At 38.9% G+C, this 1151322-nt stretch overlaps 10 protein-coding genes and 1 long non-coding RNA gene across 27 annotated transcripts; 5 read left to right on the top strand and 6 right to left on the bottom strand.

Annotated features, from left to right (window-relative positions):
- Positions 1-67255: 67255 nt before the first annotated feature.
- Positions 67256-84453, bottom strand: LOC104363610 (protein-lysine methyltransferase METTL21E). 2 transcript variants are annotated; one of them, XM_032996950.2, is made up of 6 exons: positions 84306-84453; positions 83600-83640; positions 82491-82572; positions 72189-72346; positions 69643-69760; positions 67256-68719 (listed from the first exon to the last, which is right to left on the bottom strand). In XM_032996950.2, the coding sequence occupies exons 3-6, from the start codon at positions 82555-82557 to the stop codon at positions 68295-68297; spliced, it is 768 nt and encodes a 255-aa protein (XP_032852841.1). In that variant the 5' UTR covers positions 82558-82572; positions 83600-83640; positions 84306-84453; the 3' UTR covers positions 67256-68294. The 2 variants fall into 2 exon arrangements, with proteins under 2 accessions (XP_032852841.1, XP_032852842.1); XM_032996951.2 differs by lacking the exons at positions 83600-83640; positions 84306-84453 and adding an exon at positions 75210-75328 and having other exon boundaries at positions 82491-82557.
- A 1810-nt stretch (positions 84454-86263) lies between these two features.
- LOC104363608 (DNA excision repair protein ERCC-5) lies at positions 86264-100282 on the bottom strand. Of its 4 annotated transcripts, none has more exons than XM_042805897.1 (16): positions 100190-100282; positions 99644-99759; positions 98876-99051; positions 98246-98361; positions 98050-98142; positions 97180-97240; positions 96123-96266; positions 94989-95196; positions 93791-94741; positions 93158-93393; positions 92655-92774; positions 92009-92222; positions 90280-90424; positions 89246-89446; positions 88226-88310; positions 86264-86945 (listed from the first exon to the last, which is right to left on the bottom strand). In XM_042805897.1, the coding sequence occupies exons 2-16, from the start codon at positions 99729-99731 to the stop codon at positions 86400-86402; spliced, it is 3384 nt and encodes a 1127-aa protein (XP_042661831.1). In that variant the 5' UTR covers positions 99732-99759; positions 100190-100282; the 3' UTR covers positions 86264-86399. The 4 variants fall into 4 exon arrangements, with proteins under 4 accessions (XP_042661831.1, XP_042661833.1, XP_042661832.1 ...); XM_042805899.1 differs by having other exon boundaries at positions 93158-93390; XM_042805898.1 differs by lacking the exon at positions 100190-100282 and adding an exon at positions 99838-100107.
- A 905-nt stretch (positions 100283-101187) lies between these two features.
- Positions 101188-117170, bottom strand: BIVM (basic, immunoglobulin-like variable motif containing). Of its 7 annotated transcripts, none has more exons than XM_042805903.1 (11): positions 117150-117170; positions 115095-115699; positions 113508-113634; positions 112469-112564; positions 112254-112358; positions 110313-110407; positions 108912-109044; positions 106618-106689; positions 105680-105763; positions 103617-103713; positions 101188-102698 (listed from the first exon to the last, which is right to left on the bottom strand). In XM_042805903.1, the coding sequence occupies exons 2-11, from the start codon at positions 115582-115584 to the stop codon at positions 102408-102410; spliced, it is 1590 nt and encodes a 529-aa protein (XP_042661837.1). In that variant the 5' UTR covers positions 115585-115699; positions 117150-117170; the 3' UTR covers positions 101188-102407. The 7 variants fall into 7 exon arrangements, with proteins under 7 accessions (XP_042661837.1, XP_042661835.1, XP_042661836.1 ...); XM_042805901.1 differs by lacking the exon at positions 117150-117170 and adding an exon at positions 117040-117144; XM_042805902.1 differs by lacking the exon at positions 117150-117170 and adding an exon at positions 116723-116936.
- Positions 117171-120069: 2899 nt separating this feature from the next.
- On the top strand, positions 120070-131855 carry POGLUT2 (protein O-glucosyltransferase 2). Its single transcript, XM_032997149.2, has 10 exons — positions 120070-120668; positions 122852-123057; positions 123471-123676; positions 124450-124527; positions 128144-128316; positions 129266-129503; positions 130082-130291; positions 130665-130754; positions 131298-131402; positions 131624-131855. The coding sequence occupies exons 1-10, from the start codon at positions 120502-120504 to the stop codon at positions 131639-131641; spliced, it is 1491 nt and encodes a 496-aa protein (XP_032853040.2). The 5' UTR covers positions 120070-120501; the 3' UTR covers positions 131642-131855.
- A 2055-nt stretch (positions 131856-133910) lies between these two features.
- On the bottom strand, positions 133911-140098 carry TEX30 (testis expressed 30). The gene is made up of 5 exons (XM_042806261.1): positions 140066-140098; positions 138763-138993; positions 137229-137280; positions 135495-135703; positions 133911-134272 (listed from the first exon to the last, which is right to left on the bottom strand). Exons 1-5 carry the CDS (start codon positions 140081-140083, stop codon positions 134099-134101), a joined length of 684 nt encoding a protein of 227 aa, XP_042662195.1. The 5' UTR covers positions 140084-140098; the 3' UTR covers positions 133911-134098.
- A 17888-nt stretch (positions 140099-157986) lies between these two features.
- LOC104361435 lies at positions 157987-187727 on the top strand. Its single transcript, XM_032997178.2, has 8 exons — positions 157987-158319; positions 159062-159130; positions 178512-178575; positions 179172-179316; positions 183671-183834; positions 184988-185130; positions 186699-186816; positions 187071-187727. Exons 1-8 carry the CDS (start codon positions 157987-157989, stop codon positions 187463-187465), a joined length of 1431 nt encoding a protein of 476 aa, XP_032853069.2. The 3' UTR covers positions 187466-187727.
- Positions 187728-187827: 100 nt separating this feature from the next.
- On the bottom strand, positions 187828-241631 carry TPP2 (tripeptidyl peptidase 2). Of its 2 annotated transcripts, XM_042805984.1 has the most exons (30): positions 241396-241631; positions 234886-235014; positions 233651-233746; positions 233127-233231; positions 232344-232468; positions 231446-231609; positions 229220-229374; positions 228123-228199; positions 227494-227621; positions 225298-225397; positions 223042-223190; positions 222794-222909; positions 221001-221169; positions 219419-219576; positions 217993-218069; positions 216959-217065; positions 216023-216177; positions 214804-214920; positions 213113-213213; positions 210455-210551; positions 210038-210175; positions 207977-208221; positions 207694-207772; positions 205757-205795; positions 199949-200100; positions 199758-199854; positions 198739-198869; positions 197224-197431; positions 189396-189515; positions 187828-188741 (listed from the first exon to the last, which is right to left on the bottom strand). In XM_042805984.1, the coding sequence occupies exons 1-30, from the start codon at positions 241555-241557 to the stop codon at positions 188652-188654; spliced, it is 3786 nt and encodes a 1261-aa protein (XP_042661918.1). In that variant the 5' UTR covers positions 241558-241631; the 3' UTR covers positions 187828-188651. The 2 variants fall into 2 exon arrangements, with proteins under 2 accessions (XP_042661918.1, XP_042661919.1); XM_042805985.1 differs by lacking the exon at positions 205757-205795.
- A 72858-nt stretch (positions 241632-314489) lies between these two features.
- Positions 314490-726717, top strand: FGF14 (fibroblast growth factor 14). 5 transcript variants are annotated; one of them, XM_032997042.2, is made up of 6 exons: positions 314981-315168; positions 547328-547367; positions 619968-620078; positions 628702-628805; positions 716943-717141; positions 719886-726717. In XM_032997042.2, the coding sequence occupies exons 3-6, from the start codon at positions 620027-620029 to the stop codon at positions 720020-720022; spliced, it is 492 nt and encodes a 163-aa protein (XP_032852933.1). In that variant the 5' UTR covers positions 314981-315168; positions 547328-547367; positions 619968-620026; the 3' UTR covers positions 720023-726717. The 5 variants fall into 5 exon arrangements, with proteins under 5 accessions (XP_032852932.1, XP_032852930.1, XP_032852933.1 ...); XM_032997039.2 differs by lacking the exon at positions 547328-547367 and having other exon boundaries at positions 314491-315168; XM_042806000.1 differs by lacking the exons at positions 314981-315168; positions 547328-547367 and adding an exon at positions 584657-584966.
- ITGBL1 (integrin subunit beta like 1) lies at positions 723120-881763 on the bottom strand. Its single transcript, XM_032997038.2, has 11 exons — positions 881548-881763; positions 880053-880264; positions 819339-819485; positions 815074-815196; positions 811369-811509; positions 809204-809344; positions 803602-803748; positions 748491-748607; positions 734502-734648; positions 729411-729524; positions 723120-727934 (listed from the first exon to the last, which is right to left on the bottom strand). Exons 1-11 carry the CDS (start codon positions 881643-881645, stop codon positions 727843-727845), a joined length of 1479 nt encoding a protein of 492 aa, XP_032852929.1. The 5' UTR covers positions 881646-881763; the 3' UTR covers positions 723120-727842.
- Positions 881764-891247: 9484 nt separating this feature from the next.
- On the top strand, positions 891248-1139746 carry NALCN (sodium leak channel, non-selective). Of its 2 annotated transcripts, XM_042806090.1 has the most exons (44): positions 891248-891422; positions 900599-900745; positions 903086-903268; positions 923308-923391; positions 924972-925111; positions 925932-926060; positions 943498-943652; positions 975416-975558; positions 975674-975778; positions 978477-978563; positions 1013952-1014083; positions 1020804-1020971; positions 1025745-1025936; positions 1034511-1034648; positions 1038468-1038542; positions 1075365-1075501; positions 1077265-1077406; positions 1091014-1091087; positions 1102125-1102226; positions 1102665-1102734; positions 1103961-1104052; positions 1104220-1104342; positions 1106673-1106729; positions 1107106-1107226; positions 1107328-1107459; positions 1109250-1109417; positions 1110571-1110675; positions 1112448-1112554; positions 1114403-1114523; positions 1114604-1114702; positions 1119568-1119661; positions 1120196-1120302; positions 1120701-1120775; positions 1123677-1123796; positions 1124867-1124935; positions 1126778-1126926; positions 1127620-1127713; positions 1128493-1128625; positions 1129200-1129315; positions 1131644-1131801; positions 1132480-1132630; positions 1134771-1134920; positions 1135590-1135707; positions 1137478-1139746. In XM_042806090.1, exons 2-44 carry the CDS (start codon positions 900638-900640, stop codon positions 1137669-1137671), a joined length of 5217 nt encoding a protein of 1738 aa, XP_042662024.1. In that variant the 5' UTR covers positions 891248-891422; positions 900599-900637; the 3' UTR covers positions 1137672-1139746. The 2 variants fall into 2 exon arrangements, with proteins under 2 accessions (XP_042662024.1, XP_042662025.1); XM_042806091.1 differs by lacking the exon at positions 1106673-1106729.
- On the top strand, positions 1098630-1101065 carry LOC116962641. Its single transcript, XR_004407693.2, has 3 exons — positions 1098630-1098699; positions 1098802-1098885; positions 1100919-1101065. It is a non-coding gene; the product is annotated as an uncharacterized LOC116962641 (long non-coding RNA).
- Positions 1139747-1151322: the final 11576 nt, after the last annotated feature.

The raw sequence follows: 1151322 nt of genomic DNA, 5'->3' as shown, positions 1-1151322 counted from the left end.
TATTTAATGTTTTATTATGACTTATTTAAAAAAAGACAGAATATAGGTGAACTACTGTTAAAAAAACCAAGCAGATATTTGCATTATCAACTCCAGCCCTTGATCCTTCAAATCTGTCTGCTAGTCTCAGCCCCCACAGCAAACAAGAAGAAATCTTCTAAAAGTGCTTAAGCAGCAACAGTAGTTGACGTGGAAGATCTAGGAAGTCTGGAGGACTTTCATTGAACGTGAATCAACCATGAAGTTGGAACAAGCTAATAATGAAATAAAGTTTCATTTAGGTCAGTCTGGGCAGACTAAAGTCATTGCACTGTACTAATCTCTTGAAACATTAATTTATTCCAAAGCTATAATTTTAACAAGTGTAAAGTACCTTGTGACTCTATTTTTTTTCCCAAAGTAATAGAAAGTAACAGCTTTGCATCTTCAGTATGGGTGTTTCAGGTGCTGGAAATGAACAGAGAGACAAAGCTGAGGGCATAAGCCTAGAGCAATTTTAGTGTGACAGCTGGCTACGGAGGAGAAGGAATAGATTTTTGAAGTGTAAGAAATTATCAACTTCCGCACTAAAAGGGAGGCATTTGAAAGTGGAGCAACATTGTCCCTGTTTGTCCACCAATAGTGATTGTAGAGAGTTATATATTTTCATTATTTTATGAACTTAATAAATTTGAATTTAGCAGGTGTCTGTGACATGTAGACATGTAGACATGTAGTCTGTGATGTAGTTGATAACTTAAAGTTTTTAATTGTATGAACCACATACAGAAATAACTGGATGTACCTATACATTATTTGTCTCTGAAAATTCAAGAGTACATATGGAAAGCTGTCCTAAGTGTGTGGAGAAAATGACTATAATTCTAAGAGAAACAGTGCAGTAAATTTTTTGCAGCTGTAATTTTTTATGGATACATTCAATAACATTAGTCCTATAGCTCTTATGTGAAGAAAACATCCAGAGAACTTCAGATGAAATGAGCGAGAGGTTGGCTGACCAAAAAATTCAAAAATGAGCCAACTATCAACACATGGAGACTATACACCTCTTTGTCATATTCAGACCTTCTTAGGTGTTGTGAGTTAATGTGTCAGGGTTTTTACAAACACAACTGAAATTGTGGAATTTAAGTTCCCTATGTGTAGCTTTCCAGTGCTGTATAAATGTTCCCAGTATTAAACAAAGAACAAATTATTTCTATCTACCATATGTGGGGGAAAGAGTCTCAAAATGTTCCTGAGTTCTTGGAGGCTTGAAGACACTTCACTTTCGGGCGAAGTTCAGAGTGGTCATAACCTCCAAGGAGGAGTTTAACACTTAGCAGGAGTTAGCACATAACAAGACATGCTATGTTTTATGGAATGAAGATTAAACAGAAAAATATAGTGAAGTCTGTTATGGAGGAATCATAAATGTGAAACAACACATTCATCCAGAAAAAGATAAGCTGCCATTTGTAACAACTGTAGTAAAAAACTTACTGTCTTTATCCGGCATCCATCAAAAAATGGACAGCAGAAGTTAGTCAAAATCATGCCTTTCTTACAGACTAAGCTGCTACTCTTTCCACATGCTAAACCTCAATGCTTCTGTGCATATTTTAAGTGGATTTTGAAAATGTATTAAAGAATAATAGTTTGTCTTGCTTATACTATTTGTGTGTATGTATTTAAAGCAACTGTATAAACACTGAACTGAATAAAGTCAGAAACTATTTATAATTTTCCCCGCTGGAGTAATTTAAGGTGAAAAGAATTGAGACTGAAGCAGACAAAGTTTATGGCTTTGAGATGTAGCAAAACCACCTTGGATTATATGTAAAATGAATATGTTTAATAACCATAGAATCCTAGAATAGTTTGGGTTGGAAGGGACCTTTAAGGGTCATGTAGTCCAACCCTGTCCTACAATGAGCAGTGACATCTTCAACAAGATCAGCCTGCTCAGAGCCCTGTCCAGCCTGACCTTGAATGTTTCCAAGGGTGGGGCATCTACCACCTCTCTGCACAACCTGATGAAGATTAAATGAACACGGGATGTCTGATGCCATATTTGAGATACATTTTTTAAATGTATATGTGCACTTACAACCCCAGATGAAGGATAAAGGCTGCAGTATCTGCAGCCATTATAATTACATCTAGCAAGGGTCATATGTCCCAAGATTTACATGAAGCAAAGACAGCTCAAAGGTCTTAACCAACATATGTCACTAGAGCACACCAAACCTAAAACAAAACCCCGGGGCTTGTTAATGTTGCCAGAAGCAAGCTTACATCAACATGACAGTCACTAAATCTCCAGCTGTGTAAGTCTGAACAGTACCAATGTCCATCCATCACTGCTGAAGCTGGGGTGGGCTATCTCGCAGCAGCGTAAGGAACTTTTGGGGAATCTGTGTCCTCTCCACAAAGGTCTCCAGAAATACGTTACATGTCTTTGGCTGTCAGTCATACAAGTGCTGAGATATGGGGTTCTCAACCGAAGGATGCTGGTGACCTCCACCCTTGCAGTTACAGTTGTCTTGGTATTGTCAAAAGAAAAACCTTGGCTTGCTGAGATCAGCTAGTTTAGCCTGTTCAGCATCATCTCCACACATGTTCTCCGGCATGAAAATCCTTTCAAAGAAAGGCAATATCATTTAGTCACCCTTGTTTTTTAAGTAATATTCTATCCATTGAAACAACTTGTGGATGAGACATTACAGGATGTGTAATTTAAAAGCATCATACAGTGATGTTCAGACTAATAGATACCCAATTTAATTAACTCTTACACATACTGGTAATCATGGATTTACCAGTTCAGGCTAAGAAAATCCTAGATTAACACAGCTAGTCCACTTCTGGATAGTCATTTGTGTCCAGAGAGCCTGGGTAGTCCCTGAGCCTTAACTCTACTGCACTCCTGGTCCTCAAGCCATTGCAGGCGAAATGAGCTGAAGTATGTCTAAAGATAGACATACCCTAAAAGTTTCAATGACAGCTGAATTTATGCCTATTTCCTCCCAAGGTCTGTAGCATAAGGGCTTCAAGGATGCGACAATCACACTTGCCAATCCAAAGTCTGTAGCCATAAATGTGGGTATAAAGACGTGTTCCCTAGTCAGCAAAGAGAGAGATGCACCACCATAGAGTAAATCACACCCACCGTCTCAGACTCCTGTTACAGGATGATCTGTCCACTGGAATTTTCTGTCTCTATAAAGTAGATTTAGATGGCCTGACTTAGACTAAATATCTATTTATTTTTACTCTCAGAAAAAAAAAAAAAAAAAAAAAAAAAAAAAAAAAACCTAGTTGAAATTAAATACCTTATTTTGTCTTAATTTCTTTTTCTGCATAAAATCTCTGAGCGCCTGGTATGTTTCCTTTAACCAGGAAGATAGGTCTTTATAGTTGAGAAAAAGGAAACTAGGCAAAAAAAGGTCTGTATGGCAACTCTAATCTCCTATGAATTTATAAGTAATTTCTCATCTGACCAAAAGACAGGTAGAAGAACTGTCTCTGTCATACAGTGTGCTGTGTTAGTCAAAAGAGAGTGCAATTTGAATAGGATTAACAAGCAAAATCATTTGCAGTTTATGCTAAATTAGTTTCTTGTTTCAGACTAATCAGGTTATGATGTTCAAAAACCACTATTATAATCTCTGCCAATCAGTATTATTTTTGTCAGCCTTAGAAAGGAGAAATGAACTTTTTTTGTGGTCCAACCAGTTAACATACTGTACACTTGATGCAAATCTAAAACAATAATCAGTATTGCCTACCTCCCAAGGCACAGACCTTCACTGCTTAGTGTTTGACAAGAATGCTCCTGCTCTCCCCAGATTAACTGTGTCACTTTCTCACATCCAGAATTAAAGCAAATATAGTGTAACTGTATCACAACCAAATTGCAACCAAACAAGTCTGACTGGATTTTCCAAGACAGAACTGAAGGGCAGTAGATGTAAATCTCTGCTTCTGTTTCCTAAGGAATATTCATTCTGCTCCAGAAGCACTAACATCTCAGTTAATCTAAGCACTAAATTAACTTAAAATATCAAATGTAAAAATAACTGTTACTTTCCAGGACATTTGCCAATCTTCAAACTGGGATTGCAGAAGATGGATAATTGAAAGCCTTGAAGGATTCCTAATGTGTTTTCATGAATAAATATGTGCTGTGGAATGATATTACTGTCTCCATTTAATTTCCATTAAATTTAGCCATCTACAAGTAAATTTCCATCATTGACCTTCATCCTTCCCTGAAAACAAACAGTCAGTATTGTCAGCAGGAAAAGACAGATACCTCCGGAAAGCAGCCCAACACACCCCTCAGATGCCTGGTTTAGGACAGGAGGAATTCTGGAAGAAGACAAAGAGATTATGCAGAATCAGGTGTGAAATTCAGTTGCCTGAACATAGGCACCTCACGTGATGTGAGATGCCCTGGGGTGTCCTGCCCGACTTTCTCCTGCCAGTCCAGAAAGTCACAGATATTCTGTAGGTCCTATGTCCTGCCTACTCCTACCATGGCCCTGCAGCATCTAAACTGGCACCAGAGATTTGTTTAAGCAGCTGAATTGTCTTTGTGACTTTTGTGCAAGTCATCCTTTTTTGTGGGTTTTCCCCTGATCTGTACGAATCTCTCCACAGTCAGATGAAGGGTCAGCTCTTCGTTTGGGGCAATTGCAAGCCCATAAGAAGAGCTTTGCAATATATTTCAAAATATTTCAAAATTTAGAAAATCAAACAAACAAAAACAGTGTTACATCCAGCTACTTCTTGGAACTGGCCAAAAGGACATATCCTTAATAAATTTCTCCCATCCCTGCATCTCTCCACAGTATTACATGGGACTTTGAAAGGTCTAGGAATAAAATTCAGTGAGGACATTCCAAACTATGTCTATGTAAACAAAGAACATACAAAAAAGTATTAGTGAGATCTCTACTTGCTCATAATGGACTTAATGTAAAATTAATCAATCAGTTGCCAGTAACACTTGAAAGATCATAAATCAGTCTCCTCCCTCAGATAAGGATTGATTTAAGAAAACATTAGACCTTAGAATTAATAAGTTGAAATAAAGATATCGGTCTTCTAGTCTTCAATTATTTGGGGATTCACCCACAAGGACTGAACTTTTCACTTTCTAATAATTCACCAGCTGAGAAATCTTTTGCAATCACAACAATACTTTAAAACTCCACAGAAAGGGAAAAGAAACCTCAACACTGAAGAAAACACTCGTTGACTGCAACAGGGAGTTGATCAGTTCCTTTAAGTGGTATATCCCCTGGTTACTACGTATCTTTGATATTGTTATGAAAGGAATAATTTCTGTTCCAGGCAAACAGAATCTATTTGATTTCTTTAGAGCTCACATAGCTCGTCCACAGTTTCTCATTCACTGCAATTGTTCCTGACCATGAGAAATATTAGCAATTACACACCCAGTGTTTTCTTCTCACAGAAATTTAACATTGCTTCATATTTTATAGATGTAACTTAATTGCTTCAGATATGCTGATTAGATATGCTGATCAGATATCATTAAGGTAATCTGATACATTCTTTTAAATATGACTGCAGACCTTCTGTCTCCTTCTTCTGCAATGAGTTTATGTATTACTCATTTGGGAGATTTCATCAGTTTTTAAAAGCCACTTTCCCCCATCTGAATACAAAATAGATGTAAGGAGGTCATATCGAGACGGTCAAGTCCTGTTTAAATAATTTGGTGGTACAATTAATTCCCCACAAGTGGAATTAACTGCAAGGGATTAATGAAAATGTCAGGGTTACAGGTTGTGCTGATGATGTGTTTCTAATGTCAGTAGTAAATCTGCTGTAGGTAGAACACAAATTCTTTCCATGTAAGGGTCTTTCTTTAAAAATATACCCTGAACTCATAAAATAACCCACAGCTGATACGTACCAATTTTCCATAAAAGTATACCTACTAAGAAAACAGAACAAAACATACAGCTTACATAGATGAACACATATTTCAGGTTTAAGAAATCCAATGATCGTTTGGAAAAAAAAAAAAAAAAAAGAAACAAAAAAGAAAGAAAAAAAAAAAAAAGGAATAAATTAATGCACAATGAGTAAAAATTGGACTTAACAAAGAGGTGAAACAAACCTAACTAGTGTACCATAAACTCATTGCTGGCAATTTAATATGATGGTCAAGGTACAAGTTTTGGCTCAGAAAGTCCTTTAATAGTTGTTTGCTGGAAGCTGCAGAGATATGTGCCATGCCTCTTACACCCTTTCCTGCCACAAGAAACACCTACTTCTGTCATTGTCAAGCTAACTGGAGGTCTGAGGTTCTTGTGCCTGTGCAGTCATTTCCAGTAACCATTAAATCTAAGGAGAAACACAAGATACTTTCATATATTTTGCCTAATGAAAGGGAAACAACATTTGAGTGGAAGGACAGAACAGTGTATACTCAAGTGAACAGTGTAGTGATGGGTGGGACAGGAGGAAATTCAGAGAAAATTATTTTATGATGACATACTTAGCTGTCCATAGAGAGATCAGTCATCACATTGATTACTTACTTTCTATTCTGTACCACTTCATCTGTTCTGTTCTGTTTTTCAGAACTTTTCCACAGAAACCATTTGGTACGCAAAATAAAAACCTCCCACAGTCAGAAAATATAAAAGACCTGGGTTGTTTACAACACCAAAATCACGTATGGTATTTGGAGCATCACTGGAACATGTCGGGCTAGTCACTGCAACTCATTCACCCAGAGACATCAAACCCTTCTTGAGGTCTTTGCAGGCACCTACCCAGGTGCTGCTAAATGTGTAGGGGGTACTACTGTACGAGTTGGGTGGAGAGGAGTCAGGGACAGCTGGGAGAGGAAGCTGAGGTCGAGCAGTGGTGAGCAGAGAGCACCGCTTCACCCCTTGTTCTCCAGCCAGCTGGACTGCCCCTGCTGTGCTCGCACCATCCGTGATGACAGAGGAGGAGGATGGACCCATCCCACCCCCTGTGCTGTTTTCCCCACCTGGTTCCCGCCAGACCAACAGACACCACAAGAGAACAGGCTGGGCTCAGGCACAAGTCCAAGCTAACGTGGCAGCAGAGAGGCAAGTTTAGGTTACACCTTTGCTAATAAATAAAACAAAACAGGGGGCAGTCTCTGACCCCAAAGCCAAGTGGCATCGTCTGACTCTCATGCATAAAGCTCAGCACTCTTTCCCCACAGGCAGGAGGGACACATTTCAGTCTCCCTTCTGGAAATAGTCCCCCTCTCCAGCCCTAGCCCGGCGCCACTTGAGAGTGCCAGGTCACAAGAGGTGAAGCTGTGCCAGAAAGGGTGCAAATAGTCATGAGACAGTCCTCCAGCCTGTGCCCTGCTCTCGGCTTATTTACTGGTATAGATGTAATGTGCCCAAACTTATTTTTTAATTTAAACACTCAAAAGCATCTGGATTTGGTGAGACCAGAGAATTCAGAGTATAGACCATGTATTTTCCCCTATTGTTTCCTTGTAGACCTATGGCAGCTCTGACTCATGCTGTTAATGATAAATTAAACTTTAACGAATTAAATATTTCAGTTAGAGCAATTTCTACTTCTGTGGAGCAGAGCCTTCATTTATACAAAAAATTAGCATGTTTATCCCAAAAGAATATTATATCTTTGATGTAATGTTCTTTTTATTTTACAATTTGATCGTGATACTATTTATACTGCACTTTGAACATTATATATTTTTATTGTTAAGTAAGTTAATGGCTATGAGAGGCAATGAAAATGATCCCTTCAAAGAATTTCTACTTTTACTACGTTATGAAGGCTAACTGTATTGCATGAGTTATTTGTGTCAACTGCAGAGAACTACAGGGGTTCAGAGGTGATGTGCTGCCTTTAAGCATGCTTTTCAAAAATCTGTGACTCAAATGTATATGGTGAGTCACAGAGTCACTTCTGCTTTTCCTACATGATAAGAAAGGACATCCTGACAGGGCAGGAGGAGGAGGATTAACGCTGCGAGGCAACTCACATCCATACACACCTTTGCAAATGTGCAAAACTGTTTCTTGTACTTAATGCTGAACTGTTCAGCAAAGGTTCCAGAACTCCAGACATCTTACAGTTTTGTCTAGGAGTTCCTCAGACAATTTAAGTAACACATTCATGCAGATGTTCAAAGTGCCTTATAATACAGTTCAGATCAGAAACATGTTTACCCAAAAGCCCAGCCAGGCCCTAGAAATAAGGAGTTCCCTCATCGGCTTCTCCTCATGTGCTCAGTGTAATAGTCGTGTTCTGAGCAAACCTATTCGAATCCTAGAGCAACAGGGGGGGTTGACTGCTTTTTTTTATATGCAACTACTGTTGATGGCCCCTTATCTATTCTCTTGTCCTCTCCTTCTCGGTGTGCATTAGCCAAATCACATTTTCTGCAGGGGGCAGGACAGAGTTCAATTTTGTCTTCTATCTAAGGAGATTTAAATCACATTTCCCAATTCCCTAAAGAAAGATCATCCACTTAACTCTTTTTATTACACCTTGTATTGACCATATCTCAGCATCTTCAGCATGCAAACTGTGTGCCAAGCTGTCCTTCTAGCTGGCTTCTACCATGTCACATCTCTGAGGGACTGGCCATTCTCAAAAGCAAAAGTCCTGTCCTCCAAACAGCATGACTACTTTCCCTGGAGGTAATACAACTGCTTACGTTTCTGCTTTTCAGTTGAAGGTTGAAATAAAAATGATCCAAGAGCACAGAGAATGGTGTGTAGACACCAGGGGGAGCGTACAGAGCATTATACAGTAAAGTACTTTTTCCAGACTCCCCACTAAAATAACTGAACTGAGCCCACAGAATATGTGGATTTTGACTTTAATCACAAAATTTAATATGGAGGCATGTTTTTTATCCCCTCAGAAGAGCAGTTTGACATCAACGGTGCAGTAAGACAGGACTGCAAGATGCCTAAGGGACAGAACAGACACCATCCCCTGCCTCTGGGGCTGCCCACAGGAGAAGCTCTTTGGCCAGGGGGAAGGTAATGATGAGCACAGGTCCGTTGGTGGATTGGAGGAGAGGGTCTCACAGGCAAAGTGACCAACAAAGCTGCATCCCAGACCAATGCATGTTAGCAGCAACCAGTGTCAGCCCTGACACTTCAACTCCTTACATGCTCCAGTTTGTCAGTGGAAGTCAGTTACCCTGTGCACAAGGGTATGTCGATAAATGATAAGGGGGCCAGAAATCTAGTCTGACCAGGGGTTTGCAGTTCATCCATGCTGCCATCTGTTTCTGTGGTACCCATCGGTAAAGGCAGAGGCCAGCCCCCAGAGGTATGGGCATGAATCAGGCCCCCTTTCTTTAGCAGTGTATCTATAACAAGTCAGTCTTCCTCCTGACTGTGTAGAGGCACCTCTGCCTCAGGCTGAGATGTGCCTGAGCAGGAGCTAGTCCTGTCACAGACAGTGCTTGCTCTGGTTTCTGCAGGAGGTAAACCCTGCATCCAGAAAGGCACCACTTCACACACCGGCCCTTTGTCAGCGTTTGGGAGATAACGCTAGGTACCGTGTGACACTTAACAACAGATGATAAGTCTGGACACAGACAGAGAGGTGCTCTCCCAGAAGAGCTCCTCTGTCCTACCAGATGCAGATTGGCTAGATCACTAGCAGAGAGCTGGCAAAAAAAAAAGGTTTTACCTATTCCACGAACAGACATGTGTATGTACAAGTAGGTATATGCATAGAGGACACTATAAGGAAAGAAAAGAAATGAGGAAGACAGATAACAGAAGAGAGGTGGGTAAAAGCTGAGTAACTACATTAACTATTGACTGGAGCAAGAGCCTGTTCAGGTAGAAACAGAAATGGGTATAACACAAGGCAAAACAGAAATGTTGTCTGCAGCACTGCAATCCAAGCAAGAACAGCTCTTAAATAAAACTGCAAAGAGTGATCAGAATTAGTAGGAACCATATTTGGAGAAAAAGAGTTTGTGGTGCCTTTCTTATTGACATCAAGAGCTGGCAAATAAGGAACATTTCTCAATATTCATCCTTCTCTTTCTGAAAATGTGTCTTCAAAATTCAGAGATCAAAACAGTTGACTAAGTAACAATTCCAAGATTTCCCATCAGAACTCAAAGTTTAATGTTCCTTCTGTCTTTAACTACATGCTGAATCAAATAGGGTGTGCCATACACTGTTACCAGTGAGCCTCAGCTTTACAACTTTGAAGATAAAAATGGCTTTTCTTATCAGATAAATTTCAGGAGATATGAGACAGGAGTTCAACTAAAAGATATGCACTTTGGATTAGCAAGTGAGCAATGGACAACTGCTAAACTGCAAAGAATCAATAGAAGATAATTTATTTTCCCCTTCAGCCTGCAACCTGGTAAATATACAAAGATTTGCCTAATTTTATTCTTTGAAACAAATATTTCAGCCAGGTTTGCTCTGTAACTTTTAAGCAGACTTTAGTTTTACTGGCTGCACTACAGGCTCTATCTTCTCAGTCTGCATTAATTTGATTGGTTAGTTTGAGTCAGAAAAAGTGAGATATACATTAAACAGTTTCATGTAATGCACTATTTCACTGAATTTATGCCACAGACTGAGCTTGCACAGAAATCAACTTGTCAAAATAGCTGAACAGTATCATTCTCCACCATCATTGTGTCATTAGCTAGTGGTGTACTGTAATTGCTGCAAATATAATCTATGTATTCTTAGGGCAAAGCTTCTAAAACAGCCTAAGCAATATAAAATATTTTAACACCATTTTACTGTGCTCTCATTAAGTATTATCCTGCACAAATTGATTCTCTCTTTCATCCCTAACTCTGATGTTGAACTCACGTAGGTAGATCTTACTTTCATGTGGAGAAAGATTCTGCATAGATGACTAGAATATGTGGATTCAGATTTTAGACTAATTTTAGTTCTTAACACAGATAATGGAAATCCTTTATTGTAGTTTATATTTTAATTGATCCTTTATAATATTGACCTGGATGAGAGTGAGTACTCCATTTCTTGAAGCACTTTAATAAAAGCTTACTCTCTTTTCAGAACAACAGCAGGTTTTGGCTACAGAAATTATGGGGTGAATTCCATGAGCCATCCTATACCACTAAACTAAATGAACTCAATAGTCTTTAAAAACCCAGGGAACTGTGGACTTGAATTCACAGGTCATCTCAAATATATCACTTACTATTTTAACAGAAAAAAAATGACCATCCTACTACAGTTGTTCTTCCTTCTCTCCAATTAACCTAAATTATTTTGTCTTGTCTCTTATTTTTCACTCTGTGTTCTGAATCTAAACTTCTGAAATCATGTGAAATATTTACACAGTAATGTGAAAATATCAGCACGTAATGTGACATATGAAGGGAGCAGGAGAGCTGAGCTCCAGAGAATCATTCTGCATAATCAGTCCCTGAGATCAGACAGTTACACTGCACAGCAGCACATGCCAGCACAGTGTGTTCAAATAAAAAGAACAGAAGACCATAAGCATTATCTACTGCAAAATGTGTGAAAAAGTTATTGCTTCTTTGCATATCTTGTTCTTGAAAACTGACACTAAAGATATGAGATACCAAGGTGGAGTATAAAATCAGACTTTAATTGGTTTAATTTTTAGCTCTGAACAACATAGATATAGGCTACACTGATGGCGTACTGTCAAGCTGCATGCACTTCTATTAAAGGGTCTTTATTTACTCAACTCAGTGAAAACACCAACCCAGAGACCAAGAGGAAACAAATATTCAGTGTGTTACTAGTTTCCTGGACGTGTTCTTGGCCAGTCTGCCTTGGCCCATTGGTTGATTTGGATGAAAATGCCTTGGACCACAGCCTTTGCACACACTGTGGGACATCACCCTGGTTGTTGTCAGAGCCCGTGGGATGCTCACCCCACACAGTCAAGAGTCCTGCAGAGTGACTACGTCCCAGGCACTGGGAAACGTTCTCCTCATTCTTCTTGTGGGAGACACCACTTCTTTGGTTTTAGCTGGAAACAGGGCCATGGCCTGATCGTACAGTATTAAATAAGTTGGTGCCGAGTCAATTTTCAGAGCCTTATACGCAGCACGTCGCAGCTCACACCCACACTGCTAATGTTTTCCCCTCAGAAACACAGTGGACAAGTCCTAAATACCTGTCTGTGCACTTAAACACTTCTATTTCAAACCTGAAGCCCAAGTTTCTGGCTTATACTTAGTTGTTAAAATGGCAACTCGGTGGCTGGCACATGTATAGCAGGGTAGAGGGAAAACCCCTCTGCCACCGTTGACCAGTGGGACCCGCGTCCCCCCTCCCACCACGCAGTGACGAGTGCTGAACCCTCTCCCACTCAGCTCACAGGTGGGAGCCATCCTCTGTGATGTACTGCAGCCTCAGAGTGAAAGACATAAAGGCAGGTCCTGTCCAGAAAAGGGACACCTCACCCGTCCCCTGCACTCGCTCTATATCCTCGCAGCATGTGCCCATCCAGACTTCTCACCGTTCTCACTTCTCAGAGAGCTGTGCAAACCACCTTCACAGGCCGCACCTCTTCAAAGGCAGAAAGCAGTGTTTGGTACTAAAAAAAATAATTAATTCTCCTGCAGTCTTGAAAGGAAAGAGCACATTTGCACGAAATTCAGTGTATTTTTCCAAAATGCCTTGTTTCCTGTATTATCTCTCCTACTTGTCAATTGGATTTTGCATCATTTTTCTACTGCTGTAAATGTTCTTTCACTCCATCCCACCATAAAGCCTGTTTCACACAGGCCAGGGTTTGGGCTGTCAGTCTCTTAGGGCAGAAAAGACTCCAGGGTCAACCTTCTAACTGCTGTGGCTTCAGTAAATCATTCTAATAAAGGATGTCTCCAGCCTGTATCCCTACCTGCATTTTCACAGAAAAACAGACCCAAACAGAACTTATTTATAACATAGGTAGCTTATACTAAACTGATGAGAAAAGTTTCAGACATTACTTTTTTGAAGACTAATCTGTACATAGTGATTTCCTAAAAACACTCTTGTTTATTTGGATTACTAGGGGGACTCATAGAAAGGACTCTGTGGAAGAGGGAAGATGGTGTTGACTAAAGTTTTTATAATGTAATTACATCTCAGAGAGAATTAGAATTTTCATTAGTAGTTTCATTAATATGTTCCAATACTCTGGCACTGGACAAAGACAAGAATAAATCTTCATTGTTAAACTTCTGAAAAAAGTACAGCTTTCTTACTTAGACTGAGATTTACCTTTCCTAATTTTAATGGTCTATATTTGGCATACTTTCCTTAGACTTCCTTTTTTAACCAAGGGAAAGAAATGACAACTATTAAACATAGTTTATCTGATGTATTATAGGTATCTTGAATAATGGGAACCCTATTTCTCCCCACTGACCAGACACAAGCCTAGGCTCAAGTGTAAAAGTTTACACAGTGGACATCCTCATTTGACCAGTTATGAGGTTTGTAGATTCGACTTAGGTCAAGAGGTGCAATGTTTTCTATTATTCTTGGCAATTCATCTTCAACTGATCTAATAACAGTTGTAGAAATCATTTATTTTGCAATTTTTTTTCCATGCGCCTCCTTATCACTGGAGGTTGCTAATAGCTAGGAACATGATACAGAACCATACCTTGTTAATTCCTGGTGGTATTGATGTCATTTACCTGGTTGGTACTTCACATTCACATTTTCAGGGTTAAAGATTTGGTGACAGGAAGAATATTTCTTTCTCCTCCCCAAGTAAGATTGGAAAAAGCTGCTGGATTTTTTGCATGCTACCTCACAGCCTAGCATTGGGAACATCTGCTAGGTAGATTTGCCAGTTTAATTAAATACATTTCCTCATAATACAGGGACTTATACTATTAGTAGTATTCTCATCTCTTCTGCTCACTGCCTGTGATGTATGATATATGTGAAAAAGCATGGTGACATTTCAGGTTGACGTTTTGTAAGAACTTCACAAAGCACCTCTTTTTAGAATGCAAGACAGGTGTTAATCCAATGATAGTTGCTTCCAGCCCTAAGCTCTTATAACTTGTCAGCCAACAAATTCTTTCTTAGGGAAGGAAACAGAAGAGGATAAGAGGAAATAGATGTGAATTAGTACAAGAGTATTATTAAATGTTTTTTCTTATTATATTACTCATTAATTTAAATAATGCTTTGAACTGTAACTTGTCATTATAAATGCTTCAGATGGAAAAAAGGAATAAAATTTTGCCAAAAATTCCACACAACAGGTTTAAGAAGCAGTGATAACTCTTGAGACCTTAAGACTGTGGCTCATTTCACAGCAGGAGAAGTCACAGGTAATCGAGGCCTAAATTAATATAAGAGGCTTGGAGAAGGCACAAATATGAAGCATCACTTCAATTTATTCTAAATTGCATCTGCTGGCTAGCAAATCTTATTGTACATTTCTTTTTCCACTCAGCCTTATGCAAAGTGGTATCTCATGAGACCCCACTTGCAGTACTGTGTCTAGCTCTGGTGCCCCCAACACAAGGACACAGACCTGCTCGAGCAGGTCCAGAGGAGGCCACGAAGATGATCAGGGAGCTGGAGCAACTCCCTTATGAGGCCAGGCTGAGAGAGTTGGGATTGTTCATGCTGGAGAAGAGAAGGCTCTGTGGAGACTGTATAGCAGCCTTCTAGTACTTAAAAGGGTCCTACAGGAAAAATGGGGAGGGACTCTTTATCAAGGAGTGTAGTGATAGGATGAGGGGTAACAGTTTTAAACAGACAAAGGGTAGATTTAAATTAGATAAAAGGAAGAAATTCTTTCCTGTGAGGGTGGTGAGGCACTGGCACAGGTTGCCCAGAGCAGCTGTGGCTACCCCTCCCTGGAAGGGTTCAAGGCCAGTTTGGATGGGGCTCTGAGCAACCTGATGTAATGGAAGGTGTCCCTGCCCATGGCAGGGGGGTTGAAACTAGATGATCTTTAAGGTCCCTTCCAACCCAAACCATTCCATGAGTCTATGATTCTAAGAAATTGTGTTATTGAGGGCTAGGTGCTGGCAGAACAGCATAAAGGATGTCGTTTTGCACTGTCACTACTACCAAGAAGATGGATGACATACTCATTCCTTTCTCCGCCCACCAATAAATCCATCTTTATCCACTCCAGAATTCTTGGGGGCCATGTTTGACCATTTTTCCTTTGCTCCCCCAGCAACTCCATCCACACATCACCTTGAATGGACAAGTTTTATTGCATAGACTAGAATTTCATGATAGATCAGAAGATGGTATGAGACCATGTATGTGATGACGTACACACCTTAGGGAAGTAATTTTGTGTTCTTTCTATCTAATCTGTCTAAGCCCTTATACTGCTGTCATTAGTATGACTCCTAAACATTTAATTGTCATAGGTAATAATCTACAATGATTGCAACACAATATTTCTATCAGATTCCATTGTCATTGATTCTGATTTTGCTGACTCAAATGATAGAAGTCTACCTGGAAGTGTCTTTAAACATGCATGATCTGAGATCTGAAGAAGTTAATTTTCCCATGCCCTATACAGCAACAGCATCTTGATGTTAAAACAAATTCCTTTCATTACTGAATTCTTTCTTTGTTGTGGTAGTCACAACTGACACGTTTCTACAGGATACCCATACTCTAATTTAGTCTCTATCAGGCATGTATTTACCAGAAGAATCAAGACCTGAATCTCTTTGCACTTTTAACAGTACCATCTGGCTCTACCGCATGCATGCTCTGACATATGACAGCAGCAGTAACACACCGGCTGCCCTCTCCATTTCCCATTATAATTGCATCCAACCCAATTCCTCTCCAAGAGCAGGGAAAAGCTGCTTCTTTTGGTGTGGTGTATGAGTGCAGCACAAGAGCACAGAAGGTTCAACTATCAGGCTTTGGGGAAAGCTCCTTGTAGGGTGGCACAGATGGCAGGCAAAAACATGCGGCTAGCACTTAACACTTGCATGCTGATCTAAGGCAAAAAGAATGTGAACAGGTCCATTTTCATCCAATTATATTTTATGTTCACAGACCTGTCCTTTGGAGATTTTGTCTTTGTCTTTCACGCTAATTGGACAAAATAACATAAATCAGATCTGATCAAAAACATTCAGCGTGTACTAAATGAGGGAAAGTTGAGAGGAGAAGGTCAGTCATGTAAAGGTGTGATACGGTCAGTGTGAGCCAAGTTGCTAGAGGGTTAGCCCTTTAAATGGCCAACTTAAATAAGGTACAATTGGTGCTAAGTTAGCTTCCAAGAGCTCCTAAGTGTAGGCTTATGAATGCCTGGAGGGACAGGTTTGCTTCAATTGTGCTGTATTTAACTTGGCAATTTAAATGGCAAAAGTCTTTTCTAACTTGGCTCTTGATACATATATCACACCTTTATATGGTTTAACATCTTCTCTAAAGAGGATTTTTTTTCTTCATGTTAATTAGATATTGCCATATGTGTGTACATAATATTCAGATATATAGACACACACACACATAAAATATATGCATCTCTTAGGTCTCACTGAAAATTCCATTGGAGTAGGTAAAAATTTCTTACTTCTGGCACGTAACCCATACTCAGATTTTTAGTCCTGAGGGAACTGTTTTTTTTAAAGCAAGGTCCTAATGCCCCAGATAGTCCAGGGAGAGACAGAAGTTCAATGAAGACTTCTAGTAAGAAGTCCTATCCAGTTTGACTTGTTACTCTTGTTATCTGGTAACTCTTTTGGCTTTTGTCCACTTAAGGATCAAATGAATCACCAAATAAAGAGAACTGGGGTTTCTAGTGATACTCCTTTTCCTGATATCTCAGTCACAGGTTGATGGGAGTGTGCTAAAGACTGGATGAGCTTATATTATAGGACTAAGGTGGGCACTGTACAGCTGTTCTCCATCATAAGAATCAAACTCAAATGGTTGAGGGCTAAAAAATGGTAGTGGAATTAAATTCTTCTTAGTAAATCCATCTCTAACACAGGCATAACTGAGACCAGAAGTTCACCTTTTCTTAGCTTGTCTCTTAACTTTTGCTGTGATATGCAATGAACCTCCACTACTATTTGCTATTTTAGTAACCCAGGTGTTCTCTAGAATAGCAATAAGAAAATAATTGGACCTGAGTTGATCTGTATTGAGTTTTTCTAGAATGCCAGCCTCATTTACCCTCAAATATTAAACTGTGCATCCTTAATCGTGAGAGCTGAAATTAAAGCACTTCAACATTCTGATTTCTAAAGGAGCACTCTTCTCTCCTAACAGCCATCCTTTTCAGATAATACAAATAAAAATAAATAAATAATTTTTTGTTTTGTTTTGCATTGATTTAAATGAAGGAGATACAGGAAAGCAGAAGTGGATTAAAGGGCTGAGAAGATACATGTTTTCTGGGAGAAACAAGAAAGTGTTTGGGCACCTCTGATCTCGAAAGTGTTCATTCCCAAGATGGGCTATTCCTTTATTATATATCAGATTATAAAATTAAATTTCACTTCCCCACATTTGCCCAAGAAAATTATTGAAGTTAGAAGGCAGATGTCGTGGTTTGAGCCTGGTCAACAGCCAACCACCACGCAGCTACTCTCTCTCCCTTCTCTTCCGGCAATAAGAAGGGACAGAGAGCCAGGCCTGGGGTTCGAGATAGGACTGGGACGGGGAAAAAGATCATCCTTTATGGACATAAGCAAAAGGCAGATTCGTTACGGAAAGAAAAAAAGAACATACATTTGTTACAGACACTAACAACACTTAACAGAGTAGAACAGTGAGAAGCATTGCCACATCTTGAGAACACCTTCCCCCCACCCCTCCCTTCTTCCCAGGCTCAGCTCTGCTCCCGATATCTCTACCTCCTCCCCCAGTGGCACAGGGGCAGGGAATGGGGGGTGCAGTCAGTGCTGCTGCTTATTCCATCTTCAGTGGGGGGAGCTTCTGGAACTTCTTCCCCCTGCTCCATCATGGTCCCCCTCTCACAGGAGACAGTCATCCACAAACTTTCTCCAACATGAGTTCCTCCCACTGACCACAGCATTCCCCACACTGCTCCGTCATGGGTCACCAACTTTCTCCAACTGGATTCCCTCCCACGGCTGCAGCTCTTCCCAAGCTGCTCCAGTGTGGGACACCCCCACATGCTGCAATCCTCTCAGCGCTGAATTACAGCAGCGGGGCTACTTTTTCCCACAAGACCCCAGCCTTCTTTGGGCACAGCACCTTGATCACCAGGCAGAAGCCACAGGCCATAAATCAATGTCTGCTCCACTGTAGATCTTCATGGGTGGCAGGAGGGGGACGCCCTGCCGTTTCACCACAGGATACAGGGGGGTCTCTGCTCCAGCACACCTCCCCCCTCCTTTCTTCCTCTGTTCCTCCACTGACCTTGGTGTTCATGCAACTGCCACAACTCCTCCTCACCAGTCCCACTGCTCACCACCACGTCCCTTCTTAAATACGTTATCGCAGAGGCGCAGCTGATTGGCGCAGTTTCCAAACAGAAGTGGAGCTGGCTTGGAGCTGGGGGAGCTTCGAGAAGCTTCTCACAGGGGGCCGCCCCAATAGCCCCCTCCCCTGCCACCAAAAAACCCCACCACTCACTCAACCCAGGACAGCACATTACAGGTTGATGACATTACTGCAGTCTGTAAAAGAAACTGATTTGAAATGAGCTGCCTCTCTACTTACTCCTCTTTAATCACTTCTATTTAACTATATCATTTTTCAAAATAAGCTGTGAGAGCACCGTCTCAAAATAGGTTTTCTCCACTTCACAGTATCAGTGGTATGTTTTAGGGTTGGGGAAGTATTCTGACTGTTTGAAAGGCATGTCACGTTTAGGTGATATCACAACCTGCAAACAGTAGACTGGGAAGCTTGAGCTTCTAGTCCTGTTGAAGACATCAAAACAAAGAGAGTGAATCTGTTAGGACAAAGTGTAGGATTTCATTACCTTTCATTATGTTTTATTACATAGTCTATATCATCACTTTTAATCCTTATTATCAGTAGAATGTCCAATTACAGGAAGCTTCATACATATATCAATTATTTGTTTAGATGGGCCTTTGTAGTATTCAACCTAATGTACAGTATTTCAAATAAAAATTGTGTATTTCAAAGGAGAACACATATCTCTAGTTGATGCATGTGCAGTCACCACCATCTTAAAGCCATTACCTCTTTGCAAAAAGGCTGATGTGGCAAAGTGATATGCCTGGATATTTTATGCAAAGACAAATAGCCATCAGGAAAATGGTTTGAAGGACAGTTTAGGAGCTGGATTCAATTCACTGTTTAATCAATGTTTCCTGGGACAACCTGCCAAATCAGTTAGGACTACACCCACAGCCTGGCTCAGGAAAATGAGCACGTCAAGGTCACTGCCTGAACTCCACATACAACACAGAGGGAGAGGAAGGCAGCAGAGAGAGAGATTCACAGCAACAGCTTCTGGATCGGAGGAGGAAGTGACAGGTTAACATAAGCTAACAAGCTGCAAATCACTGGAGAAAGGAATGTACCGAAAATTGTTGGAATGTGGAAATAAGACTCCCAGACAAAAAAAAAAAAAAAAAAAAACAGCCTACTTTTACACTTACAAGTTATGTAATTGGCTCTTAATGTACTCTACTTTTAAAATATAGCTGGAAGAGAAGGAGATGGTAATAGTGCTGTCATTCATCTTTTGTACAATAGCTGAAATAGTTATTTCCTTTAGTATTTCCTTCAGGTGTCCATGAAGTCAATGGAGGAAGAAAAATCCCTGGAGGAAAATAAATAAATAATACATATAAAAAAGAAAATAAAAGCTTAGTGCTTTTCTTTTCTGGAACTCAGAACCATAATGATGACTTACAAAGATTCTGTCTTTTTTTCTAAGGTTTTGTATGTAAGAGTATGTCACTGCTGGGGATCTCTATGTGTTGTATTTATGAGTCACTTCCATACTAAATCTTTTGCTGACTTAGGGTACTGAATGTTACCATTTAAGGTACCATTAAGGCTCTAATTGACTTCAGTGTGGAAATCCAGTAGCATAAGATCCACTGAAAATAGTTGGGGAAATTTTAATATATTATATTAATTTAAAACTGAGGAAATTTTACCATGCATCTTTCACTTTTTAAAATATTACTTTGTAATCTTTAGAAAAATAAACTTCATTGCTGAAAATAATCAGATATAGGAAGTATTATTTACACTGCTCAAGATCTTTTAATGGATATCCCATTCATTAAGAAGCACCAAAATTAGCCAGCTACAGTTTGGAGCACAAGTAGGTGGTAAAGAAATGGCAGAGGTAAAAGTACAAAAAAACCTAAGTTTCTTAGGCTCATGAGTCCAACACTGATTGTTTCAAATTCTTTAAAAGTTTTTCTTTCAGATTAAATTGTGCCCTTACATGTTTCATCAAAAATATATAAATGGGAACTTTAGATAGGCAAGCTAAGTTGTCTGAAGATGTCTAGAGTTATCTGGAGAAGAATCAGGTCCTCCTACATGGTTTTGTTCTGGCTAGCAGAACAGGGTCATGAACATGGATGGTGCTCTAATCTGTTCAATTGAGTAAGAGAGGAGCAATAAAGATGGTTCTTCCTTTTTGACAGTCACTTTCATGAATGGGCAGACAGGAAATACAGATGTATAACTGGACTGAAACACAGTATTCTTCATAATAGTGACTGGATAATTTTTTTTCTCTTATAGCAACTACACTATAGGGTTACTGTAGCCTAAGGAACTGCTCAGAACTGGTGTCTCATAGCATCCTTAAATACCGTCAAGATATGGAAGACTTGTTAAAACAGAGAGCGGTGCCCTTGCATGTGTCAAATTCAAACACAGAAGATACTTCACATCAAGTGGTAACAGTCATGAAACATGGAGAGAGCCATCTGTTTCCCATATTTGAAAGAGGTGTTGAAAAGGAAGCATTTTCTTTCATTTAGCTTAGAACATAATTTTCATGAGACCAGAGTGTCTTCCCAAAGCAAACGAAAACAAGACCCACTGTCCTTGGGATGATGGTCATTTGAACTCTAATAATTCTCTAATATGACTGGAGGCAAAAGTATATAGGTAGGTGAAACAAAGTGCCTCAGTGCTATAGTTTTATATCAGAAAATTAGGTGTGGTCCCTCTCGTTAATCCCTAGATCCCTGCCATCCGGTGTTTGTGGGAAACACGCAGCTTGGAGCACTGCCATGGTCCTGCGGTGACAGTGAGAGACTGCTGATGCCAGGCCGCGAAAGAGTGCTAGAAATAACACCTGCTCTCCTTCAGATGGAGATAACTCTGTGAGAAAACTGTGACAGTTGTTAGAGATATGGGACACGGCTCTGATGGATAAGAGCATTCAGAGGGCAAATTTTGCTCTAGCAGCTCTGAGAATGCTTGATAACTTCCATAGTACAGTATGGCAGGAGATCAAAGGCAAGCATCTTCTGGAAATCCCTTTCTGTCAACAACGCACTTGGATGGTTTCAGCTTCCTGCGAAGAAATTAAAAATAAAACAGAACCTAAATTTTCTGTTCCCATTGCTTGGCAAGGTCCTCCTGGGAGATTCCCACAGATCTGGAGTGAATGTTTATTATACACCATTCTGCCTTCCTAACAGAAAGGCACCAAGTCAGCATTGGTGGGTTTCTTGTTACTGTAGAAATACTTTATTTAAAAGTATTTTACAATAAAATACTCACAAAGGATGTTAAAGGAAAAACTGTAAGCAGGTGCACTAATTAGGGGACACTAATTCCACAGAGATACTTGTATATACCTAAAAAACAGGTCTTACACAGCTTCCAGATGGAAAGTAGGTACTGATTTCATGAAGCTTTGCAGACTCTTCAGTTATCCAGGACCAAGTCAACATGTTAGTAGTATCTATATGTTTTTGTACAGCCACTCTTCCCAAAGTGTAGTACAAAATAAAAGTTTTCTGTCTTCAGCAAACCCTGAAGACCTTTGTGTTTTCAAGCTGTGCAGTGGATAAAGTAGTACTTTTATGAAACACTGTTTCAATTTCTGAAAGAAATAATACCTTTCAAAGTTTCATACTCTATTAATAATATAAAAGTAGTAGTACCATTGCAACTTCCTAAGTAATGACAGATCATGCCTTAATGCAAACCTCTGTAGAGTAGTCTTAGAATATATTCTTAACATCAACCAGACAAATTTTCCTTTTCTTTTTCCCCCTTGTAGGGAATGAATATCTAATCTGATAACCTCTAAGGTTAAGGACATCAGAAAGCATATTAAACACAAAGCAGCTGACGGCATTTGAAAACCATCGTCACTAGTAAGAGCTGTAAAAGGATTCCATAAAGCTACATTTAAAGTGAAACTAAAGCTGGAGTCAGCTGAAGAATAGAAGAATCCTTTAATTAATAATAATTAAAGCAAAACCTGATTTCAAAAGAAAAAAAAATATATTTAACCTTAAGGAAAAACATTTTCACACTAATTTCATATGTAGTCATCCACTGTCATGCAGCTTGTGGAAATATTTTCACCTGTAACTTCTCATGTGATTGTGAAACACAGATATTCCATTGCATGCTATAAAATCAGTACCTTAACGGGCTGGAACACAACCACTTGCATTATTTCAGGCACACTGAACTGAAAAAATCACATAAAGATGAAGATGGTGTTGATGTCGTAAGACCACACAGAGCCCATTGGATACCCAGGGCTGAGCTCAAGCAGTGGTGAATGCAAGAAGCAAAGCCTGGGTAGGGCCAGCCTTGAGACCTAAGGACGAGTCATTAATTGTGCACCACACGGCATGGAGCTTGCATCACTCAACAAGGCTGGTGCAGATGTAGCTACAGAAACTACAAAGCATAATGACAGCTGTCTATGTATCTCTGTAAATATATTGCTTGGAATTTATTACCCAATAAACTCTGACCAAAAGGTTACTATCTGAAGGACAGCTTTGCAGAAAGAGTACTTGCATCTGATACAGAAGTTGAAACGTTTGTTTACAAGAGTTTCATCTCATTGATATTACAGGATTTTATGAAGTACATTAATGTGTTCAGAATAGCTCCTAGCATAAAAATAACCTGCTTTATAGAATTCTACTAGAGCTGGTGTGAACTTCCACCCCTGTTTTGTTTAAAATTGTATCAGTTAGTTCATTGCGCTGATGGTCATTGCTCCCAATTTATGCCTCTTATGTTGAGGACAGAATTAAGGCAGGCAGGATGCAAAGATCCTGCTGTGATAACTGTTCACCACCTAAGGATCTCTCTGAACTGAGAGAATCCCGGACATATTTAGGTGGGTTTCACTATATCCTATAGCAAATCAGCTATGTGGTTGTGTTTTGTCTTTGTGTTTCTCCTCTGCGTATAGCACATTGGACAAAAGATGTTCAGGGTCCACTCATTATGTAGAAAATCTGAATAGAAGATCTTCAGGAGAAAAAAAAAAAAAAACTAAAAAAAATGCAAGAAATGTTTCTGTAAGGACAGAAGAAGCAAAAGGAAGTCTAAGGATACTATGACAGGTGACAGGGAAAAGCTTGAGGCCCTCAATCCCTTTTTTGCTTCACTTTTCCCTGTTAATGATCCAGGGACTACAGATCAGTCAGCCTCACCTCAGTCCCTGGGAAGATGATGGACCAAATCCTCTTAGAAACCTTTTCCAGTCATATGAAGGATAAGGTGATTCCAAACAGCCAGCATAAATTTACCAAGGGAAAATTATGTCTGATCAACTTGATTAATTGTTTTCTGTGATGAGGTGACTGGTGTTGTGAATAGAGAGAGCAAGTGATGTCACATACCTTGACTATAGTCTTCACACAGTCTTCATAGTCTCCGTATCACCAAATTGATAAGATATGGGCTGGCTGAGTGAACAAAAATGTGGATGGGAAATTGGCTGGACTTCGGGGCTCAAAGAATTGTGATCAGTGGTGCAAAGTCCATCTGGAAGGCAGTTAATACTGACATCCCTCAGGGATGAATACCAGGACCAACAACATTTAGTGCCTTCATTAACAACATGGATAACAATGTACTCTCTGTAAGTTTGCAGATGATGCCAAATGTGGAGGAGCAGTCAATATATTGCTATTCAGAGGGACATAGACAAGCTGGAGAAACAGTCTGACGGGAATCTTGTGAAGTTCAACAAAATTTTTAATGTTTTTATAAATTATCTGGATGAAAGAGTCAAATGTACATTAAGTTTGCTGATGATACTAAACTAGGAAGAGCTGTGAACTCCCTCAAGTGTAGAGAGGCTAACGGAGAGATCTAGATAGACTAGAGAGTGAGACAATCATCAAGTGTATGAAATTTAACAAAAGCAATTGATGGATTCTCTACTTGGGATGGGATAATCCTGGTTATATGTACAAATTGGGTAACAAGAGACTGAAGAGTAGCCCCATGGAAAGAAATCTGGGGTTGATGGAAAGTTGAATATGAGTCAACAGTGTGCCCTGGCAGCCAAAAGGGCCAAAAGTGTCCTGGGGTGCATCAAGCACAGCATCGCTGGCCAGTTGAGGGAGGTGATTGTCCCACTCTACACCACACCTCAAGTACTGTGTGCAGTTTTGGACACCTCAATACAAGAAGGACATCAAGCTATTAGAGTGTATCCAGAGGAAGGTGACCAAGATGGTGAAAGGCCTCAAGGGAAAGACTTACGAGGAGCAGCTGAGGTCACTTGGCTTGTTCAGCTTGGAGAAGGCTGAGGGGTGACCTCATGGCAGTCTACAACTTCCTCAAGATGGGCAGCGGAGAGGGAGGTGCTGATATCTCTCTGGTAACCAGAAATAGAGCACAAGGAAATGGAATGAAATTGCATCAGAGGAAGTTCACACTGGACATTAGGAAAAGGTTCTTTACTGAGAGGGTGATTGGCCATTGGAACAGGGTCCCCAGGGAAGTGGTCACAGCACCAAGCCTGCCAGAGTTCAAGGAGCATCTGGATGACATATGGTTTAGTGTTAGGTAGTCCTGCAAGGAGCAGGGAGTTGGACTCAATGATCCTTAAAGGTCCCTTCCAACTTGAGATATTCTATGATTCTATGAAAAGCAAATGAAAGTCCTGCATTTCATGTGGGAACAACCCCATGAAATAGTGCAGGTTAGGGGGTGCCCATTTAGGAAGCAGCTCTGCAGAAGAGGACCTCAGGGGCCTGGTGGACAACAAGTGGAACAGGAATCAGCAGCTGCAGCAAAGGCCATAGGTAACCTGGCTATAATAGTTTAAACAGATCCAGGGAAGGACTTTTTGGTACTTTTGAAATCACAGTTGGAGTACTGGATCCGGTCTGGGGAGTCCCCATTACAAGAAAGAGAAGGACATACTGGAGCAAGGCCAGCAGACTTACTAATTAGAGAAAGATTACTATCTCTGTCTGAACACATAAGCTGTTAGGGAGGAAGTCATATGAATTCATCTACTGCAAGTAGCTGAGTTGAGGCTACTTCACTTAATTTGTCAGTGGAAAGACATGGAGAGAGAGCCTGAAGCATGATTCCAGGCAGAAATGTCTTTTCAGAATCTGCTTATACAAGACAACTGAGGGATTTCAGCACATAACATAGTGAAACCCTCCCTGAGCCTTAATTATTTTTTCTTAAATTTCAAGAAAAAGTTCGCAATTAAGTTGTATCACAACTTAGCACATTTGGGGTTATTCAGGACTCTGTGCTTCTATTGTGACACCTGAGTGAGGTTTAGGAAATTTCACACCCCATCTCACTTGTCTGTGATGAGACACTTTTTGGTAGGCAGCCTTCTATTGCAGTACTGGTGTCAGATCTCCAGTGGAAATTACCTGAATGACAGAAGATCTTATGCAATTAAACTAGTGGTATTTGAAATATGTATAGACTCCATGGCTTTGATTTACCCTCTATTATGGGACTGAGTCACAGAAACCATGCAAGAGACAGCTAGCAATGCTGTCAGGACAATGAAGTTGTAACAGGAGACATTGCCATAGCATAAATATTTTATTTCATGTTATTACTTAATTCTATTTTATATTAACATTTTAATGCATGTCATTCACTACAGAGTCCTTATCATTTATCTTTTTTTATGCACAATGGCATGTGGAGATACACTCTAAAATCCACTAAACTCATACATTCTGTTCTGTGTTGGATAAATCAGAAATGGGGATTTCAACAGCTAGCACCTACTCTGTCCTACCTTTCTTATGGTGACATGTAGTCAGGCTTTGCTCTCCCTGCACGTTCAGTGAACCTCTATTCCCTCAATATCCCTGAGTTGCCAGTCTCTAAAACAGACATATATTGACACTCACGGGGTTTTCTACCTGGTTAACTCGACAGCATGTCAAGTGTCAGGACTCAATGCAGAACTCCCAGTGGATGCCAGTTGTCTTCTACAGACACTTACAAGGGAATTTTGTCTCTCCATTCCTCACCTGTCAGAAATACTGATCTCATTCTCCTTTGTGCTCAGTCAAATCCCAAGTTCAGCTACAACTGCATGCAGTTGAGACTGCTGTAGTGTTATTGGTGAAAAGCATAGCAAATGGGAGGTGGAGAGCTTACTTATTGATAACAACTCCTAAACATCTGTTTAAATGTGGAGCTGGAAGCTTCTTAAGGAATATCTTTCAAGAAGCTGGACCTCTATCAGGTTCAAAATTGATATTCAAAACTAAGGCTGTTTAAATAACAAGTCACTTTTTACGTTATATACACCTAACTTAAGCTGCTTCTTTATTTGCAGATCCGTGATCTATAATTTAGCCTGAACAATACATGAAAAATAATATGATAAGCTAGAGTAGGTCTGTGTCCAAAGGCCTCTCAGCAGAAACACGAAGAGCTCTGAGCTTTTTCAAAATCACTTGCAACTGATCATATCCAAGACAGACATCTTTTGCTCTTGATCTTTTAAGAGGAAAATTTTTCACAGTGAGAACAATCAGCCTCTGGAATAATCTTCCCAGGGCAGTGGTGGATTCCCCAATACTGGACAATTTTAAGATTCAGCTGGACAGTTTGTTGGGCCATCTTGTCTAGACCATGGTTTTGTCAAGGAAGTTTGGACTAGATGACCCTTGAGGTCCCTTCCAACTTAGTATTCTATGAATCTCCCTAAAAAGCATTTGTTAGACAGATAAAGGGACACATTGTCATCTTAACTGCATCCTTACAACATCATTGTACCTAACAAGTTTGCATATGTACAATTAACAGAAGAATTTAGTCCATTGCCTTCTGCCAATTTTAATGATGATCCTTGACCTCTAACAATCCTTATAAAACTATCTCATGAATCGTGAAAGGATATTCCTGAGAACAAAACAGTAAAACATTGCCAGAGATGTTTTATTGTATGTTATAAAGCGAGTGAGGAAGTATTTACTAAACTACTGCAGCTCATCATAATCCTATCTGCTTAGAGAGACAGCTGGCACTGCTTTCCCTCAGCAACAGCCATGAAAAGCAGTGAGGAGCATAGAGATAAATTCTTCACTGGCCGATTTGCTTTATAAATCCGTATTAAACACAAAATCTTGAAACCTGGATATCTGAAATCAGGGGCCCACATCAATATGTAAGCTTCCTTGAAGAAGTGGCCTGTTTTTTAATTGATACTGAGCATCCACAGCTTCCACTGATTTCTCTGAGAAGTTAGGTACTTACCACTGATTTTGGTGCCTAGTGCACATATTAAACATATCTGAACATCAGACCACTTATACTTAGAAGCATAAAATTTTGCCTTGAGATAACAAAAACATCATTCACAAGTACGTAGTACCATTTCTATCACATTAATAATAGTCTGCAGAGCATGGATAGTGATGTTACAAGTGACCCCACTACAGAGGGATTCCTCTTTCTTTCTGCTAACTTGTTTAATAATCATTTCACAAGGCAAAGCCACTTTTTTTTCCTCGACCTAATTCCAAGATAAGTCATGTATGGAAGATATCATCATCCGTTTGCTATGACAGCTATTACATTTCAGGATTTTGATTTTGGGTTTGTTTTTTTTTTTTAAATGGAATTTAAATGGATCAGCAACCAAGATGGGGAAGATGTAAAAATTAACATAACATTTTTTAAAAATTGGAATAAGTGATTGATATCCAGGTAAAGAAATCCAGCAGTTCTTGATTTTGGTAAGAATTTTCTGTTCCACTGGTTGTTAAGAAATTTAGCATCACTTGCTACCACTGAAACACTATGGCTTTCTTACATCCCCACTTCTTTGTTCTCAACCGAATTCCTCCTGCAGCTGACTGTACATTTCCCACACATAGCTGTGCTGGCACTTCCCAGATCTTGTATTCCCAGAAACCAGAGGGACAGTTTGTTACCTTTGGCAAAACGTTTTCTCTGACCTCAAGAAAAAGAGAGACAATGTCATTGCTCGTTGTGTTCAGCTGTTTCCACTTCCTTCCACAGCAGTGTCCCCTTCCTTCCACTATAGTTGGCAAGGCTACAGCATGTAACCTTAAGGAGGAGCCAGCACATTCATTTTCAAAGCTTACATTTTCTCTCTCTTCAAAAGAAGATGACTGGGCAGCATTCTCATCAAAGCATTTTCCTGACCCACGCTTCTTTTTATAACTTCTACAGAGCTAATTGTCTCTCTCTCAGAAGGCTTTCAAGGTGTCAGTACTAAAGTTTTTATCTTTCTGCCCATAAGCCTTAGAACTGGTGATCCTAATAAATCATCCTGAATTGTGCTACAGTACTCTCACAATGCTATATATAGTTCTTTTGAAACTTCCAGGACATTTTTAAAGTGAAGTTCCTTGTACAGAATTATTTAATAACCAGTTTAGCTTTTTATACTATACCCTTGAAATGAGTCCAAGTGATATTGTAAAATAATCTTCCAAGTTAGTTACCTAGCTATTACAAATTCACCAGGGATTTCCCACCAAGCACAATGCAATGTACAGTGTGCAAACATGTAGTCTTCAATGCATTGAAAAACATTTAATTCTATGAGACTTTGTAGATAATCTGCACCAGTCTTGAAATAAGAACAAATAGAATTCTTAAATTATTTCAATCATTATTATATTTTTTTTTTATTTTACTTATTTTAAAACAAAACAAAACACTTTCAGCTGGATTAGAATCATTTATGTACTGAAAGAGTAAAACACCTTTGTCCTTTTCTTCAGATTAAAATAGGAGTTATATTTGGATTTTCTGACCACATACTTAACACCTTCCACAAAATCCTCTCCTAATTCTACCCATGTAGTCCAAAAAAGTTGCTAAGCTTGGAAAATTTTAGGACTTTTCTGATGGTGATTCATCTGGAGTAACGTTCTTAAGATGTTACACAATGAGTTCATTTTCCATTTCCAGCTTCAGACTTTCAAAATAATTTCTAGGAATTAATATTACTTGTGTCTTACTTTCTTCAAATCCTTTTTTCACAGGTCTGGAATTTTACTATTAACAGATATCTCTCAAATTCTGTCCACTGAAAGAAATTTCATGTCTAGTCTGCATTTCTTGTTTAATGAAGTAACCATTTTTTGAAGCCTAGAAGGCTTGGAGATATTTTTTAACAGATGGTACAATATGAATTGTGAGGGTTTACGGTCTTTTTCTACTCTAGTTCTTCCTTCATGTCTCTTTTTTCATATGAATAGTTTAAAAATAAGGACATGAAAAAACCTACAGAAACAAAAACAAGCACCAAAATGATTCTCATATATTATTCAAGTCTAGTTTCACTGTTCTTCTGTCACTAAAAAACTTTACCACGCAATTACTGGCACTAAGATGGTACATTGTCACCATGAAATTCACTAGTAATTTATTAAAATATGCTGGTCATATATAAATAGGCATTTACACATGTAAATGCAAGTTGAGCGTTCAAACAACAACAAATTGAAACATCAATTTATGCAATTTAGACAACAGATTTGAAATTTCTGGCTGTAATTCTAAGAAAATGTTACCAAATGTTACCAGAATAAAACAAGACCTGAAAGAAAGGCCATCACTAATCCCTGAAAGGATGAGATCAAGGCCGTGTACCAGCTTTGGGCAGAGACAGGACAAACTGCAAGTCTGGGGCTCCTGGGGCTCCGCGCCCTCCTCGACCCCATTCAGACGCACCGGATCACACCAGGCATTCGTGTCAGATCTCTGCCTGATCGCGTTGCCCAGCCACGCATGGAAGGGTGGGCAGGAAAACCTCAGGGGGCTTTGGCGTGAGCAGCTAGCCCCAGCCTCACAGCACGATGGGCAGGGGATGCCTCCAGAGCCTGCTGTCACACAAGAACCCATCAGGCAATTCTGAGTGAACCTCTGAACTGTAAGTAGCACCCGTTATGGTTCTTAATTGTCAGGAAAGCGATGGATTGATTTTTTCATGGTTGAGTGACATTCTGAAAGAAGCAAATGCATCAATTGCCACATTCCTACATCCCAGCCAAGAGGACGAACTGCGTGTGTGTGAATTAGCACACTCCTGTCCTACTAAATATGAGTGTTTTAAGTTCTTTAGATTTCCAGTTTCACAATAAACTTTCCATTTTCTCTAGTGTGTTCTGACAGTCACCTGTTTTGGGGTTTTCTCCCATGCTTTGAAAGTATATTCACTTTCAGATAAAATATAAAAAGGTTTAAGAGTAACATTTAAAGTACTATTAGTATATACATTTGTGCCAAAAAAAGAGGAAAATTAGATACAGGTATTAAAGCAGAGAAAATGTGCCAGATTTAATCTTGATATCCTACTGGTATGAAAGAGAAGCCTATGCAACTATGTCAAAACTGAAACCTTCAGCTGCTATATCACTTTCTCACGGTAACTGTAACAGTTTACATCAGCCTCCAAAATATTCTACTTGACAAAGATGGCTCTTCTGATGTCATCATCTAGTTTCCTACCAAAAGAAGGCAAAGTGATTACAAAAAGCTGCAGTTTCTTTCGGTAGTCTCTCTCCTTTTAAGACTTGTCCGGGGATGCATGAAGCGTCAGATACTAGCAAAACAGGCATGGTACAAACACTTGCCTTGCCATTTTGGAAAATCATTGATCAACAATGAACATGGTGGAAGTGCCACTTTTAGGCACTCACTTAATATTTCCAACCAAGCCTGGTTTTCCTAAGCTCCCTGTATGCACAATGGGGAGATAAAGGTACTGCCATGTTGAAGCTCACCCAGTTTCACCCCAGAGCCCTGGTCGGTGGGAGCAATACCTGCATTTCTGACTGCCACAGGCTTTGCTTTTTTGTACATGCCAAGTGGCTCCCTTGCTGAGAAAATGAGTTATGGTGAGATACCATGGGACAGCTGTATTCCTGTATCAACCTCAGAGCACTCAAAATTATACTTCTGCTTTAAATCACCCCCTAAAGTAGCCTCTCTCTCTCTCTCTCTCTAAAGGGAGTTTATATTTAGACTGAGAGGGAGACTGCTTCCTAAGGTAGAATGAGTACCTAAATTTTTAGTACCCAAAGTTAGAAAGTATGAACTGTCCCTGAGTTTCAAAAGACATTTTCAGAGCCCACTCAGAAATTATAGAAAGTAAAAATTAATTTGAAGCTTCATTTCACAAAATTATTCTTTACTTATTATTACTTCTTCCTCTCATAGATGCATGAAAAAAGGAATAAATTTTGGAGCAAATTTCTGCCGTTCACTTTAAGGATATGTTGTCAAGCTAATTATTACACGAGTTCCAGCAATACTGTCTGCACTGTACTTTTCTGATTTCATCAACTGTTAACTCTATAAAATCAAAAAGGGATAAAGTTCAAGATAATCACTGATAAATGAATAATGCATCATGAAATAAAATAGTACTATAGCTACTGTTCATTGGAATTTAGAGAAATTAGAGGTCAGAACTCCCCAAGGTTTACCTTCTCAGGTACATTACAAGCATTGTCTTTGATGCAAATAAAGCATCTAGGGACTGTATCAGTTTGTACTATTCACAGTGGTGAGTAGATAAAAAGCATGAGAATCTTAATTTAGCCTCAGTGCACATCAGGTCATTACAAATACAGCACCCTAGTGCCCTAACCTCATCAAAAAGTGCTTTAAATGAGCTGCTTAAAAAGAACAGTAATACCTTATTTGTTGGCTTTCATACCCATGAGATCTAGAACTTGATGCATCAGCCCCTGGGATGAAAACTAACATTTTGTTGTGTAGATTCATTTAGACACAGCTGATGACCAGGTCAGCTTGGAGCAAAACAAGGGAAGAGGAGACGAGATTTGGGTTCCAGGGCAATCATGGTGCCAGGTGTTCAGGTGGTTGCAGGTACATTGGTATATATGGAGAGGAACTAACAAGTAGTTTGTACTATTATGTCATTTCTAAATTAGTAAGAATAGGAGAAGGTAACTATTGCATAAATCTTAAATGAGATGATCTGGAGTTTCTAGGGAAATCATCCTCCTGCCTGTTGACCATGGTCCTTAACTGAGAAATTGCTAGATCTAGAAGCAAAATTCAAAGCTCCTTAAAAATCCAGACTTTGGATTAGATCTGAGATTTTACAGAAAGCCATATAGAAAGTCCAAGGCATCTCTGATTTGCTGAGGAGTCAGGACTCCAAGTTTTCATTTGGACTAGGGTAATCAACAACTTTAATGTATGTCAGAAATATCTCTCTTCTATAGGGCCTTAGTATTCCTTGTGACTTTCTTGACTTTTACTTTGAACACAGATACTCAAACAGAAATTTTGAGTAATAAGACAAACACCCCTATGCTTGAGCTCTGACTCTTCTTTCATCCCTGTAGTTTTTTATTAGCACAATAAGAACACCTAACTGTAACTGTTGCCTGTTGGGCACTCATTGGTAGCCAGTACAGAGGTCTGTGATCCCTGCAAATTAAAACTGTACTAGTTGGGGTATAGTGAATATTAACTTGCCTTGATCACGAATATAAGCACTAAAATAGTATAACTGGCAACACTATTTAAGTGTTTTCTAACATGGTGATGGCATAGCCAGACACAATGTGCAACCATTTTACCTCAAGTATGCAAGCAAGATCACCACAGGGACAAAGAAAGACGGGTGTTATTGTATGTAGGATGAATATGTGACAAAAAGCTGCTAGGCAAAGGACAAGATAAGCACAAGGGACAGCAGGTAGGCAGGACATCTTCCCAAATACACAAGAAGAATAACTGGCAAAATCAAAAACAAGATAAACAGCATAAGGAGTGGAGAAGACCCTTTTTTTGGGAGGAGGGAGGAGACAATAGCAGAAAAACATGAGGCATAAACACGGTAAATTGTAGAAGACAAGTTCACTTTAGCTCTCTCTCTTCACATCTTTCATGGGTGAGTTCTCAAGCCTGATCATTTCAACCTTGGTGACAAAGGACCCTCAGTGACCATATCCATCCATGCTAACTACACAGCACCAACTTCTTGAGATTGCATATTCACAGCTAATTCAGGATAAGTGTTAAAGACTAACAGGCTTGTATACAAAATGTTGATGATTAATAATATGTAGAATTTAGCCATTATCAAGAAGTATGATGTTAATTAATTAATTTAATAAAGTTAAATTTTAATTTTTAGAGCTGGTTTGATTTTTCAGTCTTCTAAACACTCTTATCACAGTGATTGTGAATTCCCTAATGGATATATGTTCATTTGCAATGCTGTCTTTACCTTTGGCTTTATCCTATTCCACAAAGTAGGAAGGAGTGTTACCATTAAACTAAATGGAACAGATCTAGAGTGAGATTGCTGTCTAGTATGTTAGGTAATATTCACTTTTTCTTCAATTTAGCCATCTCAGGACTCTTTTTTCTCACTTTTGAAAAGGCTGTTCTTTTTCTCTCACTCAAGTGAAAAAAAAAAATTCTCCATTTCTCTTTCTTTTTATTTTTTTTGTGAGCATTCATTCCTCACAAAAGACTGCAGAGAAGCCACCCATACACATGAGTACACTGATGTCCTTTATTTAGCCACAGATCCCATAGAAACAGGTGGGTGGAGTGCACGCCCCAGCCAAGATCTATAAACCAGCAGAGATGAGTCACATTGGTGATTTCTCTTCGCTAACTGGAAAGGAAGACCAGGCACTTAACTTTAAGGTGATTCAAGTTAGCGAAACAAGTGCTGCCCAGAGCAAAGAACTTACGAACATTGCTTCATAATGCTGTCAGGAGTTCAAGGCCCTTGTTTAAGTGCAGGATAATGAAGGAAACAGAGTGAGCTGTGTAGGATTATGATGGATCTCTTCATTTTCTCCCCAGGTTTCTTGCTTCCAGGAAACACTGAAGACTTGAGCTTTGGAGTCCTCACATAATTGGTGCTGGAAAATATGAGACACTGAGACTGAGAGATTGCATGACACTGATGATAAACAGCATGAAACAAAGTAATTTTCTGTTGGGTAAAAATGCCCTCATTTCTTGTATGTGACAAAAATTGACCAGGCCATATGATCTTTCTATCATTGCTACAGAAATGCATCTGAATTGCTTTGAGGCTACTCTGCTTTCATTACAAAGAGATTTGTCTGTTGTAACAAACATGTATGTCTTTGTAGCAGAAGGATCTAAACTTCCTAGTATGCTGCCTCTTTTAATTATATTTTTGTAGCTTGCCACAAATCCACATTTCACCTGACTGGAGAAACTAAGAAGTTTCAATAAGATTCAATCCTCTTTTTCATCTAAAGATGTAAAAACATGTATCTAGTTCAGAAAAGCAGTAAGCAGTACAGCATTTGTGTACCTGATAAAGAGTAAATAGGTGAACTAATTTCTCTTTTTCTCCTTCAGCAGCATAATGACATAGCAAATGTGGTATATAGTTTCACTGAAATGCTAAACCATCTCATATTTCATGACCCTCAACTCTGCTTAAAGTGTGCTCTATAAAACAAGCTTTTGCTGATACACACATCTAGAAGTGCAGTGAAATTAAATTCTACACTGTATGCTCAGTCCTCTCCTCAAGAAAAATGACAAATTTTAATGCAGTAAGGGACAACACTGGAATGGTGCAACATTTATCTACTTAAAGTAGACTCGGAACAGAAAGCTACAGGTATGCTTACCTCAGCAGAAAAGACAGGCCCAGAAGCAAATAACTTTTGGGACTGATTAAAAACCCCTAGAGCAATAAGTATTGCCATTATGTACATACTCTGAAAAATGGCAAGTCAGACATAGTGGGATTCATCCTCACCTGATTTTTCCAATGTATATCTAAGCTAGTCTTCCCAAGTGTCTACCTAGCAGATATATTTTCAGACATGGTTTGTCCAATCTACGCTTGACATCTTATTTAGGATGGGAGATGCTTGTTCCTGACTGTTGCCTATAAAGGAAGTTGACCTGAGGAACTGTGGTGATTTAACCCCAGCCAGCCCCTAAGCACCACACAGGTCTCACTCTCTCCTCCTTGTTCCCAGTGGGATGGGGAGGAGAACTGGAAAAAAAAAAAAAAAAAGCAAAACTCATGGGTTGAGATAAGAATGGTTTAATAACTAAATTAAACTACAATATAATAACAACAGTAACAATTATATAATAATAATTCTTGTAATAAAAATTAATATAATAAAAAGCAGAGAGAAATAAAACCCAAGAAAAGACAAGGGCTGCACAATGCAGTTGTTCACAACCCGCCGGCCGATGCCCGAGCAGCGATCTGCCTCTCCCAGCCAACTCCCCCCTGTTTATACACTGAGCATGACATCCTATGGTGTGGAATAACCCTTTGGCTAGTTCCGGTCAGCTGTCCTGGCTGTGCTCCCTTCCAGCTCCTTGTGCACCTCCTCACCAGCAGAGCATGGGGAACTGAAAAATCCTTAACTTGGGATAAGCCCTACTTAGCAACAACTAAAACAACAAAGTGTTATCAACTTTGTTCTCCCATTAAATCCAAAACACAGCACTGTACCAGCTACTGGGAAGAAAATTAACTCTGTCCCCTCCAAAACCAGGATAGGAACCCAGCCACAGATGTATCCACAGTACACATGTATACCTGATCCCCTTATGACACTGAATTTAAGTTACTCTGCATGTTTTCATTTGTCCTTCTTGCCTTCTCACAGTCAGTATTCTTGAAACTATGCAAAGTTCAGAGAGAATGGCAATTTGGGAAGATGTTTCATCTTGGTGACAATTTGCCAGTGACACCGTCTGTCAGTGCAGAGTGGTTTACAGGATCACAAATCTCACCTTTACATATACTGCTCTCCAAGGACAGTGGAGGACCTGGATCTCACTGATGCTTACCATATGTTGACTCAAAATAAAGTTCAGAATAACCATAAAACTAACCTGCCCTCTTTGGTGTTACCACAGTGCTAAAATTAGTGTTGAGTTTCATCTTCTTAACAAATGTGTAAATATTTATACACAAATCATCAGCATTTTTATCCCATCTGAGATTTTCTCCAAATGGTTTTTAGGTCACTTTTAAATACAATGTGACATTTCAAGGGCTGTCTCATATAATCTGAGTGCTGTCTCTGTTCCACTGGTACTGGGTGAGAATTTATCTATTAATACACAATACATGAAGCCCAATTTAACTTTTAATTTGCCTTGTTCCTTAACAGGCAGGAGAAGAGCACTCTGGAAGTGCCTGCTAATCAATGCATTTTATACTTACCAACAAAAACAAGAATACATATAAATAAGAGACTTTTCCATTTCTAAAATTAATGACAACACCTCAAAGCTTCCAAGCAATGAGAGTTGGCTTGTAGACTTGAAACTCATGATTTACCTCCATCCTAGGTACTACTAGATACCTAATAGTACTTACTAGGTAGTACTGGGTGCTACTTACTAGTACTACTGCTACCTGGGTACTACTTACTGCAAGTAAGAACTGCAGAAAACCAGGGAAGGCAACAACTGCATTATGTTGGATCAGAGAGCTGGAAAATAAGTGGCATTTTGCAAGGGAATAAATTGCTCTGAGAGGACTCTGGGAAGTGTCTGATGATCATATAAGGTCTTTAAGTCTAAAGAACAGCTGTGGAGGAGATTTTGTCTGGGAATAGTGTCCTCTTTTTGCAGAAGGTACTCTATCAGGTTATTGTCCATAAAGCTTGTCTGCCAGGGGGTTGGCATCAAAGTGAAACCTGTGACAAGAAAGTATGCCTTGATGGGATGAAATTTCCAACACGTAGGAGAGAAGCGAAACAGAGGAAAGAATTCCTCAGCAGTCATTACCTCTTCCTTTTCATGCACTCCAGGTGGCCTTTTTCTCTGTTCAACTTTTTCTTTTTTTCTTTTTAAACAAAGAGACTATGAACTGAAGCTTCTGTCTGCCTTTTGCTACCGTTACAGTGTCTAAAGTCCCACGAGGGAATGGAGTGCCAGAAGTTAATTTATATGAGTTCGTTGGCCCAAGGTTTCTTCCCCTCTTGTATGCACAGGATTGACCTTTCCCAAAAGCTGGCTTGACTTGTGCCTGGCCTGTTCTCACTACCTCCTTGATTTTCTAGTTTTCCATGCTGCAGCTGTATTTTTCACCACGTTTCGGGTTCCAGCAGCAGCCTCACCCTTCACATTAAATTCACAAGCAGTATCTTAACACTCAGAATAGTAAAGCATGAACATCAGATTGTCAGATAAAGTCAATTAAATGCTTGCAGCTCAGAAGCAAAAGCCAGCCGTGTGGGCAGAACCTCAGTGGACAATGTCTACTGTAACACCCTTCATCTTGGGATCATGTCAGGACAGGGCAAGGCTCAGGCCCCACAACCTTGCAGTCATGAGCATGCTGCTTGCTAGAGCACAAGAAGGGGTTTCTTTTCCTAGGACACCATGGTAAAGGAGCATCTGTTTGAATGTGCCTCTCAATCATTGTGCATTCAGGATATAACCATGCCACACGTTCAACTTGGCCAATAACACCAAAGTCACAGATAATTATGTCTTAAGGACAATAGCATGATCAAAGTGCTTAAATAAAAATGTGTTTATATCACAAGTCACCATGAAACAGCTTCCAAGCAGAGCACACTAATTCCATACAGCTCCAGCAAAAGGACAGCTTCAGGGCCCAAGTTAGCAAGCTGGCACTAGCTCAAGGTTGCCTTGAAAGTTATGTTTTCAGTGCTAATTTATCCCAAGCACATCCTTGAAGACAAGAGGGTTAAAATGTCAAAAGCCAGGGAACTCAAAATGTAACATTCTAGACCCGCTGAAAGTAAAGGACGTTTTATACAGATTTGCAAAGGGATTTTCTGGGATTCCACACTGAAAGTTTCTACAGTTAGAGGGAGAGGTAAAAAAGAGGCAGGAAAACTTCCTTGAGAAAAATATAGTATTTTGAAAAATGAGGATAAGGTGTGGTGTGAAGGAATGTTTTTCTCTTCACACTCCTTTCTTTCTTTCACACCAACTTCTTACACATGCTTATCAATTTATGTCTAAAATTATATAGTAAATATTGTATATCATATTTTCTCTCCTTACTGTTAAGTACCTGTCCCTCTTCTAGATGTTGAGTACATGCATTAATAGTTACAAATAATTTTGTAAACGTCATTGTAATATACTTAAATATCTGACAATTCTTTAGCTATAATAACCATCAAATAGCTATTTCAACTTTTCACCAAACTGAGTTTTAGTGTCCATAAATTTGTATATAAATTTCTGTACATCTGTTTGACATTTCAGGTTATTTATATGTATTAATAATAAATCCATTATAAAAATATTTCAAAACACAAGACAATTTCACAAATAATGGTTAGGTGTTTCTTAGTGATAAAATAAAAACTGCATCAAAATTAATAAGGAAATTGCTAATATACAGCAATAAGCAGATGTGTACCTCAAAGTTAGAAGCTGGTAGACTAAAAATTATCGAATATCTAAAATTAAAATGCCAAAGCTGGATCATCTAAATAATGAGAAGCTGATTGACTCAATTACCTCAGAGGAAATGAGTTCAGCAATATAGAAATATGCAACTGGGTCAGTGGGTATCAAATAGAATATTTTATAGATTTTTTGAGAGAGTGAGCAGCCTTTCAGCTGAGGAGTATATCGTGGAGTAATGTATGGACAATGAGATGAACACCTACAGCTATGATTCTAAGATGAGTAAGCTAGAACCTCATTCAGAGTGACAACATTTGTCCTGTTTAATTAATTAATTATGCATCAAAATCCTATCAGGTAGTTTAAAACAGGTCACAGATAAACTAATTCACAGAGATAGGGTTGATTTCCTCCATGGCCAATTTATGGCTGATAATTTGTGTAAATTATCTAATTTAATACAGCAAGTAAATAAATTAAACGCCCCCTCTACAGCAATCCCTGTTGATACACAGAAAGTCTTTAAAAGGCAATTTACTCAAGTTCCCAAATGAATTGAATTCCCAAGGTCTCCTACTAATACTTTATTACTACATTTTAATGTCATTGCATCTGCTTTTTCTGGTGTTTGCCAATGTATACAGTGAAGGTAGGGGGAGAGCATGTGGCCCTTCCTCCTTAGACATCCATCCTGCAGCTAGATAGGATCAGCACTGAGGGAAGCAGTCCTTCCCCCCTAGGCTCAGTGTTTATTGTCTGTGTAGTTAATGGAGAGAATTAGGTGCTTCTTAAAGCCTTGGCAGTCCTGGCTGCTTAGGCTGAGTTATCTCAGGTTACGCCTGCCTCTTGTCTGAGAAGTTGGGAAGCTCTGCGATGACTGCTGCTCATTATTTCACACACAGACACATTCCTGGGGATGGAGCTGTGCAACGCGCCAATCCTTGTCAAAACAAGCCAGCAAAACAATACCCCTGAAAAATGTGCTGTCATCCTGACATTTGTTCTCTGAAGGAGAAAAAAAAAAAAAATAGAGGGAAAGAGAATGAAAACAAACAGCCAGAGTCGCAAGCCTGCTGAAGGAGGCGGCACATCTTGCAGCCAGCAGCCCAACCATTACAACCCCTGCATTAGGGATAGATGGGGCTCGTGTAAGGGATCACCCTGCTCCATGAGAGCTTCTGAATGACCAAGCCATGGGCTGTTCTTGATGGTGTTGTAATCCCTCCCATTGATGGCCTCTCTGCTTTGTGCAGTGTTCTGAAATACTCACAGCAGAATGAGAATGACTCAGTAAGCGGGAAACTTAAGCCCCAATCCCCTCTCTAAACCAGGTCTTTCTTGGCTTACATTTACAAAGGTAGTAGCGTCAGCAGAAGAGGCTGAGGCAGCACTGTCAGAAGACCCTCATGCTCACCCCACATCCCTGGGAAGGACAAGATCTTCAGGCAGGGGAAGAAGGTGAACCCTTGTCTGCAGCATCCTGAGCGAGGCAGAGGTGCAGCCCCAGCGCAGGGAAGCCAGCCCTTCCTCCAGCAAGCTGGCATCTGCTCCAAGGCAGCGAGTGAATAAATACAAACCAGCAGCAAAGAGAAGCATTGTTAAGCAGCGTGAGGTACCACAGCTTCAGTCTACCAGCCAACCCACCATCATCAAGGACTAGCAGGCTTCCAATCAGGATACTGAAGAGTAAAGAGAATAAGGCTTTGAGTAATTACCAGCAGGCAATCCGCAGGAGTACGAGGAAGAAGAGGCAGCACATTTTTTCTCCTCTGGCAATGTGGTGTCTGTCCCTTTTTGCTCCCATCGGTAATGAAAACCTCAACCAGCAGACAAATGTGGGAACAACCATTTCAAAAAAGATCAAAGTAAACTCCTCTGAGTTTTCCTTACAGCTTGCTGTCACTTTTATGTAACCCAGTCTTTTGGCAAAACTGAGACAAATATCATGAATTATTTTCAGTCACCTTGAAACAGTAGGGGTTTTTTTGTAAAGATGTTATTCAGAGAAAAACACTTTGCCTGAGTCTAATCAGAAACTAATTAGAATCAGCATATGCTTTTCTGCACGGTTACTGTGTCAAATGGAACAGCTAGATGTACAAACGCAGATCTAATCAAACTGAAATGCTCAGCATTGGGAGCATTATCATCTGAAGAGTCTTCTGCAGTCGACAGAAAAATAAATAGCAACATGATTCATCTTACCTAGTATCTTGAACCCTCTTCTAAAAGTGATTATTGCTCCCCCTTGATTATAGAGGGGGTCTGAGAGTGTGATTTAGTTGCCTGAGCACTGGTAGCCAGCACTACTTTGGATGCCCCAGAGCAACCACATGGCCTGCACCTGCCCCTTTGGAAGAGCACAGATCTCTCCTAAGTCCCATGGCATATCTACCAGGCCCAGGCAGGTGACTCAGGTACCCTGGAGAATCCCAAGTGGCATCTATGAGTTGCACCTTATCCACTTCTGTGTGCTGTAGGAAGGGCCTGAAGTAATAAAAGGTGAGCCCGGGAGGCCGGGGCACTGCTGTAGCCTCGAGTGAAGAGTAGCAGGCATGGCAAAAGCTGAAGCCATGGCCAGGCTGAAACAGCCAAGGAGGGAGGGAGCTGCCACAGAGCAAGCCATGAGTGCAGAGAGTCTTTTGTTCTTGAGTGAGGCACTCCTGTGTCATGAGGAGATTGCTCAGACAATATCGTTTTAAAGCTTATGTGTCAGACTCTTTGCCTGAACCGACTCCCAACGTATATGAAGTCATGAAGCCATCACACACATATATGCATCAATCCCAGTTTTCTGCAGCATTTTTATTCTACACCTATTGACATTATCACAGTTCTACAAATTACACTTTAAGAGACAAGGAACCAAAACAAAAGCCAGAATTTGCAGAACTGTAAACTTTGGTCGCCACAAAATTCTCATCTCTCAAATTTTATTGCCTATACATTTTCCCATATCATAAAAAAAGATCTTCAGTTTCATCACTAATCATAGAACTAAGACATTCATATGAAACAATTCATTTTATGGCAACACACGGCTTTTAAAAGGAGATGTGAGAGGTTTTCCATCTTATGAGGATCAGTGTTGTTGTACAACCAAGAGAAATTTCAGTCCACTTTTCAAATCGTCTGAAATCCCATGTATTGAAGAAAAATCATTCTGCAAATATAGTTTCAATTCAAGTCATAATTTATGATTCTATATGATTTCAATAATATTTGTAACACTGGTCACTAAAGTTTATCACCAAGACTTTGTCAGGCAAAATACAACAATATTGCAGATTTTTATTTAAACAAATGTACAAGATAGGGCACATTATTTGCACAATTGAAAACTGTTCACCTGATTTACACTCAGTAGATAACAATGTATAATTGAACATGTTTACTGAATAATTTCAAAGCATACAGTGAACAGACCCATCTTCCTGAAACACGATCCAGCTTAAGAAGTCTGAGGCAGGTTTCTGAGATGGAAACCGAGTCTATCTGCACAGAGAAGCAGCACCTCTTTCCATGGACTATCTATGCTGATTCTTAATTTGAGAACCTGTAGTAGATATCTAAAGTCAGATCCAGGAATAACTCCTACTTTGTGTAATTCTAAGGCCAAGCGAGAGGTGGGCAGAGTGTTAATACTGAAATAGCTGTAGGAAATGTCTGGAGGGCTGCAAACAAACAAGAACAATAATTTAAAAGTATGTAGCATGTCACTTAAGGATGTCAAATTATAAAAACCCAAGATGCAGAGATCTGTGCCAATATCCTTCAAATCCTTTATCAAGACCTACCATGATTGACAAGGAATTAAGGAGACAGACCACAAAGACTTCTATTCATTTGCTTTATTCAAATATACTACTGGTTTGGACTTTTATTCTCAGGAATACCAAAACACCACCCAGGTATTATGTTTGAAACAACTTCATTTTTCAACAAATGCTCCAGCATGTTTTATGTGTTCGGACCATCATGCAGCTGTTGAAGGTGAATGTGCTTTGTTCACAAGTTACTTGGAAGATCATTTGCGCCTGATATTAAACAAGTGGAAGGAAAATTGTTTGTGCATGATACTGACCAAGCACAGTCTGTGGAATTGGCCAAAGAACAATGGATTTGTAGAGGTCCAGTCATTTCAATCTTCAGCATGTGATTAAACATTAAAAAAAAAAAAAAAAAAAGATGCAGTGCATAATTGATCTTAACAGAGATACTCTTGGTAAGAAGAAGTGTCACTCTTGATAAGGATGAGTGAGAGAGACACTGTTGAGAAGTCTCAGAAAGAGCAGCCCTGTTGGAGGTCAAAAATGAGGACATGATGTAAATCCTTGAAGATGTCAGACTGTATAATCTGAAAAAAAGAAGGATTTTGCAGATATTCTTCACATGTGCACCCACGAATCATCCAAAAACATTGGACAGAAGCCCAGCTCCACACCCCAGGGCCTTGGCTAGCCACCAAGACGCACCATGGGAAACTGGATCAGGTTAACTGCATAAGCTAAGAGAAAGTATGAGTAAATTTATAAGCATCTGCTTGTAATGAAGTTTCAGCCAATGAGAACACAAATGATCTTCTCCTTGCAACAGACACACCTAAATAAGACAAACCAAATATTAAACATTAACCTGTTGAAATTACCTATATAAATATATATATACTTAAAATATAATTGTATAACAGACCTTAATTTTCAGCTGGAGTATTTGTGCACCATGACATGAGATGGCCTGAGCAGATTTAGCTTTGTCTTTGTAAATTCTTATAAAGTTATTCTAAAACTTGTCCCTCAAACAAACAAAAACTTAAGGGGAAGAAATCAAGGTCAATCCAAAGCTAACAAGAGCACAGCAAAAAATCCTTTGAACAGACCTTGAAGCTGAATGATATGCTAGAGCTACTTACTAGTGAGATATGCAGTGTCTGTGCTTGATGGCAATAATAATGCTGTTATCAACATGGAAATGCTAGGTTTAAACTTAATCTTTTCCCTGATAAACTCTCCCTTCATCCAGCCCAAGGATTTATAGCCTAGACTTCTAAAAGTATTTCAGGCTCAAACTCAGGACCAAATCGTGTATCTGTTTGTCCGATTTCGGTAAGGATTGGAAGACAGTGCATTTTAAATACAAATATTTAAAGTCCCAACACTAGAAGCCAAGTAGCAGAGCTGGTGGATCTGAGGAGGTCCCTGTGGACCCACGCTGTGTGTATAAACCCCATGCAGTGAGTATAAACCCTATGTAGTCAGCTGTGCTGAGAGCCAGCCCAGGGCTCAGCAGCACCCCGCAATAACAGAGCCATAGCTCTGGCACCAAAAGTGGGGGTGGCAGTATCAACCTTGCTGCAGAAAAATAAGGGAAATAATAGTAATAAATAAGTACTTAGTGGTTACACAATGTCTATCGGCTTGTAAGGAAAATAAATGTCTTGTGGTAAAACGTAAAAAATGGTCCTTTAATGTATTTTTTTCTGTAATATATGAAAAGCTCTTCCTTAAGATGCATATTTATTTTTAAAATCATGGATAATAAATAGATTTATGTTTCAAATTTTTATAATGTTGCAAATTTTTTTGTTAAAGTATCAATTATTGTAAACAGTGATAGAAATGTCATTTTATTTTTGCTGAGAGAAAAAACATTCAAAACAGCTGAAATCAGAAGTGTGGTTTCTATAAACAACTTTTTCAGTAGCTTGTCCATCATTTCAGAGTTTTTCTGGACTTACTGAAGTGACAGACTCCTGTGACCAAAGCTGGTGATTGCCATGGGGTGACAAAAGTCTAAGTAAGGGGTGAGCCAGAGCTGTGGCAGGAGAAATGGAGGGACCGATACAACTCTGCTTTCCATAAGAGTCAGTCATCAGTGGATCAGTCAACCTCATGCAGTGGCCATTAATGCCTGAATATATCCTTTGCACAGAAATACATAGGTACACGGAGTTTTCTCTAATGTCCAGGAAAATAAATGGCAGTGCCTTTCTGGTCTGCCACTTTTGACTAGCCTGTGATGAGGAGGAAAATTCATATGTAACACTTAAAAAGCAGAATTCATTCTCTAGTGGTAAGAGCAGAATGTACAAATCATCACCTGGGTTTTGTTGTTGATTTGCCAGTAGTAACATTCAGGTTGCAACATACAGCTTTATAATACAATAAACTTTATTTCATATAGCATCTTTTATTAAAAACTGCCTCCCAAGATGCTTTGTTAAATAACGGACTAGTCTCAGTTAAACGATAAATACAGTTGCAGGAGAGGAGAGCGATTCAGAGCTGTAAGCAAGGAAAATAGTGCTTTATTGTGGTTTGAGCACCAAGGATGGCTTTCATCCTTCAGTTGTTTTAAGCAGGGTCTCCTTTCAGTCCACTAGTAGGCAATTAGGATGTGTTCATTGGAATGAAAACAGTTTTCTAAAGAGAATTCCGCTCTCTGTGACATGTAATTTGCTTTGCTTCAAAACAGCAGCTGTCGTGTGTCACCGTCCATGTAACTTGCTGCAGGACAGTTCTAGGGCACCAAGGAGGAATTCAGACCCCACAGCTGAGGGCAGCAAATCCTAGACTTCGTATGCCAGCTGCCAAGAGTGCACCAGTAACAGGGCAAGGGGGGAAGGATCAGTGCCCTCATTTTGTATCACTGCCTGGCAGTCTGAGTGCTTGCCCAGTATGTGGGATATTTTGTCACCGGGCCAAAAGGTTCAGTCATATCTCCCCTGTCCTTCTAGTTAGCATATCCCACATCAGTGCTATGAAGAAAACTTCCCCTGAAGTAGAGATAGCAGAAGTAATGTCATATTTCTCCTGGGGAGATTCCAACAGGACACAAGAGGAAAATTTTTCACAGTGAGAACAATCACCCATTGGAATAATCTCCCCAGGGCAGTGATGGATTCCCCAGCTTTGGACACTTTTAAGATTCAGCTGGACAGGTTGTTGGGCCATCTTGCCTAAACTGTGATTTTGTCAAGAAAGCTTGAACTAGATGATCTGTGAGATCCTTTCCAACCTGGTATTCTATGATTCTATGATCTCTTTAAAAAGCCCCTCAAAGTATACAGTATAAATCTATGCAAATATAAATATTAAAAAAAAAAAAAAAAATCTCATGGAGCAATTATGGACAGGTCAACAGACATAGCAAGTCTTGTAGAAACCAAAGAGACTTTCACTGTTAGTCTCAAATTCGTCATTATACAATACCTGCAGATATATGTATAAAATTTTCAATATGTCTTTTCAAATTAAAGCAAAATCCTTGATGCATCCAGTGTCAGTCATCCCCACATTAATTACAGTTATGCTAAGACAGAGAGAATCACATCCCCCTCTGTTTATGCGCATGAAGAACCCACACCTACACAAGAAGACAGCCATTGCCACTAAGAACTCACCATCAAGGTAGCAAAGGACAAATGAAGGCAGAAAACAAGTGGGACCAAGAAGCACAACAAAAGAAAGAGGCCCTCTTTTGACATATCATGTTCTACAACCAGAGATTTAGAGAGACAAATTTTGTTCCAAACCCCCATTTTTCATTTTTCCAGATACCTTTTGGCCCTTCTTCCTCCCTGGGGGAAGGTTTCCCTTCCCCCACCTGCCTGTGCTTCTTTCTGACCACATTTTGCCACACTCCTAGCCATGCACATACATACAGCATGTTTTCAGAAGAGATTTGGCATCAAGGATTACCTTTTAAAAGGTAATCTTTGCAAGTAAAATAGGCAGCATGGAAGAAAAAATATTGCTTATGTCATGTCTTTCACAAAATAATATGGTTTTGATTAGGTTAGAAGAATACTAGCAACATCTCCATTCAAGCCTATTTTGGGGAGGGATTATAAGCCTCCACGGGTTTTAGTTCATTTTTTTTTTTTTCCAGGGGGCAGAGCCAAGACAAAATTTAATAGAGTATAGTTTAGTTTTGTTACAAGTGTGTAGTCCTTACAGGAGCCCATAATAAGCGCTTCTCATTCCAGTTCCCCTTATAGGATTACCTTTGACAGTCTCCAGAGCAGCACATTAAAAACAAACTAGGCAAGCGCTATATGTGATCAAGAGAGTGCTGTTTCTACATTGTAAAGCATCAAGGGATTCTTTACAACAAGGCTTAACATTTGAAACTGTTTATAAGGATTCCTCATTTTTCTCTTTTTATCAAAAAATAATATAAATTAATGCACATATTGGGACCACTAAAGAGAGTAAAATTAAGCATTTGTACAGTCAGTCACAAAAGCAAGACCTCAGACTGTGAAGTGCTTGGACACACACTCCTGATGCCCTTCTAAAGCAAGCCTGCATTTTCTGATGCCAACCACAGCAAAACAAGAACTTACAGTTGGAATAAATGGCAAACACTGGAGGATAGATTAATAGTTCTGTGACACTTTGAAGTCTAGATCCATGAGCGAAAATGAAGTGCAGTTAAATGCCGAGTATCATGGAAGTCACCAAACATAATTCTTTCCCAGTTCTCTTCAAATGTGAGTTTAAAAGTTGAAGTGGGGAATTAACTTCAGACTGGAGGTCTGTATTTAGGCCTGGCAAGAAATCATTGAAAAGAAAGAATGGCAACCCTGAGACACAAATGAAATGGGCTGCCAAGCAGATTTTTCACAGTCATGATAATTATTTTTGAAATCTCACAGCTTGCTTTTCTCCAAGTAGAAAGCAATTCTCCTCACTATTCTCTTTCATGACAACTTGGGCATCAGCTCTCTCAGAACTGATTTGCACTTGCAGTGATATTGTTAATTATTACAATGAGATATTCAAGCACCTAAGGCTTAAAAAAAAAAAGCAAAACAAAAAAAAAAAAAAAAACAAAACCACAGATACGGTGCCTCATTGTCTATTTAATTAGAACACAATATAGTGTAGAATTTATCTTTTTCAATGTTTTGCAGGCAATTTTCACACATGTGGTAAGTCTGTTAGAAATTTCATGCATAGTTAGGTTTAAAGCTTCCCTGATGTTTGTCAGATACAGCTGAAGCAGTGATTTTGTGTTGTAGATATAATTAGGTGGCACGTTGCCATGATTTTTCTTTTTTCCCCCTTTTTTTTGGAACTCAGATGTCAAAGCAAATTATTGATCAGCTGTAAGATGCGAGGGGGCTGGTTATAGGGAAAAAAAATAAGGCTAAATTTTCATTAGACTTTCATTGAAATTTACAAGTTTCTGAAACATATTCTCATCTAGATGGATTGTGTCTCCCACTCTGCTCCTGTTGCTCTCTTATCCTAAGGCAGCTTGTCACTGAAATGTTCTCACCTGGGAAATAATTGCTTGTTTCAGTCAGGATCCTGGTGACTGTGTGTCCTCCTCACAAGAACTATCACCCCGGTTGGGCTTTTTTGATTCTCCTGACAACAGAAAAAGCGAAGAATTGAAAGAAGGAGAAATACGTCTGTGCAGTGTTTGAGAGCTGACCCACCACCACACTAATCCAAGAGCCGAAGCCCTCACGGGCAGGAGCTGCCGGTGCTGCGTGGGTACAAACGAAGGGCACCCCACGAGGAGAGCAGGCCGTGAGGTCCCACCACCCTGGCAAGCTGCCCGCAGGCTGCTCGCCCAAAAGCAGGCAAAGCTTTTGGGCACCCTGTGCCGGCAAATGCTCACACAGCTGCTTGTCAGAGATCGTGTAGACCTGGTTAGAGAGACTGAATTTCCCTTTCTCCCCTTCTGCATAGCTTTTCTAAATCAAGGGCGGGAGGAAACGGTCGGGTACTTGGGAAATGTTCTGCTGACATTTCCAACCATGTCTGTTCTCTGGGGACTCAGACGAGAGGTGGGGTGGGCTTGTCTGAACTTGCTGTGTCAGTTCCCTTCGCCGACAGCAAGGAACACGGCTCGGCTCGTCCTCAGGTAGGCAATTAAAGCAGGACAGGTGAACTGCATTTTTAGGTGTCTATTTTAAGGAGCTCAGGAAGCCTTCTATCTAGCAGAAAATGCAGAAGATGACAAAGTAAGTTTCTAAAACTGTGCAAGTTAAAACCCAGCCCAGAGTCCAGAGATCATGATCTAACCCTTTCCCTGCACACACTGTGCAAATGTTTTGGGAAATATACATTCATCAGCACCTCCCATAATGACAGACATAAAATGGAAGTGGAAAATAATATACCTTTGCTTTCATTTTAAACCCCTTTGGTGTGTTGTTTAGAGCTTTGGTTCTTTCGTGCAGAAGCTGAATTCCCTTGGTGCTATAACCAGTGTAATACTTTAAACTGCCCATTCAGCAGAGGAATTTTGCATTTCTTTTCATATCTAAATATTAAAATCTAAATGCTTTTTAATTAAAAAGTTATGTTTTATATGATATAATTATTCCTTTATTAAGGTAATTACATCTATAATGTTAAATAATAACAATACCCTTAGTAATATATACATTTCTGATTCCCAGCTCAGAGTACATTTTTTTCAGCAATTCTGGTTGCATCTCAATTGTTGAGATAGTTACAGTGTTGATAATTTGAAGATTTCAACAGTGCTAAATCAAGCCCTCACAGTCTTGAGACTTGTCTAAAAAATTAAAGTGGTAGTTCTTCTTGTGTTCTGCTTTTGAGCATATTGACTAAGACTTTAACTCTTTCAAGTGGTATTCAGCCAAATTAATGCCTACCTGCCTCCTTTCTCTGCAGTACCCATTCCTCTGGTGTGACTACACCAACCAATTATTATGCCCATGTTGCAAGGTGAAGGGCAGTAACAAAGAAATCCTAAGAAAAAAATCTTACCACAAAGTTATGTGATGTTTGAGCAGTTACAGTATGACAACACCACCTCCCTGAGCCACAGCTGTTATTTCCTGCTCCAAACGTGAACAGACTAATGATTTTTCTCCTTAACTATTTCTTCATACCTCTGAAGCTTGCCAGTGAATCCCATAACATTTCTAACATTACAACCTTCTTGCTTTCAGTCTCCTGCCGAACAGCATGTCAGTAGGTTGCAGCCCATGGCTCATTAAGGCAGTTCTGTGGTGTTAAATTCATAGCAGAGTCTGGATTTACAGCTTTTTCAGTGGACAATTTATTATTTTAATGCCTTTTTCCACTGTCTGTTATACTGGGAATGATGGAGACTAGCAGTAATGTGTCTAAATCGAAATTTTACTGCAAATTGCCCAACTTTATGTTCTCTAAACTGGCCCACAGTCAGACATTATTATTCACCATGTACAATGTGTAGTGAAAGATGGGCTAGATATGTATGATCATGTGTTACTGTAGTACCTACCACAGGGAAGTAAAAATAGCAGGCCAGGATATGGCCCAGCGCAATTTTTTAACAAAACGCAGAAAGATCTCTTTTGTTTGGCTGATTTGGGGAAGGAATAAAAAAAATAAAAAATTAAAAAAAAAAAAAAAATTTCTTTGTGATCTTTTAATTCCAAGAGAGAACATTTCAGAAAAACATCCAAAATTGTGTGTGTTGAAACCAAAATCCCAACAGCTATAAACAAGCCCTGCTGATTGCCCACCCTTCGTGACTTAAGAACACAGCGCCATGAGAAATCAGAGAAAATGCTTCTACTGCCCATACAAGATAATCAAAGCAAGGAAGTGAGTTTCTATGAAAGCAATGGTAGACATGACATAAGCACATGAATGACTGCATGTATGAGTCCATCTGCACCCTCTTTCTGGGTCTTTGTCACACCCACTGCCACATGGCTGAATCTTGTCAAGCTAAGGGGGTGAAATTATATGTCTTCACTGGTAGATAGATCAGACCTGACAAACTGTTCATTTGGGAGTGCTTTTTTCTTTTTTTTTTTTTTTTTTAATTTACAACGTTAAAAATAGGAATGTACAAGTTCCCACAGAGGATGTCCACATGTCTGAGCTCCTGGCAGAAACAAGTTTCAGAACAGCAAGGTCCAAATGCAACAGAGCATTTTCTTGCTGGGAAAAAGCCTGGACCCTCAAGACAGCCCCAGCAGGCAGGGAGAAGGGGGAGAACAGGGGGGTTGGCAGTCTGTCCTGGCATGTCTGTCCCAGCAGAAAGGGAGCCAAGTTTGAAGAGCAGAAACAGTTTTCCCTTCCCTTGTCTTGTACAGAGCTATTTTGATAGACAGTGAAGGCAATCCTTCCACCTCTGCATGAACATGCAGCGTGGAAACAGGTTGACTCTTACCACAGATGTATCCTGGCAGAGACCACTGCAGTGTTCCTGCCTTTGCTGGCAAAGCTTTGAGCATCTGCAGCAGCTGGCAGGTTAAGACTCACCGGTTTCGATAAGAAGAGGACTTCATGCAGCCTGTGTGACTCGTGCCTGAGCCCTGGAGCTGAGCAGGGCTCTGACCGTGACTTCTCCAGGACAACAGCGACACCCCCACAACCTGCTTGCACTTGAAAATCATCCCGGTGGAGGCAGTGTGCTCTCAGAAAGTTCTGAGGAATAAAAGGAAACAACAAAAGAGGTTAGACAGGACTGAGCCTACTGAAGAGGAACAGAAAACAAGAGACTGAATTGTTTCTTCAAAGGCGACCTGCCACGAAGGAGCCAAGAAAGGACATGGTGAAACTGCTGGCATGGATTGACACATCCAGTTATCACTACCACCCCCCTTTCTTATGTTTCATGACCCATAATAGCATAAGCTTTGCACTGAACCAGGCTCACAAGTGAATGCAAAGATGACTTGCTTTATTCTGCTCATTCCCACCAAGGTTGGGTAGAAATTACAGCTACCATTTCATTAGTATTGGTATTGATAAAAAGAGCAGGGAGACCATGAGCAGCTTGAAACCACAGAGCCAGCAGGTTTTGGGGTTTTTTCTCAGAGGTGCTACTGTGATGGACGTGGGTTCATGTGAAACAGGAGGTGCCACACAACCTTACCAAGAGTGGGATGTATTACAGGCTCCTTCAGGAGACCTAGGAGGGGAAAGCAGCTTATGCCATGAATGTTAGATATCTCTGTCAAATGTATTATAACAGGTCAAGCAGCCATGCTGGAAAAATGAAGGGAGGAACTGGTAAACAGACTGGAAATACTGGAGTGCTGAGAGAAGGCAGACATCATAGCACTTGGCAGGAAAACCATATTTGACTGATAGGAAAACAGAGGCAGAAGCTCAGAGGCTTGCCTAAAATCACTCAGGCAGTTACAGATAATTAGTGAAGTTGAGCTCCAGGTACATCACCCTGTGTTTGGACCTGCTTCTCCCATAGATGCTAATGCGGTGTTAAGGACAGACTGATGGATAATGTCTTTCAGATGCCAGGTCTCCTCTTTAAAGCGTGGGCGGTTTTTTATAGAGTTGTCAGCCACGCTTTCTAATCAGGAGTTAGAGAACTGATTTTCCAAATTACACTGGAGATCAGGATCAAATGTTAAATTTTCTACAAAATTTCCCTTTGAGAAGTTGTCCCATGATGAAATCCTTGCTGCAAAACCTTTGGAAACTACCCTCTTTTCCTCTGAAATCTTTCTCCTTGTCTGATATTCAAACTGAATTGTAGAAAAAGGATGTAACACAAAACATTTTGAAAACGACCAAACTGGCTGATCGGTTGTTAAGTACATGATTTCCATTTTCTCTCTGAAAATGAATGAAGGACGTTCCTCAATAGTGGGCAGGGACACCAGTGCCCATCTCCTCTTGGGACTCTGCCTTCCACTCGTGCCCCCCAGACCTGTGCACACTTGTCCTCCGGGTCTACCTGGGAAAAACCCTGATACAACATCCAGACTCATCCCACCCTCCACATCCAGCCCAGACTCTTTTTCCTGGCAGCCTTCACCAGGCCCCTCCGGGCAAACCTGGTGCCACTGCTCTATGCTTGTCTCTGGTATGACTCAAACATAGGCTCGCACAGTGGAAGAAAAATTACAGCCCCACATAAGGTCTCTTCCCACCCCTGATTTTTCATGACACAAACCCACAAGGCTAGTAAATCAGATCAAACTACAAAGTCAGCATTTTAAACTTCTCCAGTTTCTGCCAGCTGGAAGTAGCAGAGCACACACACCTTGACCCTCACATGGTGTCCTTTGTACCAGCCTCTCCCTTCTGTCTATAATCCTGTCAAGACAAGCCTTGCGACAAGAAAGGATTTAGTAACCCCTTTGTGCTGGAGCGTCTGTACATTTTGTGGTACCATCACCCAGCAACGACACCAGCCATGAGCCTATTCCCCTATTTTCCCATTTTCCCCAAATGTCTTCATAGGCATTCTTACACTAGCTATCCTTTATGACTGAGACATGTGCAATGTACTGTCCTGGAATAACATTTCTCAATCCTCCTTCAAACTCCAGCTCAGGACTCAATTCTAATGACATATTGATCACATTTATGCACATAGTGAAGCCAAATATGTCAATATTAATGTCCTAACAGCTCCTTAGACGAGTGAAAGATGCTGTGCGAGTCCATGAAGACACCAAAAAACTCTGACAGATAACATCAGCCTTAAAAATATGTGGCCTAACAGTCAATACTCCTAGGGGAGGGGTTGATGGGACACTCCTGAAGGCCTCATTCATAATCATTTTGAGCATCTCTAACAAGAAACAGAGGCTCTTTTGGGACGTTCTCTCACCAAGGAAAATGAGACAATACATGATTTGAAATGGAAACATCAAAATCGCAAGCCCTTTCCAAATTTGCTGCCTCTTTATTGAGATATGCTGTGACACAGACATAAAACCAGTAGCTGCAGTACAGTAACAGGCGTATTACATACGTACCCCATATACCTTGCAGGGTTGTTGTTCTCTACATGAGCCATTACAAGTGTGACGCGCTGACTGCATGCAGATGAATCTATAGGCTTCCACTCCATGATTTTATCTTCATCTACAATGCTCTTGTCTTCCAAACCTATTAACCACACTTCTCATTGTCAGTGTCCAGACACATGCATGAGGGTTATTTGCATAAACTATCAGATGTTAGTACATATAATGAACAAAAAACACTTCAGCATGCACTTCCCCTCCCTCAGAGAAAGAGATGCGAGGGAGGCTGGCTTCTCTCTGAAACACACCGCACTTGTGACCTCTTCTGCCATTTGGTTTGCCAGCTTGCCTTGCTTACAACAATCCTCTTCCTGGTGAAACAGGTGGGTTGCTCCAAGCCAAGTCTCTTGTGATGCTGATAGAACGGCTTCTCCTACCACTGGGCATGACTGTCAGCTAAAAGTGGGTATTTCTGTACTGGGGAGGTGTCAACCCTCACTCGCTCATATGGTTTCTTCTGCACAGTTAAAAGGAGGCAGGGGGGGAATCCCCTCAGAGCTAATTTATAAAGTGAAACTGAGGCTTGTACCTTGGGCAGGATGAACCTTGACAGTGCTTTTAGTAGATATGGATCTACTGGACCAGAATCTCATTTTCCCTCACATGTACTCTTCTTATGCTGTTTTTCTTTAGCTGAAGGCTTTTTTGAGGCCAGATCTATCTCCAAGGAGCAGCTGTTAGACTACAAGAGACGGGAAGCTTCAAAAGCACTCTAGTACAAGAACTTAACTGATTCTAAATATTTTAAAAAGGTTTTACATTCTCCTACCCCATTCTTATGCACCATTTGAAGTCAGGGACATACCTATGCCTGCGCATGAGCCTATGCTAAAGTGCTTTGCTGCAGGAAAGCACTTTGTGTATTACTGCCAAAACTTCATCCTTCCCGAGCTGGCTTTAAACTGGCTGGCTCAACAGCTGATGGTAGTATCACTGCAGCAGCAAGGAGCTCAGAGCCAGAAAGTCTAACCATCTTTTCAGATATGTTTTGCAGCCTTCCTTGGTGTCACTGCTATACATGCAGCAGGTAACAAGTTTCTGTCAAGGCAGTTCAGTAACAGAGCAGGCAGTTACCATGCTTGCTTATGCATCAGTAACCAGAGGTAACAAGAGCTGCATTTTGGGTCCTGCCACAAGAGCCTGCACGCACCAGGGCTTGTTGTGGCCGAGCATGCCATGGGCCTGCTGGAGGGCAGATGTTGCACTTTACTGTCTGGAGAGGACACAGAAGGACAAAGGTGAAATTTCAAGAAATCACAAAAAACAGTAATCAGTTTCCTGTATCCTCATTGTTTAGGTCTCCCAAAGAGATGACCAGCTAAGGGAAGCACAGGCTTCAGGTAACAGTCCACATGAGGCTGGATAAACTTCTTGATAGGAAAATCCCTTCCCTGTGTAAAGATGAGAGGATGAGCACTAGCCTGCTGCCTCCTGTCTTACACCGAGCACTTGAAATCTTCACAGCATGTAGAGAAGGAGCATGTGGGAAGTGGACTCCTACACTATTTGCTCAAAATAAATCCTAAACATGCACAATTTTTAAAAATATGTGCCAAAATATGGCACATTTTACAATAGGATTTTATTGGTTTTGTCCCACACTTTTCACACCGTAAACACAGAAAGTCCCAGAACACTCAATCTTTAAACCTTTCCCTAGTCAACTATTAATCGATGGGTCTCTTCTTTTTGTAGAACTACAGTGACCTCGAGTGGCCAACATGAGCCTTTCACACTTCTAAACATTTTAGGAAAGGTAAAACTATCCCTGATTGTTATCTATGTGTGACAGGTGAGTCTGGAAATGGAGACAGAAATTGAATCCATGTACTTCTGGATCAAAGCTGAGGACTAACTATGTTATCTCGAATTAAGTAACAAGAAAAAAAGTTTAAAGAATTCATTATCTAGACTTCTCTTTAGCTGGTATGTCTCTAATTAAACAAGGCTTGTTTATCTATCTATAAATCCTTCTAGTAACATCACTGCAGTTAGAGTGTAGTGGGACACATTTCATGTCTCCTTATCAAACATGAAAAACATCTCAAGTTATTAAAAAAATCAAATATTGTAAAATATGGAAAAGCATAATTCAAGTTAGAAAAATGAACAGTTAATATGCGGCAGAAGAATGTAGAAATGTGTAGCCTAAGCAGTTAAACACTTTCTGATATTATAGTTCAAAAATTTTATTTATCTTATGGTGAGTGAAACAGCCTTGCTTAGGTGATAAACCCTACCCATGCTGGACTGATGAATATTTGTGGGAGAAGGGATGTAATGGTGTAGTCCCTTATATAGCCCACAGTATGGCAAGTCCTATTATTTATCTATTATGAATATTATATATTCACAGCCCCCGCCATGAACTGCCATGTATGTGCACACACATTTCCAAACCAGCAAGATCAACCTCCTCAGGCTTGACTTGTGATGGAAGCTACCATCTTACCCAGCACTAATTTTTGTAGGGGACACTCTTCATTGTTGTTTCCAAGCTACTAAAATACTATAAGGCTAATGGTTTTCAAGGACATATACTCACACAGTTAGTAGTCTGATTGTTGATAGGCATAAATGAAAAAATTGTGGTTTTAAGACAAGATACTTATGGAAAAGCAACTCTAACTGGTCCTTTTCAGTGTGGTTCTATTGAGTTCACATACACTGTCACAAGCAGTGGTAGCATGCATTTTTTTCACCTCTGCAATATCTGTAGGGACATGCACAGGCTCCCACTTCCCTCCACAAAAGTACCTACAAGTGTTCCGTGTCCCTCCATCTCAATGCCAGATTTCCAGGAAATCCTTCTAGGCCTTGATAGGACAAGTATCAAAGTATCTACAGAGATTACATCTTTAAAAGGGGTAGATATTACTTCTTTCTGCTTCAGGAACTTGCCTACAGGTTCATTCACCATGCAGGTGACTCACAGCAGCACACATCCCTGAGAGATGAGGGGGTTCTTGGCTGAATGAAAGACTGAAGGACAAATTCAACAGAGGCAACATCAAACTGAGATGTTCCAGTAATATCATAAAGCTCCAAGTAGCAGCCCATAAATGCCCTAAAGGGAGGCAGTAAAGTTGCTGCAACAGTGACAGAGTTCACTTCTAATTCTCACAGGATCTTGTCCCATCTTTGCATCAAAATGGCAAGTCCTCTAGATTTTTCAGCTGTAGACAGATAGTCAGGGTCTTCCTGAACAGTCTTGTTCTCCCATTATTAAAAGCCCACCTTACATCCAATGCTTGTAAGATATTACCACAATCTTTCTGTTCATCGTTCAGTCCAGTCACCACTGTGGTCTTGACTTTGGGAAGATACACTGTCGACAGACAAACCCACTGTTCAGTGCATTGGCACCCTGTATGGACACACCCCTGACCACTGGGAGGGAAGGCTCAGACCATGGTGGTGCTGTGCATCTCCACTGACACAAGGTGGCCCTGAACATGCAAAAAGATGGCGCAATTCCCGCTACTTCGCAGAGCTTCAGCACATTTATACCGGGATCTCATTTCACAGGAGAGAACAGGCCGTTAGCCAGTTGGAAATAACTTTCTGGCTGAAGGAAGAGACACCTGCCACTGTCAGCCTGGATGGCAAGGAACAGCAGAAGGGTGACATGAACTCCAAATACTGAGGCAAGGTCAAGTGAGACTTCTTGCACACCAAGGGAAGCTTTGCCCTCCTGTTGCAGCTAGCCTTGATAAGAAGAATCCCTGTAAAAAGAGGCTGAAATACAGGGATTGGGTTTCAGCATAGACACAAATTACATTGTGAAGCCTTGGGATACTACACCAAGTGTAACATTTCTCTGTGATAATTCTCAGGCATAGCAAAACCTAGATTCGTGCACTCTGAAAATGTGTATTGCAGAAGGTTATGTTGCCAGAAAGAGGAGGGAGAGGGAGAGGGAGAGGGAACAGGCAACACACCAGTTTGAGTCCCTATGGGAACTTCATGGTTTTCAGAAGACAAAGATAAGGAAGCATAAAACATCTGAGATGGTCTAGGGGTCAGGTTAGCTGAAGCGAAATAAGGATGTCTGGAGATATAAATATTGAATGGAAGTTTTTTTGTGGAGCACAAGCCTTCTCTATGTGAAAATTAAATGGTTTGCTTCCTGAAAAATGAGAGTCTAGCTTCACACTTTTTGGAAGACCGGAAGGATCGAGCCAAGAAAATTTAAGTATCACAGTAGGAGCAAATATGTAGACTGAAGGTGTTGACTCCATCCAATGGGGCTTGCAGCACTGCATGGAATACTAATTAATCAGCAGTTTCCTTATAGCCAAAGCCTATATGTAATGCAATAAAAGCCTCACAAACATTACTAAATAGTCAAAACACTTGTCTGTATGCTGCCAAAAAAGCTGAACTATGCTGGTATCAGAAGCAGCAGCTGCCAAATATACATCAGGTTTCAAAGATGCTTTAACAACAGAATTGTTGCAATCTGCATCCACCTGGAACAGATGCAACTTCAAGGGATGATGCTCTATTTCATATGAATAAGGAATCTGTATCTTCTGTGGTCATCTGGTACTTGGCTTATGGACTACAGCAGACTGAACTCTCTCTAAGAGCGTGGGCTTATCTCTGAAGTGTTGTGTTGCCTGGAGAGATCTTCCTTGCAGAAGATACAAATTACCAAATGAACTAGTTGAGTAAATTTTTCTAATGTCTAAGAGAAATGTAACATAGAAAGATAGATAGATGGATGGATAGGTAGATAGATAGATAGATAGATAGATAGATAGATAGATAGATAGATAGATAGATAGATAGATAGATAGATAGATAGATAGATAGATAGATAGATAGATAGATAGATAGATAGATAGATAGATAGATAGATAGATAGATAGATAGATAGATGGATGGATGGATGGATGGATGGATAGATAGATAGATAGATAGATAGATAGATAGATAGATAGATAGATAGATAGATAGATAGATAGATAGATAGATAGATAGATAGATAGATAGATAGATAGATAGATAGATAGATAGATACATGATAGATAGATAAATAGATAGATAGATACATACATACATACATGATAGATAGATAGATAGATAGATAGATAGATAGATAGATAGATAGATAGATAGATAGATAGATAGATAGATAGAGTGAACTTATGTTCTCTTAATTTACATACTTGTCTTTGGCATTATCTCAGTGAAATATTAGGTGCTTGCCTGAAGGTGCAGGTATAAATCCTGTTCCTTTAGTATTATTATCAAGACTCCCTAGACAATAAGCAGAGAGGCAATGCCTCCAGAGATCTGCTGAGTCTTCAAATGCACTTAACATCAGTGCCTCCAACACTCCATTTATATCACATAGAACTTAAACACCTTGGAAATGATCTAGTCTGCTTAAATTAGGTATCTCCTTCTCCCACTAAAAGAAATGGAAGATATCTGTTGATCCAGACTGGGAAGTCATTCTGCATAATTTTGTGTAATTGTCTAGTGGTTATAGCACTTATTCGAGAAGATGAAGACTGATGTTCAAGATCTCTTCTCATCCTGGAGCTATGTGGGAACAATCTCCACTTTGTTTTTGAGTCTGGACTGCTTTGCATCCAGGAACATAGGAGTTATGGGACCCGACCCCAAAGACCCAAGGGTAAGCTTAACTCAGCATGAATGACAAAGGGCTTTCAGATGGGAAAATGCAGCAAGGAGGCTTCCGACCACTCTTTAAAATGCGTATGCATTTTATATCAAACTTTTATGAGACAGAAAAAAAATGGATGATGCCACATGCATGAAAAATCTCAGATCTATTCTTTGCTCTTCTTTCTGTACTCTGACATCCCTTTTTTCCCCAACTGTTACAACCTGTAAGGAAGAGATAAAAAACTATGGAGCACCAGCTACATTTATGGAGAAAGGGTAGAAACAGAATTTCTGTGTTTAGTGTTGATGTGAGACCAACAAGAGACTCATAGAGATCTCTGTTCTGCCTGACTAGACCTTACTAAATTGCAGCTACACTCCAGATAGCCTCTAAACATTCCATATAGATAGTGATGAGATTACAATTGGGCATCCTTATACACCTACTAAGAGGCAGATTCCACTTTATAGGCTGTGAGACAATTTTTTTATATAAACTTTTTCCTGCCTCTATTATTCAGCAGCTTATGTCTACTATATGGACTATCTGCTAAGAGTTTACTGAAAATGGGCACTAGACTGAAAACAAGGATTGAATAAAGCTGGTCTATTTTACATAGCTCAGCAATAATTTCCGTATGACTTCTTATCTCTGCAACCTTCTGCACAGCTTGTTCAACAGATTTTTTTCCCACTGTCTTTTCCTAATTAGAATTTCCTGGGACTCTTCTGACAAAGCTAACTTACAGTATGAAACACTGGTTTTGCAGAACATAGCAGTTTCAACAAACACACTCTGACTGAAATTATTTATTTGCCTACAGTGCTGCTAGGAAATCCAGATATCTAAAGCTGAAGAATCTATATCCACCATGTACAAGTCTGATACAAAGACTTTCAGGCTCCTGTGCTAGACCATTGGGTACCCCAGATCTTGGGAGACAGGGCACTAACAGGCTTTCTCAGACATTCACTGCCACCACTCAAATCCCAGATGACTCTGAAACTCTGAGGCTTTTCATCTTAATTCAGACCAGAGCACTCCCTAAAAGCTTCCTCCATTTGATGAAGGACTCCATTCTGGAAAGAGGCAGACTGTGCTTATGAAGTACACTTTAAAATATTTTAACAGTCATCTATATCAGGCAGAAATGGGCAAGAAAGTGTTTTTTCTGCTTGTGGTCTCTGATCCTCTAAATCAGACTTACCATCTATCTCAGTCTGTGTCTTCCCATTGTAAATTAAAGCAACACTGTCCAAGATTCAATGAACTTTAATGGAGCCACGTGTCTTTCTTACCTTTTACAACAGCATGACAACAGGGCCTTCCAAGGTTTCATTGTCAGGTCATTGGGACCATGTTTTTTGATTGTTCAGGCCTGTTGGAGAACATTGCTAACAATTTTCTTTTGGGAGATCAGTAGAAGAAATCATGAGAAATCATGTGTTCCCAACAAAGATGGTGTCCACCATCAAGACATCTGTTCAGTTACGCAGAGTGCCCATACACTTCTATCAATTAATACAGAAATGCTAATGATACTATAAGTTGATTGACTCCTGGCAGGAACACAACCAGCATCTAATGACCTTTTTACTCTGCTGCCAAGTCTGAGCACCTCAAGGTGCAACAGTCATTGTTATACACATGGGTGTAATAATCATGGGCATCATGAGGGCAGTAACATTTTCTGTTTTCATGAACTTCTTTCAAGACTGAAACAAATATGAGGAGAGTCAATAACACAGAGGACAGATGGTATATATCCATTAAATAATAATAATAATAATTTAAATAAGTTAATAATGATGATGAGAATAATAATAATAGTAATAATGATGATAATAATGATACTAATAATAATTATTATTATAATTATAATTATAATTATCATCTAATACTATATAATCTTGGTAATACCATAATACCATAATCTGATACTAGAGAGTAATCATCTCTAACAGTCAATGAATAATGTTCTGTAGAAAATTCATCTAATGATGGACTTTCTAGAACATGAGCACTCAGTATTTCAGTGCTTTCAAACTTTATATCTGTCGAGCTCCTAAGAGTCTGCTGCATCTCTTAAGTAATCCTGATTTACTTGTCTCTCAATGTCCAATTGCCACTCTTCCTCAGAGATAGTAATAGAGTGACACTGGTATATTTTAGAGCCTTGTCTTTCAGATAAATAGTACAACTGCGGTGCTGTGATCCACAGGTCTTTAAGAAGGACAGGAAGACAGGACAAATTGAGGAAGGATTTGCACTCTATGTGAGCAAGAGGTTCAAATGCATGGCACCCTCCTATCAGTGGGGTAGCCAAGATCTTATGGGGAAGATCAGAGGGGAGATCAACAGGGACATATCTTACAGACAATCCAGTAAAGTAGTGGACAAACCTTCTTTAAACAGTCTGAGGAAGTATCAGGATCATGGTCCCTGGTTCTCAAGAAGGACTTTAATCAACCCTGATGTATGTTGAAAAGGCAACTTGCAATACTGCAAGCAATTCAGGAGGTTTCTGGAGTGCTTTGGTGTCAATTTTTTTGATGTAGATGCTGGACTGGCCAGGCAGGGGAAGTGCTCTGCTGAATCTGCTACTTGTAAATAATGGTCAAGGATATGATCTCCTGTGGCTGCATTGACTGCAGCAATCCTGAGATGGTGGTTGAAGAGTCTGAGAAAAGTGAAGGTGACAAGTAATAGAATAAAGACATTAGATTTCAGGAGACTTCAGTCTCCTCAAGGAACCAACAGATGGGATGCCCTGGAGAGCAAAGGGGACAAGAGGCTGACAGATCTTTAGGAACAATCTCCTCAGAGAGCTCTGCAGAAAACTAGTATGTATGAAAAGGGCTGTATCTTGACTGAGCTAAAATGGAAAAAATATTAAGTATCCAGAAAGTGGAAACAAGGATGTGATACCCAGAAGGAATACAGAACCATTGCTCAAACATGCAATTGTGGAGTTAGAAGAGCCAAGGCTCAGCTATATTAGAAGATATGGATGTGAAGGGGTTTATAGGTACATCAACAGCAAAAGGAAGGCAATTGAAAATGTGACTCCACTGCTGAATGGGGCAGGAAATTTAATGCAAAGGACATGAAAAGTCTTTTTTTGTCTTTACTGACAAGGTCAGGTCTCAGGATTTCCATCTCTCTCTGTTCAGCATCAGTTTGGTGAAAGAGGTAATAGTAGGATAGGACAATCAAGTTGGTGCCCGCTTAAGTAAACTGAGCATACAGAAGTCCATGGGACAGGACAGAATGCTTCTGAGGATGCCAAAGGAGCTGTCTGATGCCTCTGTAAGATTGCTGTCTACCAGCTCTGAAAGATGACTGTCAGAGACAGCTCCCAACAGCTGGAAAAAGGGCAAATACTAGACCATATTCAAAAAGAATGAGAGAGAGGCTCAAGAGAACTACAGTCCAGTCCACTCCATCCCAGTCTCCAGAAAGACTATGCAACAAACCCTCCTGGAAGACATTGCCAATCACATATGTTTGCAAATAACCAATACAAATTTGCTAAGGACCTGAACAAACTAATTGGTATCTATGACTGTTCCTGTGGATAAACAGAGCAAAATGGATATAATTTGCTTTTTCTTTGAGGACGTTTATCACACTTTTCCCTATAGAGGCTTTGTACCTCAATCATAGAGATGCAGAGTGGCTGAATGGACTATGAAGTGGTTAAAAAACTAAGTGGACCATTAGAGTTAAAAGGTAGTAAGCAAAAGTTCAGAGCCCAGCTAGCAGCCTGGAGTGACGCAGATGAGGTCAGGGCAGGGACTGATGTCATTAAGCATTTCCATCAGTGACCTGGACAATGGATTACTTACATTGACATGAAATGCTGTCAGGACACCAAACCGGGGTAAGGGCAGAACTGCTGCTCAGAGGGACTTTGACATGCTGAAGAAACAGGCTGATAAAAACACATAAAGTCCAACAGAATAACACCACACAACAACACAGGCCATGAGCTGGCTGGCTAGAGACCACCTCTGCAGAAGAGGACTTGGGGGTCCTGATGGAATGGGAACAAAGACAGTGGTGTAGCCTTGCAGTTGGTGCAAGCTAACTGCATTGATGAGAGTGTAGCCAGCAGATCATTCAAGGTGATTTTTACCCCTCTATCTGGCATTGCGATGCCCCATCTGCAGCACTGTGTCCAATCGTGGAGCCACTAGTAAAAAAAGTTCATAACAAACATGAGAGAATCCAGAGGAGGACTACAATGGTTAAGGGGATGGAGGAAGCAGAGTTTGAGAGTACTGGGTTTGTTCAGCCTGAAGGGAAGATTAGAGGTGGATCTAATGGCTGTCTTCTACTAATGAGAGGGTTATAGAGAAGATGAAGTCAGAGGTGCACTGCAAACTGCCAAAAGACAGATGCCCAGCTGCAGCAAGAGAAATTACAGTTGCATATGGGCGAGGGAGAAGGGAGGGTGTGCAGTTATATCATGGAATCTCCTTTCTTTCAGATTTTCATATATCAGCTGGACAACCTGAGCAACCTGTTCAGACTGAATGTGGCCCAGATTTGAGAAGAAGGTAGGACTAGGCAGCCTTCAGAGGTGCCTTCCAACCTGAATGATGCTGAACTTCCACAGTAGCCAATATAGTCTGTGTATTGTATGGTTGGTTGGCATAACAATGTGAAAGGGAAATTTAGATTTTATTCTTGCCTACTGCTGAGTGCTTATACTCTTTATAATTTATTTACAGAGTGGCATGATTATTTTTTAATGAAATAATATAATTTATTTAAATTTTTCCTTAATCTAGGCAAATTCAAACAAGATAGAGCAAAGGAAATGTTATTTTTACAGTGAAAGAACCTTGGTACTGGACTCTCCACTGTCACTGAGGTTAAATCACTAGATATTTAGCTCAGTTCCCTCTTTGCTTTACACTTGTGTAACAATATTCCCCCGATGTCACAGAGCTATTATAAGAATGAACATATTAATTTCTGAAGTACACCAATGGAGCAATGACATCTTGACAGCATCTACCTATCTATCTATCTATCTATCTATCTATCTATCTATCTATCTATCTATCTATCTATCTATCTATCTATCTATCTATCTATCTATCTATCTATCTATCATTTATCTACCTATCTTTCTTTCTTTCTTTCTTTCTTTCTCACTGAATTTATTCAAGATTGTCTCATGGTTACCAGTGAAGTATCAGTGGCATCAAGTGGGCAAAAATCCTGTACCCTTCAGGTCTCCAGAGTTCAAGGTGTGTTAGCTGAGTCTGGGTCTTCTAAACCTGTTCAGGTTTCAGGATCCTCTGTTGTATGGTAAATGTAATATTTCTTCAAATGATTGTGTCACCTGTGCTGACATTCTCAATGGGTATCACTATTAAGGAAGACACATGCAGCTGCTAGTCGTCTTTGCTCATCTAACACTAACTAGTGCTTGTATAATAGCTAATATAAGTTGTTCATCATTCAACTGGCATTTGTACCATGGGTAGTTATTTGAATAATTTTTGGCAGTTACATTCCTTAGGCTGGACCGCCACTACTGCTTCTAAAGGAAAACAAGGTATGCACAGTAGATCTTCACAGTCATTTGAAGACTTTTTCTTACAGCTGTTATAAAAGGCAAAATCCCAGATCAGCAGGTTTAGCAATGCAAATGAGACCAAATCACTCAGAGCTGCAACATCACAGTTCAACAAGACAGAGCCAAAAACTCAGTATGACCATATGGAAACCGTACAGTGTTGAAAGTGTTTGTAACTTTGATTCTGAGAAGGAAAAGGCAATGATTTGTAAAAGACCTTGCTGGAGATGTTATGTAATAAGCAGCAAAGCAAATCATTGTGAAGATTTTGTAAATATTTTATACAAAAAGAACCCTTCCCGAAAACATTAGCATTTGAAAAGCATATTGTTTGTGGAAAATCTAAAAAATACCATCAAGTTACTTAAAAGTTTTGTTGCTCAATAAGTTATTCTTAGATTGGAATACAGAAAATCCAAGGAATTGATTGAACCTATACCATGCATCCCAAATTATCTCTTCAATTAATATGATTACCATAAGACTCTGTAAGACATGGTAAGAGACTACCAGCTTAGGCAGACTCTCTGGCATTCCTCATAGATGGAGTTCTTTCACCCAAAAATTTAACTGACTTTTTTTTCACTTTGCCTTTCACAAGCTACGGATACAAATGCCATGTGTATTAGCAACATAATGCACTGAATGACAACTTGGTTCTTTATTTGAAATATTAGAACAAAGAATAAATTATTATTAAAATTATGACTGACTTTAGGAGTCAGTAATACTTGACATTCACGTGAGACTTGTTCTCAAAGAGCAGAAAAAAACTCCATAGGCAAATGCCACATATAACCTCACCCGCCATTGGTCATGGCTAATAACCTGCCCATCATACCACAAGACAAAAGGTGGCTGTACAATAGAGCAGACAGTCACAAGAGCTTTCCCAGGAAGCTTCACACAGTGGTGCTAGACAGACTTGTGAGAAAGAGGACTAATGTTACATTACAGTAAATATTAACAAGATTTTGGACCTAAAGGACCTGATCCTGAATCCATTCTACAAATACCTCAGTTGACTTCAACAGGGGACAGCCTGCTGCCCAAATAGGAGGGCTAATTGGCATAACAGCTATTTAAAAGTGATTACACTTAACTACTTTTCTGTAGTCTTTCTTTTCCTCTTTAGCCTTCATCACTTCAGACTTCGTAAGATATTTTCACTGTTACGCATTAATTACAGTGCCAATCCATTTATCCATGAAACATTTGCAAACAGGTGTCCTTTGAGATGCAAGGATTAGAGTTTCAATTGCAGTGGATTTGGTGACTGCAAGTGAGTGAGGAGGAAGGAAGAAGGGAGAGGAAATCTAGAAATGTCAGAGATCTGTTTGTTTCTTTATTCATTTAAACTGAACTATTTCTGTTAAACAGTGTGGAAAAAATATTTCCATTCTGTAGTTGTGTTTTTCTACAGCCGTAATGATCTAAGGACATAAGCATAATGATATCTGTAAGAAGAGGTAATACTCCATACCAGCTGTCATAAAGTCTAATTTTCTTGTTATACTGGTTGATCCAAAGAAAGATGCTGCCTCTACCTACAAATCTTACCACAGGAAACTAAGTGATGAGGACTGAATTTTCATTAATAACCTCCAAGCCAAAATCTTACATGTGATCTCCCACCAGGAAAGCCAGAAAGTGGTGTCAATGTACTTGGCTTCCTTTCTTCTCATTTTGCTGTCCTAGGCTAAGACATACTGATTGCTCTAGTATTACCACAGAGTCATCCTCCACGGCTCACAGAGTGTGCTCCCTTACAGTCAGTAGCAAGAACGATGGCCTAACTTTGTGCTACAGTTCCTAACCGTCTTTTAAGTCAGTCTTATTGTTGCCACCTCTTCTCTTTCTCTTCCTCCATCTCACCTTCTCCCTACACCTACCTTTTCTCTGCCATCCTCCCTCCAACTCCACATCCCTCTGCCATATCCTCACCCATCCTTTCTCCAAAATCCTTTTCACTACCTCCTTTCACAAATGAGATCTCCAGCTCCCACTGGAAAATCTTGGCAGCTTGGACTCTCCTCTCTGCAACACTTCATCTCTAATACTGGGCACCTTTGTCCCAGATGTTTGACTGGGAGTAAGAGTACATTCCAGTTATACCAGTCATTTTTATCATAGTTCTGCCCCATGTTTGTGCCAATCAGCAAAGTAAGTAACATGCATTTGTCACAAGAAGAGGTACAAATGCTAATATATTCTGGAAGTCAAAGTTAAAAAATGTTCAGATCTGACAACATATAAAAAAACTCCTGGAGAAACTACAAATAGGAGCTAAAAGATAAAGACTGACAGCTGCCAGAGCTCTCATTACTACAACAATTGCCTGCTACAGCAGAGGTGGTAAAGTTCTGCCTGGACATTAACACATGAGCTGGGTTTTCTTCTCCAACATGCAAGGGACTTGGAGGTCTCTTACACTCAGTTATAAACAGAATCAGAAAATATGGCTGTGCAAAGAATCATTTTATTAATCTTCCCCCAAAAAAGTTGTTTGATAGGCTTTCAAGGACAGTAATCTGACTACTGAGAACAGGAACATGCAATACTGAGTGGTTAGGAGAAAAGTATTTAGTTTGCCCATACTACAAAACAGAAAAAAATATCTAAGCCTGCCCATGCCTCAGCCACGCTGTGTCAGGCTGGTTTAGTTTTCTACCTCCAGTCACCACCAGCTGGCAGTGCAAAACTCATCTCTTGATGGCCACTGTCGTTTTAACATTGTTGTTCCCCGAGGCCCAGATAACCACCTATTTTTGGAGGAACAAACCTCCAAGAATGTAAGGTCTTTGCAAAGGGCAGCTGGTGATATGCTCTACTCTTCTTATCCAAAACTTTTGTTCAAGCAATGAAACATTTAACCCCCTCTTGCCTTGTGTGCAGCTATCTGTTGAAGAATCCCTGATTCTAAATAAAAAATGGAAGGGGAAGAAAGTATAATCATTAAATCAAAGGATAAATAATATATTCTATCCCTTTATTATGACAGTATATTTCCCAGGTATTTTTTTTTCCAGCTAATTTAGTGTCTTATAAAGGCTGTTCAAAGGAAGGATTTACACAATAGTGAGAATGGGGAAAGATCAGATTTAACATCACAACTTTTAAATAAAAATTTTATCATAGTCTTAAGGTTTAAATGATTGGTTGATCTTATAAGACACCACTCAAGGCTGCAATTGAAAGCTATTAGAAATATTCATTACATGATGCATAACAATAATGGCAAGACTTGTGAAAATTATTAGTGTTGTCAGCTTAGCACATGAAAGTCTAGAAAACTTCAAAGATATTTCTGCTGTGTATAAAACTATTGGCAAATTGAATGTAGGAATTTGTTGGGGATGCAGCAGGAATGTGATATTTTGCTTTAGCTATCTCTGAAAATGTCATTCACGCAGGTGCTAAGATCTACTAACATGGAAATTATTAAAAAGAGCACAAGCTGCAAAACAGCTGAAACTGTCACCTCCCTGTATGTCTCTTTCAGGCTGTTGGTTTGGAAGGTCTGGCTTTCATCCTGCCTTTCCTCATTGCTTTATACAAGGTTATGTCCAAACTGGGGAAATTAGAAATCACCTCTAAGTCAAACAGTATCTGAAATCTGCCCACAAATTGGTTCTCTGTGTCCAACCTAAATTTCATAGCCCACAGAATAACAGTGTCATCCTTACACAAGTGATCAAACGTTAGAAGGAGTTCATCCAGGAAAGGATGGTGGTAAACTACATCAGCAGCCATAATGTAGTCGAAGTGACAGGAAGACCTAGGAAAGTTCTTTTCCAGATCAATTCCCCAAGACAATTCCTTAACACAAGGCTGGTGCTTGCATTTCAGCTTTGTATTTTGGAGAAGGTTGTGCTGAAGGTTTCCCAGCAGTTCTGGCAAATCAGTGGCAGTCACAAGTGCACCTGTGACAAAGAGAAAACAAATTTAATCTTTGAACACATTTCAAGACTTGAGTAAAAACCCATTCACAAAAGTCACTGCACAAGGAACTGATTTTACCAAGGTAGCTCTCATTGAAGGGAACAGAACAATGGAAATGTTCCCAATGGCTCTTAGCCATTGTGCTTAAAATAAATATTTGGTTCCCAGTAGTTCCACTTTACAGATAGACATCTAAATGCAGCTGGGGATGTGTGGGGAGAAATCAGATACTTACTGCATCTTCATATCATATTGGTTAAAAGTACAGGGAGCGACTAGGGATGGAACACTAGTTACTGACTCCAAGAAGTCAGCATGACATCTAAGTACTGCTTCAGGTTCCTTCCTTTCATATAGGAAAAAGCTTTCTCAGACTACAGAAAGCTAAAGTTCTGCTAAAATGCAGAAGTCACTGATCTGGATTACTCTTGAGGCAGAATAGTCTACCGTGAGAGACAACACAACAGTGTCTGTAGCAGAAAAAATCAAGTTGCTGATCAGTTGATGAAAGAAAATGCTGAATATGAATGGAAAGGAAGTGACCTGGCATTCAAGAGCTGTTTGGTCAGTGGAAGGTGATGCATTGGTCATACCTATATCTGGCTTCATCTGGTTGCCACTGACATCCTGTAAGGCCACTAGTTTCTTAATTTGGTCCCCTGTTTAACACTGTTAACGACAACATCACCTACTGGGACCTCCTTTATTGCATCAATACACTCACAGCTCTACAGAAAAAAAAAAATAAAAGAGGAGGTTTTCTAATACGCCTTTTGTAATTTATGTTTTCTTGCCTTTGGAAGCTTTCAAACAGCCTTTTAGAAGAACTGACCCACTTCCTTTGTCCTCCAGTATTCATCTGAGAGATGTTTCCAAGAGCAAAAGAGCAATGGCATGTACTCACCCAGTAAACTGGCTACTATGGAGACCAAACCAGTTCCAGCTCCAATTTCAATCACATTTTTGTCAACCAAATTGTATTGTTTAGAATTAGTTTCCAGAAAATAACACAGAACAAGGGCCTGTAGGAGAGGGAATCCATGAACATACTGAACAAATAAATGAAATAAATCCCTTCACTAAATATGCACTGTCATTTAAAAGCATGCAAAAAAAATTCTTGTCTGTTCAGAAATTCATGTCTGTTCAAATGAGCAATATTCATTCAAGCGTTGTCCCTAAAGGATCACAGATTACTATGATCTTTGAGCTCCATAGGTTGACAAAATAAATGCCACAACATGCTTCAATATAGGCTTGAAAAGCATTACAGCCAGAAGGAACAACTGCAATTATCTAATCTGTCACACTGCATAACATGAGCTATAAAATTCCAGTCAGCAATTCCTGCTTATAACTGCACTTACTTCTTGTTGGAGTTAAAACGTGTCCTTCAAAAAGACATCTTGATATAAAGACTACTTGTGAGAGAAAATCCGCAACAACCCTTGTTAAACTCTTCCAATAATTAGTTATTTCTAATAATAATTAATTATCATAATGACTCAAAAGGTACTGATAGATTTACCGTTTTTCTTCCAGTTCATTTTCAGTTTCGGCATGCTTACCTTGTTAAGCTTAGAAAATTTTTATAGCAAACAAAGCCACAAAGAGCCCTCTACAACAGACTCCTTATATATGTATTTATAAACTGAGATTAAGAACCTTTTCTGCCCTGTCTCATCCTGATCAGTGAGTTTTAGTTCACTGTCAAAATAAAAATTGCTGATTTTATTTCTTTGGCAAAGACAGTTTCCAGCTTCCACATTTTTTCCCAGACTTTGATAATTATATAGTCTCCATTGACAAATACATGTGATAGTTGCCACACCTTCCTGCAATACAGATGACCATTTGGAAAAGCAATTATTAGTGGCTTAGTCTGGCACAGCAAAGTAATGCTCTTAGTTTTGGTTTTAACAAATGAAAAAGTAGAAGGAAGGGAGGACTGTTGACCCAATGTTGACATACTAGAAATTCAAAGTTTTTATTTTCTACCTCTTAATTCAGAGCAAAAAGAAAAGGGTCTTTTATGTGAACTTACATATATCTCATAATCAACAAAGCTTTGATAAAGAAATAAGTCTGTGAGCACCAGGACTAATTAAAGCCAGGTTCGTAAAGATTGTGTCTGATCTTTGACTGACATTTAAAAACACATTATAGTAAGATTTCCTATAATTTCTTCCCTCAGAGTTTTACCATATTCTGTTGTCAAAACTGGCTGGCAGGATCAACATTTCTGTGGGTTAAATTAGGGAAACTTTGAAATCTGTCTTCCTTTCCATAAAATATGTAGAAACTTTATTTTCCTTAAAGTTTCTGCCCTCTCGACAAATTTGGCTGGCATTTTTTGGAAGAACTCAAATACTGCTAGGTAGATCAGGAAGGGAGAACATGAAGAAACACAGACTGAAGGGTTGTCTTCCTTCCACAGAAAAAACGGCTAAACCCTTCCAGAAAAAAAAATATACTTTTCCATACAATCCTGATTTTGTGAGAACAATTGGCAGCCAGCCAAATTTTCTGTGAAGACGTGCACTGAGGCTGCTAAGAGGTACAGTATAAATAACTTGTCCAGGTCTGCTAAGACAAGGAAAATTGTTTGGAGTTCAAAACAGCAGGGTACACTAATTCTCCTCAGCTGAACTATGGCTGTACTTCTTAAAAATAGTATGATCCTAGGAGGCTGATACCATTGGGACAGAAATGGAGCCTCCTGGGTTTTAGTCCTCTCCCTTCTGGAGATGGTTCTGTTTCAGGGATGTTCTCTGAATGTCACTAGTGTCAATGGTGCATCGTGGCACTTCCCTGACTGCAGTGGTTTCTTTCACTCTTAATTATTTCAAACCATTCAGCTGCACTGCACAGATTCAAAACCTTGAAGAAGGCTCTTTGTATGGTGGGCATGTTGATGGTTCTTATATCAAGAGCCAAGGACAATGTTTTTTTCCCACTAGATTTCTGGCTATTTAAGAAATTGAAAGCTCCAGGTGAACCTTTTCTCATGTCTGCATACTTACAAGGTAGATTTGTTTACACAAGTAGGTTGAGTAGCTTCCAAGAGTGTTAATACCTTGTGAGCTCATATCACAGGTGTTTCTGCAACCTGGATCTGCCTGCTATACAGGCATCTGTTTTTAAAAAATGTACAGAAATATAATCATCATAAGACTAGTATCAAAAGTTACTGGTAGTTGAGGAGAGGACACAAGGTCATACATCTTGTGTGATGGTGCACAAGCAATAAATATCATTTAAGTTTTGAGAACCAGGAATCTATATGAAATCAGGTTAAATTCAGGTTTGATATTTGCAGATTGAGACAGAGAGATACAGAATATTTTCCTGGGGTTTATAACATACAACAAAACATATTTGTCATGCAAAACAAATTAAAAGTGCTAGAAGACTCCAAAACTAAATAACAATACTGAATAAATATTGTACCGATGGCCAGACGACTGCCCCATAACAATCAGTGGCTTCTGTAATTCTTATCTCATGGTCAGCAAAGTGAAAGCCTTCCCAGGCCTTATGAGTTATAAGAGCAGGAAAAAAACGCCTTCTCATGATTTCTGCAACTATCTGTTCATCATCTTTTTCCCCTGGAAGAAAAAGTAGAAAAGGTCAAACAGGCCAAGAGGGCTGATAATGAAACTACCAATTTATATTGAAAAGGTGATTTGGAAGAAAGAATGTGAATTACATCTGTGAACAAAAATACATTTCATCATTAATGATTAGCATGATACATGGGAAATCTCTTGAATTCTAATTGAAGTTTTCAGTTTATGACTAAATAATTTTTCTCTTGTTTTGCTGAAGCAGCCAAGTTCATAAAAAGTAAAGAAGTGGAATGTTACCATATATTGCCTTCCATTTTAGCAATCTAAAAGATTTTTTTAACTTCTTTTTCCCTTCAAAAATAGCTGCCCTAGTATTGACACAGTCTTACGTGCCCAGATTTTTTATTATTTTCCATATCCTTTTACTGTTCACTTTCCCCACATTATGGTTCTTTTTGACAGTAAACAAAAGGAGCCACAGTATCATTTATAAGTCTGTCACAAAACTTGTGAAACAGATCCTAGCAACACAAACTGTGACAGGAGCAAAAGCACTGGTGTTGTCAAGAAAGCTTATCCACCTACCCCAACAGAGCCCTGTCATAGGGATTCTTTCCAGTTGGCTTGATATCCTGAATGCCATCTCTGTTGCTAAGCAAAGGATATTTATGATAGCTAACATAATCCCAGATAACTCTTCTAACAGGAGAGGATTCATTCTTTTTCAGTTGAATACCAAGCCAGTTTCAGTTTTGCCATCGTCACACAAAGATGCACCACAATGTTGCAAAAGAAAATATGTAAGTGAAGCTGTCCAGAGCATTTTCTTAGCATTCTAGAATCATTCCAAGTTTTCACAGGAAATTTGATTTCACAGCCAACTATGATCCCTTGGCAAATTAGCTAAAGCACACCATGTTTACAGGGTACACCTCCTAGAAAGCATACTAGAGATTTAGAAAAGTGGTTTACCATCTTGTCCAAAGCAGATTTTCTGTATCGAGCCTGCAGTTACCATCAAAATCACAGATATCAAGATCAGGATCTGCACAGAAACTACAGGCCCAATGGCTACTAAAAGTGAAAACATTTATGTTTTCATCAGCATAAAACACACTACTGGTTTTATTGGTCTGCTGAAGATTCTTCACATTTTCTCTCCCCTCAAATCACTGTATTCACAGGACATGATGGCCTCAAGTTTTGACATTTGCTCTGCCATATGCCTTGGTATTTCTATTGCCATAACCTATTGACAAAATCTCTCTCCCCTCCTTGTGGTAGAAGGACCAAGGAACAAAAGTAAGGGTGAACAAAGAAATAAATTATATTAAACAAAAACACATCAGGAAGATGCTCAGGCTTATTAGCCAGTGCTTTAAGCTTGTAACTCAACCTACTCTAAGCATCAGAAGAAACTAGAGAATAGCAACAAAATAAAAAAAGCAAAAATGTTCATGTTCAATCTTAGTATGTTGACATTAAGACATAATCTGAAAGTGAAACAAACAAACAAACAAAAACCCAACAACAAAAAACAACTAACCAATCCACAGTACTTCAGGAATTTACTGAGGGGTGGGGGGGTGGATGGTGACCCTAATCATGAGATACAGCAAATTGAAAAATAATGTAATGCATATACTAACAGAAAAAATATAAACAGTATAATTTTATAAAGATGACACATAAAATAGTCAACATTGAAACTATGATATTTTAAGATGTTAGGAAGTAAGTGGTATGTGGCAGCCCATTACATCTTCTTCAAGCCTCTAGTGTTAAGTTGAGAGAAAACACATGTGTCATTGTGCCTGCAAGCAGGGAACTCTGCACAAACATGAATAAAGTGCCAGAGAAATGCTGCTCCAGGGCAAAATTAATCTTTTTTTATGAAAGAATTAATATGAAGCTGTCTTATTACACATATTGTAAGTGTATTTAAGATATCATCCTGTTTCCAGGCATACCAGTTATAGCCTACTTTTAATCTTCTCTGATTGCTTAGAGCAGTCTGCTCTTGTTCTATGATCAGTACTAGCTGTGGAAGTAAAAAGCTGTTCTTTCTATTACCTCCCAATTACAACCATTTTTCTTCATTCTTCCTCCCTTGACATCTGGTTTGGATCCAATTTTGCTGAGAAGCTGTAACTTATTAAGTCTCAACTTATAAAGCTTCTGCCAGAAGATCTATAAAACTTTAGCAGTATTACAGCTACCCCTCTAGTGCTCCACAAACATTTCCCACCTATTCCCTACATTATCAGCAATCTTTCTACTTCAGGCTTGCATAGCACCTATACTAACAGAGTCTGTAGGCCACTTCTCCCTTCCTGAGCTATACTGTCCACAGACCTGAAAGAATCTCAAGTTCACTGGTTAATAACACCACTTAAATCTTCAGCTATTTTATCCCTTTAGTAATCCCCCAGGTGGATTATCTGGAGGTTTACTTAATTTTTGATATTTTTGTCTTCCCCTTAAGAAGATCTTACTATTGTGGAGAATCAAAAAAAAAAAGTGTATGGTCCATCAGAGACATCATACAGTAGACAGGCTTCAAAACCCTAATGAGAAATGTTATCAGGACCAGGATGCTAATAATTCTGACAAAGAGTGATAACAAAATAAGGAGTGCGGACTTTTAGTCAGATTTTCTTATTTACACACAAGTTTCACTTCATACTACAAAAAACACTCTTCTATTTTCTGCTGTATATCTTTCAGAATAACTAAACTTCTTGTGGGACTGCACAAAAGGAAAGAAGTTTATTTCTCTGTAATTGCCTTCAGAGCAGTTAGAACTAAAGACTAATGAACTAGTGGGAAATCTTTCAAGCAACAAGAAAATTGTTATAAGAGTAATCAAAATCCAAGTGAGAGGAAGTCTTTTAATACCTACAAACATTGAGAAAGTTCTGCTGGTACTTTGATCAAATTAGTTTCTTGATAACAGATATAAAAAGCTGATAGGAAGCCATTCTCCTGGAAGTGTTTATCTCTGTGTTAGTCCATATTCTCCTGTTCAGAAAGAAAAAAACTTGGACTCAATTAACGGATTTTAATGACTTTTTAATACAAGAACTGACTCATCAGTAGAATACGGTCAGAGAAGAGAAGAGGAGGCTTGCCTCACCAGGGTCTCAATTATTGTAAGAATGGAAGTCCATAATGGGCATTTCCAGAATTACACTTGAGCACCCATACTAAACTGTCAGAACTTAAAGGTCTGCTAGGACTGGTTCCTCCTTTCTTCATTTGCCTGGATTTGACCCAGGAAGATTTGCCCTCACTCCTGTGACTTGGAAAGTCATGGAAGTGGTATATACATAGAATGACTTTCTTCAGACTATTCATCTCTCTGCATGAGCATGTATACACAGAAACCACTGGAGTTTCAGGTGCTGGAACCTTATTTACATTGAGATGAGACAGTGTGATGCTGTTCAGGCAATATAGAGAAACTGAGATAATTTTTGTTAGTGAAACAGATAGCGCTCCTTTGGTCTTGAACTTGTGTTCACAAAGACGTTCTCATTTATAGATGCCCCAAATTCTCCTTGAAATCAAATTTTAATGTCTTTAAGTTTCTTAAGACTTTCTGCCTAATAGGCTAATTTCTTAGAGAGTTCTCTGAAATATTGCAGGTAAAGTAGTGTTTACCATAAATGTCTAATGCCTTTGGCGCATGTTCTTTGAAATCCCTTGATTTTAAGTCAGTATCAGTGCTGAGGAAGAAAAGTCATACTGCTGACACATCTTGCACTATATCAACAACATCATTAAAATAACAGCATAAACATCATTCTCAAAGGCAAAGCAATCATTATTACAACTGAAATGCGAACACGGTTTTCCAAAGAGACGTACTAAATCATGTGGAAGACTGGAGTTGTGAAGTCAGTGGCAGGTTAGAGAAATGCATGTCAAGCTGCAGTCTTGTGTAGGGAACCAGAGGATTTTGCTGACACATTCAAATGTCAAATTAAATGTTTTATATTAGAACAAAACCTAAAGAAAGAAAAGGACGTGAGTTCTGCTGAGACAGAAACGGAGAAGTCCTTCAAGCGGGGAAGGGAAGGCAGAAGGAAAATAACAGGAGATAGACCAGGTCAGAATGGGACAAATTGCAAACTGTAACGTCTTTTTCTTTAGCAATTAAGCAAATAACATGGATTGGCCTTAGGCTATCTTTATCTGCACACTTTCTGCATAGAATGGGTAGAAATAGTACCTGTTTAGAAACATGCTATATGATCAGCAGTTTTATTTACAGCAATTTTCATATAAAAACTTGCCTGGGAGTATGCAGCTCCATCAGGAAATGGTAACCTTAAAATTCAGTTGAGTGTCTCCCATCAATTAATAGCATATGTTAAATCTCTCACTGCATAACTAATGATACTGCCTACATTAATTCATTCTCCACTGAATAAAAAGGGAACATTTTAAGCACTGTTGAACAGCACTTAAAATCCAGGAAAAGTAGCAAAGACAAGGGAGCTGAATTTAAATTATATTAAAAAAAAAAAAAAAAAAAATTATACCACTGTCTAGATACCTGAATTAAAATGTGACTAAAAAAGGAAGTAAAATTACTCTTCCACATAAAATCTGTGAATATACTAGCAGTCAATATTTCCGTTTTCAGAGTCATTCACAAGTAAAACAAAGAGTAACAAAACATCCTCCAAACACTTTGCTAATGGATTAGGACAGCATTAACTCAGAAACAATAGTTTCACCCAATGGTTCGTGAAAACATCCTAGAGGGGAAAAAATACAGATTGGTCCCTTTCAAGTGCTGGCCTGATCCTGCTTAAACTCTTGAGGTCAAATGGTGTCACAGCCCAAGGTGATAAGGAAATAAGACCCAACCATATTCTGCTTCTCTCCTGATTTGATGGATCTTCTCCAACTGGCAAAAGAAATGAAGTCTAAGCTTTCAGGATAACTTGATCTGATAAAGTTCATTCCTACAGCAACATATTCTCCCTTCTTCAGAAGCAGTATACTCTCACCTGTAGAGTTTAGATTTTAAATTTGCCATTTAGACTTGTACTTATAAATATTTTAGGAACCACGTATCAACAGCTGTGAAGACAGACACGGTTACTCTAAGATTTGACAGCAATAGCCTGAGTCTGGTGAACACAGAAGGAGTACCTGTGTTGATATTACTGATTGAATAATGCATGAGAAAAAGCTCAGAGAATTCATGACAGCCAGGAGTCTTCAGATCTCCCCACTCTGGACACACAGAACTGGAGTCAGCCAAAGTAAAAATACAGAATGTATTTTACATATATATAATATATACATAATATATATAAAATACACATTACATATATATTATATATATACACCTATATTATATATAAAATAGATATCTATATATCCCAATGTCAGGAAAATACCTGTAGAAAGGTCAGTAAGAGAACAGATCTGCGACCAGTTCTCTAACTGTAGGGGGAGACTGGAGAAGAGTTACATTACTACACTGATAGGAATAATCAGAAGGAAGCCCTGTAAACTCACCCAGGTATTTCCAATCAGAAGTTTACCCCAAATCTACATTAGGTATCAATCATAAGGGACTCTAGAGTCTCACAATTTTTGCTGACATCTCAGGATCCGGCAAGCATTACAGATGGCTCCTTGGAAGCATACACAATCCTGAATCACACAACAGTCCCCAAATTCGACGCAGTATCACTTTAGTACCTTTATTTCATTACATTTATTTCTATTTCATTCCATTCCATTCTATTACAGCCTAAGGACCCTTAAAGGAAGGGGTTAGGAGGGAAATCTTATAACGCCCTTGACTTTCCAGAAGTCAGATGTAACCTACACCTTTCTAAGTACTGTTCTAGTACTACACAGTTAATTTTTCCTTACTTCATCCCTACCTAAAAAGAGGGAAATAATCATGTAACCGAGCGTAGGCATTCCAGTACATACATTACAAGCTCAACCTGCTGAAGTGACAGCAATGACAAGGTATATTCTATTGATTCATCTGAGATACTGTGTCAGGGTAATATAAGGCCTGAAACTTCATACTTCGAAATGCAGAAATACAAAACTGCCACCCATGGGCAGTCTGTTCTCAGCCAAGACGCAGGATGCACTTAACTCGGAGCATGAGACAAGAACAGGAGAGGGGTATGCTCACAGTACTCAGTCTATGTATTTACCCAGTCTTGAGAGGTGTATTTTTGATTTGAAATTCACACCACTGATATCCCAGTGGGTCATCCAAAACAATCAGAAGGCTGAAAAATAGAAGTACCTAGTCAGATTATCTCATGAACACATAATGAATTCAAATGTGCCAAGTACTTCCCTTGTTACTTGCTCATGTTTTTCTATCATTGAAAACATCTTCAGGTCTATTCTCAGCAGCTATTTAATCTCTAAAGATAACTATATTATTTCCCTTTGACTATAAAAGCAGACTGTGTTCTTAAATTAGAATGTCTAATGTACGTTATAAAAGGCTGACAGCCAGTTTCCTGGTGGATAGGAAGGCTCTGGATAAGTAATTTAGACACGGTAAGCCATTGTCTAGCCTAATCTTTCACATCTCTTACCTTGCCTGGTCAAGAGGGCTTTGTGCCATTGAAAGCTCTTACTTCCTTGTAACGACATGCCAGAACACACCAGGTACCACAGCCAGAGGAACAGATGGGACTCAGTAAAATGCCTGCCAATTTTCCCCTATCAATAATTCTGGATTTCTAAAATATTTCTTTGAGGAAAGGACTAGAAAGTAGCAGGTCTACTTGATGGGGGGAGAGAAAAGGAACAGAGAAGTGTTAATTCATCAAATTAGTATACCTGGTGTTTACTACAGTACTTGAATGCTGCCACTTTCAAACAAAAGAGCTCAGAGATAAGTTACTGTAAGATAGCCAAGAGGTAAATTCAGAGGAGAGGTAATTTTAGACTATTCTGATTTGTTCTGAAGGTGCAGTCTGGCTCTAGTCACGCCTTAATTGGGCTATACTCAAGTCTTATTCCACACTACCTCTTTTAGTCTTTCTTTGTTGGGAGGCAATTTGTTGACTAAGAGAAATAGAATTTGAGTTCTGACTTTTCAGGTTAATCTTGCAGTGAAGAAAAAATATGTAGGTAAGAAATGGTGTGACTTTCATGAGTTTGGGGATTAATTTTTTAATGCTTTTGAGATGAGAATTAATAGAAGAGGTTGTTTGGTTGGGGTTTTTTGTTTTGTTTGTTTTGTTTTGTTTTGTTTTTTTTAAGATAGAAGCCTAATTCAAAGCTAAGAGACAAAAAAAAAGAGGAAGGTGAAAGAAGGGAAGGCAGGTGGTGGGAAGATATATCAAAAAGTGTCATTTAGATATAGTATAAATAGGCTCATTTTTTAACCAGCACTGTTAATTGCAAAGTCTACTATATAAAGAATGGTTCAGCAATTTAAGCACTCAGGAAATGGAGGAGCTGGGTGCTGGACCTTCCTCAGAAGGATCCAAACTTACAACTCACTCACACAAGGAGTGTGTTCCAGCCACCTCAGAGCACCAGGTGCTTCCTCCGGTGGGGCCCACCAGAGGTAGGCCATCAGGAAACCAGGACTGCAAGAATCACATTAGGAGGACAGGAAGAAAGGAAAATTCCAGCTATGAATTGGGCATTCAGTTGTGAAGAAGTAGATTTGGGGGCCAGTCGCTGGTCCCAGGCTGTTTTTCACATTTGAAGAATATGGAAAAGTGTCAGTGGGGAAGGGTGTGAGAAAGGTAAGAAGTGTCTTCAGAAGTAACCCAGGAAATAGGAATGAGACATTAAGTCACTCCCTCTTCCCAGCTGAATATCTTAACTTCTAAGTTACAGGGTTACGCTGCTTTGTACTTGCCTCCATTCCAACTATGTCCCATTTAAGGCACCTTTCTGGAGTCTGCCTAGAGATTTGAAATGATGGTAGGAGTTGTCATCAATTAGGACATCTGTCAGGCAGGGTGAGTAAGAAGAGTGTCCCTTCTAAAATGTTGGGTGATATGTGAAGGTTACCAGGTCAGCATTTTCTCAAGATATTTATGGATTAAAAACTGAGCCCTGGCCAAGTGAAGGGAGACGATGGAGTGTCAAGGACAAGTATGCTTTGTAATCTTGATCTCTTCCTTTTGTCTCAGAGATAAAACTATTCTGGAGTGAGTTTAAATAATGCAACTGTGGTAAAGCAATTTAGTACTCCAATAAATCCAGGTGGGAGTAGCAGAATCTGATCTCAGAAAATTTTAACCAAGGAGAGTTGAAGCTAATGATCAAGAGAAATCATGGGAGGATAGAAAAGATGTAGGTACGATGGAGAACTGATTGGATAAAGACACCAGAGGAAAGATCACACTGGGTAAGGATCTACCTGTGAGCTGAGAACTAGTAGCAATGGGAATTATGAACAAGAATAAGGACTTCTAACCTGAAGAATTTATGACAAGCCAGTTAGGGAGGAAAGGGGAAGGCACCAAATACAAAGAGCTCAGACTGGAACTTACAGAGAAACTGAACTGGAGTAAGAACCCCACGAAACAGAGATTCAGACTGGGTAGGTGAAGTCCATGAGATGGAAATGGGGAAGGTGGTAGAGGAAAAGGATGAGAAGAAGGAAGGCACAGGCTCTGTGTGATCAAGCAGGTAAGTCTCCATGCAGCAGGTTCGGCACCCTTCACCTCCAGAACCTGGCATAGAATTTAATATGTCAAAGCCTGGTGCCAGATGAAACTGCAAAGATATCCCATTTTCCATTCATGTCTCCTCATCCTCTTAAACTAGTGTTTCTAGACATGGAAGAGAGTCACCTGCTATTGCCATCAACACAGTTACTCTGTTAGCTAAGAGGAATATATTTCTGCATTCAATCTATAGATTCTGCCCTACTGACTATTTTGCATAGGTTGACCTAATGTCTCAGAACTCAATTTATTTTCATAACTCAAAAGCTAAAAAAATTACATGCAGACTCACTCCTCCCCACCCTGAATCCTGCATGAAGACAGTGTCAATATTAGAGAGCCAGGCTTGCAGAAGCATAGAAATGCCTTGGCAACTTTACCTCAGTCCTCATGTACTAGAGAACACATAGTGACAATCATCAGTATTTCAGTCTTTAGTAGCTCTATCTTCAATATTTATACTCCCAGCTATTTCTTCCGCTAACAATCATGCTTAGGATGAACTTGAGCTTTTTGAACAAGTTCGAAATACATGATGGGAAAGGGAATTCCATTAAAGAAAATCTCAAGATTAAGACACTTGAAAAATGCTTTGGGGAACAGCAATCTATACCAATCCCTATCAGCCATCTTCTTGTGTAATGTCAGCTTTCCAGAGAAGGTCAACAATTTGGGGTATTTTATAAAAAGTATTAGAAAGCAAAATATCAAACATTAGTTTCAGTAAGAAAATAATTAGTTTGAAGTATTGCAGTCATGCCCAAAGCTCCAACTTGCTTTGCTGAACAGGTAGCAAAGCAAAACCAGACGCTGAGCTCTCTTGAAAAAGCAGAAGCCCAAAAGCCTGGCTTTACATGGACCAAGACTCAGCTGAGGTTTTAAACAAAAATGTGATGAAAAATAAAATAGTTCCTCCTTTCACATTCAGCTGTAGAATGTAACTAGAGCTCATCCCAAAACCACGCACGCACTTGCTTTAAAACCTTGTATACTCCTGGTGACCCCTAAAAAGGAGACTACTCGTGATGATTTAAGATCTTGAAAGATGTGCAGCCATGAACCTGCTTAAGAGAAAAAGCTGCCAACATTCCCTGAAGGTATGTGAAGATTAGATTTGAGGCTGTCTAGACAGAAACCAGGCTTGTAATAACCAGTTCTCCCTAATTGACACCCCACAAACAAACCTCTCCTGAATAGCTTGATCGTAATCACAGCTTCATTCCCTGGAACCAGTCGAAGGCAAGATGCCAGGCACTGGTAGGAAGCAGCTGCGACCAGAGTATGCTGGCGTAGCAGATACTTACTGCATAGGTAGAATGTTGCAACAGCGCTATCTGTTGTGTTTTCTGTACAAGTGCCATAAACACAGTTCTTCGGAAAAAAATGAATGAGAAGATAGTTCGTTGTCAGCAAGACACTTTGTTCCTTATATGTAACAATATTCTTAAGTGCAACAAGAAAATATAGTGAAATAAGAAACGCTTTACCTCCTTGTCTTTCCAATTCTCTTATCAGTCCATTTTCTAGGTGATCATGTTGTGATGTCAAATCCATACTATACCACAAAATCTGGGACAGAAAAACACAAGCCTGCCTGAATAAAATGACTTTATTTCTTTTCCTCCACATAACACTTCACAAAAAAAAAAATATTTTTACATGTATTATGCTATAATTTACATCTATTGATAATAAAGACATGTAGACACATAAATATCAGTATTCAAAACATAAAAGAACCAGAAACAGCAACCTAGTTCATCTGTTCAACTCTCACAGAGGGGAAAAAGCAAGTAGACTTTTTCTGTTTGTTTGTTTAAAAAAGAGCTTTGATAAACATTTAAAACTATTTTATGACATTTTAAAATTAGAATCAATTCAAATCAGGGTTGGTAGACTTATAAATGACTGAAACAAAAGTTAGCAACAAATATCTAAAAGAGAAGAAAAATTGCACCAAAAGGTTCTAATCTTGTTTGAATTATTGGCTTGGAAGGGAAGGAAAAAACCTATTAATAAAAGTTACAGATGAGAATAAGTAGGAAGCAGGAGCTATAGAAATCATGCAGAACAGAATGCATATATGCCTATATAAACAGACACAGAACATGCAGACTTGGAAGAAAAAAGTAATAGGAAATGTATGACAGAGGTCGATACAATTTTCAGCTGTCTGCAGAAAAGCAGACAACCAGAAGACTCCAGTTCTTGATATTTTACAATCAGAGAAACACTGAATTCACAGGGAAAAAAAAAAAAATCAGCACTCTGATAATTTTTAAAGCTCTTGCAATTTATACAGAAATTTGACTGATTTCTGTAGGCATGGTTAGAGGCAGCATACAGTTAATAATCTACAGATGTATAAACATCCAGTAGGGATGCAATTAAGTAAGACAATGGGTGAAAGAGTATCTCTTATCAAGTAAAATAAAAAAAAAAATACACACACGCAAAACCAAAACAAACAAAAAAAGCCCCTCCAAAACAATTAAAGTAAAAACATATGCTGAATATTGAGAAAACTTCCTCACAGTGCAAAGTCTTAGGCAGGTTTTACCTCTCAAGGGTTGGAAGAAGACAGAATAGAACAGACCTGTTGTCTTAGAAAGGACGCACCATACTCTTGACTTCACCCTGCAAAGGGAATACAGGTTTAATGTTTAACCCTATCATCACAACGCCAGCAGCCATTAACCTATCTGAAGGTGAAAAATAACTTAGGAGACTTCCACACATTACTGTAACTTGTAGAACAAAAATTCTGCTATTATATTTATGTCTGTCTATGAACTTAGCAATAGTAACATCATTACATGGGGAACAGAAAAGAGGTTCAATGGGATTCAAAATGTTTGTATGCATCTTCAGAATAACAAGTAGCATTAGAAACTACTGGGACATTAAGCAGTAAATGTTACACACATCCATCAGCTTGTCATATACTTCAGGAGCATGACAAAAAATAAATTTTCTTCCCACCACAAGACAGAAACAGTGGGTTAATAATCAGTCCCTTTGCATTCTGAAGGACAAGCACTATAAAATCACCCTTAAGGGGAAAACCTTTGTGCCTTGTGGTCCTCTACTTTTTTTTTTTTTTTTTTTCCTTCTGAAAACATCCTTTGAGGTAACACCGAACTACACAACAGCCTGCCCGACTTTAACATGTGAATTCAGGAGCACTGCAGGCAGCTAAGCAGCGCAGACCAGCTCAGTTGCCAAGTTACGCTGTTTAAAGTACAAAGCAGTTTAGAGTAAAAGACACGGGCAAGTGAAAAATCACTTTTGGTCGACCTTACCTGACTCTCCTGTGGCTTTCTGACAATGGCAACTCACACCGAGAAGTCCTTATCCAGGCGGTCACTTCCCCGGCAGGCAGCAGCGCGGCCGGCGCTGCCAGCACCCCTGCGCCAGCAGCAGTGCCACCCTAAATCCCGGCAGCTGCCACACGGGCACGAAGCAGGGACCGCACGCACGGCCCGCGGCCGTCACCCCTCACTTCGGGGGGATGGCTTTGTCACAGCTCCAGGAGCTCCAGTAAAGCAACCAGCTTGGCTGTATTCTTTTTTTTTTTTTTTTTTTTTTTTTTTTAAATAGAATAGAAATAAGATAGGGGCACTGAATTGAGTAACCACTCACTGCTGCTAAAAGGTAACCAAAGAGCTAAATATTATTTTTCAGAGTCAAAGGGGTCTTCCAAGCACCCAGGGCAGTTTACAAAGGGGCAGGGGTGTAGCACACTCACGCTGGAATACAGAACTGTAACAAGGCACGCAGCCCCCAAAATCCCATCACGCTTTTCCCCCATGAGACAGCTGCCAATGTGCACACATCCACACATACCACTTCTCTTCTGTATATACAAGAAGTACGTTTGCTCAGCAGGTCACAGCCACTTAGTACCTTGGGAGCAAATGCAGGTATCAAGACTTCCCTTATTTAGACTGTCATCAATTCGGGACAGGAACTGTCTCTTACTTTACAGTTTTTTAGCAAAATTAGACTTCAATCTCGGCTGGGGTTTCTCGATGTCGTCGGAAAATAATTAATGATTGTACAAGAATACTAAACAAGCCCTACAGAGGACTGAAGGTCTCTATACTTTGCTGTACTTGGTAGCAGAAATTAATAGACCTTCTACTGCTATAGACTATCAAACAAATCACCAAGACCCCATCTACACTTTTAAAGCACAGTTCAATAATACTAATGACTGATTTATAAAACACGGCTCTAAACTGGCTGTCCAGGATGAGAATTTTCTTAAAATGTGATAATCTTCTACAAAAGTAATATCAAAAGGGATAGTTTTTGCCCAGTGAACACTGTACATGAAGTATCAGGCTCTCTGCGACTATAAGGGTCAAATCCTACCCAGTTCAGCTCAGTCCTTCATCCTTTTAGGGGAGGCCTGCTTCATATAAAACTTAATTGTATGGACTTGGACTTTCAAACAATGAAACAGTGAGAAATTAAGTAAAAATAGTAAATGAGAAGACAAAAGAAGCAAGAAGGAGGACTAAAATGTAATTTAAGAACCCAAGTACGACTGGCAGCATGCAGTGCTTTTCTGTCTTAATCCACAGGAGCTATAAATAAATTTGACAATCATCCAGCGGGACAGGTGAGGTGCGGGGGAAGTCTGAGCCTTACACACGGCTTCTCTCACAGCTTAATCCGACATGAGTGCTGCCCCCAGCGGGTACATCTGCGCAGCACTTCTGCAGACAAATTCCATCTTTGCACACGGTCAAATAACTCCAAGTCTAGAAACATGACGTTTATATTCAGAACATCGACAAGTACAGCACCTCAGATTGTATGTGGATTTACTACACTGCATGATTTTCGGTGAGATTTTACAGGGGCTTACATCATCTCGTGAATGGGTCACTAAGCAACATTGCTTTGAACACAAAACTTTCGAGACAGGCCTAGTGAAGGGAATACAGAAAACAACACCAGCCGAGCCCATCTTCCTTCTCTCAGCGCCTTGAAATAATCCAAGTTGCCTTCAAAATTTCATTTAAACTTGAAGTTAAGGAAGCAACAGATTGTGTGTGATTTTAACAGCTATCTCACCTCAGTTAGAATGCAAATAAACGGGCATCATGTTTTGGCTCAATTTTAAAATCTCAAAACAGAGAACTTTATATAGTTCAATCTAGGTCTTTATGAGTAAATGTGCTAAAATTATTTTCTTCATCCCTCCTATTTAAGTTCTGGACACAAAATGACATGACAAACACATGAGAAATAGGGATAATTTATTTTTTATTTATTTTAAAATTCATTAGAATATTTACAAAGCTTAAGTCATATAAAGCACACGTACAGAGTCTTTTTTAAGACTTCTTTCTTTCCCAACCCCCCCCCTTTTATTTTTAATTCTTTTAAGACTTTTTCTTTTTTCTTCCTCTCCGCGATTTCTTTTTTCTGCCCTCAAACACAGGTTTGGCAGTCACCATGACCACATTTCCCAGTTCTTCATCCTCATCACTTGAGCTACTGCATCCCTTTTTCCCCTTATGGTCTGCTGTCTCAACTGCAGAGACATTTTTCTTTTTGCTCTTGCCTAAATCTCTGCTTTCCAGTTCCTCTACTGAGGAGTCACTAGAAGTTTCTGAAAGATGCAAACCCCCCACAAAACCACCTCCATATAAATGTTCTTTTCTGGAATCTGAATGTTTTCTTCTCTTTCTACTTTGGCCTTCTGTTGCCACAGCCTGATGATTTCCGCAGCCTGCAGTACCTTCCCCTTTCCTTTCCTCCCGCTGTTTAAGTTCAACCTCTGTAACAGCAGCGGCCTCCTGAATTTCATTGGCTGCTTCTTTTTCCTTTCTCTTCAGACAAGTCACAGCTCTGCGCAGTCTCTGACTTTTAATAGCTTGGTTTTCATACTGTGCTAGCCTGAAGAATGAATCAATTCGAAGCTGAGTCTATCAAAAATAAAACAGAGAAACACCTTTGGATGTTTTTGTGATGGGAATTCAGTTCTCAGCTACACTATAAAGCATCCCAAAGTAAAGCAGGACAAAGGACTAATGAAATTAATATGCATGCAAATAGGTGTGAACAATGAAATGCATTATTACAGTAATACCTATACATTATTATAAATTATGCAACAAGAATCTTCACAAAAACTAAATAATAAGCCAACTGCAATTAAATTTTATAAATATTGTGTTGCTGATGACTAGATGTATGTTGCTATCTTCAACCCTAACACAGAAAATTTCTCTCGTGCTCTTAAGTAGGTTCTTACAAACACATCCTTAGCTTCAAGCTGTTAAAACAACAGAATGTTTACAAAGCAGATGTTGTAAGTGCATTGTGCATTTGCACATGCTAGCGCAACAAAATGGGGTCACTTGACTCTAGTTCATTGTAACACCTGCTGCTGCAGTATGAAGATTTAGGAGTAGAACTAGAAGCAGTCACACACAACGGGTCTGTGTTACTCAACCACAGCTAGGCTTACTGTACAGACTAAGCTAGTCCTCCATATTCTCCCTAAAATTGTCTAAGAGAGACAAGGCGTTTCCCAAGGATGTTCCTGTCAACCTGAAAGTATACATGGATTTAACTACGGGTGTTGGTACCTTTCACTCCTTGGGTGATAGAGAGAACCTAGAACACTGGTTTAGACTACCTATCTATCCTGCTTATGGCACAAGAAGAAGAGAGTCTGACCTTTCACAGTATCACAGGATACACCCCTATTCACTTGTAAGTTTTATTAAAGTTGATAAAACATTTATTTAGAAAGTAGAGTAGTACTATTAATGGACACTTGTTCAACAGTTTAGTCTGCACTCCTCTTCAAAGGATATGGATGGTACCAAATGGTCAGACTTACTTCACCAGTATCTCAGGGGTTTTGTATAAATCATTTTTAGAGACAGCGTGCTGCCTTGTAAAAGTACTGAAGGTGTTTGAGGTACCTGTAGTTTCAGCTACATCCAGAACAAACAGCAACCTGGACTTGAGATAGGTGCCTGAAAATTGGAAACCACCACACACCCAAATCATACAGAAATGAAGTCTAGAGAAGTTTAATGACTTTTAAAAATATATATATTAAGATTACTTTTTAAATGGTCAAATTCCACTTTCTGAGAAATGTGTTTTAAATTAAAGCCTTGCTGTTCATTTTAAAATGCTTCTCTTAAAATTTTCCAGTTGCCCTTAAACTACAGATAGTTTTATACTTTACCTGCTGCAAGTTCAGCTGTTTCATCACAGGCAAAAGGATTTCATCTATCTTTGTCCTAGTCCAGCCAAAGTGATTCTGACAGAACGTGCAGGAAGTTATGGAACTTTACAAAACAGCTATTACTAGTATTTTGTAAACACATAAAATGAGAATTCCTCAAATAAACAATGTCTGGAGGAAAGTTACTTTACTTCAAAGCTTCTTCTACTACAAAAGATTTTCTACTAGAGAAAATACTCTAAGTTATTAGAGCTGTCACAGGTGGATGGTTCCAGTATTGTGCTGTGTATCTTAATCATGCTGTTACATGTCTATTAGTTACAGAACTTTTTCTCTAATATCAACATTTCCAAAAGTGTGTCTCAATGAAGACAGAACTCATTTTGGCTCTACAGTACTGCCATAAGACAAAACACCTATAAATCAATCTTATTTTGACACCTGCACACACTGCAAGTTTAATTTACCGTTTAAAACACTATTAGCTCTGCATGCATTGCCACCTGCTTTTCAACTATTCACTGCAGCTCAAGCTGCAACTGATGCAAGAAACAGACATTATTGCAAGAAATGCAGTGAATGAGTAGTGATGAAGCACCGACCGAATCACCATTTCTGACTAGGTTTTAAAACTTATTTGTGAAAGATGGGACACATACATCAGAAGTGTGCAAACAATCCCCGCTCTAACTCTAGAAATAGGCACAGCACAGTTACAGAAATGTAACATCACAACAAACGAGTCAGCTCAGCCAGGAGACTCCCTTTGCACGCAAAGTGAAGCAGCCCACTCTCTCGGGAGGGCAGAGCAGCCCCGAGTGCCACACATGCATGGCTGCATTCCCTGCCATTCCAGAGCGGGTATCGCTCTAGGACAGCACATGCAGGCAGGGCGGGGGGTCCCTCACACCAATGAAATGTTAAGAATTTGACACTTTGTTATTGACTCACTAATGAGCCTTATGAATTTTAATCTGAGTACTTTTAGCTAACAGCTCCTGCCATGTTGTAAAAGGATATTCTCTGATCTGCTCCACGTCAGGCTTCCCCCAGGTGAAGGAACCCCTCGTCTCATCCACCACAGGCTTCAGGTATGCTTCTGCCACTGCTGGATTTGGGAAACCTGAAGAAAGCTGCAGCTCCCGCAGTTTCTTCTTGACTTTGGTATCACGTGGATTAGGTCTCAATTTCTTATTCTTCTGAGCCTCATTCCACCACTCACTGAAAAACAGAGGAAAGTATTCATTTGCCTCTGTAAAATATAATTTGGAATATCAGGAGCCACTCTGCTAATTTCAATAGCCTTAGTCTCCCTACTTCAGTTACTACATGAGATGAGGTAAGAAATTTCCAAATAAAAAATGGCCAAAGGGACATAAAATCTGAAAGTAGAAAAGACAAAATATACACAGTAAATGCAGCCGTCATAAGCCACAGTAGCAAACATCACCTGGATTCCCCAAAAGCTGCTGAACAGAAGGACCTAGATTCAGCCTCACTTGGGGAGGATGTTCCACACATAATGATCATTCTTGGAGGATTTTGGTAGGCAGGGAGAAAAAAAAAAAAAAGAAAGAAAAAAAATACTTCTAATCATTCTAGCCATTGCCAATACAACTGTCTTGGCCCTCTTCAAACCCTGTTCTTACCCACAGCCTACCTGTCTGTCTCTTTCCAGGTCATCCATTCCTCACTCATCAAGTCTCTTTTCTCTATGAGCATGCTACAGCACGTTCTCACAAACTCAGGGAGAATAAACCTCCACTCCACTACGGATCCAGCTCTGCAATGAACTCAGAAGCAGTCACACAGTTCTACAGCTGTTCTACTGTCTTCATTAGTCTCACCGTAATTGCTGTATCAACATGTCACCTTATTTACCTGCCATTTCAAACAGTGATATAATGGAGTCACGTATTTTACAGTTAACTTAGTCTCCTTAGTGATGGCCAATGATGGTCGCACGTTTTGTTGTATGCTTAAGCAGAAGCAAAATACATTCACTAATGTTCATATTATGAAGAGACAAAAAAGTAAAATACGATGAGGCATACGCAAATTTTAAGAGAGGTTCCACGCCATGCCCAGGAAATTCATTTAAAATCTCCATCGCTGTCACAAAGCCAACATTGGGGATGCCCTCAGTGTAGTCACTTCCAAGCAAGTATGCCAAATTGATTAGCTTGCTCCGGTCCAACCCTGTAAAAGAAAGTATGTAAACCAAATAACCAGTGGATGCAGCATCTTTCTCTTACAAATTAAAAAATAATGTATTGTCTGAAAGGCAAAACCCAAAAGGAACACGAGGGCATTAACTCTGTAAAATTACATTTCATTCAAGATCAGAATTTGCTAAATTATATTCTGGAGTAGTGTCAATATGCTACTGCTAGCGCAAGCACCAGTAGCTGTGCTAACTTGACAAAGACATCTTGCCAAAATTAAAATATTACAATGTCAAGGCCATTGGGAAATTCTGGGTTTCTAATAGCTATTATTTTACATATATTTCTCCAGTTACCGTGCTATTCTCATCTAACGCTGACCTGAATTTTAATAGCCCCCAAATCAGAAATAAAAACATTCCATTTGAATTCTAGTCCATAATATCAATGCTTCTGCTTCTTAAAAATGTTCCCAAACTGGAAGCCTTTTGCTCTGTGCTACTGCAGTTACTAAGTAGACCAAAACAGCCTGTGAAACAGCCAGAAAGAGGGAAGAACTCAGCTGACCACTTCTACTTGGTACGCTATAAGCTGTGAGGCAACCAGCTGATTTTCAGTGACTAACTTCAGGAGTTTAGATTTTAAAAAATTAAAAAAAAAAAAAAAATAATTCCATGGAAAAAAAAACACATTGTGCAACACATGAAAAAGAAGTACAAGACTGCCAAGGAATGTGACATGAAGACTGATGGTGCCTGTTTTTCCCCAATAAATATAGAAATACAGGCTCTGGTCTATTACATTAATAACAGCTAAAAATCACACACATACTTTTACAGCCATCCTTTCCAATTAAGCTACAGTAGCATACTTAAGTAGGGGAAAAAATGTTTCATTCAATTTGCTGGGAGAAGAAACCAAAGACATAATTTTCACCACATGAAAATGTTGTCAAATTTTACATGCTGAAGACATTAAAATATTATTTCAAAGTCTATTAGCTCTCTCAACTTTGAAAACATCAAAACTAATTTTAAAAGAGTTCTGCTTAAATAAGGCATAAGAAAAAGTTAAATTTGGCTCATATTTTCTGTAATACACCATGTGACACTGAAGTGTAGCAGTTCAACATAATTAGCAACAATTTGATTAGCCTGCTACAAGAGCAATCTGAAAGAAGAAAAAAAGCTATATTAACTAAATGAAAAACCTTTTACAGAGCACATGCCAGATCCTCTTCTAATATGTTATGTGTCAGTACACCCAAAATTAACTTCTGTTTCCACAAGACTGTAAATCTGATGACATCAAAATATACTCTTCCCACCACGTCAGAAAAGTCATGCTGACATCTACCCAGAAACTGGTACCACAGTTCATACCACCAGCCTTAATGATCGTCACACTAAGTCAGTGTATTAAACGCAGTGTCTGCAAATTCAGGGGGGTCATCTTGCAGTAAAAACAGCAACCCAAGTGAATGTCTTTAGGAAGTCTCCAAAGAACAGGCATTGTAATAACAGACACAAAATTCTGTAGAAAATACAACTTCAAAAAGATGCATGGCAGCGCTGTCTGACTAAAGACTGTATTTAACAAATCAGGATCTGAGGCTTACCCAGCTGGTTTTGAAAATCAACATACTGATAATATTCCACGTATTTGTTTTGACTGAAGAAATTTTTATAAACATGTCGTGCGCCAAATAACCAAACATCACTATCATCGGTGATTGTCCCAGAGGTCTGATCAGTAAGGTCCAATAGAGCACACTGTGCCTCTGCCTCCATCGGAGCTTCAACGTATGGAATGCCAAACAGACGGAGTAGCTCCTGTAGGATGGAGAGAAAACAGTATTTCATCTGAAGAATGAACTTCTGCCATACTTCTGCTTGACGTGGAACTGCTGGATGCACGCTTGGGAGGCATTCAGTATTTCACAGCAAATCTCAATTTCTGCTAAAAAGTACTAAGCACGGTTACATCAAGGGGGAAAACCCACTTACCTCAGGCAGATAGCATAATTTTATTATTGTTTTATAATGTTAGAACAGTTATTTAAAATTGTCGGAATTCAAGATTATCTCAATACTTTCAAAATTTTAAATCATGCAGACTGAAGAAAACAAGCTCCTAAGAGAAAAAAGGTGACCTATGATTACACAAAATTACTAACAGCTTTTGAGAAAATGTTTGACTAGGGTGGAGGGGGGACACCACATCATGCTGTATCAATCAAATCAAAATGATTCAACAAATACTACCTGGCTTTCCAAGAACATCTGTCCTGTTACAGAAGCAGCAACACGTTCCTGCTGCTGTTTTTGGGCCTGAAGCATATTCTGTTCAGCAGAAAGGTCATTTTCTAGTTCTTCTAGTTCTTCCTGAAAAATAGACCAAGATTTTCATTATTTCAATAATTCAGGTACACTTAATTAAGTAAGGCACTAAGTCTGCAACTGTAATTATTCTAGTAGTACATGCTCCATTAATTCACACTTGGAAGTTGTCATAGTTTCTCTAATGCAGTAAATTATAAGACCAGAGATAGGTCTATTCATCAAGAGTGCTAAAACCTTAAAGTTTCCCTCTGACTTCAGTGAGGTTATGGTTAACCAACATCTCTGAAGAAAAATCATTAGATACATATTAGATACATATATGAGAAAGTAATGAAACAGTAAAAAGCTGTCCAATAGCTTTCCTTCAAAACTGCTTGGGGACACAGCACTTCATCACTAGCTCAAAACAAGTAACAGGTTGTTACCAAATTGATGTCTTGCCACTCATCAGCTGCATCTTCACCGTAATTTTCTCCTTCCACATTCTGATCATTTGTCAACTGAGCTTCATCAGACTCCTTCAGCAAGTCCTGTGTGACAATATCATGTTTGTCTGTCTCCACTTCTGGAATTGCTGTTTCATCACACAGTTTTTCAGCATATATAGCAGGAAACTCAGTCTCATTATTGATTTCAGTATCCACTTCAATAAAGCTTCCTGCTAAAGGAAAATAAAAAATTCAACTTTCTACTGCATGTTTGAAAAGAAGTATCTGTATGTATTTTTGACCGGAGCAATGATATTTTTTTTTCAGATGCAGTAAATAGATGTAAGGATTATGAAATGAAAGAACCCAAGAGGTTGACCATTAATACACCAGTGAAGTTCAATGTATAGAATGTTTTCCTGACTGCCCATATTGTATACCTAGGTTTCAGTGATAAAACACAAAACCAAGGGGAAAAACATAGCTCAGATTTTCTTCTAACCTCCTACATACATAGGAATAGATGTATTTTAAAGTATTTCTTACTAGGAGAAAAGGTTAACCTCAACTGACTACAAATACAATAAGGTCCTATTTTCTTATCTTTTTTCACAATTAAAAAGCACATACCATCAGAATCACTGTCTTCAGACTGTGACATTCCTTCTCTTTCTTCCTCAGGACCTTTAGCTTCTGGAAAAAGTCTAATATCCATTTGTACTTCAGATAAATTCTCTTCTGTCTGCGAAGTCGCTTCCTCTATATTTTCAGAAATTTTCAAATTTTCCTCATTTTTAGAAAGGTCTATTGTTGCAGCATGAATCAAAGCCACTTCACTAGTATGCACAGGGGAACATGTTGGCTTCTGTGTGCACAAGTTTATATCCTTATCTCCCGAAGAATTTAAGTTCATTTTAGAACCATTTTCTTCTTGGTCTACATCTTCTTTGCCCTTTCTAGTATTGTCAATACAAGAATAACTTTCAGCTCTGTGTATACTGGTATCCTTGGGTGTAATACAATTTTCTTCCAACTCCTGACACTTTTGCTCAAATTGAACATCTTGCATAATCACCTGGTTTGACGAATGAATTGTAGATGTAGCTATTTTTTTTCTTTCCTTAACTTCAGAAAGCTGATCTTCCTCATCTGAGCTACTCAGCAGAAAATCCTTCACTTCTGATCTTTCTGGTAGCACTCCATCAGTTCTAACAGTAACAACTTCCTCCCTTTTACCATCATCACTGAGAGCTTGCCGAATTGCCTGCAGTGTTCTTGGAGACACACTGCCCTCCTCTGTTGCAGACTGGTCCACATTCAATCGCCCTGTGCCTTCATCCACCAGTTCTTCATCTGAGCTGCTGTCTATCATAGCCGCCTGGATAGCAAGCAAAGTCCGAGGAGAGGGTGGCGCTGTCACCACGTTGTTATCTTTCTCTGTCTGCAACTTGTTAGAGGCGACAAGCTTTACATTAGCAGGAGATTCATTGATTTTATTTGATTTAATAAATTCAAGCATTTTTGATGAGGATCCTGCAGTAGTTTCCAGGTCACTCCTTGTAGCTTCCTTTGCTTGAATACCTGAAATAAAGTTTTTCTAGTTTGTTTGGTGTTTTTTTTAAGTAAAAAATCTACTTTACACTAACATTCCATTTTACATAATGAGCATCATTACATAAAGATTAATAAATCAGTTTTCTACACGATTACAGATCACAGTTAATTGGCTTCATGCACCTGTATACAATATACAGGTTTTTCTTAAAACTGACAGCTGCAGACTGCACATACCAAACAAGAGGTTTTACAAAATCAAGACCTGACATACCCTGTATTAGGATATAGTGAGAAGAATCTTCAGAGACTACTCTCCTAGATTCCACTTCTTTCACAAAACCACCTTCATTTTCATATTGTGTTTGAATTTCACCCGACTGCTGTTGATTCAATTCTTTTTGTACATTTTCTATGCATCGATTGAGGTTGCTTTTCTTAAGCAAACCCCTAAGCTGGTACTGGGAAAAGTCATTGGACTCCTTAAAAAAACAAACAAACAAACAAAAAAAAACAACACCAGAACAACCAAGTCAATTTAAATAAAATGCCACTATCTGTACCTTTTAAGCAAGATCATTTACTATGCTCTGGAAAGCCTTTTAAGAGTTTCCTTTAAGCAGGTAATATTTGTCTTTTACTGACTGCTGCACACCCAAGTGACACCAACACCAGCCTAGTAACACACAACAATTCTAAAAGGTACCGGGAAGTAGTTCTGAACACTGGCTAAACACAACAAGATCTCAATGATGTGACCAACAAAACTTAGCTGGCTAATGGAGCAGGTCCCCATTTTAAAAACAGGGCAACTGTAACAGAATCCACAGGTGGATGGTTTTAAGATGATGGTTCTTAGCTTACAGCTGGGCACAAGCTATCATTTGATCTGACACATATTGTACTTCTAAAACATAACTGTGCTCTGAAAAGCTATCTAGAAGTGGCACTATAGGATTCCCCACTTGTCTCTGAATGGCTTCAGTAACACATCTGCTTAAATTAGAAAAGCCCTTTCCCAGCTGCCAGTTCCCCTAACAACCTGAGGGTTTGGAATGCAAGCTGCACTCACTCTGCCCGGTTTATCCACACCAGTAGTATGTTCTTGCAATGGAAACTGAGGGCGTAACTCTGATGAGGCATGAGACTCGGCATGTTTTCCATCCTTGCCAAACTTCATTAGCTCTGCCAATTTTAGCGGAAATCAAGAGGCAGGGCTCTGAACAGACACACGGGAGGGCTCTGTTCAGTCATTATCTCATTAGGTTTTTTTCCCCTTACTGTAACATCTCTTTATTTAATAGGCTTGAGGGTAAAGCTTTCCAGATGTGATACTCTTATGTAGTCTTTATCTGCATTAATGACAATAGCTCCACTCTGATGGCTTGGAAACTATTTTAAACATTACCTCTGGCATCGCTTCAAATAATGTTCTTTTTCGCTTTGTAAACTCTTTCATATCATTTAAGATCTCGTGTTTTATTTCTGGAGGCAGCTTGTTGAAATCTTCTGATTCAATATCTACAGAATGAGGATTTTCACATAACACCTCCTATAAAAACGGAAAACAACATAAACATGTATTTTATGTTACAACACAGCAAGATCAAATGTTTAGAGTGTCATTCCAAACAACAACAAAAAAAAAACACAAAATCTTTGTTGCTGCTTCCCATACCGTGAAGAAAACAGTTAAGAAACAAAAAGGTAACTACTACTTAGTAAAATACCATACATAATTACTAATGCAAACTATACAGAGAAACTTGGTTCTACTCTTTTTACAAAAAGATATTTAGTATAAATCACAGAAGCAGGTCCTATAGCTTCAGCTAGTCTGATTTTATCCTTCCAAAGAGGTTCTTCTGAATGAGAAGTATTCCAAAGATAAACAGTATCTCCAAGAGGTTATTTTCTGTTTGTTTATTGTTGGTGGTTTTTTTTTTTTTTTAATTCGGTGAAAGCAGAGATAATTTTATTATTCACTATGACTTCCTAGGTCATTCTTTTTCTCCTCTTCCCACAAGATCAACGTATCAGAGAGGAATATAGAATTTATCTGTGAAAACTCAAGAACTGATGCTTCAACATCAATTCATATTTGAAGAAATACAGGAATTTAGTTAAATATGCTGTCTTGTATGTGCACACACATGCACAAATGCATACATTTCACGTATATCATTACAAAAAAAAAAAAAATTATTCCAGAGAAAGTAGTTGAAAGAAAAAAAAAAAACATAAGAAATTCCTATTCTGCTGTATTCTATTAGAGAAAATGACATTTGTATTTTCTCCTTAGTAGGAACTCATAGAGTTTGCTTGTTTGCTTGGAAAAGAATGCATATAATAAGACCTATACTTCCAAACGCTTTTTTTTTTTTAAATGTTTTTGTTTGTCTTTTAAGCATAGCACATGAATGACAGGATTGTTCACACTAACAGGGCAATTAGGATGCACTTACCTGCAACATCATTTTTTGGCTCATTCTCACTTCCCATTCTTTTTCATCTTCCTCCTCCAAGCTAAAAATCACAGAGAAAAGAAGTTGTAGGTATTTACTTAGGAAAATAAAAATTCCTATTTTAGGCAAAAGGACATTAGTCATCCATTATAAGTACAAAAGTTCATACACAACATTGAAGTGCACATATATATATGCATATCCCTATAAACACACATACATACATATATAAATACATATACAAGTCAGACAGATTTGAACAGAAAGCAAGGCGGCAGGCTTACCTCAGTTAAAACTAGATCAAGACAACTGTTGCTGTTTAAATCATTACCTGATTTTTATGCAGTCAGCATTTGAAGTATGTAAAAGTATATATAAGGTGTGCAAAGAGTCATCTAACGGATAGCTCCATATTCCCACTTAGTGTTATTTAAGAAGATGTCACAAGTTTGACAAGTACATACAAAGCCCATTTCTGCTGCACACACCTGCACTACTGAACGAGGGGACGCAAACTGGAATCAAGCTGCCACACACCAGCTACCCAAGCCTGAACAACCAGTTCCACTTAGTCATAGAGATATGGCCACAGAGACTGCAGCAGCACTTTCATCCTTGAACAGGAGTCCAGTGTAGAAATTTAATCTGTGGGCTGAAAGCTTCTTCTGTTACTTTTCCATCAATAACTAGAAGGCTTCTGTATCCAGAGCTATAAACCAAACTCCCCAAAAAGAAACTGAAATATAAAGAAATATACTTTACATACGATGGAGTCTCGTGGGTCAAAGGCCTTTAAGCAGCGTCAAAAAATGTGGTTTATAATCTGAGTTTAAGATAGCCATTTAAGCGATTTTTCTTAAGTCTACCTACCTGTTCTTCTCTTCATCTTCTAAAGAAGGCAATACATACATATCATCAATTTTTTCTCTTCGAACTTGCTTAATAGTGGGCAAAGCTTCACTCCTTAGAGAAAGGAAAAAAAAAAAGAAACCACAACACTGATTAATAGCTACATAAAAACTTACCTGCCACTTATAAACAAGGGACAAATAATTTTTATTCTCGCCTTTTGCCTGTAAGCGCAGTTTTGATAACTTGTCTCTTCAAAAATGTTTTCAAGAGTTTCTCTGTAGTTTTCCTGGAATCGCTGATGGCAACTTCCTTTCTGTGTCTTCGCTTAGCCTGTGAAAATAAGATTAACACCAATAAGACTTTGATGGATGCTGAAGATACAAATCCAGTCAACTGATGCTATAATTCTGTATGATGAATCTACAAGCAACTCCTAACCCATCCTGCATCAGTGGTGACGTAGCCTTCAGAGCCTCTACATGTCTCTAAGTCCATTTCCTCTGTGGGACTCGGGAGTATTTTCAGCTTCTGGGTCCAAACGCTTACACAAGTTGCGTTCAGGTCCGTTGTGGAGCAAGACCCAGGCTTATGCCATCATCTACCTCTCTGCAACCTGGTTTCTATGCAAATCAAACCTGAATATATCAAAAGGGAGCTGCTGCATGCTCCAACAGCTAACCAAAACTGGGGTTACAAAGAGCACCTGCATAGCAGTGCACTTCAAGCTCTCCGTCCTCATGGCTCAGAATCATAAGCAGAATAAGAAGGAAATTGAAAATGGCTACTTAGTATCAGCAGACATACATCCTACTTTGCATTGCAGTGACTCAGCAAAGGCCCTTACCAAGGTCTGTCGCTTCAGAAGTGGCGCCTCTCCATCAAAAACAAAGACAGGCCGAATTCGGAAAAACAGCAACTTGCAGAGTCGATGAAACAGAGTGAGGAGGTGAGCATTTTGTATGGAGTTACCACCATGATCTCTGGCTCCCTTTATTGCTTGGTTCAACCAAATACTGATATCTTAAAGAACCATTAATAGGAAAAAATACACAAAGACCATATTAATAGTTTCTATAAAGTGCACATATTTGAGTGGCTGTTGTCCACTGTTCCAGGCTTGACTTATCAAAGCTAAGGTTATCCAAATATTTGTGAATGTCAGAGAATAAATTTGTGCCCCCGTCGCCCTGGTCAAAAAGCAGAGTTGAAACCACTGTGCAGCAAGTAGCACCTCTGCAGTTATTTTTACAAATAAATAAAAAGCAACTTCCTTCCACATCCTGCCAGCATTTAACTGAGTATCTATGATAGCAAAGTTGTCATAAAAGTATTTAAACTTTTTCATATTATATTACTACAGAGAACAGCACATTTATTTATAAGCACGAAATCCTACAGTTCAACGCTTGTGTAAGGCACCTTTTAAGAGTCTCCTTTTACAAATATTATTTAAAAATAAAGTTTATTCCACATATTACAAAGCGTAAAATCTACTTATCATAATGTCATAATTTAAATTTTTTAAAAAATATCATCATGTAGAAATAAGAGAAACAGTTAAAAGTCATGTCCCTCACTAATTTGGTTGCTCAGCTTTACTGTTAAAGGATACCAACAGCAAGAATTTTTCCTTCTAGTATTTCTGGGTTTATAGGTCTCCCGGCGCTTTCAAGCAGTTTCCAAAGTCCTTGAACTCCCATTGTACTTTCTTACGTGCTTTGAGAGAACCTATGAGGAATAAATGAAGGAATAACCTAAAGATCATACAATCTAGGTATGCTTTCATTAATGCGGACGCGTTATTACCGCAAACAGGAATAACGAGGAGAGCTAGGCTGGGGAAGGGAGGGCGCCCCGGCAGCCGCTCGGGCCGGTTCCAGACGATTCCCTCAGCCTGCGATCCGTGAATAAATCTTTTAAAAATCCGGTCCAGCGCAGCGTTACAGCTGCTCGGCGGTCGGACAGCTCTAGGGGAGCCTCGGCTCCCCTCCCTGCGGAGACCGCCGCGGTCCCAGACAACCGCCCCCCACACCGGGGACGCGGTGAGGCGGCGGCGCCCGGGGCCCGGCCCGAGGGGCGAAGGAAAAGGAAAAAGAAGGGGAAGGGGAAAGGGAAGGGGAAAGGGGAAGTGCCGGCCGGAGCGCGCGGCGGGACTCACCTGAGGCGGGGGGCGCGCGGACCCCGGCAGCGCCGCGGCCTGCCCGCGCCGTGTGCGCATGCGCCCGGCCCGCCCTGCCCCGCTGCACGCCGGGAAGGGCAGTTCGCGGGGCGGAGGCGGGCGCTATGGCGGGCGGGCTGGGCCGGCACCGTCCCGGCACCGTCCCCTGCGGTTCTAGCTGTCGTGGGCGTGCCGCCCTCTGCGCTGGACCTCCGCGGCTGCTGCCACCCGCGGCAGCCCCAGGCGGAGGGGCCGCGGCGGTGCCTGAGGCGGGCGGGCTCCACTGAGGGGCCGGCGGCAGCCCGCGGGGTCCTCGCCGACCCCGAGGAGCGCCCGGTACCAAACACCGCGTCGCAAAATCATGATTTTTCCCTGCAGCTGTGTTCTCTCCACGCCACCCGCCGTGCCCCTGGCTGCAGCCACCTCCCTAAGGAAAACGCCCAGCGGCAGCTCCCCCAGGAAGCGCATCTTCCTTCTGCTAACGCGGGAAGAGGCAAACGCACTACCTACTTTACTGATGGAAGTGTGACGGTCTCCAACCCAAGAGCAAAATAACTGTAAAAACGGGAGTCCACCACAACACACCAGCTTAAGAATAGGAGCAGTCTCCTGGCAGAAAGGAGGTTCCCTGTTCCTCAGTGCAATTATCGTTGTTAAGCAAAAAGAGATAGAACTCATCGAAGCCTCAAAGTACCCTAAAGAACACAGCTCAAGTATTCTAAAGATAGTTAAGGCCTCAGCGCCCACTGAGCTTGCAAAAATAAAAGTCTGGAATTAGTTCACCTGGAAAACAAATTTTCAAAACCTATGGGTTTCATTCAGTCATCTGCCTGCAGACTTTGCAAAATTAAATACTAGAAATTAAGTCACAGTGGCTGCACAGGATTACTTTGCTAAGCAGGGCTTGCAATTCCAATCCTTCGCTTACCTAGTTTCCTGAAAGCCTTCACTAAACATAATGTCACCATTCCCAAGACAAATGAAAGCAAACAACAAAATAGAAAACAAATTTTATTGAGTGAACAAAAGTCTAAAAGTCTCCCATTTTTGGTTAACAAAAGCAGCAACCTACAAAACCCCTGCATTCCATGACAAATTTTTTTATGTCAGAAAAACTAATCCTTTAGCACGTATGAACATTTGTAAACATAAAGTTACAACCGTTGAGATGCATTTGGGCAAACAACCGCATAAATTTCAAATTATGGGGGGAAAAAGAAAATAGAGACTGCACACGGGCACCTGAAAAAGCTTGAATTGGTTGCTGGCTGAGAGGTATATAGTATCATCAGGGCTGCCAGCAGTTTTCGGCACTTGCATCCCCTTCATACAAAACGAAAACAGCAGCAGAAAAACGACAGAGGTTTCAAGACTGAACAAGGAAAATAACTGCCAACAGAACGCGGTGTTCGGCTAGCTCATTTGGCTAATAGTAAATAGAGCTTTTTAATACCAAATTTCACAAGCTTGTGTGAAGCGAGTCCGTGCTCTCAAGAGGCTCCAGGATAAGAATTCAGCCACTGTACCCACAGAGCAAAAGCAATTAAGAAGGTCTGTCCCTGAACTCTCCCTGCCACAGGCAATCCCTCTCAGTCCAACACAGGCATCCAGCTAAGGGAAAACTAACTGAGACCTGCTTGACAAAATATGATTATCTGACTGACAGAAGCCTACTGGGAACTAAATGGAGAATGTACATTCACTCTGTAAATCAGACAAGGTTTTCTAACCTATGTGATTTTTTCCACTTGTCACTGGATATGGGCAGCCTTAATAAAATGGAGTGTTAAAAGGAAGGCAATGTTCACTTTCATCCTTACACCATTTGCAGAATAACCCTTTTTATAAAGTCATATCATAAATTTTCATGCTTTTGAATACTAAGTATTTTCAATGAAGTCTGTTTATTACATTGACTAATTTCAATCTGCTCTTTTGTTTTCACAGATCAGGACATAGTACAATTATTTCAAAATAAATTACTGATTTTGCTGTCATATTTACTTTTGATTGCAAAGGTACCATAATCTGTGCTTATCTGTCAGTTTATACATCAGATCTCATCCACTGCAACCATATCATCAGATTTATTTAATAATTGTGAAGCTGTGTCTTATACCATAATTTCTATTCATACATATTCTAGGACTAATAGATCCCTAATATGTCTTGATTAAAACTAACTTTAATATATCAACTCTATTATCTAAAGTTAATTTTAATCATTTCCATCATAATCATTATAACTCTGATACCCACTGTTCCTCCTCTCACGAAGATTAGATTTCTTCCACGTAGATTCTTGATGAAAGCCAGCACTGAAAGATCGACCCAGTCGTCCATGTTGTTTCTTAGAGATATTGTCTTCACTCTCAGATTTGGAAATTCCTTGTCCTTGTGTTTGAGATTGTTTATCCTGTCTAACATTTCCAAATGGAAAATTCCAAGGACCAAATCTTTGCCAGTTAAGTCTCTGAAAGGCAATGATGCAGTGAAGATTTCCTCCAACCTGATCGAAGTAAGAAGGTTCTTTGTTAAAATGCACACAGGAACGTTTCTAGCATACGTAGATATTTGAAATAAACATCTTGGCAGGTAATAGAATTCTTTAAAAAAGAAAACAAAAAAAATGCAACAACACACAACAAAAAAAAACACCCACAAAACCATATCCACAAGCAAATAACCCAGCTCAATCAATTTTGATTGTTTCCCAGATTCAATTACTGCCTTTCTCATCTTTTTAAGCTATCCTTTTTATCTTTCATGGGCTAGTAGAACTTATCTTCTGCTAGTCTTTTTTTATTCTCCATCTACTTTCACATAAATTATCTGTTCTTGTCCCTTCTTATCTTGCTGACAGGCTTCCACAGGGTCTCCGCATTTGAAACGATCTCTTCAGCCTATTATTTCTCATAGATTTTCCATCTGCAAATCAAAAATACATCCCCCACCCATGAGATATAATCCCTATCTATAGGAAAGCAAGCCATATGTATTGACAGTAAGTCCACACAAGAAAGTCACGTGCATTCTTTTATGTTCGATCCTACTCAACTACACGTTCTTTCCCGCTTTACATGTAGCTAGATGGTCATGCACCAAAAGGATGTCTGTAATTTGTCTGTAGAGTATTTCTATACTTGCTGCAGCTACGTTTTAAGCCAACAACGTTAAATACTGTGATCAAATATACTGTATACACAGACAGCCTGGTTCATCCCAGCATATGCCAGGCTACTGCTATATTTTATCTTGTCCTGCAATTAATTATAAAGGACTATGGTGTGTAACCTCATAACTTTTGTCTTCAGCAACACTTCATAACAAATTTCTTTTAGTGAAGTTATCTCACACTGCTGAAGTGTGAATAAGTTTGCAAAAAAACTACCTTGAATTTCCTCCCATCCTAGTCAGTTTACCTTACCTTCTTTGTTTTTCGATGCTGCAATCCTCTCTCTAGGTGTCGAATATCTATATATTCTGGATTTTGGGTGTTTAGGTCAGTGACAATATCTGCCCACCTACAGAATAAGATTATTACTACTCAGCTGACATTTATGAAACCTTAGCACCACTAAGACTCATGTACCCACACATGCAAATAGAGCTCTGCAGCTTTAAATAGTCTTACCAGTGACTTCAAGACAAATGGATGTATAAAGATATAAAAGCCTGAGTATTAGAGACATTAAGCTAGATATAAAAGCATCACTTTTAATCAAAGCATTCACCGTGATTATTCCTGCTCTTGGGAAACACTCTCCAAAGTAAGTAAAAGCACCATGAGTCATTAGTTGCATTGCTTACCCCTGCCAATTCATCAGTTTGTGAAAGGAAGAAACAAAGTGTGGTTTAGGCAAGGCGAAATATCAGCTTTTACTTCATTTAATTCTCTCTTGCCCTCTTATATTATTTAGTTCAAACTAATTTGGTTTTTTTAGCCCACTAAATCTGTTTTTACCAGACAGCTCCCACCATAACTCACTCCTCCATTTTAATTCCCATCTGCAATGAATTATCAATTTAATCATTCCCAATTCACTCAGCTCTTCAGAGTTTCATAGCTCCTTCTAGACCAACTGAGGAAAATATCCCCATATTTGAGACCTCTTTAAGCCTACACATGGTCTTTTCATTTCTGTCAATGTCTAATTACCTGCTTCTCTCTAACACCACCTGCCAAGCTCAGAAAATCCATTTCTACCCCAACCTTTGCCCTCCTACCTTAAGTACGTAACTTTCTGCTAGCTCTCATTGGTACTGTAGTAAGAGGAAGAATGTCTCCACTATCAAAAATAATGTTACAAAGGTTTGTATTCTATATTCAGAAACCATTTCCTGTGCCATTTGTAGATTATATACCACAGGACAAAATTCTGTCAGTGGGATGTATAGTACGTCATTTCTCAGCATAGCCACCACAACGCATAATGTCATTTTTATTTTGCTGCATTTCATCTCATTAGTCATCTCAAATTACCCAGCTATTTACAGTTATTGACACAGTCACATCACTGACAAAACAAAAACAAAAAAAGATACCTGGGTTTTAGCTACTGGATTAGATCTAACTGGCTATGAAACCACCAGATAAGCACTCGTAAACAATTTTGCAAAATAATTAGAGAATAAAGAAGAAACAAAGCAGAAGTTGTGTGATTTTTTTTTTTTTATTTTTGCTTTTCACAGATCTTTTCCTAGTGTATCAATTAAAATTAACTCCATAATTAACTTAGGAGGTGGCAGGGAAGCTATCTGCTAAAATTTTTGTTTTGGCTACGGATTGGTTTCTTGAGAAATACTGACCTTTTGCACTGGTCTCTCGTTTCAGAAGTTAATATTAAGCATTATGAACCGGTACGTCAGGTAAAGTTGAGAAAGCTGTTCTATTCATTTATCATGACAAATATAACTAATTGATGACATTTCTACATAGCACCCTCTAGCCCTCCTAGTCTGTATGTCCAGTTTAGGCACCAACTTCGTATGAGCCAGACCTATCATCCATGTATTAGTTTAACACATAGATAAGCTAATAACGCAGCAGAGTACAGGCTGTACCTGCACCTGAGCTAGGAGATCATGGTAACAGCACAACATCCTGTGCACACCCCAGACACAGCCTGCGTACGCCTTCCACAGCAGCACAATCTCCTCCAAGGCTCCTACAGTCTGTAAGCCCCAAGTGGAATGATCGCAGACAGCTGAGGTGTCTTTTCTTCCCAACGAACGTGAGCTGTGTCACACTCAAACACGAGAAGCGGACTTTGGCTTTCGGGAGCTCACACGTGTCCTGCCACCTGATACAAAACCGCAGAGCCAGCCCTGAGGTCAAAACATGAAGTTTCTTACTAAAGCGCCTGCTTCTGTTAGAACTATAGTATGCTTATTCAAAAGAGCTAAAAGTCACTTGGTCACCCTTCGTAGAGAAATACAAACTGTTTTGAAAGAAAACATACTGGTTTGTATTCTTACCAAGTAACGTACCTTTTACAGTGTATTGTTGGATGTTTTCTGCTTGGCTCTCCAATTAAGATCCAATATTCTACTTCTTGCTGCAAGACACGACCTCTGTTCAATAGAATATACAATCCTAGTAAGATTTATTGTGCATACTAAAAAGAAAAAGAGAGATTAACATTCTATTGTTCTTTTTAGGATTTTCTAGCATTTAAAATTGTTTCCTCAGCCAAACTAAAACCAGCTCCTGTGCTACAATGCTTGCAATTGCATACAGGGAAAGTTTTTGTTTCACAAGGCCTGGAAGCAAAGTAGAAGCTATTGTTTATTATATAGGAAAAAGACAGATCTTCATTAAAAAATAGTGTTACTTTGATGAGAGTCAGTCTAGTATAAGATCCAAATATAAATATATATGTAACAATGGAAGTAAGAATTGTGGAAAGCCACACGAAGGTGAAACAAGTATCTTCCTCCCTATCTGTGATGCCTAAGAGTCACGAAAGAGCCCCTTCCACTATTTTTAAACTATACCCCAGCTGACAGTTGTTACTAACAGCTGTAGGGTAACCTGTACAAAAACAACTGGTAACTTCAACTGTTCCTCCTAAGCATCCAATACCACATATTAAAACCCAAAACACTCAACCAAAGCTAGTCCAAATTTGTGAGCAACTTCCAAGAAACTCAAAGCCTGCAGTAACCTTGTCAGGGAAAATTTATGTCAGACATCAGGGCAGGCTGATGAGATACAGAGGATTGTTCTGTGTATGACACTGGTGAAAAACTAGTTCAGTTTCAACTGTGACAAAACCTGAGATTTTTCTGCCTATGGTATTAGACAGCATATGGCCTTACTGCTTGCAATAATTTGTTCACTTATAAAAACTACCCTGTAAAATAACAATGTATGCCATCATTGTACAGATGGGAAACCAAGACACAGGATAGATTAATTGACTTACCTAAAGTCACACTGGAAGTCTGTGGTTGAACTGGGAACTGAACCCAGGTCTCCCGAGTCCAAATCCAGCAACCTAAGATCATACAGGAAGTCTGTGGGTAACCTAAAAACTGTCACCTAAGCTCAGCCTAGCAACCTATCTATCCTTTTCTTTTGGAACTTAAACATTTCTTAATTTGATTTTTAAAGAAAAGCTTTCATTTGTTACTAGAATGCAAAAACAGGAAAACAAGAACTGCTGCAGAATCTATTTATATTGCTTCTGGAACCTAAACACATTGTTTCCCAGTAAGGTATTAGAAGATATGAAGAGACTAGTACACTCTTTCTGGTCTGACCTCCAGCCTAAAATAAGGCTATAAAAGTTCCTTGAACTCGTTACTTCATGTTACATTGTTAGAAGAGATCTGTTATTAGAATGAAAATCTTATACTGACTTAAAAATAACATCACTAGTGACTGAGAACCCATTTCAACCACAGGGAAAGTACTGAAATTGTTGTTCTTGCTTATTACTAAACAATATAAATTCAAAGTAGATATAAGGCATGTTAAGTTTCTACACACTGGACCATATTATTTCTCAAACTGTATTTTTGATCTCTTAAGCATTTTTTTTTTTTTAACTTTGCTCTTCCAGTGCAGATTCATAGTAACTGATCGAGTAAGACATTAACCTTTTGGTAAACCTAAGCTGACTGATGCACTGGACTTTTATTTGGGGTATATTTTCCACACTCTTCTCATTCACATGGCATGTCAGTGAACATACTCTTAATAAAAAGCTTCTGTATTCTTTTGTTCATAAACTAAAAGCTTTCATTAACCCTATGGTCAGTCTCACACTGGGAACAAATTAGATTCGGATGCTTTATTGCATCCAAATAATTACCATTTTGAACTCTACAAGTAAAGCCAGCATTCTCTATTCCTTGATGTGACTCTGCATCTTCAGCACAGCCAAAGGTAGACTGCCTGGTAAGCCAAGTGCAAGACTGAGGCATGCCTTACACCAGTGTCCTACTCTTTCCATCGTTTAGCATTCCCCAGTGTCAGTATCTGCTAATTTTGTCATGGATTGTCTTCTTACGCTCAATGATAATACTAAAAAATACTGACTAACAGTTCAACCTTGAACCTTTCTTCCAACAGAAACCTCCAATGCATACTGTGTTTACAGCTACTTTGAGGGAGGAAAAACAATTTAATTTATTACTATGCTGTGAATGAGGTAAAACAAACTACCCTCAGCATATCATACAGCCTTACAAAAGCTAAGATAAATTGTCTCAAGATTATGAAATTTTTCAAACTTAAAATTTTTCTTTTTAATGAAAGACTTTACCTAAATGCAGTATGAATAGCAATGCTATTATCCTATTTTAAAACCTGTATTTAATTGAAACCTGTAACAACTATGCCATTATTTTATCCTAAGTAATGTCACCCTGACAAATCTGAAATCATTCAGGTAATTGTAATTTTATTCTAAGCCAACTGACATATTAAGTTTCTCCAGGTCTTTGAGAAGTGCTCTAACATTTCAGCTGTTGTTTAAAAAAAGCCAAACATACTGTGATAGTCCAGAGATCTCTTCTAACTTCTCTCCCCCTGGCCCCCAACAATTATTGGTAATAAACTTCAGATATCTTTATGTTTCTAAGCCTTACAGTCCAGTAGTTCCAGTTTATCACCCTTATTAGTCAACACTGCAAAAAGATCTCCTAACCACCATCCTGCAATACCTACACATCCCCTGTTCTCACCATACACAAACACTGGTTTCTGTAAGTGCAGATTTTATCACGTCCACTTCGTAATGGATTAATATCACTGTATGCTTTTTGCTTCTAGCTTATGAAGAAAAATCCCAACATACATACACACTTCTTCTTTCCCCTCAACTTCCCTGGGGACAGACTTCTCCCACAATTTTTATTGTTTTTCCTTAAAAACACCTGGCCTTTTTCAGCCCATATAGTTTTATTTTTCAGACTAGTTACCATCACTTGTCCTTCAAGTAAATAACTACCCTCTCTATGCCTGGCTAAAATGTCTTTAAATGATTTCTTAGTACCATTCATAGTTTCCTGCTTAAGTTCTCTTAATCTAGTCTGCTTAGTTATGTTTAATTTTAAGTCAGTCCTTTCCAATTACACAGTAGTGTTTTGCTCGTCAGACATAAATGCTTTTACAACATCTGCTAAAACGTTATTTAGGGAGATAAATGGTATCAACTTGTAATTTTTTCTGTATGTTTACTTCACTAAAATAAACATAAACACAGTATCTTACCTGTAGGCTTTACTAGCTTTTACTGGGGTTGCTTCAAATCCAATTGGGCAAAAATAATGGTTTTGGCAATGGTAGATGTAGGCCATTGATTCATCTTTCAGTCCACGTGTTAGCTTTGCAAGGGCCCCTGCAGCTACAAAGAAAGATCAGGTTACAGCTCAGAGTGCTTTGGATCCTGCGTAACATATTCAGCAAAAAAAAAAAAAAGACCTATTTGATAACATAAAATAGTTACACTGCTTTTTAAATTAGAGGATGTGACCTGACAGGCATGCACAAAATACAGTCTTGATATCAAACTTCAGTATTTTATTTCCTGTCTGGTACAAGAAAAAAAAAAAAAAGTCTGCCACACAGTCTACACTAGGGGAAATACAATATAAAGTATGCATTGTATTTAGATTAAAGTAATATAAAAAATTACTCGTTCTGCTAAAAAAAGAACTAAAAGTATATCTTTATCTAGGGAATACACACTGCAACAGAACGCAGTCCCACTGCCCCAAGCTGTTTGAAAGCTTTCAAACATCTTGGTATCATGAGCCTCTTGGAGCTTCTGAGCTTACTCAGAAACACATTCCAGATTTGGGCATGCAGTATTTTGTAATGTGACTGCAGTGCACAGTTTCAGGCAAAGACTAGAAAAGGCACTGCAACGTGACAGAATTCTCAAATGGGATACCAACAACACAAAAATGATTTCCACTTTAATAATCTCCCCAAAACTTTTCAGCATGGCTTTATCCTTTTAAAGAACCTTCCAATTAGTGTACAATTACCCAGACTATACCAAAGGCTAACAAACTGTGAATGAAAGTATAGTATTTCTTCAAGTAGCACAACTAAAAGTAGACATAAAAATGCAGCTTCATAAGCTAATTGAGAATAACCACCTAACTTTTAGAGACAGATGTTAGCTAACAAGTCAGGCAGAATGGATGAGTTCACTAACTTTTAAAAAATGCAATTTTAAAGTATAAAACATGTATTAGAGACATTAATACTTTTTTTCCTGTGTGTTCTAAATTTTTATACAACACAGATTTCTAAAATGCTGAAATAAAAACATTGCTCCCTCAGTGCATTACAGTAAACACATCTTCCAGGACACAACACAGAACTGGAAGTGCAGTGTCTCCCTGGATACCTTAACCAGTTCCAGTTCTGTGACAGCAGAATATATAGCACAGAATATATTTTATCAGAATAAAAGTACAAATGAAAGTTTTAGCAAAGTAAGAGTAAAAGTAAAACCAGAAAAATCAAGCAACTTGGATCTATTTGATAGCTTATCTCAAACTGGAAGTACTACTTACAGAACTTGGCCTGTCAAATGCTACACATTGCAGGATTTCTCAGTTTATGTACTGTAAGATAAATGCTTTATGATTAGCTACATACCAGTTTCTCCAGCTGTCTTGTTCTTCCCATGAGGTTTATACAGAACATACGAGCATCCCTTGATATGGAAGTGATCATTTATTTGCCTAAACCACCTGAAAGAATAAGCTTAAAGATTGTAGTAACTCAAGAGTTATTAAATGCAATTTTCTTTCCTTCCACTTTTCCTCTGCTTGACAGCTTAGAATAAAGTCTCGGTGTGCTACTAAGTACCTACCACACTAGTATATGGACTGTAGGTGACCACAGTACCCTAACACAAACAAAACTTAGAGACATCCTAGAAAAACAAAATACTCAAAGCCTTTTCCTTCATTTTGGTTTTTCAGACCCAACATAGGTCCACAACCAAAGCACTGGATGTGAAATGTTGCTCCTTTTGTGTTCGTTCAGTCCAGTCACCTCTAACTTTCAGTTACTCAGCCTTCAGAAAGACACTCCAATTCTGCAGTGCCAGGCTTCAACCATGATTTGTAAGCTATGTGAAGGGAATCTTCTAAGAAACCAGGAGGCAGGAACCTTTAAGTGAGACTTCCTGAATATCATCTTGGGCTTCTGTCACATAAGCTTCACAATGCCCAAGTGTTATAGGAGTCCCATGCTGCGACTCCTCACAGCAACAGTAAGTGAGAATAGGTCTGCAAAGAAGATTTTTGTCTCAGATATTCACTTTTCCACATTAGAAGATTCAAATTCACATCTTTGAAGATAATACCTCAATCATAAAGCTATGTTGGGTGATAGGGTTGGCTCTCAGCCCTCCTGTTTTCCAGCCTGCTGAGTACTTACAACTGACTTGAGCAGGCAGAGAAAAAAAACTAGTAAGGGCAACTTTTCTGCAGCACGTAGAGCACTCACAGGGGAAAAGGAAGAATTAGAAGTTTAACTTTCATCTGTATAGACTGTTGACAGAAAAGACAGAACATTTCATCAACTTGGTCTATAAGGGTTGCTATACCCTGACATACTCCTAAAGAGATACAAAATCTGGATCTGAGTCTCCTAAAGCTGAGAAAGAAGTTTTCATGAGAGTCTTCAACATTCTAGCTGCTATGCTACCATTAAAGAACAGACTGCTGCCACATTTTCAAATTCAGCACTTACATTCTATTGCCTTCGGAAAATACTAACTAGATCAAATGCAACTCATGAAGCAGGAAAAAACACTGCAGAATTTTTAAATCTCACAGAAGGGTAACATACCAAAGCCCTGTCAAAATGTTCAACACTCAAATATGCCATGGTACTGGCCCTGTTCAATCCTAAAATTCCTTATGAGTTTTATTAAACAAACGAACACACAAAAGACAAAGATTTTTTAGACCTAACTCATCAAGATCAGGAAAGACCACAGCAGAAGTGAAACAGAATTTGCAAACTCAAGTGTTCTGTGACTCCAGACCCATCTTTTCTTTCTTTTTTCTTCCCCTCCCTCGTCCTCCTAAAAAAGGTGAAACACACTATTCTCACTTTAATTTATTAAATTATTTTTACATAAAGCAACTAGTACATCAATTGCCTTTTCAGGCTGTTTCAGTGACATTACAAGCTTTTAACACACATTTTGAAAAACGAGAAAATGAGGGTAAAGAAAAAATTTCCTAACCAGGAGACTCAATTCATTAATGGCATTATACAACTATTAAACAAACTGAACCAAAAATCAAACAGGATGTCATGTTCACCTGATCTGTGTAGCAACATCATACTAAACAAAATGGCTAATCCAAAAAACTCTTTGAAAAGTTTCTTTGGGCACTGTCAAGAGTACCCAGGTATGCTTCATTATTCTAAAATTTAAGAGCACTAACTTGTGTCAGACACTTTTTTTCTTTTTAAAAAAATGAAGTACTACTGTCTTTTTAAAGGTTCTTTCTCTTATTTTTAATGTTCTTTTTGCGTACATTAACAATTCGGCTGCATCAAAAACACCAAACATACCTCATTAAAGTTGTATTTCCAGTGAAGGGACCAAACCTAATCTCCTCAAATGGGGGCTGAAAGCCCAGTATATGCAAAGCTTCTTCTTGAGTAATAGGTGGTAAACTTACAAAAAGAAAAAAAAAATAAAATAACAGAAAGAAAAAAGAAATACAATTATAATTTAATAAACTAATTAGCAACATGTTTCATACTCTCTAGAAGCAAATGCGTACCTTCCAGCTCCCAGTGTGCTATATAAGAAATTCCAGCATGACACTAAGGATGAAATTCCACAGGAAGTCTTATATTGAGGTCGGCTAACACAATACCTAAAACAAAAGAAACCCAAACACATTAGTAAGCATTCTTGATTTAGACACAGGGGCAACCCGAACTACTTTTCTGTGCGCCGTGCCATTGAAATGCCATGTTATATTAAATAGTTTTATGTTACCCATATTAAAAAAAAAAAAAAAACAACCAAACAAACAGCAAATAAACAAAAACCATAAAACAGAGTGCATTCTTTAAAAAAAAAAAAAAAAAATGGAGTAAACATGTCAACCAATTTCTAGAAGTTTGTCAGACGCTACTACTCTATTTCATACAAATCAGCCCCATGGGAGTTCTGTACAAATTATCTTGTAGGAAAAAAATGGTTCCGTACTAATATAATTACAGTTTGATCCAGTCTCTTCTAACACATGAACCTGTAGTAAACTTGCATCTCTACCAATTTACTAATGAATGTCATTCCAGGTTGTAGATTTCCTAGTCTAACTAACTTTGTGATGTCACAGACATACAGTAAGAACCAGGCAAATTCATTAAAATAAGTGAATTTAGGGAACTATATATTCATGATGTAGGTTGTATAGAACTGACAGGTTCTTATCAAGTATTTCCCTACAAAAAGAAAAATCAGGAGTAAAACATATCAGTACTCTGTTTAAGGTTACTTTTTGCCTGACCATGCTAATCAAGCTGCATTTTTTTTAGCAAAAAGTCCCCACATACATTTTTTCCTTATTGAAAGAAAAAAAAATGTTTAGAAAGAAAAATATTTTTAGAATTTCAACAGATGGGAGAGAAGCTCTTATTCTTCTTGTAGAAAGCATGAGATTATAGTATATGTATGCTTAACATTTCCCCATTTCTACAAAAAAAAAAAGTATGAAGACATTATTAATTAGTATGAAACCAGATAACCAGCAACAGTGTTTACCAACAAACTGTATGGGGATAATCTTAGATACAATTCATAAATACTACCATCTCCGGAGGTCCAACACTTTCCTCTCCTTCACATCTTCAAGAGCAGAACGCTGAGGACACTCCCTGTATTGTTTGCTTTTTTTGTCTACAGATTTTTTCTTTGTTACTTGTTTCTTCATGTTGCCTGCAAAACATATTTCAAAACAAATGAATGCCTAGTTTACCTTTCATATATTTCATCTTAAATATACACCTCAAATAGAGACACTGGTTGTATTAGTAACTGCAAACTGGGACCAAACATTAATTGAAAGAAAAAGCTCAAATACATAATCAAGATTATCAACAGGTTTGTAGAGCTGCCATTAGCTCTGTAAACAACATCTTGTTTTTCTGAATAGAATTAATGATGACCTGCCCTACTGTTTAGAAAGGCCAGACAATCTGATTATTCTAATGTGTTAAATCAGCCCTCCCAGAAATAGACTCTCTGACCAACATGGACTTCCCATCGCGTAAGATTAAATGCACAGCGAACTACAATGAAACACTTGTTTTTCACAGCCAAGCTCTCTAGCCAGCTACACTTGCTGATGAAAACTTACATGCAAATCCAGTAAGAATAATATACCCTCAAGCTCTTTTCCTTTTTGTAAGCCACTGAGGCAGTGGAAAACGAGGAGCTGGGCCACATGCTAGAGCAGGAGTATTTCTGTCCCATTTTGAAGCCATCATATCCAAATGAAACATATCACGTACATTTTAGCAAAAATGACCATCCTGTAAGATATTATCATTTGTTTCTTACTTTTATTTAAGGACACTAGATGTACACACGAAAAGACAATGGCAACTAGCCAAACACATTTTTAAGTATTGCTAAACCGGTTTTATACTAAAGTAGAGAAAACAGCAATTTGACTAGCTAGCCAAGCCATCAGGAAAAAAAAAAACTTCAGCCCACTCTAGATAAACAGAGGGATTACAGGACCGAGAAAGCCAAGTGTGTATGCAGGTGCTTGATTCACAGTTGCAGTCTGTGACTAGGAAGAGAAAGAACATAGGAAGCAGCAAAGAAGCCAGTTTTAAAGAATTGGGCTCCCTAACACTATATACATATAGCAAATCAAAATAAATACAATTCTGTTACAGACACCTTTCCTAGACAACTGTAATGACTTCATTTACTTCTTATCATAAGTAAACCACATCTGTGATTTCAACATACATCTCTGAAGTACCTTAAAACATTTCTGGAAGTGACAAACCTGTACTTAACAGATAAAATTAATCACTACACAATGCACTAGGTCCTACTAAAAGGAAAGGAAAAAACAGCCCGAAAACCCAAGGTAAAAAAACACCAAATCCAAACCAGAAGCCACCCCAAACAATACCCCAAAACCCACACACACACAGTTAAGCAAAAGCCAGCCTTGTTTTAAAGCCACTTCCCCAGGCAGCCACACCTGACTTTCACTCCTAACTCACTCTCCTTTCCGGATGAGCAGGTTGCTTGAAGTGGCATACAAGCTCTTCTACAGCACCCCCTCAAGAGCTACACGTGCTGAACAGCCCCCTCCACAAATAAATTGTAAACATGAAGCCTCTTCCTATCACAGCATCAAACCTTCGCCACCTCACCTGCTTTGTTCTTCAGATTTGTGGTCACGCCATTGAACTCCGATTTGTCGATTTCCCATGCCAGTGGGAGCTTTCCAAGATCACCAGGCAAGTTTTCCAAGTTAGCATCTTCACTGTAGATTACCTCTGAAGCACCAGTTTGAATGCCAAGTAAGCTAGGTGTGTTATTTCCAACATTTAAGGCAGCACTGCCTGACAGGCAGGCACTAACTGAAGCACTTGGGCTTTTACAAATAGATGTTACTCTGTTTAAAAAAGCATAGTCTGAGCAGATGGTATAAAATTTCTCTCGTGTATGAGTCACAGGACATCCCCATGGATAATGCCCATCGCCCCTGGACACCAAGGATGCAGAGGAGGCGCCTGACATGCAGTATGGCTTCACAGGATCACGAAGAGAAGCTTCTGGGGATTCTTTCCCAGGTTTGTTTTCAGTGTTTCCATTATTTCCAGAACCATTCTCCTTTTCATCTTCTGAAATGTTAGGCATTGAATGATACTGCAAGAGTATTGTACAGCTAAGAATAGTTTTTTTCTTTATGTTTTAATTACGACAGAGTTTGAATCATTGCCTCCATTGCCTCTACAAGGTATCAACGAGGTACCTGAAAGAAAATGAAAAGTTAGTACAGGCGTCTCAATCAACATAAAACAAACACAAACTTATCTTTGAACTCACACCCAATAAAAGCTGAAATACCCTTCAAGATACATCACAACATACACCGTGTCTTTTCTTGAGCATCTCTAGAATTCTACAAACAGTGCTGTTTAGTATTTGTGAGGTGTCAACAGCATACACCAGTGATACCATGATGAAGCATTACTCATACTTGTAAACCAGCACATGAATAAAAAAATAAAATTAAAAAAAAATTAAAAGCTTCCTACATTTACATAGCTGTGGTTGATCACTTCTGTTCCTTACAGTCACAATACCTTGCATATGCAGAGTCCAAAAAAAATTGTAAAAATTAATAAATTGCATAAACAGCAACATAAAGATTCTGAAGAACCCTGCACTTCTGTTGCAAGTGACGTTCAAGCTTACAGAAAATTACAGTAACTACTACCTCTGTTGATTGTAAATTGACACCACCACCCTCAATCTGTTTCACTGCTTTCCTCATACGGCTGTTAAGGGTTCCCTTTTATTTTTATGTACCTCCTATTCTTCAAGATGTGAGAAAGAAAAGCATCCCGTTCTATTTATAGCAGCTCGGAATTACCAAAAACAAATTCAGAAGCCTGGCTTGCTTGTAACCATCTTTTAAAAAAAAAAAAAAAAAAAAATCGACGGTATGCGTTAGCCATCATCCGGGCAGTCTGCACGCCTGCGGCGGGGACACGCGTGGCGGGAAGACGCCTGCCGCCGGTGGGCACCCTGTCACGCACGCAGGGGACAGGAGTTCCACTCGAGGGCAGGCACAGCACTTACCGTACTGCCACAATTACTTAAGAGTGTATTTATTTTTAAATATTAGGATTTGCAATATTAAATGATTGCTCCTGCGGCACCGACTCCTGGTCGCTGAGCTGAACCGACCCTCCTCCTGCCAGCAGCGGCTCTCGCAACCACAGGGCTCCGCTTGCCAGATGACAAGGCAACACACCAGACCCGCGCGTACCCCGCGGCCCGGCCCGGCCCGGCCCCGCTCCGCTCTGCTCCCCCCGGCTCCATGGGGCCTCACCCACCCGGGACGGCGGCACAGCTCCCCCGCGGGGGGCGGGGGACACCCGGCCTCGGCCGCGGGGCGGGGCGACGGCGCCGCCAATCGGGGCCTCGGCGCGGCCCTGCGGCCCCGCCCTCCCCTTCCCCCGCGCTGCCGCCACTCGGTTCCAGAGTGAACAGCGCTGGGCGGGGGGAAGGGCCCGCGGGGCCCGGCGGGAGGGGGGGCCTAAGGGCGGCTGCCGGGCGGCCCCGGCCCCGGCCGCGGCCCGTTACCTGCGCGGCGCCCGCCTGCGTCGCCTCCCCCGGCCGCGGCGGAGCGGGGACGCGAGCGCGCCGGAAACAGACACGGCGCGCGGGGGGAGGGCGCGGCGCCGCGCGCTCACCTGCGCCGCCGCCGCCCCCCTCCTCCTCCTCCTCCTCCTCCGCAGCGCCGCCGCCGCCGCCGCTTGGCCGCCACCAACTCCCTCAGCCGGCCGGGGGGAGCCGCGGGGCCTGCCCGGCGGCCGCGTCCCGCTTTGTGGGTCCTCACGGTGCCCCCGAGGAACCGGCCGCGCGTCTCCGGGCCGGGCCGCGGCTGCGCCTCGGCGCGGGGGGGGCGAGACACCTGTGCGGCCGTGGCTGTGTTCCTCCCGATCCCCCCCCCCCCCCAACAAACACACACACCCCCGTATGCGCCCTCATGGTCTCGTCCGCATCTGCCCCGCGGGCGGGGGAGGAGCCGCTGTGGGATGGCGGCGGCGGGGCCGGCGGAGCTCACCGGGGCGGGGAAGGATTCCCGCCCGCCCGGCGAGGTGAGGGTCCGGGTGCTGCACCGGGGCTCGGGAGAGGCACGGCGGGAGCGGGGAGGGAGGGGAAGCCAGGCACCGACATCGGGCCCTGTTGCAGGCACCGGGTTTCTCTTGGTTTTCCCGGACCGTCGGGAGAATACGTGTAACAAAAACGGTACCGGGAAGGAGCAAAAGATGATTTTGGATAACAGGGTCTGGTCCTGCTGACGGTATTTCCCCTCACGTTTTCACCGCAATCAGCCTGTTTTCAACGTGAACAAACAGCATGACGCTGAATGCTGAAGCACAGCACTTACCCTACTGCCACAATTATTTAAAGTGTATTTATTTTTAAATATCAAGATTTGTAATATTAAATGATTGCTTTTATAACTGATTATAAAATTTGAAATAAAAATAGGAAGATCAAAAAGTTACATGGTGTCGTGCTGACAGAGAATGCAGTGCTGGTGCCCTCAGCCCACAGAGCCCCGGCTCCCCGCAGTTGCTTCTGTGAGGGGGGCTGCAAGTAACGGAAAGAAGAATCAGATTTCTCCCCAGATGTTAAGAGTCATGGGCTAGATAGTTTTCGGTGGTTAGGCAGGGCGAAGTTGCAGAGGACAGATTCTAACTCTGGCGGGCACAGCCGAGTTTGCCATCCGCTGGACAGGAGCAAGAGGAAGCCTAGGTCGGGTTTGGGATTCGGTGTGGCCGCACTCCGAGGTAGCCCCCCTCTCGACATTGAGAGCGTCGCTCCTTCCTTTGCCAGCTGGAAGCCTGCTGAGCCTCCATCGGCCAACAGCCTTTGAAGTAATTAAACAATTCTGCCTCCAAAGCATTTTTCTCTGAGCCAAATTACAGGCATTAGGATAGCAGCAGTGTTGGCTTTGCCAGCCTGGACTAAAATTAGGTTGCGTGACTGACTTTACAACTTGTTTGGGTGCTGACAAGTGGTGCCGGATCCGTACGCAGATTCCCTGAGCTGCGCTTATGTGGGGGAGGAAAGCTGGAGGAGAAACATCAGGAGGGGAGAAGTGAAGTGTGTCACCTTTACTTCGTTGCTGCTGTGCTTTTTTTAACATGCCAGTGCCTCCCTGCTAGGAGGAGGAAGGACGTTCTGTGAACTCTATAGCTATGAAATATCTTTTTGAAGTTTTCTCCCACTGAAGGGGACTGGTTTGTCTCATACAACAAGATGGAAGCTGAGGAGTGTGATTTCAGCCTGTAAAGTATATCAGGAAAGTAGAGATGGGGGAGAGAAGCTAAAGGGTCATGGATATAAAACCGGGCCTGCGTGAATTTTCAGACTGGAAACTGCAAGTCTTCTAACTGAAATACCACATCTGTGGGAACAGCAGGGGGAGACAAAAACTCTGCCTTTCAAAGTTGGAGCTTGATAATTTTTTAAAGCACTTTGTAACAAGGTTGCTGGTTGGAAAAGGCTACGTTCATTGCCACAAGGGGTCCTTTCTCAGCTTGCAATTTTCTCAAAGTGAGTGATGCTTTGTGTGCGTTTCTATAAACATATTTGCAGTATTGCAAAATACAAAATCTCTTTGAAATGTATGACTCCTTGATGATGAGGTTCAGTTTTCTGTATTGTTTGCCTTAACAAGAGAAAAGCAATAAAGAGTAAAATGAAAGTGTCTTTTAGGATTGAGGTTCTCCCATGAGGAAGCCTTAATGTTGGTGAGGTTCCTGTAGCTACATAGCAAAGGAAAGCATTTGGGTATGTGTGCCTGTAACCTACCTAAAAGGAGGTTGTAGTGAAATGGGTGTCAGTCTCTTCTCCCAAGTAATAAGTGATAGGATGAGAGGAAACAGCCTCAAGTTGCGCCAGGGAAGGTTTAGACTGGATATTTGGAAAAATTTCTTCATCAAAAGGGTTGACAAGCACTGGAACAGGCTGCCCGGGAAGTGGTGGAGTCACCATCCCTGGAGGGATTTAGAAGATACATGGATGTGGCATCTGGGGACATGGTTTAGTGGTGCACTTGGTGGTGTTAGGTTAAGGGTTAGATACGATGATCTAAAGGCTCTTCTCCAACCTACATAATTTTGTGATTCTATATGTAGTTAAGAACAGCAGCAGTGTTTCATGCTAGCTTTCTGTGACCTGAGGTTGGATCATTTGACAGACAGTGGACCACTGAACCACCCCAGGCGTGCGCTGGGCCGTCAGCAGCAGGCTGGTGAGGTGCCCCTTCCCTCCACTCCAGGCAATCCACGAGTGACCTGAGCTACCGGACGTCCCACGCCTCCTTCAGCTGCTCCGGGGAGGGTTTGGAAAACTTGCTTTCCCCGCTTGTGAACTCTTTTATTTCTCACCCTGATGTTGCGGAAAACGGGAGCGAACGGAGGCGACTCGCTCTGACGACACGGAGACACCCGAAGGCGTTAAGTGTCAAAGACACGGACGGAGCCGGCCTTTCCTCTGCGATGGGTCTCGGCAAAACCCCCGGGGGCTGAGGCGCCCTGGGATAACGCCGTGCGGGCCCCCAACGGCCGGAAGTGCTGCTGCGGCGCCCGCCCCCCGCCCCGCCCCGCCCCGCCCCACTCCCCTCAGGCGCGGCGGGGACGGTTCCCCGCGCGGCCGGGCCGGCAGCCGGGCGCAGGGACAGGGAGGCAGCGGCCGCCCCGCGATCCCGCTCTCGGCCCCGCGATCCCGCTCTCGGCCCCGCGATCCCGCTCTCGGCCCCGCGATCCCGCTCTCGGCCCCGCGATCCCGCTCTCGGCCCCGCGATCCCGCTCTCGGCCCCGCGATCCCGCTCTCGGCCCCGCGATCCCGCTCTCGGCCCCGCGATCCCGCTCTCGGCCCCGCGATCCCGCTCTCCGCCCCGCGATCCCGCTCTCCGCCCCGCTCCATGCAGCCGCGCCGGGGGCGGGACTCCCCGGTGCCGCGGTGAGGGAAGGAGGAAGGTCCCGGCCGCGCCTCGGCGGTGTTTCTCCGTCAGGGGAAGCGCTGTAAATGCGCGGCCTGTGGGCGCTCTGCGTCGCCCTGGGAGCCGTTGCGGCGGGGGCCGCCGGGCGGCTGAGCCCCGAGCGCAGCGCGGTATGGGGGCCCGGGCTGCGGGCGGAGGCTGCCCTCCCCGCTCGCTATTTTTACGTGCAGGCCGTGGACGCCGAAGGGCAGAGGTAAGCGCGGCGTGCTTATCACGGATATTGTGGGCAGGAAAAAAAAAATAAAAAAAAAATCCGAGAAATTGGTTTAAAAAGTCACGTTCCCTGCCCACCGATCCCCTCCCGGTCAGGAGGGTGACGGGAGTTACCTGGGAGTTACCTGTCGGCACCTCCCCACGGGTGCGTGACTTGACCCACGCTGGGCAGCCGCTTAAATATTTGCGGGCTCTGGGACTTTGGGAATTGCTGGATTCTTTGTGGGGGAGTGAAGCGTTCTGCTCCCCACCGCCCCCCCCACCCCCCCGCCTTGAATCGCAGCGGTGCTCCAGCCTCGGCGTGGCTGAGCTTCCCCGCCCACGTCCCAGCTGAACCGCTTCCACCTTTTAGTCAGAAATTGACTTGGGAATTTCTTGTGGAAAGGGGAAGCTGAAGGCTCCCTACATGACTTTTTCTGTATATCACTTAAAAAAAACCCTAATTAATCTTTTTAGGAGTATCAAGTAGCTGCACAAGGGGATGAGATAAGAGGATGAAAATGTTCCAACAGCAAAACCACGTGTATTAGTCCAAACAGCAATTTATGATTTATTCTGCTTTGTCAAAACCTTAACAATAACTAATATATTTAATTTATTATATACCTGCTCAGGTGTCCTGCTTGTTTCCACTATTAGGAATGTCAATATTTTTCCAAACATGTAGGCACAAAATCAGTAGAGTCACTTAGGAATTACTCTATAGGCCACTACGTAAACTTTATAGAAATGAAATAGGTAAACTTAGTTTTCAAAGGACACTTATATCTTTTCCATTTCTACAGGAAAGAAACCCTGACTGTGAAAGCTAGAAAGGAGCTCAGAGTGCTCCATCCAGGTTGTCCAGATTAGATGCACGGTGGCACATGCAAGTCTGGAAGCTGTCAGTTCAGTTTATTTTGGAGATTAAATATTTCCTGCATTTAGTTGAACAGGCAGCTCTCTAGTATGTCTGGACAAGTTTCAGGAAAGGTGACCAGGCTGCTGGTCTGTAATCCATTAGTCCATCCACTCCCACCACTTTATCCCAATCTTTCCCTACATATGTGGGATCATGTTTAAAGAGATGGAAAAAAAGTTGGCAGATGCAGCTTTTTGCACTAACTTTGTTAATACCTCAATGCTAAATGATAACTTAATGATTTTTCAGATTATTTTGTTTTCTGTGACTGGTGTACGATGAACTTTACCAAAATGTCAGAAGTACACGTTGAATGACATGATCCCACTATAACATTTTTTTCCTACCAAGACACTGACATTTGTACTACCTGATTTTTTCCCCCCATATCATCTACCGTAATGATTAAGTTTAACTTTGTTCTTTACTTTCTTAAATACTACCTGGAAAATTAAATAATCTGGAACATTTTGCTTCTATATATAAAATAACAGATTTCTTAAGGTGCTAAAGTGAAGCTTGTTAGTATTTTTCTTTTTTTTTTATAGAATCAGAATGGTTTGGGTTGGAAGAGACTTTTAAAAGATCATCTAGCTCCAACCCCCCTGCCATGGGCAGGGACACCTTCCCCCAGCCCAGGGGGCTCCCAGCCCCGTCCAACCTGGCCTTGAACCCTTCCAGGGAGGGGGCAGCCACAGCTGCTCTGGGCACCCTGTGCCAGGGTCTCACCACCCTCACAGTGAAGAATTTCTTCCTTATATCCAATCTAAATCTACCGTCTGTCAGTTTAAAACTGTTACCCCTTGTCCTGTCCCTACAGGACAGGACACCAAGATATATGTACCAAGATCTGTTTATCTGCATGCTCTCTACCTTCCCACTGTTTCACACTCGCACTACTACTAATCAAGGGCTATGCTGAATTTTTAAAAGTGCTCTGCTCCCATGTAATCAATGACCATATTTCCAACCCTGTTCAACATGTAGGGCACCAGCTGATTTTGGAGGTGTGTTCATGAGTATATCTGAGTGGTGCCTTTCTGATACCTAGTGCTTCTAGCAGCACGAGGCGTTTTAGATAGCCTAACAGACTTCTTTGGAAAAATCATGCCTTGCTTGTGAATGTTAGGATGTGCTCGTAAAGACTGAGCGTGGCTCAATGAAGTCACTGGAAATCTGTCAACTTGAAAAGGAATGGATCAGACTGAGAAAGCTGTTGTGTGTTTCCTTTTTTATTAAGCTCCCACTTATTCTCTGGGTAGGTTGACTTCATCACCAGGTGAAAATACATTCCAGGTGAAGATCACTGCTCCTGATGAACAGTTCACTCGGGTTGGTGTGCAAGTATTAGACAGGAAAGATGGTTCCTTCCTTGTGAGATACAGGATGTATGCAAGCTACAAAAACCTGAAGATAGAAGTCAAAACTGGAGAGAAACATGTTGCAAAGTCTCCATATATTTTAAAAGGTAAGAAGCAGCACTACATGCAGATTTCCTGTCATGGCATTTTCTCATGACTGCATCCAGGAACATCTTCTAGGAGTAGCATAGAATTCTGCAGGTCCTCAGTACTTCTCCAGACTATCAAATCCCATTGGAATTATGGATTCATTATAAATATCCTGCACATACTATTCAAAATAATAAAAAGAAGCAAATGCTGTGAAGCTGCTGCCAGGCAAATACACGTAGAGGGCTCATGCAGAAGCTGGTGTAGCTTGGCATGATTCCATTGGAGTCAAAACAAGTTCAAACGTGTCTATTTAGAGTTGCTGGAGGTTTGGTCCTAAGCAATGCTCAGTGCCTGACCCTCTTTTGTGGTCTCAACATTGCAACAGTGTGACATATCGAAAAGAAAGTAATAATTGTGTTCCTAATAGGACCTGTTTACCATGAAAACTGTGACTGCCCTCAGGAGGAGAGCAGTGCATGGCTGGAAGAGATGAAATGCCCTCAAGTCATTCCACAGATTCAAAGAGACCTAGCAAATTTTCCCATTGTTGATCCAGATAAGATTGCAAAAGAAATTCCACAGAGGTTTGGACAAAGACAGAGTTTGTGTCATTACACCATCAAAGATAATGAGGTACGGAATGGGTTGATCTGAAGTCCATACCGGGGTTGGTCATACAGCTAGGCTGTTTGGCTGTTCCCAGTTGACATGCTTCTTATAATCTGTTTTTTTAAGAAACTTCCTTTGCTTGCTTCTCTGTCCTTGAATACTTTGCAGTTTGTATATGAGCTCAACAATATCTGTCCTACTTTGTAAAGTGCTTTTTGTCCACGTTACAACTGAAGGAATTGAAGCACAGTGAAGGCAGATTACTTTCCAAGCCATCAATATGAGTACTGGGCACAGACCCAAGTCTCCTAAACACTAATTCAGTTTCCTGTTCTCTGAGTAATATTGCTGTGGAGTCTCATGGTCGTCTAATTTGACGTGCATCAATAAACTGTTGTGCATAATTCTGAGGTAAAGAAATACCACTTTTAGCTCCACTGAGGATCAGAGCTACAATTCCTTTTTAACAGAACTGTACTGACGTCAGTAGAGTTCCATATGGAAATGCGAACACTAAAACACAACAGCAAGAGGCAACCAGTTTCTGTTTCCGTGAGACAGACCTAAAACATCTGCAGAAGCAGGCAAAGCTTGTCCTTTTTTTTTTTTTTTTTTTGGTTGCTTTTCTGTGATGAGTTAGAGAGATGAGATTTCTAAAGCTTCCCAGCTAATTCATAAATGTATACAGCCATGCAATCTGTCTGACTAGTTACTAAGTGATTAAAAGAGCTCTAAATTGTGCTAGCCGTTCTCTGAAATGAAAACACCAGACTAGTAAACCCTTTGTTTATCTTCAGGTTTATATAAAGACATATGGAGAACATGTTGGTTTCAGGATTTTCATGGATGCCATACTGCTTTCTTTGACAAGAAAAGTGAGTATATATGTACAGTCATTTATTCTCTGACTCCTAATTTATAGAAGCCTGGGCTTAACAAATATAATTCAGCATATTTGCTGCTATTTCTGTTAAAAAGCTCTTCTTGTTCTTTGATGAATAATGGAAAGGTCAGAGGGATTTTCATTGTTTGAAGTTGGCATGTTCTAGATTGCTATCTGATCAGTGTATGGAGTATCACAAATGTTAATTGAATAGCAGGCTTTTATAGGAGTTTGATAAGATTTGGACAGAGTGTGGTTGCTTCTCTGTAGACTAAATAAATCATCCTGTAGCATCTAACAGAAAATTCTGTCTCTGCTAGTACATTTTACAGGATGACTGAAAAAAACCAATAGGGAATGTATACTGTTCTCCATTAAATTCCACGTGTTGAAAACAGACAGGAATGGTTGAGAAGGAATACCAAAAGCCCCACAGGTGGCGTGTGGGGAAGCTCTCTTGATCTACAAGCAAAAAGCACCATGCAGACTCTTTTCTAGGGAAACACTGAGAAAAAACCTGACATTATGTACATAGTGGTAGAATATAGTGGGACTGAAGTTTCAGCACACACAAATACGTGATTATTATGTAAAGAGAGTAGTAAGAGAAATACAAAGATATCTGAGTTAATATTTGTTTTTGACTGCAAAAAGACAAAGCACTTTGTCTTTTACAAAGGAGAAGAACTACTGAAGTATGGATTTGTTCACCTAAAAAAAATTCCTTAAAAAATCAAATAAAAAATAAACACATTATTTATAAGCAGCTGAAAGATAAGGTTATTGGTATGAAACAGCATGGATTTACCATTAAAAAAAAAAAGTCATAACTGTAATTTCTTTCTATAAACAAGATAATAAGGTTCCTGTACAGGTTTTAAGTATTTTAATTTTAGTTTGGCGTTTGAGGGTAAGTCTTACAAAATTCTTGTAAACAAGATAGGAAAGCTTTTCCTGGAAGAAACTACTGTTATGTGCTTGGAAAGACTTACTTAAATAATAGTTGCCAATGTTTCCAGAGAGGCAAAAGGTGTCACAAATGTATTCTTCAGAGTTTTCTTCTAGGTTCAGTCCCCATTTAATGTCATTATATTTTGACTGAATGATGGACTAGAGAATATGCTTATTGAATTTTTAGATAACAAAAATGAAAGAACCTCTAAGAACCTCACAGTACAGCATCATAATTAAAAATTCTCTTAACAAGAGAACTTGTTTGGAAAAAGCGGATCAAGTGACAAGGCTAGAATATGACACAAAGGCTGGATAAAGTCACAGAGTTATGATACCTATTTAAAATAGGAAGTGAGTGGTTATTTTCTGCAGAAAAGTGTGAAGGTTACAGTGTCACAATTTTAACCTGAGTCAACAGTGGCACACTGTTGCAAAAAGCTCACCATACACATTAACAGACCAAACACATGAAAGAAATGTAAAGTAACCTTTCCACTACACTCCCGATTAGTAATCCATCAGTTATGCTACTGTGCCTGCCTCTGGGTGTCATGCTTCAAGACCGATGGTTCAGTTACTGACACTGCACAGAAAAGTAGTAAGAATGACTAGACATAAAAATGAAGGTTCATTTAAGCGGGGATGGCTTCAACTAGCAGTGTCTAAGACATGAATGTAGCCTTTAATTATCTAAAAGGTTGCTCTGTGGTAGATGGTAGTAACCTGTGTTCGGTGTCAGTGTTTTTGGACAAGAAATATTGGAATTGAATTGCATCAAAGGTATTTAGGCTAAACGTTGGAAAAGATTTGCTAACTCCAAAGACAGAAATAAATTTTACATGTCTAGAAAACACAGTTTGTCTCACCCCCATTGAATACTTAAGGAATTTCTATTAAGATGGTGTCACTGAAAGACAGTAGATCTGTTGGGTTGGAGAAGACGTAAGCTGTTGGATGAGTCTGCCACTGAGGATGTAGATAAAATATAATCTGTAGCTTGTCTATGTCCATTACAACCATTAGATGGCATTGTACTAATAAAGTTCAGGGTTGAAGATCAGAACGTGTGGCCAAGCCCCCTTCGAAATGAAGGTACACAGTAAAACCTCTTCTGTCGGTCTGTATACTGAAGACAAAAAGTACTGCTTTGGGTCTCTGTCTTTAGAATTTCTGGATGTCTCTGCCAAAGGTTTTCCCATGTCATCAAGTTAGAGAAGAGTATCTTCAACCATTTAGGAGGGTGTTTGATATTTGGCAAATTATTAATTTCTATTTCTGTCCATAAAGATAAATTAATTTAGAAACTTAATGAAACCTATTTGGGCCACAGAAGACTCCTGAAATGTGAGCCTGTGACCAGCCATTCTGATCTGAAGAATAAAGGAGTTTGAGAGGAGAAATGCTTTGATGCATATATATGATGAAGAGTCAGCAATATGTTTAAACTCCATCTTTATGTGTCTATACATATTTTGAGAATTATTAACATTCATAATTGTTCTTTCTTCAGAGAAGATATTTTCTCATGTAGATAATAAGATAGTTGATGAAAACACTTGAACAAAATGTCCTAATCACACACATACAATCATGATCTCTAAATTATCTGTTAGTAGTGAGGACAGAGATCTTGGAGTTATTCCAATAGTTTTTTAAAAATGCTAGTATAATAATAATTAGATGCTCATAATACTCAAATATCCGATTAAGACTTATTAAGGAGGGAGGCAAAAACAAAAGAAAAAAAGATTGCCACACTATAAAACCTGTGAGATGCCCATCTTGTGAAAACCGTGAAGTTCATTTCACTTTTTCCAAAAGAAACTTCACAGCGAGAAGGCTGTTTGGGCATGGAAAGGCAAGCTAATTTGACTAGGATTCTTTTGCTTTGAAAGAGGCATCTGAGGGAAATGTAGTGGGGATACATATTTTAAAAAGATAATGTCATGAAGAGGGTGAACTAAGAACAGATACGGCATCGGTTCTGCACTGACATGATGCATGCCTTCAGGGTTCTGTAAAACTCAACCATATGTCGCCTTCAGCCTTCTGCTCTCCACATCGAAGTGTCCCACCATTTTCAGTTTCTTTTCACAAGGCAGCTGGTCTATCTTCCTGCCATGCCTGTTCATTTCTGTTACTTCTCTTCTGTTGGATTTAGTCATCGTGCAGACACAGGGCATATCAGTTCACTGATGTGACAGAAAACTAATTTACCACCCAACAGCAATTTTTTATACGGTCAACAAGGTGGTTCAACTCACCTTGGAACTATGCAATTGGTTCCTGGATCCCAGTGCAAGCCTAGTACAAAGATTGTGTGGCCAATCATGTAAAGTATAGCAAGAAACCACCCTTTAAACTGGGGTGTTCCTATCCCTTAAAAAAAAAAAAAAAAAAAAAAAAAAGAGAGATCATTTATGTGACTGTGCAAATCTTTAAAAGAAAAAAAAAACTATCTTGCAGGCTTTATTCTGTGGTCTCAGTTCTTCTAACATGCTTATAAACCTTAATGATTTATTACAGGTACATTAAGTGTATTAGAGACCTGGCTATTTTTTCTCTTAGTGAGGTTGTTTTCAAAATGCAAGATGCCAGCAGAAGAATACTGTTTTGTATTAAAATGTGTTTGTGCCTACTCTGCTTCTGTTTAGGTGAAAATGCCAGATGTAGAATTTTTTGTTAATTTGGGGGACTGGCCTCTGGAGAAGAAGAAGTCCCCACAGAACCTGCACCCCATCTTCTCATGGTGTGGGTCCACTGAGTCAAAGGACATTGTCATGCCAACCTATGACTTAACAGATTCGGTTTTGGAGACTATGGGACGGTAAGCAATTGCTTAAAATTTTCACAAAATTCACAGTGAACGATCTTCCAAAAAGATACTGAAGTATTAACAGTATATTAACTGGGTTTTGGCAGTAACTGTGTACTCAATATCTTAACATTAACCAAGTTATGGATTATATAACATAGATGACATATATTAAAATAATTCACTTTTATTTAAAAAATCAAAACTAATCGAAACATGTAAAAATCACTGAAAACAGCACTTAAATGCAATGTTTCAAGGGTAGGTATTGTGTTTATTTGCTTCGTTTCCCTCCCATGAATGTGTTGACAACTGGCCAGGTCTCTTTTTTTTTTTTTTTTCCTGATTTTTTTCAGAATCTTCTTTCTGTACCTTTTAAAAGTCCAACACATCCAGAATTCTCAACCTAGGACCTGCCATCTCCCACTCTGATTACTGATCATAACTGTCTTGGCAACTCCTCTGTTGCTGTCTTGAAACACCACAAAGCCAGCTTTTAAGAGACCTTTGTAATCCATTTTGAACCTGTTTATCATCTCACTGCGTTTAGTTCAGGTTCCTTGTCTTTATTACCAAGGCTTCTCCTAAATTTGCTCCCCTGTTTATCTGTTTTCATTTAGGAAAGCTTGTAAGGAATTGAAATATGTTGTATTAAGCTAGTTACCCTGCATCACCCTCTTCTGTCTGGCAACCATACCCACTTTTAGTGATTTTCTTCCCATGACAATGGACAGGTTCCACATGCCATGTTGTCACTGAACTGATGCTGTTTTGCCACAGGTCTGTGAACTTGACGTGACTTACCTGTTTTTATTGCTGAAAAAATACTGAAACAATACATATACAGGTGTGCTCATGACGTCATGCTTTGTATTTGCCTGTTGGTACTGTAAACTCTTAGGTAACTGCCCTCAAGAAAATTTCCAGTAGGCTTCACTGTTAAATCACTTCTCTCCTCCAGAGTCAGTCTGGATATGATGTCAGTTCAAGCAAATACTGGCCCATCATGGGAAGATAAGAATACCACAGCTTTCTGGAGAGGACGTGACAGCCGCAAAGAGAGGCTTGAACTTGTAAAACTCAGCAGAAAATACCCAGAGATCATAGATGCTGCTTTCACAAACTTCTTTTTTTTTAAACACGATGAAAGCCTCTATGGCCCCATTGTTAAGCACATTTCATTTTTTGATTTTTTTAAGGTAAGCCACTAACCATTTTCCATAAAACTAGGTTCTCATTATCAAGTAACTTTGTATATATTACTATTAATAAAGAGATTTTTAGTTTTTCAGCACACTACCAGTAACAAGCATGAATACGCATCCCCTCCAGTGGGATTAACTGCTCAGTCGCTCTTACACTGAGGCTAATAGTGTTTGATTTACATATAAAGGTTCTATAGAACCTGTGTAATCTATATAACTCCAAGTTCCTTTTTATTTCTTTTTCCTGATTTAGCGATCAGGACTACTAACATAACTAACATAGTGGGAAAATCAGTGGATGAAGTGGCATATCTACCCTCACATCCGAGAATGAGCGTCTAAGAATTTCCGGAGAACTTAATGGATGAAGAGGGCATCTCTGTGTACCCTGCACTGTGATGAATTCCAAACTAAATAATAAAAAGCTACTTAAACATTGATGCTTGCCTAGCCAATCCTACATTTCTCAATATCAGCAAGTCAGTAATACCAGTGCCCTCAGAATAATACAACCTAACCCAAGTCACTTGGATCTGCTGTTTGCTAATAACTTATGGTCATTTTCTTTCCAGTATAAATATCAAATTAATATAGATGGCACAGTGGCAGCATACAGATTGCCTTATCTGCTAGCAGGAAACAGTGTGGTGCTGAAGCAAGATTCCATCTACTATGAGCATTTTTATAATGAGCTGGAGCCATGGAAACATTATATTCCATTTAAAAGTGACCTGAGTGATCTACTAGAAAAACTACAGTGGGCAAAAGAACATGATGAAGAGGTAAATATACATTTAGAAGTACTCGGCCATATTTCTAGAAAAAAACAGAGAGAGGAAAAAGGGCATTTTTTGAAAACAGGAAAAAAAGAATCTGTTAAAAGGACTTAAAAATTATTGTCATCAGCTCCACAAATAAGAAAAACACTTTGAAAAAAATACATAATACTGCCCTTAATTTGAAATGAAACTTCAGAAAAAATAAGAGTATTTTCATAAGAATGCCTTAGTTTTAAAGTTAAGAATACTTAAATAAATAGAAATAAATTATCCTAAACTGTCAACACTATACTTAACTCCAGAATCAATACTGGCATCCTGAAATAACTACTATTTTTTGAGAACTTAAAAAAAAAACCTTTATTTTCTTTGACAGGCAAAAAATATTGCAAAATCTGGACAAGAATTTGCAAGAAACAATCTCATGGGAGACCACATTTTTTGTTACTATTTCAAACTTTTCCAGGTTAGTATATTTTTAATGGCTACTGCCAGAAAAACAGAAATCCTGCCGAAAAAATTCAGGGCAACTGAGCTGCTGGAAATCGACCAGTCCAGTACTTGAAGCCACAAAGCGAGCAGCAGCAATTAAGAACTTCAGCTGGTTTACAAATACTGTACACACTTATTTCCTATTAAACCCCTTAAGCCTATGCTGGCGCTTTGAGCAAAGCACTCAGAACCCATAAACCTTGATCTAATCTGCAAGAATACGTTGCCCAGAATGATCAAAGAACTCCACATCAAGCACACACCCTGGGAACCACGGCCGGCTGAGAATATCTGTGCATTAGCACTGAGATCTCGAAGCTCCAGGGAGGCACCCGCAGGGGCTCCTGGCTGCAGCTCAGGGTCTGCTTACCCTGTGTGTGTGACACGTATGGAGTAACAGATTGTGTAGCCCCAGAGTTTTCACAAAATTACTCAACGGAGTTGGTGCAGTATTTACGACCAGATGTACAGTCTAACAAGTTTATGAATTAACGAGACCTTCCTTTTTTAAAACTAGGAATATGCCAACTTGCAAGTGACTGAGCCAAAAATCAGAGATGGGATGGAGAAAGTGCAGCAGCCTAACGATGACCTTTTTCCCTGTACATGCCACAGAAAAAAGGTACAGTCCATACAGCGTTAAATGTAAAGTGCTGTGTGTCTTGAGGTCTTATTCAACTAAATTGAAACAGGTGTTGCAGAATACCCCAGGGTATCAGTTGCCAGACCAGACCAAAAATGCCTATCGAACTTAGAAGCACCTCTTAATGTACTTGCAGGACTAAGCAGTTAAAAATTGAGTTTCCAATTAACTGAAAAATGTTTCTTCTTTCTTGACTGCAGGCCAAAGATGAACTCTGACAGAAAGAAATAAAATAATTTTTTGAATATTTACCTACATTCAGACTGTCATCTTAAGAAGAAAATTTTGGATTAAAATGCCAGTGGATATGAAGTTTACTGTATCATGATCTACATATGGAAGAAAACCAAGCACCCCCTCTTCCCTTTTTATCATGTCTTGTTCAAAAACGGTTTTATAATTTTTTTTTTAATAAAAACCATCTTTCTATCAGTCATGTGTTACTGTCCAGAGATACCTTGGAAATGCAGGTACTTTTTACTCATGCTTGTTCTGCTGAGTCTATTTACAAGCATATTCTGCAAAAAAAGGGTAGATGAGAATTGTAAATCTACTCCCCCACCCACGTATCTAGCCAAAGTAATCTTTTTCAGACCCTAACTTTGTTCCTTCTGAGATAATCATCATTCTCAAAGACAGTGATATGGGGTTTATATTGTATCTTTTGAACCTGAAGGAGAAACACAGTGCTGCTGGACACCTCAGAAATAATAGATAAAAGTTTTAAGTTCCATACGATTTTTCACAGATGCTTTGTCTGTGAAGCTCAGTCTCTTTGGCAATAATGAAAAGAATTCAGTAGCACTGAGCAGTGACTACTGAAACGGAACTGGTCGTTGTTTCAACAGTCCAGTCTATTTTTAAAATACCTGCTTCTCCACTGATACTAAGTAATTCAGCTGTTACTTTTGAGCGTATCAACATCATCTGAAAATGATCCATAGATGGATTTGAAGTCAAGTCTAAATTCATCAAATTCTGAAGTTAATACATGTTTCCAATCCAAAGTGAGGATTTATTTTCTCTGTAACACAGACGACCAATTTAAAATCCACATAGCTGTTTTCTTTGAAAACATTCAGACACGTGTTATGCTTACTGAGCAATATTACTGCTGGGAGACCAGCATTCTTGAGACATCTTGTGAGAAACAACAGAAAAATATTGTATCTCAGTAACATTTTTAATTGCCTATTTTTACTGCAGTAAAAGCAAGCCTAAGGAATAGTTTGGTCATGCAGTAAACAATATATGTTCTAATTTAACTATACTAACCTACAGTCTTGAATAGATTTTTTTATTTCTATACAATACAGCACCAAAATTAAGCTTAATCTGATCTAAGCACCTGACGAAAACACCACAGAAATCCTGTCAGCTCACCAGGGCTGACTGAGCGTGCGTTGAAGCACCTCTGCACCGCCACTTACAACAGCTCCTCCAGCAAACCAAACCAAACCAAAGCTCCTCCAGGCCAAAGCCACCTGCTCACATCCAGCAAGCTGCAAGCCATAAAGGTGCACAACGACCAGAGGAGGTTTTGGGGAACCTTTGGCAGCAGAGATGAGACCACCAGCTGAGGAGACACCACCAAGACGCTTTCCTCAGGACCAAGCAGCCATTTCATCTCGGGGGCCATCGTTCCCATGACTTGGCTGAAAGTAATTAATATATTGCTCTAACCTTTGGTTACACCTGCAGGCTGCTCACAGCCCATAATGGGGAAGCCTGCAGCCACAAGCACACACAAAGTATTTCATCCACTTTGCAAGTTCAGGGCTCAGCTGAAGACCCAAGGGCCTCCTGCTGATGGGTAACGAGGCCCAGACCCCCACCTGCCTCTTCTGAGCCCTCCCAACAGAAGCCTCGTGCAACAGCTCATACCTGCCTCCTCCTCCAGGACTTCCAATTTATAATTTGTCTTTTCCCAGTTTCTATTTAAGTCTTCCACACCCATCTCTCCAGAGCGCCCCTGAGACCAGTCCTTCACACAAGGGAAGTTGCTGGGGGGCGACTTTTCAAACCTGTGACCCGTGTTCTTCGCTCCTCGCACACAACCGTGCCTGCATTACCTCCTCCTCTTCTTCCTCCCCACGCAGGCCAAGAATCTGGCGCCTTGGGGTACTGACACTGTAAATGACAAGAGTTTCCTCTCCCTGTGTCACGGGTTTTGAAGCGCACTGGAGTGCCAAGGAACGGCACCGAGGCAGAGCAGTACCACCCCACCCAGCCAGCCTCAGGGGCGCTGCTCACAGAACTCTACACCTCAGCAGGTTTTAATTTCAAACACATACAGCATCAGTAATATACTCAGAAATGAAGGGCACCTAAAGATTTGCTGTCAAAATAGATTTTTTTCCATTATATTACTCCAAATATGAGTCAAAAACATTTACTTAGTGCTCTGCATTACTAAGTGTTGTATATAGTTATTTGCATAGAAAACAATGCTGCCACCATAGTAAGTATTCTGTAAATTCTCTGTCCTTCCTTTAAAAAGTTCTTTATTGTTTTGCATATTTTTTTTTTATTCATACAAAAAAGAAGTGTTATTTGCACTTCCACTTAGACCTCTGAAAATACACGTTTTAAAAAATATGCCTTTTGGAAATAACAAACTCTGATTTGCCACATTTAGGAAAAGCTAAATGAAGACACTGCTTAAACACAGCAAATCATTTGTGCTCCAGTTCAATATTCTCTCTAAGCCAAGAAAAAACTTGAGCATTTATTTCTTCCATGACATCGTCTGCTGTTCGTCCTTTGACTGCCATCCCATGGTTTGCTTTATCAATCCAATGGATTTTTTTAGGGGCTTTCATTCTGCTTGCCACACCTTCTAGCAATTGCTGAGGAGAAAACAGGAATGAAAAAGTTAGACCATCAGCTGCTACAAACTGTGCGACTCTTCGATGCGTCTCGCTTTGCCCGTGCAACACATAATTGGCAGCTCTTAAAAACAAAACGGATCCGCATGCACATTAGGAACACCTTGCTACAGAAGATGTGATGATACCCTGTTCAGTAATGGCATTTGCTCAAAGGCTCGCCCTCGCTCAAACACAGCATCGCAGAAAAGGAGAACTTCAAAACCTGCGAAGGTCACAACCCTGCGCAGGCTCCTTCCCCCCGCTGACAGAGGAATCCCCTTTTACCGCCAGAGGGTAGTACCAGCAGTAAAGTGACACAAGGGCTTAGGTCAGATCTGTCTACAGCAGCACAGTAGCAATGTAATTCCCTCGGGACTGGCTTCCACTCCTTTCAACTTTCTCAGCAAACAGATCGAAGAACCAGCTCAGTAAGCCTTAACAATTTCCCCATTAAGAGGGCGCTCCGAGGATCTGCTGGTTGCTAGCCCGACTTATTTTGGTGACAACTCCTCCCAAAAGCATTACGACTCCTTAAGAACTGTCCAAGCATGGAAAATGCCAATTGCGCACGGTCCCAAATTCAAGCTAAACAATTAAAGAACAGACACCTAACTTTGCAAGAAAGCAAGGCAGAAACCCACTATATTCTCATCTCTGCACACATCTGTCACCTCTACAAAAATATCGCTTTATACCACACAAGTCTGACTTATGGGTAGAACTGCTGTGCTAAAAGAATTTGTCATGAAACCCTACTGAATGTGAAATAGGTAGTACAGCAGTGTTTGGTTTTGGGACCTGAAATGGTTAAAACAGAATAGCAAATAACTCACTCCTTCCATAGGCCGCTTTTAATTTGTTCAATCCTATCCAAAAAGGAAAAGCATTTAAATCAGCAGCATTTTAGTGGCCCAAAAATGAGTTTGCTAAAGTGGATCATCAAGCATGATCCAGAAGTTATAAGCAGCAAAAGAAAGCATCCCCAGCCTTCCTTACGTCCAGTGAAGTTTCCTACCCAAGGCTTCCCTCTGAAGGGAGACAGATATATAGAGAGATATAGATATAGATACAAATATATCTATCTATCTAGAGAAAGCTGTTAATCAACGTCACAGCTGTGTATACCACTACAGACATCACGCAGACTCATTCCTATTCCTCCCTATTACCCCTGCATAGCAAGATTTACAAGGGTACTCACTTTTTCACACATCTCATCTGCTGATCCCGAGACAAACAGCACTGGACACCTGATGAATAACAAATCTTCATCCCGGAGCTTGGACTGGAGTTTCGGTCGATGCAATGGGTAAGACAAACATACTAGACCTTGAACGAAGTCATTGTCGTCGTCATCCTGGCTAAGCTGACGTATCAGAGAGGCAGCAGCTCGTGAGCCCATGGAACGGCCTTTCTCCCATGTTAAAATCAAGAAAAAAAGTATATCTGCTGTCACCTCACCTACATTCTGTTTGAGTAAACCACTCCTAAAAACAATTCAACTGTGTTTCAGCGTGCCAGTAGTACAAGATGCTAGGGATGCTTTCATTCATCTACTCCATGAAAAATATTAACCCTAATTTCAACATTCTGTGCTAAAATATTTGTCTGGTTATATTACGATTTCCCACCCTTTCCACCACATTTAAAAAAGAAGGGAAAACAAACGAACAAACAAACAAAAAAAAACCCACAAAAACAAACAAAACAAACAAACAAACAAACAAACAACATAAATGGAGAGGGATCTTTTGCAATTCTGGAAGGAACAGCCCATCCTGATGGCAGGGGGAAGAGGTCCTGTGCTCCAGACCCTTGAAATTCCAGAGAGCAATGCTATTAACTTGTATCATTTTTATCATGCAACCTTAATCTTATCAGATTAAAAACAAAGTTCCGTGATCCTCCCACCCAAAACAAATCCAGCAACTGTTTATGCACACCTCAAACTTCAGCCTAAAAAACTGGGAGGGGGGGGTGAGGGGGAGGGGGGAAGATGTGTGAACTTGTAGAATGAAGTCCATCAGTAACATCAAGGGGTTTTCAAAATACCTCCTCAAAGAAGATGCAGTAAGCTGACAATGGTCTGTAATTAAGTGTTAGAAGGGGCTGATTCCAGTGGGTTTAATCTGCATCAGCACATACTTGGTTTCACTCAGTGAGAGAACATTCAGCACTTCCCGTATTAAGTTATTCCTAGTCACACCCATCTACTTCCCTTTTACACATAACTGATTTTCTGTCTGCCGCTGGGTTTTATCTACCAAAATCTGCTCTGGGAAAATGGGTTTTCCATTCACCAGTAACCAGAATTTTTCAAAACCTGCCGTTAAAAAGTACAAATGGACTATCAGAGAACTCATGCCCTGCCACTTACAAGTGACAAGCAAATTTTCTGCCAAAGTACCTGGAAAACATACTCTATTGCTCTTTCCTTCCTCCCTCTGTGGCATCACGGAGGGTGAACAGGTCTAGACGGCCACGCTCCCCAGAGAATCCGACGAAGGCACCAGGCTGGATGTCCCCACTGGCACCCGAGCCACCCGTGGGTGAGCTGAGCTGACCTGCACCCCCGCCTGGGGCTGCCACCAGCTACAGGGCTGGTAGCACCCAGCCACCCAAACACAGATCTGGCACCAAGGCTCCCACCCCAGTCAGTGGACTGCTAATCAACTACCGAAGGTTGCAGAGCATTCAGCTATCCGGCGGTAGCTGAATTGCTCTCCCGAGGAAATACTGACTAGGGGGAGTTTATTCAGCTTGTTCCCATGTGAGACAGCAAGGTTTCAGTGCCCACCCTGCACAGAAACCTGCCATCCACACCTGTTCACTCACTCCTTCCCAAAGCGGGACAGACTTACAGAAATTGAGTAATGACAGACTGCTATCATTAGAGGCAGTATAAAGAGAAAATTATAGGTAACAAAAACAGTACCTGCAAGGAAGACACCCGAAAGTTTATAATCATCAGAAAGCTTTAAGTATTCCTAAAGAAGTAAGATAAAGAGAAGCATTACAAGTCAAAACTAAGACAGCTGAGAGGCTGGGGATATTTTGGTTGGTAGCTAATAAATACAAAACAGGAAACTCTTTTAGCACTGCAGATTAAACAAAGAACAGGTACGTACAATTTGCTCTCACTTTTTCACAAGAACGCTTTTGTAACATTTTGCAGCAACAACATAATAAACATAAGCAATTTTACATTAGTTCTCAGCAAGTCTAAAATTTCAGATGCACTATCAAGTTACCAAAACATAAACGGTTACTCTGTATCAACTCACTTATAGTAACAGACCACATCCATGCTCTTAGCCTACCAAAAGGCAAAATAAGTTAGCAAAGATACCCTTCACTGAGGCTGAGGTCATGTATTTCCAATGAAAATTTTAAGACACAATCAGTCATGTCTGACAGAAAAGATAAAATTCAGCAACAATTTTTTCAGTTTTTTGGAGATAACTTAGATGTTATCTTGGCAGAGGCCTTTATATTAATATACTGTTGTGTAAAGGTAATTTAAACTCACTAACAACATTATGCTTCTTCAAAAAAGAATGGAGAACAGATGCACATTAAAGCTAACAAATTCTAACTTTAAATTAATGTACATATAATCACAATGACATCATGCACACTAATTCCTTAAGAACTGGACATGGTTTCCTGATAAAAATGTCTGATGCTCAATGCAAAGTGCTTAAGCTACCTTCCCATGCCCCAGTAATAGCTACGTAATCGGGAGAAAATTTCCACTCTTCCCTATGCACTCCAGAACAGGAAGATACTATAAACTGACACTATTGTAACAAAAGGTTGCTCATATTAACAAAATCTATATATAGAACATCTTAAGTAATGTTGCAGCAGCAGAAAGAGATAAGCACATGTATATAAAGTTTAAACTGATTTTGAAATCAAAAACTATGCAGGTACTAGGGCTCTCATACACTCTACTCCCAATCTCTTTTGCTTCAACTCCTCCTGCGACCCAAAGTCTCCTACTCCTTCCCCAAAGTCTCGTTGTTCTCTCAGCCACCAACCCTCAGAGACCCAGTACAATAATCAGGTCAGCTTTTTTTCTTCTCAAAACCACTCCCAAAGCTGTATCCCTTAATCCTCTTCTCCTCACCAAGCCCTCCCAGAACACCCAACCCTTGTTTCCATCCTACTCTCATTTTTTTCCCAGCTGTGAGCTTTCCCACAAAACACCCTTGCCTTTTTCACATCTTTTTCTCACACTTTTCCTTCTCTCCCTGAACTCAAACCCACAAACTTGCTGCAGCTGTTCCAGCTACTGTCATATAAAAATTGTTCCTGCTGTTTCTGTTCACAGGTAGTGCTCCATTTAGCTAACTATCACTTCTAATTTTACCACTGTTGCTTGACTAATCTCTGGTCATAGCTTAAGAAACCCAGAAGATGACACCTGTGGATCTAAGCTTTGGCAGATTTTGGTCACTTCTTACCACAACTGTTTTGAAGGCCTTACTCCTATAAGTAACATTAAGGCCTTTACAAGTAAACCGCAGGCACAGAACTCCATGGGATGCAAGATAGGCTGCCAAAGACACTAAGTGAGGGAAATTCATATCTCCTCCAGCTCCATGGGTAAGAATCACTCCATGTGTTGATTTCTTCTCTGGGACAGAGAAGATAGCATCAAGGTATTTGTTTCCAAAAGGTATTTTCACTTTAACCTAGAAATGAAACAAACAAACAAACAAACAAATGTTTCCAGTCTACACATTATGATGATGAAAAATCAGACAATTAGGAAAAAAATCAAAATTGCAAGTTCATTTTTATTTCTTCTGTTTAAGAGTACTAGATTAGTAACTCTCTGTCTCAAAGATTTTCCATGCAATAACAGACAAGTCACTTCATCACTCCACACCTTATTCTCCGCATTAGAAAATTAAGCATCCTTAGCTTCCAAGGATGCTTCAAGGTACAAACTGAAATGCCTCTTACCTTCTCTACATGTCTAGATCTAGCTATCTGAGAGCTAACTGCCGCACTTGACTTGAATACTCAAGTCGTCCCCAATAATCTTCTATAAGACAAAAATAAGGAGGAAACATGAACTCTTCCATAATTACAGCTTCCTATAGTGGAAAAAGTGTATTTATCTCCCCTCTCTCACAGATGTTATTAAATAAAAGAATTAAAAAAGGCCCTTAACATTTATCACAACCAAATTACTTTGGGTCCGTAGAGCCATATGGAGTATACAGGACTGAGAGAACTTCATGCTGGCAGCAATAATTGCTGTAGCTGCAGGACCCATGTACAAGCTTCATCGCAGAGGGAAAAGACCAAAAAACAGTATTATGAAAAGTGGATTTTAATATGCTGGCTTTATGCATTATATGCGACTAAAAGAAACACAGGAAGCACTTTTTTTTCATTAAGTGTTCAACAATAACTGACGGCAGATGTCACAAGATACGTATTTCATGTATGTGTAACAACCGATATTCTAAGATAAGCAAGACACTCTCTAACCAGCAGCCAAACCCACAGACAGACAGGAGGTGGCAGCCCAGGGAACATTTCCACATGTTCCCGCGGGACGGCAGCCTCCCCCCTCCCCGGGGCCTCACGAACCCCGCGCCGGGCTTTGCGGGCCGAGCAGAGCCACCCTCAACCCCCGGCCTCCACACGGGCGGCCCAGGGTCAGGGACCGGGACCGGGACGGCCGATTCCAGCCCTCCCCGGGCCGGGCCGGGCCCGGCGCCGCGAGGGGAACAACGGCGGCGGCGGCCATACCTCCGCCGTCCCGCTCATGCCGCTTGCCGAGCCGTGACGTCACGTGAATGACAGCTCATCCCTCCACTGCAGCTTGAGAAGGGGGGGGGGGGGGGCGGGCGGGCCGGGCCGGCTTGATTGGCGCGCAGATGTGCAACGCCCCGCCCCGAAGGGCGGGGCTAAGCAGCCGGCCTGCGCGGGGGCTTTGCCGGGGGGGTAATGGCGGAGGGAAAGGAGGGGCGGGGGGCAGGCGGTTCGGGGGTCGCAGTCGGCCGGGCCGGGGACACCAGTACGCAGGTATTGGTGAACTTGGCCGCCCTCATTCGTCCTTACAAGGTCTCGTCTCTACTTGAAGTTAGAGTATCCTCTTCTTAAACTGCGCATGTTCAGTGAGGAAGGGGATTTCCTTCGTGGGGGGCTTCTTTCTACTCGACCAAGAGTTTTTACTATGGTAATGAGGAAAGCTCACTCACAGTTCAAGTACTTCTCTCCTTAGTTTTATCAGCAGCTTTTGTTCCTGTGCGCTTATCTTGGTGTTTCCTTGTTTTAATCCCACTGTAGCTTCTTCAGGGTCTCTGTCAGCTTTACCAGTTCCTTTACCAGTTCCTGGCATTTTTTCACAACCCTCCTTTGGTCATTTTATCAATTTAAATGTAACAGTACCTGCGGGGTGTTGACAGCACCTGTATTACCAGCTGTTTTCCCCCCTGACATGGTCAAGTGCCCATCATGTGGGTGGAAGGCAGTAGTAACTATTTTAAAAAGCTGTTGCTGTATCATGAGGCAAAATGTAATAATAATAACTAGAGAGAAATTTAAAAATAATGGTTATTTGGTTGCTGAATTAATTATGTCTGAGTTGCACTGTTTGGAGAATTAACTCCCCATAAATAGTTTTTATTCACCTATACATGGAGAAAGAGCGCTAGTGATCATTCAGAAGAAATAAAGCCAATTACTTAGGAATTGCTTGGAAAGTCAGGTTCTCAGTGACTTCAAGGAGTACAGATGCTACAAAATATTAGGGGTTTGAAAATTGCGTTTAATGATTTAGCCAGGTGTGTAGGTAGAACAAGTACAATGAGTAGGGCTAGGCCATAGCAACAGGGTGAGTTGTTCCCATAGGAAAGGATATGCAAGAGAAGTTGAGAAGAAAGGGAACATGATGTGCTGTGACGTTATGTTCAGAGTCATAACAGGGCCATAAAACACTCAAAAGAATAATGGGAGAGACGGTTCTAAGAGGAGAAAACAGAAAGAGTCATTTATCATACAATTAAGTTGCTCATTGGCCCAAAACCCTGAACCATGGGGACTGAGGAGCCCAGGTAGTCAGTAGTTAGGTTCAGATAAATGGCCAAATGATTTTGTAACTTTTATGGATATGTGTGGTTCAGAGAATAAGGAACCAATAACATAGTAATGATGTAATGGGTAAAAATAATAATAACCAATGCAGGTGAAGGGCAGCTATAATGAGCAATTAGAAGCGGACATTGTATGCATGCTTATTATAATAAAGGAGAACAAAGAATGTTGGGGTATAAGTATTTGTGGGTTACAGCGTTTCGGTGGACACCTTTGGAAATGATCCCATGTCCCTGGTGTGTGTCTCTGCTTATCTAACTTCATGTAGATAAGTTTTTCTTACCCTGCAGATTTGCGACACAGATATGATCCTCACTGTGAGTTAGCTGTTTGGAGCGACATCGGACGATTTTTCTGGCAGCTGTCGTCACACTGGATCTATGTGACATTCACAAATCCAGGAAAGAGACTACGTGGCTAGCATTTTTAGGTACCAACATACAGCTGTCCCCTCAGCTGTGCTTCATTGTTGTGGTGGTGCAACTCTTCCCCTCACCATCCTCCTCCTTGCTGGGCCGCTGGTGCTTGGTGTGATTCCAACCCCCTCCTGGGCCACAGACCACCCTGAGGAGATAAGCACTGCTAATGGCAGTGAGCCAGGGCCGTAAGGCAACCCTTTAACGAGCCTGGCTCCTGCGCTCCCTGTCCATCAGAAACAGCCCATCACCTCCTCACAGCCTGGTACACCTGTACCTGGGATGTGGTCAAAGGAGAACAGTAACAGAACTGCACATCCACTGAGTCCTTGTGCAGCTGGTGGAAGGTGCCAGAGTACTGTAGAGTTGGAGCTAGGCTAGAGTGAAAATTACCTGACAAAAGTCAGTTGTCTTCGACCCTGTAAATAGCGGCCCCAGGTGAGACCCTCTGAGCTCTCCTGGATCGCATCGGGCTGGTGCCCACCATCTCCCCTGAACTGGGATGTCTTTCAGGTACAAAAAACCTTAAGGGGTCATCTGCTGTTAGAGCTGATGGGAGGCCAGCTCGAGTCTCAGTTATCACCAGCTGAGGAATGCCGATGCATTGTATTTACCCTAAACTTGAGCTAGTTTACCGTAACTTTGAGCTAGTTTCTCTTTCACCCGCTTTCTCTCTCTGCTTACTGATACGTTTTTGGGTATACACAGTTATTTTCACGAGTGTGGGTACCTACTTATTGCACTGGATCCATATACTTCTGACTGTGTGTTTGTACTTGTGTTTGTGAATGTGGATATATATAGATGTATTGATTTAAGGTACCGTATAGTAAGTTAGTGTGAATCTTGTCATCTTTGAATCTGTAGTTAAGTCGCTATTTTAATTATAACATATTCTACAGTTGTTTTGTAAATCTTTAAATTGGTTAATGATTAAGTGCTGTTAGTCATTAGTATATCTTGATTTGCTGCTAAATCATTACTGTGTTAGTACCTGCATCCATGATAAATTGGCATAGTCGGCAGGATGACAAGCAGAATCACCGAATACTTACAAAACCACAGTATCCAACCAAATTCCACCCTCTCAGAGGATTGGGCTTACAATAGTTGGCATAATTGGGAAGAGGTGGAAAAACAGTTAACTGATGCTAGAGGTACAACTAAAGTTGGAAAAGATAAAGGTATAATTTGTAAAATGTTGAGAGTGTGCCTAGAAGCTGCCCGCCAGGAACGAGGAAAATTTAGTCGTACAAGACAAGATTTGCAAAATGAGATTGCAGGGCTCAAATCCACTGAGCTGCTGTTACCAATTAAAATAGAACAGCTGCAAAAAAAAAAAAAAAAAAAAAAAGTTAAAGGATACCAATCAGAACAAGAAAAACTGTGGGGATGCATTGAAATGGTGCTAATGCAGTCTCCAAACCCCCCTGATACAGTTCAAATCAGAAAATTAATTGCATCCCCTGAAGACTGGGATGGTAATATTTGGAGTGATTCAAATAATAACTCAGGCAAAAATAGTTCTTTCCAACCGCCTGAGTCCACCCCACTCACAATAAGACCGATTAACAAAACAGAAGAAACAACAAGACCTCCTCGGGGTGGTGTGAGAAATCGGGTCAGTGAAACAACCCCGTCTGATCCAACTCAAATGGCCAATTTACAAGATCATTATGGCCGTAAACCTGGAGAAACTGAAACTGAATACCTTTGGAGAGTATCTCTAAACAAGAGAGATGATAGAATTTTACTAGATGGAAATGAAGCCAGTGGCTATTGGGGTCCTGGTGTCTTTTTGAATGCTGGTCCCAATCCCCTGAATGACCCCCACTCACTGACAAGCAGAGTGGCATTTTGGGCTGGTGTCATCAATGCCTTACTGAGAGCAGAACCTCTGTTGATACCTACTGAAGAGGGAAGACATATGGAAAATTAAAAATTGTCAGTAGTGACAAGGTCTGTTTAAAGGACTGCTTAATGTAGTAATGTCTTGTTTGTAGTCCTGCTTAAGAGTGTGCCTAGTGAAGAAATATTTGTGAATGTCACGCTTGAGCCCACAGAATGAAGGTACACTTTATCTATGACTAACAGGCTTGAGCCTGTCTGCTTACATGATTTAGGTACACTCCTGTCTATGAAAAACAAGGTAATGGAAGAAGGACACTGAAGCTTGCAGAACTACCAGGTGCAACTGGTTTTGTGGTCTCAGCTGTACGGGAAAAGGGAAGACAGAACCAAGTTCACAGAAAGGACACTGTGCTGAAGATGAGAACGATGAAGTAAACGACCACTGGAGGTCCTAGAAGACCACCTAGAGACCGTAGTGCGCATGCGGAAGTAGGCGGCAGCATATTATAATGTTTTCTCAGAGAAGTAATGAATATGATAATTAGTTGTTGGAAATTACATGAATATGTAAGTGAACTGTGTATAAATATCATAAACTCCACTCCGGTGGTACACGTATTATGAGGAATGATCCCCCTATGCGTCCAACACATTGAATAAAGAATACCTGCTTAATAGCTATTACGGCTACTAAGACTGAATTCTTGGCTTCACTGTCAAATCTCTAAATGAGCGCTCCACAGCCTTTACAAAGGCTGCCTGTATTCAAGCAATGCATCAACGTGATCCTACTGATGTTCCTGTTTTGGCACCTGTAGCTCCTGCTATACTTAAACTTTTGATAAAAGGAGCCCCTGCCGCACTCAAACCTTTCCTCATTGCAAAGCAAGATGAGATCCAGAGAGTCTTAAGTTATAACAAATTGGTAAACATAGCACAGACTGTTGGAAATGGTGAGGAAGGGGAATTAGAACAGAGGGAATTACACACTTGGGCGATGCTATTGCATGAAGCTGTATATCATGCCCGAGAAATGGGATGGAATGAAATTCCCAGTGAAACGGAAAACACAGGTTGCGCTGTTAAGCAAATTTAACAATTGTATCATAAGTCCCAGGAACAAAAGTCCTCTGGCTGACAATTTAGGGATCAGGAGTGGAGAAACAAACTATGGAAACAAGCATTGTCACTAGGAATTCCTGGAGCCTAGGTTCGGAGACAGCCTACTGGCGTTATTCTGAGTCTAATTCAGGCATTTCAAAAATGTAACACTTTGAATGCTCCAACTACTCCATCACCAGCTCCCAGAGAGGGAGATAACCCTTTCCTCCCACAGGGATATAAACACTCACCCACAATTGCTTATGTGGTGCTTGCTGAACTTTTGCAGACAGTTTTACTCCCTAAAATGATAAAACTCTATCAGTATATAGTTGATACTCTAATTGGAGTAACCTCTCCTGAAAAAGTGGGAGAAGAAGCAGCAACAGTTGGGCAAACATCGCATGAAGCAAAAATTGAAATTCCACCTGAAAAATGTCAGGGACCAAGCAAAGTGAAATTTCTGAGCACTTGCTGGATTGCTGGAAGCGCAGCAATTCCACCAGGCACTCTTAAATAAAATAAAGCAATCACAAATGCCCCAATCTAGAAAACAATTACAACTAATGGGTACTTTAGGATATGGGAGGAAACATGTACCTGAATTCTCCATCATTGCCATCCACTGTATTCACTTTTACAAAAAGGAAAACCATGGAAATGGGACTCGGAACATGAAGAAGCAATTAAAACTTTGATATGGGAATTAAAAACATATCAGTCTCTAGGATGCATCCATCCTTGTGACCCTGTAATAGCAGAATGAGGTTTTGCAGAACATGGTACTTACTGTAACTTATTACAAACTGGTCCTGGCAGACCTAAAAGACCTTTACTGTTCAGCTCAACTGCATTTAAAGAGACAGAACAAAGATATTCAGAGTGGGAAAATGGTCTTTTGTCTTTAGTCTGTGCAATTAAACAAGTTGAGAAAATACGTCAAGAACAAGCTGTTCAGACTAGAGGTCCATTTAATTTGTTAGACACAATTCTAAAAGAAAACGCACAAAACCCTGCAATTAGGAAATGGTATGCCTATCTAGTGGGTGTAGCAGATGAAATGCAATTGACTGAAGGACATACAAAAGTTTCAAAATTACAAATGCCTATTAACACTGACTCACTAGAGTTACAACAACCGTTTAAACCTTCACTAATTCTAGATGTGCTCCCCTTCACTGAAGGTACAACAAATGAGGGTGTTTGGTTTTCTGATGCCTCAGCAAAAAGAGTGAATGGTAAATGGCAATATAAAGCTGTCGCATTAGAAATCAAAACTTGTAAATTATCAAAGAGGGGGAGGGCAGTGCCCAAGTAGAAGAATTAAGAGCAGTTGCTTTGGCAGCACAAAATGAAGGAAAAACCATGTATGTGGACTCTTATACTGCTTGGGCAGGTGCCACACAGTGACTTTGTCAATGGGAAGCCCTAAACTGGGAGATAAATAAGTCACCAGTCTGGAGAAGTGAAGACTGGCAATTGCTATTAAACATAGCTAGAAAAAACACCATTCCAAATAGGATGGGTGAAAGCTCATGCCAATGGCAATAAACCAGCTACAAATTGGAACCTAAAGGTAGATGAATTGAAAAAATTTAGGAAAATGGACATTGACAATTCCTCAGACCCCACATGGTATCCATTGGGAGAATGGTTACATCAAAGCCAAGGTTGGCCCCTCAATAGAAAAACATATGAAACCATCGTTATTGAATGCCCCCAGTGTACATTAAAATTGCAAATGTATCACCCTGCCAAAGCACCACCTTTACACATTAAAGAAGGAAAAACTTTGTGCTTTGCTTGACAAACTGATTACATTGCTCCTTTAAAATCCTCTGCTGGGTACAGATATATTTTAACAGATATAGAGATAATATCTGGGCTCCTTACAGCTAGCAAATGCCGAAGGCCTCTCCTCATGGTTCTCAATTTTACCTGTCCCTGATTCCATCCAGAGTGACAATGGCTCACGCTTTACTAGCAAAGAAGTACAAGAATGGGCAAAACAAGAAGAAATAAAGTGGGTATTTCACACAACTTATTACCCACAATCTAATGGTATAGTCCAACGAGCCAGTGGCCTGCTAAAAAAAATATCTTAAGCCACATGAAGATCAATGAGACAGCCATCTTTCTAAAACTTTACAGCAGTTAAATAATCGGTGTGGTCCCTATGGAATCCCAATTACTTGAGCCTTCACAACACTTTCTCCAGAAGAGACCTCTAAACAATGAGCATACTTGGTCTTCGATGAAGCCGGGACAGCCTGTGATGGCAAAAATACCATCTGCAGGAGCAATACCAGTAACCCTGGTCAAACCACAAGGATTTCTAGCATGGGATGCTATTGACAATGATGGAATAAAACACAAAATCAATACTAGGTGGATTTATCCTGCATCATAAGGGGTAACCTGTTCGGTCTTCCCCACCAAGACAGTTTTTCTTTTCTTTCTCTTTTTCAGAAATAACTCCACCAACAACATCTTGGGAGCAAACACCACACCCAGTGATTCCACCAGTAGCACTGTGAGAACAATCCTCATCTTTGATGTGGAAATCTTCACAGCATTGTGCCTGCTCTTTCCCTCCCTCACCATTGTACACCAGTGGCTACAGTGACATGGCTATGCGACCCTTCCTCTCTCTCTCTCTTCCTGCTCATGACAGTAAGTATACTCACAATGGCCCACACATCAAATCCTCGGGACCTTGCATTACAAAGATACACTGGAAGCATTGGAACACCACTGAAAACAAGGCAGGTCTAAATCTCTCTATTTTAGTTCTACATGGAAATGAAATATATGCAAAAAATGAATGGGGTTGGAACAACTCTCAGCTAATGGCTCGACTCCAAGCCCTGACAGGAGAGAGAATACAAATTGGGTGCCAAGCAAGCAACGGATCTACTTACCATAGGGCAACCGAAATTAAATTATTTTATGCCAATTTTACTAAACCAAAAAAAACGATTGTTATAAAATAGCAGAACCAAATTTAGATTGTTGGTATAATTTTACCTTTACCAAACCTGTAATTTCATTTTGTATTTGGGGCCGCAGAAATACAGAGCTATTATTTGATTTTACAATTGGCACGCGCAGTATGTGGAACTTGTGTACACCAGGATGGCCATGGATCCACGCTCACATAGGCTATAATGGGTATATACCCAATACTCATCTTGCCAAATCTCTAAATTTGTCTATAGTGGCATTGTGCAATAATTTTGTCTTCTGAAAATGGATTATAAAAAGTGAAGATAGATTGGCAAATTCCATCTCTAAAAGGAACAAGTGGAGACACTGTTTCAATAGGATGCCGAATTGAAATCCACACTCTGTGAACAACAGCTTCACATATCGTTGTAGACTATACTGGAAGGAAACACGGGCATGGCCCTAATAATACACACACCTGTCCTTTTGGACATGAATATTGGTATAATTTCACTATACCTTGCTTAGCACTCAATATGTACTTGGGCAGACTCCAAATCTCATTCCAGCTTGGCTCTCCAGTTCAAAATCAAAATTCAGCAGCTGTTTTTACCGACTCAACCTTCTATTAAATTGTCTCCTCACATTTGTAACACCAGCCCTTTCATAATTAAAAATACAACACGAAGTGTTGGACAACAAGAAGTCTTCTTTAACCCTAGCTGGTCCACCTGAAAAGGGTGGAACTAGCACTACACATTGATGTGTCAGCAATTAGATCAGACTGTTCTGCGTTTCTGGGAGATGCTCACACTGGCTGGTTAGCATGGTTACATGGACAATCTTTAAGGCAATCTCAGCGTACACGACGAGATGCCACTGGGTTATTTGGTATTTTGGTGTTCTTTTGCTTCTTTCTGGATCTGATTTTTGCATGCTCTCATTTTTTTTTTTTTTTTTTTTTTAAATTTCCGCCCGCTCTTCAGTCCACCTGCTTTATTCACTGAAAATGTTTTCAGAGCAGTCCTTGAGGAACATGTATCCCATTAATTCTATCCATATGTAACTCCTTCCCACTGGAAATCTATTTTCTTATGCTTTCCACATACATCCAGCTGCTACCAGTTTACTTCCCATTTTCTCTGTTCATTTTCTCAAAGCCCAAATCTCCTTTCAATACCTAAAACCCTTCCCTGCATGAGCCCTGTGTTCCAGGCAGGCTGTCTAATAGTAGAGTCCAGAGCAGTGCGAATGAACACGTGGATGTGCGGAGGAAGGAGAGACTGTCATTCTTTAATCATCTGGTCCATGGGAATAGGGTCAGACCAGTCTATTTTTGCCACACTTTTCCTGCAATAGCTTTCCTCCTGGAAGATAAGGGTCTTCTATAGTGGCCCAGGTATTGCTAATGTCAAAGGCTAGGAGCTTTAGATATAAATATATATATTAGATTGCAACTCATGGGTATATTTTTCATGATGGATAATTTATGTTTTCATTAATTTCTGCATATGTAATGAAATATGTTGATTTAAGTGTGAAGGAATTGTTTTTTTTAATTTTGCAGCAGAAGGCAACTGTCATATCTAGCTACTCAAAATTAGGTTTCTGTGGGTTTAGGTGGACTTTTAAGTAGACTTTGGTTGATTTTCAAGTGTGCTGAGCAACTCTTATGAATTCCAGAAATATTCACTGCCAGGAGTCATTGAAAATCATAATGCTTTTCTTGACATGCTTAAATATGAATTAAGTGTCTAAGTTTAAGCTCTCACCTTTGAAAATACTGATTATAAATCTTTAATGAACTTCTGAATTAATGCTTTTAATTAAACACCTAAGAAAACATGGTTTCTTAGATGAATGGCATAATTTTATAACTTTAACCTCACATCACTCCTGGAAATAGAAGTTTATTCTGAAAACAATATATGATTCATAATAATCTAAATTTGTCATCAAATATGAAAATTATGAAAGGTATTTGATTTGACATGTCTCAGTGAGAATATATGTTGTGTGTTATAATAACCTATACACTGCAGTAAGCACCTCTGACAGATTTGATATGCCAAAGGCAGCTGGGTTTGAAGAAACAGTGGCTGTTTATCAAAGAATGACATTATCCCCAATCTAAACTTGGGACCTGTTAACTTTTGGTATCGCATCAGACAATCCCTGTTCTTTTCCTTGGATTATAAATACAGCTTTTCATACCAGAGACTTAGATTTATACGCACTAGAAACAACAGAGACAACCTTTCCCACTAATCTTGTGTCAAAATAGATTTGTTTAGAAAAATGTATAAAAAACATTATAAAAGTATAAAATAATATCTTTTTTTTTTCCTGTATTTCAATGCAAAATAATTAAAGGCTGAAAGGCATGAAGATCAGAAACAGATAATTTTTTTTTTTCTTAAACTTTATGATAAAAGACTACCATTTTTTTAAATGTGTGTGTTTTTTTTTTTATTTATTTTTCAGGCTGTAGACATACATATTTGTTTTAAAAGTTCAACTCTCACCATAAATTAGAAACTTGACTTTTGACCAAGACCCTTCATGTTTCCTTTTCCTGAGGATGTGGATGCACAGCAACACATGCGTGTGCTGTGTGCACAGGTGTCAAAAGCACCTTTGCTAATTTTCTGAAAGCAATCAGCAAGCTATTATTTGATCAGCCAGTACAGTTTCCTGAGTTAAAAAGTAGTGATATCTGTAACACTAATTTTTAACTGCTGTAGCAAAATTCTTGAGGGTCTGAAAAGATTTTGAAGTCCTCTATGAAAGAGGACGTGGTGGGCAGCTGATAAGTGGAACCACTATAATGTGCAGCAAAATACAGGATTTTTAGCGTGGTCTGTGTAAATCCCCATGTCTTTGTGATGAGCTGGAGAACTTAGCCATTTAGATTGGATGACTTTCTCCAGGAAGGGTGAAGGAGCAAGCCAGATGCTCACATTCTGCAGCTACGGACGTCGACCACCAGCAAGGCCAGTCTTGGATGTATCTTCCCTTGGGACCTTAAGCTAGTCAGAAGATGAATTACTCAAACCAGACTGAAACCATTTCTATTAGTGGTAATTCTGTAATTCAGTCCAATAGTGTATTTATTAGGCATTTTGTTCATTTGACATTGATAACAATATCACAGTTTTATTATTCTTTTTTTTTTTTTCCTGTGATCTCAGCTTTCTCATTGTGTCCATCATTAATTAGACTATTCAGACTGTAATGTATCAGTAACACACCTACTGTAATGTGCATTTGTTAGGTACTGATTTTTTATGAAACTGACGTGTACAGAGAACTGGTGTCTTTTGTAGCATTATCTTGGTCACAAACTCTGGGGGCACAGACAACGTCAGGTAACAGTTGTGCAGTGCACAAAAGCTTTCCCTTTCAAACGGCACGAATCTGGGAATGTTTCTGGCTTTGTAATTGTGGTGCTAAATGGAAGGCCCTTACTTTAATTAAGGAAGGTGTCATCATAACGCATGCTTCTGGATGGCAGCTCTTGGATGCTATACATTTCTCCGGGTCTTGGTTAGGGATTTTGTATTCCCTCATTGTTTGTGATAAGCGCAACCACTTTGTTTTCCAGGGGCAGCTGTTACAATTCATTCGCGTGCTGGCCCTGCGTGGGGGACTGCTGGCAGGAGGTCGCTCTGGCACCTCTTTCCCTTTGGCTGATGGTGAACTGACCTGGCTAGGATCCCATGGAACAAACATCTCTGCTCCCACTGCAGCAAGGGAAGACTTAATAGTTTTGGCATGTTTGTACAATCTTTGAATGCTGAACTCAATTCCACGTATGTTTTCACTCTGAAGTTTCACTCTGTTTCTATCTGTTGCTTCTTCAAAAGATTAGCATGGTTAAGGATGGTAAAGGACATTATTGCTGCTGCCAGAATTACCTTTATTGTGAACACTGTGTTAAGATCCGAGACTCTTTAACATTTAATTCTCAGTCAAAAAAACTGATACCCTCTGCACTCATGTCATCAGTCATCCAAGTGAGCTACTTATCTGGAGATTATTGCTATTTATGATGATAAACACCATGTTACAGCCCCTAAATATGGCAACTCATTACATTTTGCACCTTGTTGCAAGCTCCCAGGCAATTTTTGCTTCCATTAGCACATTGTTTCATTCTAAGATGCAGAAAATAACATTGCACCCCTCTACCTTTGACTCACACAGATTCACACAAATTAGAAGACGAAGCCCTTGGTTAACCCATAAACTGTCAGAGTAGCCCTGAGGCTCTGCAAGTGTCAGTTGTACCTCAGTTATCATTTCTCCAGGTCATTTCTTTTATGTATGCAGATGTTTGCCTTCTAACCCCATTCTCCAAAGCATCCCAGCAATCCCTCTCAGCCTCACATTACCTGTATATTTAAGAAGTACCTTATCTACTCTCTAATCCAAGATATTTCTAAACCTAGTGCATTCCAGAAAGGAGTACATGGAACTTTCCTTGATTTACTCTTCTGTTCCAATAGAAACTCACTCACATCACTGAGGAGTGTTTTTTGGCTTTGCACGTGTGCTGCTGGAAGTTTATTTTATGTTAAGATTCTCTAGTCTGATAGAAAGAAGCAATGGCAAAGTTTACTAGTCAGTATCTACTGCTGTTCACAAAATCTGCTACACTGGAGTAGGAATAAAAATAATTTGATTTGACACAATGTAGCAAGTCCATCCTGGATACTGTTCATCCTTAAGTAGATTTCAGTGTACGCGAAGAGTGTGTATTTACTTTAATAGTGCCTAGGAACTGAAGTTTAACTGAGAGGTTTAGTCATTGACTTCTCCTTATTCCTCTTTTAACTTACACACTGTCATGAATTTACATATGTAACAGGATCTGGTTTGTTACCAGCTATATACCTATGAATAAAAACATCCATACTCATACATACACATAAATGTCTGAAAACTGACAGATGTGCCTATGGATGGTCCCAGGCAGAATTTTTAAGGGTACTGGTAGTGCCCAGAGCTGTCTTCTAGCTCACAGTGTGCCTGGAGGACAGTTCAGACATCACCTCAGCGAGTCTTAGGTGAGGGAATGCTTACGTGGATATTGCCAGCTATTTTAAATCCTCCTGGTGTCATGCAAAGCTATGCTCAGTGCTCAGCAAACGGGCAAATTCACCTTGGTGCACGTGCTCCGTGTATCAGTGCTTTGAGGACTTAGCATCTGGCTACACTTGGTGATCCAAGTAGGTGGGCATTCTTGAAGTCTTGCATTTAGTGTCATATCTAAAACCAACCTGAGCATATCTGGAGAGATGACATTTGTCTTAGAGTCAAGTATCTTTGGTGCAAATCTCTTTATTTGCAAGACCTGCTTTCTGAGCACAGGAGAAATCAGCTGTAGAGAGACAATGTCCTGCCTTACAGCCCTCCTGTCTTCCCACACACATCACTAGATGAAATGCCTTTCCCTTGCTCTTTTCTTGGGTCCTTTACTCCATGCTCTCTCAACTGATCAGAAGCTCCCCAGTTTCTGTTTCTGTATACCATATTTTTTCCATCTCAGTCATCCTACAATCGCCCTCCTTTATTTTCTGCAGTCTCCCTCCCAGAGAAAGGCCAGCCAGAAATGATTTTGTTCAGGAGCTTCCAATCCCAATCAGGTGTACTGTCACCTCAGTTCTTACAAGTGTGTTTCACATCTTCTACAGCTACCTGAAAAGCAATGGTTAAGTATGGTGTCAGTGATCTTTACCAGGCCCATTTGTGCTCTGCAGTTTTGGTTGTAAAATTTATGAAAGAGGTGCATGGGAACTTGAACACTGCATGGTGACCAAATTAAGAACGCTCTTTGAATAAGGCTGAAAGACCTGCTCTGACTATGCTGGTTTTCTCTTGTGCTGGGGCCAGTCAGCTGGAACTCAGCTGGAATGAATGGATCAAAGTTGTTACAAAAACATACAGGAATGGCTCTTGCAGCCATTCCAGAGACTTTGATAGGCTGTAAGAGAAGATCTGGGAATGGTGCAGGTAGTAACACTCACATTGTACATGTGACTCATTTAAAATCCAGATTTTAAATAAAGTTCCTCTTTATAAGAGTTACTCTGATACACCATTAAATGTGCCCTGACCTATTTTTTCTCTGACCTTCTTGCTATGTGCACTTGAAATTATGGGTTGTCACAAAATCTGCCTTCCTTTTACAAGGACTCGTTTATTGCCAAGTGGAAAATCTTCCATGAGATGCTGCAAGGGCAACAAATTACAGGAGTCCACGTGACAGCTTTTAGCCCCAGACGTGTTTGGCACTTCTTTTCCTCAGCACTTGTAAATCAGTAGATTATATGACACAAGCAAGTTTAGAAGAAAGGTGAAGCACAAGACTTGATCCATGATGAGTACTTCAAAGATCCTGTAGTATCACACGACTTTTATTTATGTGGGACTGGTCATCCCAGTTTTAACCTTTGAACTTTTGGACATGCAGCCTTGCCTTGATCACCTGGTTACTTCAACAAGCAGAGCCCAATCGTTTACTTCGGAGATTGGATCTAAGATCACAGGTCTCTCACATGTCTGTTTCGCAATTAATCCCATTAGGTGAAAAACAACCGCAAAAATAAAAGCTCCTTGCACTTTAGCCTTATGGGAAAATGCTAAGAATAGTAACATTACACTCAGAAGCTGGAGGACTCCTTTCCGTAGGGAATTCATAGGTCTTTGCCAATGGCAGCAAATCAGACTGAGGATGTCTGAGCAATGACATCAGGCAGACCGTTGCCTGGAGTCAAGAGGCAAGTTGGTGATAAAGTCAGAAGGAGGCAGGCTTGGCAAACTGCATCACGGCCATGCCAGCTTGCACCAGTGCACACAGCACGGTTTTGGCCTTGCTCTTTATAGTGTGTGGACAAGGGGAGAGCTAATAAAAGGGGTGGTGAAAAGGGGACCTAGGGAAAAATCATCTGCCAGATGGAATTTATGGTGCTATTTGTTTTGTGGTTTAATTGCTGCTTTCAGTCCTTCCAGATTTGTACACTAGAAAGGGAATACTTGCTCCCTGTGGGTTTTCTTTTGAGGGTTGCTGGCTTGTTTCTTATGGTTTTGTTTTTGTCTTTGTTTTTGGTTTTTTTTTTTTTTTTTTTTTCTTTTCCCAAAGAGAATACCTGCAGGGTTTCTGGGCAGTAAGTTTATCATTTTGACCTTTAAGAAAATGACTCACTTTCAGATTAAAGGCGATCTATCAGCCCTCAGTTTGGATCAGGATCGGATTTAGCCCAGTGTTGTACTGGAGCCAAATCAGTCTTAGGACCCAGTGGTGGCAAACTGTGTTTATAAACTGGTCATTCTCTTGGATGCTGCATTCGCTTTGAGCTCTTGGCCTTGTCCAAATGCTGGGCTATGATTGCAGGCCCTCATGCCATCTTGTCCCCTATCTAAACCAAAAGTCAGGTATGCATTTGTATCAGCAAAGAAAGATGTCAGACCTGTTTATTGGTGAGATCAGTCAGTTGATTTGTCAAAGAAGAGTTGGAAGAAAGTAACAGTTTTGCATCAACTTTGCATCAACACATCAACCTATGAAAATTCTTAAAATCTTTCTTTCATTATATATTAGAGGGATCCCATAGAAGGAGATGCAGCAGAAATGTGTCTCAGTTGATGCTTTGACATCACTGCAGTTAAAGATCTTTTAAGTGGTAGGGCATTTTCCTAGGACCATAAAAATTAGAGTTGTTGGTGTGACATTTTATGACATTTGCTGTGGTAGCTGTCGGGGTCTTTTAAGACCACATTATGATACAATCCTTGTGTTTGCAGTGACACAGTCCCAGTCATGGGAAAGAAGAGTGCCAGTACAAACACACCAGGTAATCTGTTTAGTCCCTTCAGCCTTCTCACTCCCTGTAGGCTTATACCTATATTAAAGAATATCATTAACACTGTTTGTCCTCTCCTCCTCTGCCTAGGTGAAGTGTGCAACCAACTGCCTATCTTCTTTTGTAATGGATTGCTTGTTTTCTCTTTGCACACAGAGTGCAGGTTAGTGCATATTTATTTTAATGTTCATGTGACAGAGTATTTATGGGCAAAGTCCCAGTCACAGGGCTTGCCTGTATAATACTGAATACTGTCTCATAATGTTTAATACTGAACTGCACTTACAGTTTCATACTGTGTTTATTCAACTCCCAAGAATGTTTCTCCTTCCTTTTGGCAGGTCAAGCAAATTTTCTGCAGAGTAGCACAGTTTGTGGGCACCCCAAATTGTCTGGCCGGAGCAGATTGTGCAGATTTATGACCAGGCAGGGCTCTCAGGTAACTACAGGTGGATCAATCAAGAAGAAGTTGGAGGATGTCACGTACCATTTTGGGGCCTTCTCTTTCCTGGACTGACCTCTCTTGTCCTTCTCTCTGTTCTCTTTCTGATTTGGTTTGGTGGAGGTTTGTAGAGAAGAGTGTTCTCTGCAACTCTACCATTCCTTGACTCTTGCAGACCCACCGCCACATTTTGGGGTAGCAGAGTGGTCACAAATACCACATTGTCATCTCTCAGATATGTCCCAATGTTGTTTGTTACCAAAGTGGTGAAACTGGATAGCTGGTAGTCAATCAATCAGCAGCCAAGTGTCTCTTCTTCCAGCCTGCTCTGCTGGATACACTCATAACTATGTGAAACTGAGTGGTGACTTTCGGACCTTGCTGAGAGGTCTCATCACCAGCCCACTGGCCAGACACCCAGAGACTCTGGGGAACCTGAAAACAGAGACTTCACAGTTTCATGAAGATGCACTCCTTTAAGTTCCTGTGCTTATGGGTTCTTGTTCTGGCCACCTTTCACAAGTTTTCTGATTTATTGTTTGAGGTTGATAAGACCTCAGATATGTCAAGTGTTGCTTTTTCTCCTCCAGTAGTTACATCCCTTTCTTTACCTTTCCAACGGCACTCTCCTCAACTCTTCTCCCCTGTCCCCTTTTTCCTTTTTCCTTCAGCAGGAGGAGCACTGAAGCCACCAAAGGGGTAGCTGTGCTGGCAAAGCTACTGTGTGCTGCAGGTGAGGTGTTCATCCGTATGGATGGCCTGTTGCTGGCTCTGCACACTCAAGTACATGGTCCGCCTGGAGCCTACTGAGTTCCTGTCTTAGCCAGAACTGCAGGAGCACTGTAAGCGTGGGCTTCCTCCTTCTGCATCTTAGAGATAGTAAGAAACTGCTTAAAAAGCAAGGGAAGAAAATGACAAAAATGTTAATAAAAAAGATGTTCTATTTCCCAGTTTTCTTTTCCCAGTCCCAAAGTAGCTGTGAAAATAAGACCACATCTTTGGAAGATACATGTACACTTATTACACCACTTATATGACAACAAGTCTCTTAACTAACCTGCAGACAATTCATAGAAGGATTTTCCAAGTCACCAGGACGAGTTAGAGCATCTTGAACCTCAAGGGACCACAGGGATCATTGGTAACGCTTTCAGTTTTGTACATTGTGGGTACAGATGGAGACTTACAATGCGTATACATTGGTGGGCTGCGCTCACAGTCTTGGAGCTTCCCATTCTTCATTTGCAGTGCTAATGTCATGCTTATTGCAGACAAAATATAGAAGAAAAAAAAACAGCTCTTCTCATGTTTATGTTTATACCAGAAACTGTGGCGTGCATTTTCAAGTACCAGCACATGGAAATACAAACAAAAATATGCAAATATGCTTATGCACATATAAAAGAGTACTGTTTTTTTTCTTACTCATACCAGAGTTGCTTTCAAGTTCATTAATATTAGGCCTGCAGGATGAAATAAACTTCTCTCTGGAAGGTCTAGCACAAACTCAGCATCTGATCTTCATTAAAGCCCTATTTTGAGAGCTTAAATAGTATTAAATGTTGCAGGAGCCTCATACCATGTCTCTGCAAGTGGAGTGGGTAGAGTTCATTCACTGTGAAATAATGCTTGTGTTAATAGTCACAGGTAGGGTGACCGGTAATCCATTCCTGGTAAACCTGTGATCTTGCTGGTTTTGGTGCCCTCTCTGGCATCCTGTGAAAAATCTCACATGATGGCTTTGAGGGCAGCTGGATCCCTTGCCGGTCAGCTGCTCCCTTCAGGAGGTTCTTCCCCAGAGATTCCCCGGATGGCAGAAATCCCCATCAAAACACCCATCAGAAGGGAAGGAGGAGCGGTGCAGTGAAAACAGCCTGAGATATGTCAGGAGTGCCCTTATTTCAGATAAGCCCATCAAAACCACTTCTAGGTTGGTAGCAGCAAACCGGTAAAATGTCGCGGTATTCTGGTCCTTTGGGATCAGTTGGTCAGCAATACATAAAGACATGTCTTTGTGCAAGGGGCACCACATTTACAGAAGGCATCTGTGGCCTAGCCAAAATGTACGTGGCTAATGCCACCGAGGCGTGTGCCAGGGGGCTTAGGGGTAACCCTGGAAAGTTGCCTGCAGGGCTGTCAGTGGCAGCGCCCTCCCCGCTTCCAGCATTCAGACGCTGCAAGATCAATATCCCTCAGGGAACACGGTATTTCAGATATGCTCCTCAGGCCATGCTTGACACACACAGTGTTAGCGGGCAGCCCCCGAGGCAGCTCTGTGCTCGGGAGGTGGGCAGGTCAGGGAGGCTGCTCTGCTGATATGAGACCATGCCTGAGGCTGTATTTGAGACAGGACTGGGTTTGGATCTAGCACAAAGCTCTTCTCAGGGCCCTCTTCCCTAACTGCTTGCAATGTCTAGCTCTGGAGGAGCCCCTCACCCTGCTGTCACCATGTCCCACACAATAATTTCAAGCTGCCTGGCCTAACAAAGTGGTAGGCTTCTAGACAATGCCAGGATATGATCAATAAATTCCTGGGTGCCAGCAGGAAGGGCAAGGAGAGCAGCGCTGGAAATGACTGTGGAGGAGATTACCAAAAGCATGAGGTGACCTCCCTCACAGCTATGCTTGGGTGTTTCCCCCAGGCAGGGGAGAGGTACTCACAAAAGCCCAACTGGATTGTACCCCAGTGTTCCCATTCCCTGGATGGGACTCTCCTTTTCTGAACAAGTGAGCACCACCGTCTTGCCCTCATCAGCCCAAAGTGCCATCGCCAGTCAGTCAAGAGGTGTCAAAACTTTCGGCGGCAGGAGGCAGACCTGGTGTGCCTGGGGGCCTCTGGAATGAGTTGCAGGGGAAGAGGTGATGGCTGGTTTTGTCTTTAAGTCTCTGGAGTGGAAGGACGCTGTGCCTGCACCCTCCTGGGGATGGGGCAGAGAGTTCACAGCAGGGCTGCGAGCCGGGCTGGACTCCTGCTGCTGGAGCAAGCCTTTGAAGGGTCATCTTCTTTCCATTTTCTTCTGACTTCCAGATGTCACGAGCATGTGGTCCAGCCCCTGCTATGAGGCAAGATGCCGACATCCCAGTGGAAGGTGGACATGTGAGGTTATACCCCCTTTAACTTAGCTCCTTCACCCATTGATGTCTGCCCAGCACTCCTCTTCTCTCCTGTACTTTCAGTGAGTTGCTTTACGATACTCCGGTAGAAAGTCTTGCTGTGCTCAGGGAACTGAATGGTCAAAAAAACCCTAGAGAAATTTATTCCAGGTCTTGCCCCTATAGGGTTAGTTTCCTGGCCACCCAGATTTTTTACATCAGCTCCCTGTGGGGTGACAGGAGCGGGAGGGAGCAGTGGGAGCAGCCTGGCCCCACAGGCGGCACTTTGCCATCTCCTTGCTGTAGGTGCACAGGGACAGCACAGCCTCCATCACTCGTGGGGAGCACATCTCAAGACAGAGCATCTCCCAGTTCCTCCTGGGGTGAGGGAAGGGACTGCAGCTTGCTGAGGCGGGGACACCCCAAATCTGTGTGAGAGAGTGAAGAGAGCAGCTGTCTGCAGGTGCACATGGCAGATTTTCTTTCACTGCTGCTTAGTAGGAAAATCTGGGAAGTGGCCTGTCCTCAGGGTATTTTTGACCATGAAGACCTTCTCGCTCACCAGTAACCTAATCCCCACAGAGCCAGGGGGATCCTAAATACGGATGTGCAGAGGGTAATGCCTGGTGCCATTCTTTGCCTCAGCCATTTTAACTCACCTAACAGCTTGCCATGGACTCTGAAAACTGCAAGCATAAAAAACCATGCCAGCGACATATAAAATGAACAGAATAAAAACAGATAAATTGCATTTCGGAAACTTAGGGAGGTCTTAGATGTTGACCAAGATAACTTTAGTCTTCGATAGTTTAATTTCCCCACTCTCATACACTAGCAAAATCTTTCTGTGTATAATGTCCCTTGGACTTTGGAAGAATAGCTACACATTAAAAGAAATCGTCCTTTTCATTTTAATGGGAACTCATCTCGCAGAGGTTTTATTTCATAGTTGACAAAAATACTCTCTCTCCCAGGAACAGAAATCTCCCAGCTCACAGAAAGGCAGCATCAGTTTTTCCCTTGATTGCAGAGCTCATTTTTTCCTGTAATTGGATGTTAACACCTCTGACATTATGACAGATATCAGAGGCAACGCTCTGGCACCATCCCTGCGGATCGGTAGTTGAGGCAACGGCAGGGCTGTAACATGTTGCTTCTGACTTCAGGTTTCAGTTTCCCAGGGAAGGACTATGCCAGGGTATTTCCTCTTTCCAGAGAGGTGTGGGGAGCAGAATCGGGATGGCACGGGCCTGATGGTGCCTGGCTGTGCCAGGTGTCCAGCGTCAGCAAATTGCCCAGTGCCACGGGGACCGGGCTGCAGAGTTAGGGATCCAGATGAGTTCGGGGGTGCTTGAAGTGAGGCGTGCTCACCTGTGTTCAAAAAGCTCACTGCAGGTTTTTGAATAGGTGTATGTCAAGGGCTTTGCGAGGTCTTTTTTTAAAGAAATGTGTGTATGCATGTGTAGAGTCAGTCTACACACATCTATTTCAACCTAAACTTGATTTCTCTTAGGTGTATGTATAATCAGGAGCATTGAATGGAATAGCAGAGCTATTCTGGGAGGGTTATACATCTTAAGTGCACTGAGATAAGGAAATGGATTATTCCCAACACTTTCAGGATCCATCTATACAATAAAATCATAGGATTTTAGGGAAAGTTACTGAAGGAGGCTGGGAAGCTCCATGATGCAAGAATAATTACTTGTGAGGAGTTGCACCCTCTGATAGAAAGAAACACACCCAGACTCTTTAAAAATAAGAAGTAATCTTAAATATGAAGACCCCTAAATGCATCTGCAGTTTATTAAACATCTGCTTTCCAGGCCATATTTAACTGAAGAAGGGATTACTTACAACGACATCACATCCCCATCAGATCCAAAGGATTTTGCTGCTGGGGACCAAGGTCAAATATAAGCTCTTAAGCACACCCGTAACTGGATCACGCCATGAGTTACTTGATGCTTAGAGCTACACACACCCAAGTGATAGGCCACATCTGTGCCACCTTGAAATTTGTTGAATTAGAATTTGGGGTGCTGACTTAATGAAATGAAATCATTATATTAGGATATCTAGTTCATATGGTGAACTTTATTCTAACAGGACTGTGTTTCTATTCCAGCACAAACATGTCCCATTGCACTAGGCGGCTCTGAATCAGCGACGATACAGCATGTGTATATAATGAAGTCTGTAATTCAAAGGATTTGTCGCCTCCCTGTTCTCCTTCCCTGTGTCTGAAGGAGGAGGTGAAATCCCTGTCCAGATGGGGCATCTGCAACTGCATGGGACACAAGGACACGTGGCTGTGGAAAGGTCACTATGCTGAGTGTTTTACAGGCAAACAGACATGGTCCCCACTCTGGAAAACTCAACACTAGTTGAGTCAATAAGATAAGGTAACTGGCAGTAGAAACGTGAAAAGAATGCAATTGCTTAGGTACCAATTCAGCGGGCTAGGAAGGGCCAGAGTCCCTGATCTGCCGAGGCCATGTCATGTAGATGCAGTAAGCACTGGGGCGTTTCTTAGGTGTGTTTAAATTACATTTTGACTAGTTCTTGGTCATGATTTTCCATCAGGGAACCACAGTTTACTTTCCATAGGGAACCAATAATCCTGTTGCCTGAATTCTCAAGCCATCTGACAGAGATGCTTGGGTGAGGCAGTGTGACTGCTCCTCTCTGTGGTCCAGCAGCCCAGCAGAAACGGCAGCCTGAGTTACTCACCGTCCTCTTGAACTAGAAATGCCATAATAGCCATGACAACTAGTTAGGCACCTGGTCAGAGTTCTAAATGCAGGTCTTTAAAGCAGGGAGAGGCCAAGATTAGAAGAGCTCCTATTTCTGTGAAAGGAGTCTTTGCTCAGGTAAAACTGTGCCAGTGGACTCTTCTACCCAAAAAGTGAGGAGTGTGTCCTGGAAACACAGCAGGGTAAAAGGCAGGATGGGGACAAGATGGGCAAGAGTGGTTTTCTCAACATCTCTGTTGCTGTCCATGTACACTGCAAATGTGCTGGGTCTGGGCACTCCTGAATCTGGCTGGAGAAGAGGCTGCAGCACTCCTGCAGAGGACAAGCGCTCAAAACACAGGCTTTATTCCTGGTGTGCAAGGAGCCCACTGAGTTGATTTAAACGTGTCAGCTGCAGGACTCTAGGCAGGGTGGGAGCCTCCGCGCCAGCATAGGACAGTGAATGGAAGTGAGAATGTGGCTCCTCTTCCTCCTCCTTCACTTCTGTTTCTCAGCTCACCGTTTCCCACCACACAGTGCCACTGTCTCCTTGCTCAACTTCACTCAGGTGCCGGTTGGCCGCTATGGCACATGCGAACCTTCTCCATCAGGAGAAGACCCCCCCCTCCTTTTGGGTGAGGGTTACAAAGCTGGGTAGGGTCACAGCCAGGGAGTGCCAGGGCCACCTGAAGCCTGGCAGACAGCTGGGGTGGTGGGGACAGCGGTGGGGAGCAAAACCTCCTGCTTGTGGTGGAGGGGAGCTGCCGGCTGGCTGCACCGAGGGTGTCCCGCTTCCTGATGTGGAGATGGGTGAGCAGACGGGTGCTATGCTGCCCAGCTCCCCGAGCCCTGCCTTGCTGGCAGCCTCCCTTCTGGAGGACCCCTCAACCTGCTGGGAACCAGCTCAGGTGCCCGTGCAGGCTGTCCCCCCCTCCTGCCCCACGGAGCGTTGAGTAGGTCAGACCTAGGAGCAGGTGATGGGCGGCGTGATGCTCAACTCAGGAGGGTTGGAGGGCTCATATGAAACTAAGGCTGAACTAGCTAGGCCTTGAAGACAACAGGGCAGAAATATCCTGTCTGGTGGGAGACGAGGGCCAGGAAAGCTCACCTCTCCCTGATCTGCACTTGGGCAGCTCCTCACCTGGCCCTGGCTGCGAGGTTTGTGTTAGCTGGCTCAAACCCCGGCCAGGTGTCCACCTGCCCAACCCTGCCTTGTCTGCCAAGGGGTGACAGAGGAAGGATTTCCTGAGTGCTTTTTCCTGATTTATTTTGGCTTTGTCAACAGGCCTGGTGCTTTGTGTTCAGCTCTGTTGCTTTGTGTTCAGCTCTCCTCACTGTTCCTCAACATTAACCACCTAATCAGGGGGGCAGGTTCTCCCTCCAGGTGCTGGGCACCGCTCGGGTTAACCCGATGTGCTCAGCCAAGGCAGCTCTGGCAGCAAGGGCAGAGCCTGCCAGGTCACAGCCACGTCCTTCGTATCACCAACGGGGACGCAAAGCGAGACGGCCCCTGGCCTTTGCTTCTCTCCTGTCCTACTTTTCAGCAATGCTGCAGAGCCCAGGTTATATCACAGGGTCCTTCCTGGAGATGGGGGACACCAGTCATTTAAATGTTTCCGATAAATTGGTAAGAATTGGTACTCACAGTGGGAAAAATGAATACCACATTTCTATTCAGAAATCAGAGCATTGGAACAAGAACAGAAACTCTCTTAATAAAAGATCATCAGCCCAATGTTATAATTAGTATCATATATATTCTATAAAACATTATACCTATATTATAGATCATTATTTCCCTCCTACACTTCAGAGTCAGTTTTTGATTTTTCCTTCTCTGGATGAGGCAGTCTTTTGCTATCATGCTATCTTTATGATTTCTAACTTGGCTTCTGCAATGAAATAAAAAACCAGTCCTCACTTTGCAAACATGTGGTCATGCTTCTTAAATGAAACAGTGTGATGCTCAGTCTACTGAGGCTGTAATTCAAGTTGCTGATCACAAACTGCCAAAGTCATTTTTCTTTCAGGATATTGCCTTCCACTGAACCTGAAGATTGACTTACAATTTGTTGGACCATGCAGGATATCTGTTACTGTTAGGAAGAGTCATTAGCAAACACTGGCAAGGCATTCTCCTAAGTAATAGGTTACTGTTACTCACTGGTGAATTTAAAAGAAAATGTAAATATTACCAACAACAGGTTTGCCTGTATGCATGTTTCTCCTCTGTAGTTTATGACATATTACTTAGTAGCAGAAATGAATTCTGGTGTTTTGTGAGCTGTGATTTAAAATCAACAAATCAAACATCCTTATTAGAGGAGCTTCTGAGCATAGAAGCAGGTCTTCTCATGTCCAGAGCATCGTAGCCAGATGTTAAATTAGAATTGCAGAAGTAAACCTTTAAAACACTCAGTTAAGTAGTATGTTTGCAGAAATTGTCCCCTTCCATCGAGGCTATATTTGTTTTGTCAATCATTTAAAAAATTGAAAGTGTTATTTTTTTGAAGGGTTTTTATGCTGCTTTAGCTTATTTCATCTGACTCTGCTGGCTTTGTCTATCTCTGTTCTGGTCCCAAATATCAGCTGACTGAACAGAGCTGCACTACAGTGCTCAAAATAGTCATGCCTGCATTGGTCTTTGAAGATGCATTTTATCACCAAGAAATAAGGCAATTACTAACCGGTCCCAAATTCTCCTCCCATCAGTTGAGCAGAAGAGAAATGTTTGGAAAAATGTTTTTCCAGTTGGACAACACACAAACCGGTGACTTGACTCTCTAAGGAAGAAGAGTGACAGATGCCATTCAGACTGCTCTTAGGCAAGTCTTCTTGCTTTTACAGGTGTACTACAGCACACGAGACCCGTTCTATGGTGGTGTTCAGAAAAGAGACCTTAGCGGTTCGGTGTCAAAGGGGAGAGCTTGAAATGATGGCATAGCTTGAATGTGCATGGAGGAGTTGATAAGAGGTGGTGGAGGCAACCTTACCATTAGCAACATCTTAAACCACGAAGAGAGAATGTCCTTTCTCATGTTTCCTGCACAGATGCTGGAGATAATTCTGAGTCTATAAAACTTTGCTGGACTGTTTGCAGGCTCTCATTCCAGGTTTGAGGAGTGAGTACATTCTTGCCAGGTTTTCAGACTGACGCAGTTTGGAAAAAGAAGAGCCATGTCAAAGCAAAGTTTCCTTCCATGTGGTCCTCTATCAGCAGAGGTGTCTGCACCAGTGGGTGACATACACACTTTTCAGTTTAGAAACAGTTTTGAAATTTAGTGGGGGTAGGAGTAGAGCAGTGTATCTGTCTACTTATGCTATTTATTCTGTTTAAATGAGCATTTGCCCTGTAATCTTGCTAAGAAGCACAGTTTAACTCAGAGGACACCCAACACACTGTTCCCTGTGAAACTTGTTGGCTCATAAGGGGTTGGAGCAACTTCTTGCTGTGTAAATCAGGCTAGCGAGGCACCAAGTGATATGGTAAGGTGGCAAGCGATCCCAGCTCGTCCTCACATTTGCAGTTGTCATTCAGCAAAGTGCTTACATACATTTTTCAACTTAATCTTATTGGATTTAATGGCATTTGGAATGTCCTTAGTGGCTGTGCTAGAGCTGAGCGATCTTCTGATTTGGAGCGTCAACCAGAGGCTGTACAAAAACAAACCGTGCAAACCTGCTCTCACCCTTGCATCCAGGCCCTGCATCTGCAACATGCTGCTTACCACAGACCTCTGCACCTCTTCGGTGGTCTTGAAAAGCAGGTTAGACAAACATCTGCCAGGAATGGTTTAGGTATAGTTGCTCTTGCCTTGGGCTGGAAGCATGGCCTTCTATAAGCAACTGCAACCTAATTTTCTAGGAAATTATGTTACAGGATGGTTAGACTTTTACATGGATGACAAGTACAGCTACTAGGTAGTAGTCAAAATTAATCATATTAATTTTCCAGATTTTTCTGTAGCTGTTAAGCTTTTCTGAGTTTACCCAGATATCATCCCCAAGAAGAGAAGATTGGAGGAAAGAGAATGTTTTCCTGTTGGGAAGATAATTCTTTTCAGTTTACTGATTCAGAGGATATACTTTCCATCCCATTTTACCTGTTATTCCTCCCAAGGGTTGACACAGACAGAAAAAAGTCTAAATCACAAATGACAATTGCAAGCCCCACTTAGGCAACTAAGTCCAAAATGTGTACCCTGTGAATCCCACCCTAAGCTGCTGCTCGGCTCTGGCGAAATCTACCCTGTAGCTCTGTTTCGATGGTAAAATCTCCATTTTATCAGCTGCTGGTCATAGTTACAATTAGTCAAGTCCAAATGCTTTTGTCCAAGTGCAAGACTTGGTGGATTTCCCAAAGAGACGCTTTCCCAATTATTTAATCTTGCAAGGAGAAGACCTAATTTTAAGTCTACCCCTTGCCTTGTGTCATGCTTTGCTGCTGAATGCCTAGTTAAAGCATCTATGACACCATTCTCTAGGTAATAGGGGATGCTCAAGCCTCTTCATACCAGGGGTACGGTTACAACAGGAGGGACTGCGAAAAACTGACTTAAAAATAACCACCAGCCTGTAAGCTGGACTGCTGCTTTTGGAGGTAAGAGAAGGGTGGTTCAGAGACAGTTGCACACATAAATCATCTAACTGCAGAGAAAAAGAGGCTTTCAGTGCTTCAAATCTTGTGATTCTGTCAGTAAGGCAGCTTAATTTTGGGGAGCCAGGCTTCTCTCTTCTCTTAAAATTTAGTATCTTGGCTCCTACTGTAATCAGCAGAGATCTCATTGATGCAGTCAAGTGAGCCTGGAGGATGATTCAGATGCCCTGCCAGCACTTCAGTTCACTGCCAGGTCTTCAGTTCACTTAATGTTGGCTCCTCCTGCCATTTGATATGCCAGGGCAGATGAGACATCTGCATGGGACAGGCAGACATGATGCAAGACGGAGGAAGCCCATGTTCTTTTTGGTGCAGCAACAGGATGCCAACCGAGATACTTCACAACACCCAAAAAACATTAGACACCTGCTTTTAGGCAACTCAATCCTGGTTTTAGAGAGATTAATTATTTATAGATTCATCGATTATACAGACTGTATCTCCATGGATTGGAGTGAACCAAACTCCTATATTGATGCCTGATCCAGTGTTCTCACCTGGAATTGAATCTCCTCCCCCAGGAGGATTAAGTGGCCTCAGTATGGGTGTCTGATACAATCTTGGGTACCCCACCTGGCTCCAGCTGCTGCTGCAGGAGGGTGAGGGTCTCCCATGTCATTGTTTGAGCTCAGAGGACAACTGAGCACCGATCAGCCACCCACTCACCCCTTCCCCCTCAGGAATGGGAAGGAAAAAATACAACAAAAGGCTTGGAGATTGAGATAAGGACAGGGAGGGATGACTCACCTATTGTGGTTATGGGCAAAAGACAGACTCATTAGGGTAAGAACATCACTTTAATTCAAACACTAACAACACCACTTAACAGAGAGAGTAGGACAGTGAGAAGCATTACCACATCTTAAAAACACCTTCCCCCACCCCTTCTTCTCAACCTCAGTTTTGTTCCTGATATGTCTACCTTCTCCCCCACAGTGGCACAGGGGGCAGGGGATGAGGGTTACAGTCAGTTCACTGCTTCTTCCCCTTCAAGGCAGGGGAACTCCCTGCATTCTTCCCCTTCTCCAGTGTGTCTCCCCTCTCACTGGAGACAGTTCTCCATTAACTTTCTCCAGCAAGAGTCCCTCCCACAGGAGGGCAGCCCTTCCTGAGCTGCCCTGGTGTGGGTCACCCCTGCATGTTGCAGCCCTCCCAGTGCCGAACCACAACAGCGGGGGCTGCTTCTTCCCTCAGACTCCCAGTCTCCTTTAACTATGGACACCTGCTCCAACACGGGCTCCTCAACAGGCAGCATGCTCCACAGCAGACCTCCAGGGGTGGCAGCCCTGCTGTCTCAACACAGGCTGCAGGTGGGGGTCTCTGCACCTGCGTACTTCCCCCCTTCCTCCTCCTTTCTTCCACTGACTTGGGTGGTTGTCCTTCTCACAACGCCTCCTCAAAAGTCCTCACCCCCTCCCAGGTTTCCCTTCACAGCAGCCACCGTCGCTGATCAGCTCACCCCTGGCCAGAGATGGGTCTGATTTGGAGCCGGGGGAACTTTGAGAAGCTTCTCACAGGGGCCACTGCTGTAGCCCCCTCCCCTGCTACCAAAAACCCCCACCACACAAACCCAGCAGTGCCACGTCTTCTCTGTCAGCCCCACGCAATTACTCTGGACATACCGAGGTGTCTCAGAGGACTTTGGGTGTCTGTATTTAGGCCACCACATCCTGCCCTTAGTGTCCCGAGGAGGGCTGGGAGGATGCTGTCAGTAGGGCCAGCGCCAGAGACACCCTGATGCCTCGGGGAAGGGGAGAGCCAAAGCCCCCACTGACGTTCACAAGACTTTTGTCATGGCTGCTGGCTGCCGTGGCTCCTCTGCCAGTTGGCAGGGGCAGCACCGATTCCCTCCATGCTGATTTTGCTCCACATACTGATTTCTGGCTTGAAGAGCGTATTGGGGGCTGACGCTGAAATTTCCATTTTTAATCCTACAGTTCTCGGACCTGGTGATCCTGTCAAAGTAAGACAAGCTGTGCCCTCTGACACTAACAGTGCCCATCACGGATCCCCCAGCACTTTCTGACCTGCTAGATTTTTGTATTTTTACTGCTAAGCCAGTCTCTTCAAAAGATACGTGTGAATTTTATTTCAATATTCAGTGGTTTGAAATTCTTTTATTGGTATCAGCATAGACTTTGCAGAGTGTCACCACGTGCACTGAGAGTCTGAATTATTCAGACAAAATTTACCATGGGAGTACACAGGCTCTGTCTGCCAACCTTTTTGGGTGAGAACAAATTTTACTGTGCTTCTGTGCACGGTAGTCAAGGGGTAGGGACAGCAGATGGTGAGAGAAATCTTGACCCCCACTGGAGCCATAACAGGTAGGGCTAAACTAAAGAAATTAACGGGGATCATCCCCAGGCAGAGGAGGAGAGTGTGAATGGCTTGCCCTACGTAATTGTTTATGGTGTTTTCTCTCACTCTGCAAAGAGATTCACTTGGCAAATATACAGAATTGTCTTTGCATGGAAGTACTCTGAAATACTCTCCTATGTGAGCCTGTCTTTCCACTGTGAGACAGCAATTCACATAGTTCCGATCTCTTAATTTATCTCAGTGAGCAGGTGTGAGAATAACAAACTCCCTTCAGTAAACCCCTAATGCCATGTTGCCATTTCGTGTCAGGCGAGGAGTAGCAGGGATAAAAGAAAACCCTGGTGCTGAGATGATGAAACGTTTCCACTGTCAGCTCCAGACACAACCATGTGAGCAGTACAAGAGAGCAAAGATGACACCTAAACTCAGATGGGTTTGGGTAAACTTGTTATGTGAGATCCCTGAACCCCATCCCAGCTGTTTAAAAAATGGAAGCTTTAAATTAACAGTTTGCACAGGTGTTACCCGAAAAGCAGACTTGTGCCCCGCGTGCAATAAACCAGTCTTAACACACTCAGGAGAGATGTTGTATTTATTCAGGCCTGGCTGCTCAGTGGACTTTAACACAAATCAAGCACTGCTAACAGCAGGTTTTGGTGCTTCTTTTATACACAAAAATCAGAGGTTAGTACTTTTCCAAACATACCTATTAGATACTGATTAAAATACAGTTACAATAAGTCTTACCTAATGCTTCTACCACTACACATAATCAGGGGAAGGGCCTTAACCTGGGCAGGGGTCTTTTTGACCTATAGGTGTGTTTTTTAGTATTATAATGAAGGTCCTTCACTCTTAGGACACTTTAAAAGTTAGTTACACTGATAAGTTAATTAATCGATTAGTCACTTTGTCAGATTGTCAGATAATTCACCCTTAACACAATCAATCCCTGACATTCTCACTATGATCCAAATAGCTTTTCCAGAGTTTGGAGATCAAAGCCTATTCTTCCAGAATTCCTTATCATTAATCAGGGTCATCTCGGTCACAATTCCCAGTCTCCCTCGACCGACCTTTAAAGCCTCATAATTGTCCCCATATATGCTGTAACTGTGGCTACCAGCAAATTTGATGTATCCTAAATTATTGTCCATATCCACCTGCAAGTGTGAAGTATACTCTATCAATTATTGACTATGGCCACCTGCAAATGTGAAGTATACTGTATCACAGGGACAGGCAATAAATATCTAGAGCATTTTTATATTTGCAGATAAATGCAGCAATTTAAGAGGATAAATTCTGCTTCCCTTGCCAGTTTTCAAACTCAACTCACTGTGTATAATACAAGGGATTTCCTGGCATCAAAATTCAGAAGCATAATTTAGAAAAAACAAACCAAAACAGTTTTAGTGCAAACCAGGAGGCTAAAAGCACAGAAACACCCTGCATATGTGCAGGCTTTCCGGGACAGCAAATTGTCTTTCCCTGGTACTTGATTCGGTTGAACCAATTCACAAGTTACCACTGGTTGGAGGAGAAAGAATTAGCAAGTCCTTTAGAAAAAAAAAATAAAAATCCTTCATTTGATGTTTCAGAAACTTCTGTAGCAATAGCGAGATGCGTGTGAAGGACTCCCCCCTCAGTCTGTAGAAAGGAGATGGGACAGAAGAGCTCACGCACGGACAGCATGAGGGTAGGGATCCTTCCAGAGCCCCAGGCACGAGTCCGGACCACCCTCATTCCCTGGCACTTTCAGCTTCTTGACAACACTGAACTATCCATGTTCAGCACATACTTGACTTCCAGTGGGATGAGTCTGCTCACAGTGTTAAGATATTGAATTTCTTCGTTGGTGGCACTTAAATATAGGTTTAAGATTTAGAGCACCATGTATTGCCCCGAGGCCAATCGGGGTGGTCCCTGAAGATCATCCAGTTTCTCCTGTCACTGTGAGTTACCAACAAATGCCCCCAAAAGGGCCCTGCCAGGGTGGGAGGACGTAAGCAGCCCGCTCCTGTCGCCAACCTGCAAACCTGGCACAGAATCAGCAAGGTGTGAACACCACCACACTCTCACATGTACCCCCCCTCCCCGGCCAGCACCTGCGTAACGTTGATGGGGCCAAAGAAGACTTGTTATTATAAACAAATCTAACACGGCAAAGCTCAGTACTTGTTTATTTATTTTTTAAAGTCTTAGTTGGCAATTGTTGCAGGGAAAACCAGCTCACATGGTACTCCCACTAACCACATTCTTTAGAAGAGCTGCATTGCAGAATCAGTGATAATTAAAATCAAAATAAAGACTGTTATTCTTCTAACTGAATTTCATATCTCGTGCATGGATAACTGCATAGGAAAGCATTTAGTATATTCACACCCGCAGTAACTTTCCACGTGAATCAGCTGGAGAGGGCCCCTTGCAATCTTAGCAATACATTTTAGTATTTGACCAGAAAGAAAAATAACACAAAAGCATCCGTACAGTGGCACAGCATTCCTGTGGAGATACACGAATAATAATTTCCCCACATAAAGGTGTCGCTCAGAGCAGTGACACTAGAGCAGGTTGCCTCCACTCATGCAGGCAGGAGCATCACTCTCCACCACCCAAGCACGTGGGAGTGGAAAGGCAGCGTGTCTGCCAGAGACAACAAGCTTGCAGACAGAGGAGAGGATGAGTAAGGGACACAAAAATGGGTTTGTAACACCAGAGGCAATCTCCCGGGATTGCTACTGCTGTAGCGCTGGAGTAGCCCGTGCTCTGTGGCAGTGTACTGTTACTCATGGCATGCATTTCACTTGATGATAATTTCCTACACAGCACAGCCACCCCTCCTCCGAGCTTCTGTCCGTACTGAAGTGCTGCAATCACGGTCCTTAAGCAGCCTTTAAAATAACTGCCTTTTTTTCCCAAGGAGGCCCGAATACTGAGACCCTGGCTCTCTGCCTGGGACTGCATCCTCAGGGGGGAGCGGACCAACAGACCATTTGCAGGACCCATCAATGGCTTAAAATGCAGGAAGCGACCCCTCTTCTTTTTGGTGGTGATGGCAGGGAATAGTTTTAACCTTGCTGTAATAGTCATCCCAAAATATCTTTTCTGAATGGCCTTACAAAAGCTGCCAGGCAAACCTGTCATAGCTTTAAGTATTACTGGTACTTTCCAGATCACGTAATTCTGCTTTCTCTGGGCCATTCCTAACATCCCAGACGCACGCTGCGTGACTGCAGAGGCAGCAGGACAACAAAAGGTTTGCCAGGACCGACTGCCTCCCTGGGACTTCTTGCCTCACCTCCACAAAACACACCGACACAGCAGGTGAAGCTGAGGAAAGGTGCCAAGACTCAAGTGTCCCTCTGATTACAAAAAAATGACAAAACTCTCCCTTCAAACAGTCAAACTTTGCTTTATCTCCCTCCCCACAAAAGGCAGCAAAGCCCAATTTGTGCTTCTGCAGACCAAAATCGGGAAGTCTTTTTGACGTCCTAAAGAAATCGCAAGCGGTACACTGCCGGCAGCTCCCTCCTCTTCAGTGAGCTCAGAAGGGCTGAACGATCACTTCTGACTGGAAGCAAGCTGTTTGTTAAGTATCCAGATTGCAATCCTTTTATACTTTTATACAGCAAAGTCAGCATCCTATTCCTACTTAAGAGACATCCAACACAGGTCTGTGGGTGCACAGCAAGATACAGCAGGTAAGTCAGTACCGAATTCACAGCCCATTTGTAGCTCTGGGCAGCTGTTCCGAAGAGGTGGATAGATGTAGGAGTGTTGTTTTGTTTTGTTTTGTTTTGTTTTTTTGACAAATAAATGTTACTACTGACTCAGAATTAAATTCTGCAGTTTTTGCTTAGACAAACCTGCTGAGCTTTCAAACATATTGTATACTGCAGCACACAGATGTTGATTAAATCCAAGTGAAACTAGAGGCTTCAAACTATCCCTTTCACTCCCAAATTCATTCTATAAATGCAAAAAAAGAAAAAAATAAGACAAAACAATAAGAACACCAAACGCACAAGAGCCCTCTTACAGTTAAACCTGAAGAAATGATGAAATATTACATTTCTCACAGTCCAAGGCAAAAATCCCACTGATTCCAACCACATAGAAATTTACCATAGGGTGCCCATCTGATGTTTTAACTACAGTTTCAATAATGTCATCAAAGGTTTGTGGACTAATTCAAGCACAGAGCTGCTTTAATTTGCATTACATTTTTGATTAACAATAGTGAAGGAAACAGACGTTGTATTGCCCTTTCTATTTGTACAGTTAAGCTCACAGAAGACCAGGTTTGTTACAAACCACATGGTTTAGTGGTGGACTTGGCAGTGTTAGGTTAGTGGTTGGACCGGATGATTTTAAGGGTCTTTTCCAATCTAAATAATTCTGTGATTTTAAGGTGGCTGCCAAGTCAAGAGACACTCTTCCATCTGATGTTTTTTTAAGAAGGTCAAGTTCTTTCTAATGATTGTCAGCAAAAACTAATCTCCAAATACTAATTCCAGTTGTAAAATTAATTGCTTAAGCTACTCATCAGTCATTCATTTGAAATTACTTTAAAATCATTTTTATCTTCCTTCTAGAGAAACACCAGACTTTTCCACAAGTGGAAGAGAAGCAAGGAGACTCTTCAGTGGGATACCATTAATCAGATCTTGCATCCCTGTTATTCAGCCATTTAATCATTCTTCACCACAACAAAACTCCTGGTTTCAGCAGCTTTACCTGAAAAAAAATTTGCAGAATTTAATCCTAGGCAAATACTACTACAACAGGGGATAGCTAAGTGTCCCACCAAAAAAAAAAAAAAAAAAAAAAAAGGCCGTTACACAAGCCCTGCCAGTTTTATCTTGGTATGGTGGTAACTGGAGTCGACCAAAGCCTGGAGTACTGAGAGTGGTGTGTTCATCCTTAACAAAGCCAGCCTAAGTTGGTCCCTTGTTTGTGTGTATAGTAACCAGCCCAAAACAGATCAAGTAAAGGCAGCCCTGCTGTAAAACTTCTAGATCGGTAAATTAAGACCATCACATTCTTTGCTCTATAAAAAGCCCCATGGAATTAGTTCAAGATCTCTTTCCTTGCCATAAGGAAAAAATAGCAGATGGCATTGAGTCCTTCTTTGAGCAACTGGCTGAGAAATGGCCGAGGGACCACGGGAGGTAAGACAACACCCTGTGGCAGGGCAGAGGGCTCCGCAGCGAAGAGGTAAAATTATTCCCAAGCTTTGAGGGAGTTCAGATGAGAGTTCAGCTTTAATGACTTCTTTCTGAAGGGAGCAGCAGATCTCCAAACAGGCAGGGGGAGTAAGCACATGAGAAAGAGGTGGCACCAAGGGGAAAACCTGTCCCTGTTAAAAACAGTGCTGTCCAAATACAGACAACAAAGATTATTGAGGAAATTCAGAGTAAAATAATCCCTTGAAGGCAAACAGCTTCAGATTTTGAAAAATTAACTACAAAAGGCTTGAAGACATCCCCAAAACTCATTGCTGAGGGGAGCAGAAGCGTGTGGCTTCGTAACAAAACAGAAGTTAATCAGCTGCAAGAAAAAAAATCCATGGGTGTTTTATATTGCCACTGCTGTATGTGAATACAAGGACAAAGGATCTGGTTCACCCGTGCCTTCACGCAGTCAAACGCACTTTTCACATCCAGCGGTACCAGGTGGTGTGACTCTGCCCTCCCGCTGCAGTTGTACCTCTCTAACCCATCTCCTCATGCACGTGCGTGGTGCCTAAATGACCCCTGTTCATTTACATAATGGGTCTTTCGGACACATATGAAGCTGGACAAAAACCTCAACAAGGAAGTTATGAAGGGGGAAAAAAAAAAAAAACAAAACAAAACACCAAACTGCTACTTCTGGTATTAGAGCATGTGCTTAAATAACACCCCAGGGCCCTTTACTTAAAGAGAAGGGAAGGTCCTGGTCAGATCACCCAAAGCCACGTTTTGCCTTACCTGCCTGGTTGCTGTTCCTGCGAGGCAGGAAGAGCACTTGCTCCACAGATCCCACAGGAGGACGCAGAAAAGTACAGAGCGCTTGTGTTCTCGCACAGACGGGGCTCTTCGGCTGAATCCAGAGAAGCCTGCACCGCAGAGGATGCTCAGATGACAGAAACAAACACTCAGTTGATAGTCCCGTTCCTCGCCGCCTTGGCTCTCGCAGCCAGCCCCGGGGACACAGCACGGGGTCCCCCACGGCTCTGCTGCCCGGCGGCAGCGCTCGCACTGCCAGGGCAGGGCAGGGCAGACGTTAAACACGCAACACGCGGCTTAACGGCAGGCGGGAGCCGCTGGCGAGGCTCAGCGTAACATCTCAGAGCACTTGTTCTTCCGTGCTCCTGAACACAAAGACAGTAGCACATTTTTAAATAATTACTTATCTGGCAACACGGTGCTTCGCTCCCTTTGAGGTGTGTGCCGTCTCCCTGTATGTGCAAACGACATTAAACCCGATTAACTTAATACGCAACATTAATTGAAGAAAAACAAGAATGCTTTTGTCAAGCACTGGAGGGGGCTGCCCAAGGGAGCGGTTGTGTCATCATTCCTGAGTCACCTCAGCTAGGTGAGCAAAAGATGGCCTGTACCGAGGAGAAAGGATTTTTCATTTTAAAAATAATGAAAACAGCGGGTTTAAGTTTGAAGAGCACATTCTGTGTGGCTGTACACCCTCAACTGCCACTAATTAGGAAGGCCACCAGTATTACCTTTGGGTATTAATGACTTTAAGCTGAGGATTCATCTCACAGCCATACGGAATACAAAGAAAAAAAAGGCCAAACACTGAAGATGCTAACCTGGCACAAACTTCACCTTGCAGTTTATACTTCAGCAAACAGCACAGGCCCTGTCAACACCATGCTGTAGACATTCAGCTGGCTGCTGACAGCACTTAAGAAATCCCTGTGATTTGGAGAATGCAAACATGCTTTCCACATCCAGAAAAGTCTGGCAGATGCCTCCAGCAATAAGGATGAGGAGAATCTGCTCTAGAACTGGGAATGTGCCATTCTTTGTCAGTCACTCACCAGGCCACCCAGGACCTCTGGCAAATCCTGCAGGAGCTCCGCGACCCTGAATGATTTAAGCGAAGACTTGAGTCGCACACTGAACATGTGAGATAAACTCCGAATTCCCAGAGTGGAAAAACAACGTTCCTTTTTTGATGTTTTTTTTTTTTTTTTTTTCTTCTCCTTATAAAAACACAACAGTCCCTTTATGGTTTTGATTACTTGATATGGTTTGCAAAGGTATTTTTATATAGCTGTCTCTGGCACCGTTAAGATCCCTCTCCTAGGTGGTACTGAGTTAGAGGCCATGCCTCCGTATTACGTTATAATTGTCAGCACAATTTCATTTATCATTTTATCACCTCTCATAATGTGTCAGAGATCGCTTTGGAACTCTTCAGCTTATTTTTGTTTTCACTATCTTGAATAATTCTACATCACTGTCACCACACCGTTTTCTTCACTTTCTGTTAGTTTTTAGCAATACACTCGGTAGCACAGCTCTCCATGGGACATTGTAAACCTGACTATTTATTGCCTCCTTGCTCTTAACAAATTATTAAACCAAAAGATAACTCCCCCTTCTTATTCCAGCAAAGCTTAATTTCTGTAAGGAATTTTAGTGAGTGACCTTATCAAAAGCCTGTGGAAATCCATGCCCACTGTATGAACTGGAGGACCCTGGACTACATGTTTGTAGACACTTTCAAAGGACATACAAAACCTCCTTCCTTTTCCACCCTACCTATCCCAGGCTACCGTTCCTCTCAGTTTAACTAGCACAGATGTCAGACGACCTGGCCCACTGTTCACTAGGTCCCTCCGAGACCCCCTCAGAAATACGCCTCACATCTGTACAATTCCCTGTGCTCTGGCATCAAGCCTACGCTCAGCAGCAGGCACCACGCTCTGGTTTGGAGCTGGTAATTTCACTGCAGAGTTCTAGTTCTGCGTAATTACCATCTGGTCCTGGAGATCTGTCATTATTAACTTCATTGATAAGAATATCTTAACTTTTCTGGGTCAACTTTGCCTTCTTTTGGCACAAATCTGGTAGGCTTCTTGCTCTTGATGGGTTCAGGGAAGACTGTAACATTTTCATAGCCATTTCTCACAATCTTTTAATTAAGGTTTTAACAATTTTACATTATTTTACATCAAACTTGCTACAATTAACATCAGAGGAACTTTTAAATTTGTTTTAAATTGAAATCACTCTATAAACAAATAACAGTAATTTAGTTGTAGTCTGAAGAGGATGCTACTACTGAGTTCAGCAACAGGCAGAGTTCAGAAGAATGCTCTTTCCAGCATTCCTGGTAGTTTGATAGCACTAAAAAGGAAGAAGACCCACACCACCAATTAGGTTTCATATAGCGAGACCTAAAATCCCCCAAACCCAAGCCACACAACTCATATTAAAAATAAACACATTCTAAAAATATTAGAAGTTTATTTCATTGCATTTGGCAGCCTGTTGCATTTTGTCTTCCACAAATGGTCTAGATGGCAAAATTCCCACGAGTGTTTACAGAAACAGAAAAAAAAAAAGGAGTAATTCAGAGCTTTGTGGAGCTGGATGTTGAGTTAGTAATTCAAAAATTGCCCTTTTACACATCGAACTGAGGTGCTGTACTCCCATCAGCCCGCCTATTCACAGAAGTCTGGAGAAATTTTAATTCCATGGGGCCACACCTCCAGACAACAGTAATTTGCAATGTTAAACAAGAAATGTTTGGAGATAGACTGTAGCACAAAGAAGCATTTATAGAAATTATATAGTAAATGAATGTCAACAACAGCTACATTTCAGAGATTCCTATGCCACTTACAAACAAGAAACAAAGCCATACCGACATAATTTGTAAATAAGCCATAACACTGTCCCTACAGTTGCCATCCTTCTTAGCTGCTTACACAAGAGACAAAGTAGAGTGAGCCAGTTCTTCTGATGCGATTTAAAAAAGCTATTTATGTTCAGCATCAATCCCACTGCCAACGCTTACGACAGAACTTTTGACAGCAGCACCAGTCTGAGCTACATTCAGCCCCGGTGACAAACGCAATAAATATGACAGCAGGAACGTGCCTGCTAAAAAGACCATGTCTTTAAAAAAGGTATGGCAGTCATTCCAACGGCAGCATATCTGCCTTTTTCTTTCTAATAACAGCTACTGACCTAGCTCAGGAACACTCATTTGCACTGCTCGTAAAGTCAGGCGGTTCTGAATTGCAATGTTTATGATATCAACTTAATACCATTAATATCTTAATACTAGTTCCCAAGTATTATTTTTTTAAAAAAAGAAGTGTCTTTTATCGATCAAATCTCAGAGGAAAGAAACTGGTGAGCATTTGAATGAACAGCCAAGTGTTTCCTGTAGTTGGTGTGACTACTAGAGACACGCAGCGGCTACGGTGTGAAATACACACCCGGAGTGACAGAAAAGGCTCATTTTTTCCTTTGCCACTCCTCAAAACAAAGGCTGTTCATCCAAAGATGCAAATGTCTATAAATTAAGTTAAAAATCTCCATTCTCCTTGCCCCCCGCCTTATTTCTATTGCTAACCTTTAGCTGTTCATTATTAGCCGGGGGTTGTTTTCTAGCTTTATGACTTTTAAATTTTTTCTACCCTCTAGTTGGATTTCTTTTTACAGAATCTTTTCCAAGATGGGGAAGGGAGGGCAGAAGGGCAGCGAAGCGGTAAGTGGCATATAAAACTCTCAAATTCTTGAAATGTGTAAGGAACGCATACTTGGTTCATCTCCAACATCTACAATATCCATCTGTTCTAAAACAAGCAACTGCAAGATTTTCTGATCAAAGTGTGATTTTCATGTGTGCACTCTCTCTTTCAGTAGATGGAATATTTCCGACGGTTACAACCTGCACTAAAGGCGATGGTAAAGCTGTTATTTCCTCAGGACTGTCGGTTCCCCCTGCTCGCCGCGACCCAGGGCAGGGGAGGGTACCCAGAGCTCACCCAGGCAAGGAAGACTTGACCTTTCCCGGGCAGTAGGAGCTTCGTGAACTTCTCTCTGCATTTGGGCTACTGCCAAGTGGCCCCACACGTTATCCACCGGCTAGTTTGCTCACGGTGAGTTGTTCGTGTGGGTCAGCTCTGCAGACCGTAAGGCGAACGTAGGGAACATTGAACCTGCAAAAACAGAACGAGAGGTTGGAGGAAGCAGGAACTTTGTATTTCCGAAGGTCCGTACGCCTGGGACTTCAAAGCCCAAGAGTGTTTTTGTTTTGCACTGCAAACGTGGAGGAGTTTAGTGTAACATAGTAAGTTCTTTGAGCGCTGCCTGGTAATGTTACTCTAAATAGCCTGCAAGCCGACTGGCCGGAGCAGAGTTATTCCTCCCAGGTGCGTGCCTGTATAAAAACCTCTGGAGGGTGCATCCGCCCACAGGAAACCTCCAGCACCCTCTGCCACAGCAGGTACCCGCACAGCCGCCCTGCTAACCCCGACTGGCCTGCCTCCGTGCTCTCTGCCAACTAACAAAGGGAATACATTTGCCCGAATTCTTTGATTTCAGGTCAGCCGTGTTAGCCAATGCAATCCAGCTTACCTAACCCCTACTATTTCACAATGAGTCATTTCTTGTTTTCAGTAGTTGGATGCGTGTACCTGGTGGACTCAAATATCATACAGCTTTACTGCAATGATGTTCCTAACACTGACATTTCCTTTATTTCCTAGCATTTATACTAATTTTTTCCTTTTTTTTTTTTTTTTTTAAATTTAGTGCATGATAACGTGAGAAAATTGCATGAGCTCTAGGAAACATGGGTGTTTGTATATGGTACGAGCGTATGGCCAAGCCCTGTCCCACAAAGAACATACTGCAACTGCATTTCCCATGTGAGCAAATGGAATTGGATTTTGCCCACATAGTTCAGACTGTGCTGTGCAACTTTGTGCAGAGGTGTGAGAAACATCTCAGCAGAGTTGTGTCCACAGCTGAAGACCCAATGACACAGTACTGCTCACTAACCTACTTTTTTTTGGCCATGTAGCTAGATTTGAAAAGCTCTAAGCAATGAACTTTAGAAGCTTAAGAGACACAAGGTTTATTTTTATAGGGGATAAACTGTTACCTTAAGGTTTATCATCATCTTACAGTTTGCCCGTTGGTGTTTAATTATCTTGTTAATTTTATGTGGCATTGTCAAATCAACATAATTTTGTGAGTTATTCTTTCTTCCTTAGTTTCCGAAGAAGTCACAAATGATTTTGTAAATTACTTTGTTTGCAACAGTTTAAGACTATCAATGAAGTCAATACTGGTTTGAAAAACTTTGGAAAGGATGGAATTTAGATGATTATTTCCCATCAGGATCATTTGGGAAAGAAATTGTCTGCTAACATTCAGAAAGAGCCAGCATTTCCTAAGGGAACAGATTTTGGTTGCAATACTATTAAATCAAAATTCTTTTAGAGATATATAGTTTTCAGTAAAATATGGATCAGAAAAATGTCAAAATAGTTAGAAATACCAGGTTTTACCATTCTAGAAACACAGCAGCAACTTGACCATACTACAGATAGGGCATGAAATAATGCAAACAGCACATATTTGCAAATAGCTTACTCAATACTCACTTGCGTTTGCAGTCTTCAGGTACAGTCTGTCATTTTAAATGATAAAATAAAGCCATGCATTGTTAAGGCCAAGATGCTCATATACTTGAATTCTTGAAATTACAAGATGAAACCTGTCCTGTAGTTTGCAGCTAAAAAAAAAGCCTTTAAAATCCATTTTATGAAATATATAATTTAATAGTTATGGAAGTAGGATATTTCTATATATATAAAAGTAATATAAAATATATATTTAAATAGACATCATACATATAATTATATAAAATAACTATATAAAATTATATATAATAATATATAGTTAAACAACAATTATATAATTATATTATATGATATAATTATATGGTATTATATTGTATAATCATACAATACATACCTACATATTTATATTGCATAATTCTATAGTATTATATAATTATATAATATTAATTATATAGAAATTATATCGGATATTATTTATATTTAGTATATAGGATGCTTATAGGATTTTATATATATATCTTTTTATATATGTCTATATCTATATAAAAAAAACCCTTTCTGTTTAGCATAACCTACACCTGTGAAATATATTTATATTATTCTAACACCTAGAAGCCCCAGCCATAAACCAGAGCTCAGTATCTCAGGTGACACAGAAATGCAGAGTGCAGAATCATTATCCCCTGAATTTACCATCTAAGAGTAGAGGCAGCCGATGGACTTAAGGACCACATCAGTCTCATCACAGTACTAGTGTAACCATGAGGTGTTTTTTAGACCTCCTGATCATTTTAAGAAGGGATTTAATAAAAACAGCTAAAGGTCTTTATAAATATTTAAGCAGACTCCTATTTTAGAGTAGCTCAAAGGACAAAACGAGAGAAAACATAATGATTTGTCATTTGAAAACGTAATATAACATGTCTAATTGCATTTAGAATTCAGTCTGTACTGAAGGAGTGATAACAGGGTGTATATATACCATGATCAGAGATGCAGTTGTATTTACTGCAAGCACTTAATGCTGGATCAACAGACATATTTACTGAGCATGTTTCCAGGATATTTTCTGGTATTCACTGCTACCCACAGCCAACTGAAATTCTGACCTGTTGCAGTAAGAACTTGTCTGAGCAAAGAAAAAAGTACAGAAGGATCACTTTCTACCCAGACTGACAAATTAAAGAGCCTCCTCATTAAACAAGCCCTTCTATTTTTTTTACATAAAGGAATACTGGGCAAGGCAAAGTTTCCTCCTGCTTTGCAACTTCAGGATTGGCTTTTCACTTAAATAGCACAAATTTCATGCTACAAGAGCCTTCCCAAAAAAACAAACAAAAAAACCTCACAACACCTCCCCTCCCCCAATTTGAAAATGTAGTGCTTTGCATGTTTAAACATGAAATGTTCAGAGGACTGGGTCTTCAAGCAAGTGTTCTCCTGGCTGTAGCCATGACCAGTGCTGACAGATTCTTCTCTTTTCATTACGCACCTTCCCAATTACACAAGTTCTACTATATTTTCCCAGAGATTTCTTAAAACATTAAAACATGACCAGATTTTTTCCTAGCTCAAGGCATGAAAAAGAGGCATTGCTGAAAACTGGAAGTGTACTTTCGACTACATGAGAAACCATTGCTGTTGTAAAGAGGTACATTTTCACAAGTAAAATGTGAACATGGATGCATTCATTCCTATGTCAGGGAATGCAGTAACTACAGCATTAACTTCAGCCTCTCACATACCATCACCATACCTCAAATTATACACAAAAGGTGCATAGCCAGAACTTGTTCCTAGCTAGATGGAGGCCCTCTGAGGGAAAAAAAAAAAAAAAATTTAAAAAAACCTACATCTGCAGAAATCAATGTACTTTAAAGCACTCTCTTTTCTGAAAGAGTACAAAATCACTGCCACGACTGAACAAATGCAGTCTCAGAAGAGTTAGAACACAAATCCTGTCCTTGTGATTAAACAGAGCAGCAATAAGGAATATACCAGGTATCATTAAAACTTCAACGGTGTCAATATCATGTGTGCAAACAAACTACCCACACAAGTCAGCAGCCACTCTGCTCCTTAAAAAACTACCTGCAGGCATTGCTGAGCCTCCTGGCTGCTGCCAAACCTCTCCCCACCCTCTCCCGTACATCCAGGCTACCTCTAACAGCCTCCTGCAGTATGTGCAACCGAAATTATGCACCGCTTTGTCTGCAGTGCATGTGGCTGGAGAGAGCAAACACAGGCGCATTCGCAAGAATGAGCAGAATAAGGCCAACCATGGATGAAAGCGTAGCACACTCCAGCCATCATGATACGTGGGAAGGGTGAACTTGTACATGCAGCTTCTGGCCAGAGCAAGTTATAAACCGTTTTTAGGGGTAAGCATATACATAGGTGCTATCACTGATTAACTCCAGTTAAGCAAAAAGTTTCAGTGGCACATTTCTCCCCAGGCAAATTTCAATCCAATCTCACTCCTGCTTTCACTGCTTGTTAGCTGGTATTAAGCAGCTCCTTCTTATGTCGGGTGCTGCCCTGCATGCTGAAGATGCACAGTTATGCATAACACACACACACAGAGTTCTCCAAAAAAGCTTACCGAGTCAGACTTCTCACTGCAATTACCTCCTGGCAGCAATCTGCATACTCTGCAGTTCACTACATTTCCAGGTAATTCAATTAGCTGTTCTGCAGGAAAAGGCAGAGAAGGCAACTGTATACAAGGAGACAAAATCTAGAGCGCTGGCTGCAGCAAATTGCAGGAATGCCAAGTCCCAAGTTCTTTGGGAAATGGTAAATCACACAGATAAAAAGTCATAGATGTTAAAAGACAGTTCATCTTTTTCAGCTGCTGATTCAACTGACACAAGTACCATGCAAGTAGCTCGCTTTTCAGACTGATTAGTGGCATCAGTTCAGTGACATCATGCTAAGATTTTGCATAAATGATAAAATAAACATGATTAAATGATATTATAAATACAATAAAATAAGAACTTTTGCCAGTATTACTGCATTACCAGAAAGTGCTCACAGCAATTTTCAGTGGAGGATGTCACCTCTCATCACAGCTTCCTGTCCTTTCAGCCCATCATTGAAAAAACCCAAACCCAAAGCCCACCAAACTACTCCCTGTCTTCCTCCAGTCATCTCTCATACAGAGTGCCCACAAGCTTTTATGACATTATTCTTCCCCTTCCATTTCAGCTTTTTTGCCATGATCTCTGCACAGCAGCCACCATTCCCCAACAAAATCCCAAGAGTAATGGACTGCCAAACTGAGGAAGAAGAAACCTGTGAAGAACAGTATGACTCTGAAAACTGCACTTGCAGCTCCAAGCATGCATCACCAACAGCAGAATGCAACTCAGGTTTAATCCAGTTTAAATACCGCAGTGGCTATGGCATGCTAGCATTTTATACTTTCATTTTTCTCAGTCTTCAAGTAATAGATATCACCACAGCACTTTTCCTTTTATCTTCATTTTTTTTTTTCCAACCATTTCCCCTTATGTTTGTATTTATCAGAACAAATCTAAAAAAAAAAGACTATCACCATAATTATGAAGTATGTTTAAAAAGGTCTCTGGATTTTATTTAGACATCTAAGAATTATTTCTCAACTACAGTCAGAGATTAGATTGTCATATGCATTAATGGGGCTGGCACTGCTGAAGCCATGGTATTACAGATTTTAACAGGCTGAACTGCTGAAACAGCTACCAAGGATTCCAGGCAGGCATCAACTGAAATCCATGCAAGCCGGAGCAAAATGTTTCTTCGCAGTTAATTTTGTATCATCTATGCATATCCTGCTAACAGGCTTCCAAGAATAGCGCAGTCATTCAGAACAGTGTCCTTGTTTTCAGTGAGATCAGAGGGAGGAGTTCAGCAAAGCTCTCCTGACAGATCTCACCTATGAGCCTAATTGCTGTGACGAGACACGCTAGCACAACTGTAGCACAACTGACTTGCTGAGCAGCAACGTATATGCCAACACAAAGAGTATCTTACAATCCTCCTCTTGCGGAAGAATGATTGAAAGATACCCACTAAAAAGAGCTAGGTTTTCGTCAGTGTAAGAGGTAAATCCCGAATCCTTCTTTTGTACAAGGAAGCTTAATGTTCTAGATCTGTTGGCCCCACAAATGAAACCTACAGCACAAACCCCTACACGACATCCTCTGGCACAGTGTGAACTACAGCACACCCCAAAACACAAGCTAACTTGGTCCTGAAAGTCTCCCAGCTGTTATGAGCAGAGTTATATATTTGAATTAGTAGATTTTTCTAAAAGGCTCATCTCTATTTGTAAATTGCCCATGCAAACACTCAGAATGGCAGGAAAATTACCATTGCTCCTTTCACTCCCTGGCCAGCCAGATCATCCACTTCTGGACAGCATTACACTCAAGCAAGGCCAATGGTCTACATACTATTTTTGCAAAATTCTTTTTACCCTTTAACAAGTTGTACATAAACACCTTTGTATAAAAATACATTTTTTGTCTTTTTCTCTCACAGATTCACCAGCAATTCTTAAAATACTACAGAACTGGGCTCCTCGAGTTTCGCACTGCTTTGATAAAGAGCACTACACGTACGCTGGCCACCAGATCGTCATTCAGGAGTCCATCGAACACTTTGGAGCCGTGGTATGGCCGGGGGTAAGTACGGGACACGGCACCCAGAAAAGCTGACACGACCGAAGAGGAAACCATGACAGCGACACACAAACATTAAGGAAGTTTTCTTCGATGACACTTACGACAGCAGAGGCTTCCCTATGCTGAACGAAGTCGTGGAGTACTCTGGCAGAAAGCTCTGCCTTCTGCTAACTTGCCAGTTCACGTCAAAGCAACTGTGGCACCTGAGTTTTCATAAATTGGATTCAGATATTGAAAAAAATTGAGAAAGGGAACTCGGGAAGAAGTGTTCAGCTTCCTCCGTGTTTCCAATCAGTCAGTGCTGGGAGGTAAATAATCAACAGTACTAGGAGGAGGCTGAAAAGGAAAATTGTGAGACGCTAAATAAAGGAGATTAAAACAATTAAATATACTACTTTTAAATAACAGGTTGGAACAATTCCATTGCAGTACAGAAAATCGTACTTGCAAACAGTTGTTCTTCAGTCTTTGCTTCTCCTGCCCTTAAAAACTGCCTCCGAGGGATGAGAGGGTCAAGTGATAAAGACATGAAAATTAGGATTTCAAAATTTTTCAGATCCACATTTATTGAAAAAGTTCACAGAAAATGGAAGACAATTTGAAAACAATAAATAAAAAGAAAGTATGTGGGTGCATGAAACAGTATCTTATATTTTGAAATGTCAGATCATCAGTTCTCACACTAATCAGGTGTCAGAATACAGATGGTAAAACTTCCCAAGAAAAATCAAGAGGTTACACAAATTGGACCGGTGATTCATTAGCTGTCAGCTTTCCCAGAGCAGAGAGCCAGTGCTGCATATGAAAAGCACAAGAGTTAAAACAGTAACAGTAGCACAATTCTAAAGAGGAGAAGCAGAAGGGGGAAGTTAATTTCTTTGGCATTATTTTACGTTGTTTATCAACAGCAGATTTATATTCTATTAATAAGATCTTTACAAAGATCCTTATAAGCAATACTTCCATACCATGTTGTTGTTTTTTGTTGGGTTTTTGGTGTTTTGTTTTTTTTTTTTTTTTTTTTAAAAAGTTTATACTATTGTCAATAGACAAATATTGAGTTGTTAAATAATAGATTTTTAATATTTCCCTTGCAAAACAAATTAAAACAAACAAAAATCAGTTATAAAAAAAAAATCTCTGCTGAAGCCTGAATCTACTTTATGATAGTGATAATAAAAAGTAACATTTATTATAATCAACCGGAACATTACTTTTTACATATTGTTAAACCTCATTTGTTGTTCTGACTGTATGGTTCACATCTCAACACTGCCTACCTTGAGCTGTTAAAGGACTTACAGGGTATAGAAGTGTGTAGCAAATCCATAGCCCATAAACCTAAAACTAACAATAAGCTGCTTGCTTTTTTTTTTTTTTTTTATATATAAAAAACGGGACACATCATAAATCTTTCCATATTACATTCTTATGTTACAACCTTCAGTGTTTTTCACTGTATAAAAAAACCAACCAACCAACCAACAAACCCCCTGTATAAAAACACCTAATGAATTTTTGTGCAACTTACCTGTTACTCTCTTACGAATATGTGTTAACTATTTTAGGCACTGGCTTTATCTCAGTATCTGGAATCAAATCAAGAACAATTCAACCTCAAAGACAAAAAAGTTTTGGAAATTGGAGCTGGAACAGGCTTGGTTTCCATTGTGGCTTGTATCTTAGGTTAGTAAATTCGTATTTCCTTTTGGATTTCTTGTGAAAGATTATCTAGATCTGCCACTGTCACTTTAAGGCCATGAAGCGACAGCTGAAGCAGACTTTGTTTGTCACTGGTTTCTAAGAAAATTAAAATTACTGTAAAATACTGTTTTGCTAGTTATTGGTGAAGAGGAAGCTGGGAAAGTTATGCAGATAAAGTTTTATATGTATGTTCAACTACATACCTATGAATTGAAATGAATTCATGTTTTCTTTAGGAGCTTACGTTACAGCTACTGATTTGCCTGAAGTTCTTGAAAACCTCTCATATAATATTTCAAGGAATACACAAAACATGAATGTGCACAAGCCTGAAGTGAGAAAACTGGTATGGGGAGAAGGCCTCAATGAAGACTTTCCTCTGACAACTTACCATTATGATTTCATACTGGCCAGTGATGTTGTATACCATCATGCAGCTTTGGACTCCCTGCTAGCAACAATGGTGTATTTTTGTAAGCCAGGAACAGTACTACTATGGGCAAACAAATTCAGATTCAGCACAGACTATGAATTTTTGGAAAAACTTTGTGATGTATTTAACACAACCATTCTAGCAGAATTCCCAGAATCACATGTCAAGCTGCTTAAAGCCACAGTAAGAGAGAATTAAAGAGAAAACTATTACTGATTTTCATTTCGTGGCAGCACCTTAGTTTGGAATGTTTTGCAGCATTACGGTGCACCTTCTGTGCATGTCTGCTTGTAAAGTTGCACCTGCAGCCGAGTTTTGCATTACAAGTTATGAAAAAACTGGCAAGACAAATGGTTTACCAATTTGTCTCTGGTTGATACACATGACCCGTTCAAACAGACCAATTCCACTCCACTGAAGGAACAACGTTAGTAGCAATAGTCAGTAAAAAGGCTTTAAGAGAAAACATTGATCATCTGGGCTGCACTGAGTTTGTGCTGTTTGTAAGGCGCTTTCTCTCAGCAAGTTTATTTTCTGTACTCTTTCAGAAACCAATACAATTTTTAGCTTCATTATTTGTTTTTATTAATTATAAAATAATCTTTTAAAGTATCAGAGTGCACATGGTGGTTTTTGATCTTCAGCTTTGCACATTTATTCTGCTGTGTTTTACATTTTTAACATTATTAAACATATATGTATAGCTTTACAATACCTGATCAAAACTTAACTGTCTGGCACTTTTATACATGTATCAGCCTGTCCCGATACTCAACTTTGCATGGATTTTTGAGTTTGACTGAAATCACTCCAAAATGAAGATTTACAAGAGCACCTATGCATCAGCAATTCCGAGTTACACACTGTAACAGTTTGAGAGGTTGAATTTTTATTAAAAAAAATTAAATGTAAACTCTTGCAAACAATACAGGTAATGATGTCCTGTTACTTTAGTCTAATAAATAAGATTTTAGCTACTCTTGAAGTAGCTTTAAGGCCTTCATATAATTGAAATTAAGATCAAACATGTTAAAATTCAGTTTACTGTAAAAAATACGGAGCTTTTACAGGTTTGCAGTTAAAAGTAACAGTTAAGAACCTAACATGCATGCAGTAAGCCTTTCCAGCCTAATTCCAAATCCTTAGTGTTGGCAGTTCTGGCACATCCATTGCCAGCAATGGGATGCACAATAAGGGAACTCCCTGCTGACAGGAGTTAGGTTAACAGGTATTAAGCCGTACCGAGGTGCCTTTACCGATAAATACACACAATTTAATAATCAGCATTCAGTAATGAAAACATGCGTTCCAATAAAAAGTCAAACTTATCTTTTCGTATCCTGCCCCATATAAAAATCACTTTGAGTTTACAATTGTTGGTTGTCTAGAATACGCAATAATCAGGTGGATACATGACAGGAAGCCAATTTTCAGTGAAAGTTGCACAATGAGTCCATCCAAGCAACTTCATTAGCTGAAGATAAAAAGCAAACATTAAACAAAGAATTAGAAGCTCTAGTGTTTTATTCTTTTTAAGATCTAAATCCTTGCAACAAACACTGCATTGATACCAACATCTTACTACAGATGTCTATTATCAGAAAGCAAACAGACTGGAGAACTCGTGACCTTTGAATTAATTACTTAGTCCTGAAAGGCATAAAAGAAAATAATTCTATATGCTCTACAGTCCTTCAACTCAATGCACAAAAAATTTGTCCTAGGAGTTACAGTAATTCCCATTAAGTCTCCACTTATATTCTACTAGAAATAATTGTGATTAATAACAGTAAAAATAACAGCGGTTAAACAGCAACATAATGGGATTTTAAATATGCAGAAGAACTTTGGCTAAGTTGTCTCTACTTTCTCTACGCCCCAAAGTAAGTTCCAGAAAGTAGATCTGCTAAAAATGAGTTACTCACAAACTAGCTATTCTAGAAAAAGAAATAATAAAATCACTATTAAAAATGGAGGCCAAGCCACAAAAGCCTGGATAAAGGTAAAATGTTACATTTAGTGAGTTCTACAATATAAAAGCTATCAAAAATTCAAAAAGACTTATATCTTACTTTTAAAAGTTTATTCAGTGTGAACATAGCTCATTTCTTTACCAAATATACCTTACCTGAATGCAGTTTTTCAAATTGTCCTTCGTTGGCTTCTCTTCTGCAAGTTTTGTGGCAAACTTGAGACCTCTCCCATACATTTTATTTACCAATGCATGCTTATAAGCAAAAGACAAAACCTACAATGTGAAAACATAGCCAAATTAGATATTTTAATATTTTAATTTTACAAGGCTTAACAAGTAATAGCAGATTCTGTTCAGGTAGCAGAAGTGACTTAAACAAAGTAAAACATTTACACAAGATAGCTTGGATTTTTCTTTTCAGTAAAACAGATGATTCACAGTAGTAGTTATAAACATGAACTTCCTAGAGACTACTTCTGACTTCATGAACATATTTGACTTCATAACATCTTATGTAACACAGATGTCACTGTTCTAATTTTTTATTCATCACATTTCTAGCTTCTTTGGATTTTCTAAAGGCAACTGTATGGTATTAAAAAAAAAAAATAAATAAATCAAGAACCAGACAGGTATATCTTTGACCCACAGAAACAAAGACCCAATTGAGAGTTTTGATTCCTAGGAAGTCACAAACTTACTGCAGAAACAAGTATGAATGTACCTAGCGAATGATATACACACACACACACACACACACACACACACACACACACAGAAAGGCACATAATTATAAACAAGCAATGAAGACAGGTAAGCATGAAGACAAGCCTAAGGTTTTGGGTCAGCTCCTCACTATTGGTAATTTATTAACAAGGGATTATAAAAAAAGCTTCCTCTTGATCATATTAATTCTAAATAGACAGCTTACAATACTTTTCAATGCTCTAACGCGTGCAAGTGAATGTGTCTACTTAAGACCTAATGTGAAATATATCAGGTTCTTAACACCCAAACACTGACAGCATTCAGGGTGTTGCAAATAATTCATACCACTTCACCAGCTACAGCACTAAGAATTAGTGCAATCAAAACATTGTTTCATATATTCCCCTTGAAGCATTCATAGTAAACAGCTTTTCTTTTATTTTTATTTTTTTTACTGAAGAGTGACATAGCAGCAAAGTTAGTGAATATGGTGGTGTTTTTGTTGTTGGCAGTTTATGAAATACCGTATTAGAGTTTGCGATTAATTTCCCCTCACTCATCACAGTATTTTTCCTTTGACTCCTCCAACAAAAGTTACATTTTCCCTATGTCCACTTAAAATATACCATTAAGAAAATCTAACAAAAACACCTCAAGGACATTTAGAAATAAGTATTTTGCATTGCAGAAAAAAAAATTAAATATTTCTTAAGAATATAAACATTGAGGAATCCTATATCCAAATCCTGCAAGGACTGAAGAACCTGCCTAATTTTAGCAGCCTGAACACTTCCATTGAACGTTAATCAAACATACAAGTCTCTGCAGGATCAATACTTAAAAGACTGAGCTAAAAAAACCAGAAAGAACATGCTTAATGATCAAGCAAGTAAAGGTGTAAATCTGAAGCTCTAAACTATGTGCCGAGCACTTAGAGTTGCTCATTCTTCTTCTGCAAAGTCCTTATTTTATTGTGTTGAAGTATTCATTTAAGCTGTTGTAGCTTAAAACACACACATATATGCAACAATGAGCATACAGCACCATTCACATATAGATTTTCCAAATATTGCTATTGGAAAAATACTTTGCATGCTGCATTCTCAATTCAAATATTTTTGGATATTTTCCTAAAGCAAAACACATTAGCAAACACTTCTGAATAATTGTTCAGTGGATTCATTAGCAGATTTAGTTGGTTAAACTAAAACAAAACAAAAAAATTAAAAAATCCCTTCTGTAAAATATGATAGAACTACAAAACCAAACCAAACCAAAAAAATAAAATGAAAAATGCACTGGAGCTCTCAGCAAATATAACATATTGGAGGCTAACCAGAAATAATGTCACTGCTCTATTAAGAAAGCTCTTACCTGGCCCTGTAAGTTTTGAATGGTTATTGAACATCAGTGATAAAGGCAGGAGGAAAGCCACTTGACAGCATTTCTTTCGTAACAGGGCTTCCTAGAGTTTTTGTGGCAAGAAAACAAAGCATTTTACGAAACACCCTTGTTCTGGCCAAATAAAAGTCTGGGTATTTCTAAATGAGAAAGAAGTTCTCTGCTGGACCAAAAGGTTGAAAACAATGGTCCAAGAGCTCTTGATAAAAGACAATAATTCCGTCTTAGTGCTTGGAAAAAAAAAAACCCAGTCAACTGTATATAAGTTAAGTAAAACTAACTAAAAGTTCATTAGCACTTCAGAAGCTAAGAATAATGCATGAGATGCTTTAAAATCAGAACAGGTTTACAAAAACTGTTAGATAAGAAATAATACTTTATAACTTGTACACATGTTGGTCAAATTAAGCCTTATAATTGAAATACTGAAAGCTTTACAAGATCACAGAAGTGAAGATTATGATTCCTTAATACGTGTAAACAAAACGCAAACTGCAGTGCTATTAAGATGTAACAAACAGCTGATAACTGAGTGTATAACAACAGTAAATAAACCAATTTGTAGTATCTAAAAGCAGTGGCTAGATGAAAGAATAGGAATGAATTCTAAGTATTTGATATTATTTCATAATTTCAATAAATATAATTAAGACTAGCTTTTACAGAAGAAGTGATATGGCCCAGAAACTGGCCAAAGGGTGACAAACAAAGGGTAATAAGGCAATGCGTACTTCTAGGATACTGGTGGGGAAATCAGTTAGATACTTTATTCCCCAAGCTAATGGCCTGTAATACCAAGTGTGCTAAGAGCCAGAGCCATGAAAGTGGTTGGATGGCCATCTCTTCCTTACTTAGCTGCCTAACTTGCCATTGGCTACATGAAGATGTATGTTTAGGACAGTAGAATGCCGAAATGAGATCTCTCAAGGCATTTGAAGGGCTAAAGGATTTAAAAGCCTGAAAACACTCTTTAAAAAAGAACACTTTTTGAATCCAGCAATGCTAATCTACCTCATAAAACTTTTCTAGTATCTTAACTTGCATAATCAGTTACGTCATTATTTAAACAGTTGATTAAAATGTATCTGCATTTACAAATAAGGAAAACACTAGGTTAAGTGATAAAACCTACAGATAAACACATTCCAACTATTTGTAAGAACAATTAAGTTGTAATTTTTATGATTACCAGGTTTTTTTTATACTTTACTTTTTTATAATTACGAGTTTTTGCAGGTTCATAAACATCTATAGTAATAAACTAAGGTTTCTCAGCTATGTTTGTTGACTTCTCTCCCCTCTGTCAACTGGCCTATTACAAATAAAAGCAGTATTCATATAAAAAATTTGACTCAGCATATTTTCAAGAGAGGGAGGGTAGTTAAGGGAATCAAGTATCTAGCAACAAGTTTTTGGCAGTGCTTGAGTATGATCAGCTGGAAGAGACAGCTGCATCTGACAGTGCAGACTAATATTAAAAACTATCTAGGCTAAAGATGTTTAAAAGACAAGACTGAAAGGTCTGGGCTTTTTTTTTTTTTTTTTTTTTTTTTTTTATTTCAAACATGACTTTTTGATTTTCCCCAAGACCTAATTTAAAGGTTGGGGGGGTCATTAAATTCTACAGGTGAGTCATTCCCAGTAACAAAAAGGCAACATCCTACTACTCTCCTGTAGCAGTTTTGTTTAAAACTGCGTATTTTGGCCTACATTTTTTAAAGCTATGTTCTAGGTAAAACAGAAATTGCACAACTTATATTCCACTACTAAAAACCCTGAAGTACTATCACAAATGTGTTAATATAATCAAATACATGCTGTGTAGAGCCATCTCAACTGGAGTTTATTCAAAAACGCTCTTGTGTACACAGGGGACATTAATATTTTCTTTCATGTTTCATTTAAAATAAACCTCCAGAGACAAGTGATCTAACTAAAAGAGCTGAAAGTGTGAACAAATGCACTTATCAGGAAAAGCCAGTGCCAGCTTCCCTACATGCTTGCTACAATATGGGGACAAGCAGGATACTTCAATGCAAAGCAGGCAATTCAAAGGAACTAATGAATGCCCTGGGGCAGCACAGCTCCTCCAGCTGCAGAGGAGAGGTGAAACAAGTGATTGATAGTACTTGGTTTACTAGAGGGTGAGCAGAATCACACAGAAAAGCAGTGATGTTCCCGATTCATCTTTAAAAACAACAGAAGGAAGAAAACATGGTCTCTGTGTTTCCAAAATTGTAAAGCGCCTCAGAGTTTACAACGAAGACAGCAAGAATATAACTGTAATCTTACACTTTTTTGTGTCAGGCCATTATCATAGTTATCTAGTCTTAGTCATAGTGACCCTTAAAAAGCTAAATGAAGCATAACTGGATCCTCATCATGTTTATGATTTTGAATGCTCAAAGAACATTCCGTCCTTGTCTGGAAACTAGTGCTAACAACTGAGGCAGCTGGTCTGAACAGTGTAATTGCTAACTACAGACAGTTCCTAAGAAAACTACTAGATGGACGTGACACCTGTTAGTAAAGGAAATGAAAGATTATGAACAGCAGAAAGCATGAAACTTCTAGGAAGCAACGAAAGAAAAACTAAAAAGTTTTTTCTCAATTGAAAAAAACTCCCTTCACCCTAGCCTTAGTCCTTTTCTCCAAATCTGTTATCAAGGAAAATCATTGGAGTGCTCTACTATCTCCTTTCAGAAGAAAATTCTCAATCCCATCAAGGCCCAATTCATATTACTCTCACTCCTCATCCCCTTCAAAGAACTTCCAGAAAAAGAAAACCTCATAATATAAAAGTGAACAATTAAAAGTCTCAGTTCCAATAATCATACAAAAGCTTTAAGTAGCAGCATGTACTGCTTTCCCTTCAAATTTTTTTTAAAAACCTTTTCTATAGGTACTGCTGGGATTAGAATTACTGAACAGTACCACAGGAGACACGAGAGGATACATCCATCATGGGATCCTTAGACACATTAAATTGATAGCTAAGAAAACTAACACTACATTATTACTGACCAACATACACGCTCCTAGATCACAGAAAGCACAAAGAAAACCACGACAGAAACTAGTCAGCTACATAAATTACTTGCCAAGCAGTCACTGAACCACAAAACGATTGAAGGTGGAAGGGGGCTCTGGAGATCATCTAGCCTAACCCCTCTGCTCAAAGGAGGGCCACCTATAGCAGGCTGCCCTGGATCACATCCAATTAAGTTTTGCCTACCTTCAAGGACCGAGACTTCACCACCTCTCCAAGCAACCCATTGTAGTGTTTGATCACTCTCACAAAAAAAAAAACCCTGAACATCCCCCCCCACCCTGAAAAAAAAAACAAAACGCAGCTTTTTCTTAAGCAGAAGTTCCTGTGTTTCAGTCTGTCTCTTGTCCTGTCACAGGGAACCACTGGGAAGAGCCTGGCACCATCTTCTTTATATTTCTCCCATCATACACCTATACATAGGCAAAATCTCTGTGAACTTTCTCTTCTCCAGGGTGAACAGTCTCAGCCTGTCCTCATAAAACAGATGCTCCAGTCCCTTAATCATCTTTGTGACCCTCATAATACCACTTCTAGTAGTAATCATAACAGGACTGATACAGGGCAATTTGTCCAGCAGCAAAAGAAAATAGAAGGGAAACTGTACATGGGCCAGGTGTGGTTGAGTAAGTGAGGCTACGCATGGGTACAGGACAGAAAGGCTGCAGAAAAGCACAGGACAAAGATGTACCCCACGGGTCATTAGGATGTCATACAACAGGCTCATTTTCATTTTCAGAAGTGACCCACTTAAAATACTCAGAGCACTCTAGGATGCTTCTGGGCTAAAAGTTTGGTTTTGGCTGGGATAGCGTTAATTTTCTTCACAGTAGCTAGTATGGGTCTATGTTCTGGATTTGTGCTGGAAGCAGTGTTGATAACACAGGGCTGTCCCAGCTGTTGCTGAGCAGTGCTTGCACAGCACCAAGGCCTCTTCTGCCGCTCACCCCAGCAGCGAGCAGGCTGGGGGAGCACAAGGGGTTGGGAGGGGACACAGCCAGGACAGCTGACATCACAGACCATATGACATCATGTTCATCAATAAAAATATGGGGAAGAAGGAAGGGGGGGACCTTCCCTTCCCAAGTCACCATTATGTGTGATGGAGCCTGGCTGTCTTGGGGATGGCTGAACCTGCCTGCCCATGGGGAGTGGGGAATGAATCCCTTGTTTGGCTTTGCTTCTGTGTGCAGCTTTTGCTTTACCTATTAAACTGTCTTTATCTCAGCCCACAAGTTTTCTCACTTTCACGTTTCCAATTCTCTTCCCTATCCTGCTGCAGGGGAGTAAGCAAGTGGCCGTGTAGGGCTCACAAGAGTCAATCAGTTTAGGTTTCAATTTGACTAGTAAACCAAGAAGGAAAACCAGACAAACATACTGCATAAACAGGATGGAAGTTATTTCCATATGAAATGCTACAAATCTAAAAAGTTTTGTTAGCCTTTTAGTGCCAGTTCAACCATACAGAAGCATCAATTTTCAGAGCAAAACCTGAATATGCACTTAGACAAATCCATGGTTAAGGCAGTCAAAGAGACAGGTTCAGTCCCTAATTTGTGCAATTCAAATCAGAGTTACTCACTTCAGGCCCAGAGCACACAGCTCAAAAGTGCCAGAAATCAATATCCATCTTTGGGGAAAAAAGAAGAGTGATAGACTCCCAACAAGATGTCTGTCCTGGCAGTTTTCCCACTGAAATTATTCCCATCAGCTTTCAAAATTGAAAGACAGAAGCAAAACCAGGGGTCACTATACTGGAACACAGTACTGTATTTACAGACAGCAAGAAAATCATGTGTCAGACAGTATGATTAAAGCACAAAATCAGCTACCACAGGATATTATAATCGGTTCAAGATTAGAAGAGGAATGCTGAAAAGATGTAGGTGTACATGAATTTATGCATTAAAAGAAGTGAAGGCAACCACCATCAACCTTCTCATTCAGGCCTCCAGCTAAAGCACAGGATCTTACAGGGAAGATTATTTACTGTCAATGATATTAAGCAGTTTTTTTAATGGCAACGTTTTTCTTTTGTAACTATCTGAAGTGCTTTGGCAATGTAACTGAATTATAAAATAAATACATTGGTCACTTTATCTTCCACTAAAACAGCCATATGCAACTACAGCAACTAATTAATTGTCAGTAATTCAATAGTTAAACTCATAAACCCTGTAAATGAAAAGCTACATAACTAATCACCTACAATGGATTTTTTTTTTTTTTCCAATTCTGGAATAGTTGTCTTGAATGAAGCAGACAAAAACTTAAGTTTTAGGATTAGGAATCTTGAAACGGCAGGGAAATCTGTGCTAATAAATATGTAAGTGTAATTATTTCCAAGGGTTTCTTCCTTTACCTCTACAGACATTACTGACAGCAAAACACAAAACTTCTCTTGTCCATAGTGTAGAAGAGGCTACAGAATGCAGGACTGAACAGAGTAGGGATGCTGCACACTTCTGTGTGTGTACAGCTAGAACAGCGCAGAAGTTAATCAAAAATATTCCCTGAAAGGTACAGAAAAAAGCAATTCAATAAAGCAAGCAGCTTTTTCATGGAAATCTGATACTGTTCTATACCCTTCCCTTAACCTCTACATTCACATGCACAGGGATGGGCTTACCATGAATTTGACAGGCTTGGCAAAACCTCTGTGGAAAAAGGTAATTAAGGAAGCACAACATATGGGGACAGCATGGAAAAGTAGAAGGGAGGAACGTATGAGGCTGTGCACACAAAGGCAGTGCATAATTCCAGGAGAAACCATCAAAAAACCCATCATGCAAAAGAAAAAAATCTGCTCTGCTGTCTTCTTACCTTGCTGTCAAAAAGATCAGTCCATTTTGTTGTTTCCCAGAATGTCTCTGTCAAAGCTTCTGAGCAGCTCTCGTGATCCTCATCTTTGCCTTCTGCATCACTGGAAGCAGCCCCTTCTTGGGCCTGCAGGTGAAGAAGTTGGTCAGCCAGCGCACTTCCTTTTCGACAAAGTGCATCCACTAAAGTAGTCTTCTGCTTTTCCATTTCACTAAAAAAACAAACAGCATGAAAAACATTAAGGACTTTTTGCAGATACCTCATTAAGAGCAGAATCAGTGCTGTACTGAGTTTAAGCTAAAAAGTTTGCAGCAGTTAGTACACTCAAAAAGAAAACAAGCACAAAGATAATTTTTAAAGCATAGCTATTTACTATAAATTAAACTAATTGTAAAAAATTAACGAGAGACACTATGCATTAAACAAACTCATTCTTCTAAGTATGAAATGACTTTGATGTCTTAAGGCAAGGGCAACTTAGGATTCTAAAACTGAGTAAGCCAGCATCCAGAAATACAGCTTTATAGTTCCTGGCATTATAAATAGTCAAATCCATCACTAGCATGCACAGATACAATTCTGCTGACTTCAAAGGAATTGCACCCATTTAAAGCACCATTGAATTCGGTGTTCAATTTCAGATGTTAGATCCAACCACGTGGCCTAACAGGTCAATTTACCAATAAATCTTTAGAACGAAATTTATTATGTCATAGCTTTGCTTTTATATCAGCAGTTCTAGAATTATACACAAATATTCAGGATAGCTAGAACAGACAGGTGAGTTTTCCAACTGAAATCTGGTATTTTATCTAAAATAGCAAATATGCATCTCTCATTTTTAAGGGCCTAATCTTCAAATCTGCTACTCTATTTGTGACTAGAACAGCGCCATGCCACACACTGCGAAATCCACCAGTTATGCTCCAGACTATGGTGTCACCTTCAAAATACTGTCTTCCTAAGGATATATTGATGGTAATTCAGAGGAACAATCTAAAACTAAAGAAAAACAATGGGTCTCAAACATACTCTGAAGCACAAGTATGGTCATCACGCTTTTCACAAATGAAATCTTTTGCAAGTAGGTACTTGTCAGGCTGCTGTCAATTTTGCATTCAAATACAGATCCAAAAGGTTACAAAGTATTATGAAAAGGCAAGTATCATTCAAAACACACACCTCCATATCAATATTCTAGTGGTCCTTCTGAACTGAGATTAAGCTTGATACAAAAAATTAATACCCCATTTTTCTGACATATTTAAAACCTGAAAGCACCCTTGTTTATTTTATTTAATATTTCTAAGTAATAATTTGCAGATTTCAGTGTTCCTGTATTCTGGAGGCATAATAAAAGAAAAAAATAATTTAGCAGTCAAGTTTGAAATTACCAGTGCCCCCCAAAATAACACAAGTTATTCAAAAAGGTTATAGTCATTCCATTTCTTACAAGCAGAGACAAAGTACACGGATTACAGAAATAGGATGCAAGAAAATTATTTACTGGGTAGGTACTTTTTTATAGTAGTTGCATCAGGCCTGGGGTCAGTCTTCATGGCAAAATATACTGCTAATGCTGTCTGATCAATATGAGATATTACAGTATTTGCAGCTTCAACAATTTCATCAAGTCTTTTCATTCGTTCCTAAAGGAAGGATAAAAAAGGTGTTTAGCACTATGAAATCACACTACTTGACTGTTGATTCTACTAACCAACCTTAGGATAGCTGCAAAAGTTTGCAGAAATAACATTAGATAATTCAACATGTCATTTTCTCCACTTTCTCTAATTTTTGATTCAAAAAAACTTACAAGAAGTCTGCATTATCAAGATTTTCTGCATTTCACTGAAAACAAACTGTAAAATGAGGCAGGTATATACAAAATGCAGAGTCTACAGAAAGAAGACCACCTTTCAGCAAAACTTAATCCTCTTAAATAATGCAGCAGTTATTCATTTCAGAAATAAATATAAAGTCAGAATCAAATATACAGGAAAATATTCAAGCTACTGACATACACACAAAGCTGTTTATCTTCAAGATAAACAGAAAAAGCAGACATATGTAAACTTTTCTATTCACGGTTCTCATTTCTAAGGACAATGACAGATGGTGGATTTAGCTGCGTCATTTCAAGGAACTGTCAGTTGCCTGAGCAATTCTGCTAGAAGAAATTACCAATCCAGCAGAGGAGAATGGGATGTGTGTTTGTCTTAGTAACCACCGTTTAGAATAATATTACTGTAGCCTAAACCAGTAAGGAAACTTACAATGTGTTTAACTTAACACAGAGTAAATGATAAAGAAACATACTATAGAGGTAGGCATACTTTCTTTCATTCTCAGGTGGGATTAAGTAAATCACAGTCCATTAGGGAGGCAGCTCCCAACCTAATTAGGAATTCCTTTTTTGTAGTAGTGAGTACAGCTATGGCAGTCACTTCAAGACCAAACATACATGAAGAAAGATTCCGTTGTTTAGGCTATGTGGATATATTCAGACAAATCAAGTTTAAAAAGTGTTAAACAACCTTCTCAGAATCCAGCTGATGAAGTCTTGCAACATACAGTGGAAGATGATTAGGAAATGCTTCTTTCAACTCATTATACATGTCAGTGGTATCCAGCCTAGAAGAGAGGAGGACATAGCATGAGAGTATAGATGCTGGATGTTTTTTTGTACAGGTGCTTCAAACTCCTGTAGTCATGACAGCAGACATACTTGGTCATCCACTGTATTTTTAGATCTCTTAAAGCTTCAGCAAATTCTTCTTTTACATCTTTTTCTTTTTCCTGTTCTCTTTCTTTCTCTTTGCTGCCATTTTTACTCTTTGATGGTGATGGTATCAGATGATAGTGAAAAGTAAGGACATCCTGGAGGTAGGAAAACAGATACATACTGAGACGGATACAGTAGACTTTCTTTCTGATGCTATATACAAGCTAAATCACAGCAAGCAACTACTCTGAGCTATGCATACACTGAGAGCAAAGGTATTAGTCACCAAGAATTCAGGAATTGATTTAACTTTTTACTTTAAGCAATGCAAGGATATAAATGTTAAAACAGCACACTGGGTGTAAGACAAGAAAGCCTAAAATTTAGCAAGTTTCACATTTTTGTATTCATATAATTTTACATAATATTAGTTAGAGAATCAGAAGGGTGGAGTTTTTAAATTTGTTTGCTTAGAAAAAAAAAAAAAGAACAAATAACTTGGTTAAAAGGCAAGGGAATAAAAAAATCAGTTAAGAGATCCTATCCTATAAATCCGACAATAAGCAAATGAATAAAGGTGACTGAATCGTAAAAAATAATACCACAGTAGCATAAACCTGAATCATGACATAGGATATACAAGTCTATTCCTCCTGAGACTATAATTCTTCCATGTGCCTACTGAATTAGCTGATGCATCCACAGTCAACTGTTTTCCAGCTTGCTGCTACAGACTTTCCAGTTTCACTGGAAATTAAGTAGACACAACAGCAAGATTTTTTTTTAAAACCCTATATGCCAACACAGAAATATCACTATAGTTTGAGTCCATGCTACACTAGTCAACAATTACCATGAGAAAATCAGCAACAGGTATTTAACCGGAAAATTGTAACTGACATTAGACCATGCTCTGAAGTACATTTCCTAAGATGATTTATATATAAATTTGCAAACAAACCAGCATTAGATTTCAGTCATTGCTTCTAAAACTCTATAATTGCTGCGGAGGCCACTTTGTTGTTTCTGGTTTTAATGTTGCAATTTTTAAAAAAGCCTCTCCCCAAACAGTGAGGGCACATGTCCTGTTATTTTACGTATAGGATATTTTGCAGAGAAGATCACTTAAATTTAAATCCTCTAGATACCATTACTCTGTTGCAACATTGTACAAAATACTGTGTTGCATACTCAACTGATGTGATAATTTAATTATTCATACCAATTATTCCAGAATATATTTGTGGGAATATGTTTCCCATACACAAGGTCAGTGTTGCGTGATGAAACAAAATCTTGTGCACAAGATGGATTTATTTGACTACTTAAATAGTGAGTAAAAGGTGACTATCAAAAACTGCTATGGATAACCTTGAAATAATAGGCTTCAACACTGTACTTCTGAAACCATTCAACAACATTGATGCAGAACAATTTTATGTGAACTGGTAGTTCAAACAGACCAGCAGATTGCTATGGGTTACTGAAAACAATACTGGTAAGAGAAAGAGACATCACTATTCCCCTAAAACAACTTTTCTAGCCGCTTAATACGTAATCACAGATGAACCACAAAATTGAAATTTACATATTTCTTAAAAACATAGTTTAGATCACTAATCTACATTAAAGTGTAGCTTTTACAGGAACTATCCTGCACATGTGCATTTCAGGAATGAAGTGCATGACCAGGCAGTACACCTAAATAAGACTTCAGCAAGACCTAGGCCAGAGCATGACAAAACAGGTCATGAAGACAAGCACATGCAGTGGAGGATACAAAAGTCAGAAACATGGTATGGGCCTGGCTAAGGTAGTAAGAATGGTAGAAAGCAAAAACGTAATTCATTAAAGTAAAACAAGCATTTTAAGATGCCTGAGAAGTTCACTTAGTACAAAAATCTGAATCAGTAGCTTACAGTGTTTTTTAAAAAATGTCCTGTTAAGTCTAGTACTTTCATAAGAAAGAAACCTGCCTTCCTAGAAATATTCTTTTAGTATTTCAGGATTTCCTTACTGAAAGTCCTCTTTGATCTTACTTGGCAACATGTGTTTGGAGTTATGTATCTAAATGGCCTCTGCATTCTCAAGCCTTAGCTATACGAGGAGGCTCTATGACTCTGGCTTAAGTTTCAAATCAAGCATAATTAGATTAACAAAATTCCACTTATGTGGATGAACACTTTCATTTAAGAGACTAATCCTATGTAGTTAAACCATCAACAGTGATATGTCACCTTCACATTCTCTCAGCTAGGCACTTTCGGTCTCATGAGATTCTGCAAGCATTACAAGCTATTACCATTGAAAGGAAAACAATGAGCTTCAGATCTAGGCACCCTCTTTCTTCTAAAAAGCTTACAGAAAAAGAGGCACACTCTTCTCTACAGACATCAGACTTATTTAATGGGAAAATAAGGTTTAAGTGCTTATCACATTCAACTAAAATATCCCAAGACCATAATGATGGACTCTTCCTTTGCTCTATGCTGTCTGCAAACACTAAGCATCATTTATGAAACTTTGCAGCTCCCTAGATAACAGAAGATCCCAGAATGACACTGTCACTGCCATTACAGAAACATTCATCATTAGAGATTAAGGAGAAGAAAAGCAATTCTTCACAATTCAGTGCTTCAATGTGTTTTCTTATTCAAATTTCACCCTAACTTTTTTCACAGTTAGCAGGAGAATTGATAGAGTAGTGTACTGGATTTGATTTTATAAATACCTATAAAAACATACAGAGCTATAGACAGAGAAAGGCAGCAAGCAAGCATATTATCCATTAAAAATATGACTTTAAGGAAACTTTCAAATTAATGAGAAAGCTGACCTTGTTCATCCTCTAAAAAAATTAAACAATATTAAAAACTTTGGAAGCATACAGGATATGCACTTTGGTCAGTGCACTCTGTGCACAGTCTGACAAGCCTCAGTGAGTTTACTTTTAACTTAGAACTACAAATTGCATACATAAACAAGCACAATGCCCTCAAAACAGTCACCTCTTAAAAGACCTTTAACAGTTAATTTTGTTTATATTTAGATTTCTGTCTGATGATTCAACATCTGGTACTTTATGTGTAGAAGACGTATGAACTATTGTTATTTGTACTTCAAAGCATTAACAACAAAACTAACTACATGAAAAAGCTCCTTGAAGGAACACATAGCATCATGGAATGATTTGGGTTGGAAGGGACCTTAAAGATCATCCAGTTGCAACCCCCCTGCCATGGGCAGGGACACCTTCCCCCAGCCCAGGGTGCTCCCAGCCCCGTCCAACCTGGCCTGGAACCCTTCCAGGGAGGGGGCAGCCACAGCTGCTCTGGGCAACCTGTGCCAGTGCCGCACCACCCTCACACTCTCACAGTGAAGAATTTCTTCTGTAGATCTAATCTAAATCTACCTTCTTTCAGTTTAAAACTGGTACCCCTCATCCTATCACTACACTCCCTGATAAAGAGTCCCTCCCCATCTTTCCTGTTGTACTGGCAGGCCACTATAAGGTCTCCCCAGAGCCTTCTCTTCTTCAGGCTGAGCAACCCCAGCTCTCTCATCCTGTCATCACAGGGAGGTGCTCCAGTCCCCTGATCATTTCTGTGGCCTCCTCTGGACCCACTCAAGCAGGTCTATGTCCTTCTTATGCTGGGGGCCCCAGAGCTGGATGCAGTAATCCAGGTGGGATCTCACAAGAATAGAGGGGGAAAATCCCAGGTCTCATTTTCCATTTAATAAATACCATGCACATCTGCATATACACACAGTTGAATGTGCATATAGAATTTGTATCTACTTTAAGATGCATACAATTTGTGCAGTGTTGCTTATTTTTACGGCAATACTCTTATTTATTTGAAAATGAATTAAGTTTCTTGAAGTCACCAGCCAAGCCTACATAAAATTAAACCAGATAGGTACTTCATCCTATTTTTGAAGGCCTCCTGATTAAACAGGGATAGTGATTTAATGCTCAGAGGAACTCATCCTTTTATGTTTGACCTCACAATGGTATTTATTAGCCTTCCACTAGTACTTATCAGTATCTCCATAATGCATTTTTTACTTCAGATTGGGGGAAAGGATGGCGGAATAGGGAGGAAGATGTAGAATTTTTCTATCCCTTAGCTAGCTGTTACATATTGCTGTTCAAAAGCTGCATTATGTAAAACAACAGAAAAATGTTTCTTACAGACCAGAAAAAGTCAAGGATCTGCTTTCATTCTAACTTTGTTCAGGACAAAACTTGGAGACAAAGGGATAAAATAATCAGATTGTAACTGCATTACAAAAATTTGGTTGTGAAAGAAGAAAGGTATGTAGAACCAATTTGTTTTTCACATGGCTGTTGAGCATGTGCCTCCACATTAGAGACCAAGGGCACTTCTGAGGGCACATCAACTTCCCAAGCCACCAACAGTAGGGTACTCCAGTGGGGATCAGTTTAAAGGAAAAACATCACTGAATTCTGAATTTCATACATATCACAGGTACAGAAGTTGGAGAGAAAGGATTTTTATGTCCAGAGACAGTGAAGACAGCAAGACATTAAGTAAAACCCCATGCCCAGGGTTGTTTTGGGTTTTATTTCAGGTTTGAGTCTTTTTAATACGTTCCCCAAAATAGCTCCTCAAACAGAAAATTACAGATTAGGCATACGATTCTGCAGTATGTGTGTAGTAAAACAAAGATACCTCCTTATTCTGTGGAAAGGACCCATTGACATTTTTGTCCAGTTATAAAAGAATTAACTGTTTTCTCTGGAAAATCAGGCTGCTATTTCCTGGCATCGCCTCAAACTGCTTTCATGCAAAATAGAGAAGCTGTTGAAGTATGGGCTGGATGAGAAGTCAGGTGACCGAAACCTGCCAGGCCCAGAGGCTGGTGATCAGTGGCTCAGCTGGAGGCCAGTAACTACCAGGGTACCCCAGGGGTCAATACTGGATCCAGTCCTGTTCAACATCTTCGTTAATGGTCTGGGTAATGGGGCAGAGTGTACCCTCAGCAAGTTTGCAGATGACACCAAACCAGGAGGAGTGGCTGATAACTGCAGAGGTTTGTGCTGCCGTCCAGAGGGACCTTAACAGACTGCAGAAATGGGCTGTCAGGAACCTCAAGAAGTTCAACGAGGAAAACTGCAGTCTTGCACCTGGAGAAGAATAAACCCACGCACCAGTACATGCTGGGGGCCACCCAGCTGGAAAGCAACTTGGCAAGAAGGACCTAGGTGGACACCAGCTTGAACATAATTCTTTCTGTAAATTCTACTGTCTGCTACACCGCTTTATAAACTCTAGCCTATAATGAGTTATATTCAATTTGAGTAGAATCATGAATTGAGAGACTTTTCAATCAAGTCCATGCCTCCTAAGAAAAAAATGCCAGCTATCAATTCCGTAGACTTAGTATACAGTTGGATATTCAATTCTACATCAGTGTTAGGTACATGTTCAGTTCTTAATTTGCAAACAGAACAGGCAGAAACACTTGCCACAGAAAATCTTGACCGCAAACACTGAAGATTCCTGAGTATTTAATAAAAAGAAAAATTACAGACCACTAATCACCACATGCATTTTATAGCACTTATTGCAGAAGTATCCAGATGCTCACGTGCCTCTCAGCTTTGTATTACAGTAGTGTTTTGTCATTCTACCAGTAAACATACTTAAGGTGCTGAAGTAAATAACTCAGGACTAAGGAAGTAGATGAGGGAGACAAATTAAAAACCAATACTGGTAGACAAATTCTTTAAGTCATATGCAAAAAGACTTAAGTATATCTTTTTCAAAAACTAACATTCAGTACCTTTTTAAATTTTCCTTGTCGCTTTGCTGCAGACTGCCCCTGGGAGTTAGAATAACATACTGTAAGAAAACATGCACACACCACACAGGATGGAGACACCTTCTCTGTACAATTACGGTTATACTTTCAACCTACAGGTTTTTAAACTTTTAGAGAGTCACATTTATGATCAAACATGCTCTTAAAGCATGCTCTTCCAGGTTTTTAAAATTAATAAACAATGCATTATTGTGTATACAGTCCGTTATTCCTGTAAGACAGCAAGTGTTGTTAACCACTTAGCTTAAAATAATAAATTACAGAAATTCAGCCTCAAAAGTGTAGATTTTAGATTTTGACTGTTTAGTGGCATTGTTCTATTTCATAATAAATATACAGAAATCAGATACATTTTCCTTCACATTGCATCCATTTGCTGACCTAGAGACAACTTTGCTACCTAGTCCTCCTTTTACATCTCCTGGTACATACTGAGGTTCACTAAAGGCAGCAGAAAGTATCTGATGCTATTTGATAGCATCCTTTTTCCATGACCACAGAAGTAATGCCTTAGACTATGACATGAGACATGCCTCAGCTAGAATTTCTCTCTGTGCAAGCTCTGAAGTATTCTTCACCACATGAAGTTTAACAGGCAGTGTCTACCTACCTCCTACTTCCTATTGCAGAAATCACTGGATATAACAATTTATTCTGGTTTTGAAATAAGAGAGATGAGGATTACAACCAATAGTTCAAGGAAGTGCAGAATTCAAGTTAGGAAAACTATACTAAACTAGTGTAATGGATTTACCATGAATTTCATAGAAGTAATACTTGCAACCTTGAAGGAATCACAAAAACTTAACACTAAGTATTTCAGAGTTCTTAGCTACTGGGTTTTTCCTCACTGATACATAAATTCTCTGACAGACATCATCTAACCTGCAGTTATATGCAATCTGCCCCAAAAGCACTACCTACAACCAAATCAGATTGAATGAACTAAACTTTTGTACTCAACAAGATCTATAGGTATGTGCCCACCTACTCACAGAAACTTATTTTCTATGAAAATATACTCCAGTTTTGCACAGGTTGTTCAGCCACGTCTAGTGATACATGGACATAGACGAACTACCTCTAAATACTAACAATCACCAGAACTGATTAAAATTTATTATTCTCAGCTTTGCCATCTATTTAAAAATAGCTAAGGGAATCTTCTAAATACCTTAGCACCAGATACACACAAAAGCGGTCTGGTTACTATAATCACTTTTGCACTACAGATTCATACAAGTTAGAAACCAGTTTTTACAGGATGATGTATTATGAGCAAAAAAACCCTACAGCTTTTTTCTAGCATCACATACAGAGATGTTACATAATTCTGTTGGAGCATACAGTCACATTAGTGGTTGACAACATCAGTGTGCAGCAGGTAAGAATATCTGCTTATGCATTCGAGTCAGCAAAATACCTATTATTTTGTAGCAGTAACATGTAGGTGTTAAGAAAGCACATATTTTTGCTGAAAATTGTATGCATGCAAGGAAGAATATAGCTGTTTATTAGAGAATCAACATGCACAGAACAATATATACACACACGTTTCATTCAAAAATTATACTAAGCTAGGCAATTACACAAAATCACTTCTAAAGGCCCCACACAAAAAAGCAGTTGCTTCTAGAAATATAATAAAGCAGACAGAATTAGTATTCAAAATTTAGAAAATGCTATTAAATTTGAAATTCTAAGATGAAAATAAAAATAGAGCTACTTAGAAGTTACTCTGACTTTATAATGAAATAGTGGCTTCTAAAATGTGTTATGCTACTAAACATAGAGTTTTTTAAAGTACTAAAACCATAAAATACAGCACTTCCTGGCATGCCATTTACTCTCTTCAAAAGTTTCAGAAAAAGAAGCCGTCATCCATTTCAAATACTCACAGCTTTCTTTCCAAGTTCTGTTTTAGACAGTATAAGAGCTCCTGCAAGATAACATCCTGGTCCTGCTCCTTTAGGTATTCTATTCAAAGAAAGAAAGTTCAGGGTTAAAACCAGGTTCATTAACATTTCATGGGGACTACAACAAAGAACCCAAACAGTGAAAGAGCAGCACAAGAGGAATTACCAAGCCTAAACAGGTAGACACTATCAAAGCATCACTCTAGTTAGGTGAAGAGGCAGCTGGTTAGATGTAGATGAGAAAAACAGAACTTCAGTAACTTACTTGTCATCGGGCAGAGATGTAACAAAGAATGGCTGACTGTGCTTTGGTGGTAATGTCAAACTGTTGGATTTCTTCTTCCCTAAGAGAGCAAGGCTATGGTTTTCATAAATATCTAAGCTCAAGGTACTAGACAACCTGTGAGAAACAATAAATGGAAGGTCTTTGATGCGATCCAGCTCACTGTTCTGTTCATGACGAATTTGTAACCGAATAGTGTAATCTCCTTTTTCCAGTTTCACAGAATACTGAAAGAAAGAAGTTCTCATAAATGTCAAGATTAAATACTTCACCATTCACAAAGAAACCCAGAAATAAGACTGTCATATTCTCGACCCATATAGCTCTAGCCATTTAAATGTGCTAGATTGCTTAGTTTTTTAATCTCCTGAAAAGACTGCTTTCAAGACTTGACAGCAGCCAAAACACATTTTGTATTCACTGAAAAAAATTAAGTTTTCAGATCACAAAATAGGCTGACATCACCTGTTCCTATTCTAATACTGTATTAACTGCTCAAATAACAATCAGAATTCTTACTAAACTTTCAACTCAAAACCTCTGGTGGGTTTGCCTTGATACACTTTCGGTTTGCTATGATCTAAACCCAAAGTTACACAGAGTATCTTCCAGTGTCTCAAACACTGTATTGGCTTTCACACTGAGGGACCCAGTAATCCTATGAGACTTAAGGTTGCAGTATAAAGAGCTGGACAGACTCTATGCCCTGAGCTTTTTATATATTGTTAGAAATATGCAGATAACAATCTCCATTAAAAAAAAAAAAAAACAAAAAAACAAAATAACACACACAAAAAAACCCAAACCAACCAAACAAAAAAAACCCAGAACACCCACCACCCCAACCAAAACACACCCAACAAAAACTCCCCAGACATTATTTTGTTTCTATCAACCAAAAAGGGCATCATGTGAATGTTTTGAGAAGCAGCATGCTCAGTTTCCTTTCTGCTGCTATAATACTAAAGGCAGCCCTATGTACCAAATGACAATAATTCAGAACTACCCTGCTCCCAGAATCTCCCTCTCCTGGGTTAGAGTTAATTTTTAATTGTTTTAGAATTGTTCTATGATGCACAACACCACAGATTTACAGCATGGCTGTCCACCAGGTGTAAGTAACAGGCTACTCTGGTGATTTCTAGATTTTATAGCACCTTAAAAATGTAGGCTAAGGAACAGAAGTTTAAATAATGTGATTTCTGAAAATTATTTATAAGATTCAAAAGACATGCTTTAAAGCTGGTCTGTTGTACACTTCCAGAATGATCAATCTACCTAAATAAACATTACACTGATGAAGTTCAACTGTGATTTTTGGATTGGTAAAAAACGGTTTCAAATGCAAAAATTATGGAAACTGTTTCTCTTATGTTGTTACTTAATTTTTTATTCCTCCCCCCCAGCCCCTGCATGATCCAGACACATGTTCTGTTTCAGCTGAAAAAGATTCCCCACAGAGGGTAGAGTATCTACAAGTCTTGTATAAAAAACTCCCTTTGAAAGGCAGCAACAGGATGTTAACCAAGCTACAGCATTTAAAAGACTGAAGACATCAACAGCAAAGAAAACAGTCTTCATGGATACAGAAGCCTCTGATCTCTCAACAGATAAGTCAGACTACAGAAAAAATAATACACAATTTCCCCCTTAAACAGAAAAATTCAAGGTATCTTTGTAAAAAACCCAAACATAAAGACAACAAGAACTTGAATTCATTTCTTGAGAAGCACCAGTCAAAAATCACAAGAAGTCACAAGTCAACAGCTTTCTGTAGAAATAAAACACGCCATAACTTTTCTTCCTTCCTCTGAAGAGAAAAAAGAATCATAATGTTCTATTTCATGGAAACAAACCTGTCATTACTTTTTTTCATAAACATGTATCACCACTGAACCTGTCTTCTTGTGACTATATAAGAACATTATACCTATGCATCAGGAAATGTTAGGAGCTAACAGCAGGGCTGAAAGGTGGAAAAAAATATGAAAATTTTCATACTGTGAAGAAAACAGAAGGTAAAATAAATACATTACTCTGTACCTGGTGTGGATAGGCATCTCCTGAACCCATTTGCCTTTTGTTCTGGTCAAAAATAATCCACAGTTGACTATCAAATTCAGATTCGTACAACAATTCACAAAGAAGTGGACAGCTTGGAGTTACTTCTCCACTCTTAGGCTATTAAAATAAAGGTCAAAACATTTAATTCACTATTGAATAAAACAAGTACAATCCTTACACACACACTCAAAAGGATACCTGAACTAAAGCTCATTTCAAGCAACTGCAGCCCCTAAAGAGAACCAAGTCAGAATTTTGGCTGTAGAGAGTCTAGAATGTGTAGAGAGTGTGAATCTGGACCTCATTTCTGACAAAGCTAGTTAAAAATAAAATCTGCCATTAGAAAACATGCTGTATTTAATGACTTCTCAAAAAACAACCACACATATTGCTTACCTGATGGAAGTTATAGGTCAAAATCATCTCATACAGTTGACGATTGTTTGGTAAAATATCTCTGGAACCCAAAGGTTTTATTTTTGCACTCACTGGTCTGCAGTTAAACAACAAATAACAACAGAAGGTACTCCTAAGAAACATGTATCATCTACCAAAATTTGTCTTGCTTAAGCAGAAGCATATTCTGAAGTATAACTGAATTCAGCACATGCAGTAACATCTCAAAATATTGTAACTATCCAGGAATCACAAATTCCTCAGTTAAAATGAATATCAGTTCAAAAACAAGTTTTAGTGACATTACAGACCCTGCCAAATAAAAAAGTCAGAGTTTAGCAAGCACCAAGAAGTGCTCAAAATTAAAGGCCATAAAAAAAAAAAAAAGCAAAAGCCAACAGACTTCAGGATTAGGAAAAAGAAAAAATCAGGTTACTTTACAACTCTAGTATCCATGCTGCAATCAGCACTTTTATTCATAGATTGAAAGATTAATGGCACAGTGATTAGAGTACAGAATAATTAATAACTGTACGCTATAGAAGGTTTTATCAGAAAAGACTCTAAGAAGCCTTACAGAAATCAGAGTAGTAACACAGAAAAACATACTACCTGTATAGTTTATGTTACCTCAGATACAGTTAAGACAAACTATTGTTCAGAGAAGCACAAACACTTTAGGCCCTAAGCATCAAAGGATGTAAGCTATTCTCTCCCTCTTCTCTGCTCTTGCGAGACCCCACCTGCAGTGCTGTGTCCAGCTCTGGGGCCCCCAACATCAGAAGGACACGGACCTGCTTGAGTGGGTCCAGAGGAGGCCACAGAAATGATCAGGGGACTGGAGCACCTCCCTGTGATGACAGGCTGAGAGAGCTGGGGTTGCTCAGCCTGAAGAAGAGAAGGCTCCAGGGAGACCTTATAGCGGCCTGCCAGTACAACAGGAAAGATGGAGAGGGACTCTTTATCAGGGAGTGTAATGATAGGATGAGTGGTACCAGTTTTAAACTGAAAGAAGGTAGATTTTGTTTGGATCTACAGAAGAAATTCTTCACTGTGAGGGTGGTGAGGCACTGGCACAGCTGTGGCTGCCCCCTCCCTGGAAGGGTTCCAGGCCAGGTTGGACGGGGCTGGGAGCACCCTGGTCTGGGGGAAGGGGGCCCTGCCCCTGGCAGGGGGGTTGGAACTAGACAGTCTTTAAGGTCCCTTCCAACCCAAACCATTCCATGGGTCTGTGATTTCACATAATAATGATATAGAAAAATAAGAGCTTTGTAAACAAAGAATAGCAAAATGAGTGTGGCCTGGCATCATTTAAGTTTACATTTCATTCATTCTGACAACCTATAATTACATGATCAAAATTTTCTACAAGATTCTGTCAGCTGTTTCATTGCCAAGAGCACAGACCAGTCATCCAGCAAAATATCTGTGCTGGGTCAGACCACAGATCCATTTAACCCAGGTTTCCTAGTCTGGCAGACACCAGATAGACTGCTGACAGAAGACTTAAGAACTGAGTAATACCACACATGATACGTCTCCCTAATAGCCACCCTGCCTCCAAGCATCTGAAACTCCAGAGACCAAATGAGAAGCCATTCAGTACATTTTTTTCCTCTGTGTTATGACTGCTATCTTCATTCAAGAGTACTATTCGTACCTTAATTTAAATACATAAGTATTTCTCACTAGTTTACCTAACTGCAGTTCATTTACTGTCAGGTGAATGCCTCAATTACTACAAGCAGATAAGAGCATCTCCATTTTACAAATCAAGAATGAGGCAAAGATATAGTAGGGGATTGTTTTATTTCCCCACTTAAGGCACATCAAATTGTGTATTCCTGAATCTAACATTAAGTGGCACGTTCATTAAAGAATAAATTCCTAGCAACCTCAATTCCAGTTAAAAGTATCCAAAAGCCCCAGACAAAGCCCCACATCTCCACTGAGATGCCCAAATAAAGGAAAACTCGGGATTACTGACCACTGTGAATTTGTCTGGCCCAATTGTTACAAGTACTGCTTAAACCGTATGGCATTTCTTTTTCCTCCTGAAGTGACCAACTCTAGTATCTGTTGCACTGCTTAGGAATTTTCCAACAAAGCTTCTCCTCCAAATCAGCATGTGTGAAACTGACAACAAGATAAACACAACTTTCCCCACAAAATTCTGCACCTAATCCTAAAAAAACCACTTCCAATCAAGCAAGAGAGAGAAGACAGTCTTCCCAGGTCTAAATTGGCCACGACCTGAAGCAGCTGCTTAAAAAAAAACCCAAAACAACTAACAGTAGCACCAAATAAGTCTACAATTTGTTTCTTCAGATATTAAAGTGCCTTTTACCTTTAAGTATCTCATTAGGAAGCAATGGAACATCTTTGTAAATGTGTTGGTTTTTTGGTTTTGGTTTTTTAAAATAGCTTAAAGAAAATAATTTGCATGGAAAAAGTCACCATATTTCTCAAATTTTGCCAAAGTTAGAAGGAACCAAAAAAGAGAATGCTGAGAAATTTTATTAATTCATACTTCCAAAACTACTTAAAATTTGACAAGAATATTGTTGTTACCCTAAGTTTCACTGTTAACTTGTTACTGTTTTAACTACATACAAAGAGCTTTCCCACTTTCCCAGTACAGTTCCCCCAAAACTCTACCTGAGTGTTTGAACCCAGCTTTTCAGATTTATGCATGGAGCAATATCTTCATACTTCAACAGGGACTGAACATCAAATCGTACGATGCCTTCTGAAGCATGCTAAGGAAAGAGCACATAACAATTATGCTTCTGTGCACGTCAGATGTGGATCATCTGTTATGTCCCTCAAAAACACAACACAAGCTGTATTTATCTATACTATAAGAAGTATTACTGTGCAAGTTTGAAAGCATCACAAGTTTATTTCTATTTTATAACAGCAGATACACTGGGACTTGCAAAACTTCAGCAACTGGAGCTAAAGCCCTATTTATATTTCCTCTCCCTCCTTTAATAATTCAAGTACTTTGTACAGAACTATCCAAGCCATACTTTTGGCAGGGCTGGGTTTTGTTTGTGCATTTGTGACTATTTCCTTTGAATATATAATTCAATAAATACAAGTATTATTCATCTAGCATCTTAAAACAAGTATTTTATGGAGTTACTGCTGAGGATTATTATTACAGAATAGTTTAACTCTGCAAAAATAAGCAATAATACATGCACAGGTTAGTGATAGGTAAAATAATTTGAGAACTTTTCCTAGCAGTATTCTATGCCAAAGCCACCAGTATATCAGCACTACTAAAATTTATTTTAAAAAGGTTACAGGTGCTCACGAAGGGAAGAGCAAAACTGTTTGTATTCTCTCAATTTTAACTCTCCATTCTTCAGTTGATGTAATCATGCTGGGGTGAGGGGAGTTGCTATGCACACCACCACCACAACCACCACCAGCTCTTTCTTTTCCTGCTCTACCGCTTCAAGAACTGGTACCTTAGCACAGTGCACCCACTCTTTCTTCCAGAGTTTATTCAGCTCTTAGGCCTGAATACATCCAAATTCACCAGTAGGACAGCGATAATTTGCTCTGGCCCTTAGCCAATAAAAGGGGAGGAGCAAGGATAAATTAGCATGGTGCTGCTTCTTGTAGGTATTGCCATATCAGCTCTCAAAACCAGCCCCCTCCTGAGGGAGGCAAAGTCAAGCCAAACCAGGTTGCACAGGACAGCAAAGAACATAGGAGCAAGACAAAGTACCATAAATATTATGATACTAATGCTTATAACAACCTTCAATCCTTTAGTATTGCAGAGCCTTAGGAATCACAACACTGACCATCTACTGTGCCTTCAACTGCTCTAAATGATGAATCTCAAGCCAATTGGCATTTCTCAGTAAAACACTGAACAGAAAATAAATTGTAATGAAATTTTATTCTGAAAATGGTATTCAGAGTATTGTCTTTTAGCAATAGTAGTCTAGATACTCAAGTTCAAGAACTGTGGTCCCAGCAAAGTCTATTCACACACACACACTTGCTATAGTAAGTACAGTTACAACTTCAGCCTTTTAGTATGTCCTTTCTATTGGTGCTGGGTTTCAGTTTGGTTTTTTTTTCCCTATTTTTTCCCCCCTACTGAATGATAATCAAGAGGCATAGGAAAAAATCATAAATAATGGTAATGGGCATTTCTGTGGGATTGAACTCCTATTTACCTATTTTTAAGAGAAAACATGAACATCTCATATATAAAGATACTTCTGGCCTTTCTAAATACAGGCAAGAATGAAGAAAAGGTTTTTTTACTCTGATATACCATAGGACTTCAGAATAATTCAAAATAAACACTCTGTAAAACTTACCATGTTTAGCTGAGGAGTAGCACAAAGTACACCATGGAAAGAAATTGTGTAATTAATGCTAACATCACTAAGGCTTGCCCACCATCGAGCAACACAAAATTCAATGGTTCTTCCAGCCTGGATAACAAAAGCACAACGTTAGACTCAAGCTCCCATCTTCCCCTTCTATTCACCCCAGCCTCCCCCATCCCAAGCTAAAAATTTTGGAGTATAGCTCAAAAAAGACTGTTATGTCCAGTTCACTCCAATTGTATAGGTCTGTACAGTAGCAAATAAGACATTATACTTGGTTCACAAAACACAAGACAGCTTCAACAAAACAGAATGACTGATGACCACATCAAAACAGAGAGCCAGGGGTATACCTGACAGAGAAAGGTACAACTTTTAAATGTGATGCCTTCCTTTCCTATCCTTCAAGCTAGGCAGACAGGTTAGTTCACAGATGAGTTTAATATGTGTGCCCTAGAAAATGTGTATCAAAGAGATCCCACTCTCTGCCTAAATAAGATGACATGAAGCCTGGGAGTTTTGGGGTTTGCTGTTGTTTGGTTGGGGTTTTTTAACTAATGGTAAAGTTCACAATGCATCAGTGGGACAAACTTAGCTTAGGGTCCCCCACCTGATATTTTCAGAGTTTAAGGGACTGAATAGCACAGAAATTATAACCACCCATAGGCTTTAGAGCTGAACACCTAAATAAAGCAAGGCAGGGGACAAACTTGAGAAGTGGACTCTATCATCCACACCCCTGAACTGTTAGCTTACCCCCTGGTTCTGTTTTGAACTCTTACGCTAGCGCTACTCAAGCTAAGCCTGCTGTATCTAAGCAGTATGACTGCAAGCCAGTCAGTTATCACCTGGCTTCAACGCCAAGGAGATGGCTCCGATCACATTAAAAACTGCAGGCAAAATATACTGAACTACATCTATCCAACAAGTCATTGCCCCTGTTTGAAAGGGAAACAAAAAAGTATAAACAAGTACCAACAAATTGAAGATATTAACACGTTTTGTAAGTGCATTATCAAATAATTAAGAAATACTAGCAAGCAATTAGAGATCTTTTCTAAACTGAAAACCAGATTCATTCACTATTGTAACAAACGTAATTTATTGGGTTTAGGGTTTTACTTTGGAAAAATAAAAATACAGAATGAGTTACGTTATACTGTACTGATATCCCTCCCTTCCCCAACGCCACCCTAAGGTAACTTACTAAGACAGGAAATGCTTCAGTCACTGATCCTTTTTCTGGTAAAGATGAAAATTTGTAGAACTCGTGACTTCTATATGCTTTTTGTTTCACTAGCTGAACAGCATGAAGCACAAACTTGGCAGTCACATCAGCTGAACATGAACATACTGTCACTTCTAGATTGAAGAAATAAATTAAGTTTAGTTTCAGGAGCCAAAAATTTTAGAAGGCAGGCAGGATTTCACAAGAAAAACACTAGTTTCACAAGTAATTTGTAATTTAAGAAGTTACATAGTAGCCCAAGTGGCTCCATATGTGAATAATGCTTATGTATCAGTTATTCACAAAGACCCTTTCAGATTAAGGTAAACTAGATAAATTCAAAGATCAGTAAGAGAAACATGACTCAACTAAACCATGAAAATTAATCAGACAGTACAGGTGTATAAACTGAACAGGACAGACTGCTGCTGAATTCCAAATTATTAAATAATAGACTGAATAATCTAAATAATTAGACCGAATAATCTCACACAGGAAGAAAAAAATCTTTTTTTCCTCCTTGCAGAATTATGAGCTACTTGCCTATCATGAAGATCACAATTTTTTCAGGTAAGACATCTTTCAACACTACATCCATACACCTTAAAAACTAGGCAAATCTCAGACAGTAATATTCTTCCATAAACATGGGGCATTCATCCAGTTATGGGTAATCATTTCAGATTATATTTGCTCGTTTACAGAACACTGAAAATGAGGATTCTACTATACCACAAACCATGAGATAACTCAAAATCACTCCTCTAAGATCCTAAAATCAAATAAATATTTTATGTATTCATGGGTCAAATCCTTCTGTTCTTATTCAGGCAGTACTCAACATGATTCAAAACAACTTTGTCAAGTCTGACAGATGCAATTTTTTTATTTAATTACCATGGGCATTTTCCTTACCAGCCCACGTAGCTCCCTGTGGAACATCGATGAAGTGCCTTCGGATTTGACCAGGTTTAAAATGAACATCTGTGTATGTCAGGTCATAGCTTGATGATTCATCTACTCTGTATGCCAAAAAGAAAACATAAACAGTAATTAAAACAAGCTGTGAAGCCCTTTTTTTTTTTTTTTCTTTTAAAGTATTTGTAAATGCAGAAATAATCTCAAAAAGAAGTGTCCAATGAGGACATTTAGTCCTCAGCACCAATTACTTTAATCCATACTAGTATGGAATCTGACAGCACAATGTATCTAGAAGATTTTAAACATCAGCTCCGCCACATTGTGTAGACCACCTCCCTAAAGTTACTGTGCTTAAATATAAATATCAAAGAATCCTAGTTTTCAGTGGATCTGCTTTTCCTGACTGACTTTCCATGAAAGTGAGCTAAGGTTTGCAAGAAGTAATACTTCTGTGAATGAATCAAAGAAAAGTTACATTTTTTTTCTCAGGACAGATTGTCCACGGAATAGGTTTAATAAGATACTCTCCTTCTTTATCAACATCACTGAAGTTGTAAGTTTAAACCAATGGTGGGCACAATATTAACTCTAAATCTGCTGTATTAAAGTCATGGTGGAAGCTTATCCCCATGTTCAGCTGCCAAAAACAGCACTGCGCCTTTATGTCCACCTGTTAGAAATTAAAAAACAAACTCCTGCTGATCTATACCTATGAGCATACTGATTGATACTTTGGTCAAGAATACAGAAGTCATCTGTATTCTGATAGAGCCGGAAGCTGCTGCCACTGTGGCTAAGGCCGCCAGAACACACTGCCTTCTGGCTGCCAGGACCAAAACTACAAAAAAGCCACTGCTCTAGAAGTCTGCTGCGAGAATCTTTTCAGATCTCTGTTCCCTTATCAATGTCAGTAGTAAATTCAAGAACTCCCAGAGAAAGGTGGTGGTGAAATAAATGACAACAAGTCAAGCGTGTACAGAAAACTAAACTAAACTTTAAAAATAGACATAAAGCCTTGGTTTACTGACCTTGTTGGTATAACAACAGTTATTGGGACTCTGAACAGAGGGCCTGCATTAGGCATTGCTATATCATATCCACACACCTAACAAAATAAAATATAGCCACTTAAAATCTTTGGTCAAAATCAAATTACAGAAGACAACACAAACTAGTTGCAGAGTGTTTTGAATCTTTGTGGTTATTACTGAGGAAAAACAAAAATATTCATTTGACTACTTTCACCCTAGAAAGAGTAAAACAGCAACATTCACCAAGAAAAACACACACACATTAGTTTTCACACTTAAACTCATTTCAGTCTTCCCCCAGAAGTTTTCAAGCTTTCAACCCACATTTGATACTCCCTATATCAAAAGCTCAACCTAGTTTCAACTCAGAATTTGTCCCAAACAGCCTTATTATTTTATTTCAGATATTTTTGCCATGGTATTAAAAATATTTTAATCCTTGTTTTCCAGGATTATGTTTGAGAAAATACAGTTTGATTTACCATGTCTTTCATGGCCAAGCTTTAAATACCATCTCTGAAAATTTGTTCCATCATCACATTGCTAAAATGTTCTCTGTGGTACCATAGAAAACTTGTAACTAAGCATCTTAAGCAAGTCAATTCTAAAAATCAAGCAGATCTCATCTTCACTATGATCAACTACAATGCAATGGAAACATTTCCACGTTAATATTGTGTTTGGGATGAAGACAGAGTGCTGAAAAACATTTTTTGTTGGTGGGTTTCTTTTGCAGGAGTGAAAGAGGATAGTTGGGAGAGAAAATGAGGAATTTAATAGCTTTCATATTAAATTTGTCTGAATTTGAACGTAGCTGCTCAAAGACAGCAAAATGCTTCTGTTGTACACAGCCATTACCACACAATTTTCTCCTTCACCTTCCAAAATAGGATGGGGTAGCAGGGAAGAAACAAGAAAATGGGTTGCATCACTGTACCCAAGCAGCTCTTCAAGGTAAAGCAAAATCTTGGGTCTGTATAAGACTGCATGGCAACACCACAAAAGCTAGGCCAGTCCTTAAGCCACCACAGAAAGAGAGAAATATTTAAGATGTCATAAAACCACAAATCTCTATACTCAATAATAATACAGGACTGGGCCAGATAGTCAAAGGCGAAAACATATCCAGAAAAAAAACCCTTAAAGATTGGTTATTTATTTGGTTTCTATTTTCTATATGCTTTTATGATTTAAACACAGATACTCAAAGTCACATTGGCATGTGTTATACAACACTGTATAGCATAAATATTGCTGAACCCTGGACTCATCCTGTATATTGAAATGGAGTGTGGCAGTATTTTCTGGTCTGTACAGCACACAGCTTTTATTTACTTAAAAATTATTTCTATAAAAAGTTGATAGAGACCACATGAAAAGGAAAAGGCACATAATCTTGCTTAGAACACCAACGCTTCAATACCTCTGTATAATGTAGTCCTTCTCTCAGGCCACGTGGATCCACACGAATATTTATGTGTCGACACTGGTTCATAAGCTCTAAATGACTAGGACACTGGACCCATGGTGCATTTGAAGTTAACGCTAAATGAAGCTGGAGAGATATTCTTTCAGTGTTTTCTGTCAAGAAACAAATTTAAAAAACAGTTCAGTAACACAAATATGTGTTCATATTCTATTATAATACATTATTTTCCATTAAAACATACACATCAATAAAATGTAATAGGAACCAATTCCTTAGGGACCCTGGATGTCAGATTCTCCACAAAGGATAGTGTTCTATATTATTTCTTTTAACAGGATAAAAGTAGAACAGCAGCAGCGTACAGCAAAATAAAAGTTGTACCCAATGTTGAAATTTTCCCCCTGAAATATTCAAACCCAAAGTCAAAGTTAGGCTAGTAAGCAACGCTTCGGTTACCCACAACATAGTCCAGAAGCAGGTATAAACTTCCTGGTATAGCTACAAGGTCTTGACTAATGCAGAGAAATACAATAAAAAGCAATTGTACTGATTCTGAAGGTTATGTTAATTAACAAATTACATTATAGAGCAACCTAAGCAAGAGGTAAAGTCTATTAAAAAGTCTATTGCACAACTATTTTATTTCTTCGTGTCATATGGTAAATTTAAAAAGCATCGATTGCAATGTAACCTGTCAAACCACCAAGTTACTCTCAGTCAGTAACCTGTTCTGATTCATACCCTTTCTTCCCTTAAATAAACTCACCTCTTCTGCCACATGCCAACCTTCTCGGGGATCACTGGTTTTAGGAAAGGAACTAATCTCAGTACCAAGCTCTCACAAGGATCATTTTTGATTACAGTGTAATTCAGTCTCTAGAGAGTTCCAATTTGTATTTAATAAAGTAAAGCACGGCAAAATGGTTTATGGAGAAATGATGTCAAACTTTATTTTGATTTGCACAAGTTACTTTTACCCTGTTAGTAACTAACTAAAACCTGTATCAATTCATGTATTGCCTTTAGATAGATTTATGTTTATCCATTATTAGATGCTGAATGCAAGTCTAGTTTGTTAAACTAAGATTTTTCTTAGGTTGTGAAAACTTAGTTAAATTATAAATCTAGAATTTACAGTCTTTAAATAACTGAGAAATTAATTTCTGGGTAAGTTTCTTCATCTTTAGAAGAGTAACTATTCTTTGTAAAGAGTTATCTACAACAAAAATCCTGAAGCTCTACAATTTAATGAAACATTAGGGATATTTGAGTATCTTCTGGTATTTTTCCCTAGCCCTACAACTTCGCTTCAAATTTCTTCAGAACAAAGACAGATCCCTTTTTTCAGTGAGGAAGCATGAACCAACAGACTCCCCCAATACATGGAAGTGTTGCAATTTTAAGTCCAAGGTTAGAATGGAAAAGTTATTTAGTTGCATGCCTTCATTTACTATGAAATTTAGAGTTGCACTTAGTCCTTTTATGGTACAGATTCCTGTCACTCACCACTACCACAGCTTTTTTGTTTAAAGATTACACTTTATTCACCCCCTCCAACACAAAAGCTCTTTCCTACCTGTATTCTCAGGAAAGACAGGTTCTATGCCAACCCCATGATCAGAAGGTGCAGCTATCTGGGCAGGATCTCTGAGGTAGATTCCACGGTTGCTGCCAACAGTAACTGTAAAGCCTATGTTACTCGTGCATGCTGAATTCTGAATGAGGTAGTCATAGGCTTTATCAACCTGTTAGAAAGAACACATTCTAAATTTAAGAATTTCAACTTAGTAGTAATTTATGCATTTTATCTTCAATATGAAGTGTTCAGCAAGCACAGCAACAGCAAAGTAACTCATGCACTACCCGAGCCACACTGATTGCACCTCATACAATACTCAGTATAGAAAATGAGGCAACATTTTCAGTCTGCAACAGCCACACAGAGCACATTAAAATCAAGAATATTAAAAAACAAAAAAAGACAAATCTCTTTTGCTATAAATCCTTCAAAAGATGCATAACAAAAGTTTTCAGAGGTGACTGCAAGAACAAACGTCTTCAAAGGCCCAGACCTACTATAGTAATTCAGGTGCCTTTCTCATATGTGGAGCAACACTAGCTAAGCATTTAAACCTTTTATACAATAGAAGAAGTTGAGCAGTTCAAAAGAGACAAGTAATATAGGATGCCCATAGACATTTTATATATTGATATGAAATAAGAGAATAAGGTCATAAAATTCAGCCCCGGGTTTAAGCAGATGGGTTGTCACAGTAAACTCAGATGACAAGTTCACCTTTCTTGTTTTAAAAAGACACCCTTCTATCTCATTTTCTATTCTACTGACTTCAAAAATCTTACAGTCTCTTCTACTTAACAGTGAGCTACCTTCACCAGTGGAGATTAAGGCACTCTCCTTTGAGACATGTGGACATAAAACAGCCTCGGTTTCCCAGATCAGAGCTTGAACCAGGTTTTAATACATGCTTTAATCACAGACTACTAAATCATATGACTGGTGCACTTCATTTTTCTATGGCAATGTTTTTTATTTTATACAGCTATCACCATTGTTGCCTTCTTTATCAAATTCAGTGTTACAGACATGCTTAGCAGACATTACCTACTAGGTTCTGGCATCTTCAGAACATGAGTTTAGGGCTAAGCATCTGGTATCTTTAAGCATGAGAGCAAAAACTCAGTGCCTCTATTTGGCTATGATGGGAGTGACTGTAGGCAAAAACTAGCAGAGTTCTTTAAGAAGCTAAGCTTATGGATAAGGAAACTGTCATTCACTATGTCTTCATCATACAAAGGATCCATCACAGATTTCCAAGCTACTTAGAAGTCCCCAGGATACAGTGAACGCTCAGACCTTTCAGTGAGGCCCAGAGAAAAGACATCACACAACTGCAGCTGTACAGCTTTGTAAACCACCGTGGGTATTTCAGTATTTTGACTGCCCAGAATTTACAGTTCCAGTTTTTGTCTGAACAGAACAAGCTCAGCTCTTTCTGACAATATCATAAAAACATTTTTGGACATTAGGACAGAATCCAGGCATCCAAATCCACATGTGGGTGATAAAAACCCACATCCCCCTTTCACATCCACATACCTTTTTGATCAGTCTAAGAATGTGTCTAGTTAACACATTCATTCTATAGTAACTGCATGCTGAAGCTAAAAGAACTGTCTCATTCTTCCTCTCCTCCCACTACATTCCCTTCTTCTGCCTCAATCAGAGCTGAGAACCAAGTAGCAAGGGAACAAATCAAGTGAGCTCATTTAGAAAGCTGCTCTTTTCTGTGGGTTATTTTTCTACTGGCAGTTATTTATATTATTTTGGGGTTTTTTGCTAGCAAGTACCTGAATAATACCATGTCCTTGTGCAAATACTTCTATGTTTTCAGCTTTCACTGCAGTATTTTCTAAAGCTCTTCTGACAGAATGAACGGTGTAATGAACATCATTAGCTTTCAGTCCTGAAATTAAAAATAAGGGTACTATTTGATACAACAAAAAATTTGAAAAAGTTAGAGCATTTTTTTTTAAGAGGAAAAAGTATCTAATCTCTTTTAGACTACGCATCTGTATTTAACATTGTAGCACATTACCTGACAATACTAATGCAATGCCTCCACATGCATTGGGAGAAGACATGGATGTGCCATTCATGAGTTGTGTTCCTCGCAGAGTCCAGTTTGGAACAGAAGCAATAGCACCTCCTGGGGCACTGATACTTACGCCAAGGGCACCGTCAGTGCTAGTGTTAAAACAGAATGGTTGAAAAACAAACATTTTTTTTCTGCAAACTTTATCTTGAAGTTATCCGTGCACTTAAAATATTAGCTTTAAGGAATGAACATTCACAAGTATATTACTTCACTAAATCAATGAATGCATTAAACCCAAGAAAAAGCATGACACTAAGTAGCAGTTTAAAATGTCACATTAATCATCAACTATGCCTGTTTTACTCTTCAATACTCCTCATCAGGCTTCAGTTTAGTCAGCAGAGTATCTTCTGGGATTTGAATTAGAAAATGCATGCAAATCTATTAAATACTTCAATACATAATTTAGTACTCTATATAGCCTATTTAAAAGTAATTATTTTTAAAGAAAAACAGTAGAAGGGAGAGGAAGACTAGAAAAGGTCCAAAATCCAGATTTCTAATTTCACATGTTGCCACTTCAATACCAGGTCAAATTCTGAATTACCATACAGAACCTGAGACAAGGATAGCAAGGGCAGAAGCCAAAAAAAAGGAATGTCAAGGGGTGGATCAGTATCAGCTGGGCCTAGGCCACCTTTCTTTCTTGCCCAGACATATTTAAGAACTGAGAGAGTACCTATGGCACAGTTAGAGCAATATCTAGTTTTCAACTGTATATGCCAGATATACTGTATCTTCCTTGCTCTGGATAGATAAAAATTGCACCACTTGAATAGAGACAGCACTGTGCCAGAGCTATTAAGCTCTGTAGAGAGGTAGGGTATTTTAAGGTATTTATATCCCACACTAACTGCTTTGTATGCCTAAGATCTGTCTCGAATCAGAGTACTCTCAGTATGATACTGTATTATAACATTTGGACATATTTTATGACAGCCCTATATAAACAACAGGTTCCAGCCAAGCAGTACAGACAGTATCTGCCTGAAAGCCTCTAGACAGGCTGGTCCCCTACCTCAAGCTTGTTCTAGCAAAGTTTTAGGAACCCTCCAGTCACCTGCGTGTTGTACCCTATACAAGGTGAATCCTCCTGTGGCCAGATTTGGGCCTTTCAGCTGACATATGCTCATTCTGACTATTTTACAACGCAAAGTGACAAAGCACACAAAACATAGTTTTTATATATATGTGTGTGTGTATACATATATCAATATTAATTACAAATATTTCTCCCTCTCTCAGCTGAAGGCAGAGACTACATTTCTCTTTTCCCCACGTGAAACATGACAATTCTACATAATAAGATTCTGGAACAATATACCTGCCTGTAAATATACAAACATCACAACAGCTAACTTTAAAGACCAATGCTAATAGGGAAGCATTTGCTATGTAACCAGCAAATAAACCAGGAACCAACCTCAAGCTGTTTTCTCCTTCATCCAATACTATTGTAGGCCAAACTACAAAAGACAGTATACACTGACTTCATGACTCGCAAGAACAATTCTGAAGTCTAAATACAGTCAAGAACTCATGAAGAGACGTTATTCTTTGCTTCTTCTTTTGGCTACCACATTACTATCAAATGCTTGACATATGAAATAAAAATTGAACTTTTCATTGACCCTAATTTTTTTTTATAGATAATTGGGATAATTTTCTATAAGGTGAGGGAGAAAAGCATTTTTTTCTGCCTACTCACACCTCTACCGGACTCAAGTAAAACCCTTGAGTAAACTGCCATTACAGCAATGTCACTGAAGACACAAGTAACACCACTGCAGTAACAGTATTTCTTTTAATCTTCAACACTGTAAGAACAGTCAACTTCACCACACTAACTTAATGAAATAAATGTTATGGAAAAAAATCCTCTGAAAAAATAAATCAGAAACAGAACAAATGTCCAAACAACTTTTCAACAGCTTTTATCATCTCTGAATAGATTTGTGCTCACCAAATACACTTTCCTGAAACATACAGGTTGTGCCGAGGCAGTTCAGTGGTCTTCCTCCTCCCCCAGGAGTTCTAGAGCCCGACATACAAAGGCCCTCCAAGAACAGCAGACTACCTACGTTCTACCCATGAGAAACAAATACTCTTATTCTGGTATTAATGACCAACTTTTACATTTTGAATTACAGAATCTGAACCCCAAAATAATGAATTTGTTCTTTTAGTATAACCTACCTAGGCCCTCTAGATGACCAAGTATATTGATTTGCTGGCAGTTTTTCTCTTAAAGAGTATTCAGCAACCATCATGTCAGGTGATACATAGGCACCAACACCTGTAAAGAACATTCAAGGATTTTAGAAGTACAATGAATTTTTATTAAAATAAAAATTAAATATTTGTTTGAAATTCATTATGAGAAGAATTTTTGCTCAACATTTTGTGCTGGGTTTGTGTGTGTGGTGGCGGGGGTTTTTGGTAGCAGGGGAGGGGGCTACCACAGTGGCCCCTGTGAAAAGCTTCTTGAAGCTGCCCCGGCTCCAAGTCAGACCCATCTCTGGCCAAGGCCAAGCCAATTAGTGATGGTGGCTGCACCTCTTTGATAATGTGTTTATGAAGGGGAACCTGGGAGGTGGATGGGACATGTGAGGAGAACTGCCTCCTGTGAGAGGGACACCACACTGAAGCAGAGGAAGAATGAGAGGAGTCCTCCCCCTGAGGAGGAAGGAGCAACAGGACTGACCGCACCCTTTCATTCCTGTGCCACTGGGGGGGAGAACGTATTGAAACAGGGAGCAAAGCTGAGCTTCAAAGAAGAGAGGGGTAGGGGAAAGGTGATTTTAAGATGTGGTAATGCTTCTCACTGTCCTACCCTGTCTGTTAAGTGTTGCTGTTGTTAGTGTTTGAATTAAATCGATGTTCTTTTTTGTTCTCCTGACAAGTCTGTCTTTTGCCCATGACAGTAATGGGTGAGTCGCCCCTCCTTGTCCTTATCTCAATTCTGAAGGCTTTTACTTTATTTTTCCATTACTGAGGGGGAAGGAGTGAGTGAGTGAGCAGCTGTGTGGTGCTCAGTTGCCCTCTGGTCTCAAGCCACAGCACATTTAAAAATGGAAACACACATTTTCCATCTCATTAAATCCGGCTATTTTTACAAAGGAAGCACAAAGCACATGCGCTATGCAGTAACAACGCTGATGATCATGCTGTACAATATTAAAATATTATGTAAACTTCAAAGTTTCATTTTTATTTAACTGGAATAGGATGTATTCACCTCCTACATTTCTTTCACAACAGATCACTTTTACGCATTTCCACTCTCTACTGCTCCCCTTTGGTTGTGTTTACACTGTTACAAACTACACCAACCATATCTCAAACCAATTTATGTGAACTGGTTTATGTTCACATGGCTCACAGCTACACCACTTGGAGCACAGGGACACATCCACACAGCTCAAACACAGTGAGGAGACAGTGATTACTTTCCTGTAAATCTGTTCAAAGTGCCCAAAGCATGTAAATGACTACACTAAAGCCTGCTAAAACTGCATTTTTAGAACATGATGTGAAGGATGCAGATTGCATCCATGCTGTGTACCTATTCTAAAGTGTACACTCCATTTTCCTTATGGCATAGGCACTATCAAGATGGTAGACAACTACCATACCAATCTGACAAACAAATCTGGCAAGGTCCACGTCCATACCGTCTGTGTGAACTAAGTCAACCTGTCAACTGGATTTTGCTTTACCCTCAAAAAAACAACAACAAAAAAAAAAGCCCTATAGGTTCACTCCAAACAGAGGACAAGGAACAAGCTACTTTGCATGCAGAGTGAACGATCACCCAGTCTCTAGAGTGATACGACAAATAAGCTGAATTGACGGAGTAGATGCATTGTAAGAGCAAAGCCAATGCAGACCTGAAAAAAGATTGCTAGTTCTAGTTCCAGCCCCCTATCTCAGTAGCAGAGTAATTGAAGATAAAGTTTTAGAAAGTAATCAGCATAAATTCTACTAGCTGTCCCGAAAAAGTGTCTCTCCAACTTTCAAGTCTACATGCTAGCGTCCTTGCATGAGAATTGAGATTGAACAAGCATCTTGTGTGATGCAGTAATGCAGCAAAGGATTTATATAAAAATTAATACTAGGGAAGTTATCCCCAAATTCTAGACACTTTGCTAAATCTTATACCTCAACCTTTCAATGACATATCAAAAATATACAGTAGCTCATCAGAAAAAAAATGATTCTTATGCCAGTATAGACTTTCACAGAACTGGTACTGCAGCTGAAAGAATTAAATTTCTTTTTAAATTTAGTTCATCAATCAACTAGTGATCTCAGACATGTAATACAAGTACAGAGCTTGAAAAGACAGAAGTTGAATACTGTCAAATTTTTTTTTCAAAACAAATTATTTACCTATTACACTAGATGTAGTTCCACCAGGACATCCTACTGTAGAAAGGCAAGGGCCATTATTTCCTGCACTTGAAACATAGATTACATTGTGTTTCCACACTGCTTCATTAATTACTTCACAAATTCTCCTGATGCAAGAGAAAAAAAATTAAGTCATTTAATTAACCATACTGCTTTCTTCCCACAGAGAAAAACTCCCATTTCTAGTAGAATCTCTGTGACTAGTCACAGGACAAGGAATATTATATGCTGCCTGCTTCTCACACCTAGCAGAGGTGTTTTCAGTACAGAAGCTGACCACAAATATATCTTCAGGTTTTAAAAAGGAGTAACAGTTATGTAGCAATAGTAGGTCTTCAGAAAAACCCCACAGATTATGTGGTGTTGCAACTACAACAATTCTTTATTATTCTAAAATATTCTTTGTATTACGAAACAATAGCACTTTTGATAGATTTACATAACTTTTCAAGATAGTTAAAAGTGTGTAACCTGAAACAGTTTAATGTATATGAATCATTTGGGCCTGGACAATTCATTCTTACTGACTTCATTTACACAGAGCTCAACAAATGTTGTTCCACTTCTGTGACATTAAAATACTTTAAAATAACAACAGTAGTACTCACCCAGAATTTGGCCAATGTGTTGCCTCTCCATAGCTATAGTTGACAAGATCACATTTGTATTTTATTGCTTCTATCATCTGATAAAGAAAAAATAAAAGCCAAAATACATATTAGTCATAGAGTAAGTCACTTGAGGAATGGCAAAAAACATCTGCTTAAATTGATCTGCTACAGATCTAAGAAAAAGGGATAAATTTCTTTTGACTCTACAAAAGAAAATAATTTGATTTACTTCAATCAGTTATTTAAGTGGTATTTTCCCACTGAATAAACAGAATTACAAAAAACACTCCCTGAACAGTCTTATTCTTGACACATTTCAAGCTATAAATTAAGACATGACCCTAAGAGAAAGCTGCAGACATCATCAATATTGTTTCAAATGTCTCTCTTCAGTAACATAAAATTCTCCTTTGTGTAGTTTGGTTTAATTCCAAAGTCACAAAAACATTATTGTATATCTTCACGTTGCTATAGCAAGATATTCTATGGGCCACAAATATAATTTTCTGTTTTCATTTCCTTTTCTTGTGTAAAACTTTTCCCCATCAACTCACTATATGAAAAAGGTCCTGGGCCTTTCATCATCAAAAAGGAATGATATTTTTCCTCACTCTTAAGAAACAGAGTTAAAACAAATTCAGCCACATGGGTAGATACTAGTCTATTCTAGATTTATCTGATTCTATAGTTACTTGGATAACTATAAAAAAGATACACTTACAAGAAATAATAAGGAACTTTAAATAAGCACACAAGCAGTTTAGCCCATGTGTCAAGCCAGCCAGACAGCCTTCAACTTTTATGAGTATGTGCTCTATACAACAGAACTTTTGTTTTATAATAAAGAAATAGTCTTAAGATTTGTTTAAAAAATACTCTGGTTGGTTTTGGGAGGAATTGTTTGGGGGGTTACTTCTGTTTGGTCTGGATTTTTTGAGGGGATCTACATTTGGTTGTTCTGGGTTTTTTTTGTTGTAAAGATTCTAGAACCATAAAAACACAGCCTATAAGGATGTAGAGCAAAAAGCATTCCACAATATTCTACAACCAAGAGGCATTACTGAGATTAATTGTTTATTCAGAGAAATACCCACAGCTCTTATTAGACCAGTGCCAGTTTCCATTGTACTTAGTCTTGTATCTCCAATCTTGATTGCAAGAATCTGAGCTCCAGGAGCCACACCATTTCGTTCTGGTTCTTCTGGAAAGTATCCAGCTGCAATACTGGCCACGTGTGTTCCATGTGCTCCTGAGCAAACAAAAAGTTGTATCACTGTATGTTTAGTGAACTTCATTTATACCCATTTAATAAACTAGAGCTGAATTAATTTTTACTTATGGAACTATAATCATGTAATACCAATCAGCAGCCAGTCACAAGTGGTGTTCCACAGGGCTCCATACTGGGACCAGTTCTGTTTAATATCTTTATCAATGTATATTACCCTCAATGAGTTTGCAGATGACACCAAGTTGGGCTGGAGTGTTGATCTGCTTGAGCGTAGGAAGGCTCTACAGTGGGATCTGAACAGGAGAGATTGATGGGCCGAGGACAACTGTATGAGGTTCAAGAAGGCCAAGTGTCAGGTCCTGCAATTGGGTCACAGTAACCCCGCACACCATTACAGGCTTGGGGCAGAGTGGCTGGAAAGCTGCCCAGCAGGAAAGGACCTGGGGGTGTTGGTCAACAGCCAGCTGAATATGAGCCAGCAGTGTGCCCAGGTGGCCAAGGCCAATGGAATACTGACTTGTATCAGAAATAGTGTGGCCAGCAGGACTAGGGAAGTGATTGTCCTCCAGTAGTCTACACAGGTGAGGCTGCACCTCAAATAGTGTGTTCAGTTTTGGGCCCCTCACTATAAGAAAGACATCAAGGTGCTGGAACATGTCCAAAGAAGGGCAATGAAGCTGGTGAAGTGTCTAGAGAACAAATCTTATGAGAAGTGGCTGAAGCAACTGGGGTTGTCTACCCTTGCGAAAAGGAGGCTGAGGAGAGACCTTATCACTCTCTACAACTCCTTAAAGTAAGGTTGTAGTGAGGTGGGTGTCATTTTCTTCTCTGAGGTAAGAAGGGATAGGACAAGAGAAATCAGCCTCAGGTTGCACCAGGGGAAGTTTAGATTGGATATTAGAAAAGATGCCTTCACCAAAAGGGTTGTCAAACATGGGAAGAGGCTGCCCAGGGAAATGGTGGAGTCACTGCGATCTGGTACTTAGGGACACTGTTTAGTGGTAGACAGGGTAGTGTTAGGTTAACAGTTGGACTCAATGATCTTAAGGGTCTTTTCCAACCTAAATGATTCTGTGATTCTATAAAATGGGCCCAGAGTTCGAATCACTTCATTGTATTAGTATACTGGCTTTTTTATTTAATAAATGTTATATTAAACAGCAACAATCTTCAAAATAAAACAGCTTTTTGGAGGGACAAAGAAGGCAGCAAGCAGAGAGAAAGGAAGTATTAACTTCATTCCACTAACAAAAGTTACTTAAAAGGCTCAACATTTCCTCTTCAAAGATATGAAAATTATACCTGAGATGACTCAGGCAGTAGAGATTAAGAGAAAAATTAGAAATAAAACTGCATAATAGTATAAAAAGGAATCTCTCAAAAAATTCAATCAATTTAGAAACCAGAACTGCTTCTGTAGTTCAAATGAGATGGGATAATTTCATGGTAAATTAAGAGCATTTTTCAAATCAAATACATCCATACCACCTTAATCACTCAGGATGCTTCCAAAACAAAACATGATTATATAAAGCGTAAACAAATATGGGTTCAGAGCATTGAAGCTACAGGTATAGTGACACCTGCCATGACAACAAAGTTTGGATAAACCAAAATAAAGATTAACACCCCTTTTGCTCATGGATGTCCTTATTTAAGATTCCTAAATTATACATGCACAAAGGACAAGAACTTTAAAAAAAAAATATATATAAAAAAAATAAAAATCAACCATCACTCTATACTTAAACAAAACAAAAAAGGTACTTTGAAAGAAGGTTTTCTCTATTTTAGGCTTTAAAATGCAGGAACATCTTAAAGACTACCTAAGATACACATTTATGTATACATGCATACGAACACAAAGTTGACAATATTTCAGACAAAAATGCAAGCAAGGTTGGTAATGAGCTGCCATTATAGATTAGTTCAGGAAATCTGAATATTGATCTTGAATGCCATAGAAATGAATGCTCTATTAAGACAGCTGCTATGAGCCATCCCAAGTATCAGAATTGGGACCCAACACAAACTGTTGCTTCTCATATGTACTTGGCAGCAAAATTTTCTTAACATTACTTTAGTTTACCTCCACTTGTCACAATGGAAAGAAGATTTCCATCATCATATATATTTACAGAATAATTCAACATCTCAGATGTTCCAAAAGATCCATATTCCTGAGCCTCTTTGTAGGTCCTCAGCACTGTACAGCTAGCTAGGTCACCACTCTCACTTGTATCTATGCAGGCTCTGTTGACAAAAACAAAAAAATGGCAATTTTCCAGCTGCTGTAAACTTTTGGTTATCTCTTTCCTCCCCCCCAAAGAGTAGCACAAGGACTTTATGAAGTTTGGTTCTGTGTTTATGGTATCTTTAAGTCAATATTTTTAAATCTGGTTGTCTACACTTAGATTCAGAAACTGAGAATATTTCTAAATAAACTGATTCTCAAATGCTACTAAATTCAAATAAATCTGTCTTTGAAAAGCAAGCATATGGAAATTCAGGCAATTTCTTCAAGGAAGAAATTTTACTAAAGCTAGCCAATTCCATGCTGGTACAGAAACATTTGAAGTCTTACCCACTGTCTTGTATGATGCACATGATCAGTCAAGAAAAGTGCTACATTACATCTTGAAGTTTATGCAAAGACTTCGCTTTGGGGTTTTTTTGGTGTTTTTTTTTTTGTTTGTTTGTTTGTTTGTTTTCCTATAACCAATGGCTACTCAAAATAATTTTACTCTGCCTCAAAAATCCCACAAGCTTACACTTTATATTACTCTGTCTTTAATAAGCCTTCATTCTACCCCATCTTTGTTTGGGATCACAACTTTATTATGAAATACAAGTGATACAGCAAGATTACTTTAAAGCAAATAATATTTAAGACCTCTATAAAAAGGGTAGATTTAAAAGTTAGTCTTCAATGCAAGCTGTCGTTTTATGCTTAGAACAAGACATTTCAGACAAGTTTAGCCATTTACCTCCAGGTCTCACCATCATTCCATACTAGACAATCATATACTGGACCAGGATCACTGTATTTTTTCTCAAAAGAATTCAACAGTTCCACTTGATTTTGAAGTTCTTCCTTTATTAGCTTATTTACCTAATAAGGCAACAAATACAGTTAAGAGTGTTTCTAAAATTTTTAGAAGATAGGCAATCCTATATTCCTTTCTGATGCTATACATTTGTTCCGTTACCTCAAAAATGTAAGCTATCTTAGCATTCACAAACATCTAGAAATTCAATGGTCTTCAACAGAGCACCATTTATTTTTGGCCTACTATGAACAATTATTTCCAGTTTCTGTAACTGTAACATTAAAGTCCTGTATCATTTTAATATCTATAAAAAAAAAAAGTGACCTGAGGCATTTCTGGTACCTCACTGAAATAGTACCTAATTTACAAAATAAAGGATATGTTTAGAAGACTCCAACCTTGAACACAGCAAGAATGACAACCTCAAAAAAGAGCACACTAATTTAAAAATAAAACTTACTAAAAATATGCTATGAAGTATTTGAACTAATGCCTTTTTCATATTTGACAACAAGTTTAGAAAGTTAACACCACTAAGCAAAATCAAACGACCAATATACAGACCTTTTAAACTAATCAGAAGATACACTGGTAAGTAATCTGCCAAAATAATCACAAGTATATTTCCTTTACTCATCTAATAAAATATTTTAATTCTCTCAACCAGTAACAAATTGTTGCAAATAACAAGGTTACAAATTTATTTAGACTTATACAAACCTGGGAGGGAGAACTATGAGCAGCATCAAATTCTTCTTGTTTCCTACAGGCCTCTGCTAGAGCCAGTCTGTGCACAGGATCCCAGAGCTTTTCCTTGCGTTCTTTCTGTAAAATAAAACCAGGTTGCTTAATATATTGACAAACATACATGTCAAAAGTATGAAAACTACAACAAAAATTTGAAAATTCCAATTTAAGACATTGGCTAAAAAAGTTCAACACAGTACTATAAATAAACATTAGTTGTTACACAGAAAAAAGGAATGGGTATCAGTAATTTCTACACCTTCTGCCTCAAGGGACCACTGTGAGATAGACCACCAGACCATCTTCTGTTGTTCTGAAAAATCACAGTAGTAGTGAATCAGGTCAAAACTAAACAAAAATCAGTGAAAGGATAGCTCAAGTGCTGGCTGGCAGCCTATGTGTGTTAGCAAATCTCACATTATAGTTTCCTTGAAAAACTCAGTAATCAGAACCAGTGAAATATGACTATACACCAGAAGCAAAATGTAATTCCTTACCTGAATCCTCTCCTTAAGAGCTTTAGGATAGATATCATAGCCGTTTTTTATGCCAATGTGATATTTGCTTGAAGGATTTACCCAGTTTGCTGGAATCTACAGAAAAGCATATGCAGAAACAGATTAACTAATTATGTTAAAAAAAAAAGTTAAAAAAATGAACACTGTGTGAGAAAGTTTAGCAGAACAGAGTTGCAAACATCACCAGTTTAATTCCCTATTTCCATGATGGCAACTACTGCACTAAGTTTCAACATGACATCGCAATTTCAATCCAGTTCCAATGGAATCTAGTCCCAATTCATGTGACACCACCATTGAACATGTTTAAGTATCATTTGCCCTGATACTCTACTTTTAAACCATACAGCTCCAGCAGTGACTTTATTGGGTAGAGGTCTGGAGAAATAATAGTGCTATAAATGAAAAGCAGCACCCTGGCATGAAGAGGTACTACAGTTAAAGGTCATGACAAGCATCTGAATGTCTAATTTCATTATCTTGCTGCAGTTTAGACTCTCAGCCTATCAGATCCATGAATCCTAGTAAAAAGAGCAATAGATTTCACCCTCACAACCATATTTGGTGTGAAATTCAGAAGTAAGCTGGTAGCATGGAGAGATTCAAAGATTTGATGCCCTTACATCACCTCATCAATCTAACCAGCCAATCAAGAACATATCAGCAACATCAGCAGTTCTATGTAGCAAACTTCTAGAAGATCTCATCACATCCTTTCTGAAAACACTACACCGTTTCTGTTCTATTCATAGTGAGAATGCAGTGAGCCTACATTTAAGTCCGCACAGATTTTTCAGCCTCTAGAACCATTCACCACAATTCCTCTTATAGTTCACACAAATGTGGAAAATACCAGCACTTTCAAAGACAGAACTGTCTGATATTTTTAAAGCATGTTAGCATGCCTTCTTCAGCCGGCTTCTAAAACTGTATCAGTTACTAACTTGAAGAAATTACATGATTATCAAGACCCCAACAAAGCTCTGTACACGCCTCCATTCAGCTATAGAGATTATCCAATATGAAGACATATGAAAAGTAAAAGAAATGTCAAGCAATCCATATGAAGATGAGCACATGCAGTACTGGTTTTGAATAAGACCTGGTTAAAAGGAAGTAGGTTCTGAAGAAACAGAAAAAAGGTGCTAAATTTGTTGTTAAACAAGAAAGAAAAAAAAATGTCCATTGGTATGTCTGTCTCACCAAACGCTCACCTTTAAAGTTCTTCCAGAAAGACCAGTAATTTCCCCATCTTTAGGTTCTACAATGGTACATGTGGTTACATCACCACTGCCTGTTGTATCAATTATATCAATTATCTTGGGTTTTCCATCAGTTGTAATCTGAAAATACGAGCACAGAAAGATTGAAAATGTAGTTGATTACCCTTTAGCATACAAACCAGGAAATTTTTCATTTTTATTAACAAAAATATCAACAAACTTTCTTAAGCACCCAACCTTTAACTGAAGGACATAAAACTAACTTGAAGTTCGTTAAATTTCCAATTAACTAAGAGCACTGTGTCCATCTTTCTGTTTTATACAAATTCACTAACTCATTTCTAAAAGGGATTTAGAAGAGAAACAAGTAAAAACATTGTATCAATAAAGCACAGGCACCACGCCTCTATTTAAAACCATGACTAAATTTGCAAAAAAACTACTGTTTGTGTTCAAATGATTTGCTGCATTGCTGCCATCCCTCCATTCAAGACAAATTTTACAGTAATGAGTGCACAACTCTAACAAAATGTTGAAGTACATGCACTCACAGGCTTAAGTCTCTTAACTGAGCTTAAACCTAAAAGGAACACAAGTTACCATCATCTTATTTTTCCTGTTTCAAGGATTCTGCTTCATGTTTTAATCAAGCTGAAGTGTTAGGAGCTATGGCTATATATACCTAACACTATATAAGTAGTATTTTTACAAGGGTGAGGAGAAAGAGATCTGACAAGCTAAGAGTTGAAGAGTATAAATTTAAAGCCGCCTCAAATCAAATGAAAACTAGTCCTGATGGACTTTACCCTAGTTGCAGGCAATGAAACAACATAAACAAAGAAACCACCAACCTACCTAAAGTTCCTTTCACCTATAGGAATCTTATACAATTATACAATTCCCAAGAGTATGATTAACATGTTTGGGTTTTTTTTAATATTTAGCAAAAATACTCGGTTATCTTCTTGTAATAACATGCTTCATCTAGTAGGTATTGTACAAGTTTATTCAGCAAATAAACTATACTCCATATACAGCAGTATTTGCTTGAAGTGCAATATAAATTCAGGGGGCTGGAGCATCTCCCCTATGAGGCCAGGCTGATAAAGTTAGGGTTGTTCATCCTGGAGAAGAGAAGGCTCTGGGGGGAGACCTTATAGCGGCCTTCCAGTACTTAAAGGAAGGCCTGCAGGAAAGCTGGAGAAGAACTGTTTAACAGGGTCTGTAGCAACAGGACAAGGGGTAATGGTTTTAAACTAAAAGAGGATAGATTCAGACTAGATATAAGAAAGATATTTTTTATGATGAGGATGGTGAAACACTGAACAGGTTGCCCAGAGAGGTTGTAGATGCCCCATCCCTGAAAACACTCAAGGTCAGGCTGGACGGGGCTCTGAGCAACCTGATCTACAGACGTCCCTGCTCACTGCAGAGGGGTTGGACTAGATGATCTTTAACTGTCCCTTTCAACACAAACTATTCTATGATTCTACAAATTAGCCATATGCACCTGTTTTTACAGTTCTACATTAAAGATTGATTAAAAAAAAAGAGAAATCAATAATCTCCTCAATATCTCCTATCCACTACACTGAAAGTGAAAAAAGTTTCTTGTTCAGAAAAGCAGCGTATACTGTTTTCTACCATTTAAATATTTGGCATCGTTGCCTTTATTCTCTATCAATAATTCTGATGCTAGACCAAACATATATGGCAGGTAGTTTTGTGCAAATCATGCTCTGGAATTGTGAATTCAGCTGCTGGAAGTTAACAACATGATCAAGCTGTTTCATGAAAGTCACTCTGCTGCTGTCAAAAAAACAGGGCTCAAACTTTTATCACACCTCAACAAATAAAGATAAACTTCCAAGGTCTCAAATTCTCATGGTTATAAAAAAAAAAAACCCACAAACACACCTCCAAAAAAAAAAACCCACAAAAACTCCAAAGCAAACAAAACACCCCAAAAACTCAAACAAAAAAACTCCCCCAAAAATAAAAACAACAGGCAACCTCCCCCCAAATAAAAACAGGCTTAAAGAGCTGAAAAAAAAGAATCAAACCCCAAAATCCCAAGCCCATAGCAACTAGAAAAAGGACACTCATTTTATTTCCCAGAAGGTAACAAATGGTGCTCTTGAAGAGGCTTGCTAAGAAAGAACTTCCATTACAGAAGCCAATACTGTTACTCTGTTCATAGAAATTCATGTTCAGTTCAGAAAACTGTTAAAACAGTAACCTGTTAAAACATCTACTGAACAACAGTTACACAGTAGTGAAAATTTACTTGGGAAACACAGTGCATAGGCACCTAAACCATATAATTTTCTAGTGTTTGTAATTAACGTCTTCAAATGCCAATCTCCACTCACAGAAAAGTCAAGATCTACTCCAATAATAAAGCAACTGCAAGCCAAACCCGAGATTATCAGAATTGGACATTTCTCAATATGCCTCTAATCAAAATGAATTATTCAGTGATCAAAGCACAAGAAAACAAGAATAAAAATGTAATCCAAGGTGACGTGTTCGAAGTAGACAAGTTATACTGCAAAAGGTGGGCAGAACACAGATTTATGCTGTAGCGAGCTTGGGTAGTTTTAAAAGTCATTTCCTAGCCAGGAAGACAATGTGCAACTCCTACACTATGCGGCTCTTTGCCTCCTAGCTGAATAGCCAGTCCACACACGGACGTGAGTTTGCACAATTAGAACCAACAAATCGGAGTCTTTCAGTCAGACACAAGAAACTCAGAGTTTCAAGAACAAAGGTCCAAGGTTCAATTCCTAACGGCAGCGATCCAGACAGGTTCACGGTCATTTAGTGCAAGTAACTGATAGGGCTTCTTCGGCTGACATGAACTGTTGTTTGGCATACTGCCCACCAGTAGCAATGCTACAGTGAAACTCAGAGTTCAACTGGGTTTTCCTTTTCAAGTCTTGTAATTCTGAGGAAGAAAAAAAATAATTAAAAAAAATAATCAAGTGAACTGATCAATTCCCTTGTGTGAACAGAAAAAATCCTGAAGTAATGCATTTATTACAGTGAGAAGGTACGTTTTAGTACCTTTCACACTAAAATTTGAAAAATGAAGAACTTTTATACAATCAAAAATATTTTATAGTGTACTTATAATAAAATCCCCAATCCTACCTTTAATATCATGGTTTGCCTACAGCCATTCGAAAAAATAAAATAGTGTAATAGTTTAAAACTGAAAATTATTTTGTTGCTTCTATAAGAAGTTTGAAAACCATACTTTCATGTTAGCACTGACTTTGTAAAACAAATCAGTAAATTAGGAGCATGAAAAAAAAACTATGTGCATAATCCTGGCATCTGACCAGTAGAACAGAAGTAGAGGAGCACCGGTATCTGTGACAATCCCATATTAAAAGGCCAAGACAGATGTGTTTGAGGATATTTTTGCCAGACCATACAACGTTACTGATTTCAACTGACAGCTATTGGGGCAACAGCAGATGAACAAGTTCTTCAGCACTTTGGTCTTGGGACAACTGATCATCATCACAAATATAATAATTTTCAAGCATTTTTTTTAAAAAAACTCAGCGCTGAAAAGCAAGTCAAACCAAACTAGCTGCAACTGCTAGAAGGCTGTCTCATAAAAGTACAAGATAATTTTAGTAAACATTACAGGCACTTCACAAAATAAGCAGAATTGCAAGAAGCAGATGAACTGACTTGCCTATTGTGAATCATAACAAGTAGTGACAACAGCAACAGGGAATGGACAGGGAGGGGTTAAACAAAGGCTATGCATACATAACCACAATGCTCCATACCTTATCTGCCCACCTAAAATTTCATCAGTTGCTGTGCCTTAATGAGGAGTTACAAGCCATCACGCCGCAGATAATTTGATATAGATTCTACCAAGAGACCTGAGAGGGGAAAAAACTAGGATGAAAGAAGCCGACAAATGGAGTGTTAGAGCTGGCATCAACAGGTAGAGTGTATAGAAGATGAGATGAAGAGTTCCCTAGAGGGCACTGGTTACAAAAGATTCAGAAAAAGGGAATTAAGTACAAGTTAGATTAGCATTTTGTATGGCAAAGCAAGCCAACCAACAGAAAAATTAAATTGACCTAAGAAGATTTGTTAAGCCCAGTAACTATTCTCTCTATAGCTGCAAGTGTCCAGGGAAGAATATAAACACAATGGTACCTCTCTGTTATACTCTGTCCCCAAATGTTTTTGTCCCTCAGCAAGCCATCCTACACCATATATTTATGGTATCAGTGTTTACAAACTGAAGTACCACATCAACAATCAAAGGAACCCTACCCAGGAATGAGACACTAAGGACCAGCAAAACATCAACTGTTTTGTTTTGACTAAAAAACCCACTATACTTAAAACAGGGTAGTTCATTTGGGCCTGTAATCATTATTGACATTAACTGGAACTCAAAGTTGTAATACTTATTAACCTTGCTACATATAATGCCTTTTCTTCCCTCTAAGCAACTGACTCAGTTCTCATAGTTCTAACTCCACACCAGGCCAAGAACTGATGATAAGACTGACGGTACAAAAAAGCAGTAGCAGCAGAGCGGTGCATTAAAAACAAAAATAAAACTGTCCCAAGGTTGGAAACTACTTGTCACAATACAGCTACGCTGTCACACTGTGCCCAGGACACTGTTTTAGTTTGTGGAGGCAAAATGTAAACTGCCCAATACTCCAGAGTGAGGACATCCTTTTCCTGAAAAAAACACTTACAATTCTACAGAGTGTACCCTGCCTACATCTCCTCTATAATTCCCTGTGTCTGTGCAATAAGCCTCCCTGTTCTCTAGTTTAGCAAATAGCCTAAGCTAGGTATATTAAGTGGGCAGTATGGAAAGAGCACACAGCTTCTTTATATGCTTCCCTGGCATCCCTGCAAACTCACTCTCATCCATTGCAAGATTAACTCTACAAATCCCCCTGCAAAGTTGTCTACAAATCTTTTACTTCATTACCTGAAGTGTCACTCTCCACATAAAGAATATAGGGTGAAGAAAACTGGTACGGTCAACACTAAGATCATGAGGGCTCATAAGTATCCCTTACAAGACTTGGGTTACCAATCAAAACAAAGCTTCTCTCCACTGCCCATAATCTCATGCTTTGTTTTGTTGTTGACCACTCCTCATTTATAACCTCTAGATATTAAGGTTTTTTGCTATCATATGTGAAACTTCAGAACAATGCACATCCCATTTATAGTCCCATCTTCCTACTTGTCTTTTACTACTTTCTGGTCTGCCCACGGTATTATGTTGTCTGCTTTTTGGCTAGCTTCCTTTAAGCTTCCTAATCACTATTCCACTTACCCACAACTTCTTGCCAAAAGCAACAGATTCATTCTGGCTTAAATCAATCGAAGTTACAGCTGTCCAGTACCTCTACCTGTCCTCTTCACTCATTCTTTCACTTACCTGAACCCCATAAAGAGTCATTTCAGAACACCGAAGTAAGGATCTGACAGGGTTAGGTCCCTGAACTAGGTCACTTAGGAGTAAAATCTGTGCCAAAGAAAGGGCAGAGACCAACACTGGCCTTGCTTAGTTAAAAAAAATAAAGGATGCAGTATCCAAGCAAGTCGCATATAACCCCCTCTGAAACATTTCTCAGGGCTTCCTTTGCACATCTCAAAGAAAACACGCTGACAAGAAACTGGAAGCAGTAATGACATAAAAGATCACATACAAACTTACATGATAAAGAAACGTAAAGAGACAAGAGTTAAAAGAAATAAGGAAGTGTTGAGAAATGCCAAAATTAAAATCACATACACAAAAGTTTACAAAACTGAGATTGAGCTCATAATGGCAATCACTGTGCCATCTGAGCTACAGATAGCAGATCCAAAAAAAAGCTGGCAGAACCAAATTTGATACAGATTGTTATTGCAATACAACGCACAAAAAACACACTGAGAAAGAGGAGGTATACAAATTTTGCCAGAAATACACTTTTCACGTAAAATATCTAAGCGGCTCTTTGTAGCCCCAAGCTACCTACCGCTGAGGTAACGCTGAGGTTTAACAAAAACACAGAACAGTCTTTCATAACGAGTTCTACGCGAAAGAAGGCAGCCGAAGAGACTTAAGCACCACAAAACGCCCGTGAACGGCCTCAGAGGAGGCTCCCTGCACCAATACCCGAAGCGACCGGCCCCTGTCTACAAGACGCCTCCGCCCCCCGCTCTCCGTACCAGCGCCCACGCTCACGCGAATGCGTGCTCAGTGGGAACCGCAAGGCAAACAAGGGCAGGTCCCCACGACAGCCCTTCAGCGGCCTCCCCTGCGCCGCTCGGGCCGCCCGGGGCCCGCGGCCGCTCCCGCCCCTGCCCTCAGCCCCGTCCCGCGGGTGCGCGGCCGCCCCCCGCCCCAACGGCGGCCCGGCAGGGCCCGGGTGCTCCCCCCGCCGCTCCCTGAGGGCCGCCCGCCCGCCGCGGCCGTGACTCAGGGCCGCCCCTACCGCCCGCTACCTGCATGCCCGGCGCCCCCGGGTCCACGCCGGTGTCCAGCACAGCCAGCAGCACGCCCCGCCCGTCGAAGTCGGGGAAACGGGCGAGGAAAGCGGCGGCGCCGGTCTCCTTCTTGGGCAGGAGGCCGTGGAAAGGGAAGGGCTCCTCCGCGGCGGCTGCCATGGCGGGAGGGGGGGGGAATGGGGCCGCGCGAGACCAGAGCGCGCCCGGCGGCGGCAGGACGGGGAGGCGGCGGGGCCGGGCGAGGCCCGAGGGAGGCGCATGCGCCGTGCCGCCCCACCAATCGCGCGGAGAGACGCGCCCCCTCACCGCCCGCGGCGCCAGAGCGCGGCGGCTAAACCGGCCAATACGACCGCGCGGAAGGAGGGAGGGGGCGGGTAGGGAGAGCCAATCAGAGGAGAGATGTGCTCCACGTGCCGGAATCCGGGGCGGGGCGGGGCGGCCACGTACGGCGGCGGGGCGTTACCGGGCCGGGTCTGGGGGCGCTGAGGGGCGGGGGGGCGCTGAGCGCCGCCTCGGGGGCTCGGTACCGGCTCAGGCTGCTGCCCGCGGCCTTCCCCCCGCCCCCCACGGCACCGCTGAGGCGATGTGCCAGTGCTGCAGAGCTGGGGTGGCGGGGCGCGAAATCTTCCGTTAACAGAATTGGAACCGGTGTGCAAACGTTAAATTTACGATTTTTTTTTTTTTTTTTTTTTCCCGCTGATTCATGGTCCGGGATGAAACCCGCGGTTGCAGCGCCTGCGGGAGCGCTCGGTTCTCCGTGGCTGCTGTGGGATGGCACGGCTTCTGCGGTGCGCTACATGCTGATGCTCGGGCAGATGTTTAGCAAAGAGGAGGGTAAAAAAAAAAAAATATAAATGCAAAGACTATCTAAAGGCTGCGACGAGCTCCAAATGAGATTTCTGGTGAAGTAGGTGCGGGAAAATCTCAGCTTCAAAGCGAGGTTTTAAAGGTCACATGGGTCATGGTCACATAAACTTGCAAAGAAAACTGAACTGTCGAGTGTCTGAAATGAAATACACGGAGGGCGTCATTTAAAAAGTTATTTGTTGTGGCTTTTTAGCCATTTTTACCAGCAATAAGGGTACGAACTGCTTACTTGGGTATGACTTTGCCTTCTTTAGGCAAGTTTCTGGTCAGAGAGTTACATACGGGGGAAAAGATTTAGTTTGTCTGGATACATTAACGTGTAAATCAAAAGATATTTTGGCTTTTGAGAATTCTTTGATTTGTGTAATTTTTTTTTTTTTGTTTCATGGGCCCGATGAGTTTATTACTGAAAGTTTGTCACGCATGAATCTTCATTGAACTAAATTGGGCATTTCTTCTTTCTTGGCAGAAATGTGTGGGGTTCTGCTAGGAAATAGTGGTTTATTATGCATTTTCCCCATTTTGTGAGTTACCATCAGCAATGTCTTTCGGCTCATCAGTGGCTTTAGAGATCTAAAGAATTTTTATGCAAATAAAGTACTAAAATAAACCTGAAGAGCACTGACTTAAAAATATGTATTGTAAAAAAAAAAAAAAAAAAAAAGTCAAAGCTGTATCTTATATGCTTACTGTCTAACTCAGAGTCTGCTTCCTTATTTGGCTTTCAATCATAAGTCAGAATTTTACATTTTGATGTCTAGATATGATGTGCTTGACTTTCTTAGAATACTGCTGGTGTCTGGCAGCCACATTCAGATTTTTTAGAATTACGTAAAACCTTGACTGATCTTACTTCAGGGGAGAGAATTATTCTGACAAGGTGGTTATTCACTTGTTTAATACCTAATTCACTGCCCATTTGAGTTTAGTTTTCCTTCTGTGTTATCATTGCTAACGCATTGCAATGGGAGAGGCTTGTATTTCTGGCAGCATGTTGAGATCAACAGAAGTCTAATATATTTCTAGTATATTTTGAGACATTAAACTACATCAAGTGCTCCAAATATTTTATATCTCATTCAATAAATTAGCTGCATGTTACAATTTGGTAACAGTTATTACTGGCCCTGAAAATTTCTGCTCTGTTCTGTTGTCTTGGTCTTAGAGTTATACCACGAACATCTCATCTAATTAGCAGGTACATTAATCGTACAGGTATGTATAACTCAGTGATGTGCACTGCCAAGTAGCAGGGCAGGTTCTGCAGGAAAAATTGGGATTTGAGGAAGGTGCGCCCAACACCTTTTAACAGGCTTTAAAGCAATACCACGAGAGAAGAAAGAAAACCTTATTTTGGTCACAGTCATTAACACATAACCATATTGTATTAATTGTAGGAGTACAGCTGCTCTTTTAGGACAGAGAATTAAGGTTGTGCATCTTACCAAGCCTTTGCAGATCTGAGATTTTTAGAGTTTTACATTCCATTCTGAGCTGCTCAGGTTTCTGATACTTAGTTGGCTTATAGAGCTTGTTACAATACTTCTGCAGTATGTTTATTTTATAATGATAATATGCACGCTCAGTATTGATTCCTCTTTCTGTAATAAATAGAGCTTTATTTTGCTCTGGGTAATAGTGTAGCTGTTCCACAAAAGTAAAGGCAAAAGCAGAGCTGCCATGTTGAAAACTCAGAAGAAGAGTTTGTCACAAAACTTCTTGAGACAATATGGTATGATCATTACAGTGATGATTTAGCCTCCCTCGGGATCGAAGTACGTACAGCAATTCATCTGGGTTTGCTGTGCTAAATAGCTTCACATGTCCATATTAGGAACCATTTCAGCTGTTTGTATCCACATCTGGGGCCTGAGCCAAAGTGAAAGAGTAAACAACTGCTGCCGCATCCCAGAACTCTGGTTTTCAAAGGTGCACATGATTTGCAGATCCCTTTGACAGCGTTGAAAACCAGGGCTGCTCACTGTCCCTAACGATCATTCTTCTACTGTGAAACAGGTTTTAGGCTTGGAAAGGTCTAAATGTCTACAGACGGAGAGATTTCCATGGGCACGGGAGGGAGCATCCTGATTCAGCTCTGAACACTCCCAATACGGGTGTGCTTCTAGGCCTGCTTCTGAGAACCAGCAAAGTTCCTCCAAAGGGCCTGGCAGCCCTGGGCAACTCCCCACCTTGCTCCCGTGAGAGGCCTGTCAGGACGCAGAGTCGAGCCAGCGATCCCTTTTGATCTCACGTGCAGCCCCAGCGCGCTTCAGGTAGAAGGTTGGGGATATTTGCTGTGTCTTCTGCTCGGTGTTACACCCAGAAGTCGGATGCTGGGATTCAAATCTCTTTTCTGTCTGAGCTTGCATCTTTCTGCAAACTAAGTGCTCTAGCTGCTGCAGGCTTCTCTCCGAGTCAGGCGTTGCTGTTTTGCATGGAAGGATCCCAAAGTGAACAGGAGACAACATGACCTCATATCTTACTAGTGCGGGCGTTGACATGGCTGGAGAAGTACTGGGATTTTCATTCTCTAATTAACACCAAATTATTATATGCAAAACACCAGTTGGAGTTGAGCACGAGAACTCTTTACGTTTCAGTTGCAAGCAATTACCTTAGTCACTGTGTTACAGATTTCACCCACTCAGGTCTTATTTCAACCCTGCCTCAGTTACAACATGTTGAGAGGAGGAATGAACGTACCAGTTAGACGAGGAGAGGAGGTGTTTGATCAAATCACATTGGGCTAGGGAGGCACTTCAGTATTCTGAGTTCATTAATTACTGAGGTGTTCAGCAGAGACTCCTCCTTGTTCCCACTTTATGAGAGAGGGTTAGCTTCGGTACTTAACTTCTAAGTTACAATGGGAATAGATGATCCTTGAATAAGGTGGATGTCAAGATGTACTTAATTCCTGCCGTTGCCTGTTGTCTCCCTTCCCTCCACGCTGGATCTCGTTATTCCCGTGTAAGTATAAATCAACACAAGTCACCCAGAAGGAACAGTTTCCCATTGCCAGCCTGATCCTTGGCCATTCACTCATTCTGCTTGCTCAGGCACTTGTGCTGGTGTGGCTTCATGTTGGAGCAGATCAAGGGATAAATCTGTCTGAAAGCTATCCCATGAAAGCAATTGGGAGCATTTACCTGAGATGGGTTCCTGTGCCACCTCTGTCATGCTTGTGCTGGTGCAGAGTGGAGATGGTCCCCCCCCAGCACAGCACTCCCCCGTTAAATGGGCCACAGGACTCGGTGCTGCACGAGGAGCCCTGGCCACTGCACATGGTCCACGGCACAATTTGGCAGAGAAGCTGAGTTTATAGAATTTAGATTTGGCTTACCAGGCCCTGTACTGAGACTTCCACAAAATGCCTGGGTAGCTACAAGCCTGTGTCAGTTTTTTCGTGGATCTATTTCATAAAGACTTTCAGAGACAGTTCAATCCTAGGACTTTTTTCTTTGATTAGGACAGGAAGGTTTACCATGGATAAAGGTATCAGATCTACTCAGTGAGCACTTTGACACTCTTTCTTCAGAGGCAGAAAAACACATACCCATCTTCAGTTTTGATAGCAAATATTCCTTCCTGGACAATGTATCCTCAGCTTTGTTTTCATGAAGTTATTTACTGAATTGAGTCTGTTTGCCATGTTAGTCCCTTGAAATATATAAAATAAGATCATTGTATACATGTAAAACCATGAGATCATTAGTCAACAACAGTTGTCTGCTACTCTCTGGCATAACTGTATTTTAAATATGCCTGTCAGAGTTAGCAGAGGCTAAAATTAATGAATTCTTATTGTTCTTTGTCACAGACTCTTGAGGCCCAGCTAATGGTTTTAGGCTATACTGTCATTTACAAAATTGTTAAAAATTGTCTGAAATTATATCTATGTGGAGAGCTGTTCATATATTGCTTTAAACACTTACTGAATAATGCTGCTCTGAGAACTGATTAGTCCTGAAAATTCAAGAAGATAGGGTTCATGTAGCAAGACACTGGCCTTCAGCAAAAAGCTGCAGCTGACGTTCAGTACCAGTTGAACCTCAAATATCTAGTCATCTTCTGTGGCAAAATTATTAGTAGGTTTGCTTTTTAAAAACATATTTCCTTGAGAATAAAGACACAAAACCAAATGCCATACTCACTTTTTATCTTCAATGTAACTAATGAATGTTTTACAGGTTTGCTTTTTTTTTTTGTATAAAGAGAAATAGAGAATTGCACCCTGTGACAACAAATGCCTACAATGAAAGAAGGCTCAGAGGAGATGTGCAAGAATGATGAGCTCAAGGGACAATATAAGGAATGGCCAACAACTATCGTAAGGAAAGCTGAACTAAGCATGAAGGATGTTCAGGGTGACGTTGTTTTAGATATACAGATGTACTGGTGGGGTTTTGAGTTGTGTAAACAGCCTTGCCTGAGCTAATTAGGGGAGAGAAACAGCATGGGTGGAGAAATGTGTAGGCGACTCAGCCAAACCTAAAAGTATAAAAGCTGAACAACCAAGAAAATGAACTTGGAAGAGAGCAACTGACTTGAGCTGGTTTCAACTCACGTATTCCGCCCTGGGTACTGGGATGCCCAGGTCGTGACAGTGAGCATACAGGGGCTGGTAATGGCAATCAGGTTTGTGTTGTGATCCAACTGTATATTGCAACTGTTATATTGCATTTGTGATTTTAGTACATTGCTACATCACTCTGCTAAATCAAAATCCTGTGTAACATCGAGTATCTACAAATAAGGAAGTTGTGTGGAATATCTCAAAGAACCTGCTCAGAGAATATTGGGCTTTGACACATCCCCAGTCATAAGAGCCTTGAGGGCCACCACATGCCCTCAATACAGCTGGCAGTTGACCTTGTAGGTAGCATTCCTTCTCTGAATTCCTAATTCAGAATCACCCGAATTACTGAGGGCCGTGTTCCAATGGCAAAATTACTTTCTAGAAACTTACCTTCCCTAAGAAAATTAGGGAATGCATTTTTTGCTCCACATGGGGCAGATGAGACAGACATTTAAAGGAATGAGAGAATGTAATTCTCTCATTAACTCACAGCTGAGCTTTACAAAGATATAACACAGAATGATAAGAATACAGCAAATGTGGCCTCTGTGATGTGTTTTTTAGCTAGAGAGCATTCAAAGCCAAGGTAATATGTTCTGCTTAAGAACATGAATGAGACTGAGACAGCCATGCCTTCATCAGCAGAGAACAGATGCAAGTGGGCCTGTGGGGTCTTCTTTAATTATGCTGCAGAAATGAGCAAAGAAATTGCTGAATATAAATGTAAACTTGCTTTTTCTAGAGCTGAGTATGCAGATTTATTTTTCAGGTTTCTCTGGAGCTTGAAACAGAGTTGAGCCTTTTTCCCAGGTTTGGCCTTACATAACACGCAGAGATTTGTAATAGGAATGCAAAGATGAGTAGAATGAATTACAGATGGAAATGTGTACATGTAAAAGCACCAGAAGAAACAATACCAAGCAAAGGTCAAAGAACATCATATATTGATAACTAGGGACATGGTTAACATCAGTCAGAGGTGAACGCCAAGGAATGTGTTGTTTACAGCAGGACCAGAAGGCCTGAGCTCTGATGGGGCCACAACATGATGATGCTTAAGCAGAAGACTTGAACTCTGATGACAGGAGGATGGCAGCAAGGTTTTAGCCACAGACGCCCAAATGAGGAGACACAGACCATGGGTAGGAACCTTCCCACAAGTTTACAGAGGAAAAATCTTTAAGCAAGATTCTGAGGCAAAAGTTCATGCCATAGTAACTAATTCACAAAGTGAATAAAACCTATATCTAAAACCCATTGTCAGCAAGAGGAATCCAAGAGGTTTATTTAGGAGTTGATAGCTGATGTCCTTTGGACCCTCTGTCATGTATAAGTGAAACTGGCCAGGCCACTGGGACACACACACCTTGCTGCAGGTGAACGTATGAGTGCAGGAGAACAATCTATGAGATAGTGAATGTAAATTACCAAAATTGGTTTTGTTTAACATAGGTATCACCTTCTGCCTCCATGTGGTTTCACACTGATTTTTGTTGTATTAAATTTCTGCAATCACAGGAATACGAGCAATTGCCAAAGCAGTTGGCATTGCAACAGCGTTCATTCTGTTACATGACAGTCACTTTGGGGTTTTTAGGCTTTTAATTAGTCAAATTTTGTAAGAGACCACAGATTTGTTTCTTTTTAAATTTGTGAATGCAAAATACTCTTGTGCAAGTTACACTAAGTCATGGTTTAACCCCAGCTGGCAATTAAGCGCCATACAGTCACTCATTCATTTCCCCCCGCTGGGATGGGGAGAGAATCAGAAAGGTAGAAGTAAAGAACTTGTGGGCTGAGATAAAGACAGTTTAATAGGTAAAGCAAAAGCTGCACACACAAGCAAAGCCAAACAAGGAATTCATTCCCCACTCCCCATGGGCAGGCAGGTTCAGCCATCTCCAGGAGAGCCGGCTCCATCACATGTGATGTTAACTTGGAAAGACAAATATCATCAACACCCCCGCCCCCCCCCCCCCCCCTTTTTTCCTTCTTCCCCCCTAGCTTTTATTGCTCAACATGATGGTCTGGGATGTCATTCCTTTGGTCAGTGGGGATCAGCTGAGGTCCCAGCTGTGTCCCCTCCCAACCCCTTGTGCACCCCCAGCCTGCTCGCTGCTGGGGTGAGCGGCAGAAGAGGCCTTGGTGCTGTGCAAGCACTGCCCAGCAACAGCTGGGACAGCCCTGTGTTATCAACACTGCTTCCAGCACAAATCCAGAACATAGACCCATACTAGCTACTGTGAAGAAAATTAACGCTATCCCAGCCAAACCCAGCACACACTGTTACAGATTTCAGTATAGCAATTCATGTTTATTTGTGATGGAATGTAAATCATACATCCTTACAAGTTGTTTCTGAAGATTTCCTGCATCTGCTTAAACTCTAAAGCCCCACCTTAGAAAGGCTGAAGAATGTATCATGTATCTGTATACGTATATGACATACATACCTATTCCCTATAATGGAACTCGGGAGCTTCTGTCTGGGAAATGCTTTGTTCCTTTAGAATTAAATATTAGAGGTATTTGAAACTGTATTTTCTCAGTCAGAAACTTCACAATAAGACAACTAGGAATATTTCCAGATTTTCCTGTAACCACTGTTATAACATTGCTTGACAATGCTTTTCATTATTGATGAAAAAGCATACTCTTTTCATATTGAAAGCATATTCTTTCAATGTTCTTTTCATATTGGTGAAAAGAAATCTGCGTCAAGGTAAGAGATGTTACTGTGAATTTGCTTGAATGTAAATGGTGCCTTTTGTGAGAAGTCTCTCCAAACAGGAGCAGCTCTTTCCATGAAGATAGTGGTGTCCCTAAACCCCACTTAAATCTTTCTTTGTTGTTTTGCACCATGCAGTGGCATAAATATTCAGTACAAGTTGACTTCCATTTTAAAACAGAGGCAGGTACATACAAACTAGTTACAACAGGTAGCAACAACATTTTACATCTTGTAAGTAATTTCTTTTTTTTTTTTTTTTTTTTTTTTTGACTGCAGCAAGGATATTGCTGTCTCTCTTCAGGGTCATAGAAACAGTTATGTGACAACCTGGACCGACAAGAGAAGAGTAAGCACAGGAGAAAATGACAAGATCCTGTACAAAGTAATGGCCTTTTGTTTTCTATTTTCCAGTGAGTGACAAAGAACAGCATAATCTCTTATACTAAAGGTCAAAGCCTGAAAGCTTAAGTGAAAAATACAGTGTATGAAACCAACGCTTCACCTTATAAACCAACTCAGAACAAAGTAACTGAGAAGTAGAAACATATCCGATACTTTATAATCTCTCCACTGTTTGTAAGCATAATCTATGCTGTTCTCGACTTTTATGGTACTGTTGTCTCAACATCCAATATTTTATATGCAGGTGCAGATGTCTGGCACAATATTTTCTGTCAAGATCCCCATCAGCTAAACAGTATCACAGTCACACTCTCTGTGCTAACTGTGTGTGACATATGAGCCCTTAACGAAATTTCTTGAGCAGCACAAAGCTAAAAGAATGTCTAGCAATTAAGGGAAGTATTTCACAAAAGAAGGCTTGGATGATACCTGAAACCATTTTGATTCGTTCTGAGCTTAAATACTTAAACTATTTATTGGCTTATTTTTCTTAAGTTGCTCTCTAATTCCATTTTTTTTTTTTTGTTACTCTTCCATTTTCCTGGAAAGTTAAAGATGTGGCTAAACAGGAATTTCAAAGAAATTTGTAAGTCCGTTGGTAGAGTTTTGCTAAAAGAACAAACCACCAAGAATCTCTGGAAAGTTTTTGACTGCTTTCAGGAAATACTTTATTTGAAGATCTGCAGAGCTCCTTCCAGGAGATAACGAGGACATTGGGCTCCTCAGAGGCACTTCCTAGATTACTTAATCAGTACTTGAAGACAATATTTCAGAACCCAAGGGTGGCTGATGGGTCCGTCTAATCCAATCTCCCAGTGAAGCAGACACCAAGGGAGGAGTAAGATCTGGGCAAGAAAAAATGTTATTTGTGAGTAATCTCCTTAACTACTATTTTCAGCTCCAGGGACTTCCTGAACCTAATGAGGCTTATCTATTTAGTAATCTTGCATGGATCTGTCTTCAAAATACATATTTAATCTAAAAATATTAATAAATCTAAAGCTAGGTCTTTCAGAATCTGCAAACTCTTTAAAGACATAGCTGGAGATATAATGACTGAGATATGTTTTTGCTTTGCAAAACATAAAAATCCCACCCCTCAGTCATTGCTTTTAATAATGTCGTGAATTAGATATTTGTTAAAGTTCTCCTCTTGAGGGCAGCAAACATTCAGAACTAAAAGTTGTTTATGTTTCACAATGGTGTGATAAAGAATATCCTGAATTTGAGATAGGCCAGGGTTAGCTTGTCCGTTGGCCCCCATGGTTCAGAGTACAGCTCTACTTACAGCTCTACAGCTCTTAGGCTAAAGGTCAAAGCCTGAAAGCTTAAGTGAAAAATACAGCGTATGAAACCAAGGCTTCACCTTATAAACGAACTCAGAACAAAGTAACTGAGAAGTAGAAACATATCCTATACTTTATAATCTCTCCACTGTTTGTAAGGTCAGGTGAAAAAATGTGGACATCCACTGAAAATTAAGCAGTTTTATTTTTCTGTGCATTGTTGCGACTAACACCAGTCATGTGTGATAGATTTTAAAATGAGCTTTTAAAATATGGCTTCATAATAATGGAGCTCAACCAAAGGCTGTGTGAGGAGCTCAGGTGCCTTGGACAGCTCTGGTGATTTTTGAGCATATTCACACATGCCCAGCCGAGACGAATGACATCTCTGGCTATGTTCTGTCTACTGTGTCTTTATCATGGACATAGTGCTATGCCTTCAAACAGAGAAAAGGAAGCAACCACAAACAAGACAGCAAAAACTACTAGCATGCCTGCTGGGTCTGCCTGTACCTTGTTTGTGTGTCTCCCATGTGGCTTCACTCTTCAGTGCAGTCTCATGCTGCGGAGCAAGGAAATGCAAATGATTGCAGTCGTCAGTAGGTCTGTGGCAGGTTTCAGGAAGTATTTCTGTGTCTCAACCCAACACCCGCTGTTGCTACTTCGTGTATGGGTGCAGCGTGCTGCACTGACTGCGAGTGACCTCTTTCAACTGTCATTATCAAATTCAGTGCAAGCCTAAAAGTAACAGTTTTCCTTTCCTCATTCAATAATTAAGAAAAGAGCTATCAAGAGCAGTTTGAACTAGTGCTATATTTACTACTGAAGATGACTGTGACTTCTGTGTAATCTTTGAATGAAGCTAGATAAAAGTAAATTAGACAAATCTAAGTGTAACCTTTCATGCTCGCAATGGTGCAAATGCACATTTGGCATGTGTCATTTTTGCTGTTACATTGATCTTATTAATAGAAACTCCTTGATTCAGAACTTTTCTCTTTGCTTTTGACCCAGAAATTATGCCTGACCCAGGAATGACCTGCTTCCCCTGAATTTACTTCATGTACTAGAAAACATAATGCCCTCAAACTTGGAGAGCAATGCAGAGCTCCTGGGGGCAATGGAAGGAGTTTGACTGTCCTCTGCTTGTTCTGTGGCTTATTTACAGCTCCCAGGAAAGTTGAATATCATTCTCAGTATGGTGTAGCTGATTCGTACTGAACTGCAGTCCACAGGAGTACTTGCAGGCTTGTAACAAGAACATATACTCTGGATGCGTTATCCAAATCTCATCCAGCAAATCCTCAGGTAGTTTACATATGCTTAAAATTCTTCACTCGTGGTAACATTGATCAGTTCATCATAAGGCAGAGGAAATCTGGGGAAGGGATCTTCAAGGAATATCATGTAGACCAGAAGAATGAAACTCATAATGAAGTGAAAGGCAGTGGGAGCTGCATGCCCATGCAGGCTTATGAAGGAGACCTGACCATCACTTTCTGGGATGGTTGACTTGTTAGCAGCTGTTTCAGCTTGTTTCTTGCCCATCTGTAAGACTCTGTTGTTGGATCATGTGGATCTCCCTCCTGCCTGTGTCATCCCTTGAAGAGAGGCCAGAGGACAAGTTCAGCATCAGATGAGGCATCCTGCACAGGGCTGGGCTGGGGACTAGAGCTATCCCTTGTCCATACCTGTGTAGTGCCATATCCTCTCTTTCGACTGGGGGATTCAAGGACTGGATGCTGCTGATCACTTCTCATCGGGAATTAAGGCACCAGTGGCCCTGCATGAAGCAGTCAGGAAGGTCAGGTGCCATGGTATGTGGCTGCACTGGGACAGCTGGGGAAATCAGTACAGGTTCCTGAAGTCCTTCAGAGAGGTGGCCATGGAGCCCCTGTCTGATCTCTGGGAAGGTTTCCTTTTCTTTCCCAGGCAGACCTCTCCTCCACCAGAAGAGCAACTTATCTGGGCTGGCCAAAAGAGGAAACGTTTTTGTCCCTATGCCCTAACGTGCCCTGAAGTGTTAGTTTACTAAAAAGAAGTGCATGTCTGCTTGCTGTCATACATGGCAAGCCTCAGGTTAGTCCTTCTGCTTTCAAGGGTATAAAACCCTCAAGTATTTGATAATTCTGGCTATATTACCATTTTACATGTTACATTTGACTGGATTCATAAATGGCATCATCCCATGCCAAAATCAAAAAGGTTTCTTTACCCATATGAGTACCTTTACATGCCTTCTGAATTTCTTCTTCTTCTCTCTGTTAGCATTGTAGTATTTTTTGCTCTAACATAATTCATAATTGTAAAGTATATATTTGTACACATATATATGTATGTCTTCCTTATATGAGTATTTCAGATGTTACCAAGATGCCTACAATGTAAATAGAAAATAATATCATCTGATGCTCAATATAAAAAAATGTCTTTCCAATTAGCCATGCAAAGCATATAGAAATAATTAACTCTGTGGCCACTAGATGTGACTGTTGCTCTATGTAAACATAGCTGAAGCATCATTCATTCCTCTAAGTTACAGTGCCTTAAAAAAAATTGTGGGATAACTGTATAGCTCCCTAGTGCTGTGTCCTTAATTCTATACACTGAATATTCAGCATTTCTGTTAAAAATTACACACTAGAAGTTGTAGAGCAATGAAAATACATTATTTAATTATTCTGAAGTTTTAACAATTAGATCTTAGTATCAGAAGAAAAACATTCTTTCTAGAAAAATAAATTAGTAGTAGAAAAATAAATTAGTAGATATTTTGATGGAAGATCTGCTAGATGCTCTTTGGTTCTTTGATTTGATTAGACTCTCAAAATATTTTACTGTTCAGATAGAATTGGGAAATTGGAAAACGTGCCTTTTCAATTGCTAATTTATTTCTTCCAACTCCAAAATAACACTTAAGCCTAATTGACAATAAATTCAATAAATTTATTTATTTTTTTTTTTCCATATCACACCAATGTGATACCTAACACCTATTTGTCCTGTCCAGATAACTAGCACAAAATGTCTCCTGGAGTCAGTCGTCTACCTATCCTTGCCCATGAATTCACGAGGAATACAAAGATGATCAGGGAAGTGGAATCACAAAGGTGAATTGCAAGTCATGACTCTTAAACCAGTGCAGACAGTCCACGGGTTTTAAAATGGTTTTGGTTGACAGAGAAGTTGAAACTTCAGAGGAGATTAAATTTATGCCTATTGTCACTTATCCTCCCTCCACACACCACAGTGGAGGGTTTGACTCCCGTCTCCTTGATGACCTCCCCATAGGCACTGGGGTGGCTGTGAGGTGTCCCCAAAGCCATCTCTGCCCCAGGCTGGACAAGCCCCCTGCCCCAGACTCTCCTCAAGGGCACGGCTCCAGCCCTGACCATCACTGAACATTCTGCAGTTTATCAATGTCTTTCCTGTTTTGGGGGCACCCAAACTGGCCACAGTATCTAGATGTGGTCTAGGGAGCGCTGAGCAGAAAGGGGATAACCAGTGTCTCCCCAGTCTCCTGGCTGTGCTCCTGCTGATGCAGCCCCAGATGCTGTTGGCCATTTCTGCTGCCAGGGGATGCTGGTGGCTCGTGTTCAAGTTATTAGTTGGAATACGAAACTTAGTGTAGAAATAAGTTTTCAGCTCTTTAAGTGGGAGGAAGTCATAAGTGAGTTCTGCATGGATCTGTACTGGGACATGTGGCTGCTCTTATTTCATCATTTTAATGAACATGGATAATACAAAGGAATAAAGAGGGACTTCTGTAGATAAAGCTTATTTCAGGCAAATTCAGAAGTGTATTGCTTACTTGACTATTGAAGTCCTTGTAGAATGGCTTTTTTGTACAGTATTTACTAATGTTTACCACTGCCTGTCCTTGCATATCACAACAGACTATGCTGTCCTAAGGGAGTCACTCCTTTTCAGACTTTTGTCAGATGTTATAGTTACTAGATTTCTTTGTCTCATAATCTTCTTGTATTTCAGTCTGTCAAGCTAGAAGGTGAACCAAATATCAAAATGTATGTTATTTTATCAACAAAGTATCATTAATGTTTTTTTTTTTTTTTCTTGGGAGAAATACTCATGTTTGCCCCGGCTTTTGCTTTAAGCTGTATGTTACTCATGCCTGTTACGAAATTGCATTAATACGTTATTTGATATGAAATGGAAAAATCAAATCAAATGGCAAAACCATTACTAGCACACTGAAAATATTTGAGTCTTTATGGTAGCTTTGTCATAATATAAAAATACATATATATATATATATGGCTCAGTGTGTTAATAGTACTTCAAGTAACGATTTCTGGAACAGATTGTGACAGGTTAGTGTATTAATGAAAACAGAGAAATAAACATAAAAAAAAATGTAGATCTTACTTTTCCTTACTGCCCCGGGAGATCAGCATTCTCAGTGACAGTTTCACTCCAGCTTTAAGATGAGCTTCGAAGTTTCTTAGCAGATCCTAGCCTTCAAACGGCGAAATATTACTGGAGAAGTTTCATTGGCTGGGTCACCTTGGACTTATCTGCCGTGCAGTTAAGTAATAGTTTAGGTCATTTTCCTAAAATATGCCCCATATATATATATATACACACACATATACACACACGCATATATATACACATACCATTTCAACATGTATATACACCATTTTATACATATATATATATACATACACACCGTATATATACACTCACCATTTAAATATATACACCATTTATAGATACAAGTTTATAAATATATATACATACATACATATAGTGATGAGTCATACATTTCTATTGTTATTTGAATATATCTGAGTGAGAGAATTATGGTAAAAATATCTAGGGGAAGGAGCCACCGGAGTTAGCTGCTGCAGCCTTGTAAGTGAAGTGGAACAAAAATAGGCCATCAAAGGCTGTCTCCCTTTTTGTGGCAAAGGTGCAGGCAGGGACTGTATTGCTGTTATTCCTTTCTAAAATAAAATAAATGAAAGAATTTGGGAAGTGATGACCTCTGTAGATGATTCTACTGACAAAGAAGGGAGTTCTGGCAATTGGAGGAGCGCAGGCAGCAGCCAGCAGTGAAGTGGAGGCGACAGAAATGATTGTTAAATGGGACCACGGCCTTGATTCCACGGTGGGCATCCCTACTGTGCAGCAGAGCTGCAACGGCCGCCGGAGCTACCCAGGATGGTAACGGGGCCCCTACGCGTTATCCGTTCATCAGGGATGAGATATTTGGGATCCAGGACTCGATGAGTATGAGCATGGAGAAGGGTGGTACCTGGCGATTCAGCAGTGATTTACAACAGTGGGAGAACCGAAGAGGAGGGATGGTTGCTGCTTTCTCTCAGGAGACAAGAACAGTGGTCCCGTGGACTAGTAACGGTTTGGGTTTCCTAGGCTGGTGCTGCAGTAGGTTTTCCAGCCTTCTCTTCCCCACATATCTTCCTTCCCCAGAGAAAGTATTGTTGATGCAGATCCCTTTGTTTAAACTCATTCAGGTTATTGCCCAGGTGGTGCAATTTGATCTGACAGGATTCTGGCTGGCAACTTGAGCTACTGTTACGCTGGTATTCTTCGATGTCTGAAAATGAAACCCTGACGTTCATAGGGTTAAATAACGTCCTGCAGGAAAAATAAGTAGTTACATTGCAACAGGCATATCCAAAAGGGGCAGTAGTCATTCCTTTCTATAATGTGTAGGCTCCAGCATTCACTTCTGCTCAGAAGTGTGGGCAAAAAGAAATGCTGTTATTTACTCGTCAATAAAATCAATAGTTACTTTCTCCATTTTATGAGCTTGCTTAAAACTGATTCTTTTTTCCAAGTTTCCCATTGAGGATCTTCCAAGCTTGTGTGCTGTAGAGTCTGCTCTGTCACCATTTTGGGATTTTTCCCTCTCCTGGCAGCAAGAACAATGGCTACAATCCCATCCCTTCCCATAATATTTCTCAGTCCTGTGACTAGACCCTCTGAAGCCCTACTGGAACTGAAGTGGTTCACCATCCAGGGCACCTTCCCATCTGTGAACAGTGTTAAAAGGCCTGAATTAATTGTTTAAACAATAGTGGACATTTAAAATATCCAGGGCTTATCACCTGGAGCAGTAAAACCTGGGCAGGTGGGGGAGTGGCTCAGGAAGAAAAGCGAGGCACCGTCCGGCTGCATTGTGGCAGCTGAGGACCACAACCTCCCCGTACAAACACGCTCAGATATCAGCCTGCGCTCATGGCTTCAAGCTGAAACATGGGCATGGGGCAACCATCCAACTTGCACCATGCAGGCACGATGCTCTTTACTCAAGTGGAGTCTGCCAGGGATCAGTGTGGGCATTTTGCTTGCCTATCCCCTGAGAAAAGACCTAAAATGAATTAATAGATGTTAAATGTACATTTCCTAACCCTGACACCTCAGGTACAATTCCTTTTCAGTCACCCTGGCATATGTAATATTCAATTTCTTGGCTTTTAAAATTAAACATGAAAATTTTGGCAATTCTCACCACCTGCAAGAGCCTAAGTAACTTCACACTAGCATTAAAACCAGTGGCAGTTGTCCTGATGTTAACGGTGTTCAGAGTCCTGCTCATCAGCCTCACCTTGTCTCATTGTTTATATAAAATATACAGTCACCTCTAATGTCCTTAATGTGCTTTAAGAGAAGCTTCTTTTCTTTTTTGATTAATGCTATTATCCTTTTCTTCTCCTCTGAATCTTCCAGAAATTGCTGAGAGCAATGGCAGAGGATAAGACAGTCTAGGAAATTACAAGCTGTGCACTAAAATGGATTTCTAAGTACTCTTATTTGGTACCTAAAGCTACATATTTTATGTTCACTGAACATAAAAGGCCTGATTTTAAACACTGCTAGCCAGTCAAAGCTCCCATGGGTCGTGAGACCATTGTGCACACAGAAAGACACATTTGCGCTGGTGGTAGCTACCAATCACAGTTTTCACAGTATACTCCAAGTGAATGAAGAATCCATCCCATGAGGATCTCCACAGTTCTCTTAAGAGTAAAGGTAAGTAAAATGGCTTACCTGTCAATCTGTGGATCCAAGAAATTATAGAAATCATGTGTTTTTCAAAATTTAATGTTGCAGGTCACCAGATCTCTGGTCTAAACCACAGCAGGCTGGAGGGATTTCAAAGGAACCATGTCTTTTGGAAAGAGTAAAAATGAATAGAGCATCAGACTGCTATAAGAAAGTGGTTTTTATCCTGGCCTCAAGTTCTGCTCACTCAAACTCATGTAGCCCAGTTTAGCAGCACAACTGGGGAGAGATAATACTGGGAATGTATCCACCCAGAAGTCTTCCAGATTCTTTCCCTCAGTGAGCTGCAGACTATTGCTGAGTTTTATTCAGATAACTCAGGGTGATGGGAAGTTACCAAAAAAACATCAAAAGCATCACAGAGTTCTTGTTACTTCCAGTCTTGTGCTCGTGGATAGGTGAGAGACAAGATCCAGCTGGAAGGCTCAAGTCAGCAAGGAGCCTCATGAGAAGAGCTGTTGCCTTTGTGACGTGCTCTGTGTATAACATCAAAGAGTCAACATGAAAATGGGCGTACACCAAAAGGCCTGCCTTCTCCATCCTCTGTATGAAAAGGGACTGGGACAGTGTAGCAAAGAGGAAGCGGATGCTTGCTCCTCCCATCTAGGAACTAGTAGCTACTAATGCTGCACCGCAGAAATTTCTGTTTAGGAACCTGTAGTAAGGTAGAATTATACCTGTGAGCCATTCCAGCAACTGCTGGTTTAGCATGTCTCGGATGGCCAGCTCCTCATGTTGCTACTCACCTGTCTCAAGTGAATTTACAATACATCTCAAGCCCTCTTCTCCCCACGCTCCTTCCTTCTGCTCTAAGCCAGTCTGGCACCACTGGCTGCTTGGTGCTGTTGGAGTCTAAACTTCCTCCCTAATTCATTGGGATCATAGTTAATAACACCTTGGTACTTAGCCAGCACTTGAATATTCAAAGTGCTTTACAAATATTCTCTAATTAACTTTGAAGTGTTTCCTGGCAGCATCATAGAGAGTAGAGATGGAAAATACTTAGAGATAGGAAAATGCTCTACCCATGACAATTTTCAAAATACTCAAAGACAGAGGCATCAACTTCTTCCTTTGAAGACTATTGGAAAAAATGATCACCAACCTCCATTATTCGACTCACCACCCTCACTCGCCAAAAATCTCACAGAATTTCACACAAGATGTCAACTAATTGGATACTGGCATATGTCTGGACCAGCCTCTGTAATTCCTCTTCTTCCTTCTGGCTGATGGAGTGTCATCTGCACTGTAATTTGACTACCGGATACTATTGTCTCTGATTATATAGCATTAAAGAATAGGATTAGAGGAAAGAGGATAGTGAGCGAAGCACAGATGAGATATCTCTTGAAAAACTGCCTAGAGGAGTTGTGGGAACAGCTAAAATCCATTGAGTGAATTTATATCTTCCAGGTAATAACAAGGACTGATAAAGCTATTTTTTCAAAGACAAAAATGAGAGTTAAAAGCATCCATTTTGGAGAAATGGGATTTAGGGTGTGTTCCTCATGTGGACAGGGTGAGGTACTGACAAAGCAATCCCAAAGCGTTGATGTGCTTCGCCTTGAGCAATCTCAATAAGTATCTCTCTGCAATTAGCTTTTGAAATGAACACACTGAATTATTAGTTAAATTGCCTTGGATAGAAGTTAGGTAAAATCCGTTTTAAACTCACTAGCCTAGAAGCCACTCATCTCTCTACATTTATAACTTAGTTTTCACAGGATGGGGTAAATGGATTTAAAATCCACCACTGCTGACTGAGAGGTCTTTCTTTTCAGTCTGCCTTGCTGCCTTCTCCTGCATGCATAGCTTCCTGCTGAGCTTTTGGAAACAAATTTGGTTTGCTATCAGACCACAAAGCAAACCAGTTTGTTTGTCTGTCTGTTTGTTTGTTTGTTTGTTTTGGAGTTTTGTTGTTTTTATTGTGGGAAGGGAGCAGGGCAGAGCAGTGAATCCCCTCCTTTTTGGTGGTGACAAGCCATTACATCAGGGCAACTGTGAGACCACAGCCTAACACAGGGGATGAACCCTTGACAGCAGCTCAGAAGCAGTTGTTGCTGAGAAGTTGTCCAGTGTGTTTATATGGCAGATGTCGATCAGGAGCCCTGATAGCTACAACTCCTGGCCCCTCATCAAGAGGAAAAAGACAGTTTCTGTGAAATGGGTGGGCTTGGTGGGCTCAGCTGGGTCTGCTGTTCACCCCACTTGCCCTGGAGGAAACGTCACACATGGACACGGGGCAGGCAGGTGAGTCCAGGGACTTTCAGGTGAGGATCTTGGGACAACATCCATCTCATGGCACAGGAATGAGAAGTGGACCGAGGAGCACTGTAGGCAGCTCAGGCTAAATCCAAGAGGAGACAGCAAAGCAGCAGGCTGGTTTGCCATCAGAGGAAGAGAGTGACTGCTCCTCAGGCCTTTTTACCTCCACAGGGAAATGGCAAAGGCTGGGTGTTTGTTGCCTTAACCCTTCCCCTGAATGTTTACAGACTTTTAGTTAAACATACTTTTTTAATAAAACTGATTTTTTTTTTGGCCACATGGCTCCTGGAGAGAGACTTTTCGGTGCCTGTCCCACGAAGCTTGTCCCAGACTTGCACTCCACAAATGGCTCTGTCTTTTAAGGAAGATACATGGGAGGAGAGATGGACTTATTAGGAGGTCAGACGGAGGAGGCAAACTGCAGTTTGCCTTGTAAGTAGCAACAGCACTTGCTGAACTTCTTCTTCGCCTGCTCTCTGCCACCTCACAGCAGTGATCCTCGTGCCCAGGCAGGTCTCCCTCATCTTCTGGACCAGGCACCTACAGAGGGACATTGTCTCCATGTTTCTGGACCTCACTAAAATGCTGCTATCTAACTCAGAGCTGACTTTGGCTCTAAATCTGTGAGAGGTGAGAAAAGCCATGTTATACTTCAAATGATTAAACTCTTACAAATAATATTGGGTTAACATAGGAGACATGGCAAGGACAGATGAATAAAACCAATGTATTAGCAGCAGTGTTCAGTATCTACTGAGAGAGAGATGTTTTTTCTTAACCAAGGATGACTGGATAGCCGAACTTACCTTTACCCAGCATGGACACTGGAATAATTTCAGGTCCCTGCTCTTTGGAAGGTGTGAACCTGTAATCCTGAGCTGCAGGGAATGTAATATATGCCGTCTCTGAACTGCAATTAGAAGAATTTGTATGTTTTATAGTGTGCTTCTGCTGAAGCCAGGAGCAAAATAAATGACTGAATGAATAAAGTCTCTTTACGTCAGTGGAGACCAAATCATCTAACAAATTAACAATAAATACCTTGCTAAATTAAATCTTGTTTTGTTCAAGTAGCCACAAGGAATGTGAAGTCAGCAGCAAGCTGGTTGCATAAAAACAAAGACATCTTAGGCAAATGCCAAATATTACAAACAGAATATTGTTTAACATCCCGATACTCAGATAAGAGTTTATGAATGTTACTCAGACTTTACATAAGCATTCCCTTTCTTCTTTAAAGGAAATCAAAGGCAAAACTCAAGGCAAAACAGTGCTTCAAGTCAAAATTATTATACTATTAAAATAGGATTTTATGATGAAAGCTGATTCTATCTTTTGTCTATAAATACCTGCTTCCTCTCAGTGAGATACAGCATACTCCTCACAATACTACACTGCCCATAGCTATTTTCTCTTCCCCTATATATACACACATGTATGTATATATGTATGCATGCATTCCTGATCTAATATACATAGAGACACTCTCACACACCACTTTCACACATCCTCAAGGGCTTTTTCAACTAATGGAGCACTCTAGCATCCTTAGGCTGCGATGAAATATTCAACACCTTACAGAGGTTACGCAATCCTTTTTTATATCTAATTAAACTACTCTGGTTTACATGGATTAAAAAATTCATAAATACTTCAGTCATTTTGGTTAAAGCTTATGCTAGTACAGTGGAGTCACTCCCTGCACGTATTCTGTACAAACTTTCTCATGGTACCAGCGTGCGTTTTCTTCCTTTCCTCCAGCATAACTAACATGAAGAGACTGACATGAAAATCATGATTCTTTTGTGCTTTTTTGCTTTTTTTTTTTTTTTTTTATTATTACAGAAGCAAAAGTCTCTGAAGCAAGTTGCCTGTAAACAGGAATCCAACAGATTTACTGTGTCCTTTGTCCCCTCATCTGCTTTCCCCCAATATGCCCTAGCCCTAAGTCCCCAGCCCACGAGGTTCATTTGCCAGAGGCAGCACTGCTGCAGCGGTCTGTGTGCAGGCTGGCTTCCAGGCTGCTGCCACACTGGGTGTATTGCAGCTGAGTTTTGCCGGATCTTTTCTCAGTGGGAACATTAATATACGCCCCTTTCCAGAACCACCAATTTTCACATGATTTATCACAGACTTCTCTTATTTTTTCAGGTTTTGGTAAAATAGGCCAGTGTGCTCAAGGGGTTTTGGTGGGCGTGAGAGACACCTGGACACACAGAGAGGTAGGTAGAGCAATCACATGAATTCTTTTTGCCTTCAGAAAGCCAACCTAGAAAAGAGAAAGGATATAAAACATCATGCTCAGGCCAAGCTACAGCTGTTAACTGAGGGGGCATGGGTATAGGGGTCCCATTGTGGGCAGGCAATTCTGTACTTGTACAAATGCTTTTTTTGTTCCAGTTGCTGCTGGAAATAGGATATGGGTAAACTGATTTTATGGACTGATCAAAAAAGGACAGAAACATTTCCATATCTTCTACAACATAAAGATTAAGTAAGAAAGAAAGAAAAGAAGTTATCTGAGCAGCAAAACTGGTGCATTCTGGTTTTCTCTATGCTGCAAGGGGATGAGAGCTGTATTTCCCCACCAGCTCTCATCCTCCCCGTTCCTTGGTGCAGCAGACCATGTTCCCAGCTTAGTCCGAGCTCTGCTGGGCTCAGGGCTGTCATGCCCTGGCCAGCTGCCCTTCAGGCACTTGCTGTTTGCCAGGGGACAGCTTCTCCTGGGGATTGATGGGAGGCTGAGAAATCACTACGTTTCCTTTCATGGCAGTGTTCAGTTGTGACCCTTTTCTACCCAACCACTGCTTTGCCTGGTACCTGATTTATTTAAGAGCTCGACCAGTCTGTCATTTTTGATTGAAATTGGCTAGTAGGTTCAAAAATTATTAGACAGTGAACAAATGGAAAGGTGAACACAGAGGTGGATAGGCAAGACAAAAATACCTCTCCTCTCAAATCTACACCTAATCAAACTTTAATTAAAGTTTCTCATGGAAGTCACCTGGATGAGAATCCTGATTTATGCTCCCATGATTTAATCATATCATCATCTGACTTTCTGCTTGAGAAATATAAGTATTACTTTAAGCATATAGACACCCCACCAAATTTCTTGCCTAAGAATCAGAAGTCCTCAGGTGATGGTTTTCCAAGATCAGAGTAATATTTTATCAAGAAATATACCATGAATTTTATTCCCTCCTTTGGGTTGCTTTGCCTCCTGTTACTAAACTATATGAATGAAAATGCTCTGTTTTTTATAGCCAGTGACTGCAGAAGACAATACATAATTCAGAGAGAGGTCCTGAATTCAGCTACTGGAAACTGCTTCATTCCTCTTTTTTTTCTTTTTTTTTTTTTTTTTTCTTTCAGCTTTTGCTCTTTAGCTGTCTTTAAAAAATCAGTCTAGTGCTTGTTTAAGAGCCTTAGTGACTTTGCAGAGTGTGAGAGCAGTAAGGGGAGTGATGGAGAGGTTGTCCTGGGGGAGGTTGAGAGAGAGGGCAAGCTGGTGCAGGGCTTTTCCTGGATCTCGGTACAAAAGGGCTGACAAGAAAAGGCTTAATAAGATAACTGCTTTAATAAGACAAAATAGGAAGAGGAATATAGATAGTGAATAAATGTTATGTCAGATGCTGGGCACCCATGTTCATGCAGCACGGGCCCTAGACCGGATGGATCTGTGCTGGCTCAGGTCAACAGTGGTGTGGCTCACTCCCTCCCCAGTGAGCAGTGGTCTCTTGGTCAGAATCAATACATACCACCCCTTGAGGTGGTATGTACTTAGAATTTACTTTTCCCAAAACCATATTATGAGTGGCAGATTATATTAATAATATAGGGTCTTTTTGAGCCCAAAGTATGAGCCCTAACAGAGCAGACGCGGCCTGTCCAAGATCACTGACTCCTCAAATGCAATGTCTTCAGCAAGGCTCCCAGTACAGATGTGTGCCTTTTAAGATTTTCCTCTACATTTTCCATTTAAAAATAAGCTGGTACATATAAAATGTGTATGAATCATTTAAAAATGTCACCAGAGAGTTACATTAAAGGGTACCGTAATGCTCTGTAGCAACTAGAAAAAAAATCCCTTAGCATGGAAAACTGCTGTACTACAGAACAGCAATTACAAGCACACAAAAGGAAACAACAAGATTCTTGACTCTTCTGGCTGTATTTCCAAACTTAATTAGTATAGCCTCCAACTACGTCAAAGTAAATGCTTCATTAATGAACCTCTGAATCATCTGTACTCCTCTGTGACTGATAACCATGACTCAGTATTACCAGCTACAAGGGTGAAGTGCTTTTGTGGTAAAGGCACTAAATTTCCCACTGTCTCCAGGTTCTGCCATGACTTTGCATGGGCATGCTGTCATCTCTGTGCCTCAGTTCTTCATTGAAAGGCAATGCTCCTCAACACATTTATGTTACTCATTGCGTTGCAATGAACCTTGAGCCCAGCAGAGTCCTCTAGGTAGTCCTGAAGTGCTTGAGAAAGCAAAGAAAGTGTTCACAGCTGGGAGTCCTCATATTCAGAATCACCTAACTTTCCAGATGTTTCACAAGGAAGAAGTTTTGGAAATGGATAAGTTGTAGCAGTTGGGAAAGGAGGAGCATGGTTTTAAGGAAACGGTAATTAAGAGTTCATAGGAAAAGAATGGATAAAGGAAAGGGGAAGAAGTAGTGAGCAGAGCTAAGTTTAAATGAACACAGAAAAGACTGGGAAAATTCAGGGAAAGAAAATTAAGTTACTATTAGATTATATGGAGAGAGATTAATGAGAAAAATGAATGCAGAAGTCCTGGCAGGGAAACCAGAGAAGCTTGTTTAACAAATGGAGGAAAGCTCTACCTCAGATAGTTAATTAAACCAGAACTGCTCTTGGAAGATACTAGGTAAAACTAATATACACAGATGCCATCATAGTCAGATTGATTCTGATGACAAAGATACATTTTTGCTGCTTCTTTTCTTGCAGAGACACATCAATAATGTATATCTTAATTACATTCAACTACAGAACCTATGTATTAGAGTGGTGCCACTTTGGTAATGAATAGAGAGGTCTGCCAATTTATCATCTTGCAAAGTACAGTACGGGTAAAAGCCTACTCTGTATGTGTAAAGCTATAAGAGTCGCTCTGTAAGAGAAGACTGGAAAATTTGTATAAAAAAATACATTATACTGAATAGTAGTAGATCCCTAACATGAATACTGTGCTGACATCTGGCCTCCTCATTATAGCTTAGATATGTTGTTAGATACCAGAAGTACAAACAGTCCAAAAAGTGACAACAGAACAGAAGAAAGATGAGACTTCTACAACACAAACCACTGCAAAATCGAAGATCAATTAACCTGAAAATCAGAAAAAATAATGAAAATACAACATTTCAGGAAAAAAGATATTATAGCTTAAGGAATTTAGACCTTTGAATAGTTTTATCTGATTTTTCTGATGTTCTTGTAAGTCTATCAAACAAAGAAAAGCTGAAGCTGTCTTTACATCACCTGTTTTCAAGTAGCATAAAAAGTTCTAAATAGTTTTTTTTGCATATTAACACATATACCACTTACTGTGGTCTACTGCTAACATACTTTTCAAAATACAAAGACAGTAAGATTGTCTCTCTGAGAGGCTGTCAGTCAAAATCCTGTGTACTCTAGCATGTCATAAAATCCACATAACACACTTTTCTGTCAGTTTTAGGTTTTGACTACAGCTGGATCTGACATCAGTTCCCTATATAACAAATTTTGACTGTCAGTTTAGATATTATAAAACTTGCTTGTTTTGAAGCAAAATTTGGGTAGGAATGTTGCCTTTTAATTTCTTTTAATTGTAAAATCTAAGGTTGAATCTTTTTCAGCCACAGTCTAACTGGAGAGTGGTAACTGATTGCTGGTTTATATCTGAAACAACCCTGCACGGCAGGAACTAAAGTTGCTTTTTGCCTTTCCTTTCTTCTTTCTTGCTTGACTTTAGACAAAGACACTCATTTCCTCAGAGAGAAGAAAGATCATCTTCTCCTAGGAACTGATCTGTAAGTATGGAAAAAGGATTCAGATAAACACATTGACATAGCATCAAAATTCAATATAGACTGTAAGGGCTATGTCTATGACATCTTTCCAAGAGCATCTTCAGGACATGAAGACGTGCAGCCAGTGTTGGCCTTGAGGCTGTCTTGCAGAGAGGCAGGAGTGGGTGGTTTTGTACACTTGAGTGTCTGGTCTGTGGCATTTCCTCAAGTCCTCTCAACAACCTCACATCATGGAACTCACCACACTCTAAGTGTCCCCATGGCCTTTCAAGGTTTGATGATTTAGCTTGGGGCCCACACTCTCATGCACAGCACCCCTTTTTGCAAGGACCTTTGACAGGTCCAAAGTGCAAAATGGAGCTTTTCCATATCTGGGTGCTAGTGATGCTAACCAGAGGGGTAATTGCCAGGATGGACTCCTTCCCTTACCTGTTGCCCAGAAATTTTGATGCTGGACAACTCACATTTCTACATCAGACAGAGCCTGACTTGTAATGCCTGGAGAGCACCAGGTAGTCCAGTGTGACCCTGCCCTCCACAAAGGGGACTTCAGTATCACTGGTTAAATACTATGGTAGATACTGCTAAGCAAGCCAAATCTACCTGAGCCACCACAGACTCAGGGGCTGGGTTCAGTTGCTCACACAAAGACACTTACTGCCACTTGTGACACCCTGGGATGTCTGAAACTTCTCTACAAGGGAGGCAGATGCAAGGTAGCAAGTGACAGGGATCCATGCCCTTCTTGGGGTGGTAACTAGTGGCCACGTGAGGCACTCCAAAGCACCAGGAATGGTACTAGATGCATATGTGTAGGCAATTGAATTAAGTTCCAGGACAATGACACTTATCCTGACAAATGATGGGCACTGTCAAATGTAAAAGAGCAACACTGTTCAGAGCTGGCTGGATGATGCAGAATGACCCCACTAGGGACCGTCAGCCCATGATATGTTCAGGCCCCCTCCTCCTACCATGCACTAATTCCTTGGTAGCTCCCATTACATACAGATCTCTGCCAGAGGCATAGACCCCTCTAAGCCCACATCCCAGCTTCCATATGTGTCTTAATCCTTGCAAAGTCCAAGTCCCAGGAGGCAACCAGGCTGGCACTCTCCTCATGTGGAGAAAGTTCCATGGGCATTAAGTGCTTCACATGGACCCCACGGCTGAATGGCACTATGAAGTAGGGCACCTATTTGCTGACTACCAAAGGTTTTCCCACTCACTTTCCAGGGTGCCTTCAAAGCCTCTTCACTCACAACTGAGTGAAACTTTCCCAGGAGTTGTAGAGTCATGCATGGCCCTGCCAGAGCTAATAGTGGCATCTGTGCAAGGAAACTCTCCAATCAATAGGCTCTTCAGATGCCTCTCTGTCTATAAGTGCTCAGAGCCTGTGCCAGATTCCAGTTCCTCTTAGGCATATGCAAGCTGCTATGTCTAGGAAACTTCTGTGTGCAAGGGGATGGTTGGAGAAGGAACTACTTCTGACTGTTAGCTCTTAGACCACTTTTTGAGGCAGTTTCATGGCTCCTGCACCATACTGTCTTCCCACTTTTGTTGCTGTGTTTCTGAGATATCTCTAGGCTATCACCCAAAGTCAGTGTGGAAACACTGCAGAAAACTGAACCAAATTTTCTAACTGTGCCCTTTCTACCACTGAGATGACCCAGACTAGTAGGAGAAGCAGAAAGAATCTCAGGAGACATTGTAAATCCTAGGCTCAGTTTCTTGGCTGTAAGGCCAAGACCTTTGACACCAGCTTTAGATGGGGTTGTCATAAACCCAGTGAAGCAAACACCGAAAGCCTCTGTCTAAAGCCATCCATGTAAGGAAACTTCCAGTGATGAGGAGATCTTAAGGAAACTGCTTTACGTCAGTCCTGTTAGTCTCTTTGCCAGGGATCTGACTGTCTAGTATTTAGTTTTACTTTACCTCATTCCTCAGATAAAACCACCTTATAGTCATGTTTCTTCTCCTTTCATTCCCAGACTTCAAGGACCACTGATCAGACAAAAACAAGGCTTTGTCCTCTCTATCAGAGTGCTGTAACATCTTATTTCACACTTCCGCTCTCATCTTTCTGTTGAAAGCCCATTCATGTTGGCTTTTGGTTTTGTTGAACTTCCTCAGTTTCTCCTCTCCACAAGCCTGAGCTCAGAGCACTTCATTTATCTTCATGTGAGATTGCATGGGAGTGATGTGAGGTGTTATCTCTGAATAATTTTTCACTTTAAGTAATCCATCATATGAAGTCAGACAGGGCAAGCATTGCAAGTTTTGTGTGGTAGAAATAAAGTTCTGCAGCGGCAGTGGAACCAGCTAAAAAGATCATATATTAAATCTTCTTGTGCTTTTCTTGTCATCTTTAACCTTGAATATAAAAACACTGTATTGACTTCTCTCTCCATATTGAGCTAGTAATACCTGTCAGTGAAGAGAGAGTGGTGATTCTTGTGAATGGAAAGGAAGATGCAGGTTACTAAAGTCTTCTGTTTCTTTTTCCCGGCAGTAGTCTAGATAGAATACAAATTCAACAAGGCCAGAATTTTTGGTCATTGAGACATGGTTGAAGATACATGAAAGTGCAATGGATTTCTGTGGGACAATGACTGATCAGCTCAAGCTATTTAATGTGGAGCAGAAGTCCGCTAGAACTGACACATGCTAGAATGAATGGGTGTCTTCTGTCCTGTGTGACCCTCTCCAGGGAACTCAAAGTACAATTAGGACAAAAAGTGCAGTTCACAGGCAGGTAGCATAATCATTCACTGTTCAAGTGAGCAGGACAAAAATGTGTTTGTAAAGATTGCTTCATTGTCTGTAGCTCTTGTGGTACAGAAACTCTCATTAATATTTGCTCTGTCATTCAAGTGTAAGACAAATATTTTAATCAAAATATTACTCTCAGTGCAGTTTAAACATAGAACCAAAGAAGGTTAAAAACCATCTCTTGACATGAATACTTTGATATTAAAAATAAATCTTACTTGTAGGAATAAAAGCTATGCAAAAAATACCATTTGGAACAAGCACTCCTTGCACACGAGAACATCTTGTACAAGTGCCACAATTACCAATCTCCTTCAGATTTAAAAGGATAAATTCCTCTGCTCTCCATAGAAATCCAACCTGAAGATACTGTTGCTCCTATCCACTAGACAGTGACCCAGGGAATCGTTGTATATTGGAAGTCTGAAGACAGAGAAATAGGTTTTGGATAGGAAGGAGTTATAGGGAGACATGTTCCTTAGTGCACTACAAGAAAATCACTAAGCAGAGGGAAGAGTATAGTAGAAGACACAGTGGGTGGCTTGCCCCCATGAGGCTTGCTGTCTTTGCCTTCTTCCATAGCCAAGGGAGAGAGGAAGAGGGTTGTGCCAGGCCAGCTGAGAACAAAAACCTACCACCATGCATTCTGCATTGCCCCCTCCTCTAACACCTTAAGCCAGAGCTACATGAAGAACCTCCAAAAGAGGGTGAAAAGACAAAGAAAGAAATAACGTAGGAAAATGAACAGAGAACAACAGAGAGGAAGTACGAGGGCAGAAGGGCTCTCAAATGAGAAGAACCACAGTTACGCAGCAACTTGATATGAGTTGTCTCAACAGTTTAGAGCAGAGTTGATGCCTGGTCTTGCAAGAGATAAGGACCCAAGTAAGGATCTCAGAACTCATGTCAGTTGTACTTTAGAGTAGAATTGAATGAATGTTGCAAGCTGGATAATTGTAAGAAGGAAATATTCAGTGAGGGAGACTGGAAGAAGAGGACGCTGTAACCTTGGAAAAACTAAAACAAACAAAAAAAAATGACATGAGGTTTTGCTGGTGGAGATGTAAAGGAAAGGATGGACTTGGAAAGATGTTAGAAAGGTAAAGCTGCCCGCAAGAAGTGTAAGACAGGTCAGAGAACCGCACAGCTGGAAATTTGAATTACTGAAAGTACATCTGAAATGTCAATGACAATAACATAAAAGAGGGATAGGAAGAAAGAAAATTCAATTTTAGTAATCTTAAACTGAGGAAGTCCAGGCCCAACAATATCCCATCTCTGCATCCATAGAGTCATGGAACATGACACACAGTGTGCCTAATTCAGGCTTTTAACTTGCGCTTAAAATTTAGACAGATAGGGCCTCCTCCTGAGGGCTTTCAAAAGCACACTCTTCACTCCATAAGCTATACAGGAGACATCCAATTTACAAGGACTTATGACCTAGGAACAGAAAATTGAGGCACAAGTCTGATTTTTGAGTTACTTAGCCTAGGTCTGTACCCCCTCCCCTGCCCAGTATTTGGGCAGAGGAGTAGATGTAGGTTTAAGAAGCTACAAGTATACAACAGAGTGTTTAAACAGAATTTGGAACAAAAGAGGTCTCTCAGGAAGTGAGATTCTAGAAAAGTAGGAGAAATAAAAATATATATCAGCAGTATGTTGACTGAGGAATGGAAAAACTGCAGAGCAGTCAGGCTAGGACTTTGAAGAGTGATGAGCCAGAGAGAAACTAAGGGAAAGAGACAGTGATAAGAGCAGAAGAGATGTTATTGTACCTCAGGGACTCAGAAAGATGATGATTCCTTCAAAAAAAAGTAAAAATTGGACTACAGTATAGCTTAGCAGAGGATGTCAAATTTTGCCATGCGCTGTGTATGTCAGTGAATTAAGAAACAAGTATAACTTGGTAATTCAACTGTTAAAGAGAGGTTTAAGTCACATAAACTCAGATTCAGTTCTAAATTTCACTTGCCCACTTTGAAGGGTATTTCCATTTGGATTTTATTCAGTACTTTTATTACTTTCAATGGAACTTAGATGCATACTGAGAACTGGAGATATTCCTAAGTTTCAGTGGTGTTTGGATTCACATTTAATGCTTATTAGAGATGAAATGTATAGGATTTATTTGAATTGGAACTTTTTTGCCCAACGTAAGATATGGCATAGTGAAATTAGATCAGATTGTATATACCTTTGTCAATACTATGAAGATGAATGATAGCTGATCATGTAGATCTGCGAGTAATATTTGGCTGCAGCTCCACAGACAAAACTATCCCTCTGCAAATCATTAAAGGCAAATGCTATAACAACTGTTGTCCAGACAAACCAAAATGTTTTATGCCATAAAATATACTGGTACGACAAAAAAACCTGTTAAATGTCTAATGAACCAGAGGTGATTACTGTGGAAATTCAGTTTGGTTAAAATCTGTTTAGAAACTCAGCCACCCATGTTTTTAATGCAGTCATTCACTATTCACTGCTTTATGGTGAACTGCGAAGAGGCAGTGCATAATCACCTCCTGGTCTGACGTAAAAATCAGATTTTTTAATTTTAAATTGCAGTTCTCACATTGCCTTCTTACCAGCAGAATATTTTAGGAAGTACTGCATACCATGCTTCTCTATGATATGACCTGTATTATATTAAAATTCAAAGTGAAAGAAAGGAGATTGCGTATCTCAACTATGAAGTATAAATTTTGTTATAGATGATCTGACTCTAAAATCCTGACCTCCATAGGAATACTGGCATAGGATATTACATGTCATAGCCTTCAAACAGTGTTTTACCACTGGAAGCCTTTTCCGATCCAACCTGAAGAAAATACATAAGATGAGCACATCTTTCGAAAATCCTCCAGCCTATCCTATTTGTGTTCACTTTAAAATCAGTGGGAAGTAGCTACACAACGCATCAATTATTAATCAAAAATATTTTAGCAAAATACATTTGTTTGGGAAGCTACAACAAAATGAATTATACAGTTCTTTCACTGTACAACTTAAAAGAGAATACTTAATAGCACCATGCAGCACAATTTATGCTTACATAGTGATTTTCACAGAGTGTCTTAAGGAAAATTACACATAAAGAATACAAACCCACAAATTTAGTTCATTCAGTGAAAGCCAAGGAGAACAAATAAAATTTAGGTCTGGATTTATAATCAGAAATTGAATCAACAATATAAACCTTGGTGGGCAATATGCTCCAGGTGTGAGAAATAGTACCACAGCAAAATTTCTAGCTTCCAACAAATGTCAGCATACCATTAAAACAGCTGAAAAAACTAGCACAGTTATTACCATAGTGACATTCTGCCACATATATGAACAAAAGGCAGTGGGTTGTGCAAGGTTGAAATAGAACAAAAGACTAAAAGTAATATAGTGCTTTTCATAACAGGCCTACTGGCTAAAAAATGGAAGGATGAGTGAGAAGATAATAAACTACGGTAATCTGTGTTGATTAACATGTATGTTGAGATACTCCTAACAAACTAAAAATTGACTAATAACAGTAATCCAGAAATGAGTAGTTTCTGGATCTGTTGGTGCTTATATATCAGATGATTATGCAAAGCTGAATTTTAATCTCACCGAGCCTCTGAGATAGTGACTTCTCAAATGGATTCACGTGATATTCCGTGGTTTCCTAACTAATCTATACACTGACATCACTTAAATTTAATGTTAACGCTAACTGGTAACAGAGCAGTTCACCATAAGCAATACAGTTGTCACCCAGAAAATTCTTAATACTCTCCATAGTGAGTAATTTAAATAAAGGGCTTTAATTTAAACTTTTAAGCCTTTGAACACATTTCGGAAGATGTGCACCAGGAGCCAAGTGTGGTATGCCAAATGCCTCTAACAATACTCCAAACACACTGTGACTATGACAAAATATTCTCTCTTCCTTCCAAGCTCACGGTAGCCCAGCTTTTCTATGTTAGCACTTTCTTCACTGCTTTCTTCACTAGGCTCAGATACACGACCAGATTGCTGCAGCGCAAAATCTGAGTGCATATCTGCCGAGAAGCAAGAGCTTTTGGTGCACGTGTTCCTTGACCATGACAAACGTATGGAAAGGAGCTTGCTGCTATACTTCTTCACAGTGGTCTGAGTTAAACATATTGCATTGCATTTATTGTGAGCTGGGGCACATCTGTCGACAGGGACTGTGGCTCAGCCATCAGCCGGTTACGGCGGCGGCGTGAGCCTGAGCTCAGAGATCAACACGTCTGTGCTCGCTTCTGATCTGAGCTAGTGCCTGTGTCAGCCTCCCAATTAATTCACAAAGTAGTCAGGACTTCAGCCATTGTATCTGCTGCCTTCTCTTGCTTAGTCAGAGAAATCACAGGTATTAAAGTTGAGGAAACTAATCAGTGAACTAGTCCATCACTCTCCAAATCCCAAGAGATGCTATTAGGAAAAAACCCCACCTGACCCACAAAAGTGTAGAAACAGCTACAGAAGGAAAGAAGAGAGCATAAAATTTCTTTTCCTTAGAGGATGAATGAGACTGGAAAGCTAAAGGGACGGGAGTTATGTAGCATTTTATCATTCATTTGGTGGGCAATGCTTTTGCCTCCTTACTGCCTGATGTTAAATGGTTGAGTTATGGTAGTATGGGGTCACATGGAAACTGGGCAATTCTTTTTACCACTCCTTAGCTCTGATATATTTTTCCTTTGGAAGAGTGGCCCAAAACAAAATCATGGAGTATCGATGTTTAAAGCAGAAACAATAAAAATTCTACTAAATCTGAAATTATTTGTCAGAGTTAAACAGAATGTCAAAAATATAATGACAGTTAATTTACTAAAAGAGAAAAAAACATGTAAAATAACACATTAAAAGTTACATCAAAATGTCAATAAATCAGAGAAGGGAAGTGAAAGACTTTGTGTCTTTATCAGGGGAAGACCAAAGTAATCAATTAATTTTGCATGCAGTAGTACTTACACAAGCATACATTAAGTGAAACAGAAAATGCAGCTGTCTTGGAAGATACATCTTGTTTGAAATAAACCCGACCTGCTTTGTTGTGTCCAATGCGTGGTAATGCACAGGTAATGTGTGGTCCCCTAGGGAATACAGAATATAAATTAATTAATTGACAGTAACTTCTGTGGTTTTCAAATGAGTGAACACCGGAAGGCTTATCATGGCTATGCCATGTTGCATAAGCATGAATGAATCAAACAACAAGAAGTTGATAGAGTCAACTACAGAGATTTTGTTTATATTTTTATTTCAAATGTGAACACTGTTTTTTGGGTGGAATTAGAAAGAAGAACTGCAGATTTCCCTATTGACAACTTACATTACTTTGGCAATTCACATACAACTATATACACAAACATTGTATTAAGGAATGTTACTGACTAATAACAGCCAATTTACTGCACAGTTAACTAGTCAAAGTAATTCTTTTACCAACATAATTTATTAAATGATTAGAAGATTGATCACAAAAAGAACAGATAGATGTTTTAAACATAGCACTGATAATTAGCACTTCAGGAGAAACCAAAGAGTATAAGCATCTTTCCTGATTTACTTGTGGAGTTATAAAGCACAGTAATGATGCTTCAGAAATCCGTTTCGTTCTCTTATTGAAGGGTGAGGATTTAATTTTTAGAGGAGAGTACTTGGAGACGAACAACCTGGGTATTTGGGGAAATTTCTTCAGATCTCAAAGTCCCAATGCCATCCATTTCCTCAGTAATCTTTGGAAAGTGCCAACTACATGAAATTAAACACTGACAAAAATATCATTCTTGAAAAAATATTCCTTATGTCTGATACTTATATGGTTAGTTCACCATTAACTATGGATTAAAAAAACTGAATGGCTTACTGTTGCATGAATTTTCTTCCAGCCTTCCTCTTTTTCCTCACACATTTAACAAATGTTACACTAGGAAGATTTATAAGTTCATTAACACTCGGGTTAATTGTACCTTCATTATAAATAGCAAGAGAAGCTTCTGGAAAAGTCTGGCCAACGGTACCTTACTATAACTTTGCAGTTACAGTATTAAAGCACATAAGTTACATGAGCTTAAACACTTAATTAAATTATAGCAATATTATTAGTGATAAAACTGAAAACTGAGACAGTATCGTCTACATTCCTTTCCAGATCAGGCCCTTAATCCTCAATTCCCTCCCCCCCCCAAAAAAAACAGAAGGATTTCAGGCCTTAATTAACTCATAGCAGTGTTACAAGTCTCCATTATTTTGTAAAATGCTTTGGAAGTCTCAGAAGTTTAATGCCAGGTTAATGATAACAGTCCTTATTACAATAATTATTAACTGTTTACAGTTGTAATCAGGGTGCTGAATGCCCTGCTCATTGCAAGGAGGCCTGAAAAAGTTCAATTTGTTGCATAATCAGCTATCTGCTCTTCAGTGCACAAGCTAAATATAGCAGAAGATGTCAGTTACTAAATATGTAAGACTTGACGAAACAGCTCCTCTCTAACCTCAATTCTTCCAAACAAGTGCTATCAAATTCTGTAGAATTTTAGCTTTATTTAAATATCAGTATGGAAATAAACAGGCTCGAGCCTGTGTGGTTTGGATGAAAACCCTCTGAACATGAAGCAGGAATGACCAGAGCAATGCTGTCTTCCTCGAGATGACGGACACATAGCTGCCAGTGCTTCTGCTGCTGCTTCCAGCTTTCCCAAGTGTTATGGTTGGATGTCGGCCTTTGGCACTTTTATCTGTCCTAGGTGTCTATTTTAGAATGAGATGAATTGGCACCCCTGGGACTGCTGCGGACAGTGGTAATGCTGGGATCCCTGGGGACAACTGAGCAACTGACAAAACTTGGGTCAGAGTCATCCTCCATAAGCTTGGAGAAGCTTTGAAGAAGAGTCACAGTGACAGTCTGGAACTATTTACAGCAGGAGGAGATACAAAATAGGATGAGAAGAGAAAGACAAGCTGTGGCTTTTTGCTGAACAATAAATGGTTTAGCGTTTCCAAAATCAAAGGTGGGAGAAGCAGAAAGAGAACACTCCATCTGGCTTGAAGCAGTAGGAAGAGCTGACAGGAAAGAAAGACTTTCTGTTATTTATCAGACTCTTACTTCTTGACGAATGCAAGTGAAGGGTTTCTCCAGCAGGGACAAAAGCCAACAGCTTCATAAGAATCCATATGCAACATGTTTAGAAGGGGAGACCTGATATTCCCTCAGAGCCATGAGGGATTTTGTTTTGGATCAGTTTTCTGCAAAGTGAAAAAAATGAGAAATTATTGGACTGAATTAGAGGGAAATCACAGCCTTATTTTTTGAGGAGGATTCTAAAGAAAAAATTGGCCATGTTATCTTTAGGTTGTTATGACCTTGGACAATAACATAGCTTTTAGACTTGGTTAGTCATCAGAGCTGACAGATGTGAGTGGTCTGTTAACCTTCTGTTTCTTTGATTTCATAGGTTTGAATTTACCTACTTTAAATTTGGGTTCAGGATGGTATCCTCACTGCTCTTGGAGAATGACAGATGACACCTGCAAATGAAGGTGAAGATTTTGGCAATTGTTCATGTTTCTTTGTCCTTCATCTGATAGTGAGGAGGGTAATAGTGAATAACTCCAATTGGGATGAGATTAATTTAATCTAACTTCAGACACATAAAACCAGAACAGTCAATCAAGCAGTGGTAAAGGGCCTCATACCGCATTTCCTCACGGATTTTTTTCAAGACAGCTATATTATCTGCATGTCCCAAGAGGACAGAAACAAGGACTAAGATGTTCCTAGGCCTTAAGACAACAACACTGAAAAGAGCTGTTACTTAAGGTAAAACTTAACTGCAAAGAAAGCAAACCTGTGAAGAAAGGTAGGTAAGATTAACTGCAGTAATGGTGATGTAATGGACAATTATCAGGTTCAGATAAAGAAAACTATTAAGAAGGGTGCAGTGCTCATGCTAATCATGTCTTAAGATTTTTAGATAGTGGTATCTCCAATAAGAGATGAGTATAAGAAATTGTAGTCATAGCTGACAGTCCCTCCTACAGTTCAATTTGCCTAACACATTCCATTAGAAGACTCTCTTTCCAGTTATTTAAAATGTTGCCAAAGATTAACCAAAGTTCTGGGCTAATTTTTTTTCCCAGGCTGGGAATTTGTAGTTTCTTACAAGATTTTAGGTAAAAATGAGACTGGGGACAAGCTCTTTGTCTTTCTGCTATTAAAAGTACTTTTGTGAAGAGCACTACTGCTCCCACACTATAAAGAAGAACCTTCATGTTTACTGGAAGGGTCTATGTTTTCTCTCCCATAAGGATCTGAACAAATTTAAATGATTTAGAAAATTACCAAACACGCTCAGTTTGGCAGTAGAGCCATTAGAGTTTGATCGTCACAGTGGCTGAAGATGTTATCTGTGTTAAGTGCTGGTTAGATGGAACTGCGGCGTTCTGTGCACCCCTCAAAATGAGTGTGGTGGCTTCACTTCAGAAGCAGTTAGATGCTGAATTCAGATCCCAAAACAAGCCCTGTGATTCTATTACAGAAAGTACTTCTTGACTGGCACTCCAAACTCTTTCCAATAACCTCTCACATTAACTCTTATAAAACCAGCCCCAATACCTGTGTGTCATGGGCTGCAGAGCAGTAGTGACTTTGAAATACCAGAATCTGGTTGTCTCAGGCTGGGCACCAAAACTAGTGGGCACTTATACCACTTTTCTCCTTGATATCTATGCTTAAACAACAAAGACAAGGTTGTCTTTCAGCTCCTGGAGGCAGGTCCCTATCCCAGCCATGTCTGGACTGCACATTAAGATAAGAGCTCTGGCTGCGTTTCCTCCATTCCCTGACCACACACTGGTTTTCACTGGAAGAAAAGGCAGAGCAGGAAGCACAGGATGCCACAATAGCTTCCTTGATTTAGGTGATGGACGAGCAGGAATGTGAGCTTCTGTGAATCACTCTCTGCTTCATGGCCCTGCATGCACGAATAGGCTCTGCAACATCTTCCACCTTCTCTCCTCACCTCCCTTGGGTTTGGCTGCCCATGCTCAAGCCAGCTCTGGTACAGCTCAGCTCTGTCGCCTGGGAGCAGGTGGCTGAGGAGGAGCTGGGTCAGAACAAGCTGTCCTACTCATCCTTTAATTTGGCTTTTAGACCCAAGCTTAAGACGAGCTTTAAGCTCAGCCCCCTGTCCCTGCCTGAGCTACACAACAGGAAGGGCAGTGCCCAGCTTTGTGCCATATTAAGCCTGGCCTTGCTGGGCTGACTTGGCTTCCCAGCTTGACCTTGGCCCTTGCCTTGTTGCTGTGAACTGCCCTGTCCATCTGGACTCTCAGGTGACCCAGGTGACCATCCCCAGACCTGTTCTGCTTCTCTTGCTTGGGTGCTGTAGGTCTGGGCTGGGTGGGTCAGGGTCCTGGCCCACTGTCACCCCTGCCCACGGCTCGCCTGCCTGCGCGGGCAGCACCCGCCCTGCTCGTTCCCTGGCACAGATCCTGCTCTGGTGTGAGTAACAGCACATACCATTAGTACATAAACTCTTCCACCCATCTTGAAATGGTTGGTTGGCATCCATAACGGTGTTTATACATAGCCTTGTCTTTTAAAAATAAAATTGCATTAAATACAAGAGAAGGCAGTAATGAACATGCAGAAACCTAGAAGTCCAAATATCTAATGAAACTTATCACTGCTGGATGGTCTGCTGTTGCTCCCAGCAGTGTGCAGTTCGAGGGAGTCAAGATGGATGAGGCTCCTTCTGCTCAGGAGCTGAGTAATTAAAGTGCTGTGATGAAACTGGGCACCTTGGGCGATATCTTCGTACTCCTGAAACTAAAGCTAGAGATCACTTGTGCCCTATGCACACAGAGCATAGATTTTACAAATGAAGCAAGCCAAAAGAAAAATAAAGCGTAGGAACACAGAAGCAGTTTTGTCAACCAGCACATACCTTTTTAAGTTAAACACGGAAAAGCAGTATGTATATCTCATCTGCACATACACGTAACTGGGCCACCCTGTGGGATCAGCAAAAAGCAGTGTCAGGCAGTGATAACCATCCTGTTAATGTGGTTGTCCTCATGCAGCTTTGCAAACTCGGCTCAGCATTAAGGAGCACAACCAGATTCTTAAAATTCGCAACATTCAGCTGACCAAATGTGCAACTGTACTCACTAGTCAATGCAGATACATCAGGCATTTGCCAGGAGTTACTGGTAGAAGGCTGTATGGTTAGTACTAGATCAAGATCATTGTTTACTGAGGGTGCAAAGGGTAAAGAAAAAAAAGAAGAGAAGCAATAAGAAAAAAGAGGGTTTAGCTAAGAACTATAATGTCTAAATAAAATGGTCAGGATCTTTTTTCCAGATGTATGAATTTTACAAAACAAAAAAGTTAGCAAAACCACAAATTAAGTTTATCACAGGTTTCAGGTTTTCAATGTGAGATGCTTTTTGGAAACTCGAAATTCTGTATGCTATGAATTTTTCATTGGAGGGACCATTCTCACAGTGAAATCAGGCTGTGCCACTCTGCAATAAATTCTTCTGGCACCTACATATTACTGAGCTGTGAACTGCACTTGAGAGTGACTGAACTTTTGCTGCCTGATAACCTCCACACAATGTAAAAAAAGAGACAAGTAGAAATTTTATGGAGCTACTTATAAGCTTATCTCCCCCAGAAGGCTTCACTTTCCAAGTCAGTAAATAGCAGAAGTCAATCCAAACCTGCCAGTGACACTATTCTCATCGAAAAGTGTGTGCTAATGCATCTGGAAGCAAAGAGAAAGTAATGTCAAACTCCAGTATGTGCTAGCAAAAAGAAATCCAAACAAGAAAAGGCGCTGCTGGCAATTTTCTTTTTACTTGAAATTCTTCTGCTTAGTTTTCTAAAGCATTGATCTACAACTAGAAAATCAGAGTGATCTCTCATTCTCTCTCCTCCAAGGCAAAGGGTAATCTTGAGCATGCCGACAGTTCGAAGAAAAGTCAACCCACATTTCACTGAGCAGAGTGTTTAAAAGCCACAGATCTATCACTGTAGCTTGGTACCTTCCCCTATTGCTTTGTCCCTATCCTCACGTTAGCTGACACTTGCTCCTTCCTTTGAACTGTGGTACTCCACACTTGAGGCCGGTGTAAAGCTAGATTTTACTCTTCCATACCTGCTATTTCCTCCTTTCTCTCTCACTGGACTGCTCTAATAAGCCCGTCGCTAACATTTCCTTCTCTGTGTTAGACATGGCACTTGGTGTCTGTCAGCAGTTCTCATTTTTCTCTAGGCCTCTGACTTCCTTACTCCATTACATTCTATGCGATGAGTCTGTCTCAGCTGCCTCTTACTTCTCTCACCTTCTTGCTTGCCCCTCAGCCCTAGTTCAACTCCATCGATCACCTACCCTTCAAGATTCTTTCTGAACCTTATCTCTATTTACCTGCACGGTACATTTTCTCTAATCACAATAATAGTAAAAATAATAGTCCTAATACTCGTTGTCTCTTCTGTTTCTTTCACCTCATTTAAATTGAGATAATAGTTCAAAATTTTGTGTACGGCTGGTCACTACAACTATTGCACAGAGGGTGGGAAAACACCCGATCCATTTGCAGAAAAGAGAATTTGGTTCTTCAGCATCCAAATGCCAGATTAGGTAACTTCTCATATAAGAGATCCACTGACCATCTTTAAGGAAATATTAACTCCTGCTGTTGTATTTGAAAATCAAACAAGACTGAGAAACTAATAGAAGGCTTCTCTAGAAGTTTAGAATAAACAAATGTAAATGTAGCAGCCTTCTGTTGTTTCACAGGTCTGAAGTGTAAGGAAGAAAAAGACATAAATTCAATATAGATCTTAAATCAATATGAATAATAAGTAAGTATAAAGAGATAATAACTAGATATTAATTAGTTATATAATTAAAGATACAAAAATTAAAATATTTTAGCTGTATCAATGTCATAGATCCTTTAAATCTCCCAGTTCAAGAGAAGTTTTTTTTTTCTTTTTCTCATGTACCTTTTACACTAAAGTAACTCAGCCCTCTTTATGCTCTGCATGGTGCCTTGCACAACAAAATTCTGCTCTGCTTGGACAGTAAAATAAACCATAAAAATGATTATGCATCCACAATTCTACAAAGAAGAAAAATAAAGAGCAGTAATTTACACTACTGCATTTATAATTTCCTCCTGTTTTACATCACTACTGAAAGTGAAAAAGGTGAGGATGAAACAGGAACTCCAATCCTGAAAAAACAGCACTGCCATTCTTCATTCAAAATCTTTATGAGAGATAGAAAGAAAGATACTCAATTGAGTAAGACAATTTTCATCACATGCTGCTTCACCAAACAAGCTTTTGACATAGTCATATTTTGTGTTCCCCAAAATAGCACTTCGGCATGCTTCAGTTTCTGAACTTGTTTTTTTTTAACTCCTTTGAATTTAATTAGGCTATTCATCAGCTTGGTAAATGCAAAGAACCTTTTAAAAGGGGAACAGTGATTGATTTTTAAAGTGCTATAATCACTCTATCTAGCTGTAAAAAAATATTTTTCAGATAGGTATTTCAAAGGATATTAATATTCACTTTTTAAAATAAAAAGTTCTCTGTCCTTATTTTAATACATAATGAGGAAGCTGCCATCATGTCACTGAGTGAAGTCTTTCACTCAGCAAAGCCCCTGTATAAATCTCCCATTAACATTCACTCTTCGTCTGAATCTTGCTGACACAGGAGGAAATTTTGGGAGTCAAAGAAAGTTTGCTCTGCACAGAGTCTGGATCTGGGTCTGAATGGACTCACATGCAAACCAAAGCTGTATGGCCACACCAGCACATCACTTCACTAGCGTAAACTACCATTTTCTGCACCCAAATAACAGTCCTGAGAGGAGTCTCAAGTGCATATGTGTGTCACTGCACTGGGCAATGTCAAAAAACTGCAGAAAAAGGGAAGCCCAGATCTGATTCTTTTGCCAGCAACCCATAGGACCAATTCCAGTCTTCCATGTTGCAGAGCCTTGCACCAACCGAGTTACATCAGAAAAGTATTTTACAGTACTGTTATTATAGTCCTACCATTAAGTTACAGAAGCATTTGTAACTTAAATAGTCAGTTAGCCTCAGGGAGAGAATTCGCCCCTGAAAGATGTTTCTTCTAAACGTTTTCAGTCTTAGATGGTGTCACAGACATGCCCCTGCTGCAGAGACTGAGGTTATTCCCTAAATGACAAAGAGTTACTCTTCAGACGATCAGTGCGACAGCTTGCAACTCTTGCTTCCCTAGCAGAGACCAAGAGCTACAGCTCGATCATCAGAAGCATCACCTGTGTGGCAGGGGTGACTGACCCCCAAGTGTGCTGTCATCACCACAAATTTGGCTGCTGAGACCTCTCACAAAGGCAATGACTACTGCTCTGCTGTGTGAAACGCCTGTCGGTCTGCCTCGGGCTGGCCGGCTCCGGAGTGAGGAGTATCGCTTGCGCGTTCTGTGCGGCTGCTCCTCTGCAACCTGCAAGTGCTGTCCTGCAATGAAAGGGAAGGTGCCAGGACACCTTCAGCCTCTCCTTTCCATACAGCACATGCTTCACAACGGTCCCTCATCCCTTCCTTGCACCAGCCCGAGTAGTTTAGTCCACTGTCCCTCACTTCATCTGGCTGTGCTCATCATTTATCCCTCAGCTCAGGATCAGCTCTTTTCTAGCTATCCATCTTGTATCATCCCACACTTTAACTTCACTAAGTATTTTTCTCTTGCTCTGTCATTAATAACATTTCCTTTACATACTTCCCTCTGTGTCACTTACTCTGCTGCTGTTTCTTTTCTTTCCTTACCTTACCTCTCTGCCATCTTGGCTTGAGCAACACACAGGCAGACTCAGTCCTACTCCAGCCACAGCCTACAGCCCACTGAAATCCTGTGTGAGCCATGGGGACAGTGCAGCGTTGTGGTTCACGCCGGCAAACTGCCATGCCTTTAGAAAACAAGCATATATTCTGCCCAGTCCGTGGAGATCAAAGATTACAAAACGTGTGTGGGAGTATAATTGCCATTCCTGTCATCTTGCTGTTGGGTTTAAAGCATGCTAAATTGACCACTGGAAAAGTATTTCAATTATCGTATTAATAGCACAGAGAAAGCCAGTCATGAGTCACACCAGTAAATTTTAGGGAAAACAAACAGACTCATACTGTGTGCACACAGTCCTCTTCTATTGATATAATTCTTCGTAATCCCAAAGTGCCTGACAGTGCTGCACGTAGAGAGCCCTGCGTGCGGCTCAGGAGCCCGCCAGTGCTCAGGGATGCTCCTCCTACCATGGGTTGGCCCCAGCAAGGAGCCTGGAAGCAGCAGAGGATGAGGCAAATGCACTTCTCCTGTGCCGGGGAGGAAGGGGAGGTGACACCAGAGTATGTACCATGTTTTGCAAGGGCATCACTGGCTGCACGGATTCTGGCCTTGCAAGATGAAACAGGCTTATAAAGCAGAGAACTGTAGCCCAAACGTTTTTTTGTTTCAGGACAAACCAGTGTGCAAATGGGCACATAACTGCAGCATTTACGGAGCTTCACACTCATCTGTCATGTGTCTGCAAAAGGATTGCCCTTCATTTTGGGAGGGAGCTTCAACTCTCTTCAATGGAGAGCACTAAACAGCAAGTGAACCCTCTTCACTCACCTCCATTTTATCTAACAGATTTAAATAATTCACGTAATAGCTACAAAAAATCCCAGAAAACAGAAGTGTTTTAAAATTTGCTTCCATTTGTGTACTTCAGGATTCAGTGAAACAGCTTGAAAAATAATAGGCCCATTCAAGCTGAAACAGCACAATTTTAGGGGTTCTTGCACAAAATACTTTTACACTCCGAATAGTCTGCTCTGAGTGATTCTTTTCTTCCTAGATTTTGTTTTTACAAATAGCAAACTCTCCTGCCTCCAAGCCACATCACCTTGAGAGAATGAATGCCCCTTACAGGATTCAGAGCACTCTAAATGCCATCAAAATATTACAATGCACTTCAAGTCTGGAGACAACACCATAGAAATATGCCCCAAGAATGCCAGAGGTGATGAAAGGCTGATGAATAGAACATGAGATGGAGGAGCCAGGCTTTTTTTTTTTTTTTTTTTTTTTTTTTTCCCTGGGAAAGCTGATAGCTTTTCTTTTTCCCAAAGAATAAGCTATTTTCATGTATTACACTTAAGTCCCCCTGTTATGTGTACCCTGCTCCTAATGCCTACAGGATGTGTAAGCACTTAAAATGGATTCTGGTTGCAAAATTAATTCCTGCCTTCATTCAGATTACAGGAAGTTTTCTCTTGCTTGTACATATATGTTAAGTGTCTAACAAAGCAATCCTTCTGAAATAAAGGTCCAAATTTTCCTGTATAGACAGTTAAGGTGTGTCATTGACTTTGATAGTTTCCAAAGGGAGAAGGATCCTGTCTCTCAAAGCTGAATGGCCTGGATGCTGAGTGATGAGAAGCAGGAAGAGACTCCTGTTATCTGAGATCCTATTATATTGAAACATTTCTGCTTGCAACTTTAACTAGGTAATCACCTCTATTTAGAAATTTTAAGAAGGAGCAAGTCAGCAAGGTTGGGAGTTCTTTATGCTTTTGCACATTCAGTTTGTTGCCTTTAGATGCTGGAGAGTTAAGAGAAGGTGCTCTTTCATCACGCTACACTCTGCGGAACAGTACTGCATATCAAGGACTCATCCCTGACATCCTACATTGTGCTGCATGACATCCATTTATTCCAGGCTTGTTGCATTCCATCCCATGACCTGTGATAATGAGGTGTGTGGCTGTTGTGCCAGGACTTGATGTATTGCAACATGGCATTATCTGCCTTGGGAAATGTAAAATGAAGGCATTGTCTGAAAAAATATAATTAAGGAAAAGGTTTCTTAGCCCTTAATAGCAGAGCATGAACACTACAAAGACTGCTGCTCTTTTCTGAAAAGAAATAGAATAACTAATGCCAAATGTAAATGTTTTTATTCTTACTTCTCTGGTTGAAGGAAGCATTCTGGAGAATACACGGCTTCAGGAAAAATGGAACGAACTGAAGCAACTGAAATGAAGCCTATATAGTGCTCTTGAAAACTTAACTGGGGCTTGGTGTTTTCATAATGTATTATTATATTTTCACATTACTTGCATTCCATTAAAAGGAGCTATTCCTTGAAAATAAGTATTCAGAGAATTCATATCCTCACAAAGGAGTCATGTCATGGGAATCAAAAGCAAAAGTTTTGCTGGATGATCAGGACTCCGGGGTGAATTTGCTCTTGTACTACCTCCTCATGAAATCAGCCTACACTGCTGCTGAAATCACAGGGCTTTTTTCCTAGAAAAAAAACACTGTTGTGTAGTTCACAGTTATACAAACAAAAATGCAGCATTAATCATATGTTCTTATGAGTATTGCTAATATTGTTATTATCTGTAATGAAGTGGCACATATGAGTAGCCCTACTATGGATTTGGAATCCACTGCACTGGGCATCCTGGAATCAGATGTTACACAAGCACAAAAGGAGGCACACGTGCTTAGAAAAGCTTACATCCTAATTTGACATAACAAGTCAATGAACCTCACTGGTACCAAATTGGAGGGAACATGGGGAGAAAGGATAAAATATGGAGAATAAGACCATATGCTTATATAAGTGAGCAGGAATGCTCATTCCTTTTCTCACTCATGGACTTCTGAGAAAGACAAAACCAGATGTAAGACCTCAAGGCTCATTGTATGTGAAGATGTGAGAGCTGGGCGTGTGTTGAGCAGCTTCGAGAACAAGGTCCTGGCAGGGATGATGCACCTCCCACGAGAGATCAACGTGTGGCAAAACTGCAAGAAGCTGCTGTGGAAGATGAATACAAGGGGACAAATGAAGTAAAATGCCCCAAACAAGAAAATGTTTGTAGGATCAGGGCCTTAGCTTTTCATACTCTGCAGAGTCCTTTATACTGAGTCAGTGGTATTTAAAACCCATCCTTTCCCTTTACTCACGGGACGAAGCTGTGTAGAGATGATGAGGCTAGTCACGCAAGCGAGGTGAATGCTATTTGGCCTCATTGGCCCATCAGGGGGAAGGATCTGGAAATTCCATTTTCATGGTATGACAGAATATAAATAACAATAAGTGTGTCAGTACCTTCGTCATGCTCTGTAGCCACTGTATCGACAGCTAGGTCAGAGTGAGAGAGCCTTACTGTAAATGAGCTCTTCTCCAGTACTTTCCTCAAAGGGATGAAGCACACACACATTGCTGCCAGAATGTATTTAGGCACCACACTTCAAGAACACTAGCTGGCCTGCTTTTACTTGATGTCGTCAGAAATAGCTTCTTGAAGTAGCAGAAGTAAATGGAGTTACCCTGATCTAATACATCAGTCAAGAGTGGATTGATAAAACCTTAGCAGGCTCCTCATGTTGGTTCTGTATTTCATCACTCTTTTAGGTTTTAAATGTTCAGTTTTGGCATTGAAATACAACAAGCGCAAGCAAACCACAGTGTCCCACAACTTGAAGTGCTGAATATTGATGACAGTTCAAATGAAAGAAGAATACTGTACCCAAAAAGGACAGCAGTTTTAATTTTGTCCTGTCTTTGTCTTGCATGTGTCAGACATCCTGTAATTGTCAAAGCAGTCCAATAACAAATTCCAATAAAGTGGAAATACTTTTTCAACTGTTAGAAAATAAATGATCACCAGGCTTTGGGTAGAATTGCTGAAAATGGTGATATGAATATTGCACACTCAATCACATGCTCCAGAACAGTCACAGATGTAAAAGCAATGATTCCTAAAGGTGCTGTATTGTACTTTGTTATCTGCCATCACACACAAAAGATGCCTGTTGTCCAATACTGTAAATGTTGAATAAATTTGCTTTGCTGCAGGATGTAATTACTTACATTAATAACAGTCGTGAAAGACATTCCAGGCTCCTTCTGAAATATTTGCATCTGATGAACTTGCATTTTTTTGGTCATATAAGGAAATTTAACCAATAATATTGAATTCATAGTGAATCACTTCCTCTCACAGATGGGGTCTTTTACATGAAGAAGAGATGCAAATTTAGGACTAAGTTTTCAAGCCTTTCACGATATACAGTTATATCACTGTATAATTATACTGTTAACAGAAATTGAGCAATAACATTCAAATTCACATCTGGGCTAGACTAGGGACTGGAGTCCATATTTAAGATTTAAGCAAAGATTCAGTTCAGGCTTTTCTAGAGCAGAAATCCTCATAGCTGGCCTTGCAAGAAAGTGGGTGTACCCAGATGAGAGCATGCAGGTGCCCTGAACTCAGGGCTCCCGGCCTGCTACCTGGTGACATCCCATCATCTACCTGCGTTTCCAGATGAGCTCTATGTGCCCATCCCAAGGACACTCTCTCTCTTCATACTGCACAAATCCTGTGACTTAATGCTTTGAACTTTCTGGCATTTAGACAAATGTTCCAGTGAAATGGCCATTTACTTACCTCACTGGCAATTTCACTCATTAACTGTTGGTGTTGGTCTACTGGAAATGCCATGTTGGTTCCGGCAGTCCCAGATATATACATCTTTTCACATCAGCCTGTAGAGGTGAACTGCAGGTCCTGTAGGTATTGCCTTTACAATGTACTGGTTTTATCCAGAGGGACCGAGAACAAAGAGACACATTTATCTTTCGGCTTGGCATGTGCACATATATTTCATGCTAGACCCTGCAGCCACATTAAAAGTTTCAGAGGACAAGCAGGAACGGATTGAAGGAGGCTGACTGAAAATGTTTCCTTTGCAGTATTACAATAAGTCACAGAATATGTATAAGGTATTTTTAAAAGTCTTTTTACCACTTCCATTGTTTTCCTGGTGGTTCACTTTTCAGCTGACAAAGTGATTTATTAACAGTCTTTAAAAAGTTCCATTTCACTGAATAAATGATAAATATCAAAACCCGAAGCCTGACCCAACATCAATATCAAACTAGCTCAAACATTTGCAGGCTTAGTTTATTTTTCAAAGAATAAACAAAAGAAGAGTGAATGAATACTCAATATAAGAATGCATTAGAAAAGAATTATTGTTAGTCACAGTGGCTGGAAGACCCAACTTTCTGGGTTAATTCCACTTGAGGCAGAAAATAATGACATGTGAAAATTGTGAATCTGTTACTTTTTCCTCTCTTCCCCTGGAGAATAGGGGTCTTGTGAAGCTGGAAATGTAGTTTTTAATAAGTAAAATAAAACAAACCACTAAATCGTGTCCTAGTTTGCCTTCTCCTCCATCCACCTTCTGATGGTCATGTGACAATCGGTGGTGTCACTTCTGTTAAAGTCATGGAGAGGCATGATTTGGTGCTCCTGCAACTAACCACAACAGGGAGGATGGTCTCATTCCTTAATGCACGTGCGTGCACACACACACACACACACACACACACACACACACACTGCAGTGGCAAAAACAGTGAAGCAATCAAAATTAATTCATTAGAAAACATGATTTTCTACTGTTCACGAATGCCATTAGTTTCACATAGACATGGTTTCATTTAAGCCATTTATAACTTTTTCATTGTATTTTGTTTCAGCTCCAGTCTTCTTAAATGGATATTCTTCCAGTTCAAATACTGTTTCAATGTAGAAAGCCATGTAGCTATGAAAATATTCACAGTTTTGGTGCAACTTGTTTTACATCTTGTTGATGCTTGCTGAGCTGGGTGTCAGGGAAGTTAAGAATGGCAGGGATCAAATGGCGCCCAGATTCAGTGACACCTTACAACTGTCTACGCCTACCAGTGTCAGTCAACTCAAGCCCAGGATCCTGCAAGAAAAATAGAAAACCCATGTGATCAGGCAAGACCTTTTGCAACAGTACCATCACCTTGTTTTATCAACATCAATTGTCACTTACTCCTTGGAAGGTGGTGAAGGGCTGAATAGGTTCAAAACCATCTCGAATGACCCAAAAGTTCTGCGGCCTGTTGCTTCTTAAATTGCATTTCTGCACTGGTAGCTGAGGAGCAGATAGTGCATGAGTTTCATCTTTTGGGACTGTACACACTGTTTTCCCCAAGCAAGTCCTAAACATTACCTAAAAGATGATTTACCAGCATAAGCCCAGGCAGAATACCTTTAGGCTCTTAGAAACATAGCTACTCTGCACATTTCCTGGTGTCCATATGGCACAGCAGCATGTACCAGAAACAAACTCAGTTTTCAGAAAGAATCTGGAAACTTGCTCAAGGAAAAAGATTTTTGAGTAGAGGCAGAGAGTCAGGAAGGGAGATCCGGCACTGAAAGGAAAAACAAGAAGCTGGAGGCAGTCAGGGCAGATTCCTCCACTGACACACGTTTCCCCAGAGGAAAGATAATCCCTCAGGAAGACCATAGGGAAGGCAGGGCTGAACCTGTAGCTGAAGGAATTAAGGGCTTTCTGGATTTACATCTGAGCTCAACTGTTCCTAAAGGAACCATTAAATGAAAGTATTTCTTTTAATCATTTAAATAGTAGAAGTTAATTCTACATCGTCTTATGATTTCCAGAAAGATGAACAAGATGAAAATTTTTGCAGCTCAGGGAAGACTGAACATATGCATTTTCAGTTGCTCTTATAGAGGTTCCCACTGTGTTATAACCTGCTGAGACACAGAGAAGCCCCTGCACAGAAGTGAGGAGAGGACAAAGAAGAGGAAACCAGCATTCTCCCGAGACAAGAAAAGGTCACAGACAGACAAAAGTGGAGTTTCTGACCTCTCTTTCCTTGTGTAGGATACCAGATTAGTAAACAGTAAGTGTAGCTTGTCTCCTTGGCACTAGCTGAAGGCCAAAGATAGCACATCGACCTTATTCAGGGTCTGCTGAGACTGGGGTAACCTTCAGGGTCGGGCTTGTCAGATCTGCTGATGTCACAGGAGATTGTCTCCATGGCTAAAACACAGGCTGCTGTGATACCTCTTTTAGCTGCTTATTCAAGTGACCATGAAGAAAAAAGAATTTAGTTTCTCTGAGGCAGAAATACACAAAACTCATGTGGATGGAAAAATGTGGGGCTGAATGGTGTTACGATTTGTCATAAGAGTAAATATATTTAATTATATGGCCCAAATCTCCACTAATATTTAGCTTTCTACAAAATAATGAGAAAATCAATTTATGTGAATGACTGTAGCGTCAGAAGGCTGACAGAGCCTGTGACAGGTGCTTCTGGGGAGGGCAAAACAGAAAGAATCAAGAATAATTGTGTTATACAGACTGGAAACTTTCAAGGGAAACTTTTTGTTTTAAGGGGAATACTCAAAACACTGAAGTTGAAGGAACTGTGTTCCTGAGCAATCCCATGTGTCACCTAGGTCCAGCTTAGTCACAACCAACTCCGATCAGTGTTGAAACCCTCAGCATCCAAGCTGGATACCTTCTCCACAATATTAATTACCTGGGTTACTCTATTCCCTAGATTTTCCTAGAGAAGCTGTGGCTGCCCCCTCCCTGGAAGGGTTCAAGGCCAGGTTGGACGGGGCTTGAAGCAACCTGGTCTGGGGGAAGGGGGCCCTGCCTGTGCAAGTGGGTTGAACTAGATGGTCTTTGAAGGTCCCTTCCAACCCAAACTGTTCTATGATTCTGTGATTCTCTGATTCTCTGACTTCTGCTTGTACCTCCTCAAATAAAGCCAGAATACACTTATAGTACCTCAGCTCCAAATTTAGCTGGCAGAGGCAATTCTGTAATTTTGGTTTGTTCTGCTTTTATTTGGTTTCAGAGATCAGGTCTTTTCAAGATGCTAAGTTCCCATTCTGAGGGCTTTGTGGTAGGGATCCATCCTTCAGGACTGAAAACATCATCAGAAATCCTGGTGAGCTACACCTCCCACTAATAATTTAGTAGAAAGAATATGGATTCTTCTAAAAGAAAAAAAAAAAAAAAAGTAATTGTGTTTTCTAAATCAGATAATTGCAGAAAAAACTTTTAAATGTGCAAAAATCAGTTAAGAACCTAACTTCTATAGGGAGTTGGTGGAAAACGTGTGTCTAACTAACATTTATATCTTATGAAACTCCTCTTCAGTGAATACTCAGTTATTCAATTTGCAGGCATAAATTAACAATTTTCATGATCTACTTAGGCCAACATATTGTACTGCAATCTGAAATGGCTGTAAACTATTTATATGGATATTTTACTGTCAGCATAATACACTTTTTTTAATCTGGAAATATTCCTTTCACTTAGCTGCTGATGGTGATTGACAAAGAGAGATATGTTCTTTCACATAGGTATCCACTAAATGACGATAAATATGTTCTGAAATAACTATCATAGCTGGTTGTCTTTGACTTTTTTTTTTTTTTAAATTACTTTTTGGAGTAACAATGTCCAATTACTTTCTGTGTTTTCCCTAAGGGTAAGATATATCTATTTTATCAGATAGATCCAAATAATTTTGCTTTGGTCACTATGTACATAATTTAAAATATCTTACTTTATCCTGATATAACTGGTTATTAATAAAACTATATATTAATAAAACTGTCAAAAATTCTCTTCAGAAATATCTCTAGTAACCTAAATCTGTTTTTCTTAATGGCCTCCAAACCATTTTGAAGCGATATATTTTAGAACTTTTTTCAACCTCAAATTTAAAGTTATCTACTTATCAGGGAGTTAAACTCTTTTCCCTGTAAGCAAATCTTACAGGTTTCAAATATGTTTTTAGAACTAACCCCTGACCAAGTGCTTGCTATCAAATGTGGCATGTATTCAGCTTTTTTCTTCCTTTTAGATTTGAACCTCACTCTGAGAAGGGTGAGGCAGTCAGGGTATTTCTTTGCTGTTTGATTTACTCCATGTCCTGTCCTTAAAATGTTGTAATTTCTTTTTAGTGAAGTGCTAATAGGTCCGTAATGACAAGATACGTATCAGTCAAGTAGTGCATTCCTGTTTCTTCTTAAAATACAATATACGAACATTCTAGTTGTCCACTTTCATAGCAACTAAAAATGGAAATTTTTTTTCCCCAGAAATATTTTCAAGAAATCTTCTTCTAGAATTCAGCAACTATTTTTTTTTTTTTCCCTTGCTCAGTGGCTTTCTTCCTCACCTTACTGTCAGCTTTCAGTGTTACACTGTCCTTGGACGTATCAGCATCACCTTTCATCAAGGAAAAAAGAGGGAGTATCAAAGTGAAGGGGGGGATACATTAATACTTTTGCACATAGGAACATAGCACTGTAATACTTGTACTTCTGCAATAGCTGTACTACTGTGCTGCAACAATATGCTGTGCTACTGTAATATGCTGGACTACCATAGTAGTTCTGCTATCATCACTTCAAGAGGAAGAGTCATAAAATGAAATCGCTAAAAATAACTCTTAAGATGAGAAGCTGGTCCTATTCAGCTTATAAAAAGGAGGCTGAGATAAGATCTTGTGTAGCTACTCATACATGTAGGGGAAAAAAGGGATCTAAAAGTCTGGAGTTTAGCTTTTAGGAATGAAGGTAAAACTGGAGGTCTTTTCAGTCTTATATAACATAGGACAACCAGACCCAATGAGCAGAAGTCAGGCAAATTCACCTTGACATACCATGCAGTTTTCTAACAGAGAGGATGATAAATTAACACTGATTTTGGAGGGTGGTGCAGTCACTATAATTGGAAGGTGATGTTAGTTGCTGTCCTAAAGATAGGATTTGATCCAGCTTCTGAGAGCTTGAAGGCTGCACAGGCAGGTACCTAAGTAAGCCTAGGTGGTTGTATTCCATCTTGCCTTGGATCCTGTGGCTCCAAATACCACTCTGCCATCCACTTTCAGCCACACATCACTAGGGGAAGGAAGGTTCGGCAGTCTTGCCTGCACAGTCCCACAGAACTGGCAGCTCTGCAATAAATGACTGTAATCTGTTCCCAAGGCTCCTCATTTGAGCAAGAAGAACAACTGGCCAAATTTTTTTTCCTCCATTTTTCTCCGTTATTCTAAAACATCAGACTTTGGCTGGGGCTGGATGCAGGACAGCAGATGGACTGGTACTCAGAGATGCAGCTGTCAGTAGACTGATGACTGACATTTACTGAAAGTCCAATTGAACATCAAATCTGGGATGGTAAAGAAATGTTTCTGGGATGAAAAATACCTCCATACTGGAAGGATTCATGACACTTTTCACAATTTAAGGAAAAGAAAAGCAGGTCCTTTGTGTTGTAGTAGATCCCTTTCACTGCAGACTGATACCTCTATCTTGTCTGTTCCCTCTCTGTGGTACAAAAGGTTTTAGTTGGCTGAGGATTGAAATATTTAAGTCTAATTAAAGTCATTGTGTTCAGTACAGCAATGTGTGGGTGACATTTACATGCCTTTAATACATGAGAAGTCAGTTTAAGTAATTTAACAGTCATCTCTGGCCTCTGAAGATGACATACTCCACGAAAAGATGAAATCACCACTTCTCTTAATGATCTCCCTTATGAATACAGCATCAAATCCAGCTGTCAAATGCCATTTGTTACCTCAAAGCTTTTTGCTTACTGAGGGTCTTTTGGGCCCTTCTTACCCCCAACTCCTTTCAGTCTCTGCTACAATGTGCAAACTGGGAGCTGGTGCCTCCATCCAGATCTGAAGGGTTTAGGCTTGTAGCTATCACCAGCAGAAAGGTGTCACATTTTACTAGGCAAAAGCAGGAGGAACCCAGCAGCTAATAGGCTGTGAGTGCCTGTCACCATGGCTCCAAGGTAAGGACCTTCCAGAAGCTATAAATACATTCAGAAGGCAAAGATAAATGGAGAAGGTGCAAGCAAAGAGAGGAATAGTCCTTTACACACAGGGGAGAGGTGTCCACCACCTTTAGCACATCTGTACCAGAAAATGAAACAATCTGTAACAAGGTCTGCTTTACCACTTCTCCCCAGATTTAACATAGCTGTCCAACACCTCAGATTCACCTCTCCCAGGACCTGTTCTATATGGGTGATCCACACCCTCACTTTGGGGCGCTGCTTCCCAAACCTTTTCCCACAAAACCAAAGTCTTACCACTTGCTTTTAGTCACACCTTCAAAATCTGGATGCAAGCTCTTATTAAAATCCTCTTGGAATAGACTTCTCAAGTAGGGGAAAAAAAAAAAAAAAAAAAAAAAAGACATTCTGAGGTGAAAACAACACCCTCATATACAATCACCTTAGACATAGCATCTCAGAAGTCCACTGCCTGACCAAGTCTCTGAGCTAAACAGGGTACAAACACAGAATAAAATACTGCTGTGTCACAGACACTTATAATTCTTTGAGTATTAAATTTAAAAAGCCAAGATTTCTGGTAGAGGGTGTTTTCCATTTGCTTTGTGCTGTGCAGACAGACCAAAGAAAGTACAAAGAGTGGACAGTTAGGTTGGTTCCTTGATCCCTTGGAAGTCAGCTCATCATTTCACTGTATCCTGACAGTACCAAACATATATACCATGTGGTGTGACACAGAGTTGTTTTACTCTAGGAATTTTAAATTGCTTATTAAAATAAGTCCTGTGGAAGGGGAGTCTGTGCAAGCAAAATGCAGCGTGCCTAACTGATGTGCAAAAATCTGCAAAAATCTGAGGTATTTGGAGCTGGCAAGGGAAAAGAAATTGCTTTACGTTTCCTTTAAAGTTAATGGAGTGGGATAAGTGTTTCTGAAGATAGTGGAAGGGAGATTCATCCTTCCACTACGTTTATCTTTCTTCGTTATGAGATGTTTATCTTTCTTAATTAATTGCACAGAGACTTAAATGTTAGATGACTTTGTCTATTAAGTATCCACTCCACGTAGTCCTCTTTGAAGATATGGACCTAATAAAGCATGACCAGCTCTTTTTAAAAAGAAAATTATAACCATGGTGTCCCACTTTCCTATCATGTAGATATTGACAGAGCGATGAAAATGCCTGGTCCAGAGTGGGACAGCCTTGATTATGCACCCTGATAGATCCAGGGAAGTTTGTCTCCATCTTTCCCAGGAAAATCTCCTAACAGACAGGTTCTGGTGTACTAAGTAGGGAGAAAATTTCCACCCTTTCTTCTAAGGTGAAAAGGTTAGTCTACTAGATGAAAAAGGATAGGCATGGGGTTTCTTACCTTGGATACTGTAATCCAGGGATTTCTGAGTGTGAGTTCTGTCACTTTGATACACTTTCCCTCCTCTTTTCCTGGATACAACACAATTTTGTGATTGAGACTGCTCCTTTGCTGAGTTGCAAGAAATAGCTGAACAGCTGTAATTTTGTGGTCAGCGATGTCAAGAAGTTGCCAATATGTATGAATTGGCTATGACACTGGGGTGGAGGAGAGCATAATATGTGTATTATAGTGAAAGCTTTAACATAACCCCTGAGTTTTACCTACTAACAGGGGTAGCTAACTTACCCTGCAGGGACTGCTGATATCTGCTTTATAGCAATGTGCTATCTTAAAGTTTATCAGCTGGCTTTCTCCAAGTCTTTCCAACTATTAGGAACACAAGCACATATCTCTCATATGATCTGAGGTCTTTATAAAGCAACATTTACCACAGTAACTCAGTAATGAACGAGATGAAGCAAAGAACCAGAGGAAGAAGTTACTTTTGCAAAGGAGAAAACCCACAACCGTTATTTTAAGATTTTGGGTTAGAAGGCTCCTTCCTCCCTTCTTTCTCCTCCAGTCAAAAATAAAAGCCAGTTTGCCATGAAAGTCCCCTGTGCGCAGTTTGTGTGAACAGGTTCTGTAGGGGTTTACGGACACGGATGGAGAAAGCGACCGAGAGCAGCCAGCCGAAGGCCGGCGGTGGAGCTGAGAGGGAGCGTGTGAGGGCCGCCCAAGAGCTGATGAGCTCTGTCGACCGCTCCTCCCCAAGCCCATGAGGACTGATAAACTCATAACACCGGGAGTCGGCTGAATTTGAAAGCGGCTGCCGGCCGGCACCAGCCTCGGCAGCAGATGGGGTGCTGAGGAGGAGGAGGAGAGGGAGGAGGAGGCTACTGCCCTGCAAAGGCCTGCGTGTGGGTGCACGCCCACCCCACGGAGCCAGGACCCTCGGGGGACGGCGAGCTGGGGCCCACCCCGTGGCCCTGGGTCCCCAGAGTGAGTGTGCGGCCAGGGCAGTCAGTCGATAATTACCTGCTTCTAATTGTAGCAGCCTGCCTCTATCAAGAGCAACAGCTTTGGTGATAAAAGGTCTCCTAGTAGATACTCACCGTGGTCTGTCTCCCCTGTTTTGACAGCAGGGAAAACAGAATTTTCACATTTTCTAGCCTGTGTTTCAGTAGAAACCTTTTTTTTTTTTTTTCTTTCTCCCCGAAAATTACTTTTTTTTTTTTTTTTTTCCTCAACCTTTTATTTTTTTAGGCTGTCTTGACTGTTTGGGGATTTTAGTTATTTATAATTGTTCTTATCTCTTTTTTGCTTGCCTCACTTACAAAACTGTAGATGTGGGAAAGAGAATTTATCTTGCCAAAGTACTAAATGCTCTTGAGGTTTTTTTCATGGAAAAATAATAAAATATTATTTTAAATTCATCAGAGAGTATACCTAGAGAAGAACCAACGTTTTACAGTTAGCTCTGTTAGGAAATAATTGAATACCTCCTTGAGCATACGATGATAGGAACAAATCAATACAGCTATGTAACTACCACATGTTCTGGGTAGAAGAGGGTAGCAAATGGACTATAAAAGCAACAGTCTTCTTCCCTCAGGAAGCTCAGGTTAGTCTATTAGGAAATGAATAGATAGTAAGATCACTTCAGATATTTTCTGTAAAATTGAGTCTTCAGCAATCCTAAATATAAATCCACATTGCTTAGTACCAATCTTGTCCTGCTCTATCTATGGTTAGAGTTTGTCTGTATATGGGAATTTAGCTACAAGATAAAATAGTCCTTTATATAAATATCTTATGAGTCAGTCCCAGCTGTAACTCCGAAGTGGTGAAGTTGTTAAGTAAATGCTGTTAAGAGATATGTAAAATGAGCTATGATTTCTTCACAAGAAAATGCTTTTGTGGCATTTAATATAAGAAAAAATGCTTTAAAAAGGCAGCATTGGACCTCATGTCATGCTATACAAATGACTATTTGAAAAGTAACAAGGTTAACATAAGATAGACATATGAATTAACATGTCTGGTACAGCTAGCGTGGTGGGTTTACATCAGCCACACTGGGGCATCCTATGATGCTTCTGTAGATCAAATCTTACAATCTTTTCATAAAAAGAGAAATTGAACTTTTATGAATATGAAAAATGATGTACGCTGTGCATAATGTGTTTCTGTCTGTAGATAAATCTTTGTATTATTAGCTCATCAAACCTAGTCTGCTATTCTATTATTAAAATTGGATAAATTATTTATATAATTTATAATCAGTTGAATTAATTTTTATAATGGTGGCTTGTGATAACTTTGATTTCTACTTCTTTTCACTATGAATTTTTAAAAAATTATAATTAAAAGTCACACCATATTTCTAAGTTTCCTTTTTCATCTGTGGTATTTCCTTGAAATATGATCTATGCATTATTTTTTGTCACAAAACAGTTAATTTCTTTATAGCTTCATCAAAACTGGACTGCCTGGGGAGCAAGCCAATTTTATCAGTAATTAAAAAGGTCATTCTTTTAGATTTTAAAATATACTGAGTAACATTTTTTATGGGCCATATGTTAAAATAGAGCCATGTTCTGATATGCAATCATTATGTACAACTTGTTTCATGGGATTCTAATTTTTATTGTTCTTCAATGGTTTCATTCCACATCTGTCACTTTACAACCAAATTGTGATTGCCAGCTACGCAAATGTAAGTGGTGGAGCACATGCTATGTTTCTTAGGTATATACTGCCAGCTTGGAAAACAAGCACCATCAGCAACAAATTCTGTCTCAGTTTCACTGGCTTCTTTGGATGTTCCTGGATGTTGCCATTGAATTGTCTTATAAACTGCCAGTAGCCTAAAACTGATAACAGAGCATTGTTTCTGTGTGATCACATCTGGCCTGCATCGCTAACAACAGCAGGAAGCTTATAAGCATTCCCTTTTGACCTGATGGCTTTACGTAACTCTAAATTGGCACTGAAAACAGAATCTGTGGATGATGTTGCTAATCTGGAAGCAGATGAAGCTCACTCTAAAGTCAGCAGGACACTGTGCAGAGAGGAAAGGTCTGTCCACGCAAACCACACTGACCAGGGCCTCAGCATCTTCCTGAACTGCCAGCACCCCAGTGGTGGGGGCCACTGGTTGCTCAATGGGAAGGTGGCAGGGTGAAGAAAGGGGTGACTTTGATGGAAAGGAAGGGAACTCACAGGGGGCCTCCCCGATAGCCCCCTCCCCTGCCACCAAAAAAACTCCACCATTCACTCAACCCAGGACAACTGGGAACCTTAAACATTCATACTTATTTTCTGGGGGAAAGCAGGAAACCTGAAGTCCTACTGTATTTTCCAGCTAAACTGAAGAACCGACCAAACTTAAAACAACGTTCACTTCTTTAAAAGTGGAAAATGAGCAGAAAGTCAGTCAGGAAAGAGGAACAGCTGCAAAACTCAAGACTCAAGACCAGATAGGAGGGTAGCAGAAACAACAAAGAGGTGTGTCCATAGGCAAGGCCCATGCAAAGTGGTCTCTGTCCTAGGAGAGGAAACGAGCAGCAGAGTGTTGTGCGTATGTGTGAAGGTCAGCACCATGAGTTACTCAGATGGACCCACTCAGCTGCTTAATTGCATCCGTACATGCAAATGGTCTCAGCTGCCTTAGGAGAGAGGTGCGGAGGAGTGGTGTAGCCCACCTGAGCCAGTTGGCCACCCTCGGGCAGAAGGCAATAGATAGGGACAGGGAAGTGGTGGGAATTAGGAAGCGTGACTATCTGAATTGTGGTTTGGGCCACCATGGGGCCATTTTCAAAAGCCCTTGCACTTTCTGGCAATGACATAAAATTCCTTACATGGAAGAGGTATCACTAGGAAGGTATGTCAAAAGGGTAGTTAGCTTGTTTTGATGCAGTTAGATCCGGAGGCAAGCACTGCTATCACAAGTGGCACTGGCCGGCTTTCTGCAGAACACTGCCTACGTTCTCTGAAGCATCACGTTTGGAAAATGTGACCTGTGTTCCAAGAGCTGTTCAGTTTGAGAGAAATTATTTCCAATTTATTTCTTTGCATATGAAATGAGTGTTCCTTTGGTCGGTGTCATGCCCTAGTCTAAGGGAAGAGAAATGAGAATTCAATAGTCATGTTTCTTCTAGGATGAAAACCCCGGCCTTATAAATATGGCTGCTCAAATTTAAAGCATCTGAGCTGTGGCTGAAGTTGCAGAGATCAGCTAGATGATAGTAGGAAAATGTTATTTACTAAGATTAGGTAATCTGTAAATGTTTTCAGAGTGTTCAGAAAATGTGTAAGTCCACGCAGCAGCTGGTGTGTAGTACTGCTTCTCTGATCTGAATCCCTGCAGATGCTAGGGAAAGGAATATTTATCTAAGAAGCTGCTCCCTGTCCCAGAAGCATGTGGTCAGCCTTCGTCATGCACTAAGAAAGAAGCAGGAACAGAAGGTACCACTCTGGAGAAGTCACTACTCCAATGGACGTGAGGAGGAGCTTTCCTTTTCTACCCAAAAGACTTAAGGGAAATATACAGAATAACTGCCAAGCTGCCATGGAAAATGAACTAGTTACTTTATGTGGTGTGCTAGGGTCTGAATTATGTAGATATGGGAAGCTTTTCTAGTGTTTTCTTGGGACACCTCTGATTAAAAAAAAAACAACCACCACATAATGGAGACAGTGGAATCTTTACAGAAGTCTGAGGGCCTTGAAGACTTAATGGCATCAATGAGAATAAAGGCAAAGAGGATCCTAAGGGTGCATCCAAAACCAAACTTAGATGTTGTAAAGAAGGTAATTGAGGCACATCTCTGTATGGGATCCAAATAATTATCATGTTGAGCAGAAACATGCCTGAAATCAAGCTACTGAGTGCAGGGTTGTGAGGTGAGAGTCAAGAAATGCTGTATACTCAAGTATATCTTTGGTTTCAGTCTTGACATAGACATCCCACCCCTTTTCATTTTCTCCTAGAAAGGATCATATCCTTATGGAAGAGTCCTTCAGTCTCCCTTTGAAGCTGGGCTCAGGGGTTTCAAACCCCCTTTGTAATGTTGTTAAGCATCCTAATGTCATGCAGCAACTAAGCAACGGCAGTTAAGAATTACAACATCAGACATAAGTGTTTTTCCCAATTTGCCTCATTCTGCTTGAAGCTAAGGAGGAGGAGAAGCAACAAACAAAGGCAGGTAGGTGCATGTGAGAGCATAAAGCTCTCACAGTGATGTAGCTATGCATTAAGGGTCCCTCAGATCTCAGTCCTACTTCCAGGCATCCTCGGGGGAATCTGAAAGCTGCTTGCATCTGTGTAAGGGGAAGAAATGGTCTCACAGCAGCAGAGAATGGAAAAGTAATAAAAAAATTAAATTAGATAAAATTAGCTTAAATAATGAGAAAGAATATAAAGGAGATGATCTCAGAGGCAGGTGCCCTTTTGAGGAAGTAGCTTTATTAGGTTTTGATTTAATTTATTAAAGCTAGGTTGACAGCGTCCCTTTTTAATGCTGTGTGGAACATTATCTTCTTCTGTTGATGGACAATAACAAAAAGCAGTGCATCTAGCGTTGAGTGTGGTGAGAGGAGGAACTTCAAGTTTTGTTCTGTTTTTCATCTTCTCTCTGTATTTTGGCCCTATTTGGCAGCTGATATCTGCTAAATAGGCTTACTGCAGAAAAGCCCTGAAGCCTTCCAATTTTATGGTACCTTATGGCAGATAACTTGAATATAATCTCAATAACACAATGAGACTTAGATTTGGTGCCTAAATAGTGAAAATAAAAGAAATTAAGTACAATTTTAGTAGCTATTTTAGTTAAAGATTTTCAGGTGGTTCCAGTTAGTTAACACAGGTTTTAGATTCCTGTCTCTTTCTGATGAAATCAAAAGACACACAAGGGTTTCTTCTATGCCCAGATCAGGGATAATCTAAACATTCTTGTTATCAAACTATATTTCTTGTGCTTGCTTAACTCAGCTTCTTCACAAAGTGTATTATAACAAGGAAGAAATAGGGTCCTCATAGTCCTAAACCAAAACACTCACATTTAGAAATAGTGATATGCCTATACCAGCTCTGGGCACTCCTTGCTGGCATGGCACACTGGAGCAGAATCTCTCCCTGGTTTTTTGGTCTCTCAACAGCTATTTGTGATAACAGGTTTATGAAGATACTTGTTAATGAAGCAAAATCTGATTTTCCCATATGTGTAGAGCTCTCTACATCACTCTGTGATCCCATGAGAATTTATGAATGATGTAAAGAGAGATTAGCATAAACCAGAGTAGGAAACCATCAAAACAGCCTGTGCTGACTATCTACTTTTCTCTATGTAAGTCAAATATATTCCAGGGATAGCTAGACCCTAGATGTCTAGATATCTAGACAAGTCTCTTACTTTGTATGGTCTCATTCTCAGCAGATGCTCCTCCAGCCTCTACCACTACAGAAAGGAGAGCATGGAAAATGTTCTCTCCTGTCCAGATTCAGGCAGCCCTGAGATGGGATCCAGAATATATTAGGAATATATTCAAAAAATACTGGACCCTAGGTTATTAGTTCAGATAAAGAACTAATAACAGAATTTCTGCAGCTCCTGCAACATCTGAACCTGTATTAATTTTGATTAAGCTGATTTCTAGATTTCTTGATTTTGCTGCTCTAGATCTGACTTCAGATGGGTAAATGGGATTAAAACAAATATCTTTAATTCTGTTTTTTAATGTTTTGTTGCTTTGTCTCTTAAATTAAAACTAATGAATGGCCCAGATGTCTCCATAGGGGATGAGTAGACCATTATTCTAAGCCACCTTCTGCTCTTCTATCTCTGTTAACGAATAGCAACTCCTGTGATTTGACAGTTACTCCAGATTATCAAGAATGCATATGGGAAACAAACTTGAGTTTTGTTTTTCCAATGGCACTCTCATTTTAGCATACCTCATTTTAATGTACCTTGTTCTACACTTCCGTGACAGAAGCCACAGAGTAGTCATTTAGTGTAATATAAATGCAAGATCTAAGATGTGCAGTAGATACATTGTCAGTCTCTCTTGTAATTTATTATTTACAATATGTTCTCATTCATTTGCAGTACAAAAGTACATCACTATGTATTTTAATTTATTAAATAGTAGATTCCTACCTCTAAGGCCCATACTCCAAGTAAAAAGTAAAGCCTTTAACTGAAATATTTTTGGTGATCTCTGTGCAAACTCTGTGCAGTTCAAGTGGCTACTCAAAAATTAACATGTTAATGTAGTTGAAAAGCTGGTGAGTTGCCCAGATTACACCTGAAACTCATAATTTGGCTGAGGAAAAAATATGAAAAAATGTGAACAACTCATAGTGAATATTTTTCCTTTGTTAAAAAAAAAAAAAAAAAGTTGTTTAGAAAAATATTCTACATTAATAGCTTGTTCAGCACAAACATCCACTAGATACTGATATGATGAAAAAGACCCGAAGAAAGAAGTTATATATGTTTTATTTAGCATCTTTCATCCTAAAGCAAGATGGTGTTTATTTTGCCTTCACCATCTTTATTGGAGTTGTTAATTTTTTACTGCTATAGCAAAAACGAATCCATTCCAGACACTTTCTTAAAAAAAAAAAAATATTGCCAAAAAAAATATTGCTGTATACAAGATGTTAGACTGAGTGCAACTGTAAATTCCTCCCAGAATAAAACCTTTCATACACCAGAGAGACAAGTAAGGGGGACTGAGCGTAAATGAGGAAGCCTTGCTTTCCACTGCTCTGTGGGAACTCACACTGCTTGTGTAGTCACTTACACCTAAGCAGAATAAATGTAACATAACAATAAATAAGAGGTCTTGACTTACTCAACCTTTTCCAACTCTATATACATGATAGCACAAGGAGAGAGAAAAGGGAGGACGTGACTTTTGTGTGGTGCAAATCTGTACCTTCAACAATGACAGTATTGAGAAAAGACCTGGAAATGCCAAAAGTGTCAAAGAGGGGCCAGCACTGATATCAATTAGCAGAACACCATGCCAGAACCTGCAGGGGGAAAACTAGAAAAAAGCAAAGATGTTAACTGGAAGAACATGTTAACTGGAAGAACAAGGAATAATAATCATAGGACCAGATTTCACTGGCTATGGTAAGGTACTGCTTTCTTTCCTCACTGAAGAAGCTGTGGCCAACATTTTCAAGCTGGGTATTTAAATCAACATTGCCACATATCAATCTAAATAAATGTCCCAATTTTCAGATTTGATGTACTGTTGCAGCTTTTCTTGGCTCCAGAAAGTATGAATTCTCAGCACCTCAGAAGATCAAGCTGTTTATGTGGGTGGTGATCATAGTAGAAAGTTAAACCAATGCAGCTTAACTTGCACGTGCAGAAACCAGCATGTCCACACACAGGGTATTTTTCGCCCGTAGATGTCTGACCTACCTACTATTTTATTCACTTTATTGCGAGTATGCTAATTTTTGAAATTGACCCAACTAGCTTTCACTTTCTGTTTATTGGTGTATCACCCATACATAAGGAAAGACTGGACTCGCAAATTAAGGTCCTTAAATGCAATCTCTATTATGGAAAGCTAGTCAGTAGAATCAGTGGAATTAAGGGTGGTTTTCAGCCGACCTGAAGCAAAGCTGACCTGGTGCCTGTTTTGAGGTGAGCAGAAAAACTCTAGACTAGAGTCTACTCTTCTTTAGAGTCCATTCATTGTTCTGAGGAAATCTCACTGACTTCCTTGGGAACAGAGACAGCTATCTCACACATAGACATATATAGATTATGTGTAAATACACGTAGACATTTTACATTTAGGTCTTTTATACTGGGAGTTGAAATCCACTCGCTATGACTATCATCAGGCATCCAAATTTGAATTCAGTCCTGAATACATTCATTGTAGAATAATTGCATTCCTGGATGTAAAAGTATTGAGTCCTATTACAGCTGTCTTCAGCAATACTCATATGTTAATAAGCTCTCAGAACCAGAGCGTATAGAAAGCTTAAATTGTTTTCTGAAGTAGAAAGCACAGATTTGGAGCTAAAGAATGGATAGTTTTCCTGCTGTAGTCTTTACCAATAAAAGATTTTTCTTTGTTTAGACAGAAAGAAAAAGCAAAAGTGGGTCACCTGGGAGGACAGCTTTCCAAATCTCAGTTGTGTCTCAATGGCACAGCAAAATTGCCTATTAAGGTACTCAAGCTAGATCTGAATTAGTTCTGTCTTGGGTAAGCGTTGGCTACTTTTATGGTCAGGGGAAAAACTAAAGGAGAATAAGTATCTTTGTTCTTCTTGATCACTTCTGCTGTGGAAATCGTTAGTGATAATGAAATCTGGCACGTAGAGAGCTCTCACTGAAAAAAAAAAAACAACAAAGCTGGGCACTGTCTTTGCTTACTAAGCTCTTTAATTCCTTCAACTGTTTTTTGTCTTATTTACCTGGGCTATTCACAAATTGTTGTTTTATAGCATCTAATATATACATGATACGCAACAGAGAAAAAGCTTCAAACAGTAACCTTAGCATTATGAACTCAGGTCAAGTCCTTAAAGTATTTCTTTCAGTGGGAAACACCTAAATATCTGCAATGGTAGGGCTGCAGCCCCTAATGTTAGAAATGAAAAGAGTGGAGAAGGGTAGTATCAGTATCTCCCTCCAGCAAGCCATTTAGTGGATAGTTCTTTTACTTTTTGTCCTAACACTCATGAAAACACACGCATAGAAATTTCTCATGGCTTATTATGCTGATGCCAGGAAGGACAGCGTCAGAGACAGTGCTTGGAACGAGACAAAAATAACTCCTTTTTTTTCCTTACAATGACAAATTTTTATGGAGTGTTCACAATTTCTATGTCTCCCTCTGCTGAATGAGGGAGCTCCATCAGCTCTCCAGTATATTCCTGCATTTGTAGATGTACCTTGCTGCTGAAGGCATCAGTCTTTGTCATGACCTGGGAAATGAAAGGGAAGGTTCCTTATCTCCCTCCTCAGTTATGTTTAGTACAATATTTTCCTTTGCCCATTGATATTTCTTCCACTTGCCTATGCTGCACACATCTCTCCCTTCACTCACATCTGGAAAGACAGTGCTGTGGCAACTTCATCCCTTTTAAGTTCATGTTGAGAAATACAGCCACATGATTCTCCATCAGGCTACTTAAACATGCTTCTCATTTGTACCCAACTTGGGACAATCTACAAGTCCCTGCAGTGTGCCAGAAAAAAAAAAAAAAAAAACAAAGGAAGAACTAGAAACCTGTCCCATCTCTCTCCTGAGATTGACATGTTTGTGGACATGTCAGGGAAGAGAAAGCCTGAATCTGTGGTAGGGCTCAAAGACCTTCAGATAGATGGAGAGATCTAATGCTTGGCCCATGTACGCTTTGCTATACTGGACTGTTATTATAGATAAAGGCAATGACAGGATCTACTGATTAGATAATCACTCTCTTTAGGCTGAAGAGAGTCTCTTGCTTCCAGGTTTACAACTCTGGCCACTGGCTAATTTTGCGGGTGGGCTGGATTCAGTTCTCTGCATAACCAATGGAAAGATAAAGATACTCAAGTAGGGCAGACTGGATTTTCCCTCTTGTCTCCCATGGCCCAGTGACTACAATTTCCATGAGATCAGTTCCAATGTCAGGCAACTAGATAGGTGAGTTGACTTCCATCTCCAACTATTTCTTACTTACCAACTGACGGGTACCGTTTATCTTGTGACAGTGTGATATTGCTGGCTGAGTTCAATGCGCTACATAACAAGCCAAGCCTGGAAAATCATTTCTTCTAAGGGAAAACACATGTACTTGATTTAGGTTTTGAATGGTTTGGATTCTCTTCCTTCAGGGGATTCTGTTTTTTCCCTGTGGATGATTATGGTTGTTTCAGAGAACATATGTGTTGATATGCAAATACTGTGGATAAAAATGCTTCAGGAAAAAAGTCCTGTGTCCAGCAGGTACATGTTTGCAAATTACCTTGCTCTGCTTTGATGGCAAACAGATTTCTGCTGTTCTTTGGTGATCCATCTGCATGTTCACAGTGCTGTATTGTCTGCCCACTTCACTGCCATTTGTTTAAATAGCTTGTCAGCCCACTGCACCACCTTTTGTGGCCACCACTTTAATTGGTGCAGCTGCTGCCTTAGGGTGCTCCACTAAATGGAGCTGAGGCAAATATAAAGTCTGCAAACACGTGTTCAAGCTTGTGACTACTGTACTTCTCTTTATCTCGTCAGGAACCAAGTCTCTGCTTACTGCATCAATTACACTCTCATTTAGATCAACATATATTTTATGCTTCCTTGTTGGATCATAGCATGAAGTTTAAGGTATGATGCTTACGCTTTCATCAGTGTTTGCTGCTTTTCTGTTCTAAGGATCTTTCAGAGACTTTGTTACATCTATTGCTCAGGTCAGTGAAAAAACATAACAGTATCTTCTTCTTTCCCTAGTAGTTTGATGTCTTTGCACCCTTCAAATACAATAAATATAAACTGAGACACAAAAACTGACAGAATTTTTAATTTGGCCACAGAGCTGTAACACAGATGTTTTGCCCTTTAAGAACTATAAAAGTTTCATTAGTCAGTCTTCATAGCAATTACACATATCTGAAATTAAATCAAGTAACTACAGATACCAAGCCATTGTATCACCTAAACAACTCAGACTAGGCTATTTTAAGTCTTTCATCTGTCCAAAAATCTGCAATATTTGCTTAGATTCACAGTTAATTGCTTCTTCAATGCTGTTGCCCTTAAGTCCTTGAGACATTTCTTGCAGTGTATTTGTTTTATCTTAAATGTAACTGCTTCTTCAGTGTTTTTATATATCTCAGATTACTACCCTCTGCCCTGTAGTACATGCTCCTGCACTTTATGAAACTTCTATTATTGAAGGGAAAGAAAAGAGGCACAATCTGCATTTGAAAGCAGTGCCGGGACCAGGTTTATTTAAAAATTAATACCTTCTGCTCTAGTACCCATAGCCGTCTTTTGTTTGTATGACAACAACAATCTCAGATTTCCTACAGATGATGGTCTCTGCAATGACTGACTTGTGTTTCCACAGAGCAAAGCACTGCAGTATTAGCCTCGCAATTTAAACAGGGACGTTGCCCAGTCCCCTGCCATGACCAGAGTGCTTTACACAGCTGCTCGTACGCTGCGGCGTGGCCAGGGCTCTGCTCTCCAGAGTTTCAGTCAGTTGAGCCAGGCTCTGTGCTGAAGCTGGCTGGAGTCAGTAGCCGGGCAGCCCCCAGCAGCACAGCCAGGAGATGGCTGCAGGCAGAAAAGCTCAATCTGTAAATCTCTCACCTGTCTCTAACTCCTGCCAAGTGCCTTAAAGGTGGTCACTGCCATCTGGTTGCTGCAGGTCAGGCAGAGGTAAGTACGTCCATCGCAGCCTGCTCCGGCACGTCTGCCCCAGGTCTGATGGAGGGAATTCTAATAGGCTTGCTGAATACAAATCCTATATGCAAACCTACACAGGTCCCTCCCGCACCGCATGTCACCCCGATTGCTGACTCTGTGCTCTGCCAGACCATCTGCATTTAGCTTCTCCCTTGGAAAAAGCAGGGGTGATGCATATACCAGTAAACTGACACATGTTTACGGCCACTGGGCTCCACATTTGTCAGGGGAGATGTTCATACACTTAAGTCATGCAGGAGAACTTCCGTGCTTTTACGAACATCTCTCATGTCTCTTTACAGATTGATAAATGAATTAAATTTTGTCTCATGTGAGACAATATCTGAGCTATCCCAACCTGGCTGTTTCTTCCAAGTTACGTCTTTTATTCGTTCCTGCAAAGATAGATTTAGTCCAGGCACAGTCTTTGTGTTTTATACTTCGTGTTTTTTAGCATGCTGAGGTCTTGATCCTTGACTAAAGCTCTTAGACATTATTACATTAATAACAGCAAATTTTTCAGTAAAGCAATCTTGGCACCTCCTTGAAAAGCGTTTCATTGTGCTTCCAGTCCAAAACAGGGTAGCAAACCAGGGTTTCTGATCTGGGTTTCTGAGTGTCAGACCATTTCATGTAACACTCGATCCACATCACACTCACACCCCGCCCACCACCCAGTTACTCTCTCATGAAATCTTAATATACTGTAGGGAGAGGGCAGGATTCCTCCCACAATTGCTCTTGCTGAACATCAGGACCTGAGGCTGCTTCTGAGCAGGCAGCTCAAGGCCCTTTTTCTCCCATTCAGTTATCTCCTTCTTTCCCACACAGGCAATGCCATCGTGAGACACCAGGCTGGTAGGATAGAGACAGATAATAGAGGTGCACATGAAAACATCCACTTGCCTTAGCAACCTAAACCAATCCCAGGACCTCAATGTATGTTCACCTTTACCCAGGCTACCTGAGCAGCCATCACCAGTACAAGGCACCAGTGCACCACTGGTTTAGGGCACTATTCACATGAGTTGTCCCAGAAACTCCTTGCAGCTCTTTTATCACCTTGGAACAACAGGGAAATCCTGATACTTAGTAACTTCTTTTTGTATATATGTAGTTAGGGATTTGGCGAACATCTGCTTGTGAGAATATGGTCTATTGTCTCCCTTCCTTTCTCAGATAAGAAATGTCACCCTTATAGTCCTATAGAAATTGTCACTGGGCTGGAACTGGTGGATCAGCATGTTCTAATTTGCAAGATCCTCCAGTGTTCAAACTCATCCTCTTCATCCCCTCAGGGTGAGTGCACCTGTATGCGGAATTGAGGAAGAATGACAATCCCTCCTTCTTCCCTTTCCCACTAGGAGCAAGGTGACATTTCCAAAAAGGCTGGATCCCTTTATTTCCACTGCTCTTGATACTTGGGCATTTTCCTCTGATGCTCTCTCTCTGGAATAGTAAAAAATTTACCATGACATATGATGAAGGGTTCAGCCACATCTACTCCTCTAGACTCTACCCCCAGCACAGAAGAGGAAGAGATGAAGAGGGTTTCAGAACTAGCTGTCTTCAAGGATGGCAAGAGTCTACAGTTATAAACATTTAGTTTGGGATAAAACTTGCGAGTGAAACACCTAAACTGAATGATCTGTATATGTGTAAATTCAAGAGCTGAGTATCTAATCTCTAGTGTAATCAGTATGGATTTAGGAGCTCCATACAGTTGCCTATACATAGATGGACATCACTGACCTTTTGAGATGCTCTAGGACATACTGTGTGACCTCCACCTGCAGCTCCACAAGGTCCTGGGTCTCTCATATATCCAGAATCATATCTGCCATGCCTCATGTTGCAAGATATCCTAGGAAGTCTCAGATGGCTCTAGATGTCTAAGTTTCAGTAGCCAAATCAAGTTCCAGATCTTCATGGACTATAATGGAGTATAACCATCTAGTTCACAGATAGACATCTAGATGTCTTGTTCTGCAGGCTCAATCTCACCAAATGGTAGTTGTCATCTTTGCATTTTCTAAACTATATGGGAATTATGCAGACTCTGTATTTTAGAAGACAAAGGAGTTTATGGTTGATGTGTAAACATCTAACCTTGCCTAATTTACTCTTTCAATCAACGTATACCGAAACTTTGGGTTGAAGGAGTTATTCAGTCCACAGTCTTGCTGACTAATATGCAAGCTGCTTATATGGTAGGTGTGCTTTGACATCTTGGGAAAATCATCTCTGCTCTCAAAGGACTTCCAGAACAAGGCTTTGCTTAATTTTCCTCATATAAAAATGAGTCCACTGATGCCACCACCTCATGAGGACAGGTTACCTGAAATTTGGCTCCTCCATCACCACCACCCTTGCCTCCCACGTGGAGTCCCTAGGTAAAACTTTCTTTTCTCTGATCCAGAAGAGAGGGACTCTTGGTGGCATGCTATAAAAGCAAGGGGTCTTTCATTCTGTTATGTTCTTCCTCTCTCCCAAACCTGCAAAAGTCTCTATCAATCAGTGGTCTTCTTGGTACAGCCCAAGTGACCAGATACTCCACTGCTGCTTTCTCCCTTTCCCCCAAAATGGGAACCCAAAATCCATGGAGGCAGAGCTGAAACAAGTATCACTTGTTGCTTTTTCACTTCTCTTGACTTATAAGGGTTACGTAGATGTCGTTTTCTTCCACAGGTCTGCCCACCTTTTATGCGTATATCCCTCTTCAAGTAAAGTTGTCTAATTCTATGGTCCTAAGACAGTTAAGAACCCTTGAGGGAATGTTTCCTTCTCTCTGCCCAGGTCATTTTTTGATTTGATTGCTGGCACATTGTACACAGCAAGGTATGAAATTCATTTTTGTTCATGAATCCTCCTCCTATGATAAAATGCTTACACCCAGTTCAGTGTCAGTTAATGATAGGTCATTTATAAATTAATTAAGGTGTTGAAAAGGATAATTTATACTTAGGCTAATAGGTCTAAGTATATGTTTTAGACTTTTTAAGGTTGTTATATATATTTCGCATGAGAAGAAAAGACTCCTGTTTTTTTTCCACATTAGGTCAACTCTTCTTTTGAAAGGTTAATCTTTCCATGACTTTGACTTTGCATAAAGAGGAATTCTGAACAAATTATTGCTCTTGCTCAGGTATTTCTCTGCAGGCCTGCCAAGTTTTGGGGACCTCTTAAATGGCAGTAAGTTATCAGATAGGCAAGGTGAATGTTGGTTTTCTAGTTGAGATACGGAGTTTCTGCTTCCGTTCTAATTTCGGTAAACCTTAAATCATGTATCACCATCAGAACCAGCCTCCTTTGGTTCAGCAGCCACAATTCCTGACAGCTGAATGATGGTGAGATGCTAAAGAGAAGTTTTACTTTCATTTAGAAAGTAGGGAGTTACATGCTAGCCTGAGGGAGGTATATAAACCAATTACTTGGGTGGAAAGCTTGTAAATGACTTTTTGTTTCCTACAGATCACAGACTGTTCCCAGCTATATAATATTGGCTCTCGTGGTCAAGGGAAGATAGACACAGACCTCAGATATTTTGGGAAGACTCTAGATCAATTTTATGTTTGTAGGGAGCCATGACATATGAGCTGTGATGAATACCACTAGGGTTGCTGTGAACTCCCAGCCAGCTGGCTGCAAGGTGTGTGAGCCAGCTCATCGTCCCAGCAGCCCGTGTAATGTCTGCACACCAGGAAGGATAGCTCGTTAGCTCAACAGGCGGCAGAGCCAAGGGGATGGGACAAGGGACCAAGAATTAGCTTCTTCTGTAACCTTTGCCTGCGACTCTTTCTAACTTTTCTGAAATTTTATCTTTTTTTTTTTTTTTGCTTATTTTTATTTTTGCAAACTTGGGCGCTGAAAGGCAGGCACCTACCTCATCCTCCCATAATGATCTGCAAACTTCATGAGCCACTTCTCACAATACAGCCCTTAATTCCTGTGTGTTATTCTTCATCTCTGTAAAAGAGGGTAATGATGTTTAAATATCATGTAGATGAGGATCTGGCAACCAAGTAATTAATCTATATGCATAAATCTAGAATCTCGCTGAAATTAAAAGTACTGGAAAATTTTCATTTCCCGGCTCTTTTGTTGGTGTGTTGACCAAATGTTTACTGTTGGTAACCAGACAGAGATCCTGGCACAGCAGGAAAAGCACATGCACAAACCTCTGCATTTTTCGTACTTCAGTCAGATACTTCCTGATGCAACAGCAGCTTCCATGGCTTCAGGAGAACACACCAACATCTGACCGTGTCGGAATGAATGCAAATATGAATAGAAATGTCACAGGTGAAAACAGTGTCCTGGTACTTCTATTTTGTATGCTGTTAGTGGAAAAAGTTAGTGGTCAAAGAGCAAACCTTTGGCCAAAGAGGTAACGATGATCGTGAAGGTGGATGTAGATGACTCTGGCAATGAGAGGCAGAAAAGAGAGGAGAGGGGAGGGGTTAGGGAGGGAAGGGGAGGAGAGGGAAGGGGAGGGGAAGCTGTTCACTGTTCCATTTCTTTCACCTCTGTTTTCTCCTTCCCCACCTTCTGAGCAGCTCCTTTCTACTACTACCTTATAATCTTTTCCCTCATTTATTCATGCTCTTTGTTCCATCACTTCCAACACCTTCCACAGAGTCCAGCAGAGCATCTACAGGGGAGGACCAGAACATGGGCATCAGCTTCCAGCTCTTCCAGTGCCACCACCGCTGTGCAGGGGGGCAGCCGCTGTGGGCTTGGCCGGCGCAGCCCTCCCGCAGAGCCCAGGCAGGACTGGTGGAGAGGCACTGCTCCCTCGGGGGGGCTGTGGGCAGCAGTGAGGGGCACTGCTCCGTCTGCCTGTGGGCCTGTCACCTCAGTGGTGCAGCAGGTGCCTTGTAGGGTTATTAGAGCCTTGCTAGTTTCATAGAACCATGGAATGATTTGGGTTGGAAGGGACCTTAAAGACTGTCTAGTTCCAACCCCCCGCCACAGGCAGGAACACCTTCCCCCAGCCCAGGGTGCTCCCAGCCCCGTCCAACCTGGCCCTGAACCCTTCCAGGGAGGGGGCAGCCACAGCTGCTCTGGGCACCCTGGGCCAGTGCCTCACCCCCCGCACAGGGAAGAATTTCTTCCTTACATCTAACCTAAATCTACCCTCTTTCAGTTTAAAGCTGTTATCCCTTGTCCTATCCCTACACTGTCTGATAAAGAGTCCCTCCCCATCTTTTCTGCAGGCCCCCTTTAAGCACTGGCAGGCCGCTATAAGGTCTCCCCGGAGCCTTCTCTTCCCCAGGCTGAACAACCCCAACTCTTTCAGCCTGGCCTCATAAGGGAAGGCGCTCTGGCCCCCTGATGATTTTTGTGGCCCTCTTCGTGACCCACTTGAGAAGATCCGTGTCCTTCTGATGTTGGGGACCCCAGAGCTGGACACAGCACTGCAGGTGGGGTCTCATGGGAGCAGAGTGGAGGAGGAGGATCCCCTCCCTCAACCTGCTGGCCACACTTCTCTTGATGCAGCCTAGGAGACAGTTGGCTTTCTGGGCTGCGAGCGCACATTGCTGGCTCATACTGTTTTTTCATCCAGTTACCCCAAGTCCTTCCCCACAGGGCTGCTCTCAATCCACTCACCGCCCAGCCTGTATTTGAGCTTGGGATTGCCCCGACCCACGGGCAGGACCTTTCCCTTGGCCTTATTGAACTTCATGAGTTTTGCACGGGCCCACCTCTCAAGCCTGTCCAGGTCCCTCTGGACGGCATCCCTTCCCTCCAGCGTGCTGACCGCACCACCCACCTGGGTGCCGTTGGCAACTTGCTGAGGGGGCACTCAGCCCTCAGTCCCCCCGCCCACGTCGCCAAACCAGCCCCAACCCCAGGCGGGACTTGGGAACCCCGTTCCCGGCCCAGGACCCCACCGAGCACCCCCGTCAGCCGGACATGCAACAGCGCTTGCCTCTGCTGGGGCAACCCCCGGACCTCACCACAACGCTTTTTAGGCACGATGCCGGCAGGGACAGCACCCAGGAACACCGTTTCCAGGTGGATGGATGCGGCCCGCGGCTGCCTTGGCCGTTCCCGTTCTTTTGTGACCGCGGCAGGACGGCGCGGGGAGCAGAGCCAGCCTTGGGGGGACGGGGGGGGGGGGGACGACACACAGGTTTCAGCGGTCAGCACGCTTCGGATGGAGGCCGGGGGGGGGTGTGTTTCTCTGTCAGCAGCCTGCGGGGCAGTTTTGGGGCGTCCCGCCTGTGCCCTCCCCGCCGGGCCGGGCCGCACGTGGGTACGTGACGGCGACCGGGGCTCGGCGGCTCCTCCTCCCCCCCCCCCCCCCCCGCCCGCTTTTCTCCTTCTTCTTCCCCCCCCTCCCCTTTATCGTCGCCCGCCGGCGACTGGGCGCCGAGGCTGCGGCGCGGGGCGGGGGGTGCTGCCTCCTGCGCGGCGGAGCGGAGCGGAGCGGGGCGCGGCGGCGGCGGCGGCGGCGGAGCGGCCCGAGAAGGGCGGGAGGCGGCGGCGGCGGCGGCGGCGGCGGGGGCGGCGGGGGCATCGGCGGGGGCTGCGGGCGGGGTCCGCGCCCGCGGCCGGCAGCGGTGTCTGCGCCTCAGCCGGGCTGTCGGCGGGTGCTGGTGGTGCGCTCTCCCGCCGCGGGGCTGCACAATGGCAGTCGTTCCGTAGGATGGATCCTGCCGTGGCTTTTGTTCTGCAGATCCACCCAGCCTCCTAGCAGTCAAGTACCAGGCTATGGTTTTCTCTCTGGGGATCTTCCTTCCGCGTTTTGCCGGCGTCTCTGATGAGGTTTTGGCCTCGGCTGGGATTTCACTACCTTACTTTTCGATTGGCTTCACGCTGAAAAAAAAAAAAAAAGGGGGATTTCTTTTATTTTTTTCTCTCCACGCTTTTGGTTATAATCCAGTGTTGATCTAGGGGGAATAACCGTTCAGCCTGGCTGAAAAAAAAGCATCCGTTGAAAAGTCTCAAAGAAATATACCACGTGAGGAAAAAAAACTGGGAGAAGATCGGGATATAATCATTTTTTCTATGATAAAACTGGTGCCCCTCTTCAGGAGAACTGGTCTCAATTTATTATTATGCAACCACAAGGATCTCTTCTTTCTCAGGGTGTATAAGCTGCTGGATTGCTTTTCGCCCAAATCAATGTGGTTTCTTTGGAACATTTTCAGCAAAGGATCGCATATGCTGCAGTGTCTTTGTGGCAAGAGTCTTAAGAAAAACAAGAACCAAACTGGTAAGCAATCCATTGCACTGCGTTGTTTTTCTTTTATGCTACCCTGTCTGTTGCTCGCCGAGGTAGATCTGCAATCCTGCTGAGGGGAGAAGGGGGAAATATAACGAGGCCAGCACGGACATGCATGTGCATATGTGTATGAATAACCTAGAAGCGGTTTGGATTAGCTTCAGCCACTGTCACCACGGAAAAGAAAAAAAAAAAATCCCAAAGGCGACCCTAGCCCAGTCTGCATCTCCTAGTTTCTATGTGCGATTTCCAAGGAGGAAACTTTTATATCGCTACCCTTTTTGAGGGGAAGCCGGTAAAACACCCCCCCCCCCCTTCCCCCCGCCTCCACCCGCTCCCGTCCCCGATGTCAGCCCCCCGTGCACACCCCCATTTTTGGGAAGGGGAGCCCGGGTCTCCTGCGCTGGTGTGAGCCGGCCCTGCCTGCGGTGGGTGAGTGTGCGGGGCTCAGGTCCTGCACAGCACTTTCTAATTATCTTGCAATATGTCACACCCCCACCCCCCTCCTCCCACACACCCCCACCCGCCACTGAAGTCAAGTCCGACACCCCCCCGCCCCCGGCCTGGGGGCTCCCCTTATCACTCACCCCCCGGCACTCTAGGCCGGGAAGGCGGAGGGGAGGGGGGGGTGTTGAGGAGAGGGGGTGGACACTTTCTTGGGGCTTGTGCCCAGACTCGCCCAGTCTGCCGAGCGGCAGCGGCACCGCCAGGGGTGGCTGCGTGTGTGTGTCCCCCCCCCCCCCGCCGGGATGACCCCTCTCTGTGCGTGCGTCTCCATGTCTGCCTGGCAGCCAGGATCATGCGCTTCGGTTCAGCCCGGCTCCGAGGGGGAAACTTGCAGTACATTACATAAGAAATGCAAATGCAGTTGCTCTGGGCCGCCCGGTCCCGGGGGGGGGGCGTGGGGTGGGGGGGTCACGCTGCCGCTGTTGAGTCCCCTTTGCTCGGGGCGGCCAAACCCGCGGGCTTGGCGAGCGAGGTAGGCGAGAAGGGAGCAGGGAGCCTTGCAGGGGGAATACCGGCCCTCCCCGCCGCCCTCGCACCGGTCCCCGGGTCGTGTGTGTGTGTGTCCCCCCCCCCGCTATCGCCGCCGGGGCCGGCAGTCTGTCTGCAAACCCTGTCGTGCCCGGGGGAGCCGAGAGCGGCTGGAGCCCGGGCTGCCGGGTGTGCGCTGGTGCCGGCTGCCCTGCAGTGGCAGCTCCCGAGCAAGGAGGCTCCTGACGCTGGCACTGCAGTGTAGTAGATCATAGGCTCTCGTTGCCTCTCTGACACCCCAACATCAACAAGCAGCAGCCCTGCCAGCCCGCACCCCTCTCCGCCCCGGCAGACCCGGTGCCGGCTCCTGCTTTGCCCAGCTCAGGGCCGGTGCAGAGTGTCGAGGTGGGCACCTCGGCGGATTTTTTGTTTCTTTCTTCCCCCCCCCCCCCGCCCCGCTCCCTCTTCGCTCCCGTTTGCCAACTCGTCTCGCCCCTTTCCTCCCCGCCGCTGCAGCAAAGAGCAGCCACTTCTCAGCATACCAAAGAGGCCGAAATGCCCCGCCGGAGGCTGCGCTCAGCCTCCCGCAAAGTGCCCTTTGCTTCACTCGCCCCTTGGCGCTGCAGCGAGCCTCCTGCCGCGGCCGGGGGCAACTTCCCAGCCGTGAGCTCCCCCCCCCCCCCCCCCCCCCCCCGCCTCGGGGCGGGATGGGGCAGGCAAAGGGGGCAGGGCAGCCGGCCCATCCTCTCGCCGCCCCTGGGGACGCCCCGTGTCCCCACGCACGCAGGGGCCGTGACCGCCGGGGGGGCACAAGAGCCGCGGCGTGGCCCTGCTCGCTGCCGCCGACGACCGCCCCCCGAGGGGACACACACACAGACAGACACACAGACAGAGCTCCAGCTCCCCGGTGCTCTGGGCGAGAGGCGATGCTCCGGAGGAAGGGCTTGAGGGGGTGGTGGTTTCTAGACCTTTCAGTTTGCTTACCGGGGGTGGTGGTGGGGGGAAGAGGCGTATAACACACACACACCCCCTCTTCCACCAAAAGCCCCTGTCCTTTCCTTGCGGGGGGGGGGGGGGGGAGGCTGGTAAGGAAGCGGCCGCTGAAGCCAAGACGGCCTGCCAGGGTCCCCAGCACACCTTTCCCCCTTCCCAGAGACTTTGCCGCACCTAACCCCCTCTGCACGGGACGGGCGGGTTTTGGTGGCAAAAATGGCACTGCACCCCACCGCCCTGCCCGGGGTGGGGGGGGGGGGTGTGAGCTGGACTGGGCGGGGGTTGGGGGGGGCACAAACACAGGCGGTCTGTGGAGGGGGGGTGTGGGGGGGGCACGGGACGGTGGGAGAGCTGGGTCGGGCGGGCCCGCGGTCGGTCTCTCCGCGCCGCGCAGTTGCTCCGCGCCGCTCCGCGCCGGCGGGGTGCCGGCGGGATGCCGGCGGGGTGCCGGCGGAGCAGCCGGGACGCCGAGCCCAGCCGAGCCGCCTGCCCTGCCCCCGCCGTCCCGCTCCGGGCAGCGCTCGACCCCGGCGAACGAACTGCCTGGAGAGGCCGGTGATGCGCTCGGCGGGCTGAGGTGGCAGCTCGGTCACCGGCGCCGTCGCTCCGGGGGCAGATCGCCTCCGTCTAGGCTGGGGTCACCCGTGGGAGAGCGGGGAGCCGGTGCCGTGATGCCCTGCCTCGCCCGGTGCTCCGGGCCGTGGGGCTCCTCCTCTGCCGGCAGCTCCGCCCGCGGTCCCCGCTGCGGCACGGGGCTCCGGTACCCCCCACCCCCAGCCCCCCCTTCCCGCGGCCCTCTTTGGCCGCCAAACTTTTCAGGAGCTGCAGGGCTTTTTGGTCTCTAAAGGCACCACGAGAGCGAGCAGCTGCCGCTGATCCAACCGTGCAGAAAATCGAGCAGGTTAGACAGCTAACGCTGGCCGTAATTTCAGTTTATTTAGCTATTTTTGGCCTGCTGCACTTTTTAAATTTTGTTTTGTTTTGCTCCTTCCAACAGCTGGTCTTTTTCCAGAAACGGGACTGGGTGGCTCGTTCCCAGATGTTCTCTGCTTTGCGTTTCCTCTCCACTGCTGGCTGAGCCCCACAACCTGCCCCCCCCCCCCCCCCCCCCCCCCCCCCCCCGATCACCTCCTCCTGGGGCTCCCCTGCTATCCCTGGGGGGACCCAGCTGCCCCCCCCCGCCCTTCTCCCCCGCTTTTACTGGCACCAAGCATTGCTCTGGAGTGAGGGGCAAGCTGGGCAGGGAAGGATGTGGTGTCCAGTGGGGTGTGTGCAAGTCTCTGGCAGGGTTACATCAGGAGGCTTTGGTTTTTAGTTGGTAATAATTTTGTTATGATCCAATTTGTTTCAAATTTGATATTCCAGAAAGAGGAGCTGCCTTTGATTGTTACAGTTATTTACATCTTTACATTTCTTTATAAGGAGACAAACTTTGAGAATCAATAGGTAGGGCTTTGCTTTTACCGATTGATTTTTTTTGAGTTCTCCCGAGTTTAATAGTACAAAAAGTAATAAAGCCTTACATATCTTCAGCATCTTGTCCAGCATGAAAACATTTGCAATGTGTTAGGTTCCCTGGGCCTCACTTTTGTAATTATTTCCATTGAACTGTGCCCTTCCAGCTTGCCATACACACAGAACTTCACAAAGTGTCAGGCAAAACAGACTCACAAAGAGTTAAAAATTGCTCCAAACAATAGGGCCTGAACCAGGGATTGTAATTGTAAAATGCTATCCTGGTGGCTCCCCCCCCCCCCCCACCTACCACCCACCCTCCTCTGGCTCTAAATTGGGTACCTTCAGTTAAGGAATGGCTAAGTCATGGAGAGGATTTGGGGCTCGAGGGGAAATGGGGAAGGAGAGTACCTCTGGGTGTTTTTGGAAGCAAATACAGCCAGTGAAGGGTTTGTTTTGTTGTTTTTTTTTTTTTTTTTTTTTTTTTCATCAAATGACAGCTGTTAGAGATGGGAGATGAGTTATTTGGCTGGGGTGCTCGATGCCCCCATGGCAGGAATTGCCATCACATTTCACTCCCGGTGGCAGCTCAGTGGACAGAGGGTGGATCAGGTTTCCTCTCCATTTACCTCCAAGGAGAGGCATCTCTCCAACTCAGTCAGGGATGTTGACAGGAGAGTAGATGGAAATTGTCATTACTATAAATATGTTGCTGATGATAGGAGAATTTGTTTTCTGTTGGTATCAATCCCATATCTATCTAAAATGCAAAACCTATTTAAAACAAAGAGCTTCTGAAATACAGGCTGTGGCTGAACTGGGTTCTCCGCATAGTCCCTTGTTAAACTCCTTCACCATAAAATAATCAGGCTGTTGTTTCATGGCCGTTTATCATTTTGCAAAAGTTTCTGAGCACAGCCATGTGAGGATCTATTTGAAATGGAAGCTTGGGTTCTGCCCATAAAGTATACAGTGTGTGTCTTTATCTGAATTTTAAGAAAACTGGGCCTCTCCACTGCCTTCCTTACTCATACAAAACAAACCTCCCACCAAAAGACAAAGGGAATTCTGCCTCAGTAAGAGCTGAGGGATTGGGTTCATGAAGTTTCTTTCACATAGGTCTGGAAAGCAGCTCCAACTGCCTAAATACTCTAATTCCTGTACTGTTAATCTAGCTGCAGTGTGTTTCTCTTGCTCAAATGTAAAATTGCCTGTTTACATGTGTTTTACCGACTGAAGTTTTGTCCTCTATGGAATACATTTCCTGAATTTATACAAATTTAATTATTCTTGATCAAATTAAATTGCATATTCTACTTGCTAAGGGGTGAAATTTATGCCTGCTCATGCATCTCCCTACTGTGATAAAATGCTTGCACCTAGTTCAATGTCTGCTAATGGTAGACCATTTATAAATTAATCCAAATATACAGAAGATGATTTAGGTTTAGGGAAAACACAAAAAATGTATTTACAGATATCATTGGTTTAAACATTTTATTTGCATGGAGTTTTCATTTACATTTGGTGTTTATTCAGTCTACCTGCTTTGATTATGTTAACTATATCAATTTTGAGCTAAAATTCCTTCAAATGACATCAAATTTAGATGAGGAGTGATTTAGACATTCAGAATTTGTCCCTCTGCAAAGATTTTCTGTCCAGTAAATGCATGTAAAAATGTAATCTGGAGAGGAGAAAGTTATCTGAAGCTGGAAACCAGTTTTTCAATAGGGCTTCATAAAACTAAAGAAATAGGAATCAGGGCATTACACCGACTCGGAGGTGGCATCTTGTAGTTGGTGGGGTCACTAGTGATGTTTTTGTATAATCACTCAACATGTAGGATGAAATGCTGAGAGTTTAAAGTGTGGCTGGATAAATGAAGTGGTTGTGTGCAAATTAAACTCAGCTGAATGTTTACAGACACTTGCCAAACGTGCCTGTGAGCACCGAGTCCTGGTGCAGCAGGTTCCATTCCATCACAGGTGACCTCGTTACTTCAGGAGCAGGGATTTGTTTATATACCTAATTCTGCTTCAGACGGCTTTTGTGATTTTGGACACACTGCGATTTTGGACGCACTGCTACTTCCCGTTGCCTTGCTTTCCTGCTTATTAAAAATTGCAGCCAATGTCTGAACATGGCTCAAGTGTGCTGTTGGTCCTTTCGTTTGCTTTTCGCATCTCAGTGAGTGATAGCTTTTCAGAGACAAATTATTAGATTACTGAACAACTTACTGAGTAACAAAACATTGAATGATCTTAAAATTTTGCAATCTCTGTTGTGAAAAAAAATTGCTGTGCTGTAGCACAGGGCTTGTAGAACTCATGTACCTGAGAGCAACTTGCCACTGTTCAGAAAGAGTGTATACAGTAGAAAAACTGTACCTGGAAATAAACTCTGTGGGACCGGGGCCATGTTTAGTTCAGAAAGAGCCTGCTTCTTGCACAGAGTGTGTTTCTACTATCAGAACAAACGAAGCAACTGGGAAGAAAATCTTTTTATTTGAGACCATGTGATAAAGTGCTCAAAGGAGTATATTCATCTTCAGACTGGCTATTAAAAAAATTATTTATCGTGTGCTTGAAGTGGATCCTTAGAGGTTCTGAGCCTCTCAGAAGAACTGAAAATTATAATTGCAAAGGGAACTGATGGTGTTTGGCACCATGATGGACTGAACTCACAGCGAGCAAAATGTACGTAAGTGACATATTCTTTTTAATATACTCTGCAGCAAAGGTAAATAGTGTGTGAGTAGCAAACAAACTGGTTATTCAAATCAGGAGCACGCTGACTTTGAAAAGGATCTTTTTGAGGGCAAAACCTCAAAAATCATTAAGGCTTTTAATGGATAAATAGAATCCAGGTTTGGTGTGTCTGTAGCATACGCTTTTAGAAGCACTCACATTAAATAGTAGAAAGGAAAGTAAATAGTTGCCAATGAGACACCATTGAGAAGTCAGAATCATAATATCTGTAGTAAAATTCAATGCACAAGTCAGAATAATAAAACCATCTGCAGTATAATTCAATGCACTAGTTTAGGTAACATACTCTGTTGAACATAACCAATACTAATAGTTTGAGAGTTAATATTGGGTGGTTGTGTGGGTCAAATGACAATAAATGGCATGCAGTTGTTAGCAGAAATTGATGGTGTAATTTTAATGCCTGTATCTTTTGTTTTCTTTCTGACATGTGCTTATTTTACTTTTAACTGGAAACAGCATGAGGAATTGCACTGAACAAGTTTAATGTTTGTATACGGAAGGCAGTATCTTGGAAATCACTTGGCTTAATCATTTTGTGGCACTGCAATTAACCTGGTCCCATCAGACAGTAGAATTGAACCAAGGTTAAACATTTTAATTCTATTGGAATTGTTTTGGCTTTCACTCACAGATAGTGATACAAATAAACTGTAATCTTCTATGAAAAAAATGTTTTAAGGAGGTTCCCAAAAGGTCTATGTTTCATTGAGCTGATAGGGGAATAGACTTTGCTGTTCCCTGAAAAGTCATCATGTCATCCATGTTTTTTTCATGCAGCTTTGTCATCTGGAAAGATAAGCACATACTGAGGATACAGAATGAGCAGGACTTGTGCCTTAGCTCTTGACCATGCCCTGTCCGCCATCTCTGGGCATTAGGTGCTATAAGAAAAATAAAAGACATGGGATAAATCTAGGTTTGATCCCTCCTCTAATCCATCCTCCTAGTTTCCAGCTGTCACTGGACAGTGTTAAGTTGGAGCTTTTATTCAGGCCACTGCGTGAGGTAGCCTCTGAAGGAGCTACACACCTTTACCTGTCAAACACTATTTCTATTTTGGGCATCAAAAACTTTGCATGGCAGCAAGCTCCACGTAACCATGTGCAGTGTGGAAAGGGTGTGGAGGGGTTTGGGCTTTCAGTGGGTACTCCTTGGTTCTTTTCCTGTTGAAGAGGCTAACGCTGCTATTCCTGCTCCGTGTTTGGGATTACCGATTATGGGGACCTGTTCGGGTGTGAGTTTCTCAGCTATAAGGTGGAGAGCACTTCCTCCACAGTGCCTTCTCCTTCCTTGAACTGTCAGAAAATCCTGGGCATTTCTATCATCTCTGTTCCTGTGCAGTATAACTTGGCTTTGCTGAGGATATAGGATGTCTCTGGTTTTGGAGGACAAAGATGAGGCAGCAGCTGACATGTCCCTTTGCAGGCTCTGCTTTCATCCAGCTAAAAGGAGTTCATTCCTATGGATTTTCTAGGCCTAGGGGATAAGGAAGTATCTCCTGCAAAGGGCATGTTTTCACAGAGTCCTTTCTCTTGAGGGAAAAAGTGGAATATAGCTTCCTTGAACAGGCTTTTAAAGAATTAAGCTGTAGTGTGACTGAAAACCAGAATTTTGTACCAGTGTTGAATGGTTTGAATAGGAGAGAGAGCTTGCGTATAAAGGCAAAGATTTCTGTTTACATATAAATCTCTTGGTTCTCACCAATGCTGGCAAAGGAAATATATGGGTATTTCATTGCCCTTTAATGAAGTTTGAGCTGAAAATGTTAGTTTAAAGAAGGCAAGTTTACCAGACATGTTACTCATTCAGTAAATGTATTTCTAATCATGTCCGGCTACATTTAAACAAAACATCCAGATTAAACGGTTCCCAGTTCATGCTTCTCATTAGAGAAGCGCATTATGGAGTATTACTATTGCCCAGTAATTTCTACACATATCACTCACTGATAATATAGGTACATTTATTGACATTGAATGAGATGTACAGGAACTACCAGTGCAAAACGTAGGGGAAAATATAGAAAAAGATGTGGAAAAATTACAGAGTATGAAAATGCTTAAAAAAAACAGTTAAATCACTAATATAGTAGTAGCTTATAAAATAGAGCATCCTATCAGGAATATCTTAATAAGGGTTAAATTAATAGTAGTGCTCATGATATGGAAAAATACTTTACAGTTCTGGTTTTCTTGCAACTAGAAATTGCAAGTCGAACCCAGACTTCTAATAGTCCCTGAGAAACTGAACCCAAACACGATTTAGGCAGATTATCCCACTAGGAGATAAACCCAAGATCTCAGATGTGAATTAACTTCAGGATGTCTAAAACGCAGGTGCAATTTTGTGGCTTGGACTCTTTCAGCTTTCACTAAAGCCCGTGTTTTAAAATAGCCTTAACAGGTGGATTAAAATTTGTAAAGCCTTGTGCCCCTGAGAGATTTCTTCTGGCCCCTTGCCAGTATAAATCTTTTGTTATGTTTGTCCCCATGCGAAGGAGACTTTCTGCCTCAAAAAAACAGGGTTATACAGACTTTCAGTCCTGACATTTGCTTGTCTCCTGGCTTTACTCAGACCTGTTTTACCTCCAAGATTATGACCTTGACCTGTCCCAAACACTGTCGCCTCCACTATAGCCTTTCACATCTCTTTCAGTTCTTTCACCTGCTGATTGTGCAGGCATCTCACTTTTTTACTTTGGGTTAGGGTCTTCTGAGGAAAATTAGCACTTAATTACATTTCTTTCAGATATATTTAAGTTCTCTCTACCACTTTGAATAATTAGCTAATGGCAGTGAGCAGAACAACTGTACAGGTTATTACTGATGTAATATATATTTGTGATGGATGAAGAGTAGTCTGATAGACTATCCTTTGTTTTATTGGGCATGAGCTGTATGAATGATTGTTTTCCCACTTTCTGCTAATTTACAGTAGCAGAACAATAGCCGAAGTACATAAAGGCAGAGGCAGTAAAGCAACTGTGATTGATTATGAAGAGACAGTAAAATCAGCAAGAGAATTCAGAAGGCCTAAGAATAAATATTATCCCTTTCATTTGTTTTGAAGATTGTTTGAGGATATTACTTGCTTGAGGATAAAATGCTTTATGTGAGATTCTGCTGTTAAGGCAAGACTTCCAGGGAAGTTTTCTGGATAATATTGATAAGCAATTCATATTTGACCTGGTAGGGAATTGGTTCCAGGTCCCGGCTTTGCCTGCTCACATGGGTGCTATGTGTCTCCTTGAATCCTGTGGCTGTGGTACCCGGCCAAAGAGTTCTCAGAGAATTGCAAACCCTATCTGGATGCAAGGTATGCCCTTTATGTCCATACCTTCAGCTGGGTACAGACAGAGCAAACTTGTGGTCTGGATCTTGCTCACCTTTGATGCACATTGTTCACCTTTGTTTGAGATCACTTTTGATAATCTAGTTTTGAGACATTATTGTATGAGAGGATTATAACGTGCCACTTCAGTGCAACGTGCTGTAGGGGTCCTGCTGACCAGGGACATTTGTGGCAAAACCAGTGACTGTATGTGTTATTAAACCCTGTGCTCTGACTCGTTGAGCTCTGACTACTTGCACAAAGTTTTGAAACATGTCAGAGATGAATTCTCTTACCTTTGAAACTCGTAGCATGGGCTCTTCTTCTGTGGAACAGAGCACCTAAAAGCAGTACGGGATTGTTGTACAGCAAATACACCATTATGTAGTGTTTGTACAGAAAACCCAAATTTTCTGAAGGAGGCCTTATTTTGTTTTAGAGCTGGACTTTAAACCCTGATAAACCCTGATTGTGGAGTTGTAAAAGCCTGAGAGGAAAAAAAATAATGGTGTTGTAGTTTCCTAGGTAATACATATCTGGGTAAAATCAATGAGTTTACTCACGGTAGGAGGCATGTGTGCCAAGGTAGTGGGAACAGGATCGTGATTTTGTGTTCTAGTGTCTTTTCTCATTTCAGTTCATCTTTGCAGTTTATAAGAGATGATATATGTGAGGTATTACTGACATGAAGTGGAGATGACTCCTGCGATTTGTGGGCCACAGAAGATAGTATCTCCTCATTGAAGGTTTTAAGTGAAAGTATATCTTAGAAGACATTGGCTTTCTTAGCACTTCAGCATCACGTATTTTGATTTTGAACATTTCCATACACCATTAAGGAAAGCACAGTCTAAGGGCTTCCTCAAGATACCTAAGTAACTATGGTGCTCTTGTTTAAAAAAAAAAAAAAAAGCCTTTAATCACAGTGAGAAAAAATAATTGAACCTAAGGATATGCAGGTGAATATCACGGTAGTTTAACTGTAGGGCTACTTAGTTTCATGGCCTCTTAGATACTGGATGAGAATGATTTTATTCCAGTTGAACCAGATGCCGTCAGGATGAAAGCAGAGGCGGCAGCTTAGGACCTTATAACCAAAGCAGAAATAAGTTGTAAGTTGTGCAGGCTAGGTAAAAATCTTTTAGTAAAATATCAGGAGAAGCAGTAACATGAAGGTTCATTATGTCTGCTGACACCCATTTTCCTTGATTTTAATGGCCGGCTGGAGTGACTGTGGTCTAAGCTGGCTGCCAAAAAGAGTATCTGCTAAAAGATTAAAGATGGAAAGAGAAGTACTAAGCCCTTGTAGTCATATATATATAGGTTACGAATTTGGGGGTGGAACTTGATGGAGTTTGAACAAAAGTAAGTCAGAATGTGATGTTAGTACATTAGGTGAGGTTTTTTACAAGAGCTGTGTGGATGATACATGAATAGTGTGGGATGCTCTCTCTCCCACTTATTCTCAGAGGGAGATGAAAAACCAGAATGACAAAAGAAATTATAAAGTAAATAATAAAGGGATTAAAGGAATCTGTAGTCATTTAGACAGGTTAGTGATAGAGAGTCCTACAGGCAAGCAGAATTTAGAGATTGTTTAAGCTACTTATCAACTGAAGAGCAAATATATCTGAAATGTAAGGACGTTTTCATGGAAAACATCTATTTCTAGAAGTGTTTATTTCCCAAGGACATCTAAGGGAGTTACATTTGATTGTCTAGATTCTTTCAATTTATTCCATTTATAGCTATCTTGCTAAAGGTGAAATATCCTTGTAAATGTTTGTTGTGGTTTGAACTCTGAGGGCAAAGAAGCACCACACAGCTGCTCACTCTTCCCCTTCCTCCCCAGCAAGTGCGAAGGAGAAAATAAGGCCACAGGCTTGGGAATCGAGATCAGGACAGGGAGGGGTGACTCAATCATTACGGTCATGTGCAAAAGGCAGACTTGTTAGGGGAAGTAAAAAAGAACATAAATTTAATACAGATACTAACAAGACCACCACCTCACAGATTAGGACAGTGAGAAGCATTACCACATCTTGAGAACACTTTCCCCACCCCTCCCTTCTTCCTAGGCTCAACTCTGCTCCTTATCTCTCTACCTCTTCCCCTCCAGTGGCACAGGGGGCAGAGAATGGGAGATGCAGTCAGTGCTGCCACTTCTTTCCCCTCAGGGGGGGAAATTCTTGCTTTCTTCCCCTGTTCCAGCATGGTCCCCCTCTCACAGGAGACGGTCCTCCACAAACTTTGTCAGACATGAGTCCTTGCCATAGGCTGCAGTGTTTCCCAGGCTGCTCTGGCGTGGGACATCCCTGCATGCTGCAGTCCTCCCAGCGCCAAACGACAACACTGGGGGCTACTTCTTCCCACAGAGTCCTGACTTTTTTCAGGCACAGGCACTTGCTCCAGTGTGGGCTCCTCCACAGGCTGCAGGCCGCCCTCTGCTCCATCGTAGACCTCCATGGGTGGCAGGGGAGCAGCCCTGCCCTCTCACCACTGGATACAGGGTGGCTCTGCTCTGGCACACCTTCCCTTCTTCCTCCTCCTTTCTTCCACTGACCTCCGTGTCTACATAGATGTTGGAACTCCTCCTCACAACTCCAACTCCTCCTCCCATATTCCCCTTCTTAAATATGTTATTGCAGAGGTGCACTAATTGGCTTATCCTTGGTGCAGAGGTGGGTCTGACTTGGAGCCAGGGGCGCTTCCAAGAAGCTTCTCACAGAGGGCACTGCGGTAGCCCCTTCCCTCGCTACTGAAAACCCCACCACTCACACAAACCCAGCAAAATGTTGCATTGCTTTTATAAATGAAGGTGCTCCCACACTCTCATGAGTCTCCCAGCTGTCACTGCACAGCTCTGAAGAAGTGGCCTCCGGGATGACCTTAGGCTGAGTGTCGGGTGCCTCCCGCCTGCCTGCCTGCCTGCCGTTGCACGGACAGTCTGTGAGCTGTCTGTGAGAGCACGCCTGGCAGCCTGGGCTCTTTTGGACCTGCATGGGCATGTGGACTCCTACATGTGCTCCAGCTGCCTGGGCTAACAGCTGCAGGCTCCCCTGCAGCAGAGATGGCACACGAGTTTACTCACGAGGGTGGCCCTCAAGCTAAACTGAGTCAGTCAGTGCAGCTGACGCAGTAACTGCTGATGAGAGGAAACGTATTGTTTCACACACATCCCCCCCAACTGATTTACAACACAACTTTTAAAATGTACTATATGTGTTTCTGTGGATCTTAAGCATTGTAAATCTTTGTATTGGACACCATGCACCGGGCGGTATAAACTATAGATGTATCCAACACTGGAAGCATTTAAATAGCTTTTGTCTCTATCAGGAGGTTTCAAAGGCATTTCCGCACACTTGCAAGCATTAGGCACTGTGAAGCAGGGTAGTATAGGTTCAATATTAATTTGTCTTTTTCTCCCAATAGCTTATTAAGTCCACAGTCGTATAGGCCAAGAATATTTGGTGTCATTTAGACCTAGTAGATGACCATAAATCTGTGTCAAGAAGCTTATACTGGAGGTCTTAAAGTAACTTCAAAGGGAGAGCCAGTCTCTTCTCATTAACAGATGGCAAGTAAGAATTCTGAGTAAGAACTGTCCACCTTCAGTTTGGCATTGATATCCTTCCCCCACCTTAAACTCCTCCTACTTATTCAGGAACCTAGGACTGAATTTATATTGCTTAATTAAAAAGGACCAGGGATTTATCCAAGTCCAAATGGCTCTGGCTGGCTCATGTCCACATTACTTGCAGTTACCACCCCTCCCTTGCAGATTTGGCTTGGAGAGAGCTAGCTGAAGTGGTCCAAATCTGCCTGGGATGTAGGGAATAAGTGTGGGTGACCAAGGGTCTAGCATTTCTTTTATTTAGCAGTATGAGCACAGCCAAAGAGGATCAGAAATCCCCTTTCACCCCCAGTAAGGAAAGTTAGGGCAAACTCTGCTTGTAGGGTGATTTACTTGTGCCCCTAGCCTCAGCATGGGAACGCATCTGGACTAATAACTGCATAAGACACCATCCCATCTGGGCAAAGGTCTGTTAGAGCTTCAATAGAAGGGATGAACCCCAGATTCATCCTCTGAGGAAGGAGCACCCAGAAAGGGGCTTCCCATGGGCTCTTGGTCAACCCTGAGGAAAGCTGGTAGAGGAAAGAGACCAGAGTACCCCTCTTTGGAGTAAGTCTGGCAGGTGAGCAGCAGAGACCCGAGTCTGCACGAAATTAATCATAATGAACCAGACAGGAAGGGAAACTCAGTCTTGCTGGGGAAATCAACAGATTTCCCCTTTGTCCTCTCTCTGACAATAAGAAGATGCAGCTCCAGGATAGGGAATAGCTGAAGGACACAAGGTTTCCTCTGTCTCTAAATAAAACCTTTTTCTTCCACTTCACTGACTTGTACTTGCTTTCCTCCTCACTGACCTTACTAGGGATCATCCCTTCATTTGAGTGAGTGTGTGCAATGAAACTGGTCAACACTATCCGTCATCTGAATAACCTGTTGTTTTACTGCACACCCATCTTCTGTTTGCCAAGCTATGTGGACACCAACCTCAGTTGCTGCTCCATGTGCTTCTTGGTCTTCCTTTAATTAAAGGGTGTGTGTTTCTCCCCATATGACCACTAGTCTCTCTCTTCCCTTATATAGTTGTGAGGAGCACAAGTAAAGAAACATTTTTACTGGTTATTAATGTTTTAAATATTTTGGAAGGCTAATTCTGGTCATGGTCTGTGAATTAAATGGATCTGGCGTATAGTTTGACGCTATGCTCCAGTATATTTGTGTGTATTTTGCCTATATTAATGAAAATTAGAAATCATAAAGCAGTTTGGGCTTGGGTTTTTGTTGTTTTGGTTTTTTTTTTTTTTTTAATAGTCTTAGGGAAAATCAGTTTACAGCACTTGGAATCTCTTGATTCTTTTCTCTGAGGATGCAAAGAGTATATTTAATCTTACATTTAATGCTAAATATGAGAAGGTTGAATTTAAGCAGTGGATTCTCCTCTTTTCATGAATTCTCTGAAAACCCCTTAAGGTAACTGTTCCTTTACATATTAAAACTCTCAAGAAACCCAAGTATCATTACTTAATCTGGGACTAAGAAAGGTGTTACATTTAACAAGAACAGAGGTTTTTATGTTTTCATTGCCTACAATAAAGCCAGTTGTGAAAAGCTCTGATGCTGGGACGTAGTTTTATGTTGCCTTAAAATCACAGTGGGGGGCTGTATTAAGCATGTGGGTTTGTTATGAGGAGCTGGGATTTCTGAAACCACTCTAACCACTCTGTAAATTTGGAAGTCAAGTCAAATCTTTTAAGATGATAGTCTTTTTAGCAATAGAGAAATAAATGACTTTCAGTGTAAATACTTCTCAATTTATTAGGTGGGTATGTTGAAAACTGTTTCTTCAGTTAGTAGCACATTAATGTAACATGTCTAGGACCTTTCACACAGCATGGCAATTAAGCCAACTTGGGCCAGACTAACTGCATTGAGATTCTTTCCAACAGTGAAAATATCTTTTCTTCATTTCCCCGTTCCGGGCTGGAGAAATGAAGTTTTTTTGGTGTCTCCTCAGTTACAGCATCTTTCTTTTTGGCATGCAACCTGAAAGCACCAGCTTTAATCCTTCTTCTGGAAGTTTCTTGCCATTTGCTTTACACTGCAGTGCTCCATTGTCAGATCAGGTCATCAAAGACCCCCAAGGAGGGGTTTTACAGGAGGATAAAGGGAGCATGCACTCCATGGCCAGGGCACGGGACCATTCTTGTGATGGAGGTGATCTTTGCCCTCAGAGGAAAAGAAAGAAGAGATTTTGTTGGCCTTGGCACTCTGCTTTGGGTTTTTAAAATCTAGCTAAATTTAAATACTCAAATCCTTTCCTGCTAATCCACCACTCCTTGGTCTCTGTAAGGGGAGGCCCCTGTTTCTGTGGAAGACAATAATTCTCTTGTACAGATTAAATGGTTCTGTGCTTAATCTACTATTACTTGAATCAGCATCACTCTCAGTCTGTTCCGTCTTCTCGTCTATTTTAACTTACAGTGACTAATTTGCAGAACAAGAATGTCTTCCCCAGTTTGCATTCAAGGGCATTAATGTATGATGAAACTAATCTAGGTCTACAGAAACCAAGTAGAACAAGCAGCAAATGAATGGTTGACACAGAAAAACAATTTCCCTTATGTGGACATTGTCCTCTTGGGTTTTCTCTCTAAAGAGAATTGAGCTTTTTCTCAGAATCTCAAAGTTTTTTTGTTTTTTTGTTTTTTTTTTTCATTGCTCTATTAGGTACAGGCAACAGTGGAAACCAGAACAAACTAGAGGTTACACAAATAGATTTCAGAAGTCTCAATGTGTCTTCAGGGAAGGACCTGGAAGCAAATATATAAAATGAAAGGCTGAGTTGGCAGGAATTTCTAATCCTTTTGAAAAATACTTCTAAATAAAGGAATATCAGAGAATGAAAGTTCAAACTGCAAACACTGCAGTATACAAATTAGTAAGTGGGTCACCTGGTAGTCTCCTTGCTCCTGATGCATGGCACTAATATTTTCTCCCTGAGGGGGATGTGCAAAATCAGTATCCTAAGTCCCTGACAGAGTACTATAAGGTTTTTTTTTATTTTATTTTATTTTTATTTTTTTTTAATCCAGTACAGAAAGATCTGGCTAGTGGAGAAATATGTGTCATTGGTAGATATTAGAAGTACTTTTCAAAGAATAGCACTAAAACTATTTATTATTTTAAGGTTAGATATAATGGTGAGTTTATACAGCTTCTGAAAGAGCACTGGTGGAATGGCCAGTACGTAACGTGCTGCCCAGTAGATTGCAGTATGCTCAACTAATTTTGAAATAAAGGTCTGCCACCAAAACAAAGTGTAAAAATTCTTGCTTTAAGTTCAGTGCTGTTTGACTTAGGAGGGCAGTTAAGCCAAAAAGCTCCGTGACACTAAACCCAGTGTTTGTGGTACCCTCTGTGGGTGCCTAAGCCTTTTGAACTGAGAATAGACTGAGACAGCCGGGCGACAGAGGTAGTGAAACAGTGTTTTCTGGAGGGTTTATAGGAACAAATTATTTTCAATTTGTTTAAATTAGTGGTGAGCAGTTCTACATTAACCGTTGTCCTGGTGCTAATAAGTAGGAGTGTCTGGAGTGCAGTACTTCACATACTCAAGTCGTACCTGTGCTTCAAGAGGAGCCAGATCTTTCATCACACCCAGTGCTCTCATATGGAAAAGATGAAGCTTTTTCATTCAGATATTTTGCAAGCTCATTTAATACCAGTGTGCATTTACATTCCTGTCTTCTTTTTTCTGTTTTGTTCATAACTGGACAAACTGTTAACACACTATTTTCAAGCTCATAAATTATCCATTGCTCCTACATTTCCTGTAGTAGCCCTGTTAAAAGACACGGTTTCTGTCATGATACTCCACAGCTGGTGACTGGGTGGACTGCTCTTGCCCCTAGATGTATAGTCACCTAATTAGAAATTATCCTGTTAAAGAGCTTTTAAACCTGTATTTCCTCTTTTTAGCCCACCAAGAACATGGGCATGGGAAAATTACTTTTTCAATCGCCATGGCTTTTTCTGCAGTCCATCTGCTTCTTCTCCTCCTTCCTCCTTCAGCTGTGTCTCCCCATCTTCCTTTCAGATAAATTTGCTAGAGAGACAGGGAAAATCCTGCTTCACAGCACCCAGCAGGGAATTTTTTCCATCTGGGGATGGGATTTGAAGCAAGGCTTTCTCACCGCTCTCTCCACTTCCATGGGTACAATACAAAGCTCCTGTCAGTTCACATCCTTTGCTGCGGTGCGGGGCCTCGGCAGCGCTGTAGGTTTCCATGTTTTTTAAATCCTGATGGATTTTAAAAAGCCTGAGAGCTAGGACACCTCTGCTGTGCTCCGTAGGAGATCTCACAGCCTTCCTCTGACAGTTCCCTTCAGTGATGAGAGGAGGTACCTGGTGCCTGCTCTCAACACCATATTGACAACTACCGTCATCCTTGGCCCTGCCACCTGATGAGGTTCAGCGTGGCGAAGCTGTTTCATAATGGAAAAAAACCTTTGCTTTAGGAGTGAAGAGATTTGGATCTTTGAGTTTATGGTACTGTGGGGCAAATCCTGCCCTTCTGAGAACAAGCTCTGCTCAGAACAAATTAGGGTGGATCCGAATAACAGATGGGAAGGGAAAAGGCTTCTGAAATTTCTCTAGAGAGCACAAGCTTTGCTCACAGTAGCATCCAGCCTGGGTGCAGAGGGATTTGCATGAGTGAAGTGGAGTAGAGGGAGGAAAGAAAAAAGCCAGTAAATCCACTGGTACCCAGATGTCCCACAAAAGAGCTTTGGGTTTTGTGGCTGAAATATCCAAATTTTGGGGTCTTACTACTGGAAGTTCTTATGTTCTAGAGAAGATGAAAAAAGAAAGGTAGTTTAATTTTATGATAGAGATCCTTCCTGCCCTTCCATGTACTATACTGACAGTATTCACTGTGTACTCCTCTCCCTTCCTGCTCTTCCAGGCTCATGGATATCACTTACATACTTACAGAATGACCTTTATTTTGATTCTTCTTCATCATGCAGCAGCCGTTTCAGCTGTGTCCACTTGACTTTGCTCCACTTCTGGCAATACTGTAATGAGGATTTAAGAAGATAATGTCTAAACAGGAGCCAAATAGTCATATTTATGATGGATGTACAAGGATCTGAAAGAACACTTACAGGTCAATTTTGGTATTACTGCCCTGATATCTCATAGTTTGGCATGTACAGAGAAGCACGAAGGATTTTTCAGTGGATGCTAGTTCTATTAGATTCTGGTTCTTTGCAGGCAATTTTTAGTTTAAAAGTCTAGTGATAACTTTAGAGATAAATTGGTTAATACACATTATACAAATTCCCATTCTGCTGTTAACAGATCACAAAATGTTCTTGCAGGTAGAGTGTAATGTTAATGATGGGATCGGGCTCATGGTTTAGTTGTCATGTCTTGGAATATCAGTTCTGTTACAAAAAAAAAGCCCCTTTTTGTTTGGAGCGTTCAACCCCAGACCAGAGGTCTTTTCAGTAAGGGGAAACACTGCCCTTGGCTTGGATGAGTGTTGGAGAGAAGACTTCCCTATGCTTATTTAATAAATGGGATCTATTTGGTTAGCAGCAATGTAAAATGGCAGGTGCAACTGTTCTCTTTGCTTTTTAGGGGTAATATTAACATTCAGTTTCTTAACCAACCTTTTCCCAACTGTATAGTTTTGCCAGTGCCTTTCATTATTTTGTTAGGTTTAATGAAGAGCTCAATTATTCAAAAACTGTACCCATTGTCATAGCAGGCTTAAGGCCCCGTCTGTGTCTCAGTCTTTACCCAAGGGAAGATGCTAACCTTTGATTATGTTATAAGGACTAGTAGGAAAAATCAAGTACAAATTTGCTCTCTTAAGTTCCTGCAAATGATCCAGTTGTTTTATTTATCCTTCACAAACTAAGAAATCATTATTCCTGAGTATATTTCCTCCCACCTTTTTTTTTTTTTTTTTTTTTTCCCCCTCTGTTCTTGGAAACTGGAACAAAAGTGTTCAGATTGCCTTTTCTCCCTCTTTACAGGTTCCAACTCTTCCTAGCTGTTATTGTACCTCAAGAGGCCTAGATAAGGACTGATTTACCTGTATCGAGCAACTCACAGTACAGCAGGTTCATACCAAGCTGCACAATTAGTGCAACCTCCTCGAGTCTCAGGCTGCAGCTTTGACGAATTGTATATGTATAGATGACAATTCCTACAGTTCACAAACTCATGTCTGAACTGATATTTTTCATTCACATATTGTATTATAAATACAGCAGAAAAATGTTGCCTCCATGCAAGTCTGAGGAGATACAAGAACCACTGAAACTGCTGGGCCAAAATTGTCACCCGTGTAAATGGATGAAATTGTATTGATTTATTAAGGATTATCTTTTTAGAAACTGGCACTAAATGCTGTAGTTTTTTTCTAAAAGACCCAGTTAGGGAGTGGTCCAGTGGCCTAATGTAATAAAAAAAAAATAAAATGCAGCCATGTACAGGACCTTATTAATAGAGGCAGCAAACATGCATGTCAAAGAGGGCAAACCAGTTAATAAATAAAATTAAAGATTTTAGGGTATTTTTATTACCCAAACTAAGAAAAATGTTCACATATAATTAGCAACATGAAAATAGATGAAAATTTAATTCTATTTAATTTGTTTTATCTATTACTTGTTCAGCCTGAGATGATTTTACTTATATAAATAGGAAAATACTTAAGTAGGAAGTAAGGAAAGTATTTGCATCTTAAGAAGGTCTTTTAAAAGATAGTAATTACTTACTGTTTACTCTAGCTAACCTTCGTCCTAAGTAAATTTCTTTGTTAGTCTTCACTGATCTTTGAAAATGTTCCAGATGTAAAAGGAAGGTAATACTTCATTTGTCTTATCAGTGGCTTGTTCTTTCTTGTTAACTAAATAGGTCACAGTAGCTCTAGGAGAGGAGACACTTAAGTCGTGGTCATATACATCTTCACTTTTAGAACCAAGATTGGAAACCTGGTTTGCTTAAAATACCTTTCCAGGGACAAAAATGATTAAGAATAATGTTGTCATACAGTTAAAATAGAGTTTTGTATGGTCACTGTTCTTCATTGCAAGACCCCACAGTACTTACTGCTTTCTGTCCAAATTCAACATCTCACAGGGCAGTGGCAAAGGATGGGATTTTATTGCTGAGTGCCTCTGCTCTATCTGCATAGTATTGTCATGGTCATGAAAAAAAGCACAAAAAACATGTGCTGACTGTGCCAGATGCATCTCTAGGAAATCCCCCTACAATAATATGCACCCATTTAAAAGGTGCTATTTTTATGGTAAGGATGAGATTATACTTCCTTCTGCCCTTGGCATACCAAGGACAAGGCAGTACTTAGCTCTTTCTCTCCCTTGTTTTCCTGCAGAGTGTCTGGCACAAACTTATTTCTTCTATTCTGGGCATAGAGGGGTGTCCAGCCGGTTGATTCTTGACAAGGTGGGAAAAGCCATGCCTCTGCTCTTTCTGCAGTAGCCAGAAGGTTAGAGGCAGACCCGTGAGCTGCAGGATGTAGAGTAATACCCCATTTCTTCCAGTTACAACAAATCTGTCTCTGACCTCACACAGAGTGGTGTAATTCTGCTGATTAAAAAGGCATCTTGTTCCCGGCTTCCCAATGGCACATGGGACACAACCACAAAGGCAGAGCTCTGCTTTAACGTAGATAGCAATTAAAATTGACAACTCTATCTCAGTTGTTCATAATATTTTTTCGAAGTGTTGTTAGGTGCTTCCTGCTCCTCACTCACTTGTCCCTATGCTGTAATGGGCAGTTCTACTTAAACTGCAATTAAAGTCTCCTGTTTTCCTCGTTTCCTCTGATCAGTTGACAGTGTATGCTACTGCTGTATGTTGCAGAAATTAAAATAACAGGTTACAGGGTGTTATTTAAAAATCTTTGACAAATAGTGGCTTCAAATGGCTACTACTTGTGGGTGTAAGCAGGTAGATGAATGGTAAGGGCTTTTAGCATATTTCATCTCAGGATTTGAGCTGTGACTCAGAGAGTTACTAACATACAATATTTATACAAGTGGAAGCAATATTACCTTTCTGTTGCACTTTGAGCATCTGTTCAAAGCTGGATGTGGTTGATGTCCGGGTGATTTGTACACAGCACGTGCAATGCAGGCAGAAAGACCAGGATGTATTCTTGTCTGCTTACACTTGAATGAGCGTGAACTCAGCAGTCAACAAGGTGGGGGAACAAAGAACCACCTCCTACTTGTTGCAGAGTTGAGATCACTCCTTTTTCTAGTATTTCTGGTGTTTTCTTTTGAGACCAGTTCCCTGACTTTGGATATGGCAGGAAGCTAATGCATGAGCATATGATGTAAATAAACATCATCACTGCAGACATGCTTTCCTTGACCAGCTTTCTAGCTTCCTGGTTCAGGTTAGAAATGCTGTTCAACATTGACCCCAGGGAGCTGAGATGACAGGGGGAGAACAAAAAAAGAGAAGTCATACCCCAGTTCCTCTGATCGCCACCCTCCCTCTATGAACACTGAAAGAAAATTGCCAGGAGCCATAAGCCTTTCTCTATCTGATGTGGGGAGGATGTTGACAATTGTCCTATGTTTAAGCTACTAGATCTGCAGCAAGATACCAACAGCCTCAGGAGAAAAATTAGCCCCACCCGTCACCATGGAACAATATCTCAGCTGAAGGAAGCTGAAAATGTTTCTTTCACATCAGTGATGCTGTGGAGATTTGCTTCTGTCACAACAGCACTTACCTCCTAGAAGGACTGCCACATAATATAATATAATATCTGAAACAAGTGCATTGCCTTTCTTTCTGTATGAATAGAAGTAATGAAAAGTGCTCCAGAATATTTTGTGACTTTAGTGCTTTTAAGGAGAAAGGGGTAAAAGTTTTTGGCTGGTTTCATTGATAATGCCAAGCATTTTCATTTTTTTCTGGGGGAGGGGGGGAAAGTGTGTAAAGAATAATTAGTGCTATGAAAACTATCAGATGCGTGGTAGTTTTATTTTTTTCCTTTAAAATTAGCTCTATTTAAAGCCATTTGTTCAGTAACGTGCTGAAGGCTCTGAGAGAACAGGGCATAACCAGGACCTCTGTATTCCTTTGCTTTCTATATGGTAGATAGAAATTCCAACATGCATGTTTTTTCAGATGCACTTTAGAAAAGATATCCAATAAAAATTAATTGCTTTAAAGTAGTTGTATCCATCCATGATCATAAATTATTCTGCAGATGTTAATTAGGACTTCTAAAATTTCTAAGGGTTGAGTCTTACTAACTTCTATTTAGAGATATGTAAGAGAGGAATAGAAAAGCATAATGACTTAACATTTTTGTGTAATACTCTTTCTAAGAACACAACCTTATTTTTCGATGCCTTAACCATAAAACCACTCTTTGCTCACTATCCTTCATACCCTGGCATCCAGATATCTGAAAAAATCTAAATAGCTCCCAGGGATATGAGACAGTTAAGCCTGATGCGTGCAATCACATTTCTTGTTTTCAACTTGTTTTTGTTGCTGCTTGACAATACTTGTCAATACATTATTAAATACATATTACAATATTCATTAAAAGGAGCTGCAAAATGAAGCATTCAAATGTTAGTTCTAATTGACTTTAGAAAGCTGTAATGCTTTAACTACTGCAGTAAGATTAAATCCTTTAGTTTGTAGGCTGTTGTACCAGGAAGAAATAAGAAGCCTGGGTATAAAGCAACCTCCCGTTGGTAGAGCAGTTAACTTTCTTCTTAACTGATCTCCTTTATATGTATTAATTATGTTGGACTTGGGCTTTAATTAGTTGATTGCCTATTGGTTTTTATTCTTTGTCTTCACTGCCTGAGTGCTGAGCATTGCCTGAGCACTGCAGGAGCACTGGAGGGAGTACCTCCCAGACAGCTTGAGAAAGGTGTTAGGAGCAACTGGAGAGAAAAACCTCCCAGCTCACCAATCAGAATCCTGGGCTGAAGCATGCACAGCACTACCAGAGACTTTAGCGGCTAAATTCTGGTAAGTCTATTATAAAGACACAGTCTGAGGTGTTCTGTGGTGCTTTTACAGATGTCTGCTCTACTTCATGGATGCACTAGACCTTTTCAGAGCAATGACTGAGAGATTTTTTAAATATGGGCAAGATGTTGCCAGACAGCTCAAGCTGACACTAATAAGTCTCAGGAGAACTTATTAGCTCAGGTGTGATTAGAAATCAAGCTGTCTGTGTGTGCTTGTGCTGCACCATGCCCAAGTGAATAACGTTTCCCGTTATGTGGTGTGCTGAAGAATGCAATGCAGAAATGTCCAAGTGGCTCTGACCAAAGCTCTGCAGACCCCTCTGAAACTGGTGCTCATATGGAGGTAAAAAATCCCCAATGAATGCAAACTGATTCTAGGTGCCTTATGCCATCTTGTTATGGGTGTGAGCCTAACTGGGGAGAGGAGATGTCCCCTCCATGTGCAGAAAGTAGTTAATGTATGTGCCAGTTCCTTATCAGGAGTTCAATGTCCAAACACCTGTTAGGGTTGAGGACTGCCACCTGATTAACTGCAGACACTTTGTGGACTTTGACAAAAGAAATGGCTGCAGTTGCTGTTTGGGTTGGCAGATGCTGTTTGTGAACTGACAAATGTATGCAGGATTCATAGTTTATTTGTTCCCAGATTTTCTTCTTTTTAATTGTTTCCTGCTTTCTCACTTATATGTCAGTACGACCAGACACTAAGTATTTTCTTTGTCGCAAAACTTTGTGCTCTATTTTTCTGAACTAGAGCATAAAGTTTTGCCACAAAGAAAGTGAACTATGCTGACCACATTAATTAAAGCTGTAAGAGGATAATGAAAAATGTGTTTCACCACAGAAGTGGATGGATTTTACTTATGACACTGGAAATTGTTTATTACTTTGGACTTTCTAACCCCCTAATAGGAAGTCTTTATGGAAAGCTTGTTTCTGTCAAATGTACGTAAGCACATATGTATCAAAGTACTGAAACAAAATGTGTAGCCACTGCAGCATTTTTCTTTGTGCGCTTTTGAAACAGAGGTCTGGCTTTTACATTGTTGTTCTTTTCAGAAAGTGTTAAACAAACACACCCAGGACTTTGTATGGAAGTCTGGAAATGCAGTCTAAAAATGTTTAAAATATTGTTTTGGGAAAGTAGCTTCAGTGCTCAGATATTCACACTGGGCAAAATGCAGCATTCAGAATGCCACCTGCAATATTGTAAAGAAAATATAACTAATTTGATACAGCTTTTTTCATAGTATTATTTGGCAGTTTACATAATGCATATTTATGGAGTAAAGAATGTTTTGAAACCACAAGGGAAGGGAAAGTAGAGGTTTTACTTTTAGCTCATTCACACAGATGTATGTATTTTGTTTTGTGTTTATTACAGACTTTTAGTTTTTGTTTGTGTGGCATATGATATCAGTGATCATGCCAGTTTGTATATTGATTGATATTTGCATGTAACTGTGACCTTTCTGGAAATGCGCTGGAGGGTCTGCTCATTGAGCTGTGGGCGCCAGGAAGGCACTGAGGAAGGTGGGTGAAGGGGGGATGAATACAAGTGGTTGTGTCTTTCTGGAAGCTTCTTCTTGTTGTGAGGACCCAGTGATTGGAAAGGTGTCACTAGTGGGCTTCTGCTTGACTGGGAGGAAAGTTTTGAGGCAGGTTTGAGATGGGGATAGGTTTGAAGGGGACTGTCACGTGCAGTAGCTTGGTGGATAAAGAGGCAGGAAGTAAGACTGGATCCTTTCTCATGGGATAAAAGTCTTCATTCTTCCTTACTTTGACTTTCAAATACATTGGGGAGATGGGATGGGTTGGGGTGGTCTCTTGTGACAAGACAAACAATGCTAAGGATGTCAGCTGCCTTCCCAGACAGCTCAGCTGGATGCACGAGGCCAAGCTGCAAGCTGAGGCTGCCAGATGAAATGGATTTTTGGCAGCCCTGGCCACAGCCTGAAATGCAGCATTTGTCATCCAAGCCATCACAAGCAAAGGTGAATGTCGTGGTTTGAACCCGGCCAGCAGCCAAACACCATGCAGCTGCTCGCTCACCCTCCCCCTGCCCAGGGGATGGGGGAGGGAATTGGGGGGGTAAAGGGAGACTCGTAGTTTGAGATAAAAACAATTTAATAATTGTAATAAAATAAAACAGTAACAATAATAGAAAGTACAAACAGGCAATGCACAATGTGATTGCTCACCACCTGCCAACTGATACCCAGCCCATTCCCAGCTAGCAATCCCAAAATACCAAGACCCTGCAGTCACAATCCTGGAAGCAAGAGAGAGCCCCCTCCTTCCCAGCCACCCCTCCTTTATATACTGAGCATGACGTTACATGGTATGGAATATTGTATTGGCCAGTTTGGGTCCCATGCTCTGGCCCTGCTCCCTCCCAGCCTCTTGTGCACCTGCCCATGTGCAGGACATGGGGAGCTGGAGAGTCCTTGATCTCTCAGCAACAACTGAAAACATCAGTGTATTATCAGCATTCTTCTCATACCAAATCCTGTACTGAATCCAAAGCACAGCACTATTCTAGCTACTGAGAAGAAAAATTACCTTTATCGCAGCCAAAACCAGAACAGTAAAACAGCAGCATCTCAGAACCAAATTCTTCTGCAGAGTCAGAAAATGCAACCCCAACGCTCCTCCCTGCATCTTCCTGCAACACCCTGGTTTCGTCTCAGAAAATATGTCCCAGTCAGTCTGGCAAACTGATGAAGACTTGTAGCTGGTGCAGTACAACTTCTACACTCAAGCCTGGATGGCCACTGTGTTTTTGGCCTTCTGACACTGGCTGCCTAGGTGAGCCAGAGCAGTTCTCCCATCAGCACCTACACCTGTAGCGTCCTGGCTCCTTTCCTGTATGGTGATCTCAGCAGTTTGAACTCTCAGGCTAAGGGCATGTAGGAGATATATAAAACTGCCCCTGAGACTGATTTCCATAGGCTTTGATTAACCAGTTTGGAGCCTTCTCTTCTAGTTATGTTCTGGGGAAGTGGGTGTAAGAAGAGGAATAACTGTAGGAAAGTGTCCTATTTCATTCTCTGGCTGCTTAAATAAAGATGAAGCTGGCAAATTCCTTTTTCATTCCTATTACTGTTCATCTTTTTTTTGTTCCTAACTCCCAAGCAATGCGAAATAAAATGTTACAGTTTCAAAGGAAAATTGGATTATACTCACTTGGAGGGAGGGGAGGAAGAAGAAAACAGGCTTTATATTTTGACAGAATTCAATCCAGACTTTTAAAAAATTAAAGTGAATAATTTTGCAATATTTTGTAAGACTGTGTATTCTAAAGACGCAGCTAATCAGATATGCATGCAAATTTAACATGGGTTGCCAACTCTCATGATTTTTTTTTTTTTTTTTTTTTGCTACAATTATGCGGTGTAAAAATTGGCCTCTTGTGAGAAGTTGCTGACAGCTCAGCAGTTCTGCTTCAGTGCTGGCTGCAGAGGGTGGGAAGGCTGCCAGAGCAGGAGGGTGGAAGATGGTTTTGGACTGGGGTGCAGGATGCTTCCAGCTGAGGCAGCTGTTGCACAGCCTGCACCGGTTCCTGCCGTTGGGTACAGCAACCTGTGGGGCAAACCAAGAAGCCTGCTGCATCTCCTTACCCGCCCTCTCTCTTTACTTAGGGTGAAGTGGGAGAGAGAGAAGCAAAGGAGAAGGTGTATCTGATGCCTAGAATTTGTGTATTCCCCTTTTTACCCCCATTTGTATGTAATTAGATCCCAAGAGGGAAAAGGTGAGATGAGGAAAGGGGTAAGAACATATCCACAGGGTAGGAGGTAAGAGAGCTGGTCTTCTGGTCCTTGAATTGGGCACACAGTGTGGAGAAAAAGGAAAGTGGCAGTTTTAAAAGAGATGGGTATCTGGGCAGGAGCAGAGCCTGATGCTAGAGTTTAGGAACCGAAAAGGTCGGGGGCTTGTTCATGGCCGTGGAGGGCCACAGGCAGCAGCACACAAAGGAAAGAGCTGGGGGAAGTACCCTCACCTTTTCACAGAAGCAGAAATATGGAGGTATCTATGGAAGGTTTTCCCAAAACACTCCGAAAGAAAAAGAGATGACCCCTTTGAAAGAATGGCTAAAGCCAAGATCAAACTGCTTTCTTCAACGTTGTGACTATGTTTGGTTTTGCTTGTGGGCTATAATCTCGTAAGGTTGGCAATGCTAGGTGTGTGTGTATATATACACACCCCTGTATAATTTGAAGAGAATTTCAAATTGAAAGAAAACAAGAGGCAATAAAGCGTTTTAGAATATTTCTCCATTACTGTGATATTTAAGTTCTGAAAAGGTAGCTATGTCTTTATTAATTTGATTCCTTATTTATTTGTTTTTATGGCAAAATATCTAATTACTCCTTCTAGGTATTAATCTATTGATATCAACAATCCTACTCACAAGTTTGTTACATTTAGAAGACAGATATGGTACAGTTCATTTTCTTTTATATTCTTGTATATGCTCTTGTTTATTTCAAGTCAATAGTAAATCTTAGTTAGCCAATATTATTACCTGTAGTGAGTTGTGGTGAATGGATATCCAAGCCAACCCAGGAAAATAGGTCTGTTCAGAGATTTGGCCAATACAAGTGCTTTGGTTTGTGCCAAACGGTGGCTGGAAAACAGACCTTCACTGACTCACTTGTCTCATTACAGACTCCCACCTGGTTCAGTGGTCAGATTGGAAATTTCAAATGATGGTAGACAGCCAGTAGGAACCAGCTGAAATGAAGAAAAGTTGTCATTTTTAGCAGTCTGCAAATATGTGGGAGGGAAAGCTAGCTGGTAAACAACTTGGAGAAATGTTAGGCTGACTTCTTTACTGCTGTGCACTGTGTGAGGCCTCCTGTATTTGTGCAAAGCATGAATACCAAATCCGATCTGCCTGCTTATGGCACTCTCGTTTTGCATGGTTGTGAACTGCACGAGCTATGGGATGAGAGCCGGCGGCTGAAGCAGCGTAGGGGCTGGAGATGTGCCACATGGACGCGGAGCGGATCCACTTCATTGCCTCGTGGCACTGTCGTCATCAACCTGACACCGTTCCCCCAAGTCCGTGGGATGGAGGCTGGATGTGTAGTACGGTGTCTGTGGCACCATGCTCTAGCTTCGGGCTCAGAGCCCCCTTTGCACCAACCTGGAGCTGCTATGCTTCCCGAGTCTTCTCCTAATAGGCAACATCCCATTATGTTAGCTTTTTGGGCGTTGCAGAAGAGTGTTATCACATGTTGTAGCTGAAATGGTGAGATTTGTTGCTCGAGCTATAATTCCTGAAGTGTGAATGTTTTCGAGTGCTAATTTTAACTTAAAGACCAAAGACTTGAAGACTATTTTTAACTTAAAGACTTGATTGTCTGTTCTGGGAAACTAAAGCTGGGATGCAGTCAAAGGACGTTATAAATACAGTGTGCCTATTTTAACTCCTCGCTTTCTATTTTGATCATGTAATGAGTATTCAACCTGAGTATTCCTATTGTAAGGAGATGTTGACTTTTTTGCAAGTTATAATTCAGATTAAACAGAGAGAGAGATGGCAAGCTGTAACTTTGTAGTAGGTGTGCAGTTATATTATGGCTTGAAAAAGAAAATGGTCCAGAAAAACATGACTGGTACTGCAGAAATCATATGTATTTTAAAAAGATCTTTGAGGGCAGACAGCATTTCAAAGCTGATGGATTACTTACATATTTGCTAAGAAATTATTGATGATTGACACTAAGTGTGTGGCATTAAGAGACAATAGCTCATATTTTTATTTTACACAAACAGAAGAAAAGCAGAATGATCTTAATTTTATGGCAAAGACTGTATTTTTCCTCCTCAGAACTTTATAGTCAAATTTCAAGTATATAGCTTCTTGGATTTGTGCTCAAAGTAGAAAAAGAGCTGGGCAAAGCTGATTCTCTCTGATTTCCCCCTGTAGGTAGCTTGACTCTGTCCGGGAGAACATGGTTACTTATAGGAGTAGTTAGAAAAACAGAGGTTGTTTTTAATTATTGGAGAATATTAATGAAAAGTTAATACGGGGTTCAGGCTCATGAATGGACATACTGCAGATCAAATGAGTTATGCCTGTCTAATCAGTGAAAGACAGGTTTGGCTTGAGACCTGTCAAATTAACTTTAGTTTTGAACTGCGGGTATCCAATTTATGATACATTCTTGCAATGAGCAGCTTATTAAAAGTCTGTAGGAGAGGAGGTGCATGCATTAAAACATGCTCAAAAGAATTTTGAACAATGAATACATTTATGGAAAACATGTTCTGTTCCTAGGCAATTCTTGTTGAGTAATAAGTGCTAAATTTGACTTAATTGCTGGCTATTATTATTTCTCACTGTTTCATGTGGTAAACCCATTGAAAATGACCCAATTCTGTGAATTGGGGATTAAGTGAAAAGAAATTGAAATAGAAAGGATGATTTATTTCATTGTGCACTGAGAAATGCTTTCTAATACACTATACGAAAAAAAGGTGAGTCCAAAATATCTTGATAAACCTTCTCTGAAAAACAGAGGGACTCTAATACATTGTAATGGCACGAGGTCAGATGGAGCAGTGCAGTCAGTATGTGAGACCAGCGGTGAGCGTGTGAGTCTTGCTCTGAGGCTGTGACAAAGACACCTCATTTGATCCAGGTCTAGCTGGGTAGTGGATCATTAGGGTTTGGGAAACAGGAGAGCCAGGTGCTAAAGGAGCTGTAGGAGCTATCTTACTCTCCTGGCTTGCTCTCTTGGCCACAGAAACTGGTATGCCTTAAGTAGACTAGTCAGCTTAGACTGGTATGGTAAAAAAATTAGACTGTATTTAGGTGGTGAATATATCACTAATTGCTTTGCTAGGTCTTTGGGCTGTGAACATGGGAATGTGTGGATGGGCATGTACAAGATACAAAAAGGCTATAGTGTTGCATACAATATCTTAGCTAATTTACTGTATTGTTGCCATAGGATAATCTTATTTATTAGTTACTGTACCTGAGCAAAGCAAAACATTTGTGGAGTAAGGAAGGGTGGCTGACCACAACCTTGTCCTGTGCTTGACACTTCCCATGTATGGAAATAGTTTCCTCTTTCATTGTTGCTCCTTTCAGAAATGCATTAAATGTTATTAATGTTTAGTAAAAATTAATAATACATAATTATATTAACAATATAATTAATACTATAACATATAATACACAATATCATGTTAGCCATTTCATCCTTTTCCTAAGATGAGGATTGCATATTGTGAAACTAACTGTTCTGGCTTTTTGGAAAGATGCACATGGTTGTTAGAGAAGATTCAAAGAAATGCAGCTTGCATCTGATGTGGAAGGTGAGCTGCATCTTTGGTGTCAATGCATTTTACTGAGAAAAACTACTGTAGAAAGTTCCAATCTGCCATAAGGGTGAAATTATTTGCCAAATCTTCACTTCTTTTGAACTATTAGGTATCTCGGTGTTCAGCTGTTGAGTGCTTCGAAAATAGGGATTAGGGCCTTGAACCTGATATTGCATGGAAAATGCAATCCAAACCCAGGTCTGATAATCAAAATGGGTATTGAGATGTGCTCCATTAAGCTATGTGACCTGATGTTCACTCTTCTGTGTAGATTAAGTTGCTGATCTGGAAATGAGTGGTGATTAAAGTATAAACACCCTAGGGAAGTGCAAGACTCACCAGCTAAGAAGTAAATGAAATACAGTTTCAGTTTAATAAGGAAACCCAAGTAATAGTCATCATTTCTCTAGACAAGTAAATAATCACCAGTCTTTTGTGGTGCTGGTCTCTATATACACACAGAGCACATGCACACACACATGTATGCATATAAAAAGATTGCATCTTTTCAAATCCAGTCTGGAAGGCAATTAAAAGCATTTTGTGTGATTATGTGTGGCGTCACATGTGCACATGTAGAGTTATATGCCAGAAGGCAAGCTTCATGGTTATATACGGCTTGATTATGCAGTGCTGCCTTTGAACACAATACCTGTACATGGTTTGACGTGTCAAGAGGTGCAATTAAAAGGTGAGTTTTCAGATTAGCTATTCGTATCTGGTAAGAATTGAAAAAGGAGGTTGAGCCTTATTGAATTTACATTTATAAGTGTGTGCATCTGCAGATATAATAGAAATTAATGTAGTTATAATTAAAATGGTCTTTCTATAACTTTTTCTGTTCATGCAATTGGAAGAAGGGTAACCTTTGTATGAGGCTTTCTTCAAGAATGGTTTCCTTAGGGAGAAACTGAAATCCCTGTTTTTACTCCCAGGCTTAATTACTGTTGCATGTAGCCTACATGACAAATCTCTCCTTCTGCCTGCCTTTGTTTTGCAGTAATTGTTGGGGAAGATACCTTCTTTCTATAGATAGGTGAAAAGCTGTAGGACAGCGCAGCATCCATCTATAGCTGAGACAATACTGCAGAACAAATGAATAGGATTACAAGTAGGCATCAAAAGGGCTGAAGCTCTAATTTTGAGTTTCAAAAGCATTTTTCTTAAGTGCAGTGATCTTGTTAGGCAGTGTACCATGAATTTGAGTTTGATTTAATATAATCTGGAATAACTGGTCTAAATCAGAGGGGAGTCACTGGCACTATAGTAATGTGCAGCTGATACAAGGAAAGAGACCTTTCAAACTGTGTGTTGGAGTCCTTCACAGACAAAATAATTTCTCTGTTAATGCCTTTACCTTATATCCATTATGTGACTGTCTTACAAAAACTGGTAGCATACTAATATTTCAGTTGCAATATGAAAATACTTTTGTATATTCCTTTTGCTTTATTCATTAGAAAACACTATTAAAGAGCCCAGTTAAGTTCACAAAGAGTCTTGTTTTCTTTTATATTAACTAAAGCCTTTATGGGTTATTTTATAAATAAGGACCCGATTCTCTTCATCACTGTCTCTTGCTGATTTAATTCTCTAAGAGGCAGTGAAAATAATAAGTTCCTGAGAGTGATACCGCGGGAATCACTCCTTCACACATGAAATCATCCATGGAAGCTGCTTTAAAAAGTGCTCTCTAGAGGACAGGCTCCAAAGACATGATTAATATTGATTTTTTTTAGTATATGAACATGTAACTCATGTGAGTTCAAGATTTCCCTTTCTCCTGAAGTTACAGTTAGTGAGGTACTTCAGGAGGCAGTTCTGGTGCTGCAGCAGAGCTGCATTTACTACATCTGAGGGGGAGGTGGGATTCATACACTGTGATTCATCTGGCACACAGCACGTGTGTCTCCATTACTGACTGGTGCCGCATGGGGGGGGGGGGGGGGGGGGAAAGGACGAGGCTGATCCATTTTGTTTTGAGGGCTCAAAGTGCACAAGATGTGTATATGGGCAATGAAGTCCAGGCCAGTTGCCAGCTGTAAACTCACAGGCTGCCCCAGGAGGTTGTACAGGCTCCAGCCTTGGAGGATTTCTAGAGCAAACTGGACTGAGCAACCTGGTCTGATTTTGGGGCTGACCCTGCTGTGAGCGGGAGGTCGGACTAGAAACCTCCCGAGGTCCCTTCCAACCCAGATTACCCTGTGATCCTAATAGGTGATCAGCAGCTGATTGCTGTTCAGACACCCAAGGTGGTCTTGCGGTTGGTAGCACAATCTCCTACCCACGGCCAGCACCCTGTGTCCACACAGCAGAAGGGGTTCTCCAAGGGCACCCTGGCACACAGCGTCAGCCATGGGACCGCTGGGAGCATGGAGCACACTGGCAGTGCAACACAAATTTCAACCTAAATTGAGCCTCTCCTTTGCAGTAAATGGCCAGCGTTGGCAGTACGCCGCTGAGGGATGAACTGGATCTTAGCATGATTTGTAAAAATCTCAGAGTTTTTCAAACTGATGTCAGACTGTCATAGATCTGACAGGTCGTTTTTTTGCCAACAGACATTGCTGGAATATTATTTCTTCTCTTTTTTTATCTCATTGTTAGTAATTGGAAGCAGCAGGACACAACTTGTTCTATATTTCAGGTAGAAAACTCTCACATGTTGGCAATCACTGCATTAGTGCTAACTGGTTGCACTTAGAACTTTTTTTTTTTTTTTTTTTTTTCAATTATCAGACATAGGTATTATTCCCCATTCAGTTCATTAAAATTGCATTTTGTTTGAAGTTAGTAGTCAAGACTGGTTTCCCCCCTTGGCTTTCAGGTTAATATAAATATGGTCCTATTCCAAAGACTTCTTTGTTTCAGGCTCTGGTTTTATAATATTATACTTACAATATCAGTCGTTCAACAGGTAGACATATCAACAGGTGCTGATAGCTTTGGCCACCAGGCACAAAAATAGAATCAATTCTTTATTGAAATAAAGTACTAAGAATAATTTTTTTGTCTTTACATTTAGGTGTTAGGATTCTCTCTTTTTTTTTTTTTTTTAAAGTATTCCAGTGAAATTTCCCTTTTCCACTTTACAAAGAGTTCCTAAGTTCAGTTAAATTATGCAAGAAGTGTTTTGCATTGACTTGCTTAAAAGCAGCATAAATATATTAGAGTCTATGAAATAGCTACATCTCCATTATAGCTGATTTATATATTTTTCTGGATAGTATATGGTGATGTAATTGATTGAAAGTTTTACTTACATGTACCTGAATGCCAAAAGTTTTGTATGAAAACCTCTCTTTTTTATCACATAATATTATCTTTTTGTGTTTAATTTTTTCTAAATACTATTTTCCTTTTTCTTTCTCAGCATAATTACTTATATTGAATAAGTGGGATATCCAGCCTTATATAAGATAGATTCGATGCATAGCTGTAAGCAAAAATCTTCCAGGCCACTATTTAGATATTATTGATGAAAATGTCAATGGTTTAAGTAACCCCGTGTACTGATTGTGTGCTCACTGGACACTTGGTTATATTTGAAAATAGCATATTAAAATGTTTAAAAATCTTGACTGAGTACAAAGAGGACAACTAGTTGCAAAACCTCCTCAGATTTGTTCATTCTAAACATTCATAGGGAATGGCGGTACAGTACCTTTACTTTTATAAGGTTAGAAAACACGAAGTATTGGGATGTATATGTGAGAATACATTTGGATCTGTGTCCACGTCAGTATAGATTAAGAATAAGGGCAGAGATCATAAAAGATGAAGGCCAATTGCAAATTTGCTGATGTCTTTCAAGTAAAATGTTCAAAGTGTGAAAATCAGAAGGGAGTGATCTGAAGAAGGTTCATTCTGTGCAGCACCTCATACATACAAAGACTGCTAAAGTTTTAACAGCTTCTTAAAATTTCTATGTACTTCACTTCAAACTTGTGAACTGTAAGACAGTAGATCTGGGAATTTGCATCCTGAATTACAGATCTGTAATCTACTAATAGCTTTTGCTTTATGGTTGGCAAAAATATTTTCAGAATTTGCCAATGTCTGCAAGAAGACTTTGATATTTTGCAGCAGAAATATACTTAATGCAGTATGTTAGATTTTTTTTTTTTTTGCTTCATGGATTATTTCTTTGCAGAAGATAGGGAATATCATCCCTGCTTTGTAAGAAACTGAACTCTAATTGACATTCATAGGAGTAAAAGTCACCCAGTACTTTATAACACTCAGTATCTTGCAATATCACAGTTTATGTTGTTGGAATAAAATATGACAGGATAAATTGAAGGGGATTTAAACAGTGTGTGCCATTACCAGTTCTTGTGTTGGAAAGAGGAATGGTGAGCAAAGCTTAATGCAATGAAGCCAAAACTGGGTTTCAAGAACAGCTGTTTGTAATTCGGATGATAAAGCTGTCCAAAGAATGGTAATTCTCACCAGCAAGTACTTGCCTGCTTACTGGAGACTTACTGCTAGCTAGGGTAAGTTATCTTGCAGTCTTCATGATCAAAATTTTCAACTATTCATTTCAGGATCATCACTGCATAAATCAGGCCTGTTTCCCTTACAGATTCAAGGATTGAAATTTAAAGTACTAGTATGATGTCATGAAAGTTAATCAGGAAGAGGAAGTCAGAGATGGTAATACAAAATGCAGGAGAAATCTATAGTTTTAGTTATGTATAACTGTAGTGTGATGTATTGCATACTGCAACTGGTATATGACATACTCCATGCATAGACAATATTTACAGTGTCCTTTTGGGATGCTTATTTACTTGCTCCTTGAAGCTTGTGAGTATTTCCCAACGTCAGTATGCTGTAATGATGTAATAGCAGAATATTTATTTAACATGTCAACTAATAGAACTTACATTTTATTTAAAAAAGTGAGGCTCTGCATATGTTATACCATAATTTTGTGAATGCCTTTACCTGAATTGTGGGAGATACTGTATCTTTCTCTGAGGTCAAACACTAGAATACTTCACATTGCAGGGTGTGGTATTTTGGTGCTTAGAATCTGTGAAGTTTTGCTATGATGTTGGATTGGATTATATATTTGAAACGGAGTAACATAACAATAAATGCTGGGAAAACCAAATAGCCTCTTAGATCCCTAACTACAAGATGGGGAAGACACTTCTCTACCTCACAGTGGTTTTGAAAGGATAAATATGTGCTAGATGATGTGCTCAGAAGGGATGCAATCTTTGTCTGTATTTATAACTTGACTTTTGCAAAGCCTGTTGCTTTTGCTTTGGGTAGGAGAGTGCCATTCTAATACAGACAAATGCTGATAATTTATTCATGTTCATGGTTTTAGATACAGTGTTCTGAAGAATTTAGCTTCTTGCCTTTACACTATGTTAAGCTTTTTTTATTTGCTTTTTTTTTTTTTTTTTTTTTTTTTTTGCCACAGCTGTGAAATAACTTGTGGCTGGGAGCCACATTGATTGCTTGAGAAGGAGGAACAATGCCTCAGGGATTTCTGTGCATCACTGGTGTGTTTTGTGAAATCTGTTTCTGGAAATGCTGCTATGCTGTATTTCTATGACTAAAGAAAGGTACAAAGAAAACATGACAGAAGTTAGCACTGTTATTGGAAACCCATGGTAGTATAAAGGATCGGTGTATTGTATGGGTATCCATATACCAATATCATGTTATGAGTTATGGATCTCATTTTGGAGTAAAATGTGCCTACGCGGGTCATTTAGCAACCTTAATCTCATTTTATAAGAGAGTAATTTATAAATGTCATGATCTCTGAAGAAATGAAATTGCTTTGTATACACTTTGTTTATACAGGGTAGACTCACAGCCAAAGCATTGCATGTATTGCAATTTATTATTGTTATGTCCATCATTCTCTCTAATTTAAAGCACATAAAAAAAGTGAGCATTGACAACAGACTTTACAGGGATAAGAAGGGAAGTCTGAAAAATGGTGTGCTTATATATAAAAGTACATATATACCATATATAAACCATATATGTGTGTATATATGTATATATATATATTTTTTACTGTCTTCTAGTTGTTTCAAACTGGGGATATCTGTTTCTTTTCAAAGCTCATGTAGTCTTAGAATTAATTGACAGGTACAACGGCTTTTGGGTGCATTGCAGGTACTTTTCCTGCATTGCCTTAAGGTCACGCGATGCTGTAAATGCCAGAGTTAATTTCATTACATATATACTGTTTGTGTTTTCAGTATTCATAGCAGTGTTCTGTTTATCATAATGGCAGTAGCCACATGCTTATAATTCTAAGTGTGTAATACCTCTGTAGCATTTTATGGCATATTCAAAACCCATGGTTTTATGAGAGTGGCATAATGCTTAGTACGCTCTATTATTTTTCAACTTTTTTTCAGTTATTTAAGGGTGATCACCATTAAATATATTTCCTATTATTGATGCCTAGCAAACTCATATATTCCATAAGAAACACTTTGCAATTAATATGAGATTTTTGTTTCTTATTGACGTGTATCTTTCTAAACACTCATAATATTTTGAATTCATTTTAGTTCATTCCTTTCAATTGCATTGTTAGCATTTGAAATACTGCTAAATATTTTATTCTTACACACAGATAAACAGTGTCAAAGCAACTCTTTAAGTTAACAATTACATGTTGCTGAAGCACTGTCTTACACAGCAGGCTGCTCAGCAAAGCATGTGTATTAACCTGCTTCTTATTTAGATTCAGTCACAATTTCCTTTCTGAAAAATGAGGTATTTCTGCTTTTCATCTTTCCTATTGATGTAGCTGCTGCTGCTGCTTTTTTAATATTGCGATTTTTATTGTACTGTCTGGTTAAAGCCAGGATTTGTAACTAGCAATTGTTTGCACCTGTGTGCTATAAATAGTGTCCCTCAGTTATTCATTATTTTATTATTCATGAAAAACTGCAACCTCTTTTCTTTATCCACTTGCAAACTGCTGTGTCTGTCATTCATTCCTATTCTTTTGAAAAAGGCTGAAGACTAGATGTGTTCCCATCTTCCCCAGTGACTGGAGCGAAAGATCAAACGTGTAGCTGCTGTTGAGCCAATGCTACTTGCTGTTGAGAAGATGACCAGAAATTAGCCAGGCGCACAAGCACTGATTTTGGCGAGGCTGTACAGATGCAGCTGAGAGCTGAAGCTAGTCAGGGGCCTCGGAGCTAGCAGCGCTCAGCCTGTGTTGCATACACCCCTGACTGTGGAAAACTGGTTGTAACGCTCCGAAGTGCAACTGTAGTGCCAAGGAGTGTTTGGAAAGGCACAGGTAGCGTAATACCTGGTTTATGAGACAGCCTCTAAGTCACCTTATGTCCTTTCACGTATAGTTTTCCATGCTCAGGATTTTTTATATTTCTCTCAGAGAGGAGGTGAATATATCCAGTAAACCAAAAAATGTGTTTATGTGCATGTGGGTGTATATATAATCTTTAATCTGTCATTGGTTTCCAAAGAAGAAAAGAATTTTCCATAGAAACCTTGATAGTAACAAGACTAAAGATTGTGATTTCTTCACAGAATGGTATAGAACTGTGGAGCCGTCAATTTGTGTTAAAGATTAAAAAGAGCATTTTGGAGTCTGTAACTGCAATATCAGTGATTGCTTTAGTTCAAAACAGTTCTATATTGAAGGGCCTTTTTGATGGCTTTGAGGAAATTCTGCTTTTGTGGCATGTAACATCTTAATTCCTACAGCTGTAATTTCTGGAAAAGAGAGAAAACTCATAACTATTTTCCTGGTTCAGGCTCTGACCAGAAATGTGATAACAGATGTGGCTTGAACTTTGCACAGAAAGGAAAAGAGAGCCAAAGAAATCACAAACGTGGCTTGAGTTAAATAACTGGCTTTGGCTTGGCTATGTCCACTGGTGAGGATCAACAAAGCCAACAGGATTTTCTTCTGCTTTTCTGCTTTCTGCTCATCCTGATATTCATATCCATCACTTCATGCCTTTCCCTCTTCCCTCAGTTCAAGTAACTTGCAGTTTTGCTTTGATCTGTAGAGCCAAAGCATTCCACAAAGAAGAAAAAAAGTGCATCTTTCTTTGCTCATGGGTTCATTTCCATATTAGTCAGGTACACTGCAAAACCTAAAAAGGACATGTCAGTGACAATTACTCTTTCTTTTCCACTTCCAAAATAATAACAGAACTATATTATTCTTTAGTTTTCCCGAGGGACAGGAGATTTTGCAATTTTCTGTGAAGGCTGAGAATCTGTTTTCTCTACTGGGAATTAATCCTAGCTCTGAGTGTGGTTTCAAGAAAAGACTCTAATGCTTTTATGAATTTCGCTGTTGAAAATGGCAGTCCTGTTGCTGTGGTGGGATATAGGTTTTCTGGAGAATCACATGAAGATGACTGCATGACAATTGGCTTTTAAAGAGGAGGTCTTGGTATTATTGAATTTGACTCGTCATTTAACAGGGCAGGCAGGTAGTGATGCACTTAATCACATGCTATTGATTTCTCTGTTCTGACTGAATTAGTTCCTGTAAAGACTAGGAGTGTCATAAAGAGAGGTGAATTATCAAGACTACTCAGAGCTATAGCTATGTAAATAATAAGGAGGCTTTACATATGAGGGCATCACGGTTCAGCTTTCATTTGACAAGATGAAGTTCAACCTTCTTTAAGCCCTGGAAAGCAGAAGGTGGTTTTATAGCAGTGGCTACAGTCAGATATTCAGAAACAGTCATCAATCCAGGTGGAGAGCCTAGTTACTGAAGGTCTTAGTGATCTCAGGGCAGAGATTCATCATGGGGAGTGCAATTATGGAAGAACTTGTGTATTGCCATCTGCTTTTCTCCTTGTCAGCATCACTTTAGTCCTCCTAACATTAAGTTCTTCAGAACACTGGACTAGCAATGCAAAGTGTATTGTCTGGGAAACAGTTATTTATAGGTTCCTATAGCAATCATTAATACTGGTTGGATCATGCTATGCTTTATTCACATGCGCATGTTGGAGGCAGAGTGTTTCGTACCCTCGGGAGAGCTGGTATGCTCAGCCTGGCAAATGCAAGTGTTTCTGGTAGGAATGGGAACATCACAATCATGGACAACTCTGTGGTACAGCATCGTCTTTCTAGGGCTTCATGTGGATGCACTGAAAGAGAGGAAAATAATACCCTGTTAGGAGTCTTATATTTATTATATTGTTCTTGACGGGAGAATGCATTTTGGTTTAGTGAGGGACCTGAAGGGTCCAGTCAATTTTCCAGTCAATTAATGAAAGCTTGTGAATTGTAATATAGTGCATACTGTAGATCTTTTACTCTGTCAAACTTCTGGCGTGCCTTTTCTACACTGAAGGCTCCACGACAGGCTAGTGCAGAAGCCAATTTCACCAACTTAATTGTTACTGTTCAACTCCCCTGTTAAAGGTTGCTTGATTCCTTCTGTGTACTACCAAAGAATCATGAAAGTCTTGAATGCAAAGTGAAGAATTTAAGCAATACTGCGGATGAATTTCATATGCACTAAGGGCATATGTGAAATGGTCACAAGTATGACAAGGTTGGCTGAATTAAGAATTCTGAATTAGTTTACCATCTGTCTGATTCCTCTTATGGCCTTGAAATACTTGCTTTATCACAGCAAATAATTCTAGCTGCCACAGCTTTACAGTTATATTTTCTATCCACTGTGGCTAGTCAGCAAAAAAAATCATCAGATTCTTTCCCTTTTCTTGGTATGTCTATGCCATTGGGTCAGAGAGTATGTTGCAACTAAAAACTCTGCTGAGTCAGAGCAACATGCTATGCTTAATTTACATGATGTATTATTTTGCAAATGGCAGAGGTGGTATGGTACCTTCTTATTTGAAATACAAGTCTATATTGTTTGCTAAGGATCCATTCTTAACATTTTGCTTATTGCAATCCAGCGTCTTTCTGGAATAAAACCAAAGCTCAACCTAATACAGAAAGTGTCCAAGCAGCCACCATTAATAGCCGGAGAAAAAATCAAGGGCTAAGCTTGGAAAGCAATGAGTTAAACTTCAGGAGCCAGTCAAAAACATCCCCACATTGCTTATGCCTCAAAATATGTCCTTATTCCACACCATACTTTGTTTTGTAAAAATACAGGTTTCGTATCTTGTGTTTGTTTCTTAAAATAAAAACGAGGTAGAGATTTGATAGGCCCAGGCTGACTGAGGATCTACTAATACATGATTCTGCCTCTCACAGTGCCCAGTTCTGCTTCCTGCCTCTCTGCTCTCTAAACCTCTTCTGGCAGTCATATGTCAGAGATGCAGATGACTTGAAGAAATGTCAGAAACCCTGACTTTTCTCTCGGATACACGAGGCTATGTGATTTTGCTGATCTAAAGGCACCCTCTGGCCATGATTTTGCTTCTAGAAAATTGTCTATTATCTACTCATTTGCTCAGGAACTGTACCCATCCATTTAAAAAAACCCCTGCTTGCCAAGTCACATTGAGCACTCGTGTAATAGCAGATTCAAATGGCAGTCATAATGGGTTTAATGAAATTAACTGTTTTTTTGAGAACAGGTAAATGTGCACTCTTTTCAAGGATTTTGATTTGCTGTTACTGTTAAGAATGCGTCAGCATTTTCAGTGCAGAGAAGTTTCATGTTTTGATGGAAAATAATATTCATCAGTCTGAAATTTGGTATGCTAGCTCAGCCCTTATTTAGACATCTAAATAAACAGATTGGTTTTATCAAAGTATTCATCATACTAAAGTCAACATGCCACGGAAGTAGAAAGCATTACAGCAGGACTTGCTAGTGATCAGCACTTTTGTAAATATGACACGTTTGATTTAGGAGGCTGACTCTAGACTATCATATTTTAAAAATTAGAGCCTTAGTGCATAATAATATGTAGTGCAGAATTTCTGTATCAAGAAGACACCATCTTAAAATACCTACTCTACCAGCCAGCATGTCTGTGTCTATGGATGGTTTGTTACCATGATGGCCTGGCTCTTTTTGATGAAACATTTTAAAACTGGTTGCTCCTGTATTTGAAATACATTTTTTTCTACCTCTTTCTAATGTGTCAAATCTTCTACATTACAGCCTGCACTGTCAAAACATCACCAGTGTCTTGACACAGTTTTAAAGTGGGAAGTCTCAGCAGCTGAATGCAGATTGGCAACACGAGTAACGCTGTCTGGGAAGAGAGAAGTTAGGAAGAGGTTGAGGGATTTAGGTAATACATAATTCTGAGCTGGGTTCAAGGAAAAAACGAGGAAGTTTACTCATTGACTTTCTAGGTGCTAACTGATACGTGATGGTTGGCTCGGATCTAGTAGTCTTTGAATTGTTGTCAGCAGATCCCTGGAAGTCTTTGAGGCTGCAGAGAGTGGTACAAAGTTGTTCCATGGAAGCAAACAGCTGACAGTCTTTGCTGACACCTCCACTGGCTCTAATATAGCACAGCAGAGCCTTTAGGCCTTAGTCAGTACCTCAGAGTCTCAAACTCTCTCATACCAGTGGCTGAAATGAAAAAACATGGAGTAAGACCTAGAGGTAAGAAATATACAGAGTAAGTTCCTAATATACTAAAGAGGGCATAGTGTGTCAGGTGCACTCACCCAATGAAAATGGGGCTTCCTGGCTGCTGAAATATAGTGGCCATTGATTTACTTTTTTTTGTGCCCTTGTTCTCAGGGCTTTGTGGTGATTGGAGACCTTAGCCAATAAGGGCTGATATTGATGACAGATCAGATTCGGCTCAGGTATAAATGGGGTCCCATGAGGAAGCCATTTTGAGCTTGTCCCTCCTAGAGCAGCGTGCTGCGTGTGAAGGCTCTCCCCTTGGGTCAGGATGCCGCCCAAGGAAACTCTTTGAGGTTCCCCTGTGGGTTGGGATGCTGCCCAAAGAAATTTCTCAAGGTTGAGAGACATCACTTCTTAGGTGAGTGACCAAGCATTCTGGATTGTCATTAAATCCTAGGAGTCTGTGTAGTAATAGTTTTTTTTTTTTTTCCTTTCACGGACATTTGGATCTGTTGTTTTTATGTTTGCTTGAGTGCCAATTGATTGCATTAAAAATAAATTTCATTTTAATTGTTATCTGTTTATCTTGAGAGCCTCCACAACATGTAGCAATGGCTTTTGGAGACTTTTTATGGGATGCTGTGAAAGTGTTTGCCTTTTGCGTTTCACCTAGAACAGACCAGAGAGAGAGATAAAGGGAAGAAAAGTCAAACGAATAGGTAAGAAATGGTAGAAGAAATAAACTTTTTGTTTGCACGAGTCTCACAGGCTACCAAACAAGATCATTATTTAGGGAACCACCGTCTATAAAAATTGGGCTTCAGCTTAGACTTACTCTGCCTGTAAACAGGTTGATACCATAATTGCAACAATTTATCATATTTATAATAAAGCAGCTTAATTTTAGTGATTGGGTAATAAAACATGGACTTTGCCCTGGTGCAGTGTTCTTCTGTCAATGACTCAGATTCATGCTCACCTCCCAGTTGCATGCACAAAGGGACACCCTCTTCATCCCAGAAGTGACATTTTTAGGGAAGCTTAGGAAAGGCTTAGCACAAAAAAGATGGGTTCTTGATAAAGTTTATTTACATCTTTCAGCTTACATAAATGTAGCTATAAGGCTCATTGATAAGTTAATAAATTTGTATGTGTCATGCCTTTCTTTCCTGCAATGTTTATATTACATGACTTTGATTTATCTCCCTAATCCACAATTAGTATTTTAGGTAATGGTCTTCTAGAATAAGTCTTGTGAATTACTTCATTTCAGTCTGGAACTCATTTGGTGAATACTTTTACTTTCCTTTTCATTTGGGAGTCGTCACTTCTGCCTATAACTCAATGTGTCCCTTGGCTGGTGGTAGGCATGTTGCTTAGTGGCACAGTACTTAGTGGTTCAGGAGAAATGTCAAGGTTTGACAGCAATCTGTTGGTCCAGACTACTTGGGAACCACTAGTTAGACTAAAAAATGTTTTTCATAGCCTTCTTAAGCTCCTTCTCACCAAGTGCTAACTACGTAGGTTTCTAGTGTTAAAGCAGGTCAAAGGGCTGTGCCAAGTATATGTAGGAAGGTGTGGGAACAGTGCTTTTGAAATATTGAGTCAGACTGAGTAGTGAGAGCTGCCAGAGTATGCCAGGGGTAAAGGCAAGGTAGCCCACAGCAAACAGTCCGCCTGTTTAAGGTGATTGCTGACTGTTGGCCTTGATTTGCTGTCTCTGAGGAAATTATCCTATCCAACACATCAGTGGTTACATCAGTGTGCTTAAGAGAAGGACATGATATAATTACTTTGGGTCAAAAATACTCTGTAGTTTCAAAGTCTTCAATTATTTCTACTTCAATAAAGTAAAAATTAGAAAGTCACGCAGTACAAGCATTTTGAAGCAGTAAAGGAAACCAGCAGAACATGCTGTTATATTATTTCTCTTGTTTAGGTTTGTTCAAATTTCAGAAAAAGAGAGGCTAGCCCATATGTAAGGAATTGTATGCATTAGAGCTCGACCTGCCATGTAAGATGCCATGGAGTATGGGTTGGACTTCCCTCTAATAGCTGCCAGCTTATCAGTCCTTATGTGAAAAACTCATCTCCTTAAACTTTGAGGCAGATTTCTCATCATCAAGGCTACTAGATAGGGCATGAAGCAGGGGGCAAAATGCTTGTATGTGTAACAGCTACCATCTGTTCTTCTATTTGGGCTACGGAGCAGCATGGAATGAAACTGCAGGGGCCAGTACTTTTCACAAGAGAAACAGTGCTTCCTGGTGAAATGGCTCCTAGCGTATTGCTGCCCCATGCATGGCCATAGCTGTGTTACATGTGCTGTGCTGGAACTGGGAGTAAAGTCTCTGGCAACTGCAGTTTGGACACTCCTGAAAGTATTTGCCAGCAAGGCCAAATCCTCTGTGTGATTCCTGCTGGGGAAATAAAGAAAAGGCTGAGAGGCTAGAAATCTGCTGGGGGAAGACGTGCCATTGCTCTTCTACTACATGCCTGGATGGTGAGGGAACTCCTCCAGGGCTCAAGGCAGTCAGTTCCCGGAGAAAAAAGCTAGTTGCTGTAGTTGCTATTAATGTAGCCTTTTGTTTTTCATATGGATGAGCAAAATGAAGTGTCAGTCTAATGGAACAATTATGTCAAATTATGTTGTTTTTCCCACCCTTTTCATGAGGAAAAAAAAGATAAATCCTTGGATGTTTTCCTTGCTTTATCAGTTTAGCAGCTGGGATTGCTTAATCACACAGCCATACTTTACCAAGTCTGCATATGGCACATGAACGTAGGAAAAGCAAACTACACATCACATTCTTTCTCCTCTGTAATTTATAGAGTAGAATAGGCAGGGTCAAAAGAGTAGAACAGAACAGACTATTTCAGTTGGAAGGGACCTACAATGATCATCTAATCCAACTGCCTGACCACTTCAGAAGTTAAAGCATGTTATTAAGGGTATTATCCAAATGCCTCTTAAGCACTGGCAGGCTTGGGACATTGAATACCTGTCTAGGAAGCCTATTCCACTGTTTCACCACCCTCTTGGTAAAGAAATGTTTCCTAATGTCCAGTTGAAACCTCCCCTGGCACAGTTTTGAACCATTCCCGTGCGTCCTATCACTGGGTGCCAGGGAGAAGAGCTCAGCACCTCCCTTTCTACTTCCCCCCATCAGAAAGCTGTAGAGGGCAATGAGGTCACCCCTCAGCCTTGTTTTCTCTGAACCAGACAGGCCTGTGAGGTCTTTAGCTGCTCCTCACAGGACATTTCTTCCAGCCCTTTCACCAGCTTTGTTGCCCTCCTCTGGATGCATTCGGGGACCTTCACATCCTTCTTAAATTGTGGGGCCCTGAACTGCACACAGCACTCCAGGTGAGGCCGCACCATCGCTGAATACAGTGGAATAAAAACCTCTTGTGACCGGCTGGCCGTGCTGTTTTGGATGCACCCCAGGATGGGGTTTGCCCTCTGGGCTGCCAGGGCTCACTGCTGACTCGTATTGAGCCCGCTGCCGACCAGCACCCCCAGGTCCCTTTCTGCAGGGCTGCTCTCCAGCCACTCCTCTCCCAATTTATACTTGTGCCTGGCGTTACTCCATCCTAGGTGCAGAATCTGGCATTTCGACTTCTTAAAATTCATTCCATTAATCATTGCCCAGTGCTTCAGTCTATCTAGATCCTTCTGCAAGGCCTCTTGTCCCTCAAGAGAGGCAGCAGCACCTCCCAGTTTTGTATCATCAGTAAACTTGCTAATAGTGTGTTCATCTCCTGCATCCAGATTGTTGATAAATAAATGTATTGAACAGAACTGGCCCTAGAATTGGGCCCTGAGGAACACCCCTAGTGACTGGTCACCAGCCAGATGTAGCCCTCTGAGCTCTGCTCTCCAGCCAATTCTTCATATGATATATGGTAAATTGCTGCTTGTGTCCAGAAGCATATTCTCCTTCATAGCCTTTAAAGCACAGGAGGATATGTCAGCGGTTAGGTGGAAGTGGGTCTATCTGCAGAGCGTGCAGGAGGGCAGCGCCAGTCCTGCCTCGTTGCATGGTTTGGAGGTGTCTCTGCTGGAGGGGGCTAGTGATCTCTGTAAGTCACTGCCTTGCACACTGCCTCTAACACCAGTGCAACTGTGGAGTTACAGGTCCCCTGAGCAATCTGTCCACCTCTGTGATACATACATGCAAGGCAAGAGAAGCGTCTTTAGATGTGTGAGCCTTAATAATGCTGTGCTCGGTGCAGGAGGCAACAAAACTATCAGTGTAGTTTTCAAGGCCACGAGTACCTGCTGCTAGCTGGCTACTGAGCAAGTGAGGCTGGTTGTGGGAAGGGGAAGAATCAGGGCTTCCATGCCCTCTGCTATATCGGGCAGGGTTGACAAAAACCTGACTTTTGGCACACAGATGTCTGCCAGGGAATGGCACATGTTAGCTGAAGGAAGAATGACCTTCTGTGGGGATGTATTTTCCTCCTGTGTGGCTGCCAGTGGTTTGTGGTGTTGCCTGTTGGTCTGCAGATTGCACATTAGCTGATGAAAATAAGAATGTGGGTTTGTTACGAGTGTTAATGGACCTGAAGAGCTCACAATGAACACTGGCGGTCCCTAAAGCATCTTTCCCCAGAATGAATAAAATTACGGTGGTAAAATCACTTGACCGTAATTCCTTTAATCTCATCATGCCAACCACCAACATTTTTCTTAGATATAATCATTGAGATGCTCTTATCAGGTCAGTGATGTCTCTGTACTCAGAGTGCCAGCACTATGCACGTTAGCAACTGGTTAGGACAGACACATTCAAACAAATCATCATCTCTGCTCTAAACCCAGTGCTGCTCTAGAGGTGTTGTCTGCATAATATGTCATGGCTCATTCTGTCACCTCCTGATCATTTTCTGCTGAACATTGAATAGAAAGATTGGGAAAATCTGTGTATGTGATGTGGAAGAAATCCATAATCGATCTAATAATTCAAAAAGGCAAAGGGACAAACCTAAGTACAACTAGTGGAGGAAAGTTTTAATTTTTTGTTATAGTAATATCTCTTATGCAAAAATATTTTTGTGGTTGTACACACTACACTTATTTTTATGAGGAGGATGATGAGGAGGTTGTCCATGATAGCATGTGGGAAGAAAGCAGATTTGAAATAGGACTCTATGCTGGGCTTTGATTTATTTTCTTTTCTTTTTCCAAAGGTTCCATATTTCTATTTCTTCCTCTTCCCCTGTCTGTGCTCTCTTGTTCTCTCATTGTTCTAACCTTTTATTGTATAGACATGGCTACACTTATTTTTACATGGTAGCTGTTGATCTAATGGTGTTACTGGAAGGTGAGAAGCTGAAGCAATGAGCAGTGCGTCACTCGTAGACTTGACCTCATTTCTTTTTAATTCTTTTCTTATAGTGTGAGTAAAAAACTCATGGAAGAGTTTGAAGAGGGCACACGTGTGCATTTTCAGGACCTATTTGGATATGTGAAGTCAGCTGAGGTCTTGGTTGCACGTTCCCACCTTCCCACCTCAGCAATCCAACTTCATGATTGTACTGGTACAAGTGGCCTGTGGATCCACCCTGCACGCCAAGACTGGGAAATAATCTGGGTTAAAAATCACTTTTCAGTGAAAGCGTACAACTGATGCATCTGAGAGCTGTGGCAGATGCATAGGGACCTGAAGCCAAAGTAGGAGCCTCTTAAACCGGCTTTGCCTCTGAGAAAAAGTATTTGTGGAGCTACATCCCGACAAACACACACACAGGCACGCACACATCTCCCTCGTGATCAGGCAGGGACTGTTCAGTTCTCTACCACCCCTTCCACTATGATCCACAAAGCAGTTATTCGGGGGGACCTCCCTTTGGCAGGTAGGACCAGCCCTTCTGCTCTGCACATCCAAGCTGCAGTCGGCTGAGCAGCATGGTCTGGCAGCAGGGAACAGCAGCGGGAAGGAAGGGCTATGATGGGGAACCATCCAGGGTCCAAATACTGCCCACCCGGGGCTCAGGATGCCTGCTGGGGGGGCTGCCTGCAAGGGACATTTCTTCTCCTACCCGTCCTTCTTTTGAGATTCCTAGCAAGCTTCAAAGACTTCCACTTTGGAAACCAGAGTTTTTACAGAGACTGTGGGGTGATAAGAAGTAGAAGGACTTAATGAGGCTACCAGGGAAAAGGAAAATCTTCTGCAAAACATTCCTAGTATTTTTTTTTCATAAGAACGTAAAGCATTTGCTTTATAAGTACTGTTTTGATCTGTGATAATTATTTTTTTCTGTGTGGACTTGCACTTCAGTGTCTATCCTTGAGACCTTTTCATTCATTGTTTCCTTTAAACTAGGACTTTATGTTCTAAAACTACTAATGTCAAAATAGGTCAAAGTAGTATTTATCATCTTGCCAGATACCATTGCAGTTACATATTCACAGTTTTGTAAGAATAGTTTCCTGCATGAAGGAGGTAAAAGAGCTGAGATGACCTTTTCTATTATTGCTGTTTGTTTGTTTTTCCCCTGATGATTGTGGAATATTTTTACACTTAGCAGGGTTGTCTGGTTTCTAAAATAATTTCTTCATGTATAGAATGAAACCTTTGGTGCTTTTTTGTTTTTTGGTTTGTTTTGTTTTTTTTTTGTTTTGTTTTTTTTTTTTTTTGTCTAAAGGTGAATTAATAGAACATCTCACAAATTAAGACCAAATTAAGTTATACTTGTGGCAGAGCTACTAATGGCAGGAACACAGTATCTGTATTTCACCGTTAAACAGAAGGAGAAGAACAGCAAAGATACTCAACTTGCAGACAATATCTTCTTTCTGTAAGCTTCCATGTATTCTCAGATCAGATGCAAGCTCATTGCAGATTTTTGTGCAGGTTGATGACAAGAGATCACTAGACAGAAGTAATATATTACCTTCATATTTTGCTTTGGTCACCTGAAGCATGTGGTGATAGGGACAATTGTAAAACATTTTCCCCTTCGAGGTTTTTATTTCCTTCCATTTTCTTTTCATCAGCTTCATTGAAAGAAAATCGTGTCTTGTTTGAAACCCTCACGGTTTCTTAAATTTGTGCCTTGAAAACTGCCTACTGATTGCGTTAATATAAAATAAATTTCTATCTATCTCAGAAGGTGATAAAGTGGAATTTTAAAGTACTTCTCACTGTGATATCTAGATGCTGAACATTGATTAGAAAAATAACCAAGACTCCTTGGCTTCTGGAAAGTGACAATGATGGTTTTGAATACTGTGAGATAGCATGATTTCATGAGATTGACAGAGAATCACAAATGTTAGTCACTTGAGAAACAATTTAGAAAGCAGTTATTTCTGAGAATTTGATATCAAAAGATATTCATGTTTATAGGAACAAATTTTACTGATTAGTGGGACTTAGATCCCCAAATTATGGAATACTGAAGATGTGATATTTTTAGGTTATAACAGTGAACAAGGAAGGTATGAAAAAAACTCAGACTGACATTGGAATTTTAACTATTAGCTGTTTTCCCCACTCTTCAGTAACTCTATGCAATCAAAAATTTGAAACCAGAGATTGTGGCTGTGAGTTTCAGAACAGCAGGACATTGCTAGCACATTAAAGAGAAGGTCCCTTGGATACCCTGAAGAAACAGAGACCGAAATTCTTCCTGCGATGGAGCTAGTCAATCAATGGAGCACGATCACACATGGGGCACACTGCAGAGTCCTTACCCTGATGAAGTCACCATCAGAAAAATCCCGGTGGATGTCAGTGGTGGCTGTTTGGGTTAAAAACTCACCAAAATAACTGGCAGTGGGATTGACTCCCAGTGCTGGGCACAGTGCACATCATTATTAATCTTGATTAATTATAAGTAATGCTTGACTTTTCAGAAGGATTAAAATCTGGTAAGTTTGAAGAGTTAACAGCAAACTGCCTTGCATTTACTGAGAGACAAACATTACATACAAGATTTAATATTATGCTTTTCTGATTAAAATTGCAAATGTAAGTAATTTCTTTGTAATGTTTAATTAAATATTCTTCAGGTTTTGAGAGAATATTCTTTCTGTTTTCTGTATCTAACAGTTTTCAGGCCAGGTAAATAATTTTAAGATCAAATTATGATGTCAGATAACCACAAAGCAACACTTTTAATACGGAGGTTCATTTGTACTCTCTCCTGAGCTTAACCTTCCCAACTGTTTGTTATTTGCAGAATTAAACCCACCTTTGAGAGTAGTTTCTAGTGTGTGACAGCAGTGACTGGCCATGTATGGTGCACACACATGCATGTGTATTTAAATGCATATACAAGTAGTTTCAGAGAAGAGATCTCCTGTTCTTTCCTGTTATCTATGGCTCATGTCCTTACATCACTGGGAGTTAGTCTTATCTTGTCAGAGATGAGTAAGACTACTAGGAATGGTTAATTCCAGTAGAGGTTCTCAAAATAAATGTTTTAGTAGATTTATCACACTGCGTATTGTGTGCTGTATAGGGTTTCAAAAGGAAGATGTGTCTTGTTAATAAGCAGTGACTATATCTATGTGTCTTTGGAAATGGGATGACTTAAGGGATGGGAGCTAGATGGATGATAGAAAAGTCACCTGTTGATAGGAAAAGATTTTCCAGAAAAAAATTAATCTTTGTTGATCCTGAATTACTGCACTGACCATTAGTACAAAAATTCATGAGGTTGTTTCCAATAAAACTGTATTTTGAATAATTTGTTTGGTATAGTAATGGTAGAGACTTTTTTTTCAGAAAAATTGCCATCAATCTGACCATATAAGCAACTTCATAGTCAAGAAATTAAAGGACTCAATGCATCAAGATGTCTCTGTTTCATATAAACATGTTTTATAATTTCAGCACTTCTTGAAATAAAGTTCCAAAATTGTTTTCAGTCCATTTATGCACCGTTGGCTTTCCCCTGCCCCAGGTTTTCTCTTGTTCTTTGAAAGGAATGAACATCTTATATTAAGATCCAGTAGAGAGCATTCTTATTTAATCTGACTATAAAATCTTTGGTTTCTCATGAATTCTTAGCCTATGCTTTTGCTTCTGTTGGTTTAAATGGGAATAGCTAGAAATGAGTCTTAGCTATTGAACTTTGTAATCATTGTGAACTGATACATATATTGAGTATCATCTTGCTTCCCCATTATTTTTTGGTTTTTTTGGAGGTATAAGCAATAAAATAAGTTACAATTGCCATTGTGGGTATTTTCTAGCATTTGCAATAAGATACATAAATTGATACAGTATTACATAGAATTAACAGTTTCAGTGCTTGAAGGATGTAATTCATAAAGTTTACTAGAAGCAATTAAAAGTTTGGTTCTGTAAGCAATAAAAAAAATTGGCCTTAAGCTGGTTTGTAATGAAGCCTGAATTTAATCATAAGAAAATAATTTGCCACATTCTTGATGATTTTCCAATGCACTTATCTGAAAAGGAATGGTAGAGAACTTTTAATTTTTTAAAAATCAAATGTAAGTTCTGTGAGGAAATGCTGTTCCTGCACAATTACCATAGAAATCCCATAGCAGAATTTCAGTTCCTTAAAAGATAAATGAACAGGACACTAAAGTCTGGCATGGTCACTCCAAGCTTTTTCTAAAGGACTGTCTGATGACTATAATTATTTCTCTCCAGGGATTAACTCCCACATCCCACTTTGGATCCAGGTGGGATGAAACCTTTTCCTTCATTAGGAGAAGACTGTTGGTTGTCAGCATTATCGTTACCTACAGATAGTGAGGACTGTTAAAAGCAAACAGTGCTGAATCATGGATGCTGCCCCTTGGTTAGACTAATACTGTTTTACCAGGAGTTCCTAATACAGCAAGGAAGTTTTTCTCCAAAAACTAACTATACAATGTATTTATAGCTTAGTCTGAAGATCAGTAGTGGTGCAGGGAAGTGTGTTCTGAATGATAAATTTGAAATTGGTTTAAAAATTAACCTAATGTTAAAAATAAGTAGTTGAATAGCTGATTTTTTTCAAGTACACACCTGAAAACAAAAAAAACACCCAGCGATTGTCCATTCAGCAAAGACATTAGAGGTGTATGGAAATGGAAATAAGGAAAGGATTCTTTAATGGTATTTTCTAAGTTTTGCTTTTGAATAAGGAGATGAGGGGAAAACAGCTGTTAACTGGTGAAAAGCAAAGGCCACTAGAGATAAGGCAGGTGAAGCAATACAGCAAACTTCTGGAAGCAAGGACAGGAGTTTGAGGTGTTTATGTGGTACATTTGTGAGCTTGGGTTTTCACTCTCCATCATCTTAAGCTGTTGACTGCCTGGTGATGACCAGTCTCTAGGCCTGTAGAGAGACCTGGAGAAAATCTGCCCTTTGTCTGTCTTGGCTGCATGGACCTCTGTGATGTTGCTGCAGGAAAGCAGAAGAATTCCCATGGCCATCTGGCCCCCATCTGCCAAAAACTTTACTGGCTCCTTGTAGCCATCTCAAGGGCTGTAAATTGCTAATGAGGCTTATCCAGATCTTCTTCCCTCCTTTTCTTGTGTTGCTTCAAGAAGTGCATGACAAACATGGAGGAGAGTGAAGGAGCTTGCCTGTAGTAGGGAGGATTTCCTGGTTCAAGCTGTAAAACTAATGAGGGAACAATATGGTGATGCTGGCCTTTCCACAGCAGGACCAAGGCTGAGCCATCAGCATGGCGCTGCGCATTGGCTTTGTGGCCATTCAGCTTGTTCTGCTTCCACTGCAATTTTTTGTAATTTGTCACCATATTGAGGCTTTTCTTCCTTTTTTTGTGGAGGTAGGGGAGATGGAGAATAAGTTGGCTTTTATCTGTTCTGACTTGATGTCTGATAGTAAAATCATTTTGCAAGTAGTCCTAAGAATAATTGGAGTAAATGCCTTAGAGGTGGAAATGTAATTCATACTGGCAAAGTGAAGGGACAGTTTAGAATAGAATAGAATAGAATAGAATAGAATAGAATAGAATAGAATAGAATAGAATAGAATAGAATAGAATAGAATAGAATAGAATAGAATAGAATAGAATAGAATAGAATAGAATAGAATAGAATAGAATAGAATAGAATAGAATAGAATAGGCTACTTCAGTTGGAAGGGACCTACAATGATTATCTAGTCTAACTGCCTGACCACTTCAAGGCTGACCAAAAGTTAAAACATGTTGTTAAGGCTGTTGTCCAAATGCCTGTTAAATGCTGACAGGGTTGGGGCATAGACCACCTCTCTAGGAAGACTGTTCCAGTGTTTGACCGCCCTCTTGGTAAAGAAATGTTTCCTAATGTCCATTCTGATTTTGCTAACAGAACTGTGGCACTGGGCTTTCATGGGAGATGGGCTGGTACACCAGCTGCACAGGTTGTTCTGAGGTGGATCAACGATTCAGAGTTGTGATGTCTTATTCTGCATCTCTGAAAACACGGTGGAGCTCAGGCCTTGATTCGAGAGGCTTTGGGCTCCATGAGCTGATTCACTGGAGGATATACACTGCTTGAATGCCAAGTGAAGCAATGCAAATGAGTTGTCTTCCAGAAAGCTGTAGAACATTTAAAAAAAATATTTTGTAGAAGCTGACCTGAAAGTAACTGAAATGAGACCTCTTTGTATATCATTGGATCACAAATAAAAGAATAAATACAGTATGCATTTCCTTGGGAAAAATGTGAATCAGGGTGTGGGCATAAGAAAGTAGGTTCCAAATCTTGCTCTTTGTTTTGGGAAATTTCAAAGGTTTTGAAGCCAAGAATCCTATTCAGAGTCAGGACATCCTACAAAGATTTTCAAGGGGTAAGCAGATGGATGTTCCGTGTGTTCCCTTTCCCATTCCTTTGTTGAGCTTGGACCAATTTTATGACAATTAGCATGTACCCAGAACAACAAGCCTTAAAATCTGGAAGGAAAGAAGAGTATTAAGAGTATGTGAGAGCATTCTGGGTAGACTTATAGAGATGAGAAGGATGTTTTGCCTCTTATCTTACTATAGATGCTATACAATTAAACCTCTAAATCTGATCTGATAATTCTAATTTAATTTTATAGCTGGAGAGAAATGGACAATTCCAGAAAGTGATTCATCTAGCCATTTTTAGACACGTTGTTTGGGCTGACCTGGATCACTCTTTGCAAATGCTACCTTCTTTCCATTGAATAGAGTACCTGGGCTGATTCATTCAGACCTGGATGTCTAATGTTATATTCCTGTGTTAGACCAGGTGAATTTCACCAGGAAATGTTGATCCAAACATGATCAAGAGGTGTGTTTTATCATGATAATCTTGTTCTAGTCCATCTGCAGTGACTATATGACTGGATATGTGGACCAGTCAATATTTACCTACCTCATTCTTGAAGTCAGACTGCTCACAAAAAAAGGCAGCTTTGGAAGACAAAGAGGGAAACATACTGTTTCCATTTAATCTATCAGAAAAAGTGTGGAGGAAAATGTTCTGTAATGATCAAGTAAGCCATTTCATGAGATCTCATTATCTAAAGTGACTGTTTCTCAAGAGATCCTCTTTAAAGAATTGAGGCAGTATAGTATTAACTGTCCACATGCAGCACTGTGACAGGCTGCCACACAGGGCTAGGCTTTGGAGGCTGATCAGGGCTTAAAAGTGCCACACTCTCCCACTTACCTCTTTCCTAAAGATTGTTTAATGAGAACACTTTGTGGCACTATGGGTTGTTTCCTCTGAATAGTAATTAAATTTCTGGCCGGAGTCTAACCCCTGGGAAGCAGATTTTCATGAGATACCAATATATCTAACCCAGAGGGGCCTCCAAGGAATGTTATGCAGTATTCAATGTTACATCTGCATGAAAACTTAAATCCTAACGCTATTTTGGATGTTGCAGAAGATTCCCCTGTCGTATATGTAATGTAGTTCTCAAATGCCAGAATTTACCTAAGATGTTAGTTTTCCTTTCATCTGAGATTTAAACATGTTAAATGAATTGTATATAGAGTATGAGGTTATATTGTTCTCCCACACAAGTTTATGGAGGTTTCCTGATTATATATTGCAAATATTTGTGCACAATATGATCTTGATGATTGTGCTTACCAGTTTGTCTCTCCAGGCTTCCTCCTTCTCATTCACCTCTATTTGTAGCACCCTCTGAGAAATGTGGGGAAAGAGAAGAGGTAGGCCTTGCAGAGTACAGTATTTCCATGCACACATTTATCTGCTACAAAGTTATTTTTCTAAGCTCTTACTTTGACCTTGTTCCTGTACTCTCCATCTCTCCCTGGCACCTCTTGACTTCCCTCTCAAGGCCCTTCATTACCTATTGCTAATGATATCTGTCATTCACTGTTAAGATCCAGTTGGCCTAGGATGCTCAAGTATATCTTCCATTTGTTAATTATCAAACAAGCATTTTTGACTTTGTTCCTTAAGCTAGTAAAGGATTCTACACAAGCTTCTTCAAAACTCTGTAAAACTTTGTGTACAGTGAAAGTATTATTTGTAAAAAGTTTTCTTTCTTTGTGAACTGTAAATTCCTGCCTCTACAACAGAAGAGCAAAATCTATGGATTTGTTCAACATTTAATTCAAAAATTTACTTGAATTTTGTGACCAGTCAGTCTAGTTAATCACCCCCTTATCACTATGAATACAGAGTATAAGATTTACTTTCTCATACACCCTCTCCCATTTTTTGTTGTTGTTTTTTTTTTTTTGTTTGTTTGTTTTTTGTTTTTATTTATATATTTATTTTTGTCTACCTCACTGAAGTATCTCCCATTTAAGCCTCAATATCTTCATTCTCCATATTTTCTAGTCCTTCTATGGCTCTAGAGGCCCAGGGTGGGGGGAGTTTTCTGTATCCTCTGTTGATCCTTTTCACTTTCAGACTACTAAACACAGTGTTCTAGTTAAGGCTGTACTGATTCATGTACCAGCCTTATAATCATTCCAATATTATTTTCCTGTTCAATACCTTATACATCCCAGCATTGTTTGTTTTATTGATGAGCAGAAGTCTTCACTGAACTCTTCTGCAGGGTGTTCTTGGCCTTCTCCCAAGAAGCATTTTACTTGCTATCATTTCTTCCTATTGACTTGCCTAAAATTAAGTTCATATTCTCTGAAGCACAGAAGTACTCACCCCTTTACCATTCTTTCTCATTTCTTCCTCCTTCTGTGCTATTTAATGCTATAAATATTGGTATTTTACCACCTAACTATTTAAAAATCCCGAGTTTTTTTCATGCTGTGGTTAAAATGTTTAGTGTGCTCACTTTCTACTTCTGTGACTTTTTGATTAGCTGCCTCACTTTTTTAAAAAAATACCCCTCTCAGATGATTAGTATGACTGTTATTTTATGCTATGATTACTCCGTGGAGGAAGTTGAACTTAATTGTATTATGTCACTGTTAATTAGTGTCTTGGCTGTAGTTACTTCTTAAACCAATTCCAGCATATTTTAGAGGAGAAACCTGAGAATAGCTTCAAGTCCTACATACTGTGAAAGAAGGTGTTCTGAGAAGCCATAATTTTAGGGAATAAGTGCATGTGACATGTTTTGTATGTGAAGCTGAAATATAATCATTTGACATTTGGACCAGTTTCGTATATATCCCTTAAGTTTGTGCAACTGATTAGCTTTTCCTGGTCAGCTGCCTTTTGAAATACCAGTACTATGTTATAAGTTTATAGCTCAAGATTTGTATTCGTTCACACACTGTTGAAGATATCTCTTCACTGATTTCTTATTATGTGTTTCAGGTATAATGCTGCTTCCCTCCACTACAAAAAATCTCTTTCCTGTGTGTTTTAGGGTCAGGATTTATATTTAGCTTCACTTATAGTAATTTTCTGAGTTTCTCTGATGTGTTATATCATTGCCAGGCAGACTAAATCACCTAATTTTGTTTCTCAGATTCTCCCATTGCTTGCTGACATTTCTCTTTCTTTATAATGGATGCCGAAACTATTTGAATAAAACCCCTGCTGTCTCACAGCGTGTTACTTTTCAGATTTTATGTCAGATGTTCTACTGTCATACTTTCAGTACATACTATAATTTCTCCCCTGTCTCTATCCAGATACAGAGTTGTGTGTAATGTGAGGAGATACAGAATTTGGATGATGCATGCTCAGTTTCAGACAAGAAATAATAAAGCATGAAAGATTTTGAAAAAGATAGGGAGTGATGTCTAAGCTGGAGAATATTGCCTGCAGAACAAAGTAAATTGTAATAGAATCTTAGAATCATAGGCTCATTTAGATTGGAAAAGACCCTTAAGATTATTGAGTCCAACCCTTAACCTAACGCTGCCATGTTTGCCACTAAACCATGTCCCAGAGCACCACATCTACGTGTCATTTAAATACCTCCAGGGATGGTGACACTACCACTTCCCTGGGCAGCCTGTTCCAGTGCTTGACAATACTTTTGGTGAAATTTTTTTTTCCTAATATCCCATCTAAACCTCCCCTGGTGCAACCTGAGGACATTTCCTCTTGTCCTATCACTTCTTACTTGGGAGACCAACACCTACCTTGCTACAGCCTCCTTTCAGGCACTTGTAGAGAGAGATAAGGTCTCCTCTCAGCTTCCTTTTCTCCAAGCTAAGCAACCTCAGTTCCCTCAGCTGCTTCTCATAAGACTTGTGCTCTAGACCCTTCACCAGCTTCGTTGCCCTTCTTTGGACATGCTCCAGCACCTCAGTGTCTTCCTTGTAGTGAGGTCCCCAAAACTGAACACACTATTTGAGGTGCAGCCTCACCAGTGCCGAGTACAGGGGGACAATCCCTTCCCTAGACCTGCTGGACACACTATTGCTGATACAATCCAGTATTCCATTGGCCTTGGCCACCTGGGCACACTGCTGGCTCATATTCAGCTGGCTGTTGACCAACACCCCCAGGTCCTTTTCTGCCGGGCAGCTTTCCAGCCACTCTTCCCCAAGCCTGTAGGGTTGCATGGGTTTGATGTGACCCAAGTGCAGGACCCAGCACTGAGTCTTGAACATCACAGGGTTGACCTCAGCCCATCAATCCATCCTGTCCAGATCCCTCTGTAGAGCCTTCCTACCCTTGATCAGATCAACACTTCCACCCAACTTGGTGTTGTATGCAAAGTTACTGAGGGTGCCCTCAATTACCTCGTCCAGGCCATTGATAAAGATGTTAAATGGAACTGGCCTCAATATGGAGCCCTGGTGAACACCACTTGTAACCAGCTGCCAAACGGATTTAACTCCACTTACCACAACTCTTTGGGCCTGGCCAGCCAGCCAGTTATTTACCCAGTGAAAAGTACACCTGTCCAAGACATGAGCTGTCAGTTTCTCCAGAAGAATGCTGTAGGAAACGGTGCCAAAGGCTTTACTAAAGTCTGGGTAGACAACATCCACAGCCTTTCCCTCATCCACTAAGCAGATCACCATGTTATAGAAGTCAGTCAGGTTAGTCAAGAAGGACTTGCCTCTCATAAACACATGCTAATTGTGCATGATCACCTGTTTGTGTTCTGGTTATGCTTCATGATGGCACTCAAGATGATCTGCTCCATAACCTTCCCTGGCACCGAGCTCAGACTGACAGGCCTGTAGTTCCCTGGATCCTCCTTCTAGCCCTTCCTGTAGATGGGTGCCACATTTTCTATCCTCCAGTCAACTGGAAAGTGGCTTAGTGAGCACTTCTACCAGTTGCTTCAGTACCCCTGGGTGGATCCCATCCAGCCCCACAGACTTGTGTGTGTCTGAGTGGTGTAGCAGGTCACTAACCATTTTCCCTTAGAGTACAGGGGCTTCATTCTGCTCCCTGTCCCTGTCTTCCAGCTCAGGGAGCTGCGTACCTGGAGAACAACTGGTCTTACTGGTAAAGACTGAGCTGAAGAAGGCATTAAGTACCTCAAACTTATTCTTATTCTTTGGTTATTGATATGATGGATAAAGATGAATTCACCATAGTACTTGAAAGTGGTGGCTCTTTGGGGACAAGGGCTTGGGGATCATAGCCTAAATATGTTCATTAGAAGTAAAAGCAGAAAATCTCAATTAGAATTTTTCAGGAAAAATCTATGCCTGACAGAGCTAGCAGGAATAGGACCTTTTTTTTTTTTTTTTTTTTTTCCTTTTCTTTATAGTATATTAAAACCAAAAGAAATATTGGCAAAGTTGTCAGTCCAATATGGAATGGAAAATATAAAATTGTTAGTATGATTCAGGAGAAACAAAACTGTTCAAGAAATATTTCTTTTCTGTATTTGGAGAGAAATATGATGATGTATTCTTATTACATGAAAATAATTTAGTCATTCTGATCCTGGTTCATAAACAATTAGGATATTAAACAACATCTGCTAGGGGTAAGCAGTTTTAAGTCACTACAACTTGTAAGTAGCTGATTGGAAAGATATCTTCTGCCCTAGTGTTAATTTTTAATAAATATCAGAAAAATATTGCAATTTGAGAGAACTATCACAGGGTAACATTGCTCCAGCATTAGCGAAAGGTAGTTTGTCAGACACAGGTAACCATAAATTGACATCAGACCTGAGCAAAATAATGGGAGAGTTGATACTGGATGCAATTATTAACATCTTAAAGAATCAAAGTTAATTAATGCCAGTTGATATGGTTTAATTGAAAATAAGTCTTATCAAACAACCTTTGTTTCATTTTGGAGTGATTATAAATTAGACTGAAAGACCGAAAGACAGCTGTGTAGTCAAAATCCAGTTTCAAAAAGCTGTCGATTTAGTTCTACATGTCATTCTAGCTTTGGAGGGTTTAGGACCTGAGAAACTGCTTGCTTTTGTTTTCATAAACATTCAAGTTTAAATTTAAAAGTCATTGCTGATTTAAAACAAACAAAAAGAATGGTATCACGACTGGAGAACTGCGCCTTCTAGGGAGAGCAATCACAGAGTGTGGCTTGGATTGTTTGGGAAGGTCTGACTGCTAGAGGAAATATACACTGGGATGAGGGACGGAGACCACATTTACAGAAAGGTAGACTGCGTGCAGGAAAGTAGCAACTTTCAGCAAGACTTGGGAATTATGCTGGGTGAACACCTCCACATGGGCACCAGGGTGATACTTTGGCAGAAAGACTATATTCGCTCTTTAAACATGTTAGTATAAATATTGTGGGTAAACCAGCATTGTTCTGATTGATAATACAAAGTACAGTGTGTGCATTTCTGATGCCCCTGTTTTCTCAAGAGACTTGAGCACAATGAGAAGATGCAGGGGAAAAACAAAAAAAGATTTTAAGGTTGAAGAAAATACCTTTTAGAAAGGGACTTGGGGAACTCAGGGCTTTGTAATGTGCCTTGACTAAAGCCTATAAGAGCTAAAAGAAAATGTCAGAAATGAAGTTGTTCTTTACTTTATCTAGGGAAGGCATAACAGAAACTGATGTCCAGTAGCTGAAACTGGACAAAGTCATATTAGAAACTAGACATCAATTTTTTAATGGTAAAAGTGACTGATAGATGTAACAAATTATTGAGAACTATATTATCTGTTTCCTTATGTCTTCAGATCTAGACAAGGTATCTTTCTGGAAAACATGCTTAAGTTAAAACCAAATTACTTGGTTTAGTAGCTCTTCTAAATTAGAATTCCCACTGAGTCACCAGACACTGCTTAGGGCACAGGCAAGGGATTGCTTTATCTTTGTCTGTACCGGGCAGAGTGTCTACATGCTGTCTTTATAGCTAACACTGTGAATAACCTCTCCCTAGTTTTTTTTTTTTTTTTGGTTTTGTTTTTTGTTTTTTTTTTTTTGCTAGAACAGTACCCTGACATAAAAATTGATGCCTTGCCATAGTTTTAAAGTTATTTCAAGTAGCTGATGCGAGTAGCACAGGCATTTCCCTCTTGTATACTCTGCCCATAGCCTGCCTCATTTTCTGTCATTCCCCTATTCCTTTTGGACATCATTAACCTCAGTGCTTACCCTATATTCTGTTTTGGGAACGCAGAGCTCCCAGGAGACATTCCATACAAACCCCATAAAACAAACCCTATTTGCTTTATTTAAATTCAAGTTTTTGCCTCAAATTAGTTTTGAATTAAGAATCTAGGAGGGAATTTTTAAGAACATCCTAAGTGATTTGATGGTTATTTATGGTTTGTTTTTTTTTTTTTTTTTTTTTTTCCCCACAAATTGATGAACTCCTGTTTTTTTTGGCTGATATGTCTTCACACAATCATAACTGAAAAGCCAGTCTATCAGTCAAAGTAGGTATTTTGGCCTGAAAGAGGCATACTTTATTAAATTAAGCACATTTGTTGCCTTTCATCTTGTTTGATATATATCTTACATGCTGCAGGGTTTTTACAGTAACATTTTCCTATAAGCTTTTTGACAGTCTATCACATTTCTTCTGACCTCACCCATTAGAACATATCCTTATTTAATAAAGGATCTCTGAGATTGCATATCATAGAAAGTTGATAAAGGACTTGTCAGATAACCAGTTTTCTGAAGCCATTTCTAGGGAAAACAAGCTCATCTAGGCTCGTTTCATGTTTATCAGCTGGGTAGATGAAGCTTTTCATCACTTTAGACTACAACACTCATATTCAGGATTTTTTTTGTCTTAATCATTAAAATCAGTTTTGATTATGTTATCACATCTAATTAAAACCACAACTTTAAACTTGTGGTAACAGAGACATGTGCACACATGCACTTTTTTTTTTAAGGTCTTTAATTCATTGGAGCATCAGACAGATGATATACCCATACTTTTTTTGGTGGATTCTCTGTTATGGTATTCTTTTTCCTGCTTTTACCCAACTGCTAGAAGAAAACAAATGCCTTAGTAGGCAACTTCTATTTTCTTCTCCTCTAAATGCCTTCATTTTGGCAGGAGGTTGCATCTGCACAGTACTGTAATTTCTTCCCACTGATGTTCACTCTGATGAGAAACAGGAGAAAATCAGTCCTTGCTATAGACATATTTAGGGTTTGGTATTTGCTTGACTAAAAGCCTCCTCACTCCACATTTTTAAAGCTCCATAGTGATAGTGTTTGCCATAGATGTAGCCTGTGTCTGTGACCTTGTCACTTTCATGAAAAGTGATTAATGACAACTCATACTATTTGCATTTTGTTATGCATGCAGACTCATGTTGCAGCAGCTTTTGTAAATATTGTCTAGCTGTCACCAGGGAATGTTTAGACAGGCCTGGTCACATTACAATCTAGTCACTTTATTTGACGCCTTCATTCCTTGGAATTTGAATCTTGACCTTGTATTTTATATCTTCTTTGAATATGAAATTCACAATTCAGAATTAGCCTTATTTAGTCCTGCATTTTAAAAACACAAACTAGTTTCCTTTGCTTTTTCATTTATGAATGAGTAACAGACTTTTCCTTCTTTCAAGTAATCTTTCCTTTCAGCCCTTAAGAGATTCTTATCTTTTGTCTCTATATTCAGAACATGTCCCAGTTTAACAAAGGCTTTTTTGAGTTCAAGCCATATTAAGTTGATATAACATGAAAGATGGTCAGATACTTAAATACTTTCAATGTGAAATACAAAAGAAGCTCATATGGCCAGTAAGAAGATTTTATTCTGATATTTAAGAAAGATTGTGATTGTAAAAATCTGAAAACAAGGGGTGGTTTTTCAAGAGTATGTGTCGTTATGGCTTGTAGTAATGTTATGTGTCTCCCATTTTCCCTTGAACAAGGGCTAGGTTCAGGGAACAAAAAACTTGCATATTTTATTCTCACAGAAGCCTTGGATGGTCTACAGATTGTGTGCATTTGATCTGAGGCACTCTCTTCTATAAGCACTATATATAGATCATTGATACCTGCTGCCTTCTACTAAGAAAGCTTGAGGTGTGGTTGGTCAAAAATCTACCTTACCTTTCAATACATCCAAAAAGAAGCATTTAAGATATGTATTACAGAATCATGGGGTAATTTAGGTTGGAAGAGACCTCTGGAGTTCATCTGGTTCAACTTATGCTCAGTGTGGGCCCAAACAAATGGAGTTGCTCGAGGTCAAGTGTTGAATATTTCCAAGGATGCCAATAACATCTCTGGACAGCCTAGTTCAACATTTGAACTCCTTCTATATATTAGCAGACAAATGCAGACATTTAATGGAAAAGCTCTTCTTTTGCATGGCTTGGCATTACAGAGTCTCTTTTTCTAAGGTACTACATCTGCAACCTCAATGAATGGCAGGAAATCAAGGGAGTTTCTCATCTTGCTTTTCCAGCTATCAGAGCAATGTGTTCCTGTTTGCTCATGGATAAACCATGCAGTAGAGTAGCAGAAGTCCAGCTGATGCCTCACTTTGCCTCCTTGTTGAGTCATCGATGCACAGGCAGACCAGACCCATTGTAGTTTTATCTGTCATTTTGTAAGGCACAATTTTGTATGTTGTCTGTGATCATCTAGAAGGATTTTCAGGCATCATATTCTAAGTTTTGATAATGTCTGATCAAAGGAGACAGGGTTAAGGTTGATGCAGGAGAAACACTCCTTTAGTTAATTCCATGATTACTCAGGAGAGCATCACTTAAGAAAAATGTTGAAGTAAGAGGAAAAATTAGGTGTGCTTGGCAAATCAAAGAGTTTTATAATAATTGGTGCAACAGCAGCACAGCCACATATTTTTCATTATGCCCAGGAAGGAAGGAAGGAAGGAAGGGAGGGAGGAAGGGAGGGAGGAAGGGAGAGAGGAAGGGAGGGAGGAAAGGAGGAAGGAAAGAAGGAAGGAAAGAAGGAAGGAAGGAAGACCCTGGCTTTGCAAAGGGCAATGTATGACACAGAAAGGTCTTGTTTTCAGTGTGCTATGCTAAGGAAATGACAACATGTTGTTTGTTTATTAATAAAAACAGAAAGGTCAAATACTGTTCCTTCTGCTATCAGCTCTATGTCCTGTCTGCTGTTTTCCCTAGAAAATTCCTAGGGCCTACAGTAAGGGGATGTAGGTCATGTTGTAGGTTCACATCAAAAAGATAATGCTGTCTACTTCAAGATGCTACTTAGGAAATTATAGGCAGAATAAGCACATTTTATAATTTGATTACTGGTGATGTTTGTCAAGGATCACAAGGTCAAAGGCATCGGAGTGCATTTGTTCCAACTGTAACATATTTTGCTGGTATTTTGCTGTAGATCTACAATGCCAGTGGATATCAGTAAAGAAAAGAGTTAGGGTTAAAAGGACAATTGAAGATTTATATGGAGTATAAAGCATTCAGCTGTACAGCACGAGTAACTGGGCTGGTGCCTCAGCCATAGCCATTGCATTGCCTTCTGTGCTGTGACACCAGCCTGCATGCTCAGGATCCACCTCTGGGACCCTGGAAAATTCAGTATCATCTTAACACTTTGAGGCATAACCCAAACTTTAATACCAGGGGATTAGGAAGATTTTTTTCCCTTAAAAGAGTAATTTAATAATTGCCTATTTCAGGATTTCTTTTGTCTTCCTCTGAAGTGATGCAAGGATGCAGCTGTAGGAGACATCACTGGACTAGTCAGGCCACCGGTCAGGCCTAGCTTACTGTTTCTGGACTATGCTGGAGTACAAGCTCTGTGATTAAAATGGAGCTCAAGCCTGTTTAGTAGTGCAGTGGTAATTACAGTGTCACCATGATGCTCCTGAAATAGGATTTAAAATTCTGCAAACTCTCACAGCAGCTTTCATAGGACCAGATGCTTCAGCTCAATCTGTGTTGACTCAGCTCAAGTGAAAACTGCTTGAAGTTTTTGCAGTTGAGGGAGAAGTTGCTGTCTCCAGAAAAAAAAAAAAAAAAAATAACCTTCTTTTACTGATTTAAGAAGCTACAATTTTGTTTTATGAAAAATCTTTTTGAAAATACTTATGCTCCACTGTGAAAACCTAAACCTTGACCTGGCTTTATAATCACTGAAATAGAAAAAAGTGTCGTTAGTTTTTTTAATAGATTGAGACATTCTTTACAGTTATGCAAATATTTATGACAACCACTTTGACCAGATTCCAACTGCAGAATCATCAAAACCAGGTTAAAGACCTCTTCTAGTTTCCAGCTCTATCAGTAATCTCTGTATAAGACTCCCTCATCCATGGAGCTCCTTTCAGCTGGAGTGTAGTTTGTCAGAGTCAAGCAAAAATATTTTAAAATTAGGTGTGACTTTAATGATTCAGGCTCTACATCATTTCACAGTAGATGACATTATCTGAGTTGGAAACATAAGAAGAAATTTGTTATTGTAAATTAATTTGTGTTAAAATAAAGTTACTTATACTTTCAAAATTTCATACAGTGCTTTCGGAGGAAGGGATCATGACTTCCCTATCAAGTGTCATCACAATGTAAATCACTGATTCCTTAGAAAGAGCAAACATGATTTTTTCAATGATGATTCACTCTGAACTATATATGACCAATATTTTGGAAAGACTTCTCTTTTTTCCCTCTTTGCTACTGTTTTGAGTTGGCAAAAATTGGAATAATTTTCATACAATAAACCATTGCAGCTTCCTGACAGTTCAGATAATTTTTGTAGTGTTCTGTCATCCAAATGACTTGATGCATTTGGTATGAATAGAGATGGGAACATTTTGTAAGTTATAACCACAAGATAATTTATTCATAGAGAGAAGGCATTGTATTTGATAACTGATAAATTTCGTTCTGTTTTCATGATAAGAGCAAAAAAGGGTGTGTGGATTGCAGCTGCTCGTTTAATAGTGTTACTGATGACTAAGGAGGGAATGGATCTTTCTGTGAGTTATATAATCAGTTTAAAAGCTCTCCACATTCTGCCTGTGACAGTTTATTAAAAATAATTAAAACAAGAACCCATGAAATAGAGGTCTTTTTTTTAAACATTTAGCCGTTCTAGATGAAGGTAACAGCCAGATAAAGATCAGGTATGAATTATTTGAATGGTAGCTCTAGGAATATTTTTAAAAGTAAGCACTGAATCTCTTCTGTATTTAAAAAACCCTAAATATTACATTTATTTGGGCTCAGAGATTCTCATTTAGGAAACTATGAAGGAAAGGGTTGAGTATTTAGCTCACACTAATTGGGAACTTGCTTGGAATTATAATAATTATTAACAACTGAGGGAAGTAGCAAATGAGACCTCTTTTCTCCATACACCAGGGGTTCGTGCTTCCTAAAATGGAGCTTTGACTTAAACAGAGCTAGCCTAAGTAAACACATAGCCCACAGGGCATTCACATTGCTTTTTAGCCAGGGACCGATTATTGTCTCAGCGAAATACTAAGTGTATTCTCACCCTATGTCTCACTGAAGGTCTTTTATATACATGACATTTATGTCTACCTAGATTCTCTTTAAATGGAGTGGTGTAGTGAAGCCATGGCAGAAGAAGCCCAGAAAGAAGAAAAGGGGTGAGTCCATAAAGAGAACCTTCCCTCCAACCCCCCCCCAAAACCCAAACAAAAAAAGGAGATATTTCAAAAGAGGTGTTTTTTTCTTTTGAGCAAACACAGTCTCAGAGTAGAAGAAAAACCTTTTATGGTCTAAGTCCAGAGGTTTCTTGCCATCTCCAGGGAGCCTGAAGGTTTGTTTGCATCACTGGGTTTATTCTCTGGACCCCGGAGAAAGTAAATGCAGGGAACAGAAATTGGCATTAAGGTGGTAACGGGTGATTTCTGCTTTTATTTCCTTGCATGGGAACGGAGTCCATCACAAGCTGACCCAAAGCCAGAAAAGAGAAACAACAAAGAAAACAAAATAGCTGGTTGATTATGATTGGGAACAATTTAAAAAGATACAGGTTGAAGAATCCCACCACAACTAAAGTAGTCTCTGACCTTAACCTTCATCCTGTGACCAGGCATGTAACACCACAAACAGCCTGTATTTCTTCCACTAGCTGCATTTTATTTCACTTTTTGGTTTAACTTCAGCAAGTCACACAACATTTTGAGGCCTTGCCCTCTTTAGGTGTAGGATGGAAGAATTATTCCCAACATGTGGTAAACATTAGCTCCTTCCGTGAAAGGTGCTGGTTAAGTAGAAAGGGTTGCCCCTTTATTGTTCTGAACAATCCTGTCAGGTCATTTTCTACCAAGCATTCTATTTTTCTCTCCTTTTTCCAAATTGAATTTCACCTTTCTTTCTTCACAGGATGTTTTAGCATCTCAAGGTCCTTTTGTATTTTCCATAGTACCTCAATGACTTCACATTTTTACAAAAATAACATTTCTTTTGTGTCAAAAATGTATGTCCAAGAAACCAAAAGTTATATGCAGCAGGATCTACTAGCTTTTCAACGATCAGCCTTGAAGAGTAATCAGTGGAGACTGGCTGAGCTACACAGCTCTACTTGTATGAGATGGTGATGTGTATGTCACAGGGAGAAAGGTTAGAGACAAGGCATTAATAATCATAATTTTGTGATGGCTTGACAGGAGACATTAAAAAGAGTAGAAAACCCCACCTGTAATGTGAAAGTAGTTCTATCCATTTCCAAATGCTTCTGTGCTTATTTGTTTTCCTCATATGTGCTAATGGAAGCATCCACTTATCTGTGGCAAAACTGGGCATGTATGCCAGGTGTGGAAGCAGTTCCAAGCAGTTTGGAAAGAATTTGATTCTGGGAAAACATCTACCTGTATATTTAAAGAGTATTTCTCAAGTTGCTCTTCCATGTGATTTTCATCACTTCAGAGGATATTTTGAAAGATTTAAAATCTAGTGATGAAACAAAGCTGTTAGGAGTACTGCAGCAATCAACAGAGTAATTCTGTAGCAATGGATGGTCTGAAATACTGCTGGAGAGGTAACTTAGGAAAATATTACTAGAAACCACAATGCAAGCTGAAATTTTAGCACTATGGCCAAGTTCAGCAGGCAAGTTGTCGCACCCAAAGGCTCCAGCAGTCCTATCATGGTGCACCTGCAAGCTTAGTTTCTTCTTGGTTCTGCATCCCAAGCCCAGCCCAGGGAAAGTCCTGCTGCGTTGGTGACTTCAGTGCTAGGCACATCTGCTCCACCTCACCATGCGTGATGTGTCCAGCAGCCAAGTTCTCACATCTGTTTTGTAGGGGAGAAGAGCATATGTTTGTTTGTGTGTTCTGAAGCACCACAGGAGAACCAGCACAATCATTTTGGCTATCAACTTTTATATAAATAAATAAGTATAGTAGGTAAAAGTGTTTGCCTCAAGAATAACTAGCGGAAAGTCAGATGGTTTTCATTTTGTAATTATTGACAAAGAATATTGAACTGCATGTTCTTTATACCAAAACACTTTGGAATTACAGGGAAAGAAGAAACTGAATAAATAGCATTTTAATAGACTTTGCTGCTTCTGTGGTTTGCAGATAACACTAAGATTACGGTTTTGAACAAAGCAGCTTTTCAGAGATACTAACATTTGACACAGTAGTGTCAACTATTGAAACTGTTAAGAGCTTGGTGTTTTTGTCAGTAGATAGTCGAATGGCTACCACACCTTTTATTATCTTTTGGGATAACAGGGACATACATATGAAGTTTGAAGGAGCTATTAGTTCTTGTACTGCAATTTTGGGTTGGCTGCTAGGGGATTAAAAGACAACAGTCTTGATCACTCATCTGGCCGCCTTGCACATCATACAGTTATGGGAGACTGTATCTAGGCCATCTGTGCAATATTAATCACATTGTTTAATAAAAAGATTGTAAAATGGCATATTTAGCTCCTGATATGTATGTTAATGTCATTACCTACTGTGATGAGAGCATTGTGTTCTGCCTTGTGCTATGTTGATGTGCAAGCCAGAGCAAGGCTGTAAATAAAGATCCTTTCCTCTCATTCTTTACAAAAGCAGGATGTTAAAACATCCCCAAGTGGGTCTGGCATAGAAGGAAGCAGTCAACACTGCCGTTTTGGGCATTACTATCACTGGAAGGAGTGTAAAGGGAACAAAAGTATGACTAGCATGAAAGTCTGGTATTCCTACCTTGCTCAGACAGCACTGGTAGAAGAAGATGGTCCCATCATACACAGTAGTGTTACTGTGGCTGCACGGATGGGAGGATCTGTCATACTTGTCTCCTGGAAACACAAGATCATCCTCTGTATTTCAGTGGGGAATTACTGTATTATTACTGTATTATTGAAATAATACTGACTTCTATTTTAAAACCCCAGAAAATGAGATTTGTATTTCTTCTTTTGCCAGATTATTTTGTGGCTGAGTGCAGGGTGCTTTTTTCTGGAAATACACATAAACATTGAATTTTTTCATTTTCATTTTTTTTTTTTTTTTTTTTTTGCATTGCATTTCATGTTAAAATATCTATTTTCCAAAAAATGGTTTTAGTAGTCTTTAAATACTTCCAGGATACTGTCTTACTCCCAAATAGAAGCAGCTATTTTACAATAAACGCATCTAATCCTTTCTCAACCTAAACCCACTTTGTGTTCCCTCTTATGCCCTTTATCTGATTTATCACTGCTCTTTAGGTAACATGGTGCTGCTAATTGAATATGATGATTCAAAGGCAGTCACACTCAAGTGCTAAGGAAAGGCAAGTGCCAGTTGCTAAAGAAGGTGTTTTAAAAGGGCAGAAAATGATTCAGTCATCAAAAAACCTGAAAGACATCATCTTTGACTTTACTAACTTGAAGTTCAGTATCAGTAAACATCTTTCTTGCATAAAAGAATTCAAATTCACTGAAGCAAATACAGCCATCTTGCCTACATTCTGAATAATAGCTTTCACTAATAAATCTTTTCAGTTTTATTTCTAGAGCAGTCAGTGGTGCTTATCTTCCACTGTCAAGTATACTACAAGTGTTCAGGACTTGCGTACTTAATTTTCAAACAGGGGGCATCACTTAATACTGGTGGGCTTTGAATACTGTCAATAAAAGTTATATGATCACTGATAGTCCATTTACTCAAGTTGTAATTTTTGATTTCTTCCAAAATCCAGGAGTGGCTGGGTTGAAAGTTGAGTGCACCTTCTTTTTCTTCAGTAAGGGTACAAGATTGCTTACATCTCCTTTCTTTTAACATCCTTACTGAAAATTCAAACATTATAGAATGCACTTTTCCTATAGGTAATCTGTAGATACTGTTTATTTTAATGAGTGTCGCTTTCTGATGAGAGGCTACAACACTGGAGATATGGCATATTCCAAATTGTTTAATCTTTTTTATCTTCTTAAAAAAACCCCACCCTTTCACTTTTGGAATAAACAGTTTCTTGCTGCTTCCTATTAATTTTCAAGCTTCCTGCACTTACATGTGTCTTATGCAAATTCACAATGTTTCCATTTATTTTATTTATCTGATATTTAGTGCAGATGAATGTAGTTAAAATTATAAAATGCATATTTTGGAGCTGAATCTTTAAGGAGAGATTTTGCCTTGTACCTTCACCAGCTCTGCCCTAGGCACTATCACCAGAACCAGATTGCAGTGGGGCTCCTAGAGAAAAGACTGCGTGGTCCTCTCTTCCCTTTCCTGGATGGAAAGGATGAGATTCGCAGCAGTTATAAGCAGCATAAGTTATGCTGTAACTTTAAACAGCATAAAAATATGTTGAGGTCCATTTTAGCACTTCAGAGAACTGAAAATATACAGGTGCCATAAATACAAGAGCATATGCTAGTCCTTTGCAGAATGAGTCTGTTTTATCTGGGATAGCAGTAACTGTGTTCGTGCCATTTAGTTGATATGGGCATGGGCAGAAAGTCTGACACAAAAGAAAAAATGCATCAGAATTACTGTACCCAAATGCACACAGCCTGCTCAGTGCGTAGGCAGGTATCCCGGGAAGGGAATACTTTATGCATGTGCACCTTGGAACTAATCTATATTTATATAGTGGACTTTTGCCTGTGGTTTTCTGAATATGTGGCAATGTGGACAGGGCTCCTGCTACTGTACTGACCAGCCTGGTAAACACTCAGACTCCTCTCATAAACTCCTTCAGATATTGCATTTGTCATTACTAGGTGGAAGGAGAGATGTGTTCAAAGGAGGCGTACTCTGTGATACATTTCTTGTGTTTTGCAGTATAGTGCTTGGCACATCGAGCCAGACAGAAAATTGTCTATTTTGCATAGGATCTGGACAGGCAGCAACACCACTGAAATAATCATTCATATGGTGGGTCAGGAAATAAATAGGAGAATTTAGGCTTGGTACAGCTATGTTTTGATGATATCAGAGCGTTAGAATCATCTTATTCACACTGAAAATCTAATGTTTTCAAGAACTCCATTGCAGCAGAGTTGTTTTATCTCCTTTCCCTGTTAGTCGTTCCAGAAATTTTAAACTCAAGCCATAATTGGTATGCTTGGTTATAAATGTATAAAACTATGCTTTTACTGTCACGTGCTCAGGCCAAGGATAACACTGATCTGGTGAATGTGTTAATCCCTGTACTCAGAAGTATTTTATCTGAGGCACTGCTGAGATAGATTATCACTGCTGCTGGGGAGGTTTTTGCATGCCTACCTATAATGTATCACCTGCATTGATGAATCTTGCTGTAGTTGACAGTTCTGCCATCACTTTCTTCAGACAAGAACTTGATTTTTCTTAAGACTTTTTTCTAAAATAGCAAATCGTCATTATTCTGGCCTCAGTCCAAGAAAAATATTTTCAGCTGTAGTTCTATTAGTTACTCAAAGCCTGTTGATGCCTATGTTCAACAGAAAAGAGGTATGCTGGGGCCAGTTCCTGAGTTTTTCATGTCCTTGGTTCCCAATTCAGCTAGGTGCTTTAGATTCACATGTACATTAGAACTCTAATTCAGTACTTTTGAGTAAACATGCATATAACTGTTTTGCTCTCATGGGATAGAGAATATTTCTTGGTTTGCTTTGTGCAATTTGAAAATCTGAAAGCTTAGTGATGATATCAGAATGTTTTCAAGATGAGACTTGGAACAATTCTATGTGCATTGTCGAAATCAAATACATCAGATGTTGTATAAGAAGTTATAGAGAGATCAAAAAACAAAGTCATTGTAAGTTGTGCTTTTCCTCCTATTTTACCAGCATCCTGAGAAAAATGAGTGCTTATTGGTTTCCTGAAGTAGCCTATCCATAGATGGACATTGTGCAAAATAGGTTAAAAAGAAACACAAGCTGAGTGTTCCTGAAATGTAAAAAATTATTTTTTTTCTATTCTTTATAGCAATATTAAGGGAGCCCCCTAAGACATTTGTTTGCCCTTGTGCATTGTAACACCCTTAAATTCTAGTGCAGAGGAGGCTGAAATGTTGGTGAAACAAAGAGGAAATGTTTTACTGTATGGGTTTACTCTACAGCTTCAAGACACCATGAAGACTATGAGTGGAATCCATTTTGTTTAATTTTTGACATCTGACAGACTACTGAATGTGAGCTATTTATCATAGGCCCTGTTAACAGTGAGTAAAGAAGAAAAAGCAACTCAAGAAGGCAATACTTCTCATACTAAAATAGCCGTCTGTGTTTTATCAGGTGAATATCAAATGTCTGACCCAGAAAGATGAATGCCTTAATTTTAAACACCTGAGCTCAGTTAGATGGAGCCCACCCTCTGTCAGGAAACTGTCCTAGTTCACTATCACCCACATGAGGACTTCAGGTAGCATTTTACCTTCAGTGGGCAAAGTCCAAAAATGACTGGTTAAGTGCTAAAGCTTGTTTAGCTTTGTGCAGTTTGTTGCTGAGGCAGTAGTCCAGGCAGGGATTTACAAGATGAGGGTGCAGTATAGATTTTTAAAGAAGGTCAGTTTTCTGTGGAAAGTTGTATTTGGTCTTTTTTCCTTGAGAAATAAAAAACAGTTTTAAGGAGATACAAATTAAAATTCAGAATACTATAACAAACACATAATCATTGAGAAATATTCCCTTTTGAATCCGTGCCTGCCAAAGTTAAACATAAACCTAAGAAAAGTTAGCATTTGATAAAGGTAGATTTCAGTTCTTTACGTAGAGTCTGATATCCTGATTTAGTCTGATTTTTATAAAGTATTAATGCCTCATGTGTGGATAAAGGGAACTCTTTTGTAGTATCCTTTTAAATTTTCTTCCCTGAAATAGTTTGGGCATTTGATTATCTCCTATTTTCTTACAAAACTGATGTAAAGAAAATGGTAAAATAATTTTAAGTCATTCCACAGAGTCTTTATAATCTTACTCACAAGAAAGAAAAAGCAGAGTTTATAAATAGAGTCAGGTGCAGCTAGAAAAAATGCTGGATTTCCAGGCTGCATGGCCCTCAAAGTTCAGGGTGCATAAGAGCTCTTCACCAGAGCAGGTCTGACTTGCTTTGCAGAGCCAGAGAGAAAGCAGCATATGCCTCCGAAAGGAAATTGTAGTATAATAGAAGGAAATGAGAGCTCATCTAAATTAGCCTTTTATCACGACTGCAATATAACTCAGTATTTAATCCGAAGATCTCTGCTCATCGCCAGTGTTCCTGCGTGCGGTTTCGCCTGCTCCCACACTGGCACCGGCGCGGCTGCCCCCGCGCCATGCAGGACTGGGGAGGGCAGTGCAAAGGACTCGGCTGTCTTGGGGTGACCTGAGCTTAGATCAGACTGGTCCTGTTCAGAATTTAACATAATGCCAAAGCAGGAGTGGGGAGAGGAGAAGGAAAGGACATACACACGCCTGGGTGACAGTGAGAGGAGGAGAAGGCAGCAGCAGCAGCGGTACCTTTCCCATACAGCTCTGTAGGCAAGACTGTGTTTCTCTGGTTGCTGCCAGTTTTCTGTCCCTTTGGGCTAGCACAGAATTAGGTCTACTGTAGGAGTTGTGCCGACGGCAGACCCTGAAGTGATGTGCCTGCCGGAGCCCAGGGCACTGTGTCTTGGAGAACCTTTTGAATCAGAGAAGACAGCAAACAGAAGCAGCTGGGAAGGATCTTTGCAATTTAAGAGCTTCAGTATGTAATCACAGTACAAATGAATGATCTGGCCAATAAAATGAAATTATTGAATTGTTACATTGTGCTACTTGATTTTTCTTTATTAATATGCTTTATTACTTGGAGGCTGCAAAAGAACACTGCTTTTATGAGAGTATTTGACCGCAGCTTTTACAGAAGGAAAGTATGCCTTGTTGTCTGTTGCTTTTAAGATATATTTTATTTAAAAAAGCTTTTTAAAAAATAACTAACACAGAAGTCTGCTAGGCGGTGTATCGGGTTTCTGGAGAGAGTGAATTTTGTTCATACTACTAGAGGTGATCATAGTTGGCATCTGGACATCAAATGAACGAAGTTGCTCCAAAGGAGACCAGGACAGATCAAATAGCCTTTCAGTCACTCTCTATGATAGGTTAACTTATTCCTGCCTTACAGCCAGAATGATTCAGCTTTCTCCTCGTCGTATCGAAGACTGCAGTTTTAAGTTGTCCCAAGGCTTGGTTTATTTAAGTGTACACTGCATGACACTGGACATCTGATGTGACTCCTTAGCACGGTAGGCTTCCACCCCGCAGGCAGGATTTAGAAAGGATTGCAAATAGACTTGTATGCAATGCTTTCTTCAAGAGAAAAATACTCCAATTTTTCTGCCTTCTAATGAACAAACTGTTTTGAGGAACATGTAGCTATTTGCTGAAAATGTTTTCGTGCCAGTGAAAATGTTTATCTAAGTTTCTTGCCTGGGTTGTCTGCAGAAATACTAATGCTGTTTTATGAGATGATTTGGAGCTTTGAGGTGTGTTGGAATGGACTGCTATCATGGTTAAAATAGTACTGTATTTCTTCAGCTTCCACAGGAGCCTGATGCTATTCCATACCATTGCAGAAGTCTCTATAAGTTACTGTAATGCCACTTCTTAAAGGTGGATATTGGCTTTTGAGTATTTTCTTGGATTCATGTTGATGAATCATTTTGCATAGATTTTTCAGTGTTTCAGATGCTTATTTACTTAATTGCATGTCTTTGAACTGTTTCCTTTCCCTTCTCACATTTTCAGAAATTCAAACATATTTTGCTCTGGCATTCACATAAATTTTATACTGAGGTAAGGGGCTAAGGAGAAGTGGTCTCATCAGTCTATGCTGTTAGGATATATACATATAGGCTAGATAAATTCAAGTAAATAAGGTGGTAGCTGAGATAATCTAACATTTATTGATCCTCACCACTCAAACTTGTCTTACGATTATCTGAGTTTCCCTGTTCTTAAAACAAGGCCTATACAAGGTGAAAGATATTGCTGATGAAGAAGGTAGCCTTGAGGTGATGCCATTCATCTCTGAGCTAATGTCAGATACTCATGACTTCCCAGAATACAACAAAACGGAATTTCCTAACATTTATCCCTTTCTCCCATCTTTCTGTCCTTCATGTGTTGAGTTTCTTCTCTTTTCCTACATTTTTTATCTTTTTTTTTTTCCCTGTTACAGAAGAAAAAAGTTCCTATTATAAAAGTTCCTATTATTTAAGTTCTTTTTTTCCTATTATAGTGGAGAAAGTTCCAAAAGTTCCAAAACACAGACACAGGCAGCATGAGCACTGTTTATGTATAAATTAGGTGAATGGTATGTGAGCATCCAGCAGATGTGGAGCTGCTAATCACATGACAGTGTTCAGAGGCAGCAGATGGATTATACTTAAACACCATTGACTGTTCACTAATTTGTCTCTGTCAGAGACACTGATATTCTAAACCTCTCAGCTGCTTCAGGGGTTTGACCTTTAATAAATATGCACTGCTACAAATAATTTTCTTTGTTCTGGCAATTCATGGTACTCTGTCCCCTTCAGTACAAAATATGCAACCCCCCACTGCATTTTAAAGTGATGTTCAAATTAGGTGAATGAGAGTTAAAAGTTTGGTGTCCCATGTCCTGAAAGTTTTTCACTGCAGTAAAGTTTTTTATTGTAGTTCTGAAAAGTCTTAGATATATACATAGCAAGTATTATCTAATTAGATGTCTACTATCAAAAAGAAAGTACACTTAAAACCAGTGGCATTTTTATATGCAAATGAGTTTCTATGTATGAATATACAGGGTACAAAAAAAAAGTGTTTACCTCTCAGTGTTATGCATTTGAACTTATTTTGACTGAAAGATCTCCTTTAAAATAGGTCCTAAACACAATTTGTATTTTCAGAAATAATTACATAAAATATTAAATTAGTTTGCAGAACTTAATGAAAAAAAGTTCATTAACAATAGCAGTGTCCAAGCAAATGTGCTCAGTGTATTAGATTGATGAAGATACAGCTTATAAAGCTAAGGCAAGATAATAATAGTTAAAGGAGCTAGAAAAATTGTGTCCCAGTTATTTCATATTTATTTCTATTTTGTACACCACTTAAACGCCTGTCTAACTAACCAGGAAGTTTAAAAGAACTAACTGAACCCAGGAAAATACAGGAATGGGATGGGTAGGCAATGATAAAAGTGGTAAATGGTTATATGGAAAAATGATGCTGCTGTGATTTAGTTGTGAAATTTTCAATTCACAGGCTCTTTCAGACGGCTTGTAAGCTGCCTCTTACCTAGGAGATACTACAATAATACTGATCTAGATGTTCACATCTTGAGAGAGTGATGTCGCCTATCAAAAGGACAAAGAGAAATTAATTTTTCTTTAAAATGCTTGGTTTTCTTTCCAGTGGCATGTGAATATTTTATTCAAGAGTTTCGTAACTTCCCACACTGTGTTTCCACCAGACTATAACACATCTTGGAGCAGTAACCCCACCCATGTAATAGAAGTGTAAGAAAGACGGTGTCATGCACAGAACTGCTGCTGTTATAGCAGTGACAGTTTAAAGATATAAGGGATGCTCAGTTCGCAGGGAGAGGCATTATCTTGTAATGTCAACCAATACAGTCTGAAAAATTAGTGAACTCATCTGCGCCCTTCACCCCGGTGTGAGAGGCTGAAAGCTCACCTGCGGTTTCTGACTTTCTCAGGTGATCAGATAAAATATACTACCCCTCCCTGAAAACCGTGCTGTCCTCACGTAATGTGGAGGTGTAGCTGCTACTGCCTTCAGGCTGGGAACAGGACTAGATGCCTTCCCGAGTTCCCATCTGGGGAAGTCCTTAAGCACAGAGCTCTTTTGAACATGAGCTTTCATCCTGCTCGTGCCCACTAGACTTTCATGGCAGCTCTTAAACAGCTAAGCCATTTTTGAAAAAAGTTCAATTCCCTGATCTTGTCGACAAGCACTGCTTCTGTTTTGCCATCAGGATGAGCTATGCATGAACTGCTATGCATTGCCTCTTGTCTACTGTGGATGCATTATAGCCTGTGTACCTGTAAGAGGATCACTGAGATTTAGCAGGAGCCATTAATGCACTTATACACCCATCACAGTTTACTTGCTTTTTTTGCTAAAATCCTCTGCTTTGGAGTCAGATGAAGATTATACATATCATTGTTGGAATGAGTTAAATGTTTACTGGATCAGAATTTGATCCCTGTGCAAGCGTGAGGCTCACAGATATAAACAGCATTTGGTGATTCCGCCTACTTTGACTGAATACAATGAGAAGAGAACAGATAAGGTACTTTAAGAAACAGATCTTCTCTAATCTAATCTACTCTGTGTATAATTTGATTTTGTTCTGACTCAGAGGAAAGGTGATTTTTTTTGACGTCTTTATAGAAGCCAGATCAGCAGCCTTTCCATCTTGAAGACTATGTATTTTAATTAGTTTAATAGCCTGAAGGCTGTAAATCTAAGTCCCTTGATGTGAAAGATGGGGAGAAAGACAAAGGAGATGTCACAAAGAATGCCCATGGAAGATACATAGCCTACAGGGAGGTAGACGCCAACTTCTGAGGATCCCACTAGGGATACTGTACCCTTCTAAGGGTTTTACAGTCACTCTCACTCAGGCTCATCGTAGCATATTTAGGCCAACAAGCAGCTCTGTCAGCAGGACCCCTAAGTAACTTCTAGCCAGGCCTCCCCAGCTTGGTTACTAAGTCCATCAAATAAGCATAAAAATGAGAACGCAGCAAAGAAAAACCTTTTCAAGAAAATATCATCTTCTCCCCAGACAAATCTGTTTGCCTACAAGTTTCTCAATCCTCCTACATAATTTGGCAGCAGCATTAAAAGAGTTTGGATTCATTTTTTTGTGGTGCAGAGCTGATTTTAATCTTGCCAAGGTGCCCCTTTTGTTGTAGGGCAAAACCCTACCCTCCCTCCTTGTTCTTCCTTCTGTGATGAGGGTCTGCATCCTCAGATATTGTCTCCATGGCTTTTAGACACTTAGGCTACATTTACTGCTAAATAAAAGAAAACCAGGGATCTTGATATAGTTCATAACCATTTTCTTTAGGATTAGCTTCTCCACAGCAGACTGTCTGTCTGGAAACAAGGTAGTACCTGGCCTTGGTTCTCCTCTGGGCCCTGAGTGGGGAACATGCTGCTGCCCTTCAGAGCAGCATTTCCACGTGTGGTATACAGACTGTTACTATCCCTGGGGAAGGAGAGAGTGCTTAACCCTTCAAAACTTGGGACACAGTTGGAGCACACCACGTGGTGGTTGTTTCTGTTGCCTTTTGGTGCAGTCTGTACTTTATGGAGTTAATTACTCAGAAAAGTGACTAGGATTTTTTTAGAGAGGGTAGTAAATGCAGGCTTCAGCTGTGTGAGGAAATAGCAAATAAGCAGTGGGAAAACTTCTCTCATTTAGCAGAAGAGGTGTACCATAAGAATCTAGTAAGTTCCTGTGCAATGTTAAAAGACTCCTTTTGAGCCATGTCGCTGAGGTGACAATGACGACTCTTGAGATATTTAATTTTGCTGCAAGCAAGATATATGGGAGGGGTTTAACATGACTGCACTGTTTCTGCTATCAGAATGGTGCAGCATAGACGTGGCTGGCTGTTTGCTATTGCCAGGGTAGTCTTTGCCTTATAGTTCTTGGATGTGGCTAGCCAAGGCACAAAGACCCCTTCTTACTGCCTTAAAGACCATCATGTATTCCTACGGGTCATGACCTGTTGCATTCATAGCTGGATCTCCCCTTGACTGTCTAAAACAGATTTCCTTCTCTAGGACTTTCATCTAGCCTTTTAAACAGCCTGCCTCTTTCTGTATTTCTCTTGTATATGTTGCATCTCCATTTGGAGAGACCTAATCAATGCAAGTATATTCTCTCCACTACCTATCCCCAGTCCCTGCCTTTTTCTGTTGGTGGTGCAAGTCTTCAAATTCTGTTGTGGTGAAGACAGATGCTGAGTCAGAAAGTCCACACAACCTGAAAGAGGTTTATTTTATCTTTCACTTCTCTGTCTGGATTTTGGGTCCTATGCAAACTTCATCTTGGTGAGGATAAGTAGAAAATATGTAATTGTTATATCCAAGGGCTTTCCAGTCATGTACAGTGATATTTGATGTCTAAAATTCTTACAGTGAGGTTTGAGCCTTGCTACACTACAGTCTTTGACTCCCACTGACCTTTAAAAGGACTTGCAAGACAGTCATTACTATTTTTCTGCCAGGACAAATTTTCTTTTGCTTTCTGCCATAATGTTTAGAAGGTGAAATGGAAAACCAAAGTTGTATTTGTTGAAAAGTTCCTACCCCTCAGCAAGTATTTGGCATCTTATGATTGAGTCAAATGTTGAATAAGAATTATCCAATTATTACTAAATTATCTCACCAGTACCTCAGTTTCCTTGCTGGGGTTTAGTGAGAGTTATCACTGGTAAAATCTGCAAGCAGGTGGATCTCTGTGCTCCTACAGTGTCCTGAAGGAATACAGAGTTTGGTGTCTACATGTGTATTAAGTACCACTGTTGGATACAGTTACAGTCCTGTCCAGAAATGGTCAATATTGATCTCTTTGATTTAAGTATTTGCTGCATAGATTAATCAGGTCAATTGATTTATGTATGGAAAATTCTGGATTTATGCATGGAAAATTCTGGATTTATGCATTAAGAGATATCCTGCTCTTAACAGACAGTTTATCTTCTTTTCTCCCAAGGGTAGGAGGTGATTTCTCAAGGTTCTTGATGTCTTCCACTTCTTTCCCATTCTCAGCTACTAGACTCGATAGTGAGTGAAACGTAGACCTTTTTCTGCTTGTAGATTAAAACTCACTAAGTCTGTAACCCTTTCAAATGAAGCAGGGTACCGCAGTTTCAACAGTGAAGAATGGTGCTCTTGGGCCCAGTCACCAAGGCATCTTAAAGGCATCTTAAAGAAAAATCTCCAGCTGACACATGATCACTTTGCCCAGTATTTCTTTGCTTCTTAAGATGGGTCAAATGCTGTAGTATGAGCAATAATTTTTAAAATGATAGTTCAGCAACTTCTTATTTTGTCTGAAAGGAACAGTTCAGTAGAGGAATAAAGATGGGCTATTTTGCATACAAACTTTGTGATATAAAATATAAAGCTTCAAGAATTCATTTTAGCTTTCCTGTTGATTTTTCATTTTAAGATGAACATAAAAAGAGCTGTTGCAGGGAGATCAATGTAAAGGGTATCCACTCATTGCTCTCATCTTGAACTGTAGTTCATTCTTCCATATACTTAATTAAGATTTTTCAATCTTCATCTTTAGACAAATATGGAACAAGAATAAAGCTTGAAGATGCTTCTCCAGTTTGATTGAAGAATGAGACTAGAGAATATATTTTCAGATTAATGTAATAGTACATCAGCCTCCAGTACAACAGGAGGTTCTTTCTTAATCAGTCTGGAACTACTGAGGAATGAATTTATTTTATTCGCGAGGCTTTGCTTGTTTGTTTGCCTTTAACATTCTGCAAGCCCACAAACCACCCTTTTTTCCCTACCAGGAGAATTCCTTATCCTCTGATAACCTCCAAATTGTTAGACAGTTTGTGGCTAAACTACCTTGCTCTTTCATCTGCTCTGAGAAGACAGGATTTGCTCAGCTGCTTTCTCTCCAAAGGCAGTTTTTCTCAGGTAATTTTGCCGACCTCTGCCTTTCTTTCTTGATCTCCTCAAAAATAGGAAGTGGCTTTCAGCTGGAAGCTAGAAGTCTTGACATCTCCCCAGCCTCGCTGCTGCAGCTGAATAGCCCCTCCCTGCTCTTCTCTCCAGCAGCTCAGCAGTCATCCGTGAGTCCTTACAGATGCCCCTGCTCCATAACATGACTCTGACCCCTCTTCCAGGTTACACATATGGCCCTTAATTAGATGGTTTTGATCAGAGGCATGGATTTAAGGGATAAAATATTTTTCGGGGCTGTCATCCTTTGCTTTCGATATGAACGGTCCATCTGGCATCAAAGGGTGCCCTTCACAGTCTCTGGGAAAGTGTCTCTGCCATCACTGAGTTAAACTACTGTTTTAAGAACACACTTCAATTCTTCAGCCAAATCCTGTTAGAGAATGAGGAAACTATGGCTCCTAACAGTGAATTCACTTTGTAGCATAACCAGTTTTTTTGTACTCCTAATGGAAGTTACAGAATAGGCTCTAAATTACCATTAGATCATCTAATCTGGCCTTTTTTCTTTGACATAAATTACTCCATCCACATTGGTGAATTCGACATGCCAAGGCAGAGTCAGGAAGATCTCTCCAGAGTACAGGTGTTGATGCTCAATTTATATAGATTTGGTAATTCATTTACTGGACCTTGAGCCTTTCCAATGTGTTGGTTTTCACTTTCATCATGAATAATATTGCACTTGCCAGCTGCCTGCCCAAACGAAAACTGTGCGTTCAATCAACAACAGAACTAGGGATGCACCTTTACAAAACTAGATTAGAACAAAAAGGTAAATAGACAGAGCTGAGATACTGGAGCTGGATGCCATATCTTTATGATCTGTACAGTTTCGTGTTTTCCTTTTTCCTAATATTATGCTGACACTGTATCAAGTGTCTGCCCTAAATGCATAGGAGAATTGGGAGAAAATATTACATAAATGGAATATTAGAATTTACTACTACCTTTGAGAAAATAGTGAATTTGACTTGGGTTTTGCAGGCACAATTTATTGAGATGGATTTATTCATTGCTTAGTCTTTGTTTTTTGCTGGAATTTTTATAGGTCCTTTCACCATGTATCTCCATTGTTTTTGTTTTTATGGGTTTGATTCAATAAAAATACAAATTGGTTCTCTACTGCATGTTTCATACCCCAAACAATACAGGGTGCACTCAGACATATGGAAATTATATACTCTGAGATGCTGGGAATATCAGAGTTTATATACATGATTTACAATAGGTACTTACAGCTGGAACTTCTGGAGCGAAAAGAGGAGATGAGGATGACAGATATGCTGAATAAGAAAATGTATTTCCTTTCAAAAGAATACAGAAGTGACAATTACTCATGCATCTTATTTCCTTGCTTGTGGTTTGAATCAATCTCTCAATGAAGAGCTAGATAAAAATACAGAAATGAACAGGAGATATTCTGAAGCCACTTTTGGGGCATTGTATTCCAAACCAACAGCCATAAATAGCAAAAGAAGGTAAATGTCAAATTGCGTCCCATCACAGCACAGCCCTAGTTAATTTAGCTACCAGAAAGGGTGTTCTGAAGGGACGTTTTCCTGCCATATGGCACACTGCAAACGAAACCACGTTTTCCCTTGAGCTTCCTTTCATTTGGGCATGCTCCAGTTCCGGTCTCTTTCTTGTCTTCTCCTTGATCATAAAGGGTTCGTGGTCTCTCAGTGCTTCAACACGCGCCTGCGGTTTCGGCTGGGCGATGAGCGGTGCGAGCTGGGGCCCCGTGTGCACGCTGCCAGCCCGAAGCAGGGGCTGTCCTGCGGCTGCCTCGGGCATCGGAGACACCCGGCACCCGCTTTGCAGGAACTCCAAGCTTTCACTTACTACAAGAAACTATAGGCACAGGACCTGGTTTACTGCTCTGCATGCTTAAATCCCCTCCTTTCTCTCATCTACAGATGAAGGAGAGTCTGGCTTTAAAAAATTCAACCTCCTTTTCTATTTTGGTTCACTGGGGGATCTGGGTAGCTGGACTGATACTCCTTGTCTGGTACTGAATTACTTTTCATTTTTAATCTGCCTGCCTTCACTTCCCTGATCTGACCATCTTCTTGGATGATGTTTTCATTTAAACAGAAGATTTTCAAGATTCAAGAATCTCCATTAGTTAGTGATGCCACCACTGCTTCAGATTTCATATGGAGATGGAAGTAAAAATAATAACAGATATGTCAGACTATTCTCACCATTAAAATATAAGCTGTCATTTAACAAAGATGTACACAGGGAGTTCATAAAATCAGACTAGGATCCACACCTTCATAATACAGTGTTCATATGGCCAAACGGTAATTATATTTTATGAACTCCACCATATCAAACTGTGAACATGTCTTAAATATCTGCAGATTCTATTACCACCTGCAGTTTTTCAAACAGAGAAACCTAATAAATTATCAGCATAGGGATTCAGGCAGTAATAGAAAGAGAGCGGCTGTGGAATTCATGTCTTTACAACAGCACAAAAAAATCTAGTAAAATGATTTTACCAATAACCTAAGGCAGTTCTAGGAGTTACCTGGGGTTCAGCCATTGTGCAGCAAGTGGTTACTGGGGACGATGACCAGTCCAATGACAGGTCTGAACTAGCTGAAATTAATGGGATTTCAGTTCCTGGATACAGCTGAAATTCATATAGTGGCTCCCTGCTGCCTCAGGCACCTTTGTGTGTAGCATTCTGGCCCTGTCTTCTTAAATGCTGTATGAGGTTGAGATGTAGGCTCCAAAATTACCTAGGCTGTCACTGAAAGTATTGCCATTTGCTTCCAGTGACCTTTTTCAGATATAAGTAATTATGAATTTTATCTGTTTGTCGGATTTTTGTTTGCCAATCTGAGCCCTCGGATTGCCTGCACCAGAGTAACCCTTGGGATAGACATGACAGGCAAAGTGACCATGTGCTTCGGTAGGACTGAGTTTCCTTCCTATTGAAATCAATCCCTCTAATTCAAATAATGTCTTTTCTTGCCAACACCAGAAGATGTGTTGCTGAAGCCGAAAGAACAGCAGATTATAGTTAGCTGTACTGAGGCAAAACCCAGTGCTAGGTACAGTGGCAGAGTGATGCCTGAATCACTTGTTTTAAGCTTCTTTCATTCTACATACATTTCTGCACAAGTACATACACAGATATGTGAAATACTTCATCAAACATACTCAAAAAATAACCAGAAGCAATCAAAATCTGAATGTATTGTCAATGGTGTCTCATAATTTTATGATAAAACATTAGTTATTTAGAGCTGCAGTTTTCTGTAAATGCACTTTTTACAGAGAACAGGAGAGTGTAGACTCTTGTATGAAGATAAAAATATAAACTAGCAAAACCAAATTAACTTAGACAATATGTTAATTACTCCAGTTTGCCCTCAAAGAAAAGTAGAAAAAAAAAAAAAAAAGAAACACTGAGAAATATAAAAAAAGTTATAAATTAACTTTTCCTGCTGCAGGCTTCTTCTCATCTTTATGTCTTTGCTATAGTTGCTATAGACATAATTTTAACTTTTTTTTGTTGTTGTTGTTTTTACAAATTATTTTATAGTCTGTTGAAAAAAAGTCACAGACAGTGCAGGAATGCTATACAATTATCAGTGTACAGCAAGAAACATTTTTCCTCATGATGTAACACTTGCATTCTGACTTTGAGTATCTGATTCAGGATTGCAGTATACTGGTGCTATGGAAGTTGTTGAATTAATCACAAATAACATGGAAGGAGAATGAAACTTTGTCCATCTGTGCTGTTAATAAAATTAATTTCAATATATATTTGCACTATATTTTAACTGTTCGCCAGACAACTTTTTCAATGCATGTTAAAGGCGCAATAGTTGGCCAGACTAAGGTATTCAATTTGCATATGTAACAAGGGGAGAAACCTGGCCTCTCCATTGATTGTATCAGCAACTTTGCTACTTACTGCAGTTGTGTTGCTTAAGTGGTACTTTAAAATGTACATGCAAGTTGAAGAGACAGGATTCCTGCTACCTTCTTGCTTTTCATAACACGCATCCAGCTTCGGTTACTTTTTGTTGCAGATAGAAGAGATGATCAGAGCAGGTACAGATATCCCCAAACTAGTCTTCACCTAAATCTGACACGAGGCTGCAGAAGCACAGATTTCACTGTAAGCCACACAACTACAACCTTATTACCAACTACAATCTTATTACTGTTCGTTAGTGTTATCAGCACCTCAGCAAACTAGTGCATTCAGCTGTGCTTCTGCCTGTGTCGTACAGACTTGTCCAGGGAAAGTGCAGTAGACAAATACTTAAACTCTGTCTGATAATAGCCATTATTGGCTGAATGAATTACCACAATTTGTGCAGTTGGTTCTCATTAACCGTAATGCGAACATGCAGATCTCTCTATTCAGGCTCTGTCTCCTGTGTGGGAGCTATTCACAGCAAAGTCAGTGCATTGACCTCCCAGTTTCTTCAGAAGAAACAAGAAAACTTCAATATATACATGAGAGAAGACAAGATGATGGGACTATAACACTATTGAGATTATTTTAAAATTATTTTTCTTCCCTTTCCTCCTCTCTATCCTTTTACATCTCCTCTATAGACTCCCTGCTTTAGGGAGTTCAAAAGCCATAAACCAATGATTATTACCCCATAATTTCTCTTCACAGCTACTGCGTCAGGAATGGAAAAGTTCTTTGTATCCATGACCTTTAGGCAGAGCAGATTTCCTTTGAAATCACTTATATGGAAAGGAAGATTGTTTACTTAGATTTCTGTTATGCAGTTTAAGCCTAGTGATTACACAAATACTGTATAATTGTTACTGGTTGTGTAGTTGTTATAGGCTGAACAAGTCTATTTCTCCTACTGTGAGGTAACTTGCATTAAAGGTCTATGTTAAAACTGTCATCTGTGGTGACTTCTTGGCACAGAAGGAATCAAGATTATTCCTCTGGAGGAAGATGTTTCTCAGTGTTACGCTGTCCTTCATTATCCATCTGCATAGTATGCAGCTGAAACATCAATGTGAGATCTGATGCAGATGCTGTGTTCTATATCTTACAAGCCTGAGTAAAGTCAGATGGCTGTTGTGTAAAGGATATAATCTAATCATAATCTCCATCATTTGCTCTGTTGTGGTGCTTTGAGACCTTGAAAGCTTTAACTTCATAACAGGGATCTTTGAACTGAATGTGGTAAGGTCGGGACTCAGGCTCTTGATATTGGCTTTGATGCTGTTGTGTTAATAAAAATATAGAGCATCAATATTCAGTATTTTCCCATATCAACACAGCATTTTCTGTAGTGGAAAACCACCTTGCTCTTTGTCTTTTCAGATTACAAGGATCTGCTTCCTGCTGAGGACTTGGCTAGTTTATGGTTATCAGGTTACTCCTGATCTTTCTTCTGGTGTCAATCTTCAGCAGATTCTGGAAATATAAGAGGTATAATGCAGAATGATGGGTAGTCCTCACAACTGTCTGCAGCTTCAAGTGGATCCACTCTCCAGCCCCTTTGAACAGAATTTGCTGAGGTGGAACACAGAGGCTGTGATACCAAAAAGCTATAAAAAGAATGTGACTACATATAGGGTTAGAAAGGGTAGTAATAGCTATATGCATTGCATTTTCTGCTTCATAATTATGGTGTTTTGCCATTCAAAAAACCTTTGACTTAGATATTTCTGATTTCCTCCTTTCCCTTTAAAATATAAACAATGGATACAAAATTTCAGTGTTGTAGCAAGCTTATTATTTCTGATGCACTCCCAAGACATTGATATTTTAGTCCAAAATAATGTGATGTCTTAGGCATGTGTGATAAAGCAACACTAGGTGTCTGAACTATGTATAGGAGATATGCACGGAGGCTTTGTAATATATACATGGCATTGGTTTTTATTCCTTTACACATCTGACTCAAAAGTGGATGATTATAGTGGAATCTGGGGGCTGTGTTGCTCTCTTCCATTTCAAGGAAGAAAAATTCTGAACGTAAAAGGAAATTTAACTCTTGTGTTTGATTTGCCTTGGCATCTTAGAAGATTATGTTGTTAACCTTGATGGAACATTTCATGATGCTAGTTCACATTCAGAAATAGTCTGGTGTATTTTTTGACTCCTTGACAAAGCATTTTGAGGCAGGACACATTTGGGAAGACTTTGAGCTGCACAATCAAGTATAAGTATCCAATTAGTGCTCATTGTTGTCTGAGAAGATTGATAGAGCTCACTGACCTGACCGCCCATTTTACAATTTGGATGATGATTAAACGACTTGCCTCCATGAGAACATCTGACAGATTCTTGGTAGCCTATCAGGGTTGCCTTGCTTTTAGAAAGGATTGAGCATGAATTGTTTTCTCTCTGATCCTGTTGCTTCTAGGAAGGGTGGCAGTGGATACTGCAACATTATTCTAGCATTTCAGAATCTTTTAAAAGAAAAATATACATGAGAATCTATAAGAATTTATTTTCAAACAGAAAACCCTGTCTTTCATGATCATTTTGAATCTTGAAAATTCCTTTTATCTTCCCTGATTGTGCTACACATTACTATATCATAATGGGTAATAACCTCCTATTGCCTCAGCCTCTGTAAACTGACTGTCTGCTGCATGTCTCTCCCATGTTATTGCAAACAAGAAAGCCAGACTGGTTCTGGCATCTGTGTTAAAGTGAGGAGTGTATAACAGTATTATATCTGGCAAGTCATATGGATGCCTTGTTTGATCACATCAATCATTGGCTTTGTGGCTGAGACTTTAATGATAGTACCAAGCACACTTGAGGAATCTGACTGAAACAGAAAAGGCTGGACTCAAAGGGAGGATGTCAAAATCTAAACATGTCTCAAGCAGAATTCAGAAGCCGGTACACAAAACTGTGATGTGGAAACTTCTGTTCATCTGCTTCCTAACCCTGGAAGAGCAGTGTGAGTGCTGTTCTCTTTGACGGCAGAATTTCTTGGGCACCTGGAATATGACTTCTGTGAATATACTGGCTCTTTCATTCTTGATGTGGTCGAATAGCTTGCACTTAAGCCCCATTTGGATCCAATGACGAGCTTCCTCTCCTTAACCCTCTGGAGCACTGCTAGCATAGACTGAACACCCTGAGCACAATGTATTGGTGCCTGCTGCTGCTTGTTCAAAGCAGAGTTGGAGAAGCCTGAGAGGAAAAGAAGTTTCTTGATGCCTCTGGGGCTAAAGCCCCAAACTCTTGATGGTTAGAGGTTATCTAGAATTAGATATGAGGAGGGTAGCATTGTGCAAAAAAGGAGACTGAGCTGCCAGTCTCTGCTCATAGTACTAGCTTACACTCTGAAACTGGTCACAGGGAAGAGAAGGAGGGTAAACTGAAGCAGTCTGGTATAGGACAGACAACATGAGAGTGTGGGGGGAAGGTTAGGGACCATGACAGGAGGTCTGGGAAGAAGAAGACAGCTGGTGGGAGTGGGAAGGTGTAGGGGATAGGAGAAGAACACTTTGCAGTAAGGCTCACCAGGTGAAGTGCTCAGGCAGCAAGTAGCAAATGTTGGTTCAGTTTCCTAATGAGCCAGATTTTCTGCCTGCTGGGAAATTGCCCAGTAGCTCTTGGTAGGCATGGCTTAGTAAGGAGGAGGGAAGCTTCTCTGCTTTCTCACGTCATACCTCCATGTAAAGCAAGCACACTACCATATGAAAAGGAACTACTGTGGTCCCTGACTCAGCTGAAAAATGTTAATCTAATATTATTGAAATGAATCTTTGGAGCAGGAACTGGCATTTACACATGTGTCTTGTAGCTACAAAATACAGTGTTTCTAGTTGTTGGGTGACATTGTCTGGTATGAAGTAGAGTAACTGTTGTAGGTGAAAAAAATGATTGAATAGTGAATGCCACAAGGCAGCAGATAATTGGATGCATGTGTATGTGCGGGTCAGTGTCCCAACCTGAAATGCTGAACTCTTGAGCAGAAGCCTGCTACTTGCTAGTTGCAACCAGTACAAGTTGCTTGTAAACTTTGATAACACCTGGACTAAACAAAAGTGTCATATCATCAGTTCTCCAATTAAGAGATGAGCTAGAAACAGCAATCGAGCAGCTGATCACACATTGTGCTTCTGCACATAGACAACTTAGATCAGGAAAACTGAGGGCTTGGGATGCTGGAAAAAAAGAGCTGGTGTCAATAAGAAGGGCTTCTGAAAAGCAGAAACAGGGTCTGAAAAAAAGAAGGGAGCCTGGAAAGATGAAGGTGAAGATCCTGGTTGGAAGAAAGATCCTGGAACTGATCCTGGAGACCAAAGATCTCACCAAAAACCCGAGCAGAGATGATGCCAGGGGATGCCCAGGGACCTTGGCCTGTAACAACAAGATGGGTCATGGTGAGCAGAGACATAGCAGGAACAAACTTGACTTTCTGCCTGACTATCCTGAGCAAGCAGCGACTTCCCTGCTGGAAAGGGGTGTCAAGATCTAGTAACTACAGCACTGGGCGCAGTGAAAGAGTGGATGCCTCATAACTGAGTAAAGTAAAACTCTTGTCTCACTGGTTGTTAAATAAACCCCATTATCCAATTCCACTGTAGGATGTTTTTCACTCTGTCTTGCCCGTGGCACTCTGAATCATGGATCTTGAGGCTATTGGGGTCCCAGTGACTCGGAGCAGCCTTACAATTGCAATTCTGCCTTCCCTTAGGGATCAAGAATTTCTGAAGCTGGAAGGATTTTTGACCACATCCATTTTCCCTGTCATGCCTTAGCAGAGCCTACAGCTATTTCAGGCCAGGAACTCATATCAAGTTAGCATTTTCTACTAAAACTGGGTCTTTGGAAGGGCTTATAATTATCTAACTGAATGATGCGACCTGAACTTTTGTAAGACAGATGGTTTTAAATATAAAAATACCCTGCCTGTAGATACATAATATATTTTTGACTTATTTCTCCTCTCCTCTCCTCTCCTAAGTGAGTGACAAGTATTTAAGGCTTGCAGATTCCTCAGTACAACTACAGCATGGTGTTCTCATTTTCCTCACCTGTTTTTCCTTCCCTCTTACTTTAATATCTTACCTTTCTATGGTTTGTCATCCACCCTATTCTTTTTCACTGTTCTATAGTATGTTCAGATCTTCAGTATACTTCCCTTTCCCTAAAGGCTCAAAGGGCTTTTTTCAGTGCAAGTTCACTACCGTGGAAGAGTCTGTGGAATACTTCCAATATCCATGTACACTCCATGTCAAGGATTTATAAGCAGAAAAACTCAGTGTACCATCAAAGGAGGAAATGAATTTATTTTCTTTGGTTATGGAAAAATCACTAACAACAAATTTGGCTTAGATATAATAACTTCATTAGTGCTACGCAGATTATTCTATTTTATTTAAGGTTTAGATTTCCTGACTGAGATGTGTCTGGTAGAAGTCATAGAACCAGTAAAACCACTGGATTGGTGGTGGGGTATCGGTAATGAGCAGTGTTTTTGTAGCAAAATGAGAACAGAAATGGGCCATATGGGACACAGCTAGTAATACCACTGGAGGTACTTCTGGCACAAGAAGTGTACATGTGCTAGAATTAGGTCATGCTCCTCGTCCAGTTTCTAGCACAGAATTGTCTGACCCTGGCACTTGCCCCAGTGCACCTGAGGGAGGGCGATCTGGCCCAGCATCTGTCATAAGTTTTAAATCTTAAAATGGAGATTTATGGTAGTCTATGGAAAAATCAGTGCTTCAAGAAGATCTGCCATGGTCTGCATTACCTTCCTTGAGGGTGTCTGTGATTCTTGGTGGACTCTTGGTTGTTAGTAAGGAAAAGACAAAACCAGAAGAGTTTTGTTTGAAGGAAAAAATCTTACAGGGTTAACCTAAGCAGAAAATTATGAGATATGTCCCTATGAGAAGGTATGTCCCTATAGAGCCTCAGGGTGCACAAGTTAGGTACCTCAGCGCTGACAGATACAGACCTTTGTGATTTTTTCACTTTTTTTCTTCAGCATGGACCACAGATCACCAACTGAAATCATCTGGCTATTTCTAGCTGACTGGCTCCTTGCCATTGCAAGAATCTTAGACATTGTCTACTTGTCAAACTCTGCTGTTCTCTACATATAACAAGTGACTGCTCAGTCTCTTTGTAGATTGAATTATTTGGTTATAAAATGAGCCAGGAGACGGCCTCTGGCCCTGAAACCAGATCGTGTAGCTTGCCTTGCATGCTTTGGGTGATGCTTTTGCTTCCTAAAATAAGGCTACACAGACCTAGATAAAATCTTGTAAGGAACATCTGTAACATTTTAATACTCTGAAGGAAAGTTTGCCCATGTTCAGACATGTATATTGGTGCCCAACAGGTAGATATTCATCTAACCAAAGTCTCTGGGCTTCTTCTCGAGCTAATGCATAAAATCTGCCTGATGACCTGCGTATGTCCCGTATGAGGGATATGGAAGAAGCCAGTGCAATCTAAATATGAGGGCAAATGGGCAGACCCAAGCTGTAATAACCCAAAGAAGCAAGGTAGGGACTGTATGTGGATGGGACGAGGCCTGCTTACGTCCTGCATCCCCTGCCAGTATGTTGGATTGGGATTTGAAAATTAGATGCTGGGATTATCATGGTTGATAAAATTTACATTAGAGGGGGCGGCAAATATTGTATGTTTCACCTGTGAAGAGGCTTCTCCCCAAGTTGTTACTAATGCTCTCATCTAGGATTAAGCAGATTTCAGTCTTTTAACTGTACAAAGGTTGATATATGTATTATAAATATTTCAATACTTTTTTTTTGTTCCTGCAGTGTAACGCAATATTTATCCTATTTATTGCCCAACTGATCCTGTGTCTTGCTATAAAACTGCGTGATCCTCTATAACAGAAAGTCCTTGTGGGCCTAACGTCAATGATGCAGGTGAAGAAACATTGTCTTTTTGCTCACAAGGGGGAAACTTTTTTGCAGTGGAAAAGCACAATTATTTTGTATTTTAGTTTTACATACCACTGTAATGTTGGATACATAACAATGAATGGATAACATTGATTAAATGAATGCCTTCTCTGACTGATGAACAGCTTAATGCTAGAAATAACTTAGGAGGCTCTTTTATGTCATCCTGCTTGTAGAGAGTGTGGCAGTGTTTTAAGTAGTGCAGTATGTTCTGCGAGTTTGGTGCAGTGCAGCAAGCTTGTATAATATTAGCATCATCTTGATGTTACATTTGGATCTTAACTTCGAGAAATGGAAAGCATCCAGTGTTTTGCCTTTCTTTACTGTGTTTCTTCCCCTTGTGTTCTTTTTCTAAAAGTAAAATTGTAGCTCAACAAATTAATTTCAGTACAGTGTTGCTACCGGCAAGCCCACCATTTGCTAAGGTTTGATTTTTGTCTAGATGGTTATAGACTCTTGCAAAAACTTTCTGCTAGCCCTGGGAAGTCATGGGTCTAAGCCCTTTTTACCCCCATGTGGGTAAGGATTAGACAGTAAGGTGCTTCTATGCTTTTCTCAGTTTGATGTTGTTATTAAAAAACAGTTTTAGGGTCAGATCCATTAATTGTCAAATATTAACAAAAGCCCTAGAGCTGGTAGTTGTTGCAGGACTAATATTTTATACTTTACTTTCTCTAAAATCTTTGGAAACATCCATGCATCATATTTTCCTTTTGCTACCAGGTTTGCTATTTTCTCACTTGCATATTTGTTTCAATGTACTGGGACTCCTCAACCTGTTCCCTGAATTCAGAATGTGAAGCTCTCTTAAAAGAGCAGAAGTCATTAGCTGCTGTCTTCCTGCAGTGAAGGTGTGTTTTTCTAGGCTTTTTTCTGTAGATCTGCTTAGTCTCATAGTAATCTTTTCTGCTTACTCATAAAGGGGCAATCTAATTTAGAAGGCTGCTTCTCCTGAAATATATTTTTTTTTATCTGCCAATTTTAGCCTAATTTTTTTGGAATGAAGTCACCTTTTTCACAACTGAGGACTAAAAATGATGAATGATTTAATTTATTTGTCCAGGAAGAATAATGCACTTTTTTTTTTTTTTTTTTCTTATCAGGCTTATTTCAGAATTAGTGCACCTAAAACACAGTCAGCAGTCACCTTTCTGGTTTTCCTCAGTTCCTTGTCATGATCATTAATTAAACTGTACCTTTTAATGCAAATATACTGCAACAAAGTAAAAGTGTTTTAAGGCCATAACTCTCATGGGTGTTGCTGCTAGACTGTTTATGCACACTGTGATTATTCTGCAGCCCTTAGGAAGGGTAACAGCGATGCAGTAATGCATGATTTCATAAAATATTGTTTACCAATCATAAGATTCAGATGCCTTTCAATAATAACACTTTAGTGATTTTTGGCTGTGTGTCTCTCCCTTATTATTTCCTAATGGCAAAAGCATAGCAGGAAAAAGAGAAACAGCTCAGGAATATTCTTTCTGGTACTTTGAATATATTGTTATATGATATTCTATATATGCTCTTATGTATTTTTAATCACCCCATCAGCCTCCTCTCTCCTTTTTCTTCTATTTTCTTGGAGGTTTTTTGATTTCAAATCCTAATCCCCTTCTTTCAGTTTCCTGAACCTAACTACTATCTGCAGAAGCAGCAATTTTGATGTTACATAGTTTCTGCTAAAGGAAATTCATTCTTAAATGAGGCTTATAAATTAGCTTTCCAACAGAAAATGCATTTTAGTGTTGGATGCTGGACCAAAATCTGATGATTCAAAGACATCTGGGCTAAGGCAGAAAGGAGATTTAAAGCTGACTTTATTCTTCTTCTGAACTCATTCTGCTCTCCCACACGCATACATGGACAATTTCTCTCCTCTGCCTCCTAGTACATTTGTCACTCCCCTTCTTCCTTACTCTTTGTTTTTCTCCCTCAATAAATATCTAAAAAGTGGAATTAGAGACTGGTTATATTCATGTTGCAGTCATTGTAAAGGGAAGCTCTGACTCCCCTGCCCAGGGAGTGTAGATTAACATTTCTTGAAGGACGTGGTATGCAGTGGTAAGGAAGAAAAAAATCCATTGAAATTCCACTCAAACCTCTACTCCCTATTTTTGATAGCTCTCTATTGTCAAAGTCTTCATTTAAAGATTTGGGATTTTTAAATTCTTTTTCTTTCTTTTTATTTTTTTTCTACAGAGAGACCTTATTCTCCTAGTATTTTTAACACTGAGTCTAAAGGATGATGAATTCAAGGACAACCGCTGCCCAGATGGTCTCTCAGTTCTGTTAACAAAGACACTTTTTTCTCAACTCTGCCTGGGCATGTTCACCATAGGATAAAAGCTACACTCTTTCTTTAGCTAAAATGATGCAAAATCCCAGTGAACATAAGGGGTTTTTATTCCTCTCAGATACAATAACAGATCAAAGGATAGATTAGGGTGGAGCCTGGAAGTCCTAAAATGTTCTTATAACTACCAGAGCCTCATCTTCACCAGGACTTCATCTTAGAGGTAGTTACCACAAAAATACAGAGTGGGTTTGTACTGAAAAAAAGTCTGTAGGAAAGAAATGGGATCTGTTTCGTATTCAGAAAACTTTGAAATGTTAGCACCCTGGGATACAAAGGCTTGGGAAGAGCTGGTGACCATTCTCATGGCTTATTCCTCAGAATGTCACTTTTGAGGGTATTTTGCTTGTTTTTTTAAAGGGAAGGATCTAGCTGATTCAGTTGCAAACCCCGAAAGTGTGAGTTGAGTGCAAGTTACATCACATTTCAGTTCAGAAATATGAAGTTAGAGGTAACATTAAAAAGCCATCAGATCTCTTGCTAATTGTAATTTCCAGAGGTTGAATTCTCCTGTTTCTTAACCTCTGCACTTCTCAGTAGTATTACTGTATTTTTTTCCTCCTCAAGCTCTCTTAAGAAATTTTATTGTCCTCTGAAGGAACAGCATTTTTTCTGCGTTGCTTAAATGAATGAACTTTAGGAAGGCTTCTGCATTACTAAATATATTCTTTGTTCCCTTTTACCTTTGGGGCTTTTAAGGTTTAAATGTCTTTGCACCTGCTGCCCTTTTTTGTGGTTATCTCTTCTTGTTGCACACAGAAAAGACCAAACGGTCCACGATAGCTAGATCATGGCAGACAGAGCGAGGTGATTGTTAAGAATAAAATCTTTGATATGATCTAAGACATCAAGATGTGTGATAGAAAAACTAGATGACTGCATGACCTTATTATCATTACCCTCCTCCATGTCCTCCTCTTCATCAAACTTGCTAGTAGCATTTTGTTGCAAATAAGGATTTAGGTCTCTGAAACACAGTTTGTCTTTGTTTTTGTCTAGTGTTATGTAAAATATGCCTAGAGGTTTTGGAACTTTGGGAGACCACACCTCCAATATTTTATGATATCAATTCTTCAGTTTCTTTCTGAGAGAAATAAAACTATTCTTTGATTATAAGGGACACAGATTTTCTCATTCATTTGTCCTGTGAGCAATCAGAAGGATCAATCTATCAAACCCTTGTAGAACAACCTGAAGCAATGTAATTGTTGATTAAACCTCCTCCTCAGGGTAAAATGCAGCCTGAACAAGGGACTGAGCTCCTGGAGAGGGTCACTAGTGGCTGTGTGGACAGTAAATCTGTGCCACTTTAGCTGTGCTATTTTGATTTATTGAAAAGTTGCAGTGAGTACTTTGCTCTGAAATGTGATAGGGCTGTGAAACAAAGGGGCAAGACAGCTCTTTTTAGCAAAATCTGGATGTTTCTTCCTTCACCAGCACTCTCAAGACATTTTCACCCAGTCTCAGCGGGTCATGTGCAGGAGTATGGGGAGATAATTTGTACTCTCGTGCCGATTTGTTCCGAGTCACTAAGATGCTGGAAAGAAGGTGCCAAAATGGTAGGTGAAATGGGCACCCCAAAGGGTAAGGACTGAATGTAAGTTTTAGAGGAAAACAGAGGTGAAAGACTGCTGCTAAAAATTCCCTCATTTCCAAAACTGAGACTACAGTTTGGAGGCTGAATGATATAACAAAAAAGAGATGGTAAATTCTGAAGAAATTGTAAATGTTTCTGCCCCATATTGGAATTTTTTTTTTTTTTTTCTTCTTTTGCCTGGCAGTTCTTCCTCTTCCTCAAGTCACCCTGCCATTTGAAGTTGAGCAGCATATATTTAATTTGGAGTAAATACAAAGTTAGGTATTGCATAATTAGATCTATGCAGTAACTTAATAAAACACTCAAAGAGCCTAAATTTCTCCTTAAAATTTCTGAACATATTACTTGATGTGAAATGATAAATAAAAAATAAAATAATCCCAGAATAACTGTAGGCAGTTTACATAGCTGAATACCACCTTTAAAGGGTGCAAAATCTCAGGTCTGTTGGATATGAAGGATGGAAGAAAGAACATCTAAAATTATTTAAGTCTACATTTTGATATTATAAATATATTTTTAGTCAATCTGTTCGTATTTGTATTCAGTGCTACCATGGTGGTAACATCACATTGGTGAGTCAAAGTACAAAAAGAGAGGTTTTATATTTTCATAAATGAGTAGGAGAGCAGTTTTCATGCATCTGCAGAGATAGCAGTAATTGTCACAAGGCTTTCTGGAGTTTGTGCAGAATTTTCTCAATCATTTAGGAATGACTGTCAGATGTAGAACTGCATGCAAATAGAGCAGATCACAAACGCAGCCCAAGCATAGCTCAGGAACAGAATTCTTGAAACTTTTGCAGCACTAACACTGTGAAATAAGAAAATACAGTAAGTGATAAAGAGGATTCTGGAGAAAGTATGTTCGTTTATACATATTAGGCATAATTATTCACATTGATCACTTAACTGTGGTAGAAAATTAAGTACTGCTGTTTGCCACACAGCAGGATAGGAACTTTAAGCATAGTCAATTATGTATCAGTTCTTAAAATTAATTACTTGTTTGAAAGGATATATTTTTCTCTGTGGCCACTGATGCCGCAAACCAAGGAAATACCAAAATGTTTCCAAATTAATTATTTGTTGTCACATAACCTCAGTGAAAATAATCTGTTGTTTCCTTGGTTATTTTTTAAGAGTATTAAGAATATTTTAAAATATAAGAATGCATACTGTATAAACTGACTTCAGTTTTGACAGGATATCTTCATCTGCAGCTAATACTACTACTGGTTGTAGACACTGTTGTAGACACCATCTTGTCTAGAGATAAGTGAAATTTAGGATGAGTACTTGTTTCCAGGTATTTACCAGCTCTTGTGCTGCAGTGTTCAGCAAAGCTGAACATCAACCATCATTTGAGAAATGTGCAGTACAAATTTTTATTTCCTTCCTGTTATCAACTCCAAAAGGTTCAGAATTTTTTATATGCAATGAAATTTTCTTTCATCTCTGACACTCTCTCTCTTCAGCTTGCAGTCAAATATATATAAAAACATTTTCCAAGTGATTTAAGTTGCTTTCTACTCTGCATGAAAAGAGCAATTTTTAAGTCCTTTTAGGGAAGACAAAGATGAAGAGATGCTGTCAGTGACATAATACTAATTTCTATTTCTGTCACAGTATATTTAAAGTTTTTATGAAACAGTTTGAAAGCTAGAAAAAAATATTTTATATATGCCAAAGTTTATGACATAATGTAGTCACCTGATGGGTGAATGATAGCAAGTCATTCCTGAAAAAAAATTCCAATAAATAAAACTTTTCTGTAGAATCATATCATTATAAAGCAGAAGGACACAATGAAGCTTTAATTCTGCACTGTATTAGTACTTAAATACCTGCCTTCACACTGTAATTTCAACAAGAACATCTACCTTAACTTGATTTAGCCATTTGCTCTTCTCAATCTCTTAGTCATTCAGGAGTTATGATGTTCACTCCTGCTTCGAACACAGCAGTGGAAAGACCATGTAGTCTAAAGATATGTGGACAGATTGCAGAAGCTGCTGTATATTGATTCTGTTAAGCCTGAGCTCGCAATTAAAGTTCATTTTTTCATATCCAGATTTCGCTGAATGAAGAAATATGTATTCAAATGTATTAAAACTGATAAGTGCTACTTGAAATAATATATTGATTTTTTAAAAATAATTGAACAGTATATTTGGAGGCAGTAGAAATGTACATTTCAGGAAAAGTACATGTGATATGGTATTTCTTGAGAAGATCCTGTTTCATCTCATTGGCTTTTTTCCAACAAAGAAATATTTTGCCTCCAGTTTGACCCTATTATCTAAATAAGAATTAGTGGTAAATTATTTTGCTGGATAAAATCCAATAATCAATAGGTAAACCTCCCTCTGGGTTTACCAGCTGCAATAAACATCTACTGGCAATGACAGAAACTGATGTTAAAAAGCAAAATACATTAAGTATTTTCTTCCCAGTACAAATAAAACCAAACTCAGAACTAATGGAACTCATCAGATATACAGCATCCTGTCAATGGCAAAAGGAAATAAATAATCTCTTTTTAAATGACAAATCCTCATTTGCTTCATAGTAATTTAAAAACAAATAATGTGAAAGTTGCTTGCACAAATATAAGCCTTCTTTGAAATAGTGTATCTTTGGGATGTCATCATGCTGAAATGCATCCATTTTTGTAAGCTGATTCATTTGACTTCTACTATTTTATTAACAGATTAATTTTTTATTTATCTATTTTCTTCTAAAGACGCTTGGTGCTAATTTGCTTCTTGTAGCGTTACTGTTTAATTAAGCAATCACCTTTGTGTCTACATGCTGGTAGAAAAAAGAAGTGACAGCATTCCACAATGGATTCATTTAAAACTGCAAAATATAAACTTGAACTAAGAGAACAAAATAGGGTTAAAATACAGCTGAGGCCTATTAACAGAGATATTCTTGATGTTAGCAGAACCCTACTGTTGGGGTATCCCTGCTTTCCTGCATAGAATATAACAGAAGTTTTCCAAATACAGTATTATTTAACTTGGTAATCCTTCTAAGACTTGTAAACTCCTTGAAAGCCTCGTATTTAAGTTTGACCAGATTTTTTTTCCTTTACTCAAGTAGAATAATGTCTTTTATCTTTTAAAATTCTTACCATAATCCCTGAGATCACTTGCAGGATAAAGTGATACTTATTCACCCAAGAATGTGAGAATTCTCCATAGATTTTAACATCAAGAAAAATAGGTGAACTGAGCTACAGATGCACATGCACATAATGTTATTTATAAGGTGTAACACATAAAATTATCAAGTTCCTTCAAAAGAGATGAGATTTGAAAAATGTCTGATGCTTGCTTCAACAATTCAGGGATTTCTGGGACAACATATGGAGTCAATTCCAGAGTTACAGGCCTCTTCTGAAAAAAAAAAATGTTCTGGTAGCACCTTTAGTTTTTCTGTATTGAGAAATCTCCAGAAACTTCAATGAGAGCAATAATATTCAAAACCTCAAAATAAAGTCCAGAGTAGCTCATTTTGAGTTACACAATGCAGAGGAAATCAAAGCTAGTGAACATTTCTGATCCCTGGGTCTCAAATAATTTTAATGCCTCTGCTTCTCTACCTGCAAAGTAAAGGCAGTCATAACTTTACAATGTTTAAATGTTTGAAGATTTATAAACAATTAAAAGATACCCCAAACCTATTTTTATATACTTTGTTTAAAAATATAAATCTCACACAAATAAAATATTTTGCAGTGAAAATAATATGCTTACAGTTCTTAATTTTTGTAACTTCTTTCTACCCCTTTTCTTCATGTAACATTTTCAAGCTTTTCATCATGAACATGAAAACTACACATTTATGATATTTTTTTTTAAATAAAACCTTGAATTGTAATGAACTGTCCTGACTCTGACATTTAAAGGAAAAAAGCTCCAAATTACTAAAAGACTTTTTATAAAGTAATGAGTGATTGTGCAACTCTATTACTGATTTGCTACGGCACTTCTGGATTTAGGAATTGTCACTGTTTGTGGCAGTGGAGGAGTAAAGAGCTTCCTCTGTTCTTTCATTTAACTTATATATTCAATTAAGGATGAAAAAAACATTCACGTTAATTTAAAAATAAGTTGTTTATACAATTAATCATCCCATTGAAATGTATTCTTTCCTTCATCTTTTCTTTGATACTTCAGTAATCTTTGTCAGCTTTGCAAAGCTTAAGTCTCCCTACAATGTTTCACTTATTAGCCTAATTAACATACAGCTTTACATGATTGAGTGATCAGCACAAATTAGATATCAAGAGGGGGCCGTTGACCTAATGTGCAGACAATCCCAAGAGCTAGGTCCCCAAAGTTTTGCAATGAGTTCAGAATGTGGAGTCAGCACCATATACACTGCATGGTTGAGACCCCTTGGATTAAAAATAATTCTCTTGCAGTTCAGAAAGAAATGTAGAGAGCACTTGAGCATGCCCAGAATGCTTCACAGTGTCTCACTCCTATTAAAGCATGGAGCAGCAGAAGGAAGGTGAAAAGTGACCTCAGTCAGTGTTGTTATGTCATTACAAAAGTTAAAATGACATTTTGAAGCAAACCACCACTTTCTTTGGGAAAACTCAATCTCCATATGATACTTACTTTACTGGAAGGGTGAAAGGGGAGGTAACACTGAGTTTGCATATTTCTAACAAATGAAAATGTATGTATATTTCTGATATTAAAATAATAATCTGAGTTTCTGTAATTATTTTGTGGAAAATTACCTTAAAACTGTTTTCAGATTTTGGTGATTAGTACTAATCAGGGTGCAGAGCCCAGGATATTTTCAAAGCCAAGTCTCTATCTCTTGTCTCTGCTTAACTCTTCTCTGTGACTCGTGTTTGGAAATACAAGGCCTGATACTGTTGGATTAAGGCTAGGAACATGTCTGTTGCTAAAATTTAGGGATGACGGATATGAAAATACTCTTTAAAATACATGCAAGAATGTCAGTTTGTTTTTTTTCTGAGACATCTGCCTGTGATGATCTGTTTTAAGGACAAATAGGCTGTGTGGCTTGCCTTGTTAGAAACTTTACAGTTTAAGCAATTGTTTGATCTGCCTCAACTGCCTTTGCTTGAAACCTTACAATAGTTGTGCAGAATTTCTTCCCCTGACTTGCCAGTTTATTCCATTACAACCCAGACTTGTCACCCACAGGTAGACCAAGTCCACCCTTACCACCCAGGCAATACAATGCCATCTGCCCCGGGCCAGCAAGTTTTTCTTGTGTCTGAGAGCATGAATGACACCAGCAGGGCTCTTTTTTCTCTCTGATATTAGATGACAGGTGGAATCAAGTCCTGTTTTCCAGAAGGTTTTCTTGGCATCTGAAGCCAAAATATTGTTTGTAACACTTCAGAGTGAACAAGCGAGCACTTCAAAGCACAGACATAGGTTGCTAGCCATTGTCTTTCATCTTTGCTCCCTGTGTACAGCTCTACAAAGTGGAACAAAGGGGGGATGTATTGGAAGAGGCTTCTGGTGGTTTTCATTTATTTAATTTATTAATTTATTCGTTCACTCATGTATTTTGGAAAACTGCTATTCATTTCATTTGTGCGCAGCAGATAAATTTAATTACTGTGCTGCAGATAATAGCACATAAAGGTCATCCTTTGAGTTGTGTTTCACTTCGGTATCTTTTTTATGCTTTGAAGATCATGGTGTGATGTTGTTTGTTCACTGTGGAGCATGCTTCTATCCCTTGGGAAGCATATTGAGAAAACAAATAATAGTAACAGAACGGTGCAGCATAGCTGTTCTGCAATGTTTGTCTCTGCTTTAAATGTCTCTGCTGCTTAAAGGAGTGCCTGATGACAGGGCAGAGGTTCCTCAGTCTGTAAACACAAAGGCATTGATCTGAGGAAACTGAAATAAATGTATCTGTGTGTGAGAAAAGGGTTGTGTTAGGCTGGAGGTTATTAAATTGTTCTAAATGGTTTGCTGCTGTGGTGCCTTTCTGCAACACCCTTCCTGTGTATCCCCCCTGCACCCAGTGCTGGGTGTGGAACATCAGTTCAGAATGGGTCTGGGCTCATAGAAAGGTGTTTTATTTATCAAGTGTTTTTCCCCATACACAGTGCAGGAGTGTAAATGAGGCTGCTTGGGAGAAACGCGTTAGGTTTTGTCAGAACTCATATAGCATTTTTTTCCTTTGGACAAGTGCTGTGGGTTTATTAATGGTCACAGAGCATATGGTTCAGTTTCTCCACCTTGAACTGTGTGAAAAGTGTGTCACATCGTCAATGAAGATGCAGAGGTCAAGCAGCGTGTGTTCAAGACCTACTCTGGAAGAGAGTTCATCTTTTTTTATTCTCTGTGAGCAGGGACAGGTATAATTGTCACATGATGGAGCTGGCGAGGCCCCACCAACGTGTCTGGTCACACCGTGGGCCCACGTGGGTCTGGTGCTGCAGGCGGTATGATGTGCCAAAGCTTCAGGGGCAGGGGAGGTAGGTACATATGCCTGAGAACATGCCTGGCTGTGGTGTGGCTTTGCTGCTTCTTCCTAATGCCTGAGAAGCAGTGGGGAAGGAGTGAGCTGCCAGGGCTGTGGCAGCGAAGGGAGGAGAAGATGATGAGCGAGGGATGATGTGAGGAACTCAGGGGATGGAGACTGATAAGGGCTTAAGTGCCATCTCCTCTTCATCTTGAAAGCTAGCACCTGGAGGTTGTTAGAAGAGAGGGATGTTTTGATGCTGAGAGGTGATCATACCGCCTAAGACAAGCATTTTGGGGTGAATGCAAAGAAGTTACTGAAAGAGAGAGGAAGGTAACCCTATTACAGTTTATCTTCTGGCAGTAAGCAGTCTATAGGGTTAAAGTAATTTCTGGCCTCTGAAATAACAAAAAACTTTTAATTTTAAAGATACTGCTTTCCACATAAAGTGGAGAGTATATATTTTAGGTCTTTTGGGAGAATTGCTAGTTTAATAGGAATGGAAATTTGTCCTTGTAGTTAACGCTTAAAATAAAGCCTGTTTAATGCTGTCCAAATAAATGTACATAATGTATTCAATATCTTATTGCAACTGCATTGGTTTCCATGCAGCTTGCTCTAGAAAGATGCCTGCTTCATTTTTCGTTAATTAACAATTCATCATTTAAGTCTAAGTCTAGTTCAGAGAATGAAACTGAGTCCTAACAGTAGTCACAACTATTGCATGTTGATGGGCTACTGTGAAAGTCGTCTGTCTATGGCCATACAGTTACGGAGAATGTTACAATCCTTTTCTCAAGTGCACAGTTATCCCTCAGAGAAACTGAGATCACTGTGTTGGTATATCAGCCCAGCATTCAAATACTGTGGCTTGCAAACAGGTTCCCTATATAGAACTTTAAAGAAAAGCAAATGCTATTTACTGCTTTAACTTCAGCTGTTGGTGATGGGATAGGTTCTCTCAAGGAATATATAAACTACAAAAAAGCAAGAGATATCCTACTTTGCATTTAGAACAATCCTTGCGTAGGTTAGAGGTGCTAAATTTGAAGCTGTTTAGAACACATCTGGGTCATCTGCACCCAGGAAGGGATGCAGTATATCAAAAGTACTTGTAATAAGCTACAAAATAATTTGAATTACCTCTGAGGCCTTTGATAATTACCATGTGATCCTTGGCTGTTGATAGAAATGTTTCAAAGGAGACATAGTGCTGAGTCTCGAGGACATTGTTAGTGCTGATGAGATCGCTCATAATCAGTAAGTGGTTCATCATGCTGTTAAAAGCCGGTTGGGAAAGCCAATAATACAGAAAAAAGACTCAAAGGAACAGTGTCGCTATCTCACATTACTCATATTGTTAGATGGATTCTCATAGTAGCTTTTCTTCTGGAAATATTTCTTCATGACAAGCAATATTTGTGTCATTAAATGTTTGTGCCATGTAATAGGACCCAGGCCTGAAGAGTATAAGTGAAGAATCAGTGAGATATTCTGAAGCTCAGAAAGCCTCATGATTCTACCGTTTTCAGTGAAAGAACAATAAAAGTAAGGTAAACATGCAATTGTAAAAAAAATTCCAATAGTGAACTACTTTATTTTTCATCCTTTATTTACTACAGTTATTTAAAGAAGATTCAGCGTGTTTTGACAATGATTGCCCTGCCAACAGATTAAGGCTGTAAGGAAAAATCGTATACACTGTGGGTGCCCCTGCAATTTTGGGAATTGTCTGGCTCTTGTCGTGCTGGTTACTAAATCTAAAGGTAGTAGAAGCCACTGTATACTGCTGACATCCTGTTAAGGACTTTTAAGAGGTCCAATAAACTAGCTGTGAGTATCTGAGGGCAACTGTTCTGAAACAATTAAAATAATTTAGCAGTCCAAGTTTATTTGGGTACTTTGTTTTTGTTTGTTTGTTTGTTTGTTTGTTTTTTCCTGCAGTTGTACAGCACAGTTCTTTCAGGGTATGTCTACTTTATGTTCAGTAGCTACTCTATGACTGGAGGATCTGTACTTTCTTCTTCATCAATTGACCCCATCCATTTCTTAAAGGGAAATTGTCTAATCAAAGGCAGGGCTAAAACCAGATTCTTTGTGAATTCAGAATAACTTAAAAATAATCGGTGATCAGCTGCCTCTTCTGTTCAGTGTTGAGGCACAGGCTGCACCCCAAAAAGGCTTCAGTGGCAGCTGGGCACTCGCCTGCCTTAGAGGGTTTGGGCCTTGTTGTGGAGGGGGAGCAAAGGGTAATACTCTTCAAAAGTAGTGGCTTTCTGTGTTGCCATGCCTCTTTTGAAGGTGCGCAGGAGTCTATTAACTCATTTAACTATAGTGTTTGATCTGTTCTTTCTTATGACAGCAGACAAAAGAGCACTTCCTTCTGCAGATCTATGAGGCAGAGCACATTTGGGCAAAATTTCATTGTTTTATACCCAGTAATTCTCAAGTCTAAAGAGAGACAGTAGGAACGCAGTAGGTTCAAACCTATTCAACAATGCAGGAAGCTGAACTGCTTCCAGAGAGCTTGCTTCGTCTCCTGGCAGACTCCCCGAGGCAGGGTATTATGGGAAGACACCTCTCTCCTTCCTTCACCGCTCATCTCCAGCCCTTTATGTAAGAGATTCTGAATTCTTTTTGTTTTCACGACAAAGACCTGGCTCTGCAGAGTTTCTGGGAGGTGGGGCAGTGGGCCCGCATTCAAGGCTTTCTTCCCCAGAAGGGTGTGCAGGAGGTGTAAGTATTAAACACAAGATGACTCATACGATTGTCCCGGAGAAGGGGGCTGTGGGACTTTCACAGATGACCTGTGGCTCTTCATCTGGCAGAGAACAAATCTCCCCTGCAGGATAACACCACAGGACTCAGCTGGCCCCACACAGGTGGTCCCCCGAGGGGGAATGGGGAGCAGTGTGCCCATCCCTCCAGCCCCTGTGTCTGAAAGTCGGTCTCCTTGTGGCAAAATGCAGTATCAAATGCTGGGCTGCCTTCTCCAGGGCAAGAACAGACACTATATGCTTTTTATGCATTTCCTACTGGATCAAGACATCAGGACTTCTCATCACCTTTCTTGATCCGCTAATTGCAAAAGAGTACTGAAAGTAATCAGCTGGGTTGAGGCTGGAAGTATTATTGTTACATCTGCACAAGACGGGCAGCTGTGATAGTAGGGGGAAATATATTGTGAAGCCTACCTAATCTCTCCCAGTCACACGTATCTGCTGATGCCTTAGAAAGGCATCTGGCTCTTAGGTACCAAATCACCTTATGCAGCATCCTGGGCAATATATTCCTTACTGCTGAGAGCTCTGCTCCACCACCAGAGCACAAGAAATGCTGAAATCCAGGTGCTGAAGCACTCAGCCCTTTCCTGAAGTGACCACAAATAGAAACAAGGCTCTTTACGTTATTTCTGGCAACTCATAATTCGAGTCAGAACTCCTTTCAGTATGACCTGGAATAACAGTACCACTTTGTATCCTTAGGACTGTCTTTTCCTTGTTCCTGAATGTGTTTAGCAGACATTCCCACTCCTCATATAGAGGCATGCCAACACATTAAGGTAAGAGCAGAGGACTCATAAATTCCCAATGTCATATAGGGCTCATAAGGTTTGTGATAAGCCTTTCTCTGAACCCATGAGACAGTATCACCTAATCTAGCACAACAGCTTTTGTCACTGTCATAGCATCAACTAACTTTAGCCTTCATCCTTAGTTTTAACCTTGGAAGATCTACATCTCACTGTTTTCTTTGTAAAAGCTTCTCTCTCTGCTAGATGAGGCAATGCTGAATATTTTAGATCCTGGAATAACTGTGTGGCTTCGTAGCTGGATTGGTCAAAGAAGGTGATGAATTTGTGCTGATCATTGGGTTTAAGAATTTATTCTGGCAAAATCACTACAGCTGTGCTATTACAGATCAGTTGCTACAAGTGTATGAGGCCTTGCCCCTAAGAATTCTCTAAAATGGCTACTATTTCTGTATCAGAAAGATTTTTTCATAGATTCGGGCCACTTCTGATAGTTGAGATCTGCAGAGCCAGTATTTGGAGCAGAGCTCAGTGTTCACCTTTGTGAGACACATTTGGATCCATTGCTCAGACTTGGAGGTCAGTTAGGAATTTTTTTTTAACTGGCCCTCTTTTTCTCAAAGCCGTGGGAAGGATGGTGAGCTCTTCGGTAAGCACCCTGGAATAGGAACAGATCTTTGAAGAAAAAAATTTAGAATTACTCAACAGTACCTTGAATTTGGTGGAAGCACCCAACCTAACTAACTTCATCCCTATATGTATTCCTATTTTCTTGCTAAAGGCTCCTGGCTTTGCAAGCAGCAACAACTAGATAGATGTCACAGCAACTTTTTAGAGGCTTCCATTAGCACAACTCTTATGTGATACTGCAGGTGTTCACTAGAAGGGATGCCAGTTGCCATCCTGTTTGGTTCTGTAACTGCAGCGAGTTGCTGGACACCTGGTGATGCCACACAGCTGTTTGCCTGTTTACAGTGTGCAACAGATACCGATTGCCACACTTCCTTCCAAATACCACCATGTCCCATCCCTCTCTCTTTAACTTTGAAAAGTCAGGATCACACAGGGCAGTACATTCTACTGCATCACCCATAGAGAAATTTAAGAAATGCAGTACTGCTTCCTTTTGTTGGAGTACTTCACAGGAAGAATTGATTCCTCATAAACCCTCCTGTGAGCTTGACAGCAGAGTGGTATCAAGCTGGACATGTACTTGGGACAAGTTTGAATTGAACTCTATTTAAATTTGGTGATGGAAGTTAATAAATACATGTAATGGACTTCATATTTTGTGTAATTGGGGTGCTTAGTGATTACTAGTTAGGGCGAAAATTAAGGCTTAATGTAGATTTCAATGTGTTTAATTTGACAGAGGCCATGCAATTTTTGTGCAACACTGTAACATATGTAAGCTGATTCAAGTGCTTCATGCAGGTGTGCTGTCAAAGTTTCCTTATTACATTTATGCATAATAACAATATAGTTATATGAAAATGATAGTGCTTAGGTAATCATAGTACCAGGAGCATTTGCCCTCTATTCTGGAGATCAGAGAAGTGGAAAAGTGCTGGACATGGGGAGAGGAAGTTAATATCTTGCAGAACACCCTTCTTCCACCAGGTTTGCATACAGCTCATCACACTTCTGCATCTCCCTTATGCTCCTGTCCAATTGAGCAGGAGGACTATCTCTGTTTGACATCAGGTAACAGGTCTGAACTTTGATTAATTAGTTTTGGTTATTCTCATGGAAGGATGTGCATAAGGATCCGGTGGTTTTCTCTGATTGTCTCACTGTTTTCAAATTCAAATAGTACTTAGCACTGGTCTGACTGTTAAGAAGATTCATACTGTACAGGGTGACTTTCATGCCTGACTTTAAACATGTTAGTTTCCAGATAAATAGTATTTTCTGTAGTGGCTTTATTCTCATGCTGAAGGTCTGTTCTGTAGCCCTGGGTATTAGGAAGTATGCCCTTGACACAGGTCCTTTCAGGCCTTTTGTCTATCCTCTGCAAAAGGTACTAAGCAAATATTTCCCATGGTGTATGTGGTTGCTCAACACCATAAGGCACACATGGCAGTAAGTATGCTCACTGAAGTTTCTTCAAGACCAATTTTTATCTTATGTGACTTGTACAGGCTTCTCTTCTACTCTTTTATACTGCCAAAATAAGCTCTAACTCCGGAGTAAGGGGACCTTACTTGGTGATCAAAAATTTTGTCCAACTCTTCAAATTCTTCCCATGAAAACTGATGAAACCCAAAATACATCTGGTTGGCTCCTCATCTGTAAATACATCCTGTCTGGACTTCCTTTTCTTCTTCCTAGTGAAGCTCTCCTTCAGTGAAATCAGACTAGAAACACATGTTCGTTTAAGCACTAGCACCTCTTCTTTGAGTAACTGCTGAGTGTTGGATGTAGGGGTGAGGATGTTGGGTCTTCTCCTTCCAAACAAGCTGCTTAGACTTCCAAAAATATTTGACAAATGTTGCACCTATAGCATTTAATGTGTCAAAACTTGTAATTTTTCACCTGGTTAATACTTAGCTCCTATAATTGCCTTCTATTGCATTTAACATAAAAAACAACATAGTTCTGAGTTTTATGTTTCATGATTAACTCTTGGCTAGTTTATACTGTTTTTTGAGACTTTATGTACCTTAGCAGATGGTGCTAAAATTTCTGTGAATAGTTTAATTTAATTTCTTCCCACTATCTTAACATCACCCTTTGATTTTAATTATTTTGCTTGTGAACTAGCTGATGCAGACTAGCTGAACATGATGATGACAATGGATTGCAGTTACAGTATAAACTTTAGGAGGTCAAAATATGAAGCAATTAACTGATTTTTAAAGGGAAACTTTTCAAGAATGTGTCAACCTCTTTATTGGAGGTTATTATACATACAAAAAAAATCCATTCTACTGTAGTGTGATAGGTATTCCTGAAATTTGGCTGTATATCACCTTGGGCAAATTTGGTCTCTAGTCACAGTCACACTGAAAAGCAGAAACACAAGGATAAACTTTATCAGGCTCCAATTCTATAAAAGTGTTTTTTTTTGTGTGGGATCCATGCAGAGTCAGGGCCTTTGTCAACAAAAACACTAAGAACATGTTTTTATTCAGAGTTATGTCATAACCTCATTTTCAGACATCTAAAAATGTAGTATTTTCTGAGGTGTACAATATGTGCTATTAGTATGGATCAGAAATGTCTGCAGGCTAATTTCTGCCTTTCATTCTGAAAGTTAAATACTCCAGGCAGGATTCAGTTGACAAAACATAGGTGTGAAGTGCCATTTAAGATACTGCTGGCTAAATAACATGAGAGTTTAAGGAAACTCTCTTCCTTATGGAGCTAAGGTTAGACAGGACACCTCATGGTGCTCAAAATGGTGCTGTGTGTCTTAGATGAGGTAACTGAATACAGAATTTAGTACTGACACAGTGGGAGCTTCTGCAAATCCGCTGCCTTTGAAGTCATGAACATATCAAAGCATATGCATTGCATGCGATTATCTTCAGGAGTTTAATTTTAGGCAGTCAAAAAAATAGTTTTTCTACATACTAAAGTACTGGCAAAAACAAATAATCTCAAATAGAGAAAATTTTCATAGTTCTGTGTTCCAAAAATAGTGTTCTTGCAGTCCTATCTGTTATTAATGGCAATCTCTACACCTTGCAATTTTGTATTTTCTGCATCATTTACTGCAGTATTTTGAATGTCATACTATTAGCAAACTGCATCTGTCAATGTATGGAGTAGTTTTACATGGTCTTGTTGATGACAGCTTTATGTGAGTTTTTAAAAAAAGCTTAAGAAACCTTAAGTTTCAAGTGACTCTTTTATACACTGAATTCATGAACCAAGTTTAATTCAGCATATTTTAATATGCTGAATATGAAGAAAATTCTATTGTTTTGGATTTTTTTTTTAATTTCTCCCAAAGATATTAGAAGTATCTAAAACCTACTTAATTTTAGAAATATGCCAGTAATTCACATAATATAAATTTTATCATCTAAGAATTTTGGTTAGTTTTCCTGGAGCCCAAAACTTAATCCAACTGAATTTTAATAATAATAAAAAAAAATCCTGACAGATTCATCCCAACTGATAATAAAAAGTTACTGCGTCTTTCATGATTGTAAAATCTCATTTTTCTCTATTTTTAGAACTCCCTGTGCCTTTCAACAGCTACCATTTACACTCTCACAACCCACAACTTTTCAGTTTCCTTTTCCACAACCATTACACTGTCCTATTCCTTTTCAGCTCCATTAAAAACAACTCTTTAACTTAACAGTGTAGCATTAATTTCTTTTACCTGGGCATCAGCATCGTTTGTCATCAAATACAAAAATTGGTCCAACTACTCTGATAGTGTTTTACAGGTTTCTGGTTTGTTTTTTTATAAAAGAGGAAACGCTATATTTAGCTAGAGTTACATTGACTGAACTGCAGCCTGAAGCTGAAACTAGTTTTCATTTTGAAGTTCGTTTTTTTCCTGGATATAGTACTGGCTTGTAATTTTGGCTCTACATAAAAAAAAAAAAAAAAAGACCAAATTCATGCTGGAAGCAGAAACAAGTGTCTTCTGAAAATTTCAAAATGAAAATAAAGTTATCTTTGTGTTATCCCCTTCTCTGAAATTCTGACTTTAACCTGTCCATCTACACTGCTCAAAATAACCCCTTATTGACATGCCAAAATTAATCCCCGTGCACACCTGTATGGTAACTATATTATAGGAATATAAACTTTATTAAAGCAAAGATGTAAGTGATTCTGCAGCTTACAGTGTATAGTTCAATCTAACCTCGCTGGTTGGGAGTTTTTTCTCTGCTGCAGAAGCATGAGAACATTATTCTGTGAGCGTGCATGGAAATATGCAGGGAAAGATATAAATATGAACACATTAACTGAATGCTTATTTGCCCTGACATTTAAAGACATTCAGTAATATCCAAAGCTTATATAGCTGTGAATGACAGGGTCTAATGTTAATTCTTCCCTTTATTTTACAAGGAATGTTGCCCGTCTCTTTTGAGCATGTCCTTACAGTTTGCTATCATAGGTAAATTAAAACCATTTTGTGCTTCTTTCTATATAATTTGATAGAGATAAGATGCTCAAAGATTTTGTTTGGTATTTTGACTTGCCCCTAGTATTCTTTTTCCACTGAATTTTGCCTGGAGAAGAAACAGGGCTTTTCTTAAGCCATCAGCAACTTACATTTTTAAGCGAGTCATTGCCTTCTCATTTAAAGAGCTTCAGATATCTTTTCCATAAACAAGGTATGGATAAAAATCAGAATTTCTTTAAGTAGAAAGAAAAATTAAAAGAGCAAATGACAAAGCTTAAATACATAACAACATCCTTTGAATTATCTAGGAAATTTATGTAGTGGAAGTATTCCATTGCAAAGTCTCTTGTGGTTTGGCATTTTTAAATTTTAATAAAATATTTATGGGACATTACCTGCATTTTTATACCCCCACATATATTTTACTGGTACTGCTGTACCCACTTTGCCCTTTTTGCTTGCTCTAATATAAGATCATGAGTAGTTACAATGAATAATGTATTTGATAAATGTTGTCTTTGTTTTCCCTTTGTAGCGTGGTCTCCCAGTTTTCCAGCACTTACTTGCCTGTGGCTTTTCCAAGACAGCTGCACAGTATGATAGGCTTCATCCAAAGTAGCATGAATTCTTTCATCTTCATTTTCTCAATAGTTTATTTTACAGTGTCTTCCCTGATTTCTATTTATGCAGGCTTCTTTTCTTTATCTTTCTAAAGACAGATTTGAAAAGGGATTTCAGTATCTCAATCATTACTGAAACATCACTAATTTAATCTCTTTTTTCGTTCATTAATATGCTTTCTTTTTCTTGTAGTCTTGGGTTTGAAGTTTATAAAAGCCCCAATTCCTCTCAAACTCTGTGGAATAAGAAAAAAAAAAATTAAATCACACTATCAACCACGTGTTTCTTCTTGTCTTTCCCTTTTCATCTGCTGATTTTCACACAGGTTTACTGATCTGTTAGCATGAGACTCTCATCACCAGGTTTCTCATGAATACCAGAATACCTCTGCCTAAATTTTCTGCTCAACTATGCATCCACAGCTGAATGTATTAACATCACAGAAATAAATAAATATTTAATTAATAGCAATATATGAGGTTGAGGGATCAGAATCTCTTGCAGGTAAATATTGTTGCCAAATAGAGCTGACTGGTGAGGACCTTAACTTAATATGGGCTTCAATTTTAGTCTCCTAATTGATCTAAATTAATTTAGTCTCCTATACTATTTTCATAGAAATACAAGTAAAAAGACATGTCCAGAGATAGACACATTCTGCCTTAATCTGTGAATTTATGTTAGATGGACATGCTACGTTTCTGCAGGCATTTCACCTTCTCCATTTGCAATATGAGGAACTTAATTATTTCCTTAGATAACTGCTTCACTACCTAAAATCTGAGTGCAAATTAGCTGCCGGAGTCTGGCAGATTGAGCCGACAAGGCTCAGCACAGGCATAAAATCTTGCTTAAGAGAAGCGTAATTTGCATCGCAAAATGAACATGCAGTTGTGCTGTAGATTGCTCAAGATTTCTGCCCAGCTCCAGGTCACCCTTGTGTATACAGGCGGTTATGTGGTTTAGGAATCATACATGGCTCAAGCACCTGTGTTGAAAAAGCTCAACAGACTGCCCTATCTAGGAAGTCAATGGGGAAGGAATTGAATCTAGTTACAGAGCAATTGGGACTGTGTTTTCATTTGAATTTCAGAGCCCTTTCTTTATAGTTTGGCTAAGCCCAACACATTTAAAGAATGGTAAAGGGATAACATTTTAGTGTGGAAAACTGTGAAAACAATTTATACAAGTCTTTCAGTTAAGCTTAAAATTGTTTTCTGGCTTGTATCCAGACAAGAAAGGCACACAGAAATGCCTACCATTTTATATCCAATCCATTATTTTTGGAATAACAACAGCTGAACGAACACAACTCTAACTGAAGATGCATGTACATGTGCTTTCACACGTGCTCACAGTAGCAAGCACTATTTTTTAATCCTCTGCAGCAGCCTATCTCCAGTGTTTTTCAAGTGTGTATGGACATGCTGGTTAGAAGAAATTTTGCTTAAGTGAGAAATGAGAATTATTGTTGCAAATAGTTACCATCAGAAAATATTCCCCCGATTCTAAACTGCCATTTCATGATCAACAAAGATTTGCTCTGTAGAGATTAATTTCAACACAGATTAAACTTAATGAAATTTTTGTTTAATTATTTGTTTGCTAACTGTCAGGTACAAAGACTGTAGATTTAGGATACAGTGGAAAAGAACTTCTCTAAATAGACTGAAAAGGTCTACATTGCCCATAGGCCTTGAATGTATCACTGATTAAGAAGCTTTCTTAAGGTTCTAGTTCTTGGAGCAATATAAATATCAGAAATGCATTTATAGTTTTTAATCTGTTCTTTCAAAAATGCTGTTTAAATGCTCAAAAACCAGAAAGCAAAATAAAGACACCCAAACATTGTTCTTCTCCCACCTACCCTCAGTGCTGTCTTGTTGTGTGCGGGGACTTGGTTCAAGAATTGCGAACATCTGACATCAGCAATAATGTGAAGTCTGTGGTGAATGCCTTGGCTTTTTTTTTTTCTGCTTCTTTTTTTTTTTTTTTTTTTCTTCTCTCCTAATGTATTGATAAATTTCTTGTTTGGAAATAAATAAAGCTGTATCACAGGAATTGGGGAGTTGCTGATAGTCAGTAGGCATCTGAGACTGTAATGCCGTAGAAAGAATGAGAAAACTGTACTGCTTGCTCAAGAGAATAAAATAAATGAAGGAGAAGGAGAAATAATTAGTACTGGAAGAAATTTCCCTGCTCCGCCGACTTTCTGCCAAGAGGATTCATACTGGCATTGAAGAGGTATGTGTTGGCCAGATATCTTGAACACCTGCCCCAATTCCCAATCATTCATAATCAATACAGAGAATTAAAAATAATTAACTGTTGCATTTTTTACTATGCTCTTGTTAGTTGTGATTTTATGCACTGGATGTTGCATGGCCTCGGTACAGCTTCAGAGAGGCAAGTTAATGGGGAAATGAAGCACAGAAGTAGTTATTTATTTTATTATATTGGGACTTGCACATGTGCTCAGACTTGAGGAACTTATGGAGAAATCTGATAGAAGTGCACAGCAATATACATATCTATTGTATGTTTTTATTCCTGACATTTAAGAGGTAAGAATATTAACCAAAAGCGCTGCCTAAAAGGATGAAGAAAGATATCTTGGCTTTCTTGGCAAGGTGCTGGTAGTACCGACAGTACTTGAAAAGACAATCAAAACAGACTCAGAATGTCGTTGTTGATATTCCCTCTGGACATATAACTTTAACAGATAGCTAGCTATTTAGAAGCAGGATAACAGTATTGGCACATGGCCATTGGAGGGCACTTAACAGTATCAGTTTGCTAAAAGACTTGTCAGTTGGTATGCTGATACCGAGATGCTATTTGTTTCATTTCCCAAGAACGCATTTGGCCAGCCTAAATCAACTGCAATCTGATCTACATTTTCTGGTGGCTGCATGAACCATAAATAAATTTTATTGTTGTAAATGTCAGTCTCCTTAACAAATCTCATCTAATCAATCTCTTGCATTCCAGTTCATTCTTTTTTCCAATTTCCCACTTTATAAAACATGAGGTCATCCTGGAAACTCAGAAATCTGGCAGAAATTAATTATCCTCAAAACTTTTGGACAATTTGCACTTTTTCTTTCCTCATGGCTTATTGAACTGATCTACAGACTGGTCCTATTCCACCACATTGCAAAAGAAAATTCTGACTGTGACACAGATTTATGGTATTTTGGCATTAGCTATATCAGGTACTTCTCCTGATGGATAAACCTAATTTAGGTAAGATGTCTGTTGGAACTTTTTTTTTTTTTTTTTTTTTTTTCATATGAAGAGACTCTGTGTTACACTGGCTAAAAAATGTGTTGCCATATCAAAGGTAAAACCAGTACCTAGTGTCTAGCCATTAAGTGTACGTTAAAAATCTCTATCTCTGGTTTGCTGCCTAAACAAGGGGAAGAATTGGACAGAGGTTTGTAGAGGAAGAGATGGTGCATGTGCTATGCTCAAAGTGAGGACACAATGCTTAATGCACGTGATTAAGTTAGACGTTCAGGAACTGTTTCAACTGAATAAAACACATGCAGACATGAGTTTTTGGAAAACAAACATGGAAGAAATAGCATATGAGAATTGCACCCTCCCAGGCTACAATAATTTTCATATAGGGAATTGGTACAGTAAATTTCATGCTCATTTTTCCTCTTTTCCGAAATGATAAAGAAGTAGAGTGTGGTAGCCCTACATGAAACCTGCAGAAGAGTACCAAGCACATTGTCCTGGACATTTGAGAAAGATGGTCACCTTGTACAGCCTTGTTCAGCGTATACCAGCCTGTGCAAGGATGGAACTACACGGCCTGGGGACAGACTTCTGCTGCTGCGGTATCCCTTTCACTACAAGAGGAGGGTGGGAGCTGTATAGCAGCTTTTAAGAGGATTGTCTGTCCTAACACTATTTGTGGGTACCATTTTTCTAGTCCTGATGGCCTAAGGGCAAACCAGGGTATGTTGGTAGAATTAATACCTTTTGTTAAACCCACCAGTATAGCCAGAAGAAGGAGACAATGCAACCATTACTGGTAATCATTCCAGTGACATGGCCTAACGAATGCAAACTAATTCTTTTCTCTACCATTATTCATCTGAGATATTATGATTCTTTAAATTATGATTCTTTTTTTTTTTTTTTTTTCCCCTTTACGTAACCAGCTGCTGCTTTTTAAAGGAGCATGTCCTTCTCTCAGAAATATATTTACTACTTTGTGCCTGTGCCCCGAGTGCACCCACAGGCCCTGCCGGCCCTGCCCAGCCTCACCTGGGACTCGCCAGGAAACGCCTGGGCCATGATACCTGCGTGGGGTTGGCTTGTGCTGTACAAAAGCACTTACAATTCATTTGGGACTCTAAAGTAATAGCCTGATACAAATTAGATTAAGCTGAAAGATAGCCCCTTAGAAAGTGGTGTAAAAATGCATAAGGACATAACAACACAGAGGGTTGCTTCCATGGGTATCGTGGCAGTATCAAGACAGATATGAAGGATATAGATCTGTGAACTTCTTTCAGTAGTTTGTTAATTTTCAGCATGATTAGTTTTTGACCGTGTATGACTGAGTAATTTACAGAAGAGAGTGCCTTCTTACACTTTCTTCCATGTTGGTATGGACGTTAGGCAAAAGCTAGTTGTGTTAAAATTACAAATATTCTATCATGGATAATACAGGCAAATAACAAGATTTAATTCAATAAAATTAACCTGTTTAATGTTTATGCCTTGTTTTCAAGGGAATAAACCAAATCTAGTTAACAGAAGCCATGTTAAAAACGTGGAAGACTGTTTTCACTTCAGACATTGATGTCTGATCTGTTAGTGCATATCTGTTGTGCTCGATTTGAATAATAGAACAATGTTTAACAGAGGAATTGGAAAGAAAATGAATGCATAGGAACAATTTCTAAAGAGATTTTATCAAGGTCAATTTGAGATTTATGGCTTGAGAAGGCTTTAGAACATTTTATATACATACACCTTTAGAAAAGCTTTCTCTACTTTTTCCTACCTCTAGGTTGTTATCTTCTCTTTTATAATAAAAAAGTGACGAATAAACAACAATAAGATACTGCTGAAAATCTGATTTTCAAGTTTACACCATATCTTTAAATCTCTGAACCATTCAGAAGATACCAATAGTGTCATCAGTGAGATTAGTATATATATGTACTACTGAGACAGTATATACTCTTTTCAAGAAAAATGAGCCATTAAAATTTAAAGAATTTGAAAAGTTTATTTTAAAAGTTAGAGACAGTAACTGCATCTAATAAACATCCCCCCCACACACAGTCAAATAATTGGCTATCTACAAGTTATAGTTACCATAAAACTTGAATAAAGATTTCCATATTTCTTTTTCTTAAGGCCAAAGAGCAAATGCACTGTGGTAAAAGTCAAGACAAGACATGGAGCTTCAGTTCCTGCAGCTGGGTTGCAGGGACAGAGTGCTGCTTGTAGGGTCACTACTGTTTCCCATAGCGGATCTCGAGGTGGGCATGGCGATTTGCCCATATCCGCTGGAGCACAGCTTGCCGGGTGACAGCCTCAATATGCCAATTACAGGTTTTTAACAAAGTCATATGTTTGGGTTTGGACATGATTTTTTTAATTAATCATGCAAATGTCTGGCAGCACTCATGCTTCTTGGTGATGAACACTGAAACTATACAGAGACAGCTAAGTTTAAAAAGTAGTTTCTCCATGGAGCTAGCCTTAAGCCTTGCTCTATGGAAATTATGCTTCCATTCATATATCTGACATTTTCTTCTCCCTCTTAAAGAGGAAAAAAGAATGTTGAATCCAAATGATGATCATTTTTGCTATCTTATACTCTTGCACATCTTCTTTGAGCCGCATAAAAAATACAAAATGTTAGATATGAAAAATTCATCAGTTGCATGTTTGGAAATATACTTAGTCAAGAAATATGTTGTAATCCTACAAACATACACCTAGCTGAATGCAAATGACTAGTTCCATTTCATTCAAAATTACTTTTCATATATGTAATATTAAAATGTCATTTATTTTGTGCTGTTTAAACCTAAGACTACAAAATGCTTTTGTTTTCCTCACAGCTGGGTGAGTTGGTGACTTTGGGATTGGAAAAATAAGGCTTAGAAACACAGAAAAATTCAGATATTGTAGAGACAAAACTTACTCTGTTATCTGCTTTTTGCTCTTTCACATGACAGCTACCGTTTAGGAACTGGGAAGACTTCACAGAGTTTGTTTTTTTACAGAGATTTTAATATTTATAGTTTCATTCTTACCTTCATTTCTTGTTCTTTCAGCTGCACATAGTGATGCTTAAAAGGTGTATTTTCAGATCAAAAGGAAAATGATTAGATACTCCTCCTTTCCCCAAATTACCTTGTTCTTCAGAACAGATTTATTCCTTTACAAATTGTAGGAGTGTATTCATTCCTTAATGAATTAAGAATTCATGAGACACTTTCTTCGTCTCCCTTTTTGTGGAGTTGTCTCTGCTGCTGCTATTTTGTGTTGGTGCATGGTAATGTAACCTCTAACTTGTGTGAAACACAGTTAACATTTTTTTCCCGGAAGTGTATAGACTATAGTTCCACTTGGAAGGAAAAAAGATGTGATTTCTTCATTCATGCAACTTGCTTCTGTGTAATTGTATGTCTTATTTTCATTACGGTTGAACTATAGTACCACCCTTACTATGCTACTACAATATTTTCATTATTACAGTGCAGGGTGCTTGAATACTGTAAAATACTTTCTGAGGGGAAAACCACAAATCTGTTCTTATTTCAAAAGGGCCAGAAGACTTAAATTTTTACATTATTTTATTGCTTTTCCAGATGGTTTCCTTTAAATGCAATAAGCTAACATGCATACATGCTCTTCAGTGTGCACAGTATGGATAAATGCTAATAAAAGTATCTGGAGTCCTGGTATGGGGTAGGGTTTACAAGCTCTTTCAAGCAGAGAAATGGTTAATGCAGGCACTGACAAGACAGCAGATGGGATGATGAAATGCAGCTGCAAGGGATAAATGCACTCAAGAGAAGGCTGCAGAGGAGGGGAAGTGCCTAAGGAAGTAGGGAGAGCACTTAGAGGAGTGTTGATAGAAGGGCATGCTGTGAAGTTCAAGGTGACATGAGCCTCTGAAAGAAGGAAACAGGAAAACAGCTTCTATGTGAAGGTGAAAAGATGCACTTTTGGGAGTAAGTCTGAGAATGAGCATAAAAGAGCCTTTTTTTCTTAGCAAGGCTGTACCTGGCAAGGTAGGGTATAGGGGGTGGCAGGGGGTGGGGCATCAGCTCCCTGAACTTCAGCAGTCTTCTGTGTGATAGCAGTTTGCATTTGAGCTTGTTGGTGTTGGCCCCCTCACTGTCACTGGAAAGAAACAGCTGCTTTTAGGGTGTGATTCATCTGACCTATTTTGGACACCTGCCTTAGGAGGAGATGAATCATGTTCTAGAACTGCTTCTTTCTCTCCATTGACTATAAAGAATGTCTAGGGCAACTAGCTCAGATTTAAATACCTATATAATATATATTTTGGCTTGGCCAGGTTATAAATTGGCCCCAAAGAATACCATGTAAGTGCTGAAGTTAATGTTTGAATGTCACCATTGTGACAGCTCTAGGGCACCACAGCAGTTTCTCTGTATTTACCTTTCACTCTGCTGCTTTGTTTCTCTATAGGATACAGTCAGTCAGAGGTGATGGCCTAAGCACAGCCACGCTGTGCCACTGGATGTGTGCTGAGGTCTGGTGGCTGCTGCAGAAGCCTATGGCTCTCCTGCAGCCCCGCTGGTTCTCAGGAGTTGCTTTCCTCTGAGCTTTAGGGGAAAATGTCACAAAGGAAAGAGAGGGAAAAAAACAAACAAACAAACAAACAAAAAAACAACACCCCAGATTCTTCCTAAGAATGAAATTCAGCAAACCAACCAAGTTTCTCTATGTGCTAAACTATCTCGCACCCCATCTGTAAAGGAGCTCTGTAGCACTTCAGTGATGAGGAGGAAGATTGTGAAATTTTGCTGTGGAAGGGATAAGGTTATCTTCCCACGAAATTTTTCCATGGGAAGGTAAGGTTATCTTCACGTCAGCTATTTCTCTGTCCCATGGAAATATACTCAGTTCTGTCTGAATTGTGAGCCTTCATGTACCTTAGTTCACATAAACTTGGTGGGAACTTGTCAGTTTTCACTCAGTATTTGTGGACATATTTAACATGGCATCACTGTGTCACAGTTTCCCAGCTGTGAATCAGGATTGCTCTTATGGCCCTACCCTGCAAAGGAGATGAATTTTCCTGAGGCCTTTGGTTAGCATAAGTGATGGCAGCCTTCAAAAAGCCCATGAGGAAATTAATGATTGTTCTTTCAGACTAGGCTTCGAATCATTTGTAGTAAATAAGATACTGGGTTAAGCCTCCAACAGTAATGAAATGTTGAATAGATGTTCATCACACCCACCCGCCCCAATCCAGCCAGAGCAATGTGTACTTTTTAGTACTTAAGAGGTACTTTGAGGTGCTCAAGAACAACCATGCTTACTGCTGTGTTGAGTTTAGTGAGTAGGAAGGCAATTCAGGGCTTAACTCTCTCTGGAAGCTAGCAGCTGTGTCCATCACTTGTCCTTGTGACCCCGGAGCACAGGAGGAAAATCTGTGAAAATAAATAATAGTGATTATGCAGATCTCAGTCACTGCTCTAACTTGGCACTAATAGATGGCCAGTCTCCTTTTTCCATTTTGTTGTAATGGCCAAACTGAGAGCTCGTTTAGGAAAAAAAAAAAAAACAAAACACCACATCAATAATTTCATAAAAAAGACAAATAAGTTTTAATTGCCTTTTGCCTTTTTGTGGTGTGTTGGGACAGCTCTGTTCTTTTGTGTTTTTTTTTTTTTTTTCTTTTTTTTTTCCTCCAGTTGGTCAGAAGTGTTTTCCTGTTTGGTTATGAGAGCAATCACTGTGATCATTGTATTGCATAATAATGGCTTTATAGGCATAAATGTCAAAATGCTATTAGTTCTGAGAAATACTGTTTTGGCAATGGGATCTTGTGTGGAATAATCTGATTTTTAATAATATAATTTTCTTAATGTTATGTGTTCACAAAATCAACAATTGTTGAAACTTCCCATACATTTTTTTTTTTTTAAACGGAAACCGTTTTGCCTGTCAGATTCCATGTTATTAAATAACATTAGTTAAATTAAAATTGTATCTAGGCTGAGAGTTTCATGACACTTAATGGACTTTTTGCAGTTTTCTTCCAAGTGTTTGCCTATTAACAAGATTGAAGACATATTAAGACAACTGAATTTGTGGGGGATAATTGTGTGTTTAGAAAATAAAGCCACTTTCACCTGCATGGCTTTTGAGCCATAAATTTATCACACAGAAGAGGAAGCAAGGTAGGCATCACTTCTGCCATCATTGCTGCAGTCTGGCAAGGCACTTAGCTATAGCAAGGGGGTAAGATGAGTGCCTGCCCCAGGCACTCTGAAAGAAAAAGCTTAAATAGCAGGAAGGGGTGTCTGAGCCCTGCTGATCAGCACTGTCCTGCAAGAGAGGCTGCGTCTTCCTGGTGACAGGCGGTAGCTGTAAACATCTGGAGGTAGAAACGTGGAGCATCACTCTAAGGAGAAATCAGCTTCCCTCCTTCCCACTCCATCTTTATGCCACAATATTTTCTTATGGTTCTTCTGCAATAACCTACATTTACTGAGAGCTTTGTTATGCATTTATGGTCTTGTGCAATTCAATAACTCCTCCAGACAGCAGAGTGACTTTCCACAATACAAGCATATTATTTCCAAAAATTGTCAGGGTCTCGGGAGACTTCATCTGTATTTATAAAATGTCTTTAGATGTTCCTGGGAGAGATGTTATACATACTGTGACAGCTGTTGTGGAACAGGCCCTCCTTCATCCTTCTATCCCATGCCTAAAACAAACATCTCTACAGGTAATCAGAAATTTACATAGCACCCAGACAATTCTTTCCTCAGAGGGCCATGCCATACCTGGTGTGGGATTCTCCACGTCAATATTCAAGTATTGCTGTGGTAGCATGGCATCACTACAGCATCCTGAATTGGGCCTGACCAAAAATGCTAGAATAAACTCCCTTTTAATTGACAGCAATTTTAATTGACCTTTTTTTTCCTACTCTTTAGTCTCATCCCAAACTGAACTTCTCTTACTGTTGTTTCTGGTACGCTGTACCAGGAGAGAGAAGACATGAAGGGATCGCACTGAATTGCTACTTCACCCATGAGACTGTCCCATCATTCCTCACCTGCAGGTCATTCAGCTGAACATCTGGCTGGTTTGGGGTGTTTTTTCTTTTAATCAGTGACCCAGCCTTTGCTCTGCCACCCATTCCTCGTTTCATACAGCAACCAGATTCATTATCTTCTGTTTGTTCTAGTCGTGCTGTTCTGGATGGGTCACAATCATTTTCTAGACTACATCCCATGTGGCCTTCATTGCATGGAAACAGCGTGTGGGCTATGGAGTACAGGGAACTGGAAACTATAGATGGGGTTTAAGTTTTGTCTCTTTCAAAGAGAAAGATTTGAGATTGTGCTTTTCAGCTTCAACATGGAACTAAATAAGCACTTTCTAAAAGTGTCATTTTAGGTTAAAATCAATGAGAGCAACATAGAGGCACGTAACAAGAGTATGAATGACCCAAATCCAAATTTGAAACCTCACGCTGAACTTACAGAAATCAAAAGGTGGAAAGGCAGATTTTAGTTCTGCATCTTGGATCACTAACTTGTGTAAAGATACTATTGTGAAAAATGGATACTGCTTTACCACTCAATGTCAAAGAATTCTTTAATGGGGGGATTTCTTCAGTTTGTACTTCTCCAAAATATGTCTCATTTTTATAGTTTTATTTATTTCTGTCAAATATACAGATTTAAATATGCTACTAGCTGGGATAGTACTTCTTAAAGATGTCAGGACTTTTAATTAATGACATCAGAAAAGAGTCTTACTTTTATTAAGGAACAGAGGGAAACAGAAGTTGTTCCCATCTTTAATAACTGGAGGCCTAAGCCTTATCTTAATGAAGTCTGCAGAGATCAATCCCACATACAGAAGCTAATTCATATATTTTAAAAGTGACCAACCTTGATTTGTTTGGCTTTTTTTTTTTTTTTTTAAAAAAAATAACTGTGTGCATGATTATGTATGTAATCTGTACTTGTTGAACAGTATTTTCACAGTTTTCAGCATTCCGCGAACTGCAACTATCTACAAATTAATAGTAAAGGGAAATAGATATTGCCTAGCTGCAAGAAATCTGAGAATCCTCCTGTTTGGGCCAGATTAGGTTTTACATTGGTCCAAACAGGACAAGCCGTAGGAGAGATTAACTGCTGGAGACATATAATTCAAATATGCATGTGCAGCATTGTAGCTGAAGTACCTTAGGCAGTGCAGGTTGCCCCTGAATGACTGTACTGGTTCCAGGAAATAGCAACAGTAGTGTTATTAACAGGTACTGGAAATCAGTGCCAAAATGAAAAATCTTGAGCACTTAGGAAGTAATAATATTGTACTGTTGAAAAAAAAAAAATCATTAAGACTCGGCAATAATTTTACTTGAGTGGAAGATCCATATGTCTTCCAATAAAATTAAGACTCATGCATTCATTTCAGTAAAAGATTCATAACCATTCATTACTGTGAGAGTAAGACTGAGCCATAAATTCCAGAGGGAGTTTAGTTACTAGCCAGTAGGAATTTCTTTTTTGTCTATACAGATTGAATTATAAAACTGGTCCCACTATATTTTTTTTTTAAAAAATTGGTGGTCATGTTTTTATTTTTTAATTTCAGCTTGTTTTGACAATTTTTTTTTTTTTTTTGATGAATTACACATTAGAATATTTCTTCAGTTTTAACAAAAGTGCTTTCTTGTCTTTGGTTATGTATCATAGCTGTGGCTTGCAGCATTTATTATAAGTGAAGTTCAGATCGTAGTTTTCATATTTTTATTTTTAGGAGAGGAAAGCATTCTTGGAGAAAGATCAATTCAGTAATGTGAGAAATCCATACAAGGTGTCATCTAGCGCAGTATCATGTCTCTGATAGTCAGCTGTAGTAGTTGCTAGAGATAGGACAAGTATACTGTGAACCTTCTTTTCACTATCAATCCTGAATTTCAGTAATTAAAATTTTGGAGGCTTTCCTTTCATGCTTCCAAGCTGACAAAACACTTGCTAAGGACCAGGAGGGAATATGTACTGAAAACTTTAAATGAAATAGATTTTCCCCTAGGCAACTTCAGCTGTTTCTTAACATTCCTCAACAATCCTGCAGACTAGTATTATACTAACCTTAATATGTTTTTACAGTATCTAATGCCTTCAAAAAAAAAAAAAAGCTTATTATTTCTGTAATTCTTTTCCTAAAACCATAAGTAGACAATTTTTCTTATGTCTGAGAAAAATTAGGATGAGTTGTTATTTTCAAATTCACTGCTGTATTCTGAGGACTGTAAGTACATCTGGATATTCTATTTTCATTTGATAAATTATGTTTCCTCTGTCTTGTTATGTAAAAACCTACATATGACACGTAGTGACTTCTTCCCCTTATATGTAATTAATTTGCTCCATTCAAATGTAAAATGTTAAAATATTTTCCAAAGTCAGGTACAGTGAATGTTCATTAACTAGGAGGTTAATGCACAATGGCAGTGGACTTTTTCTCTCTTCTTTAATTCCCAGCTAGCATTATATGTGGCCCATAAAGCCAAATCAGGGAGATAAAAACAGCCGCTGAGGTCAACAGGTAATTATTAGTAGTACACAAAGGTAAACTTGTCCATTTTGAAAGGGATTGTTTTTATATAAAAGGCATCAAGAGGGGCTCCAGCTTACCTTCAGAACAGGTTTTTACTGGATAGCAGATAAGCACTCTTGAAAGAGCTACATTTCACAAAGCTGTTTCACCTTTCTTCAACAGTACTGTCACAAGAGTAAGAAGGGGACAGACATTTTGGGTGGATTGGAAAGGAGGGCTAAGTGGCTATTCACTTCTGCTTGCCCTCGGCACACCCTGGCCTCTGGTTGCTCGGGAGTGAGACCTGTCCTAATTTATCCCTCTTCCTTGAAGCAGTTGTTGCACTTTTCCTATTCCTCACTTACTTTTTGGGCCATATTCCAATATGAACCCAGTAAGGATAGGGCTCATTCCCAGAAAGGAGCATCCCCCCTGCTCTTCTCTTGCTAAAGCCATCATGCTTCTTATTATTTTTGAAAACAAAACCAATTATTTTTGCCTATCCCTGCAGTTATCTGCAACAGCTGTGCAAACCAAGGTAATCCTAAAGTCAACTTTAATATGGTCTCATATAGCTGAAACTACATGGCACTTCATAGCTTAGCATTATATCAACTTCGTAATCTCCAAACAAGATGTTGTTGATAGGCATTGGAATATAATCACTTTACAAGCTGAGAAGTCTTTCCCCATGTTTTCATATGGCTTTCCTCTAGTTTGTGCCATCAGCACTTAGATGTATAGATACAGAAAACAACTCAAATATGGAGGAACATTGGCTACATGATACTAATTCAATACAATTGCTGCAGTTTTAAAATGTTTAATTTTTCACTGCAGTGATCAATGTAAGGAGATTTGATACTGAGAGTGGAGGTGTGAAAATATATAGTACCAGAGATTCGGCAACCACAGTGTACTTGAATGCCTGTTCCAATATCTCAAATGGAATATACATAGATATGTTAGTTGTAAATGCTTTGCCACATTTTCCTTCTGGTGTATAAGCCTTCTACCTCAGACTTTTACACGTATTAATAATATATAATGGTTTGGTAATTGTCTTATGTAAAGCATAAACATATTTTTTCTAAAATAAGCTTCACTGTTGAATTCATTTGAGACAATTATTTTCATGTGGCACTGCACTGGTCCTGTTGCCTGTGCTGGGCGGCGAGCAGTCAGCAGTGGTGGCTTGCCTGGCATCTTCTCCTCACTGCCTGGGGGAAGGGGTTGGGCGGGCAGCTGGGCATGATTTAGGCTCCTACAGTTGGGTTCCTACAAAACAGGATTACAAATAATGTCTGTCTTGACGCCAGGTATAGTCAAGTTTATATTGCTTGCAGAAACTACGCTAGCTAGTTCAAAGCTAACTCAAGGTGTCTTTATCATCTTTATTTGTAGTTTTATTAAGCACCACTGATCTGTATAGTCATACAGTTACTATTTGTATTTTGCTAATGGGGTTACAAGATGCAGGAAAATTACAAAGCTTTTTTTCATCCTGACAGAAGTGGTTCAAGTGCAGGCTCATAATCTTTACCTGAAGATCACCTTTCTCCTTCAAATTTATCTTGCAGAGAATTGTAGAGAGTCTAATCTGAAGTCCAAATTTTTCAGTACATGTGCATATGATTTTGTATATGAGTAATTTCAAGATTCATGTATGACAAGTAAAGATGTAGATCCTAATTGATAATACAAATCAAATCCTTTTTAAATGTAATTGAAAAATGTCTTTTATTTTCTGAATGTCAGACATAATCATAGTCACTGTAGAAAGTTAAACACAGAAGTGTAGTAAATAGCATTGTGTAGAGGCTGAGAAGTAAATTTGCATAATATAAGAAGGAACAAAATGGAGTTACCATATACAAAATTCTAAGAAAAATCTTCATGTGAGCTGAGCTGAGTATTTGGCAGCTTGTCTTTTTCAAATAGCATGCTTACCTGAATCTTCTTTCTCTTACAAATACTTAGAGAATAATTGGCATGAAAGCTGGTATTCCCTTTTCAAATGTATGCTGACCAACTATTCCAAAATATTTTAATTTATTGCTGTGCTAAAATCATTATAGCCAAAGATTGTACTTCTGTTACACTGCTGAAGTAAAAGCTGAAGTAAGTACAAGGAAAATAACATATTTTGATTATTAGATATGTATCACTTTTATAACCTAATTACACATTTAATAATTTTTGATGTTTTGTAATAGAAAGGAGGTTAATGAGAATGCTGAAGTTAATTTTACACTGAGTGGACCCTACTAGAAGAAAATTTAGAGGGTGATTGTGAGATCTGTAGTTCTGCAGATGGAGGGAAAGTTTGGTGGGAAATGACAGGATCAGCTGGCGTTTCACCAACTATTGTGAACCCAGATGGAACAGCTATCTGCAGTCGTGTTCAGAAATGTGCCTCAGTGTAGACAAGAAAAAAAAGAAAACCTAATCCCAAATCAGTAAACTAATTTTCCTACAATAAGTTATATATTGAAGTAGTTTCTGGATATCTACCACTGTGCTCACAAAATGTGGTACATGAGTTTAATTGCAAACCCGAGCATGAGAGTTTTTGAAGAGTACAAAGCCATTAAATTTCTAGGTAATGGTTAATTTTCAAATTGGTCCATAACAAAACTTCTCTGTTCTGAGCAGAATTATGCCTTAAGTTTCTCTTTTGTCGCTTAGTAGGGTGGGTTTTTTGGTAGGTGAGTGACAGGATTACAAGGGTGATCATATTCAGGCAGAGAATATTGAGTCTGTAAAGAAGCATCAGGATTAAGTGCAGGTCCTTACTATTTTAATAAAGCCTTTTTTCATCTGCCACACCCTTCAAAGCAGTAAGCTATATAGCAACACTCATGAATACAAATTTTGGTTTCCTCATGCTCCTTGGAAAGCTTCCTGGGTTTTAATCCTCCTTTTAAATGCCCAGAACTCTAGACACCGGTGCAAGCAATATGTCTTGTACTGGCCATGTGTTACGTTAGGGTTAGCTGAGTTATAAATTGGTATGGGGAGAAACAAGTGGTTTGTGTTTGTGCTGAAATTAAGTATGGGAAGGTCTGTCATTTGGCTACTTATTGCACATAACTGCAGCTGCAATATTAGTGGTGGAATAAAGTACTGTTGGCTGGAGTCGTAGGGGGCCTTGCTTTCTGCAAGCATGCTTTTTTTCTGGTAAGATTAGGTTTTGGGCTGAAGAAAGGGAGTGGCAGCTTCACCACACATTAGTTTGAGCTGTCATCAAATCACACCTTGAGTTAGTTCATTCACCCTTCCAGGGAAGCCCCTGTTTCTGTCTGGACTTGCCTTTACTCCCTTCTGCTTCTCTCGCAAAAATACCTGTATAGGTATAGCTATTCTGTTGGGTTTTGGCAAGTTGCACAGAGCCTGTAACACGGAGACATTACCATGAAGTATGTTAAATGGAGTAAGGTATAATCCCACATGTAGTTTAAACAGAATTTGGGTGGCACTGCTGCTACAGGAGGCGTGCTGACAGGGCCATGCAGCCCGCTGGCATGCCCCACCCTGGGCACACAGCCTGCTCCCACTTAAACAAAAACCAGCACGGCCCAGTGAGGCCACCTCACCCATCCAGCTAAAAACACTGAGCAGAATGGGGGTGGCCATTGGAGCAGAATGGGGGTGGCCATTGGTTGCGAGTGGCATGCTGCCCTGTGGATACCTCTGCACCGGGGCCTCTCGGAGGCCGATCCTGGTTAGATGTGCAGCAAGGTGGCTGCGTTTACTGCATCCTCGTGGTGTGAGCGTGTGAGTTGTCTTGCAGTAGATGGGAAGCTGTAAATTCGCATCAGCCTCATCAGCCCCCTTTTGTAGACAAGCTTTCAAGCTCCTTACAGCACCTTTTTTAAGGTGGAGGAGAACAATGTGGGTGCTTCACTGGTGTGTTGGAAGTTTACATCTGAAAAGATTTTTTGAATTGTGGATGAAAAGTAAATTTTTAATCCACAGAAATGTTATTATAAAACTGAGGATTTGGGGAACGAGGGAATTAGTGTGAGAATTGACTGTTATTCTAATTGGAGTTGTTACAACCTACAGATTTTCAATGGGTAGGAAGTAAAATCCTTGTTAATATTTATGTTATTTGTAAAGGGTAATGCCATAATTCCCCTGGGAAGCTGATTTCATTAAGTGTACATGATCTTTAAATTACCAAGCAGGTGAGGTGAATGCAAGCTGTAGCCATCAATTGCTTGCTTGGTGGGCTCACCTTAGTGCTCTTTCTTTCAAATCTCAGGCTTTGTCAATGGTTCTTCCAGAGTGCTTAATATTTTAAAAACTGGAAGTTCCAACAATATGTAAAGGGAGCCGACAATAATAATCTGAAAATGCTGTCCTTTTCTTCTTGTGAGCCCACGGGTGTTTGCTGGATGTGGAGAAGCACAATTCAAGGCTCTTTGTTAGGATGAGGCATAAAGCGATATAGAATAATACCACCTGGGAGTATTTCTTTTCTTTAGGATTGCTGCAAGCTGATGTTTTAACCTACTGTGTACCTAATAATTGCATTAAACACAGTTGTATTCCTTTTCTTCCCCTTTAGCTGTTCTTTTCTTCTTTCCCAAGCCTTCATTTTTAATGTTTTCCATGCTAATTTGCTACTGGCATCACAAATTTTGATTTTTCATAGATGAACACAATACAAAGTAATAGATTTTTCCTGTTTAATTTCAGCTGACATATTTGACATACTTAAATTTTGTTTATGTGGATAGAATGGCAGTTTACTGAGTTTTTGGTGTAATTAATCTTTTTTTGCCAGATGAAAGTCCAAAAAGGTAGCTTTTCCTGATTCATAAGTACCCTAAATTCTGATAATCCCATATAAAACCAAAATAGATTTGAAAAATATCACATAAAAAAAGAATAGATAAAAAAAAGATTATGAAAAAACATGAAAGAAATTATGGAAAAACATTTCCTAAGATTTTTTCCCCTTTCAGTGTTGTTTGTAGTATCAAACTGGGTAAACTTCTTGATTTAGTATTCTGTAGGGTTGTCAAAATAGGCAATTAATGTGAAGTAAACTGTTGAACAAACTTCTTTTGGCAGAGAAGAAAAAACTGTTTAGAAAAGACAAAAGAGAGAAACGCTCTTTTTTTAACTCTATTTCCACTTTAGATAGAAATTTAAAGGAAGGGAATCAAAGTCTGTTTTGTTTGTTTTTTTTTTTTTTTTTTTTTGACATGATAGGGAAGGTTGAGAAGGAGGGTTGATTGCTTTCAACATGGTGTTGCATGACGCTTTCACAATGCATTTTCAAAAGCAAAGCCAGAAGAGAAATGCTTGCTATTGTGGCATGTGCTTGGATGACAATATGACACCTAACCAGGTATTTAAGACCAAAGGAAGAGGCCCCCATTGGAAAGGTGTGCCAGATGTGTGGCTGGGGCTGAGCTCAAGCTTGTCTGTGTGGCAGGTAGGGTGAGCACACCGGTGGGGCACAGGCAGAAAGCTAAACCCCAAATGCTCCATCCTTGCTAGCCAGGGGTAGCTGGTGGGTAGTCAGTCACCCATGGGTGTCCCTCAGAGGAGAGGGTCAGACAGCAGCTGCATCTGGGAGAGGCAGTGGTCAAGGGATGTCTGCCGTGATTATGGAGGGGCGACATGGATCAGCCTTAGAGGTTTGAAGATGTTGGATGCAGATTTAAGGAGAAAGAGAAAGGACTGTCCATGAAACTGTGACAAGGCTGGGAGAAATGTGGTTTTATCATGTTTGTCCAATAACCAGGCTGCCACCAGTGAGCGGTTGCCTGTGGCTGGTGGAGCTTTTTCCGTAAATAGGTTGAATAGGGGTTTAATAAGTTACTAAGGCAAGAAGGATGCACCTCCAGAGGATCTTTAAGCTGTAACTAATGAGGGTTTGCATAGTGCAGATATTGCATCTCCAAAGGAAGGTCCAGCTGCAAAAAAGCCTTGAAGGTATGTGGTATCACCTCTCAGTTTCTTCAGTAGGAAAATGAATGCCTTAGGAGAAGAATGAATTTTGGTTGCCAAGTAATATTTTCATATTAGACCAAGCTGAGGAAAGTTGCCATGTTTTATATGGATTTATTGAATAATCATGCTTACAATCTTATTTTTGAGTGAAATATGAAATAAAGCTGTTACAATAGAGATTCTCTAAGGAACAAGAGGACAAAATTTATATGCTGATGTAAACTTTTTTTGACAGGCTGGGGGCATATTAATATATCAGTGACTTGAGTTTGAGGATGATGATATATGTACCAAATCTGCCCCAAATATCTCAGAACGTATAGCCTTATAAAACATGCATTTCTTACTTTTGCTAGTAATGGGTTCATTAGATGTGTGTTGGTTTAATTATTTCTGCAATGAACGTGAAGTGGATGAAGAGATGTATGTTCCTTTTTCACCCATTCTTCAATTTAGATAAGAAAATTCTCATGATTTAGCACGTTCCAGTAATCCTGAAGTTTTGTTTTATGTGTTCTGGAATGGAAAAAATAAACTTATTTTTGTTTTACTAAAACATAGTAGTCCAGTTAGAATGATTGAAAAGCTGTTATTTCTCTCAAGTAAGAGCCACAAACTTTTATCAAACTAATTCACCAGTTGTTGTTTTGTTTTTTGTTTTTAAACTTCTTTCTGGTGTCAATTTTGGGAAATAAATGCCCCACAATATTTACATAATTTTAATTCTGATGAAAGAATAATTGCCTGAATTTCAGAAAGAAAAAAGCTATCGCAATGACTAACAACTTCTGAAGGACAGAGTTTCAGGTAGCAGAGCAGCTTAGTGATTCTATTTTGAATTACTGGGCACTTGAATAGGTATACAATGTTGGGTTTTTTAACTGTGGTACTGAGGAGATGCTTCAGTTGCTTACAGCACTATAGGAGAAGTTGAATTCACTGATGTCTTCAGATTTTTCAGGAAGAGGATTCTGAGGCTTAATCTCTCATTGGTGAACTTCTGTGCTTCTAGCTAGCATTAGTGAAATTGTACATGTGAATAAATCAGTGAAGCAAAAGAGTGTATTTTGAATTGCTTTACTTTTATATATAAATTAAATCAGCAACCAGGCTGAACACTGGATTCTGATTTATTGCTGAGTTAATACTGTACAAAACTACAAAGTTTTTTAACACTTCTGACTGAGGTTTGGACTAATTTTGTTCTTCAAGTTTTGAGAATCTGAGAAGCATTCAAGTATTTTTAGGCTTTTCAAACTACCTCAAAACAGTAGAACCCTATGTTTGAAATTAATTTTGCATTAAACATGATGTTGGTTTATTTTGAAAATGCTTTTCAAAAACAAGGGGATTCAATTTTTTTTTCAAGTAGGATGAGAGGACTCCACTTCTAATTATCATGCTGAGGCTTGGTAGAGGCTGAGATCTTGTTCAGATATATATGGCATGCTGCTGCAATCCTTGGGGTCCTTTTATTTGAGTGTTCAGCCAGGAAAATATGAGCAAACCTGTAATGGGAGAATCACATACATGGGTGGAAATTTGTGAGGTGCAAATAAGATGATTTGTTGAAATATAAGTGGTTAGAGAAAGGGTCCAAAGAAAGGGGTGACAGCAATGTCACTGTGAGACTAAAAGTAAGCAAATCATGGCCAGTAGCAGAAGGCTCTGTCAGATTTGCAGCATTGTGAAAAGCTCTCACCAAGTGAGAGGAGGGTAAAGACTTTTTAAGGTTTCTGTGTCAATATGGACTTTGATACCCAGAAAGGGATTTTTTCCTCAGGTGGTGTCAAATTTCCAGAACAACCAACTCACATGGGTACAATCAACTTCTGTGATGGTCAGTGAAGCAGGCTACTTTGGGTGCTGGCGTTTCTAATGCCTGCATTGCATCCTTGCCTCAGTGCTCAAAGATGCAGAATTGCTGAGAGGCAGGACCACATGTTCTTCCACCAACACAGCCCCGCCTTCCCTTGTGCCCCAGTCCACAGTGGTATGGTGCTTGCAGTCTGTGCTAGAGCATCTGTTTTGCACTTTGTGTGAAACAGCTGTACCCAAAATAATTATATGGAGAGCAGTATCCTTGGGGAGCTGGAGCAGGAGTCAGACCTGTTTTGTGACTCTTCTGTGCCTACTAAGTGCAAACAGACAAAGAAGTGGTTGAAAATTCAGTCTGAGTGACGTTTTTTAAAAATATGCTTTGTATCTCTTTCCGCAAGTTACTTAGGGGTTTTGCCTGTTTTGACTAGGTTGTGGTTTAGGTGTTTCCTTCTTGCTGTTAGTCAATAAAGCATTAAATTAATTAGCTCAAGATTTCAAGCTATCTAAACCTACAATTATTCTTATAGCACTTTGAGTTTACAACACAAAGCAGCAATAATAATAAAAGCCTAACAGCCAAGAATTGCCTAACGTAGTGTTGCCCAGGAAAGCACAAATGCAGTTACTATGTGTGTGTGCGCACGCATGCATGTGTGCACGCACTCAGTTCTTAGCTTTCTTTTCTTATCCATCACAATAAAAGAAGCAAGCAGTTCTCCAGGGCATTACCTGGTCTTAGGGCCTGGATCAGGGCTACTCTGCTCGAGGAGGTCTCTCCGAGTGCTTCACCCACTGCTCTCCTAAGGTCTGCATGCCTCAGCAAGGCTGACTCAAGACTTGCTCCTACATTAATGTGATTGCACACTGTCCGAGTGGGTTTATACTGACTGCTGTGTCAGTGCTGTACTCGAATGGACTAGGGAGGCATTGTCTGCAAGGTGGAGCACTGTGGCTATTTCTTACCAAGCTACAAGTTATCCCAGAATGAGTAAGTTTCACATCGTAGAAACTCAGATACAGGCACGTACATGAGTCATCTTTAAGAAGGTTTCTCTTTGTCTAGAAGAAAAAACTAATTGTATTTGAAGAAGAAGAAGCTCAGATATGACTGAATCATCTGACCTGACATTCAGGCGCAGGTGTTTACAAAGCACATGGCTGATCAGAGTATTACTCAGCTGTGAAAAAATATATAATCTATACTTGCCTCATTTCTTTGTAAATTATTGTCAAAAAATTGATTTATTTTTGAAGTAATGTGTGTCATGCCTTGTTTGTTTGGAATTAGTTTTTTCTCCAGACACACTCTTCTGAAAAGCATTTTGCTCAAATTGATATTTGCTACATTTATTCTTCAAGATGCTGAGTGATCCTGTGACATCCTCAAATTTTGAAAGTGCTTCTAACATTCATGTATGTTCACAATACTGAGTATTTTGTAGCACTGAACTCTGATTACCCTTTTACTGTCTTCTTTGATTTCTGCATCTGAGGCTGTCTGCTTGAGGAATCTCTCATTACTTAATATTATTCTTTTCAGCTTGTGTACTGTTATTTAGTGAAAGTCTGAAACATGCATGTAAAGGATTAATTTGTTGATTGCATTGGGTCCCTTTCCCAGCCTTTGGTAGAGTTGCCTACACTGTTCCTTTGCACAAGCTCCCTTTGCCTGAGCAACAACTAAGAAACAAACGATCCTGTACTCCCCTTTTGCCATGTAGCTGCTTATAAATTGTACTGAAGATTGGCATATGCAAAGTAACAAGCAACGTTTGTTCTAACAGAGTAGTCAGATTCAGTTTATGCTAGCTAAAATGTCCTTTGCATTCAGACACAGCACAGGTATGTAAGAAAAGAAAGGGTTAACTTGCAAGGTAATTACTTGAGTTGACTTATACAGTTCCACAGTCATTTCTTTAGTGTTTAGGGCTACATAGAGAAAAAATAAATATATTAAAAATCAGTCAATAAGTTCACATATTGAGTCTCACAAGCCAACAATAATTCTAAAATAAAACCTCAAAACCCTTAGCTTTGACCAAAACTCCCCAGCTGCCAAACCTTTCCCAAACTGAGCCTCGTTGTACGTGAAGGATTGTATTATGTCATTTGCAAACAGGAGAAAGATTTGTTATTTAAGGCATTTGGACCTTAGGTACCAAATTGGCCTAGTGGAAGCTAAAACCACTCTTCCTTCTGTTTCTGGCTTGAAATAGCTATATCATCCTGTTTTTCCATGCTTTTATGGACGTAGAGAGAGGATCTGGCAGTTAGGTTGAACCCTTTCATTATGAGACAAGCAACTAAACAAGTAAGCTTAACTTCAGTGATGTATATACCAAAGGAAAACTATTCATGTGGACCATTTGGAAAGATTTACATAAATTACAGAGTGAAGAAGAGCTCACTTTGAGGAAGTACTGGTGCTCCTATGGATTCAAGTACAGATCTGTGTAAAATTTTCATTTTAGTATGAAAAAGATAGAACCACCCATGAAGGTCTATGTAGGATGAAAACTAGAGGAGAATATTGCAAGATTGAGATGTACTCAAAAGATGCTGAACTGTGATGCTGGATGCTGAAATTAAAAAAAAAAAAAAAAAAGAGAAATGTAAAAGAATTTACATGATTTGCTTAGAAATCCTCCAGAGAAAAAAATACTACCATTATAAGATGTATTGTTAGAATGGCAACAAGATGGGGTGCAAGCAATCCGGGAGGCTTGGAACCAATGCCAGATATCACTACACACAAATGCTAGATTGGCTGGCCAAATGTGACAATGTCCTGGATCTGCTATGAAAAACAAGAAAGCATTTTGTTCAACTGGATGTGACAATTAATCTGTGACAGCCTTAACTGTAGGGACCATGAAATACTGCAATTCAAAATCAGAGGACAGTGAGGAAGGTAGGTAGCAGAGCAGAGACCCTGGGCTTCAGGAGAGGAGACTTTGGCTTCTGAAGGAAACTGGTAGGTGAGATCCCAAGGGAGAGAGCTCTGAAGGGCAAAGGAGTTCTGTAGAGCTGAAAGGTCTTTAAGGACAGCATCTAAACGTCCTTGAGAACAGCATCCTCCAAGCAAAAAGATGTTCCCTCCTGATACTCAGGAAAGCTAGTAACTATATCAGGAGACCAGCTTGGCTAAAAAGGGAACTCATGAATGACGTCTAGCACACAAAGGATGTACAAAGCACATGGAAGCAAGCATGGGTTACAAAGGAGGAATATGGAAACACTGCCCAGACTTGTAAGGATGGTGTTGGGAAAGCCAAAGCTCAACTGGAGTTTAAAGTGATAAGGGATACCCAGAGAAAGAAAAGTTTCTAGTGCTACATTGATAAGTAAAAAGCTAAACAAGGAAAATGTGAGCCCATTGGTGAACAGGGTGGCTGATTTATAACAGGAGGAACAGATAAGGTTGATAGACTCAATGCCTTCTTTGTCCCAGTCTTCACCAGAAAGGTCTCCCAGGCCTCTATGCTTAGTGAAAGGCTTGGAGGAGGAGGAGAATGACCAGCAGTGGATGAGGACAGAGCCAGGGATTAGTTTTGAGAGCACAACCCATACAAATCCATGGGATCAAACTGGCTGCATTCAAAGCTGCCTAGAGATCTGACTGATGTACTTGCCAGGCTACTCTCTATCATCTTTGAAAGTCAGTGAGATCAGGGTAGGTCCTTAATGAGTGGAGAAAGGCAAATGTTGCATCTGTCTTCATCAAAGTAAAAAAAAATCACAGTCTGGGGAACTACAGAAGTTCAGAGGTACGGAGGTGACCTCTGGGGGTATTGTAGAAGAGGTCCTCTTGAAGCATATTTCTGGGCACATAAAGAAGGTGATTGGGAGCAGCCAGCACTAATTTACGGAGGATAAAACATGTCTGACAAAGCTGGCTGCCTTTTTTGATAAAATTACCGGATTTGTGGACAAGGGTAGAGCAGTGAATGTCATTTACCTCAACTTCAGCAAAGCTTTCAACACCATCTGCCACAGTATTATTCTGTCCAAGTTAGGACATTCCAGACTAGATCAATGGACTACCAGATGGGTGAAAAAAACAGTTGGATGGTCAGGCTAAAGTTCAGTGATTGTACTCTAACTGGAGGTCAGTTACAAGTGCAGTACTGCAGGGGTCTGTCCTGGGCCCTATTCTGTTTAATATCTTTATCAATGACTTGGAGGAGGTGGAGGGAATCATCAACAAACTGAGGCCCTCAATATGCTTGAGGGTTGGGCTGCCATCCAGAAAGGCCCAGACAACCAAGAGGAGTCATGCAATGTAAGAAAGGCAAATGCAAAAGCCTGCAGCTGGGGTGGACCATCCTTCTGCAATGACACAGTCTGGAGAGCTGGAGATCTTGGCAGACAGTGAGCTGGAAAGAGCTAGCAGCAAGACATGGCAGCAGAGATGGCCAACAGTATCCACAGCTGCATCAGTGAGAGCACAGCCAGGAGACTGGGACAGTAGTTGTCCCCCTCTGCTCCACAGAGTCCTGTCTATGGCTCTTACCCACTCCAGTATAAGGAAGTTGTTGATAAATTCAAGCTCAACAGAAGGTCACCAAATTGGTCTGTGCTGGGGCATGCTGAGGAAGAGGGGCTTGTTCAGCCTGGGTCAGAAATTACTTCAGAGGACCTAACAGCAGGCCCATGGTGCCTACAGGGAGCAGGCTGAGAAGTCTGAACCATGCTCTGAGGTGTACAACAAGTGAAGAAGAGGCAGTGTCCACAGACTGAAAAATGGGAGGTTGCAACCTTCTATAAATCAGCACTTTCTCACCTGAGGAGGACACTTGGGCAGTGGCACAGATTGTCCCCAGAGGTTGTGCAGGCTTCATCCTTGGAGGGTTTCAAGATGCAACAGAGTAAAGCCCTGAGCAACCTGATCTTATCTCAGAATTGACCCTCCTGTGAGCAGCAGGTCAGACTACATACCTTCTGAGGTCCCTTCCAACCTGAGTGATTCCGTGATTAAATAGAAATAAAACTATATCTAGTTTTCACAGAATGTCAGTTAATATATTGATTTTTGTGTTTTCAGACAATATTTTTAAATTGGGAAGTGAGGGATTGAGGTATCTTAGTCTGTAATGTGTGTTCTTTCCAGAGTTTGAACATTGGTATTAATAAGTACTCTATATGCAGAGGCAGAATAGATGAAGAGAGGGAGATTTATCTTCTGAATTGGTGGTGTCTTCACTTGGTTTCAGTCAAAAGAAAGTATTTTACATAAGAGCTGGCACCCATACCCTTCAATTTCTTGGAGATAAACTGATTCCAGTATGATTATTTACTGGATGTATTCCATCGGCTATAGCATTTAATGTTTCTTTGACTGATTGTTCTGACAGAAATTTCTTGTGTAGTCATATAAAACTAAAAGGGGAGGGAGCTTGAATTAGCAGCCTTCCAAACAACAAAATCATAAATCCACAAATGGATTTTTCTTCCCTTAAGTCTGACGTTATTTTCTTCTGATTGAATTTGTATCTTCTGCAGAGTGGAAAAAAAAAATAAAATTGCAACTGTGTTTTGCAAATATGAGAATCTGTGAAATAGAATAAATTACCAACTATTGGCTTGATTCTGAAACTTGAATTCAAGCACATGGTTGGTTAGTCATACAAATATTCCTCAAGTAAGCCAGATTCCTATTCTCAGGTGTCAGGTTTTTATAACTGGCTATGATGTGATGAACAATTTAAGATATTTCAAGTTGATGTGAATATTAGAGTCATAATTATACCTAGCCTGGCTGTGTGGTTTCTTTCTGGTTAGTGTTTCCAATCTATGTTTAAATGCTTTGAAAGCACAGACTGTTCTTTGTGTAGGAAAGGTACGTACTACCAAAATACAGGGCAATTTTATGGAGAATATAAAGTATCATGCTGAATTTTCCTCTTCCCCCTACTCTCCATTAAAATAGATAAAATCTAAAAAGACCAAGGGCCTAATCTGATGTATTTGTTACTGCCTTAGATCTGCCCACAGCTCTCCCTTGAGGCATGCGGAAAGATTTGATAAGCAAACCTTGCCAGATGGCTAATGCTTGAAGGGAACGTTTTGCTACAAACACTGCAAAGTACAGAAATGTTAAAGCATAGCAGCATTCTACAGGCATAGCACTGCACTGCACTTCGAAGTATATGCTCATGTATCTCATCTTCTGTAGTGGAGGCAGAGGGCTGAATTGGCTTTTCAGATACCCTTGGCACAGCTGGCATTAGCATTAAACAATTGTGGTGTTGACTGAATAAAAAAATGAACAAAAATTATGTATGTGAGCACTGTAGGAAATTAAAGTGCCTCCAGTCTGCAAGTTCCTCACTGTATTATAGATATATGAGGCTCTGGGCAGGGAGGAAGGCATAAAAGGGGAAGGAGAATTTGGCAAAGCTGTTAGTCTTGAGTTGACACTGTGCTGCACACAGAGGAAGGACAGGAGCTTGCTCAAGGTAAAATCCAGCTGGTGGCAGTTGAGAGAGCAGTCTGCTCTACCTCCTTTTGTCCCCATCCCTGCCCTTGCTTACAGCTGGTAAGCAAAAAAATATCAGTCATGAAGGCAGCTGCTCCAGCCAAGTAAGGGGCTTTTAAGTAGAAGAAATGCTCTTTGATGCCTTCGCTGTTGTGGATGTGTCATCAAAATAAACTTTCTGAGGTAACAAGGCTGCCTCCAGCAAGGAGTATGACATCCTGTGAAATAGTTGTGCTCAGATAAGCACTTGAAGCTTCTCCTATACAGATGAATGGGCAGAAAATAGATTCAGGTCAGTATTATGTATTTGTAATTTGTTTGTTTAGAAATTGTATTTTGGGGTGAATAAACTGAAAATTATGGATTTACTTATATAATATATATATATATTATTAGTTTCCTATATCCTGTGTTATCAGTTCTATTGGATTTTGGACATCTGTGAAAAAATTAGCCTGATTTTAAGTTGTAAAGATTAAGTTCTTAGCTGTAACTCCAGAATATGATCCATCAATTCTAGAAGTGTATGTGACTGGTGCATACATCTGTGCTTTACATCTTCAAGGCCCAGCATCACATTCATCATGATTTTTGACGAGTTGGAAGGATTGTTAGGATTCCTACAAATACCCAGGTCCATGTTTTTTGGGGGAACTCCACCCAATGTGTAGTATAACACAGAGTTCTGAGGTGATGTTGGCATCACTCCCAAATTTGCAAACTTCTACCTTCATTTCCTCTTTTCTCCTCTTCTTTCCAACTGCCTTCTGTCATACTTACTTAAAGTTTTAACTACACAACTACTATATATAACATCATACAAATGTTTAGACAACAGAATAGTTTGTCTAACCTTGAGCGGTTGGAAATGATGTAAAACACTGAGGCAAAGCAATAACTGGATGCTTGTGTTACCAGAAAGCATACCACGATCACTTCCTAAAACACTTAATCATAAAATTCTTTGCTTCCCAGACTTTATGTAAGCAATAGATCATAGGTCTGCTGGAAAAAGAAACCTCAGCAAATTGCAGAAGAGTTTTACTGTCGTAACCTATGGAGCACCTCTTCCCTCGGTGTTCATCAGGATGAGCCGCTTGAGAAGTCCAAAATTTGCTTTCTTCATGCTATGAAAATGATTAGCTTAGCCACTTATAGGACAACAAGCATTGTCCATCACCTTTGGACAGCAGATACTATCAGAAGATACTGTGTCACAAAGGAGCTTGACTTGTTGGGTCTGAATCACACTTGAAGTGCATGAGTATTCATTTCTAATTTGACAGGCAAGCACCATTAAGTTACAGAATAATGTGCTTAAAGCTACTGCAATATTAAATTGTTGTAAAATCAAATTCAAAACATATTCACTTAAATGCTAAAACAAATTTTCTGCTATGCTTGCAAAAGCTATGAATGTCTTTGTTCATGTGAAAACCCATTTTTTTAAAATATGAAGAAAATCCAAAATTAGTAGTCAGTGAGGACCACATGTGCTGTGCTTCAAATTTTAACAGTTATTCCTGTAGTCTTTCCATAAGGAATAAAAAAAGGATAAAAATATCAGCCTAAGAACATTATTCTTCACTCTTTGACTTTTGAAGGCAAGTGAAAATATACTATAAGATTACCTACAGTGTTACCAATTAGCGCCTGGTAAAGCACTGCATAGGGGAAATTATTTGCAGGATGAGGGGGCCAAATACTTGTACAGATCATATTGATAAATAATGTACTTCAGCAGCTTCCTGTGGTGTTTAATCTTAACTGTTTCAAAATGTTTTCCATAACTGTATGAATAAACCACTCATTATACACAGTAAAGTGTATTTCATTATTTTCTTCCCTGCATTTGTGATGATTGATCATGCAGCACACCTCAGCTCTAGAAGAGAAGAAATGGAAAGCTAGCAATGCATGCCAACCGCTCTTCCTTCAGAGGAGGAAAGATCCGTTTAAGCTGCGCAGCCTTAAACAACCCTGTGAGTCTCTTCTGCAAGCAGGGCTGGAACGGACCGATGAGGTTTCTATACCTCCACGCAGGAGGTGCTTCTGCATTTCTAAGGGAGCCGCAGCTGAGGCCAGAGGGAGGCACTCAGAGCCGCACGGGCACCCGCTACGATCATGTAGGATACTCACTGTGGTCACAAGCGTTTCAGGTGGAATCCTTCTGCACCAGGTGGTCAGGCACTTGCAAAAGATTATTTAAATTAAAACAGAGCATCGCAAAGCACATTTTCAATTTATTTTTTTCTTGAAGCAGTTAGGATGGCTTGTATCATGTGAATGATGCATTTTTAAATTTCTTTGTTTGAGAAACCAAGTAGGGAATTTTTTGTTTGTTTTGTTTTGCTTTGGTTTTGCGTTGGAAGATCCTATTTTGAGTGGTTTACAACTTTTCCAAATTTAAACACGGGAGTGAAACTATTGGTGCTGAGTGTTTGCCTCAGAATGTCTTTGGTTTGCTTAGTGATTTTTGTCTTTTCTTTAAGAACCTCAAAGGAAGTATGTTGAAGGGAAACGAGTCATGCAATTCTGAGGAATTTCGATTAATATGTACTGTGGAAGGTCTTTGATGATCTGTAACTGAATGTGTCTCATCTTAGATCTGAAATGGACAAGCACAGCTTTTTTTTTTCCCTTTTTTTTTTTTTTTTTTCATTGATTTTCCAATAGTAAGCAGCCACTCTCATGTATGGAAATGGAAGTGCAATTAATGACTGATACATTTTGCCTGTACAGAAAAGAATCCCTGTAGGTTGGTCACAAATGTATAGTGAAGATTGAAGGTGCATAAAACCAGATCTACCTCTAGAGACAGCTTTGTTTTGTTTCCTTCTTAAACTTTAAGCAAAACAACATGAAACCTTGGAGAAAACCCGACCTCTTTCTGTAAGAACAATTCCACACACACCAGTAATGGCAAGCCTGGAGGGAGGAGATTTCCATGAGCTCCATCCACGTAAGGGTTGGTCACAAACATTTTGTTTAACCAAACTGTTGCTTTTTTCCTTCTCCTCTATGTCTTTTGGAAGGGAAAGATTTGTTTTAACTGTTGCCTTTTTCTGCTGAATGGTAAAGTCAATTTAGAAGCCTGAATCTTCAATACCACTTGAATATGGAGCTCCAAAACAAGCAGGGTATGGCACATTTGGAAAGGCATGCTGGATACAAAGCTGGCTTTGCTGGTTACAAAGTGCCTGTCAGCACAGGCACCTTAATTAGAATTCTTCTTCATTTGTTTGCTGTATATATTAAAGGAAGTGATTTTTTTTTTTGTTAATTATTTTTAAATGTGTGAATATTTTGTAATGGACCTAAGGAGAACTGAACAAAAGGTATTTATCCAGCAAACTTAGAAGTGAAATATTGATTCAGGAACAAGTGATAGTCAAAGATATATCAAAGAAGAAGCTTCAGTGAGATTCCAACCCTAATCAACAAAAGAGTGGATGTGTGAGCTTTTGCTAGGCTGAACTACTTTTTTAACAGAGAACAGTAGAAAGTGTCTTCTCTGAATTTAGTGTAATAATGGGAAGGCTTATGTAGTGTCATAAATGTTACTTCACTACCCTGGTACTGGCACCTGCTAGAACGGGTAATTCTGAAATCCATATAATGTTTGCTTGGTATTACTAATATTAGCGTAACACTTGTTTACATAGAGGAAGAAGCAGAGTTACGCTGTGTTTCTATAAATAAACCTAAGGATTTAAAGATGCTTAATATGTCTCTCTCACTGTGGGTGATGAATTCAGAGATCATTTGCAGTTTTGAGTAACTGGGACTGCATCTGTATCAGCATTTTTGTGGATGCCGGGTCCCCAGCACCAGCTGCTTTGCTCTACAGATCTGTTCCTGTTGCAGCAGGCCACATGCTAATGCAGACGCCAGTGGGTACTGTGGGATGCTTTGTTCATGTTAACAAATGTGTATCTGTGCGGGATGGATGAGAGAGAGGAGAATAGGTAAAGACAAGCAATTAGAGCATTAAACAGAAACTGAGACTTCAATTTTTGCAGCATTTTTTCATTTTTGTTTTGCTTTTCAAACTTCAGTTTTTCTAGAACATGTGTGGATTTATTTTGTTTTGTCTGGGTTTTTTTCTGGTTGGTTGGTTGGATGTTTTTCTGTTTTTTTTTAATGGAGAAAAATTCTGCTTGACTTCCTTCTACTATATTTAGAACTAATGACCATTCTTTTAGTTACTAAGGAAGGGATGGAGGAGAAAAAGTTAGTTGAGACGGACTGTTGCTTTAAAGGTTTTTTTCTTAAGACAAAATGTACTAGAAAAAAGTAGCAAAAATAGAAAAAGCCATTCTTGTCTCAGGTGCTGGAAAGACGTAGGCAGAACACATGGTCTCATCAGCTGCTCTGCGATGTGGCAAACCTGTAGCAGGATTGGGCTGTTGAGAACATTATTGAGTTATCTCATTTGTCACAAGTTCACAGAAATATTGCCTTGTGAAAAAAATGGCCTTGCATGTCAAAGCGAGACTCTCAGAGAGGAAAGAAATAGGGAGCAGCAGAAAACAGACATCTCCCACGACTTGCTCAAGATTTAGCCAGAGTTGATGGGCATGGTAGTAAAATCTGCATTCACCTCCCTGCTGGGTCTTTTAGGGACAACATTCAAAAAGTAGGAGGTTCCTCACTGTGCTAGTGGCTCTGTGACTCTGGGAAATGATGAGAGGGTTAGCAGTGAAGGTTGTTCATCCTCTGAGCCAACTTGCTTCCACTGTTTTCCTTGCCACCTAAAGTCTTCTCCCACCCCTCCTCTTACCCCCAGAATAGATAAATTAGTCTAAAAGAAGATACAATTTATTTCTCATTCTTTTGGATCCTTTATTGTTGTTCCTTTGTTTACCTGTCACAATTTTTATTCCTTCTGTCCAAGGTATTAAATCTTTTTTTCAGATTAGATCGTCTGTCCTGCTCCTCTTCCGTGACTTAATCTAGTAACATTAGGATGTTGGGATGCACTATGAATCTTCACACAGTTTTCAAGACTGCAAACTGAGTAATGCATACTCTTGTAAATAGTAATATGGAGATGCTTATATTGTGTAGGTGTATCATAAAGTTCTAGTGGTCAGCCCTCTGACATCATGTTTTTAACCTCAAGGATGTGCATATCTCAGCTGGAATAGCCACACCCCATGGTTATAGACATCTGACATAGAAATCCAGGCTGGTCTTCTGGTCAAGAGAGATGTACTGTGAATCTGGAGGATTTCTGCATTATCTTTAATTCCATAAAAAGTGTAAGAAAACGATCTTCCGAAGTTACATATTCATAGGGAGACACTTAAAACCCCCAAAACAGTTGGTACGAATATCTCCTTACAAGCTCTGGTCTGTGAACAGCTCTTGTGCCTGCCTCTCTCCTTGGGGTAAGTTCATCCATCAGTATTGCCATGATTTAAACATGAAGCCTTCGATGCATTCATGACCTTCAGTTTTTTTTCCACTTGCTCTTTCTCCCCGCTCTTTTTCTACCCTGTCCCACTGAGTTCCTTCTGTTATTTTATTTGAAACGATATTATAAAAAAGAATGGGCTCTGGAAAGAAACTTCTGGGCAATAAAGCCTCTTTTTAAAAAATGTGTACATAAAGTAAAAATAACAAAAACTGTCAAAAGAAGCTGCTAGTGTGAATGTATTTATTTTCTCATCAGTGGAAAAGCTTGAATCAACTCCAGGACTTCAGGACTACAATAGTCAGTAATTTCTATATGAGTAGAACATCTATTTCTCTTTTTAAATATGGGACAATCTGAACCCCAGGTTCTCAGCTGCTTTCACAAGAGTTTGGGGAAAAAAAAAGAAGATGGACCAACTACTTTCTGAACTATTTGTCAGTCAGTAATCCAAGTCACTTGCAGGAATGGGTCACTTGCAGAAATGGGTCACTTGCAGAAAGCATACCCCAGCATGAGTGAATACTGTGAAAACCGCAACTGCTTCTAGATGGTGCCAATATGGTCTGGGTTAGAAACTTTGACTTAGAGCCATATTTCTTGAGGAAAGGGGAATAGTGAGGGTGTTTCACAGGAAAGGAAAGACAGCATGGGAGGGAAAGAGATTTTTCAGCAGGTATTGTGGTAGCTCTTGTCAGTTTATGATTTCCCACTGCCAGGGACTGGGCTCCCTGCATCCCACTGTCCTGTGGTACCCAGCCAGAGCCTGAGCTCTGCAAACGCCACGGGTGGTCGCCCACATCTACCAGGGTGGGAGAATTGCTCGCATGACTGAAAGCAGGAGCTGGTCTGTGGGCTGGTGCTTCTGTTTGGAGACTCTGGCTGGGAGAAGAGAAGATGTTACGGAGATGTGATTCATTCCTGATAACGAGTGGGTGAAACTCAGGCAGGCAAAAAAGCTGTGATTCAATGAACCTCCTGAACAAAGAGAGGACAGGAAGAGAGCGACCAGCAAGGGTGCTTGGGGAATGAGTTAGTGGGTACCATTTTAGAACCTATATCAACATGTCCACTTGAAGTTACTTTTTTGGAGGCAATCATGATACTTCATACCAAAACCCTCAAATGTTGTAATAAAAATGTGTTCCTTAGTGCATTAAGACATTTCTTTCTGTGATTTCCTTTATTTGCTAGATAATGGATTGAGCCAAACATCATAAGAAAAATTACAAATTAAAAAAAAAAATCACCTTATTAAAAAGTATATTGAACTATTTTTCAAAACTTGATCTGAATTATATTTTCTCTGGTGCAGTCAATTCACCATTTGGAAGCCTGAAGGACTAGGGGAAGAGAAGAGCAAAGAGAGAAATTATACAGAGTGCTTCCAGCTTCATAGATCCTGAGTGGGATGAATTAGGTGGAGAAACAAAACCCAGAGCTGAAGGTCTTTTCAGCATCTTCAGAAAAAAAAAAAAAAAAAAAGGCTGATTGAGAAGGAAAATAAGAATTGGGAAATTTTCTACTACTAATAATAAAAATTTAAACACTTGCACTTGTTTACTTGCATTCCTCCCACTCTGCTACCTTTTATCTGTAGCTTTTCTTTTAAAGCACTGAGTCTTTCTCAGTTTTCTGAGCAGAGATGACAGACTATGCAGAGTTTTACGGCTCTTTCAGGGTTTTGGCATGGATTGAAGAGCTGTGCTTATGAACTTCAGTGCAGCATCAGACTGTCAGAGGGTGTGCTCTCTAGGGCAGAGATTATTAGCCCTTCATTTGTGCTTTGCTGAGACTATTCTAGATACTATCCCTGGACAGACAAGGGCTCTATTCTGCAGCGGCGAGGCCCCGGCTGACAGCACACTGACACTGTGGCACCGCTGCGTGGTTACCCCCGCGGTGCTGGCAGAGTCCAAGGAGCACTGATGGGAATCAAGCCTGGATTTCATTTCCTGGGCTTGGGAGTATGATGTGGGTCAGAAGAGATTTGTCTGGCATTTTCCCTGGCCGTGTTTCTAGCCCTCGCCTAATAGACTACATGTATTCTGTTTCAGCAATGTGAATTCATTTGTTGTTAACCAGGTTTTCGTTTCAAGATGACAAATACATTTTAGGACAGTAATTTAGGAGGTAGTTGTATAGAACTCGTATGTGGGAATCAAGATTAATATTAGTATGTCCATGCATAATAATGCTTTATATTTGGACAAATTTAGTAGGCATTTTTAAATAACTAAATGCATACAAATTATTTGTTAATTTGCTCAGTTCTAGACAGAAGTGTTTTGAGTTTTCCTCTAAGCTGTCTAAAACCAGCAATGATAGAAGATACATACCTACTCAGCATTTGTCAGGCCACACCTGGAATACTGTGTTCAGTTTTGGTCACTGCTATACAAAAAAGATGTGGACAGGCTGGAGAGGGTCTGGACAAGGGCCACAAGGATGATCAAAGGATGGGAAAACCTGCTGTATGAGGAAGGGTGGAGATAAGTGGATTTGTTCTGCCTTGAGATGAGAAATCTTAGGGGAGACCTTATCACCATGTTCCAGTATTTAAAGTTTGGCTACAAAGAAGATGGAGACTCACTTTTTACAAGGAGTCACATGGAAAAGATGAGGGGTAATGGGCACAAGTTACTCCTGGGCAGATTCTGACTAGACACTAGAGGACAATTTTTCACGATGAGAACAAACAGCCCCTGGAGTAATCTCCTCAGGAAAGTGGTGGATTCCCCATCATTGGGCATTTTTAAGATTCAGCTGGACAGGGTGCTGGGCCATTTTGTCTAGACCATGCTTTTGCCAATTAAGGTTGGACCAGATGATTCTTGAGATCCCTTCCAACCTGGTATTCTCTGATCGTGAAAGAAAACTGAGAGGTCAGATGAAACATTAAAATGTTACCTTGTAGGCAGTATCCCACTATTCATGGGTATAGCTGTTAAGGAAGGAAATTCTCACATATACTTCAACATGTAAATAAATTACCTTATTAATCAAAGGCAAGCAAATGAAGCATGTGGTGTATTTTCATATGTCAAGTTATATGTTCTACAAATATATTGGGATGTTGGAAGACTTTGTCTGCTTCATATTTATGGCAACAGGTTACTTTCAGCTAGCACAATTCATCACTGAAGCTGCTGTTTTCATGAATTGCTTTAAAAGTTTCTTCCACTTTTGTAGACTTCTGCTTCTGAAATATATATATGTCTGATATAATACATTAGATCTTAACTGAAAAGTCTGTTTATTTAATTCATGCAAAGCACTATAGAAATCCCAGGGAGGCCTGCCATTTACACAGTGGGCAGAAACAAAATTTTATAGGTGCTCTAAGTAAATTGAGAAAATCCTGAGTTAAGAGTCCAAGGTTTGTATTCAGGAAATGAAGGTTTGTATTCATGAAATGGTTCCTATTAAAATGCTTAATTTTAATTTGAAAATAAATTTAAGCTGTAATTATAAGGACAACATCAAATTCCACTGGGTCTGTGCTGCTGTATCTACTTTGTATGTTTAGAAAGCCTTTCAGTGAGGTTTCTGAAGATGTTAGTTGATGCTGAGAACACACCTCCCTGTGAGCATTTTGGAAGAAAATGTTAAAAAAAAATTGTTGAGAAACATACTTATATTGCAGTTAGAGCATTGGTTTTGGCATCTGTGCTGTAAATGTAAACCTTGGTGACCCATTTGCAGAACCCTTATGAGCTTAGCAATCTGTATTTCATGGCCTTTTTTGTCTGCATTCAGTAATGCTTTCTATTTTAATCAGAACAGTTATGGTGGCAGACTCCACACTCGAGCTTGGGATGTGGAGCTGTTTTGTCAAGGCATCCTGTTCTCACATTCGAAGTAGAGCCTCAGTGCAAGCACTGCTAAAAACACATTAAGAAGCTGATTTGGATATTCTCTATTCAGGGCATGAAAGTGTTGGAAAGAAGTTTCTTCAGAGGAAAGAGAAATAAAGTCTGTGACAGAGATTCAAAGGGAAAAAATGTTAGGAGCAGCCTGGTATAAAGGCTGCTTGGTGACTGTTTTCATGCAAAGTCTTGAGTATTTAGTCAAGAGTGCAGAGAGTTGCTCTCCTACCCCAGGAATAGCCTGGGAAGTGTGCTGTTCATGTGGGAAGGGCCCCATCGGAGTCTGTCAAACTCTCTGGTTAGACAGGTAGTCTAGTTGTGGGCAGCCATCGTTCCTGGCGCACAGGAAGTCCCCAGCCTGCTGTGCATTTAATAACGGCTTGGGTGTCTTCACACTAGACTTAGTAGATGTAGGTTGGGTTGAACATCAGCATAGTCGACCATCAGTGCAGACACTGTAATTTCCTAGCAGTGTTCAGTGGTGTACGTTTCTGATGAGTCATGTGCAAACTGTGGAGGGCAACATGCAGGGCCACAGTGGAACTTCTTAACTGAAAGTAGTGTTGTTTGAAGGAAAGCTGAAGGGTGAAATATCTACATTCCCACTGACTTCTCCTTTACCAGCTGCATTCCAGTCTTTGAATGCTTCTCTAAATACATCCACAGAGCTACTGACGTTGTTGAGAGTTTTGAAACTGAGCCTTGCATGGATATAATAACTTTTTGTTGTAGACTCCCTCAAAATTATAAAAGTATGGGACACTTAAAAACAGTGTGTGTGTAAGAGGGGAGACAAGGATTTTGCCTCTTTTTTTTTTTTTTTTTCTTGAAATTAATTTTCAAGATTACTTTTTACATTTCTAAGAGGTGTATCTTGTTCCCATACACTCTGTTGCTCTTCTTTCTGTTCATTTTATTGATTCTTACACAGGTCTCCTAAACCTGGACTCCATTTCGTTGGCTTCAATAAGGGCTGATACTATTTGAAGAATCCAAACTCAGATTTACCGGTCCCTGCAGTCCCTTTTGGGCTCCACCATGTTACCTCTGACTGTGGAAGGTGAAAAGTATCAGTTGCTTGCTCCCTCTGGACCAGTTGTCTTTGGGAACCCAGTATCTGATAGCGTACCCAGGTGCAAGCATTGTGTCTTGAGCAAATCTCCATCTTCAGGAATGAGCATAGCTGCCCTGAGTTGTTTAACAAAGGGCAGAACTGGTTCTGCTTTTAATTTCTTCACTTTTTCAGCTTATTTTAGAACTTCCCAGAAATATGCAATTCTGCTGTGGTCTATGGAAATAAATCTACTTATGCTTTTGTGTTCTCTCTATGGAACCTGATTCCTGTTTTCAGAGAGAGTAGGGGTCTCATAGGGCAATCCAATCCTGAAGCAAAAAACAGCTACAGTTGTTGACATCTCTTCAATGCTACAGAAAGCAAGTAGAGTACAGTGCTTTAGGGAAGTGCAGTGAAGGCATTTTGTCATTTGGAAAGCACGGAAACTAATGAGTCACTTCTTTCAAACAGAGGCTTTCCCCTAAGGAAACTACTAGGACAGCTAGCTGGTGTTTGTCATTTTGTACACCTCATTTAAAGTAATCTTTATCTTGATTTTGAAAAGGTCAGGGGGAAGAGGAGAATATTATGCTGGTTGAAAGCAAAGTTTTGTTTTTGACATTTTTTTGTTTGTTTCTCTTGAATTGCCCATAGTGATGTCATTCAGATTTCACAGACAGTCTTTGCCTCTCTGGAAAATAGTGCAAAGCACCTATCTTCAAATGTATTGATAAGGTCAATTGAGAGGTCCAGTAAAAGATAATTCTGAGAATGAGGGTGAATTCTTGATCTGGTTGAGGGAGGGAATCATAACCCCTTGCTGATGAAGAATTGGAGGTGAAGGTAAGTTTGAGAAACGTCAAGCCTCCTAAGAATAATATAATGGTATTGAAAACTTTGAACATCATCTTTTAGTAGTCAACCCCAGACAATTAATTAATTATGAACAGATGAGCCACTTTAATATGTATCTTGTAGTATTATTTTGGAAAAAGTTTTTGATAACATGGAAAACAGTCAATTTAGAGAAGATGGGAGTTAACAGGAAACATTCAAATAAGAAATGGATGGGGAATACAGGGACAGGTTGGGACTGGGGAGAATGTTTCTAAGAGTTGCTGGACTGCATACATAAATATGCAAATAAATGAAACAGCCTAGATTAAAAGAGAGGAAAATATTCATTGCCATAGTTCTTGCAAATTAGAGCGAATCTAGAATAGGTAGGTCATACCTACTACGGCACTGAGATTTGTTGTTTCAGTTTTTCAGCATATAATCTGTACTTCTCAGAAAAGTCTTGACCCTTACCATATTAATTATTTTTGTAATTCACTTTTAAGTAAGAAAAATTGGTGTCTAAAAAGTCAAGAATGTCTGATGCTTGGTTTGCTTCTGTGGACAGCATTACCTCTTCTTGCTACCTATCTGGCTTGTTTTATTTTTATATATCATATAGTCCATATGCACATGCTTTATTTTCTTTCTCTTGTTTCCACCACAAATTAATGTTTGCTCTCTGGTCTCTTGATTTATGATTGAGAATTGCTTCAAATTTAACACTATTTGTGTAATTTATCCCTTTCTAATACAAAATCAGAAATAAAGAAGAAAATGGATTAGCTATTCTCTCTAGATGGAAAAAAGTAATATTATTAAAAATACATTATTATATCAATTTGAGTCTTCTAGAGCTATTAAAAGGTTACATTCTACATTAGATGATAGAACATACATACTGCATAATACATGTGTACTCTTGCAATTGAGTACATACATATGTATGAATTTCATTTTCAATATCTGATTAGATACTTCTGAATTTAATCCTGAAATTCATTCTTTTCCTTGATGGGGATCTCTGCAGCTTGGAGGAACTTCTGCTGTTTTTTATTTCTCCAGTTCAGGAACAAGAAGGGAAAGGTACATGTCTTCAGTGGGATTTAAATGTATCACTAATCAGATGAACATTGTGCCTTTTAGTGAGACAGTTAATTTGCTCAATTTTTTATCATGTAGTTCTCTCTTATATAGCTGATGCTTGCTTCCAAATATTTTTTAAAATATTTAAAAGGGTCGAAGGATTCTTATTTTTCAAGCTGAAATAAATTGGTCAAGCCATGATTTTTCTTTGGAAAAAACATTCCAAAAATCTTGAGACATTTGTTAAGATGTCATTTTGTTAATTGTCATTTAGGTGAAGTCCAAAAGAAAAAATAAAATAATGGTGGTGGAAGTCTGACATTAAATGAAGCAAGTGTCTTTCTAAGGTGTGTAAAAGAACAAAACAGCAGTTTCAGTTGAATGTGGTTTGGCCTGCTTTTACTTTGTCCCTTTTCCTTCTCAATGAAGTGACTCACAGTCTTACCTAATAGAATTAATTCTTCCATCTGTGATATTACTCTTAATGTTTAAGGATTATAGACCAACTCAAAACCTGCTGGAATCAGTGAATTGAAGAAAAATCTCTTCAATATCATGGCTCTTGATGAAAATATCCAAAGGTATTTTTAGCTGATAAACTGTAGGTTTGCTTAAAGTAGGCATTACATCAGTGTGGAGTAACTCTGACATTAATATTTCTAAACTTTGGGTTCTGAAAATATTTCTAGTACATCTTGTCTAAGACTGAATTATAGCCAGCTCCAGGCAAGGAACAGGGAATACTTATATGACCTCTGGAGCAGCCCAAAAATGAAATTAACTCTCAGGTCTAAAGACTTGTGCCAAATTTCTGGCTATTAAATTGTAACAGTGGAGGTATGCTCTCTCCAAACATCTACCTATGCCAGCCCTTGAACAGTTCTTAATAAGCTAATGAAAGCCACTACTGAAAGATAATCCCGTAGCCTTTATAATTCACTGTGAAAGGCTTCCTCCCCTAAGATGTATATCATCATGTTTTTGGATAGCTTTTCTCCCTACCACAACTTCCTGAATATGCCCTTTTTCTGATTTTTTTTCTTTCCCTTTGCATGTTTTCTGGTAGATCAACAGCACCACTGACTGCATTATTCACCTGTGTTATTTGATGAAAGAAATAAGCACTTAAATCTTTCTACTAAGTAGTTTTCAAATCATTCAGGAATCACGTGTTATTGCAGAATGTTAACTTTTGACTTAATAGTTCACAGTTTTCACAGTTCCTCTAAAAATTAAAATTCAAAAGCAAGAAAGGGTACTTTGTGACTATTCAATTTCTTGATTATTTTAGAGTGTGATGCATGGATTGCTCATCAATTTTATAGGGTAACATATTATGCCTCTTATAAATATCTCATTATCTTTTCTATGCAAACACGTTTATCAGAAATACAGCAGTTGAATGCATGCAGGATTTGTATTTCCCTAGGGAAAAGTAAAACTTCAGACTCATTACAGCATCCCTAGGCCCAGTTGGTAGGCATACCAAGCTTTACTTGTAGGGCTTGTTTATGCAAGCAAGAACCATGCAAATGACTTTAACATTCTTGTTGTTTTCAACTTTTTGCTACTACTAATTTTCATCCCACACATTAAGTAAGTATATTTTTAAACAAAACCGGATATATAGTAAGTTAGAGGATGAAAGATTTTGGCAAAGGAGCCTGCAAAAAAATCTCTTTTTTGGAGAACCAATAATTTCACAGAGGCATTAGTGATTGTGGCAGTTAATTTCATAGAACTACTATGTCAGTAATAATCAGAAAATGTTAAGTATCAGGAATTTATAGGAAAAGAACAGAAAACTAAGCAAAGAACAAGCTGAACATTCACCCACATCTTGAACACTGTAACATTCTTATCCCCTCTTCTTAAAAGGACATATTGTAGAAATGGAAAAGATTCGGGAAAAAGCAGTGAGGGCAGTCAAAAGTCAGGGAACAGCTCCTATACGAGCTGTGACTTGGTGGGCTGGCCTGGGGTATTGGCCTTACATGGCAAGGTGGGGTCAAAGGGGTGGCTTCTGTGGGAAGATGCCACAAGCTGCCTCATGTCAGACAGAGCCAGTTCCACATGGCTCCAAGACAGACCCGCTGCTGACCACGGCTGAGTCAGTAGCGATGGTGGTAGCACCTCTGTAATAACGTATTTAAGAAAAGGTTAAAAGTGCTGCACTACAGCAGTTGGAAGAGAGGAGTGAGAACATGTGAGAGCAACAGCCCTGCAGATACCAAGGTGAAGGAGGGGGAGGAGGTGCTCCAGGCTCCAGAGCAGTGGTTGCCCTGCAGACCGTGGTGAAGACCATGGTGAGGCAGGCTGTGCCCCTGCAGCCCAGGGAGGTTAACGGTGGAGCAGATCTCCACCTGCAGCCAGTGGAGGACCCCACGCTGGAGCAGGTGCATGTGCCCTGAAGGAAGCTGCAGCCCGTGGAGAGCGCACACAGGAGCAGGCTCCTGGCAGAAACTGCAGCCCATGAAGAGGAGCCCACACTAGAGCAGATTCGCTGGAAGGACTTGTGATCCCATGGGGGACCCGTGCTGGATCGGTCTGTCCCTAAAGGACTGCACCACATGGCAAGGACCCATGCTGGAGCAGTTTGTGAAGAGCTGCAGTGTGTGGGAAGGACCCACATTGAAGCAGTTCATGAAGGACTATATCCTGTGGGAGGGTCACCATACCCGAGCAGGAGAAGAGTGTGAGGTAGGAGGAGCAGCAGAGACAATGCATAATGAACTGACTACGCCTCTGTTCTCTGTCCCCCTGTGCCACTTGCTGGGAATGAGGTAGAGAATGCAGTGAAGTTGACCTCAGGAAGAAAGCAGGGGTGAGGGGAAGGTGTTTTTAGATTTATTCTTGTTTGGCATTATCTTACTCTGTTTAATTGGCAGTAAATTAAATTATTTTCCCTAATTAAGTCTCTTTTGCCCATGATGGTAATTGGTGAGTGATCTCCCTGTCCTTATCTTGACCCACAAGCTCTTTTTTTTTTTTAAATTTCTCCCCCTGTTCCATTAACGGGGGAGGAATAATAGAGTGGCTTGGTGGGCACCTGGCAGCCAACCAAGGTCAACTCACTACATGATGAAAAACATTATATGGAGATGGGGAGCATGCAAGAGACAGGGTTATAATAACTCTTAAATCATGAATGCCAGGGTAAAAGGTAGCATTTGCTGCCTCTTCCAATATAAGAACTAGGGGCATCAAATTAATCTACAAGAAGTCTGTTACAAAACAGGCAAAAGAGACAATTCTTTATGCAGTGGGAATCAGAACCAAGGAGCTTGTCAATAGGCAGTGCTGTGAATGATACAGTTTCTTTGGGCTCAAGGAAGGAATGGACAAGTACTTGGAAGAAGTATCTGTTGGGGGTTAGTAAACACAGAAACCACATCAGGCTCTGGACATCAGCTGAGTGGGAAATAACCGGAAGGTAGGAAAATACTCAGGGGAAATATCATTAAGTGTTCAAGGTAAGGTTGCAGATGGGGCTCTGAGCAACCTTATCTAGTGACATCTGTCCCTGGCCATGGCAGGGGAGTTGGACTAGATGATCTTTAATGGTCCCTTCCAACCCAAACTATTCTGTTTTTCTATGATTCTATATGGTTGTCCCTGTTTTTACTCTCCTTAAGTAGATGGCTATAGCCATTGATGGAAACAGAATTCCAGAACAGATGAACGCTTGGAATTGACCAGTACTGGTATCTTTATGACAAAATGTAAGAATGTAACTTATAGATAGCTAGATGTATCTCACTCCAATTTCTGAGATGTAGGAAAAAAAGTTCTTCAACATGCACATTTCAGGGAGAAGAAAGAGGACAAATGTTCCTCCTGGAAAATGCATCAGGTCTGACATCACCATTGTCCATACAAGCAGACAGCTGGGTACAAAGTGTGAGCAACATAATTACTTTGAAAGCACTGCTCTGAAAAGTCTGTATAAACATTGAGAAATAGGACTTCTCAACGTATTGAGAACAAGAACAAAGCACAACACAAAATTATCTCTTCACTAGGTCATTTCTAGTAAATTTTCTTCAAAGATCAGGTCATTTAGGCAAATCTGTACCAATGAAATGAGCAAACAGTTTAGAGGTAGGTGCTTCGATACATGAAAGGAATTAAGATTGAGATTGTCTCAAAGACTGAGAGTAACCTGTTTTCAGGCAAGTGTTTTGGGGTAGTTTATTACAGTATTTTTATTTTGTGTTTTTGAATGATGACATATTTTCACTTGGAAAAACAGTTTATCCTTTTTTTTTTTTTTTTTTTTTTAAACCTCCTATTGAATTAATAATTCAGAATTAGTGTCTAAATGAGTGTGCTGTGAAGGAAGTGGGGGGCTGAAGTTCTTACACCACAGCCTAAACTATTATTTCAAGTTCTGACAAATAATCATCTTCTTATTGATGAACATAAAACAATATCTGTGTTACTTAAAATATAAGGGTCTTTCCACCAAACTTTATGAATTTTCTGTATCTAGAATCATAGAATCATTTAGGTTGGAAAAGACCCTTAAGATCACCAAGTCCAACTATAAACCTAAGACTGCCAAGTCCACCACCAAACTGTGTCCCCAAGTACCATGTCTGTAAGTATTTTAAATACCGTCAGGGATGGTGACTCAACCTGGGCAGACTGTTCCAGTGCTTGATAATCCTTTTGGTGAAGAAATTTTTCCTAAAAATCCAGTATCCTCCCCTAGCGCAACTAGAGGACATTTCCTCTCATCTTATCTCTTGTTACTTGGGAGAAGAGACTGACAGCCACCTCGCTACAGCCTCCTTTCAGGCAGTTGTAGAGAGCGATAAGGCCTCCCCTGAGCCTCCTTTTCTCGGGGCTAACAACCCCAATTTCCTCAGCCACTCCTCATAAGACTAAGGGTCCTCTATACCCTTTGCCAGCTTTGCTGCTCTGCTTTGGACATGCAAATCTACTTACTATGTAACCAATTTTGAAAAACTCAAGTTGCATTTACCGTTTTAAAGTATTTTGACAGCTTGTAGGGAGAGGTTACTCCCCATTGCTGGTAACTACTGATTTCATCTGTGATTCCTCTTAGAACTGCTTACTGAATGCCAGAGGGTTTTTGCAGTTTATTACCAGTCACTTCTAAGTAACTGTAAAATAGGATATAGAAGTCAGAGATCTCCTTTACTGAGTCCCCCCAAAATAAGGATTTCAGTATGGACATCTGCCCAGTTTCTTTTACAGTGAACATTAACAAAAATAATTGATTTTATTCTTTGCAATCTTGTCCTTTCTCAGGTTTCTCTTGTGTACTTCTGTCATCAGTTGGCCTTACAGACTTTGCCAAGCTTCTTGCTACTGATGTGTTTTAAGAAAAATTTTGTATTTTGTTTCAATTCCTTTTGCCAGTTGTTCTTCTAACCCTCTTTTGGACCCTCCTAGTTATGTTTTCACATTTAATCTGCCAGAGTTCATGATCATTTCCTTTCCCTTAGGTTTGACACAGCTTCAGCCTTCTGAGGGATGCCTTCTTGTTTCTAATAACCTCCCCTACCTGCTGTTCAGTCATCATGATTTTTCCACCCTTTCTAAAAATACCTTTAAAAAATCTGTGGTATGCATTCATCAGTGCTGCTCCTTAAATAATCTCTACCTGTAAAGTTTTAATTCTTTTAACTGCTCATTTTAAACAAGTTTCTTCATCTTTGTGTGGCTCTACCTCTTGAAATGGAGCATATCTTGCAGTGCACCTTTTTGGCTTTTGTTGTTTCTGTAGGGATACGGAGTTTATCCAGATTCACATGTGCAGTTTTGAGCCAAGACATGTAAGATAGTCAGGACAAGGTTGAGGGACGTGTCCCACTTTGTGGACTGCCTTCACAGCTGCTTGAGGATATACTTATGATGGCCTCATAAAAATGTGATCTCTGTGTTATGTACCAGTGTGAATCTTCATAAGGGTAATTGAAGGCTCCCACTATTCTCGTGTTTCCTGCCCTTTCTGCCTCTAATCTCTCATGGCATAGCAATCAGTGCTGCCATCCTATCTGGGTGGTTGGTAACGTCTTATGTTCTTCCTATTTAGGCCTCGAATTTTTGTCTCTAAGGACATTGAGGCACTTGATCAGGTAGGTAGTTTGTCAGGTTTGATTCTTATCAAATTGGGCTTCTAAGGTCCAGTGACTTGAAAGGATGAGTGTAAACATGAGAACACAAGGCAGGAAGGGAGCAGTAACAGAGTTCAGGAAGAGGGGTTATTGCTCTAGGGATTCACCCAGATTTTCTCTATGGTCAGAGGAGTGAAGGGGGCTTTCTAAAGAACAATTAAAACTACCTTCTTTGGAAGAAGACTAGACAGTTTATTCTTAAAGTTAGACTGGCTGCTTCTAAGGTATTTTTCCAATTGCAAAATACACATTTGAGGTCTCACTGATAGAGGATTTAGGTGCCCAAACTGTGTCTTCAGGGAATTATAAGTCTGTGATGTACACTGGTGGGTTTACCCTCTTTCTCCTGCTGGAATCTGTCCAGTTAAGTCATTTAAATGTTGAGGACAGAGATTCTGAGCTGCTAGGAATCACAAGGGGGAGGGCAGCAGAAACAGGATACGTTGGTTCTCATGCTTGGTCTAAGGACCTATTTTTACATTAAATAGTTAATAGGTAAGTGAAATCCTTGGAATAGGGACTGTCTGCCAGTAAAGTAACTTTACTCCTCAAGTCTCTCAGTCTTGGACCAGTTCTGCTTAAGCATGGAAGCACAGTTCCAGATACCTGAAGAATTTTTAAGTCCAGGTTTTGTGGGTTAAAAATTTTACTCTTTTCAGGAAGGATGGATTACTTCTTTACATAAAGAGGGATGGATACACGAGGATGAGGAAAAAAAGGATGAGCTGTATTTTTATGCATGATGCATATAAAAGAACTTAATCCCCCTTAAATAGCTCAGAAGAGATACATACCAATTATATTGATACAGCAATAGAAATAACTGGTTTTGTGTAATATATAAAGCTTAATAATTAAGTGATTAATCTGAGACTATTTCTATGAGACAGCAAGCTTTATGTGCTATTCCAGTTGTGAAGGTGTAGGCACTAAACCATCTCTGGTTTGAAGGTGAGGAAAACTATGGCAGCCTGTGACAGCTGGTGAACTGCCTATAAATACATAGAAGATGGTTTCAGCAGCTGCTGCAACTTACCAAATTTAAAATCAACTTTCTTATGCACTTAAAGATAAAAATACAAATTCGTGGTGAATGCCCCAAATAATTAATGTCTCTACAAGTTTTGGTCAATTTCAAATTTAGTTGACATGTGATGGAGTTTCAGTATTGCTGCCTGAATTTTAGTGTAGGCTAGAAGCAGCTCCTTGTGGGCTTCTTAAGCACAGAGTGTGCTGTTTTGTTCTGTATCTTTTTTATGATCACACTCAGAGGAAGTATTTAATGGGTGACAGTTTGCAGATTTGAAGTCAGTTTTCAGTGAATACGACTCTGTGGACTACATTTCATAAGCACATCGTAGGGGTTTTAATGATTACTTTTTTTTTTTTTTTTTTTTTTAAAGGGTTGACAATTTTATAGTGCTTTTACTTAGCATAAATATTACCTTCCACTGATATGTGTGGTCCTGTTTAACAACCCTGTGAAGCTGCTTACACTGACAGCTCCCACTACAGCCAGAATTATTCCTTATCTGCCATCTCATATATCTAAGCGTTTATATTCTTTTGTTCCATTTCATATCATGTAAATTTTCATATTGTAGTGTCTGAGCAGCTTTCTGAAGTGCAGAAAGTAATGTGACTATCATCCATCATATCTATTCTTGCATCTATTCCCTATGGGAAAAATGAGAATAATGGAGATGCTTTGAGTTTATAAATGAAGACAAAGCTGAAAATAACTTTTGTACATAGATGCCCTTTGGTTATTCAGGAAATACATTCCAAACACTTGGCCCTGGAGAAAATGATGTATCTAGTGCAGATGAGCTTCACCCTCACTGTAGAATTTCTGCATGTCAGAGAAACAGTGCTGTTAGCAATGTTGCTAATGTTGGTCTTTCAGTTAACCTTGGTTGAAACAATGACGTACTTGAAGATAATAACTGAGACCTTGGCCAAGAATAAATACTGTACAGAGAGCCAGTTCAGGAAGCAAAGGATGGATTTGCTACCTAAACAGTAGACAACGTTGTTTGAAGGAGGCTAGAGCATTTTGAACTCAGTGTTTTCTAAGTGCTGAAGGCTACAAAACTAAATATGCTGTGTTACCTTACTCAGCTCTGAATACTTCATGAGATAATACGATCACTGCCCATTGGCATGAAATGGAGGACCTCATGTCAGAGACGAAAAGAAATCCAACTGACAGGCTGATGTCACTAGTTGTGGGTGCCTCTAGCAAAAAGTTTATTTCAGGCTGACTTTTATATCTATCCTGATAAAATATCAGCTGTAATGCCATGCTCTGGCTAAACAGAAATACTAACCAGCTAAGAAACAAGACCTAGCTTTTTCCAGCTACAGGGATTCTTTGTTTTCTGTTATGGGCATCTCATGGAAGCTCAGCCATTAAAGCTAACGTAAGAATTAGTCTGACACCTTCCCACATCCTCCAGCTGATATAAATAAATAAACAACATCCCTTGAAATATCCAAGAAGTAATCTCTCCATGCCAAATTTTGCTCCTAAACTGTGTACCTATTATTTTCAACTCTGTGGGACTTGCTTTTCTATAACCACAGCTGGAATCTGGCCCTTAATAGTGACTGTGTCTTCACTCTTTGTCATGTAGGTCAAGAGAAGAAATTAAATGATGGCATTGTGCTGCTTACTGTGGCATCCCCCAGGAGTTTGTGTGGTCTCTATTGATTGCCTTGAATCATTAATCAAAGGGTAACTGCACTGCACAGCCCACAATATATTCTCAGCAGGCACATGCATTGATGATGCTGCACCAAGAAAAAAGACTTAATTGCATTGACAGAACATTTTTTTCACAGTTTAGAGTGTTTATCAAAATTGTGCTTGTAGCATCTAAAAATACTGTAATTAATGCAGCTTTTGGCCTCTTCGCACACTGTTTTCTTTTTAGTTTCTTCTGTTAAAGAAGACAGCTGTTTGCTAGGAAAACAAATTCATCTCTTTTCCTTCTCTCTCTCACCTCCTGTTTTGTATTTGAGTGCATCAGTAGGAGGCTCACAGTTTGTTGTAAATGTTCATTCACAGTTTCTGCAGATTCCTACATTCATATTCACAAAGGCAGAATATTTCAAGATGTCCTTCATATCAAGTTACTGTTACTTCACATCAGACGTGCTGAATATAAAATACAGATTTCAGGGGCTTTGCTTCCCAAGGCAAAACAATGATCCTTAAGGTAACAAAAAACGCTATCCTCGAGGGGAGTGTGACAATTTGGGTCAGCCATTTCTTCATTCTTAAATTGTTTCTTTTTGTTGCTGATCTAAATGTGGCTTGTGGGTATTAAAATGTAGAGTATATTACAGAATAATGAAAGAAAACATTATTTGATCAGATAAACCATCTGCAAGAGAAGGTGAGGGAGGTGCTGCTGAGTCAGCTTGTGACACCAGTGGACAGTTGGGCCTTGGCTCCCAGGCAGGCCAGGACAGTGCTTGTCTTTTTCCTATTAAATATTCAGGCTGAAAGGACATAAAAGTGTGCTGTGTGGCTTGGGCCACCACAGTGGGCTGTTTCCCCTGTGCTGGGCAGCCTGTGTGCATGGGGACCTGCAAGCCCATGAGAAAGCCAACCTGCCTAGGGGCCAGCAGGCTAGGAGTGAAGGTGTGGTGTATGCCCTCCTACACAGAGAGCAACAGGAGCAAAGGGAATTTGTAGTGGAAAAAGATCTGACTTAGGTTAAAGAAGATACTGGGGAAAAAAAAATAATCTGAGCATCAAGAAAAAGGAGACTTAACATCTGTTTTGCTCACTCCTCTACAGAAAATTAGTATTATCATGACTCATTTTGGTCATCCATCCACTACCATTAACTGTCGTAAAGTGCTTTGTTACTTCAAATATCCGCATCGGATTTTAAAATGTACCAGTTCCTATATATTGCCTTGTAAATCTTGTATTACAGGGAAGAAAGCTGTGTATGTAGTAGAGCTTTGTAAGGCTGCAATTTCACTGAAATTACTGTTATTAACTTATAGACTGCAAGAGTAAAGCTTAAGTGGTGCAGTATTTGAAATCCTAAGGTTAAATAATGGATTTTGCTATAACGTTACACTCGACTTTATACTTCTGCTGCTGATGGAGGACTTGCAACTCTATTAAAATAGGAGCCTATTGAAAATCTTTATCATTGGCATAAAAGCCTGAACTGTGTGCACGCATGTTGTGAAGGCTCAACTTCACAGAGAAGGTGGAAATATCCTGAGTTCATCAAATGCTTTCTGCTTTGTGAATGAAGATATTTGGAGCAAAGCTGCCATTATATTGCATGTTTGCGATGCATGTGCGAATGGGATCCATAACAGTTAAAATGGTGCCTGTTGAGCTGTACCAGAGCTGGAATCAGGTAAGATACTGGTCCTGCCATAGAGCCTGTGCCCACTTAAGCCCGTGACCACCACAAGAAAAACAGTACAAATTAATCAGGAACACATACAAAGTACTAAAGAAGGAAATGAAATATAATTAAAGAATAAATTTCACAACAGTTAACTGAGAAAATTAATGAAAATCAAATATCTTTTAAATAATTAAAATTTTAATGAAGGTGCTTTTAACATAAATCTTAATAGACATTCACTGAATTTAAATTATTATTTCTCCTTCAGTATGTTAAAGTGGTATTTTGTGTTGGACGGAACAACTTGAAAATTTCTGTATGGTAGTCTTCAAGAAAATGGATTGAACAGAGAGATTATTTAGGCTACTGGTTGATATAATTTTCCAGAATAATTTGAGTTTAATGTCATGGAGAAAAAGATGCCACTTTCTTTTCCAGCACAAACTCTGGTCTTGGAAGTGCTGCTTTACAGATTAGAATAAATTTAATGCATGTAGATTTTGAGTCTCAAAACCACTGAAGAAGCAAGGTGTCCCTAGATTTGATGATGCAGCTTGTGCTTACAACTCTTTTCATTCATTACCAAGACAGCATTAAACTGTTGTGGTTATGCCACTACTATTAAAATTACATCAGGACTTCCATATAAAAGGGGTGAAAAAACACAGACCTAACGTTCTGTACCTGATCCTAGATCAGCTGTTGAAATCAACAGTGGTTTTGCACTGCAAGATTTTTTTTTCTTGATATAACGTGGAGAAGGATGGGTACAGCTTATGAATTTTCCTTTATCTCTGTTGCAGAAAACTATAGAAGAAAAATTATTTAGTAACTGAAAACTATTTTCTGCTTGCACAAAGCGTGGCACTGTAAGGTGGTGGATGAATAGGAAAGAACTCTCGCTTTGTGTTGAGCTGTTGTTTTGATTTATGACTGCAAACTGCTGCTGAGGCTTTTCCAGCCTTTCAAAGAGGCCGTCATTATGGATGAGAATACTGACATTTGAAAGCCCTCTCACTTGCTGATGCTGGGAAGTGCAAGACTGGTTTCCTTCTCCCCCAGCCATGCCCAGCTTCATTCACTTCTTAGCAGAGACGCCCTTGTCCTTGAGCTTAGCAGAGAAAGAAAAATGGCAGAAAGGGAAGCATCGCTGATTAAAGCTTATCGTAAATATGCATGTGGATTTTTAAATAAGTGAAGTAGCAGCTTTTTTAGCCAGTCGCCTGTCAGCCTTCTGTTTCACTGGCTCCCCCAGACAGGGGGACAGCGAATCAAGTCCAGTGTGCCACAGATGGCTTCAGAAATGCAGATCTAGCATGCTGAGGGCAAATGCTGCCTGCAAACGCTCTGACCCACAGCACGAATGCTCCTGCCTCTCCTTCTTTCCTCAACCCCCACGTGGCAAACATTTTCCCCAGCACAGCCGGAGGGATGCTGTAATGCCATCTCACTGCAGAGATGTATTCCTGGCACTACTAGCGCTCCCTCAAAGAAACAAGTGTCAAAGATACCAGTAGAGAAGTCGTAAATGCTGGGCCGAGATCAACTTGAAAGAGGAACTGCAGTTTGCAGCTTATTGGTTACAGTTTGTTCAATGCAGGATCATCTTTATACATGCAGGGTCAGATTTTTACTGCTCTCCTTGCCCCTCCTGTGACCCAGCAATTTACAGAGCCTTTGAAAAAGATTGTCAACTTTAATGAAAATACAGAAGTAAACTAGAAATTTAAGTTCAACCTTCACTCTAATATTACTACTAGCCTGTTTCATTTAAGCAGGCTTTTGTCCTGTGCTGTTTTTAAAATGCTTAGTAACATAGAAGATTAAAATACAGGTGCTATTACTGATTTTTAAGGTGTACAGTTACACTAACATTACAATTCTTAAAATATTCCTGTCTAATTTTACCACTGAGATGAACTTTAAGTTGTAACTCCACATGAATTGGTTCTGGGGAAGCAGAAATCAGGATAGGTTGCAAGCGATTCCTGTCAAGCAGCCATTCAGATAACTGCAGTGCCAATTGCTTTACAAAAAAGACAAATTGTTATTTTCAATAACCGACTGCTGCATGATACATCTTCTGGTATCAATGTGTAGTGATAAAAAGTGATCTAAAGCTGATGCCTGTTATACTGAAAAAAGATCTGGAAAATGGATTTTTTTCACGAAAAAACTTTGGAAAAAGGAGTTTTAAACAATTCACTATATAAAATCTTAGTCTGTTCTTGCTCTTTAACACAGAAGAGTAATTTTGAGTGATATTTCAGCTGTCAGTAGATTTCAAATGTTAAGGTTTTTGTTCCTTGTTTAAATCATACACTAAACTCCTTTAACAGTCACAAGAGCGATGGACGGTTCTGAATGCTGTATCTCTTGTTCATTACTAGCCTAACACATAATTTTTTGTGTGTGAATGATATATGAACTTCATTAGTTACCAAAATGTAAAGCTTTTGAACAAAAACAATGGAAATTTACTATGGCATCTATGATATTTTATTTTTCCTTCACTCTTGGATTAATTTATTGCACATTCGGGTGATGTGTGCTAGGCAGACTGAAGGACCATTGTGAAATTCTTGAGGAATTCATGTGAGGTAAAATTGTTTCCCTTGAAATATAGAAAAAAACTTATGCCATCATTCCTTTCTAGGGGAAAGGAAAAAACCCAGACCCAACAACAAACCAACAAAAATAAAATGAAAAAAAGAAAATATTTCTAGGTCCATATCTGAGAACTGTTTTAGTACTTGTACTTCTGTGGCCGTGCATTTTGGCAGTTTAAGAGCACTGGGTGCTGTTTATGGGGTGACAGTGTTTACTGACCTGAAATCCAGACTCCACATCCTTCCATCACTCTTTGATACACTGGTAAATTATATGAACCAGGTCATTGAACCAGTACTCCAAAACCCACTGGGCTAATAACAGTGGGTCACAATCCTTCCTCAGCCTCACTTGGACATTCATACAGTTTCTGTGGTTTTGGATCTTAATATAAGTGTATTAGTCCTTCTACACGCTAACTTCTCTTGAGCAGACATGTATAAACTTCTCTTGCCACTCACCCCTGTGGTGTTTAAAGTGTTTCTGGGGCTTCACTGCTGTTCACCACTGTGTAACCAAGATTCCTGCTGGGCTCTCTGTTTCTGTATCACGCGCCACACAAACAATTTTTAACTAGATCCAGAATGAGACCATTTCCTAATCAGACACCATTGCCTAAAATGTAATTTTTCTCCTGTCTTGCTGACTATAATACCACCATCCCTCCCTGCAGACTTGCCGGCATGCTGTGTCCTCCAGGCACCCAGTGTGCTTCAAGACATCAATAACAGCACAAGACTATTAACAAGCTCGGGCCATTCATTACATCTACAGCTACCCCAGTGGGGTTGGTACGATAAGTCTCCTCCAGCTGATCATATCTCAATCTACTCTGTCCTCAAGGGTTGAGACAGTAGACCTGCCCAATCTTAAAGTCTGATTGCTCCTCAGCTAGCAGAGCTGAAAGTGTTGCTTTCATGTTGCTAGAGATCACCTTTACTGGTTTCAATGCTTGGCTCTTGGGATCTTCTCTTTGATTTCTAGCATACAGTTCTACCAACATATGCTTGAAGGTGGTAAGCTGCTTCTTATTCCATTTGGCTGTATCTTCCCCTAGGCACTCCATTTTTTCTTCCAAACTTTATTATTGTTCTATTTCAAATGCCATCTTCATGACTCATCCACCATTCCTGGAAAAATAAAAGTAGAAAACTCTCTGTGTCATCCTGCAGGCAAGCCCCATACCCAGAGCGATGGGCATCTGTCCTTTGCTTACTTTCCAGGGGCCTGGCTTGTTTGTCCTCAGGGCCTATATTAGCAGGCATTATAACCACTTGTATTTCTCTCACCATTGTATTTATTTTTTGTCTTCTTTTTTATTAGGTTCCTTAGGCCTTCCTCTTTCCTGGAGAGTCTCCCAGCCCTGCCAGCCTGCCCTTTCAAATCCAGCCAGTTTACATTAGCAGGGCTCAGAGGACCCATAATCATGTGCAATGGATAAGTGAATCCTTCAACGCTGTAGTTTTGAATATTAGCTTACCATAACTAGACTCCACCTCCCTCCAGGACCAGTTTAACAAATACAGACAGTAACTGCTTTTAACAACATGTGACTCTGGACCTATTTGGGTTTGTTCTTCCAAATGAAGCTCTACAGACTCTGATTCCAGCTGTCTTAACACATCTCAAGGCTGGCTGTAACCACAGTTAATTCCCCACAGATGGTGTTTCTGTGGGTTGCACATGGCCCCTTCGGTGGCTGCACAGGCTGTTTAAGTCAGGTGATTTTGATCTGCATTGATCAACTGGGTGTGATTTGCTTTCACAAGGAGTAGTCCCAGGTGGACTGGGATCATCCCAAATGCCTCTGTGCCAGTCCTCAGGATCCCGCTTTGCTAGCTGTCTTCTGGTTTGTACTGCAGCTGCTCTACCTGTTCTAGTCGGTCATTTCTGTTTAAGCTTCTCAGTTATCTTCTTGTAAGAATTGTGCTCCTCACCTTTCTGTCTCCTCTCCTGTGTTTTCTCCACCACCACTATAACAGCTGTCTTAGCCTGAGCCAACTCACCGTTTTCTTTTTTTCCCTCCCATTGTTTTGTATCTGAACATTCTTTCTTTGGTCTCTCCTCACCATTCTCTCTTAGCAGCAGCTGTTTTTAGCCCTTCTGCAGCAAAGGTACATTCCCTGGCCCTGTACTCCCCATCGTGATCCCTTAATGTGCTGCTTTTATCTTCATGTGCTCTCAGGAGCTGTTGAACATTCCTCCAGCCCAGGCTGCCCTCCCTGTTAACTCCTCCTTTCCCATAAACAATCCGCTCTTCCTAAGGCCCTTAAAAACTTGTATTAGTTTACTTAAAAGACCTTAAAAAGCCTTAGATGTTCAGGGGTCAGGATCCCACTGTCCTGCCCATTCTTCTACAATTGAAGCCATAGTAGTCTTTCTCCTTCAAAGACCATGATTGTATTAGCTGGTGGATTTGGAAACTCCTTTGCTGTCCTGCTTTGGTGTGCATGGGTTATGACCTTTTTACCAACCTGATATTCGAGTGTTCTTGTTCGCTGTATGTGACAGTGATACAACTTCTATTTCTGCTCCACTCTGGCTCTCATAGCCTCGGTTGTTGAGTTCCCTGCATTCCCCACCAACCCAGTACAAGAAAAGCAACACCTTTTGCTGCTTGCAGAACCCACCTGGTGCAGACTGATTTTTTTACTTCTTTTTATATACAAAATTGCAAAAGGTGGTTGATTGCTAGCATTTCTGTTGTGCTAGGCATTTTTGGGGATCACTTACATGTGTATCAATACGCACAGTCTCAGGGAGGACACGATTAAAGGGGAATCAGTTCTCGCCTGGAATTTCACATGGTAGGTTGACAATTCTGTCCGGTGCTCATCGTGGTGTCCGTGTACTATTTTATCATCATGTTGTTCTTTATATGGTGCAGTTTCACAGGAAATTACTCTTTATGTAGTCTGGACAAGTTTGGGGGTTTGAACAATTTGTGGATAGTCCTGCATACACAAATACATTATGTATCAGTGAAGCGTTTTGTAAGGTGGCGTTAGTTTTGCAGCAGTTTTGCAACCTACTCATGTTGCAAAGCAGTTAGTTCCACTAATCTGCTGAGATCTTGAGAGTCCTTGGCAGCTGTGTTCTGCAGCAGAAATAGTCATGGTCTGCAGCTGTGGTTGGGATTTTCTGTGCTGGATGTTGTCCACTTGTAGCTAAAATTAAGTGGAACTGAAGTGGTTTGTGGGCTCTTACAGCTGTACCATGAGAATTACAATTGCATTCCTCATTTAAAGCTTTTGGAGATGAACATGTCTGTCAAGCCACTAAAATTATTAGGGAGTTACATTGATTCTTTCTTTATCAGGAAAAAAGCTTGGGATGGAAACTACAATAAGTAAAAAGGCTCCAAATTAAAAAGAAAAAAGTTGGGTTTACTTTAAGTTTTACAGTGAGGTTTTCTTTAGTTAATCTGGAGGGGGACTGTCTAGTGATTATTAGTCCAATAACCAGTCCTACAGGGGGCCTGGCTGTGAGTGTTGGCCACACAGAATTAAATTTCATTGTGTTTTTTATCTTGTCTGTGTTCAGTTTCCCATTCAGTTTCATCAAGATTGAGCAAACCTATGGAATTATTGAATTGTACATTATTTCCCATGTATGGAAGCAGTGTCAGTTTTTAATTACTTGCCATCACAAGTGTCTTTGTCTTACCCTTAGCAAACATCCTCTGCAATATGTTGATTTTCAGATGTTCCTAATAGACCTAAAATTGTTAAAGCAGTGTTTTCTGTTCTCTTGTCAGAACTGCCAGTTTTGACAAGGAATATATGCTGGATTTGCTGCATTTATTCTGTATTTTACACGTGCTTTGGTCAGCTAAACGGGTTTTGTCTCTCTCTTTTTTTCCTATTGATGACAAATGGGCAAATATGGAAGTCTTAGGCTATTCCACACCCTCTTACCACTTACAAACGAAATATTGGTTATAACTTACCAGAGGTTATTCGCTGCAGGTTTGGTTTGTAGGATCCCCAGGAGTCTTACTGGCATTTGTGGGAGGAAGAAGCTGCAATAAATGTCCCAGTTTACCAGAGCTTTCTGATTTATGGTGGCCAAAGTCTACCAATTAACCCTATTTGATTTAGGATTTCCAAAGGAATAGGGAAGTTAGTACAAATTGGATGACTCAGTCATCTTCACCAGCTATAGAGTTTTAAAAAATTGTTAGAATAAAAAAGATTTTGCTAATGAAAATGGGTATGAAACAATAGCACATATTGAAATTAATATGGTTTACTCCTTAACTGTTTAGTACTGACTAATCTGTGAGGCTGACCATTTAAAATTCTTAGGATCAGGAATGATGCAGCACTGCTGTTGAAGAAGGCCATTGCTGGAATGGTCAGCAGATAGTCTCTGACCTCTCTTGCATTGTTGTCAGGTTCACCTGAAATCCCCCCGCCTTCTATTGAGAGAAAAGAGAAAGACTAGAAGTAGAAGAGGCTAACATAGCTCATTCCTTGTGAATTCCCTGTGCTCCTTTCTGTCCTTGCTCAAGACAGAATGCCTCTTTCTACTGAGTCTTCCTTATAAAAGTGAAAGTTATAAGGTTATAAGAAGCCTTGTGACTGGGCACAGAGATATCACAAGGAATTACATTACTATCTTCATTCCTCCTCTAAGGTGTTTTTTGGGGAATTCCACATGTGGGTTGCATGGTTTGCATTCGTGGATTCTTTCTGAATATGGCTTTGAAAATTTTTAGGATTTATCATATGCTTAATCACATATATATCTAGCAACATAACTGAAATCTGTTCCACCCTCTCCCCAACCTATACATTTTAAACATGATACACAAATGAGTACTGACACTGAGAAGTCAAGCTTGGATTAGTTTGTGTCTTGTATTCCTGTTTGGTTTTGGATAACATTTTGAGAACAAAAGGTATCCTTTCATTATGCATCTACCTAAAACCCAACTAACTCAAAAGGGAGCTACCAGGGACTTAATCCTGAAGTCTGAAACTTGCTTTTAAAATTGGCCAAATAATTCCTTTCTTTAAAACTGGTAAAAAACCTCCCCCCCACATACAAAAACCAGGCATAGACAGTCATTATCTGAAATGCATGAATTTCAGATGGAATTTAGATCATGGAACCATAAAAAACTCACCACCACCACATCTTTATAGAAAATAAGGGGTATGTATTTCCTAGTTTTGGTAGCCAATGACCTGTCAATTTTCTTATTTCAAATACAGAACAATTTTAATATATTTTATTTTGCTTTATTGGAAAGTGTCATTTTGAAATAATAGGAAATGCATATTCAGTTATGATGTCACCTGTTTATTCCTGTATTAATTTTGTGTAACAAACAACATCCATTCTCTCAGATTTGTAGAGAAATAATACTCTACCAAAGAAGCATATAAACCACCCTAACCCTGACTGGTCCCACTTTTAGGTAAGGCCTTGCCAGAAGATGAAGTGCTTTAGCATAAGGCATAGGGTGAATTTACAACAGGTGAGAAAAAGGAGCTAAGCTCTCTGTTTTAGCTCTTATTTAACCTAGCCATTGAATTGCTTGTAACATTTCTTGATCTGGATTGTAAGATAAAAACGTGTGTTTTAAAAGGACTAAGTAAAGGGTCCAATTATCTGAGAGATGGGCAGATACAAAATGTTCATTCTTCAAAGTCTGCTTTTATTTGGAAATGTTTGTGCCCTCTGCAAAGAATACAACATTTACATTTATGACAATACATTTATGTATTCTTATGGTTGTATGTTTGACAATACATGTATGCCAAGTCAAATTTAGGTTTGCAAATATTATTATTAATCCCTGTTGAAAACAAATATCACTGTACCTGATAAGTTATGATTATATTAGAATGATAGTAAATGGAGAGTTTATAGGTTTGTAGTTTATATAGTTTATAGGTCTTTGCTTCAAATGTCCTTTCTCATTGTACTATAGCAAATTCAGTGCAAAAAAGAAGGAAAAAGGAAAAGAAAGAACACATGGGAACAAGAAGATGAAATCTTAGTCTTGGCAAGGTGCATTCTGAGTTGCTCTTGGCAATGAGACCGCAACCTCCTGAGCCTGTCTCTGTGCTTTGACCTTCCCAGCAAGCCTGAGCAGCTTGCAGTAAACCTGAATGGCATATTGTATTGGTTTTTTTTTTGTTTTTTTTTTTTTTTTTTTTTGTTATTTTTAATATAATGCAGCTCTCCCCCAGGGGGGTGTTGTGGTCTGCAGCAGTGTCCACCTCTGCATCTGAGCAGCCATGCTCTCAGAGTATATGTACATAGTTGCTTTGTAAGACAATGGTTTATCTCCCCAGATTTCTTCTTCCTGTCACAACTTTGGTAATGAAAGTAACTTTTGCCACTTTCTTTTGGCCTTGGGAAACATTTTCTTCCTCTTTCTTAATGTGTGGTCATCACTATGAAGATATCATTTTGCAGTTATTTTCAAAGATATCTCATCTTTCCTCCTGGTTTTAGACAGGAAGAAATCCATAATAAGAGTTGGTAGAAAAACTGATTCATTGCTGAGTTACTCTGCCTAAAGCCACTCTAACTCTGTCCACCAAACCTGGATTGGACTGATTCCTGGGAAAAATTCTGGAATTAGTCATGTGAAACTGAGGTGGTGCAGTGATACATCAGACCTATTCCCTTTTTAGCTGTTTTCCTGCATTCCTGTTCATATTTGTACTGCTTCTAGAGGCGCACTTAGTAACTACTCCCATTATGAATGCTATCTTTGTAGGTTTTCTGGATGCCTACACAAGCCTCTGAACAGCCATCTGGTAAATGTGCTATGGCTTGTTATTTACATGGCATTTAACCATGCCTCCGTAAGCTTCAGTAATATAATGGAGACCAACACTTTCTACAGAGCAACACACTGAAACCAAGTTGTACGGCATGCTGTATCCTACTGTTAAAAAAAAGGAATTGATATTAAACTGTAGGAGAATTCCACTAGAAAATAAGAAAGTTAATTTTTACTTTTTCTTTGTGTGAGTCTTATTTTATTTTATTTTTTCTTTTAAGAAGCACAGTCAATTTCAGCAGTTGCCATGGGCAGTACCTTCAACTTTGGACTTTTTACCTTAATCCTCATGCCCTTTCTGACTTAGATAATTTTGTCTTTAGGGACATTCTATTTTGTTTTCTTTACCACAAGTTGCAGGAGTAGAAGTGCTGGGAATGAAGTCATACTGACAAGTTCCCCAACATAATATACAAAGGATTAAGGCAAAGCTGTTAATTTTCTCTGCTTCCATTGATGCAATTTGAAATCATTGTGACGCTGGCAAAAGAGACTATTTAACCGCATTGTTCTATTTCTATTTATAAATGAGATCTCGTTTAAATTTAGAACACAAAACCTTCCTGGGTGGAAAACTGCCATCTTGTGTATCTGCACGCAGTGCAGTGCAAGGGATCCGATCTGATCACTGTCAGTGTCACTGCTGCAGTACGGATAGCAATCACGAGAATAGCATGGGGTGGCCCATAGGGCTCAATTCTGTATCCTTGTTTCATACGAACCTATGCCCTCATCAGTATGTGGAGTTTTATAGAGACTACGTGTTTAAATGGATATGTTTATCAGCAAACAAGGGGCGTCTGACATTCAGACTGTGGTGTACATCACAGCTGTGGGAGCCCCGAGCTTCCAGAGGTGCCTTCCTAGCTGCACCCCAGCAGCACCCCAGGGTGCATGGAGGATGTCTACCTTCTTCTTTCCTCTTCTCCTGCCTATCCCGTCTTTCTCCCCCTGGGAAGCAGGCTGGGTGTTAGGACAAGGGGAGGTGGGAGCATGGGGAGCAGTGGGCACTCCCTGAGCTGGCACTGAAGTTCAGGTGTAACTAATGGGAACAGGCTTTTTCCACCTCGTGCTTGCATGGCTGGCAGCACTGGACACGTAGGTTGAAAAATCAGAACTGCTGCTTTGCTGCAAATGTACAGAGAGGAAATACTGTTATTAAACAGGACTGTTTAGATAGATTTTGGATATTAATATAATTAATCCCTCTCAATCTACTGAAAGTCTCACTAAGTTATGTAAGGCTTGGAGCCCTGAATCCAGCTCTGCTTTTACTATTCCAAATTCTTAGAATTTGTTACAAATAGAAGTCTTCATATACATAGAGCAGGTAAACCTATTGCATTGACAGTGATTTTTCAAGGATGTAGTAAAAAGCATTTTTATATTTTTAATATTGCAGTCGTAGATGGAATCTTTTATGCATCCAGGTAGTTGTTACTTTTATCTAAACTGAGATAAGGAGGGGTACATTTATGGAGATTTATGAAAGATATTTGTCTTGTAATTTCAGTGTGCTAGGAGCACTTAGCACTGTCAGGTTCAAAGCACCTTACATTTGCAAACACTGCTTAATAAAAACTGTATGAAATGGCGATTGCCCCCAATTAAGAGATGGGGGAAGAGAAAAACAATGAAGTGATCCAGGCATTTTAATCAACAATTGTTCCATGTGGGAGGGGCTGATTCTCCCAAGTCTTAAGTTAAGTATCACATATGAAGTAATTAGTGTTCAACAGTGGTTGCATGAAAAGAATATAGTCATATAAATCACAATAGTTTGACCAGTTTGGATTAACAAATTACTGCCTGACAACTAAGCAGCATTAATTTACCAGGTAAAAGTCACAAAGATGATTTTTATTACAGTTAGTGTAAGTTTTATTAAAATTATTCTTTGGACATTCAATAAAATAATTACATTTATATGCAGCTTTTCTTGATGTTATATATACTTGAACTATCAAGCCATCACAAGTTGCCTATGCGTAAATCTACAATAACAGTTTGTCCTTTTTCTTTAAATAAATTCTTGTGTGTGAGATTTCAAACTGGCAGAATCTGCAGTTTGTGTTATTGTAATAAGAGTTTTCTACCTTATGACTGTGGCAGTTGTAGGGATATTGCATTTGTCAAATATCATAAGAATGATGAGAACAAAAAAACCCATTGTTTCTTTGTTTGTAAGCAGATTTCAGGACACAGGGATGTGCTCTGACTATATCAGAAGTATGCATTTTATTATTTGTTTGTTCAAGTTTGAAATAAGATATAACTACCAATATTGCCAGAAATTACAGACTTGCACTGCTATAATTCACATTCTTGTAGATGCCTGCGGTGGCAGGCACAATGTATATAGTGTATATTCTTGCTTTTCAATTCATTTTTTTTTGTGTGCATTTAAAACACACTTGAGCCAGTGCAGAGAAACAGAAGTTCAGTCAGGAATTCAATACCTGTATGGACAAATGGAATAGCTGGTGAAATCTTGCACTACAGGGGTTGCTTAAAAATTCTGATGTGTTCAGTGGAGGCAGGACTTTACTTCTAACTTAATCTTCAGCAATTATGTACAGAGGATAGATGTAACTTCATGTTTACTAAATATATTCCAAGTTTTCTACTTCACTGGCTGATCATTTATAGAACTGTTAGTTTATTAGTCAGTGAGTGATAATAAACTGTGAAGACTTCGAAAGACTTGAAAACTTCTTTTTAACTTTGGAACATCAAAAACATTTTTTTTGTTTCAGCTCCCTTACAGTATCACACCACAAATTCATAGCTTTCCCAGCAGTGCAGTGTTTCAGGCTGTTGAAATATGCCTCTGGCACCGATGGCTGCAGAAGATCTGCAGATGCTGCTTGGTTTGAACTATTTTTCTTTTTGAAGGGGCTTGCCATGGTTTAAGTGACATGCCATAAACATCTAAGCTGTTTTAGCTTCAGGATCTGTCCACACCCATTCAGTTTGATGATGTGTGTCCTTTTTTGTATATAGTTTATTATGGAGTCTCTCTTTTCAAGCACAGATGTGGAGATGAGAATATATGATGAGATGTGATATTCAGCACAGCTTGATTCGCAGTGCAGCAGTGTCTCCTCAAACTGCAATCTGCTCAGATTTCAATAATTGGAAACAGGACTTTGTCATTCCAAAGTATGACAAACCTCCTCCACGAAAATCCACTGTCAGGACATGAGAGTGTCTTCCTGGCCTTGCCCAGGCTCCCCTCGTGCCTTCCCCCACCCTGCCTGAGGCCCAGACCAGGGGCATTATCTCTCCCTCAACAATGTTGTAGCGGTCCTACAGGAATCCTCATAAGAGTAAGAGCTTTAATTTTGGGGTTTTGGTCAAGTTCTCATCAAGTTTTTTAGTTTGAGTAACAGTATACTGCACACCAGCTTTAATCCACGACCGAAATACCTGTGACACTGCCAACTTTGCCTAAATTGCTAAGAATTGGGCTCAGAGCTGATGTACCTTCGCTGCTCTCTTTTGGAGGTGGCAGCATGTCCGCAGTAGATCAATACCCATGAGTGTAAATTTGCAAAAACATTTCTGTGGGGTTGCCAACAGGCTGCTGGTGCACCCCTCGGAGACTGACCACATCTGTGCCATTGGGAGAGAAACAGCAGGTACAGGAAAGAGGCCAGGGACTAAAAATATAACACACAAGTGCTGAGGGAGTGACATGACGTTTGAAAAGCAACATGCTTAGGCTGATGGGTCGTGTTGGATGAGATCTAGATTTTCTGATCGTTCGAATCAGCAACGGGCACGGCCTCAGCACCTCCAAGCAGATGTTTATGTTGTACAATTGTCAAAGGGCTCTACATGTAATGGGCCATATTCTGCCCTTCAGAGTAAATGCATTTGATGACAAAGTTACTTGTAGACAGAGAAAACAGATCACTTCCTCCTATTTTCAGTATGCCTCCATGTTTAAGCTGCAAAACCAGTTCTGGCTGTTGGCTTCCATCAGTTTTTTACTGCTACTCTTGAGACATTTGATCCTCAGAGTCTATTAGTTTTGTGGCTTGGAGATTGCAGCCACTGTTCAGTCCTAGTTTCTAAGTATGTAATGTGAAGCACTGCTGTGGGATTTGAGACCAAAAAAAAAGCCCCAACATACCCGTGAAACCGTAAAACCAATGAAAGGGTAGGGCAGAGGGAAGAGATTTTACAGATGGTGGAAAAACAACCACATAGGGACTGCGATTATATGGATAGTAGATACAGGGATGTAGGGAAAAGAAAATAGGTAGGGCAGCTGTAATCAGTGGGAGTAAAAGTAGCTTTCTGGCTATTATCAAAGCCCATAAAAGAAAGAAGAATGGTGGGCAGCCAGATTTGTTGAAACTGAGGTTAGTCATAGACGCAGAGTAGGACAGAGAACCCAGGGGTACATTGAAACTGAGGGCAGAAAGCATGTGCAAAATTGAATTGCAATAAACAGTAATGAGTTTTGTTTTGCAGAGGTGAAATACTAGCAGGGGTTAATAGTAATAGGGGTGAAACAAAAGTTCCAGAAAATGGAAAGGAAGCTCATCGATGTGGGCAAAAATGCTGTGTTTCCTTAAGAACAAATGGGCTCCAGATGGGCACCAAGGTGAGCCAAGCTTGCATGTCCACTGCTCAACTTGTCACTCAGTCAGGCTCCAGTGGGCCTGACTGAATTACAGTTTAGGTGAAATAGCATCTCAGAACAGAGCAAACTCCTACAGAGGACCATCCGTTCTGGACAGTCCCAATAGTGGGATTTATTTCACTGGTCTGAAGCTTAGACGATAACACATCAGATTTCTAAAGTGTGATGAGTCTCCTTCAGTATGTCTGGTCCAGTCATTCAGTGAACTTTGCCTTGTGGTGCTAGGAGCAGGGCAGGCACCCCTGGAAGGGAGTTCATCCTATTTAAGAATAAATAGAAATGCATACTTTGGAAAGGATGAACTTTCCTTGAGAGGTGTTTATTTTTCTCCCCGGGTTTAGAATAGAAGCCTGAAATACTGACATTGATGAGGGATGTGATTCAGGTCCAAACTGAGACATCCAAGAAGATGCCAACATGTCTGCAGCAGGTGGCTGGGCAGCTCTTAGAGTCAATGGAGATGCAGTCAATGTGCCTGGTGCAGCAGAGAGAACTGCTCAGGTGACCAGCACCAGTGGTTGCTTATGGTGAGATGTCTCCTTCTGTCCCTGGTTGAAGATATTGGCTAGATCTCAAGAGATTACAAAGAGACCTCAGGCACCCAAAGTTAAGTATCTGAATCAAGAACTGCATACTAGCATGGATGCCTAACTTCTAAATTACTGAAGCCAAGTGAAAGGAATTTAGGCCTAGAAGAACAATTAAAGCCTGTCTTTTTCTTTAATCCTAGCTCAGGATTTTGTTCCTCAAAGATTCAGGTCCCCTCATTTCTCTGCTTTTACTATAACATTTGCCTTTAACGTTCCTCTGCACTTCCATTCAATTAAAAGTGTGCATATAACTACAAAAGGAAAAAAAAAATAGTATCAGAACAAGGTCTGTATTTTCAGATCTTGAGGTGAAAACATGAATTACCTTAAAATAGTCAGACATTCTTTTACATATTCATTTTTAATTTTTCCACAGACTCACAACTTGTCAATCTTTACCCAGCATACGTCTCCCTTGAATGGTTTGCCTAGATACTCTACTAAAGGGGAGGGTTTTTTCTGTCTTTTCCTCCTGAGCATACATTCTGAAAACTAAATGAATGACATAGGCAATTGACAGCCTTCCCCCCGCCCCCCCCCCCTACTTAAATAGTGAATTACTACTTGAAATTGGAGCTTGGTCTGAGAATTGGGCCCTACTACTGCAAAAGATGTATGTGTATTCTCTACATTTAATGACATGAATAGTTCCACTGAGACCTGGGAGTGTATTACAGCGTAAAAATTAAAGAGCTATAAATCTTTGCAAGATGAGTCTGTTGCAAGAAAAAATTAACTAAGTGCTTGTAGTGGATCAAAAGCAGACAGAAATTAGCATGCTAAATTTATAAAATCTGTCTGATGTATTGATGCTCTTACATTAAGGAGTATAATTTGTTTGAATTAATGAATTATCATATTTATCATTTGACTAATAGAAATAATTTTGAATTTTTTTCTCCTTTCTTTTAAGAAGTCCATTTGTCAGTAATTCAGCCTTTAAGAAATGAAGGTGAATGGATAACACTTCTTTTAAAAAAGTTATAATTTATTATGCATTAACTTCACTAAAGTTCTTAGACAGATGAAGTGCATTTTTGTGTGTACAAAATTATTTTCTAAAAAGCTTGAAAAGTCTCCTTGCTTACCCATTCATTAGTGCTTCTATTCCCAATTTTATTTTATTCCTGTTTGGGTCTTGGTAGGAAACTGAAATTACAAACCTTTTTACAAAATTGCTGTCAGGTTAAATTTACATTTGAAAAGTTTGCTGGGGTTTGTTGGATTTTTTTTTCTTTTTTTTTCTTTTTATGCTCATTAGGAGTACTAGCTCTACTGGATGCCAAAATCATTATTTGTAAAAGCTGTTAAAATGCCCAGCCATATGCAATTTTTGAAGTGCTTGGTGTGTCCCAAAGTTTCACTCCTGAAAATGCACTACAACACAAACTGAAAGGCTTGTTTTTTCATGGTGGGATACTACCTTAGGAGCTTTTCTTCAGTCTCTATACAATTAATTACAAGTGTTTTAATTCTTTTTCTAGCTTAACACTTTGGGGCTGTTAAGGATTTTTTCCCTCTGGAAACATTCAGAGGCAGGTAACAACCAAGAAAGAGATCCTCTGTGACTCTGAAATACTTTATCTACAGATATCTGTCAGCATCGCATGCCAGGCAGAGAGTTGAGAGATGTAGGTAACAGAATGGAGGAAATAAAGCTCTCTGGAAGAGCTTTACTACCTGTGCATACCTGTCCGGGGATGCTACCTCAGTGATAACCGCCGGCTGCTTTTGCAGGCACTGCTGCTCCCGTACAATTGTTGGTACAGATATTTATCTTACTTCTGTGTTGTCTCTAAGCAAACAGCACGCCTTCTGGTTTCATTGTATGTTTAAACATACAGTGGTTTTTAATATCAGTTTGCTAGAGAAATTTTTGGCCTTCAGTTTTTCTTCTTTTATATTCTTCCACTTGATTTACAGTAGGGTTTTATTTTCTTGATCTCGTATGGCAAAAAATCAAATTTCAAGCTCTCAGAGGTGGGATACTCACAGAGACCTAATTCTTCCTTTGAATTCTTATCACTAGCAAAAACAGTGAGTGGTCGTTGAATCTTCGCAGTGGAAGATTTTTCACTTGGAAATTCTTGTCAACAAAAATCAGCTGAGAAATATAAAGCCACATGAGCAGTAAAATGTTATTTTTTTATTTGCATCCTTGGTTCAATGCTTTGCTATAACATAATGTTTAATAGGAAGCGCATACTTTATGGTGTAGAGAAGCATACTCAAGTGTCTCATATCATTGAAAGCTCATCTGTCTGTTTCTACATTATCCTAACACAAAAAAGTAAGTTAAGTATACACCAAAGACTTCATTTATGGTAGCATATTTAGAAACATGTTTTAGCTTTAGTTTTAATTTAGAAATCCTGTCATTGGTCAAGAAGTTGTTGCCTTAAATAAGCAAGAGAGCAAACTCTTTTCCTTGTGGAAGCAGCATGTGCTAAGAACTTTTAATAGTGTTTTCCTCCTGGGCATTTTAAAACTTGTTAGATGGCCTTTTACTCAGTACAAGGACTCAGAACCTTCCCTCAGGTTTTAATGAGGAGATCCCACACCCAGGTCTAACTTCCTCCCATCCAACATTCCAGTGTCTCATTTCAGCTTTTACTTTCACAGTAAAGTTAGTCATCGATCCCTTGGATAATATATTGGAACCTGAGGTAAAATGATATTTGTCCCTCAGTAGTTTTTTTCAATTTCAGTGTCTCTTTTGTGATGCCTGGAGCTCTGTAGGAAGCTGCAAGCCCATGAGGCTGGCAGTCTACTGCAGCTGTAATTACCAATAAGGACGCCTGTGTTCCCCTTTCCAGTTAGTCATCCTTGGAGATGTGTCTTTTTTAGAGAAAAGGAGGGGATGAGCAGGTAGAAGGAGCCTATAAATATTCTTGAATAGATACAGTACTGAAGAATTAGAGTTCTTCAGTAATTTGTCAAAACACACTGAATGAAGCAAATGGTGAGCTCATGCTTTTTTGCTGTTGCAGTGCTCTGGGAATGAAGTTGAGTGGCTTTAGACAGAACTGAGTCTCCCTGCCTCCTGTATTATTAGATATATATTAAATTAAGAAAAGCTTATTTTAACCAGTTGTATCTTAGCTGAAGCGAATATGTTATCTGTGCTGGTGAAATATAGCTTCCACAAGCCATTTGGTTTACCAGTTGCTGTAATTTAAAGGGTACTTTCTTCCCCTCCCTGATTTTTCCTGTGTGTAATGTTTTCAGCTTTTTTCATTTCAGTCCTACTGAATACACTAACAACTTTTAGAAAGATACAGTCATTTCTTTGATACTTTATTGTATAGATTCTGAGATGACTGCCTTTTTCCCCCAGCTATGATGGGTTACATTAAGCTTCTTTATGAAGAGGGGATGCTTCAGCACTAAGCACAGATGATTCTCCTTTCTCTGCTGTTCTGTGGGATAGTTTGTTCCCTTGTTCAGCCAAATCTGAGGGAGAAAAAGGCTTATTCCTTCTCCCAGTGCATACTGCTTGTTTCTCAACACAATGCTCATCAAAACTCCTTCTATTCAACCACTTTTCTAAACCCAGCATAATTTGTGAAAGAACTGAAGAGGTCTCACTTGCAGTAGGGCAAATCATATCACCTGCTCCCCGATCCTGTTGGCAGGGTGATGATATGGTATCCCAGGATTGCAGCTTCAGGTCCTTTAATGGTCTGTCCTAATACAATGTTATTGGTAAGATGCTGGACAACTACTGCTGCTGAAGTAGCATTTGGCTACAGGACTATGATTCCTCAATGATTAGTTAATGGAAGCATGAGGCATGTGGGAACACCACTGTACTCATGTTGAACCTAATAACTGTCATCACACAAAATGTGTGCAGCTAACTGTAGGCTTTTAAAAATTCTTCTTCCAGTTATGACAAACACGTGGTAAGTAATTCTAAAAGAAAAAAATAATAATCTGTTGTTGTGGTTTGAGCCTGGTCGGCAGCCAACCACCCCACAGCCGCTCCCCCCCCCCCCCCACACACACACCTGGGAATAGGGGAGGGAATTGGAGGGGTAAAGGGAGACTCCCAGGTTGAGATAGAAACAGTTTAATAATAGTAATAAAATGAAAACAATGACAGCAATAGAAAATATAAACGGGCAATGCACAATGCAATTGCTCACCATCTACTGACCAATACCCAGCCCGTTCCCGGCTAGCGATCCTGAGATACCAAGATCCCACAATTGCAATCCCAGAAGCGAGAGAGAGCTACCCTTCCTGACCACCCCTCCTCTATTTAGTGAGCATGACGTTCCATGATATGGAATATTTCAATGGCCAATTTGGGTCTGGTGCTCTGGCCGTGCTCCCTCCCTGCTCCCTGTGCACTTGTGCGTGGGCAGGACATGGGGAGTTGGAGAGTCCTTGAAATCTCAGTAGCAGTTGAAAACATCAGTGTGCTATCAGCATTCTTCTCATACCAAACCCAATGCTGAATCTAAACCACAGCACTATTCTAGTTCCCGAAAAGAAATATTAACTCCAGCCCAAACCAGGACATCTGTGTAAATATATTTAAAAGCATATCTTTATAGATTAACTCTGAGTATTGTTTGACCATTGTACTGATGAGAAAATATAAGCAGTAAGGGAAATAATGTTAATATTAAATAATGTTAATAAAACTGCCAAATTTGAAAAACACCATTCTTTTTCTTGACAGAAATTTCTCTAGATTTGGTACTTAACTTTTTCCTCTGCTGCTATTTTGTGGACCTTGTGTTTGAGATTGTTGGGATAGAGAAGGAAAGCAGGGTCTGATTTGAATGGGTCTTCTGATAGGTCTTGCTGCTGCTAATTTAGTCCTTTTGCAGTGTGTGGTGATTCTAGACTGTTTTTATTAACTTGATATTAGCTGAAATTTGGTCTTTGAAGAGAATTGTTAGAAGAACAATGGTTTGATATGGAATGAAAGCTAACTGATCCCGGAAATGGAGGCTTGTGAAGTTTTCAGCCTTCCTCAGTGTTTCACCAGCAAGTCTGTTGAATGGTAATAACTCCATGAAGTCTTAAAACAGTTGATGTAGAATTGGTTTAGATCTCTGTTTTCATTTAATGTCTGTACTCTAGTCTGTGTTAATTTTTCTTTTAACAGACTTATTGAACCATGTATTATTTTCTTTCTTTGTGAGAAATGAGCATATTTGTATTATTGTCACAGATAACTTGTTATCAAAATAATCTAGCACTTTTGCAGAATTGGCAGAGGGAGTTTTGGAAGGGTGAGAGTTTGGGATTGAAGCTGTTATTTGCTGACATGTACAGCTTTATACTAGAATTGCACTTTTCAGGGTTTTTTTTTGTGTGCATGTGTATGTAGTTTCAAGCAACATGACATGTTAAATCTGTAGTGTGTATCTGCTGGCAGCTACTGTAAAAATTCAGGCCAGAGGCACTGCCCTCATCTCAGCCAGCCTGTCAGTGGAGTTCAACAATCTCACAGGACTAGCACCAGCAACCTGTTTCCAGGGTCTCTTGTAATACTTTACAGCTCAATAAATCTCTATGTGAGAAGTAAAATCTGTGCTGTAAATCCATCCATTTAATCAGCTGAATCTTGCAGTTAGAGCAAAGGAAGGTACTGGGCTTTGCTGTGTGCCTGTGTATGCAGGGTCTGTTGGGTCTTCCCACTCTCTTTTGCAGTGGGTAGGTTTTGGTCTCTGCTCCACAGCCCCTTGATTCCTGTCATCTACCTGGATACACAGATCCTGTAAGCAAGGGAATTAATTCAGTCTAATATTTTTGTCCATATTAATAATAAAGTTGCCAAGAATTCTAACTGGAAAAAAATTAAAATTTATAAAGTGAAACTCTTTTAGGTGAAGACCTAGGTGAAATTGATGTTAATACTTTCCACATCAATATACTATGAATTCTTTCATCTGCTGCCTTCTGTAATGCTATTGAAAATACTTTAAGAAAATTAACTATTGCAAAGTATAATACTGCTTGAATATAACTATTTTTAATGAACAAATATTTCACCCTGTGAGAACTGTGCCTACTATGAATAAGCCTAAAAGGAGTATATGCAAAAGATGGAGCTCTAAGTATTAATATTGTTCATATGACAGAATTTACTGTTCTGGTAGTAAATAATGAATATGTCTGAAGGTAACTTAGAAGAATTGGTAAAATTGTGTTATCTTCAGACACAGAAAAGCCTTATACTAACAATACCCAATGGAAGCATAATCTTCTTCCTATTAAGATCTCACTGTTTTTGTGCCTGAAATGTGCCTTTCTCTAGAGTGTTGTTGGCATAAAGCTTTCAGACTGCCAGGGGATGGTATCTCTCCCAAAACCCAGAGCTTTCTGTTTCAAAGGGATGTTGTTAACACTTTGAACACCTACCTTTGCATCTCCTGTGAAAACAGATTTGAAGGACAATGAGAGCCTACTCTAGGATTATAGAAGGTGTTTCTGTTTCTGTTGTTCTGCTGTTGGGCTGGACCCAGAAGTGAAAGAAACTAGTTAGCTGCTGAGTAGAGTGAAAAGCAAGTGAAGCAAACTGTATGAAACAAATTCATATTTTAGAACTTAGCCTTCCTAATGAAAGGTGAGGAAGGCCAGTGAGGAATTTTAAAAAATAATTCATATTAGAGTATCACAAAATGCAATGAAAGGTAAAATGCTTTGGAAGAAGTGTTTTCCTAAGATCTGTTGTTAGAGTGAAGACCTGCTTTTTTTATCTAGGAGGGAAGAACTAGCCAATTTGCATCACTTATGCTCAGAAAGTCGATAACAAAACCAGAGTGTGGCTCATTTCCTAAATATTCTGATAGAAAACTGCAATTCTTCTGAGTTCCATGTAAATTAAATTGGGCCTTGGGATCCTACAGTAGTATAATATAGACACATACTTGCAGTTATCATGGAGGATCTTCAACAAAATCAGCAAAGACTCCTATTTAGACTTCAGATGGATGCCCAAGTGCGTGCCAAAGTAACTATTTTTTTCCACTGCGGAACAGTATTTAAGATTTAAATGAGTAACTGCTTCACACATGTAAGTTATAGACAGAGGTTACTTTCAGAAGACTGTTGCAATACAAACAGCATATGGCTCGTGCCCTTTGTCACCCTTGTTCTGGAAGTGACTGCTTGACATTGACAGTTACAGTGACCCGTGGACATAAGGTCTCTCGGTGTCTGTCACCTTGTGTTAAATAGAGGTTCCAGTCACTCTACAAATGTAAGCTCTCCTGTCTGGGCAAGTGTAAGTGAAAATTAGCTATATTCTGAATTGACATTTCTGGAATCTTTAGATCTTTGAGGCAGTGGTTAAGTGATGATTGTAGTATGAAATTTTTGTGCTGGCATTAATTATTGAGGCAGAGGACATTCAAGTACTTTAACTTCTGGGATCATTCTTCTAGCACAGATAGCACAAAATTTGTGAAATGCTTTAGATTACACTGGATTTTGTCTATTTGTGCAGCGTGTCTTCATGAAATGTCAGAACATTTTTCATATGAATTTCATCTTTTATAGCGTTTATAACCAAAGCCCCTCCTCAATTATTTACTGTGCTAAGTTTAGTGTTCTGACCTAGCTCCTTCACATACAACCCTATGCTTAGCAATCAATTATATGATCTTTCTAAGTGTATACTTAGTAAGGCAATGGCATTGAATAGTTTTACAGGATAAATCAGTGCTGTAAAACCTCTGACAGATGCATGAAATAGTCAAGACTGAGAATAGGGACAAAAGAAGAAATCCTTTTAACTGCTGAAACTGCTAAAACTATCCTTAAAGAGACTTCTCACAATGTGTGACTACAGGCTTCTGCTTGAACATCTTAGCCCCTAGCTACTGCTGGTTGTAAGGCAGTTTGGAAGTGGACTAGGAAATGTGGCAGTTTTGCCCTTGTTTCATGGCCTGGAACATGTGTTTGGCTGGGTGATATGAGACAATCCACTCTTTAGGTTCTGATTTTTCATTTTCCTAAACATTTTTCTTGCAATTATGCCTGTTCTTTTTGTACTGTAGCTCTGTTGCCAGCACCAAAAAAAGTATTGCTCATTTTATATGCTGACAGTTTCTTGTAAACTGTAGTGGTAGTCTTGGGGAACAGGACCCAGAAGTCAGACTTTGGGGTATGGCCAGCTGTTAGGCAGCTGCATCAGGGTCTTGCTCTGGCAGTGCTGCCTGCACAGCAGCCAGGCTTCAGGAGGGACAGGCTGCCTGGTGCAGCCCGGTCCCCGCCTGTGTGTCTGGTCCCTGGTCTGTGGAGCGCACTGAGACGAACACCAACCCTCCAGGGAAAGCACGTGAATTCTGGAGTGCACCTAGGGATCAGATTCTGCCACCTTTTATAGAAGGGGAAATAATATGTGCTCCCCTGCCTCCAGCTTTTTCCTTGGAAAGACAAGTTGTGGGCACTGCTTGGCACACCAAAATCAAGGATGTAAATTTAAAGAAGGTCAGGATTTGAAGCTCCAAGGAAGATGAGCTCACATCTCATGTTAATTATATATGCTTGGCTTTTGATGATTTGCCACTTGAAGCATGAATCTCTTGCCGTATCTCTAATTCTCCTCGTTCATTGTATACCTGCTCTGTGTCTAGCTCTGGATTTTCTATTATGCTCTTTGACCAAGATTTAAAAAAATTAGACATTATTTAGATATTGCCATTTAGACATTCCTAATTTAAGACAGCTAATTCCTTCGCTGGATTATTTTTTAAATCCTTTTATGGATTCAGGCCCAGACATTTAAGTTTTGGACTTCTGATGTTTGGTGTTACAATACTCTCAGTCACTCTGTAGATTTAGTAGCAGTAAGTTATCTTGAGAGGTTTATGGGAGAGCAAGAAATTGAGTCTGCATCCAAGGCTGGGACTTTAATCAAGGACTCTTTCCTGTGGCATAAGTATTTCTAAGTTGCTCTGCTTGTTTGGTGGGTGTCAGCACATTGCTTTGCAATTAAGCATGATTCTTACTGTTGTGATTCTGAAACAAGGATTGCATATCTATACAGCCAAGTTGGTTTTATCAGTAGTCGGACTATCAAGATAAACTAAAAATCAATACAGCTATGTGACAGTATTTATGTACAAGATCATCTAGTTTATTTTCATGCTTTTAACAATCAACTAGTTCCCTGCTGAAGTTGTTTTCAGCTCTGATGGGGTGCTGTGTCCTTTTATAGCTAAACAAAACTACCTGGAGGGTCTAATCGCCACCTGACCCCCCAGGACTTATAGCTTCAGCCCCCTTTGCACTTGTGCAGCATGCAGATGAGTCACATTGATTTCTCTTGTGGAGAATTAACTAACAAAAGCACAGGATCCAGGGTTTCGCTGGATCACCAAACATTCAATTTGCCCTGCAACCACATACTCATGAGATCTAGCGAGAGGCAGAATAGAAGCGTGCTCTTGGCAGCAGCATGGGATTAGACTTGGGTAGGTGTAACATGACACCTCCTGCTAGAGAACACAGTGATTTAGTGTTCATGTTAAGGTAATATTGAGTAATATTGTTATTTTTAGGGTAATATTGAGTAAAACTAGGTAACATTCTTAGGGTAGCATTTTGAGATCCCTCCCATAGACCTGTACCCCACCAGGCTAAGCACAGTACAGACGCGTAAGAGAGGGATGATCTGTGCAACAGAGCAGTGTTAAGATCCTAAGTATAGGTTATAATGTATGCTAAAGTTTGGGAGGAAATAATCAGGAAGATTCACCAGCAGTGAATATAAATACCTTTCATTCACTATCAATAACTTCATAAGCCCTCTCTTAGCCTTAGACTACAGAAAGAAAATAGAATAAGCAGTTAAAACAAAGTTTTAGCCTGACTTAACTAAGATTTTATAAACTTTAGATAAATTTTGTAGTTATTTTGGACTGCCTTTGTTTTTGTGGCATTATTTTTCCACATATTCTTGGTGTTTTGTCATTTGAGTGTTATTTGTGACCAACGCAGTCTGGTAGACTCTCCTGACCAACCCAGTTCCTTGCAGATTTGGCTGTTGTAATATACTGCCTTGTTTTGGAAGGAGAAGATATTAAGTCATTACAGAGATATCCTAAATAATTTTGAACTTACAGACATTATTTCTTTTTATGTCAGCTATTGAAACATGGCCACTTATTTCTAACTAAATAAGAAAACAAAATGCGTTGGTTTAGCCATGTAAACTCGGGGTAACTTTTATAGACTAGTGGCATCTTTATTAGGTAATGAATGGGTTTGAGAGATGCAAAGAACAGTGAATATTATGAAGACTCTTATTGCTAAACTGATCTTTAACTTGTTGCAGTACATAAAGTACATCAATTTAGGGAGGCATATAATATGTTGAACTTTCTGAAAAAGTTAACAGTTATGACTGGAAAAACATGTTAAAGTGGATTTTACAACACTTTTCTACAGATCCAAAGTTTCTAATAAAATAATTTAAATGTTTTGAAATAAATTATGAATGAATACAAGTAAAGGCAAAGTATTGTATGCTGAAAAAATCACAGACTCACAGAATGGATGATGTTGGATGGGACCTCAGGAGATCATCTAGTTCAATGCCACTGCCTAAAGCAGAATCATCTAGACCAGGTTGTCCAGGATTGTATCCAGTCAGGTTTTGAATATCTCCACAATTTACCTGGACAACCTTTTCCTGTGTTCGACCACCCACAGAGTAAAAAACTTTTCCTATGGTTAAACAGAATTCCTGCATTTCAGTTTGTGTCCATTGCCTCTTGTCCTGTCACTGGGCACCACTGAGAAGAGTCTGGCTCCATCTTCTTTACTCTCCCATCAGGTATTTATACACATTGATAAGTTCTCCCTGAGTCTTCTCTTCTCCAGGCTGAATAGTTGCAGGTTGCTCAGCCTCTCCTCATATGACAGATGCTCCAGTCCCTCCAACATCTTCATGGGCACTTGCTGGATTGATTCCAGTATGTCCATGTTTCTCTTGTACTGGGGAGCCCAGACCTGGACCCAGCTCCCCAGGTGTGTCTCACCAGCGTTGATCAGAGGGGAAGGATCCCTTCCCTCGACCTGCTGGTACCACACTGCCCTGTGTAGCCCAGGACGCTGTTGACCTTTACCATGAAGGTGCATTGCTGGCTTAGTGGTCACCAGGACCCCCGTATCCTTTCCTGCCAAGCTGCTTTCCAGCCGGTCAGCCCCCAGCCTGTACTAGTGCATTGGCCAGGTAATATGGTCTAGTAAAATAAATATATATTCAGAGATTAAATGTAGCTATATATGGTACTCATATTTACTTCTAATAATAGTTTACACAATAAGAAAATGGTCAGCAAAATTTCTGTAGGAAAAAAGGGTACATTTGGAAAGAACTCTTGAACTGGAATTTGTGGTTCCTGCAGATAAGAGCATATAGGACACAGCAGCATAGAGTGTTTGGAGTTTTTTTTTTTGTTTTTTTTTTTTTTTTCATATTAAGAGGTACTGTGTTGGCTTTTTTTTTTTTTTTTTTTTTTTTTTTTTTTTTTCTGTCAGTAAGACATTTCCACATAAACAGGTTCCAGCTACATGAATATAAAATTTTCATCTTCTCCTCTCCTCTCAGTTCTGTCCCTCAGAAAATAAGATTATTTTCTGTGCATTTTCTGTGCATATAAAAATATATAGACACATGATTAAGCTTCAGTTTTATTTTTAAGGAAGTTTTTATTTCAGTGTTTGTGCCAAAATGCATATTTCATAAACTAAAGTCATGGAAGCTGCAGTAGTTAATAGCATAGGGATTGAGTAAGATTCTTTCTAACTTTTTTATTTTTCAGTGTGCACGTGTTAGTCCCTTTCCCTCATGCCTCCACACCCCTTCCTAGAAAAAAAGGTCAGTAAGGTTAGAGACAGGTCAGGTCTAGTTTTGAGAAGATACTCAGGGGATTTTTTTCCTTCTGCCAAGTATGGGAATCTCAGCAGCTGGGCCTCCAGCCTTCCACAGCAAGCCTTTGGCAATGTCTAAGTTACAGCTTGGCCAGCTCTCCCATTCTAAGACTTCTTTTAATTTCCTTTCTTTTATATTCAGAAATCTCAAGACTCAACTCCAAGTCTTCAGCTGCATTTTTCTTGGAGTGCAGAGTGAATTTTAAGACCAGAGACTTGGCATTCTGCAAATCACCATGTGGACATAGGAGAAGCATCAAACCCAAGGGCAGGAACACACTTCTTGTTCAGATAAAAGTTGTGGGCGACAACTGACCACTGTTTTTGTTTTCTAGTTTTCCGTGTACACTACCCGTAGATAGTAGTGCTTTGCCTGCTCTTTCCAAACCAAAAATGGCAGCTGGGCATAAGCACAAAATGAAAATACAAGTAATGCAATTTTATGCTTTGTTCTGCAAACTGGAACTTGTAGGCTGCTATTTTTATTGAAGTCTTGCTCATTACATTTTTAAATGTCTTTTACTCGTTAGAAATTTACTGAGAAGATGAACAAATAAGTAGATGAGGGGACGAAATATTAATATTAGAATATGGTCTCTTTTTCGATGAGCTTACTGCCCAATAAGATGTGAGGTTGGGCAGAGGTTTGTGGTTCTTGATCAGAGCTTAAACTCAGTCTTTTAAAAAATAAGACAAGCTAAAATACCTCTGTAAACACATAGCCACTAGGGAAGAGGTCCATCTTTGCTTCTTTATTTTGTGTCCTGTTGGATATATAAAATGCTAAAATATTAATGGGAGCAAAGAATACGGTATTTTCTAGATGCCTTGTTTACTAGACATGTCTCAATCTTCTGCTCAAATGTGATGGAAAAGCTTCAGCCATCAGAGTTGCAGGGCTCAGGAACGTTTTTTCTGCACTAGAAGTACTTGGTCTTTATGACTACCATTTGAGATGGCTGAAGGAGGAGTTCTAATTTTCACCTACAACTTGTATTTCTGTCCACTGATGCTTTTAGAGTAACTAGACACAGACAGGGTGCTAGATAATCTCGTAGGTGGGACTACATGTTCTTTTGAGATCCCTTCCAGCCTGAACTGTTCTATGATTCTGTGATTCTATGATTTTTTTTCTGGGCCAAGTTGGAAGACTAAAAGTCTGTGATGTATATTTATCAGCTGAAGTTATGGAACAAAACGTTTAAACTTACAGTTCTGTTTCTTTTTTATTCCATGTTGTAAAATTCGATTGTGTTTTTCAAGTTTCCTTGTATACAGCCAACTGAGATTCTGTCACGTAAAGAATATAGTAATTTTTTTAGACAGTCTTCAGTAATGGAGAAGGAGATTAGTTATTTAAGGTTGCAGTAGAAACAACATTAACTCGGTTCCTGGTCAGGATTCCTCACGCTAGAATCTGGATACTTTTGCAACTTTTTGGTGCAAAAGTGCTTGAAGTGTCACTGGAGTAAATGACAGCAAAAGCATTAACCTAAGATATTGTGACAGTCTGTAACAGTATCTGTGAAAGCATCTGTTATGGGAGCCTATACACTGGTCTAACTCATTTTCCTGGGTACCAGGTTACACAAAGATGTTTAAATAAATCAGTATTATTTATTTTGCTGGTGTTCTGTTAGGTCAATAGATATACTTCGAATATAAACATTTAATTGAAAGATTTAAAAATTAAATTCGAATTAGAATACGCTAGTATGCTAGTGGTGTGCACCGAGGAACCTTCTTGTGGAAATAAAGGGTGTAATATTATTATTCTTTGGTGATGGAAGCTATTACTCATGTTAGCTGGCTTATGCAAATCCTCCCTAAGACTATGCTAATAAAATGCCATTGCCATTCTTCTAAAATAGATCCCATATGCAGAGCTTAACTAGGTAGGAAATGGACACCCTGATGAAACAACAGACGTTCAATTCCCTCTGAGCTCTTACAGGTCTCACCAGGTTATTATTTGCGTAACTGCATGTAAGAATCTAAGGTAGGTGAGAGGGAGGAAAGAAGAGAAAGATGGTATTTCCTCCTCTCTGATAGAGACTGAACTAATATGGCCATAAGGACAAAGTGCTTAAATGTGTTTATTTGCAAGTAAGATAAATGCCACTGGATAAAATTAGCTACTTCATGTCTTCCCTGCCAGTGGTTTCTATTACCTGGCTGCAGTGGACTAGAGTACCCCTGATATTCTTACATGATTCAAGGTGATGTTCTGGGGCTTTCCAGAACAACCCACCCAGATGGGACTGCGTTCTCTGATTTTTAGTAATGCATGGTGGAAGTAAGTATCATTAGGAAAGCTGTGTCTGGGAAACCCTGAAAATAAAACATCCCAAATATACAGAACACGGTGGTGAGCATTTTCCTGAAATAGGAGTTGCTTTGTTCCCCATGGACAGTCCCCATTCCAGTAGCTCTTCAGATTTGCAATTGCCTGTGTCTGGATCTTCAGACTTACATAAAAAATTGTGGTAGTCTATTGTGGGTGAAGCTTCTCAGGTTTTACCCCCTGTTCTCCCAGTTTATTTTGGTGGGAAGACAAAGGTCTAAATGAAGCATGAACTCATGTGGAATAACTCAGAAATATGGCTCACCAGAGTATGTACTAGCCCTAAGCTTCCAAAATGCCAAGAACAAATACCAAAAGTTACACAGAACTGAAAAATCTTGATAATTCAGGCTAAGGTCTGCTGAATTCTGGACAAAGCTGAATGGGAATAAGGGCTGACTGCCACTGCAATCAACAGAGGTCTGAGAAAGAGCTATCTGCTTTGTCTCCTGATATTTGAAACTGTGATATTTGAAATTGGTGCTTGTTATGAAGTAGATAGCCCTGAAAAATGTGAAATGTGTTGGGGTTTATATAATACGCAATTTTTAATCTCAGGATAGAGGCTGATATTTTCTACCTATATTCTTAAATAAGAGAGGCAAAAAAAAAATCTCTTCTTGAATTAAAATAAACATTTTATTTCAAATGCTTGAATGGATTATTACTCTAAAAATTACCTGGTTTAGTTCTAGAAAGTGAGGTTTTCTTGTACTCTCCTTCGTGGCACTTTTAGCAAAAAGTCTACTTAGAAACTGTTATCCTGAATAATTCATAACTAAGGCTCTACTTAATGAACCATAGCTACTGGGAAAAAAATAGTTACTTGGTCAAGTATCCAGCATACATGCTGTACATGTTTGAATATTTAGACATCAACCAAAGCTGGAGATGAGTCTCAGGAACAAATAATCTGTAGCATTTCTAGTATAGAATGGAGTGCAAACTAACAAGGAAAATCCAAAAGTAATCATATTGCAGAACTCACATAGCTGGACTTTGCCAACACAAAAAGACAGACATCCTCAAATAACCATTTTTTTTCTCATAGAAGTAACTTTATTATTTCTTTAATCTTAATTCCTAAAATGTCTGACATTATTTCCCAAACAGGCACAATGGATATATCTTTATTTACGAATACAGGTAAAACTAAAGACTTTGAAAACTCCTGTCAGAGATTTAGAAGTCTACATGGCCTTGATTTGAGCTTCTTTATGCCTTCTTTATGCATCTGCAAAACTTTTCCTTGAGCTCTTTGACAAACACAACATGCAACTTTCCCACATTGTGTTTGAGTGTAGCTTCCTTCATTTATTTGCTCTTCTTGGTTCTTAGTCATACCATGAGCTAGTGATGTAAAATTGAGCTTCTCCTAATTTACACCCCATATGTTGCCTTCAGTATTTTGTGAGGTTGCAACTGGATATTTTGTTTCTACTTTTGCTTCCAATTAAGTAATTTGAAAACATGTAGTTTGCTTAATTTTTTTATTATTATGCAATAAGACGTAAAATACATTGAAATACAAGATTCAGTTCCAGTATGACAACTTCTGCAGTGTACAAGAAATTGATCTGTTTGGCCCATTTGCTGAAGTGTATTCTTCCAAAAGATGCAATGTGCTTTTTAGACTTACTGAGTATTTTAAGTGCATTCCTCCTTACAAAAGTTTAACCACAGAGCACAGTGTTTCTGGATAGTACAGTGGAAACATGCAACAGGGAAAAAAAAAAAATAAAAAAAAGCATCAGCATAATTGTCTGACTGTTCGGGTGTCTGTCAGGCAGGATATCTCAGCAGAACAACTGCATGTCTGAACAACTTATAGGAGTAACAGGGGTTTATTTTTTTCATTTCAGAACGATGTCTTATGTCATTCACAAAGTGTATAATATTTAGTGTTAAAGTTGAGACCATGAGCCAAAATTAAAGTGTGTGTAGAATTCATATGCATAGTCATGCCTGTGCTTTCTAAGAAGGTTTGTTAAAATAGCACAATTATATGTGTAATTTATGCTAACTGTTTGACCCAGGAGTTACCTCATGCTTCTGTGAATATTAACAAGTGTCTTATTACAAATACACCTTGATAATAATACAGTGAAGATGGTAAAAACCCCTATTTTTCTAACAACTAATGGAGCTTTCTGATCAATAGGCTTTTTCCTTCAGGCCTTCTCTCTTCCAGCCAGTATCTTTAAAATATTGGGAAGGGTGTATATTAAATGGGTTACAGTTTTCTCCTGAGAAAATGTGTTTGAATCCAATAAAGGTGATCTAAGGCCAATTGAATGATCAAGGTAAAAGGTCTCGATGAATAATTAGGCATATTTTACTGTATTGCAAAGTAATTAAGTTCATTCACTGCAGTGTGAAGGAAGCTTCTTCTTGTTAGAAGGGCTGGAGATAAACTTTATTGAGGATACAAACCAAAAAGTTTTGCTGTCTAAATGCAGGAAACCAGACATCTTAACTTAGTGTGTACTGAAACTGTTCTCTCTGAGGTGTGAAGACCAGATGCTCTTCTGTTAGCATACATTCTTTTTAAGAATGTCAAAAAGAAACATGCCTATTCACATCTTTCATAAAATAGGTCTCATTTTTTTTTTTTCAGAACAGGTCTACAGCAAAAATAATTCTAATATTAGAAGTCTGATAGTTTCTGAAGACTGAAAAACATGTTTTGTGTTTGAAGCTATCAGTACAGAGTCATGAAGTGTTGCTTTTCAAGAGAGAAATAGGCCACTGAGAGGTGGGAAGGACCCCATGATATACAGCCATGGAAGGATTGTTTTCTGCAGTTTGCTTGTGTGTTATGGCTTTTTCCAGGTTTGAAAAAACATGTGGATTTCACTGAGAAGAATGCCTGCAGTTGAACAATCTCTCATAAGAACATCCCATTTCCTCACTTTCAGATAAATTAGTTGTGTATGGTTTGCATAATAATAATTTAATTTGGTTTAACTTGATTCTTTTTCCATCTTAAAGATAGTTTCAGTATTGGCAAGATATGATTATGCAAGACAGTATTTAACCAGTTACAGAGTACATGTTAGTAATATCCTTAACCTTTACTGCAGCTAATGGTTTTCAGTGCTGGTCTTTATCCTAGTCACCATCTGAGAGCAATTTCAAAGCCAATGCAGCAGGAAGACCAGTAATAGTCAGCCATGGCTTGTTATTGTTGTCCCTTATGCCCTTAGGTTTTATGGTTGCAGATAACAAAATATTTTCTATAAGTTTCTTGGCCTTCTATAAGATCTCTCTGGGAATGCATTGTTCTGACCGAGGTTGTTGCTCTGACTTCCTACAGGGCATGTCAAAGCAACCTGTGATTTAGAAGGAGGGGTTGCTTTAATGGATCAGGGCAAATGATACAATAAAGGTTCTGCATTATTCCAGGATACACCAAATTAGTTCCATGAACTTCAAGTCTTTCCATTACTAATGACATGGGAAGGTAAAATAATCCTATCCCTAAACAAGAATTGTTTCCTAACCCACATAATAAAAAGCTGGTTTTTTAAACACTGTCGACTTTCTGTTCCACTTTTGTTCAGTCCCAGAAAAGGAACAGGCCCTGACTTTGCTTTTACTTGTGTTAATGCAGATATTTTAATTAATATAGTCTATCTACAGGCAAGCAAATACTTATTACACTTAGCATGTCTATGCACATGATGTTGAACGCATGTATTAAAATGCCTATTGCATCTATAATACAATTATAAGATCTAGTTATTGGTATGGTAGAGGTACTGCCACTCTGTGAACAAAAGCTAAAAATGTTTTGTCACTGCAATTACTTTTCCTTCTTGGCTGCAGAGAAGGGAATATTGGTAAGCATTATCATTCTCTTCTGTTTTATAATGGATTTGATTTTACCTTGTTTTTCCAAAACCTTATATTCAAGGGATGATGACTAGAGAGTAGCACATTGTGAAACTGGAGAAATTAATAGTATGGTTAAAGGTTCAATCTCTTCTACAACCTCTGGACATTTTTTTCCCTGAGTCAGACTCAGCTGGTAGTGAATAATGTTTTTCTAAATTATTTCTTGCATTACTGATGGAACAAATTATGCCTTGATTGCATGATTGTTGGGAAGTGGCATGATCATGGCTAAGTACCAAAATAAAGGAAAAACCAGGCCGCAGTGAAAATGTAAAGAAAGGACTGTCTCTCAGATTCCAGTACTGTATGGTTCTTTGAAGAATAACTTTCCAGTGTTAATAGTTCAAATAATGTCCCCTGCTAACCTGTGTTTTTGTAACTTGAAATCTTACAAGATATTGCAAATGTATATGATATTTGGGGGAAATAATGTTTTTATATATTGAACCAGTCTATATTGGAAGTGATGGAAAACAATTGTGAAACAATTGTAAACCTCTCCCATACCCCAAATCATTGGTCATAGTTTCCTGAATGTTTAATGTCAGCTCTATTCCTGAAAGAAAAGTGCAGCGCGTGGTCCACCCACGCCTCTTGTTCCTACATCTGTGCCAGCCAGATCCTCAGGTGGCACAAACCTTTAAGGAGTAAACTGCTGGAGAGTTTCTCCAGGATAAAACCAACATGCCAGGACTGTTTCTTTCAGTGGCAGGTCCAAGTTAACTGATGTAGAGTGTTCTCTACTACAACTACTTTACTAAGCTACTAATATGAGTTAAAATGGTCAAGAAAAAAACATGCAAGAATGTTTTTGATACACAAGTCCTATGATAAGTCCTGGTTTGTAGAAGCCTTTTTACAAAATCCTGACTGGAATTTGTCTTCACCGATTTGCAACACGATCAATGTGAAAATGAAGTCTTTCCCCAGCCCCTGTTAAAATGTCAGGAACAGGTTGGCAGATACAGCAAACAGCTCATGCACTCTACTTTCCTTTCTCTCAGCAGGTTGCCGGCATTGAGGACTGTTGCAGAGGAAGTTTCTCTACATTGTAATAAATCTAATAATAAAGTTCCTGATCGCTGACCTCTCTGACACAAAAATATTGCTCTTTGCTCTGTTTTGGTGACAGAGAAGGAAAAGAGGAGAAAGTGAAGGGGCCTAGTAATCCATTTCCTGAAAACATCAATCTGATAAATACCCATATCATGCATACTTACTTTACCCTCATATTTGTCCACAAGAGTGAAGCCTATGATGTCTCTTTCTTCTTTTTGTTTTGCTCCCTTTACTGAAGAAGCGCAGGTCTGTGGTGTGCTGGTACTTTTTATCAGTAGTATAAACTCTACATCAATTCCTTGTATGAACTTACCTGACTATATGTTTTTCATTTCTTGGGAACTGTAGCTGCATATCTAAGTTTTGCTTACATAGAAGGGCAACAGGGGTTTTCCATAACTCTCCATCTGTTTTTCTCTTTGCTTGACAAACTTTGGAGAAATAGCCTGTCATGGTTTGAACCTGGTTGGCCGTCAAGCACCATGCAACAACTGCTTGCCCACCCTCCCCCGCCTGTAAATGGGGGAGGGAATCGGAGGGTCAAAGGGAGACTTGCACATTGAGATAGAAACAGATTAATAATAGTAATAAAATAAAACAGTGACAATAATAGGAAGTATAAACGGGCAATGCACAATGCAATTGCTCACCACCCACTGACTAATTCCCAGCCCGCTCCCGGCTAGCGATCCCGAAATACCAATATCCCACAATCGCAATCCCGGAAGCGAGAGAGAGCTACCCTTCCCGACCACCCCTCCTCTATATAGTGAGCATGACGTTCCATGATATGGAATATTTCAATGGCCAATTTGGGTCCAGTTTGCTGGCCGTGCTCCCTCCCAACTTCTTGTGTACATGCTCATGGGCAGGACATGGTGAGCTGGAGAGTCCCTGAAATCTCAGCAACAGTTGAAAACATGTGTGCTATCAGCATTCTTCTCATACCAAACCCAATGCTGAATCCAAAACATACCACTATTTTAGCTACCAAAAAGAAACATTAACTCTATTCCAGCCCTAACCAGGACATAGTCAAACTTATTTTTTGATTCTGAGAGTGTGCCAGTTCTGTCTTTGATTATGGATTCATTTGTGTGTATGTAATTATGTTTAACCTTCTCTAAGATGCCATCAATAAATGGGACTAGGTTCAGGCTCACTAGAGCTCTTCTAAACATAAATCCAGGTGGTAGAAGAGCTTTCCCAAAGCTGTCTGTGCTCACAGTTGGTGTTGGGAAACTAAAAATGCCACCTCTGAACGTATTCTTGGTCTCGCTTTCATTTGCACATAATTATGTATTCATGCTTGGAAATAGGAAAAAGAAGAAACTTTTTAATTTGGGAGAGAACAGTAAGACAAAGTGGAATATGAGGAAATATGTCAACTAAATAGATAATTAAAAAAAAGGCAAAATTTCACCTACATTCTGGAATCTAGATCTTGCCTCATAGATACAATTACTAAATTCTTTGGTCTCATTGAATCATACAATAAAAAAACCTCTTTGGCAGGTTTTTGGCAGATCCATGGCAGTTAAAGGCAGTAACCCACTCTTTCCTTCCCACTCTTTGTGCTCTTGCACCACCAACCACCACTGAAAGGTACAACAGGCGTTTGTGAATTTTTGCAGCATTCCTAATCTGGCTGTTATCAGTTTATTCCAGAAACGGTATTAAAATAACTAGATAGAAACAAGAGAAAATTTTATTTGTCCTCTGGACAAAGTCTCTACTCAGTGCCCTTTGATGCAAGGGCAAATCCCTCACAAGCTCAAATTTCAGGCTTGTTTGGCAGTCTGGCTTTTCCTGCAGAATCCCTCTCACTGGCTGGTGGTTTTGCGCAGTAAATGCTCGCACATGATGCTGTTCAGCTTGGTCAGTGATGGAGTAGACCCCTGTCATCCTTTTTTTTCCTTTGATTACTGAAAAACACATAATAAACTGTCTCAAATCAAGGTGACCCACTTGTCTATTCAGAAATCTTGTTACAGCAGCACTCCAATATTGCATGTGCAGCCAGATCTTGAATTCCTAGTAGTACTATAGAACGTCATCTGTGGAGCTCTGGGTAGCCTTAGTCACATCAAAATTAATGCCAGTGAGACAGAGTAAGATGATTTTTTCATTCTAGAAGGGGAGTGTCATTCCCTCCCCCTAAACTTTGTAGCATCGGACCTCACGTAGATCAGAAGTAATCCCTATTCTGATCTATAAACAGGATCACAAATCCAGGCTTTTCTCTGAGGCTATTTAGGATTTTTGAAGTTTCCTGAAAAATGCCCCTGAGATTAAAGGGAAAAGGTTTTCTATTAATGTTTCTCTTCCTACCTCAAGGAGTTGTGAGTGCGCTGTGAAAGCAAATTATTTGTCCTAAGCATGTTGTGAAAGAAAATTATGCAGAAAACAGTCTGTAAACTACAGTGTGTTTTCAGTCTATAAATAAGACTTTTCATGGGAGGAAGAAGAAAACATATCTCATGTTTCCATGAGACAAAGAGGAAAATAAGCTCAGGGTCTTGTTCACTAAACGCAAAAGATTTGGGTAGAAAACCTTCCCTGAATGAGCTAGGGGTCAAGTTTTTCTCAGCATTTGGAAGACCGCTTCCTGACCTGCTGCTGCTTCTGTAATTTCACATAATTAACTTCAACATAAATAGCTTCTCTTCCTGGATGAAGTCTCATTTCTTGCACGGTTCCTTTTTCTTAACAGTTTAATCAAACTAATTGTGACAAGCAGTGTATTTGTATAAATATTTAAATGTGGAGCATGAGGATTGAATTATTTATTCTGCAACCGTAAGCTTAATGTAACTATCTTTGGAAACCATCTCATTCTCATATGGTTGTGCAATTTGGTCGTGCATGCTGTCTGCTGAATTCCATGTTTAATGTTGCAAATGGCTCAAATAAATTATACTATTTGCATAAGTGCTAAACAAGATGCCAGAAGAAACAAAACACAGGAGATTATCTTGGTTTAGCACATGGAAAAACTAGTTATCTTTTTAAATGTGACTGTCAAGGGACCCCAGTTTCCTGAAAATGGGTTAACAAAGATACAGATGATGTCATTCATTGTCCAGTCTTGTCTCATGCACGAAGAGGCATATGTTCTTAGCTGGAAAGAAAAATATCGTATTGATGGCAGATGCCAGGCTGCACAGGAAGATGCTGAATCTGAAACTCAGAACCAGATTTTTCTCCCGTGTGATATTGTGACTTGCAGTGTTTCTGCACCGTCCCTCTTAGGGGAGGATGCAGAATTGTATGTAATTGTACGTCCCACTGTGTAGATGAGTTATTGCTCTCTAGGGAAAAAAAATGCCGCTAAACATGAAAAGGATACCACATAGAAAACCATACTGCATCTCAGTAAGTGGGTGGCTGGTGGAGTCTCTTGCTTGACTGCACGCGTTACAGGGTGGCTTAACAGAGCATAAAGGCTTTGTCCTTAGACTTTCCATACCAAGCCTCGGATCAGCTGGCCCTGGCTGCCACCGTCCCGGCAGCAGAGGTTAAGCTGAGGTTGCCGCTGCTCCCCTGGGCATCAGCCACCGAGGTGAGACCTTTTTCCAGGAGCCGTGTTTCAGGGGCAAGGCAAGGAGGAGGAAGTCAGAGAGGAGATTTGACAGGGGGAACAGGGTTGCTGGCATCAATACAAATCGGTATTTGGCGTGTTTACTTTCATGTTCATTAGGCACTGCCTTTTCCAGCAGCAGTAGGGTCTGTATCACTACACCGGACCTTGCACCTCCTTGCCTTTACACTTCTAACTTAGTGGGATGGTGGCAGAAAACTTCGAGGATATTAGTCAGTGAGCTGAAACTGGTTAACACAGTAAAATCGAAACTCAGCAAGAGCAATATAGCAAGCACTTCCCCCCACCATATCTATTCTTCCTTTTAAAAATTGTGAAAGCATTTTCTGAGGGTAGGATTCAGTTGTTCACCTCCCACTGACTGTCCCTGGTGCTGATATCACCTACAGCACGTTTGGAGAATGCTTTTATTTTCTGACTTCTTAGACATGCAACAGAGTTGCAGCAAAATAATTCTCTTCTGCATTTGGAAACATCTTATTATGAAGATTTTCTTCTCTAAATAATTCAGTATGTCAGCACTACTTTAGACAGGTTTACTGGTTGATGTTAGCATTGGGAACCTTGAGTGGGAGGTGAATTATAATCCCAAGGAATATTGCTACAAAAAAGAGAGGGTAGATTCTAGCGTCTCTGGGCTTCTTCTTTTTTCCTTCTCTCTTTTTTTTTTATTTTTTTTTATTTTTTTTTTTTCTCAATAAAATTTGCACAGATTCTCAGCTATCCTCCTCAAAGACTTAGAGAACACTGTTTGCCTGAGCACATCTTGTTGTGGGATTGCAGTTTTATTCACAAGCAGCCAAATATTGCTAAACTCCTACTGTTTAAACCCCAGAAATTTGTCCTACGGCTTGTACTCAGATCAAGTATTAAAGATAGGAATTATTTTTAATTATCTCTTGCTCTTCAATATTGCACTTGCCTCTGGCAAAAAAACATGCAATTTTATCAAAATCAAGCATGTCTCCAAAGGTTACTTTTGGCAGGTCTTTCTAGGACTTAATTTCTATTTTAAAATAAGACAGATCTGTCTTGGAATAAGTGGTATTTCAGAGGTTAGGTCATTTCTTTGAAATGTGAGAGACCTAGGCGCATGTGTTGGTGTTGGGTCTACACTGGTGTAGTGCCTTTCTGTCTCAAGTGCTTTTGGTGGACAGGTGGTTGTTGTTCCTCTTTCATGAAATGTCAAAAATCTTTAAAAAGTTGAAGAAAGAAAACAACTTTCTAAGCATTTTTGTGAATTTTGTTTTTCCATCAGGCTCTGCCTGTGTCCTTCAGATGATTTAATTCTCTGAAAAGAAGTGGTGTGAGTATTTCTAGAGATGCCTCTGGGCTTGATGACATCAATTTTACTAAGTTTAGCAGAACTGCAAAAGTCTAAATTAACCAACCACTTCTCTGTGCTCTGGTGCTAGAGCTAAATCAGTGAATACTGTTTTCAGTGAAGCATTGATACTTTTTCTTCCCCAAGGTTTCTTTAACTGACAGGGTCTCAGCAGGGGAAGGGGACGCATTTAGCAAGCAGATCAGAGCACAGATAAAATTTTACCATGCCACAGTTTTGGAGGGCCTTTATTTCTCTCTGCCATGGGCGCTGATCTGTTCAGTGAATATAGTGTTACTGAATTTATTACAAAGATGCCAGTATTAATTGTGCTTCTATTACATGTGAAAAAATCCAACTCGGTCTTTGGTGTTTGACCTCTATCAAAGGAAATACCTGTTCCAGCTGCACATGTTGTCAGAAGACACTTTTCAACACCCACAGCAGTGTTTCAGGGGTGCTGAGAGCATGTGCACGGTACGAGTGCCCCGCACAGAAGTTGACAGCAAGAAGGGAGTTGGTACCACCTGGGCAAAGGTTTCTGCAGTCATGTTGGCTTTTCTTTTCTTGGTAGGGCTAAAGAGAAACTGCTGCTGACTTGGAGGGAGCAGAACACATATAGGATACCTCCCTTATTTATTCCTGCTATTTGGCAGGTAGAAAACTGTCTCTTTGTTTTCTTGAGCAATTAAAAATTTCTGCTACTTAATTCTTACCTATCTGAAGAATATTTTCATTGGGAACGTGTAGAAACTAGAGATTTGTCTAGTATGATGAGAAAAGGAAACCACTCACAAACTCCTCAACCTAAAGCTAGGCTGTGAAGTGGAAAGCATTCTGCTGAATCCTGTGCTTTTTCAAATGACAGCAGAATTTTGCTGCAATATTTGTCTCTGATAAGATTATTTGTGGGGTCTCACTGCGGAACTGGATTTAAATATTCGTTGTGCTTTACTGTGGAGACCAAAATCAATTTGTTGAAGCTTCTATTAATTCTTTTTTTTACAGAAGGAAATTCTCTGTGCATTAAAATGATAATGTAAATATGTGACATGCTGCAGTTTGGCCATAATGTTGAAGTAGTAGAACTTAGTTGAAGACCTCAGTTATTTTAAAAACTTGAAGTGCTGACTACAGTTATCTTCTGGTAAAAAGAAATGCATATGTTTCTGCTTATTTTATGCCAAAAGTCTTTAGATATCTAATAAAGCAATCCTTCCAAAGTAAACTAATATTACTCTTCTTTTAAATGACAATAAATTGAAGTAATAGATGTGGAGGTAAAAAATAAATAATTTTGATGGCTTGCAGAGGAAGGTTTTGCCTGCCCAATTAGCCTGTTTACACAGCATCTTTCTCCTCTGGGCTGTAGCTTGTCTCAAGCCATTTACAGATTATGGCTACCCAGAGCAGCAGTCCGTGGGTTTTCTCACTTCTTTTACCTCACTTCTTGAAAATGGGGAACTGCTAACTTCAGCTGGGTCTGAATATGCATGAATGATGACTGGCAAACATTTTTCAATGGGAAGGAGGAGGTTAGGGAAATATGACACAAGCTTTGGAGGGCGTAGTGCTTGCAGGCTGTGTGCTGCTACCCTCATGTCTATTTTAGCACAGTTCAGTGACAGCCCCTTGAGGGAAGGAAGCTTCTTACATTTATAAAAATAAGATTTTTTTTTTTTCCTTCATTTTTTCATTTTGTTTATTTTGGCATTTAACGTTTCCCTTTCATGGTGTGTATTTACTTAATCTCTCAACAAAACGAATAGGTACTCGTCTGCTAAGAGCCCAACTGATAAAACTAGTTTAGCTAAAAATTTTCAAAATAGATTTTCCTTTAAAACAAATAGGATTTTCAGTCTTTCTGTAGAGCAAGGAAATAATTCCATAATACAACAACACATTCTATAACGTCAAACAGGAATCTATGACTTGCCATATTACCAGAAATTAAACCCAATGTGAAGGTGATAAGGAAAACATGGTTGCTTTTGTAATGGATGCAGCTTATATGCCATTATATGTCATAAGACTGTATACCTGGTGAAACTAAAGTAAACTATAATAATAGAGAAATGTTGCAGGGAGCCTTGAAAACAGGAAGGGTTTTTGGAGGTGGATGAAGGAAACAGGAAAATAAACTGATTCTGTGTTTAAGGGTTGTTGATAAACAACAGTTTTCTTACTCAAAGGTTAGTATTTTATTATTTCTTCATACCACAAATACACTACCTTTACTTGAAGCAGCGTTGGGACCCTTGGCTGTCCTATATGACAGCTTGCAAAACTGAGAGATTGAGTTCTTTACGCTATGTTGATATACTGTGTGACTGCTTCTCAAATGATAAAATTGAGAGTCAGAAATTAGTGTCTGGTTCAGACTACTTCTTTATCTTACAAGTGTTATACCAACATATACCTGTCAAATCTTCCAGAATATTTAAGGTTTAGATTTTTAAAAAAATGTAGTGCTGAAGTGCTGAAAGGCTGTTTTATTTTCCTCCAAGTAGATGGAAAATGCCAAAGTTCTGAAGTTTAAAGTGCTTATTTATATGCAGTGTTTTTAGTATACATTCCATTAATTTAATGGAATATATTCTACGTAGAAGTGATAGCTGAGGTGACTGACATTACCTAGACTCTTAGGGAATGTTAAATCATGAGAATAAATTAATGTAGGAAGGAGCGAGTGACTTGAAGCAGTTAGTCACTGTTAGACACTCCAGTAAAGATTATGTGCATAGCGAGTAGTTCAGTCAACATCTGAGCTCTGATGTATCAGAATTTCTGCACTGTTATCAGTTTGAATTATGAGGTTATACAGAAATAATGAATTGTTTTTCTTTTAGGAAAGCTGGGAGGGTGTCAGAGCGCTAGTGCCACATTGCCTAATTAGGCAGAAGTCAGAGGGGAAGGTAAACATCAGCTAAAAAACAAAAGCATTTTTCTATCTGCAGGTTTGATAACTTATACTAAAGATGTTTGGAAGAATTGACCACAAAGCTGTGAGTCAGTGACAAAGTTCAACAAATCCGTTACTGATGATACACTTACAAGATCTGGAAAATCAATGGGTCAGTATTTTTTTGTTTGCTTTAAATGTAAGTATAGGCTGATAGAGAACACTGCAACATGGTTAGCTCATCATCAGATCTTGAAGGCACCACAGGAGATTCAGTCAGTAAGATATCAGAGGATGAACATTTACTTGAGTCAGTCAGGATAATTTTATGAAGAATGGGACCTGTCACAAAAACATCAGTGATACTGTGTCATACAGAGATGACAACTCTGCCTGCTGACTGTATTTCTGAATTTCTGTAAGGCACTTGAATCAATATCACCTGCCTGGTGTTTGGATTTTCAGCAGTCCCATGCTGAATCGGTTTGGCACCCTTATTAAGACTTCTAATTTAATAGTCATTCTCAAAAATACTATGGGTATTTTTTACATTTCTTAAACTCATTATTATAACTTCAGCTAGTTTCCTTTAATAACAGAGTTTAATATTGAGGCCCCTGGGGCAGAGAAACTGAAGTTTCAAAAACTTTTAGTCTTTCTGCATTTAATCAACGTTTTTGAAAGCCTGAAACTGCTGGATTATATTTGATATCAACTTGTAATTAAAAATTAAAGAAAAAAAAAGTGAATGTTTTTACTTAAAAGCACAACATTTCAATATTATGTTAGGTAGTATTGATATTATCTAACTGATAATAGCTACTAGAGATATTATGCAAATCATTTTTTAATTTCAGTTTAAAATTATTTGCATTCTGGTCAAGATTTCTGATTAGATATAAAGTAAAAGAGATATCTTAAGTGAATATTTATTCAATACTTTCTTCTTTTGGTCAAAATAATACCTGTTATATTGACTTACCTTTCATTGCAAACTACAAGAATTGACATTTGGATGTGTTTTGTCAAATAGACACCTTTAACATCCTTGGTGTGTTGGCACAAATGGTTTGTCTGTGAATGGAGGAAAAGCAATACAGAGAACTTCTTTCAGTTATTTAGAAGCAAACACAGGGGCCAGTAAGTGACATCAAGTGCTTGAATCTTGGTCTTCTCCCACACACTGAACCACTACTTGTGTACCAGGATGATGAACTATTCACAAAAACTTTAAAAGTTTCCTGGTAGAAGATTGAAAATTGAGGCAATAAAATGGAAGCATAACTTATATGATTTACTAGCAGATTGAGACATATTCATTCTGTAGGATGCTACTCTGTAATTTTTTCTGAAAATCAGTAAAACATAGATTAGTGTAGAAAAACATTTTTTCTGAGCATTTTCTGCTGAATGCTAGCGTGTTACATTCCTTTTTTCCATGCATCAAGCACCCTACAACATTTTTATTAAACAGCCATGCTATATATGTTTAGGTACTGCATAGTAAACCATTAGTATAGAGTCTTGTTTATAGTACACCAGCTGGCAGTATTTATAAAGGTCTGACTGATCTGTGTGATTCGTAAGACAGTGACTTTACTCTGTCATGCTGCTTAGTCTTCAAGGTGTTACTATCATATGAGAAAGAAAAAAATAGATTTCAGGATAGTGTCATGCTTCAGTAATATGTCTGTTATTGAAATGTTTGGTATTCTAAGTAGCCTTTATATTGAAAAGTTTTAGGAGTTAATTCAGAAACTCCCTGTGGACCAGCATGGATGCTTAAAAGATCATGGTCCTGAAGAGGAACATGGGGAAGATATTGACAAAGATACCAATTCTTATTAAATCTGAGCAAGAATGTTGCACCAACATTTGTGTTGTAAGAACCTGTTGTGTTTATCCTTCGCTCATTTAAAAAACAAAAGAAGTTTCAGCTGCTCTAGCTAATGTGCTTCAGAGATTACTTGAATCTGAAATGTCATCTCTGACAGTTAAACTTCAGAGAGGAAAGATTTATTAAAATCATTTGAGTGAATCACTAAGTAAGATCTCTGATTGTGCCCAAGGCAATGCAAGCACAGTTATTTACCTCCTTGTACATTCTTTTATTATTTATTTCTAATGTTTAGCAAACTTGTCTGAAATGATTTTGAAAAAATATCAGATGAGTTGGGAAATGTCATCTTGGCTACCCTGAAGTGTGGGCCATACAACCTAGAGCTTCCTGAGTGAGTTTGTGCGCTGCAAGAGCCAGGAAACTCTCCGGAGCCGCCCCAGCCTGCCCCAGCTGCTTTGAGGGTGGTTTTTCCCAGCCGGCTGCCTACCTCTGCTGTGCTTTTTCTAATTGCTTGAGTCAGTCAGAGGGTGAGAGAAAGTGAGTCATGAACCTCAGCTTAAGCACAGCCCCTTTGAGAGGTTAGGGCACTCTGGTGTCATCCACAGCCCCTGAGGCTGAGACATGTGTCCTTTGGCTTCTGTTCTCCAAATGTTCATGTTCTTAGACTTTCAAAGATTTCTTATGAGATGATGCTATAAGCTCTACAGTTAGTAGACTCAGATGCTGTATGAACATGCATGTATTTATCTGTTTTAAAAGTATGATGTAATAACGATTGAATTCCAGAATGCAATTCCATTTTGAAATATTGAACATCAACTCCAGAAATTCTTTTGAATGTGTAGATTCTTTGTATGGTTTGTAAAACTTCTGGTTTGTAAGGATTATTTTTTAGGCTGCAATTAATGCACAAGACAAAAGAGCAATATATGTATAAAAGAAAAAAAAGCACCCTGAACTGTTAAAATGAGTGCCTTGAAAATAATTCTAGGAAAAGTTAGCAGTGAATGTTCTCCTGGAATTCCATAGTAATCACTAAGTTAGGAAAAATTAGATGTCTATGACCTGCATCTAGGTATAACCTATCTGTACCACCTGTTTGATAGGAGAGGCTAGCACAATACAGTTCCCTCAGACTATAACAGGTATTTACAAGCCTGAGTTCTTTTCCTTTGGAAAAGAGCCATGGGAAGGATGCTCTGTCTCAACAGATCTACTGCTTATTTGTATTCTGGACCTCACCTGCTCACTTGACCAAAAATAATCTATATTTTGCTTGTGATTCCTACACTTGAAAGGGAGTGAAATTAATTCTAGTTCACCGTAAGATTCACCAGAATAACTGTTTGAAAAATACCCGTTATTTCTGAATAAAAACAACGGGATTGTGTACTTAGAGCTCATGGTCCATCCAGTCCAAGTTTCATTACTATCACAAGACACTCCACATCTTTTCTTAGGTAACAGATTTAGTATGTCTTTGCCACAAAAATTTATAATGTCTTCTTTGTTCCACTTCTGACATTTTTGGCAGAGAAAATTCACCTGCTCCAAAAGTGTGAATTCATCCTTTGCACCTGAATTTAAGGGATTTAATGCCTGCAAGCTGGAAAGCCAATATTAGCTTGGTTACTGTGGTAACAGACTCATTTTCAGCAGCCTGTAATGAATGCTGCTAGAAGCAGGGCTGCTATTCTTGAATTTTATTTATGTAAATGTGTTTTAAACACCTTTCTCCCTTACTGTATCTCCTGCTAATAATTTCCAAGTATAAAGTTACTGGTATTTGAGGGTTTCTCATAAAGTTTGGATTTCAGCGAGGTTGTTCATTTGGGTGAAGTTAAAGTAAATTCAGATGCTTTTGCAGAACTCTGACCTATCACCCCAATTAATGCCATACAGAAAGCCTACCCTCAGAACTGGCTCACTGAAGCTCCAGTCTGCTTCTCTGTTTTACAAAAGCTTGTGGATTAAAAGACTTTATGGCCCCTTGGATTTTACCCACATTTTTGAGAGACAGAAGGAGCCTGCTCACTGATGCCTCTGAAACTGGATATATATCTCAGTTTAATAATTATGTTGTTGGAGACAGGAACATTGTTCCCTGGATTTCTTGTAAAGTAATAAGAACTCTTTAAATCACATCACAAAAACATTAAAAGGATTACTCATCATTTATAAAGCTGCCAGTACCTTTATGAGATGCTTTCGTTTTCCCCTTCAGTGTTTGGTTCTCTTTGGAATTAAGTTTTCACAAATATATTATTTGTGCACATTTATCCATTCTGAAAATGTAGTATACCAAGGCTTGCTATCCTACTTTTCCGTGTCCTGTCCCTTGCCCTGGCTGCTTTTGTTGCATTAAGGGGAGACAGACTTACTACTTCTCACTCCCTCTGTATGGTTTTCTAAAAGGTTATTCATGCCAAAACCTGGAGACAAAATTCTCTAGGCATAATAATTTTGAAACAAGAACCATATATGTCAGTAATCAGAAATAAAAGTAGTACAGAGCTTAAAACACTGGTGAAAAAAAAATAAAAAAAAGAATTATAGTATTTGCTGACGACTAAGTCTTTCTTATAGAAACTAACTTTTTTTCACTACATAAGCTGAATAAGGCAAATAAAATCAACATAATTATCAGAGTTGTAGTTACTTTCCAACATAGGAACAATTCTTAAGGGGATTTATACAAACATTACAGAAAGTTAATGATGAGAGAATGATGAAGGAATGAAATAAAGATGCCTGCATTAAATTAGTTCATTGCTCAGAAGTACTTCTGAGGGCTTCCTCTAACCTGCAATTGATAGCTTACCAATGGACTCAGAATAACCCAAGTCTGCCCTTCTGAGGGAGGGAGGATGGGGCTAATATGGCACTTCACCACAACTACTCAATCTTTAAATAAAAAAAACTACCAGTAGTGCTAGTAGCACCACTGTTTTTTCCTGTCTGCTGTGAAAAGTTATTATAACTTGGAATTATTTCCCTATTAATTAAATATTTGTCTCTAGTATTAGGATGTTGTCTCGTCCGGCTGCACCTGAAAATGAGCTATGAGAACATATATAAAAAAGATATGTACAAATTTGAGCATGGTGTTCTCTAGGGTCATACCTAGCTCACCTTTTTTCACAGTGCTGTACTTCTTCCAGAGTTTGTAAGTACAGTGGATGGAATGGACCGAAGCAGCCATGGCTGTATCACCACATTTAAACCATGCTTATTGTCACAGTATGGTACTAACTAAATTTGGGTTTTCTATTCAGTATAGGGATGCTTTTGTCTCACTCTCTTGCTTCTCTCCTGGAAATCTCTCAATGCATCTTTTAGGCTTTCTTCCCTCTTTCTACTCCACTCACAAGTTAATAATATGTTAATTTTCTCAGACACATGCAGGTAATTTAAAGAAAATGGAGTACCTGTTTTTTATTCTGCAATCATTTCTAATTTTTTAAAGTGATGATAGATATTTGTAAGAAACAAGGGTCAGACATCTTATTCTGTAATAGCATCTCATTACTTGTCCTCTGAAATTCCCACTTTAAAATATTCTATCTGAAAGGCATACATAGATACGAAATAGTCTTCTTCCTAGCTGGGAGGACTTTTAGCTAATTCTAGAGCAGCAAATTGCCAAAAATTCCTCAGCTACTTTACACTGGGTAGTAGCATGTGTGGATTATGGATGCCAAACTATTGTTATGTTCAGCTTTCTTCCAGAAGGTGATGTTTGCTGGGGACAAGCACACAAGTTCAGTGGTTTGGCATGTCAGCATCCAGGGTTCAATGACGGGAGAATGACCTGTGGTAGCTCCTGTGTCCCTACAGTATCTGGTTTGCTCATAGCAAATGCTCTGCAAAATACTATTTGGCTCAAACAACTTGTGAAATACATAGGATAGTGTGTGGTGATCTGGGTTTGTTTGGTTTGGTTTGGTTTGGGTTGGGTTTTTTTTTATTTATTTAATGCAGGGGAATGATAGATATCGGCCTCAGAGGGCCAGCAAAGCTCTGTGGTAAATTGGGGGTGAGAGGAGAGGGCTGGCAGCTGTTTTGCGTGCATATGGAGAGCAGCAGCAGAAAAGGCGTCAGCAGTCCCTTCTCTTGGAGGGATCAGACAGGGTGAACAGAAGGCTCTGGCTCCTGCAGGCTCTTGCTAATTTCTCTGATCGGACTGTTCAGGACTCAGACTGCTCACAGGCCCTGTCACAAAGCTGCCTTCTCCAGAGCGAGCCCCTGCTCACGCTTCTTCGCTGCCCAAGGCGGGCCACATCCTGCCTGGCAGGAGGGGCCAGGAGCTCCAGCTCCCGTACTTCTGCTGTTCCCCTTCTGTTTCTGTCTTGCCGACGACGCTGTTGTCCTGCACTGCTGACATGGACTGTGCAAAGCTGTGGCTGAATCATGGGAGGTTGTTCCCCATGAGGTGCCTCAGAAGCCCAGAGACGAAGAGGCTGGAGCTGGGCAGGCTCCAGAGCTGGATTGCTGCTTCCTTATTGAGGCTAGTTTTGGTTTTCATTCAAAATTTTAAATTTTGCTAGGAGACAGTGCACAGTCTAATCTTGTTCTGTTGCTTTCATGGCATTGCTGGACTGCGTTGTATTGCATATAAAAAGCTGAAAAGCTGCATTTGATGTGTGATTCCCCAGACAAGCTATCTGAAAGCACACTGCTGCTAGCATCAGAGTGGAATAGATGGTGAAGTTCACGTTGTAAATTATGCTGTTCTTCTCAAAACAGAGATTTGGATCAGGATCTGAGGGGAATAGGGAGTTATTTTAATATTCTGAAATATTTAAAATTTGTAACAATCTGTAGAATGTTGTGCTTTAGGGATTATAAATATCTTGGGGAGGATAATAAAAATGTTATTGGTAAATGTGTTTGAAAATTATGAATCTGAATACAATCCTCTGGATAATTATTGGAGATTACCATGCGATTAATATGATCTTGATGAAGAACCAGGATAGGGGAAAGAAAATGAAGATGTTATCCTTACCAGTGTCAATTCATAGAATATTTATATATTCTTATTATTAGGCTATTTCTATTTCCCTCCTGCTGCCTATAGGAAAGTGCTTCAGATAACGATTAACAGCATTTGATTTCTCTTTATGTGTTGTTTTGCATAAGTTTTATGATAAATTAATGGATTTTTCCAATACCTGTTCACTTAAGCTATTTTGACTCCAAAGCCAAAGCACAGTCAAACAAAGCATGACAGCTTTTCTTTGACAGAAGAATAAGGGGAGAGTTTGTTTCCTTGTTAATAAATTAAAGACAGATTGTGCTTGTTTTCTCATTTCAAATCCCTGAGTCACTACTGAGAATGAAATAGTTTGATAGTACTGGTAATGTTATAGTTTATACTGAGTAAGGGAAAAACTGATATTTTTTTGCAGCAGATCTCTCCTTTGGGTCACTGATAGGAAGAGGCCATGGGTTCTGGTTTTTTGGTGCTTGTATCTTTTTTTTTTTTTTCTTTTTAACTAGTATTGATAGAATCCGCTCAGCACTGAAATCCATTTCTCCCACATCACTGCTGTGGGTTTCGGGACGACCCTAATCAAGATTGGCCTGAATAAATCTGTGTCTGTTATAGATGTGTCTCCAATTGCACTGCTGGCATTCTGTAAATAGATATCCATGTAAACTTCTTTCTGCTTTAGTATTTCTCATTGTCATGATTTCTTCTTAGAGTTAAACACCAATGCTTTAAGAAAATATTAATGGGTCATTGCATTCACCACTGGTCACCACTCCTACCGAAGAGAAGAAGCACCAATGCCAAATCCTGCCGGGCTACCTAGCTAGGCACGGTTGATATGTGGGGCACTGTAGCACAAGAACCACATCCACGGTTCACTGCAAGGTTATGAGACACAGGGGCATGCTCACAGCTTCTAGACAGAGGTCTGAGGGTAGGAGCAGTAGCCATAGAGGTACTAATGACATAATGCAAAAACAGTGTGGTGTGAAAGCTACAGTGACTTCTGTGTACCGGTAAGAAATTTGCATGAGTATCTGCTCCCTGCAACATCCAGGGCCCTCTGTCTCCAGTGACATATTGGCATGCTCTGTCATCCTGGCTGCCAAGCTTCACCTGAAACTCCCCCTCATGGACACTGAAGCATTTCACTGTCCCCACAGAATGAATTGTTCAAGCAGCAGAGTTTTCTCATGAAATCTTACTGTGTTACAAGCAACCTGTGGTCATAATTAATACCAGCCCATAGCAAGTTTCCTGGAAGAACTGTAATATTTAAATTCAAAGACTGCTTGATGTAAAATTCTTAAGGGAATAAAAAAAAAAAAAGTTGCCAGCTTTCAATATTATCAATTTCTTGTATTTCTTTCTTTTCCTGATGAAGAATTCCATCACGGTGACACAGAACAGTCATGCTGTTTATTTAAAAAGCTGAGAGCACATATTAGTAAGCAATGAGGATAAACATTTAAGCATCAGCAGTAAGGCCTTCACTGCAAACTGACTTGAAAAAAGAGAAATAGTATTCCTTTATGGTTAAGGCTTTTCCCCCCCCCAGTTCTAGGTTTTCTGGTGATAAAGCAGTATGTATTTATAAGGCAGCAATAACCCCCTACTTAATGGCAGGATATACCTGAAGAAAAAGATAATTTAATATTAATACATTTCCTAATGAGCCGTATGCCATAGGGAAATTGAGCCTATGATTGATAAGAGACTGTTGTATTTTCTCTACCAAATGAGAAAAATTAAATATGTATGTAAAAGACCCAAAAATGGGACTGGTTTAAAAATAGGGTGGTTTTGTTAGAAGGCATTTGCTTCCTCCCTCTGCTGTTTATTTTATTTTAGGATGTTTTCCACAGTTTGCACCCTCACCTTCTGGAACTTGTACATCTCTTTAAATCAAATTGTTGTAGAGCATATTTATTGCTTTGAGTATTAATACCAAGCTATATTAATCATCTAAATTTCTACTAGCATGCAGTAAGTGGTTTAAAGGAACACTAACTCAAACTCAATCTGCTCATTTAAAAATACCACATTTCAAGCATGGCACTGTATAATATTTTGATCCGTTTTTGTCATCTTAGCATGTTTTTGTTGGGGTTTTTTTGTTCGTTGTCCTGTTTTCTGAGAGAAGAGAAACATCTGCAGCCGATTGTTCGGGGAGAGCTGCAAAGCTCTCCATATGCAGGCCTTCTTCCAAAGCTCATTTCAAACCATGTGGATCCTTTCAGGGTTTGCAGCAGGTTTGGTTCAGTGCACTGGACAACAGTATGTACGCATGGCAATGTGCATCTCATGTTTTAGTAGTGTTGCTTGTATGCTTTGTCACAAGTTTGTTTGTATTTGATTATTTCTATTGAGCTGACTTTATTTCTAAATGCAACACTGACTTTTTCTATTGTAAAGTAAGCACCCTTTGTGAAGAGGTTCACGATGGACCTTAAAAATATATTGGCATATGATCAACTGAAGGACGATCGTGGCTGGCACACTGTGGGACCACGGCTGCTTTTCCTGCATGCTCTGTGTGCTTCCTGGGCCAGATCCATGCCGAGAGGAGGAAGGAGAAGCAGGCTGGGTCCTCTCTGCCCCGCTTCTGCCGCCTGTGGCACCCAGGCTCGTGCCTTTCGTCACGGCGATGGCTTCTGCTCAGGCCAGAGCTGGACTCGTGTTTTTTCCCAGATGATATGTGGGGCATTTGCTTCTTTGGGACTGATTATGGTTATCTAAAGGCAAGTATGCAGGCAGTCATATGTAACTGTTAAAGTTACTCTACTTGTTCAAACCAAAGGTCCACCTAGCTCTGTTTGCCACCACTCAATAACAGGTATTTGGGGAATAATAAGAACAGGTAGGGATAATTTTTCCAGAAAGTAATTTTCCAGTAACAGGCAGTTTAGGGGATTCCAGAGTCAGAGGCAGTATATTTTGATTTAATTTGACTCAGAATTTTTGCCTGAAAACCAGTCAAATCAGTTTTGCAGCCTGTTTACACCTTGGCTCATCTACAGTATCCAGTGCCAAAGAGCTTGACCACTGAATTTTGTTTCTTTCATACCTTCCCTTTCTCAGCTTCACTTGAAATCATAGTTCTTGCACACTTGCTCTCTTTTTACCTTATCTATGGCACTTCTCATTTTACAGAAAACTCTTATGCTCTCCACCCACAGTAGTATTGCTGTTGAGGCTGAAGAATCCTAGCTTATGTAACACTTCAAAGTAAAACTTAAATAAAATGCTTAAAATTTTCCAGTATTTTTCATTATTCTTCAACAGAGTTTAGTCTGAACTTTCACCCCAAATCCAAAATGCATTATGGGAATGGAAGCAACCTATGGCTGAGTTTGGGGATTTAGATTTTTCATTTCTTTTATCAACTGTTTGCCAGATCTGAATAATGCTTTTCTTCATTTTCTTTAAAAGAAAAAACACAAATGCCACCCCACCTCGCCCCCCCAAAAAGGAAAGCTATCTATCCATTCCAAGCAGATATTAAATTTCATCTTGCCTGCATATGGCCTAGATTTTTGGCTGCCCCATTAGGTAACAATAGAGGATTAGCTTTCCTTTTATGAGTGTACATGTATGTATGAGTGTGCATGTGTAATAATTTTTTTTCAGTAGTTGCTATGGAAAACAATCTTGTGTGATGAATCATACTTTGACTTTTGTTGAGTAATATCACTCTGCTTATTTTACAGTAATTTTAATTACAAATATTTGTTGCAAATTAAAATGTTAAGAAGTGGGATGTATGCTTAAGTGGAGCCTGAATACACTTTAAGGGTGATGCTTTTTTGTGGTTTATTGCATGGTGTGTGGCATTTTTAATGTCACTCTATAGAAGATATCATATAAACATAGAATCATAGAATACAAGGTTGGAAGGGACCCCAAGGATCATCTGGTCCGACCTTTCCTGTCAAAAGCATGGTCTAGACAAGATGGCCCAGCACCCTGTACAGTTGAATCTTAAAAGAGTCCAAAGTGGGGGAATCCACCACTTCCCTGGGGAGATTGTTCCAATAGCTGATTGTTCTCATTATGAAAAATTTTCCTCTTGTGTCCAGTTGGAATCTCCTCAGGATAACTTATACACATTACCCCTAATCTTTTCCATGTGACTCCTTATAAAAAGAGAGTCTCCATCTTCTTTGTAGCCATCCTTCAAATACTGGAACATGGTGATAAAATCTCTTCTAAGCCTTCTCTTCTCAAGGCTGAATAAACCCAGATTCTCAGCCTTTCCTCATATGGCAGGCTTCCCTGTCCTTTGATCATCTTTGATATAAAATTCTTTGTAGCAGAAGTGTTACGTAGGAAGAGTTGAGAGGTGTAGTTTCCCTGTCCATAGGACGCGTCTGAATTTAATCAAATTCTGTTCTGCAGGAGGACTGAATGTTTGGAGATGAGCTGATGGGCATTTGCATCCGTCACAGAATAGCTAATCATCCAGTGAAGACATAACTGCATGTTTTTTTGCAATTTTACTATATTTAGTCATTGGACCAAAAAGAGCCTGATAATCAACTTTCACTGCAGTATGGACACCAAGATTAAAAAGTTCCTCCTATTAAATTTTGCAGCAAGTGGATCTTAAATGGGGTCTCCATATTCCAAATTTTGCCCTTGCTGGGGATGTTAGTTAAATATTACTTCTCTAGGCTTTCTTTTTCTTCCATTTTTTCTATCCTCTTCCCACCTCAAAAAAAAAAAAAAAAAAAAAAAAGTAAAAAAATCTATTCTTGTGAAAAGTGACAAATGTGTTCCAGCCAAATGTTTGGATTTGGCAAATCATTATTTTGACGTCTTTTCACATCTGCTCTCTCTTTCTTTTTTTTTTTTTTTTTTTTTTTTTTTTTTTAAGTAAAGAGAGTATTACCCTGCACTGCATGGAAGAATTGCTGATGAGCTGATCTTAGATCATTAAGTGAAATATGCAGGAAGTGGGAGAAAGCTCCTAATTTCAATTAACATTTCTGAGCAGGAGCCAAAAGAATTTAAATCAATATAATAATGAGGAATGGAAAGTTGTCATAGCAGACTAGTATTTTACAAGCCAGTTTATGGTAAATAAACATTTAAAGCTTCATCAATTATTTGTTTCATTCCCCACCAACTCCCTTCAATGATCTAAATATCTAATCTGATTTATGTACGCTTTATAAAAAGAACAAAGCAAAACAAAACCAGAATCTGACATAACCACCTTCACGCCTATTCCTTTTCCTGTATATAATTTTTCTTTATTAAAGTTGTTTCATGAAAACCTTGACATCTATAGTTGCAATAAGAGATCAGAACTGTTCAAAGAAGGTCATGTTCATTTTGACCTGTTAATTTTTTTTTACTCATGTATGATATAACAAATTCAGTGAGTAATTGGTGGTTATCCAAGCAGGGGATTCAAGTTGTCCTAAGATTTACGACAGAGAAGCAGAAACAGAAACAAAAATATGTTGCCTCTATTATTTAACACCTGTCTTTGGGACCTGAACAAGCTTGTCTTCACCTGGAATGTCTATATAAAGCTGCAGGCTTTCTGACCCACCCCCTCCCCCCCCCCCCCCCCCCCCCAACCTATCAGGCCTTTTCTATATGAGTCCTAAAAATGACACAGAATATATAATGAATGGCAAATAAACGGAGACTGGAACTCTGAGCGTTGTGCTTTCTAATTTTGTGTGCTTCACAATGTTCTTTGCATTACTCATGTTTCACATAGCTCTCCCATATCTGTTCTATTTTTCCTTTATTAGCAGGAAGGAAAACTTTTGTGATAATTAGTGATGCTTGGTTTCAAGTCTTCAAATGTGGTATGTCTCAGTGCTCTAATAGCAACCGGATTTCTTGTATTAGTATTTTGCATTATTATTTTAAATACATGTTTCAGGACAAGCTGAAGTAAAAAAAAAAAAAAAAAAAAAGAATGTAGCATTCCTTGAAAACTTGTGAAGTTAAGCAGATACAATTACTTGCATCCAAGTTAATCCAATGATGCATTAGCTACATTAACTTGCATTAATTAATCTGTATGTAGGAAGAAAACAGAGGATTATAGAAAGTAAATTCCATTTTGCCATTGTATGTTCAAGATCTTTCTGTTTTCTGCTATACTTTTAAAGGCCTTTGTTTTATGTAGATTGTCTAGCAAATAGTTTTGTTTTGTATTTCTAAATGATTCAACAGTGTTATATATTACTTAAACTGAAAATAGCTGATCTTACAATTTACTTATTTTTATAAGTACATGGTGGGGTCCTTGTTTTTATCTCCAAATTAAATTCCTTCAACTGTAAGTAAATAAAAAGGAGTGCTGGTGAGTTTTATTTCTGTTTTTGACAGCCCTGGTATGTATTGATCAGGTTTGTTTCAGCTTTATGGTAGTATCGATAATATGTCTTGTGATCCAGGTTATTGAATCTTTCTCAGAGCTGTCTTGTGTGTCATAACATTTTGTAAATGTAATTGGAAAGGTGCAACCATTCACTGCCTTAGGGTATTTTGTGGTTTTGTTATTCTACTAGTGCATTTAATAAAAACAGAATATCTTGTTGAGCAACTCCTTTAGTTTTATATATGCTTTTTATTCTACATAATCTAGAAGAATTGCAGGTTTTGTTTTTAGTGACAAAGCCAAATATTCCTATTGGAACAAATTCAGATGAGTGGTCTAAAGTGTGGAAAATAACAAAAAGATGGTGAAGCAACATAGTGGAGGTGGAACGTGGGTGCTTTGTTTCATCGTTTTGTTGGGTAGCTTCCCCCAAAACACACCTCACCTGAATTGTAGCAGTTTAGTGGAGATAATACTTTGAAGAAAGCTGTAAGCGTGTTCAGTGGAATATGATCTTAATTCTATTATTCGTGTTATTTCAGGAATTATTTATGGGAAAAATTGCTGAGCCATCTGATATTGCAAATAGTTGTTCTTATGAGCCAACAGCTGATAAAAAAGTTTATATATTCCAAAGGTACATCCAGAAACTAGTTGAAAATGCTTTTTTTTTAAATTAAGTTTAACTTCTGAATGTTTCTATATTATGTAGATGCCATTTGACAAGTGAAACAAAGATGTATGTTAGTATTACAAATCTGCTATGCTTTTGCTCTAACAGAGCATCGGAAAGTTGGTTGGTTGGTTTGTTTCTTTCGACAAATGCTTGTCTTCAATAGATAGTGTTTGTTTTGTCCATTACAACTCAGAGGATTAAAACCAAAGTTTTTTGACAGAAATCTGATTCTTGCATTGGTGCAAACATGTGGGTTCACTTATATTAATTAAAAAAAAATCATTACAGTCTACCCTTCTCAAATGTTTTATGTTTCTAATAATACTGCAGATAAATAATTATGGGTTTCGAAAGTATCCAATATGGATTTTTTTCAGGGTCTACTCATAGGTTAGAGGTACATTCTGCTAAGCCTTGACAACCCTCTGCCTGTTGAACTTGTTCAAAGACAAGAGACTTAACCAGGAAGTCTCTTCTTTGTAGTACCTTTTCTTGTTAAGGCTGACAATTGTGTGCTGGGTCTATCCAACCACATGAAAACATTTTAGAGGTCTGAAACTAATTATGGATGAAAATATTTTTTACTTGATGTGCTTTTTCCTCTCACTCTGCCAGAAAGCAGTTGAGGCACAATATCAGAAAAGTTAGGAGTTAGAGGCAGTTTTGTTGCAAGGAGCCATATACACTGTCAAGAGCATAGGCTTCCAGAACAGCATGCAGTTTTCAGCAGTAAAAAGGCCATTATGTAAAGGACAATGTGCTTTCTCTTACACGTACACTCAGACCACCCAATAAGATACTTTTTTTTTTTTTTTTAATTGCAAAATACTCATTTATAAGTATCAACTATAAGGTTATTTTTTTATGAGATAAAAACCTGTGAAACTTTTGAAAGCATAAGAACAACCTGGTTTTGAGCACAGATCCCATGATGGTATTTATAGATATTTATATTTATGGAACATATAAAAATATTTATAGATCCTTATAGAACATATAAAAATAATGTGATTTCACCACTAGTAGAAAACAAAACAGAATAAGTTTGGATTTTGGCTTGTTTATGTTTTTGGTTTTTTGTTAATTAGGTGTTTTCTGGGATTTTTGCCCTTAACCATGTTTAACACCTTTCTTTCCTACCATTTCATCCATTTCTTTTCTCTGTTTTCTTATACCTAAATAGATACCCTTTTTCCAGTAGAACCACACGGGATTGTTTTATATTCAGTGTTGTATTTTCATGAAAGTAATCTGGCTTTATTCCATAGATTAATGGATGAAGTGCTTTCTGTGGCTTCTCATAGTAGCTTCATGACTGTATGTCCTGTAGGAGATTGCCCTCTGATTTTTCATCTTCCTTCTGCTTATTTCAAGTATTATTGTAAATAGATGAGTAAATGCAAGCTTCAATTACTGCAACTTTTCTTCATTCAGCACTATATACATGTAAATGAACTGTTTAACTGTATAATACTTCAATTACATGAAAGAAAACAGGATCACATGCATTTTTAATAAGCTTTTTATAGTTTTTCTAAAAATGCTCAATCATTTCTATTTAATAACTTGCTCTGAGGCTGTTCCAAAGTTTTATTAACTGAAATTAATCCTCTTAAATATGTAAAGCATCATCTCTCAATTTTTGCTCCAGTGTTAAAGTAGATGAATCAAAACTACCCCCTGTAATCATGTACTGCATATGCAGTGAGACAAAAGTCTAAGGCACTAAATTCCCATAGATTAGCGGATAAAAAGGTATGTATATTTACATACATAAATTTGACTTGTGACATGGCTTGTGTTTTTTTTCACCATCGTAATGTGCAAGTCTTCTGTTGCATGCCTGTGGTCTTTTCCCTTTTTCCTGAGCAGAGACACCGGGCGAGGGGACGCATAGCGTTGGGTAGCCGCAGCCAAAGAAGAGGCTGGAGAGTGCACAGAGCAACCTCTGCACTTGCGCAGCCCGTCGTCATTTCTATTCTCTTGAATTTATCATTGGCCCTTTCCTGTCGAGGTAGATAAGAGCGATTTATTCCAAACTGTGTCATCAACAGAGTTTTTATTTTGGTGTTTCCAAGTTCGTCTGATATCAGTAACCATATCTCCACTTCTCAGAGGCAAAAAACATCAGTTAACGTGAAAATGTAAGCATCACGCTGGCAGTGCTGGAGTTATAATATTCCTTATAGTGCTCTTCTGAATGATATTACCAAACCACTATAATATTCCTTATAGTGCTCTTCTGAATGATATTACCAAACCTCACATAAATGGCATATAAATTACGTGGTTACTGTGCAAGACAAACAGTGATTTACTGCTGTGTGCAATGGTGCTTTCACTCATTGAGGGGAGTAGCTGGGTGTCGTGGTGGTTTTCTGAAATGCTGTAATGCACTTGAAATGTTTCATACTGTAACGCTAAGAGGAATAATAATATTGAGTCACAAAAATGAAGGTTGAGAAAACTTATAGATAAAATTGCACATGGGAATTTTTGATGTTATCTAGGAACTGAGACTGCTGTCTAAAATATGGTATGTATCACTTCATCCATAGATATTGCAGCTAGCATGTTTTTCTAGACAAGTGGTTGCAATAAATAATAGTTGCAATTCCAGACAACCTATTACACTTACCAAAGCTGTTCTCTTGAAAACATTATTTACAGAGTATAATTAACCTCCTGCCTTTTCATGTTCCTGCTGCATATGAGTAACTGGAACAAATAGCTCTGTTATAATTATCTTCCTGCACTTTCTTCCCTCTCATTCATCTTAAAAAATTTATCACAACTTTCACTTCTTTGTTTCCTATATTATTTGCAAAATTTTAATTTTATGTTGACTTTACCAGAGTCATGGAGAATGATTTTGTTTGGACACAGCTGTCAAGAATTTGAGAATACAATGACTGAGGGACTTAATACGAGGGTAAAACTCTGCATATTACAGGCAGCATAGCTATCAATTTTTTAAATTGTTCCATGTCAGAAACTGATATTTTTAATTATTCTCCACTACTTTTCTGAGTAAGATGCCCTACAGTATCACTAATCTGATATTTGAAAGGTGTTTTTTTCTTCCACAATTAATTTTTTCCTCCATATTTTCAATTCATATTTTCTTCAGCCAATTCTGTTTTAATTTTATCCTGAAAGAAAGTTTAAAAGATCACATACTTTTGAATTATCAATTTTTTCACAAAATCAAATTCTTGTTTTCTGAAGGAGTAACTAAACTCTTTCTTGATTTTCTTTTTGAAACAAAATCTCAAATTATTTTTTGTTTTGTCTTCGGTACAAGCGTTCAGGCTTCCCACCACTCATCACAGGGTACAATTCCTGGTGTAACACACCATTATAGGACAAAGAGCATGTGTGCTGTCTCTGCAATATCTATCTTAACTATTTTGCTTGAACATGAATGTCCTCTTCAGAGTCTTTTTGTGGGACAAATGTGACAATTTAGTGATGTTATTCTGACTGAAATTGATGGGCATCTACAGATTTGCCTTCCCGCCTCTGGCTTCCAGCAGAGATTTAGAGACTGAAAAAAACGCATTTCTGGGAGGGGAAAAAGGGGAATAAGAAATAGGTTGTAGAGCTTAAAAAAGAAAATGGAAAGGCTATAAAAGGATGGAAAGACAAATGGCAAGGGGCTCATGAAGACAGCAAAATGGGCAACAGTCATACCCCCTCCCCATCACAAAAAATCCAGTGAAAAATGAGTAAAGAATTTGTCTTGTACCATTTGTTAGCGGTCAACAAATACTTGGTAACAAAGATACTATTCCTGCACCTCTTCATCACCGTGGAATGGGAAAATCCTGTTAGTGATGTGTGTGACAGCTGTGGCCAGGACCCCAGATTTGGCTGACATTGGTGGGTCTGACTTCTGTTGTCCTAGTGCTGCTTGCTGGTTCATTACCTGACCCTAAGTAGCATCAGGGCAAAGTGCAGGGTGGGCTAAACCGTCTGATCACTGCCGGTCCGTAAGGAGAGGTATGGGCAAAGAACCAGTGAATCTCTGGAGGACAAGGAGCACTCAGATGCTTTTTCCTGTGAAGGTGGTTCTAGGCTGTGGTCTCCCCAGCTGCAAGGCAGCTGGTTCATACCCGATTTTGGAGGTGAAGCTTTTAACGACCTTACAGAAATGCAAAATATACCCTGATTAATAGTGTTTAAACATTTTTCATTCTGAAGGGTGCTCAGGAGTGGCAGATTAAGCGGCTGCTGAGCAGAAATATGTCTGACCTGTTGTACTCCTTGGACTCCTACCTCATGTCAGAGACGGTAACCAGAAGCCAGTTTGTATCTTTTCTCTCAAATGACTTTGAATGGTAGACACTTCATATCTAGTTTGGAATTTAACTAGTAGGAAGTCTTTATAGTATGTAAAGTAAACTAAATGTTCTTATGAGAAGAAAAATTTCAATTTCTTCTATTTTCTTCTGATTGCTATTTTTCATGTGGCTGTGGAAAGTGTAATTGTAGACATGTCTTGTTCATATCATATGTTTTGACCAGAAGGAATAGCTAAATATTTTTGTTCCCTTTATTCTGAGAATAGTAAATTTTTTATCATCTGGGTAATTTTCACTCCATAGTAAATTGATTCACTCTATAGTAAAATTATATATTTTTTAAGCTTCATTAAAGACCTTGTATTTTTGCTTATCATAGTAAGAAAGCAAGAAGTACTCTTTAAGCCTCAATCAACAGGAATAAATTTACAGATAATAAAGTAATCCACTTCCTTGGGTTTTGTTTAGTTGGGATTTTATGGGGATGGGGTTAAGAGGTGCTTTAAATGAAAATATAAGCAGATATCACTTCCAGTCTTCATTCGGGTAGATATTCTTAAAGAAAATAGCTTGGTAGGGTGAATTTGAGCCCAAAAAGTGAGAGAGAGAGAGCAATTATGAAAGCTGAAGCTGTAGGTACAGAAGAAAATATTTTGTGAATACTTCTTGGCATTGCTCTGTAAATGATGCTTAGCACAGTCAGAAAAATGGCCAATAGTCAAATTCTTCAAATGCAGCAAGTTATCCTGATTGTTATTATTATTATTATTATTATTATTATTATTATTATTATTATTGTTGTTGTTGTTGTTGTTGTTGTTGTTGTTGTTGTTGTTGTTGTTGTTGTTGTTGTTGTTATCTGACAAGGTACTGAAGTCCTACTGGCTTCAGAAATTCCATATAAGAGTCTTTGTAAGACCAAAGAAGTTGTATTTGTATGCTTCAAGTGACTTAACATATGGTAGTTTCACAGTGGACTGAGTTAGTCCCATGTGAGGACACTGTGTCCAGAAGGTTTAGTGTTCCTGGACATGCAGTCTCCTTGAAGTGTGGCAGCATTGTCCCTCTATGTCAATAACAGCTGATTTCCTCTGGTCTCAATTCAGGAACAGCTGATTTGTCCCTCTTTCTGCTGCCAGCTAAGAGGGACGTTTTCTCTGGGAAGAGGAAGATCTTATCACTTTCTTTTTTTTATTTTACTCTAATGTATTTTTTTTTTAAAGTGATCCCCTTTATTCTTAATAGTTATCAAAGAATCTCCTAGCAGTATGAGAAAATGTAAATAAAAATTGGAAACTGTAATTTCATATCGAACTTAGTGAAAAATCACTAACTGGGTAGAATTGGGAAGCTTTCTGTTTTCCAGAGCCAAAGATAGTAGTTTACAACAGAATAATTTAACTATATTTTACACTGCATTATTATAAGTGCTTAAAACAAGAGAATGTGCTGAAGCTGATGCCTGTTGTGCAGGCTATTGATTAAGCTGAAAGACTGGTTGGAAAAAAACCTAGTTTATTTATCATCTTAAATTTGCTGTTGCCTATAATAATTAAATCACTAAAATCTGGATCCAGTATTTTTCATAACTATGAGGCCTACTGCATTTTGATTTTCTTAATAATTATGTGTTAACTGTGATGATACATACTGAATATTCATCTGTGTGATGATTTGCAATGTGAACCTACAACAACTTATATCCTAGTATAAGTCCTTGCATATGTGTAAGCACAGAAGAGGTTTCTTCAAATCAGCACGGGGGGTGGTGGTGGTAAGATTTAGCATGCAAGAAGTTAGCTAAAATTCTCAGCTGTTCTTCAGTGATGATATTGCTCTTCTCCTAAGTTGAAGTGTTGGATGTGGTGTGTCTTCATGTTACAAAAATAAGGTCCTAGTTCCTATGGATGTATATGTAATTGATCGACTACAATCAGATCACTCAATTAAGAAAAGTGTTCATTTATATTTATTTGCACAATACGTATCTTTTGTGGTTTTAATCACCTATAAACTGGAAGATATTTCACTTCTGATTTTTTAGCTAAAATATTCCAGCTCATGTGACTGACAGATCTATGTTATTAAATTAGGCATTTTCCTTTTTGGGTGGTATAATTTTTTTTCCAGGTTATATTACATTATTTGAGATTAAATGGTAAAAAAGAACAAGTGATGTTATTTTCTAAACCAGCTAAGACTCTCAGAGGTTTCTTTAAATTGAACTCCAGGAACTTATGTTGTCTTGAAAAGTGCTAAGAACCCTTCAGACTTTTCAGGGAACTCTTCATTTTGCAGGACCTGACTCCTTGAGCTAAGAAATGCATAACCCTCTCCAGCCAGCACCCAGTGCCGCTTCCCTTGAATTACATAGCAGTGTCTTTGTTCAGGGATTAATTTTCCTCTCTAGTGATTGCATAATGCTGGATGAAATCCAACTTCAAGTCCTTGCTGTGGCCAGCATATTCCAAAATGTTCGTGGGATAACGTCAGAAACATGAACACTTGAGCACGGGAATGTATTTTTCCCTGCCTGATTGAGTATCAGTCACCTGCAGAAATTTGAAGGAGGCTGTGGATTGTGGGGCCTGGGATTTCCCCGGCTGTCAGCTGCTAGAGAGGTCAGGAATGGAGATTACTGTCATCCTCAAAAAATGTCTGTGCTCTGCTCCTCTGAGGAAACTCCACAGAGCATGGGAGGAGACACTGCTGGCTTCAGAAAGACGTGATGAGCAGTGACAGGTCCCGTTTCCTATACCGCTACACGCCATCTGGCTGGCTGTTGGTGTTCCCTGGTATGTAAACTGCTCATACGTGAGAAGTAAGAGAGAAAGTACACACCGCACATGCGTGAGCGTGCTGGACTCTGCCATTCCCAGGTGTTTACAGATGTCATCCGCTGCCTAACGGTGGGCAGGTTTGCGGGGAGCAGCGTTACAGGATCGCATGCATCCTGGGTTTCGTTTGTAGGAATACCGACAGACTGCCTTTGGGCAGCTTTGCTGCAGCAAGTTTGTCATCTGTATGATTACTATGTTGACTGATATGAAATCAAATTTTGTTGTGTTTGCCTTACTTGTCAAGAAATTTTGAGACTCTTTGAGTGGGAAATCAAATCAAAATTTTTTCTGTGAAAAATTCAATAGTCGGATGTGAAGCCAGATTAAATTTACTGTTTTGAAGGGCAGCTGGTTAGGAAATTAAAATCTTCAATCAGTCTAGGGTAATAAAGTATTTAACCCAGATGAGTCTTTTGTTGTACATATTAGGAACTATAGTGTTTTATTCACTTGATAAATATACTCTCTTTTTTAGTAGCTCTGAGTACATTTAAGTGAGCAGATTCTTTCCTTCTATCTTAATATGACTATGTCTGATACTGTCCTTCCATATTATTTCACAAAGGTTAAGAGGGTGTGTAGCAGGCTATATCTTCTTTCCACTTAACGTATTTGCAGAGCTGGACATCATGCTGGAAAATATATTTAAAGTCAAATTGACTCCAGCACCATTAAACTATTTTTCACTTCATGTCAGTGGAAGAAGATTGGGTTTCCTAAACTAGATTTTTCTTTTTCTAAAACACCAGCAAGATACTCCAATCTTATCTAGCTATCAAAATAAGACATCAGCTTTTTTGAAGCTGCTAAATATGTCAGTTGCTAAGCATTTTAGAAAATCTTTTTTAGATACCTGGGTGGAAGATGGGCAATTAGAAAAATTATCTACCAAGATTTTCTTAATGGCTCTTTCTGAGGCTAGCATGTGGAGGAGATGGATCAGTATTCATTTATTTACTCACTGGAGAGCTATTGCAGGACCAAGTGGGCAAATCTAGTCTGTAATCACTAATCTTATGTGGCAAGTTACAACAATTTACAAAGGGTGAGTCCTACTTATTGTAAAAAGGAGGGCCTTTAAAAAGTACAGGAGACAGGTAGGTACTTCATTTTCCATGAAGTGTGCAGTTTATCTTTCTTTCCGTTTGAGCCCATTCTTGAAATTTTTCAGTAGAAGAACCATGGCTTTTTTTAAAAATAAATAGATTAGGAAATAAACAAGACATTTGTCATTCCGTACAATGTGCTGGACCCGTAATAACTGCTGATACAAGTTAGGTACCACTCAACAGCTGTCTGATATGCAGACTGGACAAAATGCCAGCCCTGGATTCAAGCTGTTACAGCCCAGCATAATGTGTTCTTATTGCTCTAGCACATAATATTCTTTTTAAAAAAAAAAGTTGATAAGAAATGCACTTGGGGGTTACAATCAACACTTCTACAACTGCTGTTAGTCAACTTAGCTCCTGTTCTAATGCTTGGGGTGGGTATAAGTTTTAAAAACAGCCCAATTGTTACATGTTAAAGTGAATTATTGTAGCATATAACAAGACCTCAGTATTCAAATGCAGTTGTACAACCTTAGGCATTTAAACACTGTGTCTAAACACATAGATGTATTGTATAATTTTTGTAGTTTCTAAAAACAATTTTAGGTAGTCAGAATAGTGTGCTGTTGAGACCTACAGAAATACTGAGATTTCTAGACAGACATTTATTTACCTGCACTCTACTTACTATGTTTCTTTCATGTATTTCTTCTTTTTAAGACTAGTTGAACGCTCTTAAACTCTATTTTCATCTCTTTTAAAATTCTGCTTCCCTCTTCTGTTAATTATCTTCTATTTTCATTTCTTTTGATGTCAGTCTCCCCCTGACACAGTCTCTCTCTCTCTCTCACACACACACACATGCACACACTTTCTCTTATTCTGTTCTTTCCAATTCTTTTCCATCTCTCCATGTTCTTTTTTTCTCTCCTGCAAATGTGCTTCCTCACTCTGTTCATGTGGGGGTTCAGCTTGTGTAGTTGGGAATCACACATTCTCCTCCAGGTTAGGTATCTTGTCATCACCCATCTTGACTTTCATATAAAACCTACATGTAGCACTTTATCTTCTCATCATATGTTCCTGCTCTTCTCTTTTATAAAAGCTTTTGCATCTGTTTTCTAGAGGATTTTCTCTTCTGTCTTTCATGATGGCCATTGTATGATATTTACTGAAGTTTGAAGGTTTTTTAATATTATTGTATCAGATTCACATTTAGATTGCTGTTTTACATTAGAAAGTGTATCATTCATTGCATATTCTCAAATAAAAAAAAAAAAAAAGTATGTTTATATGGCCAGAAACTCAAAATATTACAAATAACTGTCATTATCTTGAGGCAGAATTGAAGAAGCAAGTAGTCTTTTCAAAGAAATGATGGACAAACAGCCACAATTGAATAGCTTTGCACAGAGACAGTGTAGTTAGACCTGTTATTTATACTGCATTAGTACCACAGAGGCCCGGTTATAGTCCAGAAACCTAGTGTGTGCTGTAAAAACTGAGAGCAAAGTTGATTCACATGCTCTAGCCTTCACAGAACTGAGGAATGACATCCTTCCTTGAGGAAGCATCTCTCTTAAATGTGTCAGTGCAGCAACTACAACAGGTCAGTTGTAATATGATGTTATTCTACTGTTTTTTGGATAAGCCAGGTAGAGTAATATAAATAACTTTTTTTCCCTCCTGAGTTTCTGGTGTTCCTTGCAGTCCCCATAATCATATCCCATCAGACCTGCACTTAACTATGGTGTTTATATCCTAGGGAATTCATGCTATCTTCTTTCCTGCCCTAAGTCACCTTGAACTTAATTGTCTTCATGTGCAAATGGCTTAAAATAATAAACATGATATTGTCAAACTGTAATTGTTTATGAAGCAAACTTGAGATAGCAAAAGGTGCTGATGTATAAATAAAATAAACAAATTTAATTATATGGCTGCATTTTTACAGCTGGTATTTTCTTGACACATTGCCTGTCTACAGTACAGTGAGTGATTAACTGTTGTGACTAGAGAATAATTCTTAATTATATTGCAATTTGTGAGCTGCTATGTGCATATCTAATAACTTTGATTGTGCTGTGAAGGCTGTTGGGCCGGAGGAGGTTAGTTACCTTTCTAAACATCTATGAAATGTCTACAGTGCACTGTATGCTCCAATATGTGCATTTATGGTGAGCTATCTAGTACATAAGCCTAACTGACCTAGACATTAAATCCCCAGTCTAGAATCATTTCACTATTACTTCCACTATGAAGATAACAGTTAAAAATAAAAAGACTCTAGAGAAACAAAATTATGTGATCTCATGAAGGTTGTTTGCATGCCCAGCTGAAATGTGTGAAAAATGTCTGGTCTCCTTCATATAATAAATGTTACCATTATTGTAGATATGTACTTTTTCAATTTTTTGAGCAGCATCTGTATAGGAGTAAAGGCCTGAAGACCAAACTCCGTACTCTCATCTAGTAGATAGTTTATTCCTTCCTTCCTTTCTTCCTTTCTTCCACCTCCAACATCTAAGATGCTACTGTTGTGTGGTGAGTGCAATACTGCTCTCTATGCTCATCTTTCAGAGAGCTGAGTCTCACCCCAATAAATTTTCTGTCCTATTTTTCTGATTTAATCTTCATTTTCATATGTCCCTTCTTCTCTTAGCCCACAAAACAACTTTCCATACAACAAGCAATATAGCTCCACCAGCTTGAAAGGAGGAAATAGAAAGAAAATTTAATAATGGAGGGTATAAACAATCTGGTTGCATGCTGCCTTAGTTCACTGGCTCTCTTCACACACATGCTTCTGAGCCCAAGCTGTTTGCTTCCAAATGACAATGCCGTGTTCAGATGTGAGGGATATCTGGTTTTGTACATGCCTTAAAGATACCTGAGGGAGAAAAGAAAAGTGTATTCAAACTTCTGTTGATGTTATTGGCCCACGTGTCACAGGTTGCCTCTGTCTCTTGGAGACGTGGGAAAATTACATTGTATTAGCTGTGTGCGCTGCATGTTTTCACAGAAATATCCAGTATTACTGACATTCTGGCAGAACACAGTTGGTTATTTGTAGCTGTCTCATTTCCTCACTCTACTTCTTAATTCCCCAGGGTTCATTGGTTGCTGCTCTTTTTTCTTTTTTTTTTTTTTTTTTCCTCTTTCTTTTTTTAACTTTTTCCCCTCCTTTCCTAACAGACTTTCAAGGAAACTAGGAGTTCCAGTATTCAGATGTTATCTTCAGGTGTGTGCCTTCTGCTTGAGCTCATGCTAAAATACAGGCTATAGATATAGCTGAGCATAGTCTCTTTTCATAATTTTGGGAGAAATTTCCATTTCTCCTTTTTCTTGTTAAATCATTAAATGATCCCTCAGTAGCCTTTTTTTAAGTTCTTAGATGTTCCTTCACTTTTTTTTTTTTTCTTTTTATTTTCCCCACTAGTATTCTGGCAGCTGATGTGTTCTTTACAATAGATAAAGCTGTCCTTCATCACCACTGCCCAATAGGTGGTCTTTCTGTAACTGTTCTTATTATTTAGTCATTCTCTTTTTAAATAGTTATTCATACAGTACTCTTTATTCTGTGTACATTCACCACTTGCTAAACAGAGCGTGTCCCAGCTAGAAAAGGCTGTCTCTTTTGCAGAAATATCTTCTTTTCTTTTTGTTTCTGCACTGCCTGCTTCTGATCTGGCATTATGGCTGTCTTCTACTCAGACCAGTGGGCCCTATTGTTCAAATAATTACATTTGTATGGATACAAAACTTTACCGAAAAACAATTGTTTTGCAGTTTGGTAGGAGAACTCCCAAGTGGGATAGTTTTCTTCTGAGCAAAAAAATCCTTCTAGCAATTTTGAGATGAACTTGCAAGAACTTTTAGGATATTATGTTTACCACCACAAAAATGGGCAATTCAGATTCTTGTTGCGTACAGTGTTTCAACAGGTATTTCCAAAATGTTGTATCTTTTGTATAAGGAAGCCATCACTACCCTAAAGCTTCTGCAACTTCAGTAGAGCTGGTGGGGTTCAAACATTTTTTCTGTAGGAGAAAAATTTCTGTATTTCATTTCAGTAAAAATATGTTTAAAATAAATGCTTTGGTGATTTTTGCCAAAGAACAAATATTGCACTGTAGGAATTGCTTATATAATTTCTTGGCATACTTTTAATTCTAAAGGATCTTTCAGGCACCACAAGTGAATGACATCTTTTACTGTGCTCACTGTGGGTTTCATGGCTGTTAATGTGGTTTTGCCAAGAAAATCATATGTATTGTTTGGAATGAAGATGACTGAGTGTAGAGTTTATGGGCCTAAGAGCATTATGCTCATGTTACCAGCACTGTGCAATGAGATTTGGGCCTCCTTTGATATTCTGAACTATGTATGCTGTGCAGGCTTTACTCCAGTTAATCTGGGTAGGCACCGTGTATCTGACAGCAAACTGCATTTAACGATGATGTAATCTGACTGCTAGGTCTATTAGGACATTCCTTCTGAATAAAAAGTGAATGAAGGGGGAGATTCTGAACTTCTATGGGAAATCCATGTCTGCTATCCTCTATCTTCAGTAGCTGATTTGTGTAAGCAAGACTTGACTGGAGATCAAGGTGGCTGTAGGGTCAAAACAGGCTACGTAGCCAAAAAGCCTGAAACGCATCCCTGTGCTGCAGATCCTGCTATATTCCTTGTTGGAATTTCTACCTGAGATCCCTTCTCCTCTGGAAAACATTTCTGGAGGTACAGCAGCAGAGGTGCTGTGTCCTCTGGATCTGTAGCAAGATGCTGATTTGAGCCTGCTTGAAGGCTCTGGTTCAGGTAACTCAGCCATGAATGGCATGTTTAGGAAGCCAGAGGTTACTGACTGTCATGAAAGCTGTATCACTTGACTGTGTGCAGTAGCTATGCGATCCAGTTTGTCTTGTCCTCCATAACCCAGTGGGTCATCTGATGGTGCTGCCTTTTCCTGTTTGCTTGTGACCTGTGTCTTTTCAGTTTTCTTGGCTGTCACCAGCAATTATCTTCTCTTTGCTTCCTGAAAATAGAAGTTCATAAAGTATTTTGTAGATACAACAAGGCAAATAGGTAATTTATTTTGCTTTCAATCTATTTTAATTGCTCTGTTCCCTGGGACTGACAGAACATTTCTATTTTCTCATGGTTTATCTCACTCTGAGTTTATTTTTTTATATATATATATATATATATTGCATTATTTGATCTTCAACTTGCTTTCAGAGTTTACTTCTGTTGGGTTTACTCTTGGAAAAAAAATAGTCTATAGAAAATGAATATTTATCTTCAGTCTTTTCTTGGATTTTGCTTCTTCCACCATACTGTTGTTTCCTCTTGCTCTGTCTAATCCCTGTGACTAAATTATATTGTTCTAAATGAGAGTTTGAAAGGAGTTGAAGAATTTTAATCTTCATATGTTCAAACTTTTGCATCTGATGTAGACAAAATTTTCATAAAGATCTTTTTTTAAAAAAAATAAATCATTCTTTAAAGTTTTCAAGCTCCCCAATACTGTAATAATTATTTGTAAATGTACAGCTTAATTACATTCCAGTTCCTACGGCTTACGGAATGAACTGTAGCTCCCATGTGAACTGATATAGAGGAATGATTTATGTTTTTCTCAAGAACAGCTCTCTTATAATCTAGAACTAGCAGTTACAAGAAACGTGTGTAAGGTGTCAGGAAACTGAATTTCTAAAGCTTATCCTTTGTAACATTTGATCAGTGAATGCATGAGTATCTAACTTCCCTGTCTCCTCACCTTTTGGCTTAGTTGCCTACCTACACTTTGAGATTTAAATGTGTGCAGAAACAGTGACATAACCTCCTGAAGGTATGTATTTCAACAGATATTCTTTCAATCTTCTTGATCTTACCTACAACCAGCTTTGACTCACCTACCTCATTCTGTAGTAATTCCATCATATTTGTCTTGTAACTACAACATCAGTTTCTTTTTATATTTTTAAGCATTGAAGCTGTTTTACATCAGTTGAGCTCTCTTATTTTAGGATAGTTTTGTTATCAAGTGATCTCTGAAGTTATTGGGTGTTAGTTCCCCTTTCCAGTAAAATCATCAAAACCCACTTCTTAGTTCTCAAGAAATTTCGGTACCTGGTGTATTCAAGGTACAACTTCCCAAACAATAAGGAAAAGATAGTCTGCATTTCAAAACCTGGATATTCTAAATTTTCTGTGTGCGTTGCTGTGAGCCCTCTCATTTCCTTCCACAGAAACACCTGTTGGAGTCAGACTTAGTTATTTTTCTGAACTGACTACTTCCAAATGAAGTTGTTTGTGTAGCGTGTGTTTCTTTTCTTCAGTTTTTAGCATTATATATGAATTGCTATACCTCTTAGTTTTCTTAAGAGCCATCAGATGTACTTGCATCTTCCCTGACCTAAAACACACTCACATGAAGAAGAGACCTGTTTTATTCTATGAGAAAAGAAGTTTTTAGTAATACTTGAAATAAGCATTGCTTAGTGATATGAAGATACTCCTTTGGGTATAGAAAAACCTTAGGTGTCTCCCTGTTCATGAGCAGTGTATTGGGAGCATTTTATTCTTCTAGACCAAAGGACTGAGGCAACAACATCTGCAATATATAGAGATGAGATATGATCCTTCTTGCCACTGTTGTTATCAACAAAATTTATTACTTAATCTGAATGATTTTGATTGAAGAGCTTCTCAGGCTGGAAATTAAGAGGAGCCTACTATCAATTTAATTTCTTACCACTTCTGCTTGTTGTATGGAATCTTGTTTTGTAGGATGTGAGGAAACAGGACATACAAAAATGTAAAATTACATACTAGTAATTGTGTTTGTCATAGTCTTGTTTTCTGCCATCCTATCTTCCTCCCTCTTTCCCCTTTTTACATTATATTGACTTTCTCCATAACAGTATATTTCCTAATTCTACACATTTTTTCCTACTTTTTCAATGACTACAAGGGGGAGAAAGGGTGGAAGTTTTCTGTATGTAATACCCCTGTGATTGACACTCTTTTTGACTCCTGCTTCCTAGTAGGTAGATAACGCTTGCTGTATGGGATCTTGTTTTGTAGGGTGGAAGAAGAGGGAGGACTACAACAAACACAAATAGTGGTATGTAATTTTCCCTTTCTCCTTTGTCTCTCCCTACTTACCAGTCTTAACACAGAATGTGCTCAATCATATGATGATGCCTTGTACTGCTATTTGCTGCTTTTAATAAAAACACATCTTCACAGTTTTGTTAGTTAATTGCCTGAAGCATTTTAAGAAAGAATACAAATGAAATATTATGTACAACACATAGGTAGTGGGTCAGATTGTGCTCGCTCTTGGCCATGGTATGACTGGACTTAAACTGAGCAGGCTCTGTATGCTGTTGTGACATCTGAAGTCCTCTAGTCATCCATTGTCTTTTAAAATATTTAGCAGGCTACTGTATGTGGGATTTTGGAGAAAAAAGCTGTGATGGGGAAAGGGTAATCACTCTTTTATTTGAAATAAAATCCACTACATGCATAAAGCGTGCTATATTTTTGAAAAGTTAATACTGTAGAGCTGATAGAGAACAGCCTGATTTTCTGGGTCCAGTTTCATCAAAATATTGTAAACGTAAATTCTAGTTGCAGAATCTTAATTAGTTTGAATGGCACAGAGAGATGGTACCCAGCCGTGCGTAACACAGATTGTCTGAATGTTAGAGGGATTTTTCTCACAAAATATAGGGGAATATTGCTGTTAGACAGAGGAGTTGTATTATTTCTAAGGATAGGACAGCACTTGAAAAAGTACCATGTTGTGTAGTGTTTGAACATTTCACTCAAAATCACTGAAGTTATTCAAAAGATGTTGTAATTTGGTTTTGATTGCTTTTGTTTTTGTTTTGTTTTCTGTCATAAGGCTCATACTTCTGCCCTCTTGTTAAAATGGTACAAATTGGCAGTGTTTATCAGGCAGATATCTAAAGCGTCATAGCTGCAGAACAAAGATTACAGAAAAAAAAATGCTTTATTCAAGTCAGTCAGTTATCAAGAGGAATAGAGAAAAGCAAATGACATGTCAAAAACTTGTTTCAAGAAAGATATCATCTTCATTAGATAAATTTTTCTTAGTGTTGTTCTGGGTTGTTGGTTCAGTATTGACTGAGAAGGAAAATGTCTGTCCAGTGAATCATTTCTAGTTTCTATGACACCCCTAAGATCTGCATAGTACAGCTACAGGAAAAACAAGTCATATTTTCAGGATCTGAATAGCTGTGATAATTATGAAACAAAAGCTGCATTTATATTTACCATGATGATCAGAAAGCTTTTCCATTTTAGTTGAACAAAACCCAGTAAGTCCTCAACAGAGTAGTGAATCTGCACTCCTCTTGGTAAGAGCAGATTAGGGATCAGATCATGTACATTAAGTGATCTGCACAGATTGTGTGTCAAGAAAGTAAATGGAAAAGGTAGAATAAAATTTATCTGTTTGATACTCAGTAAAATAGAATCTTTTTAAATATTTTTTTTCCTATGAAGAGAATAACCCATTATAATGGAGTACTTTAATCCTCAGCATGCTGTTGTTGTTTATGGACTGACACGATGCCTATGGTCAGGATAATTTTTTTCTTTCACTGTGGAACTAGAAACAAAGGGAGTTTGGATGATCTGTCTGTGCTCGGTCCATTTAAAAGGAAGCTCAGCCTTTCGGTGGAGAGATTTTTCCTAGACTAGGGTAAAACCTAAATTCACATTGCCAACATGGAGCAAAACTACTCCATCATGCTGGAAAATGAGTCCCCAGAGTGTATTTTATTTAAATAATAACTGCATGTTGTGGAAATATATGAAGTAAGATGGTCGAGAACTAATTAAGATGTAGAGGGTTTGTACTGTTGGGATTTAGAAAAAAGTTAATTGCTTTTATTCTGAGGTTCATAATATTACCATTAATTTTCATGATAACTTTATTGCATAGACATGACACATATTGAGTAAAGCTGTCTGTCTGACAAAAAGTGCACGGGCTACTAAGATGTCAAGAAAAATGGCACCTTAAAAGTATCAAAAAGATGTATAATTACTGTGAATTAACTTTTACGTGAGCTGTGAGCAGAGGGAGTTGCTTGTCTTTTTTTCTTTTTTTTTTTTTTTTTTTTATAATGTGATCGTGACTTGCCTGCACAACCATCACAAAACCTATGAATATGATAGCCACTTTGCCTCCCTGCAGCCTAGAAGGTTGTCCATTTTAATTTCAAGAGTTGTTCTTGGCCTACAGTGGAGAGGCCACCACCTATAGGATATACTGGTATATATTAACTTTATCTTAGTAATGTGGACAAAAGATATTTTAATGGGAATGGGTGTGGAATAGTGACTCTTTTACCAGTTGGAGTGGAGAGGAATAGTGGAACCTGGGGGCTCTCAAAGAGTCCTAGATATCTCTGTGGCACCTAGAAATCCTGGTTAGCAGCAAAGACCTCAGGATCTGTTTTGGCTGAATTGTGAATGTAAAATGTGTGTTGCAGCATGTCAGTCTTGTATTTGAGTGTTTCCTGCAAATGAAGTTTGCAATAACCCTCCTAATCTGATGAAATAGATACAGCAATTTTCTAAGAATACAACAAACCTTTTTAAGTAAAGCTTTCCAATGGTCATAAGTAGATACTTAGTAGCAGGTGTGTGGGTCTGCTATTTGCTAGATTTTTGTAATTTTTCTGTTAGAAATAATGAAAGGCAACACTTAAGAATACTGAAGGGTAGATTTTGAGAATGGATACTTAAGAGTATGAAGTTTCATATATTTTAAAAAATAACATTCTGGTTCTTCATTCATATTGAATTTTTACAATACAAACTGGAAAGATGCCATGGCTTGAATTGCTTCAGTATTCAAAAACTGCTATTCAGGTGTAACAAATCAGATTAATGGTAGTTCTGTGTTCATGCTTGTTTATTTTGCATCTGGGGTATGCTTTTGGCTGGCTTTTCTTTGACCCATATCTTATAATTTTCTTATTTTATGCCAAATATATTATGTTTATTTTACCATGAATAGAATTATTGTTGCCTCTAAAATTCTTTCTGGTGTCCTCTGGTTTTGATCTTTCAGCCTGTAATTATTATAACAAGTTTATAAATATGTTCATCAATTTTTGCTGCCTGTTTTGAGCTATTTATAATTCTCATTAGCAGTAGTAACAGAGGATACTTCTTTTCTTAAACACTGAGATGGGATTCTGGAGCTACTGTGAAGAGAAATTTGTTAGTTATGGACTTGATGTCCAGACAAAATAGATGTCAGCCAAAGAGAAGCAGCAGCCTTCTTATGTATTGACTTCCCAGGGAAGAAGAATTACCAAAATATTATATTTCCTGAGGCTGAGGTGAGGCAAACCTGTAGTGCATATGCAATGAAACCTAAATCATCCTATGATTCTTTCAATCTATGAAATGAATTCCAGACTAATGCTGTTAAAAAAAAAAAATCCTATCTTCATACCATTGCTTCCTTCATGTTGCAGCACCTCTGACTTTTCTGAAGCTGTGTCTCACCCCCACAGCATCACTGGAGGTGAGTGACAGGCAGGGTGACAATTCAGCCCATCTCCCTTTAGCCTTGCTAAGGTACGGGCAGTGACTGTGGGTTACTTATTCAGGCTCAGTAGAGAGACTGGCCCCACCAGCTGCTGATCCTTTCCAACCATCTAAGTAGCGTTAGATTCCTGTCTTTGCAGCATGCTCATGGGTGGGGTGTGGTAAATTGTTGCTTCCAAAACCTCAGTTCAAGAAATTTGTAGCTCTGAGAGTTCTGCTAGTTTTGTTCATGTGACATTTTTTTGTGATAATTTCTTCTGCATTGTAAATATGTGTATTAAATTTTCACTGTAAAAGAGACTGGAATAAGCAATGTTTTCTCTTTTGATATTTTTTCCCAGTGAAAAGACCTATGCACTTTATAACAGTTTATAACAAAGAGGGGTTAATGATCTCAATAAAAGTTAGATTTCTTTATCTTATAAAAAAAGAAAGAAGAAACATTGGGCTTTATCCTTTTGCCTAAGGAACTCCATGCTATCATTGTATTTTCTGGTCAGGAAATTGGTAATGGTCTTCTTCAGAGACTAAACTTTCCAAAGTTGTCTTACAAATGCTAACCTCCTTTAAAAAAATAAAACTAGACATTTAATAGAGAGTTTTCTCTTCAGTCCTTTCATAAAATAATTAATCTCATATTTAATAAATTTCTATCATATTTCTTCAATAAGCATTAAAAAAATAGAGAATAGTCCATTGTGAAGGAGGAGAAGCTTGAAGTAAGGTTAAAAACCCTCAGATTTTATAAAATTGCTGTTTGGGAGGTATACTGAAACTCCAAACCTGAGATGTTGACTCATCAAAGATAACCAGATATTTAGTCATTTCTCTAAGGTAACTTAAGGGGTTCTCACTGAGAAATACGACTTAATTAATCCTGTGCAGAACAGGACTCCTTTTTTTTTTTTTTTCCAGATTCTTTCTCAAGTGTTCATGTTAAATATGCTCAGTTTAAAACACATCTGTTCTACAAAGCATTCAAACCCTACAGAATTGTCCTAGAAATTGAAAGTCATTGCAGTCTCACAACTGTCCCATTGTGACCATCAATACATTTCTTCCATCAATATGTTTCTTATCAAGCTACATGCTGCTCTCTCCATTGTTTCCAAATGCCAGCCTAAACTGCCACTGTCAATTCCTTGTTTTTTTCTGAAAACATTTACCTTCAGGGAAAAAAAAATATCACCCCAAGGTAGAGATTTGTCTGTATATGAACACACATTGAAAGCAAATTTTTGCATAGAAAGGAGCCTGTCTTATATGTTTCCTGCACAGAGCAGAACTACACTCTCTGGTTTTATGCTCTGGACCTGTGGAGGGAGAAATCAATACTGGCACATGCTTGGATGAGTAATCTGGAAAAAAGTGGTCCCATGTTTTTGTCTGGTCTACACCCTTCATGCACACCAAAGACATAAATAAATATGTATAAAATTTATCGTAAGCTCTATCATCAATTTGGTGGTTATCTGTATTCCCCCCCCAAAACCAGGAGGATTATTTGGCTGGTTTTAGGCAGTTTTGAAATAAATGCCTAATACATAAATCATTTATCAATCAGCTGACTTTTAATAACCAGATATGCAAACTGGCCAAAGGAGTTTATTTTAATTAAATGTTTAGTAACACATTATTTTTAACTGCAAAATTATGCTTATTTTATAGTTGTGATATACTGTTCTCTGCTTTAGAGCAGAATTCAGAAGAGTTACTTCAATGTCAAAAAGTAGACAAGAGGGAGGGCCATGAGAGGTCTCCTGCTTTTGTATCTATACAACCTGGCTCATTGTCAGTACATACTTGGTATTTTGCTGTTCTGAGTTCTTAACTTATTTATTTGACATAATAACTGTGATTACATTATTTCCATTTGACCCACTGAGTATGGAATGTTAAACATGTTTATTAAGTGTATTAGAGTCAAATGATTTACCATGGAAACCAAAGGTTTCCCAGTCTTCATGCGATATTCTTGGAACCTGTCTTACTAATAATGGAGCTCATTTTGTCATCTGCTTAATACTACTGATTTTCTGTGAAGCAAAGGAGGTGAGACAGAGTATATGATTTTAAAACATCACTCATTGAAAAAGTTTGAAAAATAAAACTTCTCTATCAAAGGCAAGATGGCAACTGATTAACTTTGTAACCCAATCAGTCTTTACACTGCTCTATATCCCCTTCTTTAAGATACCAAATCACATGACTGAATTACAGAGGTTGTGGCTGGGACTCTGGAAGTCACTAGAAGCTGGGGCAGTCAGCCCTCTAAAAATAAATGGCCTGATTTTTATACTTTGGAGGAATTTTCACTCGAGCAAGAAAATTGCCACTGCCAGATGGTGATGGAAGCATTACTACAGCAAGAGGACGTTAACAAAGATGCACTCAGCAAGGCAAATTGTTACCATAGTTACAGGATGCTAAGCATTTTCAAATAAATAAATAAATAAAATTAGTCTGTATTATTTAGATAGCTCAATGGCATAAAAAAATAATGTGGGATGATTTTTCCTTTTTGAAATGGATGTGGGTTTTTTTGCATTCTGCTTAAAACTTTGTTACTACACTCTCTTGCTGACTAGGTACATTTCTTTCTACCTAAATACTCTTATCAGCTGTATTTATTTTTATTCTAGAACAAATCCTGGTACTTACTCCCTTTCCTTTCTCCATTCTTCCAGCATATCTGTACAACTGAACAGAGCATAATAGTCCATAGGATTTGTAAACACCCTTTAGGCTTTGATAGCAGGATATGACAAACAGCAAAATTAATGTCGGTGTTGTAACAGCTCCTGAGTGTCCTTAGGCAGGGACTGGCCTCCCACTGTGTTAGCTACCACTCATAGGGAGTTTCCTGAAAATATGACTGTGAAAAGGGTCTTGAATTTGGTGTTAGTCACCATAAAGTGGGACAAATGAAATCTTAGAGGACAGAAGAGTTTGTAGCACACAGAAATGTTAAAGCAAGTGTACTTTAATAAAGGAAGCAGTAGTAATGCGTTAGCCACTTGGCCAAAGATAACACCTTTACGGTTGGAAGGGTGTGCTGTGGACATCATGTTTTTTCTTAACATGTTTTAGAAGTTGTTTGAGCCATACTGAAATTTGCAGAACATTTACAAACCAACATATTTACCTGGAGCAGGGAAAGGGAGGGAAAAGCAGAGGAAGAAGAGAGTGTGAGAAAATGCTTCTTTAATTTTTTTGCCAGAAGTGATCATCAGATACTACTTATTTAAACAAAAATTGTGATTTACTAAATCAACACAGAAGAGCTTAAGGCCAATCTGGCACGAGTTTAAAGGTGAGAGATTTTTGTCTTTATAAATGAGAGAAATTGGAGCTTCTCTTGGCTCAGTGGAGCCATTTTTCTGTGTATTTGAAAAGAGTGTCCTGACAAAGGCCTGAAAATGTAGACATCATGCATGGGGTGATTCTTGAACTAGTTTGAAAACTTGTTGGTTTGTGTAGGAATTGTGGCAATTCTGTTGCTGTTGCAACCAAATAATTTTCTCTTTGAAGTGTTCACCATCAACCTGAACGTATGGAATGCTGATGTTGCTCCCATAGCTGGGCTTTTCTTTCTGCAGGATCACACTGTGTGTTGTATTGGGACCATCTGTCACTATTTTGAATATTTAGATACGTTCTAACACTAATCCAGTGTCTCAAACTTTTAATTGCTCTAGATCTAGATCTGTAGAAAGGGAGACAAAGGAAAACTGATTTCCTGCAGGAAAAGTTGCTCTCATTTTACTTTCCACTTAGAATATTTTGTAGATCGGGGCCAAATACACTAATGCAGTTCAAGCAAGCAAAGTATTTGGATGTGAATAATCCATGAATATACATAACAAAACATACTTAATTACATTTTGATGTCTGGATAGAAACCAGTATGTTTTGTCAAGTCTCATAGGGAAACTGCACAGACTATTTATGCATCATTTCATAAATTGTTTTACCACCATGCTTCATTCTGTTCTTCAGGCATATTTAAAGCTGACATCACTTGTTAAGACCAGCCTCATATTAAAGAGGAATCACAAATTTCAGTATGAAAGTGCCAAAGAATATTCCAGTGAAACTTTTTCACTCAGTCCATCTGAAATCTTTTCACATCTTCTTGGATGTTTTTTTTTTTCTGCTTCTTTCAATGTAATAAATTTCATCCATTAATAACCTGTTGATATTTAATTTAGTTTGATTTGTTATATTAGGTAGTCTTAGAAGAAACCTATAGTCTTTATTATAGAATTGTATGTATTAAATTTACTAATCATTTTGCATCTGTGGAATATCAGTATCATATCTTGACAGAATGTGGTATCTGAGTGTTATAATTGTATTAGCATTTAATAATCATAACATATAGTTGTCCTGAAGGAATGATTTTTCATCTCTCTGCAGTGTGCACCCATGTACACACATTTTAAAATGTGTAATATAGTTCCTTAATGCTAAACAAACCTATTCTAGCTTTCTTACTTAATCCTCTTACTATTTGAGATGCAGCCTTCAAAAATTTAACATTTAATTACTTTGTTACTTAACTCTTTTATTTTTCATCTTTACAACAGTAAGTACCTCATTTTCTGTGGTCCCATAAACAGACAAAGATTTTGATTACATTTCCGGCTAGGTCAAGAGCAAAATCCAGAGGAACCAAGGAAAATAAACTATTTTAAATACATAAAAATTATAATAGATAAACCACATTGTTATTTTAGTCATTTACTAAATGTATTTGTGATGTAGAAACGTGTGATCATACATTTATCTTAGCCTAAAAATCAGACATTTTTTCCAGACATTAATTTTATGGATACTTAGTTTATTATGATAAGCATACTTAGTCTTGCTAAAATAATGCTTTGGCTTATTAAAAAAGCTATTCTTTTCTTACACATGTGTAGCTTAGTTCATTTCAAGACAACAAATTAATTCCACTTTATTTGTCATGCAGGCCTGCAAACCCAAATCAATTAAATAAAGTAAATCTGGCTGAACCAAACAAAATATGAGGAGGGATTTGGAAATGGTGCTAGAACATGACAGTAGTATTTTTATTTTTGATCAGTGGTAGTGAATCTGTGTTAGTATTAGGTAAATACTGCTGGTGACTCAAACCTGTGTGAAGCCCTGAAGTAAAGATGTCTCCCCTGGAGTATTTAAGCATCCATGTCATAAGCAGTGCCATCTATTGGGCCAATTACTTCCTTCTGTGTGCTCATAATCTTAAAAAATTTATGGTTTCTTGGCTGTCATCCTTCTTCCTTGAGGTTCTCTTCCTGTTGCAGTTGACATCAGCAGAGTGTTGCTGGCAAGCCTCAACTGTTTATACCATTTTCCCACTGTCTGTGGTTTTGTGTCCTTCATGAAATAAATTACTTGTCACAGAGGTTGAGATCAAGTGTCTGGGACTTCTTATTTGTGAATATTCTCGGAGGGAGTTTCTTTAGTTCTGCTCTGATGAAAACTGACCTTCTGTTTGGTGTTATACACATGGTTTAAGTGACCTTATTTTGGTGTTACATACGTGATTAAAATATTTTGCAATGAAAATGAAGTTTCATCCATCACAAATTGCCACAGTTGAATTGTGTTATCTAAAATTATTACTTAATAAACCCACTTTTACCACTTCAGAGTAAAGAAAAGTTGAAACTAGAAGATGGACAATGGGTTATCTCTGGATATATTTGAGGGCTCTAGAAAGTATATGTTCTGCAGGACACTAACTCTGGGGTTCTTCGCTCCTTTGGTGGCAGCAAGGGGAATGGTGGAGGAAGAGGGAGGGTGGGAAGGTAGGCCTATATATCTTTTTTTTTTTTTTCCTGGGAACTTAGACTCTTAAATAATACCAATAGGTGTCACCAAAGTAATTTTTATCAATATTTTTAATTTAAGAATAGATTTTAATTTGTGTTTTACCAGACAGCGTTCTCATAATTTGTTTGATAAATGCCAACTGTTTAATCATCAGTTGCAAAGAAGATTCAACGAAATATGTTTGTATCAAAAAAAAAAACCACTTTTCTGGAAGGACTGTAGATCAGATAAATGTTTACATTCATATTGAGCTGTTTCTATTGCAAAACAAGTATAAAAGAAAATATATTTTTGTTAAATGTTGGCATTTATGACAACCTGTGATTTTTTTTTTATTCCCTACTTTTTTGTTATTGTAAAAACAAAGCATTACTTTGTTTTTCTTTTGTAGTTCTGCTGTAACTGTAACTGTTCAAACCTTTCACTTAACATCATCAAAATCTTGCTAAGTGTTAGAGGTTTAACCTAAAATATTTGTGTAGGCAAGTAGGTCTCACTTTGCTCTCAAAACGTGAAACACAGGGTGATAGCCTGGCTGATGAGTTGAAAGAAAACTCACATTTGCCTCACTGCAACATTGTTTTATATTTTTTGTGTCATCAAGTTCATTATATGTACTTACGCTTTCAAAATGTTAGCAAAGTGCATTCTCATTCACTGAGGAGGAATGCAGAGTAAACTACGTTATTAGGAATAACACCTTCTTGGAAGTCAGGTTCAAGTTGTAGTCCCAAGAAGCTTTTCTCAGCTTCCACCTAACACTGAGGAGACTTAAATTCTATAGGGGCACTTTTCTTGTCCCAAATACCTCAGATTTTGTTTCAGTGTATATTAGGAAGGGCTTTCTCATCAACAGGTTGAGACAACCTGGTAGCAAGCTCATGACTAGCGGGGGGTGGGAAGCGTGATGGCAGCACCTCCTTCACCAGTCTCAGTGTATAGGACTCATGCAGGAAGAGCTTCTCTCCAAAGTGCACCTAAGGCTTTCTCTTGAAAGGGAGGGGAGTCAAGAACCAGACTGAGCTCTTTCAACTGCATAACAGAGTTTAAACCGTTTTAATTAATCTGGGCAGACTTGAGTCCCAAATCCACTGGGGGTGATTCTGAGGCATCATACTTGCAATAGGGTTGTGGGACTCCAAATGTGAATTGCTTCTGACAGTGAAATGGGGTAGTCTAGAGTAGTTAATTAAAAAAGGACCATCACCTTTCTCAAAGATGTGCAAGCTATCTGCTTTTGCGAGAAAGGACTAGGCTTTGGAACTTTGAGGAGATTTTTGGTAACCATCAGATCCCCTGAGGAAAAGTGTCTTGCAGTGTTCTGAGAGTAGGTGACTCCATCATCATCATCATCATCATTCTCCTGGTTCCTCACCCTCACCATGTGTTCTACAGACAACCTTGCTCCCTGTCTTGGGATCCTGGTGATCATCCTGAGGTTAGATAAGTCTTCCAGTGTTGCTGTGAATAGAGAAAGCATTGAGAAAACCACTCAAGTACCCATTGTATTGTTTTGGCCCTACTAGTAGATGACTTTGATCTACTAGATTTTGAGTTTACTAGCAATTGTGTTTAGGCTGCGTAAAGTTCCATGGAAAACTCAGCCTGATATCCCGGGTGGGTCCCACTATGGATCCCTCTGCTTGCCAAGCTGACTTTGTTTACATTTGTATCAGATGGGTTTAAATGTGGGGCAAGATCCAAACATTTAGGCATTTCATAGCCCAGTGTCACAGAGCCTGCAGACATTGGATTAGTTGAAAATTTTAATAGCTTATGTTTTTGACCTAACGTCTAGTGCTTCATGAAGGATGACAAGACTTCTGGTAAGTGAGTCGGATACTTCCATTTGCCTTCTCTGCATTAAGTTCTTCAGTACAGCAGTTTTCTACTTACACAGTTTCAATAAAGTCAATGTAGTTGCTTGGTATAATGCAGTAATAGCTCAAGGTTGCAAACTGCTGGAAGTCTCATGAGTTTTAAAATCCCAGAAACATTAGGGTTTTTTTTTTGTGTTTTTTTTTTGTTTGTTTGTTTGCTTTTTTTTTTTTTTTCCTTTTATTACCTTCATATTCTTGGAAAGGTTTTTTCTTTATTTAAGAATTTTACTCAGAGGAAACCAAATATGACTGCACTATTGTGTGTGCATCATCCCAGCATCTTCAGTTGTTTCATACCACTTTGCAGATAGTACAGTTTGCACTTTTTCCTACCACTTATTCTAGAAATATACATTAGATTTCAGTTATTCCATATTTTAGACTGTAAAAAAATATTATGAAATCAAGGTCTAAACTCTGTTCAAAACTTTTTAAAAAAATCTTATTAATTTCTTGCTGTAATTTTGAATTACATGCTGAGGCAACTAAATAGAAAAAGTGCTTCACTAACTATCAAAAAAGCAGTTTGGTGCTGAGTGTTCTTTAAAATCATCCCATTTACATCATTGAATAAACATGGTCTTTTTTCCTGCTCAATTCAATTAAGTATTTTGAGCTGAAATTATATATTTTATGGAAAAATCAAGGTAGCTGTCTTTTGAAATACCTTTCAAATTAATAAAATAAGACAAAAAACATAGAAATTTCTATTTTTTAAGCACTATCTAACAACTCAGAAAAGAAAAAAACCTACTATTTGAACTTCAAATAGTTCTGAGTGTGTGATGATCTTTACCATATGAGAAACCTATTTGAAAACAAGTACAGAAATGCACTAGTGTTGCAGTTAGAAAAAATGAAGCTACCTTAGAATATCAAGTCTCCTGCAACATTATCAAGTGAGGTTTGATAATTATCAAGGATAAAGTTGAAGCTAGTATTTTCATTCCTCTTGTTTTACAGTTATGTCTCAGACTGTTCCCTGATTCAAATGCACTGGGCAGCAGATTTAACTTTTCATATGTAATCTTATTTGATTCTATTAATTTTGTTTTTAGGCAATTTTCTTCAAATGTCTATATGTATGTGTATATAATATACATTTTCTAGGGAAAAGCTTCAATCATTCTCTAAATAATAGTATTTATACGCCAAATATAAAATGCTTTTCAGCTTGGGAGTTACTGTCCTGTGATTTAAAATGTCAGTGAGAACGTTTTTGTTGTGCCTTTTAAAGATATTTCACTTTAAATGTATCTGCATTTAGCCTGTCCTAAGGTTTTATTTTTGCTTATAGTGCCCTCACCTGTAATTCAGGGCCAATTGCAGAACTTTAGCAGTAAAAATGACAATTTGTCTTTGAATCTTAGCCAGAGAAATACCTCTCTAAATGTTTTGTTTTGACAGCCAGAAACAGCTAACTTGTTCCAGCTGACTTGTACTAGTTTGCAAGATTATACTTGAAACATTCCTGTGGTTTTTAGTGTACTCTAAAGACAGTTTACTTTTATGTCAGGCCTCAGCTGTGTACTTTTACTCTGTAATGGAGGCCACAAACAGTAATGAAGTAATTAATTCACGCTTCAATTTCAAGTACTGTCCTTAATTTAACCACTTATCAAGTTGTGGGAAACAACAGATCAAAATAGAAAGCAACTGGGGTGGGAGAAGAAAAATCAATGTAACTGCTTTTTTGGTGTTTATTTCTCCTTTCCTCACTTCTGTCATCAGCCCAGGTAAAATCTCTCTCCAAACTTCACAAGAATGTTAAGCAGCTTTCAGTAACAGACTTACTTTAGCGAACTTTTCAGAAACAAACAAGAAAACTGGGAAGGATTACCAATTTTGTCTGGATTTTTTGTGAGGTCTTTTTAAGATCACTCAGTGCATTTTTCCAAATAGTCATCATGTATATCTGAACACAAAAATAAGTGGATAGGCCTGTAAGGTGTAAAACAACTATGGTTTTCTCATTCTCAGGTCATCCTGATTTGGTATACAGAAAAATACAGTATAGGTTACTTTAGTTTACACTGTGACTCCCTGTTTGGTACATAGACACAAGGTGACAGCCAGTAGAGTACAGATTTTTTTCTAACTCCTGAGCAGGTGAATGGGGAGCGATAGCTTTTCTTTGACAGGAGAAGCTGAATCTGACAGGATCTTGCTGTACGGGATTTCTGGGATTCCCTTTCTCTGGGAACTTTTCTCTCTCTGCAGTGATCTTCCAGGCTATGGATCTTCAGTGCCCATGTTGCCAATTAGGCTACAGAAGCAACTGGAGGCACAGTTGTGGAAAGTCAGATGAAAACAGAAAAAGCTTGCTTTGTTCTTTTTAAATGAAAACTTCATCACATAAAAATTAAAGATTTTGGTCCAATGAGAAGTGGTGCAAGGTAGGAAGATGTATAATGAGGACAGGACCTGCAAATCAATCATTGGGACTCAAAAAATTCAGATTTCTGCCGTTTGCAGGCAGCTTTCCTTAGGTATGTTTTCCAGCCAGGAGCTGGTTGTAATTTAGGGATGCTCTTGAATCCTATATCCTGTAAACAAAAGCTTGCTTCCTTGCATGCCTATGTGTTCTCTTTCCCTCCCCCCCTTCCCTACAAGCTTCCATCCATTTCATTCATACTGACCATAACATTTCTCTTCTAAATCTCTGTCCTGTTAACAGTATGTACAAGCTTTGCTTGTGCCTGGTTAGACTCTAGTAGGTTGTTTTTAAGGACAAGTATCTGATCTTCACACAGATACATTTCAGGAAGGTAAACGAAGGATGGGAGAACAGATATGTGGAATTTTGTGTGAATTACTGCATTGCTTCCTGTCTGCTTCATATATATATTTCTGTATGAATATTTATGCATGGTTACTCTTCTCCTCTAATACCTCTGTGTCTTGGGCCAGGACCCCACTGTGCTGAGGCTGTTCCAAACAGCCTTTCTGGGTTTGAAAGCCAAAATTAATGGGATATATGGGATCACAGCCAATCTAAATTTAGTTTTCACCATATGTATTGCACTGTCACAAATATAATTTATTTTTTCCATTTTTTTTTTCTTTTTTGGCTTCTGTTTTTAGTTTTGTTCATTTCCCAGTTCTCAGGCATTAGCATTATGGTACAATAACTGGACAAAGACAAGTGAGGAGATATTTCTTTAAAGACAGTGGTTTTCAATAAGTATTTATTTTGTGACATTTTTACTGATCTTAGGTTTTTCAAAATGTATGTTCACATCTTACTTTTGAGGCAATTTACACAGATAGCTGTTTCTTTCAATTTCAGATATTATGGCTATCTTCAAAATTTGTTCCAATATACATGTTTTACCATTCTTTTTTATCTTTTCACAACTTGAGGTTATTTTAGAAATTATGTATAAGCTGCTGAATACTAATAAATGTATGTTTTATTTTAATAAACATTGGGAATTTGTGTGGGTACAACAGAAGGAAATAGGCTCAGTGATTTTTGCTGTCTTGTAACATGCCTGACATTATAACCTTATCAGCCTTTGCAAGTGTTTAGGGGAGGAAGGTTGAAATCCTGAAAGCATTGCATCTGGAGTTAAGAGCCTGCATTTGCAAGCCTTGACCTAGGTTGAGAGGTTGAAAGTTGGGGTGATAAATATGTGAGCATTTGCTAACTTCTTGTGGGTGTGATTGAGGAGTGGAAGGGTTTATTTGGAAATTTCTTTTAGAAACTCTTGACCAGAGCAAGCTGCATGTGATTTCTTATCTTTCCAACAGATTATTTTTTAAAGAAAATTCAACAGCAGGCATCCAGATTAAGAACATGACATTCTTATAGCTGAACAGGAAGAAAATAATCCTATTCCTCTGGATTTGAATGTAAAATAACAGTACTTTTTGTGTGCTCATGCATGTCTGCCATGGTAGCTACAGCTTCTATGATACATCAGTGACTGGAGCTGCCAGTTCTGGTGATATGTGAGCCTCAGCAACATTTTGTTTCTACTAACAATAACTTCCTGTAGAATATTCCTTTAATGGCATGACTCCTCCTGTAATGGGTCTCAAACGAATAATGACTTTACTTCAGAAAATGTCGGAAAAAGTATGTAAGTCTGATCCTAGAAACATGATAGAAAGTTCTAGTTTTTCTTTTTATTTGGAAGGATACATTTTCACTTTAATAAATCAAAATTAATTTGGTTTTAACCAAATTAACTTACTTTGCTATTAACTTAATGCTTAACTAAAACATTGTTTGATGACTGAAGCAAATTAGTTCACACATTTAAAGAGGTATAACAAAGGGTTCCAACATGGAAAATACATCTAGGTGTAATAACTGTTTTCATAGCTCTCTTGTACCAAAATAATGCATTTCAGCAAAACATTGAGCTGGTTAAAATTCTTTAGGAAACAATGCATTCAGGCTTTTATTCACCTTCATTAAAAAATTAATTTTAATTCACATACTTCTGTTTCTGATTTCCTTGAATGTCCTTCCTTGGAAGGGCAGTTTGGGCTAGTATGATTGTTTTTCATTTTAATACCTACTGCAAGACCCCACAAAATAGTGAAGTGGTGTTATGTGATGACTGAATATACTGACTGGCTAACTTTTGCCAAGGACATAGAGGTTTTTTCCTTGTACTTTTTAAGATTGATTTATATTTGCTTTTAAGTTTCAGGAAAATTTAATCTTCCAGCATATTTGTTTACGATATATTAAGTGAAGTAGATCTGAAAATGACAATGTACTCTTAGTTTTTCTCCTCCCCTAATTTCTCATCGAGTACAGAATATTGTGGTTTTACGATGTATGTTTTAATGTTAAACTTACCATAAACCATTCTCATCTATCATTTCTTACAGAAGGATATATTTTTCCCTCAGTATAACTTGTAACTTTTATTTCAATGTTGTGTGCTTTAGGCAGTTAAGCTTCATAAATATATCTGATTTACATAAACACAGTTATTTTTCAAGCAATCCTTAATAGGTACCATTCATTAACAAAAAGCTCAAATTATCAGATATTCAAAAACATTATGAAAAGATGTATTATAAAAATATAAGCCCATGTATTAAACTTCCAAATATTAAAAATCCCCAACCTGTAAAATAGAAAACAGTAGTGGCTAACTGTTTATTTGCTAATGCCAAACTTATGAGCCAAATGTTCAGAAGACAAACATGTGTTTCTCACCAGCTCAATTTTTACATGTATAACTGTGACTGTATTTCTTTCTGCTCCACTGTGGAAATAAAAAGTGCTCCGTTCATGATTAACCTCACTATAATCTGAGTATTTGGGTCCATAATCTATTTTCATTTTCTCTGCATACAGGTTTAAAGAAAACCTTTCTGATATGCTTTATTTCATGTTATCCACAATAAGTAGTAAATCACATGTTCTTGTTCTGCATGTGTAGATATATTTCGTGAAATGTAAAATCTTGATGTAACTGTTTAATGGAAGTCTCTGACATTTCTTCCAGTTCACAGTATAGGATACTGAGAGCGAGCTCAAAGGTAAAATATTCCCACACAGTCACCAGTGTGTATGAAGCCTTCGAGTAAGTGCAAATTATCTTAATTCAGCAGAATACATAGTTCACCAGTGTTTTTCTGACTCTCTAGTGGAATAAGACAGTTCTTCTAGAAGCTATTTCCAGTTTAATTTTAATTATTTTGAGGAAACACCCCTCAAATGGAAACCTAGTTTGGTTCTCAGACTTGTTAAAATTAGATGGAAGCAGAGCCTTTTTAACACTGGTTTTAATCTACATGTCCTACCTCCTCTCATTCATTTTATGTCAATTACACTTGAACTGACATTAGAAAATTCAAACACTTCCAACTACGATTCAGCCTGAGTAGGCATTTCTTTAACCAATACTTGGACTCAAGCTATTAAAAACCACTATCAAATATCTTACAAATAAAAAGATGCCTTTATATCTAAAGTCTATAGCAAATTAAGAAGATTCACTATTATTTGGAAGGAATAGCATAATAAACAACCTTCTTGAGGGTTGCACTTTAGAAACAGTTTTACTAATTTATATTTGCAAAACTCCTTTCTGAATTATTCTATATACTTCTTGTCCATCATAGGGAAACATTTTTCTTTATGCTTTTGAGTAGTTATTACTTACCTCTTCTTTTTTTCCCTATGTTTACTCTACTTTTGTCCATATTTCTTAAAACAAATTCAGTATTATTACTTCATATCAGGATGGGGTTGCAGGTCCAAGGGTTTAAACATTCACCCTCTTTTGGAGAAGATGGCACAAATCTTCTAACTGTTGAAGCCATTTCTTATAAAGGACAGTTATTTCAGCATAAGTAATTTTGGGACATAAATTTCTGATAGTTTTCATTAAACTTAGTGCATAATGTGCTCTGACCCATCACAACAGAAAAGCAGAAATTATTTATAATAAAATATTTCATTATGCTTTTCTCATATTTCTTGTTGCACGAATAAATTTGCAAGCTGAAATAGCAAGCAGCTCTCTCCCCACTGCCCCAACAGAGATAAACATTTTTAAATGCATCTGAAATAAATTTGGAATACTGTAATTGGCTTCTATTTTGGGTCTGGTCTATCAAAATCATTGACATTTTGCCATTGATTTCCATGAGAAGTCACTTCATCAGTGCTATCACTGTAATTAAAAATAAGTACTTGTTATGAAGTGGGCTGGCATGAAAGAGGCTTTCGACATCATAACAAATATAAATATGCAGTTTCCATGTTGTCTTACAGAACCTAATAATTGAATGTGTATGTTTGAAATAATTGGGAAAACAGATCAGTGAACAACTCAAAACAATGTTCACGTGCAAGCCTTCTTTCTTGTTTATAAATGAAGTTTTCTTCTATAGGTTGTCTAGATGGATTCACAGAATCTGTCATTCATATTTACTTGTCCAATATCAGCATCTTTGAAGAAACAGTGGAAAGATAAGTTGATCTGATTATTGCTTCTGCTTCCAAGACTATATCTCAAGTATGTTGTGGCTTCTTCTAGATATTACTTTTATTTGGTGATGGGAGAGAACTTATATTCTATTCCGAACAAGAGATCACTGGCCACTGTTAGTTCTTCATGGCTTTAATTCACTGCTCAGTCTTTTTCCCTTTCTGAGACTGGGAGAGGTGCCTGCTGCTAGCAGTTATAAAATAATCTGAAGAGAAGCATTATAGAGGAAGCTATAAATGTTCTGAATTAATTACTAGCTTATGAAAGTCACTCAGTTGCTACACAGGAGAGCCAAAATAGGACCACAGTACCACAGATCTTCATAGGACTTGTCTTGTGTAATGATGATAGTTCTTGTGCGAGGCATCACTGAACTTCAGAGCAAAGGTCATACCATTACAGGCCTTGTGCTTCAGAAGTTGTAACTAAGACTTTAGTCAGACTAGTTTGTATCTTCTCAGAAAGGTAAGAGAACGTACTGGGTGAATCAGGATAGTTGGCTTTAACTTTTATTTTTCAGCTTTGCTTTCTGAAGGTAGTATAGTAGCTGATCTAGAAACGCACACAATGTTGAATAACAGAAGAGCGTTTGTGAACATATTATACTGAATATTCCTTGAGTCCATAGCATCTTCTTTCTTTCAGTACAAAAGTCTCAAAATTATCCTATGTCCATGTTATTGCCTTTGATATTTCTTTTGTGCATTGTGCTGACATCTACATGGCAATTCATTTTGCTTATATTGCACCAATATATATAAGAAGTGAGGAATGGCTAGATGTTTCCAAATTGCTTGTCAACCTTTTAATTTGCAGTTGTTGGTTTTGTTAATGGCTAAGCAAACTGCTGTGAACTTTTCTCATTAAAATGGCTTGTAACACAAGCAGCTGACAGTATTACTTGAATTTATACCTTTCATTTCAAGGCTGTGTCAGAAAGAGTTGCTTGTTTTCTGCTAACTAGAATAGCAGCCTTCTGTATGCTGACATATTAAAGTCTGCATTCAGATAAAATTTTATTTGAACCTAAGAAATAGTATTACATAATCAGACAAGTGCATAATAATCCTCAAAAATTGTATATCATTCTTACTGCTCAGGGTAGTAAAAAAAAAAAAAAATCATTAGTATTGGCCCTTAATCCTCAAGATTTTCTTATAATGAATCTAGCATCTCTAAACATTCTACTGAAAGTGACTCGTTCAAGATTTGAATGTAATTGTTTCCACAAGGAATTGTTTAGCTGAAATAGATGTAGCTAATTAATTTTAATTGGTCTCCTCACTTTTCATTTGAATAACTTTCTGACATATCTACAGAAAGTTATGACATTTATGACCATTTAAACACAAAAACAAGCTGACTGTGCTAAACAAACCAATGTTCCCTCTCCTGTTTCATCCCAACACAAAAACGGTACCATGCTGGCTGCAGTTTGGCAAAACATGAGCACTCAGAGGCAAAGCGGCTTCACCTTGCCTTGTGACTTCTCTGATTCTGGTCTGAACCTGCCCTTCAGCAGAATGAGAACAGCTTCCACATTCTCTCTCTTGCACCCTGAGGGAGAGAGGCAGAGATCCAGAAAATAAGAGAAGGAATCCTTAGGAAAATATGGGATAGAAAGAATGACAGTAACCTACCTGCAGGTTGTACAAAATAAGCTTGTAAAATCTTGGCCTGGATTATGAAGATGACAACAGCTGTTGAACACAAACTCTTCATATAGTGGATAACTCCACATATTTAACTAGGTGCAAAAAAGTTTCTGTTGTATCAGAGCAATTGAATGCTTTCCTCATGTCTTACCTAAGTCTTAGGAGCATGGATTTCTTTATGATCAGTAGAGGCTGGTGAACATTTTCCAAAGGCTCGGTGGGTGTTTGTCTCCATTGGACAGGTTGATCCACGACAGAGGGAGCCAAAATTCCAAACTCCTAGTGATGAAATTTAGGTGAGCTTAATCTGGTTCTTTGCAACTTTTGTCTTTATAAATCCTTATCAACAGCGAATCTGAGTCTTTAAAGAGCTCTTACTGCTTGTGTATATTGTATATACATCCCTGCACAATCTCCCATCTGATTCATGCAGTGTTTTGTTAGCAGTGCTTCTTTGATTAGCTGAAGATTTCTTAAGGGACTACAACAAACATAGAGGATTTTTTTCCAAAAATCTGAGTAATATTAACATTGCTTACGCCTTGAGTTGAATCAGTGGTGCACAGCACATAAAGGAATTATCTTTGATCCTGTTGTGAGGAAACTGTAATACACAGTAATATGTTTTGGGTGTGTTTAAGCATTACTGTTGCTCTTTGTGCCAGCAGCTGGTTAGAGTGTACGGAGGGCGGGAATAGGGTAACGTTTCACACACTCTGACAGTCAACTTGTGAGTGAGATTGTATTACCTTGGCTTTTGGTTTTGATGTTTGTCATAAAATAGCAAGTAGTTTCAATTGGAAAGAAATCAGTTAAGGCAGCATTGCAAGTGAATTAGCTGTTCTGAGTCTATGGTCTTGCCTTTGAAAGAATACGTTCTGATTTCCTTTTTATACTCATAAAAATTTAATTTTTTAAATGTCTGTTTTAGGGGTTTTCTTCTTTTATTTGGCATGCTTTGGGGGGAGAGGGTAAGCAAGGAAATTACCTATAATTGACAATAATAATGAGTGTGTCAGAGAGAAAAATGTACTTTGTCTCTTAAAATCTACCTACCGTTCTTCAGATTTCTCTTCCTTTCCTATATTAGGAATTGTAATTACCACTATACTAAAAAAGCACATAGACACTAGTGAGAATATGTCCCTATTTATACTAAAGTTAGCTAGTCTATACAATCTAATTTATATTAAAGGAAGCACAGCTTTGTGTTATCCATCAGAATGCTCTGATGCTGGCAACACCACTGATTTCCTCCCATTGTTTTGTATTATGAGAGGAAGCCATTACTGGGATGGATAGATGATGAAATCAGAAATGTGTAATATGTGGGGATCACCAGTGGGCTGGAGTCTTTGTCTTGGCATAGCTGCCACAGAGGTTCAGTCCTTGCACTAGATACCAGACATATAAAGAAGTGGTAGACCCTCTTCCAAAGAGGTCAGTTGATAGCCATCAAAGCTGATGTGGGTCTTCAGTGGCCTACAAAGGAAAGTACTGCCACAAAACAGAGCACAGGACTTGATTATAATGGATCTAAACCAAATTAATTAATAATTCAAAAATAACACAGACTGGATCTTGAGGATGTGCAAGAATCAGGATTTTGGTAGCATGGCAAAGTTAATGATGCCAAAGGGATGAAGCAGAGTAACAGGTGGATTAATGGCGCTGTCCACCAAATAGACAAAAGGGACACAGAAAACATGTTGTAGGAAAAAACAGTTTGTTGTTATTAATATCCAGCTGAATGTTGAGCGTCCAAAAGGAGATCTTGGAAAAATAGAAGAGATTTTTTGCTTGCACTTCTGTGTTCATCTGAAGCAGAGCATTAGCTTTATCTTGTTTTTAAATGCAAATGAAATTAAAATTCAGTTTCCCAAGGAAATACCAAAATGTGCTGATGGTTAGGAGGAATGAACTTGTGTCTTCTGTCTCAACAAAATAAGGTATAAACTGGACTACCATCTTCAGCTTTGGGGCCCCCAGTGTAAAAAAGACATGGACCTGCTTCAGTGGGTCCAGGTGAGGTCACAAAGATGATCATGGGGCTGAAGCCCCTCCCCTGTGAGGCCAGGCTGAGGGAGTTGGGGTTGTTCAGCCTGGGGAAGAGAAGGCTCCAGGGAGACCTTATAGCGGCCTGCCAGTGCTTAAAGGGGGCCTGCAGAAAAGGTGGGGAGGGACTCTGTGTCAGGGGGTATAGGGATAGGACAAGGGATAACAGCTTTAAACTGAAAGAGGTTAGATTTAGATTAGATATAAGGAAGAAATTCTTCCCTGTGAGGGAGGTGAGGCGCTGGCACAGGTTGCCCAGAGCAGCTGTGGCTGCCCCCTCCCTGGAAGGGTTCCAGGCCAGGTTGGACGGGGCTGGGAGCACCCTGGGCTGGGGGAAGGGGGCCCTGCCCAGGGCAGGGGGGTGGGACTAGGTGGGGGTCTTTAAGGTCCCTTCCAACCCAAACCATTCTATGATTATATGATTCTGTAATGTTTAATTTTATGACAGAACTGCATCAAGTAGGCTTTTTTAATTAATAGTTGACTTAGTTTTGTGAACAAAATTAGCATTAAGCACATATAGATGACCAACGATCTATATAGTATTTTAATATAAATATTTACCTCAACTACAAAATAGGTTTTAAAATGGAAATATTATTTTATATTAGAGTATGTGAAGGGCACTGATGTTTTTCTTCATTCTTCAGAAAATGTCCTGCAACAAAGAGTATCTCAGATTTTCACCTAATGCTCTCCCTCCCCTTCCTTCCTCCCACCCAACCCCCCCTACTATTACCACAGTATCTTGCCACTTAACTGCAGAGAAATAGTGGAAGAGATAGCCAGATCTTAACATAAAGAGAATAGATGCCAACACTACCATTAATTTCTGTTAGCTAGATAATAAAGCTCTTATTTTTTCATTTCAGGGAACAGGCCACAATGGGAGCCCCTGTATGTAACAAAGTATATGCAGACTAGGTTTTGGTGATATGTCAGAATATTGATTAAGTATAGTGAGAAGAGAGAGAAAATCTGTCTCGGGGTATCTTCAGGCATCACTGGATAACCAGGAGAAATGATCAGAGCTACAATACAAAATTATTATAGTTTCAGAAGATATAACTGAATGTGTGAAAGTCAGTAAACCTTGATAATTTATAATGTTTCAATGCCTCACACTAGAACTGTTTTACATAATCTTTTAATTAGCACCCTTCTTGGCTTTTGTGAGAAAATGTAAATGGCTTAAAGATTTCTGATGAGTGTGAGCATTATAAACATGAAAAAAAAGAAAATCCAGGATATTTCAGCTGATGCTGGAATACAGAAAGCCTAGTTCAAACAATGATTTATTAAATACTGAAAACTAAAAACTTTTAAAAATACCTTTGAAAAGTTCATTTTTAAAAAGCTTGTCTCAGACATTTTTGTTGGTATAAACCTCTACAGGAACTTAAATACTTCAGACTCTTTTAAGCATTAGAGGCACATTTCAGAATAGCAGAATTAGGCTTCTGAATCTAAATCTAAGTACTACCTTTAAAGCCAGTGGATGAAAAGTGGGGCCTTTCATGCAGCAGCTCAGAATCTGTTGGACAAATAGAGGGTGTTGAATACCACTGTGAAGGTTCCGGTCAACTGAAACTCTGTGACAATTCATTGAGGTAACTTTGTCATGAATGGGATTTGCCCATCAAATCCACTGTTCTTTCCTAGTTTTCATATGAGAACAAAAGGTCCTAGTTTTTGTTTGGAGCAGATCAGAAAAAGACACAAGGCTTTTTCTTCCTTTCATTAGAAATGATACTATTCTTTCTCTTTTAAAGTTGTTAGTGAGGATTGAAATTGCTAAAATATTTGCTCTGACTCAGCTATATATGATGTTATGATATTGATTTCTGTTTCAGTAAGATCAGATTTTCTATTTGGTAACAGTATGATACCCTTACCTAGATTTTTTTTTTTTTTTTTTGCTTATAAAATTAATAAATACAATTTTCCTGGAAATTTTCCTCATATATTTTTATTTCTGTAGACAAAAAAGGCCAACTTATTTTTCAGTCCACAAAAGAGTTTTTCTCTTTGACTTCAAAAAGGGTTTTTTGTAGCCTCATTGTTTTCTTGAATATTTGGAATGAAGAAAGCAAACCTCATTCAGTATTGACTAGATTTGAAATTTGCTTGGATCACTAAATTGGTCACTAATTTCTTTAACTAATATCTTAATTTATATTATTACCTACTCTCTCTCATATTTGTGTGTTTTCATATGTTTGAGTAGACATATACTTTTAATTTCTTGATCTTTGTAGTAAAAAAATTCTGAGGACTTCTAAAGATAAATTTTGTCTTATGCTCATCCATCTTGTAGCTATCTTTTAATTTAGATCTACAGTTGATAGTCTATATGAAGTTTTGTTTTCTAGAGTCCAGTCTTACAGTTCATTTTTAGCAGTGGGAAAATTGTATGTAGTGATGTGTTGTTGTATGTATAAATCTATGTCTTTTTAAAGCATATTGCTAAATATTTTTTAAGTAAAACTGTAAGAAATTATGTCCAATGATAATCGTTGGAGGAGTTTTTTGGTTTTGGGAATTAAGTTGCTTAAGCTTTCTCAGGTATATCACTGATATTCATATATAAACCTATGTAGACCATTGATAGATTCATTTAATACAGAGTAAAAGTCTGAATCACATAGTTCATAAATCAAGGACATCAGAAAATAATTTTTTAAAGTCTACTGGAAGTTGTAAAGATTATCTGTGCTTCAGAAAATCCCATGTAATGTAAGGCATGTATGAAACAATCATACAAGCTTTAAATTGTCAACAGGTCCACCTATTTAAATGTGCTATCTTCTGATAATAAATAATTTCAGAAATAAATCATGCTCTGAGAGCTTATCAAATAAAATATTGTTAATGCTTTTGGTGTACATTTTCAATTTAAAGATCCTGTTGTAAAACAGAAGTGTTCTTCTGTCTTGGGAAACAAAAATTACCAGATTTAGAAATATTTGTATGCTGTTCAGATCCAGGTCTGCATGTACAGATTTCTGATTTAGAAAATCTTTTCTAAAGGGACTTCCAGAGGTCTCTTTCAACCTAAACTATTATACAGTAAATAAAAACCAGATTCCAGTAAATTTATTGGTCATTTACATTATTTTAATGGAGAAAATTCCTATTTTTATAATAAATAGAAGTTTAATCACTTGACATTTCTAAGTTTATATTTTTATATGTTTGCAAAATCTTGCATAAAACTGTAAAGGGATTTGCAGATGAAGATAACAGTTAATGGATATCATAAAACATCATTATTTCAGATCATTTGTGTTGTTTTTTTTTTTTTCCCTCTAAGCCTTCAGCAATGATAAGCAGGGAAATTTCTTTAGGTGAGGGCCAAATCTTGAAATAATGAGGAAGATGGTCTGCAAGATACTGATATTTTTCAAAAGAAATGATATCCAAGATTGATAATACTTGCAAAACATACTGAAAGACAGCTGTTCATTTGTTGGTTTGTTTTTTGGTTTTTTGTTTTTTTTTTTAATTGGAGATTTAAAATAATAAAAATTGATTTCTATGGAAGTTGATCTACCTGTATCCAAGGTTTTAGCAGTCGGATTAAAAAATATGAGTAGCATCAAAGCACTATTTTTTTGTATAACATGATTGTAAACAAAATGATTAAAATCATACTTACATGAGTGATACTTACAGCATGTTATAGTACCTTACTCCACAAGTGTAAAACTGCAATGGTAAGGTTGTTTTTTTTTTTTTTCACAATAAATGATGATGAGTACATTGTTTATATTTGAGTCTTTAAGGCCCAGAAAGGATTTCTTTGTCTCTCAAGAGAGAATATTAGTCAAGGAGCTATGGTTCACATCAATTTGGCTGCCAGTATGTTCCATTCCTAATGATTCTGTTCTTCCTTATCAGCCTAGCATTGCCAGAACCGCTCACTTATTATTTACAGAGAACAGTTTGGATTGCATCAAAGAGGGCTTCCACTCATCAAGCTGTTTCCTGGTACTAATTTAGCTCTTCCTCCCTACATCTGTAGCTGAAGCAAGTTTCTGTACTGCTTAAACTAAGGCTGGGAATAAGTAAAAAAGCTTTGAGACTTGATGAGAATTGGCTTACCAAATCACTGAAGGTCAATGCAAGGGATATTTGGACACTTCTGGTAACAAATGAGTCACAAAGGCTTAAGTCTGAAGAGCAACCTTATACACCAGTAGCGAGTCCAGTTTCAAGGTGAATGTTTTGGGAAAAGAGGGATTTGGAAAGGGGCAGTGTTGTGCCTAGCTGTGTTCGAGGCTGTGTTTAGGAGCTGATGACTGCAGGACAGTTTCCTCAGTCTCTCAGTCTAGTCCAACTGTTCTGACTGGACTCATGCACTGACTGATGGCTTCTAAGTCACTTTTATCCAGATAATAAGAGTCTGTGAACAAAGAGCCATTGACCCAGTGGCTACTCAAGGTTCTCAAATATTGAAATACAGCCAGCTAGAAGCTAGATGTCACAGCAAACTGTCTGAACTTCCCAGCTTTCTGGGAGGCAATTTCACAACAGTCTTAGGCTGATCTGAGACTATCCCACCACTGACAAAAGCATGCCTCTCTCCTTGCTTTATGCTCAACTTTGCCAGCTCCGCATGTCCAGACTGCATGGTAAGTCATATCAGCTTACTAACTGGGGTGAGCAGTAAAAAGAAAAAAAAAAAAAAAAAAGGCTGGATTTGCAACTGACTTTTCATATGACAAAAAAATGTAGTTCTTGTAGACTTTCCAGGTGTCCCGTGCACACATACTGGTGACAGACTATCAGGCCCTATTTGTAAATTTTCAGCAGCATTAGCCAGAAAATGAGCATTATGCTATTAAGATACTACACATTCTTACATGAAAAATGCATTTATATAATAGTGTTAGACTGATAGGAATTTTAGGGGAAGCCTAATGAGATTAGAAGGTGATTGCTGTAACTCTTGTAACTGTGTCTAAGAAGATAATATTTATCATCTGTGATTAAACCTGTGCACTGCTTTTCTTAAATGTGTAGTTTTTCTTTCTGTCTCTAAGATGAATCAAAACTCTGTTCCAACTAGCTAAGCTGATTCCTAGCTAATCCTTCTGCAACACTGTATTGGTTTTATAGCTATTTTTCCTTCCTAGCCAAAAATCTACAATCCAGCTTAACTTTAAAGTGCCTGTAAATTATCAGTGGGTAAAACATGTCCTTTGTAGATTTTGAATAATTATATTATTCAACAAATGGTACAGGCTACTGAAGTAAATATACCGTTTAGAATTTTTTAGCATGCTGATTTCATTACTTGTATCGATTTTATAGAAGCAATGCAAAAGATATACATTTTCATTGTCATAACCATCATTCTGTGAAAAAGAAGAATGAAGAAATTTAATTTTTTGTCTCACAACACCTTCTATGACTTGAAATTGTTATTATTTAAAAAAGCAAACCCATGTGAATAAGTCAGTGTTCATTTTTTTTAAAGCTACTTTAAAATAACGTTTTTTTTTTAAGAGAAAGGGACAGTCTGCTACCACACAGATGTTGACAAATATTCCTACCATGCAATTTTTAGTCAGCTTTTGTCTGGTACAAATAACTCCAAGTTCTTACAGCAATGCAAGTAATAGAAGAAAAATTTACCAGTATGTGTTCCAAGTTTTTCCCCAGTCAATATATCTGTGGATAACTAGAGTAACAGTGTCCACTGCTGGCAAATCAGATAATTGCACTGCACATTAGAGTGATGCACTGTTGAAAGATTTTGATGAATTAAATTTTGACTGTACGATATTTCATAATTTAGGTTTGTAGGACTATGTTGTAAAATCAGGTCACTATGTTAGGAGTATTCATGCAATTACTGCTAACAATAAATGCTATGTTATTTGAACTAATAGCCAGGAATATCAGCATGGTAATATGAGCAGGTATTGAAATATTTTTTTCAGGACTTAAAAATAATTGTAGTATTCATTATATTCTAGCTGTCATGTCTTCAAAATAAAGAGAAAGATAGTAAAAGTCTATCAACTTTGTCTTGATGTTCTAATTTGTGTAAGTAATGAGACAGGCAAGCAGAAGTTCTTAAATTCTTTTCTTTTTAAGTCAAAGCATTCATCTCTGCTTTTGCTAGATTTTTTTAGATATATAAATGAAGTATAGAAGTAATTAATTTTTTTATTTGGGAAGAAGTAAAATGGAATTGTACAGTTTGATATAGCAATTACCACTGGTAGTGATGAAGCTAGAGCTGAAGTAGAGTGATTATCAAAGAGGAGGAGAAATAATCTGGTATCTAAAATATTACTTGAATCAATATTCTTCTGGTATTTTCTTGTAGTAGATAATATTTGTTTGCATCTGTTGCTTAACGATAGTATTTCAATGCAAATAAAATCTTTCAGTCAAATAAAATAATACGGAGGGAAAGAAACATTAAGGAGAAAAAAGGCAAAGTCGCTTCCTGTGCTAATATAAACTGCATTATCATGTCAGACACATGAATATCTAGATTAACTAAAAAGAAGCTAAGGCATACTTGGTTTCAGAGATTTATATCTGTCATCAATTTACTCCATTCAACAGAAACAGTAGACAATGCACTGAATTTTCTGTTTGTTTGGAAAGAAGGAAATACAGCATTTGGCTTTTTTCAGATAACGTTATTTGTGTCTGAACCCCCAAAGAAGGAATGCTCCTGTACAACAGTGTCTCAGGGGAGATGTAGGCTTAACCAGTGGGTGAATGTGGCATTAGCCAGCATTGTTCTGTATCTACTTTTTTTCTCTTCAGAGACTTACCTTCCCCTAGTTCACAGTATCCAGAGAAATACTGTATTACCTTCCCTCTAGCACAAGAAAAGAACAGGATTTTAAGTTTCAGGGCTTTTTTTTTTTTTCCCTTGAAAATGTCTTCAAAATAGTATCAAATGGATTGCAAAACAAAAGTTATCTGAAAATAAATGGGAGAAGAATTATAAACAAAGACAGATGACTATCCAAATGTTCTCTTGCCAAATTAATTACAATGCTAATTTTAGGTTAGATAGCAGAAAAGAAGACTATTTTTTTTCTAAATTATTTGGCAGGGAGTGTCTTTCATGCTTTCTTCCACCACAAAGAGGTACTATGGATATGTGTGTGTACGCGTGTGTGTGAGTGTGTCTGTGTACATGCATGCAGGTGCACAGGCGTCCATGTTCCAGCCCTTCCTGTCCCTGGTGAAAATCACTTTCTATACTTACAGGATAATTGGATGTATTTTGAGGGGAATCATCTTTCTGCTAGTTATTTAGGTATGTCTCTGCTCATCCTGTCTCTTCTGTTCAGCATTTTATTGTAATGGATATCATGTGCTTTTTCTCCTGGGTCTCTGTGAGATGACCAAAATCCAGCACCTCCCTTGTTCTTAAAGTCCAGAAGTATAACACATTTTTTTTCACATTGTCCTATGTTTTCATGTCTGTTCTGGGGAAATCAAGAAACCCTTATGTAAATATTTAAAGTTAATACTTTGGAGGACTTTAGAAAAGCACTGTCGGTAAGCTTGATGTATATATATATATATAATATATATATATATATATATCTTGGATGGCATTTTGGCTTTCCTAATAATTTAAGACAGAAGATATAGGTTCTGTGTCTAAATTTGGATTTAAATGTCATATCATGTGCAGGCGAGTTATTCACTTTTAAATGATATTCAGACAAAGCATCTGAATAAAAATATCTACTTTACCAATCACCCCAAATTCTCATAAATACAAAAATGCTCTCATGTACATATGTGTAAAAACATTCTGTTAAATTGTACATGTTCACACATTTTATGCTTGTATAGGTTGTGTGTTGTGTATATGCACTGATATTATTTATTTCATTAACAAAAGGCTAAGGGATTTGATTACTCTATGAAGATATCAGTTGGAAAGTGACCATCTAATGAACCAATAAATACTGTGATGTAATGTCAAAGTCTATGAAAGGAAAAAACCCTGTGTGTGTGCTGGTAAACATTCCCTAAATCACTGTTATCCACAGACCTGATTTTTTTCCTTACAGTCAGAAATTGTCATATTGACAGCTACTTTTCTATAGGCCATGTTTTTTTCTAGAACTCGTGCAGCAAAAATCAATATGTGTTTAGGATAATATTAGTGATAATTCCAATTAAGAGACTGCGAGTAAGTTCACTGCAACTTCTTTAACTTGTTTGCTGTTTTAGGAGAAGGAAACCCTTGCAGGAGAGTATTGACAAGCAGATATAACAGCTTACATGTTGTCATGCTCTGCCAGCTGTACTGACTCCGGAGGAAGTTCACTATAGACACCAAATTTCTGAGGAATGTTGTTCCTTTTGTTCCTGTAGAACAAAATTAAGAGAATTCACATTACAGGGACTTTCAGTTACTTGGGAGAATAACAGCAAAGTCTGCTGCATGTTTCAGAAGTCAGGCAAAGCAGAAAAGTCCTGCTGTGGCTAGATAAGCAAATGCAACAGATGTTGTTTTAAGATGTGCATATGAAAAATTAATGAAGAAGCTCTTCACGCTGTTTTTGGGTCTCTAAATCTTAAACTGCTCTGTGCATCTGTGTGGACTAGAGATGGAGGGTGTGTGTTATTTTTCTTAAATGAAAGTCATTCTGGCTTGTGTCACCAGAGCCTTGTGTGAAGCATTCTGGTGGCAGATCTGCTATTAGTTTCAGGGGGAGCAGAATAAATGGCAGTGTGTTTCTGTTATTAGTAATTATGAATCTCTCTTTAAGGGGACCATTTCATTTTTAAAGTTAAAATCATATATATATGTCACTGCAGAAACCACAGTGTATTTCATTTTTAATTACTTTTATGGATTTGTCCCTGAAAGTGATCTTGACTCTTTTTTTGTAATTGTGGTTTAAAAGAGACTTGCTGGAGTTAAGTTTTGGGCCTCAGTGATCTATCCTGGAGAGTCTCATGTGATCTGTGTGCTGTCTAGATTCTCCTGTCAATCCAGCTGGTTTCTTTTGCTCACCTGTTCCCAAAAGAAGTGGTGTCAGAAGTAGAGATCAGATAGAGTGAAAACTAGAAGTCATGAAGGATGTCACAGGAGGTGTGCTAAAAGTTAGGAGCGGTAATCATGCGTCTTATCTTGCCAAAAGATTGTTAAAAGTTGTGTAAGAATCTCCATTCACTTTTCCCTGTTGAAGAACAAAGAGCTAGCCAATGGAATAGAAAATGAAACTCCCAAGTAACTAAAGCAGGTATTTTCCTTGACACAGCACTATAAGTGACACTCATTACTACAGTATAATCAATGCAGTTGAGCACTGGTAAAGGAAAGGGGAAAGCAAAGTCAGAAAAGCAAAAGCAAGCAATTTGAGAATTATGTAATTTCTAAAGAATAAGCCAATATCTATTCAGTGTCATCCTATTGGTCATCTATAAGACAATTTTATTCTGTTCCCTAAATGAACTTGGATCCTTACTAGTGTAGAGGTACACAATCCTTCGAGTTGCAGATATCCCAGGTAATGTGTGAAAGAAATGTCACAGGTAAATGCAGAGCAAATATTGCACTAGCTAAACCATTGTCTCTGAGCTGGTATAGGCATTTGTGCTTCCTTAGATGTTATGTATTTTGATCATTATGTTTTGACAGTCCTCTAATGTAGGACTTCCTTGCATTTTGGATTAATTTATTCATACGTATACACTAACTACATTTTAATGGTTCTTCATATGACTTGGATACATAAAGTCAAGTAGGTCCAAAGCCTGTGAAGAAGACACCTAAAATACATGCAGTCCTTTAAACAACACACTGGACGTTTACTTTTGTTTTATTTAAAGGAATTCACTTGATCTATTTAAACAATTGACAGCGTAGGAACTCCTATATATTCAGTAAATTTTAATACGTATGATTTTGGCTCCATGAGTGCATTGTGAAGGCTGAGACTGAAAGCTAAGTGCTTTTGATATAGAGCACTGTAAAAGCATAGATATCCAAATTCTGTGAAGTATATTAGCATGTTTAATAAACTTTGTTCTTAATGCTCTTCAAAGTCTAATCAACCAGTACCAAGTGTTCAGTGTGTTAAGGATTTTAAATTGCAGTGCTTCACAGTGCATTGTCCTCTGATAAGTTAACAATAACTTATAAGGAGAATTATATCTAGGTTAACATAGAAGAACATGTAAAACTGACCTAATTTAAACTGTTTAAAGCTCATTGCAAAACATACTAGTCTTATTATAAGCATGGAATGCAAATAAACTATCTGAAAAGGGATTTCTTATCTGTGATTTAATATATTCATACTGGTATGGTCATGAAAAATATGACCTTTTGTGTTGACAAACATTTTTCTAGCTTGTTATTTTTTTTTTTTTTTTAATTAAACACTTACCAACCTAGAAAGTAAGTCATAGATCATATTTCTTTCATCTTGTTCAAGCCTTAAATTATGTCTTTTGCTCTAGCTTTGTCCCCCAAGAAAACTAAATCAAGAATTGGAAGTTACTATGCTTACCAACATCCCATGCCCCATACATACACATTGTGCCTTGGACACACAATATTAGTTTGTAGTTGTATAAATAATCCTATTTGTAGAAGTGTATCACATTTTCTTATGATATGATTTTGTGGAAGTGGAGCAGTCTTAGTATGTAAATTTAATTTATGTGGTTGAATTACGGTCCACCAAAATTACCAGCAGCCTTCAGTGAATTTTTGATCAGTACCAACAGATGTTCAGAATCACAACCTTAGCTAGAAACAGCACTCTGGTAATCAGTCTGCTGTCTTATCAAAAGCACCAGAATGTTGATTAAATTAATTCATCAGAATTTATAAACAAGTATTTTTTCACTGCTGAGACGTCGCTTTGTGAAATGACATTAAATTTTCCCACTGGCCCAGATGTAGTTTTATTCATACCTTGCAGTTGTCATGCCTTAACTGGTACTTCTAGCCCTAGAGTAGCCTTTCCAGTCTGAATGGAAGTTTAAGGAGTAAGGTGCTAACCTTGTTTGCAACTATAGCACACCATCTTAAAAACAAAACAAAACAAAACAAAACAAAACAAAACAAAACAAAACAAAACAACAAAAGCCTTTTCAGGGACACCAAATGATCTTCCACTCTTTAGGGTCTGTAAGAACATCTAGATTCACAATACTTTACTAATGATTTCTAGAATATAAGGTAGGTTGACTTTACAGCATCACATTCCAGAGTGTTTAACTGGACAAGTGAGCTGTGTGTGCCTACATTTGGTGAGCAAGTGCAATAAAAACTTTATGAGAGCTCATGAAATTAAAACGTATTTAGTATCAGTGTGATAATCTGGCATTTTACACTTCTAGAAAATATATGCTTGTAGGGACTTTGGGGTATTTTTCTTAGGGTTGGTTTAATTTCGTTTGGTTTGGTTTTGTCATGAAGTATGGTTTCAGGATATCTGGGAGGAGAAAATGTGGCTGGAGTGTGTGTATGTGGGAATATACCTGTAGAAAGACATTTTGTTTCTATTGAAATCATATATGAAAGGAAGAACTCTCTTGAGTTTTCATGTTTGCATCGACCAAAATAACTCTGTAGCCTGTAACTCTCTCCAGCCCAATGCAAAACATACAAGTGAAAACAAAAACAAACAAACAAACAAACAAACAAAACTCCCACAGCCCTGAAACCATAAGGGTTACATTTTTGATTCTGTAAATGTTGTAGCCTATGGATCTAGGTTAGGATAGAATATAAATCATAGAATCTAATTTTTCCTAATGGAAGCCCTTGTAAGAGCATTTTATGTATCACTAGTACATGTATATGCACAAATATTAACAGTGTATATTTTAATATTGAACTTTGAGGCCTGAAAATAGCACATTGTAAATTACATTTTAAATTAGACGAAATGGAATATGGCTTGTTCACAGTAATACAACAAGAAAAAATAAATTTAGAGAATAATATTTCATACCCTAGTATAAAATAAAGCAAGTATTTTATGCACAATTTGTATCTGTTGAATGTTTTCCTTTAACATTCATTCAAGCAAGTAAATTTAAAGATTCTAAAACGCTTTTGTTTTAGAAAACTCCTGAAATCCATGATAAATAAGCTGTTAGAAATGAACAGATGGGAAAATAGAAAGTATCGAAAATCCCTTCTTCCCTTCTTTTGCTTTTAATCGTTTGTTTTCATATTCAGACTTTTGTTAATCAGAACTAACATTATATTTTAATGTAGCAAATGTTATAACTAAAATATTTCCATTTGTCCTAAATGCATAATCTCATGCAGTTACTAGTCTTTAAGGTAGCCAATATGTTGATACTTCTACAGTCCATCATTTAGCAAAACCTTCGCTTTGACTATAATTGCACACATTTTATCACAGGTTAAGACAGCAGATGGCTCTCTTGAGTTTTCTTTGCAAAACCTCAAGCTGTAAACAATTGCTCTGCATTTTTGAGATGCGAGTAGAAAGCTATTGGTTTTGATCTCTGGAGTAAGAAACACATTTTCTCTTGTCTACAGGCATACTGCCCATTTTCACCTTCATCCTTTCCTTTCCTTGACATCACCCTGAGCATCATATTGTTGAGAAATGTCAGTGTGTTTTGGCAAGGGCCCAGTACTGGGAGGAAACTATGGAAAGGGAACGATAGTAGTAGATAGTATATAGTGAATGGCATCATTGGATAATATAAAGAGGTCCTTCCAGCAAAAGGGAGTGTGGAACCCACACCTTTCTGGAGAGAGTTTCTCCTGCAAAAGTTAGGGCGGTATATGTATCCCACTCCGAAATTCCCGTGAAAATGGAAGATAGCGGAGGGCTGGCCTTTATTTCACCCTGCTCTCCCTCTCATTCATTCCTTTGTTTGGAGCCAGGAGCCAGGTCAAGCCGGAGACTTTGGTCTGTGTCCTGTCCCCTCCTCCGCCGGTGGCCGGGGGCGCCCCAGGGCCGGGCGCTGTCCGTGGTGCTGAGGGCAGGGCCGGGCGCTGTCCGTGGTGCTGAGGGCAGGGCCGGGTGCTGTCCGTGGTGCTGAGGGCAGCGCCCGCCCCGGCGGGGGGGCCGGGACAGGGACCGCGGCCGGGACAGGGGAGAGGAGGCATTTGGAGGAGCGCTTCGGTCTTGAGGAGACTTAAGGAAGGTAACACCGTGTCTTGTCCGCTGCTGGGAAGTCAGGAAAGCGATATGCAAAACTACTACAGGGAAATTTCAATAAAAACCCCCACAACCCTCTCTGTCTAATTGCATTAGTTAAGGTAATTGTAACCGTTGTAAGGAAATTGCTGTGCTGTAAAAATTGCCAGATACAAAATCCAGTGCGTTTTAGCTGAATCTCTTTAGAGACACTTTTAAATAGAATTAAAATGTATTATCCAGATCCGATTGTGCATGTTCTGCTCCTAGCTGGTCTAGTATTAATACAAAATCTCTGTGTAAGGGAGTGCACACCATACACTTTTGCCCTCTGTATAAAAATAGACCTTTGCGGATTAAAGGATTTAGGGAAATAATGGTCAATATCGGAGATGCTGAAGCCTGGGCTGAAACAAAAACTTATGCTTACCTACGAGGTTCTCTATTGCAAAGCAGTGAATAATTCTGGATGGATATTTACACTTCAAAGCCTGATTTTTTTTTTTTTTTAAAAAAAAAAAAAAAGAAGAACCATCTAATAAGAAAGTAGAGTATTCTGAAAACAGTCTGAAAGTTAGATATTTACTACATGATATCTCTATGTGTAAACATCTCCCCTCCCTTATAGGATAACTGCATTTTTTTCTGTATGGCTGCTGGCTTCCTTTTTCTACTTTCCTCTTATTAGTTACAACTTCAGGAAGTTTCACCATTAGGCTGGCATAAAGTACATCCAGAAAACATTGAAACCTCATCTGAGAAGGGAGAAGACCCAACAGAAAAAGATGAAAGAAATGAGATGTCATGTTTTACATGGTATTTATTATATGCAATGTATTGCAAACTCCTCGGGGCAGAGACTCCTCAGGCATTCAGTATCTAGCGAGCTTGGCTGGTGCTTCCTCAAATGCTCCAAGATGCAGAGCATGAAAACAATTAAGATATAATTTTATGTGGTGTTGGTGATCAGTAAATCTACCTGCCGCGGCTGTTTGTGGGTGCCGTATAGAATCCCTTCGGTATTTTTGAAACCTCAGAAAACAGTTCTTGTTCCGAGTTGAAAGTCTGCCGGTGCTACCACCTTTTCCCCCAAAGAGCGCTTGTTGGTTTGGGTGGAAGGTCCCTTCCGCCTCGTGTGTTTCATCCTCACGGCTCTAAAACCTTCGCATGCAGGAGAAACCCCCTCTCTCATCGGGCTACACCCCCCGCCCCACCTGTTCCCGGGCCGCGGGGCGGGGAGGGGGGCAGAGGGGCTGCAGCGTGGGGGGGTTGGGGGTGGGGTGCCCCGGCCGGACCGCTGTTCCCCCTTCTCTGCCTCCCCCCTGCCCCCACAGCTTCTCCCCAGCCTGGGGACGGGGACGGGTCCCGGTGTCACCGCCGGGTGCGGCAGGGGGGGCCGCCCGCGGGCAGAGAGGGTGCGGGTGCCTCGACGTGCCGGGGTGGGAGGCGGACGATGGGGACGGACGGACGGACATACACCCCTCCGGCAGCGCCCCGCGCCCTCCTCCCCCGCGTGGGGAGTGTGTGTGTGGGGGGGGGGGGGGAAAGCCCCGCACGAAGCCATCCGGAAAACTGAGGGGGGGAGCCGAGGCAGCCGGCGGCGGATCCGCCAGGAAGCCACCAGTTCCCACCAGCAAACCGCATCAGCAACACCCCTTCCCCCCGCCCCTCGCCCCCCTTTGCGTTATTCTCCTGCCTTTCCCCCGTCCCTCCTTCCCCCCTCCCTCCCCCCCCCCCCCTCGCCCTCGCCGCCCCTCGCCTTGGGGAGGACCAAAAAAAGCTCCAGCGGTGCGTGCCTCTCTCTCTCTGGGTGTGTGTGTGTGTGTGCGTGCGTGTGTAGGGGAGGCTGGAGCGGGGTGGGACTGAAGAGCCGTGATTACAGCTCTCCCCGGAGAAAGAAGATTGCTCTCTCCAGATGCTGATTTCTGAAGCACTTGGCAATCATCAGGCGGGAGCCTGGAAGAGGCGGCGGTAGCCGATGGCAGCGGCGCGGGGTTGAGGGGCAACCCCGGGAAACGGACCCGACCCGCCCGGGCGCGGCTCTGCCCCCCACCCCCCACCCCCCCCCGCGCCCCCCCGAGTCCCGCTCGCTCCGCGCCGCTCCGCTCCTCTCCGCGTCGCCCTCCCGCCGCCCGAGCAGGTGCCCCTGCGCCGGGGCGCGGCCGGAGGGGCACCCATGCGGTGACCCCCGCGGCGGCGGCAGGTCCGGCGGGCGAGGGGGGGGGTGGTGTGTGTGTGTGGGGGGGGGGGGGGCGTGGAGTGGGGGGGGTTGCCCCGCTGCTGTCGGGCCGGAGGAGGCTCCCGCTCGCCCGCGCCCCCGGGGATGGGTCCCCGCCGGGGTTGAGCGCCCCGCCGCCGCCGCCGCTGCCCGTCGCGGGCGAGCCGGCGAGCAGCCATGGCAGCGGCCATCGCCAGCGGGTTGATCCGGCAGAAGCGGCAGGCGCGGGAGCAGCACTGGGACCGGCCCTCGGCCAGCAGGAGGCGGAACAGCCCCAGCAAGAACCGCGGGCTCTGCAACGGCAGCCTGGTGGACATTTTCTCCAAGGTCCGCATCTTCGGCCTCAAGAAGCGGCGGTTGCGGCGCCAAGGTGCGTCCCTCTCGGCCGGGCCCGCCCGGGAGGGTTGGAGCGGGGCGGGGGAGTGTGTGTGCGTGTGTGTGTGTTTTGGGGGGGGGGGGGGGGGGTGTCCCGGGGAAGGAGGTGGAGGGCGGGAGAGGGGCAACCTGTGGCGAGAAACTTCGCCGCGGCGGGAGGCGCCAGCCGCCGGCACCGCTCCTGGCAGCGGGCGGGGGGGGCTCCGCGGAGCCCCGAGGTCGGGAACCCTCCGCCCCCCCCCCCGGCCAGAACCTCCGCCGGTCCCTGCCGCCCGGCTGCCTGCCTGAGCCGCGCCCCCCCGCCCCAGGCGTCGCCCCCCGGGGCTCAGGTGTTGGTCACGGCGGGTGGGCTCCGGGGCAAGGAGCCCCTCCGGGGAGGGGGGGAGGCAGCCGGCGTGGCGTGAGCCCTGCCCGTCGCCTCGCGTATCCCAGATCTCGCTCGTGTTTTTCTTTAAAGGTCAGAGAGCGGCAGGGCGCAGAAAAGCTTTTTAAGTGTCCGGCGTGTCGCCGGCCGGCCCCTTCCTTGAGCTTCCCTCTTGGCTTTGGTGGGGTGTAGCCGGGCGGTAGCGCGGGGGTCCCGCTCCCCGCTGCACCGGCGGCTTCCCAGGCACCGGAGTGAGAGGTACGGCGTGGCCGGCAGCTGTGGGAGAGCTGCCCAGCGCCCCCGTGGGTGCCCGGCTGCGGGTCTGCCCGCCCGCCGCCCGGCCCGGGGCCGGGGCCTCTTCGTGCGGACCAACAAGTTTTGCGGGCAGTTCCTCTTCTTCGGGGTAGGTGGCCAGTCATCAGCCGAGATGACTAAAACTAGCACCCCGGCGATTGCATTTTATCTGGTACTTCGTATTAGAACACTAGAAATAAAAGGAGTTAAATGATATTGCAATGACTTGTCTATTTTTTATTTTTTCCTTTTTTTTTTTTTTTTTTTTTTTTTTTTTTTGTGCTCTTCAACTCAATATTCAACAGCGTTCAGAAACGGTGATGACTTATTTTGTACTTGTTCTCAGGAAAAAATAAGTAGTTATAGAACAAAAGGATGTTATGGTGAAGAGTGAAAATGTTCAGTATCACTCAAAACGTGGCTAATGTTACCAGTCAATGGTAAAGTATAATCCACCCTCTGTTACATTAGGGAATGCCACCATGTGTTGTAGTTTGGTATGTATACTATAGCTCCTCTTTAGGTTGGGTCAGAAGATAATTGAAGAAGCATAATCAGTGACCTGTCCTGACTGGTCCTTCCTCCTTTTTTTCCATGCTTCACACCAGAAGTAGCATAAATTGACAAAATCCACACAATGTTATTTTTATATGGCTTTATTACTATAAGGATTATTTCTTGTAACTCCTAATGCAAGCTAAATTTTGCCATTTTTAGGTAGTACAGCGATACAGGGAAGATGACTGAGAACATGTCAGTGGCAAAATTTATGGTGGCTTATTTTTAGGCAATTGGCATGCGTGCTTAAAAAGAAGACTGGAGTACTTGGTTTATAATGGTGGATTTATATATGTGATACTTGTTCATGAAAATAAGTTTAGGGGTATTTACTAGCCGAGCAATTATTCTCAACCACCTGTGCAGCTGGATCCGGGGGAAAACTCTGTATTTGACTGTATTATGGTTTGAGGAGGAGATGACTGTCTCACAGCACTGACATGCCAAACATTTTCATAGGTAGGAAGGGTCTTTAAAGAATCTTGTGAACTCATCCTTTCCCATTCATTCATTTTTTCAGAAGGCACTTTGTGACAATCTTGAATAAGAGAACTGGATTAGAATGTAACTCAGCTGTTAACCTGTAGCACTGTCACAAATGATGTCAGTAAGAATAATCAGAACAAGGGTTATTCACTAGCAAAGTCTGCAGCATCAGACCCCTGAGTTTATTTTCTTTAAGAATCCTTTAAATTGAGACATGGTAATATTTATCCATAGATTTATGTTAAGGTCTCAGAATCACTGCTCATCCATAAGAACTCCTGCTGAAAAAAAGAAAATCATACCTTTTCCGTGTATGTTCATGATGTGTAAAGGGAAACATGGAGTACCTGTGGATTCAAAGTTGCATGCCAGTTAGGAGGGAAACAGAAGAAACAATCAAGCAGAAGCTGTTACTTAAATAACTTATGCAGAATAATTTGGAATGAATAATCATTTGGAAAAAAAAAAAAAAAAACAAAAAAAAACAAAACCCAAAACATTTTATAAGGCTGAGTGCTTTAAAAGTAGCTTATATGAGTTACAAAATGAACATTTATGAGAGTCTCTTTTTTAGTTTTCCTAAAATGAGTTAAATGACCACTGAATTCTTCACTGAAATCGTATTGTCAAACCCGTTAAAATAAGTCTTTGCCAAGCAAAACAGGATGCATTTCAAAACATCTGTTATCAGAAAGGTGCTATGAGATTTTGACAAATAAACCTTGTGTAAATGATATACAGAGTGTCATGAGAGCACGATGAAAAATGAGCTAATCGAGATGTGACAAACCACCCATAGCATTCTCATACAACTCAATGGAAGAGTAGGAGTATATGTAAAATATTTGTTATGTAGAGCAGTAAAAGCTAGACTGTATTTCTCATGGAATAAAGAGTGTTTTGCTTTGTACTTAGATATGAAAAATAAGTGTCTTCGCATCTTTGAAATAGGCAGCAAAAACTAGTGATGCAGCTTTTTAAAGTAAAAATATAGATTTACTCTTATACATACATGTGTATGCGAATTAAATAAATAGATACACACAAAGTATGCACACTTACCAGCATGTTAGCAAACTTTTGAAAATATTCTTTACTTTTAAACTCTTCTTAAATAATGTCTGTTGGAACTGTTCTTGTTCCGTGGGATTTATTTGTGAACAAATTAAGTTATTATGAATGCATACTAAAATCATATGTATCCCCAAGTGAATAAATCTTTCTGTCACTGTGACTAATTTTCTGTTCATGATCCTTCCTTTAGGGGCACGCTAAAATGTCAACAGAAGAGTGTTTTGGAACTAACGTTTAGGAAGGGTAGCATTAAAGATACATCCAGGAGCTCACTCAGGTTAAAGGGTAATATTTGTATTTGCTTATATATTGGCTCTAATGATAGACACAAGCGTAGTTTTAAACAACTTTTCTAAAACTTTGATTAATGAATTAAACTGGCAAAGTGATTTCTGTGGGAGAGCTGTTGGATAATCTACGGAGTGGATTAAACCGTTTTCATTTACTGGACAGCTTTGGTTCATATTGTTTAGCATTACAATATTTCAAATTTATTTCATCTTTATTTTGTCCTACCTGTCATCTGATGAAGAAATCACTGTCATTAATTTCCGTGTAGCCACGAAGCCAAGATCTTGGCTGACAGTGATGCCAGACATCAATCTGTACTGGACATGAATCATCCTGTCCTGGATTAGAGGTTGTTCAGTTATAATGGTTTAATTTATGTTAATATAATCACAAATGGGAGAATTGACAGACAAGATTTTGAGTCCTCATGTGAAATAACCTTACATAATCCAGGGCTACTCAATAAAAAGAAGGAAATAAGTTTCAGTTCTTCACCTCATGTTCTTCACAACTACAGTGTGCAGAGATTGTCACTAGTGCAAATTCAGACTTCTTAGCCTGTATTTTCATCTACAAATCTAGCTTCTTTGCTAATCTGAAAAATCATCATTTGGTTAATTAGGTCCCTTGAGAGTATTCTACTGGAAAATACCCAACATTTAAATGTATTAAAAACCAAGTGTTATGTTTACTGTTTTTGTGTGCTAATACCACATTAAAACTTCTAAATTTATACATAGAGTGTATGAATATTGGAATGACTTGGCCTCAGATTTTGTACATTAATATTTATGAGAAAGAGAGACCTAAGGAACATGTTCAGAAAATGCACTGATTAGATTTTATTGCATCTACAAAGGTAATTTAATTCTCCAAAGAAAGCATTTTTGGAAAATTTCTCAGTATATCAGCTAATGTTTTGTGGCAGACGTGGGAGTGGCCCATAATCTCAGATGTAAAATAATTCCCTATATGCATGGTGCCTTAAGTAGCTTTCAGTTCTCCTGCTTGTGGAATGATGTAAGTGGATCTGAAATGGAAAAGTGTGCACACGGGTGCATGTGCCTCGTTTCCCAAAGCTTCAGAAACCACATCAAATTCCAGTCAGTTAGCTCCAGGCTCGGATGGTCTGGCTTGATCAAAATTTCAGCTGGCCAAAACCTCTAGCAGTTCTTTCCTGTGTGACTGTCCACAGAATTAATTCTTCTTGGCAGTTCACTAAAGCCCACAGCTACTGAACTGTCTAGGTGCAAGACCGTCTATTTTTCTGTGTGTTGAACTGATGTTGCTTATTCTTCACTACTTTTCTTCAAATGAAATTGATTAACCACTAGCCTTTTGGAACTATATACCCAGTCTTAACAGTATATATAAACAATTTTTAATTTTTCAAAATTTTTCCTTCATTGGTGCTAATCTGTTCAAAGGACTGCATGAGCATCACAAATTGAAAATGTGTAAATATGCTGTATCTCATGTCAAATATTCTAAGCATATTTAAAAATTGTTTTTGAACATGTGTTTTGCTAGATTCAGTGTCAAGTTTTCTTTCCCATGCATTCAGTATTTCACATAGACCCTGTGCTTGCTAAGGGAATCTTTAAAAAAAACGTAGAAATGGCTGGAATGTAATTCTCTTATTCAGAACTGGTCTTAGTGGCTCAAAAAGTGATGAATGTGATGTTTTTGAAAGTAAATGGGGAAAACCAGCTTTAAATGGTAACGTAATTTTAGGGACTGCTGATTTTTAGAAATACTTCAAATGTGGGAATGGAGTAGTGGGCATTTAACATACATGTAGAGCTGAACCAAGGTTATTTCAGAATATCTCCTATTTTAATGTAAAGTGAGTAGAAAAACTTAACTGCACCCGTTGTATATCTTAAAATATTGCGCTAAAATTAGAAATCAGACAACTTCAGAGAGCACTAGGTATTCTAATGTATGTTTTCTAAGTATTCTGAGTTTGGTACTAGTTGCAAGTTAAGATTTCTTTGACATTTCTCAAAGGCTTCACAGCTATTTTTTCTTGAATTTCTTGCTTGTTTTGTCTAGAAAGTACTGTGGGTTTGGAGTTTTTTTGGTCAATTCTTTCTTCCTTGGTTTACATTTATTTACTTCAGGAAGTTTGCATATGTGGAGGATATGTGAAATTGGAAGAACCCAAATTTCACTTTCCCTAAATACAAGCATGGATTTTCACTATCTTCACATGGTAACTGGTGATTTAACTCTTCATTAGCAATTGAACTCTTCAGTCTTGAGTGATCTTGCTGGATCTCCAAAGTTTAGGCAGTTCCCGTGCACACATAGTGATCTTTTTTTGTAAGGTATGTCAGTTATTGTATCTATTAAATGTATTGTAGAACTAAATTATATGGTTAATAGAGATACTGAGGGAGATTACAGTATATGTGGTTTCTGATTCATGGTGATGTAGCAATAAGCAAGGTCAGATTTCTCTATTGCATTTAAGGAGAGAATTCTGTCCTTTAGCAATATATAATCTATTACTGAAAATATTTTTTTTCAGGGTATTTCAGTCTGTTAATTTGAATTAAACTACAATGAGTGCTTAAAACTAATTTTGAATAATTAATTTTCAAGTCAGGAGCTTATAGACAGCAGAAGTTCATTTTAATATAGAGCTAACAAAAAGTTTTTTACAGAAAACTTTGCTGTTAAAGTCTTTTGATTTAGATTCTAAGCATAATTTAGAAATTTGAAGATACACAACTGTGGACACCCATTTTTTGCAATGAGTAAGCAGAGGCCTATCTTGCTGGGTCATATGTAGGCTCCTTTCTACCTCGGGCAAGTATTAGAGTTAGTGTAGACAGGCAAATATACCCCAGTGGCATATACTCTGACCATGCCATCATCTTTTCCTGAAGTACTCTGAAACTGGTACATTTTTGTTCTCAAGAGTTACTAGTGCTTATTCAGATCTTATGCTCTGCCATACATTGAGTGGTGTGAAAACAGCAAGAATATATGATACTACATTCCATGGTAGAAAAGGATGAGAAAGTTGGTAAAGCTCTGAATTTCCTCATTATGATCTGAAATCAGCCACCTGCTTTCATTGCACTGTAGACCATAACATTTCTGTACATTAGGGGTTTGATTTTTCATTTCAGTTATATAAATCAGGTAACTTGATGAGATCAAGTTTAGATCTTCCAGTATATTTTCCTGTGGGACTGAAAATGAGAGAACATACCCTTTTCTGGTGCCAAGAAAGAAACTAGCTGCTTTTGGTGCCAGAATTTAGGAATATATAATTGGATCAAGTTAGAGACGGGCAGGAATCGAGTCCAGGACTCTCAAGTTCTGATTCTTTGTTACAAACTATAGGTGATTTCAGCATGTCCTGAAATAGGTGACATTACTTAAGTTCAAATTTATGTTAATGAATAAATACATAATCAGAGAAGATAGGGAATTTTGGTATTTCAAAGGAAAGCTAATATAGCATTAAAAGAAGTAAATAGTAAAAGTTTGATACAAAATTTAAATAGATGAACTATGTTGGAAATAAATACACAAATGTTGTTCCCTCAAGGTTTTCAGGATCCCAGGCTGTTTTGGTAGCCATTTCATAAAATGGTGAGTACAAGGTAATAAACATGATATTGGTTGTTTCAGTAAGATTTTTATAAATGATGCTAGAGGTAGTTGACTGAAATTGGAATGCGAAGTATATCCTTTCTCTAGGATATAAAGTATAATCTCTAGGATGTAACTCAATTCATTTAATTAAATCTGTGGTCTTGTTTCTAATCCCTTGCCCAGGTGTAGAACTTTTGAAAGGCATTAGAGTTGCTGTGCTATAGAATTGCTGTAAATTGAACCAAGATTGGACTGCTGATTGACAGTAATCAGCATAAATAAATGATGGAATTCAGCATTTGTTTTAAATATTAAATCAAGCATTTCATTTCATGTAAGAATAATTCTGTATTATGCAACACAAGCACACATTCTTCTTCTTTCTGTAGAAGGTAATTTCTAAAAAAGGTAAAAATTCCTTCTTAGTTAGCTATCATTTCCTTTGCAAAGCTTGCTCTTTCTGCTTTATTTTGCAAACTCCAAGATGTGTCCAGTACACTAAGTGTAACTGTTGCTGCTCCTGCTTTGGTACTGTAAAGCTCCAGAAAACATCTAGTTTTGGTTGTTAGACCATTTCCAGTGTTTTTTCAAAAAATGCAAATGAGAAAAAGGGAGTAACGATTTTTAAAATTAGTCTTCATTTTATAATGGTTCATTGTACAGGTAAACCTGAGTGGAATTTCACAGCCCAATGAAGATGGACTTTTCAAGCCTCAGAGCATTTTTGTTACTGAATTTCAAAGTCACTCAGCAAACAACAGATATATCAGGCTTAAGAAAAGGTCAGCAGGTTTCTTTACAGTGGAGATTCTTGTGGAACTATGAACCTAGAGGTGGGAGCTAGTACCAGGGTCTCTCTTAGTGCAGTAATTCATTATAGGTATTTCTAGTTTGGTTTTGATGATAATTTGCACTCCCTGAGTGTTATAGAGAGACTCACTTCCTTACTTACAATATAAAATTGGAACAAGGGTGTTTTTTTACCAAAATTACTATTCTTTTATTGTAGTATTTTATGTAGTGTGAATGAAAGATATCTTTGAAAGGCAACTATTTACTTCTGATTTTTGTGACAATAAGTATTATATTTATGGTCTATATATACCTTCTTATATGAAAACAATACGTATCTATAAAGCCTAGATTATGTTAGTGCTCTTCTTTAAAAAGTATATTTTGTAATGAAACAGTGAGTATGTCAACAAGAAGTCTGTTTCGGTATGATACTTATATTTTCTTTCCAAAAGAGTTTTTCACATAACAGCAAACTTAGTTTTTGTCATTAGAACAACATGCATGAAGTTTGTTGGTAATTCATAAAGAACACTCTGTTTGCTAGAGTATAAATAACTGTTTATGGTTTTATTTTGGTTTTAATCCATGATAGTTTCTTCTTTGTTTTGTTTTTAAGAACAGTCTTATAACAAATTGGTATGTTCATAAATGTGGTAAAGTAAGTTTTTTCTCCAGTAATTCCCCCTTGTAACCTAAACTCTGTAGCACATTTATTATAGTTCATAACTGTTGCAAGATCTTGAAACATTTACTGAGCATTTAGTTATTCACACACTTACTGCTTTATGCATTGCGAATATATCCCAGCTTAAACAGATGCTTCTCTCATTTTCATCTATGTAGTTTATGTATAAGTGAGGCTTGAATTCCTCTACCTTAATTAGCAGTTCGTATCTCATGATATGAAATTCTGATGAGTTGAAAAATTTACGACTCTAATCTGTGTAACAGTGACTATGAAATAAATGAACTCTTAAACTTCATTGCTCTATTTTCTTCTTTCACTTTTCTTGCTGTGTAATCAGAACAGTTCCTTCGTTGTCATCAGAACAAATACACATGAAGTGGGTAATACTCTGTTCCCAACAGCATTTTAAACTGTGTTATTTAAGCCAACAAAAAGAAGATTCTATCAACCGTGGGTTTTCTTTCTACGACACTAGAAAGAGACTTGCATGGCAGGATGGCTCTGCTACAGCCTTTTGGATTTTAGCAAGGCTCCCCTTTTGTCCACTTGTCTTGTCAGAACTCTAGTCAGGCTTGTACCCGGAGGCATACTTACGGCATCAGTCTGGAAGGTTACCCATGCTCGCCCTCAAGCACGTAGAGATATGATTACAGTACCTAAGTATGGTCATCTTCCCCTTTTCTTGTGTAGGGACACACAAAAAATTCATAATGGATTACTCTCACTATTAGTTCCATTTAATTATCTTATGAATTATCTTGGGTCATGACTATTCCAAGAAGTTGGACTAATTTTAAAATAATACAAGGTACTTTAGAATTTTTTAATAGAAAACTATTAATGGGGTTGAAAAGTCGAGAGAGATTGATCCCTGCTGATGCAAGTAGTCTGAAGAAATGCAAACCTTTGTTGTTTCTAGTAAATGTTAATGAACTTAGCTTGTGTATGTTTGAAGGATTTTAAAATATGCATGTTTCTCCTAAGGAACACATTAGAAAATATTAATAGTGAATAATGCACATCATCATCATCAGTTCTCGCTGCCATGCAAGTTATTTTTTCACCTGAATAGCTTTATTTAGGTAATCAAGTTTTGTGTTTATCAGAAACTCCAGAGTCTGGTCTACAGATGGTTTATATCTTTTTTATAATTATTTTAAAATGAAGACTGTGGTCTTCACTTCCTTACAAGCATAGTTTTGGCTTGCTTAAAATAACAGTTTGGATTCTGAGAACCATTTTTTACCTACTTTTTTTTTTTTTTTTTTTTCCCCTCTGAAGATGGTTTTGTGCAGAGATTAGTTTATGGCTGAACTCTTCTAGCCATTAGATTGGTAAATCCCACTTCGTTATTGCTTCCATTTTAGTTTTCTGACAGTAGAAATAACTGTCATTCTAGTTCCTGTGTCCATAGAATTTTGCTAAAGCAAATGAGAGACCTGCTTCCACAGAGCCTTAGTAATGATTTTTTTGTGGCAATATTTAAGGAAAAAGATATAAAACTTTTAAAATTCCAGCTCCATGGGTCAGATGTCCCCAAATTTGCTATTTGTGTATATCTAAGAAATTTAGCATTTTACCGTCTTTGTAGATGTAAATTTATTCATTAAATTCTGTTGTCTAAGTAGCTTATACATGCTAAACAACTGCGAGGTTGTGATGGTGCTACCCTAAAAACAGATCTTTTGATGTAACGCACATGATTCTGGAAATCTTTGTAAAATTGATATGTAATGCTCTGTATTACATAAGTAATACAAAAAGTCTTCTGTTGTAAATTTTCAGTGAAGTGAGCAAAAAAGTTATGCAACTGAATAAATCAAAATGAATGGATAGCTCAGATTTATATAAATTACAGCATCTAGAAAAGCCCTGAATGTTACTAGTAAACAGTCATCTTTCTTTAGAAACAGAGTGACTCCAAACCACAGAAAGGAATAAAAACTAAGCCATTCTGACTAGCCATACTCTCTAATTCTCTAGTTACAGATAGGTATATCAGCACCCTCATACATTTTGTTGTCTCAAAAATGTGTCTCAGGTAACAACAGAGAAATAAAGACTCATCAGGTCATCTGTATGGTTAAAAGCTACTAACATCAGTGTAGATTAAGCCTGAATAATCTTGTTGTAGTTAAACTAAGGTATGAGTAGTCACTGTTATGTTGTTGTTACAACAACAAAGTGGCTGTACCAAGCCAATAGCCATCTCGGGGCTGCTTATCATATTCGATACAATTCAGTCAATCAGTCATCACCCTGTTTACCAGGGTTTTGTGTTGCAAATGTGATGGTTGAAATGAACTGGTGGCATAAGCAAACATTTCTGTTGAATTGCTGGGGTAGCTTTCTAGGTCACTCGATGTCAGTGGGCAGGTCCTTTTGCAAGTTTGTCATGGAAAAACAGTCAAAATTTCAGGATCTAGCTTACTAAAACTCTCCACTTGCAGAGCTCCAATAATAGCTGCTAAAAAATGCATGGTTTAAGCAGCCTGAGTAGCACAAGTATGAGGAACATAGTGAGTCTTATCTTAAAAAATGTTTATGCTTAGAGATTCTTAACTGTAATTTTGTCAGCTTGTTACCAGCTTCACACAGTATCGATATTTTGGTTTTCACAGTTGGCATTTGTTTTAAATGTAGGGAGGGATATAAGGAAGATAAGCCCAGTTTCTACTCTTTGCTAATGAGTGCATAGGTAGAAGTAATAGAAGAGTGGAGTACAAGTAGTTAAGTGGGGAATGCCTTGCTGGTAAATTGCCAATGCTGTTATTCTAAAAGCATTCACTACAAATTTAGGCTAAAGTTTAAGAAAATTCAATCATGTTAAGGTGTGGAAAGGGTAAGTTGAATGCAGCTGAGCAACCTGACTAGAGAAGGTAGTACTTCTATATTAAAGGGGCTCGTACAGACAATGTCATTTTTAATTTTTAAATTATTTCTGTCCTGATCTTAGTATCCATTCAGGACATAATTGGGATTGTTTGAGGCAGTTGAATTTAGGCTTCTTACTTATATAAGTAGTGTGATTACCTTCAGTTCCTAATTACAGTAGGGAAACCAGCCACATTTGGATCCTGAAGCAGCAAAAAGGTTTTGCTTCTTTTTAGGTATTTTTGTTGCCATTAATCATATCAAGGCTGACACGGACTACTACAGACAAGACCTGACATAGAAACAAACTTTAGCTATTTATTATTTATTTTTATTCTATTTATTTATATGAGCAACTACTTCCTGATTGTGTAATAGTTTATATGTGTAATGGTGTTAGTTCCAGTTGATTTCCAGATAGATGTGTGCTATTGCATAGGAACAATTTGGGTGTATGCAGTTTATTTTCCAGAGCAGTTCAGATGTGACACCAGAGGACTAATGGAGCAACTCTCATCCTGAGTCCAATAGATTGTGGCATACCGAGTTCTTTTTTAGGGATATGTCATAGCTGTGTAGGAGGTGAAAAAATGTTTCTTCACTTCTGCCATAGTATCAGCAATGTCTCGCACAGTGGCTCTAATATGTTGACAGCTCGGTGAGTCCTGAATGCCTCCATTTGGTTATCGGGTTGAATTTTTATTCCTGTGAAAGCTTTTTTTTGTTTTTTTGTTTTTTGTTTTTTTTTTTTTTTTGGTTGTTTTTTGTTTTTTGTTTTTTGTTTTTTTTTTTAAAGTAACATGAAAATTACACTGTTTTGGCCTTTACTGTCTACTGCCATGGAAACAGAAAAGTGTCTTTAGGGGACAACTACTGAAACACCAGTATTATTTTCCTGGGTCTTGTATCCCTTGTTGAGCCTTGAGAGAACATGATGAAGTGGACCTTGGTCTTTCCATGTACTGGATGATACTCAGCTTTCTGCATTTTGTGTATATGGCTAGCTATGTTTATTCTTCTCTCTTTACAGGGAGGCACTGGATCAGTGTTTTTTAAACAACTGTGAGGCAGTTGATCAGTGAGCTAATTCTGAATATTGATGGTTTGTCTATTTATTTACTGGTATCTGAGCTCGTTTTTCAGGGAAAGATGAGAAGATTGAATAGATTTTCTTTTTGGGGGTCATTCAGGCTCTGTATTTGGAGCAAGATAGTAATTTTCCTATTTGCATTCCCATAGGGGAAGCAGAAATACCAATTTCTGTAGCTCCAAAAGCCCCTTGCCACCACTTTTGCCTGCAAACTTCAGCAGAGATGCTTTTGAAAGGAAACAGGATTGTTCTTCAATGTGCAGTTACTCAGTCCTGCCATTTGGGGTCACAGGGATTTATGCTGCCATCTTCTGCATTGCAAATGGAAGGCTGAAGGACAACTAGCCATGAGGCTGTTGATCAATCATTACAGTAAGATCAGCCAGCACTGGATCTCACCTCTTCCTCCACTGGGAGCAGTGGAACAGATACCATAGTGCTTATATGCCACTTGGGCAACTATGCGTCTGCAACTTAAATTATAAAAAACAGTGGAATGGAGGGAATAAGTACTTTTAACTATCCTAGGAACAGGATGCAGCTATAGATACATCAGTTATGATATAAGATGTTAAGGTTGCTCCAGGTATTTGTAACTTCTGTGGCAATTATGTACAGTGGTGATGTTGCTTCAATGAGCACCTGGACTCTTGAGGAGAAGGATATCACTCTGATGTAGGTGAGGCCATAGCTATCCTCGGCTGTGCTGTGACAAAGCTTGGACCTCTGGAAGGCATGTTGCCTTAGGCCCACACCTTAGGGACCACTCAAAACCCCAAACCAGAGCAGAAGTGGCTTGTGGTCTGCTTCATAAGCAGCTCCTAACAGCGGAACATAGAAGTGTATTGGAAACTGCTCTGGCTGCTTAGAAGCTTTGACTCGGAAATCAGAGTAGTAGTAATACCAACTTATTAAACAAAGCTGTTCAGAAAATGACTGTACTGTCACCTGGGAAGAAAAACTGACATTTAGGTTTGTGGAGTTTTTCACTGTATTTTCTCTTTAGTCAGAAATAATCGTGCTGTATTTTCTGTTTTGTCAGAACAGCATTTCCAGCTGAAGCCTGTTTTGACAGACAAATCCTGACTGGGCAGTACCGTATAGCCATGTCCGTAAGACACCTCATTACCTGAGGGGGGGGAAAAAACAACAAACAAATGAGCTATACATATTTTATATTTTGTTCAATCTAAAAAACTGTGGTAGGTATATAAGACTTATTCAGAAAGTACTATAACATGAATTATTCAGGCTTTAACTTTTATTTTATTAGTTCTGTAATGCCTCCTTCCTGCCACGATTCTACAGTTTCATGTATTAAAACACAATCAAGGGGAGTATCAGTTGGTTTCTGACAACTAGCTACCTGACAGCAATTATGTAATTTCAGTCAGTGGAGTGGAGCTGGCAGCAAAGTCAGGCTTTGCTATAGGTGGAGAGATTTCTAAAGAGGAACAATATTGAAATGCAGGAAATCAACTCTGAAGTTCAGGTCTATTCCTATATTCCCACTGTATTTCACTGAGTTTATTTTTCTTACAGCTTTCTGATACTAGAACAGACAGTTGGAATTAGTTTCAGTTCTGTAAAGGGAAAATAAATGTAGCCAGTTGGTTCTGGGACTGCAAGTTTGGAACCTGCCGATGACCGTAACCGACTTTTATTTTGGTAAGCAAAATCGGAGACTTTGATTCCATTTTGCCAATTTCTGTATGTACAGAAGTTACTTCAAGTATCTTTCAAGACTGAGATTTTAATTTTAGCACATGAAGCTGCAGAACTTCGTCCTCATTCTGAGTCCATCACTGGTACTGGCAAGTGAGGCTGTGAGGACAGCCATTACAGCACTTAAGAAGTAGCCCCGGCAGTAGTAGATACATGAACGGACTGTTGATAGGGAGAAAGTGCACTTAGTGCTGTGCAAAAGCACATTTCTGCGCATTAACCATTGATGATTCTGATGTCCCTCTGGCCTTTTTTACATTTGTTAAGTTTTAATGGTATAGCTTTAACTATGGAAACTTCAGAGCTGCTAACACCCAGGACTTTGATGACCCTGTCCTTTATACCTGTGCCTGACCCCTTTCTACACTACTGCTGAAATAGACCAGTGAGGAATGAACTGGTAAAAACTGCAGCATGGTTCGTGCTGTTAATTTTGGTTCAGTTTGCCTAAGCCATATAAAGTGAGCTTAGTGGAAACTTAGATGAGGTAAGATACATGACACTGCCTAAAATCCCCAGCGTGCCTGTAATGGTTCACCTGCATTTTTTCATCGCACCTTTCCATTTCCAGACATTTTTGTCCCTGATTTCGTCTTTCCAAACACACCTGACTGATAATGCTGATAAAGAATATTGCATTTCTTTCCGGATGGTCCTTAGTAGATGCATGAAGATCAGATATTGTACAGGAGGGGAAGCTGAGGGAGGATGGATAGAGCCATGCAAGCCATGTGGAATGTAGTGAGGGACAGTGAAACCTGTACATTGCATTATGTCTTTCTTGTAATTCATAAATTTTAAAGGGAGGGTTATGTTCTTTATACTTGGGGGATTTGAAGGGGAAAAATAATATCCATGGGAATGTTTGTATTCTTCTATTTGAGAAACCAGGATGACCTTAGTACTAGTTTTATGAACTTGTAGTGAAAAAAAGGTAGTAACAAATGTATCTTTCCAAGTAATCTTGCTGCTGCAAGTCTACTTACTTCACAGTTTTGAAAGAATAACAGAAATATTTTTTGCTGAAATTAAAGGCAGAGATAATTTTGTCTTTCCAAAGGATTAAACCACCTCTGCAAAGACTCATCTTTCTGTACAATAAAGTTGAACCAAAAATATGTTCATGTTCACTTTGAATATAAGGAAAGATACCTCTGGATTCATTAAACTGCTATGGCCTATTAGAAATAAATGCTGGAAGGTTTCATTTGAATGGAAATTTTTTAAAAAACCACAGCAGCGATCAGTCTATTATTTGTCTCATAAAGAATCAGACTTGATTTAAAATATAATTATAATCCTTCTGTTGGTGGAGGTTTTACTGGATGCTTACTAAAATGAGTCATGTTTGACATCCAGACAGATTTCAGTACATTGCATTGGTTTTCTAGCTTACATTCTTAGAGGAGTTGCACTATCAAACATAAGCAAACATGCCAAACTTAAGAGACAGAGGCACAGCAACATATTAGGCTTAACATCAAGGATTGTGTAGGTTAGAAAGTTCCAGTCATCATTATAAGGAAGCAGGAATAAGTACGGTACATGGTTTAACAAAATGAGTTAAGAGTATGTTTTAACAACTGAAAGAGCTTCATTTGTCCAGGATTTATTTTTAGCAGCTCTACTGAAACAACATGTTGTGAGGGTTTGTGCCACTTTGTTTTTTCACTTAATAACAAAGGAGTGATGACAGTGGTAAGTAGGCTTCACCTCTGTGGGAGAGGGTGAAATGGTGCACACGTGTGTGTGCACTACTTTTGAGATTGTCTATTGCTTTTGTAGCAGTAGTGAAACTCTGCCCTAATGGATAAGAGATTCTTTAGAAAAGCTGGGTAATTTATTTTGTGACTTGTTCAAGTGACCTTCTGTTGTGCTATGTTCAGTTGCATTTTGCTTTGTTCTTTATGCTTGTACCTATAATTGCTTTTTTTTTTTTAAAAAAAAAAAAAAATAAAAAAGTGGTGAAGGACTGTATAACATCATCAGGGGAAGGAGAAAAGAATTAACCAAATATTTTATGGTGAGTGAGTAAAGTGAAATTGCCATGTGTCTGCAGTAATCCTTCTTCCTGGGCAGATGAGCTACATTTTTTCTGACCTTCTGGTAGAGGTTGTTGGACTGATTTTACATGAAATTGTTTTACTGTTCTGTTAGGTTTGGCCAAATGCCAAACTTCCATTAGAGCAGGATAGTTCTGTTAAAATTTCTGTTGGAAAAGTGTCTTGAGGCTGGGGAATTTTTTTTGTTAAACAACAAAGTTTGTTTTGTTAAACAAACAAGCTCTGTGGATGGAGTACTCTGCTACCATGTGGACATTTCAAGTCTGAGTTCATGCCCGCTTCAGTTCAGACAAAAAGTCTTTAACCTGAATCTCCAGTGGGTGCTGATTGCCAGGCTGCTAGTTATTCCTGCTTGAGTAACTCTGGTATTGTTTTTCCCTTCTTTTGAATTTTTCTTGAAGAAAGCTTTGTTCTGGGCTTTATCCTGAAAAAGCGTTTCACGATGGGAATATTTTTTCCTTCTTAATTCTAGCTGAAAAGATTTTTCAAAATACACTGCTGTAGTCAGATAAGAGGTGACCAGTGCCAGGACATTATCAGAGAGTGTTTGGTGGTGTGGAGTGGTGGTAGTTGTAGGACAGTCGCAGAGCTGGAAGCTCATTCTTGGTTGATGAGGTGAAAAGAGTATTACTGCAGAGCACAGGAGAATCTGTATTTCATCAGCGCGTTTTGGATATTTGCTAGGCAGAAAAAACAATCACTTCAGTGTCTTAGAAGCATTTTCTAATAAACAAAGTCATGAACTTCATCCCTTTGAGGTTTACTTCATGCATTTTCCCACAGCCACATGCTGATTTTGGACATCAGTTGGACTAGTTGAATACCTGTGGCACCTGTATGCTGGTGTTACCTGAACACTATGATAGGGAGCTAGATCTTTATGCAATCTGCTCACTGCAGTTGGGGATATCATAAACCTGTTTCTTCAAGGGACTGCATAAGATGGCTATCAAGTAGAACAGGGAAGTAATTTCTCTCTGGAATGCTGCAGGTGAGTGCCACAAAAGCAGAGGGGCTGTTCCTTTTCAGGTGTGACTTTCAGTGAAGGTTTAACTATTACAGCATGTTTCCTTAGACTTCTGACTTTAAGGTAGTCATCTTAAGTTCTTTGGAGAGAAACAGAGTTACTGAGCACATTTTCCTGTTCCCCCTAATAGGAAATAATTTTATGTTAAGGCCAGCTTTGAAAAAGTTCTGCCTTCAGAATAATATTTCAAAGCGTTTTGATATTGACTGGATTCAGATGACTCACAACATTTCTCAGAAAAGTTTCCTTGAGGTCATCTGTTACATCACTGATTATTTGTTGTGGTCATTTACCATCAAAACAAAATATTTTTCTGGAATATTTTGATTCAACTGAAGTTCCAGGAAGAACAAAGTTTTCCAACCAATGAATTGGTGGCTATGGAGTTTCTCTAGACTCTTGGGATGAGATTCACCTGATTGAATGCAAATTCTTGCTATGTAGACACCAAAGCTTGAGGTTCATATTTCGTCTGTCATGCAGTTAATGAAAAATATTTCAAGGGTGTAATTCATGGCATCCTGAAATAGATGGCTCTACTAGCTGTGAATGGAGCCTAGGAGGACTACATTGCATATATGCTCTAGAAGCCTTAATGACTCTAACCATAGAGTCTACTCTAGAAGTATGTTGCTTCTGGTTCCTGAGATGCTGCACAGCAGGCCAGAGGAGAGCTGAGACCACAGTAGTACTATGAGTCCCAAACCCCAGCTCTCTGCCTCTCGAAAGCCTCCCAGTCTCCGGTGCCTGGACCGGCAGCAGGCTGTCTGGCGGGGCTGTGAGCCTGAACCTCTGGGAGCCTTCCCTTGCACTGTGGTGGCAGCTCAGATTCCCAGAGTCTCCAGCTCTCATCAGAGCTGAGGAGAAAACCGGATTCTTCTGTCACAGAGAAGCTGGAATTCTAAAGAAGGGGGAGAGTTTTATGGTGAAATAAGTAGATTCTGAAGTCTAAAATTCCCCAACGTTTTTCTGCAGTTGTCTTCCTTCCACTTGTATTGATCAAAAAAATTCTGATTATCTTAATTTTAACTTTCATCACTAACGTTTATCTTCTTTTAACATGACTGGAAAACAGACATTTTGGTGGAAGAAACCTGAAGCATTTACTAATGTTTAGTTATTTAGGAGATTTTGAGAACTCCAGCATCTTATATTTTTGCTGGTGTCCCAACACTATGTAAAGTAATCTTCATACTAATTTCCGGTTTACTCAGCTTTAAATGTCTCAGGAGTTTAAGAAAAGTCTTAGAGTTATTTACAGTGTACAAACACTACTGTTAAAATGCTTTGTGACTTTTCAGAGGAAGTAATTCCACTGAGAAATTATTTATTTTCAACAACACATATCCAGTAGTTAGCATGAATTGTCCAAAACATAATTTTAAAGCAGATTATTTTATTTGGAGCTGTTTGGGAGCTGCTGACAAGGGTTTCTTTTTTTTTTTTTTTTCCTCCCTTCCAGTTGCATTTATCACTAGATGTTAAAGCGCTGGGGAAAGATTTTATAAGCTGTCATTTTGCTACATGGATAGAAGGCTTCTAATAAGTGACGTCTATTTGTACTGACGTCTATTTATTTTATTAACAGTGGCAAGCCTTTTCCCCTTGCCTTCACTTGCCCCACTTCAAAATCCTCTATTAAAATCCTTCCATTTGCCTCAACAGTAGGATTAATACTGTCTTGCCCAAATAAGCACACTTAATTTAATGTAAAACTCAGGGTAGTAATTGGCCTCTGACATACTTGTAAATAGTGGTTTCTGTCTATCTAGTTATTAATTGTGTCTTGTTCAGTCATATTAAGTCCTTTTTTATAGTCTGGTAGGGGCATCTACATCCTCAATTAGGATGCAGAAAACCTAATTTTCATTGCCACTTTGGACAAAACATCCATCCTCTTTGTGCTTCTGTTTTGCTGTCTGTAAATTGAGGGTGATGCTGACCTCCTGTGTTTAGGATCTGCCTAGAAATCTGCTGGCAGCAGGATTTTTTTACTGTGACTGTGCAGTATGAGGCCAGTGCTCATCCTCCTCCAGGAACATGCCCCAGTGCTCTGGGCCAGCTTAGTTCCCTTCGGAAGTGGAGCCTGACCCACACTCCTCTTCTGAATGAGACCTCTGGGCTTTGCCCACAGCACCATCATAACCTCTTCATGCTGCTAGAGTCCCAGCATAACATTATGTTCACTAGAGTCCACAGAATGTTATATTCAACAGGACACATACAAAATCTTGTAGATACCACAAGTTTTTTTAACCTAAACATAATGGAAGCATCCTGTCTTTACTTTGAACTTCAATAATAATTTCAATGAATAACTGTATGACCTATAAAATATTTATGCCAAACTATTCAAAACTAGCCATGTTTTAAAAATAAAAGCATGCAAAGTAGAAATACAGAGGCAAGTTGTGATGCAGTTTTGGTCAGAAATTAAAAGTTAACTTTGGTTTTCTTTGCATTAGAGCTGGACATCTGGATATTTCAGGAAGCAGCTAAGGAAATTCAATAGAGGACACTTGTCCTTTCTGAGTGCATGACACTTCCACAGTGGGAAGGGTGTAGTTTCCGCTCTTATGAGACTTTGAATCTGGCAGTAATACTCTGCTTCACTGGTGTTTCTGTGTTTCCAAATAGGGCATGTGTCTATGATGAGGTCTTTAGGTTTTGGGTCCTTTCACAAACATCAGAATTATGCTGGACTGCACTGGTGCAACCAGAAGCCACAGAATTGATCCTGTTAGCTCAGGCAGAAAGGATTTATGTGCCTCTGCTTTAGATGGAATATTTGGTAGGACAGGGCTATTTTTAAATGTACTTTTCTAAAATGTAGAATTCAAAGCAACAAGAGTCTTCACAGACATGTTGGTTTAACCATGTTGCTCTTTGTAGGGAAAAGAAGTGAACCTGGAAGCACTCTGGAGTAAGCCTTTTATTTTCAGATAGGCATTTTACAATTTTTATTAATGTTACTTTTCCTGTTTTGAAGCAAGTCTTTACTTCAAGTTGTCATTCACATTAATTTTAAAATTATAAAATTGCACTCATGTTTGAAATTAAATATTTATTCTTTGACTGAATTAAGTATTTAGTTTGTCAGGAAGTGAAGGATTTAAACTCTGAGTTAGTGATGATTTTGTTGGTGTGATCCAATTTTTTTTTCAACTGCCAGTGGTACACCATTGCTCACTTTGGCCTATTCGAGAAGAATGGAAAAGCTTTTAATCCATTTGGTTTTGCTTTTAATTTCAAGGTTTCTTTTTGTTTTTATCTTGGTAAACGACACAAAATTTTGTTCATCTTGGTTCTAAAAGCAAAGGCCAGCCGTCCTACCTCCAGGTAGTTGCTGGTGCTATGGAGACACAGATCCAAGTCCTTTTTCAGTTGCAGACACCCCGGGTGACACCATGGCTCCTTTCCTCACATCATCTTACGTAAGACTTGTGTCTTCAGCATCGGGTGCCCTGAGTAGTTTATGACCTTTCAGAGCAGGAGTCAGGGCGCTCATCTTAGAAACTGAAAGTCATATGGCATAAATAGTTTCTGACCCAAGAGCGTCAGTCCTTCTCAGTAAGTTGAGTTGCCATTTCTTCTCCAAGTACTGTTGCAACAAGGAAGCACTGACTGAAAACCCCTCTCCGTTCCTTTGGCAACACAGTGGCAAGAGCTATATGGCTACCCGAGTAAGGAAAGGCCCAGCATCTTCAGGCCTTGTGCTGAAAGCAGCGTCATTGCTCAGCTGCTTCCCAATGTCTTGCGCTTCCTTTGCTGTCATGTTATGTTCCCTAGAAACAGCTGAAGCAACACTTTGATTGTAAAGCAGCAGATTTCTGGTTTGTCCGCAAAATGCGCACTAAAAAAGATGGCGGGTGAATTTTACGGCAGTGCGCAGCTGACTGCGTTAGTCGGGGTGATGGGAGCTTTTACCTTCTCTTTCCCCTTTCCTCGTCTTCCTTCTCTGGTAAACCAACACTTTGCATACAGCTAAAAATAATTTCTTAGAAAAACTGAGTGTCACCACTTGACAGGGCCACTGACACAGATTTTAGTGAAGAACCTAATAAAGCATAATCAAGGCCCATACATCCCTCTGCTCTTTGTGTGTAAAAAAGGGAGTTTGGCTTGTGTGTCAAATCTGGACAAGATTTATGCTGGAAATTTCTGCTGTATTTGAGTGTAGAAATAGAGAACTACATCAAAGGCCTCTGAAAAATCAACAAGGACTTCCGCTATAATGTGATCTTGGTTGAAAAGGAAGTAGATTAATTTTGGACAGCTTTCTGAATTAGTAATATCCTTTGTGTTATTTTTTTTTTAATTGGCTGCACTTAGGAGCTGTAGAGGCTTGAATTTATGTCCGTATAAGAAATAAAAGTGTTAGGTATTTCCTGCTATTCTGTCTTTGAAGTGTACATAAATACACACTGGCGATGTCTTATGATACTAAACCGTGCAGCATTTCACCTGTAGTATTACACATGAAGCACTAGCAGCAGCTCTGGTTACAGTATAGAGGAGCAGAACCTCAGACTGCATCAGACAGCCTGAGTAAGAGTGCATGGGGGTTAGAAAACTAAAATGGGCTGTGGACTTAAAGAAAGCTGAAATGTTCAGTCGAAGGCTGTCATTAGGACGTTACTACTGAGTGAAATTGGCACTACTTGTTGCAGCTGCTCAGTGATATGGGTTAATAGCACTGCTGTCACTGAAGCGTCACCAGGTGCGGGCAAAGGTTGCTCTGGAAATCTTGGGGACAAATTTCCTGCTTTTTAATCTCTAATCTTTCAGCTTCAAATAACATTTAAGTTGTCGGTATAATAAATGTGCAGGAAACATAAGAGATTTAAAGAGACTTTAATATTAATACTCAGAAAATGTTGTAATTTGTTCCTTAGGAACATACCCGTTGGCTCTTCTGAATGCTGGCTCACATGGTAGCAACTCAGTCTTCACTGAGGCTAAAAAGATACTGATGTAATACAAGCAAATGGATCTGGAGAATGAAATTGCTCTTGATTTCTGATTAAAACATGCTAGTTGAATGTGTATGTTCTGTAAAGCAGTTTTCAGGACAAACTTCAGATTAAAGGGTGGAGTGGAAACCATGGTGAGAAAAGTCAGCAGCTGATAGCTGAGCATGCTAAGCAAATCAGGTTAAATTTAGTTGTGCCCATATGGCTGCATTTTTATAGTACAGGTGTGTCTCCTAACACAAGAGTGAATGAGTAGCTGGCTGGGTCAGACCATAAGTCTAGTCCAAACAGAACAGTCTGACAGGGGAGGGAGTTGAATCCTGGGAAGGAAAGGCTCATCCAAAGGGTTGAGAGCATTAGTGTGTCCAGGGGGTGAACAAGTCTGAAGAGCACGTGATAGATGCTTTGGAAGGATAAGTAAGTTGTCTTAGGTGTAATGCATCTGGTGCCTTTTTGACCTGTCCTTCAGAATGAGGGAAATCATACCTAGAGCTGCCTGTTTCTCCCCACTCCTTCTTGAAGGAGTTCAAGATCATTAACTCAGGGACACATGTCCATACCTGTTCAGAGGAGTGTCACTTGTTATGTCATTGGAAGACACCAACGACAGGTCTGAAATTTGCCTCATTTAGTATCTTCACACAAGTAACCGGGTATCTGTAATAAATTAAGAGATAATACCAGATTTGACAAGGAATGATGCTGGTGTTACTGGTTTTGGCCAAGCAGACAGTGAAGGGAGGAGCCATCATCATGGAAATGTGGATCAGCAGACTTGGGGAATACATTGTGGTTTGGGTTTTTTAGCCAGTTTTGTATTACACATCTTGGGAGAAAATACACATTTGGAAGTGCCATGGATCTTCAGTCACTCATTACTCTGCAAAATGCATGCAATGGCTGATGAAGTTGCTGATGGCTTTGGCTGAATGTGCTAATAGACTCTTGTGTATGCAACCAGAAATTACAGGCTGTGTATTATTTCTTTGTAGCTACGAGGTGGAGTTTGTATCTTCCGTTAAGTGCACAGTTAGCTTAAAGGGAATCTGAGTGTTTCTATAAATTTGTGAAGGAGGATATATGTGACTGATGGAATATTTGTTTTATTTAAGTTTACAAATGTGTTTTGTTATTAAAGTTAAGATGTGATTGGGCAACAGGGAGGAGGGCTGTCTTCTTATGTTGTCTTGACTGCTCAGCATAGTTGGAGATGCACAGCTGGGAAATGATACTGGACTGAAGAATACAGAGCAGATAGGGAGTGAAAGATGGGATGTGAGAAACAGGACAAGGAGAGCCTGTCACCTGAACAGGTTAAAAAAAGTACAGGTGGTAGATGTACAGGCAGTTCCCCATGGTGAGCAAGCTAGACTGGACGCAAAGCAGGATGAAAAAAACAGATCATAAAGTCACTGCAGAAATGCACTAGGTAAGTGTTTTATACAAAATCTCCCATCCTATTTTTATTTCCCTTTCAGGTTATATATTTAAAAGCTATTTGTTCTGGTTTGTGTTCTCATAACATTTAGAGATTGAAAGCCCTCTCAGTGTTTTTGAGGTATTTTTGAGCAGGTCTCCATCAAAGCATGAACCAACTTTGAGCTCCTCCAAAACCTAGCAGACATTTGGAATCTTGTGAAACTTTATAGAATACTTTTGGGTTTTTTTTAAGAGTGAACAGTACATTTAGTTCATGGTGAGAGGCTGGGGTAGTTTCTGCTGACTGTGTCTCCACCATATCATCAAGACTCAGAACAGGAAGATTTATTCATCAGTAGTGAATAATCAAGTTGACCTGAACTGTTACTGCTCATTTTCTCATAGATGTTATGAATATATTTCTGCTTAGTTTCTGATTAGTAGATAAATATCTGGATTAAATAGCCTTTCCAAGAGAGCCAGAGTAATCTAGGTGGGATAAATGGTTTGATTTTGTTTGGGTTTTTTGTGTTTTGTTTTCTCTAGGAGCATTAGGTGGCTTAAAAGGAGTCTGCCACTTAAAGCCATTTTTTTCCTTGCTAGAGTCAGTCTCAAAGCAAGAGCAGTTCCAGAGAAGCAAGGCTATTTGTGCTGAGGTCCCTCAAAAAGGATTTTTTGAGTGACTGCCTGTCACAGTTTTCTGTGATTTGTCATGTATCATCAGTGTCAAAATCTACTGATTTCCTTAAAGCCCAACTCCTGGGGTCATGTTACTTCATGAGGGTTTGTTTTCTGTGTATTCCAAGTTTTCTTGAATAGCAGAGATGGAGAGAAGACAAAAAAAACCTTGTATTTGTGGCCCAAGTTAACCTTGAACTCAAAAAATAAACAGGGAGCACCTCCAGTAAAGAGGCACAGCTTTGTCATACTGACGATGGAAGACACGAGTCTGTAATTCTGAGTTAGAAATGGTATAGCCTGTGTTCTTCAAGTACAGGGGATTATTTTCTTGTCACACTGGCTGAAGATCAGTTTTCCAAGATGCTTCTTTTAAGATTTCTGAACTGTGTTTAATCCCACAGATTATGAGGCCCTGCAGTCTGTAGGCTGAACAGGTCTCTTGTCTTTCTCACAGGGAGGATTTGGGGAAAAGGTGATCTCAGAAAACCAAAGCAGCCATGCATTGCTTCTGTTTCTGTCTCTCCGTCTCACTGCATTCTGGCAAATAAAATATACAAGTGCTGTGCATACAGTAGAATAAAGTATAGGCAAATGTCTCCTATTTCTTCAGCAGGTCCCTGGTTAAATAGCATTGCAGAGTAACACTTACTTGCACTGCAAAAATGAAAGAACAACTGAAATATTTAGTATGACTTGCTATTTTCTGGTTCAAGTAGTTCTTAATCCACTTCCTATAACTCATGACATTTCTTGGGTATATCATTTATTAAAAAAAAAAAAAAAAAGCAAGCAGTAGATCCTTAATTATACTTTTTTGGTGATACTGCCTTGCTTTCATTTCTGTTGCTGTTAGAGATTTTGGAGATTAAACTGAAAATAGAAACCCTTTGTGAAATAGCAATGGGATGGTATAAAACATGTTAAACAATTATTAATAGTACTGTATGTATAATGTTTTTAAAAATTCTTTTGTAGAGCTTCCATATGAATTAATGCCAGTGCATTCATGCTTTCCTACACAGATAAATAGTTTACTAAAAAAATAAGGTATTTTATTCATATTAGCAGTGCAAACTTCAGCTTGTCTGATGGGACCTCTGTAATCTTGCTTTATACAGAAACAATAAAGTTTGTTCCTAACTAGTAACAAATATGGAAATATATTTAATTCCCTTTCACAGTGGGGTTATCCATTTTTCAATCAATTTTTCTTTTATCACAGCCACATATCCTTGGAATCCTATATCTCAAGTAATACTACTTGTTAATGAAGAGGACTGAAATATAATTTGTGTTTAACAGTTCTCATTTTGCTGGTATTTTATGTCTTTGTAAACAAATCTGTTCAGTGTTGGTGAATGACATGGTTTGGTAGTGAGGATTTATGTTAAAGCATAAGGATTAAATATTAATATATAAAAATACATAATGTTCAATTAAGGAAAATTCTGACTTTTCCACTTTTTTGAAGGTTGAAGGTCAGTTTACTGATCCTTTTCATAGTAAACACTTTCTGTCAGATATAAAAACAAGCAATGTTTTGTACGATTGAATACTAAATTAAAATGTAATTAATTCATCAACTTCCTTGGTGGTACTTTGTTTCCTTTTGAGTGATTTTTTTTTTTTTTTAGTGTAGAACAGGCTTATTTGTGCTTGGCCACCCCTTAATGCTTTTATCATTTTATTAACCAAGAGTTTACATTTGTGCGCTAAATTGCTAGCACTGATTAAAAGAACATGTCATGTTTCAATCTGCTTTCTGATAAATGTGTTTAAACCTGCACAAATCTCAGATCAGTCCACTAAACCCAGGTAATGTCTAAATGACAATTTGTGATTTTTTTTGTAATTTTGTCAAATGTAGTAATGTATCTGTTTATGGTGGTGGCAGTAACAACTGAGACTGCTTCATTAGGAGATATTTGGAATCTTCTGCACCTGAAGCCAGGAAAGCCTTATATGTTGTTCAGCTGCGGAAGAAAACTGTGAGTCTTTGTTCTGCAATCAGTCTGTGACTTATCATATGAGAACAAGTCTTACAAGGAGCAGCTGAGGGAACTGGGGTTGTTTAGCCTGGAGAAGAGGAGGCTGAGAGGAGATCTTATTGCTCTCTACAACTGCCTGAAACGAGGCTGTAGCAAGGTGGGTGTTGGTCTCTTTTCCCAAGTAACAAGTGAAAGGATGTGAGGAAATGGCCTCAGGTTGCACCTGGGAGGTTTACATTGGGTATTAGGAAAAATTTCTTCCTCAGGAGGTTTACCAAGCACTGGAACAGGCTGACCAGAGTTGATTCAGCATCCCTGGAGGTATTTAAAAGACATGTAGATGGGACATTTAAAGGTGTAGATTTTAGTGGTGGAATTGGCAGTGTTAGGTTTATGGTTGGACTCAATGTTCTTAAGGGTCTTTTCCAATCTAAATGATTCTATGTTTCTACATATTGCAATTCCTAGTTATTACTTAATAACTAGATAAAATCTCCTTTGTCCCACATCATTGGCAGTGGAATTCATCTGTTTGCCTCCATTTCTGACGCTAGTCAGTAGATGAAAATGCAAAATTTCTTGAAAGTAGCGTGAATTACTTCTTTCAATATTTTGTGCCATTGTCAGGAAAATAAAAGTAAATATAATACACTCTGTTCTTGAGGTGCACATTCCAGAAGTGATGCTGTTGCATATTTAAGCAAAGGGAATATACTACTTAATTTTCTGGGCTTTTCTGTATTCTGACAAGAATTAAATTAAGTTAATAACAAGGTAAGGACCCCTGCCACTAGGTTTTATAGAAACTTCCTGTATGTAATAATAGAAAATATGGTGGTTTAGCATTTAATACTCAACATTGAAAATTATCCTGCTATCCTCTCTCCACTGAGCATTACCACGGTAGTTTTGAATACTTTTAAAATAGATTGTTTAGGTGCTTTCTAAATTTAATTCTAAGTCAGTTTGTGAAAGAAATAGAAGCTGACATCAAATATTTAATTACTTTGTGATGCAGCATGGAAGGAGACAAATAGTCAAAATTGTAAAAATAAACTTTAAACATTTAGTTCTAAAAATATGAATCATCTAGGAAAAGGAGAATCAAGTTCATTCCTTGGTAAGTTAAGTGTTATGTGAAATATATTGTTACATTTGGAAAGGTCATCTGTGCCCATCCTATTGTGCTTTCAATGTTCAGTGACATCTTCAGAGAAATCTCATCCTTAAACCCATTTATTTACTAATTCAAAGGGCAATGCATTAGTCAAAATTTATAGATAAGTTAAATGATAATAGAATCTGTCACGTTGTGGTGCCTTGGTATTTTCTGAATGTGACTAAAATAAAGTTTGGTCTTTCACGTGGCCTTTTTATGGGAAGCTAACAAAGGGGAGATTATTGCAAAAATGAGAACACAGAAATTACTTAACTCTGGGATCTGTTGCTTAATGTTCTTGTTTTAAAGAGAAATGTTAGGCAATATTTTGTATGATGTTAATGTTTTACTGTCAGAATTCAGAAACGAGAAAATACCACATAGAACTAAGATGTTCAGGTATAGGAAGGAGTCCTAAACAAAATACTAGAAAATTATTTTATCTAAGTCAAGAAGATTCAGTAAGACAGAATATTTTATAGGCCTATGTCAAATGAAAAGAACAAATAAAAACTGTAATAGCAAGACTGCTGTAATGTGGAACTTTATGCAACAGAATTTTTAGCATTTTGAAGTAAACTTTGAGAAAGTAAAGATAGTTTCAAATATTTTTTATGTCAGTAGAAGATGATGCTTGTCAGGTAACAGTTAAATGCATTAAACTGTAATGAGTGCTATTTAAATAAGCCTGGAAGTAGAGGCCAGCTTCTTCTCAACATTCCTGTGTATAGTATCAACTATTTTAGATACTGAGAAATTAGAGATTATTGAATTTTAGAGTATTAGAAGGAACATGGGTTAACAGTGGAGGGTAGTATTTAGAGAGAAATCTCTCAAGGAATCTATGTGTTGCAAGATCAGAAACAATGGAGATGTACCGTATAGTCCAATAGGAAGAGAAATACAAATTATTAAATGAATTTATTAAAATTAAACTACCATACCCAAAGAAAATTGCACTTTTGGAACAAAGTGTTTTCTTAACAACCTAAACCCCTTCCTTTTCCAACAAATAACCTCCGAAAATAATATGGCTGATAAAGGAGACAGTTAACAATTATGATGTAGACAAGTCTATTAAATCCTATCATCTTGTGAATCTAAACAGATATAAATTATCCCAGATAGAAGCCAAGTTGCTGTAATTATATTGATGATAAAACTTGTTCAAGTAAAGCCACGTAGCAAGAAGCAAATCTGATGTAGTTTGAAATGTATTGTAAGACCTAGAGACAAAACGTCAGTGCACACAAATGGAAGGGAGCACATTTTGCAGTTAACATAAAAACATTTGCGATACAAAGGCAAGGATGCCAGCACAAAAGGTACGATGCTGTGCTTTCAAGAAAAGCAACCATTTTGCAGATCTCTGACCTGCTTTCATAGTTTACCAAGAAATTTCATAAATGCTCTGGAAGTGCCAATGACAATGACAGCACAGGAACGTAGGAGGACTCTGTCTCTCTTAAATGTGCTCTCAAAGCAAGGTTCTGCGGGAGACAAGCCTGTGATGTGAGGCATGAACGGACAAAAAGTATTAAAAATAAACACCGAAGTTGAGTGCCCTGTAATCATCATGAGGACAGAAAAATGAGTGAGCACAGAGAAATAGGCTCACAAAGCCACTGCGTTTCAGAATATGTACTATTATTACTTACGGGAACAGGGAATAATGGAAGCTATTGCTTTTCTGAATTCACATTATATTCTTTTCCTCTCTGTCCTGAATAGAGCAAAACTTTCTTTTAAAACTATTTTTCTTTCAAGCTTTTAATTAAATTTTAGTTTTCTGGTGTGTATTATGAAATACTGAAACATTATTATTAAAATCAGAGAGCAGTAGCATATAAATGTCCATATTTTATCACTTCCTATTAACAATGAGAAAAAGTCAACAGGATCAGAAGCTTTGAAACACCGAGACACTGTGATAGGACAGTCAAAATAATAAAGAAGTTAGGAGAGTGTAAAGCTTTTGAATACAAGAGCTGTATCATAAGAACAGCTGAAGAGTTTAATAATGAAGGAACGTTATGGGTTTAGAAGCCTTTTTAGGATTTTATCACCTTTAAATTAAATGCAAAACTCTGCATTTTCAATTCCCCGTTCGCTATGTACTTGGTTACAGAAGCTTGCTTTTGTGATTGTGTAATATGCATATCAGAGGATCCTGCACTTTTATGTTCTGGAATGATGATGCAAAACTTGCCAAAAACAAAGCAAAAGGAGTGTAGTGTGATCATCTGTACCAACTGTACCTGTCAGAGTACTGTTGTGATTAAACATAAACAGTATGCTTGAGAAGAAGACAACTTTTGGAAACTGGGAAAAGCATTACAGCAGGAACTGAAATGCTTGAAATGAGAATCGAAAAAGGAAATGTCATTTTACATGAGATTGGGTCCTTCCTTCTGGAGCTGAATTGCCTAGTGGAAAATGTTTCTAAAATACTAAATAGTACTGTCACATGTTTAAAGATTTGAACAGATATTAATCTGAAACATCGGTAGGCTTCTGTGCAGAAGTCAGTGAATGGCTGGAGGCTGCTTTGAACTGTGGTCTAGTGGATAGGCTCTAATCCAGCCCATGGTCATAATTAATTATTACACAAGGTAAGAGTGGCTTCAGCAAAAGAGACTGCAAGAATCCCAGTCCAAAACTCTACAGAACACTATTGTCAGGGTACTCTTGTGTAAGAATTAAGGAAAAGTGGCCTTTGGACACATCCCAGACCTTATGGACTTACTGGGAGACACATCTGGAGTGGGTGAGACTCTCTGTGCTTTGGGTGGGTGTTTTGCTTCCCAACTTTACAATGAATCTGGGGGTTGCATCTTTTGGGGGGTTTGATGCTTTTTAAATCCTAATATAGATAATAAATATTTTTGATATTTCAAATAAAGTTTAATAGATGAGGGAGAAGATTCCTAACAAACGATGATCATAACATCAGTGAGCAAGAAATGACAGTCAAGTCATGGTGACTACTGGAGCACCAGAAATCTTAAAAAAAAAAAAGACGCCTGATTTATTCAGGACCAGCATGAGTGGTATTTTTAGTACTGAAATATCCACAAGTAAAATCTGCAGGAGGGAAATGTAAAGAATAAAGGGCAAGTAAAATGTGAAGTACCTGGAGCTACCAGTTGTTAACATGAGTTTGATGCTATGCTATCTGAGCATAATGTACCTCTAAATACTGGCTTTCATTTGACTCGCTGAGCAGCTCATTTTGTGACAGGCTGGTAATTGACTGGATAGTGCAGTTTATTCTCTATGAGAATGTGAGTTGATATGAGACTAACCCACCATTAAGCATTTGCTTGTCAGCTCAAACAGGCTTTTATTTAGTACTTTTATTCAAAAGAGGGAGTAAGTAAATAATGACAGGGAAAAAAAAGCCCTCCTATGGTAAAAACTAAAAATTAAAACTCCAATGGATGCTAAGAGATTAATTTTTCATAATGTTAAAATACAGTGGGCATAATCACCATTGTTTTATCAGTGTAAATTCATCTATGTCTGAACACAAAGGTAAAATACTCAACACCAGTGTTTAGTGAGCTTGTCCCTTTGTTGATTTTAAACCTGTAAAATTTCTAAAGAGATCTGTCCTGGCAGCCTGTGGGGTTGGGAAAGGAGATGCTAAAACCATTCTGTTTGTGAAAAGAAGATGTTCTTAATTCAAAACATCAAGTGTCATAATTGTTCTGAAGCAAGAGCTGCACTCAGCCTGTCATTAATGCCAAAGCTGTTTTTGTAGCCGCTGTTTGAGGGAGAAGACATCTTAATTAAACTCTGCCTTTGTTGAGGACATCAGAAATGCTACTGACAGAGCATGCATGCTAACTGCAATCGTGCATCCTGCCGTTGCCACTGACAAGGAAAAAAAACAACAAAAGCTGGCTGCAAGGGGCTGCTGTCACTCAGGTTGCTGTGGAAGAGAGGCTTGAGAAGCTGTTGCTTTGTCCATTCAGTGCAACATCTGAATTTTTAGCAACAACTTCTAATAACTACAAGTCAGAATAATTCTTTCCATGGTGGGGCATTGCAAACTTGTTACGCTGAACTGTTTAACATCAGACGTCAAGGTGCAAAATAAGATCAGTAAAAATCATTAGGAGATACTGAACTGTCATTTCATTTTGATACATGGTGAAGTATGCTAGTTTGTTTTTTTCTTCCTCTGAAGTCAAGGTGTTTAAATAGAAACGGTATTGTTCATATAATCACGTAGCTGGGGTGGTTAGGACTTTAAGAGAACTAGTATCAAAAGATCTATAATAAAACCATGAGAGCTGGGAACTGTTTGGTGAGGTCGTCTACTCTCATTCTGTTTGTTTGTGGTTTAATATTTTGATGTATTCTCTTGCCATTCCCTTTCTCTTTCACGTGGGACAAAAAAGGCATGTGTGGGGTCTAAGGGGTAAGAGTAATCTCTGGTCTGTCTACCTGTATCACTGCGGTGGGAGTTAAAAAACATAATGTATCCAGTGCACCTGCAGACAGGCAGCATCAATCTTCTGCTGGTGTTTCTGGGCACTGGTAGACACACCTGCTTTCTAGCAGGTAGTGGGCGGGGGAAAAAAAAAAAAAAAAGTGTCATCAAGAAGGATTTGAGAAACTTGTTTGTAAAGCATCTGAGGCTGAGACTGTTCCTGTAATTTTATGAAGTAACAATGGTAGACAAAACGCTATAGAAATGCAGAGACTAGCAGATTTCTCTTCTCTGCTTGCTGTCCAGGTGTCTCAAAAAGGACCTAAAAGAGTCATTTATCTTTCTGCAAGAAGAGATAAATTCCTTGTGTGACAAGATTGTCTGCTTCATCTTGGAGATATTTACCTTGAGGCTGTATGGAGTAGTCTTTTTGACTGTTTCTTATTATGACTTGCACTGAGATTAATGACTCATTTCATACAACTCCATCACTAAATCTAGGTTGCTTTTTGGCTAAGATCAAAGAAATAGTATGTCTCATTGTCCAGTTCCCTCAGTTTTTTGAGCACTGTTCAGTAAGAACATTTGGTTGTTATTTACTTTGATTTGTAGATCCAAAGTGCTGTGATGTATATTAACTAAATATTATCATCAAGATCTGCTAAAAAATTTCATGATTAAATTACTTGTCAGGGATAGAAGTTTTAATCTTGATAAGAACAGGTAGGAACTTAAGGTAGAAAATAAGTTCTTAGGAGGGTGGGTAACAAGGGTTCTAATAATCCACAGGAAAAAAGTAAAAAGAAAATTTCAGTCGCTACATTTCATGGGGAAAAAAAGACTTTTTTTTTTCCCCCATGTATTAGTCTATAGACATCTACTTTGCACAATGAAAACGTTAATTAGTATCACATTATTAGTAGTAATCCCAGTTGTCAATGAAACATTCAAGGGAAAGAGCCATGGTTTTGGACAGTTTTGTACAGTTCTCTGACAAATGAAATCATTAAAACTGCACACAAGTGAGATATAACACATGATGAGGATCCTCTGGCCTCATGCTATAATAGTTATTGTTTTGCTGTGTTTGGACTTGAGTGAACAAATAAATGGGGGATTCACACCCTGCCACATCACACATAGCCTGAAATGCTAGCTGAAATGTCTAGCTATACACTGTATTATTTTCATGCAAATATAATTTTGGATAGCTTGTAAAGCAGGGTTAACTTTAAATAATGCTTTTTGTGAAAACAGATAAATGATTGTGCAATTTCTTGTTAGAAAATAGATTTTACTTGTCAATTTAGAAAAATTGATAGAACTAGTATAAAGAACAACTTTGAAAGTCACTTCTAAATTTCACATTTTTCCCTTGAAGCGGTAGATGTAAACAGCTGGTGATAGTGAGTTGACTGTACTTTGCCTTCCTATGATACTTCTGTGAGCTTGAAGTGACGATAAAGAATCATTTATTTGTGATTCTTTGGTTGTAGAAACTATTTTTCAAAATAATGATATTTTTCTTGTAAATAGTTTTAAAGCTCTAGTTTTAATAATATTTTTTATTTACTCTTTTAAGATGACATTTTAGTACGTGTAAAGCAAATAAGTTTAATATCATGATTTTGGACGTGCACATTGAAAGCATGCGTTGATAGGAATACTGTCTGCGTAAGAGGAACTCACTTTTCATTTTTAAATTATGGAGATACTTCTGAGTTGCCTGATGAAGTTGATTGAGACAGTACATTCAAAGAATTCTGCTTATAAATTTTAAATTTTTTTCTGAGTACTTTTATATAAAGACATAGAGACACTTGCTAATGTAAAAATTCACGGAAAACAAAATTTGCAGTTAAAAGAAAAAAAAGTTGTAATGTGCTTATATGTTGATCATCAAATGTTTATATTATTTATTTCCATGCCTCAAAAGTGTTACAGTGTTAATATTTATAGTAACAGTTTTTATTATATTTACAGTTTAATCTTGTATTTTTAATTTAGGTGGGGTTATTGTTTTAAATGTCTTTGTAATTTGGATATGCAAGAAAAACATGACATTTTCATAACCATTTCATGGAACTGAGCCTCTACAGAAAACTTCAGAGCTTTCCACTCAGAGGCAGTTTTGTTTATTAGTGTTTATTTTCACCTCCCCTTAGGATACTGTAAGTAACCCAGCATGATTGACTGTGAGAGCAATTATACACAAATTCAAGGAGGATTTTATATTCTGGCCACAGGGTTGCATGGAAATCACTTCTGTCTTCCTTAGAAGTTCACCTTTCATTTTATTACGTATATATCTCAGAGTCTTTATGGTTTTAGTTCATTATTGCAGAGTTAAGCATGATACAGAATAGATGCTTTTAATGCCAATATCCCCACAAGTTTATATACTGGCTGCCTGGAGTTGGGCCTAATAGTTTATGTTTAACAATATTAATATCAATATCACACAGAGGTAGTACCGTTAATTTTTTTAAGATGCGATGTCCTCTTCCTCAGCACTGAAACAGTTCTGAGCAGCTTAATTTGTGATTTGGTAAGGCGCCATCCTTGAGATGAATCATAAAGTTGTGGTTTGGTGGCCCCTGCCCGATTCTTGGCATTTTTCATAAATGCAGAGTATTAAATAGGGTAGATTAACTGTTCAGCTACCTGAATTTCCCGTATACTTCTAGTTTACTGAGGGTTTTTTCAGGATTTTTCCTCTGTTGAAGGAAGGTTATGTCTTGCCCTGACTGTTGGTGTGGTTCTCTGGGGGTTGGAGAGGGCAGGTGAACTGTATCCATGTCTAGATCGGCAAAGTATTTTTGGGAACTCTTCAGACGGGACTGTTACAAAACATTATACCAGATAAGTTTATTACTTTTGATAGAGAATGGAATGAGACAGACCTTTTCTTCCAAGTGTCCTTAAAACCTATGTGAAGTATAGGAAGTTGCTAACAAGTATGAAACGAGTAGCGTTTTTTAAATGTTTTGTTAGTTTCTGTAAGGCTCTACACTTGTTGCTGAAGTCTAAAATTTTTTGCAGGGCTTAATCTGGTTTAAGTCTTTTGAGTATTGATATTTGGGGTGGTGGTTTTGTTTTTTTTTTTGTTTGTTTGTTTGTTTGGTTTTTTGTTTTTTTTTTTTTTGTTTTTTTTTTCCGTGTTTTACCTGTGTTAATAATAATGAAGGAAGTTGGAGTCAGAGAACAGGACATGCAACTGGCCTAATAATACTCCGTGGCAAGATTTTTCTCCATTTCCATCAGGACCCATCCTGTTGTAGTACTTACTTTTAAGACGGCAATGCTGCTTCACCAAATTTCCTCCTACAGTGAGAGAAGTAGGGATAACTCTTGGAAAAAGTTTTGAGGCTAGTGACAAAATATGTTTGTCTTTCAGATCCCCAGCTCAAGGGTATAGTGACCAGGTTATATTGCAGGCAAGGCTACTACTTGCAAATGCACCCCGATGGAAGTCTCGATGGAACCAAGGATGACAGCAGTAATTCTAGTAAGTGACTGCCCCAGGGGAATGTCTTAATCGCACACGCAGATTGCATCGCTCGAGTGTGTACGCGCAGACACAGTGTTAATGCCTTTGGAGGGTTTCTGAATGTGTTTTGTCGAAAGGCAGAAGGTTCTGTCCATTCAAAGCCTGCAGGCTCGTGCAGGACATTGGCCTAACTGTATTCCCTCTGAAGGGGAAGGTATAAGTGCCGATGGACCTCAGGGGTGAAATATTTAGGCCAATGGTTGTCTTCTGATAATACTATAAAAATAGTAAAGTTATATTAAAAATATTTTTTATAAAAACTGTATATTTAACAAAAATTTCTTATCTTCAAATAAATAACAAACATAAAAAAAAAGCAATGGAAACAAAAATTCCTTGAAAAATCTGATCATATAGGCCCTGATTCAGAAAAGCAAATAAGTGTATGTCTAACTATGAAAGTAATGCTTAAAACACATGCTGAAGTACCTTGCTGAACTGGGGCTAAAGATCCTACAGTCCCTATACCAGCAAGAGTTCCAATGATTTTAAGAGTATTTCTGCCCGTGTAGGGACTGCAACAGTGGCAGTTTTCAAAAATATTAAACAGAAGTGGTCTTGAAAGGCCATGTGGGTCACTGCTTTGGTTCTCTTTTCCTATGATACTGCCACATATTTTCATTCAATGAGCATATATACATTTGATAACTTCAGCTGCAAATGATAATTAAGCAAACCTATTCTTACTCTAGAAACAGTTGATTTTTAATTTTCTGTTTAGCAGAGAACATTTGTATTTTGTTTATTTTAATGATAATGGCATATTTAAAATATTTCTGTGTGATCTTGAGGTCTATTTGAATATTTTTTAATATAAAAGATTTATTTTCTTATTATGCATATATAAATAAGCCTTTAGTTTCTTCTAAAATGTTGAAATTAGGCTATAGAAATTAAGGGATTTGAGGTTTCTGATTTACTTTGGTTAGGTCCCTGTTTTATCTGTTAATGCATGGCTGTCATTATTAACACATTTCATCAACAGATAGCATGATCATCTTTTATTGTTCTATTTCTTTTTTTAGAATTGAGATAAATAATTGATTAATCTATTTTGATCTGTATTTCTCTGCTTGTTTTATGAGTGGGTTTTTTTCCCCCTTGTTCCTTGTTTCTTCCTTCGGTGTGTCCATCTCTCATGCCCACTTCCGTACTGGACTAGATATTAAGACCTTATACAGACAAGTTCATTATTGCTTTTATAGAAGTTTTGCCTATATGAGGTCTGAGAAATGTGTCTTAGATCGCGAGCATGTCCCTCTCCCTCCCTCTTCTCTTTCTGCCTCTCTCTTACTTTCAGCTTCAGTGAGGAGGTGTGTATGACGGCAACAATTTTGGAATGTTTTAATGTTATTTCTGCTTTGTTGGTTTTTTTGGTTTTTTTTTTTTTTTTTAATCTTAGAACTCCATGTATTTTGAATCTTTGCAAAGCTAGACCATAGCGCCTTACTTTCCTCTTTTCACTGTTGTCAGCTTTACAAATCTTTGGGTTTGTTTTTTTTTTTGCTTACTATGTCATTTTCCCTTTCTCTCCCCTCTTTCCCGACTTTCTGGATTTCCATCTGTCTGCCCATCTCTCTTGTTCCAAAATGCAGAATTAATAATCTATATTATAAATATTCCGAAATATCGAACTTGTCCAAACTCAGCCAAATACCAGATAGCAGTATTGTGTATTTTGGATAAATACTATTAGGTAAGATTGTGTTTTACTTCAACATGATTTTTAGGCAAAACCAATTTTTTTTCCATAAAAGGATTTTTTTCTGTTTTCAACTGATGTGATTCACTATTTGTCTTTTCACTTGTCCAATTTTACAGTATTGTTTAGTAAAGACAGTTTAGACCATATGGATGTAAAATTAATGTGTTTGCCAGGAAAGCATACAATCTCCACCTTTGCTAGTGTATATGAATCTATACTAAGAACTGAAAAGATTGATCCATTTGGTATATTTATGAATATATGAATATGTTTCTTTTGTGCTGTCAATCTTTCTCTTCAATTCTTTTCCCTTTCCACTCTTTCCTTGCATTTCCTGTTGAACTTTGTTTCCTATTGCTTTTCTTTATTGCAGTGTATTTTGGTTTTCCATTTCTCTTTTACTTTAAAACAATAATTTTCTCATGGATAGAAATCCTAATATTTTGATCTTTTATTTTGTGAGCTCCTTATCATGTTAATTTCTGGCTGAGGTTTATGGGTAAATAAGTTTTGGCAGCTGCCAGAGGGGGAAAATCCTACTATTGACCGTGGAGCTTGCAGGCTGCCTATTTAATGTGCCCGGTAGGCAAAGGGATAGCCATATATTAGATGTCAATCAGACAGATAGTATGCTTTTACCTTGATAGTGAGGAGGACTTTCATTCGAAGTGTGTTTCATAAAAATGGAGGAAATACAGACTGCTGAATGGTGTGCATCTCTGCCAGTCTTCCACCTTTCTTCAGCCCTGTTCGCTGTGCCTGAAGACTGTGAAAGAGTTCTCCTCATGCACTGACCGCCTCGGTAGCTGGGTGTCAGAGCAGCCAGAGCGAGTGAGTAGTGAGGGATGGAGAAGTGGTTTCTTTTTAGTCTTCAACAAGGAAACTGTTTGAAGCTTAGTCATGCTGCTACTTTTTGTGCTGTTGCAATTTACTCTGTGTCAAGCAGTTATGAGAGTGCTTGAAGATAAAACTCCATCGAGTGCATATATCATAATTTTGTGCTCGTTTTATATGTATGTCAGTAAACATAAATTACACACTATTGGAGTTGCAGTGTTATGGAGAGGTAGATTAAGATGTCATCCATTCAAATTGAGTGGTTCTGTTCACACCCATTTTTTTGTTTGCCTTTAAAGCTTCTTGATAGTCTCTTTAATGTCACTTTTCTCTTCTGTCTATCTGAAGTCAAAATGAGTTTTGACAGTGGTTTTGGTCAGCTGCTATAGTGCAAGCCATTGTCCTACTTGCTGTAAGTTTGAGTAAAGGCTAGAGTATGTAGAGATAGATGGCAAGATTTTTTAATGTATTGCTGTGCACAAACCCTTGCATGAAAAAGGAAGAAAGATGTGACTGCTTGTAATTGCATCCCTGAACGTACTTTCATCTGCTTATGTTGGTGGCCATGCTATTAGAACCCAATCTAAATAGACTGATGGGTTTCAGTTCATAGTCCTATTTTCTTTTTATATGTTTTCCAAGTTAGTGATGTTTTGTGACAGAGTATGAATTAATGCACCTATTGGTTAATGGTGCTGAATATCCTTAAATCACATCATAAGACAAAGGCCATTAGCTTAAATCCTCTCGTGTGTATAGTCTGTGTTTTTTTTTGCCAAACTCTCAGCGATATGTGTAAGGAGGCTTTATTATAATGCTTTTATTGTTTTAGGTGGATTTCTCTTCCTTCCTCTAATGCCTTAGAGTTTCTGGTTTGGTTTTGTGGCTTTCTTGTACTGAAAGCAGGAATGACTGTGGCTAAAGCTGCAGGCTTGGTTACCAAGGTCCTATTCAATGTAGCTGTCCCTCTCTAGCTCTAATTTTCTTGGATTTTACAGCAGTTCTCAGCATCACTTGGTGCAAATGAAACTTGCTTCAGTGTTCTCTGAGGGCCTTATCATTATTAATTAGGAAAAAGCAGCTACTACACAGAAACTATAAAGAAATAGAAGATATTTCCATGTTGTGCTTGTGATAAAAAGTGTTACATTCTCCTGTCCTCCCCACCTAAACCAGCTCATCTTCAGGCTTTGGTCTATGGAAGGTAGTTTTAGTAGGAAGAGTAATTAATTTGGGAAATAGGCAATTCTGATTCTTTAATTTTTGAGATTGAAACCCTGAATTTCTTAGCTCATTGGGCTTATTTTGATTCACCTGAAGGTTGTATCTCAGCCAACAACCACTGAAAAAATTCAACATAAATTATGATACTTTTCTTGATGGATGATAAGCCTGATTTTAACATTCAGATGTTGCTATTTGTGCCCCTTATGAAATTGCAGTCATGTTTAAAAGAGATTAAAAGAGCATTACTCATTTGTAGCCTTATTTCATAAACTGATAAATGCTAAAGTTAACATTACCCAAGCAACTTTGATTTGTCTGTTCTGTGCACATCTCTTGCTTAATAATGCAGCAACATGCTTTTTTTCCTTCGTGGCACTTGGTACCTAGTAGAGTTGCTGTTCAAGAAATCATGCAACCATTTAACATTCCTCTATTTTCATCTTTTAATGCATGCTCTTAATGTTGTATTTATATCTTCCAAATGGAATATGGAAGTATTAATTTTTTAATGTCTTTCTAAAGTACCTACCACTATCATACTTTGGTCTGAAGATATTAATAAAATAATCTTAACAGGACCCTTGTAAGGTAAAGGAGATAATTAGACAGAAGTAAATCACATGAAGATTAAGAAACAGCACCTGCAGTGTTGTTAAATTTGGATTACTGACTGTTAAATTTGGATTACTAAACTGAAATATTTGCAGTCTGATTTTTGCACTGTTTTTTACTGCTGTTTGTCTTCAGAGAATTACACAGGCATTTAGTCATCTATTTACATCAACTTTGGGAGTTAGGTAAGCCTGTTTCTCCCATCAGTATACACTTAATGTGACAGGATCAATGGAAGCCATGTTCAGCCATGCTAAAAAGTACGTTTTAATTACGTCTTTCATTCATCAGGCAGGTAGAATGGGTTTCTTCCATAGGAAATGAATGGATGGATCTCTGAATAGCAACCTCCCTGCATTCATTGCCTATCTAAAAGATGCTCTGGTGGTCGTCATTTTAGCCTGTAGGTCTGCAGATGGAAATAAATTAAAGAAAAAGTTGCCTTGATCTGATTGCAGATTTGGTGCTGTAGGAAGTTTTGTTAACTGACACCAGGGCAGTGCACATGCAGAACAGACAGCAGGTTTATAAGCCTCAAGCAATTTGTCTCTAGCAAGGTTCTTGAGAAAAACAGTGATCCGTAATGGCAATTTTCTTGTAGCTACAAGGCAGTCATACCTAAACAGACTTTTGTAAGGATATAGAAATATCTGATTTCAGGCATGATGGTATTACATTAAAAAAGGAAAAAGAAATGCGGTCGTTTTGTGTTTTGCTCAAGGAAGGAGTTACTACTTATCAAAAAGTAGACTTTAACTTTGGCTAAAACTTTTGGAGGATTAGAAACCAACTCAAATATGTTCCTGCAAATCCCCTCCATGACACCTAAACCAATAACTTTTTTCATGCCAGTTGTTCCTGTTAACTACCAGCCCCCCCCCCCCCCCCCCCAGTTTTTGACCTTGTGTATGGTGGCAGTAGGCTTGCAGGCTTAGGAAAGGGAAGAGCAACCATTTGCTTTACAGTTGTGGTTTAGACAGAACACCAAGCAGAGGTAAGGGGGCATGCACAGGCTCAGCGCTGACAAGGAGAAAGGGTTTTACTCGCGCCATTTTTGGCCGATTGGTTCACTTGGTTCTCATGATGTTCCCACATTTTTTTTATGGTTGGATTTGCCAGGATTTATGCTTAAGTGCGCAGCATGGGAGCACTGAGCACCAGGCAAAATTACATTTCCTGGGCTGTTCAAGGTTGACTCACTATGCTGGGTTTAGGTACATATAGATGTTCAGGGACCTCACTTAATTTTGGTTTCGGATCATTGTCTTAAAGACAGAGGGAAGCTGGGGGCATGGTTCTTTTTCACATCCCTCTCAGGTAAGGGCATAGCTTTGGCTGTGCAGACCTGAAATGCGAGCAAACTCTGGAAGGCTTTCTGCTTTTCTCAAGGCAGGTACTTAGTAGAGTTGTGGATAGCACAGGTGAATCTTAGGAAAGTCTGAAACGTGTAATTGAGCACGTAAGAACTGCTCAGTAATGAGTCCTGCACAGCCAGGTTCTGGAGGAAATTGAATTTCCTTTGGCCATCTTCAGAGCACCTTAAAACCACATGCTGTGCCTTACTAGTGCATGTTTGGCTGACCTCTGTATGAAGCACATTGCTGAGCATTTATCAATCAATAACTGAACGTAGGCTGGCCTCCCTTGTTTCATCCAAGACTGAAAGATTTTTGTGGAATTTACTGAATATTCTGTATGTGCAGAATTACAGCATTTCAGACCACACTCTAAAATTTTATGGTCTTAGACTAATTACAGGAGCTCTGACAATCTCAGATTAAAACTTGGTGGCAGTAAAAGATACATTACATACGCTCCTTGGTGCTTTCTAAATTCACCAGCAACTACAAGCTGCTCTAGTAATTTTATAGGTTGCATAAAACACTGCCATGTTACAGGCCTCCAATTTTCCTTCAGTGGTGGTTGTTTCCTTTTCCAGATTTGCTGCTTTAATTTTATTGGTAATACATCAAGTTATATTTACGATCCAGAAGTTTTGACTGAACCACTATGATTTGGAGTTATTTTTCATTAGCAGTTTCCCATGGTTGGCTTGTCTTTTGTGTTCACCTCCTTTCTTTATACAAGTATTCTTTGTTTTTCCTTCCTGGTATCTCCTCAATTGTTGCTACCCTCCCTCTAGCATGGCGTTCATATCCAGGTTTCCTCCTGGAATTTAATTCCTTCTAGAAAAAAACAAACTTAACTACCATCTGAAACCTAGTTTTGCTGTGACAGACTCTCCCTCCACCACCCACAATAGTGATTTTGCTGGTTTTGAAATTGTTTCATTTGAGGGTAATGGCTTATTTTTTTTTCTCTAACTTCCAAATTACATTGAATGTTTGGAAGCCCTCAATTCATGCAGTGTTTAGCCTGTATACTCTTAGGACATTGTGTCTGTGAGTGCCATATTTCACTGGTTTACATTTATCTTGTATAGATTAGAGAGGGAACCTTGTCTGTACCCAGTATTTTTCTAGTGAACAGCCCAGTAAGATGCTAGCATAATGGTGACTTTTGGAAACTACAGAAATGAAAATGCTATATGTTTGTGCTAATTCTTGTCTGATGTCATCTCTTCAATTCTTCTTTGTAAACCCATAAGTTTGTTTTCTGTTATTCCAGAGCTCTTTTGCATATATTTTTCTTTCTACAACTGTAGAAAATGCTCTGCTACAACAATTCCTAGCTTTATATTGGCTTTTTGCATTCCTAAAAAGATCTTATGTTACACAGTCTTTTTCTTTGTTGAAGGAAAGGTGTTTTGTTTTTTTTTTTTTTCATCCACTTCTATCTTTAAATTCCAGTAGTCAACCTATGTTTTTTCTCAGTTGTCTCAGTTGATTGATTTGATCATCTTCGTGATAAACAATCTATGGCTTTGTCTTTTGACCAACCACAAGTTTTCACACCTTGAGAAAATGTAATTATCCACTGCAATTACATGACCCTTTTTCTCTTGATTTGGGCTTTACCCCTGGCATTCTGATTACAGATAGCTTCATAGGGTACACTTTCTGGTCATGCCTATGGATGTCCTTCCTAAATTTGGAGGAACTCACTGTAGGTGTTACTGTGTTCCTGAGACTTGGCTTGGTGGAACCATGGTCCTCGCTGCATATGCTGAACACACAGGTTTCACTTTTGGTACTCATCCAAGGACTTGTGAACCCTTGACTCATCCACAGTGGAAAAACACTTAGGATGAACTCTGGCTCACCCAGATCTTTTCTTCAAGACTGACTGATGTGTGCTTTGCATCTGATTTCCTCATATGAGTCAGTAAACTTAGTTTGTTAGGTGCGTGCTGGCATAATTTTTAGAAGAAGAAGTGGTCTGTGTCTCCTACTTATATCGCTTTTTCTTTTGTTCTTTGGTGAGGCTGGTGAATTCCCGCTGTTCACACTGGTCTTTTTCAGATGCTCATCAAAGCTGTGGCTGTTTTCGTTATTACAGAGTTATATACCATTTCTAGGGTATCTGCTATTAGCTGATGTTTTAATTTATTTCCCCCACCCCCCAGAATTTCAGTCTTTTAACATGTTCTATATTCAGCTCAATAGCATTTATCTACATTTAGCCAAACATATTTCAGTGCTTTTCTGACTGAGGACAAGCCTCTGCCATTACCTGAGGACTGTGCACTACTGCTTGTATCAAATATATCATTCACAAAAGCAGACTAAATTTTTTGAATTGAAATAACAGACCTCTTGAAAGAAATCCTTAATGAGAGCACACCTTAATCCAAAACCATGAAAATGCCTAAGAAAATAAAAAGCTACTTGCCAGAATCAGAGATACGTATTTTCTGGAGGGTATCTCACAAGTATTACCCTTATGATCAGTCTACACTGATGAAGGAACTGCTGGGCTCTTTGACTCTTTTTAGACTGCCTGAGACGCTCATGTCTGCAGTGCTGCATAAATTATTACAGTCCAGTCTGCTGTGCTTTGTATTTGCTAGTTAGCACTTGTGCTAAATACTGAACTGTTGCAAGACTTATTGCTAGGTAGATACTTAGGCTTTAATTTTAAGAATTAACTTTACTGTAAGCAAGATTTTCTGAATTAGTTTAATTTTAGAATTAAAAAAAATATACAGAGAGTAGTTTTCTTTCTTTTTACTAATGATGTTTATTAGAATATTGTAATAACTATAGTATATTCTTATCTGGTCATGTGTTTTCTTCACAGCGTTATTCAACCTTATACCAGTGGGACTTCGAGTTGTTGCTATCCAGGGTGTAAAGACTGGGTTGTATATAGCCCTGAATGGAGAAGGTTTCCTCTACACATCAGTAAGTACCTTTCTGAACTCTGTTTAAGAGTCACAGATTAAGTTGAAATCTACACAGGAATAAGGTGCATATTCACTTTTAAGACATTCTATAATGTCTATATATGTGTATACATACAGCACACACACCTGTGTACCCATATATGTATGCAGCATATCTATAAATAGGATACAGTAGAAATTAGTCTGTATTATGGCACTATGTATGAAAGCCTGTGTGTTAGCAGTCCTAAAAAACCACATTTTGTGGAGCTCTTTTTCTGGTAGGCGATACTGGTAGTGTGCAGTACACCACAAAGATTATTATTTTCAATTAATTTCTCCAGAATTTTTAAATAAAGATCTGCAATTCTTTTCTTAGTGACTTGTTGATCAAAATCCAAAAGCTTCTCTAACAGTTACTTTTATTGTTAAGATTTACAAGTGTAACTTTCTTCTAAAATGTCATTAACAGCCTTCCAATTTATCACCATAATCTTGTAACTGCATGCTTAACATTATTGAGTTTTTAATTTCAGATATCAGGAAAATAAAGGGTTCTGTAGGGGACTATAACTTTGTAGAATGATCAGTTTAAGAAAAAAATCTTTTGAGTCACAAAGAAGACTGCTGGATAAAGTGATCAGAAAGTCCTCAGATTGTTTAAGATATTCCAAATGGTTTAATGCTAATCATTCAGTGTGTTGTTGTGAATATAAAAAACCTCAGTTTTGTGTAAATGTAGTGTCTTAACCTCCTTTGAAAGGCAAACAGAATTTAATATGAACAGACAGTTCTGTCAGGTATTAGCAAGATGGCTTAAAGGATTTTTCATTACTGTGTTTTTATTGCCATCTGTGTTGAATTTATTTACATAGTGCTTTTTCCATTTTTTATGTCACATAGTTCTTAATTCTCCACTGAGCTACAATATACTGCTTTGTTTTCAATGTCCATTGAAAGGAAATTGGACAGATTAAGTTTCTGATGCCCTGAGGGAAAGTATTCTGTTTGTTTCAAATATACAATTGTCTTGGAAAAGCTAATTAGGAAGAAAAAATGGAATTAATCTTGAATGTCAATGTCAAGACAAAGAGAAAAATCCTTCTCATAAAATGTCTGCTGGAAACTCCAGCAGTATGATCTAAAACATTTAGTTTCTCCTGATCAAAATAAAAAAAACTATCACAGGAAAACATGCAATATTTGATCTCAGAAGGAAGAAAACTAGAAACAAAAACCTAGAGCTATTAGAGAAAATGCTCTGCTGACTTCCCAGTTCCATCACTTTATGTGGGGAGTTCATTTCAGTATGATGGCATGAACAGTACTTTTTGATGTGTTGGTATAGTTAAGAGTACATTCCTGCCCAGCACTGTTTCTGAAGTGAGTTCTCTGCCCTTCAGAAAGAAATACGTATTTCAGAAAATGTACCAGTTTCCTGAGGGTAATTCTGCACAGGGAGGGACCCTACATGAAAAAATTCTGGCAGACACTGTGTTTATGTATTATTCTGGAAATGGTTCAAGTTAAATAAATGGTGTCATCTGGGGAGGGTAAAGGAGTGGAAAGTACAAGGCAAGGTAAGAAGAGATGCCTGGATCCAAACTTTGAATAGATGTGAACCTGACCCTTGAAACGTCCTTGGGTCTAACATCTTTGTGATGCCAGTGGGAATCTCAGTTGCTTTCTTCCTATATCTTCTTTTTGAGCAACACAGATTATGTAGGTTGTGATAAGTCTCATGGGTATAAATAAACAATTATGCATAAAGAAAATGTAATCCATGTGTTTAACTTCTGCAGGATTGCATGTTCTTTGCCACTAAGGGCAAGATTTTTGTACTTGATGACTTCATATATTCTTCTAGTTACTAGCAACTTGTTAAGTACTTCTGAATTTTGGTCTGTGAATTTTGTTGTGTTTTGAATGTATTTCACTTAAAAAATTTCTTGGGACAGTGTCTCAGTCTGTCACTTTACCTTGTCTGAGGTAAGAAAATGAGTGTTTTTTGAAGGTACTGCCTACTCTTCTTCATGTGGAGAATGAAAGACGAGTGGCCCATTAAGTGACAAAATGATGTCACAGAAAACTCAGTGGAAGCCTTTAGTTTTGGTATATCTGCAAAATGATTTTCAACTTACAGTTTTGTCAAATTGAAAAGTAGTAATATTTGGTAATCTAATGGAAATTTAAAGGTAGTGATTTCAAATCATCAGTGCTGTAATACTGTAATATGGTGCTGTAATGGTTTGATTGTTTCATATTAATGTATTGAAAACATTGACAATACATTTTTGTCTAAGTAATTGCCTGCTTTCAGCTTAGAGAGAGGCTAATGCATTTGAAAATAAGAAGACAAAGCATCAGAGAGAAGTTTGTCTTCTCCCTGAGGATCAAGATGAAAAAATACTGCATGCAGAGTATTTTAAATACTGTCATTTGTGGAAAAATAATTTTAACCAATCACTTTCTATTGCTGTCTTCTTGGTGGATTTTTTTTGTCTCTTTGTCACAGTTGTGTATCTGTCACAACTAAATGCAAAAGTTGTGTATTGCATATCATATGATTTTCCTTTGGCTATTCAGGGGAGGATGGGAGAAAAAAGTTTTCTAAGTTTCATATGCCAACTGTCATCATTGAAAAAAAGTGCCATATAATGGAATGCTAGTTAAAATTTACGTGTATTTAGATACATAACCAATTTCTTATAAACATTTAAAAAAAATGGAAGCTTGCATTCTAAGACCAAATAGCATTTATATTCTGAGACCAAAATCCTGTATAGTCCTTCTCTGCAGAATACTTGTGTCCCTTTTTCCATTCACAGTATATGAAACCCATAGCTTGTAAGAATATCCTATGTGTCGATGCCTCTCTTCAGAGACTGAATGCCCTAACTCAATTATTTTTATCATAAACTTCACCAGATGTTGACTAATTAAGAAACAGCACTGACAGGAAAGGTATTAAGTGTGATCCTGCTTTCTCTGATATGAAGTGTTTTGTAAGAGGAAGATGAAGGTACAGTGACAGACCAGTTTTACATATAGATTATCAAATGCAGACTTGACAAGAGCCTTTTCATGTTCTGTTTTTTGCCTTGCACTTTTAAGGGTTAGCCCACTTAAAGGCTACCCATTAAGCTCACCTTTTTTTAAGTTTTGATTTATTGCATCCAACTTTCTGTGTGCGTATGTACTTATACTTATATATGTATATCTGTATATATCCACTCATAATTGGGACATATTTATTTAATGACAGCTTCCCAATTCTAGGTGTATGTTAGTGAGCAATGAGAATTACAAAACTGAGTTGAAATTTATTTTATATGGATTAATGAACTGTGAATAATTCAGTATTTATGACTGAACTCATCACTGTGAAAGCTAGTTGGAGAAGCAGTTTTTTTCCACAAAGAATCATCTCAGTTACTAGCAAGATTATTGACGTAATAGTTATGGACTTTATATGTTAAAGTCCAAAAATATACCTTAGTCCTATCTCATCTTTGGAAAGGGTGAGCAAGATAAGCTTTTATTTCCAGGATTGATCCTGTCAAAATCAAAAGGAGTAGAACTGCCTCCATGCACCAAAAAAACAAGCACAGCTGCAAGGATTCTCCACAGGGAACAATTATTGCCTGCAGCAGGAAGATGGCAGTGCAGTAGATGGCAGAAGCTTTTATTGGTCTTGATACTAATTATTTTGGTCAACTCACTTTGCAAAAGGTTCATTAGTTCGACTTTCAGGGGGGATGCAGCTTCATGTTCTTCTTCTAGGATTTTCTGCTATCATAGCAGGATGAACTCAGAGGTAAAACTTGTAATAGTCCATTTTATGATTCCTATTTTCCTAAGGTGAGGATATGAGAGTCTTCTTGGATTATATCAATGAATTTATCTTGAGAGTTACTTGGTGTATCAGAAAGGTTTGGAAGGACTACTGTTTGGGCTTTTTTTTCATCCTAGGAGGAGTTTAGCAGAGTGTTACCAATATTTGGTGGCTACCAGAGTAAGAGGAAAGGGAAAAACTAAAATGTAGAAGGGAAAATATTCCTAACTCTAAAACACCTTTATCTGCTTGTGGTTTCTTCTTCATGTTTTCCTTTTTAACCATTTCTTCTGCCAGTTTTCACTGAGGCCTGAGGTGTGAACAAAACCAGAAAGGGAAGAGTACGTCTGTGATATTGTCAGCAGCAGATATTAAAGTCATAGCAATCCACTGCATGGTTTTTTAGGAAGGCTGATGAATTACAGACATACTTTAAAAGATCACTGAGCCTTCAGGGCAGAACTGCCTCTTCCAGAGTGGTGCCAGGCTGGAGCTGTGTGCTGTGGCTCCAGAGCTCTTCTTCTGGGTATGGGGCAGTGGCAACCTCACTAGGAGGGTGTAGAGAATGATGGAGAGACATGGCTGCATTTCTGGGAGGTCTTACCAATTTTTTATAAATTGTTTCAGGATTAGAGACAGCACACTACTCCACAGAATAATCTTCTTGTAAGATGGGGGTTTGTGTTTGATCTGCCACGGTATGCAATATTGAGAGTGTTGGAAGGGTGTTGGTTGAGTAGTGTTTCTGCGGCAGTAAGATGTCAGTCTGTGTCACAGCCTTCATGAATGAGAGAAAACATCAATACCTGTTACTGGGAAGTGTATTTGTTATATCTCTCTGCCAACTCACACCTGAAAGAAAAGCCTTTGAGGGTTTCTCCTGACATTTCAGCAGCTTCCCAGTGCTGGTATTTCCACCACTTCCTAAAGCCCACGTAATTGACCTGTCTGAGGAGAACAAAATTCAGCCTCAAGGAATAAGATAGGAGCACAGACAGTACAGCCTGCAAAGGAGTGAGAACTGAAGTAATCTGTATTTCTAGTATCTAAATCAAAGTCAAATGAAAAATAAGTTTCTGGTAGCTTTTCATAGAGTCTCTCTTTGTGCTATGGAGTAACAACGCTTAGTGCGTGCAGTACTTTGAAGGTTCAAAGGTGCATAAAACCTTATAATAAACAGAACAGAAGGAAGTTTAAATTACATATAAGCAAAGAGGAAATGCAGTGTTTTAAAATTCATGTTTTTTTACAAGAACAATGAAAAAGAGGTTAATGTGACATCAAGGCAACATTTTTCTGTTGGTTTTGTGTTGTCACAGTATAACAGTGGTTGACCTAGGTTTTGGCAGAGATTGTTCCCCATCCTGCAAGATACTGTAGAAATAGTTAGGAATATATCTGTTTAGAGAGACATGGACAAATAGGAGTAAATATGAGCTTGTTTTATGATTTTAAAGAGGTAGGCTTTTGTTCTGGTAGTGGGAAGTATGCTGAATAATAGAATAGGGTAAATCTTGTTTCTCTTGAGGTATCTGTTGTTTTATCAATGTAAGCACATCAGAGTGGATTGGGTCCTTTAATAATATTGTGATCAATAGGAAACATGATTTTCATTCTTATGTCAGACTTATGCTTTAGAGTCTCAGCCTGCTCCCATGCTCTAATCTCCCAGCATAGACTTTACTAAGACAAGGATAGGACCTTAGTTCACCAGTCATTATCTGTGTCTTGGAACTATTCTGGCACACTTTGGAGAGAGGAAAATGGTTGAATTTAATTCTTTGAAAATCACAGCTTCTGATAAATACTTTTGAAAACTACTTATGTTAACAGTGGTATTTTTAAAAGTGTAAATGCACAGATGTTATTCAAGCTCCATCAGCTAATTTTGAGGGCTTACTACTAAAGTGCTTTCTTATGTATGAATACCTTCTTTGCATAGCCTGTTATCTTTTATTCAATTTGGGATTGGTTGGAAAGTGATCTATATTTTCTTCATAAAACAAAAGTTTGTTTGAGAGGGGAGTAAATAGCACGTTAGGGCTATGTTCCTCTCTAAGTTGGGCTGCATTGCCCAAAAGGTAAACAAGTTCAGCATGTTCCAGAAGTAGCTGAAATATACTGACAGGGAGGAGGAAAACATCTTCATGGTTTATGCTTATCTATATCTGTGTTTGGAGGTAGATAATTTGTCTCTCAAGCTGGCTGCCAAAAATAAATACAGAAAATTGCTAATGTATTTATTCATTCTATGGTGGCACTTAAGGAAGGACTGATAACATAGCCCTGCTGTATTGTACAAAATAGTGTCAGATGTACCTGCTACAGAGTATAGTAGAAAAAGGGTATAAAATACAAAATCTATGACTTTTTGTCAGTTCGTTAGGTTTTAAGTACATTTTGTGATTGAATATGTTTTCACACACAAGATAAGGGAAAAAGGAGGCATGGACAGACACATGAGAGTTTGATAGGGCAGGAGAGAAGTGAAAAGGAAAGAGGTGAATGGAATGAGGCTGACATGAGGAGACTGTGATAAGCAGAGTTAAGAAAGTAGAGAAATAGCACAGTTGAGCAGAACAGAATTGCAGAAAACCCTGTGATGATATCATCATTGTAGACATGTTTATGATGATCCCCTTTAGTTAAATCTGATGTTTGCATTTGTTACTAGCTCTCTGAGTCTCTCACATGCACAAGTGGCTAGTAGTTGAACTACAGTTCATAAACAGTACTAGTTAAAGTAATATACTACGAATATACAAAAAGATAATTAGTACTATAAAAATACAATATTTTAGTGTGGCTTGTTCACCTGTGGCAGCTATTTCACCCTCTTGCCATTTAAATGGTAGTAACAGAATTTGACTCACAACTTGGAGTGGTGTTTCTTGCCACTTAAACTATATATGTGTGTCCTGTTTGGTTCACTAACATCCACAGTGTGCTTGGCATGACTTAGTTAAAATTTTTTATCTCTAAGAAACACTTTCATATTTGCTTAAAATATTTATTTTCCTTTCCCACGTTTATCTCCCATATGCAGATGCAAAAAATCTCTTGATATATGTGGTGTCTTTCCGTAAGACTACAGAAATGTACATAAATGCATCAGAGTTATAAAAGCTGCTCTTCCAAACTTCTTGTCAAAGCATGGAAGATCACAAAGTCAGCAGCTGCACTCTTGGGTATTTTTCAACTAGTAATTGTATGACAAGGAATAGTAACTGTAGGTAGGTATGCTAAAATGAGGTAATCTAATCTCATGCTTCAGGAAGTAAGATGATTGCCACAGGGATCAAGAGGAATGCTTTCCTCAGTATATGGCATTGCTTACTGTAGCTGCATTGAAGGAAGTTTTCTCTGAACTATTGTGCAATGGTCACAGCCAAACGCTGAGCACAGGCTTGATGGACCAGCAGCTTAATCTAGTCTGTCAAATTTCTGCTTCTGGCAATTCTGTCTCTCATGGTAACCTCCTTGTATTTTTGTCCGATGTTTATTTTGTTGCATAAATACAACTAGACTCTTCTGAATGTTTCTTTATTCTCAACTTTGCTGTTCTTAGACATCTGGGGTTGTCTGTAATCCTAAATGTTGAGTGCTGTTGCACAGTGTATTGTTTAGTCTTCCAATATCCCTCTTGTATTCTGTTCTACTTCCCTGGTAATTGTCACTGCACAAGCAAAAAGGTCATGTTTGAAATTTCTAATTTTCTGTTCATTATTGTTTAATCTTACTCATTTCTTATATCAAAGTAAGAAAAATAGCTAGCAAAGATTTAAGATCTCTCAAATTTTAGACAGTTTTCAAAAACATGTCTCCAAAACAGAACCCTGCTACTTCTTTCCATTATTGGCCAAATAATATTTGAAATATTGAAGACAGTTTTTATGATAAATTTAAATCCCTTTCACAATAAATGCGGTTCTTATGATGTAAAGAAGACTTCTCACTGCATCTTCAAGATTTCTAGGTAAGAAACAAAAATTAACTCTGTGTGGAGTAGAACAACAATGATTAGACACATGTGGTGCTGCTGTCTATCACTGATTTAGCTGCATAGTTAATGCACCTTCTGTTATTCAGGGCTATTTCCAAAAGATATATGGCTAGATACAGAGATAGATGAACAGAAACGAACTACGAGCTTTTAGATATAAAGTCTATTAAAAAGAAAATAAAATCTGGTGGGCTGAAGAATGGCTTAATCAGGCAAAAATGTGCTTTCATTATGAAAGAAAAGTTCAGTATTCTCTTCCAGAAATGAAATAGTTAAATGCATATTTTTCTATTTTTTAATACTTTCTTTAAAACACTTAACTAACTGGTTCAGAATATTCAATTTATATCACACAATATTAACATAAAAGAGGAAAATGTTGTATTTACCTATTCAATGAAATAAAATTATGCAAGATTCCTATAACTTCAGGGACCTTGGTAAAGCACCTTACGTATCTGATGATAAGATGATGTGGGCTCAAGTATGTGAGTATTAATTTATCATTGTACCTTTGCGACACAGTTCAGTATGAGGTGTCCTTAAGATTTAGCTGCAAAAGGACAATATATTTAACATGTTACTGTAGTGTGCAACTCTACATAGTAGGGCTTCATATAAAAGATATGTTTCTATAAATACCAAATGTTGAAAAAAGCCCCAGCAGTCTTCATCACTGCTGTAAAATCAAAGTGTTATTTGCAATGTAATAGCCATAGATGTCTTCTGTATTAGTGTTATATATGTTAATGACTGATTATACACAATATGCATTACATTTTTTGAACAAAACAGGTTTCATATTATTCTTGATTTTTTTCTTTTTGGTCTTGTTTTACCTTGTTGTTATACAAATTTATTTTTTTATTGCAGCATATTCAGGTTTTTTCAGTTGAATAGGCAAGTGTGTAGCTAAGATTAGTGAATGATGGTCAGTGATAAATTTATATCCCCTGTAATTTTCCCATATGCCAAGTGCCCCTGTGGAAAAATTTGGGACGTTTCAGTTTCTTCCTCCTTGGTGAAGCAGTTTTAGCCCTGGGCTGGATCCTGCATGGAAACTTGACCATCTGGGCAGGCCCATAGAAATGCTGATTCGGCATGTCCTGACTAATGACCCCTTGCCCTGGCCTCTTGCTTGTTGTCAGAGCCTATTAATCTTGGAGCAGCTCTAGGGTGTTCACGGTCCCCTGTCCTATGTGTGTGAGCTGGGAGGGATGGGGGCTGCCTCCTCCAGCTTTCCCCTGTTGGATCTTCTGTGGCCAGGGACTAGATACGTCATGCGTCTTTGCAGAGCTGTGGCAGTTCATGGGTAAATACATCCACATAAGTGACTGGGATCATCTCTGAAGCCTCCTCATTCCCATGGGACTAAACCTCTCTGAAAGGGTAACTCAAGACTACATTTTTTTTTCCCTTTAACTAAATTTGTAGTTAACTATTTTCTCATTAGAGTTCACTTACAATATAAATGAGTGTGTTAGGATTGGTTTTTAGATGTCTATAAAAACTGGCTAGTAAAGCAAGCATCCAGTAACTTGTACATAGTTGTAGCAAACATCAAGTCTTCATCTCGCTCTTGTTTTCTCATGTCAAATTCCTCAGTCCTCCACTTCCTCTGCTGTCACCTTTCCCTAACAGTGATGCCTGGAGTATTTCCATGGATAGTCCATGATCATATGTGCTCATTTAGAAAAGTATCATAGATTACAACCTAATTTTGACATTTTTCTTTGGAGAGTATGACTCTTTCCTGCCTTCTCTTCTTTCCCTCACTGACTATTCAGTCACCACAGAGGCAGTTTTAGGTGGAGACAGGTGGATACAGATCTCCAGGAGGAATGTGTGAGGTTCATCTGTCTTGTCACTTGACCAAGCACTAGCTGTGACATGGCATCAGAACAACACCTAGCAATGGTGGGGCCTTTTCTGCCCATAGCTTAGTGTAATCACATGCATCTTTAATGAAATAAAAGTTCCAGTTTCAAATTTGTTAAATACTGTGTGGATACTGGAGGGCTCCAAAATTCTCAGAAGTACCAAGTGTTGGCCTAATTTTGATGCTAATTACAGTTGCTGATCTCATAGGTAGCAAGGTTGGCATAAATGAGCACTTTCAAAAATCCCTGTTGCAAGGGTTAAACTGGCAAGGTTTATTGTGCAATGTTTATTCAACATATTCTATTCACTGTCAGATGAGAAACTCTTGACTGATTCCTGTTGACTTGACGAGGATTCTTGTTTTTTAGCAGACTACAAATACAGCCTTGGGGACATATTGTCTCTCCCCAAGGGTGTCGCAAAAGGAATCATAAATCTGTAGAAAATCAGCAGTCAAACCTGAATCCTGCACTAGAAGTGTTGGAGTAGGGGTGAGTAGATGACTCACCCCATCGTGTTTGAATTCAGTTGTGACTGTTCTCTACATTCTGTTCTCCTGACATATTTGTCAGTAAACATTTTGTAATAAAAAGTGACATGATGCCACTACCTGGCAAAGCATGAACCCCTGGACTTTATATGCAGTATCTACAGGAAATCCATGTACTTTCAGTAAGTGAAACAAAAAGCTGAAGACTTAATTCATTCTGTGCACCTGTGGATTTCTTTTTCCAATAGCACATCACATTGCAGATAGCTTTGGCTTATTAACAGGATAACATTTTTTAGCACTGCCAGACATGCACATTATATTACTTAATCTTTAGTGTGATTGTGGCTGCAAAGCTTAAAACGAAATGTTTCAACATGAAGATTAAATACCAGTACTTTGTGTCTCCACAGATGTACACATCTAAAGACCTGCAGTTTTCCACAAAAGAGATGTGATTGTCTAATTCACCATGGAATTGTTTACTTATTGCAGAACTGCATAATGGCTGGTGAATTTTAAAAAGATAGGGAAAGGGTTTTATACCACAGGCACGAAACAAAATATAGCCAATATTTCAAAAGCATAATATGTCCTCTTTTTCACGTCCCTCTTGGCCAGCATCTGACTTCCGTGTGGTGACTGATGCCCCCTAAGCAGTTATACCCTGTCACATTGCCATTCCGGCTACAGGCCAAATCTGAGCACAGTCCAGATCATCAGGAAAGAGAATAATATTATGAAAAGATCTACTGTTAAAAGCAGCCTAGATGATCTTAAGAATAGGAAAAAGTGTAAGAGTTTTTTTATCTTTTTGCCATGTACTGCTACTATTTCTCCCAACATTAATTGTCTGAGTATGGCTTTATTTAAAAGAACTAAGGGTTGAATTTTTATAAAATTGTAATTAAAAAGTAGACCTGCCTGTGATTAACCACATTCTGCAATCCTTGTTTCTATTTTTTATTTTATCCTATAATGGATGTTTCCTGCCAAGGGAAGAGCAAGGCTCATGTTACTGTGGTAATATGAGAATAGACTGGTCAGACGAAAAAGTAAAGTATAATTAATCAAGCATAATCTGGAAACACTATCTCTGTAAATTATTGATGTTCTCAGGGAAATGCGAACTGAAAAATGTGTTCTCTCAGAACTCAGTTGCGGTTGTAATTTCATACTTTCACAAGAATTACTTTTATTTTTATAATGGCATAGAATAATTTTTAGATTTGGTAGGAAATTTTCCATTAATTCCAGTGGGACCTGGAGCTATTGGGCTATACTTCAGTAGGTACCAGAAGGTTTTGGGTAAGTGTAAGCATCATTCTTATTCAGCTTCTTCTTGAACAAAGTATAGCAGGGAGAATCACTCTGTTTACTTCAACATCTGAATGCTGTTAGGAAAAAGTATGTTTGATTTCAACCTGCGTACCTTGTGCTTTTCTTTTCCACTCTGTTTTCTGGAGAACCTGTGTTAAGGCTGAGGGTAAGGTAGCAAGAGGCAGCATTTAATATTCTTTTTCAACACTTATGTTGTTCATGAGGAGGACTGAGCTCACTGTTTTATTCCTGACATTTGAAGATCAGGAGTGTGCCCTTGTCTCTTCATTTTCAAGTATCTATCAGCACCAGCAGCAAAGGAGATGAAGGAATCGGCCTTTCAGGCATTGGAAGTGACAACTTCAGAAGCATCAACAGAGGCAATTCTATCACCCATTTAGCATTCACTTGAGCACTGAAGGTGGCTGAAGAATAGCCTTTGAAAACAGAATAAGAGAATAAATTCCCCTAGTTCTTGCAGAAACTTCACTGCATCTTTGAAAGCTGACAGCACCCTGCCCTGCGCTATCCTACTCAGAACTGTGAAAGCCACTTTTCTTCAACTGACATGATTAGAGTAGAAGATAGATCAGCTGATTTGTGATTTTTAAAGATTATTGGATGGAGGTGACTTCTCTATAGATGGCATGTGAGAAATAGTGTTTAACTACTGTGTCTGACTCACAGCTTTGGATGTATAAGTATGGCATTGAGAAAGAAGGACTCAGAAGGAGGGATTGGAATCTGGATTAGATGATTGACAGGTAGATCATAGTAGGCTCACTTCAAACTTTGCCAATCATATGAAAACAGTCTCACTAGTAAATTTTACCTGAAATTACTCAAGGTAAAAATAGCCTCACTTGAAATTATTGGAATTATCCTGATAGGAAACATGAGGACACTGGCCATGTCAGATGCAGACAAAATGCAAAGTTAACACAAAGTGTCCTTTTATTCTGTCAGATCACAGTTTTGGTTAGCTGTGAAGAATAATGTTCAGTTTCATTCATTTGTAGATACATGAAACTCAGAAGTACAGCATGGAGTTCTACAGTCCTGGTCTTAAAGATAAATACACTATAACCTTGTTATCCTCATGACTTCAGTAGACATATTTCTGTGAGTTTGCAGTGGTAGAAGTTTCTTGGACAGATTTGTGGAATAAAACATTAGTCATAGAAATGTGAAGAAAATATTGATGGGTTGTTTAACTCAAAAGTCACAGAAGTTCATGAGTGTAACTGTTAACATGAAATTATTAAACAAAGGAATGATGAATAGCAGTTGTGATACTGTACCTGTTCATGGCACCAATTACTGAGTGTTAATGGGAGCAGAGAGTTGACTGCGCTCAAACATCACCTGAGATAGCAAAATAACTGTTTTTTTAAAATCTCAGTGGACTTAATACAAGGGAAAGTGAAAGACATTCCTTATCCTGATAAATATTGTCTGTTGTCTACATTAATGGAATTTAACCAGAGTATTGTAAAATTAGCAGTAAATACTAGAAAAATTTGTTTAAAATTAAAATATTTTTATTTAAGATATTAACTAAAAATTAAAAATATTTTGAAAGAGATATTTTAATAATAACCAGGTAAAAAGTTTACATTATTTCCAGAAATAATTGCTCAACAAAATTTTCAAGACCTTGAATTCTGTTCTTATTAGGTTTGGGAGAATGCTGAAATCTTCAAGGAATTTTTAGTCAAAATTCTAGAAAATCACAAGAAAATAGCAACATAAATACAAACTTATTTAATAATGCTCCTATTGTTTATATGTGTTAAGGGGTGTATTAGTATATATCCCCGACACATGAATAAAAATAGTGTAAATTAGACACAATGATGTAATTTAATCACAGACATAAAAGTAAAACAAAAAAACAAAAAAACAAAAAAAACACAAAACTTTTTTGAGAATTAACTTATTCTCAGTTAATGCAGCCTGAATAATCCAATATATTATTATCCAGTCTTACAAGAACAGAAACTGTATTTTACAGATTCAGAGTCTTTCTTTCATGCTTCTATCAATAAAAGGAAAGTGTTGATAATCAAATCAAGAAGCAGTGCATTCAAAAGTATGTAAGAGTAACCTTATAAAAAAACAGAAAAAATTACATAATTGTTTTGCCTTCTTAGTTATTACCGTCTGCTGGTAATTTCTAATCAGACAGGGTAGTATTTTTGCAAAAGAAAAGGGCTTCAGAAGTTCATTAAATATATTTGTGCATATGTGATGATTTTTTCTCTAAAAAGATGAAACGATCTTTTTTTCTTCACATTGTTCCATTCAGCAAAGCAACAAATGTTGAAAAATACCCACATCTATTTTCTCTTTTTTGTCAAGTCCTATTTGTTAAAGTAGTGCTGTACTCTTCCTTTATCTCTGGGTGGAAGAATGAATTTTATTTGGCATTTCATGGCCTGCTGCTTTTTCTAAAGGTTTCCAACTCAATTCCCCTCACTGGAAGACAGCAGGGGGTTCTCCAGCTCATGCTTAAGATTGTTAGTAGTATCTTTCTGTTAATGTCAAATTGATATCACTCTGTGATTGGAGTGACCTGGAAAGCAAGCTCTTCTGGATAAGCCCTTATTAAGGTGACATATTGTTCCTTTATTCTGAAGTAAATATCTGCTTCCAACTGTAAAAACCCCATCAAATATATAAATTAAAAGACTCGTTTATTCTATAGTATGAGTAGGTAAAACAAGTAAACATAAAAATAAGCAAATATTTTCATTAATGTACTTTTCTTTGTCATAGGCATTCTAAACATCAGCATTGAAACATTGACAGAAAGGCAGGTTTTTCACAGGTTGTTAAAGTTATAATCTTATATTATTGCTAGTAAAAGAATACTCCAAGGATTTCTCACACACATCAGCAGTTTCATACTTTTGGGTGGCCTCAGTGAGAGGGGAACTCTGCTGCTTGCGTGAAAAAAGCTTTGTGAAACCAGGGCCTAAGCAGTGCCAACAAATACCCATAATAACATGACATAAACTTATTTCATTAATGGCTTCCATCTGAGGACCCCAAAGAACTTGACACACATGAATTAATGTAGCTGTGTAACTCCCATGTGTGTAAGAATGCCAGTAAGCTTTTTTTGTCTTCCTTAAAAAAAAAAAAAAAAAAAAAAAATTAGGAAGCTGTTTAATTGAGAAGAGTTTAATTGACTGTGGTAACAGAAGTCTATGTAAAGTCTTAAATATATAGCAAAGTTTTAAGATATATTAACATGTAACAGTAGAATCTAGTCTGCACAGAACCCCTAGTTCTTTCTTTGGATTGTTTTTAAGCCACACTCTGACAGGGTTAGAAAGAAGGTACTTGAATTTTTCATTGTTTTCTTGAATTTAAAAGTCATAATAAATTCATCGTATTGCCATAGCATGTGGTCTGAATGTAGTCACAAAGCCTTCTGTCACCTGTAAAACCTCTAAAATGATTGACATAAATTCACATGATATGAGAGAACTTTACAGTAGAATGAGTTTAACAAAACTTTGAAATTCCTTTTGCAGCAAGTCTGTACATAGATTGTAGTGTGGAATATCCTAATTTCTGCCACTAAACCATGGCAAAATTGCATTGTTCATCCACATGCTGTCTCCAGAAATGTCTCTTAAGTAGATTCTGTAAGAGTCCCATCTTTTTATCATTTTAACAAAATGATGAACACAGTGGCAGAATAGTGAGAAAACAAGTATGTTTACTTCATACAGTTTGTTTGCTATGGGCTAAAACCTTATGTTCAAAGTAGCTCTCTAAAATGAGCTTTTTTTACTTCTCTCTCTCTTTTTTTTTTTTTTTTTTTTTTTTTTCTTTTTTTCTATTTCTGGTGACTGTTTCTTACCTAAAGCTTGTTTTGTTAGCTAAATGGATTACCTGACTACCAGTACTAAGATGTAATTTCTTCCAGGAGAATTTTATATAGAGCCACCTTACCACTACACAGCTAGAACTTTACTTTCACAACCTGATCTGTCTCGTTTGGTCCTGACTGTGGGAATTTCCTAGCAGTGCTATAGAGTAAGACAAAGCAGCAGTATCAGGAACCAGGCTACAGCTTTTAGTATGTTTTACTGCTGCTTGGAAAAGTTTTGATAAATACGACCCTATTGTCTTCTAGGCTTAACTTCCGCAGTGGAGAATAGTAAAAGAAAGTAATATTGAACAAATCAAACATAAGTAATCATTTCAGATGTCAGATTAAGCATAAAAATTGTACAGTCCATAATTATTTCATAATCTCATAGTTTAAAAATATAAAATCCATGTTTTATGAGTAACAATTAAGTGAAATGCGATTAAATGATGAGCACTCCAGACCACAATCCTGTTAATGCTGCTATTAGAATGGGCCCCTACTTTTTAATATCATCATAGGTGATTTGAAATGTAAATATCACTTAGAAAAATAGCTATGCTTTTATACAGTCCTCTCTAATTAATTAAATTATATCGCTTGCTTTTATGCTTAAAGGTGTTATGTCAATAAAATTGGACAAGGTTCTTTCTTTTTGATGAGATGTACTTAGTAGTTTCTCTTTTGTCTTAAAAGTACCATAAAAAAATGAAAGATCTTAGGCTGAAACTGAAGGCACTCCTTTGTTTCCATGTTTTTATATGAAAATGGCTTTATACCCACTTTGTACAATAAGGATAATACAACACCAAAACTTTACCTTAGCATTAAACTACTGTTTTTTTTTAAGATGCTGACAAATAAAAGTAAGTAACATCTAAAGCTAGTTGTTAGTGTGACATTTCAAGAGACCTGTGTTCTCACTTACCACAACTTCTGGCCTGGGGAGCTTAATACAGCTCATTGAATGCTTTTCCTAAGTGTAGCTCACCATGTGGAGAGTGTATTATATGACTGCATTTTGGGATTCAAGAATGCTTCTCAACATTAATTACTTGAATACCCACATAATCTCTTTCGGTCGTTTTTCCCACTTTCTATATTTTCAAATGCTGCATGCCAGGAAATACAATACATGAAAATATATTTTGCATCTGTCACTCCTTTCACTTTGAAGACCAGCTTCAGATGTTTTGTAGATTGTATGTTGAAAATTAGTGGTCTAGAAGGGAGGATGAGCATTTGTCCTAAATATAGCCTGCTAGTGTTAAGAGCCCTAACTAGTGTTAAGAAATTCAAAGTCAATTCTTGCCTTTTGCCAAAATAAATAGGAGTATAGAGGAGCAAGGAGGAGTATAGGACCTGGTTTATGTGTGTTTTCTCTTTTTGTCTCTACCTTGCTTGACAAATCGCTAAAAAGGTAATGAAAACAAAACATCACCTACATTTGTCAGAAAATAATGTCAACTTTAGAGCCTAATTGACAGCCCTTTATTTTGAAGAAAACATGGGATAAATCCATCCTGCATCATTACTGCAGTTAAAATTGTGGGTGCTCAGTGTAATGGTATGCCTCAAGGATTCAAAATCGGTGAATATTATTCAAGTAGCTTATGTAAAACCCAGCTACAAATGATTTTCCATGAAACGTGCATCCAATTTTCTATTCTTGTTCATTAATACTACTGCTTCCTTTCCTGAAGGATATGAAGAGTACATGAAGGGTGGGTATGTATTTCACTCTGTATAACCCTAAGAATGGCAGAGCCAAAGGTAAATGCATCCTTCTGTAATAGAATTAGATAAATGTATATACATGGAGTTAGCAAACTCTTAAGCAAAGGTATTTTGAAAAGTTTTTCCCCTTTTCCGTTATGTATAATCATTTGCATTGCTGGTCAAAGGAAGACTTTAGTACCAGTTGTCAGAGAAAAGAAAAAGACTTTTCAAAGGGAATACATCAGGACGTACTGTACCACCTAGCCAGTACAGCATAGTATGATGCTGGATATCTTAATACAAAAAATTACTGTAATAAACATTTCCAGTTAACTTTGAAATGTAAGATGGTAATGTGAATGCAGTTTTCTAGTGCCCATCTCTGAGTGGCTCAACAGGACAATTACCAGGAGGAGGTAGGAAGCAGACAAGTGCACCTGAAACCCCACATGTACAAAGTAGAAATTGCTGCAGAGGTTGTTTTGAAATGATAAAGGGCTACATGAGTAAAACGGTACTGAATCGAATTTTTACTGGAGGTAAATTACATGAAAACCTGTGAATAAATATATATCATACTCTATACTGTTGAGATCTGAAAGGTAATTTGTGACTTCAAACGAGAGTAGATATTTATTACATAAACCTAAATGCTATCTGTAGCATAGATATAAGCTTTAATATGTAATGCAGCTTTTCCTTTGTTTCTCCCTTCTTTACGTACCGTTACTATGACCTGTTACATTCGGAAGGCTGTGTTACTTCTCCGTTAACAAAAAGAGAACAGATTTTTGGAGGACCTTTTATTGATCGGAGGTTTTGAAATGTATGGTTTTGTGATTTTGTTCTACTGTTTGGTGGGGTTTTTTACATGGGAAAAATTTGGTACTTGGTCTCCCCTTGGTCCTTAGCTAAGAATTAAGTGTTACATTGACACAATATTCATCAGTTACATTATTTGAGTTTGTTTCCTCTCTTCTGTCAATTCTTCTAATTTGGTTAGAATGTGCTCTTTATCTTGACAGTGTGTGTATAACCTTATATCCTTCAACAGTAACTCTCTTGCATTAATTGAAAAGTTATTAACTAGAAGATAAGTAATTCTTAAAGTTTAATATAAATATAAATACGTTAGTTTTGAAGACTTGAAACCACTCTTCCATTGTATTTCTTTCTTAAGTGAGTCTCCAGCTTATCCTTCTTTTATGTAGAAATTAAATTGGTCAAATAGATTTTCTTAAGGCAAATTCTTATAAAAGTTTCCTCGTATATTCATGGTGTTTGAAGGTCTGCTTCAGAGCACTGAAAAAACTTAGAATATTTTAAGAATTTCTGGCAGCATAAAGTTTGGGTTAATTTCTTTTAGTACTTCCATTTTAATGCAACACATGCTAATAAGGTAAGGAACTTTAGTATTTTTTGTGCCACAGGGCAAGACAGGAAAATTCCAAAGAACAGGAATTATTCTTTAGTATTTTTTTCATCACAAACAGTTCTTAACAAAGATATAAGTACTAACTACATTGCATGCTTCTCATTTAAACATGCCGTTATAGATAAGATAGAAATTGTATGTTAAATAGACAGAAACAAGTGTTTTAAAACAGCATAGAAGATTTTTTTAAGGGGGAGTAACATTTACATTACAAGTTAATGTTTTTTGTTAATTCAATGACTGTTTATTGATCATATGATACATGTGGTAGAGCATACTTCTCCCATGAAGTGAAAGCTGCAAGTGCTGATAGTAATACCATGTTCCTGTCATTGGTACTGCAGTCCTTCTGCTTTCCTTCCTTCTTTCTCTCTTCCTTTGTCCAAATCAATTATCTTTTGACAATTTTTTAGACAGACCTGTAAATGGATCTATACAGATGTCCCACTACACCTAAAGAAGAGCCACGTTAATTTCAGTGGAGCTCTGTCTGGAACCATGCATCAACACAAATCTGCAAAGGGGTAAAAATGTGCCCAAACAAATCAGTATCTCAGATACATACCCTAAAATCTTTCAAGCCTGTTCTGTCAGTGCATAAATTGGAATTGTATGTTGATGGAGTTAGGGAAAACCTGAGTTTGGAGGCTGCTGTCAGGGAAAGGTGTTCACAAAAGATGGAGTGAAAACAAATGAGCTGTTGCATTCAAGAGATAAGATTAAGGAAGAACCAGCCAAAACCGAGACAGACCCAAAATCTCAAAGCAAGACAAGAATTGTATCTAGCTTTGAGGGATGGGATGGAGTGGAAGGAGGAGGTAGAATCCAGCAAACAGTATCTTTCTAGATATCATAGATAAATTCTTAAAAAAATATTAATTTATAAATATACAAATATTAATATAGTAAGAAACAGCCCATATGAATTTATCAAGAAGTTACTCTGTGAAATCAGTCTCATTGCTCTCTATGATAGTGTAGCTCACCCAGTGGTAAGAAGAAAGCTTTGCATGTGCTAGATCTTGAATTTAGTAGGGTTTTGATGTTGAGGGAGCTGGCTTACTTAATTTGTACTGTAAAGGATCAAGAAAAACAATCAATGATTTTTATATTCATCTAGGATAGGACAAGAGATAATTAGTTTAATTATCAGTGAAGACAATGTCAGGAAAAATTCTTTAAGTACATGAAGTACTGGGAAAACCTAAAAACCTCTGAATCATCTCACTGGAGGTTTCTAACTCTGAGTTAGACAAACTCTTGTCAACATGATCTAGACAGACTTGCTTCTGATTCAGAGCAGACAACTTCAGCAGGGTCTATAACTTTTCTGACCAAAACCACTTTTCTAGTCCAACACCTGCATGATTACTGATTTGTGTAGTCTATGACTCTTGGCCATTGAGAGCTAAAGCAATCAAATAATTACTAACTGCAATCCTCTTTACCCTGGATGTATTGTCATTTGTATTGCAACATTTAATCAAGCTTCCAGAATTAAAAAAGAAAGAGTTAGGGGTCTGCCCATTTCAGTAAGTCTGGTAATGAAAGATTTGAAGTTGAGTTTTTCGTTTAAGTAAACTTAGTTAATTCTAGGTGTAAGAAATGTCTTGTCATTTAGGAAAGGTAGCAGACTGAATTTGAAAACTTAGTAAGTGTCTGCCTTTATTTCTACTAAGAGCTGTACAGTTCTGAATAGTAGGTCTAATTTCAGAAGCTTGATGAATTTCAAGCTTGATGAATTTGGTATATTTTCCAGTGAAGATTTCTTCAGGTGGCATGCATGCACAGATTAGTTCAATATGGTTGATATAAGTTCTGAATCATTATTTTGGAGTCCCTTGGATAATTCCTACTTAGAAATATAAAGAAATAGCAATCTAAAAGTATGCTTTGATTGCTTACTTCACAGTAAATTCAGCCTGATTAACTGAAGACTGTGGAACACCCGTGGAGTTCAGACTGAGAAGGCTGAAACTGAGAATTGTCTGGTTTTTGGTTTTTTTTTGTGAGGAGTACTTTTCCAGGATCAGTAACATCTTGCAGTGCCATGGGAATTTGGTTTTGTTTGAGAATTTCCCACAGATGTCACATTTGTTCTAGGAGGCTTAAAGGATACCGGTGAACTTAGTAGCTGGGCATGTTTCAGATGCTGATTTGATTTCAGAGGCTGCTCAGTTCCATGCGTGTGACTCACTAGACAGGTTTTTCAGAGAAAAATTGTTTGTATCTGCTTGTAAAGAAGTAACGCTGCAATTACATAGCACTGGCTTGTACAGAGTAATAGCAGATTGTGACAATTTTGTATATAATACAATTTTCTCTTTTACATGTGGGCTAGTGGTGGACTCATCTATTGGAAAGGAAAGTTAGCTAATGCTTCAAAAAGTAGCACAACCCCCCATTGTACTCCTTTTGGCATCTTAGTCTGCAAGGCTCATCCCCCTCCCTCCCTCCCTCTCTCTCCCACAATTTTAGTGTCCTAAAATGTTGTCATCACATGACAAGATATTGTCCTTGTTTTGTTTCATCTTGTGTCCCTAAGTTTGCATAACCGTGTTCTACATACAAGCAGCTTGCTATATTCCATTTGGAAATTTCTGTTCTGTACTGAAGGAATCATAGCTAATTGTTAGAGAAATGACTGCACTGCATAGTCTACCCTTGAGAGGATATTTGTAATGTCCCCACAGCAATTAGCAACAATAAGAAGATACATGGAAATGTTGTTATTGTTTATTGTGGAGGTAAGACTGTCTTCCTGCAAGTCATCAGATATATCCTATTCTGTGTATGTTTTTCATGTTTAATATGTAACAGAGTTCTATATTAATCATTGGAATATGAGAAGGAACAGTGTTTTTCCTGAATTCCGAAAGCTGTGAACTAAAATCTGCTCTACTACATTTGGGGTTTAGAACCATTTTAAGGAATACTGTGCATATATGAATATATATAGGAAGCTCAATTTACTCTAAGATAGTAAGGTGAAGTTGCTTAATTTGTGTGATATTATTTCAAGAAAAAAAAATCAATCACTGTAATTGGTAGCTATCATCATATCACATGATATGGATTTAACATATATAATTGAAAGGCAATATTTATACACTCCTTTTTAAAAGGAGTCATTTGTTATATGACAGGAAAGCTGTTGGATTCAGTGACAGTCGATAACCAAAACGTAGTGCTCTGTAGATCTGCAGTGAGATAGTTACAGCACTTGTATCAATCCCCAGATTTCTTATCCTGATCCTTCCTTACAAAATCCAGCTAGAGCTTTATTTTGAATGGTAACACAGAAAAAGAATATAGGAAGTGAACTAGGAGTGATTCAAAATGGAAATTAAATCCAGTTAGCAGCAGAGAGCATAGAAAATCCTTCCATTAATATTTCGTCCACATTTTTCTTTTTTTTATTTGTTTTTTTCAGTGGTTCCTACTGGTTGTTTTGCTAGTTTCTTGCCCAGTGGTAGTGTTGCAGTAGAGGTTCATTTTTATTTGAGCATGCAAAGCTAAAAATGAGCAGAGAAAAATCTTTACTCACAAATGTTTTAAATTTGAGATTGAACACACTGTTCTTCAGTGCTGTCCTTTTTTAAATTGAAGTCTAAACCTTCATTTTCATCTTTGAGGGAACAAAATGAAACAAAAAAATCTATTCTAAATTATTTGTCAGAAGTCCATGCATGCAGTGGTCTCCATTTGATCTCCAACAGAGCTCAAAAAAGAAGTAATGTGTGGTCTCTGTCCCTAGCTGAAACCTCATGGAACAGCAGCACAGCTTTGTAGCTATAATGTAGGTAGCACCTAACATTCAGCAGCTCCAATGGCCCAAGCATAAAAATGTCAATTTTAGAATAAAATTCACACTAAATTCATCTGGATCAAAGCCCAAATAAGAATGAATACTTTTGAAAACTTCACTCCCTTTTTCATCAGACAGAATGTTGAAACAATTGCCTGTTTTCTGGTGTAATGATGTTATCACAGAAAATGAGATGCAATGTAAAAGGACTCACAAGCTGTTGAACTGTTAACACTTTGAAAAAAAATGCACTTGTTACTGTGATTTTCACTGCACTTTTCCTGGCATTAGTTACACTGTGAGGTCTGAGCAGCTTTGACATATGCTTGAGAAATTATATTTTTATGAAGTGGAAGAAAATAATAACAACTCTTAATTAGTTTAGCAAGTTGTTTAAGAATAAAGTTATATTTTAATATACCCTTCTGTGTTTAGGGCTAGTTTATATTTTCTTCAAGATTTTTAGTAGCTTTGCTCTATGTTGTGCTGTGTGAATTTTAGTTTGAGTTGATTTTCACTGTAAGGAGTGAATAATGTTCAGGAAGGGAATGGCATGATGACCAGATGACAGTTCAGAAATGGCATAATGATCCTATTACTAATACAATATTTCATGCTATTGAGAGGGGAAAAAAGTTAGGAAAATACAGGAAAACAATTTTTATAAACTGTGTTAAGAGTGGAGAAATTTTTCACTGAAGACATGGATGAAATTTAAATGCTGCATACTCTTTCATTTGTCCACTTCTTCAAAAAACAAAAATAACCATTAGTTATCAATAAATTAAATTTTATCACAATTAAGAAGTAAGCTGATTTCCAAGAGGTTCTATTAGTATACTATATAACACTAGTAACTGTAGTTTATATTCTTTGAGGAACTTATTGTGTAAACTTTAACATGACTTTTTATTACATTCTAAAATGTACCTTCATAAGAAGCTTCAGTTTAAGTTTGTAGTGTGCAGCACTTCTTCATCACAGTCTTTCTTATTTTCCAGCTAACACTACAAATAGTTTTAATGCCTATAAATTCTTCTTGAAGGCAGTTTAATATGAAATGGATGTGCAGTAGGGCACAACCTCTGAGCTTGCTGTGAAGGTGAAGTATACTTTAGAAATATTACAGAGATTAGGAAGCAATCTCACAGATTGTTATGACTTCAAGATAAAAAACCTCCACAATATAAAAAATAAAAATTTGAGTGTTTGACCTTTTTTTAAGTTCCAAAATGTTTCAGAAAAAATAGTATCGTGTCAAGGAGCTACTTGAATTTTGCATGTATGCAGTAAAAGATAGCAAAAGTTCATTCTCAGTCAAAAGTTTTGGAGCAACATAAACCTACTGCACCAATCTGTTAATTCTCTTCAGTTTCCACAAGTGGTCAGGAAATATTTGAGGTAATCCACTATATGGATACGATTTCTCTCATTTTTTTACATTGCTTTAATAGTACATAGGTATAAACAACTTAAGAATTAAAATAATGTAGGCGTTGGCATGGAATATAACTACTGCCATTATGAAGAGGAGTCTGAAACTTCCTTTGGTTCAATAAGCTGATACTGGTGATGAAGACATCCATATAACCTTGCTTCCTTCAAAATACAAGAATGTTGTTCAGTAGTTTTCATGGACCAGGTCCAAGAATTTATGTCTGAAGGAGTATATAAATGAGTACAGTGGCTTCCCTGAAACAATTATAGAGCATGAAGTTATCTTAATTTGATTTGTTTAAGGAAAAGTTTCACAACCTTGCATTTTTGAGGTACAAAATGACTGCTGACATGATTGTTCTCTGATACAGACATAGATTAGGACATACGTTACTGAAAATAAATAAATAAGCTGAATTAGTGATGAATTAGTCAGTGGCTATCATCCAGATAATCAAACTCTCTTTGAAATATGTTAAGTTTTAATGAAGTCTCCTAGGAAAGGTAGTTCTTTCTACACTATGACGGAGTCTTTCTTTGAGAGATACACCTGGTGTCATTTTTAGTTTTATTTAGAATACAAATTCGCCTTATATGATAGAGTTTGTTTCTTGGTGGACAAAATTACTGAGTGTCATGGTGGTGTTGCTTTCTTGATTGGCTTGTAAAGTCAGTTCATGAGAACTGCATGTTCAGTGTATTAGGTGACAAGGTTTTAATTAAGCCATATGGTACAGCAATAGCTAAATGTTTTGAAGATTTTTTTTTGGCAGAACAGTATAGTGTAATTGGAGTCATCACGACAGAAACAAATTATATAGAGATTATAGTTGTCTATGTGTAGTTCTGCATGCTTAATTCCCAAACCTCCTTCTCTATTGGTGTATAGCAAATTGATTTAAATGTTTAATTGAAAATGTGAAAATTCCACAATTAAAAGTCCAAAGCCAAATTATAATAGCACTGTATCCTTTATGCAGAACTAATCTTCTAGTTTATGCAAGTCACAAATAAGCATGGTGCCTGGTATATTCTAAGACATCTGTAAAGAAACGTGTTCATTTCTGAAAATTATTCATCTTCACAGAACAAGCTCTGCCTCCATCCTACTCTATCTCCCTTGTACTACATGCAGATTTTGCTATACCTTAGGAGGGGATGTGATGTGTGTAAGCAGCTTTTGTTTTGTATAGGCCACCAACATGCTAGGAACACATCTGAATGTGACTTAGAGGCTTGGGCTTTTTTTTTTCCCCTTTTTTTTTAAAGAAAGTAGTCATTCTGATTCTCCATGTGCCATATTCTTTCTATGTTGTTGTTGGGGATTTTTGCTCTTTCTGTACGAATCTATTTTTGGCCACTGCCCTGTGTTACAAGGCTAGATGACTGTTCTGATGTGGCTCCTCTCCCTGGAGCCTTATTTTCAACGGGATTGCAGTCAGGTTTATAGTGCTGCAATTCTGTTGTGGGCTGCTCTGTTACTAACTACACAGTGTGAAGCGGGTAAAGTATTTAAAGATTTCTGGAGGCCACATCTAAATCTTCTGTACCTCTCTGTGTTCTCTTTGACTTGTGTCAAAGAGCATAATTTTTACCTATTTTTCATGTTCCCCCAAATTGTATACTTGTTATTCTCAGCAACAGCAGTATTCCCCCAGATTTGTGGTCTTTGATAACAGCCAGCATCTGGCATCAAGATACATATTACTCCTTGATGGTGCAAAGGTATTTATCATATTTTATAGGTACAGAATTCAATATGAAGACTTAAATTGTAGCTTCAAGAGGTGGGGTTTTAAAAATTCAGTTTCTCAACTGAGTAACAGCCACCTGTGCTTTTTGCTCTCGGAAGGAAATATCACTGCTGTTATTTATTTATTTTACAGTAATTAGCCGAGAGCTGTATTGGTGTATAATTTAAGAGTGCCTGTGTCAAGGTGATGCCGTCTCGGCTGTTTCCGGAGCTTTCTGAACCTGGCGTCGTTCCTGGTCGGAGCGGACCCTGGAGACAAGGCTGGATGCCTGGGAGATTTCTGCCTCTTATTAGGATCTGCCAATACTCATTATTCTTGCAAAACGGAGTCGGCATGTGGGGGCCTAGGTGTGGGCACAGGGGGTAATGGAATCCGCCTGTGAAGAACCTGTGCTCACTTCTGCACAGCATTTATTTTGCTGAGGCCATGAGCCAGGAAGGTAATGCAAGAAAGGAGACACAAGGCGATGTGTGGACAGGTTACTGCTGCCTTCCCAGCGCCTGGGGGGGGCACCTGGGGGTACCTGTGGAGTGCTCTGGTTCCTTCCTAGGCAAGGATTGCCAAGCTGGACCTTGAGGTCACAGGCGTGCAGGTACCTGTTGCAAAACCTGTTTCTGGGAGGACGGGTACGCAAGTCAGTGCTGCCTGTAACCAACCACAGGTGGTTGCAAATGGCTCATTTCGCCTTTCACTCCTCCTTCGGAGGAGCCACTGTGCCGCTGCCCGGCCCGACGGTGCTACATTAAGATAGATGAAGCATGTCAGATATTTATAGTTCTCGGCATTAGGACTAGGAAATTCTACTAGTATTATCAATTTTTTTGTGTGTGTATGTTTGAAATAGCACAGTTTCAGGAGTGACATACCTATTTTATACATGCAGTTATACTGCAGAAACACAGTAATTTAGCTCTAAGAGTGTTGCAGTTTTAGCTCAAAACATGTCTGAAGAGTGCTACTGATGTAGCACTGACAGTGCCTGTGATTTTATTTTTATTTCTTTCTAACTAGAGCTACTTGTTAAAACTCAGACCATAAAGGAGACTAGGCACTTGTGAAATATGTATTGTTAAGATTTGTTCAGTTCTTAATCACTGATTCATATAATTCTTTCTGACACAGATTTTTGGTTAAAAATGTAAAACAGGGATAAAAGAGCCGAGGTGGAACTCCAGTTATAATTTCTTCCTTTTTTTTTTTCCACATACAGAAATAGAAACAAATGCTGTGCAGTAAAATATATAATCCTAAAATATATTCTCTTTCATTAGTATGAAATATTCGATCTTAAACTGGCAAACACAATTGGAATAACAGTAGGTATATATAATGTATATAACAATATGTGAGGATGTGACTTAAGCTGTAAAAAAAAGGAAGTCATTAGCTTACAGAACAAGCAACAGCACAGTATTATGGAACTATAAAAATCAATGTTGGCTTTGTGTACATATGAAAAATCAATTTTTGCTTTTTGTACATAGAGAAATCAATGTACTATATTGGGTCTTTTGGATAAGGAAAAGTCCCTCTGACTCTCAGTTTGAGATTTTCAGATGCAGCTAACTTTGACGGGAATCAGGGCTACTTTATTTCTGATAAAAGGATGGATTTATTTTATAGAATATGGAATGTTTTTTCTGATTTGCTTGTGGTTTAACGAGGGTGCTGTGTTGGTGAAGAAAATCATTATTACTGGTAGTGATCATATTCATTTCAAATGGCTGAAGCAATGCAATTCAGTGAGCAGAATTTGCAAATCAATGACATAAAAATGATTTGTTGTGCTTGAGTTGAACAGCTGATGTGTCTGTTGCTGTTAAAACTGAGATATAGCACATAGTGCAGTGATTTGTAAATAGATATATAGTAAGTACAGATAGTTATTCTTTTCTTGCCTATACTTCTTTTCATCACCTACCAAGGATGCATCTGTGTTTTATGTAATTTGAAAGACTGCTTTCAAATGTATGTTTTTATGAATGATTTAATATTTCAAACAGATTTAACTCAAGTTAAAGCAACAGATTAATGTGATGTTTCAATAACAGTTACTATCAGACAGTGGTAACGTAACTAATTTTACATGTTTCAGAAGCAAATATAGGTGTAAAATCGATGCCCTGAATTATTTTGTGTACTTGAGGACACTGAACTTGACTGTTTTGCATTATGTTCATACTTTGCCTTGGCTTTTGATTTAAAACTGTTTTCACATATGGTAAGGTTAGGTACCCTTCTTCTGTTCCTTTTTTCTCTTGACTTTTTACTGCAATGAATAACCAATGGCCTTTTCAGAAGGGACCCTGGCTATTTTGATAAAGTTTTAGCTTTTGTTTTTGCAGACTCTATGATGGTTCAGATTTGGCTTTACTAAGCTGCCAGATAGGCTCTTTTTCACTTCTATCTATATAAGAGAAAGTTTCAGTGTTTGCTTTTTTTTTCTTGAAAAGCATCTGTCCATCTCATGACTGACATTTAAATCAAATTCCGTTTGTAATGGGTTGTTTATTTATTTTATGAACTACATAATTTGAAGATTTGAAGATGCAAGAACACTTCTTTTAAAATGAAAAAAAAGCCCATCTGTTAAAAGCAGTTCTTTTCTTTCCATGTGGATTATTATTCAGACCTCTATAACTCTATGGATTTGTGTGTTTCCAAAGAATTTGGTTTTGTCATCATCTGTGGCTTTTAGTGAACTGGATATCCTTCAGAATTCAAAACTAAATTAATACTCTCTTTCTCCAGTGTGCTTTGCGAACTTGGACTGGTGAGTTCTAGCAATGGTACTACCATCTTCATCATTTAGCAAGTACTGTAAATATTATCCTTGCAGTTTGAGACTCCAGACCTGGTGAGACTCCAGATTACAGAGCTGTCACAATGGAGCTGCTGGAGAAGGGGGAGGTCTCCACGCAGCCGCCTATGCTGTGCTGTAGGGTGCACTATGTTCTTCTGGGAGTTGGCTTTAGGCTGGAGGAGAAAGGGGGTTGGTTCTCCTTCATGTAGTCAAAGTTGATCCAAATTTAAGTGATATGTAATACTGCAGACATCATGGCACTTGACCTCCATATGTCTCACCCTGTGTGGTTTTACAGTTTTCTCCTCTGACTTGCTATTTGGTCTTAATCTACTCCTTGGCAAACTAGAACATATATAATTTCTTTTACAGTTTTTATTGTTTCTGTATTCCATTTAAAACATAATTTTATCCCAGCCTTACCTCCCAGGTTTAATATACCACTAAAAATGGTAGAATTTTTAAATTAATAATTAGAAATAAATGAAACAAAGAATGGTTGCACCAGTATGTTTCTTACTAGTTCGTGTAGTTTTCGTCATAGCTACAGTGAAGTTCCCTATGTATCCTGTGTAGGTCTCCTTAGTACAATAAGAAGAGTCATATGTTTGTAAGAGTTCTGATTCCACATGCAACACGTTCAGTGAGTAAACAAGGCAGAACTTTATTGACTTAGTGTGCAAATCTCTGCAGTGTACTGAAGTTTATAATTTGTAAGCGATTTTTAGGAATTCTGTGCACAAATGTAGAAATTAACTAAAAAATATGACGTTTAGGATCTTTCATGTAAAATTTCACATTCTAGTTTATTAATGTCTTCTAAAAAGGTAATTTTAAACATCCATTAATCTTTTTATCAAGAAAAATATAGAGAACTCATGTGTTTGGTAGGGGATCTGATATGCTGAGACTTCATAGTACAGTTGTATTCTGGAGACGTCTGTAGAAGCACACGCTGAATTTCTCAATTGCTATTTTTTGCATGATAAGTATTTAAAATCTAATTTAAACATTCTTCTTTGTAGATCCTAGGGAGACATGCTGCCTCAGGTAGCTGGATTCAGCACCGGGATATTTTTAGTCACCAAATCTGTGGTCTAGGTGTCATCCTTAGGACTTCAGTTGAGTAAAGTGTTGAGGGCTATACCTAAACCTGGGTGTGAATAATCCTGAGTTAGCCTCCTTGGTCATGAAATTAAGCCCATTGCATAGTTTGTGAAATGACTGAATATGAATAGAGTAATGTAAATAGAAAAAATATGTTTTCCCAGTAATTGATTAAAGTGCAATTTAGTGACTTGAATTTCTCTTTAGTTAGTAATGTGCACTTAACAGTGTTGCAACTACAATGAGTGGATTTAACTTCTAAAGGCTAAAACAGTTGGCCTTTCCTAGTCATTGCTCAGAGCAGATGGTCCAAACGTCAACTTACAGCAGGGCCATGACTGTTGTGGAGATTCCTTCCCCAGGTCACACTTATTCCCTCACACTGTTCTTCGCTCATGTTACATGTTCAGTTCACCTTACATATCCTGTATCCTCTTCAGATGTGTTCAAACCTGGTCCTTAGTCATGTATTATGACTTTCTTATAAACCAGAAAGTTTAAAACTGTAACAATTTCAAACAATGGAAATGAGGAGAGACCAAATATTTTTCTTGTCAGGACCTTGATGCAGTTATATATTTTTGCCATGTGTTTAGTTAAAATCTCCCATGCCATGTAGTATCGTGCATGTCAAAACACAACTTGCTTCAGTAGATGTATTCAACTGCTAAAAATCAATAAATCTTTTTACAGTTTGCCGCTAGGGAACATTATACTGTGTTTATTGGTTGGCGTTTTTACCCTTCAGATGTAAGAAATAACAGATCTATTGAGTCTTAGTGTATCAGACTACTTCTCTGCTGGTTGGCTGTGCTACACCGCTGTGACATGTCGGCACGGCTAACGTGAGCAGCAGCAGTCCAGCCACGGTGGCAAGGCATCTGCAGTGGGCTGTGTGGCATGGGACCTCTTTTCACAAAACATTTTTTGTAGCCCTTCTTTTGATTTTCATGCTTCCTCAGCTGAAACCTCAGTGATATGGTGCTAGGTAGTTTAAAACTAACCATTGCAGAAGAAGAGGCATGCTGGCATTTAGGGCTCATTGCTGGCATCAGAGGCACATTTACCGCACAGGGCTGTGAGGGCTGCGTGCCTCTTCCTCTCCCTTGTGGCTGGGACTGTGAGGAGCCCCCAGACCTGTTTTAGTCTTGGAATTTCTCAACTGTCCCCTCTTTACTGAGGTGCTCCCCCCTACATCCAGATCTGGTCATCCACACACACAGTTCAAGCCTGTATGTCTGATTATATTGTTTTCATACTGCCAGATGGGTTAATAAACACCACCATAAGAGATTCTGGAATATAAAAGCATAAAGTGATTTTCTCGTACATTTCTCTTCCTTTTCTAATATTTCCCTAGGGTTTCTAGTTTGGTTTTGATATTTTTTTTTTAAAACTCAGGTTTTACAAACAATTGGTAAGTGGTGTGGATTAAAGAAATCATACTTGGATCTTTTATGAACAGTGAAAACTGACAATTTCTCAGTTTAAAATAGCAGTCACTAAAAAGTGTATTGCTTAGCAATTCATGAAAATGATGTAAATGCAAGGGAGATAACATTTTATTCATGCTAGCAAAAAGGCAGATAATTTTATAATTTTCCTGTTCTTTAGTCCCTGAGCCTGGGGGAGTCCAACACACGTTTTGTCCCTAACACATGTATCACAAAGGAAAACTGGCTACAGGTCTCTTTGCTTAAATGACAGTTTAAAAGTTCTTTTACATTTGTAATAATTTCAAGTGCTGCTCTTTTTATAGGTTTGGGAAGTGGTGGGCTGGAAGCTGTTATCAAAACCCAGTAATGAATACTAGAGGCAAACATCTGAGGCAAAGTAGGCAACTGAGCAAAATTAAAACAGAAGTTAAAAATGGTCCTTGTTTCAGCTATTCCCTGTGTACTGAAGAAGCTTCAAATAGAATTTTCTGTTGAGATCTAGGCCAAAATAGACAATCTGAAGTTGAGATTGTCACCACTAACCTACACTTTTCCTGCTTATCACAGGTGATGTTTACAGTCTTGAAGTTGTTTAAACATGTCCATCTTCTGTACAGCTTCTTAAATGTGCAAGAGAAATTGGTACAGAAGACAAAGCTACAATAGTATCTCATTATCCACAGAAGTAACTCTGCTTTCACATAAACCTCCCTTTAAAGAAACGTGATTTTGCCTTTGCTTTGTGATTATGTTAAAGCTTAGTATCTTTCATTCTCGTGATGTGTTGTGTCAAGCTTCGGAAACATTAGGTTGCCTGACATGTTGTTGCTGCTTTCTTTTTGACATATTATCCCATGAGGCAAATGAGCAGTCTGCACTGGCATATTCTCTGGTGACTTCATATTGGCATAATTAATTCATAACTTAATTCTCTTCACAAGCTGTTGGGTACAGAAGTAGTTAGACAGAGCAGGTGTGCCAAAGGGCTGAGTGAAATCTTGAAGGCGAAATGATGAGTGAAAAGGTTAAGGTACAAGAAGTAGCTTTGTTTCTAATTGTAGTCAGCTGCAAGCACCGCTATCAGGAACAGGACGTGCCCTGAAGTAACAGGCAGTCAAGCAGACCCAGCAAGTCCCTGAACCCTGCAGTAACCAACCTCTACACCAAACTGGAAAAATCCTGTGAGCTCTTCCTTAACGGTCGCCTGCACAGGTGACTGGTGTCTGTGTGCCAGGATCCCAAGGGTGAGAAGGGAGATTCCGTGGGGCCTGCTGAGGCGATCTAGTCCAGATTAGAGACCCCTTTTAACATCTCCTACGCACTGAAGCCCTCTCTGTTTTCTCCGTAGATTGAATACAGGACAAAATCTAGTCTGTTCATGTGTCTGGCAATACAAAAGGGGGGGGAAAAGAAGTTAATGGTTCAACATATTTATTACCTGAAATATTCTGTACCACCTTCTGCTTTTTATCTTTATTCCCCAGCCTGCCTGCATGTTTTTTGTTATCGTGCCCCTGCCGCATTATTGCAGCACTGCCTATGGGTGGTGTTGGTGGCCAGGCAGTGAATCTCTTCACCTCCTGGTTCTGCTCACCCTAAGCAGAGCTGCATCTGTTCGGTGGCAGCTTACACACAGATACTGGCTACGATGACACTCCCTGCAAGCTCACACTGGAATTCTCAGCTGAGGAGTTTCATCCAAATGATTCTTTGACAGTTCCCTGATGCCCATATTTTCATAATTAAGCCATCACAGTCTCTAATGTGTTGTCTCCGACCCAGCAGTACAGAAATACTTCTTTTAGGAAGCCAGTTTGGGCTGATAAAATAGTTAAAATTTTAAGGTCGGTTTGGGGAAGAATTATTTTAACACACATAAATATACCTAGATTTGGGTGTGGTTGCCTAGCCTTGATGAATTTTTGTTACATAATTTTCCTCATACACAGACCTCCAGCATGAAAGCCCTCTGAAATGAGCTCTCTAAGAAGATAGTATAGGTACTAAAGCTATACAGAAGATAATGATTAATACAGTTTCCTCTTCTCTTTCTTCCTTCCATCCCTCTGGAACAAAACTGTGGCAGACTAGAGAGATACATATTACTTACTTTCTGTCATTATGATCTGGGTGGATTTATTCAGAATCGCTGAGAGGCTGCAGAACAACCACATTTTGATTTTGCTTTTTGAATCTGTCAGAGAAGCGTTTTCTGCTCATATCCCAAAATATGGATTTAGGTCTGCCTGTGCCCTAGGGCAAACAGCAATCACTTTAGGGTCAATAGCAGCTTTTCTGTGTGTTAAAATGTCATCACTTTTAAGTATTATATCTTACTATCTTCAAGGAGTGGGATCTGAGGGTTTCCAGATTCTCTCTGGATCACAGCACTGAATTTAGCCCTTAAAGGCATTCGATATCATGATGTTTTAAAAGCAAAAGAGTGTTGGGGTTCCTGCTTAGAGGCCTTATACTGCTGATAATTTAGACATCTTTCAGAAGGATGAGAATCACACTTCTAATACTTTCATTTTACAATCCCTGGTATATTCTTGACGTATTTTTCCTCACAGCAAGATTTATGCATGTCAGCTCACACAATTACAAGGTATAAATATTTTGATTGATACTTGTGTAAAATAGCATATATAACCTACACTAGCCCATCAGTTCTGAATTTGATAGGGGTGTGTGACTAAATTGTAGTGATCACTGAATTTCATTTTTTTACCTCATAGTTTTCTATTCCTTCATCTTTAGAGGAGTAGAGTTGACTTATGCCCAAGGCAATGAGAAGATTAATGAAACACTAAAGGAGTGCGTTTGCCATCATTAAACTATCTGTGAACCATGAAGCAATGAGCCAAATATTTGTACTACAGCTTAATATGAAATATTCTGTACGTGTTCATAACACGAATCTTGTAACCCCAGTGAGTTCTCTGTATATGAAGTAACTGGGTAAAAGCTGTGATCCAGAATTATTTCTCATTGACTCTAAATTTAGGGATTGTACAGTCTCTTGAGTGACAGTTACAGCTATGTATTTAGAAACTGCCATTGCAAATCTAGGATTTACCTTCTCCCTGGCACTGTGATATCTTAGTACACTTAGAATATATAACAGTATTCCCTAGTAATTATGCTATATTAAAGTCTTGATTCACATTCCTGAACAGCCAGTAAGTAAATAGACTTCAAAATCAATAAGAGTCAAACATGCTAATGCACCTTTTAAAAGTATTTTATTTTGTGATAAGCATTTTTTATGCTACTTCAGGTTATATAATGCATCATGTTATATAATAACTGGATACCTCATATTTATTCTTCTAGGATTTCAAAAGATACAGTCTGCATTATTTATTTTTAATCCCTTGTGTGGATACAAAGTCCAAGCACTGCCACCTGCAAGTACTCATCAGTGCACTAAAGTATTACATTAGTAAAATTTATGGTAGTTCACAACTTCTAACTTTGTTATGATACTGAATTTCTTTCATATTTTAATCACTTTGTAAGGCAACCCTTTCTCACAACATGTAGAAACTAACTGTAGCACTATGCAGGCATCCTACTGTCCTAATATTACCTTCAGGCATACAACATTGTGCCGTGCTGTAACAGAGCTGGTCTTCAGTGTATGATAGGTGATGAGGATCAAACTGCCTAAAATTTCATTTTTCCATCTTCTCCTTTGTTTAAGCATCCAGCCACTACTTCCAACTTATTTCCTAGGCACTGTTTCTCAAACTGACTTTCAGTCCCTTCACCACTTCCTTGGCAGAAGCTTCTATTTTGGAAAAATGAGCCGAAAGACTTTGTTTTAGAGTATGTGTATGACCAATCCTGGTTTGATGTTGGAAATACAGCCTTCTGTCCTGCCTAGGACTGGACAAATGGTAATCAGTTTGGCATCAGAAAATCCAGAGTAAGTACGGTTATCATCCACTGATAATAAATTGCAAGGCCAAGCAGGAGAATTCGGTGCCATTACCATCCCAATGGCAACTCCTGTGGGCCCATCTGGTCTTTGACTCATGAAACTGAAAAAAGAGATTACAAAGAATTATTTACCATTTGAGCAGACATAAGTTGGTTTGGAGACACTGAATAAAATGATACAGTCAGCAGAAATATCACAAAATTAAGCCAGATCCTAGCTCACCAAATACTGCTGCTGTTGTTGCAAACCACCTCAAAACTACCAATATTTTCCTGTGTCACTCAGTTCTTCACAGCGGTGATGTGCTGGAGCACAGCAGCCAAGAAAGGCAGATACACACCGACTGTGGCACATGTCCTTCCCCATTAGAGCATGAGAACTTCACATGGCAGAAAAGTTTGGGCCAACACCTACTCTACTGCCATCTGAACAAGATGAGAGTCTTTGCATTGCTTCCTCCCCATGTTAAGACAAAACTTATTTACTTTTTTAAAAAAAAATGAGAGAACAAACCAGTCATTACTCCAGGAAAATTTAAATAAAGGTATACTGTTATACAAAACCTAAAGTGTATCTCAGTCCCTACAGAGAAGAACTGCTGCTGCTGCTTTGTCTTACAACATTCAGTAATTTCTACCCAATTATTGAACTGAGGTGCAGCATGCAAGCAGTTTTCTTTTTACTTGAACTTTAGATCCTGAATACAAAAAAAATGTATTTTGCATAGCACTACTACATTTGATGAATCCTTACGAGTACGTTTTCAGCGTGGCATAGTCCAAGTATCCGTTTGCTGAATTCTTTCCAGATATACTTTGATATCTTCACCACACTTAATTTAACTGGAATTGGTACTGTTCCATATACATTTTTGTTTCCCCTGTGTGTATATTTACTTTTGACTACATAGAAGCCTCTGATAAAGTTTTTTCTTTGGGAATCCAGACTTTTTGCTTGACCTTATTGCTTTTTTAAAAAAACAACCACCAGCAACAACTACCACCGCACACTAGATTTCAGGGACAGATTTCCTTGGGACGCAATGTTTTTGGCATGCTCCTCTTTGTAGGTTGTGATTTAATTAACAATTTGTCACCCTTCTTTTACCACGTACATGCCCCAGAAACAAACTGGCTACCTTGAAATAGAGTCTGTGTTCACTGGCATTTGCAGGGGGGGACAGAAGTGTTTGGAGATTGTGATGGGGCATTGGGAACAAAATGCTGAGGCAATCAAGAATGATGTTTTTCCTTTTACTTTTTAATGCTTGTGATATGAGGTGTTGTAAATCACTGGTTTCATTTTCCATCTTGCTCCATGGTTTTGTTGAGTCTGAAAGAGCTCCTGGGTCTTTCTGGGCTCTGCATCTTCTGTTTCCTTTCCCTGTGAACTCTTCCTTGCCTCACCTTGCCTTGCACAGAGGCTTCCTCTGGGCATTGGAAGAGCCTTCTGCATGCCTGGAATGGTACTGAGTCCCTGTGCAAAATGGCGTTAAGCACTACATGGTATCCGCATGTGGCAGCACTGTCCTTTGTTTATGTCCTTTGTCTTCTTCCTTCAGAGTTCTGCTTTCCCCATGTGGTGAAGAGCATCTTCTGTTAGATTTTGTGACTTTTTTAAAATGTCCAAAGGAATATCTGTATTCCCTCTGATTTCTGACAGCTGGGCTTCTGTGATGTTTTATTTTACCCTCAGGCTGAAAAAAATCCAGGATCCTTTTCTTTATCTAGGGTACTAACGTCAACTTGTGCTGAGAACCTAGGCAAAGAAGGGACATTTCCAAGACACAGTGACATCTTAAAGCTTATGAATGTATAGTCATGTAATTCTTGGGCAGCAGAGGTAGAAAATCTGGCCAGCAGAGCCAGTGTGGCAGAGACAATGTCATTGCCACATTGACATTAGAGCTGTTTGTGCTGACAGACACCTACACAGACTGCCACAGAGGAGAAGTGTCAATCAAAGGCTCACATAACTCCAAGGATTGCTATTACTTTACTTGCAGAAGGTCAGGGTTCGGCTGTCAGAAGTGAAACTAGACGAGAATACATGTATGTGCTGGACCACACTGGTAGAAGATGCTTTATAGTGTAAGCCATGTCTGATATATTTTCTTGTAGAAATCTCTCTCAAGATAATTCCTCAAATAGTTCTCAGCCTAGATTTCTCTCTTCAGATGTCCTTGGTTGCTTCATAATCTTTCTTTTGGGGGACTGTTTGATACCAACCCCCAGGCTGCTTGTGTTCCTATCCCACTGATGGCAGCTCTTGTTCAAAGGACATTTGTAGCAGCTATTTAATTCTGTGCGGGGAGCAGAAGCCTTTGAAATGGATGCAGTTGTGGTGAACTGTCAGAAAAGAGCATTAAAGAAACAGTTTTCCTGTATTTAGAATATTGTTAGCATTTTGCATAATTTAAACAGTTGGGAAGTCATGTTTTACTTATTCGAATGCTGCTTACTGTGACGAGTCTTGCAGCAGAACTGTGAAGGGAGTGGAAATATTTCAAAGTAACACAGCTTACTTGTGCAATACTAAATTCTTCAAAAAGCAGGTGATCTGGAGGGATTAGGCTGTGCTCATACATCCCTAAAAGTATTAGGGAACAGCAGCAAGCAAAAATATTAATTTAAGAAAGGTCTCCTTTTTTCCTCCTCCTTTCTTTGCTATTTCTCATGGATAGGTCTGCCCTCACACCACTGCGGGGGAAGCAAAGATTGTCATGGTTCAGAGGGTGTTCAGTGATTTTGAAAGCTGCAAGTGAAATTGGAAAGAAGGAAAGAGTTCCAGGAATTTCAGCAGTGGTTGATTTTGCTAGAATTAAGAGTAAACATGACTGAACTTAAAAGGACTGGACAGCTTCATAAATGTAGCTGCATATTCTGTGGATCCTCTTCAGGGGTATTCAGAATCTGACATTTAGGGCCCGCGGTTATTTTTTGCGACTCAGTATGCTGAAGGCATTTCTATATGGACAATAGGCAAATTCTTTCCATTTCACTCTTTAAAATTATTTTCTAATAATTAAAAAAACCCACCCTACCATCTTATTGATTCTTTACCAATCCTGCAGATAAAATTAGGAAATCTCTTCCTTTGTTTCTGGTTGTCTGTTTTTGTGCTTGGAAAACTTGGGCTCCCAGTGGTAAACAGTGACTGCTTGTGTTGTTCTTTTGGAGAGAGCTTTTGAACAAGCTTCCTGATCATAGATTTTTGAAAATACAGTTCAGTTTACTTGGACCTGGAGTAATGTATGGACAATGGGTTTAAAGAGAAAATCTGAAGCATTTCTACAAGCTTGTGAATTGAGGAAGAACCATCAGCTGTATTTACCAACATAGTAGTATGAAAGAAGTAGAGGGCCAATACCAATCATCTGCATCTCTTCATCTGTTTATTTGCTAAGATGTTAAATCTGAGAACTTACTGTGCAAGAGCAAAACAGGAAAACCTTATGTGTGGGAACTGGAGAGAAGGACAGGTCGGGGTTAGTTATGTGATAATACCCTGTAGAGCATCATCTGAACTCGAATCTGTCATCCCAAATGTCTTGTTTACCATCATGTCTGATTTCAGATACAGCCAAGATTGAGCAAAGTGTGTTATTTTTTTCCTGTGATTATGCAAGGCATGGTTGTCATGTCTTGACACCAAGAAACAGCTGGGACAATGCCCAGATTTACCCCAGACTTCATATATCTAATTGGCATGCTTAACTCATGAGTTCAGTCCTTCAATCACCCTCTGTAGACGCTGTGATAGGGGGTAGAGGAATCACCAGAAAGTCACTTAATTAGACTGAATTTGGTTTCTGGAGGCCCTCATGTCTATTTACAAGACTTCAAACTACAGCTCCAACTTGGACATCATTAATAGGATGAATTCTTGCATAATCAAGCTTTTTACTAGGGCAGGACATCAGTGCTGAGATGTTGAGGTACATACACTCAACCAGCTTGTCTTTTTCATTTTCCATTTGAATAATAATGTTCTTAAAATGGCATTGATTCTTTTATCAATTTAAAACTAAAACTGTGGTTTAACCAAAATTAAAAATTTTATTTTTGACAGAAAACAACTGATTTCTTCTGCTGACGATTTATCATTAATTATACTTAGTTTCCAAAAAGAATTTTAAAAATCATGTTAAGTTTCAAATACATATTTTTACTTTTTGTCGGTGATCAGTTTCGATAAGTTAAACATACAAAACAGATATACTCTTGGCTTCTAGTGCTTCATCTTTGACACTCCTATTCCTCTTTGTGTACTGGAAAAAAATGCAGTCAGTCCATTGTGTGTCGTTTGGTTTGACAGGGTCAAAAGCTTCCGAATAGCTGAAGCCATGGGTCGCTATCCCTTCATTACCTCCCTTTGTAGCAGCACTCACCATGCAGCAGGAATGCTGCTCAATTACTCATATGTTGACTTGTTTTTACCTGACCAGTGGTGGGTATAGGTGAATCTAGTTTCTTCCCCACTTTCCTCAGGTGATATCCTCCAAGTGATCGTAGCAAGAAATTCTACACATTGATAGCTGACTATTCTGGAGCTGACCCATTGACTTTAGAGGTGTTTTATATTGTTTTACTGTGGTCAAGAGTTGTTCTATGGTGAAGAATTGTACTGATTTTTTTTTTTTTATTTCTATTGAATACAGCTCAGTATAATCACTGGAATTTCAACATAAGCGAGAGATTGAAGTTATGACAAGATACCAATTCAATGGCAAGACTATCTTTCTGCATGTCATCAGGCAGAATGCATGAAGTCATTTAAACAAATAAAACCAACATGAATTAATTGTGTAACAATTCATTCTTCTGAGAAACTAATAAAAAGTTTACAAGAAAATTTATGTTAAAATAGCAAGATCTACACTGTCTTCTAGCTGATTGTCATAGTCCTATTTCAAAATACCTCCTTATAATAACAACTCAGTCTTGCCATCATTACAACAAAGCTTTCTTGATATAAACATTTAAGCATCTAATAAAATATGGGGCACATTTCAAACTTTATCCCTTAAAGCCTTTTAAAGGCTAAATCATTTAAAAATGGATTTAGCATAATCGCAGTTTGACAGATATTTATGATATGAAAGATCTATCCCACCTGCTCTTCTCCTTTGTTGAAGTAGGATTATTCTTTGTTATTTGATAATACTTTACTAAATGGATTGTGTTCATTTAGATATTTAAATGCAGTCTCCTTTAACAGAGTTCTTTCCTTTTGCTAGTGTTTAGCAGAAGTGAATGGATTAAATATATGTAGTATACAAAATTTAAATAAAATAAGAATGGCAGCTGTCCAATACAGTAGCGTAGCTTAGCATAATCAGCACTAGTAAAGAAGATAACAAGTCATTAGCTAATATTAATTCTTAGACAATGGGTGCAATTAAATGTAGCACAATACAGATGAATTTAATGGTTGGAAAGACGTTACTCTGGCTAGTTTATCAATATCTGTTTTTATTTTTAGAAATGTGAATCCTGTTACTTTTAATTATGTCTGATTTTATCTCCTTGAGTACCCCCTTTTCTACATATACATTTGGATGTGGAATTTTGGATTTTCTCCTCTCCGCATCAACCTTCCTCATTTTCTTTTTTTTTTAATAGTTGAATGAATGAATGAATGAATGAATGAACCTTTTCAACCACCTCTGTGCATTTCCTCCCACTGTGTGCATTGCTCCCATTGAGCAGTATGGAGAAGATTCAAACTGCATATGATATTCCAAGTGTAGTACCTGCAAAATCATATGGATTAAGAAATCAGTTCTGTGAATACAGCAGCATGTAACCAAAATCTCAGATTCTTAATAAAAGTTTGTACTACACATACTTCTCTAAGACATAACTTTAAATATGTTAAGTCTCTTGGAGACATACATTGGGAAAAGTGTCGTCAAAACCTTCTATTCTGTGTGTGTGTTCCAAGATGTTTTCTCCAAATGTCTTTATTTCATCTTTAGTGTATGTAAGGCAGACTTTCTTTCTGTGTTCGTGTATTATCATTATTAGTGCTTTTTACATCAGAGTGAGCACATTTTAATAAAATACAGTGGGTGATGTGGAGAACTTAAACTTTTAACTTTCAATTAGCTGTTAATAGACCATATCTATATAGGATGATCCTCAGGTCTGGGGAGGAGTTCCTCTTAGTAAGTTATCATTCCTTTGTATTATATCCCCAGTCCCATTAGGTCTTACAGCAACATTCAATTTAGTATCTGTGAATTTAATTAATGTTGTTATCCCATCAGATTACTTATGAAATTGTTAATTAAAATTGGAATTAGCACTGTTGTCTGTACTTCCCTACTGAAAAACTAATGCTAACTAGGAATGTGTGAAACCACTGAGCACTAAAACCAATTATATTGTTTTATTTTTACTATCTTGAATGACCTATATGAATGACCTAGACTACTGCTTTTTTTAAAAAAACTTTTTGAGCAATGACATGCAAACTATTTTTTACATTTTTCATTGAATATTTTTTTTTTTACTTTCTCTGTGGTGATATAATAAAAGCATTGGAGGACATTTTCAGTGGAAAACTAGAATTATGATGATACAAATTCCATAATACTCTAAAATTCATGAACAAAGTTATAGATGAATGTAAAGAAGATAAATCCAAATGATAATGACATTGTAAGATATGATGAGGCTGATGATTGCTTTAGGCTGGAAAAAGATTGTGGAGCCTGAGTTTTCACTTTGTGGTTTGGACTGTTTTTTCCCCTGAATTCAGTATGTTTTACAAACGATCAGTGATAGTGTTCCTTCTTTTCACCCTTCAGACTTCAGCACCTTCTGGAGCAGAAAATCTCCTATCTTGACATGCTTCTCTTCATTAGACAGAATGTAGTGGCTGTATCCCACTTGTGGTTTGCTCTTTCCTCACATAAGATAACCAGAAATAATAGCCCATTTCTAGTGGTTTTACACCCTTTCAGGTTCTAGTAAAATTAAAGCATTTTGTTGAGTTTTTGCAGAGGTATATTTTTATAGTGTACTCTGTCATATCAGGTTATTTCTTGCAAAGCTACGATGTGCACTGTTTTCCTGCTTGAGTAGATACCGCTTGAGTAGTTTTATTTAGAGGGTGTTTCTCAGTGGGCATGCAGTCAATTGTAGAAACATTTCCTCCTTTCATGGTATAACAAATAATGATAAGTTATGTTATTATAAGTTGCAAAAAATATATTTTCACATCCAAATGCTTTACAGTCTTACACTGGAAGACAAAGATTAGCATTCATAGCTTCATAACTATTTATTAGAGATTTAGCAACAATGGAATAGAAAATAATAATAACAGCAATAATATAATATTTTGTAAAATAATGATATAAATAAGGAGGAATTGATTTTAAAGTTAAGGGGTTTCAGTGATTTTGCTAGGAATATTTCTTTCCCTATCCACATACAGCAAATTGCTTTTTATATAGCTTTCTTGGAAAAATGTGTATTTTTTCTAAGATATGCTTACCAAAAGATGCAATAAATGAATTCTAAGCTCTTTTATACAATAAGGGTTACTTTTATCTTTGTACAGAATACCGAATAATGAACATCTGTTACCACCAGTATGCTGTGCATTTGCCTGTATGGTGGATGATGAGTGGTCAAACTTTACCCATATCTGAACAAATTACATTATGAGCTATACCTAACTCAAAATTCCTATATCTGCATTAGTACTATGACATGTACAGCAAATATACTTTGTTTCTCAGCAAACTGAGCCTGAGCTCAGAATTGTGTTACCATAGACCTTAGGGACTGAAGCTGCCTTGTGCCCCAGAGCACAAGGCAAAACTTGCTCAGAATTACTCACTCTGTCATGTAGGCAACCCCTTAATGTTCACCAATTATCTCATTTAATTTTGTATTAATTCTTCCTTTTTATAATAGGGTGATAACAATCCTGTAATTACCATGGATATTGGAGGAGGGTGAAGGGAAAATCAGTAACATTTCCTCTAAGGGTAGGGTGCAGCCTGTAACACATAATGCAAAACCATTCAGACAGTCAAGCTCAATGCAAAGGAGCTGGCTCTAGTGCAGCTAGCAGCATTATAGCTGCATTATTTTAGCACTATACCCATTCTAATTAATTTCTCATGAGAGTAATTAGTATGGGTACAAAAGTATGCTCATGTTACTAGAAGTTACCTTGGTTATGTCTCTTGGCATAGCATTGCATTATAGGATGTTCCCAAGTGTCCCAAAGCAAGGAGTTTTTGTACAGCTACCTTGAATAGATATTGTGGTGTTATATTATTCATGCAAACTAAATTTTGATGCATCTAAATTTTCATTCCATTGTCCCTTGGAGACCTTACTGTAAATTTAAATGATGGATAGTATACTCTGGGAGATATTTCCGAAGGAGTTTTTTTTCAGAGGCAGTCCAGTAGACACTAAGATACAAAAGTACCCACTTTAAGATGACTCGTTTATTTACCAGCTTTCAAGGTTTATACATTTTAAGACTAGACATCCCACCATTTTGAACAGTTAACTTTGCATCAGTCCTCAAAAATATGTAATATACATCTTCCAAAAAGAACTGTCATGAAGGAACAGATATATGCATTTCCAACCAGCTTCACAGCTGTTTATTCCAATGCCTCCAAATTTAAAAGAATGGGCATCAGAAATATAAACACTGTTCCATCACTGGCCTTACTGTGCTATATAGAGTGGTAAAGCTGCCTTCTCTGAATATTAGCTGGTCTTTGGTTTATTAAGTCCAGGCTACTGTAAGCCCTGTTTGCCAAAGCACTGTGCACTGAAAATTCACAGTAAGTCACTTGTCTCTGCTGACCTTCTGTCCTTTTTAAACTTATCATTTTCCATGATTCTTCCTTCTTGTTTTAGAATTACTACTTGCCTCTTGTCCCTAAATGCCTGATTCTCCCTGTACTTATATTAACATGTATTTTGTCTGAATTTACCCCTCTTACCAAGCAGTCCACCTAGTACCTGTCTTTCTCATCAGCTGACACCTCATGGAATCATTGATGAATATGGCAAAGCACCAATCTAGGATGATTTCTTAAAGGAGTGTGGTTGAGACATGTCATATTTTTTTTTCAGTCAGAATGCTGTAATGTATCTAATAAGATGCTTCACCAAGTTGAAATATGGTGTATATATGACAGTTTCCTTTGTCAGCTACCAAATTTAAAGTAGTCTCAGGGAATAAAACAGTATATTTATTTTATATTTATTTTATTAAATTCCTAAATTTAATTCTTTACTAATTAAATCCAATATAATCTTTTAATGTTTTTTGGTTTTTTTTTCTTCCCTGCTTGCTTGTTTTGTTGCCTGGGATTGATGCTGTATTAATTGACATGCAGTCAATCCATTTGCCCTCTTTGAATACTGTCACAGCATTAGAACTAGAATTTCCCCACTAATTCCCATTTGTATTGAAAATTAATGCGGTTGTTAGAGATTCTACTTAGGCAGTTCTTTCAATTTCTAGAAAAAAAAAAAACACGTTCAGTTCTTTTCTGCAATACCAAAAAACTGTCAGCTGTTTGTAGAGGTTTTTGTGATTGTTGTTGCCTACGGAACTTTGATAGTGTAAAATAGTGCAAAACATAGAAGGTGTATTTCTTGCCTGAAAGATTTTACAATGTACATTAGTTTTCAGGCACGCATATTCACACATACTATGTATGTCATACCTACAAAGACAACTTTTCTCGTCTGTGGGCAGAAATTGTGAAATAACATCTCTCTCACAAGAGATAAAAAGGGGACCAACAATAAATGTCTCCTGCCTCTAAAGTAAATGGCATGGTAAGCACTATTTCAACAAACCTGGGATGATTCCCATGTCTTAGTAACCTGAGAAAATTTTCTGGTTTTTTAGTATTTTGTAGTCTACTGGATAGCTTAGTTTCCAGAGTTGTTAAATGCTTTCTGTGCATCTGGAGTCGGGACTTAGATGGGCCCACATCTTCTCCCGAGCTGCAAGTCAACAGAGACTTAGCAACTCAGCAGCCCATTGGGAGCATGTATATTTTATGCCTAGATGAAAGCAGGCTTCTAATGCATTTATTATGTGCTTAATTTGGTGTGACAAGTTGCACTCATTTTGCAGTTGTGAGTTTTGAGAAAAGGAGTTTGTTCAGTAATTGCCAGTAAGCTTTACATTTACATTGTACCCTGTGGAATTTGGTACAGGTAGCCCATTCAGGGATTGGTCTGGCATACAATACAGAAACCAGCGGAAAATTTTGATCCAAAGTGAATCCAATATGAGCTTTAAAAAGTACCAATATACTGTGTCTAGTGTAAGAGCAGAATTAAATATCCAACAAGCAATAGGCATGGTAATTACCTTTCCAGGCGGTGAACTATTATAAGATCCAATATTGCATGGAGTCTGCAAAGTAGTTCTAATTTAATTGATAAAATGAACATTTCTTAAAATAAATGGATACAAAACTGTTCAACCAAATACAGTATCCATAATAATTTATGTTGTGGTGAATCAGAACAATATCCTATGGTCAATTTTAAGGGATGCTTTAATGATGCTTTAAGAACTGAGTCTTAGAAACTGTGTTTGAGGTCATCTTTACTTGCATTTCTTCTAGGAACTCTGAAAACAGTAAGATTGGATCTAGCACATTACCATCTCTCTGAGCTTTGGTGTGTTTAGTTACTTTGAAACTTCTGCAAGATTTGTGTAAACCCTGAAAGAGGAGGAAGGTGGAGGAAGAGCAGGGGCAGGTGTAAAAAACAGTGTCATGCTGAGACACCAGTATGAATTTTGTGGTCTTTAGTCTTTGGATCCTTGGTCTCTGTGTAAAGTGGAAGTTGAGGGACACATATTAGATGAGAGTAACCATGAACACATCTAAAAGACTATGCAGATTTCAAAGGAAAAGCAGAAAAAATCTTTATGAAATTAAGTATTATTTGCAAATTGTAGTTGAGGATTTTATGACCATATAAAAGTGGAGTTTTCTTGTGGTCACAAAAAATTTTCTGGAAGGTATCCACATTTCTGTCAAGCTTAATCAATTATAATTTGGCACTTACATTGTAATTTTATGTCAGTTTCTCCTTATCTGTCCGAATAAGAAGCAAATAATTTCTTGTTGAAGTTCAGAGAAATTATCTGGTATGTTATTCCACAAACTGCATCTCTAATCTTTATAAAAAGAACAATGTGGGCAGACGATTTCACCTAAATAGAGGTTTTTTTGGGAAGTCAGGGGACTCCATGTGGGCGTAACAATCTACATTTATGCACCTGTGGACCTCAAGATTCAGGCAATTTAAGGCATTAAAAGCTTTATTTGCTTGAGTACTTCCATTAATTTTGGTAAAGGTATTCATGGCAATAAGCACCAGGCTCAGAAGCATTTGCAAGATCAGCCCCTACAGTATTTAAATGACTGTGCAGTTCTGGCATCTTTGCCGCTGAACTTTCCTCTTTTTCTTGCCTAAACAACTGATGCAGCTGCAATGGTTTCTGAAAACAGTGGTCATCTCTGCAGGATCAACATTTGTGGAACATGGCCATAGATACTGTTTGTGATTCTGTCACCAGTTTTCTCCTCTGCTTTGGGAAAAGCCCAACAACAGTGACAGGGATACCTGTTGGTAAACAGATGATCTCCGATTGTTGACAGCTGTACTGTAAAATCCCTATTACAGACAACCTTGCTGTGCTATTTGTCTTTGCCAGGATCGTCTGTCCTTTTCTAAATTGAATGATTAGATGGAAATTGTCATTCTTAATATGTTTACCTCCCATTTAATGAGCAATCCCATTATGAAGGCTGAAGACAATGCAGCCTCACACTCGGGTTTCGTTACAGTTCATCAAAGAAAATATCCTTGCAATGTCAGAGCTCCTCTGCGGCAGGCGGCACCAGGAGATGCTTAACAACCCACTGTGAAAGAGGGAATCATTTAAATTCAGTGAAAAAAGATTAAAGGGAAAAAATTTCAAACTAGGACTTATCTAAGGCCAGGAAATGCCTCAAGGTACCATCTGCAGAATTTCAGTATTCTCTACCGTCTGGTAATATACTGTATGAGGTCTTCTTGTAATCAGGGCTTCTCCTCCCCCAGTGCCCTTGCCCCCCTGCTCCTGTTGCCAAGGTTTCATTGCCGTAACAGTTTAAAGACAATAGAAGGACATTTTCAGAGATTTTTTTGCTGTCATGAAAATTCCTTGACCAACTTCTGCCTTGCTATTGAAGTTAAAAGCACTGACAGTGGCAGGATCTGTATTGCTGACTGCAGTTTTGAATGACACACATTTTATCTGGCTAGTCAATAAGTGCAAAGAGAAGTCAAATAAATGTAAACTATAGACAAAAATCTAACATAAAATGGCTGGGGTATGTGTGATGTGCCATACTGTTGCCTGCCTTTTATGATCTGTTATTCCAGTGGGTGATTTGAATTGATACGAATGCTTCCACCAACTTTGGTTTCATTAGTAAACAAACAGTGGACAATATCATGGCCACAAAAATGGGCTGTCAGAGTTTGTGGCCATGGTGCGTTAGGCTCCATGTATGTCTCATGAAATGCTGGGTCTATGTGTCCTGCTGGTTTCAAGGGCAAGCCACGTTTCATCAGCTGTTCAGCAAAGGTCAACTCTGTGATTATTTTTCATCTCCCCTCATCTGGAACCAGAAAGATGGTTAAAAAGCTGTGTTTGGTTGAAATATTTTCATGGTGGCTATTTATTTCCCATGTCTCTGACTTTCAGAGAACTTCCATGACTGTTTAATCTTGTTTAATTCCTGACACACATATTTTTATTTTTTTCTGTCACTTAAAAATATGAAATCAGTGCAGCATTTTATAGTGAAAAAGCTGTATGGACTCTGCTTTTCTAGTTATCTGGAAATACCTCGATTTGTAACATTAAAATGACATTTTCCACTGCATTTTAATAAAGGAGAAGATCATTTTTAACGCATTCTCTGTGCTTCTTCTATCTTTGAGTCCCAGGCATTCTCATCTTCCTGATTATACAGATTATGTTCCTAAGATTTTCTACAGCTTTAATTTTAATTAGAATCATAAGAAATGATAGTACATGAGCAGCAACACCATAAAAACATGTAACACCTAACTATAGTAACAGATTCACATATTGACTGGAAATACAGGCATAGTTCTAAATTTGAGTCTGTATCTCAGTACAGTCATAGCTTCCCCATAGTTAACGCTGATAATATAGAGATCCTGTTTTAACAGGGGTGAACAAATTCAGTAATATTGTATATGTTTATCTGCAAAAGAAAACTGAAAAATGTGTAGATGACTTCTAAAAATTCTTTTTCTGCTGTGTTGTCACATACACAAGGTGAAATTAGGCACTATAATTAAGGATATGCAGGGACAGAATTTTATTATTTATGCTGGCATATCTTAGATACCTTTCAAACTCTGATTATGAACTTCTAATTTTATTTTAATGCCTAACACCTTTAATTTGAAAAAAGTAAGAGTCTCAGAAATCATCGAAGTTTGAAACAGAAGTTGAAATGATTGTAAAAAAGCAGGATGAATCTATTGAAAATAATTCATAGCATTTACAAATCAGGACTACTTATGCTTTTAAAGTACAGACTTAAAATTTACTGGGAGCATACTTTTTTTGGTTAAACAGAAGTAAGGATGTTAAATTGAAATATCTTTTTTCAGATTCTATGGAAATCCTCATGTTGCTTCTTGGAGGTGATGTTGGAAATAGCAAGTTGAGTTATTTCTGTATTTTCAAGGGCTACTGGAAATAGTAGAGACAGCCATCTGAGGAGATCAAAATAAGGATAAAACAATTGCTTGGTGAAGCATGATACACAAAAGGGAAAATAAATAGGTTTTTGCCTCATACAGTAGATTGAAGCAGTTTCATGTTCAAGGCTGGCACAGAGAAAATCACTTGGCATCAAGAAGGGTTCTTTTGCATACTAAGGAGATGATGAACATCCTTTTTTAAAAAAAAAAAAAAGTTGTTTTTTTTTTTTTTTCCAAGAGTATTGAAATTTCCATTTACTATGAAATGTGAAGCACTTTAAAGCAGTTTGCAGCCCTTTACACCAGGTTACTTGAAATGTGAAGCAGTTTAAAGCAGTTAACAGCCCTTTACACCAGGTTACTCATGGGAAAACTAATGGAACTGAAAGCCATTCATTGTTAGGATACACAGCTGAGGACTAAAAGGAATTTTTTGAGCATGTGTATGTGTGTCTTTGTGGTGCTACCTAAACGAGTCATGTCAGTCAGTCTTCTTCCAACTGGAAAAGTACCTGCAGAAAAATGGCTATATGTAATGGGCATCAGTTGGAAACAGTGTGCAGCCCCAGAGCTCAGAAATATAAAGGGCTTGAAGACAGACCTGTTCTCCCATTCTCCCATGCTGAAGTAAAAGTTGGAAAAGCCAACTTTTCCTTCAGTTTCTTTCCATGCCAAAATTTGGCATAGTAATATAGGCCACTGTGGACCACCCTTTGCACTGTGGACTCCCAAAGACTTTATTTCCCAAGCATGGCTTTCCCTTGCACTCTTCCTGAATTTTAAATTCACTGTACTTTTCTAAGTTTCTTTTTTTTTTTTTTTTTTTTTTTTTTTTTTTTTTTCTGAAGGAGTTAGCAGTAGATAGCTACTCTATGGTGGTGGTGTCATGTCTGTATTTGCTTACTTCGTGTGGAGTAACAGTGACATCCAGTGGTTGGATATTTCAGCCAGATGTATAAATCACTGTACCAAGTGGTATTTCAGTTAATGTACTCCTGCCAATGCTTCGGTTAAAGCCCTTTCAAAGGTTCCCTTGGCTGGGAGGTAAGAGGAAACAAAAATAAACCTTACAGCAAAAGAGATTTGCTCTGGGACTTTGAGCAAGTGTTGCGCTGAAGTGGAAGAAAATTCTTTACAATTTTAAATTGAAAAAGCTTTTTTTTTTTGTTTTTGTATTAATTTCTGTGGTTTAAAATCTGTTTGTGCAGCAGTGGAAGGTTGTTACTTATTGCATCATGTTTTTTTGAGTTTTACTTTGTATCTGAAGTTCACCACATAACTATGCAGCTGTGCACATAAAAGAAGACATTTTCCTTTGCCATCTGCAATTAATATTCTTGTAGATGAATAGGGGAGAGAGAGAAGATAATGGGAAGAATTTTTCATTTCTTTTCTTTGTGGTATGACATATGTTTATTCTAGTGACTTGTTAAACTAAAGGGTCTGTTATTATATATAAAAAACCCATCCCAGTAACTGCATTCATTCTATACTGTGCAACTTGTTGGGTAATTTTTTGGTTGTCAAAGCTTGAATGAAGCTTATTGTTCATCTGAACAAGTCACATTGGAAAGTATCTCAGACACAAATTCTTTCCAGTGTGTTACTGTGCAATTTTTCTTGTAGGCTTACTGGTTTCTATTCTCAACAGATGATCTGTCAGCTTTCAATGTAAAACTAAATACCTTTACTATATTAAAAAAATCTCTTATTTTCAATCTTATCTTAAGTTCTGTAATAGTCTTTCTATCAGATTTCAGTAGTAATGACATCCCTGGTCACTGAGGAGAAAGAACAGTGGTGGTACCTTTCTGCACCTTCCTTGATGAACAGTAAAGATTTTGTGGTCCACTCAGTAAGGAATCTTTGCTGTGAAATGCAAAAGCTTTGAAAAGGTCGAAGTGCTGGTGCATTGATTCTGAGTTATTGTAGTGGTCATTCCTGAAGTAGTGCTCAAAGTGATTAAGATAAGATAGATCGCGATGCCTACAGAGTAATAAACAAGTGTTGCTTTATGGTCCTCCTTGGTGATGTAATTGGAGAAGTCAACACATTGCAAATCAAAACAGGCAATGTCCAAATAATTTCAAGCCAAATACTGGGAAGACTATGAATTTAATACCAGTTATGGAAGTAAGAAACACTGATTTAATTTTGAGAAAGCAGAAGTATGTTTCTGTTCTCTCATTTTTGTTTATTTTCCTTCTTCTCTGTGTACCTTGGTAATAGAAGTTCTTGAGGAAATTTCTTGTTATATGTTAGAGAGAAAAGCATTGAGCACAGAAAGCTCTTGTTGACCTTTCAAGATTTGGTGATTTGTCACCAAGCTGTTCCAGGGTTAATATGAACAATACCTTTCAGTTAAATGCTGAGAACTGTAAGATTTACTTAGAAGTTCCCCTAGGCTGGAAATAGTCGTTTCAACTCTGTGTGCAGTGAAGCATTTACTATGGAAGTGTCGAAGAAGACATGTCAGAAGTTATTTTGACACAAATCTTGTGTCTGTCCAAGCCTTTGTATGTGTGCAAGCTGATTTAAAAAAAACACCACCAACAAAAAAATACTGGTTTATTTTAGCCCTCGGATTTGTACAATTTGATGATTAGTTTAATTTTATAGCTACCTTTCAAATCAAAATTTAAGTAAAAAAGAGCTGTTCACTGTTCTTGCCTTCAGTTGTCATTAGGATGTAAAACATTCGGTGTAGTCAGGTAGGTGAGCTTCTGGGGAGACACACTTCAGGATTGATTTCTGATATGTGAAAAAGAGGTGGTTGGCTTGCTCCAGTACTTTGGCTGTAGATGGAGACATCCATCTAATTAAATTCTTTTAACATGAAGTATGTAAGTTTCTTTAAAAACTACTTCACAGCATATAATGCATAGGAAGTGTATTCTGGAAAAATTCTCTATTACTCAATTACAGTTAAAATAATACTTTGAATGTTTTCCACTTGCATTTCATGTATTGCTAGTTAAGATTATCTTCTGCTCAAAATATTATCATTGCTTTTCTTCTGATTTAGAAAACGGTTGCAACAGTCCATTGCAGCTATTTCCTTCAAAGCAATTTAATTTAGGTAATGTATAAGGAAAATCCCTCTTGATACTTGAAAAATTATGCCATGCATACAAGACAGAAACTGACTGAAGATAATCTAGTTTCTGATAGCTTTACTGTAATAGCTACAGTCATACATTTCCTTCAAATCTGTCAAATAAATCCTTTGTATTTTGAAGCATGAGAGTCTTAGATAAAGTTCTTATGTGAACAACTTGTTAACAAAAGGCTAGAATGATTGAAAAGTCTAGAATGATGATCTACAAATGGGGAACAGTACCACAAATTACTGTGCAGACAAATCATTGCATTGATCATTCTTGCATGAAGAGGAGGTCTTTTTAGGGGTGCTGTACGAAATGTCTTATTGTATTGCTTGCTCTTGAAATAGCACCAAAATGCGCTTAGCAGGCCAACATCCATTGTAACATTTCTGAAATGTATAACCTTAGCTCCCTGAAAAACTGTTCTTCTCCTATGGTCCACAGAACCCTGTCCATAATCCCTCCTTCAGGGACTGGGGAGGCACTGGCTTCCCTGGTGTTGTCAGGATGGCATTCTTACTGTTGGGGATGTTCTGGGCCACCATGGGCAGAGTGGAAACCACAGGGTTTCAGGTGGCCTAATGTGGGGATTGGATCTTTTTTTTTTAATGCAGCGGGACATTTCAACTAATTCTTTCTTCTATTTAATCAGTAAAAAGTGAAGGCAGTGAAATGCAAAAGGCTGTTGATGCACCAAGAAATTAACTTGTCCTTAGTTAACAATGACTGTGAAAACATTCACTGGATTTCAGTATATTTATACAATTCTTGCAAGCAAGAGCTCTTGCTAACCTCTCTCATACAAAAATTCTCTTGTCCAAATCTACAGCAGATTCAACCAGCATTCCTACCACAAGTCATAATTTAATAAACAAATTTGGTGGTAGGGGCATTTTTCAGGGTTTTTTAGGTTACCTTAGTCTATTTAACTAGGTTTTCCTGACTTGTTTGCATCTCTAGCATACAGCCTCTTACTCTTCCAATCTGTTTCAAAGTTGGCATCACTAAAACACAGCTCTGCATGAATGTTTTTTTGGGGTTTTTTGTCATGTGAAAAACTTCAAATATCTGTTTCTTTCTTGATTTTAACCTTGAGGTTTGATCTTTAGTGACAGTTTAGATTTAAAATCACTTCCTACTGTATCACATCAATAGAGTGATTGAAGGGGACTGGAATCCAAGCTGTTTACTCACTTAGCTGTCAGAAAGTTTCCCTTCAAGGGAAGCATTTCAATTAATGTTATACAAACCACAACAGTGGTGGAGACCAGCCTGAAGCTATATATATGGGTGTCAGTTAAATTCAGATATAAAACATGGCTTTTACTTACAGACCTACAACTGCAAATCAGTGGTGTTTGAAGCATGCTGGAGATTTCGGCTTCACTTCAGTAACCCACGATACCTGAAATTGAAGCAAGAGGCTATAGGTAAAAGTACATGCATGGGCTCCGTGTGCTTTGAACTGTAACTACAAAAAGTCAAATAAACACACAGGAAATGCGTGTTCGTTTGCACATCAACCAGGAAGTCTAATGAGTAAACAGACTTCAGTTCTCTTCACCATGTCTTCAAATGGTGGAAATGGCATTCTGGAGAGGGTAAACATGGGATAAGGTAGTTAAGAGGTCTTCTAGCTCCTCCAGCTGTAACCTCTGTATATCCTGCTTGAGACCGAAAGCTCACCCTTTGGGCAGTAGTTTGGAGACTATGTTAATGTTTGCATGTACCTTTTTTTTATTACTTTTGTAATTCACCTCCTGGCTATTCACATATTTCAGTTTCATCAAGACAAATGTTTTTCAGATTTCTTATAATATTTATGAGGCGCTTTTGAGTCCTTGTTGAAAGAAAGGAAGACCGTCATAATTTCCATAAAATTGGTGAAAAATTGTCAAGTTGCCATTAATACGGTGTTGCAGAATCCTCTAGAATTAATTATTTTAATAGTTTGAATAAAATAAAAGAATGGCAATTGAACATTCAATTCAGTTGGAGATAACATTATTCCAATTATTAAAAAGTATCTTTCCTTTCTCCCTTATTGAGCATTGTACTCACTGTTCCTGACAGCAAGCATCATAGTAGTACAGCACTCAGTTATCCTTCTTTAACACTATTCTCAGTACTTGAGAGTTTTCCTTTTACTTTGGAAAGCAGAAGAAAAGTTATTGTTCAACAGTATGAATTTACAGATAGAAATCCGTAACTTCCAATTACAGGTGATTTTCAGTTTTTGCATTCACACCCAGGAGGCAATTGTACATTTTACATTTTCCATATTTGTCCCCTTCACTTGTCCAACACAAAAATAATTTCTCCTTTGAATTCTTCCTTCAGTCCGAGGATCACAACAGTGATGCACCTTAATATTTAAAATCCACCACTGATGAAGCAAAACTATGGCTGAAAGCACAGTGTAAAATCAGCCTGACATGCTACCCTGAAAATGCGCCTTTGGAAACAAGGGTACCCATGAGATGTTATTGCAAACCGCACAGTCAATTAGCAAAGATTTTAAAGGGAAGGGTGGTTAGCTACGTAACAACTAGAGCTCTGCTTCAAGAAATATCTAAGGATTTTTTTTCCTAACTTACGCAGAGATATCCAAGTCTTCTCAAGCCCTTCACAGAGGACCACCTTTGCTAGCAGCCCACTGTGTCACTGTAAGCAGATGCCTTGCGTAGCGTACCGGGTGGGCAGCAGCCTGGGTGCCTGGGGGGGCCTGGACCACTCCTCCTTACCCTGAATGCCAGTCAGACCCTGACAGTGAAATAAATTCAAGTAATCAAAAGTCCTTAAAAAATTCTAACCAAATGATGAAACCTGGGCAGTCAAATATGGCCCCCCGAAAGCTGCCTAGAAATTTTCATTGAAGCGGAAAAACAAAAAGAGTCTCCCTCGAAAAAAATTGGATTAGGCCAGAGGTAATTTTCATGAAATGGAGCAGAACTTAAAACTGATTGTTGTTAAGGGATTTTGATTCACAGGGTGAGATACGCAGTGCCTGTCAGAAGTGTGGATGTGCTTAAATTCTTGATAGCAAAAGCTGGGACAGTAAGGGGCAAATCCAGATCAAGTAGTAGTTTCTTTTAGTTCCGCAAAGAAAGGAAAGAAAGACCTCTGAGTACCACTCCAGCACTGAAGTAAAGTGCTCATCTCTCTCCACTGACACTAAATGAAAGTAATAATTAAAAAGCCTAGTATCTGCGTCTTGAGATCTGGTCTGTCTTCTGTCTGAGGACAGGAGCCTAGCAGGGTCAGGCTTGTTCTTCCCAAACATACTGGTGGGGTCACCAGCTTCCCACATCATTTGCATGTGGGTACCGCTGCACCCACCAGACAGGTGCTTCTCAAAATTTGTGGATGTCTACAGAAACTTTTCAGAGGCAGTTAGGCTCCTGATGAATTTTAGTATGTACAAACAAAACAGTACTGGGAAATAGCTGCAATAGATTTCATTTATGGTGATAAAGAGATTTCTAAGCACAAAATCTATAGTTCTGTTAAAATTTTGGTAGTCTTGTTCCCCTTCAGTGCATATTTAGTTCATTTCTAAGGCTTAGCACAGTAGAAATTTGGGTAGTAGTGGTCAAAGTTTCTCCCAAAGGCCCCATTTCTGCAGAGCATACATTTGATAACTCTGATATAGAGCTAATTTTTTTTTGTTGTTTTTTTTTTTTTTTTTTATTTGTTTGTTTGTTTGTTTGTTTTCTGGGCACAGTCTTTGGAGCACCTATAAATTAAGGGAAGAGTGCTACACTTATGTTTAAAAATGTAGTATATTGTTTAATGCAGAGTAGCCCATGAGAATCATTTTTCTATTTGTGTAGTGACGTGCATATATATGTTTACACAAATGTTTTTCATCAGTGAACATACCTGCATTTATCTGGAAAGAAATAACCTTTTAAAACTATCAAGATTTCTCATTAATAATAGAAAAATACTCTGTACTATTTAACTTCCTCATTATACCCAGCTAAACATGTTTTCTCATTTCCTTTTAAGAAGTCATTTGAAGAAGGTGCTGATAAGCATTAGATACAGTGTTAATTGGGTTACATTGTATTTGCCAGACAGCTGAAGAAGGAAGACAAAGTCCTTGCTCTGATAAAAAGAGTGGAAGTGACCGCGTGTCCCAGGCTTCTCACTGCTATGATAATGTCATTTATTGCAAGTAGTTACAGGACATTTCACTTACAGGAAAAGTATTATCAGCTCCTACTCAAGCTCTTTTGCCCTGCTCTAATGACAAACCGTGTCTGAAAATGAAGTTTACCCATATTTAACTGGGTGTTTCTCCACTTAAGAGCAGTCCTTACTGGCATCTTGCTGGGATTCAGCTGCCTGCCACTCATTTTTGTCACTGGGCCATAGTGGCTTTGGGAGAAGCTACTGTGATGTACAGTGGGCCCAAGAGCTGCTGGACAACATTTAGCTTAGTTTAAGATAATATGTTCTTTAGAAAGTCTCCAAATTCAGTCACTTAAAGTCCTCATTTGGGTCTTCTGTTGAGTGCGGGGTTTGTAGCAGCACAGGTGCTGTAAGGTTTTCCTGCCTGTCTTTGAACTGCCACGGAGCTATGGGGATTTTTTTTTATTTATTTTTTTAAGTAGAGGTGTAAAATTATTGAATTGTTTTAAATATGTAGCTTACTTTGACAGTGTTGTACTGGAAAAAAAATTACTGCAAGGAAAATGTGGTTTTTTGTACATAGGTGTATCTACTAAGGAAGCATTTCTGAAAAGATTATACGCTATGTAATACTTAAGAGATATGCAAAGTGGAAAGGCTTATAATTCATAAACAAAGATTACTTTCTTCCTAACGTTTCCATTTACTGAGACTGGTTTCCGTTTTCTGATTATACTGTAAAGCCACTTCTTGCTTTCCACAGGCAGCTCAGATTATCCAAGTGAAAAAGACAGCTCTAACTATGACTGCTTTTAACACAGAGGCCTGCAGCTGGAAATCTGAACTAAGGAGGGGGAAGAGAGCTCTGTCCATGTGTCTTTTAAAACATGTGCCCATGTTTATGCACCACAGTCTGTCATTGTGTACTCGGCTCTGGCAGGGGAAACAGTGCTCCACAGAAAGCAGAAATAACCCACTCCTGCCACTGTAATCTCTGCTAGTAAAAATTATATGCCCTTAGCAGCATGTGCTTACAGAAAACATAATTTCTCCTCACTGACTGGACCTTTAGATTAACATACACACTCCCATTGCTGTAGGCTGGGGGTGGATACCAAACCTGTCGTGCTATCTAAAGCAGTCAGCACAGTGTTTACTATAGACAGGGGCCAGGGCTCAGGTCCCTGTATGAACTGCCCACTGTAGGTGCCAAGACGCGTTAGAGCCTACGTTGTGTCTAAATTTAAGGAGGATAATGAAGAGTGTTCACTACTCCAGGCCACCTCACCCTGTCTGCTACTGGAGCCAAAGGCGAGCACGATGGGCAGCATTCAGACTGCCAGTTACAGATGGTTCATTAAAGCATCACACCTGAGTCTGGACATTTGTATTTCTAGCCACTGGTGAGAAACTTGGCCATATATTTTTATCCTCACCCTGGTTGCCAGTACTGTCAGTAACTATATATTTTACACTATAACAATTTCCTAAAATTATATTGCTCCCGTTTTTTTTTGTTTGCTTTGTTTTTTTAAAACATGGACTGTTTTTACACAATTAGCTATCAGATAAATTGTAATGTGTAATAATCCTTATTAAAACTCATGCCTTCAAGAAGTACTTACCCAGTACTTCCCCAGTTTTAAACAGCATTCTTTAGCTCCATCACAGGAATGTCCTTTGCTGACTGGCTGTATCACAGAAAAGAGGCTTCCCTGTTTGATAAAGGAGCTTTTTGGCACCGTAGTTTGGAAATCTGCTGATTTACTTCTCCATCAAGGGAACATGAAGTTGGTGTTGCTTGATATGGATTGATCTTTCCTAGGCAGTTAAATTGGGTGTTGTCTGAGAGTTGGTTAAGGGAGAGAATTATGTAGCCTACTGGATGCCATTAACACAGCCTGTCTTCTCCTGTAACTACTAGTGTCCACTATGTTTTACAGATTGAGAGAATCCTTCAGCAAAAAAAGGTATCAGTTCACGTTTGGACTTGCTAGAAATTGCATGACCCAACTAGAACAAACATTTACAAACAAGCCATTAGATCAATGGGTTCTTCAGAGCTTCACATAGAAAAACGAAGCAACAGCGTCACCGACATGGCTGATCTGATTCAGGGACTTCCTATCCCAAGTGACATCCAAAAAAAGAGAAGAGCATGGCCACACACACATTCAAAATTTTGTACATAGTTAGGGACAACATGAACATTGTGTGAAGTTTTACCCCATACATTTATTTAGGCTGCAGGTGGCTAAAAATGAAGTAGATTATTTAGTCCCCTGTTTCAAAAAATGTTTGGGCTTGCAGTGTAAAGTAAGCAGAGAGTCATTGTGGGTTTATGTGTGTAACTATTTGTGCCAATGTTGCCAGTCTTCCTCCTATATGTAACCCACAGGTAAAACAACTTGCTTTAGTTCCTCTTCCCCTTGTCTAAAGTTCCCTAAGTTTTGTTTTAAAATACACAAATAAGCTGAAAGTGAATGGGGTTTCAAGTTCTCCTTCGTCTCCATTCCTCAGTCAACTGGAGGTCACTCAGTTTATGTGGCCTGGGGGTGTCTCTCCAGCATGCCTACTCTGAAGTAGCAAAGATTTTGGCTGTAGAAAATCCAGTATACAAAATCTGTAAATTATTTAAATCAAGGTAAATGGCTTTGTAATTTGATGTTGCACAGCTGTATGAAGAGACTATTCTCCCCTCATTGTCAGTATGCGTGGACAGCACCCCAAGCAGATGTGTTCTGTCTAGTATCAATGTAAAGTGCACGCTATGCATTGATCCTGGGTCACTGGGATGTTTTCAGCTCCTGTGCAAATCTCTTACCATGGATTAATCAAGGCCGCACTTCTTAAATATTCAGAGTAGGGGATGCAGTTTCCAGCTAAACCCACACTGAGATTAGCGTGGAATTTGTCAGGTGAAGCTGTGACAGTTTTACACCTTGACCAGGAGTACTTTTGCATCTGGGCTGCCCTGACCTGCAGTATGAGAAGCTACCTCAGGGGTCAGATGCTGTAGGCTCAGGTTCAAAAACTTTATGAACTCCTTAATGAAAGGCTGAGGTGAACAGGAAGATTTTTCTAATGTGCATAATCAGTTGGAGTGGGCTTCTTGATTGCTGCTTCAGTGTAGTCCCACCAGTCTGCTTCTTACACTTTATATTACTGTAACCTCTCCAATATTTTCACATTTATAAGTAGCATTTAAGAAAATGCTGGTGATAGTGGTAAAGTAGTAAGGAAGTGGTGATAATTGCCTGCCAGAAGAGATTAAAAGGATAAATGAATCCCAACTGACGGGCTGACACCAGCAGAACACCATGGTAAATTTAGGACTGGTGTAACAGGGTCTGTGAGGAGGAAATGGTAATAGCCAGAAGTGCCTCAAGTGGTTGGCTCTGAAAACTGCGAGAGAGGAAGGAAGAAGGAGTTGCTAGCAATAAGTAAGGTTATTAATGATGATGAGATGTCAGGTGAAATAGTGCTTGAAGGAAGATTGCAGTTGGATCAAAGATGATGAGAGGTGGTTTGAGGAAAAAGCAGTAGTTGTTTCTGTTGATGCCAGCTCAGATGTTACCAGGACTGGTCAGTGTCACAGCGTTTAGGAGCTGCCCTTCTTCCAGAACATGCAAGAGTTGGTTTTATGTATGTTCCCATTGCTCTCTGCATTTTACCGCAGGAAATGCACCCTTAAGAAGTGCAGCGTTCTGCCTAAAGTTTCACCAGTAGCACTGGTTTCCAAGTTAGGCGACTGTGAGCCAGGAACGAGGTGGAGATGAAGAGCGTGCGTTTTTTGATAAAATGCATAAGCATCCAGCTGCAGCGCACAGAGCACCAGTAGGGAAGGGGGACTGACGAGGAGGAGGGAGTTTCCTCTACACTTGGATTTTCATGAGATGTTTTCATTGGCCACTAAATCTCAGTCTCTAGAAAACCACATGTAACTACTAAAATTAATTTCTGGCCATGTGTTATTCACCCTTCTATCTAGAAGATAAACTCTGTCCAGAAAGAAGCTGTCTTCTGATGAAATCACAGCATCTTACGGCTCTCTCAATGCACTTGGTCATGTGTCTTGGTTTCGAAATATTGTGCAGTGTGGGGTGATGATTAATAGGATGTTTTGTTCCATTAATACGATTTTCTGCAGGGACAGTTCTAATTGTTATTAAAGCCAGTGACATGTTAGAGTGGTCTTCAGCTTCCAGAGCAGAAATGCTGGTGTCAGTTCCTGTTCGGTTGCTGCACATAAGCAAAAGCATTAGTGACGACATGAGACTGTGGAGCAAGCTTTTGATTATGTTGATTAATGGTTTCTTTAGATAGCCTGTGGTTGGGCGGGCGAGGAGAGACCTGTCAGCTCAGGTCACTCTGGTCCGTGTGCTGCTGCATGTCCTGCCGGGAGCAGACACTGTCTGGTTTCCCCGTCACCCGCAAGCAGCGACCAGGCTGCTGCTCAGCCCTTCTTATCTGCATTGGACCAGCTCACAGGTTTCAAGTCCCCATGGACTGAGCATACTCTTCTTCTCCACCTTCCTAAAATTCTCTGTTGCATCCATGTAATGTATTATTGAATAATGATCTCAACTGTGAGTAAATGATCCTAGGAAATAAATCATGTTAACGATCATATTTGGGCTCTTGGGGTACTTGCTCCATCTAACTCTTTTACAAAAGAATAGTGATATTGTTTTACATCTCCTGGAAAATTAATTGCTCTTAGAGTCTTGAAAACACATCCCAGGCTGCAGTTGCTATAGTGATAGATGTAGTATAGAGAAGTAGATAGATTGCCTCAGCAATACTAGCCAATCATCTTTTAAACTTCAATTTTTACAAACCAAACAACTGTCAGTTGTTGGGTTGTTTGGTTTTCTGGGTTTTTTTTGTTGGTTTTTTTTTTTTTTTTTCCTTCTCTTTTACAAACTGTATTAGCCCTGATCCTATAATTGAAGTCTAATGGGCTGTATCCATGAGGTTTGAGTGCAAAACCTATGGTCATAGACACTACGGTCATGGACCCTACAGTCCCTCTATATGAACACAATTTGAAGCATGATCAAATGATTGTTAGTTAAATGTACCTTTTTTTTGATAATTACTTTATTCCAATGTATAGGAATTGTTCTCAAATGTACCTGCCATTTTGGTAAGTCATACTAGCTTAAAAAAATGTCCTTGACAGTTATGATAGAGGAATCAGATTTTAGTATTATTTATGTAAACATCACTGAAGACTCCTGAACAGCAAGTAATTAAAACACATTTTTCCTAAGATATTTTCCTTAGCCTGTTCAGGCAAGCAGGAACCTGTGTAGGATTTTCCATTTGCTGTTTTTTAGTTACTTTTTATTTTGTAAGTAATGAGCACTCACCCTTCCTGTTCCCCCAGTCTATGTAATTAAACTGGAAAGTGAGTTGCGAGTCCTGTCACATCTTCTGAGAGGTCAGGGCAGAACTAGCTTCTAATAACCTGCGTGGGTTTTTTTCTGTAAGATGAGAAACAAATGGACCCAGGCATGAAACACTGCTCTGTTTTTTGCTCTGTTGCAGAGTGTGCTGGGTGAAGCTGGGTAGTAAACACCAGCACCACTTTAAACCCTGAGGTTCCCCGATGCCAGTTGTGTTCAGGTGTTCACCTAGCATTTGTTCTAGAGAGGTACCTCTGCTAGGTACTGATGGGGTGCTAGCACTATAGATCCCTGTGATACTAAACACAAAGTAAGAGAAGCTAAACATTCATTTATATAAGTTATTAAAGGACATGTTTCTCTACAGTCATAACATTTGACCATATATTTACTATTCAATACTTTTTCCACACCCAATGTTTTTTTGTTTGTTTGTTTGTTTGTTTTTTTCCCAGACTTCAGCAATTAGCATGGGATCAGTCTCCTAGATGTTCTTCAGGACCAGTGTAAGAGGGGAAACACTTTAAGAGGGCAATTAATCCTACTTATTTTCAACATCATAGGTTGCAAGAGGTCACTCTGTGAAGGTACATCTTTCTCTCAACTGGCTACATAAGAAGACTTGATAACTAAAGTTATGCAAAAAGAGATCCTATATAACCATTGCTACTGGAGATATATATATACACACACACACACACACACTGTAGTGTAGGGTATATATCCTCTGTTCCAGAAGTGTGTACTTGTAGAAGTTATACCCTAAACACACATGTAAATATATTAGTGTACATACCCCTGCTTGGGGTTTTTGGTCTGTCTCTCACAAGTGGAGCATTTTTCAGTGACAACTAGTATTAAATAATTAATTCCTTTCTGAGTAATTCTCAAGGATTTTTTTTTTTTTTTAAAAAAAAAGTCTTGGGTTGTTTCTTTCCTGGAAGGCTGGAGGGGTGGGGGAGACTTCACATGAGAAACAGGACTCAGAGCTGGAGCCTAGCAGGAGGGAAGCCAACACGGCACTGAAAGGTGCTCCCCGTGGCTGTGACAGCCAGCCTGCCCTGATGTAGGTCACTGCCTGGGACGAAACTCTTCCTCTGGTCATCTGGGGAAAAAATGACAAGCAAGAAAATTTGGCTAATGCAGATGTAGTCTGAGGTAATGTGACATTTTCAGCCACTGTCGCTGAATAGCACTATCCAAGGCCACCCAACAGCTGTCTAATATTGTGGTATAAGCAGAATACTATGAATAAATAGCCTGCAATAATTGTAGTTAGTGGTACGTGAATACATATCCTGCAAAGAATGTATTTAGCAGTACATAGAGGCAAAAAAGTCTTTTGGAGGAAGGACCCAGAGCGAAAGCTGTGCAGTCATAATATGTTTTTGATGTCTTCGCTGCGCAAAGCTTCAGACAGCTGGATAATGACTCATCAGAAAGTGATTCCACAGTCCTGCGAACACACAGATTTCAGCTTTTTTTTCCCATACAAAATTCCATCAGCTATTCAGTTTCCCACTGGTTGGCCAAGCAGCGTGGATTAGCACAGGAAAAAGTGAAAACGATGAGACGTTTTTATTTTGTCACCGCTCTTGAGAACATAGGGCAGCTCGCGGAATGTGTCAGCGTGCGATGCTTTGCTCCGGGAGTCCCACGGAAGCATCGCTCGGCGCACAGCCGCCGCTCCGCCTCATCCGAGGGCTGGGCTCATCCGCACCGCGATGGAGGTGTCAGGGAGAGGATGCTGCTCCTTTCCGCAGTCAGCATTTTGGATTTGTGAAATTGTTTGACTAAAACCAGCAGGAAGCCTGCTGGGTAGAACAGTAGTTCGTTTGCAACTCTTAGGGTCTGAGCAGTAATTTTCACTTCAGTTATTTACCCTAGTCTGCCAAGAGTAAGATCTAAATGATCTTTAGCGCTGTGAACCAGACACAGGATTGTTATTCTTGCCGAACACACTTTGAAACTGTCCAAAAGCACCAGAAAGAGACCAATTTTATGTCTTCATGGAGTTAGCAGCGTATTACCCACTTACATTCATTATAGGTTAGGGCGGGAGAGCTCAGAAATTTGCAGGACAAAAACCTCACTGTGCTGCTTATGTACTTTGACTAAGAGTGGCTCCATTTTTACAATAGCCTGCTGTTCTTTTATTTCCTTAACTGTAAATTGTATACATCTGCACTCTGGTTTTCTTCTGACCTGAGAATTTTCTCCTTATGTGCTCCACAAAAAGATGCTCATTTGCTCCCTCCCACACTTTCAGAAAAACAACTTTACCACTTTGTCCTGTTTTTTGGGGTTTTTTTGGTAGCTAAATCTGCTCTCAAGTGTTGTGGGGTGATTGTCTCCAAAACAGTCATTTTTCTGCACTGAAAAATTATAATAAAGTTTGGCAACAGTCCTAGTCTCTGACTGTAAGTCATTACAAAGCTTATTTCTCTATCTACTGGAAATGCTGCACATATGCTGCAAAATCCTTGACAGGCTTCATATCCCAGGCTCAAAAATTATTGCAGTAAACATTTTTTTTTTTTTTTGGCAGTGGAAGAGATGTCAGGAAGGGTCCCGCAACTTTCTGCCCTGTTCTTTCCATTTGTTTGTTGCTGTCTGGACAAACTGATGGATACGGAAGAACTCTGTGTTTTCCCATCCATTTCACTGTTGAGTATTGCTATGGGTATATTTATTAATAAGGAAAATTCTCAGAGAACCACGGAAATCACAGTCTGCAGTATAGCTGGGGCTATGTTTATAATGGTGACTCAGGGTGGGCAGAGGCTAATCCTCCCCACCGAGGCGCAGAGGGTTTGCAGGTGGCTGGCAAATCCAGGGCCCACGAGGCGCAGGCACTTTCGGGGCCTGCGTGTCTCTCCCAAGGCCCAGGCCCGGCTGATGCCCTCACCCAGACCTGGGAAGTGCAGAACATCGGGAGCAACATTAAGGAATTTGATGAGCGCAGGTGGGGAGGTGGTGCAGGTGCTTAAAAGAAGCGAGAGTGGTGTAGAGAAAAGAGTAACTAAGAGAAGGTATGCACAGTGTTAGGAAGACTTAGAGAGCTTTTTCTGAGCGGGTATTTTGGAAGATGCAAATGCGCCTTTGCTTTTACTTGTCATGGCGTTGTTAATCTCGGGATCTTCTTTCCCTTGTGTTCCAGCAGTGTTTGCTCAGCTCTGTGAAGCAGCTAATAACAACACAAAAACCTGCCTTGGTGGTACACATTTCTGATTGAAATGAATTAGAATACTACTGATATATTTAAGTGAAATTGCGATAGAATTTAAAGGAAAGATTAATTTAAGCTGCTATTAAATTTTGCTAAACAAACAGAATTCTCAAAAATGTGTTCAACCTCAGCCATATGTTGTTTTAAAAGTGGTAAGTGATTAGAAGTGAAACAGTAGGTTAATTCTGTCTCTATTTCTTATGGTACTATAAAGGGTATTAACAATATGGTGAGTAGGAGTCTTAAGGCTGATATACTGTAAAAGTTTATCGCAAATCAAAACTAAGTGCAATGTACAGAAAATGAATTATTTACTATTCTTTCCACTAATTAAATATTTTTAAAATAATAATTTCTTTCTGAAGATATAAAATTAATCTGGAAAACAATGTGAACAAAAAGTGGTGGCATGTCTTTTTTTGGCTGGGAATTTGGCTTCTGGTTTTCTTCAGTAGTAGACTGAAGACATGTCTACAGACATGTAGAGTGTATGCATTGCCACTAAAATAATCAATTTTCAATTTCTTGACTAACTTTATTATTGTTTGGCATTGATTTCACTGAGCATTGTTACCTTTTTCATCATATTGGACCTCTATGATTGTTAGATCCTGCTTGACAGTCTTTGTAGCTGTTCCTTTTTTTCTTGGTAAGTCAATTAAGAAGTGATACTTAATTAGGAGGAAATTTAACATTTTAAAGTGAAAGCTTGGAATTTAAAGAGTTTGGGTTTGCAGTACGGTAATTATCATCTGATAAAAGCTGATTCAAATATGGCCTGAGTTGGAAATGCCTTAGAAAGTTTTTCATGCATAACCACTTTGTTGCTGGTACAGTACTGCACTGTTCTCCCTAGTAATTGGAAATCACTGATTTTAAAATTATGAGATCTGAAAGCAGATAGCAAATATCAAATTTAATTTCATTTTCTCTTGCCTTCCAAGCACTATGTGTCCACATGTTCAGAGTCTTTTTAAGAGCTGTGGAAACTAAAACTTTTAATTACAGCAGAGTTGAAATGCTCTGGCAATTGCTTGCTGCCAATGTAGAAAGTAAACCGATACCAGAAAAAATCCCTGAGTAGCCTCCTCTTGTAGCTGACTGCTTCGAGCAGGAGGTTGAACTTTCTGAGGTTTCGTTCAACCTGGCTTACTCTGTGAGTCTGTGGTAGTTGCTGCTACAGCTGAACAAGCTCTAGCAAAGCTCCAGGCAGGCCAGGACAAGCCCAAGCAGAGCCTGACAAGTCCAGAGTCCTGTGTACTGGCCCAAAGCACAACCAGAGGCCTGATGCAAGCAATGAGGCCACCCTTACCTGCCTCCACTTCTGGAAATCACAGCTGGGTCTCCTTCCACTCCAGAGAAGCATGGGAAAACCCATCGTTTCACTCTTACTCTTGTAGCTGTCATAAGCATGAAGGTTTGACTGGGAGAGGACATACCTTCATCCTCCTTCTTTCTGCTCCACACAGCTCCTTCTGTTGTTGGGCTCTTCTGAACAGGTAGTTCTTAGCAATACTTTGAAATAAAATAATTCAGCTTACCTCTCCAAAAGCTTTTCTCATCACTTCTCTGGGTACTCAGGTCTCATTTACTTATCAGTAAAATCCCAGGGAGTGTTACAGCTTTTCTTTGCAACTATACTCCACAGTAATTTACCTCTGTGGGTGTTAAATAATGTCTTGATCTTACTCCAATTTCTGCTATAGGATTAAATGGAGTATTAGGACTCATGGTCCTGTGTTGTGTTAATCCTTGGTGCCCACTGCGTTCATCTTCTGTTAGTAAAGAAAATCTGCAATGACAGAAATTCAGTTCTTGTGGGGTCCCTGATATTTATTTGCACTGTGTAGCTGTGGGTGTTTCAGGCTGGTTCATGAAACAGCTCTGACATGAGACTTACACCGGTTCTTCCCTTGTGGGGAATTATGTGGGATCGCTCAACCGTCTGCTCAGCCTGCCTCAGGAGTGACACGATAGACAAGGGGTTTGGGTAAATAAAAGGACAATGAGTCTATGAGTGAATGCATCGTTACTATGCTGGATTTCTTCAAACCCAAGTGTCTTTAACCTTGTAATTACAAAAAAAAAAATTTATTTTGCAGTTTTCTCCCTTTACTTGTAGAGATACACTTCTCAAATATTTTTAAATTATTATTTTAATGTTATTCCATGCTCATCTAGAGGCAGACATCATCGTGGGTTTGGATGTTCACATCTGAAAGAAGGGGCACCAAATGACCAAATAACAGTGTGGTGCTTCTAGTCTGTTCAGAGAAACCTGTATTTACCTTTAACAGTTGAGGGCTGTGTTCTGAGCTAGAAGTAGTAGCATGTCTATCTCCCATTAATATGTTATATCTGACCTCCTTTTTATGTCACTGGTGTGTTCAAGCACTGAGGCATTCAAAATCCAAAGAAAGTGTCAGTTGGGGGATCTGAAACACATAATGCTACACCAGGAGAGTTTTGTGGGTTGGGTGGGATAGTTACTGCCTGTTCCACTTCAGGAGTTTCATATCTCTTTCAGCAAGCACTTGTAAATCAGTGTCATGAACTGGAACTTAAAATCAATGATTTCTTAAAGTTACTGCCTTGTAGCCTGTAGATTGGTGTCATGCAGATGCAGTATCTCTTATATTTAGCTTCATATCATAAAAAACTCTGTCCCGACACAAAATATCTCTGAGCGGGTTTGTAAGGAAGATACACAAGAAGCAAAGCACATCTGAGGAAGAACTTTGTCTAATTCAGATTTTAAATGAGCTCAGAAAGACAGGGCAGTGATGCTGAACTTGGTATCAGCAATATTTAGAGAAGAGAGGCAGTAGAAGGGAATGTTTTAGCAAGGGATTGTATTTGAGGAAATATGTAACTTTTAGTATGGAAAAAGGGCTTATTGCTTTGACAGAACGGATGTTTTAAATGATTGACTTGCTAAATCAGATGATAACTCTTGCTCTGTAATAAATGAAATGTGAGATTTTTTGCCATTGAGGAAATGGGGATCTGGCTTTTCCCAAGAAAAAAGTTGGATCAACTTGTACAACGAAAACAGAAACGCAGAATAAAATATAAATGTAATGGAACAATAGGAAGGGAATTTTAAAATTGTAATACAATCCAAGACCTTTTTTAAACTTTATTATTCATCTTCTGGTTTTAGAATAGCTGCTGTACTGCTGTAATCTCTTTTTTTTTTTTTTTGTACTGTCACATCTGACCTAGTTCCCTTCACTGTCACTCACATCATGTGCAGTTAACTTACTCATGCAGAGTAGTATTTTGTGAAAGCAGTTATCACTTTGGAATAAATATCTCAGCTATGAAAGCATAGGAGATAAATGTATCCCAATCCAGGCATTTTGCCTTAGATTAGGTTTCAGATCTCTGGATTATAGACTTCTTTGTTTTGACAGTTTTCAACTGTGACTTTATCAGTGGCAGGTATAGATGAGGTCATCTCCATATCGGCATACAGGAACCTGCACTGATAAATACCTGGAGTGCTTCACAGAGTACCTGTCTTCAAATAATGATGTTATTAATTACAGTTACTATATATTTTGGTTTAAATAGATGAGTGTCCTCCTAATACCAGGTATACTAACTAAGGTTATTAATATTTATAAGTGTTTGCAAATTGGGTCTTTGTTATCAAAGGTGGTGGAGAATTTTTAAAATTGCTGTTTTATTCCACATAAAATAAATATAACAAGCACTATCCTGGGTGCGTAGGGCCTCTCTATTCTTCATGAAGAACAGTTCTGTAAGTATTTTATCTGCAGCTTCTGAGCCTTAGAAAGAATTAAAGAGTGCCCAGCAATAGAGATTCAATTCAGATGAGATTATCCATACCAATAATTGAATGTTCCTGATTTTCATTTTAATAAAATAAATTAAAGCTCATAACATTTTATGTTTCATTAAGTAATTTCATAAATGAGAGTCATAAATATTATATTTAGACAAATAAAACATTGATGATTATAAATTATGCAAGGGTACTTTTACTCAGCTTTGAAATATGCTCTATTTGCCATTCTGCTCATTGACCCTGAGGACTGACTCCTGTTAGAGGCTTCAGCAAGTCAGAAAAATGTTCATGCCATTCAAATAGAGATGATTGTACTAATATTGTAATTTTTGCACAGTGTTTAGCATTTCAATTAAAAACACATAAACCAGAATGTTATTAAAGAACAATTTCCCTCTTTTTGTTCATTTACTATTTCTGTTTTCCTTCTGAAGCAGTGAATTATCAGGAAATAAAAATATGTTTCAGGAAATACAAGTGGTAATTTACTTATTTTTAACTGTGGTGATACCTACAGAAGACCTCAACCCTGAGATTTTATCAAGGAGTGACATAAGAGCAAAAATATTCCCAATAAGTTAAAAAGTTGAAAAAATTCAATTGCTCGAGGACATGATTTTAGAATTGAAGTCTAATAAAAGCATGATAAAGAAATGGCCGAGATAATGAAAGCCTGGTATCTGCTGAGTTTCAGTGAAGGGAGACAGAGCCTATTTTAATATTCATAAATTGAGCTGTGACCCAGCCAGGAGCAGCTTCCTCCACTCGCCCACCCGGGCTGGCGGGCTCACCTGCACGAATGCGAACGCAAGCAATGCTGAATGTCTGCTGCAGCTCGCAGGTTTGTCTGGGAGGCTCAGGTCATGGCTTACTGCTGCCGTAGGCTGTGGCAACTTCCAAACGGACCCCAAAACCCGGGGTGTGGCTGTGCATCCCCCCAAAAGCTGGGGTCTGGCTGTGCACCCCCAGGCGGGTACCAGGGAAAGAGGATGCTCCCTGCACTAGCACCCTGCTTCCCCCACGCCAGACACCCACATCCCCAGCAGGAGCCAGGATGATCCCAGAGAAATTATCTTTAAGGACAGCCCTGTAGTGTCCTCACGGTGTCATCTGTTTATGCTAAACTCAGGGCTTTAACTGTCTTAAGGGCCTTCGAATTACATGCTCTGAGGCCCCTTAAAAAGTCCAGGGAAATGAGTGTAAGTGAATCAGGCAAGGTTTCTAATGTTGTACTGCTTGTCTTCGGTCTTTTATTTTCTTCCTTTCCCTGATGTGAAGAAAACCCCCTGCATCTGGACACAGTACTTGCTTTTTCCTTTGCTCTTTTTTTTTTTTTTTTTTTTTTTTTCCCCCCTTTTGCAATGCCCACTCTATGTGTCGGCAATCGCTTATGGGTGATGGTGGGCATGGAGTTGCGCTGATGTGAACACCCGAACACCCATGTCATGTATTTATTGGTTGGTACTTGTTGAAATCTCTGGCCAGGGGTAGCTGTGTAGTTCTCACCTTAATCTCAATGTAAAATTTAGAGTTTAACCAAAGAGAATGACCCATATTCAGTTTTTAAAGCAAATATGCTTTTATTAGACACACGGAGCCAAGTAATTATAATGTTAACTCTTATACCCCAGTAAGGACCCAGAGAATTTTTATATCAGTTTTCCAAGCAGTGTAGTATTTCAGAATTTTACCGCTACTTTGTAACCCAAAGTAAATTAGGTTTGAGTCAGTCTAATGTTTAATAGATACACAAGCTGAGGCATCAGATAACTCTTTGGTAAAAGGTATGCAGACTGTGGGTGTTGTACAAGTCATGAGCCTGAGAGGTGTCAGGCAAGAGACAGACACTGTGTGGGTAGAGAAGGGCTAATTTTTTTCTCATATATTGCACTTTTTTGTTATTATTGATAAGAGCAAATAACGAAATACCTGCAGTAGTATTCTGGAGGCAGTGGTAGTTTAGAAAAATAAAGCAGAGGGTTTTTTCCCTCCTTTTCTTTGTAAGCATGACTCCATTTACTTAATTTCAGTTTCTAAAATAGCTTTGCTAAAACAAATTGATTGGCTGAGGCCGGGGGCTGATGGTACTCCACTGGATATCAACATGAGCAAATACGCTGCTCACTTCAGAGCTCTGAAGAAGCGGCTTATACAGAATTCTGCCTGCTTTTACAGTCACAGGCTGCAAAATGTCTGTGGCAATTTAGCTGCCCTGTGAATGTACCCTTTCACTTCCCAGATCTAGAAAAGTGTCCTGCATGGGTCTGAAGGTCCACATTTTGGGAATAAGGCTGGCAAAGCAGGGAGATTTATGTTATCTGCTTGCCTTTCCGCTGTAGGGTCAGTGTCTCTGCTAGCATCACCCAGAGCATGCAGGGAAAGTGATTTTTAAAAAGGGAGAATTGGGTTCAGTAGCTAAGGCTTTCCCCTCCTGATGAAGAAATGAGGCAGAGCCACAGTGTGTCCAGGCTTGAGAAGCGGGATTCCTTCAGGCCCACCCATCCAACACATGTAGCTGATCCCGGGTACTTTTTTAATACGGAAAAATGCCATTTTGCATTGATAAAATTTACAAGTAGATCTGCAAACAAACCCTAGCACTTCACTGGATATATGGGGAGAGAGGTTTCTATTAACAATATTTTTGGACCTGTGCATTTACCCATGTTGTCTCAGCCTATATGAACTTTCCTTCCAATTCATATGACTGAGTTCCTCGAATATCGGTACTGTTTCTTCTCTGAATTTCGGTAGTCTCATCACACAGCTTTGTCCCATGTCCACTCCTCCTATTTGTCCAGCTCTTCCCAGACTAAGTTCAGACCATGTTTTTTTTTTTTCTTTTTTCTATTTGTCCATATGTTCTCCTGATTGCAAATTTTGTCCTCTGAACTCATTTAGTGGATTCCCTTTTTCTTAAACACACTGTTGAAACACCAGCAGAAAATCTTTTCACCCCCACACTAAATAGGTTTTGAGGGTTGATTTGCAACCGCAACACTGCATTCCATTTGATCTGCATATGTATTTAGATGTGGGCTGGTTTTAAGTTAGATAGCGAAATAGCTAATTCAGTATTGAGTGTTGTTCAGAAGGTATAGATGGGACAGCACAGAGATAACAGTGACAACCTGTGATGAACAACAGTGACAACCTGGGGCTTCCAGAGGAGGCATAACATTGACAAGCAGTGCATTTTAGCTGGCTTGAAAAATGGGACAGATTTTGTGAGTTTCAGGAAAATTGTTTATGAGTTGATTTCCGTAGCTGTATATTTTGGGCATCCAAACTCCTGGCCTGATTTTCAGAAGCGCTGAGGCTGCTGAAGGCAGAGCAGGGGCTGCCCAGCACTGCACAGCTGAATGTCTGGCCTCCAGGTATCACTGCTAAAACGATAATCTGAAAATCAGAGACCGCCTTTGAAAATGTTGCCTTTAATCTCAATTTCCCAGGTTTTCCAAGCTATAAAATGTACTGCAAAGGCTTTTTTCCAACTATTTGCTGGCAACAGTGGGTGGAATTACTAGTACAGACCTTTGAAGATATAAAGCTTAACAGAAATGAAAAGGGGGAAAAAAAAAAAAAAAAAAAGCTTTTCTGTTTGTCTTTTTGAGAAATACCAGTCTTGTTATTGATGTAAATCATGCACAATGTAAACAGCATGTTCTTCTGGCTGCTGGGGACTGAGCACCTCAGCAGAAGATGTGAACGTGATTCACGGTGGCTCTCTGTTTTCTAATTATTGATCTCATACAAGTTTATTCTCTGAAAGTAGTGGCTGGCGGAGGCAGATATATCCAACGCCTCTGATTTTATATGTGCTGGCAGCACTGTTTTAATTGCTGCTTTTTTTCCCTGGGAGACTTCAATTCACAGGCTGATGGTTTCCCAGAAGCAGCAGAAGTGACACAACTCCCCGCACCCAGCACTCCTCTTTTAATCGCTGTCAGAGCACGGTATCGGTGCACAACCTGAACAAGAGGGTTTCTTCTTTCTCTGAGCAGTCTCATTTGGAACTTCACAGCCTGCTACTGGCAGCCAAACTATCTGCTCCGCACCCTGAGATTTCCCAAATATCCTGGTGCTTCCCGCCGGCACCTCTGAGTGCTCGGTGAAATACTGACTACAGGGGGATGTGTCAGTAAAGATGACCAGGTCTTAAGTGCTGAAGAGATGTTACATTGTCAGGAATATAACCAAATTTTACCACAAACCAATCCTCATTTAAATGTGGATTTATAAAGAAATGTTTATTTTTTACTTAAGATTATGTGTGATTGCAAAATAAACAACACAATTGCTGCTGTCATATTGGTTTAAGCACTAATAGGTCTGATAGATGATCATTAATTAGTTAACAAGGGCATATGAGAATTGTCTTTTTTCCCAGCTCTTTGAGACCTTCAGTGTATAAAGAATTAACCCCGGATTAGCCAAGTGATATGTCTGTACCAAAATATTTAAATTATGTTGTAGAAAGTCACACATATTTCAAAATTATCTAGATGGTTTGGCTTTTTTTGTTGTTGTTTTTTGTTTGTTTCTTTGTTTCTTTGCTTTTAGTTAGGCCAAAAGTACAAACAATTAAGAAGACCTGACAGACAAACTGAAGAGGCATAAGAAGAGCAGGTGTCACCTGCTGTGAGTTTTATGCTCTCAGTTGCATGTTATGTTGGTTGATTTCTCCTATAATGCCTCTGCAATCTTGATTTTGATGCACGAAATACAGCAGCTCCAACCCTCTATGAGCAGATTTGGTCTCCTTACTATTTTTTTGCCCACATCTCTACTCAACCCATTATAGAAATCAGATATTTGAGCAGAATAATAGGTAATAGTCCCTAAACTCAGTGCTTTTTTTTCAGTAGCTCTCTAAAAGTCTTTGCAAAGGAATGGAAGTGGCATGAACAAAGTCCTCAGGAAATGCCACTGGTGTTAGGTTAAAATTCACAGCTAAATTTCTCAAAAAAAAAAAAAAAAAAAAAAAAGGAAGAAAAAGAAAGAAAGCAAGGCAGCATAGTACAGAAAACAGTTCAGAAAATATTCCATTTATTGCAAAGCTCCCTTTCTTTGTCCACTCTTTCATTTGTTCTTCCACAAATCATTGTTTTTATGCATTTTAACATGTGTCTGTGTGCTGTCCTCACCTTGGCCCTTGGAGATCATGGACACAGAAAACGTGCTTCTGATTTACACTTTATTCCACTGTGGAAACAGCCGCTTCTGCGGGCTTGCCCCATGTCATGAGGGACGTGCCCGTGAGGCAGAGGGCATGGCTAGGGATGTGGTAGTCCGGCGGTCCCTCTGGGCCATTGTGCTAGCACCAGAGAGGTCAGCCCTGACCTTCAGTGAGTTAAACCAGCTGCTTCAGCCCCCATCTACAGGCTGTGTTTGCTTGCCTCTTCAGTGGAACTTGCATACCTAAACCTCCAAGTTGAAGGCTACCTCAATATTTAATGTGTTCTGGTTCCATATGGAAGAAATTTAATTTTTTATTATACAGATATACACAACTGATTCCTTCAGTCCCATTATCCTGTAGGATATTTTTATTTAGGTTTTGAATGTATGTATTGAATGACATCTCATGTTGTCATATTTTCTGCAAATGAGAGGTGTATTTCAACTCTGTTGAAAAAAAATTAAAAAATACTGCAGAACAGAAAATATAAGTCCCCTTTTCTCTAGTCCATCTTTCTTTCCATATGGTGAAACGTATTTGTGAATCATATGCATATTTCACCCTCTGCCTCCTCGAAACAGGTGCAAATGCTTTTGTGACAAAAAGAGGAAAAAAAAAAAGGAAGAAAAAAAAAAATCCAACAAATCTGATGTCTCCTTTTCTGTCTGCCTGTTTCAAGTCTGCTTGTTTTAACTTTCCTTTTGATGAAGATAGAGTTGAAAATTGTATTTTGAAAGGAATTATGAGCAGCAAGAAAAAAAATAACCTGTTGACTAAACAAAGACAGCAACACAGGGAATTTTCAGGAAAAAAAAGAACACATCCATCTCTATTCCTGTATTTATACAAGCACAAGGACCAAATTCAGTTGTGATGAGTAAAGTATTGAAAAATAGATTCTTATGCACAGGCTTACATGGGACTCCTTGCATCTCTCTGACCAATGTGAAAGGTGGAAGTTAGAAGAAATGCAAACAAATAGAACAGAAATTTAAGTCTAAACATGGGTGCTTTATCTGCATCTTTGCTTAATTTTAAAAACTTACTGAACTAATTGAATAGGAATGAGAAGAAAAGATATATGCAGTTTTAATACATTTTACGAATGTGTGCTGTTCAAAGCTGTCTCAAAAGACACAATTGAGAGAAACTGGAAATCCAGATAAAGCTGCAGATAAGAGTTGTATGTTTGTAGATCAATGGGTGAAAGTATAGCAGGAAGTTAAATCTTTGCCCTATTTGATATCAGTTTAAGGTCAAGGTAAACAGATATATTCCTCAGCATATATGGGCATGGAAACAAGAGTGCAATTGTTGTGACATTCTCAGGAAGAAGGAGTTCATAGGGCCTGCAGCAACATTTTGAATATGCTGATGGTTTGATTATTGCGGGGAACAAAAAAGGAAATACAGCTCAAAAGGCTCTTGAAAGACTTGAAGGACATGGACAAGAAAAATGGAACATAGATCAATAAATAATAAAAGACAAAAAAATCTCATAGTCTTGTAAGCAAGGAGGCACAATCTTACAAAAGCACGGCCAGTACTTGATAGTATGACAGCAGTCAATTAATTAGTTTGCATATCTAGGAAAAGCAATTAAAAGGAACTTTGCTCTGGAGGAATTAAGGCATGGTCTAGTGGTGGGACACCTTTTTCTTTTCCTTGATGATTTTTCTTTTTTTTTTTTCTGCTCTGAGCTTCTCCCTTGTCCTGGTTGGGGCTGGCCTAGCGCTCCCGCTGGTCTGGCAGCGGGAGGAGCTGCAGCCCCCTGAGACCCCAGGGGCTCCCCAGGTCCCAGTGCCCTCACCTGTGTGCGGGGGCGGGGGGAGCACAGCTGGAGGGATGGGCCCCGATTGGCCGATATCCCCTGTCACGTGACATTATGCTCACTATATAAAGGCAGGGGTGGCCAGGAGGGGCTCTCACTTCCGGGGGTGTGGCTGTGGGGCCTTTGTGTTGGGGATTGCTGGCTGGGAGGTGAGCAGCTGTATTGTACATTACCCGCTGATCCTGCTGTCAGCGTGTTGTTCTGTCACTGTTATTAAACTGTTTTTATCTCAACCCACGAGTCTCCCTTTGCCACTCTGATTCCCACCCAGTTCCTGAGTGGGGGGAGGGTGGGTGAGCAGCCGCGGGGCGTTTAGCTGCTGAGTAGGCTCAAACCACAACACTCAAAATAACAAACTTGATAAATCTATTTTGATTCGGTTATTTTGTTTTGTTTTGGTGGGTTTTCTTAATGTCTATGAGACCTAGGCACATACAGAAAAGAAGACAGCCATGTAAACATGTATTAACAAAAAAGAATATAAGAGAACCAGTGGGGTGGAATGACAGCATATAATCTGAAAAACAAGTACAGAAATTTTGGTGAAATTCTTCTGTGGTAAGGAAATTCTTCTGTGAAATTCTTTATAGGTAGTCTATGCATATACCTCTATTTCCTTTGGCCATAATGCTGAAGTTTAGAATTAAGTTTATAGGGTAGCGGATGTGAGTATGAGTGGGTGTGTCCTCTTGTCTGAATTCCCCTGCTTGGGGAAAAGCCCTTGGCTGGAGCTGGAGCCAGTAGGTGGGCACGAAGGGTGAGGAGGACGTTCTGACCACAAGAAATAATGCCTTGGCATAGGCACATTCTTGAGCATAGGTTCACCACCATGGCTAAGAAGAAAACAGGAATTTTAATACAGGAAAGAACCCTAAAGTTCTTCAGGTAAGTTGTAAGCAATGAAAAAAGGTGTAAGAGGAAAGTTATGTGAGTCATCAAGGACCACAGGGGTCTACAGAGCCAGGGACTAAATTAGTGCTTGTAACCCACAGGTAAAGTAATTGCTCCCTCAAAAAGCAACTGAGATCAAGGTAACGTCAGAGGCATCAGCTGGGGGTAACCGTGTCACTGGCTGAAGTTCGGCCTGTTTCCAGCCTTTCTGAATTACCTCTTGCAGTTCAGCATTTGTGTGCAGTACGGGTTGATGCATACCTTTCTTGTAAAAGAAAGCTATGAAAAACAGTCCTCATCTTTGTTGAACTGGTAAAGAATTGTGCTCCCAAATGACTTGGAAATCAAAATACCTGATATTTTCACCTCCATGCTTTTTGCTTTAAAACTCAGTAGGCTGTTTGTAAGACTTTAAAACAGTCTTTTCATTCAGCAGTTTGCTCCTGCTTCTTACACATGATGTAGTAGGGAGCACCTTAGTACGTGTATTGATTGTGTTTCCTTTGCCAGTTGAAGGTGGGTTATAGATCGACTTACTCTTTTGAGTAGGCTATAGTTTTGACCCTGATTCTATGCCTCAAATTGTTTTTATGCACAGTTCAATAACAATATATGTTTTCTAGCTCAGTTTATCTTTGCAATTAGACACTCAAGTCAATAGATAATGCATTTTTAATGCCATGTTGGCAAAGAGGAAGATCCTCTATTTCTCAGGAATATAGGTGATGTAAATTCACTTCCAAGCAGCAGTAAAAGCAAGCATAGTCTTGAGCAAAACCTCACTGCTTTCTTGGAAACATATTCACTACAGCTGAGCCTCTTTGCAAAAACTGATGTTTGTGTGGTATGATGCAATGAATTCTGCTGGAAGGCAATAGGGTATAGAGGAGTTAGTCCTCCCATTAGAGTACTGCATATGACAAAAAAAAGAAAGTAATTATTCTTTTTTTTTTCACTTTTGCAGTCTGCATTCATCAGGTGCAGATTACAGGGGTTAAAAGTTGTATATTTGTACATCTCATTACTCATCAGGATTGATCATTAATAGATTGCAGATGCTCTAAGATCAATATGTTGTTATCCAAGCAATATTAAGCTTTGACTTTCCACAGAACAGCTATAGGAATATGCTATAATGGACAATGAGTTATGTAGCAGCCTGAGAACAAGGGGCTAGCTGATTTTGTGGGAAATTGTCAGATTTCTAACACCTTGAGCAAGTAGTGGCATTGATTACCACTCAGTTGACAACAGCTGTGGATAAGAATCTTGCTTTCTTTACTGTTGTTATGAATGCTATTTGGTAAAACTACTTCCAAAATCTTTTTTTCAGTTCTTCAATGCATATTTTAATACTGAGGCAAATAAAAAGCCCTAATGCTTTGATACCACTCTGATTTTTATGACTTTATGAGTTTTGCCAGACATCTATATATTCACATTGTTCATGACCAACCTCTATAAGCTTGTTGCTAAAAGAGGAATTCTATCTGAGCATCAGGATGTACCTAGAATCATCCTGCTGTTATCCACCCATAACAAAAACAAGCATCACTGCTGAGTGTGTGATAGGAGTTGCATGTAATCATCTCCTATTTAATGAGATACATTAAGTTTCTGCTTTTTTAACATATAATGATACACGCAAAAGTGTCTGACTTGTTTCCTTTCTCCACTTCTGACTGGTTAATGGTATGCCATTCCAAAAATACCTTCTAGAGGCTGACGTTTCATTTCCCACTAATTGTTCAGTTAAAACAGGAGACAGAATGGATTCTTTTGTCTTTGGTATCGATTTACTATAGAGCTTTTGAATGTTTGGTTTTGAATCTCTGTATTTTAAGGTTCTTCTGATAATGGATAATTGAAGTGACAGTTATGTAGATGCTATGACAATTAAATAGGGAAATATTTTTGGATCTCTGGATGAACTGAAATATATTATGTGAAAAGAGACTTTTTAAAGTGAAAATTACTATTTGCATGAGATGTATATATATAAATATTTTCTGCACTTGCATTTCAAAATACTAGCAAGAAATTTAGTAATTTTGTTTATATTCATTAATTTCAAGACAGATGACTTTGCTCCTGTGTTGTGTTTTCTGGACAGACATTATGTGGTGGGCAGCACTCCATTGGAGTCCCATCATATGTGCATTCACATGTTTAGGTTAAACAATGTTGTAGACATCCGTCTCTGTGAAAGAATGAAAATGCATAATGGGAAACAGTACAGAATATCTAAGAGGCTGTCAGCCTGTCAGGCTTTGACCATCTTTAAGATTTGACGTCCATCATTTTCTATCTTCTCATTGGTGAAGGAGAGGAGGAGGGAGATCGAGAGTGGATTTAGGGCTTTTGTCTTCATATGTGAAAGATGCTTTGGAATGAAATAAGGAAAACCTGTTGAATACTTAGAGCAGTGCTTCCACAGCTGAAGGACAAAGCTGGTCAAGGAGATACACAGTGAAAGAAGCAAAGAATAGCTGGTTTCCTCCTAAAATACATATTTACTGTATAACAAAAGTAACAAACATCTGAAAGTGGTCTCTGTTCCCTTTGCTTCCCAGCCTTCAGTGGTCAACTGCAGCTTATTGGAGTCATGAAACTAGGAGAAGACTTAGCTGAGGTGTTTTCTCAGAGAATTGACTGCATTTGTTACAGAATGGTTTTGGCTTGCATTAGTCTCCTCAGACTGAGGTTCCTCTGAGCTTGCCTCTCGTGTTCTTCATATAAACACCCAGCGTAAAACAGCAAAAGGATGACAAAGAGACATTAGCAAGAAATTCATATAATTGACCTACCCAAACTGACTTTTATTCATTCCAGCCCCTGCCTTTTATAATAGATGGTTCTTTAGGCAGTATAATTCATGCATTGAGAGGTCATAAAAAAAGGCTGCAAGCAGAAAAACAAGCTTACAACTGTAAAGAAAAAAGAAATAAAAAAGAGTACACTAAAGTAGGACACTTTCTATAACTTGAGTGTTCTTGCAACTTTTTCTAGCTTCTCAGCTTGTAAATGACACCCATTTAAAACTTTCATAAATTCACACATCTTTTGGAAGGAACATGTAGAACTGAAAGAGCCTAAAGTATACCTTACAAAATACCTCTGAATTTGCATCTATTTATGTTTACTTTTGCATTTGTAGATAGTTATGGACGTCATACTATCATGCTCAGAGAGGTCTGCAAATGCTATGTAACAGCACCGTATATATGAAAGTATACCATCCCAGCTGACATTGCACAATAGTAGCTAATTAATCCTATTATACTAGTCATGCAGTGGCAAAAACTGGAATCGGTTTTTCTTTATCCAATATTTCAGCGTATTGCAGAGGAGCAGAGATTTCATTAGCAGTAAATGGTAAGAGAGTTATCCTCCTTGGTTCTTTTTAGGTACTTGGCCATTTCAGTAACTATTTTGCTTCTTTTCTTGATAGTTTATATTATCTGAGGCATTTGAGTTACAGAAGGTTGTCTACAGTAATGACTCTAAGTGTCTGGATAAAATTGTGTCAAAAAATTCCACTGTCATTTGGAAAGGTTCGGTCTATATCTGAGAGTACTCTGTATTCCTCTTGCATTATTCATCCAGGGACAGAATGGTGGATTGATGTGTGACTGGATGAGAATTTCTTCCTCAACCCATCGTGGTTTGTTTGAACAGCTATGTTGTTAAATCCTTCCTTTCAGTCTCTTAATTTAGTTCTGTCCCATTTTTCCCTTGGCACTGACCTCTTCTAGCTGAGAACCTGGTGCTGTCTACAGGCTGATGAATTATAGCTGTTCAGAGTGGAAGCGACCAGGAAAGACAGGCTCGTTTCCTCACGTTCTTCTCCAAAATGTCCCATGACAGTAGTAGAAGAAAATATTCCCTACAACACATGCAATTTCTCTTAGTCATGCCTTGGGTTGTGTGACTTTCTTATTGGTACTGGATTTCTTTAATCACAGATGCTGTACAGGAGATAAAAGATGTCTTTTGGTGTTGATACAGCAAGGAGTTATAGTTGGTGTTTAAGCTGAAGCCTTAAAGCAGATTTTTACTACAAATTTAAATCTTAAACTAGGTGCTAAGGATTAAGTGGGGAGGAGATTGTGTTCTTGGAGAAAAAATATCTCATTTCACTGGTACAAGGATTATGGCTGCATTTCCTTTAAAGCCAAGGATGTACTCAAGCCAAAAAATACACGCTTCTGTGAAAGTTCAGAGTGGGACTGAAGCAGAAAAATAATTTCACCCTCCTTTATATGTCTCCGGGGATGAAGGAGGATATGACACTTGATCATATGCTGTAACATGTGATGGCTGTTGGTGGGCTGCAGCCCATTCTAAACCCATAATTACAAATTTGGTTTATTGATAATATTTCTACAATTTATTTTGCTTCTTTTATTCAGGTGAGGAAGCTACATTTTTAGTAGTTCTTCTCTTGAACTTTTGTTAAAGTATTCTAGTTTTGGGATACAAATGCTATAAGGACAGGTTTAAAAAATTAGTAACCTTTTCCAGTCTGCTCTCCCAAACCTTCTTTCAGATTTAAACAACCTTGATTCACTCACTCCTAATGATAGGGTCGTGATTCAGATCTGCTTGATGGGATTCATTTCAAAAACATTAGTTCACTTTTGGAGTGAAACTGTACAACCTTAAATAACATATATCAGAAATGCTTATATCAAGGAAATTTTGTTCTATTTTCGCCATGTCCCACTGAGTTGATGACTCTGAATTGTAGGTATCCATCAAAAGAACATAAATACCTGAGGACTGATTGTAATATAATACTAACTTCTGTGTGGCTGGGGAGTGAGATATATAATAGACTTCTGGCCAGGGTATATAAGTAGTATTTTGGGATCATTCTTCAAGTTATTATCTAAAATATGCCTTTATCTGACATCACTGTTTAGTCTTGCAAATGGTAAGTTTATGGAAGTGGTAAGTATGTGCTCTGCCTTCCATACAAAATATTATTGCCTTTAATAAATTATAGTTTAATATGACCATAGCTGCTAGTTGTAAGCAAACCAACCTTTCTGTTACGAAACAAGTAGTTTTGTAATCCAAGCTGTTTTATGTTCTGTTTCAATCTGGACAGAAAATGAAGCCAAATTCAGGCTGCAGTCACTACCATCTTAAACACACAGAAATCTGTCCAAGCTATTTTTTCTTAGTTTGTCTTAGGTATGCTATGTGGATTTTATTCATGACCTTATTTTAGGTGCTCATGAATGTACATGACTAAAACAATTGCTACATTATTAATATTACCAGTCATATCCCTGCTAATTAGAATCTCAATTAATTAACTGCTAATATTTGCAATAACACTGATTTACATTTGCTTTTGCCTAATTCAGTCAAAAGTTGTGTTCTCTTTCTTTAAAAGAAGTGATGTTCACATCTCTGGGTCTTTTTAAAAGTAAAAATGAGAGACAGGAATTATAGCTAAAAGTTTTGCTTTTACATGCTGACGTCCTTGCTGCACTCTCAGTGATTCTTTAAACAGCAAGAATCTTCCTTTTTTTTTTTACCTGCATGATATAAAGTCCTATCTTTTTCTAATTTTTATTTTTTTAAAGTCCCTGTGTTTAGGAATCTTCTAGAGAACAGAAATAACACTAGCTCGGAAGAGCCAAAAATGGTGTTCTCTGACTGTTTTAGTCTATCAAGGAAATTTTCTGTCAGAAGACTGTGGAAAGTATGTGAACAGACTTATGAGAATTTGCGTCTTTCATGGGGTATCTGTAGGATTGGCAGGTTCAGCTGTTACTGCTTTTTATTTTGAAGTTTTGTTAGTAAAGTCACCGCAAGGTTTGTAGTGGCAACTAAAGCCTCATCTTCCTTGCTATCTTGACCAGTTTGCACATAGAAAATTCTGCCAACTTTACTTGTTCTTGTTTTTATGTTTAAAAATTATATTTGTATTAGGGGTTTTTAGGCCCAGATCAGCTAAATGTCTTCTGAACATATGTAGTATCAATTTCTTCTTAATCCATAAAGTACCTAACCATGTTTTGCTGCATTTTCTCCCATTTGAAGAGGAACCATTGAACACAATCATTTTGAACTGTAGCCTTTTGGCCAGCTTAAGACTTGGAAAAATGTGTTGTTGCAGGTGGGAAATCTTGAGTATCTCTTTTTTATTCTCTTACACCAGCATTTGTCAAACAGGTATGCTGTAAGAAGGTAGTCTAGCTCACCTAATTCAATGTGCAGCAAATCAGAGAAATACCAGTTTAGGTATTTTCCAGTTCCCACGTGCAGGTGAATCCTCCAGATCTTACAGGTCTTGCTGCATAAATATGTCTATGATATGGCCTTTTGCCCTTTTACAGCACTGCAGCTGTTTTCTGGGATCTCATCATTTCACACCTCAATTACTCCAGCATCCTCCCCTCCTGCACTGAGAAATGTAGTGCTACCTCCACAATCTCCGTTCAGAAGTCTGCCACAAAGTTAATTTCCCAGCTTTATTATTTTAACTGTATTTCTCTTCTCTTTTGAATGCCTTCTCCTCATTAAACACAGACTCATTCTTTTCCATTTTAAGGCCCTTCTTCATGAGTCATTTCCAACCTTTCTATCCACTATTAAAATGTCACTTCCTTTTTTTGATTCCTGTGTTGCTAGCCTCTAACCCCCAAAATACCTTTGCACTGACTCTGTGCTGCTTTTCTCACTCTGCAGAAGTTTCCCACAAGCCTCCACAGGGCTAATGTCCTTTCTTCAGTCTCTCCTTAAAAATCCTTTGTCACCTTTCCTACAAAAAAAATGTTTGATAGGCACCTAGTAGCGTGCTGATATCATTGTTCAGATGTTTTGAGTTGTTTTTTTTTTTTTTTTTCCCCGTATCAATCGCTATTTGGATTGAAAGGCGTTCACATCAGGCAGATTCCGCTTGTTCTGTACTTCCAAAGCACTGAGGTCCTGTTCCACCACCTGGACTTCTAAGTGCAAATAATAAATAGGGTCAGGTTATTTTTACAGTGCTTGTTTAGACTGGCTGTTCCATTCCTGGCAATCTCTGAGCTCGTCCTGCGGTTGTGTTTTCTGCCTGGCACCAAGGAGAAGCTGTAGCTGGTTCAGCCTGCAGCTGCGCTTTTGCTGCCCAGTGTGATGAACGAGTGCCGTTGTGCCCATCTCCAGGGGAATACACTGCGTTCTTATTTGCTGCTGGCTACCATTCAAGAGGCTGACTGCTAGCTATGTCAGTTCTGTGCGCTGTCACTGGAAAGATACCCTCCTTTCCCTATACTTGAGAATAAAACACAAACCTAAAGAGGCTTGAAGGTTCGGGAGCAGAAGGTGGGAAACTTTTGTGGAAGCCCTTGTCCTTGGAACTGCCTGTTTTGATGACCATGGTAGAGCCATGGTCTTATGCTGTCCTTCATGGTATGCAGTGGAAGGTTACTTTTTGTTCAGCCCCAACAGTTCATTATTGATTGACTTACTGAACAGAGATATAGTTTAAAATTGCAGGTGTTAATGTAATTTTTAAACAATATCTAGAAGCTTTATGGCTAGCTGTGTTGTCATGCTATTTTTTACTTTGCAAGCATAGGTGTCTTGTCCATAGGTGCATAATTATTTCTTCTCAGAGCTGTCGTAGAAAAATGCCATGCTTTGCAGGTATTATTTTCAGTGAAAGACCATGGCTACAAATGGATATGTGCAACTTCATTAAAGCTCAATAAATTGAATAGACTAAATTATGAAAGCCCAGCAATTAAATGTTACACTGATAACTCATTCAGATATTTTCATTTACTCAATGACTTGTGGGACAGTAAAGTTTGCTGCACTCTGATTTTGAACTATAGTCATTTGTTACTGTATCATAATATTGATTAGCATGGAGGCCTAGCTTCATCATGTCAGACTTCAGCCTGTGATTGACAGAAAGACATTACTTGGTAGGGAATTAATCTCAGTTGTCATCTACATTGTTTTCCAACAGTCCTTGTAGCTCCATGTTGACCACACAGGTAACTTTAGGTACTGCTAAGATTGAGAGGTGGATAATGACTCTTGTTTTGTTATATAATTTGTGTTTTGTTCTTAAATTAGATCAGATTCTGACACCACTGGACAACTATATGATCTAAAGTTCCACTATTACGATGTAGGGCTACAAAGCTGTTTCAGCAACAGTGGTGGGGACCCCAAAACCGAGAACTCATCCATGACAAGACTTTTTGATTGCAAGAGTTTGAACCCACAACATGTGTGTTGTGATACTTACTAATGCTACAGCAACCAGGAGAATTAAAACATCCCCAAATATGACTCACATCAAGCAAAGCTTGATGGCAAGCTGGCAAAAATATCCAAGTGAAAATTCTTCTCAGCAAGGTGCAATTTAATACATCCTTCACTTCTCTAGCACCCAGGAAACTGCATCAGATTGCAGTTTACAGCCAAAACCTACTCCTGGGGTTTTGGAAATTGGCAGTCGGTATATACTTTGTTTTTCAAATGATTCTTTGACAGGAGAAAATCACCTTTTATATAAGACTACAGGTTAAATCTTGGCACTGACCTTGGAAGAGAAATCCTGAGCACAAGTTCTTGTTTTCAAGTCATGTCTAGTTTTGCAATTTGTTCATTCACTTCCTAATACAAAATGTAAAGACTGTCCTGGAATCAAAACCCAAAAAGTCATTCTTGCAGGGAAGGTCTGAATGATTCATGTCAGCCTGATGCGGATTTCGATTCCTTCAGGTTGGATACAGATAGGCAAGTAGCCTGGGGGAATGCCCTCACCATTGAGTTTCTCTTATAAAATGCCCTTGTACTGCCTTTCTCTCCAGCAATGGACTTGAATAAAGTAATCTGTGGATTATTTTTTTTTAAAGTCGATGCTGTTAGCACATTAATAATTTTCTGAGCGTTCTTACTGGGTTGAGCCTTAGGTATACAGCTCTAGATTTGGCCTATGCACATGCAGAAACAGTATTTTAGGTGTCATGGCTGCTTTACTGGAGAAAATATAGATGCTTACAGCTTTTCAGCCATCTGAGATGGTGTCTGAGGCAAGGCTTTAGATATTACTCTTAACTTAGAAATACTCAGTTTCCACCTGAGCCCCAGAGAAGGTGTCCATTTCAGAAGTCTCATTCTGAGCAATTCTATCCTCAGAGGAACTGATGGTTGCAGTTCAGCATAGTCATTGTCAGATGCCTGATTTTCATTCATTAATACTCTGCACTGGTGGAAGTATTAGCCTGCTCTAATGTAACATGTATTTAAGTGACTTTTTGACTGAGAGTTTATCCCAGGCAAAATTGCACCCCAATATACTGGGTGAATGTAAAGCTACCCAAAGCTGTTGCGCTACCCATACATCTAGAGGATAGCTGCTGTACTTTTGGGCAGAATACAGTATTCAGGTTTGGCTCTTCCTTGTATGCCAAGAAAAAAAAAAAAAAAATAGCAGACTATTACCATGCTTTTCATTACTAAGAAATAGTAATGATGCCAGTTTGTCCAGTCTATCAGTCTGCATCCAGGAGTAGCCAAGTAATTGTGTTGGCATCATCCATTTTTTTTACTTGGTAAAGTAAATATCTCACTGTCAGAATCACTACTATACGTGCCAAAGAAATGAGAGAGGGAAGAGCCAGGTTTGATTCAGAGGTGGGATATGATTTGAAGGAATCTCGTTTCAGTGTCCTAATGGATATTGTTTGTGAAAACACACACAGCATTTACAGGCAGCCAACCATCTCTAGTACGGAGGAGCATGGAAAGACAAGCAGCTTTTGTTTATAGCAAAAAGTGAGTATTGGCTAAGAAGTAGTGTTTATGGTAATCGAGCTTTACAAGGAAGTAAAACTTAGTGGGGAACACAGGGGGTAGCATTTGCAGTGAAGCAGGTAATGAGGAGAGCTGTGTAGGCATTTCCTGATTAGCATCTGCTGTTTCAACAGCGGAGGAACATGACTCACATGTAAATGATTGTGCTAGGCTTTAACAGGCATTCCCTCTAGCATGCCACCCTGCCTTCTGGTTTTATTTTGAGTCTCCTTTGAGCCCTACTGTGATTTGAAATCGGTGGAGGAGAAAGGAGAGTAACACAAACAACAGATGTCTTAAAGTCTTGGAGCAGAGGGAGCAAAGGCCTTGTGGCAAAGGAGGAGGTGCAGTTTGTCATTAGCTTTTGGAGCCTCTAGTACAGACTGCATTCACATTTCTGCATGTGTGTATATGCACAGTTGTGCACATAGGTGGTAAAGAAGTGGCAGTGCAAAAAAATGGCCACTGCGCACATCGGAGAATAGTTTTTGCATCCTGTAAATGTGTGTGACCTATAGACACTAAGCGTACTTGCTCACACAGACAAAGCAACCTGTTCTAGGGAAGGTTCACTAATTATTTCCCAGCTGCTGCAGTAACTGATTTTAGTCTGTTGCTGGATAAAATACACTAATTCTCTTTTATTTGAGATAAGAGTTGCTCCATAATTGAGAAAGCAAATAGTATGCCTGGTGTCCATCAAGACAGCTTTGCTCACAGGTGGTAACTTAAGCCATGGCAATACAAATACTGTGTATCCCATAATGTTAGGAAAACTTGGTTGTGCACTAAGTGACATGTAGTGCAGAATCAGAAAAGCACTTCATCTGTGTTTTCTGGTATGGGGAGCAGTGTCTTTAAGGGCTTTGATTTCCAGCAAGGAAATCTGTGACAGAAACAGCTGTGAAATTCATACAATATATAAGCATCTGGGGATGGCATAGAGACCCTGAAAGCACATTACCTGCTGAGTGTTGAATCAGTACTGCATGGAGCCAGGAGCAAAAAGAAATGGAAAGAAAAAGAAAAACAAAAAAACAAAACAAAACCATAAAATACTGTGAATGGAGAAGTGAAAATATATGACATTTCCAGGTTTTTACTTCTTGGGAAAGACAACTGAAAGAAAGATGAATAAAAAAAAATAGGACTCAGGGTGGAGAACTTTGTGCTCAGAAAGCTTAGCAAGCCACCTCCCACCTTCCCACATCTACTTCCTCCTTTTATGAAGGGACTCTTTTCCACAGGTTTCAGCAGATGGGTCCAAAGACTGAAAATCACATTCACATAGAATCCTATTTTTTTATGATATTTTAAATGTGATTTTATTTGCTTGCTAACTTGCTGGGTTTTTTCCCAAAGGATTTTGGTAAACTCTGTCTCAATATATGTTTGTACTGTTTATTTTGTTACTGTTAATTGTTATTATTTTTAATTAAATTAATTTGGCTACTGGGCTCCAGAAGTTTGTGCTTAGGTTAACCTTAGTAAAGGGTTTAGGTCTTATTATTGAGTGTGACTTCTGGAAGCATTACTGGTATTGGGATGAACACCAAGGGTGTCAATAGGAATTACATTTCCTTGTAGAGAAATTTGTGTTTTCGTGGGGTGTTTAAGGCTGTGTCTACTCTAGGAAATTATATATATTTTAACATATTGGCAGCAGCAATTTTTAAGCATCAAATAGTTAATAGTTAGTATGGTAAAACTGAACAACTGTTTTCTCATTAATGTTGTTTTAGCATAGACTTCATTATTCTTTACAAGAATATCCTATCAGAAAAATAAGCACAATAATGATTATTCTGTATTTTAAATAGTGTTTATATGCCTGTGTCACTTCCTCTGCACTTTGAAAAAACACTATCCCTGTTGCACAGATGGGAAAACAGAGGCATCCATGGGAGGTGTGACAGCTTCACCTGGAAGTCTTCTAGTGAAAGACATATCTGGTCTCAAAGCAGAACCCTATTATAAGTCATATATTAAATTTACCAAGAGGTTATTTGTAAGTTAAAAAAACAGAGGCCTCACTTTAGAGATATCATTTAACATTTACTTTTCCTCCCACAGGAACTTTTTACACCAGAATGCAAATTCAAGGAGTCTGTTTTTGAAAATTATTATGTAATCTACTCATCCATGCTCTACAGACAACAGGAGTCCGGGAGAGCCTGGTTCTTGGGGCTGAACAAAGAAGGGCAGGTCATGAAAGGAAACAGAGTGAAGAAAACAAAACCAGCAGCTCATTTTCTACCCAAGCCATTGGAAGGTGAGACTCAGTCCATTGCTGGCAGATCCTCCTATAAATCTTGCAAAAAGAAGGAACAGTTTCTAAAATACCCTTTGTGAATGTGCATGCCCCACACAGGGGCCATTCCAAATGACAGTCCCCAGGATTCATGAGTGGTTTTGTGCTTCAGCATAGTGATGCTAGAAAGGGCACATGTAAAAACAATTTTTCCAGGGATTAAGAGGTCATTTTGCAAGAAAATAAATCTTTTGTGGAAGTGTATTGCACTGTTTTTAAGATATTCTCTTGGTAGGAACAAAAGCTGTTGTGAGTCTTGCAGTGAGAAAATAGTCCTTTCATTAAGCAGAATGAAATAATGGACATTGTAGGATAATTGGGAGTTATAAAGGCAATGGATGAAATGTCAGCATTTCAAAGTAAAAGCTTGCTAATCCAAAACACAAAGGTCTCTTTATAAAATAAATCATACTGTATTACTTAGCCAGTTGATGTAATGCACGTAACTTATGTAAGTTGGCCATAAACCAAGATAGAAGCAAATAAAAGTAATACTAACCGTACGCATTAAAATGATGTCACACATTCTCTGAAAAGTATATTCATTTATATGTTGGAACTTTTGGATTATCCTACATATTCTGCAGGACTTTATAAACGTATGCTGCTTTTTGCTTCTTGTCCTGATGGTGCTCCAAATTTCATTTATATTATTCCTACACATAGCCTCAGTCATTCTGGAAATTATCTCATTACTTAACATCTGAAAACACATACCTGACTAATGCTTTAGTTAGAAGACTCATTTATTTTAATATTTTAACTTCAAATTTTTGATTAAAGGATCAGCTTGTTAAATGTTTTAGTTTCATCATAGGGAAAAAATCTGAATAATCCTATGTTTTAACTTCACTTCATCCACTTTGTGGCTGCCCCCTCCCTGGCAGGGTTCAAGGCCAGGTTGGATGGGGCTTTGAGCAACCTGGTCTAGCGGGAGGTGTCCCTGCCCATGGCAGCAGGGTTGAAACTAGGTGATCTTTAATGACCCTTCCAACCCAAACCATTCGGTGATTCATATTTGAACTCGAGTTGATGCCTTCGTGCTCTCCTCATCTTGCAAAAGCTCACAGTATTTTCATGAGCTCTCAACAATATTGACACTTTACATGTCAATCCCTTTATATTAAATTAGAAGAATTGTAGGGAGGGAAAGCCAGTGCATCTTTAAAAGCACCATCAATTTATATGGATTAGGAAAGAAGTTACTTTTTTCATTAATGTTTGGATGGTCAGACTCTATCAAAATAGCTTAGACAAGGCTTAGAAATAACTTGCTTTACATTGCCCATGAGAGTCATCAAATATGACAGCCCTGCTATATAATTCCTTACTTTATAGTTCCATCTCATGTTATTCGACTTAATATTTTTGTAGGTCATGGTGCTATTTCATCAAGCTATTTTAATTAATCAGCGAAGTGTCCTAAACACAGTTATGGGGGTACTCTGAAGACAGATCATAACTAGCCTTATGTACTCTAGAGAAGACATTTAATTTCAGACTTTCAGAGGCCATAAAAGGATTTAGATTATGTCACTGGAAATGTTAGAACAAGTATTTGATTAGTTAATGGTGCTATGGGGCCCTTCATATTTATTACTAAACTTTACACCATTGAAGATCAAGGTCAGTACTTTGATGCTCCTGCCTCCTACTCTAATTAGCCAAGGGATGAAGGGATTGTGCTCTCAATGGCAGCACACAGCCAGTCCTGAAATCAGTGTGACAATTAATTCCTTTGACTGTTTTGACATCTCTTTCAGTGTTGGTCTGATATAAATAAATGCTACTGAAGTTAGGTGTAAGTGGAAATATTACCTGATTCAGTGACATGGAAAATGAAATTGAATTATCCAGGAGCATTAATCATTAAGGCAGATTAATGCTGGAACTGTGTAATTGAACTCATGTATTTTCCTCAAAGGATTTAAAGTGGTTAGATAGGGACTGAAGTGCAGGGGCAATTTTTTAATTCCTTTAAGAAGTCAGTTAATAGTTTAATTTGGAGTTTACTGCACTTCTACATTCAGTGGAGATCAGTGGTTACTACGTGTATTTTTGGAAAGGAGGAATAAAGAAACTCAAATCTCGTGTACTCTCTGCAGCTCTATCCTGGACATTTCTTCAGTACATACTTGAAGAGACCATGGCCAAGCTCCTCAGATGTGGGAGACAGATGTACAAATAACTGTAGAACTGGACTCAAGCCTAGTCTTGCAACGTAGAACTAAAAATGAACACTTGAGTCTAGACAACTGTATCATATGATCCCATTTGTTAAACACCATCTGTCTTATCTCGTTTTATTTCTAAAAACTTGCAGAATATTTATTTAAGGGGTGTATATATATATACATATGTGTGTATATATATGTACATTTGTGTGTGTCTGCCTCATGCAAAGACAGAACAGTAGTTTTTAATTTCCAAGGCTTCTATAGTTTCCATTAAACAAGCAAGCATACGGTTTCCTACTGTGTTTTTAAGTCACATACAGAAGTGAGAGATTTGGAGGGTCAAGCAAAGCTATCCATCATGCAAGACAAGTGTCTGTCAAAGCAAAGAGTTTTCCTCATGTGCAAGAGGAACATGGATTATATTACAATATCAGTTACACTAGAAAATTAATCCTGTTTGAGATGAGCTCTTATATTAAACAGATACATCCTTAAAAATGTCTCTCCTTTTCTCTTTTCTCCCCTCAGTTGCCATGTATCGAGAGCCGTCTTTGCATGATATTGGAGAAACAGTGCCAAAGGCTGGGGTAACTCCAAGTAAAAGCACAAGTGCATCTGCAATAATGAATGGCGGCAAACCAGTTACCAAGAGTAAGACGACATAGCCAGATCCTCACAGGTGTTGTGACTTACTGAGTCCCGAGCACAGTTGAGCAATTTATCCTTGCCAGACTTCCCCTCTGCAGTGTCTGTGGATCAGCTTGCGTCAAGTCACAGGCTTGCCCGTTGCTGTTGCTGAACTGAGTTGTTGCAAGAGGATAAATCTCAACATGTAGCTCCACCCACAACAAGAAGACACCTGGATGAACCAGCTAAACTCAGACCATGGAATGCCCTACCAGATATTGGAATGCCTTTTTAATATCTTTTCTGTGACTGTGACACTTCATGTGAATGACATACTTCACAAGTACACTTGATACCTTGCCTGCTGACAATTGCCCATAATCTCTTTTTGAGTCCAGTTTCAGCAAAATCCATGTGTTTAAGTTCTATTTTGTAGCACACAAATAATCAAGTAATTTCTAGTTAGATGCTGTAAACCTGTGCTATTATGGATTTCTCTTCTTCCCTTTTTTATAAGGCTGCTCGCTCCACTGTCTGTGACTTTTTGCAGGGATTGTGTTTCTCTATAACTTAAGTGTTGCCGGTGGCTTAGTTCTGAAAGCAATCAGGGAATCAGGAAGCCTTCAAAAATCTATTATTACAAATTATATCTATAAAGAATAGGATTGTTGTCTCTGGCTTACAATATTGATTAAATGTGAATACTCCAGTAACAGATACTGTGCTTCTGAGGTTGGCATTATAGTGAAGGGAAGAGTGTCAAACACAACCAACAGGAAGTTTTCTGAAAGGAGTGTTTGGCATCCCCCTATAGTTTCTTTTTGTGTGTGTGTTTTATACATATCACAGGCTTACTGGTAATGGTAACATTTGCCTTGCCCAGCGAGCAAGACCCACTCATTTTTGGGAAAGTGGGTCCAAAGAATTTTGTAGGCCTTGTAGGCCTGAATTAAGGCTCATTTTTCATCTATTAAATCTTCATTGTTTGAAAAACAACCACCACCGATAAAAAAAATAAAAAATAAAATAAGACTAACCAGAATTGCGCTACCTAAATCCATTTCAAATATAATCCTTTCCTGTTTTTAAGGAACTTGAACTTAATGCCATTGTTACTTTTGGCTGAATCTCACACCTACTTAGCAAAGCATGGGCAAGGATGTTGTTGTGTTCTTTTTTGCAGCACCAATGCAAAGGGTAGTTACAAATCATAGTTTAATATTTCTGGTGTTTTAAAAAAAAAAAAAAAAAGAAAAGAAAAAAGTTTTAAAACTGGACATATTACAAAACTTTATTTTTATTTTTAGCAAAGCATGCAAAGTCCGGTCCTGTGTATCTCACTGATATCCCAGTACGTACCTCCACCCAGCTTTCTAGGATAATTTGCCCAACAAATTACTAGATTGAAGGTGCCTTGCCTTGATCTCTGTATACTGTACTTTCTCCTACATTAACCTAAAACAAATCAAAAACATCATAAAATTGAAGCCTTGGATCATATTACCAGAAAGAACATTGAAGCCCTTTGAGTTTGTCACTTGTGAACAATTAAGCCAGTGTTGAGGGCAGGGAGAAGGATTTAGAGAAGGCCACAGAGATGCCACTGAGGTGTTGCACACTTAGTCACAGGCTTTCAGAAGACTAAAAATATGGGTACTAGTCTCTATGCTTAATGAGGTATTTGTTTCTCAGAAAGGGCAACAAGGACCAAACTGTACCTCAGTCTGCAAAACTGTGTGGCAATGCTCTCTTGGCCTCTTGCATCTTGATATTTAAATACAAAAAAAAAAAGGAAATAATCTAATTCTTTTTTAGCATTGTATTTCTGGCAATTTGTTTTATCACATCTTTGTGCTGAAGTCCCTAACTGAGACCTCTGGTTATTTCAAACTCCCTGTCTGCTCAGATGAACAACTGATGCAGTCTGAATGAACTCTTCGTGCTAGTTTTCAAATATCTTCTGTTTTTATGAAGCGACATTTAGTGCACTCTTCAAGGAGACTACTGTAAAGCTGCTAAATTCTAGATGAACTTTTTTCGCAGGCCAGACTTCCTTGTTTATATCTGTAATAGGAGAACAGCAATCTAACACTTGATGATGGGTCTTTCTAAGGAGGGAATGAGTTAAGCATGAAGCCCACTATCTATGTAGAGGAAAAAAATACAAACTTACTCTAATACTGTGATAAAAACGCAAAGAAACTTTGACTTAGACTGTGCCCTTGCCTGCTAGCACTAACCATGTGTGTGTGGGCGGGAAACAACACTTTGATAAAAACTTCGGTGCACCCTTCTCATCCCATATGGCCCAGTGGGATTTGTGCGCCATCCCAGAGGAAACAAAAGAAAACCAAAGCAGCTCACATGGTGAGCTGGGGACTTGCTCTGCACCTGGAGGGCCCATGGGAGGCAGCAGCCTTGACGTTGTACTGTCTGCTGGGTCCCAGAGGAGGCCCCAGGCTCTCCTACAGTTACGAGAGGAGCACTTTACAATATTTTGAGTAAGATAATACAGCTGAAGGCTACATTCTCTTTCTCTCTCACCTGAATTTCATAAGAGTTCATGAGAAGGGAATACCTGTGTTTATGTCCCATCCAGCCGTCTTTTTAGTCTCCCGGTGTAAGAGCCTGGGGAGAGATGGGGCCAAAGACCTGGCTGAGCCATGCAAGGAGCTTCTGGTTCATGGTCTGATACTACAGTAGTATTGTTTTCAACATGAAACTTTTGATCCTGAATAATTATGATCTGTGAATCAGTTAGGGGGGAGGGAGGGGCTATAACTAAGGCCAGACTTAATTTTTGTAAGCAGTTAGTACATACTGGAAATACAGCATTTTTTTCTTACCATTTTCTGGTTTTGTTTCTATGAGCTAAATCCATATGTGTGTTTAATCCAATGAATAGATGCCCTAAAAAACATTTTTTCTACAATCTGTTTAAACATAGCAAAGGGGTCTCTGTGCTTTGCTTCCTCCCTTTAATTTTGTCTCTTGTCTCATCTGTTGCATGGGAAGAGGATGGAAAGGATGAACTGCATGTAGTGGGTTGTGTCTATCAGAGAACTGTTGGGCTGTATTATGAAATTTACGTGCATATATGCAAAAAGTTTGTCTGCATCGTACAGTTTGTGTTTATTCTTATTTATTGTATACACAGATTCAACATGATGAATAAAGCATTTATATGAAGGCATACCGGAAAACAACAAAAAAGTTTATGTAAGAAGTAGACTGTGCAAAACATCATTGCACTGGCCACAGGATGGTGAAACTTCATGTAAATACGTTGGCAAACTCAGTTCTCCCCTTTTACCATGCCAAAGAAAATTTTAGCTCCTTAATATAATACCTCTCTTGCTGTTCTCCAGAATGAGACTTCACCATTTTCTTCCCTCTAAAATTAATTTTGCTGTTAAGTGAAAGCTGTTTTCAACTGTCTGTTACTACTGAAGTACTGTATAGTAAAACTCATGGAATCCATTTGTATTTCCAGATTGGGTTTTTTGTACTTACATGTCCAGCTCTCTGTGAATCTGCATTGTTCCAGACCTTTTGCATGCTTACTTTGTATTTTGTTCTTCTTCTGAGTTTTATCTAATCTCTGAGAGACTGTTTGCACAGCAATCCAACCTCATTTTACCATTTCATAGGTTAACACTGCACATAATCATTAACTCTTTACTGGATTTTTAAACTGTATTTCAGCTACAGTTCTGTTTGGCAAAATCAGTCACACCTGCACAGTTTTAGAAATCCAGTTTAAAGTAGATATGAACTAATCAACAGAGCACCATTTTGTTGTACTTAGAAAATTTTATAAATACACAAGTATGAGATTGCTCACATGATAGAGCCTATTGAAAGGTGTCTATAGCTTTTAAGTGCTTTGTCGTTCACATAGCACATCTTTTGCTTAATTTGCTGGGGTTTTTAGCAACTCTCAATTTTTTAATATACTGTCATTTTCATAAACTTTAACTTGTGTAGAGTCAGACTGGTTCTTAACAAACTCCCTCCCCCGCAGATATAAAGTAAAGCAATTCACTTTGACAGTGGTCATGTGGTCATATGGTCACACCTGAAATAACAGTAAGAACTCTGACTTTATATATATTGGAAAACTTTTTCTTGGTTTAAAACCACTGTAAGCAATGACTTATGAAAGCCAGCAGTTTGGTCCATGTGTTAAAAGTGTGTCTTGCTGATCCATCTGTTTACTGGAATAAAGAATAAATTATTCAGCTCCATTCAAATGGGAATGCAAGTAAAATTAGACAAAGGAGGTTATCTTTCTTGTAAATGCCCCTTTAGATAAAATCATATTCTGTGCAATTAATTTTAAAATGTCTAATAACAAGGGGGTTTTACGATGACTAAGGCAAATGCTATAACTTATTTTTAAAAACATAATAAATTTTTTGTTCTATTACCTAGTCACAGTAATATTCAACTTAGCTTTCTTCATCCCAGTATCATTTGGCTGTATCATTTAGCTACAAAGTGAGATGTCATTCTGTGAAGAAGCATCAGAAATGGCAGAGCAGGTACATGATTAAATGCTCATCTACGTGTTTCTAAAAAGAGTATGGCCAGGGAAAAAAGGATCACAAGTAGGTTAATAATTAATACACGCAAATCAATCCAGAGCTCTTTCATAGGTAATATTACAGATATGTTATATACGATAGGCATAATCCTGCAAGTCTATTGTAGAAGCATTCGGCACACTTCTGGATTGGGTTCTTTCTCTTGTAAGAAGAAAGCAAGGCTTTAGTATCTTTTTTTTATAAGGTTTATCAATCTAACTGATACAAAATCCCCATTTATCCCATTTTGTTTTGGCCACCTAGATCTGCCTTTTGCCACAGGCCTGAAAACAAGGTTTTACAGACACTAGGTATGAAGAATCAAGCAGTAAGTTTCACTCCCTTACACCTCTTCCTGCTTTTTCAGTTCATCTGGCATTCCTGTCACAGGGAATGAGGTGTAAAATCACAATTTATTAATATAGCTATTATTTTCACATATATGGAATAACAATCTTATTCCTTCTGATCTCATTTTTCTAGTCAGGAAATGAGCCACAAAACAGATCTGCTGGGAGTTACATCACCAGTTACCTCAGCATGAAGAGCAGGGGGAATGTTTTAGCAACATTATAAGAAACAGAATAAAAATTGGAAAGGAATTTGCACATACATAATATTTTTAGTAGTCTTAGTTAATACTTTAAGGTTTATAGCAACAGTACCATTTTGTTTTGACAATTTACATTTTAATGAACCACTGACAGTAGCTGTCTTAGAATATTCTAATATTTTTCCATATGTACCTTAACAAAAACTTGGATAACACTTTTTGAAATGCTATGGATATGTAATCCATCCAGTAGCCAAAATGTTGGAGTTAATTTTTTTTTTTTTTAATTCTAACTATAAATCAGAATCATCTTACACCTTTTTAAGTTTATAAACTTAAAGTGAAAGCAAATTACGAAGTATAATGCATCAAATATGATATTGCAACCCTCTAAAGAATTGGTTTTTGTCTACGAATGAGTACCTGAAATACCACGGCTGATCTACAGGATTTATAAAACTGCTTATCATGCTATGAAACAAGTCAAAAGCATCTACTGAACCTGGATAAGTGTTTTGATTATCTAATATTTTCTTATTACAGTACTAAATGCAGATAGAAGGAAATCAAGGAAAACTTTGTATCTTTCATTGTTTACACTCTGATTCAGCAGATGAATGTATATGTGAAAAAGCACTGATTATAAGATGATTCAGGTCAGCGGTATTCATAAATATAAATAAACCCAACAATCTGTGCATTCCAGACACCAGAGTTGACAAAATGCATATGTGTTAAAATTTAAGAAAATATTCCTGTTAAGGTCTACAGAGTTTAAGGGTTATAAGTACAAAATATAAACTATAATTTCAAGATTAAATTTACGCTGAAGATTCTTTATACTGTGTCAATACATTTTAGAGATCTGCCTGATATTTTGGTTGTCTAAAAAGAGAGCAGCTAGCAGCTTTGGGACGTTTGTCATTTTTTCTGCATAACTTCTATATAAGTTATGCATGGATGTTTGGTGATTATACTCCCTGAGAACATGGCTTTCACAAGCTTCATTTTTAGAAAGAAAGAATCCAGGTTAAGGAAAATATTGGGTAAGAGAAAAAGCAAGCTACATGACAAGGGGAATTAATAAAAGTGGTTAAATAAATTCATTCACATTTTTTGCATTCTACTACATGTTCTGTACCATTGTATTTTCCTATTTCAAAATTGTCCTTTCTAAATGAAAACTAATTTCTAGACTAATAATGGAAATACTTTTTTTGGTTGATATATAATTCCCTTATTTCTGAGTCATGTACCTCTTCAAAAATCAGGACGTTGGCATCTAAACCACAATGTTACCGTTTGGTATTAAAAAGAAATATTCTCCAGCCATTCAATCAATTTCTCTCTCAATCATGATTTCTCTCATGATTTCACAAAATGTAAACACTTTTGAAACTAAAATGTATGTATCTTTTTTTGCTCTAAAGAAATCAAGGGCTGCCAAATCTACATGTAAAAAAAAAAAAAATACTCATATGTAAATAAGTTAGGGAAGTCCCAATAGTTGTGCATCATTCATAACTCAATGTGAATTTCACACTGAGCAGCATTTCACCATTGGAAAATGAAAATAAAAGTTTTGTTCATATCACTGCTTTGTTTGTATTTACTGTATAAAACCTTTAATTACTTTGTGGCCATTTTCTGAGTGTCTTTGGCCGATACCAGGCTACTGCACAGCATAGCTGATTTTTCAAATCAGTTGACCTTCAGGCTCCCCACTTCTATAACAGCAGTTAAATTCAATGAATACGGTGTGTGACAGTGCAATCTGTTCCAAACAGTGATTTCTAATAGCATGCAGAATTGTCATCCTAAAAGTTATTGGTATAACAAATTTTCATTTGCTTTACTTTTAAGAGGATGAGGCAACTGTACATACATAGAAAAGTATGATAAAAGTACACGAGTTGCAGGATACATGTTCAGAATAGGTAATCATACATTTGTATCTTTATTAGTTTAATTCCTTATACTCCTATAGGTTATGTATTTGAAAGTATTATAGTATGCAGATTAGATAATCAACTTAACCACACAAACCACAAAGAAACTAAGAAGTTCTCTTGTGAACGAGGATCTGTTCAGACATTTTGGGTCTTCAGCTTATTGTTTTCAGGTAATTGGACCTCAGTTATACAAATACAATGCTTTGACCAAATAAAAAGTCATTAATATTTATGAGCTGGTGCATAATCAGGATTGTTACAAAGAAAAAAGGGCCGAGCAATATATTTGTCAAACACCAAAAAATTAACCAAATTAATTATTTGACAAATGTTCAACTAGTGCTACTCTTCTACAGGAGTATTGTTGCATACTGATACGGGGAAGTGACAACCAAGTAAATAATGCTAAATAAAAGGCTTTCTTACACCTTTTCCAGAGGTTGCCTAAGAAATAGACATTATTAGAAATAGTATCAGTCCCACTGAATTTACCAAAAAACTCTGGAGAAGTTCCACAGGGCCAATAGTTTATGACTCACCTTTTAGAGCTTGGACTGTCCTGCTCCCAAGGCATTTTAAAGTTTTTTCTTTTAGTTTTGTCATACATTTCTTTAAGGACCACGCTCTCAAATGAGCTTTCTAAAGTATTTACACTATTGTACGTGTGTGTGCATGCACACCCACACACTGAGTACTTCTGAAAATAAATGTTCTAGCAGCCTAAAGAAAAACAAACAAAAAACCTCCTCAGTCTTTAACGTCCCTTGTTAAGGGTATTCTCTTCCCAGCCAGATTTCACAAGCATTTCCATTCCATCCTTCCCAGCACTCACAGTTTCCACAGTTACAAACACCATTGCCTAGAACAGAATGAAAAAAGGACAATTATCATAATTGAAATGTACTACATTAAAATGTGTTTTATGGGAAGTAAAAAGCCATGCTGAAGTAGTTGCATTGTTCCTTTATTGTTCCACTCACCTTTTTTTTTTTTTCATTTGGAAGGAAGCAATTACTGTACCATTGCATTAAGAAGCCACCCCAAACCTACACTTCCCAAAGCAGTAATAGCATTTGCTCAATAATTCCATCAGCAGAATTGCACATATTGTAATTATGCCACCACTATTTGTACCCAGCTGCTGAGGCTAAGTGTTCACACTGTACCTCCATGTACAAGAAAGAAAAAAAAAAATACTTTTCACTATTATGCTTGAAGAAAAAGACACGAAAAAAGTTACAAACAGAATAGCAATAAAAACATCACTTTGAACATTAAAAACTTTAAACCTCAGCTCTCAGAAGTGCTATACAAATATCTTAAACTCTCTATTAGATAAAAAAAAGTGTTGGTCCTATTTTGCAATGGCGAAACATTAAGTACTGAGACCCATATTTCCTTTTTATTTCCATATTTTTCATGACTCCTGGGTGCTCAGCTTGAGACATCTACAGCCTGGGTTTCCAATATGAGCTCCTCTTCTACTGACTTTATGAAGATAGGTGAATAGCTGCTGCAGCTGAAGATAAGGCTCCAGTTGCCTCTATACTGGCTAATAGGGTTAGCTGGAAGACACAATTTACTAGTGTCAGCCCTCCCACTCTCACTCTAATCTGTTTGCAGATTTCCTCCACATCTAATAATTGCTCAGCAAAGATTTTCTAAAATTAAGATTTGGATCAGGAAGCAGCCAGCGAGTTAATTTAGCAATTCCCATGTTGCTTCTTGTCACTAGATTTGTCATGAGGGTTTGCTGGCAGCCTGCCCATTTCTGTCTGCATCTGCCACCTGAACTCTCAGACAATGTTTAGGTGAAGCTGCTTTAATCACTAGCCATCACGCCATAAGAAAAAGTCAGGTATTTCAGCCTCCCACTGAGAATTGTCTGATTGCCAGGAAGCTCTGTTAGCCCACACAACTATGCCTCTCACCTACCAAAGATCATCAGGCAAGTGAATTTTGTCTATGACTTAAATGCATTATACACATAGAAAGTCCAGTAATAGAACAAAAGTTAAAGACATCTCATTATCACAGTGCTGACACTGTACGTCCTTTGCCAAAAAGCAGTAACTTGTAGTCTATTACAGTGAAAATTGTTGATGGATTTCATAGCTGGCTTACTTATTTAAATTCATACTCAGGCTTTCAACTGTTGTTTTGAAACCTCAAGTTGATTACCACGCTGCACAAAGAAACAATTATAGCAGGTTTGAATAACCAGCAAATGCACTTCCTCCATCAGTGGAGAAAGAAGAAGCTGGGCTTTGTCTAACATAATTCCCATCAACACAGTTTGTTTCTTAGAGCAATTAAGTGGTAGCCTGTACTGCACCTGTGCAAATGAGACCGTCGTGTTTGTCACAGTCTCTGTCATCACATTCACAGAAATCACCCGAAATGTACCATTCCTGTGGTGAGCAGATGCACTTTCCACAGTGGCAAGAACCTGAAATCACAAAAATTATTACTCACAGTCAAAGAACTCTGGCATTTTCAACTAGAAAATAACATCCCCAGACACACACGTGCACACATACACACGTGTGCATATGCACAAAATTGCTGCCTAAGAAGCTATTCCATAAAAGAAAATAATCAAGCTAAAAGCTTTTCGAAGATAAGGATTCTTTTGGGGTGAGCTAGAGTATGGTAGGATGTTACTACTAATGCTTTGATTGTGCTATTTCACTTAATCAGGACTCACATTTTGAAGCTTTCCTTTGGTTTCAGAGACCTACAATCAGGGCTACTCTTCCCAGTAGCTGCTCCTTTTTTTTTTTTTTTTTTTTTTTTTTTTTTGACTAGAAAAGCTCAAATTGTCCCTGGTCCACTGTTACTGAAGGCAATAAAATTGTACCCAGGAAGAAAATGGCCCTCCTCATCTAAAACCTTTAGGAATGAGTCCACAAAACACCAGAGGTGCTAAAGACTAACATTTAGACACCCAGAATCCTCATCACCACAAATGAAGCTGCTCCACCTCCCATAGAATTACTAAGTATTTGCTCTAGGTCAGGAAGAGCTTGTGCACATAACAGTGGTTCAGCATTTTGTTCATTCCTGCAGAGTACCCCAATACCCCTCGCTGGGATTAGCTGCTCTCCTCCTCCTAACGGATGCCAGGTCCCACCCCCACAGGCAGAGGGACTTCATCGTGACATTGGGGTGATGCCATAACCCACTGAGCATCAGAAACCTCCCTTTAAGGGAATACTCAGAGACATCCCTACCTTCAGGAGAAGCTTCATGGCTCTGAATCCTGGAAAGGGAGAGTTGCCCCCAGGTTATCATGTGTCAGGAAGCCTGTAGCCTGAGAAGGGTGTGAGAGAGGCTTTTCTGCAACTAGAAATGCCACTGGGAGATGGCAATCCCTCCTGGCTGATTCCAAGACCTGACTGAAGAGAGGTGGCTTTTACAGAGCCCCTCCTCAGCTGCCTGAGCCTGTATAGAGTTCAGACACTTAAATGCAAAGGTGGGACACTTAGTAACTGCTGAGCAAAAATCCTTTCTGTGGACCTAGCCTTAAGAACGGGTTACAGCACAAATTAACACAAAAATCTCAACCCAAATAAATGGTAAGAATACAGACATAGTTTTCAATTATAGGAGGCATGGTTTAAGGAAAAAAAAAAAAAAAAGGTCACTGAAGAAGCTGTCAATCTTAAGCAGAACATGTTTATAAATTAGTTAGATGCTGTTGAAAATCCCACCCTCTTGCAATATTTCCAGAATTATTCCAGTACAAAGTCACAAATGCGTTTAATGCAATATTAAAGAAAAATAAATAGAAGAAGGCTTGGTTATGTCAGAGTATAACCTAAAGAGAATTCATGGGTTACTTAACAAGGCCTGAGCCAAAGTGTATAAAATTATGCTCTTCCATCCTTATATTTCTTTCAGTGACCTCCGAATAAAATCCATAGTAAAAATCCAAATACATGATTTTGAAATAATTATCTGTCGATACCAACCAATTTTCCATAGGCTTTTCCCAAAAATACTAAAGTGTCTCTGATCACTGAAACTTAATTCTTTGAAACTTCAGAACATCCTCAGCAGAGTAGCTAATTCTTTTAATTAAAAATGTAAGTAATTTAGTGCTTATTGTAAGTTGACAAAAACTAACTCATTGCCTAATTTTAGAGAAACGCTGTTTTAACTTGTAACATATGGAATATGTGAATATATACAGGAAGAGCTAGTGATTGGAACATTTGGGGATGGGAGTATTTGGTTAAGCATCTCCTTTTTCCATGAGTTCTGAGTATCGCATACTGAGCCATGGGCACAGAAAATACTGACATTCCCTACAAAGATAAAAAATGCCACTGTATGAAGCGGCGATGGAGAATAACATACATATTGTATGGTTGCTGTGTAAGAGATGCATGAAGACATACTTGAGGGTAATATAAATCAAATGTCTCTGTTTATACAAACTACAAGGTACTGACAGCTGAAAATAATGATGAATAGTATGAGAATTTTAGTGAAATTAAAGCAGTTAATAAGAGCATGACATTGTAGGAAATCTGAAGTGATGCTGCATCAGCAAGCACTGATGCTGCTACTTACGGATGCCCACGATGTTTAAAACTATTTTGCAGAAAATACAGCAAATTTAACACCAAGTCAACAAAGGAAGATCAGGCTCCATAATGTAAAATCTGTTAGGGAGAATGAATGTATCAAGTCTTTTGCCTGAACAGAACATGCTGCTCTGGGAGGCTCCTCAGTTTAATTAAAAGGAGCCTAATGAGTTTCAGGGTGTTCCCTGGGATGCGGGCCAGATCCTCTCGGATGGGATTTGGCTCACTACCTAGCCCTAGTCCTGCACTGTTACAGTAACCATCTGCAGCCCTACATTTACTGCCAGGGAGGCAGCAGCGTGGTGGGTGTTGCTGTTTTCCTTGGGAAGAGCTTTTACTACAGGTGGCATAGTCAGCCAGCCAAGATTTTGAAAACAGCCTAGTAATGTGGATGTCCAACTTTGCTTATATTAACAGAGTGTAATTTTCTGAAAGTATTCAGCAGTTCTCTGCTGAAAACCAGGACTCCTTAGAATCTGTTAAATCCAACATACAGAAACTCAAGCTCCCTCAATCCATTATAGCTCTTGCATATCTTGGCTAGGTTTGCACCAAAGATGGAACAAACACCATTACTGCACAGGTTTAAAATACCATTTTACTTGACCAGTAATGGTTACTTATTGCTCAGTGTAATGAAACAGAAAGAACAGTTGGTCATTTTGGCCTCTGGATAGTGCCAGTCACAGTAGCTATGAACAACATTTTAAAGTATGGATACCCAGTAAGACATGATTTCCAGACACGTATTTAAGCATCAACGACAGATTTGCCTGAAGAAAATGCAAACAAAGAAGCAAAGCTAAGCATAGAAACAAAAGTTACAAGTAATTTGACTGAGCGTGATCCCCAACCTGCTCAAAAAAGAGTCAGGAGATAGTAGCCTCTTTGGATGTTCAATGGCCACACAATTCTGGAAGTTATCTTACATATTTCTCTGCTGAGACAAGCACTTACATATGACCAGCTGTTCACCCAATAAGGCTGCTATAGTATCTAATTCAACACAACTTTATTATATTGACTGTCCTCAAGGCAACCTTCAACACATTGGAAGCTTACATGTGCTTGGAGGCTAAAGAAGATTAAAAAAACATCTCACCAGCACTGCTGAATATGGATTTAGATTCAGGTTTGTGATTCCCATAGAAAATAAATGCTGTTCAACAGTGCACTGCCACATTAGAAAATCTGGGCCTTCAGAGCCCCCGTTCATGCAGCCAGGTTTAAAAGCACTACCTGCCTGAAGCTGGTTACAACCTAGAGCAACTGTAAGGCTGCTCCAGCCTACACCACTGACCAGATCCCAAACCACCCCCTGGGCAGTGTAACCAACAGATGGAAAAAAATTCCTCAATGTCTCTGCAAATTCCTGCCAGATTGTCTGCTCCCAAAGCCTCAAAGTAAATTGTTGCTTTGATATATGTGCTCAAAGCTGATAGTTCTCAGAGTAAGACTCACAGGCTGGAATAGATAGCTCTGAGCCATTCTTACAAAAAGGCAGCAAATAATACAAATATTTTAAAATTCAACATAACTTTTCATGTTTATATTTATTTAGAATCTTATATAGTGCATGTGGATTGATTTTAAGCATATTTCCTCACCTTCACAGTTTATATAAAAAATCACAGGGAGACCAAGACTAAGAGAAGAAAATTTAACTTCTGCAGTAAAAGAGTAACTCCATTTCTCCAGTAACTCAGCATCCTCTTACACATACACTAATTTAAAGAGAGCCACATCTTCTGGAAACAATTGAGAAACAGTGCCACTTCCTCATTTTCTATGACATTGTGATAGCTTGGGAGGGCGGTGGTGGAGGGTGGGAAACAAAATAAAATGGTTCAGTGGGGGAGAATTCTGATAAGTGCTAATACAGATGGAAGAAGGCCAGGCTGGAAACTCCATTTAAATTTCCTTTGCACTGAAATGAAAGTTACCACAGGGACAGCTGGAAATTTGCCTGATGTAGAAGGCTCCTAACTGTTTTTCCAGCTCACAGGTTTCTTCCCTGTCTCTGAAAGGCATATAGGAACAGAGGCAATGGCACGTCCAGTCTGGAGTGAGTGCATTCTAGCCTCCAGTCAGAAATTTGTCTATTCTCTTTCAGACATCTTAGATACAAAAATAAGCAGTTTGCAGTAATGGGGGAGCTAAAAAGCCCTCTTTCCAGTAATGCCATTTCCTAGCCTGAAAGACTGCAAGGTAAGAACCTCAGAGAACAATTTCAGAAAATTATCAAGATTCCTCCCTGTGGCAATTTTTTTATAGCTGGACTGAAGATGATGCAACCACCTGAATAAAAATTAGTCAATGAGAGAGTTTGCGGGATTCTGTTGTGGGAGCTGCAGACGTCTCCCTTTCCTGTGCTGCTGTGTTGGGGAGGGGAGTGATTAAGTTTACCAAATGTTCCTGTTAAACACTCTCCTCCACTTACTGTTGCCTGAGATACTACATTTGCCAACTTGCTCACTGCAGTGTTAGTGCAGGTAGTGCCCCTCAAACTGGATAGGGCACTAACGGTTAGTTTATAAGGTACAGCTGTTCAATGCAGACCCTCTGATAAAGGGTCTGCATGCAGGAAATTATATGCTATTAACAAATTTCATAGGAGAGTAACGCTGCTAAACATGTACGGCTGTGGTGGGTGTTTGACAAAATGGATGTAAGTGCATTACAGAGCCAAATATAACATCCTTTTAATAATAGGTGCCTCTGAAAGAAAGGGTTACTAAACAACAACCCTCTGCCATGCACATTAGTCTTCCAGAACATGATCGTTTTCCTCTGGCAGAGCACTGACACGGGGTAGCTCAGCTGCCAGTTCTTACCCTTCCCTGAGCATAATATGCCATCCGCTGACTCGCAGAGACTTCTGCTCTCCTCCTCCGTCATGTTGCACTTCCTTGAATGCTGGCACAACTTTCCAAACCACCCGTCCTGGCAAATGCATCGGCCGCACGAGCAGATACCATGACCTGTAACGATGCCAAGGTTGGTTATGAGCAAAACAAGCAGAAATCAGTGACTGCAGTCACAGCTGAGATCATCTTCAGACCTCTGCAGTGTGAAGTCCATGCTATGGGATAGACAGCCAGATAGATGGACAGCACAGCTTCCCAGCAGGGTGGCCTTCTTCAGTTCTGTCATTCCTGTGTTAAAGAGGGTGCCCTAGTGATGGGCAGAAAAGCACAGGCATGGCTCCCAACATCCAAAAAGCTTGCTCAGCACCAGATCGACTTTATGGGATGTTCCCTAATCCACAGTGTACTGAGGAGAGCCACAACCCCTTTCCTCCCATGTCTTTAATCCTGCAGCCCCGTGCTAAAGTCTCACCTCCATATCCCATACTATCACCTGAAGAGGCAGGCCCCAGTCCAGAGCTGAGAGGAGCACAAGCACAGCAGAACAGACAAGGGAAATAAAAGCTGCAATCTCCTCCAGCAGCCTGATACTGCTGGTTATCTGCTTCAGGGCATGGAGCTGCTGACATGCAAAGCCTGGACTCAACATATTCTGCAATTACTACAGATTAACTGATACAGTACAGGATGAAGATAATTCCTCTAGGGTGTCATGCAATTGTTAAAATTGGTTGTGCATACACCTAACTGGGAACCTGCAAAGAGTTCCTCTCATCACCTCAACAACATCCTGTCACCTGCATCTCTTTGCCAGTTATAGCTATCCCAGCTCAGCAGTTTAAAAGGTTTGTCACTTTCACTCCTGATACTGTAGTGAAATACTGAGGGAGGAGCAGGAAGGAGGAATAGACCAGAGCATTCTCCAGAGCACACGCTTTTATGATCCCAAGGCAAGACTTTGAAGAAGAATGGGCAGGCTACCATGGTGGGCTCTCTCCACAGGGACACATAGATTTCAATTCCCAGATCAAGAGAAGAGGCCTGAATGAGAGGGAAGAGGGACAGGCAGAAGAAGAAAACAGTAGCAAGGACATAGCTATCAAAAGATGATTAATAATAAGGGAGAAAAATAGGGGGAAATGAAAGGACAGAAAGAAAAGAGGAATGAGAAATAACATAAAAGAGAGGGCAAATAGAGAGGAATACACTTTGAAAAGTTAGGGAAAGAAGGCCAGGGAATGACAAGTGAAGGAAAGGTCAAAGAAACCCCAGAACATGGGTCAATGACAGAACCTAGAAGCTATAACTGATGTTTAAAAAAATGAGAAAAAAAAAATATGAAATAGAATTTGTGATAATTATTTGTACAAAGATTAATGAAAAAAGAAAATATGCTGAATAGTAAACTGAGTGGAAAATCAGACCAGGAAGAAGAGAAAAGTGATAACAAATGTAGACAAGATTACAAAACTGGAAAATAGAAAAAAGAAGAAATATCTCCCAGACAGAATTTCACTTTTCAACCTCGAATAATATTTCTGCAGCATAGAAGATCATTCATTAGCTAATCCGTTTACTGGGCTTAAAAGAAGGAAATTATACGTACCAGTGACTTTTGTCCTATCCTACCTGCTATGTAGGGCAAGGGAGTGGAAATGAGGGGACTGAGATAATTTGGGAGCATGGGCTGGGAAGAAGGGCACAAGCAGTAGTAGTTTTTTATAGCAAACCTGGTAGGTTGTTATAAATGGAATTCTTTAATGTTTTACTGATGGCCAAATACTTTACTAATTTAAATTAAAAACCACTGGAAGCTCCAAAGTCTTGGAGCTGCCATTTACAGTGATGTAAGAGTTCAGAGTAATTTTTGTACCCCAGACTGTGTATTGATCTTTGGTTTTTTTGTCTTGTTACCTGCAGAACTTTAAATGCTCAGTAACAGTGACACAGTCTTATTATGACACTATTCCTACCCACTTCTGTGAGTGACATTCAAGAATTACAAATTCACATACATGCATTTAACATATATCAAATATTACAAATTGATAGCTAGCAACAATAGAAGCTTGATGCTACCTTAGCTTCTGTGTTAGGCTGGGAAACAAGAACAACTATACCACAGATGTCCTGGGTTGAGTGAGCGGTGGAGTTTTTTCGGCAGCAGGGGAGGGGGCTATCGGGGTGGCCCCCTGTGAGAAGCTTCTCAAAGTTCCCCCAGATCCAAGTCAGCTCCACCTCTGTTTGGAAACTGAGCCAATCAGCTGCGCCTCTGTGATAATGTATTTAAGAAGGGACGTGGTGATGTGCAGGGGGACTGGTGAGGAGGAGTTGCTGCACAACTGCATGAACACCAAGGTCAGTGGAGGAACGGAGGGGGGAGGTGTGCCGGAGCAGAGACCCCCCTGTATCCTGTGGTGAGACGGCAGGGTGGCCCCCTCCTGCCACCCATGAAGATCTACGGTGGAACAGACATTGATTCATGGCCTGTGGCTTCCGCCTGGTGATCAAGGTGCTGGACCCAAAGAAGGCCGGGGTCTTGTGGGAAAAGGTAGCCCCACTACTGTAATTCAGCGCTGGGAGGATTGCAACATGCGGGGGAATCCCACGCTGGAGCAGCTCGGGAAGGGCTGCAGCCATGGGAGGGACTCCAGTTAGGGAAAGTTAGTGACCCACGATGGAGCAGTGTGGGGAACGCTGTGGCCAGTGGGAGGGACTCACATCGGAGAAAGTTTGTGGAGGACTGTCTCCTGTGAGAGGGGGACCACGATGGAGCAGGGGAAACAAGTTCCAGAAGCTCCCCCCACTGAAGATGGAATAAGCGGCAGCACTGACTGCACCCCCCATTCCCTGACCCTGCGCCACTGGGAGAGGAGGTAGAGATATCGGGAGCAGAACTAAGCCCGGGAAGAAGGGGGGAGTAGGGGGAAGGTGTTCTCAAGATCTGGCAATGCTTCTCACTGTCCTACTCTGTTACGTGTTGTTAGTGTCTGTAATAAATGTATGTTTTTCTTTTCTTCCCCTAACGAGTCTGCCTTTTGCTTGTGACCATAAAGGGGGATTTTTTCCCCATCCCAGCCCTATCTCGAACCCCAAGCCTAGCTCTCTGTCCCTTCTTATTGCTGGAAGAGAAGGGAGAGAGAGTGGCTGTGTGGTGGTTGGCTGCCGACCAGGCTCAAACCACGACAATAAACCAAAAAACAAGATGTAGAAAACAAGCATATGTACTTTCCTATATGCACCTTCCAGATAGATGGCATGCAGTTGTCTACATTAACTTACTATAGCTAAGCTTCTGTCAGAGCATTTTTACCTGCCTTATTTATTTGTAATTAGTAACATATAGATTAGATTTGAGAATAGCTGAACCACTGAAGAGGACAATATACAACTGGATGTCAGTGTTGGAAAATTATTTGTGGAGATACAAATACTTTTACTCATTTTAGCAGTGAGTAGTAAGAAATCCATGAGAAAATAATTTTGTATGTTTTTTCTTGTATAGTTATGATTTACAGAATGCAGATTGATCGTGTCTGTGAAGCCTTTACACAAGTCAAATAAAAAGGTAATGAATAATCTATACATTTACAGCAAACAGAGTTTACAGTTTACCACATGAAATTTTGACATGCATTTTTCTGAGAAGACCCTTCCTCTCTTCATTTATGACATATAAATCTACAAAACATAAAGGACTCTTCTTTCTCAAGTAATACATTTTACTGAAATAATATTTACTCCTAGCTGACACCAGAATGGGCAGCTGCAGCTCTTTGGATGCCTCATCCATCAGGGTGGCGAGTATGCAAGGGCTTAGCCCAGTGCTTGCTAACTCCTAGCTATCATCTGTCTGTGCTAGCCTGTGAAAAACTGCTTTACATGGTTTTGTTGTGAATATCCTCCTTGAAGAGGCTCTTTGCATTTGTCTGAAGATGTCCAAACCAGCTGACCAAAAGGAAGGGCCAAAACATTATTAGCCACAGCTTTCAGTTGAATGTAAAATTCAAATTACATTCAAAGTGTCCCAGTTTCATTCCAATGAATTCCAGACTCTCAAAATTATGAGCAAAAGCAGAAACAAAAAGCTGCTGCTCTTGCGCATAGGTCCTTTTAGATCAGAATGTAATTCGCTCCATAGAGGAGAATAAAATTCAAGAATACAGCAATCATAGAGCAAAGGGGAAAAGAAAAATCTCTATTTGAAGTCCAGCCCAACTGAATTGGCTAACATGATGAAATACTGATTTAACTATTCAGATTAAGCAGAAAGTGTTGGTCTATCATCAGTTCAGATTTAACATAAAATACTTAAAATCACAAACAAATTGCATATTGCAACGGCTCTGAGACTATAGGTCTTAATTCATAAAAAATCTGTGTTAATGAACATTTAAATATGTAACAGAATGTTTTAAACATTAACCTCCAATCAAGAAGAAAGACTGATGGGGGAGAGGTAAAGGAGAGAAAAAAATGATGTTAAAGAGACTGTCACTTTGTTTAGAATTATCAATAAAGCCAATAAGAATTATCAATAAAGCCACAAGATTTAAATGCAAATTATGAATTCAGCAACAAAGCAAGCTGTGACAGATTACTAGCAGAGGTCTGTTATAACCCAAATCAAACCAAATCAAACCAGACGTCAGGATGAATTATTTCTTACCATGCCTGGAAATAAAACTGTGTGGTTGTGGGAAAATTCAGTTTAGGATTACTCATGCAACTGTTGTTGGAGTTCCCAAAAAACCTGCCTGATAATTTTCTAATACAGAAGGCACCACTACTCATTGCAGAGGAAGCTGGTTCTTATCTATAGACTAACTGATTATAACCAGATGATCTTCACAAAGGGCAAACTGAGGCCAGCCCCAAACAAAATTTGGCACTTCAGGAGAACAGGTTTCTCAAACTAGTATAATATAACAAATATATAATAAAGTCATTATTAACTAAAAATGGAGGAAAAAAATCTTCAGCTATAAAAATACGAATTTGACTGTCATGTATGGAGGATTTATGTGATAAATCAACAACGTTGTTTCCACAGTAGGAGAGAAGTCCACCCAGCTCTAATGGTGAGAAGATACTATGAGTTAGGAATGAGAAGGCTGTACAGCCAAAGAGAGGTGAATGAAACAGATAGAAACCAACATAAATGAGGAATTTTGTTGTTAATAAAATGGATATAATCAGGAAGAAAACCCCAACAACCCAAAAATCTATAACTGGATGAAAAATAAATTTTAAAAGTGTAGTAGGAATATGAATAATCTCAGCATAATGCAGGATCCCTGATTTAGAACAATACAGTAAATGAAACAAATATTTCTCTCTGTGTTTAAATAGAAACAGGATTTTATGGGTTTTTATTACAAGACTATGATAAAGCACTTTCCATTATATATTAAGATAAGAGAATATTAACATCTATCTGCAGGAAATATTTCTAAGTGAGCAGGCTTCATTAACCTGCCCAAATATGCTAAAAGAGTTGGTAAAAACATTACTGGATCACTGAATTTTATTTTTATTGAATACCAGGAGAATGCCATAAGACTGGAACAGTTTTGACAAGTGCAGTTAGAGAAACTTAATATAAATGCTAAGCAAAATAGTGATTTTCTATTATATTTCCATAATAGGTCACTTAGTATTGTCCAAGTCTAATAAAGGTGGACACTGTGGCTCCAGTTTGAGCAACACAACAGGCAGGCAGTTCAGTAAAGCCTTCAAGTGAAACACTGCAGTGAAATGGGATAATGCCATCCTCATATGCATATAACAAGAGAAAGCAAGTAGGAACAGAAATGTGAAGGAACACTTAGAGCATTGATGAGATGGACATTAAAGTCCTGCAAGTCACTGTGATATCCATGTTTGAAGAGATCTTAAAAAACTTGGAAGAGTCCCAAAAAGTTCCAAAGAAAGAATTCAAAGGGCAGAGAAAATGGCTCGTTGAAAGAACTTCAAAGATCTGTATCTGTTTAGTCTATTGAAAAGAAGAAAAAAAAAAAAAAAAAGGAAAAAAAGCTAAGAAGTGTTTTACCAGGATCTGAACTACCTTCTTTGAAGGTACTAGAATAGGGATTCTCAAACTACCAGAGAAAGACAAAGCAAGAACCAGAGAGAAATGCTGATAGTGACAAATTCATTTGAGAAATGAAACAGCATTTCAAACAAAGATGATGACTATTGGAATAAACATTCAAGTGATGTTGGCAGGGGCTGTACATGTCTTAGAATCTTCAGACCATGGTCTTCTCAGAGATAGGCCTTAGTTGCACACCGCACACAGATATCAACAGAGGAGAATCACATAGTATAGGGGCTATTTATAGCCTAGTATACAAGGTTCAACATATAAGCCCCTTTTGGATTTGCAAATTAATACCTATTAGTCAACTTAAACACTGATGCATTAACAATTCTTTTACTGCTCATTTCAACTGAGATTTAATTAAAAAGCTTTTTACAAACCTAAATCCTATTTTATGCCATCTGCAAACCTAAACAAACTATGTTCTCTGTGTTTCTAAGTAGTTTCAACTTTTCATACACCTGCACAGATGTCTGGGTGACCAGAATAGAAATCTGTAGTGCATTTAAAAGAAAATTTAGAAAAGTAAAATTAGCTAAGTAAACCCAAATTAATTTAATACAGGATATACCATGCACATCAATAGCTATACTGGCTATATTAGTCACTCTTGTATCTGATTCAATACCTACTGATCCTTTTGAGTTTATCTGATGCTGCCCCTGGATATGCCTCAGAGCTAGAATGAAGTAAAGTGCAGTGACACAGGCACTGAATCTTTAACTCTCTACTTAGTTCTATTAAAATAAAACCCTAAATCATACTAGCTTTATGCCAGGTATACTCTGACTTCTCCATTACCCAATACAGTAATTTTCACTTTTTTTAGCACCATTTTTAACCAATAAGCATGCATTTGAAATTTTTTCTCCAGGATAATGAATTGCATTTTTCAATAGCAAATACTGTATTAAAAATTCTAGTGAATTCTGTAACATTTTTATATATTTCAGATTCATTCGTCAAAAGAACATGGTCCCTCCTCTAGAGACTTTTCAATAGAAAATACAAAATATCTATTGGGTAAGAAATAAACTATTGTTTTAAGATAACAGGAACCACAGAGAAATTAGCAGTTCAATTCAGATGCCTAGTGTCATTTGCCATACCCTAAGATATCAAGGACATCCTCATGATGGTGGCAGCTATGCAGGCATCCCTGTGTCCTTGTGGGTCCAAGCTGGGGTCAGTCAAGAGTAGCCTTGGGCATCAGAAATCATACAAGGTGCCTAAATTGAGGCAACTGAAGGCTTTGAAATTATGTCCCATGAAGTCTGAAAAGCCATGATAAAGACAGGATTTGCATTCCTATTTCTGAATTTTCAGACCAGTCAGTGCCAAAAGTTGTCTTTCAGCTGAGAGATAGGCTGGTATTTTTCTGTCTTAATTTGCATTTTAGGTATATTAGAGAGTTCCATAAATGTCCTATATACTTCTGTTTCTGTGAAGCAACATTAGTGCAAGAAATGAGGAAACTGTCTGACAGCAACTGCACCATAATATTAATACTTAGCTTTGCTTAATGAAGCATATCATTAATCATAATACTCTCATTTTTATGGTTATGGTCTTATTGGTCCTCATAAGAACATCCTATCTGAAAATATCTTGTTTCTGCTTCACTGAACAGATGACAAAAATAAATGTCATTAATGATTTCTGCAGTATGGACCTAGATCTTTCATAAAAAAGAATTCACACTTTCTGTTGTATATCTTTATCATGCGATAACTCATAGTTATATTCCAAAAAAAAGACAGAAAGGCGGTACATCCTCTGAATCAAATTACTTTGGCTGGATAGTAATGAAAATTTTATATTCAAAGGAGCATGGCAATTAAGGGCAAGTTATACCAGCCTTTTGAGAGGGAGTACTTCCACTGCACATCCTGGTGATGACTATGCAATCCTAGAATCTTTCATGAATTGTAAGAATGTGATGTGGAAGCTTCTGTCTCTGTTTTAAAACTTTAAAACATTGGAACGATGGGAAATGTGGCTCAAGGTATATGTATGCCTTATAAACCACAGCTTTTCCCTTGTTCACTGCCAATACATAGAGACTTATATTGGAAATCTTAGGACTGGTGTGAATGACGTATTGAATGGAAATATGTGGGTAAGCACCAGAAGAAACACCAGAATGAGGTTCAGAACATGACCTGTATTGATAACCAACAACACATTCACAGCAGTTAAACTGAGGGAAGTATTATTTTGTCAAAATCAGAAGGTCTGCTCTGTCATAAAACAATTGTATGGTGACTTTCTTGATGACATGTCATCAAGATTCTGTGCTCAGCAACAAAGGATGTCAACACAGACACAGTGCATAACTTGTGCCACTCCTTTCCTTGTGAACCCAACAAGAACAGCATTGTCTTAATGTTAAAAATGAGGAAGAACAGAAAACAGGCACCAGACTTGCTTGAAACTTATATAGATGAAATTAAGCAAAATCATGAGGGAAAGGGATCATCCTGATTGTTGAGTCCTAAATGATATAAAAAAATGTGTCTAAAAACCAACTTCCTGTTGTCAGCCAAGACAAAACAAAAAGACCTACTGAGAACTTGATGGGCAGTATCTATTGTCCATCTTCTGTTACTCACAAGTGATCCTGACCAAACTAATTAACTACAGATGCTTTGATCCTTGTATATGGGTGTGAGAATGCAAGTAATTGAAATCCATGAGAGAATGTGTCTGTGGTGAAAATTAATTTACTTGGGGATTTTATTAAAAAAATATATTAACTTCCCCTCCAATAAAGTCTCATGTAGAGTTTTTGCTGCACTGGTTTCCTACAGTTAGGAAAGAGGTGTGAAGGCAGACCAGAGTAAAAAGGGAAATATTAATTACCTCAGCATTTCCTCCAAGAATAGATCGGTTCATCCAGATTTTCCAAGCCCTTATACTACAACCAGAATTTTGAACTAATGAGAACTAATGCCTTTTACAAAAGGGTATTGGTGTAAACAATCAAAAAAGATAGCTGTATTTGCTCTTTGATGTGACATGACATTACACAGCTGAATTCCCTAAAGTGTTAGGATTATATTTTGATGTGCTATGACAAAAACAAATAGTTAAAAAGTCATCTGGGTGAATTTACTCACTTGAAAATAAACAAAATTGACTTCTCAAAGTATACTGTTGTCACCAGTTAAAGAACTGGTGTACTGAGATGACCAGGGCGTAGCTGCTTCTTAGTGTTGAAGACAATGCAAAAGTCCACGAGCAAATAGTAAAAGGTCTCATCAAAGCTGATTGGTGTTTCGCTATATGAAGCACAGACTGAAATACTGACATAAAACAAAATGAGAACATCCCTAGAAATATGCAAGGGTCTTGCTCTGAGTTACCTGTTATGAGTTTCAACCTGTTAGTGGCCCCAGTGAAGAACTTGTATGGAGCTTTGATTAATTTTTTACTATTTTTGTTGAGTTTGTTTTTATAGTAGAGTTTTTAAGCAGCATAATCCTGCACCAACCAGTAGCAGGCAGAGGACCCAAATGGGCTGCTCTTTTATTCCTTCAATGGTTGCTACTTTGCTGTGACAAAAACTCACAGCTAGGCCAATAATGGTCTGGAGAATAAATCAAAATGAATGGAGTTAAGAGCATTATCAAATCAATTTCAAATTGTACTTTACTGTTGTTCTGAATTCTTGTTGCCTGCTTGCCCTCAGTCCTGAAAAAAAGAACAGAACATAATGGACAACAGTCAGCTCCATGAGGTGGAGCAGCCAATGATGACATCACTGAAAAACACAACTGGACACAGTAGGGGGAACAAATAACACTTGAAAGCTCAGGACACATCTGCAGCTAGCAGCAAAGCCATAACCCCAGAGGACAGAGAGAAGTATCTCTCACCAGGGTACAGGGTAAGTAAATATCAAGCCCGATGTACATCAGTGACATAGCTATGCCAAGAAAGAACTTGTGCTAGCAAACCTGTGATTCTCCAGCCACATCTGTGCACCAAGAACACTTAACTTGCTTGCATATGAAAGACTCAAAGAACCAGGTAAAGCCAAAGAAAACATGATGTTAAATGTTGCTGTGGATCAACACTGCAATACACCTGGTTAAATCTTACATCATTGAAAAAAGCAGAACTGTAGGGAATGGGCCTTTAGGTAGAACATACTTGTCTCAAAAAGGGTGCATGAAACACCTCCTCCAGTTATAGCTTATTAAGTCTTTATGCAGAGGCACAGACAAAGGAAAAGGAACACAAAGGAAAGCTCTGGCAAACAGGTAGAGGGAGGTGGGTCTCCTCCTCTACTCCACTCTCATGAGACTCAACCTAGAGTACTGCACGCAGTTCTGGGATCCCCAGTACAAGACAGACATGGACTTGATAGAGTGAGTCCAGAGGAGGGCCACAGAAATGGTCAGAGGGCTGGAACACCTCTCCTATGAAGAAAGGCTGAGAGAGTTGGGGTTGTTCAGCCTGAAGAAGAGAAGGCTCTGGAGAGACCTTATTGCAGCCTTTCAGTATTATAAAGGGGACTTATAAGAAAGGTAGAGAGACACTTTTTACCAAGGCCTATACTGTCAGAAAAAGGGACAATGGTTTTAAACTGAAAGAGGGTAAGTTTAGCTTGGACATAAGGAAGATATTTTTTATGATGAGGACGGTGAGACCCTGGCACAGGTTGCCCAGAGAAGCTGTGGCTGCCCCCTCCCTGGAAGGGTTCAAGGCCGGGTTGGATGGGTCTTGGAGCAACCTGGTCTGGTGGAAGGTGTCCCTGCCCATGGCAGAGGGGTTGGAACTAGGTGATCTCTAAGGTCCTTTTCAACCCAAACCATTCTATGATTCTATGAATCCATTTCTAGTATAGAGTGCTGTGGAATCTATGCCAAGTCCTCCTGAAACCTCTGTCTTTGTGGAGATGTAATGTCTCTATTCCTGGTACTGCAGTGATAGACAGCTGAATTTTTAAGTGAATGACTCACTATGATCATGCAGAAACATGGTAATAGGGTCTCACTCAGTTGTACCCTAATTTATCATATCTTTCGCCTCATGTCTTTCTACTGTCACATGGACAGCTGGTCTGGAAAGCAAGCTATTAATCAATCTCTGCTGCTCAGAGGAGGCCAGTAACAATTCTTACTCAAATCATTTAAGTTGTCATTCACATTTCTCATTTCAGCATGTATTTAATCTGAAAACACTGGTCTTCCTTTCTTGTGTTTACAGGCACTCAGTGCTCACTGTCAGACCCTGCACATTCACAGAGTCCAGCTTACAATTCTCTGAAGCCAGAGTTACTATCAAGGGCTTATGTCCTGACAGTGATTGCCTAGGTAGCAACAGTGGTAGAAAAATAGTAATGAAAAGAGGAGAAGGAAAGAGGAAGGAATGAGCAGTTCAGCAAGAATTGTCAAGAGAAGTGGTGTATGGAAGAGAACTGCATGATTAACAAGACATTTATGTTTGTTAATTGGAATCACAGTGCACTTCACATGGAAGAGCCAGACAGGTACAAACAAAGAAACACTTCTGTGGCATGAGAACAGAAACAGAGGAAGGGGAAGAACCAGTTCTTGGCTATAAAAGAATGAAAGCGGATGGCATCATGCAACAATAACAACATAGAAACATGCTTCAAGGGGTAGACTACAACAAATCTAGAATGATTTAAAAATATCTCAAATTACATTTAGAAATACAATAGACAGAACAAGAAATAAAATATCAAGAATATGAAAAAATAATCTGCCAATTATTTACCACTTGAATCCCAGCAGATATGCTACAGAAATCCAACAGTTTTTGGAGTATGGTATTAGTAGTGGCATGACTTCTAATTGAAAAGACTAAAATTCTAGAGACAGCTTCACTTCCCCAAGTTCAGACAGCTGTGAGTGAGCAAAAATGCTCTAGTCTCCCTTGAGGCACTTCAGAGGTCACCTCAGATCCTGGTGGATTTAATCACCACTTTATGCCATTCTTCCTCCTCTCCTTTTACATACAAGAAATCCCAGGACAACAGGATTACTGATTTGGCATTTATTCTATGATTTTGGGGAAAGAATTAGGAATAAGCTCAGCTCCCTGGAACAGCAAAAATCAAAGGGTGGGCTTTCTGAAGTCCCGTCGACAGATGCTGTCCAGTGCAATTTCAAACAGGGCACAGTCACTTGAATTGCATTTTCCTATATAATTCCTTTCACCTGCAGAGAATCATTAGTAAATAAACTATCAGCTTGAATGAAAGTGGAAAAGTTGAGCTTGAGACTACAACTGACTCAGAAGTTCATGAGCTGACTTTCCTTTCTATTTGTCGTTTCAAAATCTGGAAAATAATCTAAAAGCATATGGTTTTTAAATTCATTAATTAATTTCTGCCATTCGCTTCAGACAAAGGTGGTTAGACTAAAGGGGAGAGTTATTTAGGTAAGAGTGTGACCCAGACTGTCTCCTGCACAGTAAAATATCGGACACTAGTTCAGGTGTTGAGGTGGTTATTCGTTTAAGTGAGGTGCTCTATCCAACAACAAAAATTAAAAATACCACTGTGTCCTTCCTAATAAGGAAGAATGGATTTTTTGTCCAATTTCCAAAATGTGCAATATAGTTAGCAGTATTAACACTGAAGCACTGTTATAGAATAGTGTAAAATATGAATGACATAAACAGAGGGATATTTTTAACCATGGAAGATGATTAATTCTGTTTCCCAACTACTTAATTTATAAAAAATATGACCCAGCTTTTCAGTGATTTTATCTACTTTTATGTCCTTTATACAAATTTAAATTTCAAATTATTATTTTTCTACATATTTGTATTACTGAATTATACTGAATGTTATAAACTATTATTATGGCTGGTTAGACATTCAAACTAGAGTTTTCCATATATGCCTAAATCCTGCATGTCAGACACCTTGAAGAAATATTCCCTGCAGTCAGAATTTTTTATGTAGACAAGGATTATGAAGCAATATGGTTTTTTCTTACATAGAAATAAGTAATATAATAAAATATGTCATTGTTCATGCCAACTACTTTATTACTACTAAGAATCATTTAAAAAATAAAGATATTAAAGTATACAAAGAGGACATTCTTGACAAATACTACTCACCTGTTTTTAAAATACCTATGCATACATAGTACGTATGCATTTACATATTTAAAACTAACTTGAAATACTGCTTAACACTAACATACATTACTGAAAAATCAAAAAAAGGTTTTCCCTGTCAACATTAAAATAAACCATCTGCACGTACAATTACTATAACAATGTATCTTAATAATTTTAGATTCTTTCATAATAATTTTTCACTACTTTTTTAGAAAACAGACATAGCACTGTCAGTGAATTTGAAATATTCAAAAGTATTGCGAGTCATTATTACTTTCAGTTAAAATACAACATTCTCAGTAAAAGAGCAACTGTACTAAACACAAAGTAAAATTACCTAATTTTTCAGGTTTTCTTTTAAGTGTCTGTATCCTTTAATGAACACTGATGGAATTTGGGGTATACAACAGCACTTAGATTTATGCTATTAGGTGTATTTAATCTACTTCATTGTTAGTGTTTCCGAAGTTTTAAAATAAATATTCACTAACATATTAAGTATTTATAGAGCTTGTTTCTTATAAAAATCCATAATCTATTATAATTAATCAATTATGTCAATAATTATTCAATTATCTCAATAATAGTGACATCAGGTAATAAAATCAGGGGGACAGAAAGTTATAAATTGTCAAGATTTATATATTATATTATATTATATTGTAATATATTATTAGATCATATCATAATATTATATCATACTATAACATATTAGATTATAGTAGATTAATGTGAACACATACCCCCACAGACATCACCATCCACATTTTCACACTGTCGATCATCGCATTCACAGTTTTTGCCATGAACTCTGTTGTCTCCTGGAGGGAAACAAGTGCATTGGCCACATTCACATCTCCCTGCAAGAATAAACAATTGTTAGAGTCATGATTTCTGTAAAGTAAAATAAATTAAATAAACCCCCGAACTTATTCTACATCCTACCCCCAGATGCAAACTACAAGTCACTCTGTATTAATTAAAGTACGCACAAAAATTCTATTAAAAAACAAAACAAAACACCACAACTAACACCCCTCCATGGCAATCAGAAACAATGTATATCGCTGTTATATCTTGGTGGAAACAGGAACAATAAGCAATCACTAGCACTGTATGTTTTTCATATCTCAACTTTGCATAACAGAGCTATGGCACACGCTTAACTGCATGATTAACCACTGTAATTAATCTAAAATATTTAACACATACCTCAGAAATACCAGAATGAATGTGATTAGAATTAAATAGTCTATGCACAGGGCTATCTAAGATACTTTCTACTTATGTAGAAACATAAGTCTTCAAATACTTTGTGAGGCATTTGGAAAGCAAAAATCCCTATAATTTTTTTTGTCTAGACCCGAGGAAATAGAAGTCGAAAGCTCAACCTCTGTCAGTCATCCCCTCCATCAGCCTGTTCACAGGAGAACTCCCCAGAGCTTACAGGAGGAATAGACTCATCTAAACTCCCACAGATCTTCCACTCCAGAACCCTCAGAGCAGTGAATATTAAGTGGTCAGATGCGAAAAATAATATCAAGGACAGTCTTGTATTGCACATATACGAGATAAATTCAGTTCAGGGTAACATTTGTTTTGTTATTTCCTACCTTGTAAGAGTTTGCCTCTGTGTTTTTTAAATTGTTTTAATGCAACACTACTGTGAGAACGCTCTAAATATGACACAAACCATGGATCAAAGTAATACATTTGATGGGCTTGGGAAAGGATATTTTGTGTAAAAAAGGGCCACCAGAGACATGGATTAGGATGCAGAAAAGCCTGTTCCTCTTGATCTAATTTAATCACAACATCAGTAAGAGTCAACCTGGGCCTGGACATTGCTCTACTGACTGCAGAACCCAGATTTACGGTAACAGAAACTATAGCTACAAAGCAAAAAAATCCTTCAAGTGCAGCCTTTCATTATGTAACCAAACAGTTCAGTATGTGCAATATTTTTTCAGCATTTGCTGAAATATTTTGCTGAATGGGAAAGGGCTGTTGAGAACCTTAGTGGTCCATTGCTAACTGTAGGTTTTGTGACAGTAAAATATTTTAGGTCAGCATGCTGACAGATCATTCTTAATCTATGGGGTTTTTTTCAACCTCTAACCTAAATTTGTTACATTTGTTTTTCAAAAAAACCCTGTCTAATTAAGCTGGGGGGGGGATCATATTACTGATGGAAAAAAATCGCAGATGATTTTATAGCTGCCATACTCTTCATCTTCCCAAGCATCAATGTACATTGCAATTTCGAGCTGACATTCTGTGTGCCAGGAATCAATCTAGGACGACATTTTATGATCACTTAAAGTGCAAGTATCTTAAAAACAACATGCTTATAGAATTAACAGCAAATACTTCATGATACCTTTATAATACACATAGTGTTAAAACTATGTTGCATTGACAATTATATGAGGATATTCATTCCAGAAAGAAACTTATTATAGGAAGTGCATCTACCACCTCACAAAATATAGTGGTATTTGGTAATCATGTCAATATTTAAGATATGATTGTCTAGAGAATGACTGATGTTATCTGCCTTCATTTTCTAAGCTATAATTATTTGCCAAGAAAAGCTACATTAGAAACTGGAAGAAAAATCATCCCTTAGTACTTAAATATACATAGACTTTTAAAGAGTCCAACTTGTAACTATTTGGGGCTTTCACAGTCTCTTTTTATGCATCCACCTCAGACAACCTGGCTACTTCTACAAAAATGTCACATCGCAGTGTCCCAAAACACAATCAGTCACCTGTGGGCAGACAGGTACCTGATGAACAGGACCCATCTGTTGTGAAGACTCTCTAAAATAAGCAAAAGAACCACCTTTAACAGTGGTATCCTGGCCAGCTAATGCTATAGTAAAGAGGATGCCTGAAGGACAATAAAATCAGTTTAAACGAGTTGCTTTGAAGAGAGGAGTCAGCAGAGATGGGAAATCCTCCAGAGAGATGAGCAAAGGAAGGTTCTGTAATGAGGCTCCTGCATGTTCTGTAATTAAGCACTGCCTTCTGTAATGCTTAATTTAATAAGTCAGAATGACCTGAGAGCCTAGTGGCTGGGCACTTGCACTGGAATAGGAACAGGTTCCTCTCAGTCCCTGCTGCAATTAATATTTATTCATTTTAGTTAATGTGCAACAGGTTTTTTTTTTTGTTTTGTTTTTGTTTTTTTTTTTTTTTTTTCCAAAAAAAGAAGAATATCCCATTCCTTGGCAGATAGGGCACATTTTTGTCATGTAAGAAATACAAGCTCAGATTGTCTTCTCAAAATCAAGCACAAAGGGGATTTAGACCTTTCTCAGTCTTTTTATCTTAGCTAATGAATAAAACACCAATACATATATTCAAAAAGCCCCAAATCCTTGTTGATATCTGTGTCTCATATTTTATTTTGGCTGGCTCCCACCTAAATTCGGGTTATGATTTAGATCATCTGATTGCAGATCTCAGAACTGAAAGTGTCTTGAAAATGGCCAGAAACCTCAGTCAGTAAGTGTTCTGGTAAAGGGTTTCTCTGAGCCATTTCTTTACTACTAAATATTCAAAGATACAGTTATAATAGTTTAGTACACTGCCTCTGAAATTGATACTCAAATTATTAGTTCATCATTCCTTTTCTTTTACAAGTGTGACAAAATCAGCACTAGGAACATGAGAAGTGAATTTAGTGGTAGCACTAAATAATTGCAACTCTGTACTGGCTTACAAAGTATATTTTACTTCCAAAAGTACTGAGATTTTGGTTAGATTATGTAAGGTGAGCTCACTCTGTGGAGATAATATAACAGAGAATTGAAGTCCTATTGCTTCTGAACAGCTAACTACATAGGATGTAGTAAATGTAAACTTTAAAGACTCAGTTTATCACCATATAGATAAATGCAAAAATTAATAGTATTCTGTAACTATAAATTTTGGATTGCTTCCCTAGGAAAACAAGGATAAAATATTTGCAGGGTAAGCTTGCTTCAGTCATACTACTACTTTGTCAGATATATCTGCTACTGAAATAACAGAAGCCACACCTTATTCTGTGACCTTCTTCTCTTAGTTATTGTGATAAAATACTTACCATACAAATTCAATCATTCAAAAGTAATTTGAAGCTCACATTATGCTGAAAAGAGATCAGCACTTTACTAAACATACTCTTTCTTTGTCTAGAATAATAGGTTTACCATAGCAACCTGATTATAGAGAGAAAGCTACTGCCAAACACATCCTAAATTCTCTTTAAATTCCGGGGCATACAGAAACAATTAAACACAGGACTATAATATTCTGCACCTTTTCAACTGTCTGTGCAAGAGCTACACTTTATGAGTAAAAAGAAACAATTTCACCTCAGACATTTTATAGCAAGTGGCTTGCTCTCCGATAAACAGGGAGAGCAAATTTCATTGTCTGATGACTTCAGATGAAGGAATCTTTATGATGGATGTTGTATTAGCTATTAGCATTGAAAAGCTTAACCTACTTATTGCAATGAAAGATGCCCAAAATAGAATAATTATACAAGATATTTATTTGTCTACAGTCTTAATATTTCCTCACACTTTTTCCTCCCATTGATGTCAATAGCAATATTAACTTATTACCGATAACTGTTATTGCTTGAAGACTGAAAAAATACCAGCTTAGGGTGGGGTTTAGGGTTTTTAGAGGGAATTAAAGTGCATTTTTAAAGGGAATTAGAGTGCCACATCTCATTAAAACAGTTTGTTAACTGACTAGAATTCTGAAAATCCATGCCTTAAGCATTTGGCTTTTGATTTTATTCACCGTGTACTACAGCATTTTTTCATTCCTCTTGTCCAACAGTTATGAAAGCATAACTAAAGTAAACAGTGCCTAGACTTATATTAAACCTGCTCCCATGCAAATCACTGTGACCATTACCTGCATTCACTCAAACCAATTTTCATCTGCCTATATAGAGTGACTGAAAGTCTCTTTTATATAAGTTATTTTCATTTTAAAACACTGTGATAGAAGTACATAATTTGTGTAATAAAACAATTTTTCCCTATTATTGCCAGCAAAAATATCAGGAAGAAGCAGCAATAGCTTTCAATGTAAAAATAAACACTGAATATAATAAGATGTACTTCATTGCCTTTTCCTGTCTATAACTCTACAACATAAAAGATTTTTCTGTGCTTGCTGTTGAATTTGTATCTTCTAAATGAAGCAAATACATAACGTAATTTTATTTATTTTTTTTTTTTTTTTTTTTTTTTTAATGTTTAAGCAATAGAGCACCAAGATGCACTGAGATTGTGGTAAAAGCAAACTGGGTTCATTGGTACCTTGGACAGACAGTGTTTGATGCTAGTGATAAATAGAAGGGAATGTGCCTTTTTGAAGGACTTTTCTGCCCCATGGCTGTCCCAGACTTAACATCTGAAGGCATTACCTATCAGAAATTGCAATTTCTTTGTTATCAAGCAATCTCAGGCAACCTGAGCACATTCGGTAAAGCTGCTGTGTCCTTCTGCCAGCAGAACCCATTTCATGCTGGATGGCAACAGATGATTTAAAATGATGTTCAGAAATGGCAAAGCAGAGAAGGGGGATTGGAAGATTTGTACAGGAGATCACAAAGTTTCAGGGGACACAGTGGGTGGGGGAAGCAGATGTGACTTGAAGAAGTAATAGACAGTATGTAGCAGCTTGGTGTAAGGAAAAGGAAAATTCATTAACTGAGTGGTGGAGGAAAAAAAAGACCAGTAAAGGGAATAAACAGTACCACAAAAAGGGAAAAAAAAAATGCAGCAGTTGCCAAAAATAGGATGGACAATCTCATCATGCCTTGTTTGGTCTGAGGCATTAAGAGCAGTTGTTGCGGTTTGAGCCTACTCAGCAGCTAAACGCCCCGCAGCCGCTCACCCCCCCACACACACACTCGGGAACGGGGAGGGAATCAGAGGGGCAAAGGGAGACTCGCGGGTTGAGATAAAAACAGTTTAATAACAGTGACAGAACAACACGCTGACAGCAGGATCAGCGGGTAATGTACAATACAGCTGCTCACCTCCCAGCCGGCGATCCCCAACACAAAGGCCCCACAGCCACAACCCCGGAAGTGAGAGCCCCTCCTGGCCCACCCCTGCCTTTATATAGTGAGCGCAATGTCACGTGACAGGGGATATCGGCCAATCGGGGCCCAGCCCTCCAGCTGTGCTCCCCCCGCCCCCGCACACAGGTGAGGGCACTGGGCCCTGGGGAGCCCCTGGGGTCTCAGGGGGCTGCAGCTCCTCCCGCTGCCAGACCCACGGGAGCTCTAGTCCAGCCCCAACCAGGACAGCAGTGCAATCCAGCTGAGCTTGATCAATATGGAGAAATTTATAGACTCAAACCAAAAACAACTAGACTTCTGAGTGGGCACACATAGTTTATTTTGCATGTCTTATTCCCAAAATTGCCTGGAATGAGTTCCCACACCTAGAACAGCTTTTCATTAAGGAAAAAAAAGAAAAAAAAAAAAAAATCGTATCAAAATATTGTACTGACTAGACAAAAAATAATTCTGCTTTATATGTGAAGGTATCACTGGCTTTTAAAATGCTTGTTATTCTTAGACCTAGTTGGTTGGATTGTTTATGAAATACCAGAAACAGGCAACCTTTGGAAGCATCTTTAGTATGTGCAAAAGTATCCTTGGAACCTCTCTGAACACCTGAATATCTAGCTGATCTCATATAAACTATGAAAAACTGGGGATTAGTTTTTTACAAGGATTTTGGGCAAGCGAGAGCAATGTTGTAATATATGAAAAATGTCATCTGCAACCTCTAGTTATGTCTGGCAAAAAACTAAGTTTTCCTCTTCTAAAAAAGCTTTATGAACTTATATCAGTAGAGTTCTGTTTGTCTCCAATGCTCCAACATGTCTGAAGTTTTGTGACAAAACAGCTAGATAGGCTAGCATAACTCTGGTGCTACCTATTCAGCAAAAGGAGTTCAACATTTACATGAAAAAATCAATTCTGCTGGACTTGAGCACTCCCTTCTGCACTGAAGTGCTATTTTGCCATCTCAGAGGAATGAGGAAGATCAGAGCCCTTAAATGCGGTTTGTCCTCTGTGCAGAGCTCTCAGCTGTCACTGTAGAGTGAGGGAGGCACACTGTGCTGCTCATCACAACACGCCAACCTTTACCCCAGGTACCAATGTTAGTCTGTTCCTGGTGAGTGGCACGGTGACAGGAGCAGAGGTGTGTATGAGGTGTATCTGCAGTGTGGGATCCTGGCTCTGCCGCGCTCTGCGCCTCATCAGCCTTTGCAGGACAGACAGACAGACAGCCAACAGCCTAGGAGGGGACATCTTGTACAGCAACTCCCTTGCATTTGAAACATCCAACAGGAATGTTGATGTTTTTGTATTTTAACTGAAGCTACAGGAATCGCAAGGGATTTATTTTCTTAGTGTGCACAGGATTGCTCTATCAGGCTGTTGGGGGGTTGGGATGGAGGGACTGGTTTTGTGGAGATATGGTAAAAACTGGGTTTTCCACACAAAGTTCAATCAACAAGCACTTTTTTTCTGCAGTACATTGTGAAAAATAAAATTGTGCATTTATCTCCTCATACACAAGAAAAAATGTGCTGCAACAATTACAAGAACAACTCCTTGTTTGGCTTTGGGTTGGGAACAAACTTTCTGTTTCTAAATCAATACACAAAAAACAAACATGCCTTAAGTCTACTCATAAAAAGGGATTATTTGCAGCATGACTGACCCAAGACCTCAACTAAAGATATAAAAGCTCCAGAGAAGAGCTTAGCTGAATCATACAGACATAAAATGAAATGAAAATTGCTTTAATAAATCTAAAGTAATTTCCAAAGTTCAGATTTTTGAACTACTTTTTTTCAAGAATTTTGTACACTGAAGTGAACTTTTAGCAGAAAGCTCTGAGATTTTTATTTAAATGGCACCAACAGTAGCTAAAGCATGTAATTGGGTTAAATATCCGTATTTTCCTTAGTCTTATTAGGCAGTTCTCAACTGCAATAACTGCATCAGCTACTACATTCAGCACTATCAATGGGGCTGAAATAACTGCAATCAGTTAACCATTATCATATAACTATATCACACACTTAGAAGACTTGTACCTAACACTGTTAACTTTTTGTTCCAGGTTGTATTACCTCACCTTAGGCCCATATGTGGCTTCAAAGGCCAGGATACTTTCAGTAATTGCTTATGTTGATACACCTGTTTGTATTTTCATTTCCATATCATGCTTGGAAAACCTACTCCAAATCTGTGTGAAATGCTCAGTGACACTGGGTCATCCAGTGCTACATAGAATATCATGGTCCCAAGTGAAAGGGCTGGGAACAGGTTGGAAGGTTCCACAAGGCGTGTGGCTGGGGGGACTTTGCTGTGTACAGCTTCTCTTACCATTTTCCTTTAGGAGAAAGTACCTAAAGTCCCATGTATGCTCATCACCTACACTACGTGTCTTGCAATGGCTGTTAGTATAAAAAATTGGCCTAAGAGAAACAGCAGAAATTCACAAATTAAGAAATTATTTTGTTAAAGCTGCCTGAGACTTTCCATTATTGTATGTGTTTTATGAAGTTGTTCACTAGTACGGAGTATCAAGCTGTCCCTCATATAATAAGGTATGTGCATCTTTTCTCAGACAGAAAAATGTGTTTCTTGTAATCTTTGAAAAATTTAATTACTTTATAATGTAAAAGAGTATTAAAAATTATCTGGCAATTTGATTTTTCATCAAGGGAGAAAAAAAACCCCACACTACCACAGGAAACAAATATCCCTAAGATAAAAACCCTAAAAAAAGAAAAAATAAGTATGTTATCCCAACCAACAGAGCTCTCACAACAGCAAAAGCAACTGAATACCCAGGATTGTAAAAGCAAGCGTTATGCAAGAGCAATTACAAATGGCTGAGACTTGCCCCCCCCACTTTAGTACACACTGGCATGTATGACTGGAAGCCTAATTGCACAGTTGGCATATGGCATCTGAAGTAAATGTTCTTCCTTTGTGACAGCCTAATAGTGAAATAGTTCTTTAGATAAATCCACTCAACAGCACCACTTTACAGATTTGGCATCAGATAGTCTTTTACAGCTCTTGATGATCAGCACTAGAGGTATGTATCTTCTTTTCCATGTTGCTTTTCTTTTCTTTTTTTTTTTTTTTTTTTTTTTTTTCTCCTCCCTCTCATTAAACATTTGGGTAAGAAACACTGCTGTGTTGCTAGTTTCCTTTTCAGATTGTTAACTTGTTGACATCTGCTATCATCATCAAGCCGGCATGTCTCCTCCATCTGCCTCCTCGCAGAAGCAGTGCTTTGAGGATACACTCCTTGAAGGCTGCTATTGTGTTTCTGCACAGCCAACAGGGAATTTCTAGAGGAGTTCCAGAAGAGGAGATGTCAAGAACACCCCTGCCCACTTTACAAGAGCAGGATTTTAGCCATATGCCTTACTTTCCCTGGTGATATCTTCCTTGGGTCTCCCACTCGGGGCATGACCTTGACAATTCACTCGCTCTATTAAGGGGACAAGTCGGATTACAAAGGCAATTACTCCTCTGTTCAAAAGAAATGTGATAGTCAATGTCACTCCACAGAGGAGAGATGTGTGAAGAAGACAAGAAAGAAGGGAGCAAAATGCTTTCTAAAGAATGTGTTATTAAGGCAGAGAACAGTAGAAATGGAAGAGAAGGAGGAGGAATCCATTGAGGGAAAAGAGAAAAAGTAGACAGCATGGCTAATATCACTCCAAAGATGTAAAATCCCTAGAATTCAGCAAGCCATCATCTGATTTTTTTTACCCTTCCTCTCCTCCCTTCTTCTCTCACCCCAGTAAAAATAGTTCCTCTTTCTTCCATCAGCTTCTTTCTTTTCTGTTTTTCTCTCTACTGCTTTTTCTCTTTCCACTTTGTCCAGTGGGCCCTCCCCTCCCTTAAAATGCTGGGTACTGAACATTTTGTACTTCTACAGATCGCCTCATCTTTCAGATCACCCCATGTTTCCTTCTCTAGCTTGCACTGAGCTGTGTCCTTTCATCTCTTTTTCATTCTTTCCCTCCAAAATGCTTTCAATAACTCAAACTATCAAGAACTACTGTAAGAGAGATGCCAATAAATCAAGGAAAGGATACACAGCAGTCTACTAAAACTAACATCTTCTCCATAGAGTATGAAAAATGAAGTATTGTGTTTGATTTAAAGGACCTGTCTTGAGAATGCTTTTCCTTCACCTTGACAACTATCAGGAAAAATAAGTCTCATTTCCCTTTCAGACTGTCCAACTGTCTAATACTTAGCATAAGCTGCTATGAAATATTTTCTAGAAAAACCCAAACATAATAAAGAGGCACAATCCAACAGTGAAAGATATATGAAACACAAGGACATTGTTCAAGAAGCTGTGATGGTTTTTGAGTCATTTACAGCTTTATACATTTGACTGCCTTATCACCCAGAGGATTGACTGCTTACCCCTTTTTTACATGATCCGCCATGTAATGAGTCATAGCACTAATTCCACAGAGATATTTAATTTGCAGATTAATTTACTAGAAAATGTCAACTGCTTTGTGGAAGTTTAATCACCAAAATGTTAACCTTGTTCACTTCCTGCTGATGCCTGTTGTTTATTAGGTAGTAAAATTCAAGATATTTTAGGGTTGTAATACAAGCCTATCTATTAAAACATTTAAACTCCTAAAGTCTCTGCTCTTTGAAGCTTTATCCAAGATTAAAGAGCTTTATAATGGCAAAACAGCAATATGAAAAGATTCAACTGCATAGCAACCATCAATATTATTTGCAGATAACAGACTGCTAGGTTCAGAAACCATGGCAACAAATGATATCACACTGTATCTACCTTATTGATTAGCTTTCACCTCAAGACTTTTTCCAAAAATGAAAGACATTACCTAGCAACTGCATCATCTACTGAGTTGTTCCAAGTTAAAATGCTCTTACCTTCACCTGTAAACAAATTTTTCCTTTTTCTTGCCAACTGGCCAGATTGTGCACTAGCCTCTTGTTACAAGGCTCTCTCTTTAATCTGTTGTAAAGACACTGCCTTATGGCTCCTAAAATCTTTGCCCCAAATGTAATTGCATCTGTGAAATAATGCTTCTTCCCGGCACCCAAAAAAGTTGGCTCTGAGGAAAAGTATGCAATGTGTAATGAGGAAATTAAAGTCATGATTGTAACAGCTTTTAAAATGCAAACTATCCTTAGAAAACAATACTATCCTTCATTTTCCCACTCTTCGATTTCTAGTATTAGTAGTAAATTCTTCATTGCAGGAAACCCTGAGTTTACAGATTTCAGGAAGAGAGCACAGCAACAATAAAACAGTGATCCAAGAGTTACCAAAAGAGACCAGCCAGGCACATTATGTATCATCCTACAGGTATATTTGTTTAAACTTCCTGAAAGTAATACCCTCTTTGCTCATCTTGATAGGATCCCATGAGCAGGTAAGGACACTGTCTATTAAGACTGAGTTAGAGAGACCAGTTCTAACTATGAGCTTCACATATTTATACTCAGCCTCCTGTTTGGAGGACCTGAATAAACCCCACCAATTAAAGACAGTTGTTTTCAAGCTAGTTGAAATGCATGCAATAAGTAATTAGAGCCTACCAGTGAGGTCACACTATTCCTACAACGTCTGCCACAGAAAATATAGATTTGTGATCAGTCTCCAAACCTCAAACCTTCCTGACAAATACATCAGTACTCTGAAAGTCTAAAATTAGGGCGTTATATTTTAATTAGTTAACTCAAGCCACTGCTATGAAGAACCTAAGACTGGAACAATTGCCTATACATTAATATTGTTGCTAGTTCTGAGAGCAAGAAATCAGGTTTACAGTGTGCATTAGGCCCCGTATTTCTAGATCAATAACACATATGCTCTTGTCATGATTTCTGCTTTGACTGGAACTGACCTTCATTTTGCCAATCAGTCACACGAAACAGATTTACCTGTGTGCTTAAGTTGGAGCTGTAAAACACAGCAGTCTCACCATGTGGCTGCCCATCCCTTCTCTACCACCTGCTTTCAGTCCTGACCCACCTTGCCACCAGCTACTCCATGTCTGCTCTCTGTGGGACAGCCCACTGCAAGTGCTGACAGCCAGGAAGCGTGTCTGGGCGAGCCTCAGCCCTCAGTCAGCATCACCCACTGGACAGGAGAAGAGGAAACATCGCTGATGAGCAAAAGAGGTGCTTGAAACTGAATGGAAACTAGGGACCAAGAAAGTATTTTTCACATCAGTGCAAGAATTTCTATACTACCACACAACATGAACTTCTGGGAGTGCCAGGGAAGGTTTATATAACTCATGATTCTTCCTGTAATTCCTCTCTCAAAAGAGGGAGGGAGAGAGAAGAGAGTCCAATGTTCCCCAGAAAGCATTAAAAGCTCTCCAGCAGATGGAGAATTCAAAACACATGACCAGTCATTAGTCCCTTGAAAATTTCAGTCAATATGATTTTGAGGAAAAATGGTCACATAAAATGTCAGTAATATACTTGATATTAAGTATTGTGTATCTTTTAGTTTAAGGATATGGCTACTCTTTTGTCTTTAAAAGTCACTTTAAAAAGTGAGAGTTTTATCAACATTGATAAGTGGAAAAATTTAAGATGAAAATAAGAATAACAAAATGTCAATTTTTTATAGCATCAGAAACATTCTGGAGTCAAATGAAACAAAAATAGAAAAGTTAAGGTCTATTATATAAATCAGGGAGTAAGAGGATCTTTTACAAGTGATTAAAAATGTTAAGACTGTAAAGCCTGATAAGTAGTGTAGGGAATTCTATGCCAAATTGAAAACATCTATCCTCTTCTGTTTTGGAAATAGGTATAGATATTACACACAGTACTGCTTTGTCAATCTCCTCAAGTCATCATGTAAGAACACAAAGACAATGCAAATAGTGCTTTCCACAGAACAATTGCTTCATTAAATATTTACAAATTAATCAGAAATGAGATTGCTGGCTAAAAAAACAATCCCTTCAAGGAAAAAGTAATATTCACTGCAACAGTTTCTAGAAAAAAAAAAAAAAATCTGCTAAGCAAAAGTAAAACTAAGAAGAGAAACCTGGACCTAGCCAGTAAAGTGAGTGGTTTTACCTGTCTGGGTAGAGAAAGAATGCCTCGAATTCATCTGCTGCAACAATTTGTGTGCCTTTTCTCCCCCAAAATACTCAGTCTAAGCAGATCCACTAAATTGTAAACTAAAACTGCCTGCTCCCCACCAATGAATATACAGAGAACATGGTGTTTCCAGAGACAGTAGTCACCATTACAGAAATCTGAAGGTAGATGCAACTCCCTACCCACTCCAGCTATCTAGGAGCAGTTCTTTGTAACTTCAGAACAAGGTTACTCCAGTGGAGAGCAAAGAAAGAACTCAACCCTTCAGATAAACCAGGCTTGTGAAATAAACCCTTGAAAAGTCAGATTCAGTACATTTTTTGTCTTAACAAAAGCTCACTGATAAAATAGCCAGTGACAAAGTCAACAAAACAGAAACACGGTAGAGATTTCATGTGAATTTAAAGATGGGAGAGGGGTTGCTGGGAGCTTTTTCTTTCTTTTTTTTTGTGCTTTTTCATTTAAGGGTAGGAGTTGAAAAAGTTATCTAAGTGGTTGCCAAGGCAGCAGAATATGGGACATGGAGAGAAGAGGAGACCGTTACAATGACTAGTTACACTTCAGTAAGCATGCTCTGGAATAAGTACATGTAAGAAAAGTAATCTAACAGGTCTCACCAGAGAAAAGATCCCAAAACTAAAGCCACAGCCGATGATGAAGGAAAAATTTGGATGGGAAATGAAAATGTATGAGAGAAGAGGGAAAACTTACAAATCTGTAAAACAAGGAGATTTTGACAGCAGATTCCAAGATGAGGACAATGGGAAACATCTGGCCATGAAGTCAGTTTACAAATACAAAAGCAAAACCAGTAACAGAGAAGAATCAGGCTTGAAGGATAAGTCTGGAGTGCTCCAAACACCCTGAAGAATGAAGAAAAGATGATGTGAAATGGAAAGAAAGAAGAGCAAAGATGTCTGAAAATCATAGAATCATAGAATCACAGAATCATTTAGATTGGAAAAGAGGCTTAAGATCACTGAGTCCAACTTAACCTAACACCGCCAAGTCCACCACTAAACCCTGTCCCTAAGCATCACCATCTACATGTCCTTTAAATACCTCCAAGGATGGTGACTCAACCACTTCCCTAGGCAGCCTGTTCCAGTGCTTGACAACGTTTTCAGTGAATTAATTTTTCCTGATATACAATCTAAACCTCCCTTGGTGCAACATGAGGCCATTTCCTCTGGTCCTATCACTTGTTACTTGGGGGAAGAGACTGACACCCACCTCGCTATAACCTCCTTTCAGGGAGTTGTAAGAGAGTGAGGAGGTCTCCTCTTATCACTGAGGAACAGACAAGGGAGGCAGGTAAGTATCAGAGCTCACAGAAGAATAAGTAGATGATGGTATGAAAGGAAGAAAAGTGAGCTGATCTGTCAAAAGAAAGAAGAGAGGAAGAAGGAGAACCTGTGACTGACACTCAGCAAAATAAGGCAGGTTAATCTCAAAAATACGGGGGTATGAGAAAGGAGTGAGGATGAGCTGGTCTGAGCAAAAAGATCCAGCAAGTGGAAAACCAGGTGTCCTCAGGAAATTTTTTCCAATTTGCAGAAAAGGTGGCATTAAAAGATAATTGTGATAAATAATAGAAGAATTTTGCTTTCGCTAAAAGTAATTAAACAATTACTTTTATTGAATTAGGATGAAGCTATTATTAGTACAATGATACAAATTTTAAGAAAAGTAAAATAATTTTCTAGTGGGAAAAGAGAAGGGAGGGGGGATTGATCAGAGGAAACAACAACCCAACAGCCCCCCCTTTTTCCTTTGGAATGCTCACCAGATGGTCCATAACAGCTAACTCAAGCAGTGGTATGAAGAGAGAAAAAAGCTATATTATTCTCTAAAAGCAAAAGAAATTCTGTCCAAGTCAAAATGACTTTATCTGTTAGAAGAGCCAACATATTTTCCATAATAATAAATAATCAGATGCCATTTCCAAGGGAAGGTGGCTTTGATTAATAAAGACATTCACCTTACTGAACTATGAAGCAGTGTATCATTTTACAGACCGCTGAGTCTACAGAAAGAAACACTGTTTCCTGCACCACTATGGGTCAAAACTTTGCTGACTGATTTTTACTGTCTAAGAACAATTTTTCTGTCATTGCTATGGCCACCTTTCCTCTCACACAATGTCACCAAACCACAAACCACCATGGCTCATAATCATTGAATGGCATTCATAACACGTGGGAAGCGCCGTGGCAGGGTTAGAGAACTTGTGCTGACCTGGGAGAAAAACAGTGTTCCCACTTGGCTGTTCAATCAAACTGTATCTTTCTTTCAGTAAAAAACCTGTCCCTATATGCTTACTTGTTATAATTAGAGAGGACATCAGGGATCACGGTTCATGGTTGCACCTTCTGAGTTTCATTATCGATCTGAATGTAGGCAAACCATTAGCAATCCACCTTCTTGTCTACAAGAATGAAGTGGGATTACAGCACCCAAGAGCAGAGCACTAGCAACCAGTGTATTAAAAGCAGTCAGTGTGCAAAACAGTGTTATGGAAAAAAAAAAAAAAAAAAAAAAAAAACACACACAAAAAAAAAAAAAAAAAAAAAAAAAAAAAAACAACCAAAACAAAACACCATGCCACAGCCAGCCTATGCCTTGCAAGAAGGGGAAATTTGCAAAGATCAGCTCCAGCTGGAGAAAGACAATGTGGGGGGAAATGACCCTTAGAGCTGCAAAATACCATTTAGTGGCTGACAGGAACACTTGTGCTGCTGTGAAAAGCAGGCAATCCTGGCCCTTGGTTCCTGCTGCACTCAAAGGAGCCACAAGTGCTGGTGGGTCTTCATTTGCATGAGAGGTGATGGCCTGCAGAAGCTTGGTGTTTATAAATCCATCAACTCTGCTGCTTGCAGAGGTATTGCTATGCTTGGGGCAGAAGAAACTCGTGAGTCCTGCTCAGCACTAGGGCATCTTTTGGCAGCAGAGGATCCAGCCCTGCTGAAAGGCAGCTGCCCCTGGAGCCAAACTCAGCTGTTGAGCTTGGACCTGTATATCCACAAACACTGGAGATGAACCAGCCAGCTTTGCAGCAAATGTAAAGTAGCATTTGTTGTTCATGGCTTTCACTGAGAGGGATTAAAGTGGTATGAGAGAGCAGACAGGAGGCAAATCCCAGGGGTGAGAAACATTGTTTCAGTGCTACCATGCCACCTCTGATTTTAGCATGGCATAAATTGATGCTAAAACTGCGTTTGCTCATATGGATTTTTACAGACTGTCAAAAATTCCTCCCAGCCCTTTTCCAGGAAATGTTAGAGTTCTGATTAGCAAATAAGAAAAAAAAAGTAAAAATAATTACTGCTAACGAGGTTGAACACAATGAGTTTGGCAAATTCTCTCATACCTGATTTCAGCTGGAAATCTGGCCTAGATGGAGCATTCCACATGTATCATAAACACCTTATTAGAGAAACAAAATAGGCCCGGTATTACCAGTTTAAATTTGTCAAAATTGCTTTAAACATAGCATGAATGTGGGATTTACTTTTATTGCTGTTTTAGAGAAAAGTACTCCAAATTACTCAGACAAATAAAAGCAATAGTTTGATGCTATGTTTAAAAAGCAATTAATTCTGCAGATCTACTTTTTAAGCTAATATATTTTTTTTTTTGCTTTGCTTTGTTTTTAATAGCAAGCAATAATGAATTAAGCAGCATTTCTTTCACAAAAAAAAAAAAAAAAAAAGGTAGATTGGCTCTTCTTTTTAAATAATGTCATAAGAAAATTGTATGTAAGCCTCCTCCATGAAACTGAGAAGCTGGCACGTTATTAAATTGCTGTGCTGGAAATTGTAAGGTCCCAGCAACTGTCTGCATTTTAACCCTTCTCCCCAGGAACCTGAGTTATGGCAGACCACTGACAGTAGCAAGTAAGAGTCTGCCACAGAAGAATTAGTAATTTTGTTGCTATTTTCATTTCCCCCTCCTGGAGTGGGGAGGCTATTGAGGCTTGGTGCTGAGGAAGTGGGAAGAAATAAGGAAAATAATCAGTAGAACTCATTATTTTTCTGTAAGAAAAAGTGGGAGGTATAAGTTATAGGGGGCGGTAGTTGTAAATCAGACAAGGGCAGAAACTGATACTCAGTCGTAAGAGGAAAAAGAGCAGCGGAGACATCAGCTGAAAATAAGCAGCAACCACATGTACTATAACATCAGTGCGCCCTCACAGAAATGAAGCATTTATTTCAAAAAGTCAGTCACTCTTTGCTTCCTTCCCAATAGCAGCAGCCCTGCCTCCTCCCCAGCAGTGAGACTGCCTGCACCTCAGCATCACTGTTGGAGGCACCAGCTCTCTGCACCTTGCACAGTAACAGTTTGGCTTTCAGAAGTCAGGACAGGAAAAGGGGTCAGCAGGCAGAAGAGCAGCGGGCGACTGCCAGAGCAGGCTGTGTTGCAGCAGCCCTGGACAGCCTGGGATTGTCACTTTCAGGATCAGGAGTCTGAGCACAGGCAGAACACAGTGACAGAATTTAATATTTTTCTTGAAGCCTTCATTATTAGCACTGCTACTTAAATGAATGACTCATTCATCTATCCTGTCTCAAAGATCACAACAGGAAACATTACACCCATCTCGATCTGTTTCTCCACTACTTTATTTATAGCTGCAATTAAGGAAAAAGAAATGTATTTTCCCAAAAAGTTTCACTAGAAAAGTGAAAACTATCTACATACCAGTTTATATAATATGAGAAATACATGGAAAACAATGCACACAACCCCCCTCACTTTTAGTATCTATCTGAAAGACAATCTAGGCTTACCCTAAAAAAGCCAACACTGGTAAACAGAGGTTCAGTGTTCAGAAGAACAATAAAATCAGCATACGAAACCAGACAAACCCCACTCCAAATGTCAACAGACATGTTGAGTGCAACATTTTGATAGGACAAAGGGTAATGGTTTCAAACTAAAAGAAGGTAGATTGAGACTAGATATAGGGAAGAAATTTTTTACCATAAGGGTGTTGAAACACTGGAACAGGTTGCCCAGAGAGGTTGTAGATGCCCCATCCCTGGAAACATTCGAAGCCAGGTTGGATGGGGCTCTGAGCGACCTGATTTAGTTGAAGATGCCCCTGCTCATTGCGGGGAGATTGGGCTAGATGATTTTTAACTGTCCCTTCCAAACCAACCTATGATTCTGTGTTTCTGATTCTATCCTGCAAATGCAATTATTTTCATGGGTATTTTTCCCCCAAAAGACCTTTATCTGAAAAACTGTAGTACAGACTGACACAGGTATCTCCTATACACAAACCCATGCAAGACCACACACATGCAAATGTTTCTGAAAGGCAAAAAGTAACAAATGATGAGCTTCCACAGCAAGTTGTACTAAAATCACATGATTACATGACTTATAATGACAATGAAGATCAATATAATTCTAGGGTAGATAACTCACCACCACCCAGAAATTTCAGATTAAAATAACTTCCAAACGGAGGAAAATTTGGAGTGGCAGGTACAGAATAGTTTGCAACATGCACGCAGTTTTGCAACAGCATGAAAGGCACTCACAAGTCAAACAGTGCAATTCTGTGTTTCATGTCATTTTCAATAAGTACACCCCCCCAAAAAAAAAAAAAAAAAAAACAAAAAAAAAAAAACCAAAAAAAAACAGAGAACAAGCCCCTGGTTGCTTCTATGTTAAAGAGTAAGAAATTACATGTCAGCTTTCACCCCATCCTTCTGCTTCTGCTAGGAAGGAGATAAAACCTTTAGGGATTGATCTGTACAGTCTTTCCAAACAAAGCTAGGTCCAAAACTCAGTTAACAGCATGAATACAGATGCTTAGCAGAGTTTAACAACTCAAACATACTGCTATGCTAATGTGGTTTCACCTCTGGAGCTAAATCTTGTATGGCTAACATAACTATGACACACAAGCTCAGGACCTTCTTTAGGAGACTCTATAGACAAACTCTTAGAAATGCTGAAGAGTTTTGAGCTGATCCATGGCCTGTGTTCCTAATGAGATGACATATTTGTCTGAAGAATCTTATTAACTCCTAGACTGCCGTATATACAATTCAAAGCCCTTGATTAGATGTGATCTATGTTAAGTAGGGAGATGTGGCTGGAACTCAGGCTGTGTGGAAGCTCATATATTTGCCTTTTGCAGATAGCATTTTAATGAAAATAAACTCCATTTTAAGAATGCCTGTGGCTCCAAATATCTCAGTAAAGAGCCCCACTATTTAGCACAAAGGCTGAAGTGAACCATAAACTAGCCAACAAGGAATGCATTCTTGCAGAACCTGAAACCAAGAAAGAGCATCTCTCTGAACTCCCTGCTTCCAGGGATTGCTGCTGCAAGGGAATGAGTTACTGAGTAGTTGAGTGACCTTCCAATGCTCGTGTACTTGTTACACAAGGAAAAGAGGGAATACAGCACAACATATATTAACAGCGATATCTGCACAGATATATAAACCAGAGAGATACACACACTGAGGACTGTGTTAGCTTTTCCTTTTCGCTAGAATCTATGAACAACGCTACTCTCAGGTGTTAGCCTAGTAACAAGAAATCATACCATCTCAAATTATCAACGAGATGGACTAAGTGTCTAATACTGCTGTCTCCTACTCCTAAGGGACTGCAATATGTTATATTTTATTGAAATTAATTAATTTGTATTGATAGAAAAATGAAACTGTTGCCATGAAGCGATGCTGCAAAATTCAACAGATTTATGTGTCCTTGTGGGAAAGCCTTTTCAACTAATGTAACAGTGTAATCATTGGGGATCACAGAATACTTCAGGTTGGAAGGCACCCCTGGAGATCATCTAGTCCAACACCTCTGCTCAGCACAGGGTGACCTACAGCTGGCTGCCCAGGACTGTCTGTGTCCAGTTGGGTTCTGAATGACTACAAGGATGACGACTACACAAAATCTCTAAGAAACCTCTTCCAGTGTGTGGTCACCCTCACAGTAAAAACATTTTTTTTCATCATCTTTTTCCTCTTCTGATCTACTGTGGCACCAGGATGTTCATGAGAATTTTAAGACATATTATTACAATACTTCCCCTGTAGTAGGCAAAGGGTAAAAAAAAAAAAAAAAAAAAAAAAAATGGTTGATTAATTAGAGAACTTTGAGACGTTGAGATTTTGGGGGAAAAACAAATATGAGTTTCCCAAAAGCTTGTGGTGGAAATGTACAATATTCATTTGCATTCAACACTTTCTGATTCATCAAAAAAATATTAAACAATCTGGAAAATGGAATATTTTATAGAACCCAACATCTCTACCCTGCACCCCTTTGAAAGTGAAGTTATGTATCTGTTTTGCAAAGTCTGTATACTCTTTTTGACTAATAGATTATGCTTTTTCCAAATACATAAATTAAGATCAGAATCAATATGATAGCATATTTTACTGACTTCTAAGTAATACAGAAATTAATTCCTGAAAGTGTACTTTTTCCAGCTACCTTTAAAACAGTGATAGATTTCAAATTTCCATTTGAATTACACACTTCAAGTAACCTACTTTTCTTACCCTGCTGGGTGCAGGGTCCTCATAAAGAATTACAGAGTTAGAAGTAAGTGACATTCATTAAAGCAGAAGGAAGTACTCTGCTTTTCAGTCTCAGATTATCAAAATAGTCCAGGCTCCACATTTTTTGTAAATGTATTTCCTAGAGAAGATGAATATTTGTATGACATCCCATCAGAAACAAGCCAGTTTTTAAAATGAAACTATGACAGGATTAATCTTCCTAAATGTTCTATCAAGAAATTACAACTTATTTTTCTGTTTTCTTTGATTAAAGAATCAAATAGAATGTAAAAAAAATACTCAGTGCTCTTATCTTTGAGTCAGTCAGTAGCACTGAGAGTAATACCTGATGGTTTGTCTTAAACTCTAACACAAGTTCTACAGTAAAATCTCAAATCAAGATTAGGCACAAAGGTATTTTGTATCCAAAACAAAACGAACAAAAAATGTGAGCTATGCTGCAGTGAGAGATTCTCAGGAGCAGGCCTGCAATGGGAAAACAAAACTTTACAGATCATGAAGACTGCCACAAACACTACCATTCTTTGCTGGGAGGACAAGGTGTAGTTCTTTTTCAACATCTCCTAACATAAATCATCTATCCACCTTCTCAAAACAAAATACTCTTCCTTTGGGAAAGGGTGAGGAAAAGAGCAAGTCTCAAGTGGTAGCACTCTTCCTTAGCAGACAACTGAAGGGCACTTGAATATGGTGGGCATGTTGTGCAAGAGCACACAGAGGTTAGAATTAATTCCAAACACCACAAAAGGTTATTCAGAAACATTCAAGAGGAGAAACAGCCTTATGGTGCTTAACAAAGCAAGGCAGCAAGCCTGAAATAGCAGGTCAACAACTCAAATGCAAAGCTAAGCCAAGAATTTAATAGGGGAATTCTAATAGATGATGGTTATAAACAGGGCAGCCTGCAAGGAAAATATATTTAATTAAAATAAATTACATAGATTGAAGACAGTTGTGAAACAACCTCAAGCTGTTGAAATTTCTGAAATTTTAAAAATAGATTGATCTATATCTTTTAATAATGCATATTTCTGTTCTTTGTTGAGAGTAACTCTGATGTATAACAAAGTTCTCAAAACAACATCATTTAAAGTCTACAACTATGAAGAAACATAAAAAGTCAGTATAAGTCTATAAGAGATATCTTTTTTGTACCAAGAGAGGTTCAAAGCACACCAATGCACTCCTTTTCAAAAAATAAAATAAAAAAATAAAATAAAATAAAATAAAATAAAATAAAATAAAATAAAATAAAATAAAATAAAATAAAATAAAATAAAATAATAATGAAGTGTATTCTAGGAGGAACTAGTACAATTTCTGGCAAAACAAGTGTAACAGTAGGATAAAGCCTCAAAAGTACAAAAGCTTACCTGGGCCTCTTTTGTATAACAGAATATATTGTGACTGAACACAGAACAAATTATGCAACAGTGCCAAGTGCCGTTGCTACCATGTTCATTCACTTACATGCATGTACGTAGATAAATGTAACTGCTTTGTTCTCATCATATGCAATATACAGAAAAAGCTAAAATTACTAGAAATGGAATATTTATGCTCTTAAACCACTGTGACTCTACAGAGTTTATCATGAAACTCTGCAGGTTAAAAACAACAGCCATCTCTCAATCTGCACTAAGTTAATTTCATATCCAGTCCATGTTATCTGAAAAAAAAAAAAAAAAATGGGCTGTGGGAAGCTTCATATCCAAATGTCACTTGAATGAAAAGAATTGCTCAGTATGCCTCCATTTTTTAATCCACGAAAGAGCATGGGTTAACTCCTGCCAAGCATTGTTTCTATGTTACAGTGTGTAGATGAAAGGACAATAGAAGTATTTTTCTCTCTCTCTCTTTTTCAAACAAATCCTTAAAGTGAATTATTCCTTTATAATACCAGGATGAATTATAAGTGCTAGCATCAGAAAAGCAATAATAGTCTGAGTGTAGGGGCTTCCAAAATACAGCCAGTTGAATTACTTGGAGTTAATAGTATGAGTCACCAACAGCCATGAACAAATACAGGGGCTACCTCAGCACTGTTTGATGTACTGAGATGGGTGCACTGATTCATGAAGTCAGACAAGAAGGCAATAAAGAGGGGAGAAGGATGTACTAGAAGCCTGCCATTCATGCTGCACAGTCTGGGCAAGGCAACTGGCTGGCTCCATCTTCTTTCCAGGAAGCAGGTAATATATCAAAGTGTAAAAAATTATAGGGTCATGGCCTTGCAGCATGCTAAGAAACACAACTGATTCACTGAGAGATGGATCTCATTACAACACCTGTAATAGGCACCAATTAGGCATTGCCCAAACCCATTAACAAGCCCAACGAACAGCTGTATCTCCTGCTGCTCACGCCTGTTCTTCCTTGGGGACTTTTCATAATATAGATATTCTAGCTTGAAATTTAGATGAGGGATAGAAGAGGAAGGACAGGAAATTATCTGTTCTTATTCAAACCTCAGGATTTTTGCCCTTGAGCTTTATCTTTTCTTCAAATCGGAGTATTTCTGTGCACTGTCTTTCATGAAGTTATGGTCTTCCTGATATCTGACTCAATAATTAATGTGTAAAGTTATTGCTTGCATGCATAATCTTCCTCTCTCATGAATATGTGAAGGAGGAAAGATTATAAGTTGTCAAATGCTTCCAGAGACTCTCTCCATGACAGAATGATAGATCCCAATGCTGTATTTAAAACACAGCTGAATAGATAAAAATAGTGTTTAACTTTTATAGTCATTATGAACCACAGTAATTTATTGAACCCTTCAATCAGCTGAGGAAACAAAAGATTGGGAATGGGTGAATGACTCATTTCTTTTCATGCCGTGTGCACTGATGCTCCAGTAACTTGATGATCCGAAGGCTAAATAAGACTGCACAAATGTATCATAGAAATGAAGCAAACAAAACACATCATAAACAAAAACAAATCAGTGGAAAGCACTAAGGGAAACTCCAATCAGTGTTGGCTCTTAATTAGCTGTATCTGCAGGATGTGTCTGAAATAGTTGGGAAGACAAATGTAGATTTCACAGTGATTCAGAAAAACAAAAAGTAGTTTCAATAGGAACAAGAAGTAAATAGGCTCAGATATTTCTGCTCTCAACAGCTTGACTGTAGAATACACACATATGTTTTGCATCCTCTCTTTCTCTTTTCCCAGAAGTTAGGACCTATCCATGGAAGAAATTTGGATGCCACATTAACATTAGGGAGTTTGACTGTAAACTCACAATGTGTATTAATAGAAGACATCATCTATTTACATTTACAGATGATACTGAAAATAGTTTTCTGCTACTCTGTTTATAAGCTGGAAGCTAAGAGGTATCACCTGTCATGGAATATCCATTAAAGTAATAATTTGAATAAATCTGCCAAAACACACGAAGAGATCTTGATTCAGCATAGACAAAACAGAATAATGCAGGAATTGCTGTACTGAGGCAAAGCAACAGTATAACTGATTCTCTATCCCCTTCACTGACCATGAAACGTTTTGGAAGATTCAGATTTCATATGCCAAACTTGATGTTACAAAGCTCAGCTCCTTTCCGTGCATCCCTCACAGAAGGGCAGGAATCCCTTCAAGATTGACTATGGATCCACAAGCAGACATAATAAAGTGTCAGAAGATAAAAGGCTTACAACATTCATGGATTATGACCATTCTTACTTGACTCAGAGTACAGAAAAGCCCATTTCTTTTCAGGTATCAAAGGGGTAAACTTTCAGGAGGGGAAAACAAAAGGAAAAAAAAAATAAAAAAAATCACCCCTTGCCTTGTTCCATTTTCAAAATACTTCTTTCCCTCAATCAAACAAAAATCAGAAAGAACATTTCAGCACCTTCAAATGAAGGTCAAAAATTTGAGGTGTAGGCAGTTCTCATTGACTCCAAAGAATGAAAATACAGCCCTAAATATGAGCAGTGTTATGAACACAGCCATGAATATGCAGTCCTCTATATGATTTTGAATACAGTGATGCTGTGGATTGAACTGTAAATGTCATTGCCATTGGTGCATTTGCACTTTGCACTTGTGAAATGAAGGTAATGTTTTCAGTTGCTAGCAAATAGCACTTAAAGAAAAAGCAGTAATTCTGCAAGAGATCACATTTTGTTTTGAAAGTTTTGTTGTTCCTTACAGTATCCCAAAGTCCTCTTTGAAACAGCTGACAGAATCTTTCAAGGTGTGAATAACAAAATCAGGTAGATATATAACCATGTGGAAATGTCTCATTCATGTACCAAGTCTGACCTAATTACTAGAAATGTCTATATAAATGCTTCAGAAGGGATAGGCAAGGAAGGAGAGGCAGTGGTGCAGCCCTGTATGTTAGGGAGTGTTTTGATTATCTAAAGCTTAATGATGGTGACAATAGGGTTGAATGTTTACGGGTAAGAACCAGGGGGGAAGGCCAACAAGGCAGATATAACATGGTAGGAGTTGGTTACAGGCCACCCAATAGGGTAAAGAGGCAGACAAAATATTCTATAAGCAGCTGGGAGAAGTCTCTCAGTCACTAGCCCTTGTTCTCGTTGGGGACTACAACCTACCAGATGTCTGCTAGAAATACAATACAGCAGAGAGGAAACAGTCCAGGAGGTTCCTGGAGTGTGTGGAAGATAACTTCCTGACATGGCTGCTGAGGGAGCCAACTAGGGAAGGTACTCCCCTATACCTGTTGTCTGTGAACAGAGAAGGACTTGAGGGTGATGTGCTGGTTGGAGGCCATCATGGACATTGCAATCATGAAATGGCAACAGTTTTCGATTCTTGGAGAAGTAAGGAGAGGATCAGCAGATCTGCTGCCATGGACTTCCAGAGGACAGACTTTGGCCTGTTTAGGAGCCTGGTCGGCAGAGTCCCTTGGGAGTCAGTCTTGAAGGGCAAAGGAGCTCAGGAAGGTTGGACATTCTTCAAGAAAGAAATCTTGAAGGCACAGGAGCAGCCCATCCCTGTGTGCCAAAAGACGAACCAGCTAGGAAGAAGACCAGCCTGGTTGAACAGAGAGATTTGCCTGGAACTCAGTGAAAAAAAAAAACAAAAAAGGAGAGTTTTATGACCTTTGGAAGAAGGAGCAGGCAACTCAGGAGGACTACAAGGATGCTGTGAGGTTATGGAGGAAGAAAATTAGAGGGACCAAAGTCCAACTAGAACTTAACCTGGCTACTGCCATAGAGGATAATAAAAAGGTCTCTATACATTAGCAACAAAAGGAGGGCTAAAGAGAATCTTCATCCTTGATTGGATGTGGGAGGGAAACACAGTGACAAAGGAAAAGAAAAAGGTTGAGGTGCTTAATGCCTTCTTTGGCTCATTCTTTAATAGTAAAACCAGTTATTCTCTGGATACCAAGACCCCTGAGCTGGAAGACAGGGATGAGGAGCAGAATGAAGCCCCGATAATCCAAGGGGAAATAGTTAGTGACCTGCTACACCACTCAGACACACACAAGTCTATGGGTCCTTAAGGGATCAACCCAGGGGTACTGAGGCAGCTGGCAGAAGTGCTCACCAAGCCACTTTCCATCATTTTCCAGCAGTCCTGGCTAACTGGGGATGTCCCAGTTGACTGGAGGTTAGCAAATGTCACATCCATCTACAGGAAGGGCCAGAAAGAGGATCTGGGGAACTACAGGCCTGTCAGTCCGAGCTTGGTACTGGGAAAGGTTAAGGAGCAGAACTTTTTGAGTGCCATCACACAGCACATATAGAACAACCAGGTGATGAGTCCCAGTCAGTGTGGGTTTATGAAAGGCAAGTCCTGCTTGACTAACCTGATCTCCTTCTATGACAAGGTGACATGTTTAGTGGATGAGGGAAAGACTGTGGATGTTGTCTACCTAGACTTTAGTAAAGTCATTGACATTGTTTCCCACAGCATTCTCCTGGAGAAATTGGCTGCTCATGGCTTGGATGGTCATACTCTTCGCTGGGTAAAGAACTAGCTGGATGATCAGGCGCAAAAATTTGTGATAAATGGAGTTAAATCCGGTTGTCAGCCAGTCACAAGTGGTGTTCCCCAGGGCTCCATACTGGGGCCAGTTCTGTTTAATATCTATATCAATGATCTGGATGAGGGGATCAAGGGCACCCTCAGTAACTTTGCAGATGACACCAAGTTGGGCAGGAGTGTTGATCAGCTTGAGGGTAGAAAGGCTTTACAGTGGGATCTGGACAGGCTGGATTGGATGGGCTGAGGCCAACTGTATGAGTTCAATAAGGCTGAGTGTCAGGTCCTGCACTTGGGTCACAATAACCCCATGCAACACTACAGGCTTGAGGACCCAAGCTTAGGGGAAGAGTGGTGGGAAAACTGCCTGGTGGAAAAGGACCTGAGGAGTGTTGGTTGACAGTCAGCTGATTATGAGCCAGCAGTGTGCCCAGGTGGCCAAGAAGGCAAATAGAATCCTGGGTTGTATCAGAAATAGTGTAGCCGGTAAGAGTAAGGAAGTGATCGTTCCCCTGTACTTGGCACTGGTGAGGCTGCACCTCGAATACTGTGGTTCAGTTTTGGGCCCCTCACTACAAGAAAGACATTGAGGTGCTGGAGAGTGTCCTGAGAAGGGTAACAAAGCTGGTGAAGGTTTTAGAGCACAAGTCTTATGAGGAGTGGCTGAGGGAACTGGGGTTATATTACCTGGAGAAAAGGAGGCTCAGGGGAGACCTTATCGCTCCCTTACATCTACCCAAAAGGTGGCTGTAGCAATGTGGGTGGCAGTCTCTTCCTCCAAGTAACAAGAGATAGGACAAGAGGAGATGGCCTCAAGTTGCACCAGGGGAGGTTTGGATTGGGTACTAGGAAAAATTTATTCACTGAAATTGTTGTCAAGCACTGGAACAGGCTGCCCTGGGAAGTGGTTGAGTCACCATCACTAGAGGTATTTAAAAGATGTTTAGATGTGGTGCTTAGGGACATGGTTTAGTGGTAGACTTGTCAGTGTTAGGTTAAGGGTTGGACTCAATGATCTTAAAGGTCTTTTCCAACCTAAACGGTGCTAGGATTTTATGAACTGCTCAATATTTCTCTTTGTCAAATGTCTACATGCCACCAAATCACTTTCTGAGGCAAGCAGCCCCGTTGCAGGCATGTTCTGCAGTGGAGCAGGGGATCACAGTGAAGAGGTTCGGTTTCCAGACCTGGGGAAACCCCAAGAAAGCGTGAAGAACTCCTGCAGCAGGTGGCTGAGCTGCAGGAGGTCATAAGGAGGCTGTGTAACATCATGGGGAGTAAGAAGGAGTTAGATAGCTGGTTCCAAGCACGATTTGCAGTGGACCCACAGCCCATGGCTAAACAGCCAGAAACTGTCACACACAGAAGACCAATAATGTGGAAGAATGGAAGCTTGCAATAGTAAGGATATGCAGGAGGGACTTCCCTCGAAGCCTGAGGTGCCCTTGCATAACCACTTCACCACTATGCCGGCTGAAGAGGAAAGACCCGTCACATCAGGAGAGACGCTGGAGCTGAGGAAGGCAGCCTGGTCTGCTCCCCGTATAACAACTAGCACAACTGAAAAAAGGCAATAGGTGATGGTTTAGGCAAATCTCTTCTGAGAGGTACAGAGGCACACATGTGCTGACCTGACACACTCTCTGGAGAGGTGTGATGCTTACCAGGGGTTCCTATCTGGGATGTCGCCAAGAGATTACCAAGCCTTGTAGAGTCAGCTGATTATTATCCACTTCTGTTGTTTCATGTGGGCACCAGTGATAAGAGTCAGGAGCAGCTTGAGGAGTATCAAGAGGGATTACAGATCCCTGGGAGTGGTGGTAAGGGACTCCAGAGCACAGGTTGTTTTTTCATCAGTCCTCCCAGTCAAAGTGAAGGGGTCTTAAAGGGCCAGTCAAATCCGGTGAATCAACAAACAGTTACGGAACTGGTGCCACAGCCAGGGATTCGGCTACTTAGACCATGGGACTAACTGAGAATCCTCATCTACTGGCACTGATGGAGTCCATCTGTCAGAGTAGGGGAAGAGAATCTTTGGTCATAGGCTTGCTAAGCTGGTGAAGAAGACTTTAAACTGAAGTTGCTAGGGGAGGGGAACCTCAATCCATCCCACTCTTACTGGTTTGATGCCAGTGGCAGCAATAGATGCCCAAAGCCTGGAGGGGGATCACAGATCAGCAGGCGAGCACCTGAAGAGCAGCACAAAGTAATTCCAGCCTGTAAATCAACTCCATCAGGGACCCAACTTAAACACCTCTATGCATACACTTGTAGCATGGGGAATAAACAAGAGGAATTGGAGAAGTGAGCACACCTGCAGAACTATGATCTTACTGGCATCACCGGCACGCGGTGGGATGGCTCCTATGACTGGAGTGTTGGAATGGAAGGATACAGGCTCTTTAGGAAAGACAGGCAGGGGAGATGAGGAAGGGGGTGTCACCCTCTATGTCAGTGACCAGCTGGAGTGCATGGAGCTCTGCCTGGGGATGGGTGAGGAGCCGACCGAGAGCTTATGAGTCAGGATTAAAGGGACAGCAGGGACAGGAGACATTATAGTGGGGGTTTTCTACAGGCCACCTGACCAGGAAGTGCCTCTACAGACACATGGGAGCAGCCTCATGTTCACAAGCCCTGGTCCTCATGGGGGACTTCAACCACTCCTGTATCTGTTGGAGACAACACAACAGGGCATAAACAATCCTGGAGATTCCTGGAATGCATTGATGATAACTTCCTTCTCCAAGTGATAGAGGATCCAATGAGGAGAGGTGTTATGCTGGAACTTCTTCTCACCAACAAGCAAGGGCTCAAAGGGAATGTGTTGCTTAGGAGTAGTCTTAGCTGCAGTGACCACGAAGTGGTGGTGTTCAAGGTCCTTAGGGCAGTGAGGAGGGCACGCAGCAAGCTCGCTACACTGGACTTCAGGAGAGGAGATTTTGGCCGCTTCAGGGATCTGCGTGGTAGAGCAGCATGGGATAAAGCCCTGGAGAGAAGAGGGGCCCAAGAGATCTGGTCAGTATTCAAGGATCACTTCCTCCAAGCTCAGCAGCAATGCATCCCAACAAAGGGGAAGTCAGACAAAAATGCCAGGAGGCCTGCATGGATCAACAAGGAGCTCCTGAACAAGCTCAAACACAACAAAGGAAGCCTACAGAGGGTGGAAGCAAGGACAGACAGCCTGAGTGGAACACAGGAAAATTGTCCAAGCAGCCAGGGATCAGGTTAGGAAGGGCAAAGCCCTGACTGATAGAATTAAATCTGACCAGGGATGTCAAGGGCAACAAAAAAAGTTTCTATAGGTATATTGGTGATGAAAGGAAAACTAGGGAAACTTTGAGCCCTTTCTGGAAGGAAACGGGAGACCTGGTTACCCGGGATATGGTGAAGGCTAAAGTACTCAATGACTTTTTTTGCCAGAATCTTCACCAGCAAGGGCTCCAGCCACACCACCCAAAATGCAGAAGGTAATGGCAGGGACTGGGAGAATGAAGAACCACCCACTATAGGAGAAGATCAGGTTTGAGACCATCTAAGGAACCTGAAGGTGCACAAGTCCAAGGGACCTGATGAGATGCACCTGTGGGTCCTGAGGGAACTGGCAGATGAAGTGGCAAAGCCACTATCCATCATATTTGAGATGTCATGGCAGTCTGGTGAAGTTCCCACTGACTGGAAAAGGAGAAACATAAGCCCCATTTTTAAAAAAGGAGAAAAGGAAGACCTAGGGAAATACAGGCCAGACAGCCTGACCTTTGTGCCCAGTAAGATGATGGGGTGGATCCTCCTGGAAACTCTGCTAGAAAATAAGGAGGTGATTGGTGACAGCCTACATGGCTTCACTAAGGGCAAATCATGCCTGACAAATTTGGTGGCTTCTATGATGAGGTTACATCTTTGGTGGACAAGGGAAGAGCAACTGATGTCATCTATCTGGACTTGTGCAAAGCATTTGGCACTATAAGTCGGAGAGACATGGATTTGATGAATGGCCCACTCACTGAGTAAGGAATTGGCAGGAAGGTCACACTCAAAAGATTGCGTCAATGTCTCGATGTCAAATTAGAGAGCAGTGACAAGTGGCATTCCTAGGGGATCGGTATTGGGACCAGTGTTGTTTAACATCTTTGTTGGCAACACAGACAGTGGGGCTGAGTGCAGCCTCAGCAAGTTTGCCAACGGCACCCAGCTGTGTGATGCGTTCAACACAATGGAGGGAAGGGATGCCATCTAGAAGGACCCTGACAGGCTTGAGAGGTGGGCCCATGCAAAACTCATGAAGTTCAATAAGGCCAAGGGAAAGGTCCTGACCATGGGTCGGGGCAATCCGAAGCACAACTACAGGCTGGGCAATGAGTGGATTGAGAGCAGCCCTGTGGGGAAGGACTTGGGGGTGTTGGTGGATGGAAAACTGACTATGAGGCAGCAATGTGCGCTTGTAGCGCAGAAAGCCAGCTTTGTCCTGGACTGCATCAAGAGAAGTGTGGCCAGCAGGTTGAGGGGGAGTGATTCTACCCCTCTACTGTGCTCTCATGAGATGCCATCTGTAAAGTCCAGCTCTGGGGCCCCCAAGAGAAGAAGTTCACGGACCTGTTGGAGTGGGTTCAGAGGAGGTCCACAAAGATGATCAGGTGGATGGAGCACATCCCCTTAGAGGACAGGCTGAGAGAATTGGGGTTGTTCAGCCTGAAGAAGAGAAGGCTCTGTGGAGACTATATAGCAGCCTTTCATTCCTATAAAGGGGCTATAGGAAAGATGGGGAGGGACTCTTTATCAGGGACTGTAGTGATAGGATGAGAGGTAACATTTTTAAACTGAAAGAGAGTTATATTTAAATTAGATACTAGGATGAAAATCATCACTGTGAGTGATGAGATGCTGGCACAGGTTACCCAGAGAGACTGTGGTTGCCCCCTCCCTGGAAGGGTTCAAGGCCAGGTTGGACAGGGCTTTGAGCAACCTGGTCTAGTGAAAGGTGTCCCTGTCCATGGCAGTGGGGCTGGAACAAGATATTTAAGGTCCTTTCCAACCCAAACCATTCTACAGTCCTATGATTCTATGAAAAAGAAACCCAATGCATGCTAAATAGAAAGGAGTCCAAAAAATTCCTGACAGAGTAAATATGAAGGTAGCAATAAATGTATGGTGCAATCTAATTAATCTGTGTTGTTTTGATATATTATTTAACACCTTTAATTACTCTTCATTGTTCCGCTAAGGTGATAGGCAATTAAGGATGTTATTGAGCCCCACTATGGGCAATAAAAGCAGGTGTTACTCAGTATTTCAGAGTAAAAGTTCAAAATATTATTTCATGATGCTTTTAAGTATCCAATTATGTATTTCTTACTGGGGAATATCAGGCTTCACAACAAAACATATAGTTTGTTGAACCCCAGTGAGAGAAAACAACATTATAATTGATAACACAGAATACAAGAGAACAATTAAGATATCAGCTAACAGTAATCCTGAGAAGACAATGTTCCCTTTCATCTCCCATATGCCATTATTCATTGTCAACAGAACAGAATGGTCCCTCCTTAAACAAGAAACCTCTTCGGACAAGAGCCATCACTTGTTGCCGCATAGGCAACAGCTTACAGACATACTGCTGCCAGCTCCTGAGTGGAGACCAGAGACACTAAGTGAATACAAATGATCACAGAGTAATTGAAACTAAGCCTGAGATAGCTGGTGACTAAGTGCAGAGCCTAAATATAAACCTCAGGTTGGTTTATTAAACATATACACACGGTAGAATCATTAGATTACCATTATGCATCTACTCGCACACATAATACCATTTAAAAGACTCACCATGAAGTATTTTATGCTTCCTTAACATTAACGTGGTGTCTTTGAAAGCAAACACTAAGAGGGATCTGAGCTATATCAGACTGAAGCAGGAGGTTACCTTGAATCTACCTGCAGAACTACAAAACTATCCTGCAATGTATTTCTCTGTTGAATTCACAGCACTTTACACAGATGTAAGAAGTGTAAAATTTGTGTAATACACTTTGCTACAGGCCTAATTAGAAACACAATTATCTGGGGCTTTTTGGAATGGAGAACAGGTTGCACTTGTCACATTATTAATATCCCAACATTTTCATATTTTATTAATGAAGTAGATGATGCTGAGTGAGGAGGGGAAATATAGTTTTTTAAGTTTCAGTTGTTCAGCTTTTTCTCCATTAATAAGTCAATGCTTGATCTCAAGACATCTGTTGTTACCTGAGAAAACAGTAAAACTAGCCTTAGCCTATCCTTTGATGCTTTTTTCTAGGATACAGTTTTATTAAACTCTGTTGTCATAGGTTAAAATACAAAAGCTGAACAAAGGGAATATATACCTCTAAGTACTATTTTTAAAAATAATATGAAGTAGAAAAAAGAAGAGGGGAAAGAATTGAAAAGAATATTCCTTACTACTATTTTTTTTCATGATTGTGTAAGTTTATAGAAATTTATATATTTATGCTTAGTATAACATCATCTTTTAACAATTGTTAGTGATGTTGTACTTTGGTTTTTTTCTGATCTACCATTTCTTCCTATCCTGGTCGCTATATAGTGCCAATTGTAAAGAAATTCCAAACTCAGTACCAAGTGACCTTCTTTAAAACATACTAATACTCAAAAATAAGTACAGTACAATGGCTACCTTTCCTGAAGGGTGATTTTTGGATTGCATATTTGTCCAGATATTTCTTCTAATGTGACACCAAGTGAAGAGATACTAATACCATGCAGAACTTAGTTTTAAAGAAATTTTGGTAAAGTACTGGCAGTTCGTGCTTCTACCTGCCTGGATCATTCAGAGCAGTTATTAGTTGTCACTATCCACTCTTAGTACGTGACTGACAGGAACAGCATTACCCAAAATTTCAGGTAATGATTTTTGGGCTTGATTTCATCTTGACTAAGGATAACTACCATCAGACAAATGAATTATTAAAGCAGCATACGTACAGATAAATATAATAGTATGAATTAAGTTTGTTTTTCCTGAAATTGAGATTTGATGACCATGAACTTTTGATTTTGTGGGAACAGGGAACCATTTTTCCTCCTTAAAAGTAGTCCAGCCCCAGAATCCATGCTTGTTTATTTTTCAAATTCTTGGAGGAATTAGAGGAGACACTATCAATGACTTGTTGGGTATTTATATTGCAAATGGTTATACTAATGAAGGTGTTTAATCATTAAAATGTTGTCAGTGTCGTGTTCACCTTCCAAACCAGAGTCATAGGCCTTTCTTGAAGATACAGCTTTGTTCTTAAATCAAACAGAAACTTATGACCTCGGTATGGAATCTAAACATCTGAATTGTGAACTGTCTTTTCAAAGTTAAATTCAGTGGGCAAAACAGACCTGACTTGGACAAAAGTAATATTAATATTAATATTTAATTATTAATAAAATTTAATACCTGATACTAATAGATAGGTATTTAATTACTACTTTGGGCACAAGGAAACAAAAAGACCAACATTAAGACTATACCTCTCCGACCCTTTTGCCACATTCAGCTCCTCCACTCCCGACTCCTCTCTTCCCCTGCCATGAGTGGTGCAGGGTGATGGGGAACTGGAATCTCCGGCCAGCCCGTATCAGCTCCTCTCTGCCGCTCCTTCCTCCTCACACTTTTCCCCTGCTCCAGTGCAGCTCGTTCACGGGCTGCAGTGGATATCTGTTCTGCCGTGGAGTTCCTCCTCCTCCTCCTTTCTCTAACCTCGGTGTTCATACTGCTGTTTCTCAGTCTTTTTTTCCCTCCTACCTGTCCATTTTTTGCTGCCCTTTCTTAAATACGCTTTTCAAGAGGCACCACCACCTCGGCCGAGGGGCCCACCCGTGCCCTGCGGTGGGTGGGTTGGAGCCAGCTGGAACTGGCCGTGCCCGGCTCGGGGTGGCCCCGGCCTCCCCTCACAGAGGCCGCCCCACAGCCCCCCCAGACTCCCCACCCTGCTACCTGCACCCAGTACAGGAGGAAAATAGAATGGATATTTTCCCAGTATTTTTTCATTTCAAATTCCTGCACTGGTTTCAAGGTCCACTTTACATTATTTGGAGTATATCTTATTTTTGTTTTGTTTTGTTTTGTTTTTTTTTTTTTTACTGTTTTGTTACTGAGCTGCACGTATATATTCAGATACAACAGGAACGCTTCACATTGCCATAAAGGTTTCTACGTTCAGCCCTCACTGTCCCCAAAGGAGCTTTAAAAAACTGAGTGAAGATTTACATGATACACTGATTACATGATTTTTTGTTATTGATGATAGTGCCTTACAATTAAAAATTTCTGCCATTATTAGGCAGATCATCTTATAGAAATACATCATTACTATGGCAATTTAGCAAAAACTTATTGAAGAAATGTAAATTTAATTATCTTCCTGCAAGTATTTATTTCAGCAAATGAAGACCCTCCTGAAGGCCTCCTATGTGTAAAACTATATAGAAAATACTCAGAACTCAAGGGTGTTAACCATACCAAAATGACAGTCTTGTACTTTTCTGCACAAGGCTCAAGGTATTAGGGATTTTGACAAAGGGATTTAGAAACCATAACATGTTGCCTGTAAAATATTCAGAGTGCACTGCCTTTAGCAATGCACAGTCCTTACCGACATAAAGTAATTCCATGTAAAGATTGTAATCAGGTCCCTGACTGGCTTATTTCCTTGCCTCTGGAAGGAGACAGAAAAATTCTGCCAGTCTGCTGAGCCAAGCTTTGCCCTAACTTAAAAAAAAAAAAAAAAAGTGTAGCAATTAGAGCGCAAATCTTTAAGCTTCTGAACTTGAGATTCACTTTCTGCAAGTGCCTGTGCAAGTAAATCTCACCCAGCTTTTCACAGATATGAAGTATTAAAGACGCACAAGAAAGATAAAAGAAAATTAAGTTTTAAGTTTGATTATTGAAAAATTATGGTGCCTATAGTCACCCACTTTAACTATGGTTAAATGGTCCACCATTGGAAATCAAGGCATGTTAATCCCCAAAGAAAACTTGCTGTCATGGAAGGTGGAATAGTCTTCTAGCTCATAAGGGATAGCTGTCAAAAAGTCACCCCTCTGTGAGGAGAGAAATTTATTTTTTACAAGATTTTAAGCAGAACAAATCATTATCACACTCCATTATCTAAAGGATCTGTTGCTCCAAAATCCTTTTAAATGAATCTAGACAAGATTATGTGCCCTTGCTGACTCAGTTCAGTCAATGTATAACACTCTGAAGAGTATAACACTAAGCCACACGGATAACATGCAGTAAAACCTGAAAATGTCACAATATCAAATTTGTGATGATATGAGTCATTCCCATTGAGAAAGAATCACATTTACCACCTCAGAAAGAGCTCTTCAGAAACACAGCTGTGACAAAATGACAGTCAATATACAATTCTATATCAGTAAGCACTATTTATAAGGTCATTTAATGTGAGTTATCATTTACACCTAAGCTAGCCTCAGATTTAATTTAGATATTACTTACCATTGGCTATGTTTGCATGTCCTTTTTACCACTGAAGCCAGATCCAGCTGACCCAAACGCATCACATCAAGTTTCATAACTATTTGCTATAATGAAAATAAACTCTAATCTTGAGAATTTACAAGTTAAACATAGAAGCAAGAAAAACTGCCAAACAGGAGAATGAACTTTAGTAGATCACTTGTTTCTTTCTATAGAGTATCTGCTTACTAGGTCATCTTGAAAGTTTCACATCTGAGAAACAATCTACCTGATCTCAACAGAAACTGATACAGTTTGCAAATTTACAGAAATGCATGCTTCTTACCCAAAAGATTGATGATCTCTTCAAGATGCTTATAAGCCTCACTATGCTCAACAACGGGAATGAGAAGTTTTCTCTGAAATTCCTGTGACCTATTACTAATATATTCACTGAGATGACCCAAGAATGGAACTGTAATTAATGTCTGAAGTGTGGTATGCTAGATAATTCTACAAGTGACAGATTTTTGCACATCTTGCTTTGATTTAGATACAACTGCTCATCATTATGCACTTCACTTCAGACCTCAGGAAAACCTGTATTAATGTTAATGAATGCATTTATATTTATATTCTTAATGCTCTTCCTTCTCTCTCTTCAGAGCTTTTTTTTTTTTCCCTGTCTTTTGCTTGGTTGCCATTGCCACCAAAGAACTATTAAGGCTTAGGAAGTTACAAAGCCATATTTATATTTCTTATGATTTACCTCTATTCATCATTATCTTTTTCTTTTTCACTGTATTAATTACTTTAAATGCTTATAAAGTAATCATTGGATCTTTATTATTCAATAACTATTCATATATATCCTCACAAAAACTAGACATTTTTGACCATAACATTACTGTGATATCTCAAGTCAAAAATCAGTCACCTCTGACTCATGAGTGTAAGATGCCAATAACGAAACTCAAGCCATATGAGTCCAAGAGGCCTCTGGGTTGATTATTTCTTGCAAATACCTATGTTGGATGATAATCAATGGTGTATCACATTCAAATTGTTAATGGATCAGTATCAAAGGTCACAGAGAGGTATCTAGAAATATCTGTGAATCGGTGATATGAAATAAAATGATAGCTAATACAAAATAAATTTCAGGCTGTTTAGATTTTCTGCCTCATTCTTTCTACATCCAGAATAGTGAAAAAAGATCAGCATGTTTCTTGGTCATGGTAACAGCTTTTAAGTATTAAAACATGGTGAAACTAATAAAACAGAACTATTACTCATTTGGGTACAAGCCCAAAAAATGTAACTAGAGGTAAAAATTTGAATAAAAAGATCCAGAATTTACAACATTTGCATGCCAGCTCAAGTTAAATATAATTTCAATACTGATAAAACAGATTAGCAGCCTGTTCTTTTTGATAAAGGCATGGATTAAGGATAACTAAATAAAATTTACTAATCACAATGAAGATTAAAGTGCATCTCTAGTTTAACGTAACATATAAGCAGAAAACAGAATTTCAGTATGCTACAACATACATAAAATCATAAGTCTGCATGTGTTTGTGATATTTCTGGTTTCTATTAATTCATTTTAGTTTCAGAGTTCACTTAAAGTTGATATGAAACTTTAAAGGTTGGGAGACACTTTGAGCTGCTATTCAAATATGCTCTAGTGCGTGTTCTGCATAAAAGACTGAACCTTTGTGCAGCAAGGGATAAATAGCTTACTCCTCAAGATACATGAAATTAATGCAATTCCTTGTGTGGTAAGGCAATGTTTGAGACAAATTCATGTTGCAGCATCTTCTCTAAACAGTGTTTGTGAAGGACACTTCCAATGAAAATTGGGTAAATGGAATAACCTCTGTGTAGCAGGGCATTACTGATGACCTGAATATTCCTTCCATGGGCATTTTGTCCATAGTCACAAACATAATTAAAGCACCTTTGTTCTTCCCTGGCTATCAACTTGGTCCCATAACTGTAGGGTGATGACAAGAATCACCACTGCAACCAGGTCACTGCATACAGGCCTTTTAATGGTCCTGAGAATAATAGATTTTTTCCAGCAAACAAAAATGTCCAGTAAGGTAAAATTCTATTTTATTTCCTCAATGGTACAGGGTGTAAGCCTTTGTAGGTCAGCTGATCTACGGCGACAGAGGGTCTTCCAACTTAGTTCGTTAGTTTGACACTGCTGTACACTATTAAGGACTGAAAATCACTGACATTCAAAAGCTAGGTTTAGAAATAAAGCCATTGTTGATACTGATTCATTACTTAGTAAATATATAATCATCAACACCAAGAGTTGTATCTGGAAAATGTTCCACAATTGGCAGTACCTCCTCCAGCCAGAGAAGGCTCATTTGCCCAGAATCTAAGAGGCTGCTGCTCACACTCACCTCAAGCTCACATCTGGGTAAAAAGTGGCTATACCAGCATAAAGTGATGGACTCAGTTAGCATGTGATAGTAAATTGCACCGAGTGTACAGTATCCCAGTATCCCAGCTGGGGACATTAGACTTCTAGTGCACACACCCTCAGGGGTGTCCGGCTCCTACCTACTGGTTGATGCCTGTGAAATAAACATTCAGCACATGCAAAAGCCAGAAGGATCAGTATCTGGATTATGCAGTGGAATATGCAATAAATTTTGAAACGCAGTGGATCTTGAAATATCTTCTACACATCAGTTACTTATTTATCATTGCAAAGGTTGTGGATTTCAACATGACTAATAAACTAAAAGTCTTCTGGTTAGGTTCCATCAAAGTATCTTACTTTATGATCAACCCTTTCATCTCAGTATCCATTGAAACAGGTCAAAAAATTTCTGTTGCCAATATATATGTCCTTCTTGACTTTAGTAGGCTTTGGATTAAGCATTCAAAAGAGGAAAGCAAAACAAAACAAAAGAAAACTAAACTGTTAATGAGCTATAAATTACATCCGGACTCAGGTTGCTGGCTTGTTCCCCCAGCTCTGCCACAGGTCATTACAGACCTACTACAGAAAAAACGGTCATGTCGATAGTCTGTAGGTGTTGCAGACAGAAAGCAATAGGGCAGAAAAAATATCTCTTGAAGAGTTTTCTTGAATAAAACCAGCAATATTAAACTCTAAGATCTCCATTAAATATTCTGGTTTATCTTCCAAAAGAGGAAAAGAAAAATTATTTCCTGTTCCTCACCCCAAATAAAAGTAAAAATTACTAAATCAGTTGAACTGCATCATTACATGAATCTGAAAATAATTTTTTTTAAAGTAAGATTACTTAGTTGAATTGAAATAAGGAATATTAACAAAACATTTCAGAATAGCAAGTATATATGATTTTCATGAATACTCTGAAAATCATGTCTATCAACCTCCCTCCCACCAAAAAAATGACCAAAAAGTTTCAAACTGTTAGTTATTTAGTTAATATAAAGAATGCCATCTACTGGCAGTAACAATAAGTAGCACTGTTTGTAAGTTAGGTGTGGTAAGGTTGCCACTTTCACACACTACAAATGAGTCCAAAGGTCATTTAGAAGAGAAATCTCTAAATTTGAAACAAGGTGTTGTGTTCCAGATTTCTCTTCAATGTCTATTCTTAATCGCTGCCTTATGTTTGGAATCAAGTCCCTAGTAGGAAATAACAGGCTGGGTTCATGACCCACTTAGAAAGAAGGAAGTTTTTTTATGTTCCACATCATTATAAACATGTACAGTACTGACATAGTTACAAAATGGACACCTTTCACAATAAGAAGAAAGGCATGTGTAGCAAGCAAACAACAGTATAAATTAACTCCAAACACACAGTTACAAAGTTGGCCTGCATAAAGGACGAAGAAGATGTAGATGAAAGATTCAGGAGTAAACTGATAGAGAAAGGGACCCTGCTAGGTGCATAGAGGTTCACATTCAGTTCTCTGTCATACAACTTTCCAAAAACATTCCTTGTTAAAGTGGTGTCATTTTGAATTATGTATTTAGGCAACAACTGATTTCTGATGAGTAAGTAAAGTAGACAGTAATTATTTATCACAGTACAAATACAAGAAAGAAAGGGTGTACATACTACACTTTATAAAAAAATAGGAGCAGCATGTCTTCAGCTACTTGGGCATTAAAACCATGACTATGATCCATGAGAATAATAAAAAAAAAAAAAAACACAAAGAAAAACAAACAAACAATCCCCTCCCCGCAAAAAAAAATCAACCCACAAAAAAAAAAAAAAAAAACAAACCAAAAACCCAAACAAGCAAACAAAAACCCAAAGCATAAAATAAAACCATTAATGTCTAGTATCTCATTTCTCTGCCCTTCTCTGCCTCCATGTCTCAGATGGAGCAGATTCAGCAAGTATTAATACTTTTATGACAGCAATTTCTTGGATCTGATATTTATCTGTCTTTCTGAAAACCTCTATAATTGTAAGATACTTGTTTTGTTTGGTTTTACCCAAAACTAAGCTTTCAGTTTTTGAAGTTGAGAGCTGAAATTCCAGTACATTTCACAGAAATTATGACTTAATAAGAAATACTTAGGTTTTTGGGTCATGTCTGTTTTTATTGGCTTTCTGAAGTGTGATTTAGATGACAAACTAAAGAGAACACAAAGACAAAGACAAATATCAGACTTCAAGTGTGCCATAAAATAATTTTCCTAACAAAACACACAAAGCTGTCTGCTGAAAGTATTTTGAACACTGGACAAATGAAGATGGCAAGGAAAGGGCGGAACATTTGAACCCATGGGCCTTTTATTTAGAAAAATTGAGGCAGTTCCTGTAAAATAAATGCATTAATGGCATTCAGGAAACAAAAATGACAATGTATTACAGCAATTTCTAGTTCCTCTTCTTGAAACACTAACTCAGAAAAAGATCTGCAACTTCTGGGAGAAAGATTTTGAAATATTACAATTTTCACAGTATGAAGACTAGCTTTCAACCTGACCTCTTGACTTTGAACTGTCATTAAACCTTTCAGCAGTTTTCTCCAAACATAAATTGCAGCAAACAACTTTAGCCTAGAATTATTTCCCAAAGTTTCATATCAATATTTAGATTTATACCTAACAAAGATTTCAGAAAGTATTTAGGCTCTTAGCTACTAACTATACTTCCCACTTTCTACTGATAACTGCAAAAATCAGAAGCCTAGATACTTCCCTACAGTCTCATTTCTCCCCAGATTACTTGCTTCTATTTAAAATATTTAGTCCAGTCTGTACTCATTTCTCATAGCACACAAATCTCTCTAAAAGCACTTAAAAGTAGGAAAACAATTCCACATCTCTCTCTTGTGGAGCTTATGCTATCATTTCAGTTTCCTACGCAAAGCAAGGATGAAACTGTTTATAAAATCACATGGAAAATACTTTAAAAGCACTATCCATGTAAAAAATGTTGCTAAGTGTTATCAGTAGGTGCTTGATAGACCTTTAAAGCACTAAAGAACTAATTTTCCAAAGAACACATTTTTAAAGACATTCTTACTTAACAGCACTCATAACATTTCCTTTTTACTTTCCTCAGGAAAAAAAAAAAAAATCGTGTCACATGTTTTTACAAGATACTCTGTTTTTTTCCTTTCAGATCTTATCATTGATCACTGTGCACCTTCACACCAGAAAAGCAACCTCAAAAAGTAGTATGGCAAAAGTTCAGTTTAAATATCAAGATCATGTTGATTTAAATTCAGCATTCTCTATATGTATTAACTTCGTAAAGTTACTTTGCTAAAAAGAGAGGGACTTTTGTTCCTGATAGAAAAGCCTATATGCTTTGAAAATGAGATTGGCTGACTAAATAAATTACCTTTACAGTGTTCTCACTCTTACAAATACCTGCATCTCTAATGTATCAGTCAGTGCTTCATCAAAATTTGGCGAACAGCACTTTAGAATTGAACTGAAGCAGAACATTACTATTGACATAAACATGCAAGGTTATTTTTACCTATCAGAAAACTAAAGTTTGCTTAGCTTCTTAATAAATTTCTCCCTTACAGAATTTAAAGAAGTTTTTAATCTTTGTACCTATATGCTTCAAATACACTGTACTGATATCCAGTTACCATGGAAGTAGAATAACTCATTCTGCACCATAAGCACGACATAGCAAAATACTTGAAGAGAAATAATGAACTCCTCAAACAAGAAACTATGAGGAAGATAAGCAAGCAAGCATTAATTAAGCTAGAGCCTGGTCAGTTCTAAATCCAGCTAAGATAAAGGGTGAAGTGTCATTTTTGTACTATGAAATGTTGGACTTTAAAATTATGTCATGAAGTCCAGGGTTCCTTTCCAAAAAGCAAATCCTGGAAAACAAAGTGTCATGGTATTCACCAACAATCTGAACACTGTCAGTTCTTAACATTTTTCAGCTAAAATATTGCTTCCATTTGAACTTTCAGGGCCTTTAAGGTATTTTAAAGTAAAAATTTTCATAAAAGAAGCAGAAAAGAAGGAAGAAGTCAAAGTACTCAGTCTACCTAGAGATCTATTAATCTTCTGTCGCACTATATAAAATCAATTTTGGAACAGCACTGATCCATTAATTTTACACAAGCTGCTGTCTTGGAGAAGGTACAGAGCAGGTAACAGCCTCAGAGTAGGCAACAGGTCCTTGGCAAGGTGTGCTGGAAACTCTTTGCTTTCTTTCATCTTTTCCTGTGGGCCACATAGATACCACACCAACCACAGTGCAGAAAGAAGGTCAATCTTCATTACTAGAACAACAGCACGGTATTTGATAGATGCCTCTTTACTAGTCAATTAAATGGGATTGGGACTGTTCGCTGGCACTGAGGCCAATTGGCGCAGAAGTACTGGCATCTGTACTACCAAGCTGTCTTTCATGAAGGTGGCTGCATCCAGATTGCCTACAGAGACCAGTCACTAGCCCACGCTAATTCCTGAACTATAAGCAGGAATTATTTGGAAAGAATACTAGCTGGCATAGGGAAAAAGTGGGCCAGTGACTGTTCTAACAATCTGACATTACAGGCAAGCAAGCTGCAGTGCCTGGGGATGATCCATAGCACTATTTAATTTACTAGTCTAGATGTCACTGCTAAGGCAGCTCAAAGCACTCTGTAAACTAGAACAAGATATTCAGAAAAAGGACTCATATCTGCATATCAACAGCAGAGGTTCTTTGCTCCAGCCCACACAGACTTCTATTCATTTTATTTGTACTATAGTAAAACATTACAGTTGGGGTAAATAATTTCATAAACTGGTGAGATTCGTAGAACCCAAATGCAGGCATCTAAAGGTTAGCCTGACAGTCATTCTCTTTAAGGACAGTAGGGAAAAGTATGAATGATGACAATTCATCTTATAGTAACACAGAAATGGGCAAATTGCCTCTGATTCAGAGGTACTATCTTTCCACTGAAAACAAATGCTGAAGTATCTCACATTTTGATGCCTAGATAAATACAAGTGATGAACCTCATGCAGAATATTCTACTATGTTTACAATAGGTAGCATATATTTAATGTGATGACTTGACTTTTTTTCCCCCTCGTAGGCAGCTGTACAGGTAAAAAAAATGCTCTGTTGTGCATACACCAGTCAGTTCTGCATTTCCAAATGCAAGCTGACTCAAGCAGTGATGCTTCAATATACACACATTTATTATGGGGATGAGTAAAATGTTTGGACAATACAGGTCTTCATCTCACTTTCTGCTGCAATGTACAACTTCATGACTTCATATCAGGTATTTGTTCTAGTCAACAAGATGTGAAGCCTAATCCGCTGTCACACATAAATATGTACACACCTCAATTGCTTCTTTTTTCCCAGAAGAGATTCTGTTGGAATGTCTCCTGATACTGGGAACAAACTACAAATACTTGATATACCAAACTTAGAAAAGGTATTTAAAGGTACTTTAATTTTAAATAGCTGCTATGCTTCCACAAATGTAAAATGAACCTGCATCTATCTCTCATGCTGTATGCATTGCACAAACATTCCTTCATACAATTACCCTTGCACTTTCCAACGAATAATTTTTTCGGCACTGTGAATCATCCCCGTATCTCTGCAAGTACTCAAGACGTCGATATATCCTGACTTCAGGTCTGACATAATTTTTGGAATGAACCAAAATAGGATAGAACTTGGAGAAGTAAAAATCTAAGGCACTTTTAAAACTATTATTAATCTTAATCGATTATATCTTCTCCGACTGGAATAAATAGTTATGTTCTACCTCCTTACAAATTATTTTAGTATAGCAAATCAGCATGTATATTTAATGTTTGTTAGGCATCCTTCAGCAGAAACTAAAGAAATTTTACTACAAACCTCTGACAATCAGGATTTACTGCTTAAGTGTATGTAGTTTCGCCATCTAGCATTGACAATATACTCCCTTTCTAGACTCTACAAGCACATACCATCCATCAAAGGTGTTGATGTGTTGTGGGTCATTATGCAGCTCACTATCCAATCAAATGAAAGAGACAGACTAGACAAAAGATTCCGAGGAAGTCTAGCACAAATGAGTGTCAGTTCATTCTTTGATTAGGTAATGGCAATTATGATAATTACAGCAATCCACTACAGTTAAATGTTCCAAAATTGTCAGCCTGCTGCAAAGCGTAGCACTTGCAAGTATCCACTTCTGCAAAGCTATGCCTGAACTTTTTGAAACTTAACCATGTTCCTTCAGTTGTAAACAGCATAAGTTGGCCGATAAATTAAGACTGTGATCTATTATATCTTATTAATATATGGTGAATTTCTGTAAGATATATGCATCATCCACAGATACGCATTGCACTGCAGTGTAAAGAGAACAGACACTACTGAAAGTTTAACCCAAATTCACACACAACACTTGAAAAATTATTATTTCTCACATACGCTTTCTCTGGATAACAATTCTGATGCTGAGATTCTTATATTATATAAACACAAGGTGACTACATTATCATAGAATCATAGAATAGTTGGGTTGGAAGGGACCTTAAAGACCATCTAGTTTCAACCCCACTGCCATGGACAGGGACACCTTTCACTAGACCAGGTTGCTCAAAGCCCTGTCCAACCTGGCCTTGAACCCTTCCAGGGAGGGGGCAACCACAGTCTCTCTGGGTAACCTATGCCAGCATCTCATCACTCACAGTGATGATTTTCGTCCTAGTATCTAATTTAAATATAACTCTCTTTCAGTTTAAAAATGTTACCTCTCATCCTATCACTACAGTCCCTGATAAAGAGTCCCTCCCCATCTTTCCTATAGCCCCTTTATAGGAATGAAAGGCTGCTATATAGTCTCCACAGAGCCTTCTCTTCTTCAGGCTGAACAACCCCAATTCTCTCAGCCTGTCCTCTAAGGGGATGTGCTCCATCCACCTGATCATCTTTGTGGACCTCCTCTGAACCCACTCCAACAGGTCCGTGAACTTCTTCTCTTGGGGGCCCCAGAGCTGGACTTTACAGATGGCATCTCATGAGAGCACAGTAGAGGGGTAGAATCACTCCCCCTCAACCTGCTGGCCACACTTCTCTTGATGCAGTCCAGGACAAAGCTGGCTTTCTGCACTACAAGCTCACATTGCTGCCTCATAGTCAGTTTTCCATCCACCAACACCCCCAAGTCCTTCCCCACAGGGCTGCTCTCAATCCACTCATTGCCCAGCCTGTAGTTGTGCTTCGGATTGCCCCGACCCATGGTCAGGACCTTTCCCTTGGCCTTATTGAACTTCATGAGTTTTGCATGGGCCCACCTCTCAAGCCTGTCAGGGTCCTTCTAGATGGCATCCCTTCCCTCCATTGTGTTGAACGCATCACACAGCTGGGTGCCGTTGGCAAACTTGCTGAGGCTGCACTCAGCCCCACTGTCTGTGTTGCCAACAAAGATGTTAAACAACACTGGTCCCAATACCGATCCCCTAGGAATGCCACTTGTCACTGCTCTCTAATTTGACATCGAGACATTGACGCAATCTTTTGAGTGTGACCTTCCTGCCAATTCCTTACTCAGTGAGTGGGCCATTCATCAAATCCATGTCTCTCCGACTTATAGTGCCAAATGCTTTGCACAAGTCCAGATAGATGACATCAGTTGCTCTTCCCTTGTCCACCAAAGATGTAACCTCATCATAGAAGCCACCAAATTTGTCAGGCATGATTTGCCCTTAGTGAAGCCATGTAGGCTGTCACCAATCACCTCCTTATTTTCTAGCAGAGTTTCCAGGAGGATCCACCCCATCATCTTACTGGGCACAAAGGTCAGGCTGTCTGGCCTGTATTTCCCTAGGTCTTCCTTTTCTCCTTTTTTAAAAATGGGGCTTATGTTTCTCCTTTTCCAGTCAGTGGGAACTTCACCAGACTGCCATGACATCTCAAATATGATGGATAGTGGCTTTGCCACTTCATCTGCCAGTTCCCTCAGGACCCACAGGTGCATCTCATCAGGTCCCTTGGACTTGTGCACCTTCAGGTTCCTTAGATGGTCTCAAACCTGATCTTCTCCTATAGTGGGTGGTTCTTCATTCTCCCAGTCCCTGCCATTACCTTCTGCATTTTGGGTGGTGTGGCTGGAGCCCTTGCTGGTGAAGATTCTGGCAAAAAAAGTCATTGAGTACTTTAGCCTTCACCATATCCCGGGTAACCAGGTCTCCCGTTTCCTTCCAGAAAGGGCTCAAAGTTTCCCTAGTTTTCCTTTCATCACCAATATACCTATAGAAACTTTTTTTGTTGCCCTTGACATCCCTGGTCAGATTTAATTCTATCAGTCAGGGCTTTGCCCTTCCTAACCTGATCCCTGGCTGCTTGGACAATTTTCCTGTGTTCCACTCAGGCTGTCTGTCCTTGCTTCCACCCTCTGTAGGCTTCCTTTGTTGTGTTTGAGCTTGTTCAGGAGCTCCTTGTTGATCCATGCAGGCCTCCTGGCATTTTTGTCTGACTTCCCCTTTGTTGGGATGCATTGCTGCTGAGCTTGGAGGAAGTGATCCTTGAATACTGACCAGATCTCTTGGGCTCCTCTTCTCTCCAGGGCTTCATGCCATGGTACTATGAATTATGAATTATTATTTTTTCATTTGCTGTCTATATTACGTTCCCTGCTCTTCTAAACAAGAAGCCAAGCTCAATTTTATAAAACAGGGGTGCCTGAAAAAAAGACAAACTATGCCAAAAGACACACTAACAATCACTGAATATTTGCATTTAGAAAAAAGCAAGAGAGATTCCCCCTAGTAGAAAATGGGAAGTTACAGGAGAAGAACAATTATGCAAGACTGGGATAGAGAAGGAATTATGTACGGTACTCCACCAAATCCATCTCTCCAATTTAGAGAAAAGAATGTTGGAAAGGTCTATATCAAAAACCTTGCAGAAGTCCAGGTAGATGACGTCTGCAGCTCTTCCCTTGTCCACTGATGCAGTCACTGCATCACAGAAGGCCTCTAGATTACTCAGGCATGATTTGCCCTCGGTGAGGCCATGTTGGCTGCCTGTGTACCCTCCCAGTCTTCCATATGCTTTGACATATCTTCAAAGAGGATCTGTTCCATGATCTTACCAGGCACAGAGGTGAGGCTGACTTATTTCCCAGGGCCCTCCTTTTTACCCTTTTTAAAAATGGATGTGGTTTCCTTTCTTTCCATCACTGAGGGCTTTGCCTGTCTGCCATGACTTTTCACATATGATTGAGAGAGGCTTGGCAACTACATCTGCCACTTCCCTCAGGACCCTGGGATGCATCTTATTGGGTCCCATCGACTTATGTATGTTCAGGTTCCTCGGGTGATCTCAAATCTGATCCTCTCCTATAATGGGAAGGACTTCATTTGCTCAGTCCCTGCCTTGAGATTCAGGGGCTTGAGAGATGTGGGAAGAATCTTCTAGATTACTTGCATTTATCTATCCTGATCTTCCAGCAGATATCAAGTTGACTGAAATTGCCCATGATAGCAAGGCCTCCAATTATGAGGCTTCCTTCAGCTGTGTGAAAGTTTCCTTTACATCCTTTCTTTATCAGGTATTCTGTAGCAGACACCTACCACACTCATAACAAATAATTATATATGAATATAGCACATATGAATAATTACATAAATATATCATGTAGAAATAATTACACAAATATATCATCTATAAATAATTGTGCCTGCCTCTTGCATATCCCTTTAAACATCAGAATCTGTTTTGTCCTACACTGCCTTTCTTGCTGGTGAGAATAAAATAAAAGATATTCGAATCAAAAAATGATGTATTGAAAAAGAGCATGCCAAGTTATTCTCATTGTGAAGTGGCATCCATGGTTATTACTCTGCCAGCCACAGATGCCATGGTTTCAAGATTCCTTTGTTATACTGGGCTTTTATCCCACAGGCCTAAATCCTAAAACAGATGTTACCTTTCCTTGTTTTCTACCTCTTCTCAAACTTCTACCTGTGAAAACAAATGGGAAGCTTCAGAACATTAACAAATTCTATTATAGAAATTTTTGTAAGTTATTTCACTCCTACAATATCACCTACATCTCAGAAACAACTTCCAACACACCCTGCTTCTACCAGAACAGATTTAAAAAGCACTTCTGCAGAAACAAAGTACTTCTGGAACCTTTTATTTATTACTGAGTTATAAGCACTGCAAGTATGGGTTCACTGCCGAAATGAAATGGTTTCTTGATTTACAGTCCTTCCTTGATTCCTCTGTCCCTACTTGCTGTTTCCCCAAACAGACAAGAGTAAAAGACAAAAACAATAGCTGGGAGTGCTGCAGATGGGTCAGTGACAAATAAGTACATTTCTCAACAGAGAAATACTGAAGTATTGAGATCCTGAACATTTTCTGATAAAAAAAGATAAACAGATTTTAACAAATTGGAAATGGAAAAAGGTAAAATAGTCTCAGCATTTCCAAACTGGCTTTTCTAACATAAGGCACGTTCCAGAGGATCCTGCTTCGGTTAGCAGAGAGACATAGGCTCAAACAGAGCCTGAATCAGAGAAGCAGTTTAAAATCAGTGATATAAACTGTTGATAGACAAATCTAGGAGGAGTATGATGCAACTACTTATCTGTATTTTTTTCTCTTAGACTTCAACAAACTACAAGTGGACTCCAGACTGCCACTCCAGCATATAAGGGTATACCAAATTGTATAACAAATACTGTTATGCCAGCTCACTCAGCCTTAAAGTACTGGTATGGTAAGAGTGCCTCTCTGTTTGAAGCACAGGTGTATAACAGAGCTCAGTCTCAAAGCTGATGAGGTGAAAGCTAGAGACGTGACGCATGACTTGCATTTATGTTCTGCTCTTGTTATACCATCTAATGACATTACTTGCTGCCAGGCTGTCTACTATAGTGCTTTAATTAAGACCTCCTTCAGAATGCAGGGGTCATGCAAAATGAATGAAAACAGCGGGCCAAATTCAGAGATGATGTACATTAGAGTAATTTACACTTCAATTAAACAGTGCAATTTGCATAATAGGATGCTGTAATAAAGAGCTGGTAGCAGGGATAGTAACCTAGATTTTACCTTTGGATTGTTTACACTTTTTTGCTCTAACCCAATCTTGTCATATATAAAGTGTAGTGAATTACTCAAATGACAACTTCTACTATCATCTTGCTTTTCCAAGTCAACAAGCAATAGGCTTTAGGAACAATGGTTTTTTAGATGCTTAATAGAAATAGGAAATTTTTTTGGGTGATTGGTTTTGGCAATATCATACCAGAGGAGGACCCCAAAGTCCCTTAATTAATAACTGCATTTAGAACAAAAGAACCAGAACTTTGAGGATCTAAAACTATAGTAAATAAGGCTCCAGTGGTAATAGCACAGAACAAGTTCTCATGATCTGGCACGTGCCACCAGCAGCCCTTCTGTCCTTTCTATAGAGGCTTACCTACCTATCTATAGAGGCTTACCTGTTGGAGAGATGATCAGATTGGCATTAATACATTACAATTTGTGTAGATTTAAAAATCTTGAAGATATACTGAATGATGTCATCCAAAGGTTGATATAAAGCTATAGTAGTTGATGATTTAACCCCAGAAATTATTTATTTTATGTCATATTTATGATCAGTCATGTAAGACTTCACAAAAGTCAGAAGAGAATTGCAGTTACACCTGCTTTTAGGTATGTATTTAGCACATATCTTTTTACCTAGTTTCCATCCACTCTTGTCAGTACACAGATATAATTTATTCCATGTGTGTTTCTCTTTCCTTCTGTATATCATGGTGTGTTGTATCAACTGGAATTTACAGCATTTCTTATATTAGCCAAGGGTTTGGTGAGCTATGTTTCAGGGCAGCATAAAGTGCATATTATACAACAGTACTGCCAAAATATCCCAAAAAGGATTAGGACTTTACAGCAGCCACTGGCCAATGGCACTGCTCTTTGGGGTCATCATTGACCCTTATCACTAAGCTTTGTTTCCAGACTCCAGGAGATGGCATTGTGCAGGGTTGCAATATGCATTACAGAATCCAGCACTGAACACAAGGAATCGATTCACTGTCTCAGTTCACCACAAGGAATCTTTAATAATGCATTGAGCACTGTTACTCTTCCACTAAGTCAGTCAACATCTGTAATTTTAAATAGAGAAGAAACAATAAGGTTACTGTAAAGTAACTATGTTGGTAAACTTTCAAAATGCCATACAGCTTTTGAACTCATGAATTTAATATTTTGAAAATGGGACTTAGGAGAGTTCGCAAAAACTACAGAAATCTTTTTCAGTACAGAATCAAAAATCTCTTCATATTTCAGATAGTCAATGCTAGAGGACAAGTCTAAGGGGGAATTTCACAGATAATGAAACAGTCTCATTCTTTCCATATGACAAATAAATAAAAGCAATAATATGAAAGAGATTAAAATGGTAAAAGACGCTACCAATAAGAAGATTTGTCATTTATCTGGCTTTGGATCACTGTCATGGGATGGCTGCCTTCACTAAGGGTAAGCGATGAGAACAAAATTATTTTTAAAAAACCTCTCATCTATTCTCAAAACCTACTCTTTATTTTCAGTTCTCTTCCTGAAGGCTTTTTAATTATAAATATTTTGAAATCTGCTTTTTGCCCTAAGGGGAAACTCAAGTGAGCGATGCACATTTTAAAGAGAAAAGTGATTTGTCTTGTCCTTTAATCTTGACAACAATATGCTATCTTTTTATTTCTTGCCATAAATATTTTTGGTGGGTCTTTTCCCTTATCTCTGACACTGATCTTGTTGTACAGTATGTTCTTAGAAGGGACAGACTTTCACTGAGAAAATATTACATTTATAGTGAAAAATCATGCAGGAAGTATAAAAGGCACTCTCAGGAATGAAAGTGTAGAAGGAATTATTCACCTTGTATGAATGAAACTGGCTAGAATCTCTTGTCATCCTCAACATGCTTTCATAGGAAAGGTAATTTTTGGAAATAACCTAGTGACAGTGTATTTTAATTGCCAAAATTTTCATCTGAAACGTCTCTCCCATTATATATAACAGGAACTACTGAAGGTAAAGACAGCCTGATTGATGTAACTGAGAGGATTTACATTTCCTCTGCCTTTATAACGTCATTTGAGAATGTAGACATTCTCACTTAATGCTCAACATGTCAATACAAGGTCTTCTCTCTCCTTCACCTACTGAAGAAGCTAACAAATATAAGACCATGGTGAAATGTATTTTTGGCAGCACCTCTGCTCTTCTCACATGCTGACCAGCACCCATGAAAGATCTTGTTATTCCTGTGAGTGGCTGGGGAAAATCAGGAAGGGAATTACAGTCTGGAATAAAATTTCACTGCTTCATCTGCTCTCAGGATAGTGAAATGCAGACTGAGAAATTATAATCTATAGCATTTTATAGATAGTGATTATCTAATTAGGTCGTGTTCTTCATAACATCCTTTTAATTGTCTAAAATTTTTAATACAAGTTTTATGTACCCTTAAAATATTAAATACTTTAAAAATTATTTCTTTCACTGTTAACTTTTTCTTATATCTTTTTTTCTCTTGCTAGGATTACATGATTTATAGTTAAGGGAACCTGGAATTATCAAAATCTGGGTGGCACATGACAATTCTCTTAGTTTGCATTGCTGATACTTTCTTTATTTCTGCCTATGTAGGAACATAATTTGCCTTAAAGGTAACTAATAAAAATTTGAGTACATTTATATAAAACTCCAGTACTTTATATGAAAACTTAATATTACAAACATATTGGGTCATTGAATCATAAAAAAAAAGGAGTAAGATTAGGCTAACATTCTCTTTTCTTTTCCATTCATCATTACCTGTAAAAACGAAGTATAATGTATAAAATAAGCACCTTACCAAAATTAAGTTAAAAGATGGAAGCTTTTGGTGCCTCAGACTGCTTGAAAATTTTTGAAGAGTATCATATTGCCATGAATTTTGTGCTAATATTGTACAATATTGTGAAGTGAATTAAGGGGTATATATTTTTTTTAATGTAAGCCCCCACCATTCCAAATCTCTGACACAAAAATATACAAAGCCTAAACCTTTCTTTTATGAGGAATTTAGAGGACTTGGTGGCTTGGTTTGGTGTGGGGTTTTTTTTTTCCATTTTTTTTTCTTGGTTCACCTTCTGTAATTATAATTGGGGATTGCACAGACTGAAGCTGAATCATTGGGAGTTTTATAATCGTTCATATCAGAAACTTTTGCAAAATGCACAAAAAACTAAAAATGGCCAGCCAAAGCTTTGCAGAACTATTTCTTTAATGCTTCCTCGGGCAGAATGTTTGGGGTTTTTTACTACTGTTTAAGTGAAGGATTATCACATTTTGAAATCATACGTAACATTTCAACAAGAAAATACCATCTAAGAAATATAATTTTTGTTAATCTTGGGAACAGAATATCACAGCTGAAGTTTTTAACTCCTTCACCTGAAAATTTCAGTGTATGTCAGCATTTAGACAGACACTATAGAGACCAAATTGTAACAATTCTATCATTTTCTTGTTACACATTTTGGCTATCTATATGGCATTAGATATCCTAAAAATGCTTTGTTCTTCAATGTCTTTATCCAAGACCATAAAAGTGATTGCAAAAGAGTGTGTTAGCTGTCATAATTGTTGTTGAATAAGCTAAGAAAAAAAGGGTACAGATGAATAGAAAACATTCTTCAAGGAAATACAATACATAGCAAAGTCATAAAATCATGCACCTGCATCTCTGGGCTCTCCATTCTGCATCTAATTCCATACATTAACTGCTTTACGAAAAGATCCCATTAAACAAGGACATTAAGTACTAGCTTCTCCAGCAGTGTAGTGCACTCCTGGCCTGTACAATGGCTTACTGTCCTTGTACCACAGTTAGTAGAAAAATATTACAAGAGGGTTACCAAAACAATAATGTTCAAAAGGAAAAGGTAACACTTCCATTTGCTTTGGAACTTTCCCTTCCTTGTCACAAAATCCTCCCTATAGACTTCAGAAAAATTGGGGCTGGTGTTACAAGTCCATGACCTTTCCCACCCCAGAAGACTTGAAAGAGGTTGTGTTTGATTGGAAATCTTTATTTTGCTTCATTTGCTTGTGTAACACTTCTGCCCATGACAAGCTATAATGCCAAGTAAATGGGACCAAAGAATTTAACTGTGCATGTCCAATGACAATTTTTCATAGGAACTAAATGCCTACATCACTTCAGCAGTACAGGAACTTTTTCATGGTTTTTATTATATGATGGAAGAAAGGGAAATCCAGGGAGTCCAGGGTAAAAAAATACACTACTCAGTAAGTTACAAATTATTAGACTAAAATCTATTTTCTCTTTTTCTGTCCCAATTCTCTAAGCAAAATTGTTCATAGAACTAAAACAAGATACCACATTACATTTTAAAATTACAGTTTTCATGGGAATTTTCTTTCAAGCATGGAATACAGAATCTCTTGTTCTTTTATTACAACAGCTGTCCTATCATACTATGTCCTAGATCAACATCTGTGCTATTTGCCCTCCTCATAAACCTTGGTGATCTCTTCTTGTTTGGAAGTCAAAGGAAGTCCAGTGAAAGCCATTATCAATTAAGCTTTTTGCTCCAGTAGATACTGCTTGTACTTTATTTGAAAATTTTGATCAACTGATCATTCAGTGAAATTAATTCAACTGAAAGGTACTTACATCACTGCTAGTATCTCAACAGGAGAACTCTGCCAGCATTAGAACAATATGTTCTGTAACTTGACTGTATTTTTATTCAAATTAAACTTTGTTTTATGACTGTCATTCTTTTCTCTATCATTTGACCCTCATAGTGCACAATACAATTAAATCACAGAATTGACTCCAAGCACTCAACAAACACAACTCCTAGTGAAACAGATGATAGAAGAGATATTTGGCATCCAATGAGAACAGGAAAAGCATGAGCAAGTATTAAAAAAAAAAAAAAAAAGAACAGAACCAAAATAAATCAAATGTCAACACCCCTTTCTTTTAGTTATAATTCTTGCAATCATGAACAGTAAAACGCTAAAATGCAGTTAATTCTCTACAAATGGTCATGTTTCACCTAACTTGTAGCCAAAATCTCCTCTGAGAATTTTTAGCAAGAGAGATGTAATTCACTGGAGAACTGTAGCTTAAGAAAAAATCAAGCAACAATCTGTTAATACATAGTTCTTTTAAGATACAGCTAATGCTGCATTTACTAAGTTATGAGCTTCTACACATTTACAGGGAGAGAAAAACATAATTATCACAGTGCTAACATGGGTGGACAGCCTACAATTTTTGTCCAGGTTAGATAGTATTAGTGAAAGAAGAAATTACAAATTAAATGACATTTAGGGTCAAACGCAATAATTCAAGAGTAGCTTTAAACCTTTCCCAGTAAATACTTAAGTGGGCAGAATTCATAACAACTTCAATTACCTGTTCCAGCAGAAGTCTGTCTCATATTTACTTTTCTCTCTTTTCTCTGCAGAAAACCACATTTCACACAGTGACAGATGAAAATTAGCAGGTCCCTTTCCCTCTGAGAAAAGTGTCCTTTTGCTTGCGATGTGCATTTCAATTGTGTGAATGGCTTAGTATATACTATTTTTTTAGTCAAACCTTTTTTAGGAAAGGCTACACTGTCACAAATAAATGCTTTCAAATGAAAAGTCAGCGGCTAGCTCACAAACTGCACTGAAGAACAACTGCATTTTAGAATGCACTCAGTAGGGCAGGTTCTTAGGCAGTGTAAATCCAAACAGCTCTTATCACAGTGATGCCACAATATTTTACACAGGATGAAAATCCCATTCTGGTTTTGTCAAAGAATGAATAGAATAGGATCATATTTTTAATGTATCTTTAGTAAAGACTTAACTACAGCAATCTTCAAAGCATCCTTGAAAACCTCCAAAACAAAAGTTGAGATATGTAAAATAAAATACAAAGCAGTAGACGACAGGAAAAATAGGTGCCCTTTGTATTCTTCTCCTCCCTTCTCATAACTCACAAGTTACAAAGGTCTGATTCATGCACAGTAAGCCAAGAAAGTTCACATTTTTCAGTACCAGTAATGCTGGGCATCTGTAAAAGTTCTTTTAGTGGAAGTACATTTTAAGGGCATGAAAATTCTTCCAGAAATGTGCTTACCTCTTCCAGAGCAAGGTAAATTAGAATTTCCTTGGCATTTCTTAGCACTTTCTTCAGATGATAATGGACAATAACTTGGGTGTTCACACTTTTTCCCAGTCCATCCTTCTTTACAGTCACACCTTCCACAATTACACTGTCCATGACCTTTACAAAGAACACAATTACAGATTAGTTCCATACCAATGATAGATACTAAAAGCTCATGATTAGATGAAGTTTATCAAAGTTGTGGTTTTATTAAATGATCAGGCTGGCAAAAAATACAATCAATTCACTATATCTATTTTTTTCTGAAAATAGCACTGGTCTATCATTCCATTTGAGCCATATTTCCTTTTATTTTTTTTTTTTTTGTTTAAGGGATGTTTTGCCACTTGGCACATATTCCTCATGCAAAAGGGTGGAACAGAGGTTACAAATACACATTTATCCACTGTCTGGAAAAGTGGAGCCATTATAAGGCAATATTGAATTTACCTTTATGTTCTTATTTTTCTACCACAGTTGCAGCATATTCTCTATGTAATATATCAATATCATCTTTTATCCACCTGCAATCAACACGATTTACTAGAGACAAGAAATATCACTCCAATTCAAAGACTCAAACAAGTACCTTCTACTAAATTTTGATGTGCAAATAATGAAATACTGGACATAATCAACTGTCATTTCAATAGGGCAGTTGGATGTAGTTTTGGTATCTCATTAGCTAACTTGAGTCTTCATGACCATATCTGAATATAACAACATAAACACAACTTTCACTGTGCAAATTGAGGTGAGGAGAAACAACTGAACTCTATAGAAGCTTTTCCAGAAAACATGACAGCCAGGAAGATACGGGAGAAGCCCTCCTGAGAACTGAACCTGGAAAATCATTCAAACAATCTATATGAATGTTAACATAACCAGATCAAGAAAAAGTAAGCTAATTGCCCAGCTCCCTTCATCATGTGCATCTTTGCATAAAGCAGCAGGATTCTGGCAATACAAAATGTTCCTTGCACTGGATGAAGAAAGCTTGAGCATCAGCAAAAACATTCTTTGCCACAAAATCAAATATTTATTTTCATAAGCTCTGACCGCAGGTTCGATCTTCTCTCACAGTTTTCACATAGTCATCGTCCACTGGACACAGGACCCCAAAGCATTGCTCTGATGTCCACTTGTCTATCTAGGTTCTTCTTGAAAACCATAGCAACACAGACTTTATATCTCTTTCTAAGTGTACTTGCATATTGTATTTCTAAAACTTATGTATTTATCAGTTCACAAGGAGAAAATGGGAGAATACAGTTATTATACAAGTTATCAGAGTAGTTCCCAGAATACAAGTAATTAATTTAACAATAACTTTTCTTTACATTAGTTATTTGTTTCCCTTGAAAAGAGTTAAATTCTTCCTGTTGTTTAGAGGGTAGATTTAGATCAGATATAAGGAAGAAATTCTTTACTGTGAGGGCAGCGAGACCCTGGCACAGGGTGCCCAGAGCAGCTGTGGCTGCCCCCTCCCTGGAAGGGTTCCAGGCCAGGTTGGACGGGGCTGGGAGCACCCTGGGCTGGGGGAAGGGGGCCCTGCCCGGGGCAGGGGGGTTGGAACTAGATGATCTTCGAAGTCCCCTCCAACCCAAACCATTCTATGATTCTGTGATTCTGTCCTTTTCTTTCATGTGTACCTGCTGACAGGTTGTAAATTGGACATATGTTCCCTGAACCAGATAAATACTTACGAGAGGATGGTGTTTTTTCATATAATGTTTTCTTTGCTGGAGCCACAGCAAAGGAGCTAATGAGATGTGTGAATGTAGGAATTTTCCTACTGAAGCCTTTTTTTTTTTCTATGTTAAATCATAAAAGCTATTCTCTCTTTAAAGGAGAATCACTTTAATGTTGTGAACACCTGTGAAAGAAAATCATTCAGTAACATACTGAACAGCACTTCAGATGTTAAAAGAAGACATCCAGTTGCCAATATCAGGTACTGCAAATTGACAGTCACCCCAAGTCATATGAAGCTTCTGGAGGGAGCTGCTGTGGTGTGATGCTAAATCCTCACAGCAGGGCTGTCAATTCCTGTCAATTGTAGTTAATGAAATGAACACAGCATTTCATTCAGTTACAGTAAAGCTCTTTACGTGTAAACATGATTTCCTACAATTTTAATCTGCTACTCAGGACAATGTGATTTCCTGTCTCTACCTATTAGGTAGAAAAAACGAGACAGGAAAAGTTTTATATCAGTTCCATTTGATGTAGCTTTTAAGAGACATGGATTATTCTCCCTAATCTGACTAATCTCTCTTGGATTCATCCTAAATCGGTTTACAAATAATTGGAAAATAGGATATTTTGCAGACACACTGAACGCATGCACACTTCCTGAACTAAGTACATTTATTTCACATAAACAAATAAAAAAGCTATCCAGTTAAAATTCTGCTAGTAAATATTTGATTTAATTACAGATTCTTTTTGTCTGCAACAATAAATAAAAATTAATACTTATGCATCTTATCTATTTCTGAAACTGGACTAAAGAGCAGGATTATAAGACATTGTTCACACTGCTTTATGTGAAAATGGATTTTTTTTGCAATCTATTTGAGAAATTCATACTTGGATGTCCAGATAAGGCTAAATTAGGCTTTTCTAAAACATAATGGAAAAGGAAGGGATAAGAATAAGTAGTAGTACTAAAATTTTTACTGATTAGATAGAAAAACTAAGCTATACTTCAACATGAGTTTTAGTCACATCAAGCAAGCCCTATGAGTACCTCCTTCTGTATCTCTCTTAAGGTTTTCACATTTACAGTTATCTCTGCGTAATAAAGAACACTGTACCAGTCCTTAATCAATGTCAAATGGCAATATCTTCCCCCCAACTCCTTTGTAACTGTCCATACTTCATTACACTCTGCTTTCTTACAACCATTACCACCCTGGGCAGCAGCAGCAGCAATAGCAATAATGTTTGGGAAAGAGGGAGTTCAAGACTTGTTTCACTGATGCAGCATTATCTGTAGATGCCACAGGTTTGCTTTATTGCAATTAGGTTTGAAATGCTGATTTTTTTTTAGCTTTGTATTCCTTAGATGATGCTGACATTTTGATCAGTACCTGAGTGCTAAAAATATACTCGGCAACACAATAATACATTCAAAAATTGACAACATCTCAGAGTCAATCCTCCTGCTGCTCTCATGACTGTAGTTCTACATACTTCCAGATTATTAATTAAATAAACTTATATAACATTTGTAGGTAGTTGAAACAGAAACAAGCAAATGAATTCACTGAAGGTTTTTAGAAATGCCTTTTTTTCTCTCTCATTCTATTAGCTAGTGATTCAATGATATTTTGTTGTGGTTTGGGCCTGGTTGGCAGCCAACCACAATGCAGCAGCTCTCTCTCCCTTCCCCTCCGGCAATGAGAAGGGACAGAGAGCCAGGCTTGGGGTTCGAGATGGGACTGGGATAGGGAAAAAATTCCCCTTTATGGTCACAAGCAAAAGGCAGACTCGTTAGGGGAAGAAAAAAAAGAACATACATTTATTACAGACACTAACAACACATAACAGAGTAGGACAGTGAGAAGTATTGCCACATCTTGAGAACACCTTCCCCCACCCCTCCCTTCTTTCCGGGCTCAGCTCTGCTCCCGATATCTCTACCTCCTCCCCCAGCAGCGCAGGGGCAGGGAATGGGGGTGCATTCAGCACTGCCACTTTCTTCATCTTCGGTGAGGGGAGTGTCTGGAACTTGTTCCTCCTGCTCCATCGTGGTTCCCCCTCTCACAGGAGACAGTCCTCCACAAACTTTCTCCGATGTGAGTCCCTCCCATGGGCCACTGTGTTCCCCACACTGCTCCGTCATGGGTCACTAACTTCCTCTGACTGGATTCTCTCCCATGGCTGCAGCCCTTCCCAAGCTGCTCCAGCATGGGACACCCCCGCATGCTGCAATCCTCCCAGCAGCATGGCTACCTTTTCCCATGAGACCCCGGCCTTCTTTGGGCATAGAACCTTGATCATGCAAGCAGGAGCCACAGGCCATGAATCAATGTCTGTTCCACCATAGATCTTCATGGGTGGCAGGGGGGGCCGCCCTGCTGTCTCACCACAGGATACAGGGGGGTCTCTGCTCCGGCACACCTCCCCCCTCCTTTCTTCCTCCGTTCCTCCACTGACCTTGGTGTTCATGCAGCTGCAGCAACTCCTCCTCACAAGTCCGACTGCCCGTCACCACGTCCCTTCTTAAATACGTTATCGCAGAGGCGCAGCTGATTGGCTCAATTTCCCAAACAGAAGTGGAGCTGGCTTGGAGCTGGGGGAGCTTCGAGAAACTTCTCACAGGGGGCCACCCTGATAGCCCCCTCCCCTGCCACCAAAAAACTCCACCACTCACTCAACCCAGGACATATTTATTAAAAAAAAAAAAAAAAAAAAAAAACAAAAAACCCTAACACAACAGTTGAGAAAGATTTCATGTTTATAACAGTCAAAGAAGAGGCTAAGAATTTTATGTATCATCATGTTTGTTTCAGCCTTCTCTCCCTATTACAGACAACTCCTACGATCTTTCTATGAGGTATCTCTCATTATAGTAATAGGAGAATATATCACATCATTATTTTCCTTGATGTGACTGCATTCTTCCTATTATTGATTAGGACAGAACAGATTTCTACAGGACACATTAAAGCTGATAACCTGTAATCTGTCAAGTCCCTTTGAAATCACCCTTGTTTCTTCTTGCAAATTCCTGTGTGTACAAATAGCATGGTGCGTAGTGATCAAAGTCCTTCTCTCCTGCCCAGTATTAGCATCTTTATTGGTAACTGTACAAAACTGTATGCAAGTTCTCACTCAGAATCTCAGCTTTTGTTAGTTAACACATGGCGCAACAATCTAAATATACTGCAAACCCTGGATGGCTGGACGGACCTTAACTAATCTAAATATAATGCTCCGAAGTACAAGTAGAAGAAAAAATGAAGGTGAAAGTATGTAAGATGTACAGTCAGTGATTTATAGCTGGACCACACATTCATATTTTCCACGTATTGATGCTCTACTTGTTCTTAGGTCAATTGGTATTCTCAGGGTACTGTTTTTCATTAACTCATTAATTCATTTTTTCTCTAATTTCTTCAGCTCATTTTTCCTCTCCCTGCCATATAACATGACATAACAAATAAAATTTGATCTAACAAATTTTAAAATTTAAATTTCCCCAAGGAAGAATATATACATATATCTTAAAGTTTCAACCAATCTGCAATTTATGTTAGGTTATACTGAAGACAAGAGCATTAGAAGGGAAATGGGCATCTAAAACTATTTAGTATTTACAGAATTTTGTTAAAAGGCTTAATAAAAAAGATATGCTTTAAGAAAGCTTTAGAACTGGAAACAATTTTTTAACAGAATTATGTCTTTTAATTTATAAAGTCCACTCCCCAAAAAATCAGCTTGGTATATTTTAGTTATATTTTAGGAAAATGAGAATTGGAGCACTAAGGAAGAGCAAGATCAGACCAATTGGATGCTTTTGTTATAATACTGCACGCAGTTTCCTTTAATATATATTCCTTACCTGAACAGAAGTCATCAGAATATCTGTCATACACTGTTTTGCAGTTTCTTTCATCACACTCACAAGTATCTCCATGAATATCTCCCCAGTCACCAGTTGGGTCCACATCATGGCATGTGCACTCCCCACATACACATGTGCCTAGGAAAGAGAAAAAAAAAAAGAGACAGAGGTAGAAGATTAACTGAGCAATTTAGAGTAATAGTAGTTTGATTACAGGAATTTACAGTTGTGATTTTTCTGCTCTTACAGGAGTGCAGTTTCAAAGCTGTAAGTGTTAATCCTATGATTTAAAACCCTCTATGATTATTTAGTAGTAATACTTTTTATGAACAAGTTGTCTTCCTGTTCAAGTTTCTTTTTACTGTTGAGCCTTGTTAGGAATCAACAGAAAAATGTAGTGCATAGAACCATTGTAAATCTTTGACATCAATAGTAATTTGCCTTGACACTAATGACAATAAAAATCAGTGCTGTTTAAATGACTTGGGTTTGGGCAGAGTGGATTATTAATGATTGTTACAGCATAAACATTTAAACTATAAGAGAATCCAGACTCTAATCCAGATGAAAATGTCTAGGAGGTCATTATTTACCTAAGAAGAACACCAGCACAGATCTACATGAAGATTATATTTTTTCCACTTTTCCCAAGTCAATATTCATGGCCTCACCCTGTTGTTTAAAATAAGAAGGGAAATGTGAAATATGACAGAGATACTAATTTGGCATAACCTTACTGATATATAGAGAACATGCATCGTACTTTAATTAGGAAAAGTAAGAACAATAAAAGACAGTTTCCTTATTCAGAAATCCAAATATGCTTCAGGGCCATACACTCACTAGTTTTTTCTGAGGTGCCAATGGCCACAAAGAACCAGCCTAACCTTACAGATGCATGCAGTTCATTTCCTGAATAGTAACTTCATCTTCTGCTACTCCACCAAAGTCTTTATCTTCTTATTCAGATTACTCTGAACAATATAATGCATTTGAGGACAACAGAAGAGCCTGACTAGAGAGTACATACAGATATATAGGCACATTCTCTAAAACGAGAAGGTCTACACAATCATGCATGCATGACAGTTACATGAAGCAGGAAGAACTGCCCGCCCTGATCACTGCTAAAGCCACCAAGACAGCCCTCAAGAGATTTGTGCTGGATTTTTTATACTTTCAGAATTCAGTGACATTACTGAAGGAGAAGAAAAAACACTGACAACAGTGTTTACTGCTGAAGTCTCAAGACAAAATGAGCCTACGTGATCTCTGTATTTGAACCAATGGTTCAATTTCATCACAATTAAGTGAAGTTTTCTAAATGTTCTCAGGATAATTAGATGTTCACACTATAACAAATTTTGTCAGTAGAGATGTTTTTAAGAGAGATATCTATGTGACTTGCACTTACGTTCCACTGTAATTATTCTGGGCTACTGCCAAAAAAAATAACATGTTTTTTTAACTCTTTGTTCAATGAAGCCAAACATAGCAGCTAGTGGAAAGCAACCTTAAATGTGATTTCCTTTTTTTTTTTTTTTTTTCCGAAAGTGGCAAAATTAGACAGAAGTATAAGGTAAAATTCAAATTTTGGAATTTTGTGCAAGTAAAATCCCATGTAGTTATAAATGTTGTGTGAAATCTACCTTTCCAGCTCTGTATACATTCCACTGCATTGTTACTGAACACTTCGTACCTGTTTTTTCAGGTTGCAGTAGAAACTAAAAGCTTTGTGTTTTAATTTTCCCAATTCAATTGTGGGTCCTTGGTCTTCTTTAACAGTGGATTGACATACAGTCCTGTTGGCCTTACAGCACCATTCCATTCAAAGTCAAAAATCTTCTAATATTTTATTTTGCAGGATAGGTCACTTGCCAGAGCAGATGTACTAACAAATTATCCTGCTCAGTCTTACTACAAAAATGAAGGATGAGAACAACTTCGGTGAGCTTAATCCAAAAATGGGCGTGGATTTTTGTAGATTTATACCTAAACACAGGTATCTACCCACTCACTTGGAAACATATATCCAGATTTTAAGTGAGAACAAACTAGAAACTATCAGCAAACACAATCTATGTCCTACTGCAGAAAATTCATATTGTAAAATAAAAGCAAGCTATATAAAAATGCATAGAAGGAATGTGTAAATGACACACCTCTGTTGCTGCAGATTTTGCCATCTGGAGATGTGCATCTTTTCTTGATCTCCCAGGGGGTGATGTCACACTGGAATTCACATTTATCTCCATGCCAACCAGCCTCACAGTAACAGTTTCCACAGTAACACTTTCCATGGCCTTAAGCCAAAACAAATTTTATACAGTGAGAAAGAGGCAAGTTTTTAAAAGGCATTAACAATTTAACTATTTTGATCTTTTATTTTAAAACTTTTAGTGATAGACTCAGAATAAAAAAAATTTATAGAATGTATGTGCCTACATAAAATAAGACAAAGGATATCTGAATTATACTTTTCCCCAAGTCTGTTTTAAAACATGTTTACATTTAATCACATATTAAATCTAATCAATAAACACTAAGAAAATAACATCAATGTTTTTATATTTGTAAGCTTAATTTTTGAAACTTTATAGGTAAGTTTGGAAGGTGGTAAATATGATAGTTAAAATTTAAGCACAGCTTTAAATGTTAAGATAGGACACACTTTCCCACCATACTTGGCATGTCTAAGAAGGCATTGTGTGTTCTTGACTCCTCGGATAATTCCAGCAGAAGGGTGTTGCTATACAACAAACAGTCTACATTATATACGGATTTCCTTCTTACCTGTTAAGAAGATTTTTGAGCATGGATAAACCAGTTCATGAAAGACAAGAATTAGTAAAATTAACCTTTTAGATGTTCAGTGAACAAACCATACATCTCCCAAAAAGATATTTGGGTCCCCTGAGGCTTGATGAAGCCAGCTCCTGAACATTTTGATCCATTAGTGGACTTCTGCTATGTGCTTCAATTACACAAAGCATTTAAATTAAGTAGCTGCAACACTTACTAACCTTAAAGCTATAAGGTAATTCTTTACTAAAAGGATCAAATCAGGATCTTGTCCCTTATTCCCTCTAGGTATGCTAAGCTTAGTAGTCTTGGTCATGTCTATCACAGTCTGGTCAACTTAGATCCTTAATTATCATGAGTGCAAAGTTAGACCTGTGGAATACAATTTTTTCCTGTTTTTACAATTACACATGGAATTTTCATTACAATTGTTTGGTTACATATTGAAAAAAAACAGAAGATAAACATACCATCTTAGATAACTAAGCAACAAAGACAGTCTAAAATAATGTTTATTACCAATAGGTTGTTCTTGAACAGTGGACAGGAAATAAAAGGAAAAATGGTGAAGGAGTAAGTTAATTTGATCTACTGGCGATTTTTGGAGATTAAAACATTACTACTTCATTCTTCATTCACACTTGTATAGTCCTCAATCAAATATAAATTAAATTGTACAATTCACCACTACCTCTTGCTCTTGACTGAAAACAAAATCACTGCATTAGAGCAAAAAAAGCCTTAGATAAAGATCAGCATCAGAATTTAATTTGCTAGAAACCATGATACTTTATTAAGATTAAGCTGCACCTTGATTCTAAAGCTTATATAACCTCAAACAAAAAGTGATACAGTCAACTGACTCATAAAAATCCAGCTGAGGCTGGAAAAGCTTGATATATGTTTGCAACTCTTCCCCTCCTAAGAACTGATTTGATTAAAAAATGCAGTCCCCTTGTGCAAAGATTAAAATGCATGTTATCCGTATCTCACCATGGCATCATATGATTTTCCAGGATAAAATCCCAGCTCACATCTGCAGGTTTAGAAACGTGTGTAAATAGAAGCTTTTGTTTTTTCATTAGTTTGATCCTCCTGAGTTAGCTTGCTTTGAAGACAAAATCTTCAAGACCTGTCTATACCTTCAAGGGCAATAAAGGGTATGTAGCAACTAAGTAGGTGCTACACAAACTGTGAAAGTACAACAGGCACTGATTAGGTTCACCCTTTCTGTGGAGAATGTCCAGGGGGCATTGCTAGCTAAGCAGAACCAGGTTGGAACACTGTTTCTTTACTACTTCATCAATAAACCTAAATGATTCCTGTGGTGCAAATCCTGTGGAATGAAAGACAGAATAGAGGGTATTAAAGGAGACATCAGGATGGGAAAGAGAAGCAATAACCATATAGGAATGTGAGGTTTGCTTCTTCTGTCATGAAAGTAGGTACCTTTGACTCTCAGTTCATTTGCTGTCCATTTTTTCTGCTTAATGCCTGGTTCAGCATATGGTTACATACTGTAGAGGTGTGTTAGAAAGCTAAGCAAAATCTAACACAACCTACATGCACAAACTTTTCAGTTTACAATAACCTAAGTCAAGCATACCGTCAGTTTATACCTTATATTTACTTTAGAAGGCTCCAAAACTTACCTAAGGTATCAGGGCTTTTACACTGATGAATGACAGACCTTAAAGACTTGAATCTACCAACATTTTTTTGTCCTTTTATATCAGCATACTTTGATTTCTACATACACATAAAACAGGGATGCATCTGGTCTGTTTTGGAATACGCACCAGTGGATGAAACAAGGGGAAATAAAAGCTGAGGAAAACCTAACAATATAAACCAGCAGTAAAACAGGTGTGGGAAAAAAAAAATGACAAAAACAGCAGAAGGAGAGTTTACTGGATCTAAATAAATGGTAAATTTTTGTCATATTTGGTATCATATGTAATAGTTACAAGCAAATAAATATAAATGGAATCATTGGCACATAAAAATTATTGCCCTCCACTCATTTTATTTTAGGCAATTACTGGAAATATTATACTCTACTCCTGGATTTGGACTTCAGAGGACTGTTATGTTTACCTTCATTTAAAATCTCTGCCAAATTCTATGCAAATAGAAGTTCTTTTTGCCTTCAAAAGCACTTAAACAAAAATAATTTATTTTGTTTTCTGTGTAAGGATAAAGACAGATAAAGCTAATTTACAGAAATACTCTCTATACACACACAGAGCAAGCACTATTATCAGAGTATGAATAGTCTAAAATCAGTTCTGAACCCTCCTGTATGCATACAGATACGGTATGCATGTGTATAGCTTGAAAAATATTTGTAGCACCTTCCAGCTCAAAGACAAGCCTCCCTTGTAATATAGGCAACAGCGTTTATAATGCCATAAATGGTGTGTATTGCACAATATCTAATTGCCAGGTTCCTATCTTATAATGAAATGAAAGCACAGTTTGAATTTTGGTTGCTTTTCTATCAGCAGAGTTCACTCCATCTTATTCTCTTGTCTTTCCTACGAGAGATTAAATTTTTCTTCATTCACTCCTTTCCCTTTTTATCTCCTGAATTGCTTCTGAGTTCCCATCCTACATTTATTTTTGTTCTTTTTAATTTTTGCTTCCTTGACAAAATTCTTAATCTGTTTTTCTTTTTTCTTTTGTTTTTTCTTTTTTTTTTTTTTTCTATGTCCTTCATCTTGCTCTCATCTGTGCCACAAAGCATTCACATTTCTTATATTCTACCAAAGACAGACACACTAAGCTATGAATTACCTTAGTGAATTACCTTGGATAATCCTCTTTGCAGTTCTTCCAAAAAGAGGAGGATGTCACAGGATTTCTTCATTCTTTAACCTACTGCTTAGCTCATTTTTGCATCTGAAATTCTCACTTACAATTTGCAAGGTAAATTCTTGCAAATATAGTTACTTTTACTTTAATTCATACATTCATTGAAGATATTTTGCAGGTCCATACATTCAAATGATTTTGTAACAGCCTATATTAATCTTCACCATTCTTGTACTCACTAAAATACATACCTGTACAGATCTCTTCTGTCTCATCATCTATGCATTCTCTGTCATCACATTCACAAAATTTACCATAGACCAGTCCATTTCCTTCTGAGTTTGCACATTTACACCTGCCACACTGACACGTGCCTGTAAACATTTAAGACAGTACTCAGTGATTGCAGTTTATGGGAAGAGTTTCATCAGAGATGGTAGGTATTTTATTTCTGAGAAGGCTGAAATCTAAATATCATCCAGGGGAATGGAGCAGGGGAAGAGTGTGAGGAGTCCTCCCCATGATGAGGAAGGAATGGCAGAAACAATGGGTGATGAACTGACATCAACAACCATCCCCTGACCTCTGCGTTGCTGGTAGGGATGAGGCAGAGAAATCAGGAGCAAAGCTGAGCCTGGGAAGAAAGGAGAGTTGGGGAGAAGGTGTTTTTAATATGTGGTTGTGTTTCTCATTGCCCTACTTGTTTGACTGGTAAATTAGTGGTGCTGATGGTGTTCAAATTAAATTGATGTTCTTTCTTTTCCATCCCCAATGGAGTCTGTCTTTTGCCCATGACCATAATGGGTGAGTCATCCCTCCCTGTCCTTGTCTCAATCCCCAAGCCTTTTGTTTTATTTTCTTCTCCTCATCCCTGAGGGGGAAGAAGTGAGTGAGCACCTCTGCTGGTGCTCAGTTGCCCTCTTGGCTTAAACAACGACACATGCGAAGTCAGCTTTAGATATTATATATTCTACCCACTGAAAGGAGAAAATTTAACTTAGTCATCTTCTCAAGAATGAAGCCTGCTTTTATCCAATTCCACAGCCATGTTACATGAGAGTAACAGAGCATGACCACTGAGGACCTGAAAACTGTCTGCCTAAGTGCACAAAGTTTCTTTGCACTCTAGTCTCTACTCCCTTTTCTACAGCTATTATCTGAGGATTAAGATTTTATAAGTATAGCCTTGGATAAAAAGCCAGGAATCAAAGGAAGGAAACACTGGTGAGGAGCATCTTCATGAAGACCTTATGATCAGATGTCAGGATAAAAGGACTCAAGCTAGTAAGGAATTACCACAGCAATATATTAATTATACAACAGACAAGCTAATTGAAGAGAAATACATTCATAACATTGTTTAAAAAAAAACATAAGTATTATAATACCATATCAACAATTTACTGCAAAATGCATATTTTTCCAATGGTATTGATGTCCACATTGCGAGTTATTTCATTCATTTGAAGAACTGTAGGAACTGCTGTAATAGTATCTTGTTATTTCAGGACTCTGACCCAATCTAACTTTAAGCTTTTAGGGCTCATTTTCTTCAGTTTGTGAGTAATGTCTCAGAAAAGAGTAGATCTTACAAGAACATTAAGAGCCGTAACAAAGACACTTGCAGATTTGTCACAAGAAAGATGGGTTTTATCCATGTCAGACCAGCAAGTAGTTTGAGAACACAGATCTGCCTGAGATTCTCCCTCAATCTAAGTGCCCACAGCGCTCCCAAATGCTCCTTCGGAAGTGTAGAGCAGTTTTTTCTTGCAACTTAAACGACAATAGAAGACTTTCTGACATAAGGAACAGCCAAAGCACTCAGGTGATGCAAAGAATGGAAATGGGTTTGTAAACAGATCTCTCTCCAGTCACCTCTGGTCTGGTCACACATTTGCTTCTTGTTCTTTTGTGCAGGGTTGTCCCCTCACCTCAGTGGCTTCCTTTCTTCATGACCCACTGTCCCAAACAGAAGAAGTTTTGGTTTTTGCTCTCAGGGAAGGAAGAATCCCCACTTTTCCCTCAGAGAGTCTATTTGACCTACAGTGCCGTTGCTAGGGCAAAGCAAACAACCGCTATCTCTTCCTCCTCCTGAACAGTTTCTAGTTTGGAGCATAATGCATGATTAATCATAAATAAACATATTAAGGAGTTATACAGTCAAAAAAAGCAAAAAATATTATAAAATCATATTAGAAAAATATTGCCATGCCAGTCATGTAAGACGCCCCTTTCTCCTACCTCTATAAAATATTGCCATGCCAGTCATGTAAGACGCCCCTTTCTCCTACCTCTATCACCTTTATTAAAACTGTAACTGTAGGAACTTTGTGCAATACCATGTTAACTGGGACCTTGTCATCAATGGGCTTGCACAAGCTGCTTCAGCAGGGACTGGCATCACTATGCCAGTAAGTATAGTTTAAAAAAAAAATAATTAATTCACAAGACTTACACTCCTCATCTTACATCCATCATATTACATCCATCATATTATAGAAAACATGGTTATTGACACAAAGGAACTCCTCCAAAATAGAAGTCTTATGTTGATATTACACGACTAGTTTGCAGAAACCATTTTACATTTCACCATTACAAATGTAGTACCAGTCTTATTAAACATTATATTTATCCAAACAAAGAACAGAAGAATTAGGTTCTGCAACAAACTTGACCAGTCTAAAAAAGTAAACTTTAAAAATGTTTGCAATAACTGATATAATGAAATAATAATAATACAACTCATAATACAATGTAAGTAACCTACAGACCTAGAATTATTTACTATAATTACTTGGATAATAAATACAAATAAAGATTTTGAGGAAATTTTCTTATTTACAGATAGTTTGCTAACAGGAAAAAAATAAAAAGGTGAATTGATTCCTAAATTAGGCATCTAAAGAGGTCAAACAGACTGTGTCCTGAAAGCGTCCATTCCTTCCCATTGGCGAGAAGCGGAAATTGCTCACATAGAGAATCTCAGTTTAGGTAGGATGCCCTAGTTTCTCTGACAAATGATTAGGAACAGCTGAGTCAGAAAAGTTAAATTATAGGTGTATCTTGATTGATTCATGAAAAGAATTACAATAAATGCTTAGCTGCATGGCAGCAGAAGACTGTTTTTGCAACAACTCATGTCATCCCTTCACATCTTTTATTGGCAAATAAACAGAGCTCAGACACCAAAGGCAATCCCATCAAGACAAAATATGTATGGCTACAGCCTATCAAATTTACCCCAAACTCCCTAGCCAGTCTCATTGGAATTCCTGTCCCATTTGATACCAGAAAAACTGAAGGCATTTATTCTTCACCTGATCTCTCAAACACTCCCCTCTTAGCCACTTTTAGTGGCTGTTCAGCTACATTGGTTTTCCTGTGAAGACTCAATGTTAGACAGACTGAGGCCACTTCTAGCCAAAGAAAGAGGAAAAAAAAGTCCTAACATTCTTATCTAAGTGCTTCGACTGATCACAATGAACTACGCTTATTTTTGAGAGTCAGTTTCTCATTTAGGTGCCTCTTGCTTCTTAGTCAAATTATGAGTTTCATATAATCTATATTATTGTCATAAATTAAATGTATCATCTACTTAGTATGCTGTATGCTTAAAATTTTACTTTAAACTGGTTTCATATCTTCTTCTGAGAGCCTAGCTTCTCTGTATCAAGTCCCACAAATCCTTTGGGTTGTCTGCTCATGTCAGCAACTACCTTGTGAGAAATTTAGTTGTATGAAAATGTACGGACCCAGACAGAAATTAAAGGCCAGCAATAGTGAGCGGAAGTGGGGTTCTTGAAACATTCTCTCACTGTGAGATCAATGTAATGGGAAAACTGGAAGGCAGTTTCTGGTCTCAAACTTTGACTGGTAGAAAATGCCCTTCAAAATTTAACCATTCTGCAGTGAAATCATCTAAAGGCTTTTTCTTCTTTCTCCAACTTTTTTAAGGAAAGAACTTTCTAATTAAGTTAGGATGAATTATAAAATTAAAGAATTAGAGAAAAAAAGGGTTACCAAATCAAAAAAGTGAAGATGGAAGTACCACATTAAAATGATTCAGCAGATCTTCCACAACTGTTTTTAATAATCATTGTTACAGCTCAAAAACGTCTCAACAAAACTGTGCATCTTATAAATGTCCTGAGAAAATATTTGAAAATGCTATTTCTGCATGCTATAAACACAAAAAAATGACATCACTTTCTCTGTTACTGCCATTATCAGAACCTTCTGATGGGCAAAATACATGACACAGCTGCAATTTCATCAACCTAAAATAGCTAATATGGATAAACTAGAGTACTAAAGTAGACATTCTGAATCAGTACACATCATATGCACAGGAATAGGCCTATAGGAAAATTAAGCATTTTAGTATACATACAGTTATTTCTCACTTTCTTGAAATATACTCTACAAAATTCCTAACTAGCAAATAAATTACAGTGATTCTCAAAATAACACAGGGAGAACATCAAGCCATCAAAAGCAACAAAAGACATCTTACCTGCACCAGAACAGATGATATCTTGAGAATTCTTGCACATTTCATTGCTTTTCTTCCGTGTAAGATTGCAAGTAGTTGGATACTGACAAGCTTCACCATACCAGCCTTCATCACATTTGCACTTCCCACAGTCACACTTCCCATGGCCTAGCAATGGAAGGAAAGAGTGTGTCAAGTCCTTTTTTTCATTCAGAAAGTGATATTTTCTAATCCAGCTTTTAAAATAGATTCTATCAATTGTAGTTTGAAATGAACATGATTAACAGATTCACTTAACATAGTTCATATAAAATTAAAAATAGAAATTAATAAAGATGAGCTTAAATATGAAGAGACACTTGAAATCACCATGACTTTGAAATGTAATGTATATAACTTTGATAGGTCTACAGATTAATTCTTATTTTAAGAAGGAATACAGAACTGAAATATCGTGTATGAACAATAGGCTTTCTTACTACTTTCATCTCTTTCTCATCCCCATATTTATTTACTATTAACTATTATCAACACAACAAAACTCTGAGTGCAGAGATTCCATTCACTTCCTTGGCCAGCTGTAGGCAAAGAACAGGTAGAAACTGCAGCCTGAGCACACAGGATTAACTGTTATGGTGCAAACGCTGAAAAGGAGCATGGAGAGGGCCAGCTACAGCAGGAATCAGTAACTCTCTCATGCAGCAGCAGCTGCAGCTCCTACCTCTGCACTGAAAGGTGCAAATCCTTCTTCCTGAGGCCTCCTCTGGCTACTGCTTCCTCCAGTCTTCTCCCACCCATTTAGATTCTACTTGGAAGCTGCTGCAAAACTGAATTTTGTCTTTAAGTATTAACACGTGTCCTGGGTTTGAGTGAGTGGTGGGTTTTTTTCGGTGGCAGGGGAGGGGGCTATCGGGGTGGCCTCCTCTGAGAAGCTTCTCAGAGTTCCCCCAGATCCAAGCCAGCTCCACCTCTGTTTGGAAACTGAGCCAATCAGCTGCACCTCTGCGATAACGTATTTAAGAAGGGACATGGTGATGTGCAGAGGGACTGGTGAGGAGGAGTTGCTGCAGCTGCATGAACACCAAGGTCAGTGGAGGAACGGAGGAAGAAAGGAGGGGGGAGGTGTGCTGGAGCAGACACCCCCCTGTATCCTGTGGTGAGACGGCAGGGCGGCCCCCCCTGCCACCCATGAAGATCTACGGTGGAGCAGACATTGATTCATGGCCTGTGAGGTGTTTCGCATGGGTGATCAAGGTGCTGTGCCAGAAGGCTGGGGTCTTGTGGGAAAAGGTAGCCCCGTTGCTGTAATTCAGCGCTGGGAGGATTGCAGCATGTGGGGGTGTCCCACGCCGGAGCAGCTCGGGAAGGGCTGCAGCCGTGGGAGGGACTCCAGTCAGAGAGTTGGTGACCCATGACGGAGCAGTGTGGGGAACGCTGCGGCCCATGGGAGGAATTCATGTCGGAGAAAGTTTGTGGAGGACTGTCTCCTGTGAGAGGGGGAACCACGATGGAGCAGGGGGAACAAGTTCCAGAAGCTCCCCCCACCGAAGATGGAAGAAACAGCATCACTGACTGCACCCCCCCATTCCCTGCCCCTGCACTGCTGGGGGAGGAGGTAGAGATATCGGGAGCAGAGCTGAGCCCAGGAAGAAAGGAGGGGCGGGGGGAAGGTGTTCTCAAGATGTGGCAATGCTTCTCACTGTCCTACTCTGTTAAGTGTTGTTAGTGTCTGTAATAAATGTATGTTCTTTTTTTTTTTCCCCTAACAAGTCTGCCTTTCACTCATGACTAGAAAGGGTGATTTTCCTTTCCCAGTCCTATCTCGAACCCCAAGCCTGGCTCTCTGTCCCTTCTTATTTCCGGAAGAGAAGGGGGAGAGAGTGGCTGTATGATGTTTGGCTGCCAACCAGGCTCAAACCACAACACAATATTGTCAATGTAGTATATTGATCCTCATAGTAATATATTTACTTATGAATATTTGCTAAGTGTGAGGTATCTTAAAGTAGCTGCTCAATCTATTAGGACATAACATGCTAGCCTTCCGTCAGTTGAATAATGCATTGTTTAAAATTTGTAATTTATCTAATAGCATGAAGAATTATAGAAGTAAAGAAAGTTTGTTTTTAATAATTCTTTAGTTTTCTTGAAAGATACCCAAATATGCAGATGAATTGACAGTTTTTTATGTTGCACATTAAATATCATGTTCCACATTGAATTCCAGGTGCAAATTTTGATCACTTAATTCTTTAGCATTCCTTTACAAATTTAGGTAGTAAATGTGAAAACTATTGAAAATGTTTTAAACTAGAATATTAAATTTTAAAATAAATACCATTTGAATGTATAACTGATTGACAGAAGATTCCCTTCCAATCACTATATCTCAAAAATAGAATCTTATTGCAGTCTATTTTAAATGCATCTCTTGCCTGCAGTTAGAATCAACTGCCTGAAAATACAAGCCCAGTCTTCTGTTAATAAGAAGGAATTTAAATAAGTATTGTAAATAGGATAATTTAATGAGAAAAAAAGAGTATCTTCTGTTGCTCAATAAAATTTTGTTTGCCTTACAACATGGTCCTAAGACAATGTACAGTTCAACAGATGAAAAAAACATAGTTCAGAAACATATGAGAGAATCATGTTAGTTTTTGTTTAAAACAGGAGTTGCCACCTTAAAAATTGCTGAATAACTCTGTTGGTAAAAGACAAGGAAAAAAAAAAAAAAAGTAGGATATAAAATATATAATAAAAACATACACTTGTTATTACTCTGCTTCACTGACAGGTGACACCATAAACCATTCTGGAAAATGGTGAGAAGTCCTAGGGTAGCCTAAAAAAACTAAAGACAAAACATAAACATCTCCCCATTTTTCCCTTCAAGGATTACTTATCACAATGATTTTGCATTCTCCATGTTAGGCATTCTTGTGACTTAACAGTTTGATGACTGCTTGTGAAGAAAAGATGCTCTTGTAAAAGGACTGATATTTCTATTTCCACGTCTAAATGACAGAGTAAAGTAGAAGCCACTGCTGGTTAGTACTGCTGGTCCAGCAGCACTAACTTTTCGCAGTTAGAGATGCATTAATCTAACATACGATACATAAAGGAAAAAAAAATAATTTCATGTAAAATTCATGCAGCTTGCTTAAGGAAAATGAATAAAAGACTTTGATGAGAGTAGTCATACGGAATAGTTTCTTGGCTTAATTAACAAGGAAATGCAAAAACCTGAGATTAATTAAACTGAGAGAGATAATAGAAGATGACTTCCATGCAACTGAAAGCAACTATAAAGAATTTAACTAATATGAATTTGTAACACGGTATTAATGATTTTCACCTTGACCACCCCCTTAAAATATCCTCATTTTGCAAATTGACTTTTCTTTAATTTTAAAACAATGGCAATATTCTGCACCAAAATTTGAGTGAGAGGACTATATTGGAGTGTAGAACACCATAAGACTGCCTGCAATAGCTTGTGTAACTCACTGTATCATCCCTGTCACATAGATGACATAGTAATCTTCTTGCTTGTTTCCCAAGTCCACGTGTACCAATCTTATAGTCTTCCCCATGGCAAAAATAATGATGTGATGGACTATAAAGCGAGTACATGATAACCTGTAAGAAATTTAGAGAGGGTACAAATGGTTTCTCATTGGTTTCAGATTCCTTTCAGAAAGGTTGGGTAGGATCCCTTTTGTTGTATATAAATTTCTGTATTATTTAGAAAGCAATTAATATTATGAAATAGTAAATAGCACTATGAAAACTGTGAGGTGATATTGTAACTTCCCAGAAAATAAATTCAACTAATAAGGGATAGACTCAGTTATCTGAGGATGTGACATGATGCACAAGAAAAGTGAGCTACAAGACCTTGATAAATAATTGGCTGAGAAAGCTATATCTCAGAGTAAGTGATGACACATTCATTCTTTTTTTTTTTAAAAAAAAAAAAAAAAAAAAAAAAAAAAAGAAGCTGTAACATGAATAAATGCTAAAGATAAATAAATCAGAATTTCACTTTTAAAAAATCAGAAAAAAAGGGAAATAATGAAGACTCAAGGAAGTGCTAGAATTCCTTTAGGAAAAGGCCGTGAAAAACTTGCAGCTTCAAACATGTGGAAAAACCTTTTATAACAAAGGGCTCTATTTCTTATTAGATGAGCAGTCACCTTAGAGAGTATATCTGGAATATGCAGAAAGCTTGTAGGGTGGAAAATGAAACTAATATGCAAGGAAAACTGTAAGATGTCAGAAAATACATGGAGAAAGTAAGAACAGATAACGTTAGGCAGGGTCAGATCTTGCAAAATTGCAAATACTAAAATGTACTTTCATCATCCAAATAAAAAGAAAACAAGGAAAAAAGTGTCTTCACCAAGCAGCAAAAAGCAGTTCAGATTAAAGATAATTTACAGACAGTCCAAAACAAAATTAATATGGGGATGTTGACTACAGTAGCAAATGCAGTGTGGCTAATGATACAGACTGTGGAAATGAAAATTACTCATCTAAGATGAGAACAAAACAAAGACATAAAGCTGTTTTTAAGGAAGTGTCTAGATCAGGAGGGCGAGACCCCATAATCTCCACTTGAGAGTATTCACAATACTTGCACATGAAAGGCCAGTTTAATAACAAAGACTTTTAATGAATCTATCAGGCTGGTAATCAAATATATAAAAAATAAAAAATCTAACTTGTTTTTCTTCTAATAAAAAAAGGAGGTACATGATCCAGGCAACATAAAAACAAGTGGCTCTGACCTCATGAGTTGTGCAAGGATTTGAAACAAATTATGAAGCACTGCATAACTAGAGACACTGAGGTAATGAAAAATGGAATATAATGAATAACAGCTTTATCCCAAAATAGACTATCACTACTCCAAATTAATCTGACATGTCTCTTCATAAGATAACTGATATTTTAAGACAAGCAACACAGGAAATCTAGCCGATATAATCATATATATTGGATACAGTGCCACTTAGGGAAAAAGAAAATTCTGGATAAGGTGTTCCAAAATGTAAAAGAATCAAAGCTTGGTTTAAGGGGAGGAAACAACATTTGGACCAAAAGGGATCTTACTGGGAAAGAAGATCACTGGTGATGTTTCAAAGTTCAGAGTATGCTAACAACACTTACCAATGATACAAACCGGTAAGCCCTCAGTAGAAAGGTGAAAATGGAAAATCATACTAAATGAACTGGACTGACAGTCTGAAGGACTGACGTAATAAAAGGGGATTGAAAATAGAAATAGAAAGCACAGGGTCACACATCAGGGACAAGGAAAGGATGCCATAGGTTAAGGCCTCCCCAGTTGGAAACAGCAAGAGCCTGAGTGTATACTCATATCAGCCATGGAAAGATGGTGGCACTAAGTCTTTAGCTAAAAAGAGTCTCAGATGAACCCACTGAAGATATATCAGTAGGGACAGAAAATGGCAACAAACCTGTATTAAAATGCTACACACAATGTATGGAAAATGGACACGGGTCCAGTTTATGCTGGAAAATCACCATTAGTTCTCTAAATCTCAGAAGAATGAGTCAAGTTTTCCAGGGAACCCACTTGTAGAATTTAGGTTCTTGCAAAGTTGCAGTAGGCTAGGAATTAAAACATCTCCACTGAAAGACAGTAATTTAAACCACAATCATTTGACTCTGATCACATGCTTTTGCTCTTAGACTTATAACTTCATTCTAAGTGCATTCTAAAAATGCTTTTCTACTACACATTTGCATACCTATAGGTCCAAGAGCAGAGACACAAAGGTAAAGTCTGACAAAACATTCTGAATCCACATATGAACTGTAGGTATTCAAGGCATCAATTTGGAAGCCTGATTTTGCTGGGATCCATCTGTAATCCATGATGAGAGACGGGTACATCTGCAGAGTGACTCAGGTCCTGCATGGGCTGAAGAGTCCTCAGAGGTTGCCTGTCTTTCTTCACTACACTGCTGGGAAGCATACAATGATTGAATAGGATACACAAACTTAAGTGGTGGGACTTTGGAGTGTGGTGCATCACTAGACATGTATGCGTGCAAATAAAGATTAGTTAATTTATTTTCTTTTGCTTCACTTATCTATATAATAATCTATGTCAGGTTTTAAATGCTCTGACATACTCTGAATAAGAAAGGAGAAGGATATCAACTTAGTTATAGGTTGAACTCATCAGTTTATGAAAACAATTATATTACATAATTACTGGGTAAACCAGAAACTGAATTTCAACATTGCTTCCATTTCTATGCACCTACAGAAACTGGAGAATTCCGTAGTGCTATCGCTATTTCTGTGCCTCCCACTGGAAAAGATTCTCTCTACCGTCATACCAGTTTGGGTTAATTTTCTTATTTCATACTAATGTTTGCTGTGGTTGAAAGCTCTGCTACATCCTAGTGGTTAAACTTTCCATAGGCAATGCAAACAGTCAAAACCAATGACTTGTTTTGTTACCTACCATGCTCTGCCACCTAAGAGCATGTTTGAATGTATTACATATCTATGTGTTATGATTATCTTTCCTACTGACCAATGGTAGGGCACAAAAACATAGACCTCTTAGAAACACTTAGCAGAAAAGAAGAATAAGAAAAGACTGATCTTGAGGTTAAGACTTAGAATTGAAAGAGAGGTGACTAGGTTCAACTCTTGTGTCTTTCATTTTCTGGATAACCTCTGGCACAGGACAGCATCACCAGGGCTCCAGGAGATGACCTTAAATTCTCTTCTTTATAAAGCTGATCATGATAATTAACTTTGTCATAAAAATTTTGGTAAGGAGAAATTTCTTGGTGTTTGGGAGCTTTCGGATGTTATGTATGATTAGAGATACCTAGTTTAAAAAATAAGCAAAAAACCCCCAGTGAGGCAACGTAGTGTCTTTGAAATTACATTCACCTTTTTTCTCAGTAAGACGAAAATAGCACTCCCTATCTAGGGGAAATTGTAAAACTGTAATCATGTTCTTGTTTAACTGCAAGGACCAAACTCTTAAACAAATCCTTGGTTCATTACTCCAACACTATTGGAGATACTGCCTTTGGGAGAACACCTATTGATGTGGTTGTGCAGCATTAGTTATAGCACAATAACTGTCACTAGAACAGAAGTCTCTTGTTGGAATACAAAGATCCAGGCTGTTTTACCAGACATTCAAATGCACTCAGATGTCCTCACTGTCACTTATTTTTAATAACTAAAGCCCAATTATTCTATGTAAGAACATAACTGAGGACAGGTTTCATTTTAAAATTGTAATGGAATCATTTTCCTACAGGCAGGTGAGATTTACCATAAGGATTCCTCTCTATATCATAAAGTCAGCCATCAGAAGGAAATCAGCATCTGGCATGATAATTGAGTTGGGCTCATTATTATTCATTTTTAGCAACCACTGAGTGATTCGTGTAGTGCTTTTCAAATCTAAAAAACACTTAATGAAATAGGTGAAGCAATACGAAGAACTTGATCTTATGGATTCCTGTTTTAAATTGGTATGTTAAATAGGAAGTATGATTGAGTTGTAAGAGTTGAAAATCTTGGGAAAGTAAAAAAAATTAAAACACTGTTCTGCGGTTTCAACCTAGACCAACACAGTGAAGTTTTTTTTTAATAGTTCTTTCCAATTGGATTACTCTCACTCCTGTAGTTAGTGAAGCAGATTCTGCTACTTTACAGTAATGTAAAGCTAGTGAAAATATTTTAGAATACATTAGGATAAGATTAGAAAAATGGCCCATTCTGTTTAGTTGCAATAACTATGCCTTGCATTCAGATGAAGCATATCTCTGAGTCTCTTTTTTTTGGAATTGTTGGAATTGCAGTTTCTGAAAAACTTGTGTTTTCTGAAAAAAAAAATAGTTATAATTACTTTTCTTTTTTTTCTATGTCAACATGTTGGAAATTAACCTCTCTTTAAGCCTGGGGTCTTGGTTGCTTATGTTGTGCTACCTCTGATGAAACATAGTCGTCTTCCAGACCTTTGCAGTATACCCTAGGGATTCTGTCCCTACCAAAATTAGGATCAGGGGTTTTCACAAAAATACTGGCTTCTCCTTCACATCCCAATCACTTGTGTCTCTTCCTATGCTGATGCAATAAGGCTAAACTATAAATTGGTTAAGGGGACTGAATTGAATTTACAAACAACTTAAAACCAGGAGGAAATCTGAGGAAAAACAGCTGCCTAATGATAGTAGAACATTTCAAGACAATTTTTCCACTCAAGCCCCTTTATCACCAGATAAAGATAAAGCCCACAAGGCTTTATGGAGGAAAAACCCTAAATGTTTATTTACCTATTCTCAAAAGGCTATTAGAAATGCAAAAAACTTTGAACTTAGAAGTTCTTCCATTAAGCCAATTTCTCTGTGTTTATTTAGGGTGTCCAGACCTTGAAGAAGCCCAGAATAACAGATACAAACATTCAGCACTGGCCTTTGGGCAGGCTGAGAGAGCAACCTAGTCACTGTGACAAGAGTACACAAAGCCTGTAACGCAGTTTGCCTCTCAGATTTCTCTAGTGATTGGATCCCCCAGTCTCCTTTAAGTTCATCTGAAATGGATTTTCAGAGTTAAAATAAAAAGTAGTGGCAAATCATCTCAATTTAGTTACTACTGGATGCACTTTAACAACAGAAACATCATTAATTGTGTTAAATTGTAACTCCGATGGAGGTACTAGAGAATCGATAAAAACAAACCAAAGCACTGTATATTCTTCTTAAGGAAAAGCCCTCTAGTAGATATAGCAAAAAAAAAAAAATTCTTATTGCACTTGTGCTATGTGTTCCAGGGATTGCTTAGCACAATGTTTTAGTAAGCAAATATTCAACAGTGTTCTTAAAGAAGAAAATCAATCAGAACCCACACTACAATATAAAAAATATGCCAGAGGTGGGTGTGAGGGCATGACTACAGATATTATTTAGTTTTCAGGTTATAAATCAACTGTCTATAACAGATATTTCTATTATACATGCTCTGCCATATTATTTCTATCAATACCCTCTTTACTCCATGCTGACATAAGGAAATTAATACTTTGGTGTGTTCTCCAACACTTGAGTTGATGTGATTACCGCAGTTTTAAAATCTTCCTCCCATATCCCTATGATAATTGTGCAAACAAGTTGATCTTAAAGTACTATTGATAAATTAGGAGATGAAAAGCATTAGTATTTGCAGAGGAGTATTTTAAGAAAGTACTTAAGGTTCACATCAGCAGCATACAAGATCTGTAAGTAATGTGCTCTCATTAGACAAAAACTGTTATTTATGACAGTAATAGAAATGAAAAACTATGGATTAGATCAAACAATAGTTTTAAATCAGTATCTTTAGAAATGGAAATAGACTATAAATTAAACTGGAATTAAAAAAAAAAAAAATGTTGCCCTGGAGGTTATTTTAGACATTAAAATGCATTAAACAATACCAGTAGAAAACTATTTCTAGAAGATAAAAACATTAGACTGATTAAAGAATTCAAAATTTTACTTGATTTCTATAAGATGAAAAAAAAAAAAAAAAAAAAAAAAAAAAAAAAAGAGATAATACTCTCTCCTACTGAGACTACAGTTATGTTTCTCTGTCCAAAGAGGTCATCGTGCATTATTTCACTTAATATTGAAGTTTAAAACTACACTTACTGTCAATTGCAATTCCACTGCCAAGATTAGAATTTAAATTACAGCAATGCTTATAAGACTTTAATTGCACATAATGGTCATAGATAGTTTTTAATATATGCTACCCTAATCCTGTATTTCAGAATTTCAGAACAACAATTTCTGAAAGAAGCCAGGAAGGATTTTTACTCTTTACGTGATCCATTACTTCATTTAATTTTTTGAATTTTATATCTCTCACTGTTCTATTAAGTACTGAAGATCAGTCACAGCAAAAGACAGATCTAGGTGAGATTGTCTCCTGTGCTCTTAAAATTTCTCTGCACACAGCTCTGTGTGTGTCAGATAATATGGTTATACAGTCCCTTCTACATCTCCATCTACCAGCTTCTGCTTAAATGCCAAATAAGGCATTAGAACCCAAGTTTTCAGCAAATACATATTAAAGCAGTATAATATGGAGGATCTAATCCTGTAGTGCATAATGAGGATGTTTAGTTAATCACAGACTTCTAAACTAGAATAGCCCACTGTAGGTGTCCAGACCTGTCTCTCTTTTATCCCTTTTCCCTGCTCTGGTCAAAGCAGTGATTTTCATTTGAAAATACCTGAATTTCCACTTAGTCATTACAAAATTATCCATCTGCTAAAGCCTAACCTTGCTTTTGCTGGTAGTCTCATGTTGCACAAGATCATATAACATTCGGCAAGCTCAGTTATTGGGAAGGCAAATGATTTTCATTTTACACATTTTAATGAATAATCTAGCTAATTGCAATCTTCACACCTTACATTTTACATCAAAGGCTTTGAAATATTAACTGACATATGGTATCAATGACATATCCACTGCTATGTGCCATGACTAGAGAAAGTTACAAAATAACAGAATGGCAGACTGGCAGATGTTGGAAGGAACCTCTGAAGGCCTTCTAGCCCAGCTTCCCTGCTCAAGCAGGGCCTCCTAAAGGCAGTTGCCCAGTACCATGTTCAGGCAGCTTTTGAATATCTCCAAGGATGGAGATTCCACAACCTCCCTGGGTAACCTGTACCAGTGCTTGGTCACCCTCACTGTGAGAAAGTCTTTCCTGATGTTCAGAGGGAAGAACCTCCTGTATTTCAGTTTCTGTCCATCTCTTCTGGTCCTGCCACTGGATACCACTGAGCAGAGCCTGGCTCTGTCCTCTTTGCACCCTCCCTGCAGGTATTTATACACATTGATGAGATCCCCCTGAGCCTTCCCTTCTCCAGGCTGAACAGTCCCATCTCTATCAACCTCTCCTCATAGGAGAGATGCTCCGGTCCATCATCTTTGTTGCCCTTCTCTGCACTCTCTCTGGTAGCTCCATATTTCTCATGAACTGGGGAGCCCAAAACTGAGCACGGTAAGTTAAAACACTTTCAACAGGCTATTTACTAACATGAAAATATCTTAAATAATAAATGATATTATATATTATTTTATATGTACAATAATATATTTATATAATATGTGTTTATATTATGTATCTATTTTATGTATCTAAATAATAATATATAATATAATGACATAAAATTTTATTAAAGGTAACTCACAACGTTTTGAAAATGTTATTCTAGTTATTGGGGAAAAAAGGGGATGACATGAATAAGAAACAAAACTGAAGAGAATAAAACATTTTCATTTCAGCTACTTGGTTTAAATGTACTGTGTTCCATATAGTTTTGTTAGATTGACCGCAAAATTACAAAAGAAAATACATTTCTTCTTTGATATCAAAAGTTTCTATAGACTTAAAAGGATTTTTTTGGAAGTTCATTTCATGGCAAATACTCAGATCTTTTTTGGTTATTCGTTAAAGGAAATTATTGTTCAAACATGAAAATTTCCAAAACTTTTGTAGTCCAACTTCATTATTTCCAGTTGCAACACACAGCAAGGGTAATACGCAGTTTTATCACTTTTGTGTACTGGACAGTGCTCTGCGTTCAAGTTATTTTTCATATCATGAGTCTTTTACTTGAAGAGTATATAAACCCTACATTTATATATGTAAAAAAATATGTGTTTTATTACTGTGTATGTGTATTTAGCATAAATAAGTTTCTGTCTATGTATACATACACATACTTCAAGAATCAAAGACAATATGCATATTTCCTCTGCCTGTAATAAAAGTGTACAAAATATAAGAAACCCCCCCCACAATACTGCTGACCAGTGGCATTTTCTTTTTCCCCTGTATTGGCTATGAATTCAAATTCCCTGTGAAATGAACAGACTCGATTGTAATGAAAATCAATTAGATATTGTGAATTATTAAAATGAAAGAAAGCAACACTCAGTTGAATCAGCTCCAGTTTGTTACCCCAGAGGTGGCACAAGTTGATATAATTTTAAATGTGATTCATGCTGTTTAGACAGATGATATAAATATCTCAGGGAGACAGAGATAAATTAGTTTTATCCATCAAAACAGTCTAGAGTCAAGGCTTCCATTAATAATTCAATGGTTCTGTGAAAGATTCCTTACTTATTTTTAATCAAATGGTTCCTCGGTTTTTTTGAAGACCAAAAATAATCAAGTTTTAAGTAGGAAGACCTTTAAATAGGCAGAGCGAATATTCTTCGGCTTCTCTAGAAGACCATTTTTCCATATATTACTTTCCCAGTGTAGGCTTTTGTACAGATACTGCACATATCAAGATTATACCTGAGACATGAACAATTCCTTTCCGTGAAATAACTTGCAGAGAAGAAAAAAAAACACAAAGGAACTTCACATATTTAGCTATGTAGATACTAAAACTTGCAGACACTCTAAAAACTACATTCTTGAGGGAAAGAAAGACTTACAAATCCAACAGGTTCATGTTTTTGTTACTGTGCTCAAGTGCTGAAATAATGGAATTAAATAAACCCCATTTCCTGAGTCTGAGCCAGTTCAGTGTTCACCAACAAACGCTGGCCCAGATACCCTCCACTGGCTCCTTCCAAGGTCTGTGGCTGCACGTGACCTGTGATTTCCATGACCCCAAAAACGTTGATTCAAAATTGACTGAGGGAGAACTCCTGACTTTCCATGAGACTGAACAGTTGATATTTGACTTCACCACCACCACCACCCCAAAAAACACAGAAATGCTGCAGGGTTTTTATTTTCAAAAAAAGCAGCACATAAATTTATTAACAACTGTGCCTCCAAAGGCCTGCCCAACACCGACTTGACTTAAGCCAAATCATCAAAGAATTTCCAGACTCTCATGTACAAGAGAAAGAAACCCATGAAAACCTGACAACGTCCACAGTTTTGCCTCTTTGGCTGTCTGTCAGTAAATCTGGAAATCTTGGAAGCCATGTGTGTATCAGATCTCTCAAGGTTTCCAGCCGTGGATTGTAATCCCAAAGACAGACAAAAGACTCCTAATACTTCCAGTCTGTGACCTACAAATCTAACACTCAGTGGATATTGTTTGAGGAAAGCTTTTTTCATTCTGTATTCAACAACTGTCATCTTTCCAGTGAAATCCTGTTCCATTCAGAAATTCCCTGCTGCCTCTACTGCTGGCAATGCTCTACTCTACAGAGGTACAGTTAGGTGAAGGTGACACAGCTACTGCTTCTCTCCACCTAGTCAAACGCCATGCTCTCCACTCCAGTACCCCATGGAGCTTTGAGTCTCTGCTCTAATCAAGCATTAGTGACCATGTATATGGTAAAAAACCCTGAGCTCCCCTCCCCTGCAATGTTTTTGTTTCCTTCAGCAGTTTTGAGAGCCTGTCAGGGCCCTGAGGGCACCATCAGCCCTCCCCTGTCCATGCCCAGCTTCCCAGGGATGCCCCCACCCTGCCCACGGCCCAGACCCCATCTCAGCCCCCCGGAGCCATCAGTCCCTGTCCTGGGTTGAGTGAGTGGTGGAGTTTTTTGGTGGCAGGAAAGGTGGCTATCAGGGCGGCCCCCTCTGAGAAGCTTCTTGAAGCTCCCACAGATCCAAGTCAGCTCCACCTCTGTTTGGGAAATTGAGCCAATCAGCTGCACCTCTGCGATAACGTATTTAAGAAGGGACGTGGCGACAGGCAGTCGGACTTGTGAGGAGGAGTTGCTGCAGCTCCATAAACACCAAGGTCAGTGGAGGAACAGAGGAAGAAAGGAGGGGGGAGGTGTGCCGGAGCAGAGACCCCCCTGTATCCTGTGGTGAGACGGCAGGGCGCCCCCCCCCCCCGCCACCCATGAAGAGCTACGGTGGAGCAGACATTGATTCATGGCCTGTGGCTCCTGCTTGGATGCCTGATCAAGGTGCTGTGCCCAAAGAAGGCCGGGGTCTCATGGGAAAAGGCAGCCCCGCTGCTGTAATTCAGCACTGGGAGGATTGCAGCATGCGGGGGAGTCCCATGCCGGAGCAGCTCGGGAAGGGCTGCAGCCGTGGGAGGGACTCCAGTCAGAGGAAGTTAGTGACCCATGACGGAGCAGTGTGGGGAACGCTGTGGCCCATGGGAGGAATTCAAGTCGGAGAAAGTTTGTGGAGGACTGTCTCCTGTGAGAGGAGGACCATGATGGAGCAGGGGGAACAAGTTTCAGACACTCCCCTAGCAGAGCTGAGCCCGGGAAGAAGGGAGGGGTGGGGGGAAGGTGTTCTCAAGATGTGGCAATGCTTCTCACTGTCCTACTCTGTTAAGTGTTGTTAGTGTCTGTAATAAATGTATGGGTTTTTTTTTCTTCCCCTAACGAGTCTGCCTTTTGCTCGTGATCATAAAAGGGGGATTTTTCCCCATCCCAGTCCTATCTTGAACCCCAAGCCTGGCTCTCTGTCCCTTCTCATTGCCGGAAGAGAAGGGAGAGAGAGGTGCTGCATTGTGGTTGGCTGCCAACCAGGCCTAAACCATGACAGTCCCTGTCCCACTGACGCCTTTGCAGGACCCGGTCTCCAGCTCCCCACAGCCCTGCCCTGCCAGGCCAGGGGTCCTGCTGAGCCAGGCCCAGCCATGGGTCCACATCCCAGCCCACCCTCGGCCCATCCTTGTCCCCAGGGAGATCCCCAATGCTTGGGCTGGCCTGGTGCCCCCCCCGCTGCCCTGCGCCTGGATGTCCTTAAAAGACGGAGCTGGAGAGAGTGCGAACTGCCTGCAGAAGAAATCAGCCATGTAACATCAGCAAGCACTCACTGCAGTGAAGTCAAGGTTTCTAAACCCTGGATGCTGGAAGATGTTTTGTGGGAAGAGCTGCTTTTAGTTCATCATGGGATACCTGAAGGAAGAGCAGGGAAATTTGTAGCTAAATCTTAAAAGCTTGGTTACTAAACTGAAGAGTTAGCTAAAGATGTTATGGTTACAATATATCCAGTTAACTACAAACTAAGTTCAAAAGTTACCAGTCACTGAAAAAAAAAAAAAACAAAAAAACAACAAAAACAAACAAACAAACAAACAAAAAACACAACAAAACAAAAAAAAAAAAAAAAAAACAAAAAAAACAGAAATTTACTTAGGGGTAAATTTATATTATACAGACTGCACATTCAAAATAAATGCGGTTGGTACTGCGGACTAAGTAGAGCACAGGTTGACACCGCAAACCTTGCTTTAAGGACTGGGTGAGCTCAGATTAGCAGTAGTAATATTTTATTTGCTACATACGTAATATGTGGCCAAGATCACACCCAGGTGCCTGACGAGGATGCCACCTGTGTATTCCTGCCTTTGTCTTAAAGTTCTCATTTGAACATTCTTTTGCTTGACAGTCAAAAATGACCTGTAATGTTTATGTCTAAGAAAATAATGTAAGAGGTCTGAAGCCATAATGCTAGTGAACCTCAGGACAGACAGGATCCAGGCAGCCTTGCCATGCCCTGATTAGAGGTCCATTTATGCTGCACAACATAAGGTTGTAAGATTATCTGTGCTATCCCTTTTTTCTTTCTTGTGTTATCTCAAATAAAAGGTATTTTAAACAATACCTTATGGAATCTGAGTGCCTTTCTTAATGGGATCCATAATAAACTCTAGCACTGGTGTGTTACAGTTCTCCAGAAAAAGAGCAGACTTTCTACAGTTTGCTGGTTAGCAGCTGGTCAAACAATCTCACAATAAACATGCTAGTTACATAAATATCACATGGAACAAGTCAGCTGGGTGAGACAGCTCCACAGAGTACAAAAATGAGTCTTAGATATTATTCACAGCATGGTAAGCCTAATGCCAAAAAGATCAAAATGACTAGCCTGGCACAATCTGTACATGAGCTGCACACCGGAAAACCTATGCCTAATTCAATCCAACTCACTGCACAGGGCCTGTTTGATGACTGTGAAGTCACCATAGAGTCAGAAGCTAATAAATTTATGCTGCATCTCATTTGCATAGTGAGCTGGAGGGGAGAAAAGGGGACATATACTAATAAAACAACTACAAGCCTCCCATAATGACTACACTTAAGAGAAATTTAGTAGCATCATGAAAATTTGTCATTACTAGGTAATTGTGCTAAAGAATGGCTGACTGGTGATCCAAGGACTTTTTTCAAACCAAGGGTTTTCTAGAAGATGTACTTTCATATCTGAAACAATTACATTTAGTGTTATTTATTAATGATAGATTAATTTTTAATATTTGTTATCAAAGCTGTGCATAAGCTTTATAAAACATAATTTCTCCATAACTTCATGATAATTACGTTAGTTGATTGGAGTGGATAACAATTTTATTTACTAATGGTTTTATATATGTAACAAGTTAAGGGATGTACTTGCATATTCTTCCTACAGCTTTTGTTAAAAAGCTTAGTTTAAAATAAATTCTTCGTGGGTGTGCTTTGCACAGCAGCATCTCAACAAGAAAGCATAAACAAAGTTAATGAGTTTCCTCATATTTAAATCAAAAACATATTTTTCAGTCTCTTGGTTAAACAGGAAAGTTTTCTAGTAATTTATGAATCCCTAAACCAAAATCATAAATATCATCAACCATCTCCTTTAGGCTTGTGTCTAGTAGAAAATCTGATTTCTGTCTCTCCAAAACAATGCAGAAGAACACTTGACAGAGAAAATATAAATGGGAAACCACAGTTCCACAGCTTATCACAGCATAGATTTAAATTGTTAAATACCAGCTAGTAATCCCTGAAACTGAGTCACTAACCACTCCAAACTTTTGTTAACATATGGGGAAAGCTCATTACAAAAAGGTGTATAAAACTGCAGTATCCAAGCATGTGCTAGCTTGCAGTAATGTTTAAAAACAAATTGAGCATTGCATGTAATTTCAATAGTCTGTTATTGGAGGGGAAAACACAGGTGCATTAAAATCTGATTTTATAGAGTTTTTAAAATATCCAGCCACCAAGGATACATAAGAGGGGCATATCCTGTCATTCCAAAAAAGCGCATGGATCAAAAGGGAAATACAATTCTGACCACATTAAGTTGTGCCCACATTTATCCACTCTTTTCAGAAGTGCCAAATGTTAAACAAATGCTTCTTGAGATTTATTTTGGCTATGCTCGTCCACCACTTTACTGCTAGGTATTAGGTTTTTCTTCCCTTGCTTTTTGAACATTAATCATTTCTTAATACCATCTAATATTTTCCCCATGCTTTTAGAAAAGATAAACATTTTCAAACTTTTAACCTGTTCAGAGATTTTGAGGTTCTTTATAAGGTTTAAGAAGAATCTAAAGTTCAGCAGAATAAAGACAGATCCTGTTTCCTAGAACATGCTTCGGACTGACAGTTCCTTCTACAGTCCAGCCAAACCTCCTGCAGCACCTCCTCTTGTTATCACAGTCTTCAAAATACAGACTTGCCAATTTACCAAGTTGTGCACTGGCTCCCCAGTGAAACTGAAATAGCCTTCACTTTCCAAAAAATGCTATACAGTATTTGGGAAGTTTTATCCCTAGCCTAACAGAGACAGAAGGCTAAAATATGTTGCAATTGCAGTCAGTCTTCAATAAAGGTCAGGTCTAGATCGGTAGCATCCTGACTTCTGGAAATGTTCTAAATATAGTAATTTGATTCAGTCAGAAGGAAGGCTCAGCAAGTGGAATAACAGGAGGATCAGTGAATAAGGTATTCAAAACAGGATTTCTTAACAAATTATTATACCTTCTTTGGAAATAGGAAGACTGGCAGAGAGAAGGAGGGGGAGTGGATAAAAAAAAACTTTTAGTTTTTAGCATATATTTATTTAGAGAGGATTATGAAAGCACTTTAGATTAGGCTGGTATCTGAGCATTATTAATTCTTACAAGGCCCTTCAGTTCTTCCCATGGAAAAGAATGCACTTGAGTTCCTTGGTTAAGCTAAAGCCGGATCACCCTAAGCTGGTCTGTACTCAAAGGGAGAGAAATAGGTGGTTCCAGCAAGTGAGTTGATTGGTTTCAGATCTTAAGTAGGCCTGCTTATTTCCTGGAGGAAAAAAAATCTATACCAGGATGTACATTATTCTTGCTTCAAAGACCCCTGGACATTTTCCAGCTAACATGTCACCCTTTTCAGAAAACTCAGCTATTTTGTCAAGTATACATTACAACATGATTTCTTCAGTTGCCTTTTGTGAAAACTTTACATATAGTTCATGACCCCCTGCAGCTATTCACAGCACAATCTGAAACCAGTGTAAGCATTTTGGCAAGACAGATAGGCTCCTAACTTAGGTGCCTCAGTGCATCACCACAATTGGGTGGGTGATTGTGCTGAGACCTTTCTGTAAAAGGCACAGTCAGACAACGTAGGAAGAGGCAAAGTAATGTACAGGTTTTACAGAGTAGGCACTATTATATTATTTTTTCTTTATGTCAGATAACTTAAAGAGCAAAATGAAAAATGACTTGCCCAGAGACACAGTGAGAAAATAGCTGGCAGGTGGGAACAGGGCTCCAACTGTGGTAGAATGCACAGATTACCACCCTTTTAAACAAAGAGTAATCAGCACAGTATTATACGTTTTTATAATACCAGAGTCTGGAATTCATGGCAAACTGAAATTAACTCTATTTTTATTCCTTGGTTTGAGCTAAATCAGAGAAATCTCTTAAACTAGAAGAACATAATGGATAAGAGGTGAACAGATTGTTTTATTTGCTTTTAAAACATTGTTTCAGATTCCTAATATAAAAAGATTATTTCTAGGTGTGGGTGGTATAATTGAACTAATCAGTTCCTTTATGTTGTTATTCTCCTTGATGCACATTTAAATGTAGTCCTATTAAGTAACGAATTTAGAAAAAAAAAAAAAAAATAACAAACAAACAAAATAAATCTAAACAATTGAACAACATTTTCTATTCCTGACAAAGTATGAAACAGAGGGAAAAATATATCTCAAAGTTCTGAAGTAATTTTGGGTGGAGTCCTGAATTCTTTTAATTTCAGATATTTATGTAGCTCCACTGCCATATCATTTTAGCATATCACAGTCTACTATTAGGTGTTTGTGTGGGCATTTACATTCACCACGTCTCAAAACTGTGGGGGATAAAATTATCCATGATTTACAGATAGGGAATAAAATGTACCAGAAAACATGTAAGAATTGAGTTTAGCTAATGTTCCCAGAGTATTCATATGGCAGAGTGAGACAGGCTCTCAGGTCATATAAATCTGTGGTCTTGTCCCTACACTTTTCACTGTGCATTTCCATCTTAGCCTAGGTATCCAGGGAGGAGTGGAAGGCAACATACAGAATTAATCCTGTAAGCAGAGAAGGAAAAAGAAGAGATCAGCCTGCTGAAGACAATCTCAAAACTCACATTGATTTTCACATGTCTGGTTTCAATCTCAAGTCTAATCATTCTGCTCATGACATGGAAGTCCTCTCATCTAATGAAACGATCAGGAGATATTCAAAAGCTCAATCACAACAGCAGAAAGGAAGGCTGTTCTAACAAAGGATATTGGGTAGCTTTTGTTAACCCATCTTTCATATACACAAAAAGATAGATTCTCTGTCAGCTTTCTAAAGAGAAAATTTGTAAGAAATTTGGTGGCAATAAATGAGAAAAGAAGAGCAAAAACCCCTCTCAAATTAGGGATTCAGTAAACAAGACTTATTGTTTGTCTAAGTCTGAGTTTGAGATGAAGATGAGGAACCTTTTAAAGACAATAGAAAAAAAGGACGCAAACAGTTAAAGAAGTTTCAATAAGCCGGCCTGATAATAGAAGAGTTTTGGTTTTGTTTTGTTTTGTTTTTTTTCCCCTAGCCCCTCTCTTATTTGTGCAGTTTAGAAACATTGTGAGAGGGAAGGTGAGGGTAGAAAATCTAGCAAAACTAAAAGAAGCCAATAAGGAAAACTCAGAAATCAAGTATAAAAACAAGGCATTTCTGCTTCTGACTGAGACACACTAATAGAAACTCCAACATGTGTATTGCACTCATAATTCTTCTGTTCATGTTGGTTATTCGTGCCTTTTCAAGTGTGACAATCACAAACACATCTAGTTACAGCAAGACCTTGCTAGTCACAGAATTAAATGGTTATTATTAGAATTTTAAAGAAAAGACAAAAGGAAAGAAACTAACTTGGAAAAAGAACCTACTACAGTCACAGAAAATAAGAATAATCATTGTTAAAATAGTCCCTTGAAAGACAAAAACAACTTTAAGTTCCCCTCTTCCCCCATTTGGTATCACAGCTTTGTTGCACAAAGTTTTTCCAGTGTGTAACCCTGGCTAGATTTCATACTCTGTGGAAAATCAATTATCACAGAAATTAATAATGTCTGCTTATTATGGATATGTTAGTTGTTCTAAGAAGTAGATCGATTTGAAAGATAGATTAGACAGGGTCAACAAATTCATGCCAACATGCTGAAACTTATGAATATGGATAAGTGTAAGACTATGATGGTTTAGACCAACAAATGTAAGTGAATGACAGATCAATGCAACTACTTTACAAATGGTACTTAAAATATTAAAATCTAAGAGGAACATATTTCTCCTTAAGCAAATATTCTCAGTCAATGCTCCCCATAAGAGAAAAAAAAAAAAAAAAAAGTAAAGGCTGAATGGAGAACATATAGTGTTGAAGAGTAGAGGAGGTAAAAATGTCAGAGTTGCTTTGAGTGCATAAGGACTATTATTGCTATAAGCGTAGACAGATAACAGTATTAAATGTAGCATGTGTAAGAAACTTAGAAGCAAATGAAGAAGTTACAGTCCAATAGAGTGAATGAAGAAACTAATGACAGAAAAAGAGGCAGGCACAGATGAACAGAAAAGACTGGCATACAATGTGAAGCACAGGGAACAAAACCACAGGACTGCAGAGACGATTCAGAACAAACAAAGGAAATAAAATGAAAAGGGAAAGTGAGAAAATATAGGCAGTTATTAAAACACATACTCAACATGGAGAAGGAAGTAAAAGAATGAGGAAGAAAGCAGTGATATGGGGAGGAAATGCAAAGGAAAAAAAAAAAAAAAAAAGCATTAAAAAATAGTTTGCCAGAAAGAGTCAACCTTGTCAGTCAAAAGAATGAGATGTGATCACATCAACAATCAGTTCTGGCCTTGCAGAAGATATTCCCAAACACTGCAATTTCCCTAAAGGAAATGCCTTTATAATAATAAGAATTAACAAATCAATAGAAGAACTGTTTAATTTTCTTGATATTATTTCAAATTCATGTTCCCTGCAAAGAATGTCTGAATGACAATCATTGAGCAAAGCAGAATCTCATTTATATTACTGATGCCAATCAAAGCTACAAAGCTACAAAATGTATACAATTAGGATCTTTGGTAGATATGTACAGTATAACAGTCCACAAAAGAAAACTGAGCTAGATCCTAGTGGAATAAAGGAATTTTTATTCTTTAATTGAATACAAGTTAGTCAAACATTCTCTGTTACAAATACTTTAAAGCAAATGTATATGTAATGAAGTGTGACATTCTTGAAAAAGGTGCATCTTAATGAATTCAGCAAGAACACTGCTTGGTTTAATCCCAAATAGACAGTGGATATTTCATAAATCTTGGAAAGTCTTTAAGATCAGACAAACAGAACACATAAATCATCACACATGTTTCTAACTGCTTCTACAAAGCCCACCCAATGTACACACAATATTCAAACACAATTTTCTCTCATCTACAATGACTGATTACTTGCTGGTTTGTCTGTGTTGTTTCACAAATACCCTGAAGGATGTCTTCCTTTTGATCTCTCCAATCTTCAAAACCCATAATCCTTTCCCTTTCACTTCAGTGTCCACAGCATGCAACAGAGCAGAAGCAAACACTGAACCTACTCAAAATGCTAGGTAAATTCCTTTGCCACATCCACACTCCTTCCAGTCTCATACCCCTTGAATACTGGTGCTGATTGTCAAAAGCCAAATTGTGTGCTTTACAGACCAATTGGGAGTTTTGTTAATTCCTACTAAAATCAATGGTCTTCAGAGGCCCTCAGCACATCCCAGTTAAAAGCCCCCCCAAATGTTTATTTTTTTCCCCACACAGAGCTGACAGCCTACAGAAGCAGCAGGGTTTACATTTTGTGGGCATGAATTATTGGTTAGGAAAATAAGTTTACATTCATTTTAGAAGTACATCACAGACAAACTGCGTTGGAAGCAATTTAGCATTCCTCCTAGTTAAACTGCCAGATCTTTGCAGATTACTTTTAAGTGCTATGTTGGTAGGCACACTTTGCCTAGCAACAAGTGCCAGATTTCATTCCATTTCCTGCACACACAATAGAGGTCCATAAATTGCTTCAGGATTTAAGCACTCAGGAGTTATAGCTGCTGCTCAGAATGTATCTAGTCATAAAATTTCTTGCACATAAATACTTTATATAATCTCTTTACATAGATGAACATGTCTAAAGATAAACATGGGGGGCCAGTTTTGGTTTGTTTAAGGTTATTGTTTATTTTTTCTCCAAATGCTTGTGGTTTTCCAAAGGAAAACTTACACTACATATTAGCAAAAATATTTTTATAAACACATATTTAGAATGGGAAGACAATATGTTAACACACCTAGATGACAAGGAGCCTGTAACAAACAGAAAATTATTTTAAAAGTCATATTTTAAAGTAGAAATTCAGTAATACATAAATATTGTAGGGAGCTAGCCAAGTACAAATGTTTACTGGAGGAGAGTTAGAAGATAAATCTAGGTGAAAAATTGTGTTTGCTAGCATATATAAAAAAACTTGACTATGGGAAGCACCACCAGAAAGAGTATTCATTAATAAAGACAGGGTCTATTGATTGTGAAAAGAGAATGTGAAAATATTTTAGGATGTATATTCTACATGAAAGTAGGTATTTAGAAAGAATGAAGATCTAGAAAATATCTGTAACCAAAGAGAAAGTAAAGCAACATTTAGAAAATACCACATAGGTGGTCTGTATAATATTTAGCTATGTATCACATTGGAAGGTTTTTAGTCATTCAGTGATAAGAGTGCAAGATCGCAGTGGAAAGGATACCATGATAGTTGTGTGAAGTGAAAAGGAAGCGGAACAGACAGCAGAGAATAAGGTAGGGATAGGATTGGGGAAAGAAATGCTGGAGTTCAAGAGAGAAGAGTGTTGCAGGTCTGTGCTCCTGCCTGTTACTAAGTTAACAGAAATGATTATAATTTTGCTTTCCATACAAAACTTTTTATCAGGAACATCATGAGAAATCAAAGGTAGTAAAACACATGTCCAGAAAGAATTTTAATTCATTTTACTATCCCAGATAAAGCTGTGCCATTTCTCTTGCATTTAAGTGCTAGTACGTCCAATGGGACCTAAAATGGAGGAAGATCACTATTTTGAACAGTGTTTCCCGGTCGGATAGTAGTCTGGAATTTCTTGTCAGCAGACAAATAAATTTATTATTGTGGAGTTAAAAAAATTCCAAAGCAACAAATAAATACACTCCCATCCCCCACTCCCTGCCAATATTTACCATTAACTCGTGTTTATTAGTCTTCTTCAGGTAAATTCTGTTTCATGATAGTTCTTTATAAAACAAATAAAAGTAACGGTTTTCCATATTTCTAAAGCTGGCCATGTATATAAAAATAAACACTAGACAGGGGAGTGCACAATTTCCCACTTAGCACTTTAATATATGTACTGCTGCTCAATTTCTCCATGGATGTCTAAAAGAAAGAACACTATATTGACACTTTAAAGAAAGAGCTAAACTTTATACACTGCTTTTTTGGCATTAAGCATTTCAAAAAGGGTACCTGGCAGCTTTTCTAATGCTTTTTCAGACAACGTCTTTCCACATACGGATAGGTACAAAGACACACATATGTAAAATATAACTACATATATATCTATAAAAGTAAAAATACCTTAATTAGCACAAAAATGTATACACCATTTGGGGAAGGTATTGCAAGAGGGATAGAACAAGATCAAAACTAAATTGGAAGTTGAAGAAAAAGTATTTACTGTTGTACATGCTGCCATAGAATGTCAAAATATATTTTTTAAAAGTTCAGTAAATATACATTAGGAAAATAAGCATCAACTGCACATCAATAATGGGAAAAGCAGAAAAATGTAGTAGGTCTTTTTTAAATAGTTTTGCAATAGGAAGTGGGCATTTTTTCAGTACAAATAATCAAATGCTAGGAACTAGATTTCAAGGAAGGCAGCTAGATCAAACTCGGTTTTGTTCTTTTTCTTTGCACACTCTTGTTTTCAATCTTTCACTTTTGTAATGGTTTTCTTAAACTAGCATTTCTTCTGAAGGAAAGTGAGAGATCAAATACTAATGGCAATAGGCTCTTATTATGCATACTTTTTTACTTATTAATACAAGAAGCAAAGTATCCTACTTTCCTTTTTCACACAGAATGGTGGCCTTGGAAGAGCATTGCAAGTTTGTTAACTTGCGTTTTATACTGTTTTTTCAGCCACTATACATTCCAAAACAGAACTCCACTGAAAACTCAGGAATTTCTTGTCCTGTGATTAGGCCTCACAGTCAGCAGGACTCTGCACATCAAGGAGAATTGCTTGAAGCAGAAATGCTCTCTGTGTTTCAGGGACACACATGTAGCACAGGCCTGAAACAAGGAAAAAATTCCAGCTAAGCCCTTTGCTCCTGTTTTGGCTGAGAACCATACAGCAACGCTATTTTGTACAAGAGGGAAAAAGAAAGAGAAAGGAAAAAGCCATCTAGAAAGTGAATTGGGTTCCCAGGAATACAATACCACAGAATGGAACAGATTTTATGTTAATTTTTTCCAAAAAGTTCTCTACAGTCTTCTGTACATCATATATTTCTTCCTAGTTCTTCCAGTTTCCATCTGTCCCTCTGGAACATAGCCTGATCTCCCCATCATTTGTCAAATTTCCTACTTTTGAATAGAGCACATGGGTGACCCGAGGGACAGTGTAACACTACTATTCCAAATAATGAAATGACATAAAATGCTTAAAAGTCTATCCTACATTATTGCTCTATGAATGACACTGAGACAATTGCCCCCCAAAATACATGAAGTATATGTCAATGAAGATGACATCTCCCTAATGCTCAACTGATAAGCATAATACAAATTATACTATGAATTTCATCCTCACATGGCTGGTGTTTTTACATTGAGATTACAATATATAGGACAATATTATAATATTACAATAAATAGGACAACTACTTCATTTCAGTATCTACCAGTTTCTTTCTTTTACTTCAGCAGGATTTGGACCAAGTCCTAAACAGCTGCTAAACTCTTATGTTCTTTACCTCTTTGGAAGTGCTTTTCCTCTATGTTAGTATGAACAGTCTTGCAAAATACCTCCTGACCTTCCAGCAATAACATATAGCAGGTAAGGACGTTTTAGGTCAGATTACACATGGGAATGTGTGCAGAGGTAAAAAATATAGAACTCTTTTTTTTTTTTTTTTCCTTTCTTTTAATAACAGTAATACCATTATTATTTTTTCAGACTAGAAATTACAGAATGCTGAAATTACAGATCTGGATATTCAGTTTGCTTCAAACTGGGTTCATGTTGAGACTGAGATGCAGCAACCAAATAATTCCTGGAAAAGCCATGCACTATATTTGTGGCAGCTGAGTCTCAGTTCTTAGTCAAGTTATAATACCTTTTTCTTCATGCTTTAATTTGTTTCAGTATGCATTTTCCCCTCCCCTACTTCACAGCCAGAATCTCTCCCTTTCTCTATTTCTGTCAAAAATAGATCAGTGAGAAAATTCTTCTAAACATATTAACCCACTTTGTAGGAAGGGAGCACCGGGACCTGAGTAAAGCTAAAATGCTAGGTGTCTGCACAATCTTGAGCTGATCTGAACACAGACAACTTCCTACATGCTATTAAGCTACAAAGAAAAGGGACCGTCCTACTTCTGATACCATGGCTTTAATTTGCAGTGAAAACTATCAAAATGAAAATAGTTTTGGTAAATCGGATTTCATCCTCAAGATCTTGTGTCACCCACGGTCCCAGCACATTCTGTCCTGGTACTCTAACTCAGCCTCTCTGAAGCAGACAGGAAAGAAAAAAAAAAAAAAAAAAAAGCACCAGGGAACAAAATTCATGCTATTTTCAGTAGCAGTTTCCACCCTAATTTCAGCAATGCGGGATAGAAACATCTCACACAATACTAGCTTCCCACCTCTGTTTCAAGAATTGACTTATCTGATGGTCTGAAACTGCCCTGGGTGTTAATTAATGCACTGTAACTTTACAGGCTCCTACAAGAAAGAGAGGACAGGACATTTTGCAGAGCCTCTTCCTCTACAGAAGCCAGGAAATTTTTGTCTTCAATGAAAACGTAAGGGGTCACTGTGATCTTGTATCAGTAAGAAGAGCTAGAGGGGTTGTACACACTGTTTTAACTCATCTGTATTTGGGACTCTCTACAAATAATTTGGTTTTAATGTAAGTATTTATTGTATGTATCAGTCATGGATTCTTGTAATTCTATAAAAAGCTGAAGCTGTATGCCTTTTCTTGCCCTTACAAAATCTTGCAATTGTATATGTGCACCTAAGGCTTGCTATGGCCCTTCATTGGTTTTCTCAGCTTTTCAGTAATAATTTGTAATTTTAGAGAATATTACATTTTCTAAGTGTTGAACAAGTGAAATAATTCCATTGCAACATGCCATGAAAAGCAGATAAATACAACGTTAGGCATGTGTTTTACACAGGGAATTTGCTCCAGTAAAGTGAGTTTCAATTTCTGTGTAGTTGGGTTTTACAGGACTTTGTTAACCTTCAAATAGTTTTTGTGTGTTGGTACTGTTTTTATCATTTTGTCTTTGTTTCTTTCCTACTAAAATTTTAACATAAATACTTATTACAGAATGATTATTTTTAGACAGCTTGTTTAGAATGCTTAATTATTTATTTGTTTTGCAGAACCTTCTGAATGTTCCTGTTAGGAACCTGATACTCGTAATTGGCTTTGTGGAAAACACACATGCAACTCTGATGCTCACACTCCCATTGACTCCAGCTGGACTGTGGTTTTGCACATAAGTTAACAATATTTCCTATATGAGAGGTAGAAAACAAAAGATTTCACAGTTCTTAAAAGTTATAATTGGTTTTAGGTGAAAGAACTTGGATTGAGCAGGTAGTCCTATCAGACATAGAACATGATGTAAACAAATACCCACTGATGGAGCCCAATGAACACTGCCAGAGCTCTGAGAAGCTACCAGCTGAAAATAGCAAAATGGTTGTGTGCACAATAACAAGCTTGTTTAGATGGACATTTGCCAGAAGTTTGCTACACAGGTGCATCTTTCTGAATGTATAACCAGTCAACTTGAGTAGGCATAACTGAATTTCATTACTGTATTTGGTTTATTACTGGTAAACTTGCTGCTAAAGCAAGAGTTTGAGAAGAATGACCTCAAACTCTATTGTCCTTCTAGAAGAGAGTTGAGGGCTAATGGAGCCTAGACCATTCAGCCAATTCATCAAACCATCCATTTGTTATGAAGCTAGGTATCATACAGATGTTAGCAAAATGGAAATGAGAAGTTGCCTAGGGTAAAATATATGTCCCAACCAATAGTGTTTGGCATTCAGTGGATCTAGCAACTTTGCTTCTGTAGTTAATAAAACATGACTCTGCCAATTACCATTACTAGTAGCATGACAAAATGGAAAAACAAAGTCTCTTTCACACTTCCATGTCTAAACAGCTAACACTGGGATTTTCTAAAAATGAGTATGTCAGCATTCAAAGGGATGGGAGGGGAGAAGGGCAACAGAGACTACATACATTTCTATAACTTTTCTAACTCTCTTCTGGTTGTCTTTGTCCAGAGTGATACAAGTATGCAATTGGTTATTATTTAAAATAAACATTAATTATGACAGAGTTTATGAGACACAAAGCTCCAAGTGCCGCCAAAAGGAAGGCAGTATCATTACCCTGTTTTTCTGGAAGCAGAACCCATGACTGAACATCACAGAACAAATCACTGGCAAAGCCAAGACATGAAAGCAGGTCTCAAGCCCTGCTCCAGTTGTCTGTCCCCTAAGTATGACATTCTGACTTGGCCTCTCTCTTTCTCTAAAAACAACCATTATATTCGAGTTTGTTATGTCCCCTAAAATTTCATAATCTCCTCTGCTGACTGGAATGAACAACAATAAGAAGAGTAAACAGGAAACCTAGTTCTTTTGTATGTCCCATCAGTTGGCATGTCTGCTTGCATATAAATTCCAGACTTTGAGTGCCAGATCTCTCCAGGTGTCATTGTTTTAGTATCATCCCAGTGAGATTACAACACAAAAAGTCGAATAAGTGAAAAATTTCTAATGTTAGATGTGCAAAAATGTGCTACTCCAAATGTTCTATCTACTTAAAAAAAAATACAACTCTGACATTCGAAGAAACCCTTCTTGTTTGTTTTACCTTTTAATTTTTTTCTCTAATAAGGTTTTCTGTATACCTCTGCCTTGTTATTTTTCCTCCCACCTTGCTATGGAACTGTACCATATCACTTCATGCCGACACTGGATTGAAACATATAGTATTCCTCCCTACAGTCTTGATGCTATAATAATCTACCATGGCATGCTCCCATCTCAGCAGTCTAAAGCAGCGGATATTTCTCTAATAGTCTAAAAATTAGCATTTAAAATGTTAATTGCTTCCTGACTAATGATGAAAATGATGAGTTAAATATGCAAGAATTATTTATAAAGTGCAATGGCACACTAATTTTCTCTTCATATTTTAAAAATACAGCAGCCAGTGAGGAATTTTAGAGCAATTAGTAAGGTAGACCATACAAGTCTGTGCATGTCAAGCTTTTGTAGCTTGTACTCCATGCAAACTTGGTTCCTAAGGGTAAAGACTGTCACACTTCTTCACCTAAGATCTATTCTTGCGCTTGCCTTACCACCTGAAGTGTAAAAATTACCCAGGCAGAGCACACTATACATATCAGTTAAATTCTGCTCCCATTGTAGCCAATGTGTGAGCTCTGTATTAAATGTAGCACTGGAATCATGGCAGCTTAAAATAGTTATTCATGGTAGGACAAAAACCTTCAAGCACATAGTTTCTCCTTAAAACAGAGATTAATTATGGCCACCTGACCAGAAAAACTACTAGATAAATTCACTTCCAATGTTTTTTAAACCTCCAAACTGGATAATTCACTTCTGTGAGGACTCAGTGGGGACAAAAGCAATACTTACAGCGTCATCAAGTTTAACGTACACACATTAACACAAATAGCTGCACAATTTAGCAATACAGACATTTTTTTTCTATTGGTTCTTCTAACACTTCAAATTTTCTTATGTTCACACCATGTAACACCATGTAACAGGATGGATGAAGCCCCCAAATTTCACATAATCATACAGATTATGCAAGAGAGATTCCTACAAGTTAAAATACACACATACCTATATAATTTTACTACATGGTACAAAAACCACCAGTAAAACAAAAACAAAACACCCCCCAAAAAAACAGCAGCAACAACCAAAAAAAAAAAAAAAAAAAAAAGTATGTACACATTTTCTGCACAACAAAGAGAGAAACTGAATTTATAAGGAGGAGTCACTTAAACTGGCCTCTCCAGATATTTCTACTGCAAGCTCCACAGCTGTGGTTCTGGCTGTCTACTTATTGCCACGAAGGCCACAAAAACTTGATCCTTTTCTTCAGCTTTCAGTCTGAGGCTCCATCCAAGCAGTACCTGCAGAACTGACCTCTCAGGAATGAAACCTGAGCACTCACACTTCAGTATCTTTCCAAATCTAGAAACAAATTATTTCTGATTCATCTATTTGTAAAGCCACCACGGAAAAGCCATTGTCTGATTGTCAGGCTTCCCTGGCTTTATTTGGTGGCCTGCTGCAGAAAAAAGATGTGTCCAAAAACCTGACAATTCCTTCCTAGCAATAACAAAGACAACCTAAACATGATAGATTTCTTTTACATGCCTGTGCTAGTCTATTTTTTGCGGGGTGAGAGAGGATAGGGGTGGGAAAACAACAAAACACCCACAGTTGTGGACACCCCTCCAGCTAGAGCACAAGAGGCCACCACTGCAATTCTAGTAGGAAGTAAGAGGAAATCTCAGCTGACCCAAAATGGGGGGATAGAAGAACCACGACTTATTTCGAAAGAAGAAAATTAAATCAAAGTCAGTACTTGTAAAGAGCAATATTAAGGTTAGAGAATAAGATAATTACTGAAAGCATGTAAACAAGATAGTGATACACAATTTGGAGATAAAAGTAGAGTCCTACAGTGACATTTTATAGTCAGTTTTTAAAAGCCAGTTTCATTGTTAGTGTCATACTTCTGAGAAAAAAAAAAAAATGAGTGAAATAATTCACTTTTAGGTACCTATTCTGGCCTCAGATTATCACATTGGCAAGAAACTGGAAGTTTGTACCATAACCTACTTTTAGCCCATGCAGATCTAGTGTAGACTAAATTAATTCATCATCACTATTCATTTATACTGAAGTTCCTATGCCTAGAAGTGGAACAGGCATTTTAAAAAAGAAGAAAATTAAGCTGAAAAAAAAAGAAAGATAGCATAAATGCATTTGTCTACTGTTTTTAAAAGAGAGGAAAGTAAATTAAAGCTGCATCTGATTGTTTGGCCATCACTTTTTGCAGCAGTTATGCTAAGGTTGCAGTTATTTTGATAGCACCACAGGGAACGTATTTTCACATGGGTGACATGTTTTGAATAATTGCTCCAGTGTATTAGGAATAAAAGCAATCAAAAATGGCTACATAGGGTTACTTTCATCTTTCCCAAATCTGAATATGTCAGACCCTGCTCCAGCATTGCTTTTCTTTCCATTGATAGCTCACTAATATGGCAGCATAGCACACGTTTACATACATTATGTACGAGAGATGAGAGTGCTGCCACATATGACACCATTTAGACAACTTATCTTTAAATTATAATTCTGGATTCATTTTAAAGGCTGATCAGCTTCAAAACGCTAAACTGAGTTTCATTTTAAAAGGCTGGATCGAGTCTGTAGGTTCTCACAAAATCTTCTCCAACTTTTCTGCTTTCTTCAGTTATTGCAGTTTAGAAACCGTCTCCTATTCAACAGTTTTATCCACGGGCAAAACATGAGTTGGGGATCTCAGATGAAACAGTCAGGCAGCATGTGCACCACACATCCCTGATACACGTATGAATTCTGCATGCACTGTACAGAAAAATTAGAGAAGTATCAGGTGGAGTCATGAAGACTGACATTCAGCTGATGTGACTGGATGAACGGTCTGGCTGTAATAACACAGGCTAAAGAATTACATGCTGAAGAAACTGCCTAAAACCCTTATGATCCCATTAATACCTACTCTTGCCACCTGGTCTGGCATATTAAACAGAATTTGCAACAAAAGAGATTAACGTTGCCTCTGGGGCTAGTCAAATTTATTCTAGCAAACTAATGTGAAGTAAATAACCCTCCCTAATAGCATTTATATGAATGAGACAAAAGAGATCAACATTTAAATATCCAACAGGATTATGTTCCTCATCTATTGTCTAGGGAAAGAAAAATGCACTATAGAAATCATAATAATAAAAATATATGAAAGTAAGCACAACCTAAAATGCCATAATCATCTTTCACTATCAATAGATCTAATTTGTAAAAGCAAATGTGGGTATAAGGCAATCAACACTGTGTTTTTCCAAGAGCAGCCATGTAACACAATAGTGTAGGTGCACAGAACAAAATTATTTAGAGCATTCTGTCAATAGGTAAATGATCTACTGATAAGGTAGTTGGTTGGAAAATATTAGCAAATTGTAATGGTCTGCAGTGTTGAAAATACACAAACGTATTCATTATTCCTCGTCAGTGTGCACAGAGTGGATGATGTTATTGACAGAGCTTGGTATATTTTACAGATATTGTATACTATTGTGATGTTTTTTCCTGATCAGCCTTATTCGAAGTATCATTATCAGGACTTCCCCACATCCAGTCATTTATTTTTCCTGAAAGGCTATTTTACTTTTCCATCACACAGGATGTCCTGAGAAATGCTGCCAGATATTGGTAACTGCAATTGCAAAAATTTATATACAGTACACTGAGATATATTTTGTGCAAATACTGCCAGAGCATAATGGTCTCCAGGGTAGTAAGTATCATGGTTATCAGTGTTTGGACAGCACACATTGTCATACTGATTAGGATTTTCAGCTATTTTATGTGTTATGTGAAAACACAAAGAGGTTATTTATAATTTAAGTGAACAATTTATATTACCTCCAAACTTTCCTTTCCCATCACCTGTGCTCTTTCAGTGATATTCCAAGTAGAACTTTCAGCATATAAACTTTCACTAATATACTTAAAGCCTTTTTAATAATTGCCTTTATCAGAAAAGGAAAATCGGGAAAAAATGGCACTAAGAAATTCACGTCAATCTGCCAAGAAAAGGCAAATCATAAGGCAAATGAGAAGACAGCTCTGAAGCTGGCAACATGTCTGTCTGCAGAATCTGCCAAATAACCAGATGTTTCTGCTACACAAGTGCATGTAAAGCTCAGCACAGGAATCCCACCAGAAATAACTACAGTACAAAATTAATGACTTAAGCTTAATTTAGGGAAAAATGTTCATTTCAGACTACGCTTTCACCAACTGTTGTCAAGGACATTTAGAATAATCAGGAGAAATAAATTTATTAAATCACTAATTGATAAATGTAACTCTACCTCATTGTAACTACTGCCATCCTGTACCAAGTAATTGAAACAGAAATCCATTTCTACAATGCTTTAATAAAGATTTCTGAGATGAGTCATAAAAATAGCTAACCAAGTTCACCAGTGTTTCTGCAGAGCAACAGGATGTTTGAATGAACTCTAATCACAACATTTGCATATTAAAAGGAGAAAAGTAGTTAAGAGGCTGATGACAGAGTATGACTTTATAGCCTTTACAAACCCACAGCATTTAGTGATATCAATGGGAATTGTTTCTTTGACAAAATTGCAAGACATCATCCTACAGCCATCCCAACAGAGTAAAATTATAATTACTGCCCTTAATTTTAATTCTTCTTTTTCTCTGCATTGAAATTTCAGAGGCAATAAAAAATTAAAACTTCTAGTGCTCATTGATGTGGTCCTTTCACTGCTCTCTGTAGCAGTACATGCTGAATATCATTTGTTGATAAAATATAACTAATAGTGCTATGACAGCCTAAAGCCTAGCTTGAGTTCCTATGTCTCTAATTACCAAACATCAATTATGAGGTTTTTCTTTCTTTAATGTTTGAACTTTTTACTGTTTTCCATGGGAGAAGAGACAAAACTTAAATGGTAGTATAGACAACAGAAGTGAGTTAAAGTAAATATAAACATTTATTTGGATCCCCAATGACCATACAAAAATTTAAACACTAACCTTTGGCATGAACTCTGAAGGCCTACATGAATAAAATCTCTCCTAGCACGGAAAGGAAAAGAATGGGTTTTCAAAGTTCACAGACCAGGACTTCACTCTTATAAGGAGTGCAGTACTTTTGCATGAGATGTACACATTAAACTTAAGTTTAAAAGATGTTTAAAACTTACTGAAGTTTATTCTATTTGCAAGGATTCTACCAGTTACAGAAATATTCCCCAACATTGAAGGATTTGATTCAAATCAAAACAAAGAAAAGGATTACTGAAAGGTATTTCCACATATTCTGGAGAACTAAACCAGAATATTACTAAGGCTAATACTATTTCAAAATGTAAACTCTTTCAGTGGAGTGTATTTTGTTTTCAAAAGCACTTTTAGGCTTTTTACTTACTTCATTTCTAACAAGGGTTATGAAAACTAGGGGAACAACTGGATCTGTCTTTAAAATTAATTGAGACCTTTGTTTACAAGTAAAAGCCCTTCCTCCTCCACCGGTAAGATCAAGAAGAAAACTACCTGAACCCCAAAGGTTTTGACCCTCACCCCCAGAGCCATGTAGTCACACTCAATATGCTTCAGGTCTCCTCTGTATGACATGGAAGAGCAGCAGGGTTAATAGTCTGAAGGCTGGACCAGGCTCAGCAGTGTCTCCACGTCTCAAGGTCCATGCCCCTGGCCAACAACAAACCATCCTAGACAGCAGATTAGGACACCAGACTGTGGTGTCCATTCCCCACCACAGCGATCCCTTGTTGCTTCCTCCTGGTGCTGCTGTGTGGCTCAGGATCAGCCAGCTTTGGTTCTTCATTGAAGATAGCTCCCAGTCTCTCATCTGCTACCAGAGTACTGACCAGGGCATGGATCCTCTTCTGTGGATACCAGAAGTCACAAGCTTCCAGCCTTTGTCATAATTTCCCAGCCTGGAAAATGCAGACCCTGCCTGCCTCTCCTTCTGTACAGCTGGGCACTTGGGTTCCTGTAGCCGCATGGTCTTGGAGAAGACCTGGCCAATTTCATTTTGATCATCTCTGATGCTGTGCAGACTGCTGACCTCCTGCAGCTTATTTACTTGGTAACACAGACCCTCCACCTGCAGCTAAGGACACCACCTTCCCAGCCCCTGCCTCAATGAGTGGCTCTGGATACCCCCTGCATCCTCAGACCTAGAGAGCTGCATCTTTTCTTGGGAGCATTGTCAGGATTGAGGTTTCTGATATTCCAGAAATAGTTGCTCCAGTTAATGCTGAAGATGAGCATGCCCTGTGGTACATCACCACCAGTGCTCAGCACATGGACACTGTCCTCAGCAAAAGTTCTGCCTATCCTTCTTTCTACTGCTTGGTTTTCATTGTAGTTTTCTGGTGGCTCATTATTATGAGAAGGTGTGCTCACCATTCCCTGCAAGCTGGCTGCAAAAGCAGTCCTATTACCATCATTCACCTGTGGGTTGATAACTGAATCAATAAATTCATGATCTGCGTTAAAAACACTGAGTATATCCTGTGTATTCATTAGTAGAATGCCTGGGAGTACATTGGAGAAAATCATGATTCTTTGCTTGTTCTTTTAAATGTCGTCGTTAGTTCATTTCAGTCTTACTGCCATCATCCTGCGATGACAGCATCTACTACTGCAGTTTGTCTTCCCAGCTTATGTGAAAAGTTTATTTGCATACCAATTTTCACATAAACCCTAACTCAAAATAACACAAAGATCTACTGGAAGGCTGGTGGTGCAAAGTATGTACCTGGTAAACATAAAAATATATACAGCATCCAAAAACATAAGTTTGTTTGTGAAAACCTGGTTTCCTGTTTAACTGGTGACTTCATCAAGTATGCATCTACTGATGTCATCAACTTGTTCAACTAAGAGAGATTCTAAATTGTGTGTTTAGAGACAGCATTAAAACACGCATTCTTTCATTCAGTAACTTAAAAGCTTTTTCATGTTCCATCACCCATACAGAGATGCTCTTAGGTAACAGTATTCCAACAATGCCTGTTGTGAGAAATTTTGGGAAAATCCAAAAAGTGTGCATAACTGAATGGTGGAATCACTTCCAGAGGACCCAGGGGTCCTTCATCCCCTCCACCCTCTAGGACACATCCTTTCTTCTACCTACATCAGGCAGAGGACTATTTCCAAGCTCAGGCTTTAAAAAAAAAAAAAAAAAAAAAAAGGGAAAAAAAAATATTAACATCTCAGAACTCTTGACAAGCCTTTAAGCAAAATTTATTCCTCATCCAACTGCACTGGAAATACTACTCCTCACAACAAGAAAAAAATCCTGTTAAATAGGAACTGTATTTCTCCAGTGATGTGCATGTACTTGAATATAATCATCATCCCTTCGATCCCATGGATCAAATTTTGTTCAGGTCTGAAGCCCAACAGCCAGTAACCATCTGGCTAAATCATTATCTAGGCAACAATTCACATGTATTGTTTAAACAGTTACTCTTCTGCATCAGCAGATTTTATCTTTCCTTCTGTGGCTTCTCTCCTTGCATCAGCATCAAAGGTCTTCTGTTTGAACTCCCTCAAAAGGCAGTCTCAGGCTATTTCCCTGCTGGAACAATATAGGGGCAATCCTACAAAAAGCCTCCCACAGCCACCACCTTGTTGCCTCTTGTCTTTTCATGCCTTGCAGAAGTTCAGAAGGTTCAGTTTCCTCTTGGTGCTTGGAAGCAAAAGCATTTGCCCTGTACTGCCCAGCACTATACCTCACAATCCTCACTTGAAAAATGCTGACAAAAGGCCTGAGCATTGCCATGGAAACACTTTACCCAATATTGTGCTTTCTTGTAAATCTATTTGCAAAGGGAGGCATGGGTCTGCTAAGCGCTAACAAACTCTCATCTCCTAAATAACCAGCACATATTTTCCACAAGCAAAATGCTTTTGACACTGTTTTAAAGCCAATGCTACAAGCTTTTTCCTAGGAACTTCAAGTGCTGCTTGGACCCAGCAAGTAATTCCAATTTGCACAAGTAGGATTTAATTTCCTTTGCACCTCCTCAATCAGAAACCTCAAACGCGCACTGAAGCATGGCTGTAACACCAGCTACTGGTGAAAATACCACCAGTTGTGACCTGTACGTTGTCCTTTGAGCCTACTCATTAGCTAAACGCCCCGCAGCTGCTCACCCACCCTCCCCCCACTCAGGAACAGGGAGGGAATCAGAGGGGCAAAGGGAGACTCGCGGGTTGAGATAAAAACAGTTTAATAACAGTGACAGAACAACACGCTGACAGCAGGTAATGTACAATACAGCTGCTCACCTCCCAGCCAGCAATCCCCAACACAAAGGCCCCACAGCCACACCCCCGGAAGTGAGAGCCCCTCCTGGCCCACTCCTGCCTTTATATAGTGAGCACAATGTCACGTGACAGGGGATATCGGCCAATCGGGGCCCAGCCCTCCAGCTGTGCTCCCCCCGCCCCCGCACACAGGTGAGGGCACTGGGCCCTGGGGAGCCCCTGGGGTCTCAGGGGGCTGCAGCTCCTCCCGCTGCCAGACCAGCGGGAGCGCTAGGCCAGCCCCAACCAGGACACTGTACAATACACCTGATTTTCTTATTGCAGGGAACAAACCTCCAGGACCATTTAAAGCTCAAGCAGAAACATGGAAGAAAGTGAGAAGACGACGACAACGATGATGATGATGATGATACAGTGAACCTTCCCAGCAGTCTGAAAACTCCCTCCCAGCAGCTGGCCCACCAGCCATCCCTCCTTTGGTCAGGAAGGGAAGTGGTGGGTTTCTGCCACAGCTGCAAACACCTCCCCAGGCAGTGTTTTCTACTACCCCTCTTTCCACAACTCCCATTAACTTAACCGCATTTACAACTCAATGATTTGTTTCTATAGTATATCACTTGTATTCTTCCTCCTGGCCTGTGCTTTGAAACAAGTTTCCTACAAAGAGATAATGCTGTATTTTACTCTGTGTTCTTACACGTTCTTTCACATTTAAGTGGATTGAATAGCATTTGCCATCTGTTAACCCATCCATTTAATTTATCTCAATCCTTCTATAATCTGTCAGATTGCTAGGTTTTTCACTGTTTGCTAGTAAATCTAATTGAACAGTATCTCAAAAATTTAGAAGTTTATTCATTAGCCTTGTCAAAATAATTAAAGTGCATAACGAAACTATGAAGGAATAAATAATAATCTTGTTGATAAACAATGAATTCTATTACCTCAGTATTATTTTTCTCATTTCAGACATTCAAATTAAGGCTAATTTTTGTTAATTTTTATTGAGTGTTATATTCACTTCCAATTTTCATATTCAGTAGTTCATTGTATTCATAATTGATTTTCAATGTGAAACCTTTCAAGATACACACAGAATGTCTACTGTGAATGGTCAGTGCCAATTTCAATCAGTATTTTCCTCTCTGCTCATACAGCCAGTAACTTTCTCAAAGAATCCATAGGCAGCACAACAGTAAGATGCAATCATCTCTTCTTGTTACAACAATAACGTTGTTAAATACTATTTTTTCAGGGATTCTTTTATGAGTTAATCAAAGTAACATCCACGCGTTGGCCACTTTCCATGACAGCCTTGAGAGATATGGTCTTTATGTATGTCTCTGAAAAGAAAAGTCTGTGTGGTAAAAGATGGACAGTCCCTCCTCACTACCCCAAGTCAATATTACAAATTTAGTAATGAAAAACAATTCTGGTACTTTTTCCACTTCTTTTAATAGTCTTGAGCTTTCCTGGCCACTTAGACCTATTTCACCTAATCATCAAACACCAGATCCATTGTCAGAAGATAGATCACATAAGCATCATCGGTGTCAGTTAGACACATCACCATTCTAAAGTTTTATCCCCTGATTATCATCCTAATATTGACTCACAAAACTTAGGCATCCCATGAGAGCAAATAAAACATAAAGAACCCTGGCTGTCTCCAGGCTGATGCTGTAAAGCTTCTTTCCCCTTGTAAAAGGAGTTCATTTAGTAGACTCATAGATTTATAGTGGAGAATATTAAGCCTGAACTGCAGAGGCCAGATGTAGTTGCCCACGCACTGAGCCCAAGGACTTATCCTTGACTGAAGAAGCTCACCTGAGCCAGGATAACTTAGTATGCTAGCATGCATAAGGCACCCCCATGCTGATGGCTTGAACTCATGGTTCTGGATTGGCAAAATTCTGCCACTATGCCCCAAAATATACCTTTGCTAAAGACACTGAAAATTAAAAAGATCCACAAGATTTCCAGAGGTGGCTTATTTCAATTGCTATGGCTTGTGATGTGGCCCTTCGAGCCTGACTGCAGACAGCAGGATGTCTCATTTAACACAGAGGTAAGGAAGCAGGAACTCTTATGTCAGGTATTTCAGCCACAAGACTGAAAAGGCAAGGATAGCAACCGCAGATAATAAATCTTGCTAAGTGTGGACAGGGAAGTACAGGCAAGACCTGGAATTGTGAACTCTTGTCCCAGGTAGCTCTGTATTCATTTCCAGATGCTGCCTTAAATGCCAGCTCAGTCCTGGGGTCTCTGACTAGTGCCAATTAAAAACAGAAAAGTGGTGCCCCTCTGAAGAAGAAAACTCTCTCAGTTCTTCAAAGAGCAGGCAATTTTTGAGCTGTGTGACACCATCTCCATTAAAAACCATGTACTTATTTTCCAGTATTCAACTATGGTCATCTCTTATCTATAAGGGAAAGGTTTTTTTAAAAAGGTGTGAATATACTTTAACATAAACAAGTCATATCTTGAACATTTAAACAAGTTTGAATTCCTCCAGGGAATCTTTATTCTCCACCGTGTCCTTCATTCTTGGTCCTTCTACTCAGCTTCTCCTTTACTGTGTATTCTGTTTGAATTACGAATTACTACAGTTCTATTTATTACTTCCCTGCTTATACATTAACATTAACATTAACAAATATCTTTATTGACCGTTCTGCCATTCTCTGTGTCTGGTAAATTGTAATCATTGTCCAATGCCTTTTTAAATCCATAGGTTACTATAAGAAAATAAATTGAATAGTGACGATTATTAGAGGATCACTCAGTGACAGCAACCCATAAGATTTTTTTTTTAAATCCATCCAAAAAATTAAAAACATCAATAAAATGTAAATCCATCAAAAAATTAAATGCCTGGTTCTGAGACTGCTTAATGTAGACATTAATGAAGATTTTATTTTTACATTGAAAGACTCTCAATAACTAAACAAATACCACACAAAAATACAGCGTCCCAGCTAAGTAACCACTTTTAATAACCAAACTTGTAATCTCTTCAAAGAATTAATTCAGGTTAATTATAAGAAAAGTAATTTTAAAAGTCATTTCCATAAAATTAGGGTGACCATTATAAATTATATTCTTATTCTCGAATTCTTTATCAGCCCAATCCCATATCACTCCCTACTATCACACCCCAAACTTAGATTTCCTTATAGGTCACCTAGCTCATTCGATTTGGAGTTTTTTAATAGTACTATTATACAGCACACTTTAATTCTTCTAAAATAACATATAAGGTGAGCATTACTTCATAATTCTGGTGGGCAAGTTTTTCATGCTTAAATTTTAAATATTTTAATTTTAATTTTAAAATGTTTCTTCTGACTAAAGAATGTTTAATTTTTCCCTTGATAATGAAAGATTGAGATGGGATTTTGTAATCCTCACATAATAACAGTATGTCATTCTTTCCAAATGCAGAAAATTAATACCCATTGAACAAATTTGCCTTTTCTGCCAAAGTACTCTGTGGTGTTAAGAACTGCCACCATGTTCTTAATATGAAAAATTTTTAACTACGACAGTCCAAGAACCGGGCACAATATTTGAAAAATGTTATTTTCAAAGGGTTTCCCAAAGCGGTGGTCACAGTGGTAGTGTTCAGTTTAACTATATATGAGATTGTATTAGTGGGGCAGAGAGATACACTGTATATAATGGATATAAAACAGAATAGGAATAGGTGTTACTTGTCTTTCCTTTGGACACTTCTTGGTATCAAAGAGCTTTTTTTTTAATACAAAAAAACTTTACAAATTAAACTGCCTACATTTCTAGTCTCACGTACACCTGCTTTATTTTTTACTTCAGGTATTTTGATTTAGTGTTAATAGATAATTTAACACATCAAAGATGTTTAAGCTTGCAGGTAATAAGTCTTTCGGTATTTGTATTTCATCTTTGCCTCTCCTGACTAAATTATGTAAGAAGTAATATCTTCTAATTGAGGGGAAAGAAGTGGATGAGGAAAATGGAAATAGATAGCAGTGAAGAGTCTTAAAATTTCTTTCATTCCCAAGGTAATATTTGTCCCTTGAAGTAATTTTTCTTGTACTTGACAACCATTTTGTATTTGATTTTTTTAATATTAATAACATTGTACACTACGTCTGTTTTAATTAGACTGTTGACCAGTTTTTCTTTTTCCATTAATTTTTATTGGTATCTAATACTGACTGAGAAGTAATCAGTAGAAAATATTATTTTAGAGCAACTTTTCTAAACCAGACTACATTTCACTTCAGATTACAGAAACATCCAAGGAGATAAATAGAAGGAAGCTTTAACCAATATAAGCAACATGGGCTTAATCAGCATTAAAAGCCATTAATCTTATAACAATAAGCTAAAAGCAATTAAAAATGTAACTTTAAAAAAAAAAAAAAAAAAAAACACAACACTTACAAAGTCGAAGTCTCAGTTGGATAAATTTTTAGTGGTCTTTATTTGACAAAAATAAAAATAAAAAAGAGGTATCATGTACAATTACTGGCATTATCCTAGCCATAATAATGCAAAGCATGTTCACAGTAAAAAGGAGTTTTCAAACAAGTAAGGCAACACGTAACAAGTAAGATGGAAAATATCTTTTTCTAAGAATACAGGGTGAATGATAACTGGCAAGAGTCAGAATTTTAATTTAAGAACAGAGAATAGACTGGCAGCAGTGAGGACAATAAAATCCTTCTCAGCTGTCAGTGCTTATTAAAATGAAGCAGCATCCAAGGAAAATACCTAACTTAAAGGAAAGTAAAACCCAACTTTCTCCTAATAGTATTAAATGCTGTTGTAATCCTTTAAAACTTTGTTAATGTTTATTCATACTTTTCAGTCTGACACATTTTCCAAAAGTGCTATAAGCAACTCACACCTGCATATAATTTCATTGCCCTTCATTCAAGAGCCTGTAGTGATAATTTTGTAAAGCATATTGTTGACTTCCTCACAGTAGTTTCTTCTATATATAGTATCAGTAAGTATTTTTTGATTCTTTTTTTTTTGTTGTTATTAAAAGCAACGTGGATTTTTGAGTATTAGAGTACTACATAATTTATACTTGACTCATAAAAGTTGGGGAAAATGTACTGTGTTGTTACCCAGTGGATTCATATGTACAGTCAACATTTTTTAAAAATAGATTTTTTTTCAAAGAATATTAGGGTAAGGAAAAGAGATGGTCATAGAAGTAATGACTTGGCTTGGTAACAGTTTTGATATACTTTTTTCCTATAACCTTTCAGTACTCTATTTTTAAATCAAAACCCGGTACGCAGGAAGATCTGGGAGCATCCTATCAGTTGTAATAGTAAAAAAGCAAGGTTAACACTATATCCCAGAAATATTAGAGAAAGAATAAAATGGTAAGGGCAAGTAGGAAAAAAAAAAAAGGGAAGTCATTAAGCCATTAACTTCCCAATGGAAATATATGGCTTAGGACTGAAAAATTAGCCTAAAATCTTACACCGAGGTCTTGTTCCTCTTTGAACTAGATCATTCCTGCACGTATAGGAACTGTAACACAAGTCTTTGCTTCTTAGCAGGACAAAAAGCATAGCACATCCCAAGATTTGCGGGCTTTTAAAATGTTTACCAGGATAGTGTATTAGGCCAAAAATCTGGATGTGGTGTGCACTTGCCTTCTTGTGCAAAGCCTAGACACTGTCTCTCCAGCTCCTGGTACAGATATGGAAACACGTCTGTATTTCTTCTGGCAGTAGAGACTCCTTGGTTCAGCTTGCTTAGGCCCAGAAACTAGCACTGTTCTCCTACACCCTCCAGTAGATGCTGCACACTTTCTGACATCCAACAGACTTGTAAGTCTGCTCATTTATCACCTGATGTGTGGGGATGGGGGGTAAAACTGTGTGGTCACACAAACACGTTAGATGTACACTCAAGAAACCAAACACATACATGAGCAAAATGCTACTCTAGAGAGCAGGTACAGTTGCTCCGTGCCCCAAGGTAGGCTCTGTTCACACGCTCACCACCTTCACTTCAGAGTGTGCCATGCAGCCATCCTCTGGGTCATGTCCATTAACTTCCTTGCAGGGGAAGTTTATTCATGGTCTTAACGTCTGGCCCACTTGGCACAGCCAGGTAGGTCGCCTTTCCTCACACTTAAGGCACAAGGACAAGCTGTAAATAATCAAAACTCTAGAAACACAGAATTTAAAAATTTAAATATTGTGGGGTTTTAAGTGAAAAATCAACCTGGAAATCATAATAAAGAGATGATGTGAGAAGAGGTGAGAGCATCCCACTGAAGGGGGACTGCCTCAACTTAGTTTCTTAGTACCAGGGAGAGGCAAGTTTGTGCCTCCTACTGTTGCTGCCTCCATCTCTTGGCATTCAGTTTCTGCAGAAAATCGGTTTTTGGATGCTGCCAAACTGGAACCTCACACAGCAGTAAGTTCACAGTGCTACCCAGAACCTAGTAATAAAGCAAATCTTGAGCACTTCTTCATATTTACTGAACAATGAAATATCACCAGAATTAAAGGGTGTTTCTGAAAATAGTTTGAATGTGAATCAGAGGATATTTCAGCAGATCCAATGGAGTAATTACAGGGTAGGAAGAACAAATAGACTGTAATAGATAAGTGAGACAGGCAATCATGGACAAACTGTTTACTTCCCTGCTGATGGATGAATAGAGCAAAGGGTCACCTAGGTGGGGATTTTTATTTAACTTTTTGCTGGTAGATTTATTCTTGATGTCAGGCTTAACAGACAAGACTAGACTGACTATTTGGTAGCAATATACTATATATTTTTAACACCAAACAGCTCTGAGGAAATCTTCAACCACCATCTAAAATATTTTTTTTTATAGAAGGATGGTAAACATTATGTCCTGCTAATCAAATTGACTCAGTGCAGCGAGACATTCCAATTCCTAATCCAGTGTTTAAGCAGCATCAAAGCAGCTGGCTTTGCAAAGCTCTAATCAAGGGCTAGGAAAAAAACTTTGGCTGAAGCTCCCAGAAATTGTGAACCTTGGAGTCATTAAGCCTTCAGTAGGCAGTGACAACACAACTTGAAATAGCCATGATGAACCATGTCACTGATTTTGCTTATTAATGGCCTCTTACTAGGCACAAATTCTGAGACACAGATAATAGCTTTATGACTGCATCCTGTGTTAACAGAGAGATGTTTAGACCTGAGCAATAAAACCAAAATTCCTTTTTTTAATTTTATTTGAATGATGAAATTTTCATGTTCGTTCCTTCAGGGTATCTTCGACTGATAAATTTCTAAGGTCTTGCAACTTCAAAAATGCTTCACGGCAGGACTAAGCAAGTCTATCCCTCTGCTTTCTGACATGTATCACGCACCACCTTCCACTTGTCTTCCAACAGGAAATATCCAGCAGTTCATCACACACTCCTTGGAGAAACCCAGGAAAAATAAACACAGCCCGTTAGCATATATTCAGTGGGTAAAGCCAAGTCTACTAGTGGCTTGAGAAGTCAGAGAAACATGAGAAACAGTAAGTAACCTGGGGCAGATGGACCGATTGTGTGCTAATGAGTAGGCAGAGCTAGCCTAATTAACAGCCCTTCCTTAACTGATAATCCATGACAACATGTTTCTCTTCTGCCTTTGTGTTTATCTTAAGTCTTGTTTTGATTCTGGTTGAAACTACAGAGCCTTAAAAAGCAACTCTCAGGATAAAAGTACTATACTTTTAATAAAGAAGATGGCAAAGTAAATTGGTTTAGTTTCCTAATCCATCTCTCCTCATGTCAAAAATTATTTTTACTGTTTCTAATTTTTGTCAAATGAGTCTGATGAATTAAGTTCTATTTCAGAAGAAGTTTATCTGTACTTCTTTTGATTTTTTTTATCTTGTCACATAGGCATGTTTTGACTTCATGTTTGTGACAACCCTGAGCAGCTCTGAAGCCAGATCTCCTTTAGCAGGAGGCTGAAGCAGCTGACCTCCAACAGGTCCCTTCCATTCTAAATCATTCTCTGATGCTGTTCTAATAGATGGGCTATGAACCACCCTGTTCTTTCTGTTTTCATTATTTGACTAATGCTGCTGAAAAAGATGGTAAAGTATGAGCTTTGCCATCACAAAGTAAGACTGGACAAGTCATACTTGTCCATGGCAAAATATATTATCATAAGTTTATAATAAGTGATATATAGAAAAGGGGATATGCTTCAGATGGGTTTTAAACTCATATATTTAGTTTTTTCTGTCAAAATTTCTGCTTGACCACGAGACGTAGCTCTTTTCACAAAGGCGACAAAAATAACTGATTGATTCTGACACGTGATGGATTCCTGGTGGGGAGTATAGCTGGATGCATACAGCTGAATTTCCAAAAGGAGCACTGAATTCCAATTTTGATCATGAAGGTAAGTCTGCCTGTAATGTTGAGTGTGCAACATAATCAAAATTGTGACACAATGACAGCTACTGACAATAGCAGTGGTAAGAAGAGTCTGAAAATGCTGTCTCAGCACAGCTGATATTAATATTCTTGAAGTTTAATTTTCCTAACCCTGTCGTTTCTGCTGCTTGAAAAACAAATGCCTATGTACCCTCAGCTACTTGCACCTAAACCCCTTTTTCATGTTTTAATTTCACTACTACCACTACAAACACTGCAGGCAAAGTAATGGAAATTTTGCAGGCAGGGAAAATACTGAAGCAAGAAGACTGTTGTTTCTAATAGTTAACAGATGTATCTATGCCCATTTATTTCTTCCTCATTTAATTGTCTAGGATGAAATCCTTTCTTTCATCCTCTGATAAAATCCTCCTGCTCATCCTCTAGGATGAACAGTTGCCTCTAGGCATTCTTTATAGTATCTATTCCAACACGTGTTTCTGACAATTCCCCGTTTATTTACCAACTGTGCAATTCTTTATGGGAGTCTGAGGACCATGTCTCATTACTCAGGAACCAGAAAAATAAGTCTTGAAAGTTTATGGCAAAACAAGCTTAAAACATTTACAGAGAGAAGCCCACAAATCTATTCAGTAGAGTTCACAGCTCTGTATCACTTTTCATTTCCCAGGATTTGTAAATCAAACAGGGTTCTTAGGTTCTTTGCAAAACAGAAAAAGTGAATAAATTTCCCAGTCATGTTAAAACAGAGATGGAAATATATTTAAGAGAAAACACAGAAATTGAGAGTTGGATTGATACAAATGGTATGTAATATACTATCTTCAGAGAGCCTTCTGTAGAACATCCTACCATTAGGTGTTTGAAAAATACCAGAAAAGATTAACTGAAATCTAAATACATCACTAGGGCATCTTGCAAAGAAAACCAAAAAAATGGTTTCAAGACACACTCATAGACCAAGAAACTCCTGGCAGACCTAATCTTGTAATATTACCTCTGGAACTGTTTGAATTCTGGGTATATCAAAATGCACCCTTGGTCAACATACATGCTACACCAACAGAAAAACCATGTGCAAGAGCGGCAGAACAGATGGTACTTAAAAGCATTATGGATGCTTATATTCCATTTACAATACAAAGAATCTTTATTTTTAAGGTTTACATCTCAAAACAACGAAAAATTCAATATGACTTTGCATTGATTTGTCTCTATAGAAACCAGAAGCATGATTCCTAGATTTTAGATGGTGATGCTCTGCTCACCATGTCACTCTACTGCATTTGGAGAGCATCTATTTTAGTTTTCGAACTTAAAAGTTGTAAAAGCTATAATGCATGTATTATTATTTAACTGCTTCATTTATATTTTCCAGTATTTTGGGTGGGGAAGGAAATAATATTTTTATTTAAATTGCATTTCTAAGTACATTTATTATCACAAAGAGTGTGAAAGTGCTTTTATCATCGAAACACTACCTTGGAAGAAGTCATCACTGGGGGGAAAGCAATGAAGACATTGATCTATGTTTATTTCCCTGCTCATTTAATTTTAACACCAAAACATCTTGTAATGACAATACAATATGTTTCAGCACAGCAGTCAAACAAATCATCTTTTTTGGCTCTCTTCCACATTTTTTGCATAAATATATCTTGCCTATCCAAGTGTCTAGGAGAAGGGTTTCCTGCTTAGTTGTTTGCCTGGAAAGGTGTTGGTATTCCCTTATGAATTTTTGGCATCTGCCAGTTTAGTATCCCCTTTCTGTACCACATGCACAATGTCTTCAGGCATTTGTCTCCATTTGCAGGCTGAATGAAACCACCGGGTTAGGAATTTTTTGAATGTTACCATCACAAAATTAATTCAGTGTTTAAAAACTGTGGCTGCTATAACAGACCTACATTTTCCTGTTCTGAGGAACACTTTGTACTGCATGTAGTCTCATACATTCCAGCTGCCACTTGTATACAAAGTCTTTACATTTGTTTCCAACCTTCGATCCTTTTCTTCTCACTTTCACCACATTAAATTTCCTATGTATATTTTGATTCTTTTTCAGCCAAGCAATAAGCCATGGCAGAGTGGAACTCTTGGCTTCTGATGCTTGCCAGAAGGTGTTAGGAGGTATGCAGCCAACGTAATCCTCAGTCTGATCCATTTTTGAAAAAGGATTTAAAAATTCAAACCGACAGTTCAGAATACAAACAAAAGCTTAAGGTTTTGACATTGCTATGACAAAAAAAAAATAAAATAAAAAAAGTGTGCTTCAGGAAAGCAAGTATTTATTATAAAGGTGTCAAGTAGATGACCAATTTAGTTTTTAGGTAGCAAAGAAACTCTGTATACAGTGACATTAAAGTATGGGTAGAATTAGCAAAACTGTCCATCAGAAATACTCTATGACGCACTGAAAGACATTTAAAACTTCTTATGTGACACATGGGGAGGAAAGACAGAACAAAAGGGGAAGAATAGTGTACAGTGGGAATGTCCATTATGCGAAGACATTATGAGGCACTTCAACAGCAGTCTCCATCACTACACTTGTGAGGTGACAATTCTGTCGCACAGTACAGAAGGAGTATCATCACCTTCCAAAAATACTGTCTTTTCTTCTGAGGCTAACCTAACAAAAAATTTTAAGCATCACAAAGTTATTTGGGTTTATAGAATACACAGTCCAGAAATGCAGATACTTCCCTTACAGCATCATCTGGAATCATCGCTTCTCAACAGCAACAATGAAAGACACAGTATCAGCAAGACCAAAACATAGCTCCATGAAGAGCTTGCCTAAAGGGATGTGGGGAACACTGGGCTAAAGGAAAAGATAAGCAGCAACGTTTTCATATTTCTTAGATGCAGGAGAAAAGAAGACTGGGGAATCTCTCTGTGGGGTTGGAACTCCCCCTATCCTTCCTACAAATATGCACAAGAAGTGTGATGAAGACCACGTGCCTAGGCCACCAAGAGAGGGAAAGAGTGAAGATGAAACATTCATACAGACTTGTGTTGTATGTTGTGTACATAGCATTATCCTGTGTATAGCTGGGTGCTTTTAAGGTGAAGAAGGGAACGGTAGGGGCAATTCCCCGGTTCCCATTGATACGAAATAAATCAGTTTGATAGAAGTGTTGCACCCCCACAATGGCAACATCTTTTGACTTGTTATCAACCCAGGAAATGTTTTCAGCTACCAACACAGGGTTCAGTTTATTGCTGTCCAAGAACAATTAACTTTTTGGAGGGTATAATATTGCGTTGAGACAATATAGGAAATGCATATCCCCTTGGAAGCACTTACAAAAATGGCCTATTTCTCTAAGTTTATTAGCAATGTAGTACTACTTGCTATCCTTTCTTCATTATCTGACAAAACATTTTTACTTATTTACTTCCAGTGAAAAATAAAGAACAGATGTGGTTCCTGCTTAAGTAGGAATTATGTTATTTTCTGTTTAATGAAGCCAACAAGGATAAGGAGCTTCTAATTTTTGTCATGGTCTACATTACCCTACATCAAACTGCAGGGCAACCATACACTTTCCTTTCCTATTTTGTACATTTTGCAGTTTATCCATAAGGTCAATAGTTGACTACGAATCCATTTGCTTAAACAAAGCAAATAAAAAATTAGAAATGTTTCTGTTTAATGCCCCCACTGATAGCTTTCCATCAAATTTCAAGGGTTGGATAAAAAATGTTTTCCATGACTCCCAGCTTGTTACAGAAGTCAGTCCACCACTTATCTCTAGAAAGCATTAATTTATGCCTCTCTATTGAGAAGATGCTTAAACTTTAAACAAGCAAGCTTGTTCCTAGGGTTGTCCCTGCTTAGACACTGTAGTGACACATTTAGAAATGTGGTAATTTAGAAACTTGAAACAGACACTTATTTTATAAAAGTATTATAAGTACTGAAAAAGATGGAAAGATCTTAGTCTTAACAGATTAAAATCAATGGTTATGCATCCGTTTCAATAAACTATTATATTTAGAAACATAATAGCATGACAAAAACTATGATTATACTACCACAGATCCTCCTCACTAAGGCAGAACACCAGACTGAGAATCAGTTTCACAACAGCATCAAAGAAAATCAGCCCCAGAAAGACCTCTGGAAAAGAGCATCCGGTTCACTTCTGTGCCTAGAGGCGCAAACAAGTGCCTGACAGATATTTGTCCAACCTGTTCATGAACCCCCTGTGACAGAGATTCTATAGTCTCCCTAAGACAAGCTTTTTTACCATATTCAAAAACATTCCCTCTCTTGGGAATAAGAAAAGCAATGAACAGCTAATTCCAAGTAACTAAAATAAACTGTAAAATTTTAGTGTGCTTTGCCACCTAATTCAGGAAGGAGAAAGGGGTGAGGCAGGAAAAAATGACAATATAGCAGTGGACACCTGATTTGTGCCCATTTTAAATATTCCATGGTTTAGATTCATATCCTATCAGGAGCCTCTACAACTGAACAACACTAAAATGAATCAAGTATGAGCTAAGAAATGCTATTTAATTTCATACAACTGTGGTGAACTTCTACCAGGTCAGTGAATATCTAAGACAGTTCAGCACCTCTTGAAGGCATGCCTCCTCTAAGAAAATATAGTCCTGGGACACAAGTGTGAAAGCAGAGGTCATTGGTTTGAGAAAGAGCTACCAGGAAGTGTAAAGAGAGACAAGGTGGGTCTAACTCCCACTCCGGTACTCATGGAAACTCTTCTTTGATGAGCCAGAAGAATGGATTAGGAAACCTGTGAAAATCAGTGCCAAGCAACTGGGCCAGATAGAGACCACCCAAAAAGCAGAAAAGACTCAGAACAGTGACTAAAATTAGAAAAAACAATTTGGCAGTTGGAGATAATTAAAATGTTCAGAGTGGGGCTGGCAACCACTACTCATACAGAAAAAGATGGAGGAAAAGCCAAGATGCCTGAAACCCTGAAAGACAGAGGACTAGACGCCCATATGAAGGGCCACAGGAACTATGTGCTTGTTTTGAAAGAGCTTGATAAATTATGTCCCAGGTAGAGTAAGATTATTTTTAAAACCTCTAACTATGAGTTCCTTTGATATGCACATATGAAATAAAATTAAGTCTGCGGTCACTGTATTATTTAGATATAGGCTCCAAGATATTAACCCACAAGAACTTAATTAAAAAAAAAATCTCATGTGATATGTCTCTTTGAAACCACCTATGGAGAAATCATGCTATATTTTCTGGATAATATCTGTAAATAAAATCTCTTCTAACCTGCATGTAAGTGTAGAAGACATATATTTAAGAAATTAACAACTGCATTTAAAATAGGATTTTCTTATTTACAAAATAAAATCCCACAGAACTCCTATGCAAAAGCATTAAGATGGTGATGGAAGAGGGGATTGACACCTACCCTGCTCATCCAATTACAAAATCTTAATCTTATTGTGACTTTCCAAATCAGCAGACCATTTAATAAAACTTGGGATAGTTCTGTAAGTGTAACTGATTCCTTAATTAATACAGCAGAGTCCAACTCTTTAAAAGACTGTTTTTCATTCATCAGAATGTTTTCATACAAAAGTCTCATTTCTGCTAAGTTCAACTCTGCCAGTCTGGGGAAAAATTATTTTGGTATATGTCCTGTCAAACTACACTGAGTAACATGTAACTCTTTAAAGGAGTACATTACACAGAAGAAAAACAAAACAGATAATCATGTAAAATGTTGTCAAGCTTAAAAGCATTCTAAACTTTGGAGATTTCATTATTGTTATTATTTTGTTACCACTACCATTTGCAGATAAATGACAGGGTTTGTATGATGCTGTTGTACTTTTGTCTGCTATTAACTGGAGATTCTTGTCAAACAAAGGAAGGAAATGTTGTGAGACCAATTCTCTGTTGGCATAACTGTATTGATTCCATTAGACTTATGTCAGCAGAAAACACAGGCTTCTGTCTGGATTTAAAAAAAAGCCACACCATTTGCTTTTATTAAAACATTTTTTAACCTGAAGAGTAGAGATGAGTGACGGGATCCACTACTAAATCTAACAAAATACATGACTGGGGTTTGGTAATTTTGCCAATCCTATCTCAAATCAACTTTTTGTTGTATTTGTACATCACATACACAAAGCTAGTAGGAAGTTAAGAATTATAAATCTTGAAAATACCTTGCACGATTATTTTTTATTGTGATACACAAATTTATGCCACAGTTAAGCCTCTCTGTTTAGAAGAGGCCACATATCAAGGTAATCAGTTTACAACCAATGTGAATGATATACTCTAACATTTCCCCTCTATGCTTCAATTAACTAAGTAGTCTTGGGAAATAAAAAAGGCAGTAGTAAATGTACCAGTCCCTCTCACTATAAGATGATACCCTAAAGCCCTGGCAATGAGAAAGGAGTATATCTGGGAAAGAGAAGAAAAGTTCAATGTCTGAACAGTGGAGGTATTGGCAGAGGAAGAGGTTACACAGAGTGGCTTGTTCTGGGAAGTTCTCAAATGGATTTTCAGTAATGGAAGTAACAATGACATTGCTCCAAGAGCTCTCCGGGGCACGCCAGCCTTAAGTTAAGCTGTAGCGGCTATATCAACCAGGCTTAAGAAGCTAAAGGAGAGCTGGGCCAGCTAAACCTGATTTTTTTTTTTTTTCATAAAGGATAATTTTAAAACTTGAGCGTTTTGCCTTAAGTAAATGGATATACACAAACGCAGACTGTAGGCAAACCCAAATAAACAGAGAGTAGTTGTGTTCAATTGCAATTGCTCCTTCATTCTCAATTCCCATCTAGAGAAACTGACCTTTCTGGAGGTGATGGGCAATTTTCTTTTGGTGATATCTGGCACCTGGAACTCTTTCTAAGCACAGAGTGGGAGTTGTGCTTCATTACACTTGCTGTGTTTGTGATGAGGATTATCTGTGACTTGAAACAGAAGTGACAATGAAATTAAATTCTTTCAAAAGATGGTCATTAGAAGTACCAGTCCTACAACAGTACTCCAATGAAGTGCTTCAAGATCATTTTCTGATTTTAAATACATTTCTGACTGGTTATCTGCTTCCCACAGAATTTACCTAACTACAAAGGCACCAGACAAAAAGCTAAGTAAATTTGTAATACTGACTTCTATGATTCTGTAACAGAAGGTCTCAGCCTTATCACTGCAAGTCAGACTGCAGTTGTACACTTCATTCATTGCCACTATTCTTTCCAGTTTAAAAGCTGCTCGAGAAAGAACCAAGTTAGTGTAGATCATTAGGGTAAAAGTGTGGTATGTTCCCAGAGCCCACATAAGTGGATTTTTACATGTAAAGAATATAGTGAATAAAAGACACAATTCTGCAAAAGTATTCAGGGCAACATATTTTTATATGTCTTTTTGTCATGGCACGGCTACTGTTCAGCACAATTTGGACCTTCTGCAAATTCTCTCATAAGATGAAATTTGTTGTCCTTCTCCATTTCAGTTCTTCCCTGTTCCTGAAGTGAGAGGTAAGCACTTCTCCAGTAATACTTCAACACATGACTTTACAAACCACCATTTTGAGGATTGTTGTCTGGAATGCAGTCTACCAAGCATGTCGCTGCACCTGCAGTTGTCAACATTTCTTTATAATCTTTTCACACTAAGCTTAAAGGTATATGAACTTCAAACCTTATTTCTGTTTAGAAGTCTATCCTTCTGGAATAGCTTTGAAAATGGTTACTCTTAGCTTGGTTAATCAAAGTTATTTCAGAATATTCAGAATAAACTCTTTGTCTGACCCATTCTCTGCGGTATTGATTTGCTACAAATTCACTTCTTTATTTATAGGTGGAACACTTTTAAGCTGGAAACACACTGGGTTTTTTCATAAATCTAATCTGCTCTCACTTGGATAATGATACATAGGACAGACAATAAATTAGTCTGGATGTTTCAAGAAGTGGAGAGGAAGAGGGTTTTCTTAAGAAGAGGGGCTTCTGGCCTCTGAGACTCAATCAGCTTGCACCATTGAATTTAGCAAATATCCAGTGACTTTCAGTAAAATGTAGCTTAAAACATTTGGAGTCAGGAAATAGGGCATGAGGAAATCTGTGTTACATGACAACAAACTGCTTTGCCATATGTGTTCATGTGTTCCCCACATTTCAAACAAACTAATGGACAAAGGTAAATGATTAACATTCATATCTTGCTTTAAATAATATGTTATCAAGTTTGTAAACTAAACCATTTCAAATATCAGGAAGCAACCATTTCTCTCCTGTCATTGAAGCATAAGTCCACTGAAAAAAACACAATGAATACAACATTAAAAGTCATATCATGGTGCAAATGCACAGGACCTTTCACTACAGGTAGAAAGTCAGATTTAGCATTTGTGAACTGTCAACTGCAAAACTTCAAGATTTAAATAACTTTAAAAAGTCCTTTTAATTAAATAGGAAATTACATGCAAAGCTAGAAAAATTCTTTTAAAAGATCTATTTTTGCATTTAGTAGTATCTAACTGTAGATCATGAAAGCTAACATCCCCGATATTTAAAATGATTGACACCACCTGGTTTAAAAGACTGACCTGGAGCTGCTGGAAGCAGAGGACTGTAAAAAGCATGACTGAGGAAGGTAGACTGTAGCAGTCAGTTTGGGGCACAGGAGGATTCTCCCACAGCCCACTCACCCCCATCATCACCCACAGGAACACACTAACTGTGACCAGGTGGTGCAGATACAACATCTGCTGCTACATGACCCTGCCAAGGCAATAGCATTCGGCTGTAACATCTTCCCAATCACAAAGTTATTACTCAGCCCCACCTGTCAGGGTCACAGTTGTCACTCCCAGCCATTTTCCCCACAAAATGCCCCAGATATGCCTCCAAAGACTCTGACTGTCACTCCTTAAGCCCCTGGCAAGAAAATGCCCCAGATTATACCACTGCTGCTACTCAGGTGGACAGGCATAAGGGCAAAGCAGGTCTTGGGAGCTTTAGGAATGTAACTGCTCTTTCAAGAAAGGGGACAAGTGCAACCACATTTAAATTCTTTTAAATCTTTATCCCTCTTCATATGAGAATCTGATCATGTAAGTGCTTGAGTTGGTGTTCCAGCCCACTCTCTATGTGTCAACTCACAAACCCCTATCTGCGAATAAAAACTCACTCAATCGCTAGGAAAGGAAGCTTTTAAATAGCCTTTTAAAACATTGTTTAAAAGAATAATATTTTTTAATTGTATACTCAGATGTGGAACAGAGGAGTGGAGGAAAACATACCTCACTGGGTCTGGGTACGTGTCTCTTCAATCTAGAATTATTACTAGGATCGGGGCTTGCAAGTGGTTTAGGCCAAAACAATCCTCTCTTCCTAGGGAAAAGTAAAAAAACCTCAAAGAAATCAAAGACAGAAAATCAAATAAAACCTCTCAAATTCCAGCTCCTTCACCTTTGCCTTGTTCTTCACAGTCTTTACAGCTCCAAAGGAAATTTGACTCCAGCAACAGAACTGTGGTGCACTACAAAGTAATGTGTCCTCCCGCCACCACCATACACTCCAGTTAAAATACTGATAAATTCCTGTAGCACATATATACTTTGGGGTCTTTCTTTATATGGCAGTCAAGCACCAGTCTTTTTTAGGCACAAATTTCCCTTTTTCCTGGGACAGCATTAGCAATGTGTTCTGTCCTCCTAAAAAAGCTCATGGAAACTTTTTACATCAGTTAACATGTTCCTTGTCAGGACAATATCCAGGGAACACCTACACTGAAAGGTCTACAGTCCAGTGGTAGAAGCAATGGATGGTTTGAAGCCCTTTACAGGACTGGCTATCAACAATAAAACTTTAACAAGCATAGAAAATCTTGTCAAGCCAGTCAGTCTGTCTGACAAAGGATGTCATAAGAACACTTAATAAAATCCTGCCACTGAAGCAGGTAAGATCATTAATATGCTTTCTGCAGCATTAAATACATATCTAATTTCTATCATCCATGTCTTCTCCATATTAATGGTAATGAAACAAATATTGATAAAAGGAGTCAGTCTGTGAAAGCCATTTCGTCATAAAGGGTATGCTTTCAAATAAATAAAAAAATACTTCAGCTCATTATCAGTCTGTGAATAGCATAAAAATTCAGACACACTTCACAACACTTAATTACATTGTCAAAACTTGCACAAAACATTTGCTTTTTCTCTGCAACAGATAATCTTGTCACCTAGGTCTAAAGAAGGGCAAAAGGTGAAGGAGTTGCTGCTCCCCCCACTGCTTTGCTGTTGGTGATGGCCTGAGGGGCTGCATTCCAGCTCTGCCAGATGCTGCAAAAAGCCTCTCCTTCCACATGCCCAGTGTACTCACTTTTCGTTTTTAAACTATCACGTATTTCCCATGAGTAGTATCTGCAGATAAAGGTGTCCAAAATGAGGGTTGGGCATTTAGCTACAAATCATTTATTAAGATACTTTTTAAATGCTTCCCTTCCAGTAATCCCTGTCGCAGTGCCTCTCTCTGAGCTTCATCCTCATGCCTTGCGTGCCACTGCTATGAATGTACACACTTCACTAGGAACTACAACAATTGTAGATGTATCAAAGGCTGCTTGAGTTTACCCAGATCAGGTACCAACAGCATAAAACTGAGAATAGTACAGGCTTTTAACTTGTGTTTTGTAAATCTGCCAGGACCTCGTGCACTTGGCAACACAAGGAGGCTGCAATGAGGTCTATGCTATCACAGTTTCACTTCTACTAGAATCTGGGGGACCTGTTTTGAGATGAATACCTATGCTATTATCAGACCTACAAACCCCTACTCCAGGAGGAAATGTCACTTAAGCCAAGTTCTGAAATCCAGACTAAAGCAAGCCGGGTCAGACAAGAACTGTAACCTTCATTTTCATCAGTAGCCTCCTGCCCTATTTTTAACTTGGTCTTTTTAGGAGGCTGTGTCTCCAATGACCACATGTGCCACAGCTGAATCTTTGCAAACACGGCCTCTGACCGAGAAGAGGTTTACACCTGTTCTCAAAGTCCAGGGCTTTGAATTTCACTCCAGATCAAATGGCAATCAATGCAGGTCACAGACCGGCTTTTCTTCACGCTTTTAGCAAGAAATGCTGCTCAATGAAAAATCAGTGTGTCAGACCTCCCTTCAGTACAAATACAAAGGTACAGTTGTAAGAACATTTCCAACTCAGCTAAGATAGCTCTGCCTAAAAACACTATTCAGCTTTTGTGCAAAGAGCAGTCCTCAGGTCAAAATGTTCTCCAAATTCCATTCTCAATTTCCTAACTCTCTCCAACCAATATATAGGGCCACATATCCAATAAACTCACATGGATGCATAACTACGTATTACAACAATACTTTAATTCGGACTTATCTTGTGTCTCTGCAACCACTTCTTGTCAATTTAATTTTCCACTTGTGCTCTCTGCATAGTTTAAAGCCTTACAGAGTGGAAAATAATGGCACTCATATCTTTCTGTCCTTCACATAACTATGATAACACTTCTGGCTGTGAAAATCTACGACTAACACTGCCATTACATTGCTGAACTAATCTTAAAATAGGTACAGCACTTACCGCAACTATAGTTTTGGAGAAAGAAACAAAAATATTTCACTGGCTTGATCAGTGGCAATGAAAGTTCTCTAGCAACTGCTTATGGCAGTGGTAAATCACACAGAGTCACTGTCATTCAGTAGGTGTAGAAGATAGTTAGGAAGAAAAATGTTTATAAAATCTTTATGGAAAAAAAAAATAAAGACAATTAATATAGGTCTGAGCAAAGAGAAATCTTCTTTAAACGTTGGTCTCTATGCTGTCGCCGAATCATATCTGCCCCTTGATCTCACCAACTATGAGCAGTGCAATCATACTGTTTCATCCCAGCTGGCAATTTCTATGGTCTGTTCTCTAGAAATATCTAGAGTGTTCCCACTCCACTTGGCCATGGAAGTCTATGCTTAGTTTACTTTTTCTATCTTCATTAATGACAGGCACAGTAAAAAAAGATTAACTAGGAAAAAAAAAAAAAAAAAAAAAAAAAACAAACACAAAAAAACCCCAAACAAACAAACAAAAAAAACCCACACCAAAATGGATTTTTTTCTATACTGTAAAGCCACAGAAAAATAGGTATCAAGCTGTGATGTGATAGGAATAGTGCCACATTCCACTTCACACACAACACAGGCTCCACTTATGCTAAGAAAGCCTGAGGCAATAGATGATATCTGAGGTCAGATCTACTATTTGCAAATAAATAGCAACCAATATATTGTCTGCTATGAATGAAGCATAAATCCTTTGGGGTTTTGATTAAGTGTTTGATTCAGTCTTCCTCCTTTTAGCTCATCTCCTTGAAGACCATCAGTAAACAACAAAATAAAGATGTCACCAACATTGCAAAGAGAATGACAGTATTGGGACTCTACTCTTCTTTCCTCTACACCCTATCACACAGCAGACAGATAAAAAGGCTGCTGAGGAGGACAGGAGACTCAGTGACTCAGTCTACAGCACTTCATTTCTCTCTTCTTTGTTTCTGCCTCCATGAGAGATCACCTATTGCTTTAACATTCTCAGTGGGATAAAAGGCAAAAAAAAAAAGATCAGAATTCCCTCTAAAGCACCTGTAAACATTGTAAAAGGGAAATACAGCAGAGAAGTCTCAAGGGAGGGTAAAAGGCCAGAGATATTTGCATCTGCTCTTCACTACTCAGCATAATCTCTTTCCCATTGCTTATATAAGATGGTAAGAAAAAGCAAATCATAAACAGATAAACATCTTCTCTATCTTCAGGCCTTCCCTCTTCAGAATAGCTATCCAATGACGGGTCCAGAAGGTGGATCTGACCCAGAAAGTGCCTTGAAGATAATGAGCTACATATTGAGCAACTAAGTATTTTGTTTAGTTTGGGACAGGAGAGGGAAGTGGAAATATGTCTGAACTGACTGGCAGGGAAACACAATTACCTTTGGCACTTCTGACTCAAACAATTCTGCCTGTTCAACTCTGAATATGAACATCACCAGTGATTAGACATCAGTCACTTGAAAAAGGCATCACTGGCAGCTTGAAAAGCAGCTTGTCTGATACAGATTTAATCTCAAATATCATGGCTCTCTAGAGGAATATTCAATTAGTGTCGTGAAGTTCTGCATGTGGTACAAGGCAGGAGTTGTTGTTGTACTCATCAGGAGAGACCCACAATGAAATAGGACATCAAATATCAAAATAAGTATAGGAAAAAGAAAAACAAAGCAAGAAACAGGAGTAAAACTGCAGTAAGACATTATGGCTATTCACCTAAAGGAAACAATTTCATCACTGGGTCAAAAAATGTGCTCAGAAATGCAAAGAAATGGAAGTATGTCATACATGGGAAATCAGCTTAGTCACATAATGTTAGGAAACATCAAAAGATGAAGTTCACTAAGTGGGGGGGGGGGGGGGGGGGGGGAAGGGAGGGGAAGAGAAGCTATTTGTACAACATAAGGATGAGTTTTCTGACAGTTATACCAGATCTGACCACCTTTTCTATTCTCCCCTCCTCCCATATACACACAACTTAAAGTGCCTGAAAACATGGAGAGGAAATGAAGAGGGCAGGGAGCACAGGTGAAGTTTCACCACTCGGACCCAGACCCCGTGTCCCATCCCTGAAGGAGTTACCCCCGGCCACTCTCCTGCACTCCTGGGTAGCCCTGGACTCCAACAAAGTCAGCTGGACTTTCAGCACCACTGCCAAAAAAAAAAAAAACAAAACCAAACAAAACAAAGAAACAAAAACCCTAGGCCCTTCATAGCTGTTTCCCTCACCATGACTCTGTACTGAATTCTTTACTACTTTTTTTCCAGAAGAGTGAATTTAAATTATTTGGCACCTCAGTGGTAGCGCAGCATCAATACTCCGGTTATAAAAGGTGACAACTACAAAAAGTTGTTTTCTAAAAAAACATTTAATCACTTAACATTCACATCTTCAAACACCTTCATGAAGTGCCACACTGAAGCTAAATATTATTAGAAATCTCTTGGGTTTGTTTGTCATGTCAGCACTCACTTCCACCAAAACACTGACAAAATTTGCAGCCACGGCTTGTGACCTTAACATGAACATAATAGTGGGGTTTGTAGCATGATATTAAATTCGAAGGAGCTTTCAGTTTCAGTTTATACAACTACCCCAGCAATAATAGCAAGTATATTGAAATCACACCAGCAATCAGAAAATTCATGTTTGGGACAGCAAAGCACTGAAATGACCAGTGGACCGCCGATATTTCTTATGTAACTGGACTTAACACTGCTAACTACAGAGTCTATAAATCATTTTCTCCATAAAACTCTAAAGTCATAGGTGCCAAATGAAAATATTTTTCTCATAATCCCATCCTTGATCTTTTCATGTTATTATTGGACTCCTTATTCTTAGATACATAGCTGCTAAAATAAGTTGCTCTTTTTTTCCTACAAAATTTGCCAAACCCACTGCTGGAATGCATTTGTATTGTCCTCTTACTAGGAGAATTCCTGTAACATTCCCATTGACCTAATTGCAGTTTTTGGCCTGAAAAGATGACACGTTTATGTGAATCTGGTAAAGCTGTTGAAGAAGGGATACTAGAAATGAAGTACCCTTCTGGCCCCTTTCATCAAGCTCCAGGCTGAATCCCCTTAGGAATGTGATGGCATTTCTTCTTCTCCCTGCTTTTTTCTAAAATCCTATACTAAGCTGCTTAAAAAAAAAAAAAAAAAAAAAAAAAAAAAAAAAGTCCAAAATCTGACTGAAATAGCCCAGAAACCTAAGTAAAGACAGCTGGAAAGATGAAAGAGTGATAATGTTTAGATGCAAACCAAGCAACATGTTCCAACAACTGCCAGGGACTAAATTCTGTCCCAGAAATGTATGTTATTTCATCTGTCACTGAAGAATACAGTGTCAGTGGGGAAATCTCTGAAACCACAATACAATTACATTGTTTTGAGTCTCTATTTGGAAAGCATTATCATTACTTAGAGAAAAACAGAGTTTTCATATTTATAGTCCCTCAGTGTGTTACCTGTTACAGCAAACCTTCTTCTTCACAGCAGGAGAAGAAAAAAAAATAATTACGAGACAAAATTGATGGTTCAGAGACAGTTTAAAGCCTTGGTAGATACCATATGCCATCATTAGGCAAACAGTTCAAATGCAGCAATATAATGTGAAAAACACATGCAATATTGTGTCACGTATTAGATTCAAAACACAGTTTGCAGAGCTTCCAACCCAAAGCAGCTCCTGCTTTTGCCCCTGCTGCAGATGAAGCTGCTCTGGGCAAAGTCTCATTTTATGGCAGAGACGGTGCCTTTGACTCATCTCCTTTAATCTGTTGAAATCCTTGGATGTGCCCACAATCCCCTTCAGTCATGGTTCAGGTGCACATACGTAGCCGTGTCTCTATTATATCAGTGTGCTGTGTTCCCAACATACCTCTGGTTATAATATATACTCTTGATTTTCTACGATTCTGTCACCACAGTGGTTTCCTTACCTGCGCAGATCTTCCCGTCATAGATCTCGCACACCCAGTCGTGGCACTCGCAGAGCGGGCCGTAGTATTTGCCGGACTCCGTCACTTGGCAGACACAGACTCCACACTCACATCTGCCTCGGTCACTGCACAGCTTCCCCCCTGGGACGCGGCACCTCAGATCCGACTCAGTCCGGGACAGCCAGCACGAGGAAACACCACCCAAACCGCTCCTGCCGAGGACAGCAAGCAGAACAAGCTGTGGCCAAAGCTAGGGGCTGGAGCCCAGGGCCGATGAGAGCTTGGCTCATGGGAAGCCACCCCCCTGCCATGGCTTCAGACGATCACCAGAATATTTTCAAGGCCACCACTTCAGTTACGGTTGTGAACTACTACTTGCCACAAATCACCCAATATTCTTCTATCAGAAATCTCACTGCTACCTGCCAAAATGCTTTTGTTATATTTTACTTACCTTGTTAACTGCATTAGGCTCGTCTTCTTTTTCATTATGCATATCTGGTATATATGCATATACATGTGTAGTCTGATTATCTACCGTGAAACATTTTGATCTGAATTATTCCAGAAGGTTTAGAAAAGACATATACATCCAAACACCTGGGTAGCACGATGGGAATACGTGGTACTGCAAAGCAAACCTATGGTTGATTCTAATAAAATACATTTGCCAAAGTAATCCTTCTGGTTGTCAGATATATAGGATCTATGCTTTCATTGGAAAAGGAAACTGAAGTAATCACTGCTTTCCATGCAATAGTGTAGTTTGTGGCTGTGTTTTTAGTAAAGTCAGCAGAATCCGGATGCTAGATCTGAAGATTTGCAGCTCTGCCATGAAATTGTACCGTGCACTGGAGCACACAGAGATCAGGACTTTCAGGACGTACACAGGGAAAATCACACATTGTCTCATCAGCAGTTGGATGGTAGGAAAAAAGAACAAAGGAGTGGCCAAGCCAAAAATCCATGTTCACCATGCTAGGGAATACTGCAGATTCAGGTAACTAATACCTGTACTTCTCAGACAGTAGATCTGGCAGGCTCTGGAGTGAAGGAGCTGCTGGCTCTAAGGGCAGACAGGTGCTGGTCCTGGTGGAGGGGCAGAGCAAAGGGCAGTGTGCCTTGCTGTGCCTCTGCACCAAGGAGCAGGAACACAGAGGCTTTGTGGTGAGGCGCTTGCTCCACTCGGGCAGCACAATTTAGAGGTTTGGGTGTAAGGAGTCATCACTATCCAGCTCTTCCCCCTTCCCTGATTTAAAAGTCTGTACCTATCTCAGGCATGAAATAAATCACTGCAAATAGCCCCCACCGTTTGCACAAACACCTACTGAGGTTCCCAGCCACCCAGCGCACGTCCCTCAGTGTCACTTTTAAGCAGGCAGAGGAAGAGCTCGCAAAACCACTTCACCGCTCCCTCCGTGACCCCAGCCTCCACGCTCCTGACATCTCATAAATCAGTCGCAACCCTCCCGGGAGGCTTCCGAGCCGCACTTACCGCAGGGCCGGGGGGCCGGCCGGCGGCGCGGGGTGCCCGGCCGGCAGCGAGGTGACCAGCAGCAGCACCACCAGCCCCAGCAGCCCCGGGGCGTACATGGTGCGTCCGCCGCACCTGGAATGCTCCCGCAGACAGACGGCCGGGACAGACGGCCGGACAGACCCGCCGGGCGTGCGGAGAGCTGCGAGCTGGACAAGCCCGGCTCCGGGGCTGCTCCCCCTGTGCTGCAGTGGCTCTGATTAGCTGCCTGGGAGCAGGATTTGGGCAGCGCTCTGGGAGGGAGGCTGGTGCCAAACCCCGAAGTTTACAGTCTAGGCAGGGAAGTAATTAGAAACAGTTGCGCAGCCAGATGGTTTATTTTGATGTTTTAAAAGTGGCCCGTTCGCAGATGTGAACGAACTGTCTCATTCTCCAAGTGCAGGCACCGTAAATATTCGAGGTATGTGTATCCCCCTGTCCTTTGATGGATGGCTTCGTGGGATAATCTGCCTAGCATGGTGGGGGGAAATGGGCACTGCTGAGGGGACAGGACCAGTGCTCCCCGGCTGCAGCATCCCTGCCTGGCTGCCGGAGAGCCTCCCTCCCTCCCTCCCTCCCTCCCGCCCTGGTCCCTCCCTTCCCTCCCTCCCCCCGGGTTACCTGCTCACCGCTTCGCACTGTGCGACACCACGGGCTGCCGACCTATGCCAGCCGGAGCGACTGCAAATTCAAAAACGTTATTAGTTAGCCATTTCCTAATGCCTCATTAAGACGCACAGTCCAGTACTTCATCAGAGCAGTGGGAGATTTTGGAAGTGCTTTAAAACTAAGCTAAAATGAGGGATAGTCTCTCTAAATTAACAAAATTTGGCAGGAATGGTCATGTGTGTTTCTTTATACTATGGAAAAGTTGCAACACTTTTTGAGCCCTCTGGTTGTCCTGGGAAATTACTGATTGCCTGATACCTCCCTGGGATGGAATGCTCTTAAAGACGCAAACTTCCACCACAAAAGATGGCAGGATATAAGTGTCCTAGTCTACACATGCACACATGCATTTTTAAAGCAGGTGGCTGACAGAAGAAACTTTCACTGGTTCCAGAGCCTATATTGGAGATTAAAGCTCTCTGTAGCTTCCTCAAATTAAGTGACTTGTTTTATTTTCATATTAAATATCTGGCATGCCACAGATTATACTGTTCTAGAAAACACTTTAAGATTTAGTTAAAAATCCTGTGACCCAGATATTGCCTTTCCTAGAAGTGTGATTAAGTGTCTTACATTTTACATAGTGAACACAGGGGTACTATTCTCTGGATTCCTGCTAACATAACTAGTTCTGCTACTGATCTTTCCAAAAAAAAAAAAAAAAAAAAAGAATAAAAAATCATCAAGCATTTGACTTTGCTCTGCTGGTCTTATAGATGACAATAGAACCTTTAAAGTCCAGTTTGGGGACTACAAAAACCAGTTTTTACTCAACTACTCATTCAGTTGAAGTATAAACTGTCACTGAAACACAAAAGAAGAGATTGGATAAAATCTGTTCTAGTATATTTTTAAATATACATTCTTATTCCCTGAAGATTCACTGGGTAAAACCAAACATGATTCCAACGGACTATTAAAACACAAGACTTTTGTCTTATTTTAATAGGTTATCTTGAAGTTGTAAAGTGTAAAACTGCTCTCTACTTGTATTATACTATCCTCTATACCACACATAGTTTTGACCTAAAATATGAGCAAGTAGCATTAGTACGTAAAAAACTCTAAAAGCCCCATCTATAGCTGTTGAATATTGTATACTAGTTTTTAACAGTTATACTGCCCTTTTTAGTGTATTTCGTATTGCAAATATGTTACAGAATTTTCTCATGCAATGCAGCTGGTAAAAATCCTGTTTTAAGAGTGATCTGTTGGCTTCAGTCTTGGGAACGTTTACAGTTGTGCTAACCTTATGTATTTGACACTGATGGATGTAGTGAAAAGGTAAGTAATATTGGCAGGCCTTTATTTCTGACAGTTCTTGAACTTTGAAGTCCATGCTTAATGCAGCACTAGGTGTTCCATCTGCATGATAGTTTTTCAAATTTATTTGCAGTGCTAAAATAAATAAATAAAATAATTGAAACCCCTTAGATTCAAAAAGCGAGCACTTTTAAGAACAATGTGATTTTCAGAAATTGAACTGCCAGAAGTCTGGAGTTAGGGAAGAATAAATAGAAAGCTTTTCATTTTAAACAATAGTAATTCTCTTTTGGCACTAAATTTATCTTTAATCCACAAACTAAAATGTTGCCATCTGTTCATCTTCCTCCTTTTCCCCTGTGCAGACTGGTGCTGATAGGTATTTAGAAAATATTCAAGCAGCCTGCAAACTATAACTTCAAATGTACAAGGAGAAGGCATCCATCATGATATGTTGACCTTATCACACTCTTATTTTTTATTTATTTACCTCTGACAAGATTTTAAGCAATACATGCCTTTTGGCTGTGAACTTTTTCAATTTGGAAAAGGTGCAGTTACACAGTCCAAGGGTGCAGTATTTAAAATGTGCACCCAGAGCTTAAGATAATAATTACTCTCATGTGTATATGCCTCTAATACAATATCTCAGTGCCCTCTTACTGGATTTTAACTTTTGCTCAGATTTATTATTTAATCATTTAAGCCTAGAATGTTTGAACGCGTGCATGTATATATGTATATATACACACGCATTGTTTATATATTTGGGTGCTAAGTGACTCCCAAACAGACGTAAATTCAAATAATAAGGAGACAGTCTCTTTCTAAATGAGAACTGACACGCTGCCTTGAGCACTGCTCACTTTCTTTCAGTCGCTCCTGTACGTAATCTCAAGGAGCTTTATTCTCTACTGGATAACATACACCTACGTGAAGTAGAGCTCCATTAAAATGTCACTTTCCTATGTATCGAGTTTCAGACTAAGGCTTCAGACCTGTAGGTTCTTGGTAGATGTACACTTCAAATGTTGTAATGTCACTACCTGCAGAGTAAAGGTAGAGAAAAGAAAGTCAGCACAACTGTGATGATGAGGAGGAGGAGCTGGAAGATATTACTAATACTGAACAGCCTTTTGAAGAGTAGGCAATGGGTTTAAATAATACCTGTCAGACAATAAATATCTTAAAATAAATATGTGGAATCAAGAAAATAAGTGCTGTTAAACACACCTACACTTGAAGCTCAGTTTAAGTGTATTGCCATTAGTGCTCTTATTAAAAGTCTGCAGGATTTGGTATGGTCAGAGATTGGGATAAATCTTTCTCCTGCAATTTCATTTATCAGCAGAGGAACTAGTAGCATAATTTCCTATACAAACTGGTGATGGCTATTTTGTGGTTTCATAGCCTTCTGAACTGTGAGGAAGTGTGATGTAACATCACGTGTGAAAAACAAGTTGCAAGCCCTAAGGCAGACTAGGTAATTCCTAGGCAGTGATTCTTTTAATATTTTTTTTTTTAAGGCAAGCAATAACTTAATTTTAACTTTGCCAGAATTGCTTTTGTAGTTAACAGAATTAGAATAATATTAAAACATAAGAAAAAAAAAAAAAAAAAAACACATAAGAAATAGCTTTTTTACTGTAAGAGTGGTCTAACAATGGAAGAGACTGCCCAGAGAGCTTGTGGAGCCTTCACCCTTGGAGATATTCAAAAGCCATCTGGACAGGATTCTGGGCAACTGGCTCTAGGCGACCCTTCTCTGAGTGGGCAGGATGGACTAGATGATCTCCAGAGGTCCCTTCTAACCTCAAACATTCCATAATTCTATGTCCGATGACATACTGTGCTACTGAACAAGATCTGATTTGGTGTGGGAAGGCAGATGGACTCTTCCTACTCCTTTATTACAGCCTCTTAGTGGCCAGCTTAATTTTGCTGTCACTTCAACAAAGCCATTAGGGTTTGCAAACCACACTGCATGCTATTTTTAAGGACTTGTTTTTCAACAAAGCAAAGCAAAATGCACATCCAGTGAACAGTCTAAGCTTAAAAAAAAAACAATGGAGACCACCAAAATTTGTCAAATAATCCTCCCAGGCTTCTACAGAAGCCATTTTAACAACATCATGGGTTTATATCAGTGGAGACACTGCAGATGCATTTGCTTACATAGCAATTTTCTAAAATTAACCAGAAGTTAAAAATCCCAAATATCAAACAAGTTATTATTTCTCCATAAAACGTGGAATGAGGAGAGTTGGAAGCTTCCAGTGATTCTTCATCACTTCTTTCAAGGATATACAATCAATAAATGAGATAGCTATAAAGATCTACGACAAACCACCTGAACACCCATGGACCAAATTACTTGATGGAGCTAACTAAAATCCATCTAAATTAAACATTTCAGAAATGCATGCAGCTGTTGAGAGTCATTGCTGTGCTAGCCGATGGCATCCCTGGAAGGGAGCAAGACAGTGTATGCCAGAGCTGTGCAGAACAGAAAACCTTGTGCTAATTTTGCTGACATGACATGGAATCTGGGACAGCTGATGGTATCACACAGGGAATAGAAATATCTTTTGGAGTTACAGGATCAAGGTTAGAACAAAATTAAAACTGAGCTGGCTTGAATGTAGCTGGCCTGAAGAGTAGTGAATATAAGCTACCCAAATAGTTTATAGTCCAACATTAATCAAGATGTTCTTGTGTTATACTCTAGTGTAAAATCTTAGCTTACTCTTTTGGTTGCCAGTTGAAACTTTAAATAGCAGGTAGGTCTCTCATTTGTTTAATGTTTGCTAGTTAATTCCCCTAAACAGCAATAATATCCTGCTTTTACAGAGGCCTTAAGGAAGCATAAGATTTTTAAGCATGAATTTGCAAGACAGCTCAGAATGCCAGCAATAATAGTATGTTTTTAAAAAAACACTCTACTGTGTTCTTAATCATTTAGCACTCATTTCAGAAAGATAGTCAAGGTTTAGTGTAATCCAAGCTAACACTATTGTTGAAGAGGCCAAGAAAGGAAATAAATGGGCATGTAATTTTCCAACATAAATTCTCACTCTGCAGTCAAATTGTGCCTTGCTTTTCAAAGGGGCAATGTTCCTTGCTGCTAGGAATTGAAAAATCTAAAATAGTGGCAAATACAATAAAAACAACGACAGTTTGGGATTTTCGTATTTTTTTTTTTTAACTGGTCACCTGAATGAGTTAAATTAAAGATCATTCTCATCTTTTTGTCCAAACAGCTGTTTATAGAGATAGTAAATTAAAAAAATAGATACTGATGACTTCTTAGAGGCACAACTGCAGTAACTCAGGTTGAGTGCCTGAGCTGAACATATGCACACTGGATTCTCCAAGCAACAGCAACCATCTAGTATGGTTTCAATGTTCCATCTTGCAGTGGGTCCTGCTGTTTGTTATTAAAGCAAAAATGAAGGAGAGACAGAAATTAATGAAAAGGAAGGGTGGGGTAACACCATTATTGCCCCTCTTACAAGCACTCAGTACTTTTTGAAAGCAAACCAAATAATATACATAGTTGTAGACTTAGGACCCTCCACAAGGTCTGAAATTTTGAAAACCATACACCATGTCCTTTATTCTGCTTCATCAGTGTTGACACTGGTAGCAGACACTCAAGAATGACAATTTTATAATCCATCCCAACCAAAATTACTCATGGATATTAACCAATCTTCTCTTGCAGTCATTAGTCTGACGTTGCTCCATGACCATTTCCGTTACAGTTATACAATTCAGAGCAAGTCCACCTCTCAGCCTGAGCTACACAGAGCAGACAGATGGAAGAAAGTTGGTCTGCTGGGCCAGTCTGACTCATGCAGAGCCCTGGCAAGACCAGGGTGCTGCTCGGCGTGCGCAGAGCAGGACTTGAGGCTAAGGGAGAACTTTGTGGTAACCACCACTAAGATGACTAAGGACTTTGGATGCCCTTGGGCTAGACAGCAACAGAGCAGGAATAGAGCAGTTTTTTACTTGTATCTTATGCCTAAATGATTAAATCTTCCTTTGGGTCTGAAGTTTAATTCTGAATTTCTAAATGATATTTGGTGACCTTTTTGAAAAGCTCAAGTATCATTTAAAAATGAATATTTCATGAATTCTTTTACTCATTATGGAATATCTGAAATCTGATCAAGCAGTGCATTCTTTCCTAAGTGGTAGACTAAACTCCAACAATGGCATTTCCAATAAGCTCAGCTTCTTCGGATGTTTTTAAAATTTGTTTACATTGCTCTTCAACTCTTTAACAGATACATACGGGAAGCAAGGACAAGAGAGATACAAATAAACCTCAGATAAATTCAGAAATAAAAACCTAGAATTTCACTTTCTCTAATGTGGTTTTACCTCTTCAACCATAGTAGGATAATTAAAATACACATATTGTTGTGGAAACATGTATTTATACAAATGCCAGCAAATAGGGGAGTAGCAATTGGATTTTATAAGATGGAAAACTAGTGTTTTCCCTTCTTAACTCTTTCTCTTCCTCACTGAAAATGGGGAAGATGAGGATGTTCCTTACTTGCTTGCTTTGGCGCACTCTAGAAAAACTTTAATTTTCATCCTTTTAATTTCTTGAGTTAACTGTATCCCAGAAAAAAACTACACCAGGGCGTAAGAGCTATCCAAATTCTGCCACAAAACATGCAAAACTAAGTAGATGCTTTGTATTCCCTCTTTTTCGTCAGGACCTACAAAATGAGCAGCTCTAGGAAACTTTGGTTTGTTAGTTACCTTTTATGCAGGAAGATCTTACTGCATTTGCAGATCATGTTACAGAAATTAAAGTGATAGGTAAGGCCGAGAATTCTCCCCTTGCATTCTCAGTATCAGTCTTCTGGAATTTTCCAAGATTTCCTTTTAAATGGAAGTTTCCCCATGGCCAGTTTCAACCATGTGTTGAAGTTTGAAGAATGAATAAGGAAATTCCTTTATCTATTCTAGATTTATAGAGATGAGAGGTAAATCTTTACTAAGACATATCTTTCCTTTTGACCTATTTTGCATTACCATGAAGTAACATCTTAAGACTAACTCCCAAATTCAGTCCTTTTCTGTGTTTATGTCTTGCTCTTTAGGTCAATGGGAGTTTTCTAAATTAGAATAAAACCGAACTTCAGCCCTAAATATTAAACATCAGCATGGACTTCAAATGACTGATAGACTCTTTGCAAAATTATATCAGCAATTTTATAAATATCTAAGTTTCCCACTCTATCCTCACATACATGATATATGCCACTCAAGTTCTAAAATGTTCATAATTGCTTTTCAAGTGACAGATGTGAAAGTAAATTTGTGGTGAAACAGCAAAGCAAGAAAGGGCTTTTTCTTGCAAACAGCAGACCTTTGCTGTCTGCACAATTCTTTAAATGAAAGACACTACTGTTTCCCCTTTGCGCATAGGCAGGTACATCAAGGGCTAAACCCTTCTTCCAGCATCAGCATCATCTGATGCAAGTCGTGCTTCTGGACAGGCTGTCCAAGAGAATCCAACCTTCTGCTGAAAGTGTGGGTCTCCGTTAGTAGCCTGCAGTTCATAGAGGCTCAGTATGGGCAGGTAGGGCAAAATTTAACACTGTGCTACCACATATGATACCAGCTACACGCAGAAGTTTGAAATGCTTAAGGAAATATGTATTCTGTAATACAAACCACATGTAAGGAAATTAATCCCTTTTTATTTGGCACTCATTAACCAGTATCGAAAATACTGCGTCCAATTTTGAGCCTCCCTCTCCAGTACATGAAAAATGTTAATATGCAAGTTCAGTGGCAGGCCACCAAGGTGTTTGGGGCTGGAGCACTTGCCCCACGAGGAGTGGATGAAGGAGCTGGGCTTCTTCAGCCTGGAGAAGGGATGGTGTGAGGGGCACGTCAAACCAGATTGCCAGGGTCACGAGGAAGCCATCAAGGGGATGGGAAGCTGTCAAAAGGATGGAGCTGGGCTCTTCCCAACGGTGCATGGCAGGAGGAGGAGAGACAGCAGGCAGGAGAGAGTTCAACTGCATGTCAGGAAAAAATCCTTCACTGTGAGAGGACATGGAACAGGTTGCCCAGGAAGGCAGTCCTGTGTCTTGGGAGGTTTTCAAGATGCAACTGGATAAAGTCCTGCAAGATGGTGTGATCTCACCGCTGAGCCTGGTTTCGGCAAATCGGTCAGACCAGATGGCCTCCCAGGGTCCCTTCCAACCTCAATTGGTCTATTGAGGATTGTTTTTCCTAGGCCAGTCTATCCACAGAAAAACTGTTGCACAAAGTCACATCTGCTGGCAAATGTTCATTTCTGTTGCTTGGCTATAGCTGCAATGTTTCACTGTTTGCAACTGTTATTTTTCATTTAGGAGATTCTATCACCAACAGCATAATGCAGCCTAGCAACTTATCCCAAGGAATAGAACTAGGGAGGAAAAAGACAAAATATGAAGAGGATTATTTGTAAACACATTTATTCTTAAACTGATTTGTTTCCTTTTTTTTTTTTTTTTTTTTTTTTTTCCCATGACATATCATCAGGCTGATTGCTATCAAAGGCACTAGTCCTGCAAACACTAAAATTAGGTGCTTAAATTTACTGGAATTGCTAATGCTGGTAATGCACATACATAAGCGCTGGCAGGACTGCATCCATAATCCTGAGTCCAGCTCCCTAACTGGCTTATTAGTTTTTGTTGTAAGTATCAGATAGATATAATCTAAAGGAACCTAATAAAATTTATGCCATACGTTTTCCTTCTGCTTTCTAGGGTATTTTGCGCAGGGTTTTATTTTTCAAATCCTATTCCATGTCTTTAACGTCATCATGGCAACAACTGCACTTGCAGGATTACTTCTTTAATTTTGCTAATTTTACAAGCGCCAGAAGGCTACGGGCTCACATTATTTTGTACCAACTAGTACCATTTAAAGACAAATTACAATTTGCAGAAATTTACTTTTTTCTGACCAAGAAGATAAAAATACAGGTTGGAATATGGCGACTTCATTTATGGGCAATGTTTTCCAAGTGTTTGTTTATTGATTCATTCATTTATTTGTGGTATCTCTTTACAACAGGTGGTGCTATTTCATGAATTTATTTCACTGTGGAGCTCAGTACTGAGCCTTTGTTTGGCTCTTCAGTAACCCCGACCACCCAGCTGATGCTACCAGCGAAGGAAAGGCTCTGCAGCGGCAAAGAAGTGCACAAGTAGTAAAAAAGCTTTGAGGTGCACAGGGTTTCTCTACCAAAGTAAGAAAAACTAACTTTGAAGAGCATCATGAGGAAACCAACCCACCCCAAACCAAAACCCTACTGAACAGCGGCTGTGCCTGCTCAGCCTCGGAGGGGTAACCCCCTCCGGTGGGATCGCCCTCTCCTCGCTCCCCACTCGCGTTTTTCGGGGCGCCGCAGGACACCTTTCCACGTCGCCGTGAGAGTGTTTTGCGTGGCGGGGCCACCGTCCCGGCCTCACCCCCTTAGCCGTGGGCTCACCCCCCCTGGGTCCCGAGCCGTTAGGCCGTATTTATTCTCAACCGGGAGGCTTTAGCAACTCGAGGGTGGTGGTACGTTGTGGGGGGGTTTTTTGGTGTTTTGTGTGTGTGTGGGGATTTTGGGGGTTGATTTCTTTTTTTTTTTTTTTTTTTAACTCGCGTGTGTGCAGTCGCTGCCGTCTCCCGCAGGCCGCCCCGCCCGGCCCCCCCCGCCCCGTCCCCGCGGCCGCCGCCGTTGCCGAGAGACCGAGGGCGGCTGCCGCCGCCGCCGCCACCGGGCGGGCCCCGCCGCCCCGATCCGCCGCAGGGAGGACGGCGTCCGAGGCAGGCACACCACCGTAACACCTCACACATTCGCGGGGGGCCGGGACCGGCCCCTCCCGACCGCGCCATGAAGGGAGATGCTGGCGGTAGGTCGGAGGCGTCGGGGCGGCTTTGCTGCGCGGCGCTCGGCTCGGTACATGGTGGGCCCCGGCTCCTCCCCCGCGTCCTTCCCCGGCCCCCCCGACCGCTGCCGACCGCCGTGGCTCCTCCGGGGGACGGCGGCGGCTCCCAGGGCGGGGACGGGCGCGGCCAGAGGCCTGGCCGGCTCCGCGGGGGGTTCCGGGGGCGGCGGCGCCCTCCCCGCCCCGACCGTCCTTCCCCCGCGGTGGGAGGGAGGGCGCCGGGCCGGCCTCGGGGCCTGCTGCCGCCGGGAGCGGGAAGCTGCCCGCCCGCCGCCCCGGGGCCCCTCCGCATCCCTCAGCGCTGCGCAAAAAGCGCCTCGCCTCGCTACCGAGGCAGAGCGGGGCCGTGGGGTGGCCAGGCCTCTTCATCTGCCATGGGCCGGGGACGCACGGATTTAATGGGGAGTGTGTGTGTGTGGGGGGGTGCGTGGGGTGTGGGATGGGGCCGAGGCGGGACGGGGTGCGCTGTGGGGAGCTGTGTCCCTGAGGGGAGGTTTCGCCTGCCTCCCAAGGACTGGTGGCTTCGGGGTTGGGGTGGTCAGAGAGAGCAACGTACCGAGGCCTGCAGTTAGTTTCATTAAGGTGCAGTTTCAGGGGTTTCGACACCGTTGGTTGAGTGGAGAGCAAGGTGCTTAATGTTTTTTTGTTGTTCACATCGTTTTGTTTTAGCACTCCCGGTAATGTCAGAGACACATTTCGAGGAACCATGGAGGTTTCTGATGGCCATTATGTGCAGATGTAGCTTTTAGGTCAGCTACGATTTGGTTGGTTACCCACTGATGTGTTCTGAGTCACTCATAAGGGCAATACTTGCAGTGAGAAAATACTAAATGCTGTTCGAGTCTTGTTTTTGTCTTACACACCTTCAATTTCCTGTTTCATTTCATTGTCCCTCTCTCTTCTCACTTCCTTCCACAGCAGCCTCATCCCACCAGCCCTCTAAGTGACCAACAGAGAAATAATACATATTAACAATGAAATAAGTTTTGCTACATAAAACACAAAATTAAGATACTTCAATGGAGGGAGAAAAAAACTATATTCCTCTGAGCTGGGCTCTCTGTCTGCTAGAAGACTCCAGATCTGCAAGTTTATGCATATATCTTTGGGGACTTTTAAGAACAGTTGGAGGAATTGTTGTTCAACCGTTTGAGCTTGGTACCATGTTTTAAAATGAAATTTTAAAGCCATAACAATCAGCATTTCATTTGTGTGTTAGAAGTGTAGACACTTAGTCTTTTTAGTTGGTGTGTCTGTTTTATTTTAATCTGAAATTTGAGCCATCACAGTTCATTCCCATTTAAGCTATACTTCCTGGAAATACAGCTTACTCTGATTTGATTTATTTCTAGCTTCTATACATCACTGGTACCATGAACACTCTGTAGACCTATGTGGCATTCATCTAAACCCAGGTTTTAAGTCACAAAGGTTTCAGGCCTTAAACCTTCACCACAGGAGATATGTAGTATCAAGCTGTGTTGTAGCGAGTAATGGGCCACTGGACGAAGCTCTGGAAGAGGTGGGGAGTCTCGGATTTTCACAAATAAGAATGTCTTCTTAAGGCATGGGTATCATGATGAAATAGAATTGTTACTGGTTTCTGGGGATTTAGGTTTCCTCCCCACCCCTGAGGTATTTAGGAATTCAGGGAGTTGGAAACAAGATTTTTGATGTGTTTGCGAGTAAAATAGAGGTGTTGCATTCATAAATTATTTTTACTGTGTCACTAATAAAATAATTCTGTGGTTGGAAAATGACTTGGATGTCCTGTAGATTATGAGCATGAAATCTTTTTGGAGGTAAAGAGCAAAGTCAGCCAAATACGGGCATTATAGGTTTAATCATATTTTATTTCCCTTTCAATCATTTTCTGTTCTCCATTTCTTTGCCTCCATAGCCTCTTTTTTTTCATTTGAAGTTTCCTGTTGTTGTAGTTTATGCTCAGAGGACAACTGAGGCGCTCACATGCCCCTTCCTCCTCCTTCCCTCCCACCCCCCCAGCTCTGAGGAGGAGAAAATAAGCAAAGGCTCAGGATTGGAGATAGGGCAGGGAGGGATGATAGAAAGGGGAGAATGTGGGAAGGGAAGATGATCTAGAATATTGAAATTTCTTAATTATTTTAGCAAAAAATGTTACAATGCTAAAAGAATATAACCACTGTTTTAATTTTTAATGTATTTAAATTATGAAAAGATGTGTAGACAAGGTTCTAGGCACACTAACATGTAATTAGTGGTACAACAAAATCACAGCAACATTAAAATAATCACTTAAGCAGGCATGCTGCCAGCCATCTGCCTACATAGAAGCTCCTTTCCACCCCTTGATCATTCTGGGAAGGACGCCTTCATCCCTTTCTTTAAAACCCTGAAACACAGGTCTGCAGTGTTCATAGCAGGTTACTGAATGTGGGGTATTTTAGAGAGAAGACAGGTTATTCCCTGAATCCTCTCAAAGAATAACCTGCTGCTACCTGCCTCCTTGCTTTCACAGAAGGCTACAACACAGTTTCCACATGGAGATGAGTAGACCACAAAAGCAAATCCCAGAACACTGCTCTCATACTTTTCCCAACATGATTCTTACTAAGCACATCACTGCACATCTTTGTCAGCTATGGGCTCTTAAGGATTTTCATACAGACTGCATTGCAGTAGACTAAACCTAGGGCAGCAAGTGGTGGGCAGGTAGGTGGCCCACAGTCAAAGTGAACTTCTTAAGTAATCTAGCTGTTCGACTGTGCTGTGTATCTGTAAATGGAATACATTGCCATCAGTATATTCTCTAAATATATTTACTGTGCATTTTAGTGGCTATCATTAAATTTTAGCATTTTATCAACCTTCTGACAGATTAATGCCTAAGGATATATTTCAGTTGTAGGGATCGGAAAGCTGTCTTGTTGCCCAGTCATGCCAACACCCAGCACGTTGGAGGGAGACTGAGGGTGCTCACCACGCTTGTGCTTTGGTTTCCGCTGAAAGAATAAGCTGGTTTCTTGTAATGGGAAGTAGCCACTTCATGCTTGGATGTGTCCCTCCTTCCAGGATACTTGGGGAGCTGAGGCTGTGAAATGTGAGAGTGTACCTGCTCTTAACTGCAGAAGTAGCTTTTGAGTACCTTGATCTCTACTTCGTGTGTAAAAGAAGTGGTGTGGTGGAATGTGCCATGGTGTGGTCTAACGGTGCTGTTTGAAAAACCATCTTCAGTTGTTTTTTGATTTTACTCAACCCGATTTCTTAATTGAAAAATGTTAAAAGCTAACCAATTCTGTTTAAAATTATGAAGTTCATTATCTGGCTGCATGTATATTCATGTGTAGTTTCTTCAAAATTGTATCTTCCAGATATTAGAGGGCTTATAGTAAAAAGTGATATGACATTATGTGATAGTAGTAGTAGGCTGTATATCTGGCTTACATGAGAACTGCTTTTGTATGCAATGTGATATTTGACCGTGTCTGCTGAGTAGGTCTGAATTATTTTGGCTAGGTCTGAGAGGAAGAACTTATATTTAAGAAATAAATATTGTGTGAGCACTGTCCTTAGCCGATAAGAAGACAAGACAAAGGGCACATTTTGGGAAAAAAGAGCTAAAGTCTGGACACCTGTTTATTGTCAGACTAGATTTTCTTATATTGGCAGCCTTAAGCAATTGTTAAACCTTTCTCAATCCGTGGACCCCAGTCTGGTATTTTTGGTCTAGGGTCCTGTTAGTCAGTACAAGATGTCACCAGCTGTTCTTTCCTACCTGTATCCAAATGATTTGAAAATGTGAATGTAACTGATTTTTAGGATATTTCCTTCAGTATACCTTCTTCATGAAGAATCCTGTTTGGTTTTAATAAATACTGAAGTTCGGTCAGCTATTAGTGGTGTACTGTGTTCAAATAATGAAGAGATCTTTTAGGACATTTTACCAGATGCGATAACAATACCCCACTGAGAAAGAAAGTACTGACATAAGTTTCTCCATGAAATTAGTTATGAGATAATAACATCCATGGTGGCATGTGCCATGTGATTATATCCGTTGGAATTCTGTCATTACCTATCTAAAATTAAATATATCTGTACTGTCATGTATATAACTTGTTCACTTCAAATTTTTTGCTACATGAAAACAAATACTGAAATGCTGTTCATCTGTACCTGAAGCCAAAAGCAGGGACAGAGGAATGTGGGGATGCAGAAAGCAGGCAATAGAGAACTAGCAACAATTTGTTAAGAGGGAAAGGAGAAGGCTAATGAGATGAAAGAATGAGAACTTACAATTTTCCTATAAACATATAATGTATACTACAGTTAAGAGCAATTTATTCTTTAAGATAGCCCATAGTTTGTTTGTTTGTTTGTGTTTTTTTAATGTATCATGTAAATGGAGGTTTGTCATCATGCTATGTGTATGGGTGTTCATGTCCTCTTCCAGTCACCCATTTTAGCTTTCACAGACAGTAAGAGATTCAAAGATAATTATTCTCTTAGAAGCATAGATGCTACTTTGTGTGTCCCAGCTCTGGGAAAAGCTGGAAGGGGAGATGACATTTTCAAAGAGAGAGTTGGTGTTGAGAGTGCTTGTAAGCAGCCAGGCTTGGAAGGACCTTCATGCTGTGCTCACATGATCTCAGGTGACAGAGTCAATAGGCAGTGAGAAAGAAATATGTTGGAAGCAAGACGTTGCTGATTCCAATGATTAGTCAGGTTTTTTAACTCTCTCCATAAGTTGTAGGTAGGAGTATCTGCTTTATTTTCCTATCTGTTTTTCTGTGAAGTAATTTCTCAACTGCTGCTTTTGTCTACCAGAGCGTTTATAAGCATGTTTTCCTGACTTTGTGATAGAGGTTTCTTGAGCAGATTGTGCTGTATACAGTGAGCTTGCTTTATAAACAAGACACACATTTCTCAGCTTTTGATGTTGTGTAGGATCAGCTACTTTTTAAAATTTGTCTTTTGATTTTTGTAGGAAGTGCAAACTTCCATCTGCAGGAGTGTCTTGTGGCTGGGTGTGGATATCACAAACTGGGATTAAACCTTCTTCAGAGTTTTTTTTTTTTTTCCCAAGTGCACAGTGGGTCTTAAGTTCACCAACTATTGTACTAGCATACTTTAATTTTAGCAAAAGCTGCAAATTTAGTGGTTGGGTGGTGGTTTAGACAGTGTAGTGATTGCTGAACATGCCTGCAAGTTCAGGGAGAGAGAGGAAAAGGCTGACCAAATGGATCTGAAGGGGCTCAGTGCATGAGTAATTTTCCATTTGGTTTTCTTCCTTTAATTTGTCTCTGCTTCTAAAAATAGAAGGGAGATTTAAAAGCAAAGACACTACATTCCTCCCTGAGAAGGTTGACACCCGTGCTGTGGTTTTTCAATGCTGCTATAAAGAAAATACTTCAGAGAAATGTGAAGTGGATGTAGCCCCGAAACTCCAAGATATTTTCCTGTCTCAAAACCTATCTTTGCCTTGCACCGAATATTTCTTCATAACTCTGGAGCTAGAAATATATCTTAGAGAATGTATTAAGCCTTTCATGTTAATAACAGGTTGGGATCAAAGAAAGACCTAACGATGTGTGTCGGAATCAATGCAGGAGCTGCAGGGTTGGATTTGTAGTTGGGGTTAAGGAGGACTACAGCCTCCCCATTAGCAGACTGGTGTGGTGCTCACTACATGTCGCATGCTGGAAGGAGTTCTTGCACAGCTCCCTTCCTCCTCTTCATCTTTCAGCTGGTTCTCCCTTGCAGAAACAGGTGCAAAAGGGATTGTAGTCCAAGAATTAAAATTTTTTGCACACCCGTCAGAGTCCCAAGGCTGCACCAGGCTTTGTGTTCCTCTACAGTAACAGACACATGTAAAAGCCTGTGTGTTCCATGGAAAAATAAAAGTAGTGAGCACAACAACAAAAAATTGCATAAAAGCTTGAGAGCAACCTTGATATACTTTGAATAATCTTGCTAAAGACCATTTCCAGGAGGTTCTTGGCTTGTTATCTTTATTCTCCATTTTTTTTGTGGGCATTTATGCTCATTTCAAGTAGAGAAGGTAAACAAGCTGGTTCTTATATTCTATAAGCGTTTCCTCCCTTCCACTGGATTTATATATATGGTGATCTGTTTATTCAAGGCTACCTCTTAAAAATAAAAATTCTGATCTCTTTAGTCACAACATTTAAGTAGTGAACTTCATCCATTGTGGATGTCTAAAGGTCACAATATTTTCTGTGCCCAGATCAATTAAAAAAAAAAAAAACAAAAGAGTCACTGAGTAAAAGGGTAAATGGGAATTTCATTAGAAGGATATGGCTGATCTTCCTACACATCTGATGTATAAATAATCAATATTGAGAAAAGCATAAAAACAACGGAGCCTCTCGAATAGCCACTTGATTATTATCTACCTATTTCCCGAAATGGACATAGCTTGTTATTTAGATTGTCATTTATTATCAGTAGTAGCTTGTCAGTGTTCAATATCCTGAGTCTTTTCACATAATTATTGATTGTACTTATCGTATTGATTCTCTATTTATTAGTATGTATTTTCGTAAGAGTTTACTAGGAGCACTGTCATAGCCATTACGTAACCATTAGCCAGAAATGGTAAACATAAAATGATTACTTTGTTAATTCACTGATTAGATTTTGAGTAATAGTTTCAAAAGGAACATATTTTCAAGAAACATTTTAGAACATGTCTTTTTTTTTTCCTAGAGTCTTAAGAAATGCAGCTCCCAAGACATTGCAGTAAACTTATCACTCTGCTAAATGTAGCCATTTTAAGGCTTCATGACCTCAAAAAGTACACCAACATCTCTGAGGCTTCAAGCATTTCTAGTTATGCTTTGGTCCAAGTAGAGAAAATAGGTCAATACATTAGGCATAGAAATAAATAGGAGAAAGCAGAAAAAATAGCTAAAGAGGAGAAAGTAGTGAAAGTTCAGTTATGAGGAAGAAGTCGAGCATGAAGCTTGAGCATAAGAATTAAGAGAACGTACTTGTATGGATATTATTTCAGTCTTCATTTGTTAGAGAAAGACTATTGATTTATAATGTTTAATTTACAATAGTTGCATATTTTTGTGGCAGCTTACCAGTTTCACTTGTATTGAGATTGCTGTGACTGACCATCCAACACTAATAAAGGTGTCAGAAGTTGTCCTTTTTTTGTGCCTTTGTATAATGTCAGTTCATTTAAAGAAATCAATTATTGCGTAATGTCAGCTCCTCCAGCTGGAAGCATCAATCCAAAACCTCAACCTTGTTGCTTTATGGTCTATTTGAAGATAGACCAATGGTTCAGACTAGTTTTTTAAATATGAGACAGGGGATATGAGGTAGGTGTGTATAGGCAGGAAAACACAAGGTCATACTGATGGCGCAGTCATCATGATCAGGAGTTTTAGTTTACTGACAGATACGAAAGAAGATACTAAAAACCTTTGTAGAAGCTTGTAAGGAGCTCACATATGGAGCTTGTCATGTATTGAGAGACCATAGGAGAAACCACAAAAGCACTCTTGTGAAAACGTAGCAAGGGCATTACAGAGACAGGAGCTGAAGTCTTACATCTGAAAGAGAAAACAGAGTAGGAGTAGACTTTGAGGGACCTGGAAACATCTTACATCTGAAAGAGAAAACAGACAGAGTAGGAGTAGACTTTGAGGGACCTGGAAACAGTTGAATAGGTTCTGTTTGCCATAACAGCTCAAAGAAGAACCAGCCAAGGATGCATAGGTACGTGGTGTTTGGACATGAAGCAGCAGCCTGTGTGGTTGAAAAGGCCAGCTGAGACCAAGCACATGGGAACTTCTGCAGTCCTGAGCCCACTGTTTCCTCTGGCTAATTGAGGACAATGCTTTTTAAGTTCATGTTACAGTCATCATTGTGATACTTGGGCCTGTAATTACCAGGTCTGTAGTGACAGGACAAGAGGGCAATGGTTTTAACCTGAAAGGGAAGGTTTAGGTTGGGCATAGGGAAAAAATTCTTTATGATGAGGCTGGTGAGACACTGGAACAGGATGCCCGGAGAAGTTGTGAATGCCCCATCATTGGAACTGTTAAAAATCAGGTTGGATGAGGCTTTGAGCAACCTGGTCTAGTGAAAGATGTCCCTACTCATGGCAGGGAGGTTGAATTAGATGATCTTTAATGGTCCCTTCCAACCCAAACCGTTATATGATTCTATTCTATACTGGTTTTGACAAACTTTTCAAAAGTATATTGTCACCTACAAACCACACTTGTTCTGGAGTAAAGGTCCAGAATAAGGTCTCGAAGTCTGGCTTTCTCCTTTTCCCTCTTATTTCACGGGCAGACTGTTACTCCTTGGGAAAGTGTATCATCTTCATCTCTTTGGATTTATTTAGACTCTGGGATCCGTGAACTGTGTCTGTGGGAAAATCAGTAATAAGATCTAACCCACCTTTCTGCTCTTGTGGTGTGGCCGCTAGTTGTGGCTCCCATAGCTGAGCCTGCAGAAGGCTCAGTCAGTGCCACGCACTCAGCAGTATCCAGACTCAGCCTGACCTTTTGGAAATGACACATTTTTCTCAGTGCTTCCATGTGCCAACACAAGTCCCAGAGACAGCTGACTGTCTGGCTGTTGGATAGACAATTGCTAAGAATAAAAAAAAAAGTATTAGAAAAGTACATATTAATAGTAGTATATAGCAAAAAGGCTCTTCTGATTTCAGTAAAGAACATTAACATCTGTTGGCTGCTTAACACTGCCTGTTTGCCTTTGGCATGTTGGGCTTTATCTTAGCCTGGTGTAATAAATGGAAATGTCACCATTAAATTAAATGGCTCCAGGTCAAATCCATCCAATGATTACTCTGGGTTTAAGATCACAGCAACAGCATTCTTTGCTTATTGGTACAAATTTTCTGCCAGTGTTGCTAAGTTTCTGGTAATTGTTTGCATTGCATACTGTCATGTAAATTTTTGTGAACTAACAAGAGTCATGTCAGTGATTTATATAGGCAAAGCTTTTTAATAAAATGAAGATCATGTTAATTAGTAAGTACAAAAGCAGTTTGCATGAAAACAAAATGCTTTAGGATATTTGTAAAACTGTTCAAAATGCATTATAAAATGGCTTTAGTGAATTAATATCTTCTCTTTTTTTTTTTTTCTCCTCAGAAGGTTTCATGATTATAGATAACAAAAGTTAACTTCAGGATGCTAAAAAGGAAACAAAGTTCAAGGGTGGAAGCCCAGCCAGTTACAGATTTCGGTCCTGATGAATCTTTGTCAGACAATGCAGATATTCTGTGGATTAACAAACCAGTAGGTATCTCTTGCCATTTTTACTAATTTTAAGTTAAATGTAACCTGCATTGTTGAAATATGACTTTCACAAAAGATTCTGAAATAGGTATTTGTCAGAAAGAATTATTGAGCTATATTTGCTAATCTACTTGCTAATTTTTTGCAAAAAGCCCAAAACTAAATAAAAAGGTTTCTTTTGGGTGTTGCAGGCTGATGGGGATGATCAAGCAGTGTTTGCCAACCAGTTCAGCTACTGACTCTTTTTTTAAACAGCCATTCTTTCAATGTCTCTGGTTCCTAACATGTTTATTGAAATTAAAAATTAAGTTGTAAAATGAGCTTTTGAAAAGGATGTTAAAAGGAGCATTTAATTGCTGCAGTGGTAGCCAGAAGTCAGCACTTTTGATTTTCAGATCTCTCCTTTTACATCACTTATGAATATAAAAGTTTATTTTGGCTGGTTATTTTGAAATACAGCTCACATTTTTCTGGTATCATTTAACTTATAACTTGCCCTAAGAAATAGATAGGTGTAAAAGCGTCTGGCAACTTGAAACTGGGGAAAGTTTCATTGGGAGTGAAGTTATTAATAGAATGTGCAGTATTAATACAATGCCTTTACCATGTAAATATGGTTATTGTGATTAAATTATTTATTCAGCAGTCAGTGTGCATCCGGGATTCCTATATTTAGAATGATTCATGTTTTTGCAGAGAAGGCATTTTCACATTTCTCTCAAAGTATTGTATAAATTTTTACTTTGTAAAAGCAGAAAGTCAAATATGCTGAAATAATAGACGTTGTTGGCATTACATTCATTTAATGGAACTACCATCTCATTTGCAGTATGGATGCTGGATCCCCTCAGCTTTGCTTCTGAGTTTTAACACCTAAGACATTTACAAGACAAACCCCATATATTAATTCATTCTAAATAATCTTAAGTATAATGTTTGTATTGATTGCTGTAATAAGCTCAAAATGTCATTGCAGAAGTATATATGCTGGGTTATTTAACTATGTTTCTCAGCACACAGTACACGTTTTTTTCGATGGAATAATTTTTTTCTTGTCACGCTGATGGACTAGTTGTATATTGCTTAGCATGTAAAATATCAACATTTTATTGTGGCAAAGAATGCTTTTTATATCAGCCAAACTTTAATATTTATGTTAATTTTTTCAGTTGAAGCAAGGTTTGAAACAAAGTGAGCATTAAAGAGACATAGATCATTCCTCAGATTCCTTCCACTTCCAAATTATTAATTTGGGCTCAGAGTATGCAAATAATAGAGCTATTCAATTCAGGTCAAATATCATTACACTTAGGTGAATGTATAGTAAGTATTAAATTAGGTAAGTGTTCTTAAATCTTCTTGATGTCAAAAGATCTGAGGTGGTGTAAATGAGCGTAGAATGTTTCCCCAGATGAAAAATTGTTACAAATGCACCTTAGTTCTGTGGTTTTTGTTTGGAGAATTTTTTTCTGGCTGAAGTGTCTTTTTCTTCTTCTTGTTTTGATAGATACGACCTTAGCATCTTTGATTCATTACGCTTGTCTGGCTTCAAGAAGTTTCAATGGTGTTTTGATTTAAAGGAAAAAAATCCAACCTTAAACCCCTGTATTGATATGTTTGGCTTTTTCGTTAGACCTCCCACTGTGACTGGCACTGAATATCAGCCTTATTAGTAATGACTGTGGTGGGACTGAGACTTAAGGAGTCATAGAAATGAACTGTTCTCTTACAACAACAAAACTTGTTTGGAGCAAAAGTGAATCATGATGTTAAGAAGCAGCTTTCTGTGACATGGTCTCTTTTGTATTTATTCTTTCCATAAATGGAAGGATGCTTTTAATCCCCATGCCTTTCACTTAATTTTTGGAATTGTAAACTGATTTAAAAATCAGTCTGTCTAAATATGGAACTAAAATTTTCCACAGATATTTTTATTTAATGTATTCACCCAGTTTATAACATCAACTAGTTCCACTTATTGTCTGCACATAAATGTGACAAGTTGTCATTTGAAAAAAAATTGGATTACAAAAGCCACAAAATAGAAATTATAGAGTCCTAATTCTCAGTTTCCTGGCTCTTAATTCTTGGTTTCTGAGTTCTACAACCTCCCAAATTAACTAATAAAATTATATATATATATATATAAGTGTATATTTATATAAAAATAAAGTCAGGAATGCTTATTTTTGGATGAAGACTTTCAACATGTGGATCATGATGTAAAAGAAAAATGCAAATGTGCATTTACAAAAGGTGCCAGTGCAAGTTATGGAGGCTAAATAATTGAGCTTTTTTTGAACATTGAAGCAATCTTGCAATGTCTTGTTTTCTTTTCAGTGGGTACACTCTTTACTACGAATCTGTGCCATCATCAGTGTTATTTCTGTTTGTATGAACACTCCAAAGACCTTTGAACATTATCCTCCTCTCCAATATGTGACATTTGCTCTTGATACTCTGTTGATGTTTCTTTACACTGCAGAGATGATAGCAAAAATGCATATCCGTGGGATAGTTAAGGTAAGCATTTAAACAGTATTCTACATGTGCTTAAGAAAGTGATGTGAATATATGCTGGTGACACTTGATCTTTGTTTTTGAACTTCTCAGCTCTTTTTGATATGATTGTTTTTAAGTGCAGGCAACACCATGGAGTATAAACTGAAAGGACAGACTGACAAAGATGCAGCTTTACTGCATATTTAATCCCCCCTCCAGTATAATACCAATGTTCATAATAATGATTTCCTACTAAGAAATAGATAGTTTAATTGGATTAATATAAAGAATGAAAGGAAAAATAAGCTAAATATACATTAGCAAGAATATTTTGTAAATGCCTAGAGATCCATATATGGACTTAGATCTTTGATTTTAATTTCATAAGGCTGGATGTGTTGTTGTGTGGTTACTTTATTTAAATAAGAACATATGTCTTACTGTGAGCTAAATGAGAAAGTTGTCTTGCTTTACTGAATTTTTTCCTTAATATAATGCATGTTGATAAACAAATGCTTCTGTTATCATATGTTTACTGTTGTTGCTGGACTAATTTGTATAAGTAGATATAATATTGGAGAATGTAAAACTGCAGAATTTTTCAGTAATCATCGTTTTGTAGCATTATTTTACTGACTGTTTCCAATCTTCTATAAAAAGATACGAATTCATCTTACATACAAAAAATCGATCTTCAGACCTTACTGACAATACAATTATGACACTATTGCACAGAATAGATAATCAGTGTTTTATCCTTCCCTTTCACTCCTGGAAGGTCTGGTGACTCCAGAGACATCTGAGGTTTTACTTAGCTCTTCCATTTGTTCTGAGTTTGCAGATAACATTTTTTGTTCACTGCCAAACGAAGCTATTATTATGTCATCATACTTAATGAATATTAATAGTAAAAGTTAAAGTACCATCAATATTAATATTTAGAAAATTACTGAAATAAGATAATTCTGAGAAAATCTTTGTGTGCTGCGTAAGGCCAAAGTATTCCTTTGTGAAGTGCTATTTCTGGCCTCTACCTGTACTCCCTTATTCAGAGATGCCCATTAAGCAGATGAAGATGAGGACACAGGATCATGAATGGAGAATTAGTGACCAGCATGCACATTTGAACAACATGCGTGTAACATGTCTGTTATAACCACTACAGACTTTGTAAAGAAATGGACCCGTAGATATTAATGTAGAGAGAGGGAGGGGTGGCCAACAATATGACCTCTGTATAAATCTTGTCTTCTCAGCCTTAATGTGTGGAAATGCCAACTTCACTCACACTCAACACCTAAGGGCTATGAATAATATGTTGCTGCATATTCTAATGTCTTTCAGTGGGTTGTTTAAATTTATGGATATAGAATAGAATAGAATAGAATAGAATAGAATAGAATAGAATAGAATAGAATAGAATAGAATAGAATAGAATAGAATAGAATAGAATAGAACAAAATAGTTGAAATAGTTGGAAGGGACAATTGGAAGGGACCTACAAAGATCATCTAGTCCAACTGCCAGACCACTTCAGGGCTGACCAAAAGTGAAAGCATGTTATTAAGGGCATTGTCCAAATGCCTCCTAAACACTGACAGGCTTGGGGCATCGATCACCTCTCTAGGAAGCTTGTTCCAGTGTTTGACCGCCCTCTCAGTAAGGAAATGTTTCCTAATGTCTGGTCTGAACCTCCTCTGATGCAGCTTTGAACCATTCCCACTCATCCTATCACTGGGTCCCAGGGAGAAGACCTCAGCACCTCCCTTTCTACTTCCTCCCAGATGAAGCTGTAGAGAGCAATCAGGTCACCCCTCAGCCTCCTTTTCTCTGAGCTAGACAAACCCAGGGTCCTTAGCCACTCCTCATAGGATGAACTTATCTTTCATTGTCGTATGATGAACTTGTCTTTGAAGTATGTCTGATGAGTCTGCCCTCACAGAATTAATAGCTATCTGGAGTTGGTTCCGTTGCTTTGATACATATTATACACGTGTAGATGACAATGCAGATTATTTCATTTGCACACTGACATTTTCCTCTTCATTTATTAGATAAAAATTCAGTAGAATAGACTAGACATAACCACTGTTTCGCAAAGATAGTTTAAGTAGAAGATGGCTGCATTTACTGTTATTTTAATAACTGAGGGTTTGCTTGGAGCTTAATGTCATGTAGCATTCATCAGTGAATATAGTTATACTGAAGTTAAGTGCCTTTATTGGCACTATCATAGAATAAGTCATAGAATAATTTAGATTAGCAGGGGGATCCAGAGGTCATCTAGTCTGACCTACTGCCCAAAGCAAGTCCAGTTAGATGAAGTTGCCCATGGCTTGCATTGTCCAGGTGAATCTCACTCCTCCAAGGATGAAGATTCTACAGGCTCTCTGGACAGCCTATTCCAGTGCTTGACCAACCTTAATGAAAACAATTTTTTTCCTAATACTTAATCAGAATTTTCCATGTTTCAACTTGTGTCCCTTGTATCTTAATTTACCACTGTGTGCTTCCAAGAAGAGTTTGGTTCCATCTTCTCTGTATCATCTGATTACATAGCTGTAGGCAGCAACAAGGTCTTCTCTTTTCCTTCTCTGCCAAAGGCTGAACAGACCCATGTCTCTCACCCTCTCCTCCTACATCATGTACTCCAGCTCTCTGACCTTTTTGGTGGCCCTCTGCTCCCTCCATTATGTCTATGTCCTTCTTGTACTGGGGACCCCAGAACTTTACTCAGCTCAAAGTTTAGCTTGTGGATGTGTTCTCACAATTATTGAATAAAGGGGAAGGCTGGCTTCACTGGACCTGGTGGCTACACACCGTTCATGTGAATAAGAGAACTGTAGGAAAAGGGTATAGGCTTGTGCCAAGTATAACAACTTTCATAAAACTGTGTTAGAACTGGATTGGCCTTTTTTTTTTCAGCTGTTAAGTCAGAGCTCTTTGAATATGTTATCAAATTGTTTCTTTGAATGCTAATCAATGACTAATCCATTTTAGTGAACTGTTTGACTTACTCTTTGGATTGTGGACTCTAGGGAAAATATTGGTTAAATATTATAACTCTGCCAAGAACATAATGATCCATGGACTTCCAAAGACAGTGGCAGTCAAAGTAAAATAAAGCACTGTTTAGAAACCTATTAGCATTTACTGAAGATGTTTGTATATGAAACATCCTTATATAAGAAAGTTTGTTTATGAACTGCAGTCCTGATTTAAGTGCATTTAAGACTTTTAGTGAATGTAGGATCAATTAATATATTGCCATATGGTTCTACTGAACTTCACCATAAATCAGTATTTCTGTAAAGGCCTTAGGAATTGAAATGCTAATTAACTTTTGAACTGTGATTAATGCAAAATTTTAGTCCAGCAAGAAACCTAATTTATGGAGAAGGTGGGCACCATCCACTGAAGTTCCAATTAATAATAATGTAAGTATAGCTGAGCTAAGAAGATTTTGAAATTGTTAAGTCATGTCTAATTAACACCTTCTGAGGATGAGAAATTTACTTCCTTTGGTTCCCAGGGATTTTTAGAAAAGGAAAGTACCTTCTGAAAATCCTAGCCTTTTGTCTGTAAAAAGTTTCCGTTTTCCCTGTGTAAACTAAGTGACAAAATAAAGCAATACATCCATCCAAGTGGTTTTTTACCCCAGAAGGAAAGTTAAACTGAAATGTTGCTGTGACACTGCTTTTTATTACTCATTTCCTTCTGAATAATTGTTTCTGTGCTAGTAAAACCTCTTCAGAATTTGGGCTGCCTGTGTCTTGTGAGTGTTGGTTGTTGCTTGTTCCGTTTGCAAAGACAATCAATACAGATGACTCCATGAATTACAGGGCCAGTGCTCATACAGTTATCCACCACCTGCAAAGAAAATAGACACTGATGTGTTTAGACAACAAGCACAAAATCCAAATATTAACAAAACCACAAGATGACAGTATTGAATATATCTACTACAGCATCTGAGGTCCTTCTGTTTTCAAAACAGGACATTAATATTGCTTATTATTGCCATCATGCACTGTTTGCTTCTAATAGGTGTTATGATAGATTGACTCCTCTGGAAGAATTGAAATGGGTATAAATGTGCAGTTTAATGGTTTATATTCGATATATAGGCACTATCTGGGAATAAAGTACTGAAAGGCTTAGGATACGATAATCATATTACAATTTTTGGTATTGCAGACTATTGTTACTTGTCAGGAACTAGCACTAATAATATGTCTGTCTTTACCTTGAAACTCATCTCTAAAAAATGAAATACAGGCTGTAATTTCTTACTGATTGGGGTCTTTTAAAATACAAAATTCTAGGACAGTCTGCCTAATGTTGGCTGGTCGCATTGTATAAAGTGTATGTTCAAACAGTACAACAACTTGTAATGGTGAAGTTTTATATGAGATAGAGACAGAATTAGACCAAGTCAGTTTGTTTCTTATGACATATTTTTATGATTGTATTCTAAATTATGTTCTAAATTGAAGAATGATGGCCTGTGAGAGAGCTCACTCCGAAATGACAAAGTACCTCAAGAAGATACTGTGTACACAGTATTAAATCTTTTTCAAATAGATGAAGTCAGTAAATATATATCACTGACTAGAGAATAACTTCCATGAATACTCCCCAGCCTCCAACTGAAGAGTTTGATGACATTAAAAGTTAGGTGTTAATTCCTTCATCAAGCAAGTTATTCAAGTAGTTCTAAGAGAAACTGCTGTGGGTTACTATTTTATGTTTAACCTATTAGGTTTTTATAGGCAAATAATTTTGAGTATGGATTTCAGTCATGAAAATATACTGTACTAAGCACAGCAATACTTTAATATTTTTTTAAAAAAGTATTGCGTTCCTAGATATGCAAGTTTTCGCAGTTAGATATTTTTTCTGCAAACTTTCTATGTAGATCACACATTTTAATGATTTCAAAGCATTGCAAATTCTGTTCTCTGAGTACCACATTAATTAATGGATGATGTGACTTAGCCACATCAATATTTTTGTAGGAATAACTTATGAAGAATCTTAGCAGATGTCTACAAAACTGTGTTACAGGCACATCTTAAAAAGACCTAGTGTTCTAGAAATTAAAAATTCTGATCTCTTTAAAAGTCACTGTAAAAAAAATATTAATGGTAAATGTCACAGACTTTCTACACATTAAAAAAGCTGTGGAGTGTGTAAAATAAAAAAGGCCATTTTAATAAAATGGTGAATGAGGTTCTTTTAACGTTACCACATACATATTTATTTGTCTTGGACCTGAAAACATTAAATACAAAGTACAGCTCTAGTTCAGGGGTGATTGAAGGTAAGAATGAAGGCCAGGAGACCTCTTGACTTTATCTTGTTAGAACATCAAAACACGGTATGTGGGGAAAGGCTGCATGTTGACACAAATTCTACATGAGATTTAATGACACCAGAATAGTGTGGTTTTTAGGAATAGGAATGTTTTAATTGAATGAAATCAAAGTTCTATTTTTAATTATTTTTTATAATAGAGTGTGAAAAATAGCCATCACTATCATGGATTTAAAAGTCTCCCAGTCCTAACGTGATGTTCAATTTCATAGTTCATTCAGTTCAGTGAATAATTCAGGGGTGTTTCAAGAGATTATGTAATTTAATTTTATTTGTTGCTCTCTCATGCAGGATGGAAATGCATTAATTTAGACCATCTTCATGGTGTAATGTTTTCCCCAGGTATACTTAGGTATGTCTGCTCAGCAGACACAGGCTGAATTGTAGTATCTTGAAACACAAAGCTTCACTGGTACAAGGGTGGCTGAATAACACAAGGTAGTATCAGTGATTTAGCAGAAGTCAGGGATCTCTGTTATGTTGGTACAGTGAACAGCGATGAGTTTGTTATCAACTAGCTTCTCACAGTTCTTTGGCAACCACTTTTTTAGGCTCTAATATTTTATTAGGTCAGAAATATGCTGTGTTACTTGGAGCTTATCAGGAAACATATAGTAAGGTGATTGCCAGAATACCTGGAGTATGATGACTTGCAGACAGAGGCAAAGTCTAGGTAAGTGACTGACCTCTGATTCATTGGGATCATAAAACTGGAACTTTGGCATTTAGCTGGAAGTCACCGTTATTTTACTGCCTGCTACTGGTGATTTATATTTGTATAAAGAATCTAAAAGTTTAACATTGTGTGCAACCATAATACATGTCTTTGGTTTTGTGAGTGAAATTACAGCCTTCTAAGAAATAAATGCAATTTTGGTCACCACAGTGCCACACCGTGTACTGATATATAAAATGTAATACATTTAGTGCAATGGTAATTCAATTTGACATTGATATTTTCATGATCTCTTCAGTTCAGAAATCCTCTTTCTTCAATTGATCTTACACTTGTTTTCATGATCTTTATTTCCCAGAATGTAAATAGAATTCAGTGACTCTCTGATTCTGATTTCTTTCATGTCTCAGGCTCCTTGGTCAGAAAGAGCTCTGATATAATCAGCTGCATCAAGGAAGTATTAAGTCCATTTAAATGAAAGCAGATCAGTATCCTTCACTGCATCTTGAAGAAAATTTAAACTGGTACCCCAGTCACATCAAGTTTATGTGTACTGCACTGGCAGGCTTCTGAGAGCACTGAATTAGCTCATGTTTGTGTCCGTTGAAAAGACCATGAGTCAACTTGTAACCTAACTAACAAGACTCGCAGTCCCTCAGAATTAAAGCTCACATTTACATTCCAACTCATATCACTTAAGCACATGTGCATGACATAGGTCTGTTCATTGAATCAGGGAAAGTTTCCAAAATGATCTCCTCATTGAAAAGGAGGTGGGTGAAGTTAGAGAAATGAAAGATAACTCTCAAGCCTAAAACAGATGTGATATTAGATGAGCATCAGACTTCTGAAAGAAAACAGGGACCCTAACCAGTAATGGAAGGACCTTATATTTCTTTTAATCAGCGTGATGCAGAAATTACATTCTGCTTTATAATAAGATGCCTGCTGAAGGTCAGGTCACATGGGTATGAGCAAGGTAAGGATATTTTCTTTAAAGGTGTCTTATCAGAAGTTTTTACTTTTATTTTTTGTATTAGGAGGTGGAATAAGGAAGTATATTCCAGGTAATTTGCTTGTATTAGACACAATGGCACTGGTGACATTATATATCATAAAATAAAGAAGAAAATGTGCCAAAATCTGAGAAACTTTCAGGAATCTGTGTCCATGATATGAAGGAATTTACATCCACTACAACAAAAAGGTAGAGGATGTCTCAGGTGAAAATTCAGCCTTTAGGGAATGAGAGATGAATGAATATAATTTCACTCCATGGACACTGTTAGGTTATGTTAAATTATTTTCATTATACTGCATCCTTATTGTGGTTTCTGATCACAGTCATGGTGCTGTTAGAAAACCTACACTGAAATCATGTTGTGAAAAGGAGGCATGGTTTATCCTGTTGCTCTGCTAGAAGAGTAATACTGTAAAATAAAAAGTGTGAAAGTTCTCTCTCCTGTCAGTTGAAAAAGCTGAGTTGACACTTATTTTAGTATCATCATGCTAAAAATTAGAAATTTTTTTCTATAGCACTAGTAACGCACTGAATTTGATAGAAATGTCTTTGTTTTCACTGTGCAGTTGTGACACATGTCAGCTAACAAAGGGGATTATACGAAGTCAGAAAATGGTCCTTGACATTCCCCCCATTGTTAAATCAATTACATTCACAGCAAAACTTTTGTACTAGCTGAAGTAGATGCGAGTGGGTTTGTCAGACTTTGTTTCAGTAGCACTGAGCGCTATTCACTAACTTCAGTACTGCTGCGAGGGGCTGAAGTGCTTTCAGGACTCTCTTGGTGAATTCATGTGGGAACTGAACCAACGCTCGTTCTTCTGCCATCGCAGATAGATGGGAGCCATTTCCTTTGCTTTTGTCTAGTATTAGAGGCCAGATTACTCAGTTAACTGAAACCAGTGGCTTTCCGCATGTTGGGTGTTCCCAGGCAGCGTTAGCCCTGTGCAGAGAGCACATTTTCCTCCTTGTTTTTCTGAGAGGTGCTTTGGTTGCTGCGGTTGGTATCTGACTGCTCAAGAGGAGAGAATCGAGGATGGAGCCGGCTGGAGCCCTGCCTTAGCCATGTGGGCTTAACTCTGTACATTCAGTTCTCTTGACAATATAAGGAACTTCCCACCTGTAGTGCAAGCAATGTGAGGTGGAGATGGGCTTTTAACACTGTGATGAAATACACCGATTGCCTTGATCTAAACTGGGGTCTGCAACTGTTTGCAGTAGCAGCTGATGACTGTTTGCAAATTTTGATGCTTTTTTTATCCTTGGTTCCTTGAAATAGATTTTTGGGCTTAAAACAGAAACACTTTTAGTAGGATTCATGATCACTAATTTGAGAGTCTGAAGTTGTCTTTTAATTAGTTGTGTCTAAGGTAGGCTCTTCCAAAATAATTTATCTGGCCTGTTATTCTCCATTGACTGAAAGGGAAGCTTAAGGTACCTATAGGGTGACACCTAGCCTTTAGGTATCTCACAGTCAGCAATTACTGGAGCTCATTGGTATAGATTAGTTGTCAGTGGACAGGTGGGCACTGCAGAAAGTATACAGACAGCTGGCTGCCAGCTTCTTTAATGTTTCTGACATTAACTCATTTATGCTTAAATGAGTTTCTTCCATAATCACTCTAATTCAGAACTTTGTATTGAGTTACAGATTACAGAACTGTTGTTTACTGTACCTTTTTAAAAGTATCTGTTTTGCCTTCTTTTCAGTACTTTTAATATTAAACATTGCACCTTCATCTAACAAGAGTGGAGAAATTACACAATTAGTCAGTTTAATCCTTTTGATAAATGATAGAAATATTAATTGAATTGCAGTGAAACACTGTCACCTGTCTCACCAGCTTTTAATAACTTTGTCAAGGGAGTTTTTACTGCATTACAGAACTGAAAACGGAAGATAGAAATTCTGAAATTACTGTGCTCCATGACATTAGATATGCTGTATATCCCATGGCATATAACTGAGTTAAGGATCAGGAAGTTGTGTTGTTTTCAGAGGGCAGGTAGTAAAGCAGCATATGTGGCTCCTGTCGTCCTGTGTCAGCATCCTCCGATGTGCTCGTGATGCTGGTGGTGAAAGCTCAGTCTCAGGATGTGCAAGTCACAAACAGGAGTGAGAACCTTGACCTTGAGGGCAGGGGAGTAACCATCAGAATCAGTGGCAAAGATGAGAAAATAATGAGATGCTTTGACTAAACAGAGTGTAATTATGTGGAGGGAAAAAATAGAAAGAGAAAACTATTTAGCCATGGTAGTGAAAAGCTCACAGAGCAAACGTGAAAGAAGACCCAGTTGATTTAAGATTTGAGTTGCCTCTTTGACTTTATGTCTTGGGATTACAAGGTGACAATTATTTATCTTTATGACAAATTATTTTCCATATCTATATTAAAAAACTAGGGTTCTGTACTATGTATAGTGCTGCTGGAAACATAGATGTGTAGTGAAGGTTCCATGCTATTCTGTGTTGGCCAAAAGTATATTATTTCAAATAGTCTTAAAATTTAACTTAAAAAATACTGGAGTATTTTGGTGTTGGCAGCTGTGATTGATAGTTTTAAATGTTATTTCATAACAAGCAGTATTGATATTATTTGAATAAGACATTCAGTCTACAAAAGTTGATTACTCTGTTTCACCTTTCCCCCGTGTTTGTCTGTTGCTGTTTTGGTAAGCACGTATGTCCATCGCAAGGACATCTGTTCCCAGCCTACTGGGATCATGCTGCTAGTGAAATGCTCCGATGCTGTTTCCAGTCACAGGAAATTAAAAAAATTAAAACTGATTATCATGAGGAAAACAAATACGAAGTTGCCTGCAGCATGCTGCTCGTTGGGTGTTACTGCCTGTGGGCCAGGGAAGGTTAGAGTCCGTGGCACTAGAATATACGCACTTGTTTCTATGGTTACTTGTGCCTGGTTTTGTTAGAGTGTTTATTACAGGAAAGTAATGACTCATATTACACAGTGGGGCTTTTTGCACCATTTTTGTGTTAGAGTATTAGAAAATAAAAGGCATTTAAATTACTTAGTGAACTTACATAGGCAGTATTTCTAAAATAAAAATGATAATTTTTCTAACCATTCAATGGGTTACAGAAGTTTGTAGTGAGAAATTATCTTCGAGCATGAGTTGAAGTATGTGTCGGTATAACACTTAGGGACTTACCATGGTGATCAAAACTTAACCTTAAAGTTGCTAAGAAAAAAATATACAACATACTGACTTTCATAATATCTTTAGAAATTCCTCTTTCAAGATACAGACCGATTAGATGAATAGAACTTCACAGTAATGTTACTTTTTCCCCTTTCTAATGGCACTTTGAAGGATTGCTGTTTTTCTTCATGAAAGCAGCTATTATTGTGGGATATTTTTAATGCATTTCTTCATGTCGGGGTAAAATGACACATATACTGGGATAGCAGTGAAATCAACATACTGGATAACTTATTATATATTCAGGTAAAAAGAGTGAGAGCTTCATCCCTAATGTGCATTTCTGTGATGAAACTTTTATTTTCAGGAAAGCCTGCTATATTTGAACAATATATTTATTTTATGCCCATGTTGTCTTCTCTCTTAATTTGAGAGAATAAAACAAGACATCAAGATGAAAAAATGTTAATGACATCTAAATCCCTGTGGAAGGGAATAAGAACATTTCTGTGCATCTGTATTTTCATGAAAATGACGAAATTTCTGTGGGATTTTTAAGGCAGTAAGCTGAATGTAAAGTTTAATTTCAGACTATTGTGTTCTCCACTAATATAAATATTAGTTTCTTACGGCTATACTAAGATTGTTGTTTCAGTAAAGTTTTCCTGGTCTCTGTAGTATAAAATGGATTCTCCAGCTTTTAATAATGTTAATTACCAAATAATAAAATCCTCTTCATGAAAACTGACTCCTTATCTGTTCCAGCTTTCATCATTGTGACTTTTTTCTGTTGAAGGAGAGCTGTGAATGATGATCATAAATTGTGAGTTTTGTCATGTTAGATGAGACTGTTTGCCTATCAAATGTTCCTATATGATCTCCAGGCAATATTTGATGCTTGGGAATGAAGGCTTTCACCTCGAAATGTTTGTATCCAAATCTGCCCATTGCCTCCACCATAAATACTGGAGCTGGGGGAGGACAGAATACAGCTGGATGAAGCGCAGCAGCATTTAACACACATCACCTTCTCAAGCCTGCAGGGTACTTCCAAGCATGAGCAGACATCCAGGCGTGTGGAACTAGATGTAGAACGGGAGTCTTCCCAAGGAACTGGCATCTTGAGGAGATTCTCTTAGATGCATACAACCAGAGGAAAGTCAGGGCTGAAAGGGACCTATGGAGGTGGTCTGGACCAACCTCTTACTCAAAGCAGGGCCTTAATTTGGTTACCCAGGATCCTATCAAGATGAATCTTGAATATTTCCAGCAAGGGAGATGCTAGCACTTCTCTGGGCAATGTGTTCCAATGTTTACTTGTTCTCACGGTGAAGACTTTTTTCCTGTACACTTCCTGGAAACAGTGAGTGCTGTTCGAGGTAGGACTATCCTATTAATTCTCCTCCTGATCAGCCATTTTTAAATTTGCTGAACCCTTAAGACATCTAAGGGAGACGAGTCAGCTAGTAAGTCAATACTTGTGGCACTGAATACAGTTGGCTAATGAGCAGGTGGAGAGGGAAATGAAATTCAGCTTTTCAGTGTAGTAGCCCATAAAATCTCTCTGCAGGGTTTATTGGCACCCAACTGCAGTGGTAAAGCAGTGTATCAAGAAAGCAGCAATGTAATACACCGGCAAAGCTCTCTTCCCTACATGATCTGTAGCCATACCTACTGCTGGGTATTGATAAGAAGGCATTAGCGTCTCTCCTCTATTGACTACATATGAAGGCTGTGCCTGGCAGCTCTGAATTACTTGTCACTCAGCTGAAGTGAGATGCTCTACAGTGATTTGGCTGATATGGGAGGTGTGTTGAGGCATTCCTGTCTGTCGCTTTGTGGAAATGGTTATTCCCCTTGATATTTTTGTACTTCAGGAAGGGAGTGTTGTGTAATATTTTCATGTTTCTTTCTGTTTTGCTTTTAAATTTTCTTTTAACAGTTTTGGTTTAAAACATCATTTCTTAACTCTTCCCAATTTCACCCCCCACCCCTCCCTTGTTTTACAACAAACACTGTTACATGAATTTTAGCAAGTAAAATGGTCCTTGTTTGTCTGTTTGAAAGTCTTGATTCTTACTTAATGGACAGGATTGTTTCTTCCTTTACAGGTTTTTTGGTGGTGTGTGTTTTTTTTTTTTTTCTTTCTGTTAGAAACAGCAACTGAGATAGTGAATACTTTACTTTAAAAACCTCCCATTACAATATGAAACATGAAATACTAAGTTTGATGAAGTTAATTTCATAAATGAACAAAAATCTACTGTGCCTTAAAAATACATTTGAGACTGTTCTTTAATGAATGAAATAGTCTCATATCTTCATTGGTAATTCCTAGAATAATCTGAAAATCTCAACAAATTCACTTCAAAATCTATTTTTTTTAATTACTGCAGATGATGAAGTGGTTCTGTAGTGATTATAGCTTTCTTGTAATGATGAATTGGAACTGTGTGTGTTGTGTGCCTGTAACATTCATGGAATCTCCCCTCTCATCCAAAGGACCAGCAAGTGCCATGTTTCATTTTTTTAATTATAAATAGACTATCTTTGTTTTGGGTGTTGTAACATCAAGTGATTTTTCCAACATTTTTCTATCATAGACTACAAGATTACTTTAAATATTATATTACATGTTACGACAAAGATAAATTATGCACTACTGTAATGTGTTACTTGGAAGTGTCTGATGATGGAGCAGTTCAGTACAATACATGAATAGTTACAGATTGAACTTGTTTAACTCATTATAAAGTGATATTACACCCACTATAACCATTTAGAGTTAAGCTTCACACAGCAGTTCTAGTTCCATTGGCTGTTACAAATCAATTGCTGTTACATGAACATATTTTGAATAAGTTTCTTCACTGTGAATGAGGACACTTGATGAGAAAAAGAAGACATACCAAAATGAGAACCCATGCATGTGTGTGTGTCCCATTGTTTCATTTTTTTACCAAATACAGACTTTTTTAAAATTAAAAAAATAAAAAATAAAAAACCAAAAACAAACCCCAGTTTATTTTGAAGTGATACTATCAGAGTTGCAGAGGGCTAACTTGGAGGTGACTACCCATTTTAAAATATGCCAGTTTTTCTTTGGTTATTAACATGGTCTTAGCTAATCAAAGCACAATTTCCTCTGATTCCCGCATGGATCATCATTCTACAGTTACAGAAGTACTTTGCATTAAAAGATGGCAGATATATAATTTGCTGGTTGTTGCATAATAAAATGGCTTCAGGTTGATTTTTTTTATGTCACAAAGAGTAGAAGATGGATTTTAAGTAGGTAGTGTGACTGAGAGTTGTCTGTCTGTTTGAGGTCCCGCTTCAGCCAGTCCCCAGGGCAGCTGAGGATTTGCAAAGCTCTGAATGAAGAAGAGGGCTAATGTTTGACACATTAGCACATTTGAGAAATAGTTTTATTTTGGGGGAACAGCAGAGGAGAATTGAGAACAGAAGTCAGAGGCAGCTTTTCTTCTTGGTTAGGCTGTATCTCGATTCTCTTTGCTGTGTGAGGAAAACGTTGAAAGTATTTGACAGGTTGGGGACTGTGCTGGGTTGTCCACATCATTTAACTACTAAACAGATCTGTAAACTGAGTTTTTTAAGGAAATAGGAAAAGTTTGAAGTTGAGCCAGAAACATAAGGGATGTATGTGTATGTGTGCCCAGTTGAGTTACATACCCTCTGTGTGTGTGTATATGTCTTTATCTGCATTTGCAGGGAGGAGAGGGAGGTTAGGCAAGGTGCTCCCTTGAGCTCTGATTTAATTTTCTGTCCCACTCCCACCTCCGTGCCCTGCGGTGTTTTTGTGGAGTAAGGGAATGGGGGAGAGAGGGTGAGTCTTGTTTCCCTAACTCAGCTGTCCCCTCTCTTCTAGCTTGCTCTTTTTGCGTTACAATGAGCATAGCAGAGAGGGGAGAAAGAGACTCCCAAATTCTGATTCCCTCTATTCCTCCTGTTTCCTCCTGTACATTTATGCTGCTCCTAAAATGCCTGGAAATGGCAGCTTTCACCCCTTAACTCTTATTTGTAGTGCTACACAAAGTAGCCCACAGGGTGATCTGAAGAATTTACTAGAATTGTTGATGTGCTTTATTTACCACCACCATGTGCAGGATCCAGTGACTGTGATAGAAGAGCAAAGTAGCTGGTTGTTACTGTGCTGGTCACGTTTGTACCATCTTTCGGCTATCCTGTTTGTCAGAGACTGTGAAGAAAAGTGAGAGACTAAGGTTCTAATGACAGACCTAAGACTACAGGACTCCTTTCCAGAGCAGATGACGATACATCTGATTACTCAGAGCAAATGTCATGTCACTTCTTTTCTTTAGCTTTCCCACAGAGGCGGCTGGAAAGAGGCAGGAGGGAAGGATTCAGAGAACAGGTCGTACTCAGAGAGAGAAAAAGAAATTCCTGAAGGCAAGCAAGGAGGCAGAGGAGGCTTTTCACTTGCAGCTTTTTGCTGTTCATCCTGAGGTGTTACTGAGATGTGAAGAGATAAGCAGGGCAGAAATGACCCAGGAGATGACTGTGCTATCATCTAGCTAAGTTGTTTAACTTACCAGTGAAATTCTGAAATTGCTTAACAAAATTAGCAGACATAATCAATCTTCTAGCAGATTGCTTTATGCAATTCGGATGTTGATTTCATAGAGTATTTTGTTTTCAGGAAGGCTGATAATGGAATAAACTTCTATTAAAAAATTACAGTCTGGCTAGTATTCCCTTCTGGTGTAAGTTAAACTGTAATGTCTCTCATGGAGTGCTTGCCTCCGATGTTATTACTTCTGTCTGTGTTTTGTATTGGTTCACATTTCCAATGAGTTAGGTCTTACAAAATTGTTTTGTTTTTTTTTTTTTTTTCTGTGAACTTGTGTAACAACTGTTTAGGGCTCCTGATGATGGAAATTGGTGTTTTATGTTTAATGTGCTGTTTACAATTGAGAAAGTGTATCTTCTGGCATCTCAGTGTGGTTACTTGGGTATTAGTGTTGCATGTAAAAAAAAAAAAATAAGAAATGAAGCTAATAGCTTGTACTCAGCTAATGTAATGGTACTAAAATCAGGCAACACCTAGTAAAATAAGGAGAATGTAGGGAGAACGGAGGAAATTTATTTGTTGGTCCTATTTTTGAAGTAGTAAAGAAATACTGACATCTTATGCTGAACTTGAAGTATTCTTCCTTGGTTATGGCAACATTACCATGGAAAACTAAGTTCAATTCTTACAGAGCTGTGAATATTTTATTTGCATACCATTATGTCAAGCTTCTCTGTTCTTTTAGGATGTCAAATTTCAGGTTAATGCAGATTAGCATCTTGAAGAGACAGTCAGACGTTCAAACCATTCCACGTGTGTGGTTTACCGAGAACGCTGTTTGCATGGTTGTGTACTAGCCTAACAGTGATGCTGACCTGTTCTAAATAAATACCGGGAGAAAAGACGGAAGCGTATTAGGAGAAACTGTTTGGGGAGACTAGGAAGGGTATTACAAAATAATGAATAGGCCTCTAATTAACAAAGAAAAGATTAATCTGTCTAACAGCTAAGCAGTATTGCTGCTTGGACTTCAGTTTTTTGTGTTTAATAGTTGTTAGTTAGCTAGTCCACTGAGTTCAAGCAATACCCCTTAGTTTGCCAGGGAGAGGGATTAAGTGAGGGCATGGCTTACTGCGCAAAAGCCCTCCAAAGGCTGTCCCAAGCCTGCAGTCATGGACTGTGTAAGTGAACTGGCATCCACTGCTCTGTCAGAAGCAAATTATTTTGCTGTCTAGACATAATTCAAGTCGCTGGAGAAGCTTTCAGGACTTGCTGTGCGCATGAAAGAATCCACTGTCCACTGTAGGCAGTAGAGAGTCAGCAACTTTAATGACTTTAAGAGGTTTGGATTAGTCTCAGAATAAGCATTCTAGTCTACGGTACTAATCATCCATCTTTTGCAAATGTTTACACCATGTTTCAAGACTTGTAAACGGTAATATAAGTGGTTTTGGGCATAGTGCGTTCACAAAAAAATCCTAAACCAAACCTCATCAATAATTCTCAAATTTCAACAGACATGATGAAAAAAGGATGAGGGATTAACACATTACAATACTTAAGCTATTTTAGCTAAGATGTCACCAGATGTATTGAAATTTCATGTATCTGTATTCCCTTCCAAGTCTGAGAACAGACTGCCATTGACTGTGAGTGTGGAATTTGAGCCCAAGGCTTTTTTTTGAATGTGAATGAAACTCCCTGTTCATTGCTATTAATATGTAAGTGCTAGCCTATGTTTAGACAGAATTAGATTTTTCATGGAAGTAGCGACTAGAAGTCAATGTCAAGATTCATACTAAAAACTATATTCTGATTTTCGCATTAAGCAGAATGTGGTCTTGCCTTAAAAATGCTTCCAACAGCAAATAACATTCTACACGCCAATACATAGTATAAATGCATTAGAGATTCTTCACCACATCCACTGCCAGACAAATGACAAACATGAAAAAAGATTTAGCCAAAGCTTCCCTACCTGCAAAGCAGAAAAGGCCAGAACCTCCCCTGAAGTGAGTTTTCTACTGATGTAATTCAGGTGCCCTAAGATTCTGTGGTTGATCCACTGAAAGCCTCCCTGACATGGAGGATGCAGCAGTGCAAGCCAGCCAGGTGTGACAATGAGACAAAATGAGGTGGTGGATCAGCCTGACTGGTGAGAAGACTGAAAAGGGTCATGGCTTGTTCCTTTGTAAGGAGAAAACAGCATAGCTGCTTCAATCATGCCACACCTATTGTCGAGAGTAAAAGCAATTTCTAAAAAAAATTTGGCTTTTAGTGAGTATTTGACGGGTTATTCAAAGGAGGATGAATACAGGAACTCCTGCAAAAGTTCATGCTCAGATCTGTGCAGCACAACTCAGGGAAAACTTTTTGCTTTAGACAAAGGGTGCTTAAGAGAAGAAAAGTAAGTTTCAAAGAGTTCTTCAGAGGGAGAAAGACCAATCAGCATCTTTGTTCAGAGCCACAACCAAAGGACTCAGATTGCATGTTGATACAAATCTCACCAGAAATTTGTTCACTAAGAGGGAAGAGGGGGAGAGGAGAGAGGGGTAAGAGATTTAGGGTGTTGTTAGCTGATCTCTGCAGAGAAATAATATGTATCTGCTTCACAGTTACTGAGCATAACCACTGAAACAGTTGAGTTTGTTCAGCCCTGAGTGAAGAGTTACTGATTTGCTCAAAACTTAGGGAAATAAGTCTGCTTCAAGGACACATTGAAAATATGATGCAAAACTTCCTGTTCTGTTGCTTCCCTGATTTGCAGTCTTCCTTAATGCTTGGATTGAGAACTTTAACATGTGTTAGAAAATCCTCTATCTGAAAATAGTGTTGAAGTTCTCTATCATTTATTTCTGATTTGAAAATCACTTACTGTATTTTGCTTATATCCTTACTTACTTCTGCCCTGAACACTTTTTGCAACTGAAATAAAGCTTTTTTTTTTTTTAAAAAAAAAAAAAAAACACAACATATTTTGTGTCTATTTACACAATATATCTTCCTGTCACCTACTGCAAAGGATGATAAATCTTTTTTAGGGTAGTGTATGTCATTGAAAATATTAGATTAAAACAAAACATCTTGTCTGTGCTTTTAGAATCAATTAAAATGCTGAGACAGTTAAAAAGAAATACAGCTGATACAACTAACACTGAGATAAGAAACAATGTGTATCAAGCCAGGAGTCACATAACAGACCGAAGTCCAGTAATGTCTTCAAGATTCTTGAAATGGGACAATATTTTTTTCCCTAATTATACCTGTGAAAAATGGATGTCTAACACTGAAGCTTGTATCTGGAAAAACACTAAACAGAGAAAAGGAACCAGAGAATGTGTAAGTCGGGGGAGGATATGTTCATTCTGTTGGGAGAAACATGATTTGGAAAGGGGTGTTTATGTGCCCTGAGATACACTGCCAATGTCTCTGCATATGTTTTTACGTGAAACTGGGATACCCACTTTTCGTTAGGTCTTGTCTTGTCTAGTCTCCCTTTCAGCAAGCTGCATCTACATGTATTTTGTCCCCAACTTCCTCTGTGCTTGTCCTGGTTTGGGCTGAAATAGAGTTAATGTTCCTTTTTGGTAACTAGAATAGTGCTGTGGTTTAGATTCAGCATTGGGTTTGATATGGGAAGAATGCTGACAGCACACTGATGTTTTCAACTGCTGCTGAGATTTCAAGGACTCTCCAACTCCCCATGTCCTGCCTGTGCGCAAGGGCACAGGGAGCAGGGAAGGAGCATGGCCAGAGCACCAGACCCAAACTGGCCAATGAAATATTCCATATCATGGAACGTCATGCTCACTATATAGAGGAGGGGTGGTTGGGAAGGGGCTCCCTCTCTTGCACGCGCTTTCGGAATTGCAATTGCGGGATCTTGGTATTTCGGGATCGCTAGCTGGGAATGGGCTGGGTATTGGTCAGCAGGTGGTGTGCACTGCCTGTTTATATTTTCTATTACTGTCATTGTTCTTGTTTTCTTACCATTATTAAACTCTTTCTATCTCAACCTGCAAGTCTCCCTTTATCCCTCCAATTCCTTCCCCCATTCCATGTGGGGGCGGGAAGGGTGAGTGATCGGCTGCAGGGTGGTTGGCTGCCGACCAGGCTCAAACCACGACAGTGCTCCATGTGGTACACAAAACTATCTAACTCTCACCTGTAATCTACCTAATAAATGTAGTTTTTATTCAGTTCAGTGGTTGCAGTAAAGTGTGAGGCATTAGCAGCCCACCTAAGAAGTGGTTTTATAGCTTGCAGTGGAGGGCTTGTGTTGCATGTCATTGGGAATGGTGTGAGACATGAGGACATCTAAGCATGCAAACTGGAGCAGCGGTTGAGAATAGTTTAATATAGAGGAAACTGATCTTGGATGCAGTCTTCTCCATGCTGCCTTTTAGAAGTGATCTCTGGATTGAACTGTCACCAAAACTGTGCTCAGGTGTTAAGAGACATAGTTGAAGAAGTCTAAAGCAGAGCCAGAGAACAGATAGGAAGGCATATGGATCACCAAGGTTCCAGTGCTCCGTTTCCTGAAATTCTTTTATTCAGTAATGCAAAGGTATGCTCTGAGTCCTTGTGCTAGACAATTAATGAAGTGCCAATAATATCAGTGTTGAAAAGCTCACCATATATATTATTAATGGAGTCTAAGAAATGGTCATTTTGAGATGGTAGAGTTGCTCAGGAAATGTCCAAAGAAACTTGAAAGCCTACACTGTGATGAGATGATTGTTGCTGTCTAGTGTGTTTGAAATGACAAGACTTTTCTAGAGCATGAAAAATGATTGAAAACTTATGAAAAAACGAATGTAAAATGATACTGATTTAATTGAAGCTGTTGAACAAAATTGAAGTAATTGAATGGCACAATACTAGGTTGCTAGCATTTTACACTTACTTTCCTATGAAAGTATTTTGCAATGGGCAATACAGTGGAGAAGTGAGTCCAGTGTTCATTTTTTGTGTGCTTTTTGATTTACATCAAAGCGTAAATAATAGGTTTCTTTGTAAGTTCTTTGTGACAAAAGCTGAGGGGAAGTACTGCACATGAATGAAAGTACCATTTATTCACCCAGAAGGTATGTTTATATGTTTCCAGCATATTCTAGTCCAGATAATGGGTTTTTGAAGTCTTTCAAAAGTGGCATTTTAAAACTGGTACAGAGAAGATCTTTTCTTCCTCCAAGAACTTTTGTTTATGATACTTGTAAATCCTGACAGTAAAACAGCAACAATTAACCTCTTAGCTTTTCTCTCTCTTGTAGGGTGATAGCTCCTATGTAAAGGATCGTTGGTGTGTATTTGATGGATTCATGGTCTTTTGTCTTTGGGTGTCACTGGTTTTACAGGTAATTATTTCACTTTTTTCAATTAATAGTTCCTTAATTGTGAAAAATACATGGCATAACCAAATAATTTTGAGTTGTGGAAGTACATGGGTCAAATTGCTTTTAAGAAACTGTGCTGAATTCAATACCTTCATAATTGCCCATTGCAGCATATCTACATTAGTAGTAGAATTTATCTTGCTTAATTTTTTTTTTACTGAGAAGTTATACATTAATCTGAAACTTGTTACCATAAACCCTCTGCATAGTCAAAAGGAAAGAGAAGGATCTTCAGAGAACCATTTATTGCTTACTCCAATGTGACAGTTGTGCTCATCTCCTTCCATTGACTCTAGTAGGATGCCATGGTGACTAGCTTAGGCAACTAAAAGGAGAATGATTCCAGTGGTAGATGATTGTCATGCTGTAGTGTATTGATGTGCTGAGTGGAGAGGTTTCATGTAATATGTCCCACACCTAACAAAACCTTTTTCAAAATTCAGGTTAAAGCACAATGGAAAAAAAAGTAATAAATACATTTAGAAGTAATTTGATACGTTTTCATAAAGAAGGGAACTTGGACATGTGCAAAAAAGTGTAGAGTGTTAAGGTAGAGGTCAAATTGTGTCCTACAAACCAATCAGTCCTTAACCATGGCCAGATTTTTGGGTAAGAAAAATTTGAAGACTGTGAGACTGGGCCTGCAATAGTATAAGGATTGTAAAAGTTCTATAGTGATTGCTGTTAGGCATAACTTACTTCTGACATTTAAGACACGTAATTTTCTGCTTTATACACAGGGGAATCTTTAGTACATCATGTACACATGTAGAGTGAAGGTTGATCATTAAAGATAAGCACTGTAGGTTACCCAGTTTATGCGTTGCCAGGTTCCTCCTCCATTTTCTTAGTACTTTAAGCAAATATTAAATTAAGCAGTTGCTCTCAGAGAGTGAGAGACAAGAATTAAAACAAGACATTTTCATCCAATCATTAAGCTAATAGTCTTTATGGAGTGCCTAACCTGTCAATGTATTAAGAAAATACATTCCCTGTTCTGTGGCTTGGCTTTTTGTGTTGCAAGTGGAGTCTAGGAGAAGAACATACACAGTTTTGTCATGCACTTGGAATTAAACAGAAAATTTATAAGCACGTTGCAACTCATAAGGCAATAAGTGTATATGTACTTTTATATCACAGTAAGAACCTTAGTGGTGTGCAACTTTAACAGATACTGATTTTTGTATTTGGAAATGTAAATTATTAAATTTCAGTGAAATTGTGGGAAACGCGGGGTAGGACTAGAACAGAAGCGGGCAGCTGACACAAGCTTGCATAGTCTTCTTGAGTTGTTTGAGACAGAAGTATTAGGAATGTAGGCAGAGTATATTTTTTGAATTTCATTAGGATAACTTAGAAATGGATTAAAGGATTTACTAAGACTTTTCTTTTACAAAACATGGTTAAAAATGAGCCATAAATCAAGAGAAGATTGAAAATGAAAATAAAACGCGTGTATATTCATAGTTTTAAATTTCTATAAATGAATACAGGAGCAGGACAGGGTCATCAAGAAAAACTCCTGATTCTTTTGTTTCTAGGTGTTTGAAATTGCTGAAATAGTTGACCAGATGTCACCTTGGGGCATGTTACGGATTCCACGACCACTCATTATGATTCGAGCATTCCGGATATATTTTCGTTTTGAGCTGCCAAGAACTAGGATAACAAATATCTTGAAGTAAGTAAGGCTGTTGCCTGAAATACAAGAGAAAATTTGTTTTGACTTAGAAGACTGACTATGAAGCTCAGAAAATGACTCTTTGTGCTTAATGGATATTTTCTTCCTAAGTTTTAGTTCTGGCCAAAAAATTCTTGCTATTATTCATATTTAAGGAATCATCAAGTTTCCAATAAAATGATGAAAACTGTCAAATATTTAAATAAATATTAAAGCATTTTGCTAAGAAATGTAGCCAGTGATTTTCAAAAAGTGGCAGTAAATTCTGTTCCATTAATATGGGCACTGAATAATTAAGGTGAGCACTTTTATTAGGGTAATATTCATAAATAAAAACACATAAGCACACGCTCTAACCATTACAGTTACAAGTGTACCTGTATCAGCACATGTACAGAGATGCTTACATGCAAGCAAACACAGCATGTCATGGCAAGAGCCATGTAATGGTAATGTGACAGAGTTTTTTGGTCTTTATTTAGTATCAACTTTACTTCATCATCATTTCTTCTCTGTATAAGTCATTAGATACTATTTTACAAAAGCTATACTTTATTACTTTATACTCTATACTATTTTTTTTTTTTTTGGTTCCACCCTTTGTAGTTTACTGCTGGTTTAATTACCCTAACTTGCAGGTTTAGAAAAAAACATGGCTGTCTTTTCTATCTCCGCACAGAGTGAGAAATCAGTTTTAAGGACAAATTTTCTGCAGGGTGAAATGCTACTTTCTCTGTATGAGCTTATTTTTTATTCTGGTGCTTTTCAGAGGGGCTTCACACTGCCTGTGCATTCAGTGTCATATTTATCTCCTTGCCAGGCGTTCTGGAGAACAAATCTGGAGCGTTTCAATTTTCCTTCTGTTCTTTCTCCTCCTGTATGGGATTCTGGGAGTTCAGATGTTTGGAACTTTTACGTACCATTGCGTGACTGACGATACTCAGCCAGGGTGAGTTAGCCTGTGCGGGCATGACATGGGACTGTTCTTTCATTGCATATGTCTAAATGCAGTTATCAACAGTGGGTGTAAAATGGATTTAATATATTAATAACAGTCCACCAAAATACACTAAGATAAATTGGGGAAACAAAAATGTTAGGAACTATGCAAAATATAAATTTTAACTGTGACAGAGAAATTACAAATTGTGTCACTTGGCTGCAGTCTGAGTTAGGGGGTGAGTGACTGTGTATGTATGTGAAGGGGTGAGAGAGCAGGAGAGCAGAGGAGGCTTTAAGAGGAGCATTGCCTCTTGCTGCTGATTCAGGTCACTGAAGATGCATCAGCTTTCACTGTATTCTCCTATCCTTTCCCAGAAAATCTGGCTATAGAGCGAAACCTAAAGTACAGGGCAGAACTACCCTTAGAATCTCATGCTCTTTCTGGATTAAGAGGTCGCTGGGACCTGATGCTCAGATTTAAAGACCCTTTTTACCCATCCTTTGGAAAATAATTATGATTAATATTTTACACTGGTGATCAAGTATGCATCACATTTTTGATTCAGCACGTACTTATATACAAGATTAACTTGAAGTACAGTATTGCCTGTTGTCACTGGGATGGGTTATAAAATCACTGATAACTATATGCTTACACATGGTGTTGAATTCTGGCTTGACTGTGTGTTCAACCACCATTACCCTGTGAGAGTCTATTACATCTATTTCTTCATTTTGTCCGTGTTTCTTTGGATAGAGAAGTGTTAGCTCTAGAGTTGTAGCCTTTGCTTGAGTCAAAATTGGATACTTTTATTCCTGTATTGAATTGGTCAGAACATAAAATAAATAGACGTAAAACACCACTTAATCTGATACTGTGCTGAATAAAAAGTCTGATTATCTCAAAACCCTGTGTTAAGGAGTTTTCTAAACTAGGGCCTATAAGCTATCAAATATAAAAGGAGGTTATTAAAAGTGGCAAATACATAAAAAGCTGCAAAATTATTTGAGAATATGCTAGACATTTTATAGTATTTTGTTAAATGGAAAAAAATTACTTTTGAATATTTTCTTATTGATTCAGTCAACGCTATAGTGAAATATGGGGCTGATCTTCACCTAGTCTGGAAATAAGGTATTTCATTCTGTCTTTTCCTCTTTTTTAAGAGAAAATCTTTATAACGCAGATTTTTTTACAATTTCTCATAGATGTGGGGAAAAAAAAAATCTTTGTGAAAAATTTGGTTGTGGCAGAGAGAAGATCTGTGATTTACCTATGCTGTTCAGAAAAATGAGAAGTGGAATAAGCAACACAGGAAAGATTGTGCATCATATAATTGCTTGTGTCACTGAACACAGCTTTTCCCTGAAATCAGTGGAAAATGATTAAGTGGGACATAATGTTTGCAATATGAAATGTTAAGATTATAATACAAATAAAAACCTGCCTAAAGTGGGTTAAAATTGGAAAAGTCAAGTATGCAGAATTAAGGAAATTTTAGGCTTAAGGTTGAACATCTAGTCTTAAGTCCTTTTTCTTTCAGTATCATCAAGTATATACATTTTTAGCTGTTTAAAAATTAGAAATCTCATTAAGTTGCTTTTTAGGTACCTGGCATAGGCACCTTTAGAAAGTCATTAATCACTTTTGCCATCTCCAGACCAGACTTGTAACTTTAAATGGCTCCCATGGTTGTGTATGAGGTTGTGTGTGAGAAATGCTTTTTCCTTAGAAATGCTGCCTCATTTATTCTGACAAATGGTGCTCACACAAAGAACAGTGTCTTTTTTTCTTTGTTGCTTGACATGTGGACTTATACCTTACTTTTGGCATACTGCTCATTCCTACTCTGAAAACACTTATTTTCTCTTCTTGTCTATAATATTAATCAGTATACCTTGTGAACACTTATACATATCTGATCCTTTTATAATTTTTGAGGAATGCAATGCAGCTCTTGGTGGAGTGAGGCTGTGTCTTCTTTGCGTAGGTCAGAGCTGATCTTCCCAGAGCTGGCTGCAGAATTTATAAGAAAAACTACCATGGGCTGGGAAAATAAATATAAAGAAACAAATAACAGTTCTGGTGCCAAAAGGGGACAATTTAGAGCCAGACATTGATCCAAAATGTAGTTAGAATGGAGGTGACATGCACCTTCTGAATCCAGAAGAGTTTATTAGCTGAGATGTATTAGAGCACAAAAGCATGAAAATTGCCTAGATGAATTTTACTTTCGTCTTTGAGGCTCAGTTTCTCAACTTTATAATGAGGATTAAACATTCTTTTCAGAAGTTGAGTCAGTCTGTCTATCTCAGGTAGTTCTGTTCCAGGCAATGGAGAGTGGCCAAAGTTGTCTGTACTTGGCCTTAAATAACTTCGGAGCCTTTAATGAGCCACAGCTGTAAATACTCAGTATTTCTGGAAACCAGATCCCAGGCTTCCAAGTCAAGATTAGAAAGTGAAAAACATCCAATTAGTGGCCACCTGTGAGAACTTTAATTTTAGGTGATTTGCCTCATATTATGTAGAATTCAATGGTAAGTGGCAAGGGGGAAATCTTATTATTGAGATCAAGACTTCATCTATTTCAGAAATTGTAGAAATCACTCTTTTTAAGCCTACTTCCTTATGAATTATTATCATTATTATTATTATCATTATTATTATCATTATTATTGTTATTATTATTATTATTATTATTATTATTATTATTATTATTATTATTATTATTATTATTATTATTATTATTATTATAAGGGAGGCAAGTGTCTTTTGAAAACGGCATCTTAAAATCTTGCTATTCTTTTTTATTTGGAAGGATGTAACAGCCTCATCAGGCACTCACTGCCTCTTTAACTGCTGTAAGTTCTTTTATGTTTCCATCCTTCTTGATGCCCACGCTGCCTGACCTCCTGTCTCTCCACCTCCTCAGTCATTTTCTAATGTTAACTCTGACAAACAGAAATACTGAAGTGAGCTAACTGCGGTCTGACTTTTTCATTCTATCCATGAAATCAGCAAAATCTCACTTCCTTCCAAAGGCTGAAAAGTGTGGTTTTTTTTTTTTGTTATTTGATGATAAGTCTTTTTTTCCCTCATTCTTATAATCTCTACTTTGCCAGACTTTTTTCCCCTATGGGGAGCACTGACTTCTTCCTAAACAATTTTCTCACTCAGTATTCCCGTGTGATTATTACTTATCTTTTTACAACTATGCTGTCACAGCTTTTCTCTGGTGATTTCTCCAACCAGTATATCTCTTTTCTGTCAATAAGTGGTATATTACATGGATTTCCTTAGTACAGATCTTTATTTGCTTGAAAGACACAACAGTGTGGTTGGAATGTAATGTATGTATAATCCAATTACCTAGTTAAGTCCATACATTATAAGCAGTTTGACAGGTTGTTTCGAGATTAATTTTCGAGGAATTGAACAAATATGGTGAAAATAGGTTGTGTTTCCAAATCTATTGTAATTTACTCTTAAGCACCTCCAGTATGCAAAAGGTACTTCCACAAGGACAGGAGAGAGAAGTTATTTCCAAACCATTGCTCTGGCCATTAGAATATTTCATATATACTCACAGACTAGCTACAGAGTGTTTTCTTCATTTTTATTATCAAGACATGTTTGACTACACAAAAATACTTTCATACTTCATGATTAGATTAAAATTATTCCACAACAGTAAATTTTCCTTTTGTAATTCTCAGTTTGCACTGCAGCTAAGGGAAAGGAAGCCTCACCAAAAGAAAGAAGGCTAATACGACTAACTGCCGTAAAATGTAGTACTTACCTATTTCTTGTCCAACATTCTTTAAGGGCCTTTTTTAAAGGCTTTCAGTAGGGTATAGACTGAATATTTCTGTAGACCTGTCTGCCTTGTCACCATGGCAGTCAATTTAAAATCCTTCTTTGCTAGGTTTCTTGTTTAAAGTAGGAACAGCCCAGGAAAATAGATAAGAAAAATAATTACTGAGTAATAGAAAGATCTGAGAGGTTCTTGGTCATCTTTCCATCTGTCTATGGATTGGCCCAAAAAATGTCAGAAAACAGCTTCAAAGACTCTGGAGCTGAAAGTTCACCACAATATCTAATAGAGGAAATAAATATGATTAAAAAGAACAAAAGAGATTTGAGATACTGTCTTACATCAGCACTGGGAAAATAAGAATGAGTAATTGGATTTCTGAGAAAGGGAAGAAATCAAAGACCAAGCTTGAAAAATCAACATAACAGGGCTTCTTTAACAGGGCACATTAATTTACTGATGCTAGTTGAACAACCAGCACTGCTTTAATATTGCCTTTGGGATTTATTCACAATCTCTCTTAATGGTGATGTGTCTCTAGTATAATCTCCTCAGGGAGAAGAGCAATGGAAGAAATCTTACTTTTCCAGGCCTGATGTTGTTTAGACCCCATCCAAAATAAAGAAAAATAAAACATCAGTCAAAAAGGGAAGTAATTCAGTACAAATGGGATTCTGTCAAAAGGGTGGAAGAGAGTGCTGAGGTGATGGCCAGTGTTGGTGCCCAAGGGAAGTGGTTTTCAGGAGTGGGACTCTTCTTGCTTTCAAAGGGCATGTGATTTCTAAGGAAAAATCCTAATTTTGTCTAGAATTATTATACAGGCAGTTATCCAAAACAATTAGACTGGTGACTGATTTCACACAGGCTTTCCAGTGTTTTTGTTTGTCCAGTTGCATTTTGAGCAAGAAGGTGACCTTTTAATGAAGGTCTAGGATAGCATGATGCGAACTCAATAGCCTCAGCTCTTGGTGGCTCAGTAATGACACATGCTTATCTGTATTAAGATTTGGAGCCATATGGATTTACACAATTCTTTGTCCTAGTGCAGGCATCAAAGTTTAGTGAACTGCTCAACTTGTCAACCTCTGTGGGATTTCTTTACTCTGGCTATTAAGTCCTTCTGAGAAAGCTGGAGGGGATTTTATAGATTATTGTGAAACTGGCTGACTATAAATACAAGAATTTGAATAACAGAGGTACCACATCTTCTCTTTGCTGTAGGGAAAGTTTTATATTTATCCAGAAGATTTTTACCTTGTAATTGCTGTACAGAATTGAGGCGTGGTGACTACTGAACTTTCCACAGGAAACTGGCAGCACAGGTTGCCAGAAGTCAGGACATCCTCCAGTATATCATAAAATTGAGGGAAAGACCAGACATAGCTAGAAAATTAGAATTCTAAGAGTGGTCTCCACCAAATCTTCCAGATGGGTGATTGGGTGCTGTTTGCTTTCTTGAATAGAAAGGAAGCAGGGAAAGTTCTGTTCTTTATGTCGTAAGAAGAATCCAGATAACTAATGGAGAAGGCTGTGTATGTCCTGACATTCACAAGTTAGACAGCAGCTATCACTGAGCAGTATATCTGGATATGCAAGCAGTTACAGGAAATAGTAAGAAAGAAGTTCTAAAAGAAACTTAGCTCTGTTTCCATGAGTGATTGTTTTGAAAACCAAGTGACTGTTTTCAGTTTTGTACTGATTTCTGGAAGCTGAATGTGAAGTCTAAATTTGATTCCTGTCCCAATCCTTTGGTTTACTGCAATTCAAAAAGGTCTGGGAAATGCTGGAATATTCATCCTGAGATACTTGTGAGAAGATTGAAGCTATCATCTCAGCTATTTAATTGTTTCTGAGAACTTGTGGAGGGTGGGTGGGGAGCTGGGAGGCAGGAAAATGTCAGAAGTTTAAAAAGGTGGAGGGGATAAAAGACAGAGCAAGAAAAGCCATGGAATTATGGCTGGAGTACCAGTAAGCTTAACTTCTGTCCCTGAAATAATTCTGTAGTGAATAAACAAACAAAAAATTGTAAGCAGGTGGAAGATAACAAGGAAATGAGTAGCAGCTAATATGGATTTGTCAAGAATAAACCATGTCAAACCAATATAATTACCTATGGCAGGGTAACAGCCACGCAAATTGGAGAGAAGACTGGATGTAATATATCTTTATTCTAAGAAAGCTTTGTAACAGTCTCACAGGACATTTTTGTAAGCTGGCACGAGAAACATGGTTAAGGTGAAAATAATCAGAGAATAGGTGCAAAACTGTTTGGAAAACATGATCAGTGAGTTGATATTAATGGCTCGTCAGAATTAAAAGACCAGGAATCCACATAAGTCTGTCTTGTGCTATTTGGAGGTTTCATTAACATCCTGGATGATGGCAGATAGGCTGTACTTATTGCACTGTGGATGACATGAGGTTGGGAGGGACTACAGACGTTTTGGAAGGCAAGATTAGAATGAAAATGATCTTGACGAATTGAAGACATGCTCTGAAAAAATTGGATGAAAGTCAGCAGGGACAATATGCTGCACTTAGGAAAAATGAGCTGTACAAATACAGCATTGTGAATGACTGTTTAGGAGGTAGTTCACCACCAAATGGAACTGACCAGTCAAATGGCCAGTCATCAAATGCTAAATAGTTTCCATTTGGAACTAGCTGGATGATGTTGAAAATTTGTTCCTAGGTGCTCAGTGATAGCAGCTCCTTTCTTTTGCTATTCTAAGGGTTGCATCTCCTGCCGCTTCAGATGTTACATTAATATCTGGCCTGTGTAAATGCATTTGATGAAGGCATCCTGCATACGGTCTTAATGCTTTGTAACACAAGCTTTATGAAGGAACTTGTTTTACATGTAGTTCAGATTTGGATTCAGGGCAGTATTCTTTTATGATGCTGAGGATTACCCAGTCTTGTGCCTAAGCAGAAAGTCTGTTGAGATAAAACTGCATGGTGCAGTGGTCCAAAGAGAGAGCCAGGAAAATCTCCCCCGCTCACTAGTTCTAGATAACTCTGCTGTTGTGGGTGATGGGTCCAATAGAGCTTGTGAGCTTTGATGGAAGTGATTCCCAGCTGAACTTCAGGCTTATGATTTTCAATTTTCAAATCCTGAAGTAAAGTTTAGTGACCTTGTGTTTTCCCTATAGTTGGTAGACAGCTTCTTTGGAGGTATTTTTCTATATTTAATCCAGGTGAGTCTGATATGCAAACTTGGGTTTTTTGAAGTGATCCTGAACATATGTCAAAATTGAATACTTTATTGGTTGTAAGAGGTAATATAGGTATGAGATCACTTAAACTTGTAAGGAAGACTAATTTGATACACCTCGGTGAAATACAGATTTGTGCAAGCTAGCTAGATTTGTTTTTAACTCTTCCTGCTTATTTCCTATGTATTAGCACTTACAGCGACAGCCTCCATTGTGTGAATGCTATTAATTCACGTTGTTTTGATTCCTGTGAAACAAATCTTGCATTAGCATACATATCATGCAATTGCTATTTGAATTCAGCTCCCTCATGACTGATTGTAGCAGTCACAAAAATGGGCTGTCATGGAGTACTTATGTCATGTGGCATTTGATAAAATCTCAAAATAGTACTGTTCATGCATACTGCTTTAAGAACAAATCCATACTGGAACTTCTGAAAATTTTCTTCTTTGAGCTTTGCTTTCTAGTGCCCGGATGTGCATTCCAGCACTGCCTATAGGAAAGATTTCTTCTTTTACTTGTTTTTCTATGGTCAACTTCAGTGGCTTTCTTACTCTGAAGGGTAATGACAGAGTGATTTGAATTTAATTTCCTCTAATGCCAGTAACTAGTGATCAAATAAATAGATTGTCAAAACCGTTAAGTAGCCACAGCCACCCTGTTTTCATTTGAGCAACGGCAGCGTAGGCTTTGCGTAACATAAGTGATCTGCCATGAGTAAAGCCATCTGGTTTTGACATTAGCACCTGTGTTAGGAACCTAAATGCCTTGGATTCCCTCTCTGGCTAGCAGAGAGAGAAAGGTGCTTCTGGAGTGTGGCTGAACCCACTGACCTCTGAACCTATAGAGATGTATCTCTTACTTTTTGTTGCATAAACTGAGGTGGGATAACTCAGGACAGCAGAGCTGCAACCTTTTATTGTGCATCTCCTTCTAGTGATTCAGCTAAGAGATGCCAGGTCTTTGAATTTTCGCATCCTGAAGTGTGAGATAAGGTTGGTGATTTAATTTGAATCTCTTAAAAATTCCTAGCAGTGAGTAGGGTTAGATGGCACATCAAAGGCACATTTTGTAAACTAACTTAGGTCATGTATGAAATGAAAAAAAACTACAGTAAAAGTCAAATCAGACTTTACCTAGTATTACCACTTTATGTAATATGGTGTCTGATTTAATCATGCCTTATTACTGAATGTGGGTGTGAGGAGAAAGGGAGTAAGACTCGTACTTTTCTTAATTTGTTGAATAAACATGTAAACAATTTTCTTCTTGAAAAATTGACCAAAAGAGTAAGAATCTCCAAGTTCTGTCCACAGCAGCTCAAGCTTAGACACTAGAGAACTGTGAAAACTGTCAGAAAAACCCAATACTGAAACCTGAAACTGAGTGTATAAATAATAAATAAAAGATCTGACCTGAATGGTAAGATATAACAATCTAGGTACCTTGAAGCAAATATACTGAAAGACAGTATATTAGCAGTGGTAAAATATTACAGTATATCTATTGAATTGAGTCAAAAGAAACAATTGGATCATCTAGTCAGATTTCATTTTCTTTCCCCTCTATGAAATGTTATAGCTGGCATCTGACTCCAGTGTGTCTCCTAGATATGTATCTATTCTCAATTACTTGGCAGAAGAACAATTCACAAGCAAGGGAACTTTTTTGTCTATACCAAAAACTGTTTCACTATTAAAAAATACGTTCCTAATTCATCATCTTAATTTGTCTGGCTACAACTGTTAACTTTCTATTCTTGTTATACTTTTTTTATGCTAGATTGCACAGAACCTTAATTCCCATTATTTTCTCTGTGTGAATCCACTTACACACAACAATTGAGGCACCTTTCAATATACTTTTTAATAAACTAACATTATTTAGTTCTTAAATCTCTTACTGCAAAACATGTTCTCCATTCTCAGTTTCATGTTTTTGTATGATTTCCTCAATTTTTCAAATATTAAAAAAAATATGAAGACCTGTATGTAATATTAATCATAATTTGTATGAGTGCCATACAGAGAGGAACACTAATTCATTATTGTTCTGCTCTTACAGTCTGGGAAAGCACAGGCTCTTTATTGCCATGATGTTATTGGGACAAATATGAGAAGATGCCCTATTACATGGCTTCATCTCAAACTCCTATGTAGCATCTATATTCTATAATACAATTTTTCCATCCTTTTTTATCCCTTTTGTTCCTTAGGCTGTAGGCCATAAGGTTTGCTTTCAGTCATCCTACCTCTATAACAGCATTTGACAGTATTAAAGCACATTTTGTTTTATTGGATCCAGGTAACCAAATGATCCTGATAAGTTGTCAGACTGCCCTGTCCTCATTGTTATTTATGTTTCTATTTGTATTCTTGATATTATACCTGTTTCTCCCTCATGGATTACGGTAGATCATGATGATCATTTCACTGGCAAGTATTTTTCTGACATGTCAGTTAATCAGTTTTCAGCCCACTTAGCATGTGCTTTATTGATACTATATAGTGCCAACTTTTTAATCAGTTGTGTGTTATTGAACTAATTGCTTTACAAAGTCTAAGATAAGCAATTTTATTGAATGAATCTGTAATGTTATCATTATCCTGTTAGTATGATGAGAATTATTTACTCTAAATCCATACTGCCTGCCATTAATTACATACATGTACTTTACTCTTTATCAATTAGATTTTGTATCAGCTTGTTTTTTCTTTTGTCTTCATTGATGTCAGGCTAACCAGTCGTGTTGCTTGTTCTTTAAAAATTAATGACACATTAGCATTCTTCTGGAATTTCCCTGCTATTTTAAGATTTATTAAAAATTAATAGAAGAGATGAGAGATGCCCTCAGTTATTTGGGCCTGTTGATTTGAATATAATTATCTCCAACAGATGCTGTCTGATATTCTCCCCAGTTACTAATTATTGAGTAGTGAAATCTCTGTTTGCCAAGTTAAAATGTAAAACATGGAATGTTGCCAAAGCTTAAGCTTTGTGTTTATAGTGTTCCTAAAGTCATGAGTCCTTTAAGCATGCCCTATCTCATCCTTTAATATGATAAAAATAATAAATAGATATCAGAGACAATCTGTTACCAGAAAGGCTTGAAAGCTTTATAGTTATAATTACAGATCTAATTATGAGAAACATTAAATATGGATGAAGTTTTCACACTTACAGTTTAAAAGATAAAATAGATTTTGTTCTTAGATTAAAAATGAGAAACTGATTTGTAAGTGTGGTACATGATGACTTTAGACCTAAGTGTGTCTAAAAGTAAAATATGACATGTAAAAATGACCCTTAGGAATGCTAACATTGTAAAATATCAGAGGAAGAATTGTGCCTAGATATACCTGTAATCCTTAAACCAGAGAGGTACACTCTGAAATTTCTTTAACTATCACAGGTGATTTTGGACAATTCTGTTACTGGGTTATTTAGAACCTGTAACGACTCTGACAGCAGCATTGTCTTAAGTTGCAGTCTCTTTCTGCACAAACTAGAAGATCTATCAATAGAACTCAATTACACTATGACTCCCTTTCACTGAAGTTAACATTTATATATGTGTCTGTGTTGTGGTTTGAGCTCAGAGGGCAAGTGAGCATCACACAGTTGCTCACTTTCCCCTTCCCCCCCAGTGCTGAGAAGGAGAAAATAAGCCAAGGCTCAGGATTTGAGATAGGACAGGGAGGGATGAACCACCCATTATGGTCACAGGCAAAAGGCAGACTCATTAGGGGAAGAAAGGACGTAGATTTATTATAGACACTAACAACAACACCACTTATATAGAGTAAGACAGTGAGAAGCATTGCCACATCTTGAGAACACCTTCCCCCCACCCCTCCCTTCTTCCCCGGCTCAGTTCTGCTCCCAGTATCTCTACCTCCTCCCCCAGCAGCGCAGGGGCAGGGAATGGGGGGTGCAGTCAGTGCTGCTGCTTCTTCCATCTTCAGTGGGGGGAACTTCTGGAACTTCTTCCCCCTGTTCCAGCGTGGTCCCCCACTCACAGGAAACAGTCCTCCACAAACTTTCTCCAACGTGAGTCACTCCCACGGGGCGCAACATTTCCCTTGCTTCTCCAGTGTGGGACACCAACTTTCTCCAACTGGATTCCCTCCCACAGGCTGCAGCCCTTCCTGAGCTGCTCCGGCGTGGGACACCCCACATGCTGCAATCCGCCCAGCACCGAACTACAATAGCGGGGGCTGCTTCCTCCCAGAGGATCCCAGCCTCCTTTAGGTGCAGCCACCTTGATCTTGCATATGAGGATCCTCACAGGCCATAAATCAGTGTCTGCTCCACTGTAGATCTTCATGGGTGGCAGGGGGGGCCCGCCCTGCCGTCTCACCACAGGATACAGGAGGGTCTCTGCTCCGGCACACCTCCCCCCTCCTTTCTTCATGAATTCCCTCCACTGACCTTGGTGTTCACACAACTGCTGCAACTCCTCCTCACAAGTCCAACTCCTCATCACCACGTCCCTTCTTAAATGCATTATCCCAGAGGCGCAGCTGATTGGCTCAGCCTTGGTGCAGAGGTGGGGCTGACTTGGAGCCAGGGGAGCTTCAAGAAGCTTCTCACAGGGGTACACCACTGTAGCCCCCTCCCCTGCTACCAGAAAACCCCACCACTCACTCAAACCCAGGACAGTCTAACTTCAGTGACAGGAGACTTATCTGACAGTAAGTACACTTTGAAAAAAGTATGCCCAGTAATAATTATAAACTACTACTGCAAATTTTAGAAATATCAGTATCACTGATTTATACATTAATATTTTCCTTGTTATGCTGAGGTTATAATGTGATAATAATTATGAAAATTATAAAACAATATTCTTATTCTAACAATTGTGCAGGAGCAGCTGTTGTTATTGTTAGGTCTTTTTGTAAAAAGAGCAGTGGTGTAAGAAATTCGTCTAGGAACCATCTGTTAATAGCAGTTGTATATTCAGAGCTTCCCACTGGAAAAAATGGACTCAACTGGGTTAGCACAGAAAGTATTAAGATACAGATTCGGGAATAAAAGACACATTTAAAAGGACAAATGAAAGAAAATTTGCCTAGGTGCTTAGATTGCTTTCATGATCACCAAGCAACAAATAGACTTTCACTTTTCTCCCTTTTATTTTTTACAAGGAGTCAGATAAAAAGCAAGCACTTTTCCATCTAAGCTTCCTGTCTTTTAAATTCCCAGAGTCTCTGAAAACAAGTGTAACTTGGAATATGAAAGAAATATTTTTACTACCTAGTGATATCAGCAGCTGTATAGTAGTTGGCATGAGCTATCTGAGTTTTAAGAGGACATATTCTAAATAGAAAAGTTATTTAAAGTTTTTCCTTCTGCACAGTGTTACTGGTAGAATGTTGTCACAGGAACCTTAATCTCAGATTTCCTGATTTTTTTATTGATATAAAATTACAGCCATTAATTACGGATATGCCAGGAGTATTTTTTTTTTTTTTAATTTCTGTAAATTATCCTCTCTAAAGAAAGTCTCTTGATTAGAAAACAAGGTTCTCTGATCTAAAACCAGACAGTGGCATAGGTGCAAGCAAACTATGACTGTTGACTTGGTTTATTGACCATAGGAACCATCACTTTTTAAGTTTAAGTGCCTGATGCAGTTACCCATGTCTAGGCATTTAGTGCTTCTTGACCCAGCTAATGTATCCAAGACACTCAGGTATGACACAGAGTTCTCAGGTGTGGCACAGGACTTACAGAGACCTGTGACCTCCTAGATCAACACCTAAAGGTTAAGACAGTTACCATCAGGCATCCCAAATGGCACTAGCAATCTGTTGAGGAAATTCAAATTGAGCCTTGGGTATTTGCATGGACTCAATTGCAAGAGGGGGCTTCAAATCTAGAGTGCAAAGTGTTTGTGACTAAATAGATCTTATTCTGCATTTGATGTGAAAATCTGTTCTTTTGTATGATTAAATGCATTATAAAGAAATCAGCAAGAAAGATTTGCTACCCTAGAAATTAGTGTTTGCTATATCAGATCTGTGACCTGAGAGATTCTGCTACTGTTATCTGCCATTCTGTATGTATCTTGAATTTATGTTTTGATGCTTCAAAGAAAGCTCCAGAAACATTGTTACAATCATAACACACCTGACCTTATTTTCCCACTATGAATCCAGCTTGTAAATTACATTGAATTTCATAAAATACTGATATAATACAGAATTTAAAGCTTAAAAAAAAGTGTTCATAGGCTGTGTTCATAATTGTCTAGAATGGTGCGGTGAAGGTGTTTTACAGAATTAGATCACCCCAGTTTTCAGAATAAACACAAATTAATAAGATATCATTCACCTATATAATGTAAGAGAGCAGTATTAATAACACTCAGGAGATAAGTTGTCTAAAGTCAGTGTAGAACCACAATATTATTTAATCGTAAAATGTTTATTGAGTGATCCTGGCCCAGAATCAATTTAATTTGAGCTTCAGGAACTTCTCTGCAGCATGGAGTTCTGTACTGTCTTCTGGGTTTATTTTAGGTTTATTTCTATATTCTCACTAGCTGGGTGCTTTTGCCTTGTGTTCTGGCAATATGGCAAAATGGAAGCGTCTTTTAGAAAAATGTATAGGAATGGAATTTTTTTTCCAAAATTGCGCGCTCAGAGTTAGATGTCTAAATTCATATAGCAGAAGAGGTAACCAAATTCTTGATATCTTAATGAGAAATCTATCTCTTATCAGTTATCTGATCCAAGCCTATTTCTATATTAGTACTTTCTATACAGCAGTGTCCATTTTGCATTTAGGCTCTGTCACATTCTGAGCTTATTACTTGACAGTAAATCACAGTTACTGAGAGTAACCTTTAAGCTCTTCAGAACTACATCATCTTTCTCTGTTCTCAAAGGTTTTTGTCATCCTTCAGCATATGCTTTGTGTGATTTTAATGAAGCGAGGTTCACACAGTCCCTCAGGTCACTAATGAAAATGAATAGTACAGAACCCGGTGCCAATTCCTTTGAGATCCCAGTTAATGTATTGCTCCCTATCTGGAAGCTGTACAGTTGCTGCTTACTTACTTCATGATCCTGCAGCCATATTTTATGTCTGCTATGGTATTTTTACCAACACAGTAGTTCTTCAGTCAGCAGCTGTGCAGTGCCTGGTTTGGGTACAGAGACAGACATAGGGTTCCTTTCAAAATCCTTCAGCTCCTGGTAATTCATTTTTAGTTATTGACTTCTTTACCTAATTGACCATCTGGAATGATTTTTTAATACCTTATCAATAATTATCCTTCTTCATTTTTCTGTAATTTTCTGGACCTGGAAACTACATGAGTAGATTGGTACTTTTGAATCACTTTTTTTTTTTGAATCATAGCACTTCTTTGTCTTTTGCAATGATCTTATTATTGAAGGGTTCTTATCAAGTGAAGTGGAGTCAGTTATCTCCTTCTGCATCCTTTGCATTCCTGTGCAGAACTAATTTATCAGCTCACTTGTTGGGTTGATGCTGTACTCCATACACATTGAGTACCCTACATAGAAATATTCAGTTGGTCTATTGGGATGAATTATTTCTTTGGCAATATTGCAAGAATTAGTGATTTTATCGAGTCACCCTATTCAGTAAGATATTTAATCGCATTGCCTAATCGAACTTCTAAGATGCTTAAAAGTAGTTATGTGCTGAATCAGCAGCTCTACTTAAGCTGATGACGAGTATGACCTATGAAGGAATAAAACAATTTAAATCATCTTATATTGAAAAAAATCTGGTGATATTCTAGCCACTTCTAGACTACATGCCTAATACTATCTGGTCCATGTAGAGTAGTTCATGCTTATCTACTGTCTTGAGGCAGAACACAAATTACCTAGTAACACTGGTCCAGAAAAAGCCTATATCTGTACAGGTACATGTACTGTAAGCAGTACTGACAGCTTTTCTTTTTCAGAAGGAGGTTTGTTGTGGTATAAAAATGACCTAGGCTTAAATGAAGCACTTAAAATGAGTGCTGTGCATTGTAGTGAATGATCCAGCAATACTTTTAATAGTATTCCCTCACACTGCTAGCCTCTTGAATCTGAAGGATTTTCTAATGCAAACCGTAATGTAAAATTCATTAGCTATCAGTAGCTGGGGTTCTGAATCTGCTTGAGTCAATGAATTAATTTTTATTTAGGAAAATATCCATAAAATGTTGTCTTATTATAACCCTGTATAATATAATGGCTTTTAGATGGCAGTATCATAAATTTAATGTACTTAAAGCATACAACTGGATATGAACTAACATATTCTAGTATTAAGGTGCCCAGATGATCTTTTAAATATTTGAGTGACATTTGCTGAACATGTTTACTAACATGAAATAAGTACATGTGTCCTTCTGTATCTGTATTTCTAGTTACACACGTAGCTAAATTTCAGGATGTTCTTTAAAAATTCAGCTGGAACTACATATTTGTGTGTGCATCCATTCAGATATGTATGGCCCTCTGGCATCATGAAGAAGTGACTACAGGAAATGCACAGGAAAAATGTTGCAAGAAGCTTTAGTTTCACACTGACAGATTTAGACTAATCTATTGATATTGCATGCAGTGCATATAAGCAAGAAAAATCATTAAAGCTTCTGTTCACCAATTTAGTTGTCAAAATGCATCTGTAAATTAGATTAAAAGAAGAGGACTTTCAGAAGAACAATAAGATATTAATTATACTAAAGGGCAGACTGAAAAGTTTCATCTTTTCTGTGGACAATCAAGATTAATTAAAATGATGAGTTTTAAGTCAGTGGTCTGAAGCCTCAGGATAACTAGGTGAATACTACAAGATTTTCTTTTTAACTTTCAGCAATTTCTTTTGTCTGTTTCTGTATCAGATGTCTGTGCTGTGACCAGAAAGTCAGAATCAACCTGAACATGAATGGAAAAATCATATTGACTGGTTTTTTTCTCAGACCAGAATTCACCATGATTAGCTTTTTAAGTCTGACGTGAAATTGCGCTAAGACTGAACCAAAAATCAGGATTTTCATTTGCTGGATCAGAGAATACAAGGAAGGAGAAAAATGGATGTTGCTTAGCTGTGTCCCTGTTCAGTGTAGTTGAAGCTATGTCTTATTACAACCTTTCTTGTCTTTGCTTTACCCAGGTGACTCAAAGCACAACTAACATGAATCCTCACTTCTGCGCTGTAACACTGTGTCGTGTTGCTTTGTAGACCCTAACAGGGACCTGCTCAGGATGGAGGGGGGAAGTTTGCTAAGGTTACCTCTTAACAATTTCTTGGGAAATGGTGTGACCAGTGTTTGGTTTTGGTAAAGGACTATGTACTGCAATTATTAACTGGGTGCTGTAAATGCTTAGAGGGAATCAACTGCCTGAGCTTCTCCTTACCAAAGTTCAGGAGTACTTGGATACTCGTCTTTATCTGTACATGCCACAGGCACAGATTTAACAGGAAAGGGAGCAACAAACTTGTTCTCCCCCTCCTTTTAGATTCTGTGCCTTAGCACTGGTCCTACCTGAATTCCCATTATGGTGCAGTGTGACAGAGACTCTTCAGCAGCTCAGCCCCAGGTGCCAGAGGAGCTGGGAAGACAAATGATGCTCAGCCTCTGGAAACAGTAAAAAATGGCCAACACACTGTGTTGTGGTACTGCCCCTTGTCTCGTGATCTTTCTGTTTTTCAGTGTTAAATTTGCCAACATAAATAAGTTTGATCCAGTTCAAAGCAGTTCAAATTTTTTCACCTATTCTGCCAAATCATTACTGGGCTGACCCCATCTGTTTCAGTCACAGCGATACCTAGATACTAATTGCACTAAACATGTAATGATTTGACTTCTTGCCTGTGACTGTGACTATCCATCTATGGTGGAAACCTGGCCTGAGCAAGGTACAAGAAGGTGAATACATGCTGAGGTGGCTGATAGGTCATCCACAGTGATCATTTTAAAGAGTGTCAATGCTAGTTCAGTTGATGTCTGTGGAAGACAAAGTCACAGTATTGACTGCAGATGAACACACTCGGGATTTGCAAAATAACCTGAAGCAGTAACTGTCCAAATTGCATTCAAAGGCAGTTGGAGCAGCTGCATGTTAACTCCTCAGTGCCTTGGAGAGTCTCCATTTTTGATGGGGTCTCTAGGTATTAGTATGAAAATTCTGCTGTTAGTATTTGTGCTATGATTACATAAGGCTGAAGTCTTAGGAGATTGTTAGCTTGCCCTTTACAGTAGGTGCTTAATTAATGAAAATAACATGTACCGAAGAACATCAGATAGCAAAAAGAATAGCTGATGTACTTTTCACTTTAGTCCTCTTGCTTCACTTTAGTCCTCTTGCTTTCAAGTATTTAGTGTTACTATGGGCTGAGTTTATGTAACACCTTAATTTTGTATTTTTCACAGAAATGTAACCTGGAATAATTTAGCTATCCCAGACACCCACTGTTCCAGAGAGCTAGAAGAAGGTTACCAGTGCCCACCTGGATTTAAATGCATGGACCTTGAAGATCTGGGACTAAGCAGGCAAGAGCTGGGCTACAGTGGCTTTAATGAGATAGGTCTGTCCTACTGGTAAAATCCATTTCAGTATCCATTTAAAAATGTTTATGAAATTAATAGAACACATACCTCATGTCTGTGTTGAAAAGATATCAAGTGCAATCAGTATTCTGATCAAGTAGAGGACATGCCAGAAAGAGAAGCTGTGCTGTTTGATTTGGAATGATGAAGTTATCATCTATTTTTATTTTGCCTGGGATCCCAGGATTTAAATAACTTTAAAACAATGTCTTTATTTAAGAAGAGTCAACCGTTGATTATCACCAGTATGCAAATGTGATGACTAATTTCTGTGTTTTATTTATGCTTCATTTTAGAGTATATAATTCATCCTATTTGTCTAATTTTAGTAGTAATTCCCATGCAAAAAAACCCACTCAGAATACTTTGGTAATTATCTTGGTACTAAAGAGAAGGGGGAAGAGAAAATGAGATCATGTGTATCTGTGGCTATCTCTATCCAAACTCGGTAAGTCAGAACATCACCCAGAAAAATGATTGGGAATCGGTCATATTTTGCAGTCCAGGTGCAATTTGTGTTCTGTGAAGAACACTTCAGAGTCACCAGAACACATTTGCTGCTAGCTGCAATGTGTTGTGCCATCCCCATGGGGAAATGATCTTAGAACAATAATTCAGGAAAGGTGACAAGAGCATGGGCAGCTGTGGCAAGATCCATATCCAAATGGAAAATATGTGGTTACCTTGACAGAACATTATGGTTATCTCTCATTTATTTAATAGACAGAGGTCTACCAGGAGCCTGCAGCTGTAAATTTTCATTTCAGCACAAGTAGGGAAGTCCCTTCAAAAGATAAAGCATGACTGCAGGCCATATTCTTAGTGATGCATCTCTCTGACTCTGATAAGGTTTTTTGGTTTTGTTTTTTTTTTTTTTTAATTTTTCCTGGCTTGAGCTCCAGACTGTTATCCTGGCCCCAGCTGAACTTGAAAGTAAAAAAAAAAAAGGTTTAATGACTGAATGACTGCAATCCAAAAAGTTTTTTTGAATATTGAAAGCCTTTGCAGCTGAAATCACTTCAGTTGGTTCCCAGGCTGCTGAATATACACAGTGAGCTAGAGAGTTACAAGAAATAGTCAGAGTCCTGCTACAACACGTACTCTGTGATACCAAATGCTTTCTGAACAAAAACTGCTGTCTGTGTCCTTTCTTTTTTCTTGTGAGAAAGGGAGAAAAAACTGATTTCAACCAAGCCTCATTCTGTTTCCTCTGAAAGTCAGAAGCACACCAGTTGTACCAGTCCTGCTAGCTAAATAGAAATACTGATAGTACCTATCTTTTATGTAAATTTTTTTCTTCAGTAGATCTCAAAGGATAACCCTGTCGATCTCTTACACAACCCTCAGATTCATAGGTTAGTGGCATACTGCCATGCCTGGGTGAACACGAGCTGAGTTCACACCAGAAGCCGAAAACATCCACACCCAAGTTCTCTAGTTCAAGATGGTTTGGCAAGGGGGCGTGGGATAGGAGTACCACCAGAAGAATTATGCCTCAGATTGAAATCACCCTTCTTATCTTGACATGCAAATTATTTGTGGCATTGAAGGCTGTTATTCTAGCTGCCTGCCTGGTCACCAGGGAAAAGTAGTTGCAATGCCTTAGACAAGCTTATATGGGTAGATGATTTGAATGAGGCTCAGAGTGCATAATATAGGAGGCCAGTATGTTTTTAATGATGGGGGCAGGTTGGCAAAGAGAGGTGAAATAGTCTGTCCAAGGGTGCCTGCAAGGCTAGTTGGAAAAACAAGTCTCAAACTCCAGTCTCCCAAGTTGCAGTCCTATACTTTATCAATATGTCATTCTGAGTGCTGCATTTTAAAGATCAAAGATTGCTAATAGACTTAGGAGTCTTGTCATTGATATATTGGTTTTGTATAGAAATAGGTAACAAGATATAACACCTCTTGGTACAGCAGCCAGAATTAAGTTGAATATCAATTGAAAGCTGGTTACTAAACTTTAAAATACTGTTTAAGACACAGCAGCTTTGTCGCAAAAAGTTAAATAAGCTTCCTCAAATTAGGAGTGTTTTAAACAGGGTTATAACTAGGAAATTTATCAATATTTTATAAATCTCCAATTTGTGATATACCTTTGTATGTAGTTAACAGGTAAGTAATGCAGTAGATCTTTTCTGTGTAATTACACTATTTTCTTGTATACATTAATTGATATTTTACTTGCAGATATTATTATGCAGCCTGTCCTGTTGGTTCCTGAAATCTGTCATTACAAAAATCACAAGAGCATAGCAGTTTGGCAGCTACTATATAATTAGTACCACTTAATTTGCAGTATATAAGTACAAGCTATGCATATTTGAATTTGATAATTTCTGTTATTTTTCTTCTCTTTAAAGAAAAACGGAGGGTTTTTTAAAATTTTATTACTGGGTGAAAACCAAGCTGTCCTAATCAGATAGAAGCTAATAGAGTTTTTTACACTGTGAGGGCTATGCCAAGTAGGTATTTTCATATTTGGAAAATTCCTTAATATTTAACATACCCTGCTCCCACTTTTAGAAATTGCTTTGGTTTTGAAGAGATGAAAATTTAAAAGATGATAGTGTAAATTCTGGTGCTTGACAATACATTTATTTCCTAAGTTTTCTACTTTTAGTTTTGAGGTTTTCTGTTTATCTGTTTTGTGTATGCTTCTGTGCAAGTATGTAAGTTTTTTTAAGGAATAACATAGTTACAGACTACTGATAAATATGGTTGAAATCGTCTTGTCAAGATAATCTAGGCCATTCCATTCAGTTGTGAAGCAGACTTCACATCCATGCAGACAATCTATTGCACTGCTTCATTATCTGTACTCTTAGGAAGATTTTCATAAATTATAACCTGAATCTTTCTTTTTTGCAGTTTAAGATAATAATTTCTCACCACTTAATCACCACTGACATAGAATGTCAAAAAAGCTTTTCTGCATCTTTCAAGACTGTCATTATGCTTCTTCTACCCTCTATGGCCCTGCTGGGCCATATAACTCCAAATGTTTCAGATTTTTGCTACAGGACTTATATTTTATGCCTTAAATTATTCTTATTGTCCTTCTCTAGACCTTTTCCAGCTGATTCACCTCTTTGTTGAAGTGCAGTACTGGAAGAAAAGCCAAGTAGAGACATTACTTCATGTGTTTTTAAGCTCTATTACAGTTTCTATATTCCAGTGAGATGTTTTCCATTTTCAGAACATGTGAGTGATTAATGCATTTTTCTGATTTGTTACAGCCTTTGTGTCCTTTTGAAAGAGCTGCCATCACTGTTTTCCATGCTTTCTTTGTTTACTTGATTATTTCTTTTTAAATGTAGACCCTTACATTTGTCTCTTGAATAGCTTGCTTTTTTTTCAGACAATTTTTCAGATTTTTTCTTCAATTTGCAAAGATCTGGAATTTTAATCCTTTCCTCCTGAATACTTTCAGTACCTCTTAGTGTACTTTTATCTGAAATTTGATGAGTATAGTTTATTTTCTATCAACCTGGTCAAGAGTGAAAAAATAAGTGTAAACAGACCAAGATCAGGCTTTGTTGGAACCTCATTTGGCAGTCTTCCTTTCTGACAATGTTACATTAATAACTGCTCATAAAGACACTTAACAAATGGTTTTGCACCCGTCACAGAGTAGTTTCACCTAGCCATATTTCTGTATGTTGTCATGGTGAGACAGTGTTAAAAGCTTTTTAAAATCAAGATGTATACGATCAAGTGCTTCTCCTCTCTTTACAAAACCTGCTTCCATTCTGCATTTGTACAGCAATAATACATGATTTTTGCCATAGGTTCTCCAGTGCCTGCACTCTTCCGATATGTATTAATAATATAATATTTAGACTTGATGTTTGTGAAGGTAATTTTTCAAACATGGGCCACATCAGCGTATATCTACATCTAATGCCTCTGTTCCTCAGTGAACGTATTTCTAGATTGGATGTATAATTGGACTAACGCCAACTGGTTTTGCCAACCTTACCAGTGTAATCCCTAATGAGAGTGAAGTTACTAAAAGCTCAGGCAGTTCTGGCTGGCTGCTAGGAAAGTTATGAGCAATGGTCACAGAGGTCTATCTTAGAACTGTCTGTGAAACTGGAGAATTAATGAAACTGAGTGGAGAACCAAGCTCTGTACCTCAAACCCATTTCTCTGTGAAGTTTTGAAATGGGAGAAAGGAATAGTAGAGAAAGAATAATCTGCGCTCCTAGGTGAGGTGACTTCAGATGTTTCAGATTCCAGCTGATGGGAGGCTACAAGAAGTTACTATTTTCTTCTGGTAAGTTGCTCATAAATTCAATAGAAACCTGAGTACTCTTTCCACAGTGTGACACAGAACTTTACTTCCTAAGTAGGTGTTGTTCTTATACAGTGGATGCTTTTGAAGTCTTTTACTTGAAGTCTTTTATCCATCAGGATGCCTGAAAGATTCTTTGAATACTACCTGTGGGGCTGAGTAAGAGTAAGAGAAAGGATATGAATGAAAGGCTTGGCTGGCTCTGTGGATGTGGGTGGCAAAGTTCCTTACTATTGACTATACTGTATGGTACTCTTATCTTTCTCAGACTTCTTACCTGATTTTGATTCAGGGTCCTGTAAAAAGGTTGATGTTTCCTTCATGTTAGAACAGCATTCAGCCTTGTCTTCCACTGAGAGCATTGGGTACATTCACAGCTGGCCTGTTTCTGATTTTATTCTCTTCTTTGTGTTTTTCCTAGCTATGTTTAATTCTGTAGGGTGTAGCTGAGAGCATGACAGTATCATGAAGTGTGCAAAAAAAGTTGAGCTAAATATTGAGAAAAATTACCTTTGTTTTGTGGATAAACCCCAGTAATTGCACAACTCATTAAGCATGTGGTTGTATTTGCATAAGTATTTGCATCTGCTATATCTAAAAAGCATAAATATAGTTGTTGAATTAAATAAGAGCATGCAAGACTTGGCAGTTGAAGAACTATGACAAGAACTTCTATCATCCATGTCACTTTTTCTGGGTGTGTGTCTACCTTTAGTCAAAATTTAACACGGCAGTAATTGCTGTCAGGCCCACACTAAGGTTGTTGGCAGAGCTGTCTGTGTGGGTGCTGCTGGGAAAGGGTGTCACGTAGACTTAAATGTGTCAGAACCCCCACTGTTGCTGGATCCTGGGCAGTTATCCTCCTTAGCTGTACTTTCCACACAGTACAGATCCTTTTGCATACAGATTTTTGAAACATCTGGCTAGTAATCATTCTACATGCCTCATGGGTGCCATCATCTGTAATCATCTACAGATGTACACTTGCAGCTACATTACTGATTTTACTCTTCATGTAATCCTAGAGAATATTTTTTCATGATTTGCAGTGCTACATATTGCTTCAAATATTTTCAAAAGGAAAAGGAAGTCCTGAATGAAAGATAACTAAAAGTTAAAAAATACAAAGTAGGCAAGAGAAGTTTTATGCCATGAAACATCATTCTGAAAGCAGAAGGCGATCTTATTCTATGCTGTATCATCATCCCATCTGTTACTTGCTAGGGCCAGTACCCTATTAAATTATACTAATTACATCTCATACCTGCAGAGAGTATTTGATAAAGACTGCCATATTAATGTCCATTTTACATATAGGAGATAAACACACTCGTATTTTGGAGACAAACAATGAAATTTTAATGGCAAGGAGTGCTTCAAAGCACATATAGAAAAATTACATCTGTATTAAACCTTACTTGCCTAACAGTAGAATTGAACACTATTCAGTGGCACAGTGAGCCAGCAAAATCATCTAATTTCATGGTCTGTAAAATACCAACAAAGCTTTAGGTCTCAGATATTTCCCACTTTTATTATAAGGCCTTTTCCCTTATAATACATAACCCAGAATTAAAATATTCTTGGCTTGCCTACAGTTGAAAGCCTTTTCTCAAATTAGTAATTAGGAGGAAAAATTGTATATGTCGCTGTGAAAAATGTCTGCCATGATTAGATTAAAAGTGAACCTAATTTAATGTTTGTGAAAGGAAACAACAAGGTGGGGGCAAAGTCAACTTCCTCAATTCACTTATAGGTATTGTTTTAATAAAAGACTTGTACAAGGTTCAAAATAGCTCCTTTGTTTACTCATAAATTGAAATTTCATCTACCAAACATGGGAGTTACATTGGTTCTGTTTGGAGTTCTTTTGTGATGGGAGAAGTACTTTTGAGTGTGCAACCAGTTTGAATTATGAAGGTGCTGCTCTTAGACTGGAAGAAGATTGGGGTGGCATTAGGTCCGTTGTTCAGAAGGAAGGGATTAAGGTTAACATAGTATGCTGTGAACCTGGATTTTGTGTCTCACTGCCACAGTCCGTTAAGTACATTTTCCATGAGAGATTTAAAGTTGCCTAGAGGTTGGATACCTGTCTCTAGGATTAGAATTCATAGTGGCTGAGTAGTGTGTTGTGTAGTGAGGTGTGATAGACACATGAAAGCCAAACAACTGGAAAGGGTGGAAGGATGCTTACACCAGTCTGGAATAAAAGCTGAAAAGTCAGCCTAAATCAGATCTCCAGTTAGATACTCCTAGAAACAGCAAGCATGCAGAGCTACGAGTCCATTAGTTTATGTGGACACCTGTATCATGAATCTGGCTTCAGGAGACTGATACAGGTTCTTAAAGAGAAAGTAGAAGTGACCCACATTTTTATAAAGTAGTGCAGAGGTCAAAGTGAGAGACCTGCATTCTGGAAGGATGCCCTACCCACCCCCACGAAGGGTCTGGGGCAGAGAATGCTCCCTTCCACCTCCCTCTCTCTGAATCTGCAGCAGCAGGAATTCCTAGCCCCAGGGAAAGTCACCAGACTTGTGACTAGAGGCAGTACTATAAAGACCTGGTCTTTGTGATTATTTCGTGAAGTTATTTCCAATTTTTCTTCATGGTCTGACTAACACAAAAATGTATAAAACCACCTTTAACATTTTGGAGGCTGAATGTTAACAAGACATACTGACATGAAGAAAAAAAAAAAAAAAAGCCAAAAAGAAACCAAACCAAACCAAAAAACAAAAACCAAACACTTGAAAAGCCAACTTGCTGTTCCTGCTGCCACTAGATGAAAAAAGAGCTTATCACTGGTGGCAGAGGCTGACCTTTTAATTTCTCTGTCACTCTACACCCACTTGACACAGCCTGCTTGCCTCTTGCTGACAGTATTAGCAGACACTTGCTCTTTCGAGGTCCCTGACATGGGCAAGAGAGACAGGTGGATTATGACTGATTAGTTGTCCTAGGCAACTGCCTACTTTGCTAGCTCTGTCACTTCAAGGTCCATGAGGAACAGTGAATTATGAGTTGATGAACGGAATAAAAGTTACAGTTCCAGGTTATTTGTTTAAAGTAGGAGATATAACTGATAGTGAAAAAGATTGCAAGGGTGTTTTCAGCCTCCTAATGTGCCTTCTTCCTCCCCCCACTGCCCTTTCACAGAGTCATCTGCACCTGAATGAAGCCAATGTCATTTTGCACAGACATAGCTGGCCAGAAATGCATATCAGCATCACCACCACAGCCTGAATCCCTTGAGTCTGGGTAATTTGGTATCTGGAATAATAGAAAGCAATGACAGGATGTGATTATTAAGTCAGACCCTCCATTTAATTGTATCTGTTAAAGGCTGAGAGAGTCAGCTCTTATGGAAGAAGCGTTGGTTCAGTAAAGATTTAATCAAAATTCGTGGTCAGACTCTTTTATTCTGTGGATGATATGTACACTTGATATATGTATTGAGTCTTGATGCTCTGTTTATCCGAGCAAGTGCATCATAGTATTAAACACTTTGATAAACAGGTCTAATCTTACTCCATTTATAGAGCTCATTGATTCAGACACTTGCATGCAAAGTGCCTAATAATGAGGCCTTCATCCATGACGCAGCCTGTGGAGTTATTGTGGTAACATGACAAGTAATAACAATGTTAATGTGTGAAGATGTCAGAATGTAATTAGGGAAGCCATTCAGACTGTCTAGTGATAAAACTCGTATTTTCTAAATGTGAGCTAAAATGACTTAAAGTATGTCCCATTAGTCCACTGATTGAGAAAGCAGTGAAAATATTTATTTCAAAAATGGTGATAGATTTTTGGTTTTCTCACTGGAATTCCTTCCTAAGTCTTGCAGACTGCCGTGGTTTGAGCTCAGAGGGCAACTGAGCACCACACATCCACTCACTCTCCCCTTCACCCCAGTGATGAGAAGGGATGAATAAGCCAGGCTTGGGAATCGAGATAGGACAGGGAGGGATGAATCACCCATAATGGTCAAGGGCAATAGGCAGACTAGTTAGGGGAAGAAAAAGAGAACATAGATATATTACAGACACTAACAACAACATTTAACAGAGTAGGACTGTGAGAAGCATTGCCACATCTTGAGAACACCTTGCCCCCGCCCTTCCCTTCTTCCTGGGCTCAGCTCTGCTCCCGATATTTCTGCCTCCTCCCCCAGTAGCTCAGGGGCAGGGAATGGGGGGGTGCAGACAGGGCTTCCACTTCTTCCATCTTCGTCGGGGGGAGCTTCTGGAACTTGTTCCCCCTGCTCCATCGTGGTCCCCCTCTCACAGAAGACAGTCCTCCATTAACTTTCTCTGATGTGAATCCTTCCCATGGGCTGCAGCATTTCCCCACACTGCTCTGGCGTGGGGCACCACCTTTCTCCAACTGGATTCCCTCCCACAGCTGCAGCCCTTCCCGAGCTGCTCTGGCGTTGGACACCCCACATGCTGCAATCCTCCCAGCACTGAACTACAACAGGGGGGCTACATTTTCCTACAAGATCCTGGCCTTCTTCAGGCACAGTTACCTTGATCAACCATGTGAAACACCTCACAGGCCATAAATCAATGTCTGCTCCACCATAGATCTTCATGGGTGGAGGGGGGGGCCGCCCTGCCATCTCACCACAGGATACAGGGGGTTCTCTGCTCCGGCACACCTCCCCTCTCCTTTCTTCCTCCGTTCCTCCACTGACCTTGGTGTTCACACAACTGCTGCAACTCCTTCTCACAAGTCTGACTCCTCCTCACCACAATATATTCAGTTTTCACAGAATATGGAAAAGCATTTTTTGACACAGTATTTGTCTCTCTTGTTGCTCATCTTTAATTCCACTCACTGTTTAGCAGCTCTTTCCTTTGAGGTTCCAAGTGCCAGTTTGCATAGAGACTTACCTTCAGAAAGCACAGTAATGACCACCTTTCTGCAAGGGTATTACCCACAAACACCCTTTTCCATTATGCTCTTCAGCAGAATGTGTTATTTTTGCTATCATGTGAGTCTGAAAGTATTGGAAGCTCTGTACATCTTAACATTACACTTGCTTGTGTTCTTTGTTAGTTTTATATCTTGTACAGGATACAGGATAATATCTTTTAGATCAGATTTTCCTCTCACTGAAATTTTCTTGATACATCAAGTAGAAACAGCATTTTAGGGGCTCTTGTCATGATCCAAAGCAATAAAGGTAGCTTTTTCCTGTCTTTTTTTTTCTCAGAAATTCTAGATTTTTATTGTTTACCAAGTCATTACTTTTTTGGTAGCCCGTTCATGTGCTCGCTCTCATGCTTTTATGTCGCCTAGGTATCTGAGTTATCACTTTTTCCTTTCCTCAAAAAACCTTCTATTTTGACTGCGTTATCCACCATGTGCAATTAATATCATTATTAAGTTACTAATTGAACAATTAAAACCTTTTCAGGCATTCTGGTCCATCTTTCCCACTCCTGAACTGACAGAATGGAGAGATTTGGCAATGCAGTGTGTAGAAAATTCATTTTCCTATTAGAAGATTACTCGGGCTTTTCTAAGAACCAATGTGATATGATTTCATTCTCAGATTAGTGCACCAAGAAAGGACTGTTGCTTATGAGCAAAAACAGAAAAGAAGAAGAATAGGAAAACTTAATTTATCAAAATGTGCTTATGTGGCACAAATACTTCCAGTGTTGGCAGTGTCCATGAGATGTACATATCTTGCACAGTAAAGCGGAGGCCAGTAAATCAACACCTTGCAGACAACAGACAACAATAAGTTTTTTCCCTTGACCTATCTCCACATTCTGCAAAGTAGACTTTATATTTTGATCCTATTTCTGCACCTTTTGAATAATAAATATTAGCAAGAACTTTAAAATCAGCCACGTAATTTTCCAAGTAGGTCACCAGTTCTGTAGTTTCCATGGCTGTGGTGTTCTGTGGTGATGGTCCACTGTTTTTACAGCTTGGCAAGGATATCCCACTTGATGCTTGTCACTTGTCCCCCTTAAATGAACAAGTACAGTTTATTGCTGTGTGTACTTTAGCTCAGCTCCAAAAGGAGGTGTCTCTGTTTTGTTCAGATGCAACACTGTTGGAACATTTGAGCTGCTGCATTAGGCTCAAAGACACTCATACAGGGTTGCTGCCTCTGCAGAGTTATTTTTTGATTTGGAGACAGTCCTGTCCTCATTCTACCTGTTTTCTCCATTTAGATTTAAGTTTATTCTAGGGTTAATAAGCCTTATAATCACAATACCAATTTTTAAGCCATGTCCCAGGATGACTGGCTAGCAACAGACTGGTTTTAGCAATGCTGATACCTGCGGAGCCGCGGACAAACGACATGCCGAGACGGGTTCAATGTGGGTGATAGAGCATCAATCTACGTGTGTCTTTATTGGTCCAGGGTACATATATTTATACAGACAATGATAATTATTATGCCTACTAGTCACTAGCTGATTGGCTTAAGCTCTAAAGGTTGTATTTGCACGGTCCACCTACTTGCAGTTAGCTAACAGCACAAGCTTCTCATAACACCAAGTTTCTCATGCTACTATTTCTGATTCCTGTTGACTTGTTTTCAATACACAACAGTACCATAACACAATGTTTCTCAGACCACCGTTACCACAACACTGGGTTTCTCAGACCACTATTCCCAATTCCTCTCAACCTGTTTTTGACACACCACGGTACACAGGGCCGAAGCATCCTTGACATTCCTCATGTATCAGCAGCTGCGAGCAGCTGCAGGCAAACCCTAGTGAGGCCCAGCATCAGCCCCTAGAACAGGCTCTGATCGTACAACTGCTCGGTGGGCTCAGGACCCTTGTCTCTGAGCCATTCTCCAACAGATATCCTCAGTATGGAGTTTTCTCCTGAGTAGACACTGAGTGATTGGCCGTTGTTTCCTGATTTCCTTTGATCATAAATATACTGTTTATCCTTTGTAAATCACTTGCTCCCACAGCCTGACAGGACAGGGTTTATAACCCTCTATTAACTATATAAGTAAGTGAATATCACTGTACATTATACTTTGAAAATACAGTTTTTCTTACTTAAAGTCTATGCAGTAAGGTTTATAAAAAGCAGTCAAATGCATACAATTCACTGTTTCTTCCTGATAGAGATGTGACAGTTACCAAACAGTTTAGGGGGTTATAGTGGTTTTAAGGTAAGTATCAATTAGCTCTGTTTAGCAAAGATTCCATGGCACATGGGAAAATTATTCTTTCAAATCTGAAGTCTTGATGAGCCTTCCACTGAAGAGGTGCAGTTTGCCAGATGTCTTCAGATCATTTCAGTTTTGTTCTTTAGTACGACAATTCCATCTAAACAAGCAGAATCATTTTAAAATGGAGGTTCTCTAACATAAGGCACTGTTTAGTCAGTGAGTTTGCATGGATTGTGGATGTATGTGTAAAGGAGGAAACAGCTCATTTCTTGGTTTGCAGGGAACACAATGCCCAAATGATCAGACTGTAGCAGAGAGAATGTTCCTTAAAAGTATTCAGTCTCTTCAGGCTCTCTGAATTCTAACTGTTTGTTCTGGGTTTGTGTGCTGGGGTTTTTGGTAGCAGGGGAGGGGGCTACAATAGTGGTCCCCAGTGAGAAGCTTCTCGAAGCTCCCCCAGCTCCAAGTCAGCTCCACCTCTGCACCAAGGCTGAGCCAATCAGCTGCGCCTCTGGGATAATGCATTTAAGAAGGGACCTGGGAGGAGGAGTTTTGAGGACACCTGTGTAAACACTGAGGTCAGTGGAAGAAAGGAGGAGGAGAGGAAGGTGTGCCAGAGCAGACTCCCCTGCAGTCTGTGGTGAGGGGGCAGGGCCACCCACCCCTGTCACCCATGGAGGTCACTAGTGGAGCAGATGTCCGCCTGCAGCCTGTGGAGGGGCCCACACTGGAGCAGGTGGCTGTTCCTAAGGAAGGCTGGGACTCTGAGGGAAGCCCCTGCTGTTGTAATTTGACACTGGGAGGATTGCAACAGGCAGAGGTGATCCACACTGGAGCAGCTTGGGAAGGGCTGCGGCCTGTGGGAAGGACACATGCCAAAGAAAGTTCATGGAGGGCTGTCCCCTGTGAGAGGGAGCAGGGGGAGCATGAGAGGAGTTCCCCTCCGCCTTGAGGAGGAAGGAGCAGCAGGACTGACTACACCCCATGTTCCCTGCCCCTTTGCCACTTAGTGGGGAGGAGGTAGAGAAATGAGAAGCAAAACTGAGCTGGGAAGATGTTTTTAAGATGTGGTAATGCTTCTCGCTGTCCTATTCTGTCTAAGTGTTGTTGTTAGAGTCTGTATTAAATTTATGTTCTTTTTCTTCCCCTAACTAGTCTGTCTTTTGACCATGACTGTAACGGGTGAGTCACCCCTCCCTGTCCTTATCTCAGTTCCCAAGGCCTTTGCTTTATTTTTCCTTCTCAGTCCTGAGTGGGAAGGGCTGTGTGGTGCTCAGTTGCCCTCTGAGCTCAAACCAGGACGGTGTTGCTGAAGGGAGTCACATCTGTTGTATCATTGTTGTGTGGGTGATGTAGATTAAGTTTTACTGGCGAATATATTAGCAAAGCGCTTTTCATGAGAAATTTTGAGCACGTTAGAAACAACTGTGTCTTAAATATGTTATATAAGGCCTTGAATTTTCAGTGGAAAGCCAATGGGCTATATCTAAAGGCTATATCTCAACTGGTGGACCTGAATGTCTGAGGCCCTGGTGTTGTATACCTTGGCTGTGTTCTATCCTTATACCAGAGAGATACTTTATTGCTACTTCTTCATTCCTGCTTGATTTTTGTGGGAGAAGTAACCCTGATATGTGGACCAGACGGCAGCTCCAGTCTCCCTTCCCCAGGGCTGAGGCACCAGTGTCCTAGCACTCCACAGTGTACACTGGCTGCTTAAACTGGTTGTACTACCTGGGTCCGAAGGCATGACTGGGATGTAAATATTGGCTGTTATTGATGTCACAGTGAGCTTTTTGTATTTCTGTGTTGGAAGAGTAACACAGACATACATAAACCCACAGATTTTCAAAGAAGACAGTGCTTCTCATTTTAGACAATGGAGTAAGTGGCTTGAATTTGGAAAAAAAAAAAAAAAAAACAAACCATAACTAAAAGTTGCAGGATCCTCCAGTTAACTCCCTTAGCTATTTGATGTTTCTGTGGCCTCGGTGAGACCATTTTAGTTGCTTAGTTAATTAAGGCTTTTTTTTTTTTTCTTTCAAGCAATGGTTTAAATACACACACACACAAAAAAAAAAAAAAAAACAAAAAAAAAACGCACAAATTATGTCCATTGAATTAGCTCTGTTGCACTAACAAATGGTATGTGGGAAGTTGTAGAGTTTTGGAAAATTAGAGTAATTTGAGCAGCCCTCCAGAATTTTAATTTATTGTTGTGTTAATCTCAAAGTAATTGAGTCTTGCATTAAACCAGGCAATCAGGTGAAACTAATGTGAATAGATTAGTACAGTTGTCTTGTACTGACAGTCAAAGAAAACTTCACTGCTGCTGAGAGAATTCAGTAGAACATACTTTCCTCTGCCATTTCATGGTATTCTGTGTTAGTTTCAGCAGCTAAATAGTTGTATCTATAATGGAATAAAGCAACTTTCCAGAAAGCTTTACTTTTCTTTGTTTGTTTTCAGTTTTGTTTGTAATTGTGGATCTTTCCTGGTGGTCATCTTTATCTACTATATATAGTTTGATATATCACTTGTGTTATTATAGTGTGCTGCACAGAATTTAATGACCTGTCTGACATCTGGGCTGTGTGCTTCCTCCTATCTCTCATTCCCATCTGCACCTGGGAACACAGAAAGAATGGTTTGCATGCTGAACCAATACATTTTGTTTAGACTTCATTTTGAAAGTAAACATTTTTAAGTTTTCCTTCTAATATACCTTGCGTGATAGGGACAGCAATGTTAAAAAAAAAAAAAAATCATACTTGCTGATGTAAGCAAAAAGCCTGTAAACTGTCACTGATCATAAGCTGAAGAGATGGAATAGTAAAGTGTGGCAGAAAGACAGTCTTACTAGAAGAGTATAAGAAAATGAAAGTTGAGGCAGGTCAAACACAAACTTCAATTACATCTCATTACAATTTTTTTGTACTGTAAGCTGTATCACCTCAGACATATTGATCCCTTATTGACATAAGACTTCATGTACTGTTCCTTAATTTATCTCAAGTATCGTAGGCTTAAATTCTCTGTAAGTTTTCCCCCGTGATTAGTAGGATATCACAGGCATAGTAACAAAATATTTGAAAATTCAGTAGAGCTCACTGGCACCAGCACAGCTGTTGGCTTCTTACTGAACCACTTAAATGTCCCTACTGCTTTGTGTCTCAAGAGGGCTTATTTGCTCCAACATAAGGGTTTAAGGAGTCCTGGAATGGAGCTTGTTGGGGAATGTGGTTTTGGAGACATTGCAACTGGCTCTGCAGGACCCCGGCTCTGAGAGGGTGCCCCTAGGAAGTCTTTGCAGTGCACCCTCCAAGAGTCTGCAGTGTGTCAGTGCCCTCTTCTGCAGATTGTGAGTTAAATGAAGTGTAAGTACTATTTCCGTAGATGACCTTCTCATGCTTACTTTCTGCTGCCTCTGCTCTAGCATAGCAAGGCCTCCCAGCATGATTTTGAGATGACACAGGCTCTGTGAAGGCAAAGGAGGAAATTTGCTTTTGAACTGCTGCTACTGTTTAGTTATAATTCCCAAGGGAAGCATGAGTTAAAACACTCAGGTCTATTATCTACAGTGACATTTCTTTTTCCTCCAATGCAGAATGCTAACCAAAGTGTCAGATAACTTTGAGAGGCTAAGCAAAACAATTAAGGGACACATGCGTGCTAGGAATGCCATGGTCAAAGGGAAATAAATGCACATTAAGACCATCTCCTTAATGAGGATTTACTAAGAAAATTACTAGAAAGAGCTGCTTCAAGCAAAACCAACCTCCCAGCCCACCAGTTTGCACTCTGCATGAGAACTGAAGAAAGGCTTATGTCAAAGACAATAACTATTTGTGTGGATAGCTACTCAGCAACTCAGTCTGACAAGGAATAAAGAACAATGGGAAAAAATAGGAAGAATTAAAGGTGCAGCAGTTGTGTGAACAGTCCTGAAACAAAAGGTGTGACTAATTTCAGCCATGCTAAGGAGCAGGAAACTCTTAGCCAATAGGCAAAGCAGGAAGTTAGGCAATTAGAAACCTGTCATTCCATACCAAGATAATTAGATCCTATCGGTTTAATTATCAGTCAGTGCCATTAAGGCAATATAGCTCTGCATAATGAAAGCTGCAGTTACTGGGTAATAGAGGTAATTGTTTTCACAGTGGAAGATTTTCACTTTCAGACAAGAGCTTTACTATGTGACCAGTTTACGGGCTTTGACCTTCAACACTTGCATAATGCGTGGGACACGCTGGTTTTACCTTGCCTCCTGAGATTTGGTTATTTTATCCTAAGCAGCATTTTTGTAAAGCTGGTAGAAATCAGCAAACCCGTCCACTACAAACACAACCTACAATAGTCATGCAACATGCCCTCTGTTACTGTAATTAGAGCAGCTTAGCAAATCATCTTTGATTTAAGACCTTTGATTTGATAACACAGGGCCAGCTTGTATCTTGGCTTTACCACTTCTACTGGGGAATAAGAGGGGATAATGCTATTCCAGAAAACCTAGATCACAGATGGTCGCTCTAGAGGGGGTAGTACACACAGAGCAGAAGCTTAGGTGTGACTCTCCAGCACATCAGCTCATCTGTGGTAACTGACTTCATACATGCTGCTACCCTTGCAGTACCCTGTGGCAAATGTGTAATGGCATACTCCTTCTTCATTAAATAGCACAGAGTTTCACTTTATTACTCTGTTACTGAAATATTTAAATACTGAATGTCTCTTTTCCTAAGTGTCGTTTGCCTACTGTTCTTAGGGTCTTTCAGCAGTTACTGTATTCTACTCCAGGGTCAGTGTCATGACATTGCCACGTGAAGAAATTCTTACACAATACTGAGTATGCAGTGAGTGGTATTGGAAAAAAACTAGGTTACAAGCTAAAAGAATAGTACAATATTCTGATCCCCTGTGAACTACTGAAATACTTAAAAAAACTGTAAGACCATTCACTTTCAGTTACTGTCTTTCTCATAGCAACTGAGAAAGAATAGAAATTACTTGAAACATCAAAAGTGTTATCTAAGAGCATTAAATACCTTATGTATTCTTTACTCTGATCATAAATTCTGGTTGTTATCAAACTAGGAGCTACATCTTGCAGTATCTAGTGGGTGATCTGAATAAATTTTTAACACATCCAACAAATAGTTACCACTTCTGTATTTTTCTGTACTTGGGACACAGTACTGGGAAATACATCTTGATTTCTTTGCCACTGAGGCATTTTTGTTCTATAAATTGTTTCAATATGCAAATAATTGCTATCTTTCCTAAAATCTCTATGGATATTTTCAGTGGTCAGACTCTTTAATGGTACAACCTGCTTTGGAGCTTCTCCTTAATACTCAGCAAAATTTAAGACCTTTTTTAAGGCATGCTATTCCATCTCCAGGGAAGGTGTGACTGGTCATTTGGGGAAGTGTCAAGCTGCATTTTCTCCCATACTGCAGTCAGCATTTTCCACTCTCATCCAAAAACTCCTTTACAAGGTTATCCTCTGCTTTTCCAACAGATCTGTACTATTGTCACTTGGAAGTAGAGAGTACCATGAGGGTCATCACTTTGCTTCATTTCAGTAAGATTTTGAACTCTTAAGATTAGGTAATTAGCATGAACCCTCAAGTTATTGGGGCACTAAGAGAAATTCTGGAGAGAGTTTGGAGTATCAGGGGAGGATACTGGTTTTGAATAGTTGCTCTGGGAAGCTTGTAGAACTAATTTAATCGATGTCTCTATGGTTGTTTTACAATCAGATTATAATCTTTGCAGTCTTTTACCCGGTCATTTTATCCAGTGAAGAATTCTGCTTCTGCTGTCCATTTATTCAAGCTTTGGTTAACCTGCTCTCTACAGTAATTTCACAAGTGCCTGAACCTAATCAAACTAGACTATGTTAGTAGCTTCACATCTGTTTTGTGTTTATTCTCTTCTCAAATATTTTGCCAAATTTGTCAGATATGATGCTTTATATCATACGAAACTAGCTAGTCTCCATCAGCTTGTCTGTCTCCACATGCTTTCTGATTTCATTAATTCCTTAGAAGTAGTGTGAAATCCATGACACACGCTTTCATGGATCTGCAGCATCTTGGTGTCTCCAAGAGCTATGACTTCTGTTTTTTTTTTCCTAAATTCATGTTTACTTCCTTCTAGTCCTTAAGCAGTCCTTCATTTCACGTAAATATTAGTCTCATCAATAAATTTGACCCCCTATGCTGAGAACAGGTTTTAGAATGTTCAAATGGTTAGAGCTGCTGTAGTGAACATTTTTGACCAAAGCTGGGGATATTGTTACTTTTGTATGCAATTCACTTATCACAGACAGATGCAGGATTACAGCTGTGTCTACCATGTCCTCAGGGTCAATGAGGAAGGTGCAATTTAGGAAGACTTTTCACTGGAGAATTTCAGAGTAAACAAATATTTTGTAACAAAACCAGACTCTGTACCAGAGAATGACCTTCCCCAGCTGTTGTGCAGTACATTATTAAATCAGCCAGGTTGCTGAGAACTTCCAAAGAGAGCAGAGTGTTAATCCTTCCTGCATGACTTAATTAGAAGTGTTCTTAGAAATTTCCCCTGTCAGGAAGCAATGAAAATGAAATAATTAACATGTTTGTATTATTTGTTAATTGAGGATTAAGCCTGTGTTATTTAAAACAACTGGACTCCATCTGACATAGTAAGGTTTTGTTTGTGGCCCATCACATTTACTGATGAAACCTTTGTTTTCAGCTGGAAGGAACCTCAGGGATGATCTTGTCCACTCCTTGTGGTCATGGGGAACTGTGCTATATACATTGTTCATGAAAGTATGAAGTCCCAACTTAGAAAATTTAGGAATAGAAGAGGCAAAACAAGATGAAAATCTCTTTCAAGTCTTAATTTCTCTGAGAATTTGATAGCACCCAAAATCAGCCTACTTCATGTTTGTGGCCACTGGTTTCAATGCCAGTCTTACCTTTTGTCTTTCTTCATGGTCAGAGACCAGCTTAGTGATGTTTAGCCTCTGTATTTTCAATTTTTTGACAACCTGAACTTGAGATCTTCCTACCACCAGAGGTTGTATTTCCACTTAGATGTCTGGCCATGTATCTTTCTGATGCGTAACACCGCTGAGCCATATACTGTGAAAACATGTGTGAGCTATGGAATTGAATCAGAGGCAGGATTTGCACTGATAAAATCATTTGCTTCACATTGGTCTTTGGTCTACAGTGTGATATAGACTGACTCATATTCACACTGCTCAGGCCTGGTCCCTTCTAGAGCAGAGTGGTTGCATATCCATATGTACAGTGGTTGGTTTTGATCTCCACTGGACCCCATGAGTCACTCCTGTGGTCTCAAAAAATAACTCAAAAATGGTTGGGGATTTTTCAGTCCAAAGTTCCTGTGATTGTGTCACATCCCTGGTGTCACAGCCCACCAGGGATGTGATTTTATAACCTAGTATTGAAGGTTTTTATTGCATGAGGGAATGTCAGACTGTTTAAGGTGTTGGGGATGTGAGCCTATTTGAAATAGTATTGAAGGTGTGTATGGGTTGCAGAGAGCTACACTTGGTACAGGCATATCCACGGGAACAGGAGCTGCAGTCTTTGACTACATAAACACTCGCAGAAGTGCTGCTCTGCAATAGACTTAGACTCAGGCTGTGGTTTGACATGTGTTAAGACCCACAATAAGGATTGCTCAGGATATGTTACTCTTGGGAGTCACTGGAGGAGTCACACAATACTGAATTTATGCCAGTTTAATGCCTTTGGGCCAACTTTATGCTGGAGGTAGGAGACCAGAGAGTACCTACTGTGGCACAAGTTAGAGTGCAGATGGGCACTACGTGTTGCAGTGTGCAACCTTTCAGTGAAACCTTCAAAAAGGGTATTTTGTAAGTGGCAGAGTCAGCTTACGGTAAATCAGTACTTTGTGTCATGTGGCTGTGATGCTTTTAACATAGTATTCAGAGTCTTATAGACAGAATTATCATTAAATCATGTCCTGAGTGACATTTTATTTATTCACAGTGTTACTTTACATGTCTTACTTTACAGAAGTTAGATCTACAACCCATGACTCACAAATGCTTCCTTTGTGGAAGAAAAAGAAAAAAGGACTTTTTGCTGAAGAATAGATTTAGCTGGTTCAGAAGCAGTGGAAGTTGGCTCTGTACCTCCTACAACAGTTTTCCAGGCAAAACCCAAAGTGCTTTTTGCACTTTGAACTCAGTGTTTCCTTGTAGTGTTGACATGCCACGTTTGGAAAAGGTAGCGTCTATGTTCAACCTAAACACACAGATTACATAATACCGTTATTTTTATAACCAGTATAAAATGGTTATAGAGATTCTGTACTGGCTTTACACGACTGAAACAGTTAAGAGGATTTCTTCTCACTTCCTCTCACAGCTTTAATTACCATATTTTTGTTTGTGATAGATGAGTAGAAGATGGCCTTGCAAAACTTCCTTTGCTCTTTGTATAATAAATAAAGGGTCGTTAGACAAGAAAGCCATCTGGTTGCCAGGCCAAATAATTTGCACTATCAGTACTATAGAAAGATCTTGGGTAACTAGTTGCTTGATGTTCTTAGCTGAAATATATAGGGGAAAAAATATCCTTGGATATTTTTAGTCAGTGAAGTTCTTTATCGCTAGATTTCCCTACAACTGCAGGTTTCATCACATACTTTGCGCACCTAATATTGTTACTTCATTTTCTCCTTGTATGATTTGATACTCATGTTTTCTCACGTTGCTATGTTTTGTTTTGTCTTTTCTTTTAAACTTTCAGTGATTTATTGTTAGGATTCCTTTCCCTGGAACATGATTGTTTACCTTTCTGTTAATTGGACAGATGGTAACTCAGAATTTTATCTCGTGACTGGACATAAATATTTTTTTCTTTCTGTTATCAAATGTTGCTGTTAGGACTGAGTATATTTGTCTAGGAGTAAATCAGATCATTTAGATGCTTAAATCAAGGCAAACAAGACTTGCAGGTAAAGAGTCTCAATCCCAGAGGTTCTTTCTGACACAGAATTTTTTAATGCTGTAAAATTGGAGAAAACCAGTGTGAACCTCAAAAGGAGGACCCTATTCAAAGGTCCAGCTCATTGCCTGGTTACTCCAAGGTTGAGTCACCTCTGCCTACGTCATTTGTTATAGATGCTTATCTGATGTATGCTTAAAGAGCTCAGAGGAGACGAATTCTACAGTCCTCTTAGTTATTCCACTGCTTGCTATTGCCTGTTAGCAGTTGTTTCCCCTCTATTTCAATCATTTCTGACCTAAGCATGTGAATCCTCCTAAAAGCATTTCATTGGTACTTTTACAAGTTCCTTAGGAGAGTCACTGAAAAGAGTTTTAATGCCAGGGCACCACAGGTCTGCCTCACACTCAGTTTTGAAAGCAGACATTTTTTGAGATTCTCTGTTGCATTTGTCTTCCTTTAGGAAGTCCGTCTCCCAGATGCTGTAAAATGAATGGGTCTGGAGACAGTTGTGCTTTCTTCTCTTGACTACATCTTAGAGTATCTATCTGTAGCTTTATTTTTAGTGTGGCAGGCAGTTCAATAAGTGTTTTGAAAACAACATATTGATCAAATATACAGTTTTCCCAACTTTTTTATGTTTTGTGGGGACTCCTGTTGTAGAATCTCAGAAGCACATATCTAACTCTGTTTCTACTACAGGAATGATAAAATCCCCTTTGGCTTCAAGCACTAGCATTCAGGGCCAAGTTTGAAAATTTTGAACTTTTCTCCTTCAGCATCTCAAAGAATCAGACTACATCCAGCTATCTGAACATCAGCTCACATGCCTGACTTTGGGCAGTGCAATTTAAAAATTGTGAACATAGTTTTCTCTTCAAAATATTATATAAATGTGCTGGCAGAGCTTCCAAGTTAGGATCAGAATTTGTTTCCTGCTCTGAAAAATATGGAGACATAATGTAACAATATAAATGTCTACTCAAGCCATGCTAGGACCTGCAGACACATTACTGAGGATAACAAGATGTGTTTATAAAATCCAGCAGTAACTGTCTTTCTGCATGCTTTTATTCCTAAGTGATGGATAATTAGAGGTGCCTTTGACTTCAGTGAAAGGAGTGGATAGATTTCCAAAGGTCTTTTTTAAGGTGAAGCGTAGACAAATAGGCCATCAGTGTGAAGTAAATGTCATGCAGAAGGTCAGCCCTGAATTTATGCAAGTCACTTGTTTGTGCTTTCAGATCTAAAAGCTCTGATTTCATTTCACCAACTGAAAATTACTTCCATATGGAAGATGAAGCTCATCTTTTTGATAAAAAAATATTGGGGGTAGGTCTGATCTGTATTTCTTAGCAAACCACTGTGCAGTGCCAAAACACTTTTTTTTTTTCATACACAGTCCTTCTTTTTCAAACCACATGTTCATGCGGCTCAGTACAAAATGCCATATTTTCCACTTTAGCAAAAAGCTTTGAAGAAAAATATGTTAAATATCATAGGTCTATAAGAAATTAAAACAGTTTTGAGTCAAAGCGCAGAGCTGACACAGACCTACACAGAATAAACATCTTTGCAGGTAAACTTGATGGTGAGATAAAAGAGAGAAAGCATATCTGAGGAAAAAAAAAAAAAAAAATCATTGATTTGACAGTGAGAAGTCCAGGAAATTTCTGTTACAGGTGTGTGAATCTATTTTCAGTAGTACATAAAGATCAGAAAAGATATTTGCAGAAGATAATTTTGAAAACGAGGTTTAAACAGAATGTATTAAAACTTTGAACATTCTCTTTCCCCTAAAATATCTGGCAGTTTATACAACTTTTCTTGCCAGAGGTTTTGATTTTTGTCTCCAAAGAAGCCTGCCAGCTGCTTAGTCTATTAGTGCTAGTCTTCCAAGAATTCTTTTGATAACCAGTAGATCTCTAGTCATGCAAACGCTTTCTTTCTTTAAGACAGTCAAGAATAAAAGAAATCAGATGTTACAAGAATTGTGTTGGGTTTTGTTGTTTGTTTTTTTTTTTTTTTCAACTCAACCTTTCATTTTCTGAAGGAGAGGAAAAGTTCTCTATTCTTGCTGACATCCCTGTATGGTCTTTACTCTAAAAAAATCAGGTTCTTTCTCTTCTGACACCCAGCTCTCTTAAAATCAGAAATCTTTAAGGAAGTCTCACCTTAGACATTGATTGTGTTGCAGTTTGAGGTAAGTCTCAGAGTCTCTAACTTAATATAGCCATCTCTGAAACAGAATTAACAATATACTTATCTCACAAAGGTGCTATGAGGTTTAGTGAGCTGTCAGCACACCAAGCCACTTCTTCCCGTCTCCATCTGCTCCCTAGCTGCACGTTAGGCTAGTGGGCAAGCCTCTCCCTCACATCAACAAAGTAGGTAAATTGTTTTACTTCTGGTGGCATGTAACAGGTATCAGGGAGTACTTAACTCATTAATAGCTAAACAGGTCATCGAGTGAGTGTCATTTGGGTTTTCTTCTAGCAGTCAATCATAGAACTCCTTTCTCCCATTTAGGAAAAGATTTTGTCTCTTCAGTTAGGCTAGTCTCTCAGGATGCATTTGACACTGTATATTTGCTCCTGTTACTCAGATGTGTGGAGGCTAATGAGATTTCTAACATGTATCTGTTTTGTAATGCCTCCTTGGCCAGCTTTTCTGTCTGTTTTTTTCCTTACAGAAATACACTGAGCTAAGTGCTACTGCTGTCTTATTCCTGGTCACTGAATACTCAGCAGGTCTTGCTAGTTGGGATATTCTACTGTTGTCTTTAGTAGGTGAAACTTCCATACAGAAAAGAATAAAGTCTTCTTCAGACATACACTATGGGTAGAGCAAATTACATTAGGATGCTTTGGGGAGGGATTTTTAAAAACATTTTATTTAAACTGACAGCAGTTTTACCACTGATGGCAGAAGGGATAAGATCTTGTGCAACTGCTTTTGAAAATGTTATCCATGCAAGAGAGAGGGACAGATCTCTGCATTTTAAGAGAGAGAGCAGATCCTCAGAGAAGTGCCTACAGTTCACAGGTGATGCCCAAAGGAACTGAATGAAACTGTAATGGAGCTTTAGGACAGAGCAGCAGCTTTAGTTGTCTGTCTAGGTTCCCTTAAACTGTTGTTTGTCCTACCCTACAGTAAAAAAAATATATAAATATAGCCTTCATAAGCTATTGAAATGATACAGTCTGGAATTTCCTTCTTGAATACCTTCCTGTCTGTCAGCATGCCTACCCTGCTGTTACTCATTGTCAGACTGGCCATCCACTTCCCACACAGTCACAAGCATTAAGTTCTTGTAGAGGAAATTTCAAGATCTTTTTGGTCCTCTTCTGTCTCTTACAAGTCTACTGGAGATGAAGAGCTTCATCCCTTTGTTAATATGTGTGCTGCTGAGTTTTTTTAATTGCTGATTGGATTGTTTGAAAATTTAGGACGGAGGGATTGCACTGCAACTAGAAACAAGGAAATGCATTGTCATGGAGGACAAATAAAATATGCTGCTGTAGGTTTGAAAATCCCATGAAAGATCTTTTATAGCATTTTCTGGACATAATCTTTTTTAATTAAGGACTGTGTTAGCCTGTTTTTTCCCAGAAGGCTTTTTGTCTTGGACTTCTTTTGTTATTTGGTTCTTGATAATATAAATATCACACTGGAAATGCTCCATTTAGGTCAGGCAATCCTTTATAATCCGTATTTCCCAAATATACACACAATTCTAGGGTCTCTGTTCATCACCACGTCCCACAGTTATTCTTCTGTTCAGCTGAATCACTAATACATGTTCTCATTAGCTCTTACATCTTTTGTTTTAGTACATTTTTTATGTCTCCACACATTTTCATGCTTTCAGGACAGTTGCTGCTAGCTGATGAGACTCAAGACTTGATGAAATGATCCTTCGTGGTAAAGCTTACAGTCATGCTACTTATTTAACTCTGCTTTTGGGTAAAGTATCATGATAGTCACTCTAGATACAGAAATGTGACTATATGAATATGTTCTATGGCTTCATTCTTCCATCCTTCTTTCATCTTAAAAAGCAGATAATTTTTTTATTTAATTAAGCAAATTAGTTGACACCCTGATGCATGCTAGCTTTGCTGTTTCATGACTGTACTTAAAATTAATTAAATTGCTCTGTCTATTACTTGGGAAAGTTGATGCAACAAGTGAATAGTTTTGATTGACAGTGGATGAAAGTCAATGCCGAATTTACATGCCTTGTGTCAAGATTTGCATACTTTGTTTTCTCTCAAACAAAGGGATCCATCACTACCTTGATTTTAATAGTTATTCCCAGTATTTAATATATGGCTGGATGAAAATCCAAATACCTAGTATCTATACTGAGAACCTACCTTAGATTTATCTTTCTGATATGATAACCCTTAAAGCATTTATTAAATTTTAAATGTAAGTATGTGTTTGAATTTCTGAATGTTTGGTTTCTGGACTGTCATTTTTACTATATGGTTTTAAAGGCATCTACATACATAATGTATTTTAAAAGAAGAAGTAACAGTCCTATAAAAAGATGGCTCAGTTTCAAAGGAATAAGTTAATATAAATTACAGAGTTTCTTCTGTTTAACGTTTTTTATGTTACACGTTTTTGTCATAACATTTACTGTAACAGTCATTTACTGTGACTGTACTTTAAGTCAGAGATGTTTCATTGGAAACACTGAGGTGGTAGCAGGCCTATCTTCACAGTGTTTGTTGATCTTAAAACCAAAGCATAAGGATTTCTGTATTCTTTGTTTCTAGATCTGAAAAGTGAGTATTATTACAGTTTGATTCGCTGATAGGGAAAAGCACAACTATGTCAGTGTCCTACTTCAGGCTCCAGTCTGAAGCTCTGCCCGTTCTGTTAAGGATGGGAGCCTGGAGATCTGAGAAAAGTTCTGTCCTTAAAAATATTCTACGGAGAAGGAAGGGTGGGAGTTGACTGTGCTGCAGAGCTTCCAGGTAGTGGTTTGTGAGGTGTGAACATCTCACAGCTCAGCATTTCCTTGACTCTCATCAACTGCCAGTAAATTTTGTAAAGTTGCCACACACAAAAGAAGCAGTGATTATAAGAGAGTGTATATTAGCACTACAGCTGTGTGATTGCAAAAAGGAAAAAGCAGACAGTATTTATGCACATAAAGCCAGCTTCTGAGCTCTGCTGACATTTTGGATCCTTATTTGCTAAGTTATTTGTGAACATATAGCTGAGGAACATTTTAATCAAAAAAGTATTAAAGAAAAGCAATTATAAATGCGAGTCTGGCTAAATATCCATAAACATGAACGCCTAAAGTAAATTTGAAGAATGTTTGTCTCTGTTTACACCATGGACTTGTTCACAAATGTAGAACATATTTCTCTTTTTAAAGCATAAAATATTATATTAGGGAACACAAGCACTATCATATATAAGACACAAATGGTATAACTAAGGATGAACTGCCAGGCTCCTATTTACCCTGTGCAGTCAGTACATATGCCAACATTACTACATATATAATGGTAAGCTAGCACTTCTGAATAGTGAACAAATTTTTAAAATACTTGCCATCAGTGTAAACTGTCCATTAGCATTTTTTCTGAAAGTTGGCTGACTTTCTGTCTTTCCATTACTAAGTCTGTAGAACAAATTGCATTGATCCTAGCACTTACCTTTACAATGTTTCTTCATCTCCTTATTGGTGTTTTTATGTGTACAGTCTCTGCATATAGTCTTTTCTCATAGATAAAAGTTTCATCTTCTCATAAGGAAACAGACTTTCAAAATTAAGAATCAATAATACATCACCACTGCATGTTTGAAGTCTCAACACTTAACAAGGGTTAAAATATTGTGTTCAACCTGGCAGTGTGTTTTTTCTGCTGTTGTAAATCAGTGCTCTGCACAGTTTCCATTTCACTGTCTTTTCCACAACTCAGTCACAGAAAGATGGCACTAAGGTTTGAGGTTTCAGTGGAGGAGCAGGGCACTGGCATGTTTTGTTTTTCTTTTCCTCCTCATTTCCACTATTTGGCAAACTGGCTGATGTGAGCTGGTTTGGGAGAGTAAAATGGACTGGATCGCCCACTCAGAGACAGGCAAGAAACCTTGTGAAGTTGTTCAAGATTTGATCTTTCTGATGATTTCAGTCCTGTCTGCCAGCTGCTTCCCAGAAGTGCAAACAACTTTGTCCTTGCATTTCTGGGTAATTTTTATTCCCTTCTAGTTTCACCAAAGCAATAGCATAAGACAGCTGGAAAATCCTGACTGTACACAATGTTTTACAAATAGCTTGATACTGAAATATAACATAAATTAAAAGCTGACTGGTCAATGGGAATATCCCTGCCTTGCAGGAACATTCAGCTTCATGATTTTATCAGTGAAGGTGAGCAGGGATAGAAATAGTGTTGATAACGTTTCTGTAGCCTAAGTGAGAGGTCATTTCTTCATGGACACAACATTCACAAAACCATCTTAAGGCAGGCTACCTTTCAGTGTTCAGCGCAACAAATAGAGTTAAATTAGACAGCAGCACCTACTAGAAGGCTGCTTTGTTTTGCTGGGAAACAGAAAAATCAATCCTTTGGCCAGCACGCCGGGAAGTTATCAGCCTGATGTTCCAGATGTGCCAGAGGCGCACGATTGCCATCTCGTGGCTACTGTAAAGTGAGGAAAAGGAGCATGCTCTGGCTGGCACCTGAGGCACTATGTGGGTGACAATATGTAGTATTTTAACCTTTTAATAACAATGCATACATTTTTCCTTGCCCGAGGAATTAGAAAAAAAATTACAAAATCAAACTTTTATCATGATTTTTTACATAAAGTGGCCCTCCTGTAGATTTTCTTCCTCAGCAGCTTCACAGCAGGCATAAGAAAACTGAGATAACCCTGATAGGGTAAGCAGGGGTGGTCAATAAACATAGATTCCACATGCAGAAAATGCTGGAATTAATGGCTTACCTAAGCTTAATTTTCATTTTTTGTTTCTCACTTGGAATAACTACAAATCACATGGCACGAAGATATGAATAAAAGTCAACACCTTGATGCTGTGCATTCTCTTCCTCTAATAATATGGGATTTTGAATCAAGAAGCAAGAACATAACATAGAGTTAGAAGGAAAGGGTTCAGTTTACAGGTTAAGTGAATTTTCCATGTGACCTTTTATCTCTGCCCCTTTAATTATGTGGTTATAAAATTACAGCATTACTCGGTGTACTCCCTTTTTCATGATGTCTATTCACAGAATGAGCTGATGGTAGCAAGAGCTGATGTCACAGAGCATGGTGGTGTCACAGAGGCACAGAAACAAGCAGAAAATCCTGTGTGGTTACAAAATATGCATAAATATAAAATACACTATGTAAAATAGCATCCTTGCATAATGATAATATTGTTCTTCTGTCAGCTATAAGTCCTTTTTTAAAATAAATACCTCCTATATTCCTCAGGTATTGAAAAGTTTTGGTAGGATAGGTTTTGGCAGGATAGGATTCTTTACTCCCATATGGAAAATCATCACCTATGTGCTCTGGCTCTTTTAATGCTTTTTTTCTGGTACTCTGTTGTACTCCCCGGTGCATCTGTGTAGCATGGGAGAGTCAGGTGACCTTGCTCCCTGATTTGGCATGGAAACCAGTAGAATTTTCTTTTATTGTAACAATTTAGGTGTTAAAGCAATTACTTCCTCCACTCCCCTTCAGGCTAATGCTCCCAGCTGGTAGAGTTGAAAGAAACATATATTGAAGACATAAGCCCCCTGTGTTTCAGTGCTGAATGCCCATATACCTAAACATACATCATTAATAGGGATACCGTTTGTCTCTAATTGCTGTTTTTTCTCCTATATGGTATGAAGCAAGAAAAAATCTTGCATAATTTTAGCAAGATTCAATCTATTTTCTCATACTTCATTAAATCTTTTATTTTTTGGACTTCTTTTTCTTCTGTTTTTGGTAATGACCATGAGCATTTATAAAAAATTTCCAAAGGTAGAAATGTTTATTGGTTGCATAAAAGCAGTCTTTTGAGACTGATACAGATTATAGTACTGATTTTTTTTTGTTTCTTTTAATCTGTGTATTGAGAAACGTTTTCCTTTTGTTTTGATTAATCATCAGCATGGATAAAGGACTTGTTTTATTGTAACATCAAAGTGTGGAATTTATTAGACAAGTTCAAACAAAAAACTGAAAAAAAAATTTCAAAGTATATTCCTTTATTTTACCTCTGTTGTCATCAGAAAATTCCTCCTAAAAGACTTTAATCTTTCTTGCCACTAAGGCTTAGCCATCTACTGAAACACATAGGAAAATAATTACAAATATTTTCTAAATATTTTTATTTACTAAGATTTAACAATATTATAGACACAGGTGTTGAAATCTTACTCCCAAATTCAGCAAGTTAACCATGTCAACATGCCTAAACTGATCAGTCATGTCATTATAATCACCTGTTTAACCCTTTTCGTGGTTCAGAGCTTTTTCATGACTGAAATGTCTCGCTGGTGCCTGTAGTTAGATTGCATGAATCTTGATCTAAGTGTTCAGGACACCGACAAGAGATAACTGCATTTTGAAGTATATGGGGCCTGTTGTTTATCTGAATAGTCAGATTCTGCAGGTTTTCAAGCCCTCGTTCCCCCCGCCACCCATATTCCTGCTTCTCTTCCAAAAACTACAGGAGGTCCTTCGTTCTCACGTGCCCTGACCGTGGGACTCCTCACACTATGTGGTCAGGACTTAAACCCTCTGAATGAGTAGAAATCGACACTGTGTCACTGATAGACAAAATACTGACACCTGTGGAAAAGGAGAATTTTGCCATTTGATCTAAGGGGCATAAGTTAGGTTTCATACATGACAGCATCAACATGTCCGTTTTTTTTTGTGATGTATCCCGCCATCACTTAAAATTTTGATACTTTCTCTCCCTTTGTATGGCTTTGAACATAGAAAAACAGAGCATGCTGCTGTGAAAGGAGATTCTTTTTAATAGTTTACGTATTGGCTTTAGGAAGATGTAGTCAGATATTAAATTATCAGAAAAAAATAGAATCAGTTGCTGATTGTCTTTAAATGTAACTTTTAGAAGAGCAAAAACATGCAGTAAGGCAGATGTTAACTAAAAATTACCTTCCTTTTTGAAAGCAAAACATTTCATGGTATTGGATCCCTTACTGTCATGCTTTTATTCTGTATCCAGTTGAAACAGTATTTACAGAGATAGTTAACAGCATGGTTTCTGGCATCAATATTGAAAGCTTTATTACTTTCTAGTCACATATGTTAAGTAAGAATGCATATTCTTAGTGGTGATTGCTTTCTAATAGCCCTAAGAACACCTGTACCAGTTATATACAAGGCATATTTTTACTTTAGTGTGACAGACGAACATACATTATTTTAATTGGTTTAACTGTGCATTTTTGTCCATTCACAGTATTGCTGTACTGTGGCAGATGGCCCAGTGTATGTGTTATAAATACTTTGCATGACATATCCTCTATTTTACTAATCTTCACTGTGACTTTCCCATTGGTAATGACTAATGACAGTTTCCTAGCCAGCAACTTTTAATAGATTCCTTTTTTTTCCTTAATCTCTGCCTGTCCTCAACAGCATTGTTTTGTTCAATAATTTATTCAGTTCAGCAACAGTGTAATATTAGATAATTGAACCATTACTTTATGAATTTTTGAAATGCAAAATACCCATGAAGTGATAGCTGATGAATATTTCAGTATTGACAGAGACCACTCCCTTTTCTGAAGAAATAGAAAGGGTTTTGCTATCTATGCTTGCATGCTTTTTCTTTCCTTTCATTTTTATTTCTGTCCCTTGGTCCTGAGAACCATATGCAGAAAATAGGAAGGAATCCAATAACCAGAAAAATTAACAAAGGATTAACATTTTTGCCTACGCACCATGACCATGTTAACCATTCAACACCTACATATCAAAGGAGTGAGTTTATACAGAAAAAATTCCATTCATCCCTGTCTTCTCTTATCAGTGAAAAATTTATCTGCAAAAGGGACTCCTGGAGGCAAAAACAGTTGCAAGTTCATCCCACTGGTGTTAGCAGACAAAAGAATGTAAATGCTGCAGATTCAGTGGGAGAATAACAGTGCAGAGCTCCTTGTAGGCTGGTGTGATATTTCTGGGAAACTCCTGACTTTGGGAATTTCTGACTAGAGCTGCTCCTTTCTCTCTGAACAGGATCAGATAGCCGGCTGGTTCATGCTTACTGTCTGTATGTTGCTAGCAGCTGCTATGTTTTGCTGAAGGCAGCACTCCTCACACTCCCTCTCTTTTATCCAAGGTGTTTCATGAAACAAAGCAGTAGTGGAACGGAGCTAGCAGGTGGCTGTAGGAAAATTCTGTGATTTCACAGCAGTTTGTGAGATTTCACAGTTTAATTGTGTTCCTTCTCAGAATAAAAAATTACTTCAGACAAGAATGCCATCCGAGCCCTAACCACAGTCTATATTTTGAAGCTTTCATTGCAGAGATAAAGAGGAAGGGGGAGCTGGCTGAAACATGTTATCACTCAGATATTAGGATGAGTTTGGATCTTAAGTTTAAAATCAGTAACTTCATAGCTTTTATTCAAAAGTGGTTTGTGCACAAATAAACCCCACATAACTTTTCTTTTATCTCCTCCCTACCTTCCCAGAGTGGTAGAGGAAGTTCAGCTTAAAAATGCTTAAATGGTTTTTTTTTTTTGAGGCAACACGTGTATGTTAATGCAGATACCCTGACTACCTGCCTAAATTTCAAAACTGTTCAGTACCTTGTTGTAGATGCTTAACTGTGCTTGCTAGTTTGGGGCACCTTCTTGGTGTATTGCTGCTTACTCAGTGTTGCTGATACTAATAGTGATTCCTTTCACCTACTGAATGTTGATCCTGATTGATAGCTCTAATTAAATCTTCCTTTTCTTACGGATGCTGCTGAAGTCACAGGATGGGACAAAATCTGCTTTTGGAGACATTTGCATGCTGCCAATGAACCCAACTAAGGGATTCTGCATGTGTGCCCAGGGAGAGAAGCGAGTCAGTCTGGTCTGATACAAAACCAATTCATATTCAATTGCTAAAGGAAGAAACATGGAAATGCATCTGAAAAACTTATCTGTGAAGGAGGAGGGCTGATACCATTTACCGAAAAGGAAAATAGAGTAGATAAAGGATTATTGTTTGCTGATACTGAAAACTTTCAGAAAAGCTTAATGCCAAACATTTTCATTTTTTTCTTTGACAGGCACAAGCATATTTACTGTTTACGAAGCTGCTTCTCAGGAAGGTTGGGTGTTCCTTATGTACCGAGCAATCGACAGTTTTCCCCGATGGCGTTCATACTTCTATTTCATCACCTTAATTTTCTTCCTGGCCTGGCTTGTTAAGGTACTGAAAAATGTGTTCTTTTAAACCTGTTTGAAATGTAGATCATATCAGAATGAATTTCTTCTCTTTTCTGCTTGCTGAGCTTTGTGTCAGCCATTCTTCCTTCTTTTTTCAGAATGTTTTCATCGCAGTCATCATTGAAACATTTGCAGAAATTAGAGTGCAGTTCCAGCAGATGTGGGGGTCCAGGAGCAGTACTACTTCAACTGCCACCACCCAGGTGAAGCACTTGAAATGCTGAGATTCTCTGGGGACTTAATTTGATTTAGTTTATGAATGAATAATATGCCAAAAATTCTTGTTAGTTGTTATTTTATCTGATTTATTTGACTTTGCATGTTACTACATATATTTTAGAGTTGATATATGAATTTTCATATAAAATTAAATTCTATGTGATACTACCCAACTAGGCTTTCTTAGAGTAATAGAGAAGACTGTAATATGGTTCTCTATATGGCTGGGTATGTTATTGCTTTGTTTCAATTTTCTCTTAATGAAGTAGGATAATGCTTTTTTTATCATGTCATTGGTGGGTTTGGAGTTAGGGTTGCTACTGAATATCACTTTCTGTGCTAAGGAAGAAGAGCTGAAATTGCAAGCTGTAGCTGTAAGAAGGTCATAGGCTAGATGAAGTGTTTGGGGAAGCTGGTCCTGGAGCTGAGAAGAGCATGTTGAGACTAAGGCATAATGAAGTGATGAGGCAATGAAAGAGCCCTGCTGATAGTTGAGGTAGCCACAGAAAGCGAGACCCTGAATATGAGATAATGGGTAGGAAGAAGCCGTGATAGGAAGGGTGCTTACATGTGGGGTGGGTAGTGTGAAAGACCCTGTATGAAAAACAAGTGTTAAAGGGTTGAGATTTAAATTTTCCCACACATTATTGTAACAGTCACATTATGTATGCTGAATGTACAGAAGGCCAGGCTTTTCCAGGCTAGTGCAGTTTGCCATCTATAAGAGGGATCAGTACCAACTGCCTACAAAAAGCTCTTAGGAAGACAGATATGAGAAACACACCCATGAGGAAAATTTTTCTTACCTCTGTAGCTAGAGATTATTTTCTTAAGCCAGAGGATTTAGGTGTTTCAGAATTATTTATGAAATATTTTCTGATATTCCTTTGGATATTCCTGTAATCCTTATGTAACTCTAGTCCTTTTCTGCCTGCTGCTACGTTTTTTTCCCTCAAATAGACTTTGTGGCAGTAATTTCTACTCTATATAGGTCTTTGTCAAAGTAGACTCAGTGATATCAATTTAAAATCGAACAAAAAAAAGGACTTGTCCACGTGACACATAGTTATCCTGAGGAATGTAATGTTCGTTTTGTCTCTGATGGGACAAATTCCTGAGCTGTATAGGCTTAACTGACATTCCCTAAACTAAAAGCTGGTACAGATTGATCAATGTAGGGAAACTCAAGAAACAGCCGACATGAAGGAATTTCAAAGGTAAAAGAAATTCCCCAAATAATGTCATCATGCCAAAGAATATGAACATGTTGAATATAAATTGCATCATGCAAAATAAAATAGTGTGTTGACTGCAGACAAGCAAATGGTTGCTTTGTTCCTTGAGTCACTGGCATAATGGGATATAAAGGAAGTCCACCTTACTGAACTATAAAAGCGATTTATCTCTTTCTCTATTAAGACGGGCAGAAAATTTCTTGCAGAATTTCTTGTTCAAAGCACCAGACAAAAGTTAAAAACCTTTATTGTTTTGTGTATGAAATAACCTTGGAAAAACACAACAATATTTCTTCTTTTACCCACTTCATAAATCGTTAAACTGGTCCCGAAACTGAGTCCTATAGAAAAGAAAATCAGTGTCAGAAAGTCAAAGTCAAGGAAGGGGTCTCTGGAGAGGAATAAAAGGAGGTCCTTGTAAAGCACTTTAGCACTGCACATTAAAGCATGGTACAAAGAAGAGTAACTCAGTGCTGATCGGAGTTGGCAGCTGTTCCTGGTGCAAAGGTGGTCCATAAGGACTCAGTAGCATTACAACCATATTTGTGTGACGCTGTCCCCAGTCTCACAAGCACTTCTCTCAGGATGGCTTTAAGCTTAAACCATGCTGCCATGGCTGTGTTCTCGAGGTGACTTGTTCGGCTCCTGGGTGCTAAGGAAAAGGTGAGAATGTGGTGGGAACTTCACCACACTTCATTACATAGTGTATGTAGATGCTCAGGTGACAATTCAAAATGCTAGAGCCGTTCATTTTCTTTCAAGGACAGTGTTAATCAGATCCAGACATGGTTTCTCACTGTTCCTTAGTAGTCTGCATCTTTTTATGTTCTAATTTCTGGGGGGAAGAAAAGAAAAAGCCAGAATGCCTACACCTATGCTTCCAGAGGTTGTTGGTAAAATGTAGATACCATTGAGGTCAAGAGAGCCTTTTCTATTGACATCATCAGAGCCTGGATATCATTAAGCTATTTGCTGGAATTATAAGCTCTGGGTAGCAGTATAGAAGGGCTGTACTCTTGATACGTATCAGTGCAACGAAAATAAAGTCTGATCCTTAGAGTAAAATAATTTTGCCAGTAAAAAAGACGAGGCTGTCTATTATTTCCCAATGCACCATAAAATTTATTTTTTGGTCACAATGTATTTGTGTTTCCTGTGTTACCTTAGTAAGGAATTTGTTCTGAAACAGGTGCCACCATCTAATGATACTGATCAGAGATTCATTGAATGCGTTTCTATGTTAGGACTAATAGAGACACATTGTGTTTGTTGTTATCTGAGTAAAATTAGAAATCTATTAATATGTTTGTAGCAGTGAGAACCATTTCCCTCTCATTTTAAACTAGTTATCGTCAAAATGTACGCAGGTCCTTAAGGGGAATGTATTAGATTCCACTTCTATTTATGGGCACGTAAAACATCTCTGACAACAATTTTCCCTTTCAAGATGTTTCATGAAGATGCTGCTGGAGGTTGGCAGCTTGTGGCTGTTGATGTGAATAAGCCCCAGGGCAGAGCTCCTGCATGTCTACAGGTATGGCATTGCTTTTTAATAAATCAGTGTGTGTAACCAGCACCACTCAGATGTTGGCATGAGACTGTGGTGAGAAATAACTACAATAGTTTTAGCCATAAATTTCTTTAAATCCATTCCTTTCTGCAGTGTAGGCTTGTTCTTGAGAATCACAGATCAGCAAAAAAATATATACCACACCCAAAAAGAGAAGATTATTAAAATGCATTCCTTGTAAAGGCTCTCTTTTGTGTGCTTACGAGAGAAAGATTTTAGATTTTGTAAATATAAAATAACATGAGTAACCATCCTTTATCTCTCAGACTTTATATACAAATTGATTCCATTCCTAGGTTATTCAGAACAGAAATGCTTGTTTATGAACTGCAAAATACAATAACATATGCCAAGAAGCATGACTAATCATACATAATAAACACAGAGGTACCACATTTCTCTTGTTCCATCTTGAAAATAGGCTCACAGAAGAAAGGGGAAGAGGCATGTTGGTAGTAAACCATACAGTGTTTGAAACCTTCAGAGTTAATGTTCTCACTTAGATATAGGTGAGTTTGTAAAACTCTATCCTTATTGTTTAAATAAATCCAGACTAAGATAAGTAATACTTTTATAAATCCCTTTTTATTACAGCACATTTTAGAGCAGCTCAAATTTTTATTTGCAAGTTAAATAATGTCACTTCTGGATGAAACAAACTTTCTTCAGAGTAGAAAGCCAAATCTGCTATAGCAATCTGATAGCACTATGTTTGCTGGCAGTTTTGGTTATGTTTGGTTTAATGTGTTAACTAAAATACATGTACTTGTTGGCAGCATGTAGATTGCTGAACACTAAGCTGGCAAGCACCTTTTGTCCCCTTACAAGCTGTTCATTCTCAAATATCTCATCTTTGTCAAACCATTGCCATATATTTAATTATAGCATATGTCTTAACTGATAATTCCTCTTCGCAAATTTAATTCTTGATTTTGACAGCAACAGACACATAATTTGTGGTGTTCTCAAGCAACGGTCTCAGGTATGTGAATAAAATGTAGCTGAATTCACAATGAAAATTCCTCCAGATGAAAGTTAAGATAGCATCTGACTTACCTGGTCTGCCTTTGTCCATAGTATTTCATTCTTGCCCCACTTAGGAGTCCTGTGAACACACAGTAAATTGTGTCCCAGGGAACATAAACTTCACACATGAGTAGGTGCTGCAACTTTTTATAATTGCAACTCAACTAGCAGTTTTCTTCTCGTTCTTCATCCCTTTGGGCAACATCTGCAGGGTTACCAGTAATCTATGACCTTGCTGGATGTCAATCCAAGGAAAGCAATCCAAAGGAATGAAATGCATTAAAATACTATTTTATTAGGTTAGTACCCAAAATAGGCTTTGTTCTTATTAAATGTAGGCTAAAATGCAGCCCAAATAAAGCAAAATCTCAAAGTCTGGATAAACACATGCACCTTTATTCATCTCACCATGCATTAGAGTTTCAGTTCAATCAATCCAATGTAGAAAGAAAATAGACTTCCTAAAAAATTCATGTATTTAAAGCCTTTTTAGAATATTAAAGGCATTCTTTATGCATTAAGTCCCTAATGAGAGATGTGGTAGTTATTTTCTAAGGGTTTGGCTGGGTTTTGTTCTGTAAGTGGGACAAGGTGCATAAAACTGAATCTAGGGAAGAGTTAATCAGATTGGAGAACACATATCCTGCCTTTAGGACACATTCAATTAATATGCATTCTTCTGACCTTTATTAGCTAAGTATATTGTCATTCAATATCCTGTGAACAATCAAGATTTTAGAAAAAGGTAGTGAAGACTCTCTATTGTCCTGTATCATTTTAATTATATTTTGCAGTTAAGTTTGGTTTTAATTCATCTCTGGGCTTTGCAAATATTACTGCTCCAAATACAAACAGGAACATTATTAAAAGTTCTGTTTCAACAGTTGCATGTTGGGTCTGGGTCTGTGCTTTGGTGAAACTCCACTTACTCAGTGTACTGAGTTACTTAGCATTTACTTCCTCAACAAACTATACAGTGCATTGGGAGAGGAAATATCCTAGCAGCTAAGAGAATGGAAAGGGACTGTGGAGATCTGGGTTCAGTTTATTAGACAAGCACAAATTTCCTGTAGACCTTGAGGAAACAACTTAATAGGTATCTTTGCTTTAGTTCACATTCCTTATGGTGGGAAAGTGTATCCCTCACAGATTTGGCTACTGTGGTGTGTAAACTTACTAACCACTTGAGAGGCACCCCAGTAAGATGGGCTTGTGCTGTCTAAGTCGGCAAATAGATACATCCAGCTCTCTAAAGTGTGGGGAGTGATAGAGGAAAGAATAATGGGATTTATGTGTGGTGTGTAACATAAAAACCTCTCTGATACAGGTATTGGAAGACACTTCACATGGACTAGCTGGATCTGTGGCCTTTGTACAACCATGCTTACTCCCACAGAGCAGATCAGGGTTTTGGCCTGGCAGCCCATGATAGCCTAGGTAGAACACTGCAAAGGCACGTGGAGCAATGCAGTTCTGGTGTTACTCCTGAGCAAACAATAATTCAGACAGAGATACCATATAGGGTCTGTGCAGAACCTTTGTAACTCACTTTGTTTCGTACAAATGTGCTGTTGTTGCACCAAACTGCTCAGTTAGGTAAAATGAATAAGCAGGCTAACCATGTCTTTACACTCCATCACAGCTGATGTGAAAACCAAGGATTACAAAGGCATCTCAGAATCCCACCTAGTGAGTAGCATGCCTTGTTGTGTCTAAACTGCTGGGCAGGTGAGCACCACTGTGCTGGCCAGGGTACCCCCTCTTGTCTCTCCAAGAGCCCACCTGCCTTCCCACTGGGTGAGTGGCATACGGGCAGAACAGAACCAGCATGTGCATACAGATCTGGGGTCTGCAAGGGGCTCTTCTCTACAGCAGCATAGCAGTTAAAAGTAAGAAAGATGAAACCGTGAGAGATGGGCAAGAAAGATGGGCATTAATCTGGTCTTTTGAAGAACTTGAACTCAGATACCTAACTAAGTTTTTGTAGTTTTTTAGAAGTGTCTGGAAGTGGCAACATGAAAAATTAGTATCAGTATGGTTTATGATTTTGACTTGTAAATCTATCCTAATGTGGGGCAAAGAGGCTTTTATTTTGGTATAATGGCTTTATATTTATTGCATTTTTCTTTTGAGTGTTCCCAAAGGTGCTTTGCAGTCTTTTGTTACTTATTCTCACTGTTCCTCATGACTGGCATTGATTTTAAATATTGATTTTCTTTTGTCACTGAAAAATAATCTTTGTGTTTTCCATTTCAACATGAACCATTTGGCATGAATGCATGCTGAGGCTCCCACATTGCCACATTATTTTGCTGTTGTTGATGTTTCTTTAACACATTGTAGTGTGTTAGAACTTCCTCCCTACCGTGATTTACTCCTACGAGCACAGCAGGAAACTCTCAGTTCACGAATAAAGTAAAACTGAGCACCAGGTTCCAGAAAAAATCCTTTAAAAAATTCTTTGAGCATGTATTTACCCTTTTAATCCCATGTTAAAGACACACTGTGTTTCTTATTATGCTTTTCCTGTTAATTTTAGAGGTTGTTGATGTTTTTATCACTCCTTCCTTCTCTTTGTCTTCTTGTCCAGAAAGACTTGTAAAATACACATACTCATTTAAAGCTGAACTGGAAAGATTCAACTTTCATGAAACTGTGGTTGGTGTTACTAGCACCAAGTAATGACATCTTAAGTCTTCTCAATGCATAGTTTTGTAATAAGCAGAGAACATCTGGAACTGTGGTTCCTGTGGGAAACAATAAGCAAGACAGGAATTCCCTGTTCGTGCTAATAATTTGGGGTTGTATGTCCAGCAGAAATGAAATGCACAGCTGGAGTTGGAATGGTGTTTAGAAAAAGCTTGGGAACACTGTGTGTGATGTGTCAGCATAAATGGAAGTGATCACTTATTCACAAACTGTATGTGCGCTCGTGATCTGATAGTAAAATCTTCAACAGATTAAAAATACTATATTCACTTTTAATCACATGTGCTCCATCTAGGGAAGAAATAGAAGGTCAGAAAGCTGTGATCTGAGCAAGCAAGTGACATGATGATGATTACAGCGCTCTTGAACATATGATTAATGTTTTTCCCTCAAAAAGAAAGTTAGTCCTTCATGCTACATTTTATTATCTGAATGTGTTACAGAATTCTGTACAATTACAGAGTTTTAGAGAACCTCGAAGGAGAGACAGAAAGATCAAAAGTAATATCGAAAGACAGAAAACATATGGGGGGTGGAGGACACATAGCCAGAGAAGGAGGAATTTAGTGTCTTAGCACTTTCATAATGGATATATTGAATGAGAGAGAGAGAGAAATGAGACAGAACAGTACTTAGGGATTTTCACTGCAGGCGTAGCAGAAGAGAGCACAAGTGGGTTTTCTTGTCTTTTCTTTCATGGGAAGTAATTACTGGTGAACCAGAAAAGTGTGGTAGTCTATTTACATACTAATTTGCCCCTTAGTGTAACTTTGGAATCAAGCAGAAGGTGTGTCTACTCAGTCCTATTCTCTTCTTACCTACAGTGTCTTTCATTAAATTAAATACATATATAATTCATTTCTTCCAATTAACTGAAATCCTTTCTTACAGTGAAAGGAAAAACTTCTCTTCCAGTTGGCTACAAGTAAATTTGATTTGAATTAGTTTATTATTTGAGTATATTATATGAGTTTATTCAGAAGCAGATTAAATTGATTCCAAATCCTAAACTTCTGAGGCTGTCATAAAAAAAAAAAAAAACTTTTTTCTATGCTGTGTTCTTGTTTAGAAAGCCTAGAAATCGCATCAATTAACAGAAGCTTGGGTAGTTCAGTGGTGCACTTGGCACTGAAACAGTACTGAAAAACAACCATATTAGTTTTATTGAGGAGGTTCAGAAGCAGAGTATGCAAAGTGTTATGTAAAAGCAAGCTGTTAGTTTTGATGAGATAAAAGTAGTGAAAAAAATGAGGTGGAATGGAAGACTCTGCAGAGAAACTAAACATATTGGTGATGGAAGAACATGCACAATAAAGTCCAGACCCATCCAACCTTCCTCTCCTCAGTTGTATATGGGAAGGTAGCAAATGCTGGATATTATGAAAAGAAAAAAAAAAAAAAAAAACTACTTCCAGTATTTTCCACTTGTACATAGTGTATGGAAAGAAGTGGCAAAAGTGTTGTGAGTGGAGTAAAGAGGTAGAAACTCCAACATCTGGCTAATTCTCAGAGTCTGACTGGGGATTCACAAAATGATCAGTCATTAAATGTGTGCTCAGTTTCAGCTTTATGCTATTTCAGATGAGGAAGGTAAATCTCATTACCATGCTCTGCTGTCTGCTCATCCCCTTTTTTTCAGGGGCTTTAACCACAATAGCAGTGGCAACTGAAGAGGCAGTGAGTTTACTCCTGGAATACCTCAGCTCACTGTCTCATCTAGTAATGTCAACCGGTGTTCACTTCACTTTGTTATTAAAAGTAGTCATGAATTCAGACAGCTGTAATGATCACAGTCCATTTAACTGGAGGAGGGATGGGACAGGGCAACTATAATGCAAATGAGCTTCTACTGCAGTGTTGAGAACAACTGTCTTTTTCTGATATGAATTTAAAAAGTAATCTCATAAAACTGGAGAACCAAACATATTTTGCCCGTATGCATTTTTTGCATACTTAAATTCACCATTTTTTACTAAAATGAACCTGAAAAATAGTGAGCCCCATGATGTAGATATCAGAGAATGCATAAAATTAGAAGACAAACAATGCATTTGCTGTGTCTCCAAGTTCAGCCAGTACCAGAAATAGGCATATATAGATCATCCTTCTCTGAGCTACTGGATATCCATTTATGCCCTCGTTCTCTATCTTGGACTCCAGCAATCATTCATTTAGGGACTTTCTGAAGTGGATGTTAAATTTAGGCTATTATATTTAGTATCCATTGATGGATTTATCACATATCAGTTTGTCTAGACTTTTTTTGAACCCATTTATCGTTTTGGCCTCCAGAACATCTTGTAAGAATAAGTTACATGAAGTAACTATGTAACAATTTAATTTATTACGATTAAGGAATTAATTTTCTGATTTTCTTGAGATTACTCAGAAATTACAAAAAATACAGTGCAAAGATTATTAGTTGCAATTTTGAGATGAATGCTCCTTTTCAATAAAAAAAAAAAAAGAATTTGAAACAACAAAACTTGACAATGACAGGATCACAAGCTGTTCTAACATGCAATCAGTAACAAGAGGAGGGCAGACATGAGTGTCTGAGGACAATAAACAACCACGTATGGGGGATGATTGGTTTATGTTTGTGCTTGTTTATACAAATAGAATTATCAGTGATGAGAAAACTTCAGAAAGGGAAATAGATTTTGAATGTGAAGAAGGACTGTTAAAAAAGATTAGTGTATTTAGTGACAATGCTGTCATTTGTAAGATAACTTTCAAATCTCCCATAGGTAACATTCTGGTATTAACAAACATTAATCAACTTAATGATTATTAGATTCCTATTGTAATTTTGTCTATGCTGCTATTTCTCTGCTACTGTATACATGCATCTAAAAGAGAATTAATTTCAAGGGGGTGCAGAACTGCATGCATATTCCCAGTCTCCAAGGCATACAATCAACCTCCCTCCCTCCTTCCTCGCCTTCTTCCCTCTGCTCTTTCTTGCCTTCATGCTTTCTTTTCTAACCATTATAGCAAAGCACATATGTTAACAATGAGTTATAGACGTAGTTCTTTTATGTTCACAGTTTCTTCTCCATAGTTTTGCATTTACTTGCTGAACTGTCTGTTCTTGTTCATTACAATCCAACTAAATTACTAGCCACGTTTTGTAGCAATCCAACCACAGGAACTAAACAAAAAAGAAAGAAAATATGTTATTGATTTCACTGTTTTGCACTTGAACAAATAGATGTCATGAACAAGACTTCCTCAGCTTGAACATGTAATTTTCCTGCAGACTTAAAGTATCAGAATCCCATCACAAAAATAAAACCAATAGGTGTTAAACTATGATTAAGCTTATGAAAGGATAGTGGTTTTCATTGGCAGTATTCTTTATTAGAAGAGGGCCTGCCACAGCAGAAAACATGGTCACATCAGGCCCTTGGCATGTCCTTGGAAGATTTAGGAACAAGTATTTGGAATTTGTCTGAGGCAGTAGGTTTTCAAAAATACGTGTGTGTCAGAGTTATGGAAGCCTTGGCTGATATTAATAATCAGTCAAGATCTCTGAACTTCCTCTTATTTTTGGATAAGCTGAAAGTAGAACCTTTTGTGGAACTACTAATTTTCAAACAAGGCCCCGGAAAAACTTTCTGCTCCACAAGTAATAAGTTCTACATAAGGAAATTTTATAAATCTTGACCCTCTTTCACACAGGCCTGTACAGTTCACTGATAAATGGCATTAAGTAGTGATATTCAGTTCTTCCAACATGATGGTCAAATTAATATGCTAAAACTCTCTCATGATAAAAATATGCAACTTATTTTAAAAGACTGCTTCGGCTATGTGGCTTTTTTTTTTTTTTTTTTTTTTACCCTCAGTCTTTTTGCTGTGATCTGAACAGACAGAGGGGACCATTTTTCTAGCATTCTTTTCAGCAATGGACTTCAGTACAGCTTGTACTCATAATTTGCACTTGGAAATTTTTGGGGCACATCAGTGTCAGTGGATTATAGAAACTATTCAGTAATACCACTAAAACTAAAGTTCAACTGAATTCCCTTCAGAATTTTTTATTTCTGGGGTTAAATGTGTCCAGTGTTTCAAATCCCATCAAACTGAAAACAGGTATTTAAATTGTCATGTAGCTTTTTTGTGTTTAGCACAATTACAACAATCAAAGTGTTGGAAGCAGCAGCAGCAGCAGCAGCATGACTTCCTTTAGAGCTGTAACTTGGATGACAAATCTGAGCAAAGTGGAAGACTGCAGAGTCTTAGAATAAAACTAGCAGGGAATATTTTTTTCTTCATGTGAGTTGTTTTCCCCCCAATATTTTCTATATTTCTATTGTTTCTCAAAGAAAGGTTTCTTTCCGCTAGGACTGCAAAGAACACAATGTACTACAGCTCTGCATGTTATTAGATTGTTCTTTATAGATGTTCTTTCTAGATTTTTGAAACTTAAAAAAGAAAAATCACTTTGCAATATCTTTTTGTTAATGTTGGGGTTTCTAATCCTTTGGGTTCCACAGTAGTCAGTGGAGAGAGCAATTCACATCATGAATCTGAAGAGAATTCACATTGGGGATGCTGAACTGCCTCTTTCATTGTCTGTATTTCTTCATTGTCATGGGAAGGCTACATAAACTGTGCGGCTTTCTCAGCACCTCAGTGAACTTCCTAAGAGTAAGTGGGATGAGACTGAGCTAATAGATATTTAAACAAATGGCTCTTACTAAATTCTGAAATTTTTATGTGGCTATTTCATAATCAGATTAGAATTTTTACTTTCAATCATTCATAAATATATCTCACAAAAAAAAAAAATGAGAAAAAGTCTTTGCCTTTTCTTATTGTATTCTTGGTATTCTGAAAACCAACTAACTCTTTTGAGAATCAGTGTGGTCCTGATTCATCTTACATATCTTTAAGCCCTTAGCAGGTGCCAGTGGTAGGATCATAATACCACAGAGCCAATAGAAAGAGATGAGCATTGCCAGAGGGCAGCTGAGGATCTGAATCTGGTGTTGCCCCTCGCTCTGCAGACTGCATCAGAGTGTGCAGGGTGCTTACTTTCCTATTTTAGGTGTTCCACTTCTTTTGGGGTGAATCTCTAAAGCCAAAGTCTTTACCTCCTCCTTCTCCCATAGGCCATAATAATCTGTATTGTGTATTTTTGATGTGCAGATTTAAAGCAAAATTAGATCCTGCTTCAGCAAGCATGCATACTGAATTTTCATAAGTATTTTGCATTTATTAAATCCTACTGAAATCAGAAGAAGGTACCTAGAGCTTTGAGAATCACATTTTTATGAGTGATTTCATTGACATAAAGGCAGTTGTTATACAGGAGTGTTTGCACTGTCATGTTGAAGTCTACATCCTTTATGATTTGTGAATTCTCAAAGTGCCAACTAGAGGGAAGCATCTTCAGCTGACCTATACATTTTAACAAGTTGAAGGCTGCGGTGCAGTACAGTAAATTCAGATCTTCAAGCTGCTTCCCTCACAATTTTGCTTCCCCTTCCTAGGACTCCCTACACTTGCCTCAGACCTTTGAAAACAGGGTCTTTGAGGCCTGACAGGAGTGAACAAGAAAGCTAACAATGTGACATGTGGAGTAAGGACACTGAATTTCTTTGTGTTTAATGTATGTGAACTGATAGCACATGCTTGCAACCCTTCTTTGGCATAGATGTACTTTGGTTTCTAGCCTGAGATTTAGTTTGGTATTCAGGATGTGTATTTCGCAGTTTGAGGTATTTTTTTTCTGTCTGTTATTTTAATTCTTCTATACAAAAAAAATAAATAATTTTATGTTCTTGTCTCAGATCTTTCAGACAATGTGCAAAACTGAGCTGTCACAGTAAGAGTCTGCAATCCTTTTATAGACTCGCTATCTTTATTTTTCTAGCCAAAGAGGGAGGGCCAGGCTGGGTACCTGGACCAGAGGCCATCTGACATGGAGTGTGGCCTTTCATACTTCCTTCTTCAGAACAGATCGATCGTGCCTGCTTTACACAGTGCTTGGCCCTTTGTCTCTTCTGGGCCCCTCTGGCATCCCTGTGTCCTTCAGGCACAATTATTTCTGATTTTTTTTTCAGTTCTGAGTATCCAGAGTAGTGCAAGGGTTGTGTTGTGGCTCACCAGAACGATATTTTTATGGTCTGATGCTGAGATCATGCATTGCATGCTCTCAGGTTTGATACCAGATTGAGAGGTTCTCCAAGGGTACAAAGACTTTTGTGATGTTAGATGTCATGGTTTAAGACCAGAGGGCAACTGAGCACCACCAGCCTCTCTCTTACTCCTTCCCCCTTGGGGGTGAGGAGGAGAAGATAAAATAAAAGTCACAGAGGTCAAGACAAGGACAGGGAGGGATGACTCACCCATTATGGTCACAGGCAAAAGACAGACTCATTAGGGGAAGAAAAAGAAACAGCAATCTCATTTGAACACCACCACCACTAATTCACCAGTTGAACAGAGTAGGACAGTGACAAACACAACCCTATCTTAAAAGCACCTTCCCCCCACCCCTCCCTTCTTCCTGGGCTCAGCTTTGCTCCCAACTTCTGTATCTCCTTCCCCCCAAGTGGCACAAGGGGGCAGGGGATGGGAGTTGCATTCAGTTCATGACCCATTGTCTCTGCTGCTCCTTCCTCCTCAGGGGGAGGACTCTTCACACTCTCCCCCTACTCCAGCATGGGGTTTCTCTCATGGGAGACAGTCCTCCATGAACTCCAATGTGAGTCCTTCCCATGGGCTGAAGCTCTTTGTGAACTGCTCCAGCGTGGGTCCCTGACGTGGGCTGCAGTCCTCCCCACAACAGTCTGCTCCAGGATGGGCTTCCCTCAGAGTCCCAGCCTTCTTCAGACACAGTCACCTGCTCTGACGTGGGGTCCTCCACAGGCTGCAGGTGGGCATCTGCTCCACTGTTGACCTCCATGGGGGTGGCAGGGGGACAGCCCGCCCTCTCACCACAGGCTGCAGGGGAGTCTCTGCTCTGGCACACCTCCCTTCTCCTCCTCCTCCTCCTTCAATGACCTTGGTGTCTGCAGAGGTGTTTCCCTCACTCCTACCTCTCCTTCTCCACTGCAGGTTCTCCTTCTTAAATTATCACAGAGGCAGTACCACTGTTGCTCCTGGGCTTTGCCTTGGCCAGAAGCAGATCCGACTTGGAGCCAGAGTAGCTTCTAGCAGCTTCTCATAGGAGCCACTTCTGTAGCCCCCTCCCCCACAGCCAAAACCCTGCCACACAAACCCAAAACATCAGAGGATTGTATGGAATGGAGGGAACCATGCTTGGGTGTTTTTTTAAGAAGAACTAACTGAAAAGGTCCAAACCAGAGCAGTGCAGCGAGCTAGCAATTAAGTAGATGGATATGGTGATCAATTATTGTAGTTGCTTCTTGGCTTTTGTTCCCTTAACAGAGTAAAAGTACCAGATGGTACTAGAGAATTCATTTTCCTTGGGTGAAAAATTTTTTAACAAATTCTTCCATAACACAGGGGCAAAAAGGATACAGTACAAAACTTAGACACAGAAAATAAACGTCTGGTTGTTAATGCTAAATACTTTACAGGAGTAAGTAGAGAGGACAGAAAATTACGTGAGGGTAGAGTAGGGTGTGCATAATAAGCAAGTATGACTAAGACTAGTGAGATAAAATTAAGAAAAAGAGAATTTCTGGTCAACAATGAATGTTGTAGATTCTTTGGAAGTGTTTGTGTGGTAGCAGGGAAATGGTCTCTAATGGCTGTAGGCGTTATCAGGCCAGGCTGGACAAAAGAAAATAATTCTGCATTGGTAGGGATTAGGATGTGTTACAACAGAAAATTCTTTTACTCTCTCCTAAGATGAGAAAGACCAAAATTAATCACAACTGAAAACCTGCCACTCAGCTATGTGGGACTCTTTCCCCATCTTCTTGTTTTGTCTATACGAGGAGCTTTGATCTTTCTGCCTCAGCTCAGTGCAGAACTGCTGTATGGGCTTCCTTTTCTCAGGACAGTTGGCAAAACACTGGCATATTCTTTCCTAGTACGCAGTAACCAGTTGTTCCTATGGGCAGGAATGGACATTTAGCTTACTTTAGATATTTAATATTTAGTTATCCAACTGAGGCACAGAAGGTTATACTTAATACAGAGAAGCAGGCACCTTCAGCAGATACTTTCTTTGCTGGTTGTGACAGATTTTTTTACATTTTTATATGCTATTTCTATTTCATATTTAAATTGCAGTGTTTCAGGATTTTTCATAATTGCTTTCTACGATCAGTCATTTTCACTTAATCTTCACCTCATTCTTTGAATAGTAGCTTGAGACATCATACTTTGAGTGCTGTACATTACTTTGTCATTAATGCCCCCTGTTGTATATAATCTATGTGGTGACATTTTATTAATTGCACAGTACTCAGAGTGTATGTAAATCATTTCTTCTTCTCTATCATAAACTTTTCAGAAAAGTTCATCTGAGGAAAGCAGATACATACAGTAATGGGCTTGATTTCAGAAGGTATTTTACTACAGACACTGCTAATAGTGCAGAGTTGGCAGTCCATGTACTGTGCTCCTTTCTTCATTTCTGGCCTCCACTTTGCACTGTAGGATGCTAGATAACTCAGAGGAGGAACTGGAACACTAATTAGTGAAAGCTGGTTGTACACCCAATTCCCTCCCTCATGCTCTCTATCTGCATACGGTTTTGCCATCCAGTCTGTTACTCTGCTGGCTCAGAACTATCATCTTGGATATCTTCTCACTTTCCTTCAGTATCTTCTAAGCCATTTCTCTTTTATTGACAAACTGCCTTCCACTGACTATATATAGCTGTTTGCAAGAGAAATCTTACTATTTTTACCCTCAGTCACTCCATTTCATCCCCTCCGTAAAGTAAAATTGTCCAATACTGCATAACTTAGAAGCTACAACCAACAGATCCGTTCACAGATCCTTAATTTCTTCTTTCTTTCTTCGCTACCCAAGGTTCAGCAACCTTTGGTCTATGCTGGCCATCCTCAGCCAAGGCTGATAAGCCTTCACTGAACAGTGACCAACTCTCCCTCATCCATTTAGTTGCTGCCACTTAATCAGAACCATAAAGGTAAACATGCTTCTTCACTCATATGCACACACACATATATATGTCTTTATGCATATCAGTTACTGAAACAAGGCAGAAACAAAGCAAACTGTAAGAGCCCTCTGAGCAAGTTTGTTATGAGTGAGCAATCCCATGCTCTGTCTCTGGAAGATAATCATCTTGACTGTTTCTTTTGGTGGGGGTCTTGATTTTCTGCTGACTGCACGTCTGTTGTATGCCTTGTGGAGGCAGAATAGCTCCAGTACTGCTCTTTTTTGCACAGATTAAATTTTTTCCTGTTCAAGCAAACAGTGGTTTGTGCACTGCTAGGTATCTGGTAGACTTTAGCCATACGCACCCTCAATGTAAGTGTTTTGCTGAGATCAGGATATGTCTGTTTGGTTGGTATTGTTCCATCACACCCTCATAGTAATCATTCTACTAAGCACACTCAAAGATCAGCTTATTTGAAAGGCAAAATTTTGGTAACCATAAATTATGCAAACCAACTGGGTTTTCTTGTATTTGTACATTAACTCTTTTAAGTAAAGTTCCCATTTTTCTGTACGTTGCACACTTCCTTTAAAGTGATTTTGATGAATACAAGTTTGAAATGCCAGTGGGACTGAATTTAAAGTAAAAAAAAAAAAAAAAAAAGAGAGAGAGAAAAATGTCCTATGGCAATAATAAGGCATAACTGTAAAATACAGCCACGTAGAACTTAGCACTCAGCTACACCTTTGAAAAGCATGGCAGGACAGGTCACACTGGAAATTCACATTTTCACCCTAGTCGGATACCTTTAAAAAGAGGAACACTCTAGTAATGACTGGCAAGGAAAAATTTCAGACAGCTTGGTTAGCATCACAAAGTTTTCAGCAGAGGTAGACATCAAATAGTTCTCCAAAGAAGTATTCGACTGCTTTAACTATGAAGCCATCCTTCTCGCTGTGCCATTCTCTGCTTTACACCACATGTTGCAGACACAGATGACCTTAATTCCAGCATTTTGTAATTCATAGCTTTGCAGATTAATAACGTTCTGTTGTTACCAGATTTACTTTTGACAGGAAGTAATTTACAACTAAGAAGCTATTAAGCATATAGGTCCTTATTTTGTTTCCTGAATACCAATAGTTTAATCAGAAAAAAAAAAAAAAAAAACACACACAAGAACAGTTTAGTGAGCATAGGCATATATAAGAATCTCAATAAAGTCATTGAAGTATGTAAGGTTTTTGTGTACCAGTTCTTTTCTAGATGCCATTGGTATGGATGGGTGACTGGTTTACACTATGTCTTGTTGTGGGTGATACGTGTTTTATTTGTGCACTCCCGGTCAGAAGGATTCCCGTGAGAGAATGGAGCACTGTTCCTTTTTCAAGGATGCTACTGCGCGTGCTTCATGTGGAGATGGTTGCAAAGGATGTGGATGTCAGGCAAGGGGTAGCTTGTTACAGCATTAGGATCTTACGGTTTACGCCAGGAGACTTCGAGGTGGCAGTGAGGTAGGCATCCTTTGAAAGCTGATAGGAGTAACTTGCTGGGAGATAGAGCAGACTGAGAAGAGTTTATTGCATCTGAGAATGCCATTGAGTTAACTAAACCCAAACCTAGATCTGCCTGCAAGGATACATGGGCAAAGAAGAGCAGTGTATGATACAGAAATACCAACTTTGGCTTGCCAGTCTTCCAGCTGACTGTTCAGAGGCAGGTTGTTATTCACTCAGGGAGCTGCAAAAGAGGATGATTCACTGCTCTCAGGTTGGGATTCTGAAAGAAAATTGGTGGGGGATTCTCAGTGTTCTGCAGAGCTAAGTAGAGCCAAGCACTGATGCTTGGAGACCTTCTTCTACCTATCCATCAGAGTAGAGGTGAGGAGGAAAAGGCATGTGACAACCACAAGTTTTTTCATCCTCTGCTCTTCCAGATTTTCTCTCTTTCTGTTTGGGGAAACTATAGCAGGAAAACAGTAGAACCTTGGCACTATCAAACACAGCAAGCATTTTGTCACTGGCTGTACTGGAAAAGGATTTCATATCTAACGTTGTGAATATACACCATTGGTTTTGCACTCATTAAAAATGGCACATTGAAACAAATCTAAATGCCAAACAGACTTGAAACAAATAAAATTAGCATAAACCCATGAGGCAAAATGGACATGATCTTGCTAAGTGTTCCCCCTTAAAAACATTAAGATTTAGGGGTATATGGGAGATGATAACTGTTTCTTTTTCCCAGCTATAAATATAATTTAAAAAGGCAGTTCCTTAAATTTACTGTAGCTGTACAAAATTTACTTTACTACTTATGTTTAACATTGAACACATTTCTAGAATACTGCCTAGTTCTTAGAATTGATGATGTACTGTGGCTTCAGCAATTCCAAGAATTGTTTTGCACCTATTTCCCTCCTTCAGTGGAACTTACGTGTCTAAATCCACTTGACTGCTTTGAAAATCTTGATCTCTAATAAGACTGTGCCACATATGTGTCCTGTGTTTTCATAAACCAGTAAAGTGCTTATATTGAGACAGATAAGTGTATGCAAAAACACATACTGAATACTACAAATTTATTCGTTTTTGTGGATTGTGATTATGCAGATGTGTTCAACTAAAAATATTAGTAACTGGCATTATCATTTAAATGAAAGGACAGTAATACCAGTGGGTATATATAAGCCAGTGTAGTTACTTTTGCAGATAATTTGGAAAATTGCCTGTAGTAATGCTGGCACTGAAGTTTCTTTTTCAAATGAAAAACCCATATTGTAAATCAATGTACAATTTATGCTGTACACACTATTCCAGCTCAGCATTAATCATGAATATATAACCAGTAATGTTAATCCTACTGGTTGTTTAAGAGAAGAATAAGGTATGGTATGCAAAGGGTGAGGAACTGATTGTGGCTTAGAAAGCGATGTATGGCAGTGATGAATGCAGTTTTAATTTAAATGTTTTTACTCTTTGCACTGGTAGAATAGCAAAATTAACTAGAAATTAATTTAAAAATTACTTAAAAACCTCAGGGGTGTGAATGAGGGCAAGAATAGATATTTATGCGTAGGTGTGGTTGTACAGACAGACATAGAAGGAAGAGAATTTATTTGGCTGTTTTATGAGTCTGGCAATTAAATGTGCTGATAGGAGTTGATCACCTTAGGCACTTCATAATCAGAAGAAAGAGACATCAACAGGAGGTGATTTGTGTAATTTTAAAGACAGTCATTGATGATAGCTCAAAGCCTAGGTCATTTAAACATTCAAGACTTCAGCTGAATTCACAGTGCAAATACTGAATCACATATTGCAGTAATACATTTTCAGTAGGACCTGCTCTTCAAGTAGGGATAAAAACCCATCACAGTAGTAATGAGAAGCATTTGGGGAGCACATTCTAGTTTACAGACACACCAAATTTCATCTGATAAAAATTAAACTCTAATTAGCCAAAATTGGGCATACAGGTCTAAAGAGTTTCTACTTCATTGGTGTTTAGAATAGCGTATCAATTCAGTATACTGCAGTATGTCAGTGACAACAGTTCCCTTTAAAGAATTTGTACGGGTTAAAAATACACTGGGAGTGCATATCTCATGAAGTCTTACAAATAGTTCTTCAGTTTTGGATGTATTTACTTAAGTGGCCATAACTAAAGAGATGGTTTTCAGTAAAGACAAATAAATTTCTTAATACTCGATATAATCAAAATCATATAAACCTAACACTTATAAAATAGCTGGAGTTTCTGTATTTTCATGTTTTTCAGGGGCAACTGTATAAATGGGAATACTACTTCATGATATGTATATATTAATGTGACCATTTTTAAAAGTGTTGTAGATCTCCCTTGGAAAAATAAAATCAGCTGAATTATTTTCAAATGAGAAAACATTAAATTTGCAGAACTTGCATCAATATTGTCAGACTTATGTTATTAGTTTGTTTTATCATTTAATTACAGTATCCTTCTTCTTTTCTCAAGTCTTATGAGATACCTTATAATTCCACAGAGAATTATCAAATAAGAATTATATATTACAAATATAGGACAACAGCATTTTCCTATCAAAGGATATTCCTTTGTTGTTAAAAAAAAATGCTTGATGCTCATATTTTTAAAGAAATCCTTTGAAGTTAACTTCAATAGAAACTTTTACCATACAGTCCAGAAGAGATTTAGTTTACTAATTAGCTGCTTCATTTTGATTTAGTATATAGCAAAATCAATTCACAATTATAGATTTTTTTATTAATTAAACTTTTAAAAGCAACTGTGTATGTGCTGATGGAAAAGTTTTAACCTGCCTTTTCATTTTATTTAATTTTCTTTCTCCTCAATTCCCAACTTGATTTAATGTTCTGTGGTTTTAGACAAACACTGCACTCACCAGTTAAAGAGCAGGAACTAGAAGTGAGGCTCACATAAATCCTTATCCCAGAATGAATTTCACAGTCCATGAATGGCAATTCCCCTATCATTGCCCCCACAGTCCTGCCGACTACTCTTACAAGCTCACCATGGTACTAAACCCTTTGTTCTCCTTTGTGCCTGCTCTGCTTTTCTGTCCTTCCCCTGCTGTGAAGATAAAATTTCTTAATTCCCACCTAGTGTGCTTTTACATCAGGTAGGTATTTCTGAAGTGAAAATTCATAAAGGACGTATGGGAATAATTTTTGAAAGGATGGGTTATAGGGAGAACAGCATTGTAAGAGTTCAAGAATTTGTAGAAAGGGGAAGTTACATATTTTCTTTCCTCTCACTTAATAAAATTTTTTCTATCCATGTCACTTCTCAGTATTGAGGGCATGCCCCAAAATTTATCATTTTCATCCAGAATCACACATCACCTTGTGTGTCTTTACTGCTTTGTCAATCCCATTTATTTTGCTGTAATCCCATCTGTCTCTAGCAGCATTCAGCGAAGCAGCTCTTAATTAGGTGGTGTTAAAACTGTCAGTGTTGCAAATCAGCTCTACTGGCAGCTAAACTGCTCTTCTAGTTTGCTGGATATAGATGAGCAGTAGCTGACACAGCTCTAGCAAGTTGCAGTGATGAAAGGACTCAAAAAAATGCAACTGGATCCCCTACACACAATCTCCCACCCTTTGAAAGAAGACTCGCTCATATCTGCATTTTGTGCATCTGTTGATCTGCCTTTTGAAGGACCTGCTAGGTTTTATGCCCTAAGTATGACATATTTATGAACACTATACATTATGCTTATCTCTTTTTACACGGCATCTACTTTTTTAACTCTTCTTAATCCTGTTTGGAAAAAACAGTCAAAAGTATAGAAGTGGTGTGCAGGTTTCTAAAAGATTACTTGTGGTTTGGTTGCTGTTTTATTTTTTTGAGGGAGGGTGGAATGATTTTCAAAGATGACTGAAATTTGGATTAATGATGCATTTGTTAGGTTTGAGACAATAACTCTGTCTTAAGTCTCTTGCTTTAAATAAATTTCTTAAAATAATATCTTATAAAAGAAAGCTGGCAATGTTGAACAATGAACTTGCTGAAAATGACTATTACAAGACACCTTTGTGTGTGGTTATGAAACTGAAGAGTTACTGTGTTGCTCATGAAATGACCCAACTAAGTTTGAGTTCAGCTAAATTCAGAAAGGTGAGCTTGAAAATAACAAGAAGGCTGCAGTCCCTTGAATCCTATGACTCCAGCCTCTCCGAGAAATTTACACAGCAGGATTCCTGTGTGGTCCAGTCCAAATCCAACCTTAATTTTATGACCCTTTTAGAAAGTGGGGAAGTAATTTTTTCTGCTACTTTCTGTGAGAGGGAAGAGATTAAAAATACAGAAATCCTTGACCTTAGAATCGACTTATTTTAATTCTGAAATGCTACTGTATGTCATTCAAGTCACATTGGTTTGAGTTGTCTTTCCATACCCCTTTGTTTAGATAGGTCTACACTGCTGGTTCTACCTTAGTGAAGGGAAGAGGGATATCACAGCTTAACTGCAGTAAAAGTAGTCTAGCTGGTGAAGTTGGAGAACAGATACTTTTTTTAAAAAAGAAAAAGGAAGTACATACGCAATCATTGCCCCTTGCCCTCCAAATTAATATAAATCAAAATCACTGATTAGCTCTGCTATCCCTCTCCTCAAGGAAATAGAACCTATAAGTTGTCAGCAGTTTCTAGTGCTGTTTCAGTTAGGAAATACTCCAATGCTTCTCTTCCATGTGTTTAGTCTGAATGAAAACTGCTTCACTAGAAAGTAGGTTTTGGAGTCTAAGTGCAAAAAGTATTTTTTCCCTTCTAATTATTCATCTGATCGCTTCTTCAATGGGGCATTTGATTTATTTCAAAGTAACCTCTGCTTTTATATGTAAATCACAAGTTTTAGTGTGGTAATTAAATTATGCAAGGAAGATGCAAGGAAAACCTGTTCTGATCAAAAGGTGGAAATTCCATTAAAATTTTTGATACTTATTTATATAGCCAAGGAATTCATTTTAGAAAAAGTTTGTTGGTTTTTTTTTTTAAATTAGGTTTTCTGTAGTGTACCACTATGGGCATGTTCTTCATGTTTCCCGTCACATACCTGACTAGCTATTACTGAATGGTCTAAGACTTTTAGTATGAAGTGAAATTTTTGTTGTCTTATTCAAGCACACAAAACTGTAAAAGTGGTAATGACCAGAAACAAAAATATTTTAAGGGAGGTAGATATTGCCAATCTGAATTATATTGTACACTGTGTTCCCAAGACAAGTACAGAACATATGGTAACCATGAAGATTAATGTACTCTGTTAGGCAAGACATTACCATCAGAAACCAATAATTGATACAAATGGCCAGTCTGACCCAGGAAAAGGTTTTCATTAATTCTGGGTAGAGTTGTCTTAATTGCCTAAAGCACACATTTGACAGTTTTTAGTTTGGAAGGGAAGTCATCAAAGAATGGAAGTATTCTACTACTTCTAATGCTGATCAAGTACTTCTGTAAGTTTTAAACAGCTCAACAATACAAGAGCTGTGAAAAAGCACTGAAATTCAGCTCAGCCTTCTAAAGAATTTCAAAGCACACATGATATAATAATCATTGTACTAAGATAAAAAGCTGTAATAAGAACTAAGAGAAGGTAAGGAGCTCTAGTTGAGTATAAAACTTTTTCATGAAAGAGATTTTTTTTCCCAGTGTCTTTGGCTGGAAAATACAATAATAGTAAAAAGAAAAGCTACTAAAGAAAATGTTTCTTTCATTGAGGAATTGTTTTCTTAGAACATCATTTTCCAAGTTTTCATGCTGTTTGGCAATACTGACAGCAGGATGACCAGAGAGAGAACCGAATGCTCTCACGTGCATATTTTGATGCTAGAAACAAAATTATTTAGAGGGACATTTGTTTTGCTGTTTCCATGTCAGACAACCCTTGAAGCATTTGGGTTTCATTTTTGTTTTTTTAACCATCACTTCTTCAAAATAAAGAAAATTGTTCCCCCTCTTTTTAGTTTTTGTTTCTTTTGTCGTTCTTTGATGTTCTCAGTATGTAAGAAGCAAGAAGTAGTTGGGAATTCAAAATGGTTCTTCATCATTGGACAAGAGGGTGTTGGCAGATAGAGACTCAATTTCTGCTTGGCCTGAATTGCTCTGGATGTTGTTTTCTCATGAGTTTAAAGGGAATAGAGGTTATGCCCTAAAGTCTTCCTAACAGCAGAATTTATGTTTCCAGTCCTCCAACTCTTTCTGAGTAGTATCAGCTCTCTTCTGCCCTCTGTCACTTCAAACTATCAGCAAAACACCCACATAAGCTGCTCATGTGAACACTGTTGTGAGGAGGGGTGGGTTAAAGCACTGGCGTACAGCACTGAGCTTCGGTTCCCCTGAAGAGCCATTTCTTCTACAGAGTCTATGCAGAACTAGCAACTAGCTCGTTGGAGTTGACACAGCAACGCAGTCATGCTGAAACTGAATCCAGGCTAAATATTTGAGAAGGTGACTTATACTGTGAGAGGGTGGAAAGGGAAGGGCAGGCAGTGTATTTAACTCCTCTCTATCTCAGCTGTCCCTGTCTTGGTACATGAGTAACACTGTATCCTGAAAATAATACCAAGAATTCTGAGGGATTTCATGATGATCCTGAGTAAGTATCAGTTGAAGGGTATGGCACAATACTTATGCTATGGTCTATTGCCCTTTCAGCTCATGAGCTGCTCAGTATAATAAGAGCAATGTTTTCCTTCATATTGATAAAGTAGCTAGTAAATCTACACTACTGAAATAACATAAAAATAAAAAGAATACATTTCTAATGAATCAAGAAATAAAAGGCCAAAGAAAACAGACAGTGAAATGGATGACTCACATCTGGTTAATAAATGACATTTCAAAGATGTAGTTCTTGAATTGAAATGTAAGTGAAAGGGTAAGTAGCCTACTGAAGCAATTTCTAGGAGGCATTCCAGGTAAGGCCTTCAAAGGAACCAGTGTTAATAGAAAACTGTTGGAAATGAGGCTCGTAGAGTTGTAAAATGTAAAAGTTATGGAAATTTTGAAAGTGTGGGAAAAAAATGAAGCGCAGGAAGGTTCCAAATTTCTTCTCTTTTCGTTCACCTGAAATTTGGGGAAAAGTTGAAGGACATATAATAATTGATTACTTGTCAAATTATATTTGATGTGTTTCTGAAGGAGTGAGAAATATATTGTTTACCACAGCTCATACATGGTACAGCTTTGGAATAATGGCAAACAGATTTAGTATTTGAGATGGAGCTGTTCTGCTGCACAGTAAGCATGACATTATGTTTTTTTCCTTTTGTGGTTAACATAGTTCCAAAATAAAAAATATACAAACATTGAAATGTCAATGTTGTTGCCATACATAAAATAGAAAATTTCCATCTAGAGGATTCAGAAACAATATGTAAATACAGACAATCTTATAATGCAGATACTGAAGCAACTTGAGTTTTTGGAGAAAAACTTAGAAAATATAGATTCATAATATCAAATGCATCCATTATAATGTGACTGACAGAGTACAGCAGCACAAATCAGCTATAAATTTGGACTACCCTGTACACCAAGGCTCCATGCCAGGTCCTGCACTTGGGTCACAACAACCCCATGCAGCACTACAGCCTTGGGGCAGAGTGGCTGGAAAGCTGCCTGTTGGAAAAGGACCTGGGGGTGTTGGTCGACAGCCGGCTGAATATGAGCCGGCAGTGTGCCCAGGTGGCCAAGAAGGCCCATGGCATCCTGGCTTGTGTCAGCAATAGTGTGGCCAGCAGGACTAGGGAAGTGATTGTCCCCCTGTACTTGGCACTGGTGAGGCTGCACCTCTAATACTGTGGTTCAGTTTTGGGCCCCCCGCTACAAGAAAGACATTGAGGTGCTGGAGAGTGTCCAAAGAAGGACGACGAAGCTGGAGCACAAGTGTTTTGAGGAGTGGCTGAGGGAGCTGGGGCTGTTTACCCTGGAGAAAAGGAGGCTGAGGGGAGACCTTCTTGCTCTCTACAACTACCTGAAGAGAGGTTAAAGTGAGGTGGGTGTCAGTCTCTTCTCCCAAGTAACAAGCAATAGGACAAGAGGAAATGGCCTCAAGTTGCACCAGGGGAGGTTTAGATGGGATATTAGGAAAAAATTTTTCTCCACAAGGATTGTGAAGCGTTGGAACAGGCTTCCTAGGCAAGTGGTTGAGTCACCGTGCCTGGAGATATTTAAAAGACATGTAGATGTGGCACTTAGGGCCATGGTTTAGTGGTAGACTTGGCAGTGTTACGTTAAGGGTTGGACTTGATGATCTTGAATGTCCTTTCCAACCTAAATGGGTCTATGATTATGTATATATGTATATACATACACATATGTGTGTACATATATGTACCTGTATTTTGGCAGTGTTCAAAGTCAGGTTGAATGGTGCTTCGAGAAACATGATATAGTGAAAGATGTCCCTGCCTGTGGCAAGGGGGTTAGACTAGATGGTATTTATTGTAGCTATGATTCTATGATTCTGTGGTTTTGTATATGTTTATGTATATATGTGGTGTATAATATGTCCAGGTGGAAGCAGTAAATTGGATGTATACCACTTCTTGTACCTGAGGTGAAATACATTTATTGCTGTGCTTTGAAACTAGTCCAGATACCTAGGTTGCTGCTAAGAGAACAGTAATAATTTGCAGATTTAGAGTATTTTTTGTTGTGAAAGGAAAAGGACTTGTAGACTTTCATTTTGAAAGTACTGTGGTGCGAGGGAGTATACTAATCCACATAGGACAGATAGGTGATTAATTACACCTTAGTAAAGTACAGGGTCCACTTCAACCCTACAGCTTAGATGAAGTCACTAGCTATAAACGAAAAATTAATTTGGCCTATTTAATTTCAGGTTTTATGCAATAATTATTTTGTCTCACATTTTCTGAATTGAACTGTGTTGCAATGTTTATGAAAAAGAGTTAAATCTGTATTCATATTATTTGGGTTCTATTTTGCATTTCATAGTATGTAGCTTTAAGAAAATTACTGCTGAGGTGATGATATACTTACTAACGTTTCTAAAATCTGAGGGGAAGGTAACAATCTCTGTGCGTTATTGTTATCATGAACAATTTAAGTAGTATTTTTAGGTTCCTTTTATGTTGCAGCTGCTGCTCTCCATTTCTCTAAGTCAGATTGCAGTCACTGAAAGGCTGCTTACTTCCTCTCTATCTTTGCAAAGAAAATGATATATCTGTGCTAGCTGATTTATAAACTGGTGAGGAGGAGGTTCATTTAGTTCCAAAGAAGCCATTATTGCATGGATTTTTAGGGCAGAAGAGTCACCATTTCTCTTTTTGACTGTTCTCTTAGAAGTTTGTGGGAGGAGAAAAGTGACTACTTTGTAAGAGGCATATAGGAGTGTACCTGTACTACTGCTTTATTCTGTTATTGCAGGGTATGAATTAACAGGATGCAGCTAGTCTGAAGGAGGCATATGCAACACTTACTCTAGCCCTAAAGCAGAAATAGGACTTTGGTTATCAAATCTAGGATGTAAGGAAAAAAAGTATCTGATTTCTGACGGTAACTTTTGCCTTTAAAGTTTGGTTACTCGAAAAGTCAAATCTTACAGTTTGTCATTTCTCTTCAGTAAGCTTTCTATCATTATTTCCATTCATTTACTTCCTAAGTGTGTATTTTATCATTCTTCCGGTGTTACTGACTTTAGTTGGTTCCTTTGACCAAAATTCAGTTTGCCCTTTTTAAGTAGTTTTTTATTTTTAAATCAAAATTTGCTGTGCAAAAAGGCACGAGAGTCTGGTACAACATGACAAGTTCATTAATTGCTTGTATTTTCAAATATTGCAGAGACATTTAAACTATTGGAAGATAGTTCTTGGCAATTACTGATGTCGGTATGGTTTTAGCCATAAATAATTTGAAAATGACATTTGCTTTAAAAAACATATTGTGATAGCACGAAAAACAGGACCCTGCTTCCATATTGGAGCACATATTTGCAAGTCCTGAAATGTTGCCATTATTCAGTAATAGTCCAATTTCCATCTTATTTTGAGGCTGCCTAGTAGAAGACCCTGTAAAAACACATAGTTCGATACAGTGCTTACCTTGAGTTTTACATACAAATCACATGAGGTGGAAGGTGGAAACAGAAGCACAGGAAAGTGAAATGTGTAGAATGTTTTTCAAGCCAAGATAGTTTACTGTCTGTGCTGCTCTTTCTGCCAGGCCAGTGTCACCTCTGCTGCAGCCAGATAACATTTATAGAAAGGTTTCCAACTACATATTCTAAACTTTGCAAGAGTTATGATGTTATTTGTTTTAGGGAGAGCGTTGTGCTTCCTTGAATATCACCATACCTTCTGTATTATCCCCTGCAAGTGGTAACAAAGGTTCTCTATGCTAAGGTGATCATAAAGTAACTAGAGTTTCCAAGGAGATTTTTCACTGGACTGTTGAAATGTAGAAATTCAGTCAACAGTTAGAATTCAATATAACTATTAAGCAGGTATTCTTTATTCACAGCACTGGGCAGCGCTGGGGATCGCTCCACCACAAGTGCCTGACGGACCAGAAAAATCACAGAGAATATATGCTGTGAGATTATACATATTCAGTGAATTTCTCAGAACTGATCTACATATGCATAAGATTTCCTAGAATTTATCTACATAGTCTGAGCATGCGTGATAAAATTAGTGGTAGGGTCTTTCCCCCCTCTGGTGGTTGTTCATAGTCTTCCTCACAGTGTCTGCTGGTCGAACTTTAGTCTTCCTTTGCCCATACTTGGTCATGTAATTAGCTCATCTATTTTTCAGCCCTGAAGATGCTCCAAGAAGGTCAGTTTTTAGTTAATTCTCAGGTGCTTATCTTGACACTGGCGTTTTAGGCCTCTGTTATCAGGGGTGCTCAGGAAGCTTAACAAACCATCTCAAGGTCTACTTAAATTTACTCGGAGAAGAGTTGCACATTTCAAAACATCTTGTTATGTTTAACTAAACTATGTGAGTGAAAGGAAGAAAATAATAATACAAGTGGAACATGCTAACCAACTAGGATTCTACTAAAAACAAGTTCTTTTCTCTGAACAAGAGAAATAATTCTGGTCTTCTCTCACTATGGATTTTAAAGAGACTTTGCACTCACCTCTACTACATTACTACCCTGAGAAGTTCCTCTACTGCCATAAAGAATGTATAGCTTAAACTTAGAGTTTAAACTGAATAATTACCTTATTCTCATTTCACTGGGACAGGCAGCTTGTATTGGAGAGCCACGACTGCCTCCCCGCCATCACCAAAGTTAATAACTTAATAGCTCAGATTACTGCCTTATTTTCTCTGCAGTGTCTAAAAGCCACCCCTTTCAGCATCTTTAGTTAAAAACTCTCCCTTCACCTTTTTTCCTCAATGAAGTTGCATTACCTGAATTCGTCTAGTATCTGGCCAACTGCCAGTTCCCTCAGGACCCATGGATGCCTCTGTCACATCTCAAATACAGTAGATGATATCTTAGATTTACAATGTATTTTAATATCACACACTGATATATAACTGCATTAATGTAAGATATTAAAAAGCCTGTTCCCTTAAAATTTGTGGTTGATGCTTAATAATTTTCAGAAATGTTCAGATTGCAGAGCATGAGAATAATTTGCTAAATTCTCCTTACAAGCATATCTTTGTCAAGCAGTCTTGAAGTAAGTTGAAAGCAAAATGGTTTATAGAAAATTAGTTACACAGCTTGTAAAATGCTCTACAATGTTCTGCAAACAAAAGGGAAAATTTCCTGCAATTTCACAATTTTGTTCTTGCTCAGATGGCCATTAACCAACACCATGAAAATCAAATTTATCCTATTCATGCTATGAATTATCTATGATTAACAGTGTATAGAATGTGATTTTCTAAAGCTCCTTTCATAGTCAAGGTATCTTCAAGCACTTTGTAGGGGAAAAAAAAAAAAAAAAAAAAGACAAAATAAACACAAGTATACAAAACCTGTATGGGATCAAAAACCTGGCCCCTTTTTTTAGGCCAAGATTGAATCTTTGCTCAGTGTCTCTTAGAAATCATGTTGCATAGAATCCTAATAGTCAAAGTTTTTTTGCTATTTCTAGTCTTGTCACAGGACCAGTACTTTATGATAATTTCTAAGGCATGTGATGACTCTTGCTTTCAATATCAAATCTATATTAGCTAGCACCTTGAGTGACTGTTTCCTGTGTTACTTTCTTAGCAGTATGAATTCTATGCACACAACTTAAACTGACCCAGTTGTATAAAACCTATGATCCTTCTTTAGAAGTTGTGATCTAAGCTCTGCAGAAATTGCCAAAAAAGGAAAAAGAGAATTCACTCACAATACATTTTAATTTTTTATTTGACTTACTGTTTCCTGCACTGCTGTAATGAACTTGGGTCATGATTTGTTATCCCTTCTGAACAAGGGTTCTGTATTCTGTGATAGTCACATGACCACAGCTAAAGGGGCTTTAAGAAATCATCAGGTACCATAAGACTTGCAGTGCAGTTACAGAATGTACACATCATGGTGGTGCTGTGCACTGAGATGAGCTGGGAGTCTGTCATCATTTGAGCCCAGAGGGCAACAGAGCACCACACCGCTGTTCAATCACCCCTTCCCCCTCAGGAATGGCAAGGAGAAAATGAAGCAAAATGGCTCAGGAATCCAGATAAGGTCAGGGAGGGGCGTTCACTCTTTACGGTCACAGGCAAAAGACAGACTCCTTAGGGGAATTAAAAAACCCCATCACTTTAATTCAAACACTAACAAAGACAGTGCTTAACAGAGAAGGTGGGATAGTGAGAAGTGCCACCACATCCAAAAACATCTTCCCCCACCCCTCCCTTCCTCCCAGGCTCAGCTCTGCTCCTGATCTCTCTTCCTCCTCCCCCAGCAGCACAGGGGGCAGGGGATGGGGGTTACAGTCAGTCCCACTGCTCCTTCCTTCTTGGGAGTTGGGGTGAATGCCACACGTTCCTCCCCTATTCCACGTGGCTCCCCTCTCACTGGAAACAGTCCTCCATGAACCTTTTCCAGTGTGAGTCCTTCCTACAGGATGCAGCCATTCCTGTGCTGCTCCAGTGTGGGTCACCTCTGTGTGTTGCAGTCCTCCCGGCACCAAACCACAACAGCGGGGGCTTCTTCTCCCCTGAGAGTTCCATCTTCCTTTATGCAAAGATGCCCGCTCCAGTGTGGGCCCCTCCACAGGCTTCAGGTCAGCCTCTACTCCACTGTGGACCTCAATAGTGGTAGTGGGTTGCAGTGGGGATGGCCCTGACATCTCAGCACAGGATATAGGGTGGACCTCTGCTCCAGTGCATCTTCCCCCTTCCTTCTTTCTTCCACTGACCCTGGTGTTCACATAGGTGTCGTCCTCACAACTCCCACTCCTACTCCAAAGTTTCCCTTCTTAAATACATTATCACAGAGGCACAGCCACCATTGCTAATTGGCTTGGCCCTGGCCAGAGGTGGGTCCAACTTGGAGCTGGGGGAGCTTCTGAGAAGCTTCTCACAGGGGCCACCACTGTAGCCTTTTCCCCCACTACTAAAAACCCCCACCATACAAACCCAGCACAGGGTCATATTGGCCTTCATGCCACTGCAGTTGTGTGACCTAGGCTGCAACAGGCCCGTAAGTAAAAAAGACTGGAGTAGCACAAATGTAACCTTCTCAGTTGTGACAACTATTTTAAAATATCGCCCAACTGTTTTGTACACATCTAAACAACAGCTTCAATAAATCAATATTTATTCTAGCTACCAGAGAGGATGGTCTTCCAGTAGACCTGTGTAGACATGAGTACAAATAACTTATAACATCATTATAGCAATAGGTACAAAATTAAACACAATAATCTTGTAGCCAGCATAAAGTCTTTCAACAGCTGTAGCTAGAAGCGTGGCTGGAATCTTCTAGAAGGACCTAGTTTCCCTGGGCAAATACCAAAAGCTAATGGAGATGAAAAGGAAGTAAGCAGCTTGCCTGAGCCACCCTATTAAATCATGGAGGAGAAGATTCTATTGTTTTATGAAGTGTTAAAGTAAAGGTATTTTAGGAAGTGTTAAAGTATATCTAAAATACAGATACAGGTACAACTGTATTTTTCTTACAGTTGTATGTTGATGGATACACAATTCAAGAGTATCAAAACTGGGAAAAAAGCTACTTACCCATATAGTGATTATCAAAGTCTTTCAGTTAAATGATGTTTACGGTGTTCATTAATTGGTTTGGTACTTTTGAGAGCTACCCTGCCAGTTTGACAATTATGCACTTTAAGCTTCTCACACACTAAAGGACCAAAATAAGCAGAGCTTTTCTGCATATCAAATCCTCACCATGTCTTACTAATAGCTTGAGGGCTTTGTCAGTAATTTGTTATTCTTCAAGCCAATTTGTCCTCTTTTTTTTTTTTTTTTCTTAAACCATCACCAAGAGTGTTAAGTATAGCCAAATGCAGTCTGAATTTCTATAGGTCTGAACTAAAACCAGCCCTTTGAAGACACCTCTTTCAAGGTTTCACATGGTAATATTGAAGATTACCAGCTTGCTCAGTTTTGAGCTAGTAATATCAGTCTAACATGGCCCATATGTTATTTTATTATTAAGTCTGTCAGACCCTAAAAGTTTGCGACACTTACCATCTTGCTTAGTAAGCAAGATCTATTTATGGACTTGAAAGAAAAGTCCCATATAAAGGATGGTGGTACAAGGAGTGATCTGATGTACATATCAATCCCCCCAAAAGAGTTTAGCATTAGGAAAATGTGGTTTCATCTCCAGTTATTCTAGTTTGCTTAGTGACTGCATTTTGCTTCCTGAGCCAGGGTCTGTGTGGCTCTGGCTGTGTAAGGTGGCAGCTGCTGTGTATTTTCTCCAGGGCAGTGAGTTGGCAAAAGCCAATTTATGTCACTCATCCTTCCTCTGCCATGCAGGAAGGTGGAAGGAGTATTAAAGCAATGCACCCCATTCTGATAGTGCTGGAGTGACAAAAGGCTGCTTTAGGCCATGCATGGTAATGCTCCATAAGACTAAGGGACCCAGCTAGTCTCCACCTGTCAGCAACCGCGATGTCATTGCTTACTTGAGCTTTTGGGTGAATCTGGGATATTCTGTATAATTTTTCATTTAGAGTTCCTCAGCTGTACCAAGAACATCCCTAATGTTAAATAAATTATATATAATAATATTAAATAAAGAATTTATTTAAATTTTTTTAAATATATTCTTTATATTATATATAAATAATATAAATATATTATTTATAATAATTATTAATAATAATGTTAAATAAAGAATTTTAGAAGTCTTTTCTGCTTTCATGAAATTCTCATCTGAGTACAAAGTAAATCCTCAACTCCTTTTTGCATTTCCAAACACTGAAAGAATTTGGATTGTTAATGGTTTGTCATGTATTGTGTTTTTTATGGCCATTGCATCTTAAATGCACCGTGCCATCCACATTTTTCATAGTGTCCTATACACTAAAAATCGTCATCCTGCATGGAGCCAGATGCCAACATTAGAAGTGATTCATAGTAAACGTAAGAAATTCTTCACTGTTATAGTTGATTGATGGCAGCAACAGGGTATTTCACTTGAGACTGCTTCAATACAGCTAATCTTAAGTCCAATTTAATATTAGACACAATTTTCCCATCATGCATCTGGCTGACAGCAACATCAGAACATTTCTTTCATCTTATTCCTACACAGTTTAAGAAACACATGTCCAAGGGCTGAAAAAGGTCAGCAAATTAAACAAGAACAAAAACTGGCATTATGTCTCTTCTTTCAAGTTTGCACGGAGAATTTTCCATGGCTGTATGCTCTGAAAAGAGCTGTAATCCAAATGACACACTGCTGATCCGGTGATCCAAAATGATTTTTAAGGCTTGGGCGAGTGCTGTGGGCTAAATTCAGCTTTTGCCTAGACCTCATTCCAAATACAGAAGCATGTAAAGAGACTGTGAACTCTCATGGTCAAACATTACAGCAGAGGTGCAGTTGAACCATTTCAAGGGTACAAATCCAAATTAAAATTCTGTGATGCAGAAAGAACAAACTAAGACAGATTAAAGTAGGGGGAAAGTTGGGCACAGTAGGTGTGTGGGCTAGAGCACTGTGATTGATCTCCTAAGGATATAGCAGTCTGTCTGAGAGGCCAACAGAAAAGCTGCTTATCATGCACGCAGCATTCATGACAAGTGAGCAGCTAGATTCTGACATGCTGTAGGAAAAATTAAGAAACACAAATGCCATTCTGGCCTCTGTGAGCAGGCCAGTCCTGGGATTTAAAAGTAATGAATTTATTTTTGGGTCTCCTCAGCGTAGTGTTTTTGCTGTGCATGTGTATTTGCTCAGATATCTCCACCTTGCTGGCCCCATGGGCTCTCTGTCTTTCTGCCAGAAACTAGGTGCATTTCAAATTGCCTGCCACAGCCATCTCCTAATTTGCTGCCTCAGCCAGCTGCTCCTGCCTTTACATAGCCTGTGCCTAGCTTGTATCCTGTCTGAACCTCCTTCCTTATTATCTTGGTATTGAATTGTGTTATGCCAACATAATACTCTCTATTAGGTAAATCGTCTTCTTTCAGTTCAATTGGGAGGGCGACCTTTAGTAATTGACAAGAAGCTTTATTGAATTTTACTGAATCATACTACGATTAGGATATTATTTGTGTTTCTGTAATTTATCTTCCAGCATTAAATATGCCACAGGATAATTTTTTATGAGTGTTCAAAGGTACAGACTGTATGAGAAAGTATGCATCTATGTACATATATACCAAGGTGGTTTATGCATTTTTATTATTCCTGTATTACCATTTTGCTTCCCTGTTGTTTTTCGTGAAGGGAGAGAAAAGTGTGCTACAGCCTCACTTACTGTTTCCTTTCACAATTGAGGCAGAATACTTCGTTACTATGAAGGAAGTTTTGACACTACTAAAAATACAATGTAAAATATGCAGAGAGATTAACTATCTGTTTAGAACATGTGTGAAATAGAAATGTAACAGATACGATGCTACCTGTTCTGAATCACACCACTGACAAAAATGCATGATTGATACCAGTAGCCCTGTCTTTAATTATTGTAGTCTTATGGCTTGCCTTGTGGATTAAAAATAAAAGCAAGACCTCATTTAACCACTGTATCTTCATGGCTTCACTGTGCTTTAGGCATTGTTATTAACCCAGGCTCGTTCTGTAAATTTTTGACTGTCAGGCTTTATCTACTAAGCCTTGCTTTGTAGATTGGAGTATACAACCATTTTATGCCATTAGGGTCAAAAGGAAGCCAGCTTCCATGAGGAGGGTAGAGCTGTCTTCTGTCTGCAATTCTATCGATGATTCACACAAGAAGTCCAGATGATATGAGACAAGAGGCAATCCTGTTAACTGAATGCTTGTAAATAAGTGCCTAGTCTCCACTCAGCTTCCATGTAAGCAAACTGCCTTAAAACACAGTTGGAATTCAACAGGGGATGAAATCTTCTGTAGGCAGGTACAAGTCCTAGTCCTTGCAGTCTCCCACACATACCATATTATGGTCTAATTTGATCACAAAAAAACCCTGTAGTATGAAGTGTAGCTTGGTCAAGACCCTGAGCTCTAGGCAGGATTAAACATAAAATGAAAATGTGGACAATTCTTTATCAACTTAACAACCTCACCTCACTAAAGACTGAGACAGTATTTTACAACTGCATATATGAATTTTCTAACACATTAATGTATCTTTACAGATATAAAAAATGTGTGTTACTTCATTTTTTCATTCTTCTATAACATCTTCACATTCACTGGCTCCGGTTCTCCTGGGGCAATTTAACAACTTTGATACCTGCTAGAAAAGCAACACAGCAGGAAACAATCTAGATTTCTGGATTGCAGTGATGGTAACTTCATAACACACATAAGATCATGAAGACAGGTGTTCTGGCTGGACCTCATACTTACATGCAAGGAGGGACTGGTCAGGTGAGATTCAGGAGCAGTCTTGGTTACAGTGACCATGAGATTGTGGAGTTCAGGATCCTGCAAGAAGGGAACAAAGCCAAAAGACAGGACCATAACCCTGGAGTTCAGGAGAGCAGACTTTTTCGTGTTCAGGTGTCTGCTTAGAAGAATCTCATGAGATACAGTCCTAGAAATAAGAGGATCGAGAAGAACTGGTTGATTTTCAAGGATCTTCTCCTTCATGCTCATAAATGATCCCATTCCCAAAATGAAGCAAATGTGGCAGGAGGCTTACACAGATGAACAACTTGCTCTGGACAAAACTCAGAAATAAAAAGGAAGCATACAAGAGGTGGAAACAGGGTCAGGTGGCCCAGGAGCAATACAAAGATTCTGTCTGAGAGTGGAGGGATAGGGTTAGGAAGGCCAAAGCTGATGTGGAGCTGAATCTACCAGGGGGCATGGGTGGCAACAAGGAGGGCTTCTACAGATATAAGAGCAGCAAAAGGAAGACTAGCAAAAATGTCGGCTTGCTGCTGAATGGGGACCTGGTGGCATGGAAATGGTTGAAGTACTCAGTGTCTTTACACTCCTGTCTTGATGAGTAAGACAGACCTTCAGGAATCCCAAGCTCCTGAGACTTCTGAGAAAGTCTGGAGCCATGATGACTTACTCTTGGTGGAAGACGATTGTGTTAAGAAACATTTAAACAAACTAGACATAGAGTTGTCTATGGAATCTGATGGGATGAACCCATGATTGCTAAGGGAGCTAGCCAATGTTACTGCAAGGCCACTTTTGATTCATCAACACCCTCTTTAATGATGATGTCACAGAACACACTTTCAGTAAGTTTGCAAATGATAGAAAACTGGGAAGAATGGCAGATCAAATGGTTGTTCTGCTGCTCAGAGAGGCCTTGGTAGGCTAGGGAACTGACCACACATGGACCTCATGATGTTCAACAAAAGCAAAAGCAAAGTCTTACACCAAAGAAGGAATAACTGCATGCACCAGTACAGTCTTGGCACCAACCAACTACAGTTTAGCAGAAAAGCCCTTGGGGGTCCTGGTGGACGACAAGTTGAACATGAGCCAGCCATGTGCACTTGAGGCAAAGAAGGCCAACAACCGTCTGGGCAGAATTAGGAATAACATTGCCAGCAGACTGGGGGAGGTGATCCCCCTCTACTCAGGTCTGGTGAAGCCATTAGGAGTGTTTTGTCCAGTTTTGGGCAAATCAGTACAAGAAGGATGTGGGCATACTGGTCAGAGTCTAGCAGAAGTCCACAAAGATGATAAAAGGGCTGGAGCATCTTTCATGTGAGAAATGACTAAGAGAGCTACAAGTGTTTATCCTAGAGAAGATAAAGCTCAAGAGGAGATCTGATCAGTATGGAAAAATACCTAATGTGAGAAAGTAAAGAACATGAAGCCAGGCTCTTCTCAATAGTGTCCACTGGTGAGATAAGAGGCAACAGGCACAAACTGAAACAACAAGAAATTCCATTTAAACATGAGAAAAAACTTCTTCACTGTAAAAACACAGGACAGGGTTGTCCAGGCAGGTTGTAGAGTTTCTATCCTTTGAGATACTTAGAACCTGACTGGACATGGTCCTGAGCAACCTTCTCTAGGTGACACTGCTTTGAGCAGAGGTTGGACTAGATGGTCTCACGAGGCCCCTTCTAATCTCAGGGATTCCATGATCTTATTTTTCTTCTGTCTCCCACTGGGCTAATGTCTAATTTTGAAAACACTCTCACTGTGAAGGTAGTCAAATAGTGGAACAGGTTGCACAGGCAGGTTGTGGAGTCTTTATTTCTCAAGATATTCAAACTCTGACTGGACACAGTCCTGGAATACCTGCTCTAGCTGACTCTGCTTGAGCAGGCAGGGACAGACTATATAAATCCCAAGAGGTCCCTTCCAACCTAAGTAATTATGTGATTCTGTGAATTCTGTGTACAGGCACACGGAATCTTTAGAAAGAAGCTTAGAAGAGGCAGAGTTCTTCTATATTTTGAGTTTATTTTTTCCTGAAAATTTGTCAGGCATTTTTACCTATAAACTCACGAGCAAATAAAAATGGCCATTTCCAGAATGTGAACACGAGTTAAATTTACACAAACAGAAGGAAACATAATGGTGCATAAATTACTTATGTTTTGTTTGCATAAACATAAAGATATAAACTGTATTACTTGTGAAAGGTTGTAAAAAGTATCGATATTAGTGACCATTCATTCAAAGATGATTTAATGTAAAATAACTATGTTCTGCCTGGTTGACTGTAGCTTCTACTGGAACAGCTGTGACTGATCAGTGAAGGTAGTGATTAAGTTTTCAGGGTAAATCATAAGTCCACGCTCTTTGTGGTGGGATCCTAGAAGTTAGTTCTCTGAACTTCTGACATACCTCTTATCACACCTGTTTTGGAAACTCATGAGTGTAAACTTCTGGCTAGAGCTGTATGCCTTCATTTCTCTTTTCTCCTGTGGGATTGCAACAGCAGTGCCACAAAGCATTAAGTGCACAGATACATAAATTATCTGTGAAGTACTTTACAGTTCATTGGCCCAGACGTGTATCTACTATATGTAGATATGTTTCATACTTTTAGGCAATAGTTTGACATCAGATGAATCCCATATTTCTTGTCTTTCTTGAGCAAAAGCAATGTACAAGATAGAATTGATGTTACTTGTTTCTGAACAATAAGTCATTAAGATCTGCATGAATAAATCATAATGAAGGAGTATTAGGCAAGGGCAACTGAGTAGTTAGAAGTAGAGTTTATGCTTTAAAAACATACTAAAGCGATGGATATCATATTAGATTATGAACATTCAGTAAGAAGTTAATTGTCAAATAAAAAAATGAAAAGCAAAAAACCAACCAATTTGCACATATAAATCAGTTGAAGCAATATATTAGAATATATTTTAAAGAGTACTAAATTAGAATAATGTAAAGAAGCTTTATAAAAACATATTATTATAGCTGATTATGTTTTGACAATGTAATAAAACTTTATAATGCATGTAGTTTGACTCATTTTGATGATAAAATTTTCTTTTGCAGAAAATGATGAGATCATCTGTGTTTCATATGTTCATACTAAGCATGGTGGCTGTAGATGTTATTGTTGCTGCTAGTAACTACTACAAAGGAGAAAATTTCAAGAGACAATACGATGAATTTTACCTAGCTGAGGTGAGTATGCTAAAATGACTACCTGGATATATTTAAAGATAAGCTCAAGTAGAAAATGTGAATGTCAAGCACATTTTAGTATGTAATTTTTTTATTCCCTTAAGCATTCTGAGAATTCTTTGCTAACTTGTTCAAGTTCCTCTGACAATGGCTGACAGCCCTATCTTGCAACCTTTTGAAAGGTAATTTCCTCAAACAAAATGTCAGTGGTAATGAACTGAGGCTTAAGTATAACATCTGCAGGCAGTGCATGGCTACTGAGTTGCTATCTTTCTCTAGCAGGAGAGTAACATCCAGAAGAATTTAACTTTAAAAAAAAAAAAGACAAAAGGCTGTTTTTAAAGAATATAGTACTTCCTAAATCATCTTTAGTTGGCATATACTTAGCTGCAGGAAGGTCCTTAAGCATAACCAAAATAGTGTTGCAAATGGCCTGGCTTCAGCAACTTCAAGAACACACTGAAGAAAACACATTTACCCAGTCATGAATTTGGTGAAGGAGGAGTCTGTGCTCCTGAACCAGTGAAGTGAAGACATGAAGTTTCTTTACAAGTGACATTCAGGCAAAGAGCCTGCTTGAGTCATTAGCTGGTCAAAGATTTGACCGTAGAGCATGCACTAGAGATCCTACAACCTTGCCTATTTTTTAGTACTATTTAATTCAGTTTTTAAAAATAATAATAATAATAAAGGAATTGAAGTCTTTGGTACTGATGTACAGACATAGCTTCATATAGGTATTTGTTTTTCCTGAATCAAGAGTGAAATCAGTATTGTAAAACTACTTCTGTGGGCACTGTGAATTGTCACTTTATCTGAGTATAAAGCCACCAGTGCTGGAATTCACCAAGATCAGTTCTCTGAAAGTGCAAATCATGGTTTCTTGGATCACACACAAGTCTAACTTTATGGTTACTACCATTTCCCTGGCTTTTGTAATTGCACAGTCCTTCTTTAGAGCCAGAGGGAACATCTTAGGCCAGAGTGCATGATAGTAGTATATTCGTTGTGATTCCTCTGCCATTGTTATTGTGTTGCTGGCAACCAATATACCAATGGCAGAGGAATCCTGAGTCAAAAAGTTTGATGATTTGTACTCTTGTGCTTTTAAGTGTCTAAATACATTTGAGAGTCAGACTCAACTGCCCAACTTTAAACCCTTTAGTCCATAAGACTACGGTGCTTTATGAATCTCCCTTTTTTAAGGGAGGTTGAGTTTATATCCATTTTAAAATTTATTTTATGTTTAGAATTTGTATCTGATCTCTTAAAATCTTATGAAACTGAGACTTCAGCAGTTCCAGGACAAAAATGAAAGCAAAGTTAGGTTACAGGTAGCACCAGAGTCCAAACCCTCAAAAAAGTTCAGATTGTAGTGACACCAGTGCTGGGTCATGCTCTGTTGTCTCTCATGCCACTGGAGATAGCTGTAGTTTGTATGAACATTGAGTAAATGTTGGCCCAGCCAACAATTACAAGATTAATTGTGAAATGTGTTATCTTTATTTCATCACAAGTTCTAAGCATATTCGAAAACCAACATGAACGTGAAAGAGGATGATCCTGGGAGTAAGACATTGGAATAAAAACGGGAAATGCTGGATTCTCATATGACATGCCCCCTCTAGATTCAAGGATACAAGTGAGGACAGGGAAACTCATTTTAATCTCTGTCATGTTTTACACTTGGCAGGCAGCTCACCCACACACAGCCGCTCGCTCACTCTCCCTCAGTGGGATGAGGAGAGAATCAGCAGGATAAAAATGAGACAACTCATGGGGTGAGGTAATGGTATTTTAATAGGTAAAGCAAAAACCATTTGCAGAAGCAAAGCGGCATAAGGAATTCATTCCCCCCTTCCCATGGGCAGGCAGGTTCAGCCATTCCCAGGACTGCGGTGCTCCATCACGCATAACGGTGACATGGGAAGACAAGCAGCACCACTCGGAACATCCCCCCTTCCATCGTATTCCCCCAGTTTTATATGCTGAGCATGATGCCATATGGTCTGGGATGTCCCTTTGGTCAGTGGGGATCAGCTGAGGTCCCGGCTGTGTCCCCTCCCAACCCCTTGTGCTCCCCCAGCCTGCTCGCTGCTGGGGTGAGCGGCAGAAGAGGCCTTGGTGCTGTGCAAGCACTGCTCAGCAACAGCTGGGACAGCCCTGTGTTATCAACACTGCTTCCAGCACAAATACAAAACAGCACCATGCAAACAACAATGAAGAAAATTAACTCTGTCCTGGCCAAAACCAGTACAATATCCTAGGCCAGAAACAAATAATGAAGTTGTCATTAAAGCCTGAGACCATGAACTTTTCAGAGTAGGCATTTTTGCTTTATGCCCAGGATACAGCAAGTGGAGCTGGATTCTTAACAAAATAACATTAATTCTATTTATATTCAAAATAGGAAACGCTGCATGTGCTATTTCTATTTTGGCACTGAATATATAGTATAATTATGCTTTTATTAATCAGTGCTAGAAACACTCTCTTCAACATCTATTTCAAGTGTAGGGTTTGGGGTTCTTTTTTCCAACAGAAATACTTGCCAGGGTTTAATAATTCACGACAAATATGTCGTGCAGACTAGTGTATTAAAATTCTGTCCTATAAACAATGTCCAGTTTTTCTTTAAAGATATATTTTTCTGTTTCTTCATTGCTTAGATTATTGATTTATTAGTGGGGAGGTTGTCAGAAAACTCATTTGTTTACATTCTGCATGTTTACATTTCTAAGCATATAAGTTAAATTAGTCTGGAAGAGAAAGGTATTTTGTTTATTTGTAATGCGTACTCTTTTGATGTCCATTCATTATTTTTCTTTATTTTTTTTTTTACCTATGATGCTTTTACTAGAGACAATATAAAAATCAAACAAGAACAAACCCCTAGGATTTTATAGAAGGGGGTATAAAATACAGTATCAGAAGAGTAAAAAAAAACCTGGGAGAAAGGAGAAATTGATAAGGAAGTGTAATTTCCTACTCAGATATTGTGAAACTTGTTCTTTGAAGCACAGGGCATACAAATAAATTGTTTTTAAGAGCCTTGAAGAGACTGAATACTCAAACAATGCAGATTATTCCACTGTGGCTGGTTTGTTTCCTTGGTGAGGGAGACTGTTTGGAGCAGGATGTACTACTGTTGCTCTGTATTTTCCGTTAGATTAGGCTGCAGAAAGTTTCCCTTTTAGAGGGAGATGACTTGAGCAGCCAACAGCAGTGGGGATTCCCTTTGCTAAAGAAAATGTCCAAACAGGTTACAGCAAACATATCTGGCCTTCTGATACATTTTCCAGAAGTCATTTTGGAAGCTGCTGGCTTTAGGAGCAGACATGTCTAATAAAATAGATCACTTGGTCCATTCAATGGACCAGACACTGTAGTGGCCTAGAACTGTAGAAATAACATCCACTTAAATTCAGTAGACAAATCTAAGTGAAGTTATTGAGTTACCTAATACCAACTAAAAAAATAAAACCAAACTGTTTTCCTTGTTGGAAAGAGAAAACTCAACAAAAAAGGAGGCAAAGGTTAGACAAGAAGATAAAAGATAGAAGTGAATTCTAAACCCAGATCCCATGGGTTGCATAATTTTGTATACCCAGTAGTAAATGAGAGGTTCCAACAAGCATTTCATCTTGTATACAAAAGCCCTGCAGTTTAAGCAAAACCAGACTTCTAACAGGATGACTCAAAACCCCAATGCAGTATCTGAGAACCTGGGAAGAGTAGAGCTTCAAACTCATTTTGGTAATTGTTATTGAGGAAGTTGAATTTATACCTGCTCAATACCTAGACAGAATAGTGATGGATGCTTGTTTTTATATGCAACTGACTCATTGTCTTCCATTAAAAGAGGTTACAGACTAGAAGTCTTACTGGAGATGCATGAGATTCCTACAAGTACTGCTTCAAAGGGTCAGAAAACCAGAGTTCAAAACCAGCTGCTCCTGTACTGAGGTTCCTTTCGCAGTGTGTCCCCTTGCACTGCTGCCTTTGTGTAGTCTTTGCTCTGTCCTGAGTGAAGGAAAGATTGAGTGCTATGTCAGGTCTGGTAGCAGGGGAAGTGCTGGAGGTCTGTGCCCTTAATTCCACTGATCCCACTGATCCTGCTCAGAAGGATTCTTGTCTTTCCCAAAAGACTGATAAACTTTCAAGTAAGCCATGGTTACAAAGAAAATTATCTGGGTCTGTCACTGTTGGATGTTGGCTGATACCGAGCTCTCACTCTGAAAAAAAAATGTTAAGGGGCTACTGGCAAAAGTTAATGTTGCTGAAGGCAGCATTGATACTGTAAAACTCCCAGATGACTGAATGGGAGGTAGCCCTCAGAGGGGCAGCCCATTCCCAGTAACTCCTATTGGCATCCTGAAAGCAAACCTGACAACCTGGTGGAGGGTGGCTGCTCATGTGCTATACCTGCTTTTTCTCTGTGGGTCTGCTCTGGCTTCTTATGTGAACTTACCTTTCCCTTGTCTCTACAGCAATGAAAGAAGTGATTTCAGTTTAGAAAAAGTCTATAAAATTGTGTTACATTTCACACCTAACAAAAAGTTCTAGTCAGATATTCTGAATCTTCTCCTGTAATTAATTACAAGGAAGGAAAAAAAATACAAGCTCTGTCAGCAGGAAGACAGGTGTATAAATGTAATCAGATGTTATGCAAACCATTTGATACATTTTTAAGTGCTAGTGGTTTGAATTCGTTTGACAAGCATGTAAAATGCAAATGATCCCGCCCACACATTTTTAGAATAAATTAAAACACACTTAACATCGTATTTGTTAGTCTTGTCCTAATAGGAAGCCTATGTACTCTGTGCGTGTGTGTATTTAAATGGCATTGTTATTCCACCTGCTCTGAAGCTGAATTCCAGCTGCTTTCTACCCACTGTAACATTTTTCCTAATTTTCCCTCCTTATTTCAGGACTCAGATGTTTTTTCCTTTAAAAGTGAGCTTTTATTTTAAAATTTTTGATAAAAAAATTTCCTTGTGTTTCAGATACAGGTTTTAATGTAAAGGGGTAGTTTCTTCAAACTTGGCTTCTTGTTCTTCTTGAGCTCTTTGAGCTATCAAAACAAGGGCTGAAAAACTGGCCATATAAGTTCGAGAGTACAAGCATGAAAGTATCCCTACACTGTATGTGACTGAAATCACACACATATTTCTTAGTAGTATTTCTTTCCTAATGTGAAGACATTTTTGGAGTGCTATGAATCATTTTACCTTGATTTAATTAGTCAGAGGACATCTGAAGCCTGAGAACTATTTTGCATGCCTTGAGGAAGCCATATAATATAGCTGGTAGCACTGCTCGTGAACAGCTGTGGAATAAACACTAGTGGAATAAACATAAGACATAAACTTCAGTGTTTAATTTCCATCTCCACTTCTGTTTCTATCAGTCCTGTACACATAAAATATGTACAATTTTATCTAGCTATCTCACAATACTCCTTTTTCATGTTGATAAATGTATTTTTGACGGATGGGAGAGTTTAAATTTTAAATAATGTAAGTTCTTAAGGCAGCATCCCAGAGATTGTCACTGGAAGATTCAGGATTAAAATCTTAGTCTCTAACTTTGTTATCCCCTGCCAAATCCAGTAAGCCTTATGGCCCACGGTCAGCTAATCTCTCCATTTTAAAAGACTAACAATACTTTCACTCGAAGGAGGTTTGAGCTGTATTTTGTTAATGGTTGCACAACACTTTGAAAGTATTAGTTGTATATATATGCCACCTAATGTTATTTCAGTGTCTCTTTTAAGCCCCTAAATGTGTGAATGGTCAATTAATAAATCAAGGAAAAACATCTTCTCTGTTGGGTTTCCTGGCTGTTGGGAAGTGAATATCTCAGAATATATACAGTGGTCAAATAAGAAGGCGGGTGAGGAAGAAGTGTGTCTACCCAGAAGGATTTTTGGCAGTGAGAGAAATAAAATAAATATTGAAGATGTAAACCTATGCAAAATTGTGTCCCATTTTTCAAGATGAACATCATGCATTTTAGTGTGTAAATATTTCAAGAAAGGCCTCTGGAAGAATCCCACAGTCATCAATGCCTACAAGTAGATTTTTTCCTCTGTAATTTCCCACCTTACTCTCTTTGATCGACTTCTTTACCACCATCACTTTTTAAAATTGTAAAAATTTACCAATTCTGGAGTGAGTTTGAATTTTCTCTTTTTTTAATTTGTTCTCGTGCTTAAGTCCCATCACCCTTTTTCTACTTGATTTGGTTGTCATAATACTATGGATGTTTTAGAAAACTGAAGTAGCAATTTTCAAGCACAAGATCTTTAAATTTTGGTTTGTTGCTTATATCTCTTAAAATTCTTCAGTCATCTCACACATGTTGCTTTACATTTTGAAAAAATCTCACGATTTTTTTACTTTCTATCTGTGTACACAAAGTGGAAGGTCAGCTGGATGGGTTTATTTTTTCATGCTTTCCAAATTGTGAAACCTACATGCCTGTGTTGAGACTTCAGAAAATTTCATAAAGTGAACATTTTAAGGAAGAATATGAGCCAATATGAGGAAATCTATTATTGATTGTTTATTCTGTTTAGTGTATGAGTGGTTTTGTTAAATATTATGGAGATCTTTATTTTTGCTATACAAAACCTTGTTAGACGACATGACATAGAAACTTGTAATTTAACTCAGTGTTTTGAATGCATTTTTCTTGTTTTATATGTTCGTCTAGGTTGCTTTTACAGTTCTGTTTGATTTAGAAGCTCTCCTGAAGATCTGGTGTTTGGGTTTCACAGGATATATCAGCTCATCTCTTCACAAGTTTGAGTTGCTGCTTGTAATTGGAACCACTCTTCATATTTATCCAGACCTCTATCACTCTCAGTTTACATATTTTCAGGTACGATCATCTACTTTTACATTTACCCTATATACCAATTAAAAGTATTACCCATCAACATTTTGCTCCCATTTACTTCCAGTCTCAGACTACTGATGTTCTTACAATATTGACTCATTTTGAGAATATCTTTAAAATAACAAGTATGTCTATTCTTAACTATGTTTATTGGGTGGATTTACAGAAATAGGATTCTTTCTAACTTTGCTGACAAGTCCTTTCTGTTTTCAGTAGCTCACATTTCTGTCTGATCTACACTGTTCGGTAGGCTCTGGGTTAGTTTATTCACTGCTTTTCATTTAGCCTTGACCATGCTTTACAGCTATTTACAGCATCACCTTTCTGTAGTGTCCACCACTGCTTTCCTGACTTCTGTCCCTGAGGCCTCAGTGCACTTGCTGTTACTTCTCCAAATCCTCATCTCTGTGGAATTTGCATGCCTAAATAAGAGTCTCCACTCCAGTTATTGTGGGACTTCTGAGATCATTTCTCCAGAATCATCTTCGAGTTCGTTTCTATAGCTCTCCAACCATTCCGTATCTAGGGGGAAAGTGTGTTTATTGAGGCTTTTCCTATATTTTCACTTTGGGGAAGAACAGGAATGAGAGACAAAGAAAGACTGATTAATTCAGACTTCTGATTCTTCCTCTTTCAGCAAGCCCAACCAATTCACCATTCATCCTCCTTGAAGTGTTTAGGTTCCTCCAGTTGTGGGAGAGAGCGCTGAGATTCATTATAATGTGTTACATTCTATAGTGCTAAAGAAAGGGATTTAAAAAAATATATATATCAAAGGATTCATACCTGTTAATTATTCAGCAATGAATTGGCATGGTGAATAATTAATCAATATAGGTAAATAATAAATCATCAGAGTCCTGTCAATAAATGTGATGCATACTGTAATCAAGTACATTAGGGGAGGAGCAGTCTCCCCAGCTGTCGGCTAAAATATGATGGCCTTTTGAGGCTTCTGCAAATGCCATCCTGTATTTTTTCTAAATGGTTCTACAAACCTGCTCAATAAAGTTTTCAGGATAACAACTTCTATTTTGCTTTCACCTGGTATCATTTGAAGGCTTTCAGATGGTTCTAGCTTTGATTTTGCTGTCCAAATATGTAAAATGTTATGCAATGTGGCATGAAATTTCTGACCTGCAAGAAAGGATGATCTATCAGGAGTATACTATTGCAGTCTTGTGCCAAAAGCACACAGGAAACCTAGTTGGCAGCCCTCAGCTGAAGCAATTAGCAGCTTAGTTAATAGTTGGTCCATATTTATTAGGTCAGAATCCACTTACATCTCATGATTTATTTCTAGGAATTTTAAGCATAAATTATGAACGTGTTGGACTAAATGAGTAACATCATCACTAACTCATAGGATTGAAAGTACAATTAAAATGTAGCCAGATGTTTATAATAAAATAATAAGTCTTCTTTTTAGTGGATTTAATTAGTTTGGTTCAGTGGAGGTGGTGGTGGTTTGTTGTTTTTTTTTTTTTTTAAATGCTAGCTTTTATGACAGAAAATGTCAGGTTGTGATTTTTTTTTTTTTTTCCAAAATATATGAGATACATTTTACAAGCAGAAACACCTGCTGTGCTGAAAGATTTGGGTTGTATTTTGTGATCTAAATCCCCTAAGAGGCAAGCAACAGTAAGGTTGGAAAATACTTTACCTTTGATGTCAGTGTGTAAGGGAGGTACACACTGTATTCCCCCGCAATTAAGCTTCTGGGCAAGGTAGATAACACATTTTCAAATCAACCAAGGTCAAAAAGGCTTTTTCACATGGATACGTCTTGACGTTAGACAGATTTCCAGACCTTCAGGTATTAATGATGACAGATTAAATATGTTCCTTGTCAGCCAACATAACAGATTACTGAAAACAGAAGTCTTATTTGACACATTCCAGGATAGCGAGCAGAAATATCATTTGGCTTATCTAGTCTTTCTTAGCATATATTTCAGTCTGCATTATTCCTTGGTCTTTATCACTACCAACATATCATTCAGTCTTCACCATGTTGGCTACTGTCCACCCTCCCACCTCTCTTACTTGTATTTGCTGTACATTCATTCAAAACAGTTTGCAAAGCCCTCTGGGAAAGACTACAGTAAAGCTTCGTTCCATGGCTATAATCTACAGAACACATAAATCAGTGGAGAAATGACAGAATTTGCATATTATTGCAGAGATCTGTAATGAACCAGCATAAAAGGGAGAGATTTAAACTGAACTTGACGTATACTGGACTGAAGAGATGGTATTGTGTTTGTGCTTGGGGAAAATATTGCTGACTCATTTTCTGAATAAATAGCATCTCTTTTAGTATATGCAGCCATTCTTTGTAACAAAGCTGTGGTTCCTCTTTTGTATTTTTCATTTTGATTTGGTTTTTAACATATTTTTATATTTAATCCAAATAGCACACCTTCTACAGCTCTTAAATTTAATACAATTTGCAATCCAATTACATAGAATACATAAATGTTCATTAGAGTGTACTTTTGCTAGATTCGATTTGTCACCTAATGAAAATAAATGAAAAAAAAAAAAAAAAAAAAAAACAAATAATATCAATAAGATTAGTGTGTTACTTAAAGGTCAATTAAAGTTCCCCAAAGGAAGGGGGAAAAAAGTAAGGCAGATAATACAGTTTATCTAAAACACAATTCAGAATACTGACTAGCATGAAATCTTCACCCCACTGGGGTCAGTGTTGAAACTAGTATTGATGGGAACAAAGCCAACATTTACACTGTGAGTAGATCTTGTAAGTAAGAAGGCACCACGTTTACATCTTCACAGTACTTGGAAATCCCGCTCATCTCACTGTCACTGCATTGGTAACCAGTTCTATGTACTCAGATTATATGTAATGTGATCACAGTACCAATGTGAAAAAAGGGATTTAATTTCATCTTGTTCTAATGTTGTGAAAGTTAAGCTGTCTAGTGTAACCTCTGTATCTAAGACCCTTTTTAACTACTGAAGACAGTGAAGGCTTGTCTCATCTCACACAAGGGGTCTGGGTATGTTTGGAATAAGTTGCTCTCTTGAGTTAACTTTCTCTCTCTCTCTCTCCTTTAGCAGTAAAGCCTAGGTGACTAGTATATTCCAAATACTTGGCAGATAGGTAGGGAGATAAGTTTCACACAAAATCCAAAGGTGTATGTTATTAGCAAGCTACAAGGTACAGTGAATTCTTTCTGTGAACAACTTCTGTCAAACTTATTTCCTCTACAAAAGTAGCACAGTAACTTGTATGTAAGGTCAGCCTATAGTTGCACTGTAATTCCTACAGTTCAGTTTCAATATGATTCTAGTGGAAATATAGGTGAAACCTTGGGCTAGAGAATCTTTTTCTTTGTAAGAACTGCAGAATCTCATTTGCCCCGTATGCTGCTGTCTGTTGTCTCCAGCAACTACTGTTGCTGCCACTGCCTCTTGTTGATACTGATGTTCATGTCACTGTTTGTGCCACCATCAGTGGCAGGAATAGGAGAAGCAGATCTGTCAGGAACTTTTCCAAGGTAGACTCAGCAGTGAATGAGGCAGGAGTTCCACACGCAATCACAGTTCTCCTGCCATTACTAATGCTGAGAGGTGTCAAATATGTCAATGGTACACAATGCTGCTTCCTCTGATTTTGAGAAGTGTCACCTAAAATTTCCCTTGTTGTATATACTATGAAATAGCAAAATATGTTCATTACAAAACTTACTAGGTGATATGGTACACAGTGCCAAGAAATTTTGCCTTGGGTCACTGAAATGGAAATGGAATGGAAACTGAAATGGGCCTGTGGAAGAAGAGCTAGTGGTTCTTTATGTGCCTACGTAACCTGGTGCAACAAATAACATAGAGTCATAGAAAAATCTAGGTTGGAAGTGGCCTTTCAAAGTCATTTCATTTATCCTGCTGCTCAAAGCAAAGCTTTCTTCAAAGACTGTTCAGGACCCTGTCCATTTAGAATAAGTATGACTTTTTAACAGTAATGATTGAAATGGGAGCAATTTACTTAGCACTGCATTAGATTCTCAGTTGCTAAATCTAGATTGTTGTATTTTGACCTCTGCCTGATGCTATTCTTATGTTTGGTAACACACTATGAACCTTCATTAGTCTGTAATTCCACATTACATTCAGATTTACTATCCGTGGTGTGTTTTGGCTATGTCTTTGTTCCCTTTGTTACCCCCAAAACAGCTTTACCCAATTTCATTTCTGTGATGACTCTTCGTGATTGGTGAATTGATTATAGCCTTGGGGGCCTTGAGTATCCTCCCATGCCTCTACTCTCAAGACCTCTGCTGTCATCCCATGCCTGTACTCCTTGATGTTGCATTTTATGAAGGAATCATAGATAGCTCATTCTATGCAAAATTACAGCTTGTTATTACTCTATGTTAGAAAAAAAGAGGTACATAACAGTGAGCATCACACCACACAATTGTAAAAAGCTAAGCAAAAAACCAAGTAGATTAACAGTTACCTGGTCATTGGGTAACTGCTGTTGCTAGCTAAAACAAACCACCAGGCAAGCCAAGATAGGTACAGACAAAACCTGACAGGTTCCAGGGCTTGTGTACTTAAACCTAGCACACAACTTGTGGTCTGTTACAAGTGATGGCAACCTGATATTCACTGGGCTACAAGGCTGCAAGTGCCTTTTTGGCTTTGAAGTCTCTGATCCTGTGAAAAGTTGTTGATTAATGTAATAATCAAAGAATGAATACAGTTACATTTTCTCTTTCTTTGCAGGTTCTTAGAGTAGTTCGGCTTATAAAGATTTCTCCTGCCTTAGAGGATTTTGTGTATAAGATATTTGGACCAGGAAAAAAACTTGGGAGTTTGGTGGTATTTACTGCCAGCCTTTTAATTGTAATGTCAGCAATCAGTTTACAGATGTTTTGCTTTGTGGAAGAACTGGATAGATTTACAACCTTTCCACGGGCAAGTATAAAAAGCATTCCTTACTCGTTTGTTATTATTTTCTTGTCATTGATAAGATATTTTCTTACCATAGATGAAGGACTTGTCAGTGTTAGGTTAATGGTTGGACACAATGATCTTAAAAGTCTTTTCCAGCCTAAATGATTCTGTGAATCTGTTGTATTTGTTATTATATTAGTGGTCTCCCTTTCCTTCTGAAAACCATGGAACAGTTTATCTCCATATGTGTAGATAAAAGAATTGTATTTTCTGGGTGTAACATTCTTCCTGTAGTCCTTCAGTAATGAAGTCTGTCTTTCTTTGGGTTAGGTATTCTCCTTCTGCTGTTGAGAGAATATACAGAAATTTTACATATGCACCCTGACAATCACACAGAAAAGCATATGGCTTAGTGGTACTCTAGCATGTTACAGAAAGAGGATTCATGTGCACAATCGCGGGTATTAGCTACAAAATTTATATAAAACATGTCTACACATGATCTATATCTTTATATTATGAAGGTGGTTGTTCTTGGTTTGTACAGGAATGCTTGTTTTACACAGTGTTATAAAACCTGTCTGCAATGACAAAATAAGTGTTTGCCTTTTGGGTATAAATAATGGATATTTATGGACATTGCATTAATTTCGAACAGAACATTGAAAATCAGTGGAAATTGGAGCTAATGTATTTATTGAAGCACACTGTTCTGAATGAAAATACTGCCATTTCTTTAATAATGGATGAGACTGAGTGTACATGGATTGCTTCCAGTGACAATTTATTTGTTTCTGTCAATCCAGCTTGGTTATCCAATGTATCTATTTTAGTGAAAGTGCATTGGTTGGAACAATTAAATAACGATGAATAAGGCAGCCTGAAGGGTCATGCATTTAGCAAACAAAATGGCTAGGCAACAATTTGTAATTATCAACCTGGACTTGATATATGGGAAGCCAGCTATCAAATGCAAGACAAAAAATACCTACCCACAGGGAATAATGTAACACCATGCTTTCTGTTTTGGAAAATGTGCTTAGAAAAGCAGCCAGTAGGATCTGTCTTTACCAGCACTGTCGGGCCCTCGGCCTTGGGAACAAAAATCCAGGTTGATGCAAACACAGACCCACCATCAGTGAAGGAAGAGTTAGTATGCAAACTATTACAGGAACTTGACCCCTACAAATCTATAGGCCCTGATGTTATCCACCGGAGGGTGTTAAGAGAGCTGTTTGACATCATTGTGAGGCCACCCTCCATAATCTTTTGAGAGGTCATGGAGATTGGGGGATATCTCAGGAGACTGGAAAAAGGCTAATGTCGCCTCCATCTACAAGAAGGGCTTAAAGGAGGATCCAGGAAATTATAAGACTATCAGTCTTACTTCAGTCCCTGGGAAAGTTATGGAACAAATCCTCCCGGGGGCCATCACAAGTCAAATGAAGCACAGGACTGGGAAGAGCCAACGTGGATTCACCAGGGGCAAATCATGCTTGACAAACCTGATTGCCTTCTACAACGAAGTGGCCTGCTCGGTTGATGTGGGGTAAGCGGTGGACACTGTCCACCTGGATTTCTCCAAGGCTTCCGATACAGTTCCCCACAGCCTCGTCCTAGAGAAACCAATGCTTTACAGTCTAGACAAGTGGTCTGTGCAGTGGGTGGGGAACTGGCTGACGGGTTGCACCCTGAGGGTGGTGGTAAATAGCTCTTTTTCAAACTGGCAACAAGTGGGGTCCCCAGCTCTGTTTAATATCCTCATAAGTGATCTGGATGATGGGATCAAGTGTACCCTGATGAAGTTTGATGGTGATACCAAACTGAGTGAGGAAGTAGACACTTCAGAAGGGAGAGTCACCCTGCAGGATGACCTGGATAGGCTGAAAGAGTGAGCTAACAAGAACCTTATGAAGTTCAACATGGACAAGTGTAAGGTCTTGCACCTGGGAAAATCCAGGAGTGCAGCACGGATTGGGATCTGCTTGGCCAGGGAGCAGCTCTGTGGAAAGGGGCCTGGGGGTCCTGGTGGGCCGCAAGCTCTATATGAGTGAATGGTGTGCTGCAGTGGCAAAGAAAGCCAACAGGGAGCTGGGTTGAATCAACAAGGCCATCACCAGCACAGATAAAGAAATCATTATCCCAATCTACTCAGCAGTTGTCAGGCCATATCTGGAATACTGTGTTCAGTTTTGGTCCCCATTATACAAAAGAGTTGTGAACAGATCCAGAGAAGGGCCACAAAGATGATCAAGGGACTGGGAAGCCTGCCTTATGAGGAAAGGCTGAGAGAACTGGGTTTGTTCAGCTTTGATAAAAGAAGGCTTAGGGGACACCTTATCACCATGTTCCAGTATTTAAAGGGTGGCTACAAAGAAGATGGAGATTCCCTTTTTACAAGGAGTCACATGGAAGAGATGAGGGGTAAATGGGCACAAGTTACTCCTGGGGACATTCCGACTGGACACAAGAGAAAAAATTTTCACAATGAGAACAATCAGCCACTGGAATAATCTCTCCAAGATAGTTCCAATAAGTGGTGGATTATTTATGCAAAATGGCAATGAAGGACCCAAAAGAATTATTGTAATATAATTAAAATAAGACAGATTCACAAACACCTGAACATTTTCACTAGATAAATTGATACAAGTATGTAAGAAAGATCCACTTGCGGTGAAACATTGCCAAGATATATCAAGATATTAGTAAAGTTTTAAATTATTTTGAGCATTTCAATCTGAGGCCATTTAAGCTTCATTAAGAGTTTCTAACATACTGAATTTTAACAGATATACGTATATACTAAATGCATGTTTGAAGAGTGAGAAAATATTTTCTCCAGAAAATTATACAGTTTTTTACAAACAAAAAATATCCAGACTTGTTTTCTGTTTTCTGATTTAAGTTTTGGAAAAAAAGACCTGTTACCAATAATAAAGGAGTGTTCTGACAATACTGAGTTGAAATGTTTCAAATACTTTTTATATGATGGCCAGAAGCAAGGTTCTCTCCTTATTTTTTAGTTATTGTTTATTTGTATTCACCTTGTTATGAATATTTCAGAAGTATACTTTACAGTATGTGGTTTCTTTTTACAGGTTTTAGTGAAACATCTCTTAATAGCTTAATAGAGTCAGTGAAAATTTTGTATTCAAAAATTGTGATTGATGGTGTAAGTGATGGTGTCCCTCCTGAGGAGTGTGTCTTCCTAGCAAAAGCTCTGGGATTCCCACTTATGTTGTCTGCTCTGAATAAAGACCCCTGAATCAGTTTACAGTAAAACAATTATAAAACATGATTTGGGGTTTGCCTGGAATGTATTATTTTCCAATTGTGACTGAAGACATACTTGCATTACTATGTGATATAGGAGATGATATGAGGTCTGCAATAGCAGAATTTGATAAGATAAATTTTTAGGAGCTTATTCCCAGAGAAGAGCAAACCTAAAATGGCCATGAGTGTTGCTATGGACTTTTTCAGTTACAAATACAGAGAGGACAAGCACACTAACAAAAATGGTGACACTATAGGCTAAATTTTGAGTTTGTGCATTAAAGTGCTTTCTACACTGAAACAGACAAAGCCTAAAATAATTTTGAAACTGTAAGTGCTTTATAAGAAGGCACAGTATGGGTTTTGGAACAAGCAGACCTCCTCCTTTCACTAATGCCTCTAAATTGCATGTTTTCACATGGTTTCCTGACAACAGTCAATAGGCACAAGCTCAGTGTTGCCATGGCTACAAATTTTACCCTTCTTTTGGCCATAACAACTTTCCAAATGGACTGGCTTTCTCTCTAATACTAAGTATAAAAATATAGATGTTTGCTATACTGATTTTAATTGATCTGCCGTCTTTATTTTTGCACATCTTCTTGGGCTGCACATATTGAGCCATGAGAAGGACAGGGGGTGGCTGGGCCCCCTGAAGAAGGAATGGGAAGAGGCAGTCTGTTCAAAGGCATCAGTGTAAAATGGCTGCTAAGAAATTTTAAAATTCACTGTATGGTAAACAAAACATGTTGTTAGTGTCTCTGGCATCCATGCCCTGGTTTCTCTTGGGACTTGAGGCCATATGCTGACTACTTGCTGTCTCAATTTGCAAAGCTGGGGATCGTGCTCTTCTTTTAAATGGGTCAACACAAGGTGAAAGCCAGGCCCAACTGATCTCAGCAGCAAAAATTCCCCAGTCTTCAGCAAAACCAGGACTTCACTCCTGGCCTTGAGCTGAGAGAAAGCTCAAATTTTTAAATATTAGTTGAACATAAGCATCATCTGTTTAAAACGTTGAACAATGTAGTCTTAATGCTCTGATGCAGTTACAATGTCAGTGCCACGGACACATTTTTATAGGACATATAGCTACTCTCGGGGAGTTACTGAGTGCTCATGACTATGTTAGGAGAATAAGGTAAGTTTGCACAGGTAGAACAGATTGCAAGCATTTCATGGCACTGTCCTAAATCCTATTAGCTTAATTTGCAGAAGTAATCCTGCTGATTGTAGGACTACTTCCATGAATGAGGCCATTGGGATTTGGCCCTTAATATTTTATGGACAATCAGCAGTTACAAGTCAAGTACATTATAACTGTAAGTAGTAATTAGTGTTGTACCACCCCTGTAATAGTTGGACAAGATATCAGAACTGGCACTTTGGCTCATATATTCCACCAAAACTTTGCCAGTCTTCCACTATAAATAAAAAGGTACTTTGACTTCCATCATCAAAACAGCTAATTAAGTAATAGGGCATAAATACTCAAAGAAATTGACAGTCTTTTCTATAACACAAATTAATTCAGAAAAACACCATTTGCATAAATCTCTAAGTCTCATCTTCACAGATGTTGATTCTGTCAGCTAGTTGCATTTCAAATTAATTTTAAAATAAACAGTGGGAAATATACCTTTCAGCTAAAAATAATTTTCTCCAAAGGAGATTGCTGGATGCGAAGCACATACTCTTTGTGCACTGCATTATTTTCTTAAAACTAATATTTTGTCATATACCGGACTTTAATGTTATAATAAAATGTTTAAATGATAGTGAAAGGCCATTTTTTATAACTATATGCTTTATGGACACTGTTTTAGATGGAAGATTAGAATTTTATGTTGTTAGAAGAATGTCTTTTCCAAATTAATCTAGTGCTTGTATTAATGAGGGTTCTACAACATAGTATTGTAGATATCTTTATACCTTGAAGAATTAATTAAAATATATTATTTTTAAAAGCAATAAACTATGGTAATTCAGTGTGATTCAGAGGAAGGGATACTGCACTGGTTCAATTATCCAGTCTCTCAGGTGTTTTTAAAGCCAGCAGTGGGGTGTATTCATATAGTCTCTGCCTTCAAGGAGTGTCACACTGGTCAGGTGCGACCACCTCTGGCTCCAGAGATGCCCTGGGTGCAGGGAAACATCAACTGCCTGGTTTATCTTCACCTCCCCCTGACGAAGGGAAGCTGAGACACAGTGCTGAGCACTGATGGGGTGGTTCTCTTCTTCACCCTCAAGCACCACTGGCAGCTATAAAGGAGGCTGAATTTCCTGCTTGTTTCATGAATGCTCTGCTGGCTACAGAAGGCCCCTCCTGGCTAAAGATCCCAAATGTTTCCATCTCTGCATGTTTTGTGTGGGGAGGTATTTTGCAGAGCTAGATAACACTTGCTGGGTTTGGGGTTTTTTTGCAGGGCCCTCATCATGATTTTTTGAGAGGAAAGGAATCACTAATAAGAGTTTGTAATTTTACACGGTGCAAGGAGTCTGCATGTGTGTTTGGAGGCAGGGGGAGAGCACTAATTCGAAGAGAGGATCTGGCCACAGCTTGGCAGCATGCTAGTTAAGACCAAGGTTACTGACAGGAACATAAAGTAGGTGGCACTGTGCAAATTCCAGCCCTCGTATTTTGGCTGTCCTACCACATGATGTAGCAAAGAACTTAGCTGACATAAAGAATTTACAGAAAAGTAGTTGCGAGCAGTTTTCTCTGCTGCTTCTAGTTTATGCTAACCTTTGTTCTCTGTGGGACCTGTGTGTTCAGGTGAAAGGCTGAGACATTACATTTGGTCAAGATGTTGCTGATGTAGAAATCAGTCTTAAGTTTAACTTCATCTCCCAATGTGTGCAATTGCTAACTTGGATGCAATCCATGCATGGTGTTCCATGTACACATTATCTTCACTTCTAGTGAGTGATTTGAACTTGTAGGCTTAATCATCTCTGAAAATTTAATTAGTGTGATTTAATTCTGAAAAGCAACTGTAAAAATAGCTTTCAAACTCCTTGGTCTAAGCCTAAGGGTGTATTTATGCTTCTGTCTGCTTCAGAGTGCCACAGAACATAGCAACAATAAGAAACTGAGCTGTATTCTGGTGGGGCTTTTTGTGAGCCAGCAAGCAAATTTTTTACAGAGTCCTTAGCAGCTAAATGTTTGGGGCCCACCTAATGGAGTAAATATGCACAGTTCTTCCTCTGAACATGGTCTAGAGGCAACATGATCCAATTTTTGTACTTCAAATTATGGACTAGTTATAATGGACAAGGAGAAAAAGCTTTAGCCCTAGCACTCGTATCAGTGGTCAGTGGAAGAAAGCCAGACACTGAGCTCAAGCACAGGCCTTCTGATACTGCTTAGTTGTTAACCTTCTTCCTGCTTCCAGTGATCTCTCTCTGAGGCAATCCCTGGGCACAGACAGGGAAATAGTTCTCTCCAACTGGGCACTCCAAAAAGGCACTGCCTTTTATGCAGTGGCTTGTGTAACAAAATGCAGCAAATTAGATTGTTCCTGCCTTACACAGCCCTCCTACACCACCCCAGCAAGCTTTGCTCTTGCAGGCCCTTCTTTCAAATTTAAGCATACAGCGTACACCCTTGATTTCACAATACAGAAACAGTATGTGGCAAACTATGCCACATCCTCCTTACCATTTGAGATAGTTGGAACCAGCTCCATGTCTCCAAATATTAATGTTGTGTTATGGTAATAGGGACATGACATAGGGCCAGGAGGAGATGCAGGACCAAACACTGTATGCATGCACATGGATAGTCTGTTCTAGAGTAAACTGGCCTACATTACAGGGTAGAAATCACAGCCTGGAGTGGACTCCCTTAAGGGTGTGGGTGTAACCTTAAGGGTCCTGTTTGCATTGGGAGAAACTGCCTAGATAAGACATTGTTTTGTTTAAAAAACTGCAAACTTGATAAGGAGTCCAAGCAAAATACTTGCCTCTAGTTAGTAATATAAACATTAAATCTTCCCCACTAATTATTTTTGCCAGCAGCTTTAAAAATGAATTATAACCCATTTTATTGTTTTTCAAGCACATAAGTTTATCTATGTACATGTTTTCAGCTTTTCCAGCATGCATTTGGGATTAGGGTAAATTGATTTGAAGGAGTCTCCAAATTGTGTTTTCTTATGGGTGTGACAAGATGAGTCCTGTTCACTTTGTGCCCAGTGCATTATTCTGTTAATCTGTTGCTAGGAATGTCAGGCACGCTGAGCATAGACATAATGGATCTTTATCACTGTGTCAACATTTTGAATTCAAGGAATCCTGTTATCTGGAAGCTCCATTGTTAGTATCTTCAGTTTCTAACACTTTTTTTGTTACATATTATACTTCAGTAAGATATCAGCTTTGATCCTTGCTGTCTGGAGAGAGTACATTTTATGTCAAGCAAAAGCAAAAGAAACTTGTGCAACATTTTGGCCTCGTTGAGAGATTTAAGGTTATCAAGATCCACACTTCACTTTGATACCATAGACAAACTTCTGTGTCTGAGTCAGAGCACAGTCCTCAATGTCTCTATGATATACGTGTCATGGTCACACGTTGTTCATCTTGAGTTAGATTCTAGTCTGTGCTGTAGGCTCAAACTGGGGTTTCAAAGGTCTAAGACATCTTGATTCTAGGCTTACCTGGATTAATCTATTCCTATCACCAAAAACAGTTGAGTAAAAAATTTCCATTATTCCCTCTATTTTTGACATGTACCTCTGGTCTGATGGGATTTGAAAATGTTACAGGAACAGTTCCACAAAGAATGTTATTTACAAAACGTACAATGGGACCTTGCATTGTGTTGGTTAGTCGCATCTGTGGGGTGTCTAGAATGCTTCTGCTATTAAGATGACATAAATGTATGGTCACATTTAATTATAACACTTTATTATAGGTATACTTACAGAGAGGTAACACAGAGAATAAGCATAATCAAAAAATCACAATACAGTTTAACATTCAAAACAACGATCTCTGAAGCTCAGGATATTTCTCTTATTTCATCAGCCGTGGAGGAAACCAAAAAGCTCTTCATATGAGCTAATGGAGTTAGTACTATGCTTACAAGTTGCAGATTAGAGTTCAGTCAGAGGTTTAGATAGCTATTTCTCCTTTAGCTCTGGAATAGCATTTCACCTGACTTTAAAAATCAAAATATGTTTCTTTATTAAGATTTAAAAAACCAGACCAAAACAGATGTTATGCTCTGTTAAATCAACTTGAGGAATGTGTCAGTAAAACTATATTAATATAATTTGTGAATTGTTAATATGTTTGTAATTCTTTTTCTTGCAGGCGTTCATGTCAATGTTTCAGATTCTCACACAGGAAGGATGGGTGGATGTCATGGATCAGACACTGAATGCTGTAGGACATATGTGGGCACCAGTAGTTGCTATTTATTTTATACTATATCATCTTTTTGCTACTCTGGTGAGTCTTCACTTGCAAATGTGCTGTGCTTTTCTTTGTTGTGAATTAATCTCATAGCTCTTGTATTACTTATTTTTCTCAACTAGTTAAAACTAATTATGATGCTCATTTGCAGCATAGAGGGCTTTAGGATTCTTTGGTTCTTTGATGTAGTAGAATTTACCCTTCAGCCATGTGGCATAAGGTGGTAGCCTTTGTTCTGATCTGAGGTGTTGTTCTTCATAAGATCCAAGTCACACTGCTAGACTGACAATATAATTGTTAACTGTCTTGTACCCTCACAGTTCTAATGACTGCAGAGTTAAGCAAGTGCTTTTATTTATCATGTAGAAATGGTCTCCTCAGCTTCCATTGAATTCTCCTTGAAGCAGTAATTAGTGGGAAGTGTAAAGCCTCAGAATATAAACTCTTAACTAGAAATCACTACTTTCCTGTTGCCTGATGCAAAATCAATGCGTGGAAATATATTATACAGTATATCAAGCAATAAAAGTATGAGAACTAATGCAGCAGTTCCTGCATGAGTATGGAAATGGGGATTGCATCTGAAAATTTTTTTTTCTGTATGCATTTCAAATGGGTTAATTACATTTCTTTATGAAGAAAATGGTAAGGAAGACAGCTTTTGGGATAGCCTGTATCAATAAGGGCTTGGTACTGTATTTTGAAAACCAACACAGAGAAAATCCCACAATCAAGGGAATAAACATTTTACACACGCTTAATTCACACCTACTTTTTCTCATTTTGTAGTTTGCATTCACTGCAGATTCTGATGCACTTATTTTCACTTTCTTCACAGTATTTTCTTTCTTTGCTCAGTTGTCTGCTTACATAAGGTACTGACTGTGTTTGTACAGTCTCCTTCAGCTTCCATCTACTTTTATTTTACAGTATGTCCTGTCTCACTTCTAAAGACTGAATAATGCAACTGTAATTGTGGGTGCAGCAGATTGCTTCATATGGATGAAATCTTGACCACTTTATAAATGGCAGTAAAGGTCATTTGATGTTCTTAGAGCTGCTTAACCAAATTAAAGTTTAAGCCAAACAAATGTATGTTTCAGCAGATATATAAGACATGTAATTTGCTCACAGGGGTCAGAGGAGTCCTTGGGTTTTGGAAACGCAACTTTTCATGCAGAAGTGATCTTTAAAACTCTTTTGGACGTGGGGATAGAAAGCAAAAGGGAAGTGAGTTTTGGTCATGGATTTGAAAGCAGTTACTGGTTACAGAATCTTGTTGGTGTTTTTTTGATTTTTCACCAAGAACATTGTCTGAACAGGAATCCATTTTTATCTCTTAGATGAGCGTTAAGCAAGTCCATAAAATGTCAGTGTCAAGTAGCCTCTGTGCTAAAAATTCACACCTTAATTGAGAAGTAACTTAGCTTATTCTGCTTTATGTTTCATGTTTTGAAAGAGTCATCTGGGATTTCTCCATTTGTTAACTCAAAGCACTTATTTTGCTAGGAGGGAAGTCACTTTTCAGTACACCATCCTCAGTCCTTTTACAGGGAATTTGCATTTAAGTTCAGAGTTCTTCCTTGCTTCATAAATGTACACATTTCTTTTCATTCACCTATAGAAATTTTACATGGATGAAGAAACTCTGCTAAGAAAACTGCAGAATTACCTGGCCTTACAAAGTTGTTACTTTCAGTTCTAAGATCTTCCTCCGACCCTGAAGAGAAAAGCTATGTAGGACAGAGTTGTCTGGAGGCAAAAGAAGCTTAAAGAAAGAAAATAACATGGAATTGGTAAAGGAGCACAGAAATGGTTGGGCTGCTACTAAAACCAAACAGAAGAGTTCTAAGAATAAACAGCCATCAGTGAATAATAAGAGTGAAGTCAAATGAAGAAATTACTTTCACCAGCCAGAAGAGTGGAGAGGATTAGAATTGAGAAGTGATAATTGCAGGCATTTGGCAAAGCAGACTGTAGAGCCTTGGAAAGAAATTAATAGGTTTCACATTAGAAGGCAAAGAAAAGTTGAAGCTCAAAAAACAAAACGTCTGTTGGAAGTAAGGACTGTTATTAGTTGAGTTGGCAGCAGAGGAAGTTAAACAAATAACAATCTTGCGTTTAACTTTTGCGGTACCTTGTCTTTGGTTCTTGTTGAAAAAAAGTGAAAGGAAGTTAATGAAAGTCTTGATGCCTTGCTACATATCTCTGCATGAAGCAGCAAGATTGGAAGGGGTGATATATTTAATGAGTACTATACTTCTTTTTAACGTGGAACTGTACTTCCTTAACTAGTATGCTCTGAGCTGCAGGTAATGGAGTATCATACACTATATAAAGTATCTGAAGAAGAAAAACATCATCCTGTAAAATCCTGACAGAATGATAGCAAAACTGTTTATCATCAATTAGGGATTAAAATAGTTTGTGCCAGGGATTATGTATTTTATCAGAATTCTGTCTTGCTTTGCCATTCTGAGGTTTGTAGTAGTCACATCATTGGATACTGTATGAGGTACTATTTAAGTATGTGACGTATATAAAATGTCCTTTTGAACAGATGCAGGAAATTATACATATTGCTCAAGCCAGTGTCCTATTAAAAGAACATTTATTTTTCTGAACACTGACATTTTATAAATTTATGGGTGAGAGTGCTTCCTGTGTCTTCCGTACCATTAGAGTTCATGGAGGGAAAGGGAATCCTGCTCTGGAACAAAGTCCAGACATCCAACTCAGATGCACTTTTTGTTCCAAACTCCTTGTCTGGTGTACTAAGCTGCTTAAATTTCATCTTCATATAGATGGGAAGTGATCTTCCAGTGTGATTGAATGACATGAAAACTTACACTTCATTTACAACAGTGGTGGACAGATAGGTCTGCTCTGCATGTCATTCACTTGTCCAAAACCACAGAAATACGTTAGGCCTGTAACTCTTCAAAGAGCTTAGATTCCTTCTAATATCTCTAGGAAATTTTTGCTTGCCTGTAGGAGATCAATATATTTGAGGATATTTGCTGTGAACCTCAGAGACTAAAACCTCAGCAGTTGCTGACAGCTGTAAAGTTATGTATAAACAATTTTTTACCACCTTAAGATGTAAATTGTCTGAAAATATATGCTGAACATACATCTTTACTCTCTTAGTTCTGTCTCCTTCTCAGCTGTAGCAGTCACATTTTCATCTTCTTTGGCCTCTGGTCAATATATCTACACAAGGAAAATATGATAATCTGATATACACTTATTTTTACCCTGGGATACTTCCTCCTAGAGGCATATCTACAAAATATTTAATGTATAGTAAATGAAAGTGCATGAGTTTCCTATACTTTGGCTCCCAATGCATGCAAATAAGGAGGCAGCTTACTCTTCTTTCACCGTGGAGTTAGCTACTGTGCACAGAGGCACCCTGATCATTAAGCAAGTCCACAATGTAAATTAGTGTTATGTGGCCTCTATGCTAAAAATTCATACCTTAATTGAAAATCACCTTAGCTTTATGAGCTATTTTAGGATTCTGCTTTGTGTTTATTTGTTTTTAATAATTTCTGATTAATTTTCTTTTAATGTGAAATATATTTTAATGGGTTTATTGTTAAACATACATAACGCATTGGTCATAAAACCTAGAATTCAAAATTTTAAAATTCATATAATAATTGTATGATAAGCTAAAAAATAATTTACTTGCAAAATGACTAGCAGATAGATAGTATCAGGTGATAGTTAGATGTCAAAGGCAAGACTCCCATTTACATCAGTAGGGCCCTGATTTCTCCATATTATTTCATAATGTTTCTTAAGAAAAATAAGACAAACTTTAACAAATAGTTTGCAATTGTTTTGTAGATTCTACTCAGCTTGTTTGTTGCTGTTATTTTGGACAACTTGGAACTTGATGAAGATCTGAAGAAACTTAAACAAGTAAGAGCATGTTTTTATTGTTCTTGGAAGTAGTTTCAATAAAGCATTCCTTTACTGGTGTTTTTATGGTAAAAAATGGAAACATCTTCATCAAAATGAACAAAACAGTAGATATTGAAGAGAATAGCAGTATTTTGTTAGATAGCTGTCCGTTGCATTGTGTTGTGATTTGAGGTCAGAGGGCAACTGAGCACCACACAGACATTCACTTCCCCTTCCCCCCCAGTGCTGAGAAGGAGAAAATAAGCCAAAACTTGGGATTCAGAGATAGGACAGGGAGGGGCAGATCACCTATTATGGTCATGGGCAAAAGGCAGACTCATTAGGGGAAGAGAAAAAGAACATAAATTTATTACAGACACTAACAACAGCAACATCTAACAGAGTAGGACAGTGAGAAGCATTGCCACATCTTGAGAACACCTTCCCCCCACCGCTCCCATCTTCCCGGGCTCAGCTCTGCTCCCGATATCTCTACCTCCTCCCCCCAGCAGCACAGGGGATAGGAAATAGGAGTTGCAGTCAGTGCTGCTGCTTCTTCCATCTTCAGTGAGGGGAGCTTCTGGAACTTGTTCCCCCTGCTCCAGCATGGTCCCCCCTCTCATGGGAGCCAGTCCCACAACTTTTCTCCAACTGGAGTCCCTCCCACAGGATGCAGCCCTTCCCAAGCTGCTCTGATGTGGGACACCCCCACATGCTGCAATCCTCCCAGCGCCAGACTACAACAGCAGGGGCTACTTTTTCCCACAGGATCCTGGCTGTCTTTGGGCACATCCACAATAATTGATGTGTGGGTCCCCCCACAGACCATATATCAGTGTCTGCTCCACTGTAGACCTTCATGGGTGGCAGGGGGGGGCTGCCCTGCCATCTCACAACATGATACAGGGGAGTCTCTGCTCCCGCACACTTCCCCCCTCCTTTCTTCCTCTGTTCCTTCACTGACCCTGGTGTTCACATAACTGTCTCAAATCTTCCTCACAAGTCCAACTCCTCACCGGGTCCCTTCTTAAATAAGTTATCACAGAGGCACAGCTGATTGGCTCAGTTTTGGTGCAGAGGTGGGTCTGACTTGGAGCTGGGGGAGCTTCAAGAAGCTTCTCGCAGGGGGCCACCACTGTAGCCCCATCCCCTGCTACCAAAACCTCCACCACTCACTCAAACCCAGTGAGATAGAAATTAAGAGACTGTAAAAGAGATTTAGAAAATGGTTTAAATATTCAATGAAACTCAATTTAGATAGTCATGTAATTAAAATAATTTGAAAATCTCAGCTAGATTGTCTTTTTGCTTATAATCTAGTGAAAGATGTCCCAGCCCATGACAGAGGGTGTTGGACTAGGTGATCTTCAAAGGTCCCTTCCTACCCAAATCATTCTGTGATTCTATATGATGCTTCATGAGCACACCACAGCAACGCTGCAGGAGAAAGTACTGGCAAGGGTCCACAGACAGGAAGCAGCAGAGGGAACTGGGTTGAATGGGTTAGGTGAATGTTAAAGACACTTGGCAAAGTTAACTTACTTGACTGATTCTCCAGATTTGGGGACCAAGATTACCAAGAAGCCATTCTTTCATGCTTGAAAGCCCAAATGACAGTCACATAAAACAAATGGAACTAGAAAGTTCATGTTGGCCATTCTGACCTTGTGCACAAATCACCAGAGAGGAAGGTATCTGTAGCTTTTACATAAATATATAGCTGTACTTTAATCTGCACAAAGAGGATCAAAGTCATCAACATTTGCCTATTTCATGCACAAAATAGCAAATTGAGAGCTTAATATGTGGGAACCTCTTCTGCAATATTTGGGTAACAGCCTTTTTTCTCCCATCATTTGTTGATTTTGTTCATCTTTCAGGTGCATCAGCAGTTGTAGAATTATGTTCTTTCAGTTCTTGAAAAATAATCACACAGACAATTTAGTTATTTTACGTTGAACTGTTACATTGAATCTAATATGCCAAATAACCACTCCTTTATTTTTCCTTGTTTATTATTTTTCTTTTAGTTTTAAAACTAAAGTGATGTTTTTACTCATTTAATATGTTTGTATTCATTATAATCATTTTCTACACACTTATCATTTGTGGATTTAGAGATTGTAAGTTCCGTGTAGGCTCACTGAATACGTAGAATCTGTCAAGGTAATATTGCTTCCCAGTCTTCTGTTACTTCAAGGCGCTGACAAATGGAATATTATATAGTTACTTTAAGTTTGTCATTATATAATTCAATACAGAAATCAATACTGGTTTTGCTGTTGCAGTATTAAATATCAGTATGTGTTGCAAACTTGAAATAAGTTAAAAGGGGAGGTATTTTCTGCCACAAAGAAATATAAATACAGGATTTCAGTTAAACAGCTCACATAAGTGAAATGAGAGATCTTATAGATGATTTTGGGATGGCCAGACAGTCTTAGATATGCAAACTGAGTAGACCAAATCAAGTTTATTCATTTTTCTCCTTACCAGTCTCAAGAGGTAAAATGATCTGAAATGAAAATGGCTTAGATGCATAGTAAGAAATGACATATCATACTGATACTCTTACAGGAAAATTTTCATAATGTCTGCATGAGTTAGGAGCACAAATCAACTTTCTGAAGTGAAGAGCTTAAGATAGGAAATCCTGTTATTTCTGTGAAACTTAGCATCTTCTATTCATAAACCACTTTAAAAGTCTACACCTTTGCTTATGAAAAAGCAGCAGGATGGCTTTGTGTTTTATCAGCCCACTCTGGAACTGGTGAACAAAAAGCAATGATGAGAGGCCACCACTTGCAATGCTTGCCACTGTGTCAGTCTGAAATCTTGTTATCCTGGTAGGAATCCTGTCTCTGTAATAGCAGTAGAGCACACTCGAGTGAAAGACATTAATAGAATTTAAAAAAAAAAAGTCCCTCAACATCATAGCTTTGAGACTGGCAGCAGCATAGATACATGAGTGTGGTGTTGGGCCAGAGTAAAACCACTGCCTAAGTCACCAGACCTCCTAGCTACCATGCAGTGTGGGACCATAATGACATTGACAGTCTTGTTGCTGTGACCCAAGTGGGTATGTGACCAGAGGACAGCACTTTTCCATTGGACACACCAGCTTGGCTGACTGGCGTAATGGTATATGAATTATACACCGTTATGACATCTAAAGATGTCCAAGGTTGTTCATGCTAGTTCACTTGTATTTATGCTTTTGAAATGTTGCTTTAAACAGTAGCCTCTCTTCAAAGACTATTATTCAGTACTATTGAATGTATTCCCTTCTGGTATTCTATCCGAACAAATTACTGTTATACAAAGTGTTGCATGTTTTAAAAATGCCTAATGTAAAAGGAGGTAAGATTTTGGTTCTTGGAGCTGAATCGTACAGAATTACTGGAATGACTGGACAACTGATTGTCTGTGACAGAAAAGGTTTCCTCTGGGGTAAATGCAATGGTATCACAGGCTCAGTGACTTTATACTGAAATATTGGTTGCCTTATCTCGGAAGATAAAGCAGAAAATAGTTTTAATTCAATGATATTTTGAATTCTGCACTAAAAAAAAAATGGACTGTAAGAAGGAGGATGGTGAGGTAATTGTTAGGTTTTAATCAAGAACACTTCTATAAAGAAATAGATCTGTATTGCTGCACAGGAAAATTTTTGACGTTATAATTAAAAACTAGATGGTGTTCCAAGGGAGGAGTCAAATAATTCAAACTGGTAATGTGAAAGTCATTGATTGGTTAAAAATGGTGAAACTGTAGTGCTCTCAAAAGTATTTTCATCCTCATGTTGGCATTTTTTCCCTGCCTTTAATGACTATAAAGCTTGAGGCCAAGGGCATTTTCAGATGATGAAATATTGAATGCTTTTCAGGTAAGGAAGGAGAATATATTTAGGCCAGAAATCACACCTAACTAATAATCCCTTTTGGGATGTGTCCTTCTTAATTAGGACTTAATTCTTTTTCTTGAACTTGATAAGAAAAATAGTATTGCATATCTTTCAGATTATTGGGAAAGAACTGATTAGTTAATATTTGTAATGTACTCTAAAATGTAAAATGATATGTAAACACTTGGCATTCATGTTGGTTCGGTAAATGTGTTTAAATATGAATAAATCAAAGCAAAAAGACATTAAATGACTAGGAGATTATAAGAAAGACTGTAAAATAATGTATTTAAAAGCTAGTAAACTTTATAATTAAATTCGCCAGTGTAAATTTAGTTAAGGATATACATCATGATTTGGTTTTTAATTGCATTATTACATAATATTCCTTCCAAAAGTCTGGCCTCATTTAGTGCAAAAAGTAGATAGAGCTCACTTTAATAAGCCAGTAGTCGATATTTTTTTCTCTTTATTGTACAGTGTGTGATCCCTGTGCATTATTTATTGCACAATATTCAAGCCTTGCTATGAAGCAAAACTGTTAATCTCCTTTTCTGACTTTTTTATGGTACCTCTCATAAGTATCTAGAACAAACATAAAACTTGTAAAAGATTAATTTAAGTGATTTACTTGGCACCACAGGCACATATAGGAAAGAATGTGTTTTTCCAAGACACCATTCAGCTAGTTCAAGAGCAGAAGCATTCTTTGTATCCTTACAGCTCCGTTCGTTCACAGTACACCTCCCATGTTCTGCCATTTCTCTCGTCCTGTTGGCTATGTCTGCTGTGATATCTCAAGTCAAGTGAAAAGGGGTTGTACTATAGCTCATAATCACCATCTATCTGTGCAATAAACTCGATCCTCTGCAGCAGTCCTTACTGACCCTAACACACTGGTTAACCTCCAGGTAGGAGATTGATGCTGCGCATCTTCCCGTGAGGCCCCTTTCTGTGGCATTTGGTGCAACAGTCATGTGGATGATATTGATCTTAGGTGCAATAAATCTATCATCTACAATCTTAACTTCCTTCTCTTTTATTCCTGTCTTCTGTGCCCTCTCCATAAACTGTTACCCCAAAGTTAAAAAGAAACTGAAAGGATTTCTTTGATTTATTTCACCTTTTGTGATGAAGTTTGGACTTTCTATTTAGAAATTCAGCTACATCACATGAGTTGAGTTATTATTGTCCAGATGTTGTCTGACTGCTTCAAAGAACTCTTAACATTATAAAGCATAACTTTCTTTTACAGCAGCTGTGTTAACTTTTCCCATGATATCTTCCACATATTTACTAATTCTATTGTTACTACATTTTTATCAATTTGCCTAGATATGAAGTTAGACTGATTAGTTTCTATTTTCCCATACTTTGTCCTGAAACCCTTTTTTAAAAGTTGGTCACATGTGCCGCTTTCCTTTGTCTAGCTACCAGGATCATTTGGGAGACAAGTTACTCAGGACCACTCATATGTCAGCATTGTTACATCTGAGATTCTTTAGATGTCTTGAGTGAGCGTTATCAGGTCTTGGAGAGTAACAAATTGACCTTGTGTCGGTTATCTTCCAGAAGCTTTTCTCCTGATATTTTTGTTGGAGATTAGTTTTCAGCACAGTTTACGATCTTCTTTGACCTCCTCTGTGTTTGACACAATTCATTTTGCTTTCTTGCTTTGGTTTTATTTTTCTGAACACTCTCAATTAATAGTGGGCTGCTTTTTTAAACTCTCTGTGGGTCTTGCTGTGGTTTTATTTTTCTGAATACTATCGATTAATCATCTGCCGCTTTTGTGAACTCTGTGGATCTTGCTGCTCTCTGTATGTTCTTTAAAGCTTCATTATTAGATTTTGCTTCTTTAGAAAGTAGCCCCTCAAACTCTTTCATGATATTCCATGTTATTGTTTTGTTTTAAAATTGTGAGAATTTATATTTTTTTCTCTATTCTTTGATTAACATATGACTTCCCTTTCTGAAACATATCCATTTACTTCTAAAAGCCACCTTTGCACTCCAGTTGATGTTGCTGGCCCTTTTGACCTTGAAGTTTTTCTGTAGGTGGTAGATGTATTCTATGCTTCTAAATCAGGGTATTGAAGTTACTCTATACACTCCCCCACCTAGTTTCTGTTATTTGGCCATTCCTTTACATTTATTTTCAAAAGGTATATGATTTTATGAAATTCATTTTTTAATTTAAATTTCAATGTGTTACATGGTTTTGACCTTCTACTTTTTAAAAAAATTCTGAATGTAAGAACATTTTTATCACTGTTACAGAATAGCTTTTTGCTATTTATGTCGTGAACTAGATTTTGCTCAGTACTAAACCATGAAGTGCTTCTTCACTTAGGTGTTCTCTGACTCTGTAATTCGGTGGGGAGTCACTTAACCCCCTTAACTTAAGCTCTTTCTTCTACCCTTTACTAAACATACATGAGGGTAAACAAAGGCTTCCCACTTTTATTACTGCTTGTCTTTAGGCCTTTAATACTACTTTGCATATTGAAGTTAATTTCTAATCCTCATTTACATGTATGCAGAATATTTCTTCCAGTTAGGCATGCAATTTCAATACAGAGGGATGCTATGCTGTTTGTATATGCATTTACCTTATTCACTTTATTGACTGTAGATTTTCTGTAACAAATAGTATTTCACTGGTGCAGTGTACTGTCATTCTGGCTAACATGTTGCCTGGTTCTGTATATTCTGATTCTGTAGGATCCTACTGCTTGTTACTTCTACCAAGTTTCTGAGATGCCTTTTGTGTCAACGTTGTGGGTTATTGTTTAATAACAGGAATTTTAGTTCAATCATGTTAATTTTAGGGTTCTACTATTAGTATAAAAGCCTGTATATGTGTTGTTCATGTCTAGTTTTATGTCCCCTCCTTAATATGGCTTTATTTCATATGTTTTTCTGTTTTCTAACAGAATTTTGTAAACTTTAAAGATTCCCACAGCCTCATTCTGTACAGAGAAACTCACTCCTACCTTGTTGATTGCTTCATTTTGGACTTACTCTAATGTTTTAGTACCTGGTCCCTGAAATACATTTTGCAGCCAATGAAGTTCATCAAAAATGTTATGGAGACCTGGGTAGAATTCATCATCCCACTGCACTAATTCATTACAAAGTTGTCTATGCAGTTTGAAATGTTCATGCAGGTTTCCTTCTCTAGTCACTGAAGAGTAGCAGATAATTTTGGAGAGTAATTTTTAGAGGTGTACATTTTGTTTGTAGGGTGGCTACAAGAAAATTTTAAGCCAGCCATGAGATCATCCTCAAGCCATCTTAGATACATGAGTCACCTTTCCTTCATCTGCAACAGAGTTTGTAGTTTATAGCAATGACACCTGTACGACACTACTCAAGTGTAAATCCGAGCTTCCTTCATACCATACCAAGTGGATCCCTTCTAATCTTACACAATTTAATAAGAAAGATTTGTGGAATAATGACAAAAAGATAGAAAACAAAAGGTAAGGGATAAATTATTAGTTTTCATAATAGAGGAAAGACACCAGTAGAGGTCCATGGTGATCTTGCCTAGGACCTGTGCAGCTCAGTATTTGTAAATTATCTAGAAAATGGGACGAATAGTGAGGTGACAGTTTGTTGATGGTGCAAAGTAAGTAAAGGCATGCAAAAATAAAGCTGACTGTGAGGTATTCATATTTTGTGGGTGAAAACCAAAAATGTCAGATGAAATGTAATGTCAATAAATATACATAAAGAAGCCAGCTAGATACTTAAACGTGTCTTTAATTAAGCTATCACCAGTCCAGAAAGATTTTTGAATCATTGTAGATATTCATTATCATGTCGGTTCAGTGCTTACCAAAAGGGAACGCAAACACATTTTTAAAACTTAATAGAGAAAATTGTTCAACAGAAGTGAAAACATTACTGTTCTGCTGTATACATCCAAGATGCTTCCATGTCTTTAGTACTGCATGCAGATAAGATCACACCATCTTTTTAAAAATAAGATACAATAAACCTAGAAAAAGTACAGAGAAGGATAATGAGGATGATCTTCAGCTTGTAAATGAGGTGACTGAGGAGGAAGCTAAGACAGTTATGTGAAATCACAAAACGTGTGAGAAGTTGAATAGGAGAAGACTACTTCTTCCACTGTGAGAAAATGAGAGGGCACTCAATCAAATCAAATTGCTTTGGTATAAGACAAATAAATGGAATAAAAAACCTGTAAAGGCTGATAGTTTAGATGTAGCTTTCATCCCCAGAGGTTGTCAAAGCCAGGAAAGCACACAGGAAGTAAAATTACTCTGTATTTGATTTGTTCTTATATCTCAGACAAATTCTGCTGGTCCTTGTCAGAGACAGGCTACTGGTGAGATGGACCTTTGATCTAACCCAGTGCACTCATTCTTACACCCCTAATGTTCCATAATATGAATGGGATTTCATAAGCAGTTTGCATATAGCATAAGGATGAACCCGTAGGTGGCTAAAACCATATCTGCCACCACTTCACTGAGTTGTATTTCCACAAGGGAAAGAGCAAGCATTTCAAACATCTCTGAGTATAAGCAGTGGCCTAACTTCCTTGGCCATGTGATCTCACTTCTGTAATCCTATTTCCTGGAATGCCACCAAAAAAATACTGTTAACGGTATTAAAATATAAAATGTTCTTGATTTGCCTTATGCTTATGATGACAATCTCAGCTGTAAGATGAACCCTCACTGACTTTGGAGGGTATATCTTATGGCTTATATCAGACAAGATTATTATGTCCCTGTTTTACTACTGGAGAATCAAAGCTGAAGAAGTAACATCTCTGGGTTCATACATAAACTCCCAGTATGGCCAGGAATCGAACAAATTCTTTTCTAATGCTTAGGCCCCTCAAGTCAGTCAGGAATATCCATCCACTTAACATAGTTGAAATTGCATGTAAGTGTAGTTCTGTTGCTTCGAAGGAATTGAATCAGATTTCTGTCATACCACACGTGTACTGTCTGTGCTCACTAATGCATACTCATGAGTACAGATGGCATTCATTGCTAAAAATATTTTCCCAATACATGTCTTACTACCTAGCAATGGAAATTCTTGGAGGAGTAAACAAGAGTATGCAACAGGGACATGGTTCTTCTAATTTAATGAAGTTCTCACTCTCACTGGTGAAGGTACTTGTCAGATGTACATGCTTCTTTCCCTCCAATTCTGTTTCACATCATGAAATACATACAAGATATTTTTCCCCCTGAATGCATATAAAAGCAGCAAATGCAGGAGGCTATATATATATATATGAGCTTATAGTATATATATTTTGAAAAAAGTCCTGCCTTTAGAATTACATTAGTTTACCTCTATGCTTTTTAAAATAACAAATGTTTACCATATTGATTTTCTCTTTTTTAAATCTCACTTTTAACTATTTTATGTTGAAAACAGAAACCTTCATAAAGAAAGCCTGGAGCTAACAGCTCCTTTATGGGTTTTGTCTGTTGAGACAGATTCTTGGTTTTGACAGTGGTTAATGTCTGAATAACTCAAGTGGATATCAGGGGTTCAGTGCCAGGTTTTGAAATGTTTAGAAGCTTTGCAAAAGAGAGGCAGTTCAAGAAACATTAGTGGTCTTTAGAGGACTTTCATAGCAAAAGCATAAAAGGAAACCATTAGGTGATCTGATAGGAAGGAGCAATTGCAGTAAGAGAAAGTTAATCGGGAGTTGGGTGCCGCTAAAAATAGCAGAACTGTCATGGAATCCAGTTCCATGATAACTTTTTTTTTTGGTGGTGTTGGTGATGGTGATGGCAACATGGGGAGGTCTGTAGTGGGATCCACTATCACTTAGTCATCCAGAACTACAGCAGCAGGGTACAGAGGTCTTTGAAAAGAATTTAAAAAAAAAAAAAAAAAATTTCATTTTTAGGTGTTAATCCTCCTGGTTTTAAAATCTACCCTGTTTTTTTCCAGTTTTGTTGTCAGGGAAACAGCAGTTAGCACCTTTTTTTTTCAGCAGTTACTTTCACTTCTTCACTACTCAGTACTTAGGTTAGAAAATCCCTGATCTATAATAAGACTTTTGACCTCCTACTATCTATTATATACTGTGATACATACTATCAGATGAAAACATCTATCTGATGTTTTCTGAACATTGTACAAGATAATTCCGAAAAAAAATATTCTAAATATGAGTTTGATACTGATCCCCTTTCACTCAAGAATGCATAAGTGAAATTTTGGTTAATGTCAGTCAAGACAAAGCAAGTTGGTCTCTAGAGAGGTTGTGCTGAGTCCTACATTTTTCTCCAAAGTAGAATGAATTTGAATAACAGATTCAAATCAGACATTTATATTAAGTAGAATAAAGTCTTTTTTTCAGTGTTGCAGGAATCTAATCACCATAGCATCCTGTTGATTTTAGGCAGGTCACGGATACTCAGTTGCTTGTAGAGTTGTCATTTTTATTAAACTACAGCAGTATTCACATGCCAGACCATTCAAACTTACATCCATAGAGCAAACTTAAAATTTCCTTTCTGGGATTGCTATAGTATTCAATTTTGTTTGTAAGCTGGAGAGAAGAATCACAGTTTGTACCTTTGAACTTAAATTCATGTGCAATCAGTTGTTGATTATGCAATTATTATTTTGATGAAGTTAAAAAATATTTCCACTGTCTGTGGTTTTCATATCTGACTTGGAGCAATTAGATTCACATTTTTAATCCATGTAAATTAAATCTCCCAAGAATAAAAAAATTTATGCACTTAAAACACATTTATTTTTAAGAAAGAAGATCTTCTGACATACACTGAAAAAATTCATGAGAATTCTGTGTGCTTACACAGTAAGCAGCGTAGAAAAAAATTTTAATGTCTTATACTTAATCCAGCACTCAGAAGTTTAGGAGCAGCTATCCTCAAGTTTTGGAATAATTATATGTGAAGAAAAAAAATTCGCATTCTTTTAGATAAAGGTTGGAATTTTCTCAGATGTCAAAGGGTAGGATTCATGTCACCTTGTTAACCATGCAAAAAGGTAGACATGTAGTCTAAACTAGTCATCTGCGCTTGCCTGTAGTCATAGTTACCCTTCAGGGAATGATTCATCCCATACAAGTTGGGTGCTCTCTTTCTATTACAGAGGTAGTCTACACAACTAATTAGGCAAAATGCCTGACTTTCAATGGATAAAGTTAAATGACATGAATCTCCAACTCTAATGAATTAGAAACTGGCATTTCATTGACATTTAATCATATGGATGCTTTTACATCACTGAGGCCCAAAATCACAGTGCATAACACTAGGCATCTTACTGAAGTTCCTAGGTTTGGGATCCTAATTTAGGTTAGGTACTTAGATGATAATGGCAAGAAAGAAGGATTAAAAAAAGTAAACATTTAAAGCTGGTCATCATCTCTCATCACTCACAGCAGAGAACAAGTTCCTCATTTGTGAGCTTAAGTCCATAGAATAACAGGTCCCTAGAGATGGCACTTCAGTTGATTTTCTAAAGGTACGTGGCACAAATCCAACAGGATCTTTGTAGAGGTTTCCAACTTCCACCTGGGTTGGCTCAGAAGGAAATACAGGCCCTGGCTCACTTGTGGGGCAAAAGGCATGCTCATAGCAAAAGGCAATGTGGTCTGTGTGATACCAGACATTCACCATTTGCTATGGGAATGTGTCAGAAATGTGGCGCTCACATCTTTTAATGTATCCTACTAAGTTTTTGTAGTTACATTTGGTCTTAAAAGACAAAGTTACAAATAATTGCTTCCCCAGAGAATAAGGCTCTCACTGTACTGCCAATGATGTTGAAGATATCCATCTTAAATTCTCTGCAATGATACGTTAACCAGTTTTGCTACATCAATATCAAGATATTGGGAATTTTTTTTTTCCTATTTTCTACAGCATTCCAGTATTATTCTTGCCAATATGCTCGACACCTTTCTCTCCTCAGCCATCATCATTATGATTCCCATTTTCTCAACTATTGGTTCCTTTTCTTTCATGTCCAGATGCAGCTAGCTCAGTTTTCTTTACATTGGATCATACATTTGTTACTGCCTGTAGTCACCTCTCCACAATCATTGTCAAAGGAATTTACCAGTCCTCTCATTGTTGGAAATATGGAAAACAACCATCTGTTTATTAAAAGAGTCTCCATAAATTCACGGATGCAGTACTGGTTTCCTTGAAACCTTTCAAGGTGTCTCTCCTTTTTGAAGTTGGCTCTTGCTCTGGGAACAATCACTATTCTCTTTAAGACTTAAATGTCCTTCTAATAGTTGATTATTAGTGTTTCTGTGACCAATGCATATACTTATTATTGAAATTCATGATGTGAGAGAAACCTTACACACCAACTAGGTTTCTAATATGAAAGTCACACTGGCAAAGAGATAAAGATGTCCAGCACACTGATCTTTTCCAGAACAAAATACAGAGATGAGGTCTGCAATCTAATCTTCCATTAGTTTTTTTGTATCTCTCACACTTTGTATGTTTCTACTATTAGTGCTGGGGATGGTTGCAGATTTTAACTCATTTCAGGTATGGCTGTTTTTTGTTGTTGTCATTCTGTTGAAATCAGATGAACAGGAAGAAAAGGACAAGGTTTTACTACTGACCTCTTGAATATACGTTCATGATGTTTTCTGAAGCAGTCTATCTGTATATTAATATCTTTCCAGTTTTTGTTTGCTTTTTTAACTGTTTCTAGATACTAAGCTATGAAATTTGGTTTCCATACACTCTTGCCCTCCAGATTTTCATCATCTCTTCATGCAATGCAGTTCCAGCAACTGAAACAGCTCACTGGTTTTCTAGCTAGTGAAAATACATGCTATTTTTACAGCTTCTTCTAGACGCTCCTGCTGCTGCCCTTTTGTATTATTGTCTGCAGAACAAATGAAGAAAGTAACCTGAGCTAAATGGCCTGCTTATTTTAATTTAACTTTTTACTGTGAACATCTAAGAATAAATATTTTTTGCGTTAACCCTTACCTTTGTTTTGGTCAAGAAATCTTCATAATTAAATCCCTGTGAGAGCCTAGCAGAGATCAGGGCTAACAAAGTGATTTATCCAGCAGAACTGGTCATAGAGAGAAGATAAGTCAAAATCTGACTGTCGGCCAAACTGATGCCCATGTGCTTCTGTACCATGAGTAAGGCCAAGAAGGTCTACATCATCTTGGTTCCAGTAGGAAAAGGAAATCTAGATTGTCTGGTATGAAGGATAATTGAAATGGGATGCCTGAAACAGTATAAAATTAAAAGTTTTTCCTTAATGTGGATTTGGGAGTTGAGAAGGTATAGTTACACACTATAAGAGAGCTCTAAAAATCAATTATTTTAATCTCTGTTAAAATGAAAGCACATAAACTAACTAAGGCTCTACATGGCTTTTTTCCCCCTACAGAGCCCTGGTTTCTCACAGAATATATTCACATGGCATCTCGCCAGTGGTCTGTGAACTGCTCACCACACGACCATGCATGACTTATTAAAAGCAAACTACTTTCCTTTTGGGAAGGAGATAACTCCCTGGAAAACAAGCCATTTTACAGAGGACTGTGCTAGGAAGAAGAAAATAATCTATTGGAAGAATCCCTGCTCCTCCATTTCACTCTATCATGAAAACCAAACCATAACCAATTCAGGTTTCAGAGTAAAGCACAGTTACACACCTAGCTACAGCCCAAACCATCTGTGATTTGGTATTTAAAGTGCACGAGCCTGCATTATTCTGAAACCAGAACATCTGCAACAGTGAAGCTTTAAGCAGTTGACACTTTTACCAAAATTAACAAAAAACCCACCCAGTTGTATTGAACAAGGTAACTGTATTCAATGGCCTGTTGTTTCAGAATGTTCCTTATGTTAAGTATACACATTATGCCTTTGAGTCTGGGTAGCCATATGAATACCAGAAAAAAAATTTAATGCTTTCATTGGTTCACTCTATTTCTTAAGTGCCTGATGTATATCAACTAACTCTGGATTCATTAAAAGATTTAGATGAGCTCAAAGAAAACAAGCTGCTTGCAATAGCTGAAAGTAATTTTAAGACTTGCCAGAGCTACTCTAGGAACTAAAACTGTTAATGCTGGCTGTCATTTTTAGTCTTTGAATTGTGATATCAACAGATCTGCAAAAAGCTTCTCTAAAAAGACTTTCTGATGTCAGATCTTATCCATTTACCGCATCCTGTAAAGATATCATAGGCTTAGATTAAAGCCATTCAAGAAGCGAAGGACACCAAATTATATATAGGATGGAGTCCCTTGCAATATAAAACTGTACTTCAACTCTGTGGTTCTGGACTGTCCTTCATCCTCTTCCTCTTCCTCTTCTTCTTTTTCTTATTTTCATTTGAAACTTAATGAGTCTCTCAAAATTCTTAGAATATGTTTCTATTTTAAATTATGAGAAGAAAATTATTTTCTGGTTTAGTTCTAGGAGATCAAACTTTTCCTGTTCGTTTACTGAAGCTGTAGCGTATATAGGGGTTCAGGAGTTGTAACAAGTTACTACTGGATTTTATCCATGAGAGCCATAATGTGATCTTCATTTATATTTGGCACTGCTTATATTTGCTTCTCTTTCAAATGTGTCTGTCTTGAAAAACTGACTTGAAAGTCTGTAGTGCATCTGAGTACTAGTGAAGAAAAGTGGAAGAATACTTGTGAAAACTTGTTGGAAGTTGTAATTTTTATGAGTTTCAACAGATACTTTTTTTAACTTAAGGTGTTACTAGGAATGCGTGTTCTTAAGCATATGTGAGGGTATTTTGCTGGCAGTCCCTAAGCGGACAGTAATGTGGCAATTTGGAGTGAGTATGAGCAGGGGCAGGAGAAAGTTAGGTGATTCACAATGAGATGGCCATTGTCCTCTGTTTTCCAATGTATAACAACTAAATTTTCTTCATCTTGTTAGTGACACTTGTTAGTGTTACCTTAAAAATTAATATATGCTTTGTATAATACTGTTCTCTCAAACTTAGAGGAAGTTTGTGTTATACATGTATATGTGCACACACATGCATGCATCTTCTATAAAGTTTCTATTAAGAACCCCATTAGCTAAAAAACAGTTATATATGCTACTGCTAAATACTGAGGCTGACTAATTGGTGCCAGTGAAGTTGTCAGGAGTTTCAACATGAACTTCAACAGAATGAAGTTATATAAAGCTAAGGTGAATTCCAGTACTCAATATCGCTTTCTGTAGAAATTACATCTGTTTGTTCAAGGTCCCCCTGTGGGCAGCTGAAATTAATATACTTCAAAATGGATCTTCCTATCCACCAGAGGATGTGTAAAATCTAGAAGAATGTTCCATAACCATGGCAATATTTGGCATGTGCTGGCCATCACAGTGCAGCAAATATGCATTCCTATTGGCACAGTGTTTCAGTAACAGTTTGACACATTGATCAAGTAGTAGCTAAGATTTCTGAACTGTGTTGTCAGCTATGCGGTCACCAATTTTTGATATCAAGTACAACCTTAGGACAACATTGTATCATCATTGCCACTGCTGTCTTCCAGGACTGTCTTCACTATGTCATGCCCAACCAAGCAAAAGCGACTTCTTGTTCATTTAACAAGGGTAACCCATAGTCTAATTTAATCTTTTCAGACATCAGTTTCTTCCATGCCTCTCCCACTAGCCCTTTTCATTCTTGAGCTCCAAAAAGGCTTGCAGTATCCTTTATATTTTAATTTGGGCAGGTCACTAAGGTCCAATCCTTATTTCTGTGGAGGACTCTGGTGGATTGACCCTGGCTGGACACCAGGTGCCCACCAAAGCCACTCTATCAGTCCCCCTCCTCAGCTGGACAAAGGAGAGAAAATATAACAAAAGGCTTGTGCGTCGAGATATAGACAGGGAGATCACTCACCAAATACCATCATGGGCAAAACAGACTCCACTTGGGGAAATTAGTTTAATATATTACCAATTGAATCAGAGTAGGATAATGAGAAAATAAACCCAAATCTTAAAAACACCTTCCCCCCACCCATCTCTTCTTCCTGGGCTTTACTTTACCCCCGAGTTCTCTACCTCACCACCCTCAGCAGCGCAGAGGGACAGGGAATGGGGCTTGTTTCCTCTGCTCCTTCCTCCTCAGCGGGAGGACTCCTCTCACTCTTCCCCTGTTCCAGCTTGGGGTCCCTCCCACGGGAGACAGTCTTCCACGAACTTCTCCAGCGTGAGCCCTTCCCATGGACTGCAGTTCTTCATGAACTGCTCCAGCGTGGGTCCCCCACGGGGTCACAAGTCCTGCCAGCAAACCTGCTCCAGCGTGGGCTCCTCTCTCCACGGGTCCACAGGTCCTACCAGGAGCCTGCTCCAGCGCGGGCTTCCCACAGGGTCACAACCTCTTTCAGGTGCATCCACCTGCTCCAGCATGGGGTCCTCTATGGCTGCAGGTGGAGATCTGCTCCACCATTAACCTCTATGGGCTGCAGGGGCACAGCCTGCCTCACCATGGTCTTCACCACGGGCTGCGGGGGAATCTCTGCTCTAGCGCCTGGAGCACCTCCTTCCCCTCCTTCCTCACTGACCCTGGTGTCTGCAGAGCTGTTTCTCTCACATATTCTCACTCCTCTCTTCGTCTGCAGTTTGTTGTGCGGTTTTATTCCCCTTCTTAAACATATTATCACAGAGGTGCTATCAGCATCCCTGATGGGCTCGGCCTTGGCCCGTGGTGGGTCCCTCTTGGAGCCAACTGGCAGTGACTCCATCAGACATGGAGAAGTCTTCTAGCAACTTCTCACAGAAGCCACGCTTGTATCTTCCCCACTACCAAAACTTTGCCACACAAACCCAATACAAAGCCTCTCACTGTCACTTTAAAGCATAAAGCAAGTTCAGTAGGAGTGATACGCTAGCCTTTCACTTCCATATTTAGCACACCGGCATAAGACTAATTCTTCCAGTCCAATCTTCCTGTGTCTTGGTGAATTCACATTCTAACCTCATGAGGACAGAAGAGGCCTGTTTACAGTGTGTTGATACAGCTTTTGACACAGTGTGGTGTCCCAGGGTCTGGTGAAATCTCTTTAGCATTACAATAATATGCATAAGACTTTTTTAAAGGGTGGTGACTCCTTTTGCTGGGATATAATAGATAAAAGGGGTCTTCATGCTTTCTTCTTTTTCTTAACATAAGATCCTAGACTGTGATAATGATTGTGTCTTAAATGAAAAGATGCATGATATGAACAAGTTGAACTTTTCTCTCATATAAGCAGCTTCTGCAGTTTCCATTTATGTTAATAGATCCTTCAAAATTAGTAGACAAAACATACATCCTAGTTAATGAATTTATGCTGGCACTAGTTGAGCAGTGCCACTATCTCGGAATAATAAAATAGTATTGGTTTCATGACTTGACAAAGTATTCTAGAGACTTTTCAAGGTTGTTTTTTTTCTTCACAGAAACATAAACAGACTAAATTCTGATTTAAAGTACTAGTGATAGAGTAATCCTTAAAAAAAACAGTAGCATATCTACTAATAAGGGTTGAGCTAGTCCTGTAAATGCTTAAATTAATAACAAAGCCATCATTAAATGTCATATGGGATTTTAGATTATAATGGCTTACAGCTACTTATTTCAATGTTAAAGCCCTATGATCTGGCTAAAACTGACACGACCCTTGTAGGAGCTAACTTTAAGGCTTGGGTTCATCCCCCTAACTTCTGGCCTCAGCAATGTAGTTGCATCAGTTCTCTGAGCAATGGTAAGGAATAGGCTGCTTCAGATACGGAGTGATACCTTAGGTATGCTAAATTGTCTTCTGCACATCTCTCTCTCCTTCTCATTCTTCCTGTGGCTGCAGACAAGAATGCATGTTTTACTAAGCTAGGTGCCTTGTTTAATTCTTTACGGTTAAGAGAAATCAATTTAGTGTCAGGGTGCAACTTTTACTGGAGAATTTACTCAAAATTCAAAGTCACGTTAGGTTCTTATTATACCTATGTGCATGGAAGCAATCAGTCTGTAGAAATGCAGCTATTAAACATGCAAGCCAATAGCAATTACTTTTTTAGTTATAGATCAGAGGATTTCAGACATCAGGGTGAAAACTAGGCGGGGGGAGCATAGACTCATGCAAGAGCTTGTAGAAAAGGTATAATTCAGCTCCTAGCAAAGAATTAAGAGACTATTTTTCATTTACATTGACAACATCCTTCTGAAAAGAAACGTGTACTTCAGTCATATTTAAAATATTTCACACAGGTTTTTACAAAAGAGGAAAAAAACTAAAAAGTTAAAGAATCGTAATAATTTACCTTTTAAAACATACAAAAAAGACTCATAATCAGATATTTTTTGGTTATAGAGCCACTGCCTTGAGGTACTTGAAAAGCTTGCAATGTGCTATGTTCCATTTACACTAAAAATAACTTGTGAGTTCTGGGAGGATGAGGTGCCCTCTAGGCAGTAGTATAAGCAATTATGTTTGGGGCAAAAAAGCACTGATTAAAATGTCAGAACAAGCTCTTCTTTTTGCAGTTGTTTTTATATTATTTGAAAAGAGTAAAGGATATGAAGACCTCCTGAGTGTACTTGCAGATGCATATTTTTCTGTTCTACATATCTGGTTTTCATATCCTAAATGTGTATTTTGGGTCTGCTTTCCAGCTCATCCATAAAGATATAATATATATCTTTGCTCTCTAATACCAGAAGCCTATGTCATTTTGAATCTACACAGACACACACATATGTGCAAACCATTTCAGAATCATAAAAGTTTTCCTTCATTTTGGGTCCTGCAAATACCTTTGTTACATATGCATATGTGAATGCAGGTGTACGCACACACCCACACACAAACTTGTCAAATATGCAGTTTTTCAAAGTGCCCTGATTTTTGCAGGTTGCAGAATGACAACAGATCCCTTTTAAAATCAGGCCAATTTTATGTAAGTGCTGAATATATTCTGAAAGCTTGAAAATGTGTGTTCTTTAAAAAAAAAAAAAAAAATCCTTAAATCCTTAACAGCTCTAGTAGTGCTTCTAATGAGCTTTCTTGTGTTTAGTACATTTTTTTATTGGGCATGCCTTAATCGCACAAGGTTATTTTATCCATTGTAAGTAACAAAATGATGTAGAATACCTGCATATCTTGTTTGTAATGGCAGTGGACTGTCCTAAGAGAGCAAGTCCTACTAGAGACTTTTGTTTTGGTGACCCAAGTGTACTATGTTCAAATGTAAGTCCCTTTGGACCTCTACCCTAAAATTACTGCTTTTCTACATATGGTGGTATTTGATACTCAAGATGATGGTCACTGACATCAGAGAAAGCCTCTGCAGCCCTTACCTCCCGAAACCCAAGTTTCTGGGGTAAGGATAGCTTCTGATAACCCATGTCTCCCTTTTAGCTCTAATTATATTAGTATCAATGTCACCTGGAAGTAGAACCAAGGCACTCACAGTCACATAGCAGTTTCTTGTGACCAATGATTGACATGATTTCTCTATGTTTCCAGTAAAAAAAAAAAAAAAAAAAAAAAAGCCAATATTGTGCTTAGACATTTATTTTGAAGCTTACTGAGGAAAAACCTGTAGGCTTGGAATATAACAACAGTTGTACTGGGTCAAATCAAAGGTCCTCCTGGTTCAATATCTAGTCCCTGATGGTGGCCAGTAAAAGATGTTTAAGGACTAGCATAAGAACAGGGAAGACACATAGTGATATTTCATTCTCCAGTGATGTTTCATACTTGAGTGTTACTCACTCTCCGGGGATTTGGGAACTTCCAGCATCCAACATGGGGTATCTTTGTCTAGGAGTTCTTAATGCACTTTTTTCTTGGATGTCTTTGTTAGATCTATTTTCAAAGCCCTGTATATTCTATCATTTACTGCTTGCAGTAGCAAAGATAAATTTAATGATGCACTATGTGGAAAAAATATTTCTTTTTCTACTTATGAATCTGCCACTTGATTATTTCATTTGATGCCTCCTAGCTCATGATGTACAGTCATTCCAGTCAAATGCTTCCTCAGTGCTCTGTCCTTCCTACCACACCTGTTACTACGTGCACTGTTTTCTGCCTTTGCGCACCTGTACATGCAGCTTTAGAAGCTGACTGAAGTTTCTTTTCACTGGATAAGTCTATTTGAAGTGATATGCATTTGCAAGCAAATTTGGCAGTTTAACTAACACATCTTGGAAAAAGTCATGTTCATTACATATTCGTTACAAACCCTTTCCGTTTTTTTCTGAGTAAATAAATCAGTATGTGAAAATAGTAGGATAGCATTTCTGTAACATGATTTCCTGGAAATTATTTTCTTTTTAAAAAGGATTCAAAATATATAGTCCATAATGGAAAAAAATATTAGGAAGACAGTCTGAAATGATCAGAAGTCCTGTCTCCCTGCATGCAGCTTTCTTGCTGATGCTTTATTGGTACTGTTTTTCAGGGATTTCATCTTTTTGCTTTCCCTTTTGTCTCTGTTTGATCTCCTCAGATTTATTTTCTGGTGAGGCAGTTTAGTATTTGAAAGGAAGCTGTTTCTAGAGGAAGTCCAGGCCATTCAGATACAGTCATTATTCATTCAGAAGATAGTTTTCACCTTACTGCTGTTAATACTAAGGAGTCTCACTGTCCTGGCAATTCAAAGATCATTTTGGCAGACCTATTAACAACTCCTTTATTCAGTGAGGAGCAAAACTGTGCTCAGACTTTACGACCCAGTTGTACTTTTCAGTATGAAGGAGTTGGGGGTTTTTTGCCCACAGATTCTTGACAAGTGGAACCAAAGCACACAGCTCACTACTGCCTTTAATGGAGACCAGGAGCAGTGGCAGGTCAAACACTGATAGTTGATTTTTTGGGCTCCTGACTCCAAAAGCTATGTTAAGTGATACCTCAGACATTTTGTCTATCAGTAAAGGAGGAGATGGAAAAAACAGGATTTGGGGGCTTTCTACCTGTTGAACCTAAATGTTTTCGTATGCATAGAAACACCTTGTAAACCCAGAGCAGAGCTGTGAAGAATCAAATGCTGCAGTAGACACATTAAGAACCACCTAGAAATTTCTTTTCTTTTAAAGAATTCTTTTTTTTTTTTTCTTTCTTTTTTTCATCTTGATGATACCCATTAGGATTGCACAGCGAATAGCTACAAAGCAGAAACCTCATCTGGTCCTGACTGTCTTGCTGCACCCAGCTCTGGGATGCTGAACACGTTTGGTCAGAACACATTGCCAGAGCCCTGTGCCTTTCAACCAGCACCTCCAGGCATTCAGCAGACCTAGGAAGATGCCAATGACAATTTCAGCAGTAGCATCACTTCCAAATTTTGTCTGCTGAGGTTTCAGCATTAAAGTGGGAGTTTCAGCATGGGGATTTTTCATGAACATATTGTACGAACAAGGTGTTATAATTGGTATATCTAATTTAAACACACTCGGCATAAAATTTTATATCTATATGTGAATGTGTGTGTGAAAATCAAGGAGCTTTTTAAAGCCTACTTAGTTTTACTTGCCTCCGGAGTATTTTTATTCTGAGGACAGTGCTTGAGGTAACTCCAAATGGGAAATAACTACAAAATAGAAGAAAATTTAGAAGCTACCTTTTCATTATATCTGATCCCATGTAAATGGATTTTTAACAAGTGGCAAGAAAGATAAGTGTCAAACACATTTTATTAACAAATGAGAAGTATAGTAATGGTTCCAAACTGAATTTGAAGTGCCACATGAAATACATGAAATCCTTCTTTTCATCATAGAGGGAAGATAGTAGAAAGTTCACAAAATTCAAGTTGGTCCTCCATGCAAGAGCATTTAAAGCAGTGCTATTTCAAAAATAGTAAACTTTACAAATAATATGTTTATTTCTAGAAAACAAAGTATCCCTTCAAGGCTGGAAAACCTTGTCATCTGGGAAACTGCTTGTTCCAGTCTTTCGTAGTTTTTTAATAATTAAGAAAGTTTTGAAAGTCTCCTGAAGGCTGTAGGTTCCACCTTTGGTTCGTTTTTGTGGTTTTTTTTTCCTACCTGTTACCTCCTCTATCACCATTTTTAAAAACAGTATCAATGGATCACAAAGTCTGGCTTATATATTTTATGCCCAGTGGTGAAATAATCACCTAAGTATTAATTCAGAAGTTGCCAATCCGTAATATATGCAATACAGTGTTATTTGTCAAGAACACACATTAAATTCAAGAAGAGTTCTCTTGGAGGAAGGTTTTATTATATAAAATAGGGACCTTTGAAAATTCCACTCAGAGATCATATTCAAAACACACACTTTTCAAGGAGGAGAGATGGGAGTCAGATTTGCTATGAATGTATGAATAGCAGTAACAAAAGTATAAATGTAAGCTTCCGCCGCTTCATTTGTATCACTAGGGAAGACGATGCTTACCTAGCTTTTATATCACCAGGAGCTCATCTAATCTTTATTTTTTGTTTTATTTGGTTGATACCTAAGAAAAATGCAGGTACTTTTCAGGGCACATAAGTGATTCTAAATGTTCCATCCTCTGAATTAAGGGATGGTCCTGTAGCTCTATGGAAGGGAGGAGAGGGCTTGTGTAGCATTACTCGTTATTTTGATATCAACTGAATCCTTGAAAATCCATGTTGTGTTTGCCTTTGGGTCATTCTGTGTCACAGAGGTCTGCATTGCCTTTTCTGAACTGTGTCTTAGGCCCATAAGACCTTGTGGATCTATGTACTTGTGTACACATTGTACATAACCTTTGTGTGCTCATAAAAAGTAGAGGCCTGGCCTTTGCATGAGATTTGATCCCATGTTCAGTCATTAAAAAAAGCTAGCTGCTTAGAAAAATGAATTAATCATATTTTTACTGAGATTTTTAGGTACCTGAGCGTAAGTCAGTCACTTCTTTTCCACTTAGAATTCAGAGGACTTCTCTTTATATTCTTGAGAATGGATCAAGCACTCTTTTTAAAACATGATAGAAGGTGGGGAAGCCTGCATGGTTTTCCTGCATAATATCCAATGCGTGGGAGCGCTATTTCAGAATTAAGGGAGAATTCTTACCCATATCTCCCCCTTTAAAGAAGCATTCCATCACCACAGTAACACAAAGAGAACCATTCCCGTCTCTTCTAAAAGGGAATGACAGAATGCAGGAATCTAGTGCCGGCTAAAATTTCATCAGCAAACCTGTGTGGGAGAAAGGGAAGCCAGTAACACCAAACTATCTTTTTTTCATCTAGTCCAGCCAATAAGGTTTCTGAAACAATTTGTCTCAGCTCAGTGTCCCCCAGTTACCACTCATATAGGTTTGTCTCTGCATGTCCATTGGTTAACTTCCTGTGTGAATTTCACTGCAGGAGAAATGCTGTAAAACTGCAATGAATCTAAAACTTAGGCCACCTCTGTCAAATTAAATGTACTGCCTCTCATTCAAAACAAACAAACCAACCACAAAAAAGCAAGGGGCAGCTAATTTGTGCAAAGACAAAGTCTCTCCTGTTTAAAGAAATATACTGGTTTCTGGTCTCAGCTTCAACTATGAATTTTTTCTCAACTTCAGTTACATTTTCTCAGTGTTAACAATATTCAATATAGAAATTGGTCCACTGTGTGGGTTGCAAATACTCATTCAAATCTAAGTTGCATTCATTAACTTCTCACAGAAATCTAACAGAGCCCAGTGACGACAGTTTGAATGGAAGTACAAGTTATCAAGAGATGGTGGATGCATAAGCACAACAGTGAAACTGAAGAGCATAATCATCTGTTGTCTTGCAGTTCATAGTTGTCACCAAATCATAGAATCATAGAAAAGTCTAGGTTGGAAGGGACTTCCTGGAGACCATCTGGTCCAACCTGCTGTTGAAAGCAGGCCATTAGATGAGGTTACCCAGAGTCCTGTCAGGGCAAGTCTTGAATATCTCCAGTGATAAAAATTCTATGGTTTCTTTGGGTAGCTTATTCCAATGATTGTCTTCATAGTGAGGAACTGCTTTGTTCTATCTAGACAGATTTTTCATGAAGCAAATGGTGCACTTTGCCTCCTGTCTTGTGACCAAGTCTCCTTGTGAAGACTATGCTTCTGTATTCCCTAGAACTACATTATAGAGATCCCTGTGGCCCTTTCACAGACCCTCTCCAATTTTCCAATCCCAAACAAATTGATTATATGGAGATCAGAGCAAGTGTACAGCTTCTTACATATTTAGCTGAATACATTTAATAAAACAAATCCACATAATGGTGTTTATAATAAAAGCACTGGAAACAAAAATAAAGTACTGTGCACTGTGGTTGATGTTTGCTTATCTTGTCCTTTGAGTAAGACCAAGAATAATGCATTCATTATCACATTTGGTACTTATGTTAGGGTATTTTTAGGAAGGTTTATCTGGTGCCTCAACTGAATTGTATTCCATGTTGCCAATGAAGCATTCTTGTCCTAGCTACAGTGATCATGAGTAGATTATCATTTTTGTCATTGTAGAGATCCTTTATGAGTTAGAATATATTATTATATTCATCTGTGCCATCAAAGTATTCCTTTACAAGAATGTCCTCAGACACTGCAGCACACCTAAAAAGAAGGAAACATAGGTTTGCATTGCCACAACCCACCGAAACAACATGCAACCCACTGCACAAGCACCTGCATCACGATCTGTGACAAATATCATTCAGCACCTACACCTAACTGCTTCCACCTCAGGCAGCACTCACAAATTCATAGGGAACACATAGGTTGGCTTTGGATTCTGGAATTAGGTTCACATAGCATAGATGTGTTTCCTACCATGCAGATGAAACTAAGTAGTAAGTCAAGTTAGATATGCCTAATATGCACACTAGTTTAGCAATGGTCTATCCCATGTAATGCCCCAGAAAATGCATAGAGCAGCCTATACAAATCACATGGAAGAAAGGTTTTGCATATATGGATCAAATTCCAGTCTTCCTATACTTCAGTATTAAGAGGGCCTAGGTCAAAGTTATGTTGCTTTGTTAAACTATGAGCAGGGACACACAGATTCTCTGCAGATTGAGTCTTTCATCCTCATGCCCTCTTTGCTCTTCAGCATTTTAGATACCTCTCACTGTCTGTATCCTGATAGGAAGTCAAGATGATGACTTCCTCGGTCAATCACAGCCTGGTTCTCTGAGTGCCTTCAGCCTTTTTTTAAATAACTAAGAGCTGCCTGTGGTGAGAACCTTTGAAAGTCTGTCCGCAATTACAATTTGCCAGATTGACTCTATTTTTCTGTGAACCCAGCAGGGCAGTTGAAGTTGTGTGTCTTGGCTACATGTAGGTAAACACCATCTACAAAGCTACCTAAAAGAATCTTCCTGCGTGCAGGGGTCTGGAATCAGTAAGCAAACATTAAGAGTCTCTGAATTGTCCTGCGACAGTACTTCCTTTGCTTCCTGTACAGAAGCACCCTTTCAGGTTGTAATGAATTTTACCCTGAGTTTTGAAGATGAACACATTGTACCTAGTCAATATTAAATGATTATGTTTGTACAATAGCATAATTCATATATCTTGTGCTTTTGTTCACTTGAAAATATTATAGTTTCTTATTGTTCATCAAATATAGAATTCATAACAAATAATGATGCCTACTTTAAGTGAAGTCTCAAGCAGTCTCCTCTGATGAAATGGAGCATGTAATGCATTTTTTATTATAAAGGATATTCTTTTGTGACTCACTAACCATTGTATGGAAACAAAAATATTTCTGCTGCTTATCCCAAGAGAAAAATAATGAATATGAAAATGGTAAAGCTGCATGTATATGTTAAAAAGCTGTTAAATGAAGTTATGCATGTTAGCATTAGATTTATGTTTCATTTCATTATCTATTTTAAACTATCCATCTGAAAATGTACCTACCCGTGAACTGTTTTGAAATAAGGGTGGGGTTTATCTTAGATAAGCCATTTTATCTTCTCTAACTAGAGCACGTTCTCTAAGGTAATAATTTAGCCAATCTATATCAAGAGAGAGAGCTGTCCAGGACCTGCTCTCTGTGTCTAAAACTGTCTGGCTGTCACAGCCTGGCTTGTACATACAGCTAAATTATTTTCCTTTTCCAAAACTATGTACCACTTAAATAGGAAGTGTCCATACTGGCTACTGGGAATGTCCCCAGCTGGGATGAGCCCCAAACTGTGCTCGGGCACGATCAGGGAGAGTGCTAGCTGGCCAAGGCCAAAACTGTGCAAGCGGCCTTGCTAACAGTGTGACACAATGGCCAATCTTACTCCAGTTCCTAGGCCCATACCCCAGCACATTACTAGTGTAGATACTGTCTCTACATGCAGTGATGGAGTTACCCTAAGGTGATATTGCATCTTGCTTGTCTTACTTATGTGTTAGTATGGGCTGAGTCAATATCTGGAGATACCTTTTTCAGTTAAATATAGGAAGCGCCTAGATGATTATACGATGTACTTCACATTTGGACAACTATAATTAACTGAGATGAATACCATTATAGATGCTATGGCCTAGATTTCTCCTGCCTAACACTGGGAATCAAACACTGATTTAAAGAACATACTGTATTCAAGTTCCCTCCTTAGTCAATGGAAAAAAATAAGCGTGTCTGAAACATATAGCCAGCCCCAGATCTGAACTGATATCTACAAGTGCTTCTTCATCACTTTTGGCTATAATGAGAGACTAAGAGGACCATAACTTAATTAACTCAGGTAGGTACCTCAATCTAAAGGCAAGACGGTTGAATGTGGTCTGATAAGCACATTCCTGGGGCCCTGATTGCAGACACTGCACAGAATCTTGGACCTTGTGGTTTTTTAAATGGTATCAGTCTTGCCATTGCACAGGGGAAAATGGTTTGTAAATATAGCTAAAGTATAATCAGTGTAGCAATGTTTGCCTGAGTCTGTAGAAAGTATGAAGTAATAGCTCTGAATGATTTATCTCATTTATCTCAGTTTGTCAAAGGGAAACTCTCTGACACACTGGATTCCTGTCCTCTATTAAATAAATTGACTAAATCTTAGCCAAATTTTGCAAGAGGAGTTTTGTACCATTTGAATTGCAATCACATCTTGTCAGCAGCATTTGTTCCTGAAGAACTGACAGGAGCTACAATTACTGGAAGGAAGTTATTTTAAAAACCACGTTTGTGAAACCTTACTCAATATCTTATTAATTTGGAAGACTTAGTGCAAAATTGAAGGAAAAGCTATTTAAATGAACAATTGGGAAATAATAGTCACAGCACCAAATAGTACTACACACAGCATATAAATTCTGTGACACAGAAGATTTGTTTATAGAAAACCGAATCTTGTGTGTGTTTGAGAAATATATGTGTAATCTTGTTCCTCCATCTGTCAGGAACTTTTTTAGTTTATTTTACCCTTATATTATCAACAATGCAGTCTCTACTGTGAATGCCAGCAGCACTGTAATCATATTTTTTGGTACATTTCACTGAAAATTCTCCAAGTCAGCACAGAATGTGGTTAAAATCAACTTAGATTCTGTTTCATGGTCACTACATGTGAGAATTTTTTATTGCTTGCAATGTCCCTATTTGTTTTGAGCCTGATGGGCACAATTCACAACTGGTGCATCTAGGCAGTTGACTAAAACAGGACAAGAGAGCAAGCTCAAGCGTTAACCCCTTGTCTGTGCACACTGCTTGACTCTTTGCTCACTGATGGCTCTCTCCTGTAGCTCCAGCTACGTTCTTCCAGACAGTACTTTAGTGTAGTTCAGGGAGTATTTTAATTGAGGGACTGCTTTCAAAGAAAGCATGGACAAGACCTCACTAGGTTGGACTCTAAGCCCCATAGTCCTGTAATGCTATCCCACTTTAAGACAAACTCACAAGCTCTTCTCCCTCTCAAAGCAGGCAATACACTACCCAAATGTCATCCTACAGAAGTAGGGAATTGCACATAAAGGCTCTCATGTTGTTTCAGATGCTTTGAAAAATTGGAATACCTGTAGAAAAGTAACTGTTTTAATTATGTCTCACAAGGCCTAGAGGAACCAAAAGCCAAATATTATGAACTATGGTTGAAGTCATCAGGTACCATTTGATCTCAGACAAGGGGTTAGGCCCTTGGCAGTCTTTTATATAGCATTATAGACATACTAATAAGATCTACATACCATAAATACTGCTTTGTAACACTTCAAGTGTTACTTCTACCCAAATTCAATTTGTCAAGTTTTTTAGCCTTAATTTTCAGATTGTATTTTGCCTTCCTTTTTTCATGGTGCAGTTTGCTCAAACAAAATTGATCTTTTTCTTAATTGTTAATGAAATTGCAGGTGTAAATAATAATAACTGAATGGCTGATTTGTATTGAACTTTAAATCAAATGGAGGTACAAAAATCTTTATACAAATCGATGCCAATGCTGAATGTGGGCTGTGAAGGCTTAGCCATATGCATATCTCCTTTTAGTATAGCTCATTCACGTCTAAAAATTTACCAGGTCTATAAAATTTCAGAATAATAACAGAAAGGAAAAAACTGGCTCGTTTAATCTGCCTTTCTGGTTTGTAATTGTTTAATTTACATATCATTTAATGCTAATTACTTGGATTTCATTCAAAGCTCCTTTTGAGAAGCCAAAGGTGATGGTAAGTCTGAGAATTTATGTAAGTAAAAAATTCTGAAAAACTGTTGGATGGGTGCTGGTATCAGTTTGTAATGTCTTTCATCCTCCTGCATTTTCATGCTCAAAGTGATTGGTGTTGGAGCACATAGCATATCCTGCTAAGAGTGTAACACAGATACTGTATAGTCACAAATACAGCCTCTAAAGGAGATTTGCAGTGAAAAATGTTTATATATAGTAGTGCACTATAATGTACCAAACAATATTAATTTAAAATTATCCTGTAGTGAGACCCCCTGAACTTTCTCAAAAGGTTTGAACTTTTCAGTCACCATGAAATTATTCTGGGCAACTGGCCAGTTCCTAAATAAACTGTGTGTACATCAGTAGCAAAGCTTTTAATTTTGAACATGATTGATCTCAGCTTGTTATGAAAACTGCCAACTAAAATGAAAGAGAGCATAGCAGTAATTTTTTTTATAATCATTTAATTTCATTGAAATATTTACAGAATGTTTAAGTGAATTTTGAATACACTTGTCTCACAGATCACATGAAAACTGCATCTTTCACTCTACACTTTGTACATCACTGGCTCTTCTTCCATTATCAGAATTAAATGAATAGGAACAAAACAAAAAGTTAGGAAGGGTAGGTCTTATCCCTTTGGCTATGGTTAACTCTGTTTCTACTTTGGCCTGTTCTCACCAAAGCATCAATGCCTTAGAAACTGAATGACTGTATTAAATTTGAGCTTTTAGTTTGCTTTGCCAAGAACATTACTTTCGAGGATGTTCCTGTATTTAAATGCAAATTGGTGATATTAAGAGATACCTTAGCCCTTTGAACTGTTCAAGTGATTTTGTTCATATTACCGGACCACAGAGCACTTCCACGTTCAAGGCTGTCAGCTCCCACTTGAGTCCATAACGAGACCTCTCCATGTGCAGACACTTCTCACATCCTGCTTCTGCCGAAGAGGACGTAGGCTGGAGGGCAGGTGTGACACTGCCCTACGTTCACCTGAAGATCTGAAGTGCACTGTGGCATGTCTCTTCTCTTGAACATGGAGAGAGATGGTGGGAATACAGCTCTCCTAATCAGGTCCTGCTGCTTGTCTCACTCCAGTGCTTTAATGCTTTTCCAGCAATTCCAGTCACTGCTATCAAAGAAGTTGCAGTATGTAATTTAAAAGAACTCACTATTTTCACCCTTACCACACTTGCCATGATTAATATCTGGGTGACTATAATATTACAGTGTTTTAAGATAAAAAAATTAAGAACCACCATTTATTGCCTTACTTTCCTTTTCAGTTTCTACATAACACTGTGTACTGTGTAGCTCAAGTACTGTAAAAAAGCATATTTTTAAAATTTTTTAATGTAAACACTTTCTTCTCTGAAACATGGATGAGAAAGCTTTAGTGGCAGAGGTGGGATGGTTTGTGAATAGGCTCGTGGTGTGGCTCTGTTGGCCTGGTGGAAGCAGTGGGGTTATGTGGGAGATGCCAGCTTCCTGCTGGGAAGGCTGCTATCTCCAGCAGGGCAGTGATTGCTTTCCTGACCATCCCAGCACAGTTGTCTGACCACAGCCAGGGTGCACCTTCAGTACAAAGACAACCCTGCCCCTTTTTTTCTCACTAGTGTCCTGGGTTTGAGTGAGCTGTGGGGTTTTTTTGGTAGCAGGGGAGGGGGCTATCGGGGTGGCCCCCTGTGAGAAGCTTCTCGAAGCTCCCACTGCTCCAAGTCAGCTCCACCTCTGCACCAAAACTGAGCCAATCAGCTGCGCCTCTGCGATAACGTATTTAAGAAGGGATGTGGTGACAGACAGTCGGGCTTGTGAGGAGGAGTTGCTGCAGCTGCGTGAACACCAAGGTCAGTGGAGGAACGGAGGAAGAAAGGAGGGGGGAGGTGTGCCGGAGCAGAGACCCCCCTGTATCCTGTGGTGAGACGGCAGGGCGGCCCCCCCTGCCAGCCATGGAGATCTACGGTGGAGCAGACATTGATTTGTGGCCTGTGTTTTTTGTCTGTCTGATCAAGATGCTGTGCCCGAAGAAGGCCGGGGTCTTGTGGGAAAAGGCAGTCCTGCTGCTGTAATTCAATGCTGGGAGGATTGCAGCATGCGGGGGTGTCCCACGCTGGAGCAGCTCGGGAAGGGCTGCAGCCGTGGGAGGGAATCCAGTTGGAGAAATTTGGTGTCCCATGATGGAGCAGTGTGGGCAAATGCTGCGGCCCACAGGAAGGATTCACATCGGAGAAGGTTGTGGAGGACTGTCTCCCCTGAGAGGGGAACCACGCTGGAGCGGGGGAACAAGTTCCAGAAGCTCCCCCCACCGAAGATGGAAGGAGCAGCAGCACTGACTGCACCCCCCATTCCCTACCCCTGTGCTGCTGTGGGAGGAGGTAGAGATATCGGGAGCAGAGCTGAGCCCGGGAAGAAGGGAGGGGCGGGGGGAAGGTGTTCTCAAGATGTGGCAATGCTTCTCACTGTCCTACTCTGTTATGTGTTGTTAGTGTCTGTAATAAATGCATGGGTTTTCTCTTCCCCTAACGAGTCTGCCTTTTGCTCGTGACCATAACGGGTGATTTCTTCCCCATAAAGGGTGATTTTCTTGCCTTCTCATTGCCAGAAGGAAATGGGGGGATAGTGGCTGTGTGGTTTTAGTCTGCCAACTAGGCTCAAACCATGACAACTAGTCATTACTTGCTGTCCTCTGTTTACCCTGCCTCTATCCCAGTCTTTGACTTTCACCACCATTTATGCTACTTTCTGTATTTAGGACAACCACTTGCAGGTTCTCTTCAGTTTTAAGGGCCCAGATCTTAATTAGGCTAAAGCTGGTTTTAGCAATCACCTTTTTGTAAGGAAGCCTTGAAGTCACAAATAAATTGACAGCTGAAGCTACATTAAGTAGTACAAGTGAAGTCATACTGCATAACACCTGGGCTGTGCCATGGGAGAGAATCAATGCAGTGAAGCAGCTGCTGCCGCCACCGCCTTGACAATGTGTGCAGTTCAGAGGGTTTTGCTTCAAAAGAGATCCAGTCTCACACTGGACTATGTTCCCCATCACATACAGAGTTTGAAGCCACATTAAGAACCAGTTATTAGTTGTGATCCTTAAGTCAGTCTTGGTGTCTGGAGTGCATTTGTGGGTAACCAAGCCGTAACTTGTGGTTTTGTTTCCTCCAAGACGAATCTGTTTTGCTTCCCAACACAGCTCATAAACTAAACCAGCAAATGGCAAGCACTGATGATTTGGGGATTCACTTCAAACTGCTCTGAACCAAATGGAGACATGGCCATAATGCCTTTCTGGGAGAAAAAAAAAGAACAAATATGCTCTCTTCACCGTGAAGTCTGCCTTTCTCACAGCTGGCTTGTGTATTGATCTAAGACAATTATGTGGGATATCAAGAGGAACAGGAAAATCTTCTATAGGTACATCAGTGATAAAAGGAAGACTAGGGAAAATGTAGGCCCTCTCTGGAAGGAAACAGGAGACCTGATTACCCAGAATATGGGGAAGGCTGTGGTACTCAATGACTTGCCTCAGTCTTCACCAACAAGGGCTCCAGACACACCACCCAAGTCGCAGAAAGCAAAGGCAGGGACTGGGAGAATGAAGAACTGTCCACTGTAGGAGAAGATCAGGTTCGAGACCATCTAAGGAGCCTGAAGGTTCACAAGTCCATGGAACCTGATGAGATACATTCACAGGTCCTGAAGGAACTCGTGGGTGAAGTGGCTAAGCCACTATCCATCATATTTAAGAAGTCATGGCAGTCCAGGGAAGTTCCCACTGACTTTAAAAGGGGAATCATAACCCCCATTTTTAAAAAGGGAAAAAGGAAGACCTAGGGAAATACAGGCCAGTCACCCTCACCTTTGTGCCCAGTAAGATCATGGGGTGGATCCTCCTGGAAACTCTGCTAGAGCACATGGAAAATAAGGAGGTGATTGGTGACAGCCAACATGGCTTCACCAAGGGCAAGTTGTGTCTGACAAATTTGGTGGCATTCTACAGTAAGGTTACAGGATTGGTGGATAATGGAAGAGCAACTGACATCATCTACCTGGACTTGTGCAAAGCATTTGAAACAGTACCATACAACATCCTTGTCTCTAAATTAGAGAGGCATGGATTTGAGAGATGGACCGCTCAGTGTATAAGGAATTGGCTGGATGGTCACACTCAGAGAGTTGTGGTCAATGGCTCAATGTCCAAATGGAGAGCAGTGACTAGTGGCATTCCTCAGGGGTTGGTAGTGGGTCCAGCACTATTTAACATCTTTGTTGGAGCCATGGACAGTGGGATTGAGCGCACCCTCAGCAGGTTCACTGATGACACCAAGCTGTGTGGTGTGGTCAACACACTGGAGGGAAGGGATGCCATCCAGAGGGACCTTGACAGGCTTGAGAGGAGGGGCCATGCAAACTTCATGAAGTTCAGCAGGGCTAAGTGCAAGGTCCTGCCCATGGATCAGGGCAATCCCAAACACAAAGACAGGCTGAGAGATGAGTGGATTAAGAGCAGCCCTGTGGAAAAGGACTGGTGGGTACTGGTGGATGGAAAGTTGACTATTCTCTCCCTCTACTCTGCTCTCATGAGACCCCACCTGGAGTACTGTTCAACTCGGGGGTCCCCAACATAAGAAGGACATGGACCTGCTCTAGCGGGTCCAGAGGAGGCCATGAGGATGATCAGGGGGCTGGAGCACCTCCCCTATGAGGACAGGCTGAGAGAGTTGAGGTTATTCAGCCTAGAGAAGGCTCTGAGGAGACCTTAGAGACGCATTTTAGTACTTAAAGGGGACCTACAGGAAAGATGGGGAGGGACTCTTTATCAGGGAGTGTAGTGATAGGACAAAGGGTAACGTTTTTAAACTGAAAGAGGGCAGATTTAGATTAGATATAAGGAACAAAGTCTTCACTGTGAGGGTTGTGAGGGACTGGCACAGGTTGCCCAGAGAAGCTGTGGCTGCCCCCTCCCTGGAAGGGTTCAAGGCCAGGTTGGACGGGGCTTTGAGCAACCTGGTCTAGTGGAAGGTGTCCCTGCCCATAGCAAGGGGGTTGGAACTAGGTGGGGGTCTTTAAGGTCCCTTCCAACCCAAACCATTCTATGATTCTGTGATTGAACAGATGAGGGAGAACTTGAATTTCAGGGACCTGTATCTGAATGTATTACTCAAGCTACATGGAAATCCCAAATTAAGATTTCTTCTCTGCCACACCTCACTATTTGGATAAGTTCTTCTGATCTAGGTTCAGAGAAAACAGTTGTACTGTATGTATTTTGACATTAAATCTGCTCCTGTGAACTCAAGCACCACTCAAGGAAATTGTGAAAATAAATATAAATTCCTTCTGTGGCTTTGCAGCCATAAACATTTCTTACTATTCTAGCAGCCACAAGAGCATTTAGCCAGGCCAGGCTCAGTAATGCTGGTGAAATCTTCCCAGTGGACTCTTTGGGACTGGAGATTGAGGCCACGCTGAGCAAATCAGGCCAATGTGCATTTCTTTGACAATAGTAATAACAACAAATAAAAAATAAAAGTCATACAAAACGATGTCCCGATATTTTATTTTGGGTTTAGCTGTTACTTGAAACACTCAGTACTATCATTGCCACATTTCATCATAATTCTGTACCTTTAAAAATATGTGTTTATTATGGAATAAAGAAAGTTGAAATGTAAAGGTTATAAGCAGCAATAGAAAATAGGATGTATGTCACGTGGAGCAACAATTACACCCTAAGTGCATAGAGGAGAACTCAGTGAAGTTAAATGCCTCAAGCTCTCCAATACGTAATATTATCACAGCATGAGTAATTCGAGATATTCTGTAGAACTGCTTTGACTTTTGGTTATTTTAAAGCCTATCATGAATCATTCTCCTGTTTAGACGGGGGATATTGCTGTTCTCTTGCTTACCTTTTGAACTACACAGTTTCCTGCTTCCAACCTTTCCTGATCTGTTTTGCGTCGAGACTTCAGACAACATTGCAATCTATCATATACTCACAATTCTGTATAGACTGACTTCTTCAGACAGGAGTTCATAGCTGTAAGAGACATTGTCTATGCCAAAATCTGCATAATTATGCAATTATTTCTTATTAAAAAGCAAACGGCAGAAACTGGAAACCTTTTCTTCCTCTAAAAATTGCACCTTCCCAAAGCTTTTCAACAGTACAATGTTGCAGAAAAGCCCTGTTAGATTATCCAATTCATTTCCGTGTCAGTGAGCAATTTCTTTCTGCAGTACTCTGGCGTTTCAAGGTTTCTGTCTGGTCTGAATTTGAAAAGATGAGACACTTCCCTCTGGAGACCTCTCTCAACACTCAGATTTCCCTGTAAGCATAGCAATCTTTATTCTCATCCTAGAAATTCCCTTTCTTAATTTCATCCTCTCATTTCTATACTTGGGCATTCCATTATATTTCTGAAATAATTTGTTTTCAGTTATTTCTTACATAAATTTACATCATGTCCCCTTAATTTATTATCATTTATGATAGATGTACTATACGTTTTGGGCCCCTTTAGTCTTTCTCTCCTTTTTTCTCCCTTGCCCCAGTTGGTTTATGTAGCTCTCCCCTGGTTTTCATGGCTCTCTTCTGTGCTATTTTGGCTTGTCAGTGTGAGACTGGTAAAATGGTATTTAAAAATGAATGCATACCCAGGTACGGTCTCTTGAAAGCAGCACAGAGAGGAACTATGGACTTCTGTACCATTTTCTAAACCTGTATAATGTCTAACCAACAGAGGTTGGTGTGAGCATAGCCTTTGGCTGGTAGTGTAATTGGTGCCCAAACTGGCCTTTTGATGCTCTATTGCAGTACAAGTTCTTGTTTAGTTTCTGCTCTTATTCTTGCTCTAGAGTTTTTTCACTCTGTCATTTCCTGCCCCTGTTTCTAAATCTGTCCTTTCTCTTGTTCAACATGGTATTTGCAGCTCTTCACATTTTAATATCAAGTGATTTTCATTAGTGTCATCATTTCTTCCTTTTAAGGATCATTAATAAAGCAATTAAATAGGACTGGACATAATACAGATTTACGCAATATTCCCCTTCTATTCTGACTCAGTGCTTTGCCATTAATCATTAGTCTTTGTTTGTAGCTCTTCAAACAGTTTTCAGTCCATGTGACAGCTTATATCCAACCGAATATGAATTGATTTTCAGTCTAAGCTGTCCTATGGCTGGAAGTGGTGATGTTGCTGATAGCATGACAGTGCAGCAGAGCAGTTGTTCTTCTATAGCATGCTGTGGGACCATGCATTTCAGTAGGCAGTGCAAATGAGAGTTGAAACTCCGTTTGACTTCCTGGGCAATTGCCCCTGGTAAAAATCTATAGCTGATGTCTATCAGCAGTATTCCCTGCAGGTGCTGATGGTGGAAATCTGTTTTAAAATATAAGCTTCTAAGCCTGTGCTCACAAACAGGTGGAAGAAGGAGAATTGAAACAATCTGTTAGATGTATATTTATTGAAATAGTATGCAATACACGGACCATTTAAAATAAACACAGAAATTAATTTCACTGATTCTTTTTGACTTGCTATTTTGTTGCAATGGCACGGCTGAATCACTACATAAGGTAATCAGAATTCAGAATCATATCTCCATATCATATCTTTTTTATCTTATAACATTATATTTGGCCATCATGTGTACACATAGATGGACGTATCTGCCTTTTCTGTACTTAGATGTGTGATATTCCATGAAATAACTGGTTTGGATAATTGTAAATGCAACATTTGTTATGTGATTTGCTGCAACTCAGTATCAGAATTGCTGATGGAGATAGATTCTTTTGAGCCCTTTGTTATAACTTATAGTACTCATCTAAATGTAATTTTCCTGTTATTTTCATGTTCTGAAAGGTGGATTCCTTTAAAATTGCTCCCTTTTAAAATGCTATGTTATATTTGAATATCGAAGAGCTGTCAGCATATACAGAAAGATGTGCCTAATAGGAAAAGATCATGAGTGCTTATTTGTCTGATAAGGTGTTATGTATCTGTGAAGAAAACAGAAATAAGCATATTGAATAGGACGCTAATATGCTTCATATTTTTAAATTAAAACTATTAGCAATCCTCCCATTTTATGACTTTCAGTTAAAGGCATGGTATTGTTAGGTATTTGTCAGCTTCTAGCACAAGCAGACTGATAAACTCAAATTTATCTTCTGTAGTTCTTTGCTGCCATCTTCTGTTTCTTTAAATGATTGCCGTTATTATTTGGATTCTGATAAACAAGGCTGGGATATTACAGAGGGAAATTTCCCTTTCTGTAATTTTTTTAATTTCCTTGTTTTCAGCTAAAGCAAAGTGAAGCAAATGCAGATACGAAGGAGAAGCTTCCATTACGTCTACGCATCTTTGAAAAATTTCCAAACAGGCCACAAATGGTGAAAATCTCCAAGCTTCCTTCAGATTTCACAGTTCCAAAAATAAGGTATTGAAATATTTCCTTTGCTAATATGCTGTGAACTTGTTTGGTGTGACATAGCACCCAAAATATTTAACTGTTTAGCTTGTGGATTAGACAGATTGTTCCAAAAATCAGAAATAAAACAGAATTAACATTGGCATTGAAAGACTGTGACATTTTGGTTTTACCTCATTTTTACTTTAAAAAAAAAAAAAATCCTAGCACTCCTTATAATGTATTCATGAAAGCAACTAGATTGAGCAAAACCAACACAAGTACAATATGATTGAAAAGTGTGTTGTTTCTGCACTCCAATTTGGATTTTAGATTCTTGGCCAACAGAGACAACTAACGGTCTAATCAATTCTCATGTAGATTTTAAAGACAAGATCAACTGGCTGTAAATCATTAGAGGGTATAACACAGGTCATCCAATACCAGTTACTCTGTGATGACCTTGTCCCCTCTTTGTATTTGCATAGTTACCACTTTCCTGTAAAACTTACCTTAACAGAGGATAAGACACTCATCTGGCTACTAGGTCATCAGGTACAGTACACATATTCTTGGTGTGATCCCAAAAAAAAGCTTAGAGAAGTCCAAGGTGTGCTCTAGCACATACAGGCTGCTAAAACCGCTGAAACAGCACAAGCTGGCTAAACAGGTCCTCTGGCCACGCCTGTTCCAGTATCCCCACCAAGCACATGCCAGGAGAGAGGATGGTGTGAAAGATGGGTGTCATTGTGCTGGGTCTCCTGAGGTTACATTTCTGTTGATTAAACTCACAAGAAAGGTAAGGCAACTGGTGTGACCCGTTTGTATCATCCTGGCTGAACGAAAGGAATAATGCTGGTCAGAAGGGTCAGGAAAAACAACATTCCAAACCTCAAGGAAGCAGTCATAAGTGTTTTGCTTGTAGTTTCAAAATACTGTTTGGTTATATATTGAGGGTATTCTTCTTTTAGTCTTAGTCTTTTCTGACATTTCTTTCTAGCTGTGTTTTTCACAGCATACTCCAGACTAATACAGGATCATGCTAACTACTGAAACAGACTTGAAACTATCACTAGCAAATCATATCTTTAAATCTAAAGCTATTGTACTATGTAGAACTATATCTCCAGATAAAAAATAGTTTTGACATAGTCAATTTACACTGAAAATAGGGTGACAACTCTACTAAAAAATACAGCAAAATAAATGTACAATTGCAAACAGAAATGCTTCTGCATTTTAAACATAGCATATATGAGGCACAGAATTGCTGAAGCACCTAATACTGGCATTCAAAGCAGTTATATGAACAGATGTTGTTTGAAATCTTCAAGAAATAATTTCTTGTGGAGAGTATGTTTCCTTTGGATTATATCAGCGTTTGATGTACATTGAAGTAACAACTTGCTGTTTAATGAGCTCAGAAGAGCTGAAAACTGCAAAAGGCATTTCAAATATTTAGCACTTTGGCTGTCAAATAAATAAATAAATAAATGAACAAATAAACAAACAAACAAACAAATAAATAAATATTAAAAGGAGTAAAATTATTTTCTTTGAAACTACATGCAAATCATCCATCTCTCAATTCAATTATGGATTCCTTTAATAAATTAATTCAAGTTTTATCAGTTGTTTTGGCACACTGTTCATTTATACATCTGTATCCCAGTACAACATTTTCTTGGAGTTATCCATCTTAGCACTAATGGGTTGCAACATGTCATAAAGAAAACCAAATATTAACTCATCCTGGGGTCTTAATCCATCAGTATCTTCTATTTGTTCACAAGGGAAAGTTTTATGAAGCAGTTTATTGATCGCCAGCAACAAGATACCAGCTGTTTGCTGCGAAGACTTCCTTCAGCATCTTCTTCCTCATGTGACCACTCTAAAAGATCAGCGATTGAAGAAAACAAATATATTGATCAAAAGGTAAATCAAGACTATAGGGCAGTACATGTCTTTCCTGGAGTACTGTGAGGAAATACCTCAAATTATTTGGTTTGTCAAACTACATAAAAGTAAACACAAGCTAGGATGACTGAACACAGGCTATATTTAATTTACCCTAAAACAGACATCACAGCAGATCCTCATTTGATTTAAATTTTCCTGTCTCCTTTGACTTCAAAATTCAGGATTTGATACATAATTTTGTTCAATGCTTCCATCTTATTAAGCTATTTTTTAAGTAGTCTTGCTGTTAATCACTGAGAAGATAGTAGAAAATTAAAGTTTGTGAATATCACTGGATTTTTGATAGTGTTACAGTGTTGAAGACGCACTTCACTGAAGCAAGGTTTCTGTGTAATCAGTGGAGATGAGTAAAAATTTAAGAATTATTCTAATTATTAATCTATCTGTAGGCCTTGGAATTGCTAGAAAACAGATGCTGCACACATATATTTGATACCCATTGTGCTAAATGCTGCTAGTCTCCCAGCCGGACTGGCATGGATGGTTGGATTTGAAAAATACCAGGACTGCTTGGAATGATGATGATGATGATGATGATGCAGCATAAGTAAATATGTGTGACTTCTGGCATCTTGCAAAACTACAGGAGCAGAAGAAATCTTCAAGTGCTTCATGGAAGATACTGGTTTCCCTGAATTCTTGTGGCGTCTATGCTGATACCACTTCTTGATCGCTTGTAATATTATGGAACTTATTAGTGTCATTTTAACAGACAAAAGAAAAGTCCCTTCAGTATTCATAACAGTGCCCGAATTCTGTTTGAATATTAAAATCAGGGGTTTGTAAATACATTGTAAGTTACTGAATCACAGACAAGGAAGAGAAAGAGGGTACGTATTGCAGTGTAACTCTGGCTTTCATAGTGTGTGGTTTACAACTGTAATTCAGAGCAGCATTCATACAGACAGGAAGCAGAGTTGGGAAAAACAATACTCTTCTGATAGTGAACAAAAAGATACAATTTGCAAACTACTGTTAATTTCCATCCCTATTTCAATGCATGAACCCATTCCTGTGGCGAGTGTATTCCATGGCCTGAGAGGGAGGTCAGTGATAAAATGTTTATCAGACAAGGAAAGCCGTAGGAGGGAATCAAGCCTAAATGGACATCATCTACTCTAACAAGCACAACAGAAAAATTGGATAAGTAATTAAATGACAAGCCTAGGGGTCAGCAGAACTATGCCAAATACCACTAATGATGGATCTCAAACACTCTGCCAGGGAAATCGGAGTACATTTCTACCATTTAATGAAGATATGAACAGAGACCTTAAAGTTGTCCCTGTCACACAGATAAGTCCACAGTATGCAATGCAGAGCTGTGCAATGATTCAGTAGATCTGTTTACATTAATATGGTTTAGGTGTATTAAATTGCAGTCTTATTCCTTCTGCCTGCTGTTCACAAAAGTGAATCGTTATTGTGTTTGAAGATAGATGAATACATGGCACAGTTTATTCAATGAGATCTTGCAATATGAAGACAGAATACTTCATTCTTTTCAAATTTTCACTTCCCTCCAAGAGCAAATATGCATGATCTGACTTTCATTTTTGAACTGAAATAAGTGTCTTCAAATTGGGTTTGCACTATTCAACCTGCTTGAAGCACTTTTGGATTCCCATGGCTCAAGAGTAGAATCAATAATAAGTAATATTGCTGATAAATGTAGCTTTAAAAAAGGTATTTACACATTCCTATTAAGACGGAGAAAGCACTAGGAAGGATTTTGTGGAAGTAATTATTCTGGCTTTCTATAGTTACAGTTGCCAAGGAAACCTCACTTTTGTATGAACAAATCTTCTTAAAAATATCTTATCCTTAAAACAAGCATGGAATGACTGGCTGCACTTAAATATAAAACTTACATGCATACTTTACTTTTCTTTGTAAAAAAAGAAACCTGACCAAACATTTTACTAATCCCAGTGCCTAGCAGGATGCATTCCCACTGCTCCAGATAGCAGTGTGACGACTTCAGAAACTTTTCACATCTTATTTGCATTGTAGTTGATGAACAAAATAGGGTGGAATCAAAAGGTGAGATTGCTAGCAGATTTGACTCTGTCCTTCCTTTGTGGTGCCTGAACTGTAGCTAGTTCCTCCAGTTTCTCCTGGACTTACATCAGTATTTTTGTGTTCCACACTTGCTGAAGTGATAGGAAGTATTTAATACATACATTCTCTTATTTCCACTTAAGCAACATTCTGTTTTTATTTATTTAAAAATCTGCCACTATATATATACAGTGGTGTTTTTGTGTTCAGAATCCATCTGACCCATAATTTGTGATGATTGATAAAGCAAATCAGTTTTTGTTCTCTTATATAATGGGTTTATTAAGTCTTTTCAGTATTATAATTATCTGCTTCCTTGAAAAGATGTTTTAAGCTGTAAAAGGGGAGTAGATTTTATTTGCATTCTTTCTTTTTTTAAGGTATTTTACCTTCTCAAAATAATTGAAAAAATTATTTATTTGTATATATTTACCATAACCATGACAACAACCGGTTTGAAATCATTTTCATCTATGCCAAATCAAAAGAACAGCTTTGGAAAACAGATTTCTCTGTTATACTCCCTTTCTCTAGTCAAGTTGGAGAGTTCCAGAAGTTTTTCTAAGTCTTCCAAATTTCTAAACTATTATCGAAGTAATAAAATAACCAAACACTAATATAAAAAATTACTTGTAGATACGTAAATGCCCTTTACCTTTCATACATCCCCTAAGAGTTCTCTTTCAGTGTGGGGGGTCTGAGTGGGTGTGTGGAGACAGGCTGTGCTGTGTTCATTCTTCTGCATCCAGTGCTGGCAACACCTGGGCTGTCTCAGTTACAGGTGTTTGATGGGCAGCTTAGTGTGATGCTTTGGTTGAGTTGTTTATGATTATCTGTAACTGCATGTGTGAAACTGCGATTCTCTGGGGTTCTCTGACCTTAATGCTGCCGGAAATGTAGGATGGTCATTTTTTTGCTCTCTGCTTGAGGTCCTGCTGAGCAAATTTTCTTAAACCCCTTCAACTTGCCACGGACCTCCTCCACTGTGTGCTGAGCTAGTCTATCCTGATGGGGTCTGCAGGCCATGAGTTTAAGAGCTCTGAGTCTAATTAAAGAAATCGGGACTGTCCACGTTGGTGAGGAAACCCCTGTTGTAGTAGACAGTACCACAGATACTTTCTGGTGAAAGAAGGAAGACTGCTCAGAAAAAGTGCGAGTATAAGGAGACAGTGCCATTATAAAATTAATGGAAAAAGTATCTGAGGAAAGTGTTAAAAAATGAAAAGAGTGAGTTACAGTGTTAAATGAACATTGTAGATGGGAGAAGGGGAGTTTTAGAGACAATGAGGGAAGTGTTCTTTTATACTTCCACATTTGTATGAAAATTATTCACAGTATGCTAGGAATTTCCTTAGCTAGCCAATATTTCAGTATATTCTTGGACAGGAGAACTGGATGAAATATGGAAATATAGAATTTTTGTATGAGTGGGTGGATGAGAAGAAAGGAAGTTGGCAGAAAATAAGGACATCTCACTGTGGTGGCTCTCGCAAGAGCCTAAGGGATAGTCACAGCAAGTTTCAGGGGACAAAGAACTAAACGAGCTGTAATTTTTACAACAAATCAGGTGATGGGTAAAATACAGCTGAGTTGGCTGTAGAGCATTGGTCTTGGCTTTTTAGCTTCAAGACTAGAATCAGAGGAGCACAGAAACACCTCTGAGAGCTTTTCTAAGACATACAATTTTTAGCAAGCCCTGCAGAAAATTGTTGTGAGGGGGACACTCTTGAACTGGTTACTTATCTTTGGTCACACAACACAGCACATTGCTGCTAAATTAAAGCTCAAAACTGACAGGCTTATGAAATGAACTTTGAAAATGTCTGTAGCTCAATATGTACATTAAACCTATGTGCATGCTTACAGCAGTGGCACCATAGGAGTGAATTACAAAACAAAGCAAAAGAGCATTTAATATATCTATGTATTTTATAATTCAGAATATGAGCATCTTCCATTTAATTGAAAATATAAACAAGCCAGCTCCCTTATTTTTGCATTTGTAAGATTAATTGGATAGTAACAAATGTATTTTCTGTCCTCTTCATCATCCTGTTTCCTTTCTGTTTGCTTTCACATGTATGAGTTTTGTTTTTAGCTCTGCAAGGAGTGAAGTTAGTAGCCACTCCTTTTTCCTGTGGGAGCAAGATCCATCATGAAGGTCTAGCTCCTGTGAAAGCTCAGCCTCCCATGCCATGTGCCTCTCCCTTTGATTTCCTCCTCACCGCAGAATGAACCTGTATGACAGGAGGTCATGCTCAGAAAGTGAGAGCTGATCTTGGAGGTAGCCAGAGCCGTCACTATGGAGGACTATGACTATTAAATAGCAGACCTCACACTGGATTCTGCATTCCTCAGGGAGTCGCAGCACCAGGGTAACCTGTGTTGCCTTGCAGGTGGGCTGCTGTGCTTTGCACCCACTTTTTTTAGGCTATTTGCCTTTATTCCCAGATATGATCCTGCTGAAACGCGTTAAAGTTAGATGGGATAGAACACAAGCATCAACCCCGTTATAAGCCTCATCCTGGAAGGGCCTCAGTACTTCCTTGGATATCAGCACCCTTTGGTTTATGTGGAAACCATGATCTCTTGACGCCTCAGGAAAAGTTTATGAATTTATCTGTATACAGTTTCACACACAAATTCAACACACGAGATTGCCCACAACTTTTAATGCCTGCTTGGTTAACATCATAGATACTCCATTTGTGAGCTGCTAAGACATGCCACCTATTCTTGATAGTAGTGTTTAATCTGGCAATTTGTTCCAGCATGTCTTTTTCTGATCTGTGCTCAGCTTCTTTCATTAACTATTCTGTTTCTTGTGAAAAGAATCACCTATATTCTGAGAGTATTCTGAAAGGACTATTCCTTGCAGAAAGTATTTGTAATTCTAAAAGCTGAATTAGCCTTTCAGCTTTTCTAAGGCATAGCTTTTAGTATCGAAGACAGAGTGTCCCAAGATATCTTTCAGAAAATCATCAGGCATGAAGACATACTCATAAAATTTATTTGTATTTTTTCCTTCTTAGAAAAGAACCAAGGGTAGAATATTCATAAATTATAATTTCCAGAATTTCTACCTCTTATTTTAATAAATTTATGTCCCAAGTTAATCAACCTCTTCTGAAATTTATTTTGGGCATTCTGTTGTGCAAAGCAGAATTTTGGCACAAAAAGTATAAAAACAGTCTGTTGTGTTCCTGATTATTCTTTTCTCTAAGTAATTTGAAAGAATAATTTTAACACATTAATTTTGAATATAGCAGAAAATAATAAAGTGTAATTGCACATGAATTCCAAGTAGAAAAGATTATTTATTTTTAAACACTAAAAAATACTACAATTTTTCTGAAGTAATTCTTGGAGAACTTTGTGCATAAGTATCAACAAAAATCAGTCAAACTTTGTCTTAATCTCCTTTTACTGAGTATCTGAGTAGAACTCTGTATGACAGTTTCAGTTTCTGTGTACTGCTAGTTAATCAAACACAGTCAAGTGCTTCAGTCTTACCTATTTATGTCATTCATAGGATACTGCCAAAATCTATCTAGCTGTAACAGTCAGAAAAGTCATTAAAACAATCTACCTGCTGGAATGAGAATGGGTTATGAATCCAGCATTTTCTTGCTCATTACAGTCTTGATTTTCAAAGATGATTTTTGTCCCACGTCTGTTCTCATCAGAACTTTCTAATGAAGTTAATATATGTAAATGCAGTGATGTATTTCAGGTTTTCTGAAAATTAATCAGGAGACCCCTTTGTCTGGTTTGCATTTAAAAAAAAAAAAATATTTTCAGATAAAATGGATATGTAACAATGTCCCTAAGACCCTGTGTCTAGATAATCAACTTATAGAAGAAAACACTTTCTCATTAAGTATTTTATCACATACACATTTCAGCTGGTAATGTTTAAATTTTCTGACCATGTTTTCCTTCAGAGCAGAGAAGACATAACTGCAATAGTAACAAGACTGTTCTTGTTATGGTCTGTCTCTTGCTTCTGATGATTTTAAATTGCCACTCTTACCTCTACATAGTATGTTCAAAAGCCTGCTTGGAAAAGACCAATTTTCAATTACGTTCTGAGAGAAAAGAGACTGGGGACTGGATACTTTGCCATTTTCAAAAAGTGCCACAATTTAGCACTTCTTTCTGGCATTAGCTTTCTACTTCATCAGTTTTGAGCTAAAGGATTTTTAGTGCTGTTTTATTTTAACAGAAAAGAGCATGCATTAGTTTGAAGCGAAGGGAAAGGCAGTGAGGGGCTGCGTTACAGGAAAGCCCTTCTATTTGAACCTTGTACTCTCCATTTCCCTGCTCCTACCAAGGAATCCAGATCTCATTCTCAAAGCCCTTCAATCTCCCTCACCCACTCAACAGGACTCCTTCACAAGAACTAATTAAATATAATTGTGATCACTTTGTTCTAGTGAAGGGAAATACATGTATGTGTTTTTGCAACAAGGAGTAATGTTCTTCCTTGTTCCCCCAACCCAAGTTACCTCCCACTTGAAACTCCCAGTCCATATCAGTCTTCTTCCACTTCCAGTCCAGCTCAGCCTGGCAGTCCTTTCTTCCCTAGAGCCTCAAGATCTCCAACTCAAGGAATGGAGTGGAGCCTTCTCCTCCATGGTTGTACAGTCAGCAGAATGTATTACAACCCCACATCACATTGGCCAGGAGTCCTCACTTCCACCCTGCTGTTGGCTGCCATAAATAATCTATCCAGCCCTCTTTACTAGCTTTTCCCAAGGTCTCCCTGGCTCTTGCATCAAGTAAAGATTGAAAAAAAAAAAAAAAAAAGAAAACAAACCTATCCAAGGTTGTACTTTCCAGAATGATCAGGGGGCTGGAGCACCTCTCCTATGAGGACAGGCTGAGAGAGTTGCAGTTGCTTAGCTTGGAAAAGAGAAGGCACTGGGGAGACCTTATTTCAGCCCCTCAATACTTAAAGGGGGCTTATAAGAAAGACAGGGACGGACATTTTAGTAGAGCCTGTAGTGATAGGACAAGGGGTAATAGTTTCAAACTACAGGAGGGTAGATTCGGACTAGATATAAGAAAGAGATTTTTTACAATGAGAGTGGTAAACGCTGGAACAGATTGCCCAGAGAGGTGGTAGATTCCCCATCTCTGTAAACATTCAAGGTCAGGTAGGATGGGGCTCTGAGTAACCTGATGTAGTTGAAGATGTCCCTGCTCATTGCAGGGAGGTAGGGCTAGATGACCTTTAAAGGACCCTTCCAACCCAAAGCGTTCTATGATTCTATGGAAAACCTACCCATCAAACTGCTGAAAATACAAAACTCAGACATGCCAAAGGGAAAAACCCAACCATAGTATGACAAGACATGAAAGAGAAGGGTTCTCCTTCCCTGGAGCTGCTCCCCAACCTGTGTGAAATGGACTATTATCATCCCCTTTAAGTCTTTGGGGGTTTTATGAATATGCTAATATTAGCCTTGTCCACATTCTCACACTTAAGTGAAAAAGGTTCTTGGTTATGAAAGGACATGTAGATTTTCCAGGTCAGTAGTCAAGTAATTAGAAGAACATGGCTTTCCTTAAGAGACAAGCAGCAATCAAGGGCTACAAAAGGAATTAAGGCTATTTCAGGTCAATGACTCCCAAGAGTTAAGGAGATTATACCCACTTCTCATTCTAGACATCTGATCAAAAGGGACAGCCTTTGACTCCTTGTGGCACTTACCTAATGCTAGACCACTTTCTTGACTGTTTAGCAAGCCTGTATCTTATTTAAGACAACCTCGCCAAAGGCCATATTTTCAAAGTGCAAATGAAAAAGCTTCTACTTTGAGAGATGGAACTGGATTAAGTGGTCTTTAGAGGTCCCTTGTAATTGCATCCTTTATGATTATGTAGGCATTAAGCAAAGTTTTCAAAAGAGCTTAAGAAATTCCCCACTGATTTCTATAGGATTTAGTCACTTAACCTGCTTAAGTTCTTTTGAACATTTTGTAAGGTACCTACCACCAACTTACAGTCTGGCCTTCCATCACTCTTCATATTTTTGTCACATTCATTTTGATAGACACTGATCTCTTCAAGCCAAATATGCATAGGCAGAATGTTGTTGAACAAATAATAATGCTTTAATTTGAGAGGCTACGCAGGAAACTCATGTGGCCCAAAAATATCCTATATTTAATGGATTTCTCAAGCCTTGAACAGATTCTGCCCAAATATTTCCTTTCTCTTTCTTAAAAATCACTCTGATTTATTGCTTATTGTACTGACTCTTCATATTTTCCCTAGAAGCTGTACATATTTAAATAACAATATAATACCTAACAATCTGTTCATTCTGCAAGTCTACATAAACCATCACTTGGCATCCAACAAATTCCAAACTGAAACAGAAGCTTTGGATGATTTTGTTTTCCTTGCTTGGAATTTCTGGCATGGTACGGAAGACTATTCCCATATGGTCTTGCAGTTCCCTATAAAAGATTGCAATCAACAGCACTAAGCTAAAATACTTAATTTTCATATAACACTCAAGAAATTGCATTAGAAAAATACATTGCATGCACTTTTTTTTTCCATTGTCAACCAAACATTTCCGACATTTATATCTCATTATTTACTTATGACCTTGTCTCACCTTGTGTTGCAGAACAGCCACCAACGCTTGTCTGTTCTGCCAACTCTACAGTGGCCTGATACAAAAATAATACACTACATCACCACAGTTTTTACCTGTTGATAGCATACAATTCTCTGTCAAATTCAAGTGGAAAACAATTGCTTTATGCAACACTTGCTGGGGTTTGTACACTGCAAACATGTCCCTAGCAAAATATATCAAAACCTTGGCAATGAATAACATTTCTCAAAACTCAAAACCACTGAGCCATATCTTAGCTGTTATAAATTGGCACAGATCCCCCTGAAGTCAGCAGTGCTGTGCCAATACGCCCAGGCTGTAGGACTGATCCACAGCCATTAGCTGTCATCTAGCTGAAGTACTGTCCTATGTTGCTTTGCTCTTAATCTTATGCCAAAGATGTTCTTTTTCCAGGGTACAAAGCCTGGAATTTTAAAATATACTAATTTAAAATGTCTGCACTACCTTTCCAAAGCAGTGGGTGGCGCTTGCAGAGCAACGATGTTATGTGATTTAGCTTCTTTTATAACAGTTAAAGTGGTTTATTGCTTTGCCCTTGTCAGTTTGGACAAACGGGATTTCATCGGCTGTAGCATTCAGATCAAGTTCACACTGACAGGACTGAGTCATTTTGTCTGCCTGAAGTCTGTCCTGCCAACAGCAGCAAGGAAGTGTGCCAGCACTTGTGGATGTAGCACTACCTGCAGATTTCCTAATTCTGCATCTACAGGCACATCTGTGTAAATAAACTCAAAGGAATGTGGGAACTAAAGCTTGAGTTTATTCATGGTTTTGTAGGAGCACATGCTTTCCATCTAAAACCTTTTCATCTAGGAAATACTATCGGTAATTTGCTGACCTGTCACAGCTGTTCCTTACAGATTAAAGTAACCTGCAGGAGTTCTTTAAAATGTGTTGTTGAAAACATATTTAACAGTAATCAGATGCTGTTAGGTGATTTCAGGACAGTGTCTTATGCTAAAAAATAATGCTCTATAGCAGAAAGCTATATAGCACTGTTATTTCTGCGCTGAGTATACCTATAGGCTGCATAAAGAAGTAAATAAATAAATAATGGCTAATAAAGATACACTGAGGGTGTCCTCACAGTACATGACAATCTTTAATAAAAAACCCAGCAGGCTAAACAGATATACCCTAAAATAACCTTAGTAGAGTATACTGTACTTATTTAATTTCACATCATCTGATCGAGTAATATCTTTTGTACATTAACACTGATAATAATTTCCTCTACATCATTCAAGAACTCGGCAGGTATCACAAGTTTTAATTGCCAACCTCTTTCTACACCAGCATGCAGCATCTAGACATTATTAAACAAAATACTGATAATCACACCCATTTTCTGTTTGTACAGTTCCATTGCATTTGCCTGGTGTGCTATGCCAATTTGTAAAAGTAAATGGGAAGCAGTTTGGTTTATTCATCTAATATAGAAATAAGGACATATATTTAAAAAATATATAGTAATGTTTGATTTTCTTCAACATGCATATTGACCTATGCATGTTGCTATTTGACTCACTGCTCACTCCTTTTAATGTGAGAAATGGATCAATCATACCTGTCTAAAAATATTATCTTGTATTGCTCCTTCTGGATACTTTAAATTTAAGATAAATTCACCAGGATGCTGCTGAAGCAAGGACTCCTTAGTCCTAAAGATCAATGAAGACTGTCATCCTCAAAAGCTGTAATCCTTGGAAGTGCCTGGGTTGTATTGTCAGTTCCATTTTGGACCACTGAGATCCCTAGGCACCAAAGTATAGGATCTTGTGCATGCTCATGTATTCCTGGATTAAATAACTGGATACCTGGTTCCAATCTACATTCTGTCAAGATGCAGAAACAGACAGGATGCTAACCAGCCTTCAGAATTTCACCTAAGCCTCAGTCCATTGGATATCCTTAGACCAAGGTCAATGCCCAAGGAAATACTGCTTCAGGTACAGTTTCACAGCTAGTCCTTCAGAAAAAAAAGTGCAGGAAAAGTAAATGCACTCTTTGCACAAATAACCTGGTGCAGCACCCAATGTTCTGGTCCCTTTCCCCATTCCCATGACTTCTTAGGCATTTATTTGTTTAAGCATCACTGAATAAAATTCATTAACAGCTTTGGGAGTAGGAACCCAGGCTTTTCTTCCCCATCTCTGTGGCTCCAGACATGGGCTCTTTCCTAATGCTTCTCCCTGCCTCTCTGGCTCTGCAGATGTTTCACCCGTCTGTGCAGTGGCCAAATACCAGAGTGCAGCACTGTCCTTGCAAATCTCCAGCAGACAACTAGTGTGTTCATTGAAGGTATCAAAAACAGGGTCAAACCACTTCCAGCTGAGGCGCACAAGGGATTTAGCAGTATGCTTTTATACAAAACACACGCCACTGCCTCCTTCTGTGTTAGTCTTGCTACCTAGAGGGAGGATTCAGCAGTCCCTGCTAGACAAATGTGCCAGATGTAAGAAGCCCTTGGCCTAGACGTGCAAGCAGCTTTTCTTGAGATGTTCTTCCTTGCTGGCACTAGATGGTTTAACGCTTGGCTTGGGGAAGCACTAAATGTATCACCACAAGCTCCCAGCCTCCCTGTGGAGTCTTTGAAATGTAGACTCCTGTTTTCTGCTTTCTCAGGTCACATTCCTTTGTTGACGACCTGGATGAATTTCCCTGCTTGGGCCACATGCTTAATGACAAGGTGTGTTGACACCTATTTTGAACATCAAAAAGAAGTGGTCTGTGCCAGTCAGGGAGCTTTAGATCATTTCAGGAAAATATATTTGCCTCATCTTTTTTCTCAAATCAGATGAGCAAAACCTGGAAATTTGGAAGGAAATCAATGCTTCCTGTGTTTGAAAACTTTTCAGTTTCTAAAACGTTAACAAGCAAAGAATTGTTATTAGAAATAAATGGGCATAACAAAGTAGGCAGCACATTTTCTCCTGGATGTTTGATGTAATTGCAATTAATCTAAAGCAATTATTTCTAACAGGAAAAAAAACAACTAAAACAAAACAGCTGTTTTTCCACCTTTATTATTCTCATAAGTTTGGTGTTCCTAGTTGACCCCTAAAAAAATAATTAGCTAACACCTTGCAAAAGAATAGATTCTCCTGTGGTTGGAGGTTTCTTTCTGCAATCTGGGTAAGGGGAAAAATCAGTTATCTGGGATTGCACTGACATTAATTTCACTAACATTAGAAGAAAAAGGATGTGAAAGAGTTGCCATTGTTTTCACCATTGTCAATTATTTCTAAATCCGTAATAAGGTACCTTGCTGATAAATCCACTAAATGTGTGCTGAGGTACTGCAAATGAGCTAAACCTACACGAATATGTTTCAATATGTGAAACATTTACCCCTAGACAATATTTAATATAATAGCATATCTCATACTGTGATTTTCAGTTTATTTTGATGATAACTATATCCAGGCAATGGAACAATATTTTGGTTTATATTCAAATATTCAACAATTATATTTTTAATCTTAACAGAAATTCCAATACTTTATATTCCAAGTTGCAGGTTTTTAAGGAACCCACAGGATCTCAAAACAGTGGTGTTTTCAAAACGTGTGTTCTTACTTCCACAGGCTATACAGAGATGGGTTTGGACTTGAGAAAAGTTAAAGGGACCACACTTGAAAAAGCAAGGGTTAGGAAATATGTTATAGCTTGCTGTTACAGGTGTGGCTTAAAAAGCAGTAGTCATTTTGTTAAAGACAGCCAGTATAATTAACAAGTTTTAAGGTATTTTCTAGGTTTCTGTTCTTCTCCAAAGTAAGACAGCTTGCTGTGAATCAGAATCAATCTGAGGCTCAGGAGAAGTTCTATCAAAAGTACTTGTTAAATGACTCTGGATTTCAGGTAGTGCTTTAGAAATCTATTACTAACGTACTTAGGTCAGACAGAGATCAGTTAAACAATTCTGATATTTATAATGAATGGTTTTAAAGAAATATGCTTAAAGATTCTATTTCAGATATATCAAAAACAGGGCACACGTTGCTAGCAGCTCCCAGATCTCAACCATTTGCTTCAAAATAACCATCTCCAAACAGTTGACAGAGTTAACTCTTACAAGTTGCCAGAGGCTTTCTGTTCATCACAGGTGCAATTCCTCAGCTAAATTCATCAGCTGTAATTCATTCCTTGATTTGCCACAGTTTTTAACCACTTCTTTAGGAAATAAGTGCTTGTTTTTTTCATGTATCTCAGTCATTTCATTTAATGCTCAGGAAGTCCCATTCACAAGAATAGGCCTAAAACACTGTTCATGAGTCAAGCACAAGCACATTTTGCTCACCATATCTTTTGCTCTGCATCAGGGGGAAATAAGGGGTCCTACTTTCATCTGATCTAGCTCTAGGCAGTGAAATGGTGCATCTAAGCTTTGTTAGCTGGCTCTTCTGTATAGTCAAGGCATCTCCAGAGTATGATCTAGCCTTGTCAAAATACAAAGTGGGAGAGGAATAGCAGGGATTAAGACAAAGGTGTTACTTGGCCAACCAGAGAAGAAATCTTAGTACCAGTCAACAAAACTTACCCAGTTCTTTCTACCTAGAATTAGCCAGGGATTGGGATAGGGAGGCCGAAAGCTTCAAGATAAGGCTAGGATCTTAGGCATTCCTCAAGGAATTTCCTCTATGTGACCATTTTGATCTTTTCCACCATCCTTTTCCTGGAAAAGGACACCCATGTCATAGACTGTGAAAACCAGCTTTATTATAGAGAACATTAGGTGTTTAATTTTACATACACTAAGAATCATAATGTTTCATTGGTCTCTCACATACACAAGGTATATTTTACAGCAACTAACAAGTACAATGTCTTTTTCTTAATTTTATAGCTCCGTAAATCTGTATTCAGCATCAGAGCAAGAAACCTTCTCGAAAAAGAGACAGCAATCAATAAAATTCTAAGGTAAGAGTCAGCAGTGATTTGATTTTGTTTTGACTGTATTTCTCATAACCTTGTTTTTCATGAATGTTACTGTATTTATAATAGTGATGATAGTGTATCCCTTTGTAGTACAACTATTGCCTTCATTATCAAAGATAAATTACTCTTTTCTCTGGCTATATTATGTGTTTGAACAGCAACAAGAGAGACATTGTTCTTCTTCAGTATGTATTTGAATTCTGTATTCTGCAGATAGATCATATTTCAGCTCTTTTCACTTATTAACCAAAAAATGTCTCTTCATAAGTGGTGTTATTTTGCATAAGGAATTCCAGCCTAGATTTTGCATGTATATGCACATAGACATTTGCAGGGGTTGTACATTAGAAAGCATAGACTACAGCTAATCATATTCCAAGTAGGAAATGTACAATGAAGATTTCAAAACTGTGACTTCTGGATTTCCTTAGTGTTTTAAGAAGGACCACTCATTTTGGTACTCCGTATCAAATCGGTACTCAGCACCATAAGTAAATAATGCAAGCTTAAGTCTCCAAGACCCATGTGTAAGATTATCATATGAGTACCATCACGCTGCAGTTTTTCATGCCACTATTGGTTTTACATTAGAATGACTATCGTTGATATATGGTACATTAGCAATGCCAACAATTTATAGATCATTCTTTTTTTATATATATTTACATTCTTACCAAAGCAGGTGCATCTCAAGAATATTGTGAATGAGTGGTCCCAGCTAAATGCACAATACAAACAGGAATAACTGATCTGAGAAGTACTGATGTAGGATTAGATTTAAAATGGTAGTGTTTTGTGAGGAGCAGCGTACTAGGAATTCAGTGTGATTTCTGAATGATGAAATTGCTTGAAAAGAGCCTGGTAATTACATGCTATTTGAGAAATATTACAGCTCTTGTTCTTTTTAATACTCTAGAAGAATATAGCACAGGGAGAACTGTAGAAAGTAATGTGAAACTTTATCTGTCTTTCAACCCATGGTAATGAAAACATGAACAATTGCTAATTCAAAGGAATGCTCTTTGTCACAATATTATTGAGAAATGTAACTACAAGACCATAAGCATTATATTTTTAAAAAAACTTATGACTATTTGTAAGCATTTCTTTCAGTTACAAGAATGTAACTTGATTTTATAGGCATTACTGTTACAGATAGATGAATGCAAGTCTCTTTGTCCTAATCAAAAAACATTTAAAAATATGGTTTTAGATACAGGCTTCATGGCAGTGTTTCGCTAAAACATTTGTAATTAAATTCTATGTTCTATTATAACTGTGAAATGTTATTTATACCTTTAGGCTTACACAAATGTCTGTTTGGCATGTTTCTACAGGGGAAACACATAGAGAATACCCTACTTCATATTTAAAAACAAAACAAAACAAAACAAAAAACCTGTGATGTCTGTAGGGGCTCCATTCTTTCTTACATAGAATAAAAAATGAAGTCCTGCAAATTGGAATTCTGAATTCTGATGAATTCTTCCATCAGCACAGAACTTTCTCCTTTTCAAGAGAATTCTAAAGCAGAGTGGGAAGAGAATCCAAGCAAACCATTGTTTGGACTCCACTAAGTTCTCAGAGGTACCAGGACAGAATCAGAAATCAGTCCTTCCAATTTCAATCCTGCTGACTTCCACTTGTTCCTTCAGAGCACAGCTTCTGCCAAAGTTCTGTATCTAGGACTTCTCATCAATTCACCTGAATTCCTCTGAATAAAAGTTTCAGAGGCAGAAGGAGGAAGTTTTCATTTATTAATCTATTAATCTATTTAATCTACATTTACTGTGCTTTCCCATTTACTTCCTGGGTCATCAGTGATGAACTTTGAGGAACACAGAGAAAAGGAGGGAACTTCTGTCAAGTAAGAAAAATGTGGGATCATATGTCCTCTAACGCTTTCTCAGGATGCTTGTAAGTCATTTGCAAAGAGGCGGTCTTATTCTCCTCCTGAGAAAAAGGAACAAATACTGTTCATTGTTCCTTGTTATTGCCTCAAAATTGTTAAATAAGCTCTGAATTGTGACTTAAAGTTCTCTGGTCTCTTGACAAGAAAATCAAACTCAGTAAAATCACAAGAATTCATTTTATTATAAAATAACTACTGTGACAGTTTGGGAAATAACATTTTTTAGGTGAGCAGCTTTTTATTTGCTTTTCATTACAACCAGTGCTATAGTCAAACTGTAAACTGATGCTGGGTGTATGCAATAGGATTTTCACTGTTCTAGTCAAGATTTGTCTAATGTGTTTACTGGGCCTGAGGGAATAACATAGCTCATGCTCAAGTGGAACTTTCAGTTTCATAAACAGCTAATTGAGTGAAGTTCATTTATCTTATGTTTGAAGCTGAAACTGCCATGAGTGCATCTTGGAGAAAAAAATTAATTGCTTGAATTAAGTATCCAGTTCTACTAATTTGCTAATATGCTAGAAGATAATTCAGACTGTGTTCATACAAGCATTTCTGCAAAATATAGTGATTTTTTTTCTGAATACTAGAATGAGCAAGAAATTAGGTTATTTGTGCTTCTAGGAAAGTTATAAAGTTAATTTCTGAATAAATTCTCTCTGGACATTAATACAATAATGTAATACACCGTGTCGTAAGAGAATGAGCAAGCATTTTCATTAGTTTGTTTATCACAGGAACATAAGACATATTGGTTGGAAAGGAACTTTGGAGGCCATGTTGTCCAACTGACCACTTCAGGTAGGATTATTGCTAATCCTGGTTGAGATGAGATTTTCATCTTCCACCTGCTCTGATTCCAGCACTGCATTACCCTACCCTTGAGAGAAGGTTTTCCTGATGCTCAGTCTGAACCGTCCAAGCCACTGTTTCTGGCCATTGCTCGCTGCTCAGTCATCTCACAGTAATGAAAGTTTAGCTCCATGGTTTAACCTCCTCTTCACCAAAGTAAACAAGCCCAGATCTCTCAAGTCTCCTGTGTGCTGTAGGCTACTGACCACTTGTACCTGCTGCTGTGTTTCAACATCCCTTCTGAAGTACCTAAAAGTGTGTCCTAGGTCCAGCTTCTCCAGCTCTGAGTAGAGGAGGGCTAATAACTTCCCTGAATATGCTGGCTACATTCCTCCTTAATATAACAGGCAATTTGACTTACCGATGGCAGGAACGCCTTCATCCAGTTATCATCCAAGTAACCCCATCCCATTCAGATCCAGTGCACAATGTAGCTCCCAGATCCTTTTCTCAGCCAGCCACTCCACAGCCTTCATGGACACATGGAGCTATTCTGCACCAGATGTGAAACTCTGCACATGCATATTTCCTCGTCCAACTTCCTGAACCTTTTGCTGACTCAGTTCTCAAGTTTATCAGGGTTCTTCTGGTTTAATGTTCCACGATTCACTGTGTCAAACACTGCTTCTCACTTGTCCATATAGCCAGTCATTTCATCTTGAATGTGGTGACGATGGGGTTGAGTGTTTACGGGTAAGAACCAGGGGGAAGGCCAACAAGGCAGATATATCATGGTAGGAGTTGGTTACAGGCCACCCAACAGGGTAAAAAGACAGACAAAATATTCTATAAGCAGCTGGAAGAAGTCTCTCAGTCACTAGCCCTTGTTCTCGTGGGGGACTACAACCTACCAGATGTCTGCTAGAAATACAATACAGCAGAGAGGAAACAGTCCAGGAGGTTCCTGGAGTGTGTGGAAGATAACTTCCTAACATGGCTGCTGAGGGAGCCAACTAGGGAAGGTACTCCCCTATACCTGTTGTCTGTGAACAGAGAAGGACTTGAGGGTGATGTGATGATTGGAGGCCATCATGGACATTGCAATTATGAAATGGCAACAGTTTTCGATTCTTGGAGAAGTAAGGAGAGGATCAGCAGATCTGCTGCCATGGACTTCCAGAGGACAGGCTTTGGCCTGTTTAGGAGCCTGGTTGGCAGAGTCCCTTGGGAGTCAGTCTTGAAGGGCAAAGGAGCTCAGGAAGGTTGGACATTCTTTAAGAAGAAAAACTTAAAGGCACAGGAGCAGCCCATCCCTGTGTGCCAAAAGACAAACTGGCTAGGAAGACCAGCCTGGCTGAACAGAGATCTTTGCCTGGAACTCAAGGTAAAAAAGGAGAGTTTATGACCTTTGGAAGAAGGGGCAGGCAATTTAGGAGGACTCCAAGGATGCTGTGAGGTTATGGAGGGAGAAAATTAGAAGGGTCAAAACCCAACTAGAGCTTAATATGTTTACTGCAATAAAGGACAATAAAAAATATTTCTAAAACACATGAGCAGCAAAAGGAGAGCTAAGAAGAATCTCCATTCCTTATTGGATGTGGGAGGGAAACATAGCGACAAAGAATGAGAAAAAGGTTGAGGTGCTTAATGCCTTCTTTGGCTCAGTCTTTAATAGTAAAACCAGTTATTCTCTGGATACCAAGACCCCTGAGCTGGAAGACAGGGATGAGGAGCAGAATGAAGCCCCGATAATCCAAGGGGAAATGGTTAGTGACCTGCTACACCACTCAGACACACACAAGTCTATGGGTCCAGAAGGGATCCTCCCAGGGGTACTGAGTGCTCACCAAGCCACTTTCCATCATTTACCAGCAGTCCTGGCTAACTGAGGATGTCCCAGTTGACTGGAGGTTAGCAAATGTGACACCCATCTACAGGAAGGACCAGAAAGAGGATCTGGGGAACTACAGGCCCATCAGTCTGAGCTTGGTGCTGGGAGAGATTAAGGAGCAGATCATCTTGGGTGCCATCACACAGCACGTACAGGACAGCCAAGTGATGAGGCCCAGTCAGTGTGGGTGTATGAAAGGCAGGTCCTGTTTGACTAACCTGATCTCCTTCTATGACAAGGTGACCCACTTAGTGGATGAGGGAAAGGCTGTGGATGTTGTCTACCTCAACTTTAGTAAAGCCTTTGACACCATTTTCCACAGCATTCTCCAGGAGAAACTGGCTGCTTAGGGCTTGGACAAGAGTACTCCTCACTGGGTTTAAAAATTGGCTGGCCAAGCCCAAAGAGTTGTGGTGAATGGATTTAAATCCAATTGGCAGCCGGTCACAAGTGGTGTTCCCCAGGGCTCAGTATTGGGGCTAGTTCTGTTTAATATCTTTTTCAATGATCTGGACAAGGAGATTGAGAGAACCCTCAGTAAGTTTGCAGGTAACATCAAGTTGGGCAGGAGTGTTGATCTGCTTGAGGGCAGGAAGGCTCTACAGTGGGATCTGAACAGACCATGTCAATGGACAAAGGCCAACTATATGAGGTTCAACAAGGCTCCATGCCAGGTCCTGCACTTGGGTCACAACAACCCCATGCAGCACTACAGCCTTGGGGCAGAGTGGCTGGAAAGCTGCCTGTTGGAAAAGGACCTGGGGGTGTTGGTCGACAGCCGGCTGAATATGAGCCGGCAGTGTGCCCAGGTGGCCAAGAAGGCCCATGGCATCCTGGCTTGTGTCAGCAATAGTGTGGCCAGCAGGACTAGGGAAGTGATTGTCCCCCTGTACTCAGCACTGGTGAGGCTGCACCTTGAATAGTGTGTTCAGTTTTGGGGCCCTCACTACAAGAAAGACATTGAGGTGCTGGAGCATGTCCAAAGAAGGGCAACAAAGCTGATGAAGGGTCTGGAGCATAAATCTTTTGAGGAGTGGCTGAGGGAGCTGGGGCTGTTTACCCTGGAGGAAAGGAGGCTGAGGGGAGACTCACTCTCTACAACTACCTGAAGGGCGATGGTAGTGAGGTGGGTGTCAGTCTCTTCTCCCAAGTAACAAGCAATAAGACAAGAGGAAATGGCCTCAAATTACGCCAGGCGAGGTTTAGATTGGATATTGGGAAGAATTTCTTCACTGAAAGGGTTGTGAAGCATTGTAACAGGCTGCCCAGGCAAGTGGTTGAGTCACCATCCCTGGAGGTATTTAAAGACGTGTAGATGTGGCATTTGGAGACATGGTTTAGTGATGGCCTTGACAGTATTAGGTATATGGTTGGACTTGATGGTCTTTTCCAACATAAATGAGTCTGTGATTCTGTGATCATAGAAGGCATGCCTTTGGTATCCTTTATTAGAAATTTTCCTGCATTAAATAACTAACTTGTATTAGTCATTTCTAAATCACTTACAAGTTTCTCTGTATGTTTTATGTTTTCTTTCTTAAGAATATGACTTCTTTCTTCATAACTGTGAAGCTTTGATACCATGCATTTCTCAGAATAAATATTATAGTTAGGCTCAGTTGATGATTGTTGTCATCAGGAGCCAAATCCAGACTTAAGTCACCACCACCTTAAATCTCCACAAGTGTATGACATCGCTGTATTCCACCTGCCTCTTGCAAAGACAAACGGAAATAAATACTCAAATGCACATATTCTTTGGTAAGAAGTTACTGGTTTATGGGGTTTGTGCCAAATGACCACCATGTTATAGATCACTGTAAAGCATTGTTGTGAAGTAGAGTTAGTGTGCTGTGGAGTCTCCAACACTGCAGATGTGGAAAAGGAAGTTTGACAAACATCAGCCCAGAATAGCATAGCTATCATTGATCCCACTTTGAGAGAGATGATAGACTAGAGGGCCACTTGAGGTTCCTTCTTCTCCATTGTTTCTATCAATTCTTCTATAAACCAAGGAAAATAATTACTATACAAACATCTGGTAGATGAGAAGCTGAAACAGGAAGGCCAGAATTACAATGAAAATATGAAATGGCTAAGGGAAAGAAAGTATGCTAACATAATTCAGCAGACTGGGTAGACACTAAGGGAAATAAGTGACTGGTTTTTCCTTTAGAGATATATGGAGGGAAATGAGAAAACATGGAAGAGGAAAACCATTAATTGTTGAAATTGCATTAATAATTCATTTTATTTTACCAGTCAAATTCAGCTATCTTTAAAATATAGTATATTTTTCCCAAAGAACTTATATAAGAACACATATAGCTGCAATGAAAATGTGCATTTTGCTTGCTATTCAAACAGTGCCTTATTGAATTAAATTTATAAAATGAAAGAGAGAAACACTAGCACATCTATCATGTGGATTTACCACAAATCTTAGGTTGTCACATTTAACAATATATTCCAAGTTAGATGCAAGTATAATGAGAGTATGGGAAGATTTAATAAGGATAGAGTCATAGTGAAAACAGGGCTGAATGAGGCTGATAATTGAGTGTTTTACTGAAGCATATCACACTGCTAAGACTTCAGTGTGAGCACATTTTCAGGGAGAACAAGAACGAGAAGTACATAGTAATACATGCAGTTGCTGCAGTTACTAGATAAGTATTCACTCATTAAAATAATACAGAAAAACAACAAATCAGTGTTACGCTGGAATGCAAGAAGACAAGTAAACAAACACTTGTTGTGGAAAGGATGCCTCCCTAAAATGTCCCAGCATGAGCCATATGCATACCCTCTGCAAGACACCTCAGAATATTCATTAAAGGTATAGTATTTTGAACTATTGATCAAAGCATTTAATATTTTACATTAGCTCAAAGAATGTTACTTGAACAATCTGTTCACTACTTATTTTTCAGGGGTTACAAAGCATGAAATAGTCTGAAGGACTTCAAAAGTTTTGACCTCATAATTGTTAACAGGTAATACAAACTATGTGATATCCCAATATCTTATTGTTCTGTATGGTCTTCACCTGCAGTCTGGCTTTCTGATAAACTACCAAGTTGCATTTTCTTTTTCAGGATATTCTATTACATTTGTGATTTTCAAGACAAATTTGGAGTATGTTGTTTGCAGCTGCTAGACTGTGTTCAGAGTTCTTCAAGGTGAGTACAAAGTCCAGAAGCTCAACATATTTCTTCTCTCTTCTCCTTTGTTTCATAACTTCCTCATTCCTCCACAAGTGAACATGGACCTATCTGGTATTTCATAGAGGTGGTATAGGAAGATGGAAAGGACAATCTTAGCTAAAAAAAGGTAATTTTGCCTGCATTGTTCAAAGAAAGGTCAAAAGATTCTGACCAGCTACAATTACGTGAAGATGTATCAAGTCAAGAAAACACTTTTTTTGAACTCCAGTTTGAAAACCACACAAGACTAAATTTTTAACACTGTGGCACAGTGATTGTCCCAGCTGTGGGATTCTTCTTCAGACTACCAGATCTGCCTGTGAGCTAAGTGATGACCTCTATCACCTACTTGACAGAGTTCTAGTCAATACAGGCAGTGGAGTCCAGTGAGATCTTCAGGTGACTGCTTTGTCTTTACATGACCGCTTTATGATTACTTGAATAGCTTCCAAACACCATTATTTAAATTGATTCACCAAGCATTCAATGAAGTTGTCCACAGATGGACATCTAGTAATGTATGAGATGCCAGAAGTTGTCCAAAACATCCTCTTGAGGATAGCAGATAACACAGAAGTGTGTAGGGGACCCATACCTGGCTGGAGCTGCAGCTGGAAGCAAGGCAAAATACTTCAAGTTGTGACAGGCATCACTGGTCACCTCTGTGCAACCAATTTAATTGACTCCTACATCTCCACTCGTTATGTGGGAAGCCTGGACATGACTCACATGTAGGCACTGAGAATAAGCACATAAGTGTGGTTGTCTAATAAGAAAACAAATCCTATTGTAGACTGAAATTGACAACTATGCAGTTCTAAAAACTTCATGGTTCTTGCTTTCTTTTTCAAAAGTCCCCAAAGAACTGCAACTCTAGGTGTCTAAACAGCTGAAAAAATATCCAGATCCTAAGTCAAAAGGATAACAAAGCATTTTACTAAAGTTAATACAAGGAAGATTAAGGCACTAATTCCGATCAGATGGAGAATGCTGGGAGAGAGGCTGTCAAAAGTAGCCACAGCCTTTTCAGCACAGCATCTTTTTCTCTGAAAATACAAAAAGTTTCTTTGAAGTTACTAGATAAAAATTCCTGATTTCTGTGCTAATCAACTGGCATTTCATTATTTCTCTATTGACTTCAATAGGAGCTACAGGGCTTCCAGGGTTATTGAAAATGAGACAATGGATCTAAATTCTAAATATGGATTTAGGAATCTAACTTAGGCAGAGATCATAAACAGTCCTCACAGTCTTTCTACAGGTGTTACCCTTTATGCATTCCCATTCCGTATAGTATATGGCTAAATGTATTTTATTATACCATTAATAATCAAATAAGCCATCTTGTTCATTAGTTGGGTAAATAATTTATTGTTTGAGCATTTAATGTTCTCTTTCATTAGGGACTCTAATAGTTTATGTAACTTGGTATTTAACTAACCTGTGTACAAGGACATAAAAAGTGTATGTCCAAGTTGCTTTTTGATGTCAAGAAAATAATTTCTGGATGTTAAAAGTGGAACACAGTAATTTATATTTACAGGAAAAAAAGATAAGTTACCCTCTTTGTCACAACACAAAGCCTCTATATAGAAGTCAGACCCCGAAACTCTCCATTGTCTCTGCTAGGAAAAACTAGATTGTCATTGGAGTTAGGTAGGACCTACATTAGGAAATAATTTTTATCTGTTAGGTTGGGTTTTTTACAAGAAAATTGCACAGTTATGCAAATAATATCTGTGTCGTCTTCTGACAGTGTTATGTAGTATCATCCTCCATAATATGATGCTTAGAATCCACTGGTATTAAAATGTTCATGTTTTGGCTAAGATGAGTTGTGTTTTATAAGACATACAGTAATTTTCTTAAACGGCATGATGCTTCAGTTCAGTGTAGTGTAACCTAATGCCTTCTAGAACAAGTGTAGCACAATGTATTTTTCTAGCATGCTAGTATGATTGACAGTGATGACACTGACAAGCATTCTAAGCTTTTCATTTGTGTTCCAGATCTCACTTTGGATCCCTCTCGTATCATTTATGTGTTTAAACCCAAAAGAAGGAGAAATAGCAGAGAAGAGTGAAAAATAAAGTCACAGTCGGGAAAGAACATGCCTGGAACACCTTTTGGCATCAAGCATGATCATCACATGCTGTCAAGAATAGCCTTTATCTAAGCCTTACAGTAGACTAGTGAATAGAGTGGTTACTCCAGTAGCATGTAATTGAAAAAAAAAAAAAATGGAGATTCAGTTCATTAAAAAGATGAAATATTACCAACTGGGTCTTGTGTTTGTCTGAATGATTACACAGCACAAAATGAGCAGTAAAGCATGCACTATGTAAACTTAAAATTGTAGAATTCCTGGAGAGTTAAAATATTTTTCCAATGTTAAAAAACCATTTCTCAGCCGTCGGGGGATTTCTGTGAGCTCTTATAGTGGAAACTTCCCTTTTTCTTAAGCAAATCCATTTCATTGTAGTCATCAAAATAAAGATATGTGTGCTTTGTTTAGCTGTAGCACAGTTACTAACCAACAAATTCAAAAATTTCTGACAAAATATGTAAGATGTAAAAGGTGTTTGCCGAAATTCAGCCAAAGCAAAATTAAACAAATGAGCAAACAAGTGAAAAAAATCACACAAGAAAATGCTGCAATTCAATGCATTCCCAGAGAGCAGACATTTCATATGACAGGATATCAGCAATGTGCAGCTTTTCATTTCAAACCATATATGGTCCTAGTTATGTAGAAGAACACTCAAAGATATGCTGTAAGTCTTGAGTTTGTACATAAATACTTTTCCATGTACAGCCCTGAAAGGGAGCTGCCCTAAAATGACAGCTGCATTTCTACTATTCCCTTATTTATTGCTGAGAAGCTGCTTTTACTGATGATTACTGCATTGCTTAACCCTTTTCACACTTAGTGAAGTCTTAAGGGACCAGAAACTCTACCTCAAACTAAAAAACCTCAAAGGTGGCCCTTGCTAAGGCATGGAGAACGTCCATCAGATGACGGTTATGTTGCAAAGTGGGGACCACTGGGTTGGAAATATCTTTTCATGTAAAGTCCATTGCTATTTTATTGTTACTGTCCGTTAAGCTGTGCACTTGCTTCCCAGAAAGCCAAGCTGACTTGTTTGAACATGCTACCTCAGAAATTATCTTTTATACGGAAAACTCTGTGTCATCATCATTATATTTCTTCATAGGGCCTGCACTAGACAACGTATGCTGAGCGGATCCTTTGAGGGGCAGCCTGCAAAGGAAAGGTCAATACTTAGTGTCCAGCATCATATACGACAAGAACGGAGGTAAACATGGACAGAAGAGATGGTTTAAAAATATTCTTAAAATAAAGGTGACGGAAAAAATTAAATTTGAGCAATACCTAACGTGTGACAAACTGAAAATACTTATTTGTACAAAGAACTGAATCCTATATTCTTCATTGTAACCATAATGAAATTCATTGTACTGTATAAATGGAAAAAATGTCTTTTCATTTCAAATGTCATTTCCTTCTCCAACTACAAAGCTATCAATTTAAAGATCAGAAGGAAAGAAATTGGCTTATGTTAGACCAGATTGAAAACAATTGAAGAACATAAAAGCTTCTGATGTTAGTGAGAGAAGAATGATAAGAATTTGAAATATTGGGTGGCTGGAGAGCAGTGCTTTATAATGGCCATCCTATAAAGGTCAAAATTTCATTTTGAGATGTTTCGTTAAATTGATTATGATTGTTTTAGGTCACTGAGACATGGTTCCAACAGCCAGCGAATCAGCAGAGGAAAGTCTCTTGAAACATTGACTCAAGATGTAAGTCCTCATAGAAATGATTGCTTTAATTTGATAATACAAGAAATAGAATATGTACTGTACAATAAATAGTTGTGTAAGACTAATGTCTGTGTTTACAATATGTCTTTTGAAATCTTGGAAGGAAATCATATAACAAATACTGTAACTGCATTAGAATTATCCTCAAAATAATTGACATGGTTATTTCACTGATAGACTTACTGGTTTTGAAACACTTGCTGAGATAGATTCACTGAAGCTGTAGACACTACATTAGGACCACAACAATTGCTAGCCAGCACACCTTAAAAAGCCTTACTCTGGAATTACACCAATCACTCAGGCTGGCAAAACAGCACTTCAGAATTTCCACTGGAAGTTTAACAGCATTTTTCAAACACCCAAACTGTCAGACAAAAGGATAAAGACTAAAAGGGAGAATAATAATCATGGATTTCACTGTGTTATAGTTTCACTTCTGCAAATTCATATTTTGTGGTTCTCTGTGACTATGAAAATTCAAGGAGCAATATTAGTCCCTCTGTTTCCAAACTATGACAGTCATTTTCTAGATGTGCTTCATACTTAAAAACAACTGCATAAGACATAATTAATTAATTGTCTGAATGGTGGTAGAAAGAAACTGTAAATAACTAATCTTTTAAAGCAGATTTGGCTTTGCTTATGCACAAGTGTAACACCCAGCACTACCCCTCCAGGAGTGTTCCAAAGACTCACTTAACTCTGAATAGTAATACCGATTGTACCCTCCACTGGATGAGCTCAGACAACGTCCTCCCCACCTCCCCTCCTTCCCTGCGCTCAGCAGTCACTGCCTGTATGTTCTGCACAGCTCACTGCCTGGCAGCATACGCAGCAGACTGGAGAAGCTGAAAGGGTGTCTAAAGCCTTTTCTTGCCTTATCTTTGCCCTTAGTAACTTTAATGGTATTCATTTCAGTTCAGAGAGATCAGCTGAGCTTACAGGACCTTTGCTTTTAAAGTTGAAAGTTGCAGTGAATGGAACTTCACGCATGAAATTAAAACTGAAATTAACCTTGATGAAAATAAGCATCCTTGTGCTGTTGGTAGAAAATACTGTACAATATGCTTGACTGAGTTGATGTACAGTGCATTTGAAAATAAAGAATCTTTCTATGTAAAATACCGTATCTTGCTTTCATCTGAAATATTAAAAAACAACAACCCACAGACCTCATTTAAAAGGAATCATTTTGCTTCTAGCACTCCAACACAGTGAGATACAGAAATGCACAGAGAGAAGACAGTGAGATAAAGATGATCCAAGAAAAAAAAGAACAAGCTGAAATGAAAAGGTATTTAAAAATCAAATGTCTGAGTGCACACTTTTCTGTATTAAGTATTCTCTGAATGAATTAAAAAGTATTGAGAGTCATGATGAAAAAAAAGAACAAAGTGTAAGGGATATTTTTGCCAGGTATAATGTATATCACTTAATAATTTACTTTTTATCTTTTGAAAGGAAAGTCCAGGAAGAGGAGCTGCGAGAGAATCATCCCTATTTTGATAAACCACTTTTCATAGTTGGCCGTGAGCACAGATTCAGGAATTTCTGCCGTGTGGTGGTACGAGCTCGCTTTAATGCGTAAGTTCATTCCGTATCAGCAATTGGTTCCAACAAGCATTTACTTCCATGTCCTTAGAAATTTAGGTCTAACTTTTATTTTGAAAGGAAACTGCATATACCGTGGTCACCACACAATCTGGCAGTTAGTTGCCTATGGTATAATCTTGCTGTTGGAAGAAATGGAGCAGTAAAATGCTGTGTAAGGGCAGACGTGTTTGAGCAGACTGCAATGCTAAGATGGGACAAGACGCTGGGGGGGAAACCGCAGGTGTGAACTGAGAGGAAAGGGTAATGTTTTATACCCCCATTTTTAGATCTTTTGGAATCAGCTTGTTATTCCCTTCCTATTCCTCATCATAATATGGGAAGTCTTTATATGCCAAGAGTTACTCAAAGAACAGAAAAAGGTGAAGAGAAATGTATCCCACCTATGCTCACCTGAAGACTCCTTAACCCATAATCAGAGACCCAGAATAGGATGGGGAGGTGTTCAGCTGTGGGAGATAAAAGGAGAAAAGCTGAGACTAGGTGAAAACCAGGAAGAGTCAATAGCTAAACTGTAGGTGTACATGAGTGTGGCAGATACAGATCTATGTACAAGCAGCTTGATATAAAATCATCTTACAGATCTTCTTTAAAACCTCTGTCTATGGCTGGCACCCTAATTTTGGAGGGTTAATGCATGTCACCTTGCATACAGACAGTATAAGACAGAACACAGGTCAAGGCTATGAGCCTGGCACTTGGCAGACCTGGTTTCTGCACCTGCTCTACTGTTGATATTCTCTGTGCCCTTCAACAGCTTACTTCTAGGTAGAACAAGGGCAAGGGTAGATACTCAGTTTTACAAGACCCATATTTAAGTATTCTGCCACCTATGTAGAAGCTCAGCATCCTTGAGTTAGGTCCCTACTTTTCTGTGCAACTGCTAACTTGATTATGGTTCACTGGTCCATGAAGCAGCTGCAAATTAAAACAGCAAAACAAAACACATGAACATGCATTCCAATCCACTTGTCAAATACATGTCAGCACCTCTTAGCATTGTGGAGTGCCCAAGGGTAACTGGTAATTTATATTACTAACAGTTTAATTAAAATGTTTGCAATTATAAGAGTAAACTGATTTTGTTAAGCAGTCATTTTTTCATTTATTTAAATTCTACGTACTTTATTCATTTTGCCACCCCACTTGCCAAGATATTCAAGATATCTTTTTCAAACCAGTAGGATACATATTTTCTTCTATTAAAAAAGACTGAAGAACGGCACTATACACAATGTGGGGAAGAAGTATGGGCATAAGACACAAAAGTCAGTGGGTTCAGTGGGATGGCACCAAAAGTAGTATATTATGTATACTGACTGATGTAAGTAGATGAACCTGGCCTGTGAAAGATGCCTCTTGTTCTTGTGTGCATCTTGCGTTCTTGTAATTCATAACCATGAAATCTCTCCTGGTGGTAATGCCTCAAGTCAGGTCAGTCCATTTTTCACTTTAAGCTCAGTGAAAAAGTGATGGTAATTTCACATCCCAATGGCTAGATCCCTCACATGGAATATAGGATACTTCAGTGCAGATCCTGTCTCGGCATGGTTTGCTGCAAGGATTTGAAAGATAAGTAAAAAGTGTCCCTAACCACTGGGGCAGGGGAGGCTTCTTGGATAGGATTCTTGTAGCTTCTCCTGCTGAAGCCATTCTGCTTTATATGAAAAGCCTAAATAATTGTTGGAGTAAGAACTTAACTTGTGTCACCTAGATATGTGCTTATTATTCTACGGAGTGGTTCTCACTCTCTCTGGCTGCCTAATGGGTCTTTGGATATGGTAGGTGAAGCACAGCAACTTCATAGGAAAATTCAGATATGGAGAATCTAGAAATATTCCTCAAAAAATGGCTGAAGAAGTAATAAAAGAAATAGGTCTTGTGGAAGGATTTCTTTGTGGCAACTGAGGATATGGTCCAAGAGGATTTGAAGTAAAAGGAGAGAACTCCTGAGGAAGCACTTTGGAACATAAAATTTAATAGTAAGTTATCCCTCTCCTTGTCCCCAGGCAAAATACAGAATTAAGTCCTTGCTTACAAAAGCAAGACCCAAAAAACTAGCAGTTTAAAGAATAGTTAGAGGAATTGCAGGCAGGCCATGAATTAAAGTGATACTAGCTCTGTTGACAGTATGACTAAAATCGCATGGAATCAAATGAAACAGATACAGACATTTAAAAATAATACAATATAAAATGTAGCCTTGATTTTGGATATAAATTATTTTGGGGTGATGGGTGCATGATATTATAATGCTGGCTAAAATAAGATGTAAATGACTATATCTTTTCTTCTTTTTATAGTTCTAAAACAGATCCTGTTACTGGAGCTGTGAAAAATACCAAATACCATCAGCTTTAGTAAGCACTGCAAAAGTAACTTTGCTTGGTCACATAAGCCTACAGTATAAGTGTGTGAGCACACACATGCATGTATGTGTGTATGTGTGCATGCACATGTGTATTTCTTTTTTTTCCCCAAAAAGGTTTTTCTTTCCGTGGAGTTGTTTGGGGAGGAGGATGAATAGGAAGAGGATTTTTTTTATCAGCCTTTTCTTCTTCACTTGCATGTTACTTCCCTAGTTTTACTGCACATTTCCAAAATACTGAAATCTTTGACACTCCTCAGTTTAATTTATTTTTTGTAGGAAAGAACTTAACTGTGGTATAGACACAGTACAAATGACACAGCACTCTTGGCACTTCTGTAATGGTAATCCTTATGTATCGTTCACAGTGACTTGCTGGGTTTGGTTACTTACCTGGACTGGGTCATGATCATTGTTACTATATGCTCCTGCATCTCCATGATGTTCGAATCCCCCTTTAGAAGAGTTATGCATGCTCCAACACTCCAGGTACTGTCGCTGAATCATTTTACAATTAATGAAGCACAGTCATCTTGGTTTTCTCCACTGCCTATTCTTAAATTATGACTGTTCTCTGTTTTGATTTTCAGATTGCTGAATACGTTTTTGTAATATTCATGAGCATTGAGCTTAATCTGAAGATTATGGCAGATGGCTTGTTTTTTACACCAACAGCTGTGATTAGGGATTTTGGAGGAGTTATGGACATATTTATATATCTTGTAAGTTTTTGTATTTATGGGAGGTTCCTATCAAGTTCTTATTTTTGATATCTTTGGATATATAAATGTTTGGGAATGTTAAAAGTTTGTCTCTGCACCCTGGTGCAAACACAGTAGTGTAATATGTATACAAACACCACTATTTTCATGTGCAGTCCTGTCAGTTATGTGTACAAATACTTGTTTAGACATAAAAATACACTGATATGTGATGAGCACCAGACAATTTAGTATAGGGCCATTGTATGGCCCTTTTTAATTTAAAAATGTTTTAAGTATCAGACCTGATTTAATTCCAAGATAAACTCAAGATCTCTGACCTTGCTTTTTTATGTAGGAGAATCTTTATTTTCTCTATTTCTTTAGCCGTTCATTGCTTCCTCCCCTCTCAGTAGTTCTCCTGCTTTATAGAGAGTGTTTCAAAAGCATCTGCCACTTGACAGAACGGCAAATCCTTGTTGTTGGTGTTGCTATAGCAGAAAGAAAGCAAAGCAGCATCTTTCTATATTCCATACCTATCAGTAATGGTTCTCAGGAAAAAAATGTTCTACTGTTTTCTTTGTCCCCTGTAAATTTTCTGCATTCCATTCAAATACAAGAGAAGGGGGTCTATTTACTCCTCACATAGGACAATAAACACCACAGAATGTGTCAAAAACAGTGCTCAGTATAATACAGTATGAAAGATTTTCTAACTGAAGAAATTACTAAGCAAAATGGCTTTGATGGATTTAGATTAAATCTTTCAGAGATTAATCCACCAGACAGATGTGCTGCATAAAATTTGTCATGATCAATTTGTATCAGGGAGTCCATTGTTAGCATAAATAAAAATATGCATACATATACAAAACTCCTACTGTAGTATGCATAATCAGTATGTGCATTAGTTTCTTGAAATCTCTCTGAATCCCTCTGCTTGTCTGAAGGAAAATTTAGGTGGTGTAGCTTGGATATTCCAAGTGTGCGTGTGGTGGTCTTAAAAGAACATGAAAGAAAGTCAGAAGCACTGGCAAATCTTTCTGGTTTGGTGGGGCAGCTGTCTTTTACCACTGTTGTTTTTAACAAATCATACTAAGTTGTACATCATATTGGTGATATCAGCTTGATCCTCCATTTTTTGTGCACTTACCTCTTTGTAACACTCTACCTCTGTTCCCCTGTAACAACATTGGTTTTATAAATACTTTTTTAAAAATATGAAGTAATTAACAGACCTTATAATCAATAACCATCTGTCAGAGATTGTTCAGGCTGCAAGGCACAACTATGCTCTTTGAAAACACTTTCGAATGCATTATATTTGTGTGATAAAACTACACGGTGACAAAACTACTTATACTTATAACAAAGTGGTACGAAAAACTGTCAAGGAAACTGTTAAAGGACTTTCCAGGTGAGGCTATCTCAATTTCAGGTTAGAATCTCTGTTTCAAATGAGAAGGGGGGAGAGAGATGATGCTGCCTGCTCCAAGAGTATAGTTCGTGTCCCTGCTCTGAATCAGCCAATTTTATTTCTTCTTTTGGAACTGTTCCATCTGCTGAAAAGAATAAAATAGATTTTGAGTCAAAGGGAAAGGTAGAGCCTGAAGCTGATGCCCATTAGTTAGGACAATCAGCCCGGGCACATGAAATCCAAGTCCTTTTTCTAAATTAGGCTTTTTTTGCCTTAATCTTCCCTTTAATTTTAAGGAAGAGAAGTGTTTATTGATCTTCTGTAATTTGTCTATGTCAGGTAAGACATTGTAAGCCTAATCCTTCTTTACCTTTTCCTGCCCTATCTCCTCAAGGTGAGTTTGATATTCCTGTGCTGGATGCCCCAAAACGTACCTGCCAAATCTGGAGCTCAGCTCTTGATGGTACTCCGCTGCCTTCGACCTCTTCGAATTTTCAAACTGGTCCCTCAGATGAGGAAAGTGGTGCGAGAGCTTTTTAGTGGCTTTAAGGAAATTTTTTTGGTATGTGCCAATTATTTTGTTCTTGTTGTTAAAAAGAAAATATGGAGGAATAATAGGATACCATTTTGCTATAAAGTTTTCTAATTTTTTCTCCATTGTTGTCTGATTACTTTTCATTGTAGCTACCACTGCAAATGACCACAGAACAGGTTAAAATAGGAATATAAGTAACTCATTTACATTTATACTGAATAAAGACGCTATAAGAATTATTTTATAAATTATATTATCCCTTCAGTATATATTTGGCCATAATTACGTAGGAGGACTACTGAAATAAAATATACCCCTTATTCAGAGTTCTAGTTGGGAAAGAAAAATAAGAAGTAAGGTATAGCAGCTCTGCAAGAACAAAACTAAACCTGTTTTCTCAGCTGAAGGTCTGTACCTCCAAGTTTTTTGAGAGGCAACTACAGACAATACAGTTGTTCATCACAGATCTGGAGCTTATTGTTATGTCGTTGTTATTATTATGATTGTCATTATGCACTTATAATAATAACAATAATGGAGTCTGCTATTGCTTGATCAGAACCTAATCTATTCTCATGTGATATTTGTCAGCCTAAACAACAGACATTTTGTTCCTTAACAGAATTCTGTATTAGGTCAGGTTGTTATAAAAAGCTCAGATACCAAATATTTGCAGACAGTAATAGAGCAAGGAAAAAAAAGTATAAAGCTAGTTAGCATTTCATAAATACTGTATTCTATTAAGGATATTTACATCATAACTTGCTCATGTATATCTTTATTGTAGGATTTAAATATCTGACAATGACTTACTCAGGTTAATTAGTAAAGCCCGATTCAGCAAAACAGAAGCAGCACAGAGCACTTACTTAAGTACTTGAAGAGTTCTCTTTAAGTTGAATGGCAATAATTATGCGTACAGAATTTAGCAAGGTGGTACGCTGAGTGAAAGTAGTCTTTGATCTTTATCTACAATTCTTAGATGCTACGTTAGTAATAATACTAATAATAACACAGCACCTGGTTACTGGATCAGAACCTAAAGTAGCATCTGTCATGAAAGTCATATCTCCAGGTTTATGCAACAAAATGATTCTCCTTGCAGTTCACAGAAGGACCTGACCCCCTTTTTCAAGTTTGCAGGAGGAGAGCTTGACAGGTCTTAACTTCATCTTTACAGGTTTCTATTCTTTTGCTGACATTAATGCTTGTTTTCGCAAGCTTTGGAGTGCAACTGTTTGCTGGAAAGCTGGCTAAATGCAATGATCCTCACATCATCTCTAGGGTAAGAACTGCATTTCTGTTTCAAAATAATAATATGCTATGCCAATTCTGCCTGCTGGGGAAAGCAAGTGGGGCAATCAGATCTATCATATGAGAGGTGGGCATCTTGAGCACTTTCCTTGTTCAGAAGCAGGATGATGATAAAGGAGTGAATGAGGATAAGGCTGGGTTTTCATGTAAAATGTAAAGCAAGTCCAAATATTGCGGACTGTCTAAAAAAGTTGTCAAATTCATGCCAGATTATCACTGGATGTCACATGGAATTAACAATGAAAAATGACACCTTTGCATTCCTAGGTCAGCAGCTAAAAAACATGTTAGGCTGCTAAACAGAAGCACTGGGAGTGCTATGTAGGTGTTGTGGTTTGAGCTCAGATTGTAGCTGAGCACCACACAGCCTCTCACTCCTCCGTTCTCTCCCAGTGATGAGAAAGGACAAATAAGCCAGTCTTGGGATTCGAGATAGGACGAAGGGGCAAATCACCCATTATGGTAACGGGCAAAAGGCAGACCTGTTAGGGGAAGAAAAAAATAACATAGATTTATTACAGACACTATCAACAACACTTAATGAGTAGGACAGTGAGAAGCATTGCCACATCTTGAGAACACCTTCCCACTACTCCCCCCTTCTTACCGGGCTCAGCTCTGCTCCCGATATCTCTACCTCCTCCCCCAGCGGCACAGGGGCAGGGAATGGGGGGTGCAGTCAGTGCTGCTGCTTCTTCCATTTGTGGTGAGGGGAGCTTCTGGAACTTGTTCCCCTGCTTCAGCATAGTCCCCCTCTCACAGGAGACAGTCCTCCACAAACTGTCTCCGATGTGAGTCCCTCTCACTGGCCACAGCGTTTCCTTACACTGCTCCATCATGGGACACCAACTTTCTCCAACTGGAGTCCCTCCCACGGCTGCAGCCTTTCCTGAGCTGCTCCAGTGTGGGACACCCCCGCATGCTGCAATCCTCCCAGCACTGAACTACAACATCAGGGGCTAGCTTTTCCCACAAGACCCCGGCCATCTTCGGGCACAGCACCTTCACAAGCCAGGCGAAAAACAGAGGCCATGAATCAATGTCTGCTCCACCGTAGATCTTCATGGGTGGCAGGGGGGGGCCACCCTGCTGTCTCCCCACAGGATACAGGGGGGTCTCTGCTCCGGCACACCTCCCCCCTCCTTTCTTCCTCCGTTCCTCCACTGACCTTGATGTTCATGCAGCTGCCGCAACTCCTCCTCACAATTCCGACAGCTCCTCATCACGTCCCTTCTTAAATACGTTATCACAGAGGCACAGCTGATTGGCTCAGTTTTGGTGCAGGGGTGGAGCTGACTTGGAGCTGGGGGAGCTTCGAGAAGCTTCTCACAGGGGGACACCCCTATAGCCGCCCCCCTACTACCAAAAAAAACCCACAGCTCACTCAAACCCAGGGCAGTAGGTTACATGGAGAAAGTTAGCCATGCTTCTTACTCCATTTGGAGAAATATCATCATCATCTAAAGAGAGCAATGTTCTTTAGGAAAGAGGTGAAAGGCAAGATAGTCTTGCAAAATGAAAAGCACTCTCGGTCCTGGAAGGAGAAGGGTTGTTTGAATCCTTCCTAAGATGCATTTTTCATTAGGGTAAAAGTCCCATGGTGATTAATTCCAGGCCTATAAATAGCCTTTCATTTCTGTTTACATTGCATCTCTATCATGGCAAGTGCTCTGTCTATACTGGCATTTTGGTATCTCTCATAGGCCACTATTTAATCTCAGGCTGTGATTTATTTCACTATAGGAAGATTGTCATGGCATCTTCAGAATAAATGTAAGTGTTTCCAAAAATCTCAATTTAAAGTTAAGACCTGGAGAGAAAAAGCCTGGATTTTGGGTGCCACGAGTCTGGTGAGTTGCTACACATTGGCCTATCTTTCTTCAAAAACTCAGCTGTTAATGTAGAAAATGGTTCAAATCTCATGTCATTATACTACTGATGGAGGGGTTTTATTGTAAGTCAAACGATATTAAGAGTAAAAATTCTAGTATATTTAATAAAAATCCAGATATATTAAACTTTTTGAGACTTAACCTGCTGTTCTATTGATGAAGCAGTAAGAAAAAAAATACCTGTAGGTACTGAATCTAGATAGGAGTTAGGTGTGATTATTATTACAGTGGGAGTTATTGTCTTGAACCAAGATTATCACTTAATTGTTTTTTAGTACTATTATGAAGACATCCTGAGAGCCACACATCAACAACAGAACTTACAAATAAATAGGAAACGATGGGAAGAAAAACAAATGGAAATCAACCTTCCTTAAGCTACTCATAAAAAAAGAAACAATGAGCAAGTCATACTAAAACCAGCCTTTGTCTTCTATGGCTGTCAACCATGCCAGCTAGCAGCTTCCTTCTGTTTCCAATGCAGGGAATTCTTGTGGTCTATCTGGCACAGTAGTGCGCTAAAGAATATTTAAGAACTAACATTAAGTTTATGATTAATATTCTGATAAAGTCCATTGAATATCTCCCAACACCTGAACAGGCAAAACCACCTCTTTTTAATTGTTTACATTTTTAAGTTGGTTGGCATTTTGCAAAATCAGCTTAACAGCCACAATTATTTTAATTGACTGTGTACATGGATAAAGAATGTACCAGCAGCGGTAGATTCAGAGCCATCCTACACTAATGAAATAATATGCTGTGATTTGAACAGTCAGTGAAACTCTGACATCTGTAGAAGTCTTTGTTTCTGTATGCTTCAGACAAATTCTTCCTTGAGTAAGCAAATTCAATCCTCTTCAGCTTGATCCAGAAATAAGAAAAAACTGTCTTAATCAGCATAACTGTAAACTTTGGGGAATGTTTTGTTATTGCAGAAAAATGTTTTACCACAAGGACATTTATACCACCTGTTGGTTGTGTCAGGCCAGATTTTCAAAAGCCAGATGTCAGTATAAGGACCACATTTAAAAGAATTATCTACATCTGAGAGCTCTCTTTTTCTCTGAATGGTTGGATTTTTGGAAGTACCAAACACAGTCAGTATTCTGGAATAGAACTATTTACCTTATAATTTGCTGAAAAATTAATTTAGTTTCTTGGATTATCTGTCTCGAATTGTAGAGCCAGAACAATGTGCTAACCAAAGAAGGTACTTTTAATGTTCAGTTGGAAACATCCTCTTGAATCTCAACTGATAGGAAAGGTCAGAGCATATAGTACAGGAAACCCAAGAAGATGGGATGTCCTCTCTGTAAGTTTTGCTTTAGACCCTATCAGTTCCCAATGATAATGAAATAAGGAACAGCATTTTCTGAACAATCTCACTGACTTTGGAGTTGGAATAATTTATGTGGGTTTGAGACTGGTCTCTTTCAGGTAAATTTATTTTAGAATCTGGCCAATACCATCAGATCAATTTCTTTCTGAATGCTGTATTTTGCCAATTTCATTGACAAAACTGCTAAAATACAGCAACGTATTATAAGCTTAATACTGTGAATCAGGTTTTGAGTAAGAAAATAAAACATATATAGGGATCAAAAAAAATATGCTGTACATATTTATTGCTGTCACTATTGTTGTCTTATTCTTGAGACAGAACTTTGAATGATACATTTCAGAGACTTTCATACTAACTTTGCAAGATATTTAAATGTTAGTTAGATTATGAAAAATCAAGGTAAGAAATAGAAAGAACAACTTTATTGCTGGAGTTATATGTATTTGTGTACTGCATTTCAGGGCAAATCCTCGGAATTTTAATTTTGACAATGTGGGGAATGCAATGCTGGCACTATTCGAAGTTCTTTCATTAAAAGGCTGGGTGGAAGTCAGAGATGTTATTATTCATCGTGTTGGGCCGGTAAGGAAACACATCAGAGTCTTTAAATTCTACATTACATACTTTGATTTGTTTTAACTATTAATCTTCTGTCTATTCAGATCCATGGAATCTATATTCATGTTTTTGTATTCCTTGGCTGCATGATTGGACTGACCCTTTTCGTTGGAGTTGTCATCGCTAATTTCAATGAAAACAAGGTATTGAGTGAAGTGGTTTACTGTGTGTGGAACTGGCTCTGTAAGAAACCTGAAATTGATATTACACTGTCTACATTACCTGGCAAGTCTGCCTTTAAGACTGACTTACCAATCTTACATTCTGCAAGCCTGCAAGAATGGCTTCAGACACAACTGATCCATGTTTGCTAGAAAACTCAAGCCTGGGGTGATAGCAATCCATCACACACTCTTTCAAAGCTGTCTGAGTTTATTTACAATGCAGCCATGTTGCCATATGGAGATTGACCCTAAAGTACAATGTATTTACAGATGCTCCATATTCTGCTGTTTTAGTTTGATATAGGCATACATGCAGTGGCAGGTAAAAAGACGTGTTATGCTTGTATGTGTTACAACTAAGGGGTCTCATTAGAGCCCTGCCATTGCTGTATTGCAGATCCACAGGAAAGCTGCGTGGCTTTTTCCTGGAAAACCGCAGAGTACGTTGTAAAATTTATTGTCCACCTCTTGAAAAAGTAGCTAGTGTTATAGAAAAAATCTGAAGTTCGCATGGGCTTTGCAGATTACCCTGAAAAGTAGAAAAACCTGTACCCAGATGACTTGTTACAGACTAGCTCATGTCTACACTTGTTAAAGATAGCATCTTCTGGGTGGAACTGCTGCATACACATTGCACAGCCCTTAATCTGACTTTTTTTCACTGAGCCTCTTGTGGCCCTGTAGCACCAAGACACAATTACTAATTTTTTTCATCTTTCAGTTCTAAGTCCCCAAAATAATGAGATGTCTGTGTTGCAGCTAGCTCGAGTGATATTTTTATCACTCATGGCACTGGAGGGAAAAGATGATTGTGTGCTCTGGGGCTTGGAGATGCAAGACAACCTGGTGTGCTAGTGCTGGAGACAAACTAGGTGCTGGCCATGGCCCTACCATGGCCCTGACCCAAGCTCTGTAGCAAACACAAGTGTTGGGTTAGCCCTTCAAGGAAACCACTTGACTCCTGGAAGGGAGCTGAGCAGCACACTACTGTGTGTCCAGTGTGGGCAAGCAAGGCATCATGAAATAAAGTCAAGCAGATTGCAAGCCAGATAAATAGCCTAAAACCTCCACTGTTCAGAAGGTATTTTTATGTTTGCATGACTCCAGTGTAATTTTGGTGAGATGAAGTGCAGTCGTTCTTGTTAAAACACATCTGTTCTAGAGAATAAGGAGCAATGCGCTATTAATTTATTTTTTATTCACTACATTTTGACTAGTGAATTAACAAAGCTGAAATTTCCCCAGCATGAGAATTCCACTGGATTTTTATAGATGCTTTTGCCCCTGTTCTTCTTTGTAATATTAGTTTTCCTTCAGATGTGTCAGCCTTACACTGATTAATACAAAATATTTTTCAGCAAGTCTTGAAAAAAAAATTAAGTCATTTTATTTAAATTACAGGTAATTAAAATATTATTTGAAATGTTAAATTTATTTTTATGCTTTTCTTCTATAGCTATGATGTATTTAGCTATGTATGTTTTTGTCACATACATCATAGTTCATGAAACTGTATTGAGATGTTAGCTGAGCATTTCTAGCATATAAATTGTTTCTTCATTCTCTTTTATATTTTCTGCACAGGCTAATTTTCTCAAAAACCTGTTCATGGGCATGAGTGCAGGCAAGAAGAAATATCACATTACAGAGTTCGGTCTTAAAAAGCTTTTGATCATGTCTGATCAAACGTATTTCCTTTACCCTGTTGAGATGCGGTGTGTGTGGTGTTGAGGAGTGAAGAAGTGGTGTGCTTCCCCTTTAGTTTTGCATGTGGTCTTGAATATATCTATCATGAATTTTGAGCCAGCTTTATAGACAATGGAGAATCATCAGGAGCCATCTGCTGCTCTGGGTTGCTTTGCTAAACCTACAGGCATCTATTTTTGCCATTGTCATAGAAAAAAAGTACTAGAGGAGCTGGATTTTTGCCCTGACTAGTATGACTTCTATTATGCTTTTGTGACAGTAGGCCCCATGTTACTAAGTGCTGTCTCCTAGGCAGTGTTTTCACTCTTAGTTCCCACTCTTTCCATAGGAGTCACTCACAAGATCAAGTTCACGGTGTCAGCCTGTCTCCTGGAAAGGCAGCTTGTGAGATTTCTTTTACAAATTAGTGAGATGTCATTAACTCATAACTCAGTATTCTTCTGTGTAGTCAACTGTCAACTATGGAATAAAGTGATCTGGGCCAACCCACAGGTTACTTTTGAAGTGATTTATCCAATATGAACATGAACAGGAGAAAAATATCCTTAATTATATTGTGACTGTGTAGCAGATGCATATTTCATTCCATCCTCCTAGATATGCAGCTTTAAAGACACAGGATAGCTCAAACTCACATGAAAAGTAAAAGTTTATGTTCACCGTGATTCAAAATGAGAGGGAGCAGGAGGGTTTGAACATGAGGCTTGTAAGTATTGCGAGCACAGGAGATAACTAAACAACTAATTTTAGCCCAGATTACCCCCTGCCTGAGCTGCCAGTATAAATGTGGAAGTCTAAGGTATAGGATCTGAATGAGGATTCCCATTGTTTTCCGCAAATTACCTGATTTTTACATTTATCATTTTGGGTTGGTTTTCTCTGCTTGTACATTTTCTTCAAACTACAGCCATCTTTTCACCTATGATTGCTCTTCTCCTCAATTCCCTTATGGAAAAAGCATTAGTCTGAACATCAAAAAAGCTACTCACTAGTAACAGTTCCCTGTATATTACACTGAACAGGCACATCATGCAATATTTCTATAGAATTTACATGCTACTAAAAACAGAGCCAGTATAAATCATTTATGTCATCTGGTTCATCTTCTTCAGTTGTTTCTTAGTAACCTCAGCTGCTGTGGCACCTAATGTTTGTTTTTCTCTCTTTTTCTCTTGAATACTTGTTACTTTTAATATATTTACTCTATGGAAAAAAAAAAATCTTCACATTTGAGTTGAGAAGTTTAATATGTTAGTTAATTATGCAGTTGGGGAAAAAATTCAGCCCAATCAATATTAAAATAGAATGAAGAAATATCCAGGAACTGAAAAAAATGTAAAGTAAGATAGAGTGAAGGCTGGAAACTAGTCCAGACAGAAGAGAGCAGAACAGTCCTCTGTGTGAGGTTAAGTTTCATCTTCTTAAAACTGGTTACTTGGACAAGCTATTGGTGTTTTAAGTAGATGTTTTCTTTAGAAAGTTTATGGCTGGCTAGAGTAGTACCAGGAGTTGTTGAGGAGAGTCAGAGTTCGACAATTACTGAATAAACTATTTTATGTGAAGATGAAGAATTCTCTAAAAGAAAACCCAAAATTTTTTCAGATGTGCTGTAGTATTTCATATGAGCTGGTGGAGCTGCAGGCTTGGAGACGTTGGACTGGGAAGTACCACGGGGGGCTCTGGGCTGGGTCCTCAGCTGTCCCAGCACCAGGGCAGTAGCCCAGAGTTCCACAACCCCCCATTTCACAGCCCCCTGCCCATCACCTGTCACAGCTCCCAAGGGCCATGTTTTCAGTCAGCAGTGAAGGTGTGATCTACTCAAATATTAACTGGCAGTTTTGAGTTGGAGTCCAAATGCAAACACAGATCCTTCGGCAGTAGTCCCACTTGTGGGGCTCTGCTCTGTGGTCCCCGTATAGTGATCCCACCAGTGCAAGTGGTAGTTTCTTAGCAGCAGAGCACCCTGGCATCACTATTTCTAAATTTTACAAAGGCCCAATTTTTTTGCCACCTTTTGTCTTGTTTGAAGCTCTGAGAATATAAACCAGACATGCTCATTGGGTTAAATGAGTTGCCTTTTGATTTGAGCATTTGTAAGTGGTACGATTTGGGCCTGACACAAGTAATAATCATCCTTACCTCTGTCGCTTTGTCTGCATCATGTTGGAAGGCACCTGCCCCGAGGGAGCCATTTGGGGACACAGCTTCCTAAAGAGACTATGTCCACCGAGAGGGAGGAATCGTGACCTTATCAGTTGCACAGCCAGCCACAGTTTCAGCGTCTACACAAGCCAATGCTGAGGCAAGCCCCAAAGATCACACCGGCCCTCGCCCGGCTCGGTGCGGCTCCATGCTGACTGGGGCAGCAGCCAAGTGACTGGGAGACAGGCTTGTGACATTTACCTTGGAAAGATCTCTCTTGTCTTTGTAAATGCAGGCTCCTTCCATGAGATTTTACAATTCTCTGAAATGATGAGGACTTCATTTTGTTTTGAAGATCATTTTAAATAACCTTCAATTCTGTTTGGGGTTTGCTTGTTTCTTCCCAAATTATGAAAACGCTTACATACGTTACCATCTACCACCACGCACCCGAACACTATATCTCCACCTCTCCTTATGCTTTTCTTTGTAGAGAGCTCTTGTAGATTTGTAGCATACCATTATTTTATTTCATTTATACTGCAAGCAGAAGAGCTGTGGATAGTGGGAGTGATCTCCTGGGGGGCTCATTCCCCCCAAAACTATAGTGGCACTGACGAGCCGCAGGATTTTCTACAGCAAAATCTGGACAAAATCGACCATTCTTTAAAACAGTGCTTCCTGGCAAATGATGTTCAGTCAAATGGAAGATCTCCTGTGGTATTTCACTGCTCACACTGGGCTGCTGCTACAAAGAGCAACAACTGTGCCTGCTGAGTTGAGTCCCAGAAACTCGCAGCTAATGCATCCAGAAATCCTCTTGAGTAACTGCTGATACTTTAGACTCCTTTACCCAAACAGCGTGTTATTTAAGGAGAGTTGCGTATGTAACTTTATTTCAGGCACCAAAGATAATGTTGTTTTCATGTTTACAGCATTAAATGTTCTAGCTTTTACATGACAAAAGCTTTATATGCTTCTCTTTGTTTATTAAGGGGACAGCTTTACTGACTGTAGATCAGAGACGATGGGAAGATCTGAAAAGCAGACTGAAGATAGCACAACCTCTTCATCTCCCACCTCGTCCGGGTATCAAAGATATTTTGATTTTATTCATGTTGAGCCCTAGTGTTCATAATTCCCCAGGAGTCTGCAATTCAAATTAAAATTGTAATCGTGAGGCCACTAGGAGGTTGTGCATAAGTTAATGTGGAAACAGGCTCCAACTACAGATCTCTGCATAAGGCTATTAAAATCAACCCAAAAAAGGTTGTGCTTCGATGGTTTTAGGATAAGCCTTAATGAAAAAATGAATTTCTAGATGAAAAATATTTGCAGTTGGCTGTTAATTATATGAATGGAATGTATTAACCTGACAGCAGTTGAATGATGCACTTGCCCTACAAGTACCAAAGCCTTCATGCAACACTGGTGTTCAGTATTTGAAATTATATGTTCAGAAGCCCTATTTGATATGGAAAATTGTAGCAGAAAATTAGAAATGTATTTTGAAACTGGTAAAGGATTATTTTGCCACTAATGAACATGGAAAATATGTCAAGAAATAGGGGAAAAATACCACTGTGTATTTTAACTCTTCTCCTCGAACTCTTTCTTTTTCAGATAACGATGGCTTTAGAGCAAAGATGTATGATATAACTCAGCATCCATTTTTTAAGAGAACTATTGCTGTACTTGTTCTGGCACAGTCTGTGTTGTTATCAGTTAAGGTAATTGTGTTTGTTTTAAACGTTTCATTATAGTAGTACAGTATATGATGCACGTTTCCTAACACCAGTTAAAGATTAGTTGAGCCATTACTCTGATGAATGTATGGAAACATGATTTCTAGATACAGTCTCAGTTGGCACAGATCACTGTAGATTAGTTGTAGCTTGTGGAGCTGAGTCAATTTCTGCCTTTTTGTAGTCTAGTCCACTATTTTTGATTTCCAGTTAAGCTGTAAATCTGTGAGAGAAGAAGACACCAAAATACCATTCCTGTCTGAGTGTATTTTAAAGTGAAATCTATTATTAACAAAACCTGAAAGAAAAGTTAAGGCAGTGAAGAGGCATTTAGTTCTGTTTAACAGCTACTTTTCTATGAACATATTTTGTTTGCATTTCAGTGGGATGCTGCAGATCCGGTGACTGTGCCGTTAGCAACAATGTCTGTTGTTTTCACCTTCATTTTTGTCCTTGAGGTAAAGTAATATATTTTATGTCTTCTTGAGATTAAGACTGGTATATATAGATTTGATTTTGTCTTTAGGGGTGTTGTCTCATTCTTCACTATGGTTTTTATTTCTGAACCTGTACATTTGGGGCTCTCCATGACACTTGTCTTTAAACATATATCGCAGGAATAAAATTTTAATTTGTTATAGTCATACTTCACCACCTTGAGATTTTTGTCCTTTTATATATATATTCAACTATGAGAATTTCAATGTGTGTTTTGGTGAACCCAGTGAACTCTTTTCTTGGAAAACATCTCAGATTAAATTCACTCTGTACAACACAAGGTCTGTGTTGTATCATGGAAGTTCTGCTTGATCCATTTATATTTTGCCTGGTGCATTAATCCCCACTGTTCTGCAGCTGTGACTTCATCAGACTTGACTCAGTTTTGTTTTGGTTTTTTTTAAGTATCATATTTGATTTTAATACCTTTTAATAAGCTATGTCAAATTTCAGTACTGTCTGTTTTTTATTGGACAGATCCTGTGTGGTAACGGTTCTCTATCTACGAGAAAATTGTCACCACAAGCAACTGTCCAAGGTGTAATTAGCCTGTTTTCCTAAGATTGGAATCTAAGGAGTTAAATATATTTTTAAAAGCATATATTTTTTTATGTATAATGAGATCCATAGTGTAACAAAACACACATTTATGAGGTTAAAGAAGATGCTTCCTCTGTGGTTAGGTTAGTACATAATTTTTTTATAAGTCTGTGGTTGAGCATTTTTCTTTTCAGTCCCCTCTGAATAGCTGATACTGACCAATATCAGAAACAGCAGAGTAGACTACATTTCCCACTGCTCTAATCCAATATGACAGTTCCTATGTTCCAGTGATAAGTTTTGCCAGCAGTGATGAATAAACAATAAAGTGAATGCCTTGTAGCAGCTGTAGCTAGAGTATGTCCGTGTTGTTGCTTCATTTTTCCCTACCCAGGAGAAAACGGTATCTCTTGAGAGACTGAGCAAACACGAAAAAGTTTGATTTGTATCATACACAGACAGGTTTTAATTTACCTAGTAACTATGTCTTTAGAAATACTTTTTTCTCTTATACTGCCAGGGGAAACAAATACACTTCCAGAATTTCAAAGGAATTTTGTCAGAGCCAAGAAAAATTTGTTGACTGTCTCAACAGGCAAGCTATCGCACTGTGAGTGCACACGATTTATGGAGAGAGGAAGCAGCTTCCTGCCCAGCATCTTCCCTTCTGCAGCATAGTCTGGTTACAGTCTGCTGTGTACGCAGTCTGCTTCCACTAGCAGACATGGTCCATGAGGAAGGCCAAAGCCTTCTGCATAGCTAATGGCCCTGTGTCCAGCCTAAGGACTCCTGATTCAGTCCTAAACCTCTAATGCTCACATCAGTATGTGTGGTATAGAAGAACAGGAAGAATTTGGAGATGTCACTTTTGTTACCATACTGATGATCACAGAATAAAGTGAGATGTGATTTTTTATTTGCACGGTGTGGTATTCTGTTCAAGATTATAGACACCTGAACTTATGTGCTTAAATTCTACATGTGAGGTAGGTGCTTAAGCTGTGACTGTTATAAAAGGAGCTTTAGGGTGAGATTCAGTTGCCTAGATAACTGAATGCATCAAAAGCTTTTTTGGGTACCCTAGCTGATCTCCCCATACCTCCACTAGCCCCTACAGAAGGGCAAGGATGTTTGCAGGTCTTGTGTCATCCCTGTCAACCCCATCCATCTAACTCAAATATTCTATGGCATCTCAGCTGTCTGGATAGAAGGAGACAATATACCTTCAGGTACCTCAAATGATAATTAGAAATTCAGAGACCATATTCTTAATTTTGTAGTCAGACTTCAGAAAACATTATATGGCAAAAAAACTAACTGGAAAATCAGTCTTTTACCTGAAACTAGTGTCCTTTTATATATGGTTTAGATTTCAGAAATGTAAAGAATACTGCTAAATAGCAGTTTTACCAGGTGGAATGGAAAAAATCATGTAATGAATGCCTGACATTTATAGCCTTTACATAGTAACACTTGACTTGTTTTGAGGTTTAATATGAATTGTGTATGAGAAACTCTCCAGTGTTCCCTCTGCACTCATCACTCTATGTCAATAAGTGTTAGCTGTTGTGACTATTTCTTATCAGTATCTATTCATAAGCTTCTTGTCTGCGCTCCTATTACATGTATTGGAAATGTCAAGCACTTTGCTGTATTTTACAAGGTACATTGTAAAATGTCCTGCCTTTACTGTTCTTAGCTTTTGTCTCTATAAGCTGCTGAGTACAGATCGTGCTGAGTACAGACTGTTCCTTAAAGAAGGAAATATTTGCAATATGGGAGGGCTTTTTAATTAAACTGAACTATAGGTGCTACAGAACACAATTGTATTCTCAAGTTCAAATGTGCTTATATGATTTTAGCCTGCTTATAGACAGCTAGCTAGATGGGATATTACTACCTTTTTTAGCTACATATTATTGAGATAATCATCTTCTTAACCTCATGATTTGCTTAACTATAAGAAATCTTAAGCCCACATTCCCCTCAGCAATCTGTACATTAAGCATTCAGCTGCGCTCCTTCCTTCGATACTTGATGGAGAGAGAGAAACATTTCCAGAATACTGTTCATCCCCTGATCTTGGTCATCTGTGGTATTCCACAAGAACCAGTTTTCCTCCATCTAAGGGAAGCTTATATCATCCAGTTAGTCTAGCAGCCTAACTTGTCCACTTGTGAACAGCTAGCTTACATGAAACCTGCCCTTGGTTGTTATGAAATAAGATGAACTCGGTCAAACATTTTAAAGAATGAAAGAGGTTCTTATAGCAAGAAATAACCATTTCTTCCGTACAACTGAGAAATTGTTTTTATCCATAGGTCACAATGAAGATTATTGCCATGTCACCTTCTGGCTTCTGGCAAAGCAGAAGAAATCGGTACGATCTCTTGGTGACATCTCTTGGAGTTATATGGGTGATACTTCACTTTGCCTTACTGGTAAGATTTACAAAACACAGTTCCGGTGATTAAGCTTGATTTTATCTGTGAAGCACCAGCAATAGAATCACTGCTATACATCCAGATAGACCCTTGGGAGTTTCATAAGGCCAAAATATGGCTGAAACAAATTAAACTTGCTACTAAGAAGAAAGAATTGTTTTCTTGGGCAATGATGAAATACAAAAGCTGTCTTACTGATGTGAGGTAAGTCTGTAAATGTGGTACAAAACTGAAGTCTTTAGGAGGGATGTGAGTGAGGAGAGGAAGGAATCTGAAGAGACTGAGAGCTCTTGCTAACAGCAGTCTCTTGAGCATCAAGGAAAAGAGAGGCAATGCACAGAATCCAGACAGGATCAGAGGACTGGAAGAAGGCATAGGTGCAAAACTGCTGTGCAATACAATCTGTCCCAAACCCAGCAACCATTCTGGACCACTGGTTTTGGTTTAGGGGCTATGAATTCAAATCCAAGAAGGCATGGAGGAGAGGGGAGGAAATCAGCTCTCCCTCCATCCCAACCCAGTTTTTTAAATTTGGCTACACCGTTGGTTCCCTTATTTACCAGCAAAGGAAAAGGGATAGTTGGTATTGTCGACAATCACAAGTTGTCAAAGTCAAAACCCTATAATGGCTGCAGGCTTCTCTCTTGTCTCATGAAAGCTTTGTTTGGAGGAAAACCTGTCTTGTGTGACTAGTCATTTTTCCATGACATTCACAGTTTGCTCCCTGCTGCTGAGTAGCTTGGAAGGCCTGAGGAGTTGCTGTAAGCCAGCAGCTGCCTAGACAAGTAGTCTGGGGCTGCAGGACGTAACTACAGCCCAGCTGATAGAGTATTGAAGGTTTTTTGGTTTGATGTGTGAGGAAGTTGGGTTGGTGTTTTTGAAGCGGTGGAGCAACTTCTGTTAGTTTCTTACTGCTCCACTGTTACTGAAATATTGGTGCTACTTGTTTATGATTTCTTATTTCATATGGCAACTGCCCTACATTATTAAAAGAGCAATTATCACGATCTTTCTGTGATATCTCATGGATGGGACAGTGTATTAAGTCTTCTCTGTTTCTGTTCCAGAATGCGTACACATACATGATGGGGGCATGCGTAATTGTCTTCAGGTTTTTCTCCATTTGTGGGAAGCATGTAAGTATAAATTAGGAACTATAACCATTGCAGTGCTCATGTAGACTAAAGAACTAGTCACTACACCGCTCTAGTGCACGTTCTTTAAGTCTCGATTTTATATGCAGGAAAAAAAGGAGACTTCAAGCAGCAGTCTCCAGTTCTACATGCTGTCTTTAAAAATGTCAGGATTTTAGGCATAGTGTATAATGGAACTATATTATGGTTACTGGAAAAGCTTCATTTTTGGAAAAAAAAAAAAAAAAAAAGCGCAACTGGAATACCACAGAGTTTTTTAAAAATGCTCTCTGAAACTCTGAACATATATTGTGCCACTCTCAGTCCTTTCCATTTCGCTGTGGTATGATGTGAGTGCTATTTATTTATTTTCTCTGTAAGACTAGTGGAGTGGTGGTTGATGCACTCATCTTGTTATGATAGTGCTCTCCTTTAGAAGTGTCTTCCTCTAGAGTGCAGGTCTGTATCTTGTGTCTCTGCAATTTATGTTTTATCACAGTAAAGGATTTATGTTCAAATTAAAAAAAAAATACTGGGCCAAGATATTCTTCTGGAAACACTGGCAAGGTGACAAAGCAAGTCACTTCTAAAGTTTACATTTCTTTTGTGTTTAGATTTGCTCTGATGTAATTGAGAGTTGGCTGGCAGAATAAGCATAGGCAGAGAACAAACACATTTGTTTAACAAGTGGTGACACTCTGCATTCTTTTGCAGTAGAACTTCTTAGACTATCCAAACATTTTCAGTGAAGTCTGACATATTAAAGTAAATGTGATGAAAAGACTGCTGTACTAGGTCACCAGGGTTAAGAACAGTAAGTCAGAGGGTTTGTTCAGTAAAGATAAAAAGTTTTCTTTCAATCAAACTACACAGAGCCTCTAGAGCCTTGGAAGTCAAATGAAAAATCCTTGCTTCTCCTGTGCAGCCAGACCAAGTGATTGCCTTCAAAACTTTCTGACTGATTCTAAAGTTTTTTTCCAGGTTTTAACCTAGTCATTTTTGCTTTCATGTTAGGAGCTGTATCTCTTTCGCTAATTCATCTGTTGTGATGCAATGTGATGACTAGAAGTTAGCATGAATTATCAGTTTGGCATGATTCTAAAGAAAGCCACTACTCTCAGTTTAATTAAAGAGAATTTTCCATAGCATCCAAAGTGGTTAAGGATGTGAGGACAATCTAGGGTAATAACTTTTGTCAGGAGTAAAATGTACAATATACATGCATGGGAAAGTAATATCTGTTATCTAGGCCTATAGCCTATGTACTTTCCAGAATTATGCTGTCTTCTTAAACTCTTTGTCCAACTTATATGAGAAGTTAGTAGTTTAATCAAGCTGTGCTGATGTTAAGGAAATCCCCTTCTCTATACATCAACCTATTCCTGTAAGTAGGCTGCAGTATCTGTGGTTTCCATCTAACAGTTAACATCTCTTTCAGATAAGCCCAAAGTAGTTTACTGCACCACTATTCACGCAATGCTAATTTTGATACTTACGGACTATAGTCATCCTAGAATATTATAGTTAAGCTTATGCTGTATTATTGCTGTATTATCCTACACTGTATTATCCTGTCTATACTCTTTGAGGAGCAGCATCTTGACCTTGTAAATTAGGCGGATGTGCTGATCTCCTTAACAAGTAAAAAGCATACTAAATTTCAGAGGAAGACACAAGATGTTCAATTCCAATCAGATTCATAATGTACCATTTCACTGGGCTCATCTATGAACATATATGTGTAAAGAATTCTTTGTCAAAATGGCAAGTGCAATAACTCTCTTTTCCCTTTTATCTTTGCTGTCCTGAATGGCGTCACGGATTGTTTTTGCTCTGTCCTTCCAGGTAACACTAAAAATGCTACTCCTGACTGTGGTTGTCAGCATGTACAAGAGTTTCTTCATCATAGTGGGAATGTTCTTACTGCTTCTTTGTTATGCTTTTGCTGGAGTGGTTTTATTTGGTACAGTGAAGTATGGAGAGAACATTAACAGGTACAGTATGTGCTTACTGCCTCATGGGAATGTTTTTTAAACAGCCTGAAAAAATCACATTCTGCTAGAGAGAAGTTTATCCGTGATAAAAACCGGACAAGTTCCCAGGTCTAGTTGAAGAGCTTTAAACAGAATTTCTGATAGAAGACACTTTCCAGTCCTTGTGCATTGGACCAAATGATACTCGATCCAGCCCAGAGCAGACTGAGAGCTGTTCTTCATTACGCCAGCTGGAATATGCTTCAAAGCAGCACTGCACTAGTCGCAAGCTGCTGAAACACAGTATACCTACTACACCTTATTGGCATCACCCAGGAACAGGATCCATATACCAGGCTGATACACAGAGGGGACAGTTCTGTGAACTGGCTGTTAACTGGAGATTTCCTAATCAGTAGCATCATCAGGCTTCAGGAAGAGAATGGAGAAAGGAGATAGGATCTGGCCTTGAGTCTGCCTTAGCTCTTTGATAAAATGAGCCAAAATACTCAGACGTGTGTCTGAGCTAAACTCAGTTATTATATCTTAAGTCATGGAATAAACAGTTCAGTGAGCTCATTCAAATAATACTATAACTATTTTTAGTTTAAAAAAGTAGGACAGTAGAAAATTGAAATGTTTTGCATTTTTTCTTGCCAACATTTTAGTTCTGGGGCGTGAAATGATATATCTCTCTCTTATTCTTTAAAACAGACATGCGAATTTTTCATCAGCTGGCAAGGCTATTACTGTACTCTTCAGAATAGTTACTGGAGAAGACTGGAACAAAATTATGCATGATTGCATGGTAAATACAATACTGCCAGAGATAAAGTAGACAAACAGGAGACACCTTTGCATCTCAAAGTGTTTCCAGTATCTTAGCTTTGTACAAAGAATGTTGTGATTGCCTTTATCTCTTCAAGAGGTATGATGTTTGCCAAACTTTAGAACATGACACACAACTTGCAGTTCAAATCATACACTCAGTGTGATACTTCATGGGGCTAGGCTATTACATGATTTTAAAACAAAAATAAAAATATGTTGTCAAAATCAGAAGTGCAGTAACTCACTTTTCCAGTTATCTCTGCTTTGACTGGGGCAAGGTGACTTTTCACATTAACTTTGTCTTTAATGCCTGCACTTTGGCTCATTCTCTGTGAATAGTAGTCTTAATGACCACAAAATTTATCCATGAACCATTTTATTTTGCCCAAGTAAATTTCTGTCTGTGGTTTCCACTGCAATGAAAGTCCTATTCCCTTCCTTTTTAAAATTAATGTACAGGAAAGCTTTCTGGAAACCACCACACTTCAGAGCACCAAGTTGTCTCTTTACAATGACATAATGTACAATGCACCTTGTGTGTGGTAGTGAGATACATGCCTAGGCATTTTTTGTCATACCTCTATCTGTTTTCTGATTTCTAACTACTAAAGAAACAATTAAAACCTACCCATAATAATGCCCACAGTATTATTCCCTAATTGGAAAGCTTTAAACATATGATAGTCATAAGTATTGTATTGATTGCAGAGAAATTAAGAGTCTCTTTTTATGATTGACTTTGTTTTGGTTTTGAAGGTTCAGCCTCCATTTTGCACACCAGATAACAGCACCTACTGGAAAACAGACTGTGGAAATTATGCTGGTGCTCTTATGTATTTCTGTTCATTTTATGTCATCATTGCATACATCATGCTAAACTTGCTTGTTGGTAAGTGAAAATATACATTAATAACAAAAAGATCCACCTTGACATGTGGCATGTTAGATGAGAGCCTGTTGTGCTATTTAAGTATGAGGTTACCTTGTACCTTCACTGTTACCTTATGTTCATATGATGGTTTTGATGCTTCCCTGGCATGGTGTATGCTAAAACTCAGGAAGTTTGGAAATTAAAGCCTTTTGAATAAAGAGATGTGTTGTATTTGTAGAGTATAGTTACCCTAAGAAATACTATTTTCAGAGCTTTTCCTTCCTCCAGTTAACATTTTTCCAACATCATTGGAATTCACCTAATTGATCTTAGAAGATGTCAGATTAGGCTTCTCACTATCATTTAAGATACAGCTTTTAAAGAGTGAACACAGTGAATTTTGACGTATCGTGACACTATATTACCCATTCAAAATCATCAGCTGAACATATAACTAAAGGCATTTATTAATGTGAAGTTTGCACAACAGAGTTTATATGCTGTTGAAATTCGTTGTTGCTTATAGATGTTAACCAGTTATAATGTAACTACAGACTTTCTTTATAGTGTATTTTGGTTTTGTGGTTTTCAGCTATCATTGTGGAGAATTTCTCATTGTTTTACTCAACTGAAGAAGATCAACTTTTAAGTTATAATGATCTTAGGCATTTTCAAATTATATGGAACATGGTTGATGACAAAAGAGAGGTAAGAAACTTGATAATGAGCACAGAAATCCAGTAAATTTACATTTTTCCTTGAAGAAACATATGGGGAAGACAAAGTGTTATGACAAAACTCACTGGGTGGTTACTGTTCAAGTTCTGAAAGTTCAGTGAGCGTGATCTAACACTGTTCATGGCCCTTCAAACACTAGCCTGTATTTGTTAATACTGTGAAGTACTTATAATAATAGATTTAAAACCAAGTATAAATATTTGTAGGATCAATACAATACAGTTTTTCCTCCTGGCTCCCTGAGAGTTGTTCCCTTGGAAGTCTACAGACTCACATCCATTTATGTGTCTGATCTTCAGAAAGGCCTTGCTGAGATTTCAGCACTGTCTCCTGTAATATCCTCATGGAGAACCTGATGAAGTATGGTCTGGATGAGAAGACAATGAAGTGGTCTGAAAACTGGCTGAATGGCCAGGCCCAGAGGGTGATGATCAGCAGCATGGATTTTAGTTGGAAGCCAGTAATTAGTGATGTACCCCTGGAGTCAATATTGGGTCCAATCCTGTTCAGCATCTTTATTGACAGTCTGGATGATGGGGCAGAGTGCACCCTCAGCAAGTTTGCAGATGACACCAGACTGGGAGGAGTGACTGATAGGTCAGAGGGTCATGCTGCCATCCAGAGGCACCTAAACAGGCTGGAGAAATGGGATGACAGGAACCTCATGTGGTTCAATGAGCAGAGGTGCAAAGTCCTGCAGCTAGGGAGGAACAACCCCAGGCACCAGTACATATAGCAGGCTGACCAGCTAGAAAGCAGCTTGGCAGGAAAAGACCTGGGGGTCCTGGTGGACACCAGGTTGAACATGAGCCCTTGCAGAAGAGGGCTACTGGTGTGCTGGGCTGCATCAGGAAAAGTATTGCCAGCAGGCCAGGGGAGAGGATCTTTCCCCTCTGTTCAGAACTGGTGAGGCCACACCTGGAGTCCTGGGTCCAGTTCTGGTCTCCTCTGTACAACAGAGACATAGACATAATGGCAAGAGTCCAGCAAAGGGACATGGAGGTGATGAAGGGACTGGAACGTCTCTCCTATGAGGAGAGGCTGAGAGAGCTGGGGCTGTTCAGCCTGGAGAAGGGAAGGCTCAGGGGGATCTCATCAATGTGTATAAATACCTGCAGGGAGGGAGCAAAGAGGACGGAGCCAGGCTCTGCTCAGTGGTGCCCAGTGACAGGACCAGAGACAGTGGGCACAACCTGAAACACAGGAGCTTCCCTCTGAATTTCAGGAAAGATTTTTTCACGGTAAGGGTGACTGAGCACTGGCACAGGCTACCCAGGGAATTGTGGAGTCTCCATCCTTGGAGATACTCAAAAAACACCTGCACACAGTCCTGGGCAACTGGCTTTAGGAGGCCCTGCTTAAGCACATGGGTTTGGACAAGGTGGCCTCCAGAGGTCCCTTCCAACTTCAACCCTTCTGTGATTCTGGGATGAGAGGAGCATCTGGGAGACTGAGCTGTTCGGATGCCCGCACAAGTTAAATTGTTACCTGAACGATTCAGGACATCACTAAGATTTTAATATGAACAAGATTATGGTGAAAAAAATTGATTGCTTATAGTTGGTACATGGTTGTGCTGGAGATGTAAGCCACAGTCTGTACTGATGGAGGTGGAGAGTTCTGCATCCATCATGCCCAGCACTGACAGTATCTCTCTCTGATGTGGAACAACGCATTACAACAAAAGTAGTTTCAGTCCGGATCATTTAGCAGAACAAAATATTTAAAGAGTATGGATACCACATTTTCAGGGAGAAATACTTTCAGTCCTAATTTTTTAACAGCAGAACACACAAGAAGTGCAACATGTGCTAGGTTGACTCTTAGAGAAGAAGACCTTAGAAAAATCTTCCTTGTAAACTCCCAACATTCTCCTGTCTGAAGATGCACAGAGACGGGGACAGGTTTACAGCCAGACATAGGCCTGGCTGTGAATGTTTAAATTGTAGTTTAATTCCAGTTTTTCAAAGGAAGCTCTTTAGGCATATCATTTTCATTACAGATGAATGCAAATGGGGAAACTAAATCCCCAAGCAATTTTGAAAATTTCTGACAAAATTAACAGTACAGATTCTCATTGTATATCAGTCAAACAACAACAAAGACTTCCATGAATGTGCTGAAGAGCTGGCTGCATGTGTATATTCTTCAGTAATATGTTCACAGTGACTTAAATAGGCCAGGATTTGACACAGAGTCTTTGGAGAAATAGTGTTTCTCTCACTGATCAAGTTGGATGTCTGAGTTGGTTGTTAGGTCACAGTAATAATTTACCCTTTATTATGCAATTTTACCCAGGGAGTAATTCCTACCTTCCGAGTGAAATTTCTGTTGAGGCTTCTGCGGGGCAGGCTGGAGGTGGATCTTGACAAGGATAAGCTGCTATTCAAGCACATGTGCTACGAAATGGAACGGCTCCATAATGGTGGTGATGTCACTTTCCATGATGTGCTCAGGTACTCCGAGATTTTATCTAAATTTGTACAACGGTTATAGTGGCCTGTATTTCTCTCCAGGCTAACAGGTGTTCATTAGGCTTGGGAAAAGGCAAGACTGGTAGCCACAGAGGGACTGCCATTTTACATGTAATACAAAACTTAGATTTCCCTTTTTTTCCTGCAAAAATATTAGTGGTGGAAAACACAGGTCCTAGGGAACCAACTCTAAGTAATTTTAAATTTTTCAGTGGAGACAGTTGTTCATAAACAGAAGTCATGTGTTGTTCTTGTATCCTGAGCAATGAAATGTTGTCCCCACATGTGTAGCAACACGACAGTGAATCTGACTGGAAATAAAATTTTTATGGGAACATTATCCAAGCTTAAACACTTAGGGAAAAAAAAAAAAAAATAACCACCACAAGTGCCCTAGTTGCTTACAGTTCAGCAGCTCACCTGTATTGGAAAGCTAGATGTAAGTGATATGGTCTTCATTTGTTTTGAGCATCACAAATCACTTCTGGAAGCATCTCAGCATTTTTTAGCTTCAAATACAATTCTATTGCACATACCTGGATTAGCATTTTTGCACTAAGATCTGAATTATGAGTTTTGATTTTCTAAACTAAAAGTAAGGTCACCAGAATTTGAAAATAAATAAATAAATAAATAAAATGAAATCTATGTTTCTTCCAGCATGCTTTCATATAGATCTGTTGATATCAGAAAAAGTCTTCAACTGGAAGAGCTGCTTGCTAGGGAACAACTGGAATATACTATAGAAGAGGAGGTGGCCAAACAGACCATACGCATGTGGCTGAAGAAGTGCTTAAAGCGAATCAGAGCAGTAAGTCAAGCTAAACCAGGATCTAAATGGTTGCAGAAATTGTGCTGCTCATCAGTGCTGGAATTTGCTGTCACTATGCTTCATTTACTCTCAAGTCACAATAATCTTTATGTGAAGAAGTATGTAGCAGTTGCTAACTCAGCAAAAAAGTATGTTACAGCTCAGTTGAAAGTGCTACAAAAATAAGCATCTTTTGAAGGCAAAAACTGTCTTCCTGCCAAAAATTTATCTGTCTTTTCAATGCAGCAGGAAGATGCATGTGCAGAGACCAAAGTCAAAGGAATAAATCAAAAACAATGTAATTTGATGAAAGCCCATAGGCCTAATCCTGCCTCACAGAATGTAATTTTATAATTTCCTTGCCTCTGCTGGCAGAAAATACCATGATCAGTCAGGTGACTCTTCAAATGGAACCTGTATCAAGATACACCATTTGAATAAGCCATTACGGTAGCTGTGTGTGCAAATGAGCAGCGTGTACATGCAAATCGGGCAAATGAACCGTAGCACACAGCAGCTGTGTCTATGCCAGAAAATTAAGCAGGGCCAAGGCACTGGCTGAGGACTGGGCCGGGGTCACCCTCTCTCCTTAGCACGTTCCCCGGCACAGTTTTGGCCCGTCCATGCGCATACCCCTCCAGACCGCTGCTTTATGGTCTCCCACACCACTGCTGTCGGACCACCACTGCCCTCCAGGTGTGGGTCAGGTGGAGACTGCTCCCAGTAGGCGATGGTTGAAGCTGTCTTGAGTGGCAGAGGGAAGATTAGCCAGGTCATGCAAGTCCTGGCCTGTCGCTTGGCTTCAGCACTGCAGGAAATCCCCGTCCGTTCCATTTACTAGTATAGGCCTAGCCAGTGCTTCTGTATTCTGTTTACACGGTGCTTCTTATTGCCAGAAATGTTTTTGCCTTTGCTCGGGATAGCAACAGTATATGCTAGTTGAAGTTTGTCTCGGATGAAATTTACATTAAAAAAATTCAGTAAATTTGAACTAGGTTTTGCAGTTAGTCTCCTCTTTTCATCCAAAACCAGCTCTTCTTTTATATAAAAGTAACAACCTGGTTGCCTTAATGACTGATTTTTCAGTTACTGTAAGGCTGAGTCCAGGTTTTGATGCATATATTTTTTATTTTTATAAAAGCTTACCTCTTGCGAGTGGCAGTTTTGCATAGAGATCTGTGATCATGGGATCTGACTTTACTGTTTGTAAATTTTTAAAAAAACATAACTGGACAATTTGAATGTAATGTACATTCCAGCTGAAACATCAGTGTTCAAGGCATATTCAGATAGATAGTTTCATTTTGATCTCATCTCTGTAATAATAATGGCAGTAAATTTAATCTCAGCTCTCAATTCTGGTTTGTTCAACTCTGTTGTTCATTCCATTATGATATTGAATTACACTATGTTAAAGTAAATATGCTATTCATTTCACTCTAATAATATGGTTCAGATCATTTCACATTATATGAACCTTTTATAAATTGACTGTAATTATGGAAGTTAATATATATTTTCAGATTCTCTTGTTAGTCTCTAAGTCTCTCTAGGGGGAGCATGTGAAAACTACCCAGGAAAGTGAAACCCTTCGAAGGGCTGTTTATTTTAATTTAAGGGCAAATTAGATTGTAAGATCATAATGGTAGTGGTTTTGTTTTTCTATTTGTACTGTAAACCTATACTCAGTCCTAAGGTTTCCACTACTGTTTTATTCAGTCTTACTGACAGTCTGTTCCAAAGTCCATGAAATAAATCAGAATTTTTTCATTGCCTTCATGTAATTCTTAGTGAACTTATACCAATTTCCTCCTTTCTTTTTCTTTGCAAGAACTTTTAACTCATAAATTCAAAACTTTATGTTTTTAAACTCTAGGTTTAAACCAACAATTGAACAATTTGCCTTCCACTTAATATAGTTTATAAATTTCATCCTCTATTCCCTACATAAAGGTTAGACATATGCTGGAAGTGACTTTATTTAGATAGCAACCATCTGATATATGTAGTTTTATCGATGCACCTGGTATCCACATCTGGCACTCACTGTTTGGTTAAATATGTAGAAGGCTTTCAAAAAATCAAACACTGTGACACACCAATGAGTGCATCTTTGTTGTTACATATTGTACCTTGATAGAAACAACAGCAGTCATGCAGCATTATCCATAGTCTACGAGAGAGTCAACAGCAGGAGTTGAGCCGATTTCTGAATCCTCCCAGCATTGAGACAACACAACCAAGTGAAGATATGAATGCTGTTAATCAGGATAACAGTGCACAGCCAGAGGTACGTTGACCAGAAGACTATCCAACCAAATTCAGAAAACTTCCATGTTTCTTATTTATTCTTTTTAAGCATAATTTTAACTGGAAAAGTTGAAAGCAATATCTTGGTTTGCTTCAGTCTTTGCCTTCAGATATAAAGGCAAGATGGTCTAAGGCAGTAATTCCCCAGCTTAGTTAGCTGTCTTGCTAGCATCATAAAGAGCAAACTCAAATGTACAACTCAGGCATAACCAAATTTCAGCTCTAGCACGAGCTGTGTACAGGCTCAGGGATGCGAAGCTTTCCTGTTCAAGCACTCTGAAGTAGTGTTTACAGTGAGAATGATGACATTGGCCATGCTGGGTCCTCTGAGTAGGAGACCTGGGCTCTTCCAGGGTAGGGAATGAAGAAGTTACAACATAAGGACTCCACTGTAGAAGACTGGCAGCAATTTCATACCCCTCAGTGGAACTGTATAATGGAATTGATCCCAAAATGGTCTTTATATTTTTTTCCTATTAGTAGTTTTCTGGGACAGTAAAGAGTAGAAACCATGCTGCCTTAACAAAAGGCAGTATGTTTTCTTTGTATTCATGTATAAAGCTTGGAAACAGGATAGAAAGGTAACCTTTCTTAGGATTGTCCCCATGTAATGGGTAACTATGACTGAGATTCTTTTTTCTCTGTTCAGACAAGTAGCCAACAGCAGCTCCTTAGCCCAACACTTTCTGACAGAGGTGGCTATCGACAAGACTCTGCAGATACTGGGAAACCTCAGCGAAAATTTGGACAATGGCGTATGCCATCGGGTGAGTGAAAAACATTTATCAGTAGAGTCCCCCACATGCCAAAACACTGCTACACAGCAAGGCCTTGAGAGGCTTCATGAATCACAGTTCTATGTGCCCACTGCTGCTTGCACCCACGTCAGAGTTTTTCTGCCTTCATGCATGATGAAATGCAGCAATCTCTCCCCTTCCTCCCAATTCTGAAAGTTTGGAAGATGGGCTCAATCACTGCCATGTGGAGGTGCTTGTGTTCTTTTACTTTTCCATACGTTTACTCAGGATCTTTGGATTTGGGGCTGTGCTGTCCCATATGTTTAGATAGCATCTTGTGCATTTAGAGTTCTCTTTTATCATATAAAGCATAGTGAAAATGAATGAAGTTTTTCCTAACAACAGTCATAACTTCTGAGTGCCTTGTCTTGTCTAAGCATACTGGGCATATGATTGATACCTGACACCAAAATAGTACGTTTTAATATCTTCACTTCAGCCAGGAATTGGCCAGGTGTACGTTTCCCGTTTATTTTCTCAGAAACAGGAAACATCCTCAAGTTATTCGAGAAACTACAGTCTGCTAGAAAAGAAAGACTAGACTATGCCTTATAGGAGGGTACTTATAGGAGCATGGGAGAGGTACACAGGTACAGTCTGAGGCTATATTAAGTCTTTATCTGAAGAACACTCTCCACCATCTCCACCACCTGAAATATTCTCTCTTAAAGTGCATATTGACCTTTGCTGCCTGCCACACTCATGACCAGCAGGTTAGGTGAGTGCACATCAACCTGCTTTCAGCTGTCATCAGTCAGTCCTATTCCAAGTCAGCCTTCAAAGGCAGGCAGTGTTCAGACCCTAATCATACCTAAGTGGAATTAAAGGAGATGGTCATCCTATGAGTACCATTAACCCTACTTTTGTGACCACAGTAGTTGTTGAAGAAACAGGACAGCTTAATAGAGAACTTTCAATCCATGTTTTCCACTTAAATGTCACTGAGCAGCAGAGAGCAGGACTTTGTTGTTACAGAGAGAAAGAGTAAAAGAAGGAGTGTGCTAAGGAGGAATCGTACTACCATAGTCAACTGGATAGGTTTGTCAAGTGAGAATTAGGAGTTCAGGGTTTCCTTTCTTAGCACTGATCTTGGCCATGTCAATCCTGAATGTTTCTCACTGGACAGTCTCAGAAAAAGAGGGTCACATCCATGCACGGTACAGCCTAGCAGATGATAAGTAGTCTGCCTCCAATCCAACAAAGATAGGTATTTAAGATCACAAATAGCATCATCAACATCAGTTGTGGGTTTTATATACTTACGTGTGTTTTAGTGCTTTCCTAAAGCCATACCAGCACCTTGTACTGGCTTCCACCCCTAGGCCATAGTTAAATACCACTTTCTAGGTGTAGCTGCCACCCCCTAAATGCACTCTTCTCTCCCCTTTTCTGGCACTTACCACTTTCACCATTTTGCTAGCAGGTTAGCTCATGTAAGTACTGCCTAAACCATTTAAATTGCAATCAGCCAGGTAATAATAGATCTTTTGGGTCGGCTATCCCAGCAGAAGGAAATGAGGCACTGCTCAGTTAAACTGCTCTACCAAGAGATTAGTGGCAACAGCGTGAACAGCTGGAGCTGAAAAAAAACCCCAAGCATTAGAACAGAACCCTACTCTTTCTGCATTAAATCAGTTTAAAGCTGCCCCAATCCAGCTAGGTCTATATACACAAATTCTAAGAAAAAATGTTCAAGAAGCAGACCTACTCTAATACAGAACTTTCTGTTTAATTTCATAGCCCCCAAACCAATAAGCCATTCAGTGTCTTCAGTCAACCTCCGCTTTGGTGGACGTTCAACTATGAAGTCTGTTGTATGCAAAATGAATCCCATGTCTGATGCTGCTTCTTGTGGGTCAGAAGTCAAGAAATGGTGGACAAGACAATTAACTGTGGAGAGTGATGAGAGTGGAGAGGACCTTCTTGATATCTGAGAAATAATTAAGTCATGCTGCAACAACAACCACTTCAAGTACAATCTAATTTTCTATGTTTAGAATTGAAGACTGTGTGTGATGTACGATTTCTTTAAAATCAGTGTCATAAATTTTTTCAAATGCTTATCCTTCTGCTGTATGAAGCATAGCACACACTTAGGTATTAGCATTCACCTCTATAGGTATAACTGTACTTTGAGAAACCTGTATACAATAGCAGTACTAGCAAAGCCAGAGAGACTGTATTGCCTTTAGCAGACAGAGCATTGAAAGATTTCATATGTTCTGTAGCTACATAATGAAAATGTATTTTGATATGCATACATCTGTGGTACCATACTTTAAAGTGGCAACAATTTACAATACAGGGGTAATGTATTTCTTCTTTTTGTGTTTTCCCTCAGTACTTATTTAGTAACATTTCTCTGGAAAGATTTTATTATTCACAAATGACCTGAAGAGGTCAGCACTGACTTCATGTTCAAGGAAAGTATTTTTACAAAGTACAGATTCTCAATTACAATTCTGAAGCTTTTTCTGGACCTATTTTTAAAATATGCAAGATACAAGATCACTAATTTTAAAATCAGAAGGTGAATGATTGGCTTTTAAAATGTAAATATTTTGGGGTTTTGGTTAATTATGCAAAGAGCTTGATTTTCATAGAGAAAATAGGAAAAAAAAAAAAAAAGAAAAAAAAAAAAAAAGACATGAAAACTGTGCATTTAACTATCCAGCAAAAGACCTCCATGTGAAAAACATGGTTAATGCTTCATTTTCAGAATATGCTCATTACATATATGTATGGTGTCATTATTCTCCTGTTATTTGGGTCCCATTTCCTTGTGTAGTCATAAGATAACTTTCTTCTTGTCTGTGTGATAAAAACTAGCATGGTGGGGGTTCTAATTACAGAGTAGTATTGTATGGCTTTTAAAATACAGTCCAGTTTTGCCTGTACAGGTAGAAGTGAATTTTACTTACCCATGTTACTACTCATGCTACAGCCCTGCAAAGCTAAGGCATGACACTGTACTGTGGTTAAGTACCTTTGTCCCTTTTATACCAATGCATCATATTTTGACATGTTAGCCTTCTTTTATTTTATGAAGCACCAATAGTGCTACATTATCACTGGTGAAAAAGCAGCTATCCCTTTCATAAAAGTTTTTCCAGTGAAAGGCCAATGCTATACACATACAGAGGTGGAGAAGAAAAGCCACAAAACGCAGCAGAGTTTGTTAGTTTCAGAATTTAAGACTGTATAAAAATGTGAGGTAAAAATGTGCCCTTCCCTCAGGGAAGAACTAAGAGGTTGCAGATTTTGTAGCTTGGCTGCCGACTGGGTTTTTAGCATAGCTGGGACCTTTCTGTTACCATTGTTTCCTATGGAAATGATAGGTTGCTCTAACATGGCCTGATGTGAGATCTTGTAAGAGGCTCACAGCTAATGTACATCACCACTTTAAAAATATATATCCTTTAAAAAGCAGACAAAAGCCAGTGCTTTGCAAAGTTTTCTGGCCAAAATATTAATGTAGAGTGGTCAGAATACACCACTGATTTTACAGATTCCTTCACCACAAATGCAAAATTAGTTTTGGCCATAAAATACAGTTTTCTTGGCATCTGTCAATGTTTTGTTCCCTCTGTATGGTTGAACACAGTTTAGATTTTTTTGAAAAACAGTCATATTGAACACATCTGTATTTGGTGGTTTCTTTATGTGTTTTGGGGTATATTTAAGTTTAAATCTAGTCAACTGTAACTCTATAGTAACAGAACGTGCGCATTCTCTTGTTTACTAGATTACGAACCATTAACAAAAGTTCATATGCAAATCCATTACTTTGTGTTCTGGTTTCTGCTTGTATAAGTTGAGCTTTTGTATATATGACAAAAAGATAAATATTGGATTTATAAAAGATAGTATATTTGAAAGTTCAATAATATATTGAACTGCAGATCTTTCTGAATCATTCTTGCTGCAAATCTTCTTTTTAAAAAATCTGGCAAACATTTTTTCCTTGCCTTACAGTACTCTGTCAATAAAAGTGAGTTGCTTTAAGCAATATTCTTCCCTCTGGTTTTCATTCTAACTGCAGTCGTTATATCTGGCTCATCAGTGATAATGCTGCATAGTGGTTAGGTGTATGGGACTATTCAGAGAGATGTTTTCAGATTCTTCTAGTTGAAGGGCCTTTGTTTTTCTGGTAAGTCCAGCAACCGACCTCATCAGTACTGCCACGAGGCGTATCATTCAAAAAATGGGACTAAAGAGGACTGTTGATTATTTATTTCTATTTAACCCACTTTCTTTTTTTTTTTTGCTTTAGAGTCTGGATGTGAATATGCGTGTGTGTGTGTGTGTGTGTGTGAAATGGAGTTGTGGAAACATGAAAATAATGTATACTAGAGCACCCAGGTGACTAGGTGAAGGTGAAAATCTCCATAGTATAGCACCGCAGACATAACTAAAGAAGGTGATAACTTCCTACTCTGCAGCAGAGCAACCAATGAACATTTGCACATGAAGGTGAAGAAGCAGAGAAGGTTAAAGAGTGACTGAAGTTCAAACAGCCTGCACAAACAATGGAGAGACACAAAGAGGAAATAGTGCATCAGGAAATCTGTTAGTCCAGACAGCCTGAGAGAAAGTTCAAACAAGAACAGACCCTAGACAAAGGTAAACAAAAAATTGCCAGGGGAATATTACTACCTACAGTGCTTTTGACCCCTGGAATTAAATCCAGAGTTATCCTACACAAATTAAAAGAAGGAAGCGTTTAACTCCTTGTCATCCACTGAGAGCTCTATTTCATAGGAAGCAAGTTGTAAAAGTCTTCATGGCTTGGGTGGGCAAAAAGTGTAGTGCATGTTGTCAGCGCTCACATAAAAACCAGCTTGTGGGAAGTCTGAGAACATGCAGCAAAGACGTATCGCAATATCATTCCAAAGTCAGGTCAGATTTCAGACAATCACTTTTGTAATGAAGAAATTAATAACCTGAAACCATTTGCTACTGGAAGATATCCAACTGAATTAAAAGCTAAAAACATAAAGTACACTTTTATCTGGCAAGCTGAAAATAGCATCATTGTTTTAACTAATGGGGACCGATCAGGCTTAAAACATCTTCAGAATAACATTACATTCTGTATTGTCTGCATTCGAAGACCAGTATCACAGCTTCTGAGAAGCCAGAGATTTAGATGCCAAAAGCAAGTGAATGACTTTGCGAGAATAATCTTTTTTGTTCTCTTCTTTTATTCACAACATGCCCACAGCTCTTGTTACTGTGCAAATAAGGATGCCCATGAATAAATGAAGCAGGAGAAGAGTTCGCACTGTTGTAACAGTACATTTGGAGCCCCAGCAAGCAAGAAGTGTGCTAAACCTCCCATCCAAGAATGCGAATTCCTTCTCCTGCAAGTAAAAATGAACATTGGCCTGAGCTGTCATCCAGAATTACCAATAGGATTATATGATTCTCCCCGAATTTAGTTTTAGGAGGCTAAATTCATTCCCTCTGTTGAAGCTAGTTCGAGCACACTGCTGATGAATTTGCCACAATGCATAAGCTGGTGCTGGGAAGTTGGCTGCCCTGGTTTGTTCAATTGCTCTGCAACACAAAGGGAGCCTCACTAGAATTCAATTAACCTTCCTCTTCTTCCCAAGGGCGAGTGTCGGACCCCATTAGCAGCTGTTGCCCATTGTTCTCAGTGAAGAACCTCTAAGCACCAAGTTATTAACCCATCAGTGAGCTAAGTGTACGGGCAGTGGCCTTTTATCCCCCTTCCACAGGTTCCTGTCTCAGATACTTATTCCAGTACCCTTACTGGTTTCATACTTTTACCCGACTTGCATATCTGCAATGGGGAACTGGGGTAAATTACTTCAGCACCTACAAAAGTGTGTTTCATTAAAGGGCAGCTTTCTGGAAAGGCAAGAAATGTCTTAAGTACAGGTAGAAAAGGAAAGAAAAAAAAAAAATCCATCAGCCTGAAGAGCTGTTGACATTAGTGTTTCCTTTCCTTCTTTTTGAATTCAAGAAGCAGCCACCAGTGGCACAAGCCTCCAGTGTCTCAGTGGGCACAGCTTTGTTTCAGGAAAACTTTTGCCAGGGTTGGAAACAAATGGGTTTATACCAGACAGACATCAGTGGTTTTAAATATCAGTGTTTACTTAAAAGTAGAGACTTGGCCAGTCAAGTTTTAATTGGATCCTCCACATGGTGGAAGTCGCTGTGCTGGGATTATTTCTTGTGAGTATATTTACTCCCGAAGGTAAGAGAAGAGGTTTGGTCCTTGAATTTGTTGGCAGAGAAGCTGGATGTCACATCCTCTCTCATGCCTTTTATTTGGGTGTTCTTTTAGGTTTTGCTCTCGAATTGCATGAAAGGCAGACAGTGCCTTGGCAGATTCTGCATTCTCAGTATATGCTCCCAAGAAATGGGGAATTCAACAGTTATGATTTCATTATAATGTATCTGATGCCAGTTTCTATGAGTAATGAGTCTTTCTTTTTTGTCTCAGCACCCATTCCACAGAGCTGCGTGCTCTATAGATCAGGTACTTTCACCTCTCAGATTTTCTAAATTCATACTGCCTGAGGATTCTATTTACTGCATATTTAAAAACAAGAAAGAAAAAGAAAAAAAAAAAAAAAAAGAGGAGAAAAAGAAAACTAAAAAAAGAAGAAAGAAAAAGGAGTTACCTAAAAGAAAAAAATGTTTTACCTTTTTCTTAATGTGTCCATTTCTCAAATGCACCTTAGTTTTGCAGTTAAGAGGTTTTGGGGTTTGACTCTTCTTTTAGTTTAAAATGTCATCAAAACCTATTTGCTGTATTTGACTTAAAATTACCAATACTTTGGTCAATGAAAAACTGATTTTCCCCATGAGTTTTTATCTTGCAGAGAAATTCACCCTTTTTTTTTTTTTTTTTTTTTTTTTTTTTTTAAGTCCACCAGGAATAATTTCATCCTGGTAAATGAAAAACTGGACATGAGCCAGCAGTGTGTGCTTACAGCCTAGAAAGCCAGCCATCTCCTGGGCTGCATCAGGAGAAGTGTGGCCAGCAGGTCGAGAGAGGGGATTCTGCCCCTCTACTCCACTCTTGTGAGACCCCACCAAGAGTGCTGTGTTCAGTTTTGGGGGCCCCAGTATAAGAAGGACCTGATCGAGTGGGCCCAGAGGAGGGCCACGAAGATGATTAGGGGTCTGGAGCACATCCCTTATGAAGACAGTCTGAGAGAGTTGGGGTTGTTCAGCCTGGAGAAAAGGGTCCAGGGAGACCTTGTTGCAGGCTTGAAACATATAAAGGGGGCTTATAAGAAAGGCAGAGAGATATTTTTTTACCAAGGCCTGTAGTGACAAGACAAACAGAAAGAGGGTAGATTTAGATTGGACATAAGGGATAAATTCTTTATGACGAGGGTGGTGAGACACTGACCCAGGGTGCCCAGAGCAGCTGTGGCTGCCCCCTCCCTGGAAGGGTTCCAGGCCAGGTTGGACGGGGCTGGGAGCACCCTGGGCTGGGGGAAGGGGGCCCTGCCCATGGCGGGGGGGTTGGAACTAGGTGGGGGTCTTTAAGGTCCCTTCTAACCCAAACCATTCTATGATTCCTATAGATTTTTGCATCTGACATAAGAACAATGTCGTATGAAAAAATGGCATGCAGGCATTCTTTTCAGTATGTTAAAAGCTGCACAACAATGAACATTTTGCTCTATTTGCTGCAATCAATTCAGCCAGAGCGTTGGTTTGCTGACATCATTGTGGGTCTTCTTCCCAAGCACTTCAAATATTTCAAAAACTAAACGGCACCAAAGAAAATAACAAATCACTTTTCCCACTTCCTCCTCAGCTGCCCGCCAAGTCCTCCAGTGCAACCAGACATGTGGTGGTGAATTTTACAGTGCCCCTGTAAGCACTGCTGGCCCCGGCCACCCCGCCATGGGAGACAACCACCTCTTCATCAAAGCTGGTAGATGTAAACAGGTGCCTGTGGCTCTGTCCTCCATGGCCAAACCTGGCTTTTCCACCACACTCACTGTGGAGGGGGGTTAAAGCTCTACCAAGGTCAGCAGAGGCTGAGCAGCTGCAGGCCCCTCAGGCTGCTCCGCCGCGGGAGCGACACCTCTGCCACCGTGGTGCTTGGGCAGCCGAAAGCAGCTGATGGACGCAGCAAGGCTTGCCTAAGATCTTCTGCCAAAACTTTAAAATTGGTGATGTTAGGCGTCCAGTTTGTCCACTCCCGTGCTGTGGACGCTCCTGAGGATATGATCCGCTGAACTGGTTTAGCTGCTGTAAGAAGGTCTCAAATGCAGCTGCTTGTAGCCAGCTCCAGCTCTTCCATCAGGAGGTACAATGACCTGAACTTGGCCAGTTTAACTCTTCTGCTCAGTTGCTTCTTCTTCTGAACTCTGTAAAATTTAAAAATTCAGGTAGTAAAACCTTCATCTAATTAGATCAGCAACAGCAAGAATGTTTCTCTGACCTTGGCCTATAGATGTATTTCAACTCTTTATGCATTCATCAATTCAGCATGTATCTGTAAGGGCTTATCTACATGAGGAAGTTGCACCAGCTTAAATTTAACCTGTTGTTGCAAATTGATTTCTCTAAATCAGTTTGAATACCTGTGGAAATGCTTATTTCAGTTTAAAGATTTTTTTCTATTGATCTGTTTTAAAACCCAAATAACCTTGGTTTTATTCTAACAGCAAGAATGCTCCCACAGGTCTACACATCAGCCGTCTTAATTGGTTTTAAAACCACACCTTTAATTGTATGATTGTAAATTCTTTGCATAGAGGAGGCCTTTCTTATGATCTCTGGGAGCGGCTGGGGAGCTCAATAAAAGCTGTCTCAGGAGCAGCTTGCACCTTGCTCCCTGGGCAGCCACACGGCCTGGTGCCAGCACAGCCTGGCTCTGCCCTGTGCCACTCCAACCGCTTTTTCCCAAGACATTGTTGGGCAGTTTGAGGTAATTTACACCAGGAACCACACCCCAGGGAGACATTTTGGATGAGACTGTGCTGGTGTCCTGGGCTTGAGTGAGTGCTAGGGTTTTTTAGTAGCAGGGGAGGGGGCTATCGGGGTGGCCCCCTGTGAGAAGCTTCTCGAAGCTCCCCCAGCTCCAAGTCAGCTCCACCCCTGCACCAAAACTGAGCCAATCAGCTGCACCTCTGGGATAACGTATTTAAGAAGGGACGTGGTGACGGGCAGTCGGGCTTGTGAGGAGGAGTTGCTGCAGCTGCGTGAACACCAAGGTCAGTGGAGGAACGGAGGAAGAAAGGAGGGGGGAGGTGTGCCGGAGCAGAGACCCCCCTGTATCCTGTGGTGAGACGGCAGGGCGGCCCCCCCTGCCACCCATGGAGATCTACGGTGGAGCAGACATTGATTCATGGCCTGTGTTTTTTGCCTGTCTGATCAAGGTGCTGTGCCCGAAGAAGGCTGGGGTCTTGTGAGAAAAGGCAGCCCCTGCTGTTGTAGTTCAGCGCTGGGAGGATTGCAGCATGCGGGGGAGTCCCACGCTGGAGCAGCTCGGGAAGGGCTGCAGCCGTGGGAGGGACTCCAGTCGGAGGAAGTTAGTGACCCATGACGGAGCAGTGTGGGGAATGCTGCGGCCCATGGGAGGGACTCACATCGGAGACAGTTTGTGGAGGACTGTCTCCTGTGAGAGGGGGACTACGCTGAAGCAGGGGAACAAGTTCCAGAAGCTTCCCCCACCAAAAATGGAAGGAGCAGCAGCACTGACTGCACCCCCCATTCCCTGCCCCTGTGCCACTGGGGGAGGAGGTAGAGATATCGGGAGCAGAGCTGAGCCCGGGAAGAAGGGAGGGGTGGGGGGAAGGTGTTCTCAAGATGTGGCAATGCTTCTCACTGTCCTACTCTGTTAAGTGTTGTTAGTGTCTGTAATAAATGTATGTTCTTTTTTTCTTCCCCTAACAAGTCTGCCTTTAACTCATGACTATAAAGGGTGACTTTCCCTTCCCAGTCCTATCTCAAACCCCAAGCCTGGCTCTCTGTCCCTTCTCATTGCCGGAAGAGAAGGGAGAGAGAGTGGCTGCGTAGTGTTTGGCTGCCGACCAGGCTCAAACCACAGCAGCCGGGTATGACTCCCTTCCCCCCTGCCATGCCACAGAGCACGCAGGACATCCTCTCAGTTTCACGTTGTGGCTGTTGCAGTACATTCCTTTTGCCTTATTCCAGATGATTGAGCTGAACAAAACACAGAACGAATATGACAATTATTTACAAACACCAAGTGGGGCCCAGGGTGTGTGCTGTGGATGTGACAGGGCTTCTGCAGAGGGTCTCACGCTGTGCATCGTGGCCGTACAGCTCCTCCCATGTCCCCTCAGAGCCAGTGGCACCTGGCTCACTCCTACTTCGCTTTTAGACACAAATAGGCAGCTTGGGCTCAAACTGCTTTCACAAAGCCTTTATTCTTTCAAGTAAATCAGTGCGTTTTCAGGAGGAAAACGTGTTGGTGCGACCCCTACAACTGGTTTACTGAGCCAATCTAGCTACAGTGTTTTATTCTAAAATATATGTTTGGTCATCAACAGTTGTAATCAAAAATTATATTCCCCTCGAGCCAGACAGTCAGAAATGCCAAAGACAGGTCATTTCAACAATTTTCAATAGCAGAGCCTTCTACTAAGGTATGGCAGAACTATGACAAATTTAAACTCTTTTTTTAACACTAGAGGGCTAGCATCACTTTACATTGCCTGCCTGCACGCGTGCGCACACACACACACACACATACAAGATTAGTAGGTTGATCATCTTTGTGGTAGAATTTGTTGAGTTTTTTTCCTTTGTAGAGTGTTTAGATACCACAGTAACAAGAAATTTCTAGCATCAGTATATGACAAGGGACCTTTCATTAACCTTGTAGTACTTACAGAAAACTGCTTTATTTTGTTTGTGGAAACATGATTTTTTGGGAAACTGATGACATTTGCATTCCCACTTGCATATGATGTGCACAGAAGTGGTAATAGAAGATTGAGTTAGCAACAACGTTTCATTTTCTCTGTCTCCAATAATTGTGGTATTTGCATGTCAGCTGGGATGAAGCTTATATTTGCATTTCAATTCCCAGGAAAATTCAGGAGTGATACCATTTTCAAAATCTAGTTCCTAAAGTTGAAGCAACAAACAGGTAAGGGTGTCAGAAATCTTATGCCACAAAATAAATACATATTTAATTTCTTGGACATAGAAATTATGCTCAATGATTTCAACTGTGACGCTTGCTTTTTATGACACCTGCTTTTCACTTCTGTATTTTCTTTGCCTGACTGTAGACATCTATATATGTTCACTTACAAACCATGGTGAGATGAGAAATACCATTACAGATGATCTTTGTTGATGGATAGTTAATTATTTTGAGAATATTTGCAAGTGCGTCTTTCTTTCTGTCTTTTAGCATGAAAAGCAGAGAGTGCTTGGAGTTATTTTTTCATAATTTTTACAGTAAAAGGGAGAGGGGGAAAAAAAGCACAGTATGGTGCACGATGTCCATTGAAAACAGCATGAAGTTTCCCTTTGGCTGCAGTGAGCCCATGGTGTCCCTCCTTAATGGGCACTTTAAGCTAATGTGGTTTATTTCCATTTCACATGTCCACATGTGTGCCATACCCAGCTGTGTGTAGTGACTTGTCCAGTCGTGGTTCTCCCATATTTAGTTACATGCCCACATCTTTGCTTAACATTACCGGCTATGCTAGTTATTTGGGCTTCCCCCTCAAGCATTCATCTAACACAAACCACAAGACTTTATGCCATGTCGGAATGTTTGCCGGGTAAGCTGTCTCACCAAGGGATTAGTTGGCTTGAATTGCATGTGAATTTGATTTTAAAACTTCAGTGCACATCTGCATTTGAAATTTGCTGCAAGTGCACTGCTAAGTGGTGTCTGGGAACGGGCGCACAGCACGCAAGGTACTGTTGCCTTGTAGCAAGGGTGCGTTTGCTGTTGTGACTGCTTGTTGCACTTCATGTTGCATTGCCCAGCTTCTGTGTGCTCAGAGAAGGGGCAAGAGAGAGAGACATTTGTCTTTCGTGTGTGCAGTGGGATACCTACCAGCATAAAATGTAATCTGGAGAGCAAATCAGAGTGAAAACCTTCCGTTGTTCTTTTCCATTTCCCCCTGGCATTTAGCTGGGGGGGGAGGACCTAAGGGCCAGCAGATGTGGAGGAAATTCCTGGCAACTTCTGTGATGATCCTGATGATAAATATAAGCAGGCTGCTGCAAAGTTAGAGTTGTGCAGTGGATAATGGATCAGGGCAGCAAGGACAGGGAGGAAGGAGGAAGGAGAGAAAGCTGCAGTTGAGGAGGGTCTGGATGTGTTTTCCTGGGCATCGCTCCTTGGGAGAGCCCTGCTAGAGCTGTGAGTCCTGCTAGAGCTGTGCAGCGGCCAGCAGCAAAGGCAGAATGTAAAATGCATAAAATTATTATTCAGGAAATCTTTACAGAGCTTCCCTGCAGACATTAGTTTTCTTTTCATCTAAAGAAGTGTGTGGGCAGGACCTTGCAGGAGCCTGCTGTCCCACCGCCACCACTGACCACTAGCCAGCTGGCATGGGGCTAGTCCACAAGGTGCCAGGGTTGTCATGGTAGTGGTGGGTGCAGCTGTGAAGAGGGTCCCCAACATAAGGGGTGTTATGGTAGTCAGGGGTGCTTTAGGGTTTATTTGCGAAGGACATGGGACCGTACTGGGGTCGCTGTCACACGCAGCAGAAAGGTTGAGTTCACCACATCAGCAGTGCAAGGCTGGGTAATCAGGGACAACGGTTGTCTCAGACGTGTCTCCAGTAGCTTCTGTTTAAAATGATAGGGAGCAGCTCAGGAAGACAGGTCGCGCCACTGTTTAGCACAGTGCTGTCCCCAAAGCTGAGGTGCGGAAATAAGAGGGAAACATATGTTCTCCAGGCAGGAGAAAAGCAACTTGCAAAGCTATATGATCTCTGCGCCAAGTCAGAGCTTTAATTGGCACAAAAATTATCTTTACTAACACCTGCAAGCAAGTGTATAATACACTGTAAAATTAATATTCAGAGGGAGAATGGATTCCTTAGAGCACAAAGGAAAAACATTTCCTCTTGTAGATGGTGGTGTATCAGGTATCTCAGGCTGCTTCAAAGCCAAGGGCATTAGTGAAACCAAGAGCCAGAACCATAACACCCTGCTTTATTTCAGGTGTGAACCTCTTCAGTAAAAGTGCTCTCCCTCAAACAAAGAAGCCTGGCTGAAGCTATATGAGCTTGTCAGCGTGGAGGTTAGTCAGGTGAGAGGGAGCGATATACAAGCACCACTGGAAAATCTGGGGTATGTTGATATAGTGCAAAAGAGTGTGAAGGTCTCTGATGAGGCTTTTCTGTTACAGAGCAATGGGTGGAAGGAGTTGTTAAAGGCATAAGCAGCAGTTCTCTGTAACACGACAGCCTACTAATCAAAGGTGCTTACTTTCTTTTGTAGGTGTCATACATGCTTCCTCCCATGGTTTTCCCTGTTCAGCCCTCACAGTGGGGCCAAAAATCAGCTGCTGAATCCTTAACTTTTCCATGAGCTGCCTTTTGGCAGCTATTCATGGATGACACTGAGCACGTGCTTGCAGATGAATCATGTTTCTGAATACTCTGCTCTTCAGGCACTGGATAACCCCCCAGGGCTGCTTCGCTTCTGTGTCAAAAGGGTATCCAGCAGAATAACTTACCTGGGGTGGCTGAGACATCTCTTACATCACCCAGCCCTTCACCAAAGCCATCCCTGTTCCAATTTGAAAGCTCTAGGGTTCTCCTTTAGGCCGACCTAGCCAGTAGTTCAGGGCCTGGGATGTGAGGGACCGGTAGGGTCTCAACAGCTGTGTCTGCCTTGAAGTGAACTGGTTGTTTGTTTCTTGAACTTGAATCAATTAGACATTCCCAGAAATGCAGAGTGTAAGGACTGGGCTGCTCAGAGGCTATATGGATGTACTTTTCACCCTAACACCTCTAACTCTCTAATAGCTAAGCATTGGTGTGTTAATTGACTGCAGAACTGTCCATGGTTTCACTTGTACCCCCAATCCTGATGTGGCCAAGTTCACAAATCCTGCACCACACAACGCAGAATTACAGAGCTGCATTGTCACAGATGAAGGAAAAAATCAGCATAAAAAAGCGCATCTTGGCAACAGTCAGCCTTGGGGGAACTGTGATGCAGGACCTGGGATGAAGCTGAGCCCAGCAATTCTGGGCTTTGACCATGGTCAGTTAGGTGAAGTACATCTTGTCCATGGCTCCAAAATAAAAAGATCTGTAAATTGTTTGGGTTTTTTTTTTTTATTTTTTCTCTGCCTTTTGGGGTCCTTTTTTCCTCCTGGGGACCTGGGCAGGTGCATAGTCCAAAGACACCCAACCAGAAGTCTGATCCCATTTGGATCAGAGCTGCCCCACACCCCGTGTGGATACCTGGTGGTTGAGTGCTTCCACGGACCCATAACATGGACCTATCAAAATTGGATCTATCTAATGTATTCTAGAAAGCAATGTCTTAGACTTAAGGGAAGAAGCAGTCATTCAGTCACTTAACACATTCATAAAGAAGGATGTTCAGTTTCTGGAATATTATAACAGTAAACCATAGGGAAGTGTGTATAGGCTTTAACCCTTTTTCCTGAAACATGCAGAATTACAGCTTTCCAGCAGTAAAATTTACGAGGAAGGCTCCTGGAAAGGCTTGTGTTTCATATTCCTGCCTTTCTTTTTTTTCTTCCACTGTCACTTCACCCCCAGGAACAGCATCGCAGCCCAGCCCGTCCGTGCCGGGGCGAGTTGGAGGGCGGCCGTGCCGGTGGCCGGGGACTCGGCCCACAGGGCCACCTGGGGCACGGATGAGTGGCAGGCTCGCCTTCCGCAGGAGGGTGCCGGGAGGGAGGTCTGCCCCTGGGAACGCGCCTCGGAGCCCTTTTCGGGAGCCGTCTGGACTCTGCCCGGCTCCAGCTGGCTCAGAATTACTCGGGACCTAATTACAACAACCTGGTGACAGCCCGGCGAGAGGAGTCCCTCATTAATCGTGATGGTCTGGATGCCACGGCTGGCGCGGGAAACTCTTAAACGGTTATTGCTGGAAACGGCGAGTGCATACCAGGGGAAAATCACTCTATAAATGCACTATTTTTTACATTCTTTCTCTGAGCATCTGTTATTGCTCTCTGCCAAAGACAGGATATTGGATCCTTAGCTTGGCTCACTGCAGCCAATCTTCTGGTTTTATGGTTAGGTCTGTAACAACAGCTACAAGAGAAACTTTAAAATACTTGAGTGGAAAAAAAATCCTTTAATGATATTCGTGCCTTTTGGTTTGGCTCCTGGCGTATTAAGCAATATGAGAGAGATGGATCAGTATTGATCACCACGGTTTCACTAGCAGTATTTCCTTTCTATTTCTATTATATTGTGTTTCATATAAGTAAAATTTATATATATTGAAATATTACATAAAGTAGAAGACAAGCCTTTCCTGATACAGGTAGTTGTACTGTGGTGAACAATAGCTGTCATGTTGTGTGGCACATAGAGAGAAAGATTTTTGCCTTTTTACTTTGATGAGATGGAACAAAGAACAGGTCAAGCCAGTAGA

This window comes from Tyto alba, unplaced genomic scaffold (genome assembly GCF_018691265.1).
Source record: "Tyto alba isolate M040663 unplaced genomic scaffold, T.alba_DEE_v4.0 Super-Scaffold_45, whole genome shotgun sequence".
Lineage (NCBI taxonomy): Eukaryota > Metazoa > Chordata > Aves > Strigiformes > Tytonidae > Tyto > Tyto alba.
This window is presented reverse-complemented; position numbering and strand designations above follow the sequence as displayed.

Coding starts and splice junctions, on each gene's coding strand:
- LOC104363610 (XM_032996950.2), bottom strand. CDS start 82,557: ATGGATTTGACATCACAACATGATCACCTAGAAAATGGACTGATAAGA. Junction 72,347..82,490: donor AGAATTGGAAAGACAAGGAG/GTAAAGCGTTTC, acceptor TTTTTCTTCCAG/GGGAAAAAGATGATGAACAG. Junction 68,720..69,642: donor CATAGTAGCCAGTTTACTGG/GTGAGTACATGC, acceptor TCTTTGTCACAG/GTGCACTTGTGACTGCCACT.
- LOC104363608 (XM_042805897.1), bottom strand. CDS start 99,731: ATGGGAGTTCAAGGACTTTGGAAACTGCTTGAAAGCGCCGGGAGACCT. Junction 98,143..98,245: donor ACTGCGCTTACAGGCAAAAG/GCGAGAATAAAA, acceptor CCTTTCTCTAAG/GAGTGAAGCTTTGCCCACTA. Junction 95,197..96,122: donor TATTTGAAGCGATGCCAGAG/GTAATGTTTAAA, acceptor TGTTTTTTTAAG/GAGTCCAATGACTTTTCCCA.
- BIVM (XM_042805903.1), bottom strand. CDS start 115,584: ATGCCTAACATTTCAGAAGATGAAAAGGAGAATGGTTCTGGAAATAAT. Junction 109,045..110,312: donor CAAGACAGCTGGAGAAACTG/GTATGTAGCTAA, acceptor CTTTCTTTGTAG/CTGCAGGGGCCCTTGCAAAG. Junction 102,699..103,616: donor AGCATCGAAAAACAAAGAAG/GTAAGGTAAACT, acceptor TACTTCGATCAG/GTTGGAGGAAATCTTCACTG.
- POGLUT2 (XM_032997149.2), top strand. CDS start 120,502: ATGCGCGGCCTGTGGGCGCTCTGCGTCGCCCTGGGAGCCGTTGCGGCG. Junction 120,669..122,851: donor GTGGACGCCGAAGGGCAGAG/GTAAGCGCGGCG, acceptor TTCTCTGGGTAG/GTTGACTTCATCACCAGGTG. Junction 123,677..124,449: donor ACACCATCAAAGATAATGAG/GTACGGAATGGG, acceptor GTTTATCTTCAG/GTTTATATAAAGACATATGG.
- TEX30 (XM_042806261.1), bottom strand. Junction 137,281..138,762: donor AGGCCTTCAAAACAGTTGTG/GTAAGAAGTGAC, acceptor TTACTTCTTTAG/GAATACTTAAAGCTTTCTGA. Junction 135,704..137,228: donor TTCGGGTGTCTTCCTTGCAG/GTACTGTTTTTG, acceptor CATGGGAGAAAG/GCCGTTCCATGGGCTCACGA.
- LOC104361435 (XM_032997178.2), top strand. CDS start 157,987: ATGTCGCGGTATTCTGGTCCTTTGGGATCAGTTGGTCAGCAATACATA. Junction 179,317..183,670: donor AGCACCCTCTGCCACAGCAG/GTACCCGCACAG, acceptor CTTCCATTTCAG/CTTTTTTGCCATGATCTCTG. Junction 186,817..187,070: donor CATTGTGGCTTGTATCTTAG/GTTAGTAAATTC, acceptor TGTTTTCTTTAG/GAGCTTACGTTACAGCTACT.
- TPP2 (XM_042805984.1), bottom strand. CDS start 241,557: ATGGCAGCCGCCGCGGAGGAGCCCTTCCCTTTCCACGGCCTCCTGCCC. Junction 233,232..233,650: donor CTCTTAAGGAGAGGATTCAG/GTAAGGAATTAC, acceptor TTTATTTTACAG/AAAGAACGCAAGGAAAAGCT. Junction 199,855..199,948: donor AAAATACAGTGGATGACCAA/GTATGTCTGCTG, acceptor CCTCTCTTCTAG/GCTGGATACCACTGACATGT.
- FGF14 (XM_032997039.2), top strand. CDS start 314,961: ATGATAAAACTGGTGCCCCTCTTCAGGAGAACTGGTCTCAATTTATTA. Junction 315,169..619,967: donor GAAAAACAAGAACCAAACTG/GTAAGCAATCCA, acceptor TTTGTCTTTCAG/ATCCCCAGCTCAAGGGTATA. Junction 620,079..628,701: donor GGATGACAGCAGTAATTCTA/GTAAGTGACTGC, acceptor TTTTCTTCACAG/CGTTATTCAACCTTATACCA.
- ITGBL1 (XM_032997038.2), bottom strand. CDS start 881,645: ATGTACGCCCCGGGGCTGCTGGGGCTGGTGGTGCTGCTGCTGGTCACC. Junction 819,486..880,052: donor TGACGGGAAGATCTGCGCAG/GTAAGGAAACCA, acceptor TTCCATTGCTAG/GCCATGGGAAGTGTGACTGT. Junction 811,510..815,073: donor GACAGAAGAGATCTGTACAG/GTATGTATTTTA, acceptor TTTTGGCTTAAG/GCCATGGAAAGTGTTACTGT.
- NALCN (XM_042806090.1), top strand. CDS start 900,638: ATGCTAAAAAGGAAACAAAGTTCAAGGGTGGAAGCCCAGCCAGTTACA. Junction 1,109,418..1,110,570: donor GCTTTAAGGAAATTTTTTTG/GTATGTGCCAAT, acceptor TCATCTTTACAG/GTTTCTATTCTTTTGCTGAC. Junction 1,119,662..1,120,195: donor TCATCTCCCACCTCGTCCGG/GTATCAAAGATA, acceptor TTTCTTTTTCAG/ATAACGATGGCTTTAGAGCA.